Source organism: Dromiciops gliroides, chromosome 1 (assembly GCF_019393635.1).
Source record: "Dromiciops gliroides isolate mDroGli1 chromosome 1, mDroGli1.pri, whole genome shotgun sequence".
Lineage (NCBI taxonomy): Eukaryota > Metazoa > Chordata > Mammalia > Microbiotheria > Microbiotheriidae > Dromiciops > Dromiciops gliroides.
The window spans coordinates 737,374,224-738,527,656 of NC_057861.1; the positions used below are offsets into that span (position 1 = coordinate 737,374,224).

General features: G+C 40.4%; 4 protein-coding genes and 1 long non-coding RNA gene across 6 annotated transcripts in view; 3 read left to right on the top strand and 2 right to left on the bottom strand.

Moving 5' to 3' along the window:
- Positions 1–5,616, top strand: part of FEZF2 (FEZ family zinc finger 2) — a 5,918-nt gene extending 302 nt beyond the window's left edge. Inside the window, exons 1-6 of the mRNA XM_043977500.1 lie at positions 1–221; positions 598–1,025; positions 1,095–1,636; positions 1,968–2,102; positions 2,393–2,525; positions 3,929–5,616. The exon at positions 1–221 is cut by the window's left edge and continues 302 nt beyond it. Of these exons, the coding sequence (XP_043833435.1) occupies positions 719–1,025; positions 1,095–1,636; positions 1,968–2,102; positions 2,393–2,525; positions 3,929–4,188 (1,377 nt within the window). The 5' untranslated portion in view covers positions 1–221; positions 598–718 and the 3' untranslated portion in view covers positions 4,189–5,616. The remainder of the gene's footprint in view (positions 222–597; positions 1,026–1,094; positions 1,637–1,967; positions 2,103–2,392; positions 2,526–3,928) is intronic.
- Positions 5,617–39,733: 34,117 nt separating this feature from the next.
- On the bottom strand, positions 39,734–65,159 carry C1H3orf14 (chromosome 1 C3orf14 homolog). Its single transcript, XM_043979033.1, has 5 exons — positions 65,011–65,159; positions 59,078–59,171; positions 57,521–57,647; positions 44,618–44,692; positions 39,734–42,690 (listed from the first exon to the last, which is right to left on the bottom strand). Exons 1-5 carry the CDS (start codon positions 65,084–65,086, stop codon positions 42,556–42,558), a joined length of 507 nt encoding a protein of 168 aa, XP_043834968.1. The 5' UTR covers positions 65,087–65,159; the 3' UTR covers positions 39,734–42,555.
- A 43,650-nt stretch (positions 65,160–108,809) lies between these two features.
- PTPRG (protein tyrosine phosphatase receptor type G) lies at positions 108,810–957,421 on the bottom strand. 2 transcript variants are annotated; one of them, XM_044004263.1, is made up of 30 exons: positions 957,194–957,421; positions 759,442–759,546; positions 497,284–497,463; positions 482,705–482,853; positions 391,450–391,545; positions 335,308–335,374; positions 296,033–296,190; positions 281,879–282,068; positions 256,311–256,495; positions 252,553–252,661; positions 246,286–246,335; positions 241,480–242,257; positions 224,930–225,059; positions 201,640–201,726; positions 186,228–186,319; positions 166,643–166,734; positions 150,018–150,114; positions 143,991–144,073; positions 143,642–143,776; positions 141,973–142,107; positions 141,384–141,556; positions 140,260–140,395; positions 139,342–139,488; positions 136,125–136,218; positions 134,223–134,299; positions 133,593–133,721; positions 125,524–125,670; positions 124,057–124,199; positions 116,027–116,162; positions 108,810–113,601 (listed from the first exon to the last, which is right to left on the bottom strand). In XM_044004263.1, the coding sequence occupies exons 1-30, from the start codon at positions 957,276–957,278 to the stop codon at positions 113,455–113,457; spliced, it is 4,332 nt and encodes a 1,443-aa protein (XP_043860198.1). In that variant the 5' UTR covers positions 957,279–957,421; the 3' UTR covers positions 108,810–113,454. The 2 variants fall into 2 exon arrangements, with proteins under 2 accessions (XP_043860198.1, XP_043860206.1); XM_044004271.1 differs by lacking the exon at positions 201,640–201,726.
- On the top strand, positions 565,834–571,589 carry LOC122755631. The gene is made up of 3 exons (XR_006356398.1): positions 565,834–565,937; positions 567,219–567,429; positions 571,437–571,589. It is a non-coding gene; the product is annotated as an uncharacterized LOC122755631 (long non-coding RNA).
- LOC122755626 (cytochrome b-c1 complex subunit 8-like) lies at positions 688,774–689,022 on the top strand. The gene has a single exon (XM_044004285.1). It carries the CDS (start codon positions 688,774–688,776, stop codon positions 689,020–689,022), a length of 249 nt encoding a protein of 82 aa, XP_043860220.1.
- Positions 957,422–1,153,433: the final 196,012 nt, after the last annotated feature.

The following is a 1,153,433-nucleotide window of genomic DNA, read 5'->3' on the forward strand; positions in this document are numbered from 1 at the left end:
CGCCGCCGCCGCCGCCGCCACCGCTGCCGGGCTACTGCTGCTGCTGTGAGCGCAGCCCCGTGCGCTCATGTCATTCTGCTGTAAGTGACTTCATGTGATGTCAGCTAAATGTAAAAGACAGTGATCTCACGCGGAGGGAAGATGTTGGCTATCAAAATGTGACAGTGTAGCCCTGCTGCATGCCTCGTACGCATCTCTCTCCTCGGCGCCGGGGGAGAAAGGTAAACGTATTGATTTTCCATCTTCTTTTATTTTTAAATTTTCCGCCCTTCTCCTTCCAGTTTTTGGTTTGACTGTTAGAGAGTCCGGGCTGCCCAGGAATGCTGGGGGTCTTTGGGGGGTCGTTTTCTCCCTTCTTTCATTTTCCACCTTTTTATCCTCCCTTTTCCTCTTTCTCCCCGCTCCCTTTCCCTCTTTTAAACTGACGAGGTCTAGATGGGTCGGTTACTTTTGTGCGACCTGGTTAACGAGCAAGTGATCTGGTACCTTTGGGTGCTCATTGTTTAGGGCTCGGTTGATTTGAATGCAAATAGGTGGCCCGGCTCGGACAAGGCGTTTATTAAATCGATGTGTCTCCCTGCCTTTTCTGGAATGCAGAGTTAGACCAGAGCAACGTCGCCCGGGAGGGAGGCCGGCTTCGCCCCCCACCCCCACCCTCTGCGCCCCAGCACCCCTGCTCCCTTCCTACCACTGGGACCCGCGGTAACTTTTCCTCGAGATGGCGAGCTCGACTTCCCTCGAGACCATGGTCCCGTCGTCCTGTTCCCGGACCGGCGCCTCCACTGCCACGTCCAAAACCTTGGCCTTCTCCATCGAGAGGATCATGGCCAAGACTTCGGAGCCCAAGCCCCCCTTCGAACCCCGTGGGCCAGGGGGCCTGGAGGCGGACGGGGGCGCCAAGAAGATGCTCAGCCTCTGCTCGTCCTTGCCTTGTATGATTCCCATCCAGCCCCTGGGCTACGAGATGCCCTCCAAGACTCTGCTCAACTACACGGAGCTTTGGAAGAGTAGCCTCCGGGGCGGCGGCGGAAGCAGCGGCGGCGGCGGCGGAGGAGGAGGAGGAGGAGGAGGAGGAGGAGGTAGCGGCGGCGGAGGAGGTGGTGGCGGAGGTGGTGGTGGCGGTGGGGGCAGCGGGGGACCCCAGCTCTGCGGTGCCAGCGGCTTGTGCAAAGCTAACTGCGGCATGTGCTGCAAAGCGGAGCTGAGCCTGGCCCCGTCCGTGCTGCCCACCGGCAGGGTCATCAAGCCTCAGGTCATCAACCAGGCCGTGGGGCTGCCGGCCAATGGCTCGCTCTACTACTTCAACTACCTGGAGTCCTCGGCGTATCCCCCGTCGGAGCTACTCAATGGGCACCTCTTCCCCTCCAGCATCCTCAACTCCCAGTCCCCGGCGTCCCTGGCCACCCACCAGAAACTCTTCTTGTTGGAGAACGCTAAGCTGGCCACGTTGGCCGCGGACAAGTTCCCCCATGCCCCTTACCCCCACAAAGAGCGCCTTCCCGGGCAGCTGGACCAGGTCATGAAGGAGAACACGGCATTGACGGCAGAGCGGAACGGGGCCAAGAGTCACGGCAAACTAGCGGCGAGCTCCGCCGACGGCAAGCCCAAGAACTTCACCTGTGAAGTGTGCGGCAAGGTGAGCCGGGTAGGGGTGGCCCCGGAGAGAGCACGGGGTGAGAAGAGGTAGGCTCCCGAGCCCTCGACCGCCCGCACTTCCCTCTCGGTAGCCGGCAGTTCTCGCTTCCAGCTGCCGGTTGAGGATGCCAAGAAGGGGTCCAGGACTTGGGAGGATAGACTGGGGTGGCCACGGGACTGGAACTCGTTAGGCCGCCTGATTCTAGTGGCAGGAGCAGAGGCCGGTGAGCGGGGATGAAAACAGAGAAGGCCCGCGGAGGTGGGGTGTGTGAGCTAGCCTCTCCCTCTGGGCTTGCCCTACAAAGCCCTCTCGTGTCCCGCCCCTCCACTAGGTGTTTAACGCTCACTATAACCTCACTCGTCACATGCCGGTCCACACGGGAGCCAGACCGTTTGTCTGCAAAGTTTGCGGGAAGGGCTTTCGGCAAGCCAGTACCTTGTGCAGACACAAAATCATCCACACCCAGGTACGTGGCCCTCGCCAAGGCAGTCTAGCCTGCTGTCCTCCCCCCCCTTAGCTGCTCCCCCCGGGGAACCCCCAGAAGAGAGAGGGATGGGCAGGACACAGGGACCCCAGGGACCTGCTCGAGCCTCTCTGAATGGCTCCAGCCTCTCTCTCTCTCTCTCTCTCTCTTTCTCATAGCTAGGGGCCAGAAGAGGCCAGAGTTTAGGCTTTCCCTAACCGGGTCATCTCCTCCACTTTGGGGGTCCCTCGCCTCAAACTCTCTCTGTCTCCCGCCCTCTTCCTCCACCCCAGGAAAAACCTCACAAATGCAACCAGTGCGGCAAAGCCTTCAACCGGAGCTCCACGCTTAACACGCATATCCGAATCCACGCAGGCTACAAGCCTTTCGTCTGTGAATTCTGCGGGAAAGGGTTCCACCAAAAAGGTACTTGGACCTCCAGAGCTACTGCCTGAAGGGAGGGGGACGACAAGTGAGGGGAAAAGTGAAGGAGAGAGTGGAAGCGAGCGCGAGAAAACCCAATCCCCCTTTAGTTTAGAATCTCCTTTTCCCTGGTTTGTGTTCGTAAACATCTTTCGGTCAATACATTTGTCCTAATTATACTGAGGGGACCTAGGTGGCCTGGCCTATGGCACTCAGTCTTTGAGCCTGGTAGGGAGAAGATGAGGGCAGGCTTTCTCTCTCAAAACAAAGATTCATTTCCTAGCACTCAGAAGGGGAAAATGGAGGAAAAGCAAAAGTCTCCAAAATCATAGATTCTTTGGGAGAAGTTTAGAAAGAGCTTCCTTTCCTGTACTTCTCTTAGGACAGCAGTAAGAGGGGGTGGGAAAGAGGAGGTCCCAGAAACAGAGGGAGGAGTGGGGAACATTGGAGACAGGACAGAAAGGGCCGGAGTGGAAGTTCCAAAGGCAGAGGAAAAGAAAGCAAGGCCCTGAGGTTTGCTTCTTATCAGGCAGGCAAAACTGAATTTGCTAACTTCCTCCTAAGTCAGTCAAATGCCGATCTGCTTGAGTCTTCAGCTTTCCTAGACAAATACACACGGATATATTATACACACGTATATACACATATGTATATGGACATTTGAGGTTACACATATATGCATTTCGTTTGTGTCTAAATATCCACACATGTGTATTTAGTTTGTGCATGCATATTGCATGTATGTGTAAGGGTGGTAGGTTACATATGTATTTCGTTTGTGTGTGTATATTAAGTGTGTGTGTGTGTAATCTCAAATATATATATACATATACATATATATATACATATATATATATATATATATATATTTAATGTCTTCAATGGGGATGGGGAAGAGAGAACCTTTAGAACACACCCGACAGCTGAGAGGTCTTTGAATTTCTTTGACTTCCCAGAGCAAAGAAAGAGACTCCCTAATTCCCCTAATGGAAAGTCTGGAAGAGAGAAAGATACCTTCACACACACACACACACACACACACACACACACACACACAGAGGGGCTGTGAGGAGAAGACAAGCAGGCAAACTCCTGTTGGTGGCACAGGTCAGAACTCTGACCCTCCCTCGATCTTGTAATTTGGAGTCATTGCATCCTGGCTACACTACTGCTGCACCTCTTCTCCATCTCTGGATTGATGGAGAGCAAGTTTGACAACTTCTTGACTCTCACTTGTGGGACCCAGCCTAATGAAGCATTGCCTCCTTGGGGCGACAACTGAAGCATGAATCCCCACCCCCAGCCCCAGCCCAAGCCAGGCCTGGGCCCCTGGAATCTCACCTCTTCTTCCACCATCACTGCCACCATTTAAACCCATTCTTTTATTTATTTTTATTTTTTGGTAGGAAACTACAAAAATCACAAACTGACCCACAGTGGGGAGAAACAATACAAGTGTACCATCTGCAACAAGGCCTTCCATCAGATTTATAACTTGACTTTTCATATGCACACCCACAACGACAAGAAGCCTTTCACTTGTGCCACTTGTGGGAAAGGATTTTGCAGAAACTTTGATCTAAAGAAGCACGTGAGGAAACTCCACGACAGTGTGACCCCCGGAGTTCCCTCCACAAAGGACTTGCCCCGGACGGTGCAGAGCTGAAAGCTTCCGGCTCTGAGAAGGACCTGGTTCTTCACCCTCCACACCGCCTGCCCCTCGGAGACTGGAGAGAGAGACACTGATTTCTAAGATTTAAATAGATATATATATATATAAATATATATATATATATACATACAGCAGAGAGGTTAGATCTATTTATCGAGACCAACATCTATTTTGGAAAGCTAAAACGTCTCCCTATGACTTAGGGAGCAGAATTGTACAAACACACACACACCCCCACGTGTGTAGATAGAGGGGGAAACTTATTTAAAGAGAAGTCCTGGACCTCAGAGCTCCCCGGAGACATTTTATTGGGGGGTGACAGAGGGTGGGGGGAGGGTAGACTATCTGAACCTAACTTTTCCACACTGGCTGAATATAAGGGAGCTGTATGATGAGCCTATCCACTTTCTACATTTCTGTAAATTTCCATGTACGATCGATTAAGGAATATATCTATATATGATTATAATAAACCGATTCCATTCGCAAGAGTCTTGTTTGCCCTCTCCCCAACATTGGGAGAGGACCATGGAGGGAAATGTTTCTCCTTTCCTGTTTCCTTCCTTGTATCCTATCCATTCTTCCTTCTTTCGTCCCCCTCCACTTTTCTTCCTTCCCTCCATCCTTTTTCTTTCTCCTTTTTTCTTTCCCTTCATTCCTTCCCTCCTTCCTTCCTTCCTTCCTTTTTCCCTCCCTTCCTCCATCCCTCCCTCCCTGCAGCTGATGTTCTGACCATATTTCCAAAAGTTATCTTTTGTATTTTTCAAGCCAGCCGGGAGCTTGACTGAAGGAGATGCGCTGGAAGCGGAGTAGGAAGAGAAACCTCCAAACGACTGTGGGGTGCTCTTGGGTAACTGAGCTGGCACACTGGTGGGCTGGAGGGGGTGTGGGGCACCTATTGAACTCTGTGGTTGGGGAAAGGCATACGAAAATATCGAAATACTTTGCTTTATTCTGTTGTCTTGTGTTTAACTAACGTGTGACCTACAGTGAGACGAGCCTTCCAGAGGAAAGAATAGCCGTTACGCCAGGGTGTTGAATTTCCTACGCAGGACCAGGGGCGAAATGTGTTCGTGTTGTAGGAAAAATACAGTGTAGCCGGGCCAGGAAGCACCTGTTTGCTGGACTGCTCTGCGGGGAGAAGTTTCTTCTGTTTCTCTAGCTGGGGAAATTGGTGGGGAAAGTGGGAAGAGTGTGGGAGAAGGGAGGGCGGGGAGCGGCGATGACGGCGCGGTGCACGTAGGTGCGCCCCTGCTCTTCCAACTGCATTGGCCCGTGCGCATTTCCGGTCTACTCCTCCTCCTCCTTTCATTTACTTACCTGGGCGTTCGTTCACAGAGCTTGGTCTGCTACTACCGCAACCCCAGAAAGGCCGAGGGCAGTCTCCGAGACTGGCCGCTTACTCCCCAACGGCATATGTCCCCTGCCTCCTGGACGCATAAAGAATCCGCCCCCACCCCCCAACTCCGAGGGGGTGGGGGGGCGGGGAGAGACTTTCATCTCCCTCTCTTTTTCTCTTCTTTTTAAAAGCCACTGGCTACAGGGACTAGTGGCCTGCCGCTGATCCCCAAGGGAGAAAAAGACCTGGGACACAGAGGGAGCAATCGGGCCTTTTCCAAATTGGGACGCCAGAGTCCGGGATGCGTCAGGCCAAGGGAGCCGCCAACCAAGTTCCCGTCCTCCCCCGTCCCTTCCTCACGTCCCAACTTTGCACCAGCTAAAATAGCAAAGACGCTCTATCCCTAGGGTTCACTGGACAGAGGAAATTTAATGGGGTTCACCTCACAGCCTCCCCCATCACTAACAGTCCGCTTCAGCAACGCCATCTCCATCTTACCCTATTCAGTAGGCATTAAATAGTAGTAATATTTACAACAACAACAATCTCATTCCTCTCATCCTTTTCGATGGAGTTTAAATTGGAAACGAGCCTGGCTTATTGCTATCTTGCTAGTATTATCTAACATTTAATGTTCCGAAGACTATTATTATTATTAATCGGGTACTTAAGGCCGTGGTCTCTTTCCCCACTCCACCCCCGAATTAAAGTCGTATGAAATGCGGGATAATGACGGTTTTCATAATCTAACATGTCACCTTTCGGTCCCTTAATTAAGACGCATTTAAACAATTTCCTGAATAGCTATCTTTTTTTTTCTCGAATACTGATGAAATGATCTCACGCTCGCTTTCTGAGTAATGACCCAAATTAAGAGAGAAAACAGAGACCCTTCAAACCGCATTACATTAATCATCTAATCATTCCCAGGAGGGGGGCCGGCTGCCTGAACCCTTTTTGATCAGAATATGGATAATCAAGTACTTGGATTACATCAACGGGCGCGCTGGGCAGGCCCCCCTGCGCAGCCCCAGTCCCCCGCACCCCCCCCCCGCCCAACTCCCGACTTTGCAGCCGCCGCTGCTGCCCTCCCCTATTTTTAATATCCAAGCGCCTATTCAACCCACGTCTTTTGGAACAATATTATTCTAGGGGAGAAAAGGGACGCGGGTTGCGGTCCGTGTGCGTGCTGCTCAGCCCAAGCTCGCCAATGAAAATGGAAATAAACGCGCCTGGCTTTGTCTGGGAACTGATTAGAGAGGTTTAAGTGTGTGTGAAGGAGGGAGAGGGGGTGACAGCGCACCCCATTAGATTGAGCGGCTGAAATGCTGGGGGCGGGAAGGACGGGGAGCTCGGTTACCCTCAATCCCACTCCCTCCTTCCGAAACGGGCTTTAATTAGGGACTGGGGGGAGGGTAGGGGAAGGGCTAGGAGATGAGGCAACGTGGCCTCTCAAACTGAAAAGTTGAATCAGAGGAGAGAGGGCGTTATTCTCTGTTTTATATCTGACAGGGTAAGGGGGTTCTGTTGAGAAGATACTTGCTGTTGCTTGACCCCAATTTATTCATCTGTAAAAGAAGAGAGTTAGGCGAAGGGAATCTCTAAAATCCCCTAGAAGAGTCTTTGCTCTCTGTTCTAAATCTGCTTATGATCTGGGTCCCAGTTTGTTCATCTGTAAAAGAAGGTTGAGTTATATGAGCTTGGCCTCTGAAGACCCTTCCAACTCTAAATCTATGACCTCTGATCTCTAAGGTCCCTGGCAAACCGAATAATCTGTGATCTAGTATCGAAATCTGCCCCAATTTGTTCAACTTCAAAAAGAGTGGACTAGACTAACCAATCTCTAAGGTCCCTTACAAATCTAATATTCTGTGAAGATTGACCCCTGTAAAAAATGGGGGCTTGACACTCGGGTCACTAAGATCTCTTGTAAATGGAATATTCCACTATATGATCTATGATCTAAAGCTATCTCATTCTCTCCACCATCACCCCCCCCACCTTTCATTTGTTAACAAACTCAAAGTTAGTTGTTTGTTTGTACAATTCAAAATCCAAAAGCAAACAATTGTTTTTTCGGGGGGAGGGCGAAGGGGGGCACCGCGGTGGAGGATTTTGAATTCCCCCCTGTAGGGATGCCTGATGCCAAGGGAGTCAGGGAGTCAGTGGATTTACAAAAAAAAAAAAAAAAAGACCTTAGGCTCCTCGGTACAAGGGGGTCCTCATTTTAGGACTCCACATAAAAGGACCTTACTGAGGCCCAGACTGGACGACCCCTTCAACCTCTTTGCATATCTCTGGCTTCCACCCATGGTTCCCACAACTCGCATGCCCATTGAAAGCAAAAAGGGAATTTGTCAACTTTATTTGTAAAGAGGCCGACAACAGCTTCATCAGGCTGTCGCTGAGTATTTTTAGTGTCTCCGATTCAGAAATAGGAACGTGTACATTATAATTCCATTTCCTGAAAGGATATGGTCCTGATTCTTCCCCACCACCTCCCCCCAACAGCTCCAACAAGTCTGGGGAGATGGGAGGAGTGGGGAAAGGAGGGAGGGAAGAAGGGAGGGAGAATTTAAATGTTAGATTTCTCTGTGACTGGAATTCTCTGCAAAAGGAGGTTTGGTAGATTCTACTATGGAATCTCTGTGGACTCTGTCTTCCCCAATCTTGTGTAAAAGAACCCTTCCTTTGTGAAGATAGGGCAATGGCAGACAGTTTCCTAAGCATCTCTGAGATGATGGACAGGAGCTAATTTTAATGATCCCAGTTTCTGTGGGTAACCTCTGAAACCTGGTGACAGGGACATGTTGCCCTTCCTAGGGGTGGCACATTTTGTTTTCATTAATCACACAAATTAATTCCCATGTAGTACCCCCTCCCCCAACAAAAGGGGTCTGAAGTTTGGGCGAGTTTTTTTCCTTATTTTGCTGTTGTTGCTGTTGTTGCTGCTTCTGTGACTGTTATTTTTTGTGAATCTTTGGACCAGAGATTCATCTGGAGGAAAAAAACTAGAAACAGGCAGCATCTTTTAAATCAGAAATTCTACCTCTGATTCTAGTTGTTCCACCTTAGGAACGCTGCCTAACTTCTTTTCAGTCCCAGTTGCTCACCCATAAAAATGGAAATAACACTAAAGTTGTCTCAGTTTCCTCACCTGTAAAATGGGGAGATTGAACTAGATGGCTTCTGAGGTTTGTGTTTCCCTCTAGAGTTACAATTCCATGATCCTGCAAAGCCAGATTTTTTTTTTGACCCATCACTGAGCCAGTCGTCAAAACCTGTTCATTGAAATCTAGTTTTTAAGATTAATTTAAGAGCAAAAATTTGGGGAAACTATAGAAGACAACAGTTTCCTTTCTTCCTCCAAGACCCCAATAAATACTAGATTGGAGATGTAGTTATTATTTCTCAAACAACAGTTTCTTCTCCCTCTCCATTTTTCTTTCCTCTCCAAAATAACCAACCTGAAGGGAAAAGCATTCTTTGAGAAGTCCTGTTGCAAAACTCTTCCTTGAAATCTCCAAATCAGAAATAACACTGTTTTAAAATATTAGCCAGTTTCCAGCCCACTCCCCCACACACGCTTTTTGCTCAGTGACCACGAACTGAAGAGATTTTGCTTGCCTGCAAAAGCAATGCCAACAACAACGAAAACCTTTAGATCCAGGTAAGAATTAGTATGCTTCGAATGTCTTCTTCAGGTACCCTCCTGCCCTACCCCAAACTTATACACCTTGCCCGTGGATTAACACGTGAGCAAAAGAGCTGGAAAGCCTAACAGCAGCGCCCCGCCCCCCAACCCGAGGAAAAGCCCTCAGCTAGTTTGCTAGCTGCCCTCTTGTATTTAAGGACTGTCTCTTCTCCAGGAAGGATTTCACCTCAAGGATAAAGGGGCTGGAGTAGAGACGCTATGCTTAACTTTCTAGACTCCTTTTTCAGCCAGGCTGGGTCCTGAAACCAGCCCCCAGCCTGTCGGAAGAGGCCTTACTTACTCTTCATGTATCGGAATGGTCGGGTGAACAGCTCCAGCGTTTTTTTTTTTTTCCCACTTCATCTCAAACTGTTTGCAAGACTTGTCGTTTGCCACATGAATAAATGCCTTAAACAAGGTAGTCATCCGCCGCATATTAATACTCTAACCTTGATTAAATTGTATAGACCACACTTTAAAAAAATATTAAGAACGCGATTGCGGGGGAGGGGAATTCTGTCACCGACACCAAAAAGACTCCAATTATCTTTTCCCCTACAAGATGTTTCTTCTGTCCATGACTGCTCACACTTCAGCAGTCTTGCCAGCAAGACTCAAAAAAAAAAAAAATCTCTTCCAAAGCCGCCGCCTCGAAGAGAACAGATTGATCAGTCCCATTGCCTTAGGCGGGTTAGAGGTTCCTCCATGGAAAGAATGACACAGAGAAGTTGCCAGCATCCAGACGCAGTGTTGGGGGGTCTGGGGGCGGGGAGACGGGCTTGCGGCGGTGGTGTAAGCTCAGTTTGCCTTGCTTGCATATGTGTGCATACGGGCCCTTCTCCCTTTCCAGCCCACCAAATGATAATGGGTTTGGGGAGCCTGTCGGTGAAGGAGGAGGAGGAGGAAGGGAGGATGGACGGGAAGAAGAGGGAAAGGGAGGAAGTGGCGGATGACGAGGAAGAGAGGAGGGAAGTGGAGGATGGAGGGAGGAAGAAGGAGGAAGGAATGGGGAGGGGGAGGATAAAGGAGAAGAGGAGGAGGGAGGAGAGAAAGGAGACTGAGGAGGAAGAGGACTAAGAGGAGGAGGAGGAGGCGGAGGCGGAGGAATTGGGCCCATTCCCGGAACAGCAGCAGGCCCAGGTGTGCTCGAAGTGCGCACTCGGGATGGGGAGGACGTCGATTGGGCTGGGGGGGGGGGGGGAGGGGAGGGGGACCGGGGCGGCCTGGCCGGGGCCAGGAGCCTTGAGAAAATGCCGGGGCGTAAACAACCTCAAGGCAGCTGCGTTGCCCTTTTCCCTGCACTCGGCTCTCGAACGTCTGAGCAACCAGTTTGCTCCGAGAAACATGTTAATTGCCCACGGAGCTCATTAAGGCATGCACATGCAAAACACAGCGAGAAAGATTAGCTGGACAAAAGCGCAATAATGAACTGTCAACAATCGGGCCCATCTACACGGCCGGGATCGCTCGAGAATGAGGCATTTAGAGGCAACAAAGGTTTGTCTGGGACAGGAAGAAAGAACGCCCTAGACTTTTGTTTAGTCAACACAATTGATTACAAATGAGAGATTAACAGGATAGCTGCGGATCTTTTTTCCCCCCTTAAAGGAGACAGAAAAGAAAAGTCCAATTAAGTCCACCGAATGTTAACTACATTGCTTTCCATGCTTGAGCCCGAAAAGAAATTCTCATTAAACCGTCCCTGGCGATCCCTTTTGGAAAGTAATTTGTCTCCCTGATGGAGCCGAGAAAGGGAGCCGAGTAAAAAGAAAGCGTCGGTTCCTGGCACAATGCGCTTAGGAGACACAGGGGAAGCAGCCAAAGGGGGAGTTAATGAGCATCTGACAAACGGCTTGGATCTAGGCCTGGAGAACAGTGATGAAAAGATGGAATTGGCCAACATCTATTCTTTATATCAAACAGAAAAAGGCCAATCTGAAACAGGGCTGCTCAGAGCTGGGTGCAAGGAGAACGCATGAGAAAAGGGAGGAGAGAGAAAACCCCGGGCCGAGCCTCGCTGGGGTGGACTGGACGCAGTGTGAAGGGCTGGCTCTGGCGCCAAACCCGAGGGCGGGCATGGAGGGGCACCGGTGCCATCCGTTCTACCCGGTCGGACCCTGGTCCCTCCTGCCTCCTCAATCCAGTTATGGGATGACAATCAAGGAGCACAGATTAAGTGCCTATTGTGTGCCAAGCACTGGGGCTACCCAGCCATAATCAAAGGAGCCTAGATGGAGATGGAGGAGGAGGAGGAGGAGGAGGAGGAGGAGGAGGAGGAGGAGGAGGAGGAGGAGGAAAATAAGAGATAGAGGGTAGAGGATGAAAAGGAAGAATGAGGGAAGAAGAAAGATGAAAAAGGGGATAGGCATGGGGAAGGAAGAAGAGGAAAAGGGGTAGGAGAGAAGAGTAGAAGAAGGGGAAGGAGAATGAAGAAGAGGTTAAAAATGGGAGAGGAGGAAGAAAGAATGAACTGGGGAGAAGGAAGAGGAACTGGAAGAAACTTCAACTTTCTCATTGTACAGATAAGGAAACTGAGGCCTAAAGAAGTTAAAAGACTTGCCCAAGGTCATACAGAAAGAGTCAGAATTTGAACTCCGGTCCTGAATTCCAAGTTCCAAGACCCACATTAATGTGAAGCAACTAGCTGCCCTTTCCAGCCCCTTCTTGTAACTCCCTCTAAGGAAGAGTCTGTGTTTGGAAGAAAAGTAATCCAGGACCCAATTTCCAATATTTCTCTAAAAGGACTGTCCTGGTAATTAGCAGCCTGCCTTCACCCAGCATATTCCCTTCTATTCCCTTAGAGTTGTTGTATAGGTCCCCAGAGTCACCATATGTTACCATATTCACACTCTGATTACTCTTAGCAACCTAGACCTCAGTCCCTGAGCATAGACAGACTCCAGGTGATGGATCACCTTGAATAAAAAGAGGAAAGGGAAGGAAGGAAGGAAGGAAAGAAGGAAGGAAGGAAGGAAGGAAGGAAGGAAGGAAGGAAGGAAGGAAGGAAGGAAGGAAGGAAGGAAGGAAGGAAGGAAGGAAGGAAGGAAGGAAGGAAGGAAGGAAGGAGAGAACTCTGATCAAATGGTCACACTTCTTATGAGAAGCACTTTGGTATCACTGCAAAAGGGTTGACCCTGGAGTTAGGAAGACCTTGGGTCCCTACCTTATCGCTGACATTTTCAGTTATTTCATCATGGGCAAGTTACTCAGTGTCTCTGAACCCTGATTTCCATATCTGTACAAATAAGAGTTATGATCCCTGTCCAAATCTCTGTAAGGATCAAATTCTTTCTATATCATCTCTGTATCTATGGAAATTACTTTGCAAACCTCAAAAATAATAAAACAGGTATTCCAAAAGTTTTAGCACAGTTTAAAGCACTAAAACACAATCTGTATAAATATTAGTTATTATTAGGATTATACTTATCTCTCAGGTCTTTTGTGAGGAACAAATGAAGAAACATAGGTAAAGCACTTTGTGAACTTTAAATAGATACAGAAAAATTAGGGTTAGGGTTAGTAATAATTTTTATGCATTATTAAGATAAATTTCAAAATTACTCATTCTAGCTTTAAGAAATGTAACAGCAATTTACATAGTAAATGTGTAAGATTCTTTAAAAGGATTATCTCGTTTGATCTTTGCAATGACCTCGGAGGTAGGTGCTATTATGATCTCCATTTTACAGATGAGGAAACTGAGGCAAACAGGGGTTAAGTGACTTGCTCAAGATCACACAGGTAGTATTTGAGGTTAGATTTGAATCCAAGTCTTCCTGACTCCTGGGCTAGTACTCTTTTTACTGTTTACTGTTTACAATTTACTCTATTTACTATTTACTCTACTACCTAGCTAAATAAGCTTGAAATATATTTGACTAACACTAGTCTAAAGGTCTTTCTATTTACATTTCTGAAAGAAATCAGTGGTGCGTCTCCATTTATGCAACCCACTCACTTGAAATCAAGGCACACTCTTGCACACATGCCAATGAAAAGAAGTTTGCTGATGGCTGTTCTCCCCTGATCCCCACCCCCATTCTTTCACCTTAATCAACAGATGAATAACATTGGTTGGAGGGACAGTTCCATTTTCAGAAATCAGCTAAGGGACTTAGAGAAAGCTAGTTGATGTTCCAAGTCTCGATTCTTCTCATCTTTGAAATGGGGCCAATATCACCTAAGGGACTCCAGTGTAGTATGTGATGGGTGATTTTTCTTTTCCTTTTGGGGGTGGGGTGGGGGAGGGAAAACTATGTGAGAGATGGGAACCAAAATTTCTTTGTTACACGGGACTCCCTGTTGGGAAATTCCCTCCACTGACACAAACTGACCATCCCTCTGTCATTAGTTGCCTAGGGCACTGAGAAGTGAAGGGACTCAACTAGGATCACAGGACTAACATGCAAGTAGGCATTAGAAGTAGCACCTGGACCCCATATTTTCTGACTCCAAGGTTAGACTTCTGTTCACTGCACCTGCTGCCTCTCGTCTTCAGTTGAGGGTGGGGTGTCACTTAACCCCAATTGCCTCAGACTGCAGGGCCATTTCCAGTAGTGCTGATGTATATCTTTCCACTGGACCCAGATGGCTCTGGAGGAGAGAGTGAGCTTGGTGACCTTGCACAGCTCTCCCTCACTTAAATCCAATTCACTGCAAGTCACGGCATCACCCCGATGTCATGGTCCTCTTTGAGAACGAAGGACAAACAACAACAAGATGTAATTAAAGGGGCCAAATAAACATGCCAAATCAAAACAGAAGCTGTACTGTAGCTCTCTTCCTCACCTTTGACATCTTCAAATGACTGCACATCATGGCAAAAGAGTCTTTCTGATTAAAAAGGAAGGAACTGTATTTTTCCATTCCCAGATCTTTATTTTACTAGTGCCATCCTGATAGTATTTTACCCAGAGTTTTTCCTTCCCTCAATCCTCTTCCTTTCCCTTTCCTCCTTCTATTCCTTCTCCTCCCACTCCATTTCCCCTCCCCCATTTCTCTTGCAGAAGACCCTACTAAGCCCCATCAGTCCCCAAGTGGGCATGCCTATCTTCCCTTCCACTTTTTTTTCATGTTCTCAAGGATCAGGCTCTTGTTCAAAAGAAATCAGTGTCTCCATTCCACCAATGGGTAAAGAAAAATGCCTCTGTGAAAATATGAGACTTTTGTTTAAAAACTGAGACTTGTTGGGGCAGCTAGGTGGCAAAGTAGATAAAGCACCGGACCTGGATTCAGGAGGACCTGAGTTCAAATCCGACCTCAGACACTTGACATTTACTAGCTGTGTGACCCTGGGCAAGTCACTTAACCCCCATTGCCCCACAAAGAAAAAAACAAACCAAACAAACAAACAAAAAACTGAGACTTGTAAGAAAATGAGACATTAACAAATAAATCTTTGAAGAAACTCAGAAAATTGAGACCAACCTCATTCATTGAACTGATCCAGCTCTCTTACTGCAATACTCAAAATCCTCAAAAGACAATTAGGCTTCACTAGTCCAAGAATCTATAAACTTAGAATCTGTTTGGCCCCTTCTTCCACTGATGCGAATGGCCTCTCCTCTGAGCCTTAGGAAATGGCATCCTGAGTTTCAGTGGTCAAAATAACTGGTTCCGTAGCGGCCAGCTTTCTGGTGATAAGCATTTCTCCACTTAGCTAAGATGGACATGGACAATTGGCCTGAAGCCTTGGATCACCCACATCCCTCTGGGAGGCATTGGAACAGGACTTCAGGAGTGGATATTTGAGCTCTTCTTGATAAAGGAGGCTTTAAGTTCCAAGGTTACTTCTTTAAGAATCTGCCATTTTGTTGGTATGATGAATTATTCCCTTCATCGATACAGATGGCCATTTTTCTATAATCTAGCACATTCTAAGATCATGGATTAAGAACTTGAAGGTAACTCAGAGGCCATTGAGTCGACCCCCCTCATTTTATACAATCAATCATTTACAGGGGGCTGAGTGACTTGTCCAAGGTAACAAAAGGTATTAAACGTCAGAGGTGGGGTTTGAATATAGGTCTTCTGACTCCAAGGCCAATTCTAGGTGGATAGATTGGGGAGTGAATAGAGCCATGGGCCTGGAGTCCGGAAGACTCAAGTTCAAGTCTGACCTCAGACACTTACTATCTCTGAGACCTTGGGCAAGTCATTTAACCTCAGACTCAGTTAACTCAACTGTAAAATGAGGGTAATAAGGAGCATGGGAATCAAATAAAATACTATTTGTAAAGTGCTTTGCACAACCCCTGATACATAGAAAGACTTAACAAATGCTTGTTTCCTTTCTTCTTTTTTGGGGGGGTGGGGTGGGGCAATGAGGATTAAGTGACTTGCCCAGGGTCACACAGCTGGTAAGTGTCAAGTGTCTGAGGCCCGATTTGAACTCAGGTCCTCCTGAATCCAGGGCCGGTGCTTTATCCACTGTGCCACCTACCTGTCCACTTCTTTTTGTGTTATACCAGGCTACCATCTTCAAGAGCTACTGTGTCTAAAACAAACAAACAAAAAAATACTCTTCAGTCAACTTGGTGATGATCCTCTCTGAATTTAGGCTTGTCCTAGCAAAATAGACCTGGAATTCATGCTAGTCATAAAATTGCAGCTACCTCAGTTTGGGGGGATTTGCCATAATTTATAATTCCCTGGCAGATTTTGCTTCCCAAACCAATACTTGTTTTCACACTATTATGAGATATCAGACTAAGGTCATATATTCAGAGGTATAAGAGATGTTAGCAGTCATCTAGTCTAAATCCCTTGGTTTATACATGAGGAAACTGAGGTTCAGAGAGATTAAATGATTTGCTCAAAGTCATACAGCTATCAGGAAAAAAATTATACCTGGAAGGGACCTGGAGTTCAATCCTGGGGGGGGCACTTTATTGGGTTTGGGGGCTTTTTTGCAGATAAGAAAATGGGGGATCATAGAAAGTAAGTGAAATGTACAAGGTGGTTATAGTTAGTAAGTGTCAGAGGCAGGCAAGTCACCCTATCTCTAAATTCACTAGATCATCCTCCTAAGAATGTAGCAGAGAGAATTCAAATGCAGGTCCACTGAGTCTAAATGGTAGAATTTTGTTTTGACTTTTTAAAACTAAGTTTTCATAGATCAGTGTGAATTTATTCTTTATTTATTGCCTGCATTTTAAATTATTTCTATTATTATATTTTGTATTATTGTATTGATGCCAACGACATGGAATCATACATTTTTAACTGGAAAGGACCTTAGAGCCCATCTAGTATAACCCCTTCCTTTTATAGAAAAGGAAATGGATTCCCATTGAGGCCAAGTAACTTGTCTACATTCCCACAGACAGTAGGGAGCAAAACTGGAATTTGAATCCAAGTCCCTCGCCTCAAAATCTGGAATTGTTTCCAATATAACATATTGCTCAATATTTTGTTGTCTTTTTCCAATCTTGCCTAGAAGCATGGTCGGGTTTTATCTTTAAAAGCTGTAACACCTTTAAAAGGAGCAGCAACTCAGCAAGCAAAATTTTGCAAAGGTCAGGCATCATGGCAGGCCCCTATTGATGAGAAAGCCATCCCTCCCTGTGGCCCCCAAGGGGTTAAATATATATTAGTTGCCATCCAAATGAAATGCTTAGGGAAGCCCATTTCGGAGAATTGATGGAGCATGACCAAACAAGGGAAATTAAGTTAGTCCCTAGGCATCCCCATGGGTCAGAAGGTTAATCCATCCAATACCCCTGGCAGCTGAGCTGCACTGCCCCCATGTGGTCGAATCAGCAGTGGCATGTCTAACATTCCTTTTATTACCCTGGAAATGAGGTGGCAGTTTGATTGTAAGGAAGTTCCTGGAATGAATCAACCTGAATCTGATGAAATAAATTTATAATCCTTTAGGGGGATCGATTCCTTTTTCTGTCTGTTATAGACCAAGTTCTCAGGAGAGGGTTTCCCAGGTGGGAAACACAAACAAGATTGACACCTGAGGAAGCCTACCTGCCATGGCCATCTACACTGATGGGAATGTCATCCCCCTATGCTGGGTTGCATCGTCATTGATCAAAGTCACAAATTTTATAGAAAGAGATGTTGCTGCCATGTTTTAAAGCGTTAGGTTTTCTAGCCAAGTCTCCAGATGGGATCATAAAAGCAACACATCCTATGACTTAAATGTGGCTGCTTAACAGTTATATTGGGTAGGCCATATTTCCTACAAGGAGGTGGTTGCTTGCCTTAGGAACTTGAGACTCTTAACAGACTTCTGGGTGAGAGCGTTCCTGGATCTCACCCACTTCTTCTCTTTCAGCCTAACCACGAGGAAACCCTCCTCTCTGTATGGTCTGATCAGGATTCTATTCTACATCCCTGGCAGCATGGTGGACAGGGCATTGGACTTTCGATCATCCAGGAGCCAATGGTTCAAATCCCACCTCTGTCAGACGCTACCTAGCTGTTGGATCCTGAGCAGCTTCGTCATTGGACTCAATGGCAACTCTAAATGTGGGATCCTTTCATCTAATTCATAAGACATCATCATCATCATACCTAACATTTATGCGTGCCTACTATGTGTCAGGCACTGGACCAAGTACTCGACAATGACTTATTTCATTTGATCCTCACAACAACAATAGGAAGTAGGCACAATGATTATCCCCATTTTACACAGAGCAAATTGGGCCAAACAGGGCTTAAATGACTTTCCAGGATCACAAAGGCAATAAGTGTCTATGTCTGGATCTCAGTCCAGGTGTTCCGGACTCCAGGCCCTGTGTTTACTTTACCACCTAGCTGTCCTCATCAGGCCACTAAGGAATGTCTCATTCATTCATTCATCAAGAATTTATTAAACACCAATAACATGCCAGGAATTGTGAAGGGTGCTGGGGATAGAAAGACAAAAGGCAGCCCCTGCCCTCAAGGAACTCACATTCCATCAGGGGAAACATGTCATTGAAAACAAAACCTATACCCAGTTATTTCTGGGCACACAAGCAAACAGGGTAGGAATGGAGAAGAGAATCAAGGAAAGATTCCTGTAGAATGTAGCACTTTACTTTGAAGGAAACTGGGGATTCTGGGAGGGGGTGGTGGGGAGCGAGTATATTCCAGGCCTGGGGGACAGCCAGTGCAAAGGTTCCAAGATGGAATGTGGGGAACACCAGGTCCTCCAGTCTAGCCGGAACACAGAATGCACGAAGGGGAGCAATATGCAGTAAGCCTGGAAAGGTAAGTTGGAGCCAGATTGTGAAGGGTTTTCAATGCCAAATAGAGGAATTTGTATTTTATCTTAAAGGCAATGGGAGTCACTGGAGTTCTCTGACACCCCGGAACCATTCGCAAACATAAGTTACATATATTTTTAAACCTTCTCAAAATAGTTCCGAGCATTAGGATTCTGAAGTTCCATAGAGTTTGGATTGCTGTTCTTTCAAATGTCAGTGGAACTAAGTGTTCTTATTTCCACCTGAGTAATTTCTCCTGGTGTAAAATCATCTTTCAAGCAGACCTTGATCACTGACTGCTAGAGCCAGAAGGACTCTTAGAGATATCTTGCTTCATCTTTCACTCCAGGAGCTGAGGTCAAGACAAAAAAGTGAAATGCTCAATCAATCAATAAGCACTGACCCTGCTTAGTAAGGAAATGCCTTATGGGTTTCCATGGATTTAGATGTTCTTGAAATTCTGAAAACATAGCACCCTTCTCTAGATAGAGACATGGGAAACTATGGATGTGCCATGTCACATATACTGTTAGAGACAATCAATTCATCGGTTGGATTTTGCTCAGTTTTCCTTCTTAACAAAGAATGACTCAATAGGGGATACGCTGGGAAATGATTCTTTTGGGGGAAATGGAAAAATTGAAGTTATTAATTGAGAAAAATTAAAATACCAAATCCCATGGTCTATCTCAAAACTTAACAAATATTTAAAGTATTGATTTGTACTGTAAATTGGGCTAAAAATGCCACTGCATGGGTACTGACTTATTTCTATTTTTATAAATACCTTTTGTAGTTCTATCAAATCAGTTTCCAAACTATATATGTATATACATATATCTATATGCATATATGTCTACACACATATATACATGTATGGACACATGTCTAAATACATATATGTATCTACTCCTTCCTACTGAAATCTCCTGAAACATTGAGGGGGAAAACAGTTAAATAAAACAAAAAGACTCTATGAATGGTTCTGAAAGTGTATTCGGCTTTTCGAACCTGTAGTCCCCCATGTCTCAACCCAGAACAGGGTGATATGTTTCTTCGTGTCTTATTTGGGGCCAGGATCAATCCTTGCAATTAATCAAAATTCAGCTGCCTTTCACAGTTGTTTTCACTTGCAAGTGAACCGATTTAGACAAACCCTATCTTCCACTTGTCTAGGGCTCAGGGGATTTTAATAACCTAGTGCAACAATAGCAATACAGAGGGTCACTGGATTTTTTTCCCCTTAGAAAGATATGTCATTTCATTATTCCTTCATAGTACTCCTGTGATGTGGGAGCAAATCACCAACTATATTTTACTGAAAAGGACCCCAGGAATATAATTGCTCAAAGCCATGCCATGAAACAGCAGGAAGACTACTTTTAATTCTGAGGCAGCCAGAGCTTCATCCTCCAGATTTGAGCTTGTGGATTGTTGAGGGGTTTTTCCCCCTCCTGTCTCCAAATCTCCACCCCTGGTGTAGTATTCAGGCAAGGCCTAGGGGTGATGGAGATGAAGCCAATTAAACATCTGCCAGGACAACATTTTTCTTTCCAGAAACCTGTTGTGATGCCCCCTGGTGCCCTAGAATACTCAGGGATACAGATTTCAAACCTGGGTCAGACTTGGATGGCACAGGCCCAAGTGAAGCTGTATAAACACTACGACTGGAGACAGAACGGCCCAGTCCATTTTGACAAAGGCGCAAAATTCACAAGAAAAAAAAAAATAAGAGATGACCAGCAATATCTAAAGTGGTTGTTGCTCTCTGAAAATTCTTTTTTCTTATGAGTGACCCTTTAAAAAATGTCCCAGTGCCCAGAAATTTTTCTTTATTTGTTTTAAGCCCAGATTTATGATTTTATAAATGCAGGGATAGCCCCTCCACTAATACAAATCTGAGGATCGGGTCAGCTAGGTGGCGCAGTGGATAGAGCACCGGCCCTGGAGTCAGGAGTACCTGGGTTCAAATCCGGCCTCAGACACTTAACACTGACTGGCTGTGTGACCCTGGGCAAGTCACTTAACCCCAATTGCCTCACTAAAAAAACCAAAAAAAACAAAAAAAACAAATCTGAGGATCACGGATTTAGAACGGGAAGGAACCTCGGATGTGGAGTCCACATTTTTCATTTTATAGGTGAGGAAATGGAGGCATAAACAAGTTAAGTGATTTGCTGAGGGCCATACAAGCTAAGAAGTGTCTGAGGTGGGATCTGAACTCAGGTTTTATGACTCCAAGTCCAGTACCCTGTCTACTAGAATATGCTACTTCTCAGGATCACAGAATTAGAGATGGAATGAGACCTTAGGAGTCCCCTAATCTCACTTGACAGATAAGGACCTGAGACCCAGGTCAAGTCACTTGTCCAAGGACACAAATATAATAGGACTGAAAAAGAGGATTTGAACACAGGTTCTCTGACTCCATATTTATCACTCTTTTCATCTCTATCATGTTGCTAGGGCAACTTTTATATTCTTAGAGAGATGCCTGGTTTTGTTATTGTAGTTGTTCAGGTGTTTCAATCATGTCCAACTCTTCATGACCCGACTTGGGGTTTTCTTGGCAGAGATACTGCAGTCATTTGCCATTTCCTTCTTCAGCTCATTTTACAGATGAGGAAACCGAGGCAAACAGGGTGAAGCGACTTGCCCGGGGTCACAGAGCTGGTAAGTATCTGAAGCTAAATTTGACCTCAGGTCTTCTTGATTCCACCTGGCTGCCTGGTTTATTGAGAGGCTAAATACAGTAACTGGTCATATAACCAGTATGTGTCAGAGGTGGGTCTTAAATATGGGCCTCCTGGACCCCAAGGCTAGTCTTCCAGCCATGGCATCAGCAATGACACTGATGTAATATAAAGTGAAGGATAAGATTTATAGCCAAATGGTCAGCCCTTTTTTTCCCCTCAGGAGGTGGGGCAGGGAAGACAGGAAGAACAGAACGCATCCATTGGTACAAGATATGAAGCATCTGGGGCTGAAACTTCTGGTCTGAAATAGGATGCGTTTTTTGATGTTGGGTTTCATTTTTTAAATGAGAACCTCTTGCTCATGTTGGGTGCTCAGTGAATATCTGATGAACTAAAACCTATAAAGGTGGTGTCACAGCATTTAGTAAGTTGCTGCAAAGAAATATTGGGCTGCTAATAAAAATGGAATAATGTGTAGAAAACAATTCTAGCCTCCTCCTTAGTGGGTTCTTTAAGCACACACTTATAGGATGAAAGGTCTGGAGCTAAAGCACTAGTCCAACCTCCTTATATTACAAAGGAAGTTAACTGAGACCCTGAAAAATGAAATGACTTGGTCAAAGTCTTCCAGGTAGAGATTAAATGGTAGAACTAGAATTAGAAACCAGGTCCTCCGAGTACTAGAAACATCCCAATTTCTGTTTAGATCATAGGAAATCAAAATCTTTGGATGTCACAAGCCTATGGTTTATCCTTGGGGGTAAAAGAGGAAGGCATTTGTAGAAATACAAAATGCCACTACTCATATCTATTATAATTGAAATGGAATGTAAGCTCATTGAGGGCTTCATTGTTTTCATACTGCTAGCATTTAGCAATCTGCCTAGCCCATAGAAGGCATGGAATAAATGCTTATTGATTGATTAATTGATGAAGAAAATGGGAGCCTCATTAAGCCCTTTACCAAGTCCCTATATCCCAAATCCTCTCTATCAGTGGTTCTCAAACTTTTTGGACTCAGGACCCCTTTTCCACTCTTAAAAATTACTGATGATCCCAAAGAGCTTTTGTTCCTGTAGGTTATTTCTATGAGTAGTTACTATAAGAGGAAGTAAAGTCTTTGGTATTATTATGAAAATAGTTTTAACCTTGTCACCCTCTGAAAGGGACCCCTAGACCCTTCCAGACCACACTTTGAGAACTGCTGCTCTTCAGCATACAGAAAATCTCCTGGTCTAAATGACATAGAAAGATTCTCCTATAAGGACCCTCTTGCTGCTATCATGGAATGAACACATTATCTCTCAAACTGAGGAGCTGAAACTTAGATAGCAAGGATGTATTTCCTTTAGCTTCTCTGATCCAAATGTAATCACAAACTCTCTGATCCTACCATGAGGTTCCTTATGGGAGCAACTTCCTTTCTCAGAGGAGGCAGACACATTATTCATTTGACCTAGAAAAGATCTATCGACAATGAAGCACTTCGTCTAAGGTAAGGAAGCCAGAAGCCTAAATAACTTCTGGTTGTTTCCAGACTTAAATTTGTCCATAGAAGTGAAGCATTGTGACTCTGGGGTATCAAGCTTTCTCCTCTTTTGAGAGTGGCATAGTCTTTATGTCTTCCAATGGAAGGATCTCTCTGTCTTCTCTCTTTTCTGAGTAACTGTAAATCATTCCAAGAGTGGCCCTGTTTCATGGAGCTTTGATCCTACACATTTCTAGTCCAGAAGGAAAAAAGAAAAAAAGGAAAAGCAACAAAAAGGTGGAAAATCAGGAAGGGGCTAGAAATCTTGCTATATGTTTTCTTAATTGGTGTGTCTATTTGCAATCCAACATGACCCAAAATTCATTGAGCATCTAGTGTTCTAGGCACTGGGGACATAGGACAAAGTGAAAAACAAAAACAAAACTAATGCCCTCCTTCAAGATGCTTTCTTGATAACTGTGATAACTACTGTGATAACTATCAAGAGTGATGTGCCAGTGGAAACTCATTTACCCAGAATACAAAGAATCAGCCAGCATAGTCCTTAGCCTAAAAGAGTTCATAATGGCACAAGTCAAGTGCTTTTTCTGAATTGCTCCTTTTCCTTATCTTCTTCCTCTTTTTTTTTTATTTAAAGCATATCCTTTAGGTCTGGAGATATTTTTTCTTTTGGGATCTGTTTGAAAATGTGATCCTATTATTGCATTATATCTGAAAATATCTCTATAACTTTGACTGTGCAATCGCTCTCTCTTTTAGGTGTGTGAACAGACAAATACCCAGAGAACTCAAGCCCCCAAAACATTTCATCTCAACTATCCAGAAAATGGGTGCAAAAGTGAAGGAGAACAGGAGAGCAGAGATTTTCTAGAACTCTAGATGATGACCTAAATTCCCTACCAATATTTTGCAAGCCTTTCTTGTGACCCATGAAAAACATTTAAATTTTACATCTGTACTTCTACGTACAAGCAGATTAACTCTCTATTAACATTCAGTTCAAATTCTGAAAAAAAAGTCAACCTTCATTTCTCAATAAATTCTACCTTGGGTCAAATTCATTTTAAATCCACTCTAGAATGTTCTTCAATTCAGTAACATTTAAACTTGTTTTTTCAGAAAAGAATAGGAAAGAAAAGAACCTCTCTGCTTCTCCATGACGTTTATAATTGATTATCTAATTTAAAACATGTAGATTCCACAGCAATAGTCACTATGGAAATAGTAACATATAGGACTCAATTCTAATTCAAGACACAGTGTATATAGTTGAGTGGTGAAGATTTCCCAGCATGTTTTGGAAAATCTGCTACAGTTTACAAAGGCAGAGGCAATTTGGTGAGTTTTAAAGAAATGAGACCTCTGTGGATCGGCCTGAAATTAAATTCACTATTGAGATTTTTGAAAGATGCAGTATACAGTAGTCTTTCCTTTTCATTTTCTAGTATTTTGTATTCCAAGTGATCAGGGTTCATTTAGTTGTGTTTTTAGGATAGAAACATCATTAATTTAACAAAAGAATCCAAGATAAGCAACATTATCAGGTATTTATTTCTTTTTTTAAAATAATATTGTTTCTTTCCAATAGAATGTAAAAACAATTTTTAACATTTTTAAAATTTTGAGTTCCAAATTCTCTCCATCCCTCTCTCCCTTCCCCCTTCCGTGGAACAGTAAGTGATTTGATATAGGTTATACATGTGCAATCAGAGGCATTTCTTTCTAATGCTTCTTTGTCTGTTGGTTTGACTTCTCAAATTCAAGGGTCTTATTAAAAATACCTGACAAGTATAGAATGGATAACAATGAGTTTAAATAGAATTGCCACTCACATCTTAATTTACACCTAATTATCAAGCTTATTTTAGTTTTAGGAACTGTTTAAAAATATATTTGCTCGTTGAAAAAATTGTCAGCTTAAAAAAAGATAATAATAGAAATAATTTATTCTAAAGTTAAATATTGACACAAAAAAAAGACTTTATATTTGTTAAGCAGCTTTAGGAGTTAAAAAAACCAAATAACTAAGTTCTTTATTCAGAGAAGTAAAATAAAAGCTCTTTGACCTCCCTACAATCTGCAAGCATTAAGGATCATTTCCCAGATCACATTAAAACATAGAAATTCACAGGAATAACTTGGCTTTAAAGACCATAAACAGTGTTATGGAGTGATCTATGTTGGTATTGTTTTTTCATTGGGTAGCTCCTTTTCTTCATGACATTAATGTACCTAAAAAGATCAATTAAAGACAGACTCTCCTAATACCTCTCTCTGTGCAAAGACAATTAGACCAAGACCCACCTTTTCCCAATACCAGCCAAGAAACTACCAGTAGAAAGGAATGGACATCTATCCACTGACAGTGAGTGAGGTGGTGATATACAACCTTTGTCAGTCCCTTACTAATTTATTTCTGGTGACCAGTTCAAGGGAGAATGCTCCAGCATCCATTTTACTCCTAGTAATATCTGCTGTACAAATTAAGCAAATTTTTGATGCCCTTTCTCCTTTCCTTTTCTCCATGTTTTTAGTTGCTACAGGCATCTTTTCCTCTTCCCCACTGACTTTCAGCCTCATTCATTATTAATATTATTATTATTTTTTTTTTTTGGTGAGGCAATTGGGGTTAAGTGACTTTCCCAGGGTCACATAGCTATTAAGTGTCAAGTGTCTGAGGCCGGATTTGAACTCAGGTCCTCCTGAATCCAGGGCAGGTGCTTTGTCCACTGCGCCACCTAGCTGCCCCAACCTCATCCATTATTAATGGAGGAAAGGGGAAGCCTCCGAAGTCCCTTCTAGCTTTATGATCCTGTTGTTGTTGCTGAATTGTTTCAGTCTGTCTCTTCATGATCCCATTTGGGGTTTTCTTGACAAAGATACCAGAATGGTTTGCCATTTCCTTTTCTGGTTCATTTTTCAGATGAGAAAACTGAGGCAAATGGAGTATAGTGACTTGCCCAGGGACACACAGTGTCTGAGGCCAGATTTGAACTCAGGAAGAAGACAAGTACTCTATTGACTGCACCACCCAGATGCCCTCTATGATCTTATAGATCTGCCCTTTTCAATGAAGAGCACAAGGGGAAGTGAATTTCCAGCCAAAGGTCTTGGGTTCAAATCCCTGGTCTGCCATTTTACTACCTGTGTGACCATGAGTAAGCTGCTCCATCTCTCTCTGGCCCTCACTGTCCTTATCTGTAAAAGAGGAGGATTGGACCGCTAAGGTCCCTTCCTCCTCTACATCCATGATATTTTCATGTGAATAAATGAATCTAGCAAGCATTTTCAAAGTCCTGTTCAATGCTGAGGTCTCCCCATAATTATCTAGGATGCTAGGGTCTGTCTCAGCAGCAGCTGACATTTTGTAGAGACTTATTCATACTGCCAAATGTATTAGGACGAGAGATGTGTGAAACTCAGAGATGTGTGAAAAGCCTTATTTTTTTTTTTTGTCTTGGTTCAAATAGGTTTGTACCGGGCTTTAATATTCCTTTGCATTTCTGTTTCTGTCAGTCTTTCTAACTTCACTCATTCACACTACACAAATGCCAAATCAACCAATTTGACTCTAAGAAATGAAACAAAAAGCAGCTATTGGTTTAGGGAATCCTGTCCAAATCTTAGTTCAGTTTCATGGGTCTCTGTGAAAGATATGAAGTGATATTTGATATTTCTGTTTGAAGGGTTAATTAACGATTTCTTATCTACATCTAAGCACAGGGCAAAAAAGAAATCCCCCATTGTATTGCTTTAATGCTGGACAGCTCCACTTGTCAACAAAGGGATTTAGAGTTTTTGCTTAGTTATCACAGTATGTGACAGCCGATAATATAGCGTTTGTTTTAAGTCTTGTCAACATACTCAGAAAGCAAGGTGGCCTAATGGATGGGGCACCCACTCCTGTTTCTCTTACTTGCTTCATAAGATTGGGCAGGTCACTTTACCTTAGTCAGTTTCCTCATTTGTGAAGCAGAAATAATAATAGCATCTACCTACCAGGGTGGAGGATCAAATGAGATATATAAAGCTCTTTGCAAATCTTAAAGCTCTATATAAATGCAAGTTACTATATTTTTGTTGTTATCTCAAGAAGCTATATAATTCAGGCCAACAAAATATTTCATCTCAGTCATCTGAATAACAGGCACAAAATTCAAGACATTAAAACAAGATTTTGACAAAAAAAAGTGTTTTTCATGGTACTTGACATATACTACATTATGTGTCGCTTTAGAAATTTATAAGATTGGGGCAGCTAGGTGGCACAGTAGATAAAGCACCAGCCCTGGCTTCAGGAAGACCTGAGTTCAAATCAGGTCTCAGACATTTGACACTTACTAGTTGTGTGACCCTGGGCAAGTCACTTAACCCTCATTGCCTTGAAAAAGACAAAAACAAGAAATTTATAAGATCAACACTGAACTATCACCAGACCACTGTGTGTATTCGGTAGGAGGGGACTGATAAGGCTTATTTGTCTTTATAAATAATCGAGAAGTTTGGGAGAATTCAAACTATGATTTGATCTGCGTGGGAAAACCCTTGGGATGGAACTCTCCAACATGTATGGTGTTCAGCAGCTTGTCTGTAATTTATAGTCTCACAATTGCCTGAGAAATTAAGTGACTTGCCCCTGTAGACACATGGGCTAGAAGAAGATCTTCTGGACACCATGGCTCACCACTCTGCCTGGCTTCTTCTTAATGATAATATTGGAAATAAAGCCAATGGGAATACAGGATCTTGCCCAGGGCACAAAATCCCTTCTAAAGCAAGAGTTCTGAAGATTTTTCTCTGTTGACTGGTTTGCTTGTTCTGTGAACCTCTATAGCAATCCTGTGAAACCCATAGACCCCTTCTCAGAATAATGTTCTTAACTGCATTGGATTACCAAGGAAACCAATTATATTAAAAAGCAATTATCAAACTATTAACAAAACAAGTTCACAGACCTCAGTTAAGAACCCTTGTCCTAAGGAGGGACATGATTGAGAATGCTAGGATACTTGGCAATCTCTTCAAAGAAGATATATTTATGAGTTTCTGATATTTATTTCTCTCTTGATTTGATTTGCCATTTACATTAAAACAAGAATTTGAAAAAAAAAGTGTTTTTGATGGTACTTGGCATATATCTTATTACATTATGTGTTGCTTTAGAAATTTACAAGATCAACATTGAGATGTCACCAGACAAACATCCATGCTTGTGCTGTGATAGACAGTCACAAGCACCTCCCAAGGCAGCAGCAGATATTTACACTGAACCCAAATAGAAAACTATGGCAATGTCAGCAGAAGCACATTTCATGTCGCTATAGAGGCGGCTTAGACTCAACCTCCTTCTTAATTTGCTTGCCAGTGACCAAAACTCTTGTGCTGGGATCATTCTGTGTGGGCATAACAAAGGCAGAGGGAACGTGGCTTTCCACGGCACTGGCATCAACAGATTTGGGTGAGGGTCAGAAGTGACTTCTCCCCAGTGTACAGAGAGAGGTGCCGGCTCGACAGGATGCGACTGTGTGATGTAAGAGTAGCAGCCCATTAAAAAGTGAAAGACTCAGGACTCAGCTGACTTGGGACTCGGCTCTTTGTTTTCTCTAGAATGATGCTGCCAGGACTTATTTGTCTCTCCTCCCTGCTCCCCTTCCATGGGACTAATTGAATTAAGAAGTCACTTTGGTGGCTTATGTACACAGGTTGTGTGTACAGAGGGCTACTGGCTTGATTGCATTTCCTGAAGTGATTCAGTTAAACACTGGCGTGAATGATTTCTCAAATGGAATCAACTGTGTGTTTCTGGCGACCATAAGACCACAGAATCCTAGTTCTAGAGCTTGAAAGCTTGAAAGCTTTCTGGTGGTATCACCTCATTTTACACATGGTTGAACTGAGGCTCAAGATGGTTGAGTGACTCATCCAGAGTCACACTGTGATTTAGAGCTGGAAAGGACTGTAGAGGTCATCCAGCCAAGCTCCTTTATTTTACAGATGAGGAAACTGAGGCCCGGGGACAATGTGTAACTTGTTACTGCTCAATTAAGTGGCAAGCAAGAGATCTGAACTCAAGTCCTCTGGCTCCTTGGAGGGATGAAAAGCTCATTGAACATGGAGTCATAAGACTTGAATTCTAATCTTTTGTCTCTGTGGTGACCTTGGGCAAGTCACCACCTCTCTGGGCCTCCTCTGTAGGATGAGGTCTCTTTCAGTTCTAGATGTATCATCCTATAACTGAACCCAGCCCTCTTCCTCTGTACCAACACTGATGAAGAAATTGAGACCCAGAGGAGGGGACTGACCTCCTCGGTCATATGGCTAGTAAGCAGAACAACTGGGATTGGAAAGCATGTCTTTTGGCTTCTAATCATATGCTCTTTACCAGAGTGGGTTGAGTGACAAAAGCTTTGCTCCAGGAAGCTGACATTTAGAGGCGATGACGGCACTTACACTCCTGCAGGAATACACAACTAAGCAAAAGGAGACTCATTACATGCTAAGGCAGTCCATCACCTTTCTGGACTGTTCTCATTTGTAAGCAGTTGTTTCTTATGTTGAGCCATAATCTGTGCCTACTTGTGAATTGTCCCCATTGCTTCCTTCTTCCACGTGACCTATTTGAGGAGAGAAGTCTTGTTGACATATGATAATAAATGTAGCACTAATGGGGATCTCAGCAGTCATCTAATCTAACCCCCTCAATTTACAGTTGAGGAAAATAAGGCCAGACAGGTTGAAGTAACTTGCCCAAGAAACAGACCAAGAGATCTGAACCCAGAGCCTCTGACTCTTGTTACTGTGCCCCTGCAGATTCCCCCACATCTATATTCCCCTCATATGATGGAAGACAAAGTGACGAATACCATTAAGGAAAAGACAAATGGAAAGTCTGAATGGGAGAACTGAGATAACTGCCTAAGATGTCCCAGATGGGCCAGACTGAGCTTATGCCTATGTACAATTGGCCAAATATTATCCTGTCTTAGTGACGATTACCCTTCACCCCCATCTAGCATCTGGAATGATAGAATGAGGCACCTTAGAAACTTGGTCCAACTCCTTCATTGTCTACAGGTGAGGTTTGAGAAAGGAAGGCACTTGCCCAGGTTATAGATGGATCCAGGAGTATAACCCAGGGATCATTTCCAGTCCAGTGCTCTCTGCACTATGCCATAGATTGATGGCTCTTTGATCTATCCACCAGCTAGGCAGAGATAGTCCACAGGTTCTAGGTTACCCTCTGGAAAGCCCTAGCCAAAATGATGCCCTACTAGATCTTCTCATTTTCAAGCTAAACATATACAAATTCCCTTCTCCAATCTTTTGTTAAATGATGATGAGATATGAAATACTTATGGCTGTAAGACATGGAATACATAAATAATTAAAATGTTTTTCATAGAAGGCAATAGAGTAGTACCTAGTAGGTATGAACAGGATGCAATAGATAACCACTGAGGAACTCTGAATGGACATAAAATATGGCATCAAGGAATGAGTGAAAAAATATGTATTAAGCTCTTACTATGTGCAAAACAATGAGGAGACAAACAGGAAACCCTGACAGTCCCTGCTCCCGAGGGGCTACAACCTCTATAAGAGCTGCAGCTCATTTCCTCCACAGCCACAACTACTAGAGGCCCAGAAAAGAGTGCTCACCTCCACAATCATTGGAATTTTCAAATTGTTCAGCAGTAGAAGTAGATACAATTTTATAGACGAAAATAACATGAAAGGGCACCCATGAGGTCACCTTTATACATGTTGTAGCTTTCTGCCATGTTCCTTGGTAGTCTTGGAACTCTGCTTTTCCTTAATGTATTTACTTTTTCCTTGACTCCCAGGGTATATTCTGCTGGACATCCCAGGGAGGCTGCTAGGATATAGATGAGAAATGCAAATTCTCCAATCTTTCTGAAGTCCATAAGGTTCTCCTCTGGCACAAGGAGCAAGATGCAGAAGCCTCCATCCTCCATCCTCTGGGCAATTTCCTCTACAGGTGTGTCTGGACTGCTCACTCTTCCCTCCCCACTGCCATCTCCTGGGTTCTCAGCTGGCTTGCTATTTTATACAAAGCTCTCAGAACTTGACTGATTTCCTTCAGCCAGTCTTAACAGACTTTCTGTCTGGGGTCCTTTCACTTTACTACCAGTTGGATCAAGGACTTTTTCTGGACTTATCGCAGATGCCTTTGATTGATGGGTTCAATGAAGATATTTAGACCTTGCCCACACCTAGTTCATCCCTCTGGTGGACTGAAGTCTGGGTCTTTCTAATTATTGAAGCAAGGGTATGGGCCACTCCTCTTATACCATGAGCCATTAAATTAAAATAAAATGGAAGCCAAGGGGGAGGAACATTTTCTAGATAAATAACATTAAATGCTGGCTTGGGAGGATGAATGCAGAAAAGAACTATTTGTTTTTGCCCATTAAGAAATCCTTAATGACTTCAGAGAGAATCTTTTGTTGAGTTTTGGGGAGAGAAGGTAGATTGCAAAGGGGCAGAAGAGCAATCAGGTGTTGCAGAAGTAGAAGGGGGTAGTGGGGCTCTTTTATTGTTTAGGATCAGAGAGGTATGACCGTGTTTGAAACCCAAGGGAAATACGCAATAGAGAGGGAGAGATTGAAAATGTATCTAAGTGTGGTTGATGGAAGGTTAAAGAGGAGATAAGGAGTTTCTATTACCTTTCTTTGTTAGATGCTAGAGGGCAGGGCAAGTATCAGATACTTTCTTCAAAGAATTATACTAGGTCCTGGGCAGTGCTTTCAAAATATTGCCCGGAGGTAGTGTGGTTCAGTGGAAAGTGTGGTGGATTTGGAATCAGAAGTAGGGTTAAATCCCTATTCTGGTTTTTACCACCTTTGCGAATTTGGGAAGTCCTTCCAACTCTTTGGGCCTTCATTTTCTCAAGATCAGAATAAATTATTTGAAAAGTCCTTTCCATCTCTGAATCTATGATCCCTTTATCCCTTGGCTGTTGAAAATGACATTAAAGATGAAATAATTAAAGGTTATCATTTATTCCATATCAACTAACTATGTTCCAGGCACTGTTAGGCACCAGGGATACAACAACAAATGATGAAACACATCCTTTTTTCTCAAGGTGTTCGCAGGATTAACACAGTATCTTTAATTGATATAATAATAGTAATAATAATAATAGCTCACATTTATATGTGTCTACTATAGGCAGCTAATTAGCACAATGGATAGAGCACCAGGCCTGGAATCAGGATTTGGCCTCAGACATTTAGTAACTGTGTGTCCCTGGGCAAGTCACTTAACCCTGTTTGTTTCAGTTTCCTCACCTTTAAAATGAACTGGAGAAGGAAATAACAAACCACTGCAATATCTTTGCCAAGAAAACCCCAAATGGAGTCATGAAGAGTTGAACATGACTGAAATGACTGAACAACAGCAACAAATTGTTCCAGGCACATAAGACTAAGTGTTTTGCTATTAGTAGTAGTAATAGTAGCAGTATATAATTATTTTATTTAAATATCAAGTCTCTAATACATAGCTTTAAATCTTCATTTTAAAATTTCTGGGCATATGAAGATAATCCCCATTTAAGCCTACAGATGGATAAAAATTCAGTGCTATATCATAAATGAGATATATATTTATGGGTCCATCATTGTTCAACTTACCTTTTTCTGATTTTTTCCACTGACTTGAATTAAATTCAATAAAAATTGTTGTAAAAGCAAGAAATTATCAAAAGCCTTTCTTAATCCAATAATAACATGTCTGTGGCAACTATCTCTGGGTATTCATTCACCTATAAGCAGGAAAGAATTAACACAAAAGAAACATGACTATTCTCCTACTTTAGTAACCCACGCCTAAAAGAAAATGAGGTTGGGGAGGCATGATTTTCCTTGATGAACCCATGCTGGTTCATAGTGATCACTGTTCTCCTTTCAAAGGGCTCACAAATCACCACTATAATAATCTGTTCCAGTATCCTTATCTATCGGAAGATAGACACACTAACATAGACATGTCTTCCGGACATAACACATATTTACCTCAAGATGGGGAAGATTGTGGAAACTGTGGAAATGAGGATTAGCTTCAGATACTATAGTAGTTTCTGAATTTGACCAGGGAGTCGGGAAAGATCAAGGAAAATCCTCGATTTGATCTGTCAGTTGAGCAAGCAGACTCCTAAGGGCTGAATAGCTGGCATCAATTCTCAAAATGATGCCGATAATGCAAAGAACAGCAGGCTAGGGCATTGTGAAGGCCTGGTCCGTTTGTAACAAGTGGAGGTTCTTTTGTGCTATAGATTATTTACAAAGACCCTAAGATCTGTAAACCAGCAGAGTGACAAAGGCATTAAGTCCCTTTCATGCTCTCAACCTATTAAATTTATGGAGTTAAAAAAAAAACAGCCTTCCTGTACAATCTGGTTTTAACTGGTAATTGCCTTCCCATGGTTATGCAGAGGAAGCAGTACGGTGTGAACCTGAAAGGAGAGGCAAGCCTCTGAAGGCGGAGTCCTCCCTGGTATCCTAGGGGAAGCTTTGGTAAGACTTTGATAAAGTCAGTTAACATCCCGCTGTTTTTACTTCTCCCTCTGTAAGCTGGTGATTCAGAGGCAATGGGGTGCCATGAAGGAGGGCTGGACTTGGGTTCAGTTCCTGCCCCTGGTGAAGACTTGCTAGGTGACCACAGGTGAATCACTTAACCTCAGCGTCTCAGGTCATTTTCTAAAGCAGTCACGCAGAGACCGATTTGAATCAGTGGAAGGAGCTAGAACTTCAGCATTCTATATACCTCTGCCCCATTCCTACCCCCCCCCCATTAATGGTACTGCAGATCGCAAGGCATGAAGTTATTTTGATGTGTTGAGATTATTATATAACTTCCAGATAATGACAGTACTAAGGACTTCATGGGGAAAAAACCACCTCGATTTCAGGGTCAGCTTCCTCCTTTTGGAAGCATTAGGACAATTCACTGGGATGTTCTCCTCCTTGCCTTTTGATCCCACTCTCTTTTATCATTTACATGTGCTATCATGAAGGTGCACTTTTTAAAATTAAGATTTTAGTCAACATATAAAGCCTACTTATACATTATTCCTGTTTGCATGCTGTGAATGCACGCTCTCCTCACCTCTACATAGTAGAGTACATAGAAGGTGCTTCATAAATGCTTGTTGACTGACAGCTCAAATGTCATCTTCTGTGCAAAGCCTTTCCTGATCCCTCCCCAACTGCTAGCGCTCTCCCCTCCACCAAATACCTTCCATTAAACTACGGTTATTTGTTCCTATTTTTTCTTTTATTTTGTAAGGCCTTAATATGCAGTTGTATCTCCCATTGGAACATAAGCTAAGCCTGGAGTGCAGGGATGATTTAACTCTTTATATTTGTGTCTTCAGCTGCTGGAACATAGAAGGCGCTTAATAAATGCTTGTTGTGGGACTTCCAGCCAACACAACTCCCTGAACAGAGGCAGACTGCCCATGTTTGCAACATGTCTACTTCTGCCTGAAAATTTGCACCATAGTGAATAACGGCAGAGAAATCCAATGAGAAATGATAAAAAGTGATCTATTAGAAGCCAGAACCACACAAAAAAGATCAGCCAAGTCCACGGACAATAGGCAAGGGGTGTGGGGACCTGCTCTTAGGTGCATACTCACATATTAAATGAAAAAGGAAGGTTGCACGCACAGAGTTTAGTGTCTAAACTCAACAGGTAAACGGGCAGAGATAGGAGAAGTGGGGGTGGGGTATCAAGGGGAGAGAAATGACTAAAAGAAAAACAAAACTACTAATTCTGAAGAATTAAAAGGAAAAAAAAAGAAAAGGAAACTAAAGGGGGACTCATCAATTGGAGACTGGCTGAACACACTGTGGTACATGAACACAATATTATTGTTTTGTAAGTAATGAGGAAAGAAAGAATTTTGGAGAATGCTGGGAAATGCGAACTGATGAAGAGTGAAAGGAGCAGAACCAAGATAATAATCATTCAATGACAACATGGTAAAGAAAAACATCCTTGAAAGACTTAAGAAATCTTGACCAACTCAATAACCAACCAGGTTAGCCAGGTGGCACAATAGATAGAGAACTGGGCCAGGAGTCAGAAAGACCTGAGTTCAAATCCCATTTCAGTCACTTATCAGTGGTAAGGCTCTGGACAAGTTATTTAACCTTTTCTGCCTCAGTTTCCTCAACTAGAAAATGGGAGACTATAAGCACCTATCTCCCAGGGTTCTTGTGAGTCTCAAATGAGACAACAGTTGTAAAGCCCTTACTTAGCACAGTACTTGGCACATAGCAGGTATTTAATATATGCCTGTTCTCTTCTGCCTGTCAGATCTCCAGAGGATGTATCATGAAGCATGTTATCTGCCTCTCACAGAAAGGTGATGGATTCAATACAGAGACAGACATTTTTGGATATGGCCAATGTCATACGGTCAATGTCATTCGCCAAGAATCTATGAAATGCTTACTCCATGCCAGGCACTGTGCCAAACTCCAAGAATACAAACACAAGCACCAAATTAACAATTCTTGCTCCCAAAACATTTATAGTCTAAAAAGAGGAAGACAATAAAAGAGGGTAGGGAGGGGCATGAAGTCAGAGGTTTAGCCTGGTGAGAAATGAAGAGAAGGTTGGAAATGGAGCTACTGGAAAGAGCCACCCAAATAGAGGGAGGGGCCCAGGAGGTGGGCTACTTGTGAGGTATGACTTCCAGGGCTAAGGTGATAATGGAGCATCTAGACTGGAGTGTAGCCTGGTGAGAAATGTGTGCTTTTTTTTTCCTTTTTTTTTTTTTTTTTGTGGGTCAATGAGGATTAAGTGACTTGCCCAGGGTCACACAGCTAGTAAGTGTTAAATGTCTGAGGCCATATTTGAACTCAGGTCCTCCTGAATCCAGGGCCGGTGCTTTATGCACTACGTCATCTAGCTGCCCCCATGTGTGCATTTATTTTGATAGACTATGTTTATTTGTTACAAGGTAGGTTGGTTTGTTTTTTCCTCTGGGATTTTAAATAGGGAGAGAGCTGAGGAAAGACTGGGATTATCAAAAGGGATGCAAAAAGAAAAACGGGGCCAATGAACCATTAAAAAAAAAAACTACACAGAATACAACAGAAGGACTCTCAGAAAGAAACCAAGATAAGTGGGGTAGTACTGAAAGTAAAAAACCAAACCAAGTAATATGAAATAGCAAGTCACAATTTCATGTACAATCCAATTTTGTGTTCTCCTGTGTATTTGGAAATTTGAGGGTTTTTAAAAAATAAAATTCATTGATATTTATATAATTTGTGTATATATTTATATAATTACACTGAAGTTATAATATAAGCAAAAAAACCCTATTAAAAATGCCTGTTAATTTACTGATTTTTGACACCAAAACAGCCTTAGGTAGGGAGAGGGGATTTAGGGGTGATGGTAATGTGGACTATATTCTTCCATTATAAATTTTACTTACCTTTCAAATAATTTCTTAAATTCAAATACTTTGTCCTTCAATTCTCACTGAAAGATGTGAAGGACTGAATGCATATTAACAAGAAAACAGCAGAATTTACATATCCTATTTTGGTATATAGTTCAAAGAAGATGGGGTTTAGAATCAGAAGACATGCTTCCTCCCCTACCTAGGTGACCTTGACCAAATTGCTTCAGCTTTCTGGGCCCAAGTTTCCTTATGAGTAAAATGAAGGGCGTTGGCCTGAGATGGTCTGTAAGGCTCCTCCCACTTCTAAAACAATATCCTATGGCTCCATTTCCATGATTGTACAGTGTGAGCTCCCTGAGGGCAGGGATGACTTTTTGATGTTTGGATCCCCAGCACTTACACAAGATAGATACTTACTAAATGCTTGCTGGAGAGGCTGGATTATAAAATCCATTTGTATTAGACTTCTATAACCAAAAAAAAACAAAACAAAACAGAGAACTGGAAGAATACGTAAGAAATGTTTAGCTTATCTTTTTCTTTTATAGTTAAAGAACCAGCAATCTAGAGTTGTCCATGATCAGTTACTGGCCAAGGCGGAGCTAAACATTTTTAATCAGTCAGGTAGGTTTCTCTTTGGATGCATGTATGTTCCACTTTTTCTTCCCAAAACAGGTGAAAATATTCAGCCTTTTCAAATGATAACCTAATGACAGGGAATAAAAGAAAACCATATCAAACACTACCTTATGCTATTGATGCAGTTCCAACCCTTACAAGTCCTGGGAATCCTTCTTCCAACTTCCACTTGCATGGACAAGTTGGGTCTCTAGAGGAAGGGCTTCTATGGGTAGGTACCCCTGAGAGACGGGGACATTTTCTCAAATGCTATTGGTTCAAGCCCCCATTCTGGTGTGTTCTCCTCAGTATTGACTGCTACTCCTAGCATGTTCCTTACATGATCAATAGCCTCTAGTGGTGACACCCCAGTGTCATTTCACCAATGAACATCAATCCTTGTGGGCACACTCTCCCCTCTATCACCCCCATCCCTAGGGAGAGCAGGTTCCATCAGAGAATCTTATCATTGTCAAGTCATTTCCATCATGTCCCACTCTCCGTGACCCCATTTGGGGTTTTCTTGGCAAAGATGCAGGAGTGATTTGCCATTTTCTTTTCCAACTCATATTACATATGAGGAAACTGAGGCAAGCAGGGTTAAATGACTTGCCCAGGGTCACGCAACTAGTGTCTGAGGTTGGATTTGAACTCAGGAAGATTAGTCTTCCTGATTCCAAGTGCAGTGCTCTACCCACTACATCACCTAAATCAGAGAATTAGGCTACAAAGTATTTCTCTCCAAGTTCACTTCCAAATATGGTATAGACGATGAAGTCCCTGTCACTACTTCCCGGCAACCTCCTATTGACCATTTTGCTAGGTCAAGAAAGCGACACAGGACTTCACTCCTCAGCAGCCTCGTCGATCTGCAAAACTTGGCTGGGATTCTGATCCCCAGACCTCTGGTGGCTCACTCTCCTGACCTTCCCAAGGCTGAAAGGCAGCAGCCTAGTCTGATACACCTCTCTTAACACAACAAACATGAAAGACTGCTCATGGGCCACATGGTCGTGGGAGGGAGATCAACGCCCCAGGATTGTTTTCCTACCTGGAAGCTTCCAGTATTCCTTCCCTGGATGTTCAAAGGATGCTCCGGCAAGGAGAAGTTTTACAGTTATCTTTAAGTACAGGAAATGGATGGTCTCAGAGTGGTCCTGCTCTCAAATGGGATGGAATATTGTGGGGTTGAAAGAACAGAAGAAATATACAAGAGTATGTATCTGGCAATAAATAGGATTGAATTGCCCTAAGGTGATTGCGACATCAGAAAAATTTTAACCTTGCCTTTTTTTTCTGTGTGTTATTATGAAAGCTACTTTTTATGTCATTTATTTCCAATGGCTATCCCTTCACAAAGATAGTAACCATGTTAACAGCACATATCCTCATTCAGCAACTGTAGTCCACCACCTTTCTACTAAGAAGAGAGAGACTCATTTCTTCATTGGTACTCTATAACCTAACCTCAAAGAAGTCAGTTTGGTTGGAGAACTAAAAAATTCTTTTCTCCTCAGAGCATTAAATCAAGATGAGAATAAATCCATATTATTAAGGTGAGTACTCTCCAAAGATCACTCTTTGAAGTAGGAGACAATTTCATTGCCTTTTCAATGAAAACTCCTCATTCCCTTTTCCCAGTCTTTCAGTACAAAGACTTAAGCAGCATTTTTTTTTTAAGTATTACAGTTTAAAACACAGGTGTATATATTTTATCTCAAGCACAAGTCTTTTCATTGCAAAGCAAGGAAATTTAACTCTGAGCAGTAAAATGATGTCCGGAAACATTTTTATCCTTCTTTCTTTCGAATAGACTTTTTTTCTTTTGTTTAATTTTAGCAAGTATATAATCTCGGTCTCATTCAAAGAGAGATCACAATACCAGGGGTGTCAAGTCAACAAATGATTTCCTGTCTTGGTTACTGAAATGTGATGTCTCCATATTTATCCCAGAAAGCTTTTTTATTAACAATGGGGGATTAAATTTCATAGTTAAGAAAATTAGGTCCTGAGTCATGGGAGAAACAAAAATCTTTTTTTTTTCCAACTTAAAGCCCTTTTAAAGAAATCTCCTACCTCTTTCCCTTCTCCCTTTTTTATTCATTCACTATCGTCCTGTTCCAAATCTCAAACTGGCTTCTTTTTTCTGAGGGCTGAAAACCATTAACACTTCGTATAACACCATCTTAAGACCTCAGTTCTAGTAGTGGAGGAGGTCGCGGCAGGACATTCTGACCAGACTGAAGTTTAGAATGTCAGAGCTGGAAGAGATCTGGGATCATCAATGAAGGCTGGTTAATTCTAGGTTAAAAACAAAAACAAAACCTTCTTTCTGGATTTTGAAACCATTTAAGCCTCTGCATCAGTGTCACTTTCGTGAGAGTGAGTGAGGTTTGTTTTGTTTTTACATCCTCAAGCTTAGCAGGGCTTGGCATATGGTCGGTGCTTAATAAATGCTTATATTTTGATCCAAATTTCTTTTCCCAAAATAAATAACTGAGTTATCTTATATAAAGATGCCAATTAATTAACTAGGAAAGGGAAAATAAGGCATCAATAAATCTTCTAGGAGAAAAACTCAATCATCAAATTTATGGTTTTGTGCAACAAAGTTACACACCCAAGTCCACTTTACAGCTACAGTGCAACTGGGAGCAGGAAATGGGGTAGAGTGGAAAGAGGAATGGGTCAGGAATAAGCAGAGAGGCCTGTATTCAAATTCAGAACCTGGCATTTACTAGCTATGTGAACCTGGGCAAATCAAATCATTTAACTTTTCTCAGTATCAAGAACTTCATCCATAAAAGAAGGTCTAATACTTGAGGTATTGACCTCCTAGGGTTGTTTTGAGGATCAAAAGACATAATGTGCATGTAGCTATTTGCAAATGTCACAGCATTATAAAAAGATCGGCTATTATTATACCAAATCCTAAGATTTTTCCAATTATCTTACGGAGACACAGAAAATTCTCAAATTTTTCATTTTAAAATCAAGACAAAAACCAGTATGCCATAAAACATTTTATTTCAAAAGTGGGGAAAGGAAGGATCTATGCCACAACTCCAGAAAGGGTTGAGAACTACCACCCTAAACATTAACCTTAGTTCCAAACAGAAAACCAAGCCAGCATTTCTCGTAGTTAAAGATATCATAAGCCAGGATTCTTTCAGGAAAAGAAATAGCTTTGAATATTTATGCATTTGCAATATACTAAGAAAAACTACAGTCCCAAATTCTTATAAAAGACTTTCCTTTGAAAACTTCTATCATCCTTTAAAATATGATCCCCTCAGAGAACAGAGAGACACACTGAACCAACAAGGAAGCAAAAGAAAGGAGGAAAGGAAAGGCAAAATGGGTGGGAAGTCAAGAGCTAGACTTGAAGGTATTTCTAAATGACTCTTTGCTGGTATTCTAGTACCAAAGTGCAGAAACAAATATATTGCTTAATTCTTTCCTTACTTAAAAAACAATTCGCAAATTCCCATCCAAACGGGTATAATTTGCAAAGAATATAAAATCCTTTAATGGGGTGTGTAGGTCCCTCTGAGGGTTTGTTTTTTTTAAATACACACCATGTGGTGCAATCTGTTACAGTCCAAAAGGCAAAAAAAAAAAAAAAAGAAAAAAAAAGAAAGAAAAATTTTAAATCCTCTTTAAAAAAGTCTCTGTTGGAACCAGAAATTAAAGTCACTTCTAAATTTCTTAAAGGTTTTTAAGGTATGTTATATCTAAGATTTGGGAAAATATCCATCTTACTGCCCATCACTGTTAAACTCTGGCTGTTTTGTTTGTTAAGTTATTCAATTTAGCAAAAATCCTTCTAAAAGATCATTTTAAATCCCAAATGAATGCAATTTAACTAAGCTGTTGAGTGATTTAATTTACAAAACTCAAAGGAAATTTATGTTCAAATATTTGTTTGTTAACTTATCAACCAGTTTAATTCTGAAATGTGCCTATTTGCTTGACATAATATTTTACCATCTTAACAAATGTTTAGAGGTTGTTGTTTTTTTTCCATTTGACTAAAGAGAAATAAGTTTCATATTGCTTTAATTCACCTTCTTATGTGCATATGCTAGGGAAGATTTGATGTAAAAAAAAAAAACCCTTATCATGTTCCTTTCTACTACATCTAAATCTGTTTACAAATTCAAAGCTGCTAAAAAAAAAAAAAAACACCCTGCATTCTCCTGCTAAATCGACTGGATGGCTAGAAACCAAACTGTAATGTAACAGAAGAAAAATTACCAATTTATCTTCCTGACAGAACATTCTTGAGAAGGTATAAAACTGTGGTGGTCTCTATGCCAGTTTTTTTGTTTTTTTTTTAAGGCTTTCAGCTTTTAAGACTAAACCTAATTTGATATTTTTGTAGTTCTATAACAGTTCTAATATTTTGTGACATTTTGTATTGTGACACTATAGATGAAATTGTCATCGGACTGACACCCTGTACTGTTTATTCCTTAATTACAACTGTTAACACTGCAGAGAAGCGTGCTAATCTGCCATCACATAGTATGAAAACAACGTTATTGTTACAAACACCAACACCCACTCAACAGGATATTTCCAAGATGGCAGTTTATAGAAACTTATCAGCATAATGGACATTTCATTATAAAGTTTTAAAAAAAAAACAACTCACACTATTGTATTATTTTAATATGAGCCAAGTTAAAATGAAAATGATCGAAAAATAATTTAAAGTAAACAGAAATTCTCATTAAGAGGAATTCCTTCTATGGCTATTGGTCCTTGTGCTTCTAGGATCTAAAAACCAGGGAGCCGAACTCACTCTTCCCACATACAGCCTAAGCAGTGTTGGAATGAGTTTTAAAGCTATATTGTTTGGGAATTGTAAATGGATGCCTCACTGAGAACTGGAAGAGAGGGAAGAGACAGTTAAAAGATGAAAAGAAGGGGAAGAGTCCATTGCTCTCCTCAAGAAGGGAGGCAATGCTTAGAAAACCAAGTAAAAATCCTATCAGAATCCCTATTCTGACAGGTTCACTTGAAATACGTACAACTCCCTCCAATAAAATGGTCACCCTTTGGCCTTTCTGGCCAGTTCTCTGCACTGACAGATACTTTAGAGTTTAAATTGTGAGAACAAAAGTGAGATTTTAGGGAACATCTTTACTTTTCTAAAACACGTGAGACAAAGTGGTATGGAGAATGTAAAGAGTATTAGATTAGGAATGAGAAGACCAGCCTTTCCACTGACCTGTTGGCCTGTGACTCTGGGCAAGTCACTTCAACTCTGGAGGGGTGATTTTTTCGGTTATGATAAATGGCATTCCTCCAGGCTGGGAGGTTCATGTCAGATAATCTATTCAGAATCTGAATTATATCCAAGTATTATGCAAATAGAAGGTGCTAAGCAAACCACTCTGTTGTTTCTCTTTTTCATGGCCGGTGGAAAATAGTTAGGAATTGTCATAATCACAGCTTTTTGTTGAAAGCAGTTACGGGAACCAGACAGGTATGAAAAGGACTGAAAACTGTTTTAAAATGAAATAAGTCACATAAGACGCATTTAACCATTTATTTAGTTCACTTTCCCTTTCAAAATTTTCTTTTACACTCCAAAAAGTTTGATGAAATGACAAACTGAAAGTAAAAACAATTCTCATCATTCATTAAAAAGGTTGTAAGGTATTTCAATCCTGGTTTGACAAAATTTCCAGTAAATTAAAATTTTTCCCTCTTGTCAGCTAGGTAACAGAATCCACATTAGGATGTTCCCTTAGATGAACAAATTCCTTTGAGTTTATACAATGTCCAGATACGTTTTGCTTTACTGAGCAGGTGTTCTGAAGTGGAGCCCCAAGGAGAAATTACATCTTTATTGTGGTTATCTCTCTGTAGCATCTTTGATGTCATTTCCTGCTGGATTTGGATATCTGACACCGATGGGATACTGTGTTCTTCCTAAAAGAAACTGCTCCCACTTGGGGGCCTGTTCTTCTACTGATGCCCAGTAGAGAGTCTGAAAAAACAAAACCCAAAAAGGAAAAAAGCAAAACAAGCAATAGAACTTGGCTTTTCAAAACAGTCTAAATGTTTATTCCCTTAAATACAGACACACACTCATACATGCATATATATGTGGAATGCAATCTCCCTACAGAACATTTTATGTTAATTTTAGAAAAAAGCTGGCTACTTACTCCTCAATTTTCAAATTTCTCAGCAAAACCACAGAGGCTGGCAGAATTTCAGGTTTTTGATTAAGTTTTGTGGTGTTTTGAGGCGCCCTCTTGTGGCTAACAACATGATGTGTTATGTGGGGCTGTGGTACATTTCTTTGCTTAGGCTTTTCAAACCAGTCAATAAGCATTTGTAAAGCGCCTATGTGCCAGGCACTGTGCTAAGCACTGGGGGTTCTAAAAGAGGCAAAAAATGGCCCCCATCCTCAAGGAACCCACAATAAAAAATCAAGCACAAAATGCTTTTCTGAATTACAAAATAGAAACAATTGCTCTGAAATTCATTTTTTAGGCTATGATATAATATAGGCAACAAGCCGCATTTGTTATGCTGTAGATTAGAATTCAGGTGAGTTTTGTGGGGAAAGCATATTATCCATTTATTATCTTCTAGAAAAAATACTCTTCATTTTATGAGTAGCAATTCTTGTTCCTGTGACTTGAATAATATAACAATTTTGATGTCAAAGCAAGACTTTCCACACAAACGATACCAACCCCAATAAGCCACGTGCCCTTTGCACAGGACATGGGACAATAAGACTTTATTGGCAATAGCTCAGCATCCTCTGCCTCACTGTCTACAGTAGTTCATAGAGCACTGGCAGCTCCTGCAAGCTTTGTTGGGATTTTCAAGTTACTGCTCTAAGTGGCTAAAGAGAGCATTTCTGGGGCATTTTGTTAAGAGTGACATTAATGTCATACTAGCTTTGGAAAATAACTCGAGCAGAAATGACTTTGGGGACACACATTTATGCCCTGAGGAAAATTTTAAATATAAGGTTTCATCCAAGTAAAATAACGTAGGTCTACACCAAGGCCATGGAAGGATGTATATGGTCTGAGTAACAGTCTGATATGTTCATCCTGCTGTTCAAGGCCAACTAAGAAAAAATGACAACTGTGTTCCATGCTTGGGGGCTTCTCAGCTACTCATAGCTAGATTAACCCTTATTGTGTATGTGAACCCTGTACAAGTAAGGGTTAGGTACATAGTGAGACAAAGAAACAGACATGGCCTCAGCCCATCTATATCATTTAACTCAAAGAGCTGTACGCCTGATGGGGCCAAGTTTTCTTCTCTCTCCAGGTGCTAGCTTTCCTCGATGTCTTAGATGGCAGACAGCTGAAGGACAATTTAAGAGCCCCCAAATATTAGAGCCTGTTTTAACAGACAGCAAAAGAGTATTAAGACAAAGACCATCTTTCCAAGGGAAAAATAACCTCAATCTCTCCCAAACCCTGCAATCAATTCCTTTTCATCATGAACATTTTCGTATATCAAATAATGTATGTTTCTGCCAAACTTTCCCCCAATCTGTTCCTGAGCTTCACAGAATATAACACTTAGAAGCCATACTCCATAACAAACATATATTCAGGCCACTTATTAAACTTTCTGTGAAGAGACTGTGAAGAGCTATTTTTAAATCCAGCACAGAGGACACAGATTTCAAGTGCAATGCTCATTACGCGTTCTACACCATCACCTGAAGATCCCATCTCCTATTTTTGTTGAATAAAAGTCCTTCTCTAAATCAGATTTCATAAAAAGTCAACAGAAATTTGATAACTCGATCCTTCACTGGATTAAAATGTGAAATGTCCTTTAAAGGGATAAATCTTGAGAGTATCTACATCAATATTTGGCTACACAATGAACGACAGCCTCAATGCAGGTGTCTAAAGACGTCCTAAGATTCTTACCTGAAGACCAACCATCTCGGAATGTGACCGTAAATGCACCTTCTTGTCAAGTTTCTCTTCTAGTGTTCTTATATCCTGTAACAGAAATCACTATTTTTAAGGAGACTATGGGCACACAGACATGCAAACGTTTCCTGGATGTACATTATTACTTACCAAGGCAAATTCTACTTGCACTTTGTCAACAATATGAGGGAGAAATCAGTACAAAATCTGAATCCTCAACTCAATCAGGCAAATAGGCACAACCCTGGCTACAAAACCACACATTTCTGTCTAGAGGCTACTTCCAACTGACCCATTTAGATTCTAACAGCCAATACTTGCTAGGAGTTTTCCTATCAAGTGGCACTGATTTCTGACTCCTTTAAAGCAGAGGGAAGTTCAGAAAATATGCAGAGCTTCAGACCAATTCTCAATCACCTGAGGGCTGCCTGAGTGGTTGCCCACTACTGTCCTGATACCTTCTGTGACCCAGATGATGCTATCGGAATATCATTGGTGAAATGTACAGAATTCCATGTTCTTATTCCTGCCCACACTGCAGAGGCCAATGGGTCTGTCAGCCCAAGCCTCCAAAACACCATGGACAGAGGGGAGGCGGTCTGCAGCAGCAGAAAGAATGCAAATATCAACAAAAGTCTTCATATCTGAAGGGTTAAAGTATAAGGCACTTGAGGAAATTATTTATGGATCAAAACTGAAAATGCAAAGAGACTGTTGTCCTTTAGAAATACAATCCTTCATGCCAGACTCTTCTCAAAATGATTTTCAGATTCAGGGAGCTGCTAGATTTTATAATATCCATGGGCCTTGGTAGCCTAAAAATTTCAGGAAGCAGTGTGTGTGCTTCATTTTAAAGAAGATTAAGTAACTTTCACTCAACTTTAACTTCTGTAGGTATAGGTTTGTGTTTTGTTTTTTGTTTTTAAATTTAATAGAGTCTAAAACAACTGTGATAGCTGAACTTTATTTACAGTTTGGCAAGGTGATAATACTCAGAACTAACACCAAATCTGGAGCCGAAACAAAAGCTGTTTACTAAACACCTGAACTCTGCTGAATTTTACCTTTTGCTGCCTACTTCAAAGACCGGCAACTTGGGCTCCATTGACCTACTACTACAAGAGGCACATTTGTGGATGCTAAAATAAACAAAACAAAAACTAAATCTGTGTCGACTCTCTGTGATTTTGGAGTTGCTAGAAAAAGGGAAAGTTCTCTGCTCTATGAACAAACAGTGGAGAAATCGAAGTACAGGGCTGTTGGACAGACGGCGAGGGATGGGAAGGGGCGTGGGAGTGGGGTGTGAAGAAGCCAATGCTGAACGGGAGAAAAGGGAGAGCAGATGGCAGCGGCGGCGGGAGCAGGGAATGGGTGTGAAGAGGAAAAGGGAAAAACAGGAAATTCCCTATAGGGGCTTCCCAAAGTTGTACAACCACTGCTGCACCTGCTGTCTAGAGGAAGGAGATTTAAAGAAGAAATAGGCAATTGAGGAATAGAAAGCCTATTAAACAGCTTGCCTGTCCTGTATCTGAAACTGAAAGCTGAAAACGATGGCTGAAAGCTACTGATACTGCGAAGTCAAAATAACAACAGAAACAGAAACCTGACTGGGGCACGCTGAGTTTTCATAAGACCTTAGTAAAAAATAGTTTGTGGTTCCAATAAAGCAAAGACTTAATTAGATTCAGAAATAAAAATATATAACTCCAAGAAATCATAAAGTGAGTGACAATTATTCCAGAAATAGTTGTTTTAAACTACTTAGTAATGCCCAAAGGGCTACAGAACTGTGCATACCCTTTGATCCAGCAATGCCACTGCTAGGTTTATATCCCAAAGACATCCCCAAAAAGAGAAAAAGACCTATTTGTACAAAAATATTTATAGCAGCTCTTTTTGTGGTGACTAAGAACAGGAAATCAAAGGATTGCCCATCAATGGGGGAATGGCTAAACAAGCTGTGGTATTTGATGGTGATGGAATATTATTGTGCTATAAGAAATAACACACAGGATGATTTCAGAAAGGCCTGGAAAGACTTGTATGAACTGATGTCTAGTGAAAAGAGCAGAACCAAAAGAACACTGTCCACAGAGACAGCAATATTGTTTGATGAAGAACTGTGAATGACTTAACTATTCTCAGAAATACAATGATTCAAGACCAAAGGACTATCGATGAAACATACTATCCACCTCCAAAGAAAGAATTGATATTGATTGAACACAGACTGAAGCAGGAGATTTTTCACTTTCTTTCATTTTTTTCTTTTATTCAAGTTTTCTTATACAAAATGACTAATATGGTAATGCTTTACATAATTGTACATGTATAACCCATATCTGATTACTTACTGCCTCAGGGAGGGGTGAGGGGAGAGAGGGAAGGAGAGATTGGAACTCAAAGCTATAAATAAACACATTTATTACTTTAAAAAAACTACTTATTAAAATGGCAGGTTTAATTTAACTCAACCCAACTCAGTGAACATTGATTACATGTCTCCTCTAGCCAATCTCTAATCTGGGTGGAAGGTAAGCCATGTCCACAAAGGACTCTGGTACAAGTGAGAACAAGACAGAGTCGCCTGAGAGCTGAGGGGAGGAGGATGACTTCCGGTCGGGTATATGCTGGCAGGCCTCACGGAGACCCTCTCGTTTCGGTTTGTGGGCTGGCCCAGTGTAGGAGCTAAGTGCGTCCCTGGTGACTGATCAGAGGATGTGACCCATGAGCCGAGTCCTGAAGGAGGAAGGGTATCAAACAGTAGCTTTCAGAGGGAGAGGATGGTCCGTCTGTACAAAGGCCCAAGGCAGACAGCTAAGAAGAACAGGATGAGACAAGGTATCACGCATGAGAGTTCAGCAAGGGCACAAGGGCAGCATCGAGTAAGACGGGACAGCCAAGTTTGGAAAAGCTTCGGGCTGGAAGCCTAAGAAGTTTACACAGCACAAGAGAACAGAGGATTAGCTCTGGATGACCTTAGCAGCAATGGGAAGGACAGATTGGAGAGGGGAGAAAAAGGAGGCAGGAAGACTAGTGGGAAAGCTAATAAAGCTATCCCAGTGGTCTGCATGTGAAGGAGAGGCATTAACGCCATGGAGATCACACTGACTAAAAGAAACATTTAGAGCAGCACTTTTCATGAAAGCAAAGAAGCAGAAAGGAGGAAAATGCTCATTGTTGGGGGAATGGCTAATACACTGTGGTAGAGAAATGTAATGGGACATTACTACACTATGACAAACAGCAAACATGATGAATGTAATATAACAGAAACATGGAAAGACTTCCATGAACTGATGCACCATGAAGCAGAACTGAGAGAAATGCTGGTTGGCATAAAAATAAAAGATGTCAATAAAGATAGAGACATGTAACACATCAAACAGTCTGGCTGAGAGGTACTAAAGGCCCAAACTAGGTCTGCAATGGGAGCAGAAAGGAAGCAAAGACAGGAAACCCTGGAGGAGGCAGTACATCGAAACGAGTGGGAGGTAAAGAACGAGAAAGTCAAAATCTCCAGGATGCCGGACCCAGCTACAAGAGCCATGGCTATCCCTGGGTGTGGCGGGCCCTCCTTGCCCCTGCCCACCTGCTGGCCCTTCACCACTGTGGAGATGCTGGCCGAGGCTCCTCACTGAAGACTTGGGAAAGAACATTTTCAACATTAGAAAGAGATAAGGTTTTGTCGGTCAAAAGGACACGAAAACTGTACTTTTCCATCAGCCTGCTAACCCCTACACCCAGAGGGGACCCCCACCATCCTCACCAGCACCGTGCCATCAGCCTTGCCCTAATGCCCAAATCACCACTGGGTCTCGTCATCTGGTCTGCTGTTAAACCCTTAAGCTCACCTTCCACCGGGACCTCATCCACCATCATCCTTTCACCTACTCTCCTGAGCCCATCCCACTTTTCCCTCAGTATTCTCCAGATTCAACACCGTGCTTTGCACATACTAAGGGTTTCAACAAATGCCTTTTTGTCCAAGTATCTGCTGACAATTTCTTTGTTGTGCACATCCCAAAGAGGACCTTCTCTCCCCCTGGAGAAGAGACCAAGCAAAATAAAAGTCGTACCTTTGTGTCCCTGTCCTTTCTCTCACCTCATTTTCTCCAAGCAGATGTTCTTAATAACAACAGCCAGCATTTATATCATGTTTAACGGTTTGTAAAATGCTTTGAAGTATTATCTCATCTCATCTTCACAACAACTCTGGGAGGGTAAGTGCTGTTTGAGGCCATTTTACAGATGAGAAGACTGAGGCAGCTGGTTGAGTGACTTGCCCCATAGCCAGAAAATATCTGAGAGTGAATCTGAACTCAGGTCCTCCTGGCTTCAGATCCAGTATTCTTTAATCACTGTTATCCTGACATAGCTTTAAAAGAAAAAAGAAAGGGGAGGGGGGTTGTCGTACTGAGCATTCACTGTGTGTCAAGATAATGGAATGTAACAGATGAGATTTAGCAGATACTCAGGGGCCCACCTGGAGATTGGTTTAAACTGACTGAATTGGATAAGATGACTGACTGCTGACTGGATTACTGGTTTACTTTCAGTTAACTAGATTGTAAGCACATCTGGCTGATACTTAAGGATACTTAAGAAAGTAATTGTTCTCAGAAGCTAAAAACTTTGAACTTTACATGGAGACCACCTTCGGGTCCAGTGAACCAATGAATGAGTGACACTAGCCAATCAGCTTGAAGAACCTCCCATTTCGGGGAGGGGAACATGAAGCAGGAAGCGGACGCTGGGGAGAGACTTCTTCCTCTTGGGCTGGGAGACATCGGTGTGGTGGCAGAGAACTTCAGAAGGGGGAGATTAGGAAGGCTAGATTTGCCAGGTTATAGGAAATCTGTTCTCAATCTTTCTTTCTTTTACTATTTTTTCAATAAACCCTTAAAAAACCTAAACTCGTTTATCAGTGATTTTAGTCAGTTTCCCCCAAAACTGGGGGGACAGATTAGAACCCACATTTAGAATTTTAAATTACACAACTGCAAGCATCAATTGGTTCGGGACCTTAACTTTCCTGGTACTTTCAGAGGTATACAGCAACCCCACGGTTATTCTCAGTTAGATGCCCTTGCTTTAGTCTTCTACGTGCCCTTCTTTTCCCTTCTTAAATTTAAACTCCATTTCTTGTGTTCATATTAGACTGCTAACATTCCTGTCCTCAGGGAGCTTACATTCCAGTGGAAGAGACAACACATACAGAGATAAGTTCGTACACAAACTCTGCAGAATGAATAAAAGGCAGTTTAGGGAGAAAGGACGCCAGCACCTGGGAGAGCCAGGTAAGGCTTCATGTGGCAGGCACAACCGGGCTTGAATCTGGAAGGAAGCAATAGATTCCGAGTCAAAGAAAGAATGCAAGGCAGGCCTGGAAGACAGCTAGTGCAAAGGCTTGGAGATGAGAGATTGAGTGTGGTGAGCATCAGGCCACTGTGGGAGAGTGGCACTCTTTGTGAAGGGGAGTCCTATGTAAGAAGGCTGGAAGGGCAGGAAGAGGCTGGCGGTGAAAAGACTTAAATGCCAAACAACGTTGAGTTTCAGGAGGGTGGGAGCCAGAGGGCAGACGGTTGTTGTTCAGTCACTTCAGCTTTGTCTGACTCTCCATGACCTCACTTTGGAGTTTTCTTGGCAGAGAGAGTGGAGTGGTTTGCTATTTCCTTCTCCAGCTCATTTTACCAATGGGGAAACTGAGGCAGGCAGGATGAAGTGAGTCGCCCAGGGTCACAAAGATAGTAAGAAGTGTCTGAGACCAGATTTGAACTCAGGTCTTCCTGACTCCAGACTCTATCCCCTGTACTACCTACCAGCCCAGAGATGCTTTAGAAGAGAAAAGGAAGGGAGAAAGTTATTGAAAGGCATTGAGTCTGGACAACTTTTTCAAGGAGTTTGGCAGAAAAAAAAGGTGATAAGATAATAGCTATCAAGGATGGTAGAATCTAGTGAGAGGCTTTGTTTGGACAGATGGACGGATGTAGGGATAATAGTGGACTGGCTGAAGAAGATGAGAGAGGATGGAATGGGTGAACATTGAGCCTCTTTTTGAAAATACTATACACAAAGCTGAGCCTGAATTCAGTCTCTAATTTTTAACACATTAAATTGGGAAAGGAGACCATGGAGATACGTATTATGAAGATAACTCTTTATATATCCCTCGGTAGCTGAAAAGAAGTTCAGAATACCTAGTCTGGATTGATAGTGATCAATGATCACTTCAGTTCATAGAATAAATTTTTATTGGATCACTATTCATCGTAATAGGGCAGCTGGGTGGCCCAGTAGATAGAGCACTAGACCTAGAGTCAGGAAGACTCATCTCCCTCAGTTCGAATCCGACCTCAGACACTAGCTGGATGACCTTGGGCAAACCGCTCAACGCTGCTTGCCTCAGTTTCCTCATCTGTCACATGAGCTGGAGAAGGAAATGGTGAACCACTCCAGCATCTTTGCTAAGAAAACCCCAAGTGGGGTCACAGAGAGTCAGGCACAACTGAGAAATGACTTAAAAGCAGCACTCGTGGTCACAGGGTTGTCATCTAACGATCCTCAAAGATGAACGTTCCCAGTTTCCCCTTCCTCTATTACTTTGTTGCCTCCGCTAGCACACACCACTGCCAAGGAGCACTCGGTACTCACCCAGTGGCTCAGGTCTCTTTTGTTCTGTCTCATAAACTGGCCCTCCGACAGCTACCACAGTCCAACCAGTCATGCTAAGTCCGGAAGAGGAGCACTTGTTTTAGCTATCACAGCTGGCTTCTTTTAAAGAGAGTTCAGTGAACAGTCATGCTCCTCCTGTCTTTCCTCTGAACCTGGGTTCAGTCAGTGGAAAAAAATCTAGGCTTCCCTACAGTACAAGGCCATAGCTTCCATCAGTGATGCCCAAAACACTGAGACACGATGCATTTGTTTGTTCATTAGCACCTTATTTGTTCAAGACTTCTTATGTCTGTCCAGTGCACAGAGCGGGGCAGAAATGACCAAGATGTGGTTCCTGCCCTCCCAGGGTTATAATCCAGAAGGGGAGATGAGGTGAGAACACAAAGGGTAAGTACCAGATGAGGAACACAGGCATTCAGGGGAAGGAGGGGACACTTCAGATTGGGGTCGGCAATTCAACTGGATTTTCAAGATCACAGAGAGGAAAAGTGACTGGAGATCAGTAGAGAAGGGGAAGGGAAGTGGAAAGTGCTCATGCTTGGGTTTAGAGTCTGAGGAGCTGGTTTTGAAGCCTGACTCTGCTGTTTTACTACCGGGTGACAGTGAGCAAGTGACTTACTCTCTTTCAGTTTCCTCACCAGTAAAAGGAGAGAGTTGACCCAGATGACCTCTAAGCTCCAGTCCAACGGATAATGCATAATAAGGGGAGATGAATGAAAAGTAATTACCATTTAGGTAGCACTTTAAAATGTGCAAAATGCTTCACTGCAGCACCACAGAAACCCTGGGAGGTAGGTGATATAGGTACTATCCCCATTTTATAGATGAAGAAATTGAGACTCACCCATGATCACACAGCCGCTAATTGTCAGGTGACCCCGTTCTTCCTGCTCCCAAATCCAGCCCCACTAGGCCGTAGGCCATGCCTTATGCCATGACTGAGAAGAGGGCTGAGGACGGCACAAAGAAAATGAAGGGAGATCCAACACACTGACAGTTCAGTTTTTAGCTATTACTATGTTTACCCTTTGTCCCCATTAAATAGTAAGCTTCTTAAAGTAAGACAATTAATTTTATCCAACTGGTCGATCAGCTGCATGAAGTTGGGGCCCAAATTCTGGAGGCTTAGCTAAAGAATTATGATTTTGTTCTAAAAACTTTCAATGGCAAGTCATTAAAAACATCAGGCACAAGTAACATCCAAACCTTGCTTTAGGGAGATGATTCTGACCCACTTAAACAGCACAGATTGCAGTAAGGAGACCTGGGACATAAGGAAATCATAGATGCTGTTCTAGGCTGCACCTGGTGCAGGCTGGTCTCCCGATGGGTTAGGTTTGACACTGGGACAAATCGAGACACTCGGAGATCATTCAACAGTTATCAGAAAGAGTTTACTTAGCTATAACAGCACAAGGCCAATCAACAAGGATGGCCATCGAGGACACTTCAAGTCAATTCAGTGAATGAAACTCCCCTGCGTGTGTTGTCCACCGTGATCCATCAACCAAGCCTCAGAGAGGGAGCCCAGAACTCCTTGAGGCCATCTTGTCTTGTTTGAGCCTGCTGCCAACCTAGCCTCCAAGATGGCCTCAATATCTTTTAAGAAAAAAGAAACCTAATTTGCATTAGGGACATGGTGAAATATTGCTCCCACCAATTCCAAAAGACTCAGGATGGAAAACGCCATCCGCATCCAGAGAAAGAGCTGATGGAAGTCTGAATGCAGATCCAGGCACACTATTTTCACTTTATTTTTTTCATGTTTTTTTCCTTTTGCAAACTGTAATTTTTTTTGCAAACTGTTTCTTCCTTCACAACATGACTAATATGGAAATGTTTTACATGATCACACACATATAACCTATATCAAATTGCTTACCATCATAGGGGGGAGGGAAGAAAGGGAGGGAGAAAATTTGCACCTCAAAATTTTATTTAAAAAATGAATGTTAAAAGTTGTCTATCCATTTAATTAGAAAAAATAAAACACTATTAAAATATATCGCTCCTACCTCAGAATGGAAGGGGCATTTGAAAAAGAGATTATAAAGAATAAGACATAAGCGAAAGAAGATTCACAAAAAGTCATGGGTAAGAAGAACATCAAATGAGATGACCAGAATAGCTCCTGATCCGCACTGGATGAGATCCAGGGCCCACCACCCTACAGTCTTAGTCAATGCTTTAGCACCTAGGACCAAGCAGATTTGGGAGAGCCTACAACCAACACCTCTGCTCAAGTCCTACACCAAGATCTCACTCACCGTGGCATGAAGCAGCCCTGGTTCCTTGAAAGTCACACCAGAAAAACAAGAACTGCAGCAGGGCCTCGACCAAGCAGGAAAGGCTTCCAGGAGGAGCCTGCTGACCACTGTGTAGACACTGCCTGAGCACCAGCCCAGCTCAGTTCAGAGAAGCTGTCATAAGCATGGCTTCTATCCACCAGGTATTGGGACCCGTGTCACATGAGGGCTTGCCTACAATAGTGAAACCAGGGGTCCAAAAACTTAAGTAAGGACATGATGCTTAGCGTTTATTTTTGATTACTGCATACATGCATACATAAATATATACATATATGTGTGTGCACACATTTGTCTCCTCTTATAGCACGTCCACCCCTCCTTTTTTGCCTTTATGTCTCTAGTGCCTAACACACTGTTTGGTACAGAGTAGGCACCTTGTAGGTGACTCAGTGGCCACTGATAAGGACTGATAGGTCGACAATCTAAAGACAAAGTAGGTAACGTATGTCTTTGGTGTCCTTGTCTTTCTCTCTCTAGAGCCTAGCCCTCTGAAACAGGGATCCCCCCAACATACACTGGATGAAGAGGTATCTCAACTGAAGGGTCCAACCCAAACCTCCCCTCTAGTGCCTTCTGTTCCCAAATGTCTTTTTTTCTCTCATCGTTAGAACTGAAAGGCAGCCAAATGTAATGGCTGGTGAGTTAGACTTGGAGTCAGAAGACCTGAGGACAATTTCTGCCTCTGACACAGACAAGTGGAATGACCGTGGGCTTCCTGGAGCCTCATCAAGGTGATTCTACATGGGCTACCATCCTCCCTCAGCTGAAAGGAGTTGCCACACCAACTCAGTGAGACTTACACCAAAGGTATTATTACTTCCATTTTACAGATGAGAAAACTGAGGCATAATAAAAATAAAAACGCACCCTAGCTAAATAACTCATCTATCTGAGCCTGAGTTGTTCATCTGCAAAAACAAACTACCTCTAAGATCCCCTTCAGCTTTAAGCTTCTATGAATCTCAGAAAAGATTTAATTTTACTTGTATGACAGGAAAAGATCCATTTAAAATAAACCCAGTGGACATTTCTTTTGTTTGTTTGTTTCCTTCATCCTAATTATCTTATCGTGAAGTCTATTTTCAGTCACTACATTGCTTTACCAATTGGAACACCTTCCTGAGAGGTGACTGATGACATGCATAAGATCTGCACTAGGGATACAATCACATGATCACAGAATCACATGCAATCATTATGTCTCGTCAATATCTCTCTTGAAATGGACCACTGCAGAGGCACACAGACCACTCTTTTGAATCACTACAATCACCTCCCCAGTCCTAGCCTCTCCCTCCATCATAGCTCCCAAATTCTAAGAGTTCAGTTGTGTCTCAGCAAACTTATTGGACTCCATTCAGATGCCACCAGAAAGTTCATCAAACACTTTCTCACCACACTATTGCCCTTTGATTCCAAATTCCTCCTGCCATCCAGCCACCCACCAGTTCATCAGCAAGTTCATTTGGACATCTTCCCCAGGGCACTTGGTCAAATGAGATAATATTTTGAAGGCACTTAGCACAATGTCTGACATACTGTGGGTGCTTAATAAACGCTCATTCCATCTGTGCTAAAGACCACATATACACACATTCCCCCTTTCCCTAACCTTGCCACTGGCTTTTCACCTCTGGCTCTGGGAATAGTAATCAAATTAATAGTGCCCTACCACCAGGGCAAAATTTCTGGGAGTTGCAGCTTTCTGAAACAAGTTCATCAGCCTTTCCAAAGTCTCATGATCATGCCTGAGAGGAAATGATACTAGAGATATTAGAGATGGATGAGGTAAAATTACAGTTCTGGATTGTCCTACTGAGAAGGGATGGTGGCCCCTCACCTTCCTATGAGGGAGTGGCACATCCCCTCTTAGAATGGAAACTCTTCAAGGGCAGGCGCTCTCTCTCTCACCTCTCTGTTTGTATCCCAGAGCAGGCACCTAATAAGTGCTTGCTGAGCGTGGCTTGCTTCAAACTGTTAACAGTTTATTAGTCCTCCAGTATCACATCTCAAATAGCTCGGCCTGCTTTGGAGGTTGCCCAGACCAGAACCTGGTCTCATTCCATGCATACAATCCCAGCCTCCACTACTGCCTATCGTGAGAAGCCAGCGTGGCCTCCTGGGCCCAACACTGAGCTGGCAGTAAAAAGGTCCTCACTCTGCATCTTATCAGAGGTGAGGCTCTGTTCAAGTCACACCCACTGTGGAGTGCACAATGCCCTCATCTGTCAAAGAGGGTGCTGAAACAAAAGGTCTCTGCAGCCTGCCCCTTCTCGCCCTTTAAAATGCAGTACCAACAGACATGACCCTGGAGCTCCCAATTTGGGAGCACTTTGTGGATACCATCTCCCTGGAGTCTCACGATATAATTCCCCGGGGTGCCCATGAGAAAACTGGTTCAGAAAGACGTAGCCACTTGCCCATGGCCACACAGCAACTCAGTGTCTGAGGTGGATTTTGAGCCGAGGGCTTCCTGACTCCAGAGCTGCACGCCATCCCCTGGTCGGTCTTTATTCGTGCTCTACCCCTGGGTCATCATTCTCCTCTGCCAATCAAACCCAACTAAGCAGCTTCACCACAGCTTCTTCCATGAAGCTCTCTCTGACTATGGGAGCTCTGTAATCCCTCAGGAAAGACCCCCTGTGCACTAATCACCTGCACACACCATCCACTCTCTCCTTGCACTCTGTCTTAAACTGTCCACTGATTGTTTTGTGTCTGATTACAAGCTGTTTCGTCTTAGACAAAGTTTGTTTCCCTCCTGCACTGAGCACACAGGACACATTCGATAAATACTTGCTGACTAATAAGAGACGCTGGAATAAACTGAGTCCACTTGAAGATTAAATACCACTTTGGCAGGCTGCTGCTAGTGGCTAGAACACAAGCCTGCCAATTTGGGTAAGTTGTTTTCTTTTTTTTCCTTTTTGACATTTCGTGACAGAAATTCAGATTATCGTATATTTTCCGTTTAAAATAAACAGTGCAAACATCATTGGCAAGGAAGACATATGGTATACTGAGATGCTTTAGTAGTGCTGTGACTGTGGCTCTTCAATGGTAGTGGCCCAAACCAACAGAAGCTGAAGACCTGACTGACTTATAAGGGAACCTCAATCATCCTGAAAATGCTGAAAAATACAAAACTGAAAGCTTCACTGTGACTAAGAAATGAATGTTGCTTGACAGAGGTGACCGACATGGAATCTTCTGACAAGATGGATTTGGAAATAGGAAGCTGGGATGCAGGGCAAAGTTCAGGGTTAATTACAGAGCGAGGGATGATTTGTGGAAAACAAAGTTGAAGATCCCACAGATGTGGTTTTCCTCCACTCGGATGGACTGAAGATGAAGCACAACCACTAAGTGCCAACTCAAGTCACTGAAAATCTGTCCCCTCCAATATGAACTCTTACTGCTTGGAGATATTTCTAAGTGGGGCAGAATACATAGTATTTACTTTTGTGAATCAGACGTCATCACTACTCTGTCACTAGATGTACATGGAGGATGTGCTCTGAAACCTTACCTCATGCACAAAACTGATCTTGATTTCATTCCCACACACAGAGTATGCTTCTAAATAATGGCCTTAAACATACTTCAGTTTTCCTATCTCAGTGAATGGAAAAATACTTCTGCTTACCTGTCTCAAAACTGATGAAATGACATTTGTAAAAAGCTACCAGTTTCATGTGCAATCATCTTTTTTATTGTACTGTTATGGAAATGCTTGTTTTATTCCGTCAATTAAAAATAAAAATTTTGAAAAAGTGATCAGTTTCTCAGCACAAAATAATCTTAAAAGTTCAAATTATTTAATTCACTTGAAAACGTAACATATCCAACCACACAAAGAGAAGTTTCAGAGAATTTCCAAACCAACTACACCCATGCCATTCAAGTAACTTACATTCAAAAGGCTCCGATTTCTTTTATAGGCTAGCTTAGCTGCTTTTACGTGAGATGCCTTCTTTTCGGTCTTCTGAGTACTGTGATCATTCTCCATTTCTTGAAGTAACAGTAATCTTTGAGCTAGTCTAAAAAAAATTTAAAAGATCAATGGAGGTACACAAGCACATTAAATAAATGCAGTAATTTTTTTTACTTTATTGTCTTTACAATTCATGAAGAAATTTTTAAATTTCACTTAAGACTCCCATGATATTGCAGGCCAATGACTGAATTAATCTGAGAATAAACAAAGGAAGTATAAGATATGAAGTACTATTTACACAGGTGCCAAGGTTCCAATATAACTTTTTAGGTAAATCTGGGGGAAATTGCTTTTATTTCCATGATCACATTCCGTATGTGTAATCTATGTACAAGATTGTGTTTTCCCACTCCCTCTTTCCTCTTGTGCAATTATTTTGGAGTTTTAAGGACATGTTTTAATTTTGGGTGAAAATATATACTGTAATACATATCTTTATGTACACATACATACTTATATATACCTCCACACACATACATAACATTGATTTTTAACTTGCTATATGAAACCTTCTGTTTAACACTTCAGTACCCCCTGAATCTGATGTTACACATTTAGAATTGTGCTAAACTTCCATATGTTGGAAGAAGCAATAAAAACATTTTTCTCCTTTTTCTAGGAGAAATATGATGGTACAGGATATATATGTGTGCATGTATATGTGAGTATATGTATATGTACACACGACTAAGATGTGTATGCAGAAGAAAAACTTTACAAGTAGGATTACAAAAATGAGGCAGAGACAAAATACTGTTTCTATACTGTATGTAAATATTGAACATATATATATATATATGCATACATATATATATATATATATATGAACATTTCTCATTGGTGACATTATTTCAGAAGTGATTAATAATTCAATTTCTAATGCTATTAATAGTAAGCACATCAAGATACCAGTACTTAGAAGATGATAGAAACTTTTGACTGATGTTATGTAACAGAATAAAGAATTTCCCAAACATCTGACCACAACCTTTGATTAGAAAGCTCTTGGAATTAGATTCAGAATCCAGAACTTTACAGAAGCCGGCTCACTAATAGCAGAGGACCTGAAAACCGGGCTGTATGTTTTAGAAACGCTTTCCAAACAACATCTCATTTAAGCCTCACAACACTTTGATAGAGCAGTGGAGGGATTCTTAACTCAAATTTTCCAGATGCAGAAGCTGAAAGTCAGAGGCCCTGGGACTTGCCCATGGTTACACAACTACTAAGTGTAAGAGGCAGGATGGGTGTTCAGGGAGGCTGAGTTCAGGCCCAGCCATCTATTTACTAGGGCTCTGGCAGGAAAAAAAATAGAGATCATGATCTAAAGTAAATGACACAAATGTAATTTGTCCTTTTAATCTCTTACTTTCAAGAGCCATGACACTTTCTGTCACATACAATCTCTTTCTGCACAAGAATTAATTAAAACAAATACAATTTATATATTCAAAGTGCCCTTAAAATTCTTACATTTCTTCATGTTTTTTAGTAAGTTGAACTTCTTTGGCAAAATAGGCCATCCCCTTTCCTTCTGCCAGCCCTCCTTGGTGTTGGTGAAGGCTTTCTGTTACAGTTAAAAAACAAAAACAAAAACAAAAACCACAGCAGAATCAAATTACTTCTCTGAATCTACAGCCGGTAGTGAGCTCAGCAGTAGTGGACACCTGGCATACTGCCAATGCACGTGTTCTTTCGAAATAGATCACGCCGTAACAATGCAAAAAGTCCCCAGGCCCAGCTACAGACGTACAACAGACAGAATGAAATGCGTCAACGCCTAGAATGTGCTCATACTAATGGAAGAAAGCTCGGCTGTGTGGCTCCCACTCTCTTCCCTGTTTAACATTTATTTAAGAAAAACTCACGAGCTGGAATTTACAAGGGTTTATAATGTTTAAATCAAATCTCTGACATCCCTAGAAAAATATACATTTTTAAACAGGAGACCACAATGAGAATAAGCTTAAACTTGTGTCTAAACCCCTAGTTTGTTTGTTTTTAAAGAGGAGACAAATGGGGGCTGCTAGGTAGTCCAGTGGATAAAAGCACCAGCCCTGGATTCAGGGGGACCCGAGTTCAAATCCGACCACAGACATTTGACACTTAATAGCTATGTGACTCTGGGCAAGTCACTTAACCCTCACTGCCCTGCAAAAAAATAAAATAAAATAAAGAGGAGACAAATGCCAAGATACCATTATCTTTTTCAAATAGAAAAATGCTATTCAGATGAACAGTATACTATATCTGAAACAGAGTAAATGCTAAACTTTTGTTAGGATGGACAGGTTCCTTGCACCAGCACCCTCGATGCTTACATTTGTCTTTGGGAAGGAATTCTACAAAGAAACCGATTCCATGGATAGGAGGCCTACTCAGGGATCACACTAGCCAAGAGGCAAACTAGCCAAACACGCCTGTGGGCAGAACAATAGCACAGAGAGCCCTGGGAGTCAGAAAGGTGCTGACCTTGGGGAGTCACATAAGCCGTCCGGGTCCACTGCTCTCCGGTACAGGACCATCATCTGCACAAAGCTGGACTAAAACCAGCATGGTAGAGTGGACAGTGTGCTGAATGTGCAGGGAGAAGGAGCTGGTTTTCAATCATACTTTGTGACAGTCACTGACCTGGTGGGTCTTTTTGGCGTCTGTTTCCTCTTGTGTGAAATGGGGCTGATGCCTGTGTACCCCACTCAAGGTGTGACTGCAAGGTTCAAATGAAATAATGGATGTAAAGAATGTGTGTGGGAGGGGGGGAGACCACACCTCCACTTGCCCCTTCACATATGTAAAGTACTTGGCAAACCTTAAATCAATATATAAATGTAAGTTATGACGAGAATTAATTACTGTTCTCTTTGGGCAGCTGCTATTTCCTACCTGTGTGACTAATGAAATCACGGCTCCCCACTAGCCTTCAGTTCCCTTGTCTATACAATGAAGGAAGGGATTTGGGGATAATGTCCAGGGTCTTTTCCAGATCTTAATTCTGGGAAGCCAAATGCTTCAAGTGCCATCATCCAAAAACCTCTGTGACCTGCTAAGGCTAGAGAATGAAGGTGCTAATGCAAGGAAATGGCTGTTGTGGAATTCCTTCACAGAAAAATACACTGGCTTTGCTAACTTAAAAGAAAAATAGATTGAACCAGAAAACTTCTCTATACCTCTTCCCTTGGGCTGCCATAGGTTTCAGCATGGTGCAAAGGAAGGGTACAATTCCATTTACTACAGAACAGGAATCACTACAGTTTAATTTAGTCTGGGAAGGCCAATGATCAGCCCTCAAGATTACTGTTCCAAGTGGCACAAGGCCAGAAAGAAAACTAAGCCTCTTTTCCCTCCACTCCCTCCTGAGATACAACATCATGAATTTAGAGCTGGGATAAAATTAATAATAGCAGCTAAGATTTAAATAGTGCTTTCTATAAGCCAGGCACTGCATTAAGTGCTTTGCAATTATTATCTCATTTGATCCTCACAACAGGTGCTATTATTATCTTTATTTTACAGACGAAGAAACTGAGACAAACAGAGGTTAAGTGACTTGCCCAAGATCACACAGCTGGTTAAATGACTGGGAGGGGATTTGCACTCAGGTCCTCCTGACTCCAGACCCAGCACTGTATCCACTGCACCACCTAACCATGAAAACACCTCATTTAATAGAGGAGAAATCTGAAGCACAGAGAGGGGAAGGAGTTGGCCCCCAAATCAGGCGGGTTAAAGTGTCAGAGCCAGGAACTGAACTCCAGCCCTTACTCCTGTTTCAGGGCTCTCTCTACTTCTCCATGATTCCCCACCAGATGATTCTCCAGAGTTCCTCTGGCCAAGGATGCATCAAGCTGTAGCCACTACCTGCTCAGTGATGCTGGGCTGGTCCTCCTGGGCCAACAGTTGGTGCTGACAGCTTGGAATGGAAGGCCTGTGGGGTCCAGCAGGCCCTGCCTCCACTGTACAGTGACCGGCCTGAAATCATGCAGCACCATCACCATGAACGCCTCCTGAGAGGCAGCAGGCTGGTGTAGCAGATCTAAGGCTGGCCCTGGAGTCTGAGTTGTGCCTAGGACCAGATAAGGCACCTGACCTTGCAGTTATTTCTCCAGAGCCACAACCTGTTAACCTACATCAATGGGGACCCAGAGAACCTTTTGCTCCAGAGCTGGAGGGGCCCTCAGAGGCCTCATGGTTCAACCCCTCCCCTTTAGAGAGGAGGAGACCAAAGCCCAGGACCTACAATGACTTGCTCAATGTCACAGACACATGCTTTTAGTGGTGAGATTAGAACCTACGTCCTCTGCCCAGAGTCAGGGCCCTTCCCATTACAATGGGATCTTCCTACACTGAAAAAGTTATGGGATCCTTGCTTGGTGGGCCTAAGAACCCATCGAGTACAACCCCCTCATTTTACACATGAGGAAACTTCAGCCCAGAAAGGTGTGACTTGCTCAAAGCCACAAAGCTGGTAAATGTCAAATCTATGTCTTTCTGATCCAAATCCAGCCCTCTGCATGACTAAAGGAAGCCTCTCCTAACACAGGTCTAGGGGTTCAGTCTTGTAGTCAAGAAGAAGGTCCTTTGATTCTAACCCAAGTCTTTCTACACCAAAAGATGCAGACATTAGATGAAAAGGAATGAGGACAGGGACTGGACGTGGGATTTCATTGATACAGGGAACTCCCAGGTGAGGAAGTCCCTTGATAAGTGTAGACTGGCACCTTTAAATAAAATTTTAGTCAGGGAGGGTTATTTCTTTGACCCCTTTTTGCACCATGGATGACTTTTGGCAGTCTGGTGAACCCTAAACTCAGAATACTGTTTTTAAATGCATAAAATAAGATGAGTAAGATTACAAAGAAAACAAGTTATATTGAAAATGGTTGTCAAAATGCCCAAAACAAAAGACGAGTTCACAGACCCCAGGTTAAAAAACACCCCCTGGGAGAGTGGCTTGGGGCAGTTGGAGGTTAATCTTCCCAGGGTCACACAGCCAGTATATTGTATTGGAGGCAGGATTTGAACCCAGGTCTTCAAATCCAACTCTCTATGCACTGTTCTACCTTGTTTAGTTTAAAAACAAACAAAAAAATCACCAGAAGTAACTATAAGATTTGGGTTCAAATGTCTTAAACACCAGCTAAGTTATCATGGGAAGGTCATTTTTGCCCACATCTCAGAGTCAATTTTTCTACGTGGGAAATGAAGCAGATGTATTCACATGAGTAGGGCTGTTTGGGGGCCAAAAATGAGAAAATAATCCAAACAACACACATGTTTACCGTCAGATACGACATTAAGTCCTGGGGACACAGACCAAAATGAAACAGTTCCTGTCCTAGAACAGCTTACTCTTTGAAAGGGGTTGAGATGGCTAGAGTGCGCTGAACTTGGCAGCAGGAAGATATGGCTTCCAATCCGGCCTCAGACACTTACTAGCTATGTGGTCCTGGGCAAATCACTTGATCTCTCTGTACCTCAGTTTCCTCATGTGCAAAATGAGGTTGGACTTGATGGTCTCTGAGACCACTTCCAACTCTAAATCTACGGTCTTAGTACGCGGTGGATGTGTAAACCACAGGCAGGGGTCATCTCACCTCTCGGCATCCTTATTCATTCACAATTCCACTCACCACAGCAGCTTAAACCTTAAGCCCCTCCTCAAACTTCCCAGTCCCCTTCCTCTCCCCACCCCCACCTCACCTTATATCTCACTGAAGAAAGCAAGAGCGCCTACTTCTCCCATCCTTCCCTCACATCACATTCCCCCCTTCTCCCCTTTCCAAGGCAAACTCCTCCACAAACCCAAGTAACTCTACTCTATCTCATTTCCTCCAGCAGATTGCCTCTTCTGCCTTCCTCACTCTCCTTAAGAAGGCTATCCACAAATGGGGCCTTTACTTCCTATCATCTCTCCCTCAACTCTCTACACTGGCTGCCAACCTCATCATTCAATTGAAATGCTCTCTCTCTAGAGTTACCAACATTCAAGCTCAATCACTCCCATTTTTTAGAAGCAATCAGGGTTAAGCGACTTGCCTGGGTTCACATAGCTAGTAAGTGTTTGAGGCTGGATTTGAACTCAGGTCCTCCTGACTCTAGGGCCAATGTTCTATCCAGTGTGCCTAGCTGCCTCACCAATGATCTCTTTTTTTTTTTTTCAGTGAGGCAATTGGGGTTAAGTGAGTTGCCCAGGGTCATACAGCTAGTGTTAAGTGTCTGAGGCCGGACTTGAACTCACATACTCCTGACTCCAGGGCCGGTGCTCTATCCACTGCCCCACCAATGATCTCTTAATTGACAAACCTAACGGCCTCTTGTCAATCCTCACCCTTCTTGACCTTTTCAGCCTCTAACATAGTCCATCACCTTCTTCTTGATACTCTCCTCTCTCTAGGTTTTTGTGGTTCCCCTACAGCTCCTTCTCAGTCTCTTTGGCAAAATGTTTATCTAGATTACATTCACTAACCATGAGTGTCCCCCAAAGCTTTTTCCTGAACCATCTCCTTCTATATTATTTCCCTTGGTGATGTTATCCGCTCCCAGATAATCAATTACCATCTCTATGCTGATGATTTTCAGATTTATCCAGGTATAACATCTCTCCTCATCTTGAGTATTGAGTCTCTAAATGCCTACTGGATGTCTCATAGACATCTGGAACACAATTATGTCCACCACCAAGCCGTCCCATATTCCTACCTTTCCTATTACTGTAAAGGGCAAGCCTGTCCTGCCAGTAACTCAGGCTCCCAACCTAAGAGTCACCCTGGACTCCTGAGGGTCTCTCCTCCACCCCCATTCCCCTATATCCAATATGGTGACGAAGCCTGTCAATTTCAGCTCTGCAGCATCTCTCCTCTGGCCCTGCCCCCACCACCTCGCACCTGGACTGGGGGTCTCCCTGCCTCTCCCCTCCCTCCTCAATCAACTGATTTTCTAAAAGTGCAGGTGTGACCACGCCCCGCCCCCCAATCCCTCATACTCAATAAAATCCATTAGGTCCCGAGACCTAATGTCTGTGTTCGGCTTTAAGGTCCGTTCTATGCTGACCTCTCCCAGCTTCCCAGCCTCTCACACCCCTCCACTCTCTCCTTATCCCTCCCCCCGGGACTGGGAGCCCCCTGATGGCAGGGGCTGTGGTTCGGTCTTTCTTGTGTCCCCAGCGCTTGGCACCGTGCCTGGCACAGAGTGGGCGCGCAGGAAACGAGGGCTTGGCGCCTGTGCCTCAGTTTCCTTATCCGTAGAAGAGGGGCCCCTCCCCGCCCTCGACAGCGGACAGTGAGCACGGACCGAAGTAAAGACCGGACAGACCCGAGGCGCGGGGATCCCGGGAGGGCGCTGAGCCCCGCTCTGCCCCGGGAGCTCGGGCCGGGGCCCCGCCCAGGCGCCCCGCAGCGCCGCCCTACCTCGGCGGGCCCTCCTTCGGGCCTCTGCCGGAGGCTGCGGCGCCGGGACCGAAGTCCCCTCTGACGGACCCAGCATCGCCCAGAGCCGGCGCCGGAGCACTGCGCTTCCTCTCGGGGATGAGCGACGCCCCAGTTTGCGCCTGCGTGCGCACGCGCGCGCACCGGCGTCGTGACGTTCGGCACGCTGCCCTGTCGCCGCACGTCGGTACAAAAGGAGGGCGCGCATCGCCAGAGCGAGGCTGGCTACGGAGGCGGCCGCAGGGGGCGCTGTGCTGCGCTACGCTCCCGGAGTTAGGGCCCGAGCGGGCGCAGTGTGTCGGGTTCGGCTGCGTCAAAGCCTCGTAGGGAGATGCTCAATAGTGAGCCGCGGCCACAGAGCCAGCACGTAGGGGTGTCCGTGTCTCACACACACACGCTCACTCCTCCCTCTCTCTCTAACCTCCTGTGGCTTCCTGCTGCGTCTACTAGAAAATACCCCCTGTACTCTATAAGTCCCTTCATAATCTTCGCGCTGCCCACCCACTCCCGGGCTTTTTGTGGCCAACCCTTCTCGACCCCTTCTGGGACTTGGCAGAGGTACTGGGATGGTTGGCCATTTCTTCCCCTGGATCACACAGGTAGTGCGTGTCTGAAGATAGATTTGAACTCAGGTCCTCCCGACTCCAAGTCGGGAGACCTAGTTGATGTTTTGCTGAACAGCTTTTCTCTTAACATCTTTTTTTATAAATAAGGCATGGCTCTAATAAATAAAATATACACATAAATGATACATAGAGATATAAAATCTTTACCACAAGGTTCTTTATATATCCCTTTAAGTTGTGTACGAATTATATAATTAGATATAAATCAGGTTATATAAATATAATATATGTAAATATAATTCTATAAATAGATATACAAATGAGGCTGATATAAAAACAAAATCAATATAAAACATTAAATTTATGCTCAAAAATAATAAAGTTGTGGGGATAGATGGATGATGCTACATCCCTCACAGACAAGGATATTAGTTCAAATATATACTTGCATTATCCTAACATCCACTATTGCCGCTGTGTATATAATTTTACACTTGGCTAACAGGTACCTTTTTTATTGTGTCAAGCAGTTCACAAGAAAAATCATTCTCCACCCTTGTCCCAACCTCAGCGAGAAACTCCCCACCCCCAAACTACAAATCACTGCACGTGTCTAATGTGGTTAGTTATTAAAGAGCACTTTCTTGACTTTCTGTAAAACTTATCTAAACCCTAAGCAAGTCCCTCCTTCCACCCCCACCCCCACTCCCCAATAATCCTGGAGGAACCTTTTCCGAACTGAAAAATGTCTATGGGGTGTATCTTTCCAGCAGCCATTTGAGACCAAAGATCCCACTAACTGACTTTAGAAATGTAGGTTTTGTGTGGCGGTGATTTTTCATTCCTCAACTGCACTTGCTAACCCAAGCCCTACCAGGCATCTATTTGGATTGGGGGTGGATTTGGATGTGGGAGGCCCTACATCATCATAAGGGACTCCCTTTCATCTTTTTTTTTTTTCTGCAATTTTTTTTTGTAGTTGTTGCTTTTTTCAGGGAAGTGGGAGTTAAGTGACTTGCCCAGGGTCACACAGCTAGTGTCAAGTGTCCGAGGTCACATTTGAACTCAGGTCCTCCTGAATCCAGGGCCAGTGTTTTATCCACTGTGCCATCTAGGTGCCCCCTAGAGTCCCATTCCATCTTAACCCAGCTCTGCTTGTCAGGGAGTTCTCCCTCAAACAAGCCAAAACAGCAAAGGTATAAGTGCTATCCAAGTGCTAATTACTATTATTATTGTTGTTATCAGTATCATTGATGTTCCTTCTAATATTCACCCTTTGAGCCTGGTTCTGCCTTCGGAGTTAAGAACAAACATAATCCTTCCCTGTAATCTCCCTTGGCATTTTCATGCTCATGTCCTCCATCTCCCTCTTCCCTAACCTACCTGTGCCTTCTCTCCTCCAAAAAAAACTGCACTTCTAATACTCAACACTCTTGTGACCCTCCAAACCACTCTGGGTGGCCTCCTCTAGATGCACTCCTAGCGACTCCTATACCTCTCCAGCTGCCCGGTTACACTATATGCAAACTATTAGGCAAGGCTGAGCAAATACATGGCCCCATGGGAGATTGGGTTTCTGCTCTCCAGATGGCTAGGGAAAGAAAACCTTGTAAAAAATAATCCAGCACTTGAAAATGGTGGGAGCCTAATAAATGCTGCTTAACTTCACTTAAATATAGATTCTATGAGTATTGTAGAATTATGAAAAGGAAGCGATCATTTTTTTTTAATCTGGTACTGTCAGAGAAGGCTTAAAGAAAGGACTTTAACTAGAACTGAGGTAGCATGAACATGTATTTAAATTGGGAAAACAGCATGCAAAAGTTCATGGAAGTGACAGCAGAGAACATTCCAGCAGTGGCTAATTAAGAGTGTTGACTTTCCTCCTGATGGTAGAAGGGTGGGCCTCTATGAGACCACAGTGTTGGATGCACTGTTAGACCAAATTGATTCGTTGGTGTTGCTTAATTTGTTTCAAGGGGGAGGCATATTGGGAAACGATTGGTGTGAAAAATCAAAGCCATCAGAGAAGCTTTCAAATGTTTAATTGATGCCTTTTGTCTTTATATCATGGCCATCATACACAGGCCAAAACATTCCTCCACATTGAACTGTCCCTTGTGACAAAGAAAAGCAATTAAGCAAAAACATCGAATAGAGTGACATCTGACAACGTGAAAATCTGACAACATTTTATTCAAATAATTCTCCACCTCACAGGCATAAGGGGAAAGCAATATTCCAGCGGGGCTGTTTTTCCTCTTTCTTTGGATCCCTATTACTTAGCACAGTGCCTGGCACATAATAGGTGCTTAATAATTGTTTATTGATTGATCGATAGGGAGTCACTGGAGTTTATTGAGGAGGGGAGTAATGAGCCCATCTGTACTTTAGGATCAGTTAAAGATTCTTTGTCCAAGTTCATTTCAATTTGAGCACTTCATTGCAAGTCTCTGAGAATGTGAAAATGAAAACTTGACAATAATGCAGAAGGAACAGAATTAACAGAGTTTAGAGAGATGTTCAGGAGAAGACCAAAGAAGGCAAGAAGAGAAATGAGAGGTTAGGTGATCCTTCACCAAATGAAAGTTACTTTGAAAGTTCTAAATTTATAAAATAATTTATTTAATAAAATTTCTAAATTTATATATAAATGCAATAAATAAATATTTATAAAAATAAATTTTAAAGTATAATATATAATACTGCATACAATATACCTATTAGTCATCCTTTTGATTCTTTGCATGCATTCATAATGAACAAATACTAAGAAAAATGTGTGTCTGTTGAGTGTACTAGAAGATAGATATTGTTTCCTTTTATTGCAAATTCAGAAAGTTACACATAAAACTACATTTTATCTATTTTATAATGATAAAGTTTGCATACATTTTCCCATTCAATTCTTACAACCTTAGAAAGTAAAACACACAAATCTGTGTTGAAAAAGGCAGTTGTTACTGGGAGAGGGAGTGGGGAAAAGAATTTCTCCTCTTTATCATGACTCAGTTTAAAATAATTAAAATCAACAGTATTTTGCCTTGTTCCATTTTTTTCATAATAAGAATAAATGATCACGCATCTCTCATATCTTCAGATAATATTTTTCAGATTGATCCCTGAAAAATTTTGATCCCATGTGGATTATATTCCATTACCTATTTGGGAGCCTTTTTCAGATGAACCAACTAGAACCACTTAAATATCCACAATTTAAAAAAATCATTACAACTATTAGTCCTAGTTGCAACTATAGTAATGATGTTTCCTGAATATACAAAGGTTTTCCTCACAACAGCCTTGTATATAGTAGTGTAATTATTACTATCCCCATTTTGCATATTTAAAAATTTGCAAATCAGTTCAGGAAATTAAATGACTTACCCAAAGTAACATAGCTACTAAGTGGTGGTGTTGGAGAACCTATCCTAGGTCATGTGTGAGATTAAAATTGGATATTAGATCATAAATCTCCCCTACTTAACCTTTCCCTTAATTTATCTCCCAGACTAGTAAATGGAAGAAGCTTCTGGTTTTCTAGTTAGAGCTTTTATTGTATGGTAGTCACAAGGTGATATTGATTAGAAGGATAGGAAAGTAGAAATACAATACAAATCGTCTTAAGTCTAGGCTTAGTCTATGTTCCGTATAAAACTCACCAAAAGCCGAAGTCCACTTTTGGGGAGAGAGACCGAGTCAAGCTCGTGCTGTTAACCGAGAGCCGGGCCGAGTCAAACTCCAGTCAGCGTCTGTCCCTGCAGCACAGCCAGGAGACTAGCAGAGCAGGAAAAAGGCCCCACTTCCGTTCTCTCCTTGCCTTTTAAGCTCGCACCCCGGAAGTCGAGTGCTCAGCAGGCAATCTGGCGTGCGTCGCAGGCAGACTGGTGTGCGTAGCTCATGCTGTTGGTCTCCTCCCCAAAAGGGTGGTCCTGAAAAAAACCTGGCGTCTCTCCATTATCTAACCGACTGTTAAAACTTTTTACCACACATGTCAATTTGCTCAATACATCAATGGCTTCATGCTTAAGAAGGAAACTTTCACATTTTTCATTAGCTTATACCTTTTTCTTTTATGCTTATAGTTAACTCTGCTCTTAGGTCAGCAAACAAAACACTACAAGATGCTAAACGTCTTCAGAAAGCAAACTAAGTTTATTTCTACTTTTAAGTTGAAAGCATAAAACCCAAAGTTCTTCAGAAATCATTAATATGCTTTGGACATAGTAACTGTATTCATTTTGTTTTATTTTACTAAAAAAAAAACTAAAAGTAACTCAGAGTCCTCCATAATTTAAAGCTCACTCAGTCCTATTGTTTCTTGGCAGTGAGAGTCACACACTCGCAGCTGTGAGCAATTTCCAAAGGCATCTTTGCAATCCAGTCTCCTTGATTTTCCAGTGTCTTTTCATACATTCAGTGGTCTCTCTGTGACTCCTCATCATAGGCCTTTCTTGAAGAAGTTTTCTTTTTCATAGACTTCCTGTCTTTTTCTTTCTTTTCTGCACAGTTCTTTCCCCAATGTTATATTTTTGCAGCAACCTTATCATTAATCTGTGTACCAAGTAATTAAGTAAGACCCTTCTGAAATGCACTCTTTTTTAAAAAAAATAAGAAACCAACTTGTTCAGCAAAATGTCCCTTGTCACGTGTCTTAGAGCACTCTGAAACCAAGTTTGTCGAAGACATTCAAGGTTCTTTGTACAAACAAATCTTTCATCATTGTCACTTGTAATACGAAGCCCTTAGAAAGTCTTTATTTAACTTCCTTTGAAGGGAATAAGAAGCACAGCATGATTCAGTTTTATAGAAACACTACCCACTCTGGTCTCGGGGTAAAAGCTTCTTTGCTGCTGCATCTCACAAGATGGGCAGAGGTTGCCAGAAAATTCTGCCGTGGGCTAATGGGACAGTTTTTAAGTTGGAATAAATTCTCACATGGAATAATACAACGGAAACTATTTACTGAGTCTTTGCTTCCAATAGCAAACAAGCAAACAAAAAAGGACTTATTTAGTTTTAAGATAACCTCCAGTTTCAATGTTGAGATTAGGTTGTATTTTTCTTTTTAAATATTTTCTGCTTTGATAACACTTTTCAATACTATTTCTCTTTCATGGAAAGTGCCTGAATTATGTCCTGGTTGTTCATTCTCCTTAGCATAGATTCCCTTTACAACACATGACCTGATGAAATGATCCTAACTTGGGGGCAGCTAGGTGGCGCAGTGGATAAAGCACTGGCCCTGGATTCAGGAGTACCTGAGTTCAAATCTGGCCTCAGACACTTGACACTTGCTAGCTGTGTGACCCTGGGCAAGTCACTTAACCCCCATTGCCCCACAAAAAAAAAAAAAAGAAAGAAAGAAAATGATCCTAACTTGTCCTGATGAGATCAGGTGCCCAGAGAGTGGGTTTTATGGCTCCCTAGGGTTCTAGGCATAGCCCTGAGGGGTTGTGGGTATCTTCCAAATACTACAGCTCAGGAGCCCCAGCCACAGTGCTTTTTCTCAGTCCAGTGTTAGTTTAGTCAGCCAGCCTTACCTGGTTTTCAGGGAAAAAATATATAAATATTGCCTACTCTGTGCCAAGCATTATGCTGTTCTTTACAACAACGCTAAGAGGCAGATGCTGTTATCATCCTCATTTTACAGATGAGGAAACTGAGCCTGAGAGGGCTTAAGCAGCTTGCCCAGGGACACACAGACAGTGAGTGCCTTAGGCCAGGTTTGAACTTAGGTCTTACTCCAGGCCTCTGTCCACTGCACCACCTAGCTACTGAAGTGGTATGTGCTAAGACCAGCTTTTATAAAACACCCCCAATAGATGTCTGTGACATTCTCCCACTAGGACATGTAGAGTCCAAGAGAAAGTTAGTTCAGGCTTAGAAAGTACATGGAGCAAGGGGTAACTTGCAGCTCGTCATAAGGTGCTCAGGAAGGTCTCCTGAGCCATGGCATGGCTTCCTGGATAGACTCTTTGTAAAGCTGTGAAGCTGAGTTCAGTCTGTCGGTGGATTCTGAGGCAGACACTACTGCCAGCCATTGCTGTTCCGGGAATGAATGAATGAATGAATGAATGAATGAATGAATGAATGAATGAATGAATTTATGGATGAATGGATGGATGGAAGGATGGAAGGATGAATGAATGAATGAATGAATTTATGGATGAATGGATGGATGGAAGGATGGAAGGATGAATGAATGAATGAATGAATGAATGAATGAATGAATGAATGAATGAATGAATGAATGAATGAATGAATGAATGAAAAAGTGCTTGCTATGAGCAAAACACTGTACTAAATACTGGGAATACAAAAAGAAAAACAAGGCACTCCCTCTTCTTAAGAAGCTTGCATTCTAATAATGGAGGCAACACTAGGGGAAGGCTTCAGCTGCAAGTCAGATGAAAAGGTTCTGTGGTCCTTAGGGTACAGCAAGAAAGCAGATGGTGATGCTTCTTCTTTAATGCCATTCCCATTGATTAAACCATCAGTTTCTGGGGCCCAGGACTTTGATGTTAAGAATGTCCTTTTCTGAGTCCTCGGGAGCTCTGTTGCACTTGCAGGAGGAGTTAATAGTCTTCATTTTCCCATTATTATGGGGAAATAGATGGGGTTTGGGGTAGGGGTTCTTAGGAATTTCTCTTTAAAGAATGACACCCTCTTGCACGCAAATCCAATTAGAATAAAATAAGTTTATTTAGGTGCTATGGAAAGGAAACCAAGAGAGAAATCCTTGGACTTCTCGTGGGGAGCAGGAGACAGGCAGATACTTTTATAGAGGACAGATGGTGGTAGTCCAGTGGGGTCATCATCTGACTGTGAAAAGTTCCCTTACTGGAGAAGAACCATCCCCCACTGGTGGTAGCTGGGGGAAGATGAATGAGGGGCAGCTCTGGATCTCTCAAGCCATCTCTCTCCATCTCATGCCACAAAGGCAGCAGCCACACCTAATCTTACCTTCCCAAGGGGTGGGGGAGACCGAAATGAAGGGTGGTGGTCCTGGAGTTAACTCAGTCCCCATCTAGTGCTGCTTATCTCTTTAGATGTTTCTGTCCTTTGGTTTAGTTTCTCAAGGAGAAGGTTCTTTTGATTTACACCAGAAAATGTCTGGGGTACGCTAGGCCCTTAACACCAGGATGGCAGCTGTGGGCACTGTGCTCTTTCCCAAGTCTCTTGGGTTCAAGGTCCTGGGCTGTCTTCATTGAGATATGAAGGGAGATGGTGGTCAAGATGGGATATGAAGGGAGATGGTGGCTTGACTTGCCTCCTGTATCTCCCTCAGGGACCCTACTGCCTCATCTAAGCCAGTATGCCTGCCTGTGGGTGGCAGTTGGTTGGCATTTGGTAGGGGTGGCTGGCTCCATCTCCAAGTACTCACTTTCCCTGATAATGGAAGCAAGACCAAGGTCTGTGAAGTAAAATGATGGTTTGTCCCATCAATGATGGCTACAGGGGCTGGGCACAAAGAAGATATGGTTGGGGGGGCAGGGGGCACACAGATATTCCCAAAGTTCTTGGGCTTACGGTCTTCAGCTGTCTCAATCTTGGTCTAAGGGGAGATGGTAGTCAAGATGGTACTGATGATGGTTTGATTGTCCTGACCCATGCTGCCTCCTGACTCTCCCTCACGGTGTCCTGTCAGCCAGACAATGCTAGAATGCCTATAGGAGATCCCAAATCTTTGGGACCCTTTGAAGCCATGAAAGGCCATCTTTTGGCCAAGGTGCAGTGCAGAGGAGACCAAGACCCATATGAAAATGTCCACCTCATCCTCAAGGGATTTGGCTACAACGTTTTCTTCCCATTCTCCATGCAGTGGAAACCAAATCACTTCACACACTGAACTGTGTTTAGAACAATTAGTTGTTTGTTTTAAATAGAGAGCCTACAGGGCGGAACTAAGTTTCTTTAGCCAATCTGAACACTCTTCCTGTCAATGTCACTCCAATTCATTCAAGAACATATCATATTTAATCTAGAGTATTTGATTTATTGGTTGGTTGAGATTTATTATCACCTCATTAAGGTATTAAAGCATGTTATCACTTTAAGTGGGACAAGGTGACTTGATTGAATCAGCCTTAGCCTTATATCTTATTTTTTTATAGGCCACTTAACCCAAATATCATTTAATTTTAAGAGAGTCAGTCAGTGTGTGCCCACAGTGGATAAAGAGTGATCGTCATAGAGCTAGATTTAAATACTGACTAACACATCCTGGCTATGGGACCCAGACAAGTCACTTAACCCTTCGTTCAGTGCTTTAGGCAACTCTAAGACTATAAATCACATAGTAGATGCTGAACTGCTCTGATTAGGGAAATTCCTCATTGGAACTCCCTAAACCAATTGAAAGTCCAGTCATTATCCTATCATTCAACCATCCACCGTGTGTAAAACAGATACTTAAATCAGATAGATACATTTACAATTTTTGTTGTTCAGTTGTGTCAGACTCTTCTTGACCCCATTTGGGGTTTTCTTGGCAAAGATACTAGAGTGGTTGCCATTTCCATTTCATTTACAGTACAGGGTTATTATTACATCATGTAATACTGAGAATCAAACGTTGTTATTACATGTGTTATACTCATTTAGCAGGACAGCCAGGTTTCCACTTTAACACACACACACAAATGAGCTATATTACTTTTAAAGAAAAATGAGTAAAATAAACAGGCTCAATTCCCTTCTTAGTATAGGCGGTGGACTACAGGTGCACAATGTGACATATGCTATCTAGTCAATATATCAGTTATTTTGCTTAACTTCTATTTGTTAGAAAGTTCCTTAAGAGTAGGGCTTTGTTTCATTCTTTGTATTTATAGTCTATGCAGCTAGCTTATGGATTTTGTCTTCCTTCCATGAAAGGACCAGCTAACAAAAGTAAAGTTGACCTTTTTCCACAGAGGAAGCCCACTCCATTAATGCAGATAATAATTACTCTGCAATGTAAGGTTGCCTGGAGAAGTAAGAGATTATGTGACCCCCCTCTGGTCACACAGGACCATGTCAAATCCAGGATTAATCTATTGAATCTGCTCTTTCTCCTCATCTCCAGCTCTAAGTTTCTCTGGTCTTTTTTGAAGTATCTTAGATCCCACCATCTGTAGGAGGCCTTTCCTCTATCCCAAACTCTCCTTTTACTAGAGCCTTCCTTTTTTGCAATCACCCCCAAAATAGGTATGTACATGTTGTCTCCCCAGCTAGAAGGTGAATTTCTTGAGAACAGGAGCCATGTTTTTTCTGTTCTTTATAGTTCCAGTGTTTAGCACAGTGTCTGGCACAGTCAATGCTTGATAAATGCTTGAAGACCCTTGTAGACCTACTGCCTGCCTGGATTACAGATAACAGGATTTTAATAAATACTTGTTGACTAATGATTGGATTAATTTTTTTTCTTTGGTATAAGGAAAAATAAGATAGCTACTGGGAAGTGATTATAATACATTAAAACTTTAAAAATAAAATAACTATTCCTTTATTTCTTGATATTTGGGGCTCTCCTTCTTCAGCTCTTAAAAATAACAAATGCCATGTAAAACATGAAAATTAAATTTAAGCTTTTGTTATTTACATTCCTGCCAGTTAAATTGTATTTCAATTTGTTCGCCAGTTTGTTTCTATATAATTTAAATGGGTTTTAATCAAATTAAATGTCAGTCACAATATTAAGCTGTGTAGTTGCAGTTGTAGAGCACTTTATAAACCTTAAAGGGCCATACAAGTGTAAGCTATTATTAATTACACAGGTGACAATTTTAAATTAATGGCATCTCTACAATTCAGCTGTTCAAGTCATCTCTTTAATTGGTTTGGGGGTTGTTTGGATATTTGTTTATCATCAAATGTTGATTTTTAAATTTTAATCCAAACCAGTTTTCATGACAAAAATATTTTTATGAAGACCTTAAAAGAGAAATGGATTCGTTTTAACTCTAGATGGCAGTTAAACACAGCTAACAACCTTATCTGTTTAAAATAAAGAAACACAAAAATAGTAAAACACATTCTGTTCTGCCATCTAGTTAATTATACTCTCAAAATGATGTCTCAGATTGATATTACTAAACAAACATGTATAAAATGTAATTACACACAAGTGAAATAAATAGTGAAGCCCTGTAATTGCAAGATTTTTTTTTCCAGCTAGTAATATGGAGTACACCTGTGCATGGTTTATGTCTCCCGTATTTTATTTTGTCATTTTTACTAACATTTAGTTCAGTGTAGTTTCATTTTATGTACAATTATTTACCAATATCGATTCAAACCATATGTCACTTTTTAAACTATTTCATGCTTCATGTTTTAAATTTTAAACAGAAAGACAAAATCTATTTAATAAGAGTGTGTATGCCATAAAAACTCACTCCAAAAAGCTGTTATTTATCTCTATATCTATGTATTTGTATATACATCTATATATCATATAGATATAATATATGTATGTATTTATGTACTTTAGATTTGGGAGTGGATTCTTTTCATGTTACCTTGCAATTTTAAAGACTTGAATATCTCTTTTAATTTTTTTCATTTGTAATATCAGTTTTTGATTTGTGGGGTTGCCATAGATTCTTCAAATGAAATATTTCTTGTTAACACATAACTTGTTTCTACTCTCTTTTTTCAACTACTTCAATAGAATGCCACTTATACAGACTTCTAATTGTGGACACTTCATAGTTAGACTCACCTAAACTCATATTACAAATAGGCATCAAGATAGGCTAGATTTTAGATGTCCTCAGTTTAGAGAAGAGAATGACTTTGGTCTTTTGTTTTAAATTATTTAAACTTAGTTTATAGGTAAAGTATTTGTGTTCCCACTTTCATATTTTATAGGGTGGTCATTTGAATATATATTGACTCCTATGTGTTAGTATTTTAAACAACCTGCACACTCTGAATACATTTAGTACTGGTAGAATTATGCATAGGAAAATGTAGTTTATAATGATTTTGATTTTTTTTAATTTGTAGCTTTTTTTATTGGTGACTCAGGTAAATTTTACTATTAATCAGAACCCTAATTTTCCTTGAGTTTTTTGTTTGAATTTCTTGAGTAACATTGAGATAATTGCTCGGTCTTTTGGAAAAAGAATCATTTATACCTTTTATTTTAGAAAAAGCTTTTGGATCTCAGTGCAGTGACCCATATCTGTAATCTGTGTTGGTGGGGAAGCTGAGGCTTGTGGATCATTTGTGCTTGGAAGTTCTGAGCTAAATAAAGGCCTACTATCAGTATTCACTGAATCCAGACCTGGTATGATGAGGCACAGTAGAACTGGAGGTCAGCAGGCTGGCTAAGGAGGGGCACACTGACCCACCCTGCGAAGAGGGTAGGCAAAAGCTTCTATGTGGATCAGCAGTGAGATCAAGCTTGGGAGTAGCTGTTGGCATTTGCAGCCTGGGAGACCCATGCTCCAAAGAGAAAAGAACAAGCTATTGCTTTTTTCGAAAAGTTGGAACCATCTGTAAATTGCATTTCAGCTTCAGGTGAGGAGCAGTGAAGAAGAATAGTACCACCCAAAATTAACAGAAAAAAATTAAAAACCTTCCACTTTACGTCAGCCTAATAGCATTAAAACCTTGCCATGTAGCATTGCTTGCCACAAGCGTAAAATAAAAACTATATAAGCACAAAATAAAATGCCATATGCATAAAATTAAAAAAAAAACCTGCATCGTTAAGTCTAGCTTGTGCCAAAGGAAGCCATGGGAGGTTGGTGCTTTCTACCTGAGCAATTATAATGTCATGATTTTATATAGAGCAGCTCTTAGGAGAAAATGCTCAGATTTTTCGTGTAACTCCTAGGTGGGAGTAAGAGAAGAGAATTATGGTTATACAAAAAAAGATAAAATTTAAAGTTGGTGTTTTCATGGAGAACTTTTGCTATTCTTTTATGGAGCAGATCACTGGGAAGGATACACACCTGTGCAGGAGGAAACAATCCAAGCGTCCTAGAGTTTTTGATCAGGAAGACAGAAAAGGACACACTTGAAATAAAAGTCAGAGCAATCAAACATATAAAAATAACCCCAAATTTAGCATCTCTTTTTGGGGAGAATTCTAGTACTTGGATGAATTTAACAGATGTACCAGTAATCAGATGTTTAACAGGTAATTATAGAATGTATTTAGAGTAATTAGTTTTGATTTAATCACTTCTCAGCATGTTAGTTGTGAATTACAAATTCATTTCAGACAGCTCCTGTGGCCTGCTTCCCCTAAGCTGAAGACTCTAAACAAATGGTTGGAAATTCTCCATTGTCTTTGCATATTCTGAAACCTATGGGGGTGGCTGTGGTTTCCATCTGTCTAGTAAATGTGAGTGTTTTGTTTTCCACGTCATCTATAAGTGCCCATATAAATTCAGGAGGCCTTCATCTTCTTTTTGGTTTTAGGGGTATCATATCGACACATTCCTCAAATGGTCAACATGATAGATGAAACTTCTGGTGGTTTTTAAACCTGATATACATGTGTGTGTGTGCACACGCATATACACATACATGTGCATGCATACATGTGTGTCTGTGTTGCGTGCATGTGCATGTGTGAATGCATTGTGGATGTGTATGTTATATATTATACCTATACTTATATAATATTATATATCATACATATATATATATACACAAATATATACACATGTGTATATACATATATATGGAGAAATTTCTTTTCCTGTTCCCTGGAAAAGAAAATCACAGAAACATTGTGTTGTGTTACTTCCAGTTATGATTTTGAGTTAGAATGAACTGTGTCAAAAGTTTATTAAGTCAAAGTCAAGATGAATTCTAGAGGTTGTCAGCTTTTTAAAATACCGATTTTTGCTTAGATTTATACAGATGGTCTCCTTAAAACAGTCCTTACTTTGTTCTCAGGTCAATTAAATTTAATGAACATTTATTCAATGAACATTTATTCAGTGTTCACTATATGGCAAGGCACTAATTTAGTACAACATTACAGTAGTAGCTATATACATATATACGCATTATTATATCTTTATTTTAGATATATATGTATTGTTGCTTAGTCATTTCAGTTGTGTCTGAGTGTTTGTGACCTCTTGGAGGGTTTTCTTTGCAAAGGTAATAGAGTGGTTTGCCATTTTACAGATTTACAGGTAATAGAGTGGTCCAGCTCATTTTACAGATTAGGAAACTGAGGCAAGCAGGGTTAAGTGACTTGCCATGGGTCACATTGCTGGTAAGGCTGGATTTGAAATCAAAAAGAGGATTCTTCCTGACTCCAAGCCCAGTACTCTATCCACTATAGCACCTAGCTGCCCCTATATATAACATATATATGAAGGATACATATGTAATATATATGTATAAATAATTCAGAGGTTTTAACTGTCCTAAAACAGATATTTCTTATTTAGTTTAATAAACATAAATCAAACAAATATTATTATTAAAATGTAGACATATGTTAAGAACATGTTAAGTTCTTAAGCCCCTACATTAAGTTTCAATAATGCTCTCCTGGTCAGTTTTGTGAATTTCAGAATCTTCTGCAGGATGGGTTTTTCTTATTTTCACATCAAGAATTCACAACCTGGGGCCTGTAAATGTTTGTTTTGTTTTGTTTTTTCATAATTATGGTCATTTATTTCCTTTGAAAATTTATTTTATTTTTATTCATTTAAAAGCACTATTCTGAGATGGGATCCATGATTCACCAAGCTCCCAAAGAGGTCTGTGACACACAAAAAGTTAAGGAGCCCTGTGGTAGATAAATTTGATGTGATATCAACTCTGCCCGGGGGTCCAGGCTCTGAGGTGATCTTTCTCTCAGTCTTCCCTGAAATCAAGGCTCAGTGACATGGTTAAGCTACTTAGTGCTCAGCACTCCCCAATAGCTCCCTTTTCTATCTTATCTGCACCCATTAGAAGCTAAGCTCCTTGAGGACAGGAACTTGTATTTATATTCCCAGCATTTAACACAATGTCTGATGCATAGATAGCACTTGATAAATGCCCTATGTATCTGTCATGAACTTTAAAAATTGATAAAGGCACCACAATAATTCACTCTCCACACGAGTTGAATGCAATATCAAAGCCCATATCTAAATAAAATCGCAAACCAAAGGAAATGGTGAATTAAACTCAAGGAACTGTGACTTTGGAGTCAGGAAATCCCTGGGCACAGGTATTTTCTCCACCTGTTTGTTCCTTATGCCTGGAACACTCCCCTTTCTCCACTCTGATTACTGACCTCCCTGGCTTCCTTTAAATCCCAACTAAAATCCCACCTACAGGAAGCCTTCCCCAACCCCTCTTAGTTCCAGTGCCTTTTCTCCCTTAATTATTTCTTATTTGTCCTCCATATAGCTTTCTTGGGATGTATTTATCTGTATGTTGACTTCCCATTCAATTGGAAGCTCATGTCTTTTGCCTCTTTTTGTATCCCTAGTGCTTAGCACAATTCCTGAAACATAGTAGGCACTTAATAAATGTGGATTGATTGATTGATTAATTGATTTGGTAGCAGGGCAATCAACTTAGAGGAAATATTTTGAATTAGAAAAATGCAACAGAAGAGAAGTGACCTGCAAGGTGAAAACAGAGATAGGACTTTCTCTAGACTGATGACTGTCTTGGGCATCTGGCTATTAGGAGCCTCCTTCTCACCAGCCCTTTTAAATACATTCTATTGTGGTACTTTCATACAAGTATTTCTTGTATTTGTGTAGAATGAACTATTTTTTAAAAACAGGACTAATTTTTACCAATAATGGCAGCCAACTTGGGAACAGCTATGTGTAGGTATAAGGCCTGTCTTTCCTACAGTAGTTGTTGAAATATAGCAATTGTAAGAATCATCTAATCATAGATTTAGAGCTGGAAGGGACTTTGAAGCTCATACAATACGATCTTCTCCTTCTCTAGATGATGATTCTGCGGCCCAGAAACACTGGGTGACTTGTCTAAGGTCGCATAGGTAGCAACTAGCCCAGCCAAGATTTGAACCCAGCTCTTACAACTTCAGTCAATACTCTTTTCACTGTTTATGGCCAGTGTGATCAGATAAAAGTAGAATCATAGGACTTTTTCTTAAGTGAATTATCCTATACCAAAATTTTTTAATAAAAAAAAGGAAGGAGGAAGAAATAAACATTTATTGTTCATTCATTCCAGTTGTTTCTGACTCTTTGTGACCCCATTTGGGGTTTTCTTGGCAGAGATATTGGAGTGTTTTGCCATTTCCTTCTCCAGCTCATTTTATAGATGAGGAAACTGAGGAAAACAGGGTTAAGTGACTTGCCTAGGGTCACACAGCTAGGCTGGCTTTGAACCCAGGTCTTCTTGGCTCCATGCCCAGTGCTCCTTCTATGCCACCAGCTGAGTAATAAGCTTATTTTCCTAGCCCAGACAAAAAGGAATTATACAGTTTATTCTATAAACAAACAAACAAACAAAAAACAGTTGTACATCCTTCAATAGACGCTTGCCTTAGCACCATGTGCATCCTATAGCCTGGAGTTTGATAAAAGGTAAATTTATTTTGGACTGACAGTTTGGTTACAGAGAATCAAAAGAATCTTGTTACCAGGTGGTTTCACCTAGAGGATGATTCTAAAGCGGAACAGCTTGATAAAAAGTTTGCTACATAAGTTACTATCCAGTGAATTGGAAAAGGATGTGAGCCAGTCATGTATAAGAGCAAAGAGGGATAATGAAGGAATGAATAAATTGGGGGTGGGGGGTGGGGTGGGGAAGCTTATTATGTGCCAGGTACAGTGCTAAGGACTGGAGTTAGCATATGAGAACCACGTCCCCAGGCTACCTCATCCTCTGCCTGGCATTTCTGACCTGCCTCTTCAAAGCCACAGGAGCCAACACCCTTTTCACAGGACAGAGACTTAACCTTCATTCTGGGTTCTTCCTGAATCCATGTCCCAAATTCCTGGGTAAGTTAACCCAAATCTTTGGAGCTACAGCTCCAGGGCCCAATCCAGTTGAATAGAGACTGAGTATGTACAAATTAGTCCATTAGTTCTACTGACTGACCCTAGACCCAAACCATGCATCATTGTGTAAGGGGCTAAAATTCTAGCTAGTTTGTCTAAAATATCTAATGAGTGGTCGCCAATAAATTATAAGCTTTAGCAAGAGTTAGACTTTTAAGCATTTATTAAGGAGAATAAGAATTTGGTGAAGAGAAAAAGAAAGGCCTAGATTCATCTATCTATTAAAGGGAGAGCGCATTTGTCGCTCCCTTCTCCACCAGAGTCCTGAGGAAAGACAGCAAGAGTCCGCCTCTCCCCCTCTTTCTCCCACAAGCAAACATCACTTCCTGATGCCAAAGAGCTGCGTGTCTTGCCTTCAGACGCCTACTCCTCATGGCGGAGTTTTGCTACAGTAAGTCTCCAGCAGGTAGCGTCATTCCAATCATTGCAATTGTCACACCCTCATCAAGCCATTCACACAAACCTTCTCCTTATCTGTCTGCTGGGACCTGTTACCTAGTCCTTTCCACTCCAGGGGAGGAGGGGAGCCCTACTCACTTCTCTAAATGTTACAACTTCTCATCTTTAGAATTTAAGCTATCTGAAGGGGGTACTGTATCTTTAAAAAACAACAACATTGTATCCCTATTGCTTAGCACAGTGCTTGGTACATAGTAGGTACTTAATACTTTTCATTCATTCATTCATGAGAGACAGGCCCTGCCCTCAAGGACTTTTCATTCTAAAAAGACATACTTAGGGAAGTGATGGCCAGAGAAGGGAGTTTTGGTCTGAGTCACATAGGTGGCAGATTGATGATGAGGTAGGGTAATCATCTGATGGCCCTTTCTAGAAGTAAGGGTTTGATTTGGCTACTTTGCCCAGAGTAAGAGGCAGGAAGTAGGGGTTGGAGGAGGGGTGTGTGTGTGTGTGTGTGTGTGTGTGTGTGTTCTATGGCTGAAAGGAAGCTTAGAGCCCATCTATTCCAAATCCATTATTTTGGGGATAAGGCCCAAGGAAGTGAAATGAACTGTTTAAGGTTTTCTATAGAACCACCCACACATGGACAACAATTGCCCAATATGAAGTGTAGACTAGTTGTAATTTCTAATTAGAGGAAGTACCCACATGAATGAGATCACAGGTACAATGAAGTATTTCTTCGAAGAGAATATTACATACAAATAAAGATAAATCTCCAAATAAAGGGCCCCCTAGTTAATGTATTTTATTAGCCTGTAAATCATTTTCTCATGTTTTTAGATTTAAATAGTCATTTGAATTCTGAGGTCATTCGAATTCAGTAATTCAAAACCTTCAAGTAATCATTCTTCATGCTAAACTTATAAAAAAGTTACTCTCAGATGTCACCAAGTGAGTGCTGAGCTTGATTTTAAAATATGTCTAAACCCAAACCCCATAGAGTTAACAAATGCCTCGGACTTGAAGGGTATTTCAATGAAGCTTAAAATTATAATGCTATTTAATCCCCAGATGTATGAAAAAAAGATTCACAGTTATCTCTGACTTACAGCTCAAAAGGGAGCTGTGCCACTTTCATTTAAATCTTACAATTTAGATTTCAGGACGCTTAATCTGAGTTTGACTTCCAGAGATGAACAAGAAAATTCAGATCTGTCTTAGAGAAGTAGACATAATTCCAAGGAATGAATACATAAGACAGTGCTGGCTCAGACCATTGGTCTATTTAGTGTAATAGTCATCTCTGACAGTGACACCAAAGGATTCTTTGTGACTCGCAGGCTTTTGAATGGATTCTAATTGCCTACAAGATAAAATTTAAACTCTAAGACCATTTATAATTTGTCCCCTATCCTATCTTCCAATCTTTTCTCCCATGACTACTCCATATAAAATCTCTGCAGCAGGCAGGCTCATCTATTCACTACCCTTGCTCATTTCTGGTTCTTCCTCTCTTTGTTACCTGAATTTCTTTCCCACTATCCCCTGAGGATTGTTACTGCATGTTGGCTTCTCACTTACCAACAAAGATTTTAATATCTCTCCAACATTTCAAAAACAAGGTCTTTTCTTGACCTTGACCCAACCGCCTTCCCATTTGTCTCTTACCTTGAATAGTCAAGCATCTTAGGAAAGTGGTTGTTACTTAACTCTCTATTTCCTCATTGCCAACAGTGTCTCCAGCTTCTTGAAGGCCATTCATTAATTTATTTTGCGCAACAGTGTTTCCTAAGTACCTACTAAATGCCAGGCACCTAGTAAGTACTAGGTACTGGGGGTTTCAACTCAAAAATAAAAATAATCTTTACCCTAGAGGCCCTTATATTCTACAGGGGGTGGAGGGAGGGAATGACATAAATAAATAGATAATGAAAAATCATTTCAGAAGGGGTGGGGTGGGGTTCCTAACACTTGCAGGGCTCAGAAAAAACTTTATATAGGAAGAGGAACTTGAGTCAAGCCTTGAAGGAAGGTGAAGTGAGAAGGGAATGGATTCTAGAAAATGGGACCAGTCTGTGCACAGACAGAGAAATGGGATTTAGCATCTCCCGTAGGGGAATGAGCAAGCAGGCTGATTTGCCTGGGCCACAGAATCTGTAAAGGGGAAAAATTGTGCCATAAACCGGAAAAAGTAGGTGAGACCTATGGTGGGATAGGATTCACACCTTAGCTGGAGTACTGTGTATTTTATCCTCCAGCCAATTGGGAGCCCCTGGAGTTTTGGAGCAGCAAGTGTTGTCAGACCTAGGCTGAAGGAAGATCTACTATGATATACTTACAACTTCCAAACAAATGACACCACTGCTTCATGCTATTGTTTCATATTATTTGGAAAACAATTTCTGTTACTTATTGAGCTGTGCTTGGAGAACAAGCCCAAAGGACAAAACTGAAGTGACTCGTGGATACTGCAGAAATGGTTTTAAATGCAAGTTGCACTGTGTGCATGCCTTAGCTGCCACCGAGAGTGAAAAATGCCCAGAAGCCTGCAAGAAAAGACACTGAAGCCAAAGATGATTTGGGTACAAAAATCAGACAAAGGGGAAGCAGAAACAACTTGATGAAAACCCTTTGTTCTGGTAGTTTCCAAGTATTTCAACAAAAACCCTCCCATCTCCATCATATAACAGGAGTCTGGTTGGAATCTTTTCTGCACCCAGAAACTTGTGAAGTGAAACCTCAGGATGATTTCATTGTCTGAAATTTAAGATGTGTAAGTGAAAAAAGGATGAGGATGGTACTTGAAGTCAGAAGAACTAGGTTTTTGTTCTCTCTTCCCCACTAACCATCTGTGTGAGGAAAAATCATGCTTCTTCATCTCTAATTTTTCATTTGTAAAGAGATGGATGGATGAAGGTCCCTTTCAACGTTAACAATTTATATTATTGTAATATCATATGAAAGTTACCACATGTAGCACTTGAACAGAGAGGTTGGGACCCTCTAAACCTTTCCCAGATCCCTTCCTGCTCCAGCCTTAATCATTCAGATAAAGATTAGCTACCATATGAAAGAGGCAATAAAATGGTAGCAATCAAAGGGAAACAAGCAATGGTGTTAGGGAAGATTTTGTTTAGCTGGGAAGCAGCAGCGTGCAGTACTGGATGCTGAGTACAAATCAGTTTCTCCTTCTGTACTTGGCCCCCTTCCAAAGAAGAATGTCCACCATCTTCACAGAACTAGGAGTTTGGAGCCAATTCTCACTATTATGTAAGGGAGGGGGGAAATGCACAGTTCCCAAATAGATGATATTCCTAAAGTATAGATGTGACCAGGATACTGTTTTAACTCCGTGGTAGCCCCTTGGTTCTCAGCTTGGAGGAAAGGCTAATTCTTAGCTTCCAGTTGCCATTGTCTTTAACTTGAGCTCACTGGATTGCCAAAGAAGGAGAAGGAGAGCTGCTCATGTTACCCAAGGGATGGGGAATGAAAATGTCTGCTCACTCAGGCTTCTAGCTTCACTCGCAGAAATTTCCAGAAGCACAATTGAAGAAATCCAAATGAAAAGATGTCACCAGATGTGAAATCTGCTTGAGTTTCTTGTCCTTTGCCAAGCAGATGCTACATCCATGTGATTAGAAAGTCTGGTTTCTATCTTCACTTCCCATCACTCACTAGTTGTTTGATACCGGACAATTCACTTAGCTTTCCTTTATCTCAATTTTGTTATCTGTACAATGGGGTTAATAATACCTTCATTACCTTTTCCATAGATGGTTATGGAAATGAAAAAATAATATATAATCTTTGGTTCTTAGACAATTGTAAGTGAAGGTATGGAAGAAAGGGCTGTCCCTTCTTTTATTAATAAAATGGGGAGGCAAGGAAGAAAATTCAGGCAAAAAAGGATGAGACCTAGAAGACCTTATTTTGGAGATGTGACCTCCAAACCATGGAGCACCATGGTGAGTGTTTGAGGGAAATGTAAAAACATAACTCACATATTCTTTGTGTTGCAGAATAATGAGCAAAGGGAAGAATTGAATTCAAAAAGAATTTATCAAGTACCTATTTTGGATACACCACTTTGAACATAGTAATAATATAATAATAGTAGCTAACATTTATGTAGTACTTAGTATGTGCAAGGCACCATGCTAAGTGCTTTATGATTTATCTCATTTGATCTTCACAACAATCCTTGGAGGTAGGTGTGATTATCCCCATTTTACAGATGAGGAAACTGAGGCAGACATCTATTAAGTTACTTGGCCAGGGTTGCTCAGCTAAAAGGCATTTGAAGCTGGCTTTGAATTCAGATCATCCTGACTCTAGGTCCAGTGTACTACCTAGCTGCCTCATTTAATAAATGTGTATCGATGTGAATTGAATAAGCACTAAGAATGCAAAAAGTAAAAACAAAAAACAGTTCCTGCCCTATAAGAGCTTGCATTCCCCCGGAGGACAAACTTTCTAGATCAATGGTTCCTAACCTGGAATCCACAGATCCCCAATGGGTCCATGGATAGATTTCAAGAAGTCCATGAACTGAGATGGGAAAAAAAAATTACCTTGTTATTTCAGTATAATTGATTTCCTTTGTAATTCTAAATATTTTATTTTATGCACTTAAAAACATGTTTCTGAGAAGGGGTCCCTGGGCTTCATCAGACTGCCCAAAGGGTCATGACACATACTAAAGTTAAGAACCCTTTCTCTAGACCATTTTGTTTCAACTCTCCCCCAACATATGTCCATGGGGCACCAAGTCAAAGGGCCCCAGATTTTTATTTTAGACCTAAAGATGGTCAATCTCAATGCCCCAGACCTTTGGCAGAAGAAAAAAGGATGTGGCTGACATACTAATGGCTCCTAGGTGACTCTCCCTTAGTCCCAGCTTAATAGCATTTCATTAAAACAAACAAACAACCAAACCAAAACAACTCTCATTTAATATACAAAGGGCCTTTGGGAGTTGTAGGGACTAGGGAAGGGGAAAAAATAGGCTGATATTTTAGTAATAAAAGTATATTATATTCTGCACAGGTTTGGAAAAGAATAGAGATTTAAATTGGGAAGTTGAGGGCTATTTATCTAGTCTCATATCATTAAAGAAGGAAGCATAGAAATAATCAGCCCTTTGCTTTGGAAAGAATAGGGGTAGGTGAAGAATTCAAAAGAATATAGTTGTAGAGGTTACCATGTTGGATTTATCAACCACTGGAAAAAATACAAGCTAATTTTTCACATCAAGAAATAGAATTGTGTGGAACTCATTGTCTTCTTACACATTCTATTTTTCACCTCACAAAGGGAATTCAATTCAGTAAATGTATGATTATAAGTTAGTAATATCTAGCATTTTTTGGTACTATTCAGCTTTGATAGTCATAGCAGTAGGATATTGTCATTTTTTTTCATACTTCTCCAAGGCAGCCATGTCTTCTCTCCAAAAACTTTCCTTCCTCTATACTAGAGGTTCTTAACCTGCAGCCATGCATAAATTTCAGGGGGTCCATGAACTTTGAATAGGAAAAATATAATTAGTTTCACTAAACTCTAATTAAAATGGCATTTCCTTTAATTATTTAAAATCATTATTCCGAGAAGTGATCCATAGGCTTCACCAGACTGTCAAAGGAACCTATGATATGAATAAGGGCAGTCAACCTCTCTTATGTCCTTTGAATGAAGCACAAATACACAAATGTCCATTTGACATTTAATAGGTCAAATGTAATCCAGCCAATCTAAGACAGCTCACTAGTCTTCTGCCAAGTTCACTGCTGCAGAAGACAAGGTAAATTCAAGATAATAATTTATTACTAATTGATTGATCCAAGTTTGTGTAGGACAGTGGTTCTCAGAATGTGGTCCAGTGACCACTAAGAGTCCAGGAAATCCTTTCAAAGGGTCTTTGAAGTCAAAACTATTTTCATAATAATACAAGGACATTTTCATTTCTAACATGGTAAATACTAATGAAGATAACCCTCATAAACAAAAACTCTTTGGGGGATCCACAATAATATGTAAGAGATTAAAGGGCTCCTGAGACTAAAGAGTTTGAGAACTGCTGCTACAGAAGGATGGCATATGTGTCACAGATAGCTTTATTGTTACCCATGAAGGTGCAATTTTAGTCCTTCAAAGTAGAATTGTAGGATACTATACCCAATGGGAGAGACACTGGGAAATGAGTAGATCAAGAATTCCAATTTTTTTTAGAATTTCTGGCATTTTGTTGGCAACCACTATGTTAATAGGGATATCAGCTTTGGTCAAATTTGTGATCGGTGCCTCCCGCAAAGTTTTAGAGGACCAGGAATACTTCATGCTTATGGCCCTATGCCATTTTGTGGATCCTTTCCAGCACATATCAGTGATTCCCTTTACAATAGAATCATGGCCTCAGACATAGTTACTCGCTATCCCCTCCTTCCTATTAGTGAGATTTTCAGGGTTGAAGAGTGAATGCGTTTTTGTTCAGTCATTTTTTTAGTCCTGTCTGACTCTTTGTGACCCCATTTGGGCTTTTCTTGGCAAAGATACTGGACTGGTTCTTCATTTCCTTCTCCTGCTCACTTTACAGATAGGGAAACTGAGGCAAACAGGATTATATGACTTGCCCAGGGTCACACAGCTCATTGTCTGAGGTCAGATTTGAATTCATTAAGATTTATCTTCCTGACTCCAGGCCCAGCCTTCTACCCACAGTGCTAACTCACTGCCCAGAAGAGTGAATGGTCCTTCCCTTTGGTGCTTTCAACAATAACACAAGGTAGCAGGTCACTGAATATAGGATCATAGAATCAAAGTTGCAGGTTAGGGGTCCTAGGGGCCAATAAATTTTTGGAATCCTTTGTCAGTAGATTTTTCCTCACGCTCAGCCTAAATTGGTCTTTCTGCAGCTTCAATTAACTTCTTTTGATTCTGACCAAAAGCACGACAAGCCTAATCCTACTTCCTTGGCATAGACTTTTAAATATGCGTAGTAGTAGGCTTCCACCAGTTGAGGACGACCAGGGATCAGCGCCTTGAAGAGCCACAGGCCACAGCGTGGCTGTGCAGTCCTATATGGGAGCCACAGCTCCTGCCGCAACGAGGACATCGGAAAACTGCGCTCTCTGTTGCCTGTTGGTTCCTGCATCTCTTTTGTTTTTCTTCCTCCGGAGCTTGAAGGCCCATCTCAGCTGTGTGCAAGCTGCTCGTGAGTACTGAATTCCATCGGGCTCGGTCCTTGGCCATCTCCTCCCAGCTGCTGATGTCTATTCCCAGAGCCCTCAAGTCTTGCTTGCATACATCTCTGTAGTGAAGCTGGGGGTGTCCAGCAGGTCTGTGGCCTAGGTTAACTCACCATAGAGTAGGTCTTTAGGAATGCACCTGTCTTGTATGTGGGGCACATGACCGAGCCAGTGCAGCTGTCTTTGTTTCAGTAGCGTGTAGATGCTCAGAAGTTGCATGCATTGGGGCACTTCTGTGTTGGTGATCCTATCTAACCAAGATATGCCAAGGATGCACTGAAGGCAGCGCATGTGGAAGCTGTTAAACTTTTTCTCTTGTCTAGTATACTTAGTCCATGTTTTGCTGCCATACAGTAAGGTACTCAGGATGCATGCTCTATAGACAGCAAATTTGGTTCTTCTTGTCAGTTTACTGTTTGCCCAGACATGCTTGGCAAGCTTAGCCATGGTCGAATTAGCTTTCCCAATCCTCTGCTTGATCTCAGAATCAAGTGACAAATTGTCACTGACAATAGAGCCAAGATATGAGAATTGGCTTATGACATCCAACTGGTAGCTACCAATGTGTATCAATGGAAGTGACATAGCACTGCCTGTCACTCAGAGCATGAATTGCAGACCTTGATGGATCCCTTCTCCCAAGCTTGCATGGACTTTGGCCTAACCATTAATCTTAAATATGTGTAGACAATGGTTATGTCCCCTCCTTAGCCTTCTCCAGGCTCTAGTTCCTTCAAATGATCCTCATTACCCTCCTTTGGTCTTATCATAAAGACAGACAATCAATGTTTTCACTAAAATATGACACCCAGGATGAAATACTGTATTCCAGATGTGATCTCATGAAGGCAGAGGATATTGGTACTGTCACCTCTTGGGTTTTGAGCATTGAGATTCTTTTAGCCCAGCCGAATGTAGCTTTAGCTTATGGCTGAATATACTGTTCATTCATATTGAGCTTGCAGCCCACTAAGACCCCCAGGCCTTTTTAATATGAAAAGTCTCCTGTTATAAGAGAAAAAATCAGGGCAGTAATGCAAAACCTCAAAATAGAAAAAAAAAAAACCAACAACAGCACCCATTACAAAAGAAATAGTATGGTTCAATCAGCATCTATACTCCACAGTTCTTTTTTTTTTTTTCTTTTGGATTTGGAGATCCTCTTCTATCCTGAGTTCCCTGGAACTCTTCTGTACCATTGCATTGGTGAGAAGAATATAGTCCATCACAGTAGGTGGTACACTCAATGTTGATGATACTGTGTACAATGTTCTTCTGGTTCTGCTCATCTCACTCATCATCAGCTCATGTAAGACCCTCCAGGTTTCTCTGAACTCCTCCTGCTCATCATTTCTTATACCACAATAGTATTCCATTGTATTCATATACCACAACTTGTCCAGCCATTCCCCAATTGATGGGCACCCCCTCAACTTCCAATTCCTTGCTACCACATAAAGAGCAGCTATAAATATTTTTGTACATGTGGTCCCTTTCCCCTTTCCATGATTTCTTTGGGAAATAGACCTAAAAGTGGAATTGCTGGGTCAAAGGGTATGCACAGCTTTATCACCCTTTGGGCATAATTCCAAATGCAGAAATAGGATTAATGTTATTATGGATATATATGTGTGTGTGTATATATATATGTATATGTATATAGATATATAGATATAACCTATATCAGATTACCTGCTGTCTAGGGGAGGGGAGAGGGAGGGGAGGGAGAGAGAAAATTCTGAAATTGTAAAGCTTGTATAAACAAAAGTTGAGAACTATCTTTACATGTAACGGAAAAAATAAAATACCTTATATGTAAAAAAAAAATGAAAAGTCTTGCTATATCCCCCCCCCAATACTTCTGAGGTTCACTTCTGGAAGGTAAGTGTAATACCTTACATTTATCACTATTGTATTTAGTTTCATTTTTATTAGATTAATGCCATTATTCTATCCCAACCAGAACTTTTAAAATCCCAATTCTGTCATCCAGCATGCTATTTTCCCCTTCTTGCTTTGTCTCATCTTCAAATTTGGTAAACATCTTCTCATGTCTTAATCCAAGTTGTTAATAAAAATGTTCAACTGAATAGGGCTTTCCTGTCACCACTTCATTTAACACAGTGCCTTAGACATCAGACTGAATGCGGAACAGAGCTGCATCCATTCCACTTCTGGGACCATTTAAAGAACTCACAAATTATCTAAACCCAAAAGGCAGAGACAAATTTTGAAGCTTTTGTGGGTATGATATGTGTTTTTCTTAGAATCCTAACTTTAGACAGTCAACAAGTACTTACTATGTATTTTTTATATACCAGGTACTGTGCTAAATGTTGAGGATTAGACAAGACCAAAACAAAACAAAATAGTCCTTGCTCTCAAGTAGTTTACATTCTAATGAGAACGATAACAAGCAAACAACTATATACATTCAAGATGCAGGCTGCATAAATGGGAGTAATCTTAGAGGTAAGAGACTCACAATGGTGGGAAGAAGAAAGAGAGGGACACACATGATAGCTTCCAAGTACTGTAATATCTCCATCAACACTTTGTTGTAGTTTATGGAGGAGTCTTTTGAAAAGTGAGTGCTTCCTGCTTGGCCACTTTAGTGAGTTCTTTAATCATTGGTCCATTTGAATATAATCCCAACAAAGCAATGAAATGTCCAAGTTGAATTCTGCCCATTTCACAGATTCACAGTCAGAAGGAACCTCAGAGGCCAAATAATTCAACTAATACATGAACAAGCATCTCCTCCCAACAAGTGTTCATCTATAGAACCTCAGGCAAGAGAAATCCATCACCTCTTAAGGTATCCTTTTTTACATACCTTTAATTATTACTTCAGCTTGAATTGTCCTCTTTAAACATCTCTTGGGCAACAGAAGTTTATTCCTTCTTCCATTTTGTTGATATCTTTAACAATCTAAAGTCAGACACAGATTTGGGAAATTTCCTAAGTATCAGTTAATTATTTGATTCATAAATGAGCTCAACTGCATGGTAGTGGGTGACAAGAGCTCATATAGTAATCTGTGATTTACAATTCTTCATGATAACATTGTGAGATTATTTAATGCAAGTAATATTATTCCCATTTAACAGATGAGGAAACTGAGGCCCAAATTGAACTCTGCCACTTAATATTTATGTGAATGCAGGGAAATCACTTTACTTCCTGGGATTGGATGATGAGAACTCATAAAGCCCTTTCTGGCTCCAAATCTATGGTCATACAGCCAAAAGGCTTTAAGGGAGATTACTCCCATTTAGATTTCATTTAATGATCCTTATGGTTTTTTTTCCTTTTTTTTTGGCGGGGCAATAAGGGTTAAGTGACATGCCCAGGGTCACACAGCTAGTGTCAAGTGTCTAAGGCCAGATTTGAACTTAGGTCCTCTTGAATCCAGGGCTGGTGTTTTATCCACTGCACCACCTAGCTGCCCCCAATGCTTATGTTTTTGAATCATTATTCATTTGTCCCCATCTTTGCTACTCAAATGGGGGAATAACTTCTAAATAGATATTTTCACAATCTTCATATATAATTGAATCATTGACTTTAATAATCGGCTTTGTCCTTTGGCTGGAAATTATCCACTTAGTTTTAAGCCAGAGTTGTTGTTGTTGTTGTTTGTATTTCGTACTCAGAGGACCATGACATTGAGGTGATGTCATGGCTTGCACTGAATTGGATTTAAGTGAGAGAGGGCTGTGCAAGGTCAGAGGGAGGACACAGCAGAAGAACTTGTATCTGATATTCAGGTCTATTACACATTCCCTCTAGCACTCCATACTTTCTGAATGGCTGGGCTTCTGTATAGAATCCTTCCTTTCATTTCCATCTGGATGCAGGAAGTAGTGTAACAAGTAGACTGGGGTGGCCAATGTAGCCTTCCTTTCTTTTCTCTCCTGAGATTTATAAAGCAAGTGTCTTAACTATTAGGATACACAGCTATTGTTGCAGGCAAAAGCTTTAGATGCCTCTTTTCTAAAACCTTATTCTTAAGGTAAATTAATTCATTTCTTTCCAATTCTGGGGAAGGGGATCTGGAATTATACAAAGGGAAGCAACATTTCTTGGGCTGGGCTAAAGCTTGAGAAGCTAGACTTGGTATCCTTGTGGTTCCCTTTTTAGATCAGTATATCACTGATTATGTGATGGAAGGCAAGCCATTAACCTTCATATGTCTTTGTTGTTCTCTGTAGGCACAGAAGTATTAATCACACCAGAAGAATGAGGCTTTCTTCATATTTGCAAGAGCTTTGAGAAGCCACAGGAATTTTTTCCAAGGTGAAAATTGCATGATGGAATATATTCATTTCTATCCTCCCTCCCCTTCTTTCCTTCTTCTGGAATTTAAAAAAGATACAGAGTCAAAGATGATTTAAAAAAAGAAAATAGATTTCATAAAGCAAAAATGAGGGCTAATTCTTGGACTGTCCATAAACTTTACTGGTGTCCTCTCCACATTAAGAGGAAAGAAGAAAGGTCTCTAACACATTACATAGATTGCCGGTGGCAAAGTTATGGAAAGATATGAACAAGAATCTCACAGAATGGGTAGGCATGGATGGGTTGTGATTTGCATTATTGGAGGGGATATTCACATCAATGAGATCATAGATCAATTTGTATATTTGCAAAAGTCAAATCCTCCAACAAAGTACTACTCTGAAATCTCATCATAGTGAGGACATGGTCATATATCCTCAAACACCATGACAAAGGAGTACAAAGCCTGAAAAGTCCTAACGAGGTAGAAAGTATTTGAGCAAAGGCTGATCATAGGAGCATGTATCTTTGACCTAAGGACCAGCTAGAAAGGTTAGAGAAGTTCATTATCCCAGTGCTAGAAAATCAGATTTTTTTTTTTTTTTGCTTTTTGCTCTAGTAATTCATGAGAGGATGCTAGCTGATGAAGTAGATAGAATGCTGGGCCTGCAGTCTAGAAGATACATCTTCCTGAGTTCAAATCTGGCCTCACTTACTAGCTTTTGTGACCCTGAGCAAGTCACTTAACCCTGTTTCTCTCAGTTTTCCCATCTGTAACATGAGCTGGAGAAAGAAATGGCAAACCACTCGAGTATCTTTGCCAAGAAAATGGGGTCATGGAGAATTGGACACAACTGAAACAACTGAACAACAAAAACTCATGAGAACTGATTACTAAGGCTTGGAGAAGTTGGGATTCAACCCTTTTAAGAGAGAACTCACTCCAGTGAAATGGAAGATCTTTAAAAAATATTAAAATCTAGCATCAAATTGTAGTTACTATAGCCAGGGACTTAACCCCAGCCTTAGCCTTGGCTAGTTTAATAGCCTCCCTGAATATCCCCTTGACCCTCCTCCACACCTTCTCTGGCCCCAATCCTTTTCCAGTTTAATCATTTACATCTCACCCATCTCTACCACTTTTAGGGTCTCACCTATTGCTTCCTTCTACTCCCTAGCACCAGAAATATGGTTTCTAAGGTGAAGGTGAAAAATAGCCATTCCAGTTGTGAGATTTAAAATTGGATACAAGAGCATTAAACTCCCCTTTAACCTTTCCCTTATATATCTCCCAGACCAGTAAGTGAAAGAAGCCTCTGAGCTTTAGTTAGAGCTTTTATTATTTGGGAATTACTTAGCCAACAAAACAAGGTGATGTTGATTAGAGAGATAGGAAAGTAGAAATACAAATAAATAGTCTTAGATCTAAGCTTAGTCTATATTCCACATAGAACTCACCAAAAACCCAAGGCCACCTCTTGAGGCTGAGAACCGCATCAAGCACGTGCTGTTACGGAGGACCAGGCCGATCACCAAGGACCTGAGTCAGCATCTGTGTCCCGAGCCAGCCAGCCAGCCAGGAGCGAGTGAGTTAAAAAAAAAAGAGAGAGCACTCACTTCCGTTCTCTCCTTGCCTTTAAGCTCGCACCCTGGAAGTGGAGTGCTTAGCAGATGCACGGGCGGTTCGTCATGGTCTCCTCCCCGAACGGGTGGTCCTTCAAAAACTGGCGGGCGTCTTTCAGTTATCCTGACCAACTTGTTAAAAGCTTTCACTTTTTACCACATTTCCCCCCTTTGCTTCCTCAAGAAACAGAACGTTTCCTTGATGGAACAGACAAAAATAACAGAATATAATAATCTATGCTAACTCATAATATGTTAATAACAATATAGAAAAGGAAGAGAGGAAAGTTTTGTCCAGAGGGGCAGTTTTTTTTTTTTGTCTTCATGAACCGACACTTTGACATTGGTCTTGCAAAGGGAGGGCCTCTGCAGAGAGTACATGTTACAGATGGCATATAATAACAGAAAGGAGATAGTAAAAACTAACAAAACAAAACTGTTCATATAAAGTCTCTGATTTCTCTTGTCTTCTTGAAGTGGTAAGATGTCATCAGGAGGAAACTGGATTCTGGACTCTGGTCTGGATTCTGGTCTGGAAAAACTGGATTCCAGACTGGTCTGGAAAGCTGGATTCTCTTCTTTAACTGTTTGAATTGCTGCATTTTTACTAAACCTTAGCATAGCATTGTCAACAATCAAATTAATAAATTCCATTACATTACCTCCTTTATATCCTTAGACTTCTAATAGAGGGTTGAGGTAGTTATGCAATCTATAACACTTTTTACCACCATGTGTCTGGATCAAAGCCAAATTTAGTATGTGTTCATGACACCTGAAAATGTTATGGAAAGATTATCATACCATATCTCATGATTCCGAGACAGCCAGTGATTGTGCTAGGCCACAGGTGAGTTCAACTAAGTGAGACAAAAAGAAAAATAAGTTCAGTTGTTAGGTTAAATTAAGAGGGAGAGAGGATGAAACTGAACTGTGCCTAGTAATTGTGCTCTACATAGTCACCATCATAAGCAAACCATGGACTTACGTATACCTGTCTTTCCTTTCGTTGCACATATATTCTCTCCAGGGCCTGCATCAAAGTTCACAGCAAGTTAGTCTCTGAATTCTGAAATCTCATATCAATTTCACCAAAGACAGTATGATGGTAAAAATGCATGCTATGCTGCATAACTGAGAATATATTAGTGATATATACAATAATTCCAAACCATACTCAGAGTATAATGACATATAAATAATAAACAAATGTAAATAGCTAATTATATTAGACATTATTACATAATCTTCTTTTAGCAAGTAAACCACATCATCTTATACATGAATTCTCTATTATAACAGTAGCAGATACTTAAAGTGGCGATCAATTTATCAAAAAGAAATAAGACTTCAGTTAGCAAGATTCAATATTCAATGTTTTCAGTGAGGTATCAAGCAATAGGGTTCAATAACCCTCTTTTTTTTTTAAACAGAATACCATAAAAGAGAAAAGAGAAGAAAAAAAACTCATTAGAACTCATGGTTCTCTCAAAAAGAAAGATTAAAAAAAGAATTCTGGTAGCTTCTGAGGCCTGATGGCCTCACCCACAGCATATACTTAAAATGTCTTTGAAAAGTCACTTAGTTTACAAAATTGAGTTTTAAAGAAAAGCAAAATAAACAAAAGTAAAAAAAGAAAGCAAAAACAAAAAACAAAAATAAAAAGCAAAAGATTCCCTAAGCACTCTTTTGTGCTTTTAAAGAACTTAAAGGTGTGGTGAATTCCAGGTCTTTTCAGTGCCTTTCAAAAGCCAAAACAAACAAACAAAAAAACCAAAAAGGATTTAAAAAAATAGGTATAGGGTAGGGAAAGGGTGGGGGAAATGATACAATTGTAGCATTTGCTAGACAGCATCAGCTGAATGTGGTAGTTCATCAGTTAAATCAGCCCTTATTGAAAATCAGTGGCACAGACAAAACTGATGCTAGAGAACTCCACATTTTCTACCATAAAGAACATTATGACAGCATTAGAAAGATCAATGACAATTCAGAAACCCCTGCCACTTTGGCATGCAGAGAATTGGGGAACCAGTTAAAACAATGTGGCATACCCCAAACTCTAGCAGCTTAAATATCTTAAAATTTAACAAGCATTTCCTTCTATAGGCAAAGCACTGAAGCACATGGCCTGGTTTTCTGGCCCACCTCAATTCCCCCCCCCCACCTTTTTTTTCTTCCACACCAATCTTTTATTTGCAGAGTTCCTTATAAACAATTTATGTAAAAACATAACAAGGATACACAAAGGGACCTGAGTCAGCGTCTGTGTCCCGAGCGAGCCAGCCAGGAGCAAGTGAGTGAAAAAAAAAAAAAGAGAGAGCGCTCACTTCTGTTCTCTCCTTGCCTTTAAGTTTGCACCCTGGAAGTGGAGTGCTTAGCAGACGCACAGGCGGTTCATCATGGTCTCCTCCCTGAACAGGTGGTCCTTCAAAAACTGGCGGGCGTCTTTCAGTTATCCTAACCAACTTGTTAAAAGCTTTCACTTTTTACCACATAGTTAAGTGTCTATATTAAATTTAAAAGCAGGAGGAGAGGGCAGGAATAAGACAAAAATTGTGGTGTGAAAGAGTTTTCTTACTGTGACAAAGATTGCAGTATAGGTTCTTTCTGACTATCTCAATCTTGAATGCTAGTATAGAATTAAAGAATACCATAAGGAACATAGCACCAGGAACTCTGCTCTTATGTGGATTGATTGAAAGTTCTCCCAGGTATGAGGTATGTTGTGGCTTAGTGTCCGCTCAAAACCACAGCTTACAAACCCCACTGATAGATTTATTGTATAAAACAACCAGAGGACACATTGTTGTTGTTTAGTTGTTTCAGTAACCTTCTACTCTTTTTTTTTTTTGTGGGGCAATGGGGGTTAAGTGACTTGCCCAGGGTCACACAGCTAGTAAGTGTCAAGTGTCTGAGGCCGGATTTGAACTCAGGTACTCCTGAATCCAGGGCTGGTGCTTTATGCACTGTGCCACCTAGCTGCCCCATCAGTAACCTTCTACTCTTAATGACCCCATTTGGGGTTTTCTTGGTGGAGATACTGGAATGGTTTGCCATTTCCTGCTCCAGCTCAGTTAACATATGAGGGATTGAGGTAAACAGGTGAAGTGACTTGCCCAGGGTCACACAGCTAGTAAGTGCCTGAGGCCAGATTTGAACTCAGGAAGAGGAGTCTTCCTGAATCCAGGCCCAGCACTCTCCACTGCACTACCTAGTTACCCCTAGAGCACACATTAGTTCAAAACAAAAGACATTTAATTAAACAGTGTAGCAAAATAAGTGTCAAGATTCCAGCCTCTTCCTCCCTTGTCTACAAAAGAATATACCATCCCACAGGTACATTGTATATAATTGTTTGCATGTTACCTCCCCATTAGACTGTAAGCTCCTTGAAGGAAGTGACAATGTTTTTGCCTCTCTTTGTAACTTCAGTGCTCAGCACAGTTCCTGGTACACAGATCCTTACTGACTGATTATTTAAAAGCCTTTGAGGGTTTAGCTGGATTTTATCAGATTATGTTTACCCCCATTTTTTTGGGGGGGGGTGTCTCTGACAGAGTTATAAATCATGTAGTAGGTGGAGTGCTGAAGTTGAAGTCTGGAAGACCTCGATTTAAATACCACTGTAGATGCTTTATACTATAGCTGTGTGACTCCAGGCAAGTGACTTAACATAAGGGAGTCTCACTTCCTTGTTAGAAAAATGGTGGGGTGACTCAATAACCTGTAAGGTCTCTTCCAGTTCCAAATCCATGAGCCTGTGGTAAATGAGGGAAATGCCATGAATATGGTGTTATGGGGGAAATGGGGTATGGGGTTGGGGTTCTTAGGAATTCCTCTTTAAAGAATTACACCCTCTTGCACACAAAGCAGTTAGAATAAGATGGTAGTTTATTTAGGGGCAAGGGAAGGGAAGGGTGGAGGAAGGGAAGGGAAACCAAGAGAAATCCTTGGACTTCTCTTGGGGAGAAAGGCACAAAGCACAAGCCTCTGAGGTACCAATCTCCTTGAGCAGGAGACTGGCAGGTACTTTTATAGGGGGCTGATGGGGGTGTGACCATCTGCCTGTGAAAAGTTCCTTTAGTGAGGGAGGACCATCCCCCACTGGTGGTGGCTAGAGGAATTGGGTGAGGGGTGGGTAAGGATATCTCTTCTGGACACAAAGGCCACAGCCACACCCAAACTTATCTCCCCAGGGGTAAGGGAGATCAGAGTGAAGGGTGGAGGTCTCGAAGCTAGCTCAGTCTGATCTGGTTCCGCTTATCTCTCTAGGTGTATCTGTTCTCTGGTTTAGTTTCTCAAGGAGAAGATTCCTCGATGTGCCCCAGAGAACTTCTGGCGTGCTCTGCGCCCTCAACAATGGGATACCTGGATTTCACCGAGGAAAATGACAAATGTCTCGTGGTGTCCTTATGGACAAGATAGAGAGATGGGGACTGGTACAGTTAAGTGGCTTTGGAACTAGTTGTTTTGGATCAGACCCAAGGAGTAATGAATGGTTGATGAGTGAGTTGGTACCAGTCTTAAAGGTGATAGACTAAGGGGGCGAAGGGTCTGAAGATAGAAGACAATGTAAAATTGAATTGCTATACTGTCCCATTAAGATTTCAAAAGAAGGAATGTGAGGCGAAAGTTTGGGTGATGGCTTAGTGAATTAATGGCATTTTCTAGTTGCATAGAAATTGTACTAACATGAATCAAAGACCCTGATCAAGTTTTCCTATTCATTGTGCATCCTAAGTTTATTTTTTAAATTAAATTTTATTTTTAATTAAAAAAAGTTTTCTTTTTCTCATACATACCACTCACAACTGAAAAAAAAAGAAAAAGAAAACTTTTTTATTTAAAATTTTTTTTATCATAACAGTATTTTATTACTTTCCAGTTACATGTAAAGATAATTTTCAACATTTGTTTTCATAAGATTTTTAGTTCCAAATTTTTCTCCTTCTCTCTCTTCCCTCACCCCTCCCCGAGACGGAAAGCAATCTGATAGAGGCCATTCATGTACAATCACATTACACATATTTCTGCATAAGTCATGTGAAACAAAACTTTTGTAACAAATATGCATAATCAAAAATATGTCTCAGTCTGTACACTGAAGCCATCATCCCTATCTGAGAAGGTCTGTAACATGTTACATCATTGGTCTTCATGATTTATTATTTCATTGATTACAGTTCTTAAGTCTTTCAAAGTTGTTTTCTGTGTTTTTTATATTGTATATTCTTCCCAAAATTGAGCAGAATATTTTTTTAAAAATGAATAATTCTGTGATAAATCAACATCTACATTGGGAAAGTAACAAGAGTCCATATGCAAATTGATGTATCCAAATAAAATTTATTGAAGGATATTCTTACAGCCAATCAGAATCTCAGGAGAGATTGAAATGGGAGATGCTACAAATCTTGGGGCAGTAGGCAGAAGGAAATATGGCTTCCCAACTTTCTCTTTTTGTATAGATATAACCCTGGTGCCTCTGGAACATGAGAAAGGCATGGTGAGAAATGATGTTCCCCTGGTCAGAACAGAACTTCTTGGATTCCTTTTACAAGAACGAATGCCATTACACAGTGGGGGAAGGTGCTGAGTTGAGGGAGCTGGACATATGATTTGTGAGGGAGACTGCAGAACATGAAGAAAGGCTGAATGCAAACAGCAGGGGGATGGTTTGAGCAGCTAAGGGGACTTGGCTTTCACTGTTATTACTGCTCCACTTCAGTCTTTGGCAGTTTATCCAGCAATCAAAACAACAGGGGGATTATAGGACATAGATTTTTGAGAAACTATAAAAGTGGAGGGAGTGCTAGGGAATGGGGTTACTGGCATTGCCTCCACTACAAGTCACAGCTGCTTCTAGGACCCAGGGGAGTCAACTACAAGGCTGAGAGAATCGGACTGTGATGCATTAAGTAGCCATTATAGATCATAGTTAGATTTTTATATAAACACATGCCATTTTCTCTCTTTTCTAGAGATAGCAGTTTCTTGTGCCAAAGTATATTTGTGTTATTTAAAATCTATTCCAATTTCCATTTAAGTTATTAATAAAGTCAACCTGGGGCAGCTAGGTGGCACAGTGGATAGAGCACTGGCCTTGGAGTTAGGAGGACCTGAGTTCAAATCCAGCCTCAGACACATAACACTTACCGGCTGTGTGACCCTGGGCAAGTCACTTGACCCCAATTGCCTCACACACATCCCCCCAAATAAATAAAGTCAACCCAATTTAGATAAAATCCAGCTGATCTCATTGCTATTGATCTGTGTGTTGCCTTATTTGTAAATGGGAGGAGGTTCATTGAAAAGGAGTATACCAATGAATGGTACAAATAGAATGACAAAGCTCTTATCTCTGCCTAAAATTGCCAGTTGTTCTTTAAAAAAACAAACAAACAACAACAACAACAAAACTTTTCTGGGACCTCAACAAAATGAGAGAATCTTATAGTTTTGATTCATTCATACCTTTTTAAGCTTTGCAATTACTGATTAAACCTCATGACTAGAGAAGCTCTTTTCAGGGGCAAGTTGTGATAGTTTTATCTTATTCTGCATTATCCTATTCTTGGCATTTCAAATGATTTAGTAAACTCCTCAATGAGGGATGGAGTGGTGTAGCCTAAGGGAAGGCTAGGCCCACAAGGTCACCTAATAGAGGAGTAAGTCCTCATTCCAAGGGTGGGGGCCATTCAAGGGAAGTAGTTCTTCACCCAAATAGTGAACTCCTTCAGGATAACATCACCATCTGGTTACAGCAGATGGGTCCCATCTCTCATGTATGTCACTTTTTTCTTGTATCATAAGACTATCATTGGTGAAGAAGGAAAGTATTACTATTACTTCCATTTCCAGATCTATGTTTTGAGATCTTTGAGAATTTCATTTGGTTGAAAGGGGCACAGTGGATAAAGTATCAGCCTTGAATTCTGGAGGACCTGAGTTCAATTCTAGCCTCAGACACTTGACACTTACTAGCTGTGTGACCCTGGGCAGGTCACTTAACCCTCATTGCCCCTAAAAGAGAGAGAGAGAGAATTTCATTTGGTTGAAAGAACAGAAAAGGAAAGGACAAGAAAGTAATTTATACAGTGGCTGATTTTTAAAAATTTAATGGGCTTGGGGCAGCTAGGTGGCACAGTGGATAAAGCACTGGCCTTGGATTCAGGAATACCTGAGTTCAAATCCGGCCTCAGACACTTGACACTTACTAGCTGTGTGACCCTGGGCAAGTCACTTAACCTCCATAGCCCCGCAAAAATAAGAAATTTAAAAAATTAATGGGCTTGTGTTCAGAGCAATGAGAGCCTGATCTCATAGCCTCAAGTGCACTGTGAAATACTTATCTATAAATGACATGGTGCTCATTCCTCTATACAGGTGGCCATTTCATAAGGGCTCATGGTAAAACAAAGAAGCAAGGTGGCATTAAGTTTCTTCATGGGTCGAATTGCTGATTTAAGTCTTAATTCTCCTGAGTCAAAGTTTATTTCTGTTATTTGAAAATTTGTTCTCATTTCCATCTTCTTTTCTTTCTTTCTTTTTTTTTTTTGGCAAGGCAGTGGGGGTTAAGTGACTTGCCCAGGGTCACAGAGCTAGTAAGTTTCAAGTGTCTGAAGCCGGATTTGAACTCAGGTCCTCCTGAATCCAGAGCTGGTGCTTTATCCACTTCACCACCTAGCTGCCCCCCTCATTTCCATCTTAATTACTAGTAAGAGCAAATCAATTTAGATTCAATCTGATCAACATATGGTCCAGATTCTAAAGCATTCAGAAGATGCACTAAACAGGGTAACATTCACGTGGGGCTTTTTTCATTTCCTATATTGGGGTATCATGACTCTATAAGATATCATTGGGATGTCATGACCTCTATAAGGCTAACAGGGAATTATTGGGGCTTAAGCCATAATATAACTTGTCCAGTGGTGAGCTTGAAGACTGGGTTTAGGAGGATTAAGTACCAGGGAAAGGGAGAAGGATAGGAAGATAGAGGAGGTTCAGAGTTCTAAATCATGGAGATAAATTATTATGGAGAAAAATGAGGTCAGAGGTAGGATCAATTAGAATAAAGGAGCTAGTTTATGAAGGTGAAGAATAAGGATGCCAGGATTTTGAGAGGATATCCATATATATTTATGTTTATGTTTATGTTCTCAGGCTTAAGGGCAGGGAGTGGAGTGAAGAAGAAAGACTGTGAACCAAGTACTGAACTTGAGAAATAAGAGAATTAAATCAAAATCTCAACTCTAGGAGGTATAGCAGGAGGCAAGAGGAAGTTGAGACATTGAAGTATAAATGGTAGGAGTTGTCAAGGGATTGAAAGAGAAGAAGGCTCGAAGTTAACACACTGGGGAGACCAATAAGATGGTGCCATTGTACTTCTGAGACATCAAGGGGGAGATTTCCAACAGGCAGTTAGAATTCCTTCAGAGCACCCTGAAGTTTTGTTGAAAGGTCTGGAGTTGAGATGAAAGAGTTCTGGGAGTTATCACTTCCATGGGGATGATTCAAGTTATGGGAATAGATAAAGTCACAAAGGGAGAAAAGGCAAAAAAAAGGGGGGTGGGGGGAGAGAAATCCAGATCAGATCATTGGTTGTGTGAGAATGACAAAAAGTGTTGTGGTAGTAATATTTTTAAAAGTATGTTTAAAAAAAAAAGATGTGAGGGGCAGCTAGGTGGCGCAGTGGATAGAGCAGTGGCCCTGGATTCAGGAGGACCTGAGTTCAAATCTGACCTCAGACACTTAACACTTACTAGCTGTGTGACCCTGGGCAAGTCACTTAACCCCAGTTGCCTTACACACACACACACACACACACACACACACACACATACACATACACACACACACACACACACAAAAGATGTGAGAAGGGAAGCGGTGTGATATAGTGGATAGAGCCATGATTGAACCCAGGAAGAAATGGGGTTATTCACCACCTCTGAAACAAATGAATTGTGGAAACCTGAGCAAGTCACTTAAGCTCTCAATGCTTCAGGCAACTCTCTAAGACTGTACATTGCAGGAAGGCGCTTAGGTGTTTTGGTAAAGGGAGTTTTCTTACCCATGCATTCCCTATGCCAAGCAAATCACAAGTGGAACCACTACCCCTATCTAGAAGAAGAAAGTAGGAGAGGGAATATTTCACTAGACTGAAATTATGTGTTTTGGTGATAGGTCAAGAAGAGATAAATCCTAGGAATACCTTGTGGAAGTTTTCTTAGTCCCCAGCCCCAGCCCCCTGCCCTGGAAAAAAAAAAAAGATCCAGTTAGAAGATTTATGAGAGACTTAAAAATTCTTCTCTCATTCATAGTAAGAAATACTGTGATAAGTTAATAAATAATGAGTTCAATTTGGAGTTAACACTATTTTTGTATGTAATCTGCTGCATATTCCCATGCATCTTTCCTTGAAAAATGGTATTTTGTATCTCTCACAACAACCCATCTATATTAGTTATTCTTAGAATGGTCAATTTTGAAACATTGTCAAGTTAGGTAGAATTCATGAGTCATGTGAATGTTAAATATTGGATTTTATGTTTTAGCGGGGTGTCAAAATGTTACCAGTAATAAGATAAATAACCACAACTTATTTATTCAAATTGTTTCTATCTTCAGTGATCAATAAAATGTTGGCATAGTAGACAGGTGGTCTTATTTATGCAGTGAGTTACTCCAAAATAATGTTCTCTCTGGGTTTCAAGAATGTATCAAAAGAACAGGAGCTATGTCTTAGGTCATTTATGGGAAGTTTCTAAGTAGATGATGGTGACTACCCATGGGGCTAAGCAAATCAAAGGTGAATCATAATGATGGGGACGGTGATGATATTAGAGTTAGTGAAAGAAAGAGAAGACAGAAGCCAAAAGAGAATATTAGTTTAAAATGGGTTTCAAGTATTTCAGGGCTAATGATGTGAATGGAAAATTCATCGCTTTCATAGCATTATGCAATAATCCTCATTTGCTTCTAGCAGGAGGAGAATGGTGTATTGACAAAACTTTAATCAAAGAAGGATAATTGGGTTCTTTGAAGGATAGTATGTGTGGCAGGTCCATGTGTTGCTACACAGAGCCCACCCAATAAGCTAGGGGCCTTCCTTCCTTCCTTCCTTCCTTGTTCACTGTTGTTGGAGGGGGTGGAGAATGCAATATTGAGCATGCCAAGTAGAGTACATGGGCTGTTTACTGCTTAGCCCATGTTCTCACCATGTGATCCACCCATCTTCTTTTTGGATCATTAATTTCTTTTCTCCACTTCTGCTTATTTTATTTTATTGTTTTTGCAGGGCAATGAGAGTTAAGTGACTTGCCCAGGGTCACACAACTAGTAAGTGTCAAGTGTCTGAGGCTGGATTTGAACTCAAGTCCTCCTGAATCCAGGGCCAGTGCTCTATCCACTGTGCCACCTAGCTGCCCCACTTCTGCTTATTTTTAATGCCATCTTTATCTCCTCTGTAAACACAGTTGAGACTTCAGTGTCTAAGCATAGTGTATTCACAGTCTTTGTTGATTAAAAAAAAATTTTGTTAAAACAATTTTTGCTGATTTTTCCCATTTTTCTTTTGTAGGTTATCTTCCTTTCCATTTTCACCTTGAAATACCCTTGAGATGACTTTGCTTATTTAGGTGGATCTCTCACCAACATTTTGAAAAACTAGCTTCACCCTCCCCCACTTCTCTCTGTTTTATGAAGTAATATTACTCCCATTTTGTATTCATTCTTCTCCATAAAACTTTACAAATGAGTTTATATTGTAAATTGGTGTGGTCTTTGACTGCCATATTGCTCTGCTTGGCAAGGAAGTCAAGTTGTATTTGAAATTATCTGACTGTTTAGGCTCTTTTGATCTCTTTGCTATGGTGACTTCTTTACGTCCATAAATTTCAATTTAAAATACTTGTATTTACTTATGTACTGACTTCTGTTCATGTGCTATTCTTCATCATCACTCTTCATGTGAATAGGCCAGGACTTAATTATTTCAACTGAATGTCCTGTCCTTTTCTCCTCTTTATTCTTCTACCTTTGTACTAGTTTTAATCTTTGTTCTAATAAGTCAGTGTTTGGAGAATCATAGAATATGAGAGTTTCAAGGGACTTCAACTACCATCCAGTCAAAGTCATACATGATTCCTAAGTAAAGCATGTGGCTTATTTAGCAATGAATGACTTCCACATCAGTAACAAGTAATTTCCTATGGTTTGAAATACAATCAGTTTCATTTTTATGATAGTCTTCGGTGCTTGCCAAATCCAGTGCCTTTGGATTCTTTTCTTGAAGAAAATGTGAAGGATATAGGAGGCTTCTGTTTATCCTTTTGCCTCTCTCATTTCTTAGTCCTGTTTCATGTAAAAGTAATTTTTAAAAATGTGTTCCACAGTAGGAATTTGCCTTTGTGAACAAAGGGGCAAATTTGGCAATTCTTTCTTTGCCGACAATGAAAAGCCAGAAAGGAAAGTATTTTTACCTTAATACAAACTAGATAAAACATTTTCCTATTTCTAATTTTATTCTTCTATGAGTAAGTCCCTAAGTAGTTGGACCCAGCAGTGACCTATCATCACTCAGTAGGGTATGTTTCTAAAATGAAATGGACTGATCATGAAGCCAGAACAAAGAATAATAGATAGAGACCAGGGGTTAGGAAGTATAAAGAGATCTGGAGCACAAGGTGAACATAGACAACAATTTAACAGGATGAGAGAAGGAAATTGGTTGCAATTTGCACTAATGGGGGAGGGGGGGCTACCCAAACCAATGAAGTCATGGATCCATACTCATATTGTAGTATAAAGAAAGACCCTGTTGTGATGGGACACAGATGCTAGTCATCATCTCTGGGACTCAGTTTTCATTTTGTCTTCTATTTTAATGGCTTCATAGGCCTAGAGCTGAAAGAGCCTTTGAAACTATCTGGTCTAATCTCTCTCATTTTATAGATGAAGAATCTGAGACTCAGAAAAGTTAAGTGAATTGCTCAAAGCCACACAGCTAGTTAGGGACATAGTGGTGGAATCCGAATTTGAATTCAGTTCCTATTACTCTTATCTTCCCATTGTACCGATGCAGACCCAGTAATTCCAAGAAATACACAAGGAGAAGGTTAGATGAGATGGGCTCCAAAGTCACTTCCAACTCTAAAGCTGGGATCTTATGAAGATATGGAAGGGGGGAAAATCAAATTAAATTTAGAGTTTACCACAGTCTATTGTCAATCTCTTAATAAGCACTGTTCCAGGTGCTGGGAATACAGAGACAAAAAAGAAATAGTCCCTGCCCTATAGAACATGCTAACATTCTGCAGGAATACTGCAGTATATACACACATATGCAAATACAGAGTAAATACAAGGGGGCAGCTAGGTGGTGCAGTGGATAGAGCACTGGCCCTGGAGTCAGGAGGACCTGAGTTCAAATATGACCTCAGACACTTGACATTTGCTAGCTGTGTGACCCCGGGCAAGTCACATAACCCCAATTGCCTCACCCAAAACAAACAAAAAACCAAAAAACCCCAAACAAACAAACAAAAAACCCAAACCAAACAATTCAGGTTGCAGCCAGGTGGCACAGTGGATAAAGCACTGGGCCTTGGACTCAGGAGGACCTGAGTTCAAAAGCAACCTCAGACACTTGACACTTAAAACTGTGTGACCCTGGGCAACTCACTTAATCCTCGTTGTCCTGAAAAAAAAAAAAAGAAAAAAATATCTCCATCAGTTCCTTTCATTTTCCAGTGTTGCACTGAAGTCAGAAGACCTCCATGCAAGACCTTGTTCTGTTACTTATTACCTGGGTGACTTTAGGGAAATAATTTCACCTCTTTTTGCCTTAGTTTCCTCATCAACAAAATGAGAGGGCTGGATGCTAATACTGCATAGGTCCCTTCCAGAGTGAAATCTCTGATTCTAAGTATAAGGAAGAAAGAAATGTACTTTTTTTTTTTTGGTGGGGGTGGGGAGAGAAAATTGCAGTCAGAGGACTGCATGGGTGGGAAGGTGCTAAAGTTGTACATAATTTCCCTATTCTTTTTCCATGATCCCCATCCCTGGGGTACAGTGCTTTCAGGCTGCTCATAGCCTAGCTCCACTTTCTACTTTTGTTCCCTTAGACAAGTTACTTCTCTCTGGGTCTCAGCTTCTTCATTTGTTAAATGAGGGAGTTAGACTAGTTGAGTTCTTAATTTTTGTTTTTAAGTATTTTGATCATCATATTTCAATGTAATTGGTCATGCTATGTATCCTATTTTATGCACTTAAAAACGCCACTCTGAGAAGGGTTCTATGGGCTTTGCCAGATTGCCTAATGGGGTCCAGAACACAATAAAAGTTAAGACCTCTGGGCCTGGATGATGTCCAGACTCCAGCTGTAAATCTAGGCGCCCTCATCTGTAAAATTAGGGCGCTGAACTCAATACTCTCTGAGGTCCCCTACCACTCTCTGTGATCCAAATTTAAAAGCATGACGCTCTTTTTCATTCTAATGTCAACAACTGTAGAGTCAGGCTTGAAGGTAAGAAAGAGAAGGGGTAGTGTAAGCTTTTGGTGCTTACACAGTGTAGACAAGTTACCTGCTTTCATTGGGTAGTAGCAGACTGCTGAATGAATGACACACAGAATGCTTAACACCACCAATACATCAAAAAACCATACTTTATTTTATGTATAGCAATACAATTTACATATTAAATAACACTATCATAGAATGATTTGATATAGTTTTAAACAGAACAAAAAAGGTAATTCTTCAAGTTACAAAAAACCCCCAAAAACAAAATGGAAAAAAGATACCCAAAACAAAACACCACTTTTTCCAAAATGGGTCCAATGCGACAGACGTGTTCAATGACTGATTAGGCCTAATTCCTATTGCCCACTCTGACAATGGAATGAAAAAGAAAATCTAACTTTCATAATCACTGCCCCAAAGAAAGAACATGGCGTTGGATTCTTTTGGAATGTGATGATGGTCCGTGCTACTTTCAGTACACAGAAAGGCTGTATTCACATATCCACCACAAAAAAAAAAAAGTATGAAGGAGTTGAAACTAGAAAAAAATCAGCTTTATATGAAAATATAAAATTCTATGATTATATACCATAGATACAAAGTTCCCAGAAGATGCTTATCCAAGCAACAAAATATTTACAGTTTTAATGATTTCTGCTATTTCAAAATGAAGTCAAAGAAACGTGAGTCAACATGAAGGCCGAGTTCTTTAGAAACAATGGCTGCTTGCTAGTTTCAAATGTCTTAACAAAAAGAGTCACTTCCCCAAATGTTGGGAGAGTTGTGACAGCTTATAAAATTGATGGTCTCCTCTTCTGGAGACGTGTTTATTCTTAAAACTCAAGATATTTTTCTTGAAATTAATTAATCCTCTGTAGAAAATGTTTCCCTTTGCAAATATTTAACAAAAATACTAAAAACAGTTTTTTTTAACAGCTAAGACAAAGTCGAGGGCCAAATATCTTTATTAAAATTCCATCTCCCAATTTTTGCATGTCTTCTCCCTAGAGATCAGCAAAGCCAATGTCTCACGTTGAATGACAACTTAGGGCAAATTCAAAAGTTTAGCAAGAAATCTAGTTACAGCTGTTAAAGAAAAAAAAAGCAGGCATTTTCCCTTCATATACAAATTCACTGGCACCAAGGGAATAGAAACTTCAGAACACAGGAGTTGGAAATGCATCTTAAAGCACGACTGCTAAATCTTTAAGACAAACTACGTTTCAATTTTCCTTCCTTAAATTATGGTGGGTTTTTGTTGTTTTATTTTATTTTATTTTTTTGCTGAGAATTAGTAATATGTATCTTTGGTAAAACTGGTATCTATTTTAATTTTTAAATATAATCTATCAGTTTTATTTAAAAAAAAAAAAGCAAAGAAATTCTGAGCTGGGCAGTTGTGCTGTGTCATTTAAAAATAGTTCAGGTTATTTTTCAGGTTCCAAAACATTAGCTTGGGCTAACATCTCATGTGATCAGGACCATTAAGAAAATAACCTTCTCTGATCCAGCTGCTTAGAATGGACTCCAAAGGACTTAAAAATCAGGAAAAGCAACTTAACTCACATCATTCTTTCCAAAACCCTACTGGTAGGCTAGCCTTTTTTAATGTTAAAAAAGAAATGTGACTTTCAAATGAAAAAATATTCTTTTATTCTGAGAATGCCACTTCTCAGGTGTCCAGAACCCATAGTCACTTGGTCTGATCATTCCAATTCAGTTTTGGGTAATGGGTGTATACTGTTTCCTTCCGACTTAAATTCTTCAAAGAGCTTCTCACGTTGATAAGCATGAATGAATTTGCAATAGCTACTTCCTTTCCCCCTGAGTGAAAGTGATAATAACCTTGTTCTGTAGTTAAGCCATGTGCTTATGTTTCAAAGAATGAACATGAATGCATTCGCTGAGACTCTGCTACTGGGAAGATAGTACTAACTTATGTATTTCACAGTTGAAGTGGGAAACAGTTGGATGGACACCCCTATCTTCCTTTGAAAAAGTATATGAACTACTTTGGCAAGACAAAGAGTAGTGAGTAATTCAGAGTCCATTGGGATCTCGCAGACTTTGGTTCAATTCTGCTACAGGCACTACCTGATTTAATTCCCAAGAACTTCTGAACTTTCCTTAGGATGTAGTTTCTAGCCTATGCATTAGCCAGCTCTTTCTTTTGACACAAGGTAAACAATGACCAAGGTCAACAAAACTTAGATGAAAGTTATTTTTCCATTAATTGAGCCCTCAGTAAATAACACAGAAATGAATACTTTCTATATAGTTTTTTTTCCTATTGACACCCAATATTCACTTTTACCAAAACAATCACTGAAAATAAAAATGAGTCCTAGCTCTAACATTATTTCATAAAGGGATGGGGGAGGGGAAGGTTAAGAGGGAGGCCCAAAATGAGGCAATCAATCCCCCATCACCATTCATTTCCCACTATGACCTCTGCTAAACCAATACTAAAATGAGCAGGAGCCCATGGAAAGCAAACATGCACTAAAACTCAAATAATGGAATACCCCAACGGACTCAAATCTTTGGATCTTACCATGATTTGAGACCCTCTTTTATTCATAGGCCTCTGAAGGACCTCTTATTTCTAGCAAAGAGTACAAAACGTCCAGTGGTCTAATTCCTCACACTACTAGTTGGGATTTCCCAATGCCAACTTCAGTGGCAATAGTGGGAGTGGTAAAATGTCTCTGAATCCACCTGTCATATGTAGAACAAGTAAATGCTACTATGAAAGGAAGCCTATGCAGGCCAGTCCTCCACATTGGTATAATGATCATTGTTGTTGAGGTTTGTATGAAGGTCAGATCAGGAGGCATACCTCATCAGTGCTTGTAAGTGAATGACTGAAAAGCTGCTTCACTTAGGAAAGGGCCATCCAGATGCTGATACTGTGGGGGTTCAGTCCACCACCATGTTATTCCTTAAGCAACTCTCCATATGATGGTTGGCTGGCTGGCTTTTTGATGAAGACAAATTGAATATGGCCATGAGTTAGATTATCACTTAAGATTCTGAAGTGCCTGGCCACATGTACTTAGATAGTCTTGTCTGTGGGTTCAGTGTTTTATTAAACATACAACTTATTCTTACCAGACCCAGTGCTTCTGAGGCCAACTCCTCATTCCCAGAGCAGCTATCTCTATTATAAGCATGCATGCAAATTAAATCAATTGGATCTTCCTAAGTATGATTGGGTTTTCCCACCTAACAGCTTACAGAACAATCTTAACTCTCTTCTTTTTCCCATTAAGGCAAAAATCCTATTGTGTTTCAAAGAATGAGCATAGTCCAAAATTCATCAAAGAAAATGAGCTTCTCTTGGCCATGGTTGAGAATATCAGTCTTGGTTACTGAGATGCAAGTATACATTCATACACATGTGTGTATATGTATAATGTCTGCTTTTGCTCCTAGAAAAGACAGACTGTAATTACAGATTCATTGCTAACCTCAAATTTAGGAGTTCCAACAACCAACTCCACGTTCCCAACTTTTGCCAACCCAGTGTTTTCATCTTAAAATGAGACTAAGAACCTTTAAATGATAGGAAAAAAAAAAGATCAGATCTCATTTGGAAGGGGTATGTTAATGAAGAGATTTATCAAGAAAAGTTTGGCAAAAAAAGAAGGAGAATGCTAACTTGGTAGGTAGTTTTTATTAGATTGCTTCACCAAGAATATGGATCAGTAATTTACTTTTGAGCACTCGTTTCAAAATTACACACCTGCAAAAATGGCAACAAGTGAGATTAAGGAAATGTTCATTTCATTCAACAACATCCCACTGGAGGTGATGTCATGGTCAAGAAGCATTAATGTAAAGGAATTAAAGGTATTCGATAGCTTGGTTATGTAAAATATTGCTACCTCTATTTTTTTTTTTTAAGACAGCCCTGATTTTACTGTGTTGCTGATTCAGATCATTACGATAGATATAACAAACATTATGATCCACATGGCTGCCATAAAAACCAGAAAGCAATGTTAGCCTTTATTTGGACATAACTGTGAATTCTGAAGTGGAGTCCATAACCGGCTGCCTATGTCCCATGTGGTTTTGTGCACTTTGCCAATGCTAAGTGAAGGACATATGAAGCAGCTACCATGCCTCCAAGCTGTGTCAGTGGAAATCTGAGCCACCACTAACCGAAGCATTTCAAGCCCAGGAGGCAATTACACCTTGTTCATATACATGGCTACCAATCCCCTGCTAAAGTCTGAAAAAAACAAAACAAAACAACACAACATCAACAGTGTTCATCCACTCTACTGAACTACGAAAGGCATACGATATTGACCAAAGTGATTGGAAGAGTAAGGGACGGGGGCTGGGGACAAGTACAGCGCTGTTCATTAAAAAGAATGGGGCTGGTTCAGCATTCACAAATCAACGATTCAAGGCTCACTGTCATTAACAAAAAACCATCACTGCATGGAACTAAAAGTAGCAATATGTCGCCATGGAATGTCAGACCAGGGGTCGCTTTTGTAGTAGGATATTATAGGCAGTAACACTGATCAGATAGTGCAAACGAGATAAAATTGTGTTTCACTGTGTGAAATAAACAGAGGTGCAAATGCTCAGTAGGATACCATTAAGACATAAAATGGCAAAAAATAAATATCAAAACTTTTTATCAGTGTAAAAAAGTAACTGGGTTATTGTATAACCTAGAGTCTGGCAAAAAAGGCCTCAAAAAAGTTCTCTCAGTTTTCCTTCGTTCTACAAATCAAGCGCCTCTTCAGGATTCCAATTACACCAGAGACTCCATGCTCTCGGCAGGGTCCGATTCATCGGCAATCAGCACAGCGCCATTTTTGTCCACGGTCATGGGGCCATTTCCATTTTCTTTAGTGCTGACCAGGCTGAGCATTGCTTTGTAGACAAACTGGTACTGCTCCTAGAAAATGAATGAAGAGAATATAGTTTTGGTTAATGCCAAGGCAAAAAAAAGTGAAGAAAGTCATTCAATCTCACACAATGCACAAGTATCAGTCAGTCAATAAATACTATTATGTGCTAGTCTTCAACAACCTCAACAATATATATTTCTTAAGTAAGATTTTTTTTCTAAGAAGCGTGAGGAGGGGGGACTAGAACTGCTGTGGCAATTCCCTGTTTATTCAGATTGGTAACTTGGCAGAATTGTGCAGTATTAGGCATATGGGGCACTGTGGGAAAAGGGATGTGTCACCCATCGTTATAGTTAGTAGAAGGCAGGATTTAGGAATGCCTGACCTTAATCGATTAACCACTTGATCAAGAAGCATTTATCAAACACCCAGCAGGTGCTGGTAATAAAAAGGGCAAAGATGAAACATACCTGACCCCTCAAGAAGTTTCCAATTGGATTGGAGTGATATAGTGTTCACTGCATTCTATTATAGCTCTTGTTCTGGATGCTAAAGATTATTAATCTCTAGAGTTTATCTAGTGCTTTGAGGTTTACAAAGTGCTTCACAAATATCTCATTTTATCCTCACAACTACCATGGGAGGTAGGTGATATTACTATCCTCATTTTTTGGATGAGGAAATTGAGAATGAGAGAAAAGTGATTTGCCCAGGGTCACACAACAAGTAAGTATCTGAGGCTAGATTTGAACTCTGGTCTTCATGACTCCAAGTTTGAAGTCAGGAAGAATCCAAATCTGGCCTTACATACTTACTAGCTGTGTGACCCTGGAGTCACTTAACCCTATTTGCTTCAGTTTCCTCATCTCTAAAAATGAAGTGGAGAAGGAAATAGCAAACCATAGATGAGGAACTGAGGCAAGTAGGGATTGAGACTCACCCAGCATCACCCAGCTAGTAAGAGTCTGAGGTCAAATTCAAACTCAAATCTTCCCAACTCCAGGACCGGTACTCTATCCATGCAGTGCTAAGCAGGCATGTAGTAGATGCTCATTGAATTAATTTAATAGACAGGCTCTACCCTCTATCAGTTTAACAGTCTCTGAATTATGTGGATTCAGGTTTCTAGCACCAGAATTTAACTTCATGCAGCCCATACAAATATGAGTTACTCTTATTAATAAAAGTAGATATTCACTGGAAATGTCCAACATACTGAAAAAGCGATACAAATTAAGCTTTCAACCAACAAACGTGTGAACCAAGATTGCTATTGGACCTAACATCCAATCCATACTTTCCTGTGTGACTTTGAAGGCCATCACTTGGTAGTTAGAAAACCATGGTATATGAATGAGTTTTCTGGCTGTAGTAAATAATTGTTATTCAATCAATCAACATGCACATATCGAGCACCTACTATGTGCAGGCTCTGGGCACACAAAAGACAAAAATGAAATTACCCTTGCCTTCATGGAGCTAACATTCTTTTGGTGTAGGCAGAATTTTAAAAAAATAAGTACATATGGACAGACTGTATCCAAAATAAACACAAGGTGGTTTGGGGAGGGAAGGAATTAGCAGCTGGGAGGATAATGTTGAAGTGACGCTGAAGCTGAGTCTCAAAGACAATACTGTTGTTCAATTGTTTTTTTTTCAGTCATGTCCAACTCTTTGTGATCTTGTTTGGGGTTTTCCTGGCAGATATTGTAGTGTAACTCAAATGACAGATGAGGAAACTGAGGCAAAGAGGGTTAAGTGACTTGCACAGAGTCACACAGCTAGTAAGTGTCTGAGGCTGGATTTGAACTCATGAAGATGAGTCTTCTTGACTCCAAGCCCAGTGCTCTATCCACTGCTGCCCATTGAAAACAATAAGGGATTCTAAGCCACGGAATTCAGGGAGGAGTGCTTTCCACACATGGTGGAAAGCCTTGGCAAAGGCACCTAGAGAGAGGAGATGGAGCACTGTGTGTGAGGAACCATAAGGAGGGGACGCTCTTTGTGTGTAATTGGCTTTGGCCAGCCAATGAAGAGCTTTACAATCCAAATGGAGGAATACATATTTAACCCTAGAAGAAATAGGGATCCACTGGAATTTCCCAAGGAGGAGAGTGATATGTTCCGACTTGTGTTTAAGGAAAAATCGCAGACAGCTGCCCTTGGAATGATGTTTTGAGAGTTGTTGAAAAACTAGGTGTTCAGTATGGTGGCTATATCTGCAGAGAACATTTTGATTTGGGGGGAAATCAAGATTGTTTTTGAAGGCAACAAGGTGAGTGCTGTCCAATGACCCTGCACCCAGCTGTAAGCAGATGTGATCTTGCGGGTGCCAGCTGTCTGATCAAAGCACAAAGAACTATCGTGCCCAGAAGTAACCCAGTCTAAGTCCAATGAAAGGAATGAGGGGCTCAAGTTTTCACATCCATATTAGTGGTTAGAAAGTGAGTCACAAATGAGGGTTTTACTTACAATGTCTGTGAAGACTCCAGGCCTCATAAGATTGATCATCTTTGCTACCTGGAAAACATCCACGGCATTTTCATTCTCCAACTGCTGGGACAGTGTGGTTAGAGCACATAGCATTCCTGCTGAAACTGCTCCATACCTGGGAAAGGAGATGACACAGCTGTGTTAGGCATGCCTCGCAACCGGAGAGACCACAAAGGATTGATTATTAGGGCTTATATCGTGAGCTGGGGAGGCCACACTGAGCCACTGCACAGGGGAGCCGGGTCACTGAAAACTGTGAGGGAGCCAGGTCATTGAGATCTGTGAGATGGGCAAGGCTTCAGCGATTGTATAAACCCACCCAAGAAGATGGAAACACCACAGCAACATGAGCTTTACCAACTAATATTGGACCTGGAGTCAGGAAGACCTTGGAAGTTACTTAGGACAACTTCCTTATTTACAGGTGAAGAAACTGTGGCTTCAAGAGGGGAACAGGCGTCTCCAATAAGAAGTAGTTAGTGGCAGAACTGGGTTTGGAACCCAGGCCCTCTGACTCCAGTGCTCTTTAGAAAAATATATTTTTTCATTGAGATCTTTGGTTTTTATATCACCTACATTGATTTTCCAATGCTCCTTCTACTGTACCATTAAACTGTTTTTTGTTTTGTTTTGTTTTTAAATTCCAGCATCAGGTACTGACATTGCTGGGGCAGCAATTAAAGAAGTCAGATGTCATTATGAAGAAATGGCTGTCCAGATGTTGTCATGCACAGTTGGGGATAGAATCTAGGATGGGTTAAAATGCTATTTCAAGGAGTGTATCATGATAGAAAGTAGAGTTTGCCTGAATCCTTGTAGGCAGGATGTAAACAGAAAAAAGCTTAGAGCAGGATCTTTCAGGCTCTGTTCTATGTGATAGGAGTAGGGAATCCACAAGAAAACTTCAATCATAGTTAGTTTTCCTTAAAAATATTAAATTATATAACAATAATTATGAGTGGTGATTTTGGGGGATGATAGGTTTAATTGTCTCTGTTTGCTCTCCAATTTCCCTCACTTCCTTTATCCCAAAGGTCAGGATTTTATAGCTTCTATTAGTAGATTTTGAGCCCTCAGATGTTCTGTATTTAGATTAGTTTAGGAAATGATAGGTTAGAGTACCTAGTAGAATGTGTGTGTGTGTGTGTGTGTGTGTGTGTGTTCTAAGCTATGAGCAAAACAGCTGATGTGATTCAGTAACTAGGATTATCTGCTAAATCATAGATTTACATCTTTTAAATAAGAGGTTTAGCCTAGATAACTTCCAAGGTCTCTTCTAGCTCTCGAAATCATACTTTTCCTAGTGGAGGTAACCTTTAGCTGATGGGGAGCCCCAGTGGCTGCATTTACTCTGGACACAACAATCTCCATGGCATTATCAATGGACTTAGCTACTAAGTTTTCAATCTCCTGTTGGTGGAGAGAGTTCCTATATCAGAAAGGAACTGAGTAAATCACAGATATTTTTGCATATTCAGAGGGAGACAAGGAGGAATCTTGGGAAAAAATAACTGCCGATGGGGATAAGAGGCTTAGAGCTGACAATAAAAAAGATTAAATTTTAAGATTGTGGAAGGAAATGATGGAAGTTCTCTCTATAGCAAAGATGGGGAATGACATCTCTGGTATAGTAGAAAGAACAGTGTTCTCAGAGGTAAAAGACCTCATTCTTTTTTTTTTTTTTTTTTTAGTGAGGCAATTGGGGCTAAGTGACTTGCCCAGGGTCACACAGCTAGTAAGTGTTAAGTGTCTGAGACTGAATTTGAACTCAGGTACTCCTGACTCCAGGGCCAGTGCTCTATCCACTGTACCACCTAGCTGCCCCAAGACCTCATTCTAAATCCTGGTTTTGCCATGGTGACCTTTGGACCAATCCACTTAACTTTTCTGGGTCTATTTCCTTATCTGCAAAATTAAGGGATTGGTTTAGAAAATCTCTCAGGTGCTTTCCAGCTCTCAATCTGGTGATCCTGTGAATAAAGAATTAGAGGAGAGAGGAAGACTCTTAATGTGAACTCTAAGGAAAAAACATATTTGGCATATCTTTCCAGCTGGACAAAGGTCTAAAGCAAGGATGGAACATCGGCAGTAGGTACAAATGAAATGTATTTATTGCCCTGAGCTATGTACTATACATTCATGGATCCCTCATGATATACCTAACAGAGCTCTTGATATACAAAAGGTGCTTAGTATATCTTTGTTGAACGAATTAAATGAACCTAGTTTTGTTTTCCATAGAGGAGATGGATGATGGTTGGCATTTCTCCAGGGTCAATGAGTAAATATTATTTTTATAAGGAGTTATGCTTAGTGACTTAGCTCAATGTATGATAGAGAAAAATGTTTTTCAGGGAAAAAACAACAACAACAACAAAATGACTGATTACTATCCTAAATGAATGTTAGTCATGTAATGGGAGACTCTCAGAATATCATGAGGAACATGAGTTGCATTTTTTTTTAAATTGCCTATAATGATGTGTATCCAGCTACTGAGCAAAGGAGTCTGTGATGTCCTGAAAATGATGTTTATTTCAGAGTAAGGCACCTGAAAAAAAAAAAAGACTAACTGTGAGCTATAAGATTAAATCTTGGCATTAAGTATGAATGAGTGTGAGCTTTAGTATCTCATGCATGGAAGGTGAAGCTCGTTAAATGCAGTATAACAGAAACTCTGGTTCTAAAAATGGCCCCGGAATGTTAATAATTTAATAAAAACCTACTATTTTATGAACAATCTTAAAGAGCTTTGACTGGTGTTCCAAAGTAATCATTTCATGGAGGTACAACAGAAATTCACTGTCTTAATAACTCCAACATTGCACAATAATTGGGGAAGAGGAGAAATGGACTGAAGACAATGGAAGCCTTTGGCTTTTACCTAAAGCCATTTCAGAACTGGTATTGATATAGGAGGCAAAAAAGGGGTTAACAGAAAAACCTAAGACCAAAGCTCGAATTCAGATATGAGCTCTAAAAGGGTTTCAGACCCTAGTTAATGGAGTCTTAAGATTTGGAAAACAAGTCAAGGCCTAGGTTTTCCTGTACCCACATTAATCAGTACCCATAACAAGAACATAAAGAGGCAGGTCATATAACAATGATACACTGACAGGCTATAGAAATTCAAACTAGAAATAAACAATAAATGAAGATGTTTTGAAACTAGCCATGGGAATCAGAAAGTGACATGCACAGAAAAGGCCAAATTTGTCCCCAAATTCACCTTAGGATGGTAAACCCCCAAAACATGCCTCCCTGGAAAAAGGTACCTGCCTCGAGGTTTGGCTTAAGACTCCAGGAACTCCAAATTAGGATAAACCCTCCCCTGCACCTCCCTAAGGGAGAGATTATTATAATGAGACTGATAATCAATTTATCCTTCCATTCCAGAGATACCTTTCCACTTTTCTGGTTCTCTCCCTGCGGTTCATTCACGGTATTGCAATAAAACTTGGTAAACTGAGTTACCGAGTCTTATAATTCTTTTGGGATGACTCATGATCAATTTGACCCTAAATTCCATCCCACATAAGTATTTGTCTAAAATAATAAAGCTTCTTCCGGAGGGCAGGGAATGTTTCACTTTCTTCTTTGTTTCTCAGTTGCTCACTGGCAGTGTTGAGTTCATTTTGTTGTTGTTGTTCATTTGTTTTCAGTTGTGTTTGACTCTTTACGACCCTGTTTGGGGTGCTCTTGGCAAAGGTACTAGAGTGGCTTGCTATTTCCTTCTCCAGTTCATTTTATAGCTGAGGAAACTGAGGCAAACAGGGTAAGTGACTTGCCCAGGGTCACATAGCTAAGAAATGTCTGAGGCCTAATTTGAATTCAGGAAGAGGAGTCTTCCTGACTCCAAGCCTGGCACTCTCTCCATTTGCACCATCTAAATTTATCAATCATTTGTTTTTATTTTTTCTTCATTTCTGAATGCATCCCTCCTATTTCCCCAACCTTTATAAGGAAGCCAGATCTTTTGAACAAAGATAAGGGGGTGGGGGAAGAAAAACAAAAAAGCAGTTTAGCAAAATCAATTAATAGGACACCAGAGTATAAAAGTGCATGCATTATTCTACACCCAGAGTCCCCTCCCTCTGTCTGAAAAGAAGGGAGGGAAGTAAAATGTTTATGAAAAGCTTGGTAAAGAGGGAGGGCCTCTATTCAGAGGAAGGCATCACTTGTTTGGACTTTGGTGATGATCTTGGGATGTCAGGAATGAGGAGTTTCAGTGTTAGAGGCAAAAAGCCATTCTGTCTGATGTCTCACTTACTGATGCCATTGTCCAAGCAAAAAAAGCAATCAATGTACATGATGATGACAAGCCCAAGTCATCAAGAATTGACTTAGTTGTCTTTTTTTTTTTTTTGGAGGGGCAATGAGGGTTAAGTGACTTGCCCAGGGTCACACAGCTAGTGAGTGTCTGAAGCTGGATTTGAACTCAGGTCCTCCTGAATCTGGGGCCACTGCTCTATCCACTGTGCCACCTAGCTACCCCCCACTTAATTCTCTTTTAATGAATGAATGACTTAAATGCCTTTTAACGACTGAAGTTGGGAAGGGTCAGTCAGTAGAACCTAGAAATATTTCCATTAAAACCCATTCAAATAAAAGCTGTGTCTCAGAGACAAATTATCTGAACAATTCACCTATTTGGACTTGGCACTCCTCAGTGTTATAAAGGCAAGGGAGCATTGTATTTGGGGCGGTGCCTCATAGGTGAAACTCTCCCCACCCCCTTTCTTAGAGATCTGTGCTTAAATATCTGAGGCAGAAGCTAAGTATTGTCAACCTAGTACTGGCATTTAAAAATTCACTGGGTTAGGGCATGTTTGATGTTTCACTCCTTCAGGGATGAAGAGCTGGGGCTTTTACACAGGGGTTGTTTTCCATTTTAACTCCATCTGCTTGACATCCAGGGGTGTCACCTTTAAACATCTGGCACAGAATCCACTGCCATCCAAAAACATGCCTGAAAGCCATATGAATGTGAGTGGCTCTAGTCAAGCCCTTTCAGAGGCCTGCTCCATCAGACAAGAGAAGAGTTGCATGCCTTTGGCTTCAAACACCCCCAGGATCCCCCACTATAGCCTAACTGTGATCATGGGGCTTCAAGGGCAGGAATGGTAGAACTTTCCTAGAATCAATATAGCTCATAAAAACCCAGGGTGTGTGTGTGTGGGGGGGGAGAATCAGGTCAGAATTAAAACTTAAGGACAAGATCCAATGGGGGAAATCAGTTGGAAGCCACAAAGTTTTGTAGAAATTGAGCAGCTCCCTCTGTTTTTCTGATCAAAGTATAATCAAATGCTTCAGGTCTCATGATGGGATTTTTGCCCTGACTTACATAAAGAAGCTGCCTACATGGATAAAAATAACTGTAGTTTTTCATATTGCCACCACTCTTTGAGCTGTGTAGACAGAGCCACAAAGAAATTGCTAAGAGTAGGGGATTGTTTATTCTTTGTATTTGTATCCTATTGCTTAGCAGAATGCCTACCACGTGGCAGGCATTTAATAAGTGCTTGTTGTTTGGTTGACTGAATCGGTTGACCAAGCTTGGCTCCAGAGAAGATGTATAAAAATATGCCTCCTTCCCCAATTTGCAGAAGTGGCACAAGAGAGAGGTATAATATGGAATATGGTTGGGTTTACTGAACTGCTTTTTTTCCTTCTTTATTTAGTTTTTTTTTCTTTAACCTCTCATGGGTAGGGAAAGGAAAGAGTATATTCAGAAATGAGGGTGATATAAAAACAATAGAAAACAATAAAAATAAGGTGAAAATTAAAAAAGATAATACTGAGTTCTGGTCTCCTGGAATAGAAGCATTATGAATGCTGAGAGCTATTCCAGCATGGATCATGGAAGCTAGAAGGTACAGTAGACTTAATAACTGACAATTTAGTAACCAAGCAAAATCTATATGATATTAATCAGTAAGGAATTGTTTCTGTCTTATGTAACTCATGTAGCTTATTATATTAAGGGACTACACATGTAAATCCAAGAGCTAGTCAACAATTGGGTTTAATTCTTTTAAAGTAAGCTGAAATCTGTAATATGGGTAGTCTGAATGTGTCACATGTTATCAGGTGAAAATTATCAGGTCACAATTTGCCAGGGTATAGACAAGGGACAGCTCCACTCTTACCCACCCCAAACAGACAAACATCTAAGACCATAAGAAAAAGGACATAATTACATAAGAAACACCCCAGAAGGACACAACCTTGACCTAGCCGGAAATTAGAACCAGGTGAACATCTAAGACTATTGATCAAGACCTCCAGTCAAAAGGAATAGCATCAAGCCAGAAGACAGGAGGTTCATTTTGCTCAAAAGGGATCTTTGAGCAAAACCTCTGAGAATGTGCATACCAAAGGAACCAGAGAAATAGCAACTTTAAAGGATTCCATGTCACATACCAAAAAACACTCAGCAATTCCTCAATTTCTCCATGATGCAACAGTATCCCATCTGCTTCAGTCTGGTTAAGAACTCATCCCTTCATAACCTACCAGGCTCTGAGATTCCAATGACTCCCACCTTAGTGAGCAATTCATGAGCAAAATGTGGAGGAGCTCATATTCGTGGTTATAGAATAATTTATTTCTATTATCTGACTTGATTTTCCTATGACCCTATGAGACAGGTAGTACAAATATTTTACTGATGGGGAAACTGAGGCTCAGGGTGGTCAAGTGACTTTTCCACAGTCATATAGTTACTTAAGCCGAGACCCAAACTGGGGTGAGCACTGGTGTTTTCCACTCCATGCTGCCTCTATTAATACTTTATGAAAGTAACAAGTCTGGTTGGCCACAGATACTGAATTAACAAACATAGTGAGTAATTGAAGTTAGTCGCAGTGCCGAGATTGAATTGTTCTTTCCAAATACCCATAAAGTCACTGGAATAAAAGTGGAATAAACAATTCGTAATTATGCCTTATTATCTAAATATCAGTGAGACACACGGACCACTGGACCCAGGGTCAAAAAGTGGCTCTGTGGGCCCACACCAGCCATTAAGGACATCTAATGATATTCATGCACCATAAGGTTTATGTGACTCTACCGCTCTTTTTCTCATTATGCTCTGAATCTGAGATTGGTAACTTGGCTTGTTCTTGGAAACCAAGGCACCAGGCAACTGTTGGAAAGGTCACGGGCAATCTGTCACAAGGTTTTCATGTTTCTTTCTCAGTTATTGATATAGCAGGAAGAATATTAGCTCTGGAGTAGGGGAACTGGGTTCAAATCCCACTTCAAATTTTTACTACTTGTGTCAGGCAGGGTACTGATAAACCGGGGAAGGTCAAGAGGAGGCAGTGCGTTCTTGCCATGAAGAACTGAAGAAACTCATTCTGGAAAAGTCTTGCCAGGGGTAGAGGAGGGCATAATGGTTGCCCTGAAGTACGCTTTCTGTCTTTTCTTTTTTTTTGGTGGGGCAATGAGGGTTAAGTGACTTGTCCAGGGTCACACAGCTGGTAAGTGTCAAGTGTCTGAGGCTGGATTTGAACTCAGGTCCTCCTGAATCCAGGGTCGGTACTTTATCCACTGGGCCACCTAGCTGCCCCCTCTTAGTTGTTTTTTTTTTTTTTTGCATATATGTTTATGAATAAAATTAAATCCAAGTAGAGAAACAGATTTTCCCATTCCTACTCTAACGATTGGAATGACGCCACCTACTGGAGACTGATTATAGGAAAGTTCTGCATTGAAGCGAAGGTCTTTGAGGGCAAGACCAGGAGTCTTTTCTTTGCTCCGCTAGAACCGCGCTCTCCCTTTAATAGATAGAGGAATCTAGGCCTTTCTCTCTTTACCAAATTCTTGTTCTCCTTAATAACTGCCTAAAAGCCTAACTCTCGCTAAAGCTTGTAATTTATTGGCGACCACTCATTGGATATTTTAGACAGTTTAGCTAGAGTTTTACCTCTTAACACTTCCACCATAGCAGTGACCAATTCATAAAAAGCGTTGACGTTTCAAATGAAGAAACAGATACTCACTCATCATGAACAATGGTGGGCCCATCCCTTGTTAAGGCCTCTTCTTTGATGACATTGATAAGTTCAAAAGTACTGCTTATTGGGGCATCTGGATTGGGCCACTTGGGACACTGGAAGTGTCGGACTTCTAGGACGTAGTCATCCTAAAACGAGCAGGACAAACAAGTCAGTGCTCAGACACTTAATTCAGTCAAGCTTATCCATTTAATTCAATGCTCTACTCTCCGGAGAGCTTGCTTCTGAGAGATAAAGAGAATTCTGCCAAAGGCAAAATGAGGCAAACAGTGTGTAGGTGGGCACTAGTGACTGTCTAGAGTTCTAGACCACCCCCATTGCCCCAACTCTATCAAGAAACCAATAGGATGTAAGAAGAAGAAGCTTCTAGTTGAGGTAAAGTCTTCCAGATTTTACAAGAAAATGTAAGGGCCCTTCCCTCACCTTTGTTTACCATCCTATCAATAACACAATAAGAGGGGTAGAGCATATCCTGACATAGAGGTGGTGGACTTAGGGTGCACAGAGAGATATTTACAGAGGTGGGCAATGCAGTAATTTGTTTTACTTAAATATCCTTATTTATTACAAGGGGTTTTCTTCTTTTTTAAAAGGAGTTGGGAGAGGTAGGAGGGAAAGAAAATAGATTTGTTAATTTAAAAAGTTTAAAGTAAATGAAAAAGGGGGGCACCCCTTGACAAGTTAAAAGAGTTCTGCACGTTCACTTAGCCCCATAACTGTTTTTGTGTTTGGCCTCGACTTGTGATCTCTTTGGCATTAAAAACTTCCTGTAGCTGCGTGACCCTGGGCAAGTCACTTAACCCCCATTGCCCAGCAAAAAAAAAAAGAAAAAAAAAAGAAAAAAAAAACTTCCTGTAATGGAACTCCATCCCCTAATGCAGATGGGCACCTGCTCTGCAACCTAGAGTCTCTGAGAGTTAGCTGGGGCACTGGAAGGACAAGTAAACGGTCACATGGCCAGTCTGTGTCAGAGGCATTGTGATTCCAGGCCTTCCTGACTCCAAGGCCTGTTCTCTCACCACTACTTTACTGCTGCCTCCAATTTGTTTCTCACGTGGGTCTAAATTACATGGACACAAGGAAAACCTTCACTTTTGCTTTCCTGAAGCAAAGCCCTCATAAGGCTGATATTTCAAACATCAGAGAAAGTATGAAGAAGCCCCAGTAAATTACTTTTGTCATTAAGTCAACAATGCTTGTTTATGTTCACTGAATCATGACAAGGCTGTGCTGTTGTCCACTGTCTACTCATCTTGGGAAAAATATATATCAAAAAGATATCCTTAAAGGGAGGGAAATTCAAAATAAGTTTGGCTGAATTCTTTTGAAAAGTATGTGTGGAGGGAGGGGGTGGGAAGCCTCCTGATTCTGATAGGTAAAATCACTGTGACTTGGAAGGCCAATCTGGAATCTCATCAGGGGACTGTTACCCACTGATCTGGGGATCTTTACCTGTGTCGCTTCTAGGATAAAGTCATGAATGATAATTTGCTCTTCATTAGAGAGGCACAATCTGTCTTTGCTAATGAGGGTCACGGTAAAGGCCTCACAGTTCATAGATTCTTCTCGACTGGGCCAATACACAAACTCGTCTTCTGCCTAGGGGAAAGAAAACACATTCTACCATTGAGCCATGAAACATTTGCTTTTCCTTGATCAAACACAAATACAATGTCTTCTCTTTCTTTTTTTTCAGTTCAAAATTTGAATTCAACAAACATATAGTATGGCACCAGACACCGTAATAGGCACTGGAGAGCAAAGACTAAAACAAAACAGTGCCTGGTCTCAAGGAGCTTATTCATTTATTTTGCGGGGGGCGGGGAGGGGGAAGGGGAGAGAGGGGGAGGATGGAGTAAGACATGTACATACATAAGTTTAAAAAGTATATGCAAAATATCTATGAAGTAATCCCAAGAGGGGGAGGGTGCTAATAATTGAGGGGATTAGGAAAGGTTTCAAGTAGGAGATGGTGCCTGTGTTGTGTTTTGAAGGAAGCTAAGGATTCTAAGGGGGATCTAGGTGTCCAAGTGGATCAGGCACAGTGCCTAGAGTCAGGAAGACCCGAGTTCAAATTTGGCTTCTGACGCTTACTAGTTCTGTGACTCTGGGTAAGTCTCTTAACTCTGTTTGCCTCAGTTTCTTCATCTGTAAAAGAAGCTGGAGATGAAATGGCAGACTACTCCAGGATCATTGCCATAGAAACCCCAATGGGGTCACGAAGCACTGGAACAAGTATTCTAAGAGTTAGATGTGAGGAGGGAGGGAGTGGCAGACATTGGGGTACTACTTGTGCAAAATCCCATTATTCTTCCTACCGGATGAAAGATTTAAACATTAAAGGTCATTGAATAACAGGATCATGGATCTGGAGCTGGAAGGGATGTCAGAGACCACCTAGTTCAAAGCTTCTTAGACTGTGGGCAACTGAATGTAGGGGTCGAGAAAAATTTGGCAACAGTAAAAGGTTATGTATACTTCTTTCATATAACTATATACCTGGAGTTTCATAAAAATATCTCAGGTGAAAAGTGGTCTTGAGTGGAAAAAGTTTAAGAAGCCCTGATCTAGTCTAACCTCTTTATTTTAGAGAGGAGGAAACTATGTCCCAGAGAGGTGAAGTGAGCTACCCAAGGTCACACACTAGGGCATGTCAGAGGGCAATCTGAACCAAGGGCTTTTGACTCCAAAGCCAGTGGCTGAATTTCTATTGTGTATTACTGCCTTCAATCACAAAGGCTATATGGTCCAAGCCCCTCATTTCACACAGGAGGAAACCGAGGCCCCAAAGTGGTTTAAAGGACTTGCCTAAGGCAATATAGATAATAAGTGACAGAGTCTAGATTTGAACTCAGATCCTCTGACTATTTTATAGTAAATCATTCTATGTATATAGAATTTATATATGGAACACTTATCTCATGCATGCACACACACACACACACACACACACACACCATGAGAGGTAACATGGAACATTGGGAAGGGTGCCAGGTTCAGAGTCAGATGACCTGTGTTCAAATTCTGGCTCTGCCACTAACACTTAACCTTGGAGTCAGATCAGATGACCACCAAGTTAATTTCCTTATCTAAATCAGTATGCCTTTGGGCTTACATAGCAAACTGTGAAAGGCTAAAGTTAAGAGAGCTACTGCTGGTCCTGTTATTTGTGACCTTTGATAGGGGCTGGCTGCCAACTGGGGAATCAGTGGAAAATAGAATAATGACAGTGGTGGGTGTTTGTTTTTTTAAATCCCCAATATAGGTAGGGACCAGGCTAGTGATGTCCTTGATATAGGGAACTCACAGATAAGGTAACTAGGGCTACCAGTGTGGGCTGGCACCTTCTCTTTAAATTGGTCTAAAAGAGTCTCCTGGAGCAAGGAGATGTTAAGGGACTTCCCTAGGGTCATACAGCCTAGGTGAGTCAGAGGCATATATGGAACCCGGGTCAATCCTGGCTTTAAGGGCAGCTCTGTGTTCACAGTACTATGCTGCCTCTGACCCCCGATGTACTAAATGAAAATGGCAAATGTATAACACACACTGAATCGCTCCAAATATTGTAGATTTGTTTGGAAATTTTCCTGAAACTGCTTGGCTTCTTCCAAAACCCCTTGTGGCTGACACTCATCATGTCCATAAGAATTCAGGAAGGAAAAAAAAAAAGCAACAGTGTACCCAATCAAGAGAAGTTTGCTTCATCCTGCACTTGGGAATTAAAAATGAGCCAGTGGCCCAATAACACTCATCACCCTTTCATGTTTCAATAGCTTATTGCCAAATCCACTTTATTTTTAAAACTCGGCATACGGGCTGAGACAGATCAGAGATTGAGCTGGGTCTGTACAAAGGCAGGAACTGTCACAGAATCAATAGGGATTGGCCCAGCAAAGGCAATGGGGGAATCTTTGGAAGGACGGTGAATTATTAGAGTGGTCTCTGCCAAGACATCCCAAGTGAACCAGAATACAAGTAATGGCAGTATCTCCTGCCTTGTCCAGGAAGAAGAAGTGAGTTAATTGGGACAAAGGCAGCTGCAGGGATTTGCTCTCTTGGGGGTGATACAGAGACATAGTACTCCATTCTCCTGACCGCAGGCTGCCTTCCATGCCTAAAAGACCTCCTTACTTCTACACCTCATAGAAAGTGCAGCTTCTTTTAACGTCCAACTCCCATGCCACCTCCTAGAGGAAGCACTTCAGATCTGCTCCCTGCCCCACCGAAATTATTCTGTATTTGCATGCGTGTTCTATCAATCAATCAATGAGCATTGGTTAATCACTGACTATAGGCCAGCTACCATGCTAGACAAAAGTGAAACCCCTTCTGTCCTCCAGATGCTTATAGTTCAACCACAGACCCCAAATGTGCACAGAGGGATATACAAAACCCCATAGCAGATAAAGAGTAGCCTGGGAGGGGAAGGTCCTGGTGGCCGGGAAGGCCTCACACGCACAAGGTCACACAAACTGAATCTTTTTTTTCTTTTTGGGTGGGCAATGAGGGTTAAGTGACTTGTTCAGGGTCACACAGCTAGTAAGTGTCAAGTGTCTGAGGCTGGATTTGAATTCAGGTCCTGCTGAATCTAGGGCCAGTGCTTTATCCACCGTGCCACCTAGTTGCCCCCACACAGACTGAATCTTGAAGGGATTTAGGGATCCCAAGAGGTGGAACTGAGGCAGGAGAGCATGCCAGGGACATGGGGTCTGGAAATAAAGTACTGCATGAGCAGAACAGAGCTTGTGGTGGGGAGTAATGTGTAAGATTGCTAGAAAGGCAGGGGCAGCTCGGTCTGGGAAGAGCTCTGAATGGCAAACACAGGAGTTCATATTTGAGGGCAGCAAGGTGGTGCACTGGTTAGAGTCTCATGCCTGGAGTTAGGAAGAGCTGATCTCCAATCCAATCTCAGAAACTTACTAGCTGTGTGACCCTGGGCAAGTCATTTCACCTGTTTGCCTCAGTTTCCTCATCTGTAAAATGGGGATAATAATAGCACCCCCTCCCAGGGTTGTCATGAGGATCAAATGAGAGGATATCTGTAAAGTGTCCATCACCATAGTAAGAGCTATCGAAATGTTAGTTATTATTAATATTCTTCTGCTATAATTATTGTTAACCTCAGAGTTAATAAGAAGCCACTGAGTTTACCAAGGAGGGGAACAACATATGAGCTGTGACTGTGGGAAATATCTTTGGAGTCTCATGGGAGATGAATTGGAGATGGGAGAGCCCATTTCAGAGGTGAATGCAGTGGCCAAGGTGATGGAGGCCTGAACTAGGGTGGTCTCTGTGTAAGTAGAGAAAAGGGGATATGTGTTAGTCTTTTCTTCTTCTTCTTTTTTTTTTTTAGTGAGGCAATTGGGGTTAAGTGACTTGCCTAGGGTCACACAGCTAGTAAGTGTTAAGTGTCTGAGGCTGGATTTGAACTCAGGTCTTCTTGACTCCAGGACTGGTGCTCTATCCACTGCGCCACCTAGCTGCCCCCCTGGGTATGTGTGTTAGTGAGGAAGATAGGAACGTGAGATATCGCAACCGATCAGGTACGTAGAGGGTGAGAGAGAATGCAGAAGGGAGGCTGACACAAAGCGAGTGAAGCCTGCTTTGACAGCAAGAGGGAAAGTCGAAAGAGGAATGAGGTTTGGAGAAAGCTGACAAGTTCTCTTTTGGGCCTGAATCTACAGGCCATTGAGTTTGAAATAGCCACGAGGCTTTGGTGGGGTGTGGGTTTGGAGCTCAGGACAGCAGCTTTGACTGGATAGAGAGATCTGGGAGTCTTTTGTGTGGAGACAGTAATTGACCCCATGGGAGATGATGAAATTCCCTTCAAGAGAATGCCAGTTCCTTGAGGGCAAGAACAATTTTGTTTCTGTACAACCCGCATCTAGCATAGTACTTGGAGCTTCATAAATACTTATTCTATAAATGAAGGCTGGAGCCATAACTGAGGCATAAGCAGAATCTGAAATCACAATAAAAGGAGGCGTTCTTCATAATAACCTGGAGGTTAAGCTGGTCTCCCAGGACATACTTTCTTTTCCTATGCACTTTTTTTTTTTTTTGGTGAGGCAATTGGGGTTAAGTGACTTGCCCAGGGTCACACAGCTAGTAAGTGTCAAGTGTCTGAGGCTGGATTTGAATTCAGGTCCCTCTGAATCCAGGGCTGGTGCTCTCTCCACTGCGCCACCTAGCTTCCCTGACATATTTACTTTTCAATTAATAATCTGGGCAACCATGCTAGATATTCTCTAGGATAAACCAATACCGTCCTGTGGGAGAAGGTTCTGATTGCTTAGGAGAGAACAAAAAACTCCCTCTTGTTGTTCAGTTGTTCCAACTTGTGTCCGACTCTGACTCTGACTCTGACTCCCTTTGGGGAGAGTCAGTTGTGTCCTAATCTTTCCTGCCTAATTTGGGGTTTTCCAGGTAGTAGCCTTCTCCAGCTCATTTTATGGATGAGGAAACAGGCAAACAGGGTGAAGTGATTCATCCAGGTTCACACATCTACTAAATGTCTGAGGCCAGATTTGAACTCAGGAAGATGAGTCTTCCTGACTCCAGGCCTGGCAACATTGAACTGCCCAAACCCCCTCTACCAATGCACGTTGTCCCTTTCTCTGTAAGTTGCCTTACATTGGCATTCTTTGCCCCAAATGAAGCAAAGACAAGTCATGGACACACTGCTTTGACTTGCTGCTCACTCCCTGTGATTTCCATGGTCAGTCAGCATTTTTGAAGTGCTTGCTCCCTTCCCTAGAGCCTCTCATTATGATTCAAACGGTCCCATTTGATGTGGCCATAGATGGGTTACTGGCACCAAAGATAATGGAGTATGCATAGTAATTCAGTCAGGTCAGTGGCTTCCAGCTAAAACTGGGGGGTGGGGGGGGAGAGCAGATCCTGGTTTTGGCAGGTAGCACAGGGGGCACCCTGAGGCAAGACCCCAATTCTTGTGGCTCCAACAGAGAAACATCAATGAGCTGGTCCAGGGGACGACTCCATCCTGATTCCCTTTGATCACCAACCCCCAGAGGGCAGGGCCTTTGTACCGGGCCACACGCCGAGACCGTCTTTTTTGCAGAGGGGCAGCAACAGAATCCTGCCTCACTTAGCTAACCAACGGATGCTCTGCCAGTGCCGAGCCAAGAGGCACAGGCCCCTGCTGCCAGCTCATTTGGAAGCTGACACTTCCCAGCACTGTCTGTATCCCATCCATGCCCGGGCAGGCATCGGAGCTCCGGCAGAACGCAATGGAGGGAAGAAACCCCTTCCTACTCATCGGGAAGAGAGTCAAACACATGTCATTGGGACCTACGTGATGAGCCACACGCTCCCCGCCTGGGATTCAAGACTGACTGATCTCATAAGGTCCTCGCGGTCACTTGAATGACCTGTGGCAATGTCTCAAGGCAAGGGCAATTCTAGAAGTTAGGATACACCTGCCAGGGGAGGACTGACTCAAAACCCAGCTCCGCCCCTCCTCACCTGGGTCACACTGGGCAAGTCGCCTGACCTCGCTGGGCCTCGGTTTCCTTATCTGTAAAGTGAGGAGGTGGGACTGAATGACCTCCAAGGCCCCTTTTTGCTCTCAGTCTATGACTAGGGATAACCTCTGCTTTTCGGACGAGGAAACCGGAGTTCAGAGAGGTCCCCTGATTTGTGGAGGGTCACACAGGAAGGAGGATTCAAACCCAGCTCTCTCCTGACTCAACATGCAGGGGCCCTTTCCCTCCTTCAAACTGTCTCTTGCTTTGGCCCATGGGGAAGAGGATGGAATCCTGGCTCAGGTGATGTCCCCACATGGAAGCACAGGTCATGTTCACAGGGCCCTCCCTTACCTCCTACTACAAATCCACCCCCTTTCCCCAACCCGGTCACTTCCCACTGGAAAGTTGAAGCTGTGAGACAAGACCCCCGCGTCATCATGCATACATACAATGGTTTATGCTCGGAACCATTCCTGCCATGTAGAAACGAGTGTGTGACAGCTCTGGAAAGTGAGGCATGGAGCAATTAAATGGGGCCCTCAAAATCACCCAGTGGCAGGGGCAGCTAGGTGGCGCCATGGATAGAGCACCGGCCCTGGAGTCAGGAGGACCTGAGTTCAAAGCCGGCCTCAGACACTTGACACTTACTAGCTGTGTGACCCTGGGCAAGTCACTTAACGCCAATTGCCTCACTAAAAAAACAAACAAACAAACAAAAAACCCAAAACAAAATCACCCAGTGGCAGGGTTAGCGAAAGAACAGGGATTTTATTCCACTATTCAAAGATCTCTGCTGCCTTCCACAGCCGAGTACTGACAAATGGGACATTTGCGGGGTGAACCATGAAAGGGATCATGGGAGCGCAGACTTAGGGCCGGAAGGGACCCCAGGGGCCATCATCTCCAATCTTCTTGTCTTACAGGTGAGGAAACTGAGACCCAGTGTCATGCAGGGAGTTTCAGAGGCAGGTTATTTGTTTAGACTTTAACATCAAATACAATTCAATAGGCATTTATTGAGGGTTTACTGTGCGCCAGATAACCTGCCAGGCAGAAATGAAAACAGTTCCCACCCTTGAAGAGCTTATATTCTGTTAGGGCAAAGGTTCTTAACCTGGGGTTTGTGGAGAGATATCAGGGGTTGTGTGAACTTGGATGGGGAATGAAATAAGTTTTGTCTTCATTTTCACTCACCACTAACTGCAATCTGGCATTTCCTTCAATTACTTAAAAATATTATTCTGGGGGCAGCTAGATGGCGCAGTGGATACAGCACTGGCCTTGGATTCAGGAGTACTTGAGTTCAAATCCGGGCTCAGACACTTAACACTTACTAGCTGTGTGACCTTGGGCAAGTCACTTAACCCCAATTGCCTCACCAAAAAAAAAAAAAAAATTATTCTGAGAAGGGGTCCATGGGCTTCACTGGATTGCCAGAAGGGCCCATGACAAAACAAAAAAAAACCAGTTAGGAACCCTTGTGTTATGGAAGAAAACATATATACGGGTGAATAAATATAAAAGTTTCTGTATGTATGCATGTATATGTACGTGTTTGTATGTGTGTGGGCATGTATGTGTGTATGCATGTGTGTGTGTGTGTGTGTGTGTGTGTGTGTGTATGAGCATGTGTATGTCGGAGAGTACCTGGGGAGATTGGGAAAAGGCCTTCAATCTTGGAGGTCATCAAATCAAACATCCTCATTTATAAATGAGGAAACAGAGACTTTGAGAGGGTTAACACCTTGCCCAAGATCCCACAGCTGAGCCTCAAAGAGATCTAGGGATTCCAAGAGGCAGAAGGGACAGTAAACTGGGTATGGAGGACTGCCTATGCAAAGGTATGGAGGTGGGAGATGAAGCCTTGCAGATGGGAAATGGCAAGGCACCCGGCAGTTAGGCAGGCGTCTGGAGCACATGAGAGGAGTCATATGAAATCATTCAAGAAAGCAGGGTTGGAGCCAGCTTGCGAAGATAGCCAAGGAATTCCATGGCCCTGTCGCTCGTGGGCAGCAGCCACCATGATTTCCTTACCAAGCTCTGGTTGTCTGGCAGCATGACAATGATCTGCGCGTTATGATCCCATATCATCCGCCAAAAGTCTTTCGTGGTGTGTGGCAGAGGGTGCTGGGTTATGATGTACTCGTTGCTCCTATGGTAGCCCTTTAATGGGGAAGGAAAAAAAAAAACACTCCATGGTGACACCTGCACTCTTCCTGACACAGACAGTTCTGTTGAGAGAGCGCTAATGGGTTTGCAAAAGGCAGCCGGCGCATCTGACTCCTTCCGAAATGTACTTTTGCTAACACTTTGCAGGCACTTTCCCCTCCAACTCAGTTTCCATTGGCAATTCCCCCGGCTGCTTTTGCTTAACACTAATTTCAACATTTATTCAAACATGTGGAAGGGTGAAATTAACAATTGAAATAAGTTATCTTAAAATAAAACAAACCAAAACAAAACCCAAAGGAGCCCATCCTGACTTCTGTAGTAGTTCTGGGGCCCTCCTCTTTGGTGGCCCTCTCTCAAAGACTCCTTGCTCCAGAAATGCTCATGCTTTATTCTAGTATTATGGGAACAAGGAAATCAGCCAGATATCGGGACCTTCTCCTTAACCCTTTTTGGATTAATCGACTTATTTATGATGAAGAGTTGACATCTCACCATGATGTAGGATGCATTGATGTAATCTGTTCCTTTCATTCCGGGCAAGGGCGCAAGCCCCACTCGAGCACGCTCAGCTGTGGTGGTAGAAACAAAAAACGTCACATTCTCATTATTCTGTAGAAGGAACTGACAGAGTTTCCCAAGATCTCTTTAAGGAGTTAAGTCCTTCTCCCCTTCTGCTCCCATGCCAAGGCTGTCTGTATTTTCAGCAGGCTTCAGTGTTATTGGCAAAATGAAATGCTTCGGCACATTTCTAGAAGAACAGTCATTTCAGAAATCACATTTGACTGCTGGAAAGGTATTCCCAGCGGGTCACATTGCCAAGAGTAGGGCATGTAATAACAACAGGAGGCTGCAAGGTATTCTTGACATTAGGATGATAGATTTAGAGTTTTAAGGAGATAGTATAAATCATCAAATCTAAACCCATTGTTGACAGATGAGAAAACTGAGGCCTAGAGAAGCTAGTGATCTGTCTGAGATTAAAAAAACATTTCTGTTTTCAGAGGTGGGATTTAAACTAGTGTCTTCTAAGGCCACAGTCAGGGCTCTTTCCACTGGACCCTGGTTGTATGTAAAAATAGTACTTTGGGATAGAGCACTGGCCCAGGAGTCAGGAGGATCCGAGTTCAAATCCAGCCTCAGATACTTTCTAGCCATGTGAGGCTAGCCAAGTCACTTAACCTTGATTGCTTCTCCCCCTCCTAGTACTTTGCTTCTTTCCCACCTTCTCACACAAATCTAGTGTCTGAATCCTTTCCTCTATAGCCCATCCCTAGGTGAGAAAGTAGTACCCCTTATGGATGATGAAATCCCTTTTGACTGGTTGACCACCACTGTAGAAAGCCCTTCCACATCCACCTCCATGCCCTGATTTACAAGGTTGGGGTGGGACTTGATACTGTGATGTTTAAAATTTAGGAAAGTCAGCTGGCCAACCCAACCAAATAGTTTAGTTAGGTGCATTACAGATACGACTTATGTTTACAGGGAAGGATGCTGAGTTTTTGGCCACAGTGATTCTTGAAGGCTATCTATCTTCAGGATGTGGATTTCCAGAGGATTCTAACACTGAAAAAACCACACGTCCTTCCCCTATGAGCAGAAAGAGAATGATGGACTAGGAGTCAGAAAGACTTAGGCTCAACTCCGACCGGAGATGCTTATCTACTCTGTGACCTTGGGAAGTCACTGAACCTCAGTTTTCTCATCTGAAGACCAAGGTGTTACACTCAGTGACCTCTAAGATCTTTTCCTGCTCAGAATCTATGATCCTTCCTAGGAAAGTAAGTTAAGACTTGAGTGATACCCACTTGGCTACAAAAATATCTACAGAATTTTACTACTTAGAAACTTGAACAAAAATGTACATCCATTTAGATCACAGAGGAACTTCAAAAGTCATCTGGTCCAACCCTCTCATTTTACAGGTAAGTGAAACAACTTGTCCAAAGTCACAAAGTAGGAATAGTTTGAACCCAGGTCCTCCGACCCAGCATGCTTTCTGCTTCGCCACACCTTCTCCTCAACAGTATTATAGATTATTGATTTAGAGGTGGAAGGGACATGGGAGGCTGCCAAGTTCAACCCCCTCATTTTACATGAGAGTTAAGTGACTTGCCTGGGGCCACACAGTATGTGTCTAAGGCTGGATTTGAACTTGGGTTTTCCTGACCTGAGTGCAGCATTCTAACCACTGCACCACTTGACTGCATTACTGGATGCTGCCACCCCACCCTATCCCCATCCAGTTGTGTCGGAATGGTCTGGAGACAGCTCTGGCTGGAAAAACCTTAATATTCTCCCCATGCTAGCAGCTGCCTCTCCATGCAGAACCCCAGGACAATCCATGACAAAAAACTGACTCCTATTAATCATGTAGATAACTGACAGTCTCACCTGGCACAACGGATGAGTTTCTGTTCTTCTCCTTGTTACATTCTTTCTGTGCGCTAAAACACTCAACGTATTTTGCGTTACATTGTGTGACCAACTGAAAGAAAACAAGACATGCTTCCATAACCACATCATTCATTCAACTACTTGGCAAAACAGGCTGGTGGCCAGAAGATCCAAGACTGGTCATGATCAATTCCATATTCCTAGAATGGGGACGTTGCTCTTCTGGGGAGTGTAGACATTTCTGTAATTCCTTGTGGAGAGCTGAGACTGTTCTGACTTTGTATTCTCAGAGCACAGGGAAGGTACTTAACAAATGATTCTTGACTTAAGAGCTAATTCCTTGACTTGCAGAATGATTTACAATAAAGAAGAATATATTTAGAACTATGATATGATCGCAGAAAAATAAGACATGGCCTGAGTCCCACAGGACCTGAAGCTCTTTTAGCCAAAAGGGTCACTCAATATGGCTTCCCAACCCTTATGTCAGAGTTACTGGGTTTAACTCCAGTGTTGATTTCATTAGCTTCCTGCTATCCCCGACCTATTTAGCCCTTAGCTTTTCCAAAAGGAATAGTAATCCTGTAAATGGGGGGAGGAGATAAGGTTTAGACCTGTGATTCCACTGGAAAAGAGAACTCCCACGTGACCAACCTCCCTCTACCAGCACAGGTCAGCACCCTTTCTGCAACTTAGAATCTTAGAGAGTAGCTTAGAGCAATGAAATGTTAGGTGACTTGCCCGGGGTCATACAGCCAGCATACATCAGGAGCAGGACTTGAACCTAGATCTTCTTGGCTTTAAGGACAGCAAATAGTTTATTTGATCTAGGCAAGATTCTTGGATTTTCATTCTGCCTGGGCTTTTCCTCACCCTTATCAGCAGTTCCTTTCTATTTGAGTTTTTGAGGTGACTAGGGCTCCCAAAAGAACCAATTACAAACCTAAATGAGCCGGCCTCTTTATTGGATGAATTTTTCAAGAGGCAAGTGTGAATGGTATGGGTAGTGTAGAAAAAGGGAAGAAAAAGTTACCAAAGAAAGCACCTCAAGATTTTTTTTTTTAAATAAAGGTTGTTTCAAAATCTCCTGGGTCTCCACTGTTAATTGTTCTCCTTCAGTGGACGGCCAAGTGTCTGCTTTACTTGTAGAAGAGATGGAAATATCATATGACCCTAGTGAGGGGCAGGGATAGGAGGCAGTGCTGGCCCATTTATCATTTCTATCATTTCGCACCTGCTCTAATTGGCCTGGCAGTCTCACTTCTGAAGCAGAGATTCAAATGGAGGGAGCTGGTTTCTGGAGAGGACAGAAGCACAAGAGAGGCTGCCCAGACTGATCACATGCCGCCTCCGTCTGAACAATAATTCAGCCTTTTGTCTATGATGCCCATGCTGCCTCTAATATACTCTTTACATACACACACACACACACACACACACACACACACACATATATGCACACACTGCATATATTTATTTGTGTGCTCATTGTCTCCCCTGCTAGAATACAAGATCATTTTGAGTAGATTGGTCCATTCTTTGTATTTATACTCCCATAATAGCAAAGTACTGGGCACACAGTAGGCACTTAATTAATACTCGCTGATTGATATATATATATATATATTTTTTTTTTTTTTTAAGGTGAGGCAATTGGGGGTAAGTGACTTGCCCAGGGTCACATAGCTAGTAAGTGTTAAGTGTCTGAGGCCAGATTTGAACTCGGGTACTCCTGACTCTAGGGCCAGTGCTCTATCCACTGCGCTACCTAGCTTCCCCACTGATTGATATTTTAATTGTAATGATACTTAAGTGAGCACCTATTTATTGCCTCCCATTTTCTCATAAACTGGTGGCCCTTTCAAGGTAGAGATTCTGTCTTAATTATTTTTGTATCACCCCCCCCCCCCAGTGCCTAGCAGGGTATATTGCACATAGAATGTGCTAACCAATCAATCAATAATCAACAAATATTCAGTAAATGCTCACTATGTGCCAGGCACTTTGGTAGGCCCTGGGGGGAAGAAATTTAAAAAAACTAAATAATTGTGACTGTTATGGTGGTTCCCTTCTACTCAAGGAAACATCATGCACATGAGCACACATGAAGTGCTCTCTCTCTCTCTCTCTCACACACACACACACACACACACACACACACACACGCACACACACACATTTGCATGCACATATGCATGCTCACAGTGTTCTCCAAAACTCTTAGCATACTTTTAACCTATTAAAGCCTGCCCTTCCCCCTAGTCATGTGATATTTCCATCTCTTCTATAGGTAAAGCAGACTCTTGGCACTACATTTAAGGTAGACAATTAACAGTAGAGACACTGTGGGTTTTGAACCCCATCTAAATGCTTAAAATCAAACCTTCATGAAAAATACTCAGGTGTTATTTTGTGGATAACTTTGTATTAAATTCTACCTCTTCCTAAAAGCTTTCAAAAGATTTAAACTCTGCTTAAGACTTGGAAATCCTACCTATCTCTAATTATCTATAGCTAGATTTATATCTAAATGTAAATATAATTATTTGTTATTGATTTAATAGACCTACAAAGTATCTGCTGTTTATTGAAGATAGGGTGAGCCATCTACTACAAAAGCTTTCCAAAAGGCTGTTTTTGTAGGGCAGGATCTAGATATTTCTATATTAACCAAAAATCAATGAGGCTAGTCAAGGAAGAAGATGGCCAGTAGATCTGGTAGCTATTTGGCAAACTGACCAAGAATGTGGCTAAGGATGATTCTGGTGTTTTGGGTCATTCTTTAAATTGTTAGGAAAATCTTCTGTTCTCTGTATGGGGCAAGCTCAGATCTAAATGACATGTTAGCAACTTTTCCCATATGGTATGCACTAGGCGGCCACTGACGTCTCATAACTCCCATTCTCTGAGTCTGTGAAGCCATTCTTTTTCCTTGGCTTCTATGTTAAATACACATCAAATATAATCAAAGAATTTTGCCTGTGAGCACAGCTCAGTCTATCTAAAATACTTCAGAGAAGATCATTGACTTAAGGCTGGGAGGCCAGAGATCTCCTAGACCACTTTATCATCTTACAACTGAGGCCCAGAGGTGAAGTGATTTGTCAGTCAACTGACAGGACCAACAGCCTGATCATGTGACTTCAAACCAGTTCTCTATCCACTGCTCCAATCTATAACTCTTTCCAAGGTACTCTGCTATTAAAGGCATTACCTTGAATTGTTTTTCTAGACGGGTCTTCCCTCCCACTCCAGGGATGAGTATACTGTTGACATAGCTATGCAGCTGATTTGAGGCGACTTCTGTCTCCTTTCCCAGAATGGCTTCCAACAAGGCATCGTGAATGAAAATGTACTGCTCCTACAAGGCAAGAGTCAGTTTTGGGAAATAGGTAATCACTGAAGACAGACGTATGCTAACTCCCCATCACGTTCCATCTCCCCCAACACATAAGGACTCCAGGTGTTTAAATTACCAGGGCAGAAATGTATGAATTTAAACAATGAGACTTGAGTGGTTGTTATCCATAAACACCTTTTTATCCATAAAATACTCTATTCAGATCTAGAAAGTCATTTTTTTTATCCATAAAACACTTTTTTATCTGTAAAATACTCTATTCAGATCTAGAAAGGACCTAGTAAGTCACTGACCTCAATATACCCATTTCTGGACCTATGATTTCATTAGTATGGGGTCATTTCTGCTGAGAATATTCTCTTTACTAAAGCAGACAGACAAGTGCTGTGAATCTTGCATTTCCAGAGTTACTGGGGGCACTGAGAGTTTAAGTGGATGGTCTATGGACACCCAGTCAGTATATGACAGAGGCAGGATTTGAACCCAGAGTCAGAAATCAGCGGTTTATCCCACATACTAAGATATTTCATTTCACAGATGAAGAAATTGAGGCTGTGAGAGTAGGAATCAGTTGCCCAAGTTCACACAGCTAAGCTGAGATTCTAACCTTAATCCTCTACTTCCAGACTGAACCCCACCTCCAGTGCCCCAACCAGGCTGTGAGGGGAAGTTGAATCTACTTCCTGAAATTCCCAGGACAGAACAATGGCCCTGGTGAGCTGAATCTGCAAGGAATGTAGCTAGTAGCACACGGCTCAAGCCATGGCTCACCTCCGTCTGGACGAGGTAGTTACGCTGCGTCCTGATGTGTTTCAAGAATCCCAGGACGTTAACTGTGCTTTTGTCTTTTATCTGTTGCAGCATGCTGTCTATGACGATGTAGGTGCCTGTCCTGCCCACTCCGGCACTGTAAGACATCAAGAACATTCAGGTGAGGCGGTACCTGGTAGCCCTCATTCATTGACCGCTTGGGGCTTCACTGAAGAAACTGACATTCAGTGGTCTCTTAGTAAAATGGTTCTGCTGAAAGGGAGTCAAATGTACACTGAGCTGAGCTGTCTATTAAAGCAGTTCTTTAGATGGTTCCCCAAAATGCAGTCCCTATAAGGAATTTCTAATTACAAGATATATCCCAACCACCATAACATTTATTTTTAGGAGGACATTGTTGGGGCAGAGTAAGAGATCGGGAGAGGAAGGGTCTAGAATATAATTGTATTGGTTAGGGAACACCTATTGTAGACTCCTTCCCAGAGGGAGATCAGCAAGTAGTCTACAATTTATCATCTTAAGAGAGTTGGCTGGGGGTATCAAGAGGCCAGGGGACTTGGAATCAGTCAATCCAAACAAGCATTTTTTTAAGCACCTACTTTGTTCCAAGGAGCTGAGGATGCAACTATAAAAAATGAAATGTTTCCTTTTCAACCAGCTCCTAGTCACTGATTCATAGATTTTAGAGCTGGAAGGGATCTTAAAAGTCACCTAGACCAACCTTTTCACTATATAGGTGAGAAGCTGAGGTCAGATGACTTGCCAAGAACCACTAAGCTGACAGTATCAAAAATTATACTGGAACCCTGGTTTTCAGGATGATTTCTGGGCTCTTTCCACTCTCCCTCTCAGCCAACAATAGCCAGGTTAATTTCTGTTAGTGGCAAAAGAGACCCATTCACCATGAAGCCGAGATGGGACCATGCTTTTCACACAACTGCATCATGAAAATAGAATGCCTCAACCAGTCGGGCAATGACCACATTCCTCTTATATTTGTGTGGGAGAAAAGTGAATCAGTGAAAGAGGGAGGCCCAGAAGCCAGGGCCCTGGGGCCTCTGTCCTAGGTTCTCCTTGTGGTCACCTGCTCTCTTCCACACCAAAGCTCAGGAAGCTGGTCTCACCTGCAATGGACGAGCACGGGCCCCATGTCTGGTGTCCTGGCCGCTGACGACCTCCTCACAAATGTCAGCACAGGGAGGGCATATTCTGGCACTCCCATGTCAGGCCACTGGGTGTAGTGATACTGGATCACAATTCTTTCATTCTGCCGACCTTTAGGGTTTCCCTTCTGACCCTACACAGAGAGATGGAAAGAATTTCTTTGAAAGAGGTCATCATTTCCCCTTAGTTCTGTGTACAAGAAGTAAATGTTATATAGCAATATGCACAGTGACTTTAGTAAATAATAATAATAATGATAATAAGTAAAAAATAAGTAGCTAACAGCTCTATGGCTCTTTAAGGTTTAAAATCCTCACAACAATCATGAGAAGAAGCTGTTATTATTATCCCCATTTTCCAAATGGGGAAATGGAGGCTTAGAGAGGATTTTTTACACCACAGATATGACAGGGCTTCAAAATATTGATTCAATACTCTAAAGAAGACACGGTTTAAAAAAAAACTGTTATTTATAAAACAAGTCAAAAACCCTTCTCATCACTTGCAAAACAGTGTGATGGAAGAGGTCCAGGTGGCCCACTCACATACCTTTTTCACTTTAGTATTTCTGACTGAAAAACGACGGACAGTGTAGCAGGCATGAACTTTTGTGCTCTTCAGTGTGACGATAATGTTTCCATATTCTTCACTATTCTCTGTTGGCCAGTACTGGTCACATTTTCTCTGAGGGAGGGAGGGAGGGAGGGAGAGAGAGAGAGATAGGGAGAGAGAGGAGAAGAGAGGGAGAGAGAGGGAGAGAGAGGGAGAGAGAGGGAGAGAGAGAGAGAGAGAGAAAGAGAGAGAGAGAGAACAGAGGGAGGAAGGATGAAAGGAAGAAAAGGAAAAAGAAAGAGAAAGAAAGGAAGAAGGAAGGAAAGAAGGAGAGAGAGAGGGGACAGAGGGAGGGAGGAAGGATGAAAGGAAGAAAAGGAGAAAGAGAAAGAAAGGAAGAAGGAAAGAAAGAAAAAAGTAGTTATCAGAATAGAATAAAGGTTCATGGCATGTCTTCTAACACATACAGGATCTCTGGTGTGGTGATTCTCTTCAATCCAACTTACAACTCATCTATGACTTAGTGAATCCATCCTAGGAAGTTGCCTGAGGCTCAGAGGTTAAGGAACTTGCCCAACATCACGGCAAGTACACATCAGTGGCAGGATTTGAACCTAAGATTTCCTGACTCCAAACCCTAAGCCCATGCTGTTGTGTTTTGTAAAGAAACCATTTGAAATTGAGTTAAGTAGGCAAGAAAGAAGCGGTGTGATATGGAGAGATGAGAGAGAAATGGGCCACGTCAAGGCTCTATGAGCTCCCTACAGCTCTAAGTTGTTGGGAGGGTGCTAGTGTGGGTTGGGGATGGTGGCGGGTGTGATTGTGGCTGATTTTTCACTTTAAATTCCAGCCAGGGAAATCACAGTCCCATTCCTCTCCCTATCTCCCTATCTCTATTGTGCAACCTAGATATTGGCTTCCAGTGAGAAAGCAAGCCTGGTACATTTGACTTTCCAAGCTGCTGGGGCAAGTATTACTTCTGTGTTTACTTGTGGACATCACCAAATGAAGGAAGACAAGAGTAGTTCCTTTTAGTAGACAAACTTAAGACATTGAAAAGATGCAACAAAAATAGATGACATTCATTTTTTAGTGTTTGCAAAATACTTTCTGCTCATGATTTGAGTTTTGTAAAAACATCAAGAGGCAAGTACTACAGATGCTGTTATATCCATTTTTACAGATGATGAACTGAGGCTCAGAGAGATTGGGTGACTGGCCCAGAGTCACACAGCTATCAAGGGCTAGGGGCAGTCTTTGATTTTTGAATTCAAGTCTAGCCCTTTGTAAGTCGATTCCCACGTAACCTGGCAAAACTGAGGTAAGGAATAGTCAGTCACTTGGGAGAGGTCAAAAAGAGGGACTAAATCAGGCTGGGTATAGGAGCTGAGTCTGATGTCCATAACTGGCACAAACTACAAATGGCACCCTTATGTTCACAGAGAGAGACAATCTGGTCCCATCCCTTCATTTTACAGATTAAGGGAGCCAGAGGGATGTTAGTTGACTACAGTCATAAAGACAGTAAAACTGAGATAGTAGAGCTGAGAAGTGAACCCAGGTCTTTAGCCCTAAACTCAATGGATTCTATTGCATTTTTAAGTAAGTCAATTCTGGACAGGAAATGTGGACACCGGATTGAGGGTTCAAGTCAAGGGGTCCTTACTCTTCCTTTTTCCACAAGGTTTGTGATCATGATGATGATTCCAGTGTTCTGCTCCCAAATCATTCTCCAGAAATCTTCAAATGTTGACTTGAGAGGTCCCTGTGTGGCCACATAGGCTTTTGCTTTGTTGTAGCCCTTCAAAAACAATAGCGGAACCAAGTCAGATAAAAGCAACTCCACCTCCCCCCAACAGCAGGTCAATGAAAAACAGAAATGCCTTCCCCAGATCAGGTATTTTTGCAGGTTTGGGACAGGTCCACCCAATGCTACAGAGAGCCACAGGAATTTCTCAGCTGAGTTATTTATTCTCCATTTTCATGACAGGATTACAAAAATGGTTCTCACTTACATCGACGTAGTTTGCATTAATGTAGTCACTGTGCTTAGAATCTTTTCCTGGTAAAGGCCTTAACTTCACTCGACTGTGGTCATCTGTTGGGGTAAAATTTTTAAAAGTACATAATTACATAATTTAAACGTACATAATAGGAGCATGGGGAGAGGGGAGAATTTTATCTATCTTTTGTTTTTATATATTCTTCACTTCCAAATATATCCCTCCCACCTTCTTAAATAAGTGAGTCATCCCTTGTAAAAAGAGAAGAGAGATGGGGCAGCTAGGAAGTGCAGTGGATAGAGCACCGGCCCTGGAGTCAGGAGTACCTGAGTTCAAATCTGGCCTCAGACACTTAACACTTACTAGCTGTATGACCCTGGGCAAGTCACTTAACCCCAATTGCCTCACTAAAAAAAAAAAAAAGAGAGAGAGAGAGAGAGAAGAGAGAAAAAAGGTAACTCAGTAAAAACTGACAACATATTAACCAAGCCTGAGAATGTGTGTACATATCCATAGTCCACCATGTTGTGTTGTTTTTTTTTTCTTTTTAAATGCTTAGACAAACAGGAATCTTCCAGTATAAGTCCTGTCCAGAGGAATTTTTTTTTTTTTTTTTTGCAGAGCTAGAACTATGGACTGACACTTCTGGTGTAGAGACTGCCTCCCCTTCTACATACCAACATTCCCTAACTTGCAGGCCTACAAAGTTACTTGCGGGCATGAAGAGGCTAAATAATTGAACTATGGTAGGTCACATGGCTAGTAGTCTCAGAAGTCTTCCTGCTCCCAAGGAATCCTCTATTGATTATGCTAACCTACATCTCAACCAGAGAGGAAGTCATATAGTTCAACTCATTAAATTTTACAGCAGAAGAAAGTGAAGCCCATACAGGTAGTGAGTGACAGAGCCAAGATTTGAACCCACGCCCTCTAACACCAAAGTCTAGCATTCTTTTCATTCTATGACATTATCACTCCAACACAATGTCAGTAATCAACAATGTCTTGTTCCATTTAAAAAACCTGGGACCATTTCTGTTTCTATCTCAGCTTCTTTCCCATGCTCCAGGCTCAGGAAAACCAAACTGATTATTTCATCAGCCCATGTGAGTTGGAGTCCAGAAAGTAAAGTGAAAAGGAAGAATATGAAGTCTAACACTGCCAATCAGCATCAGTGTAAAGTCCCCACTTGGCATTTGAAGCCCTTCAAAACCAGACCCCGCTTTCTACCCATCCAGGTCTGCCCTTACTCCTGCTGTCCCCTTCATTGACGCCATCATCTGGCTAGCCTGGCCTTCCTGCTCTTCCTTGCACAGAACATTCCATCTTGTCTCTTGATGCCTTGGCACCGGCCAACCGTCCCCCATGGCTGGAATGCTCTCTCACCTCACCTCTATGTCTTAGAATCCTTCAGCTCAAACCCCACCTTGTGGAGAAGGTCATTCCCATTCTCCTTCCAGCTGTGCCTCCTCTTCTGAAGTTCCCTTTTATTTCCTTTGTTGTTATCTTGTATGTACTGGTGCATGTACGTGTTGTATCTCTCATGAGATTTTGGGCTCCCTGAGAGTGCAGATTATTTCTGCCTTTCTCTGTGTTGCCAAGGCTTGGCAGAGCACTTGGTGCTTAATAAATCATAGTTGACAGAAGACCTAGAGTTCTTTAGGCCACAAACCCTCTCTATCAGGGTGAATAATGTAAGGTGAGGAGGTGATTGTGCCATACAGCCTATGGTTGGTTGGTTGTTGTCCTTTGTTCTCAAAAAGGACCAAAATGACATCACTACATTGAGGCCGAGGTATGGTGTATCATATAAAAGAACACTGGCTTCTGTTTGGATTTGACACATCAAGAGGTGTCTCACCCACTCAATCCCACCCTCCCACATGATCCCACCAGGCAGATCACCGTAGTCATCCAGAATTTCTAGATCAAACCTTAAAAATTGGAGCTGCTCTAGAAAGTTCATTTTAAATAGATGGTAGAGTCTGATCCCGGGAACTTGTTGCCAGGACCTGATCTGAGGCTCTCCTGAACCTTGGTTTTTTGTTTTGTTTTGTTTTGTTTTGGTGGGGCAATGAGGGTTAAGTGACTTGCCCAGGGTCACACAGCTAGTAAGTGTCTAGTGTCTGAGGTCAGATTTGAACTCAGGTCCTCTTGAATCCAGGGCTGGTGCTTTATCCACTGCACCACCTAGCTGCCCCCTGAACCTTGTTTTGTGAACAAAAGATGCTTCTATCTGACCCCCAGACAGAAGGAGATCCTCTATCAGGCCAGGAAATGAATAGAGAAGAGGCTAGAGGCTGTAATTGCTGCTTTCCTGACTGAAAGCAGAAGTAGCCAAAGCAAAATTACACTTCTGCTTAGAGAGAGACACCCATTGCCCAGATCAGTCCGATCCCCAGCATGAGCTTTGGTGATATTGACATCAATTGGTCCTCATGGATACCGGGGCTGGAGCTTCAGTCAAGCTTGAGCATTCCCCAGTGGCTAAGCTTTGAGATGTGGTTACGAGGATTAATGAGACTGCGTCAGAAGAACATTACAAAGAATTGCCTTTCTCTGAATCCCCTGTGCTTAGCACCATGCCCAGCACATAGTAGGTGCTTAACCAACATTTGTTGACTTTGCTACTCGCCTCAAAAGCAGGCCGGGCCACCTGGATGACTTGTTGTTCACTGGACATGACCACCGCAGGGCCTTTGCTGCTGTCGTTTTCCATGCCTGAAGGCACCTTTATTGTGATAGTTCTACCAGCTAAGCCTTCAAGGGCAAGCTCAAATGCCATCTCCTGAAGGTCATTTATCCTGAGTCTCTTAAACACAGGTGACCAATGACCTCCTGCACAAAGCTAGGTGGCCTAACAGGCCCCCTAGTCATGAAGACACAAGTGAAAGTCTGGCCTTAGATACTAGCTGTGTAACCCTGGGCACGTCATTTATGCTCTGTTTGCCTCAGTTTCCTTATCTGTAAAATACCTAACCTTCTATGGTTATGATGAGGATCTAATAATTGTAAAGTTCTTCACATAGTGCTTGGCCCATAATAAGCACTATATTAATGTTAGCTATTCCTATTTTTACTTAATTATAACAGCTAGTTATTTATATAATGTTTTAAAGTGAAAAGTACTTTACATAAGTTAGCTCATTTGATCTTCACAACAACCCTGGGAGGTAGATGATACTATTAACCCCATCTTACAGAAGGGAAAACTGAAGTATGGAGAATTTAAGTGACTCATCTGGGGTCATGGAGCTAGAAGTGTCTGAGGAAGGTTCTGAACTTAGGTGTTTCTGTCTCTAAGTTCCACATTCTAGCCACCATGTCCACCTGGATTTTGGTTCTCCTGTTTTGTGTGAGATGCCCCAAACCCCTTTTTTCCTCCTTCTCCCAATAGAATACAAGCTCTCCAAGGGTAGGGATGGCTTCATTTTTGTCTTTGTATCTCCAGAGCCAGTAGAGTGCCCAGAACACAGTAGGCTCTTAATAAATGCTGGCTGAATGAATGAATGGATGGATTTTCTCCTAAGAGTTCACAATCCTGTGTGTCCCTTTCACATGACTGTGTGTATCACTGTGGGGGCTGTACTTGGACTGGAGCTACCTGAGAGGCAGTGTTGGCTGGTGAGTAGAGACAGAAGGCAGCCATGAGGCTGCTCCCCATCTCCAATGTCAGGATGACGGTCTAAAAACCACACGGTTGTTGGCCTCTCCACCTGGCAGAGTAGGGAGGGAGTGTTGCAGTCAAAGATCATGGTTCAAATCTTGCCTCTGATTCATACTAGCTATGTGACCTTGGGAAAGTCACTTATCTTCCTCTCGGCCTTAGTTTGCTCATGGTGGTGGTCAGGGGTTGGATTAGAAGGCCTCTGGGGCAGCTAGGTGGTGCAGTGGATAAAGCGCTAGGCCTGGAGACAGGAAAACCTGAGTTCAAATCTGGCCTCTGACACTTATTAGGGGGGTGGCCCTGGGCAAGTCACTTGACCCTGTTTGCCTCAGTTTTTCCATCTATAAAATGAGCTGGAAAAGGAAATGGCAAAACCACTCCAGTATCTCTGACAAGAAAACCCCGAATGAGGTCACGAAGAGTTGGACATGCCTGAAAAAAATGACTGAACAAAGAGGTCCCTTAAGGCTTTGGATCTATGTTCCTATAAGCTTGTGTTGTTTGTTGTTGTTGTTGTTGTTGTTTGTTTGTTTTTTTGGTGAGGTAATTGGGGTTAAGTGACTTGCCCAGAGTCACACAGCTAGTAAGTGTCAAGTGTCTGAGGCCGGATTTGAACTCAGGTCCTCCTCAATCTGGGGCTCTATCCACTGCGCCACCTAGCTGCCCCTTGTCCTTTGTTTTTGAAGAGGATCAGTGACCTCACAGGGTGATGTCTTGACTTGTACATGAATGGCATATAAGTGAGGCAGAGCTGCACAAAGTCATCAGCCTCACTCTTTCTTCTAGAATCATCAAAGTTCAGTGGCAAGACAAAGGTCAGGCTGACTGGTGATGGCCTGGGATGCAGTGGGTGTCCTTGGTGTCTTCCATGTCGGACCAAGCTCTAAGTGCTCTATAGCACCTGCTTTGATCGCCTTCATGGCTGTTGGAACAATTTGTTCTCTTCTTCCCATTCTTCACATGCTTAGGGTAGACACCCCCCTAACTCACTAATGGTCTGAGGCTTGTCTGTTACCTTCAGCGTGGTTTAGCTCATCTGCTGAGATGGTTTTACTGGGGTGGGGCTGTTGTGTGTGCTACAGACTCTTAGAACCTCTGATAAGAATTAGGTGAATCAGGTGGACACCAAGGGTGGAAGAACAGCCCTGAAAAGGGCTCAGCAGCTCTCACACTAGAGGTGCTAGTCCTCCCTGACCACCCCTTACATCCTATGAAGGGGAGTTTGCCTGAATGGAAAGAGCTTCTCAACCAGAAGCTAGCCACTGATCCTTGCATTATATTATGCGACATTTTCCCACTTATCAACAAAACACATCCCTCTTTCACTTGTCTGAACAGTTCCATTCCATCTTCAGAGGCACTATGCACATTGTCACAGGACAATGTACCATGTCTGTGTTGTTTCCACACGCAACCAGACAAACACTCAATGTTAACAACAACCTGACCTTGTTCCCAAAATTCTCATGCCATTCCTGTGAATTGGCTGGAGCATGTACGAATGCCAAAAATATGATAAAAAGTGTGATAAAAACCTTATTTTTAAAAAATTAAGTAATGTCACCTGCCCCCTCTTCTTCCCTTGTATCTGAAGAACATGATTCTCAAAGCACAGAAGTTACCTGTGCCTTATGCTATTTTCTCAAGGTCTATATGAACAAATACATCTTTGTTGAAGCCACCGTTCTCAGAGATACTCTCAACATTTGAAAAACTTTGGGACCTAAGACTAAGGACATGTGAGGAGACCACCTCCCTCTTTCTGACAGAAGGAAATCTATCTATCTATTTTTGGAACCAAACGGATTTCATTACTTATTCCATTTCCAAAGGTGTAGAAAGGCATTTCTCAAACTCAGCATGTGATATTATTCAAGGCCCACCATTCTGACTGAGTACAAAAGACACTGACCCCCTCCTTAGTTCAGTACAGAGAACAACTCCTCATTGGATGAGCCAAGTGACCTTCTCAACCTCAAAACAAGCTTATTTGGATTCAGAAACACAAGCAGCCCACAATCACCCTTGGGAAATGAATTTTAGTGCCGGTGCTGGTTGTGGAGTTATGCTGTAGTCTGGGCTCTGAGCAACTAGAACATTGTCTTCTTGTCTCCTGATTAAGCTACCTGAACTCTGGTGGCCTGATGAAGGGCTAATGGAGGAGAAAATGTTCCCATTCAGTCACGTCCATTGGTTGTTTTGGCAGGGCTAATGAGAGATTAGCTTGCGGGAAGTTTCTTTTCTTTCTTTTTTTTTTTTTTGGCACCCTGTTTTTTTGTTTTTTTTTTTACTGCTTGGCTTTCAGTCAGCACCCAGAGCGAACACTTCATCATTTACTCCCGGTTGATTAGATTTTAGAGCTTATTACTCACATGCTAAAATGTTGATGTATCTGTTTTTGTGCTTGTTATCTGGGTGATTGGAATGTTCAGCCGTGATGTTCATATCAGCGGTACAACGTTGTACTTCCTAGACAAGAAAACAAATGGGGAACAGGCGATTAGAGATCATGGTTTACACTGCTGGGAACACATTAAAACCTCTGCATGTGTGGGTAGTCCTTTTCCTTCTACAATGTTATTTGGATTTTATCTCTGGTCTAGACCTAGGATCTCATCAGTGTGGGAGAACCCCCTCTGCTTGTGCAGATCAGCAACTCAAATGTAACTAGAGCCTCTGAGAATTGCTGGATGCAACGAGAGGTTTAAGTGACTTGACTACAGTCACATACCCAGTGTCACTGGCAGGACTTGATAAGCTCATTCTTCTATCTGCAATGACTTCTCAAAGGCCCTATTGCTAAAGTGTCAGTCTGTGGCTCCCAGTCATTAATTTTTCAAAAATTAAGATCTGCCTTCTCTTCTTCCTACCTCTCCCCCCATCCTGCTCCACTGAGAAAGCAAGAAAAATAAATCCCATTAGAAACACGATGAGCAAAACAAATCCCTTCATTAGCCATTCAAAAAAAAATACATCTCAATCTGAACTTTGAGGTCATAACTTCTCTATTAGAAAGTGGGGAGCAAGTTTTATCATAAAATTTTAAGATTTTCAAAGACAAGTCTTTTTTTTTTTTTTTTTTGGCAGGGCCATGGGGGTTAAGTGACTTGCCCAGGGTCACACAGCTAGTAAGTGTCAAGTGTCTGAGGCTGGATTTGAACTCAGGTACTCCTGAATCCAAGCCCAGTGCTTTATCCACTGTGCCACCTAGCTGCCCCCCAAAGACAATTCTTTTTAAAAAACAGCTATTATGGGCATAAATTGTATTCCTGATTCTGCTCACTTCACTTTGCCTCAGTTCAAACAAATCTCAGGTCTTTCTGAAATCATCTCCTTTGTCATTTCTCATAGCACAACAGTATTCCATCATAGGCATATAACACAACTTGTTCAGCCATTCCCCAATTTATGGGCAGCCCCTCAGCTTCCAGTTCTTGGCCACCATGAAAACAAAATGCTATATTTTTGTACATGAGTCTTTTTCCTCTTCCTTCTTTCCTTCCTTCATTCCTTCCTTCCTTTCTGGTGGGGAAATGAGAGTTAAGTAACTTGCCCAGGGTCACATAGCTAGTAAATGTCAAGTGTCTGAAACCAGATTTGAACTTAGGTCCTCCTGAATCCGGGGCCAGCTAGCTGCCCCCCCTTTCCTCTTTCTTTGCTTGCTTTGGAGTATAGGCATAGTAGTGGTATTATTGGGTCAAAGGGTATGTACAATTTAACAGCATTCTGAACATAGTTCCAAATTGCTGTGTAGAATGGCTAGACCAGTTTACAATTCTACTAACCAGACATTAATGTATCTTTCTTACTATAGCTGTTGCAGCATTTGTCATTTTTCTTTTTTTGTCTCAATCTCAAAAATGTGAGGTGGAAGCTGAGATGTTTTAATTTTCATTTCTCTATTAGTGATTCTAAGTATCATTTTCATACAGCTACTGATAGCTTGGATTTCTTCCTTTGAAAACTACCTATTCATACCCTCTGATATCAACTAGGGAATGGTTCTCATTCTTATTAATTGGAATCTGATCAATATCTATCTTAGAAAAGTTATATTTATCAGAGAAACTAGCTATGAGGCTATTTCCCATTTACCTGCTTTTCCAGTTTTAGTTGCACTTGTTTTGTTTGTACAACATAAACTTTAATTTATATAATCAAGTGTCAGGTACTATGTAAAGTGCTGAGAAAATAAAAACAAAGACAAAATATTCCAGAGCTCAAGGAGCTTACATTCTATTGGAAGGTGGTTGCATTATGAGAATATACATAACTATATAGTGACTGGAATGCAGGACAGGGATTCTTAATCTATTCTTTTTTTGTTTTTTGTTTTTCTTTTTAGCATGGATGTTCCGTTGGGCATCTGATGAAGGTTACAGACCCTTTCTCAAAAATAAGGTTTTTAAATGCATAAAGTAAAATACAGAGAATTACAAAGGAAGCCAATTCTGTGGAAAAACAGTTATCAAAATATTTTAAAAAACAAGTTTGTGGACCCCATGTTAATAACCCCTGCTCTAAGGACATAAGAAGAATGGAGACCACTATGAGGGTTGAGGGAAGAACAGATCATTGCAACTCTAAGCCAAGGGGATGCTGATGGAAGCTAATGAAGTCATCCTTACATGGGCATGAGGACCCTAACAAAGAAGTTCGGCTTTTCTTCCCCCTCCTGCACTGTCATTTTCCATGGGAGGCACCCTCCCATTGACCCTTCATGGAGATGGATACTCCTGACCATACTGAATTCTTTCTCCCTGGATTATTGACAAGCCAAATTATTCTGCACTGTGTGTCTCGAAACCTTAGAGTATGGGACCTGTCTAATAAGGGAAGTCATTAGCAGTGCACAGCTGCTCCAAAGAGCAGGAGCAAAGACACACAAAATTATCAGGAGGAACACTTTACCCATGGCAGATGTAACGGATTTCGGGCACATGCCAACTTGGCATGGGGGCATGATAGGGCAACCGTGGCGGTTTTCCACACAAAGTGCAAAGCCCAGGGAGAATGAGGGGGGAGACATTTATCATGTTCACAGAGCATTTCCTGGGATGATTCCCCCTTCTCTGCTCCTGGGAGGGGCCTCATTCTCATCAAAGGAAGACTGAGCAAAGAACAAAGGAAAATCCTCTGTTTGGAAGCCTAGCGGCCCCTTCCCTTGTTTCCATTTCTTAGAAGGTATAGGAGGGTCATTTCATAATCCTTAGCTTTCCTGGTAATCACCTGGAAAGGCTTCTATGAATGTGCGTATATATACACACACATATCCCCTCTTTGATATATGAGTGTATTTATATTTGCATATATACATATATACACACATGCACAATATATACATATATATACGTGTGTATATATATTCATATATATTCCTATTGGCAGTTCCTGTGTGTCCATTTTATTACTTTCAGAAACATTTATTATGCACTTACTATGTAGAAAACACAATGCTACGCACTGGGGAGATACAAATAAATCAATTCTTTATTAAACACTCTGTGGCAGGTATTGTGCTAAGCCACTAACACCAAAGATACAAAGGAAGGCAAAAAGTCAACATGGAAATAAATAGGTGCGTACAAAATATATTCAGAGTAGATGGCTGAGAACTTGAGAAGGGGTGTGTGTGTGTGTGTGTGTGTGTGTGTGTGTGTTGGGGGAGGGGTTAGCTAGACATTGCAGTGGATAGAATGCCAGGCCTGGAGTCAGAAGGACTTTCATCTCACTGACTTCAAATGCAGCCTCAGATACTTAATAGCTATGTGACCTTGGGCAAGTCACTTAACTCTATTAGTCTCAGCTTTCTCATTTGTAAAATGGTGAACCACTTCAGTATCTTTGCCAAGAAAATTCCAAACTGGGTCATGAAGAGTCAGACATGACTAAATAACTGAACATGTCTGTTCATGCACACATATATCATATACACATACATAAACACATATATGGTTGTTCGGTTGTGTCCTACTATTCATGACCCATTTGGAGTTTTCTTGGCAAAGATATTATTGCTATTTCCTTCTCCAGATTATTTGATAGATGAGGAAACAGAGGCAAACTGGGTTAAGTGACTTGCTTAGGTGTCACATAGCTAGTAAGTGTCTGAGGCTAGATTTTAACTCAGGGAGATGAGTCTTTCTGGCTCTCTATACGCTGTGTCACGTAGCTGCCCCATACACACACACACACACACACACACACACACACACACACACACACACACACACACCCCTCACTTTGTGGGAATTATTTTTTTTCTTTTGTTTTGTTTTTTGCAGGGCAATGGGGGTTAAGTGACTTGCCCAGGGTCACACAGCTAGTAAGTGTCTGAGGCTGGGTTTGAACTCAGGTCCTCCTGAATCCAAGGCTGGTGCCTTATCCACTGCACCACCTAGCTGCCCCCGGGAATTATTTTTTATGCTTTGTTTTGGGTAACAGAAAACATCCAGCTTAATGACAATTCTAAAATGGATGAAGTGGGGCAGGAAGAGTCAAGGAGGAATTCTTGAAACATCTAAAAAGAAGACCTGTTTCCTTCTTTCTGTGACCCCCCCATGTACAGTGTTAACATATGACAGGTCATCAGTGTAGCCTAAGGGGAAGAGAGCTCGACTTAGGCCTGGGATAGACCCAAGTTCAGATCTCGCCCCTTTCACGGCCTAGCTTGATCTATGGGCAAATCATGTCACAGCGATCAACTTCCCATTTCTTCATCTGTGAAATGAAGATAATAATACTTCCCAGGGTTGCTGTAAGGATCATGTCAATCCAAAAAGCATTTATCGAGCCCTAGTTATTTGCGAGGCACTATCCTAGGTGATAAGAATGCAAAGACAACACCAACTACTGCTTTCCAGCATCTTCCATCCTACTGGGGATCAAAAGATATGTTAAGTCAAAGACTCTACAAACCACAAAGATAGAATTATCAGCGATCAGAATTATCATGCCGATAACAGCACTGACGTGTCACTAGCGTGCCGAACAGCAGCTAGGAAGCCCAGTAGGATGGTGTGGGGAATTGGCTTTTGAGAAGTCTACCCCAAGCTCTGCCTGCCAAGGATAAGCTAGACCAGGTGTATCTCCATGAGACACACCTGAGATTGTCAATAAAGCTATTTCACATTAGCCTCAGGGCACCAGCTCATTCATTACAAAGAGTCTCCCAGCCCTTTGCAGTTCATGAGGCTATATTGAAATACTGTCCCCATATTCCCCGGAGGCTGGATTCCTGGGAGATTGGTTTTTATTTACTAGCTGACCATTTTTCTCAACCAATCAATCAACAAGTACTTATTAGCTGTCTGCTAGGTGCCAGGCACTGTGAGAGGCACTGGAGACGTAGGACAAAAAGGAACAATCTTTCTCCAAAGGAGCTTCCCTAATAGCATCTCACAGTATAGACTGTACTTTATTTCCTGCAGTCTAAATTTGGAGGGGAAAGCAGAGGGAATTATATGATTTCTAAGGTTCCTGTTAACACTCCCCCCCTCCACCTTTTTGGGGGCTGGACCTCTGATTTCATCAGTGAGGGGGACTTTCAGTGTGTAAACTCCTTTCCCTTGGAAAGGAGAGAACAAAAATGGCTAAAAGAAGATAGCAAAGGAACACCTAGAAATCGTTGATGAGGCCACATCAGTTGCTCTGGATGGACTATATCCAAGAGTGAGGAAGAAAAGGAGAGAGGGAAGGAGGGAGGAAGAAGGAAGAAGGAGGAATAGAGAGGAAGGAAGGGAGGGATGAAGGAAGGAAGGAAGGAAGGAAGGAAGGAAGGAAGGAAGGAAGGAAGGAAGGAAGGAAGGAAGGAAGGAAGGAAGGAAGGAAGGAAGGAAAGGAGAGGGAAAGAAAGGAAAAAGGGGGGAAGAAAGGAAGGGAAAGAAGAGAAGGAAGGGAAGGAAAAAAGGAGGGAAAGAGAGAGGAAAGGGAGAAAGGAGAAAGGAGAGGCAAAAAAGGAAGGATGTAGGCAGCTAGGTGGCGCAGTGGATAGAGCACCGGCCCTGGAGTCAGGAGTACCTGGGTTCAAATCCGGCCTCAGACACTTAACACTTACTAGCTGTGTGACCCTGGGCAAGTCACTTAACCCCAATTGCCTCACTAAAAAAAAAAAAAAAAAAAAAAAAAAAAAAAAGGAAGGATGAGAAGGAAAGAAGGAAAGGAAGGAAAAAAAGGAGGAAGCAGTGTTGGAGAAAGAATTCTTGCTCAAGCATTGTTTTGACCAGATACCCTTTGTGGTCTTTTCTGACACCGAGAAGCTCTGATTATGATAATGTTATATGCGTGCATCATGAAATTCCTACCCTGAATTTTACTTTTTTTCAGATTGGTAGAGATGATGGACTCTAATGAGATTTGTCTTCCTTTTATCTTAAGTAGACTAACAGATGACTGTGGAAAGGTCACCAATGTAAATTTTCACCTACCACTACTCCCATGTAGGTGAGGAAACATTACTCTGTGCATTTCATGGAATCCTTGGGTTATTTTAATCACTGATAGCCACTCAGCCCAGGACCTCTTTGACCATTCTTTTGGTACCCCTCATGACCAATCTTGTACACACCAGGATAATTTAGTTTTTAATTGCCCTGAAGCACATTTGGACTTTATGTTTATATTTATTGAGCTGTTTTCACCACTTTTATGGTGGTAATGAACGATTTTATTATTTTTCAAGAGCTCCACATGTGCAAAATGATATATGACTAATGGACTTGAGATTTTCTATGATACTTAACCTCATTTATAGACAGTTGCCAATCTCCCACCAGGAAAGAAGGCCTCTTCCATCCATAATTTTGGTCACTAGAATCATATCTCCCTACTGAATAGGGTAGCGAAAATAGGAAAAATACAGTGTGGTTTGAGTAATTGGAATTGTTTGAAGCCTAGGTGTTAAAAGTCTGGATGAGAATCATTGCATTGGCTAATCATAGTATACTTACATCATTATTTCATGGGCCTGGGATTTCATCCATGTAGATACTCCTTCTATCAATGCAGAATAAAACCTCTCTCAATCATAATATCACAGCATTAAGAGTGGAAAGGGACTTGAGAGATCATTAGGTCTAATTTCCTTATTTTATAGGAGAATGAGGACCCAGAAAAGTTAAGTGACTTGCCCATGGCCACAGAGGTAGTATGTATTAGATTCAGAATTTGAATCCAGAACCTGACTTCAAATACAGCAGTTTTGATTGTACCTAACCCTGTGATGAATCTGAAAAATTAACCACCTTGTTGCTGACATAATGATGGAGGATTATAGTTTTAGAGGTGGAAGGGACCTGAGAAGTCAAGTCCAATCTTGTAATTTGACAGATGAGGAAACTGAGGCCCCAGAGAGTTTAGGTGACCTAACCATGATCATACAGTAAAATGGCAGAGCTAGGATTGAAACCCAGGTTCTTTGACTCCAAATTCAACATGCTCTTTACTATATTAGTGGCACAGAGTCTATAGTGCTAGGTCTGGAGTGTGGAAAACCTGAATTCAAATTTGACCTCAGATCCTGACTGTGTAAACTAGACAATCCATTTAACTTCTATTTGCCTCAGTTTCCTCAACTGTAAAATGGGGGTAATAACAGTATCTGCCTCCAAGGGTTGATGTGAGAATCAAATGAAGTTGTATTTGTAAAGTCCTTAGCACAGTGCCTGGCACATAGTAGGTGATTAATAAATGCTTATTCCTTTTGCTTCCCTTTCCTGCTCGTAAGTTGCCCTGTTTTGCTCCAATAAAAGCCTAATGCACTGTGAGGGAGCATGGTGATATCCCATATGGTAGCGCAGTCATCGAAGAACTAGCCTTGCTGACTTCTTGATTTAGGCCAGGGGGGTGACCTCTAAGGATATCGATGAGTGAGGGACGGATCTCTGAGAACATGTAGGGACTCTTCCATAGTTGACTTTACCCCCTCAAGGCTGAGGCAACTAGTAGCTCCAACTTATTTTCATGATTTCATTCCTACGGAGCGGCCCATGATACCTTTTCTGTTGTCTAGATCAGTCTGGGGCTGGTTCTGTCTGCAAGCAGATGAAGCAACCGATAAGAGAGAGACTTAGGGCAGCTAAGGGCCCTCATTGGAAAAATAGTCACTGAAAATGGTTAATCCAATTCTTTGTCATTGGAGACCCTCAGTTAGAGCTGTCAGCTCTGTTTTAGTTTTCCAATGAGGAGAATGACAGAAAACAAAGAGCATTCATTAATAATGCTAAATATCATTTCGTGAACGCCTGGGCGTTCCTTTTGCCCAAGGTGCCTCATTTTGCCTCTAGGATAATACCATTGGTAATTCCTTACAGGAATGTGAAACTCATTTTGGATGCTCAGGAGATCATTGTGTATACCACTGGCTTTTTTCCACCCAAACTGGCATTTCAAATTTAATGTGATTTTAATAGGTGTTAAAAAAAACCATTAAGGTGACACTGACAGATGGGGTGTTATAAATTCACCTGTGCAGCACCTTGGAAATAGCTTCTGAGATGGTCTTGTGAAAACTTTAATGTCCTACTGGAACGGTTATGTTTAATTTTATAACTCGAAGGCAACTACAAATGGGGTACCAAATGAATATGGGAATTTTGGAATTAAAAAAAAACCTCTCTAAGTTGTTTATGCTTGGAACTGAATGATGGTCTTGAAGGTTGGCAATTGGCTAGATCACAATTTGTGTGAGAAAACTGGAGTCAAAAAACTGGGAAGTAGAGGGACAAACCAAGTCGGGAATATTATGTTATGGGAGATAAGCAGTATAATACAGTGGCTGTGGGGTCAGGAAGACTTGGGTTCAAGTCTGTCTCTGATCTGTGCAGACTGTGTCAGGCACCTCTCCAAGGCTGGATGTTACTGAGAAATTTCCACCTTGCATTGGCCGAGGTAGCTTCCTCACCAGAGAATTCTCTCTACAGGGGAAAGCAAAGGTCTCGTTTTCATACTTTGTTATGGTAGCTAAAGGGTTAAGCTGGTTGCCTAAGGTGGATGGGTGAGCTGGTAGGTATGGAGAAGGCTCCTTAGAGAAGCTATTGCCATCCCTCCAACCCCCATCTTCGTTCTTGGCATACCATTACCTTGGCTGTTAACTTCTATAGCCTCAGTTTCCTCATTTGTAAAATGAGGGGTTGAACCTTTTAGCTCTAAATCCATGCTCCTATCACTAGGATTCTAACAAGAAATAGCTAGCATTCGTATAGTACCTAAAGGACTCTGAAGTGTTTTTATAGTGTTCAGTTCTCACAACCACCCTGTGAGGTAGGGGCTATGATTATCCCAATTTTACAGATGAAGAAACTGAGGTTAAGGAGCTCCTTCCGGGTCACAGAGCTAGGAAGTGTCTGAGGCAGGATTCAAATTCAGGTTTTCCTGACTCCCAAGTCCTGAACTCTATCCACTGGGTGATCTCACTGGTTCGGGGAAGGATTTGAGTCACATTAAATTGTGACGGAAGAGCAGGGAAAGATCAAAAGGGGAGCTTCCGTAGATTGGGCAAGCATCCATCCCATCGAGGGATTTTGTGTGTGCATGCATGTGTGCTCATCTCCCTCAGATTATTACTTCACACTGCCCTTAGCTGCTCATGTGCTTTATCTTCCCAGAGGAATGGAAGATCCTTGAAGACAGGGACTGTTCAGTTTCTGCCTTTCTATCCTCAGTGCCCAGAACAGTGACTTGCACATAGAAGTATCTTAGTAAATGTTGTTCGAGTTGAATGATAGCTGAGTGATCCCAAGGAAAGAAAGCCTCCACTAAATGTGTATACACACACACACACACACACACACACACACACACACACACACACACACACACACACACACACACACACACACACACACCCCTTCATTTCATTCCTTGAAATGTTTCTGATGTGCAAGAGAAACCAATCTCTTTATATACAAAAGCCATCTTCTCTCCCTCTCACACCCCTCTTCCTGCCACTGCAGAATGCCAGGCACACAGCTGATGTTTAATAAATGCTTGTCGATGGACCGATTGATTGGGCACACCTGGAAAGAGCTCCCTTCTCACTTCTATCTCTTGGAATCTCTGGCTTCCTTCAACACTCACTACAAGCACTGCCTTCTGCAAAGAGGCCTTTTCTTGCTCCCTCAGCGGCGGATGCCAGCCCTGGCAAAGTTACCTTGTATCTCCTTTTGCACACAATCTCTATTAATGCCACACATTTGGATACATGTTTTGTCTCCCAGTAGAATGTAAGCCCCTGGAGGCCAGGGACTGTTTTGCCTTTGTCTTTGCATGCTTGGTGCCTGGCATATAGTAAAGAAAGTAAATCCTTGGTGACTGATGGGATGGAAGAAAAATGCAGGATACTCCAAAGAGCAGGCTAATGACTCCTTAAGGACTTTCTTATTAGCCTGAGAGCAGAGACCAAGCCTTCTATCATCAAGCCTGGTTTCTGGCTTGTGAAGCTCTTTGCAGCCTGAGGCAGACAATCTGGATAGTAATCACAGCTGACATTGACAGAGAGCTTTAAGGCTCATTGGAGCCTCACAACTGACCTGTGGTAGGTACCACCCATTTTGGAAATGAAGAAACGGAAGCACACAGAAGTAAAGTGACTTTCTCAGGATTCCACAGTTAATAAGGGTTGCTAGGCAGCCCAGTGGATAGAGTACTGGGCCTGGAGTCAGGAAGACCTGAGTTCAAATGTGATCTCAGATGCTTTACTAGCTGTGTTACCCTAGGCAAGTCACTTAAGCCTGTTTGCCTCTGTTTCCTCATTTGTAAAATGAGAAATGTTAAACCCCTCCAGTATCTTTGCCAAGAAAATCTGAAATGGGGTCATGAAGAGTTGGACATGACTGAAAACTATTGAACAACAACAACACAGTAAGAGGAGGAAGATTCAGGTCTCTGACCCCATCCACTCCCTCCTGGGCCTAATTCCATGGCCAGCTCTTGGAGGCTTATCTACCTATACCTCCATTTAATATTTGGGCCTTCTGAGATCTAAAGATGTTTATCTGGGGCCCTGAAAACGATGTTGGAAATATTGTCAGTGTTCCCCCAGCACGACTTGTAAGTGATCTACACGAGGCATTAATTACATCACCAGCCAAGGGACTATGGAAGGAAATGTCAAGGACGCCTCCGCATCTTTGAATTCTGCCCACAGTAATTGAGACCCTTAGCAAATCACCAGTGGTCAGGGCTCAGCTGGATGAGCCTCCCGTCTCCTGATTGGGGAGGCCTTGCTAGTCAGGTTTTAGCTCAATCAGGGTTAATTGTAATGGGGGGGCTCCCCCAAAGATCTTGTCAGAGGAAAGCTGGACCTACAGCCTCATCTCCTAGCTTATTTCTTAAACCTTTGATCCTCCTAATGTTATCAATATGCCACCCATCCAGGTTGCCTCTAAGCCCCTTACTTTGGAGAGCAAGAGCGAGAGCGAGAGCGAGAGCGCTAATAATGCACCTCTGGAAGACCTGGGAGGAAGGAATGATATTTTCTAATGCTACAATGAATTCTTCTAAATGACTAGTGATTCAGGAAGGAAAAATTCAGATGATTCCCTTACCTTCAAACAACTCTGCAAAAGAGAACAAAGTGAAAAAATAATTTTTTTTTAAAGAGGGTGAAGGAAAAAAAATAGCTTAATTATTTTCTCACAGTTTAAGAGCAAGCACTGTGTATTAGAGGAGGGACTGGTACTATTTCCATTGATTCAGAATCTGCTAAAGGTTATGATGTCAATAGTTTAAATTTCCATCTCCACATATTTATGAAACGATAATAATCCACATTTATGGATTTGCCTTTAAGTTTATGTAGGATATATTTTACATAAAGTACTTAAGGGTTATTTCCTTTTAAAATTCAGTATATATTTAAAAGCATTTTAAAAAGTACTTTCCTTATTTAAAAAAATCCCTTGAGGTAGGTAGTATAATCACTACTCTTCCCATTTTACAAATGAAGAAACTGAGGCTCTGAGAACATAACCTGATTTGCCCATGGTCACACACATAATATGTATCAGAACAGGTGTTTGAACCCAGGTTTCTTCTGATGCTAATTTTTTTTTTTAGGCATTATTCTACCCTACCTAACAAGGAACATAAGCTTGCTCTCAGCAAGCCCCAGAGATGAACACTTAAATTTACCAGTGAATCATTCTGTTCTCTCTCTTTCAAGAGGCAAAAATCCAACAATATTACATTTACCTAACAAGGCTTTCATTTCTAAAAAGCAGCTAAAAATTAGATGAGACAAGTCAAGTTTGCTGAATGATCCAGTGCGAATTCACTGGGTTTGGTTTGTGTGTGTGTGTGTGTTTTATAATTGTTTTTCTTTGTTATCTTCTCTCTCCAAAAACTAAAGAAAGTTATTGTAGATCTTGTTTCTCTTTGGACTTAAAGTAAACTCCCTTGAGGGGAAAAAAAAAAGAATGTTGCCAAAAGCTTCTTTACTTGGCTGTCAAGGTATCTTTAAATCAGATTGCAGTGCCCAGTCTAGCAAATAGTAGGTGATTAAGAAATACTCGTTGACCGATTGTCTGGAAAGGATTAACCCACAGTGAAAGCAGAGGGATGAAGATTAGGATCTTTCAGGGAACCATCTTGTTCTAGCTTTAAAAATCTGGTTGCCAGGGAAACTGGTTGTCCCAGCAGCCCCTAAACCAGTTTAACCCAATAGCAATTGATCCTGGTAATATCTATTACCACATTTCCTTCCATAGTACAGAGATTCCTAGTCTAAGGATTCATGGGTAGATTTCTAGGGGCGGGGGGGGGGGGCATGAACTTGGAAGGGGAAAACTACATTTTTATCTCTATATAATTTGCAATCCTATTTTATATTTTATGCATTTAAAAACATACTGAGGAGTCCATAAGGCATCACCAGACTGCCCACAAAGGTCCAGGATCCTAAAAAGGTTACAGATTCCTGCTACTGAAATACCTCAGTTTCAACCCCATTAATCTATGGTCTATGATAATCTGGGGCTGCTGGTTTGATGAGTACCTCTGGGAAACTGTAAAAACAAATTCACTGGGAAAAACTGTATAAACCAAGGGCCATCTTCATCTGGAATGGAGTGGGGATGGGGGGCGCGGGGGAATGGGGTTTCCCATTTCTGATGCTCAGATAAAGCCTCTATGGATCCCTGCTTAAAATGATACATTTTAAAAACTATATGTTTTTTAATTTTAATTTTTAAAAAATATATATACATATATCATTTTAAAAATACAGGTTTTTAAAATGATATATGTATATATATTTAAAAAAATTAAAATTTAACTTTTCTTTCAGTTATAGTTAGAGCATATTGAAAATAAAGAAGTAATTTTTTTTCCATCCAAATGTACAGACTCCCTTAAATCAATCCATAGACCCTCAATTCAAGAGGTTTTGCCCTAGAAGAAAAGCTAAGCCCCATTTTAGGCACTGGTTTATCATGGCTTTACACTCACGCAATAAATGTGATCATTGCAAAGCATTCTCAAAATTAAGATTCAAGACCCACTCTCAATGCCCATGATTAATTTCAATTACACTCTGCAACATTATGAAGATGGATAACTCAGAAGTTGCACCAAGTTAGACTGCCCCGGGGTGGGGGGTGGATTTAGATGTGTTTTATTGTAGAGTTCACTGGCTTTCGTTGTTCTGGCCTCACTATCCTTTTGAGGATATGAGATCTTTTTTTTACCTGCTCTGAATAAGCTGAGCCTTTTCAATCAAGAGAAGATGGGGGATAAAAGCCTCCTTAATAACCCTCTTCCCCACCCTCAGTCCCACTAGCACCATCATTGTCATAGAGAGTTCGAGATGGGAGGGAAATGTTGGGTAATGGATCTTTGATGCTTAAAAAAAAAGAAGAGAGAAAGAAAATAAAAAAGAAAGTAAAAAAAGAAAAAAAGGAAGGAAGACTAGAAAGAAGAGGCCCCAGGTTTGTTAGCAGCAGTAATTCTGATGCAGAAAAGCCCATTTTAAGTCAGATCAAGTATACAGAGGTGTAGCTGATTATTTTGAATAATTAAATGGTGTCAAAACCAGCTGTGATGAATAGCACTGGGGTCTCAATTCATAAATAATTGAGAAGCCGGAGTTGCATTTGATCGTCCTGATCAAATCCTGCTCTCTGGAGGATAAATGTTTGTTCTGAATACCATCAACATTGTTAAATGCCTCAATATTCCTGCTCAGTCATCCAGCCCACAGTCAATTGAACTAAATCACTTTTAACACCACACACATTCACCATCCGCATGAATACAAAATGTTTGACTTACACCGTTTTCTTTGTGCCTTGAATAGGTGCCGCCTTTGGTTAGCGTCTGGCGGCTGGCAATAAATAATTTAAACCCTTCCACTTCTCCCAGAAAGTAAGTGAACCTCGATTGGCTGAAAGAGAATAGTCCAATTTTCTACCCCACCTTTTTATTTCATTCTGCTGAAGCAGGGAGAGAAGAACTAGGTTCAAATGCCACTTCTGACAATTCCTATCCGTGTGACCTGAGCCCAGTGGCTTAACCCCTCTACCTCTCCAGTCTCATATTCTCATCTGTGAAATGAGGGGGTGGATGGTCTCTCGCATCTGTTACAGCCCCAAATCTGTGATCCTAGCATCTATTTATCCTGCCTAACTGCAAGATTTTTGGGAGGAATCTCTAGTTCTAAATCTATGATGTCATGGTTATAGTTTTTTTTTTTTTAAATGGTTGTGATTCACTTAATATCACCTAGAAACAATGCTGCCTTTGTGACTACTATTGAGTATACCAGATTTTCCTTTAAGGATGCTCATGTATAAAGATCCTTGTTTTTCATCTTACTCTCTAGAAAAGCCACCTGCAGAGTGTTTATAGTTTTCTAAAGCTCAGTTGTATCCACTGACTCATTAAGCCTATCCTGAGAGAGAGGCAGGGCAGCTGTGAGTGTTCCCATTTTCCGGATAAGGAAACCGAGAAGCAGCTTTGTCTCCTCAAGTGACTTGGCCAAGATCACGTAGCTAGTTAGCGCCAAGGCAGGGAGGATGGGGGACCTTGCATTCCAGTCTCTCAAAGTCAAGCTTCTTCTTTTCAGAAGAGGGCAATCTGTTTAACAGCTCATTTACACCCTGTCACTGGTGCACTGGCATTGACTCAAAAGCTGACAGGGGACTTGATGCTACCCTCCACCTTGTTTTCAACCTCTCAGTATCTATCATGGCCAGAAGCCTGTGTCTTCACTTGGAAGAGACGCGCTCCTTCCTCTTGGTGCTCATGGAAGAAGGGATACACGCAGGAACATGCTTCACTCAAAATGCAAGAGCCGATCTGGGGATGTCTACTCAAGGTTGAGATTTGGATGGAGGCAGAAAAATGAGTTTCCATCCTGTTCCTTTTTTTTTTTTCCTATTCAACTGGGGCCCTTAATTCTTCAGTCCATGGAGGCTGGGCTAAAGAGCCAGGAACCTGGGTGCCAGTGCTGGACCTGGCCCTTCCTTGGCATATGGCTCTAGGTGAATCACTTAGCCTGTGAAGAGCCTCCATGTACTCATCTATACAACAGGGATGAGACGTGTTCAAACCCAGATTCTGTCTGACACCGTTGTTGTGTGACTCTGGGCAAATCAAATAACATCTCTGAGCCTCAGTTTCCTCACCAATAAACAAAGGGTTGGGATAAATGACTTACAAGGTCCATTCTACCTCTAAATCTGTGATTGTATGACCCCCCCCCCCAACCTCATAATGCCCAACACTCAAGGGAATATACTTTAAGAACACCAAAGCATTATGTTAACAGCAGTTATTATTATTAATCAGATCATCAGAGAAAGAACTTAAGAGAAAATGTAACCCTCTTTTCCTTTGCAGAAGTGAGGTATTATGGGAGTGGAATCTGGCATGTAATGTCAGGCACAGCTGGTTTGGCAAAAAGGGTCCTTCTTGGCCTGGCAGAGTAGAGAGAGAGAGCCAGCTTCAAAGCCAGGAAGGTCTGGGTTCAAGTTCTCCCTTAGACACGTGGTGACTGTGACCCTGGCCAAGTAACCTAACTCTAGACAGCCCTCTAAGATTACAAGTTGCTGGGAAGATGCTGACCTACGTTGGTGGATGAATTTTCCTCACCTGGAATTCCCTATAGCAACAAAATCCTAGGTCCAGGTCCCTATCCCATATAATTATTCTTGGTAATAAGGGATGCCTTCATGGGCAGGAGAGGGCAGGGGATCTGTTTGGCAATTAAGGTAATGTAAAAATGAAAGAGAGTAATAAGACAGTTTTTTAAAATGAAGAAACCATGTTGTGAAAAGGATATTATTTTAAATTCTTATGATTATACTAATGGGAAGAAGGGGAGGAGTATTTGGAAATTAGGGTGATGTAAAAACAAAAAATATTAATAAAATAATATAAAAGTTTTAAAAACTAAAGAAATAATTTAATTTGTGAAAAAGGATGTTATTTTGAATTCTTAAAATAATAAAACTAGTTCACATTTATATAGTGCTTTCAGATTTGCCAAGTCTTTCATATATGCTCTCATTTGATTCTTACAAATAGCCCTAGGAGGTGGAAGCAGATATTATTCCTCTCTTGCGATTGAAAATAGCTGAAGTTCACAGTGGTTCAGTAATTTAACCATATGTTTCCAGGAAGTCCTGAATTAAAATCGGGACTCAGGCACCAGTTGTGTGATCCTGAGTAAGTCACTTACCTTCCTCTGCCTCAGTTTCTATACCAGCAAAATGGGCACCTACTTCTCAGAGTTTTGAGGATTAAGAGATATTTGTAAAGTACATTTCAAACCTTAAAGTATTATGTACATTCTACTTATAATTTTATAGAGAGCAAATATGTATCCTAAAGATAGATAAATATCATATTCAAAAATAAATTTATTTTAAATGACTGATAAAGTTGGAGTTTTCTCAAAATCAACCTGAAGTAAACAAAACAATACAAAATGAACCCCATCCCTCAACCTCCAAACAAAGGTCAATTTCCTGGGAAGCTCAGGTCTGGTTCTGAAACCTACCTCAAAGTCTTCGGAGAATCCATGCTGGTTATTAGAATAGAGCTCACTGATATGTTTAACAAATTGCTTGACAGGAATGGCTTCCATGTCATCTGTAGAAAGGAGAAGACATTCAAAGTCACACACTACTACTTCAACAGCACACAATCCCATGCATCAGGGCCACATTTTTAAAGAAAGCGATTTCACTCAATTCAATTCCACCAACATTTATTGTATGCTTACACTGTTATACTTTATAATTTCCCTGCCAAATTTAAATAGGGTCTGGTTGTGTTAGCCAGAGCAGATGCCCCTATTCTAAGTCTTATCTAATGGATCTGGGAGGCCTCTTGGAGCTCCTCACTTCCTACAAGGTTCTTTGGCACAATAATAAACCTACTGCTCCGGAGTCAGAAGCCCTGGCTTCATACCTCACTACTTCTGCTTACTTCCTGTATAACCTTGAGCAAACTACTTCCCTTCTCTCTTAGAAATTACTTGGTATCATTTTGTGTAAATTTTGTTGTTTAATTTGATGTGCATGTTTCGGTTTCTCCCCAATAGAATGTAAGCTTCTTCAGTTTTCTCATCTGTAAAATGAGGGAGTAGTACTAGGGTCTCCTTTGGGAAGCCTTTCTCCTAATTCTAAGTGCCATTTCCCTTTTCAAACTGCCCCATATTGACTTAGTTGTGCATAACTTCTATCCTGAAGCTCTCTGAAGATTGGACTGTTTCCTTCTGCTTTTCTATCCCGAGGATGTAATAGGTATGTAATATATGCCTGTTGTATTTAATCAGATCTGAAAAGAAAGGGAGAACCAAACGAATTCCTTCTTTTTTCAGTCATTCAAGGCATTTTCCTCTGTTAAACCACCATACCACACTCTGAAATGAAAAAGGACCTTACTAGGGACATTTCTTTGCTGACATTTCCTCTAGCCCAGACATGACATTTGATTAGGTCCTCTAATGTAAACTTCCCTTCTGCAGGGGTCACCTTTGAGTATGGAGCAATTACATCCCGCTTCCAATCTTTGAAGCTGAAGCTGTTTTGTACCCACTCGCAGACACATGGCATTGTACCAGTTGGCTTCTGAGGCCAAAAAAAATTGCTCAAAATTTCTGATTGAGGCAGCTGTGCCCGTAGGATGCCAAACAACCAGTCTGACTGAAGTAGCTGGATCTTTTGGAGTCGTCAGGACCTGGGAGTGGGTTCTAGAAGATCATACAACCCAATCCACAATCCCTTGCCTCGTTCTGAAGGGCCAGTCGTGGGCTGAACAGTTTTCATTCGGCTATTGTACCTGTTTTATGTAAAACGTGGATTTATCTAATCTCATCTGGCACTGTAGGCACCACCGAAAAGCCCACTGCTCACCACCGGAACCCCGCAATTTCCTCCCTCCTCCCCCAATATTTCTTTTTTAAAAATATTCTATCGGATTTTGAAGATAAACAGCAGACATGACATTTACTTTATTCAGAGTGAAAGATCTTTGGCAAACGAACAAACATCTAAACTGTCACAGATGCTTTTCTTAGCAAAGGGTATGAAGAGATGTATGTGTAAATGAGGTCCTACTTTGGCAAGAATTTTCTAGATCCAGGCCTGACAATCTGATTTCTCTGCATTCGGTGACAGTTACCATTGACTATGTCATTACTACTCCACTTTCATTCGAGAGAGCAAAGCTCTGGGGCGGCTTTTTGCATCTATTGACATTTTCAAACTGGAATCATTCTTAAGGGGAAAAGCACTTGTCTCTTTCTACTTCGTTCAAGGAAGGCAACAGTATGGGTTTGATCCAAGTGGTTATCGGAAATGGGATTTGATCAAATGGGGAGTGCAAAACACTTGGATGAGAAAGTAAAAAACTTAATCATTTAGGAAATCTGCCGAAAGATGAACTTCCTAAAATCACTTACGAGCCTTTTCCGAATTTGAGGCAGGCACTTAGATACACTAAAAATCAGAGATGCCCACGAAATCCCAGAATTCCATTTTAGAATGGACAGGATACGACATGCAGTAACAGAATAAGCTGAACTAAAATGTTCCCCTCAAAAGATTTAGCATGGTGTAGGATGGAAGGAAATTTCTAAAACAGCCCCATCAGTTCCTATAAGAGATATTCAAAGTAGACAAGAGGTATGAAGAGATAGTAAGTGGTCAAGATAAGGGCTCAAGCAGAGGACAAGAAAGGGTCAACTGGGAGAAAATCTGTGGAATATTTCAGGATGATCAAAGAGTTATTGGAATTCCTTCCCTCTTCAATTTCCCCTCCTAAGGTTCCTACCTTTCTCCAAAGCTTAGCTCAATTGGCACCTCCTACAGCAAGTCTATCTTGCTCCCCCCAGTTGATGGTCTCTTCTCTCTCACAATTCCTTGGTATAATTTTGTGTATATTTTGTATTTAACTTTATGTTTATGTTTTGGTTTCCCTGCAATAGAATGTAAGCTTCTTGAAGTCAGGAACTGACTTCATTGTTTTGCTATCCCCACTACCTAGTACAGTACCTGATACATAATAAATAGGTGCTTAAACGTGCCTGTTTTTATTTTATTTTTTAAAAAATCATCAAGCATTTATTTTTTTCTACCTCCCATCTCCCCCACTGGGAAAAAAGAGAAAAAACCCCCAAACATAACAAATATAAATAGCTAAGCAACTCAAATTCCCTTATTGGCCATGTCCAGAAGTGTATATCTCATTATTCATATTTACTTCTTCAGCAGAGTAAAGAATCTTGAAGAAAAAAAGAAAAGCAACCAAGCAAATAAACAAACAAAACCAACCTGGAAGGAAATCCAACATGTCAAAAAGTATTAACTTGGTAAACATTTAACTGCAATCTGCAGGCTTTTGTTATCTACTAGGTGTTTTCTTCCCTATCTGCTTAAGAAGTGGAGGAGACATTATTGCTGCCAGGAGGGGAACTGAGCAATTCAATAATTTAATAGGTTTTCTGGGGAAGTTCATTACTAACACTACATGTTCCTATTATGATAGCCCAGAATCCAGGTTTTTCAGTGAATTCTGAGACAAAATGCAGGTTTAGGGTCTAGAGTTTAGAGAAGAAAGAAATCATCCATTTTATGAATTATTTATTAAGAAAGAACATAATATAAGTTTTAGGAGCTACTTATTTTATCAAGAATCTTTTCTGGGTCACAGCGCATTCTATAGAATCAGACCCTCCGTTACAAAGGACCTCAGAGGCAATCTAACCTGCATGGGCACCTCCCTCTACAGTTTCCAAGTCATCCAAGCTGCTACTTGGAAATATCTATTGATAGAAAACTCATTCTAGATTCCACCTTTGGACAATTATGTTAAGAAGGTTTATCTTACATGGAGCTGAAATTTGCCTCTGTAACTTTCACCTATTAATTTTCATTTTGACTCCTGGGATAAAAAACCAAAACAAGACCCAAGTCTATCCCCTTCTCCTGTACCCCTGGGCTTTGGGCTACTAAAGAAAGCTGCTGTGTCTCCCTCAATACTTCTCACCAGGTGAAACTTCCTCACTTCCTTCTCCGGATCCGTGTATGGTTTCTGGTTCCCTCCTAATCCCTGGTTACTTTCATTTGGATGCTCTAGAGCTTGTCAATATCCTTCTGAAAATGTGGTGCCCAGACCTGAAGCCAACACCCATATGGGGCACAAGCTATAACTTCTCTCATCTGGCATGTCGCAAAGGAATGCAGCCTAAAATGGTAGCAGCTTTTTATGGATGCCTTTTCACACTTCTGACTTATGTCTGATAAGGTCTCAACGTCCACTAAAGTCTTTCTCACATGTTGGGTGGCTCCATACAACCCCTTATTTACTGATGCAAGTGTTTTTTGGACCCAAGTTAAAAAAAATTTTTTTTTGAAGAAACACTAGTGGAAAATATAGACAAAAGCTGATAAAGTTGATACACTTACAATCTGTGATTCAAGAAAAATTATCAGTGATGGTCAACTCACCAACCCAAAGGCAAATATCCCCAGACATCCATCTGTCGGCTACCTTTATCTATGGTTACACAAGCTTTCCAGCTTACACACAGCTTCCCCAACAATCTTCCTAAAACCCAGGTCTGACCACGTCACTCCCTTAGAAGATTCACTGACTCTCTGTTGCCCCTAGGACAAGATACAATTTCCTTAGCTTGGCATTTAGGGACCACCAAAGACTGGCTCCAGGTCACCTTTCTCAACTTTCTTGAGATTTCTTTCAATTTAAAGATGTTATGTTCTAGCCAACAGGCTCATGGTTAGTTCCTTGCATTCAGTATTTGATCTCCTGCTTGGTATTTTTGTACAAGGTCCTTTCACCTCTGCTTCTTAGAATCTTGACCTTCCTCAATGGCTTAGTTGATTCCTAGGAGAAGCATTTCCTCCTCCTTCTAGTCAATAGTCTCTCCTCCTTCTCAAATTACTTGGTTATTTCTTTCTTTGTATTCTCTGTTGTATTCTCTCTGTATAATGTGAGCACCTTGATGCCAGGGAGTATTTAGCTTTTCTGTTGGGTCCAGAACAGTGCTTTCTACATCATTTTCATTGCTATTGTTGTTCAGCTGAGTCCCACTCTTCATGACCCCATTTGGAGTTTTCTTGACAAAGATACTGGAGCGCTTTACCATTTCCTTCTCTAGTTCATGTTACAGATGAGGAAACTGAGGCAGAGAGGGTTAAGTGACTTGCCCAGGGTTACACAGTTAGTAAGTGTCTGAGGCCAGGTTGGAACTCAGGAAGATGAGTCTTCCTCATTCCAGGCCTGGCACTATATCTAACAGCACTGCCTAGCTGTCCTTTCTATGTAATAGGAACTTAATATCAATGCCAATGGAACTGAATTAGATTCTCATCTCCCTGCTTACCTTTGTCTGGATGCTCTACAGCTTGTTAATATCCTTCTTAAAATGTGTTGCTCGGTTGGCCATTCTGATCAACTTAGTGCTAGGAAACATGAACAGAAATGCCTGTCCTCCTGCTACTGAGATTTGTTAAATAGAATGACCTAGTTTTATAAAATTACATTTTTATCAAAGAAAGACTAAAGTGTACGCCTTCCAGGAATCCCAGAAGCCAACAATGAGATAGCATATCGCAGTTATAATAAACTGTCTAAAAAAAGTCTATTGACTAATATCACTCATCAGACTATTCTGTATTCCTGCTTTCAATCAAAGCCAGTGAAATTCAGAAGCTGTTCCTTTGTTTTTAGCCTCTGGAAAGATGACTGAAGTCTGATGACTAATTAGTTCAATAGTTATTCTTGTATTTTTTAAAAAAGAAGACAGAAATAAAGTGGTAAAATTCTTGTAACTTATCAGTATTACAAGTAAGAAAAAAGGTCAGGTGGCTAACGTTAAATTATATGTTAGCTTTTCATTTGGTAAATTATGGGGCTATAAGTAATCTTCCCTTGGAATCTTTTTTTTTTCTTTTGAGCAGTTCAAACACATTCTTTAAGGCCTCTAATTTAAGGATATAGTTTTGGGCCTGTATCCTAAGATAGGTTTTTATACCATACATGAGATCACAAGCTCAAGGTCTAACCTCCTATCCAGGTGTCCTGTACAGAAGGCAATGGGAAATGAGTTGGGCTCATCCCCATTCCCCATTTCCTCCCCACCCCAGAACCTTAGACTCTACCAGCTAGACAGAGGACTTTGAGTTTGCCCAGACAAAGGACCAGTAGAGGACTCTCCCTCTTGCCCATCTCATTGCTAGCTCCCTCTATGTATTGCCTGCCACACTTGGAATGTGGCAGGAACTTCCTTGCTTGCTTATATCTGTATCTTCAGAGTCTGGCTCATAACAAATGCTCTGTTTATCTATTCCTGATATGGCTGGGGGAAGAACTTGTTTTATATTATCTGGCAGTGACTGTTGGATATGTCTAATGGATCTAATCCTCTCTGGAGAATCCGTGGCCCGATGAATATTCATTTAATTGCCGACTGGACACTCAGCCCTGGTCTAGGTGATCTAGGAAAAGGCATATCCTTTAATCCCTGCCTTTAAGGAATTTACAATTTGAATAGGAGAGATGAGATTAACCCACTTCAAGCAGCAATAAGACAAAACCAAATGAAGTGCTAAATTGTGTGTTACAGACATTAAACTCTGGCCAATGAAGGCTGGAGTGCTCCCAGAAGCCTTCGTGGATCTGGGTCTTGAAGGATGGGTAGGTCTCAGATGGAGTTGGGGACAAGGCAAGAGTTTTCTGGCGAGGAGAGTGACATGAGCCATTACATGGATGATGATTCTGGCCTATTCACAAGGTAGTAACAAGACTGTCCAGATTCTGAGGCAGGTCACCCATTAGGAAGTGAATCATCCAATCCAGAAATGTCATAGAAGACTGTACTCCTGACTCTGTGGGCTTTCTCTAGAATGCTTCTGAAACTCTGGAAACTCATTCTACCTCTGGACTGCACACATTGGAAATACCTCTGGGCACTGTGGCCTCACTGATTAATTGGTTCTCCCGAGAACCTCCATTTCAACGGATGGATGCCCAGGCCTGCCATTTTTCATTACTCTGTAGACTATACTCCTGATTGCAGATTTTCTCTACTGTTCCCTGGAAAGGGGTACCTTCATCTTTTCTCCACCCCCTCCCCCTTTTTGATTCCTTATGTGTTGTCTGTCCCGATTAGAATGTGAGCTCCTTGAGGGCAGAGATTCTCTTTCTGCTTTTACTTGTATTTCCAGTGGCTGGCACAGAGGTAGGACATAATGGTAGGTCATAAGATTGAAAAGGATGGAAGAAGTGAGAAGTGCCAAGGACTCTAGTAGTTGTGTATTGAATACTGGGAGGGGGAGGGCAATCAGGGCACTTATGATATAGTTAGAAGGAGGGAGTCACTGAAGCTTTGGGCAGAAAAATCCATGAGATAGCAAGTATTCTTAAGGCACTCAGTAATATAGAGGGTGTCCTGGAGTGGAGAAAAGACTGGAGGAAGGATAGTGTGAAGAGAGAGCTGACAGAGAGGTGAAAGAGAGAATAGAGATGAAGCAAAAGGATTTGGTGAATGACCAGATGATGGAGGATGGGGAGAGGAATAACTGAGATTGCAAGCACACAAACAGGTGAACAGAGAAAGGTGGTATCGTTGACAGGTAAAGGGAATCTGGGAAGAGCTGATTTAGCAGGAACAATATTGAGTTTGGTTCCTATGACCATGGTGAGATGAGATACCAGCAAAATAACCATATGGGAAAGTCCACTATGCAGTTGGAAACTAGACACTCAAGAGTAAATGAGCTCGAGATTGGAGAGAGAGATTTAGAAGTCATCAGGACAGTTGATCACATGGGGTCACAGTTCTAGAATTGAAAAGGATTTCAAGTGCTATTTAATCTAAACCTCTCATTTATAGATCTAGAAACTGAGCCTTAGGGAGATAGTCAGTTAGCCAGCAACCATTTATTATGTACTATGTAAAAGACATTGGGTGACATGCTAAAAATATAAAGAAAGGCAAAGACAATCTCTACCTACATTTTAAAGAGGGAGATAAGCAAATAACCAGGGACATTCAAGATGTATTTAGAGTAAATGGATGGTAATCTCAGAGGGAAAGTCATTAGCAGCTGCTGGGGATGGAGGAAGCCATTGATTGCCTGTGTCCCACAGGTAGTAAAGTAAAAGAGGCCATGAGAGGAAGAGGATGAAGAGAAAGAAAGGCAGAAGGCTAGGAGCTGTGCTTTAAGGAAGCCCCTTAGTTGCAGGAGGCAAGAGAAGGAAAAGAAATTAGTAAAGAAGGCAGAGGAGTGGTTTTAGAGAGAGGAGAAGCCAGTGGGTACAGTGTCCTGGAAGCCAAGAGCAGAGAGAGTTTTAAGGATGTGGCCAACTGTTTTCCAGTGGACGAGAAGGGGTGTTTGGGTTCTATAACAAGAATGGTATCCATGATTTTAGCTTTTATTGAGTTAGAGGGAATAAAACAGACTGTAGATATCCAGGGACTGTTTTTATTTCATTTTGGTATCCCATGTGCTTTGTATCCCTAGTATGGTGCTTAGTATATAGTCAGTGCTTAATAAGTGCTTATTGAAGTGAATATTTCACCAAAACTCCAATGTAGCCCAAATACTTTTAATAAGCCCAAGCTTCTTCCTAAGATAAAGATCTCCCTTTTAAACACTGATATCCAATGTGCTATCCGATGCTTACATTGTTATAGTTCAGAATCTTGGTTTTCCAGTGAATTCAGAGACATGACTGAGGTTTAAGATTTGGAAGAAGAAAAATTATGTCGTTTTAGTGTCATGGAATATTAAGAGTCTTCAAAGGATGCCTAGAAGGACAATAGAAAACCCCATGATGTAAGAGCATGCTGCAAGACATTACAAATAAGGATCAGAGACTCAAAGAGGCAACAGAGTCCAACTCCCTCATTTCACAGGTGGCCAGACTGAGGCATGGAGAGGCTAAATGACTCACTCAGCGAATAAGTGTCTGAGGCAGGATTTGAACTGGAGTCTCCCTTAATACAAGCCCCACAGCCTGGCCACTGTTCCACCTAGATGCCTTCAGTTACACAGAGGAGGTATAAAAGATGTCATTGGGAAGATGAGCAGCTGAAAAAAAAATGGGGTTTGTCATATAGTGAAGGAAGAAGGAGATGTGGAGAGAGGAGAGAGAAGAGAGAGGAAGAGGAAGAAGAGATGGAGAGAGAGAGAGAGAGAGAGAGAGAGAGAGAGAGAGAGAGAGAGAGAGAGAGAGAGAAAGGAAGGATAGATGGATAACCCATGTGCTAACCAAGAGAAAAGGAACAAGATTCCCAATACATTGAGTGGACTCCTCACTGGCAGATTGATAGGATAGCTCAGACGACGTTCATCAGGCACGGATGGATTGTGATGTGGATAAAGCATGCTCATCAGTGAATGAGATCACAGGAGGGACAAATTACATGGAAGGTTTCTAGGTTGCCAAAAGAATGATACTAATGGGCTAGGACTGCATTTTAAGTTTAAGGTATCACCACCAGTAGTCATTTAATAAATATTTGTTAAATGGATGAAGGAAAGAAGGATGAATAAGTCTTAATTAATCAATGAGAGCTTATTCAGCACCTCCTATGTCACAGGCATGAGGCAGTGAGGTTGCTCAGTGGTTAGAGTGTCAGGGAAGACCTGAGTTCAAATGAGGCCTCAGACACTTATTGGTTGTGTGACCCTTGGCAAGTCACTTAACCTCTATTTGCTTTAATCCTCTGGAGAAGGAAATGGCAATGCGCTCTGCTTTGCCAAAAAAACCCCATAATGGGGTCATGAAGAGTCAGACACTACTGGTCTACCGAACAACAACAGCACATCACAACTGCTGTGCTGGGGATGTTAGGCTGTTAACGAAGCAATCCCTTCCTTCTAGTAGCTCACTGTCTAGTGAGAGTCACATCGACATGGTGTCCACTTCCTAGTTATTGGATGAAATATGATTTCATAAACATGTGCTGACATTTGTCTTTATTAACATTTCTTGAGAGCCAGTTTCCTTAGGCAGAAGGCCAAGTACCATGATCATAAAATGACCAGTTTAAAAAAAAAAAAAAGCTTTATTTATGTCAAGAAAGAGCACGGGGGTGGGGGGGGTGGGGGAGGCGGACAGAGATGAATGCCACCACCCCCATCATCCCAGGTCACAAGTTTCAGACACTCTGTAGGATGCATTTCTAAATCTGAGCCTTCTTTCCCTTTTCTGTTTGGCCAACGGTTTTTCCCAGAGGTCCTACTCCTGCCTACGGAGGCCTGAATTAATTTCTGCTTTGCAGTGTCAGAGCACAAAATCATAAGGCTGGGAAAAAGGACTGGTATAAGAAACTCTTGGGGGATGAAACCGTCCACTGGTGCAGGTCAGTCCCTTCTCTGCAACCAAAAGCCTTTGACAGTCGTTTGAAGCCCCAAGAGGTTAAGGGACTGGCTCGGGGTCACACAGCCAGGACCTGGCAGACGCAGGATTGAACACAGGTTCCCCTGCCTTCAAGCTCCGCTCCCTCTCCACAATGCTGTAGAATCATACAGAAGGGGGAATCATCATAGAAACATCTGGAGGGAATTAAGCCTCAAAGCTGAGAGATCGAGAGGGGGCAAAAATCCAAATCCTTCTGTGAAACATAACAGGTTCAGGAGGAAGAAACAATGCCTGGTATTCACACACACACACACACACACACACACACACACACACACACACACACACACACACGGACAAGAGACACATACCAAGTTTCTCTCTTGTCTCTGTGATTTCTCCACCTATGGATTTATCAGAGAAAACTCACCAATTACCTGGTGGGTTTCTAATCTCATCATTATTCTGAAGGCACTTGGCCTTTGCCTCATTGAACAACCCAGAGACTGCGTTCTGTCCAATTTACACCTTGTTGTTCAACACCATACGCAGAAAGGGCGCATCAGCCACAATGAATGCACATTTTTCTACTTCCTGCCCTGAAGATGGCTACTGATGGGTCCTTTCCTCCTTGACCCATCTATCTGCTGGCTGCCAGACCCTTGTCTTGCTTTAGATCCCAGTGAATTTTTGTTTTTCTTCAATTGTTTTTCAGTTGTGTCTGATTCTTCATGGGCCCAATTGGGGTTTTCTTGGTAGAGATACTGGTGCGGTTTGCCATGTCCTTCTCCAGTTCATTTTACATATGAGGCAATTGAGGCAAACAGGGTTAAGTGACTCACCTAGGGTCACACATCTGTATCTGAACTCATAATGATGAGTCTTCTTGACTCCAGGCCCAGTGCTCTATCCACTGGGCTACCTAGTTGTCCTTCCCCAGTGAATAGCGGGGTTTAAGCTTAGGATGGCAGAATCTGAATCCTCTGAACCAGGATCCAACTCATTCTAAAAACACAAAAAAGACCCCAGTGTGTGGAGGCAAGCTAGGTGGTGTAGTGGATAAAACACTGGGAAAACTGAGTTCAAATTTGGCCAAAGATGCTTACTAATTGTGTGACCCTGGGGAAACCCTGTTTGCCTCAGTTTCCTCATCTGTTAAAGGGCGATAATAATAGCATCTACATTGAAAAATTGTTGCGAGGATCAAATGAGATAATAATTGTAAAGTACTCAGTGCAGTGCTTGGTATATAATAAGTGCTATATAAATGTTATTTATTATGATGATGATAATTATTACTAAATATAGGGTTAAACAACCCCTTTACATCTCAAAAAAGTCTCATGGGCTTCATGGTGTCATTAAAAGTACAATCCAGTAAGGGATGTCACCAATGAGAGGCTCCAGGGTGTAGTAGATGGGGAGCTGGGTTTGGTGTCAGGAAGAGGCAAGTTCAAGTCCTGCCCCTGACACATACTGACTGTATGACCCTAGGCATGCTACTCACGCTCAGAGTGCCCCAGGTAGTTCTAACATTGAAAGCTGCAGAGCAGGTGCAAAACTGCATTAATCGTGGGTGTTTTCTCTCTGAAGGCTGATAAAACCATAGGTCTGCTACCCTCCCAAAATGAGTCAACAGAAAAGGTTAAATTATGTCTAGCAATTGTCATAACTGTCATTTCTTTCTTTCTTTTCTTTTTTTTTTTTTAGTGAGGCAATTGGGGTTAAGTGACTTGCCCAGGGTCACACAGCTAGTAAGTGTTAAGTGTCTCAGGCCAGATTTGAACTCAGGTCTTCCTGAATCTAGGGCCAGTGCGCCACCTAGCTGCCCCCATAACTGTCATTTCTATGGTGTTTTAAACATGTCTGTGGTGCTTTAAATGTTTGCAAGGCATTTTTAATATATTACCAATAAATCAAAAAGCATTAAAGTACCCACTCTGTGCCAAGCAGTGGGATGGACAGGTGTGAAGAATACAACCTCATAGCATGACTGGATTCTATCAATAGAGTTGGAAGTCACTTTGAGGGTCATTGAGTCCAATTCTCTCATTTTACAGATGAAGAAACTGAATCTTTGAAAGATGAAATGACTTTCCCATGGTCACTTGGAGGCAGGATTCAAACCCGGTAGGAATTGTACCACCAATGACATTTTTGGTATCAGAGCCATGGAAGGAAGACCAAAAGTTCAGAGGAAAGGGGGCAGAAGTGGATAAAGTACCGGCCCTAGATTCAGGAGGACTTGAGTTCAAATCCAGCCTCAGACACTTGACACTTACTAGCTGTGTGACCCTGGGCAAGTCACTTAACCCTCATTGCCCCACCAAAAAAAAAAAAGTTCAGAGGAAGGCTTATCTCTACTTAGCATGCTCTAGACATGTAGGGAAGACCTGGGTTCGAATCTCACTTCTGATACTTAGTAGCTTTCTGATCATGCTAAGTTGATTAGCCTCTTGGGGTTCCAATTTCTTCATCTTGGGGGGGGGTGGACTCCATAATTTCTAGTGTCTCTTCTAGTTCTAAAAGTGGAAGCCTATAAATCTGGATGAGTCACTTTTCCTTCTTGATTCTGTCTTTTCATAAGGATGGAAACAGGTTCACTATGCATCTTACAGGGTGGTGGCAAGGTTCAAATGAGATACCAAATGTCAAAAGCATGTGCTCTGCAAGAGTGAGTATTATCATGACAGTTTAGAACTCTAAGGGAGGAGTGGGGCATGAGAGCCAGAAACATTTCATTTACACCTGTCCTTTCACAGCAAACTATCCCATCAAACTAAGGGAACTCCAGTGGCCCAGGTGGCCTTCCTTCTATAAATGGTCTTCTCCCTTACCCCAGTTCTGGGTGACCTCCCCCCAAAAAAGACTTTGGCAAAGTTTGCACCCAAGCCAGTCTAGGGGAGCCAAATAGATCTAACTGCTGATAGTGCCATTGGAATCTGGAGTCAGGAAGACCCGAGTTTGAATGCCGCTTTAGATACTTAATAGCTATGCAATACAGGATAGGTCATATAATGCCTCCCAGCCTCAGTTTCCTCAGATGTAAAATGGCAATGGTAATAGTACCTATCAGGGGCAGCTAGGTGGAGCAGTAGATAAAACACCGGCCCTGTATTCAGGAGGATCTTAGTTCAAATCTGGTCTCAGACACTTGACACTCACTAGTTGTGTGACCCTGGGCAAGTCACTTAACCCTCATTTTCACACACACACACACACACACACAAAAGTACCTATCTCACAAGGTTGTTGTGAGGATCAAATGAGGTAGTATTTATAAAGCGCTTTGAAAATTGCAAAGCACTTTATAAACACTAGTTGTTATGATTGTTATATTAGGCCAAAAATTATGCTTCAGGAAAAATTCACAGATAGGGAACAGGAAGAGGAGGCAGAGCTAGTGAAGCATGTAGAAAAACAGTTGCAGAGGGAGAGGGGAGGGAAAAGAACACATCAATAACTCCTCAATAATAAATGGCCTAAAATGTTTGGCAAACTACACATTGGGAAGACTTGTTTTCTGGATGCCCCTTCCCATCTAGTAGTAGTTGAGAAAGAAATTTCAAAGCTCTGCCAAGATTGAACACTATTTTTGTGTCTAAGAAAGAAACCTAATCAAAGTTTCTTATCAATCTGAAATGAGTATGTACCATCAAGGAAGCCATTAGCACGCCCGTTAGGTGACAGAAGGTAGATTCTCTTCAACCCAACTCACACAATACAGGGAAGAACACAAAGACTCAGATATTTTATTTCTCACCATAAAAAATCTCTTTTCATTTATGACACAATAAAGTCAGTAAAGAATGGGCCTGGCGATTGTCAAAAGACCAATGAGTCTCCCCTAGGGATCATCTCTGTATGAATAAAATATGCCAGCCAGGTTGGTTAAATCCCAAGGGTTCAAAACTGCACATTTTCGATCCCTCCCCAGCTTGGCACCCTACTAAAGGCAGTGACCTTCAAACTGTCAAGATGCATTTTAACTGCTGAATGCCCAAGAAGCAGGAGAGAAAGTTCCAGTTGATTTGTGGCCCATCGGTGAACAGCTAAAATTTTCTTAGAACCATTTTTATTGGGAAATTAACTTTTCATCTTTTTTAGAAGGAAGTCATTTCTAGGAACACTTGATATTGTGACAAGGGAGCTGGGGCCTTTTTTTTTTTTTTAAACATGGTCTACACTTTTAGGGCCAGAACAATTTTATGACAGATTTCTGAATGGGACTCGTTTCTGATTTAAAAAGAGAGAGAGAATGTTATATGACAGATGTCTTCATAAAAAATTTATACACTGAAAATATCAAAGAATGTTCCTAACATGAACATTATTTGTGGATCTCTACATAATAATATATAATGTGTTTATATACATGAATATATGTACATAAATATGTAACACCCAAATATGTGCATGGATATATGGATATATATATATATATATGTATTATATATGTCTATAGGAGCAGTGAGAGAGAAAAAGAGAGACAGTGAGAGAAAGACAGAGGAATAGTATGGTCCTGGTCTTAGAGTGAGGAAGACCTGTCCCTGACATATACTGGCTTGCTGACCTTATATGTATTGACTTTCACAATGCCCCAGGAAATTCTGTAAGCCAACATCCCAGACAGTGATTTATCTCCATTCGTGGAAGTACTTTCTATACCAGTAGTTCCCCACCCACACAAAATCATAGGTCCAGAATCAGAACAAAGGATGGAGGTGACACTTGAATAAAGACACAATGAATTTTTTTCAAGTGACCTTAAAAATCTACCCTGGGTTACCTAACTCTGACATTAGATAAATGTGTAATTCTAAAGGACTAGAAATCTAAAGATGTATGCATCTTAATTCAAATGGAGGGGAAGCACACCTGGGAAGGATATCTGAAGTTACCGTCTTGTATTATTTCTTGTCTTATCCCCAGAAAATAACAGAGTGGATGTCACGAAGTAAGCCTTAATTAATTAATTAATTAATTTGTTTGTTCATTTATTTATTTAGCTTATTGACTGTTAAGAGACACTAGCTATCTGGAAGGATAAACTCTACTATGAAAAGGCTATCCCCAAATTTTAGGCCTCCTTCATAAGAATCTACAAAACTCAACTCGATGGCCGATTAAATTAAATCTACGACAGTCTATAAAATTCAGCATAATTGATCGGTTCACATTTATTATTTGATCCTTCCAGAGTACAACTCATTGTTTATAGATTCCAACTACAATAGGGCCTGATGTACCACAGCTGATACTGTATTAGTTTGTTTTAAAGGCATTTAAAAAAAAAAAACATCTTGGGGCAGCGAGGTGGTACAGTGGATAAAGCACCGGCCCTGGATTCAGGAAGACCTGAGTTCAAATCCGACCTCAGACACTTGACACTTACTAGCCGTGTGACCCTGGGCAAGTCACTTAACCCCCATGGCTTCACCAAAAAAAACAAAAAAGCCATCTTGCCTACATGGGCCACATTATCTTTTACTTCATGAGAATGGGTAGATTGAAGTGTCCTCTCTCAAAAAGAAGGAAGATAATAAAGATGAGTAGAATTGTGGGTAGCAACATTGTTTTTGATACAAGAGAAATGAGCAGTGGAAAAATGCTGAGGAGCCAAGGATTGATCTTACCAGGGAATGACAATCAGTCAATAAGCATTTATGATGTGCCAGGCACTATGCTGGGCACTAAGGACAGAAATCCCCCAAACAAAAACTCCCCTTTTTCTCAGATGGCATCATCTTGGGATGACTTTGCCAGTTTTTTTGCCCTTATTTAGATTTTCTTCATTTTAGTAAGGGGCTGTTAAGAATATGGCATCCAGAACTAAATACAAAACCCTTAATGGGATCTGAACAGGGCAGAGGACAGCAGGATAACTGTGATAAATGCTATTATCAGAAGAATAAAAGACCATAAACAAGATCCCATCATCTGACTTTTTAAGGAAATTTAGATGTTCTGAATTTCTAGTGCTGGTGTCTTCTGATGCCAGAAAGATCATTTAATGTGAATCTTTTCTCAAAAATTTCCTAGTCAAGGGTCAATGGGGAGTTTATTTACATAACTGCGCCTGTGTTGAGTTGACTCAGTAGCCATAAATTTGAATTTAGATAAATTAGGGAATCACAAGTCATTACAAAGGGATTCACCACAGGGTTCTTTTTAAATAGCAAACCCCCAATGCGACATTTAAAATTCCATTCACAAAAATGATTGAGAATCCTTGTCAGGGACACAGCTGCTACTATGCAAAATGAGGTGTATCTATGGATCGATTTTAGATTTATGGCCCAATCCTCTGGTTTTATACATGAGCAATCTGAGGCCCTGAGTTGGAAGTGACTTGTCTAAAGTCACAGAGCTTATTGATGGAAGACTTGGAACTAGAACCAACGTCCAGTGTTTCTTCTGTGTAAAACATTCCTTGTGAATGATTGGGAGGGATTTAGGCTTAATGGGGGGGTGGGGGGTGGAAAGTATATTTAAGGGCATCTATCAACACTAAGCCTTATTCCACAAATGTAGGTTAAGTATGATAAAAAATAAATGATACACATTTTAAAATAGTTTTCCATGGACTAGGAAGGATTTGTTGATGAGGTTTCAAAAACTATTGATGATAATTATTGATAATGAAAATTAGTAATAATGAAAATGATTGTTGATGAAAAGGGTGTCAAAACTTATTTTTTGAGTATACACTTAACACCTTACAAAGAAGAGGCAGCTAAATGACTATGTGCAAGTCACCTAACCTCTAAGTTTTGATTTTCACATTTGTAAATGGGAATAATACTACTTTTAAATCTTTGAAAATCTTAATATGCCTGATAAATGTCTGGGCCAGACTAGGAAGATCAAACTCAATCTAGTCAAGCTGCAGGCAATGTCTGTGATGTTTATTACTTATGTGACCTCAGAGAAGTCACTTGCACCTCAGTTTTCCTATCTGTAAAGTGAGGGAATAGGACTGGATATATCTAGGGCCACTTCCAGCTCCTACTGGGTTATTTTTCTGATCTTATTTAATTCCTACAACAACCTGAAAAGTATATAAGATAGTCCTTATCTCCATTTTGCAGATGATTGCCCAAGGTCATATGCCTAGTAAGTCACAGCTGGAGGACCCACATCTTCTGATTCCTTCTCTAATGGTGGAAATAAAATAAAAAGAATCAGATACTGCTTCTATATTTAACTTTAAAAAAATATTTCAACTCAATAGAAGCATGACCGGCAGTTATGGCAGAAGAATCATAAATATTAAGGAATATATTCCAGGGAAGGGGATCTTCATTACAGAAAGATATCCCAGTGGAATAAATATTTACCTCCATATCTCTCTGGATAAGATTTTCACTGTGTGTTTTCTCTCAGTTGTCATAAAAGGGAGGGGTTTCTCCCAGTCAGTTTGAAGGGCCAGGTTAATTACAGGGATAACATGGGAAGGAAAATCCAGGAACAAAAGCCAAACCCTGTCTACATGGATGTTGTTTAACAGCTAACAAAATGACCAAAGGGTATTGTGGTTAGTGACAAATGTTTGTTGCCCATCCTAGTTTGGGTTTTAGTGACAAAGTGGATGGGGTGGCAGATTTATGACTTCTAGTCAGGATGGTATTTGAACACAAATGGATATATTTGGATGTACCGGGGGTCAAAACACAGTGCCTTTAGACATAGCTGGATAAAACAAAAGCCTATTATAATAGTCTACATTAAAGGTGTAAAACACATGGCTCTTTGCCGAGTGGGACCTGAACCAGATTAAAATGCAATTGGGAAATACTGAACAAAATAAATAAAAGCATAGTAAAACATTGATAACAATACATTTTAAAACTAAGTCATTGTGTATGGGTCAGTGGCCCCTGTTTGTATTTGAGTTTGACATCACTGGTTTGTAGTATGGGTATCCTCCCAAACCACTGTTGTAAAGGATTTCCAATGGAATTGGTGCCTAATGGGACCTTAGACAACTTTGGGGATACTTAACGGTATTGCACTTTAAAAATATTTGGGAAGACTGATATTCAGGTGAAAAAGAACTGTGTAGGTTTAAAGGAGATAATAAAAGCACCTCGCATTTCAATTCTATCAAAAGAAAATTTATTACAATTTCTGAGGCCACTGTAGATTGGGCCAATATAGCAAGAAGCAGCAGAACTTGGCCTCCACAGTAGAATGCTGGGAAAAATATCCAAATATTTAGTCCTACCTCTTGGATCATCTTCTGCTAACAAAACAATATAAAAAGATTAACTTCCCTCCAAAACCCCCAATTTAATGTATCATTTTTCTTTCCTTGAGTAGCAATGGCAAGGGTAGATTGGGAACTGAGTTCAATGTACCAACTTTAGTACAACTTTTGGTACTGACTATGGTCAACAGCTATGAGCCTTAGTTTCTTTCTTTCTAACAAGTATAATCATTCCCTACCTACCTTCACAAGGTCACTGTGATGGCCACAGGATTAAGGAAAAGAGCTGGAAGAGAACTCAGAAGCCATCTAGTCTAATCTCTTTGTTTTATTGGTGAGGAAACTGAGGTTGAAGCAAGTTAAATGACTTGCCCAAGGAAATGGTTTTTCTAACTATAAGCATTCCAAAGACAAGCTGTTAATGTTATCATTATTATATTAATTGTTGTTATTCAGTCATTTCTATTAAGTCTGACTCTTCATGAGCCCATTTGGAATTTTTTTGGCAAAGATAATGGAGTGGTTTACCATTTCCTTCTCCAGCTTATTGTATCAATAAGGAAACTGAGGCAAACAGGATTAAGTGACTTGCCCAGGGTCAGACAGCTAGGAAGTATCTGAGGCTGGATTTGAACTCGGGTCTTCCTGATTCCAGGCCCTGTGCCACTGAGCTTCCTTTGTTATTTTAATATTGTGTTATATTAATTATGATATATAATTAATATAATTGCATATTATATTAATAATTGGCATTTACATGGTGCTTCAAGGTTTGCTGAGATCTTTGCATATATTACTTCATTTGATTTCAACCAAGTTAGCAAAAACATGCATTTTATACAATATAGGAACTAGTAACACAGATATTCCAACAATCAACATTTCCCCCTTGAGATCAATTAATTACTTTTAGATGAATAGATCATAGGATCATAGCTTTAGACATTGAAGGGACTTTCAGGGTCATCTAGTCCAATGTGCTCATTTTACATCTGAGGAAACTGAGGCCCAGAGAAATTAAGCAACTTGTAGAGCTATGATTTGAATCCAGGTCCTCTGACTCAAATTCAGTACTCTTTCCATTCTACTCCCTAGGAGGAGACAACAGTAGGAGAGAATACTATGCTACAAAGAATCATAAATAAATGCAGTCACATTGTAGCCACATGGGTTAAAGTCTGACTATATTGGGTATTATTGTCCTTCTACCCTTTCCCTTTTCATTCCTGAATCCAGAGCTGATGTCTGGATCTAACTTTTTGTTTAATTTAAGGGGGACATGGGGTGTGTGTGTTGGGGCAATTGCATAGTAGATATGCAGCTGGGCTTATTGGTTGAGAAGGGTGGGCTGAGCTCATCGCCATTCATTATGATCTGATTTCATTAAATTGTCCCAAGTGAAGAGTAGTACAGGCAAGACAAGCTCATAAAGGTTACATAAAAAAAAAATTTGTCAAGGCAGGAACACAGAGCAGAAGATCAGCATTGGCATTGGGGGAAAAAAACACTAGAAAGAAGAGAGAGAAGCCTGACTTACCTGGAATAGGGATGATAGGAATGCTCTCATTGGGGACCACCCTGGGGGAGCTGCTATCTTCCACATAGAAATGAGCCGTTTGGAAACACTTTCTGTTAAGGGAAGAGAAAAACATGCAAACTATGAAATCCTATGGGAGGAAAAAGAAAGTTAAGACTCCATTTTCATTATCTTCCAGGAAAGATTGCCTTTTCTCCAGTTTTACATGCCATATATCATTTGATAACCAATCTAATTGGGGAAGGGGAGGGGGACAAACCAATGCCTTTTAATAATGCCTACCCTTTGGCCTTTAAGGAAAAAAAAATATGTATCCAGAGAGAACCTGCATTTTTAGCTGTTACACTGTCCAACTTGCTTGTTAAGGGGAAGAATTTAGGTAGCCAGTTTTAGAGAAGGTAATTCTCATCCTCTCTCTCTCTCTCTCTCTCTCTCTCTCTCTCTCTCTCTCTCTCTCTCTCTCTCACACACACACACACACACACACACACACACACACACACTGGATAAAAGTCTTACTGAAGAAATGGAGAGAAGATACTCCTGGGGGTTTAACTTTGAGCTACTGTGTTAGAAGTCCTTTTTCCCAAGTTCCCCAAACCACCCTCAAACAGAATGACAGCTCCTACTCATCCCTCTCTCTCAATAGGTATGGGCCCCCAAAGCTATAGGAAGATTCTAATAGGTGCAAAAAACCCACAAAGGGAGAACCAACTAGATCCCACCACCATCACCAGAAAGGCTAGACAGACAGAACTATCTATATGGAGAGCTTAAATCAGCCTGGGTACTAGCTGCCTTTCTACTGCTTTAGTTTTTCTTGGTTTTTACCTGTATGTAAGGCATAGCAGGGAGCAAGCACTGGTCATCCTAGCAGAGGCACTGAAGCGAAAAGCTTGGAGAGCTCCAAGAAGCCTGTGCTCACTGATGCTGCCTAGGACTGGGTTTTCCAGCATCCGCGTCACTGCCCATTGCTGCCTTAATGAGCTGCTGGGAGCACCAAGTGAATATTTAATGAGCCTCCCTCCCTGTGAGTGGCTACTGTGGATGGGGAAGGGTCCCTGAGCAGTTGTCAGGGGCCTCAGAACAAAAGCCAGAGCCTTCCAGAGAGAACGCCCTTCTGAGGTCCCCCCAATGATGCATGTGGCAGCAGCGCCCAGATAGCCCTATGAGTCATGAGCATCCGGCTCATTCAGGATGGATTTAGTTGCAAAAACTTTGCTTTTCTTAGGGCCACGGACCCAAGAGCCATAATGAGCAAACTTTCCTGCTTCTTCTTTTTTCCTTTTCTCTTTTTGGGGGATTCTTGAGAGGATCAGAATCAAAAGTAACCTGAATTTCCCTGTTTGGCACTTCACACATATTCTGATGCTCTGAAGTCAGAAGCTGGAAAGTGAAAAAAATCAAACAGCCCTTCTAGCTTCAAGCAGGTCTCTGTGGGGACCAAGAGCCCTGGAAGTCGTGCAGGTTATGTGATCTCAGCTTTCTATAGGACTAGCAGAACAGCATGCAATCAGAAAAGATCGTCTTTCACAGTGGGAACTTGGTGTGTTTTTTTTCTTTCCATTCTTTCTTTAAAAGTAAAGACTATTTCAGAGAGTGTCCTTAACCAATCTCACAGTTAAGCACTATGGGGAAAGAGCCTAGTCTGCCAGGGAGCCTATTAGGGTGATTTGGCATGCCAAATATGCCCGACACCCTCCTGACAAAGAAGCACAAAACTATTCTTCCAGAATTGGGAAGAGAAGAAAAATCAATTTCTCCAGGAACCATCTGTCATTTTTTTTTCTTAAAAAGAAAAAAATTCTTGTCTTTTTAAAAGACAATCTAAGCTTCTTGAGGGCAGGGATCGTCTCATCGTGGGCTCTGGATCCTCGCATGACTCAGTGGAGAGGCTTGGAGTCAGGAAGACCTGGCTTCACACATGCTGGCTGTGTGAATGGGGATTTTACTGGACCTCTGTGCCCACATGCAACTTTTTCCGACTCTAAGTTAGAGGGTAGGTGCTGAACTGCACCGAGAGTGCAGAATCTTTACTGGCAGCTTCCTATAGTAATGAAATCATAAGGCCAACAAATCCAATTAGAGCCTAGCACAGTCCCTAACATGTGCATGTGCACAGTAGGCACTTCAGAGTGCTGGTTGATCGATTATTTTGGATCCTGCACGCTTTGGACAGAACACTGATTCAGCCTTGAAGCAAAAATACATTTGAATATGAAACACGCCAAATGGGCTCTTATGTTTAAACACCCTCCTACTGAGTAAATTCATCTGAAATCCCATGTAAATGGGACTGGGGCTTCCTTTGTTACTTGATGTCTATGTTGTTTCCCTGCCAGCAGACCATGATCATTTCACTTCTGTCTGGCTCGACAGCCCCCAGGACAGTGCCTGGCCAGAATGGCACCTAGGAAATTCAAACCATCTTGTGTTTAACTACTTCACAATTATTTGTACTTATTCTTTTTCTATTTATTCTTTGTTTACTTATATATGTCCTTGTTGTTTTCCCTATTCCAATGTAACTACTTAACAGATTGCTGTAACAACAACAATCTATAACTACTTACAATAGACATGAAACAGGCCCACATTTGCATACAACCTCCATGCACAGTAAATTCTTTTGAAATCCCATGGAAATATGAACTTGGCTTTGAAAAAAAACAACAACTTATATGTCGCTTCCCTGCCAGTAGACTGTGTATACTCCTTGCAAGTAGGGATTGATTCACTCTAGTACTTGGCACACAGTAGGCATTTAAGAAATGCTTGCTGATTAATGACTGATTGGTATTAGATTATCCAAGTCATCCTCAGAATACAGCCTCTTTCTGCTTTTAATTGAGTTTTCTTCAACATGGAAAATAATTTCTCCTGCCTCCCGCCCCCCCCCCGCCCCCGCAAAGCTTTTGAGAGGCTTAAAATGAGATTCAAGACAGAATTTATCCGTCAAAGAAGCTCTGAAATTCACACAACTCATCGACTATCATTTTGGGCATCAGTGCTAAGGAAACTATGCTTCAGGGAACTTGTGGGATGTTCTGGCTCCCAGCTAACCAGTTGTCCTCGCTGGGTCCTCCAAATGAATTCCTGCTGCTAAAGGAAGTTGGGTTTTTTTTTTTCCCCAAAACGGAGTCATAACTTCCTGATTCCACTTCCAAGACTTCTAAAATACAAACCCCCTACTAAGGATGAATGTCTTGTAGCCACTTTCCACTTAGAGGCTGGTTCAGTTACATCCACATCTGGGAAAGGTCAAACTACATATTCGAAATATCTGTGTCAGGAAGACTGATAGATCACAACTCTGTGAACCGATGGCTCTTGTCATCTTGGAAGGAAAACCATTTGCAGGGGAGAAAATCATACCCATCTACCTCATGTGTTGGGCTTTTGTTAATGGCTTTTCCCAGGGGCAAAATAACCATGTGATTGCCAGACAGCAGACATATAACTGACACACATGGACAGAAGCCCAGAGGATGGTGAGCTATGCAGATTAGTGCTGTACACAACGATTTGAGACAGTGACTGGCTACAAAACTGGGGAGAAGGGGTGAATTTTTATATGATTTTCATTCCAGAAAGTGTAACGAATAACTGAAATATCCTTTACGTGTCCCAAATCCTCAAAGTTTCTTCCTTGAGCATTGAGAAAGACACACAACTTCTATAAAATTTTCACTATGATTTTCTCATACCCTAAAGAGAAGTACACACCAGGAGGCAGAAGGATGCAGGGAAAGGAGTGTGGGCTCTAGAGTCAGTGGACTTGAGTTCAAATCCTACTTTTGATGCTAAGTATCTGTATTGTTGTTGTTGTTGAGTTGTTTTTCAGTCATGTTCTACTCTTCATGACCCCATTTGGGGTTTTCTTGGAAAAGATACTGGAGTAGTTTGCCATTTCCTTCTCCAGCTCATTTTACAAATGAGGAAACTGAGGGCAACAGGGTGATATGTCACATAGCTAGGAAGTATCTAAGGCCTGATTTGAACTCAGAAAGATGAGTCTTTCTGAGTCCAGGCCCAGATCTATCTGCTTTCATTTACTCTGCATGTCTTACTATATGTACCTAGATATTGACATGATTACCTCCCCCATTAGAACATAAACTACATGAAAGCAGGTACTAACTTTTCATTCTGCTTTTATATGTGTCTCTAGTACTTAGCAGAGTGCTTGGTCTATTGTAAGTACTTAATAAATGCATGTTTACTGATTTTACCAATACTGCATTGCACTTGGGGACCTGGGATGCTACAGAGAGAAGGTACTTGGGCCATAGTCACACAGCTAGCAGCTGAAGCAGGATCTCATTTCAGGTCTCCAGACATGCAGAGTAGATGGAATATAGTTTCAGAGGGAAAGGCACTGGGAGGGAGCTGCAGCTGTTTCTTCATCTGAGAAATGGGGGGTCGCAATCTTTGCACTATTGACATCTCAGAGTCGTGAAGAAAGTGCTTTGTAAACACCACAATGCAGTACAAATGAGAATTGTTCTTTCACCCCAGCTACAGATTGGGGCATAAATCTCATCCTTGTCAAACTACTTAACTATGGTAGTCAGGAATACAAAGACTCCGGTCCCACCAAACTGCTCTCCTTGCTGCTACTCATCATCCATGACTCTTCATCTCCCACCTCTGCACCTTTGTACCAGACGTCCCCTATGCCTGCAATGCACTCCTTCTTTTCCTCCATTTTTTGGAATTCCTGGTTTCTTTGAAGGTACAGCTCAAGTACAGTCTGCATGAGGACTTTCCTAATCTCCCCCTCCATCCTACCATCGCCCTAGCTGCAACTGTCTCTTCCCAAATAACTCTGTGTCTATTTTGTATATGTCAGTAAACGGACATGTTGTCCTGGAGCTCCTTCAGGAAAGGCACTGTTGACACTTCTGTCATTGAGTCCCCTTTGTCTGATGCTTAAGAAACATTTTCTGATTAGTCGAATCATAACTTTTGATCTAGGAGATGAGAGTTCCAGAGAAAGCTTGGAACTACCCTCATTTGTGACAAGTAAGTAGGAATAGAATTCTACTGCTCTCACCAGACTCTACTTGAAATCCCTTTCTTGGATGGATGGGATCCTACAGCTGTGTAGTACAGTAGATATGACTCCAAATTTGGAGTGAGGGATATCTTGGTCCAAATCCCACCTCAGATATGAGCTGTGAGAACCAAGACTGACAAATGAACCTCTCTGGGCCTGAGTGACCTCATCTCAAAATGATGGGTTTACGGGGCAGCTAGGTGGCGCAGTGGATAGAGCACTGGCCCTGAATTCAGGAGTACCTGAGTTCAAATCCAGCCTCAGACACTTGACACTTACTAGCTGTGTGACCCTGGGCAAGTCACTTAACCCCCATTGCCCCACAAAAAAACCCCACAAAAAAACAAGCAAACAAAATGATGGGTTTAGACTTGATGGGACATAGGGTCCTTTCAAGATCAAAATTCATGATTCTATGAATAACAAATGGGGTCCAACTAGGAAATATGGACGCTTTCTAAAATGGTATTTGCTTGTACTCAAATGAAATCCTAATTGAGATGCCTCACCATAGAGGCATGTAACCTGGGCTCTCAAAGGCCCTACTGATGGAATCCAGGATCTGGCCAGGCCCGTTGAACTAGAACACTTTCAAGATGGTCCTTGTGATGGGTTACTATAACTGAAAGAGGAGCAGCTTAGGCAAATTCAGAAAAGCTCCCACCAGAAGCCTGGCCACTGGGCAGTCAGCTCTTTTGGCCAGAACTCATGAATACCCTAGATCTAGTGGAACCGTGACCTTTGGCAACAGAAATGGAACCTACACACACACCCTCAGTCTTAGAAGGGTTTTCTTTTGAATGACAGTTTGCTTGTACAAGGCAAAAAAGATAATGACAAGTTCCTAACACTGAAAGGTCATTTTTAACTGGACAAATCAGAGTTCAGTCACTAACACACACTCCATATTGAATGCAATCATAGATCCAGAGCTGAGAAAGACCTCAGAGGCCACATCAGACTTTCTTCTCATTCCCTCTTTACCTTTTTCCTCAGGAGAAAGAGTTAAAGCAATTTTTCGAAGCTATTTTGAGCATGCTTCACCTTCTTTCCTCTGCACTCTCTTCTTAAAAAAAAAAAAAAAAGAATAGAGCCCCCACAGAGGTGGAGGACTGTGGGTAGGAGACACAGTATATGATGTTGAACTGTTTTATTTGTTGGCTAGTTTTGACACCCCCATCCCATATAATTCTTGATCCTAAGGCAGGAGTTCTTAACTTTTTTTTGTGCCCTGTGGACCCCTTCTCAGAATAAGGTTGTTAAATGAATAAAATAAAATACAGAGGATTACAAATAATTATCATATATATATATATATGATATATGTATTTAAAATTCATGGACCCTAGGTTAAGAATTCCTGTTCTGAGGGATGGCTTTCTGAGAGTGGGGTAGGGCAGAGATTCAGTGGGAAATGTAGGTGATGCAAAAATCAAACAATGGCAACAAAATCTTATTTAAAAATATTATCTAGATCCTTATATACACATGTATAAAAATAAATGTGTATGTGTGTGCATATATGTGTGTATATATGTGTGCATATATGTGTGTGTATCTATCTATCTATCTATCTATCTATCTATCTATCTATCTATCTATCTATCTATCTATCTATCTATCTATTGTAACGATTGGAATGACGCCACCTGCTGGATACTTACTGTAGAAGAGTTCTGCCCATGAAGGGAAGGTCTTTGAGGGCAAGACCAGGAGTCAGGAAGTGACGCGGGCTAGTGGGAGGAGGAAGGAAGAGACTGGCGCTCAGGCTCGCTCTCTTTCCTCTGGACTCTGGCGGAGAAGGGAGCTAGAAATGTGCTCTCCCTTTAATAGATAGGAATCTAGGCCTTTTTCTCTCTCTTTACCAAATTCTTATTCTCCTTAATAAATGCTTAAAAGTCTAACTCTTGCTAAAGCTTATAATTTATTGGCGACCACTCATTAGATATTTTAGACAGACTAGCTAGAATTTTAACCCTTAACACTATCTATCTATCTATCTATCTATCTATCTATCTATCTATCTATCTATCTATCTATCTATCTATCTCTATCTCTATCTCCATCCTGATTCTACATGCCAACTACTTTTTCCTTGACCCAAGACTAGGCCAGTAGCAATCTACCTTATTTGCTTTTCTTTCATCTTCACCTCAGAATAACAACATATTCTGAGCCCTCTCTCTGATATACAATCGTTTCAGAGCCCTGAACAAAACAAAGCAGTACTCTCCAGTGGCCCCTTAGGAGAAGCAAAAGGAAATTTTGCCTTCCTACACTCAATTAACCCTAAGAAGTCACTGGAGAAAGATGCATTTTGCAAGCCCACAGGCAGTAACCTATGGGAGACAAACCCAAAGAAGACCCTTTCCCCTCAGCCCAGCAAAGGAGAAAATACCAGAGGGCAGAAAGTCTAGCTGGCCAAGGAAAATGTGTCAGAGAATCTGCAGAAAAAAAACCACCTTCGGAGACTGGGAGCCAACAACTAAGCCAGAGGAACTCAAGTGATGAGGCTGTCTAGCATTTAGGAGGCAGCCCCTTCTACACTTTCAGGATAGTTGGAACGTCCTAAAGCCCAGCTCAGGTTCTCAATTTCCATAAGCTGAATACTGATGTTCAGAGCCCAGGTCTTTCAGAAGTGAAAGAGGCTGTTTCCTTTTTCATATTTTAGTATCCCCATTTAGTGGCAGATAATAGTGGCTTAATGAATACTTACTGATTGATTTTAATTTTTTTTTGGTGGGGGGGGCAATGAGGGTTAAGTGACTTGCCCAGAGTCACACAGCTAGTAAGTGTCTGAGGCCACATTTGAACTCAGGTCCTCCTGAATTTAGGGCTGGTGCTTTATCCACTGCACCACCTAGCTGCCCCTTAAATTTAAGTGGTTTTTTTTTTTTTTTTGGTGGTCAGGGCAATGAGGGTTAAGTGATTTGCCCAGGGTCACACAGCTAGTAAGTGTCAAGTGTCTGAAGCTGGATTTGAACTTAGATCCTCCTGAATCCTGGGCCAGTGCTTTATCCACTATGCCCCTTAGCTGCCCCCTAGTGATTGATTTTATATCCCCAATACCAGGCCTGGTGCCATTTAGCTTCAGTGACTGGCACATTGTAGGCACTTAATAGATGCTTATTGCCCGATTTGTAGCTCTAGCACATAGCACAGTGCACGGCAAAAAATTCTTGTTTTTTGATGGAAAACAGAGAAAGCTTTCGCCTAGTAAGAGACAGCATGATGAAATAGAGGTAGTGTTTTAATTCTCAGTTCTGAGGCTATGCAGCTGTGTGATCTTGGCCAAATCATTTGCCTTCCTGACTTCAGTTTCCTCCTTTGTGAAATGAGGGGATATAGGTCTAGGTGAACTCTGGATTGCAAAAGTTCCCAACATTCACATGCTGATTCTAGTCTTTTTTTTTTTTTTTAAGCTGAGAAAATGTAACTTATGAAAGCTAAGTACATGCACTGGGAACAGCTTTTGTTCATGATGTAGTCAATGTCAACTTATATCAATAAACTGTCACTTCCACTCCCTTTCCTCACCACAAAAACACGTACCACCACCAACACATATGACAATCTCCTGTGTTTAATTGACTCTCTTGTCTGTTGCAAAACACACACACGGTCTGTGCTCAGTTACCGTGACAATGTAAGGCACGCTCTCCAGATGAGGCAGCCCCTCTCTATTCTTGGCCTAACTCAGGAACTCCATGTTGATGTATGGAAATGAGAAGCCACGAGCCTTCGACTTCAAATTAAGCCCCCATTGTTCTGCAATCACATTGGGCCAATAACTAGTTTGCTAACAAAGTGTGTCTCAAAATTCTAATTGCAGGCCAGGAATGGGCAGTTGGAGAAGGGTGCCAATGAATATTAATTAAACCATCTTAACTGATTTATACACTGCTCTCATTTAAGTTTACGATAGTGCTCTCTCTAACAAACTCATTTCTACATGTGCCCTCGCACACAGTGATTTCATTAATATTTATTCTCCTAAGTGGATTTGCTGTAGTAAGCTGTGTATATTAATATTAGCCACTTACAAAGGGAAAGATGAAAATGTCAGTGTGATTTAGAGACACAGACAGGGGCTGAGTTACAAAGTGAGGGAGTGAGTTGATGGGCTGAACTGAAGAAAAAAAACAATGGAAACTGTTGGTATGTGCATTTTTTTTTTTTTGCTTTTCTTTACAATTTCAGTGCTGATAGAGTGTAGCACACAGTAAGTGTTTAATAAATGTTTGCTTAGTGATCAACAGGGATAACAGCGCAAATGCCACTTCTATGAAACCTACCTTGATTCAAGAACGTTACTCCCAACTCCACCACCCAGTTAGAAATGACCTTTCCTTCCTTGAAATCCTCATTGCCCACTATTTGTCATTTCCAGACTGGACTGGTAACACTCAAGGCACCCTCCTCACTCCCCTCATACCTGATCATGGACTCTGATCGTTGAACCTTATATTTTACCTGGAACTAAGCCTCAATGCCTTTTCCCAGCTATTGTCAAACCATGACTCATTTCCTCTTTCTAGCTCCTTCCCCTCAGAATTTAAATTTCTTAAGGGGAATATTGCCCTGCTTGCTTATACTGGTATTCCTAGAGCTTAGTAGTATCTGACATAAGAAACACTGAATAAATACTTGGCTTATTCACTCATTCTATGTGTTCATTCTCCTGTACGTGTCATGTTTATTCTTTTTTGTTTTTGTTTTTTGTTTTTTGAGGGGCAATGGGGGTTAAGTGACTTGCCCGGGGTCATGTTTATTTTGTAATATCAATATTGGTGTATACAGGTAATGGGGTCCTCCACACACTGTGGTTGGCAGAACCTAGGCTCATGGAAATGTGCTTACCACCCCAAACAAAGCCTAATTAAAGAGACGAATGAAGGGCTCAAGGATCCACACTGGAAAAACCAAGTAGCTGATGAATGCTTGTTGTGTTCCAACAGCCCAGTGAGGTAAGTCTGCCAGTTCCTAGAACTCAGATGCTGTCGATGGACAACAGGCTTTGTCCAGAATTGAATGGTGGCTCAGAGGAGAAGACAGTGGAGTTGGAGTCAGGAAGACTTGGGACCCTACTACTCCTGATCCTTTCTAGCTGTGAGACTCTGGGCTTAACCTCTCTGGGCCTCAGTTTCTTTATCTGTCAAATGAAAGAGTTGGACTCAATGGCTTCAAAAGACTCTTTGAGCTCAAAATACATTATCCTATGTCTAAGAGGAAGGGAGCAGGCTGGACTGCATTTGGGAAAAGGCACAACATTCCTTTCAAACGTCTCCATCTGATCTCGGAAAGAAAAACCTGTTTGTTTGATTTTTAAAAAAATACTGATATTTTTCTGGTGATACCACATGGCTATGAATCTGGGAACATTATCTCCAAAGAATCAAACTTGTGGGAAAACTGAAGGGCATCGGGAAGACACATAGTGAGTACAAATGGACTGAAGCATGTCACCAAGTGTACAAAGAGTGTTTTGTTCAATAACAACAAATCAAGCATTAATTAAGTGCTTACTATGCGCCAGGCATTGTGTGAAGTGCTGGGGAGACAAAGAAAATCAAAGAATTGTCCTTGTTCTCTCACGGTCTACTGCGGATGACACCATGCAAACAACTATGTGCAAACAAGGTGTGTGTGTGTGTGTGTGTGTGTGTGTGTGTGTGTGTGTGTGTGTGTGTGTTGTGTAAACAGGAGATAATCACAGAGAGAAGGCACTAGCCTTACAGGCATTGGGAAAGTCCTTTTGGAGAAGGTAGGATTTTTAGCTGAGACTTGAAGGAGACAAGGTTATTCAGGAGGTAGAGATGGAGGAGGGAATTCTAAGCATGAGGGATAGCCAGTGAAAAGACCTGGATTTGGGAGGAGGGTTGTGCAAGGAACAGCAAAGAGGGCAGTGTCACCAGATCATGGACTATCACAGAAGGGAATATAAGGGATAACTATGGAGATGTATGGTTCAAAAAGAAAGTAGACTGGCTACATAGTGAGGGTGAGGTACCACAGCCACATTCATACCCACATAATGTTGAAGACCTACAGGCAGTCTCTCACCATGCTGGCTGGGAGATTTGTAGAAGGACAACAAGAATTACACGTGATGAGAAGAAATGGTTGTGGACTTCACAGAGGGAGGGAGGACCCCACCCCCAGCAAGATCACACAGCTGAAGAAATGCGAATGATCTATGCCCACGTGTGTGCATCTATATTCACACACAGTAAACACTCCCTGACCAGATGAAAGTTCTTTGAAGGCAACGCTCATGTCTTATTTTTCTCTCTACCTGTAACTGCTCAGTAGACTGCATACAGTGGGCAATTAGCTGGGAAGGTGTTGTATATAGTGGAATGAGCAATACCAGAAAAGTGAGAGGAGCAGAGCTGAGATATCGTCTCTGTCACTTAGTACTTGTTGCCTTCAGTCAAGCTAGTTAACTCTTAGGACCTCTGTTTCCTCATTTGTAAAGTGAGGGTGCGTGACTACGTTGCCTCTGAAGTCCCTTCTCAAGCTAAATCTATGATCCCCATGAACAAATGCTTTTTTCAATATGAACGAAGAAATCGGCCATAAGAGGTATGTGTCTGATATTCCTTCAGTCATGTGTTTCAGCTTAAAAAAAAAAAAGTATGAGGTTGAGACTTATTCTTTAAACACCTTAAACTCTAAATGGAGGTTTTCATAGAAGACAGATCAAAAGGACCATGATTCATGAAGTAAGATGATTCACTGAAGAGTTCCCTTCATTAGAGAGGGTGTTGAAAATAAGTTGTTTTTACAAAACTACCACGTGCATACCCCTTTTTCTACTTATGTAAAAATAACACACAGATCCATACTTGAGTTAAGAGCTGGGCTCCTTCTCCTATGACCCTTCTCTAGCTTGTAAAGAAGTGGCTCAGGTTTAAGACAAATGAGGTGAGGGAAAGAAGAGAGCTGTGCACTTGAACCTGGGAGAAAACTAGATTCAGATCTTTCCATTTTTTGGTTGGGTGGGATATTCCGTCCATTGCCAAAGGGAGAAGGAGGTCAGAGTCCAATGGCAAGAGCTATCCTGGGAGACACAAATTACCTGCCCTTATTGTTCTACCGCCCAAATACCAACAAATGCTGAACCTCTCTTCTGCCCTAAGAGCTCCCAAGAGCATATAACCTCCTCCTGCTCCACATTAGGAAATTCCAGCAGACAACTTGGAAAGATCAAAGCCACAGCTACACTTTCCACAAGATAACAGTCCAAAGGCCACTTCATAAAGTACCTTCTTGACAAGCCTACGGTTGTTCAACTGCTGTGAGTTTTATATTATACTTGGCAACAAGGGTTGGGTGTTCTCTGTACTTCCCAAAGCTTCCAGCTGTTAGAGGGTGGAGGAGGTGATAGCAGCTGAGGCAATGAGATGGAGGAGCTGTTCCTTTATTTGTGTTTAGCTGCAAATATGGTGAGCATCTGGACTGAACACATCGAGAGGATAAAAGATTTTGCTTTGGGGAATCTCCACTGGGTTTTGCCAGCTGTTTTAGAATTAGCTATGGAAAACTCCATTGAATGATAACAGCAAAGTACGGGATGTTTCAACTTATTTACTACAAATTGGGCGGAAGGACAAGGAAGATAAACATAATTTATTCAGAGTCTTTCATTCATAAGTTACTTATCATCTGTCAAACCCATAAGTGTTGCCCAAGATGGTTGAACACAAACCATGCTTTAATTCTATTTAAGGACCATCTGAGAAACAGAATGGTGTAATGGAGAGAAAGGCAGCCTCACAGTCAAGAAGACCTAGCTTTAAGTCCTGACTGACACCTACTGATTGTGTGACCATAAGCAAATCACTTATCTTTTCAGTGTCCCAGGCAAATCTCTAAGACTATAATTTGCAGGGCAGGTGCCCATCTGCATTGGTGGAGGGAGTGTCCTTACCAGGAATGCCTTCAAGTCAACCGGATCCCATCTAAACCAAAAAATGTCCTATCTAAAAAAAAGAGAAAAGGACTCTTAAACAGTATTATATGCTAACTAGGTACTGGAGACCTCTCACTAAGGAAATCGCTAAGATTGAAAGTTACAAACTAGATGCTTAGCTGCTTCAGTGGATCCAGTTCTATCTAGGGGCTATAGTGCTGGATCTGGAGTCAAGAAGACTTAGGTATAAATCCCTGTTGTGCCCTACACCCAGCATTTCACCATCCACATTTGTATAGGCTGGGTCCTATGCATGAAATGCCCTCTTTTATGGAAAGTTGACCTCGATCTTCCTCAATGCTAGTGCTCAGTCATTCCTGAAATGACTTAGAATTCACTTAGCCCTGTACATGTTGTATTCTCCATTGGCAGTTTTCTGCTAGGGCAGGGTTTGCTTTTGACCTTGTCTTTGTAGCTCTAACACCCAACACAGTCACTTAACAGGTACCTGCATGAAATTGAGCCAGTGTGATAAAAAGAAGAGGCAGATGTGAAGACATATTGGAAAGAAGATTGGGTCTGAAGGCAGGAGATCTGGCCTTGAATTCTAACTGTTCTGCTTAGTAACTTAATGAGCTCTCTGGGTTTCACTTTACTCATCTGCAAGATGACAGAGTTGGATGAGATGGCTTGTTAGGTCCCCTTTGGTTACAAATCCTAACACAAGACATAGAGCTTAGAGCTGAAAGGGACCTTCCAGGTGATCCACTGACTGGATCCTAATCTACCAATAACGAAACTCAAGACCAGATCTCTGAAGGACATTTAGCCTTCTCACCTGTGTAGATTCTGTTTGGCTTTCTAAGAAGTCTGAGTCTGAAATGCACTCTATTTTTTAGGAGAGTCTGATGAAGAACTAGGCTTTTTAGCCATGCAGAAAGACTGTTTCCACATTAAACACATGCATATATTGGCTACTTCTTGGAAGAGGAATTGTTCTCTTTGGTCCTCAAGGGCCAAATGTGGAGCGATGGGTGGAAGTTTAAGGAGACAAAGGCTCTAGTCCTTAGAGCAACATCCCAAAGTGGAATGGGACTGTTTGGGAGGTGGTGGGCTTCCCCCTTCCTAGAGGTATTCAAGCAAAATCTGGAGGAAAATATTCATGAGGGATGCTTAGAGGGTCTTTGGGGAACAGTTGGAATACATGGCCAGAGAGGCCCTCTCCAGCTCTGAATTGTGTTATTCAAGGAATTACATTTGGGATTTACCTTTGGAATTCTGAAATGGGATTAGTGAATGAATCCTTAAAAAAATAAAAGACAGTTTTTAGGAGAGATAATTCCATTTTGCACTGTAATGATTTTTGCTGTGCATTGTCTTATGAGAAAACCATTGCCTAACATTTAAAAGAAATTAGATCCTTTATTTACTCATTAATCTTAATTTCCACAGAATACCTTCTGACTGCTTGGGAAAATCAGAGAGGCATATCTGTTTTTACTAAATAAGTAAAGAAATAATTGTATTTTTGCTCTGATTTATAGATTAATTCTGCTGTGACCTATGTAAAATGAGAACAGAAATTCTTCAAGTCTGACCTTCACCCTATCACAATATAACCTAATGGACTAAATAGCTTGTTAATAAGAAGTGGAGTTTGTCTAAGGTCATTTGTGAAAAATCTTTCTTTTCAATGTCTTAATTATGTCATTGGGGTCATCATGGTGGAGATTATTGTAGCATTCCAGGACAAGGATTTTTCAAATGAATCTTGAGGTTGCTAGGAAGATAGAATGTAAGTTCCTTGAGGGTATAGGCTGGGGTTTTTTTCCCCATCATACCTCCAGTGCGTAGCACAATGCCTGATTCCTAATGGATGCTTGTTGATTGATTATAACTACTTTAGCCAGCACATCTGCTTATCCTCAACTTTCATTCCCTTCTTTGGAAAATAGATGATGTATCATAATTTGGCCAAACTCTCCCCTCCTGACCCTATTTCATGCCCCTCTCCCCTCCAATTAGTAGCTAACTTCATTCAGAGAGATTTATTTGAGATTTTTTCCTAGGGTAAAACTTTATGCATGCATCATTTTGATAAAAGAAAACTTCTAAGACATGCAAATACCTGAAACTTGGGAAGAAATAGGATGCAAACACCTCCTCCCCCCAATTCATGCCTTCCCCCCACCCCAAAAAAGGGTCAGCAAAAATGCATTCATTGAAGTAAGCAGTATAGGGGAGAATATCAGATAGACCTCAGTTGTTCCAAAGCTGGAGGGGTTACAGTTTTTGCTCAGAGCAGAAAACCAACATCACATGTAGCATGGAGCTGTTCAGGAGGTTCAGCCACATTACATTGCAACAAACAAACAAAAGGAATTCAATAAGCCCATCCCAGCAATCGAAACTCCCCACCTGAGCTTCACTGCCCTCACCTGCTCCCCTTCTCTCCTCTCTCCCCAGAAGAAGGCACTTCACGGAAACGTCTGGGAGAGCCCTTGGACTTTATTTTGTTACACCCTCTAAACAAACAAAAACAAAAGAGAAAAGGTATAGAAAACAGGATTTTCAATTGGCTGCCAAGAGTTCTACTTCAAGTGATCCCCTCCCTTTATGCCATAGACATCCCCCATGCCCCATCATTCTGCCTCCTTTTATAAAAGTGTATTAAATAGAAGCTTTGAGTTTTATTTTATGCTAAGCTAGGGAACACAAAAGGGGAATATATGCTTCGAAGGCACTTATCTTTAGCTATGTATGTAGAAAGACTTTTCTTCTAATGAACATGCCCATCCTTGCATTTAATAATTGTAAATTGAATTGATTGGTACCTATTTTTTCAACATTTAACATGCTAGGAGCTAAACTGGATTGTCAGTAATAATAATAACAATAACAGAACATATATGTACTATGTATATAGTATATATACGTACCATTATATATGTATATATTATCTATCATCTATCTAATCTTCAAGCTTTGCTGAGTGCTTTACATAATTATCTCATTTGATCTTCACAATGACCCTATGATATAGGTGCTATTGTTTTTAAAAAACAAAAGACAAAAAGGAGACTAAGGCAGACAGAGGTTAAGTGACTTGCCCAGGGTCACACAGCTAGTAAATGTCAAACTTCTATAAAATGAATAAATGATGATGACAACAATGATGGCGGCTCACTTTTATGCAAAGCGCTTGACAGTGACATAGGTCAGCATCATGACAATGTATTTTTTGGAGGGGTGGGGCAATGGGGGTTAAGTGACTTGTCCAGGGTCACACAGCTAGTAAGTGTGACAAATGTCTGAGGTCAAATTTGAACTCAGGTCTTCCTGAATCCAGGGCCGGTGCTCTATCCACTATGCCACCTAGCTACTCCCTGCAGCATGACAATGTTGAGAGAGAACTATATTCAGAGGAGAAGGATATAGATTATAATCTCTGCTTCATCCTTTACTATCTATGTGACTTTGGGCAAATCTTTGCGTGCTTCACTCTCTTCATCTATAAAATCAATGGATGTGACAATGACCTCTAAGGCCCCTGGCAACCCTAAATGTAGTATGTTAAGATGACCACTAATAGATTGTGAGCACTTGGGAACAGTGATGGTCTTTTGGCTCTTTTTATATTCCCAGGGTTTAGCACAGTCTGTTGTTTTTGAGTTGTTTCAGGCACTCCGACTCTCTGTGACCCCATTTGGGGTTTTCTTGGGAAAGATACTGAAGTGGTTTGCCATTTCCTTCTCTAGCTCATTTTACCAATGAGAAAACGGAGGCAAACATGGTTAGGTGACTTGCCCAAGGTCACATAGTAAGATTCTGAATCCAGATTTGAATTCAGGTCCTCCTGACTGCAAGGCTTGCACTCTATCCACTGTGCCACCTAGCTGCCTGCCTGGCACACATTAGGTGCTTAACAAATGGGTTCAGACTGACCAATTCTCACTACCAATTAATGAAGGAAGAGGACAAATATTAGCACCTTAATTTGACAGATGGAGCAAAAGAGGTTCAGGGAGATGTAAATAATGTGGCCAAGGTCAAGAGATAGTGGGATCATAGCCAGGACTAGCTGCAAAGCGTCCGACTTTAAACTCAATGCTCTTTTTATCCCCCAATTATTTAATCCAAATCTGTGCTTTCACTGGTGGCTTATTCTCATGTTATAACTGGCTAGTTTCAGCATCTTGCCTTAGGGTACTGAGATATTCCACAACTTGCTCAGAGTCATATAGCAAATGGGTATAAGAGGTAAGACTCAAACCCAGGCCTTCTAAACAAGGTGGCTTTAGCTCTTTCATTTAATTTTCTAATGGGAGTATTGTTGAATACCCAGCTAGGTGGTGCAGTGGATACAATGCATTCCTTGGAATGGGAAAGACATGACTTCTAATCTGACCTCAGACACTGCCTGTGTGACCCTGCGTAAGTGCCTTAACTCCTAACTGCCTCTGTTTCCTCGCCTGTAAAATTGGGATAACAATAGCACCTACCTCCCAGGGTTGTTGTGAGGATAAAGTGAGATAATAATTTTAAAGTACTTAGCACAGTGTTTGGCAGTCAATACTGCATAAATGTTAGGTATTATTATTATTGTTGTTGTTGTTGTTATTATTCCTGCCCCTTAGAGTCTACTGCTTTAAACAGTGCAGAAGTCGCTGTCCAGCTTCTGGCCTCTGATACTGATAGGGTTCAGTGGCATATGACTGAGAGCATAAAGCAGTATAATGAGAGCAAAACCAATAGTGTCACTATTTCTAAACCTTTGTTCCTCAGTTTCAAAAAACCAAGTCACTGGGGAATAAGCTTATGTTCCAGCTTTACTCCCCACCAACAATGAAGCAAGTTCTCCCCCCAAATAAGAACTTAACAACTTCTCAGACACCACCACTCAAAGCTTTTCCAGTTTATGGATAGCCAACTTTTTCTTTGCACAGTTCCGTGGTTTTACTTTTTATCATTTTGGTCTCAAACCATGATTTCATTCACCTGTGTAGGGAATTCCTGGGGGTGGGGGGTGGGGGGAATCAGAGTATCATAGAGTTGGAAGGGACCTTCGAGGTTCAACCCCATTATTTTACACATGAGCAAACTGATCCCCAGATAGCATCAGTGCCTTGCCCATTGTCACAAAGCTTCCAGGAGTCAGAGGTATGATGGGAACCCAGGTCTTCCAGATTCTATCCACTATGCAAAACTCCCAACTGTTTGGAATCATATGGCTGTGTCTGGGGCCTGGAAGGACACAGTCACACAGGGAATATTCATCAGAGGAATCCTGAAGCCCAAACCTTCTTGACTACCAGTCCAGCTATGTAGACTCTCTACCAGGTGCCTCTCTCACTTTTCAGCAGCTTTCTTAAAACCTTAGAACTCCAGATGTGTAGCATTAATAAGTCTTTTTACCAGAATAGTTTTTCAACCATTTATTACTAAACACATGTTTTAGGAAGGACCACAATAAACTGAATTACATCCAGAGGAGAGAGGCCAGGGTGGCGAAGGGCCATTTGAGAACTGGTTGAGAGGTAGGGATATTGAGCCCAAAGAAGAGTTGGCTGGTGAGTGAGCAGTTTGCATGTGATACCTGCAAGTACTTCAAAGGCTGTCATGTAAAAAGGGATTGGGCTTAGTCTTCTTGGCCCCAGAGGATGGAGCAAGGAACAATGGATGGAAACTGCAGAAATGCTTAGGCCCAGTGTCAGGAAAATCTTCCAGTAACAAGAGCTGTCTCAACGTACTTTGGGAGATAGTGGGTTCCCAAAGTGGGTTGGTCAAAGTTGTCAATGAATGGAAAGGTTTCCATGTAAGCAAAGCTTCCTTGAGAAATACCCAAGAAAATATGAAAAGGTGTACCAGATGAAACAAAGATTCAATAAAATTGGAGAAAGAGACAAAGGCAGGGAGGAAGAGAGAGGGGGAGAGGAAGAAGGGAAAGAAGGAAGGAGGGGGAGGGAGGGAGGGAGAGAGAGAGAGAGAGAGAGAGAGAGAGAGAGAGAGAGAGAGAGAGAGAGAGAGAGAGAGGAGAGAATGAATAATGGGCCCCTTTAGCCCACCAGGGCCATGTCAGCTGGACAGCTACAAGCATTCTTGTTGTTTTTTTGTTTGTCTTGTTTTGTTTTGTTACAAGCATTCTTGTTGCAGGTACATGTCAACACAATCTTTGACTGGGGGGATGGTTGAGGCCATAGCAGAGTATAAAGACAAAATCATGGATCTGTAGTAGTTTACTGGTCAAGGAGCTTGAGAAGGGCCAAGACCAGTGGAGTCATGCCTTCAGGAGACAGCTGCAGAAATCAGAGATTGAGGCAGAGGATGGGCTCCCATCCCAGTCTGGATCCAGGTCCCTCTCCCAGGGCAAGTATTTTTTTTTGGCGAGGAAATTGGGGTTAAGTGACTTGCCCAGGGTCACACAGCTAGTAAGTGTCAAGTGTTTGAGGCCGGATTTGAACTCAGGTCCTCCTGACACCAGGGCCGGTGCTCTATCCACTGTGCCACCTAGCTGTCCCCCCAAGGATTTTTAAGAAAGCAGGGAGGGAGACTGGAACCTAGCCACCCCATCTAGACTTGTGGCAGGGCAGCGACATCCAAAAAAATTCTGAGAAAAGCTCAGAATTTACCTATCCTGGCCAAGAGTACAGAAGGGGACAAGGCATGGCCCTGGCAATATGCCAATGCAGAAAAGTCTAGAGATATGAGTAAATGGAATAAAGTTCTTAGTACAATGAAGAAATACTAATACTAAATTAAAAGAATCCCAAGGAAAACCCTCACAGAAGAATTCCATAAGCACAAGTAGAGCCCTGTAAAAAACAAAACATAACAACAACAAAATATAATGGACTAGTTATAAAAACTCCAAGAGTAGATGGAGGTCTTTAAGCAAAGGCTGGATAGACAGCCAGCCAGAGAGACAGAAGGATGGAGAGATGGAGAGATAGCTAGTAAGAGAGATGATAGATATGCACTGATAGATGGTCATGGATAAACTGATAGATGGATAGTTGATAAATAATTGCTAGAGAGAGCAATGGTTTGATAGATGCTTTCAAATATGAATGATCAAAATTAGATATAGGTAGATAGGTAGATAAATTGGTAATAGCTGCTAGGACATTGATTAAATGTTTAGTTGGCTATTTTGCTTTGGGGATTCAAGTATGGGTTTGACTAAAACGTTGATAAGCTTCCTTCCAACTCTAAAATTCTGCAATTCTGCAATTCACTCACTGCCTTTTTACTCCCTGGACCAATCTCTTTCCCTGACATTTTTGGGTCCCCTCCCTTCACTTTCCCATGACCCTCAAACAATTTCAATCCAATTATTCCCAGAATTTTTAGATTCTGCATTAGGAAAAGGTGCTTGGCAGGAATGCAAGAAACTAAGGAAAACAAACTCCTGAACCACGGAAAAACACGGAGGGGGTAGTCAGCAATTCCTCTGCCTCCCTCTGCAGAACATCTCTGGGAACTGCATGGGAAAGCTTCCTTCACTGGAATTCTATGAATGTGCTCAGTTCACTGGGAGGAAGGAAACTTGCATGTGTTGGTGTATATTGACAAATCGACACAAAAGCCTGAGACACGCTGCTCTCTAAAATATTTAGGTTTCCTTCCAACCCCTCCCCCCACTGTTAACACTGCCAACTTCACTGTTCTAGGAATTTTGGAGAGGAGCCGGTGAGCCACTGTTTTTCTTTATGTCCAAACACAGACGCTTCAAACTCCAACCTAAAACTGACAACACTTTCCCCAGAAGCAAATGTCACAAAGTCAACTTATCTCTTGGGTAAGGTCGTCTTGGACATTTGTTTTTTGTTTTTGTTTTTGTTTTTTAATGAGCATTTGCATTCCAGTCTGTCAAAGCTTAAAGAGAGGCAGCTTGGGATGGTAGCCTCAGAGTCAGGAAAACCTGCATTTAAAGTCATGTCTCAATACATATATTGTGTGACCCTGGGGCAAGTCACTTAAGGTCTCACTGTCTTCTCCTCTCCCCAGTGGAAAGAGCAATGCATTTGTAGTTAAAGGATGTGGGTTCATACTGCAGTTACTGCCACCAGCTGTGTGACCTTGGGCAAGTCAATATTTCTCCAGGCCTCAGTTTCCTTATGTGTAAAATGAGGGTGTCTGTATGCTCATGACCTACATGATCCCTTCGGTCATAAATCTGGGATCTCATGATACTGGGCTGAGGGTGGGGTGGGGAGGGGGGGAAGTCAATAAATTGTAGGGCCCATTCAGATCTTTCTTGGTAAAGCATGTAACTTCTTTGGGGGTTCCTTATAACATGAAATAACAAGTCCAGTCAAAAAAGAAGACAAAGGAAAAAAAAATCCTCTGGGAGAATAGAGACATCATGGTAGAACAAACTGGGTCCAAATTCTGCCTCTGACATACAGTAGTTGTGTGATGATAGGCAGGTCACTCAACCTCTCAGACTCCCAGACAGCTTCCTAAGAGTAGAAAGTTGTGGGAAGATGCTGACCTGCATTGGGAAAGGGAGTTTCCTCACTGGGAGATGTTATACTGATGAAATCAGGTCTGGGCCAGAAAATTAGAAAAAAGTTGGGGGCGGGGGATGAGATGGGTTAGAAAGAAAGATTATCTTTAGACTAAAGAAGCATCTCTCAGGAAGCAGGAAGTTCCTGGAGTCCTTCGTCCCACCCAGCTTCCTTAAACACATCCACCCATCCCACATAATCCAGTCTTTAAAGTATCATTCAGCATGTTTAAGCATCGGCCTGTAGGCAGGGAACCTCGCTTCTCTTTCTGCCTAATGAGCAGGACTTTGCCTGTTCAGAAGCTCCTACTGACATCTCAGGGCCACTCTGACAGCAGGGGGGTGTTGCCATAACAACACGCCTGTGAATTCTGAAAGGGCCCAAAGTAGCCATTGGGGAAATCGTTATTGAGGGGAAAGTAGCAAAGGAATGGCGGCTTTAACCACCAGATGACCTGGGCCTCCCTACCCACAGCTGCAGTCCCCTGCGCTGGGCCTTCAAGAGCAGAGAAAAACATGTCAGCCACCCTGGAGAACAGCTGGGGCCCCTCTGCATACCGCCCCCTGCCCCCCAGCCAGTGACTCCGAATGAGACAATCGAACATCGCCGTGTCAAAATGAACTTCAGACCTTGGGGGCCAGCCATGTTTGGGCCCCATGAAGAAAGACTCTGTTTTTCTGATCTTTTCACTGTGACAAGCCCCCAGAACATTCTCTCCTCTGATAGCAGGGAAGAGACCCTTGAGAGTAGGCACTATTCCATACTCTTCCTGTCTTTGTACTCTCGGCACCTACTAGGTGTTGCATACTGTACATATGTGTATGTGTATTCAACACCTAGTAGGTGCTTGATGAATGCTGACAGATTGGGCGTGCTACATCTACGGAAGGAGGGGTGAAAATTGATCCCTCCTGCTGCTTTGCTGTGTCTTGCCTCCTTCCTCCTTGCCATTATCCAGTGAAAAACCAAAGAATGGGGAACCTTTCTTCCTATAAGACACAGCCCAAGCACCATTTTTTGCATGAAGACTTTCCTAATTTCCCCTGCCCTCAAAAGTGTGTATGATCCTTATCAAACGACATTGCCTAGGGGCAGCTAGGTGGCGCAGTGGATAGAGCACCGGCCCTGGAGTCAGGAGTACCTGGGTTCAAATCTGGCCTCAGACACTTAATACTTACTAGCTGTGTGACCCTGGGCAAGTCACTTAACCCCAATTGCCTCACTAAAAAACAAACAAACGACATTGCCTTGAACCACTTGACACCTCTTTGGATTTGTTCACTTTAAATTTATGCTGCATGTGGTTTCTATGTATTTGCAGTCTCTTCCGGCAGAATGCAAGCTCTTTGTGAGTAGGGATCATCTTTATTCTTTGTACTGGTGCCTGGAATAGTATCTGACACATAGGAGGCATTTAAAGCAGCCAGGTGGCATAGTGGGTAGAATGTTAGACTTGGCATCAGTAAGAACTGAGTTCTTCCTTAGGCATTAACTAGTTGTGGGACCTTGGGCAAGACATTGAACCTCTCTCAGCCTTGATTTACTCATCTGTAAAATGGGAATAAGAGCACCTACCTCCCAGGATTGTTGAGAGGATCAAATGAGATTCTCTCTCTCTCTCTCTCTCTCTCTCTCTCTCTCTCTCTCTCTCCATATATATATATATATATATATATACACACATACACATATATATATACATATATATGTGTGTGTGTATACATACATTATATATATATATATATATATGTTGTAAGGATCAAATGAGGTAACATATATAGCGCTTTGTAAACCTCAAAGAGCCATCTAAAGCTACCTATGATCATTATTAATAAACACTGGTTGACTGATGATTTGACTGGACATCAAATCCATTCCTCTCACTTTATAGATGAAGAAAGTAAAACTCAGAGAGATTAAATGTTTTGCTTAAAGGTCCCCCAAATATTGAGGAGCAGAGCTGGGATTCGAACCCCTGGTAAGCTTGCTTCGGACACAGGAGGCTAGGGAAATGCAAAGGCTATGGCAAGGTTGGCCAAGCTTCCCATCTTCAAACCCCCACTGGCGACCTCCCTTTGATCCCTCCATGGCTACTCAAAAGCCTGCATTTGATGAAACCTTTCTTGCAGTATATTTCTCCCACACGGTTTTTTTCCCCCTTCTTCCCCTGGGATGGGTGTTTAAAACAAACGTAGCCATGAGCTACTTGGAAACAGTTCCTGCCAGAGCAGATGGAAGGAGGGAGATGCAACCATGAGATCGGCAGCGTTCTCTCATTGTCACCATTGTGGGAATGGATACAGGAAGGGAGTGGGTGTAGCTTCCTAGAGAGGCAAACATGTGGTCAGTCCTTCCATGAACAAGAAGAAAAAAAAAGAAAGAAAAAGAAAAGAAAAATAAAGAAAAAAGTGCGTGTGTGGGGGAGTATGTGTGTTCGTGCAGGCTTGTGCTTGGTTTTCACATGCATATGTTTGTCTGCGCTGCCCTCCCGCCGATGACAGCCCCCCCCACATTCGGCTTTGTACCCCCATGTATTTATCCCACACTGTGTTCTACTGAACATCTAGGGAGGGGGATAATTGTGATGCCAACAGAAATCACTTGTTTTCATGAACAGGGCTCTTAATGAGGAAGCCCTAACACATGGTAAAATTTCTAAAAATGTACATTCTTGTGGTTAGCGTTTGGAGCTCATGGGAGGGAGACCTTCCAAAAGATGATGGTCCATGTAAATTCCATGCATCTTTCTCATGTCCCAAATGCCACCTCATGAGGGTAGAACATTGGGAAATGAATCATACGGAGAGAACAGGAATTTACAGATAGGGAAACTGAGGCACCAAGCCATTAAGTGGTTTGTTCAAGGTCATGTGGCTAGTAAACGTCTGAGGAAGGATTAGAACCCAGATCTAATCCCTTCATTTTACAGATCACAGGAACATCCACCAAGAGTTTGGAAGGGGCAACTCCCTCACTTTATATATGAGGAAATGGAAGCACAGAGAGGTTAACTAATTTGCCCAGCAACACACAGCTGGTAATTGTCTGAAGTGGGATTTGAACTTGGGTCTTCTTGAGTATAAGTCCAATAGCCTATTCACTATTCTATGTTGCCTTTGTCACATGCTTCCCATAATGAGCTTTAGCATCCAGGGTCCAAAAAACAAGCCCCCTCAGCAGGGTCAGGGGAGGCAGATCAGGCTCCCTGTCCCAGAATCAGAAGAGGACCTATCATTTTGGTTATTGTTCAGTTGTCTTAGCTGTGTCTGACTCTCAACGACCCCCACTTTTGAAGTTTTTCTTGGCAGAGATACTGGAGTGGTTTGCCATGTCCTTCTCCAGCTCATTTTACAGATGAGGAAACTGAGGCAAACGGGATTAAGTGACCTGTCCACAGTCACACAGCTAGTAAGTGTCTGAGGCCACATTTGAATTCAGGAAGATGAGTTCAAATGAGGACCCACCTCACTGCAGTTCTGGGAAAGCAAAGGGTAAAAAAAAAATGTTTCCTGGAAAGAATCCTTAGGCAAGCTGGTACTGCAGCCACTGAGGATGCAAAGAGGTAACTCAGTTGCTATCCTGGAGAGGGAAGAATGTTTCTTGTTTGCTTTGGGGCTCCCCGGCTGAAGCTCTCACCCTGCGATGGAGAATGAACTAAGTCAACACAATTTTATTCCCTGCCCGATGTGCACAATAACTTAGCTGGCTTCGACTGACAGCATCCTGAGGTCTTTGCCAGAATAATCTGGCAGGGCTGGGGAACCAGTGGCTCTTATCTGAGCCCCAAGTCAGCTCATGATCCACTCTGAACCTGTGTGAAAGTGACAGAGGAAACAGCTGAGTTATCTTTCCCAAGTCTTACTTTGGCCTGCGCTACACACATGTTCTGAGCCAAAGGAAATGCTGCTTGCCATCCATCCACATGACACCACGCCGAGGTGGGAAGGAGAAAGAGAGGCATGGTCCCAGTCTCTGAGGCTGTGAAAAGGACAGTGAGGCTACCAGCTCAGACGTGGGTGAGTTAGTAAGCCTCCCAGTGAACTCACTCCCGATTGGAAACAGGACTACTTACAAGAAAAATCAATACATCTTTTTTTTCTAGTTCTGCATTATTTGAAATGTCAAGTGCTCACTTATCTCTTAGGCCCAGTATTTGGGGTGATCCTGGGTAAATCACTTCACACCCCCCCCAATCGAATGACATAATATTTTTAAGGCAGTTCGGTGGTGCAGTGGTTAGAGCACTGGGTTTGGAGTCAGGGACACCTGAGTTAAAATTTGGGCTCAGAAACTTACTAGCTGTGTGACCCTGGGCAAGTCACTTGATCCTGTTTGCCTCAGTTTCTTTATCCATAAAATGAGCTGGAGAGGGAAATGGTAAACCACTCTAGCATCTTTACCAAGAAAACCCCAAGCAGGGTCACAAAGAGTCAGATGTGACTGAAAATGATCAAAATAACTGAACAACATTTATAAAGCACTTAGCACAGTGCTTGGCACATAGTAGGAGCTATAGAAATGCGTATTCTCTTCCCCTCATCCTATGTTTCTTCTTGTGTAAACGGAAAGAATTCAGAGAAAGTCTGGTCCCACTTTCCACCAACAGTGGAAAGGCTGCTGAGGCTGGAGTTCAAAGATCTGAGTTCTCATCTAGACTCTGCTGGGTACAACCTAGCTGACCTTGGAAAAACTCTGTTTAGCCCTCAGTTTACTTGCCTCTAAAATGAATGGGGTTGGACTTGACAGTCTCAAGTCTAGGTCTGTGATTCTATGATAAGATGATCCCCTGAAGGCCCTCCCAGCGTTAACATTCCTGGAGTCGATGATGAGAATTTTTTGATCTGGACCTGGGATTACACTAAAGTAGGGAGCTCCTAAAGGAGAAATACCCTTTGCCGATGCCAATAGGCAACTCCAAGTCCCAGAGGACTGTCTGGGGCAAGGAGAGGGTCAATGATTTACCCAGGCTCTCTCAGTCAGTAGATGTCAGAGGTGACACTTGAAGCTATCTTCCTGACTCTGAAGCCATGGGTATATCAACAAGGCATGCAGAAGGCATTCTGGCCGCACTAGACTAGACTTCTTTGAAATCTCTCTTCCACTATTTACCTCAAAGTATACAAACACCAAAAAGCTTTTGCCGATCTCCAGCTGTCTGAAGGGAATGAGCTGAATTGCTTTAGGTTTTTTGAAATGTCATCGTCTCAGTGTTCTAGAAATTTAATGAAAACTGACATCGAACATCTCTGATTAGCCTTTGGGGGTGAATTCTACCTAACCGTGGTATCTAAAAGGTGGATTCAGTTAAAATTTCTCTGTCATCCAGATAATATGATTTTTTTTTAAGTGAGGAAACTCTCAATGAAGATGCTTCCTCCATGGATGAAGGCTGCCAACTCATATGGAACTTAGCTGTCTGGGACTCATAGCTTAAGTGACTTTCCCAGGGTTACGTGGCTAATATGTCTCAGAGGCAGAATATGAATCTAGATCTTCCTTACTCTGAGGCCACCTCTCTATCCATTAGGCCACACTGCCTCTTATGTCAACCTACTTGGACAAAATTAGTGGTGAGCTATTGATTACATTTTAAAATTTTTGTCTGTGTATGTTACTTCATTGGTTTATGAAACTACTAGCGAGAAAACTCTCTTTCCCAATGTGGATGGACACATGCTATGCAACTTAAGAATCTTAAAGAAGAAAATGTTCTGGGGGGTGCTAACTGAGGGATTAAGTGACTTATCCAGATCACAAAGCCAACATGTCTCAGCACCAGGACTTGAACCCAGGTCTTCCTGGTTCCAGACCTCACTTCTCATGTTCTGGGGTTTGTAATATAGTCATCAAGTGATGGACTTATCCACATTTCCTTAATCTATTTTTTTTTTTTAGTGAGGCAATTGGGGTTAAGTGACTTGCCCAAGGTCACACAGCTAGTTAAGTGTTAAGTGTCTAAGGCCGGATTTAAACTCAGGTACTCCTGACTCCAGGGCCGGTGCTTTATCCACTGCACCACCTAGCTGAGCCCCCTTAATCTATTCTTTCCCCACATTAGAACACCAATTGTGTCTGTGCCTTCTGGGCTATGACTCTGCCTCTTGCCAGTTACTGTTCTAATAAAATTGAGTCCACTCAATATGAGCTCCCTCTTATCTCTTTCTTTTTCTCTCAAACACTTTTACATCATTCCCTACCCTTTCCTTTTTTCCCTCAGTCTCTGATAAAGAGGTAGTCATTCTCCTCAAGGCCAAGCCTTCTACATGTGCAACTGATTTTATACTCATTTTTTCTAGTATAATGAAATCTCAGGCTTCCCTATCTCTAATTTTCAACCTCTCTTTGTCTATTGATTTTCCCTTTTTACTACCTACAAAAATGCCTGTCTCCCTCACCCTTAAAAACAAGAACAAAAAAACCCCAACAAATCACCACCAAAACCAAAACTTCACTAGATTCCGACATTCCCTCAAGCTATCATCTTGTACCTGTCTTTTTTTTTTTTTAAGTGAGGCAATTGGGGTTAAGTGACTTGCCCAGGGTCACACAGCTAGTAAATGTTAAGTGTCTGAGGCCGGATTTGAACTCAGGTACTCCTGACTCCAGGGTCAGTGCTCTATCCACTGCACCACCTAGCTGCCCCATCTTGTACCTGTCTTTCACTCTTCAGCAAAATTCTTTGCAATTGTTGTCTGTCCAGAGTCAAAAGGCATGTTAGTGTTTGCTGATGCAGAGGAGCAGGAGCCCTTCCTGGGTAAACACCAGAGCACAGACCAGGATTTATGACCACAGTTCTCCCCAGATCACACCGCTTTGGAAGCACTGGAAACTTGTAGACTCTCAGAACTAGCTCTGAAAACAGTGGTAGAAAAAAGCCCAAAGTTTGAGACAAAGCCTCCCCATACACAGGTGAGCAGGGTCCAACTTTAACTTAGAATTCAAAGTCAAGAAATAAGCAGGAAAAATGAGCAAACAACAATAACAACAACAAAACCCTTGACCACAAAAAGCAACTGAAATGGCAGGGAAGACCAAGACAAACTCAGAAGAAGACAACAATGTGAAAATAACTACAAACAAAGTCCCAAAGAAAAATGCTATTAGAACCCAAGGTCAACAGGAATTCCTGGAAGAATTAAAGGAAGAGATAAAAGTGGTAGAGGGAAAATTAGGAGAAAAAATGATGCAATAAAATTGTGAAAAGAGAATTACCAGTTTGATAAAAGAGGCACAAGAATATTTAAGAAAACACCTTAAAAACAGAATTGGCTTGATGGGGAAAGAACACAAAAAATTCACTGAAGAAAAGAATACCTTAAAAAGCAAAATAGACCAAAAGGAAATGTAGGTACAAAAATTAACTGAAGAAAAGAACTTTTTAAAAATCCAAAAAGACCAAATGGAAAATGAGGTACAAAAACTCACCGAAGAAAATAATTGCTTAAAAATTAGAATTGGGAAAGTGGAAGATAATGACTCCATGAGATATCAAGACAATACAACAAAGTCAAAAGAATCAAAAGGTAGAAGAAAATATGAAATATCTCATTGGAAAAACAACTGACCTGGAAAACAAATTGAGGAGACATAATTTAAGAATTATTGGGATACCTGAAAGCCATGATTAAACAAAGAGCCTTGATGTCGTATATCAAGAAATCATCAAGGAAAACTGCCCCAATAAGAACTTAAAATAAAAAAGGAAAGAATCCATTGATCACTTCCTGAAAGAGATTCCAAAAAGAAAACTCAGGAATATTATAGCTAGATTTCAGAGCTGCCAGGTCAAATAGAAAATACTTCAAGCAGCCATAAAGAATCAAATAAAATATCATGGAGCCACAGTCAGGATCACACAAGATTTAGCAGCTTCCACATTAAAGAAGCAGAGGACTTAGAATATAATACCTCAAAAGGCAAAGGAGCTAGGATTACAACCAAGAATAACCTACCCAGTAAAACTCAGTATATTCCTTTATGGGGAAAAAAATGGACACTTAAGGAAAGAGAGGACTTTCAAGCATTCCTGATGAAAAAATCAGAAGCTGGATAGAAAATTTGATATTCAAACAGAACTTAAGAGAAGCATTAAAAACAAAAGTTGAGAACTATCTTTACATGTAATGGAAAAAATAAAATACCTTATACATAAAAAAAAGAGAAGCATTAAAAGGTAAACACAAAAGAATAATCATAAGGGAATCAATTAAGTTAAACTATTTACATTTCTATACGGGATGATGATACATGCAACTCTGAAGAACTTTAACATTAGCAGGTCAGTTAGAAGAAGTCTACAAAGACAAAGGGCATGGGTGTGAGTTGATTATTTTGAGATGATCTCTTAAAAATAGAGGGGTGAGAGGAGCAGCTAGGTGGCATAGAGGATAGAGCACCGGCCCTGGATTCAGGAGGACCTGAGTTCAAATCTGACCTCAGACACTTAACAATTTTTAGCTGTGTGACCCTAGGCAAGTCACTTAACCCCAATTACCTGACCAAAAAAAAATAGAGGGATGAGAAAGAGATGTACTGAGAGAAGAGGGAAGAGAGAGATGAAATGAGAAAATGTTTCTCACATAAAAGAGATGTGCAAGGAAGAATTTTAATGGGGGAAATTGGGGTTGGGGTGGTGGGAAAAGCTTGAACTTCATTGTCATAGGAATTGGTTCAAAGAAGGAAGAATACACACACATACAGACACACACACAGGTTGAGTATTGAAATATCTCTTACCCAATAGGGAAATAAGAAGAAAAGAAGATAAGAGATATTTTGGGGGAGGGTGTGGAATGATAAAAGAAAAGAGCAGGTATGGGGAGGCAGTGCTCAGAAGCAAAACAGACTTTTGAGGAGGGACAGGATAAAGGTGGAGAAAATGAGAGAGAAAGAGTGAGAGAGAGAGAGAGAGAGAGAGAGAGAGCGAGAGAGAGAGAGCGAGAGAGAGAAGAAAACAGGATAGAGAGAGTAGGCCTCCACCAGTCGCGGATGACCATGGATCAGCGCCTTGAAGAGCCACAGGCCACAGTGTGGCTGTGCAGTCCGATACGGGAGCTGCAGCTCCTGAGTGACTTATAACCAGTAACGGCCGCATCCCATGTTGTATCTACCCCATGAGGAGTAGCTGGAGTGTCCTCTCCAGGGCGCTGGCCTGGGTGGATCAATATGGAAAACAAGCTGTTGCCCATGCAGTAGGTTTTCTTTCTCCGTGACATTGGTGGATCCAAAGGAGAGGCAGAGCTAATACAGTTTGGCACCAGTGCCACCACAGGAGTTGCCAGAAGGATGTGATGTCCAATATCCAACTGCCTAAGGGACTACTCCGACTCCTGATTTTTCCTTGGGGTTAACTCCCGAAGCCTTTCCCATATATGGGTATGGCTGCAAGGCAGTAGAGGTTTAAAATCAGGGTTTCCTTCCCCTAGGTGGGTTGCCTGCCAAGGCTAATGAGCCCCACCTGGCCGAAGGATAGAGAGAAATAGTTAATAATCATAACTGTTAATATGAATGTGATGGGCTTACCCATAAAATGGAAGTGGACATCAGAATGGATTAGAAATTAGAATCTAACAATATGTTGTTTACAAAAGACACACTTAAATAGAAAGACACACACAGAATTAAAATAAAGGGCTAGAGCAGAACCTATTAAGCTTCAGCTGAAGTAAAAAAGACAGAAGTAGTAATCATGATTTCAGACAAAGCAAAAGAAAAAATAGATCTGCTTAAAAGAGATAATCAAGGATACTACACCTTGCTAAAAGGTACTATAGACAATGAAATAATATTTTAAAAATTAAGGGCAAATTTCTCTGATAAAGGTCTAATTTCACAAATATATAGGGAAATGAGTCAAATTTATAAATAATAATTAGAGCCAGTCCCCAACTGATAGATGGTTAGTGGATATGAACAGGCAGTTTTCAGCAGAAGAAATCAAAACCATACATATGAAAAAATGCCCTAAATTACTATTGATTATAAAATTAAAATTAAAACAACTCTGAAGTACTTTTTCGCACATCTCAGAAATGACAAATGCTGGAGGGGATGAGGGAAAATAGACACACTAATAAACTGTTGGAATTGTAAATTGGTTTGATCATTCTGGAGAACAATTTGAACTATGGCCAAAGGGGTATAAAACTGCATACCCTTTCACCTAGCAATACCACTACTAGGTTCTATATCTCCAAACAGATAAAAGGAAAGAGACCTGTATGTACAAAATATTTACAGTAGCTCTTTTTCTACAGGCAAAGAATTAGCAATTGAGGGGACACATCAATTGGGGAATGGCTGAAGAAGTTTTGGCATATGATTGTGATGGAGTACTATGTGCTATAAGGGGGTGGTTTTAGAAAAACATAGCAAAACCTATATGCACTGATGAAAAGGGAAGTGAGAAGAACATGGACATCATTGTACATAATAACAGCAATGTTGTAATGATTATGAACTGTGAAAAACTTGGCTACTCTGATCAATACAATGATTCAAGACAATTGCAAAGGACCCATGATTAAAAATGTTCCCCACCTCCAGAGAGAGAACTGATGAACTCTGAGTGAAATTGAAGTATAATTTTCTTGTTTTGTTTTTCCTGCTTTTTTGTGATATGGCTAATATGGAAATATGTTTTACATTATTTTACATGCATATTTCACTTTCCTTCTCAGTAGGCAGTAGAGAGGGAGAGAATTTAGAATTCAAAATTTAAAAAGAAAAGAATGCTAATAAATAAATATATAATTTTTATTTTATTTTATTTTTTAATGAGGCAATTGGGGTTAAGTGACTTGCCTAGGATCAAACAGCTAGTAAGTGTTAAGTGTCTGAGGCTGGATTTGAACTCAGATCCTCCTGACTCCAGGGCCAGTGCTCTATCCACTGCGCCACTTAGCAGCCATAATATATAAATTTTAAGAAAGAAGAAAATGTTGCTTGTACTCACTGTTTCTACTCCCTTCCCATCTCATTTTGAGATCCAGGTTTTTACCTTATCACTTAAGTGAAATTGCCCTCTCCTATCTTTTCAGCCTCAATGGCCATTACTACGTGTTCCCCTCCCTGGCATCTGAACAATCCTGACTGACTGGCTTTCTCTCTGTCCCTCATGTGCAGTGTTCCATTTCCCATCTTCATGGACTGGCTGGCCCCCATTCCACAATGTACTCTTGCCATACCTCCACCTCCCAGAGTCCCTCTTTGCTTTCGAAATGCAGATCAGTGATTGTCTTCTATCTAAGACCTTTCCTGATTCCCCCATCTCTTAGTACTCTCCCAACCTACCTTATACTGAAGAATTTTTTTTAAACTTTTTTTTTTTAAGTGAGGCAATTGGGGTTAAGTGACTTGCCCAGGGTCACACAGCCAGTAAGTGTTAAGTGTCTGAGGCTGGATTTGAACTCATGTACTCCTAACTCCAGGGCCAGTGCTCTATCCACTGTGCCACCTAGCTGCCCCAGTACTGAAGAATTTTGCATCTGTTTTCTTTATCTGTCATTTATCTCACTTGATCCTCACGAAAGTACTGTGAGGCAGCCCCCATTATTCTCCCCATTTTACAAATGAGGTAAGTGAGGCACAAAGAGGTCTTCTGAGGATAACATGGCTCATTTCTTTAAACAAACCTACCCTATTTTTTTAAACTGAAGCTAAAAACATGTTCCTTTCTGCAAGTCATTTGCAAGCAAACTCAAGTTCAAAGTAATTGGGGCTTTAATCTACCAGCAATATAAAACTATTATTCCAGGGAGGGCCACATTGTCAGGCCAATTATGTTTATGCTATAGGGCCTTCTTACAGTAAGGCAGTGAAGGTTCTAGAAGGGACACCCTTTCCTCTTCATTGCCCTCAGTCCATAAGACAAAACCTTTAAGAAACCTAAGAGCCCTTCATAAAAGTAACTTCAGCCCCAAAGGTCTATTTTTCTTTCTGTTTTGTGAGAGCCTTCCCAATGTGACATTAATCATAGTGAGCTGAAGGAAGGGAACACTGATCAAAAAACTGGCACAGGAGGTTGGCTCAGTCTCCAATTTGAATACCAAGAGAGCTCCTTGACTCAACACAAGTGCTTTTGCCACTAGGTTACTATGCTATAATAGTATCTTTATTTTGATCTTAAAAACCTCCTGAAGGTAAGTCAGAATGGAAAAAAAAATTTTTTTTTTAAATCTATGGGTACTTTTTAGGATATTTACCTTTTTTTTTTTTTTTTGCGGGGCAATGAGAGTTAAGTGACTTGCCCAGGGTCACACAGCTAGTAAGGGTCAAGTTTCTGAGGCCATATTTGAACCCAAGTCCTCTTGAATCCAGGGCCAGTACTTTATCTACTGTGCCACCTAGCTGCCCCCAACATTTACTTTTGCATTGGAAGTAAAGACTTTCTATCTTTCCTTATTCTGAATCCATACCATTCTCCATCCCCCAGCCTCCAACAAGTCCCTTTATGAAACTCAGAAGCTTCCTTTGGCTTCCTGGCTCCAATAGTTAAAGCCTCAGGAATTGAGCCTCCTGACCCCAGAAGGGAGACTGTGATATTGTCATCATGTTAGCCAGAGTGGTTAATGCCCAGAAGCTCAGACTCTCTTATTCTTCCTCAGGACCTCTTAAACTTCATTAGCCTTTCTGTGCACAAGGACAGAGCTTATATCCATCCTGACATTCTGGTTCATTCTAGCAGGTGACAGAAGATAGGGATAGCTCAAATGGAAACAATACCTTTTTTTTCCCTCTTGGCTTCCCCAGGAGTGTGCGTGACCAATGCCACTGTCAAGTTTTTCTCTGGTAGGTAGAGCAACTGCTGTATCTGGGCTTGTAACATGGGCTGCTCTCCCTTTTACAAGAGGAGGGAAAGGAGATTGAGGATGAAGACAAAGACAAAGAAGACGAAGACGAAGACGAAGACGAAGAAGACGAAGACGAAGAAGACGAAGAAGAAGAAGACGAAGAAGAAGAAGAAGAAGAAGAAGAAGAAGAAGAAGAAGAAGACGAAGAAGAAGACGAAGACGAAGACGAAGACGAAGAAGAAGAAGAAGAAGAAGAAGAAGAAGAAGAAGAAGACGAAGACGAAGACGAAGACGAAGACGAAGACGAAGAAGAAGAAGAAGAAGAAGAAGAAGAAGAAGAAGAAGAAGAAGAAGAAGAAGAAGAAAGGAGGAGGAGGATGATAGATCTAAAGAGGCAGGAGGTCAGGCTCTGATATGTGAGGAGGCAAAAGCATTAAAGGAAGAATGGACTCAATGGAGAAAGAACCCAAGAATCTGGAATGAAGTAATGGATATGAAGCTGTTCTTATAGAGGGGCAAGCTAGACACTGTGGATCAGGGGTACTTAACTCTTTTGTGTGTCTTGGTAGTCTGGTTTTGTCTAGAGACTACTTCTGAGAATACTGAGAATAATGCATAAAATAAAGTGCATTGTAATATGTGCATTATCTATCTATCTATCTTTCTGTCTGTATTTCCTTCCATCCATCCATCCATATCCTATCTAGATAGATGCCCCCCCGCCTTGTCCTCCACTGCTGCTCTAGGGGAAGAGGAGTTACCTTCACTTGAAAGAAAGATAATGTGGGTCCACAGATTTTGTCCAGAGAGATATCATCTGGAAAAGGTCAGAGAAAGAAGCACTGAGCAGTGGCAAGTGGTAACTCCCCGCTGAAGGAGATGGTTCAATGACTAGCCTTCCAAAGTAGTCATTAGTGGTTAGACGTCAGCTTGAAAAGGTCCCCAGCAGGCAGAGTGCTCCAAGGATCTGTGCTGTCTAACGTTTTTGTCAATAACTTGAACAAAGGCATGGATCATAAGCACACTAAATTTGAGGATGACGTAAAGCTGAGCAGGGTGGCTAACATGTTGGCTGACAAAGTCAGGATCTAAAATGATCTTGACAGGAACTTGGGCTGAAGACGAAAGTTAATTGGAATAAATACAAAAATCTTACACCTGAGTTAAGAAAACTGACTTCATGGGAAAGTCCTGCATTGTACTGGTTCTGGAGTCAAAATATCTGGGTACGAATCCTTCCTCTATCTACTAGACCTTGGGAATATCACATAATCTTCCTCATCCTCAATTCCCTCATCTATTAATGAAGGGGGTGGAACTAAATGGCCTTTGATGTTCCTTCTTTGTCTAGATCTCTGATCCTAGAATTTTTCAAGCTCTAGACCAAAGCTTCTTAAACTGTGGGTTGTGATCGCATATAGGGCCATGTAACTGAATGTGGGGGTTGAGAAAAATTTGGCAATAGTAAAAGGTTGTGTATCACATAAAAATTTCTTGGGCAAAAAGGGGTTACAAGTGGAAAAAGTTTAAGAAGCCCCATTCTAGATCTCTGAACCTATGCCCTTCATTCAGCAACAGTTTATCTGAAGATGATCTGGAGGTTGCAGTGGGCTGCAAGTTCAATATAAATTCAATATATTATGGCAGACCCAAAGCTTGATGAAGAGAAGCATGGTGTCCAGGACTAGGGACTGGTTAGTCTTGCCATACTCTTCTGTTAATGACACCATATCTAAAGTACTGTAGTACATTTTGGGCACGATGTTTTAGGAAGAATACTAATAAGGTGGACAATGTCTAGAGGAAGGCAACTAAGAAAAGGAACAGCCTCAATATACTGCTAGATGATGATGAGTTGAAGGAACCATGCATGTTTATCCCAAGAGAAGACTTAAGGGGGCATGGGAGATAATAGCCATCTTCAAGTATTCTGAGGGCTGTATTATAGAAAAGGACTCAGACAATCTCTGCTTAGTCTCAGATGGCAGAACTAAGAGAATGAACAGAAGATGGAAGGAGGCAGATTTAGGACTGGCCACCAATCACTTTTCTCCCCTAGATTACAAATAACTGAGTTACATAAAGTCAGATTCAATTATTATTGTAACCTAGGTGGTGCAGGGGATAAAACATTGGGCCTGGAGTCAGGAAGACTCATCTTCTTGAATTCAAATCCAGCCTCAGACACTTATTAGCTGTGTGACCCTGGGAAAGCCATTTCACCATGTTTGCCTCAGTTTCCTCATCTGTAAAATGAGCTGGAGAAGGAAATAGGAAACCACTCCAGTGTCTTTGTCAAGAAAACCCCACATATGGATCACAAAGAGTCAGACACTACTAAAAATGACTGAACAACAACAATAACAAAGACTCAAAGATTAAGTCCTTGTTGAGGGTGCCAGACACAAATGATACAAAAGTCTAGTTTTCAAAACAATTCCATAGTGATGTTGATTATGAAACCACCGTATCTATGAGATGTGAACCAAAAGTTGTAAAACCATGATTTCTTCATCTTCATTTCAAGAAAAGAAAACCCTTTGACACTCCAAAGTCACTTTGGTGTCTGCGTTTCAATTTCAGGTAAGAATGTGCCAGGTGTGTCTTCTATTTGGGGCAGGTTTGTTCACAATTCATACACTCTCTCCAAGCATCCAAAAGATAGGAAGGCCAGCTCTGCCAGTGTATTGTCAAAACTGCCTTGTCAAAGGGCAAGAGGTATTGCTTCTTCACTTACCAATCCCCTGGGTTCCCAGTGTTCACATTCACCCCTGAACATTAATTTTAAAAATATGTGTTGGTCAGAAAAGAACTCCTGTCCCTACTGATCTTATTCTCAATCCAACCTTTTCTGACTCTGCTAATTCAAATCTACTTGTCTTACTCTGCTTGTTTTTTTTCTTCCATCCTCATTGTTCTGTTATTACTGTTACTAGTTTTATAAATAAGCTTGTGCCTAAAAAAATGAAGTTTAAAGAACTGGTTGCCTTAAATCCATCCTTTCAAAATGTGTTTTTATAATTGTGGCTCTTGGAACCTTTTCTCACTCTTGGACAGCTTTTAAATTCTTTCACTAAAGATCTATTTGTACCTGAGAAAAGGCAAAGTTATTTTAGCCACTCTCCTCACCCTCCCTTCAAAGAAAGTCTCAGGAGCAAAGTGTAAGCCCTTGGCAGAGTTGCTTTCGACCTCTGTGCCCTCACCTGCCTGACTCCTTTTAAGGGGCCAAGGATGAGGAAGCTACTCAAGGAGGCCTGGCCCTGCCTCCCCAACCCCTATGCTATCCATAGAAATGCTCTGCTGGCTGCTGTTTCTTTTTCTTTTTCTTTTTCTTTTTTTTTGTGGAACAGATCTAGGATTTCACTGGTCTGGATTCCTCCTGGTGAAGAAATTCCTCTATCACTGCAGATGGCCTGAAACTTAATCTTAATGAAGAACTTAGAGATCCAGTGACTTGCCCAAAGTCTCACAGACAATGTATCAGAGGTGAGTCCTGAACCCTGTTCTTTCTGACCCAGGAGCCAGCTCTTTACCCACTATGCCACAACAGCCTCTCATTCTTTCTCCTATTGCTAAGCATTTATATCACAAATTCTCTGGAATCATCAAGGCACAATCACACTTTTTATTAGCACGAAAGGCTCAGGTGAAACCTTCATATACTTATGAAGATTTGTATAATAGCTCAGCATGTAGGTCAGGGATTCTTAACTTTTTATGGGTGTCATGGATCCCCCTTGGCGGTCAGCCCGGGGACATCTATGGATCCTTTCTTACAATCATGTTTTTAAATAATTGAATGAAATGCTAAATTTCACTTAGAGGTTAAAGAAAATAACGATGCATTTTTCTCCCATCCAAGTTCACAGACTCCCTGAGACCTATCTAAGGGCTCCAGGTTAAGAACCCCTGTTCTAGGTGAAAGGCCTTTCCATAAGTACTTTTAAGAGCATCAGTGTGATGAGTTTGGAGATAACATGCAGTTATCCCAAACTACTTGTATTTAATACTGTGGGTTTTTTTTTTTATTTATACTTCTCATCTTTATATTTATCCTACATCTATTTGTGTGGGACCTTGTCTGCCCTGTGAGAATGTAACCTCTGTTTTATTCCTTGAACTTGTATCTCCACTGCCTGTTGAGTGACTGAGGCAGAAGTTGGGCCCCAGTTTAGTTTTCATCCCCCCTCCTTGGAGGACTAGATCCCCACCCCCCACCTCCGGCCCCAGACAGTTAATGCCAGAAACCCTCCGGCTATTCAGATAGGAACTTTCTGAAGGAAAAGAAAAAGAAAATCAGAGAAGTCTTCCCCACCCAGTGAAAGCCCTTGGCCTCCCACCCAGTCCTGCGCTGGCCAGCCAGTGCTTAGAAGCAAACTTTCCCCAACACTCCTGAGTGATTCTGAACATACGAGAAATGAACTCACCTCCAATAAACTAGCACAGCAATAAGAAGAATGAGGCACACGAAGGTCAGAGCGGACACCACGATCAAGGGGATAATCCAGTCCATCCTCCCAGGAGAAGCTCGGGTCACCATGCTAGAGGTGTTTTTGTCTGCAGCAAACAGAAATCGGTCGAGTTACAAACCAGGGGGGTGAGGTGAAGGAGAGAGAATGGGGGAGGGGGGCAGAGAGAGAGAAGCAAAGGGGGGAGAGGACAGAGAGAGAGAGAGAGAGAGAGGAGAAGAGAGAGGAGAGAGAAAAAGAGAGAGACAGAAAGAATAAGGAGAAAGAAATGATGATGAGGAGAAAGAGATATAGGCAGAGGAGAAAGGGGAGAGAGGGGAGAGAGGAAGAGAGAAAAAGAGAGGGAGAATGAGAGAGGAGGGAGAAAAGGGAGAGAGAGAAAAAGGGAGGTAGAAGAGAGAAGAATAGAAAGAGAGGGAAAAGAGAAAAAGGAGAATGAAGGGGAGAGAGAAAGAGGAGAAAGAGGGAAGAATGAAGAGAAGAAAATGATAGAAAGGAAGGGGAAAGAGAAAAAAGGGAGGGAAGAGAAAGAGAGAACGGGAAAAATGAAGGGAAGAAGGAAAGAAAAGAAAGGGAAGAAAGAAAGAAAAGAAAGGGTAGGTAGGGAGAAAGATTAGAGGAAAGGGGAAAAAAGAAAGGGAGAGAGGGAGAGAGAGAGAAAACAAAAGCAGAGGGAGCAAGAAAGAGGGAGAAATGGAGAGAACAGAGAAGGGGTTAGCACAACACCAGTCACTGAGTTCTGCTCCACTTTTGTGAGGGGAGGGATCAAAGTGTCCCAATCCACACGCCCAGTGTGCTCCGTGCTGCCTGTCCTGGCCAGCCCAGGGATCGCACAAAGTGCAGTTGTCACCATTTCCTCCTTAGTCACAACCAAAACACTGCCTCTTACATAAGCTCTGCAAGCATCAACACCACAGGTTTAAGGCCAGGCAGACCAAATGCCATTTTTGTAAAAGAGGTTTGCAGACACCACACCTGACACCAAGCTTTGGTACCACAATGCTCATTAGACATATTTTATTTAACTGTACATATGTGTGTATAAGTAGAATTCCTTTGGGCACCTGCCTCTAGCTTGTTTGTACATAGTGTTTGCATGTTTTTCCCTAATTAGATTATGAGCCCCATGGAGGGGAAGGGCTGTCTTTTGCCTTTCTTCTGTATTCCATGCTTAGCACAGTGCCTTACACATAGTAGGTGCTTAATGAATATTTATTGATTGACTGCCTGAGAAAATGATGTGAGGTCTTGGATACCCAAAATGTAGGCTGTGCTCTGTATCTGAGGCAGAAGAACAAGGCTTAATATCCCTCCTGCAAAGAGTTGCTAGGGAAGGCTTAGTTCTCTCATGTTTGTTTTTCATAGACACAAACCAAGGACTCATTCTGAGCTGATGCGGCTCCCCGTCCTACATATCTTGACCACATGATCCAGTTAGCCCATGTCTACAAAACAGAGGCAGCTGCGAGTCTCCAGTTCTCAGTCCCAGCTACCTCATGTAGGTCTGTGTGCTCTCAGTGGGGCAGAATGTAATGGGGTGTGTGGAGGGGGGCCGAGGGGAGCCCAGAATCAAAGGGTAACTGTGCCTGGAGGTAGGAAGCTGTTCTGTTTTTGTTTTTGTTGAGAGCAGGGCTGCAGGCTGATGCACACTCAGTGAGGATTCTGTCAGCTTTCCCAAAACTAGGCCAACATTCAGCTTAGGGAGGCAGGGCCCATTAGGAGGCCGGCTGGAACAGGGACTAATCAGCTGGAGACGGCCAAACAAGTGAATGTGAGCTGAGCTGGGAATGGATGATCGTCAGTCAGTCCAGAGCTGACAGCTGACCCCATCTCAGATGGGGATCGACTCCCACATTACAAGGCAGGCTACGTGACTTGTCCCAGCTCACATTGGGTCCATAGGTTCAAGGACTGATGACTTCAGATACTACCTGGTTAGACCTACTCATTTAAGAGATGAGGAACCAGAGCCGGGGAGTTTAAGTTATTTGCCTAAATTGCTAAGCTTTGGAGGGGCAGGAGAATTTAATTCGGTTCCTCTGACTCCAATGCCTTTTTTTGTGTGTGTGTGGGGCAATGGGGGTTAAGTGACTTGCCCAGGGTCACACAGCTAGTAAGTGTCAAGTGTTTGAGGCCAGATTTGAACTCAGGTACTCCTGAATCCAGGGCTGGCACTTTATCTACTGCACCACCTAGCTGCCCCTCCAATGCCTTTTTAAATCTTTCCACTGTATGATAACATTGTGATAATTTTAAGTATGGTATCTTCCACATTAGAATGAAGGTTCCTTGTGAGGAGGGATGGTTTCATTCATGTTATTGTTGTTCATTCGTTTTTAGTCATGTCCAAATCTTTGTGACCCCATTTGGGGTTTTCTCAGCAACAGTACTAGAGTGGTTTGCTATTTCCTTCTCCAGCTCATCTTACCAATGAGGAATCTAAGGCAAATGGGTTGAAGTGACTTACCCAGGGTCACATAGCTAGTGTCTGAGGCCAGATTTGAACTTAGGTCTTCTAGACTGCAGGTCTGGAGCTCTATTATCTATCCACCCCATAGTTTCATTCATCATAGATAATAAATAACACTTATATGACTTTCTTTCTTGAAATAAAGCTCAAGTTATAAAGTGCTTTCATAAAGTCTCATGTCTTCCCTCCTGTAGCCCATGTGAGAAAAGTGGGTTTGAAATTCCTCCATTTTCTGGATGAGAAAGCCCTTCTTGGAGCCCAACAAGTGATGACTGGGTCTGGGGTGTGTTGGGGAAAAGGGGTAATCTAGGAAGACATTTATAGCTTCTCTTGTAAAAGAGAATAGAGGCTCAATTAAATACCCAGTTATGACTCATGTCCCTATTCATATGAACTCAGTGTCTTGGTCAGGGGGGCCTCTTTGGCAGTGGCAGATTTGAGTCACATTCTTTATGGTCTGTGATTAGTAACAAGGTGTAGAAGCCTAGGCTTCAGCCCCACTCTAAACTCTGAAAGAAGCCTGGGGGTATTCTAGTATCTCCTGACAACCTCCTTAAGCAGATCCCATCACCTCCTACATTACTTCGGACCAGGGGATGCCTTCTACTGTAGGGCCACAAGGAGCCAGGGATCTCAACTGGACTTGAGATCATTGTCCAGTAGGTGTTCCAGGGCAAGATTCCACAGATAGCCCACTGAGCAAAGGAAGTAAAGGCATGCAGCTGGAGGAATCATTACTGTTTCAGGGGACTATCTCTGTTTTCAAAGTGACACACTAGTAATATTATCTACCATATGTAGCGAGTAGCTATTCCTAACAGTCTATTCACCAAGAGAAAGTGCAGTCATAACAATAGCATATGTCACCTAACCAGAACGAAGATGAGATTTAGATGAAGTGACAGGACAGCTAAGAATTAGGAAATAAGTGAGAGAGAGAGAGAGAGAGAGGGAGGGAGGGAGGGGGGAAAGAGAGAGAGAGAGGAGTGGAGGGACGGAGGGAGGGATTGGGGGGAGAGAGAGAGCAAGAGAAAGAAAGAGATAGAGAGAGAGAGGGAGGGAGGGACGGAGGGAGGGATTGAGAGGGAGAGAGAGAGAGCAAGAGAAAGAAAGAGAGAGAGAGAGAGGGAGAAAGAGAGAGAGTGCAAGAGAAAGAGAGAGGGATGGAGGGAGGGACTGAGGGGGAGAGAGAGAGAGCAAGAGAAAGAGAGAGGGAGGGATGGAGGGGGGAGAGAGAGAGAGCAAGAAAAAGAGAGAGAAGGAGGGAGGGAGAGAGAGAGAGAGAGAGAGAGAGAGAGAGAGAGAGAGAGAGAGAGAGAGAGAGAGAGAGAGAGATGGAGGAAGGGAGGGAGGGATTGAGGGAGAGAGAGAGAGAGAGAGAGAGAGAGAGAGAGAGAGAGAGAGAGAGAGAGAGAGAGAGAGAGAGACTCTCCTGAGCAGGCAAAATAATTTTTGCCAAGTCCATACATTAGAGCTTCACTTTTACCCTCACTTACAGCCTGTTTACTCACATTTTATATACAACTTTAACAGACTTAATGACCTGATTTTCCCCACCCCCAAGCAGATAAGCAACAGAAAATAACAAACAGAGAAAGGGGGCAGGCACAGGGACAAGAGTGAGAAATGATAGCAAGAGAGATAGAAAAACAATACAGATACAGACTGAAATAGCAAAGCCCAGGGCCTGGGGACAGGGCAGACAACCCTCTATACTTCCTGCCTTTGGGGCCATCATAAATACTTACATCATAGGATCCTCACTAGTGTGAATATAGCCTAACCACAGTCTAACCATGTCCTTTGTTTTAATAAGGAAGGAAAACAGGTGTGTTGTAGATGTTTGTTTATCCAAACGGGTCATAAAAAGGCAGATAAAATAATCAATCATCAGCTGCTTTGATGACTGGAAAGCCAGAGTTTCTAGGATTCAGAACCGAAAGGGATCTACTTTGGAGACCATTGAGTGCAATCTCCTCATTTTAAATTATTCAAATGAATGAGTGCTATTGGTCTCTGCTGTACAGCAGCACCTGGGAGTAGGGTGAGGGGAGGGAAGCTGGACTTAGAATTTCCTTGACGTAGGCAACTCCCAGTGTGGAAATCTGTCTACAGTCACAGATCAGCAACTTGTCAGTAACTTAAAGAGTCTTAATGAGTTGTCTGGGGATTCTGAGAGGTCAAGGTCAAGTAGCTAGTACAAGTCAAGTGTCTGACCCAGCACTTGAACCCTGAACTTCCTAACTTGAAGGTTGTTCCTACTCTGTGACATACTACCTCTTTTTTTGTTTTTGTTTTTGTTTTTGTTTTTGCGGGGCAATGGGGGTTAAGTGACTTGCCCAGGGTCACACAGCTAGTAAGTGCTAAGTGTCAAGTGTCTGAGGCCGGATTTGAACTCAGGTACTCCTGAATCCAGGGCCGGTGCTTTATCCACTGTGCCATCTAGCTGCCCTGACATACTACCTCTTAAGAGGGGGCACAGTCAACATCATGTCTTTTTCTTCTAAATGGCCTTCTTTAGAATTCTTGATATTGATACCAAGCTTTTAGGTTTGGCACATTTTACTTGATCCACATGGCAGCTCAGCCACTCAGATGCCATAGGCATTACGATTCCCATTTTACAACTGGCATGCTCAAGATCACAAAGCTCATAATTGTCAATCAGGATTTAAACTCAGGTAGGTCAGGGGTAGCTAGGTGGCACAGTGGATAAAGCTCTAGATTCAGGAGGAATGAGTTCAAATCCAGCATCAGACACTTGACACTTATTAGCTGTGTGACCCTGGGAAAGTCACTTAACTCTCATTGCCCCACAAAAAAAAAAAAAGGAAGAAAGGAAGAAAGGAAGGAAGGAAGGAGGGAAGGAAGGAAGGAAGGAAGGAAGGAAGAAAGAAAGAAAGAAAGAAAGAAAGTAAGAGGGGCGGCTAGGTGGCGCAGTGGATAGAGCACCAGCCCTGGATTCAGGAGTACCTGAGTTCAAGTCCGGCCTCAGACACTTAACACTTACTAGCTGTGTGACCCTGGGCAAGTCACTTGACCCCAATTGCCTCACTTAAAAAAAAAAATGAAAGAAAGAAAGAAAGAAAGAAAGAAAGAAAGAAAGAAAGAAAGAAAGAAAGAAAGAAAGAAAGAAAGAAAGAAAGAAAGAAAGAAAGAAAGAATATGATATTTGTGGGGTAGCTAGGAGGTGCAATGGATAAAGAACTGGCCCTGGATTCAGGAGGACCTGAGTTCAAATCTGACCTCAGACACTTGACACTTACTGGCTGTGTGACCCTGGGAAAGTCACTTAACCCTCACTGCCCTGCAAAAAACACCAAAACAAAACAAAAAAACCAGCTAAAGAAAAACAAACAAAAATAAAAATAATAAACTCAGGTAGGTCCCTCCTGTAATTAAGTCCAAGCAGGTTTTCCATTTCAGAATCTCAGATCTAGAAGTAAACTCAGCAACCACCCAGACCAGGGGTTCTCAGCCAGAGGCAGGTGAACTTGTCATTTAGATGCTTTGATAACGGTATTTCACTATGACTGTTTTCCTTTGTGATTCCACATATTTTGCTTTATGCATTTAAAAACATCCTTTGTGAGAAGGGTCCATGGGTTTCCCCAGATTGCCCAAGAGGTCCAGTAGAGTCCTGCTCTAGACCAGCCTTCTTCACCTGCACAAGACCATTTGGCCTCTCTGGAGACCTTGACAATGTCCACCACATGATCTCTAAGGCTCCTTCTAGCTCTGAGTCCTATGAGCCAGTGACCACAATTCTCTTGATGAGACACTTTGTGTCAGCATGGACAAAGGAACAATGGCTGAACTGCAGAGTAAACAAATGTACAGAATTGTAGACATTAAAAACAAAAGGCAGGGGCAGCTAGGTGGTGCAGTGGATAAAACACCAGCCCTGGATTCAGGAGGACCTGAATTCAAATCTGGCCTCAGACACTTGAACTTACTAGCTGTGTGACTCTGGGCAAGTCACTTAACCCTTCTTGCCCTGCAGGGGAAAAAAACCCCAAACCCCCCCAAAACCCAAAAGGCCAAATTTTGAATAATCAGTAAAACAACAAATTACTACACATCAGACTAGGTTTTTTTTGTGAACCCTCCCTCCCAATATCCTTCTTCAACTTTGCACAAACAGTTGTATATATGTATATATCCACACACATATATTATGTATATGTATATATGCATATGTACAGGTATATATATATACACACACATACACACTGTTAATATGAATATATGGATCACTTGAATTTGATGGAGGTACCTTATTATCCAAATGGATTTTATGAGACCCTGGAAAATGCCCTTTGGCTAAAACTTCAGGCTGAACCCAGATAGCTAGCAGATAAGTCCCTATTTACTAACTTCTCTCCCCAAGAGGGTAAACAAATCAAAATGCCCCTTTTGAATAAACTTCAACTAATGAGTCCCCATTCACTATCCTCTTTCCCCCAAAGAGTAAATAGAGCAAATATCTAGACATTCTTATCCTTGGTAAACCCTTCCTGTGTCTATAAGCTGCCTGTTACAGTATTTGCTTTAGGTTAATTTGTGTCATGCTAATAAAACTGATATCACCCTGTAACCAGTGAGCAAGAAACCTTAAAAACCTTTAGAAAGAAGGGGAGCTTTGAGCTTCTCTCTTAGGATGGAAGACTCCACACATGATCATGTGTTATGCCTTTCTTCTTGGGACAAAATATTAAATTGATATTATGTTTTTTCTGTCTGTCTCTGATCTGGTTTTTTCTTGTAGGAGATATTAAATTCTATGATCTGGTTCTTAACCATGTTCTCTGATCTGTTATTATATTTTGTAGGAGGACAGGTATGGGAACAAATTGTATGAGATATTATAAGAGATTATAATTTCTCTGATCTGTTTATTGATACTCTTTGTAGGAGACAGGCAGATAAAAAAGCTATATTTTAATATTCAACAATACATCTACGTATGTGTGTATATGGTTATATGTTGTTGTTTTTTATCCTTCATTCTCGAAGAGGACCATGACAACTCAGCTCAAATCCCACCTTCGGTAGGAAATATAACATGACAGTCCCTACTGCTAGGCCATTCCAGAGACGAACTTCTGTACTCTGTCTCCATTATTCATGTATCTTGCTGTTTGCATGTGGTCTCCCCCCATGGATTAGGAGCTTCTTGAGGGCAGGGACCATATTTTTGTCTTTCTTTACCTCCCCAGAGCTTAGCACAGTACCTAGCATAATGCCTGGCAGGGTACGAGTACCTAATAAATACATGTTGACTGATTGCCTCTGCAACCCTGGGTAACTGACTCTTTTTTTAAAAAAATTTATTTTTGCTAGGCAGTGAAGGTTAAGTGACTCGGCCAAGGTCACACAGCTAGTAAGTGTCAAGTGTCTGAGGCCAGATTTGAACTCAGGTCCTTCCGAATCCAGGGCCGGTGCTTTATCCACTGCGACACCTAGCTGCCCCAATATATTTTTTATGGGGGGGGGTGAGGCAATTGGGGTTAAATGACTTGCCCAGGGTCACACAGCTAGCAATTGTTAAATGTCTGAGGCCAGATTTGAACTCAGGTCCTCCTGAATCCAGGGCCAGTGCTCTATCCACTAAGCCACCTAGCTGCCCGGGTAACTGACTCTTATGTTTGGTTGTTTGCAAATTGCCTCTTTTATTAGATTGTGAGCTCCCTGAGGGCAAGGTCTGTGGTTTTTTTTTTTTGGTGAGGCAATTGGGGTTAAGTGACTTGCCCAGGGTCACACAGCTAGTAAGTGTTAAGTGTCTGAGGCTGGATTTGAACTCAGGTACTCCTGAATCCAGGGCCAGTGCTCTATCCACTGCGCCACCTAGCTGCCCCTAGGTCTGTGTTTTTGTCTTTCTCTGTATCCTCAGTGCTTAACACAGTGGCAGGCATAGTAAGTGCTTAATAAGTGTCTGTTGATTGGCTAATTTCCTCATCTGTAAAACAGGGATAATAATAATAATAATAATAATAAAAACCTACCTCCTAGAGATGCTATAATTATCAAATGAAATAACAAACAGAAAATAATTTGCAAACCTTAAAGTATTATATTACTGTTGTTATTTTTAGAATGGAACAGAATCTTCTTGGTCCCTTAGTACAGCTCCTTCATTTTACAGATAAAGAAATTGAGATACAGAAAAGTTAGCAGCTTGTCCCAAGTCAGGCAGGTAGGTAAGCAGCAGCACAGGGATTCAAAGCCAGGCCTTCTGGGGGCCTTAGGTAGAGTTGTTCTCATGGCACTGGGCTTAAATTCACCAAAATGGCCTATTTCCTGTTTATTTTTTCCTCCTAGCTTTCTCGTTGAACAAAGTCATTCCATTCTGTTTTAAAGAGAACTTTCAGTTCAGTTTGATAAGTAAGCATTTGTGTTCCAGGAAGCATCCTAAGTCTCGTGGTGGGGGGAGGGGCACAAAGACAAAAATGAAGCTGGGTACCAAGAATGAACTGGCCCACGTCTCATGGTGGAGGTTTGAGGAGAAAGGGGGTGGCTGAGAGAGAGAGAGAGAGGAGAAAAGAAAAACAGTTTTCAGTGGCATATGTCATCACTGAATTAATTCTGTTTGCCTTTTACTGGCTTGGATCTCATCCCAGTAGGGAGCAAATAAAAAATGATTACAATGTGGTGTGGATGCTTCAGGCAGGCATCCTCCATCAGATGGACCCCAACCCTCTCTACAGAACTGCTCACTCCAGGGTAAGGCAGCCTCCTCCTTTTGACTACAAGATAACTGTATTTTCAATGACAAAAGTAAGCCTGCATCTGAAAGGTCAGAAGCTGGGGAATGGATGAGAGCAGGAGTTGGGTCTCTCGGAGGGTGGGAAAAGGAAAAGTGGAAGGGAGGCATTTCCTATGTCTATAAATCTGCTGCCTTGGCAAGCCGTCCACCAGCTCAATCGCGGGCAACATAAATGTGTTTATTCTCCCTAAGTAATGCCACTCATCACCATAAACTGTAGACGTCCATATAATAAAGGCAGCAGCTTTTATCAGGGCATAAAACTTTCCTTTATTTTTCCCCCCCAGCCCTGACATTTCATAAACCACCGGTTAGGAGAAGCAACGGTTTGTCATATATAAACGCAGATAGATGCTCCCGATTCAGGAAGGTGGTTCTGTCCCCCCATTATGGATCTGGGGCTGGCTCCCAGCATCCCATTTGTTTCCATTTCCATCTGCGCCTTTTGAATAAGAACACACTTACCATTCAAACCCATCTCACTTCCTATTACTCAAAGAGGAGTCCACGATCTCGATTTCGGTTATGAGGGTGGGAAATGGGACAGCTTTTTACAGAGCCACATCTTAATTCCAAGCCCCAGAAACAGTCCCCTTCGCGACTCGTAAATCACCACTCGGTGTACTTGATTACAGTAGCATCTGGAGATTTCAGGTGGCGAAACCTGAGAGCTGGTCCTCCCTACCTTCTGTTCTGCTGCCTCCTACCAGGTGTACTTTCCACTCTCAGCATGGATTTAGAGCATTCCACCTTCCTCTCTCACCTTGTCTTCCTTCCCCAGCCCCCTGCAAGAAACTCTATCGGCCCCTTGTGGAGTCTAGTTTTTCATCGAGCTTACAGCTTACCCAAAAGGATGGCTCTGATCACCTAATTGTGGTCCACAGCCGCCCGGGGAGTGGGTTGGGCTACTTCCTGGGACAGAGTAAAGCACCTTTGGCAGCTGTATTAACCTTTCCAGAACACAGGGCTTCCTAATTAGCACTTGAGCCCCTGATGGGCAGCAAAGCTCAAGAGAAATGAATCCAGGGAGGATTCCAAAGAAAGGCAGAACTGATAAGGTTACCCACACAATGCAACTCACCAAACTCACCTTAATCCCATTTTATATGTAGCAGATTCACAGGGTCACCGGATACACACTGAGCCTGGAAGAAGAATTCGCAGGCCACTCCCCTGCTGGAGCAGGTGTGAGCAGGCCAGTTCTCCCAGGCTGTAGCCAGTCTAAGGGAAGACCTTACTCGAATTTATACACCTCAAAACTCCAGATTGAGAGGTGGACCAGTAGGGCTCCCCCAGGAGAAAGCACAGGGATGGTTTCATCTTTGTCTCTTCCCACCTCCCCAGGACATATGATGGTGCCTTGAACATAAATGTCTCCCTAGCCAACTGAACTGAACTGAATCAATAAAGATGGGGTTTTAAGCCTCACCTGAAAATCTTATTATAAAAGCTCAGAGGGAGTGAAAATGAGTTTTTTCTATTGACTCTATCTTTAAAATTACAGGGAAGAGTTTATACCTTTAGACTGAATGCCCTTTTTTCCCCTTCTCAGAGTAGAATAATGCTTAAGCAACTGAATATTAAGTGGGAAGCTCTAACTAGGTATTTGCTCTTAGTACAAATAAGTAAATAAGACATAAACATGAAAGAGATTAGAGAGATTAAGAATCATGACGCCATATTGGTTTAAAGTGATTCACCTCCAGCATCTATTAAGGGTTATTTGAAAATAATCACAGGAAAAAGGCTGAGAGGCAAGGCAAACCCAGAGCACAAGGATTGTTGGCATCTTAATAACTCCCTTGCTTTCTCACCATTCTTTTCTCCTTTTCCCATACATGTTCACAATCATCCTCATTTTGGCCATTTCCACAACTCTTTTTTATTGGCTGTAACTTTAGGGGCCTTTTTAAAGGGAGGTCATTTTCTACTTTTTGAAAGTGACTAAATGAAAAAAACAACAACAACCAACCTTCAGGTTAAGATGTTTAAAAGAGTCAAGTTAAGAAGCAATTATTAAACACCTACTATGTGCCAAGAACTATAGGGATACAAAGAAAGGCAAAATATAGGCATGTTTTATGGAGCTCACAGTCGAATGGGTGGGAAACTGTGCAAGTGACTTGTTATTAAAAAAAAAAAGAAATACGCAGGATAATTTAGTGATAATCGCTGAGGAGAGGCACTAGCTTTAAAGCAGACTGAGAAGGGCTTCCTATAGAAGGGAATGGTGGGGGTTTTAACAGGAACTAGAAGGAAGCCAGGAGACATGGCATTTACATAGTGTTGGCCTTTCCAATGCAGTAAAAATTGAAAGACTCTGACTTGGGGAAGACCGGGAACCAGTATGGTACAGAGGAAAGAACATCTGGGAGCATAGGATCTGAATTCAAATCCTGCCTCTGATGCTTATTGCCTGCATGACCTTAAGCAAGTCACCTCCCTCCCACTTCAATTTTCTTCTCTAGAGAAGGAGAAGTTGGGGGAAATAGGAGGAGGTTGGACTAGGTGGCCCCAAGTTCCCTTCTAATAATAGATCTGTGATTCTGTGATTCCACACCAGGAAGAAGTATGGAGTACAGTTCAGAAGCAGACCTTGTGTGCTTCCTGTGTATATATAGGGACATCGAATACCAATAGAATCAACACTTTGGCCATAGCCTCCCCTAAAACAAAGAAAAATGGAAAATAGCCTCTATCCCTTTGACTTAGGGCAGCTAGGTGGCACGATAGACAGAGTGCCAGGCCTAGAGTCAGGAAGACCTGAATTCAAATCTGGCCTCATAAACTTACAAGCTGTGTAACCCTTGGCAAGTCACTTCACCTTGTTTGTCTCAGTTTCTTCATCTCTAAAATGGGCTGGAGAAGGAAATGGTAAACCACTCCAGTATTTTTTTCCAAGAAAACCACAGATGGGGCCAGGAGGAGCTGGACACAATTTAAACACCTGAACTTGTTTAACAACCCTTTGGCTTCTGTAGTGGGGGTGGCAGAAAAAGAGGCAGAGAGAGGATACTAAGACATGGGTGAGAGTTGCACAGGAAAGGCAGGCAAGGAAGGGTTTGTGGGCTCCAACCCAGGCTGGAACCCCTAGTAGGAATGCCCACAGGGATAAGTAAGACCCATTGGCTTATTGGAGTATACTGTTACTTGATGAACTAAGATAATGTTAAAACCCATGTATCCATTTCAGCACGAATATGTCCTCACAGCTGGACCTTCAAGGGAAGTGGGAGAGGCCCCTGTTGGAGCCTGTAAGTTGAACCTGCAAATTCCATGAGCAACTCTACTGGTGTGGGTCAAAGAAAGGAACTAGAAGAAGGGGAAGGGGACAGAAGCTCTCAGACAAGTTCCTCTGCTGTCTCTCTTCAGCTGTTTTTCAGAATGGCTGTTCAGCTGAGAGTGGCTATCCAAGCTGTGTGAAATCAACAAATATTAATGAAGAGCCTACTGTATGGCAGCCGTAGTGGATACAAACACAAAATCAAGACAATCCCTCCCTTTGAAGGGGCTATATTCTTTTGTACTGAAACAGACAGTTAGGTCCCACTTCCTTGGATCCTCAGAGAGACTGCCCAGTTGGGCACTGCTTCACAAGAGGGGGGTACAATCTCCTTGAAGGAAAGAAAGGCCGTGCAGGCAGCACATTTCCTGAACTAGATATCTGTTCTATTGATGTAAGCCATTATCCCAAGTGCCCTGGTCATTCCCCAGGTCTCCTGAGCTAAGGGCCATCTGCCATGTCTACCAGGAAAGAGCAGACCATACAAGGTGCCTCAAGGGACAGGATAATGGGCTTATCTTTAGTATCAGAAGGGCTGTCATGAGAAGGGAGAAGTAGACGTGTTCCACTTGGTCCCAAACACTAGAACAAGGATCAATGGGTAAGAAGGCACCGAATTGTAGAGAAATTAATTTGGGCTTCATGTCAGGGGAAAATAAATTTCCTGACAATAAGAGTCCCCCCAGACTGGAATGGGTTGACTCAGGAAAGTGTCGGTTATCTTTAAGCAACCCCCGGGGTGACCACTTGTTAGGCACACTGGAGAGGGAATTCATTTCTAAGGATAGGGCAGATGGGGGCAGCTAGGTGGCGCAGTGGATAAAGCATCAGCCTTGGATTCAGGAGTTCCTGAGTTCAAATCCGGCCTCAGACACTTGACACTTACTAGCTGTGTGACCCTGGGCAAGTCACTTAACCCCCGTTGCCCCGCAAAAAAAAAAAAAAAGGATAGGGCAGATGGTTACTAGGGTCCCTTCCAGCTCTGAGATGTCATGATAATTTATTTCTTTTCTTTTTTCTTTCTTTCTTTTTTTTGTGGAGCAATGAGGGTTAAGTGACTTGCCCAGGGTCACACAGCTAGCAAGTGTCAAGTGTCTGAATCTGGATTTGAACCCAGGTCCTCCTGAATCCAGGGCCGGTGCTTTATCCACTGCGCCACCTAGCTGCCGAATACTTCATTTCTATAAAGGCATCTTGAAGTAATGGATCGAACATTGGATTTGTCATCAGAAAGACCTGAATGTTTAAGAGACACTGCCTTTGTACTCAGGGATGGCAGCAACTAACCAATTTATTTAGAGACATGTTCAATGACTCATTATTTTTCCAATTCTGTCTTCTAATGGTCAACTGGTCTTTATAAGGAGATAAATACCCCTTCCTTTAGTCAATCCTGGACAGAATGCTTTTGCCTATTTCCTTACTACTGGTGCAAAAACTGAAGGGCACTCAAAGGCCTTTAAAAAATTAGACCATTACTAGCTTTAAGGAGCAAAGTAATTCAAAGCATGAAAATTTATTCTAAGTTATAACTTCGCATACGAGGTCTCAGCTTTTGATGAATTTTAATGTTTACAAGTGTAAAAGCAAATAAATATTTACCAGTTGCTTCTCTCTCTCTTTTTTTTGCACTCTTATAACTCCATGACAGCTTTGATGCAAAAAATTGTTACCAAACATCTTGGAGTCTGGCAAAATCAAAGATTTTTTATTAAAAGACAACAAACCACAACAATAACAACCCTCGTGTTCACAGGGGGAAAAAAAAGAGATGGATCCATTAAATGAGATAGATAAATGGCAGAGATGGGGAGGAAAAAAATAATTATCTGGTTAATTGGGCAGAGGAGACCCAGCCCTGATGCTGCCTACTCCTGGCTTCTGCCAACTGGCCCCCAACTATAGGGGCATGGACTGTGCAGGACATTAGAGGAGCTGGGATTTCATCTAGGGCAAATAATGTGGTTTGTCAGCAACAAACACTTCTCATGATTGTATGTTCACATAGCATAATTTTGAGGTCCTAAATAGCTTGATACCAAGCAGATTTTATAAAGAGACCACCATGGAGTAAGTTATTGCCAAAGGACCAAAAATATATATTTGAACTAGGTTGATACAAAGGTTGAAAAGAATAATATTCAAAAGCCCACATTTTTTGACTGCGTGAAGTGGGATACAAATAAATCACAATAACAGCTCACGTTAATATGATGCTTTTAGGTTTGCAAAACATTCGACAGAGCTTATCTCATTCCATTCCAAAGATCCCACTGACTGAGGGCCCATCATCTGGGGAATGGGTAAATGAATTGTGGCCTATGAAATGACAGAATAAGGCGTTTGTTCAGTTGTTTTTTTAGTCATATCAGATTCTTTGTGACTTCATTTAGGGTTTTCAAAGCAAAGATAATGGTTTGCCATTTCCTTCCCCAGCTCATTTTACAAGTGGAGAAACTGACACAGACAAGGTTAAGTGACTTGTCTAGGATCACATAGCTAGTAAATGTCTGAGGTCAGATTTGAACTCAGGAAGATGGGTCTTCCTGACCCCAAGCTGGACACTTTGTGCACTATGGTGCCACCTAGCTATCTAGTAATAAGACATAAGAAATGGAATATAGGAATTTAGAGAAATATGAGAAGAATTCAAATAAGGAAAACAGAAGCAGCAGAACCATGCACTCAATCAATGACTATCATAAAACAGAGGAAGGTGCCACCAAAAAGTTGCTGATAGAATGTAGCTAAAGGCAGCTACATAATGATCCATCCTGGATTTGGAGGACAGAGGAGAAAAGATTTTTCTCTCTTCCCCCACAAAAGGGCAGGGGCAGGGGAGCAGGGGTAGCTACAGAATGTTGATGATGTAGACACTGTCAGATACAGTTATTTCATCAGTTTTGCTTCATAGTTTTTCCTTGTTATTATGACAGGTTCTCTGTGATTTGACCTAAGTGGGGATACCCCCAATGCAGAACTGCCTTCTCTACTGTCTTCAGGGTGCCTTTCCCAGTCCTGTCCACTGCTGGGCCTTTCTGGTATATTTACCTTCCATTTATGCTGTACGTGTCTTGTATATACATAGCTATTATAATGTGAGCTCTCTGAGGGCAGGAACTATTTTTGTCTTTCTTTCTATTCTCAGTGCTTATCCTACTTAGTAGGTTGTAATAAAAGCTTGTTGGCTGACTGACCTATTTCTCATTGCCTTAGAGAGTGTTCAATTACTGGCCCATGGCCACCCAATGAATATGTATCAAGGGCAGGATGGGAAAGTCTTTCTGACCCCAAGGTCAGTCTCTATGCACTAGATAATAGATTACTTCTCTAGTACTGAAATGTTAAGGATCTTTTAGGATAGAGAATAACAATACAATTTGAGTCATAATAAAACCCTTAGTATGACAGTTTTTTTTTAAACCTGGAAGGTATCTTTGAGGACATCCATTCCATCCCCTTCATTTTATAGACAATGAACTCAAGGCATGATATGTGAGGCAGCTAAGTAGTTTAGTGGATAGAGTCCTGGACCTGGAGTTAGAAAGACTTGAGTTTAAATCTAGCCTCAGACTCTTAGTAGTTGTGTGACTGTGGGCAAGTTACTTAATCTCTGTTTGCCTCAGTTTCCTCACCAGTAAAAAAGGGGGGGGGTATGATAATGATAGGACCTACCTTAAAAAGGATGTTGTGAAGGTCACTGAGATAATTGTAAAGCACCTGACACTGTACCTGGCACACAGTAGGTGCTCTCTCTCTCTCTCTCTCTCTCTCTCTATATATATATATATATATATATATATATGTTAGCTATTATGATATGACTTGCACAAGGTGCAAACAGTGAGCCCTGAGCCAGGTTCAAATCCAGGTTCTGTGAATCTAAGTCCAGAGCCTTTTCTGCTGAACTACATGGCCTCCCTCCTAGACTCCCCCTCATTCATTGGGCACCAGTGTGAAGATTATGGTGTCCCTGCCTTGCCCCTTACCTGGATTTACAGTGATGAACTTATCATCTGGAAATCGGTCCCCTCTGGAACTCGGCTTTTTGGACGGCGTCTCTGGTCTCTTGGGACCCTTTCCCGAGTACTGTTCGCCTGTGACCATGGAGGGCACTTGGGTGGGGGTGACAGGGCCCGTGCTGGGTTCAGTGACTGTTTCCCATCTCTCATCAATCCGATCTGTGGGGAGGACTTTTGGGTTTGGCTCTGGGCCAGCTATAGTTTCATTTCTGTCCTCCTCCACAGTTCGATTAGGAGAAGTTGGCACGAGGGTGGGCTTGGTTCTGTTCTGGACCTCCGTGCTGTGGGTCACTCCACTCTTTTCCTTCTTTTCGGAATCCTTTTCCCCCTCCTCCTCGTGTTCCCTTTCACCATCCTCGCTCTCACTCTTCTCATTCTTCTCCCCTTCCTCGGTGCCTTCGCTGTCCTTGGTCAGGGCAGAATCACCTTCTGGGGCCGGGGAGGACAAAGCCTCCGTTGTGGCTACAACGGGTCTGGCAGACTGTTTGCTGGCAGAAGCAGCTGTTGGGAGGCGGGTGGGCCACACGGTGCTGGGGAAGGAGGAAATCCCACCACCGCTAAAGCCGAGGCCAGCGAGCAGAGTGCTGGTCACCACTGAGGCCACGGTCGCTTGGCTGCCACTCGAGGAGGGACCCATGCCAGTAGCCATTGAAACAAAAGAGAAGGGGATGCCCGATGAAGTCCAAGTGGAAGACCCAGAACTGATGGGAGCCATGTCCGCAGAAGAAGCAGGAGAAGCTGTAGGCTTGAGGTTTGGGAAGGGGAGAGAGAAGAAAACAAAGGCAGGGAGTGTCAGTGAGTAGTACTGGGAAGGCCACACTGGGCGCTTTTCATTTCTACCAATCCCCAACTCAGAAAATCTTCTTATGAACTATAATAATGATAATAATCATAGTAACCTGCCCTGCAATTTCCAGTGTGAGGAAACTCCTTCTACCAATGCATAGCACCACCATCTTCTCTGCAACTTATAGCCTTAGAGAATCACCTAGAGGTTAAGTGACTTGACTAGGGTCCCACAACCACACTGTGTCAGCCAGGCTAGTTCTATAGCCCCTATAGCATATTACCTCTAGTAGCAGTGGTGCAGTGGATAGAGTCCTGGTTCTGAAGTCAGTTCAAATCCAGTCTTGGACACTTACTAGCTGTGCAACCCAGTTAGTTAATTTCTGTTTGCCTCAGTTTCTTCAACTCTAAAATGGGGATAATAACACCTATCTTGCAGGACTGTTGTGAGGATCAAATGAGATGCTATTTGTAAAGTGCTTAGCCCAAGGCCTGGAAGGCAGAAGGCACTTGATAAAGGCTTATTTTTCTTTCTTCCTCTGTTTATACATTATTCTTTTTTTTTTTTTGGCAGGGCAATGAGGGTTAATTGACTTGCCCAGGGTCACACAGCTAGTTAAATGTCAAGTGTCTGAGGCTGGATTTGAACTCAGGTACTGCTGAATCCAAGGCCAGTGCTTTATCCACTGTGCCACCTAGCTGCCCCCTCTTCCTCTGTTTAAAAACAGTGACATTTCTATAGCATGTCAGGTTCAGAGATTGCAACTGGGAAAGGCCCTTCAAGATCATCTTATCTAACCCCTCAAAGTGTTTGTGTAATTTGCCCAAGACTATACAGGTAGCAAGTGATGGTGCCTGGATTCAAACACAGGCTCACTAGCTCAGTCCATGGCCTCTCAGCACTACATTGCTTCCCCAGTTTCACAAAGCACTTTACTCAGGAGGCAGCATGGTACCTCTGGTACAATGGGAAGATCACTTGATGTGGAGTTAGACGTCTTAGGTTAGAGTCCTAGCTCTGAGTTACCTTGGGAAAGTCTCTCTAGACCTCACTTTTCTCATCTGAGGAATGCGGGGGAAGGTAAGACAAGGTCTAATCAATGGCCCTATAATTCTCATTAAAAAAAAAAAAAAAAAACGTGAGGCAGGTGCTATTATTGTCCTCATTTTATAGATGAAGATTCTGAGGACGAGAGAGGATGACGACATAGCCAGGTTAACAAAGGCAATAAGTATCTGAAGTGGGATTCAAACTTAAGTTTTCTTGACTATAAGTCCAGTGCTTGTAATAAATGGTTAGGAGTCTCTACATGCCAAGTGGGCAATTCACCTCCTTACCATTTTTTCCTTCCAAGAATCTGATTTCTCTTTTCTACAAGTCAAAATATGGACCCAGAACACTCTCTGTTACTTTAAAACCCAACCGTCATATCACAGAACGCAAAATTCAGAGGTTGTCTTAGAGATCATTGCCACCCCCCCCCCCAGCAGTTCTCGGGACTCCTTTATGCTCTTAAAAATCGAGGACTCCAATGAGCTTTTGGTTATATGAGTCATCTCTATCAATGTTCACTATATTGGAAATGAAGACATCTTAGTATCTTATAAAAATTGTTTCAACCTCATAGACCTCCTAAAAGGGTCTTAGAGTCCCTGGAGTTTGCAGATCATAATTTGAGAACTGCCTCTCTAACGTAACCTCTTCATTTTGTAAATGAGAAGAGGCTTGGGTCCAGAGAGGTGACAGAATTTGGGAGGTGCTTTGGCATAGAATAATTTTCACACTAGACTAGTAGTCTGAAGCCCTGTGTGACTGTGGGACATTCACAGCTTTGCTGAAACGTAATTTCTTCATTAACAATAAAATGACAATAGCGATCATTAAACTACCCCTGGCACAGGCGTGTATGGCAAAGAGGGTTTTGTCAACCTTTAACTACTGGATTGATAGGCGCTTTTAGTCTTACCATTCAAGGTCACCAAGTGAAACCATACTAAAGTGAGGTTTAGAATCTGGACTTTCTGACTTCTGGCCCAGTGGTCAGTATCTACACTAGAAAGGGCCCTGAACTCAGAGTTTCATGACCTGAGTGTGTATCTAATTATGACAATCTTTATTTTTTTTGGTGGGGGGGGGGGCAGTGAGGCAATGAGGGTTAAGTGATTTACTCAGGGTCACACAGCTAGTAAATGTCAAGTGTCTGAGGCTGGATTTGAACTCAGGTCCTCCTGACAGCTTTATTCACTGTGCCACCTAGCTGCCCCCTAATTATGCCAATCTTAATGGGTTTCAGTTTCTTCTGTAAAATGGGGGAGTTGGATCAGATGATTTTTCATATCCTGGGATTCTTTGCAGCATGCAATCAAAGATTTAGTCTATTTTTGTTGATCAGAGGCCCCTCACCTTGGTGCTGGAAGGGCCTCTGAAGACATCTAATCGAATCTCCTCACTTTACAGATGAAGAAATTGAAACCCAGAAGTGGACTAAATGAGTGATTTGCCCACAATCACCCAAATAGCAACTGGCAGAGGCAGGATTTGAACCCAGGAGTTTATTACTGAGATAATATTATAATGCAGAATAGTATCTTCAGCTGTCTTGTTCTAACTAGCCCCTAGCTGGCACAGTGGCTAGAATGTCTAGAGTGTTTAATTTGGAATCAGGAAAATAGGAATTCAAATCCTGGCTCAAATACTTTGCTGTGTGGCCTTGGACAAATCACTTATATTTTCTCAGTCTTAGTTCCTTCCTTTCTAAAGTGGCCACAATTATAACTCCTACCTCATGGGCCTCTTGTGAAGATCAAGGAAGGATTTTCTATAGCATAAAGATCTGCATACATGTTGGTTGTTATTAGTCTAATAGTATAATGAGTATAGGGGCCACTCCTGGCGCATTGGATATAGAATGTTGGGCCTGAAGTAAGAAAGACTCATCTCCCTGAGTTCAAATCTGGCCTCACTTACTGGCTGTGTGACCCTGGGCAAGTCACTTCACCCTGTTTGCCTCCGGTTCCTCATCTGTAAAATGAGCTAGAAAAGGAAATGGCAAACCACTCCAGTATCCTTGCCAAGAAACCCCTAAATGGGCTCATGAAGAGTTGAAATGACTGAACAACATCATCAGTAGAGGAGTTGTTCGTATAAATTTGACCCACAATGCAAGAGGACCTAGATGTTAAGTCAGAGGAACTTGATTCAAATACTGGCGCTGCTGCTCAGTACCTGTGTGGTTTCAGGAAAGGCTGTTCCCCTCTCCATTTCCTCCCTGCACAATGAGAAGGTCAGACTCTATGAGCCCCAGCAGCTCTTGCCAATTCCAAAGCTGTAATCCTCTGGCCGGTAAGGGAAGCGCTGGCTTCTCATAGGCAACTCTGCTCTTCTGCCAGCATGAGCTGCAGCATTTGGCACCACCCTCTCATTTTATAGAGGAGAACTAAGGTCCCTTCTGGCTCTAAAATTCTATGATTTCATGAACAATCTAAATGCTTAATGGAGCCATAGAATTTAAAAGCTAATAAAGGTGCATGATACAGGGCGATTGCTTCAACTCCAGTGTGTATTCATAGGAGTTGAAATTTGGAGCTGGAAGGGGCCTCAGAGGTCATCCAGCCAAACCCACTCATTTTCCAGAAGAGGAAGCTGAGGTTTGGAGAGATGAAATGGCCACCATGGGTCACGCAGGTAGTGAGATACCCAGCCCAGCCAAGATCACAAATGTACCAAGGTCCCAGGGCTCCAAATTGAGCACTCTTTCCATTACCTCAGGCTACCTCTGTTTATTTGATGGCTCATAAGAATGGAAGAACTCTAAAGGATAAAATGTAGGGTTGTTTTTTTCCTAGTTAAATAAGCTGGTTGCAATTTTCTTTGACATGAGGCTGGGAGCTAAATCACCTTAATAGAACAGTTTAGCAACTAACTGCTGCCACCTGGTGGCGATGGCTAAAACTGCATGCAAATTTTATTTATATATAATTACTTACCACTCCTGTTTTAACAATTCGGGTCCCTTGGAATATTCGAGTGGTATTGGCTAAAGAAGGAAAAAGAAATTGCATTACAACACAGAGTTTTCTTTAAGCAGTTCCATAGCCACCAGTTTAATTAGAGATTTTTGCTGCTCATTTATAAGAAACACTTTGTTGTTGAAATTAAGAGCCTGAGCAATTTGGGACAGTTAATGGAAAACAATTACCATCATACACATATGTGTCATTGAACATGAGTAGAAATGCTAATGATCAAAATATGTCAAATTTAGCATGTAGCAGAGGGTCAGGAAGGTAGCTTGATAACTTGGGAGTGGTGGCTTATTTTTGTTTTTCTACACATGTAGACTTCCATTCATTCTGAATAGTCCAGATATGGAAATGACTGATGGAAAAACCACTCCATTCAACAGTGATACAACACAGAATAAACCAATGATCCTTCCTTCTTCCTTGCAGATAAGAAAGTAGGAAACAGAATTTCTCCAACCACTAGCTCTTCTTCTAATCTCTGGTCAGCTATGTGTAACTTCCTTCATTTTTATTGAATTTAAGAAAGGTTCCCCAAGGGCCTGGTTTCTCAGAATGGCAGAATCTTGAGGTAGGAAGGTAGCTCAGACACTCCCCAAGGCAACCAGCTCCTGAACACCTGAACCTTACATGGGGCAACCCTACCAGGTGCTGCCCAAGGCCCTTCAATGACCCAGAACTTAGTATCTCCTAGAGGCTGCTAATTCCACCTTTGCACAGCTTTAACCAGTGGTGAGCTGGTACATGTTGGACATGTTTTACACTGGGCTTGCTGTGAAAAAATGGGCTTAGGGCACATGTTTAAGTTTAATATGCATTATTCACATTTTCCCCACCGCTATCTTGAATCTACAAAATCAATAAAATGATAAATCAAGCCCTGATTTGTAACATTTGCTGTTCCAAGGTGTAAATGCTCACCTTAACACTTGCTCTCATGAACAAGTTTGAGCTGGCAAGAGCATATCCCTGGCCTTAAATCTTGGGAAGTTTTCCTCAACTTTAACTGGTAGGAAATTTCCTTATCTGAATTAGAAGCTCCTTGAGACCAAAGGCTATTTTCATTTGGGGTTTTGTGTGCCCAGTGCCTAGGACAACACCTGGTGCTTTGTAGGTGATTAATAAGTACATTCTGAATTGAACCATATGATGACGTTTGGCTCTCTTTTAACTACCACTTGATACTCCTGGTTCTGACCTCTGGGGAGTCAAAGAGAATGAGTCCCTTTTAAAAAGTTAGTTGGATTCAAGGGTCACAACAAATTGACTAGCATTTATGAAACACCTACTATGTGCTAGGCAATGAGACATGGATACCCCCAAAAAAAAGAAAGAAAAGAAGGAAGGGAGGGAGGGAGGGAGGGGGAGAGAGAGAGAGAGAGAGAGAGAGAGAGAGAGAGAGAGAGAGAGAGAAAGAAAATAAAAAAGGATGAAGCAATCCTCACTCTTACAGAGCTTATATTCTCTTGATCCTTTGCAATCTGGCTTCCTTATTTGATGATATTTTTCCTTACACACCCCATGGTCCATCCAAATCAGACTACAAGCTGGATCCAGACTTTGATGCTCCATCTCCTTCCCCCTTGTATATGCATCCATCTCTCACCTGTGCGTCTCATGGTACCTGACTTCCTTTGGGGAACAATGCATGTGCTATCCCCTCTTTCGAACCTTTTCTGATCTCCAGTTCTTAGTGCACTCATCCTTTTCAATTTTTCTGGCTCTATACTTAAGTAGATATCTGATCTTCCCAGTGGAAAGTAAGCACCCTGAGGGCAGGGCTATTTTGTTTTTATCTTTGTATCACCAGTGGCTGGGCGTGACACATACATAGCAAGTGTTTGATAAATGCTTGTTAAATTGCATTGAACTGGAAGCCTAGAAATATTCCCCCTTCAATCTTCATTTTGGGCTAAACATGGGACTTGAACTAGGCCCTCATCTTGGCAGTAAGATCTGGCCCACTTTCGGTTAATGAGCTCCTTCTCTTTAAAACAAATAAATACAGCCTTAGTTCTACAGTTCCTAAGGTTTGTCATGCTGGGGTGGGAGTGGGGATAAGCTCCCACTCTCTATAAAATGCTCTAATAGCATGCGTCTCAAATAGCCTCTGATAACCGAAGCCCAACTCCTGGCCTTCTCTTGGCGGAACTGTTTCCACTAATAGGAGAAGGGGCGAAGGCGAGTCCACTGGCGCCTTAAAACCAGTCACTTCAGGCAGGTGGGGCTCATTAGCCTTGGCAGGCAACCCACCTAGGGGAAGGAACCCTGATTTTAAACCTCCATTGCCTTGTGGCTATACCCATCTATGGGAAAGGCTTCGGGAGTTAACCCCAAGGAAAAATCAGGAGTCAGAGTCCCTGATGCATGGGCAACAGCTTGTTTTCCATATTGATCCACCCAGGCCAGTGCCCTGGAGAGGACACTCCAGCTACTCCTCATGGGGAAGATACAACACGGGATGCGGCAGTTACCGATTATATGTCACTCAGGAGCTGTGGCTCCCTTATCAGACTGCACAGCCACACTGTGGCCTGTGGCTCTTCAAGGCGCTGATCCATGGTCGTCCGCGACTAGTGGCTGGCCACTAAGAGTGACAAGAGGCTCATAGCTGTGACCCAGTGGATCTCCTTTTGCTTGACCTGGGGTGATGTACACTTTAGAAGAATATATAGCCTACAGCCAGTAAGTCAATAAGCATTAATAAGTGCCTACTATGTGCAAGTCACTGTGTTAAGTGCTGAAGATATAAAGAAAGGGAAACAACTCCTTTAAGTGAATGAGAAGGACCTTCTGGAGAGGGTCCAGTGAAAACCAACCAAATTTGCTAAAGTACAAAACAGAATTCCAAGAAGAGACCTCAAATCCTGGGTCAAAGGGGGGTGGAATAGGAGGGGGAGGAGGAGGGGGAGAGGGGGAGGAAAAAGAGGAGGAAGAAGGAGGAGGAGAAGAGATGGAAGGAGGAGGGGAGGAGGAAGAAAGAGGAGGGGGAGGAGATGGGGGGAGGAGGAGGAGAAAGAGGAGGAGAGAATTTCATTAGAATTTTCATAAGGAGGATGCTAACTGGATGCTCCTGCTATCCAGAGAAAACCATGTAGGAAAAATTAGATTTAAATTTAAAAAGAAGAAAATTGGGTTTCCTATCAGAACCCATTTAAAACTATAGGGATGAGTTTGAGGGAGATATGGACAGGTTTAAAGAGTCAGTTGGTCACTCAGTAAATATTTATCAAGCACCTACCTACATATCTGGCATTGTGCTAAGTACTGGGGACACAAAGAAAGGCAAAAGGCAGTCCCTGTCCTCAGGAAGCTTACAATCTAATAGTGGATAAAACATACAAACAACAACCTACAGACAAGCTAAAGACGGGATAAATTAGAGATCATCAGCAGAGGAAAGGCAGAAATATGAAGAGGCATTAGGAAGGCCTGAGGTTAATGCTTCTAACTTACTCAAACCTCAAATGTACATGAAGTTCTACCATTTTGAAATCCTTGCCATTATGACCCAAAATAGAATGATATTCTCTTTTTTTTTAAAATTTTTTAGTGAGGCAATTGAAGTTAAGTGACTTGCCCAAGGTCACACAGCTAGTAAGTGTTAAGTGTCTGAGGCTGGATTTGAACTCAGGTCCTCCTGACTCCAGGGCCGGTGCTCTATCCACTGCGCCACCTAGCTGCCCCAAATGATATTCTCTTAAAAAATAAAAACAAAACACCAAGAACTGAAACTCGAAGACTTCTTCTGACCACAAAATCTGATCTCTTTCCTTCTTTTCCTTTATGCATTGACATTAATCTCTAATAACGTGTATCACACCTGGTAAAAATAGCCTTTCAAATGATACAGACACCTTACCTGGCTTTAAGTGCCAGCCAATAGCTGTTCAGTTGTCCCATGCTTGCCCTGTCCTGCCTGACCCTTATCATCTTTGTAGTTACTCTGCTTCAATACCTTTAGAGGCTGTGACTTTATTAGGGTAGGTCCTTCTACTACAACACAGATTGTACCCCTTCTATGACTCAGGGGACAGCCGTGGGGAGTTGCTTTGCCCAAAAGGTCATCCCCCTGTGACCAAGCTGGTGATGAGGTTCTCCCAACTTAGCTAGGCTGGTTTTTGGAAGATAAGCCCGCTGTCTATCACCAACCATACCTAGAGCCTTCTCACCAAAACTTATACTCTGCTGGAATTGCTTTGAAAACCTAGGGCCAACTTTATGTTATAATACAGCATTAAAAATAGAACATGGTGGAGTAGGGGGCATGCTACCAATCTAGAAATTTAAATTCAAAATCATTTAGAAGGTATGATTATGATTCAAAAGGGTTCAAATAATTTCAAATCTTAAAAGTGGGACAATGGAAAAATGTAGAGTAAAATATTTTCAATCTTAGTGCCAGGGTAGAAAGAGATTACAGACCTTTACATGGGTCAAGAATTGAAGAGCAGTGACTTCCTTTGTTACATCACCTTGGGAAGAGATAGCAGGATGGAAGAGAAAGCCACTTTCATTGCAAGTAAAGTTTCCTTAAGTGTTTGTTTATCCATATGCAATATATGGTATTAGGAATGAACAGAAAATGACCAAAGAAAAATAATCCATGGTTAGAGATGAGTCCATTCAGAGCATCAAACAGACAAAGAAAGTTAATGCTTGAAAGAAAAAAAAAAAGAGAGAGGTGATTTTCCACAAATCATTGGGTTCTGTGACTTAAAATATTCCTGACTTCAAATTTATTGCTGACAAGGCCTTTTGGATTACGTTATATTGCAAACATTTAATTTTTCAAACCTTACACAGAAGCCAAAGATCACGGTGGCCTATTAATCTGAAAAGGCAGTTCTGCAGATTCCAAATTCTTGGTCTGAGCACCTGGGAGACCTAATAATGATTTATGTCTCTAAAGTTCCTGAGCCCTGGTCCCAGACGCCTCTGACTTTGGCCTCCTTCTCTCCTGTTCGCTGGGCACAGATGAGGGCCCAGCCTGCAATTCAATTGCTCTGGGTGGAAGAGAGCCAACTCATTTATGGCACTGGTAGATTCCAGCCAGGCTGATTTATTTATGAAACAAGGCGGCCCAGCTCATTCCAATTAGTTTGAATGGAAGGGTAAGATAAATGTTAACATTAACATAGAATATTTAAATATTAAATGCTTCTTTATAGATCACTGGTCCTTGGGGAGTTATTGGAAAAGTTGACTGGGCCTGATACAACTTGGTCCAAAAATTACTGGTATCTTAACCGACAGTTATATAGGACCATGCCCAAAAAAAAAAAATGGTATCCTACATTTTTGAAGCTCTAAACTACTTGTTATCATTCTCCCCTGGAGTTTCACAAAAGGTAAACATTCATTCAGTACTTGTTCCTTCATGTGGAATCCTTTCGCTTTTGTCAAGATTTTGGCTCCATGTGGCTACGATGTTTTCCGATTCTTTTATAGGATCTGGGGACCACACTGAGAACTGTGATAAAGCCAGTATTCACTAAAAACCATTGTAGAAAAAGAAAAAAATGTAGGCTTGGGACATGATGGAATTTTTTTTTATGGGGGGGGGGGGAGAGGGACACTTGGAACATGGAGTAACTGTAGGATCTAATGAATGGTCCTGGGTCAATGGGAACCTGAGAATCAAGGGCCTAAGTAGAAATGAATACTGAATCTTAGCTTGAAAGCTGAAGATGTCAGAAATTTGAACTTTGAATGAAAAATCATTTACTAAGAGTATACTATGTGCCAAGCACTGGAGACACAAACAGAAAATACAAAAATTCAAATAGAGATACAAAAACCAAACATATTCTCTGTTCAGATGTTCCAGAGATAGCTGCAAACCAAATCGCCCAAGAATTCTGAAGGAGAACTCCAAAATGGTGATTGGAATGACGTGCTTAAAGTTGAACTGGTGACTGGCCACAACTTTATGCATTAAATGCCCGAATCCTTAGCTCTCCAGAGCTGGAAAAACCTCATTCTCCTCCTCTGATGTTTTGGCTCACACAGCATTGTCATTAAAAGACAGCCAGATCAAACTAGAGTTCTGTTTTGTTCAAGATTGAATATATCTGTCCACCCCTCAACCAGACCAGGAAAACAACTCGTGAAACAACTAATGATATTCTTTTGCCTACAGATTTCAACAGGCTGAGAGGATGATAAATAAAGGAGAAAGAAAAGAGGAGAGAAACTAGTATTGCCCACAGAAAGAAGTGAATACTTTACCTTGAAACAACATTGTTTGGCTAAAATCGCTGCGCATATCATTTCTGCATATAGCCTGCACTCTGAAGAGATAAAGGCTATCGGGTGAAACATGGCTAATGATGGCTTTCTGTTTGTTTAAGAAAAAGACAGAAGTTAGTTTGTTTCAGAGGAAAATCCATGTTTTTTTATTCCCCTCCTTCCCTGACAAAAAATCCCATGCTACCCTACTAGGTCAGCACTATGCCTTGAATATTGTCCAGGAGGAATTCGATTGGCTCTGTTGGTTCTTGGACAAGATGGGTGCTCCAGATCTGGGAGTGCATCGGTGGACCTCCACCAATTCAGCTCGGCAACTCCTCTGTAAGTGAGTTTTAGCGAGTGGTCTGGGGACTAACAAACATGTCAAGTGACTTGCCCTGGGTCACATAGCCCGTGTCTATCAAAAATGGTATTTGAACCTAGGTTTCCCAGGCTTTGAGTATGGATCTTGATTGACTCTCACAGTCTGCTTTTAAAAAGATCACAATTTCCAAGGAGCATTGGCCATCACTTGACCTGCTCCCAGAATATGGAATCAATTAGAATTTAAAAAAAAAGAAAGAAAGAAATAACTCTAATTCTTTTGTGGGGAGATGTGGTAGTTTAAAGCAACAACAACAAATGGCATTACAAATCTCCTGATAATAGACTTAATTTCCTCTCCTCCTGACTTACAGGCAAAGATAAATGACTTGGGCTAAGAATCACCTCAACCCCTGAGTTTTTCAAGGGAACACATGGTAAAATGCATCGAATGCTCATTGGCTCTTGAGTCAGGGGGACTTGAGTTCAAATCATGCCTCTGATACAATACCAGTTGTGTGACTTTCTGCAAGACATTTTTGTTTCCCTAGGCCTTGGTTTTCTCAGGTATAAAACAATGGGCTTGGAGCCCATGGCTTCTGACGTCCCTTCCAGCTTTAGATCAATGCATTCTCTCTGTGGCTTTGGAGAAAACTTAGAGACACTGAACTGTTCTCTACCTCAGACCCCACTCACGGCAGTAATGAGTCATCTCTCTCTAGGAGAAGCCATTTTAAGACAAGTTTTTGTGGCAATCTAAAGACACAACTATCACTAAGATCACAATTTAACTTTTTGAGGAGTAGAAAAATTAATTCTATCCATCCCCAAAGAAAATAATCATGAAAATTTGGGTAGAAAAAAAAAGTGCTCTCAAAGCCTGTTCTTTGTTCCATTCCTTCTCTTTGGGGATAAATCCACGTGGGCCTGATCCTCTCTACCTCTGATCTACCTTCCCTTTTAGAGAAAAGCCCCCATGACCCCATGCGGGGATTTATCAGGGTGCATTTCCAGCATGTATCTATTCATCACTGCCTGCTTAATTATTTTTCTGCCCAGAATGAGAAGTTACCCAAGTGCCTTGATAGTTTCTGCTGATTAATATGAGCCATCTTCACTTCAGACAGAGGAAAATCCCTTAAGGACTCACAGTTATGACAAGGGAAAGGTTAAAATACATCATAACCTTGGGTGCCTTTCAAGAGATTCCTCTCTGATTTTATGAAGCTCATCATTCCCTAATGTGACCCAGATAACAACGTCTAGTGGGGGAAATTGAAGATATAAATGGAAATGAAGTAAGAGAATCTTCATCTAAAGGAATAAGAAAAGTATTATTCTATAACTGATTGAATGAGCCCAGAGGACTATGTATTTGAAAAAGGGGGGAAAATGATAACAGTCATTAAGAATTTCACTCTGAGCTATTGCATTTTTCATGGGCATACACAATTACTGATTTCATTATTCCAAAGGCTGCCTTTGATTAACAATAAGTGAAGCCTTTGAAACCAGAATGTGTCACATTGATTCTTCGGCCAAAGACTTTGGAAGATGAAGACAAGTGGAGGGCTTGGCCGGGAAGGAGGAGGGGGCTCCTTTTAAAAATGTCTTTCTGCAGGCCTACTTTTTTCCAGGACCTAAGGGGCATGGCTTTTGGGAAGATGGCGGCTCTTCTGTTATACTCAGGGCTTTAGAAAGGAGCTGGGCATATGTAGGACAAAGTCGGCTGGAGGGGGTCTCTAGGCTGCTGCTTTCTGAATATTCATTATTATCTCAGGGCATGAGGTCAGACCATCTTTTCCTTGTTCATCTATCTCTTGGAGGATTGTAGAATCTTAGATATGGGGGTAGAAGGGGCCATAGGGGTCATCAGCCAAAACTTTCCATTTTGCAGGTGAGGAAAGTGAGGCAAAGGGAGTGACTAAGGAGCACAGACCTTGAGCTGAAAGGGCCCTTAGAGGCTATGTAATCCAATCCCCTCCCCTCATTGTACAGCCGGAGAAAGAAACCCAGAAGGGGGGAATGTCTTAGAATCTTGAGATGAAGGGGACCTGTGAGGCCATGTAGGCCAAACTCTTCAATTTATAGCTGAGGAAATTGAGTCACAGATAGATTAAGTGAATTATTCAAGGTGGCATGGGTAGTTAAATGGCCGAGTTAGAATTTTAACTCAGAGCATATTATTTTAAACTCAGCAGAAAAATTCAATATCCTTCTACTGTCTACCAAGGAGCTGCAAGGAATGGTAGAGCTTATCACCTCCAAAGATGCTGCTCTTTTTGCTGCATCATCATCATCATGCATAACAGGAAAAGAAGAGAAGGATTTGTGCATCACATGTTTATACCAACTGGCTTCATAATTGATGTTTTGTATTCCAACATCTAGGACATGTGCCTACCTAGGACAGTACTTCTAGAATTTTTTTTTTTTTTGGTGAGGCAATTGGGGTTAAGTGACTTGCCCAGGGTCACACAGCTAGTAAGTGTCGAATGTCTGAGGCCAGATTTGAACTCAGGTACTCCTGACTCCAGGGCCGGTGCTCTATCCACTGCACCATCTAGATGCCCCTGCACCATCTAGCTGCCCCGGAACAGTGCTTCTAGGACCTCTCCTGGCCCCTCATTTTATGGCTGATAACCTTAAAAGGTCCATAATGATGTAGTAACATGGTTAAATCAATTGTCACACATTAACATGATGGAATACTAGCATATAATTAGTACTAACACGTCATAGAATGATAGATTCCAAGCCTTATGGGACCTCAGTGGCCCACTCCCATCATTGAAAAAATGAGAAAATTAAAGCCTAAAGAGGTGAAGACTTGCATAGTCATTTTGGTAATAAGTAGCAAAGTCAGGATTTGAACTCAGGGTCTTTGACTCTAAAGGGTCCATTCTTTCCCCAACTGTACTACATAGCACAAAGTATACAAAGAAATCAGGAAAGAGCTATATGAATATTAGCTATAATCCTAAAAGAGGAAATGTGGGTGAGAATGAAGGCACTGACAAAATAAGTATTTAAAGGGAATGGTTGAAAAAAGGTTGATTGATAATGATTTAATTTAAATATAAGTAGTTACTAAGCAAGTTTAGTTGGGTGCTGGATATTCAGTGTTAATCCTGGAATAAAATGTTTTTAAAAATAAAAGACCTGATCTGAGCCCCTGGTAACAAACAAAACAAAACAAAACAAAACAAAAACCAGTGGCTTTGGTGGCCTCATGAATTGGTTATATGTGGCAGCCTATACTATGAGGCATAGACTCTTTATTTGTGATTAGGGCAGTTAGAAGGGAGGTGAATGGAGTCTAGGGCTCCATGGGCAATGTCCCTTGGCTCAATGTCTTCCTCATCCGATGAGGACAGAGCATCCCATGAGTGGATGGGGAAATAAGGATGGCAGATGCCATGCCCTGGCTTTACCAAGTCTTTGTCGCTATCCTTGGTAAATGTCTTTTCCTTTTCATCCTCGTTTTTTGTCCAGCTGTAGGAGATCATGTAATTCATGAGTGGAGGGTGGTAGATGGTCTCTGGTTGGCTCCAGGTGACCAGCAAGGCTGTCCGGTTTACTGGATGAACTTTCATGTTGACTGGTGGAGTACTACAAACTGGAAAGAAATAAGAAGGATCTCAGAAGGGATTACTAAGGCATTAAAAAAGAGAATACAAATACAAATGCCCTCCTCCATACCACTTTCATCCCACCCCCAACATCTTGCCCAAAGCCAGTACTTTTTTCTGACTTTCTCATTTTTGTTAAGGCCAATGCAATGGTTTTACTTCAATAGAAAGAGCATATCGTGTAAAGAATGCTGAACTTGGAATCAGGAATTAAATCTAGCTCAAAAGCTGTGATCAGGTCACTTAACTTTTCTGAGTCTCATCTGGAAAATGGAGCCAAGAGGACCAACCTCAAAAAGGTGTCATGGAGATCATAAATAAGGTAAGGTAAAGAACCTTGTGAAACTTAGAGTATAATATAAACCCAGGATCAAAACCATGGAGTTATCTTGGGCTCTTCCCTCACTATGACCCACCTCATATTCACTAACTCCATCCTACCTCCATAATTGTTCTCCCTTCCATTCCCTCCTATCTGTGCCCTCACTGCTCCTCATCCTAGTTAAGGCTTCATAACTTTTTATCTGGACTACTACACTAGCATCCAATTGGTTTCCCCACCTCTAGTCTCTTTCCCCCTCTAATCCATCTGTACTTGGCTGCCAGGTTGTTCTTCCTAAAGCAATCAAGCCACTCTCCTATTCAAACTGTCAGAGGCTTCCCGTGTCCTGCAGAATAAATCCCAAACTTCTTAGCATGGTGTTCAAGGACCTATATTAATCTCCAATTTTATTTTCTACTGCTCCCCTACATGCCCCAAAGGGGTACCCAGCATTCTCCAAATACACTTGAGGCTGTCACTCTGCTGTCTTTAACATAATGATGGAAGGATGTGCCCCTGTCCCTCCAATTCTCCCTGGAGAAACTCTATTTCTCCTTCTAGTCTAATCTTAAACATTTTCATCTTCTATAAGCCTTCCCTGATACCCCCATACTCCCAAACAGATGCTCTCTCTCTCCTGGAATTCTTTCACAGCACATAAATAATGTTTTGCATTATAATCATCAACTAATCAATTACCAAGCATTTTCTTAAGTGCCTACTATGTGCCTGGCATTCTGCTGGGTGATGTAGAAATAAAGCAGAAAATGCAACAGTTTCTGCCCTCAAGAAGCTTATGTGAAGACAAAGACACATGCGCACACACACAAGAAATAGAGATATGTATACAATCAAGATGATTTTTTTGGTTGTTGCACAAAACCATTTTGGGAAGGAGAAGTCCTGTCAGCTGAGGTGGGGGGCGGTGTATGGGGGTGTGGGGAATCAGGCAAGGTTTCTTTTTGGAGATGACACGCGATGCACTTTGAAGGAAGCTAGGAATTCTAAGTTGTTCAGGGGAGAAGAGAGTATCTTCCTGGTATTGGGCATGGCCAGTGCAAAGGCAAAAAATGAAATGGCATCTGGAAAAAGCAGGAAGAAGGTATTTGACTGGACCTTCAAGTCCATGAAGGGAAGGGAAGCATAATGAGCCTGTAGAGGTAAATTCCCACCAAGGTTACAGAGGGCTGGAGGTGCCAGACAGAGGAGTCTGCTTTACCACCTCTGTGTGGGTACAGGAAGATTCTTCATCTAAGTATTCCTATATCAATGAAATCACAGGACTATTAAATAGAAAAAAAAAATTCTGCATGTACCAATTACTAGGAGACCTGACTTAATTCATGGTATACCCAAGTCTTAAATAATTAACAGACCATGTTAAACAAGACTAGGCTTCTCAACCCACTTCTAACTACAATCTTCTATGATTCACTCATGTTCTCTTCTTAATGCCATCCATGTGAAACTTACAAATGTAAGGGAGTTTCTTTTGTGCCCCCTCTCCAGCTAGGATCCCTCCGAACTCAAAGAGCAAGCTGTGGGTTCTACTGGCCTGGACCCGATCTCTGGCTCTAAACCCTTGGCTGCTCTGTGGTAGCCGAAGTCAGTTTCTTCAGCATATCCACAGACAAATCAGGGGTTGGCCAGAGAGAGACCGGCTCATGTGACAGAGGGGAGAAGGGATCAAATAAATTAATGAGGCATTCCCGGAGTTCCACACATCACTGGAGAGGAGCAAGTTGTCTAGCGGGCAAAGAGCGTCCCAGAGAATAACATTAGACAGAACAGGCAGGAAGGGGAGGCAGAAGTTACAAGCAGGGCACACTAGATGGCAATAATGGTCTAATAAACAATCCCATCTCCCGAAAGGTAATTTGCCATTCTCTGAGTTCTGAAGTCATGATGGGAAAAGTGAGCAAAGGTCTCTGCAGCCTCTTTCTGAATATCATCCCTGAACCAAGGAGACCTGTCCATGGTACACCTTCTACGTGCAAAGGAATGACAAACATGGCTCATCAGACCTGGGACACACCATTCCTTGTCATCCTGTCACCCCCAATTCCTTCTGATTAATCCCCAGTCACCTTTTACTGAAATGACCATATCTGGCTTCATTCAACTGGAGAAACTGGGGAGTGTGTGTGCGTGTGCTTCTCAGATTGGTATGCTGTCCTAAACTAAACTTCATAAAACAGCATCCAAGAGCTTTGGATACTGGAAGAAAGAGAGGGTTGCATTTGGAGGCAAGGAGATGTGGACTCAAATCCTGCCACTGCTACTTACTAGCCGTGCAACCTTGGCCAAATGGCTTATCCTCTCTGAGACTCAGTTTCCTCATACGGAAAAAGGAAATACAAATACCTATAGCAACTATTTCATAGGGGCAGTTAGATGGCACAATGGCTAGAGCACTGGACTTGGAATCAGGAAGACCCGAGTTCAAATTCTGCCTCAGGGGCAGCTAGTTGGCACAGTGGATACAGTACTAGCCCTGGAGTCAGAAGGACCTGAGTTCAAATCTGGCCTCAGACACTTACTAGCTGTGTGATCCTGGGCAAGTCACTTACCCCCAATTACCTCACAAAAAAAAATCCAGCCACAGACACTTCCTGGCTCTGTGACACTGAGTAAGTCACTTAACCCTGTTTGCCTCAGTTTCCTCATCTGTAAAATAAGCTGGAGAAGGAAAAGGCAAAGCACTCCAGTATCTTTGCCAAGAAAACCTCAAGTAGCATCATATGAATCAGGTATGACTGAAAAATGACTAAATAACAACAACAACAAATTTCACAGACTTATGGTGAGACGATAATATGTATGCATTTGTGTATATGCTCATATATAATAGACAATAAATATATTGACACATGTGATATACATATATATACAAATTCATATGTATGTGTGCTATACACATACACAAGCATTTATACATGCACATGTATATACATACACATGTAGACACAGATACACATTGCCTACATCTGTAGTATACATGTAAAGACAACATGTTTATATAGGCATTATGTGTGTAGATATGTATACAAATGCACGCCACACATGCACACATATATGTATATAGGATGTGCTTAAAACCTTAGTTCAGATTGAAGCTTTAGAGCACTTTGACTCCTTGAAAACACTAAATATATGTCATTCATTTTGATTAGTAGTAGGCATTTGAAAGGTTCCATTGAATACAGTTAAATATCGGTAGCTCAGATTTCGTTCATACACAAACACAGATGAGGACAATTTAACTTTATAGGGAACTCCAGATGAGGACATTCCTTCTGCCAATATGGGGTGGCCCCTTCTTCACAACTTAGCAGTTTTTGAGAGCTACCTGGAGAAGAGGTTCTCAAAACTTGAACAAGGGAGCCATGGAAGTTCCAGACATCTTTACAAGGAGTCTGTGAGGTCAGTACTATTTTCATTATAATAAGATGTCTTATTTTCTGATATGGTAAGTATTGACAAATATAACCTCCACAAATAAAAGGTCTTAGAGGGGTCTCCTTAATAATTTTTAAGAGAGTCAAAGGGTACTGAGACCAAAAGGTTTGAGACTGCTGGATATCAAGTGCTAGACCACTGAGAGTTTAAGTCAGTGACTTGCCCAGGATCATGTGGCTAGCATATATCACACTTGAACCCAGACCTTTCTGGCTTCAAGAACAACTCTCTTCTTTGGTAATTTCTCAACATTCGTCTGGACAACTTTTTGGAGGCTGTTTTTTGTCCATCTATGTTGTCATGGCCATCCCATATATTGCTTTCCTGGCTCTATTGTATTTCACTTTGCATCAGTTTACATTGTCTTTGCATGATTCTCTTCATTAATCATAATACAACCTTAGGGAGAACCCTAATCTTGAGATACTAATAGCTAAGATGAGATGAGAGACATTGAGTTCTATTCCACTCTTCCAAAGTGCCCACAGGGCAAAAGGGACCCAAACTCATGGCACTTAACAAATACTGCTTTGCATCATGGTCATCAACTAATTAATTATCAAGTTTTTTATTAAGCACCTACTATGTGTGTAGCATTGTCCTAGGAGTTGTAGAAACAAAGTATAAAATGAAACAGTTCCTGGGGTGGCTAGGTGGAGCAGTGGATAGAGCACTGGCCCTGGAGTCAGGAGTACCTGAGTTCAAATTTGGCCTCAGACGCTTAACACTTACTAGCTGTGTGACCCTGGGCAAGTCACTTAACCCCAATTGCCTCACTTTAAAAAAAAAAAAAAAGAAACAGTCCCTGCCCTGGAGAAACTTGTGTACACACCTGCACCCACCCACACCTTCAATCCTTAAAGACCTAGTTCCCACTTTTTCCCATTTACCAACTTCCCTCCTACCCAACCAATTAACCAAGAGGCATTTGATTAAGTGCCTAGATGCTAAGCTTTGCAGATACCAAGACAAAACAAACAAACAGTGCCTGCTCTCCTGGTGTTTACATTTTATCAGGGGAGATAACACACGCATTGATTCATATTCACAGATAAAATAAATACGAGGTCATTTTTAGGGGCACTAGAACTTGGGGGGACTCAAGAAAGTCCTCCTCCAGAAGGAGGTCCTTGAGCTGAACTGAGAGGAAACTAGGACTTCAAAGAGGTGGAGGCATCACAGATGTGAGGAGCAGAGGGAGGTGCTTTACCAGGTTTTTATTTTGGGGGGGAGGGATGATCTAGGATTTAAATTTACATTTGGTGTCAGCTATAGGATTATCAGCTAGGCTACTACCAAGGAGATCAGTAACCTTGGTTTTGGTCCAAATTTGCTAGGCACACTTTTCTTTTTCATCACTTCTTGGCCAAGACTCAGCTCAAATGCCTCCCCCTATGGGAGGCCTTCTGGGTTTTGCCAGGCACAAGCTTTCTCCCTTAATGCTATCTTCCAGCTACTCTCTCTCTGTTTTATATAAACATATTTATGTACACATCAATGAGAAGGTAAGCTTCTTGAGGGCAGGAACTTTTTCTTTTGTGCCTTTCTCTGCATCCCCAAAGCTTAGCACAGGACTTGATGAAGAGAAGAGTAAGCACTGAATAAATGCTCACTGATTGATTGATTGATTGATTTTTTACAGTTTATTAAAATGCCCCTGACATTCCTCTCTCATCAAGTGAGCATAAAATTCATTTCCTCTGGGGATTGTATGGGCACGAATAGCCAGGATTCCTTTTATTAAACACAAACAGTAAGTTCATCTCTATGAATAAGCCTGAGGAATCCCCAGTCCATGTATAGTCTACAATCCACCATGTAGCATGTGGATGTTACCTTTGTGTGATGCTGATACTGGAAGGAAAAAAAGATCCAGCAGGATCCATGACATAAAAACAAAGCCTTTGGCTCGGGGATGTCAGCTAGGAACTCTTCCAAGGAAACCAGCAAATAAACAGGCCGGTTGTAGAACTGGAAGAGATGTCACAGTAATTACTTATTTGGGGAAGTGTGGCATAGAGCACTGGGGGAAGGGAGCCTACTGTGTGCTAATGCTTTACAAATATCATCCTGTTGGATGGCATTCCACTGGGACTCAGCCAGACCTGGGTTCAAATCTTGCCTCTAACTCTTACTAGCTGTGTGAACACGGCCAAGTCATTTGACCTCAGTTTCTTCATCTGGAAAATGAGGTTATAGTATAGAGTATATCCTCATAGTGTATCAACTCCATAGGATGATTCTGAAGTTCAAATGGGGTGAAGTCTAGAAAGTTCAAAAGAAAAGTAGTCATTACAATTCCTGATTGAGACCAACTGCAGCTGTACCGTCAGACCATTGGCAGACCACAATAAATGTTCAAGGGTACTAAGTTGCTGCCTCTCACACATCTAGCTCATTAGCCATCCTGCAAGGCCTATAGCCATGATTCTTACACAAAAGTCCCTGGTGCGGTGCTCTTGACATCATCGGTCCCTTTCACAGGTGCCTGATTACTTTCCCATAGGTGTCTGATTACTTTTCACAGGCTTCTGATACGATGCGGCTTGCCCACTTGGGGAATTTGCCTTTAGTGAACTGACTTTAATTATGATCCGAGACTTTGTTAAATAACACACAAGCTACAGCAAAGCAGCTTGGGTCCCCTGCTCCTAAATCAGTTCCTAAGATATTTTCTCAGGTGCTCTCCATGTAAATGTTTCCCCTATTTAGAGCCGGAGGTTAAGCTAACATGATATATATACACTGTTTGAAAGTCACTGTAAACTCGGGAGCCTTTTCAAGGCTCTGAAGTGGGGTTTTCCCCCCTTTTCCTTTTCCCAGCATGTTTCACACTTCAGGCATTGTTCCAAATATTGATCCAGAGTCACGGGGACAGCACTCCCCAAGCGAAGCAATTTAGTCGAGATTCCCTATTTCACCATTCCTGACATCATAAGTGAAATCAATGTCTCTTGCTAGACTTATGAGCTTCCTGCTATTACATCCACTCTGGGATCCTGTCAAACGACCCATCTTGGCCTCAGCTGGTGCCATTGTCTGGGGAATTCCATGGATAGATGAGTTAGGGGGAAGTCAGAGAGGTGAATGGCTTCCCAAGTAAAAGACTGTTTTTCTTTCCCCCCTTTCTTTCTAAAAATAAGTTGTACTGATGCCTTTTATTGTAACATAACCATCATTTCTGGAAATACTCCAACCCCACCCCCTCAGCCCATTGAACCCTACATTGGAACAAAATAAAATAGCTAAGCAACAAACACTTAACACCGCCACTGCATCTGGGAATGTTTTCCCCATCAGTCCTAGTAGTTTCTCACCTTCCTGCCAGAAGAAAGAAACGTATTTTTCATTGTCTGTTCTCTGGGACCATTCTTGGTTTTTCTTAATTGCTTGGAGATCAGGTTCTTTTAAGTAGTCTTTTCATTTACTCTGTGCCCTCAAATTAGGCATGCCTTGAATGTGGGCTGGGCATGCCAAGCCATCTCATTGGATTACTGTTATTAATGAGAATTTCCGTGATCTAGACCTAGTTTCAAGTCACCATAGCAAGCACACATTGGCACCTGCTCAGCTACTTAGTCTTAGAGGACTGGAGACTGTGTGTGTGTGTGTGTGTGTGTGTGTGTGTGTGTGTGTGTGTGGAACACTGAGAATTTAAGGGAGCTGACCAGAGTTGACCCCAGGTCCTTCTGACTTTGTGGTCAGTCCCTTCCTCACTTAGACAAACCTGGCCCTCACACTCTAAGCACACTGAGGGTAATCATTGTTTTGGTTCTGTTTATTTCTCTACCTCAATCTAAACAAATTTTTTCATATTCCTCTGGCTCCCTAATATTCAGATTTTTTTTGTTGCACTACATTCATATGCAAGTATTTTTCAAGACTCGGGGCTGGGGAGAGTCCAGGAGAATGTGAGTACCCCGAGGGCAGAAGTTGATAATTGCCTTTCATTGTTTTCCTAGTAGTTAGACCACACCTGACACTGAGCTAGTACTTAATAAATGTTTGGTTAGACTGACTCACTGCTTGATCTCCGGGTCAAAAGTGACAGTTTAGTCACCTGTCTTGGTTCCAAACTGATATTCGCTGACATTGAACCAAACCACAGATCACTAACAAGGCATTGGTTCACGTGCCTTCCCACTAGAAAGCCGTTAATAAAGAAATAGCCGGTATTTCAGCAGCCTGTGTAGACTGGTAGGGTGATGCTGGTCTGCTTGATTTTTCCAAAGCTCCTCAAGTCAGGAGGGGGAGTGCTCTTGGCAGAATCCAAAGAAATGGCCTGGCTAAGGCTTTCTTATTTGGAAGGGCAATATCAAAATGGTACTAGGAATCACAAAATATCCCAAAGCAAGCCATGTGGAAATACAGCTTTCAAGTTCAAGAGGTCTATTGGCATCCTCCTCTTCCCTATCAAGACTGGAAAAATATAAACCCCCAATCTCATGGTTAGAAGCCGGGTTTTTTTGCTGGGAAGAATTAAAATGACAGCCGGCTGTTGACAGCTGTTACGTGATTTTCTCCCAGCGATGTCCTTATTTGGGGAAGAGACAATTTCGCAATAATCATTTTCAGTTCACACATCCCCCACTTCATTTTTCCTTGTCTGTGAAATGGGGATAACAATGCCAACCTCATAGAGATGTCACCCGGATTATTATTTAATGTTTGCAAAGAGCTTGGGAGGTGAAAAGAGCTCTTGCTAAGTGCTAAGCATTATTATTACTGCCTGGCGTTCACAGATGTAGCTCCTGTCACTACCTCTTATGGATTTCCTTCATTGTGTTCATTATCCTTTGTGTAATAAAGTTTCCCATCAAACTCCCTCTTTTCTCGGGGCTTCCTTTGCTTTAGCTTGCTCTCTCTGACAAAGGAGATTCACATAGCCTCTCAAAGTTCTTCTGGGACCTCCGAGATTTTCTGTCTTGGAAGAAGAGAGTTCATGGAACAATGGAAAGAATATTAGAAGATCTGGGTTCAAGGGCTGACTCTTTCACTTCCCTTCTCTCGGCTTTGGGCAAGTCATTGCATTCTGGAATTCCCTCTGCTTAGCCGTAGAATGGGAGGGTTGGGCCAGATGGTTTTGAAGGTCCCTTTTTGCTTTAAGTCTATGACCTCACGAACAAGTTTAATCATCCCCCATGGCTAACCAAAAAAGCTCACAAACCGGTGTTTACTGGGTACTCCTAAATGTGTGCTCGAAGGGGTTGTTGTCTTTCATGGGTTCCTGGGCACACCTGCTACTCCTCCATTCTCCTTCCAATAATACAGACACTGGGATGAGTTATTCCCCTGAGATCAACAATTTGTCGTGGTGTGTGGTCATGCCTTTTTGTGTAAACACATTGGGCCATTGTCAATCCCCTTTCCTAACTTAGACCAGACAATAGTTTCTACCTTCAAGGGCCAAACTACAGTCAGAAGGAGGTTTCCCTCTTGCTGAATGCAACTTTTGCCCAAGAATTTTTGGCAGGACGTCTGATTTCAGTGGGACAGGTAACTCTTGTTGAGGGAACTTCTTTGCCGATGCAGATCAACCCATACTGAGCAAATTATAAGCTTAAAGACTTTGGGGAGGGGTACTAAGAGTTTAAGTGACTTACCCAGCGTCAAACACTCAGTATATGTCAAGGGTAGAACCTGAATCCAGGTTTTCCTTACTCAAAGATATGATTTCTATCCACCACATCACACTGCCTCTCTTGCCCAAGGTTATACAAGGGCAAAATACCTAAGTGGAAGGAGCAGTGATAGAGTTACTGTAGAAAAATGTGCCAGTGGACGTGATAGTTTACCTCCATGGGCCTCAGTGTCCTCATCTGTAAATGGAGAGGCTGGGGCTAGATGAAAGCTATGGTCTTTTCCAGTTATAAGTCTCTATGATTCTATATTATAACTCCTCCTGGGAGCTCTGGAATCATTGAATTTTGCCTTTTTTCTTTTGGTTTACATACTTAGACTCAGTCTATGAGTAGAAAAGGACCTCAGAGACAGTCCATTCCAATCCATTCCATATTTGATCAGCACACCCTTCTACAACATATTTGATAATTAGCCCTTCAGTCTCCTTGAAGATCTTTACTGAAGGGGAACCATCCCACTCTGGAGTTAGCCCATTTCCCTTTTTCATAGCTATGAAGGGAAGGAAATTCTTCCTCGTATTAAGCTGAAATCTCCCTGTTGGTACCTTCCACCCACTGATGTCCATTCTGCCCTCTGAGGCCAAAGAGAACAAATCTCTGTCACAGGCAATTGTCCTAATACTCGACAACAGCTATCATGTCCCATGTCTCTGCTTCTCACTCAACATCCCAGTCCTTTTAACTGAATGTCACATAGTATGGATTCTAGGTTTCCAGTGTGTTCAATGGAGGGCAGAAAGGGTATTGAAATAACTCTCTCTTATCTTGTGGTTTTCCTTTGAAGTGGCTCCCTTTTGCTTTCTGTGTAATGGAGAGACCCAGCTCACTTAAAAAACAAGACAGAAAAAACAATAGAACTAGAGAAGTCCGAGCCAGAAAATCTCTCTAAGAAGATTCCATTTCCCCTCTGACTCCCACCCTCTTTGCCAGGACAAAGGCTCACTGCTTCTCATATTAGGTTATTTCAATCCCTTCCTACCTACTTCAATGTTTCCTTTGGTTTTTCCTCTGGAAGCCCAATGAAGGCATGGGTGGGGTCTGTGTCCTGTGCAGGAAACCTACTATTGTTCTCCTCTACCCAGAGAGAGGTGGGAAAGCTCACAGCTACTTATCTTTCCATACCCATCTAAAGGGCCTGCTCTTCTGCATAGGGTAGGAGGTGGGACTAGCTGATGCCTAAGACCCCTTTCATCTGTAAGAGTCAATGCTCCGCTGTACTTATCTCTTTAAGTTCTTCCTGGACTTCTCTTGAAGGCCACTTGGCAAAGTGGAAAGGGCACTGGGCTAGAAGCCAGATGTCCCTGCTTAAAGTCCCAGATTTGCCCCTTGTTAAATGTGGTGGGATATCTAGCTTGCAAGAAAACATACCAACAGATTCTCAGGATCTTTCATCTTTTGCATAATGACATCCGACCCCACAGACTGGGATGAGCATTTGCTTCCTGTCTGTTTCATAAAAGCATTTTTTCTTTCCAGAGTAGGGGGAGTGAGTGGCTCATTCCTGAGCTGGAGGGATGGGGCAGAAACACGAGAACTATGACCTGATGGAGGTGAGCTGAGAACATCTCAGCTGGGAGCAGTGAACGATGCATATCCTGGGCGCGCTGGGTCTCTTGGCTGCCTTTCTGTGCCCATATGCTCTGAAAAGCGCAGTTCCCAAGCTGGCGAAGCACTGGCCCCAAGTTGTGGCTGCCAGGCATCGATGGGTTTTAAACGGGGAATGTGCTTTCCCACTGAAAACGTTTCTCTCCAGTGGGGTGTCTTTCCTGGTGCCAGACCAAGAACACTAACACCACATGTCTGCCTGCACTTGAGCCCACCTGTTAGCAGTTCTGGGATGAGGATTCTGTACTGACAGAGACAGAGATCAAAAGTATGATGGCAAGGGAGATCCCTCCATCTACTGAGTCAATACCACTGAACTGAACTCAATCCAGCAAATGTCTGTTAAGCCTCTACTCTGTGCTAAGCACTGGGAGCTAGAGATACAAAAACAAGTAACCATCCCTGTCCTCAGAAGGATTGCAGTCTACTAGAAGACAGACAGGAAAAAACTTTACAGAATATGAAATCCAATCCTCTTATTTTATAGATGAGGAAACTGAGGTTGAGAGTGGTTAAATGATTTGCTGAGGGTCACAGAGCTGGTGTCTGTGGTAGAATTTGAACTCAGATCTTCCTGACTCTACACACAGCCCTCTATCCATTGGGATAGACTGGGTGCCTTGGATACAGATAAGTAAATACAAAGTAATTGGGGGGTGGGGGGATGTCATGGGAGAATGACGACACCTGGGAGGAACAGAAAAGGTTTTGGGGAAAGAGCTAGCCCCAGAAGTGAGCCCTGAATGGCCCTTGGGATTTTAAGAAGCAGAGGTCATATATTCTGTGAACATGAGTGCCTAGGAGTAAATCAGACTTCAATGATGACTACTGGCAAATACAGCTTAGCCTAGAAGGAAAGAAAAAAAAAATAAAGCAAATCATGAAATATGTAGGTTCTAACTTATAGTTCCTCGGGCTGCCCTACAAGCACCTTTCTGAGTCCTTTCTTAGGATATGTAAAGCCATTTCTTAAAAGGACCAATGGTTCTGTTCATGTTCCTTATGATGGAGGTGAAGAAGAAATGTACCATGTTTGCGCTTGCTTGCAGAAAAATCAGGGCTAAAAGCAGGGAAGATAAAATCTGTCTCCTTGGCAATTTTACTCTTAGGGACCAAAGTAGATGAACACAAACAGTTAGGGTCCTCCCATTCCATGTCCTATCGAAGGGGAACACCAGCAAGGCAGCCCTAGTGAGAGGAAAAAAAAGGGGGGGCACTATTCTTTTATGGGGGCTCACAGTTTACTTTTTTAATTAATTTTCCTGTTGTTGTTCATGAGCACCATGGTGCCTATATAAATCAGCCTGAGTTCAAGGAAAGGCTTCATTAAAAAAATATAAATAATCAGCAGAAGCAGCATTGTGTGGACTGCTCTGGAAATCAGCTACATGGTACTCATCGATCAAGGCAGTCGAGAGGATGTAGAAATCAGGTCATATTTACAAAAGGTAAGGATGAATGTTCTCCTGGGATTGTGCTCAATCTCCTCATCTCCCCAGCACCCAAACCACAAATATCTCCACCATGTGTTGATGCTTACTGTCGCCTTCTTCAACGGAGCACATTCTTCGTTAGTAATAAAAGGGTTGTATCAACTTGGGGCACAAAGAGTGAAAACTCTTTCTTTCTCGCTGGCATCACAATTCTTTCTTCTCTGTGGAACTCCCAGATTGAAATATGCAGGTGTAATCTCTCTTCTTCGTTCTAGTTCCATATCACCAATAGTTAGACATCTTTCTCTGGATGTCTCCTAGGGATCTCATATACTCCTTCCTAACTTCCCTGTTTTCTGATGAAGGCAACATGATCCTTCCAATCATCAACTAGGAGTCATTCTCTCTTTCATCTTCTTCATCCCCATATCCAACCACTCTTTTTAAAATTTTTTTATTGTTTTTGCAGGGCAATGAGGGTTAAGTGACTTTCCCAGGGTCACACAGCTAGTAAGTCTCAAGTGTCTGAGGTGGGATTTGAACTCAGGTCCTTCTGAAACCAGTCAGTGTTTTATCCACTGCACCACCTAGCTGCCCCCTCAACCACTCTTTTTTTTTTTTAATTTTATTTATTTATTTATTTTTGGTGGGGCAATGGGGGTTAAGTGACTTGCCCAGGGTCACACAGCTAGTAAGTCTCAAGTGTCTGAGGTGGGATTTGAACTCAGGTCCTTCTGAATCCAGAGTCAGTGTTTTATCCACTGCACCACCTAGCTGCCCCCTCAACCACTCTTAATGACTCTACCTCCATTTCTCTTGTTTTCTTTTCTTTTTTTTTTTTGTGGGGCAATGAGGGTTAAGTGACTTGCCCAGGGTCACACAGCTAGTAAGTGTCAAGGGTATGAGGCTGGTTTTGAACTCAGGTCCTCCTGAATCCGGGGCCGGTGCTTTATCCACTGTGCCAACTAGCTGCCCCTCCATATCTCTTGATTAGAGGCAGCCAGGTGGCACAGTGGATGGAGTGCTGGGCCTGGAGTCAGGAGGACCTGAATTCTAATTCAGCTACTTCTTAGCTGTGTTATCCTGGGCAAGTCATTTCACCTCTTTCTGTGTCAGTTATTTCAACTGTAAAATGGGAATGGTGGCATCTACCTCCCACAGTTATGAGTATCAAATGAGATATATATTTGTATAGTACTTAGCACAGTGAACTGGCATTTAATAAATGCTTATTCCCTCCTCCCTTTTGTTTTTCATCCAGTCACTTCTCTCTACGATACGGCCATCACTAGTTCTAGCCCTCATCATCTCTTGTCTAAATTACTGCAAGAGCCTCCTAGCTGGAGTCATGGCTTTCAGTCTCCCTTCTTCACGAATACTACACTTTCTTCCCTTTCATACTACTCTACATTCCTGTCACAGTGGCTGACACTATGAACTGTTCCATGAACCCAATTTTCCATGTCCCAATGTTGTGCCCTTCCAAGGCTATCCCCAATGCCTGGGAACCATTTCCTTTCTCATTTCTGTTTCATAGACTCCCTACCCTCCTTCATGGGTCTGCTCAGATGCTACCACCTATTGAAAGATTTTCCTCCTCCTGAATGTAATGGGTTATGGGAAAGCCTTCAGGCGCATCTCACCACTTAAGGTGTCTAAAAGAATTCATATTAGAGATCAGCTCTTTGTGCACAATGAATGAGGGGAAGCCTTTATAGACAATGGAAAGTTGGCTTCACATAAGTGATTTCATACAGTGGAGAAGCTACTAGACCATAATCAGTGTGGGAAAGCCTTCAGTCAGATTTCAGACCTTAGGAGGGAGCAGAGACTTCACACTTCGGAGAAATAGTTTGATTGCAATGAGTATGGAACCCTTTCAGAAAGAAGAGAAAAACTTATGCTACATAAAATAACCGATCCTGGAAAGAAAACTTGGAATGAAATTACTGTGGACAACTCTCCAGCAATCATAAGCTAATTCAGACTTGAGTGCAGTCCTGGGAAGATAAGCAATATGGAAAAGCCTCCTACTACTTTAGAAATGATAGAAAATCTTTTGGATAAAAAACAACAACAAACACAGTATCAATGAGATCAATATAAGAAAATGTTTAGCAACTACTGAAAGGCAATGCAGTACAGTAGAAAGAACACTGGATTTTAAGCCAAAGGCCCCAAGTTCAAATTCTACCTACCTTGTTCACTCTTTTCACTTTTACTTGGGTAAAGCCCGAGGCATTTATACCTCAGCTTCCTTATGTGTAAAATAAAGGGATAGGGTTAGATGTCACCTAATATTCCATCTAGCAATAAATCTATGATCCTATTATTTCCCCTGTCTGTTAATACTCTCTCAGTTCCCAAATGATCAGACATTTTCTGTTCAGAAATAAAGTAAATGCTTACTGTATGCTAAGTGCAGTTGGAGTTTAATAAATGCTTGTTGGAATGCACTGGATCCAGAGTGATGCCATCTGAGAAACCAGTACTGCTCTGGGCTCCTAAGAGCTGGCACAGGAAGGAAGCAATCATTCATGTCCTGGTGGGAGGGGGCGCTGCTTACACCCCAGTGCCTGTTTCTGAGCCTGGGGCAGCTAGGTGGAACAGTGGATAGCACACTGGCCCTGAAGTTGGGAGGCCCTGAGTTAAAATATCACTTAATGGGCAAGTCGCTTAAGCCTAATTTAAACATCTGGGGGCATCTCCAGTCATCCTGATATCTATTTTGCCACTGGATCCAGATAGCTCTGGTGGAGACAGTGAGGTTGGTGACTTTGCACAGCCCTCCCTCACTTAAATACAATTCACTGCAAGTCTTGACACCACCCCAAAGTCATGGTCCTCTTTGAGAATGAAGGACAAACAACAACAAGTATGGTTTCTGAACCCAGTGTGAGGCATGAACTAAATTACAAACAGAAGAGATGTTCTCAACTGTGCATGATGAGGGACACTGTTTCCTAAGGCCCAGTGGACCATTCTAAAGACAAGCCTCCAATTTACCAGGAAGAAAATCAACCAGGAAATGTTTTAGGATTTGGTCTCCAATGCCTAAATGAACACTAATGACCTGTCATTTGCACATGAAAGAAAAAGGGAGGGTGCTTGATAATGTTCCTCGACTTGACAAAGCCCACACATGGGCTGCCAATGGATTTTTCCAGGAGTACTGACTGGTTGGTCCAGGCCCATTCACTGATATTAGTTAGTTTCACTTTGATCAGTAGCACCATGACCATGACCTGGAAGGGGAAAAATCTGTGGTTGTGGAACTGAAATTAATTTGCTCATCCACAGAATGAACCTGTGATCACAGCCTCATTAATATCATACTTCAAGCAACTGAGCAAGCTAGCAACTGACTTGGCTACTCAATGCCATTCAATCAATAAAGCCAACACTAAGTGCCACGTATTGTGTTGGGCCCTGGGGTTACAAAGACAAAAATGAAGCTTTCCCTAACATGATAACAATAATAACATATTTATTTACCAATTTAATATTATTTATTTTTTTAAAAAAATTTTTGGTGAGGCAATTGGGGTTAAGTGACTTGCCCAGGGTCACACAGCTAGTAAGTGTTAAGTGTCTGAGGCCGGATTTGAACTCAGGTCCTCCTGACTCCAGGGCCGGTACTCTATCCACTGCGCCACCTAGCTGCCCCGCTGATTTAATATTTTCAAAGTCCTTTGCCTATATTATCTCATAAGGAACATATCTTAGTGGAAGGATGGAGAATGCGATATGCATACACTTAAGCCAATACAGAGCATATGCAAAGAGAAACAACTGAACTTCAAGAGGAAGAAGTAACAAAGGATTCATAAGTAGGGGAGAGGCCTTGGGTAGGAGGTGGCCCTTGGGCTCTGGTTAAAGGAAGCTAATATTGCTTACCCAGCTATGGCTAGGAGACGGAATGTTAAATACTGAGCAGGATAGAGATATTAATAAGCCAGTTCGATTGAAATATAGAGTAAAGAAGAATGACATGAAATAAAGCTGGAAATCTAAAGTCTGGAAGGTCTTTCCTGTTTCTCTGTCATTAAAGGTAATTCCAAACCCAAAGACTATGGGACTGGAATCTATGACATTAGTGATATCAATAGGAGGTTAAAAAAGAAAAAAATTCTTCAGTGAAGCTCCTCTGCTCAAACTTTCTACCAGTAAGAAGAAATAGTGGTGGGTTTTTTCCTCCGTTTTATGAATGTCTAGGAGGGTGGTTGTCTAAAAGGGAATTAAGTGCTCACATCAGAGTTTCTTTTAACAAGATAATGCGATTCAAGCTCATTAATTTGGTGAGTGCAAGTGATTAAATTGGAAAAAAAAGAGTACTCTTAATTCTCCCCCCCCCCCCCAATAACTGAAAATGATGATTCCAATGTCAAGTAGCATTTTCAGGCTAAATTAGCAAACAAAGAAGAGAACTCGTGTTTTCTTAAAACACACACACACACACACACACACACACACACACACACACACACACACACACTTCCCTGCTCCAGCTCTCTTGATTTATAATAAGTGAGGTTATGGATGTTCTAATGTATGTGCTTCAGCTGTGTTGTTCCAAAGAGATGAACCGAGGACCTCATTCTAGTGAGATATACAAGAACTCTTCCCCTCATCAAAGGGTTAATGGCTCAGGATCCTGGAGATGATTTAGACAATTCTGAGCTCTCTTCACTTTTCTTTCTGCAGTTTTTCTGGGCTACTTTAATTAGATCTTCTAATTGAGTTATCAGATCAAATGGATTGGGTTCTATTGTGGCTTGCACAGGTTTGGTTAAATTAATAAGTCACATCTCCCCATGTCCTCAGAAGAAATGTTATTTTATTATTATTATTATTGTTATTATTATTATTATTTTGCCATTCATCACTCCGAGAGTGTTCACAATGGATGGTGTTTAGCACTTAATCACGGGTTATTCTTCCTCCTGTGACCCGGATGGGCTGCAGAATAATGGGAACCTCGTTCCATTAAATCATAAACTCTGTCAAAGTTATTTACTGAGAAAGAGCTGCCTTGTGAATTAACTCTGCTGTTCAGCAGTCCCCTCACCCAAATACTGTTTCATTTACTGTAACTGAAAAACAAGGTTATGGACAATATTCGTTATGAGTCTTTCTTTTGAAGGAACACCGTTGTAAGATAATAGGTATTTTTTCTGATGTCTCCCATTGTTCTATCATTGGTACCTTTAAGAAAACAGCAAAAATGTTTTTTTTTGTTTACTCGGGTTCAAAATCCTTGTGCTATGGTACTTAATGGTTGTGTGACCTTGGGAAAGTCACTTAACCTCTATGGCCCTTGGTTTCCTCATTTGTAGAATGAAGTGATTGACTCAGTAACCTCGGAGGCCTTTCTAGTCTACAATCCATGCTCTTGTGTTCTGTTAAAAAGCAGTAAGAATACTTGGGAGAGTAAGCCCTCTGGAAATCTTAAGGCATCAGCATGATGTTCTTTCGATCATCCTCCCTACACTTCTCCGTGAGCTAAAATTTTACCCAACCTCCAATGACCAGAGCAACAGCCATGATCTCCTTCCTGTGGGGTCCTTAACCCTTCCAGACTGAAGTAGAATCTCCTTCCTATAAAGCCTCAGAGTGCTTCCACACTCTACTCGGCAGTATTCTTATTTGTGAATGTTTCACATTCTCTTCTGTTGTTACTGTTGTTGTTCAATATTGTCCAACTCTTTGTGACCCTATTTGGGGTTTACTTGGCGAAAACACTGGAGTGGTTTGTCATTTCCTTCTCTAGCTCATTTCACAGATGAGGAAAATGAGGCTAACAGATAAGTGTCCTTGACTCCAGGCCCAACTCTCTATTGACTGCATCTGAGACCAGATTTGAACTCATGAAGATGAGTCTTCCTGATTCTAAGCCCAGTGTGCTCTATCCACTGTGCCACCCTGCTGCCCTGTAAATTTGTTGAGGGCAAGGTAAGGTCTTAGTCATCATGGTAACTCCTACAGAGGGCCTAAATATGGTTGGCCATCAACCACTGCCAATCCCTTCAGTTGAAGGGATTACTTAAAACCATGTCCAGATTAGTGGGAATAATGAAGCCCCTGGAGTAGCTGTATTATTAGAACTCATACTGCATATTTCCATTGGGCTAGAACCAATGACCACATTTTACAATACTATAACTTGAATAGTGCAAATTTGAATATATTCAGTCATTTAAGAAGATTCACTATGTGCTCTACTGGGTCCCTAGCTCTGAGAATCATAGGATCAGAGATTTAGAGTTTAGGGGGACTTAGATGCCATCGACTCCTCTTCTTAGCACAGAGAGAGTAAATGATTTGCTCAGATTCACATAACTATTATATTTCTGAGGCAGGATTTGAATTTGGGTCTTCTTGATTCCAAGTCCAGGACTCCATCTGGTACACCATAGTGCTCTGCTAGCCCAGAAGAAACCAAAAGACAATTTCCCCCACTCAGGATCATAGCTGTCAGGCAATAATGGTCCTCAGAAGCTATCAATCCCAACTCCATCATTATAAAGCTAAGGAAATTGGGGCCTGGGGAAGTTAAGGAATTTGCCCAAGGCCACATATACAGTACTAGAGTTTGGATTTGAACTCAGGGCCTTTGACTTTTTTTTTTCTTGGTGAGGCAATTGAGGTTAAGTGACTTGCCCAGGGTCACACAGCTAGTAAGTGTTAAGTGTCCGAGGCCAGATTTGAACTCAGGTCCTGCTGACTCCAGGGCTGGTGCTCTATCCATTGTGCCACATAGCTGCCCCTAGCCTTTGACTCTTGAACCAGTGTTCTACATTGCCTCCCAATTTAGAGAGAATGAAGTTTTGGAAGAGGAGAATAGAAATGCTCTAGAATAAATCTAATGTACACAGTTTCCTCATCTATAAAATGGGAATAACAATACCACCTACCTCCCAGGATAGTTATGAGGATCAATTGAGACAATACTGTAAAGTGCTTAGCACAGCACCTGGCACATAAATGTTGGTTATTCTAATTGTTCTAATTATACAGGAAAGAATGTCCAGAAAATTCAGGGAAGCTAAGGTTCTGCTAACACACCCACTACTGAAAATAGCAGTCTGTTAAATTAAGACTTTTCTATTGATTAGAAATGTCAGCACATGAAAAGGTTGACCAGGCCTATGTCACTGATCTAAAATAAATATGGCAGGAGGGTTCAAATCCATTTGCATTTCCTCAAGGACACTAAGGAATGAGGATTCTTTCACTCTTTGTACCTATATGCCCACAGCCTGGCACAGTGCCCAGCACAGAGTAGGCACTTAATATGTATTTGCTGATTGATTGATAGATAGAGAGAATACGCTACTTAAAACAAACAGATGATTGTTCCTATCAACAGAAGTATAAGCAGGGCTCTAACTCATTCGTATGAGTTGTGTTTTTCCCTCTGAGGCTCACAGTCTTAGCTCTAAAGTCTTCCATCACTGAAACACCAGGTAGCTGAAATGAGCAGGTAGATGTTGCCCATCAGGGGTCATTATATTTAAAATGTTTGGTGAACTATTATCACTATTGTTATTAATAACAGAAATTGCTCTTATATTTTGAAATTTGGAAAACACTTTCTATACATTATCTTATCAGTCTGTCATGTTTATTTTCCTCCTTTTCTTAGAAAAGGAATGTTCTGGGGCAGGTAGATGGCGCAGTGGATAGAGCACCGGCCCTGGAGTCAGGAGGACCTGAGTTCAAATCCGGCCTCAGACACTTAACACTTACTAGCTGTGTGACCCTGGGCAGGTCACTTAACCCCAATTGCCTCACTAAAAAAAAAAAAAAAGAAAAGGGATGTTCTCTGTCATAGATTTGGCTACTAAGGTGCTGACTTCTTTAGATGCTGCATTTTGCAATGAACTTTCACCAGGGACAATTAGAAAATGATATAATATGTCAGGATATCAAAATCACTCAGCTCCTCAAATAGGGTGAAGGTCTATGCAGAAGGAAAGTAACATATTAACACCATCTTCACAATGGGTTGCACTAGTTGGTTTCGGAGGTGCTTTTCAACTCTGTAGTTCTTTAATTCAGTTCTGATCTTTGGATGGGAATGTGCTGAAAAGACTGTTGAATTTGGAGCTGGATGCCCTGGGTTCAAATCTCACCTCTGTCACCGACTGTGTACATGACTTTTGGGCCAATCCCTTAATCTCTCTGGGCCTCAGTTGCCTCCTCTGTAAAAAGAGGGGGTTGGGCTCCATGAATGGCCAGGGTCCCTTCTAGCTCTAAGTCTAATTCTGTAGGGAGACCTAGTGAAACCATCTTGTTATGGCCCTTTTTGGAGTTGGATGAAGTTTTAAAATGCATAAAATACAATATATAGGATTAAAAGGAAACCAACCATACTGAAACAAAGTCATCAAAATATTTTAAAAGTTCACAGGTTCCCTCCCAAAGTCTATTTTTAAAAAGATTTTCTGCATTTAAAAACATTAGTCTGAGAAGGTATCTTATAAGCTTCACTAGATTTGACGGCCCATAGGCTTGTCTGTGGCACAGAAAAAAATCAAGAATGTTTGATTTAGACAGGTTTAAGACATTTACACTCACTGGATCATAAACTTACAGCCACCATGGACTTTATTAATCCTAATGAACGGATACTATTCTCTGTACATTGAATCAATCGAGCAACCAATATTTATTAAGCACTTACTTATAGGGGCAGCTAGGTAGTGAAGTGGAGAGAGTACCAGCCTTCAAATCAGGAAGGCTCATCTTCCTGAGTTCAAATCTGGCCTCAGATACTTACTAGTATAGACCATGGGCAAGTCACTTAACCTTGCCTGCCTCTGTTTCCTCATCTGTAAAATAAGCTGGAGAAGAAAATGGCAAAGTACTCCAGTATCTTTGCCAAGAAAACCCCAAATGGTGACATGAAGAGTTAGACATGACTGAAAACCAACCAAACATCAAAACTATAGGATTGGAATGGTATGAGGGGTTAGAAGCAGGTAGGTGGTACAGTAGATTGAGCACTGAGTCAGGAGTGAGGAAGACCTGAGTTCAAATCCAGCCCCAGACAAATGGGCAAGTCATTAACCTCTATTTGCTCTGATTTCCTTAATTGTAAAAGGGGGATAATGATAGCATCTGCCTCCCAGGGTTGTAGTGAGTTTCAAATGACATAATATTTGTAAAGTAGCTGATACACAGTAGGTGCTGCATAAATGTTATTAGGATTAGTGCTGAGATAAAAATAGATCAGTCCCTGCCCTCCAGGTGCTAAAATTGGAAACAAAGAGGACCTTCCTCACTCTGACTCTCATTTTGTTTACTAGAAGGATTGATTAGGAGCCACTATCATTTACAAACACCTTGAAGAATCAGCACAGGAACCTCCAATGTAGTCCCAACATACTCTAAAGAATGAAGACTGACTTCTCCTGTTAGGGAAGGACCCCCGGATCTGCTCAAATACACAGGAAGCTACACTCAAGGTAAACCTTTTTCCACTTCGACAATTTAATGCAATGTAAAGCATTATCTTGCCTAACTTTCTTAGGTAATAAGGTACCTGCAATCTATATATGTATACTGCTGATATATTGTATGCTCATCCAGGTTTTCAGGGAAAAGCTTTCTAATTCATAACCCCAGCAATTTTGAGCTATGAGAGCTTGAGCTCACTTGTGATATAAATTCCTCATCCCCCAGATGTCCTTTCTATACACTTCTCACAAAATAATCAATCCCTGAGAGCCCCACTCTTTCCAAGTAAAGTCTCCTGGGAGACAGCCCCTGAGTTCACTTGTTTTCTGTATTTGTAGCCAGGCAAACTAACTAAATAAATAAATAACCCAGGGAAGGTTTTCCAGGCCTGCCGGAATCCAGGTATTGTATGTGCCCCTGGGTTTTTTAATCCTCAGGCTGTGCCTGGACAATAAATCACGCCCTTGACAATGCTTTGACCCCCAATTATCGAAAGCCAGGCTTTTCTCTAGGGAATCTGGTTAGTCTGTCTCCTGCTTCTCCCAAGGTCCTCAAACAAAACCAGACAAACTGAAACGGAAAAAAAAAAAATCCATGTTCTGAATCCCTCTTTCCATTTTCCTGTGAGTTCCTGTTCAGACAAAGACCATCGGCATTTTGGAGCACCTCCTTCAGCCCAGACAAAGAGACACTTGAAGGCCAGCGTCACTCTGGGTCCTTTATGGACAGACCCAGGGAACACAAGCATATTTGCCCCTGTGCCTATAAAGTCAACAAGTCGGTTAATTTGTCCTGGTTTTGAATCACTTTAAAGGATGAAACCAGCCAGAAGAATGCTAGGGGACTCCCCCTGCCACTGGTTCAGAAGCCAAGAGAATCAGAGGAGTTTAGAGGGGCCTCAGTGGGCAGCTGATCAACCCATGGCCCTGAACCCAAACTGCAGCCCTGACAAGGGCTCATGCAGCCTCTGCTTGAAGACCTTCCAAGGATGGGAAGTCCACATTTTTCCTTCTGAGGCCAAACATAACCCTAATCTCTCTTCCAGGAGAGCCTTTCAAATATTTGAAAATGGAATCATGGATAAAGGACTGGACTTGGGGCTCAGAAGACCTGGATTCAAACCCCACCTTTGGCACGAGCAATGGCAAGTCACGTGACCTTTCTGTGGCTCTATTTGCTCATCTATAAAATGAGGGGTTGGACTTGAGGGCTCTAAGATCACTTTGATCTGTAAATATATACTATTGAGATTGCTATAGTGTCAGGCAGCTAGGTGGTGCAGTGGATAAAGCACCAGCCCTGGATTCAGGAGGACCTGAGTTCAAATCTAGCAATCTAGCGTCAGACACTTGACATTTACGGTGTGCTCCTGGACAAGTCACTTAACCCTCATGATCCCCCAGAGAGAGAGAGAGAGAGAGAGAGAGAGAGAGAGAGAGAGAGAGAATCTTCCCAGAGTCTTCTCTTCCTAGGGCCTTTAACCACTCCTCATTTGGTAAGAATTCGAGGCCCTTCCATTATCCACATTGCTTTCCCATGGACAAACTCCAGCTTATCAACATTTTTCCTAAAGTCCCCAAATGGAGCAAACTCACCATTTTTCCAGAGCTTATGAGAATAACAACAATGATAGACATTTGTATATCACACTGAGGATGATAAATCAATCACTTTACCTTCCTTTTGTTATTTGATGCTCCATACACTCACCCTTTTACAAGCCAAAGAACAGATTTAAAGACAATACAAAAAAGAAGTTAAGTGGTGTGCCTAGGGTCACATAGTCAGCTAGTGCCAAGGGCAGGCTGGATTCACACCCAGAGACCTCCCATCTCTAAGCCTAACACTCTCTGAATCAAGGTGCCTTGAAAGCTGGCTTGGGAAGCTGACTCTCAGACTGAGAGACCAAAGAAAGTCACTTCTTTCTTTTCTGCTTCCTCACGACAAGATCTAGGGCTCCTGGGGGCTCAGTCCTATTCAGTTCAGTCTTTTCCCAGGAAGGGGCTCACAGCATCTTATCATCCTTAATTTTTATATATCATGAAATTGACCAGAGCCATTTTCTGCCTTCCCATGAGAAATGGTCCTATTTCTTTCACAAGGGGAAATGATAAAAGGTAAGTTTTTGTGATTCCTGGGGACTTCTTATAAAGACAGGTAACTAATGATGGGGTTCTGGTCCCAAGAACTGGAAGGAGAGACTGTTAAAATGTGGCTGATAAAGTGATGCCAATGATCTAGGGCAAGTCACTCAACTGCTCTGGCCTCCATTTTCATATGTGAATAATGAATGAGGCAACCTCCATGCTGTCTTCAAGATCTAAAACTATCAGCCTTTGTAGGAAGTGGGAGTAGAACATAAGTCTTCCAGGCTTCGAGGTCATCTCTCTAGCCACCATACCAAGATGCCTCTTCTATACTATGATGTGACCTTGGATAAGTCACTCAACCATTCATTGCCCTATGCAATAAGGAAAGTTGTAGAGAAAATGCTGACTCATATTAGTAGAAGGCCTGTCCTTACAATGCTAGGTTGCAGATGAGAAAAACAGTGTTACTAGTCTAGAAATGGGAATGTTAGCTTCTGATAAGTGATACTGAACTGAAAGGGGTCCTCAAGATTACCTAGTTCAATTTTGTCTTCTAGATAAGGGGACTGAGGCCCAGGGAAATTCAGTCATTCCCTGAAGGTCCAGCAGGAAAGAAATGGCCAAGCCTGGACATGAACCCATGTCTCATGCCTCGAAATCCAGGGCCCCAGAGGTCTCAGTGGTGTATGTATGCATCTGTCTTTCCCACATCATTGGCCTAGCTAGAATTTATCCAAGGCCCTCTGGACTCCAAATTCATTGCTTTCTCCTGCACCAAAAAGTCCAAGGGATTACAATACTTGTAACTAGTGAATTGTCTACTTAGAAGTAGTAGTTAAAAGCTAAAGGCCTTTCTAAGGCTTTTATCTTCTCAATTAGTTCCCAATTCTGCATATAAGGACTGGCCCTCTGACTTGCATTTTGCATATGTATACTTTAAAAAACAAACAACAGTGGATAGAGCACAGGCCTTGGATTCAGGAGGACCTGAGTTCAAATCTGACCTCAGACACTTGACACTTACTAGCTGTGTGACTCTGGGCAAGTCACTTAACCCCAATTGCCTCAACCAAAAAAACAAAACAAAACAAACAAACAAAAAAACCCAAACAAATACAACTAGCTGTAGTTGTTCTGGGCACCTTTCAATTCAAAGTCATTTTTTTGCCTGCTTGTTCCTCAACATAAAAAGAAAGTTCTTGTTTATACCAACAACAAAAGGAAGGAAGGAAGAAAAGAAAAGAAAAGAAGAAAGAAAAAGAAACTAAGAAAGAAAGAAAGAGAAAAAGAAAAAGAAAGAGAAAAAGAAAAGGAAAAGGACTGTCTTCCAGACGCAGGGCACTTGGTCCCCATCTACCTTTGGAGGCTTCAGTTCCCAGTGGATTTTCCAGGTCTGTCATGTCATGACTCCAGGCATCTTTGACAGCTGACTTGGACACCACCCTGTCATTCAGGTTCTGCTGTGGTCGAAAGTTATTCCTCAGATATTCCACAGATTTGACGTGATCTTGCTGTTCTGTGGTAAAGATGGAATAGAAGGCCTCCATCTGGACACAGGGATTGGGGGTGGGGGGAAGGAGGGAAGAAAAGTCATTAGAAAAGCTGGTGTGGTCAAATGGGGGGAAGGGCTGATAAGAATGAAAAATGGCAGGAAGTGTTGATGCCAAGATGGATAAACCCAACAGGAAACCAGGCTGCCCACTGAAATCACTGCCAAGAGCCTTATCTATGTCTGTCCTGCCAAGGAACAAGGAAACACTTAGCCTGGGCTACTCGAGGAACTCTCATGAACTTGAAGCTTCAATTGTACAGACTGCTATGCCAATGCCATTGACAGTGAAGGTCTGACTCACCTAACCTATAGCCTCACATCCCCCATGCCTATTAGACGTCCTGGACTGGATGTTCCATTGACATCTTAAACTTGACTGTCTAAAACTGAGCTCATTATCGTTCTCCCCAAACCCTCCCCCCTTTTAAACTTCTCTATTACTGTCCAGGGCAGCACTACCCCTCCAAGCTCCCAACCTAGGTATCACTGCTGACTCTCCATTCTCTCTCAACTCCCTATATCCAATCTGTTCATCATTTCCAGCTTATCCTTGTTTATACAAAGAAGTATTCATGTTGTGTCCTCATTAAGACTGTAAGCTCCTTGAGAGCAGGGGCTATCTTTTGCCTTTCTTTGTCTTGCCAGTGCTTAGCACAGAGTAGGTGATTAATATATGCTTACAGACTGACATCATTACCCTGTTATGTCTCTTCCAGATAGAATATGATATTTTCCAGTTGATCAGCTCCCTTTCTAAAACGTGGTGTCTAGATTTGAATACAGTACTCCAAATGGAATATTTCGGTTTTCCTTGGAGAACAACTACTTGGAATGAACTGAAAAGACCATCTAGAGAAAGTCCAGTGAAAATTCACCAAATCTGCTAAATAATAGAACATATAACTCTATGGGGAGATGTCAAAGTCTGGGGTGAGGGGAAGGATAATTTAGCTTAAAAAAAAAAAAGGCTGAGGAAGGGGCAGCTAGGTAGTGTTGTGGATAAAGCACTGCCCCTGGATTCAGGAGTACCTGAGTTCAAATCCGGCTTCAGACACTTGACACTTACTAGCTGTGTGAGCTTGGGCAAGTCACTTAACCCCATTCCCTCCCCCCCAAACCAAACCAAACAAAAGGCTGAGGAAGGGGATAGAATTTGGTAAGAGTTTTCATAAGGAGGATGCTAATTGGACGCTTCTGATATCTGGAGAAAATCAAAAGGGAGGAAATGGATTTAATTTTCTTTTTTTTTTTAGTGAGGCAATTGGGGTTAAGTGACTTGCCCAGGGTCACATAGCTAGTAAGTGTCAAGTGTCTGAGGATAGATTTGAACTCAAGTACTCCTGACTCCAGGGCCAGTGCTCTATCCACTGTGCCACCTAGCTGCCCCGGATTTAAATTTTAAAAGGAAAAAGTTGGGCTGCCTGTTAGAACAAATTCAAAACAAAGGGCATGAGGATGGGGGAAAATTGGGCATGTTTAAACAGTCGGTCAATCAGTAAATAGTTATCAAGCATCTACCTATTTATGAGGCACTTTGCCAAGGGTTTGGGATTTTTCTTTTTTTCAGGGGTGGGGCAATGAGGGTTAAGTGACTTGCCCAGGATCACACAGCTAGTTAAGTGTCAAGTGTCTGAAGCTGGATTTGAACTCAGGTCCTCCTGGATCCAGGGCTGGTCCTTTATCCACTGAGTCACCTAGCTGCCCCCAAGTGGTAGGGATTTTAAAAAGGGCAAAAGATTTTTTCTATCCTCCAAAAGCACACAGTCCCTTGTGGGAGACAACAGGTGGGTAGCTGTGTACAAACAAGATATGTACAAGACAAACTGGAGATAATCAAAAGAAGGAAGGTGCTAGAATTAAGACAGATCCAGAAAGGTTTCCTATAGAAAATGATATTTTAGGGGGCAGCTAGGTGGAACAGTAGATAAAGTACCAGCCCTGGATACAGGAGGACCTGAGTTCAAATCTGGCCTCAAACACTTGACACTTACTAGCTTTGTGACCCTAGACAAGTCACTTAACCCTCATTGCCCCACAAAAAAAATAATAATAAAAATTACAATTACAATTAACTGGGACTTGAGGGAAGCCGGGGGGGGGGGGGGGGGGGTGCGAGATAGGGAGGATGGGAATTCCAAGCATGGAGGACAGCCAGTGAAAATGCCTAGACCTGGGAGTGTCCTGTGTAAAGAGCAGCAAGGAAGCCAGTGTTACTGCATTGCATTACAAAGTTGGGGGAAGGTATAAAGTTTAAGATGGAAAGATGTGGGGGAGAGTAGGTTAGAAGGGCCTTGAATGCCAAACAGATTTTTCTATTCAATAGTGGATGAAGCCCGTGGAGTTTCTTGGATAGAGTGAGTGACATGGTCATGCCTACACTTTAGGAAGCTCACTTTAACAGCTGAGTGGAGGGTAGACTTAGGTGTGAAAAGACAAGGCAAAGAGACCAAACAGTAGGCTATTGGAATATTTACAGGTATGAAGTAATGAGGGCCTGTACTAGGGTGGTGGCAGAGTCAGAGGAGAGAAGGGGGTAAATATGAGAAATATCACAAAAGCAAAATCAATAGGCTTTGGCAACAGATTGGATGTGGGAGGCAGGTGAGAGTGGCACCTAGGTTATCAGACTGGATAACTAGGAGGATGGTAGTACCCTCTATGTAAAATAGGGAAGGCAGGAAGGAGAGGGTTTTGGGGGAAAATAATACATTTAGGTTATGTTGAATTTAATATTTTTATGGGACATCCAGTTCAAAATGTCCAATAGACAGCTGGAGGTGTGAGACTGGAGGTCAGCGCTATATAAGTAGACTGGAAAATTAGCAGCACAGAGATGATGATTGAAGCCATAAAGCTCATGAGATCACCAAGTGAAATAGTACACAGGGAGAGTAGAAGAGGACCCCAGACAGAGCCCTGTGGGACACCCAAAGCCCTTGGGCATGACCTGGATGAAGATCCAGCAAGGGAGACTGAGACAGACTGATCAGATAGGTAGGAGGAGAGAATAACATCATGAAGACCTACCGAGGGGAGAATATAAAGAAAAAGAAAATGATCGACAGTGTCACAAGCTGCAGAGAGGTCAAGAAGGATGAGGATTGAGAAAAAGCCATTACAGTTGGCAATTAACAGGTCATTAACAACCTTGGGGGAGGAGAGTTTTGCTTGAGTGGGGAGGTCAGAAGTCAGATTATAGAGAGTTAAGAGGCCAGTGAGAAGAACAGAAGAGGAGAGACCTATTGTCCACAGACTCATCAAGCAGTTCAGCCACAAAAGGAAGCAGAGGAATGGGGGTGATAGCTACTGGGGATAGATGGACCAAAGGACAGTTTTTTGGGCATGGGGGGAGACATGGAGATGATCGCATATGTAAGATAAAGTGACAGAATAGAGATTACAGATGGGTTGATCTGCTACAAAAGAGAGGAATGGGATAATTTGTTCGAGTTAGAGGGGGGTTGTCCTGACAAGGAAAAGGGCCACCTCATTATGTGAGACTGGGGTGAAAAAAAAAGGATCAGATTAAGGAGAAGGGGAGGGGAGGAAGCTCTTGGAGGATAACTTGAAATTTTTTCAGTAAAATATGGGGGTGTGGGGAGGGGAGCTCTGAGAGTTTGGAAGAGGAATGAAAAGCTTTGGAAAGCCTGCTGTGGTGAGTGGGAAAAAGAGTCAATTAGGGAGATATAAAAGGATCGCCTTCTTGCAGCAAGGGCTCGGCCGACATTAGGTAACTAACACACATTTGTAGCGGATCCACTCAGCATGGTGGTGTGATTTTCTCTAGCTTCTTTTAGTAGCATCTGAGTAGGAACAAAGGCAGTGGATGGGGGGGATAATCCAGGGCTGAGATCAGCAGGATGGGGTCGGGGTGGGGCGGGGGAAGGGATTCAAGAGAAGGGGACAGTCTGGAACTGAACTGCTTCTCTAAGGGGTCATGATGGGGAAGAAAGGAACGTGTAGCCCAGAAACAAACATACACACACAAACCACTGGAAAGGGCCATTGAGCCAGGCTGTTCATTATCGACTGTTGGAGAAAACAATCATCTGTCCTACATGGCATAGTCATCTGACTACTAGAAGACAGGGAGGCCTGGGAGGACAGGGAAGAGCTTTGGAGATTCTCCCGGACTCCCAGGGGTTCTTTGGACCCATGGTTTGTTTATTCTGCAGCCCGTTGGCTTCTTTGATAAGCAATGTGAAGTCCTCTTCAGAATTTATTTCTGATGCTGAGGACAAGAATTAGTCATATCAATCTTGAGGGAGTCAGGCTTAGAACGCAACACAAAGACTTTTTTAGGTCCAATTGCCTTTATAGTTTAATGGCATGCTAGGCATTTGAAAGCTACAGATGTTTCCTTGTCATTAACTATACTTGTCCAAAGATCTCGCAGGAAGGATATGATGGTTCTGAGACACGATCGAATGACCTAAAAGATATTATATTGTCAACCAGATCATAGTTTCAGTTGACAGCCCGCACAAAGGAGGCTAAGGAACACAAGCTTAAAAGACTCCTCAAGTGCCCTTCCCTGGGCTGAGAATGCTCACCAAAATCCTTTAATTTCCTGAAGATGAATGAAACGGAAATGACCTGCTTCTGGCCTACTGGGCTTTGCCAGTCGTTGTACGGAAACTGAGTGCTAATGTGTAAGAAATCCCCACAGGTCTCAGGGGCAGGAGAGGGTGGGGTGAAAGGAGAGGACACAGCTAGAATTCCATTTTGGTAGTAAGTGACATTATTATGAACAAGAGGTCTGTGTGCACAGAGTGAGAACTGGCCTCTTGACCTGGCTCCTTTTCCTAATCTCTTATCCTTGTTTCTTAACCAGGCAAGATCCACGCCTAGCCTGTGCCTTCCTTTTGGTAGGTGATCCTGCCTGCCAGACCCTAATAATTGGAAGATAATAATAAAAATTCGTATTTCTAGAGTGTTTCACAGTGTGCAAAGCACTCTTTCTTTTACATAGGATCAGAGAATCATGAGTTTAGAGTGGGAGGCCAATGAGACCTCCTCACTCAATTTACAAATGAGGAAGTAAAGTCAAGATAGGGTAAATACAACATCAGCTCCCTGAGAGCAGGGATTATTTCATTATTTTCATTTGTCTACCCAGGAAATGGCAAACCACTCCAGTATCTTTGCCAAGAAAACCTTGAATGGGGTCATGGAGAGTGGGACATTACTAAAATGTCTCAACAAGAACCTAGGTAGGCCTAATAAAAGTGTCCGTTGGGGGCAGCTAGGTGGTGCAGTGGATAAAGCACCGGCCCTGGATTCAGCAGGAATGAAATCATATTTCAAATTCAAATTCAAATCATACTTGACACTTACTAGCTGTGTGACCCTGGGCAAGTCACTTAACCCTCCTTGCCCAGCAAAAAAGAAAAAGAAAAAAAGTGCCTGTTGATTTAGTGAAGTGGTCAAGTAAGATTTGAACCTGAGTCCTTTGACTGCAAATAGAATGTCTTTTCTACATCCCATACTCCTTTATGTCACCTACCTGCTGGGCTTGTAGTTTTCATTATCCTTAATTCACATTAAAGGAAATTAAGAGTCAGGGATGATGAACTGCTTTGCTTAATGTCACAGTTGCTTGAAAACTCACTATCTTTTCTCCTTTCTGAGATTTTCCACTATTATATATCGAGGAAGTTGATCTAGATTATCTCTAATATTCATTTTACCATCACAATTTCTACTTCGTTCATAGGATCAAAGATTTCAAACTGAGAGCCATCTAGTCCACCAAACTCTGAAGACCCGAGTTCAAATTCTGCCCATGACATTTACCAGCCGTGGGTCCCCAGGCAACCTCTTTTAGCCTCTGATTCTTCATTAATATGGCCATTGGTTGTAGCCCAGTGGTAATATGTGGTGCAAATCTGAATTATGGGACCCCTTAAGGAGATTAATTATTTGTGCTAATAGGGGCCTGACTATATTTTTATTATTACAGATGAGAAACTAAGACCCAGAGTTTACATGACTTAGCCAAGTAGTAGCTGTGGAATGTGAACCCAGGGCTTCTGATGGAAAATCTAACCCTAACCCTAATTTTCCACTGGAAAGCCACATTTTCTTTCTTGATAAGGAGTTCCTGAAAGCTAAAAGACCTACTGAATGCAACACCTACTATTCTTGCTTGGTTTTGTCTCCTGGTCTCCCTCACCAGTGCTTGTTAATCACATTCTTAACTGTACTTTCATAATTCAAATTTGCTTGACTTTCTATCCATGGGCACTTATCACAATTCCTTTTTCCTGACACTCCTAACCTGTTTCTCCTTAAAAAAACAAAACAAAACAAACCACCAACAAAAAAACTCCTAAAAACAACAAAACAGGGGACATGTTCAAAGAAATGTCTCAATATAAATAGAGACTCTGGATTATTTGGGTCTGAACACCAATGATCAGTGCATACTTGCACCATGTTCATTCTATTAGGAAAAGTCTTTGGACTGTTATCTAATAAAACAGTCCTTATTTAGTTTTCAGTATCTGGCCCAGAGTTTGAGACAGAAAACAAAAGGAAGTCATTTAACCTTTCTGGGTCTCAGTTTACTCACATGTAAAATGAAGGGGATAGACGAGCTGTTCTCTAAGGTCTCTTTGGGCTCTGAATTTCTGATCCTAAGATCTCAATGAAATGCCTGGGGGCCATACCCGGTCCTCAGGTTGGGCTTGTTAGACTAGCACGTGGTACAGCGAGCAAGGCATTCCTGAGATCTGACTCTAAGAAGGATTCCAGGACCCAGAAGAAAAGATGCCCAGAGCTGCAGGTGCTGTGTTTTTACGGGCTTGAACCTTCTTCCCCCCCGCACAGCATAAACAGCTTTGGACTTCTCTCTGCTTTAATATCCCTAATGAAGTCAGGATCATTGAGCAGCCAGAAATGAAAGTTTATATTTCTGTAACATTACTCTGACTTTTAAACTTCTGAAGGGAATGTGTAAAATGGAGGTCTTTTATTTCTGCTTGGGGAGCTGTTACTGCATTCTGACCGGTGCTGTTTCAAGTGTAATTTTAACCTTGAATTGCAAATGTGTTGGCTGGAAGTGTATATAAATCATTTCAACTTTGCTTTTATTATAAAAATATTCTAGAATATAATTAGTTTTTAATCTGTCTGTTGGAATCAAAAGGAAAAGTTGAAGTCTATTCATGCTATTCATGTGGTGCAAAGGGCTCTTGTCCGTAATATTGGGGGAAAAATGTCTGTGCAAAAACCACAGTAGCTGTAGGGGGGGGGAATGATCTAAAACCAAAAGTAATATAATTATGAGCTATTAAAAGCTTGATATGCACAGTTTTAAGGGATGAATATATAAATGGCAATTAAACAAAACCCAGAGTCCATTATAATCACAATAAGATACTCTAGGGGATGCATTAGGATAGAATATGTCAACCCTACGGTCACCGCAACATTTGGCCCCACAATGAATTGGCTGGTCGATGTGGACAGCCCTGTTTTGTTGCTTTATCATTTTTTAAAAGACAATAATGTTGGAGTATTAAGCTTATTAGTAGAGCCCAGAGTATTCAGAGTTCTGCTAATTATAGGCAAAAGACACAGGATGTTGTCTTTGGAACAAATACACAACATACTGGACTTGTAGTCAAAGGATTTAATTATAATCCTGGCTCACTGAATATCTTATCTGTGTCACCTTGGGCAAGTCACTTCCCTGTTGGGAGCCTCTCTTTTTTATCTGTAAAATGACAGGATTGGACTAGATAGTCTCTGTCCCTTCCAGTTCTAAATCTATGCCCTGTGACATTAGGCCTGCCATTTTGTTTTTCAGAAATGATAAAATCCTTCCCACAAGGGTAAATGGCAAAGGGGAAGAGATATCTATTGGAGAGAAATACATTCTCTTCAACAAATAAGAACATGATTTAATACAGATTAACACCATAATGATTTCCATCATCAAAAATAACTCACTGAGCATATGATTGCAGCAGATTCTGTATTGAGTTCTATGCAATGAGATGCTCCTGGATTTTTTTCATTTATTTTTGCCTGGGATAATGAATGAATGAATGGTCAGATAGGTAGATAGTTACTAGATGGATAGTTGGATGGATAGATAGATGGAAAGAGGTAGTACAGTACAGGACCTAGAGCACTGGCCATGGAGTCAGGGAGACCCGGGTTCAAGTTGTGTTTCTGAAACACACTAGCTATGTGACCATGAACAAATCACTTAATCTCACCATATCCTCAGGAAACTTTCTTTTTTTTTTTTTTTTTTAAGGGCAACGGGGGTTAAGTGACTTGCCCAGGGTCACACAGCTAGCAAGTGTTAAGTGTCTGAGGCCGGATTTGAACTCAGGTACTCCTGACTCCAGGGCTGGTGCTCTATCCACTGCGCCACCTAGCTGCCCTCCAGCTCATTTTCAGATGAGGAAACAAAGACAAACAGGATTAAGTGACTTGTCTAAGGTCACACAGATAATAAATATCTGAAGTTGGATTTGAACTCAGGTCTTCCTGACTCCAGGCCTGGCGCTATATCCACTGCATCACCTAGCAGCCCACTATAAGAATAGCAACTTACATTTCTATAATTCTTTACTTTTGTTGAGTAAACAATTTCCTCAAAATAACTCTTTGAAGTAGGTAGCAAAAGTATTCTTGTCCCCATTTTATAGATAAAGAAAGAAACTCAGGAAGATCATAAAGCTTCTTTCTGCTCCTTGGTCCTGAAAATTAGCTCGTCTCTATTTTGAATTGACTTGCATGTGGGTATCTTCTCTGATATGATGCAGGCTCCTGGAAGGGAAGGGGTGCTCTATTTTCATCTTTGAATGCCCATTCCCTGACATGCATAAAAAATGCTTCTCAGTTCATTGATTGAGTGATAAGATGGGCTCCTCCTATTCTCACAGAGTTTATTGTGTAATAAGTACTTCTGGGCATCATCTGGCAATGAGCCTCTGCACTAAGTTAGGCTTGACCTGTCCATCATTGTGCCCACGGGGTAGGATCGGCCTCAGTTTTTGACTTTAGCAATTCAGGGTCACCTGGGTGCTGCAAAGAGGTATAAGACTAGGGAGATGACAATGAACAAAACAATGAAACAGGCCTTTATCCCTATCACTGCAGAATCTCCAGTGCTGCCAATTTAGAGATGGCTCCAAGGTGGGAGGAATGGCACAGTTCATTCATGAAGATTTAACAGGAGATTATCAAGCTGAAGCCCTGTAACCCAGGTGAGGAAAGGTCGGCACAAGCGGGCAGGGCTTCTACTGAGCATTGCTTGCGCTTCGTTGGTGAGAGGGCTGTCTGTGAGCTCATGTTATTAGAAATACATAGCACTGGGGGCAGCTAGGTGGCACAGTGGATAAAGCACCGGCCCTGGATTCAGAAGTACCTGAGTTCAAATCTGGCCTCAGACACTTGACACTTACTAGCTGTGTGACCCTGGGCAAGTCACTTAACCCCCATTGCCCGAAAAAAAAAAAAAAAAAGAATGTGAAATACATAGCACTGAGCCCCAGCTTGCTTGATAGTCTCCACGTCAAGGCTCATTACCTACATGGATGATTTTGAGCTCCTAACTAATACTCACAGAAGAAAACAAGAAGAGAAATCTGGAGTTGGCCTTCCTTTCCTGTTTGTTCTCCCCTATCCTGTGTTGGTAAATTAATTTGAATGGATCTCCAAAAGAACTAGCTTTATGGGAGCCTGAGGAAATGTAACATGAGGTAGGTGACAGAGGGCCAGCCTGTGACTGAGGAAGAACTGAGCCTAAGGCCTGGGTCAGATTATACATAAGTCTGGGAAGCCCCAGCAGGGCCCTTCATCGCTTTTTTTTGCTATTTATGGGGAGCAGGGGGTGCACTCCTTTGGCAATCTGGTGAAGCCTTTGCACACATTCTTAGGATAGTATTTTTAAATGCATAAAATAAAACATATAAGATTAAAAGAAAGCCACTTTTGTTGAAATAATGATCAAAATGTTAAAAAAGTTAAAATGTTAAAAAGTTAAATATAAAAATTTTAAATGTTAAAAAAGTTACATGTTAAAAAATGTAAAAATGTTTAAAATATTAAAATGTTAAATGTTAAAAACGTTAAAGGTTTAAAAATGTTTTGTTAAATAGCAAATGTTTAAAAATGTTAAAAGGGGGCAGTTAGGTGGCACAGTGGATGGAGCACTAGCTCTGGAGTCAGGAGGACCTGAGTTTAAATCCTCCCTCAGACACGTGATACTTACTAGCTGTATGACCCTGGAAAGCCACTTAATCCCAACTGTCTCACCCAAAATCAAAACAAATAAAATGTTAAAAAAAATCAAGTTCATAGACCCCAGGTTAAGAACTCTTCCTCTAAAACCATAAATTACAAATGAATCATCAGACTATAGTGCTAAGGTGCTTTGCCACACTCGAATTCCTCTACATCAATGAAATCACAGGGTTTGATGAAAAATGATCCCAGTTTGTGACTTTAAGACATAATGAGTATATCATATTTGTACTCTCCCTCTGCTTTCTCCTCACATTTCTCTTCCTTTCATCTGCTTCCCTCTCTCCTCTCTCTCTCTCTCTCTCTCTCTCTCTCTCTCTCTCCCCTCCCCCAATCCCTTTCTCTTCTCTCTGTCTCTTTCTCCCTTCCCCCTTCTCTATATAGGTATGGATATGTAAAGTGTGTGGATTCATATTTGTTATGCCTGAAACTGCCTTAGAGTTACAAGTGTAGCTTTGGGGTACTTTTCTCTCCTAATGTTTTTTTTCCCCCTCATCTGGACTTGTGATTTTCTATATTATGTTTTCTTTCCTTTTGTAAGTTTAAAATTCAAAATTTTTTTTTTCCAATTAGCATGCATTTCTTTCCCCCTCTCCTCCTCCACCCCCTTCAATGAGAAGGAAAAAAAGGAAAACAAATGATGGTGCATTTTTTTAGCTGATTGGAAATCAGCTTCGGAATTCTTGGCCACTTGGACCCAGGCTCTCTTCTGGAATGCCCAGGCTGGGCTGATGTCCAGAAGCAGGTTGGCAGAAGGGTCAGAGCGACGGGCAAGGTTTGGGCTGATAAGACATAGGGATCGAATGCTTCCTTTTCTGACTGTCCCCATGTTTGTAAGCTCCAGAGTGTAAGCAAAGCTCTGGCTTAGATTCTCAGAAAATGAGGTTTGTGTTTCATCTTCCCCTCCCCCCAAGCCCTTGCCCCCAGCCCCTCAGTGCCCTGGAGAAGAGGGATACGGGCTCTGGGAAGCTGCAACCGATAAAAGGAAAAACTATGCTGTTAAGATTGATGATACCTTATATTAGAGAAGCTGGAGAGATAATATGATTAACTGATTTTCTTTCATATCTCCTTTGATATAACAATACCTACAGAGAAGTCAGATATTAAAGAGGGCCTCATTCTTCAATATTGGTAGTGTTTCTGTGTGTGTGTGTATGGGGGGCAAAGGGGAAGGGGAGAAGAAAGGAAATAGGATCAAACAAAGGTTTTCAAAGAGGCCTGGGTAAAATAATATACCCACAGGTTACTAACAGGCAAACCTTTGATTATACGTACACAAAATTATAGGGATTTGACCCAGCAGGAATTGGAGTGAGAAAGACGCAGTATCAAATCTTGATTCTGACACTTGATTCAAACACTACCATCATCCTCAGATAATTGAGATCTAGAACTGGAGCAACTCTCAGAGGCCAACTGGCTCAATCCCCTCACTTTACAAACAAGGCACCTGAAGTCCAGGGAAATTAAGGCATCTGGGTGGCTCAGGGGGTAGAGCACTGGTCTTAGCGGTGGGAAGACTTCCATTCAAACCCTGCATAAATGTATGACTCCAGGAAATTCACTGAACCGTCCTTACCCTCAGTTTCCTCATCTGGAAAATGGGGATAATGATAGTGCCTACCTCCCAGGGCTGTTGTGAAGATAAAATGAGATAATATTTATAAAGTGCTTTGTAAACTTTAAGGCTCTAGATAAATGTTCTATGCTGTTCCGTGTTCTAGGCTAATCATGATGTAACTTATCCAACGTCATACAGGTAGGAAGCGAGAGGGAAGATTTGGCCCCATGTCTCTGATTCCAGAGCTCTCTCCATTTTATCAGACTACTGTTGAAAAAAAATGATATGGATATGCTCTAGAGTCAGAGGCATGGGGTCATGTCACTTTCTATCTACATGACATTGGATAAGTCAGGGCCTCCATTTCCCCATTTTTAAAGTAGGAGAGCTGAAGAAGATGGCCTCTGAGGGACCTCCCTCCCCTAGGTCCCTATTCCTATGATCCGTCATTATAATTATCATCCTCATCACCTCCCCCCCTTAAACTCAATGTTTCTTAAGAGCAGGGAACCTTCTTATTCTTTGGTGGGGGTCTTGTGCCCACTAGGCTGCCCAGAACAGAGTAGGTATTCAACAAGTATTTTCTGAAGGGAGAAATAAATAAGCCAACAGTCCTGAGCAAAATGTGCTGCCTAAAACTGAAGTCCTCATCACTGTCTGGAGTAGAAATAAAATCTGGCATGTTCAGTTTCTATCCTTCTCTGCCACAAATCCATCTCTCCTTGTGCCTCCCCTCACTCCCCAAAGAAAGGTTGGCTGTAGCACTTATTTCCTTAATCTAATTAGCTCAAGCTATTTTATCTTGCTTTTCTGATAAAACTTTATCTTACTAGATTTAAAAAAAATTAGTTAAGAATTCCCTCCGCCCTCCCCACAAACACCGAGGACATAAATATTTGGACTGTAATTTAATTTTATCACAATATAACAATGCTGGCTGCACTATTAGGAGGGAAACGGGTTCCATATTTTATTATCTCCTTCAGTCTGACAGCTCCTGCTGTCGGAAACAATGTAATAGCAATCACCACAGTTTCCTTTTGGGTCAACAGACGTTTAAAAAAATTATTGAAATGTTCACGGTTGCCTCTTACGTCAAACTCCTTGGTTTGTGGAGGCCATCAATAATCTGACCCTACTCTCCCTTTCTGACCTTATTTCCTACTGCTTCCCTATATGTCTCCTCTGCTCCAATCAGGGAAGCCTCTTCTGCGAACTCAGGCCATGGCCTCTCCTGTGTCTATGAACTCCCTTCTCCAGTCCTCCAGAGCAATGGTTCTCAAAATATGGTAGGGGATACCAGGGGGTTCCCAAGACCCTTTCAAGGGGGTCTCACAGGCTAAGCCTAATTTCATATTAAGATATTTTAATTTTTAATATGGTATATATGCACATGTATATATGAATATGGTATATATGTGTGCATACTATATATAACTATATACACATATGCATGTGTATATACACACATGCATACACGTATGTATATGTAGATAATGTGTATATATGTACACATCTACTTATCTATCTACCTATCCATCCATCCATCCATACATCCATTTGTCTAGACTAGTGCATTTCATCAGTTTGACACAGACTGGCAAATGTCAGTAAGTTATAGTTTTAGAGAATTTTCTGGAAGGAAGATTTGTACAATCAAGTGTCTCCTCCATGGGCACAAAGCTGCTAAATTTCTGGGGCAGGCCTTCCAAGGCCAGCACTTCATCCACTTTACTACTTTGCCTCTTTGCATTCTGCTTATCTCAGTCCTAATCATTCTTATTGGCCCAGTTTCAATCCCACTGTTTCCAGGAAAGCCTTCTCAAGGCTACTTCAACCCACAGAAATCTTTTTTCACTGACTTTCCATTATACCTAATCAGTATTCTGGGGCTTCGCCTTTTGTTACGTTTTAATTGTTATCTCACTTATGCTAGTTTTCATTCCACACCTGGATGGTGAGTTTCTTAAGCTGGGGAGGAGTCCCTCTACATGATACCTTTTGGCTATCTTCTGCAGGACCTAGCATTTTGTAGGCAGAGAAGTCCAGGTTGACCTTGGCAGTGTTGGATGGGAAAGCAACATAAAGCAAGTCAAAGCAAAGGTTATTAATTCTGTTTTCAAATGTACCTGATGGTAAGAGATGGGAACAGGTCTCCGGAAAACAATCCACTCCACAATTTCACTACATGGTGGGGTGGTCAAGGAACCAGTGTAGCGGTAATAGCTCCCTAGGGACGCTGGTAGGAGGTCCCGAAGGACGAATGGGTCCAGAAAGGTTTCCTTCTCTGTTCAAGAGAAAAACAAAAAGGAAATCATCATTCACAATCATCCTTACTCTATGGAAAGAAAAGCTTTCATGGCTCCTCCCCTCATCTCTCTGCTCAAATCCCACTTTCCGTAAAAGGTCTTTTCCTGGTTCTCCCTACTGCTACTAGGGGCTTCCCTCTGCAATTACCTCCCATTAACATTGTAAATCTCTTGCATATACACACTTATTTGCATGTAGTCAGCCCCAGGAGACAGAGAGTTCCTTAAGGGAAGGGATGATTTTGCTTTTCTTTGCATCCTCAATGCTTAGTATTGTACCTGACACATAGTAAGCATGTGATACATGCTTGTTGATTGCCTGCTGGGGAAGGATTGATATTGCAAGGCACATCCATGTCGTGTTCCTTTTTATTGTCTATAACAGGGGTCAGAATTGTATTTGAAAATGTAAAAACCGTGGCAGCTAGGTGGAGCAGTGGATTGAGTACTGGCCCTGGATTCAGGAGGACCTGAGTTCAAATCCAGCCTCAGACACTTGACACTTACTAGCTGTGTGACCCTGGGCAAGTCACTTAACCCCAATTGCCTCAAAAAGAAAAAAATAAAGAAAATGTAAAAACCAGTCTTAGTTCAGAGCCCTTACAAAACAGGCAGTGGGCTGGGTTTGGCCCCAGGGCTATAATTAGCTAAACCCAGGTCTACAGTTATGATGGGCAGGGCTGTGGTTCTGGAGAGGTAGGGAAGAGAGAGGAAATCACAAAGTTCCTTATGTCTCCATACATTAACTGGCCACCCTGAGATCAGATCCTACCATACAGTAAAGAATGGATTTGGAAATTCATCCATGTGGGCTTTGTATCTATCTAATGACACTGATGACAATCCTTTCACTCCTGCCCCATCTTGTGTGATGTTCCTCCATGGTCTTCACACACTGTCCATACTGGGAACCCTCTTTGCTTCTTTTTAGCACTGTATGGCCATCAGTGGAGTTCATGGGCTGTTCAGCAGCCATCTCTCACTTAACCAAAATGACTAACTCATCCTGCCGTGCACAAAAACAAAGCTACTGAAAAATCATCTTCTTTTATAGGCTGGGGAACCTTGGTATAGTAGAAAGTATGCTCCCGGCTTTGTAGTCAGAGAACCTGGGTTCAAATCCCAGCTTTGCTTCTTACTATCTAGTGACTGTGGACAAATCACTCCGTCTCTCAATGTTTCCATTTTTTCATCTGTAAAATGAGGGTAGAATTAGGTGATGAATTATCTCTAAATCTATGATCTCACTTTAACTTCTGTTGGCTGAAAATATCCTCAGATCTTTCCCAAGGAAAAACTGAAAAAAATTGCTAAAACTGAAAAAAAAAATTCACATAAAGACTTTTAAAATGGACTTGAAATGGGTAAAACACTGGGAAACTAGTATTAATTTAAAAATTACATTAACAGGTATAATTAAGTGCACTTTATTTCCTAGAAGTTATTCTCTCTCTCTCTCTCTCTCTCTCTCTCTCTCTCTCTCTCTCTCCCCCCTCCCTCCCTCCCCCTCTCCTTTGATTTTGACTTCATCATTCTAGAGAACTCCTGAACTCCTTTATGCAAATTCTCTCTACTTATGCAAATTGGGAAACTCATCTATAGGTGCTTGTGGACACTGAGGGGTTAAGTTACCCAGGGTAACTCACCCAGCATTTGTCAGAGGCAGAACTGATGGTTTTTCTGATGCCAAGGCTGGTCCTCTAGTCACGAAACCACACTGCTTCCTCTTTCCCAACCTTGGTACTAGCCACTTGGAATGACATATTTAGCATGAATCTCTATATGATGTATGACATCAATATTACCTTGTTTTAAGGAAAAGACTTGTGAATGAGGCCTGACAGAATCATCTCAGCAGAGAGTTCCCATCTCTCCACAGTGATGACTTACTACAGAAAGTCACTTTAAGTTAATCATCTTGTGTAAGTGGCTGCAAATCAAAGACTCAAGAGCCTTCTAGGAATAATGGTGAGAGCTCTGAACAGAAATCAGGAACCCATCTCAGACAACAGCCAGCTCTGCGACACTTAATCTGAAGGTATCTCAGTTTCCCTATTTGTTCAGCACAACCACAGAGGTGAGGAAGAGCTCACAGATGAATAGAATGCTGGAAAAAAGAGAGCTGGATTTGAAGTGAAGGGATCTGGGTTCAAGACCTGACCTTGGCTACTGCTGCCTATGACCAGAAGCAAATCACTTCACTTTTTCTGTGCTTCAGTTTCCTTATCTTCCTTCCTCTTGGAAAGCAATATCTATAGTGGGAAAGAACTGTCTGCAGTCAGAAGGCTTGGATTCAAATCCTGCCTCATTCTATTCTCTAGAGTTCTCTTTCTCCTTGTCAACCTCATTTTAACTCTGGAGAAAAATTGTAATATTCATTCTCTCTCATTAGTTGATTGTCTCTCTCAGAGTTGATTGTCACCCCCTGGAACACCCACCATTCCTTGACCATATAAGGTCTGAGCCCAGCACCATGAGGGTCTTTGATATTCAAGAGCACCACTGACCTCTATTCTTAAAATGGTAGCATTATTAATAAAACCTCTAATTACCCAGAAAAAAAAGAAATATCTGGTCCCATGCTCTGCTCTTCTGATAGTCTGCCTGGATGGTTATTTCTGGAGTTGTTGTTGAGCCATTTCAATTGTGTCCGACTCTTTATGACCCTATTTGGTATTTTCTTGGCAGAGATACTGGAGTGGTTTGCCATTTCCTTCTCTGGCTCATTTTACAGATGAGGAAAATGAGTCAAACAGTGACTTACCCAGGGCCACACAGCTAGTAAGTGTCTAAGGATAGATTTGAGCTGAGGAAAATGAGTCTTCCTGACTTCAGGCCTAGCATTCCATCCACTGAACCACCTGGCTGCCATTACCTGGCACACAGTGAGTAGTTAATAAATGTTCTTTCTGTTGACCTGGGATGCTGAGCAAGTCACTTAATGTCTCTGTGCCTTGGTTTCCTCTTCTACAAAATGAAGGCAGTTGTTCTCAATTATCTTTACAGCTTCCTTCAGTTCTAAATCTCTGATCCTTTGAGCTTAAACCAGGCATTCAAATGTCAACACCAATTTGAAAAGCCTCCACCAGCAACATATGACATACCCCAGGAGGCCAAGCTCTGTCCATAACCCCCCACCCCACCCCACTTGTCCCCATCCACCTCCCTCCCTCTTGGTAGAGGGATCCTGTTGTTCTTTCAACCACTCACTTGCCACAGCTCATTTGGAGCAGGAACTTGCCCTAGTGCCAGGGGATGCTCTCACCTTTAAATAGGGGTAAAAATAGTGCCAACTGAAATCTCCCCTAGGGGACGGGTGAAGAAAGGCCAAGAGAAACCATTAGAGCAAAAAGGGACTTGGTGTTTAGGCAAATGACAAGAGGGAGGCTAGTAGACAGGGTGGGAAAGAGGGAGGAAAAGGGAGAAAACAGCTCGGAGGAAGCCTCCCTAACATAAGTCACTGTTATCTGCACTGCTTGATGCTCATTTCTGCACTGATTCAGATAGTCTTCCTACAACTTTACTTTCTCCCTGCCCTCATCTTTGTCCTTCTCACTATCCCTTGAATCTAGAAAGTCACTTTAAATTTAAACCCAAACTTGGCAATAACTAACGGCTTTAATTTAAGGGCTTTTAACTGTAAGCTGTAGCTTGAGTTAATATCCTGGCTACCAGACGGAGTGCACATTGGCATGGCCAGGACGGTCAGATTTGTGCTTGGCTGCTTCTGTGTTTTCTGGGCTGGAAAAATAATGAAAACAGAGCTGAAGAGAGAGGACCTGTGTGGACTTTGCTTAGCAGCCTTGGAGTAACAATATTTTTTTCTAAATGATATTGGTGAGTGAAACCTTTCAGCTAGCCAATGACCCACAATACCCTGCCTCAGGATCAAGGGTAAAGGCTTAACAGACAGTGAAGGCTTTCTCATTTTATTTATTTTGCATCTATTTTGTTTTTTAAAACTACATGAAAATTTACGAATAGCAGATCACATATTTATAGGTTTCTAGACCTTAAACCTGGGAGGAAACTTATAGGCCAAGAGTCCAACTCCCTCATTTTAGAGAGAAGGATTCGGGGCTTAGAGGTTTATTGACTTGCTCAAAGTCATACAGGTAGTAAGTATCTGGGGCAGCATTTGAACCCAGATCCTTGGACTCTGGGATCAGCATTATTTCTATTTATTTAACTGGAAACCTGTAGCTGCAGCACAGTAGAGTGGAAACGCCTGCAGGGTAGGGACGATTTTCATTTTGGGAGACAATGTAACACAGGAGATAAAGTACTGTACTTGGGAGTTAAGAGACCTGGATTCGGACTCTGCCTTAGACACTTATGAACTTGTATGACCAAGTCACTTAATTTCTATGACCCTCAATTCCCTCACTTGTAAAACAGGGGTGAAAAAAACACCAGAACAAATTATATCATAAACATAAGGCTCTTTACAAATCATAACCTACTATGTCAACATTGTTAAAATCCGTGTAGGGAAATTTAGATGAGGAAGACCCCTCTACTGTGGCTGATTGTTTCCTATTCTGCACTTCTGGCCTTGGAGAGCAGCCTGGGTACTGAGGGGTTAATGGAGCTGTGCTGGGTCACAGGGTCAGCTTGAGTGGGGCAGAGGACTTCCTGAGTCTGAGGCTCACTCTCTATCCACCACACCACAGCCCTACCTCATCACTGTCATTATAATTAGTGCAGTTTCATTTAGTTTAGACAGAAGTGGTCCAGGGACACGTTTTTATCCTGCTACTTGTTCTTAGCTCTTTATATTCTATGGACTATTCCACACATGGCTAAAAGAACTTTTCTACAACTAAATAAAATCTTGGGATATAAGTTCATCTCGCCATAGGTTCACTGAAAGTATCTTCTGTTGAAATTCCGTTGCAAGCAGGACAATGGGAATAATAATGCACATTCTTGTTACCATAATTAGTATAATATTAGAATCACATACATGTTACTGTTATGGTCACAATTAGTATTGCTAATCTTTTATTATTCTTTGAATACAACAGTGCCTGGTGCAGTACCTGGCATATAGTAGGAACTTAATATATGCTTATTGATTAATGGGCACAAACTAGCAACAAGTAATACTCATTAAACCAAGGGTTTTTTCCCTTTTCTTCCCGAATGTGTTCTTATATCGATGATGTTAAATAAACAATCCATAGAAGGTATAGACTGTGGAAAAACCAATGGATTGAGCAATCAAGAGATTCTTGTGTCTTTCTAATTTTGCAAGAGAGAAACCCATCTGAAGATATCACTCTGACCAGACCTCAGCTTTTAAAGAGGAAATTCAGCAAACCTTCCCCCTTCAATCTTAGAGGATGTGGAGTGAGGTCCATCTTCTCAGGGCCCTCCAGCGATGCTGGTGGCTTCAGCTGGGACTCTGAGAACAGGCCAGAGATGGCTTTTGCCATTTCGGCATCAGCTGAAAAAAGACCATCTGTCCTTGTCCTCTGAGGAGTGGCCACAGCTGCCTGGGCTGGGGGGTTCCAGATTTATTGCTTCAAAGTTACAGCCAAATGTCAGATTAGCAGAGAGGAAAAAAAATCTTTCCTGTCTTGTTTCCATATTTACTATAGCCTCTTAAAATGTTTAGCTTCTTTCAAGGCTCAACCCAAGTGTCACATTCTACAGGAAATTTTTCCCAAGTCCCCTTGGTCGTCACTTCTCTATTCCTTCTCAAATTACCTACCTGTTTAATTACTGTATCTGATCAAGAGCATGGACACTCCTTGAAGATAAAGATATTTTTCACTTTGTCTCAGAATCCCTAACACCTAGTAGGATGTTTTCTACCCAGTAGACACTTAATAAATGCTTGCAGAATCAATTAATATCCACAATCCCCATCATTCTCTAAAGCAGGGACTTCCTCTGTCTGGTCCTTTGGGCTAAAGTCTGGTGAAGCCTAGAGACCCCTTCTCAGAATCACATTCTTGTTTTGTTTTGTTTTTTTTGCAGGCAATGGGGGTTAAGTGACTTGCCCAGGGTCACACAGCTAGTAAGTGTCAAGTGTCTCAGGCCGGATTTGAACTCAGGTACTCCTGAATTCAGGGCCAGTGCTTTAACCACTGCGCCATCTAGCTGCCCCCAGAATCACATTCTTAAATGGATAAAATTAAATACAGAGGACTGACTATAAAGGAGACCAATTATATCAAAATAGTTATCAAAATATTTTAAAAATCTAGTCCACAAACTTCAGGTTAAGAACTGTGCATGGCAGGTTCTATAAAGCATTCAGATGGACTCACAGCATCATAATCTTAGCTTTGGAAGAAACACTAGAGATTCTTTCACCAAACTACTTTATTTTACACATGAGGGAATTTAGACTTGGTGAGAAGAGATAATTTCCCCAAAGACAAGGTAAAGAGATTCAATCTCAGTACTCCAGATACTTCTTTCTTCTTGAACTTGAGTTTCTTCATCTAAAAAATGAAGGAGTTGGGTTAAATGTTCTTTAAGATCTCCTTCCAGCTCTGAAACTGTAACTCCATGATCCCACCACTGTGTTGTCAGGCTCATTCCTGACCTGCTGCTGCTGGGAACTCGCTCCCCTGGATTGTTTCTTCTCTCTGTATTCCTCTAATTTTCAATCATTCCTAATCAGCTGGCTTCTTCACTGCTGCTTACAAACAAGTCCAGATCCTTCAAAAAAAAAACCACAACAAAACCCAAACCACCACAAAAACAACAACAATGCCCCTCACTTGACTCTACCATCCCCTCAAACTGTCATTCAATATTTCTCCTTCTCCTGGGCAAAGGACTTACTTTTCTTGGAAAATGTCTTCTATACTTCTTGCTTCCATGTCTTCATCAGCTCCTTATGACCTGACTTCCGATCCCATCACCAGACTCAAACTTCTCTCTCCAATGTTGCCAATAATCTCTTAGTTGCTAAGTCCAATGGCCTTTCCACATTGGTTATCTTCTTAGTCCTTTCTGCAGCTTTTTCTACCGCTAACCAACTATTTTCCCCAGATTGTTTCCTGGGTTCTGTGCCATCTGAGGTTTCTTTGCTAAATTATCAGTCACTTATTTCTCACCAATTAAGTGTAGGGTGTCTTCCAAAGCCAGATTATGGGTCCTCCTCTCTGTAGGATCTTATAAACTCTTGTGGGTTAAAATACAAACTTTACAGACATGATTCTCACATCTATAGATGGAACTATAATTAATCTCTCTCCTAAATTCTATGGTCAGATCACACAAGCTACCTGCCAGACAACTCCATTCAGATGTCCCATTGGCACCCCAAACTCAATGTGTCAAAATCAGAAATTATTTCCTCCTCAAAGGAGCCAAGTTTCCATATACCTTTAACTTTGGTATCATCTTCAACTCTCATTCTTACTTATTCCACAAATCTAGCCCTCTGTCAAATCTTGTCATCTCCACTTTCACAACATCTATCACATGTGACCCTTTCTACTGATAAAGGCCACTATTCTAGTATGGGCCCCCATTACTTCTCACTTGGAATACTGTTATAGCTTTCTAATTAGCCTTGATGCCTCTAGTTTCTCCCTACTCCAACTCATCTTCTACTCAACTATTAAGGTGATTTTCCTAAAGGACAAATCTGATCATGTCATTACTATTACTATCTAATGTTTCCCTATTACCTCCAGGAGTTAATAAAAAATACCAGTTAGCAAAAAGCTCTTCACAATTTGCCCAGTTCCTGGATTTCCAGTTTTCTTATACTTTATTTCCTTCTACGTGATGATCTATGATCCAGCTAAACTGGCATTTTGCTGTTTCTAACACATGACAATCCAGCTCCTATTTCTGTCTCTTTGCCCTGACTGTCCCCCATTTCTGGAATCCTCTCTTCTCACTGATGCCTCCTCATTTTCTTGGCTTCCTCCGTCTTCTGGCTCAAATCCTGCTTGCCACAGGAGGCATCTCGGTATCCATCCCCTCCTCCCCCACTAGCTGCTAGCAAAGCTTTGGGATTTCCCTCTGGGATTATCTTCCATTGACTCTGTATGTCTCTAAGAGGCACCTAGTTATTTACATGTGCGACAATGTGAACCGCTTCTAGGAATTGCCTTTCTTTGTATCTACAGCTTGTAGCATAATATCCGACACATAGTATTTGCTTAATAAATATCTGTTGACTGATTGATCAAAGACACCACCATCCTTCCAGTAACCCAAGTTTGCAATTTTGGAGCCATCCCTGACTCTCCCTCAGCACCTACACTGAATCAGTTGCCAAGTGTTGTTGCTTCTACCTCAGTAGCATTTCTTTGTCTATCTCCTCCTCTCTACTCACACAGTGATCAGCTTAGTTCAGGCCCTCACTGTCTCTTGCCTTAACTATTGAAATAAATCCTTCACTGATCCCCTTGCTTTTGGTCTCTCCACTCAACAATTCATCCTCCACACTGCTGCCAAATATTCTTAGAGCACAGGACCATATCATTACACCACTCAAAAGCCTTCAGTTGGCTTCCTCTTGATTCTGGGCTAAATACACTTCCTAAGCCTGGAATGTGAAGCCCTCCACAACTGAGCCATCACCTACCCATTGGGCTTTATTTCACATTACTCTCCTTTACATTCTCTCCCCTCCTGAAACTCAACATTCCATCTTCCACTGATTTGTAGAGAATAGAGCCTGTTTCATTCTTTGGCTCTGTATCCTTTATTTATTTATTTTCTTCTTCTTGTTTGTTTGTTTGTTTTTTTGGTGAGGCAATTGGGGTTAAGTGACTTGCCCAGGGTCACACAGCTAGTAAGTGTTAAGTGTCTGAGGCCGGATTTGAACTCAGGTACTCCTGACTCCAGGGCCAGTGCTCTATCCACTGCGCCACCTAGTGGCCCTCTGTATCCTTTATTGTTGTTGCTGTTGGGTCATTTTAGTCATGTGTGACTCTTCACGACCCCATTTGGGGTTTTCTCGGCAAAGATAATGGTTTGGCATTTCCTCTTCCAGCTAATTTTATGGAAGAGGAAACTGAGGCAAGCAGGGTGAAGTGATTTGCCCAGAATCACATAACTAGTAAATACCTGAAGCTGGATTTGAATTCAGGAAGATGAGTCTTCCTGACTCCTGGCCCAGCATTCTATGTACTATTTTCACACACACTCCCACACCCCCCACATCCTCCCCCCCCACACTGTGAGATTTAAAATTGGATATTAGATCATAAATCTCCCCTACTTAACCCTTCCCTTAACTCATCTCCCAGACTAGTAAATGGAAGAAGCTTCTGGTTTTCTAGATAGAGCCTTTATTGTATATAAGGTGTTGTTGATTAGAAGGATAGGAAAACAGAAATACAGTACAAATCGTCTTAAATCTAGGCTTAGTCTATATTCCTTATAAAAACTCACCAAACCGATTTAGGCCACCTTTGGAGTGAGTCAGACCGTCTGTGCCGCGCCGCCCGGCGTCCCGCCAAGCCGGCAAAAAAAAGGCTACTCTCCTTCTCTCCACCCCGGAAGTCCCCAAAAACCCGGCAGGCAGTCTGACATGCGCAGCAGGCGCACTGTACCTGGCAGGCAGTCTGACATGCGCAGCAGGCGGACTACCCGGCAGGCAGTCTGACATGCGCAGCAGGCAGACTGTTCATCTCCTCCCCAAAAGGGTGGTCCTTGAAAAACTGGCGTCTTTCAGTTATCCTAACCGACTGTTAAAAACTTTCATATTTTACCACATTTCCCCCCTTTGCTTCCTCAAGAAACGGAATGTTTCCTTGATGGAACAGTAAAAAGAACATAATAACTTTTGCTGACTAATAATATGCGAACAACAATACAGAAAAGGAAGAGAGGAAAGTTTTTGTCCAGAGGGGCGATTTTTTTTTTTTTTCCTCATGAACCGACGCTTTGACATTAGTCTTGCAAAGGGAGAGCCTCTGCAGAGAGTACATGTTACAGATAGTATATAACAGAAAGGAGATAGTAAAAGCTAATAAAGCAAAACAGTTCATATAAAGTCTCTGAGTTCTCTTGTCTTCTTGAAGTGGTAAGATGTCATCAGGAGGAAACTGGATTCTGGTCTGGAAAACTGGATTCTGGACTCTGGTCTGGAAAGCTGGATTATCTTCTTTAACTGTTTGAATTGCTGTATTTTTAAAACCTTAGCATAGCATTGTCAATGATCAAATTAATAAATTCCATTACATTCCCTCCTTTATATGGTTAGACTTGTAATAGAGGGTTGAGGTAGTTATGCAATGTGTAACACTTTTTACCACCATGTGTCTGGATCAAAGCCAAATTTAGTATGTGTTCATGACACCTGAAAATGTTATGGAAAGGTTATCATACCATATCTCATGGTTCTGAGACAGCCAGTGATTGTGCTAGGCCACAGGTGAATTCAACTGAGATAAAAAGATAAATAAGTTCAGTTAAATTAGGTTAAATTAGGAGGGAGAGAGGATGAATACTGGACTGTGCCTAGTAATTGTGCTCTACATAGTCACCATCATAAGCAAACCATGGACTTACGTATACCTGTCTCTCCTTTTGTTGCACATATATTCTCTCCAGGGCCTGCATCAGAGTTCACAGCAAGTTAGTCTCTGAAATGATAAGTTTCCATATTTCTGAAATCTCATTAATTTCACCAAAGACAATATGATGGTAAAAATGTGTGCTATGCTGCATAACTGAGAATATATTAGTGATATATACAATAATTCCAAACCATACCCAGAGTATAATGACATATAAATAATAAACGAATGTAAATAGCTGATTATATTAGACATTGTTACATAATCTTCTTTTAGACATTATTACATAATCTTCTTTTAGCAATTAGACCACATCATCTTATACATGAATTCTCTAGTATAACAGTAGCAGATACTTAAAGTGGTGATTAATTCATCAAAAAGAAATAAGACTTCAATAAGCAAGATTCAATATTCAATAGCATATACTTAAAATGCCTTTGAAAAGTCACTTAGTTTACAAAATCGGGTTTTTAAAGAAAAGCAAAAGAAACAAAAGTAAAAAAAAAACAAAGCAAAACCAAAAACCAAAAATAAAAGGCAAAAGATTCGCTAAGCACCCTTTTGTGCTCTTAAAGAATTTAAAGGTGTGGTGAATTCCAGGTCTTTTCAGTGCCTTTCAAAAGTCAAAACAAAACAAAAAGCAAAAAGGATAAAATAAAAAAAAATAGGTATAGGGTAGGGAAAAGGGTGGGAGAAATTGAGGTGGGCCAGAAAACTAGGCCATGTGCTTCAGTGCTTTTGCCTGTGGAAGGAAATGCTTGTTAAATTTTAAGGTATTTAAGCTGCTAGAGTTTGGGGTATGCCACATTGTTTTAACTGGTTCCCCAATTCTCTGCATGCCAAAGTGGCAGGGGTTTCTGAATTGTCATTGATCTTTCTAATGCTGTCATAATGTTCTTTATGGTAGAAAATGTGGAGTTCTCTAGCATCAGTTTTGTCTGTGCCACTGATTTTCAATAAAGGCTGATTTAATTGATGAACCACAACATTCAGCTGATGCTGCTTAGCAAATGCTACAATTGAATCATTTCCTCCCCACTTTCCAAATTTCTTTAATTCATCAACATATTCTTCAAAAGGGGAGTCATTTACTATAAAAGACTCAAACTCTTGTCTATGGTTAATCATATAAGAAGCAGCTTCTTGTCTGTGTCTGAGATGATTTCTACAGTGACCTTCTAGCTGGTCTGCTAAAGCCCTAAAAAGGCAATTTCCGTCTCCTGATACTTTACGAAGACTGAGTCCCAAAGCATTTAACTGATCAGTGGGATTATTAAATGGGAACTGCCTTTTTCCTCTGAACTCTCTTTGCTCTTTAACAGTTGCTATCTTTAGGGTTTTTACCTCTTTAGCGTCTACCTCAGGTCTATCTGAAATCTCTTCACCTATGAATGGTGCAGGCTTTATATGAGAGCAATGAATCCATGAGTCTTTTTCACCAATTTTAATGGCAGTAGGAGTTGTCAATAATACCTGAAAAGGTCCTTCCCAGGCAGGTTGAGTTCCACTGGTTTTCTGAAAATTCTTTACATATATTTTATCTCCTGGGTTGAAGTTATGCAATGAAAAGTCTAATGGTCCTGCCTGGACCACAGCTCCTGCCTCATGGAGTTCACGTAGCCTGGTCTGTAATTCCTGTATATAGGAAGCAACAGAAGTATCACCTCCCACCAGTGATGTATAAACTGGGGAAAAAGTTTTAGCTTGGATAGGAGGGTGACCAAAAAGCATTTCATAAGGAGATATATGAAGTTCTCCTCTTGGTCTACTTCGTAGATAGAATAATGCCAATGGTAGAACATCAGGCCATTTCAAATGGGTTTCAGTACATAATTTGCCAATCATACTCTTAAGCTCTTTATTCATACGTTCGACTTGGCCTGAACTTTGTGGATGGTAGGGCGTGTGGAATTTTGGAGTCACTCCCAAGAAAGAATAGATTTGGGATAAAATCGAATCAGTGAAATGTGTGCCTTTGTCAGAATCGATGCGGGCTGGTGGGCCAAAACGAGGTACTATCTCTTTAAGAAGAATTTTGGCAACAAAGGCAGCTGTGGCTCGGGGGCTGGGAAAGGCCTCCACCCACCGAGTGAGCTGATCAACTATAACAAGGCAAAATTTATAATGTCCTGCTTTTGGCATAGTAATATAATCAATTTGTAAATGCTCAAAAGGTGTATATGCTAGAGGACGCCCTCCATAAGCTTTGGCCTTAAAAGCATACTGATTATAAGACTGACATGTGGAGCAGCCCGAGCAGATTCGAGATGCTGTATTAGTCACACCTGGTGCTATCCAGGTTCTCTTAATAGAGTCTACAATGCCTTGTGTACCAAAATGGCCTTTTCTGTGAACAGAGAGGCATACCTGGTGGTAGAATTTCCGGGGAAGAAATGGCTTACCTTCCGGAGACACCCAGATGCCATTGATCTGTTTCGCCTTAAATTTCTTTTTCCACTTTTCTACTTCAGAATCGTCATAGGTTAGGTTGGAAGGAATATCCTCAGAAGGTGAAAGGTTAAATACATGTTCAGGAGCTTCTAATGCAGCTAGCTTGGCTGCAGAATCGGCTCGTGCATTTCCCTTTGAAACAGGATCACTATTCCCTGTGTGGGCAGGGCAATGTACAACGGCTAGGGAAGAAGGCAGTTTTAGGGCATCTAAGAGGTCCTTGATAAGGTCCCCATTGGCAATAGCCTTGCCCGAGGATGTTAGAAAGCCTCGTTGACGCCAAATCATACCAATAAAGTGGCATATGCCAAAGCCATATTTCGAGTCAGTAAAAATGGTGGCACTCTTATCTTTAGCTATATTACAGGCCTGTGTAAGAGCCACAAGTTCAGCAGCCTGTGCACTAAAATGGGAAGGCAGAGAAGCTGCCCAGAGGGTGTCATAATCAGAAACTACAGCAGCTCCAGTAAAACGGGTTCCCTCTCTCATAAATGAGGAACCATCTGTATAGAGGACAAGATCAGGATTTTCTAAAGGTGTATCAAAAAGATCATCACGGGGTTTTTCAGCCATATCAACTAAAGAAGCACAGTCATGCAACGGTTCCCCCGAGAATGGTAAATTAGGGAGTAGTGTTGCTGGATTAAGAACTGTGCAGCGTTTTAAAGTGATATTCTCATTACCTAACAGGGTTATTTCATACTTAGCCAGCCTTTGATCTGAAAAGGCTTGTGTCCTGTGACGTAGTAAGAGAGCCTCCACTTCGTGAGGGCATTGCACAGTTAGAGGGTTACCTAGGACCAAATCAGAGGCTTTTTCTACCAAAAGCGCTGTGGCCGCCACTGCTCTAAGGCAAGGTGGCGCTCCAGCCGCTACAGGGTCCAGCTGAATTGAATAGTAGGCTATAGGACGTTGGTTAGGCCCCAGTGACTGAGTCAGGACTCCAGAAGCCACCCCCCTTTGTTCATGCACAAAGAGAGTGAAAGGCTTACTATAATCTGGCAGTCCTAGGGCAGGTGCTGATAACAAGGCCCGTTTTAATTCTTTTATGGCTGAGAGATGCTGGGGATCCAACTGTAAACTGTCTGGAACAGAACTTTTTGTAAGAGCTATGAGGGGTTTAGTAATTTCACCAAAAGAGGGTATCCATTGTCTACAGTACCCAGCTGCTCCCAGAATGGCTCTCAACTGCCTCTTAGTAGTGGGGGCAGAGAGTTGTTGAATGGCCTGGACTCTTTTAGAAGAGACAGAGCGAGTTCCAGCAGCCAAAATAAATCCTAAATATTCTACCTGGGGCAAACACCATTGTACCTTTGTCTTGGAAACCTTGTGTCCTCTCTTGTGCAGCTCCAGCAGTAAGTGACGGCTATCTTCCTGACAAATTTCAGCATTAGGAGAGGCCAAAAGTAAGTCATCAACATACTGTACTAGTATGGAGCCCTTAAAGGTAATAGAGGCCAGATCCTGCTGTAAAATTTGGGAAAATAATGTGGGACTGTCTACAAATCCCTGTGGGAGTCTAGTCCAGGTCCACTGTCTATTTTTCCAGGTAAAAGCAAATAAATATTGGAAGTCCTCATGTACTGGTATGGAGAAAAAGGCAGAGCAAAGGTCTACCACTGTGAAACATGTAGATTCATAGGGAATCGATGAAATTATCGTAGCCGGGTTTGGAACTATGGAATGTCTAGGAATAACATAATTATTAATCGCTCTAAGATCTTGCACAAAACGATAAACAGGTTTACCATCTGGCCCAGGCTTGGGTTTTTTAACTGGCAAAATGGGAGTATTGCATGGAGAGTGATGACATGGAATAATAATACCCTGGCTTTTCAAAGCCTCAATTATAGGGGTGATCCCTTCTATTGCTTCCCTAGACAATGGATACTGTGGAATGGAGGGGGGTGGTCCCCCCTTAACTTTAAAGGTAACAGGCATGGCAGACTTAAGGAGCCCCACCTCATTAGGGGATGAGGCCCATAAAGACTCAGGAATGTCAGAGGGGATTTTGGATACCTCCCCTGCTGTTCCTTGAGCTTCTGTAAGTAAAATTGGTAATAAATGAACAGTATCCTCTGGCAATTGTAAGGAGACAGCCCCATCTGGAGCACAAGATATGGTTGCTCTAAGCTTGCAAAGGAGATCACGACCTAATAAATTTACAGGGGCATCAGGCATGAGTAAAAATGAATGTTCCACTGTTAAGGGCCCCATAGATACCATGCGAGGATTCAATTTTGCCACTCTCTGGCTCTTTCCTGAGACTCCCACTACATTCAAAAATCCTACAGGTCTACACCCAGCATCTGGTTTGCTTACTAATACTGATTTAGAGGCTCCTGTGTCTAGCAGACAATCATAATAAGTCTCCCCCACTTTTAAGGTGACATGTGGTTCATTACTCTGGGGAGGTGAATGGACTGGCACAAGTGCATTCAAAAAATCCGGATCTGGGAATATATGGCTTTCATTATCTATGTTCCATTCCTCCCCAAGACACCATCATTCCTGTGTCCTCTTCTGAGGGGGGTCTTGGTTACCATTATTCTGGTACTGCCTTTCTGTATTCCTCCAAAAAGATCTATTTCTATTTTGATTTCGCCTGTAATTAGAATTAGAATTTCTTCTCCAAGTCCTACACTCTCTCAATTCATGCCCCTCCTTACGACAGTAACAACACACCTTAGTGTCCTTGTTCCAGTGTCCACATGGCTGACTAGGAATCGCTGGTGCCAGAATGCTCTGTTTAGGGTGATCTGGATCTTCCTCACGTGAGTCAAAGACATAATTTGCAAGTTCCTTAATTCTATCTACTGAGAGATTTCTCCAGTCTGGACATTGTTTCAGAAAGTATCTGCGTATTTCTGGCAGTGAATTATAAACAAATGTGTTGAGAATGATACAGGAATCTCTTAAATCTACTGGATCCAATCTGGTGTACTGTCTAGCGGCCTCACAAAGTCTATCATAAAATCTGTTTGGTCTTTCATTAGCCTCCTGAGGTAGGCTTAAAAATTTCTGCCAGTTTTCCGGTTTTCTAGAGCAAGATTCCATTCCCTTCAGAAGTGTTTCTCTAGCATCTTTTAATCTTTGGAAATCCCTATCATCATTATAATTCCACTCTGGATCCTTTAGAGGCCATTCCACATCGGCCTTACCTTTCGCAACAAGGGCATTTCCTGCTGAGATAATATCTGTAATCTCAGTTGGGGACAGTAAAGTTTCCAAAAGGCAAGTAACATCAGCCCAACTGGGTTGATATGCATTAAATATAGTCCTTAACTGTGAAATTACAGTGTTTGGATTTTTCTCAAAACTAGGGATGATTGATTTCCATGCGCTCAAGTCACTTGGTCTAAAGGGGCTATATTTTCTGACTTGAATTGGCACTCCCTTCTTACTATGTTCTATAGCTTCCTGCAGAGGGAGTAGTTTCTGCTGATCTGATTCTGAACTTGGATCATCTCTAGTAGAAACAGCCATTTTGAGGTCTCTCTCCATATGTGAGAGTTTCCCCCACATCATAACAATGATAATAACAAAAACAATGATAATAACAAAAACAAAAAAAAAACAACAAAAAAAAATAAAATCCTTAGTCGTATGAACTATGGATGTGGTATTAAAAGGTATTTCAATTGCAGGCATAAAATTTCTACTTATATTAAACGTATTTTCCCAAAGATTCTCACGTATACTATTATACAAAAAACCTTTTGCTGCCTGAATGAGGAAAAAACCAATAATGTTATGAAGGACCATTGAGTAAACTATTCCTCTAAGTCGGGATGTTATGCTGTCCCAATACATTCCGATGAGAAAAATCAAAGGGATGGTAGAATATTCTAGCATCTTGCCCTTTAAACTGGGCTGGCTTTTCTGTTTAAAGCAAGACTTTTAGAGGCTTAAAGTCTTTAAGGGAGATTAGACAAAGGGAAAGTCCGCGGGGGGGGGGGGGGGGGGGGGGTATTTGGAAAATCCACCGAATTAGCCGGCTTATGGCCAAACTAGGGAGGGTGGGAGGGTCCTTAAGGTCCCTTCGGGGTCGCCAAACTGTGAGATTTAAAATTGGATATTAGATCATAAATCTCCCCTACTTAACCCTTCCCTTAACTCATCTCCCAGACTAGTAAATGGAAGAAGCTTCTGGTTTTCTAGATAGAGCCTTTATTGTATATAAGGTGTTGTTGATTAGAAGGATAGGAAAACAGAAATACAGTACAAATCGTCTTAAATCTAGGCTTAGTCTATATTCCTTATAAAAACTCACCAAACCGATTTAGGCCACCTTTGGAGTGAGTCAGACCGTCTGTGCCGCGCCGCCCGGCGTCCCGCCAAGCCGGCAAAAAAAAGGCTACTCTCCTTCTCTCCACCCCGGAAGTCCCCAAAAACCCGGCAGGCAGTCTGACATGCGCAGCAGGCGCACTGTACCTGGCAGGCAGTCTGACATGCGCAGCAGGCGGACTACCCGGCAGGCAGTCTGACATGCGCAGCAGGCAGACTGTTCATCTCCTCCCCAAAAGGGTGGTCCTTGAAAAACTGGCGTCTTTCAGTTATCCTAACCGACTGTTAAAAACTTTCATATTTTACCACAACACCCAAAGTCTCCCATGAAAATCATTGCTTAAACCAACTTCACAAGAGAGCTCAGTTATCAGGCCAGAGCTTTTCTGGGTGACCTCCACCTAGGCTATTTTGGGAAAACTTTGCATCTAACTCAGTTATTTGGAACTAAAAGTCCACTCATCTGTAGAATGAATTATTGATAATAGTTAAGGATTCCCAGGCCAGTAACCAAAGTCTCATAACCAAGCTGAATGAGGAATGATAGACCAACTGTAGATAGGGGAGCGTTACTCATAACATATCTGTTCCTTACTTGGGTAATGCCCACTCATGGAAAATGGAAAGAAGAATGATTACATTTCAAGCCTAAAATCTTAACAGCCTCCATTAAAGAAGTCTTCCATTTAAAAAGTCTTAATAAATGACCATTTTATACCATCCTTAAAAAAGGGTGATGGAGATCCACGATCATCTGGATGGCTCGGAACATTTCTCCTCCAACTCTTGTTCCAATTAGCCATTCGAATTCAATATATTCCCAACCTTCCCACTTAACGAGTTTGGAAAAATATTTGAAACAGTCCACTTGCACCACCATTCATTCCATTAGGCAATAATAAGCAGGTTCTGCATATTACTATATCAAAGGACTGCAAGAGAATGAAGCTCACTGGCGACTTTCAAGGATTCTTGGTCCTGTATGCAGACAATATTATATTTTAATAATTAATTGTTCATCAAAGGGAAAGATGAGGAACAGGGATGCTAAATTCAAAGTTATTCAAATTGCAGAAATGAATAATGTATGACTTTTATATTAAATACACACTGTATTAAGCAGTCTACATTTCATCCAGCTCTGTCTTTCATTTTTAAACATTCTGAACTACAATATGAATAATCAGTCAGGGGAGGTTTATTTAGAAAAAGAAGTGGTTTATTGGAATGCAAACCAAGTGTTATCTGGGCATGATTAAATTTTTTGTCATCAATTAGAAATTTTTTGAAAATGTCTGCAAAGTCACGGTCAACTAGTAAGCCCCAAAACGACCAAACCCCTCTTGCTGTTTTCTCTCACCAGTCAAATTGCAAATGGTTTAATTCTGTCCAACTTTTTATTTCTCCGAGCAATGCTGGGAGGTAATTTTTAATTAAAGGAAATTTGAAAGATGGAAACTAAACACGCCTAATTGGATTAAAAATGTGATAATTAAAACATTAGATGATAATCATCTATTTTATTGCATTTTTCAGGGGGTTAATAACCTAATATTTTGAATGCTCCAGTTACAATGCGAGAAATGGGTTTTATGAAATATGGTGCTTGGGAAAAGCGTGTAGTCGCAAGTGACATTTCTGGGCCGCAGCCCTGAAAACTAAATTATTGCTAGATGGTATTCCTCCAGCCGTAGAGAAAGCGGCCCTAGACTGGTGGGAGACAAAAGACTCCCACTTAACAAAGCAATTCTGTACAGGACATCAAGAAATGGAAAAGAAAGGCCCTTAATTACCTGACAAGAGATGAGCATGGAGTCTGGGACTGGGGGACCCCATTTCAAGGTCTGACTCTTCCACTCCCCAACTATGTTACCCAAGATCAAGTTATTTAACTTGTCTGAGCCTTAACTTCTTCATCTGTAAAACAGGCTTAGATATATTTAGCCTACCTGCCTGTCAAGGTTGAGGAGAGGGAAAGACTCTGGTAAATCATTTCTCTAATATATGTAGATAATGACACCTTATATTTATATGGAACTTTGCAGTTTGTAGAATTCTGAGGGACTTGAGACATCACTGGATGCCAGAGGAACCAGGTTTCTGGGCTCTTGACTCAGGGGTCCCCAATCTTTTGTATAGTGACTTTCGCACAAAAATCCAAATCATTTAACTGAATTGAGACAGGGTTATTTTTCTTTAAAAACTTGGGATTGTTTTACTAGAGTTAAAGAAAACTGGGGGGCATGGCAGAACTAATAACAAAGTTCTGATCAGAGTTGGATATGGGGGGAAGATATTGCCTGTGGTCTTGGTGGCTGGGGAGGGGGGTAGAGGGGGAGAGCATAGCTCACTGTGTGGGGAGTTGAGAAGACAGTAGACCAGAATGTTCTCTACTGGGCTCTGAGACTTAATAATAATTCCCAGTAGAATGTAAGTTTCTTAATGCAGGGACTGTCTTGATTTTATCAATATCTCTAGCACATGGCATAATGCATGGGGCATAGTAGGTGATGAATTGAAAAAAGTTGAAATAACAGCTCATATTTTTATAGTGCTTTAAGGTATACCAAGGGCCCTCCTCCCAACAACCAATTTTGCTGATTGGGAGAGTAAGACATTGAGAGTTTGAATGGCTTATCCATGTTCACTCATGTATTTATACTAGGTGACACAGTGTATAGAGAGACAAGCCTAGAGTAAGGGAGACTTCTTTCCTGAGTTCAAATCCAGCCTCAGATACTTACTAGTTGTGTGAACCTGGGCAAGTCGTTTAATCCTGTTTGCCTCAGTTTCTTCATCTGTAAAATGAGCTGGAGAAGGAATTGGCAAACCTCTCCAGTATCTTTGCCAAGAAAACCCCAAATGGGGTCAGGCAGAGTGGGACACAACTGAATCCATTTTGACTCAGGGAAATTGGATGGGCCTCAGGCAAAACACTTAAGTAGAGCTACTTAAGTACTTTTGCAGGGTTAGCACTTTCTTTTCAATCAGGGTCCTCTACCAGGGAACCCATTCAATATTCATGTGAATCTTGCTAAGGCTGCAGAAGTACACATTTAAAACTGAAAGGGACCTTAGTCCCTTAGTTATCTAGTCCAGGGGTTCTTTTTATTTTGTGGGGCAATGGGGGTTAAGTGACTTGCCCAGGGTCACACAGCTAGTAAGTGTTAAGTGTCTGAGGCCGGATTTGAACTCAGGTACTCCTGAATCCAGGGCTGGTGCTTTAACCACTGCGCCATCTAGCTGCCCCTAGTCCAGGGGTTCTTAACCTTTGTATGGGTCATGTCCACCTTGGGCAGTCTGGTGAAAGTTACAGAAGCCTTCTTAGAAAAGCATTTTTTAAAAACATAAACCAAAATGCATAGAATTACAAAAAAAATCACAGATTAGTGAAAATGAAGATCACAAAGAAAAGCAAAGATTAGTGAAAATAAAGAGTTCCCCCTCCCCACCCCCTATCCAAGTTCACCAGCCCTCTGAAATCTACTTATATACTCCCTCAGGATGCAGAGACCTCACGTTAAGCATCCCTCATCTAGTTCAGTTCTTTCAACCTGACATAAGAGCAAACTGAAGCCTTGGGAGATTGTGAATTGTTCAAGACTTCACCTAATAATTAAAGTGTTGAACTGATACTTCTCAAAGAGGGCCACACTCTATGCTAAGCACTGGAGGCACAAAGAAAGGTTAAAGCTAGTCCCTGCTCCAAAGGAGCTCACAGTCTAGGAGGAAAAACCTAAGTGGCAGGTGAATTGGACATTGAAAACCAGAGAGACATTGGGAATCTTGAAGTTGGGAAGGCTCTCAAAGGCCTTCTAAGCCAACTCAGACCTGAATGGGTGTCCTGTTCAACCTGCCTGGCCAGTGGTCATCCGACCTTTGTTTGAAGATACACAGTAAGAGGAAACCCACAATTTCCTGAGGGGGACCATTTGCTTCCTGCAAAGCGCTAAGAGCTACTGAGCATTTCCTGACAGCTGACCCAAATCTGCTTTTTTGTGGGTTCCACCCATGGAGTCTTTGTTGTTTGGAAAGAACTGGCTTAATCTCTTTCCATGTGATGATCCTTCGAATAAACCAAAGATAGTGATTATTCACACACACACACACACACACACACACACACACACACACACACACACACCCTTCTTCTCCACCTTAAAACAACCTCAGTCTCTCCAATCCTCTTTCTGATATGGGAGGATCTCAGAGCCCTTCCCCACTCATGATACCATCCTCAGGAAGCTCTCTAGCCTTACTGCCATCTTTCCTAAAAGGAGACGGCCAGAACTGATGAGGTCTGGTTGAGGCAGAACAAAGCACAATGTGATTGCCAGATCACATTAGTTTGGTTGGTGGCCAGGGCATAGAATATGAGCATCAGGGGGATGGAGGGAACCTCAGTAGCCATCTGGTCTAGGCCTTTCTTTTCACAAATAAGGAAACCGAGGCCCAGAGTGGTTACATGATTTGCCTACAGGGACAAAGATGATGTAAGGTGGGATTCAAAATCAGGTTATTCTGAAAGCAAGTCCATTTCTCTGTACAACACTTCATGGCCTCTCATCATCCCACTTATGTTGAACTTGTGGTCTGCTAAATTCCATGAATCTTTGTCAAGTAAAGTGTCAGATAGGTATACTACCTCCATCGTGGATCTATGAAGTCCATTTTTTTTTTTTTGGTTCAAATGCAAGGCAACATTTCTTCTAGATGGAGAAGATCTTTTTGTATTCTGCCTTTCATCCGGTGTTAGCTATCTTTCCCAGCTCTTTGTCATCAACAAAGCTGTTGAGTTAGTGTAGGTTGGGGAGTGTCATCCCAGGCAGAGGGAAGAGTCTGGGCCAAGGCAGAGAAGAGCAAAATCACAGACTGTCTCTGGGGAAGTGTGACTATAATTGAGGTTGGTTAGTGCAGAGGATAGGCAGAGGGAAATCCTCAGAAACGAGACCAGAAAGGTAGGTTAGCACCAGATTGTGGAAAGCTGTTCTAGGTCCTCAGAGGCAAGGAGGGATTGTTTAAGTTTCTGAATCACCTCCCCCACACCCCTTCCCCTGCCCCAGACTGTTGCCCACTTTCCATATGCACAAAGTTGGGTTTGAATGGAATTTACCTCCAAGAGGAGGAGGTCAGACATGTCTCCATTCTAATGGGAGGAACAAGAAGTTCAAAAGGAAGGGAATAGGGACTAGACTTGTGGCTTGATTGGTAAGGAAACTCCCTCCACTAATGCAGGTTAATACCTTCTCTGAAATCTTGGATTTTCCTGGGCCACCAAGAAGATAAATGACTGGCTCAGCGACATACAGCAAGTGTGTGCCAGGCTTTCTGGGCTTGAAGGCCTGCTCTCTATCCACTAGATCAGTGGTGTCAAACTCAAACAGAAATGGCAGATGCCACACTGGACAAGAGCATGCCTGTGGGCTGCATGTTGACTTATTTAAAAACATACCATTATCGGGGGCAGCTAGGTGGTGCAGTGGATAGAGCACCGGCCCTGGAGTCAGGAGTACCTGAGTTCAAATCCGGCCTCAGACACTTAACACACACTTACTAGCTGTGTGACCCTGGGCAAGTCACTTAACCCCAATTGCCTCTCACACACACACACACACACACACACACACACACATACAAAAACCCAAAACATACCATTATCCATGTTTTATTGTATTTTTATTTATTTTGGCAAATAGTTCCCAATTGCATTTTAATTTGGTTTGGAGGCCCCTGGAGAGCATGATGGGCCATGTCTTAGATATTTCTGCACTAAAGCAGGAACTTCAAAAGGGTAGTAATAAGGAGAACTACTCAGGGAAGCTTGACTAAGAGGCATGGGGGCGGTATATCTTTGGCTCAACAGTTTTTATTTTTCCAAGAGCTTTGCTCTTTCTGAAACCCTTCACCATTAAACACAGAGTTCAATGAATAAGATGGATTTTCCATTCTTACAATTCATACAAAATGTAGCTGGGTGACTCAGTAGATAGAGAACTAGCCCTGGAGTCAGGAGAAACTGAGTTCAAATCCAGCCTCAGACATTGACTAGCTGTATGACCCTGAGCAAGTCACTTAACCCTGTTTTCCTCAGATTCCCCATCTATAAAATGAGCTGGAGGAGGAAATGGCATACCACTGCCAAGAAAACCCCAAATGGGGTCACAGAGTCAGACACAACTGAAATGATTCAATAACAGCAAAACAAAAGTCCATACAAACTCATTAGCTACTTTCCTCAGTAGTCAAGACTCTCCATGATTGAAAAATATAATAGATGACTCACACTCTCTAAATAGACACAGAACATTTCTGCCCTTGAGCCTTTGCTCCTTGAATTGCCTATGCCTCAATGATGCCTCCTCTTCCAATAATTAATAAAAATAACAGAAGCAGCAAGAAGGCAATATGATGTAATGAGGTTCTTTTGTTCAATGTGTGCTAATTCTCCCATCTGGAAATCTGCTCAGCCTGCTATTTATGCAGGTAGAAAAGTCTTTTCAGAATTTAGAGCTCCAGAGGACCTTAGAGTCCAACCCACCCATTTTACAGATGATGAAGATGAGGCCCATGTTGCCCACAGTCACAGGATTCAAACTGAAGTCTAATGACTCCCCCAGGTTTCCAAGTTCAGAGTACTACTTCTCCTGAAGATAAAAGATGCCAGCTCTAGAGTCAAAGGACATAGGGGTTCGAATCCCACTCCTCTCATTGAATACCTATGAAACTTGAGTATTTTCACCTCTCTGGGCCTCAGTTCCCTCAATTGTAAAATGAAGGATTTGGACCAGATGACATCTCAAATTCCTTCTGGCTCCCAATCCACGATCCCATTAAAATGTTTAAAGTTTGTGTTTTGTGGGTTGCTGCATACTGCTCCGTCACGGGGAGTTTCAAGGATAACTCGTCTACTTCAGAGAGAGACAAAATGAAAGCCTTCCCTGACCTCCTCCATTGGGGGTAATCTCTCCCTCTGTGGTCCTGGCATGTCCACTTTTTACCACTTCTCATTACGCATGCACATGCTCCCCTTCTCTTATGGTTGTCCAGGTGCTCGTCTCAGTTCCCTTATCACAGCCTTGAGGACAGGGGGTCTGTCTTCCGTGTGCCCCCCAAAGCCTGCCCTGGGTCAGAGAAGACGTGCCTCCCATCCCACATTCCTCTACTGCTTCGTGGCACCTTCGTTAACGTGGCACTTAATTTAAGGACTGATGCCTGAATGGCAAGTATGTTGACGTTAATCTCTCCAAAGGGAGGATGCAGAAGTAACACGGCGTCATTGTCAACAATTAAGGAAATGAACATGACATTTAAATTGCAGATTCCTATGGCGATGGAAGCACAATATTATTACTGAATTTTTCCAGTGCAGTGGCTCTCTCTGTCTACATGCCTCTGGCAGGAATAATAGATACAGTGGGAGAGATCTGCTCTCCATTTCCTTTGGGGAGGAGCTCAATGAATACTTTTCATTATCTGGTATATATTACTCCTATTTTGCAGTAGGGAAACTGAGGCAGGGCAAGGTTAGAATCCTTGTCCAAGGTCACTCAGCCAGTGGGCAAAAGATCTAGGAGAAGGATATATGCCTTTAGACTGCCTGCCTGAAGTATACCAACTGTAGATATTCATCTCACTGAAATAATTAATAGCTGATTATTATATCATCCCTTAAATGTGTGTATGATTTACAAGATGCTTTCAAATACGTGGTCCCATTTGTTCCTTACAACCATGTTGTAGCCATAAACAAGGGCTTGGCACCGTGTCTAGAACACTGTAGGTGTTTAATAAATGTTTACTGACTGACTGTCGAGGCAGGAATTACTTAACAGATGGAGAAACTGAAGCTCGGAGAGGTTGGATTTTCCCTCAGTGCCTATGGTTGGTCTGCTCAGACAAGGTGGAACTGGGGCTCCTTCTCCTGAGTCAGGCTCTTTCCCTAAGCTGTGCTTCTTATGTCCAGAATTCCCCTCTTGTTTGCCTTTCCTTTGGATTTCAGAGAATCCCAAGGTTTCAGAGCTGAAGCTGACCACCTCTTAAGGTGGTCTATTGCACTCTGGGGCCAGCTGTCATGGTTAGGAAGATTTCCTGCCATCACTCTCTAATCTCTTTTCTGCAACCTTCACTCACCATTCCTAATACCTTCCCTGTGGTCTCTTTCATTGGGCCTAGCTAGAAACCATGCATATGTTGCCATCCAGAGTATCTATGGAAACGTCTCGGCCAAAGTCTTTATAAGTGCCAGAGGTCAGTCCCCAGAGTGGTCCCAAACATGCTGGCAATAATGATGATGGCTATGATAGCTAGCATTAATAGAACAGCCTAAGGTTTTCAAAGCATCGAGTACATTCTTTTTGGATAACAAAAGATTTATTTTTTCAGGTTTCACTTCATTTATTTGTTCATTTGTTCATTCATTCATTCATTCATTCATTCATTCATTTTGTTATTTTAGGTTTGCAAACCTCACAATAATCCTGAGAGGTAGGTGTTATTATTACCTTTATTTTATAGATGACAGAATGGAGGCAGATAGAATTTAAGTGACTTGCCTAGGGTCATAAAGCTAGTAAGTGTCTGAGGTGAGATTCAAACTCAGGTCTTCTTCAGTCTAGATTTAACACTCTATCCACATACAATATTAAACCTAAAAGCCATCTTTTAAAACAGTGACACTCACTCTTTCTTTCTCTCTCTCTTTCAAACACACATACATTCACAAGATGAAATGTGTCTTCTTTGTAGCTTTCAATATTCCATTGCAATAATAAACATGTTGACGAAGGAAGGACAGTTTGGAAGATAAAATGAGGACCATCCTCCAAATTGAACCCAAATGGAATGCTTTTGTATTAAGCTAATTAAGCTAATATATACATATATATATACACATATATGTATATATGTATGTATAAATACATATATATGCACATATATACATATACGTACACATACATACATATACATACACACTAACACATATACAAGCTACATAGTTTCACCTTCCTAGAAGCTAGAAACTAGTCCACAGGCCTCCACTGGCATTTCTGACCCATTTGAAATTAGGAAACACTGGAAATCCCCCAAGTGAGCCCCTTTCTCTATGATTTTCTAGATCAAAGAGTTCAGATTAGCATCTGGGCTTTCTGGATCCTTAAGTCAATGAAGCCAATTAGCACTAACAGCATTATTGCATATTTATAGCACTCCTCAGGAAGGTTACATGCAATTGAGTGTTGGAAATAGGAACTTCAAAGGGAAACCATGTCTTACATTGTGACCTGAAAACCACCGCCAGGCCAAAGTTGATGTAAGTTGTGATATTTTTCCTCCCTAAAGCAAAGGCAATTCGTTGTTTTATAATGACTGGTTCTTGTGGGGAAATAAAACCCCAAACCTATCAATTCAGATTTCAGGGATTTGTTATATGTGCTGACATGGAAAGAAGGAAGGAAACAGGTATTCATTAAGCACCTACTATGTGCCAGGCACTACCCTAAGCACTTTGCACACATTATCAACTGTGATCCTTACGACACCCTTGTGAGATACATGCTACTGTCCCCATTTGACAATTAAAGAAGGTGAAGCAGGCAGAGCTTAAGTCATTTGCCCAGGGTCACACACCTAGTTAAGTGTCTGAGGCAGGATTTGATTTCATGTCAAGCACTCTACCTACTATGCCACCTTGCTACCTCTATTTCCATTTTACTTATGAGGAAACTGAAACAGAGAAAGAGATCTACTCAGGATCCTATTGCTAGGAAATGTCTGAGGCTGGCTTTGAACACAGGTCTTCCTGTTCTATCCATCGCACCATTTAGCCAGTGGTTTCTACCCTATAGAGGCAATAGAATTCCTGAAAGGTCTTTGTAATTTTCACAAACTTGAACTCCCAGAGGCGAGTGGTTGGTGTTGAACCTCTTGATATCTGAGCTGAAATGGTAAACGGAATCAGAAAACTCCACCCTGGCTATATGATGGTGGTTCGCTAGAATGACATCTTCCACATCTTTGGCCAAGATCTTCCTCAAGAGTCAGTACCGCTCAGGGGCCAGTCCATAGAGTAGAGCTGTCTGACTGTCATCAAGGAGGGAGTGATCTGGGTGGAGAAAGCCACTACTGCCTCCACAATGGATGAGGACCAAGGGGCATTTCTAGTCCACACTCACGGAAAGCCATCTGGGGCCAGGAGCAGTGAGTTAGCCATGCCAAAGGATCCATGAACACTATAGTGGTGGGTGAGCAGTGGAAGTCCACATGTCCATGACTGATCCACACAAATTACTCCTGACACTTGGCTGAGGGGCCCTGCAGATGTTGTGGCTAGGGCAATGCAGGTCAAGCTGCCTGACCAATGGTCACTAAGGTACAAGGAAAGGGGCAATTGTGTACTAGGGGAAGGGGCTAATATTTAAATTATGAAAAGTTTCAAGCCCTTTAGAAACACTCATCTACATACCAAAAACCCTCTGTTAGCCTATTTCCAATCATGGTACATTTATTTTAAAAGTTAAAGAAGGGGAGGCTAGGTGACACAGTGCATAGAGCACTAGCCCTGGAGTCAGAAGGACCAGAGTTCAAATCTCGCCTCAGACACTTAGTGTGACCCTGGGGAAGTCACTTAACCCTGATTGCCTATAAGAAAAAAAAAGTTAATGCAGAGGCCACTAAAAGTTAATGCATCGAGTTCCAGCTTTAGAGTCAGGGGCACCTGGGTTCAAGTCCTAACTCTGTTACATATTGTCTGTATGACTATATAAGCTTTCATTGTTCCATGGACCTTTCTAATGCTGTGATTTGAAGACAAATGTCTGATGTGTTTAAGGGGAGCTTATACAACAGGAAGATTTTCATAACATTGAGATCCAAAGGACCAAACTGCTTCCTCTTCTGTCCAAAAGACTCACAAAAAAACCCCCTTAAAATAATAACATTCTATAGCTTCTATGATTTTCTACCATTCGGCCTCTTAAAAATGAATCCAGATTGATTTCTCCTATTGGTCTGAATGCATGAGGCTTTACTTTAGAGTTCAGAATTTCTGGATCAAGGACTTTCAGGCATTAGGACTAATGCTTGTTTGGTGTCCTTGATTCTCAAAGAGGAAACCAAAATGTCATTGCTATATTGGAATCAAGGCACAGTGTGTCTGACTGTGGCTGATCAGACCATATGAGCTCGGAAGAATCTACCACATATAGGGCACAAATGGTCCACATTCTGAATAATCTGAAAAATTATGAAAATAGTCCATATGCTGAAAAAAAGAGATGAAATTCTGTGATCATCCCCTTTTCTCTCCCCACTACATCTAGCAATGAGTTCTCCTTGGATGCCCAGAGTCCGGCCTGGCATCTTCCACATAACAAGCACATTGGTCAACAAGTATTTATTAAAGGCCCACTCTGTGTGAGTTCATATGATTTTATTCCATTTTATTCTTCTACTTGTATATGAATTTTGATCTCTGTTTTAACAAGTTGGTGGCTTGACTGTACACAGTATGCTGCTTCAGGGAGGACTCACACATCAGTAACATGTCCCTTCCTGCCTTTCAAAATAGAATCAATTTCATTTTTTGGTTATGTTATTGGAAGCTCACCATGTCTAGTGCCTGCTGACTGTATGCCTAGGGAAAAGGATTCATGTTGGATAGGGGTGACGTTTATGTGTAGGCCACAAGCCTTTGGACTCTCTCATTTCTTATTCCTAAACCTTATTTTCTGATACGCTTTTTATTTGCTGTCCTCCTCTCTGCTCACCTTTGTATCAAAGTCACTGAGTTTCAAAGTAGAAACTGATTTGATTTTTCTGCACAGTAGACTGTAAAATTCAAAATATACAGTAAAATGTGACAATTGGCATAGCAGTGAAGGCTGGGTTATTTTGATTTTGTATGTGTGCCCCCAGTGCCTAAGCAACCCCAAATGGGAGAATATGAATGATGCTGCATTAAGTACTGGTGGTAAAAGAAAAAAACCAACAACATACAATCCCTGTCCTCAGAGAGCTTATGTTCTACTCTACAGAAATTTCTACTTACATTCTGACTATAACATTCTACTATATGCAATTGTTGAATTCAATTCAACAAGGGATTATTTGGACCCTACTATGTTCCAGGCACTGCAGACACAAAGAAAAAAAGGAAACAGTTCCTGCCTTCAAAGAGCTTATATTCTACTGGAGAGATATAACCTGGGTACAGATAACAACATACAAATCAAGTACAAAATGATATCGAGAAGGGGAGAACGCTAATGATTGGGGGGAATCAGGAAAAGTTTCTTGCAGGAGGTGGAACCTGGTGCTTTTCCTCTAAAACACAACTCCCACAATCTGGCTACAAGTCTCCATTTGGCTTTTAACCCAGTGTTTATGAACTTTAAAAAATATAATGGTATTGGGGCAGCTAGGTGGCGCAGTGGATAAAGCATCGGCCCTGGAGTCAGGAGGACCTGAGTTCAAATCCGACATCAGTCACTTGACACTGACTAGCTGTGTGACCCTGGGCAAGTCACTTAACCCCAACTGCCTCACTTAAAAAAACAAAACAAAACAACAACAACTATATATATAAAATGGTATTTCATTATAATTGGTTTCATCATGGAATCCTATGCAACTAAAAACCTGATTCTGAGAAGGGGGTTCATGGCTTTGCCAATCTGCCAAAGGGGTCCATGATACAAAAACAGTTAAGAACTTTTGTTTTAAGATAAAAAGATATAACAATGTGACGAGAAAGTCTAGAAGGAGGACTGTAGTCACATTGACCATGTCAAAGGATGGGCAGTTCAGAGAGCTCGGACCCAGGACCCCCTCCCCTGCTTCTGTCTAGTCGGGACAGGCAGCTTCCCCACAGAGCTCTCCATCTTCTCTCCTTTAGCATATACAAGAAACACCATGGTCTGGCCAGACAGGCGGGAGTGGCCAGTGATGATGCTGAAGAACATCCCAAGGACAGAAAGACAGAGAGATAATGTCCCTAGAGCAGTCAACTCTCCAGTTTGGGGCATATCACCTGACACCCCATCTCTTGCTCTTTTCATTTCCTTTCTCAATTCCAATAGAAAATTTGCCTCACAAGTCTCCTGTTAATGATGGAATCCCCAGACAGCCACCTTTCTTTCTTCAGCTCGCAATTACTCTGCACACAGAGCAAACAGCTTGTCAGGGGTCGTTATGGTAAAAGTTGAAAAAACTGTCACACTGCTAACTGTGTTTTCTTGTTGTGATGCCTGATGGCAACCGATGAATGGATCCACTGGGAAACCAAGCCAAGGATGCCTCTCTCCCTTCTTAGTGTTACTTTATTTTTAACCATATCACCATTGCCTTTGGGGCAACAACACCTTTTATAGGAATGTGTATTCATCCTAAAATAAATTTCTTTTCCCTCCTTGGAAATAACACCACTTTCTCCTTCCCATTGCCAGTCAAGAGATCTCCCCTAAAACTTGGTTGAGCAAGCAACATTAATACTAGAGTATCCTCTTTCCCCCTGGAACCCTCTCTAGGTGATCTCATCTGTTTCTATGGGACCAATTATCAACTTTACATAATGATGTAGAAATCTATAAATTGAATCCTAATCTCTCTCCTGAAATCCAGTTCCTTTGTCAGTGGTCTACTAGTCTTCTTCACCTAGATGTTCCATCAGCATCTCAGACTCAGTATGTCAAGAGAAGAATTTATTTTCTTCCCTCTCATTCCCAAACCTACGATATCTGCATTGGTATATCTTGTTATGTCTAACACAACATGTCTCAATATTTCCATAGCCACCATACCCTAGAGTTTGGACTCATCACCTCTTTCCTGGACTTTTGCAATAGCCTCCTGATTGCTTTCAGTTTCTCTCTTGTCCAATCCTTCCTACAAAGGGCTACCAAAAACTTTCTTATGGCATAAGTCAGAATGTGTCACTTTTGCCCACAAGCAGTTAGTTAATGGCTTTTTCATGCATTCCTGGGATGCACTTCCTCATTCCTCAATTCTACATCTTAGAAATCTTAGCTTCATAAAAGAAGGGGAAGAGAAGGGAAAAACTATTTGTTAAGCAGGTACTATGTTTTGAGCACAATATTGAGTATTTCACTAATATGACATCATTTGATCCTCATAAGAACACTGTGAGGTGGGATTATTATTTTCCTCATTTTATAGTTGATGAAATTCAAGCATACAGTTGTGAAGTGATTTATCTAAGGTCATATCCTAATAAGTGTCCTAGTCGAGATTTCAGCTATTTGTTTCTATTTTACAGCAAGTTTATTTGATAAAGGCCACATTTCTCAAATATATTGGGAACTGAGCCAAATTTATAAAAATAAGAGCCACTTGCCAATGGATAAATGGCCAAAGGCCATTTCAAATGGGCATGTTTCAGAAAAAGAAAAGAAGCTATCAATAGTCACATAAAAATGTTCTAAATCACTATCAATTAGAGAAATGCAAATTAAAACAACTCTGAGATACTACTTCATACCAATCAGAGTGGCTACCATGATAGAAAAAGAAAAAGACATACTGGAAGTGATGTGGAAAAACTGGGACACTGATGCACTGTTAGTGGAACTGTGAACCGATCCATCCATTCTAGAGAACAATTTGGAACTATGCCCAAAATGCTATAAAACTGTATATACCCTTTGACTCAGCAATTCCACCATTAGCCCAAATAAAGACCAAGTACTTGTCTGTATTGTAAAGAAATAAAAGAAAAATATCAAAAGAACAAAGGAAAAGGACCTAAATTAATAAAAGTAGTTGTGGTGGCAAAAAACTGAAAATTGAGGAGATGCTCATCAACTGGGAAATGACTGAACAAATGGTATATACTTGTGAAGGGATACTATTGTGCTATAAAAATGATAAGCAGGATGATTTCAGAAAAACCTGGGATGACTTATATGAATTCATACAAAGTGAAGTGAGCAGAACCAGGAGAACATTGCATACAGTAATGACAATATTGTAATGATGATCTGTTGTGAAAGACTTGGCTACTCTGCTCAAGACAATGATCCAGTGAGAGAAAATGGGGTAGGGAGTGGGCTCCTCTCAGTTGCTTAAAAGTTCTACCTCTTCTCCCACTGCAGCAAACAAAATCATATGATTCAGGGAAACCCTAGGCCGGTCACAATCAGATCTGCTCCAGAGTTGTGTCTATATGGGGGAGGAGTTAAAGAGGTGTCCCTGTGTTGCCTCCCCCATTGACTAAGGAACACTGTGTTCCAATTGGCTAGTTTTTGGTGCCAGTTTTTGGCAAAAAGATTGTAATACTTGAATAATTAGGGAAGAAGGGGAGGGGCCAGTTGCATTAAGAGATAAAAAGGCTTTTGAGCCTCCATTTTGTTGTCCATTCCACTAGGGGATGGCGTGTTCTCACAAGAATGACAATAAATAAGCCTTTGACACATCACCAATGCTGAATTCCAGAAGTTACTGGAGTTCAATATTTCTCATATCCAGATAATTCCAAAAGACCCATAATGAAAAATACCACATACTTCCATAAAAGAACTGATGAACTCTGAGTGTGGACTGAAGCAGATGCTTTTCACTTTATTTTTCTTGCTTTTTTGTGGGGGGGGCAATATGGCTAATGTGGAAATGATTTCACATGTATTCATTAATATTATATGCATTCCTAGGGGAGGGAGAAATTTTGAACTCAAAACTAAAAAAAATGAATGGCAAAAAATACACTTATTTTAAAAAAACAAAACAAAACGAAAAATTAGCTCTTTCTGATTCCAGATCCAACACTATATATTGTGCTTATATACTCTGGCTTACATGCGAAAACTTTCCTGACCTCTACCCAATTGGAGGCAACAAGCAAAATCCTCAGATGAGCGTTCTCCAAGAGTTGGGATTTTTTTCACACTCAGGTATCCAAAGCTGGGTTTTGAGAAGGAAACCTGCAATGGCCTCATTTTGTAATATAGTTAGTTGAGTTTTTTCAGGTGCCAATCAATGTATACAATCACTGATCACTTTCTTTGGAAGACTTTGGGGAAGGAGAATCCCCATCTCACACTCACTGCTAGAAGCTGTTAGGGGAATCTGTGATATTTTTGGATTCTCCCCCTCTTCCCATCTCTTCTTCTCCCCAAGAAAGAGAAACTTTGTTGCTTACTAAGGGGCCTACAGGGCAGAAAAGGAAAGCATTTTTGGGTAGAGTCATGTGGAGAAGAGATGCAAGGAGATTATATATGTATGATTAATCTTTTGATACTGGCAAGATTTCTTTGAAAAAGATAGAAGTTGGATTTTCAAGTGATAGACATGAGGGAGGTATATAGTGCTTTAATACCTTTGCGTTTGTTGGAACATGGAGACAAACATTCTTTCGGGGAGGGGGATTTAAAAAATAATAGAAAGCAGTTAACACCAGACCATGGCTTTTAAAAAACCAAACATGCTTTTAAAACTTTTTTGCGCCTTTGGTCTATACCTACCTCCATCTGATCATAGATAATCAAAGATATTGGGACTGAATACATTTCTTTTTTTTTCCTTTCTCTCTCTCTCTCTTTTTTTTTTCCTTTGGTGATCAGTGATTGAAAATAGCTAATTCATGTTCCAGATCCTCTTTTCCTGAATCATTCAATCCTTCAAGACTGTTCAAGTGTCCTCTGGGACCCAAGGACCTTCCAGATCTCTTAGTTATCCCTTCTCCCGGCCCCAATTGTGTTTTGTTTGTCAAACACTCAAAACATACACTTGGCATGCATTTTCCATTCATCTTGTATTTATCTTGTTAACATTTATCATATGTACATAGAAAGGAGGCGCCTGGAAGGCAGGGATGTTTTTGTTTTTGTTTTTGTTTTTTCTCTCTATCACACAAGCACAGAGGCAGGTGAGGAATAAGGAAAAGAATCCTTCCTGCACAAAGAGTGTAGGCAGCACAATAGACAAGAGCTGATCAATTTGGAATCATCCGATAAAGTGACTGCAGCATTGATGATGCTTTTGAACTAGAGATTCCACAGCTAGACATATATATCAAGAAGGGCAATGGCCTTTCCTTCTCTCTCATTCTCTCTCTCTCCCTCTTATCCCTCACCTCTCTCCCTCTTCTTTCTCCCATTCCCCCCCCCCCCTTTAGTCTCCCTCTCTCTTTCTCTCCCTTTTCCTTTCTCTCTCCAAGACCTTGGCTTAAAAAGGCCAAGGTCTCTGGCTGCATAGGGGCCATCTCCAGTCATCCTGATCTGTATCTCGTTACTGGACCCAGATGGCTCTGGAGAGAGTGAGGCCAGTGGCTTTGCACAGCCCTGCCTCACTTAAATCAAACTCACTTGCAAGTCAAGACATTACTTTCATGTCATTGATCCTCTTTGAGAATGAAGGACACTAAGTTCAAATCTGGCTTCAGACACTTGACACTTACTAGCTGTGTGACCCTGGGCAAGTCACTTAACCCTCATTGCCCCCCCCAAAAAAAAGATAAAAGAGCCTGGGATTAGCAGGAACTCCTGTCAAGTTTACTTTTGGGGCAGCTAGGTGATACAGTGGACAGAGCACAGGCCCTGGAGTTAGGAGGACCTGAGTTCAAATCTGGCCTCAGACACTTGACACTTACTAGTTGTGTGACCCTGGGCAAGTCACTTAACCTCCATTGCCCTGAAAAAACAACAACCCCCCCCCCCAAAAAAAAAGGGCGAAGTGACCTGTCTCCCAGGCATTTAGTTCACAGAATCAGAAGACCTGGGTTCAAATCCAAGGTTCTTTCTCTTCTACCCTATTGCTGGGGTTCCTTTCATTACATCTAAACACTCTGATTTCTAGGGTCCACAGAATTACTCACCTGGAATAAGTGGTGATTTATAAGGCCTTTTAGTTACCATGGAAATTGGATGGAACTAGACTTAGCTGCCAATCATCTCTCTCTTTATTCTTATGGACAATAATCTGCCTCATAAAAAGGAGCTACTGAGCTTCCCTCAGGATCACTGAGAGCTGAACCTGCCATGGTAGAAGCCCAGTTTATCATGTCTCCTCTAACACATTGTTGGAATGCATCAAAATTTAGGGATTTTATGCAGTTCTTCCTTTTAAAAAACAATTTTTAAAAAATCCCTTTAATGTGATATTCAGACCCAAAGATACCAGTATCAGAATCAGAGGAAGGAAAGAAGCCCAGTCTTGAGCAGCAGCAGCAGAATGTGTATTGATTTTCCTGTGCAAGTTTTTCTATCATCATTACCAAGCCAGGAACACCATGAAGGGCATAATTGCTTATGTTCCATCAAATTAGCAGGTAACCCAGATTCCTTACCCAACTTCCAACGAGAATCTGCACTGTTCCTGAAGACAGTATTTTGACATTATAAACAGTTATTTCTTTGGGGAAGGTCAAAATAACTTAGAAAGACTATCAAAAACTATGGAGGGTGATGACACCAAATGAATGACTGGGGACCTACTAATATAAATCTGTAAATCTGGGTTTTACTTCTATATCCTTCCCATTTATTTGGAGCAGAATATTCATAGATTATCCACACAATTTTCTTTTCTTCCTTCTCTCCTGCCTTCCTTTCCTCTGCCAAATATTGGTTTGCCAAAGTGATCTTATGAATCTTCTCCCTCTCTGGGCCTCAGTTTCTTCATGTGTAATATAAGAAGGTTGGATTGAATAACTTCCGAATTCCCATCTAGTGATAAAATTCTGTGCTACTCTGATCTAGTCTCTTTAAAATAGTTAGAATGCAAGCTCCTTGAGGGTAGAGAGTGTTATTTGTATGCCCAACACCTAACTTGGCTCTCCAACTATCCTTTCCTTCAGCCCTATTCACTGGCTGCTGAATAGAGAAGGAGGAAATAAGGAGATGGCTGAATAGGTCCAGTCAGGAGTGAACTAGTAAATATATAACAATCAACTCTCCATGGAAAAAAAAAAAAGAATACACATTAAGCCTGATTTGTTGTATTTGTTGATTTTCAAGGTGTAAAATGCTCCCACTTAAAAACTGAACAATTGAGACTGTATGAGATGTTTCTGGCACACCACTGGATCCACTACACATTTGTGCTACACAACCTCAGCTGGGCCCTAAGGGCTGGGTGCTGATTATATAGGGACAAGAACCAAGTCATAGAACAGATTTAGAGTCAGCAGAGACCTGAGAGTGTTTTTGATCCACCTCCTCATTTTAGACACAGCTGCCAAGGTTCATTTCCTGAAGCACAGATGTGACGATGTCACTTCCCTGCCTGAGAAGCTTTTATAACCTAGAGTATATACTACAAACTCTTCTGTCTGGTATTTTAAACCCTTCATAACCTGACTCCAACCTATCCTTCTCGTCTTAATAACATTTCCTTATGTGTTTTTCCATACACACTTCGGTGCAGCCAAATTGGGCTTCTTCGTGCTCCTCAAATAACACTATATCTCTTACCTCTGAATCTCCAGTCCCTAGATCAGTGCCTACTATACAGTAGGTTCTTAATAAATGTTTACTGATTATTTATTGAGTGATGGTAGATGAGAAATTGAGGCCCAGAGAAGCAACTTCTAAGGGTCTAGGTCCTACGAACCCCAAACCCAGAATTCCTTGTGCTGTATTATACTGACTCCCTTACATCCCTGCCCCTTAGATTCTAGTCAAACAATTTATTGTTTTTGAAGGAGAATCTCAGCTTTTTAAGGGCATTTACTATGTGCCAGGTACCATACCTAGCACGGTGTAGGTGCATAGTAAATTTTGCTGAATGACTAATTACTTTGTACCTACACACTCATATGGAGTATTGGTTAGCAGACAGGTATTCATATTTTCCCAGGCTGCTGAGTTCTTCCCTGAAGAACTCACAACAGGTTTTTAAAATAGAAAATATGTCAAAATCATAGGACACAAGAAGTCTTGAGAAAATTCCATCATTTATTGTCAGAATCCGATATGGAATGGGATGGGAGTCCAATATGGTGGTCAATGAATCAGTGTAGATTCCATTGAGTGTCTTAGGGAATAGGGCAGACTCAAAATATGAAAGATAATAGGTAAAGTCAAAGAGACTTGATCTGAGCAACAAAATCCGAATGGTCAGGAGTATCCCAAAGAAATTTTTTCATGTCTGCTGTGTTCTCCAGTGAAACCTACATAGTGATTCGACTATGTGGTACTTTCTTGCTTAGGCTTTGCTGTCCAGGTGAATTTTCTTAATTATAGAATCAAGGAGATTCTGAAGTGATTTCTTCAGATGTAGGCTTTGTGAGGGTGTTATCATTTAACCCCAATTTTTCATTTCTGTCATTAGATGACTCTGAAAAGAAGGCAATTAATTCCTAATGCTATTTGTTTCCATCTAACACTGTCTACTGGTTTTAGACTACCAGTCAGAAGAAGGAAGAAAAAAATGTTGGTTAAGCTCGAAGGCGTTAGCTAATGTCTAAAGACAACCCTCTGAAAAAGGTGTGATGTTTTATCACAGCAGTATAGATGGAAAGAGAGATTTATTGTGGTACCTAACTGCCATTTCTGTTGATGCCATTGGAATTCTAATTAGATTATTAAAACTTTGCAAATCATTACATTAAGCCCAGACTCCCACTGCTGGCTGCCACAAGGGTACTTTTGAAATTAGAGGATCTTGGTGTCATCGCTAATGATGCATTACTGATAATAAAGTTGCAAGAAAATTCCTCCAATAAAATTCAGCCCTAAGAGAGAAGATACATTCATCTTTCCTTCTCTACCTGTAATGATTTTGAGGATAATAAGTTGGATGCAAGAACACCAGCCAGCAGCCCAAGGTGTGCCTCTGTGTGTGTGTGTGTGATGTATACATAGCTTATATGTGTATATGTCGTTTCATATGTATATGAGGACATTACATGGCACAGTGGATAGAGAAGCAGCCTCGGAATCAGGAAGACGCAGATATAAGTCCTACTCAAGACACATACTGGCTGTGTGGCCTTGGACAAATCATTAACCTCTCAGTGTTCTGGCAACTGTCTAAAATTCTAAATGTCAGAGAATTCCAGGGAGTTCCCTATACTAAGGAAATGACAAGTCTAGTCCCTATCAACCCCATCATATACTACTAGAACTAGGCTAGCACTTATATAGTGCTTACTATATGCCACTCACTATGCTAAGCACTTTACAATTACTATCTCACTGAATCCTCACAACAGCCCTAGGAAGTAGGTGCTATTATTATCTTCATTTTACATATGAGGAAACTGAGGCAAGCAGAGATTAAGTAGCTTGCTCAGGGTCATACAACTAGTGTCGGAGGCTGGATTTGAACTCAGTTCTTCCTGACTCTAGGTCTGGTGCTCTATCCACTGAGCCACCTATCTGCTCCTGCATGCAGAGATAAATAATATATGTATAAATACACACATTTTTCAGTTCCTTAATGATGTTCATCTGCTGAAAAAAATATAATTAATTTGGATAGTCAATTTGATGTTTCAGCATCAGCTCCCAAAATGTCAAAGACAAATAAAGTAACTTATAAATGAGCAGAAACTTGAAAGGAGAGTATTTTTAGAACAAGTGTAAGAAAAATATCAGGTGTGAAGTAACGGGTACTAATAGGAATGATCTATGGGCCTGGTCTGTAATTGATAAAGAATACATTCCTGAGCAGTGACTAAAAAGAAACAAATGGCTCACTGTTGGCCTGAGCCCGTGGGGGAGAAACAAATGGGTCTCCCCATTCTACCAATCAAATTGTGGTGTTAATGCCCTTAGACATCACTGAATGAAGAATCTGTGACTCCATGTGTCCTCTGAGGGGTGACCCCGTCCCTTCAGGACGAGATTCCAGCCCTTCTCCTTTTTCAGCCAAAGGAAGTTGAAGTATCTTACTTACCATGATGGACGACACCCTTCAATCCATGGATAATAGGATCCAGTGCTGGATTGTCCCTCTGACTGACCTACATGGAAAGAATACATGATTGGTGAAATCTCTTCTGGCATCAGACACAACAGTCTCCGTTTAATCTTCCAAAGAGAGGGTGGGGGTGTGGGGAGATGTTATCAAGTAAGCTGCTTAGTTCTCACATCTATATGATGGCTCCCACCAAATGTCTGAGATTTATGATGCAATAAAATAAAGAGAGGAAGACAAAATCCAAAGAAAAAAAGTTCTCAGAATATAGTATAACAAGAGAAATCGCTATTATTGTGTATACAAACAAGAGGCAAAAGACAGTCCTAGCCCTCATGGACATAATAAAAACAATAACCATAATAATAACAACATGAGAAAAATCCTAGTCTAAACAAAGCCCCTGACCTTCTCCTCTAGTGTTTTTTTTGTGTGCTTTCATAGTTAAAGCCTTGTCAGATGAAAGCCATTTAAAAGATATCAGAATAATCCATTATTTGCTGACATTTTACTAGCTCCTCAATCTTTTTACTCTATCCATTTCATGCCCACTAACTGCATTTGTCCCCCAAGGCTCTGTCCTGAGCCGCCTTCTCTTTTCTTTCTACAGTTCCTCACTTGGAGCCATCATCAGTTCCCCAGGGTACATTTATGACCTCTATTCAAATGATTCTCAGTTTTCCATCTCCAGCCCTCATCTCTTCCCTGGGCTCCAGGTCTCTATCACCAGCTACCAATTAAACAGTTTAAACTGGATATTTTGTAGTCATCTGAAACTGAACATCCTTCAATCAGAATTCTTTAATTATCTCCCTGCCCCCTTCCCACTGCAACCTGTTCCTCTTCTAACCTCTTCTAACCTTCCGCATTTGAGGGCACTACCATCCTCCCAGTCACCCAAGTTCACAACCTTGGGGCCATCCTTGACTCTGACTCCCATTCATCTCACATGTCTTATCTGCAAAATCCTGTTGTCTCTATTTTCCCAATATCTGTTCTGTCTGTCTTCTTCAGGCTATTCACAGAGCAACCACCCTAATTCAGGTCTTTCCTGCCCTTTGCCTGGGCTACTGTGAAAATCTCCTGATTGAACTCCCTGTTTGAAGTCCCTCCTATTCCAATCTAATCCCATTGCAGCCACCAAAGTGATTTTCCAGGTCTGACCAAATCAACTTCACTAACTCCACTGGCTCCTTATTACGTCTATGATAGAAGAAAAACTCCCCTTTCTGGCATTTAAAGCTCTTCCCCAAATAGTTGCTTCCTATCTTTCCCATCTTCTTACATATTACTTCCCTCTATATATCCTAGGTTTCAGCCATATATCTCCTATACACGAATGACATCTTTCATCTCCATGCCTTTGCACTGGCTGCCCTCCATGCCTGGAAAACTCTCCTTCTTTATCTTTGCCTCTTCATATTCCTGGCTTCCTTTAAGACTCAACTTACACGTCACCTACTTCAGAAGAGTATTCTCATTTGTCAGAGCAGCCACAACCTTCTTCCCCGAAATTAACTGGTAGCCACTTTTTATGTACCTTTTATGTACACACATGTATGTACATACATTGTCTTCACCATTAAAATCTAAGCTCCTTGAGGGCAAGACTGTTTTCGCTCTTGTCTTTGTATCCCCAGCACTTACCACAGTATCTCACACATAGCAGGTGCTTAGGAAATACTGATTAATTGATATATTTATAGGTTGCATCTCCCTTCTTTTTCTGAAAATCAGTCTTTCTGCTCTCTAGCTTCTCCCTGACAAACTCAGGTCATTTCATTCATTCATTCATTCATTCATTCATTCATTCATTCATTCATTCATTCATTCATTCATTTAGTTAGATATTGGTGAGGCAATTGGGCTTAAGTGACTTGCCTAGGGTCACACAGCTAGTATTTGTTAAGTGTCTGAGGCTGGATTTAAACTCAGGTACTCCTGACTCCAGGGCCGGTGCTCTATCCACTGTGCCACCTAGCTTCCCCCAGGCCATTTTATAGATGTGGAAATGGGGCCTCTGTTCCCTCTTCTCCATGCCTTTAATGCCCTGCCCCCATGCCTCAGTCAGGTGAACACATCATTCTTCTCTAGTTTTCCTCATCTAGAAGAGTTCTGCCATTCTTCTAACCTCCCATATACATCATGTCCTTTCACACTTTGCACAAAATTTAATTTTCCCCCCACAAAAGTATAGTTTCATGAGGGCAGGGATCCCAATTCTTCATTTATTTCTGACTCAGCACCTATCACAGGGCCATGTACACAGTCGGTGCTCTAAAAGTGTTTGTTTGAATTGTTAAGCATGGGATTTCACTGGATCATAGACTCTGAGCTTTGGACAGGACCTCTGGGGCCATTATCTGGGTCAATACACACTTGACCAAGAATCCCTTCAATGATCAGATTGACTCCTGCTCATCTGGTTATATTCTAACTACATGGGCTTTTAAGGTTAAATATATCTATTTCACAGTGAGTGCTTCTGCACTAAAAACCAAACAAACAAAAACCTCAAAAAGGGCAGCTAGGTGGCGCAGTGGATAAAGCACTGGCCCTGGAGTTAAGAGTACCTGAGTTCAAATCCGACCTCAGACACTTAACACTTACTAGCTGTGTGGCCCTGGGCAAGTCACTTAACCCCAACTGCCTCACTAAAAAAAAACAACAAAAAAACAAAAACAGTGAGTGCTTCTGATCTATCCTCTCTAGCTGGGCAGCAAGACATCCTAGAACCCTGAGGGAATGACAATGGTGATGAACAACAACAACAGACAATTCAGAGCTTGGACTTAGTGATGAACTTAGTTAAGGGAATGGTAGACACTTTTTACAACTGTAGGTTGTGAAAATGTATCACCTAAAGGGTCCTCTGAAAGACACAATCAAGAATCACAAAATGGAAGCTCATGACTGGTCATCAAGTAGCAGACAACAAATCCCCTTATGGCATAGACACATTTCACATCATCCTTGAGAATTTTATACATAAATTGGCCCAGAGCTGGAGTATCACCCCAAATGAAACTATTTCCCACAATCTCTGGGACGAGACACTTCTCCACCAAAATTAATTTAGAGGATGGTTTCCATACTGAATGCTCATAATCTCCCAGTGATCTGAAATGAAGAGCTTTAAAAATATAGAGACAATGGAAAAAGTCAAAACCATGGGGGAAAGAAGACGGAGCAGATGTCATCCATTATCTTGTCTGCTACTCCTTTCAGGGGACCTAAGGAATATGGGCTTATATCACCAATACTTTTATGCAGTTAAAAAAGTAATTATTTTATTTGATTGAATAAAAGAAATATGCATGTATTAACCACCTATTGTATATATACCAGGCATTGTGTTTGGTGCTGTTAATACAAAGACAAAAATGAAACAATGCCTGACCTAAAGGGGACAGAGATACCAAACATTAAACATGAATAGATTACTAGTAAGTCAGTGACCTGTCTGAGGAGCATTTCTAACTAAACGCCGTCAAATTTAAGATCAGAACATGAATAATAACAAATAGTGGGCACTTAAGTCTTAAGGTTTGGGGAACATGTTATTATCCCATTTTACTGATGAGGAGGTTAAATGACTTGCCCAAGGTCACTCACAGCTAGCCAGGATCCAAGGATCCAAGATCACGTCTTTCTGACTCCAAGACAAAGATTTATTCCATGGTGCCACCTAGATGCTTAATACCATTTGTAAGAGTTCATCTAAGTTTGCACTTTACATTCATTTTCTCATTTAATTTTCACAATAACCCTGTGCCAAGGATCTCTTCCTCTTTATTTTTTAATCCTTATTTCATAGAGAAGGAAATGAAGGCTCACACAGGTTAAATGATTCTGCCCAGAATCACATAGGCAGTAAGAATTTGAACCCAGTCTCCTTGACTCCAAATCAAGTCCTCTGTCAACTATGCCAGGGAAGAGAAAAAGAAGTCGACCCTATTCCTGGCTACTTTTATGTTTCAGAGTTCAACTCAGTCCATGATTCTTTCTATAGAGAGTTCCTGAGGAAAAGTTGGATCGCCAATTGGGCACCATTGACTTTGACTGAAAACAAAGAGGGCACATTTTCATTTGGTACAATAGAAAGACAAACATTGTCATGCATTCTAATCTTGCTTCCATTTTGGATTGCAGCAGGCGTGAAGAGTTCTGTGCCTGATTATTCAGACACAGCCGCCTCCAAGCACAGCTGCCTGGACCCCAATTCTGAACAGGTGTAGAAAATTTCCTCCCCTTCCCCCACCCCACCAATTCGACCCATCTGCTGAGTTTTGATACTTAGTTGAACTAGGCTTCATTTGCCAATTCACTTCACTGAGTGGAGTTCAAAATAGGTAAGTAGAAGAGGGGAACAGCACCAGAAAGTTGAGGCCTTTTTTCATGTGGGAGAACTTTTCTTGCCTTTATCCTGTTGTTATTCCTGAGTTCCATGACCCTATGACATTGAAGTAGGTGTGGTCCTATAGGTATGCTGGTCAGTGCTTTGCAATATGGCAGGGTGTGATCCTATCCCTTCATTCACCATTTTAATCAGAAATACACTGGTCACTTGAAAAAAGGGACTCTGACTCATGTATATGGGTTGGAGGATTTGGATGGCTTTCAGCATCCAGGGAAAGAAAAAGGCTGTTATGGAAATCCGTCTCCTCTGTGGCATGATCTGGCTCAATGAGCTGGGCCAAATCCTTTGCTTTGGTCATTCTGGCCTTAGAGAAATCAGGAGACAGAATGACAAAATGCTTTGTTTCATTTTTCTTTTTGTTTTAAATTATTTTTACTGGGTATTTGACCATCAACTAAAATATAAATATACTTCAAAGAAGTATTAACAATGACAATTACCTATAACTTTTTAAAAGAAAAAGATTAATTTTAATAAAATTATTCTTCGCATCTTCTCTAGTTCTTCCCCCCACCCCCGCCCGCTTTCTGTGCATTTATAAACATGACTTGATGATCTCCAAATGTTCCCTAGTTGTTTTCAGTCAAGGTAGGACATGACCACTTGGTATTCTCCATCTTTACTTGCTATTCTGAGTTATAGAAGAAATACACCAATTTAAGTTTGGATGACGGCATGGAGGGAGCAAGAGACAAAAAGTCCCTCTCACAGTGGGTTGAGGGGCTTGGTCTCTTGACTGCTTAATATACTTTAAAATAGTGGGAGTAAGTATCAGTCTGATCTCATAGGGCTTGAGTCCTCATTCTCTTTTCTGGAAACTCAAGGTAGCTTATGTACTGCCCACACACATCTGCCCCATTTCTCTTCCCACCCTACCCCACCCCACCAGCCACACAGAATTTTTTGAACTGCTGAATGATGATTCATTTACTCTGAGAACTAAGGAGTGAGAGAATGAGAAGGAGGAGCTGTCTTAATGAGTGGATGGGGGAATACAGATCTTTTATCAATCCATCTGTCCTTTCCTTTGTAAAACTCACATCTCAGCCCTCTGACTAGACAATTCTGCATAGTGAAATTTGCAGATTCTTTCTCCTCTCCTTCCTTCCTTCCTTCCTTCCTTCCTTCCTTCCTTCCTTCCTTCCTTCCTTCCTTCCTTCCTTCCTTCCTTCCTTCCTTCCTTCCTTCCTTCCTTCCTTCCTTCCTTCCTTCCTTCCTTCCTTCCTTCCTTCCTTCCTTCCTTCCTTCCTTCCTTCCTTCCTTCCTCCCTCAAACATTTATTGCCAGACACATTAAAAGGTGTTGGGTAGGGGCGGCTAGGTGGCGTAGTTGATAAAGCACTGGCCCTGGATTCAGGAGGACCTGAGTTCAAATCCGACCTCAGACACTTAACACTTACTAGCTGTGTGACCCTGGGCAAGTCACTTAACCCCAATTGCCTCACCAAAAAACCAAAACAAAACAAAATGGTGTTGGGTATATAATAACAAATCCCAAATAATTCCTTTTGTCTCAGAGAATTGTCTGTTGTTCATGGTAGGTCAGACCAATGGGAAAATAAACTTTGGAGAAAAAACACAAGGGAAATCTAAATTGGAACTGTCCTGTGTTCACCCTAAGAAAGAAAAAAAAGGATAACTTTGGCTGATACCCCGAATAAATAAATGAATGAATGAAAAGCATTTAATAAGCACTTAAGCGATATATATTATAAAATAAAGACCATACTTAGAGGGAGGAATCCTGGGCTCCAGACCCACCTGAGGTGTCATTTCTTCATTTCTTTGAAGTTGTAAGATGGGTTATTAATGTGTGTAGAGGGGGTTGTGAAAAAATGAGGGAACATATATAAAGTATATATACTTTTTTGGAGATGGGACAGACATGTGATTGCCTTTGTTTAGGGAACTCCCAGTATGGAATCTTCCTCCATAGTAGCAGATCAAAGCAGAGTGATTTGCTCAAGGCTACACAGTCTTGCATCTGTTGGTCTCAGAACCTGAACTTGGTTCTTTCTTGACTCTAAGGCTGACATTGTATAGACTACTCTACATTGCTGTTCTGTTTCCTCACTAGTAAAATCAGACACCTCAGGGTTTTATGAGAAGTGAATAAGATAATTTATATAAAGTATTTACATGCTGTCATAAATGAGAGGGAGCACTAATATTCAGTATCAGCATAGAATAGGGGAAAAACCACAATGTTTGTGTTAGAGGGGCTGGATTCATATTCTACTTCTGTTATTTGCTCCCAGTGTGACCTTGGGTGAGTATCTCAATATTTTTAGGCCTCAACTCTAAAATGAGGATATTATACTAAATGACACCCAAGGTTCTTTTCTCCTATAAAATTGTAACTATTTAATAATAATAATAATAATAATTTAAAAATAATAATAATTATAATAAGTGACCATAGTCCAGAGAAATTCAGTGACTTAAGAGTCACACAGGTAGTGTCCAAAGTGGAATTGCAACACAGGTCTTCCTGATTCCAAGTCCTGGTCAGACCCATCCATACAGGTGACATGACCACAGGTTAGTCTCTTAATTTCTCAAAGTCTCAGTCAACTCTCTGAGAATAAAAGTTACTCATGAGATTGTCAATCTCCATTGGTGGAAGGAGCTTCTACACTTAGTTCACCATGAAAACAAAATCCCAAATGAAGATGGCCCCAAATGCTAAATAAAATTGTATTGTTTTTGTTATTATCTTTATTCTGAGAGGAAAAATCATCAATGATACCTTGTGAAGTGATATGGAACCTTCAATTCTTATAGATTTTCTTCTTCGAATCATGCCTTGGGTCTGGGCACTGCCCCCGTCTCACCCTGGCAGCCTCCTCCAAGGAGGCTCATCCATGACCCTCATACATACAGAAGCCAGCTCCTGCGGAGGGAATGCAGCAATGGCGGAGCCAAAGGGATGGGAACAGTTGAGTGGTGGCCATGGAGCCATCCTCCTACTGCATGTGCCGTCACTCAGGGCCATGTTCTAATTTACTTCTCTTGTCCACCGTCCCATTTGGCCCTTGCCTTGGATCCTAATACTCTTCAATCTATCAAGTCCTGGCCATCTGCTAAGTAGAAAGGCCAAGACAACCTGCATGCCTTGAATCTGTTATCACCAGCTGCTCCCTGAGAACACCACACACCACATCTAGCCAATGTCCTCTTGTGGTGAAAGGGATTTATGCCTGCTGAGGGGGGGAATGACTACACTGTTAACCATGGCAGTGGAGGAGAGGAACAAACTGCGGGACCAGAGGTAACCTGAGTTGAGCCTTGAAAGAAGCTAGGGATTCTCCAAGATGGAGGGGAGAAGAGAAGGGACCTCAGCTCATTTGCTAAGACTCCTCCATTGTTCAAACAAGGCATGACCTGAGCAAAGGTCTCAAGACGGGAGATTAAGTGGGAATATGGGAAACAGCATGCAGGCCCGTTTGGCAGAGTATATGACGGGAGATGCTACATGTGTGTGCATGGAAAGGGGAAGGTGACATTTTGGAGATGCCCCCATAATCCTTTCCTTTTGACTCACCACAGGCCAGATTTTGGACATATTTTCACATTACACTTCAGCTACTCCTGATAGTATGCTAGTAAAAAAAAAAAAAAAAAGAAAAAAAAAAAGAAAAGGATTCTAGGAAAAAAGTATGCCTGCCACACTTTTAAAGGTAAATTACATGATTAGCCTTTTCTCCATCATTTTCTTAAGTCTAGACAATCAACAAGACCATAAATCAAGCCCCAGTTTGTAGTGTTAACAGAATGCTGAATTATAAATGCCGACACTGAAAATTTAACAACCAGCTCTTGATAGCTGGCTCCAGCATAGATAGTCTTGGCTTAACTAGAAATGGAGTATCCACCCTCCACACTCATAAAATATGAATTTCTTGTGGAGACACTTCAGAGTATGAACATCCATGTTACAGAGCACAGTTCAGGTACTGAAGGAATGAATTCACAGACTCTCCAAGTTAGATCATAGATCCATAATACAATTGACAGGCAGATGGTGCAGTGGGAGGGAGACATGAATTGCTGAGTGTGAGTCTTCCCTCAAGATACTGGCTAGGGGTGTGACCCCAGGAAAGGCACAAATTCCTTGTGCCTCAGTTTCCTGATCTCTAAAATGGGGATAATTAGCGCTGTGTTGTTTTGAAAATCAAATGAGGTATCATGGATAAAGTACTTTGAAAATCTTAAAACACTATGTACATGATGGTGATTGTTCTTAGACTGTAATCTTCTTGAGGGCAAGGACTAAAACAGTGCTCGACTCTTTCGGTATCCCCAATGCCTAGCACATAGTAGGTGCTTAATAAATATTCCACTTTGACTACAACCTCCTCCACGTATAGATGAGGAAACTGAGACCCAAAGTGATAAAATGACTTGCCCAAGGTCACATGTCAAATAAAGGTCCTATGAGGCCAAGTTCAAGGTTCTTTCTATTGCCCCATATGGCATTCTCTCAGAGGTTCTCGGGTCCAACCTATCATTCAATTGTTGCCATAGTGCTAAGCTATTTCACTGCTTATGATAAAGGCTTTAATCCCATTTTCTGGAGGGGAGAATTTTGATGTGCCCAAAACATCTTGTCTTCTTTTCTCATTTTCAGTCCTTTAAGTCTGTTACAAAACAACAACAAATAGTATCAAACATGGCTGGGCTCCTGAGCACCTGAAATTGTCTCATGGAGAAGCCATCCGATGGACGTACTGTAAATCTACTTGGGCTAAAGAGGGGCAAGAAGACCCATTAAACAGTACAATGAAGCCATTCTAAGTGGAGGGCCTCTTTATTTTTCATCTTTACCTCCTTAGCATCTAGCCTAGTATCTGCCAGATTTGAAGGTTAATAAATACTTGGTTGAATGAATGAATAAAGTCAGTTTAATCAAATTGGAGAAATAAGAATTTGGGGATGGGGAGGCTCCTCTACAATTCTATTACTGCGGCCCAGAAACTTGAGGATTGCTTGGATCCAAACCCCAAGAGTTAAACTAATAGATATGCAAAACTTCATGTGAAGGAGCCTCACAGGAGAGATGAGACTTCCTCCTATCAGAGGGGAAGGGTACGCCATTGGATAATCATCCATTTTCCATCACTTGACAGGAAAGGACTCCTGGGAACAGTTTCCATCAGTAGATGAGAAAACGCCTAATTCCTCAGCAGTGGGAGGGGATTAACATAAAAAGGAAACAAAATTATAAATGCAAATAAGATTCCTAACCCCCTTCAAATGGAGCAGGGCAATGGAGAGGGCTACTCACTGTTAATTCATAACATTAGTGGAAACTAGTTAATTCACGAGTTATTCATCTCTGGAGATTTAGATTAATAGCCAGAGAAGGCCACAGATGAAATAAATCTGCTGCTCTTGGTCTACTTAATACTGAACATTTTCCCACATCACCTTGCGACCCCTTCTCTTTCCCCGGAGTATTTACAGCCTAATTGTCAGGCTTGGCTTAGGAGGAGTCCATTACTGGAAAAACCAGTACCCCGCAGGTCAGCACAGAGGCACATTGGCAAATCTGTGCCCGGCCACTGTGCTGCCTGCCAGCTCTAGGCTTGGCTATTGTCAAGGCAAGCAATTCCTCATTTTCAGGATCATCTAACTGTCCTCAGCCTGGAATGAGCATGGACCTGTGTGCCCTGGGTTCCCCCTAGGACATTGGCTTGGATTGCAGCAGCTAAGGAGCAGCAGGGGGAGGGCAGGCTGCAGCACCCTTGGAATGGCATTTCCACAGTAGCCTCCCGGGGTTTTCCTGTCTTTGTCTCCTTAGTGCACTGTGCTCAGAGGTAAAGTTCAGGGAAGGTCAGGGGGACATCTACAGAGCATCACATGGCACCTCCAGAGTACCAGTGCTTCCTGGCCCCAGGTGTCTGCTCAAAAGGAACAGGATTAATACACTGGAATGAAGCAAGAAAGCATCTCCCTAGCAAAACCTGAGCCAGAGTCCTTTGTTAGAATGTGTTCCATTTCACACAGCTATTGTCTGACCTTTGGTTAAAAAAAATAAATAAAACCATAACATATTAGAGACCAGGGAAGCCTGGGGCAAGAGAAACTGATTTCAGGTTCAGTGACTTGAAGGCCAGTTCTCCGAATCCTCTTGATGGCCCTGGACAATTTTGACTTCCAGTTGTTAAGACGCTGCCATGAACAACCCCCCCCCCCAATGATATCAAAGGCTTAGAGGAGAAAGCAGAGCCCACTGTTTTCTCCTCAAGTAGGAACTTCTGCTGGAACATGAAATGTGAACTTGAATGCATCCTCTTTCATTCTCAGGATGGAGGGAGATATTTAGGGCAGCACATCTACAAAAGATTCTGAGGCTCTAGGGTGCTGAAGAGTTCTGTTCTAGACATGCTGTAGACAGAGGAAGAAAAAAAGAGAGGGGGAGGGCATGGGAGGAGAGAGGAGAGAGATGGAGAAAGAGGGAGATGGAGAGGGAGAGATAGAGGGGGAGAGGAAGAATGGAGAGAAGAGGGGAGGGAGAGAGTCAGAAAGAGAGAGAGAGAGAAAGAGAGAGAGGAAGGGAGGGAAGGAGAAGGAGAGGGAGGAAGGGAGGGAGGGAGAGAGAGAGAGAGAGAGAGAGAGAGAGAAAGAGAGAGAGAGAGAGAGAGAGAGAGAGAGAGAGAGCACGCTATAATGATGACTCCAAAGATTAGGTTGACTGATGCTTGAAAAATTTTAATCAATAAGCATTTATTTAAGCATTTATTTATTTAAGAGGCTAGTCTGTGTTAGGCACCATGGTAGGTGCCAGGGATCCAACAACCAAAGAGTTCTTTGCTCTTTGACACTGGGGAAAGGCCAGGCCACATATAAGAAAATACAAAGTTGGGTATACACCAAATAATTTCCCAGGGGAGGACACAGGTCTAACAGGAGGATATTTTGTTAACAAGAGAATAGAGGTTGCAGAGGACACAATGAAAGGTCGAGGAAGAATGGAATAGAAACCCTGGAGGGATGGAGCTGACATGCATGAACATGAAAAAAACAAAACAAAACAGGAAGAGTGATTGGGAAAGGGTGTTTCAGTGTAGGCAGCATAAGACTCATAATCCCAGGGGCTCTGAATCCTAGTAGTCAAAGATAATATTAATTTGATAATTAGTCTCTGAGAAAAAAGGGAAAGCAGTAGGTGGATGAGTACATGAGCCAGCAGGGCAGATGTCCTTGGTCCTGTGTGATGACCAACCACAAGGGTTGGTAGCTAAGTAGGAGAAAGCTAGGGCATCACTGAGAATCTTACTGGTGTATAGTAACTTCAGTGTTCTCCCACCGATCAGGGAAAGATGTCTTCCATGTAATGGGATTTTTCCATCAAAACTGTTGCTTATTTTAAAGTCTCAGGAGAATTCTTTCAAAATCATATGATATGTTCCCTTGCTTTCTCTCTTTTCTTTTCCTTTCTTTTCTTTTCTTTCTTTCTTTCTTCCTTTTTTTTTTTGTGGGGCAATGAGGGTTAAGTGACTTGCCCAGGTTCACATAGCTAGTAAGTGTCAAGTGTCTGAGGCTGAATTTGAACTCAGGTCCTCCTGAATTCAAGGCCCGTGCTTTATCCACTGCACCACCTAGCTGCCCCTCCCTTGCTTTCTTAAAGGGAGAATGGCAGAATCCAAGGACTTCACTGTTGGAAGAGACATCAGGGGCCACCTAGTCCAACCTTTGGCTGAAGAAGATTTCCCTAGCCCCCCAAACTGACAAGTGGTTCCTCATATCTGGAAGACAATCACTCTTCTTGCTATCATCTCTGAGAATTCCTGCCCTGATCAAGGATCACCTTCCACAGAAGACTCTTCCTGAGCCTTAGCCTTCCAAGGTGTTAGTGCCTCCCTAACTCTGATTCCTTTGCAAGGATTTGTATCATGGGAAAAACTATTTATTCTATTATTATTCATTTTTAAATTAATTATTATATTGTTTAAATCCATCCTTATGTATTAAAGGTTGTCCACACTCAGAATGTCTCTGGACCCCAGTAACTCTCTAGTAATGCCAGAGATGGCTACAAAGTATTTCTGATCCCCCACCAAAGCATTCTTACTTTGAGTTACCATACCCAGAAACTCCTGAGGGGCAAATGCAAGCTTTCTGTTTTAGGTTCCAGTTACTCATATCTATCTCCATCTACCTTGCTTTTAGGCTGCCCTCTCAGCAAAATTGCTTAGCTGCTACGTGGAGTTTTTGAGTGGGAAATCTTTGTCAAAATGCTATATAAAATAAATCTTCCAGAATCTGGGGAGAGCCACTCCCTTTACAACTCACTCTCCTTTAACAAATGGTCTAATAGATTTCTCTCTAAAGTTATTTCAGATTTTGGAGTCTGTTCTTGTGAACAATAGTGTATACTATATCTTATATGGATTTTGCGTAGACTTTATACTTACTTATCTGTGTACCTGTTATCCACATCCCCCACTCTTACCCCCCAAAAAGAAACTTCTTAGAGCTTTATGTCATTTTATCTCAGGCATGTTGCATGGTACCCTGCATATAGGAAGAATAAATGCTGCTAAGTAGAATGTATGAATGAATGAATGAATGAATGAATGGATTAATGAATGAATGGATGGATGGGTAGATGGATGGATGGATGGATGGTCACCCAGACTCTGCCTCAAAAGCTCCAATGAGAAGAAACCCAGCCCCACTCCTGCCCAGAAGAAAACAAGATGGTGTCTGTTTTCAAGGAGCTCACAGTCTAATGGGGGAAGACAACATGCAAATAAGATCATAATTAAAAAAGATACATACATACATATATATACACATATAATCAATTTCTTTCCCCCATTAGATTATTAGCTCCTTGAGGGTAGGGACTATTTTTACTGTCTTTTTGTATCCTCAGTGCTTAGCACAGTGCCTGGCACATAGCAGGAGTTTAATAAATATTGATTAATTGATTGATTCATTGGCGATACTTTCAGAAGGAAGAAATTAGCATTAAGGATGATCATGGAAGGTTTCTGGTAGAAGCTGGAATTTTACCTGAAGGAAACCAGAGAAGCGAGGAGATAGAGAACTCTAGGAAAGGAGAAGAGCCAATGCAAATGTATGCAGCACACAGAGTAAATACTTGGTCAGTCTATCTATTTAGCTATGAATCTAATTTATCATCTTTCTTTGTGTATCCTCTAATTTATTATCCGTCATCTCTATCTAATCCATCATTCTATTGATCACATATCTCTATCATCTCTCTTTATTTGTTTATTTCTCTCTATATATCCAATCTTTAAAATATTTTGATAACTATGTTTTAGTATTATTGATTTTCTTTGCAATCCTATATATTTTATTTTGGGCACCTATATGGCACAGTGAATAGAATACCAGACTTGGAATTAGATAGACTCGTCTTTATGAGTTCAAATCTGACCTCAGATACTTATTAGCTGTGTGACACTGGGCAAGTCACTTAATTTTCTGTTTGCTTTGGTTTCCTCATCTATAAAATGAGCTAGAGAAGGAAATAACAAACCCCTCTAGTATCTTTGTCAAGAAAACCCTGGGGGCAGCTAGGTGGCAGAGTGGAGAAAGCTCAGGCCCTGGGTTCAGAAGGACCTGAATTAAAATCAGGCTTCAGACACTTGATACTTACTAGCTGTGTGACCTTGGGCAAGTCACTTAACCCTCATTGATCCGCCAAAAAAAAAAAAAAAAAGAAGAGAGAGAAAAAAGAAAAAGAAAAAAAAAAAAGAAAACCCCAAATGGGGCCACAAAAAGTCATACACAAATGAATCAATCGAAGAACAACTACTATTTTATGCATTGAAAAACATGATTCTGAGAAAAGTTCATGGGCTTCACCAGACTGTTAGAGGGATACATTATGCAACAAACACAAGAAACCCTGTTTTCTATGAATCACAGACCCGTCCATTCATCCAATATACGTTTATTAAACACCTGCTATGGTGGCAGACACTGGAAAGAGAGACAGAAATAAAAAGAAGCACCTGTATTCAAGTAGTTGACATTCAACTGAGGCAATACAATATTTATACAGAAGAGGAAATCCAAAAAATAATTTGGGAAGGAAGTAGGCACAAAGAAGGTAATCAGGAGAGGATTCTTCATTAGGAAATGACTTATAAGTCAAAGGGGACTTAGACCAAAAAACATCTGAATACTGAATTTTTGACCTGAAACGGTCTTTAGAGAACATCTATTCCAGCCAATTCTTTTTTCTTTCTTTTTGTGGGGCAGTGAGGATTAAATGACTTCAAGTCCTCCAGATCCAGGGCCGGTGCTTTATCAGGCCAATTCTTTTTACAGAAAACAAAACAAAACAAAGCAAAAACAGGCCCCACGAGTGGCAGTGACTTGTTCAAGGTCACACAGGTAAGATCAGATTTGGAACCAGAAAGGAACTTACAAATCACCTAGTTTAACTTCTTCATTTTATGGGTGAGAAAGCTGAAGCCCAGAGAGGGGAAATAGCTGTCCAGACGTTACACAGACATGACTAGGAATGAACTTAAGTGTAATAATGACCAGTGTATTATTTGTATCCGAGCACACATTAAGACTATCACCATAACCATTAAGGTTATGATGCATTTACCAACGAAGTGCTATTGAGTAAATGCTGCCAACTCAGTGTCCTGAAATGTCTACAGCCATGATATGTGCCTAAGTTCAGGAAAATACTGAATATGGAATACAAGCTCTGAGTTAAAAAAAAAAGGTGGAAAATATAATGAGTGAATTCCATGTGGCATAGACCTATACCAATAATCAATTCTGGGACAAAGAGTTTGCAGTAGCTTTCATGTTTAAACAAAGATAGAAAACCAATAAATTGGAACGTGGAACAGAAGACTTTGATAATGAAAGAAAGATTTCCCTAGGCAGGGCAGAAGTGTATGCATTGGCACTAATGGTGAGTGCTCTGCATTCAGAGCAGAGAAGTTAAATGCAATCTAATTAGACATCAGAACATTTTCTGTATTTCTACTCTGTGTTTCTTTTCTGGCCCATGAAACTCTTGCTCATGTACTGTAGTCTCTGCCAACTGATTAAATATCAATTCCCTATACTGAGTAATACCTCACACAGTACTCTATTCCACACTGTTCACTACTAGAAGAGAGTTACACCCCTCATCAGTGCCTTTCAAAATAAACCTTTGAAACTCTGGACTTAGCCCCATAACAAAACGACACAAAGAAAATTGCTTTTAGGGAAACATTATTCAGGCTGTCTCTAAATCAAGGGCAGGAGGTAGAACTGTGTTCACCAAACAAAAGATCATTGAAGACAAAACAATTCTAAATTTATAAATTAGGGCACCACCTTTCTAATAAGGCAGGATAAGCAGAGGAGGATTGCTTCTCTAAGGAGAACATGTTGATTAATAAGAATTGAGAAGTTCAAGAGTGTTGAAAACAAAACAAAACACCTGAGCACCAGAGGACAAAATTAAATTGCAAGAAGGAGGAAAGAAAAAAAGAGTTTCCTAGAACAACCCTGATTGATGGAATGTGCTATTTGTAGCAGAACAAAATGGAAAATCGGGAAAGTTTATTCCAAGCAATTTTTGCTTCGCTGTGCCCACTTTCTGTCCTTTGAGAAAATAATATGATTTTTCTTCATCGGGCATGCAGTCTACTTACTTAAGCAACAGTGTGCTAGATCTTTCCATCCTTCCAGCAGTTCAGCTGGAAAAACAGCCCACTGGGGGGTAACATTTTATCAGGATGAAACCTATCTTATGAAAACCGCCATCGGCAATAAGCTGTAAATAATCAACTCCTTACGCAACGACCCAGATGGATCTATTTTAGTTTGGTGCTGGGAGTTAGACTTAGAACACGACTAGGGTGTGCACAGTCACTGTGCCCAAAACAGAACAACGTGGAGCAGGAATGAAGGGGGAGGTGGGAAGGAAGAAAAAAAGGAAGAGAATAAGCAAACCAGCTATTTCTTCAGCAAAAGAAGAAAAAGAAAAATAGGCCAAAGAGACTTCATTCCATCTAATGAGTCAGCCTTTCACAGTGGTCTCTGGGTCCTGCTTCCAGACAACCAGCCTCTAAAAGAAAAATTCTTTGGATAATGAAAAAAGATGAGAAAGGGCAAACACAGTGAGCCTTATATCAACACTGTACATTATTATTCAGTTTCAAGTATGGTAAGAGGTCAAATGAGGCCCTTGAATCACATCACCTATTTGCAATGAAGGCCTATAAAAGAATTATAGAATCGTAGGAACTTAGAATTAAGAGGGACCTGAGAAATCATCTTTCTAACCTGCTATGATATGCTTAGCTTACAGCAAAGATCTCTGTCTTTAGACCCCAACATTATCAGTACAGTCGAAAAAGCATTGGTTTTAAAGTTGGACAGTATGGGTTGAAATCTCACCTCTGAGGCTTACTGATAGTATGATTTCAAACAAGTCATTTCATTTCCTCCAATGTTTCCACTAAATGTTGAATGGTGTATATATATATATGTGTGTGTGTGTGTGTGTGTGTGAATATATACATATATGTTTATGTTTATACAACACAATACATGTTATATAAACACATATATGTTTATATAAGTATATTATATATGTAGATACACACAGGTATAAATAGAGATATATGGACTATATATGATATATATGTATATATATATTACATCTGACATAGATGTTTACATGAAATGGCACCAAGTCAACAAGAAATCATCAAGTACCTACTATGTGCTAGATGCAAAGAAAGGTTAAAAAATGGTTTCTGTCCTCAAGAAGTTCACAGTCTAAATGGGAAGAGAAAATGCCAACAACTATCTTTAAACAATATAAACATCATGTCCCAAAATTTTTAGGGCAATTATAAACTTTAAGAACTTAACTGTATAGAGGATAATTTGGAGATAATCAGAGAGAGAAGACACTAGCATTAAGAAGACTGGGAAAGGCTTCCTGTAGAAGGTGGAATTTTAGCTGAGACTCGATGGAAACCAGATTGTTGTTTCTACGTCTCCTTTTTCCCTGACCACATCAGTGGCCATTTGTGGGGGGAGGGGTGCTGTTAGTGTACATAACTCCAGACCCCTTCCCTAACTCTCATAATTCAGTGCTTCTAACGGAACAAATATTCTGGCTGAGATCCACAGATTTCTTTATTATGTGTGAGGCCCTTAGAAATCACCTAGCTCAACATCTTCCTTTTATAGATGAGGAAACAGGTCTAAAAAGGTGAAATGATTTGCTGTGGGTCACATGAGTTCAGTGAGAAGCAATGTTGCTCAATGGATAGAACAAAAGACTCAGGTTCAGAAAGATCAAAATCCCACTTCAGACACCTGCTAACTGTATGACCTGGGGTAAATAAGCCTCAATTTCCTCATCTGTAAAATATTAAGAGCACCTACCTCACAGCGTTGTTGTGAAGGATCAAATGAGAGCATGTGCATCAAACTTTAAAATGTGATGTCAGTATCAGCTATCATCATTTTAATGTTATTTATAAAATAAGAGTCAACAGGCCCTGAGTGAGATCTCTTCTGAGCAAAGCTTTGGAAAAAGAACTTCATGGTATTCGATTTGTAAATCTGAAGGCATTGCACCCACACTTGGAATATATTCTTTTGAAAAAAATATTTTTAAAGTAATTGATGCCTTTGTTTTTCTAGAAGCTTTATTTGGGAATATTTCCTTCCCCTTCTGCCCTCCCCAGTGAGTCATTACTTGTAACGAAGATTTTTAAAAGTCATACAGCCAAAGCAAGAAGTATTTTATCTCAGTCTGTGGTATATGCAATACATTTGGGCCATATTCTTGAGTACAGTTGGTGGTCCCTGTGCTTTCCTGGAAATCAGTGCAATTTAAGCCTCTGTTTCTGGGTCTGATCCCCATGATGGAAAAGGAGGACCCTTGACCTGGGCATAAAGAATACCCTTCTTCAAGTTACAGTTCTGTCCCTAGCTGTGCAACCCCAGGCAAGTTGGACTGGATGATTTCAAAGATCCTTTACAGCTCTAAAACTCTATGATACTAGAATAATAACAACAGGGGGCAGATCTACAAATGACATATTATTTTCTTCTCTGGGCTTAGCTGTTAGTGGAAAGTTAATATGAGAAAGACATTCAAACTCATTTTCTTTTCCTCCATTCATCACTTTCAGCAAAGCGGTGAACTGCCCATGTATTCTACTTTGGTCCCCTGGAGAGGCTCAGTAGTCAAACTCCAGTGCTGAAACTCAGCAGGGAGCCCATGGTAACATTAAGGCTTCTCCCCTAGGAAGTAAAATACAGAATTTCCCAGTTGTTTTTCCCTCTGTTGTTTTCATCTCAATTCTCTACAGTCCCCTCTAGGGGAGGCAATGCAGGTAGCCCATAGAATCACCTTTTTGTTGTCTGCCCTGATGGTTGAATACATAATAATTGAAATAAAAACAATCATTAAGGGATCCTCAAATGATAGAAATGTGAACCCCTCCTTTAGAGTTGGGGATATCACAGAAAAGGCAACTGATTTGTGGGAAAGGCACATAAAAAGAGGTCAGTGGCTGCCAAGAACATTTCTAGAAGGACAGAGAATAAAACTATGACATAAGAGATGTCCTAAGGGATCTGCCAGTCCAACGCCCTTCCCAAAACATGTATTATCTTTATGGCATTCTTGATAAGAAGAAACCCTGAGCCCACTGCCCAAAGGAATGCAGTGTCAGGGAACTGGGAACCTTGCAAGGTCACCTGTTTTATTTTTGGTACTCTGAATTGTGGTTTCTTTAAGGGGTTAAAAATCTGCCCCATTGTGACTGCCACTCACTGACTATTGCTCCGCTACCAGGTGATAAGCAGAATAAGTGTCACTGCTCTTTCATATAACGGCCCTTCAAATGATTAAAGAGAGATCCCATTCTCTGTCACTCTGTCATAATCATTTTATTTTGTCTTAGCTCAACATGTTTGGTTTCTCCAACCAGTCTTCAAATGTCATGGTTATTGAACCCCTTTCAATGACTTTCACCTGGTTCAGGTTAGCCAATGTGGAAGGATCACCTCCTTGGATCTACACACTCCACGTGTATTACTCTGTCCAAAGTTCACGTTCGCATTCTGTGGCTGCTATGTGTTACTGCTGATTCATATTGGATTCATTAATACCTTGAGGAGTCCTTTTCCATCTGAGCTACTTTCTAGGCACATAGACCCTATTTTGGTTGGCCATTGGTTTTGAATCCAAATGCAGGATTTTACATTAATTCCTTCTAAATTCTATCCTGTTCATCCTGATAGACCACTCCTTCAACCTCACATGATCCTTCTGAGCCGCATTTCCGAAATCCATACTATTACCTATCCTTCCCAACTCTGTGCCATCCATTGACAAGCACGATACCCATATATTTATTCATCTAAGTCATTGATAAAAAAATATTGAATGTGGATGGGCCAAGGATAGAACAAGGCCCTGTGGCATTCTGCTTCACGCCTTAAAGAATTTGACATTGATTAGCCAATCCCCCCTCACTTGTTTAGAGCCGATCAATTTTTTCTTTGTATCTGTGTAACTATTCTATCACCCAGTTCATATTTTCCAATCATGAGATACTTTGTCAAATGTCATGGAGAAATTGAGATATGCTGTATCTGTGACGTTTCCCTGACCTTTAGGTCTAATAATCCATCTTTAAAAGAAGATGAGATTAATTTGGTATGACTGATTCTTAATCGAGTCATAGTGATTACCACTTAACTTTCCAAGTGCTCACAATAGACCCTTCTAGCTTTTAAAAAAAGTTGTATTGATGCCTTTTATTTATCACATCAAAATCATTTTCTGATATATCTCTCTTGTAACAAAGAAAATACACTTAAACAAAATTGACCTGTAAAATAACTGCCTATGACAAGCTAAAAAAGTAAGATAGGTCATCTGGAACCCTCTACTTTCCATTTTCATTTCACTGACCTTCAAATACCTAAAACACATAAAACAATTTCCTCCCAAGTCCTCTCTTTTCCAGGGTAAACATTCTTACTCCCCTGAAAGGGGGGAATGTGGGTTTCATTATCTGGTCATGGCGATTGATCTGAGTAGCATTCTTTTTTTTTTTTGGTACTGTTTTAAGTTTCCTTCTTTTATTCATTTAAGATTATATCATACTTTGTACTTGCGTCCCTGGCACCCACAAAGTAGTTGGCTCAACGTAGGAACTAAAAAATACTGACTGACTGACTGATTCTTCACATTGTTCTCCTGCTTCTGCTTGCTTTGTTCAGCATCAGTTCATACAAGTCCTTCCTTGTTTCTCTGAATTCGTCATACTCATCATTTTTATGGTGCAATAGTATTCCACTACATTATATACTACAATTTGTTCAACCATTCCTCAATAGGTAGTCTTTCACTTAATTTATTGATTTTTGATACTACCAAAGGAAAGTGCTACAAGCTATATTTTTGTACACAAGGGACCAATGTCTTTCATCTCCTTAAAATATATGCCCAGAAGTGGGATTGCTGGGTCAAAGAGAAGGAACTCTTTGCTGATGTTTGTCATATATCTTTAATTTTTTCAGGATGACAACTCACCCTTCTTTTTGAGGATGAAAGAAGTTATATAAAAATGGTGCTTAAGGGGAGCAGGGAAGGAGGAAATTTCAGATAGTGTTGAAAATAGTCTGGGGATCAGTAGAAGTATGTTAATCACAGCATTTCAGAGTTTCAGAAAGTGACCTCAGGGGTTATGTCATACAACCAGTGGATGAGCAAGAATCCCCTTCTTGCCTACTATATATGCGACAAATAGTCATTTGGTCTTTGCCCAAAGACCTCCAACGAGGAGGAAGCCACCAAGAACCAAGGCAGTAAGCCTATTTCACTTTTGCTTGTGAGTGAGTTCTTCTTTATATCCAGCCAAAATTGACTTCTCTGCAATTTTTACCCACGAATCCTGGTTCTTTTCTCAGGGAGAAGGAGAACAAGTCCAATCTCTTTTCCACATAACAATCCTTCCCAAACAAAGAACAACTTCTCTTCTCCATGGAAAACACCTCTATTTGCTTCAAATAGTGTTCATATTTGCAATTCTAGCACTCATCACAGTGCCTGGAACATTGTAGGCACTTCATAAATGCTTGTGAGTTGATTGATATTACAGGGGTTGGAAGTCCATCAACAACTCTATTGACTTCCTTGGATAACCTTTAGCTTATCAGTGTCTTTCTTAAAATGTAGTGCTGAGAATTGGATCATAATAATAACAACAGTTAGCTAGCATTTTATATATGTTATTCCATTTGATCCTTCCCCACAAGTAGGTGTAATTATTGTTATATCCGTTTTATAGAAGAGGAAACAGAGGTGGAGAGAGGTTAAGAGATGGGCATGGGGTTACTTCTAGTAAGTGGCTACCATACCTGACTCCAAGTTCAGCTTTCCATCCACCTATGGACACAGATGTCCTATCTATATGTGCTCTGCTCACAAACTATCTCATTATATTCTTGGGGGAAATATGGTGAGAGCTATGTGTAAGTCACAGCACAATTACCTGGATTCTGGAATGGTAGAAATTAAATCTGAATCAAGATGATGATAGCTAAATCTAAATTGAAATGTGTGTGGGGCAGCTAGGTGGCGCAGTGGATAAAGCATCGGCCTTGGATTCAGGAGTACCTGAGTTCAAATCCAGCCTCAGACACTTGACACTTACTAGCTGTGTGACCCTGGGCAAGTCACTTAACCCCCATTGCCCCGCAAAAATAAATAAAAAAATAAAAAAATAAATAGATAAATAGATAGATAAATAAATAGAAATGTGTGCATTAAAATGGTGTCTGATGACCATGGCTACTACAGGGACCAGGATACAAGTTAATCATTAGGTCCCAACTGCCACAAAAATTTAATTCATCATCAATTGTCTGTCCTTGTTATTTTGTGAATTTCCTTTTTGAAAACAAGTTACCTTTTAGCTGTCACATAACTTCTGAGGAGTTGTATGGCTTCAATCAAATATTTTATGAGCTATCTGAAGACCAACATGGTATACTGGAACCTCAAAACGATTGAACGTTTAAGCTTGAAGAAAACTTAAGTGATCAACCAGTCCAAGTACGTCAGTTGGGTTTAGCATCATAAATGGAATCACATCCTAGAAGGGAGGGTAATATGATTTCACCCTGGGGACCCACTGGAATCATTTTTTCATGATGAAATCTGACATGAGCTCCATTATTCAGCTCAGGATAAAGGTACGGCTTTGCTCTCTCAGTTTGATTCTAGGCATCTGGCCTGAGTAAAGATTCCCAAACTAGAATGACTTCACATAAAGCCCCATAATCTCCAAACCAATGACGTTCTACCAAACCCTCATGTCTTCATCCTCACAGCTGGTTTCTAGTCATTTGTATAGCAAATGAGAGTTGAGCTAAAGCTCCCAACGTGTGCATATTTAGACACAATTCCAAAGATACAGGGTCATAAACTATATCTCTCTGATGCTTAGGAAAGAAAGCCCTAACAATCTGAAATAGATAAATGTACTCCTTGCCAGAAAGGATTGTGTGTTTACTGGAAAGGGGGAATAACTGATGAGAAAAATGGAGGGAGAATGTCTGTGAAATTAGACTATAATCTACATTAAAAATACAAATAGAATCATGCATTAATAATCGCTTGAAAAAATGGTCTCCCTATTTCCCACCAGCTAGATTGCTTTTGGACTTCTTTGGAGCTCTGCATCATGCCTTCCTTCCCCAGGAAACTCATCACTGGGAAAGCTCATTATGCCACAAGAATGAATCTGCCCGGTACTTAAATCTCATCAGTCCCTTCTACCCCTCTGACGAGATCCTCTGGTTGGAGGGCAGGGCCATGAGCTTTAAGGCCTCTGTTTAATAGAGGAGTCCAGCATAATAACAACAACAACAATAATTATAATAAAATTTATAGAGGGTATACTATGTGTCAGGAACTATCTTAAATGTTATATAATTATCTCATTTAATCCTGCCAACAATTCTGGGAGGTAGATGATATTATCACCCCCATTTTACAGTTGAGGAAACTGAGGCAGAGGATAAGTGACTTGCCCAGGGTCATGCAGTCGCTAAGTATCTGAGGGTAGACTTGAATTCATAGCTTTCTAAGTCCAGGTCCCATATTATGACAGTAGCTGACCCATTTCTTACCACTACATTGCTTTTGGACTTCTCTATCATGCTCTTGTGCTAAGTACCTCCATTCCCCTTCCCACCCTGACCCCCCTGATTTTCCATTTCCTTTTATGTGTTGTTGACTACCACACTAAATTGTAAGCTCCTTGAGGGTAAGGATTCTTTAAAAAAACAAAAAAACAAACACTTGTATTTGTATCATGTTAAGGGCTAAAATTCTAGCTAAACTGTCTAAAATATCTAATGAGTGGTCGCCAATAAATTACAAGCCTTAGCAAGAGTTAGGCTTTTAAGCATTTATTAAGGAGAATAAGAATTTGGTAAAGAGAGAGAGAAAGGCCTAGATTCCTATCTATTAAAGGGAGAGCACCTTTCTAGCTCCCTTCTCCACCAGAGTCCAAAGGCAAGAGAGTGAGACCGAGCGCCAGTCTCTTCCTTCCTCCTCCCACTAGCCTGCGTCACTTCCTGACACCAAAGAAAAGACTCCTGGTCTTGCCCTCAAAGACCTTTGCTTCATGGGCGGAACTCTTCTACAGTAAGTCTCCAGCAGGTGGCGTCATTCCAATCGGTACAGTTATCAACCTTTAGCACAGTGCCTAGCACATAGTAGGTGCTTAATAAATGCTTATTGACTGACTTAATAATAACAAGGAGGTGCAAATTAAAATAGCTATGTTCAAACACATCATGCCTATCAGATATGCAAGAATAATTAAAAGAAACAATACTCAATGCCAGTGGAGCAGTGGAGAAATAAGCACCCCCATTTGTTGTTGATGCAACCGGCAGACTCTTTTGCAAAAGCCATATGAGAGAATGGTCAAAGTTACAATACCCATTAAAGGAATAATTATTGGGAACATAGCCTGAGGTCATTAAAACAAAATTTGAGAAAAGAATGATCTGTTTAAGGACTTTTACAGAGATCTTATTTACAACTGTTAAAAAAAAAGGAAATAAGAGCAGTAAGACAGTCCTTTTATTCCTTTCTGATTCCCTATCTTTCTCACTTCTCATTAAGTCTGTTTTAAACATTCCCTTCTCTTCTCAAGCCTCCAACATCCCCCCATTTAGCTGAGGAACTCATCTCTAATTTTTGTTTTGTTTTTGTTTTTTTGGGTTTTTTAGGCAATGGGGGTTAAGTGACTTGCCCACGGTCACACAGCTAGTAAGTGTCAAGTGTCTGAGGCCGGATTTGAACTCAGGTACTCCTGAGTCCAGGGCCGGTGCTTTAACCACTGCACCATCTAGCTGCCCCCTCATCTCTAATTTTACAAAGAAAACTGAGGTCATTCTCTGTGAGCTTCACCTTCTCCCTTTCTTTTCATCTTCAAACCTCGACATCATTCCTCAACATCTCCTTTCCCCCAGTCTCTGAAAATGAGGTATTTTTTCTTTTCTGTTGCCAAAAACATTTCCCCTTTTTACATGTCCCCTTTTCTCTCTCCTACTATCTTCTCCAGAAGACTGCAATCACAACCATCCCCTGTGTCTAATCTCCAACCTCACTATATCTACTGGGTCCTTCCTCACTGCCTTCAAACCTACCCAGGTCTTCTCCCTCCTTAAAAAAGTTCTCACTGAACCTTTTCATCCCTTCCAATTATTATACTATCACCACCTTACTTTTCTTAGGCAAATTCCTAGGGGAAAAAGCCATCTCCATTTACTGAATCCATTATCTCTTCTCACTTACTTCTCAACTCTGTGTAATCTGTTACACTCAACTGAAACTGTCTCGATGAAGTCAGCACTGATCTCTTATTGGCCAAATCTGATGGTCTTTTCTTAGTCCTCATCCTACGTAGCCTAGCTGGTGCAACTCAAACAACTGACCACGCTCTCCTCTTGGATAACTTCTCCCTGGGTTTTCATGATACTGCTCTCTCCTGACTCTCCTTCTACTTCTCTGACCATCCCCTCTCATTCTCCTTTGAGGGCTCATCATCTGTATCATTACCCTTAACTGTGGGCATTCCCCAAAGTTCTGTGCTGGTATCTTATCTCTCCTTTCTCCACAATTTCCCTTTTGGTGACCTCATCACCTCCCATGTGTTTAACCAGGAGATTCTGCTACTTGGTAAAATATAAACTAATCACTTAGTCCTGCTACTTGGTAAAATATAAACTAATCACTTAGTCTTTTAAAGCTCCTCACAATTGGGGCTCAATTTTTCCAACCTCATTCCTGCTCTTCTTGTCTTTGTGGTCCAGCTGAACTAGCTTTCTTTTTTTGTTCCTTCCATATTGTACTCCATCTCAGATCTCTGCACCTTCAAACTGGCTGTCCTTGCCTCTACTTCACAAAATTCCTCACTTCCTTTAAGCCACACTTCAAGCACCATTTTCCACACGAAGCATTTCCTGATTTCCCCACTACCAGTAGTACCCCACCCTATCTACTTTATAGTTAACAAACTTGTCCGTTTATTTAAGGATGGGCACCTCAATCCCTCTGATTGACTGCAAGTTCCCTGAGAGCAGAAATCATACCAGTCCGTTTTTGTATTCCCAGTGCCAAGTACATGCTTAATAAATGCTTGTTGACTGATCTATAAAATAAGGAGGTGGAGCTCAGTGTTCTATTCAATCTCCAAGCCCATGCCACTATGAAACATCACGGGCTCCCCATGGAGAACCCTGTCTTGCTCTAGAAGGGATATGGAACATAATAAGATGTGCATAATAAGTCAAACCTATTCTAGATCCTGCAGAAGGATAGAGGCAGGTAAATAATTAAACACGGCTTTTTCCATATAAAGCTGCTATGAGTGAGATATTCACACTGCATGTAATGGAATATTTTCTCTATGATATTGACACCTCATGCCACCGAACAGTGTGCAGCTATAAAATGAAGGTGGTCTTACCCTTTCTACATTGAAAGGCACACAATTTGACCTGGCCAATCCATTAGGAAATACATTCAGTTTACTCTGGGATTATGAAATAGAAGCTTACACATATATGCATGGGGGCTCACAGCCCACTCACATTCTTTCCCAGTTAGCCTTGTTCTCCACCTTTAACAAATAATACTTAAGCTTAAGCATTTCAGGACAGAAGCTTAATATAGAACCCTCTTTTCCTATGCAGTACCTATATTAGGAAAACTTAATTCCCATTTTGACAATGCGGCTTCATCTCTGTTGATTTTAGTTGTCTTAATTGGAGATTCATTCGCTGCATGGTAGTTTGTGCCAGTACTGGTTTTTCCTTACTGGAAAAGAAAAACTTGTCGAGTTTAATAAAATTGTGACAGTAATTAACCCAAATCACATGGCAGAATGAGGAGGGAGCTGCTTTGCCACTGTGGCTAATTCAGATACCGTACAAATACAATGGGTTTTCCAAACTGTTAATGAATAAAACAAAACCTTTTTCTTAGTATATCAATAACTGTAAATATTTGGGGACAATTCCCCTTCCAGGTTAACCTCCTTCACTGTACCACCTGGAGTACCCCGTGCAATTATTCTGATCTAATTTTGATAGCAGATCTGTAAACTCAGAACTGGCTGAGCTCATCCAAATGCGTTTTTAAATGAGTTCTGCCTGATATTGGAAACAGACCTGATCAAGAAACAGATAACTATAATATAGGCTGAAAGCAGTTCTTGAAGAACTATTGCTCACTACATTAAATATGCACACAAGTACACACATTAAGTGCTGCTATTATGCAGGGCAAAAGACACATGTTCAGTACAACATGGTAAGAGAAGGGGCAGCCTTCAGAGGTGAGAACTTTCGCTATTGTTCACGTGGGGGATCAAATTCAGACAACAAAACAAGGAGGATGAATGCACTTTCCTCCACTTGCAAATGTTATTCCCATATTACAACTTTGTAACTTAAAAAGAAAAGGAATAGCAAATGTCCATAAAATCCTAACAATGCAGTCTAATCCAGGAGTATATCCTAGTATATCAATTGCTATAGCATAATCTCACTATAAAGAAAAAATTTAGTAGGGAAATCTTTACTGCAAGAAGGAATCACAGCACACCTGCTGCAGAGGTACCTAGGAACAAAAGGCTAAAAAAGATGCTCTATAGAAGGTCAAAGGAAAGAAATGGACCAGATACCCAGGATGAGAAGACATGGATTGGTTGAGAGCAGCACAACCAGACTAAAGGTCAGTGTCAATGAGATCACTGAAATATGATAATGATGAAGAAGAAGATGTTTCAGAAACACATATATATCATCTAAACCGAGGGCCACCTGTTTATCTACTCTGGAAGTGTATAAATTTGCTTCCTGTTTTAACTATGAAATAGGCATCTATCTCATGCCTGGCTGGGAGACAGTTTACCGACTCAGGCACTGTCCCTGGTTCTAAGTGTGGTCTGTGTGCTTGGACTCTCCAGTGACAGGTGTGATAAGCACACAGTGACAGAGCCTAGACCACCTGGCTTGAGCATACTGTATTTATTCACCACCTGTCCGAAGATAACATCAGAATAAAAAGATGAAGAACCATTGGAAATGCCATCTGAAGCATCTCATTCCTTTCCGGGCATTACAGAACATATGGGACGTAGAAGTGGGAGAAATGTTGTTTCTCCCATTTAGGCTGGAGTCTCTAGGTACAAGCAAGGAGAAATTACAAATACTGACAAATTAACAGAAACATAGAAATGAGACATCTTAGCTGACTCACATTGAGTCCTTTGCTGGAGAAGTCTCTGGGATGATAATGCTAATAAGGTTTTCTATCATTTTTTTAAGGTTTATAAAACATTTTTCTTACAAAACTCTGTGGGATTGTATAGCAAGTGCTGGGTTTAGAGTTAGGATTAAATTCTGTCTCTGCCATTTACTATCTATGTGACCTTAAACAAGTCATGTCTCTGGGCCTCAGTTTCCACATATGTCAAGCAAGGACTTGGTGGCCTCTGATGTCCTTTCTAGCTCTAAAATTGGGATTCTGTGATTAACATTTGGGTAAGTATTTTCATCCTTATTTTATATGTGAGAAAATGGAGGCTCAGGAAGGTGTAGTACTTTGCCCAAAGTCCTGGGCAAATAAAGTTAGTGGCAATGTCAGACTCTAATCTAAGTCTCCAGAATTCTAGTCAAGGGCTTCTCATCCTCTGTTCTTCTTCATTGAAAGAAGAAGCCAAGTTGGAAATGCTGTGGAAAGATGGGTCCATTAATGCACTGTTGGTGGAACTGTGAACTAGCCTAATCATTTTGGAAAGCTATATGAAATGGTCAGTCAATGAGTCAACAATACAATGAGCCAGGCACTGAGCTAGCGGCAATACAAAGAATGACCTTATGTTTGTTCTCATGGAGCTTATACTAAGAAAGTGACTGAAATATTCATGCCCTGTGACTAGGAGGTCCAATGGCTAAGTGTATACCCCAGTAAGGTCAAAGAGAGAAAGGTCCACCAAAATATTCACAGAAGGACCTTTTAGGGCAGCAAAAGACTAGAACAACAGAGACACCCATCTATTGTGGAATGACTAAACCAAATGGATACATGAATGAGATGAAATTTTAGTATGTTTTAAGAAATGGAAAAATGAAGAATTCATAAGCCCGGGAAGACAAATGAACTAAAGCAGAAGAAAGAAGTATTTGGAAATAAGGTGATGTAAAAAGAAAAGATACCAGTGAAAATTAAAAAGAGAAACTAGAGCCCACCCATCCAAGTGTTTGCAATTTTATTTGAATGTGTGAACTAAGCAAAGGTCTGGCAAGATTAATGGGGCAACATGGTATAAGACAGATGGGATGATTGAGGGAAGGAAAGAGTGGAGATAGATGGAGTCACTCTGCAGGCTACTGCAATAGCCCATGTGTACGGTAATAAGGGTTTGTAAAATAACAAAGAATAAAAGCCGTCTATGGCTTACATAATGATAGTAAAACAGCGTCTCAATTTAGTCACTGAAATGAAAAACTAAACTGTTCACCCACTACAGTATAATATACACATAATAATTGATTGCCATCATTTTTCCATTTTTAACTTGTTGTGTAGATTCAAGCACTCTGCAACAGAACTGCTCAAGAAACAAAATATGTTGCAGTAATTCTCTGGAAATTATTATTATTTTTGGAAATTATTTTAATACCAATAATCTCATGATACAATACATGGCTACAAATGATGAACTCAGAAGAATCAAAACCACAGGTATACTAAAGGATAAGGAGTTGTGGAAAGATGTATTGGAAGGAAGTTGTGCAAGAGAAGGGAATCAACATTTATGAAGGGCCTACTATGTTTTAGGCACTGTAAATTTACTTTTCACAATATCCAGTCTATTACTAGGGAGCCTTCCGTAAAGAAGTGGCACTAATGATGCTATCAAACCTATGTAGATTTGATAAGGGAGTTGGCTTGGTCATGTAGCAAGGGCTAAGTACAAACACAAAGGAAGCCTGAGGGCTTCCCTGCTAGTCACAGAATAATCCATCCTATTACCACACCCAAGGCTCTCTGTCAGGTACTGGGGATTTTAGGATACAAGGAACAAGATTCCCTGCCATCATGGCGTTCATACTTGAGTAGATCAGTGCATTTGGTAGAGATGCTCTTTGGAAGAACCTGGATAAGAATCTCAGGGGCTTAGAAGGTAAGAGTAGGTTATCTAGCATATCAGTAGATGGCATACTTACTTCATCAATGAGATACAGATTCATCAAAGACCAACAAAGCCCTACCCTCATCAGCAGCTAAGCATCTTTTAAAAGAAGAATATTTGGTAACTTCTATCACAATAGCATGATGCAGTAGCAAGAGTTGGATATAAAAAAATCTGAGGACAAGGATCTGAATGTCAACAATGCCACCTACTAGTCAGTTTATTAAGTGCCTACTAAGTGCTAAGCATTGGTGATACAAATACAGGTATATAAAAAAAGACAGTCCCTGACCTCAAGGAGCTTACAATCTAATGGACTGCTTATCCTACTTCCTACCCATGTGACCCTAGACAAGTCAGGTAATCTCCCAGTTTCCTTATATAAAAAATGAAGAGATTGGGCGAGATTACCTCAAAGGTTACTTCTAGCAACTTGCTTGACACATAGTAGGTACTTAACAAATGCCTGATGACTTGACTATGATTGATTCTAGCTTTAAATCTGTTGCCCTTTGACCCTCCTTCCCATTACTGACTTTTAGAAACTTCAGTTTCAATAAGGCAGTAAATTTATCAGGTAGGGAGGGAAGGCATCTGTGGTCTTCTCTAAAGAATGGACCATTTGTAGGGTAGTGACTTTACAATTTGGATGCTGCTGGGTCTACTCTAAAATGATATGGAGACGGGGCAGCTAGGTGGTACAGTGGATAAAGCACTGGACCTGGATTCAGGAAGACCTGAGTTCAAATCTGGCCTCAGGCACTCGAAACTTACTAGCTGTGTGACCCAGGGAAAGTCACTTTAACACTCATTGCTCCACAAAAAACATACAAACAAATAAATAAATAAAATAAAAATAAAATGAGATAGAGACATCTACATTTAAAGTTTTATTTTTCACTTATATATCCCTGCCTATTCCTGCTCTGGCACCCAGGTTTTCCAACACGGACACAAAGGTACAGCTCCCAACTCTTCATATTCAAGCAAATGGAAAAAAATGTGTCTAGAGAAAAAAATTGGGTATGGGTCCATACCAGCTCCCAGTTTTTCCTCACCCCCAGCTATAGTGCTGTCAAATTAATTGTAGGGTGGCCAGTTGCAATGTTCAAAATCTGACTGAAATATCAAAGAAAACATGGCAGTGAGTATAGGGGGCTGCTCCTAAATAATGAAGCACGTTGGATGGTAGTTAACAGCTCCCAAATGAGAAAGACATTTTATAGCTATGGAGTGTTGAAACCTGCTTTGTAGTTCTTTGGCGTCCATTTCTGTGGTTTGCCTGGACTGGAATCTGGGGCACTGAATTGTAAAATTCTCCTGCAGTTGGAAACAGCCCCAAAGGTCAACCAGTCCAACATGCTGAAAATGATAGCTTAAGTGTAAAACATTTCCAGTCATGGTTAAGTCACTACTTTATTAAACTTGTTTTATTTTGGAACAGACAAAATTCTGGATTATATTGAGTCAGCATTAGCCAGTTTGGGATTTCTACCCAGCTAGCCTTTGTTGGGCCTTCTAAAATCAAACAAAGTAAGTCTGATTCCTTCATCACAAGGACAGACCCTCAAATATTTGAAGATGCAAGCAGTATGTTGTAATGGAAACAATTCTGGGTTTGTAGTCAGAGTACCTGGGTTCAAACTGCTGTTTTCTCACTTGGTACATAAGTATTGTCCATGGGCAAAAAAAAAAAAAAATCTTGGTCCTCAGTTTCTTCATCTGTAAAATGACCTCCTGGATCCCTAAATCTCTGACCTCACGTCACTCCAAAGTTTGCTTCTACAGGATAAACATTGTCTTGATGTTCACCACCAACCTGATCCACTCTGCAAGAGCTTGTTGGTCAATATCCTGAACCTGCAGTCAGGAAGACCTCGGTTCAATGAAATCTCTCCTTGGACACTCAGTAGCTGTGTGATCCTGGGCAAGGGTCACTGAGGCTGTCTGAATATCACTTTCTTCATTTGTTTTTGTTTTTGTTTTTTGTTTTTTGTTTTGCAGGGCAATGGGGGTTAAGTGACTTGCCCAGGGTCACACAGCCAGTAAGTGTCAAGTGTCCGAGGCTGGATTTGAACTCAGGAACTCCTGAATCCAGGGCCGGTGCTTCATTCACTGCGCCACCTAGCCACCCCCTACACTTTCTTCATTTGTAAAATGAGCAAGTTGGACTGTGACCTGTAAGGTCTTTTCCTGTTCTCAGTCTGACCCTCTGAAAGTATGAACCTATGAACTTGCCTTCCTCAGAGTGATGCTGGGAAGTTTTGCTTTAGGGTCTCTCTGGAACAGCCAATTTAAAAAGTGATATCTCAAATACAGGTCTTATTTTTTGGAGCAAACTATGGGAGAAAAAAATTTATGGTTATTCCAAGAACAGAGGAAGGAGCCTGGAGCATTTGTGCCTGGGGAGAACACCAAGGTCAAATTTTGCGCATCAAGATAAGTTTGAATGTTGTAATTTGTGCATCCAGATTATTGACTGTTCTCGTTGGGAATAGGTGACCTCAAGTCCTGAACCTTTGCCTTGGGGGTTTGGAGACAGTTTTTGTTTCATCTCTCTCTTGGGGGGAGCAGCTGGGTGACATAATGGATAGACTGACAGGCTTGAATTCATGAAGACTCATGTTCCTGAGTTCAAATCCAGCTTTGGATACTTACTAGCTATGTGATCCTGGGCAAGTCACTTAACCCTGTTTTCCTCAGTTTCCTCACCTGTAAAAACAGCTGGAGAAGGAAATGGTAAACCACTCCCGTATCTTTGCCAAGAAAATCCCAAACAGGTTCACAAAGAGTCAGACTTGACTGAAAGGACTGAACAACAAAAGTCTCTTTCCAGAAGCAGAAGGTGCTTCTAAGGCTGATATCTTAATGTTCAGTAATGGAATACTATTGTACTACCATCTGCTTGGAATGCGTCCGATGTTAAGAAGGACATTTGCCATCACCCTATCCTATTGTCCTTGGTCTAACTACCAATATTTGAGCAGCCAACAAGAATGTTTTACCAGCTGGCCCTTCCCAAGGGGCCTAGTAGAAGGCATGGAGCTAGAAACTGGGGTGCTGGGGTTGTTCTCTTGGCTCTTCTATTCATGAGTCACTTCGCCTGTTTGTGCCTTTGTAATGACAATAAAAATTATTGCCCATTAGGATCAGTGCTCCTCAGAGATCCCATTCAACTCTGGAAAATTATGATTGTGATTATCATCCGGAGACTTCCATGGTTTATCTTAACAAGTGAAAATAACAACAGCACATTTAAAAAGTCATTTAAAGGAATTTTTTAAAGTGAAATTATCTCATATTTGGCAGCCACTTGGTGAGCTAGCACTTTGCTTCCCTTTGTCATCCCACTTAAATTAAAAAAAATATATAAACAATATTCTTCGTATACTTACAATCTAATAGAAATCTGAAATATGATTTTTAAAAAGGTCATCTTCATTCCTTTGTATTAAATGCAGAAAAAAAAGAAAAGAAAATCTGCTTATAAAGTATGATGATTATAATACAATAAAACCATATCTGGGGGATGCTAGGTGGCACAATGGATAGAATGTTGCCAGGAGTCAGAAAGGCCTGAGCTCAAATCCAGCCTTATGATACTTACTAGCTGTGTGACCCTGGGCAAGTCACTTAACCCTCACTGCCCCACCAAAAAAAATAATAATAATAGTCTTAGTTCCCTCATTTGTAGAATAAAGACAGTAATAGTGCCTAATTCCCAGGGTTGTTGTGAGGATAAAATGATATCAATAATTGTAAAGCACTTTGCACAGTGCCTGGCACATAGTAAGCTTTATAGAAATGTAATCTGCTACTATTATTGTTGTTGTCACCTCAAGTTTGGAAAACTGAATTTTCTGGTTAATTTTTAGTTGATTGAGGATTACTGAGAAAAAAAAACAAACCTTCTTGACTTTAAACCAATGTTTTTTAAAGAAAAAAATTCCAAAATATATTAGTTCACATGATAATTTTAAAATAGTTTGTGCACAGGATGTATCAAGCATTTTATTAATCTTAAAGTGCTTTAAAAATGCTAGTTATTGTTTCATCTGCTTCTAGCCTCCATGTCTTTTCATTGGTTGACCTGTCCTTACAACTTGCTAGTTCTCTATGAGATGGAGCTCAAGTACCCTGTTCTCTAAGAAACATTCTGGATTTCCCTAGTTTGATTGCTCCCTCTACCCAATGATACTTTGTATTTATCTCGTATTAGAACATTGGTTCCCCAAAACTTTATGTACCTTGATGGAAGGCAATGATTGCTCCTGTCATTGTATCCTCTGTGTTTACCATAGTGTTTGGCATTAGTATATACTTATTAATTGAAGGTTAGATTTAACAGAATTTTGAGGATAGAGTATTTTACAAGACCATTGTTTAGATAAAGGAAGAGACTGGGCTAAATCTTTCATAATGATTGATTTTCCATCTGAATGACTAACTGGATTTTCTTCTTTTCACTTGCCTCTTTATCTTGAATGTGATGTTCTCATCTCTCCCCATTACTTCCTGATTCAGAACCCATTAAGTGTGTGATATGATAGGGTGGGTTGCAATTAATTGAGATTTTACCTTAACAGGTAAATTAATGTCAGAATACCTGAAATACTTGCTTTCATTTGCTGATAGATAGCTCCAGCCCTAGCCTAACTCCAGGTATTGTTGTGGGACATGACTTTTGGTCCACAGGGGCTTACATAGATGGTCTCTGAATGACCATTTTACCTTTAATAAGAAATATACCCTTCTATACATTCTGAATGGGAAGCCTGGATATTATATGTATGAGACCCAGTACATACTGGGAAGTTGCTATGTTCCCCAATTCTATTTCCAACGGTTAGTTTTTATTGGCAATCTCTTTCATGGACCTAAGTGAAAACTAGACAAAGGTTCCCGAGCACACTCTTAATTTAACTAAACTTGACCATTAAGTACAAGCCAGAAACAATAGCTTACATGGATTCTGACAGCCAATTCTTAATGAATGTTTCTGATGATGCAGTCTTGAGTCAGTCTGGCCCTATAATTTCACTTTTAAGATAGTTGGCTTTATCTTTTGTGTTTTTAAGATGGGCTGGTAATATCAATGCACCCACACAAACAAATAAATAAACTGTCAGTGTTGCAAAACAGACCCAAGCTGATACTCTCTGGAACTGTGATTTGTAAAAAGTATAAAATGCTCATGTTGTTAAAGGCTGCTGGGGCTGGGGAATGTCTAACTAATATCTTCTCTTATTCTGATAATTATAATCAGCATTCAGTCTAGTCATCAATCTTCCATAAACCATACAGGGCGGGAGATAACATAACTGCTATGAATGATGGCTGTGATATATATATATATATATATATATATATATATATTAGACATTTAAATACAGCTTATAGAGATGCACTAAACAAGTCCTATGAAGTACATTCCATGGGTTTAAAATTTTTACCATATGGCTACAAATGGCATTTGCAGCCACTAAGAAACAATTGGCTGGGTTTAGGATGAGGCTAAGAACTGATGCTATCAATATCTCATACTAACTTAGCAACAATAAAGTTTAACAAGTAAGATACCCTCAGTGTCCCCTTATCAATTCAATCATGCCTTTATGGAATAAATGCAAACAAATAAACAAAAAAAAAGTCAGAAAATGAGCTCAAATAAATTGCTATCATGCAAACTTCATGAAAGTTATTATGCTATCACAGTGTATGTAGGGTTTGGGGAAATACTACTGACAGCCAGAGGTGTGGGGAAAAAAACATGTGTTTCTATACTTAGCTGATATCTAGCTCCACTAAACTTATTTGTTAAAAATGAAGACTTGTATTTGGAGAAGAGGACTTGAGTTCATGGGCAGTGACAAATGCACAATAAACTAAAAATAAAAAGAAATTCAGAAGGGGAAAGAATCAAATAGGGAAATTTTGTTACTTTTTGGGGTCAATAACAACAACAACACTTTGATGTGAAATATTTAATTATAGAGTAAAGTCTGTGAGCTACACAAAGTATCATACTTCAGACTCAGGCAGCTTACTTCCTAACCCAGATTCTACTCATTGAATCCTTCCTTCCTTCCTTCCTTCCTTCCTTCCTCCCTCCCTCCCTCCTTCCCTTCCTTCCTTTCTTTCTGTTTTTCTTTTTTGTTTTGTTTTTGTTTTTTGTGGGGCAATTGGGGTTAAGTGACTTGCCCAGGGTCACACAGCTAGTAAGTGTTAAGTGTCTGAGGCTGGATTTGAACTCAGGTCCTCCTGAATCCAGGGCTGGTGCTCTATCCACTGTGCAACCTAGCTGCCCCTTAATTTCTTTCTTTCTTTTTTTTTTACTCATTGAATCCTAATTGGAGACTAGCTTAGAACAGAAACAGCAGAGGGAAGGAAAATAAGGAAAAATGATCAAGGAAGAAAGAATATGATGAGGTAGAGAATGAAGGGAAATACTCCAAATAGGGAATTACAGCCAAAAAGGACTAAAGGCCAGGGCAGTTTGTGGAGTATGTGTATGTGTGTGTGTATGTGTGTGCACACGTGCAGTAACTGGGGGTGGTGGTGGCATGGCTAATTTCCAAACACCTTTCTCAATTTAATATTTCATTTGCACTTACTTTGTTGTTGTTCAGTTGTTTCAATCATGTCTGACTTTTTGCGCCATTTCCTTGTATGGCAAACTGACTATGTACCAGGTACTATTTGAATCACTTACCTTATATCTTTATAAAGAAAGGCAAAAGACAATGGCTGCCCTCAAGGGGCTCACAGTCTAATGAGGAAGACAACATGCAAATAAGTGGGGACAGACAAGACATATGTAGGGTAAATGGGAGATCCCGTCAGAGAGGAAATCACCAGAACTAAGGGGAATTGAGAAAGGCTTCTTAAAAAAGGTGGGATTTCAGCTGAGACTTGAAGGAAGCCAGGGAAGGCTAGAGGAGGTGATAAGGAGGAAGAGAATTCCAGCTCTGGAAGGACAGCCAGTGAAAATGCCCAATCCAGTGATGAAGTGTGTGTGAAGAATGCAAGGCCAATGTCACTAGATCACAGAATACATAGAGGTGCTAGTGTTGTGGGAATGTGTAGAGGTGTAAGATATAAAATGACTAGAAAGATAGGAGGGGGCTAGATTATTAGGGGGCAACTAGGTAGAGAAATATAGAGAGCATAGGACCTGGAGTCAGGATGACTCATCTTCCTGAGTTCAAATTCTGCCTCAGATACTTGCTTCCTGTGTGACCCTAGGCCAGTCACTTAACCCTGCCTAACTCAGTTTCCTCATTTGTAAAAACAGCTGGAGAAGGAAATGGCAAACTACTCCAGTATCTGTGCCAAGAAAATCACAAAAGTCAGATGTGATTGAAAATGACTGAACAATAAGCTTGCCCCTCGTCCAGCCAAGTATCATTCAGCTTCTTGAGGGCAGGGATTCTCTCACTTTTGTCTTTGTATTCCCAGAATTTAGCTACTGCTTGGCCCATAACCTGGGCTTGATAAGTGCTTTTGAGCTGATTAGAATGGAGAAGAGAAGAAAATTTCAAAAAAAGGTAAAATATCTCTTGGGTTTTTTTTTTGTACAAAGTTCAATCAACACATGCATACCGGGGGAGTCCTGTAGAGTGAAAATAAGGCCTGATTTCTACTCAGTCATCGCAGAGTCCCTGAGAGCTGCTGAGACAGCCTCATCCACAGTCTAGCTCTACTCTGCCCAGAGCCAAACAGATGGCCTAACATTGAGCTCTGGAATTCCCTTTTAGTTAATGTCTGCACAGGAAGGGTCTTTTTCTAAGAGACCTGATGTGACAACTATGTCAATGAACTGACTTCTCATTTGGTCTTGCATTCAAGCATTTTCAAAATCAGACTGTGAAACTGGATTCCTATTCTTATGATTCTAGAACCTAGGAAGCACTATATACAATGATTACAATAATGTAAATGAAAATAAAAAGAAACCAAATGCTAGACCAATCTTGGCCCTGGAGAAGAGATGAGGAAATACACCTCTTTCCTTTCACTGGAGAAGTAGAGGACTGTGGGTATGGGCTGTTGTATATGCTGCCTGATGCAGCTCTGGTGTACTTTGTTCTTGCTTAACTGTCATATGGGAAGATTCATAGGAGAGTGGTGGGGATGTATCTGGAGATGAGGGTGATGAACAAACAACAGCAATCAATAAAAGTTTAAAATAAAATAAAATGAAGCTTTGACAGGAATCTGACATAATAAAAAGCATGATACTTTGCAGAAGGCTTGGGATGATTTAGTTGTGTTTTTTTTTTAACACAACTTTTACGAATCTCCTTCTCCCCTGCACAGTCAGCCTGGGGATAGAAAAATTCTATCACTGTGGGTTGCAGTCATTACAATCTACAGACTGGGAATACCGATAAACGCCTGTTGGCAGCCCACAGACGGACTACAGAAGAAAGACGCATTCCTTTACAAAGATGATCTGTAGAAACAGCAGCCTCAGCTGTCCTGTTGGGTGCTTTCTGGGAGGATACTCCAGCTTACCCCACATTTCTATAAGCCAAAGACCCAAATATCCATCACCATCTCTGTGCCAAAGCTAGTTGTCAGTACAGAGGACAGATTGCCTCCAAGGTGAAGTCAGGTTGGGGAGAGGCTGGCTCCATGCCCTCTGCTCTTTGGCTGGTACAATCCAAGCCCAGCTACTCTTCTCAGTCCATGATAGGAAAGCCAGGAACTAAAGCAATGCATTAGACTCTATGGCAACAGCCAGACAATCAATGCTCCTGAAATTGGGGCTACTTGAGAGAGGAAGCCAATTAAAACATGTCCTTTGGATGAATTCAACTGAATAGCACAAAGCTTTTGCAAATTTACCCCTCATTGAAATTTCAGAGACAGTGAATGACTCACTAGAGTGGGGACTGCCTAGAAAATAACATTCCCTTTGAGAAACTTGCCCTAAAAGCTTCAGTGTGAGCTTATGGAGTGGGGTCACTTTTGGGTGACCTTGCTATACCTTTCAGCCTTCAAATGGCTCAATTATTAGCCCCTACCTGACTATTAGGGGACACTTGAGGAAACACTTAAGGGATCTACTTAAGGGGACACTTAAATAGGCAGTAGACAGAGTGCTGGCCTTGGAGTCAAGAAGACCCGAGTTCAAATCCAACTTAAGACAATTATTGGATGTGTGACCCTAGGCAAGTCATAACCTTTGTCTGCTTCAGTTTCCTCATCTGTAAAATGGGCATAAAAATCAAACCTATTGGGGCAGCTAGGTGGCATGGTGGATAAAGCATTGCCCCTGGATTCAGCAGGACCTGAGTTCAAATTCTACCTCAGACACGTGATACTTATTAGCTGTGTGACCCTGGGCAAGTCACTTAACCCTCATTGCCCCGCCCCCCCACCCCCCCCCAAAAAAGACCTTTCCCATGCCCACCTCCCACTCAGCTGCTAATGTTGCCCCCTTTCAGATTACATTTATTTACTCTTTCTTATTTTGTATGTACCAAAGTATCTCCATGACCTCTCCCCACCAGAATGTGAGCTTCTTGAGGGCAGGCACTCGTTTTTTACTTCTCTTAGCATCCCCAGTGCTTAACACAATGCACACAACGTTGCCACTAAATGCCTGCTGATTGACTTCACTGACCAAGTACAGTCTCTGATATATCCCAGCTGTGGGACCCTCATCAATTCTTCAGCCTTTCAGTGCTCCAGACAATTCTCTAAGACTGCAAGTTAGAGAGAAGACCCTAACGCACCTTTATCCAGTTCCCTTGGCCAATGAAATCCTAGTCCTGGGCCCTCTCTGTGCCCTGAGATGTCCTAGGCAAATAAAAAGGTAGCAGAGCATGGCGAATGGAGAGTCAGATGTGGAGTCAACAAGGACTGGGTTCCCACCTCTTGACACATTCTGCCTGTTTAAACTTGGTCAACCTCCCAGTATCCTGGACAACTCTCTAGATTTTAAGTTACACAAGAGTTAGTTGCCCATCCACACTGGAGAGGGAATTTCCATATTGATGAAACCACACATCTAGACCAAAACCAGACCTCGAGTGATGTTCTAGGTGCCAGGGAAAAAGCCCCTGCCCTCATGGGGATTATCTTCTATGGGAGATGCAACATGTCTACAGATAAGTAGGTGCAAATTAATTGGGTATGAGGGTGTCATGAGATCGAGAAAAGGCTCTTTTCCTCTTGGAATTTCAACTACAGAACAACAATATAACTGGCTGAGGGAATGGGCTGCTCACTTTTTGAGGAAAGATGTGATTTCAGGGTGTTATCAATCAGAAATCAGAAAATTAATTCCCTCATTCTGCCTATATCCTGCTTATGCATATACTAGCTGAGACCTTGCTAGGGAACATAAGGGGGGATGTTGCGGATGATATAAGAGAAGGAAGGGAAAAGCACAAATGAGTAGAGATCCAAGAATTAGGAAAATGAGAATAGATTTAAAATAAGGAAGAGGGGAGGGACAAAGAAGGAAAGCTGGAAGGCAGGGTTCTATTTGGCCCAAAATACGAGGGAAGAATCTGAGCCTGAAGACTAATGAAGGTGTATGTCTCCCTGAACAACTGGCTCCTGCCCCCAGTGCCAGGAATAATGAGATGGCCCCTATGCCCCACCCTTAAATTTAACAATCTGTATTATTTTTCCTGAGGCGCATATCACTATTGACAGAATAGCTAGCCTCCTACCATCTCAAGGATCATTCTAATATGGATAATTTACACACACACACACACACACACACACACACACACACACACACACACACAGTTGACTCACCAAACATTCATTCATTCATTCGTTTGTTTATTTATTTTTTGGGGGGGGGCAGGGCAATGAGGGTTTAGTGACTGGCCTAGGGTCACATAGCTAGTAAGTGTCAAGTGTCTGAGGTCAGATTTGAACTCAGGTCCTCCTGAATCCAGGGCCGATGCTTTATCCACTGTGCCACATAACTGCCCCTGACCAAGCATTTATTAAGCACCTCCTATATTCTAGGAACTATGTTTGGTGCTAAGGATACAAAAACCAAGTAAGCCTCTGTCTTCAGGGAACTTGAATCCCATTAGGGAGAAACACAAGTAAGTCTATCTACTTATCTACCTATCTACCTATCTATCTATCTATCTATCTATCTATCTATCTATCTATCTATCTATCTATCTATCTATCTATCTATCTATCTACCTATCTACCTACCTATCTACCTACCTATCTACCTACCTACCTACCTATCTAGTAATCCACACATCTATCTGTATATCTGTCTATGTAGATATATATTAGATAGATACAGATATTTCAAATACAAAATATACACAAAAATAGAGTACAAAAATATTTTCAAGATGGGGAGCACCAATACCTGGGAGACCAAGAAATATCTATAGCAGAAGTAGCACTTGAACTGAATCTTGAAGGGACCTAGGGGTTTCAAGGGGTGGATGGGATGCAGAAGCATATCTAGACAAGGGGGAAAGTCTGAGAGAAAAAGCACAGAGGCAATATATGGAACTTTGTGCAAGGGAAACATCACCTGGGCCAGGCTGGTGGGGACATATGTTTGGAAAGCACTTTCCTCATTACACTTTGGGGTGAAGGCAATGAAAATTTGTCTGCCCCCATTTCACAGATGAGGAATCTATTGCTCATAGGTGTTCAGCGACTTGACTGTTTTTTTTTTTTTTTGGTGGGACAATGACGGCTAAGTGACTTGCCCAGGGTCACAGAGCTAGTAAGTGTCAAGTGTCTGAAGTCAGATTTGAACTGAGGTCCTCCAGCTGGTGCTGAATTGCCAGTATTCTTAAAGGGGGTAGGTACTGAATATGGCACCAGTCCCTAGGTTTCCTTTTCTTTTCATTACATCAGTCTGTCTTGGACAGCAGAGAACCTGCCTCATCTGAAGACTGTCTGTGGTAGGATTCTTTCCTTGGACCCACTGAGAGGTCTCCCTAATCAGAGCTTATGGAGCTGCATAGGAACCATGCTGCCCGCCCCCACTACCAAATGACTCCAGTGTCTCTTCCTGCTTCCCCGAACAGCATGGGCCTGCCACACTTTGCCCTCCACCAGCTTCTCCAATTAAGCAACTATTTATTTTGCCACTTGAGGCGTGATGACTAATTACTTTGGTTTCCCTTTAAGGCCGGAAGAGAGATGTGCAGATGCTGCTTGAGGAAATTTGAATTGGGTTTCCTCCTCCTGAATTACTGAGTTAGGGCACTATTAACGAGCACTAGGAGACATCCATATTGTATCTTTGCACAGCAGCAATCAGAGCCCTGAAGCACATTCACCCTAATGAACACAAGCTTAGGGGACAAAGATCTCAAATGTGGAAGCAACATGTTTATCCAAATGTGGACCCCTGGGGGCTGGGGGAAGAGTAAATGTACCTTTGGTGGGGCACTTTGGACCTCAATTTCATACACAGGACCCCTCCAGTCAAGGGGCAGGTGGTAGAAGGAATGTCTTGATTTGAAAGCATATGTCATACAGTCAAGCTGGAAAGGGGGTCTCCGTGGTCATCTTTTCCAACTCCATTGTTTCATCATTATCAACACCATCAATAAACATTTGTTAAGTAACTACCATGTGCCAGGAAGTGTGCTAAGAGATGAAGCTACCAAAAAAGTTTAAAAAAAAAAAAGCCCTTGCCCTCAAAGTGCTTCCATTCTAATGGGGTGATAACACATAAATAGCTATGAATATGACATAAAGGCAGTGTCAATGGGGGGCATTCTCAGAGAGAGAGAGAGAGCTCTGGCAGAGGGGGGTCTGGGGAGGTGGACTGAATTCGAGGAAAGGCTTTTGTAGAATGTATGATTTAAGATGAGGGAGCCAGGAGTGGAGGAGGGAGAACACTCCGGGCTTGGGGGATAAACAATGGATAGGCACTGAGTTAGGAAATGGAATCTCGTGTGTGAGGAACAGCAAAAAGGCCAGTATCACTAGATCACAGAGAACACAGAGGGGAAGAAAGTGTAATAAGACCAGAAAGCTGGAGGGAGGCAGGTTGTGGGTGGTTTTAAAAGCCAAAGAGGATTTTGCATTTGATCTTGGGGAAATAGGGAGCCATTGAGGTTTGTTGAGGTGGGGGTTGATAGACCCTGAAGATCACCTTGGCAGCCCACCTATGAGTTGAGGTGACTTGCCTTGGGTCCCATATGATATCAGAGATTTAGAGCTAGAAGTGTCTCCTCAGGCCATCTAATCCAACTCCCTCCTTTTATAGCTGAGGAAACTGAGGCCAACAGAAGTCTGTCTGTCTGTCTCTCTGTCTGTCTGTCTGTCTCTCTCTCCTCTCTCTCACAGACACACACACATACCCAGAGACTGCTATTTCTATTGTATCGCTGCCTCCTCTTTAAGGAGGGTGAAGTCATGCTGTTGGAACCCAGCTGTGGCCTTGAAGGTGGTAAATGGATAAAGGTAACAATTCACCTTCCTTCAAAACTTGGTGGTTTTACAAATTGCTTTATAGATATTAACCCACTGGATCACTTTCTACCTGGGAGATACAGATTGTGCTGAGATTCTGGGATCCTGGGGTGGAATGCCTCAAAAAGAGAGTCTAATGGGCCCCATGAGCATTGGTGTGACCTCATACATCCCTTTCCTTTCACAAAAACGTTTAAGGATCAGCTCTGAGAGAACAGTGTGCAGTCTGAAGCATCTGGCTCGAAAACCCTATAATCAGTTCAGGGGGAAAGAAAATAAAACTGGAGCCTGCCAAGCACCTTTAGAGGGTGGCTAAAATTAGAACTCTTACGGAAACCTCATTATAATGTTGCTCAAGGGGCCAAGCCAGTTTGAATGTTCTATTCTTGAAAACACTGTATGAGAAAAAAAAATACAGTCATTTCTCCGTAATTCAGGCCAAGTTGGGTGGGAAGTCGCTATGTGAATTAGTGGAAGGTCTGAGTTGTATAAAAGGGAGCAAAAGATTTTAGAGCTAGGACTTTAGAAGGACCTTTGAGGGGGCAGCTAGGTGGTGCAGTGGATAGAGCACTGGCCCTGGATTCAGGAGGACCTGAGTTCAAATCCAGCCTCAGACACTTAACATTTACTAGCTGTGTGACTCTGGGCAAGTCACTTAACCCCAATTGCCTCACTAAAAAAAAAAAAAAAAAAGAAGAAGGACCTTTGAGGTCATCTGGTCCAATGCCCTCCTTTTACAAATGAGGAAACTGAGGCACAGACCATCTGCATTGGCTAGGCCCTTAAGTGTTAGGGAATGGAGATCCATAGAAAAAGACAGACTTCCTGTCCTTAAGGAGCCTCTATTCTATCTGTATTAAAAGTCAGCATTTGAGCCCTGGTCATGAAGAAAGGCATTTTTATTACTCATAACTTAAAAAATGTTTCATGTGGAGGCTACAATAGAATGAAGGAATCCAAGGATAAGACTTGTCAACAATGAGCACTGTTGATAGAAAATGTGCTGCAAAACTTGTTGAAAAGATTTTTGCCTTCCCCAAAAGAGGTTAAACAATCTCTTCCCATTTCAGATTATTGTTCACAGTATGAATTTACTTAATTTGGTCTTTGATCATAGTACAAAGAGAAATGACATGGCGGTGCAGTGGAGAGAACCCTAGATGGGGTTCAGTCCCCATCACTTACATGGGATAACATGGAAGCAAGCTTTTCAGGTTTCTCATCTGTAAAATGACGGGGAGACCACATGACCTTTAATTCCTTTCCAGATCTAAAACTACAATCCCCAGAGGAACAACAAGTTTAAGTGAGTAAAATCCAAATTAATAAAACCTAAGAATACCACTTTCAAGGTACCTGCCCTGGGGGTTGGCAATCTACAAGAAGGAATGAAACATATTGGAAAAAAATCATTACTGAGAGTAAACATTAGGCTGGGGAATGTAGAGATCACACAAAAGACATAGTCTGAGAGTAGGGGCCCATTTTCGATACAGCTTCAAGACATAGAAAGAGAGGAATGAAAATGCCAATAGTGGTCTTGATAGGATGAATTAGTAAAGAGATAAAGAGAGTTATAGGTAATGGTGCATTTTACTGTGCCCGTCTTGGACAATTATGACCCATCAGTATGATACAAGAACAATACCCAAACTATCCAGGAGGAGCAGATCTCAATGTGTGTTCTCCACAGGTGGATTATAAGTTTTGTGAAGACAGGGGCTCTTTCTTTAGTTTATTTATCGACTTCCCCAGCACCTAGTATGGTGCTTAGTATATAGTTGATGTAGAATAAATTCTGTTTTATTTATAAGGATGACATTTAACAAAATATCTTTCCACCCACTTCCTTGAGGTAGGAATTATTATTATCTCTGTTGTACAGAGGAGGAAAATGGGAAGTAGAGAGATGAAGTATCTTTTTTTGGGGTCACTCAGCTAGTATGGGGCAGAGAACCCAGATTTCTGGACTATAAGTCCATTGCTCTTCTGTCTAAATAAGCACACATGGAATTACCCAGATGGTCCAATTCAAAGTAAATGCACTTCTGAGCAATCAGAATTTCATCAGGCTCAATGAATATGTTTAGGTACCTTATATAGATATTAACCAATCAAAGGTATCAAGTAATTGCCTAGTACTTGATGTAATTTTGATCATTTATTTACAATAATATGATTTATTCATATCAGTTTTTCTTTGGAAGTTTGAAATCTGGGGCTTGAATCCTGATTCTCTGTGACCATGAGACAATCATGTAATCTCTTTGGGTCTTAGTTTCCTCTTTTGTAAAATGAAGGTGTTAAACTGGATGGCTTCTACGTTCTTTTTCAGCTCTAAATCTTTGATTCTGTGCTTCTGTGAATCAATGTTCAAAGTTCCAGGGTGTCCAAGAATAAACCTAATTTAGAAAATGGTCCCTGAGAGCAGAAGCTGAAAAATCTGGGTGGGTAAAATCTGACTGGAATTACCTGAGTCAGTCTGCACTGCGACTAGGTAAGAATGTAAATGTTAAATCACGACCCATAATTCTGGCATTATGATTACTTGTTATAATGATACCTCAGCCAGAACAATCCTGCCAAAAGGAAAGAGGAGGACTGCAGCATTTTTTTTTTGGGGGGGGGGCAATAGCTGGTATTTACAGAGAACTTTGGGGTTGCAAGCACAGCTTATCTCATTTGAGCTTTACAACAATCTTGTGAGGTCAGTACTCCTGGCAGTGATAGAAACCTCATTTTACACACCATGAAACTGAAGCTTCAAAAATTAAAATGACTGGCTGGTGCCATGGTCAATAAGCATCAAAGATGGGATCTGATCCCCAAATCTCTGCTCACTCTGCGATCAGTATTCTATCAATTGCATCTCAAAAAAAAATGAAGATACACCAAATTAGCTGGTATCCATTAAATTTTTTTTACAATAGTTCATACATATTCACATGTAAATTTTCTTTATATATTTTAATTTTTAACTTATATGTAATATTATAGAAATAAAACATTTTATTTTCATTTATTTGCGTGTGTATATATGGGGGTATGGATATACATGTACATATAAGTGTAAATACACACACGTGCATATGAGTGCAAATACACACACATATTGTCTTCCCTGTCTACACTGTAAGTTTCTTGAGTCACTTTTGGTTTTGTGTCCCAGTGCCTGGGGATGCACACTGCCTGGCATACAGTAAGCACTTCATAAATGCTTGTTGATGGACTGGTTGATCATAGAATTTCAGAGCTAGAAGGGACCTTAGGGGGAATCTGGTCCAATTCATAATTGACAAAAAATCCTTTCTATAAGATACCCATGAAGTGGCCACCAAATCTTTGCTTGAAGACCTCTGTGTAGGAGGAGCCTGACACCATATGTTTATGTAAATTTTTATTCATACGTCAACACATTAAAATCAGGTAGGAACTACATTTTAATCTGGTTTGGGCCACACTTTGGAGTGTTGTGACTCAGCCGCATGTTTTACACCTCTGCTCAAAGCACATACAATGAACTTGATCCAGAAGAGGAAAGGTAAAAGGTAGGTAAATCATTCTCTCTTAAGTCTCAATTTTCTCCAGAAAAATTGGATATTTTTGCCCTAAATCACTCATCTTTTAATCAAATTCCATGGATAATTGTTTAAACCTTAGGTGTCATGAACATTTCAGATTTAGTGCTGAGATACTTATGGAAAAGGAGGGTATATTATATGATCTGGTAAACATGCTCAAAGGCCAGACAACATTTTTTTTTCTTTTTTAGTGAGGTAATTGGGGTTAAGTGACTTGCCCAGGGTCACACAGCTAGTAAATGTTAAGTGTCTGAGGTCAGATTTGAACTGAGGTCCTCCTGACTCCAGGGCTACACCACCTAGCTGCCCCAAGACAACATTCTTAATCTACATTGTTGGTGAATTTTTAAAACCTGTCTGAATTGCATGCCAAAAGACCATGAGGTGATAAAAGTCATCCCCTTATGATGTTTCTCTATTACAAAGATGATACCATTGCACAAGACACATTGGAAAGTTTTTTTTTTTCCTTTTAAATTTCCTTTGGAACCCATGGCCTATCCTTTTAAATATCATTTATTGTTGTTATTGTTGAGCTGTCTTTGTGATTTCATTCATGTAGAGAACTTCCAATGTGAAAACCCCCTCCAGCACCTTCTCAGTAACTTGGGAGGATGAGGGATTGGACAGCTCTCCACACCAAAAGGTATCATAGGCAGCTTGTGAATTCCCATGTCTTCACAGAGAGGAGAGCTCTCAGGTACCAGACTGTATCGCTGCTCTTTCCTTTGGCAGGGGCAAATTTTCATTTCCTGAGGCAGGATTGGATTTTTGGATGATATAGTGTGCTACACCAACCTAACTTTCCAGAAGGCAATAGCAAGAGAGTTAAACCATTTTTAGTAATAGAAACATCACTGGAATAAGTCTCTGTTACTAAAAAAAAGATGTGGTATTTTGAAGACCAGCACTCATGCAGATAAGTTCTAGTATGTCTGTTTAATGTGGTCTTAATGATTTATAATCAGACCAACATTTGTATATATATGTTTCCCTAGATAGAATGGAAGCTCTTTGAAGGTGAGGATTGTTTAAATCTTTGGATCCCTGACCTCAACTTAGGGTATGACACATAGGAAAGAGGAAGGGGATCAAGTATTTATTAAATAAGGACTTACAACATTCCAGGCACTGTGTCTTTGGATCCCTGGCTTCAACAAAGGGCCTGGTGTATCAAGAATGGGAAAGGGAACAAGCATTTATTAAACACTTACTATGTGCAAGAGAGAAACTGGACAGAGCACTGGGCCTAGAGTCAGGAGGATTTGAGTTCAAATCTGGCTTCAGACATTTCCTAGGTATGTGACCCCAGGAAAGTCACTTAGCACTCTTTGCCTCAGTTTCCTTCTCTGTTCAATGAGCTGGGGTAGGAAATGGCAAATCACTCCAGTATCTTTGCCAAGAAAACCCCAAATGAAGTCATAGAGAGTTGGACACAAAAGAAACAACTCAACAATAACAATGACCATGTGTCAAACACTGTGCTAAGTAAGCACTTTAAAAATATTATCTCATTTGATTCTTGCACCATCCCCAGGAGATCGATGCTATAATTATCCCCATTTTATTGCTGAGGAAATTGAAGAAGAGAAAAGCTAAATAATTTACCCAGGGCCATACAGTTAGTAAGTGTCTGAGGCCAGATTTGAACTCAGGTCCTCCTGACCTGACTTGCTCTATCCACTGTACCACCTAGCTGCTTTAGAAAAGGTACTAAGTAAATGCTTGCTGATTGATTGATATTTATTAAATTACACAACTCCCAGACGTTGGTTGAGGAAGGGCCTGATTTTTACCTCTGTGTGAAATATGCTGAGTTATCATTGCCACATTTGATGAAAGGAGAATTCATGTACAACCCCAAGGCTGTGCCTCCCAATGGATAAAATAAAGTGGAGAAGTATGGTGTGATAAAATAATGGGATTTGGCAGATGTCCAGGAGCCCCACCTAAAGTGTAATTTAGAATTTATTGAATTGGGTGAGAATGAGAAACTGAGAACCTACTTAAGAATGATGAAATAGAGACCACACCTGGACGACCCTGAGCACATCAGCAGGAGACGACCCTCAACCAATCAGCTTGAAGGACCTCCCTTTTGGGGAGAGGGAGACAGGAAATAGGAAGGGGAGGCTGGCTTGCTGGTAGCAGATGGAGGAAAGGAGGGTCCCCCTTTTTGTCCAGGACTTTGGCGTGGTGGGGGACTTCACGTGGACTGCTCCAAAAAGCAAGGGTTTCTCTCTGGCTATACCGAATAGATCTAAACTGGGGTTTTCTATTCTCTCTTTTCACTAACTTCTTTTTTTTTTGAGGCAAACAGGGTTAAGTGACTTGCCCAGGGTCACATAGCTAGTAAGTGTTAGGTGTCTGAGGTCAGATTTGAACTCAGGTGCCTCCTGACTCCAGGGCCGTTGCTCTATCCACAGCACCACCTAGCTGCCCCCACTAACTTCTAATACACTTTAATAAATCCTTAAAAGCCTAAAGTCTTGCTGAATTTAGTAGTAAATCTTAGCCAGTCCCCCCCCCCTCAAAAAAAACTGGGGGGGGGCGATTAGGACCTACATTAGATTCTAAACATCACAATGGGAAAGCAACAAATGGATCATCTTGTCCTCATCCCATTCAGGAATAATGCCTTGTTGGGTACAAAGATGAGAAGAAATCCACTTCCCCAAATGAGTCCAATGTTAAAGACACTAGGAAAAGTCCCCAGAAAGACCACGATATTGGTTCTTGTAGAAAATGGTTCTTGTCCTGGATCAGGCTGACCATGTGACCATGGCTCATTCTCTTCACCTCTCTCCAGGCCCCAGTTCCTTTATCTTTCTCTTCCCTTCCAAATCCAAAGTTCGTATCAGAAATGAAGACAAAAGAAAGTTGTAATTTCTATCATTCTGCAAGAGCTCAGATTCCCCATACTTAACAGCTGTCCTTGAAGTGGAATGATTTCATTAGAGGGAATTTTCCTATGGCCACATTCAAAGCACCCAAAGTCCCTTAATCATGTCATACTTCACCTATAATGATATGATTCTTCCTAATGTCCACTAAGAAGAAAGCCGGCATGGAAAGGCCATTTGCAAATAGGAGACTCACTGGAAACACCTGGGAGGCCATAATTTCGTTACGGCACACCCACAAATCCGCTGCAAATGTTGCATTAAAACAGTGAGAATGGATCTGGCCTTCAGTTAATGGAAAAATCCTATCAAATCAGTTAGTTGTTCAAAAAGGTAAGGAGGAACATATGTATTTTAATTTTCATGTGTGTATTAAGAGAAGTGTTCTTAATCAATCCAGAACATGGTGCCCTGTATTCAGAGGTAATGTGGTGAAAGAATTGAACTTTTAACTAGATAAAACCAAGGATGTGGAAAATGTGAGCTGTCTGGTAGCCAAACTTGAGCTGCTGGGGCAGGGGAGGGGGGGCATGAAATTAGTGGCAGCTTTGGGCTATCTGCTTGCTTAAGAAGTGATTTTTTCGTACACACTCATACACATGCATGCACACACACACACACACACACACACACACATGTGCACACATCCCTTTCCCGCACAAAAGAAGTAATTTTTCATTTTAAGGAAAAGCTACATCCCCAAAGTTCCTTTGTAAAACTCTTGAGGCATTTCTCATCAAAATCATGTTACACAGGGAAGTTGGGATGGATCCCAGGCTAGCCCACAAAACCTGTTCAATCCATAATTACACTACAAAACAACCAGCATATATGACACTGCTTCTGTGGGAAACTGCTTTCTGAATGCCAATGTGGGAAGCCAGAAGTGCATCACCTTCCTTCACCTCCCTGGCTGTCATTTACTATCTGTGTCACCTTGGGGCAAGTTATTTATCCCCGCTGGGCCTCAGGGTCCTCATCTGTGAAATGAGAGGGTTGGAGTCAGAGAAACTCAGGTCCAAATGCTGACTGGCACAGTGGACAGAGCCCTGGAGTCAACAGCAAGAAGAACTGGGCTCAAATACAGGCTCAGGTACTTACTAGCTTACTATGGAACAGTAGGCAAGTCACTTAAGCTCTCTCAGCCTCAGTTTCATCATCGATGAAATGGAGATAATAACAGCACTTACCTGCCAGACTTGGTGTGAGGATCAAATGAGCTACCATATGTAAAATACTTGGTAAACCTCAAAGTGCTACATAAAGGCTTTGCTGTTGTTCGATGATTTCAGTCGTGTTTGACAATTAGAGGCTCCATTTTGAGGGTTTTCTTGGCAAACATACTGCAGTGGCTTGGTAGCATTTGAACTCAGGTCTTGCTGACCAGGCACTTTATCCACTGCAGTGCCACCTAGCTGCCCCTATATAAATGCAAGTTGTTGCATTTCTGACTTTGGGCAAGTCATTTAGTTTTTCCAGGCCTCTAGAAGACCTTTGAGGTCCCTTCCAACCCTAAATTTATGATCTTGAGACCCAAACCCCAAGACTGGCCCTGTGCTCTTTCTCCATAGTTCACAGACCATTCATTCAATCACAAGAAGATTCCTTTTCTCTTTGCCACTAATTCCATGGCTATAAGAAAGGACACCTGTAGGACTTCTGCAAGGGTAAAGAAGGTGAGGACCTCTAAAGATCCAGACCCTTCTACTGGGATAAACACCTCAAGTGCTTAGTCTCAGTGGGCTCCCTCTCCTCTCTTTCCTTTCCTTCTGAGAAGAGCCAAAAGTCTTGGTGGGTCTTTTCCTCCCTTTCCATGGCTACCATTCTTTTGTTTCTAATTCAGTTCACTCTCCTTCCTGGATTACTAGCAGTCTCAAAGGTTTTCAACCCTTCTTTTCTATCTCTAAAGAAAGCATACAGAAATTTTGGGGCTTTGAAGGGTTTCTTGTTGCTAGCCAAAATGGGGAAGGCCTCCATGTATTTTCCTTACATGAAAATTCTGATTCTTTTTCTTTCATTTAGACCTTGACAAACAAAAATATACACATATGATCGACATAGCCAGCTTTTGGTTCCCCAAGTAATAACGATAACAAAAATGGTGGTATCTTCAGACAGTGACATCTAACATCAATACATCTTCTGGGCATTTAAAAAAAACAGAAGTTAAAGGTGGGGCCTTTGGAGTAAAGAACAAGATGGCTTGGGCAGGGGGATGGGGGGAGAGGAAGAAACCCTCTTTGTCTTATCAATTTTTAGCACTTCTCATGGGTGTGGCCATGCAGTAAATCACATCCCATACAGACAATCCTCTCTGATGATTATGCATCCCATAACTGTGACATGAAATGAAAGAAAGGATTGGTAGACTGAGAGAATGTCCATATGGCGGTCTGACTTTCAACTAGGCAATGGGAGCAGATGTGGAGAGGATGCCAATGACTTAAATATGGACAAGAGAGCTGAACTAGTTAGCACATTCATATTCTGGCTACAAATAAAAATGTATGGGAGTGAAGAGTCTCCAAAATCTATGTTACAGCTGCACAGCAAACATGTAAATTACGAGGCAGCCAATACAGTTGTCTAAGTAAGGGTGTCAGAAAGAAATACTAAAAAAGACAACCCATAAATAAATCAAGCATACTGTGTATTTATTCGTTCAATGTTTGAAAAATATGCCTACGGCCCAGATCTCTGGGTGTACACCTTATAAAAATTGCATATCTCTGTCTGATGCAATGATTCTGAAGTATCTGCATTTGGAACACAAGTAATACCCAGAAGGAGCAGGGGTAAGGTAGAAGGAACCCTTGGAAGGCATCATGGTTTTAAATGCAGCTACTTTGATAGAATCATATATTTGTACCCCCAAAAGTTCGGCAGCAGACAGGATGTAAAAATACAATTTCAGACATTCAAATGTTAATTGTATCCTGGCTTTGAGAGATATGAACAGGAACTTCCCAAGAAATCATAAATTAAACATTAATTTTATGTTTCATGGAAATGCAAGATACCCAAAGCCATAAAATGGAGATGCCAAATGGTTGACAGGATAAAGGAATGTGAGATCAAACAACTGTCAACTGCCAACTTACAGCTACTAAGTTGTTAGATAGTTAGAAAAAAAAAAGCTCAGTTTGGGCCTTCTTAATACAAAATAAGTGACTAATTCAAATCTTTGCTATACCATATTCAAGTGGTTATAAAGTTAAGCTACTAAAGTAAGCTAGTGAAAAGTGACTAATTCAGGCCAAACGTAAGGGACATCACTCTGAACTATAAGGGTACCTTACTTCAGACAATTAGAGGGTTAAATCAAAACATTTTAAATTTGATTGTGAATCTTTTGAAAAATTAATGTTATTCTTCAATTTTATCTTTTATGTAAAAACATATTTTCCAAGTTTAGTTGAGTTTGAGTAAGGTGCACATGTAGGATAAGGTATAATTTGCAGAATATTACCCAAAAAAACCCCATTTTATTACTTTTATGGGTCTAGAATTGTGATATCATTGTTATAGGGAGTCTATAGTAGATTTGAGTTTTAGAGAATTGTTTGGGCTACTAATAACTTAAGTGTCTTTCCCAAGGTCACACAGACAATATGTTTCACAGATTGGACTTAAACTCAGGTCTTCAGTCTCTGAAGCCAGCTCTCTAGCTAGGACCACTATCTAGGCAGAGTTTACTCCTTAGGATTGCTCCTTAGTTTTATTATTTTAAGTAGACACAACAAACACATCTTTTTCCCTCTGTCCATCTAATCTATCTATTTACACATACACATATACACACACATAAATATATACACATCTACACGTTTATATATAGACTACATGTTATATAAAAACACACACACACACACATATATATATATACATATAAGAATATGTGTGTGTGTTTGTGTGTGTGTGTGTGTGTGTGTGTGTGGTCTGGCAAAAGTTCTTAACAGAAGTTCTTTTTAAAAATCGATAAGAATGTTTTAGAATTAGCATAACAAGATATTTTTAAAGTATCTCAAAAAGGCTAATTTTTCTGGAGAAGTTTAAATCTTACTCACATCTCAATTTCAATTATAATTAAAGAAACCAAACAAACTTTTCTCAGCTAGGGGATAAGAGAATTTCGGACCAACAGCCCTTTTCTTCTCCATCAAAATTCCAAATGAGTGATGTCTGAATTAGAGAGGCTTTACTATATCAAAACTTCTTTGTTAACACATGAAAGGACATTCAAACTCCCAGATTTAACCATTAGAGTCAGCAGGCTCAGATTTCACAGATGACAGAATGAGGGATTTCAAGATTCTATCATAATGAAATAACAATAACCCTTTTTCATTACTCACCATACATCACTGAATGAATGAAAAAGCTTTCATTAGCCACTTAACTAGGTTTCTGATACCTTGCTAAGTACTAGAAATCCAAATAGAAAAGGAAAGATATTCTCTGTCCTCAAAGAATTTATATTATACTAGGGGAAAAGAATATATCCAAGGAATGGTGGTCAAGTTGGGCTATCTTTGAGAAGTCATAGGTCTGGTGAGTGGAGTATTAGGGCAATTGATTGATGTAGTTTCCAGAAATGGCAATTAATGTTGATTAACTGTTGATCCCAGGGCAAGATGGGGGTGACAGTGAAATGTACCAGGCAGGCAAATGGCCAGAGTGCATCATGGTGGGTTTTGGAGGTACCTAGATAGCGTGAGCTCTCTTCAATCAGGGATACTAAGATCCTAGGTTAGAGCTGGTGTGCTCACTCTTGTAAAACAAAGGGATACCTGACTTACCTGTGGAAAGCCATAGAGAACATTCTTAGACAGTCTTGACATCATGGCAGAAGTAGAATGAGCCATTAAAAAAAATAGGATCGGGGCAGCTAGGTGGCACAGTGGATAAAGCACTGGCCCTGGATTCAGGAGTACCTGAGTTCAAATCTAGCCTCAGACACTTGACACTTACTAGCTGTGTGACCCTGGGCAAGTAACTTAACCCCCACTGCCCCCCCCCCCAAAAAAAAAACCCCAGGATCTATTTCTTCCTCAAATTCAAGATGAGCAAACTCTTTTTTTTTTTTTATACATGAGCTTATATACATTGGCTTTCAATGCCCAGGTTAACAGGAGATGCGTGAGAAGGGTCACCTGTGATATGTCCTGAATCAATGATTTCTAGGAGCTTTCTTTGGCCCACCAGAAAGTAAGTTCCCATTACACATACCTTGCAAAAGCAGTGCCTGGCTGTATGTCTTAGCTCATGGATTTAGCCCATTTTGAGATTCATTGGTCTTTGAAAGCCATCCTGATACATTTCTGTCAACCCGCCCTCTACTCCAAAACCACAACCCTTCTTCCCATCTACATGTCAAAACCATACTGCCTGACAATCCTTTAATTGGACTTGGCTACATGGCATGATCAGCAAGCCATTCTGTGGAGTACAGCAGAGCTCTTTGGGTGCTGAACCAACATATCGGTGAAATGAACATTCATCTCAGGAAAATACATTTTTTAAAAGGGAGTACATAAATTCACCGACGTGGAAATCTGGTCTCAATAAAAACTTAAGTTGCCATGGAAATGGAAGGGGGGGGAAGAGGGTCTCTACAAAAGTGACTGATGCTATTTATTAATCTACTCACAAGCAAGGTCTAATTTTAAAGTTACCCGCAAGAAAACCACTTTCTTACATCAGCCTTTTAATATGTTAAGAGAACCTGCTTCACGAGCTTTAGCCAAGAAGTAAGATGTGCTCTCCAATCTGTGTAGCAGTCAAGTAGCCATAAAATCAGAATAATTCATGCAAAAATTTTCATTATGTTTCTAAACATACTTATTTACATTTTAAATCACACATCCGACAATATGAAATATCTTTCATTTGGACAGGTGTGAACAAGAAAACAGATGCATCCATTAAACATGGAACAATTCAATGAATGAAAAAAAAATAGTTTGAGAACTCTCTGGTTAAAAGTACTTCAGCTACCAGTTCACTTACTTGAAAAAATACAGCCATGGCTCCTATTATTCGGTTTTCAGAAATTGCTGTTTGAAAGCTGTCAAAGTCATCAGGATTGTAAAAGTAAATCTGCATCTGTTAAAAAAAAAAGAAAGAAAAATGAAAGCGTTAACCCCCTTGGTCAGGTTGGCTCAAGTCAAGTGTGTTAAGGCTGATACCCAGGATCCAAGCCAACTAAAAATTTTGACCAACTTTTAATAAATGTGATACACTGTGCTTTCTAGGAATGAGGTCTGGGTACAACAATATAAGATTCAGATCTTGACAAAGTTACTATGTAATATGTGAAATGTACATAAATAATAACTATGCTACAATGCAAAATATGGTCAACTCAAAGAAAAAAAATCAAGGCACGGTGATATGAGAAATATGAGGAAAGAAATTCCTTTCATCTGGATTCAGATAAGGGTGTGTTGAGGGGATGAGATAGAGAGAAGGTGACTATATCCCTTAGGCCTTGAGGGAAAGGTCAGACTTTGACTGATGGAGGTGAATGTGCAGGATCTGAGCCCATGTGCTCCTGACACCAAGTCCTGTGCTCTCTTCTCTGTGTCACCCTGCTTCTCCAAAGAGGAATGCACTGCAAATGTAAAAGGTACACACGCAAAAAATCCTTGGGAGGCACAAGGATGGGGGAGAAGGCAAGAAAGACAGAAAAGGGGAACAACTTACTTAGCTTCAGTGATGAGGATATGAAAGGGAGTAGCATGGTGAGGTGAGGGGCTAGAAGGTGGGCAAAGTCAGAGTTCAGACCTGAAGGACAATCTCTTCTAACTCCTCCAGTTTACAAATGAGGAAATCAAAGGTTAATTGACTTGCCCAATGTCACATAGGTGGTAGAGAACACCTTGAGTACTAGAATCAAGAATCCTACCTTCTTTGGCTAGCACTGGAGAGAGGAGCCTCCAACTGAAGAAAGGCATTATTTAATTACTGTAGTGTATAGCATCTGACCTAGCTTCTTAACCCCCCAAGGCCTATTTCTTCTCTAAAATGGGGAGGAAGAGGAAGCTAATGGACAGAGCACTAGACCTAGAGGCAGTTAGACCTGAGTTCAATTCTGGCTTCAGACATTTACCAGTTGTGTGACCCTGAGCAAGTCACTTAACCTCTGTTCACCTTAATTCGCCGGTGAAAGAAATGGCAAACCACTCCAGTATCTTTTCTAAGAAAATCCCCTGGATGGGATGGTCCACGAGGTCACAAGAGTTGGATACAACTAATGACTGAACAACAACAACAACAAAAAATGGTGGAGGGTGAGGTAAATTATTTCTAAAGTCCCTTCTAGGTTCAAAATCTTATGATTCTGCAATAGGAACGAGTGTTGACTGATCTTTTTAAAATTTGGTGACAAAGAAGGAGTTTGAGAAAGCAAAGTCATGCAGGATTCAGGAAAGGATGCCTTGGAAGGATAGAGATAAAAGAGATTCTTTTGGCAAGCAGGGAGGCACCCTCTTCTTCTGAGACTGGGTGGGTCAGAAAGGATGGTGAGGACAATTGGAGGGTTAAAGGAAAACATTTGAAAAGAGCGCATCAATCTTGTCACATGTCAGGTCATCTACCTGGAGTGAAGGCATGGAGTGGAGCTGGGGAATGGAGGAGAAAATACAAGGTCTGGAACAACAGTGAGGGCCCAGTCTGGGGTCAGAGCATAAATATGCAGTGCACTTAGGGTAGCATATCAGTCTTGTCTCCAGCAGCTTTGGAATTGGATAAGAGCGTGGAAGCAGTTACCAAGGGGCAAGGGGTAGTGGAGCACTCACAGTGAAAAGTCAAGGCACTGGGGCATTCAAGGGCAAGAGTGTGAACGTTACTGACATGGATGATCATAGAGACAAGATGGATTAGGGAAGAAAGTAAAACCAGATATAAAGAAGAGGTGAGAAAATACAGCTTACTTCCTTTCTTTGCAGAGGTGAGAGGCAATAGTTATGGAATATTACATATACTTTTTGTTTTTTTGGTGTTTTTTTTTGCAGGACAATATGGGTTAAGTGACTTGCCCAAGGTCACACAGCTAGTCAATCAATGTCAAGTGTCTAAGGCTGGATTTGAACTCAGGTCCTCCTGAATCCAGGGCTGGTGCTTTATCCACTGTGCCACCTAGCTGCCCCCTGCATATACTTTGAACTTGGTTCACATGTTGGTCAGTTTTGCAGAATTGTTTTTCCCCTCTCTCTCATTTTAATTCTTTGTTACAAGAGATGGCTTGCTGGGTAGAGCATGTAAGAGATGTACTCAGAAACGAAGGCAGTGGATAAATAAAAGTTATCATTGAAAATTTAAAATTTAAAAAGAGAAGTCTAGAATAAGGATGATAGAGAGTAGAACAGAATCGGGGGAAGAAAAGGCATCATTATCAAAAAGAGACATAATGGAAAAGAAGGAATAGAGGTGGGAACCCAGAAGCCTGTAGTCAGAGAAGGCACTTTCAAAAGGCAGAGTCTGAGAAGTTGAACAATGTTGAATGTTTGTGATGGCTAAAATGGAGCTAACCTGGTGTTGGCTGATGAAGGCAGATCTAATCTTAGCAGCTGAGGGATTCAAAGAAATGAGGGCAGTGCGTTAGATGGATTATTTGGGTGGATAATGAAGTCTTTGTGGATTATTTAAAAAGAATAGGTATTACATATACATTTGATATATATGTATTTGTACTTATATATATGTACATAGGATTCATACTTTATGAAGGGTTTATGTTTATAGATACTGAGATAATTATGTAATTATAAAAGGCATGCTCATTGGCATACATTTTTATAATTGAATCAGAGTTCTAACAAGGGCAAGGCAAATGGGATTTAATCTCAGGTTAACAAAATTTAGAGGCACTGACATCATGGTCTCAATACATGTTTGTCCTTCATTCTTTTTTTTTTTTTTTTTTTTTTTGCAGGCAACAGGGGTAAAGTCACTTGCCCATGGTCACACAGCTAGTAAGTGTCAAGTGTGTCTGAGGCCTGATTTGAACTCAGGTACTGCTGAATCCAGGGCCGGTGCTTAACCACTGCACCATCTAGCTGCCCCGTCTCAATACATGTTGAGGGTATGTATCATCCCCCCACAGTAGCTGAGCCACTGAACCCCTCCCCCAACCCTAGCTCTCCCATCTTTCCTCCTACCTCATCAAAAGTGTCTAATCTTTCTTCAGTCAAGAAATCTTTCAGTATTGTGGGGTTTAATCAAACCCCTTAGTAACCATACCCCCCCAGTGGGCTCTCTGCCTCCACTCGATATAACAATTTCTAGATAGAGTTCCACTCTTAATCAAGAGTCCAAATAGAATTATCTGGAAATATTATATAGATGTGAATTGGGGTCTGCCATTAAGCATGTGTAGTTTACATTCTCTTTCCTAATGATGCCTTATTTAACATAGGCAATAAAAAAATCAATTGAACTTTATATTCTATTTTTGGCAAACATTACCACCATCACAAGTCATTTGTATTTAGATCAATTTAGGAAACAAACAAACAAAAAATCAGAACACAGAATTCTTTTGTACATCCAATATCAAGAAGAGAGCCCCTTGTCATCTGCTTTACAATTTCTAATAAAGATCTGGAGTCTTGTGGATTTTTCAGAGCTCTTCTGGACCTGAGAGAAAACCAGATAGATCAAAACTGATATTGCCCAATTCTCCTCTTCTCCCTTCTCAGAACGACACTTTTCTGTTTCCTTCATAGAGTTCTCAGTCTCAAGATTGAGTCAGTTACTTGAAATTAAATAAAGGAAGTCCCAGTTCCCTCTTTACACACAGATCTAAGCTATGTTTAGTGGCTGGAGTAGTTCATTAGACCACACTGATTAGAAGGTCACTGGTCAAAAGACAGTGACAGATATTGAATACAAGGAACAGAAGTTAAGATTAGGAGGTTTTCCTGTTTTAAAAGGGATTGGCAGGAGGCACATTTCTTAGAAAGGAAGGATAGGTAGGATGAGGGTTGAAATTTAGGAGATATGATTACAGAATATTTTCGAATATACACAAGTAAACATGTCTATCTTCCCCCCTCCACTCCCTGCTTGTCACTTTCCCCCTTCCTAACCCAGTTCCCCAAGTCCTCAGTTTCCACTGATTCTGTCAGTTTCTTACAAATGTGGTGCCTCCAGGTTTGGACAGCTTTAGCCTTCATGAATTTACACTGAGAAAAATCCATTCATTGAGGTTCAAATTAAAACGGGTCAATACTGAGTGAATTGCTTTGGGTTCAACTAATGCCAGGGAGAAATTCCTTAGTTTTCAGTAAATTCAGAAAATTACATTCTACTTCCTTGTTCAATTGGAGGTTCTCCAATTCGACCTGTTTGTAGAATGCAACCCTTAGAGTGAAAACAGGGAGAGAAACAGTATTATTTAATATATGTCTTGTGAAGTAGAGGACGGAAAGTAGTTCAAGTTTTGTTTTCAAGGGCACTTTCATCTACAACTTCGGTTTTGCGGCTTTTGTTTTTTTTTAAAGGATTTTGAGAATTTTTTTGAATGATGTGGATTAAGAAGGATCTTATCATAACACCCTACCGGGGGCTAAGATGATGATTTTTTTTCTAGACACAGGTGTCCCACACAGTGAACTGTTGAATTACGTTAGCTTAGGGCATAAAGAAAAGAAGACAATGCAAGGGAAGGGGAGGGAAGGGGGGGGTGTGGGGATGGAGAAGAAATCAGAAGGAGGGAGAGAAGAAAGGGAGGGGAGGCGTGAGTAAAGAAAGGCATTTGTTATTTGCAGAAAGGACTAAACAAATTCTTTGGTACAGACCAGTTAGGAGGGAGGGAGGAGGAATTATTAATTCATCACATTCAGGTTAAGAAGCCCGGCACCATTCAACCTTCATATTGCCCACCAGGGCTGTGCTAAATCCAATTGTCCTGCCTCCTTGTTTCCCTCTGCTGTCTTGTCCTGCTCACATGAAATCATAACACATTTATATGAGTTTAAAAAAACCCCACCTATTGTGAAGTGAATAGTCATTAACCAACATAAATATTTCAGTATACAAAGAAGGCAGCTAGATGCCTTCTGTGGCTAGATGCCACAGTGGACAGAGTGCTGGGTCTGGAGTCAGGAAGACCTGAGTTCAATTCTGGCCTCAGACACTTACAATCTCAGTTACCTTGGGCAAGTCGCTTAACCCTGTCTGCCTTAGTTTCCTCATCCATAAAATGGGCTGGAGAAGGAAATGGCAAACCACTGTAGTATCTTTGCCCCTCAAAAACCACCAAATGGGGTCCCGTAGAATCAGACACTAATGAAACAACTGAACAACAACCAAAAAAAAAAAAAGAAGGAAAAAGAAAAGGATTGTATGAGCAGACATCTTTCAAAGGTGAACCCCTTCAGTAACTAATTAAGTCCCAGTTATTCAATTGACCGAGTGACCTGGGGAGAAATGTGCTTCCCTGAGCATCCTGTAAAACAAGCAGGCTGGCATCAATAGCTACTGAATAGCTGCTGAAGCATCCCATGATCCTGTAGGAATCCAAAGAAGAAGCCTATTCACGACAGACAAGTATATTCCAAATCTGTTCACCATAACCAATGTCTACATAGTGCTTTCAAGTTTGAAAAGGACTCTGAGGACATTATCCCATTTCATCTGAACCTCCTAACACCCCCAGGGAGGTGGGTAATCCAGACAGTCGCATTCCAGGCAATTAGGAATGAAGGGGGGAGGGTGATGGTGGCTGGGGAAGCATGTACTAAGTGTTCAGAATTCTGTTTTATGACAGAGCCAGGGGTGTGCTGTTAAATGCTTAGCAATCAGCAATTAGAATAAGCTATTAACATTTTCTCCACAACTTTCTTAAGTCTAGACAATCAACAAAACAATAAAGTCCTGATTTTGTGGCATTTGCTGATTTCCCAAGTGTAAATGTCTACACTGAAAATTTAACAACCAGCTCTCTCCAGCTGGTTTGAGCTGGCTCCAGCGTAATCTGGACAGACACATGTATATTGCACTGGATCTTATTGAGTCTTTGTGAGTGACTCCTTGGCCTGACAGGCTCTTCTCCTCCTCCCCACACCCGACCCCCCACATCCCAGCTCCCTTTCCCAGCTGTCCATGGTAGTTATATTCCACAAAGGTGACATTCAATGTGATTATCACCTGACATTATCGCGGCATTACAGAAGTGGACTGGACAGGGTAGGAAACAAATTGCATCACAAAAGCCCCAATCAATGAACAAGCAGGAACTAAACTATAGATATAGAAAATGTATGGTAAAGGCTTAATGAAGCTGTTACTATGTAACATTTCGCTTCCTATACCAGGGAGGCAATAATGGGTTTCCAAGTATACAGTTCACAGCAGTTAATGCTACAATATTGTAGGGTTCAAGGATAATGCATATATATAGACACACCAAAACACTTGTTTCTCTTCACCTTTCAATTTCTCACAAGTCTCCCTCCTCTTAAGACAAGCCTTAAACAGCAAGTGTCTTAAACTAAACATGTCATAAGACCATAAATTGTTTAATTTATTGCCAATGACACAGGGAGCACAGGTGGTGGAGGGATTCTCCCCAAAGCAGCATGGTACAACAGGAAGAGGACTGGATTTGGAGTCAAAAGACCTGGGTTCAAATCCCTGCTCTGTCACTTGCTACTATTTATGTCAAATCACGAAACCTCTCTGAGCCTCAATTTCTTCAGCTGTAAAATGATGGGTTAAGAATAGATGGACCCGGAGGTCCTTCCAGCTCATGAGCTAGTCTCCTGTGATAGATAAGACTGTTATTCTTTAGTGCCACAACTGAGTGTTAGCATCATCCTCTAATGGAGGGCAAAATTCAATCAATCAATCAATCAACAAGCATCTATTAAGTGCCTAACTAACATACACCGTCTGCAAGAAGACTTTTCTGATGCTTCCCCACTGTCTCCAACCATCTTCATATTTAACTGCCTTTTACTTATTTGTAAATGCCCTTGTCTCCCTCATTCAAATGGAAGTTAGTTGTGAGGAAGGATTATTTCATCCATTGTCTTTGTAATAGATATAATGTTTGCTTCCCTTAATCCTTCTCTCAGCTCTGTATCCAACTGGTTTTCTTTCTAGCACTCTGCATTGCCCATGTCTTCAGTTTAGAATTGTCATTTTGATATAGCCATTCCTGCTTGCATGGGAGGGCGCTGGGACCCAGAGCCACGCAGGGTCTCAGGAAAGAATGCATCAGTTAGGGACAGCCTCCTCCCTAACAATATACCTTTTTCTTTAAAAAAAAAATCCATTAATTCTTTTAATTTATGGAATAAAACAAGCCTTTCCATAACATAGGACAACAAAAAAAGATGATTGCCCATGAAACAGCAAATGCACTGTATACAATTTACTATTTCTTTTAATATTTTTTTTTTGGATGGGGCAATAAGGGTTAAGTGACTTGTCCAGGGTCACACAGCTAGTAAGTGTCAAGTGTCTGAGGTCGGATTTGAACTCAGGTCCTCCTGAATTCAGGGCTGGTGCTTTATATACTGTGCCACCTAGCTGCTCCTCTATTCCTTTTAAATACACAATAAAGTTATCATGTCAATTTCCTTCCCTACTCAAGATGGCTGCCATTAGACACATGATCCCAAACTTCTCTCTCTAAACACCATCACTATCCATACAGCTGAAGTGTCACACGCGCTCTATCACCTACATGTGTCTTTATGCCCCTCTCGTCACGGGAGCACCAACACACCGAGGCTAAATCTCACATGGACATGCCAAAAGGGACCAGCAACAAAACTTTGTGCTTGAATAGCTTGGGGGAAATTAAGAATCATAGGCAGCTAACCCTTTTGCTTCCTATTCACTGCGAGCTTCCTTTCAGGTCAGCCATCTAAAAGACTCATCACAGCTTTCTCTTAAGACCATTCAAATTCCTCCTCTCTCACTTCATTGCAGTGCCAACCCACATCTGGTGCTTTAGGCTCTGGTGAGACAAGGGTAAGAAGCACAAGTCTAGAATACAGGGTGTCCCAAAGTTTTTTTGTTTTGTTTTTGTTTTTTTGTTTTTGCCGGGCAATGAAGGTTAAGTGACTTGCCCAGGGTCACACAGCTAGTTAAGTGTCAAGTGTCTGAGGCTGGATTTGAACTCAGGTCCTCCTGAATCCAAGGCCAGTGCTTTATCCACTGCACCACCTAGCTGCCCCCGTGTTCCCAAGTTTTAGTGTGGTTTTAAAGCTACTAAAATTTCAAAGTGCACTAAGACTCTTGGGACACCCAGTAATATACATGACATTGATGATCCACAATGAGTCAGAAATTAAGTTGACAGTAACTCCCTTTTCCTTCACATCAAGAACAGCCATGGAAAGGAAAATAAAAAGTGCAATTTTCAAAAGGCCTAGCCAGCTTCTTAAAACTTCTGCCAGGTAGGTGATATAAAGTTTTACTTATACTGGTATCTTAAAACCCAAGTAGTGAGAGTATTTTTAGAAAAATACAGTTCCAAACAGTATCAGATACACAGTGTTTTTATAGATTCAGTAGCATTAAAAGAAACATTCTGAAATATCTGCTTTATATAATATCGTTAATTCTTGAACATGCTAATCCTTAATTATCTTCCTTTTTTCCCCACCTATTGCCCTGTAACATGGAATTATCCTCAATTGCCTTACTGTTGGATTCCATCTCTTTTTTATTTTTTAAAAAAGAAACAAAATAAAAAAAATACCCCACCCAGTAGTAAAATGCACTCAAGTTCTCTGATTTAAACATAACCGCCATGCTGGGATGAGAGAGGGGAATGTAGGTAGATTTTTGTCTGTTCTCCGCTCTCCACCCCCAATACCTACCTGGAGCTGGATATTCCATTTTAATTTAATGCCCTCACTGATTTTTAAGGAATTGCATCTTCAGGGATGTAGCTGATAAATCAAATAAATACTTAATTTTACCATCTTTCTCTAGGTGTTGAGCACTCCTACTTATTAACATATATCTATGGTAAGAGTCGTGCTCTGTTCTTCTGGATTTTTACTAGGGCATGCTTCATTATAAATTTCTTTCAGAGTGAAACAACTAAAGGCAAAAAATACGATATTTGGAGCAGCTGAGCTCCCAGAACAGAATTTGAGAGTTGAAAAAGACCCCAGAAAGCATTTATTTTTACCAATGGAGAAACTGAGGCCTAGAGAGTCTAAGAGATGGATTTGAGGGATGGGGTAGCTGGTACCTAATAACTGGCTCCAAGTATCTCAAGGGCTGTCACTTGGAGGGTGCTTAGTGTAGTTCTGCTTGGCCTCAGAGGGCAGAAGCAGTGAAGGGGTGGTGGAAGTGGTAAAGGGGGGCAGGAGCAAGGGAGAGAGTCAAATTCAGAACAATCAGGGTTATCCCAAGGTAGAATGGGCTTCCTCATGAGGTCTTAGGCTCCCTCTCCCTTATGGTCTTTAAACAAAGACTAGATGAGCACTTGTCCAGTATGGAGTAGATAAGATAAGATTCTTTTCTAAGAGCCAGGTGGTCTTTGAAGTCTCTTCTAGCTCTGACATTCAGTGATTCTGTGAATGATTCTTTGCATTACTTAGGGAACGTTTTTGGCCACTCTCTGCTCCTATTTCATGAAAGCAGCCAACTCACCTGACAGTGAGATAGCATAAGTGCTACCCTTTGGCAATCAGGGCAAGTTGAAGCCAGGGTTCACTGGCTAGTAATGGGGGTGGTGGGGGGTGGGGAACTGGAGTATCTGGCATTCTAGCTCTGTGATGAGCCCTGGCCCAGCAGTGCGGGTCAAAATGGAAAGTTACAAAGACTGCTTCTTAGTCCATAGGGAGAGCCTTTCTCCTTCACCATCATAAGAAAAAGAAAAATGGGGAGAAAAAACATCTTTCATATCTATCCCACCTCCTGCTAGGGAGCACTGCAGTTAATGCACTGGGCTTAGAGACCTGAGTTCCATGCTACAATCCTTCAGCCACTTCCAAGCTGGGCAACCATGACCATATTTCCATTTAACTTCTGCTGCTGCTTCAGCTTCCTTCTCTATAAAATGAAGACAATAATCACACCTATACCACAGGGTTACTTTGAGGATCAAATTTTAGACAGATTGATAGATGTGTGTATATGTATCTATGTGTGTATGTATATATATATGTACATGCATTTTGTAAGTGTGTATACACACAGAGTACATACATGCAGAGCATACATGTATACACATATACACACGTACACATGTATTGTAGATAGATAGGTGTTTATGTGTATACACAAAGAGTACATATATGTACACAGAGTATGCATCTATGTGTATATGCACACATATTCATACACATATACATACCTATACAATACATACACATATACCTACCGACCTACATAAACACATATATACATTGAAGGGGAGGGGCACATATACTTTAAGGCATTATATAAATGATGGGGCAGCCAAATGATGATGTGGATAGAGTGTTGGGTGTGGAGTCAACAAGACTCATTTCCCTGAGTTCACATCTGGTCTCAGACACTTCCTAGCTGTGTGACCCTGGGCAACTCACTTAATCCTGTTTACCTCAGTTCCCTTATCTATAAAATGATCTGGAGAAGGGAATGCCAAACCACTCCAGTATCTCTGCCAGAAAATCCCAAATGGGGCTATGGAGAGCTGGACACAATTGAAAATGAATGAACTAAACTGATAAATACTAGTTATTATCATCATTATCATTATCCATTGTGGGGGAAGGGGGTTAGAGCTGTTATTAAGAGACATAAGGATGGGGATAAGTATGTTTTCTCTGTGAGCAAATATTTAGCAGAACATTTCATCTGAATGTTGGCAATCCTTTGGCTTTTACTGACATTCTTTCTGATTAAAAGAAAAGTGCGTATCTGTCACATGTATGGGGGCTGCTAGGAGACACTGTCAATACAGCTCTGGACCTTGAGTCAGGAAGAGCTGAGTTCAAATCTAGCCTTTAATCCAGATTTAATAGCTGGGTGATCCTAATCAAATCCCTTAATCTCTCTCTAGCTCAGTTTCTTGAGCTGTAAAAAAGGGATAATAATGGTACTTTCCTCCCAAGGTTATTGTGAGTATAAAATGAGATATTTATAAAGCACTTTGCAAACCTTGAAGAAGTATATAAGGGCTATTATTATTATTGCTATTGTTTAGGTGACTATGTCATGAGGCCATGCTTAACATCCTGGGAACATTGAGGGGAGGAGAGGGGGTTTTGTGTCTCCAACTATATCTTAAACTCATTTGTATTTCACGAATAGGAAAATAGCCTCTCTGGTGTTTATGCTCTTTATAATATGAAACTTTTTAGAAATTGCTTTGTACCCAGAGTAACTGCCACATGATTCACCATGAAATGAAGTCTGGAAAATTGTTTTGGATAAATGGAACTATAAATTCAATAGAATTTCCATGACAACATAGATTGCAACACTCCACCACAAATAAAAGGTTATAAATCATTCAAAATCCAACTAGGAATCGGCGATATGTCTTCTGTTTTGAAATACAAGAAATCTTTGAAATATGGTTCGTTGGTTCCCTACTCACCAAAAGTTCTTCCAAACTGCTCTTTGCTCTCACTCTGATATTTCATTTAGTATTTCACTGAAGGTATTTTGGGAGAGAAAACAATAGTGTCTTGGATTTATAAATAAAATATATATTTTAAAAATATCACAAGTACAATGAGTTGATTACTCCACATCTCACAGTTTAAGTATCTCTCAGCAGAATGCAGAAAAAAAAGACAGTTATACCTGCATTACCTAGAAAACAAAATTTCCCCCTGAGCAGTCAAATGCCAGAAGGCTCAGATATCCATAAGAAAAAGATTAGTACAAAGCAAATACAATGTGTGAACCTCCTGGCAGGGATCACAATGCTTTAATTTATGTCAATCAGGTAAATCAGTCTTGGGATAGCTATCGGTAATATTTCCTGGGCAGGCTCCACATAGCCACGTGCTTCTCTGAAGAGAGGCACCACCAAATCAACTGATTGGCACATTGGCTCTTTAAATGGTCCCCCCACCTGAATTGACTGTTGTTTTTTCCAGTGGACTGAACCTCATGACAAGCTTTCCTGGGTATACAAAGATGTGTTTGAGACGCACTATAAGAAGGGCATTCCCATCGAGCTGTTTTCATGTAGGAGCCGCATCTGTTCACAAAAACCCGCTTAGAACCTCCAGCCTAAGTGAGAACTAGCTGGGGTGGGGAATGACAATGAATGGTCATGGACCAGAAGAGAGCTGGCTGGAACAATTGGGGCTCCTGCTTCAGATCAAGAGCTCCTCTATATGATCTCAAATGAAATCTAAAAGATAGATAGAACTGACAGACACATATGACCTTGGACAAATGGGAAGGGAAGGGAAGGGAAGGGGAGAGGAAGGAGAGGGGAGGGGGAGGAAAGGCAAGGGAAGTAACATTTATATAGCACCTACTATGTGAAAGACACTGTGCTAAGAGCTTTAAAAATAATATCTCACAACAACTCTGTGAAGTAGAGGCTATTATTATCCCTATTTCACAACTGAGAAAATTGAGATAAACACCCTGCTCAGAATTGAACATATATTATGTATCTGACACCTGATTTGAACATAGGTCTCCAGGCCTAGTCATCTATCTACTATGCTACCTGGAAGCCTGGATCTTTCCTCAAATAAAAACAAGAGGTTTGGACTAAGTAATGTCTTTTGAGCATCTCTGTCTCTCTCTGTCTCCCTACACACACACACACACACACACACACACACACACACACACACACACACACACACACACACACACACACTGTCCTTTCACTGAAATTTCTCTTCCATTCTAGCACTGAGTTGATCACAAAAGGCTTCACCTGCTTTGTCCAAAATATGTGATTAACTCCATAGAACCTCCTAGATAAAAAGGAGATTTATTTAGCCTAGCAGTCTCTTACCTAACCACAAAATGGCAGTGCATGAATGTTCAGTAAATACTGGCTACTACAGAAAAGAAGAAAGCTAAACAAAAGTTCTGAGAGTAAAATAAAACCTTGGTTGAGCTGGATGGAATCCTGGATGAAAAGTGAAAATGGGTTACATGGCAAAGATTTTTTAGGAAGTTGTTTAATGTCTCCATGGTAAGGATAATGGACCTTTGCCAGTGTAATTGTTTTGATCGGAGTCCAGAAAACGGTTGGCGGAAAGATCTGCATCCCTGTGAATTTCCCAGAGTGTGACCTTGGATGTCGTAATTATGAGATTATGAAATCTTGAGTTTTGTAATCTTATAAGCAGAGGGGCAATATAATTAGTGGAAAGCACACTGGACAAGAAGTCCCAGCTCTGCAGCATCCTGGCTATGTGACATTGAACAAATCATTTTTACCCATCTGGGTTTTGGCCTTCTCATGGGTAAAATGAGGTAGCCCATCTAGGTCATAGCATGGTATCAGTGACCAAATTAGATAAGATATGTGAAAGCATTGTTGGAGCTGTGAAGAGCTCTTTGAGATATTATTTTGTAATATTTCTTACATAAAAAAAGAGAGTTCTATGGATAAACCAGGGCTTTGTGCTTTCTAAGTCAAAACCAAGCCCTGGAAAAGATGGGTAGACACACATCTTAGAATAGAAGCTAGAGTCTTGAAATTTGTCTTGGAACTGTTTGAAGTTTCAGGCCAACTTCAGGAAACATAATGAGGGGGTAATAACTTCTATTAATTAAGGTAAAAAGGCAATATAGCTTAGTGCACAGACAGGAAGCTCTGGGGAAGAATTCTGCCTCACATACATAGTAGTCAAATGAAATTTGGCAAGTCACCTTTATGTATTCCACCCCCCCCCATCTCTAAAACTTGAAATTACTGGTGGGTTACAGATTTACATTGGTGGTGGGAGTTTCAACATTAAGAATTGCCCAAATGAATGAAATTAGAGGTCCACCCTCCTCCCTCAAACTCCCAAAACAAAACATCTTAAAGCTCTATTAAGTAAACTTAAGTCATTTACTGGTAGCAACTTGCAATTTTTCAAAGACACTATATGGAGGCCACAGGTATTATTTTCTCATCTGGCTTTAATAAGACTATGTCTACTTTATTATAGAAACTGTAAAGCCATCCTGAAGTTTCACAGCAATATTCCATTGGATGGACTGGATTTCAAGGATGAAAATCCCCTGGCACATCCACATGTACATAATGATAAGCTTATTTCTTTCTTAAATTTGTTATTATTTGAATGAGACGTACAGAAAGAAGATTGAAAGATGGCTCTGGGATGTCCCATTTAGCCATTGTGTAGACAACCAATGGACCAAATATTAACTTCTCTCTTAGGTCTGGCTCTAGCCTATCTTTACAGACTCATTTCAGGGGCCTTTCCTTCAGATGCTGTATATTCCTGTCAACCTGATCTATTTGCTATTCACTGAACTTCACATACTATCTCCTAGCTTTATGTCTTCTCAAAGGTTGGTCCCCCAAGCCTGCAATTCACTGCCTCCTCACCTCTACCTCTTAGAATCTCTAGATTCTTTCGAGGCTTAATGTAGACACCACCTTATAAGGCAGGAATTCTAGACTTTTTTTGGTATCCTTGTTCCCTTTGGCAGTGCCATGAAGCCTATGGACACTATCTCAGAGTGATGTTGTAAAGTGCATAAAACAAAATAGGGTTACAAAGAAAACAAACTATACTGAAATACAGTTAAATGTTATTAAATACTAAAAAGAAAGTTTACAGACTTTAGCATAAGAATACCTGATCCTACGGGAAGACTTTCTTGACCCCAACCCCCCAAGGTATATTTATTTACTTTTTGTATCCACTACTATGTGCCTGACACATAGTAGGCAACTAATAAATTATTTTTTTTTACAGGTCTTTGCCTTTCTTTCTTTTTCTTTCTTTCTTTCTTTTTTTTTTTTTTTTTGCAGGGCAATGAGCATTAAGTGACTTGCCCAGGGTCAAGTGTCTGAGGCTACATTTGAACTCAGGTCCTCCTGAATCCAAGGCCAGTGCTTTATCCACTGCACCACCTAGCTGCCCACACAACTAATAAATTCTTCATGATTTCAATTGCCCAGTGCCTTGAAGGCAAGAATTGTTTTCCATTGTTGTCTCTAAAGACCCATAGCTTTGAACAGAATAGGCATTTAATAAACAATTATCAATTTCCATCCAGTGATCGAAGACCACACACTCAGGCTGAATACACAATTCTTACTAGGCAAGAAAGTTCTTAGAACAGGGAGGACAGATATAACATTAAATATGTATAAGGCACATCTCCAATATGGGCATTACCCAGCCTGAAAGGAGTGACTCCATGGGGCAAAGGAGGGGGCATCACTCAAGTATATCCAAGCACTGTATTCATTCTTCTTCTATTCCTGCCCCAAGGTTTGCAGGAACCCAATGCTCCCACCTGGAGGGTGGAGGAGAGGGTTAGAGAACCATGCTCATTATTTCTTATTACTCCTACGCTTTAAGTATTTTTAACATACTGGCTCAATACCTCCTGCCCACAGATTCCTCTCTATCTATGATTGTGTCTTTGTGTTCCATAGAGATAGCTTATATTGGCTTTGCTTCATTCTCATCAGGGGCAGAGGATGGCCCTGCATTGGGGCAAATATACCCTCCCGTGTTTGGGGAATCTCTGAATGTACTTCAGGAGACATTTAGAGTCACTGTACAGGAGCCCTCTGGAATCTTATCCATGCAACAGATGGACTTTGCTTTCTAAAATGGTCCACTGGGTTTAGGGGCCATCAGCTATTGCTGAACTCAGAGATATGAGTTCTCTTGCCTGGATAATAAACTGGCAGAGTTCTCTTTGTTCACTGGCATTCCATTCAGTAAAGCTTTGAGTTCATTTTTCAGTTTTCTGAGCTGCGACCAGTATACACAACATGTTACTGCTGGTGCCAAGATAATACTGACTTATTCTGAGATCCAGTGTTGCTGTCCAAGGTCCTGAGTGCCTTCCCTTTTTTTCCTCCCACTAAGTAGTTTCTGCCTTTGATAGGAACCAAGCAGCTCAGAAAGTGACATTCTGCAAAGAAATTGGAGGGATGTTTCTCTGTCATCAAAGAGCAGAGAAAGGCCGCTAAAATTTCAGATTAAAAGAAAATGGGCAGAATGGATAGAGACAGGCTCAGAGTCAGGAAAACCTGTGTTCAAGTTTTCTCTCTCAATGTCCCTTACAAAGGAGATCCTGAGGTTGTGATTGTTCAGATTTAATTATCAAGATGGATTTACTAAAACACAATTCTTTTTCACAGAATTCTCTATCAAGACACAGAGTTATTTAGGGTTAGATGTGGCCTCAATGTAAGTTAGACCTTGGTTCAAGTTATACCCCAAACTTATACTGGCTCCAAATCAGTGCTTGAGGCAAGTTGCAGAGTAGGTACAGAGAGGCATTGGCAGAAGAAATGTGCATACTGGGAGTTCCTCATACTAATGAAATCATAGGTCTGATCTAATCTATCTGTGTGTATATACAGATATATGTATGAATATGCATATATGTAAGTAAACCTGCATTTTTTAAGTGACTGCTGTGTGTCAGGCATTGGATTAAATGCTGGGAATGCAAAAAAAAAAAAGGGCAGAAATAGTCACTCCCCTCAAGGAATTCATAATTTCTATTTCGTTGTTAAGCTGTTTTCAGTCATGTCCAACTCTCTGTGACTGTATTTCAGGTTTTATTGGCAGAGATATTGGAGTGGTTTGCCGTTTATTTCTCCAGCTCATTTTACAGATGGGGAAACTGAGGCAAACAGAGTGAAGTGATTTGCCCAGGGTCACACAGCTAGTAAGTGTCTGAGGTCAGATTTGCACTCAGGAAGAGGAGTCTTGTTGAGTGCAGGCCCTGCACGCTATCCGCTGCACCACTTAGCTACCTTTATAATTTCTATATATGCATATACAAATACATAGCTAGAAACTCATATGTACATGTGTGTTTATTAGTGAGAGTTGTTAAATCTTGAAAAGTGTTCCTCAGGGCAGACCCTGGAATCTCCGTGTGGGTTTTTAAAAATCAGGACACAGACTTAACCATTCTCTCTCTCAAAATAAAAGTTACCTGTCAGAGGATATTCTTTCCAATCACAAATACCCAATAAAAAGCTAAATACATTCAATAAATAAAACAGCAAACTCCTTGCCTGGGTTTCCACCTTTTGTATCTCTTGAAAACACAGCTGTGGGCAGCTAGGTGGTGCAGTGGATAGAGCACTGGCCCTGGAGTCAGGAGGACCTGAGTTCATATCCGGCCTCAGACACTTAACACTTACTAGCTGTGTGACCTTGGGCAAGTCACTTAACCCCAATTGCCTCACCAAAAAAAATAAAAATAAATAAAAATTTAAAAAACACAGCTGAAGACAATCTAGCTGTTTTGATGTGAGGGCTCCTTTTATCAGTCTACTGTTTCTGTAAAACCAGTTAATGATTTGATGCATGGAAATCAAGGGAGGAGGAAGCCCATCTGACACTCTCTCTCCCTACCTCCCTACACTAAACCATCTCCCTTCTGTCCAGGTCACTTCCACACCAACCTCTTCCCCCTACCTTACTCCAATTATTTGAAACCTTGAGTTTTAAAGCTGCTAAAGTTTCCCACTGGAGCGTGGAGCCAGTAAGAGCTAGTTATGCCCTAACCATATGGGGTTCTTAGCTTCCACATTTTCTTGTGATGATAATATAATGATGTTAGAGAAAGATGGCATGAAATACTGATAGGACTATTAACCCCTGAACCAAAACACTGCTTTAAACTAAGGATGGCTGTTTACCAGAGGCACTGGTGGGCTAAGATGACAGGGACTGAATAATTATCCAACATCACAACATTCTGCTGATGATTCTCTTTTAATCAGGTCTTTTCAGAGGTGCACACACTTACAATATTGATGGCCACTGCTGCATCCTTTAAACAGTTAATTGAATAATGAATTTCCAGACACTGAGGTGAACTGAATTTTTATTTAGGGAAAGAAAGAACAAGGCTCAGCTCGTTCCTAGCCTGCTACCAGATCTGCAGTAGGGTATGACCCGCTGAGCAGGGAATGGTTTCTATTAGCATCCACGTAAATTACATATTCCATATGGTCACTCACTCCCCACTCTTATGATATATAACCTCAGCTGGGTCTCCACAGCAGTTGAGCAAGGCTTCTATACTGTTTATATTGACTTCTTGTCACAGGTGACCCAGGAAGCTTTTTGGAATGGAGGGAGAAGGAGGAGGATTCAAGAAGACCTGACTCTAACTCTGCTTCTGCCTGGGTTCCAAACCCACCTTTCTGATGTTTGCCAACTATGTGAACTTTGGCAAGTCATGCAATTTCCCCGAACCTCAGTTTTCTCATTTGAAAAATGAAGAAGTTGCATTAAACAACCTCTAAGGTCCCTCTGAGCTCTAGATTTATCATCCTATAGAAATATTTCATTTGGATATGCTCATCCTGTACGTATATATGTGCATATATGTGTGTATATATACATAAGCATGCATTCGTGTGCTTATATGTCTGGGTAGATATTTATATATGTAGCTGTGATGGTGACAGCACACAAATACAGATACACACAAGTTCTTTCTTCTCAGATTTCTCACCCCTTGGTACACTAATTTTAGCAGAACAATTGCCTAATAGAGAAGCAGGGTTGTACAGTGAATCAGAGGGATGTTCTTGGCATTAGAAAGACCTGGGTTTAGCTACGTCTCCGACAAACACCAGCTGTGTGGCCAATCAATCAATTGACAAGCATTCAAAGTGCAACAACTGTGATCCAAGCATTGGGCTAGGTAGGTGCTGGCAAGGTCTGTTACTCCTCTGTGTATTCCATTTTTCAAATTTCCAGATTTATAAAATGGTAACTAACTGGAAACTTACTGTTCTGTATCTTTTCCATATTGGAGGATGAAGCTTTCATACCAGGGACTCCCTACACTGATAAATTCAACAAGTAAGAAAGCAAAAAGAAATTACTTCATACTATTATAACTTCCATTCTCCCCATCTAGCCACCCAAGAACACAGACCAGAGATTTCAAATTGGAAGGGTCTTCAGGGTAGGGAATCTCAATCTTGTTGTGTGTGTGTGTGTGTGCATGTGTGTATTAGAGACCTCTTTGTTTTTAAATACATAACAAAATACACAAGATTACAAAGGAAACCAATTACATCAAAATGCAGTTATCAAAATTAGGAAATTAAAAAAATTATAGACTTGTATTAAGAACCCCAAGTGTTGGGGGCAGCTAGGTGGTGCAGTGGATAAAGCACCGGCCCTGGATTCAGGAGGACCTGTGTTCCAATCCGGCCTCAGACACTTGACACTTACTAGCTGTGTGACCCTGGGCAACTCACTTATCCCCCACTGCTCTACAAAAAACAAAAACAAAAACAAACAAACAAAGAACCCCAAGCGTTAAAGAGAACCTGGATTTGCAGTTAGGAAAACCTGGGTGTTAATTCTTCCTTAAATAATAGCTTGGGGGCACCTAGGTGGCACAGTGGATAAAGCACTGGCCCTGGATTCAGGAGGAGCCGAATTCAAATCTGCCCTCAGAAACTTGACACTTACTAGCTGTGTGACCCTGGGCAAGTCACATAACCCTCATTGCCCCATAAAAAACAATAATAATAATAGCTTGACTCTGGACAAGTCACTTAATGACTTGGCATTTACTATATGCCAAATTGTGCTCTAAACTCTGGAGATATAAACAAAAAAGTGAGACAATCTCTGCTGTAAAACTTAGAATTCACATTGGGAATGGGGGTGACAACACATACAGCAGAATTTCCTTGCAGGTCAGGTTGCTAGCAGTACTTGGTGCTTTGGAGGTGTCAGAGCACAAAGCCATCACACTAATGAAAGGATTGAACTGGGTGACTTGCTGCTTGCCCAAGCAGAATCAATAGCCAAGTCTGCTTAGTGGCCAGGGCTGGGGGATGGGGGGTGGTGGTTGGCTGCAGGTGTTCAGTGACCCATTATTGGAGATTGGGGAGTAGACCTGACCTGAAAGGAAATGAAAGTTATGATAGTATAACATTCTAGAGGGTGGAAAAGATTAGAGAGAACTTAAGAACTAATCATTTAAGCCCTCTAAGCCTCCTGTTTCTTTGTATATATTATTATTTAGTCCAACCTTCTCATTCTACAGGTGAGGAAATTGACACCCTAAAAGGTTAACTTGCCCAAAGCAGCCTAGCTGGAGAGAGCAATGACCAGTCAAACTCTGTCCTCTAGCTCCAGATGCAGTATGTTCTTCACTCCACCGGTTATCGTGCTGTACAGTTTGTACAGAAACATTTAGATCTGAGCTCTGAAAACAACAGTGTTCATAATGAAGATAATGCTGTACTTAAGAACAGCTTTTTAAAAAGTGGGGGGTAATCTAATAGAGGGACAAGAATTTAAGAAATGCTTTTGTTTGATTTATGGTTTGTTTTATATTGTTTTGTTTTATTTTTTTGGTAAAAACTATCTAAACCAGGAGTCTTCATCTTTGTCTTTTTTTTTAAAGGAAAACTATAAATTCTTGCTTAAATTTTTTATTATTTATTTAACATTGCTTTCTTTTAAAATTTTGAGTTCTAGATTCTCCTACTCCTTTCTAACCCCACTGCTGACTGATAGATAAGGCAAATGATATTATATCGATTACACATGTGACATCATGCAAACCATATTTCTATATTAGTCAAGTCATAAATAAGAAAAAGGTGGCAGGAAGGAATGAATTGTTATTTATATTCAGAATTTTTCAGTTTCACCTTTTCTTTTATTTAAATTTTTATATAAAATGACTAATATGGTAATGTTTTACATAATTGAACATATATAACCCACATCTGGTTGCTTACTGCCTCAGGGATGGGGGAGGGGAGGGAGGTAAGGAGGGATAAAATTTGGAACTCAAAGCTATAATAAAAATTATTTCAGTATTATTTTAAAAAATTATACTCAGAGTTCATCAGCTTTCTCTCTGGAAGTGGATGGAATTTTTTTCATGTTGAGTCCTTCGTCTTGAATCATTTTATTGGTCAGAGAAGCCAAGGCTTTCACAGTCGATGACCATTACAACATTACTATTATTGTACACATTGCATCAGTTCATATAAGTCTTGCCATATTTTTATGAAACTACACCTCTAATCATTTCTTATACCACAATAGCACTCCAACATAATCATATATCACAACTTGTTCAGTCATTCTGCAATCGATGAGCATCCCATCAATATCCAATTATTTGCTACCACAAAAAAAGAGATGACATCATTATTTTTATAAATTCAGGTTCCTTTCCTTTTCCTTTGATCTCTTTGCGGGGTACAGACCTATTAGTGGTATTATTGAATCAAAGCATATGCACAGTTTGATAGCTCTTTGAAAAGAGTTCCAAATTATTCTCCAGAAAGGTTGGACCAGTTCACTACTCTAACTCACAGTGCATTAATGCCATGATTTTCCTTCATCCCCTCCAATATTAGTCATTTCTGATAGGTTTGAAGTGGTACTTCAGAGTTGTTTTAATTTGTCTTTCTCTAATTAATAGTGATTTAGGGGCAGCTAGGTGGTGCAGTGGATAGAGCACTGGCCCTGGAGTCAGGAGTACCTGAGTTCAAATCCAGCCTCAGACACTTAACACTTACTAGCTGTGTGACCCTGGGCAAGTCACTTCACCCCAATTGCCTCACTTTAAAAAAAAATAGTGATTTAGAGCAATTTTTTTATATGACTGTAGACAGCCTTGATTTGTTCAGTTCATATCTTTTGACCATTTATCAACTAGGGAATGATTCTTGTTTTTATAAATTTGAATCAGTTCCCTATATATTTGAGAAATAAAGCCTTTATCAGAGAAACTTGCTGTAAATTTTTTTTTATACTGCTTCATTGTCTACCTCTTAGAAAAATGTATTGTTCCTGACTATCTCTTTTAAATAGGTTTATTTTTGCTTTTGCCTTGTCTGAGATCCTGATTGCTACACCTACCTTTTTTACTTCAGCTGAAGCATAAAAGCTTTTACTCTAGCTCTTTATTTTAATTGTGTCTTTGTGTTTCAAATGTGTCTCTTATATACAACCTTGTTGGGTTCTAGTTTCTAATCCATTCTATCTGCTTCTGTTTTATAGGTGAGCTCAAATCATTCACATTCACAATTATGATTACTAACAGTATATTTCCTTTCATCCTGTTTTCTTCTGTTTATCTTCTTCTCTCTGTTTTTTATTCTCTCTCCTCAAAAGTCTGTTTTGCTTCTGACCACTGTCTCCCTTAATCTGCCCTCTCTCTTTTTATTTAATCCTCCCTCTTCTTCCTGTCCTATTTCCCTATTGGGTAAGCTAGATTTCTATACCTAACACTCTCTCTCTCTCTCTCTCTCTCTCTCTCTCTGTATGCGTGTATATTTATTCTTCCCTCTTTGAACCACTTCTGATGAGTGAGGTTCAAACATTACCTTCCACCATTTCCCCCTCCACTATAAAAGCTCTTCCTTGCCCACTTTCATGTGAGAAAAAATTTCCCCATCTACCTCTCCGTTTTTTTCCCAGAGCATCTCTCTCATCCCTACATTAATATTTTTGGGAGACAATCTCAACATAACTGACTCATATCCATGCCTTTAACTGCCCTAATAATGATAAAGTTCTTAGGAGTTACACACATACTCTCCCCATATGGGAATGCAAAGTTTCACTTTATTGAGTACCTTATCTGTACTTTTTCATGTTTACTTTTTTATGCTTCTTGAGTCTTGTTGTTTGAATGTCAAATTTTCTATTCAGCTCTGCTCTTTTCATCAGGAATCCTTGGAAGTCTTCTTTGTCATTAAATAAACATTTTCCCCCTGAAGGATTATACTCAGTTTTACTGGGTAAGTTATTCTTGGTTGTAATCCTAGCTCCTTTCCCTTCCAGACTATCATATTCAGCCCCTCATTCCTTTAATATAGAAGCTGCTAAATCTCTTGTGATCCTTACTTTAACTCCATGATATTTATTTGATTTGTTTCTTTCTGGCTGCTTTGCTATATCTTCTCGACCTAGAAGTTCTGGAATTTGGTTATAATATTCCCGGAAGTTTTTGTTTTGGTAATTGGTAATTGTTCCCCCCACCCCGCCATGTTTATTTTACTCTCTGGATCTAAGATTTTTGGACAGTTTTCCTTTATAACTTTTTGATATATGATATCTGGGCTCCTTTTTTGATTATGTCATTTAGGTGGTTCAATAATTCTTAAATTATTTCTTCTCTACCTATTTCTCAGTTATTTTTCCAATGAGGTATTTTACACCTCTGTTTTCCCCATGATTTTGACTTTATTTTATTGTTTCTTGTAGTTTCATGGAGTGATTAGCTTTTACTTGCCCAATTACAATTTTTAAGGAAATACTTTCTTCAATGAGCTTTTGTGCCTCTTTTTCCATTTGGCCAATTCTGCTTTTTAAGGAGATTTTTTCTTCAGTGATTTTTGTCTCTCTTTTACATTAGGCCAATTCTCTTTTTGAAGGTGTTATTTTCTTCAATTATTTTTTACTTCTTTTACCAAATTGTTAATTTTCATTTCATAACATTCTTACATCACTTTTATTTCTTTTTCTAATTTTTCCTCTATCACTCTTTTTTTTCTTTCTTTAACTCTTCCCAGAATTCTTCCTGTTCTTGGGTCCAATTAACATTTTTCTTTGAGGCTTTGCTTGTGGCTGCTTTCATATTACTGTCTTTTTTGTTTATGACTTGGTCTTCCCTACCACATAGTAGATTCTTATGGTCAAGGTCTTTTATTCTTTTCTGTTTGCTCATTTTTCCAGCCTATTTCTTCACTATGAACTTTATGTTAAAGTTGGGCTCTCCTCCCCTGAGGGTGGGGATTCACTATGCCAAACATCAGGCTTTTTCATGCTGTTGTTTTCAGAGCTAGTTCTGGGGGTCTGCAAGTTTTCAGTGTTTCCAAGGTGGTGTTATCCCAGGAGAGGTGTGGTCACAGCCCCGCTGGTCTGTGCTCCAGTCTTTACCCAGGAATGACTCCTATTCCCCTGCAGTCACAAGTGCTAGTGCTCTTCTCAGCCCTGGAAATGTGAACAGGGCCCCAGCTCCCTTGTGACCAATCCCAAGCTCTTCTCTCTATCCTGGAACTACAACCCAGAACTGCTTATGGGCAAGAGCTGCCAATCAATTCTAGCTGTACCCTGTGTCAGCAATGGGTGCCATGTAATCTTCTTCTGACTAGATGTCCTAATGCCTTATTGCCTCTGTGTCTTACTGCCAAAGCATCTGCTGCTACTTTCACAGCAGCTTCCAAGGGTCAGTGCAGGTGCCTCTGCCCAGGCCTGTGCCCACCCCAGTGTTATAAACCTTTCCTGAAAACCTCCTAAGTATCTTAGGCTGGAAAAATGTCTCCCTCTGACCTTTTCTTGGCTCTTCTGCTCCAAAATTTGATTTGACACATTATTTTAAAGTTTGAAGGAGACTAAGCTAGGAGAGTTCAGCTGGGTCCTGGTCTGTACTCTACCATCTTGGCTACTGGGTCTTAATCTTTGCCCTGGACCCCTTTGGCAGTCAGGTGAAGTCTGTGGACTCCCATCTTTGAAGAATGCTTTAAAATGTATAAAATACAATGATGCACAAAGGAAACCAACTGAATTGAAATACAGTTATTTTTTAAAAATGTATATATATATAATTTAATTTGAAGTATATACACATATACAAAATATACATAGAGGTATATGTGTATCTATGCATGTTTATCTATGTTGATGTGTGTGTGTGCGTGCATGTGTCCATGTAGGTAGGTATAAAACTTCAAGGCCCAAAGTTAAGAACCACTGATTTGATCTTTTTTTCCCCAATTAGTCCTTGTTGATTGGCTGATTGCTTACATGTTGGGTAACTTAAACTATTCCATACCCAAAGATAATCCTGGGGAAAATGTTTAAGCATATCTTCAGTAACTCTAACCTCCTTGCCTTATATAAAGCCATATGAAACAGCTTAGGTAGCAGCAGTGTAGTAGATAGAGTGCTGGAACTGGAGTCAGGAAGAAAAGTTTAAATTTGGCCTGGCCCACTTACTAGCTCCGTGACCATGGGCAAATCACTTAACCTGTCTGCCTCTGTTTTCTCAAATTTTAAAACAAGGATACTCAGTGGATAGAGCGCCAGCCCTGGAGTCAGGAGGACCTGAGTTCAAATCCGGCCTCAGACACTTAACACTTACTAGCTGTGTGACCCTGGGCAAGTCACTTAACCCCAACTGCCCCACAAAAAAACCCAAAAAAACAAAAACCATTTCCCACCATTACAAAACCCAAGGATAATTGCACCTATGTCCCAGGGTTGTTATAAGAATCAAATGAATTAAAGAAAGGGCTTGGCACTGGTTCTGGTATACTGTGGGTAATTAATACATCCATCCTCCATCCCTTCCTCTCTCTCCCTCCCTCCCATCTATCCTAAAAGCTCCTCTTTGAGTAATCCAAAAACTTTAAGCCCCATTCCCCCTCCCCCTTCCCCCATATGCCAGTTCTCTCTCCTCCCCCTCAGTTGCACCGAAGACCCCCAACTATACACACAAATGGAATCACCCTATCTAGGCTTGAAGTCTTTTCCCAAGGTCTCAGACTCAACCTTCCAGAGCCCTTTCAGTCCCCACTTTACCAGTTCTAAGCTTCATTCCCTCAAGGTTCCATTCTCTACTAGGTAACAGCAAAACTAATCTGATAAATGAATCCATGCTAATGAGTTAGAAGGTGCTAATAGCTTATCAGGTTCGCTCCTCCCAGGTAATACATTTGCATTTTAATGGAGGACATCAGGAGAGAGAGACAACCAAACCCAAAGGAATTGCTCCTGTTGGGAATCTTGGCAATGGCCCCTGGGTTTCTTTCTTGAAGTTACTGGACTTTTATCCCCATCTTTACCTTTTCAAGAATTATCCTCCATAATATTCGAAAATCTGTCTTGACTTGTGAATCCTTTTAAGTCAGTCATCAACATCTGGCTCCTTTGACAGAGTTAGAAAATCAATCTGCCCAGCTGCTCCTCTTAGGACTGTGGCCCCTAAAAGTCTCTGGGGTTACTCACACACAGGCAAAAAAATATATACATATACACACATCTCCATGCCACTTATTGTTTTAGACAAGTCAAAAAGCTCAGGATAAAGGGTCTGAATAGACCAAACCCAGTCTGAAAGTGTGGAGGGAGCTGAATAAAACATAGACCAGCTAAACTCTCTTATCCCAAACACCACAGGTGTGAACCAGATGTCATGCTTTGCTTCTCCTGAGATTACAGCAAATAAATTTCATGCTTTTGGAATATTAAGTAGGTCCCAGATCAAGAAGTTTGAAATATATTAAAAGCATGCTACTGAAGTTCAAAATACAGATAATCGCTTACAAATTACTGATTTCCTTTGGAGAGCAATTACATTTATAAATATGAATATAGTCTATATTAAACCATGAAAAATGACACTCAAATACTGTCAAGAGTTTGATGTACCGTTAGAAAAAAATTTCAAAGCCCAGAATGCACTCTCACTCATCCCTTTGTCAAAAGGGTTGAAACTCATAAAGAAAGATAGATCCAGGAGACTCAGGAATCTAAAAAATAACAGGACTGAATGTTTGGTGTTAGCTGAGCTTCCTTCCTTCAGGGGGTTTCCAGGTGGGCATTCCCTCTTCTCCTTTCTGTCAGCAAAATTGAATGCAAATGAAACAGGCAAAGTGGAACAAAGGAAGAAATTTTGAGATTTAAAAAAAAAGTGTAAATATAGATGGAAACATTTCTTTAGGGACTTAAACATTTTACTCAATTATATGTATTTTTCCTCCTCATCCTCCAACCTCCTATTTTTTAAAGTCAAGTCAACAAACATTTATTAAGTGCCTGTTATGTGTCAGACACTGTGGGAAGCTGTGGATACAAAGAAAGACAAAAAAGTATCTGCCCTCAGAGAGCTCAGGCAAGGCATTGTGTACTAATAAGCTATAGACGGGGAAAAAACTCAAAACCCCCCAAATTGCTGGTCATCTCAGAGGGAAAGAAGGAGCTTGGAGGTGAGGGGGTGGGGCAGAAAAGTCTTCTTACAGAAGGTGGGGTTTTAGCTGAGACTTGAAGAAAGCCAGGAGGAAGATGTGAGAAGAGAGAGCATTGCTGGTATCAGAGACAGTCAGTGAACATGCATAAAATCAGGAGATGGAATGTCCTGTGAGAGAAAAAGCAAGGAGGCCAGTGTCACTGGATATAGGGTAGGTGGAGGGGAGTGAGTGAGTGTAAGAAGACTGGAAAAGGAAGAAGAGGCTTTAAAGGCCAGAACATTTTTAATTTCGTTCTGGTAATAATAGGGAGTTGCTGCAGCTTAATGAGCAAGGGGGAGGAAGGAGTGATCTGGCTAGACCAGAGCTTTAGGAAGATCACTTTGGTAGCTGAGTGAAGGCTGGAATAGAATAGGGAGAGACCAGGCAAGGAGACCGACTAGAAGGAAGTCTGTTGTGTGCTGTTCAGGTGTAATGTGATGGAGGACAGCACTAGGGTGGCAGCAGTTCCAGGAGAGAAAAGGGTTAATCCCAGAAATACTGGAAGTTGACATAAGAATGGATTACACTGACAACTATAAAGGAGAAGTATTCTCGTAGGCATAACATGGTACGGAAGAAGAAGGGCTTCCCAAAGGCATCCATTTCTTATTGGGCATAGTAATAAATGCTGACCTAATGCTGCACTTAGTAGTGTTTTATAGCAATCAAATATCTCTCTACACCCCTTACAAAGGCCAACAGAATAGTCTTCTGATACAGTTAAAAATCCTGTAGGCACTGGGAACTACACTGCTCTAGCATAAATGCCTATTGGATTGTCCTGGGTACAAGGTCTTCTCTGAACTCCAATTTCTCTCTAGTAGTGGGAGGATTTGCTGGTTCCAGCCTAATTTATTCTAATTTAATCCCACTGCTTGGTTTTGGCATCTCTCAGACAGGTTTGCTTCTCATCATCATCTTATTATCATTTAATGAGTCCACTGTGCCAACTCAAAAAGGTGAAAGTGAGGGAGTCCCAGCTTGAGTGAATCAACCATGCCAGGTTTTTAAGGGAATCTTGCTTACTTGGTAGGGGGCTGGGAATAAAACCAATGGCAGGACTGCTATTTGCCCTTGAGTTTGTTTCCTACTTGGTTCCTTTGATTTGATTATATGCAACTTTGATGGTCTAAGAGAAAGCATGGGAAAAGGGATGAGAATATCCTCCTCTTTCCCCCAAATAACTGCCCTCCATTATGGGAATGGAAGGTCCTTGAAGGTGACCAGCTTCACCTTTTGGGGCGTAATCATTTGTTTTCCATTTTTCAGTAATGTGCTACATCCCATACTTCTTTGCAGAAGTCAGCCGGCAACAAACATTTATTAAGTAGCTAGACTTTGTACGCAAGGAAAGGCCAAAAGTGGAATAAACTCAGTCCCTGTCCTCAAGAAGCCTACATTCCAGTACCACAGACAACCTGTAAACGAAAAGGTACAATAATAATAATAATGACGATAGCCAACATTTATAGAGTACCTACTATGTGTCAGGCGATGCGTTAAGCACTTGATAAATATTAACTCATTTGGTCCTTGCAACAACCCAGCAAGGTAAATGCTATTATTATCCCCATTGTAAAAATGAAGAAAATGAGGCAAATGGTGGTTAAGTGAATTACCCAGGGTTACACAGCTAACAAGTCTAAGGTTGGATTTGAACTTAGTTCTTTCTCACTCCAGGTCCAGCACTCTATCGTACCACTTACATCCCTCTGTGTGTATTTCTGTAAACACACACATGTGTGTATGCATGTATGCATACACACACATACACACTCATACACAATACAAGCATACAAGGTGAACACAAAGCAAATGGGAGGTAATCTCCTAGGAAAAGCTCTGAGGGTCAGAAAGGATGTGGATACAATCCAGAGATGGAGCCCCATGCAAGGAACAGAAAGTAGATCAGAGTTATGGGATGGTAGAGCAGGCAGGGAGAAGTAAAGAGTAAAAAGAATAGGATAGTAGTGGTTGGACTGACCAGAAAACTACTTCTACAGGGTTGCCTTGACATTTCTCATATTTTGAATAATAAAAAGTCGTGTACACAATGGGCATTTGCATAGTGAATTATATATTTCCTAGGAGTATTTCTTTTATTAGAGGAAGAGTATTTGCTCTTATGAATAAAGGAATGATCATGGATCTAGAGGAGGAGGAGACCTTAAAGGCTACGAGCAACCCCTTCATTTTACTGATAAGGACACTAAAGGCATAGGGAGGTTGACTGAGTTATCCAAGGTCACACAAGGAATAAGCACCCAAGGCAGGATTTGAACCCAAGTGCTCTGCCTTTGGAGCCAGTGTTCTTTCTCCTTTCCCTTACTGGCTGCCTTCTTATTGATTAGATAATAAGAGAGGCTATACTCTGGAGAGAGCTGAGGGGGGAGACTTGTCCCCTCAAACTCTACCTTCTTTAGAAGGTCTCTCTTGGGGCAGTTAGGTGGCACAGTGGATAAAGTACCGGCCATGGATTCAGGGGGACCTGAGTTCAAATCCAGCCTCAGACACTTGACACTTACTAGCTGTGTGACCCTGGGCAAGTCACTTAACCCTCATTGCCCCACCAAAAACAAAAAAACAAACAACGACAACAAAATAGAAGGTCTCTCTTTTTCCCCTTGGCTGCCTGTGCCCTCTCCCTCTAAGATTACCACAGTGCCTTGCACGCTGTAAATACTTAATAAATGCTTATTGATTGATTCACTGATTGATTGGCATCAGGAGGCAGAAGTAGGAACAATGTCTGTTCTATTGTGGCTAATGCAAATTTACATTTGAGATGAGGAAAAGCTTCCTATTCAAGTAGAAATAGCCTGCCTTGGGAGGGAGGGAGCTCCCCATCACCAGAAATGTTCAAAGAGAGGCAGGATGACCACAGGACAAGGCTTTCATAGTGGGGATTCTCTTATCCAGGGAGGGACAAACTGGACTAGAATGGCCTCTGGAGCTGAGAATAGACACTGCCGTTTTGTGACAACAAATCAACTGTTTGAATAGTAGCACAATGCCCAAGAAGCTGATCGCATGATCTCTTCGCCACTGAAGTGAATGATTTTTTTTTTTGCTACTTTATATTTTCTATTCACGTAGACACTGCCTCAAAATGAGGCACATTTTTATAAATCCTGGTAAACGGGAACATTTGTTGCTTATCTTCCTCTTTTTAGTTAGTCCCTTGTTATGAAGATCTAATTTACCTCTCTGCTCCATAAAATACCATTATTATGTTAACAAGTTTTATTAAATATGAAAGATTCTGAACTGCCTTGTGGAGGTAATTGTCTCATTTTCAGCAGGATTCTATGGCGAGCTGGTTTAGCTTCCAGAAATGAAATATAGTAATTAATGGACTGTCAAGCAACTAATGCACATTTTAAAAAATATGAGTGAAATTAGCTATGCATCCCACTGTTTTCACTGCAGACTAGGGCTAAATGACTGTTTGAGTCTTTTTACATTCATGTAAATCCAACCCTGAAATTAAAAAATAATAATAAGGTGATTGCATCCCTGTATTAAAACACCTCTGTAGAAATGACTGATGTACATGGATCTGGGAACTAGCAAAGTACAAAGCACATAGTAGGCATTTCTCTTTGCTGAATTAGATAACACAGAATAGTGGCATGTGTTAGGTATTTATGGAATCTGGTGTTGCGAACTAGTCACCAATCTTGTGGGCAGAAATGCATGCTAGTAAAGTAACAATAATGAGATGAAGAAAACTTTTCTTAGAAGTCTCACTCTCAAAGTAAAAGTTTTATACAAATAATCTAAATATATGTTTAGGGCATGCTTAATAAGCATATGAGATGAAGTAGGACAAACTGGGTAAATAAGACCTGGAAGCACAAATGAATATAGCACATCAGTATTCAAGAAACTCAAGAATACTCAAGAACAAAGTACTAGACAAGACTTTCTATTTTGGACAAAAACTGCTAGGTATATTGGAAAGTAACCTGGCAGAAAGCAGGTTTAGCTCAGCAGCTCACAATATAAAACACATTAAACTCCAAATGAATGATATAAAAAGTCATATGATTTTTTTTTAAAAAGAAAGAATATATGGAAGCACCTTCTGCAAGAATGGTTAGAGGAAAATTATTATTATTATTTTGTGGTGGGGCAATGAGGGTTAAGTGACTTGCCCAAGGTCACACAGCTAGTAAGTGTCAAGGGTCTGGGGCAGGATTTGAACTCAGGTCCTCCTGAATCCAGGGCCGGTGCTTTATCTACTCTGCCACCTAGCTGCCCCTAGAGGGAAAATTATTAACCAAAGAAGGGATACAGATGAATTTAAAAAATAAGTAGGATGCTTTGATTACATAATATTAAATAGCATTTGCAAAAACAAAATCATTGCAGCTAGAATAAGAAGAAAAACGGGGAACAACTATTGGATCTGATACAATAACGATAAGCAAAATGTATAGAAAACTGGCAAACATAAGACAAAAGTATCCTTTCCTAATAGAGAAGTGGTGAAAGGATAGAAGCAATTTTCAAAATAAGAATCTCAAACTGTCAATAACCCACAGAAAGGTTTCTCTCAATTATTAACAACAGAAAAATAAAAATTAAAACAACCCTGAAGTTTCTTCTCACACTCAAAGTGGCAAAAAAATGATAAAATATTGAAATGGTCAACACTGAAGAAGTATGAGAAGATAGGTGCTACCTATCTTCTATAACAGTGTTGCTACCACTATGGATTGGCCTAATGGTCCTGAAAAACAATTTAGAGTTATGTGAACATTCGCTGAACTATTTTTACACTCCAATCTGAGGAGCCTACTGCTAAGCATATACCCTAAGTACAGAGAGAACAACCCTATGTATACTAAGACATCAGTAGCAGTACTTCCAGCAACCACACCCACACCCACACACCCCTCCTACCCCCAAAACAACAAAAACAAAAAACGCAAAAGCCTGGGAAAGAATAAGGATGCCCATCAACTAGGCAAAGGCAGAACAAACTGAGGTACATAAATGCAACATAATATTCTTGTGCCATAAGAAATTAAGAATATGAAGAATCCAAAGAAAAATGGAAAGACATAAACTGATGCTAAGCAAAGGAAAGAGCTAAGAGAACCATAGCTACAATAATGACAATAGTGAAAATGAAAACAATACTAGAAAATCCAACTCTGATGAATTTTACAGACATTTACATGTCCCCTAAGAAATGAAATATAACTCTCCTTCCCATCATAAAAGAGGCAGTGAACTATGGATGCTCAATGTCACATGTATTTTTATATGTGATCGCTCTAACAGTAGTTCTGTTTGATTTTTTTTTTCTCCTCATGTACAAGGGACGATTCAGTGAAGGAGCCAATTAAAAGGAAATGACTCTGGTAACAATAAAACTTTTTTAAAAAGAAAAAAAAAACATGAGAAGGGAACAGGCCTACTTTCTTAAGTGATTTTCTACAGAATGCACATCATTGACATAAAGGTATAGAGAGTACAAGGTCCCATGGCATTTATCATTTGTTGATGCTAAAAACGTTTTTGACTCAGTAAAGCAAAACACAATCTGAAAGGCTTCCCTCCAACAACATGTCTCCCATAAATGAATGAATGAAGGCATTCATGAATGAAAAAGTTTTTATTAAGTGCTTCCTACGAGCACAAAGATATGTTAACTTTATATAAGATTCCTTGATAGAAACAACCACAAAGGAAAAGCTTAAAGCATAATAGGTATGATGTATTATCATCATTATTATTCAGGCAGCCTTCAATGATCAAAATTAAGTGAAGCCAAATAGGGGAAAAAAAAGTGAAACATTCTTGCCAAAGCCAGTCACGGATGATGTCCTGTGAGGCAATTCAACAGAAGAGTTTCTCCATAGATAGTGAGGTCTTCCAGATGGTTGTTTCCAGATTGTATACCACAGCACCTTATTAGGTACCATTAATTCTCACCATTATTTGTGAGGACCAGAGCCAATTAAAGGGGATGAGACTAACAAGTCTATGTGGGAAAATCAAATGATTAAAACCTATGTGCCATGCAAACTCCAATTTGCAGTTAGACTGAAAATTGTTTGTCCATCAGTATGCATCTCAGCAGTAATCAGGATCCAAAAGTAAAAAGGGGTGTGTGTGTATGTGTATAAAATAAATAAAATATGTATATATGTATATGTATATATGTGGGTATATATAAATATATATGTATGTATAAAAGGGAATAAGTATTTATTAAGCACTGACATGTGTCAGACATTGTTCTTGTCTTTCATTCTCAAAGAGGATCATGATATGGGGAGATAATATCATGACTTGCAGTGAATTGGATTTAAGTGAGGGAGGGCAAGGTCACCAACCTCATTCTCTCCTCCAGAGCCATCTGGGTCCAATGGCAAGAAGTATATCAGGACAACTGGAGATGGCCCTGTGTATTTAAGGCAATTGGGATTAAGTGAGTTGCCCAGAGTCACACAACTAATAAGCGTGTGAGGTGAGACTTGAATTCAGGCCCTTCCAACTTCAGGGTCAGTGCTCTAAGCACTGTGCCACCTAGCTTCCCTTATTCTATTGTGCTAAATACTTTATAACTATCATCTCATTTGTTCTTCACAGTAAACCCATTACTTAGTTACCAGGACTAAGTCACTCAGTCATCTATAATATGATAGGGTTTGATTACAGACCCACTTCCAGTGTTAGCTCCAGTTTAGATATCAGTTACTAAGTGTCTGAGGAAAAATTGGAACTCAGGTGTTGCTGTCATGAAGTCTAACATTCTGTACACACTATAGCTGCCCAGTTAATGATCTGAAACTATTCCCTGACACCCAAAGTCATCTTTGCACCACCAATAATCAACCTGTAATGATGAGCAGTTATGAATTATGGAAGACTGCTACCGACGACATGAAGGACAGCCAGGAGACACATGTGTCTAAGTAAGCTTCTGTAGATTTCCACCAATTACTAATGAAGAAGAAACAACACTTGAAATATTATCCAACAAGGTCATGCTAGGAAAGGGAGGTGGGTGCATCATCTCCCAAGATTCCCTCCCTACATTACGTCATGGATTTTATATGGGTCCCTATAAAAGAGCTGCAGACATGCAGACTGGGTAAAGATGAAGAGCTTATGGGAGTATTTGAATGAGAACTGCATGTGATGAAAAGATATGGCAAGGCGGTCTTCTATGTCAATTGAGTGAATATTATATCAATTAGCTCCCCATTTGATCAAGTGTCAGGGAGAAAAAAAAAGTTCTCTCTGCAAATCAGCCTTTAACATCATGGGTCCTTTTTTGTCTTTAATTGATGGTCATTCTTTAACTCTTCTACCACAAAATTCACATCTCTCCTCTTTTTTACCCAACACTGAAACTCAGGGTACCAACTAAAGATTGACAGTGTGATTACAGAAGCACCCTCAGTGACAGAAAGACCCTTAACTTTTTAGTGGGACCATTTAAAATGCACAAAGGTCTCTTTAATCTCAATTTAGTATCACTTTTAAATCATATGTAGTGGTAAAGTGAGTTTACTCATTCAGGAGTTTCCTGTAGGAATAAAATCACATGTCCAGCCCCTTTTGCTATGTATATAGTAATAGACGTTTCTCAAAATGCTTCACAAGCATGCAAAGTACAGTTCTCAAGAATATTAATCACCTAGGCATCTAGAGATAAAGAGGATTGCCCAGTTCTTCAAATGCCACATTTCAATATGGCTCAGGATATATCCACCCTCACTTTTCTACACTGTCAGATAGTGGGAGTGAATTCTATCTGAACTTCATCTGAAGAATGATAATTGACTTTGCATAATATACATATGTTGTTGCTTTGAAAAACGTCACATCTTAATTCAATCATCTTTCATTTATAGTTTTCTTGGGGGAAATTTTTAATGTGACAATTTTTAAAATCCACAAACAAGTTTTTTTTTCTTTTTCATTCCAATAAGTCTCAATTTAGCATCATTTTTATAAATTACATGTGTGAAGCAAAATCTATTTTTCAAAATGCTTCACTAGAGTATTAAGTGCGGCTTTCAAGAAAGCTTTTCAAGTCAGTTATGGAAAATATAAATCCTTATTGTATAAAATGTGGAAGGGCAGATGATCAAATTTCCTTTTTTTGTGTATGGGGAATTGCTACTTCTGGGGCACAAATTTTCAGCAGTGACATGGCTTTTTGATACCCTGCTGTTCTCTTCTGGAGTCTGAGTGACACAATAGGGAAGCCACTGTCTTCAATATGCTGGGTCAGAGTTCCTAAGCTTGCTATTTTCAGCAAGACTCCTAAATCATTTTAACCTGTATCTGTCTGCCCACACTTTCCCCCATCCCACTATTGATCATTTCTGCAGCTCTGGAATAAACATCATGAAATTCTTATGTGGCTTTAAAGGAGTGGGGTAAGGATTGTGGTTCAGTAAGAGAAAGGACAGAGGCAGAAAGCCAGAAGGAGGGGGAGACTTCCTGGGCCCATGGAACTCTGATCTTGGACAAAGCTGTTAAACCCAAAACAGAGAAAAGGAAGGGTCTCATGAACTTTTGGTGTTGGAGAAGGGGTCAAGGACCTTGATAGAAAAATTGATTCAGAAAGACTGCCCACATATCATATTCAGGAAAATCTGACACTTCTTGTCCAGATGAAATTGATCTGCATTTGGGGTTATTTTTCATTTTTGTCTTCGTTGTACTCCATGTGTAAGACTTGGAGTTCTAGCCTGTGTTGAATCTTTTCTTCTTTTCCCCAAAGGTAGGGAAATAAAAGGAATTATCTGAAGTAATCAATGGTCTCCTCATTGAAAATCATAGACTTATATGTGCTCATTTAATTCATGTTAGTTACTATACCTACACTAAAGTCCCACTCTGCCTCAGAAAATCTAGATGAAAATGCCAACTCTTTCTTTCTTTCTTCCTTCCTTCCTTCCTTCCTTCCTTCCTTCCTTCCTTCCTTCCTTCCTTCCTTCCTTCCTTCCTTCCTTCCTTCAAGCATTTATTAAACATCTACTATATGCTACACACAATATTAGGTGCTGGGAATACAAAGCTCCCAAAAGACCTTTCATGCATATTTCCAGTCCCACCTTCACCCCCACCCTCACTCCTATCCACACAGATAGAAGTTCAAAGTTTCCAAAGTCATTTACATGTTATCATTTGATCCTCAAAACAACTCTTTAAGGGAGAGGCTATTATTTTCTGCATTTTGCAAATGAAGAAATGGACTTTGGTTAAATGCCTTGTCCAGGGTCATATCTCTATTAATGGTCAGAATTCAACTTAAGTCCAAGTTAAACACTCTATCCACTGTGCAACCTCACTACCTTTTGACTTTGAAAAAGTAACTTCGGTTTTCTAGGCCTCCTGTTCGTCATCTGATTTTTAAGGTACACACTAGTCTGTTTCATTTTGGAATGGAGGGAACCCGGGGTTCTTGAAGTCAATACTAACACAAACCCAACGTCTGGTAGGTCCTACAAAGCGTCAGAGACTTCAGGAATGGTCCTAAGAACTATGGAACCTGTTATCCAAAGTGTAGTCTAATTAAATACATAAATCAGCTAATAAGTTTATTTTTTCATTAAACAGTCTACCATAAAATGTGCAAGGGCTGCTATCTGCACTAGAGGAGGTAGTAGCCACATTGCTAAAATAGAAGATCATAGGATCTTAGCTGATGTTTTTAATACATGTTTACTGAATCAAATTACATTTTGATGTGTCAATTAATGGAAACTGGAGTTCAGTGACTGTGTTAAAATGTATGAAGGGAGAGTGTTATTACTCATAAGCACACCTGATATGGTATGGGGAGCTCCAGCTTTGTGGCTAGGCAATTTATTTATCTCCTGTGTGCTTTTTGCCTTGTAACAATTAAAAAATCCCCAAATGATACTCTATATCACTTCAAACTCTCTTCACTTCTTTTTTGGCATATTGCAGGAGGCTTCACTATAGGTCTCACTGCTTCCTCATCTCTGCCTTATCTAATTCATCCTTCCCAAGTTAATATATTCCTAAAACACAGATCTTGACCATAACAATGTCAACTATAAGACAGTTATTTGCCCCCTATTCTTTCTAGGACAAGGGCTCTTAATCTGGTAGGTCCAAGGAGTTCATGAATATATTTCATGGGGGGTCTGTGAACTTGGATGGGGAAAAACGGTATTTATTTTGATATAACTGGTTTTCTTTGTATTCCTCTATTATTTTAAGCATTTAAAAACATCCTAAAATGGATTTCCTAGGATTCACCATAAATTAGAGGGCCCAGGACACAAAAAAATGTTAAGAAGCCTTGCTTTAAAATAAAAGACAGATTCCTCAATTTGGCATTTAATACCCTCTCCAATAAAGCTCCCACCTAGTTTTCCAACCACATTTCATATTATTTCCCTTTAAGTAATCATCATTCCAGTTAAATTAGTCTGTTAGCAGTTTTCAGCATATGACCTCCATTCTCCTATCTCCTATCCTTTATGCAGGCAGTCTCACCCATGTCTGGAGAGCACTCCCTCTTCTTTGTTGGTGTGGTTGTTCAGTCATGTCCAACTCTTCATGACTTCACTTGGGGTTTTCTTGGGAAAGATACTAGAGTGGCTTGCTATTTCCTTCTCCAGCTTATTTTACAGATGAAGAAACTGAGGCAAACAGGTTCATATGACTTGTCCAGGGTCACACAGCTATTAAGTATCTGAGACCAGATCTGAACTCAGAAAAATGAGTTTTCCTGACTCCAAGCCTGGCCCTCTATCCACTGTGCTATCTAGCTTTCCAAGCCACTTCTTCCTCATCTACATCTCTTAGAATCCTAAGGTTTCATCAAGGCTTACCTCAGGTACCACCTTCTCCAAAAGGGCTTTTTTTTTTTTTTTTTTTTTTTAGGGAGGGAGGTAATTGGGGTTAAGTGACTTGCCTAGAGTCACACAGCTAGTAAGTGTTAAGTGTCTGAGGCCGGATTTGAACTCAGGTACTCCTAACTCCAGGGCCGGTGCTCTATCCACTGTGCCATCTAGCTGCCCCCAAAAGGGCTTTCTTAACCTGCCCAATGGATAGTACTTACTCCCTTTTGAAATTTAGTCGTGTTCAAGTTATATCTTTCCCTCCAGTAGAATGTGAACTCTTTGAGGGAAGCAGTTTTGTTTTTCATCTTTCTATCTCCAAAATTTAGGATGATTAAACAATTGGTGCTCAATAAATGCTTGCTGAAGTCAAAAATGACAGGACCCATATGATCCTATAAGATTAGCAGGATCACTGAACCTCAGAGTTGGAAGGACCCTTGAGATGCTCAAATCCAACCAGCACCAGACAAGGCTGTGTGATGTGCCTGACAAGTGGTCAGCTTGTATTTGCTTGCAAAGCTCCAGGAAGTGGAGGCCTGCCCCTTCCCACGGTACTGCATTGAACTCTTTTTTTTTTTTTTTTTTTTTTTTTGGTGAGGCAACTGGGGTTAAGTGACTTGCCCAGGGTCACACAGCTAGTAAGTGTTAAGTGTCTGAGGCTGGATTTGAACTTAGGTACTCCTGACTCCAGGGCCAGTGCTCTATCCACTGCGCCACCTAGCTGCCCCTGCATTGAACTCTTAGTGAATGGCCAAGAGGAGAGATGAGTCCAATTAGGAGAGAGGGAGAGTAAGGAGAAGGAAAGGAAGGAGATACAGAGATTGAAACAGAAACAGAAAGAGACAAGAAGTTTCTGTGTGTGTATGTGGGGGGGGGGGGAGCTTAATCCTCCTTTATCTTCATTGGCTGATGGCTATACTGCAGACTGAACATTGGTTTTGGAACATTTAGATAGGAATATTTTAATTTCCTTCAGATAAAAATTTTCCCAAATGATAAAATGCTATTTTTAATGAAACAAAATAGCTCTAATTGGCTGTGATGGGAAATAAACATTGCATAAATAATTTAAGTCATTCCATCTGGGGAACCTTCTTCCTGAATCAGAAAACCAGTTTCCAAACTAAGATTGGGGATGCATTATTTTTTAAAAAAGTTTATTGCTAGCTTTTGGTTTTGTATCACCTTCATTTCTGAAAATATCTCTCGACCCTGCACCTTATGCAGAAAGCCACCCTTTATTGCAAAGAATAAATAAGATAATTATTTTTTAAAAAATAAAGCAGTTCAACCAAACTAACACATCACCTGAATCTGGCATTGTATACAACTTTCCCATAGTCCTCTATCTCAGAAAACAAAGGATGAAGACATCAGGTACTTTTTTTTTTTTTCAAAGTAATGACATACATTTAAGGTTATGTTTGACCTGGAGAAAAGACATCATCACAGAATGGATGGTTTAGGTCAAATGAAATGCCAGGCTTCTTTTCAGCCTTTGTGATGAACAGTACAAATTTAGACATTCTGGAACTCTCTCATTCTCTTCCCCAGTTGCACAATTCCTTTTCAATACTGTTCCTTTTACATTGGTAACAATGGCAACCTGAGTCCCTTCATTACTTATAATCAGTAAAATTCTACAAAATGGTCATTAGGAGATATTGATAATTAATATAACATAATGGTCAAAGGATATAAACAAAGCAGTTTTGAGAAGAAAAAGAAAAAACAAAGCCATCAATAGTCACTGAAAAATGCATGAAATAACTAATAATTAAAGAAATGCAAATAAAAACAACCCTGAAGTACCACCTTACCCATCTGATTGGCTAACATGACAGAAAAGAAAAATGACAAATGCTGGAGGGGATGTAGAAAAGCAAGGGCACTAATGCATTCTTGGTGGAGTTGTGGTCCACCTTCTGAGGAGCAATTTGGAAATATTCCCAAAGGGCTATAAAACTGGGCATATCCTTTGCCCAGTTATACCACTACTAGGTCTGTATCCCAAAGAGCTCAAAGGAAAAGGAAAAGAACCCATATGTGCAAAAATATTTATAGCAGCTTCTTTTGTAGGGGCTTGCCCTAGACACCAAATCATGCTTCATCTTCCCATCCCAGCCAGGCAATTTGGTCACCCTCCAAGGACATTTGGACATCTACTGTGGCTCTTCTTTTAATACCCTCAGAATAAACTCCTTTCCCAGGTCACCTCTTCCCTAAATGAGCTGACTTCCTCTATTAGAACGTATGCTACTAGAGGGGCAGGGTCTACCTCTTTAAAAAATTATCTGTATTGGGGGCAGCTAGGTGGCACAGTGGATAAAGCATTGGCCCTGGATTCAAGAGGACCTGAGTTCAAATCTGGCCTCAGACACTTGACACTTCCTAGCTGTGTGACCCTGAGCAAGTCACTTAACCCTCATTGCCCTGCCCCCCCATAAATCTGTATGGGGGCAATTAGGTGGCACAGTGGATGAAGCACCAGCCCTGGATTCAGAAGGACCTGAGTTCAAATCTGGCCTCCGACACTTGACACTTACTAGCTGTGTGACCCTGGGCAAGTCACTCATTGCCCAGAAAAGAAATAAATTATCTGTATCCCCAACACTTAACAAAAAGCTTGGTACATAGTAAACTTTTAATAAATGCTCATTCATTCATAATGAAGGCAGCAATTTCTTTCTTTTCCCCTCCCAGTTCCCTGGCCAAAGCGATTTCTTACCTGTACCACACAATGAGTAAAACACTTTGCATGAGAATAGCTCATTTCCTGGCTGTCAGGGTGGAATCATTTGCCATTTTTTTTTTTTTACTGTGAATAGGATCACAGAATCACAGATTTGAAGCTGGAATGAACTTTAGGGGTCATGTGGACCAATCTCTTCATTTAGCAGATGAGGAAACAGGTTAAAAGTTTAAATGATCACAGTATATAGATCCCTTAAGGTCAGAGGTTGTTCCATTGGGGTCACTGTATCCCTGGTGCCTAGCACAGTGCCAGGAACTAGGAGGTGCTTAATTAATGCATATTAATTGATTACCCAAAGTCATGGAGAAAATAAGAGGCAGAACCAATATGTGAACACAGGTAAGCTGACTCTAAATCCAGTGTTTTTGTCCCTTTGCCTTTATCTACTTGCTACCAATTTGAGAGTCATTTCAGAATCAGCGAGATCTATGCAGTCAGATTCTTGACTAGAAAAAGCAAAGGTGAAAATTAGCCCAATAAAAGAAGAGAGTTTGATTCCTGTTCACTACTTCTTTCATGTGCTGTATATATGCTTCCTCTCATCCAATAAGATGATCAATTCCTGGTGGGAGGGGCCTAGACCGCTATAATCAGGGGTGTGCTGGTAAACGTTGAACAGCCAGCTCTCCCAAAATATCAAGGTACAGAGGATGCACTTTTATGTTTAGTCAACATTATTAACATTTTCTCCATCACTTTCTTAAGTCTAGACAATCAACACAACAGTAAATCAAGCCCTGGTTTAGAGCATATGTTGATTTCTGAGTTGTAAATGCTCCCACTGAGAAGTTCACAGTCTGCTCCCCGCAATAGTTGGAGCTAGTGCTAGCTTGCTCCTGCATAGCCCTGTGTGTGACCCATAAGGAGCAGCCTCACCCCTAGGCACACTGGGGAGGGAAGTTAATTGAGTACCAAGTTGATGTTCATGGACAAATCTAGTTCTTTAGCTTAAAACAAAATTACCTTAACATTAATTACCCTCCCATTAAGCAAAACTACAATTACCTCTTTCTTAAACTGTTGCCTTCATGTTTTTGTATAAGTGCTTTTTGTACCGTATGTAATGTTGGGAAGGGGTAAGAGACTATATCCTAACTGGATTATCCCTAGGCAGATTTTAAAATTCTTTAACAAAATAGGCACAATAAAATAATTCTTGAAATCGACAGAAAAGCCATTCTGTGATAATTTAATGTTGACTTTAAAAGTCTTGATGTAAATTCTGGAGAAGGAAAATTGAATATGGAAATAAACAATATTGTCTTTTTGAGGAAAATTTTTGGGGATATATCTAGATATTCTATTATGCGAAATAGACACATAATAGAAAAATATATTATGCTTGCTTGCATTCATTGTCCTTATTTTTACAGGACCAAAACAAATAGACAATGAAAAAAAGTTTTTGGAGTTTTGGGATGTCTTTAGGTTTTCAAATGACAAGATATACAACACATACATATAAGAGAGACAGAGAGATGAGAGAGGGCATGACATAAACAATATACCATTGGTACACCCCAGTTGGGTCCCCCCTCACCTAACTTCTCAGTGCTCTAGGCACCTTCTAAGACCATAAAGTGGAGAATAGGTGTCAATCTGCATGGCCTGAGCAATTACCTTGACCTTTAGTTTTCTACTCCTAAGAAATTAAAGGCTGTGAGAAAGCATGCACTCACCCCTATAGCCTCACACTCCATAAAGGTCTTACTGAAATGCTTCATGATGATTATGACATTCTCGGTCATGGATTTGAAAAGGAGTAGTCAAGAGAAAGGCGTTTCTACCACATTGGGAATAAGTCAAATAGGATCCCAGCAGCAGACTCTGTTCCATGAGGGCCAACCCAGTTAAGTTGGGAGATCATTGCCAATATGAAATAGATTCTTTAGCTGTGGTAACCCATGAAACAAACAAAAACGCAAAACAACCTTTTGGCTCCATGAAGTCCCCTTCCATTTCTGCAGGGATGGGGTCAGAGAGAAGAAGAAAAAGATGTCAATGGTGGCAAGAATAACCATTTTTACACTGCCAATAAACATTGACTTAACTGCCAGTTCTTGTTGTTTGCCCTTCATTCTCATCACGGTCATGTCATGACTTTCAATGAACTAAATGTAAGTGAGGGAGGGCTGTGCAAGGACACCAACCTCACTCTTTCCTTCAGAGCCATCTGGGGCCAGTGGCAAGATTTATATCAAGATGACAGTCGATGGTTCTGGATGTTTGAAGCAACTGGGGTTAAGTGACATGCCTATGGTCATACAGCTAGTAAGAGGTAAGATTTGAAGTCAGGTCCTCTTGCATTCAGGGTCAGTGTTCTATCCATTGTGCCACCAAGCTCTGAGTAAGTGATCCTTTTTCAATAATTACCATAGACTAAGGAAACTGATTGATACATACAAACACACATATACCATCACACACACATGAATACATACATGCATATACATACCCATATATATACCCATATGTGTGTATGTACATAAATATAATGTATATATATATATATGTGTGTGTGTGTGTGTGAATGTAGATATACTTACATATGCATACGCACATTATAGTTACAAATGAAACTAAAGATACAAGGAAGATGCAGCTAATGGGGAGGATGGATCTTTCTGTGAAAGGGAAGATTAAGAGGTTGGTAGAGCTAGTTTCCTTTCAAGGTCAAAACTAAGAATCATTTCCTTGGAGAATTGCCAGTTTGCTTGCCAGTATACAGGATGCTCCTAAGCAAAAAAACAAACACACAACACCATGGGGGTAATTGCAACTAAGTCAAGATGTACGGAGGGCAGCTAGATGGCACAGTAGATAAAGCACCGGCCCTGGATTCAGGAGGACCTGAGTTCAAATCCGGCCTCAGACACTTGACACTTACCAGCTGTGTGACCTTGGGTAAGTCACTTAAACCCCATTGCCCTGCAAACAAACAAACAAACAAAATCAAGATATGCACTGATATTCTGTAATGGCAATGCAAAGGTGGGCACAGAAGATGGCGAAAACTTTTGCAAATATGTTTCTGCTAAATCCTTAAAAATGCTTGTTCATCTGTTAATTTGAAGAAACAAAAGGGGCCAGAGACTAGTAAGCTATCCTGAAGTCTCCTTCTCATATGTTATAAATGTGTTCCTGTAAAAAGAGCCAAAAGGCCCTCGGTATTATGAGTGTCAAAGAATATCATAAAAAAAGAAGTGGAATATAGCTTAACAGACAGGAGATGACTAGTTACTGATGTTGGTCATTTCTGAATAAGCTGTTTGTATGCATTTAGATCAGTAGCGAGGTAAAGTTAAGTGTCAAAATCAATATCATAATAGAAGGAAAGCTAAAGATGAGAAAAGGCATAATGAGTATCTGCGATATCTACAAACTGACCTATTCAAGTTAGTTATTGAAACTGAAAAATGGGAAATGGATAAAAGAAAAGGCATTGATGCTGACTAGCACCATTCCCTGCAGGAGTTTAATCAATGGAAAATTATCACCACAACAAAAAGTACTAGATCACAACAGAAAACAAACACTTGTGTGCCTTGTCAAGCAATAAGATTTACATGCCAAGGGCAATCCCTATTTAGAACAGATATTCTTTGGTAAAACATGAAGGAGGAAAATCATGTAGCCTAGAAAAACAAACAAAAAAAATTTGTTACGGACTTATTATATGCTAGATACTAAGCGCTGGTGATATAAAGAAAGGCAAAAATAGGCCTACTCTTAAAAAGCTCACATTCTACTGAGGCAGGGGGAAGAGCACCTACACACAGCATTGCCTCATAAAACAGCAAAGAGGATATTGGAAAAAATAATCTGACATGTTTGGCATGAGATACATTAATGTTATGCCATTCCAAGAGACATTTTATATGACATGGAGGTGGGAGAATTAGACAAAAATGAAATAACTCTGCCAGAATTTTTAGTAAGAACTATTTTGGATCAAAGACTTTAGCATCAGAAGGAACTTTCAAAATCATGATAGCCCAATTCACAGATGAGGAAAGTGAGATACACAGTTTTGAGTGAATTGTACAAGATAGCAGGAATCAGCATCCCTCAACAAAGATCAAATCGGATGAGTTATTCAGTTCAATTCAACAAGCATTCACTAAACTCCTACTCTTTTTCTGGGCACTGTAACAGGCGCTGAGGATACCAAAGAAAAAAAAGAATCCACATTCTAAAGTCGACATGTCTTCCAATCTTGCTGCTGTCATTGATTCTGAGTGAATCTGAACAATAACAGATAATAATAGCTAACATTTACATAGCACTAAGATTTGCAAAGTACTTTGTCCCTACTATCTCACTTCATCTCAATTCATAGAACACATTATTATATGTAGATGTAATATGTGTAATGTACACCTAACTTTCTATTTTCATAGTATTTATTTTTCTATTTCATATTCTATTTTAAATATCTATATATAGATCTCTCTATATATATCTGTAACATACAACTAACTTTCTATACACCTGGCCTTTCTATTCCTCATCTAGAAAATAAAATCAGCTCAGATGGCCTCCGTAAACCCTTCTAAATATAAAACTATGATTCCGATGATGCTATGACACTCCTGGCTCTCTTGGTTTAACAAAAAGTAAAATTTATTTTAGTAAAAATGGCAGAAACCATCTCTGATTTAAGAAACTTTGCCCCTATTTTGGTGCCTAAAATATAAATATATTTAGATAATGAAAACACTTCCTCTGATCATCATTAGAGACCTTTTCAAATCTAGAGGAAAGCCCCAAATTGTGCTTTCCATGCAGATGCACCAAGCAGAAAAGTCGATTGGACTTTAAATATTAAAGCGTTAGAGCTGGTTGGCGGGTGGAAAAGTAACTACCTATAAAAAAAAAAATATTTAACGCTGAGCACCACTGGCAAAAAAACAATTTCTTATTAAATCTATTTAATGTCACCAGCCGCTCAGTGAGTGGAATAACTTTTTAAAATATTTAACACATGTAGTCACTTGGTGGCTGAGAAAACATTTTTTATGAAACACACTCGATGATTAGCACTGTTCTGCTGCTGAAAAGGCAAGAACCACCACGATAAAGAACCCCATGTTTACAGCCATAGCTTTTTAAAGAGGATGTTTAATATGCACCTGAGCCACTCGGCTGCTCCCCACAAACTTAATTTTAATCAAATTTAACACTTGCACACATTTGGCTAACGGATCATTTGTGGAATGAATTTGCAGTTACAGTAATTAAGTTAAAAGACAGAGAAGACATGAACAGTTGTTCTCTTCTCAAACACATAATCAATTATCAATTATCCCTCCAATAAGAGGCAGTATGAGGGAACAACTTGGGAGTCAGGAGGACACGAGTTCGAATTCTGACTTTGACGTTTACCAGCTGTGTGTGAACCCCAACAGTACACAACCTCTATGTCTCTCCTTTTCCTGGTCTGTGAAATGAGAAAAAAAAAAAAAGAGAGAAAAATAAGGCACCTACTTCCTAAGGTTGTTGTGAGGATCAAAGGAGATCATGTATTTTAGAAAGCATATGTGACCTACAACAAGAAAGTGTGCTCCTTCACAGCAGAATCGTTTTCATTTTGATTCAGGTGCCTTCCTTTATAGGAAGTTAGTAAATGTTTGTGGAATGGAATTTAAATAGAGTCATTAGAAATAAAAGCTGGGAAGAAACCAATCTAGATCAATCAGGCCATTCATTTTATAAGTAAGTAGGGGCACAAGCGCTGGCATTCTTAGGATTCTTTGCTCATTGGTGGAAAGAAGGATCACTTGACATTCTGTGCTCCGCCCACAAGGCAGCATTGGTAGGGACTTGGGAGAGGAAAGAGTCTTCTTTTTTGGCTTCCAGCCTTTCAAAAAGGACAAATGTATTTCTAGGCTCTCTTTAGGGAGTAGACCCTGGAGAAGGAAAGAAGCTAACACGTACAGCCTACATACCGGCTATATGCCAGCAAAATCCTGTTTCCTCTGATCCCTCGTTTCCTCATCTACCTATGCCCACACTTTTAACAACTACAAGACAGAGGCTTTAAAAATCATAAATGTAAATCAGATGTAAGGATCAAATCAGATTATGTATGTAAATACTCTGTACAACTCAAAGATCTATATGTATTAGCTAGAATTCTTACTGTTATTAGTAGAAGAACTGAGATTGGAACAAGGGCCTCCTGATAGTCCATGCTCTTCTTGTAATACAAGGGTCAAATCCAAGAGCACAGACATAAGTTAGATTGCAATCAATCAATCCATCTTTATTAAATGCTTACTTTGTCCAGGAATTGTATAAGGTGTTTTGAACTCAAAATCAAAAGCCCAACAGTCTCTGCCCCCAAGGAGTTTTTAATCTGCTGGGAAAAATCAATATGCCCTCACATACGAAGCAGATACAAAGCAATTTGGGAAGGGGAAGGGACCAGAAAAGGCTTTATTTTAGAGGTCGCACCCGAATTAAGCTTTGAAAGAGGCTAAGGCATTCGAGAGGGTGTGCATGAGAAGAAAACTTTTCTAGATATGAGGCATATGTGGAAATATGTTCTGGAAGGAGGAGATGGAATGTTGGGGACTGAGAATATAACATGTAATCTAGTTTGGCCAGGCCAGAGGGTATATAATTATTGAATAATATGTGATGAGATTAGGACTCTATTGTGGGGCAGCTAGGTGGTGCAGTGGATAGAGCACCGGTCCTGGAGTCAGGAGTACCTGAGTTCAAATCCGGCTTCAGACACTTAACACTTACTGTCTGTGTGACCCTGGGCAAGTCACTTAACCCCAATTACCTCACTAAAAAAAAAAATAGAACTCTATCGTGGACTTACATTATAAGGAGCTTTAAGAGCCAATATAAGAATGAGGCCATGGAACACCCAAATAATAGTGTTTGGGAAGAGAATTTGATGCCTCTGTGTTGTTTCAAATCTCTGCAGTTTTACAAAAGAACTCATCTTCCCTTGGAAATTCTAAAATTTTCTTTCAGAAATTTCTACTTAAATTGAGCCCAACGTGTTTCTCTCTGTGTGTCTCTCTGTCTGTCTCTCTCCCCATTTTGATTGTTAACAGCCTGGATTCTAAGAGAATAAAGCATTATCATCCACTGGGTAATTATAATCATTTCCTGCAAGCACAGTGTGTAGGCCATGCCAAATTATTGCCACTTTAATTTTAGCCTGTTTTTCCAACCTTAAATGTGGGCTGGCAAATGTGGCCACCTGCTCTTAGGTGGTGGAGGCTTTTCATGCTCTGGGTGTTTATATGTGTGTAGGAATTATAGGAGAGTTGTATGTATGATTTTTTATCCGAAGGTCAACAGGCACTACAGCTGCCAATTCTCCATTTTCTTTGAAGGCAGGACAAAAAACAAAGCTTTTCTCTCTTCAAAGACAGCAGGATTGGAATAAGCTTTAAAAGACCCAGCAGGGCAATCCTAACTGTCAGGTACACCCATGAAAACAAGCCAAGGATGATGCGAAGTTTGGGGAGAAGACAAGATGATAAGTACCATTTAGACAATGTTCAGTTCAAGGGGATAGATAATGAGACACCCAAGCAAAGTATTATATAGGCATGGAGAGTTCATTTGAGAGGACAGGGAAATATGTAACCCGGGGGACAATACAAAACCATAGGATCATGTTTTAGAGCTGAAAGAGACCCTAATGATTATCTAGGTCCAACCCCCTCCTCCCATTTTACTAGCGAAGGAAACTCAGTTCTGGAGAGGTTAAGAGCTCGTCAAAGATGAAGGGAAAAGGGACAAATTTCACCAGATTATTTGACCTTAAAGGTCCTTTACTACCACATCCTAGAGAGACATGCAATATAAATAAAATTATCCCTGTTTTGAAGATAAAGACACTGAGGGTCTGGGAGGCTCTGTGCCCTGCCCCATATGTAAAGAGCTATTAAACATCAGTGATGGGATTTGAACCTAGGTCTTAAGACTGCAAATCCAGCACACTTTCCTGCCAGCTCTTGGTCATCAAGCTTAGAAAAAATTGCAGTCTCTTTAAATTTCTCTTTGAATATGGTAATGGGGCGAGTTGATGTGATTGGTTTTTACTTGTGTGCACACTCAGACATATGCACAAATACAAGTGTGCCATTCTCACACTTGGGTGACAACCACAAATAATGGTCTCTGGCTTGCTCCGGGGACATGATGATTTGCTCACAGCCATTTAATCAGTGAATTGACTGAACTACAAAGCATTTTTCTTCTTGCTTGTTACATGCCATATTGTTTTAGCTATTGCTTTTCTTGCTGTTTATTTACAATGTTCCTTTCTGGACCAAAATCTCAGTAAAATTGCTCGGGGGAGACTTTTATCTTTTTTTCCTAAGGTAGTTGCATGTATAAGTGAACCATTATAACCGAATCAGGTCAGTGAATCAAACCGAATGACAACCAACAAAAATGAGGTAAAAGCATGCCTGAAGCAACAAACAGATGACTTATTTATCAGACTTCCTTAAATCTTCATCTTTTCTCATTTCGATGATGGATTATGGGACCGCAATCTATCCCATGTAAATTTCCAATTCTGAATTTGCCTCTTTCAATCTAATGACCTTTTTAGCCACTGATGGGCTGGTTTCTGACATTGGCTTTACTCTCCTTCATTCACTTTATGTTCCAGTCAAACTGGCCGACTGCCTCATTTTATTTGGTATTTGTTTAGTTTGGGATGGAAAAATAAAATGGAGGGAGGTGGGAATCAAATGCCTCCTCCTATAGGAAGCTTCCTCTGAGCCATCTTGTCCCATCTGGGACCCCCCTTCCTTTGTATATATTTCATATTTGCTTCTCTCCAGGATAATGTAAGTTCTTTGTGAGAAAAGATCATTTTGTTTTTCATCCTTCCATCTCAAGTCAGAGCTTAGTATATAGCATAAAAATGAGAAAACATTTGTCAAGCATTTTGTAAAATGTTTTAAAGTATTATATAGACCCTAGTGATCACTTTAGGCGCTCAAGAACTGCCTGCCGAATAAATGAATGACCTGACCAAAATAATGTCAACTCCATGATTATACAAAGGGGATAATAGAGATGGCCCTAGACCAAAGGGTGTGGTGGGGAACACCTTCAGTTTCTAACAGCCCATGATCTGCTCTCCTCTAAGCTTCAATCCCCTACCTCCCCTTCCCTTTTGGGGTGAGGGGGTAGATTCTCCAATGTTTGAGATTTCTATTGTTAACGGTTCATCCATACAGAGCCCACTCTTTAAAATCAAGCTATATTTTGTATGGGGTTGAGATGTAATTGAATACCCCAGAGAGCAATGAGTCTTGGGGGAGGAAAGGCATTTCAAATAAGGACTTTTGCATCCGTATCTCCTGCCAACTTTCAGGCCAGAAGCTCCTGTTCCTTCCATTAGGAGAATGATAAATGTCACTGTCATAACCAGGACTTTTCAGTGCTTTTCAATGTGCTCCCTTTTATGCTGAAAGCCAAAGCATTTAATAAAGCAATTGAAGTGAAGGCATCTAAGTCTATGAATGTCAGGAGCAAGGTTTCACATATGTCACTCTGGAGTAATAAAGGACTTCGAAGAGAGTGCTGGGGCCGAATGGAACATGCTTATTTTTATTTTTTATATGGGGTGCTGACGACAGGCAAGAAGGTAAATGGAAGAGAAAAATGAAGGTAAATCCAATGAGTCACACTTCCTCGTGACACTTTAATGCATTATTGTTAACAGTTATTCTACGATGTATTCAGAGGAGCATCACACCTGTGTTTCCCTCTTTCTTTGACTCCATCTTTCATGGAGTGAAAGTTTAACAGCAGGCTCCCCGCTGGCTTTGATCTTGGCAAGAAGGCATCCCTTTTCTGTTGGACCCTTTAGCACTTGGATGTGTTTAACTAACTGTCTTTCCTCTTTAGTCACCACTTGGGGGAGGGGAAAAGAGCATCAGAAAACAGAAACTGGCCTTTACCCAGAGAACATGAAAACCCTACCTTCCAAAAGACTTATTTTAAAACCCCATCATACCATATCAAGCCCTGGCATGATATCTGAACCTGAGATTGACTCCAGGCTTGTGCAGCTCACCAACTTAATGGAACTCACCTGCTCAGGGGCTTAGGCTAATAGGATCCCCATGCCTGACCAGGAGAAACTCTGAGTGGTCTCAGGGTACTTGCCTACCATGAAGCAGGTAACATTCTCATCCATCACATGAATTAATACCAAGCACTGTGGCTTCTTTCAAGGTAGCTGTGGACCAGCAGGGACAGATGGACTTAGTTAATTTAAAGGAATGGAGTGAGATTGTTTGCATTACTTTCCTGCAGCTGACCCCTCTGGTCCTGGCATAGCCATAATGGTTATTTCAATTTCAGCATAGCAGAGAGAAAGCTCATGAAAATGGACATTCTCATCTGGGTGTCAAATCAACAGGCATTTTCTTAAGCGGCTACATGTGTGAATGTGTGCCTTAGTACTCCTATTGAGAAATCCAAATATTCAGGTGGATCCGTGATTCTGTTGCAATGTTCCTTCTAATGATGATGACAGAATGCTGCCATTCCTGCCAATACCATTATTAGTTGATGCTACTAGTAGTACTACTACTACCACCAATGCCACCACCAACACTACCACCACAACCAATGCACCACTCCTATGGTTACTGTTACTACTATTACTACTACTACTGCTATTACTATGGTTACCACTCTGATTACGACTACTATCACCACTCCTCCTCCTGCTGTTGCTATTACTACTATCATTGCTACCACCACCATTATTATTACCACTACTACCACTATTGATGCTGCTGCTACTAAACTACTAAACCTCCTACTCCTATCAATACTACCACCACCACCACTACTCATTATCCTTAGTAATAAAAAGCTGTATGGTACAGTGGATAGAAAGCTAGCCTTGACACCAGGAAAACCTGGATTCAGATCCCATCTCTGACAAAAAATAGCTGGGCATTCACTTAATTTCTCAATGTTTTAAGCAAATCTCTAAAATTATCTTTTACAGTGAAGGTGCCAACCTGCATTGGTAGAAGGAATTTCCTCATCAGGAAGCCCCCTATAGCAATTAAATCATAGGGTGAGTCCTTATACCTATTGGTGTTATTAACATTCTAGCAGAGAGCCTGGCACATATCAGGTGCCCAATCAATGCTTGTTGATTGACTGTTTGGAACCAGAGCATCATTGCAGATAAAACTGTGATTCAAAATTGGCCAAACCTAATACTGATCCATACAAAGTTAAAAAGAAAGCCTTGAAGTGATGTTGCCAGGATGAATATCTAAATTTAGAGGGAAGAAAAGCCTTCAAAATAGAGCACCCTCGCCAAAGAAATCAGAACCATATGGGGATGGGATGAGGTACATATGTCATCCCCATAATCCTGTCTGCTACCTGAGTGTCATGCAGATGCCTGAAAGGAGCCTACAGAGAATGAGTTAACATCCCAACACTTTTATGCAATTGCAAAAAGCCATCATCTTATAAACTTGCATAAAAATCCACAAATAATTGAACATCAAGGAATAGGAGGATACTGATTTGTCCTTAGAACACTTCTATTTGAATTCCACCATAAAAGATGACAACAACGGTAACATTAAGACAAATAAAAATAACATGAAGCATTTCTATAAGATTTGCCAAGTGCTTTACCCACATGAGCCTCGTAAAAATCCTGGAGGATATGTCTTATTTTTATCCCTATTTTATAAATGAGAAAATAAGATTAAGGGAAGCAGAGGGGTTATACATCAGAGGCAGGGACAAGCCCCTTAATGTCCCTGGGACTCAATTTCCCCATTTCTAAAAGGAAAGAACTGGACTGGATGACCTCTGAGTTTCCTTCTAGCTCACCATTAATGATTCTAGAGACCAAGATTCTGATAGCAAGCTCAGCCCTCTTTCAACTGAACTGCCTCTTTACACACAAATCCTCACCCCTTTCAGTTTCCTTCAGCTCTGCCTCATCTGTTTAGTTTGTAATTTTAAAAATATTGTCTTCGAGATGATTAGGAAAATCTTACCTAAATATACTGGGGTCTTGAGACTTTCATACCTTCCACTGGGAAACTGTGTTGGACTTGTCAATAACGAAATTCAGAAGTGAAGGGCAGATTTACTGATTCCTCATCCTCATTTGCATCAAGAACTTCAAATTTACATGTAAGCCTTGTTCCAGAGAACCATAAACCTGACTCAGTCTCTGACAAATAGAAAAGGTATGTGTTTTAAAGTCATTATTTTTAAACTACTGAACATATGGCTCTGAGTGATTACCAAATGAAAATGATCCACATAATCAGAATTTATGAAGGAACTACTACATAGCAATGTGTGCTCATGTGAGTAGGAGGAAGGAGGAGAGGATCACTGGACACACAAAGAAATGGGGCTGCTCAGGAGAAAGAACATCTTCATCAAAAGGTTATGTTGAAAGTATTTTCAAAAGCACAAATGCAAACTATTCATAACCACCTGAGATTCAATCCAGGAAACAAGCACCTGAAAAGAATGTCTAATAATAGCTAGCATTTGGGGAGTGCTTTAAGGGTTGAAAAACTCTGTACATATGTTATTGTGATCCTCACAACAACACTGGGGGGTAGGTGGGATGATTTTCTCCATTTACAGATGAACAAATCAAGAGTTGCCCAAGGTTATGCAGCTATTACGGATCCCAGGCATGATCGAATTCAGGTCTTTCTGATTGTGAATCTAGCACTCTCATCCACTTCATTTTCAAAATTACTTATAAGCAAAGAAATCTATAATGAGGCCCTTGCTGAGTAACCAGCTCTCGCCACCACTGGACTCATAGAAATGCTAAAAATTGGTAAACTTCATTGTCCAAGGCAGGCATGGCTAATTCAATGCAGGTCAAGCTACAAAGCAGTTTAATTGTTTTGGAAATCAATTTTGAATTATACAAGAAAAGTTATAGCCTTGTTCAAACTCCTTAATTACTTAAATATTTTGGACCTTATTTCAAAAGGAGAGTTTTGCTTAACCATTTTGGAATTCCATTTTGTCATTTGTAAAGTGAGGTGATTGTTCTAGATCAGAGATTTTTTTTAAACCTGGGGTCAATGAATAGTTTAAAATATTATTTTGATAACTGTATTTCAGAATAATTTGTTTCTTTTGTAATTCTATTTATTGTATTTGATGCATTTAAAATAGATTCTGGGAATGGTTTTGCCAAAAGGGCCAATGACATTAAGAAAAAAGGTTAAGAACCCCCTACTCTACATGGCTTCAGTACTTTCTTTCCTCTCCCTCTTTCAGATCTATATTCTTATGATACTATCATCTAAGGCAGTTATAGATAGAAAGAAAAGACTCAGGTTTACACAGCAGCATTATTTGTGACAACAAAAAGCTGGAAACAAAATAAGTGCCCAATGAATGGAGAATGGCTGAACAAATTATGGCATATGAATGCAATGGAATATTACTGTACCATAAAGAATGACAGATGTGTAGAACTCAGAGAAATATAGGAAGACTTATAGCAAGTAATGCACAGTGAAGGGAGGGGAGCTAAGGGAAACATATATACAATGACAACAATGTCAATAAAATCAACGTGAAGGGTCAACAAAATGATGGTCAATTACAATAATTGGTGTTAGTACCATGGGACTAAATTTAAAGGGGACATTCTGCCTTTTTGTTAAAAACTGATCATCAAAAATTTTTAGGTAAGAGAAAGGGCAGCAAAAGGGTTGGTTTGGGCAATATCTGTCGTGATAATAAAATATATCAATAGCTTTTTTAAAAAAAAGAAATAACATCAATTACCATAGTCTTAATGAAGAGTTTTAAAGGACCCTCAACCCAGTACATTACCTGGTACATTTCACAACCTATATAAGATTATATTTGAATCAGAGCCATTCAACCAGTTCACTATGATCTTACAGGAATGAGCCACAGGGCTAGCCGATGAAGGTTTCGACATCTGACTCCCCTCAGCTTTAATAGTTCCAGCCGACAAACCCATATGCACTGCCCTCACTGTCTTAATCCTTAAGTTTCCTACACATGAAGAGGCCTCATGATTTTTTCACTGATATGAAATTAAAATTTTCAGCCATAAAAATATATTTAGAACCAAGGCTACATGTCATTTCTGAAATCTTGTCATTTAAATCACGTTAGGCATTGAATGAGATATAGGTGAAATTTAACTTTCACTGCATTTTAGTCTCCATCACACCAAATTTATAGCCAAGGAGTAAATCTTGCTGTCAAGACAAAATGTCTTCACTAAATCAGATTTGTTGCTTCCCTTCATACTTCAACACTTTTGTAAAATTGGAATACTCGTCAATAAAAGTCCAGTGGATTCCCTCCTTCCGGACCACAGAGGTTCTAATGGACTCTTCAGTTCAGCAAACACAAGCCCCTCTGATCTCTTAATGTACTCTGGGTACCATGTAGGTTTGTTTAAGTCAATGGCACATTCATTTGGAAGCTTCCCATTGACAAGTACTTCAAGGAGAATATCACATAAGAAGAAAAAAGGCTTTGAGTCAACAGGACAGAGATCAAGTTCCAGTCCCACCTCTTCCCTGAGGCCAGCCCTATCTGAGGATGCCAACGAGCCCTTACTTAGGATGACAGGAACAGAGATCAAAAGATTGAAGGGATGTCAGAAGTCATCCCCTCTGACCTCTTCATCTTACAGAGGAGGGAAGTGAAACTCAGGGAGTTTAGGTGATATAGGATCATAGAGCCATGGCTTTGGAGCTGAGGGAAGTCATCAGATATAGTCTCCTCACTTTACAGATGAAGAAACTGAGGCCCAGAATACAAAATAACAGACTCCGTAACAAGTGCTCATTCTGCCAAGCTGCCTCTCAGTTCCCTCATATTATAGAGGAGGAAACAGACCAAGAGAACTAAGACAGGTTGGCCAAGACTACACAGTTAACATAGGGGAAGAGTGAAGATTCAAACTGAGGTCTGCTGGAGCACAGGTTCTCACAGGTCCCACCATGATGGAATGGCTTCAAGTATGGCCTCCTGACAGTCTAAGTCCCTTAATCAAGGACCAGCTGACCTAGATTTGGAGAGACTTTGTAACCTGGGTGGCAGTAGGGGGATGAATTTTTAGCCACATCAGTCATATCTAAGACTATCTATTAAACTGTAGAAGTATCACAATCATTGTGGAAGGAAGAACACACTAATGGAATCATAGACCCCTGAAATACTGAAGCCAGTCAGCCTGTTCTCCAAAATTACATAAGGTCCCACTCCTCAGCTGTCCAGAACATACAATCTGATTCAATTCTATTAAGAATATATTCTTTTATGGGGGCAGCTGGGTGGCGCAGTGGATGGAGCACTGGCCCTGGATTCAGGAGGACCTAAGTTCAAATCTGGTCTCAGACACTTAACACTTACTAGCTGTGAGACCCTAGGCAAGTCACTTAACCCCAGTTGCCTCACCAAAAAAAAAAAAAAAAGAACATATCTGTCTCTCTGGCTCTGTCTTTCCCCCCACCTCTTCATGCTTATATCTTACTTCCTCAGATAATTTGAAATCCTTTTGTGGATCCTTATTAAAAAGTGGTAGTCTTAAAAAAAAAGTCTACCCTATTCCACGATACCTAGCTCGATACTAATAACAGCAGTGGCAGCCAATTACAAAGGGCTTTATGATTTGCAAAAGCACTTTCCATATATTGTCTTATCTGACTCTCACAATAACCCTGGAAGGTAGAGCACTAATATTATCTCCATTTCACAGATGAGGCATAGAAGAGGTATATAGTAGGCATCCCTGGTCTGACCATCAGTTTCCTGCATGTGCTCTTATCTGTTATAAAATAAGCTACATGAGGGTAAAGACTGTCTTGCTTTTATATTGATATACCCAGATCAAGTATTTGGCACATAGTAGGTACTTAATTAAAGCTTTTAATTCATTTGTATTAGATTTAACAAATAAACAGGAGACGTAAGAAGCCCCAATTCCTCTGACTCCTATAAGCTCCTTGATAGCAGAAATTGTTTTATTCTTTCTATGTACATTCTGAGCACCTTGTACAGTGCTTGGTACATAGCAGGTCCTAAATAAATATTGATTGCCTCCTTTAAATGTTGTTTATCATATGAGCCTGCAACCCTATATAGTCCATGTTGTGTCTTCGTGATTCTTTTCTCTTTTTTTTTTTTTGGCAGGACAATGAGGATCAAGTGACATGCCCAGGGTCATACAGCTAGTAAGTGTCAAGTACTTGAGCCTGGATTTAAACTCAGGTCTTCTTGAATCCAGGGCCGGTGCTTTGTTCACCGCACCACCTAGCTGCCCCCCATGATTCTTTATAAATGGTGATGTATGTGTTTCTGATTGTCGGTGTCTGTCTTTGGAGTCTCAATGCTTCAAGGATTTCATTGATGGAGGAAGTCCTTTGACAGTTGCAGATTTCAACAATTCTCAACTTAGCAGATGGTCTGGTCAAGGTGCTATGGCTAAAAAATTTATCTAGTGATGAGCCTCTTTAAACTAATCTTGACTGTTCTTGTAAAATGGACATCCCTAGGACCATGTTTGCTGCTATTATAGCTTGGAACGCCCTGTAGGAGCTGGAGCTTGTAAGGCACAGCCTTCCAAAACACAAGGTCACATTCACACAATGATGGAACATTGGAAGAATTGGAAATTGAAGGAATGCCCATCCACTGGGGAATGGCTAAACAAGTTGTGGTGTATGAATGCAATGGAATACTATTGTGCCGTAAGAAACGATGAGCAGGAGGAGTTCAGAGAAACCTGCAAGGACTTACATGAACTGATGCTGAGTGAGAGAAACAGACCCAGGAGAATATTGTACACAGTAACAGCAACATTGTGTGATGATCAACTGTGATAGACTTGGTTCTTCTCAGCAGTGCAATGATCCAAAACAGTTTCAAAGAATTCATGATACAAAATGTTCTCCACATTCAGAAAAAAAAAAAAGAATTGTGGATTCTGAATGAAGATTGAACCATACTGTTTCTGCTTTGGGGCTGGTTTTTTTCCTTCTTTTTTGAGGTTTTCCCCTTGTGCTCTGATTCTTCTTTCACAATATGGCTAATGCAGAAATATGTTTAATGTGATTGTACGCATGTAACCTATATCAATTGTTTTCCATCTTGGGAAGAGGAAGGAAAGGGAGGGCAGGAGAAAAAAAATGAAACTAAAAATCCTATGAAAACAAATGTTGAAAACTATCCTTACTTGTAACTGGAAAATAATAAAATACTTTTATAAAATAAAATAAAATGATGGGACATTATAGAACTTCTGTGGAGGTTAACACTAAACACTTATGCTTTATTTCACTTTGTGACTGAATTGAATATATTGGTCAACTGGTATACAGCTTTTTGTGTATGTTTTTGTGTGTGTGTATGCATATAAAAGACAGCATGGGGCTGCTAGGTATTGCAGTGGATAAAGCACCGGCCCTGTATTCAGGAGGACCTGAATTCAAATAAGGCCTCAAGACACTTGACATTTATTAGCTGTGTGACCCTGGGCAAGTCACTTAACCCTCATTGCCCTGCAAAACAAAAAACAAACAAACAAACAAACAAACAAACAGGACAACATGGAATAGTGGACTGGGCAGAGAGCTTTCACTGAGTTCAAATCCCCTTGCACAAGTCACTTAGCCTCTAGTAACTCAAGCAGCATCAACAGACTTATCCTTGTGACTTATGTCACAGATTACAGCTATGCACAAGTGGACTGTGCTGCTGAAGCAGGTTATACATTCCCTGCCATTCAGTGTCAGCCAAGCCCCTTACCCAGTTTGCATTGTGGGAGAGAACTGAGACACAGACAGATAGAACACAAGTTAGGTGTATCTATCTAGTTAGCAGTATCTATCTCTGAAAAACATGGAGGAATTTTAGTGGACTGCGAGATCGATATGAATCAATATGATTTTAGGATAGATTAAAAAGTGATCTTGGGTGGCAGTGAGAAGAGCAGAGCTTCTGGGAATAAGGAAGTGACCATTCCTCTGCACTCGGCCCTTGTCCAAACCCACGTACTGTGTTCAGTTCTGGGTGACCCATTGAAGAAAGAAGTTGATAAGCCGGCAGGCATCCAAAAGGGCCATCAGGATAGTGAAAGACTAAGAAGACTAAGGGGAGATGGAATGATAGCATCAAGACCCTGTCACATGAGAGCAGGCCCTGTTTGTTTTATGTGGTCATAGAAAAGATGACCAAGAGCAAAGGACAGAAGGCACAAGAGAGAAATTTCAGTTTGCTGTAAGGAAACCACTCCCTCATAACCAGAAGGGGAAGTTTGGGAAGCTGAACTGTCCCATGAAGAGAGGAAAGTGGTGATACTGGTGTTCAGCAGTCTGAAATATAGAGTGTTGAAACATTGGGAATTGAAAGCTTACACAATAGTTATAATTTGCCTTTACTACGTAAAGTTTAAAGGTACATAAGGACTTTAGGAAGACCTGATAAATGTTGACTGATGAACATCTGCATAGATGTGAATTCTCATTTGCTTTCTTCCTCTCCCTACAGTAAAAATGGCGATGGGTTGGCTAAAACAGAAAGGTTCTGAAGGTCACCTATATCGCAGTCCATTTGCCTTGGGTTTTAATTTATGTTCTCTAAAAATGTGGACAGCATCCAGATGGCAAGCATTCCAATGGTCCATGTATAAATTAATAAATAAATAACTCATGCATCCTTTCTGAGAAGCTGCTCTTTTGCTTGGTCCATAAATAATAACTGGTATTCTCGCTGTTCCGACGGGCGTGATGAGAATATGAATGGTAAGTAGTGCTTCCCACACCTCATCCCTTGATAATGAATCTACAGCTAAATAATGAAAGCTCTTGCCTCTTATCCTTTGGGGGCAAAGGGCTAAAGAGGGAAAAGAGAAAGAGCCAATCTGAAACCCATGTAGGAGAGGAGGATTTGCAAGAAGAGGGCAATAAAACAATAACTCAAAATGGAGCATCACCCATGACACTCAGGTACCTGTGGGGCATTCCAGTAGAGAAGAGACCTCTCAATTTGACCTTGTAATGTGGTTTTGCTATTATACAAGGGCTTTTAAAATATGTGTTGGGGGGCGGGAGGCGTGCAGAGTAGAATCGAGTGAGAGAAATAAATACATATGATTATCGGCTCTGCTATCACTATGGGTACCATTGCTGTGGTCACTAAAAATCCCATGGTCTTCCTTGGATGGAGATGTTTAAGACAATATGGACTATTGGAGGGTTTGCTGAGAGGTTTTCCTGCTTGAAGTTTGCATGTCCGCACATGCATAAAAACAAGGCAAGAGCTCCCCTTCAGCATGCCTGTCCCCACACCTCTGGTGGCATGCATGCCAGGGTTACATGAAATGACACATACCCTAATGGCCCCAGTTGTAGGTTTCAGTTTGGTTTGGCACTGGAATCACTTCTTGCCTGAAATATGACAGATTTTACCATTAAATATGTAGAAGCAGTAATTATCTTATCAATGCCATTTCCAGGAAAAGAGAAAATACATGAAACCAGTGTCACCAATGAAAAATCATTTTGGGAGAAAAATTTTTTTTTCTCCCATATCAGAAAGTAGACGGCAAAAGAAGCATTAAAAGTGATTTTCCTTTCCCCAAATGGCTTCTTTACTCCCTTTGAGAACAATCAGCCACATGGCAGCTGATTTCCCGTAAACCAATGTCACATCCTTCCAGTAATTAATGGATGCTTTGATACCAGGGAATCCTGAAGCAGATTTTTCAAACCTTAAAGGCAGCCTAGACTGATGCACACCCGGAATAGCCCAAAGTATACGGGCAGCAGTTAATTATGGAGCTGCAACTGTTTGCCTGAGGCATTCTGTAATCAACTAGAGACCAAGGATATGGTTTGCATTATAGTAGTCATTGAAATAGAGAAAAGGGAACCCTTCTTCCCAATTTTTTTTATACACACACATACATACACAGAGAGGCACACGCGCCCATGTACACGTGCTTCTGATTTCCATTTAATTTTAGTATTAAAAAGAAACCCTAATTGCCTTCAACATGTTTTTCAACTAATTTAGCTACCTCTTGTAAAGAATTAATTGTTATTTGAGGTTTTTATGCCTCTGCGCACTGGCCTGGGGCTCCGCAAACCGCACGGTGCTCCACCCACTGGTTGTAGCCATTGCCATGGTGCTGGCACCTCATGTCATCACCACTCGCTGATGCCTACATGGGCCTGGCAAAATTATAATGATTGGAAGCCTGGTGAGGGCAGTCATGTGACTGTCAGAGTGGCCAGACAATTGGTTGGTGGCTGTGTGGGGTTTCTGGGAATGGGGAGAAGTCGCCATTCTAGCTGTAAGCTGGAAGGTGACAGGAGCTCTGCTGTGTATTCTCAGCTGATTCCTGGGTGGTGGTATTTTCAGGTTGTATAATTTCTCTTTCCCCATTTTATTTCCTTTCCCTTGATCCTACTGATCCTGTCTGTGTTTGTTTGTTTTTTAAGTTCATTCTTGTTAAAGTAAATCCTGTTCTGTTTTGAGGGAGGCTGCCAGTCTCCTTCCTTGCCCCAATATTGCGGCAAGCTGCTTAGCTAACACTTCCCAATTAAAAATTGGTCCCTACACTCTCAATTAGGGAAACGTATTCCTTTCCTAAGGCTGGTACTTATCGGAGGCAGTTTGGTCACACAATGGGTAGTGCTGGCCTTGGAATTAGAAAGAACACAGGTTAAGTCTTTCCCTAGATACCTACACACTGAGTGACCCTAAGCAAGTCACTTCACTACTCAACCCCAGTTTTCTCACTTGTAAAATGAGGATAATCATAGGACTTACCTCTCAGGGTAATTGTGAGTATCAAATGAGATAACCTACATAAAGTACCTTTCAAAACTTAAAACTTGATAAAATGCTTAGCTATTGTTCTTTAGAGTAGGAAGTTACTTCAGAGGACACTGAGGCCAATCCCCCTTATTTTTCAGATGGGGAAACTGAGGCCCAGAAAGAGAAATGCCTTTGTCCCAAGGTCAGGCTGCTAGTGGCAAGGCTAGGATTTTAACAAATCTTCTGTTCCAAATTCAGAACATTTTCCATTTCCCCTAACAATTCTATTATGATGCAGGAGCTGATGGATCATTTGAGGGATGATGTGAGTCCCTAATTCTTTCTTTCCTTTCTCCCTCTGCTAGCATGGTTTTTCTGCTTTCTGTTTAGAACCTTTCCAGGAAGAATGCAGACATACTAAAAGGGAACAGTTTGAGGAAAGGGTTTGATGGGAAAGGAAATAAGTAGGCAAAATTCATTCACCCTCTAGTACTCCCACCAGTAATTCAAGAGCATCTAGGTCTTTATGTAAGCATATTTTTTAAAAAGTACATAATGAATTCAATGAATCAGTGAACATTTAATAACTGCCTACTAAGTCACAGGCACTATACTAAGGTTTGGGTATAAAAAAAGACGAAAAAGACAGTTCTTGCCTTAATGGAGGTCATGGTGTAATGGGAGAGACAACAAACAAATAATATCTACAAACGAACTCTGTCTATGGAAGACATAGAAAGCAATTACACAGGGAAGGCACTAGAATTAAAATGGGTTGGGGAAAGCTTCCTGTAGAAGGTAGGATTTTAGCTGGGTCTCAAAGGAAGTCACATGAATTCAACCCACTAACATAGTACTGACTTTTTTGTCTGAGCCCCTTTCTAAACCTTCTTCTGAGTATTTTTTATGGTTAATGGAAGTTCTTTTCTTTCTTTTTTTTTTCCTTTTCATCTCTATGGCTATTTACCAAATCTCCCACTTCCCGTAGAAGTTCTCCATTGTAATAAATCCAACACAAAGACTACATCTCAAAATATATGGAAACTGGAGTGGTTTGCCATTTCCTTCTCTAGTGGATTAAGGCACATGGAGGTTAAGTAACTTGCCCTGGTCACACAGCTTGTAAGTATCTGAGGCCAGAGTTGAACTCAAATGTTCATGACTCTATGCACTAAGCCACCCTGCTGCCTTTTGGGGCAATCATATTCTCTCCTAAACATGAAATCCAGAAAGCATTTAACTAGCCTTGAAAGAACATTTGGTAAACTGCTCGTGTAAAAGCCCAAGTCAAAACTCACAAATATTTTGGATTAAACAGGATATTTTTTAGGTGTGTTTTTGAAAAGATGGTCAGAATATTGTAAAGAACAATGGATGAAAACTTGCTATTTGCAAAGCACTGTGCTAAATGCTAGGGTTACACATAGAAAAGTAAGGCAGTCCCTTATGGAGCTCACATCCTGATTAAGGGGTCAACACACATGGAAGGTTTTAGCTACAAGTCAGACAGCAAGATCCCTTGCTCTTTAGTGGGTAGTGGCAAAACAGATGGTAACATGTCTTCTTTAAAGTCATTTCCACTGATAAAACTGTATCACCGTCTGCCGTTGAACAGCTGGGCAGGGTCAAGGACTTTGGTGGCAAGAACTTTTTGTTCAGAGTCATTAACAGCTGTGGCCATAGCACTGGCCGGAGAAGTTTCCAGGCTGCATATCCACAGAGATTTCTTCCCAGAATGATGGCTGTGGAACCAGAGGCAAGTCTCATGATTTGCGGGGCACTGTCAATCCCAAACCTCTTATGTTTATGGTTGTGGACTGAGATATCGCCATCCGGATCTGAGGAGAGATGGTGGTCAAGGTGGTTGTGCCAGCTGATCTGGCCTGCCCAGTGAAATGGTAGTGCCCCAGTTTAGGCATTTGAAACAGTGAGCAGGAATAAAGCAAAAGGCCTGCTACATTCCCCCAAGAAACATTCAATAGAATTTCACAAAAACTTCCGCGAAGACCTTTACCCTTCCAATCTCATCTGTACTCACTGGCCAGGAAAACCAAGGACTTCTTCTTCCCAAAGGCTGAGTGCTGAACAACCTATTTTCTCCTTTAATACAAATCAATCAGCAAGCATTCATTAAGCACTTACCATTTGTCAAACACTGTACTGAGCTGCAGGTATAAAAAGATGGGCAAAAACACTGACCTCAGCCCCAGGGAGCTCTCTTTCTAATGGAGGAGACAACATATAAATAATTAGGTACATGTCACATGTATCTAGAAGGGGTGTAAGCCAATTTCAAAGGGAAAGCACTAGAATGGTAGGTGGGAGGTGAGGGCTCGACAACAGGAAAACACCTCTTCCAGAAGGTGAAATTTAATCTCTTTTTTTTAAAAAATAAGAATTTGGGGCAGCTAGGTGGTGCAGTGGATAGAGTACAGACCATAACGTCAGGAGGACCTGAATTTAAATCCTGCCTCAGACACTTAAAACTTACTAGCTGTGTGACCCTAGGCAAGTCACTTAACCCCAATTGCCTCACCAAAAAAAAAAAAAAAAAGAATTTAATTCATTTATGGTGACAAATAATGAAGACAAATTCTGCAAGCTATACATTGAAGAAACAACCATCACCACTCCTAGCTTTTAGAAAAGGTTTTCTGAAAGAGATGAAATTCAGGATTTTTTTCTTTTTTTTTTTAGACATTATTATCTCTAAGGTACCTGTTTAGTTCTAATTTTTTTTTTTTTTGGTGAGGCAATTGGGGTTAAGTGACTTGCCCAGGGTCACACAGCTAGTAAGTGTCAAGGGTCTGAGGCCAGATTTGAACTCAGGTACTCCTGATTTCAGGGCCGGTGCTCTATCCACTGTGCCACCTAGCTGCCCCTCTTTTTTTTTAAAAACAATATTTTATTTTACTTTATTCCAATTACATGTGAAGATAGTTTTCAACATTCATTTTGTAAGATTTTGAGATCCAAATTGATCTAAGTCTTGAAGGAAGTCAGGAAAATCAAGTGGTGGATGTGAGAAGGGATGGCATTTTAGGAATAGGGAATAGCCAGTGCAAACACACGGAGTCAGGAGACCGAGTGTGTAATATGTGAGGGAAAGTAAGAAGAGCGATATTACAAGATAGTGGAATCCATGGAGGGGAGAAAAGAATAAGAAAAATGGAAAGATGAGAAGGGGCCAGGTGACAAAGGAATGTAAATGCCAAGCAAGATTTTATATTTGATCCTGGAGATAAAAACTGATTCTAATAATCTAGGCTTTCTTCCTTGAATCTGATATAGTCATTCCATGTGACCTTGTGCCTAGTGAGAATAAGCCCTCTTTTAGTAAAATCTTGTCAAAGATGCCCTTTTTCAAAAATGGTGGCCTAAGGCACCAAGAAGAACTGGAGAATTTAGAAGTTACTGATTGATAAAATGGACCCTTGCATTGCATTACGCAGGGCATGTAACTGGCATGGTAGGTGGGAAGAGTGCAGCACTGAAGACCATGGGGTTGTCATCTCAGTTCTGCTACTTATTATTTCTGGGGCCTGCTCTCAATCCAAAAGTTCAACTCCATTTAATTCTATAATCATTTGCTACTCTCCTGCACTGTGCAAGGCTCTGCAGATTGAAAGATAACAATAAAACAGTCCTTGACCTCAAAAGGTTTAAATTATATGGGGGATGGGGGGGAGGGGAGAGAGCATACACAGAGGAAATGAAATATGAAACATATTTCAGGGGGGAGATCAGGAGGCATGAAATCACTGCCACTTCCCTAGAACAGAATCTTAAGGTGAGAGGAATTGAAACAGAAAAGACAACAATCCTTCCAAACAGCAGGATGAGTCATAGATTCCCCCTCACAGGCATTCAATAGGAAAAGGCTGCATGTCGAGTTTGGGCTTTTGCTGTAGAGGAGATTCTTTTTCAAGTCAGAGTTGGTCCTGGTGGCCAAAGAGGTTTCTTCTTCCCCTGCTATTTCCACAGTTCGGTGTTTTGCCTTAGGATTGGCTTGGTGTAGAAGGTCTACCTAAAGATAGTGCCTTCTTAGCATACTAATGGAATTAATGAATGGAAAAAACATTTACTAAACCCTGGGAACAGAAATAGAAAAGCTAGAGAGTCTCCACTCATAAGAAACTCACATTCTAAAGGGGAGAGACAATATTTTGGTTTCAGCTGTCCTTCAGATGGAAAGATCCCAGAGTCTTCAGAACTGAGCAACAAAGCCCAGGGTGATCAATCTTCTTTGATGTCATTTCCACTGATAAAACTCATCCATGTGGAACCATCTGATGGTGCTAATGACTATGGTTGGGGAGACTTGATTTTCTGGGTCTTCAATGTTTGTCATCACTGAGCAGGCTTTTTGGTGGCAGTGGGTCAGTGGTCCAAGATGTTGGTTTAGGTGGGGGTTATGGTTTGACTCACTTGGCACATACCACGTTCTGGTTCTCCTTCAGGAGGCTGAAGCTAGGCTGCTTTACCTGTGCTGTGATGTTTTAAAATTATTTCAAGAACTTCTGATAGGAAAACAACAACAGCAGCCTATAGATGAACTCTTGGCTGATTAAGGGTTTTCCAAGGATGTTCATATCAAACAGGAAAATAAACTGTTTACTTCACTTAGAGACTTAAGGGAGGTAGTGTGGTGTAGTTGAGAGAATATTGAACCTTGAGTCAGAAGTCCTGGGTTTGAATCACACCTCAGATACTTGCTCTGTGATCCTGGTAAAGTCACAACCTCTTTGTGACTCAGTTTTCTCATCTATAAAAATGAGGAGGTTTGACTCATTGATCTCCAAATTTCCTTCTACCTCTAAATTTATGATCTACAGTCAGGATAGCCACATGTAACTGTTATCATTGATGAGACCTACTCAGAAATATGGAGATGAATTCTGTTCTCCTCAGCCCACAGAAAACAAATCCAGATGTATATTAACCATACCATCTCATCCCTCATTGGCGTTTAGATAAAAGAGACTCTTCACCAAGAAATAAAAATAAATACTGAATAATTGTGGGGGGTACATGAGAAAAAGAAATTATTCATTCCAATCACACCAGCCTCTCCTACATGGCATTCCATGTTTCTCCTTTGTCTTGATAGTCTTTGCCCAGACTGTCTCCCATGCCCAGAATGTTCTCCTTCTCTATCACAGAATGCTTCTCTTCAAAACAAGGTTCCAGGATACCTCCTAAGCCAAGCTTATCCCAACTCCTGTAGTTATCATTGCTCCCCCCTCAATTCCTAATTACTTTTCATTCATTTTCCATATAGTTCATATTCACTTAATGTACATGCTATTTCTCTCCCCTTAGGATGTAAGCTGTTTGAGGGAAAAGACTGTTTCATTTTCGGATATGTATGCCCACCATCTGGACCATAGAAAGCACTTTGATAAATGCATGTTGAATTAAAATGGATTGAAAGATAAAAGACAACTCATTTTCAGTCTACCAGAACCAAATCAAGTTCCAGAAACCTCTTCGATGCTTTCCAAGCAAGGTCAAGACTAATCAAAGACAGTCATTTCATGTATAAGTACAAAAGACCAATGTTTAATATAGTCATTATCAAGTCCTCTTCTGTGATAAAAGCTGCTTTGGTTTAAGAGATCAATTCCATTATGGATATTTATACAGTGATGCCTAGTAAATCTATTAGAAATAAACTGGGCTTCACTTATACCATTGATTAGCCATCGTCAAAATGGATAGCAATGCATGCCTTAATGTGTGGGTTGCAAAATCATTTTTCTCTTTAATAATGCACATTTTATCGAAAAAGAAATCATTTACGCATCATGATAATAAAGCAATACATTTTCTATTAACTTCTTTTAAAAGAACTTGGGTTTAGAAATATCAATAAAATATGAGAAGAGATTTGAGAAAGTTTTTGATTTCTCAAAGCCAATACCTGAGGAAATAATGGGCCATGTTTGTAAAGCCCAATACTGTTAACATGTGAGAAAGTCATGATTCAGGAAGAGGCAACAACTAACCCTGGGATCACCATGGAGGCTTATTCTTGGCTTATTGAAGGAAAAATGCCTCCTGTTGGCTTAGAAGTTATCAATTTTATTTTGGTCATGAAGTCGCTTGACAGGAATCAACACAGTTTTAGAAAAGGTAGAGAGTTATAATAAAATCCCAGTGGCATAGTTTGGGAGTCATGGGAGTAGAAAGAGACAGCTGGATCAAGGAGATGAAACCCTCAGTTGTTATGAAAACAATCCTTTGACACGTGGAAATTCTTGATTGGTTTGATTTCATAACTCCAAACAAAAACAATAGTTTCCCCAGAAATACCTACTCTGTAATCTTTTTTTTTTTTTTTTTTTTTAGTGAGGCAATTGGGGTTAAGTGACTTGCCCAGTGTTGTCACACAGCTAGTAAGTGTTAAGTGTCTGAGGCCAGATTGGAACTCAGGTACTCCTGACTCTCTATCCACTGCGCCATCTAGGGTGGCATCTAGGGTGGCGCAGTGGATAAAGCACCGGCCCTGGAGTCAGGAGTACCTGAATTCCAATCCAGCCTCAGACACTTAACACTTACTAGCTGTGTGACAACACTGGGCAAGTCACTTAACCCCAATTGCCTCACTTAAAAAAAAAAAAAGATTCAATCTACTTCATTTCTGGTGCAGGGGAATTACAGCTACATGAACACCAACTTTTAAGTTGGGCAGTACCGTAAAGGAAGTTATCACCACCCACCCTCTACAACAATTAGAAAGTGTTTTGTTTGTTTGTTTAAACTTTAGAAAGGCTGTTTCCATGGACCCACCCAAATAAAGTTTGTGGACAAAGAAACATAAACATGCAATAAGACCAGTCCACCCAGTGTAGGGCTGGGGGCTCATTCCTTTGTTTGGCAGCTCTGTAAGCCAGGCACTGTGATAACAGACACAAGGTCAAGGGAATGTGTGACGGTATGTCCCCATAGTGAAAATAGCACATCTGCACTGCATATATATGTATGCATGTATGTGTATATGTGTGGGGGGGGAGGAAAGAGAGAGAATGAGAGAGAGCACATACATATGTCTTCTGACCTATAATTTTTTGCAGTACATTATACTCATAAATGCAAAGGTAAAAGTAGGTAGCACAGAGGTGCATAGGTAGTGACAGTAGCTCTTGTAAAAGTCACTTCACGTGATAACTCTTCATGCCTCATCCCACACCACAAGATAGATTTTTGCCTCCAGCACCATCTCTTTGGAGGCCATTACTTAATAATAATAATTACTTAATTGCTTACTTAATTACCATTACTTAATAATAATTACAATAGGGCATTTGAAGTCTAAAAAGTGCTTTACATGTATTGTCTCATTTGATCCTCACAACAATTCTATACTAAAGGTATAATAATCCCCATCTTACAGATGAAGAAATGAAGTCCCAATCAAGTCAGCAAGCACCCTTCATGTGCTAAGCTCTGAGGGGGTATAAAGATATATACACACACTTCACCAAGACAACTGCTGCACTGATAACAAATGGAAAAGCAGTTAACAGTCTATGGAGTATACCTTAGTGAATGAAATAATAACAATGATAATAATAACTAGCATGTATATAATACAAAGTTCTTTACAAGTACTTCATTTCATCCTTTCCACAATCTTGGGAGGTAGCTATTATTTTGCCCATTTTTACAGAAAAGGAAAATGGGACAAACTCTGGTGAAGTCACTTGCCCACGGTCAGACACCTAATAAATATCTGAGGCTGATTTGAACTCAGGTCTTGTTGAATCCAGACTCAGAGCTCTAGCCATAGCACCACCCAATTGCTGCCCATGAAAATGTGAAACATGAGAAGACTGATTCAGAGAGAAGTAAGCAGAAACGGGAAGGGAAGATACTATACATAATAACTTCAACATAAATTCTGTAACATGAACAATAAAATAAAACTGAACACTGTAATTATAATGACCAACCTTGGTTCTTCCTTCTCAGTGAAGAGGTGGGGTGCTATGGGTGGGGAGTGATGCATATGTAGTCAGACACAATTGTTGTATTTGTTGGTCAATTTGCTAAACTTTTGAAAGAAATATCTTTGTTACAATAGAAGGATTGCTACATCAAGGGGTAGTGGTGGTGTTAGGTCATTTTCAAAACCAAAATGATATAAAAACAAAAGGCATCAATATAATTTTAAAAACAAAAAGAGTATTGTACTTGGAGCCCTTAATTCAAATCTAAAATCTGCAACTGATTGTGACAACCTTAGGCAAGTCCCTTTATCTCTTGGGCCTCAGTTTCCTTCTTTATAAAATGAGAGAGTTGGGCTATATGATTTCTAAGATCCCTTCCATGTCAGGCATTCTGACTTCTCTCAGTTGTTAATATTCTCCTCACTTCCCCAAAAGCCCTTGGTGTTTTTTCCTGTATATATATTTTTTGTATATACATGTATGTATGTACCAGTGCACCTATTATTTCTCTAAACAGAATGTAAGTTTATATCTCCAATGTCTAGCACAGTGTCTGGCTCATAATAGGACCTAAACAAATACTTCTTGAATGGAAATGATTTAAATCCTATGATTCTAAGTGTATTCTAAGTCAGATGAGTCAATGGACAAATAGACCAGGCCACAGAAATCCCAGGAATTTCCCCAACTCTGCCACTGAATCTTTCTTTCACAAAGGAAAAGTCAGATAATTCCTGGATTTCTGTATTTCTCACCAATTATAAGGGACAAATGATGTTTTTTCATTAACACTGTAGATACAAAGTGTTAAATAAAATATTAGCAGTACAGTCTAATAAAAATAAGCTTAATGTTGTTAATGATTTCTTCTATTTTATTCTACTGTCAAATTAGGAAATAATGAAATATGGCATGGAATGAGAAGTTATGTAGTTGACTTTTTTTGTTAATTTTAATTCATTAGTAAAGTATTCTCATGAATGGTAATCAGCTCATTTGAGTATCTTAATTTTGTATTTTCAATTAATATATCACATTTTTTGAATTAGCAAGACAATAGGAATGTTGGAAGATATGGAGATAGGAAGGGAAAGGTGAGCACCAATAGGAACAAGCAGTAAGAGGCATGAAGGAACAAAGCATCAATCACCAAAAAAATTACCCCTCATTATCATTCATAGCAAAATGGCACCCATCCTCTTCCCTACTGAATAGGAAATAAGTACAACTACTGTGCTGCTATCTAACACCACTCATAGCTCAGATTCAGAATAATGTTAAGGGGTAATGACCATAAAAATTGTTAGAACGAGCTGTTGCTAGGTGAATTTCAGACCCCAAAGAAGGTGTATCATTCTGTCTCTTAGCAAATCGATTGACTAATCCAGCAGAGTGCCTATCAAACCGACAGTCGATCTTTCCAGCTATCACCAAAAAACAGGGTCCCTTCCCCATTCATAAGGGCATTAGACTCGTCAACAAAATTGAAGGACCCATTCAAATCAGAGCTTCCTGCCAGCTCTGATCTTCAGATCCATCTTTCATGCCATAATCTACTTAACCCGAACAAAGGCTGCTGAGCAAGAAGTGTGTGTGTGTGGGGGTGGTCCACCCCCTTGGGAGCCTACAGAAGGTGACAAGAATCATACCTGTCCGTTAGCATGTCAAAACAAGATGCCCATCAACAGCCGGGAGCAGGGGGGAAAGATCTGTATAGAAATGCTCTCAAAAATAACCATTGAACACGAAAAGCCCTTCTAGGAATGAGATTTGACTGAAAGATAAACAGGCTTTTGGTAAACTAGCTACTGTAAACCCTGCTGGAGGCTCTGACTGGATTTAGACATTTAGTGCAGGTACAATGCTCTATGTACAGCGGGGCCACTGATAGCTACCTTAAAAAAAAAAAACACACAAACAAAAAACCAGGAGAGTTCCATAAGCAATTTATTTTTCTAAGTAGCTGCTTCTGGGACATCCATTCCAATCCATACAATTCAAAAGCATTTGTTAAGTGCCTATGAAGTGTATGGCAAAAGTGTTCGGTGCTGAGCCCCAAATGAAAGAGTGCTGGCCCTCAATGGGCTTAAATTCTACTCAAGTGAATCTGATAGAAGTAATGACACCACAAATAAAAATCTTAACTTTGCCTTGGTTTGTTCTTTGCCTCCTGTATTCAGCTCACTGATCTAGCTATTAAGAGAGACACAGAGTTTAGATTTTAGAAGCAGAAGAATAATCAGTCTCTGCTCTCATATAGTCCAGTATGGGGATAAGATCTCAGTTAAAGCCTTTTTCTGATATTCCCCTACCCCAGATGCTAGTACTTTTCAAACCAAAACTACCCTGTAATTATTTTGTTGTTTATTCTGTATATGTATTTGTGCATGTACATATTCTTTCCCCTGATATAATGTAATGTTATGAGACAAGATATCTGACGCACTTTGCAAACTTTAAGTTTCTAAGTAAAGTTCAGCTTCTATTATTATAGCAGGGAACCAGAGAGGGGCTGGGGGAGTGGGGCTCTGTTGGAAATCCAGTGGAAAATAAATACAAAGAACAAAGGTTAGAGAAAACCACAGGGAAGTGAGTGGTCAGTTAGACAGTAATCAAAGGGGTACAAATATTGGAGGGAAGAAGTTGGCAAGTACTCAAGAGCCAAGCAAAATGGTCAGGGATCAGGAGACCCCTAAAAGCTTATCCAGAAGAATCACTATTGGCCATCTAGCCCAAAGCCCATCATTTTAAAAAGGAAGAAGTTGACTACCCTTGAAAGCGATTTACCTTACCCAAGGTCATGCAGGTAGTGAGTATAAGAGCTGGGAGAGAAATCCAGTTTTTTTGGTGCCAAATCTAATATTCTTTCTCCAGTCTCCCAGTGTACTCCCCCTCACCCCACCCCTCACCATGCCCCACGGAGCAAATCAAAGCCAACATAACATATGTTAAGTGTCAGAATCATGAAGGCCCTTGATCTCTGAGCTACGTTTCTGTACCTACCAGAACCTTGTTGAGGAAGGATCAAAGAACTAGCCTGGGCACTGTTGATGAAAAGCAAGCTGGGAATGCCTTGCTGAAGGGACAGACTAAAGGACAGCAGCTGCTTCAAGACGCCCAATTTTGATAGGCTCATAACAATTTCACCCTCGAAGAGCTTAATAAACTAATCATTTCTTCTAACACTGCATGTCAGATATAATTTGAGGAAGGGCTCACCTCAATATTTTCATTTAGGCTATGGGAGATGAAGAATGAAAAAAAGCCACCCTTAGGAGACCTCTCTGGAGCAGGCCTCTGGCCCAGCTAATTACGGCAGCTGCTCTCCCTCTGCCCCTTCTGGCTTCTTCCTCCCATCCACCTTCTCCCTCCCCCCCTCCTCTTTGGAGCTAAACTCCCAATCTTGGCCTCTCGGCTTCCTTGTGTGCCTGATGCTCAAGACTCGCATGACAGGTTGAAAACAGAGGAAGTTGACTCTTGATAGAATTGCTTTGCCCTAAAGGTCAGATCTGATGGTGTGAGGAGTTACTAGATGCTGATGGTAAGGTTTGAGAAAGAAGACGGTCACAGCAGGCAATGGTGTTTCCCTTCTGTGTTCAGAGGGAAGAAACAGAGTTAGTTTTCTTTTTTTGGATTCTATGAGAGGTGAATTATTTTGTTAAAAATCCATAAATAAGGTCCCCTATCTATGAAGGCAGGGAGGTAGATGGCACAGTGGATAGAGTAATGGGTTTGGAATCAGGAAGATTAATCTTCATGAGTTCAGATTCAGCCTGTGTGAGCCTGGGCAAGTCACTCAACCTGGTTTGCTGCAGTTTCCTCACTTGTAAAAAGAGCTGGAGAAGGACGAACCACTCTATAGTCTTGCCAAGAAAATCCAGAATGGGGTCACAAAGAGTCAGACACAATTGCTATGACTAAATAACAACACTATATGGAATGTTATAGAGTCATAAGGAATGATGGCGATGAAGAATTCTGAGAAACATAGCGAGACTTCTATTAAGTGAAAAGAGAAACAGAGAAAAGGCAATGGCCAATAACTTACAATAGCAAAAAGGAACTCCAAACTTATGAGGTAACAATACTTGGGGTCCATTATACCAGACAAAGTTGGTTGGTAGTCTACTACTGAAGTATGGAAGAGAGGAAAGAGCTCCATATCTGTAGCCAGGATCTGAGTTCAAAGTCTAACTCGGCAATAAACTGGCAGGGTGACCTTGGCTAAGAGATATTAGCTCTATAGTCCTATGTCCTCATCTGTCAAATGAGATATTTGGACTAGCTGACTTTTAAGGTTCCTTTTAGCTCTTGATCTAAAAATCCATTATGGGGATAGGGGGAGTAGCTGTCTTTCCCTCCAGGGCAGTCAGAGGGTGAACCACCAGAGGTTCTGAGAAACTTTTTTTCCATGCTTTCTAAAGAGCAAGGAAAGAAAAATAACACAATGAGCCAATCACTAGAGCAGGGCTGGAGGTGGGACTATGTACTAGACAGCACCCTAGCTCATTCTCCCTTGTTCCCCCCAAGCTAGAGGGAATGTGTGTGTCCTAGACCTTTGGTGTGACTTTTGCCACTGACTTTGTGACCTTGGGTAAGTCCCTTCATCTCACCTCCCTTCCTAATTTTTCATGTGAGGAGTTGGTACTAGATGATGGTCCCTAAGGCCCCCTTTAAAGCTTTAAAATTTTATGGCCAAAAACAATTACAGACTTGTGCTTTATCTCATGAAAGAAATTTATAAGCTGAATCTAAGAAACCCAAGAGTGAGCCTTTTAACTACAGTACGGTAATTGCTCAGACACATATTAAAAGCTCTCAAAAACTCAGCCTTCATTGACTAATTGGAACAATCTGTCTTGATATGTATATGTAATGGCCGTTAATAGAAGAGCTACATTTTCCTGAAGAGAAAAACACACTGGAGAATGCCCTTTTTCCTACCCTAGGTGGGTCATAGAGTGAGGATTGAAATGGTATTGGAGCTTATCTATCTATCTATCTATCTATCTATCTATCTATCTATCTATCTATCTATCTATCTATCCATCCATCCATCCATTTATCTATCTATTTTGGGGCAGCTAGGTGGTACAGTGGACAGAACACTGGCCATGGATTCAGGAGGACCTAATTTCAAATCTCACCTTAGACACTTACTAGCTATGTGACCCTGGTCGAGTCACTTTACCCCAAGTGCCTTAAGTACCTGGGGCCATCTCCAGTGATCTTGATGTTTATCTTGCCACTGGACACAGATGGTTCTGGAGGAGAAAGTGAGGTTGGTGACCTTGCACAACCCTCCTTCATTTAAGTCCAGTTTATTGCAAGTCATGACATCACCCCGATATCATAGTCCTCATTGAAAATTAAGGACAAATAACATCAATATCCATCTATCTATCTACCTATCTATCATCTATCATCTTTCTACTTATTATCTTCAACATACATTTATTAATTTACTAAATCACTTCTAGGTACAAATGGTTATGCTAGGAAATACAAAGACAAAAGAAATAGTCCCTACCCTCAAGAAACTTAGAAGCTACTAGAGAGATAAACAAACACTAAGAGAAATCTAAAGTATGCACAAAGTAATGCATGAGAATTTCAAGAGGGAGAGAGTGCTTTATAACTAGGAAGATTAGGAAAGGCTTCAAAGAGAAAGATAGAACCTGAGATGTGCTTTATGGAACCTAGGGAGTGTAAGAGGCAGAAGTCAGGAAGGTGCAAATTTCAGACACTTTGGACCGCTATTGCTAAGGCATGATGGTGGGAGATGAATGCAATACACAAGGAAGAGCTAGGCTAGTTTGAGATTGAGCATATATGAGGGGGAGCAGTATGTCTATCTTTAAATTTCCTTATGAAGTTGTTTTTAGGAGAGAATTTTGCTCAACTTTATTTCTGTTATCTTCAACCACTGAGTGTGAAATACTAAAAAAAAAAAAACCAACCAAACAAAAACAAAACCCCACCTGCTATTTCTGAAGCTGTCATGAGGACTGATGTCACCTTTACAACTTTATCTCTTTCTTAATAAACAATATCAAATTTGTAGTGAGAGGATGTAATTGACCAGTAGAGCCATTCAGTGAAGTTTTGAGGCATTTCTTTTAAAGCGAGCACTCAAATAAAGGCATGTTGCAATAATTGTTAACTACCTGACAACGATATTCTCCCTTTTAGAGGCTTATTGTTTGTGCTAATTTCACCATTCGGGTGAATCCATCACCTGGCCATGAATATAGCCTTGAGCTTTCAGAATATGGAATTAAAAATTGGATAATTTCCATTTCTGCTTTCAACATGTGATTTCCCAAAATGTTCACTGACTGGGTTATTGGAAATACAGTGCAGGGTGTTGCATTTAGCCAATAAAAAAACATCCTTTATAGGCCAAATCAATGAGAAAGAAAAAAAAAGACTACCTCATTCAGAAGAGATTGAAATTCTTTAAATTAAAATATACTTTATCAACAGGGTAATAGCTAGTGACATAGTGAAAAAGTGGTGCCCCTGAAGTCAGGAAAACCTGACTCAAAGTCCTTTTCAGACACTTAGTAGCTATGTGACCCTGCAAAGACATTAACCTTTCTTAATCTCAGTTTTCTTATCTGTAAAATGAGATTATACCCCTACCTCACAGGGCTCTTGAGAGGATTCAATGAGTTAATATATTTGTAGCATTTTATGAACCTTAAAGTCCTACATAAACACTAGCTATTATTATTAGTATTGTAATTATTATTAACACTTTAGTAGACTGTCACTAGATGTCAAGAATGACCATCTTTAGCCCTCTAAAGGAAGGTTGTCTGAATTTAGCTGTCTTTTCTGTCTCTGTGCTTTGTCTCATTATTATTCTTATCTATCTTCTTCTTTTGAGGGCATTAGATCTTCTTCATAATCATCAAACCTATTCTCTCATCAATGTAGGGAACTCTCAGTGTGGAAACTCCATGCACTTACAATTCATCTCTAATTTATCATTTCAGAAAATTACCCAGGACATTGGGAGGAAGCTTTGTCTGATCCTCCTGTCAGTGACCTTCAAGCTACCCAGTATTTACCAACTTTATATCTATTAGAATAGAACACTTTAAATTTTTATGTATACCTGTTTCCCCATTTAGAATGTAAGCTCCCTGTGAGTGGGGATTGTTCCATTCTTTGTACTTGTAGGTTTTGTGCCCACAGTATCTCATAGTTCAATAGGAGGTGCTTAATAAATTGTTGTTTAAACATGATCATACAAAGACCAGAGGTAGAGTGAACCCAGGACTTCTAGATCAGTAATCTGCCCACTCAGCCATGCTGCTTCTCATTATATAACGAACCATATTACATTATCCATAATAAAAGATGTAATACAACCTATAATATTTTATGTGGGTGTGTGCAGTGCATACTTTATATAGAGCTCATTACATAAGATTTTTACTCCTTCACAAAGCAGTCAAAATGGCTTATTTTCTTGTCCTAATACATAACTCTTCATCTCCTGTCTCCATAACTTTGTACTGATTGTCCCTCTTTGCATGGAATGACTCCTCACCAGAAGCCTAGAATCACAAGCTTTCTTCAGATCTCATCTATAGGTGGCCATTCTTGACTTCCTGCCTCTGTCTTCCCACCCTAAAGTCACCCTTTGCATATATCTTATATTAATTTATGTGTACACGCTGCTTCTTGGGGGCAAGAGCTGGTTTGGTTTGCTTTTGGTTTCTGTATCTCTTATAGCCACAAGTGCCTGGCACAAAATAGGCACTTTGATAAATGTTTGTTGATTGATTGATAGGTGTTTAATAAAACACTTATCAAATAACTCATTGGGCAAAATCATATGAATGAATGGAAATATCCATTCAAAAGTCAGGGTATAATTTTCTGCCACCAGGCGAAAGTGATTCACCCCCTACCGCCTGCCCCAGCCCCCAGTAAAATGCAACAATACAAGGTTGCAAGAAATGGCCCCTTGCTAAGTGTTTCTTCCTTATCAGAAAGACTTACTGAACACCTTCAGTGTCTAGAACACAACAGCCTTAGATGAAACATATTCTTTGACATCTTCAGCTCACATATGATCTATTAGCTCCTCAAAGTCTACTGACAGCAGGCCAAGAAGAAGCAGGGTTTGTAGGCTTATCACTATTAACCTCAATATTTGCAACAAATTAACTGGATCTTCAAAAGCACAGCCGTGAAGATCTCTGTAAACTCTGGAGGAGGGAAATGTACCTATTTTAATGACACGGGGGTTTGGGGAGTGGGGGCGTATGTGTGAAGTTGAACTACCAGCCTGCATATGGCTCTGGAGTCCTAGCTGTTCTCAGTGCATGATTCGGCATCCCCCCCAGCAGGTAGGCTCTGGCAATTGCTTCATTTTCCATTACAAGAAATACTATGAAATTCTATGGCTTGGGATCGCGGGGAAGGGAAATAGACTTTCTCTCAATCTTGACTTCTTTCGATCCCTTATAAATCTTTCAGAACGTCCCTTCTGAATGACTGTGTCACTAAAAACTTGTTAAAGGCTTGAGATTTAAGATGGCTTGAAACCTTTGTGCTGTAGTTTTGACAGAGCCAGGGAGGGGCAGGAAAAGAGTCTAGCTCTCTACCAGTAAATTCTCTTAACTTGAACATATGATGCATCTGATACTGGGCTTCCTGGAGCCTTGACCTATGGACTAAAAAGGTTCTTACACACAGTCTTATTTGAGTGGTCCAACTCTGTGAATTGGAATTTGAAAAAAATAGCATTCAATGCTGAAGCATCAGATGTTGGACCACAGCTGAGTGGAGGATTTGAATAGGAAAAAAAAAGTCTTAAACCAAGTTTAATTCACAAGAAGGAGAGTTGTTTGTTTTGTTTTGTTTGTAATTGGCTCTTCTAGTAGAAATGGGCCCTACTAAGGGATTTTGTTAAACATCTAGATACTTTATTAAGTACAAGGAAAGAAATCTATTTTTGATTTCTAGAACCTATAATTGCCTGGAATTTTCATCTAATGGAAAAAGAAATGGTCCCTCTAGGGTGAAACCTTCTATTTTGTGCTGGAGGTCATGTTAAGATGTTCTTGAGTTGATTAGCAGAGCAAAGCATTTTTAATATTTTGTGTTTCCTGCACTTGCTTCTCACTGAAATTTTCTAAGGGATCAGACAATTTTGGGGCATTACCTCTTTGCTTTTTATTTGGTTTGGTTGAATTTATTTGAAAGAATCAGCAGCTAAGCAATTGAGTTAAATTCTTCTGTTGCATTATTGAAACTGACTCCAATCTAGAAGAATTGTGAGAAAACAAAGAGGAATCGTTGACTTTGGAGTCTGAGCATCTGAGTTTTAATACCACTTCTGCTTCAAAACCATGTGACCTCAGGCAAGTCACTTCTTCCTAAGCATAAGATTTTTTCCCCCTGTAAAATACTGACTCTGGAGTCAGAGGAACTGAATTCATATCCCATTTCTGATACTCTCTACTGTGTAACCTGGGACAAATACCTGTAAGAACCTAGACAAGTCACTTAAACTCTCTGTGCCTCAGTTTCCTCCACTTTAAAATAAGGCTAATAATAGCACCAACCTTCCATGATTTTTGTAAGGATCAAGTGAGTTAACATATGTAAAAGTACTTTGCAAACATAAAAAAATAAAAACAAGAATCCAAACTTTGTTGTTTTGTCAGTCATTTCAGTTGTGTCCAACTCTCCATGACCTGATTTGGGGTTTTATTGACAAAGACACTAGAATTGTTTGCCATTTCCTTCTCCAGTTATTTTACAGATGAGGAAACTGAGGCAAATAGGTTAAGTGACTTGGCCAACTTCACAGAAGAAGGAAAGAAGGGAAGGAGGGAGGAGGGAAAGAAAGGAGGAAGGAAGAAAGGAATTAATTAATCAATTATGGTCTTCTTGACTCCAGGCCCAGGGCTTCACCCACTGCTGTTGTTGTTGTTGTTGTTGTTGAGTCATGATGCCATTTGGGGTTTTATTGGCAGAGATACTGGAGGGGTTCACCATTTCCTTCTCTGGCTCATTTAATAGATGAGGAAACTGAAGCAAACAGGGTTAAGTGACTGACCCTATGTCTCACCCTACATAAATGCCAGTTGTTGTTATCTCACTGGACCTCAGTTTCCTCATTGATAAAATGAGGAGTTTGGGCCAGATGACCTGAGATCCCTTCTGGCTTTAAATGAATGATACATGAATCTATGACTAACTTTGTATCCTAAGATCCCATGAACATATTTCAAAGCCATCTTTGCCCCTCTCCAGGGTCCTGAGGACCTTGGCTTGTTCAGAGCTACCAGAGGGAAAGCTTCTGCATTCAGGGAATCTGTGATATCAACCTGGTTTCTTTTCTTTTCTTTTCTTTTTATCCTTTCCTGCAGACAGTCCTCTCTTTGACTGTAATTCTCAGTTCAGTTCAATCAGCTTGCAGCATTTGACATGTCAAAGACATACCGTCAAAAGAGCCCTGAGCAAGTTCACATCTAAGGCTGATTATGAGAGATGAGGTCTGTCAGATATTATGAAGATTTACCACTCCTGGGACTGGGGCTACTTTTTCCCTCTCTGAATCTGGTCTCAGGCTTTGTGCAACTATGCATTAACTTCTCCACTGAGTATACTGTAAGTACCAGGGCATCCTCAAATGTTCCTCTTAATTAATACAGGACATACACATAAAAGATCAGCCAGATGGAGATTAAATATTTCACTAGTAAAGGATGAAACATCCTGTACTAAAGTGGAATCTTTATTTTAATAAAGTCATTAATTAAAAATTCACCCTATCCCCCTGCCACTCAATGGACAGCGCTGAAGTTGCTAATATAGGGAGGCAAATCACAGGTATGCCACAAAATTGTAAAAAGCATAATAGGTGAGAAACTGTTTAATACTTCAAAGCATTTCATGGAAAGTCAACACAAGGTAAACAGACACTTCATCAATAAATCAGACTTTCCACAATACAACTCTTCTAAGAATCTATCACAAGCCTAACAATTCTACGGCTGTGTTGCTAATGCTAATGCTAATGCTAATGCTAATGTTAATACTAATAATAAAATAGGGAGACAAGTGTGAAAGAAGGCCATGTTTATGTTAAGGAATAATTCCTCAGATTCCTTTTTTTCCATCCTGAAAGAAGGTAGCAAGGCAGGAAAAGAGCTAAGAGATGATAATATTGTATCAAATGACAAACTTTTCATGATGCTCTTCAAAATAGGTTTAGTCACTTGGGATTCAAATCAACCAACATACACTAAGCAACTACAATATGCCAGATACTCTGCTGGATGTTGTGGCCATAAAGACAAAAATGAAACTCTTCCTACTATCAAGAAGATTAGGTTCCTATTCAGGGGTTCTTAGCCTGGGGTCTGTGAGCTTGGGTTTTTGTGAGAAAGTTTTGGTAACTGGGGGGCAGTTAGGTGGCACAGTAGACAAGCACTGGCTCTGGATTCAGGAAGACCTGAGTTCAAATCTGGCCTCAGATGCTTGACACCTATTAGCTGTGTGACCCTGGGCAAGTCACTTAACCTTTATTGTCCTGCTGAAAAAAAAAAGGGAAAAAAGGAAAGTTTTGGTAACTGAATTTGAATATAATTGGTTTCCTTTGTAATCCTATGTATATCATATTTTGCATTTAAAATATGAGGAGAAGGGGTTCATAGACTTCTCAAGGAGTCCTAATGGATGCAATAAAGGTTAAGAAGCTCTGGACCAGGGGAATACTAAATGTATTCTAGTGAGTAAATGCAAAGTATATGAAAATAATTCATGACTATTTCAGGATGGAGAGAACATTAATAATTAGGGATTGGAGGAGTTCCGGAAAAGTCTCCTGAAAAAGTAACACTGCTGTAACCCACGAGCAGAAGCTAGAAGTTTGGTTCATTCTCTCCCATGGCCACAAGCTATTCCACTGCCTGGTCTGGGTGTGGCAGAAACATATCAGGAAGTGAAAGCCCTGAGTTTTTGGGAAGGCTGAGGGTGCAAGAGAAGGGGGTTGCTATGGAAGCTGGCTGAGTTAGTGGTCCAGAGAGAGATGGGATCTGAGCAAATCAGAATCAGGTAAAGGGGCAAGGGGTCAAACTCCAAAAGGTCAAAGCAAAGCGGGTAGGAGGGGTGTTGGTCAAAGGCTGAGCAGGGAGGTGAGAAATATGACTCCATAGGATATAATGAGGAAGGTACAAGGCATCAGTAATGAGGAGAAAAATGTTTCAGGAATTTAAATGATCACAACTTTTTAAAGTGACAACAATGTAATACAAAGGCCCCCAAAGCATTATTCAGGCTGCAATAATAAAAGTGCACTGTCTAGAATAATGGTGTTTTGGAATATCCAAATATATTTTGGGACTGTATAGACCAACCAATCTTATAATACCAGATTCAGTTCTGGGAACCACTTTTTAATAGAGATATTGACACATAGGAGTATTCCAGTGAAGATGGCCAAAATTTTAAAGACTCAGAACTGTCTTATGATGAATATTAGAAGAAATGGAAATTGTTTAGCATGAAGATTACAGGGGTGTATATATATATATATATACATATATAATATAGGTATATATATATACCTATATTATATATATATATGTATGTGTGTGTGTATATGTATATATATATATATATATATACATATATATATAATGGCATAAGCTCATACCTAGAGACACTAAAGTCCTGCCCGTTCTGTTAAGATAGGGGTAAGAGACGGGAATGAGTATTTATTAAGCACCTACTATGTGCTGGGCACTGTGCTAAGTGCTTTACCAGTGTTATATCATTTGGCATGTCACCTCAAAAGGTAGGTGTTATTATTATCCCTATTTTACAGTTGAGGAAACTGAGGCAGAGGTCAAGTGCCTTGCCTAGTATCACACAGCTAAGATGTATGTGAGGTTCAATTTGAAGTAAGGTCTTCCTAACTCAAGGTGTAGCATTGTGCTACCTAGCTCCCCATTAGGTTATACTCTAGCACTCAGTCAACAAGCATTTATTAAGTGCTTACTACATACCACCCGCTATGCTAAGTGTTGGCTATATAAAGGAATGTAAAAAAATAGTACCTCCTTCAAGGGACTTATAGTCTATTCCCGTTCAGTATCATAATACACTCTTCAATGTAATAATAGCCCTGTATCCTTAAACCTGGCCATCTGTTTCATGAATGTCTGTTGCTGATCACGAGAGAATTCACAAGATCAGGGGGGACGGATCGCTGACAATCCACCTGATCTGGAAAATGAACGGAAAGGCCAAAAATGTTCCTGGAGTTCCTGGTCCTGTTCTGAGACAAAGACTGTTTCTATGACTTCATGGCCTTTATTATGAACTCATTATCAGCACTCTTTGGAGTTGGGATAAAAAAAAAAATCTATAGGGGCAGCTGGGTGGCACAGTGGATAGAGCAACAGCCCTGAATTCAGGAGGACCTGAGTTCAAATCTGCCATCAGACACTTGACACTTACTAGCTGGGTAAGTCACTTAACCCCCGTTGCCCCCCTCCCCCAAATCTATAATCACAAGGTATAGGATATTAACCACCCAGAAAATGTACTTGGATTCAGCTCCTATATTTTGATAGAATTCAAATAACTGTTCATAAATTATATTTGGAAGGGGACATGCAATCGATTTGGATCAGTTAAGGTTATCAAAGACTTAAAGTGCCCATCAGTCAGTATCTACAACTGGTGATCATATCACAGGACATTTAAAATCTCTCCAACAATGAACATGCAAATCATTTTGACCTCATATGCAATGCTCTAGGTTTAATCCTGGGGCAGTTCCTTGCAGCCTCACCATCTTTGGCTATTCATAGTGATTCTATCTTTGTGTACTATGTGAAATATTATTCTTAATGGGGCAAGTAAATGAAGGAGGGAAGGAGTGTGACTGCTACGCAGAGTATTCCAGCCATTGTAGCACTTTGTGCAGGTAAACAGAATCAGCCAGATAGCAGAATCTTTGGACTCAAAAGAGCAGGACTGGCTTCAGGCTGACACTTTATCTATTGACTGTGCATCCATCCAGGGGGTGCTGGCCATCTCCACAAGGACAGACAAGGGCAGAGCGAGATTGGAAAATAGCACTGGGGATGGAGGCCCATGGTGTGTGTAAAACCAGACAGGGGAACAGCAAAGCTGTAGGTGCTAAAAGATCCAGATGCTCTTACATACAATTTCTAAATGTTTCTGGCCATATGGATAAAGTGCCAGGGTGTTGTGAAGTGGGTTTCTTGACCATTTTTTTTACTGAATTTTGGATTTTTGATGCAACTATGTGGCACTGTGGGCACAGGGTTGTACTTGGAATCAGGGGGATCTGGGGGCTCAAATCTTGCATCAAAGCTGTGAGACACTTATTCTCAGTTTCCACATCTGTGAAAATCAAGTCAATGAATATTTCCTAAGTCTCTGTTATGCACTAGGCACTGTGCTAAGCACTGGAGATTCAGAGAAAGGCAAAAGCAGATCCCTGCTTTTTGGAAGCTCACGCTTGAATAAGGGAGACATGAAAAGAACCATGCACAAACAAGATATATACAGGAGAAATTAGAGATAATCAACAGAGGGAAGGATCTGGACTTATGCTAGGGGAATTAGCAAAGGCCTTCGATCAGTAGGATTTTAGAGGGAACCTGATAAAAATAAACACAAACATGGAGATGAGGAGGGAGAGAATTCTAGGCACAGAGAAGAGCTGGCAAAAATAACCAGTTGGGAAATGGAATGACACATGTGAAAAACAGCAAGAAGACTGGTGTCACACGCGAGGGTGAGTACAGTGTAAGAAAACTGGAGAGGCAGGAGGAGGCCAGGCTATGAAGGGCTTTAAAAGGTAAACAGAGGATTTTATATTTGATCCTGGGGGTAATAAGGAATGACTGGCATTTATATTTGATGCTGGGTGTGACATAACTTGATATTATCATCTAACTCCTTGGTTTATTATGAAGCTCAGATCAAATCAGATAATATATTAATAGCATTTTGCAGACTGTAAACCTCTATATAAATGTCAGTGATTATTGTGATTGCTGTTGTTTCCTTATCCAAGAGTCCTGGGAACTCAGATCATGATAGCTCTCAGAAAAGAGGAAAAGGAACTCATTTCTGAATGTCTATGAGGTTAGTCTCCATCAGCTCTAAGACCCATTCCAACACACTACCATTCCATGAGATCCAGGAGAGACACAGTGAATGGAGTTTACTTTTAGCCATGGACAGCTCCTTCTTACATTTTATTTATTCTAAGGTTTTTGTAAATGCTTGCCTAAAGTGGTGGCCTACATAGTGAAGAGCAAGCCAGATAAGGGATTAGTAAAGCTTTAAAAGCTACAGGACTGCATCAACTCAAGAAACACTTCAAGGTCATGATTATTTCCCCCCATGTAGGAATATAAAATAGAGTTGTAAAGAATATTGGATAATGGTAAGAAATTGAACCCATGAGCTAAATATTTGAACAAAAATGTATTTTTAAAAATACTAGAAAGTGGAATCGTTTCTCAACAGAACTGTCCACATTGTTTAGGACATTATACATTTTATTATATGAGATTTGTTCGGGCATTTCAGTGGTATCTGACTGTTTGTGACCCCATGTAAGGTTTTCTTGGTAAAAATACTGTAGTGGTTTGGCATTTCTTTCTCCAGCTCATTTTACAGAAGAGGAAACTGAGGCAAAAAAAGGGTGAAGTGACTTGCCCAGGGTCACACAGCTAGAAAGTATCTGAAACCGGATTTGAACTCAGTCAGGTCTTCCTGACTCCAGGTCTGGAACTCGATCTACTACACCCCCTAGGGGCCTTAGATGGGGTTAAGAAAGGTATATTCTGGGGGCTGCTAGGTGGCACAGTGGATAAAGCACTGGCCCTGGATTCAGGAGGACCTGAGTTCAAATCCGACCTCAGACACTTGACACTTACTAGCTGTGTGACCCTGGGCAAGTCCCTTAACTTTCACTGACCGCCCTCCCCCCGAAAAAAAAAAAAAAAAGAAAAAGAAAGATATATTCTATAAAGCAACTTGTGTTCTCTGCTTCTATGAAGCCCAGTGAATAGCAGCTCCTTTATCAGGTAGTTGTTAATAGTAATAAGGACAAACCCCAAATACCCATAACACTTAATAAATAGCTAAGAAATACTTGGTAATTCCGATTCTAGTTTTTGTTCTTGGGACATAATGCATGGAAGTAAAAGCACCAGGCATGTCTGTGGCATTCAAATCTTACACTAGAGATACTCTCAGTAATAACTCATGAAACAAAGGGGGCCAATTAGAATAGTTCCAAACAAAATATTACAGACACCTTTGAGGGTTAGAAGAGGAATTTTTCTATGTAAATCTTATTTCAAAACGTCTATAATTTCATTATTATGGGCACTTTCTTGAATGACACTGGTCAAAGTTCCACCATAACTTATTAAGGGGGTTTGTGTGTTTGTATGTGTGTGTGTGTGTGTGTGTGTGTGTGTGTGTGTGTGTGTGTGTGTGAGGAGTTGTTATGATCTAAGTAATTCGTCATCTGATGGTAAACTTCCTTATCATGGGATCATATATCTAGAAATGGATGGAACCTCAAAGGTTACCTTATTTAGCTCCTTCATTTAAAAATTAAGAATATTGAGGCCTTAGATTAAGTGACTTATCCAAGGTCACACAGGTAGTAAGTGTGAATTGATGGGATTGAAGCCATATCCTCTGATTGCAAAGCCACTTCTCTTTCCACTGGTGAATAAAAAAATACAACCACCCAAAAACTCTTTGAAAACATCATCAGAGTAGTTTCTGAGGTTGTACTTGAAATTATCCTAGCTTGACAGCAACTGCAGTTTATACTCCATAGGTAAAGAATTCAACATGCTAGGGTCACTGCCAAGCTAATATACATATTAGGTATGTATTAAAGTGGAATAAATTGGACTGATATGAATTACCTTTAAACCCTGAAATTAAAGTTCATCTAAAAAGAGTCACCAAAGTAATTTAACATGTAAATCAAGCATAAATTAAAAAAAAAAAAAAGCAAAACTAGTCCTGTGATCCAGATGGGCTATGATGAAAGAACCCAATTAATGTAGACAGCTTTACCATCTGAAGTTACTTACAATAATAAAAAACAAACAACTTGGTCAAACAATAAGTCTGTGAATTTTATCTGGCATTTCTAATTAGCCTCTGAATTTGATGGATCTTCTTCAGTTAGGAAAAAAATACCAGAAAACCTAATTACAAGGAGTTTGTTTTCCAGAGAAGAATGCACGTCTGGTGAGCACTTCATACCCACAGAATCCAGTCCAAGAAGGAAGCCGATTTATCTTTCTGCCTCTTGGGAGAGGATTAAGAACCAATGGACTTTGCACAGTCCACTTCTGATTTTCCAATTAAGTGCAGAGCACATTTACTTTCCACTACAATGGCAAGACTGGTGTACCAAAAAGAGATTATTAAGGACCATTGGCGAAGTTCCTGGTTAACCAAACTATACTTGAAGTCAATCAATACTTGCAGAAAGGACACTGGCCCCAGCTGATATTTCATCCCCAGAGGACAAGCCTCTATGAGCCTCCAACCACAATCCACATTAACTCTACCTGAATGTGAATCTCTTTTAAAACAAAACAAAATATGGCAGGGTAGTGGCTCTAACAAATGTACAGATTCACAGGAAAGTGGCTTATTGAGTCAATGATGGAATAGCTAAGTTAGGGTGGAGTGGTGAAAAAAATGCTTCACTTACCATCCAAGGACCTCCTGTTTGCCTCCTGGTTCTGCCAATTACTACCTGCACGACCGTGAGGAAATCACTTTAACCTCTATGGCTAATCGCTGATGACTCTGTCATGACCTGTGCTGATTATGGGGTGAAGTCAATTATCAGTCAAGATCATGGGAATGGGCAATATGGTTGGTTATGCTAAAATGTCATCTCTTTACAAGAACAGCTCATATAGTCCACTAGATGAACTATACAACCTGTTAGGATCCAGAGAATTGAATCAACAAAACGATTTGGCAAACAAACTGATGAATAAATGAATGAATGAATGAATGAATGAATAAGTAAATGAGTGAATGATGAATGGATGAATAATTCTTTTTAAGTCTGGGATTATCAGATTTGGTTATACTTGTCAGACTGAACTGTTGGAAAATTGACCAATCTGGATTTCCTTTTGTGTTCACTAGACACAGCCAAATATTTCTGCCATTAAATTTGCAAGAAGGCATGGCTGGTAGCCCAGCAGTATTTCAAAAGACTGCAGACATTTTTCAAATGTACCCTTCAATGTGTAAAAAATAAATATTAAATTATTTGGCAATGAAATAAAGTGGAAAAAAAAACCCCAACAAGTTTCTCTGAAGCCAGAGGGCTTAGGTTCAAACCCTACCCTTAATACTTGGGTGTATTGAGTCATTTAAACTTTTTTTTTTTTTTTGGTGAGGCAATTGAGGTTAAGTGACTTGCCCAGGATCACACAGCTAGTGTGTGTTAAGTGTCTGAGGCCAGATTTGAACTCAGGTACTCCTGATTCCAGAGCCGGTGCTCTATCCACTGCGCCACCTAGCTGCCCCAGTCATTTAAACTTTTTTGGGCCTTAGTTGCAACATCTCTAAAATGGGGAGGTTGGACTCTAGAGGTCTCTTCTAGCTCTAGAATTCTGATCCTAAACACAGATTTTTTTTAATGGTAAAATAAATGTTACACAAACATGCCCTTGAGCAGAGTTGGTAAGACAACACATTTTTAAACTTGCATTTTGAATACCAATATGCTGTTGCCTAAATAATAAAACTGAAAGGGAAATATTCCTCTTAAAGTCCTGATTTTCCCAGTTATCAAGTTAAAATCAATTTAATCCTTTAAATACTCAATGCAGTCATTTTAAAAGAAGGGAATCTTACAGATATTTTGGTGCAGATGGAAATTTTCTTTATGTCATTCATCTCCTTGGGGTATACATAATCAGGAAACCGAGGCAGAGGGAGTTTAAATGATTTTGGACCACAGATTTAAATCTCAAAGGGACCTTAAAGACCAAAGTCCAACTTTCTCATTTTACAAACAAGGAAACCAAGGCTAACAGCAGTTAAATGCCTTATTCGGGGTCACAGAGCTAGTAACTATTAAAGTTAGGATTCAAACTCAGGTTTTCCTAACTCTACATCAAACATTCATGCCCCTCCAAAATTCTGCTAGAGCACCCCCATTCCCAGACTCCCATTGTTCTTTCCAACAAGTCTCAATAGATATAATGCCTTAGTGATAATGCTAAGGAGACAAGGAGGTTCTTTTATTTATCTACAATTCTACTAGTGAGAAATAAATTAATATGTATATTTAACCAATAGCAGATTTCTTTCCATCTTGGGGAGAGGGGAGGGAAGAGAGGGAGGGAGAAAAACTTGGAACTAAAAATCTTATGAAAACAAAAAAAATTAATATGTATATTTATCTATAAGTCAATGATAGTATGATTACACATACACATACATACATACACACAATTATTAAATCTGCTCTTCATATAGTAGCCACGTTGCTAAAACCAAAACACAGATCTGATCATGGCACACTCCAACTCAAAAGAATTTTAATGGCTCCCTATTGTCTCTAGAACCCCACCCCCCACAAAATCCTTATTCTGATATTTAAACCCGTCCACAATCTGACTCCCAATTGTCCTTATATCTTTATCCCATATTATTTCCTTTCAAACTTACTTTCTGTTCCAGTCAAATCAGCCTATTAGTAGATTCACATCTACAACGTTCTACCTCCTGCCTTTGCACAGGTCTTGAATATAATTCTTCCTCACTTTCACCTTATAGAATTAATATAGATTACACACACACACATACTATATACATATATATGTGTATATATACACATACATACACACGCACACACATATAATCTATGAATCTATATAGATTCTGGAGAATCCACATACACATGTGTGTATACATACATACACACACACACACACATACATATATAGCAGTGATTAATGACCACTTCTTTTCTACAGGCACCTTCTGAGGATCCTCCCACATAACTGGGAGGGCTCAATTCCTCAACAAATCACTTATATATGACTTTGTCTCTTCTTTTTTTTTTTTTTTTTTAATTTTTTTTTTTGCTGGGGCAATGGGGGTTAAGTGACTTGCCCAGGGTCACACAGCTGGTAAGTGTAAAGTGTCTGAGGCCAGATTTGATGTCTCTTCTTTTAAGATGAAAATTCAGCCCCGTTTTCTACAGGAAACCTCACCTGATCCCACAATTGCTAGCGCCCTCCCTCCCAAACTCTTCTGTATTTAATACTTTGTGTATGTTTGTATAAACGGGTATTCACCATCTTCCCCATTAAAAGGTAAGTTCTTTATGAGTGGGGATTGTTTCTCTCTTTTTACTTGTATCCCCAGTGTTGAGGCACAGTGCTAGGCTTAATAGGTACTTAATAAGTATTTACTGATTAATTTGTATATTCTTTGTATTTACTCAGCTGGATACGTGCACTCCTCTGCCAGCAGAATGTAAGCTCTTGAAAGGCAGACAATATTTTATTGTTGTCTACCCTGCACTTTGCACATAGGAGGTAAACAAGATCATGGAAACAAAGGGTTTTGTAAATTTCCAAGTGTTTGATAAGCACAAGGTCTATGGCACTTAATAAGTTCTTATTGAATGAGTTATCTACTCCATTTCTCTCATAAAAATGTCTGTCATTCAATGAGTTCAGGTGAATACAGTAATGCCCTGTCAACACTTCCAAAGGGGTATGCTGTATTCACAGGCTGCATCCCTCAATCCATCCAGCCACATCACCCCCTTCCTCCTCCTCCTCCTCCTCCTCCTCCTCCTCCTCCTCCAAGTGCTTTACAATGTTATCAGTACCCACATAATGCTAACTGTAGTGGGCACCAGGGAAAAGGCTCTGTGTAAATTCCTCAACATCACTTCAAGGAAGGAACGTTACAAAAACCACAGGGTTCTCAGAATCTGAGAACTCAGACTCAGAATATCTGCAAAGTTCATATGAATCTAAGTGGAGTCAGCTCCATTCCCCGACCAGTATTGTTCCTGTGCCCAGGAGAAGGCATTTGTGAGAAGGCTGGTCATGGGACAGAGAGCAGTGGGGAGTCACATAATAGAACAAAGCAAACTCTACCACATAGGGAGTTAAGAGGAAAGTGATGACCCTGACCTCATTAGCACCAGATTATGATGTAAAAAAATAAAAGAAAAACTCACAGCCAGTTGATGATGGTCATTAGCATCACCTTTGGAGGAGAACAGAGTTTCTAGCTTTCCCTTAGCCCCCCTGAAGATGTGTGAAGATGAAATTAATCTTAAACTTTCCCAGAAATGTCAGTTCTATGAAGGGCAGTTATGGAAAGGGACAGCCTAGGTGAAACCACCAGAAGCTGAAGGCGACGGGTCATGTTTGGGGCTGACAAGACTGGAACAATAATAATCCTGAGGTTCTTTTGAACTCCCTCCAAGAAAGCAATGGCTTTTCAAAGGTCAACAAAACAAATAGTCACAACAGAAACAAACACTTTGCTAATGAGTTGGGTTGCAATGTGATTTGGGGCTCAGAAGAGGTTTGGTTGGTGAAACAGTCTCAGAGATGACCTCAATAGCACATCCCTCCAAAACAACAACTTCCCAAACCCACTTTCTCATTTCAAATCCCACAGTGTCTCTCACCTCGACAGGGAATCTTCTACCATTTATGCTGTGCTCAGAACCTGCGGAGCCATTGCTGTGGCCCCAGTGGAATTCGACTTTCTCTGCTTTGAATCTGCCCGGCAGTCCTGCACCGCTGATAAAATAGTCATCTTTCAGAAGAATAGCCACTGTGTGCAAGAAAAAAGACAAGAAATCATATGTTTGCAAGAACACACTTGACCTTACTTTACAACAATGTCTTGGGTAGGATGGTGGGTGTGACATCAGGGAGGCCTGAGTTCAAATCCTGATTCAGACATTTACTAGATGTGTGCCAATGGCAAATCACTTCCCTTTCCTATTTATTACTTTCATGATCTAAAACTTAAACTTTTCTTAAACTTTTTCCACTCATGACCCTTTTTTGGCCCAAGAATTTTTTATATGATCCCAGGTATATAGATATATAAAATAAATATACATAACCTTTTGCTGTTGCCAAATTTTTCATGACCTCCATATTCAGTTACACAACCCCATACGTGACCCACAGTTTATGAAGCTTTGATCTACAAAATGAGGGAGTCAGACTCTAGGGGCACTTTTTGCTCTAAATATATCATCTTATGATGAAATTCAGGATTTTTTTTTTCTGTCTTGGATCTATAAGCCACAGAATCATCAAAGTTTGAATCTGTCAACACTTTCAATATCAACCTTTTCTGGAATCTATAACTACCTCCCATCTACAAAAACCCACAGGAGATATATCAGTCTGCTCCCATTACAATGTGAATTCTCTCAGAGCAGGGCCTATCTTACATCGATAATACAGAGTGCTTTGCGCATAGTAAACACTAAATGAATGTTTTCCTATCTCATCACTGACCAGATGAAGAAATGGAGGATATGACAGAATCATATGTCAAGAACTGGGACCTGAGGGAACATGCAGTCCAACCACCTCATTATAAAGGCAAGGGAAATGAGGTTGATTGATATCCAGGGCATGTGGTTAATAAGCACCAACCATGGGATTCAGAGCCATAGAGCCAAAACCTTTTCCATTGTACAACCACCTTGCTTCCAAGCAAAGCTAGTTAACAAAGTTGACATATTTTGTTTTATATTAACAAAGGGAATCTGTGACTGCAAAGAAATTACCAAGTCCTTTTCCTGTACAATCATCATTCGAATCTGATGCTCTGATGCTCCATTGTACCAGTTAGGTATTTACATAGAACCTTAGTAAAGTTTTGTTTTTGTTTTGCAAATAAAAACATCTTACTTGATTGACTATTTACAATTGATTCTGTATATAACTTGTTTGTACAGAGTTGTTTGCACATTCTCTCTCCTATTAGACAGTAGACTTCATTAGCACAGTCTTTTGTTGTATCCCCAGAGCTTAGCAAAGAGCCACACACATAGTAGGCACTTGATAAATGTTTATTGACTGACTGACCAGAACTTTGTCTGATTCCAGCTCTGATTCAATTGTGTCTATTTTTTTGTCTATTATAACAGGCTATGGCTTGGTATCTCCAACTGTGCTCATATTATATCATAACACATAATAAATGACTCCACTTAAAACTAATAAAGGCAAAATTACCATTCTTTCCCAGAAAAGAGAGAATAATATAAGAAAAATCTTTATTTACTTATTTCTTTTTCATCCAAATGGACACCCTTGGTGATAGGAGCTGCAATTCTCCATTGTTTTCATGTCACCAAACCCTTGGGCAGTCTGATGAAGGCTGTGGCTCCTTTCTCAGGATAATGCTCTTAAATGAATAAAACAAAACTACGTAGGACTACAAAGGAAACTGATTATGTTGAAAAACAATTATCAATGATCCAAGACAAATTCCAAAGAACTCATGATGGAAAATGTTCTCCACATCTAGAAAAAAGAACTGTGGATTCTGAATGCTGATTGAAACCCTACTGTTTCTACTTTTGTTTTTATTTCTTCCTTTTGGAGGTTTTTCCCTTTTGTTCTGATTTTTCTTTCACAACATGACTAATGCAGAAATATGTTTAATGTGATTGTACACATATAACCTATATCAGATTGTTTGCTGTATTGGGGAGAGAGGAGGGAAGGGAGGGAGGGAGAAAAATTTGGAACTAAAAATCTTATGAAAACAAATGTTGAAAACAATCTTTACATGTAACTAGAAAATAATACAATATTTTTACAATTTAAAAAATAAAATCTACCTGGAATTCCAAAAGAAAAAAAATAGTAAGGGCCAGAGCAAGGATCTCAGGGAAAAGAAAATAAGCTTGGCTATAATCAGGAGAAAAGAACCTTAATATTTTTTCGCCACTAAAATAGGGTACTGGGAAACAATTAGTGGGCTTTTGGCTTCATTTTCTTTTCTTTTTTTAAGTTTGAATAATGTCTTTTCTTTACAACACAGTCATGTCCCAATATAGCACCCCTACCCACTCGGAGAACTCTCCTTTGTGACAAAAAAAAATTAAGCAAGAATAACCAACTTGTTTTGGTTTCAAAAACCCTCAATTCTTTTACTCTATCTCTGACCTTAGGAGACCCCAAGATGCATATGAAGGTTCTGTTTAGTTGGCAAAAATTCATCCCTTTTGGCTGCTGATATGTGCAAAGCACCATGGGGGGTTGTCAATGACCTGAGGAAATTTCAGCCAGGCTGGGGAACACAGGTAGATGAACTCCCTTAAGCAGAAACAACCTTAAAAGATGAGCACCTGGATAATGTGAGTCTGGAAAAGTTCGATTAATTTCAGTACTTCTCAATAAAAAAAAAAGGAACATTAAAACCACAAGGAAGAAGCCACAGTCATATAAATTGCTTTTTATTATATGCAAAAGATGGTTTTTTGCCACCTTCTGGGGGGGGAAAACCATCCTAAAAGTGAACTTTCTATCTGTGGGCAGCAAAATGAAGGTCAAAATAAAGTGATTTCCTAGCTTAATTAAAAATGTCCTAGCGATAACCTATCATTATTCTGAAATACACACACTTTTGAGGACAAAATAATAAAGACAGAACTAAGGCAATATACCTTTTATTGCGAGAATCAACACAGCCAGGCAGGACTTGGGGAGGGTTTTAAATACTGATGACAGCTCTCAGTCAGTTATAAATTCTATACATAAAATCACACATCATGATGAATATGGGAAAACAGATTTGTGTACATCTGTTACAATGCATGGAGGGAGACAGTTGCATCTTATAAATATTTGATTCTACCTAAATCATTTATGTCTCTGTCAGGGGTCATTTTACTTGTTTTATATGAATAATTAAAAGGATAATTAGGAAGCAGTACAATCCAAAATGTTCATCTAGTTTTTCATTTTACAGGGCTTCTTAGTATGATGTCACAGTGGGCTATGTGTCCTCCTTGTTTGAACTGGATGATCTTTTTGCTGACTATCAAGAGGTTTGGGGTAGCAGTTATCTGGATGTCAGATAATAGGGTGTGAAAGCATAAGAGAATATTGCCTGGGTAGCCAATAGGAATGACTGAGGATGCTCATGGTACTCATTTACTCCATCCTTTTGGAGTGCTTTAAACTGCCATAGAGAGGCACCCACCTTGTAATAGATAAAGAGCTCCCCTCAAGTCACAAGGACCTGAATATAAGTCTCATCCCTGATACATTTCAGATGTATGACCCTGAGCAAGTAACTTAATACTTTGGAGCCTTGGGGGAAAATTTCTAAGACCAAATGTATCTGATGGTGAATTCTTAAAGGAAGTGAGGATAACTCCAGGCTGAATAAGGTGAAACAACAACTATTGGAAATGTGGGGACATTGAGATAAAAAGGCTTTTAAGTGAAAAGGGGCTGATGAACTGTCAAGATGCCGGGATACAGAGTAAGGCAGAATCCATTAGGAAAAGCCTTTAGAGCAAGAATAAGAGATAGAAGAAAAACTAGGCAGTGAAGATGTAAGGGAATGAAACCTAGGAAGCTGGTCAAGAAGAAGAACTAAGCCGCAGAGTACATTACCAAGAGAAAAGCTAATCAAAGATTTCCCTTGGGCAAAGCCCTAGGAAATAGGAACCAGGTCAGTAAGGAAGGTGGTTTCCCATACAATAATTTCTACAAGAAGGTAGAAGGTAGTGGATCTGGGACCCTTAAGGAGAGAATATAGTTCCTCATTGTATCAAGGAAATGAAGGGAGATATGATAATATGTCAAAAAAAAGCAAGAAAATCTGAATTCAAATCCAGAATCTGCCACTAAATCTCTAGGATATAGGTTTGCCTGAAGTATCTTCCCCTCCCTGGTCCTCAGATTTCTTTATTTGTAAATTGAGTAGGTAGGGCTAGATCAGAGGTTCTTAACCTGGGGTCCAAGAACTATAATAAGTATATTTCAATATAACTGCTTTCCTTTGGAAGCCTATGTATTGTATTGTATTGTAATCATTGAGAAATATTATTGGGGGGGAGGGTTCATAGACTTCACCAGATTGCCACAAAGGTTCCATGATACAATAGATTAAGAATCTGTATAGCAACTGACAGAGGGAAAGAGCCCTGGATCTGGATTTTGGTGACCTGACTTCAAATCCCCTATCTGAAATCCATTATCTGTGAATTTGGGCAACTGACTTAGTCTCCTTAGACCTCTGTTTCACTAACTATCAAATTAAGGGGTCAGAATAAATGATCTTTGAGGTGTGTCACCCTGTGATCTCTGATCCTATGGTGTAGAACAGACAAGACTAATGTAGACAAAAAGAAATTCAAATTTAAACACTAACACACATCAGGGGTAAGTGCATTTGTGGGTAGGGAACAAGGGTAAGTTATAACAAAACAAATCCTCAAAAGAGTTACGAAACATAAGAGACAATGCTTTATTAGCATACATCCCAAGGATCTTCCCTTAGGAAAACCTGATCATTTAGCTAGAAGTCAATGCTAGAAATGAGGTTTTTCTGTGATAAGTACTTTATCTTTTCAGTCTTGTGAAATGAAACAAAAGGAAATAACTTTGGATGAAATCAAATGAGAAGTGGCAAGAAAGACAGTTAGTACTCCTCGGGAGAAAACAGATAGACCGTATCTGTCTTGTAAATATATTTCAGGCAACTTTCACGAAGTGTGCTAGGTACAACAATGCAAGCCTATTGATTATGCCAGTTGGAATATATAGAGCTCTCAGGGGGATAAGATAGATATGAACATTAAAACTGTTTTATGGGAAAGTTACTGTCTGTATATAATAGACAGTTTTAAATATTAACTCGCTATATTCATTTTTTAATATCCAAAAGACCAAGTCTATTTTACAGATAAGTGGCTTGTAAATTTCCATTTGAAAAGAAATCCCACACACCTTTCTTTATTTCCTACTTTAAGGCTAAAATAGAGGCTTTTCTGGATAAGAAAAAAAAATGTTGTTGAAAAAAGTAAAGGATCAAAGAATAACCCTCAAGATGAGCCCACGGGATTATAGGTAAAATCAGAAAATCACAGATTGAGAAGTTTACACAGAGCAGTTGTGAGCTACAGAAAGGGCTTTAGGATCATGAGGACGAGTTCAAATCCCACTTCTGACAGTTAATAATTGTGTGACTGTGGACAAGTCACTTCACTTCTCAGTCTCAGTTTCCAGGATCTATAAAATGGGAATGAAGCCACTTTGTTGTTGTAAGGTCAAAATGAGATTGTCTACATAAGGAACTCAAAAAACTTTATTTTTTTTTTTGAAGGGAGAGTGGAGTAAAAGAGGAACTTGACCTATGACTTTATTTGTATCAGGAAATCCCTGGGAAAAAATGCCCGTTAAAAGTGCAGATTAGCACCCAGGAAGCTAGGTAGTACAATAGATAGAGTGCTGAGCCTGAAATCAAGTCATTTACTATCTGTGTGGTGCTGGGCAAGTCACTTAATCTCCTTCAGCCTCAGTTTCCTCAACTATAAAATGGGGATAATAATAGCACCCACATCAAAGTGGTTGTGAAGCTCTTTTTCTTTTCCTCTTTGCAACAAAAATTTATTTTATTTTTTCCAGTTACATGTAAGGGTAGTTTTCAACATTCATTTTCATAAGATTTAGAGTTCCAAATTTTTCTCCCTCCCTCCCCTCAATTTAACCCTAAAAATGTCATCAGGGGACAGCTAGGTGACACAGTGGACAAAGCATCCACCCTGGACCCAGGGGGATCCTAGCGAAAACCTGGCCTCAGACACAAGACAGTCACTCACTGCATGACCCCAGGTATGTTTCCCATCTCTAATTTTTTTTATGGTTCTCCAGGGTCTTGTATTTCAAAGTCAAATTTGCCATTCATTGAAGTCCCATTTTTTCCTCTGAAAGATTATGCTCAGTTTTGCTGGATAGGTGATTCTTGGTTGTAATCCCAATTTCTTTGCCCTCTGGAATACCATAGTCCATGCCCTCTGGTCCTTTAATGTGGAAGCTGCTAGACCTTGTGCTATCCTGAATGGGGCCCCGCAGTACTTGAATTCTTTCTTTTTGGCAGCTTGCAATATTTTCTCCTTGACCTGAGAGCTCTGGAATTTGGCTAATATTCCTAGGAGTTTTCCTTTTGGGATTTGTTTCAGGAGGTGATTAGTGGATTCTTTCAATTTCTATTTTACCTTCTGCTTCTAGAATATCAAGGCAATTTTCCCTCACAATTTCTTGGAGGATGATGTCTAAGCTCTTTCTTTGATCATGGTTTTCAGGTAGACCAATAATTTTCAAATTATCTTTCTTGGACCTATTTTCCAGGTCAGCAGTTTTTCCCAGAAGCTATTTCACATTGCCCTCTATTTTTTTATTCATTTGGATTTGCTTTATTTTGTCTTGGTTTCTCATAAAGTCACTAGTTTGCATTTATTCAATCCTGATTCTTAGGCAATTATTTTCATCAGAGAGCTTTTGTACCTCCTTTTCCATTTGGCCAATTTGGCTTTTCAAGCTGTTGACTTTTTTGTCATGTCTTTCCTGCGTCATCCTCATTTCTCTTTCCATTTTTTCATCTACCTCTCTAACTTTATCTTCAAAGTCCTTTTTGAGCACCTCTATGGCTTGAGACCAATTAATATTTTTCTTGGAAGCTTTAGATACAGGGGCCCTGATGTTAACATCTTCCTCTGAGGGTACACCTCAATCTTCCTTGTCACAAAGGAAACTTTCTATGGTCCTCACTTTTCTCTGTCTGTTTCTCTTGTCTTTCTTTTACTTGACTTTTAGCTCCTTAAAGTGGGGTACTGTTTCCAGGCTGCATTATCCCAAGCTTCAGAAGGTCCCAGGTGGTATGATTTAAGGAGGAGCAGGTTCTTCATTTGCCTGGCCTGATCCCTGGTTCGTAGATGACCCCAGACCAACTTGCTAATAAACCAGCTTTGTGTGTTGTGGTTGTAAGCTCTGACAAGCCTGTGCCTCTCCCCTACCTGGGCCACTGCTATTCAAGCCTACCTCCTGGTTCCCAGCAGGGGTGAAAAAAACAAGTTCTGCCTCAGCACCAGTATAGACCCCTGTAATCTCTGCCCTGCCATGGGCTCAGTTCTCTCACCAGAGTGTGAGCTTAGTTCTAGATGACTCTGGTGCTGCAGCTGATTCAGAGGTTCTGGGAGAGTCTCTTTCTCTGGAGAGGCCTTCCTGGGACTGGAGCTGTGTCAGGGTGATTGTAGGGTTAGGCTCCACACCAGTCTCAGCACAGCAGCTCCCTCCTTCTGACCTTCCAAACTGTCCTTGGTTGGAAGATGATTTCAGCACATTCTTCCTGATCCAGGAATTGTCCTATGGCATTATTTAGATATTTTTTGGAGCAATCGTGTCATGAGTTCAAGAGCTTACTGCCTTTCCTCAGCCATCTTGGTTTTGTTGTGAAGCTCTTTTTACAAAGTGCTCAGTGTGGTAGCTAGGTGGCCCAGTGCATAAAGCACTGGCCCTGAATTCAGGAGGACCTGAGCTCAAATCCAGCCTCAGATACTTGACACTTACTAGCTGTGTGACCCTGGGCAAGTCACTTAACCCTCATTGCCCTGCCAAAACCAACCAAACAAACAAACAAACAAAAAGTGCTCAGTAGAGTGCTTGGCACATAGTAGATGATGTATAAATGCTTATTCCCTTCTCCCCTTCTCTGAAACTTATAGAGAGTCTCCTTGGGTAAGAGAGTGACTTGTCCAGATAGCCATTACCTAGCAAAGGCAGGCTTTGAACCAAATCTTCTCTCTGAAGCTACTCAAAGATCTAAAACACCACACTGACACTCTTGCAAATTTTAAAGTGGCAAATAAGGTTTATTATTTATTGTTATTGTTAAATTCAGTAGAGAATTTATCTGGATAATCTAAGGAGCTTTTTTTTTTTCCTTTTTTTTTTTGTGAGGCAATTGGGGTTAAGTGACTTGCCCAAGGTCACACAGCTAGTAAGTGTCAAGTGTCTGAGGCCGAATTTGAACTCAGGTCCTCCTGACTCTAGGGCCGGTGCTCTATCCACTGTGTCACCTAGCTGCCCCCTCTAAGGAGCTTTTTAAAGCCAGAATTATTCAAATTTCTTCTCCACACTGTCCCAAATATCTGAAAATTCCATTTAGTTCTACATAGCTGAACCAATTTGAAATAGACAAACAGACTAACCATTCTGGCTAAATATATAAATATAAAAACCCCCTAGTGTTGAAAACCCTTACTACTCCAAATAATGGAAACAGCTTTAGAAAAGCAGTTAGATTGTTGGACTTGGAGTCAGAAACAACTGTGTTCAAAGCCCACTCCTGAAACTGATGTAGGCAAGCCACTGCTGCCTACATGAGTCAAGCACCAACTCTGGAGGTTTTCCATATGTGGAGTTCCCTGAAACTGAGGGAATCCCAGGAACTTTCAGGATTCATTTGATATTCCCAAGAGCCTCTTGTTTTCTTTTTGACATGGAGATGGAGTTAAGTTGGCCAACTGACTTGTGATCATAAGTTTGGCTTCCATCAGACTACCATTGAAGCAATCTCTGTAAACACTAAGCACTCTGAAGTCTTCTGTCACTGCTTGGAAATACTTCATCACCTTGTTTGAATTTATTGCTGATACATCCTCCAACGTCTTGAAATTTCAGCTAAGATCCTACCTTCTGTAAGGAGCCTTTCTTGATCCTTTTGGCTGCTATCTCTGTTTCTCTGAGGATTACTTCCAATTTATCTTACACATATCTTGTTTGTACATTGTTTGCATGTTGTCTCCCCCATTAGACTATGAGGTTCTTGAAGAAAAGAATTATTTCTGTTTTTCTTCGTATCCCCAGGCTGCCATCATAACTTGATTTCTCATCATATGATATTTATATTTGTACCTATCATGATGGTATATACTTAATGCTTGGGTCTTGCAACCTGCACATGCCTCAAATACCACTGGAAACTGCTACAGCTCCATACAGCATGCACAGCAACTAAAGTCCTTGAGGTGGTCATTAAAGAGTGACTGCATTCCAAGAGCATGCACACAGGCTCCTACAAACTCAACAGGTTCTGGATGACTTTGAGGAGTCAGCACAGTGACAGAGATGAATCATCGCCTTCTGCAAGACCAAGGTCATGAATCACCTTGCACTGCGGAGACTCGCTACATGTCTCCAGCCTGTCATTGGTGATTTCGGAGCTGAAAGCTGTCACTGAAACCCGTTATCTTGGCAAGGTCCTGTCAAGAGAAATGAGTCAACTAGAAAACCCTATCAAGAAATCCAGTAGGTTTTCATGGTAGGCTAACTAAACACGGCACCAGCATGACCCAGGCTCCAACCAAGATTATGGCGAGTGAGACAAAGGTTCTTTCCTTTGTGCTTTTCAGATCCTTTCAGTACCTGAAATCTCTCCCAAACTCCTAAATTACATTGTATTTTCTTTCTTCTGTATATGTGCTTCAAGGTACAGTCTATATGCTGCTTCTGCCACTGAAGGCAGGGATTTTCATTTTTCTTTTTTTCATTCCTAGCACTTAGCAACCACCTGGAACACCGTAGGCATTCAATAAATGCTTGTTAAATGATTGACATTTTTCTGTGTATCACTAGGGAAGAAGAGTTTAAATCTCTGAGACTATGAGGCAATAATGAGCAAAAGTCATAGAGAAGATGATTTATTAAGCAAATGCCTTTCTATATTTGAAAGGGACTGTGTTAAGTGCTAAGGATAAATACAAAAAGTGAGATAGTCCTTGCCTTCAAGAAGGTTACATTCTAATAAGAGAAGTTAAGAGGCAGTTCCATGGCACAGTGAGTAGAGTGTTTGGACATGGACTCAGGAAGACATGAGTTCAAATCTAGCCTTGGACACCTGCTAGCTGGGTAACTCTGGGCAAATTAATTAAAGACTGTTAACCTTCAGATTCCTCAACTGTACAATTAGGACAGTAATAGTACATCCCTCACAGGGTTGTTGTGAAGCTCAAATGAGGTAATAGATGGAAAGGGTTTTAGTTCTATCGAAATGCCAGGCACTATTGTCATTATTATTGTTGTTATTGGCCAAGGCCAAGTATTCTGGTCTGGGAATTCAAATGGATATTGAGTAGAGCCACAGGGAAAATGATTAACAATGCCCTTTCTAGGAATAGTCATGTTGATTAGATCACTACTAGAATAAAAGTTGAAAAGCAGGGCACTTGGGGAACATGGACTTGGTGTCTTGGCAGGGAGTGGTCTAGAGTGGAAAGACTTGGAGAACCTAGATATGAACTTTCACCAGTGGACTTCCACAGTGGAGGCTACTGTGCTCTGCCTCTTACTTAATGTAATTAAGAGACAGCAGAGTACCATGGCAGAAAAAAAAATGGCTGGAGTACAATATAGCAGGTGTGGGGCCACCTAGATATGGTGCATTCTCACCGATCAGGAACATAGGACCCTGGAGGTGGGAGATCGGGCGTGGGGGCGTGGGGAGGGAGAATCAGGCAAGGAGTAGAGAGGGAAGTGCAACATAATATGTCAGGATGATAGTCTAAGCTAAGTCACAGATATTTGAGAAGGACCAGGTCTCATGGCAGGATCTTCTTTACCCTGAGGTGATAGAAAAATGAGATATAAGTTTCCCTAGGTCCCCTACTAAATAACCACAAGTCATTTTCAGAAACAGTGACCCCAGGGGCAGACACACAGAACAATGAGTAGCAATCGGATACCCCTGGTAGAAAAATCCTAGAGAACAGAAATCCCCAGCATGGTTTGGCCGGCATCTTTCCTGAGGCTCTTATTCAAAGGGAAAGTGGAGTCCTAACAAGGTTGCTGAGCAGCTGGACTATTGGGAATAAATGTCAACCATCTGCAAGTAAGGCAGTTAGCAGGAAAGCAGCACTCTCTCGAAGAATAACTTAAAGGAATGGAACTTTGCTACCCATGGTCAGGGAGCAGGGGGCGAAGTCATGCCAGGCTTTCTGGTAATAATCTGATAAGGATAATGACCTGAAGAAAGGAAACAAGACAATGAGCAGCCACAAGCACTACATCTGTTACATAGACCTTCTTTCATATTCTCTACTTTCAGTCACATTGGTAGGTTTGCCACTCCTTGTAGATCACGTTCTATCACCTAACTACAGGCTTCACACAGGCCCGCACCCATGCCTGGAAGGTGGTCTCTCACCACGCATGCATCAAGTTTCCTTCAAAGCTCAGCTCAGGTCTAACCTTTTATAGGAAGCCCATTCAGATCACCCAGTTGTGAGTGACTTCTACCTGGGGCTTGTTTTAGGCATCTCTTTTTTTTTTTCTTTGTGGGACAATGAGGGTTAAGTGACATGCCCAGGGTCACACAGCTAGTAAGTGTCAAGTGTCTGAGGTCAGATTTGAACTCAGGTCTTCCTGAATCCAGGGCCAGTGCTTTATCCACTGAGCCACCTGGCTGCCCCGGTTTTATGTACATCTTTAAAATAACAGCGAACATTTATCCAGTGCTTAATATTTGCCAGGCACTGTGCTAAGTGCTTTACAATTTTTGGGGAGTGAGGTGGGGCAATGAGGGTTAAGTGTCTTGCCCTGGGTCACACAGCTAGTGTCAAGTGTCTAAGGCCCGGATATGAACTAAGGTCTTCCTGAATCCAGGGCTGGGTTTTATCTGCAGCGCCACTTAGCTGCCCCCAGCACTTTACAATTATTACCTCATCTGATCCTCGCAACAGTCTCTGAAGGTAGGTGCTATTATTATCCTGATATTAATTTTCTATGTACCTGGGTTGTTGTTTTCTATCTAATGCAATGTAAGATCCTTTAGATTAGGCTGTTTAGATTTTGTCTTCATGTTTCGTTGCTTAGACCAGAGTATGTGTTTAATAAATGTTTATTGAATGAATGACTGAAAGAGGAAGCGGCTAAGCCTTGGATCAGAAAGCAAATATGGACATTGATCATGATAGAGTAAAACAAATATTGGACTTAGAAGCAAGGGATTTTGGTCTGAGTCCCCATAATACAATTTATTAGCTTTGGTGATATTTGACAAGTCATAGATAATTCAAAATTGGAAAGCTAAATCTGTAAAATGGGGACAGTAGTAATTTTCTACACCACTTTGTAGGATTGTTGTTGCCATCTCTACAAAGTGGGGACTTACAGGAGGAGATTGTTTTCTTGGTTCTGATTATTTCATTCTACATCAGTTAATAAATTCTTTGTATTAATTGTTGGGGTTCTTAAATGTTATGTTTTCTTAATGTACGCAAATTAGTTTTGATATACTCAAATCCAGGAGTTGGTAAACTTTGCAGGGCAGCAAGCCAGATCTGGAATCTGGGCCAAAGTTGGCTAAGCCCCTCCCACCTCTAATCAATGGGCACTTATCCTGGGGTACAGGCAGACTTTCATAGGCAGTTTTCTATAACAAATCAAATCTTTAGGGATATATGACAGGGTTATATTATATATACATTCAATTACTATAAACTATATATACATTATAATTACTATAAACTATATATATACATTCAATTATTATAAGCTAAGGTCAGAAGAGTAAATCTCTTTAATACCTTTATTCTTCTGGTGATGTCATAATAGAATGTCACAATCTCAGAAGAATGGAAATTAACATTCAACCAAGGGCCAAGAGAAAAATTCATGGAGGTGGTGAGCCATAGCATATTCCCAAAGATAAGATTTCTTACAAGAAGTGGTAAAAAAAAAAAAAAAAAGCAAAGCAAAGAAAAAAAGGCATCAAGGATATGTGTGATGCTTCAAATTCTTCATCTGCTAAACAGGAAAAATGGCAATATATACAATTGTGATAATGAATCAATTAATCATGAAACATTTATTAAGCACCTGCTGTTTGCCACCGAGAACACAAAACCAAAGAAGGAAACAATTCCTACCTGGAAAGAACTTACCTTCTAATGGAAAGTGTTATGATATAATGATGGAGATGATGAGGAAAGGAGGGGGGCTGCTTAGGTAGGAAGACTGTTAATAGATGGACAGCCTTGAGTGGTACACTGGCATTTTGATACTGTGATGGATTCATCATCTCATAGTCATAAATAAATACTCTTACTTATGGTACAGATGGACAATCCCTCCTTGCCTTTTCATTCTTTACTCTTTTTCTCTGCACCATTTTGCAACCCTCTCTGGAGCCTAATAGATCTTCCTCTAGTATTTTTACTACACTAATCTTGTTCTTTTAATAAACACTACTTCACTTTTTCCAGGACTGAATTTCAAGAGCATACTGGCAGTCCTTTAATACTCAAATAATTAAGGGAAAGCTTCCAGTTTTGGAGTGATTCCCCCATGGAACACTTAAGAAAAGTCACATATAATCCTCGCACAGGTGAAAAAGGAGAAGAGTTATGATCTGAATATGTGGCGGGGTGGGAAGGGGGGAGGCAGAAGACCATTGATCATATATTTTGAGTTGGATAAGACCACAGAGGCATCAAGGTCAGCTTTCTCATTTTAAAATGAGGAAATTAGAGCACTGAGAGGTTAAATGTCTTGTCTGAGGTCATACAAGTAGGAAGTGACAGAGCTGGGAGATGAACCCAAGTTTTATGACTTTAAAATCAAGTCATCTTTCAATGTGTTCCCCAAACTATAGTCAATGGCTGTGAAATCACAACTCCATCAAAGTATCAGTTCCTGAAAGAATGGGTCACAATGTAGGATGACGCACAAGAAGTGGTTTGATAGTCTCAATTTCAAAGGGCTTGGAAGGTATTCATGTACGCAGAGATAATATCTTGAAATAACTAAATGCTAATGGTACAAGAGATAGAGTTACCAACAGTTTACTCCTCTAGTCTGAGTTTCCCAAACTTTGGTGTTTGATCCCACGCACCATTGTGCAACTTAGCTGATGACTTAAGAGCAAATTCTCATTTACCTCTCTCTCCAAATGTTCTCAACACGGTCTGTTCTGCGGATGTCAGGAAACACTGTTCCAAAGAGAATGGATTAGTCCAAGTATTCATTAAATACTCTAAAGCGGCTCAAGCAGAGCAGTACCTTACAAATCAATACAAAGGCACCATTTTATACAGCTGCCAGGGAGAATTTTGGAGAAGAAAAAGAGTAACAATAACAAAAATAACAACAACAATACAAACAGCATCCAAGTCACTTTCTTGGCAAGCCAAGGAAGGGACATTTGAAAGAGAACCCATACCTGTTTTCCCTGTGTTTTTCATCCATGTTTTGTTGGAGGATTCATTATCAAAACCATCTAGCTGCAGTTCCTGGTACTCTTCCCCAACTCGTGCTTGTTGATCTAAAATATCTATTGGGGATTGGTGGCGGCCACCACAACTCACACTTGATGTAACCCAGTGTTCAGGACCGTAGGCGCCTGTGAAAGGAAAACAACATTTTAATACTGATAGCCTTGCCATTTAGGGAACAAATGTGACTCAGGAGAGCAGACACTAAATTTCCCTAGGTAATGCTACCACAACTACAATTACAGCAGCTGAAAAGGTTACGGTGTTAAAAATGACGAAAGGGTCAAAAGCCATTTGCCTGATATAGTACTTGGATTATTTTTTTCCTCCCTCTAGCAGTTGGTAAGGGTATGTTACTTTAAATAGTTTGGCATGATCATTTGCAATCAAATGCTCACTAATTTATTTTTAATCGCCTACTAGAATTATTACCTAGTGGAGGGACTGTCAAGGTTGTTCAAGTATGCCCCCTCCCCCATGTTTACTAAGTTTTCTAAAATGATCTTAATTTACTGATCAGGGTAGCATCCTAATCATTTTGGTTTGTGGTGCCGTTCTGGAAATAACAGCGATGTTCTACTTAAGCCTGAGAAGGCTGTGAACAGAAACCAAGAAAGAAATTAAAAGTAGGAAAAAAAATAACTGGAATGGAGAAAGAGGAGGAAGAGAGGGTAGCTAGGAAAAAAAAATAAGAAAAGAGAGCTATGTAGACGTGTGAGTCAAGAAGACTGGAGAAAAGATTAGGAAGGTACTGGGGGCCTTGGAAATAACAATTTTAATAGACTAAGAAGGGGAGAATCCTGACTGCAAGAAGGTGACATAAAATGGGCACTGAAGAAGATGTATTTATTTGTCAGTATAGGAGACTTCCAGTATGGCAACTCCTTCCAACAAAGCAAATAGCAACTCAGAGTTATATGGAGCACTCAGTGGTGATAACTTCAATCAACCAAACAAAAAGCATTTTAAAAACACATACTATGTGGCAGGTACTGTGCTAGGGATACAAAGTAAAAAATTAAGCCATTCCTGAACCCAAAGATTTTATAATCTACCATAATATGTATATACATGGAACATACACAAAGTATATGAAAGGTAGATACAAGTAAAACCTTACCCATGACCACACAACTGAGTGTGGGTTAAGTCCCATCCCTTTTGTTCACTCCCTGTGACTTTGGTGGACCTCAGTTTCCTCACCTACGCAATGACAAAGGTTGCTTTAGATGGCCTCTGAGCTCTTTCTAGTGCTATTATCTGTGACCTTTGATATGTCCTAGGCAGGAGTTAACCCAGATAGTGGGTCGTCTCCCCACCATGCCAGGCTGTTCCTCCCATACCCTCATAACATGTCCAGAAAAGAGCTCACTATTTCCCCCCTAAAATTTGGTCTATAATTTTCCTGTTTAGGTCTGTGTCATTGGCATTCCCTCGGGGGTCTATGTCAGCCAGGCGTGACTTCTACCTTTCTCCAACTCTGTTACACAGCCAGTGATTGGCAACATCCCTCATGTCTATCCTTTTCTCTCAAACATTCAGATGATGCTTCCATTATCAGCACTGTGACCACCGATGGACTGTTGCAGCAGCCTCTTGGCAGGACTTCTGAACTCTCTCCTTCTAATATATCTTTTACCCAACCAACAGATTGATATTGTTTATGTATTCTCATTCCTTTGTTCTTAAGTATTGACCTGAATCCCAGAGAGAAAATTCACTCTGGAGTAAGAGAAACTTGGGCTGGGATCTCACCTCTGACACTTTGTGACCCAGGAAGAAATCAATATACTTCCCCAGGCCTCAGTTCCCTCATCTTAAAAATTGGGGGGCGGGGGGAGAAGCACTGGACTGTATGACCTCTGAGCTCCCCTCCAGCTGTAGCTCTGGGCCTCCATCATCTTCTGGATTCAAATTTAATCTCTTCTACTTATTACCCAAAGGCAGCCATGACCTGACATTGCCCAACCCTTTCCACCATCCACCCCCCCCACACACACACACCCTCAATGCATTTGATCCTTTTTTATCCATGACCTGGCAAACTATTGTCTTGTTTTGTATGGACTGTGAACTATGTACAGTATTTACATACAATAAAACCTTCTTGTGGACTGTACAAAAAACAGGTCGCAGGCAGGATTTGGCCCTCAGGCAGATCAGAGGTGTAATGAAGTGGAGCAGTGTTCCAGTCTCCAAAATGTGCCCTTTCTCCATGCCTATACTCCCACCAACCCTACAATTGCAAGCTCTTCTTCTTCTTCACCTAGCTCAGTGAACTGATAGGATTAAGCCATATTTATCTGGACTACCACTTTGCCCCCTCAAAGGATCTTTCCCATTAGGACATGAGGTCATGGTACACCCTCAAGTCATGACAACCAATGGAATTGAATGACACTGACCAATTAGCCTTGATCAATGTCTAGTGACCTGCCTCTATCAAAAGAGGATAAAAGCTGAGACCATGAGGCTGGCACCATCTTAGGCTCCCCTTTTGACCTGGACCTGCTGTCTCTGCCCTCTCCTCCTAGGACAGAGTAGGCAATGTAGGGCTTCTGAACTCTGCTTGAGGTCATGTGCTTTCTCTCTCTCTCTGAAACAACACAGTACAGGGGCTTTCCTCTGGCTTAACTGCCACAGGGTCAATTCTTTAATAATATTCAATATTAATTAATAATAAATGCTCACCACCTAAATGGGTGCAATAGCCATTCTTACATAAATAGCCATTAATTTATAAGTAGAAAATATTTTAGAAAACCCAGACCTCGAATAATTTTAAAAACAGACACCTATTACCCACACACAACACACATGTGACCTAGAGTCTTTATTTCCTGAAGTGGCAGGACCAATTGATTACTAGGCCGTCTTCCTCCTCCTTCTATTTATAAGACTAAAAAAATAGACAAAGAATACAAGAATTCACAGAGAAACCCTCATACACATGGTGGGGTTTGGGGGTAGTGGAAGATGTGAATTTCTGGCATCCTCTCTCTTCTATCTCTCTAAAGGGAAATCAGCATTCATGGGTGTCAAGAATGCTGTTTGGGCCATATGCCATAGAAACAGGAGACTTGAGTATGACTATAAACTGAAATTATATTTTATACCAGATTATGCCAGGGGGAGGGAAATGAATGCTTGTCCCTAGATTCCCTATTTGACTTCGGATTTTACAGAATAGTGCATCTCCCCCCCCCCCCCCGCCTTTTTCTTAAATGAAACTCTTTTGTTGACAACACAGATTTCCTTAGACCTCCATGAAACTCTAAAAGTAATAAAGCTTTTCTGTCAGCCAGTTGAATGGAAACAGTCTTTGGTCGGAAGACTAAGATGGATCCCCTCCTTTTCTTTCTTTCTTTTTCTTTTTTTACAGATTGGGTGCAAAGTATGTTAAATGCTCAGAGGGGGAAGGGTAACAACTGTAGCTGGGATGGTGCCAACCTTCAGTGCTGAAACTCCCCCTTCAACACACTCATGGAGCTAATTATATAAATAAGGATCATGCTTCCAAGGCAATATGGATCTTTGTTTTTAGCTTTTAATTCCTCTGTACATCCCAGAAATAAGGAACATAGGATCGCTGACTGAAAGTGATTTAGAAGCCATCTTTTCCAGCCTTCTCAGTTTCTACTTGAAGAATTGAGAGGGTTGGAATAGATGACCTCATATCACTTCCAGCTCTAATTCTGCTATCCTGGTAGATGCTAGGGTATCTGTCCAAGGTCACACAGGAAGTAATTAACAGAAGTAAGATCCGCACTCAAGACTTCCGACTTTAAGTCTAGCACAGTGGCCAATGTTCCACCATGCACCCTCAACTTACATGATGGTTAATGCCCCCAATGACTCAGTTGCCCCTTTGTTTAAGGTCCAGCTTAGATGCAACCTCCTATAAGAGGCTTTTCCTGATGCCTCTCCCTTCTCAAAGAAATTATTTTGTACTTACTGAGTGTGTGTATGTAAAAATAAATATGTATTTATTTATCTATTACAATATCTAATCCCTTCCCCCCAAAAAAACCCCACACAACCCATAATACAAACTCATTGGGGGTAATTATTAATTTCATTCTTATGTTTATATCCCCAGCATTTAGCCCAAAATATCAGACACAAAGGAAGAACTTAATAAATGCCTGTTGGATGAATGAATGAATGAACACTGAATTAAGCCCTTACTTTTTGCTTCTTGTGCTTTCATCAGCAGTACATCTGACAGAATTCAACTTATATGTGAAAGAGTTGTCTGAGAGGGATCTCAGAGATAAGTGACCTGCCCCAGTCACACAGCCAGAGTGTGCTATAGAAAAGAATTGAACCCTGATCTTTTTGATGGAAGTCTGGTTCTCTCTCCACTGTCAGGCTGTCTCGCTAATCATATGCCTGTCCTGTTTGAGGTGATGCGGGGAACAGAGATAGAGCAGGAGAGGCAGTTCCTATGATTAAGGAAGAGTTGACAATGCAGGGGTGGGGGAGGGGAAGGGAGAGAGGTATGAGATGAAAGATAGGGGATTTTCAACAAACTGGGAGGCGAGGGTCTTTGGTTGAACAGAGTCAATCTTGTTAACCCTTTGAATATTCCTTATCCTAAGCCATCATTTCACCCCCCCACCCCCCACCCCCCACCTTTTTTTTGTCAGAACAATGGGGGTTAAGTGACTTGCCCAGGGTCACACAGGTAGCAAGTGTCAAGTATCTCATACTGGATTTGAACTCAGGTACTCCTGAATCCAGGGCCAGTGCTTTATCCACTGCGCCACCTAGCTGCCTCCTAAGCCATCATTTCCCATCATTTATTTTTAATGCCCTTAAGTTCAATCAACTTTGTAGTGTATGTTAACAAATGTTAACGTTGCAAGGAAAAAATGGGACGACTAAGGACAGCCTTTTCGGTCATAGTAATGATAGCTCCAGCATTTGAAGAGCCATTTACCCAAAGTTTGGGTTTGTTTTGTTTTATTTTATTTTTTGGCCTGTGTTCTTAAAATGGGGACACAGATTCTCACGTTTTTATAAGCAACTTAGGTTTTCTCTCTCCCTGAATATACCTCACATCTAATCATACAATAGCACAATTACCCCTGTCCTACTAATGTCCTTAATCTCTTCCTTTTCCTTAGAGAAGCTGGGAAGCAAGAGGAGATTCACTGAAAGCTTTGGGGAGGAGGTTAAAGAGTGAGCACACACACACACACACACACACACACACACACACACACAATTCAATTGTAGTAAGGAAGACTCAGCTTCCTGAGTTCAAATCCAGCCTAAGACACTTACTAGCTCTGTGGTGTTGGGCAAGCCAATTAACCTCTCTTTGCCTCATTTTCTCAAATGTAAAATGGAATAAAAACAGCACTTGTCTTGTAGGGTTATTGTGAAGATTAAATGAGATAATAGTTGGAAAGCATCAGGGCAGCTAGGTGGCGCAGTGGATAGAGCACCGGCCCTGGAGTCAGGAGTACCTGAGTTCAAATCCAACCTCAGACACTTAACACTTATTAGCTGTTTAACCCTGGGCAAGTCACTTAACCCCAGTTGCCTCACTAAAAAAAAAAAGAAAAAGGAAAGCATTTAGCACAGTACTTGGTACCTGGTAGGTGCTATAGAAATGTTTATTTTCTTCCCTACCCTTCTTTCTCCCCTTGGACCTCTAAAAGAGAACATGAGTTATTCAGATCACTATATCAATTATCTACCTGGTGACCAAACACTCAACTGCAATGTAAAAAAAAATATTTAAAGAATTAATGGAGGGGCAGCTAAGTGGTGCAGTGGATGAAGCACTGACCCTGGATTCAGGAGGACCTGAGTTCAAATCTAACCTCAGACACTTGACATTTACTAGCTGTGTGACCTTGGGCAAGTCACTTAACCCTTATTGCCCTGCCAAAAAAACCCAAAAAAACAAAACAAACAAACAAACAAACAAACAAAACCAAAAAGAATTAATGGGGCAGCTAGGTGTGGCAGTGCATAAAGCACTGGCCCTGGATTCAGGAGGACTTAAGTTCAAATCTGGCCTCAGACATTTGACACTTACTAGCTGTGTGACCCTGGGCAAGTCACTTAACCCTCATTGCCCTGCAAAGAAAGAAAGAAAGAAAGAAAATAAAAGAAAATAAAATTAATGGATTACTTTGTTTCCAAGAAGTAAGAATAAAATTCAATTAAAAAGATCTGAACAAATCGCCTGATTGTGGCCCTGATTGTAGGAGCTAATTTTAAATGTCTCAGATCCATACATAAGAACATTCTATGGGAATCCAACTTCATCCAGTGAAGTTAATCACATTAGCCTAAAAATGCTCAAAAAGTGGGATAAAATGAAACCTCCCTCAAGCCAATCCAAGAGACAAGGAGGAGCCCCACACTATTATTTTCTGCCCAATTCTAAGTCTCCTAATAATTATTCTGGGAATAAAAATATGTGTTGGAATATATGAAGAACACTTGAAACCCCTGTTATTCCTCCTAACCTTCCTGACCCAAGAATGAAATACAATTTAGCACCTGGTAAATCAGTAGCAGGAAGTCAGGCCGGGGGGGATTCATTCCTTCACAGGAAATAGTCTGAAGATTTAAGCCTGCTAACTGCTTGCTGTTTCCTATCTGCCCAATATACATTCAAGTGCAATTTTAATTGAAACTGATCTTCCACTACAGATTTCAAATTAATTCTTCTTCTGAGTGTTTCATGCTTCAGACGCTCTTGCCTTGCAAAGAGGAAAAAGGGGGGAAAACCCTTTCCATCATTAGTGGAGGAAATAGAACGCTTTTTTCTAAGCTTGCAGGTATTGATTACCTATTCTCTCCATCAGAGCACAATTGCGATTCTGCACTGTATAAATCTCCTCACTGTTAGACAGTTTATAAAGTACTGAGAATTATATCATTAATCATTTGCAGTTGCACCTGCCTGGGCATATTGGATTCTTTGTTTTTCAGAACTTTAAATAAATTCCTTTAAATAAAAACATGACACTAAATAAAGATTGCACTTAACTTAAATCTGGTTTAAAAAGAAAGCTTCTCTCTCAGGAGTGACAGTTCATCTCAAATGAGGGAAGTCAAGTCATCTACATTCCAGTGTCCCATCCATGAGTCTGAATTGGGATGGCCGAGGATTTGTACTTGTCTGGGGAAAACAAACTAATTGTGGCAGCTCTGCCATCTCCATGTGATAAACAAGGTCTGGTTTCAAGAAAAGCAACAACCACCAAAGACAAAAATCTAAAGGATTCCATTAGGACTGCCTAAGGAAATTTCTAGTTCTAACTGTTCTAGAACCTTCCTAACATGCAAACTCTCTTCATTGAACACCTTTTGCCCAGTCTATATGAAGTCCTAATATGGCACCATGTCAAGTTCACTGATTTCAGCGTGAGGGTTCAAATTTTGCCTCTGACACAGAGTCCCAGGAAATGATCTTAACGTCCTTTTCTGGAAAATGAGAGGGTTGGATTAGAGGCCTCAGAAGTCCTAGGTCTATGATTCTATAATCCTGTGGCCATCACTTCTATCCCAAGAAATCTCAGAGTATTGGAAGCATCTGCCATAGGGCACAAGTAGTATTTCGTGCTTAAATATAGACCAAGCACGGTGTGACATGAATGCAGATGATTACCTATCTAAGGACTTAAATGAGTCACAGGGTATTGGCTTGGAGGACAGTAAGGTTGGGTTACTCGGGATCTCACAGTAAGTGTCAGAGACAACATCTGAACCCAGATATTCCTGATTCCAAGTTCAGTACTCCATTTGCCATATCTCCCTGTCTTAGTGTGTCTATATGCATGCAAATACATGAACAAATGAGCTTCATTCATTGTGGCAGAAATTTCCTTTGTAGTCTCTAGCACCAAGGATAATGCCTAGAACAGAGAAGACACTTAATAAACTATTAGTGAATTGACTTGAATTAGGAAATTATCTGAGGCTCAAAGAGGGGATAAGTGACTTAACCAGGGAAAATAGCAATTAAGAGCCAGAGAGTAGATTTGCACACATATATCCATGATCCTAAGACAGGAAGCTTCCTCCAGAGCAGGAATGCTTTGGTTTTTGTCTAAGTGAGCTCAAGAAGTCTAATTCAGAATTCAAAATTGTATACAACCATTTTTTTTATTGTGTGCCTGCTATGTTCTAGGTACTATGTTAAGTCAATTAATATTCCTTGGTCTCAGTTTCCTCATCTGTAAAATGAGGGGGTGGGGCTCAATCGCCTCTGAGATCCTTCCTGGTTCTATGACCCTATGAGTATCCTCCACCAAGTCACTCAACCTCCTTTGCCCTTATTTTCTCCATCTGTAAAATTAAAAAAAAAAAACTGAATGAGAAGGTCTCTGAACATCCTTCCAGCTGCACATTGTCAATCCTGAGCCACTAAAATTCTACTGTTCTTTTCAATGAAAAGCTAGGGGACCAAAAATTTAAAACAAATTAATTTGTAATTTTCTCAACACAAGTAATCCTTCTCCTAGTGCAGACTGCAAGCCTTTTGTAACTTTATAAATGGTCTTTAAGAATTTGGGATGAAAGACTGATCACAATGAGGGAAAACTGGTGATGAACCATTCCAAACTGAAGTAGCTTGTCTGGCCCTCTGACAACAGACAAATGATCCATCACCAGGTCTTTACTTTTAGTTTGTGGTGTTTTTTTTTCCTATGGGAAGTCTCCATCAGAGACCACTACAGAACCCCCAATCAGCTCTGTAGTCAGAGAAAGCACTGGAGTAGGCCTTTAAAGGACAAGTAAGAATCAGCATCCAAATATTTGCAGAGTAGGGTGGGAATCCGTGGTAGAAGTATGGAGGGAGGAAGGCTTACTACCTCACTCCGGGTTTCCTGGTGGTGTGTAATCCTTTTGAAAGCTTTCTTCTTTTCCCCTTGACTGATTACTATTAGCAAGGAGCTAGATAACCTACATCTAATTGTGTCCTTCTCAGCAGGATAGAAAGCTTGCCTCCGGATGGGATTCTATGAGTTAAGTGGTTCAAAGGGAAGTCACCTTAGTGCAGAGGGCTGATGCTGACAGTGCAGAAGAGAGAAGGTCACTCAGTGTGTTTATTTTTGCCTCTCTCTCAATATCAGCATCAACCCATGAAGACAGACATCTGTGATCTCTTAGAGCAGCTCCAGTACATTCAGACGGAAGCCAAGTCTCTAAGCTTTAAACACAAGGTGTCCGTGAAAATGATGAACTATGCCTTGAGATCTTGGATACTTTGTATCTGTGGCATCAATAGATTAAAAAAGAAGTCATTCCCTGCAGAGACAAAACAAGTGTTTGCACATGAATCCTGCCCACCTGGATGGGATTTACATAGACTGGAAAAAACAAGCTAGGCGAAGGCTGACAGTTTACTGAGCAGTGATGGTCTGCTCAGTATCGGCACTTTGGTTCTCAAAAGCAATTTCTGAGCAATGTACAGCCACAGCAGGATTTCTGCAACCTCAAATTCATCTTTGGGGGAAAGAGTTAGTGAAGGATGTTGGGTAAATTGTATTGAAATAAGTACCTAGGGTTTTGCTAAATCACTGAAGCTCCTCCATCTTTTCCGCCTTTTGTCAGAAATCTAGCACTTATACAACACAACACAATACAATTTTCAAAGGGTGTTACCTGCGTCAATCTCTTTTGCACCTCACAACAACCCCATAAAGTCGGTGTTATTATTATCATCCCCATTTTACAGATGAGAAACTAAGGCGAACAAAGACTAAGTGATTTGCCTAGGGTTACATGGCTAGAAAGTGCCTTGAGGTTGAATTTGAACTTAGATCATCTAGATTCCAGGGCCAACTTTCTATGTAAGCACTGTATTTAGGGGTGTGCTGGCAAACGTTTAATCACTAGCTACCTGGAAAACAAATGTATTCACGATATGCTTTTAAGTTTAACCAGTACCGTTAAAAATTTCTCCATTAATATCTTGTCTAGACAATCAAAAGAACAATAACTCCAACTTTGCTTTGCTGCTATCCAAGCTGTAAATGTTCACACTGAGAGTTTAACAATTTGAGCTGGCTTGAGCATGCCCCTGACTATACCACCTAATTGTCTATACTTGAGATTCTCTTTCAAGGGTATTTCCTCATAACAGGATCTTATAATCTACAAAATCATAGATCTGGGCTCCTGCAAATATAAAATAATAATCACCACCACCAGCAGCAGCTAGCTTTAAATAGGACTTTAAGGTTTATAAAGCATTTTGCTAATTTGAACTCATTTGATCCTCACCTTGTGATGATACACATTGTATCATTATCCCTATTTTATCAATGAGGAAATTGATGCTAAAGGAAATTTAGTGGCTTACCCAGGGTTACCCAGTTAGTAAGTGTGTTTGAGGTTAGGATTCAAATTTAAGTCGACATCCTGTCTTCCATTCACTACACCATCCACCTAGACATCTAAAAAATATCCTTTAGCTACCAAAAGAATGCAGTTTAACCAGAAATATCTCAAAAAATACTGAGCGGGGGAAGCTAGGTGGTGCAGTAGAGAGAGCACCGACCCTGGATTCAGGAGGACCTGAGTTCAAATCCACCCTCAGACCCTTGACATTTACTAGCTGTGTGACCCTGGGCAAGTCACTTAACCCCAACTGCCTCAGCAAAAATAAAATAAAATAAAAACTTAAAACAAATACTAAGCAATCTAGAGGAAAATAGCCATTTGCTAATACTAATTCTGATAGGCATCCTGAATATTCATCTCATTTTGCTACAACTGATCTGGAATAGAGAAGGGATGAGATTGTCCTTTTTTATAACTTATGGTTGGACACTCCTTTTCTGAGAATAGTTGATTTAACATAACCTTCTGTGATTTGTACTTTTACAAATGGTTTGTTTAAATACATAAGAGGTTCTTTACATAAAGTAAACACACACCTTGCTTGATCTTAGTGCCATATATCCAGATAATGGCTTCCATTCACTAATGAAAATCCATTAAAAATAATGAATTCTGTCTAAATCTAATTAAAAATAAAAGTAATACACACGTTCGAATCTGCTGTAGTCAAACATCCTTATGGATACCTCCCTCATGAAATTTACATTCAAAGTATTACTTGTTCTAGTCTTGTTATTTTGCCCACTGGTGATTATTCTTAACCAACATGAATACTCCAAATAATCCCATTTGCTCTTAACCTTCCAATAAATATCTTTATTTAGTTTAGATCAGGTCACTGGAAGCTCCCACCCTCCTATGAGTTACTTCATTTCCAAATTCCAAAGGAGGTAGGATATAGCTAGCTCACCATTTTCTGCATTTCAATATGCTGGTATATTAATTATATTTTATGCATGGAGAGGGTACAGGGAAAAGCAATAGGAGAATGTTAGTTTTAAACATCATTCATATTTCTTAACTTCATGGTTCTTAAGTAGCTGGAAGTCTATCACTGAGTTTTTTAAATATTGAAAGGAATTCAAGATTATAACATTCTAAATGTATATGGAAACATTGAGTTTTTAGGTTGAATTCTGTTTTTTAGAGGGAGGGAAGATTCACTCACATTTTTGCTAAAATGCATATATTCCATTAACTCTTCCATAAAAGGTCGAGTGCAGTTGATGGTATATGGATCTTTACCAGATTAAACCAATACAACACCATCGTCTTTCAAATTTTCAATCATTTTCAAATTTTTACAAGTTTGGTGTTTGTAGAACTCCTGGGAAACTGTTTGAATGCTAACTTCAGTTAGCGTGGTACACTGGGAAAATTGCTAGAGGTGAAAGTAAGAGACCTATTCTTTGTAATCGCTCCTCTTTCATTAACTACCTGTGTGACTTTAGAAAGCCTTTATTTATTCTCCACATCTGCAAAAATGGCAGCACTAAGCTAGATGAAGAGAAGACTGGGTTTGGTAGATTGGGAGAGAGAATCTAAGTGCAAAATCTGAGCTTTGCTACCAACAAGAGTGGTATGATCTTGGGCAAATTGCTTAACTTATTTTTAGAAAGGGTTGTACTGGATGATCTCTGAGGTCCTTTCCAACTCTAGAATGCTAACTGTGATGCTATGTTACTAGGACTAACTACAGCTCCAAATTGGGGTAAATCTATGGTTGTGGGAATGGTTTCAACATAGGATGAGCATGAAAAGTAAGGCATACCTGCCCCTTCAAGGCTATTCTCACAGTGACATGCTAAACATCTGGCAAAAAACCTCAGTCACTAATTAAAAGGGATGTTTTGTCTACGTGATGCCAAACAACCAGTTTGACTGAATATTTGATTAACTGGCTGAGGATTTTTGTTTTTATATGACAGAAGGTGAGTTTCTAAGAAGTATCTCAGTCATCATAGGAAACAGAATCCTGCCAGACACTTGAGATGTTGCAGGCTGGAGACTGGTATGCAAAGGCCAGGAAACTGACATCTCCCCACCTGTGGCCGTCAGTAATCAAACCAAGTACAGCTGCAATTGGATTTTAACTACTGCATTTTACAGAAGCCTAGTTTTTCCCTGTAATGCTGACTGATCACAGGAGGTACTACCTAAAAAATAATCATTCAAGGTTAAGTCAATTGACTCTAGTATATTGAAATGCCTACATTGGTTGACATTTGCTAAGTTCATAATTTTTTAAAAATGTGGTTTTTTTTAAAGAATAAGTTAATAATATTAGCCTGACCTTTGTGTAGCACTTTAAGGTTTGCAAAGAAATTTACAAATGTTTTCCTATCTTATTCTCACAACTCTGGAAGGTAGGTGATATTATTGTCCCCATTTTACAGATGAGGAAACTAAGGCACAGGTACGTGGCATGCCTTGCCTAAAGATGCTTAATGCCAAAAGCCAGGAATTAAATCCCAATTCTGCTGCTTTCCCCCAAGGGCAAGCTATGTTACCTCTCTGGGTCCTAGCTTTTTCATTTGTAAAATAAAGTGATTGAACTAAATTTAATTTTTTTTTTTTTTGGTGAGGCAATTGGGCTTAAGTGACTTGCCTAGGGTCACACAGCTAGTAATTGTTAAGTGTCTGAGGCCAGATTTGAACTCAGGTTCTCCTGAATCCAGGGCCAGTGCTCTATCCACTGTGCCACCTAGCTGCCCCAATTTATTTATTTATTTTTTAAGTTTAATCTCCATAGAAAGTAGCACAGTGCAAGGCATATAGGAGCATTTGAGAAATACTTGTGGCTGGATGGCCTTTGAGGTCTTGTCTAACTTGACCTTTATTATCTTATTTCTCTATTATTTGAAAGAAGATATAGTCAGGGTGATACCTAAAAACTACATTTAGAAATAACATGAGCAAGGAAAAACTCTGAAAGTTTGGCTTCTTTGTGAATTTGACCATGAGACTTTAGAAACAAAGGCAAAAATATTTCTGAAAGTCCTAAAGCAAGCAGGTCACTGAGAACATTCTGCTTTGGAGGTATCAAACCTGCTATTTAATTCATGTTAGTTCAGCGTGGCTAAAAGTTTCTTGGCAAGGTACACAGAAAATAGAAATCACAGTTGGAAGAAACATTATGGATGATCAAGTGCTTTTCACTCATTTGATGGAAGAGGAAATGACAAATAGTCTTTTACTCTTGGGTAGAATGAAAATATGTCAATCAGTCCATCAATAAACAGTCATTAAGTGCCTACTATGTGTCAGACTTTGTACTAAATGATGGGGATATAAAGAAGATAAAAGACAATTCCCAGTCTGGTTAACTGCGGACCTGAGAATAGAACCCAGATCTGGGCCCACCAGCATATTCTTAACACTATAATGCACTAAGATCACAGCCAGGGAGACAGAATGCCTGGTTGATGCCCGGTTCCAACCAAAATCCCCAGATTTCCTGTTTGGGGAAGGAAAGCGTTTTGTTCTTTCTCATTAATCCATTTTACAGAGGAAGCTTCAGCTTACAGGCATTCTGAGAGTAACTTGAAAAATGAGTGTTCTAATGCCCCAAATTGAACATCCAAACTGAATATCCAGTACCCAGGAGTCCCAATGGCTGTGTCCAGCTAACAAGCCAAGTACTATGTCCAAATGAAGAAAATGAAGTCCATGGACTCCCCATTAAGGGCCTGATCTGACAAGAGGGACATGGGGTGTGGGATAGGATGTGGAAATGTGAGATGGGGAATAACCTAACAAGATTGAGGCAGCGATTAGCATACTTCCTTTGACAACTGTGACAAAGGAGCGATGTTATACACCAAAAAGCATTTAACTATTCTGTGTTATCCAGGGAGATGTCTAGACATAAAACGCCACATTTATGAGGTAAAGCCACAACAAAATGATGGATTCTGTCTATTTCTCTGTCACGCTGCAAGAAAGCTGACTTTTATTTGTATGTTCTGCACTTGAGGCAAGTCAAGTTTTCAAGTTTTCAAGTTTTCATGATTTAAAACAAACAAAAAAAAAATCCAACTTCTCCTTCTTCAGGCTAAAGTTTATTTCTTTGGCAGGTTATATTCCTGGATATTGAACAGGTGTTAACAGCCATTTACATAGTGCTTGAAAAGTTACAAGGCTCAAATAAGATAATCAAAAGGTATTTTATCTGGAGGTACAAAAGGAATAATTATCCCCCTTTTATAGATCTGGAAACTGAGAACCACAGAGACTTAGTAACTTTCCCATGGTTCTCCACATAGCTAGTAAGTATCAGAGGCAAGAAATGAACCCAAATCTTCCTTATTCCAAATTCAGTACTTGATTTGGTATGCCAAATGAACACTTACATTTGGGTGTACATAGGCATAACATGCATATATACACATTCATATGTATATACATGCATGTATACTTGTATGTTTGTGGCTATGCACATATGAAACACTAAAAGCAATCTAAATTGCCTTTTTGGAAATTTTTAAAGAATCTTAAGATTTCAACCTGGCATGGTACTTGGAGATTATGTGGTCCCATGGCTTAACAGATGAGGAAATTGGTGTCCAACGATGGACAGTGGTTTGCCCGTGGTCACACAGGCAATAAGTGGGAGAACCAAATGTCTGATCATGCATCCATGTTATGTGGTAGAAAGAGGGCTGCATTGGAATCAGAGAACAGGTTTTGAATCCCAGCTCTGTTAACTGTGTGACCTTGGGTAAATCACATAATGTCTGTCCCTGGGTCTCAATTTACTGAAATGTACAATGAGAGGGCTCAACTAGCTAATCACCTCGGAGGTTCCTTCCATCTAAATCCATGATCCAGAAGTGATCTTCCATATTTCTTGGCACTTTTATCATGAGAAGTAAAATGCAAATGGGAAATGCAGAAATGAAATCAGGTTTCCTCCACCCTCCAAAATGGAAAATGGGAGTTTGCTGCTATAATTATACTGTGGAAAGCATTAAAAAAAACCCCACAACACTCAAAAATCACCACATGCTGTAGTCATCACCTTCTTCCCCTCCTCCCTACCCCCCAAATAAGAGATATTTAAAATTAGATACACCAAATGTTATCTGGAAATAGTATAAGGTGAGATAACCTCTTTGTTTAAAAAAAATGTTTTTGAACGTCTAGATTATTTATGTCACTCACTTTTTGTTGTGATCTACCCTTTCTGGCCCACTGTTAAAATTAGATGATCAGATTTGAGGTGGCCCATTTTCTTTCTTTCTTTCTTTTTTTTTTTTTTGTGGGGCAATGGGGGTTAAGTGACTTGCTCAGGGTCACACAGCTAGTAAGTGTGAAGTGTCTGAGGCCAGATTTGAACTCAGGTACTCCTGAATCCAGGGCTGGTGCTTTATCCACTGCGCCACCTAGCTGCCCCCGCCCATTTTCTTTTAAACAAGCAAAATAGAAAAGGGGGGTAAGAAAACAAGTCTATAGAACTGATCAGACATTGGGACAATCCCACTTTCAATATATACATTACAAGTATCATCAGGAAAGTCAAAAAAGATATTACTTCTGATTTCCAAGGAAACATTATTAATTAAAGTTACAATCAATAGCAAAGGCTTGATAAAAATCTAAACCCTTCGAAATGGAGGAGAATGGGGCTGGGCTATTGGCTTATGTGTCCAACAATAAAAGAACTTGATCGATCATTTATGGTTAAAAATGCATGCAAGTGCATGGAATACAAGTGAGAACCATCTCTATTGACAGAACTCAAACTAACTGGCTCACATGCAAATCTCAAAGGCCAAGACAAGAACTTGAGGTTTTATTTATAACTACAATAAAGTTCCATCTAAAGGGTGAATTGCAACATATAACAGAATGGGAAGCTGTGATAACTGTTTGTTAACTATGGGAGGGGGTATAGAATTCCTTCATGGATTCCATTGCCAACACCCATGGGCATATGGAAACGTCTGAGATTATTTCACTTTAATTCAGCCAGCCAATTAAGGCTTGTTTCTCAAGCCTGGACATAGCTCACTCAGAATGATGGTCAGTGGGTTGTAGTGAAGGCCGGCAGAGAAAAAGGAGAAGTCTGTGGCCTTGGCTTCTGATAATCAATAGATGAAATATTTATTACTCAAAGGACTGGCCTTCTCAATAAAGAAATCTGCAACTCAAAAGAAAACAAGATGGATAGCCATGAAGGAGGAAGTCAGAGAGAATCAAGAGAAAACATGCAGGAAGGGTCTAAATAAAGAAGTGTGTTCGGCCTTGTACCTGAGACAGAGCTGATCACAAGGGGCTGAAATTTAAGCTAGCAAAACGACATGAACACTAAGGAAATAATGGAAAAAGCACAGACGGCAAATTGATGAGGAACATTAAAGAACAACAAACAAATACCACGGACCATGGAAAATACTACCTTGGCCCATACATTTAAAGGCCAGAAAAATAAAAAAAGCAAAAGAGATAACTAGCTCAACAAAAATGGAGCCCTGCATAGCCTTTGTAGAATATGCTCAACAAAGCCTTGATGACTGAAAACAAAAGACTGCTTGGGATTAGATCCAAAACACATTTAGCTCATGCTGAGGGATGGTGTAAGAGGGACCCAGCAAACCTAAGAAAGAACATCAAGGAGGGCTATGACCAGCTTGCATTCCCATGGCCTGGCCCCTTGCCTTTATACAGAAGGTATTTAATAAATGGTTGTTGATGTGATAGACTTAGTTCTTCTCAGCAATACAATGATCCAAGACAATTCCAAAGGACACATGGAAAATGCTCTCCACAGCCAGAAAAAAAGGACTGTGGAAGCTGAATGCTGATTGAACCATACTATTTCTACTTTTTCTTTTCTTTTTTGAGGTTTTTCCCTTTTGTTCTGATTCTTTTCTCACAACATGACTAATGCAGAAATATGTTTAATGTGATTGTACATATATATAACATATCAGATTGGTTTCTCTCTTGGGGAAGGGGGATAGAAGGGAGGGAAGGAGAAAATGTTGGAATTCAAAATGTTATAAAAACAAATGTTGAAAACTATCTCCACATGTAACTGAAGAAAAATTTAAAAACCATTAAGATAAAAAAAAAATGGTTGTTGAATTAAATTCAATTGAAATGTTCATTGTGGTCATTGGCATGTTTCTGTCCAGTGCTTGGGCAGTCAAAAAGAACAACACAGGAGTCAAAATCTGTTTTGTTAAAAAGAAAAACAAAAATGAAACCAGAATAAGGATTTAATATTTCAGTGGGCTAAGTTGCTTGGAGATTTGGGGAGCTGGGGGACGGGGGAAGAGAGAACATTGGTATAGGATACTCTTGGTGTGGAACTTTCTCTACCAATGAAAATCTGTAACTACTCTGCAATTTATAGCCTTGGAGAGAAGCATGAGGAACCTGGAAGTTAGAGGATTTGCTTAGGGTCAAACAAACTGTGTATAACAGAATTGAAACTTGAGCCCAAGTCTTTAATGAGCCCCATGTTGTTCCTAACTTGGCCACTAGGGGTTAAAATAAAGAAGAGAATGACAAGTCCAGTCAGTCTTAGAAAAAGAAAGAAATGTAACATTTTATTCACATGCTCTATATATGTTGTCTGGAAGGTGGCTTGGCTAGATCTGAACAAAGTCCTAACAGAAGAGATGGCTAAAGAATAGTCCCAAGATTGAGGTTGTTTATTTAAAAACCCTGTCAACTAGGACCCAAAACACTAAAAGATAGGGTAGAAAAAGAAAATGGGTGGACTATGGACATGGATTTATTTGTGGATTCCCTTGAAAGGAAGGCACAGTGGAGGAAGTATTCAATGATTTCCAAAGCAGTAGGAATCTGTCTGGGAAAAACAAATGCTCTAATTAGGAAATTAACAGTCTCTTCCTTGCAGATAAAACTGCTAATTCAAACAAAGACTCTTTGTAAAATAATTATTTTCAGTGGATGCTGGACAATGAAGAGAAACCGACTGGTAATCAGCTTCCATTCTCTTCTCAGTATTAGCAGCCAACTGCAGGAACATTCTTTCAAAGGGAAGTCACGCCTCTTGAGTGGTGAGGTAGAAAATGCTATTTTCATTGATTAAAATTAAGTCTTCCCCACAAAAGGCCCCAAAACCTGGAAAAAAAAATCCTAACCAATAACCAATTTCAATAGTATTAAACACTGCAGCCCAGTCAGTCAGTTCTGAAACTACTCTCACAGGGTCTAATCAAATGAAGAGTGGACAATGAGGCCCTTATTCCTAGGACGTGTCCAGTCAAGTGCTAGTCTTACTTTATATTGAATATTTAACCAATAAGAAAATGACAGCAACCATACTTCCCACTAAATGAGAGAAGGGGAGGGGGGGGGAGAGAGAGAGAGAGAGAGAGAGAGAGAGAGAGAGAGAGAGAGAGAGAGAGAGAGAGAGAGAAAGAAATCTATTCAGAAGGCCTCTTTTTGGACTCCAGGAAGATGGGTTGTAAAACTGTCCTTCATTTTCAAATCTAATAGGTCCCAGGATGGTTTTCTGGTAATTAGTAAATTTCACTTAAAGCTCCCAAAGTGCTTTGTGAACCTACCTTTCATTAATATTCAAACCACATTGAAAACATAAATAAAATAACAGCATGGATTAGAATAAATAGCGTCAATCATCAACACAGGGTTCACACCTCAAAGCTTTAGACTGATTCCAGGGAATTTAACAGAAGCAACAGGTGTAACTTAGCCAGAAATGAGACAAAGAAGTAGAAATTCCTTTCCTAGAGCTATTTTCCTTACCTACTATCTCCTATTTCCAATATTCAATGACATAGCTGAGATATAATTTTAAGATGAAATATGGATGGATCCTAGAATAGTCTCTGTGCAGCTGACAGAAAAGAGCAATTCTACAATTTCTAACAGAAAATCATAATCAATTAACACTCTACCAAGAATCTAGTTTAATTCTTAATTATGTGAAAGAACGTCACATAATCTCTAAGGCACTATAATGTCCTCTATCTGTAGATAATTTGTTAAAAACTGAGAATTGCCATTCTAGTGTAGAACCCATTAGGCATTAAATCTTTTAAGGTGGGATATTAGATTTGCTGACAAATATTACTTTCTCAAAAATGGCATATACACACTCACCATTTTTTTTTTTAAAGAAGCCATCTTTTCCAGACCTCATTAAAAAGTTTGGCTCTGTTTCCACTGAATCTTTGTTTGTGTCAACAAAAGTCTTTTGATTCCATGAAAGGAGCTGAAAACAAGGTTCAGTTTTTTTTGTTTTGTTTTGTTTTTTTTGGAGCTCTACAGTATAGCAGTTGCTACATTAAGTCCATAGATAGATAGATGACAGGAATATTAAAAGTTCACTTTCTTTCTCCCCCTCCTGTCCCTCTAAGATGGGATTTTGCGAATGTTATCAGAAAAAGCATTCAGGCACGTTAAAGTACAGACACGCTTTGTGGAGAATCAAATTAATATTGTGTGACTTTCTAAATGTAAGCAATTGGAAAATATATCTTTCATAGTCAAGAGAAAATGGAGTTCCATTAACTGAATAAGAACATTTATGATTTAAGTCACATGCAGGGTTATCCTTAAATAATTTTACAGCAAGAAAGAGAGACAGCAACTTGCATCCATTTGATGGCTTGGCCTTTGAACTGGTATCAATACCATCCCATCAACTGGACCTCTGCCAGAAAGAATTCAGGCTCCCGAGTGTTACCAAGGAAGAACAGGTTAGAAGCTAAATAAATATTTGGCCTAACACTCTTACACAAACTCAAATGGGATCCCTGTATCTCATAAGCCCGAAATCATTCAGTCATTACACATGCTGATGTGGTTGCTGAACTACCCTACTTGGTTATTTGCAGCTGGTAGACACAAATTGTGTTTGTCGTTGAAGTAGCAGATGTGTGCTGGAGAGACCCTGCCACACACCTGCAGAACTCTAGTAGTCATCCATCCTCAGCCTGTGGTGTGCAAAGTCACTTTGCTCAGGTATTTATTGTTTGGAAGGAAGTCAGCAGTCCCAGGAATGCTCCCACCCTTCTCTGTGCTTCCTGAAACCTAAGTGGTCCTTCATGAGGGCAAACTTCCTTGGTGACCAAATGAATGGACAGAACAAAAGCCTCTCACTAAGACTCTGACCCACAGTTTCCTCATCGTTTAAAAAAAAAAAAAGGCTTTGCACTAGAGCCCCATCAAGACTAAGTCTATGATTACCAAGGAAAGAGGGTAAGTCCTCCCCTAGCTGAGCTATTATCAGATCATAATCTCAGAATCCCTGATCCTGGGTAGGAAGGGCCTCAGAGGCTGGCTAGTCCAAATCCCTCACTTTAAAGACAAAGGAACTGAGCCTAAGAGAGGTGAGGAGAGTTGTCCAAATATCAGAGATAGGATCTGGATGGAGATCTCCTGATGACAGAATAAGCATCATTTCTTTTTTTTTTCTTTTTAAATTCAATTTTTTAAAAATTGTGAACTTAAACTTCCACAACAAACACTTCAATCTACAAAGAAGAAGCAGAATTGCATATGAACCCTGTGAACTCCTGTTACATTGAGATGTTTAAGTGCCCACTGAACAGTGAAAACAGAGTAAAGAAATGGTGTAATTTGTTGGTGTCCCCGTCCAATTCTTTTTTGGGGGGAGGCCCACATTCTTTCCACCCTGTATCTGAGTACAGATCTTTCTAACCCTTTACAACACCAGGCTGCCTAATTCACCTGAGAAAAGGAGCCAGCATAAGGGGTACAGAAGTATTGCTGAATAACCATAGAGACATGGGTACGGTTCTATAACATAAATGTCAAGTGGGTGACCATGTGGGGCATGGAATGAGCCCAGACAGCAAGAGAAATGATTCCCTGCTTTGCTCATCATCTTGTTCCCTACGGGAAATCTAGTAGAAGGCCAAGAGGAACTGGGTTTTGATTTTCCCCAGCCTTCAATAAAAATTCAGTTCACCCCAGGTCTAGAGAAATACTCTTCAATTAACTGTTTAAAGGATGCGGCAGTGGCTGTCAATTCTTTAAAAGGGTGCCCTTCTTAACGGACCCCATTTAAAGAATGCAATCAACAGAGTGTTATAATGTTGGACAATTATTCAGTCCCTGTCACCTTAGCCCAGCAGTGTCTCTGGTAAACAACCACCCTCAGCTTAAAACAATGTTTTGGTTCAGGGGCTAATCTCCCTATCGGTACACAACCATACCTGGGCTCTTCCATATTACCCAGTCCCTGCTGATCAGAAGGATTCATTAACAGTGCAATCTCTGGTGACTGAAGGGAGACCTCATTCCGTGTACTGCTGGTGCCTGGCTGTTTGCGGTGGCCTCATGCTGTGCACACAGGTAATTAACTTACCATGCTCCACTGGCTTCTGACACGTTACTTGGCATAGAAAAATTCACCAGAAGGTAGTTAAGCATGCAAGATGTTTTCAGAGTGGAACTTCATAACTAGATGACACAAGTGAGTGTCAATCAATGGATCATGGGCTCAGGGATAGGCTCGCTCACTCTTAGGCCACTGGTCTGCTGAGTGGCCACAGTTGGGTGGCAAAATCTCATTAGTTTTGGCGTCCAAATTAATCCCACAAAAACTCATTAATAATAAACAATAGCTAGACTCTAAATCGTGTTTTTAGGTTTGCAAAGCACTTTACACGTAGCATCTCAGCTCATCCTCACAACAACCACTAGAGGCAGGTCATATTATTATCCTTCATTTTAAAGACAAGAAAACTGAGGTAGACAGAAGTTAAATGACTTGTCCATGTCACATAGCTGGTAAGCGTTTGAGGAATTTGGGTTTATACTAACTTGAATTCCAATACTCTATTTTAAGTTCTATGTTATGCAAAGGTTGAGGAATTCTAAAATATCTGGAGATGTTCCTCCAAAGACTGATTGAAACCCAACCACCATGGCCCATCCTGGGTGACTCTTGTCCATTTTCTCCCACAAGTTACAATAGGGAGTCTGTCCAATGGACTGGAGTGGATGGCTTTGTAATTTTTCCTGACATAGCAGTGGAATAAGGATGCTAGCTGATGACATTCCATTGCTCACCCAGACCGCACAACCGGCTCATCTTGTCTTCCCATGGCACGTTTCTGTGCACACTTCATTTTCTCCTGTTCTTCAAAGTTCCTTGTTGGTCAGAGGTTGCCGTCTGCTCCCACCCACCACATGCCTCTTAATCCTTATCCTCTGTGACACTGTTGTGTATCTCCCAGCTGTACAACACTGGGAAAATAACAGTATTCAAATGCTCCTTTATTTATTTATTTCCTTTATTGCGAAAAGCAGCCTTTGCTTAACTAGACCCTCACATTCTGTTGGGAGAATGCAACATGTCAACAGAGGAGTATAGGCAGGAAATTTAAGGAGGAAGAAAGTTATGACTAAATGGATCAGGAAAAGTTCATCCAGGGAGCTCATGCTGGAAAGAAGCCATGAATTCTGAATGGGCCAAAGTGAGGAGGGAGCAAGTTTCTGAGATGGGAGACAGGCTGCACAAAAGCCTGCAGGTGTGAGAGAGAACTCTGCTGTACAGGGTGAGTAAGGAGCTCGATGTGGTGGAAGATACAGTGCATAGAGGGGGAGAGGTGGTCTGCAGTTACACTGTGAAGGACTACTGAGCCACAAGGAAGTCACTTATCTCTTGGTGTCCCCAGCAGTTCTCTAGGACTCCAAGGTACAAAACAGTTGCTGATTTGTTTTGGGAGATTAGGCATAATTACCTGGGGTACTTATACTAGTCACTTGCCAAACGTCCATTTACGTAAGACTATTCTATAGAAAACTGATACTTTCAAGGTCTCTCAGGAAGAACTTATTGTGATGTGACTTTACCTCAGTTTCTTTATAAACTTGGAATCCCAGGGGCAGCTAGGTAGTGCAGTGAATAAAGCACTGGCCCTGGATTCAGGAGGACCTGAGTTCAAATCTGACCTCAGACACTTGACACTTACTAGCTCTGTGACCCTGGGCAAGTCACTTAACCCTCATTTCCCCACAAAAAGAAAGAAAGAAAGAAAGAAAGAAAGAAAGAAAGAAAGAAAGAAAGAAAGAAAGAAAGAAAGAAAGAAAGAAAGAAAGAAAGAAAGAAAGTTAGGAAGAAAGATACAGAAAGAAAGAAAAAACTGACACCCAGATAAATTAAGTGACTGACTCCAAACTACAGTGAATAAAAATGAAGCCACGTTCTCTGACTCCCAAGCCACCATTCTTTCTACCATACCATGACAAGGCTACAAAAGTGGGAATGATTATGTGCTTAACCTTCTTAGGAGAAATTGCTTTTTCAAGCACTTTAAAGGCACCCACTAACTAACATGCAAACAATCGTTTGGTTCATTACCAATCATTCTTACATTCTCATTAAAGTAGTTCCCAAAGGATCTTTACTTGGCAACAGTTTCTTGGCCAAGAATTTTTTTTTTATTATGTGCATTTGAAAGTATTTAATTACATTTTTAAAAAGATATTGTATAATTTACTTTCCATTAATTCCAATTGGCTGACCTTCAAATTGCTAAAGATTTACCATATGAAATCAGAGTAGTATGCGTTGGTGTTTTTTTTTTTTTAAAGTTAATAATTGAACAGCTTCACAAAAGAGAAAAAAGAAAGACTAAAATTCAGACTGAAACCATATGTATAAGTTTTGACATAAGAAGGACAAACACAAGGTCCTTTAACAAAGAAGGGAAAGTTTTTAAGACAATAAAGACAGAAAGGAGATTCATTCAGTTGGAGAATTATTGGCTTAATGTGTGTCTAGAGAAACAGAGAGTAGGGCTTATCGGGTTTTTTTTTCCCCAGCAAAGAGCAACTTAGGAATTTGAGGTATGACACCATGTGATCTGGGGTTTTGATTTGGAAATAATGTTTGGTTAGGGGAAAAGTTAATTTAATTTTCCCTCCACAATGAGAATATGCCTGGGACTTTTGCTCATGAGCCATTGATCTTCACCTGCCTCCAGAATTATACACTAAGATCCAGAAGAGGCCATTGAGGTCACCCATTCCCCACACAGTGGACATGCTCATGGGAGGTCCTCAGGTCAAAGATATGTGACTATATTGGGGAAAGGGTATTCTTTTTTGGCTGGGTATATAGGTCAGCTAGCATGACCCTGGGGGCCCTTTTCCACTCTTAGATTATGGGATTCTATTATTCCTCTAAATGTCCTCATATTGCAAAGAACCCAGGATTTCCCCAAAGATACTGTTTTGCTGATACAACTATTAAATAATTCAGTGATGACTTCACATTAATTTTTCATCATTTCTACCTCTCAAAGTCATAGTTCGAGGTGTAAAGTGCTCCTGATAATTATTTGGGGGCCAACTTTAGCCCACTGTAGCAATTATATATTAGAGCCCCTTGATTATTCCTCAAACTCCCAAAGATGGTCCATTAACTAGACTGGTTCATTTGTTCTGCAGTCAAATAAGTATGACTCCAATAATATTTTCAGTTGAATTTACATTTCCAAATATATTATCTTTCTCCTGAATCCATTAAATTTCCTATGTTGCTAATGAGCCATCCTTCACACCATACTACCCAAGGTTTATCCTCATTTCTCAAACATGTTTCCTTAATATCCATATATTGGGTTGTGAAAAAACCCTAACCCTTAAGGTCAGATAAAGGAAGAAGATGAGGAGTGCCTTGTATCTTTTTAAGGAGACATAGAGACCCTAGTGAAATTCAATGGGTGATAATTGCTCCCACAAGCATTTATAGGCACTAACACCTAGGCAGACTCCATTAGTAGGAAAGTCTATGTTGGTTTTACTGTTTATGATATGATTAATCATGATTGCTGAGAGTTAGATGATAGAAGCAATATTCTAAGTAATTCATTTTCATCTTCATCTTCTTCTTCTTCTTCTTCTTCTTCTTCTTCTTCTTCTTCTTCTTCTTCTTCTTCTTCTTCTTCTTCTTCTTCTTTTTTTTTGTGAGGCAGTTGGGGTTAAGTGACTTGCCCAGAGTCACACAGCTAGTAAATGTCAAGTGTCTGAGGTCAAATTTGAACTCAGGTCCTCCTGAATCCAAGGCCGGTGCTTTATCCACTGCGCCACCTAGCTGCTCCAATTCATTTTCTTTACACTGCATTTTGCTCTGAAGATATCAAAACTAAATGATCCCTGCCTTCAGGGAGCTTATATTATCCTGGGTGAGAGAAGGGATCTAAGAAGAGAAGGAATGAAATACAAATTATATGCAAAGTAATTTCAAGAGGCAGAGAACTTGGAGAGGTGGGGAGATGGCTAAAATAAACAAGAGCCTCCTTGCATAAGAGGGGACCCTCTGGGATGCTGTAGAAGGGAATCTGAGGGAGGTACATTTTATTTGGTTTTTTTTTGTTGTTGTTTTTGGTGAGGCAATTGGGGTTAAGTGACTTGCCCAGGGTCACACAGCTAGTAAGTGTTCAGTGTTTGAGGCCACATTTGAACTCAGGTCTTCCTGAATTCAGGGCCAATACTCTATCCACTGTGCCACCTAGCTGCCCCATGGGAGGTACATTTTAGAAGGGGTATCCTTGTGGAAAATAAATGCCCAACACATTCAAAATATACAAGGCTCTTGTTGAATATCAGAATAATGTTTTGGAAGTAAAATTCTTGAAGAATTACTGGTTGGAAGATATTGTAATTGGGAATACCTAGAGAAAGGATGAAAGAGGGTTTGGGAAGAAATTTCATTCTCAATCCTACCAATGAGATTATAAAATACCTTAAGGACAGGAATGGGGTATTTTAGTTCTTTGTATCTCCTACAATGCCTAGCCCAGTGCCTTCTATGTAGTTGCAGCACAATACCAATTAACAATCATTTATTATTAAATGATTATTATATTATATAACATATATTAAATATATCATATATTAATTGTTAAAATAGCATGTTAAATTAATTATATTTATTATTAAATTATTATTAAACTATATCAATTCTAACAAATATACAAAAATATATCAATTAACAAACAATTAATTAACAAGCATTTATTAAGTACCACCTATATCCCAGGCACTGTTACCCAAAGTGGGATCTGTAGAGAGTGAACCTGTGCTTTCATTGGTATACATCAATGTGGGTTGGAAATTTCTCGGCTATATATTGGACATTGAGTCAGCAAGTACTTACTAAGCATTTAGCATGTGGCAGGCATTGTGCTAGGTGCTAGACGTGAAAAATACCAAAAAACCAAAACAAACCAAAAAGGCAAAACCATTTTCCCTGTCCTAAAGGGGCATGCTTAAAGTCTTAGAGCTGCTTCAGTGATTTGCCTACAGTCCTGTAGTTAAGATATATCAGAGGTGGCGCAGTGGATAAAGCACTGGCCTTGGATTCAGGAGGACCAGAGTTCAAATCTGACCTCAGACACTTGACACTTACTAGCCGTGTGACCCTGGGCAAGTCACTTAACCCTCATTGCCCTGCCCCTCCCCCAAAAAAAGATATATCAGAAGCAGGACTTGAATACAGGTCTTCCTCTATCCAAGACTGGCTTTCTCCATTACAACAGACTGATGCTGCACCTTAAGGACCCTGAGACCTTTCCATCTTAGCTGAAGCTGAAACCTCCCATGTGCTGTAATCCCTATTAGAATGAGAGCTCTTCCAGAACATGGAAGGTCTTTACTTTGTTCTCTAAGCATAGTGCTGGGCACAGAGCAAACACTTGATAAAGTATTTTTCTTTCATTCACTGAATTCATGAGACTCATTGGTGATACAAAAACAGAAATGAAATCTCTGACCTTGAGGAGCTGAACTATGTGGATGTATACAAAACAGATGCAAAACTCCTTATCTTTTCCCATTCTGCTCCTAAATCCCTGGGCTCGGATGGATCAGCTGATACCTTACCTTGTCCAGGCCCAGACCCAGGTCCTCCAATCCACTTTCACCTCTCCTCTACAAGATCTGCCTCAGAGCATAACCCCCTTTCCTCTTCATGCCCACCCCTTCCCTTTAGAACAAATCTTCCCTCATTAGAATGTATGAGCTGAGGGCAAGGGCTTAGCACTGTACCTTGAACAGGGTAAGTAGCCCTTAATAAAGGATTATTCTATCATCCCTCCATTCACCCACCCACCTACCCACCCACCTACCCACCTACCTACCTACCTACCTACCTACCTATGTGTCTCTCTGTCTCTCTCTCTGTCTGTCTCTCTCTCTACACACACACACACACACACACACACACACACACACACACACACACACACACACACACACACAAGTATATCTATAGATATCTGCCCATGAGTGAATAAATAAATAAATGAAAGAATAAATTCTGGTCCCTTCCTTCCCTCCCAGATAGGTAATGGAGTTTTCCACCTTACATGGGATGAGAGCATTTACTGTTGTCTCCCAGCAGAGCCTGGAAATTACAGGAGAATTTTGCCTTGCAAGAGTGCTCAGGGGTTTATTCCCCTAAGATAAGCAGCCAATAAAGTACATAGTTACCTGAGGCAATGTGTTAACTTCTTTGGGGTTGGAGAATCAATTTCAAAAACGACTTCTTCTAAAGCTTTAAACGATCCTACAGTGGCCCATAGAGCTAAAAGCCCTCCCCAAAGTCATTGAGTCTGATCAAAGAATTTCCCAGGCATTTTGCATGTTCCTACAGTACTTTGTCCTGAGGAAACTGAAACTTTGGCAGGCTTGAGTAACTCAAGATCATCCTGCTACCCTGGCAATTTTTAACTCAGAACCCAGAGATACTCAAACAGAGCCTAAAGTCACCCAGACTTAAAACCATATCCCACTTCCATCTCCCTGCCCATATTAGGATATAGAACAGAGCAAAAAGTGGGACTTGCCAGAGACCATCCAGTTCAAACCCTCAATTAACAAATCATTTAGTCAACAAGAGAGTAAGTGTGGTGCAGTGGATAGAGAGCCAGCCTTGAAGGCAAGAAGATCTAGGTTCAAGTTCTGCCCCTGACAGGTCTTGGCTAAGTGACCCTGGGCAAGTCCCCTCACCTCACGCAGGATTTCAAAAAACTTGCTAAGAGTAGAAGTTGTATAGAAATTGCTGGCCTTTATTGTTAGAATTTTCTTACCTGGGAGTTCCCCCACACCAAAGAAATCACAGGCCCAATCCCTATGCTATGTATTAGGCACTTGGGATCCAACAATCCCTGCTTTCAGGAAGCTTACATTCTATGGTACAGACAACACACACACACACAGAGCAACTACAAGATAATTGGTCTGGGAAGAGGGGGACACTCACAACTATGGAGGGATCAAAATGGGGAAACCAAGGCTCAGGTTGGATAAGCAAGTTTGAGTTCACGTAGGCAGTAAACATTAACTTAAAAGTGTCACTCTTAGGGGGCAGCTAGGAGATGCAGGGGATAAAGCACCAGTCCTGGATTCAGGAAGACCTGAGTTCAAATCCAACCTTAGACACTTGACATTTACTAGCTCTGTGACCTTGGGCAAGTCACTTAACCCTCATTGCCCTGCAAAAACAAAACAAACAAACAAAAAAAAAGGGTCATTCTTGGATTAAACCAACAGACCATGTCCTCCTTCTGAACACAAAACTGATGGGGCTAAAGGGGGAAAATTAGGAAGTGGAAGCGATCTTTTGTCTTCACATCTTGGGCTAGTTCTTTGACTGCTAACAGCTCCCAGGTGTTAATTTCCTTGGGACATTGCTGTTTACTTAAACATGCAAACAGAGATGGACAGATGATATATAGATCATAGGTAGATGATATAGACTGATATATACAGAGAGGTGATTGATAGAAAGAGATAAATTGATATGAGAGAGAGAGAGAGAGAGAGAGAGAGAGAACGAACAGGATAGGAGAGGACAGAGGAAGCAGAAACAGAAATAAAGAAAGAATCACTAATCATTATAGTTGTTGCTGGTGTGTGTGTGTGTGTGTGTGTGTGTGTGTGTTGACCAGACATAATTTTATCAATGTAAAGAGGTCCCAGTGAAGAGCTTACTCTGTAAATACATAGCATCACCTTCTCTACAAGTTAGAGTTTAAAGAGGTACCCAGGGCATTGAAAGATGAAATGACTTACCCACAATCCCTCAGTGAGTATGTATCAACAGTGGGACTTGAACCCAGGCCTCTGTGCCTCTGAGGCTCTCTATTCCCCACATGCTCCCTCTTGTGGCAAATCACACCTTAATTTAGCTGTTCTGCAAGTCTGTGTTTTTCTTTTGTGTTTTATTCTTTTACTTTTTATAGCAAAGAAAACGTTAATGGCAGAACATGTCAGAGAAACAAACGGCCTCAGTTGATCACAGCTGGTCAGGGACAAACATAGAACATTTTGGTCACCTGGAGCTCTCACCATCTTTCCTGACTCTGCAGCTGGGCTCACTCTCCCCTTCTCCCATCTGCCTCCTCTTTAGTGTCTCCCTGAACTAGCTCACAAAGGCCTTCACTTGGCATGGCTAGCCTACTCTTTACAATTCAGCCAGTGGCTGTTTTCTCCTGACAACCTCAAGGTAAGTTAAATCCACGGTTGAGCTCCTGGCTGGGAAGCTAAGGAATGAAGACTACCAAGAGCTGACTAGAAAACTGTCTTATTTATTCATCAAGATCACTTCACTGATACCATGAATCCCATCTTGCATGTTCCTATAAAGTCAGTTAACAAGCATTTATTTATTGCCAGGCAATGTGCTAAGCATGTCTGATGGGTTTCTTCCCCCCACACCTTATGATTTCCTCATTTTCAGAGACTGTCCAATGCCCTGGTGTTCTGTCCACAAGTATCTGACTAGTGTTTACCTGAACTTAACTTGGGCTCTTGACTAACATTTAGTACTATAAAATGGACTAGAGCAAGTTCTAGCTGGCCCTAGTGGAAAGAACTAGGGACAAATGGTAGAATTTACAAAGAGGCATATTTAGAGTGGATTTCAGGGTAAAACAACAAAACCTTTCTAACAATTTGTGCTACTCAAAAACGGAATGGAATGCTTACAGAAGCAATAGCTGTCACCTCCATGGAGATCATAAAACAGAGACTGGATAGATAACCATAGCTCCTGAGTTGGAAAGGTCTCCAGGCCATTTTACAAATGAGGAAACTGAGGCACAGACAGGTTTGCCCAAGAAAACACAGGCAGTAAGCCTAAGAAGCAGAATCAAACTCTAAAGTCAGTGTTTCTTCTACTGAACCATGTTGTCACCCCATTATACAAAGGATGCTATCCATCGCCACAGAATAAAACTGATGAAATTGAGTCGAGATTGAAGGATACCCTCCCTCCCTTCCTTCCTTCCTTCTTCTCTTTCCTCTGCAACATGGGCGATATGGATATGTTTTGCAAGACTTCATATGTAAAATGCGTTTCATATTTTTGCCTTTACAATAGGTGGGGGAGGGGAAGAAGGAAGGGAGAGAATTTGGAAGTCAAAATTTGAAAAAAATGTTAAAAATAAATAACTAAAAAAAAAAAGACAAATGTTGCCTTACTCTCCTTATTTGATATAATGGATTAGGGATCATTTCTGGGAGGTAGAGTATGGGAAATGGGTTAGAGGAGCTGGTCAATGAGATCTCTTCTCATAAAAGTCTATGATTCTTCCGCCCATAACCTTCTCTGGATTCAGAGATTTCGTTGGGGCTCCAAATCCTACAAGGGCTTTTCCAGCTCAGGGTGACAGTCACACAGTTCAAGGCCATCAGGTTCGTCTTCCAGAAACTGAGTTCCTAATCTTTCCTACAGCACAACTTGTTCTCCCACTGCTGTCCTTAAACCCTACTTGTCCTTTTATCCCACTCCAAGAAGTCATGCTTACCTTTATCCCATTCAACAGGTAGCTCATACCATAAAATAACACACTAATTAAGAGGTCCTAGTCTATACCTGGATGCATTAAAATCAAACAAACCTTAGGACTTCTAGAAAAAATGTCTTAATAAAAGGAGTGATTTTAGAGGTGGAAAAAATGGAGGGTGCTTAGCACTGGAATACGAAATGCCTTCTACCAAGGACAACAGGTCACAATTTTGCAAATTAAAGTCTTAAATTGTTGCAAGGGAAGGGAGAGGGGAAGTATTTTGGCCAGGGTCACATGGCCATTATAAACCCAGTTATTAAGATAATAACATCATATTAATAACTATTATATCAATATAAAAGTATAATAATAACAATAATTAGATTGAATATCCCAATATTTCCAACATGACATTTTAAATCAGCCCTAAACTTCAAACAAAGTACAGGGCCAACAAGTACAGAATGGCCAGATCAGTTATGGCATATGAAGGCAAAGGAATATTATCCTCTTATGTGGAATGGTAACTATTAACTTAAAGAAATGGAGGAAGACTTGGATGAACCAATGCAGACTGAAGAGAGACAAATGGGAGAAAGATGCACACACACACACACACACACAGAGTCACAACCTCCAACTGAAAACTTTAAGCAGTAACAATTACCTTGTTAAAGATAAAGCTCAGGCTGCCTTCCCTTTAATCAATGATAATTGACACGCACTGCTTAAGAGCCTCTCACATGCACACCTTTTCTGATGTTGCATTGCTTGCCTGTATTCTGGGACTTCAGGTTTTTGTTCATGGGTCTTTTGAAGGAAGTTGCATGAATTATTAGGATAAAAATGAGAGGAGGAAAAGGGAGAGGAGGAGAGAGGGGAAAGGGAGAGGGGCAGAGGGAGAGGAAAAAGGAGAGGCCGGAGGAAGGGGAGAGAGGGAGAAAGGAGAAAGAGAGGAAGAGAGTGAGAGGAAGATGGAGAAGAGGTCAAGCTCAGAACCTACACTATTCTCAAATTCCCTTTCTAATCATTAATGAAAAAAATGAGAAGAAAACCAGGCTTGATTCTCAAGCAAAACTTGTCATATGTGGACTGATCTGTTTGCATTTTGAGAGCTAAAAACATGTATCTAGTAGGTCAGTGAGCAAAGCATATTAAATTTGTTGCTGTTGAGGTAGACAGCATTGATCGGCTTTACTTACATTCAGCCTCAGGAGTTGACTTCATAATTTAAGCTTATGACTTGTTCAAATGGTGCAGAAAAACAACCCCCCAAAAGCTAAATGATTATATTATGCACATGATAGAGTGTTGTGTTCCAAACAGGGTGGCTGACAAAATCAACAGTGGATGTATCATTCTGGTGTAGATAGCCAAATAGCAACATGGGGTCTTACTCGCTCAATTAAGAATACCTTCATCAGAAATCGAATTATTACTGGATAACAGGACCAAGGTCTATCAGGTTGGTCTATTTCATTTTGGGGAGATGAATGGGGAATCCTCTGTTGAGTTTCTTTTTAAAGAAGCCAAAAACACTTTATAAATATGTGTAGTCCATTCATTTTACAAGGTGAGCCTCTCTAAGTAATAGTGAAGAATATGGAATGATGGGCAGGGTCAGGTTCTAACTTTGACAACTACCAGCTAGCTAGGACACCTACTACAAGGTACTTTACTTGTCCTGATTATGGAGTTTTTCAGCTGTAAAATTAAAGGGTTGAACTCTATGGTTCCTTCTAATTCTAACATTCTGAGTCTAAAATTAAGTTTGTTCACAAATTACACTCTCCAGTTACCTACTTTTCCTATGGAAAGTGTCAAGCCTGAAATCAGATTATTCTCTATCTTCTCTTTATCAATCAGTGATAAATTCTCCCTCATCCCCAATAAAATTTCAAGTAAGAATTTTAACCACAGGATACTACCACCACCACCACCATCATTTATATGGCACTTGAAGGTAGACAACGTATTTTACATATATTATCTCATTTGATTTTCAGGAGGTTCTTTGAAAGCCAAGACAGCCTTTTCTTTTTCTTTGCATTCTGGAGCTTAGGGCAGTACCCGACACATGGTGCATCATAAATGATTGTTGGCTGATGGATTGATAGGTCCTCTTAATATACCTATTTCATAGATGAGGAAAAGGAAGTGAGAGAGTTTAAGTAACTTGCACAGGGTCACATAGACAGTAAGTGGCAGAGATGGAATTCAGAAGGAGGTCCTCCACACTCCAAGATTTTAGAGCTGGAAGGGTTTGTCCATCATTAGAGTTATTCAAGCAAAGGCTGGATGACCATTTGATTAGGATATGCATATTAAACAGGGGTTTCTGCTTCTTCTTCCTCTGTGAGTTCTCCATGCCATTCAACAACACAATTATGTAGCTCCCCAAACTCAATACTTCCTCTTCTACTTCCAGGCTTCCCATAAGCAGATTGCATGATGGAAATGTCCTCCCCTCCCTTTCTCTATGCATTTCTGGATTCTGGTCTTCACCGATATCTCAGGAGCCACCACCTCCATGAACCATCTCCTGATCCCCCATGCTCTCTCCCTCCTCAGTTTTTATAATGTCAGACTAAAGTACAAGTGATGTTCCTTCTACGAAACACTGTTTTATCTCATCTTTATCCCAGTGTTTTGTGTATAACAGCTGCTTATTAATGTTCATGGAGGTCCAGTGGTACAGAGAGAGAAGAATGGTGTTGGAGTTAGAAGTACTGCATTCAAATTCTGTTTCTGACATTACTTACCAGTGTGACCTCAAGCAATTGGCTTCATCTCCCTGGGCCTCAGTTTCCTCTTTTGTAAAATAAGAGAGTTGGACCAGTTCGCCTTTGAGGTACCTTCTTACTCTGGAGCTGTATCTTTAGGAACTGAATTAAATTATGTGGCAAGTTGGATGTAATCTGTTTGGTTCCTGACCTCCCTTCCACCTCGGAGCTTTTAAAATTAACCCAACCCCCTCATCTTACAAGTTTACAAACTAGGATCCACGGTAGTGAAGTAGACACTTCTACATTAATCAGCAAGCAGGCAAGCAATTAATGAGCTTTTATTAAGTGTCCATTATATGTCAAGCACCAGACAGCCAAAGACATAATAAAACAGTCCTTGTCTTCAAGGAGTTTATATCCTTTTGGAAGAGATAACAGGTAAACCACAGGTATTTATTGTGTCTGCTATGGGGACCTTGTTTTGTGAAGCATCATGGAAGACAAAGACATATGAAGGAGGAAGGATATCACCCACTGCTTTCAAGAAGATCACAATATATTTGAAGATGATGCACATCAGCAAAAAAAAAAAATGAGTAATACAGAGAGAGAGAGAGAGAGAGAGAGAGAGAGAGAGAGAGAGAGAGAGAGAGAGAGAGAGAGAGTCAAAATCAAAATCAAACAATATGTTCTCCAGGGAAGAGCAAAAGAGAAGAGATAGTTCTCTAGCATTATAGGCCACAGTTGTTTAAGGATACTTTCCCAGAGGAGGAAGAACAGGAGGAATTGGTCCCAGAGGAATTCATGGGGTTTCAAGAGAAGTAAATTCATAGGGCATATTTACTGATTTTAAGGAGATGTCAGTCAAAAATAGGCTATTGTTACTGAACAAGAATGGTGGATGTGGCCAAAAGGGTAGGTTGGGGCTGGACTGATGAGGGATTAAATCCCAGGCTACATAGCTCTGTAACTGAGAGTGGGAAATAGGAAGAGAAGAAAGACTATTTCCATCCATTCTTCTTCCCAACACCATGAGAATTCTCTTTTCTCTCCTTTCCTAGAAGAGTAATGCAGGACATTTGGAACCTTCGACTGAAAGTTTACAACCCATGAAGATATATGTCATTGGCTAAAGAATGGCTTTATTTTCATTAAGTTTCCTCAGCTTCCATCCCTTTCCAATCCTTCACCATAAATCATCTTACTATTACCTTAGTGGGGCAGAATCTCCTCCCTAGGAGTAGGTAACCTAGCTGCAAAATTAAAAAATAAATAAATTGCAATGCTCTGCCCGAGGGAAAAGAAAAATGCATCTAGCAAACCAATAAAACATGCAACCCTCATTAAGGCAAGCCCTCCCAGCCTGATAAAGGAGAAGAACACGATTTACACATTATTAACTGGCTATACCCATCTGCTTTCAGATTAAGAAAGACTTGGCTGAACCACCTAAGTACCATTGTTTCAGATGAGAGACCCTGTCTCGGGCCTTCAGGTGGGGGCAATTCAATAGTCTAATGCTGGTTGCTGAAGGCCAATTAAAATGAGAATTAAATACAAATGGGAATTCTCCACAAACAGATGCACCTGAAAAAATACTAAAATTGCAGCGAAGATGGAAGATTAAATTCTTTTGACCAATTGTTCCAGAAAAAACAAAACAAAACAAAAAAACCCCCAAAAAACAAAAAACAAAAACGTGTAATGGATTTCTTCTATCATCTTAAGGGGAGAAAGGCTACTTAATGAGATAAGCACTATTAAGAAAGAGTAGACTAAGCTATCGTGTTGGAAGCTGTTCATTAGCTGTTGCCTAATTGCTCCTGCAGTTGGGAAGGAACCAGCAATTACTACACCCCAAGACCTATATTTAGCGATGACATGTTGGCATGCGCTATGCAAACATACAGGACTGGTCGTCAATAAAAATGGATATTCACATCCAGGATACCATAGAGCTCGACTGCATTATCCACCAGAATGGAAAGATTGGGAGAGGAGAAGCAGATGGCAAGGGAAAGAAATATTGATTACCATGCCTAAGTTTCATGAAGAGCATTTTAAAAACTGAATTTTGAAATATTTCGAATAATTTATTCACTGTGGTCTCACTGTTTTACATTCCTGTTTATAAATATTTACCATGCACTACCTTCATAAAATCATTATTATTCAGTGTTCACAGCAAAGAGAAGACATTAGAGGACCGGGTGTTTGTGTGTTGTCTTATACTAATCTGTGTGACAATATTTTAATTTAGCATTAATTCTCGACTCTTTCCAGTTAAACATGCAGTGTTTTATTTGCTGTCTCATTCAGGTGATATTTATAGACAAGCCTCGGTGCTACTTCTTTATCTGACATGGTTTAGAGATGCACAGCCTGAGTTTGCCAAGTTAGTATTTATGTGAACTGTACTTTCCCAAGGCTGGGGGATTATTAACTTAATCACCAAAAAGTTTCGAGGGTAAATTCCTATAAATCATAAGCAAATCAATGCAGAAAAAATATCTAAACAATGAAGATGGCTAAAACAGAGATGTGACAATAAGTTACATTATGGTGGTTACAACATCACTGTAACATGGCAGTTGGGTATATGGAAAGGTGAAAGATACCCATATCTAGAAAGTGATAAGTATTTCAAAGTGGGAAGGGATTCAAGGACATAACCAATCATGGATCGTGTTGATTGTCCCCAGTATAGAATAGTGAAATTCATGGGACCCTAGGTTTAGAATTGGAAGAGACCTTAGAGGTCTTCCTATCCCATCCTCTTACTTGACTGATAGGAAACTGAGGCATAAAGAAGTTAAAGTACTCGTCTGGTGTCATGTAATGAGTGTCTGAGGTAGGTTTTGAATACAGGTCTTCTCAAATCCAAATCCAATGGCCCATCCAATATGTTATGTTGAAGCCTTTCCAGAGAGGTTCATCCTGTCATGGGTCTCAGAGTCACAAATTCTTTGGTGATAGCAACTCTCAATTTGGAGCAACTAAGTCATAGGAGGTATTCTGATCTTCTTAGATAGAGGAAGCAGGCATATTAATGATCATTGGATCATTGAAAGATTGTTTTTGTCTACCAAATAATCTCATACCTGAAGACTATGGGTACACCTTGACAAACCAAAATGTCCCAAATATCAATTCAGTGAGATAAAGGTGGTTAACCTGGAAAGGTTTCAATCACTATTTATTAAAATTCCAACTGGTGGAATGAAAGCTTCCTGGAGAGCAAAGTCAGCTTCATTTCTGCCTATCTCTAGTGCTTAGAGCACACATGACCCATGGGATCAGGAAAAGCTTCTTCTAGCATATGATACCTGAGCTACACTTGGAAGGAAACTGGGCAATGTAAGACATGGAAGTCAGGAGGAAAAGCATTCCAGATACAGGGGGAGGGAGTCAGGTACATAATTCCAAACAGCCGTTAAGACCAAAAAGCAATTTTCAGAAAATGATCAATTTGAGAAATAACTCTGGATTTCACCAATATTGATTGTCCAGCACATAACTCTGTACAGCTGGTTGATGGCAAGTCCTAGTATGGTTTGAGTTTTAATAATGAAATAGGGGGGCAGCTAGGTGGTGCAGTGGGTAGAGCACTGGCCCTGGATTCAGGACGACCTGAGTTCAAATCTGACCTCAGACATTTAATACTTACTAGCTGTGTGACCTTGGGCAAGTCACTTAACCTCAATTGCCTCACCAAAAAAAAAAAAAAGAAAAGAAATAGGAATACTTCTCTCTTTCCTCCAATATTCTGTTCCATACTCCCACATTCTTTACTAGAGTCCATTTGCATGCCTGTTGACTATTTCCAAAGACTCTGACTTTCTTTATATTACAGAATTATTATATAAAATGTTCTAAACTGGTAAAGTACACATAAGGATTGAAGCTTTTGTGTTTCTCACAAGGATGGCTGGCAAGAATCATGGCATAGAAGATAGAGTATCGGGGGCAGCTAGGTGGTGCAGTGGATAGAGTCCTGGAGTCAGGAGGACCTGAGGTCAAATCCAGACATTTGACACTTACTAGCTGTGTGACCTTGGGCAAGTCATTTAACCTTCATTGCCCACCCCCCCCCCAAAAAAAAAGATAGAGTATCACACTAATAATCCAAAGACTAACACTCAGGGCCTATCATTTATTCACCAAATATCAATGAGTAAAGCACCAGCCCTAGATTCAGGAGGACCTGAGTTGAAATCTGGCCTCACATACTTGACACTTACTAGCTGTGTGACCCTGGACAAGTCACTTAACCCTCATTGACCCCCTCCCCCCCAAATCAATGAGTATCAGTGTGTGGATCTGAAAAGGGGCTATTGTGAAAGCCAAGGGTATGGAAAGACTGTTGGACTTGGTACCAAGAGAGAGGTGTCTCAGAATTTACTATTGAATGAATAGGGGCAAGCCATATAAGCTCCACTAACCTCATTCAAATCACGTATAAAATGGAGATGGATATTAAGTGATACAGTAGTTATCACACAGGTCTATTGTAAGGATGGATGATGGATTATTGTGAAGATAATATATGTGAAAATGCATTCTATATGGAAATATGTTTTGCATGGTTTCACATTCATAATGGGTATCATATTGCTTGCCTTCTCATTGGGAGGGGGTGGAGAGAACAAGATAATTTGCATCTCAAAATTTTTAAAAATAAATGTTTAAATTTTGAAAAAAAAAATAAAAGAAAGAAAAAACATTGTAAACAGCCAAGGGCTACCTAATTGCAAGATGATAAGTCTTTCTGTGATTGGGTATTTTCTTGTTAATTAACTCTGGTGATATATGCCACATGAATAATTAATGGAGCTGAAATGAGAAATTATTCTTCCCAGTTCACTAACTCCAAGGGAGAAAACATGGATAACAAGTAGAAATAAAGGTGTAAGACCAAAGGATCAATCAATCAATTAACATTTATTAACTGTCTACTATGTTCTAGGTACTGTGCTAAGTGCTGATTAGACAAAAAGATGAAAAAGGAAGCCCCTGCCCTGAAGGAGCTTACAATCTAATGGGGGAGGGGGAGAATTCTAAGCTGGAGTACTCTTTGTAAAAATATATATAAATTTCTGTGGATTTCTGCAAGAGAGTAGAAGTCCTCAGATGTTTCATTTTTGAAGGCAAAGGAATAGAATCAGTTTTGTTACCTAGGAATAAAGGATTTAGCACATCTACTTTGGAATTGTAAATCTACCTTGTAAAATGAGGAAATAAATTGAATGTTTCAGGGGTAAAAAAAATAAATTTGAGTAATGTTTAATATTAAAGTAAAGCAGAAATGTCCTTTCTAAAAAGCAAATCTATTTTTCAAGGAGATGTATGTATCTATATGTGTGAATATACATGTATATATGCAGATATATACATATAAATGTATATATACACGCACATGTGTGTACACACACACACACACACACACACGAGAACCACATAACATGACTTTGAGGAAATAGAGACATTTTTTAAAGTCTTAAATCCTCAGAGTAATACTAAGATAATAAGCAACCAGCATCTGCTGCCAAGGTAAATTTAAGACAAGGATATTTTTAATAATGGGTAACAGTAAAGAGATTTGACATTTACTCGTAATTGAACAGGCTGGTTCGAAGCCAGATGCCTGTGATGTGCACCATCCAAACATGCATATATAAATAGGTTACAGGGAAAGCAGGTTCTTTACGGTGTCTTAGGTTTTCATTCCCAAAGTGGAAGTCACACTTTATTATTTTGATGTTCATAAATTTCCCTAAATCCAAAGTGACACAACAAGCATCGCAGGTTATAAATATGATTCTAGATTTTAAAGACAATTATTATATTGCCAGAGTCATTAGCTAATGGTTTTTATCTTCCTTTGGGACAATGAAAAAAACATTAAAATTCAATTTATGCAACATTTACTTCGCATAAGAAAGGGAAAATGGTCATCAACACTTTCTGGCAAGATTAATGTGTGGAGGGGTCATGACTGATGAAGACAAGGTCTCCCAGATTATGAGCTACAGTGGACTGATGCATGGAAAAGAAAGTAACTTGTATATTATATGGGTTCTATGGATTCAGGGAAAACTAATAATCTTTGTTCATGTGATCATCACAGATGATGTTTTAAATTCGAGAATAGAGGCAGGGGTTAATGGGACACTAATTGCGGGGAGCTGCCAAAATGTGTATTCATTAAATTGAAATAACACCATGATAGCAACGATTTATCGCAAGTTGCTTCACCAGGCGAGTCAGAAAGTTTGGGGCCTTACTTGTGACACGGGGGTATTGTGTAGTCAAACCTCTGATGAATATGATCCTTCTAACTAAATTGATTTCTTTTCAGGGCTCTCCCTCTTGATCTGATTTGTTAAGTACTCAGCTCCACAGCTCATTGAGTGGACCTCCCACCCCCACTCCTTTCATTCTTTCTTTCATGCAGCTATGCTCCTAGAATTTCACTGCCCTGTATTTTTCCATGGACAATTATAACTTTGGTTGGGACAGAAAATGTATTGCTTTTAATCATCACAGTCATTTTGGATTTTATGCTGGGTGAAAAAATAAGTGTTTGGGGTGGGGAAGACGTAAAAAGAGAAGACAACTCTGAAAAAAAAATGGCCTGGATCAGAACAAAATCTTATTTCAGCCTCTTCCCCAACAGTCTTCCTAGCTTTTACTCTTTAATGCAATAAAGTTCAACAAATGTTTATTAGGAGGTGATGAAATGGACAGAGTGAATCACTTGGAGTCAGGAAGATCTGAGATAGAATCCTGCCACAGATACTTCCTAGCTGTGCAACCCTGGGTAAGTTACTTAACCTTTCTATGCCTCAGTTTCTTCACCTGTAAGATGGGGTTTACCTCCGAGGGTTATTACAATGAGGATCAAATGAATCAATACATGTTAAAGTTCTTTGCAAACTTTAAAGTGCTAGCTATTACATTAATATTATATTATATATTACATTGTTACATTTTCTATTAGCTATTATTATTATTTATTGAGGGCCCATTATTTGCTAGTAACAGGCATAGAAAAACACAAAAGAAAAAAGTCCTGCCCTTGAGAAGCTTATATTTTATAGACAGGATTAAAAGTATAATACTTAGGAAACCCAGGAGAGGGAGGATATTAACAATTGTGAGAAATTAGAAAAGGCTTTGTGGATGAAGTGTCTTCAGAATTGAGCCTTAAGACAAGGAGAATTGAGAATGGAAAAAGAAAGAAAGAATGAAAATAAGGAAAGAAGGAAGGAGGGAGGGAGGGAAGGAAAGAAGAAAGGGAGGAAGGGAGGAATTTATTATGTGTCGGGCATAGTGCTAAGAATACAAAAGCTAACAAAACATTTCCTGCCTTCAAAGAGCTTACATTCTAATATTGAGAAGATGAAGATAGTATGAATCCTAAGATTCTTCAAAGGTTTGTCTGAAACGGTAGATAGGATGTTGAGTTTAGGCTGGAATTGGTAGTCTGCTATAACTGGACGATAGAGTTCGTGAGGGGGATTGGAATAAAATAAGGCTGGAAAGAGAGGAGGGAGTCCAATTGTGGAGGGCATTGAATGTCAGGCCAGTGGATTTTTATTTATCATGGTTGCAATTGGAAACCACTAGATGGTTTGAGTAGTGGAGTCATAAGGTTGGAGAAATGCCTTAGGATTGATTATCCATTTGGCAGATACATGGAAGGCAGATTGGGGAGGGGAGAGAGTGTAAGAGGATACATTTTGTTGGGCTAGGCAAGAGGTGATAAGTGACTGAAGTTGGGTAATAGCTAAGTGGAGCAGGTATTCTTAACCTGTTTCTGCAAATTTGCTTTAAAAAAAAATTAACAGGTGTGTAATTTAAATTTCAATGCAATTGGTTTCCTCTGGAATCCTAGATGTTTTGTTTAATGCATTTAAAAATGTTTTTCTGAGAAGAGGTCTACAGGATTTAACAACTTGCCCAAGAGGTCTATAACACACAGTTAAGAATCTTGGAGTAGTATGAGGAGGATGGATAGGAGGCACATAGGGTAGAATTAAACAAGACTAGGCAGCTGATTAGATAAAGGATATGAGGAAAAAGAAAGAGACATGGATGACTGAGGTTATAAATCTGGGTGAATGGGACAAGAGTGATGTCCCTCAAAAAAATTACAACCAGGAAATTTTTATTATTATTATTTTTGTCTGTGGGGGACTATGGGGGTTATGTGACTTGCCCAGGGTCACACAGCTAGTAAGTGTCAAGCATCTGAGGCTGGATTTGAACTCAGGTACTCTTGAATCCAGGGCCGGTGCTTTATCCACTGTGCCACCTAGCTGCCCACAACCAGGAAATTTTAGAAGATGGGCAGGTGTAGGGACAAAGATAATCAGTTCCGTTTTGGATAGATTGAATGGATATTCTCATAAGACTTCCAGAGGGAGATGTCTAAGAAGCCCTCTCTGTGGGGATAGAATTCAGGAGAGAGATTAAGAGCTAGATTAAGATTTTGAAATGAAATCATGAAATGAAATGAAACATGAACTCATGGGTGATAATTATTTCACAAAGGGAAAGAATGTAAGGGGAGAAGAGGACCCCTAGGTCCTGGGAAACACCTCCATTATGAGGTAAGAGAAAGATAACCCAACAAAGTACATGGAGAAGAAATCATCACAAACCAAAGGAATAATGACTGTCCCAGAGGGAACAAGTGGTGGTAAGGGGAGTGGCATTAGCAGTATCAAAAGCTGCAGAGAATTCAAGGATGATAAAAACTGAGAAAAGACCATCAGACTTAGCCATGAAGAAATAATTGGTAAACGTGGAGAGAAGAATTGCAGCCAAATGGTAGAGTTAGAAGCCATAATGCAAAGAATTGAGAAGTGAGTGGGAGGTGAAAATATGAACAAGTCTTTCACAAGATTTTGGCTATGGAAGGGTAGTGAAATTACTTGATGTTGTCAGGGTCAACAGAGTTTTAAAAGGATGCGGTAGAATTTGATAAGTTTGAGGCAGCTGGAAAGGAACGAAAAGAAATGCAAAAATTGAAAAGGGGAGACTGGTGCTACAAGGGGAGATGGGTAAATGCACAGAAAAAGAGGGAATGGGATTGAGGACACAATTAGAAGATTTGGATTTAGCGACCAGAATGGCCACCTGTTATTTAGGTACAGGAATGAAGGAGAATATAGGGGAGGATAAAGAGTGGGCATGAGGAATGGAATGAGGAGAAAGATCTCATAATAGACACTTCCCAATATTCTTAGTAAAGTAGGATGCAAGGCCATCTGCTGGTTAAGAAGGGGTGAAGGAAGGCTAAGGGGTTCAAAGATAGAGAAGTTTAGTAACAACCACTGTGGTCACAGGGATAAGGAGTCAGTTAAATAGTTGGCATAATTTACATTTTAGTTCGCTTCAAACATTCTGCTAAGAACATAGTCATTTGCAAAAGGTGGTTTGTTTTTCTTTCATGAATTTCTGAATGGCCCATCCTTCCTGAAGTACACATGGTCTACAACTTAACCCCACCTCAGTTGCATGGGATGGTTTTGAGTTACGGACCACAATAATGGGCTGTGGACACCTCTGAATGTTTTGAAATGCATGAAATAAAATACATGATATTGCAAAGGAGAGCAATTATCTTAAAATACAGTCATCAAAAATTTTAAAAAATGACTTCGGGGCAGCTAGGTGGCACAGTGGATAGAGCACCGGCCCTGAAGTCAGGAGTACCTGAGTTCAAATCCGGCCTCAGACACTTAACACTTACTAGCTGTGTGACCATGGGCAAGTCACTTAACCCCAATTGCCTCACTAAAAAAAAAAAATTTAAAAAAATGACTTCAAGGAGTCCAATTTGATAACCCTTTGTCTAAAAGGAAAGACAAAGAGGGAAGAGGAAGGAAGAAAAAGAAGAGAGGAGAAGAAAGGAGAAAAGGAGAGGGGGAAAGAAAGAGTGGGGAGATAAAAAGAAGAGGAAGTGAGAGGAAGCAAGGGAGGAGAAAGAAAGGGAAGAAAGATGAAAAGGGAAGAAATATATATATATATATATATATATATATATTTATGAGAGAGAGAGAGAGAGAGAGAGAGAGAGGTGGGAGAAATAACTAGAAACAGAGGGGGCGTTACTAGCAACTTTGGCATCCTACAATTTCACATTTGTTTTTAAAAAAGAACCCTTTGTCTAGACTACCACTGACCTTCCACATCTATTTTCTTAATCATCAGAACTAATCTTAGAATTCAATAATAAGAAGATAAATTAGTTCACACAAGATCTATCATTTTATTATTCAAAGCCCTTGCCTGACATTCAAGTTCTTGCAATCTCTGGTCCCTTCATTGTATTTTCAGGTACAACTTCAGCTCTGTCATGGGCATGTCTCTTAATCTTTCTGGGTCCTTCATTTCTTATCTTTAAATTGAGGAGGCTGGACATGTAGCCTCTAAAGACCTATCTAGTTCTATGAGCTTATTATCTAACACTGACTAAAATGGGTTACTCTGACCCCTGAAAATGCACTCCTCCACCTCTATGCCCTTGCTGGGACCATGCTCCATGCCTAGTCTGTCCTCACTCTTCATCTTTGCCAGTTGAAATTTTACCTATCCTTTAAAAGTTCAACTAAAATGCAAACCAACAAAGAGGCACCAGCCTTCTCCGTTAGACCTTCCATGAAAATTGAATTCACAAGTCTATGATACACTTGTCATATTAATCTTGTTGGTTATAAAAAACAGTTCTCATTTAAGTGAACTGTCCTTCTGCAGACTTCTCCCTCCCCTCAAGGGGCTCAGTATGGCTCCGCTCCCTCCATGGGCTCTATAATCCACAGAATAATGGCTTCAATGCTTGAGGCTACAGAGCCCAGCCAGAGAGGCTTCAGTGCCTAGAAAGGAAGACCCCAGACCTGGAGGCCTCTTCCAGTCTGGCTGTGGCCTGTTAAGGAGCCAGAGCCCAAAAGACTGAACCAGTACAGGGTCCAGCTACTAGCCCACTGAGAAGTCAAATTTGCATAATGTGAATTTATGTAAAGCAAGAACTATCTGTACATGTCTATATTTGTCTCTCATAAAACTGCTAGATAAAGCATTCTTACTGTAGGACTAACATTTCAGGTGGGGTGTGAACTTGGATAGGAAAAAAAACTCCACTATATTTGTATTCCCACTAAATCCAAGCTGAATTTAGTATTTCTATGCCTTTGTTTTGTGCATTTTAAAACTTAATTATGAGAAGTGGTCTGGAAGCTTCATCAGACTGCCTAAGCGGGGCATGACACTAAGAAAAGGGTAAGAACCTATATCTTAATTTTTTTTTTTTTGTGGGGCAATGGGAGTTAAGTGACTTGCTAGTAAGTGTCAAGTGTTTGAGGCCAGATTTGAACTCAGGTCCTCCTGAATCCAGGGCTGGTACTCTATCCACTGTACCACCTAGCTGCTCCCAGAACCTATATCTTAGATGGGAAATATGAGATATTTGAACTTACCAAAGCTCTGTAGCTACCCCAGAGCTGAGCACAGTGCCATATATATGAAAGGATAGGAATAGCTCCTGTGATTTCATTGGGAACTTCCAGATGAGGAAAACCTCTATACCAATGAAAGGCAGCATCTTCCCTGCAACTAATATTCTTAAAGTCACCTGAGATGCTGAAAGGATAGATGCTTAATAAATGATTGCTAAAAGGACCCACATGTACAAAAATATTTATAGCTGCTCTTTTTGTGGTGGCAAGGAATCGGAAATTGAGGGGTTGCCCATCAATTGGGGAATGGCTGAACAAGTTGTGGTATATGAATGTAATGGAATTCTATTGTGCTGTAAGAAACGATGACCAGGAGGAGTTCAGAGAAACCTGGAAGGACTTGCATGAACTGATTATGAGTGAGATGAGCAGAACCAGAAGAATATTGTACACAGTATCATCAACATTATGTGTTGATCACGTGTGTGTGTGTGTGTGTGTGTGTGTGTGTGTGTGTGTGTGTATAACCTATATCAGACTACCTGTTGTCTAGGGGAGGGGGGAGTAGGGGAGGGAGGGAGAAAAATTTGAAATTGGAAATCTTATAAAAACAAATGTTGAAAACTATCTCTACATGTAAATGGAAAATAATAAAATACTTTTATTTTTTAAAAAATGAATAAATGATTGCTGCTAGAACATGGTTTGATAAATAAATAACCATAGAATTGCTGGAAAAGCCGAACTTGACCATGTCGCTCAGCAAGGATTTTTATCAATATCATAATGACCAGGCCAGAAGTCTTTCAAGTGCCCCAAGTACAAAGGCAATGTATACCCTGCTGTGGTTAAATGGTCACAGAACCACAGATGTAACATTGGAAGAGACATCATAAATAGACTCCACTCTATTCCTGTTAAGGAAATTGAGGATGTTAAGTGACTTGCCCAAGGTCGCACAAGTAGTAAAGGACATCTGGGTCTTTCTTTTCTGAATGAGTGCTACTTGAATTGCACCACCCTATTCATGACCTTAAATTTAGAGAAGCCTCAATCGATGAGATTTTATAGCCCAACAATATTAAAGCTCCACATTAAGACAGGACAAGACAGTGGGAAACATCTTGCTTCTGGACCAATTAGAAAGGATATCATTCTTATTAAAGAGAGCTTCATCAAAAATCGGAATTCTGTAGCAGAGTTTGTGAAGGCTATTAAAGAAAAGAGATCAGTTGGGTGATTGCTGTTTCTCATTTAAATGCCTTCTAGGGAGGTGAGATGATTCTCTTTCAGAAGTCAGGCAAAGAATGATAACATCTGATGGAGCTTATGATGCTATCCAGAGATATTTGCCATTGCCATTGTAAGCCTGGACTGATCTTTAGAGAATTGGGATCTGTCCGCAGTGCTGAAGAGATATTCTAAAAATGTATTTCAAGTATTTCTGAGATGGGGAAGGTGGTAAATGTCTCACGGTCTGGTGAAGACTACCTGTTATAAAGATATGAGTGGCACAGGCCACTGCATTATAGCTGTACTTATTGACAGACATATTTTTAAAACACCCTAAAGAAACACCATCAATGTAGATACAACCTAGCTGTGTAGATAATAATGTATTCCTACCTACACTACACACAAATGTGTGTTTTCATAGCTAGACATTTTTTCTCACCATTTCCTACTTATACAGAAGCATTTAAATCACATAAAAAAGTTAATGTCAGTTGACCCACCACATTAGAGATATTGAATATGAAGAAAAAAAAGCATGAAGAAAACCTATATGAACAGATACATACAGGAAGAAGCAAAATAAGGAAAACTATATATAAAATTACAACTATAAGCCCTCTTACAGAGGCTATTGATATACCTTTAATAATACATAATAAATTATTTTACAATAGTGTTTATGTATAAAACAACAAAAATGGAACTAAAACCTGTATAATTAGAATGACCAAAAATGGCCCTGAAGAAATGATAGCTTGAGAGAAGCTAAGGAAATTGTTTTCTGGAAGAAAGATGATAAAGACCATGAAAGGAAATAGAAATATTTTTCTCTTCTGAAGAAGCTGTTCTCAACTTTGTTTTGCAAAATAGATATTCAGAAGAGGTTTTTATCAGTGATCTATACTATTTACTGTGGACAAAAACTGAATGATATCAGAATAATTTTTACAAGTGAAAAGTCAACTGACAGGCAAAGTGACATTGAAGTTGACATTGGGTTGGGGCATTGATCATATCCAAAATATAGTAAACAATTATATGCCCTTATATTTACTAATTATGTTCATAAATTATGTATGTATAAAAAAGAAATGGGAAAATGCACAATTCTCTCTTTTTTGCATAACACTACATGTACAGTCAGACTCAGTTTATGTATCATTTTTATTGAATTTTTTTTTGGGGGGGGCGTGCTGTTCTTTGTTTACAGGGATTGACTTTCTGGATAGGAGTGAATCTGGAAAGAGGTGACAGGAAAACAAAAGATGTCAATACAGTTTTAATATAGCTGACATTTAAAAAGCACTTTAAGATTTGCAAAGTACTTTATAAACATCCTGAGTTTTGAGGATTCAAACCACCTTGTGAGGTAGGAGCCTTTTTTCCCCAGAATATAATAAATATTATGACCATATTTATTATATTACTATAATTATGACTATTGCTATAGTCATTTTTGTAAAGAAACTGAGGTTCTGGTAAATTTAGTGAATTGCACTTGGCTATAACTAAAGCAGGGCAACCTAGCCTTTATCCCAATAGCACCAATATTAAGGGGGCATTCATCCACTCTGCCAGCTCCTTTTCTTTCCCTTTCCTCCCTCACGTCTCCTACATCCCTCCCATCCCTCCAACAACAGAATTTGTACTGAATGCCAGAAGTCCTAGTTATAGCTTTGGTCACACGGTATCAGCAGAGGGATTCAAGCCCAGGACTCTTTCTTACTATACTACTCTGCATTACTTTCTGATTTTCTTTAAAAAGGGCATAAATAAAATGAAGAAATTAAGCAGATTATGTACCAGGCAATTCAAGAGCTTATCAAAGATTTCCCAGAAGAGTGCAGATTTTTTTCTTTATTCAATCAAGCAGGCACAAAAGAAAGCATACTTTTCAAATGTCCTCTGCTCATAAAAAAAGAAAAGACATACATAGAAAAGGAACTCTGAGAGATCTTTATTTATAATGAGAAAGTACTATCCTAATTTATAATCCCTCCACATACAATCCTCCTGGGGGGGCCTCAAAAGGAGCAGTAATGTCAACAAGGGAGAGACAAGAAGCACCTCCCTTCACAAGCCTTGCTCACTTCTCAGGGGGAGGAACAGGCATCCTCCTCCTCCTTTCCCATCTACTTCATTCGCTTCTGTCACTCCTAAATGGGCACCCCTCAGCAATTCTCTCCTTCAGATTTACACCCTTCACATGTTTATAAATGGTTCAAATTGTCCCCCTCTGCTGTTAATTCACTATATATTATTTTAATCTTTCCATCTGTTCATTCAGACCTCCAAGTTGTCTCATACACATACCCGCCTGATGCTCACACTTTGTTTTCTAACCAACTGTAGAAAGGAGGCTACAGGCAACGCCACTCGAGCATCAGAATAGAAACCCACAGCATGAGCAGGGACCTGATGGATTGTTTTCCTTGTATCCCTCCTTTAGTACCTTTCCTCTCCTACTTGAGTGTTGGCAGGTTGAGAGCTGTTACTGAGAGCGAGAAAGAAAGGTCCAGCATCCCTGACAGCCCTGTTCCCACAGTGACAGAAAAAATCACAGATATTAGAGGGAGAAACAAGCTTTGAGACCACCAGTTCTTGGCTTCAGCCAGGCCAGGAAGGTAGTGGAAATAACAGAGTCCCATGAGTATAGCTTCAGTGAATCAGTTGATTAACCAATGGGTATTTATTAAGCACTTACTATGAATGAAGGATTGGGCCAACCACTGGGAATATACAAAGAGAGGCTAAAAATATGATCCCTGCCCTCAAGAAACTCACATTCTAAGAACTTCAGAAAAGAAGCATGAGTCAATCAATCAACACACATATATTAAGCATCTATTACTTAACAGGCACTATGTTAGACGAAGGCAAAACAAAGCACCGCAAAATGAAGCAGTTTATTCCCTCAAGGTACTTACCTCATCTATATAATTAGACTAAGAATACCTTAGCTACATATTTCAAAGGACTGTTCTGAGGACCAAATAAAGTATTTTCAATCCTTCAAACACTGTGCGGTTAATATTATTATCCCAGATATCCAATATACAATGGTTTATGTTAGCCAACTTTCTTCTCTAGTTAACTATTCCACTCCAGACTCCAAGATACCTTCTAAGCCATTTCTTATGTTCTGGGAACAATCATTCCATTCTTCATCTGAAGAACTAAGTCATCTCTCCATCTTCTTTCCATGACTTTTAGGGATCACCATTAATTTCTAGGCCTTTAGAAAGAGCCAAATATCTCTTCGCATTCTCCATCTTTGACCACTCTTTCTACCTCCTTTGGAAGTTCATCCTGACTCCTACTCTATCAAGAGGTTCCCCTTGCCAATTCAAGTCCTTGGTCTTTCACATTTTTTTTACTATCCTCTCCTTCCCCCATTGAAGAACTCTTTGCAGCACTTAATAAATGCTAATTGACTGACATATGCTGAAATGACTTCAATTTCCAACAAAAAACAGATGAATCTTCAGTGAGTGTCTTAAATGCTAAAGCTTTCCATTAAAAATCCAAGGAACTTGGGACTTGTAGCTTGCACAAGAGAATTCTTGTGGGATGAGATGGAGGTTTTTGAGTATCTAATGTGTTCTTATGTGAAAAAAAAAATGATGTTCAGAAGGGAAAGGGCTGTTTTGGTAACTGCAATGTTAAAATTGTCATTACAAAAGATGGGTGCAAAGAGGATTCAGGATTTCCTAGGATCAGATTTAGAGCTTGAAGGGATCACTAAATAATGCACCCCCTCATTTTACAGATGAAAAGAGAGGCATGAACAGAGTAAGTGACTGGTTCAGGGCCACACAACTAGTAATTCTGTTTTTCTTTCTTTTTTGGGGGGGGAGGGGTCAAATCAACCAAATGAGGCCACACTAATTAGTTCTGCCATCAAATTCCAAGACCTGAATGCAAATCCTATGACATTACGAACAGAGAAGATTAATAATAAATTCTGGGGACCCAAAGAATACATCACCTGTCTGGAGGGCTGTTTCTGGATACCTTGCTACAGCTTGGTATGTGAACCTGACTCTACTTCTTATCTGGCAATTGATGGATGACAGATAATTTTTTTCCCCCGAGAGTGACATTAGCAGTACATTCTGCTTTCATTAGAAACTGTCATTCTTCATCATGCCACGTTCTAAATTAGTCCCAATGTTTTCACTAATTTTCAATAATTTCTGTAAAAAATGTTCTGGAATGGGTAGGTTGCCAAAGAGGAGCAACAAAGAAGCAAACGGCATTTGTGGCCCATAAAAGCAAGCTCCCCCTCGCCAGGTCTCGGGGAGTCGAAAGTAAACAGATGTCTTTAAGTTTCTGCAACAGCAGAGAATTGTGCCAAAATAACGCACGGATGCAATAAGAGATTAACATTCATTACCGAGCATGAGTATTTTTGGCCTTCCTTATTTGCAAAATCAAGATGAAGCCCAACAGCCTCCCTGAAAAATCATGTCGACCTGGCTTACCTACTGAGAACTCCTGTTTATAATTAAACAGAAGGAAATTTTTTTGGAGAAGATTAAAATATGCAAATTGCAATTCTATCTGTAGAAAGGACACTCTGGAGGGAAGCAGCAGGTTTACTGTTAAAAGGGTTCAGATAAGGTGGGGGGAGGCAATGAAGGTGATCACATGGGGTCATTCCACTTACTGCAAAGCTAGGCAAGGCCTGCCTTCAGAAATCATTTCAAATGATTAAATCTTTCCTTGTCCTCAGCCCCTGTTTTCTCAGTCCTTGCCAAGAGTTCTGGCTTTTTTTTTCCCCCCTGCTAAGTCTGATTATAATACTCCATTTCATCTCTCAGTCTTCCTCCTTTATGAAGCTACCCCCAGAGCAGAGACTTAATCACAGTCTGATGGACAGAAAATGTGATATTTCTTATTAGAGGGAATAATTATGTCGACACTCTCTAGTCTCTTATTTACTAGCTTGGTGCTCTGAATAATCTAGTTTTGGAGGGAGAGCTGACTTTTGGGAAAGCAGGATAGAGAGGCATTATTACTTCTTCAGTCTCATCTACATACGTCAAAGGCAATAATCTGCCCCTCAAAATTAGGTTTCTTTTTTTTTTTCCTGGGTGTGCACACACAAGTGCCTTTTAGTTGCCTCAATTCTTTGATTAGATCACATACTGGGACCTGGGTCTGGAGGCCAGCATTTCTTTGTGCAGGGTTGCCTAGACTTGAGACCATGCAAATATTTTCTAATGAAATTATCTGAGAAAGCAAGCCTCCATGGCTGGGAAGGAGCTCCCCTGAGAAATCAGGATGTTTACACTTTTGGGGTCTCATGTCATCACATTCATTTTAGTCTTGTTTTTTAAAGATTCCATACATAAATAGGCTCAGGTGTTTTCTCTGCAGAAAATTAAAATGTCCACCTATGTACATGAGATCTCACTTAAGTTAGCTAAACAGTCTGTCCTGTCAGGGGCCTTTAAGGCCCCTTTCAGGTCTAAATCATAATACTAATCTGATAATCCAACAACCCTGTAAAATGCGTGGTAGAGGGATTATTAGTCCTCTATGCACATGAAAGTGAAACAACCAAGGATCAGAAAGAGTTGGCTTTATCATATGACTAATTACAGAGTCAGAATTCAAACCCAGGTTTCCATGATCAAATTACAGATTTTAAACAGAAAAGGCAACGAGGCACAGCAAGAAGCATTTATTAAATGCTTATTTAATAAGTGTCAGGCATTGTGCTAAACTGGGGATACAAATACAAGCCAGTCCCTGCCTTCAAGGAGCTTACATTCTTCTACCTTTTTTTTTTTTTTTTGATGAGGCAATTGGGGTTAAGTGACTTGCCCAGGGTCACATAGCTAGTAAGTGTTAAGTGTCTGAGGCCGGATTTGAACTCAGGTACTCCTGACTCCAGGGCTGGTGCTCTATCCACTGAGCCATCTAGCTGCCCAAGTAGCTTACATTCTAATGGGGGAAGACAACCCATAAAAAAGGAGCTGAGAAGCAGAGGGGATGCCAGCAAGGGACCTTAGAGATTTGAAGGTTTTGGTTTTTGTTTTTTGCATGGGGCAATGAGGATTAAGTGACTTGCCCAGGGTCACACAGCTAGTAAGTGTCAAGTGACTAAGGCCGGGTTTGAACTCAGGTCCTCCTGAATCCAGGGCCAGTGCTTTATCTATTGCACCACCTAGCTGCCCCTGATTAGAAGGTTTTTAATCCTTTCATTTTAATGATGGGAAGCTGAGGTAAAGTGACATGTCCAAGGTCAAAGGGACAAAATTTGAATCGAATCCCCCCCATACCCACCCAATTCCAAATCCTAGATTTAAAATAAACAACTAAGTTTATTTTTTACAAGCAAACCATAGCTGGACCAAAGCAACACTCGCTTTACATTGTAGAACATGACATGAACAATTGGGTTCCCACAGAGCATGAGGGTGGCGGGTGCCACAAAAAAGGGCCCAAGAGAATCCACTGACACTCCTCTTCTGTGGGTCCTTATGGCCCTTCGAATGAACTACAATGATGGTCACCCATTTGGTCTTTCTTTATAAAGCCTCTGACACAGAACCTTTCATACCATTCTGCACTTGTGTCTATTCTTTCTATATGCAGACAAGACATAGGACTTTCCTTATACTCTTGGATTGGTGACAGTGACTTGGAATCTGCCACCAAAAAAGGGGCTAATTTCCTCCAGAAAAATTCACAGACTCACAAGAATGCCATCCCCAGCCATAGTGAAAGATGGGCTTGCTAGCTCTTGTTCACAAATGATGTTTTATATGCCTTACACAGGACACCTTTATTCTACCTCTACCCTCTCCCTATATAAAGTGACTAGGGGGTGACACATTGCAGAGCACCAGGCCTGGAGTCAGGAAGACTGATCTTCATAAATTCAGATCTGGCCTCAGACACTGAATACCTGTGTGACCCTGGGCAAGTCACTTAACCCAGTTCGCCCCAGTTTCCTCATCTGTAAAATAAGCTGGAAAAAGAAATGGCAAACCATTCCAGTATCTTTACTAAGAAAATCCCAAATGGGGTCATGAAAAGTTGGACAAAACCGGAAACAAAACAAAACAAAATAACCCCCTCCAAAATAAGCCCCCCCCCAAAAGCTGTTATTGAGAAATTAAAAATATTTTTCTGCTTGTAACCAGATTTTTAGATGCACAGATGACATCTGGATCTAGTGAATGCTTTGTGTCTACAGCAGATAAAACAGGTAAACAGATAAAACAGTCCAAACAGCTGAAGCACTGAAGGCTATATCTAGTACACATTTAGGATGGGAAAGTAGCTCCCGTGGCTTACAGAAGAAAGGGAAAAGAAAAATCAATTGCAGACATACCAGGCTGAATCGTGAAGTCCTGGCCCCTTGCCAACAGTAGCTGGCAGTGAAAGAGTTGGCATTATTCTGCCCCTGTCAATACCACTATGTCAAACTGCATGGATAGAATACCTTGGCACCAGGTCACACGAGAAACTTTTCTAATTATATACATCATCCCTATCTTTGCAATTTAAATAATACTTTTTAAAGTTTAAAAAAAACATTCATTGTCATGGAGGTCTGGATATTTTTGCGTATTATTCTAATATAGATGGGAGAAGACATTTTCATACTGAAGGAATCATGGGAAATTGAACCAAAACCTCGAGTGAGAAGTTGTTAGTTTCATTATGCCACTTTTTTTTTTCTTTCACATCTCCCTTAGCAAAATGTAATCTCCCTGAAGGAAGGAGCTTTAAAAAAAAAAAAAAAGACAACTTTGCATTCCTAGTAATTAGAACAGTGCCCTCTGCATATATTAGGTGGTTAATAAGTGTTTTTGTAGAGCTGAATTCTGTAATGGAGGGTAAGATGCCATGACTTATGCAGGTTGTCAGGAGGATGCCAAGTCAAATCAGTCAATTTAGCGACTCAGCTTGTCAATTTATAAGTCAAATATCCCAGCCTATGGGACAAAATGGTCCTAGGACCATATTCACATGGTTTTACTACTGGTTTCCCCGGGGATTCACCTGGGCCTATTTATTGTCATGATGCAATTGCATTGAATTTTTTAGGCTTGTAAAGATCTTGAGGAATTCATCTTGGCTTATTCTGTACATGCCTAAAAAATGTGATGCAATTGCACCACACGATAAAATGAATGTCATTTTCTCCAGTTGTCTGAAATTCACAAATTCTTTTCTTCATTCAATGAATGTGTATTGAACACACCTTTTGTGCCCAGAATTCTAAGGCAGGCTGGGCTGGACTGGGGAACCAGCAGGATACAAAGCAGTATAATATATGGTCAGTGTTCTTGAGGAGCTTACAATCTAGCTGGGGGGATAAAGAAAAACTCAGGTCTTCTTGCCTCCAAGTCAAGTCCTCTATCCATTGTGCCTTTTTATGGGAGACAGCAACATCTTTCAAACTTTGGTCACATATCAATACAAGTCAAAAGAGTGCTATACACCCAAAATATTAAAATGGGCCATGACTTCCATGGAGCAAATCAACAAATGCCTTTGGCCACACCTACACAGCCACATAAAGAGTCTAATCAGGAGAGATTTTGTTTTGGAGAGTTCAAAGATACAAATAATCTGTGTTGTTGTTGTTTATTTTCCCCTGAATGGTAGATTTTTTTTTTAAAAGTCTTAATTACGTGGCAAATTGCCACCAAACTCTTATTTCATCCGACTGAATAGATGCAATATTTGTTTTTCAGATAACTTTCAAGGAATTTTTTTAAAAGTTCTTAAACTTTTGTAGGCAGCAAAAGCTGAGTAATTGTTTAACATCTTAGTAGTAAAATACTTGTGTGGGCTCAGAAATTTGGAGCTGGAAGATACCTTAGAGACAAGAGTTCAACTGTTTTATTTTATAGGTGATAAAACTGAAGTCTAGAGACAGAGGTTAAGTGACTTGCCCAGAGTAACACAGTGTCTGAGACAGGATTGGAACACAGAGCTTCCTGACTTCTCACCCCATGTCCACAATGTTCTCTCTCAACACCAACTTTTCAATCCACTACCTTTTTTTTTTAAAGACTCAGCTCAAAACCCACCTTGTGCTAGAAGTCTTTCTTGTTCCCACTAGTAACCAGTAATTCTCTTCTGTATTTACATTTAGTAGTGTAACGATTGGAATGACGCCACCTGCTGGAGACTTACTGTAGAAAAGCTCCGCCATGAGGTAAAAGTCTCTGAGGGCAAGACCATGCGTCTTTTCTTTGCATCAGGAAGTGACATTTGCTTGTGGGAGGAGGAAGGGGGAGCCTGGCACTCTGACTCGCTCTTTTTCCTGTGGATTCTGACAGAGAACGGAGCTAGGAATGTTCTCATCCTTTAATAGATAGGAATCTAGGCCTTTCTCTTTCTCTTCACCAAATTCTTATTCTCCTTAATAAATGCTTAAAAGTCTAACTCTTGCTAAAGCTTGTCATTTATTGGCGACCACTCACTGGATTTTAGATAGTTTAGCTAGAATTCTAGCCTTAACAATAGAATCCACATATACCTCCTAAATAAATATTGACAGGCTGTCTTCCTCCTTAGAATGGAAGCACTTGGAGGGTAGACATTGGTTTACGCTTCTTCAGGGAACAAGGAGTGGTCAGCGATGTCTCAGTCCTGAGAGAATAGGTTTGGTGAGGGTGCTTTGGGAAGTGTCTGATTCTTGGGAAAGGAGGAGCCTTTGGATGACCGAGAATTCCATGACTGATTCTGGTCACATAGCCAGGTGGTAAGGTAACAGAATTTTGATTGGCTGCTGAGCTGGAAAGGCCATGCACAGACTAGGGGAAGTGAGTCTGTCTGTCCATCTGTTTGTCTTTCTATCTGTCTATCTCCCTCCTGCCCTCCTGTTTCCCTCTGTCTCTTTTCTTCCCTTTTCCCCAATCTCTCCCTTTTTCACTGCCTCCCTTTCTGTCTCTTTTCCCTCCTTCCCTCTCACTAGATCTCTCTCTGCATCTCTCTCCCTCCTTCTCGATCTGTCTCTCTATCTTTTTGTATTTCTCTCCCTCCTTGCCTCTTCCTCCTTCTCCATCCATACCTGTCCCTTCCTTCTCTCTATTTCTCTATCTCTGAATCTCCCTCCCCTTCTCCCCTTCCTCCCTCTTTTCTGTCTCTCTTAACATGGGAGTCAAGGACAGCTGTAAGCCTCCAGGAAAGGAGGAAGTGCTAACACCAGTGGCCTGATTCCCCATTTGGGTGGAAATGAAATCACGTTTCCGTGGCCCTCCTTTGCTTTATCCAACTGTTCTGCCTATTCTGTCCTGGGGAACCCATAAAAGAGTGGAAAACGCTATGACACTGTGAAATCTGGAAAGATCAGAACAGCGAGTTGCCAGTGGTCCAGTGACTGGGTTTCACACAATAGCAAGAGGTGATTTATTCATTAGCATTGCCACACTCAGAAGTGCACTTGACGGGGATGAGTGCCTTGTAGCAGATTCTCCCCAGGAATAGGGTGGCATAGAGGAGAACATACTCCTAGGTGTTGAGAGAAAATGTTTAGACTCTCTCCTTATGCTATTCTCAGTAAATAAATATCCTTTTATAAAAGCCAGTTGGTGTTAATTGGGTTCTGATGCTGGAGCACTAATGATTGGGTTAATCAATGATGTGATACATATGACCTATAACTAACAACTGATATTGGGGAGAACACACTAGAATGGGGGTTTGCATGTCAGTATCAGAAAGACCACCACTAGTCTTCTTGGGTACCTGATTCTAGACACATAATTTCTTCCACATGGAGAACTCCAAGTAGAAAAACTCCCTCCAAAATTGCATTATCTGTAACCACTTTGTGATTTATAGTCTAAGAGAGTTTTGAAAGGCTAAGCCTTGTGGTCACATGGCATGTATGTGTTTAAGGCAAGACTTGAACCCACAACTTATGGGCCTTGGAATCTTCCTCTTAAAAAAGAGTAGATGGGGGCAGCTAGGTGGCACAGTAGATAAAGCACTGGCTCTGGATTCAGGAGGAACTGAATTCAAATCCAGCTTCAGACACTTGACACTTACTAGCTGTGTGACCCTGGGAATGTCACGTAATCCTCATTGCCCTGCCCCCCCCCAAAAAAAAAAACAACTTGAAAAAAGAGTAGATGAAAAATGTTAATTTGATAATTGAGTATAATAATTCTTATAACAACAGTAAGAAAACAAAATTCAGAAAGCAGGAAAAGATGGTATCCTAGGTTTAACATCCTATAAAATATCTATGTATACATGTCTTTCCTATCATGTAAAAAAGATTAGATATATTCTGGTTGGCCACATTAGGCCTCAAGAAGCCCAATAGTTGGAAGCAACTAGGAGGCAGATTTTGGCCCTATATAAAGAAGGCATTTCTCAGGATGATTGCTATCCCAAAATGGATGTTTTGGGGGGTATTAGCTTCCCAAAACTGGGGGTCTTTAATCAGAGATTAGATAACCACTTGTCAGGGATTGTATAGAGGTTATTCACATTTCAGGAAAGAGGTTGAACTCAGATGATCTCAACAGGGGGATTCTATCATTTTAAAAGCCTCTGTGAAAAAATACTGTTAAAAGATAATTCACTTTAGGGAAAAAAAATCAAGAGATCAACTGTGGGATTGTTTTTCTTTTTGATCTTAAAAGCTTTTTGGTGGCAGGCATAATTTGTCACAAAGGGTGAAAAATTGTCCTTAATGGATAATTGTAAGACTTTGCAAAAATGTTAATAAATATACAGTATCTAGAAGTCAGAAGAACTTCAGAAATACCAGCAGATTCATGAGCAAAGCCCAATGTTCTCTGCTCGCTGTCACCTGTTATGAATCTAAAAATGTGATCAAGCTGACTGCATGATACTTAGGCTAAAAAAAGAAAGGAACCGTGAAAATGTTGCCAATTGTTGATGGAGGAAATGGAAGTTCTTAAAGTAACTTGCTTGTTGGCGTTGCTTTTGAGTCCACAGTAAAGGGAACATTGGATGTTCTGTTGTTGTTGTTGTTGTTTTTTTAATTTAGTGATTTGAACCCAAGTCACGGAAATGTGCTCACTTGTAATTTTGAAGAGAGGGAAATGGGTGTGTTACATATGGCTCTAAAGAAAGCTGATCTGACAGGTAATTTCAGTGAGACCATTGGCCCAGAACTTTCCCAGAGAACAACAATTTATAACATGCAGGAATTGTATCAATTATGTGACAATTTTCTCACCCAAGCTGAAGGTGTAAATGTATGCAAGGAGCCCAATAGAAATTCCTTCTGGATTAGAAATGGTAGTCCTGAGTGGGAGGGGGGAATGGTGATAGCTCCAAGCAAGAAGGGGAGGTAGGACAATGAACAGTGGAAGAACATCCAAAGTGGAGAGTCAGCAAGAGTGGGGCCCAAAGTGAGTTGGAATTAAAATTCTTTCTACCTTTTTTTTTCCTTTAAAATGTATGTATGTATTTATTTATCTATTTCTTTGTTTATTTCTTTATCTATTTATCCATCCATCAATTAATTAATTAATTGATTAATTAATTAATTAATTATTTGCAGGGCAGTGAGGGTTAAGTGACTTACCCAGCCTCACACAGCTAGTAAGTGTCAAGTGTCTGAGGCTGGACTTGAACTCAGGTCCTCCTGAATCCAGGGTCCATGCCAGGTGCCACCTCGCTCCTCTCTACCTTTTCTTCTTGGGATATTCTAAGTGCGAAAGTGTGAATCATCTTGAGTCAAAAACGAGGCCTGGGTTTAAGTTGGATATGTTATCTTGTCCCTAGAATTCAAATTTTCTAATGAAATATCTTTCATAGATGGAGGCGACATTGCTGATGCCAAGGCAACAATATCTTTTACTGGATTCTAGCCCATGTCTGAATAGACTAGTCAATAATAAACTGTATAAGCCCAGGTGCCTATGTTAGCTAAACGTTCTGTAAAAAGATGGTATTGTTAGTATGGATAATGATGGTGGTCATGATGATGACAATTTCCTCCCTAATTGCCTGATATTTTGTATATATTTGCATTTATTCCAATTATGTTTTTGATAAGCATGTTCATATATGTCCTTGTCTCGCCCATTAAATCTAAGCCCCTTCCAATAGGGAATATTTCATTCATTGTCTCTGTATTCCCAGCATCTAGCACTTAATACATATTTATTGACTGGTTGATAGAAATAGGAGGATAAGATTAGGAAAGCATTTTCTATCCAATATTTCAATTGATTGTCACAACCAACCCTTGGAGGTGAGTGCTAAACATATTCCGATTTTACCTAGGAAGAAAATGAAATTCAAAACTAATAAATATCAGAGGCAAAATCTGAATCCTGGTATTCTTGACTCAAGCACACGATGCCATTTTTTCTTCTTAATCAGAACTTCTTTGGTATAGGAAACTCTAAAGAATGAAACTCTCTCTATCAATGCAGATTAAAAGCCCTATGCAAGGGGCAGCTAGGTGGCACAGTGGATAGAGCACCGGTCCTGGAGTCAGGAGTACCTGAGTTCGAATGCGGCCTCAGACACTTAACATTTACTAGCTGTGTGACCCTGGGCAAGTCACTTAACCCCAATTGCCTCACTAAAAAAAAAAAAAAAAGCCCTATGCAATATGAGCCCAAATACCAAAACTGGACAAAAATTATAAATGTCTAAGCTTGAAATATGGAAAATGAATCAGAGATTATAATTTGTTTACCAAGAGCACACCAAAATAGTTGCTTAATAGATTCCAGAAATTCAGTTCTAGAACACAAATAAAAACAAAACCAAAATATTTAAATGACTTGCTATTGATCACAGAACTAATAAGTTCCAGAGGAGGGATATGAACCCAGGTCATTCTAATGCCCACTCCAATCATCTATCAGGTTTTTTTTTTTTAATATAAGACATGCCTTTTTGTACTAGCATGAGAATATAATATACAAATATAATGTACAAAACAGGAAGAGTTGTTTCCTAGGCACTTGAAGATATTGATCCTTAATCAGGCAAAATTCTGTTAGCAGAGACCCTTCCCCAACTAGTTGATCTACTTGACTTGATGATGGTGGGTTTAAGCTGAAAACAGAAAGAAGTCAGAAATAGAAAAATAACCTAGTCATTTAACCTTGGCATTTGAAATGCCCATGTATTAGAGAAATATTATTATATATTATTAGATAACTACATAAGTGAAATGAGGATTTTTTTTTTTCACCAGCAGAAGGTGCAAGGTCAGAGAATCTTGCTTTGTCTCTCATTATCCATGTAACACTTGGCAAATGTTGGTTTGGTAACACAAATGGCCTCCCTCTTTTATGTGCCTGAGAAACTCCACATTGGAGAAAGAGATAACAAAGTATGGTACCCACACATCTGTGTCTACCCACCACAGAATGGGTCAGGGCTTTCCGATAGAATTTGGTCATTGGCAACAGGTAACCTTGGATAATGCATAACGGACCTAAATAAGTCTTCTTTCCATGTTCTAACCCAAAAGCAAGTGTTTGATGATTGATCATAAGATTGTCATTATTGAACTAGAAGAGACCTCAGAAGACACCCTCTCTTTCTAAAGCAGAGGAAACTGAGGCCCAAGGAAGATGCATTCATCTGGAACCAAGGTCTTTGGACTCCAGAGCCATCCCTATTGCCAGAAATACACCAGAACAGTTAATTTTCTCTTACTCTCCCCATCCTATTGGTTTTACACAGAAACAATGAAAAGGGTTACAGTGGATTCCTAAGTAATGGTGGATAAAATATTTCCTCTTTTATGTGGGGGGCTGAGGGGTAGAGGGAAGAATCACCCCATGTTTTTAAGAAAGAACAATTACCAGAGCCATTTTCCCCCGTGACTGTAGATGAAAAGTGAGATACAATTTGATTTTTGCTGGATAATCCATTGCTATTATTTAAATATAAAAGATGTGCATTAAAAATATATAGTTATAATGAAATTGTTTGTATGTGGCTTTTCATCTATAACAGTGGGGAAAATTGTCATCGGTAACTGTGCTTTCTTAACAATACCCTTGGAGTATTGGAGTATAATCTCCTGCTATCTTTTTTAAAGTACCAAATAGTATCTAAGCTCTTTACTGGTTTGACTGTCCTAAATAAAAGCAATCAGAGTGGACCATAAACTTGAATAACGTACTCCCTGGGCTCCTGGAAATGAGGATGCGCACACGGTCAGCCTGTGGGTGGGTAAAGTACTATAGGAGCAGAGGGAGTACTTTTTGTCATTAAAACTTAAGCCAGCCAGGGACAGAAAAGAAGGGTTGTTCCCGAAAGACCCATCTGATTTACCTTAACTGTAGAGGTACCAAGGACAAGGTGGCAGAAGGAAGCTACCTGAATGAGAGCAAAATGGAGAGGATTGGAGTCCACAGACTACTTTATAAAAGAAAGGGGAAAAAATGGAAAAAAAATGAACAATGTCATAGTCCTGCTTAAGGAATGTGACATTCAACAGAAGGGAACTCTCTAGCTAATAGACACCTTGATCAAGTGTCATACTTTGTTTTCTGTAGTCAGCCTGGATAGACTCCTCTGAGAATTCTTTTTTTTTTTTTTTTTTTTTTGGTGGCGCAATGAGGGCTAAGTGACTTGCCCAGGGTCACACAGTTAGTAAGTGTCAAGTGTCTGAGTCTGGATTTGAACTCAGGTCCTCCTGAATCCAGGGCCAGTGCTTTATCCACTGGGCCACCTAGCTGTCCCCTGAGAATTCTTTAAAAGAGTTCCTGAACAAATCAATCACCAGAAATTTATAAAGTGTTTAGTAAAGAATGTGGCAGACATTGGGCCAACTGCTGGGCATGTGAATACAAAAGTGAGGCAGTCTCTAGCCTCAGGGAGCTTATATTTTATTTTGAGGAAACATGTTCACAGGTAAGTAAAAGGGGATCACATATGAAATAAATATACTGTGGTGGGGAAGAGTCAGGCAAGGCCACTTAAAAGAGGTAAAACCTGAGTTGATTCTTGAGGGTACTAGGGGATCCAAGAAGTAGAACTGAGGCAAGAATGCATTTTAGGCATAGCTTAGGTCTGAATGTGTGTTTTAGAAGGAGGTAGTTGTTCTGATTTGCCTCTCCAGAAAAATGGGCATCACTCTAAACGTGGCTAATTCTTTAGCATCTGTGATGTAGCTTTCTTAGGGTGCCAACAACTTTACCTATATGGAGAGTTCTACCCACAATTCCAACAGGTGAAAAAATGACAGCTGCAAATGATGTATAGCTGAGGGATTGACAAGGTTCATTTTTTTTTTTAAACGGGGCAATGAGGGTTGTGACTTACCCACCGTCACACAGCTAGTATGTGTCAAGTGTCTGAGGCCAGATTTGAACTCAGGTCCTCCTGAATCCAGGACCAGTACTTTATCCGCTGTGCCACCTAGGTTCCCCAACAAGGTACATTTTGAGGAATTCTATATGCATGTTATTTAATGCTATATATGACTCCATGATCAAAATACAAATTGATATAATTAAAGTACATTTTAGCCAGTTTCAAGCCAGAATATATATGGATTATAGTCAAAATGGTGGTTTCTCATACATACATACATACACATCTATATGTCATGTCCCAGGCATCTAAGACTGTATATTACAGTAGAGTTGTTAGTCTGCAATAATAGAGGGATGTAACCCAATGAGACTTCTTTGCACTGATTTAATTATAAATCCAGGTGAAAATTCACATGCACTCACATATACACACATAAAACCACACATACTCTTAAAAACACAGAATGTAGATAGCATCATTTTTATTTTGGATATAAATGTATATGTATGTATATATATACACATATGTGTGTATACACATACATATATAAATCTATATACACACATATACACACAGACTTAAATATCCATTAAATATAGCTACATGTAGATGGATAAGTAGATCGAAATTAGAGGGTGAGAGAAAGTCAGACAGACATTTAAATGCATGAGCGTCTTCTTTGAAATTGTCAACCCCATCAGGGCAATTTTAAAAGTAATTTGCTGAATGTTTCTAGGAAATACAAGTACTCTTCATCATTCCATGATTAAGTCCTGACAACATAAGAAATCACAGAACAAGAAAGGGTATCAACTAATGACTTTAACTTTAATTAAAAGCCCATATTTCATTATGGTTTCACTGAAATTAAAATACCACCTCCCCTCTATTCCCACCTGCTCTCCATGAGTTTCTGTTTCTCTAATGAAATCTACCCACATTCCATGGTTGAATTTACCAAGGAAGACTGAAACCATCACTTCTCTATAACTTGGCACTCTGAGATGAATTAAGTTCAAGTTCAAAGACTGTCATTCAACAAAAACCAGAGCTCTTGCTTGTGATTCCAGTCACTTCAAACACAAGTGCTAAAACAGTCGATTGAGACCTTCGCTTATTCTGCAATGTGATGATGGTTGCAGGCTGTCTCATAAATACCTCTTGTTTCATTTTGTGTAAAAAAAAAAAAGTATTCACATTCATCTCAGGTCACAAGTGAAATGAATTGAAGAGGTCTAATTCATCATCACCTTTTGGGCACTGATCCACACTGAAAAATTCTATCCAAAGGACTATGTGGGCTAATGGAAGGCCTTTTCTGAAAGGAGGTGAACAATTAAAAATCATATGAGACCAGAAGAGGTCATCTATTTTAGATTTATTTCAGACTGGGGGAAAACTGATAATTAAATATGTAAGAATGATAATGAAATAAGTCACCTAGCTCTTGAAAACCATGAAGCATTTTGCATTTCAAGATTTTTTTTCTTTTTAAATCTTTTTAAAAATGTGAGATAGCACACACACAGAAAAGAGTGAATAACCTCCAGGAAACTATTTTATATACAAGAAGCACGTTTGATTTGTGTTGTTTTGAAAAATAGCACCTTTTTTTTTTTACAGGTTATAAGACTCTGACACATTTTACATGTCTGGATATGGTAAGAGAAAATGCCAGGTTAAACAATGAAAAGCTGAAAGAAAAAAAATGTTTTGTAATGTGTACACAGGTGTGTACATTGCTTTTGATTACAGCAGCATCAATCATGTAGTTTTGTAATAATATGGCATTTTATTATACCTGGGAAATGTCATGGTACAGTAGATATCCTGATAGAAACTTACAAGGCTTGAAGAGAGAGCAGCATTTCAGTCCCCCACCATCCAACCCAAGCATGTCTTTAAAAAACAAAAACAAAAGACAATGTGTTTCTGTCATTCCACAGACAGAGTGCCTTGGCGATATTAGAGAATAATTCAGTTTTATGTATACTAGCACTGAACAGTTTCCTGTAATTTAAAAGCTCATAAACTTCCATGACTGGTTCTGGAAAATACTGGTCCTATCCACAAGAGATAAATTAATCCTCTCTTCATATATTCCAACAACTGCTGTGACATTTCTTCCTATAAATTCATTTGATTTCTTCTTTGAGGTAGAAAACGGTAGATACAAATGAAGAGCCCCCTCCATCCAAAGTTTCTTATTTGGAAAATGTAACTGACCTAAGTTTTTATAAGATGGAGATAGACTATGATTGTCATCAAGATTAGGGTATAGGATTCATAAATATAAGTTACAGTGCCTATTGGCTTTGAGACGAACCCCAAGTATGTCATCCTGTTTGGGGGAAGATAGCAGATGATGATGATGACGACGATGACAATGACGACAATGACAACGAAGACTAACATTTATATAGGGCCATGATATTAATGATGGCTTGCACATTTGTAGTACTGTAAGATTTGGAAAGTGTTGTTTTTTTTTAATTGAAATAACAACTCTATGGTTAAAAATAAATAAACTAAGGGAAGAAGGAAGGAAGGAAATAAGCATTTATTAAACACTTACTGTATGCCAGGCACTGGGCTAAGGGCTTTACAAATATTATCTCCTTTGATCATCACAACAGTTCTGTGAGGTAGGTGATACTATTATCCCTGTTTTACAGATGAGAGAATTGAATGGTAGAGGTTAAGCAACTTGGCCAGGGCCACATAGTTTGGAATTATCTGAGGCAGGATTTGACCTCAGGTCTTCCTGACTCCAGGTTCAATATTTAATCTATCTGCTAAGCCACTTAGTTATCTAAAAGATGGCCCTTCTGTTACTAGAAATCAGAGAAACAGAGGGTTTTAGTGACAACAAAACACAACTCTATTGCCTGAGGATAGCCCTGGGAAACAATTTTTATCTAGGTCCCAGCAAGCCTAGGATTGGACAAACTAGATTTGGATTGTGGAGCTAGAGGTCTGAAGACAAATTTTGGACACCATTATCCTTATGGCTCAGACCTTAATCTATCAAAGATGAAGGACACTATCAATTGTCATGAGCAACCCAAGTCAATTTCCAAAGACAATTTCCTAAAATTCAGCATTCTGGTCAATTTCCTTAAGAGGATTTCTATCACAGTTAGATGGGTGATAAGTAAAAAAAATTAATCACTTATTTCAAAAATTATTACTAATATTTGTCCTAATAGTCATCCTAATGAGTTCATTAGAACAAAATTCATAAAATGTAATATGCTTTATTGAAGGGGGAAAAGATTGTCCATATAAAAAGCCAATGAATTGTTTCATGTTCTTGCTACATGATGAGCTCTACTTCTACATTGAATAAATGTTTCAATTTTCAATATACCCAATATATATGCATTGGAAGAAAGATCACGTCTCCTCATAGTATTTTTAGACTCACCTTGCATTTCTTCCACATGGACTATATACTCTGTAATTGCACTGTCTTTTTATGCCATTACACATTTTTCTACTTATGGATCAACCATTTTAAATTGCTTTTAATAATTTTATGGTTTATCATTGATATCATACATTTATTATTTGTCAGTTCTATTGTTTTTACATTATAGTTACTTTTTGATTTACTTTTTCTCTCCCTCCAACCTAGTTAGCCTTCCTTCTCTTGTAAATAAGAAAAACAATTAAGCAAAATCAGTTGATAGAACAACTATACTTTGCAATATACCTATCATTCCACAATCATAGTCTTTTACCTCTCATTATAGAGAGAAAGATACAAGATGGATCATTAAAATCACATGAACTTCAACTTTGTTCAAGTGTATTTTCATTTACATTATTGTAGTCCTTGTGCAAATTGTTTTCCTGGTTCTACTTGTTTCTCCATGCATCAGTTCTTAAAAGTCCATCCATGTCTCTCTGAATTCTATGTATTTGTCATTATTCCTGTTGCAAAAAAAATCCCATTACATTTATGTACAATAATTTGTTCAACTATCCTCCAATTCTGTGTACCCATTTCATTTCCAATTTTTGACTACCAGGAAAAGGACTTCAGCAATCATTTTCGGTCTGTAAAACTATTACATACACAATGTAGTTCTACTGTGATCTTGTGCCATTATCCTTTTAAAAGGTATCCTAGGGCAAACTCAGACAGGGAACAGCAGACCACCCAGAGCTCCCAAATGATAGTCTGTACCTTTCAAGAACCAGTCAAAAAGGCAGCCCAAATGGGATAAACCTCTTTTGACTGACAACTGAGGAAGATGGACTCATTCTGTTTCAATGGTACAGGATATAAGTAATCTAAAAACAGCCAACTGGGATATTTGCCCAGACCAAAGTCACAGCGCATTGCTGGCAGGGCCCCTATTCAGCTGGACTGTTCCTACATTTAGAATACAATGCTAGAATCATTTAATTAAAGATCAAGGAAGAGCTGATAAGCAGAGACCTGAAATGTATTTTGCAGGGGGCGGGGAGAAGGAAGAGTTAAATATTGAAAATTATATGGACCCCTCAGTCTACCATGGAGAAAGATTTTACATACAAATAATCATGACTCCCCCAACAAAGTGAATTTAAGTAATAGTTATCTTGCTTTGAAACCCAGTTAAAAATTACTGAGTTATAAAAGTTACTGAGAAGACAGCTCTGTAGATTGGTAGGGCAGGAAGGGAACAAGCTCAAGTACTAGAAATTGGGTACCTGGATTTCAAACCAACTGGGAGGGAGGAAGGGAGGAATTGAGAGAGAGGGGGGGGGGAGGGAGAGGGAGAGGGAGAGAGAAGTAGAGGAGGAGGAGAAGGAGAGATAAAGAGAAATGATAAACTCAGATGGTACAACTGTCTTTATGTGTTTTGTGAATATAACCCAGAAACTTGATATGAAGTTCTGCTGTGCACTTCTCTCAATATGGCAATTCTGAGCTCTAAATAAATGTAGTCAGGAGGGAAAAACAGATTTTCCACTTGGTCTCCTTACATCCCAGACTATACCCCTCCACAATCAATCCTCCACATTCTCTCTCTCTCTCTCTCTCTCTCTCTCTCTCTCTCTCTCACACACACACACACACTTGGCTGGAGCAGGGAGAGATCACAGGACTTGCTGTGGGTCACGTTATTTCACTACTAGCCATGCTCTACTCAACTATCTGGATTTTCTCTACAATGTGTTGCACCCTCTCCCCTACTCTCTGCCACTCCCCATTCCTTTTCAGCTTCTTTTTATGTTTTGTCTTCCTCCATTAAAATGTGAACTCTTTGAGGTAAAGAACTGTCTGTCTTCCTTTCTCCTTCTATCTATATTATCAGTATTTAGGACAGTGTCTGGAACATAGTAATTGCTTAATAAAGGCTGGTTGATTCAAATTGACAAAGCCAGGAGTTATCAGAAGCAAAACTTGAACTAAGGCCTTTCTGATTACAAGACCCCTACTCTCTATCCACTATAAGAGCATCAATACGATTAAGCAATTATTAAGCACCAATTGCATGCCAAGCACTGTGCTAAATGGTATGTCATTTGATTCTCACAACAACCCTGGGAGGTTTTTGCATCCCCACTTTTACAAACAAAGAAACTGAGGCAGGCAGCAGTTGCCCAGGATCACATATTTGATAATATCTGCAAATGATTTTGACCACAGGTCTTCTTGACTCTAGGCCCAGAGCTCTATGCACCCTAGATGTCCTATATGTTATCTTGGAGAAAGTCTTCAAGAATGCCTGTGCCTGGATTTAAACCTAACCTTGGACCCTTGCTAGCTGTGTGACCATGGGTAAGTATCACTTACCCTACCCGGGGCTCAGTTTCCTCATTTCTAAAATGGGAATAACACAAGGTCTATCAAATACCAAGTTTCTAGTGCTGGCTAAATGCATTCTAATGTCTTCAGTTAAATGACTAAAAGCATCTTTTGTCATTTACTTTTTATTCAATACGCCGCATTTTAGCACAAACCTACAAAAAAAAAGCTCAGTGTCCAAACAAGAATCCTCAAAGGCTCGTTATGTGCTAAAACAAAACAAACACTAGCTGTATTGATGAGAGGCTGTTGGAGACACAAAATCAAGTTTCAGCTAAGTCTGGATAGATATCTCAATTTAAAAATTTTTTTTTCTCCTTTGCTACTGAGGTAGTACTGAAGCCAGTCAGACCTGATATATACTGACTTTGTGTCCCTGGGTAAGTCACTTAACTTTTCAATGCCTTTGCCCACTCTCTGGGATTCTAAATTGGAAAGGGAGTGTCTGCCAGAATTGGTAGAAGGAGTTTCCTCTCCAGAGAGTGTCCTATTATTAAAAAAAAAAATCACAGGTCTAGCCTTGTCCCCTATTATCTACCTAATGAATATCCTTTATCTTAGTTCCTTCCCTGGCTTCAGAAGATCTGAAGGGCACTAAAAACAACCACTCTAAATATAATCTCTCTGAAGTAACAATAACTTCCCTAAATAAACCCCATTTCCTTCCTATGATTCACAGGAATCTGTAACAAAGAAATCAGAGAATGCCCTGATCTGTAAGGGTCTGGTTAGCATCACTACCTCTAGAAAGACCAAACACAGAGACCTGGATATCCAGGTCACAATCTGTATGACACACAGTTACAGAGCAAGCCAAACATGACTCTGCCTGTTTTTATCTGAGTCTTAGTCGACAGCACCGAATGAACCACCACAGACCACAGCGAGGTACAGAGGAACCCTTTATGGGGCACTGTGGGAAATACAATACAATAAAATAAAATGAAATAAAAGACATGCCACCTGGCTTTTACAACTGTACAACCTAACAGGGGAGACCAGAAAATCATACATGGAAACTGACAGAAGACTGTGCGAGGTGATTTCTTACTAACTAGTGCAAACTCATTCAGATCAATGATAAAACAGGAGCTGCAAAGAATGGAAGGAAGGCAGTCAATGGGCATTTATTAAGCCAGGCATTAAAGTTGGGGAGATAAATACAAATGAAGAGAAAGACAGACCTTGTGCTCAAGGAGCTTCCATATTTTAAAAAATGATTACTATTATTATTATTTTAAATTTTACTTTAAGGGACCTTACATTCTAATGGCAGAAGACAACACAGGAAAGGGAGCTAGAAAAGAAGGAGGAGAGAAGATACCCACATAGAAGCATGGAGACTCCCAAACAGATCTGGGAGCAGAAGAAAGCATGGCCACATGAGATCCTTCCACAAAATGCAGCCCTCGAGAGCAAGTCACCACTGGGACAAATGGGCCTCAAGAGTGCAGGATGTTTCAAGGTGAGGAGGGTGTACAAAACATGAATCCAAAAGACCTGGTCGTGATAAATACTTGTATCTTTGATCCCAGGCCATTAAACCCCTTATGAGTCTATAACATAAAGGTGATAATGATTATGTGACCTGATTTGCCAGGCTGTTTTTGAAATCCATGCAGTTGATGGATGCAAAACTCTTTATAAATGGAAAGGGCAAGACTGAAATGACACTGAGGGTCACATCCACAATGTGGATCATAGTGAAAGAAAGGCCAGTGACCACTGCTCTCTTTGAAGCATAGATGGTTATTTTTGATTTTCCAGTATATCTATAGCAACCATCATGTTTCTACTGTCAAATGGAAAACAGCTTGACAACAAAAACCTAGCAATGGGTTAACCTGTAAAATGTTTCCCTCAGTTTTCTGTCTTTTAGACATAGCTGAAGCACAGAAACATCAGCTCCTGACTAGTGTTGATAATTATAATGTGGTTGATGCTGTTCTAAGGTATATCCCAAGCCTTCTATCTGTCACCTAAACCATCTAGGCTCTGGTTCTAACATTTCCAAACTCAGGGACTCACCTAGAAAACTCCTGAAATCAAGAAACAGAATTTAAGAACAAAAGGTAACAAAATCAACTCTGAATTTGATATAGCTTGGCACATTTGTTTAGCAGGTAAACAAGATAATGCAAGAAATAAAAGGGGTTGGGGCAGCTAGGTGGCGCAGTGGATAGAGCACCAGCCCTGGAGTCAGGAGGACCTGAGTTCAAATTTGACCTCAGGCACTTAACACTTACTAGCTGTATGAAGCTGGGCAAGTCACTTAACCCCAATTGCCTCACAAAAAGAAAGAAACAAAGAAAAAGAAATAAAAAGGGTCACAGGGCCATAGATTTAAGAGCAGAAAGCCATTTAGACTCATTTTAAAGATAAGGGATCTGAGGCCCAGAGGATTGCCCATGAGAGGTTGGCCAAGAAATGCTTCTCAGTATCAGTTTGTGAAAGGATGAGCCATGGAAATAAAAACTACTGGGATAAATATTAATAACTTCTGGTAGAAGCAAGGGGAAAGAATCAAACAAACTCTTAGGACTTCTGTCGATGGACCACAGGCTTAGAGACTTGAAGGCACTCTTAGAGGGCATCTGGTACAATCATTTCAATTTACAGAAGAAAATGGCAGTTAAGAGACTTGCCCAATGTCATACAGGTGATCAAGGGCAGAACCAGGTTTGTACCTCAGTTTTCTGACTCAAAATGCTTCCTTCTTTCCACTGCCCCGTACTGTCTCCTGCAAATAGCAGGTGCTTGTTAAGTTCTTGTTGAATGAGTGAACAAATGGATGGGCAGACCCAATTCCTCTAGAAATAAAACAAAGGTCATAATTTTACCTATCCATCAAGTCAAAAGGAGATTTAAAAAATCTGTCCTTTGAGCTAAATTCAGGGATACACTTCCTGTTAATCAATAGGTCCCTGGGTGTACAATTGACCACATTGGGCGCTGGAGCCTGGCGGTAGCTTAATGCAGGGAATCGCTGAGCACACATTAAGATGTCAACATGCAGGCCTCATTATGCTCTAGCCATGGTGGGGCTGCTTTTGTAATCCCTGGCCCCACAGTGCTAAGCTAACCGCCATCAGAGAAAAGAAGCCGGAGTTATCTCCTTACCCTGTTGTACCTACAGCGTAGGAAACTCATGTTCTTCCGCATCTCACTTTCCCCTAATTCTGCTCTCAACTTTTTTATGTCGACTTGGCTTCAGCCTCCTCTGGAAGCCATTATTCACCTTCTCATTCACTAAATCGCGAGCATTTTCTGTGAGACATCCCAGCACTAGTCAGCCAGGGACTGAAAAGACTGATCTCAGCTACTGTCTTAATGGCTAAAATAAGAAATACAAACCGAAGGAAAGAAAACTCACCTCTTATCTCTTGTGACGATGCACATTCTGCCTTGCCTTTTCTCTGGGGGCAAAGCTCATTACTTGTAGAAGGGAAGGGAGGGAGGTGAGACTTCCTACAGGACAGTACTTTTGTTTTGTCCTTAAACAAAGGATTGAATTTGGATCTAGAGGACCTGAAATTGAATCCTGTCTCTGACCCTCTCTGGATGACCTCAACTCCACTATAGACAAAGAGCAGTTCCTCTGGACACAGAGGACCTGTGCCCAAACCTGACTCCGGTGCTCAGCACCTGTGTGCCTCTCAGCAAGTTTCTTCATTCCCCTAAACCTGTTTCCTCAGGGGACCCCTTCCACTCTAGACCTAGAAAGAGAGCAATCCCAATTGCTTTAAACATGCTGTCTCACTTTCCTCATCAGTAAAATTAGGAAGGTCTGACTCTATGATTTCCAAAGACCTTTCTGGTTCTAAATCAATTAAAGGGGATAAGTTGGGATTCTTTACAACCCTTAGCATGCTATATAAATATTCAAGCTATTATTATAAAGAACCCCCTGATCTTTCTAGAATAAGTCAGCACCTACTTAGTCCTGCACTATTTATTGTTGGGGTCTACAGACTGAAGACAAGCCAGGGCTCAGGGCCTTGAAGAAATTTAAGCCTAAAAGGTAAGAAAGTCCAAAAGAAAAACAAAGAGCTAAAATAGGAAATAACTAGGCACAAACAATTCCATCTTAATACATGTATAATGACTAAACCTTTAGAAGACGATGAAGGAGATTTTTTACAAGGGAGAATAGCCAGGTGAGGATATTCAGGAGAGTTGGTTTTGGTTTCTTTGTTTGTTTGGGGTGGGGGGCAATGGCAATGTGTGGAGTGTCTGAGGGTAGATTTTGAACTCAGGTCCTTCTGAATCCAAGGCCCATGCTTTATCCACTGTGCCACCTAGCTGCCCCCTCAGGAGAGTTTTTAAAAGTGAGAGCACTGCACTAGAAGAAGCAACTGGGGTGCTTAGAAAAAGGCTTAGAAAACACAAGCGCGTGCGTGTGCACACGCTCACGTGCACACACACACACACACACACACACACACACACACACACACACACACACACACACACTCCAGGACACAAACGTAGGCTGGTTGAAATTTTTAATACACTGGACCAGAAAGTTAGGAACCAACATGATTTTGACAAGCTGATACGACAGGCCAAATTCAGTTTTCCCCTCCTTGGGCAGCATGGTTACCCCTACTTTCAGGGGCTCACCATATTAGGACTGGACTTGGAGAGGACCTTTAATATACTTTGGTTAACTGAAGCTCAGAATAATCTAAGCCAAGCAATCCACCAGTCTCAAACTTCCATAGTAGAAGGGATTATATTCAGCCGCAAATCTAATAGTTATAAATCACATCTTATTTTAGCTACATTTAATGTATGCTATACAAAATGCTTTTGTATTGAAAAGCTTTCTAAGTTATCAGTTTTGTAAATTACCTGCATTTTCATATGTCAATGTACTTTAATATACCAAAGACCTGGGTTTTCTGATGTGTGAGTGCTCTCGCCAATGATATACATCTCCATCCCTCTATAACTTAGTTCTAGAAAGTAAACTCCTTGAGGGTAGGGTCTTTTTCATTTTTGTATTTTTATCTCCAGTGTATAGTATGATGCCTGGCACATAGTAGGTGCTTCTAGAATACTTACTACTTGTTAATCTAGTGGATAATTCTTAAGGGTTGTGGTGAAAAAATCCACTATCCAATGACCAAATTGATGATGAGTCTTTCTGAATTTGGCTACACTGGTCTTCATAAAACAGACAGAATTTGTTCTTACCAGGGCCATATTTGATGCCTTCCCAGTCTGGTAGGAAATGCTAGGAGTTAAACTCTGCAATGATCTGGACCTCAGAGTCACATCTATTCTATAATGAGAAATCAGAGTGGGATATCAGTGAAGGATTATCAAGACACATCAGTATTTTTTTTCCCATTTGGGGAGGGTGGGTACATCTTAGTAAATCTATATCTGAGATAGGAAGGAAGGAAGAAAAGACAATAAATCCACCACTCCATTCTGCAGTTTTTCAGTGTGATCTTTGTTTTTCAGGTTATCTCAAGGGAACTCTTTTTTCCTATGCTATTACAGCAAGTGTTTTGACTAGAATAAAACACTCCAGTGTCCCAGAGAGCAGCAGCATTAGGCGCCCATCCTTCCTTTCTTCAAACAGTCTCTTATTCCACAGTCTCTGAACCATTTGATAAGAACTGCATTACTGCATCATAGCCCAGATGGGTTGTTGTGCTATCCTGCTGAAAAGGACTCCGGTGCTCCTGACTTTGACCCAGAAAACCGTCTTTAATAAAATTTGACATGAGAGACACTGAACTGACAAAGAGTTTGAGATGTGAATGTCTAGCTCCTTCAGTCTTTCAAATACCAACAGCAGTGGGGAAGAGGGTGGGAAACCAGAGTGCTTGTGTCAGAAAGGTGTGACACTAATGTGGATACAGAGCCAAGATTGGGATCCAGCTCTGCTTTCGCAGAATGCAAGACAATCTTAAGACAGAGCAAAGTTAGAAGGGAAGTGGCTGCCTGCATGGCATGCTCATCGCTTAAACACTCCATTTCATTCCAAGGTACCAAAACGATAATAGACTTTATTCTAATTGGATTGTCTGCAATGAGCCAATTTAAGTGCTAAATGCTGCGAATTATTCAGCATGACATAGCAATGCAACTATCAGAGACACTGGAGGGCATGGGCGGTGGAAAACGCAAGTTCTCAAAGCATAATCTGGAGCCACAAGTCTGACTTGGCAAACCTCCACCCCACAAATACATATTGTTTCAACAGCTGCAGGGTGCTCACAAAGCACTGGCTGATGCCTTGACCCAAAATGTATCTGCCATCAGCCAAAAGGGCAAATAAAAGGATTTTTGTAGTGTTTCAACTTTCAAACTGATGCCTGGGGGTTGTAACTAACTGTTGGAGGGTTTTAGATTCCAGGTGTCACAAAGCATCTTTGCTGACAGTTGGCATAATCGATAGTTAGACACTTAGTCTCTCCTACATTTCCACACTTATCACATACAAATCTGAAAAATTACCAATGACTCACAATTGTATTTTTATCTTTCCCTGGCCACTATTCCTTAAGACATTTAAAGATGTAGAATTAAACATTATCTTTGAGAACTCTACCTTCTTTTTGGCTCACCCACTGTAAACTTGCTTTGTAGTTACAGAAAAGACCTAGAACGAGGGTCTGGAGATCTGTATTTGAGTAGGTGGCTTAATGCCAAACCAGCTGTGGGATATTAAACAAGCCCCTTTATCTAGACGGCCTCAGATTCCTCAAACCACAACTCAGGTCCATCTCCTCCATCAGATTTTATGAATTAATTCAGGTCCCCTACTCTCAAAATTCCTTTTTATCACTCGATATTTACTTAACTGTATATACATTTATTTCAACAGCTAATTTCATAAGCTACCTGAAAGCAGGCACACATGATTCTCCCTTCTCCCTCCACAGGGCACAACCTATCAAAAATGCTTAATATATGATACTGGAATCCCATTTGTTGAATTCATTCAAGAAATACATATTGGGCACCTATTATATGCAGAACACAGGTGAATAGCTCTGTATTCATTGAATGGAATTGAAATGTATTTCTTCATCTGTAAAAAAAAAGAGGGTTGCACTTGACATGACCACTGAAGGACACTTTAAACTCAAAAAATCAGATTCTGTCACTCATAAAATTGGTGGAACATTGAAAATGCAATATCAGAAGTCCACTTCTGAGTTAGTCAATTTCTCTCTAAATGTTAAAGCCACATAAAAAGAATCCAAGATAAAGGGTGACATTTTCAGAAAACCAGCTTTGTTTTTTTTTTTGTTTTGTTTTGTTTTGTTTTTTTGGTTTTTTTGAGGGGCAATTGGGGTTAAGTGACTTGCCCGGGGTCACACAGCTAGTAAGTGTTAAGTGTCTGAGGCAGGATTTGAACTCAGGTACTCCTGAATCTAGGGCCGGTGCTCTATCCACTGTGCCAACTAGCTGCCCCCAGCTTTGTTTTTTAAATAAATTTTATTAATATCCTTTGGTTTTATATGACCATCACCTAATGTATTGCTCCTAACTTCCCTTTCCAGAAGCATTCCTTATAATGAAGAATTTTAAAAAGAGGAAAAAATGTTTAACTTAGTCAACCAGAATATCTAAAAATTTATATGCAATATTCCATACCCATAGTCCCACATATCTGCAAAGAACAGGGGTGGTAGGGGACAGGAAAGTTCCAGCTCTTTAGAATTTAAATAGAAAGCTTTTCTTTGGTTTCAGGGCCAAACAGCACATCACGCTTCCCTCCAAGTTATAAATACCTTATAATTTTAAATTGATTTAGATTCTCTTAATCATCTCTTAGAAATTAATCTCTTAATTTCTTGGAGATTAAAATTCTCTGATATTGTTATCTAATTTAACTTTGTCCCTCATGTTCTCTTTTCAAAAAAAAATTAATTACAGTAGAACTGTTTACTGGGCTTCATTTCACTACACATTTTCTCATCGGCACAGACCCATGAACAGGCATTACCCGTCATATGATCTGCTGTGTCATTAAGAGCTGCAAAGGCAAACAGAGCTGGCTAGAACCCAGGGTCTCTCCAGGTGCCTTCCCAAATCGTTGCTTCCAATGCAACATTCAAGTTCGTGACATTAAATCAAGTGACAATATAATGTTGTCCAATTCCTGATAACTTCCCCCAAAGGCCCACTGTTCTAGCAGAAAAATTAATTTCCTTTTCACTTAAAGTTTCAAAAGTAATCAAAGAAGAGAACATTTGCGACGCAGCTCAAAATTTCGAGACGAGAAAGAAGAAAGGAAAAATACCTATGAGCCATCACTAATCAAAGACTCCTGCAACAGTGTCTGATGCAGAATCCATAAACTTTATGCATTTATCTCAATGGAGAGGAAACAGGAATAATAAGATGATGACAAATAAGATGTTCCACAGCTCTATTTACAGAATGATTCCTTTCCCAAGCTTGGATCCTTTTAATACTAAAAACAGCAATGGATCAGCAATGGAATGCTTCAGCTCTGATCAGAATTTCAGGGTGGCTTCTCTGTTTCTTAGATTTGCAGTCCAATCATAGGGATAATGCAGGTCATTTTGGAGAGAGAAAGCAGGGGAGGCCGTAACGATAGATAGGCCTTTCCATTATCTGAAAAACATCAGTGGCCTTTGAAAGTGGCCTGAATGAGTGCAGGCCTGGCTAATGATACCTTTCTGTAAGAGTGCCCATCCACGGGGGAGTAGCAGGACAAATTATGACATATGAACATAAAGAAATAGTAGTGGTCTGTAAGAAATTACAAAGGAAATGAAATGGTTTCAGTCAGTAAGTCAATAGCATTTATTAAGCACCTACTGTGTTTTCCAAATGCCAGGTACCACGCTAAGTAGTGGGGGTTGCAGAATAATGGGCAAAAAACATTCCCTGAACTGAATGAATTTACATTCCAATGGTGGAGACACGCACAATAAAGGTTGTATAAACAAAATATAGACAGGATCAATTGGAAGTCATCTCAGAGAGAAGGCACTAGCATTAAGGGTGATTGGGAAAGGCTACTTGCAGGAGGTGAGATTTTAAAAGAAACCTGAGCAGACTTGTATGTATGGGCCCAAAGAGAAGTGAGGAAGACCAGAAGAAAAAACACCCTAAAGAGAATATTAGAGGGGGTAGCTAGGTGGTGCAGTGGATAAAGCACTGGCCTTGGATTCAGGAGGACCTGAGTTCAAATCTGGCGCAGACGCTTGACACTTACTAGCTGTGTGACCCTAGGCCAAGTCACTTGACCCTCACTGCCCCACAAAAAAAAAAAAAGAGAGAGAGAGAATATTAGAAAAACAAAACTCTGAAAGACTCAGGAAGATCATCAACACAATGACCAATCGTGATTCAAAAGGATCAGAGAAGAAGCAAGCCACCCGCCCTCTTGATGGATTTATCATGGTCCAGATATTTTAACAAGGCTGATGTGGGGATTTGTTTTGCTTGATTGTGTATGTCACAAAGGTTTTGTTTTTCTTTTCATCAATGTGAGGATGAGGGGTGTGTGTGTGTGTGTGTGAGTGAGTGTGTGTGAGAGAGAGAGAAAATAGATTTTTTCATTGAAAACAAAATTTAATTTAAAAACATTTAAATCCTTATTCTGCTGAGATTATTTATTAAGTCAGTCTTACTTTCCCCATTTCCCATAACTGACTCCTCCAGTAGCAGCTTATGTGGAAAACAAGAGGCAGGCTAAGGAAATTCGACTTTTCAATTTCAAATAAAATCAAAATTTTAAAATACCAACACTTGTCCCTCAATATATCTCCATTTGCTAAGAAAATTACACTGTTGTGAATACTGCAAAACTATTTTAGTTCCTTCAAATCCTGAAGCAAAGAATAAGAGGATGAATGGAAACTTCTCAATATCGAAGGCCAAGAATTAAAATGCTTCTTGGATCTGTCATGAAATTGACAGATCTGTCAATTACCATAGAAAGACAAGGGTCAACACAATTTGTTGATACATTCTTTTACCCTTCCGGAGGTACAATGTTAAAGTGGAGAGAGAACCAGTCTTAAAAAATTAAAAGATCTGCATTTCTCAGTTGTATCAGGGTACACAGTTCAGCTCCAACACTTATTAACACAGAGCGGGTCACCCTCTCTGAGTCATGGTTGTCATATATGTTAAATGAGACTAATGAAACTTACAGAACTTACTTCTCATGGGGGCAATAAGAAAGACACTTTGCATATTGTAAAGTGGTATGCAGATATTGCTAGATAAGGAAGTGGAAACAGAAATTAAAAGTCTTTGTTCCTCTTGGGCAGCCTAAATGTTGTTGTTATTAATCAAAATAGACACCCCCTTCTACCACCATCCCATTCCTGTTGTTGTTTTTATTGTTTGTCTTTCATTCTCAAAGAGGACCATGACATTGGGAGGTGATGTGACTTGCAATGATTTGTATTTAAGTGAGGGAGGGCTATGCAAAGTCACCAACCTCACTCTTTCCTCCAGAGTCATCTGGGTCCAGTGGCAAAATATACATCAGGATGACTGGAGATGGATCCAGACATTTGAGGCACTGGGGGTTAGGTGACTTGCCTAGGGTCACATAGCTAGTAAGTGTCAAATGTCTGAGTCTGTATTTGAACTCAGGTTTTCCTGACTCCATGGCCAATGCTCTATCCACTACACCATGTTGCTGTCCCTCATTCCGGATGTGAAATGATGGGAAGATATACATAATAATCACACAGGATAGGCAGACATGGATGGGCTGCAACCTGCAAGTTGCAGGGAACTCCCAAATGGATGAGATTATAGACCCATTTAAGTACTAAGAGGAAGACATAGGATCACAGATTTCAGGCTAGAAGGAACAGCAGAGGTCATATAAGTCCAATTTCCCCTATTTTAAAGAAGAGTGATTTATCCATGGTTACACAATTAGTTAGTAACAGAACCAATATTTAAACCTAAGTACCCTCTATCTCCATCACAACACAGCTCTCTGGTGCCCTGGATTAGTCTTGACCCTGCCCTCATGGGAAAAAATATAACTATTTATGTAAGACTTATCTGAGGCTCTCAAAACATGGTAGACTTCAACTCAACTGCCAACCAGGGATCCCTGGAAGGAAACAGTACTTCAAGCATTATTAACCCTTCCTGACAAACAGGAAGACAGGATCAAAAAGAGGTTAAGTAGCAGGCATGCCCTGAATCCAGTTGGAGCCAGGCTCAACCTCTTTCCTGAGCTCAACCTACAAAAGTACTGTTTTCTAAATAACATTGAGTACTGAAGACTCAGTGATGGAATTACTTGAGGTTACCACCTTAAGGTAGTAGATAGTCAAATGGCCCCAGAGTCAGAAGATCCCGAGTTCAAATGCAGACTGAGATACTGGCTGTGTGACCCTTGGTAAATCACTTAACTTGCATTTGACTTGGTTTCCTCAATTGTAAAGTGGGGATAGTAACAGTATCTACATGGCAGGTAGGTTGTAGTAAGGATCAAATAAGGTAATATTTGCACAGTGTCTGGCACATAGTTGGTGCTTTATAAATGCTAACTCCCTTTCCTTTCCCCATCTGAAATAAATAGTTATATACTAATTGTGGGCTTGCCTATGGAAAACCAGCCAACTCCCCCTTGGATTTAATCCACACCTGAAAAAAATTTACTATTTAATTCCATTTGTTCCCTAAGAGGAAAAGACAGGAAGACATTTGGTAAGCATGACCATTGCTTTCCTATACCACTCTCTTTTAACTGTATACTCTTTGTAGCCCTTTGTAGGAGAAATGGGGCAGGGTTTATGTAGTTTTGCAAAATGTGCTTCTTTCACTTAAAAAAAAAAAAACAACCTTTGTAAACTGAGGTCCCAGATGAGAAGATAAAAATTATATATGAAAATGTAGTAAAGGGGCTTAAGGATTTTAAATATTCAAAGGAAGCAATTAGGAGTATCAATAGTTGGGTTAATATTTATACAGTCCTGGGATCATGTGATTCTGAAGGCAGTAGAAAGATAGGGTGAGTGTGAGCAGTCTGTACCATATTTTCATAGATGATTGGCCCAAAAGAAGTGTCTGAAAAGATGCGGTCTTATCCTAACATAGAGAGGTCTAGTGAAAAGAACACCTGAGTGTTCCTTTTATCCTTGCATGTCTAGTGTTTTCATACAGTAGGTGTTAATAATTCTCAGGCTGGAAAATCCTTTCATTGATGAGGGTACTGTTCCAGGCACTGAAAGGATGAATGGCTTGTCCTTGGGTACAAAGAATGATAATTTTTAATTTTATTTTATTGCGGGTCAATGAGGGTTAAATGACTTGCCCAGGGTCACACAGCTAGTAAGTGTCAAGTGTCTGAGACTGGATTTGAACTCAGGTCCACCTGAATGCAGGGCTGGTGCTTTATCCGCTGCGCCACCTAGCTGCCCCTAGAATTATAATTTTTAAAGCTAAGATCTATGATTTATTGATGACAAAAACTCCTTCTACCAATGCAGACCAACAACTATGTCTTCCCAAGGCACGTTGATTATCTTTTAAGGTGAGAACACAAAACAAAAAAACCTCAAATCCTTTTTTCCCCTAGACCTTTGATTTTACCTCCTGTTTAAAAGAGTAAGGGGGGGGGAGTAAGGGGGTTACACAACTGATCCACAGTCATCTAGCTAATATATTTTGAAGGTAAGACACAAAGAAAGGTCCTCTGGACTTCAGAACTGGCTCTCTTCCCATTATGCTAAGCCACCTTTCTGTGAGGCAGGTAGCATAGGTATCATTATTCCCATTTTAAAGCAGAAGGAATTAAGGCCCATAAAGGTTGAAGTGATTTTATATAGCCAGTATGTCAGAAGCTAGTTTCATGGTGTAATGGTGAGCTCTCTAGACTCTGAATCCAGTGATCCAAGTTTAAATCTCAGTGGAACCTGGTTATGCAGGTGCTCTTCCTAGAAACCCTAAAATTTGGGCAACTAGGTAATGCCTGGCCTGGAGTCAGGAAGATTCATCTTGAAATCCTGCCTTTAAGACTTAATACCTGTGTGACCCTGGCCAAGTCACTTAATCCTGTTTGCTTCAGTTTCCTCATCTGTAAAATGAGCTGGAGAAGGAAATGGTGAACTACTTCAGTATCTTTGCCAAGAAAACCCAAAATGGGGCTAGGAAGAGTAGGCCACGCCTGAAACTGACTGAATAACAACAATATGTCAGAAGGAGTACTTGAACACCGGCCTTTGAGACTTTCATGCTTGCTCCAATATAAAACTGTGTATTTTAAATCCCAGAAAGGGAATGGAACCCAGGGGAAAACATGAAAGGTGGTTCTGCCATTAACCAGCTGTGTGACTCTGGGACAGTCACTCCCTTGAGCCCATTCTCTCATTTGTAAAGGAAAGGGGTTCCACTGGGTGATCCTTGAAGCTTTTTCCTGCCCTAATGTTCTACATTCTGTTTTGGAGTTTTTTTTGTTTGTTTTTTTTTAAAGGCCATATAGCCAGCTAGCTCAGGCAACCCTTCAGTATTCTCGAGTACTGCTTTGCTCTTAGTTTCTAGAACTTTGTAAAAAGAAGATCATTCATCTTAAGGAAAAAACAGCTCACAACTAAAAGACAAATGAAAGATCTTCTTTTCCTTCTGTCTTTTGTTTTGTTTTGGTTTTTTTTACATCAGCAAGAGAGAGGTCCATAGGAAGGCCAAGGGTTGTCTTTTAGAAGGCATGGGCTTACACTGGAATCTCAGAATGTACAGGGCTGGAAGCAGTCTTGGACGTCAGCTGGACCAACCAGGAGGTCAAACAGTTGGATACCCTCTAGAAATAACCTAGTAAATATTCACTCCATCTCTACTTAAAGACCTCAAGGAAAAGGAAATAGCCCAGACTTCCCACTCCACTTTGAGATAGTTCTGATTGTTAGCAATTTGCCTGGGAGGCAAAAATCTTCTCCTCTATAAACTCCTGCTCACTGGTCCTACTAATGTCCAATGGGGTCAAGCAGAATAAGTCTAATGCCTTTTCTCCATGAAAATCCTTGAAAAGCAGAAAGAAAACTATACCATCTTCTTGGTTCCCTACCCTCAACTACTCTTCTTTTTTTCTCCAAGATAAAAATCCTACAAATACAGTGGAGGATGGTGTCATTTTGAGTCCACTCACAGTTTGATCACCCCCCTGTGGACATATTCATTTATACCCTGGGGAAGTTACAAATAATGCAATGATAGGTACTCAAGAACAAAGGAGCAAAAAAATACACAGAGATCCACAATAAATATTAAATCAATGATTACAACAATGATCACTAAATTGTCTAGAACTTTGGCATACTCAGATAAAACTGTTGCCCATAATTGTTTGGACATGATATTATCACATCAAAGTTTGAGAACCTCCAAAAACATGGAGGAAGTGGATTAAGTGCTGACCTGGAAGTCACAAAATCTAACTTCACTTCCTAGTCCCTCCACTTGACACCTTCATAACCTAAAGCAAATCACTTACATCCCAGGGTCCTTGGTTTCCTTCTCTGTTAAATGAGTTGAATTAGATGACTTCTAAGTTACCTTCCAGTTTTAGGCTCATGACCCTACAGATAGATCCCCCTTAATGCTAGTGAATGCCTTCTAGATTTATGATCCTTCAGATACATCCTGTTTAATGTGTCTTCCTCCTATTGATTATCTCTAATTTATTCTGTTTATAGCTTATTTGTACAGTTGTTTACATGTCTTCTCTTCCATTAGACTGTGAGGTCCTTGACAGTAGGAATTATCTTTTGCCTCTTTTGTACCACCAGCACTTAGCACAGTGCCTAACACATAGTAGTTATATACTAAATGTTTAAAAAAAATACCCAGTAAGAAAAAATTGAACCCTTGTGGGGAGAAGGATGAGGAACATATCATCCCTTTCATTCCATCTGCTAGTGTATTTGTCTCCAAAATGCTTTCCTTGAGTCTACAGAAGATAGGTTTATGTCAATATTATCATTTGATGACCAAACAAACAAAAAACAAAAGGAAAAGAAAAAGAAAAAAGAAAATAAAAAACCAGACATCTCTGCAATAAACATTATGTCTGCTCAACATTAAATACAGAAGAATGATAGTTGAGAGAGTAACCTCTCCCAGGGTTGTCTGGAACAAGATAATGAGAATGATAATGAAAAAGGATAACCATGATGATCATGATGATGATTTAACATACATCATCTCCTAAGAACCCCAAGAGTTGGCAACTCAGGTATTGTTATGTCTGTTTTACTCATGAGAAAAATGATCAAGAGAAGTTAATTTGGGATTTGCCTATGCCTATAGAGCTCAGAAGTGTCAAAAACAGGATTCAAATACATATCTAAACATAAATAGGTCCATTATTCTAACCACTATAGATGACCTTATAGTCAACTAAGCATTTTACACTTTGCAACAATATACATGTTTCTGTCTAGTTTAGCTGGCTCACCAATTAAATCAATAGGAATGGAAGAAAATATAGAATTAGGAGGAGAGGGGGACACAGAACAGAGAAAGGCCAGCGTGGAGAAACCTACAACTTGCGCCATCTTGATTTACCCATGCTCTCAAAATAATTATGGGTAGTGGGATTTCAAATGTTTTATAAGAAACCACTAAATGCAGCATAGTCAAACTCCAACCATATTCCCAACTGAGAAGAATAAGGAGAATTGAATATCAAAACAGTGCATATTATTTAGGCATATCAAACAAAAGACAGAAGATGAAATACAGTAGGGAAAAGTTTTGTGAGGCTCTCCTGGTCTTTTGTGCACTAGAATCAATCATAATGACAAAATCTGGGGGGTTTCTATAGGGTGTTTTGGGTTTTTCTTTTAAAACATCAAAGGGTAATTGTTTTGTGCTTAAGTGAAGCTCAATGCTTCAGTTCAGTAAGCAAAACCTAATTCTAAAAGATGTTAAGAGACCATGGAAAATGCAAATCTGTAATTAAATTTTAATTTAAAGAATGGAATGAGGAAAAAACAAACTATACATAATATGTCAATTGGCCTCGTCAGTTGAATCTTGTTCTGAACACAAGTCAAGAATGCTTTTTCAATGGTTTTTGGAGAAACAATCATAATTAAGTGTGAATTGCTATTTCTATGATAGAAGATTCATAAACGGAATAATTCTACAAAGTCACACCTCTGAAAGCAAAACACCAAATCCTGGGCTTTGAGAATACCCCCTCTTGGTTTAAATGGAACAAAATCAGTGATTTTCCACAGTCTCTTAGCCTTGATGCAATTTTACACTTGGGCAAGGATCATAATGCTTTTACTTTTGTCTGTTTTTGCAACTTACAAGAACAAAATAGAAGATTCAAAGATGTTAGTAAGTATTTTGAGAAAACCAGGTTTCAAAAAAGATCATCATGATACCTTTTATGCAACCACCTTCAAACAATGATCTGGAAACATCCCTCCCATTTTGCAGATGGAGAAATTAAATAACAGGAAAGAAAGTGAAAGGTCTATATTCTGTCCTCTGATTCACCTTTATTTATCTGTGCATGCTGAAGGAGAATTCTCATTTATAGTACTTTACATAGAAAAGCAGTTTGCTAGTGATGTTTTCAAGTAATTAGAGAAATCCTGGGAGGTGGATAGCATGAAGAAAATTCTCTTGGTTTTATCTCTTGATGGTTTTTTTGACTGTTTATCCATCACCCATCACTTAGCTATCTATCATCTTTTTCTCTATCAACCATCAATTATCTATTACCTATCACCTATCAATTTATCATCTATTGTATATCTATCACCTATATATCAATCATCTATTACTTATCACCTATCTACCTATAATCTTTCATCTACGTATCTATGCATCCACCTATCACATGTTACCTATGAAACAATCTGTCCATTTATAATCTATTAATCTCTCATCTATTAGCTATCACCCATCTCCTATCTCTCATCTATTAGCTATCTCTATCTATCTTTTAATTTTCTATTATCTATCTATAAATTTATCTAATATCTACCATCCATTACCTATCAACCATCTCTCTAACTAAGTTGCATTGATGCCTTCTGTTTTTACATTTTCATCATTTCTCTTTATTCTCCATCTGAGTTTCCTAGCTCTCCACTGAAAGAAGGGAGGAAGCTTTCCCGTCTGTTCTCCGGGACCAACATGGGACACAGATGAGAATGATGATGATAACTATATATAAATAATGTCTACTATGTGCCAGCCACTGTACTCAGTGTTTTTTTTTTTTAACAAATATGATCTCATTTGATCTTCACAACAATCCCAATAGGTAGGCACTATTATTATCATTATTTCGCAGATGAAACAAGGTTAAATGACTTGTCCAAGGTCACACAGTTAGTAAGTGTGAGGTAACTAGGTAGTACAGTAGCTAGAGCACTGAGCCTGGAGTCAAGCAGACCTGAATTCAACTACTCTTTTCTCTAGCCACAACTTCTCCCACTTGGAAGCCCAAAAGTTGGAAACCAAGGTCAGCAAAAGGAAGAGGGGAAACCAGTTTTTGATGCTGCAGTGTACAAAAAAAACCATGCCTTTTTTGCAGGGCAATGAGGCTTAAGTGACTTCCCCGGGGCCACACAGCTAGTAAGTGTCAAGTGTCTGAGGCCAGATTTGAACTCAGGTCCTCCTGAATCCAAGGCCAGTGCTTTATCTACTGTGCCACCTAGCTGCCCCAACATAAAATAATTTTTTAAAATATATAATGGGGGGGGAGGGGCGCATCTAGGTGGCACAGTAGATAAAGCACCGGCCCTGGATTCAGGAAGACCTGAGTTCAAATCTGACCTCAGACACTTGACAATTACTATCTGTGTGGCCCTGGGCAAGTCACTTAAGCCTCATTGCCCTGCCAAATATATATATATATATATATATATATATATATATATATATATACACACACACAATGGGATAGCATCTATAATGAAACTAATGGAAGAGAAATATGTCATAACCAGGCCTTCTTTTCCTACTCCAGGACTCTTTCCAAAACATTACAATGCCTCTCCCAAATTAATTTCTTTAAATGTCAACATTATAATGTCTATAATATTAACTGTTAGATTTTTCTGAAGGAGTTACTAAAAATTCTAAAGAAGTTGTGAACCTTGGGAAAAAAAATAAAGGACTAAGATATCTAACTCACATTTTCTCCATGCGCAGACCCTAAGGAATAGAAACATGAGTTGACAATGATTCACATTAGTCTGCTTAGGAAAGGGTAATCTTGGCCGGAGAGGATACTCCTTTTACTCATCAAAAGCAGAGCTTATATAACTGCAGTCATTTGCTCAACCTCCTGTGACCCAGGATCTGGAATTCTGGGTAACTGGTCTTTAAACTTTCTGCTGAAGAGAAGCCACTAAAGAATGTTAGTGTTACAGTGTTCAGAAAATTGCTACAGTAATAATCAAGGCATGATTCCAAGCACAGAACAAATGACTTGCTATTAAAAATGCCTTGTGCTCCAAAGGGACATGAAACCTTATTTTCTTTTTCCTTCTATACTCTTTGAAAGCACAGAAAGCTCTTCTCACTGGGAGGTTATACTATTTTGTAGTTAAGAAAGTCAGTTTAGCAGAATGGGGAGGGGGGAGAATCAGAAGTAAGGTCACTCCCATTTGTCCATAAGTGGAAGTTTTTTTTTCAGACCACCCCCAACCCCAGTCCCAATCTCCTTTACCCAAGAGCACCACAAAAGCAGGGCAAATCAGTATTTAAATGTCATTGTAGACAACACCATAACCCCCTTCACATGGCTGCCTTCCGGAGGCACATTAATACAATTAATACTATTTCTACATCAGCATTATTCAATTTTATGTAGATGAGAGGCAACCTGTACAATGCCAATGGATTCTCATTATGTCTGCTTAAGCTCATAAAATATAATTGATTCCTATTTGCTTTATTTCTATCGGAGCTTAATTCCTGCTGAGGAGAAACATGGAAGTAAGAGATTCCATGCTCTGTGTACTGTGAGGACAGAATAATTGTGACTGGATTTGAATTTGTTGATCTTGTATGAAATATGAAATCATCCGTCCAAGACTCACTGGGACGTGTCTGTCAGGCAAATACAATCTCTGCCCAGTCTGGATTTATGCCATTGAAATGGTAGAGTAGAAAGAAGAACAAGAGGCACCAGACAGAGCTGAGTTTGAATCTCAGCTCAGTTATTTTCTGCCTGTGTGCCCCAAGGCAACTCAGTTACCCTCTATGGGCTTCATCTCCTTCAACAGTATTAAAAAAAACCCTCAAAGTAGCTAATCTCAAAGATAACCTTGCACCTAGAAATCAATGATCATCTATGATCCCTTTTCATAATATGTAATGAAGTTAATTTTGAACAAAATATTTACTGTCTTTGATAGCTGAGCTCAAGTCATAGTGGTCACTACTGGATGCCACCATACTATGGAAACATTGAGAGGGGAAAAGAACTCAGTCTGTTCTTTGATCCAGGCTTTGGATTTCACCATCTGCTCTAATGCTGATTCGAAGATCAAAAGAAGATCCAACAATAAACTCCATAAAAGAAGAGGGAAATAACATCTATACTCATAATGCACAAATGAGAGCAGAAAAAATGCATTAATATGTAAATCTGAGCAGAATAGACAAGAATGTATTATGTCCTATGGGTGCCAATAGGGTTGAGTTATGACTATCACAAAACTTTGCTGTTAGAATTCTGGGTGCTTAAAGTTTAAACTTCAGAATCACAGTGACTACCTTTTTTCAATACAATTACCCTGTGTGTATTAAAGAAGGATGTGTGTGTGTGTGTGTGTGTGTGTGTGTGTGTGTGTGTATGTATATATATATATATATATATATATATATATATATATATATATAGAGAGAGAGAGAGAGAGAGAGAGAGAGAGAGAGAGAGAGAGAGAGAGAGGGAGGCAGACAGGCAAGCAGGCTTATCTCAACCAGAAGGCAATAATATTTTGTTAGCATTTTAGCTGGGGGCATCCATAACCAGGAAGAGGTTTAAAGAAGTAAATAGAAAATATTCCACTGTATATATTCAGCCCCATAACTTTTAAATCCCCAGTCTTAAAAAGTGCATAACCATTTTTCTTCAAATTTGACTTGACTTTTTCCCATGACAAAACTCGAATGTTTACAGAGCCGCAGCCATTTGGGAGATCAGCTGAAAGCCAAGAGACAAATTCTGCGGGCTCTTTAGAGGGAGAAAAATATCTCACTTTCAGGAATCCAACAGAAACCAGCATAGGTTTTCTTCAAAATAAAAGCAGGGTTCTTCTTGGAGACTTCTGTGTATATGGAGTTAGGAGCGTGACAAAATGAAGGATATCATGGGCTGCTTCCCAAAGAAGCCCTCTGAAGCTCCAAGCTTTCCCAAGCTAAATTTGGCAGCAACCAAGGGTGGGAAACCTCTGCCTCTTGCCTTAATTTCATCCAGCTGGTGGCAAGTTATCTAAAATTAAGTGTCTCTCAGCTGCCCATGCCCCCTGCCATCAAGATCAACAAACAGAGAATTATTCAACCATCTAAGACTTGCCATGTCCTACCACAGAAACTCTAAAATATGTCCATTGATGCAGGGAGAGGCATGTTGCCCAAATTCCAAACCCATATTTCTAGTGATCTGGTTGCAATAGTGAAGTGGCATGGTATAGGATAAAAATGTGGCCTCAGACCTAGGAAAACCTGGTGGCCACAAATCCCAATGGTACATAAAGGCTGGATGACCCTGGGCAAGAAATTCAACCCATTTGTAATATAATGAACTCTAAGACTATAGTTCTTTTTCATTTTGTTCTGTTTTGTTTTGTTTTTAGGGCTATGAGGGTTAAGTGACTTGCCAAAGGTCACACAGCTAGTAAGTGTCAAGTGTCTGAGGCTGGACTTGAACTAAGGTCCTCCTGAATACAGGGCCAGTGCTTTAGCCACTGCGCCACCTAGCTGCCCCAAGACGATAGCTCTTAATATGGGGGTTCTGTGGAGTGTCTGTGTGTGTTTATATTTACACATACATATGTATATATACATAGGTGTATATATATGTATATATACATAGGTGTATATATGTATCATGGTACTTCAATATTATAATCAGACCACTAGAAAAATGTTGATAAATCAGAATTATATTTATGTCAGTTTTATAACAGATATTTTAACTTCATATTTATACTGTGTTATGTTGTGTTGCATTGTGTTCTGTCGTGTTGTGATGTTACTTATATTCAGATTTGTATCAGAAAATTCAGATTAGTCATACAAAGATAGACAGATAGATGAGAGAGAGGGAGAGGGAGAGAGAGAGAGAGAGAGAGAGAGAGAGAGAGAGATGATAGATAATAGATAACTATTTTGTTGTGATTGGTTTCCTTTGCAATTCAATACATCAGGAACATTTTTCTGAACAGGGGTCCACAGGATTCTTCGCATTTTCAAAGAGGTCCATGACCCAAAAGAGGTGAAAAACCTTTGTTCTCTACTATGACACTTGGTAGCTTCATCAAATCCCATGGGTTTAATTATAAACTGCATGTTGAGGATTCACAGAATGGTATCCTCAGAGGCAGTATTTCTCTTGAGTTTCCCTCTTGAAACGGATGCCTCATAGGCAGGGTGTACTGGATAATGTTTAACAACCACCTCTTTGAAGAAGAAAAAAATGCATGCATGACATACTTCAAACTTTTTTTTTCCTAGGCAGTGAGGGTTAAGTGACTTGCCCAGGGTCACACAGCTAGTAAGTGTCAAGTGTCTGAGGCCAAATTTGAACTCAGGTCCTCCTGAATCCAGGGCCGGTGCTTTATCCACTGCGCCACCTAGCTGTCCCCGACATACTTTAAACTTTAATCTGAATTATTTAAAGTCATTTTTAAAGTCTAGATAATTAATAAAAACAATAAATCAAGCCCAGATTTGTAGTGTTTGCTCACACTGAAAGTATGACATTTGGCTGTGAGATCTGTTATGAGGTGGCAACAACTGCCCATAGACGTCTCAAACTCAACATGTCCAGAGTAAATCTCATTAACCTTTCCCCAAATCTCACTTCCCTTTTAATCTACTGACCAGGCCATCATCATATTCTTGATTTCCCAGGTCCCTGAATTTAGGGTCATCCTTATCCTTTCCCTTACATTGCCACTGCATGTCCAACCTAGCACATAGCACAAAGCAGGTGCTTAATAAATGTTGCTTGTTTGAATCGCATTATGTGCCCTTCCCTACTTACACAGCCATCACCCTAGTCTTACTATCACAATAACCTTATTGGCTATCCTGCCTCAGATCTCTCTCCACAGCTATCTATATTTCCATCAGCTCTTACTTGGCCCCTTCCTACCTCCTCTGTTTTGTTATGCATTATCTCCCTTCCTACAATGTACAGTATGGACAGCTAGGTGGCATGGTAGAAAGAGCACTGGCCCTGAAGTTGAGAGGACCTGAGTTCAAATCTCACCTCAGACACTTACTAGCTGTATAACTCTGGGCAAGTCAGTTAGCCCCAATTGCCTTAAACATCCAGGTTCATCTCCAGTCATCTCAATGTTTATCTTGCCACTGGACCCAGATGGCTCTGGAAGAGAGACTAAGGCTGGTGACTTTGCATAGCCTTCCCTCACTTAAATCCAATTCACTGCAAGTCATGACATCACCCCAAATCATGGTCCTCTTTGAGAATGAAGGACAAACAACAACAACAACGTATAGTCTATCTACCATGGCCCACTTGCTGTTCCTCACTCAAAACTTGCCATCTCCTGTCAATATGTGTGTGTGTGTGTGTGTGTGTGTGAGTGTGTAGGTATTCACCAAAAAAGGGAAAAACAAGGCAACCTTATTCCTCAAAGTATGGGAAATGATATTTCAGAACTCAAAAAATCTGGTTTTCTGCCCATCTACCTCTTCCCTTTGCATAATTAACATATCTAAATGTGGTAATCTTAAAAAAAAAACCCTCAAAATATTGCACAATTTATATCACCAGGAAGGAAAACCAGCATCAAATTATCTGGAAAGATTTTTTTTACATCTTGGAAAAAAAGACAAACATTCAAAGCAGAATTTTAAAGGTATTCTCCTATATTCCTTTAATTCCTTCCCTCCCCCCTCCATGTATGAATTTATTCATTTTCCTAAACTACCTAAGGGATAGCCATTTTTAATGACTGGCATTAAACTCTGAGTAACATTTAAATGCGGTGAAAAACCCAGATGTACACTTAGGGATTATGAAGGAGGCAGGAACCTGACCACAAAACTGTGTGCATAGAAGGCAGAAGCCTCTTGTATTTGACAGGCATGTTTTTAATCCCTGTCAGGTTAGGAGTCTGCAGACAGCCTTCAAGGAAGAAAACCATGCAGAAGAGCAGCTCTCACAGCCTCCCAGGATGCTGGAGCAGAGCTGCCCACTCTGTCTGGGACCCTGCAGGGAGGCAGCAAGACAAGATGTGAGAAACACAGTCGGATGAGAGGAAGTCACAAACACTGATGGAGGTGAAGAGAACAGAGACTGTTCGCACATCTCTCTCTCCTGGCATCAAGCCTTTCCTAATCTCGAAGTCCTTCCTCCATGCCTCCTTCCCTCGCTCCCTCTCTTTCTTCCTCTTTCTTTTTCTATCTTGCTTCCTTTCTTTTTCTATCCCTTCCTTTCTTCCTCCATTTCTTTATCTTTCTATCTCTTCCTTTCTCCTTCTCTCCCCTCCTTTTCCCTCCTTTCTTCTTCCTTTTCTTTCTTTCTTTATCCCTTCCTTTCTTCCTCCTTCCTCATTCTTCCTTTCTGGGTCCATTCCTGTCTCCGTCATTTCTTTATTTTTATTTCTCTTTCCCTTTACTTTCTCCCTTCCCCTCCAGTCTTTTCTTCTTTCCACTCTTTTTATTTTCTTTCTCTCTTTCATCCTCCCTCATTCTACCCTCTTCCTTCTTTCCTTCCCCTCTAACCTTTCTTGTCTAACTCCTACATTTCTTTCTCTCTCCTTTTTATTCCTCCCTTTCTTTCCTTCTTTCTTTCTCTATCCCTACCATTCTTCTTCTGTTCCTTCTTATTTTTTCTCTATCCCTTTCTTCTTCCCTCATTTATTTCTCTTTCTCTGTTTCTTTCCTCCTTCCTTCCTTCTCTCTCTCTGTCTCTCTGTCTCTCTGTCTCTGTCTCTGTCTCTCTCTCTCTCTCTCTCTCTCTCTCTCTCACACACACACACACACACACACACACACACACCCCTAGCCTCAATTTTGAGATGTGGCTGGTAGCAAGGAGGAGTTTAGTACAGGGGCCTGCAGCTTAGGATGGAAAGACAAGGACAGACAGGGTCAGGTTACACAGCAGAGGGGACAGAAGAGAAGACAACTGCAGAGGCCCTGATTCAGACAAATCTGGAGGCTCATCAGCTTCCCCTCAGTTCCAGCAGGAGAGACTGTACAACCAGATGTGAAAGGGGCTATTTACAGAAGCGACTCTGCCTGCCAATACCTGAGTGACATCCGTCTTTCTAGCTGACAGCTTTAGGTTGTTCTAGCAATGTGAGAAGATCAAACCAACGGATATAAAAAGCAATGCTTGTGGGGGTGGGGGGGCAAGGCAGTGCATAGAGTTTGATTGCACACATCCTGTTAATGATACAACCTTTAAAACTAGAGAAGATGTGTGGTAATCACTGTACTTCAAGATCTGTTCAATGAGATCTAATATTTCAAGGCACTAGGTGGCACTGTGGAGAGAGTGCTGGCATTGATGTCAAGAACCCTTCTTCCTCAGTTCAAATCCAGCCTCAGACACTTCCTAGCTGAGTTACCCTGGACCAGGCACTTAACACTGTTTGCCTCAGGTTCCTTATTTCTAAAATGAGCTAGAGAAGGAAATGGCAAACCACTCTAGTATCTCTTCCAAGAAAACCCCAAATAGGGTCACAGAGAGTTGGACACGAACGAACAACAACAACAAAGATGGTACAATGAGTAACATGTTGGACATGGAGTCAGAATTGTCTCTTTCAGCCTAGGTTTCCCTATCTGTAATATGAGGTAATTGGACTCAATGATCTTTGGGTGCTTTTTCTAGCTCTTAGTCAATTATTCCATGATTTGCTTGAACATTTTGATCATGACCATATTATTAGACCACCAGTTTTACTTCAAAAAGTACTGAAAAGTACATCTTATTCCTGGGTCTCTATCTGATCATGTTTAGTAGGATTGCTAAACAGGAGACAAACAGGTGGGGTTCATCTCCCATTTAGCAGCTGCATGGCCAAATATATAATGAAGTATCTGTGATTTCAGTAGGGTTAAAGAACTAGTAATACCAGCCCCACTTATGGTCATCAGTGATACAGTAATTCATTAAAGGCAGTCTTGTGGAATGAAGAAGGCTAGGAGCACAGTTAGAAAGGCCGTGGCTTCAATTATTACTTCTGATTCTTATTAACCCTTCCCCTTGACTCTGGGAGTCCCTTCTCTTGCAAGGCCTCAGTTTCCTCATCTTGGTGCTACGTGGCCTCTAAGTTCAACTCTAAATCTATACAAAAAACAAAAAACAAAAACAAAAAAAAAGGGCAGCTAGGTGGCGCAGTGGATAGAGCACCGGCCCTGGAGTCAGGAGTACCTGAGTTCAAATCCGGCCTCAGACACTTAACACTTACTAGCTGTGTGACCCTGGGCAAGTCACTTAACCCCAATTGCCTCACTAAAAAACAAACAAAAAAAACCAACTCTAAATCTATGAACTGACATTTCTATGAAGTGATCTAGGAAGTTGGAGGTTAAATGCCAGGCATCCTCCCCTCCACTCAGAAACTGAACAGCTTTGGAAAGGGAAGTCCTGAGGTTAAAAGAGAAGATAATTATAACACTCCAGGGCTGTGGCTGTCTATTAAATGAGGTAACATTTGTAAAATGTTTTATAAGCCCTAAAACACTACATAAATGTTTATTTTTCTTGTTATTATTACTGAAAGCAACTGAGACCATACCAGGCATGGAGTAAAGAACCAAATGGTATTTGGTGACTGTTTTGTATTTTACTTTTTTAGTCTTTAGGATCACAAACAATTAATATTGATTTCTCTTCATTACAGGACAACAATCTTCAATCAGGAAAAAAAAATCATGTAATTGGAAATGTTAAGGGCTAAAATTCTAGCTAGTCTGTCTAAAATATCCAATGAGTGGTCGCCAATAAATTATAAGCTTTAGCAAGAGTTAGATTTTTAAGCATTTATTAAGGAGAATAAGAATTTGGTAAAGAGAGAGAGAAAGGCCTGGATTCCTATCTATTAAAGGGAGAGCGTATTTCTAGCTCCCTTCTCCACCAGAGACCTCAGGAAAGAGAGAGAGACAGAGTGCCCGGCTCCCCCTTCCTCCTCCCACCAGCAAACGTCACTTCCTGGCGCCAAAGAAAAGACACATGGTCTTGCCCTCAAAGACCTTCCTTTCATGGCAGAGCTTTTCTACAATAAGTCTCCAGCAGGTAGCATCATTCCAATCGTTACAGAAAATTTGTTCCATTCTACCCAAGTAGTGAGAATGAGGTACATTTAGTGGAAAGCCCACACACAACACTAGTACCCGTGTACAAGAAACAGGAAAGAAGGTACCTTTACCTGTGGGCTGAGCTATCCATGAGGTATTGACAAGAAGACACCCAAGAGAAATGCACATAATAACAAGGTATGAATGGGTCACCATCAATGCTGATGGAGGGGATTGTCATATAGATGTGACCATGAATATGTTGCCATATCACATAATTCTTCCCCCTTCTTTCTGAGTTTTTGGAAGACTTTATAGATGGAATTTTCCACCAAAATATGGTATCTGTCATTTTTTATTGCAAGGTAAAAATCTTCACAGGAGAAAAGGGGCATCTAAAAAGAAAATCTTAGCTATAAGAAAACATAATCTAAGGAAAATAATATAATTTCCCACTAAATCTATTTGATTTTCAAAATGATATAAACAACCTATTTTTAAGTAATAAGATGACTAGAAAAATAGGTCAGAGAGACATACTTTTAAGGAGTCATTCTATGTTTCTCTGAGTAAAACAGGGAAAGATGTTAAAGAATACCTATTGCAAAGTCTTTCTCCCTTTGGCATCAATGATTAAGGCAGAAAGACCTGACTACTAGAAAAATAAACTCTTTCTGGCCATTGGGATGCAATATATTTACAGGTAAGTTAAATGACAGTGTAAGGGAGGGAGTTAGGATGGGGAAGGAGTGATCCAGAAAGGTGTGTTGGAGGAGAGGATGTTTGGACTGAGACTCCAAGGGAGCTAGTATACTTGAGAACAGCTGTTATTCAAGAGAAAGACTTGATCAATTGGCTTATTTCAGTTTTAGTGTGATAATGGAGCTGGGTTGTATGTCGCTGTAAGTCTGCTCTAGTGTATTTAACATAACATCACACTTGTAGAGCTGCTGGGGACCTCCAAGGTCCTCAACATAACCAAACCAGCCATTGTGAACAACTACAAGAAGGAAAATGGTCCAGGGAAAGAATTAGTCTGACCTAAAATTGTGGTCATTTCCCAAGCATTAATATTAAAGGAGGAGGCACGTGACAGAGAAAATGAGTGAGGGGAAAATATGATGAAGACAGAGGAAGAAAAGAGGAGACATTTCCTACACGTGTAAATTTACAAGAGTTGAAAATACTGAGGTCCCCTTGTTCAATAGTTCATTTCAGTGAGGGCAAAGCACTTTGTATTCATTATCAAATTCCAGTCTCATAACTCAGTCCCCATTTTAGAGGTGAGGAAACTGGGTCTGAAAGAAGTTATCTAACTTACACAGGGACAAAGAGCTAATAAGGGTCTGAGTCAGGATTCGAACTCATGTCTCGATCCAGTGCTCTACCCATTATGCAATACTGTCTCTCAGAAAATAGCTCTGAAGTTCAAAAAGTCAGATGGGCAGTTTGAGATGGAGGAAAAAAAAACTTTTATTCAAAATCTTTCTCAATTAACTACGAAAATGGATCTGTGATGCATTCTCACAACAGCACTGAGAAAACACAAGCCTTCTCTTTGCTAACTGCCCCATTCCCACACAGATCTTAATTGAAATTAGAGTTAATGGCCTGTGAATTTCTGATGTCAGTATCTCAGAAGGAAAAAGGGCAAGTGACAGGGTGCCAACCTGAATTCTTTTCTGTATTATCTTTATATATACACATGTTTAAATTAAATACATACTACATACACAAATGTATATGCAATGTGTAAATTATGTTGTGTGTGTATATATATTTTTTATACAGATACAAATATATTTAATCCTAACAATAAGCTGGTTTGGTTACTTGTTACAGCCTGGGTCAGTCACTTAGTATCTCTTGATCTTTGGGTTCATCTGTAAAATCTGAAAGTTGGACTCCATGACCTCTGAGCTACTTTGAAGCTATGAACAAAACTTTGAAAAAACCATACTCCCAATTTTTTACATCATTCTAACAGGATACAAGTTCCATTTTTTAAGAAAGACAAAATTGGATTTGAACTATGTGGGATTAGAGCAGGATAAAGTGGATAAATCTCAGAGGGAAGGTGCCAACCTACTACATTATTGCTCATCACCAAGTTACAAGTATTGCTATTCAGTGGCTTACAAGATCTTACAAGCGTGATGTATCTGGCCTTTGACCTTAAGCTCACTTGAAACTTTCACTTCTGTGAGATCATAAAGAAAAATACGAGCCAAATACAATAACAGGGACTATATTTGTGTTAAGAAAATGGACTTTAATAGATTGGGATCAGTGAAAATGCAACAAACAAAGGCTCAAATCCATCCCATTTCTTCCAATCAGTTCTGGATGCAATTAACCATTAAGATGCAATGTCTGCCCAAAATGTATGCACTGATCGGCTAAGTGAACCTGTTGCCCATCCGAGTGCACCTGGAAACAGCTGCTAGGGGACATAAAGATAAGAGTACTAGAATTGGTCCAGAGTTAAAAGTTTGATTCAGATACTGCCTGTATGACCTTGGGTAACTCATTTAACTTTTTTCAAACTCAGTATCCTATTCTGTAATATGCTGGTGGTGGTGATGGTAATACTAGTAGTAGTGGTAGTGGTAGTAACAGCAATAATAATAATTCCTCATAGGGTTGCTATGAGGATAAAACTACATTAAGTTATTAAAGCACTTTGCAAACCTTAAAGCATTATATAAAATGATCTATTTATTATTATTATATTATATATGAATATGGGTTGTTTATCATCATGATTGTCATTGTTATGCAGGTAATATTTGCTGGCATAAATATTTCCTGGGTCCCTTAAGTCTTTGTATTGTGGCTACAGTTTGAAATTGGTTAAAAAATAATTAGAGGGGCGGCTAGGTGGTGCAGTAGATAGAGCACCGGCCCTGGAGTCAAGAGTACCTGAGTTCAAATCCGGCCTCAGATACTTAACACTTACTAGCTGTGTGAGCCTGGGCAGGTCACTTAACCCCAATTGCTTCACTAAAATAAACAAACAAACAAATAAATAAATAAATAAATAAATATATATATATATATATATATATATATATATATATATATAAAATTAGAAAACATCATCTGAACCAGTATCCTTATTTGTATCCATGTCTGGAGGGTGGGGGGGGGATAGAGAAAAATGAGGACATATTTCGTATAAGACTATTTCCCACAATTACCTAAATATTGCCTCTTCTTTGCCTTTGAATGCTAGTAATGCTATTGACTTAAAAAGTAAAGAAAACCACATCGCTAGACCTAAGGGATTTATAGAAAATAGTTAAATACTTATATAACATCTACCATGTGCCAGACACTATGTTGATCATCACAACAAGGAGGTAGATGTATTATTATCCCCAATAGAGGAAACTAAGGGAAACATGTTCAGGAGTAAGTATCTAGGGCTAGATTTGAGCAAAGATCTTCCAGATTCCAGACCCAGCCTTTTATCCACTGTGCTACCTAGCTGAGATAAGGAAATTTCAGGTTCTGACCTTAATTACCAACCTAAACCCACATATCTTTTACTAAGTCTCAAGTTGTGATAACCCTAAAGAAAGGATGGCCATGTTCTACATACACCATGTTGGAATTCTGCCTGATCGTTGCAAAGCTTCAGTACTAGCAGATGAGTGACAACAGAGCCCACCTTGCCTTCAACCAAGGGGGAATGAGAATGTCTTCCCAAACTCTGCAGGTGTGCATCAATTCCCCGACTTCTAACAGATACACAGATGGATCTGTGACAGGAAGAGCAAGCCTTTAATTGAGAGGCAGGAAAAAAAAATTGATAGCACAGCAGCAAATGATAGAAGTCATTTATTTTTCTAATTAAGTTTTCAAATTGGTGGGAGTAGCCTATTAGAAATACAAAACAAACCAAATGGGAAAATGGGAATTTCTGAGGTTAGAGTCAGCATTATTTTTTTTAACGAGACTCCGAATAAAATAAGGCATTACAATCCTGTGTTGTTTTCTTAATATCTTCAACTTTTCTCTAAAAAAAAAAAAAAAGAAAAAGAAAAGGCTTGGGCCATCATGACACTGTTTTGTCATTTGATATTTGTAATTTGAGCTGGCGCATTCAACAAGCTTAGCTCTGAGTAGTTAAAACTGCCTTACAAAATGTCTTCCCCTCTGCATTTATCCAGCAATCGTTATTTGCAAAGTACTTGGCAGCTTTTTTTTTTAAACGTAATTCTTAACAACCACCATGTAAAGTAGGTCAGGGTTATTACTCACCACCTCCTCCAGTTGCCCCAGAATCCCATCCCCTGCCTCCCCCCCCCCCCCAGTTTTCTTGAACAGCTGAGTCAAGTAAGACTCAGAGGTTAAGTGATTTTTCTAGGGTTATGTAGGGAGTCTGTGGCAGAGCTGACCCTGGAATGCGGATTTGAGATATCCACATCTGTTTGCTTCCCCCACTGGGCCTTGCTCTCAGATGCAGACTAACAACAAGCAGGGTGGTTCACCATTAGGTCATTGGCCTACAGAGGGAGAAAGTGAAAGTCCTACTTTCTAAGTGCAAATTAAGAAATCACTTAAAAAGACCTCAAAAGCCCAGAGCTTTCCATTGCCCAGTTCCATCTCTCCCCAATGGATGTGGTGCAGGCATTCTGTCTGTTCTCTCTTTTAAGAACCCACCCTACCACTTCAGGATCTTTCTCCCAAATGCCTCTACCTTTCTCTCTTCCCCTCTGCCTAGTTCTTCCTTCTCCCCCTTTTGCCTTCCCTTTTCATTTCCCATGGTTTTTGCCTTCTTCCCTCAGTCCTTGCTGCCAGTTGAATTAATGCTACCAAACCAGGGAAGCTCTTTTTGATATGCATTTGCCCCAGTAGAACTGATCCATGGATTAGAGGATCAAAGGTCCCTTCTAGCCCAAAATCTATGGTCCTATATATTAAGCACACCCCAGGCACTGTACTAGGCACAGCAGATACAAAGACAACCCTCAAGGAGCTTAAATTCTAAGAGAATTAAGATTTAGGACAAAAGAACTTGCTGAAATATCAGCCACATGACCTTCCTTTGGATCTCTCCCCTGTGATGTGATGCTGAGATATACCCACATACCTGTGTGTGCCTTTTGCAGAACTAGAGCTGGACGAGCCAAAAGGTGAAGAAGGAATGTAGTTAGGAAGTTTCTCATATTATTTGTTCAGGGCCACTGATTTTAATGCAACTGAGGCATTTCTTAAAACCTACCTATAAACAAAAATCTATAAATTGTATATATGCTAGAAATAGCATTTCCCCACAGGAATGGAACCTTATAATGGAACCTATAAAATAAGGGATCACTTCTTAATCAGAAGCATCACCATCAATCATCTATTTCTTGTATTTTCTAAAAGTGGTACATCATGGGGAGGCAGCTAGGTGGCACAGTAGATAAAGCATCTGCCCTGGATTCCGGAGGACCTGAGTTCAAATCCAGACTCAGACACTTAACACTTAATCACATAACCCTCATTGCCCTGCCCCAACCCCCCCAAAACAAACAAAAACTTTTTTTAAAAAAATTAAAAATTTTAAACTTTAATTAAAAGAAAGTGGTATATCATTATTTGATTGCCTCTTGGTGATCTGTAGCAACTGGGGATTCTTTCTTTTTTTTCTTGGATTTGCATTCCCAGCACCTAGCCTTTTGTTGGCTCACTGTAGGTGCTAAATAAATGCTTGTCAATTGACAGAAAAATAGAATTAACAGGCAATTCTTTCAACCAGAATTTTAACATCTAACCCTGATCCAATGTTTTCTTTTTCTTTCTTTCTTTCTTTCTTTCTTTCTTTCTTTCTTTCTTTCTTTCTTTCTTTCTTTCTTTCTTTCTTTCTTTCTTTCTTTCTTTGTTGTTGTTGTTGTTGTTGTTTTTTACTGAGGCAATTGGGGTTAAGAGACTTGCCCAGGATCACACAGCTAGTAAGTGTTAAATGTCTGAGGCTGGATTTGAACTCAGGTACTCCTGAATCCAGGGTCGGTGGTTTATCCATTGCGCCACCTAGCTGCCCCTAATGTTTTCTTGAAAACACTACCAAGAAACAAAATGGATGTTGAGACCGAAGATGGCAACTGCTAAAAGGAAATGCTCTCCTGACAACTCACTAAAGTCTTATGGGCTTTGGGTAGTAAGCCCCTCTCTCTTATACATGTGTCTAGTTGTTATTTCGTTTGGAAGGCTTGTTAGTACACATTTGTATGCATGGTAATGCAGCTTCCCAGATTAGAAACCAGAAGCAAATCATCAACTAGATTGTAAACTTAATCACTCCAAAGGTTTGCAAGCAGAGCTAGAAATAATGATTAAAAATACAGGGAGAAAAATGCATGAAGTAACCAGTCAGATTTTTACACTCAAGCCTATAAACCAAAGGCTGGAATTGACTGTATGGGAACAAAAGATGGGTAGATGCTAATAGTTCTTGATTTATTGACTCACCCTGGGAGGATTGGGCAGATCTAACGTATGGCTGTGGCTCTGGGGCCACAGATATGCTCAAATCCATTCTACTTTCTCGATAGTAAGTCCTAAAAATGGCTGCACATATGAAGATTAGACTTCTGGTGATCAGTAGTAACTTCTTTTAATATAACTCATGAGAAAAAAAAATCTTGGTGCTGATCATGGTGCATGTTGGGCAAGTCCAAGTGTGTAGAGGAGAAATAGGTCCCTCAGCACCTAGCACATAATGGGGACTTAAGAAATGCTTCTTGAATGAATGAATGAATCACACTTGAAAAAAGATACTCTGAAAAAAATACCTGTCTAATCTCTTATCCCTGTCTGACCCCTCTTAGGTATTAACCACATTCTAACTTTGTATTACATTTATATATATATATATATATATATATATATATATATATATATGTGTGTGTGTGTGTGTGTGTGTGTGTGTGTGTGTGTGTACCCTATTTCTTGAAGGCAGGGAATAGGATCTTTTTTGTTTTTGTTTTTTTTTAAATCTGTGTATCCCTATAGCTTAGCACAAAAGGTACGTGTAGTATTCAAGAAAGGAATGTAAGTTTTGATTGCTTAAACATCACAAGATGTCTTCGGGTTTACAGGCTAAATTTTTTTTTTTTTAAGAACCACAGCTTAACCACAAATGGCTCCCATTGATTGGCCAATAGGTCCCAGTCCAGGCCTTATTTTGCCTCATTGAAGGTAGATAACAATTGTTTCTGTTTTGGTCAGAAACCCTGAGGGTCTTCCCCTCCAAGACTGATTGACTGATTGATTGATTTTTGACTAGGTAAAAAAAGTCATCCTTTGCCTCATGTTTTTGCCTATCCTTAATCACTGAATTGGCATTGCCTCAGGCAAACTGAGATCTGAGAAAGGCCTTAGCTTAAAAAGGCCAAGGACTCCCATAGCATCCAGGGCCATCTGCAGTTGTCCTGATGTATGTCTTGCCACTGAACCCAGATGGCTCTGGAGGAAAGAATGAGGCTGGTGCCTTTGCTCAGCTCTGCCTAACAAATCCACTTCACTGCAAGTCATGACATCACCTCTTGATGTCATGGTGCTCTTTGGGAACAAAAGACAACAACTTATACATAGTATTAGATTTCAGCAAAGCATCTAACACAATCCCTTTTTCTATTTTTATGGACAAGATGAAAATCGGTACACTATATAATACTACAGTTAATTGGATTCTGATTCCTTAAAAGATCAGCACCTGAATCAAATACAGGTGGATATGGATTCAGGAGAAATGTCTGGTGGGATCTATCCTTGGTCCTGAACTGTTCTACACTCTTAACAACTGAGACGATATCATAGCATCAAGGCATCATCGATTTGGAGCTAGAAGGAACCTTAGAGTACATCGAGTAACCCTTCCCCCCCCTCCCCCCCAAGTTTTACAGTAGAATAAATGTATGAAAAAACATTGATTTCTAACATACTTTGGTCAAAACAGGATGCTAAGCACTGGGTATGCAGACAGAAAAGGAAGACCATCCCTTGCTCTCAAGGAGCTCACATTCTATGAAGTGACAATATGTAGTGGGGCAGCCAGGTGGCACAGTGGATAATACACTGGCCCTGGATTCAGGAGGACCTGAGTTCAAATCCAGCCTCAGACACTTGACACTTACTAGCTGTGTGTCCCTGGGCAAGTCACAACCCTCATTGCCCCACCCAAAACAAAACAAAACAAAACAATATATAGAGAAGGTTTTATCCACAAATCAGATAGAAAGGTTCCATGGTCCCAGGATCCAACATCAAAGAAGATAGACATGAATCTTCCTCCATGCCATTCCCACTAATAATATTATGTCAATTTGTAGTGGTGGTCCACTAGACAGGACCAAGGGCCCTGGTGGCTTGAGCTTTCTTCTCTGACTCATCAGTGGCTATGGCCACAGCATACTAGAAGCAATTGGTAGAGCACATCTCCATGAGATGGTTGTTTCTTGGGATGGTGGCTGCAGGAGTTGCTGGGCTGGGCTGGGCTGGGGTGAAATCACAACAGGCAAGCTAGAGGGATCTTGGGCCTGGTGAGTTTATGTGACTTGTGCAGAGTCCCCCAGCTGGCAAGACCATATGTTTATCATATTTGCAGATGACAAAAAGCAGGGAAGGGATAGTTAATTGAATGAATGACACATGCCAAATCATACAAGATCTTGACAAGCTAGAATGGCAGATCCCATTTTATAAAAAAATGAAATTTAATGGGGTGGAATTAAGTTCGGTACATCAGTTAGGAAGAAACAAAACTGCAAAAGATAGGGGACACAAGGCTGGGGGAGAAGCAGCTCTGATGAAAGGATCTGTTTTTGTTTTGTTTTGTTTTGTTTTTTTTGGTGGGAATATGGGGGTTAAGTGACTTGCCCAGGGTCACACAGCTAGTAAGTGTCAAGTATGTGAGGCCGGATTTGAACTCAGGTACTCCTGAATCCAGGGCCAGTGCTTTATCCACTGTGCCACCTAGCTGTCCCCTTGTTTTTTGTTTTTTGTTTTTCTTAAAGGACAACAAGCCCCAAATGAATCAAGAGTGTGAGAGGGGAACATTAAGAAAACAAACAAAACATGCTATATCGGGCTTCTTAGAGAAGCAAAGCATTGAAGGAAATGACAACCAGTATCACTGAAATCTACCCTCATAAGATACTCTCTGAAGCACAGGGTTCAGTTCTGGGGGTCAGATTTAAGAAAGGACTTTGATAAAAGGTGGAGAATGTGTAGCAGGGAGCTAGGAAGGAAGGGGAAGAGCCTTGAAAACATACCACATCGGGAATGAATGAGGATATTAGGGTAGTTTAGCCTGGAGAAGAAAAGATAGGTGGGACAGGAGGAAGGGGTGGTGGGGAAAGAAGATTTCTATCTTAAAAATTTACAAGGGGCAGCTAGGTGGTGCAGTGGATAAAGCACCGGCCCTGGATTCAGGAGTTCCTGATTTCAAATCCGGCCTCAGACACTTAACACTTACTAGCTGTGTGACCCTGGGCAAGTCACTTAACCCCAACTGCCTCACAAAAAAAAAAAAATTTACAGAGTAATCAGGGGTAAGAGGGATTAGATCTGGTTTTTTGTTTGTTTGGGTTTTGTGTGTGTGTGTGTGTGTGTGTGTGTGTGTGTGTGTGTGTGTGTGTGTGTGTGAGGAAATTGGGCTTAAGTGACTTGCCTAGGGTCACACAGGTAGTAAGTGTCAAGTCTCTGAGGCCGGATTTGAACTCAGGTACTCCTGACTCCAGGGCCAGTGCTCTATCCACTTTACCACCTAGCTGCACCAGATCTATTTTCTTTAGCACCAGAAAGCAGAATTGGAGGCAGAGAGCCAAATTGGGGTCTAATGTAAATAGAAATTTCAAAGAGAACCATTGTAATGTAAAACGTAATAACTTGAGAGGTTCTCCTTCAAACAGAAATTCCATAACAACTGGTAAGGGATGTTGAAGAGATTTGTTACAGGATAATAGATGAACTTCCCAAACAAACCTGAACTTCAGAGATTCTGCAAGTCCATATAGGGAGACAGTTTTTATCAGTTCTCTCATTTAATCTGATTCTCTTCTATCCCCAAGAAAACAGTATCCCTTTATCTTGAAGCATACAAATCTTCTTCTCTTAGGGAATTTTAGGGTTCCTTGAGGGAAGGGAAGTCTGGCACACAGAGAATTATCTTACCCCCCACTACCCCCCACCCCCGACTACCTGCCATTACAAATTCTCAATATTTAAGTTCAAAATCCTTCTTCCATTTAACTGTCTTATACTAGAGTTAGTACTAGACACACCATATGCTTATTCATACCGTCAAGATTCTCATGGTAGAAAAGAAGCCTTCAGGGGGCAGCTAGGTGGCCCAGTGGATAAAACACCTGCCCTGGAGTCAGGAGTACCTGAGTTCAAATCCGGCCTCAGACACTTAACACTTACTAGCTGTGTGACCCTGGGCAAGTCACTTAACCCCCATTGCCTCATTAAAAAAAAAAATGAAAAGAAGCCTTCCCTTACCTAATGTCCTTACTCCCTAACCACCTTGTACTTAAGTTATCTTGTATTATTCTGTATATATTTATTTCATATAAGTTTTTGTATGTATATGCAGCCTGCCCTGATAGTAAGTTCTTTCAAAGTTGTATCTCTAGCACCTAATTGTGCATACTACATACTTAGTACTTAATAAATGCTTGTTGACTCACTGATGGAAGTCTGCAACTTCCATCTGGATGGAAGGAAGGAAGGAAGGAAGGAACGAAGGAAGGAAGGAAGGAAGGAAGGAAGGAAGGAAGGAAGGAAGGAAGGAAGGAAGGAAGGAAGGAAGGAAGGAAGGAAGGAAGAAAGGAAGGAAGGAAAAAAGGGAGGGAGAGAGGGAGGGAGAGGGAATAGGAAGGGAGAGAAGGAGAGAGAAGGGAAGAAAGGATTTATTAAGCACCTACTATGTGCCAGGCACAGTGCTAAGTGTTTTACAAATATCATCACCTTTGATCCTCATAACAATTCTGGGAGGTAAATGCTATTATATCCCCATTTTACAGTTGAGGAAACTGAGGGAGACAGAGGTTAAGTGACTTGTCCATGGTCACTCAGCTATTATGTGTCTGATGTCAGCTTTGAACTCCTGGCTACATTCCTCTGGATGTCTTCATTTCCCCAACTGAGGACCCTCTTCTTCTCCCTACCAACCCCAGTCCCCCTTTTCAGCTTCTTTTTGTGCATTGCCACCCTCCTACCCCCACTTAGATTATGAGCTTCTTGAAAGCAAGGACTGACTTTTGCCTCTCTTTTCATCCCCAGTGCTTAGCACAGTTCCTAGAACATAGCAGGTGCTTAATGAATGTTGCTTGGCTGACTAATAATTCCCTGACTGAACTTAGCACTGGATTTGTTTTAGGCTACTTTGTGTTTTGTGTCATTGATCCCTACACATTTCCATCAGGGAATGTTCTTCAACTTGAGGGAGATGGGGAGATATTCCCATTCTGAAATATGTTAAAACCAATCCCCTTGAGAAGAAGATTTACATTATTTTCCCCCCAGAAAAAGATGTGAGCACACTCCAATTAGGACTTTTCCACCTCTAACACATCGCGCCCCTGGGGCATTAATCTGCACTTCATCAACAGTTGTTGATAATAATGTGCCACCTATCAAGATAACAGCCTGAATGTAATAACATCTGTTACATTCCTGTGTTAGGAAACTGGGAACATAGCTTTTGAACACATCACATTTGACTTTTAATTACCCCGATACACCTTCTGTTCAGCTCTTAGTCAATATTAACCCATGAGGTCATTTAAAAGATTTTTAAATGGGGAAATCTATTCCTATAAATAGGCATGTGAACTCAACGATGACAGCAAGGAAGAGGCATTCTATTATTTGGTGCCTAAAATCGCAGTTGGAATTTGGCAATCATTATTTGTGGAGGATCTCCACCAACGTCTCATTGTGGGATGTTTTTTATGGTTCTGTCATTGGAGCATGGGCTTCCCAAACTAACCCAGATCAGTTTGGATCTTGGATTTTACATGTGTAATGCAAGGGACAACTTTTGTGGTAAGATGCGCATCTGCAGGTAGGCTCTTTTTGGCCACAGCAATGCCCTCAGATAAGGCATGGTAGAATTGTGCTATGCCTGAAGGAGAGAGGAAATACATTTGTTCATATTTTGTATCTACTTATACGTTGTTGTTTGTCCTCTATTTTTGAACCGGACCAACGTATGTGCATGTTTAAGTGTGTACGTGTTCATGTGTATATGTGTGTGGTTGTTGTTCGCGCTTCATTCTCAAAGAGGACCGATAACATGAGGCGCATGTCTTGACTTGAGCATGAATTGTATTTCAGTGAGGCAGAGTTTCATCAGCCTCACTCTTTCTTCCAGAGTCAGTGAAGTCTCGTGGCGAGATGAGAGTTAGCACAACGAACAGTGGCCCAGGAGGCAGTGGATGACGTTGGCATATTCCACATCTAACCAAGCTCTAGCACTTGGCAGAGCCTGCTTCAGCCACCTTCATGGACAATGGAACACACTGTTCCCTTCTACCCATTCTGCCAAGGAAAGTCTTCACATATCTCAGGTAGACGTCTCCCTGACTCACTTACAGATTTGAGATTTCAGTTACCTTCACCATGACTGTGATGCTGTGGTCACTGCAGCCTCTGGAGTCACAGGTGAGAGTTTTATTTCTTTATCTATTTACATGTGTACATGTTGTTTCAACCAATAGAAAATGAGCAATAATTTTTGCCACAGAATCCCAGAATGTAAGAATGAGAAGGGACCTCAGTGCATATCTAGTACAATTCATGCATGAACTAATTCTCCAATATAACACGCTCAAAAAGTGACTGAGGGGGCAGCTAGGTGGCACAGTGGATAGAGCACCGGCCCTGGATTTAGGAGGACCCGAGTTCAAATCCGGCCTCAGACACTTGACACTTACTAGCTGTGTGACCCTGGGTAAGTCACTTAACCCCAATTGCCTCACCAAAAAACCCAAAAAACCAAAAAGTGACTGAGTATTTAGTTCTGTTTGCATTTCCACAGTACCTAACCATGTTGCTTTGTGCAATAGAGACCTTAATAAATGTTTGTTAAAGGCCGTCAATGTTCTGTGAGGGAAAGGGAGCTGCCTCGGTATTCAGAAGACCTGGGTTCAAATTTTGCTACTAATTTTTGCAATCTGGATGATGCTGGGCAAGTTGCTTAACCTGACATGGCCTCAGTTTCCTTATATGGAGGGGTTGGCCTAGACTTTATAACACTATCAGCTGACATGGTTTTCCTCATATCAGAAATCTTTCTGACTTTTAATGATTATCAGAGGATTTTCACTTGCTCATTACATTCAAGAAGCTCAAAGAACTCCAAAACAACAAATTTAAGTACAATGAGTTTTTTATTACTACTGATGATCCAGGTTTCTGAAATTACATTACAGAGTGTAGGTAGTATCAACGCCAGTGACCTGGGTGAACACAAAAACCACCACAGGGAATATGAAAAGCTTGTCCATCAGTAGACAGAGTCAAACTATGATCAAGCACAGCAGCTGTGGGGAAAATGGGTATTTTCTCTTGTGTTCTTGTTTGTTTTTTCCTGTCATATTCCATCAGCATTACCAGAGGATTTCATGTAATTGAGCTAAAAGCAATTAGGTTCCTTCTCACCCAATATGCACCTCAGAATGCTAGAGTATAATGGGACCTTCAGGCTTAATGAAGTCCTCCGTTTTATTTACAAAATAAAAGAAACAAAAGCCCAGGTAAGTTCAATGACTTGCTCAAAGTCCCCAAACTAATAAGTGGCAGAATCAGGGCCCAAAGGCCTTAAATCAATCATTATATAATACTAATACTGATGATGATGATAACTAATGTTTATATATCATTTACTATGTACCAGGAATTGTGCAATTATTATCTCATTTCATCTTCCTTCAAACCCTGGGAGATAGTGCTATTTTATATATGAAAAAACTGAGGCAAACAAAGGTTAAGTAGAACTAAAGTGCAGAGTGAGAAGAAAGGATTAAAATGGAGGAAACTGGAAAGGTCAGGCAATGAGGATCTTTTGAATTTTAGATTTGATCCTAGAGGCAACTGGGAAGCACTAGATCTTACTGAGTAGGGGATGACATGGGCAGACCTATATTTTAGGATAATTACTCTGGCAGGTACATATATCAATGTGGGGGCAGCTAGGTGGTACAGTAGATAGAGTACCAGGCCTTGAGACAGGAAGACTCAATCTTCCTGAGTTCAGATTGGGCCCCAGACACTTTCTAGCTGTGTGACCCTGAGCAAGTCACTTAACCCTGTTTGCCTCAGTTTCCTTATCTCTAAAATGAACTGGAGAAAGAAATGGCAAGCCACTCTAGTATCTTTGCCAAGAATACTCCCAAAGTGGGGTCACAAAGAGTTGAACAAGACCAAAAACAACAAAAAAACAATACCAATGTGGGAATCAATGGTATGGAGATGCTAACTGAATCCATGGGACTAATAAGAAGACCAAGAATAAAAATACACAGGGGAAAGAGAAACCCCAGAACAGAGCCTTGGGGAGCACCTATTATTAGTGGGCATGATCTGAATAAAGAACCAGCAAAGGTTAGACAAGAGGAGTAGGTAGACAGGTAGGAGGAAAACCAGGAAGAAGCAGTGACCCAAAAACTACAAGAGGAGAGATCATCCAGAAGAAGGTGATCAACAGTATCAAATAAGGCAGGGAGGTCAAGAAGGATGCTTGGGACTCCCTGAGGAAAGGCTGTTAGTTTAGCAATTAAGGGATGATTGGTAATTTTCAAAAGGCCAGTTTCATTTCAATGATATGGTCAGGAGCCATATTACAGAAGGCTTAAAAGAACGAACGTGAGAATAGAGGAAGTGGACAAAGCTAATGTAGCTGGCTTTCTCAAAGAGTTCTCCTTTACCAAAGAGAGAAGAAATATGAGACAACTTTCAGGTAAAATCAAGGGAGAGATATTTAAGGATGCTGGGCACATGGGGATGTTTGGAGGCAGCAGAGAAGGAGTCAGTAGATAGGGAGAGATTGATTAGGCTCCTAAGGCAAAGTTAAATGAGAGCTACATTTATGACTCAGATTTTCGGTTGAGATAAGGTAAAAACCTTCATTTAACATTGAAAGTTGTCCCTGGTATTAAAAAGTTTGGGAAGGAGAGATTAATTTCCACCCTCTGCATCTTCAAACCCAAAAGACAGAATGTAGCAATGCTGTAGTATTTCAAGGAACATCTGCCACTTGGGTGTTGCTAAAAGATCCAGATGTTTCTGCTGACACATTATTGAGTTACCATTATTTAGACCCTGGGGAAAGAAGAGATAAGAGAAGCCTGAGTGGGGGGGGGAAGGGAATACTAAGAGATAAATGTGAACATGACCTATGTAACTAATTGAGAGGAAATTTCCCTAGTTGACCCTAATCTCATTTAAAGAATGGAGAATGGACTGTTTAGACATATGCCTTCCCATGTTTAAATCAGACAAGCAAAGGAGTTAGTTGTATATATAACAACAGTTTATTATTTTCCATCCTACAGTAAGGATAACAATTTGACATTCCAGTGCACTACACAATAAGCACAAAAAGAATTCGAATACATGGATTATACAGCCTGAGAACTAGAGATGGGAGGAAAAAAAGTCTCTACTTAGAAGGGAAGAAAATGGATTACTTTGAAAACCAAAGGAGGAGAATAAACCCTGTAATTCAGTGACATCCAGATGAACATCCATTCATCTTTAAAAGTGGTTCTACCCTAGAGTAAATCAATCAAAAAACCTATATTAGATGCCTATGATGACTCAGGCACTGGACTAGGCACATAAAGAGAAGTGAACTGGTTCCTGCCTTCAAAGAGCTTATATCTAAAGCCTGCAGATCACTTCCCAAGAACAGAATGGCCCTAAGAAAAGATCCTTTCAACTATTGAGCTGTGGGGCTGGCAAATAATTAGGATTTGTTGATATCTCAGGTTCCAGCAAGCTAAATGCCTGTTGCTTGCCCCTGGGAACAGATGTCACCTTCTGAGATCTCAGCCTCAAAATAAGTAGTGCTACAAAAGGACAGGGAAAGAATTGAAATGAAATAAGTTCTAAATGTTTCTGACAACCATGAAGCTTCCAACTGGACTTGATTTGAACTTACTAATAACAACTCAAACTTAGTTAGCTCTTTTGGGTTCATAGAATACTTTCCACAAAACAATACCATGAGGGCAGGAGGGGAAATTCCCCCACCTTATCCTTATTTTAAAAGTGAAGTAAGTGAGGCTCAGCAAGTTTAAGGGACTTGCTTGTGGTCACAAAGTTCAGACAGGAAGCCAGGCTTACTGACTTTGAACCCAAGAGACTTTCCCAAGCCCTTGGGATCTTTCCCAACACCTCTCTGTTATTATAGGAACAGTCTCACCATTATTTACTTTTTGCAAATTATTTCTTCTTTACAAATTATTAATCTAAATAAAATGAAACGTAGATAATGAAAAAAGATTTGTTTCAGAATAAAATCAGAGGAGGGAAAGAGCCATGATGTGCAGTGAACCGCCTTGGGAACTATCTTCCTTCTAGGTTTCCATTTACTTTGGGGGCTGTAAGGCACAGGAAGAAGTTTATAACCTTGTGAACTAGACAGGTCACTCACCAACACCTCAAATTTTCTCAACATACTTAGGTACTCAATGATCTATGAACTCAATGATATGGAAGATCCCTTAATTGATGTAGATCACAACCTATCCATGCTTGTTCATGATGTGTCTTGTGTCCATGTCTTCCCCAAGTTCATCAGAGGGGAAGCCCCCATCATCGTGATGGGGGTGGGGATGGGGTGGGGTGAGAAGGTTTCTTTGATTTCTCATGGACTTCCAACGGAGTCAATGGGTTGTCTATGGGTTATTCCCTTAGTTTCATGACATGTCCAATCTATCTTCTCTTTTTTTCTCAATGATGACAACTTTTACACATTCATAAATCCAGAAAGAATTCTAAAGTTAGAAGACTTGGATTCAAATCCCACCACTGACAAAACCCATGTAACCATAAGCAAATTATTATATCTCCCTGGGTCTTAGTTTCCTTAGTTTGCAGAATAAAGGAGTTGGCCTAATTACCTCTGAGGTCTCTTCCAGCTGTGGATCTATGATCTTATGAACCTGTATTCATTTCCATGGGATTGAAAATAATTATTTAGAGAGTAATGGTTCTCCTGTAGATTAAACTCTTGTATCATGAATACTCTGACACTGTCCTATACCATGGAATAAACAATTGCCAAATCATTCTGCCTTTATCTTGAGCAGCATTTAGCATTTTATATCACCTGTTAGGGCTTCATCAGACCATGGTAATGGGAAGAGAAGTAGACAATATCTAAATTTTTTTTTTATCACAGGGCTTTAGCAAATAGTGATTATGTTTATGCCATCCCATCTGTGGAGAGGAACTTTTGCTGACTTTGAGTTGAGAGACTACAAAGGCTGTCCCACCCCCTATGCCCCTAGAGTTCCTTTATATGAACAATTACTCTTTCTTTAATTTTTTTCACCTCTCTACTTCCATTACACAATTATCAAGGTTAGATTGCTAATGCACAAGTTCAGATATTTGCTTGGTCATTCTTTTGCTCCAAACCCTTCACTGGTTTTCCATTGGCTCCAGCATAAAATGAAAACCCTTTAGCCTTTAGCTCTCCAACAATCAGGTCCTGACAACTTTCTAGCTTTACTTCACCCACTTCCCTTAAGCCAATCCTACATTCTCCCCATGCAGGGCTAAAAGTGCTTGTCTGAGCTTACCCTGTCCAGTTCCTCTGTGACTTCAGAGAGGTGATCCCTCAATATCTTTCTCTCTACTTGAGGTATCCCATCTACCATGATACCTCCTCTCATGACTGAAATGGAAAGTCATCCATCCTCTGCCCTAAAAATATTTTACATCATGAGACACAATAGATCAGGAATTGGATTTTGGTTTTCATGGCTATAAGATTCCCAAGGGAGCAAATTCAATCAACACAGGGTGGTGTTTTCTCTGCAACTTAAAGTCTTGAAGAGCTGTGGTACTGAGGTTTTGGTCACAACCATTATGCCTCAGAGCAGGGATTGAATCCACTCTCCTGGGCTCTGTGGCCAGCTCTCTCTCCAGCACTAGCCAATATTGCCACTCCACCATACTTGTTCCTCATATCAGCCAGATCTGCCTGCATGTCTTGTTGCTACTGACCTCTACAACACTCCTTGAGCCAGAGGGATCTTGTACATGATAAGCATGTAATTAACGCATGTTTGCTATGGAATTGAGCTGGGAACAAGAGGCCTTTTCTAGGCTTATGGCAATTAACTGAATATGAGATTGAGTGATACACTGTACCTGAGTGATCCCAATAGTTCTAAGTGGCAGAATTGAGAATGCTTTTGACTTTTATTTGTGACTTACTTAGCTCTTTTCTTTTTGTTGCAGGTGTCATGCAGACAGCTTTGTATGGGCTACAGAACCAGGAAAGGATAGTAATATCACTGACAGCCACCCCTGTGGACCTTGTCAATGTCCTCAGGGAGAGATTAACTCATCATCCCATTACTTGCATTTTTGCAACATGATTTGTGTGATGGTTACATGATTTTTTAAAAACCTATTTCCTAATCTAATTGGAGCCCAGTAGAGATAATCTTTATGAGGACACAAAAGACCTTCTGGGGTTTAAACTTAGACATAATTAGACATACACAACATTGTCACTGGCTCTCTATGATACCTATCATTTGTTTATCTCCAAATCTGATAGAAGGTTTTTATTTTCTGTTTTATAATGTGACAATCTACTCAGAGTTTTCTAGAAATGAAAATTTTATTACTACAATTATTTTTGTTATTAATAATGACTGATTTTAAAACTCGCCAAACCTTTTATATCTATCAAAACGATGATCCTATTGAAAACTAGGCTTTGACAAAGAATTTAAAATAAAGATTATACTTCTATGAATGCTGAATCATTTCATTATTGATTACAAAAACAGTATGTGTCAGAGGAAAGACGATCAAAATTTTTCCTCAGTGTGGGGTTGGCTCTGTATCCAACTGGCCATTCTAGTTATTTGTACTTTGAGTTGTTCGTGGATGATTTCATTCGAGGGTGAGCATAAGCATGTGTCTGTGTGTATTTCACCTTACCTATAAGATTATAAACTCTTTTATGTCTTTCATTTAGTATAACCAATGTTTAACATCAGACAGAGCATATGGTACACACCTAAAACACTTACTGAAATGGACCATTATAATTATCAATGGATCGATATGCTAGTATTTTACAACTTATTCGTCTATCATGAAGAGGTAGGGTCAGGAGAAAGGTCCATTTCACAATGAAACATGTCCAATCCACATTAAGCACCGAATATGCACAAAGTATTATGCTAGCTAGGTTCTGAAGATTTTTAAAAATTAAATAATTCCTGCTCACAAAGGCTGTTGTGACAGGTAAAGCAAGGGCACCCCGTTAATAGGATACCTTTTCTAAAGATGGAAATGCCAAGTCAAGTTCACAGTTGAAAGCAAGGCCTAGAGTAGGATCAATTTTGATATAAAAAGTGGTTTATCCAGCTTCCATTTGGCAGGGGGCTGCTTATAAGTCAGAGCTACAAGAAGCTATGAAGGAAAACAAAAAAAGACAAAAATAGTTTCATGAGGTTCCTGAAAACCTGGGGTGCTCTGAGGTCTTCTGTACTCTTAGGTTCTCTCTCCAAGATACCAAAATAATATTCTAATTCACCTTTAAAAAATGAGAGAAATTGGTCCAATATTGAAATAACAACAGCAACAACAAAATCCAGGACTAGCAATTTAGAACTGAAAGGGACTTCAGAGGCCAACTGCTCTAATCCCCTCTTTCCCCAATGAGGAAAATGAGGCCCAAAGACAGCAGGTGTAATCCACAGGCATGTAGTATCAGAGCTAGGAACCGTGTTCTCTGATTCCAGATGTAGTACTCCCGGGATAAAGGACTTGCAAACCTAGACATGGAAGGCAACACAAAGGCCATCTAATGCAACCCTCTCATTTTATAAATGAGTTAAATGAGGCCCAGAGCAATAAACTTCCCATCAAGCATTCCTACCTCTCTGCCAGGTGACCAGCTGAATGCTTCCACTTTAACCAGTCACCAATGGAGACACCATGCTTCTAGCTTAGGTGCCAATAAAAAGAAAGACTATAAATTTCAGCCAAGATGATTTATAATAAATACAAGTTGTTGCAAAATTCTTACTGCAGTTTTAAGCGATTAAAGCTTAAAAGTGCACTAAGATTTTGTGTAAAAGGAAGGTCTTTTTGCAGGTCTCCAAGGAATTCATGACAGAAAGGTGACCTAGAATTTCTTTGCTTGTCATATGGATTGGGGACTAGCCTTCAGGTTGGCCCCAGAAGACTCAAATGGAAACCACAGGTAGAAGTAGCTGAGAGTCAATCCCTCCACAAACATTTATTAAACACCTGCTAAGTACCAGGCACTGTGCTAAGAGCAAAGGAGACAAGGAGAGGCCAAAGATATTCCCTGCCCTCCAATCAGAGAGACAAGAGGCAAACAACTATGCACAAACAAATTATGGATAAGCCAAATTGGAAATAATCCACAAAAAGAAGGCACTCACACTAAATGAAAGGAGGATCTCAGCTCAAGGTAAGGGAAAATGTCCTAATAATTACAGCTATCCAAAGGAGGCAAGAGCCACCAAAGTAATGGGTCACCTATCCATTGAAGATCTCAGAAAATGCTAGGGTGCTGTAATGAGGATTCTCTTTCACATATAGGTTGGGCTAGATGCCCTCTGAAATCCCTTCTGATTTTGAAGATGGTGACTGGCAATACAAATCAATTAATTGATGCTTGTTGACTGACAAATAGAGATTCTGTATAGTTAATATATAGATAGATAGATAGATATAGATATAGATATCAAGATAACTTTTAATGAAAAATATTTTCTTTCTCTTCTTGACCAAGTGGGCTGCGTGATCATCTGTGAATACTGTGCACAGTTTGACTTTGTCCCAAATCAAAATTTCACTTTCCTGCATCCCTACCCCCAAAGGGCTGATCTTTTTGCTGATCAATTTCCCAATGCAGAAAAATACCACAACACCCAAAGTCTGCCAAGGAAACATGTAATCAATTGTTTACACTCAATTAAGCAGAAAATAAAACCATTCTATTTAGAAAAGGGTTGTCTGTAAAACACAAATTGGAATGAAAAAGGAAATGGAAAAGGTAGTTAATGTAGCTGAAAGCAGTCTCAGGTCAAAGTAAGGGGAAATGGGGGACTAATCACATGCCCAGACCCCTGTTGCCCACTATCCAACTGGATTCCCTTTAACTTGGGGATATTCTCCATAGCTTTGTCTTAGCCCGGGATTTGTTTTAGATCATAAGGTCAGAAGAGCATGACGTGCTCTACATAACAAACCATATGAAATGAATGAATGAAAAAGTATTTATTAAGTGCTTACTATATTCCAGGTTAAGGTCTGGGGGTACAAATAAAAACTAGGAGTCACCCCCTACTTTAAGGCGCTTACATTCCTACATTGTATTGGGTTCTGTAGATGAATTTAGGGGATCAGTAGATGAGGGTTGAACCTGTAGTCAGATCAAATTTGGTCTCAGACACTTCCTAGCTAGGTGACCCTGGGCAGGTCACTTAACCTCTGTCTTAGTGTCTTCATCTGTAAAATGGGAATAATAATAATAGTGTGTGCATGCATGCATGCTTGCGCACGCGCACATGCACGCACACACACACGCAAAACCCACCTATCAAATGAGATAGGTGTATATCCCTCACAGTGTCTAACACATAGTAGGCACTTAATAAATGCTTTTTCCCAGCCTCCCCTCCTTCTGTAACTCCCCTGCTTAGAAGGGATTAAGGATTATTTCATTTATTCAATTTGTATCCCCAATGGTAAGTGGCAGATGCTTAATTTTTTTATTTTAATTTTTAAAAATTCTTTTTTTAGTGAGGCAATTGGGGTTAAGTGACTTGCCCAGGGTCACACAGCTAGTAAGTGCTAAGTGTCTGAGGCCGGATTTGAACTCAGGTACTCCTGACTCCAGGGCCGGTGCTTTATCCACTGCGCCACCTAGCCGCCCCAGCAGATGCTTAATAAATGCTTTTTGATTGATTGATTGAAATGGGGAGAGACAATATATATTGGGGAACTTGGACAATGAAGAACAATTTGTTTTATAAAGTCACTGGGATGGTGAGCGGAGTCATAAGAGAATAGATGTAGATTGACACACTCGGACCAAGAGTAAAGGCAATATTCATTTGATTATGACTAAATATAATTTGTTATGATTAACTATCAACATCCATTAAAATATCAGTTTCATTCGTGATCATCGGTCTTTACACTGGAATCATGCTATTGGAAAGTGAATTAAAATATAAGATGGAAATTCACTGCACAAACTCTTCACGTCTTATTTGACCTGTAAAATGTATAATAATAATAATAATAATAATGATGATGATGACAACAATATCTTCTCAGAAATACAATGGTCAAGATAGTGCCAAAGGACTCATGATAGAAAACGCTCTCCAAATCCAGAAAAAAGAACTGTAGAATCTAGATGCAGATCGAACCATACTATTTCTACTTTTTTTGTTTTCTTTTTTTTGAGGTTTTTACCTTTTGCTCTGATTCTTCTTTCACAGCATGACTAATGCAGAAATATGTTTAATGTGATTGTACATATATAACCTATATCAGATTGCTTGCTGTCTTGGGGAGGGGGGAGGGAGGGAGAAAAATTTGAAACTAGAAATCTTATAAAAACAAATGTTGAAAACAATCTCTACATATAACTAGAAAATAATAAAATACTTTTATGACAGAAAAAATAATTGTTGTTGAGGTTGTTGTTATTCTATTTATTATATCATTATAAATATTATCACAGTATTTACATAGCTAATGTAATGTTTGCAAAGCACTTTATTTTATCTAATTTTACTTTCACAATTAGCCTGGGAAATAGACACTATTATTATCTGCACTTGACCGTTGAGGAAACTGAGGCAGAAAGAAGTTAAGTGACTTGCCCAGGGTCACACACCTTATAAGAGTCTGGGGCTGGATTTGCATTCAAGTCTTCCTGTCTCCAGATCCAGCTCTCTATGCTTCTCTGGTTTGTCCATCTAAGATACCTTTAGATGGCAGAATTTTCTGCAAAAGAGTAAAACTGACGACATTCTGTACCCGATTTCAGGAAAAGCAAACAGTGCAAGTCACGTTTATTTATCAAAGCGACACAGAGAAGGGGATATTCTGAGTAAACGCGAAACATCCCATTTTCCTCAGCATTAACCATTCTTCACTGGGGCGCTTGTTGTTGTTGGACCTTGTGCAAATGTATGAGGAACAAAATTCAAAGATCATTCCCACAGAGTTTAACAGAAGTGGCATGTTACCCTAAGGCAAAATATGGCCGAGTATAAACATCTTACTTCCTCATACAAGAAAAAAAAAGAAACTAGACTCTTCTTGGAGCTATGAGGAAAAGTTTTTCCCTTCTTCAAGAAAAAAGGGAAAAGGATCAAATAAACAGATTCAATCCTGTACTGCACAGAATCCTGCAGAGCTGACAACAAGCTTTATTATTGGTTTTCGGAAGCATCTACAGCAGAAGCTAATCTTCCTTGAAAATAGGATTACAGGAAATAAGCAGCAGGAACAGAAAAACAAAGCAGACAACTCCTCTTTGCAAAGGTGGAGGTCTATGGATGTGGAATGGGACATAACTGTCAGACACAATGGATGTATCCCTTGGTTTTGGAGAACTGCTCTTTTTTTTCTTTTTTGTTTTGTTTGTAAGGGATAGCTTGATAAAGGGAAAGATATTTAGAAGAGAAGATGATGGACAAACAAAAGCTACTAAAATGAATTTTCTTTTTCAGATAAGAAAATAGTTACTGGTAGACATAGCCACCATGACTCATCATGCATGTGGGTTCCCCTTCTCTCATTTCTCAATCTGACTCCTGCCCCTTCATAGTTATCCTGTCTCCTGCTAAGCATAAAGGCCGAAACATTGGGAGAATAGAGATAAAAGGGGATTGAAAACCACAAGGTCCAAGCAGAAGAAACAATATATTGTGAACTAGGCAATGTAAATATTCTGGGATCTTTGATAATTTCTCATTTCAACTGCCATTAAAATCACACTTCCAGGGGCAGCTAGGTGGCGCAGTAGATAAAGCACCTGCCCTGGATTCAGGAGTACCTGAGTTCAAATCTAGCCTCAGACACTTGACACTTACTAGCTGCGTGACCCTGGGCAAGTCACTTAAACCCCATTGCCCTGCCCAAAAAAAAAAAAAAAAAATCACACTTCCACCTGGAAATGCAAGTTTGTTCATCCAAGGTAACCCCTTTTCCAGGAAAGATTATACCTGGTACCAGTTAGGTGACCTGTAGATTGGATTATTTTTCTCCTAGGTATAAGGTCACAGGTTCCCAGTACAACTTTCCAACTATTCCCAGGTACCACTTTTAGCCCTGACCTAAATCAAATGAAAGACTCACCATTTGTCTAGGCATTCATTCTGATAGAAAATGGCTGTGTGACTTTGGGTAAATCACTTTAACAATCTGGACCTCAGTTTCTCCATGTGCAGAATGAGAGGGTAGCACTAGATAATTTCCAAGACTTCTAATAATAGTTCTAAAGTTCTAATATTATTATTCTCTACCTTACATCAAAGTTCTGTAAACTGGACACAGACTTTTTCATTTTTGGTGCACTTCTCTAATATACTTAGCCAAGACACAAAAATACCAAGTCTGTCAAGGCAAGGGAAAGTGGTCATTCCAATTGGCCATTAGGCTTTCCACAGACTAAACTGCCAAATGACCAACTCTTTCTTTCAAAAACAGCTATTTTGCTGAGATGGGGCCCAACCGCATCTCTCTAGTTCCATGGTCTCATTGTCCCTAAATAGGTTTCAGGGCAAGAGCCAGCTAGTAACGGCTGACGTTGTTTCCATTCTGACTTATTCCCTTTTGCATTCTGCAAATTATTCCTTCCTGGCAGAGGTTGCTCAGGAAATGAGGGCTCTGGCATGGATATATGAGAGAGGAGAACACATTCCCAGCATTGGTGCCATGGGTAGGAGCCACATAAAGCAGGGTCAGGGTGTTCACTCACCAAACAAAGCTCTGCATCCATGAATGATATACCCAATCAAGAATAGCACTATTTTTGAACAAAAGGGCTTTCTTGGGTAGATATTTGTTTTTTCAGGTTTGATATAAGAAAAAGCAAGAGGAGAAGGGAAAAGAAAAAAAAATCAATTTCACCTAACACTTCTATTTCCCCCTTTTTTAAAAATAGAGGACGAAAGGTATGAAAGGGAACTGTGATGAATTTCAGAGAAGCATGGGAAGACTTTTATGAACTGATGCAAAGTGAAATCAATAGAGCCAGTAAAACAATAGACACAATGACTACAACAATGAAAAAGTAAAGCACTCCAAAATAATGAAGAATGAATGTCAGAAAATGAAAAAAAATTTTGGTCCCAAAGAACAGATTATAAGAAAATACTTCTTCCCACCCCACACACAATTCCTTTGCAGAAAGGGAGAGGGACATAGTCCAAAGGTGTGGCACAATACGTTTGTCAGATTTCTTTTTAATGTAGTCATAGTTTTTGCTGATTTTTTTTTCTTTCCCAGTAAGAGAAATCCTGTATTATTATTATAAGGGACAGTTCTTTGAGAGGAGAAAGGACACAGAAGGAAAACAAAGTAAAAATGAAAGATGTCAATGGAAATCTGTTTTTTAAAAAGAAAGGATGACACAAATAGAAAGAATGGTGATTTGGGGAAATATAAAAATGCAAATTACATAATAGGTAGGTTTGAACTTGTGCTATATTTGACAACACAACCTAAAGTCCTCCTCCAATGCTTCATTATAGCATAAGGCGGTTGGGATGTGGTAAGATTTCCTAATGCTCAAGCTGTATGATTTTCAAATTCTCCCACAGTTATTTCAGGTATACCAGAATGGCTTACTTGGAGCAATATCATTCTATATATTAATTAATCAATCAACACGGACCTACTATGTGACAGAAGCTGTGCTAGCGGCTAAGGACATTAGTACAAAAAAAGAAAGGATTTCTACTAGCAAGGAGATAAAACTAAATTATGTAGTACTACTAGTAGTAGTAGTAGTAGCAGTAGCAGCAACAGCAGCGGCAATAGTAGTAGTAGTAGTAGTAGTAGTAGTAGTAGTAGTAGTAGTAGTATTGACAAGAGCTAGTAGATTTGAAAAGTTTTTAAAAATGTTTTCCATATATTATATTATTTACTCATCACAAAAAAACATAGTTAGGTATCATTTTCACTCCCATTTACTATTCCTATTTTTACAGATATCGAAATTGAGACTCAGAGAGGATGTGACTTCCCCAGGGACACACAATTAATAAGGGTCTGAGGCAGGACTGGAATTCAGGTCTTCCTGATTCCAGGCCAACTTTTTATCAGTTAGTTACCTCACAGCCGCTACTTAATTGCACAATGAACAAACACAATAAATGTGAATTAGAACATAGTTTAGGTCATTTTCAGGATGATAATGGTTCTCTAAGGACAAGCCAAGGTTTCTGGAAAGGGTCCTCAACAAGTTGGCCTTAGAGTAGTACATTTTTCATGCTTCAGCAAACTCTGAGGCCATATCTTTTTCAAGTGAATTGCTCTTAAGTTACATTCACTCCATTTAGTACTTGGGAAAATGGGGGTGCAGAGGTAGGGGTAGGGGAGGGACAGTTTTCAGGATGAGAGAGATGTGTGTGTGTATGTTTTAAATGTAAATTCAAAATTGTGCATGATGTTTGCCCTGCCTTCTGGAATATTCATCTGTAAAATGAGGATAATAATAGTACCTAACTGGGGGAATTAAATGAGATATATGTAAAGTGCTTTGCAAACCTTCAAATACTATGTAAAGGCTAGCTATTATTACTGGTGGTTTCGGTGTCCATGGTGGTGGGGGTAATGGTGGTAGCAGTAGTAGTAGAAGGAGGAGGAGGAAGAGTAAGAGGAGGAGGAGGAGAATTTGGAATCTTGCTTCTGTCATCCAAGACACTAGTTTCTTTCCAATTTTATAGTAGATCTAATTTTTATGAGTTTGATGTCTCTATTTTCATCCAAGTAATTGACAGATATGGTGAATAGGACAAAGCCAAGAACATACGCAGTTAGCATTTATGAAGCATCTATGTGTTAGGCACTGTGCCAGATGTAGGGGTTACAAAGGCAGGCAAAATATGGTGCCTCCCCTCAAGGAGCTCATAATATGATGGAGGAGAAAAGACACAAACAGTCACATAAAGACAAGGAAGGGAGAAAAGAAGCAGATCTTTAAGTGCTTTCCGTGTGCCAAGCACTGGTGATACAAAGAAAAGGAAAAAAGAATCCTTGATGTCAAGTAGCCAACAGTGTGGGGAGAGAGACAACATGCAAACAGTTATGGATAAACAAGATGTAGGTGAGATAAACTGGGACAGTCTTGGAGGGAAGGCACTAAGAAGCAGCAGAACTCAGGAAGAAGGTGGGATTTCAGGTTTGTAAAGTTCTGTGGCAGGCTACTGTAGTCCTGTCTCCAAGTGGACACCAGTCCATTCATCAGCTCACCCTCAGTTAGAATCACAACCAGATAATCGTCCTCTATGTAGTAGATTGTTAAACCAGACATAGCTTTGGGCACAGACACTTCTGAGCTTTGAAGTCCACTGTCCAGAATGGAAAAGCTTGAAGTTAAATAGAAACCGAGCACTTCTGCTTTGTCTGAGTCTTGGATAAAAATCACACCTTCTTCCCCAAAGTAGGAAGTTTTCCCCTTCTTTGATCTTAAATGTAAAAATAACTTTAAAATCCTTCCTCCCCTCAATGTCTGCATTGTTCTGAACTTTCAGACTGCTGATGAGAACATTCTTCTCAGTTCTCACTTACAGGTTGTTATTATAGGATATTCATGCTGTTGCTGGTCTATCTGAGATATCTCTAACCTCAGGGGCTAAATGTTATGCATTGTGGTAATTCTCATCCCATCTGACCTCTCTGTAGCATCTGAAATTGCTGACCATCCCCTCCTCTTGGACAATCTCTTCTCTCTGTTTTTTGTGACAGTATTCTCTCCCTGTCTTAGATAGGTAGACAGATAGATGATAGACAGACAGATGGACAAACAGATGGACAGATGAACAAATAGATAAATGAAGGAATGAATAAATGTGTATGCATGTGCGCACACACACACACACATATATATACACACACACATATACATACATACACACACACATTTACATGTTTTCTCCCCTTCTAAAATGAAAGTTCACTGAGGACAGTAAATGTTTCATTTTTGCATCCACAGCATCAAAGGCAGCACAGCATAATGGATAGATGGAAAGGTGGTCCTGGAGCTTGTTAGACCTGGATTCCAGTCAAAGCTCAGTGTGACTTTGGGTAAGTCCCTTAACTTCTCAGGACTATAGAGAACTCTCTAAGATCAAGAACTGCAGAGAAAGTGTCTGTCTGCTCTCACATTTCCTCACCTATAGTTCCCTATATTAATGACACCACAGGTGTAATCACAGCCCCTATCACAGTATCTAACACAGTACCTTGCCCATATTAGATGCCCAGCAGTAAGGATAGTAGAGGCAAAATGCACTTGATTGAAATCTTGCCTCTGATACAGTAACCATTGACAAATCACCAAAAAATACTCGTAGAAAACCTCAGTCTTATCGAGAGACTTGAGTGAGATCATGCATGGTGAAGGCCTTTGCAAACTTTCAAGCACTGATTTAAATGTCAGCTATTATTATCGGTTATCATGTCAGGGAGGTTAAAAATAGAGAACCAATCCAGTGGCATATAATTGGATGGATTTAAATACCTGACAGTTAAGTCAAGTCACCCCATCACAATGATATGTAGTAAAAGAACTTCTGTGATTGGTCTTTGGAAGGCTATGACTGAGATACCATGATTACAAAAGACCCTTCTGGAATTCATGTAACAGTGAAAAGCTGATATTACTATTATGCACACATGGAAATTATTGTGTTCTTGTTATTCACCTGACCCTCCCTCCTTCCTCCTATATGAGCATTAAGCAGGTACCAAAACCACAGGTAAAAGTCCTTCATTCTGCTGCCTCACTTATTCCTGAATCCTTTCACAATGCAGGTGCCAAACCGATCCCTCATTCTGACACCTACAAAAAATATATTCGGCACTTAAATCCCTAATACTTTCTTAAAAAAAAAAAAAGGCTGCATCAATTAAACTGAAAATGTTAAGTGTTTTCCATGAGGTTTGGTGATAAATGCCAGAATATTAGAAACAACTCTGATCCTCTGACACTTCTAGTGGAAATTATCTCATACAAAAGTCCCAAATTTAACAACAGAGATCTCAGGAAGTACTTCTCCAACTTAATGAGCCTTGGCAGCAATTCAAATTAAACACTCTATTGTACAAGGAGCTAATTATGTTGAGATTAAACCCAGAGAATGATAGGGACATTTACTGTACTTCTAGCAATTACAACAGCCTTCAGGAGGGGCGAATGCAACTTGTATTTCCTAACTCCTTGAGATGTCATGGCCAACCCAATAAACAGCACACGCACACAGCCAACATGTTTCTGGTTTGAAGTATCGTGGAGCTCATGTGGCATTTTCGTTCACAGGCTGACGTTCATGCTGCACATTTTTATTTCTAACATTTTTTAAAAGATTTTATTTTTTTTTAAGATTTTATTTCTAACATTTTTTTTTAAAGATTCTTAAACTTTTTTTGTATGCTGGGCCTCTGGCAATTTGGTGAAACCTATAGTTTCTTCTCAGAATAAGATTTTTAAATGCCTAAAATAAAATTACAAAGGAAACTTACTATAGTGAAATAGAATTATCAAAAAATGGAATAAGTTCATAGATCCCTATTAGAATGGAAGAGAATGCTGGACCTCTCTAAAACTTAATAGCTGTCTAACCCTGGACAAGTCACTTAACCTCTCTGTTTCTCAATTTCCTCATCTGTAAAATGGTGACATTAGTAGGACCTATTTGAGAAGGCTGAATCAAATTTAAAAAATAGGAAGAATCAAAGGAAAGGTTATGCCTCAAGAGCTTTGCAAACTCTAAAGTGCTATAGAAATGATAGATAATAATAATAATAATAAAAATATTCCTTATGCCCTCTCTAATGCAGGAAGCCATTCCTTGTCAAAAAAACTAAAAGAAGTATACCTATTAAATTATTATTGTTAATATTGTTATTATTGCAGCAAAAGGAGTTCCCACATCTCGAAGTTTTCTATATTATCAAAATCCTAAAAATTCTAAAATTCTAAATAAAATCCTAGCCTCAGTTCCCATCCTTTTCTCTATTTTGAATATTATCAGTACCCAATATCTCTTATTCAATCAGGAGATTCTGTATTCACACATTGACTTCAGTCTAACATGGTACTGATAGGCAATTAAATGGTAAGTTATCTCTATTCCTAGCATAGCCTAAATAATGAAAGTACAGTTTTGTTTCATTTAGCATTTTAATTAAGTGGCCTGACCATTCCATCACGATAAATTCCTGCAGAATGGCTGGTCAGCCTTTTGTATCCTCCCTGCCCCCAACCCTAGTTCAAGGATAAACTAGGAAACAGCCTCATCTGCACACCTGGGATGGCGCTCTGTGCTTTGCCTATTAGCCTCCTGTGGAGAGTCGAAGCTTTGGTAGGGGGGTTGAAGAACACAAGATAGCTTTCTGGAGCCCTGGCCCGCATTCTGATATTGCCTCCAACTCTGCTCTGCCCCAGGCTGTCAACATAATTGGGAAATAAATGGAAAATGCTCTGTGTTGGGCACAATACAATTCTTCACCCTCCTTTCTTCAAGTATTTTTTGGGTGAGCCAAGAAAGGTCTGGCTTTCTTGGTCTGATATAGGTTGGACTGAGTGGACCCTGAGCTTCCTTCCAACACCAAACTCTATATCTGAGTGAGTGATCTCCTCCCCGGATGATCTGAGGACACTCCAATGTACGATGATGTTTTCTTATGCTCAGCAAACATATAGATATAGATAAGTACAGAGAGCTAGAGCTACAGAGAGATATGGTCAGAGAATACCCTCCCACCCCACCCCCATTACTTGGATTTGATGACACAATCTACAAGTCTCCAACCTAGGCACATACCTAATTTGTACCAGACATAGGAAAAAAGTAGTATTCTCCTTCTCTTCCCCATTCTTTGACCTTGGGTAAGCTCACATCACATCGCTGACTCTCAGGTTTCTATTCTGTAAAATGGGGGAGTTAGCCTCTAGTCTATCTTTGGGGCCAAGAGGGAAATATGAGAATTTAAAATTTCCCTGATGAAATGCCTATAAGAGTCTAAAATTGATGAAAGGCCACGTGGTGTAATGGATAGAGTCATCCCCAAAACCAGGAAGACTTAGGTTCAACTTTCACTTCTGATACAGGTTGGCCGGATGTCTCTGGGCAAGCCCCTAACCACTCAAGCATCCCAGGGCAGCTCCCTATGAATAGAAGTAGCAGAGAAGAGATCAAGCTGAACTAGTTAAGGGAGTTTTGTCATTGGGGAGTTGCTTAAACCAGTGAAATCCCTATTTTAAAATGACCACCCCCTTCCGTGGGCAATCCCTCAGAATGACGGGCACAGAGTAGTTACTTAATAAATCTTTATTGACTGAAAAATGATACAACCTCTCTGGAGCAATACATCAGCTTAGCAATGTTAGTAGTCTCTCATAAAATCAGTTCTAAATCATGTATTTGGCATTTAATACTTGTTAACCAACAACTCTTGAAACCAATGCAGCTTTGGAGTTCCTGGACTTGGTTCCAGCCAATGCATTTCTCAATATCAATCGGCTAACGGCCTTTTTCTGCCTCACATCATACAGAGATTATTTGGGGAAGAGGGTTGGGGGAGGAAAGCCCTGGCCCATTTGACTTGATTATAGGTCAAACATAATAATCACTCTTTATATTTATGTGGCATCTTTCATTGTGGTGGGGATGTTGGAAGCCAGCATTTTCAAGTCCCAAATAGTAAAATCAATTCCTAATTCATGCTCTTTGGAACTTAAGCTTTTAGTCAATTGAGAACTGGGCAAAAGAAAAAAACACAGCTGGGAGGGAACTCAAAGTGAGAACGGCCACGGCCAATCAGTCTACTGCTGGCTTTCACTTATCTCACCATGGGCTCTTATCAAACTGGGTCAGGCCTCATCAGGAAGGGAGGACTATACCATATCCCACTTCTGGCAGGAAAAAAAAAACCCCAACAACAGGAGAGCTGCCTCTGCCCACAGACCTGTGATCTACTTTTGTGCCTTGGAGGGACTAGGGGAATGTGAGAAGTCAGAAACCAAAGACCTGGGCAGAGCTGCCCATGGACATCTCTCAGTTGCGTGTGATGCCTCTTGCAGCAGTGGGCCAATGGGGTGCCAGAGGTCTTAGGGTCAGATGGAATGGCTTGGATACTCAAACACTGCCCCAACCCAGATCAAAACAAGTTGGCACAGCAGACAGCTCCACAATATTCATTCGGCAAGCCTTCCCACTTGCTAAATACACTCTTCTGGTTGAAACACCTCCCATTCCTCCTTCAGTGTGAAAATAACAGTTTACTGATTTTCTCTTGGTAGTCTGCATAATTAACATTAGAAAACATTATGAATCACATTGCAGGAATGGATCTCCCAGCATTTGGCCCTGCAGATGGTTTGAAAGTATGCTTGCTTTCAGCTTAAACCATGGAGTCTGAGTGCCCTTGTTTTGTGGGTTCCCTTAATCTTATCCATAAAAAATACTAGAGGCAAAGGGGTGTAGAGGATGGAACACTGGGCACAGACTTGGGAAGACATTAATTAAAATCCTGTCTCAAGCACTGGCTTTGTGACCCTGGACAAGTTACTGAATAGCTCCAAGCCTCGGTTTCCTCAGCTGTAAATTGAGGGGTTGGACCTGGAGGTTCCATAGGCTCCTTGTAGCTCTAAATCTATGTTCTTATGTATGTATGGAAGGGAGGGAGGGAGGGAGGGAGGAAAGGAAAGGAAAGGAAAGGAAAGGAAAGGAAAGGAAAGGAAAGGAAAGGAAAGGAAAGGAAAGGAAAGGAAAGGAAAGGAAAGGAAAGGAAAGGAAAGGAAAGGAAAGGAAAGGAAAGGAAAGGAAAGGAAAGGAAAGGAAAGGAAAGGAAAGGAAAGGAAAGGAAAGGAAAGGAAAGGAAAGGAAAGGAAAGGAAAGGAAAGGAAAGGAAAGGAAGGAAGGAAAAAAAAAGAAAGAATCTAGACATTACTAAAAGTATGACATTCTGGGCATGTCTCTGTGCCTATATATGATTTCTCCTAGCTTCAAAAGAGAGGAGGGGAAAGGTAAAAAAGGTTGGGGACAGGGACAGAGACAGGGAGATCAAACTCTTGAAGAAATTTATTTCCAGAAGTTTTCACCCTGCCTTATTCTCCATTCTTAATATATATAAAAAAATAGACAGAAAAAACACCTGAAAGCAATGGCATTGCCTACCCATGCATCACTTTCCTTAGCATGGACATATTGGGGCCTCCACGGGTCTGCTGCCCTCCTGACCTACTTTCTCCTGATGATTCACATCATAGCCTGCAGGAGATCCTCAATGATAAATTGACCCCATTGATTTGGGATGTAGCAAACTGAGAAATACATCACTGGTGAAGGTTTAAACAAAGAAACCAGATTCCACAAGTATATTTAGAATTAGAGCCCAATATAGATTATGCCTAATTAGTTAAGAGGAGGATTGAAGGGAGACAGGATAAGGGCAGGCTATTTCTCTGACTCAGTTGATCCAAGTGAGAACACAAGATAGCATCTCTAAAACAAAACATCTCGGTGTCAGATCTTATATAATCCAAATAATGCCTAAAAGAAGGTTAGTGAGAAATAGATTTGATGAGATCATTTTTTTAGAAATTAAAGAAAAGATTAAAAAGTAGAGATGAGCTGTCTCTCAAAATGGGGGAAGGAGTGTTAGAATAGATAACCACTTGGGTCCCTTCAAGTTCTAACTCTATGACCTACAGATCTCATTTTACTTAGAATCAAGAGCATCAGCCCATTGTGCACTTGAGGAAACTGAGGACCAAGGAGGCTAAGCAATTTGCCTGATACCTCACAGCTAGGAAGTCTCAGAGACAGGATATGAACCCCAGTCACCTCAATAAAGACCCAATGCTTCTTTTCACTGTACCATATTCCTTTCTGCCTTGGAAATTTGTTTCCTCCTATGCCTGTGGTTTCATCTAAGTCTAAATCCATGATACTATGACAAAATCCCATTGATGGGAAAGACATGACCTTCCCCACTCCTTTTCCAGATGGGCTCATTTACCTCTCTTTAGGAAACAGGGACTCAAGCAAGGTGGCTCATCCAAGGGATTAGCATCTAATTAAGCCAGTCCTTTTTAGGTAGGAAGTTCCTCCCATCAGGGGAGAAAACCAATGGAAAAGGAAATACAGGGCATAAGTAGAAGACGCCACACTCTTTAGCCCAATGGTTCAAGGGACATCTTACTGTCATATTTAAAGGCTTCTAGTCAAAGCAATCGTGACACCATTTGGACAGCAGCACTATATAATCCCACTGCAACTCTTCTCCACAACATGTCTATTTATTCAATTCATAAAAATTGACCCTTTTTTACAAATTGAATTTTTTTAAAGAATTAAAAAAAAAATTCCTCATGGCGTGTTCCAAAAATACCAACAGCAAAGGGAAGCTCTGCTGTCCCAGCGGCCTCAGTGCTAGCATGGGTTAAATCTCACAGCTCTGGTAGAGGGTTTTTAGTTGTCAAGGGTTTTGAGCCAGGCTTCTGAAATGTTGGCTAAGGGCATTCAGCCTTCAAACACTGATCTCTGGATCTTTAGTGCTGGGGGCCTTTCAAGTCAAATGGCTTTGCTTTTCAAGAAAGGCACCGGGTAATTTATCTCCCTCACAAGAGAAGGCAAGCAGTCGATGTTGCTGGGATCTCCAATTCCAAGAAGCCCCTGTGTTTCCAAAGACTAAGATGACTATTAAAGCCATCCCTTTGGTTCCACAGAAAGTGGACCACAGGATGCATTTGAAAACCTCCAACTGACATAACCAAGCCTTCCTCTGTCAGGGAGATGTCCTGTTCTTATTTTCATGTCTCAAGCATTTATACCCAACAGATACAAATCTAGAGAGGAGGAAGCTGAAGGAATTAGGACAGTTCCTGTCATCATACTAAATGGGAAGGGAAGAGTTTCCTAAAACTTTAAATGCTTCCAAGACTGAAATTGAAATTCAACTCATTTTTAAGTACATACTATGCTTGAGGTAAGAGGAAGCCTGAAGGGGTAGATAGAGAGCTGGTATTGAAGCCAGGGACAGGCAGCTGGGTGGTACAGTGGCTAGAGCACCAGGCCTGGAGACAGGGAGACTCTTCTTCATGAGTTCAGGCCCAGTGACAGACCCTCACAGTTGTGACCCTGAGCAAGTCACTTCACCCTGGTTGCTTCAGTTTCCTCATGTGTAAAAATGAGCTGGAGAAGAAAATGGCAAACCACTCCAGTATCATTGCCAAGAAAACCCCAAATGGGGTCACAAAGAGTCAAACACAACTGAAAAATGACTCAACTTGAAGCCAGAAAGACCTAGGTTCAGGTCTCATACCTAACATACTAGCTATATTACTTGGAGAAAGTTATTCAGTCTTGCAATGCTCTAGACAATTCTCCAATCTCAGACTTGAAGTAGCAGAAAAAGTCATGTGTATTAGGAGGAATTCCCTTTATCAATGAAAGCACAAGTGGGATCCTTATGCATATCCCTACACTCCAGGCACTGTGCTGAGAAGCACTGGAGATGACAAAAGAGAAAGTTACTATGGTACTTGGGGGGAAGAAGAACTAACAGGTTCTTCCTTGGGAAGAAGTGAGACTCAGGCTGATCTCTGAAGGGAAATGGGGGAAAAACAAGATGCATTCGTGAGGAAGGAGAACATTCCAAACAGGAGGTACAGCCTGAACAAAGGAAGGGAGGTGGGAAATGGAACGTCAGGTACCATGATCATCAAATAGTCTAGCTTACTTGGTATACAGAGTGTCTGACGGGTGAGTCTGGTCAAACCAGGAGTGTGGAGACAGCCAGGAAGGGCATCTAAATGAAGATTGTTAAACACCAAGCAAAGATAAAATGCAAACCCATGTATCACCTCATTCTCCCTAATCACATACTGTACTGTTTTCTTTTTTTCTTTTTTCTTTTTTTTTTTTTTAGTGAGGCAATTGGGGTTAAGTGACTTGCCCAGGGTCACACAGCTAGTGAGTGTTAAGTGTCTGAGGCCGGATTTGAACTCAGGTACTCCTAAATCCAGGGCCGGTGCTCTATCCACTGCGCCACCTAGCTGCCCCTGTACTATATTCTATTAGAGCTAAAACCTATGTTAGAAACAGTGTTTCTAAAAGTTTATTAGCAGTCAAAGAGATTGTTTTAGCAAGGTATTTTCATTTTATTACCTAGGTGTGTGTAATATGACGGGACTAGAGCTTGGAACAAGCTAATTCCTGCAGGGTCCTTGATGGTTACTAAACTGTCTTTATACATTTCCCATTCATTCAACTACCTTTCTGAAACGGATTTAATTTATCTTCAGATACAGATGCCTGGGAGACAACCTCGTGGAAAGGTAAAAAGAATGTTAGTCAGTAGGCACAAACACATTATTTATTTGTACTCACAAAATGAAATGGGAAAAAAAAGATTCATGCAGTATTCATGCAGCAGAAGGTACTCACATTTCATTCCTGATTAAAAGAAATAAAAATGCCAATATTCTACATTAAACAGTCCACATGCATTCTTCTTGATTGGTTGTGTTTTTAAAAGTCTTGGAATTATATTTGCATCAGCCCATCTAACACAACACAATGTTTGGGTTACTTTCTCACATTAAAGATTCGTGGTTATTTTAGAGAAAGGATTGGCCAGGGATTTTTTATTTGTTTCCACGAAGGCCTTACCCACCTGTATCCAGAAACCAACTGTTGTGTTCCTGAGGGATCTTGAATATTCCTCAAATGCAAACACTCTGGTCCCTTCCAGCAAACTAGCATTAAATTGGATGGTCATTCAGTGGATCTCTCTAGGCCCCTATAGCCTGTGTGGCTTTATTCCTCTTACTCTTAACAAACTAAGAATACTTTATGTTTTTATATGTATGTCCATACACACACACATATTGTGGGGTTTTTTTAATTTCTACAGATGAGAGTTTGGGGTAAGCATATATTAATTTATTGACACTATGTGAATAAAGGATTGAAAGTATGTCTCCCTAACTTCTCATGGTCTCAAACGTCATGGTAGAGAAAGCAGGGAGAGAGCTTCAGCATGCCAGTTAGCCCAAGCAAGAGAAAAGCGCCCCCAGGAAACCCATGTGGTCTTCCAGAGAGACAGCATGTGGTCACAGAGAGTCAAGAGAAGCTAACATGGCTACCTTTCCAGATTTTGGGTGGGGGGGTTTAGCCCTTTTGATAGAGGTAGGTCATTATGTATTAATAAAAGCTAATTGGTTAGCATCTTTCAACTCTAGTGGCTGACATGACTTGAAGGTGGTCTACATTAAGACAAGTTCAGGGAAAAGAATGCAAAAGACCCTCACTCAAGTTGCTTAAGTCCATAAACTAGCTGTGTTTCAATCCCATCATTCCTTCAACATCTAGACATCTAGACAAAAGAATCCATCTCCTTTGCTTTTGTTCCCCTGGGTTTGTCCCAGGTTTGACCCAGATGAGATTTGAGGAAGTTTCTAAAGGAGAAGCTGACTCTGGGGTGGAGGTGGGGGGAAAGGACTGAGAAAGTGATTCCTAGGATCCCCAAGAAATTGATTATCAATCATTTTTCTCACAATATAAAATCATAAAGTATATATATATGCATACATACATATGTACACTCATACATGTATGTGCATATACACACATGTGTGTGTTTACAGACATACAGATGTGTATGTATGTGTCCAGATCAATGGACACATTTCTAGGTCCATTTCTTAGTCCAGATCAACAATCTCAAATGTGTAGAGAATTTCTGGTAAGGATTTTCCCTTCACTGATAACAGATCAATCACTTCAATTCTCAGAAGGTTGCCTGAGGAGCTGAGAAGTTAAAGGATTTCCCCAGAGTTACAGTGCTGGTAAGGGTCAGAGGTCTGATTTGAACTTGGATTCTCCCAATGCTAAGTCCAGCACTCTATCAACTATGGCATGCCACTTCCGTAATTTGCAATAACCATAATTATTATAATTAAATAGGTTTAAATTGAAGTCATCTGAAAAGCCAGCTATTTCCTCTGAAAATTGTTGGAATCTCATTGAGTCACAGCTTTTTGATAAGAAAAATAAAATAGGGGCAGCTAGGTGGCACAGTGGAAAGAGCACCGACCCTGGAGTCAGGAGTACCTGAGTTCAAATCCAGCCTCAGATACTTAATACTTACTAGCTGTGTGACCCTGGGCAAGTCATCTAATAATAATAAAAAAATTAAAATAAAATAATTACAATATTACATATAATTTCCTTGATGTATATGCTTACACCTAAAGAGAGAAGTCCATATTTCTATAAGAACATCAATTTGAAATGACTTGTCCAAGGTCACAGGGCTACTAAGAAGCCAAGTTGGGATTTGAAACCAGGTGCAGACCCAACGTTGTGCTATGATGTGAGTTAGAGGTATAAATGTTCCCCTGAGGCCACGTGGGGCAGCAATCAGAAGAATCAGAAGCTGGGTTCAGGTCCTTCCTTTGACCTTGAGCAAGTCATTTCCTTAGCTCCCTGAGCCTCTGTTTTTCTCATCAGTAAAAGCAGATGTTCTTGAGGCTAAGGTTCTCTGATCCATTTCAGTGATCTCAGTTTCTCTCTGTCCCAAGGAAATGAGCCCTCTCACTTCTGAACTCGGTGTCTTACTGATACCAAGACAGGAGATGATGTAGAAAAAATACAATCATTTGATCTCCTGAGGTGCCATCCATGCTACACATGTGAGACATCATCCGGACCAAGGACAGGTTTTTCCTAAGCTAAGATAAAATGAAGAATGGGAAAAGCTGAAGTAGGCAGCAACCTGATTCCTCTTCTCCGTCACTCACAGCACCGCGGAGGAAGGCTAAGCGTCTATCAGGCATTACAGCAGAGTGGGCCCAAGTCGAGGCCAAAAGAAAGACTGGCTTGGGACCCTCCAACAGGTCCAAAGCAGAGCACGTGCCCCAGCTCCCAAACCGGATGCACCCCTAAAAATGTTTTGGAAATGGTGAAGCTGACCAGGAAAGATGTCAAGAGGCAGATAAACTCAATCTGCGATATGATTTTCCTGGCACACACACGGCTCCAAAATTGTGCACAAACCCAGAGGTTTTAACCCAAACCCTGTCTCTTCAGCATTATTTGAGTTCAGTCAAGGATGAAAGCATCCCTTTGCCAAAGCCTTTCTAATTCTGAGCTCTTAAATCTTGCTTTCGACAAACCTCCGGCTGGCTAAATGGGTGGCCTTCATCCCAAAGCCTCGTCCTAAGCCACAGTCATATGGGTTGGGGGTGGGGATGAAGAGGGGAGTCTAATTCCAAAATACAAATGAGGTAGAAGAGACAGAAACACACACACACACACACACACACACGTCAGTTTTAGGAAGCTCCCTGAAGATGTGGCCTAAGCCAAGGTGGGAGGCCACTTTTTCTTCCCTCTTTAATTCCAATTTGAGGTGATCATTTCACCTTGTGATTGAGAGGGGGACGTAACCGGAATCCTCAGCTAACTAGGGCATCTGGCAGACAAGAGGAGCAGTTTAGAGGCTCTGTAGGATGTCCAGGGCAGCAACTGCAGCTCCAGAGGGCCGCTCCTGGCTGGGGACAGGCACTGGGGGGACAGCCAGAGGAAGGAAGTCGTATAAATTAGGTTGGGGAGCCAGAGCTCGGTTCGTATTATGATTCCACAACAGGATTCATTTCATGCCTAATCCAGGTTTAGGACAGTGGCTAGGGGGTGGGGGAGGATTGGATAAAAATCTTTAAACTCTCAGGCTGGCCAAATCCAGATGATAAAGGTCAGGGCTACAGGGAAACTTAAAATATTGGTCAAGTTTGCCTTCAATTTCCTAGATGTTTTTCTTAGGAGGGGGCTGAGTCGCATTCAGAGGCAGCAAGGACCCCAAGCGTTCAGCCACAAGGTAGGCACTTAGAGAATCTAAGCATAGTAGACTTAGAAGAGAGCAGAGACCATCTAATCCAATACCCACTTTATAGATTAAGGAAACTAAGGTCCAGAGAGTTTAAGGGGCTTGCCTTTCCCTTTCTGCTGTCCAGAAGCCAGGGTGGCCCATGATCCCAGGACTGCCCACTTCCCACTGTGCACTGAATATGCTGTCCTGGACAGATCCTGAAGCTTCAGTCCCCACCCCAGCAAGAGATAAGCCAGGGCCTGGAGATAACACGCCAATCCTTGGGTGCAACACCCTGTTCCCAATGGTTCTGGATCAGACACCTGGCCACTAACATCACTTGGATGAGTGAAGACAACCATAGAGTCACCAACTACAATGATTCCAACAGATGTTTCTGCTTGTCAAAGAATAAACACTTAATAAATGTTTATTGATGGCCACTGCCCTACTGTTATGTCCTGTAGACATTGAGACACTGCATCTATTCTGCCAAAACTTCACCAAGATGAGTTACTGCATTGACCCGGCTGGCCAGGCCTTTCTTCAGGCCTCTGGGCAGGACTGCGCACAGCCATTGAAATCTACCCACCCAACTTTGCAGCAGAGCTCACAGAAGACACTTGGCTAATCACCCAGTTCTTCATCAGCTGCGCTGGGTCTTCTTTAAACATCAGTGAATTGTTTTGCCAATACTTTGTGCAGACAGTGACTGCAAAACCTCTCTGGCATGAAGATGGACACCCTGCAAAATGTCCACAGTAGGAACTGGGGAAAGGAGGACAGCAACCTCCCAGCAAGGCAGCCACCAAGCAGGAAGCCCAGGCCAGGTGTTCCCAAATAGCTGCTGCTGGGGCTGGAGAGAGGAAAGGGAAACCCATCTGTGGCTTTTGTGGCTAACATGGGATGTGGTCCCGGGCCTGGGAGGCCCCTTCGGATGTGAGATGCAGGGAATATGTGCACTCGAACATTTTTCAAGCTACTCTGCACCCTTTAACTCTGTGTCTTCTCTTAACTTCTCCTGCTTAAGAATGCCCAGCCCTTGCCTAGGAAAGAGTCAGTTCCAAAAAATGGATACTGTTATTTATTAAATAAAAGGAAAACCCATCCTTACTCCCACTCCCTCCCATTCAGTCTTGGAATTCATCTGACATGGGTCAGCACCCTTCTATAGCTTTGTGGGCAGAAGACAATTCTAAATAGCAAAAGGGTGCCGAGGGCGCAGCTAGGTGGTGCAGTGGATAGAGCACCAGCCCTGGAGTCAGGAGGACCTGAGTTCACATCTGGCCTCAGACACTTCCTAGGTGTGTGGCCCTGGCCAAGTCACTTAACCATGAGGAAAGAAAGAAAGAAAAAGAGAGAGAACATTGATAAACAGAAATATATATAGAATAATTTTACAATTATATACCTATTGGGGCAGCTAGGTGGTGCAGTGGATAAAGCACTGGCCTTGGAATCAGGAGGACCTGAGTTCAAATGCAGCTTCAGATACTTGACACTTACTAGCTGTGTGACCCTGGGCAAGTCACTTAACCCTCATTGCTCCACACAAAATACCAAAAACAAACAAACAAAAAAACCCAAATATATACCTATTTGTGTCGAGTGGTAGTGATCTCTAAGATGGGGAAGGGAGGGAAGGAAAAAATGTACATGCTAATTTTACTATATAATTAAAAGGAATGGTTATATATAATAGATTTGCAGTTTCATGTGCAAACATCTTTATTTTATCATACTATGTTATAGAAGTGCTTCTTTCATTCTATATAAATAAAAAAGATTTTTTAAATTAGTTTTCGGGCTAGGAGGAATAAGCAAGATTTTATCCTCTAACCATCCCATTTAACAGACTAAGCAATTGAGATCTGGAATAACTTAGCAATTTTCCTGATAAAGAGTATTCTATATTTCAAACCAGTTTTGAATTTTTCCATGATAACACCAGGCTTTATTTCCCATGTTCTTAAAGTCAACTTGTAGCAGAAATCTACAAGCAAACAAGTTAATAATTTTTTTTTTTTAAAGAAGGAAAATCTAGGCTTCGGCTAGAAATACAACAACCTGAAGATAGTGCTAACATTTATCCAATAAAGATCTCAAATGAATTTCTTCATTTGAGTAGAGGGAGGAGAAGGAAAGGGAAAGATAAGGGGGAAGAAAAGGAAAGGGGAGAGAGGGATGGAGGGGTACTAGCAGGGGAGAAAGTGGGAGGGGAGGAAGGGAGAAGAAAGGGGAAAGAGAGAGAGAAAAGAAGGGGAGAGAGGAAGAGGGAGAGAGAGAGAGGGAAAAGAATGGGGAGAAGAAGAAAAGGGAAGAAGGAGAGAGACAAGGAGGGGCAGAGGCAGAGAGAGGTAGAGGGAGAGGATAAAGAGTTAGGGGAGGGGCAACAAGGTGGCACGGTGGATAGAGCACCAGCCCTGGATTCAGGAGGACCTGAGTTCAAATCCAGCCTCAGACACTTAACACATACTAGCTGTGTGACCTTGGGCAAGTCACTTAACCCCAAATGCCTCACCAAAAAAAAAAAAAAAAAAGAGTTAGGGGAAAGGCAGCAACAGAGAGGGAGAAAGAGGAAGGGGGAGGGGAAAAGGTTCAGAAAACAGATTCAATATTCATGGCTGGCACATGGACGAGGGTTCCCAGGATTGGCAGATGGTCACTCTACTGGGCTACCAAGCCAAAGGTCTACACGCTAGGACCACCCACACGACCAGCAGCACCCTAGGACTGAACTTCCTTGGTTCAAGTCTGAGAGCCATCATAGGTCACGAGAGAAGGGAGACATTGGCAGAGTTTTTAAAATCCCATTTTATCACAAAAAGGAAAGGGCGTATCCCTGGCCTGCCCCCTCTCACATCATAGGACATCAGGACGGCTGAGTCATTTTTTTCACCCAGTTTCACTGGAAGCTTCCACTACATCTCAAATACAGGGGTGTTCTTAACCTGAGGCATGTTAGATGGGTTTTTTTTTTGTTTTTTTTTTTCATATTTTGACTGCTAAACTTCACTCCAATTGGTTTCCTTTGTAACATATATTTTGCTGTATTTATTTAAAAATGAGGCATCCATAGGCTACCCTAGATTTGCACAAGGACCTAGGACATAACTAAAAGGTCAAGCCCCCTGGTCTTCTACAAGGAGTGAGGGAAATCGTTCCAATTCCATCACAACCGCATCCCATCAGCACACAGGCCCAAGACTGTAAAGATGGCTGACAAATCCTAGGAGCCGAGCCCACCCTCCAGACAGGCCCATCACGGTGGTCTCATGGAGCTGCCCCATTCTCCCATTAGGAAATACTACACTAATTGAGGATGCAGATGCGTGGCCTCCCTAGCTTTGATTAATTAGCACCACCCCGGGTCGTCACATCCGTCTGAGAGAAATCACTGTGAATGATCCCGACTCACTCGGAGCTGAAAATTACTTTGCCAATAGCATATCATAATACTTTGGGAATCAACAGCAAGAGAGATGGGCCTCTTTGGTGGCCCCATGAAAGGTTCTTTCATGTCTCCCATCCTCCTGAAGCTTGTGAACACAGGAGGACAGGAACGTCTCTTCCCAACAGGTACCAGCTGCAAGATGGTCAAGACAAGGTGGCACCTGGAGGCCCTCCAGGACCCATTTTTCCTGGTTTTGTTTTGGGAGAGCTTTCTTTTTGAGGCTCCCGTGTTTGATGATGTTTGCTTCAGGGTCTCTTGTGCCAATTTTCCCCGGGACTAAAAAACAAAACAAAACAACTGAGCAAAAACTTCAGAAGAATCATTCATGTGAGTCTTAACAACCTGCTTTGACAGACTCTTTTCGACAGATATCCCCTTTCTGGGTGCTCTGTCTTGATATATATGTATGTATGTATGTATGTATGTATGTATGTATGTATGTATGTGTGTGTGTGTGTATATATATATATAATATCAAATCGAATCATGGTTCATGAAAAGATCTTCTGTCCCAGCCTCCCAAGGAGCGATCTCAGGGTAGTCAAGCCATGGGGCAGTTATCTGAGCGTCTCTGGCAGTTAAGTGACAGAGCCCACCTGTCAGGAGGATGAAAAATCATCATTTCGGGCCTTGTTGGAAATTTTCTGGGAGGATTTCTTTATCAGCTAAATCCCCTTTTATCATCTTCCTTTCAATTTCCCAATAGAGCCCAAGGCAAAAAAAAAAACAAAACAAAAAACAAACCCAAAAAACATAAAACAAAACCCCAAAACAAAAAAAAAACCCTCCTCTTTGCTTTGCAACATAATGTGGGAATTCACCCCTGTATTCCTTCATGCCTTGAGTTTCCTAGGATGAACTGCCCACAGTTTCATGGCTCTTTGGACAAACTGGAATCTCCTTGCCTCTTCTCAAATTTCTGATGCTTCTCATCTGCCTACTTGAGGTCATGATAGAAGGTGACTTTTCACAGCATCATGACCTGAAAAGGGTCTTGGAAGCTGTGGATTCAGAGCTTCTCATTTTACAGATGAGGACATGGAGACACAGAGAGATGAGAGACTCTCATTTCTGTTGTTCAGTCGTTTTTCAGCCATATCATCATGATTCTTCATGACCCCATTTGGGGTTTTCCTGGTAGATACTGGAGTGGAAACCACCGAGCTGACCCAGACTTGCTCCTGGTCACCCAATAAGAAAAGAGATGTGATTCGAACTCAGATCTTTCTCACTGCAAGTGGAATGTCCTATCCAATACACAACATGGTAGTTACATTATTCATTACATATCCCTAGACACAGGCATGGTGCCTGGGACCTAGGAGGCCCTTAATAGATTCCTGTTGATTGACTGATTTTAAAGATGGCAAGTGTTGTTCATCATCGTACCATTCGATCCTCACAACAACAGTATAAGATGGATGCTATTATTATACTGAGAAAGCTAGAGGGCTCAATGGCTAAAGCATCCGGTCTGGAGTCAGGAAGAACTGAGTTCAGATCCTGTCTCAGATACTTCCCAGCTTGTAGCCCTGGGCAAGTCACTTGACGCTGTTTGCCTCAATTTTCTCATCTGTAAAATGAGTTGGAGAAGGAAACGGCAAATCACTCTAATATCTTTGCCAAGAACACCCCAAATGGGGTCATGCAGACTCAGACATGACCGAATAAGAAATCCTTTTACAGACAAGGAACCTGGGGTTGAGAAAGACTGGATGACTTCCCCAGGACCACACAGCTAACAGTGCCTGAGACAGGATTCAGATTCAGATCTTCTTGATTTCCAAGGTAGGTGGCAAAGTGAAGAGAGCACTGTGCCTTGAGTCAGGAAGCCTTGAACTCTAATCTGGTTTCAGACACTTTACTAGCTGTGTGACCCTGGGCAAGTCACTTAACTTCTGTTTGCCTGAGGTTCCCTCGGGGTAATAACAGTATCTGCCTTGAAGGGCTGTTGTGAGGATCAGATAATATATTATTTGTAACGTGCTTCACACAGTGCCTGGCACAATAAAAAACCACCATCATCGTCATTATCAATGTAATTCCACACACTACCTCTATTCTATTCTGGAGGAAAACCTGTTTGCAAATGGACACAAACAGGAATCTACTCCTATAATCTCATTTTGCTGTCACATTCACTCCCTAAACTTCTTTTCTTTTTTTTTAAGTGAGGCAATTGGGGTTAAGTGACTTGTCCAGGGTCACACAGCTGGTAAGTGTTAAGTGTCTGAGGCCAGATTCGAACTCAGGTCTTCCTCACTCCAGGGCCGGTGTTCTATCCACTGCGCCACCCAGCTGCCCCCCTAAACTTCTGAGCAATGCATCAAGCCTTGGATGATGAAAGTTGGAACCACCATCTCTTTGCCCCGTTAGTCAATCGACGATTATTAAATGCTGATTATGCAGCAAGCCTTGTACTAAGTGCTTGGCTACAAAAATGGCAAAAATACCCCAGCCCCACCCCTCCCCACCTCCAAGGGGCTCACATTGCAATGAGAGACACAACACAGATATATGGATATATAGATATATAGAGGTCCCCACAAGGTCATCTGAGAGGGGGAATCTATAGAAAGGGGAGGATTCAGGGTGGGGGTTGGGAAAGCCTTTGCGTGGAAGGTAGGAGGTTTTCTGTGCAAAGATGAGAAATTTCCAGCTCCAAAATGACTGCCTGGTTTATGGGGAGCGGACTCTATGACTAATATAAATGTTTTATGTTCTTATTTTAAAAGAGGGAAAAGACACTGCAAGATGTGTGGATAAATAATGTATGTTGATTGAGATGTTTCTATGTTGGCTGAAAATGGATCATAAGTTTCTAATTATGTGAGTTAAGAAAGCTCAGGACTGTGGAACAAGCATTGGACTGTGGGAATCAAGAGACCCGGCTTTTTGCTGGCTGTGTGACCTCAGGAAAGTGTCTTGACCCCTCTGAATGTCAGCTCCCTCATCTGTAAAATAACAGGGTTGGGCTAGGGCACCTCCAAGGAACCCTCTCATTTGAAGACTTTTGAAACATCAGTATCTATTTCCTTTACCTGCTTGTCTTTAAACATTATAGGGGGGCGGATGAGTGACTTTAAAATTTACTCAAAAGTAAGGCAATTTCCACAAAGGTATCTCTGAGCATCTATTATTCATTTCAAAAATGCTGCATTGCTTTTTTTTAGCATTAATTTTTTTGAAAAAAAAAATCAATTCTTTATTCACCACAGAAAAACCCAGTCTTCCCTTCAAAATAAAAAGATCACAGAGACATTTGTGACCCCCAGCTCCTGAGAGGGAAGAATATCAGACCTAAACAGGTGCAGTAAGTAACCTGCAGAATGCTCCCACATCCTCCTCTCTGGCCTATCCAGCTGGCTAAGTCAAAGCCGAAGGCATTGCTTTGTTTATTTACTAAGGGAAAGTTTACATGGGGGGAGGGGGGAGTGGGGGCTTGTATTGATCAGGCTTGACATACAGGATGGAACCAGGGCCATAGAATTTACAATTAACTTTAAATTTGGGAGGGCAAAGAATAACAATACAGACCCAAGTGGCTTAGATCTGAATGCCAGCAGCTACACAGTCACTTAACTGCACAGCCTCAGTTTCCTCTCCTAGAAAATGAGAATATTGAGAGTTTGCTTGTATGTGAAGGTCTAGGTTTTAGAAAGCACTTTACTCACAGACATGGGAATGGTAACACCGTATAGGCAACTCCTATGGTGAAGATTCCTCAGTGATGCAAATCAGCAATAATTCCATCCTCTCTCCCCCCTACCCCATCAGAGAGGCAGCTAGGTGGCCCAGCAGAGTCTCTGGGCCTGGAGTCAGAGAGACTGGAGTTCAAATCCTGCTTCAGATATTTACTAGCTGTGTGATCCTAGGTGAGTCACTTAATTGTTGCCTGCCTCAGTTTCCTCAGCTCTAACAAGGAGCTGATAACAGCACCTACATCCAAGGGTTGTTGTGAAAATCAAATGAGATTATATTAGTAAACTGTGTAACACAGAGTTTAATAAATGCATGTGCCATGTATGTGTATAGATATATTTGTACAATACAATATATTTACATATATAAATATATGCACATGTGTCACATATTCTATATATAAACATATGTGCACATACACATAATATATAGATTTCCAAATATATACAAAATATACACACATATCTTCCAGGTAAATGGTGCTATGAATGGAGTGCCGGGCCTGAAGTCAGGAACACCCATTTTCTTCAATTAGAATCTGACCTCAGACATTTACTAGTTGTGTGATCCTGGGCAAGTCACTTTACCTTGTTTGCCTCAGTTTCCTCATCTGTCAAATGAGCTGGAGAAGGAAATGGCAAACCACCCCAATATCTTTGTCAAGAAAACCCCAAATAGGGTTAGAGAGTTGCACATGGACTCTTGTTACTCCTCAATCACAATCTCTCCTAGCTACTCTTTTCACAGCCCTGATTTCCCGTCATACAATTCAATTAAGTGGCTTCTTTAGATTTACTCCCTCAGCATTTTATTAACACTCTCACCTCCTATCTGCATTTTTACACTGGCTCTGAATCCTTGCTGACCCCTGTTGGTGACACCAATTGCATCGTACATCATACTGCTTTTTAATGTGCATTAGGAAAACATTAGGAATGTAAAAGTTAATATATAAAAGTCACAATGTCCCTGGGTTTTCTTTGCTCTTACCAGGAGTTGAGTGGAACAGGATTTGTTCTATAAATTAAATGGAAAACCAGGGATTGCTTTCCTAAAATGATAAAACATTATAATGAGAAGTCAACTTAAAGCATAATGTACCCTTTGAAGAGCCAGCTGGTTGGTGATATTCACTTAGAAAACACAAACCTTCATAACATTTTTTCTTTTCTTTTCTTTCTCTCTTTCTTTCTCTCCATTTTTCCTTCCTTCCTTCCTTTTCCTTTTTTTTAAACATTTATCTTCAGTAGACTTTTGGTAATAGTCTGCCTCCTCTTGTTATTTTAAAAATCACAAATGTATTTTGGATATTATGTTGGCTTGTGGGCATGGCCAGATGATATCACATCATCTTTTCTCTACGTTTTCCTCTGGGTTTCCTCCCTTTTCTATTCCATCAAGCCCAAATGTCAGTGAACCATAGAAATAGAAATAACTTTTGTAACAGTTTACCAAAAACAACTTAAAATATGTTATGCTTTAACCCAAACTTGGAACATTTCAATTGTGCTCTTTTAGATATAGTTATTCTGCTAAATAGAATGTAAGCTTCTTGGGTGTAAGAATTGTTTCCTTTTTACCTTTCCACCCCCAACAATTATCATGGGCACTTAATAAATGCATACTGAGGGGCAGCTAGATGGTACAGTGGATAAAGCACTGGCCCTGGATTCAGGGGGACCTGAGTTCAAATCCAGACTTACTAGCTGTGTGACCCTGGGCAAGTCACTTAACCCTCACTGTTCTGCCAAAAAAAAAAAAATAAAATAAAATAAATGCATGCTGATTACTGATTGGCTGCCCATTGAGCCAGTGTAGTTCAGTGGGTAGAGTACTAGACTTTAAGTCAGGCAGTCCTGGATTCAAAACCCCCATCTCTGACACTAATTGTGGGACCATGGCCAAGTCACACGGAAACACACAGGGTTGTTAAGAGGTTTCAATCAGAAAATGCATGTTAAGTGTTTTGGATACCTCAAAGTCCTATATCAGTTGTGATTATAAAGTCTATCTTTTTAAAAACTCTTAAAATCACCTTTGAAGTCCTGGCCAGCTCTAAATCTACAATCTGCTAGTGGTGATGGTGGCACATTCCTGTAATCCCTGTTCCTGGGGGAGCCTGAGGCTGGTCCACCCCTTGGGTTCCAGAGTTCAGACTACTGTCCAGCTAAAGCTGATGGAGTGTGGGCCCTTCCCCTCGTAGCATTATTGTCAACCTTGGTAAGCAGAGGGAGAGCTAAGGAGAAGCAAGGATACCCAGTCAGGTTGGGAAAAACAGAGAAAGAGAAAGGGAAAACATCTTTGCTGATCAGCAGGAGAATCTGGCCATGAGTGTACATCACACTTGAAACCCAGGCAAGCTAGGGGGCTCCAGTATCCTAAAAAATGGGGGAAAAACACTCCAAATCCTACATTCCTACAAAAAAAAATATTATCAACTATCCACATGCTATATAAATTTGACAATGGGGACAGAGAATAAAATGTTTACCCTTGATCTTTCCCCTCCCCCATCCCATTAAAACATAAGTTTCTTGAGGGCAGGGAGGACTCGGTTGTCTTGTACCCCCCAAATCTAGCACACTGCCTGAGTGTAGCAGGCTATTAAGAAGTACTTGTTGACTGACTGACTGATTGATTACAGGGTGCCACTAAAGTGACTTGGGTTATAGATACAGGAATAGTTAGTTATTATTCACAGCATACTTGAAAGACTTGGTTCTTACTGTTCTAAGAATTAGAAATGATTCCAAGGGCTCTTCATTCTATAATCTTCAAAATAAAATAATTCTATGTTCACACTCTGGATGTGTAGAGTCAGAGTGAAGATGTTCCAAGTCCCTTCGTTCCATGGCACTATTTGTCAAACAGAAAAATGTATACTCCCAAACTTGCTTTCTTTGCAAAGACCATGAGTGACCATGAATAACTAACTGGTTACCACGCCTCTTGGCATCCTGCTCCTCCCACTCTCTGGGTCACTGGGACCCATTACTCCATAACCTTCTGCCACCAGATGTTGTTGGACCAAAGCAGGGGAGGGCAGAGCAATCTACCAGTAGAGAATAGAGATATTTTATCCATCAGCTGTCTGGGTTAGGAAACAGTCCTCTCTGAAGCACTAATGTTTATCTTCCCAAGTGGTTAAGGTGCCAAATGTTAAATCTATGAGAATCAGGGTAGGAGGAAAGGGGGAGAGAGATGAGTGTTATAGATAGAAGGGGAGGAAATTGAGATGGCAATGATATAAAAATGAGAAATGCCTAGCTCTGATAGTATCTTCCTTTATCTAACCTGTTAGAATAGAGAAATTTGGTAGATAAGCCAGAGGCAAAAACATAATAAAAGTCTATGAGCAGTGGAGGGCTAGAGAAAAGCTACCCACAAGTGATTCTGGGAAAGAATCACATGTTTATCTGGGATGAGGGAACTCTAGAGAAAAGCAGCCAGAAGTGATTGTGAGAAAGAACCACGTGTTCATCTATGAAAAGGCAACTTCAGGATTCTTTGGATTAACAATGCAACATTCCCCACCCCTCCAAATATTAGCAAGTCTGAGACGATAGAGCACTGTGCACCAGGCATCAAAGTTCAAATCCCAGATCTACCCGTTTTTTAGTCATGATTTTTGCCAAGTAATTTAATGTCATGGGGCTTCAATTTCCCCATATGGAAAGAAGGTCTCTGAGGTCCTTTCAAGCTCAAAATGGATAAAACTATAAGCTATCAGCACTGACAATAACAGCACACTCATGACTCAAGTTAAGAGAATCAGATTAACTTTCTAGTATGAAGCTACACTTCTCAAATGGGGGTGGGGGTGGAGGGGAAGGGCATCCTAGTGGGAGAAGGGGATTCTTGTTGTCGTTGCTCAGACCTATTATTTCATAGAGGTGAGGATTTCCCAGTGTGGACATAGCCTCCACAAATGCAGATTTGTATGGGGCACACAGCTAACAAGTGTCTGAGGCAGGATTTGAACTCACAAAGATGAGTCTTCCTAACTCTGGGCTCGAGACTCTCTCTACTTTGCCACTTAGCTGGCCACAGTCTTAGGGAGTACTAAAAAGTTAAGGAACTTACCCAGAGTCGAACAGACAGTATGTGTCAAACATAGGTCTTGAATCCAGGTTTCTGGATTACTTCTTTATCACTGTCTGCCTGAGGTATAGGTAAAATTAGATAATATGGCCAAAGCATTAGAAAAATAGAAAAGGCTGTGGGAATAGTAGGCATCCCAAAGTCTACAAGACAGCTCAGACCAGCCATAGAGTTAAGAAGACTGAAGTTGAAATCTTATCTCCTCACGCAACAATTATGTCATCCCAGGTGAGTGAATTAAGTCCCTTGAGACAAGTTATAAACCAGGAGCCAACATGTATCAGTACAAAAAAGCTTCCATGTTTGCTACATCAGTGAAGTCACAAGTATGGACCAATGACCAACAGGTCATTCTACTTGATGTCTCTAAGGAAATCAGCTACAAAAGATAGAAATGATTTCACCATACTGCAGGTTCAGATCTTTGCTTCTCCCTCCTCTTCTTCTGGGTTTCCTTCTGAAAATAATAAGAACTTTTCTCTAGACACTGACATCTTAGAAGAGAATGATTACAGAGGCATTTTCATTATGAGATCCTCAAGATTCTATATCCTTCTGATGGTACAACCTGGGTAAAAATAAATTCCTCCAGAAAAGAAGGGGAAGGGACAAGCTAATAAAAGAAATGCAATAAATGCATGTGTCTGAGTCATTAATGCTTGACCACAGCACATGAACAAAGAGCTCAGCATTATTGCTTCTTTTCTCTCTTCCTGGGCTATAGCTATGGTACTAAGTCTGACAGCCATCCTGGCCAAGATGGAGAAACAAATGTTTGTTGATAGGAGCAGCTACATGATGCAGTGGGGCAGCTAGGTGGCACAGTGGATAAAGCACTGGCCCTGGAATCAGGAGAACCTGAGGTCAAATCTGGCCTCAGACACTTGACACTTAGTAGTTGTGTGACCTTGGGCAAGTCACAATCCTGATTGTGGGGAAAAAAAGAATGAAGGAAAGGGAGGGAGAGAGAAACAGAGAGAGAGAGAGAGAGAGAGAGAGAGAGAGAGAGAGAGAGAGAGAGAGAGAGAGAGAGAGAGAGAGACAAAGAGATATTTGCTGATAAAGTTAAATTTTATCTTGGTTGCTATTAACAGAGGGAACCCAACTTTCCAGTTTCTCCCAATTAACTCAATTCTATTTTTTCATTCTTTTGATTCTGTTTGACTGATTCCTAGTGTCTCATGGAGTCATTAGCTTCCACCTGTCCAATTTGAATTTTTAAGGCATTGTTTTCTTCAGTCAGATTATGCACCTCCTATTCCATTTGGCCAAATGATTTTTAAGCAATTGCTTTCTTACAGTCAATCTTTGTGCTTCCTTTTCCAGCTACTGATTCTTTTTTCATATTTTCTTGTGTTGCTTTCATTTCTCTCCCCATATTTTCTTCTACCTCTCAATTGATTTCTTTTTTTTTTTTTTTTTTTTTTTTTTTTTTTGGTGAGGTAACTGGGGCCAAGTGACCTTCCCTGGGCCACACAGCTAGTAAGTGTCAAGTGTCTGAGGCTGGATTTGAACTCAGGTCCTTCTGACTCCAGGGTCAGTGCTCCATCCATCTGCGCCACCTAGCTGCCCCTCAATTGATTTTTTTAAATCCTTTTTGAACTCTTCCAAGAAAGCTTTTTGGTCTTGGGACCAATTCATGTTCCCTCTTGAGGCTTCACATGTAGGCAATTTGAGAGTATTGTCCTCATCTGAGTTTGTGTTTGGCTCTTCCCTGTCGACACAGAAGCTCTCAATGGTGAGAGCTCTTTTTTGTTTCTTACTCATATTGTAGCTCATATATATTTTTTAAGTTGAGGTCCACTCCTTAGGCACCAGGGTCACTGTTTCAAGCTTCTTGTGCTAGGAGATAGGGGCTGTGTCACTGGCTTTCTACTCTGAGGTCTCTATGGCTTGTGGATTTCTCACCACCCTGGACTTGCTCCATGTGCTTACTCCTGGTGTACACTAGGATGGCCAGGCCTGGTCTTGCCCATCCTGTGAGTGGCCCCCTAGCTGGCAGCCTGCCCTCTCAGCTGGTGCTGGTGGATCTCACCACTGGCCCACTGTGCCACCAGCCTGCTGAACCAGGATTGAGGGGTTTCAGTTGCACCTCTGTGGCCTTGAGCTTGCTACTGAAATGCCCCAACCCCCTCCATGCTGCACTGAAGCACGCTGTGCTCCCCCCCTTGCCTGAGTGAGACCGACCTTTCCTAAAGTCTTTTAAATTATCTCAAGTTGGAAGATTGTATCTCTTTGTCTTTTTGTAGGTTCTGTAGTTTCAGAATCTGTTTAGAGGCTTGATTTAATGTTCTTTTTGAGGGAACCAAAGGAGAGCTCAGGCAGCTTGCTGGCTTCTCTCCGCCATCTTGGCTCCACCTCTCCCAATTAACTCAAACAAAACTATATCATGAAAATTAATTTTCCATACGGAAGAAGAAAATGATCCCAGAATTTTATATCTCAAAACAATAAAAATCAGGGCAAAGTAGGGGATTGTGGGATTGTATGAACTGGAAGGGACTTTAAAGGACATCTAGTCTAATTCTCTCAATTTACAGAAAAGGAAACTGAGGCTCAGTAAGGTAAAGTGACTTGACCCAGTTGATAAAGGCATTGAGTGACAGAGAAAGGATTTGAAACATTGGTCCTCACTGTGACTCGCAACAAGGCACACTGACAGTTAGGTATAAATTAAAGAAAATGAAAACCTTTCTTTTCCAATATTTTTTTTCCTTTTACCCTCTGCAAGTGGTAATTGAGTTTTAAAATGAAAAAGTTGGGGCAGCTATGTGGTGCAGTGGATAAAGTACTGGCCCTGTATTCAAGAGGACCTGAGTTCAAATATGGCTTCAGACACTTGACACTTACTAGCTGTGTGACCCTGGGCAAGTCACTTGACCCTCATTGCCCCACAAAACAAAACAAAACAAACAAATAAAACAAAAAACAAAAGTCCCTGTTCATGAATGACTGAAAAGCATTCTAGCTGTACTATAAGGTAGTGGACTGAATGCCCGAGCTGGTATTTGACTTCCAAACTACTGAGCTGATCCTAGCACTGTATGTTGGGAGAGACCATAGGGAAGCTGGGCACAGGCTGCATGCAATTCAGCAACCCATGATAAAAACTGCATCCATGAACTGAGGCATACTTGCCAGAAAGCTACAAATAACCCATTATGGAGCCTTCGCCATGTGACCATGGGTGCCATTGCTCTTGGGCGGCACTCCAAAATGGCAACTGCCTTTTCCCCTCCTAAAAAACCAACAAAAAGTAAAAGAAAAGAAAAGAGGGTGAGAAAAATCTGCAGCTGTTTTGTAGCCATTAGTCATCTGGGTTGGAGCAGTGTTATCTTAGGATCCTGTCTCAGCTTCCCAGAATCTTGCACCAAAGAAAGTATTGGAGTATTCCATTGGCGATCATTAAGGACTAAACTGTGTCCAAACATTGAGACATATGGGCCAAGTTCTTACAGAGATTATGATCAGTCAAAAAGGACTAAGTTTGTACGGCCCAACACTGAAGCCCAAGCTCAGCACAAAAGTTTGTCACAAATGGTGGCCTAGGCTACATTTTTCATCAGTTTGATTCAAGAAGCACATAATAGCACATAGCACAGTACCTGGCATTGAGAGAGACATTTAATAATGTTTATTGACTATTATTATTATTATTATTATTAAGCATCACCTAGCTAGGGCCTTGGGGCAGCCAGGTGGATTAGAGCACCATGCCAGAAGTCAGGAAGGTTCATCTTCCTGAGTGTTAATCCAGCCTCAGGACACCTATTAGTTGTATGACTCTAAGCAAGTCACTTACAGGTTTGCTTCAGCTACTTGTTTGCAAAATGTGCTGAGGAAGAAATAGGAAACCAGTCGTGTATCTTTTTTGTTTGTTTGTTTTGTTTTTGTTTTTGTTTTTTTGGTACTCCTGTATCCTTGACAAGAAAACCTTAAATGATTGGGGGGCAGCTAGGTGGTGCAGTGGATAGGGGCACCAGCCTTGTCAGGTTCAACCTGAGTTCAACTCTGGCCCTCAGTACACATACTAGCTATGTGACCCTGGGCAAGTCACTTAACTTCCTTCCAAAAAAGAAAGAAAAGAAGACAAGAGAAAAAAAAGAAAAAGAAACCCTAAATGTGGTCACAAAGAGTGGAAAACAACCTACACAACTCAACAACAACAACAGGTTTTATACACTGGGTTAACAAAAAGCAAAATGACAATAGGCCAATTTAATACCTTCCCTCAAGTAGTTTAAATTCTATTAGCAAGGAAGCAACCTAGATACCATAAAGCAAGTATAAAATACTTGTAAATTTCATCAAGTAGGAATTATTTCATTTTTTGCCTCTTTTTTTCTACTTTTCATAGAAAATCCATGATTTCATCAACAAGGAACACAAAATGCTAGATTTAGACCCAAAAGGTCATTAGAAGCAATCATGCCCTGAGCCCCTTAATTTATAAATGAGGAAATGGAGAGAGGTTAAGTGACCTGCCCAGGGCTAAACAAGTAATAAATGTCTAAAAAGGGTCTTCTTAACCCCCAATTTAGCACTCTATCTGTCTACAGTGGAACCTTCTAGGAAGAAAGTCCCTCCAAGATGAATCACCCCTCTGTAACTTACCTGGGAGGGGATTCAGATCTGCCCATGGTCACACAGCTTACGTGTATCAGGGAAGAATTTGAACTCAGGTCTCCCTAATTCTATATATAACCATCTATCCACTACTTCATGTTGCCCCTCCCTCATACCCCAAGAGGGGCCACAGACCTGTGACATAATGCTGAGATCATGCTACATGGTACTCTCAGGAGTTTAACTGAGAAGCCTACCAAGGACACTGACTCCATCCTCTTTTCCAGAAAAGCTGAACTAATTCAGAGATTCATAAAGATCTATAACGATCTGCTTGCCTTCCTGAGATCACAGATGTAGAGGTGCAGAGGACTCAAAAAGTTGATTTAATCAAATATCTTAACATTGCGGATGTGAAAACTGAGGCCTTGGGAGGTTAAATGACTTCCCAAAAGAACCACTAGGAATAAGTAGGTGAGAGTCAAGATTTGAAATGAGATCATAGAATTAACCTTAGAAGCATCAATTCTAACCTTTACATTTTATATATGAGGAAACTGAGGCAAGAGAAGCCTTGCCAGAGTTCATTTACCTAGTAAGTATGTGAGGCTGCATTTGAACTTGGGTCTTCTTGACTCCAGCACCTATCCCGAACACCACCTGATTATCATTTATGTCCCATTACTAATGTGCCTATTGTACCACTCTGCCTCTAACACTGGCAATTTCTGTATTTTACCATCTTTGCCAGTTTGAAGGCTGTGAGGTGAAACCCTGGAGCTATTTTCATTTTCCTTTTTATTAGTCGAAGCAATCTTTTAAAATATGGCTGTTGGATGGTTTGCTGTTCTGTTTTTGAATACTGGCTATTGACTCTTTTCCTACTGGGGAATACACCATCTGATTTTCATAATCTACCCCATGATTTCCTCTGGAGTCGGCCAATGGGAACCAGGACTTGTTTTGATGACTGATCTTGGCCACAATGTACATCATACCCTGTTCTGGCTACTGGGGAAGGGGTGGGGGTTGGGGGGGTTCGCAGTGGGAATTAACTAACAAGTGGCCAAAACACATTTCTCAATTACCCACTTTAAAGTAAAAATCAAGATGTGTACAGAGAAAACTCTCCTTCACGACTTGTGATCCCAAACAGGTGTCCCTCATAATTCATCTTCTACTTCTGAAGCACTGCTGCTCTATCCTCACTAATTCTGGCCAATGCATTAATCTCATCCCAATCGCCCTTGCTGCAATATTTGGGATAGTCCAAATCCCATTTCCTAAGGAAGATTTCCATTTTCATGAAGATGCCAGACAATTAGCATCACCCACTGTGTTGTTGTGGTTGTTATTTTTCCCTTTGGTGTTCTTTTATTTAACACCTTTGAGCCAATAAAATAAAACCAGCTGAAAGCGTCCACTAGTGTTCCCTGCTGCAAGGCTGTTGATTCCAATGATATATTCAGGTTGAGAGAGAGAGAGAGAGAGAGAGAGAGAGAGAGAGAGAGAGAGAGAGAGAGAGAGAGAGAGAGAGAAGGAAAGACCCAATAGAGACATACCTATTATAATAGCCCAAACACACACTCATTGTGGTCATGGTTTTATAAAGAATGTATCTATTGCTTCCATCCTGTACAAATTTCGGAGAAACTGTGGTTTCCTGTTCTAGGGTGTTGTCCAAAAACGACTCCACAGAAGTCTGCAAAAATAATCTTTTGAGTTTGTTTGAAAAGAAATACTTGGAGTTATTCCCATTAAAAAGGGAAATGGGTTGGTCTGAGCAGAGCCTGCTCGGTCCTCCAAACACTATAAATGAACAAATGGCATGTTAACAACTTTTATTATATTCTGTTTTATTTTGTTTTTTTAAAGGAAATGAACAGGGAAAAAAATAGGACAGGATCACTTTTTCTTAAAAGGTGCGAATCATATTAAGTACACAATTTAATCTGAGTAAAATATTTTCTTATAGGCCTGAATTCAGTGCTAAAAAATATTAGAAGGAGGTGACTTGGGGAAGAAGTCTTCATATTACCGGTAAATATATACCTACCATGATCTCAAGCAGTGAATAGGATCTGCCTGGAATAATTATAGTCATGAGAAGAGAGTATTTCAGCTTGTACATGTTGCATCAAAAATACATACAAAACAGGGGCAGCTAGTGGCACAGTGGATAAAGCACTGGCCTGGATTCAGGAAGACCTGAGTTCAAATCTGCCTCAGACACCTGACACTTACTAGCTGTGTGACCCTGGGCAAGTCACTTAACCCCTGTTGGCCCACCAGAGAGAGAGAGAGAGAGAGAGAGAGAGAGAGAGAGAGAGAGAGAGAATGCATACAAAACTCCAATAGCAAGGGTTCCTAACCATGTTTCCTTGCCTCCACAGGAAGTCTGGAGGAGGGGCGTCTGTGAACCCCTTTCAGGATAGTGGTTGTAAGACATAAAATAAAATACATATGATTATGAAGGAAAATAATTACATGGAAATAAAAATGTAACTTTCTATCCCATCCAAGTTCAAAGTTCCCCTGAAATTACCCACAGGTAGGAGGCAGAGTATTTATGGACCCTAGGTTAGCAGCCTCCATTCTAAAGTGTAACCCCCCATTTCCAAAGAATTTCTTGACATACAAAATATTTATTATGGAAATGTTTGTTCTCTTCATCTTCTTTGGCAGGGGGGGTGGGGTGGGGTATGGAGGGAGGTGGGGAAGAGCTCAACAGAATAAGTATTTCAGGAGCCCAAAATTAAGTATTGGCTCTCAGAATTACTAGGCGATCAGATACAAATTTTTCTTAACTTTCTAAGCACCCAATCTCTGTTGTTTCCCCCGTCCCCTTCCCCTTTCTAACCCTGTTGACAACACCACAACGAGAGGCAGATTTACACCAGAAAGAACAACGAGAAAAGAAAACAGCAATCAGTAGGCAGCCATTGCAGCCACATTGGGTGTAAAATACCCCAAAGTAAAATTGAATCCTCCTCCAGGAAAGGGGCCAGGCCCAGCAGAGAATCTTACCTCCATCCTGGAGCTGGGAGGCTCTTCGCTGCCAACCATATGTCATGAGCATTCCAGTGACTGTCTACAGTATTTGTCCTCCCTCCAAAGCCAGCAAAGGTGAACGGGGTGTATCAGTTTTCTGAAAGGCACTCCTATAGCTACAGCCTGAAAAAGGCGCACGCGCGCGCGCACACACACACACACACACACACACACACACACAGAACGAACGAATGAAAAAAAGAACAGAAAATAAAAAAACTAGGGCTGTTTCACTTTTATGAAATGGATGCCAAAGCACTTGGTAGCGACAAATCCCTAAACTACAGGACCATTTATGGCTGACTCAGTGAGGAAAAAAATTCAGTCTGAAATAGACAAAGTAGAATGGTTAGGTCTGGTTACAAATGTGAGATTATATAAAGATTTAACACGAGGAATGGAAAATAGAAATCCACTCTTGGACACAAGGGAGAAGAGTGCCTTGGACTCTTTTCCAAATGTGATGCCAAGGCTAGGGCCATTCACCATGTATATTTGGCGGCTTTGGCTCATCTGGCCAACTCTGAAGAGTTGGAATGGATTGCTGGGAAACCAGTTCTGTCTTGTGCCTTGAACTTCCCCAGAAGGTACATCCTGCACTTAACTCATTAAACAGTTTTGTGTATTGGTTTTCACTTGGGGCTCCAGTTCCTTCTGGGACTTCTTTTTAATCCAATGATTAGGAGCCATTTGTTTTTCATGGAATAACTGACAAACATAGATCACCTTACTGCTAACATTCTCACTGAAAGAGAGATCAAAGACTGAGCTAAGTAAAGGTATCATAGCACAGCAGACATTTGTTCCCATCCATCATTTTCAGATGTACCTTTTTCCTAATCCAGCCCAGCCACACTGCAAACCTTCCATGGAGACAAAAGACAAGCAATGTTGTGACGAGGTTTCACAAAATATGTCACCATCTGCACCTGGCATGCCCCTCCTTTCTTAGGAAAGGAAGGTGTATTTCCTCATCTCTTCTCCATGGACATGATTCAGTATTACAATAACACAATGTTTCTCTTCAATTTAGTGTTCGTTTGGCCAACATTATCTGAGTCATTGCCCATCAGTTTTGCTGATTTCTTTTAGTATTAGTGCATACAAATAAATCTCTGATCCTCTGGACCATTCACATTTGTGACTTCATTGTTTCTTACTACATCATAATAACTAGCATTTATTGATTATTAATTATTAATGATCCTATATTCTTATATAGTTTAGTGACGTTTTTCTTTCTAAATATCAAATTATTTTCTAGAATAGTAATGTCAATTCATCAACCCCACCCCCCAACCACCAATAGTGCCTTTCTGTGCCCATTTCCCCTCGGACCTCCCAACAAAGGCTATTTCCTCCTTTTGTCATATTTGCCTATTATATAGGTGAGTGAAACTTTAGAATTCTTTTTTTTTTTTTTTGGTGAGGCAACTGGGGTTACGTGACTTGCCCAGAGTCACACAGCTAGTACATGTTAAGTGTCTGAGGCTGGATATGAACCCAGGTCCTCCACACTCCAGGGCTGGTGCGCTCTATCCACTGTGCCACCTAGCCGCCCCTAGAATTCTTTTAATGTAAAATTTTTATTATTAAATATTTGGACCAATTCTCCATATTGTTGTTGACAGTTTTTTAAATGAAAGATATAAGATTGTTCACATCCAATAAGGCCCATCTAATTTCATCTCCTTACCAGATCACTTTTTAGCGAGAATATAAGGCAGTGTGGGGGGGGAGGTGGAGGGGGAGAGGGAAAGAATGCCACTTTGCCTCTGTAGACAAAGCTTTCTGGAAATGTCTCAAGTCCATGTGATGAAAAGGGAGAATGATACTTGTAGACAGTTCTGCCTTGAAAAATATGTAACCTGCAACAGCATTACCCTACATAGGCATACCTTACCTTAAGGCATTCAGTGTATGAGAAATTTACCCAGAGCCAAGGCTTTGAACAATAATGGTTTGAGCAAGAAGTGTGTTTTTTCTCAAAGTACATCACAGATTTTAAGGGGGAAAATTGAAATGTTATTTCAAGTCTCCAGATAATAATATCGATAGACAACTTCCCAGTGGAGAAATTTGCCTCAGACTGTCTAAAGTAACGGAGCAGCAGATGCTTCCCATAAGAGATTCATCACAGTTTAATCATCCTCAGGGTTGGGATATTTTTTTCCTAATCTGAAATCAAAAATTTCCTGTGCTCAATTTTATTCCCTTACACCTCAGTGATCCCAAGCTGATCCAACAAATAAATGATTTCCCTTTTGGTTTTCCACCACTCATGGATGTATTTTAATCATTCGAGCAATCAACAAATAGCTACTGGAGCATCAAAAAAACTACTGGACTTGTTGCACCCCAAATTGCTGACAGGTGGCTGGCTGGGTGACCTTGGACTACCCTTCTCTAATCTTTACTTAAAAATAATAAAATTTAGAAGGTCGAATAGTTAATCTAATCACAGATATTTACTAAAAGCCCACTATGTCTTAGGCAGAGTGCTAAGCACTGGTAGACAGATACCAAGTTTAAAATGTTGATTCTGAATTGTCCTTCTGCATTAAAATTCATGCTAACAATTCAAATTTATAGTAATTTAATGCCCTAAAAGCATTTTTATACATTTTATATATTTTATTTTTCCAATAGTCCTCCATGCTAATATAAATATTATCATATCTACCTTACAAATTAGGAAAGCGAGGCTCAGAGAAATTTTCCCATAGACAAAAAGCTCTAAGCAGAAGGAAGATTTAAAACCTGTGTCTTCCTGGGTACAAGTCTAGTCTTCTAGAGGAAGCTAGCTGTACAATGAGTCAGAAAGAACAGAGTTAAAATCTAACCTCATTTGTGAGTTGTGTGATTTCTGGGCAAATCACTTGACCTCTATCAAAATTTCCCCCATCTGTGAACATGGGCATAGCAATAGCATCTACCTCCCAGGCTTGTCGAGAGGACTAAATAAGATCTCCTGCATGAAATGCTTTGCAAGCTTTGCAAACCTTAGATGTGTTATATAAATGTTAGCGGCAATTATTATTCTAGAGCCACATCATACTGTCTCTCTCTTGATTAGCACCCACAATTACAAAAGAAATACATGATGCAGGCTCAGCCAGAAGATATTTACAATGATAGTTGAGGAAACAAGATTTAACAAGCATGAAACTATTAATGAACAAGACACATGTATATAACAACATTAGATACTGATGTAATCAAGCGTCCATTCTGCTACAAATTCTCCTAATTTACACACCACTGAAAGACAATTCTGGTATCTCTGCTCCCGATGGACCATATTAACTAATGAAAAATAACAAGTGCTCAATGTATTTATTATTAGACAAAGCACTGCAATTATATTTACTCTGAATTACTAGTTTTTGTTAAGTTTATAATCACCGAAAAAGGTGGTGTTTCATTGGTAGCCTGGGGGAACATTTAATTTTTCTTTTGTGTAATGTGATGAGTCTTATTCATGCTCAGTTTTGAAACAAAACAGTCCTAGAATCTCAGAATCTCATAAGTGACGGGAGCCTCTGAGGCATCATGAGGACAACCCACAACCAAAAAAAGAATCCTATCTACCATATACCCGACAGATGGTCATCTAGACTTTGTTGGGACATCCAAAGGAATACAACTCCGAAATGATGATGAAGCACGTTTTCTCCTCTTGCCAGAAGTGGCTGATTGTCAGCCCTTTAAGACTTGGCTAATCCCACTTTCCAGAGGAGGCCATTCCCAGTCTCCCTGTCAGCAAGTACTTCTCCCTTTCAGATTTTGTTGTTGTTGCTATTCAATTGGTTTCATCGTGTCCAACTTTTTCATGACCCCAACTGGGGTTTTCTTGGAAGAAATATTGGAGTGGTTTGCCATTTCCTTTCCAACTCATTTTACAGATTAGGGAACTGAGGCAAATGGGGGTGAAGTGACTTGCCCAGGGTCACACTGCTAGTGTCTGAAGTTGGATTGGCACCCTTCATTTACTTTGCTATCTCCTGTTTTAACTACTCATTTCCATATAGTTCCCCACATTAGAATGTGAGCTTCCTGCTTAACACAATACCTCACACAGTAGAAGTAAGCACTTCATGAATGCTTTTTGGCTTGACTTGACTGATTTGAAAATGAGAAATACAGTTTTGACTGGAAGAAGAAGACCAAGAGCTCTGGAATAAGAGAATCTAGGTTAAAATTCCCATTGCTGCTGATTGCAAGCTACCTGGAAAACTCACCGAATCTCCCCAGGACTCAGTTTCCTTGTCTGTAAAACGAAAAGGTTGGAGTAGAGATCGTCTTTAAGGTCCCTTCTAACTTGCAATCTATGACCCTGTGATCTGTAACCATTTACCGCCCCTTGCTTGATTATACTTTTCTTTTTACAAGGGAGATTGTTATTAGGAGGTAGAAGAACTTAAGATCGAGTATATAAAAATAGTAAAGGAAAAAGATCAGTTAAACACAAATAGAAGAAAATTGAGGAGACTGACAAGCACAGCGGTTTGTTACTATTTTATTAAATTATTATATACTTGACTACTACTACTAGCTAAAATTTATATAATGCTTAATAGGCAGCTAGGTGGTGCAGTTGATAGAGTGTCAGGCCTGGAGTCAAGAAGACCTGAGTTCAAATCCTGCCTCAATGATTTATTACCTTGTGACCCTGGGCAAGGCTCTTAACCTTGTTTGCCTCAGTTTCCTCATCTACAAAATGAGCTGGAGAAGGAAATTGCAAACAACTCCACTATCTTTGACAAGAAAACCTCAAATGGGGTCACCAAGAGTCAAACACAACGGAAACAACAGAACAACAAAACATAGCGCTTACTATATGTCAGGCACTGTGCTAAGCACTTTACAATTATTATCTCATTCGATCCTCACAACAACCCTAACGAGTGTTTAATTTTAAAAGGCAAATTGAAATATAATGAATTCTGAATTACATATGAAAATCTTTGCATCCTGGAATGTTCCTGTTTATTGATACTTGTCAAAGTTAATTTTTAAATCAATCAATAACATTAATTAAGTGCTTACTATGTGCCAGGTACTATGCTAAGCACTACGATACAAAAAGAGGCAAAAAGATAGTCCTTTTCACTCAAGGAGCTTACAATCCAATGAATTTCAGTAAAGAAGAGTCATTGTACTACTTTGGTATTGTTTTGACTTTAAGGAAGTTTTCCTTATTTCAAGGCCAAGTAGCATAAATCTAATCCCCTTTCTATATGATAGTCTTCTCAAATAACTGAAGACAGTGTTGAAGACCAACTCTCTTTACTAAACTAAAACTACATTTTCCTTCCATGAATCTTCCTAAGATATGTGCTTATGAGTCTTTATAGAGACCCTCCTCTATTCAGCTTATCAATATCCTTCCCAAATGTAACCGCTAAACTGCTACACAATTCTCCAGATGTGTTCTTACTAGGGCAAAATGTAGGGGGACTTATCACCCTCCCTGGCCCTGGACACATTAAGATTTCTTTTAGTGTTTTATTGTTTGACACACAATGGTCCTTTTAAGCCAGTCACACAGTTCTTAAAATAGACAATTTTAAGATATTTATAAACCAGCTTTTCTCAAGTTATTTCCTTCACCTACCTTCTAAGTTTGCAATTCATAGGGACAGAGAGTGTGAAATTAAGCCTGCAGGGAAGGTTAACCTTAGATTACCTAGCTTGAAAGAGGTTATGATTTCTTGTTTACTTTGACAATAAAGCTCTGGGAAGCCGTGTTCAGTCAGTCTGACCTGGATGAAAGCTGAACATCGTGCTCTCTTGCTATCCCAGGACTCGCCACGCCATGCTGAATTTGCATACATCAGTGTCAGAGTGGTATCCAACACCAGCATCAAACCTGCATCAATCATCTCACTGTTTTTTAAGTGGGCGTCATACTCCTGAATGATGACTTCTCCCTCAAACAAACAAACAAACAAACAAAAAGCCCCACTTGTAGGGCTTGCCCTTGTAATCAATGGAGAACATTCCTTCAAATAGTCTTTCAACTACTGTAAAACAGTTTTGGAATGGAACACACAGTGGAGGAGACCTCAGGTCTTTTTTTTTTATCCCTTAATTTTCCTGGAACTTACCTCTCAAGGACTCTGGGATAGCCTGAATAGGCAAGAAGGAATCCCAAATAGCTATCCATCGTCAACACAGGGCTAATTCAATCAACAAATCATTAGTACTGTAGTAGGGTAAAAAGAGTGTTTGTTCTGGAGTCAGAAGATGTGGGTTCAAATCTTGCCTCTGATTATTGCTAGCTGTGGGACCCTGGGCTTGCCACCTAATTTCCTCCGGGCTTTCATTTTCCTCATTGAGAAAATGAGGGAGCTCAGACTAGATAGCTTCTGGAGACCGCCCTTCACCTCTAAAAGTTATGATCCCGAAAATCATACAAGCTGGTAGGAAATTAATTTGCTTTCAACCTTCACTTAAAATGCTGAAATAGAGAGAGGAAGGGGATACTGTGGAATGAAATGATGCTGAACCTGGAGTCAGAAGGACCTAGGTTCCAAAATCTGTCCCCAATATTTAATGCCTTGGATAGGTCACTTAGCCTTAGTCTTCAGTTTCCTCTCCTGTAAATCAGGAGGGCTTTACTAGATGGCATCTGAGGTCCTTACCAATAGTAATGAGAGAACTGGGTCAATCAGTTGTCTAGCTCTAGATCTGTGATAACTACCCTCAAGGATATTATAGTCTAATGGGGGAAATGTGATAAACGTGTGACAAGTTAAGTAATAATAAAATCTCTACATTTAAAAAATTCATTTTAATTCAAATTAAACTTTTAATTAAAAAAAATCTTTGAAAAATAGGTGGGGAGGGGCAGCTAGACAACACAGTGGAGAGAGCAACGGCCCTGGAGTCAGGAGGACCTGAGCTCAAATCCGGCCTCAGACACTGGACAATTACTGGCTGTATGACTTAGGGCAAACCAAATCACTTAACCCTCATCATCATAATCACCACCATCATCAATTATAGGTGGCAAAATGGACTAAACTGGAAAGTTTTATCAAAAGTGAGTTAAAAGCATACACTTCTGCACTTTATAGCACTTCCCTAACTCTGAAATTTGTCATCTCTTTTACGCTCCCAGCATCCCCCAAACCATGATCCTATATGGAAGTTTCCTTATCTATTGGATTTAACCTTAAAGCATTTCCCTATGGATATCAAGATCACAGGTCTAGACATGGAAAGGGTCTTAGAGGTTCCCCCCACACAATTTTATAAAAAAAAAAAAAAAATAGAGATTACAGATGGAGCCAGGTTTTGAACTCAGAATATGAGCTAAAAATCAGCCATTTTTCAAAGAATCATAATGTATTATTTTATCAAGCATTTATTAAAACTCAATGGTCCAGATTCACCAGCTTCTAGAAAACAAATAGGTCCCCTACTTTATCAATATGGTGAGGGAAAAAAATTGTGTTTTGGGTGTGTACTGCGTATATTGCTTATGTACAGTGTTTTAAATTTAAATGAAGAATGAGTTAGAAGTAAGGTTAAGAACAACTAATTTTTGTTGTTATAGGTGTTGTCCAGTTGAGTCTGACTCTTTGTGAAATGATTTGGGGTTTTCTTGGCAATGATAATGAAGTGGTTTGCCATTTCCTTTTCCAGCTCATTTTACAGATGAGAGAACTGAGAACAGGGTTAAGTGACTTGCCCAGGGACACACAGCTAGCAAGTTTCTGAGGCCGGATTTGAACTCAGGAACATGAGTCTTAACAGCTTCCAAGCTCAGTGCTCTATCCACTATACCACTTAACTGCCTAGGAGCAACTAATTACTAAAGAGAAAGCCAAGAATATGTGTGATTTTAATGAATATTAACAAATGGAAAGAAATCCTTAAGAAAGGCCCACTAGTCTAGAACTGCCCTTGCTTTTGTAAGAAGTAATGTTAGAATCAAAAAGGCCAAAGCTTCCCCTGAACATTTCCTTCCACTTACTCCTGTTGGCTTTCTCACTGTCTGTGCACAGGACCCAGAAATCACCTTGTTATCCTATCCTATCCAGAAGACAGCATCTCTCTTATCCTTAGTTTGTTTTCAGCTCATAAATATCCCAAGGAAACATATGAGCAGGGAATCGTTTAAAAGCTGATCATTTAGCATGAAAAATTGTCCTGAATTGATCTGCATTTCTAGCAGAACTACCTCTGGTTTTGAAGTTATAGATGAAAGAGTTTGGAAGGAAGGTAACAGAGAGGCCCATGTGAAGCAGGAGGTTATTCTGATGCTCCATTGCTTCATGTAATGTTTCCTATGTGCTAAAAAAAAAAAAAAAGAACACGCCCACCCACCAACCCAACAACTAAAATTAAAGGCAGCTGTAAAGAAAGAACAGCAACTTAATTTGTCAGAACTGGGAGGGGGTTTAAATGGGTGGTACTGGTTTTAACTCATTCCAAGCACCCTCACAGGGCTGTATTTCTGGAGTACATGAGTGCCGAGCACCGTATTATTTTATAATTGTACATAAGTTATGATAAGTGTCCAAAGGACTCTTCTAGCTCTTGCATTTTGATTTCCTTAGCGATCACACAGTACGGGAGAGTAGCCATCTCTTTGATTTTGACAGTACCTGGTCTGCCATGGACAGAAATAAATGACTTCACGGTTAGTGCTAATCTTCCTTATTGGTTATCTCCACTCAAAAATATGCATTTATTAAGACTATTATGTGCAAACCCATGTATTAATAATAAACATTTTATTATTAAACACAATAATTGTAACAGTAGTGATTAAATAAAATTTTATGGTGGTATAATATACAATAATTTAATATCCCAATATAATATAATAACATAGTAATAATAAAAGCACCTACTTGTGCCAGGCACTTTGTGGAGTGCTGGTTAAAAAAAAAAAGGCAAAAATGAAGGAGCTTACTTTTGATGTGTATATTATATTGTTATGTTGCTATATTGATACTGATATATATATATATAATATGTTGATGTATATGTAGATGAATATATACACAAACAAAATCAATATATACAAAATTAACACAAGTTTATTGACTGGGAGGAAAGCATTACCAGTTCCCTACCTCTGTGTCTTTGCATAGGTGGGCACCTATACCTGGAAGGAGCTCATCTGTGATCTACATATGATAGAATTCTTAGCTTCCTTCAAAGCATAGGCCCAGTACCACATCCTATGAGTCCTCCTTTCTGATCCCCTCATCCCCTCCCCACCCCACCCCAGAGAGAAACACTCTGTCCCTCTTAAATCCTTCTGAATTACTCTGTTCATACTTTACAAGCATGCAACCTCCGAGGAGAATGAAAGGCAAGTAATGGATTATCTGGGCAAAGTTCATAGATGGCTATTTTATTAAATCAAATTTCAGCTTAACCAAGTCTAACTGAGAATGCTCTAGACAAAACTAACCATCCCTGTCCTCAAGGAAGATACTCAATGTCTTTCCTTCACTTTCATTCTACTTGGAGGAAGACCCAATAAGTACATAGGCATCTAATTCCATCATATACAGAATGATGTGACATCCTGGTGGGGGTGGGGGGGGGAGGGGAAAGGGGACACAAAACATTAAGGATCCAGGTGGTCAAGAAAAGCCTTATGTCTGAGGTATACCTAGGAATGAGGTGATGAGAGGAAGCCCATTCACAAGAAGGAGATATGGGGCTGAGCTTAGTTTCTCCAGAAGCCAATTTGAACAATGCCACGTGGCTTGTCATCCAATCCCCATCTCTGTTTCAAAAACAACAGGTTTTACCCACAAGGGGTGAATTCCAATCAATCTAACAGTGAATAATTTCCTGAGACATCACCATCTCTGTATCACAACCGAAGGCTAATGTAAGAGATTTAAAAACATTGAACCGTAAGCTTCCATTGCCATTGCAAAATTATACTTTCCAAAATTCTTATCATTTTTTCTTTCTTCAGCAAAGGCTCCTACAGCAAATCCCTAAATCTCCTCAGAATTAAAGTGCATTATCACAAATAAAATATGTACCTTGTTAGCTTCCCATTTGCTTGTAGTTTTCAAATGCTCTTTTATAACAACATTTACATCAAGAAACAGCATCCCTCCATCTTGCTGCTTGCTGATTTCATAAAGCTCTTTGTTTTCCAGACATTTTAATTAATATGTGCTAACTTCATGGCATTGTTCACTTAAAGAATATCCCACTGAGCATGAAAGAGTTAGATTTTATGTAGCTCTTTTTTAATGGCAACTCTCAAAATTCTGGAAACAAAGACACTAATAACATGCTATCAATTGTATTTACTGAAACAGATGACAAAAACTAATTCCAAATGACAGTTTAGCAAAAGACGAAGCCAAGTGAAACATGGGAAGTTTGGTATATTACTGAACAGTGGCTTTTTTGACCAATCCTGTGATGTTGAATGTTATTGATTTTAATGAAAAGACATAAAGTAATATGTTGTTTTTTTAAAAACCTTACTAACTTTGTTTCTTTACATATTAAATTAAATTATTTTATTTTAAGATTCAAGTATGACTAGTATATGCATACACATACATAGAGAGCTCCTTCATTTTTTGCTGCTCTGATATACACCTGAGAATTTCTAGGAGATAGAAAAAGAAAGATTGAAGCTTAATTGCCATTTTTTGCCTTTTCACATTTAATGGGCTATGCATAGCTTTTATACAAAGTCAGACATTCCATATGTGACAAAAGCAGGGAAATATCCTTCAAGATACCAAAAGGACACAAATCCTTTGGAATATTGGATAATTCTATGTTTGGTCAGGACCTCTGATTTTACTGGGAATTCTGGGTGAGCAAACAACCTTAGCCAATAGGTAAGTGCTGGGGGAAGGGGGTGGGGGTGGAGAGAAGAATGGAGGATGGGTGGACATCCGGTCTTCTTAACTCTTAGGCATGGGGCTTTAATTCACTGTGTCAGACTGTCTCTTAGAGAATTCCATTAAAAGAATTCATTTTTAACAAACTCATACTGATAATTAAACATGAACAATCATGGCCTTGGGATTACTTCTGTCAGGGAAATCCATCTGCATGGCTAAAACTCATTCACTTTGTACTCAACATTCCATGGTGAAAATGAAAATGGCATCTCTGTGCTCCTCCATCCACCCACCCAAAGTGCTAGCACCGGGTTCTGATCTTCCAAAGAGGAAAGTTCTGATGGCCCATATAGGAGCAGGAAGAAATAGGAGGAGGTAATACAAAGTATACTCAGACTGGCTCACTTCTTAATAGCTGGACCCTATTGGGAAACGTGTTTTTCCAAAACAAAAAGTTAGTTCACAAAATGGAGGGAACAAAATATTCACCACAAAGGGATGACAGGGGCAATCTTCAATAATTTTAAGATATCAACTTACACCCATCAAATTAACAAACATGATGATTATCAGTGTTGGTAGGGATATGGACAAATAGGCACAAATAGGTCCAACTGGAGCTATAATTCAATCTTTTGAGGAAAGCAATATGGAACCACTGTTTAATCCAATGATAGCACTGTATTCTAAGGGGATTATTGTTTGGGGATGGGGTGGGGAATGCCCACTAACATGAACAGTAATATTCCTACCAGCACTACTGTACTTAGAACAGCAGAGAGGGAAGGAATAAGCATTTATTAAGTACTTAATACATGCCAGGTATTGTGTATAAACATTTCTAGCAAAAAGCTGGGGAACATAATGTTTCCAGCAACTAGCAAATGACTTTCTCATTCCACATCACTCCCATAAGTGACTCTATCTCCTGACTCAGTGCATTTTCACTAGCTTCCCCACCATACCTACAATGCTCTCCCTCTTTATCTCTGCCCCTGGCTTCTCTCCCACCCCAAGCCCACCCACATAATCTTCACTTCTGTCACACTGGTCCCCTTGAGGTGTCTCATGTAAGCTATTCTATGTCTTAGCTCTGGGATTTCTCTCTGGTTAGAATACTCTCCCTCCTCCTTGTTACTGCTTGGCTTCCATCAAGTCCCATCCAAAATCTCACCTGCTATAGAAAGCCTTTCACAGTCCCTCTTAATTATAGTGTCTTCTCTTGCTTGATTATTTCTAACTTATCCTGTCTAGAACTTGTTTGTAGAGTTGTTTGTACATTATTTCCACATTAGCTTGTGAGCTCCGGGAGAGCAGTCTTTCTTTTGTCTATTTGTATCTCCAGTGTTTAGCACAGTGCTTAGCATATAGTAGGTGCTAAATAAATGTTTACTGACTGATTCTGTTCTGTCCTTCCCTAAGATGCAAAGCCAGGAAAGGTAAAGGATTTGGACTAAAGAAAAATCTGAGCATAATCTGCATGAACAGGAAAGAAAGACATGGACTCGTCAAGAAGTCAAAAACACCAAAGTTCAAATCCTGTGTCACTTACTTATTAGCTATGTGGCCCTGGGCAAGGCACTTAAGGTCTCTGTGCCTCAGTTCCTTCATCTGGAAAATGAAGAGTTCAACTAGTTGGCTTCTACAGAAGTTCCCTTCCAGCACTGTCTAAGGTCCTATGAAGCCATGGAAAAGGATGGAGAGAAGGCGCAAAGAGAAATGAGTTAGAGGAGTTTTATCATCTCCAACTTATCCTGTTTAATATCTTGTTTGTACATAGTTGTTGGCATGGTGTCTCCCCCAGTAGATTGTGAGCTCTTTGAGGACAGTGAATGTTTGGCTTTTCTTTGTATTCCCAGCCCTTAACATAGCACCTGGAACATAGAAGGCATTTAACAAATACTTGTTGCCTGACTGGGTATTGAGAGGAAGGGAAAGAGAAGGAAAAAGAAGGGAAAATGGCCAACAACAAAGATATGGGAAATAAATAACATTACATTGTGCCAAGTATATGTGTGTGAAGAGGAGGGTAGTAATGAGCAGGGATCTTAGAGGGTGTCATCCAAAAGACAGGAACACAAGGCAAGGGCAGTGTTGTGGAAGACAAGGAGAATATATTAAGTACCTCAGTATCTCAGTTCCTATAATGGTACTTGTTTTAAAGGTAGCCACAGAGACTGAGGTAGCACAACTGACCTAGCTGCCCCCAAAGGGGTCAGGGTGGGGGGGGAGAATCATCATTTAGTGCCAAAGTCTAATTGGTAGAACCAAATTTGGTCCAGTAAGACCATTTCTTTTTTTTTCTTTTTTTTTTTTTTTGTGAGGCAATTGGGATTAAGTGACTTGCCTAGGATCACACAGCTAGTAAGTGTCAAGCATCTGAGGCCGGATTTGAACTCAGGTACTCCTGATTCCAGGCCCGGTGCTCTATCTACTGTGCCACCTAGCTGCCCTCAAGACCATTTCTAATATTAGAGTTGTAATCAATGCCAGAGCTGTTAAGCAAAGATATTTTATGACACCTAGCCCACACTTTACCCTTACCCCTTCTCTCTCTGTCTCTGTCTGTCTCTGTCTTTCTGTCTCTCCCTCCCCTGAAAACAAAAGTTTAAAAAACGTGGTCTTATTCTTCACCAGAATCAATCACAATTGGTCTCTGATGTTTTTGATTGGTTAGGCAATCTAATGACATTTCCTGCCTAATCTTTAGCCCTGATATCAAACCTAGCTTTCCTTCACTGCTGGGCCATGAGAAAGGGCTAGTTTTCCTCATCAGGAAGGCAGGACATCCCCAGCTTAACCAAGCAACCAACTGCAGAATACACTCCAAGAGTTTCCAACAACAAAGGGGGTGGAAGGAGCATTTCTGGATCCAATGATAGGTTTCATTTCTACAATCAACTTAAGGTCTAGGACCTGGAACTTCCGCATCTGCTATTTTTTTCTGTATACATTAAAATTAAAAATGCCAGAGAAGCCAGGGATACTGACTAAATCAAAACTCCATTAAAAATAAACTCTTGGTTCTTAAATATGCCATTGGTGAGACAAGTTGTGAGGCCGCCCAGTGCTGATAAACAGGTAATATTCTTTGAATAAAATTCACAGCCAGAAAACCTCAATTACAGGGAAACAAGTTTATGTTTTTATGGTTGATTACATAAGACATTATTTCCACACAGAAATGACATACAGCCTTCCCTCAAGTCAGGCAGAAAGGGAAAATGTAATATGTACAATTCAACATCCATTCATTGAGTGACTACTGAAAACAAGATGACTAGGTTAGATGTGTGAAGAATGCAAAGATTAACAGACTCTTCCCTCAAGGAACTTAAAGATGAGAAGAGGCATGATCAAAGGAATTAAAAGGTAATTTTTAAAAAAGAAGAGACATGATCAATGATGAGCATAATGTCAAGCATAACATCTAGTAAACAGCGTGAAGTCTAAGAAAGGAATGAAGGTCCTTACGGAAAACTCTATGAAACTTCCCACTTGGTACACAGGAAATAGCAAACCCTCTACACTCTGACTTCTGACCTCACCACTCCATTAAAACTGATCTCTCCAAAGTCACCAATGCTATCAATGGTCAAATGCTCCATCTTCATCCTATCTGGCCTGTGGCATCTGAAATTGGTCTTGGATAATCTCTTTTCCCTCCTGCTTGTCCTCCTCCTGACTAACCTTTGCTTCAAAGTCTCCTTTGCCAGTTTATCATTCATATTATTCCCCCTAACTGTGAGTATTCCCCAAGGATCTCTCCTAGGTTTTATTTTTTAATCTTTCTGTTCTCTCTCCTCTCTCTTTCTCTCTCTCTCTCTCTCTCTCTCTCTCTCTCTCTCTCTCTCTCTCTCTCTGTCTCTCTCTCTCTCGCTCCCTCTCTCTGCCTCTCTCTCCTCCCTCTCACTCTCCTCTCTCTCCTCTCTCTTTCTCTCCTCCCTCTCTGTCTGTCTGTCTGTCTGTCTGTCTGTCTCTTTCTCTCTCTCTCCTCCCTCCCTCTCTCTCTCTCTCTCTCTCTCTCTCTCTCTCTCTCTCTCTCTCTCTCTCTCTCCTCCCTCTCTCTCTCCCCTCTCTCTCTGTCTCTCTCACTCTCTCTCTCTCTCTCTCTCCTCTCTCTCTCTCCTCTCTCTCTCTCTCTCTCTCTCTCTCTCCTCTCTCTCTCTCTCTCTCTCTCTCTCTCTCTCTCTCTCTCTCTCTCTTAGTGTCATCAGTTCCCATGTGTTTAATTATCCTCTCCAGGAAAATGGGTCTCAGACGTGCACATCCAAACCCCTATCATCCCTCACATCCCCCATCAGCCTCGTGGACATTTTAACCCAGATATACCAGAGATATCTCAAACTCAGCATATACACAAGAAAACAGATCATCTCTTGACCCAAAACCACTCTGAAATGGAACTTCCCTCTTTCGAGGGAATGATCACCATTCTTCCAGGGTCTCTGGGTCATAACTTCAGCATTATCTTCTATTCCTCACTTTCCCTCACCCCATAGACCCAACCAGCTGTCAAATCTTGGCATTTCTACCAATACAATGTTTTGTATAGGACCCTTTTTCCGACTCACAAACCCACTATCTTAGTTCAGGCCCTCATCAATTTCCCCAGGATGTTTGCAGTGGCCTCAAACTTTTCCTCATTATAATACATGCTACACATCATTACCGAAGTCATTCTCCCTAGGTGTGGGTATGTCCATATTAACCCCCATTCAATTACCTCTAGAATAAAATATGAACTCATCAGTTTAACTTTTAAAACCCTTTACAATCTGGCCCTTGCCTGTCTTTCCAGTCTCACTGTACATTGTTCCCCCTCCACACTCGGCCATCCAGTCAAACTGGCCTTCTCTCTATTCCCTCACAAATAACATTCTATCTCCTATATCCAGGCCTTTCTACTGATCTTCCAACTAGAGGCCTTCTTTAGCTACAAGATGCAGCTCTGGCACCACTTTCTACAAAACTTTCCTGATTCCCTCCAATGGCCAGTGTCCTCCTTCCCAAACTGCCTTGGACTGAATTATATTATATGTAATCTCTTTGCACTTATTCTCTAGAGACATATATGTATTTATTCTTTTCCAGTTAGAAAGTAAATTCCTTGGAAGTGGGATTTGTTACATTTTTTGGATATTGTAATCATAGTGTCTAGCTCAGTACCTGGCACATAGTAGATGCTTAATAAATGTTTGTTCTTCTTATAATTTTATAAAGAACTCACTGCCCTTAGGGATAATAATGGGACAAATGTAGTAGCAGCAGTAGTTGTAGCAGCAGCAGCAGGAGAAAACAGCAGTACCAATAGTGCAATAGTAGTAATAGTGGCACTAGTGGTAGTGGCAGAAACAAACAGTAGTACAGGTAGTAGTGGTAGTAGCAGTAGTTGTTGTAGTGAGAGTTAACATTCATATAGTGCTTCAGGTTTACAAAGACCTTGACAGATATTATCTCATTTGATATCCCCAACAACCCTGTGAGGTAGATGCCACTATTATCTCCATTTTACAATTGAGGAAGAAGCTAAGGCAAACTTGGCATGGGTGACAAAACTAGTAAGTATCTGAAATAGTATTTGAACCCTGCTATTCCTGACTCTGCCCATGAACATGTATTTGCCTCAAAGAGCTACAATGTGTCCAATGGGGGGAGGGGGGAGAGAGGTTAAGAATGAAGTGGACTCAAAACTGTTACCTAAGAATTAATGAAAATAAATAAGGATATTTAGCCTGGAGAAGAGAAGATTCATTTCAACACCAACACCAACAACAATGCTTCTTCTTCTTCTTCTTCTCCTCCTCCTCCTCCTCCTCCTCCAACACCAACACCAACACCTTCACCATCACCATCACCCAACACATTTACATAGAACCTATGATGTGCCAATCACGGTAATAGGCACTTTACAAATATTATCTCATTTAATCCTCACAAAAAAACCCACTCAGAGATCCACATACTATTATTATATTATTATATATAATTGAAACTTAGGCAGAGAGAGGTTAAGTGCTTTGCTCAAAGTCTCAAAGGTAGTAACTGCCTGAGGCCAGATTTCAACTCAGGTCTTCTGGAATCCAGGTCCAGAATTCTGTCCATTGCAATACCAGCAATGAGGTAGGGGTGGGGAGAAGCAAGGGGGTAGATTTGAGCTCAGGAGAAGGAAAATGTCCCAAGTATACAAACAATCGCAAAGTGGAATTGGCTCCTTCAAGGTGGTGGGTCTTGGAGGTCTTCAAGAAAATAACAGAGGACTGCTTACTTGTCAGAGATGTTATAAAAAAGATTTCTGGCTAGATAAATATTGGAGAAGAAAACCCTGCAGCCCCCATATCGTGACCCGAAATTCTCTGATTGCTTCAGTAAAGCCCATGACTTTCACAGCTTTGCAAACTAGACTTACTTTCTTTTGCCTCTATAGATCTCAGTCTTCTGGTCTGTGAAATGAGAGGATTGGACCTCTAAAGTCACTTCCAGGTATTTATCAAAAATGCTATGATCCTAATCCTTTAAGCATATCAGAATGATACTATTTCAAAAGCTACTTAAACCCGGTTAGAATTCAAAAACAGAAATTGACAGAAATCAGTCTTAGATATAAAACTGATCTCAAATCCATTGAATATAAATGTTTTACCCATAAATAATCTTTTTTTAAAAGACAGATTATTTAATAACACAGGAAAGTATTTTTTGTCTAAAACCCTTGATGTTTATATGGCCGTAGACTTTGCATTGGTTAAATTTAAATCCCAACTTTGATTGAGTTCAAGGCAATCTCTCTTCTACTAGGGAATCAGCCTTTAAAAATGCAAAAAGACAAATGGTGTTTATTGAAAGATATGCCTGATAAAAAGAAATAGGTATAAATTTTTTTCTTTGGGGAAAAATGGCTTTATGAAAGAAATGTGCTAAGGGAAGATGCATGGTCCAATAGAAGAAGGTTTAGATCAGGATTCAGGGGGCCTGGGTTCAAATCCAGTTCTGTCACTTACTACCTCAGTGATATTGTGCAAGTCTCTAAGTCTCAGTTTCCTTATAGGTAAAATGTGGGGATTGAATGAAATGACCTCTCAAATCTCCTACCACTCTAAATCTATGATCTTACAAGATGAAAAAATATACATGAAGAACTATCAGGACTGTTTACTTGTGAGGATGACATTATTTGAAAACCTATACTTGATATTCAGTGATTAATGAAGATTATATAGGAGAAAAAATACTCAGGATCACTATTAATGGCAGTATCTATCCCTGAGGGTACCATTTCCCATTCTCACTTCTTGAGCACTGACTCCCTATGCTAAGGAAGAAAAGTTGATACAATGGATAGAGTTTGGATTGGGTGCTAAGAAGTTAAGAATACGTGTAGGTGCAGCTAGATGGTGTAGTAGATAGAGCACAGGTCCTGAAGGCAGGAGAACCTGAATTCAAATCCAGCTTTAGACACTTATTAGCTGTGTGACCTTGGGCAAATCACTTAACTAGATTGCCTCTTTAAAAAAAATTAAAAAGGCATGGCTTTAAATCCCACCTCTGATACATGCTAGTGTTTTGACCCTAGATAAATGAATCTTAAGCTTCCTCCCCATAAGGTTCAAAGGAGGTCGTGTATATAATTCACTTGCATATTTTGAAATGCTATATAAAACATTATTATTGTTGTTTTGTTGTTGTTGTTATCACATCAGTTCTAAAAGTTGCAGAAAGCATTTTACCAAGAAGGGGATGTATGGGTGAAAGGCGCCTGAGATCTTGGTGAAAAATCTCTCTTCTCATCATTAAGGCTATAATCTATGAAGACTATCCAAGCTTAGGGGTCCAGATGCCTGAAAGAAATGCAGCTTTAACTTTAAAGAAACAAAGCAATGGGGAAGTAGGCAACCAGTGCTATATTTGTTCAAACCTTCCTTACTCTTCTTTATTAGAGGACTCTTACTATGATCATTTTAAGAGGTGGGGAAAGAACATCATAATATGACTTGGCAACAGTTTGTGTGAGTTGGGTTGGGAGGAGAAAAATGTGAACACATACAGAGGATTGGACCTTGAGTGTGGAGATAGAGAGAGTATGTGTGTGTCATCCAAGACAACCACCAGCCCTTTGTATTCCTTCAAAGCCTAGTTCCCTCCCTCATCCCTCACACCCACCCCTTGGGCATCTAGCTGAATGAAGTTGGCCACCTCAAGTGTTTGGCAGACCTCTGAACATTCCAAGGGTTGCTTTCAAAACTTGGGACTTCAAACCTGAAATTTACAATCACTAAGTCAAGATTGAAATTTACATCTCTAAGTCAAACCTGAAATATCCATCACTGATTCAAACCCAAGTGCACAGTTTGGGGAAAATCCATCCACTCTAGCTCAAAGAAAAGAAAAAGAAAGGAAAGGAAAAAAAGGTAAATGGGAATGTATTTGCATGGGATTGAGGATGCTAAGCACCTACTCCTCCTCATTAGGCTGTTCAACATGATTACACTTATTTTGGCAGATATAATTTCTTGATTGACTTTTTCCGGGATATTTATAAGATACAAATGTACAAATCAAACCCAGGTTCTAGAAACAATTTTATGAAACACATAACTGTTTGAAGAGGGCACACTGCCATGATGGGAGAGAAATTGTGTTGAATGGGAAAGGTGTTTGAAAAGTCAGAATTTCATCCTACTTTGTAAAAGGAGCTGGTTTGGGTACATGAATATATCATTATTAATAACAGCAACCCAGGTGGCTTGATATAGTGGATAGAGAGCTGGACTTGGAGTCAAAAAGATCTGGGTTCTAGTTCCAATTTTGTCAAATGGCCTGACTGTGAGACTTGGGGCAAGATACTGAATCTCTGGGTATTCCAGAGAAATGCCTAAGGCTCAGTTGCAGAACAGATGCCAACCTGAATTGGTAAGTTTCCTCACCAGGAGTTTCTTTAATCAGAATAAAAAGAAAAATAATAATAGTAGAAACTTGTGTAGGACTTTTTACACTTTATATACATTACCCAGCAGCCCTGAGAAATAGGTCTTAGGGCCTATAGTTTTCATAATACAGAAGAGGAAAATGATCTCAGGAAAACTAATTGGCTTAGGGGACAATTAGTTCTAAAAGCAGGACTTTTACCCAAATCTCCTGGTTCCAGTGTCAGTTTTCTTATCTAGGAAAGGGAGAGAAGCTCCACCTCTTTTTGAAACCAGTGTTTACAGCGTGTCCTGAAATCTTTCTAGAAAAAGTTGCTACAAAAATACTGCCCAGTAGGGGAAAAAAAGCCTAAATTCATTGGCAACATTAGCCAATCTGTCCCTTCATCAGGAATGCAACACTAAGTAGGGTCTCTCTAAGACACTATGCTAGTAGCATAGCTTAGTTAATAGTTAGGAAGATCTGGATTGAAGTCCTGAATGTGACATATTACATACAAGCTGGGCAAACCCAGGCAAATCACCTAACTCCTCAATGCCCCCAAACAATTCTCTAGGACAACAGGTCTCAGAGGAAGAAATGATGTACAATGAAAAAGGAAGTCCCTCGACCTGGGGCTTCCCATAATGATGAAATCACAGTAGAAAGCCCACAGAAAATTCCCATTAACATAATTTCTCTGAAAAGTCTAAAAGAGAAGCCAAATTTTTGTTCTAGAAAGAAGCCCTTTTTCTTTTTTTTTTTTTAAGTGAGGCAATTGGGGTTAAGTGACTTGCCCAGGGTCACACAGCTAGTAAGTGTTAAGTGTCTAAGGCCGGATTTGAACTCAGGTACTCCTGATTCCAGGGCCGGTGCTCTATCCACTGCGCCACCTAGCTGCCCCAAGAAATCCTTTTTCAACAAGCTAATCTACCCAACAGCTGCATCAACCCTCTTTTCATCCCTTGTTTCACCTCTTCATAAATCCATGGAGCTGACATTTCTCATACACCAAAAAGATACTTTAATAGCTATGAAAACAATCCCTAGTAAGTAGTTTCTAGGCAAAGAATGCCATCTTGTCTTTCTGCCTAAAGGTTAAGACTGGAGAAGAAAAAAAAAAAACCTACCTCCTAGAAAGACTCAAATAAAGGCATTACAACTTAAATTAATCTTTGGAGCCCACTACCATAGTCCCCAACTCAATCATTACTAACACATTTTAGCAACTGCCAAAAGAAAACTAGGACCAGCACTAAAGGGCCTCCCCCAAAAATCAAGGAGATAAGCCACTGACATATAAACTAAGTTTAAATAGCCTTAATTTTTTTGAGCATCAAGTACAACCATATATTGATCTTCCTCTAGGTGTTAGCCATAAAAATATAGTTGATACTGATGATATAGTCTTTACATACTGGAGAACCAAGGAAGGTTATTTGCATTTTTGATGTAAGAAACACTAGAAAATTTTACCAGGGAGCACATGAAACTTACAAGCTACAAGACTGTTCATTTAACTACTTTAGTTTATAATGTGCTATTCTCTCCCTTCACAGCATCTCAGTGATATGCTCATTGAAAAGACTTGTGAGAGACAGATGTTTACACACATTATTAATACACTGGAGTAATTTTTTAATGAAAAAATTTGCAATACCAACTAGCAATGTTTCTGTGATAAGCATTTTAATTTGATTTCTTCTTAATTGTATCAAACATGCAAATGTACACTTCCTCCCAGAAACTGGTAGGTCATATTCATGAATGTAGCCAATGATGTTAAATTTCCAACAGCCTGTAAGAGGCAGCATGGTATTAAAGAAGCAGTACTGGCTTAAAGTTGGACAATCATGAAGGATTGATAATGAAGGGTGTTACCCACCTCCTAAAGAAGAGGTAGGCATTACAAGGTGCAAATAAGATTTGTATTTTGAAACACAGTCAATGTGTGAGTATCTTCTGATTATGTTTACTAGTTAGAGGGTTGGCTTTTTTTTTTAATATGTGGGAAGGGGACTTAGAAGGGAAGAGAGAGAGTAGCAGTGGCGATGGAAAAAGAAGGAGAAGGAGGAGGAGAAGAAGAAGAGGAAGAAGAAGGTCATTGTCACATCTGTTAGGATGCAAAGAGACAAATAAGAAGAGGTTCAGAAGGAGACACAGAAAAGTAGGACAGCTTTGAAACTAATATACTGAACCTGTTTGGTTTTTTTCAAAATGCAAACCATATATAATAGAGATTCATGGTTTCATGTACAATCCTATCACTTTCTATTCTTTATATGGAAATGCTCATGTTTGTTGATATTTGATAGGTTCAGAATAATAAGAAAATAAAATTAAAATAAAACTCAATTGCCATTCCCCCACCAATTAAAACGCTTGATAGATTTTCCTCTGGCAGTGAAATCTTTAATCAAAACCTATTAATCATAAAAGTCCTCTTCCAGATGAAATGCAATTCAGAAGATAACTATTTCAAACAGAACTCATACCCATGACTCAGAGTTAAGTCAGAACTGTGGCAAAACTTGTTGACAGAAGAGACAAAAGTCTTATTTGATTGTCAAAGATAGTGGAGTGGTTTGCCATTTCCTTCTCCAAATCATTTTACAGATGAGGAAACTGAGGCAAATTAGGTTAAATGACTTGCATAGGGTCACACAGCTAGTAAATATCTGAGACTGGATTTGAATTTAGGAAGATGAGTCTTTCTGATTCCATGCCAAGGTGCTCTGTGCTCTACGGTGCCACCCTTAGACTTCACATATATTATCCCTCATGATCTTCACAAAAACCCTATGAAGTAGGTACTGAAAGTGTTTTTATTCCCATTTCACAGGAAAAAAATATTATCAGGAAAAATATACATATATACATATTTATGCATATACACACATATAAAATACATATCAATAATGTATGTATGTGTATGCAGATATATGCATATAAACTTTATGCATATGGATATATTATATATAAATTTTATACCTTTTATACTTTTAAGCTTAAAAGTATAAAAGGTATAAAATTTATATATAATATATCCATATGTATAAAGTTACCTTAACTTTGAGTTTGGCACAATGGAACTGGCTAAACGGACTAATTTCTTCAGTGATCAACTCCTTGCTGATTTTGTGATTTCCCAGCTTTCTCTCTGGTGTGACATCCAAAACACAGTAAAGAAAAAGACTTCCCCCATCAAATAAAGTTCAAATCTGACAGCTTCCAGAGAGCCGGTATGTAGCCAGATTGTTGGTGACAGCTCACTTAAGTAATCGGACTCAAAAGCTGGTAGAGTCAGTTTTGAATGATAGGAGCTGGGGTCAGACAATATTTGCTTTTCTTAGCAGTTAACCCATGGAAAGTTTTCTTTGTGAATGATCCTCCAAGCCTGAGTATTTCCCTGGTGGGGTCGTTGAAATCCGTGATCAGGATAAGTGAAGCATGATAAATAGCTACAGTAAGGCGCCCCTGTCAACAGAGGCCCATGCAAGCCAAGCTGGGGAAACAGAAAGGTCATTCTTTACTCAACATGAGCAAACAGACCGCACATTGGTGATAAATAACAGTCATCATTGAACTACAATACACTCTGGGAATTCCTCAACACATCCTTGACATTAATGTACTGTACATGGTGGTCTTGGGGTAGCTCTCTAAATATTATTTAGTGTTTTGTGTTTTGTGTTGGATGTGCTAGAGAGATGTTTATCCCTTTGGTTTGAATTCATCAGGAGGGCTGAGTATCTTCTCCAAGATGCTCTCTCTGGGTCTCCTGCTTCTTCTAGTCTGCTCTCCTCCTGTCTTTCACACACTTGTATCTTTTAGTGGGGATAAATATATATGTACCTCAAGCTGATGTCAACATTTCCTACACTATGCTATAAATATAAACTAGTTAACGGCGTAGCACTTACACTGCACTAATGGTGGCCACTCAGATCCTCCCAAACCACTGACATCCCTGTTTCCATGACAACTGTCTTTCATTTTTCAAATGTGGAAAGAAGGGAAGGAACTTTAAAAAAAATGGCTGGACAGACTAAACAGAGCACTTATGGAAATGGAGGCAAAGACACAGCCAACTTCCCCAAAAGATCTGCAGGCAAAATAAAAGTTGGAAAAGATTTCTCCACCGTGTCAAAATTCATTTAACAACCTTGGCTAAAATCAGTCTCTGAAGTCCTTGGGTTCTCAATCTGTACAATGGATATCATTGCTGACCTATAGAGTTGGAAAGGAATTTAAGATGTTTCCTATTCCAAAGTCTTCCTTTTGACAGATGGGAAGAGAGCTTAGGTGACTTCCTTGAGGCCGGAAAGGGACTAAGTGGGTGAGATGGAATTCCAACTCAGGCACTTGGATTCTAAATTCAGCATTCTTTTTAATGTACCACAGAGCTTAATGTCATCAATAGGAATATCAGGAAGGCATTATCTTTCTGAATTCCATCCCTCCTTCCCTCCCTGAGGCAGCAAGCAATCAGATATAGGTTATACATGTGCAATTACATAAAACATCACCACATTAGTCATTTTGCATAAGAAAATTTAAATAAAAGAAAAGTGAAAGTAAAAAAAGGACTTTTTTTTTAAAAGAGAAAGAGGGGCAACTAGGTGGCACAGTGGATAGAGCACCTGCTCTGGAGTCAGGAGTACTTGAGTTCAAATCCGGCCTCAGACACTTAACACTTACTAGCTGTGTGACCCTGGGCAAGTCACTTAACCCTAATTGCCTCACTAAAAAAAAAAAGAGAGAGAAGGGGCAAGTGTTTATTAAGGACCTACTTACTATGTGTTGAACACCATGCTAAGTACTTTACAAATATCTCATTTTATGTTTACAAAATCCCTGAGAGATAGGTGCTGTACTATGCCCATTTTACAATGTAGGAAACTGAGGGAAAGGCTAAGTTACTTGCACTGGGTTACTCATTTAGGAAATGATTGAGGCTTCATTCAAACTCAGAACTTCTTGACTCCAGGGCCAGTACTGCATCACCAGCTGCCTTAAACATCCTTTATATGCTCAGAAAAAAAAAGGGGGGGGTGGAGGTGGGATTGACTTTCAATATGAGCATTTTTAGCTAAAAAAAAAAAAGCTGCTTTTCTTTTAATTAATACAAAACAGTAGCATTAGACAGCCAACAGAGGGAATGTTCTTGTATTTAGCAGATTTATGGGAGATTTTTTTTTTACTTTGGATTGAAATATTATGTAATACATAAAATTTGTTAGAATGTAAAAATCACAGGATCATAACTCTGGAGTTAACAGGACCTGTCCATTTTCCCTTTGAAACATCTTGGTCATCTGTCCCCTTCTCCCCTCTGACACTGCCATTACCCTGGTACAGGCCCTTATCAACCCCGACCTGAACTACTGTAAAACCCTGCTCCTTTTTCTCCCATGCCTTAAGTCTCTCCTGCCCACATCCATCTTCCACTCAGATGTCAAAGTGACCTTCCTAAAGCATAATTCTGACTGTGTCCTCCTTCTCCCCTATCAGTAAATGCCAGAGGACCTGACCTACCTCAAATATAAAATCCTTGTTTGACATTCAAAGTCCTACATAACCTGAGGCCCCCTACCTTTCCAGTCTTCCTGCACCTTACATATTTTGCGGACCATTGACACAGGCCTCCTTCTGCTTCCTCACACAAGATATTCCAACTTCCCAAGTCCAAGCATTTCCACTGTCTGTCCCCTGTGCCTAGAAGGCTCTCCTTCCAGACCTACTTATAACACCCCCCTTCTATAGGAAGCCTTTCCCAAACCTCCTTACTTTAAAGTGTTTTCTCTCTGTTGATTGTTTCCATTTATACTGTATACAATTAGCACATAGTAGCCTGTATGTTGTCTTCTTTATAAGACTGGCAGCTCTTTGAAGGCAGAGACTGTCCTTTGCCTTTCTTTGTATGCCCAGACCTCAGCACAGTGCTTGGCACATAGTAGGTACTTAATAAATGTTTATTTTATTTGAGTGCCCTCAAAAGCCATTAAGCACAAAGCTTTCATTTTGTAGACAGATAATGTGTGGCCTGCGTGGTTAGATGACTTGCCCAAATTCACCCAGATGGTGTCATAAGTTAGATTTGAATGACGTCCTCTGATGGCAGAACTAATGTTCTGTTCACTTTTTTTTTTTTTAAGTGAGGCAATTGGGGTTAAGTGACTTGCCCAGGGTCACACAGCTAGTAAGTGTTAAGTGTCTGAGGCTGGATTTGAACTCAGGCACTCCTGACTCCAGGGCCGGTGCTCTAGCCACTGTGCCACCTAGCTGCCCCTCTGTTCACTTTTCATTCAAGGTGTTCCAATTATAGGATTTCATCAACCTCGGTATACCCATACAAAGTAGATCCGTCAAATAAACACAGGCTGATGGAAAGGATCATGCAGAGGCAATGAAAGTTGGAAAGGCCAGTTAGGTTTTCTGCAAATTTAAGATTATTTAGGTCATATGTCATAGTATCAAGGTGAACAGCATCACAGATGGAGAGCTGCTCTTTTTTGTTTTTGTGAGGCAATTGGGGTTAAGTGACTTGCCCAGGGTCACACAGCTAGTAAATGTTAAGTGTTTGAGGCCAGATTTGAACTCAGGTCCTCCTGAATCCAGGGCTGGTGGTCTATCCACTGTACCACCTAGCTGCCCGCTGCTCTTCTTTTGAAGCCAATATCTAGGTTTCAAGTACCAACTCTAACATCTACTGGCCATATGGCCCTGGGTAAGTCACTTAACTCCATACTCTTTGCAACTCTCTAAAATTATAAATTACAGAGAAAGTGCCAACCTGTGTTAGGAGAACATGGGAATTTCTCATGTCAGTAACATCATCGGTATCAGAGCTGTAATATCTCAATTTGGAGATATCAGCTATAAGTATCCAGTTATTGGATTGTTGTTTTTTTTAGTGTTTCCATTTCCTCATTTGCATGAGACACTCCCCATCCTTATCAAAGTGATTAAACTTGTCTTTTCAGTATCAGATCAAGAATATAACATATTTATAGGAACTCACTTTTGAACTGTAAGGGACCTTCTTAGCTGTCTTTTAAAATGGAGCTATTTACATTAGGTGACTCCTAAAATATTCTCTGAATCTCTCTCTATTGTGGTATTATCTTTGTTTTTTATAGCTATTGACATTGAGGCTGAAAGGGGTTCATGACTGGCCCAAGGTCACACAGGTGATGGAGCTGACACTCAGCACCAGAGAATATAAATACATTACTTTTTCTTTTTCCCACTGTACCATTTGTCCAAAATGACACAATGAGTAAGAGAAAGGAAAAACCAAATTGTTCTTTATCCAACCCCACCCAGATTTTTGTCTTGCTATATGACACCTGTTGAGCAGGACTGCACCAGAACAGCCCTAGAATGGATGCAGATTTGGAGCAGGCAGGCTAACATTGATGTGCAATAAAATGAGTCAAGTCAGCCACCAAAAGAGCTGGGACAATGAAAAATAATGTGTACACTAGAGGTTGGATTTTTCTTTATTTCATGTAGTGAATGTGGCTTAGCATTCTGCCTAACACATAGTAACTGTTTAATAAAGGCTTACTGACTTAATAACTAAAAGGTCTCCAGCACATTAGGGGAAGATTTTGAGGAGATGCTACAAGATGACAAAGACAAAAATAACAAAGGTCCAACTATATGTGCTACAATCAACACCACTGCAGAATCTAGTAAACTATAAGGAAACCAAGAGGAAGAACTACACTCTTATTTATCTCTGTAACTCCAATGGACAAATTCACTTACTGAATGCATGCTGAAAACAATGGTTGTAGGATTTGAATCCTCAGTGCTACTCGGCTTGGGCTCCACACTGCCTTCCCCGTAGACATGAAATGGCCTGTTTCTCAGGTATTTATAACCAGTGAGTGGCAAAGGAAGGGCATTGAGAGGGAAGGGGTGGGGGTGGGTACATTCCTTGGATGCTGTATGTTGCCCAGAGGCCAAGCGTCATGGTGATGTACTCTGGGTGACATCAAGATTACTTTTTAAAAACTATTTTTAAAATTTGAAAAGACAAATACATTTCTGAATGATTCCCCAACCACCCAGACTAATCAGCTATAACCTCCCTTGTCATTAAGGTGACAGAAGCATTTAGTTTCACTCGAGGGCTTGTCTCCTCACAACATGGGCAGCAATGCTCTGGAGAAGTCACAAAAGTGGATGGACCTCCATTGATATTCATTCCCTGCAATTCCCCACAGTGGGATTTTCACTTGACAGAAAAGGTGACAAAACTTGGGGGCAAAACTAAACTTGAAAACAGAATAGAGGAAAAAAACCACTTTCCGGTTTCCATTAACATTCCATTGACTCTAAATAGTCACAAAGTCAAGTAGAGGACTGACTAGGCAAACTCTCAGATCTTTCAGCTTGAAATATCCAGATAATTGAGGCAACCTTGTGGGTAGGTGTATTTTCAAGTAAAATGTTCTGAAACATTCTTTGGTTCTCTTCTTAATATCCACAAGAGCCACCCTGGTGTTAAATAGGGATGGAAATATACAAAAACCCAGCAACTGGAAACTCATGATTGATAACCCCAAATTGAGATGCTTCAATTCTAGCACTGATGATTTGTTCCTGCTCCTTCTTCCCCAAATTGCTTTGCATTTGCTTATCTGGGTACCTATTTGTATCATGCTAGTAGATGGAGAGCTCCCAGAGAAGGAAGCTTATTTGTACTTGTTGCTTTTTTTGTCTTTGTATCTCTGACACTTAGCAGTCAATTATCCAACAAGAATTTATTAAGTTCTGGGGGCAGCTAGGTGGTGCAGTGGATAAAGCACCAGCCCTGGATTCAGGAGGACCCAAGTTCAAATTCAGCCTCAGACACTTACTAGCTGTGTGACCTTGGGCAAGTCACTTAACCCTCATTGCCCCGCAAAAAAAGAATTTATTAAGTTCCTTTCATATGTCAACATTATGCTATGCAGTGAGATGACGATGATGATAAGAGTTAACATTTATATAGAGCTTACTATGTGCCAGGCACTGAGCTGAGTGTTTTACAAGTACTATCTCATTTGATCTCCACAACGACCCTAGGGAGATGCTATGATTATCCCAATTTTATATATGAGGAAATTAAGGCAAACAGGTTAAGTGACTTGCCCAGGATCACACATCTAGTGAGACAAAAGATAAAGACTCAATCAATTAAGAAGCCTATTTTAAGTACCTACTCTGTGTCAAGCACATTGCTTGGGGTGGGAGATACAAATAGAAAGAATGAACTATTACATATTTAAGTTTAAGTGATGGTGCAGCTAGGGTGCAATGGACAGAGCACCAGGTTTGAACTCAGGAAGATGATTCTTCCTGAGTTCAAATCTGGCCTCAGACACTTCCTAGCTTTGTGATCCTGGGCAAGTCACTTTACCTGTTTCCTGTGTCCCCATCTGTACAATGAGGGGGTTGGCCCAGATGAACTCTATGGTCACTTCCATAGAAATCTAATCCTATTTAATTGATTAAATTGCCAAAAATGAAATTTAATACAATGAGGATATTCACTTCCTCCAACCCCTTTTGGGAATCCTATTTATGATATTTCACAATGGACAACCTACAGAAGCCAATAGAAAGTGGTGAGGATAAAGAGTAGGGCCTCATTCTTCACAATGAACATAACTTCTCGTGGCCAGCTCTGACTTTAGTAAAGATTGATTATTTTCTTGCTGTGGCTACACATCTACCCCTTCATGTTTCATGAGATATGGAAAGCCTTACAAGTGTCAAAAGAAAAAGTAGAATACTCATTAGTGTGGCAATTTTCTTCCAAGATGAGACTCCTGAAGGCAGAATCCTGGGGTAACCTTTTGAACTACCAATGTCAGGAGATGGGGGAAGTACCTTGTAGTGTCTGTCATTCCAATTCCACAAGAGCCTTTGCTGTGTGTATGTCTTCTGGCCCGTCTTAAGCTTTGTGGCTTTGATTATACATCCCCCATAAAGCTTTACATCAGATTCAGGAGACAGAGTTAATAGACACACACACACACACACACACACACACACACACACAAAACTCTTTATCACTACATTGGAATACCACCTTTGGCTTGCCAGCCTGACCTCAATCTACCTCTCCATAGAAGTTTTCTGTAGTAAGTCCAGTTAAATAAATTGAATGTCAAGAGATACATAGGTCATCAGGTGAGATACTGGGAACAGATTTCACCAACATCACTGTGACAGTCTCTGCTGGTCATTAAAAGGAGCTGGCTGTCTAGGGTCTAGAGATTCAATGGTCCAATCCAGACAACTCAAGAAGAAAAGGGGGATAGGGAATAACTAAAGAAACTCATCTACTCTTTTATATTCTTTGAGAGAAGGCAATTATATTTGGAGACTGTCCATTGAGACTGAAATCTATTCTTAGTGGAATGAAGCTTCAGCTCAGATTTGATCTTCCCTGATGAGAGAAATCTTCCATTTGATATTTCAGATTAAATTGTGCATATTTGTTCCATTTAAACAATGATGATGGCAGTGACCTTCGCTCAAGTGATTCCACATTTTCTCATTAGAATGTGAAGGTCATAACCCTGGACTCTTGAAGGCAATGCAATGGAGGACCAACTTTGAGGGGTTCTACTGAGCTAAGAAAAGGCTTTGAGGAGACTATGTTCCAGATAGACTATGATTAGGGCTTATCAAAAGAAGGGGAAACACCAGGTGAGGAATTGAGGGGGTGGTTTCACTGCAATTCACAAAGCCTATCTATGAATCCCAAAAGTTATTCCAATGAGCATTAGTGGAAATACTGACATGAAGCAATAAAGGAGAAGAGGACACAGTACTGGAAGCTTCCTGATGTTGGAATCCCTAAGCAGAGTTTCTGTGCATTTTCACATCCAATATAACCAAACCACCTTAATAAAAATTTTAATGAAAAACATTTTTGTTGCAGTTGTTATTATAAACCCATTATTTAAAAAAAGCATAGGTATATCAATAGATATATCATAGGGCCAATCTTTTATTCATCTTTTAAAGCCTACAGTTTCAAACAAACAGCTCTGAAAATTATCAGTAAGGATTTCTTTACAATTAACCCAAGCCTAGGTTCCCACTCTCTATTAGCACCAAGGTCAGCAGCCCATCAAACTTATGAGAGTTCTCTCTAAATGCTGAATGACTTCAATCCTGACCCCTGAAATCTCAGCTATTTTTAATCTCCAACTCTCTCTGCATTTTACTGGCACATCTACTTGGACCTGCTTTTGTCCTTTATCTTTCTGTGTGTTTTACCAGCACATGTACTTGGGTGAACCCACTGGAGTGGGGCAAGGATTATACCAATCTACAGGAGACCAAACAAACATAGTAATTATTATTATTATAACCAGTCACTTTGAAATTCTCAATCAGGTCTCCTTTCTGAGAATTAGGATATCTGTTGATATTTTAACTGCATGCCTATGCTACATGCCTATGCTTTTCAGGTTAAAAAGCATTTCACTGTGAGTTCTTCACATTGATTAAACTCCTCTGGCTAGGGATCAAAAGGTCCCAGAGCTTTAAGAGAAGAGGAGAGGAAGTCATTCTCATCGCCTCCTATCTCCCATCCTAGACCCAAGCCTGCATTGGTTCACTGCTCCTGAATAATGCTCATGTTCATTTACTATTGACAATTCCCCAACATAAGTTCAGGACCAGATGAGGTGCACTGAGGAGAGGAAAGGGATTGATCATATGATTTCAGTGAAACACCTGGATAAGAAAATACCCTCTACAGTTGCAGCTTCTATGTGACCCATAGAGCTTAGGTGCCTAGCCTAGGGCCATATATCCAATATAGGTAAGAGCTGGGATGTGAAACCAAGTCTTCCTCAAGGCCAGCTCTTTGTCTTCTTTACCACAAAGCTTCTTCATGTGCACAAGAGAAACTAAGATAAGACTGAGACCAAACAATCAACAAGAACTGATTGAGCACCTATCATGTATCTGGCACTATTGTAGACCCTAAACATATAAGTACAAAGAAACAATCCCTACTTACAACAAGGTTAGATTCTAATGGGAGAGACAACATGAACGCAGATTTATGGTTGTTGAAAACAAGGTAATTTGGGATGGAGGACGCTAGAGTTGGGGGGTGGGGAGCAGGAAAGGCAGCGAATACATTCTAGGCCAAGGGGAAAAGTAATTCAAAAGCATGTGTGAGGAAGAGAGAGAAAGCCAACTAGGCTTTAGACAATCTATCCACAGCTTTCCAATCCCTCCCACTCTCACCCAAAGGGTTATATGTCTCTGAGAACAGACAAGAAAAGAATATCATGGAGGAGGGCCATATTCTGTCTCTTCTTTCTTCCATTAACAAACCCCATGGAGAGGTAGCCTCCACAGGTATTACCAAGTCAACTTTTTACTGGGAAAATTCCAAGGCTCAGACTGCACATAAATAATGCCACGGGCATGAGGGAAAGGACTGTTCTGTAGAAAAGGAGATAAAAGATTGTGAAGAAGTAAAGACGTCACCTTTGCCCCATTGTGTTTGCACAGAAGGTCCTCCAATGCATTTGACTAGCACAGTACAAGGTTGATAGGCCAAGGACAAGAAAGTATTTTTAACATTAAGAATATTTGATCGCAATTTCAAAAATAGTACCGAAGCTCAGAAAAATCCTCTTGGCTTCCATTGGATGGAAAGTTGTTGGGCCATTAGAGCTTTTATGGACGTACAAATATAATACTTTCAAGGATGCTACTTCTTTCCCTGAAGTGGTTGTTTTCCCCCTTGTCGGCTTATTTTTTTGGAAAATAAGATGACTCCCTTTGAGCATATGAGGCTATTTTTGAGGGACTTTTTTTCTTCAGAAAGTCACTATTTTCTCTACCGTACCAGGCTTGAGTATGTTTGCACTTGTAAATGGTTATAGCTAAAAGTTCAGGGCCAACATGAAAGTATGTGTCCTAGATGGCTTTGAAGTTAAAAGTCTGGTTAAAGAAAGAAGCTTTCTACCTGAACCATCCAACCAACATCCCAAACAGACCGGAACCATTTAAATGTTTTTTCCCAATTTAAGAATGAAACCCAAATAGTATATTTATTTTAGACTTGACAGGGATTGGGGGAGGAAGAGGAGTAATGGAAATGTTAAAAATACATACAAGTCAACAACTGTAACTAATAAAGACTGATGTTGAAGTTAAAAAACCAAGTGTTTATTTAAAAAAAAAAAAACAACATACAAGGGGGCAGCTAGGTGGTACAGTGGATAAAGTACCAGCCCTGGATTCAAGAGGACCTGAGTTGAAATTCAGTCTCAGACACTTGACACTTACTAGCTGTGTGACCCTGGGCAAGTCACTTAACCCTCATTGCCCCGCAAAAAAACAACAAGGGGCAGCTAGGTGGTGCAGTGGATAAGGCACCAGCCTTGGATTCGGGAGGACCTGAGTTCAAACCCAGCCTCAGACACTTACTAGCTGTGTGACTCTGGGCAAGTCACTTAACCCCCATTGCCCTGCAAAAAAATAATAGTAATAAATACATGCTAATTATCATTTTTTTAAAAAAAGAAAAAACAACAACAAAAAGTAAACCACCATACAAAACAAAACAAAAAAAAAAAAACTATAGCTTGTAAGCAAGCATCAGTTCATAAAAAAAAAATCACTGAAGACTTTGCATGATAATTATTCTCAAGAGATAAATTAGGGAATAAAAGCATAGGGGTAATGAACGAAACACAGTCCTCCAAATCAGGAGATTTGGATTCTGATTCCAACTTTGTCAATGGCTAGCTGAATAAGCGCCAGGGCTAGAGTCAGGAAGACTCATCTTTCTAAGTTCAAATCTAGCTTCAGATACTTACTAGCTGTGTGACCTTGGGCAAGTCATTTAACCCTGTTTGCCCCAACTCTTCTTTTGTAAAATGAGTTAGAGAAGGAAACGGCAAAGCACTCCAGTATCTTTCCCAAGAAAACCCCAAATGGGGTCACAAAGAGTTGGACATGACCGAAAAAAACAACCAAAAGCAAGCAGTATGACCTTAGGGAAGTTGCTTGAGTTCTCTGGAATTTAGTTTCCTCATCTGTAAAATGAAAGAACTGGTCTAGTTGAGCTCTAAGGCTGTTTGCAAATCTGAAAATCTATAGTTCTACAAGTTTGCTCACAACATAAGTTAACTCATTTCACCTAGGATCTTACTACATATGAGTCCTTTCTTGTCTATAATAACACTAGCCAACATTCATATAGCTATTGATGGTTTGCAAATTCATTTTTTACATTTGTTACCTTATTTGATCCTAAAAACAACCAGGGGAAGTAGGTATTATCATTAACTCCATTTTACAAATGAGGAAACTGAGGCAAACAGATTAAGTGACCTGTCCAGGGTCACAGCTGGTAACTGTCTGAGACTGGATTTAAACTCAGCTCTTCCTGACTCCAAGTCCAGGACTGTACTCACTCTGACATGCCCAGAAATCTCCACCTGCATGAACTGGTCATAGATGTCTTTTGGAAAAAGAAGCAACAGCAGTTAGGTATCTACCACTTCCTCAAACAGACATTCTTGTTTTCCCTTCTACTTCTCCTTCACTATTGCATTTATTCATTTAATTTAATAAGCACAATTAAGTACCTACTAAGTACTTCCTCTCTACTTTCTTTTCTACTTCTGATCATTTTTCCACAGCCTTTGAGAACAGGTCACAAAGGATATTTAGCTTGCAGAAGAGAAAACTTAAGGGGTGAGTGATCGTTTAACTCCAAGTAGTGGAAGAAATTTCATTTGCAAGAGGAATGCAATTCAATTCAACAAAATTAATGATTAGAAGTGTTCAGCTTGGGGCAGGTAGATGGTGCAGTGGATAGAGCACCGGCCCTGGATTCAGGAGTACCTGAGTTCAAATCCGGCCTCAGACACTTAACACTTACTAGCTGTGTGACCCTGGGCAAGTCACTTAACCCCAATTGCCTCACCCCCCCAAAAAAAAAGAAGTGTTCAGCTTGACCCTAAAGGGCTAACTTTGGAGCTCTGGAGTCAGAGGACCTGAGTTCAAATCCTACCACTGATAAGAGAATTCCATTAAATAGCTTCTGTGGTTCTTCAAAACTTGAGATTTATGATCTAAGTTCCCAAAGAGATGTTGGATCAGTGTACAAGGAAATTTACAAAACGGTGGTTTTCCAAAAGTAGAATGGGATTTCTCAGGATGTAGTGGGATCCCTAAAACAGAGGTAGCCAATGGCCTCCAAGATACCTTCCAAATCCATGATTCTGAGTCTGTTGTTCCTTCCACACTTCCTAAACCTTAAGCCCTACTATGACATCCACCAGTATTTGGGGGCTAAGTCATCTCTGACTTGAAATGACCAAGGAAACCCAAAGCGTTGATTGTCCCAGAAAACAGCTCCTGGCCTCCCACATAATGAGAGCCCAAAAAGACTTTTTCATTTTTAATTCTTCAGAGAGAACTAATCATGATAATGGGTGAAAGGTACATTGAAATATATTCACTGAAGCAAAGAAGAAACAGGACTTGTGAGATGGCAAGTGACCAGCATCTTCACAGTGGTCCTTAGAGCTAAGAAGCTTTTACAAACTTTAACCTTGTTTTGGAGCAAAAAAAAAATCCATACTTCTGGACATGGAACCTTTAGGACTACAGATATTACAGAAACTATCCCCAAGGGAAGAAATGGGCAACATGGGAGAAAAGCTAAACACATCTCTCTCCCCCTACTTTGGTGATCATTGTGATTCTGTGCAAAGGAATTAATTAGTATTTGATCCCTTGTAGCAACAAAGATAACCTAATGAGGAGAGTGACCAATGAGCAATGGAGAACAAGCACACTTTGTCTGGAGATCCCGGATCAGTATTCAGCATCTGAGGTACCCTAATTGGCTTTGCGATTTATGATGTTTCTAAAGTCACAATGAGAAACCAATCTTGAGCAAATTCTTAGAAAAACTAAATGGTGCAGAAAAAGATATCCCAAAGAGACAGAAATGTTTTTTTGTTTTAGGTTTAGGGTTGGGTTTGGGGTTTGGCTTTTTTTTTTTTTTTGGCCTCCCCTAGAAACCTTTTCTCCCCGTCTGAACCTCTAACCTTCTTTGCAGCTAAACGGGAGGCTTGGATTTTCATTAAAAGCATGCCAGTTTCTGGAAGCGATATATCGTTCAGCTAATGAATTCTATTCAGATACCACTGGACTCAAAATAATGGACCAAAAGAAGCATTAAATATGGAAGTAGGAAACCCAGGTTGGCATCCCTTGCTTTGATACTTTCTATAGTGGCCATGAATAGGGTGTTTAATCTCAGATTGTCAGTCTAGCTCCTTTCTAAACACATTTCCTAAAGAGGCTGTGGGGAGGCAAGAGAAAGAAGGCTGGAAGTGAAGGGGAAAGAGCATTGACCACAGAATCACAGAACCAAAATGCTTTGTATACTATAGGCACATAATATATGCTTGTTAAGTGAATGAATAAAAACTTAACAGGGGAAGAATGGTATAGGAAAAAAAAGTGCTAAAACCAGAGTCAGAGGACCCAAGTCCCAACTCTGCCCCTTACTAACAAAGGCCTTCAGTTTCTTCAGTTGTAAAATAAGAACGCTGGATCGGATCATCTCTGAGGTCCTTTCTAGGTCTAGACTTATGTGATGTTATGCGCCCTGTAGGTTGATCAATTACAAAAGCCAGCTTTAACATTTGAAGTTCTTGAGACAACTGATGAGCAGCCTGACCTACGATATCCTCTATCCGCAATCATAGCAGCAGGGGTGAGAGAGGCCCAATCAATCACAGAAGGGATTCTTTATAAACACCAATCGAGCCAATGGCATCACAGAAAGAAAAAAGAAATATAGGAAGCAACATAACAGGTGGGAGTCTGTTGTTCCTATGTAGGCTTGTAACTTTCAGTATTCAGGTGCATTCCATAGACTGGCCTGAACCAAAGCTAACATCCAGGAAATCTTTGATCTTATATGGCGATCGATGCCTGTGGAAATAAATAGTATGATTTTGTAAGTATCAAATATGAACTGTCTGAATAAACTACCTTTGTTTAATTCATTAAGAAAACTCCTTAAACTCTCTGAATACTCTTGCCAAGAGATTAGCTTCCAATCTCATTTTTTTTTTTAAATGGGAAATGATACAAAGTCAAACAGACACAGAATAATGGTACAAAGGAAAGAAAGCTGAATTGGGTGACCAAGGAAAGTCACTAACTGTGTTTCCTTGTCTGTAAAATGAAAGGGCTGGACTAGATGACCTCAAAATTAACTTCTAGTTAAATGTAAGGGTCTGGAGGAAGGAGCTTTTGGAAGACAAAGTATCCTGACACAGGGACTGAAGGCGCCGCGAAGATGGGCTGCGAGTTTGGGAGCCTGATCCGGGTGAGGCACATCATTTCCTACAGCCTGTCCCCATTCAAGCAGAAAGCCTTCCCCAGCTACTTCACCAAGGGCATCCCGAATATGTTACGCAGGATGCAGGACTCCATTCTGCGGGCCGCCCCACCATTTATAGGCTTTTACTTCCTCTATACCTGGGGAACCCAGGAGTTTGAGAAGTCAAAGAAGAAGAAAGCAATCGGCTTTGAAGAAGAAAAATAAGCTATTCAGAGGGAAGTGCAACAATATTGGTTACCTGGTGGTCAGCTCTGTGATATAGAAGAAGAGTGTATAAAGATAGTTTAAAGATGTAATAAATTTCACATTTCACAAAAAAACCCCAAAAAACAAAAAAACTTCTAGTTTGAAATCTATGATGCCATAATCCCACTTGGGCATTCCCCCTGCCCTGACTCCAACCTTATTATAGATGAAAGACTCAGAACAATAAAATGTAACAATGTGACTTTTAAAAATATATTTGAGACCAGAAAAAAACAAAAAACAAACAAACAAAATATTTAGGGCAGCTAGGTGTCACAGTGGATAAAGCACCGGCCCTGGATTCAGGAGTACCTAAGTTCAAATCGGGCCTTAGAAACTTGACACTTACTAGCTGTGTGACCCTGGGCAAGTCACTTAACTCTCATTGCCCTGCTCAAAAACAAAAACAAAAACCAACCAAACTATATATATATATATATATATATATATATATATATATATATATATATATATATATATATATATATATATTTGAGGGGGCAGCTAGGTGGTGCAGTGGATAAAGCACCAGCCCTGGATTCAGGAGGACCTGAGTTCAAATCCAGCCTCAGACACTTGACACTTAACCCTAATTGCTTCATCAAATAACTAAGTGAATGAACAGATAAACAAATAAACAAATAGGTGAATGAATAAATAAGTAAATAAATATATATTTGAGAAAAATAAGGCATGCTTTTAAGTGGTGTACATAATGACACAATGCACAGAGGACATATCAGGAAAAACTGAGTTTTATGTGTTGTCCTTCTCCACTAGAATGTAAAGCTTCTTGAAGGCAAGGAAGATAGGAGCTCTTGGTGTTGTCTGTAAGTAGCCCTAAGTGTTGCTTGTTGGTTATCAATTTTTTCCACTGTGTTTCCAGTTTAAAGGCTTTCCTAAGCATTTTAATCTTCAGCATTTTTTAATGCATTTAAAGACATTCTTCAGAGAAGGCCTTAGCAGGCTTTCTCAGATATGGGGCCAGGGCACAAAAAATGGTGAAGAAGATGAGTACTATATAATGTCTATAGTTCTACCCTACTCAAATTCATGACCCTAGGCTCTTAAGTAGTTACAACAATATATGAAATGGATTTGAAGCTGAGAGTGAGTTCCAAGGATTGCATGGAGAAGGTGGAGGCAGCAGCATAAACAGAAACCCAGATGCAGGTATGGGGTTGGAATCAGGGAACTAGTAGGTTATGAAGGGAAGATCACATAAGGAAACACATAATAAGGAAGAGATTAGATAATGGGAGCTCTTGAATTGTCCTCTAGTTTTTAGGCTTAAAAGTATGAATGATGAAACCCTAAAACTATAACCTTGAAAAACAATTATAAATAGGCCCCTTCCTAATTTATCTCATTTAATTCATTCAAACAGATCATAAATTCCTAGAAAGCCTTCTTGTATGTTGTCCACCGTGTCTAATAAAGCACAAAGGAGATAGACGGTGGTCAATAAGTGATTGTAGAATGAAGTGCTTCATGCAACCAATTCCAAATTATCAAAAAACTGGGGAAACACAAAATGAAAAGGGCTCTCTCCATCTCCAGTGAATTAAATGGAGTGACAGAGAGGACCATCAGCATGATGGGGGGTACGTCTGCCATCAGCTGATGGAAATAAGGGAAACCAAAGTTTTCTTTCACCCAGGGACGCGCATGGTGTTTTTAAGTAGAGAAGGAAGACAAGATGAGAAGCCACACAGTAATTCATGTTACAAGAGTCTATCTATTTTCTCTACCTAGTCTATACCATAGCTATTACACCTCCTTCTAAATCACAAGGGAAAGATATGTGGTTCTCCCCCCTGCCATCCAAAGCACATTTTTATATAAAAGCTTTTTTCAATGACTGACCTACTAATAAATTAAATTATTTCTGTTACACTCCAACTAATGGAAAAGAAAAGCGCAGAGCCTGGAGATGAACAATAATCTAAACCGTTAGGTCTGATTTATAACCTAATGATATTCTGGTACTGGCAGAAGAACAAAACAAAACCCGAGCTGTAATAACAGGCAAGGTGTGCTGTCAGCAAGCTTTAGAAAGGTTTAGATTTTAAGCCTGTGGGAATTTGGAAAATATCCAAAATACTATTTTTCTGTAGCTGAGTGACACTGCTTATTACACCTTTAAATTAAATCTAATAAGGAATATTGCCTTTGTTAATCAAAGTATGAGAGTTAAGGTTAGTTTTGTAAAATAGCGAGTCCTTTAACAGAGCTGAGAACAAGCTGCTTCTTTTTGACATCTCCCTGAGGTCCTATTTTCAGTGAATTTTCTTTACCCCTTTACTTTTCTTCTCTCAAGTTCCCTAATGAAGATTTGAGAAACTCGGATTTTGAAGTACTCAGAACATGATGTTATATTAGGTTCAAATCTAAACTGAGAAACCTTTTCCTTTAACTCTATACAAATTCAAAGTCCAGAGCCACTCTTACTGTTCAGTCAGGCTGGACCCCTATCAAGGAACAATTGAATTTGACATTTACGCCAATGGGCCATCAGCCAATTTGTGACGTGATCCAAGGTATCTTGGTTTAAATTGGAGGCCTGTTGTCTGTTTCCTTATACAAGTGATTGGGCTGATTTCATTCCGTTTGCTGAAACATGCAATCCCATGTAATCTGGGGTTTAAAAAGGTTTTCACTGAAGGGAACATATTCTGTCCTCCTAGCAAGATCAGAAAGTTGGTAGCCTGTTCTGTTTCTCATCACAATGAATAACTTTACAACCTAAAAAAAGCACAACTAAAAAAAAAATCAACCTGGGCATGTTCTTGGGCTTTCTTATAATGAAGCTTTTACAAAGAGAGAAAATGGAATTGAGATGTTCGAGGTAATAGCTCATATTTATATATTACTTTACGTACATTATTTTCCTTTGGGCCTCACAGCCACCCTATAAAGGAGGTACTAAAGTTGTTAATGTGCACACTTTACAGATGAAGGAACTGAGGCTAAAAAAGGATAAGCGACTTGCCCTCTTAGCTAAATGGAGATAAGACTGAAACCAAGATGTTTCCGAGCCTACGTCCAGGATCCCCATCCCGATTCTAAGTACATGCATAGCTCCTGTCGGTTTCATTACATTTGATTATTCTATCAAACAACAAGTATCTGTAAAATGCCCATTCTGTTTCAGGTACTGAGCCAGGAGCTACGGATACAAGGGCAAAGAATGGACCAAACCCTACTCGCTATGAGCTTACATGATTGGCCTGGATTTCAGGAGCTTTCGGGGGAAGAACAATCTCCAGACTTGGCTCAGAAAAAGTGGTAAGAGAAATGTATAGAGGAGAGAAAGTAGCTTAACCTTCAAATACACTGACAAACTAGAATCTCAAGCTGTCCTCTCACAAATGTGCATGTGTGTGTGTGTGAGTGCCTGCACACCTATGTGCGCATGTGCTTGAATATGTACTTCTATTCAATGGGAGGGTAGTTAGGAAATATTTCAAAAGCACCCCAGTGCTCCCAGGCTTAGGTACAGTTTTATAACAGAATAAGATAGAGCTGAGAAGCACCGTGGCTTGTGGCTGTTGTAACACTGTTTTTCAAGTAAGGAAGATCTAGGTTCATAACAACACAAATTGAATCAACAAGGATTTATTAAGCACCTACTATATGCAAGGCAGAGCAGGTAGGGGGCGCCATAGTGCACAGAGTGCCAGGCCAGGAGTCAAGACGACTCACCTTCCTGAGTTCAAATCTGACCTCAGACACTAACTCTGTGATCTCAAGCAAGTCATTTAACCCTGTTTGCCTCAGTTTCTTCACCTGTAAAAATGAGCTGGAGAAAGAAATGGCAAACCACTCCAAATCTTTGCCAAGAAAACCCCAAATGGGGTCCCAAAAACTCAGTGCTAAGCCCTGCTCAGGCCAATGGGCTGACCATCTAAAAGAAAAATGGATCTGGAGTAAGAAGACCTAATGTTAAATCCCAGATTGGCCACTGACTACCTGGATGACCTTCGGCAAATCACAACCTCTCTGACACTCAGTTTCCTCATTTATAAAATGAGAAGGTTGGGCTAGATGACTTATAGGGTCAAATCTAGATCTTAATCAGACCCCCAGGACTTAGCATAGTGCCTGGCACATAGTAGGGATTAATAGATGTTGATTGAATTGAAACCACTGTATGATTTTTACCAATTATGGGAAGAAGACATTGAAGCTCTATTAAGCCTCAGTTTCCTTATCTGTAAAAGGGTAAAGATAATAGCATGTTCCTCCCTGGATGGTAATAAGGACAAAAGGAGAGTACTTTGCAAATGTCAAATTGCTATCTAAACATGCACTATTCTTACTCTTAGGGCTCTGAAATAATATTGCTTAGCCCAATCTTCCATAGAAGGCCTATTCTGAATAGTTCCATAATTGAGATATTCTCTGGAAAAGAGGTTCAGCCAAACCTTGAGAACTATACTGACCACGACCTGTGACTTTCTGTAGGGAAAAAAAAAAAAAGAAAAGAAACAAACTTTGTTCCAGAAAAGGGGAGGAACTCCAGGTTAAAGCCATGTTTGAAGCTCATTTCTCTACACACTCAATACACTGTTTCTGTGTGAGGAACATGCTGGAAGCCAAGCTGAGTAATGATCAGTAACTTTAATTAAGCTCTCCATAGGCTCATGAGCTTGATGAACTTTAAAAAAAAAAATGAGAAGCAGAGAAATAAGAAGTATTTGCTCCCCAAGTCAGGTCTCTCATGGCTATAATCCTTTTTTATTAATCTTTGACAAACTATTAAATTTCCCATTTTCCCCCTGACCAATGGAAGGCTGCCCTCCTTCAGTATGATTTACAAGTCATCTTAGAAATTAGAATGTGATGAACGAGAAATGCTATTCACTGTAATAGGGGTAGGATGGCTTTCCTTTTCTTTTCTCCAGAAACAATGTCCTGCATTTTCCTCTCCATATAGGTCCATATGATAAATAACTCAGGAAGAAAACATGGAGAATTTTAAATGAGGACATAAAAGACATTATAATTTCGTGTGTTCTCTTTGCTCAGGACCTGTTTTCTGAAGCAATAAAAAAAAAAGCCGATCCTGCTGTCTTTCCATCTGCAAAACTCCTATTAAATTTAATAGAACTTAGAGGGATGCATATGTGGCAGGATCAGGGTGATACAAAACCCAATTTCAATCTCTGTTAATACAGTTAATTTGATTTTCAAAAATCACATCAGAAAGAAGGAAAAAGATTGCTGAGGATGGGTGGTACTGGATTTTACAAGGTACCTGGGATTTAATTCCTCTTTATTTTAATATTTAAAAGTAGAGAATAATAATGCTGATGTGTGACCCACCTCCCAAGGGCTCCGGTGAGGGAAGGTTTTTTTTAAATGGTAAAGCATTTTAGAAATATAAGTGGTTGGAAAATTATCAGAAATTAGTGAATGAACGCAGAAATCTGTTTAATGTGATTGTACATATATAAACTTACATCAGATTGCTTTCTGTCTGGGGGACAGAAGGGAGGGAGGGAGAAAAAATTTGGAACTAAAAATCTTATGGAAACAAATGTTGAAAACTATCTTTACATGTAACTGGAAATGATGAAATACTTTTAGGATTAAAAAAAAAAAAGAAATTAGTGAATGACAAAAGATAGAACCTGAGTTTGAACCCCAGCTAGGCCACATACTACCTTTGTGACCTTGGGTAAGTAACTTCACTCACTTAGGCCTCAGCTGCCTCAATGGTAAAATAAGTAAGAGATACTGGACGGGTCTCTAAGGTGCCTTCCAATTCCAAACCACAGGACCTTATTATGTAGCTAGCAGACAGGGATTTAATGGATGTGAAGGTTTCTTCAGGCTCCAAATCGATAACCTTATGACCATTCATCCTTGAATCCATTCCTTGCAGTCCCAAAACAAATACTTTCCCAGTGGTCTCTTAGGCTGCCATTCACTCCTCATCTGTGCTTCCTAGAATTGCTCATTTCCTTCAGAACTCAGCTAAAGTTCCATCTTCTACACGCAGCCTTCCCCGATCCCCTCAGCTCCTAGTGCTCTCCATCCAGAAAATGTCCATGCGTTTATTTATTTGGTAAGTAATTACTGATGCACCAGCCATCTCCTCCTCATATCACCAGGCATCTTGACTTTTGTCTTGCCATTGCACGTCAATGACTCAGGAAGAGAGAGCGAGCCTAACAAAGTTGTGCAGCTCTGCCTCACTTAAGCCTATTTCATGCTCAAATCAAGAAATCACTCCATGATGTCAACTGTCCTCTTCAAAAAATGAAGGACACTGGGGCAGCTAGGTGGTGCAGTGGATAGAGCACCAGCCCTGGAGTCAGGAGGACCTGAATTCAAATCCGACCTCAGACACTTGACAATTACTAGCTGTGTGACCCTGGGCAAGTCACTTAACCCTCATTGCCCAACAAAAAGAAACAAACAAAAAAAAAAAAAAAAAGAAGGACAATCAACTGATATGGAAGTTCCTTGCGAGTAGGGACTGGTTCACTTTTGTCTTTCCTGCCTCAACATTTGGCAAGGTGCCTGCCACAGAGCAGGTACTGACTAAATGCTTGTTGAATGATAGAACTATGCAAAACAGCAAGTTCTAAGACCATCTGAGAAAGAGACTTATTCCTAACATTCACTGAAGGCCCAGTAACAGAAAATATCAGAGAAATGTCCTGCACTCCGAAACAGAAACCTCTTAATTGTGCAATTTCATTTTCCACACTCTGCCTTCAAAATGATTATCAAGGAGGAGGAGCTCAGTACAATTAGGATGATGACAGGGCTCCTAGTGAAAAAGGATGGTGATAAGAGTCAGCTTTTGTCGTTGTTCAGAGAGCTAACCCCCTAAACCACCATTACAGCCCGGTGACCAGGCCATCCATCTCCCATCTGACTCAGAAACTTACACCAAAATGTGGTGAGGTTGACAAGTCTGCCAGGCCAACTGTCATTGGCATCAACAACGAGTTCATTTTTAAGATTATTCAATCAGGGACAACTATTATAATTGGATAGATTATCTGTATCTCTCTCTTCCTGCAGAAAGACTGAAACGACAATGGGAAACTGGCATACAAGTCTCATTAGCTTGTGCTTAAGATGGGATGGCAGCTCTAGCAGAGACTTTTATTTATTTATTTTTTGTTTTGTTTTTTTTTTGTTTGTTTGTTTTGTGGGGCAATGAGGGTTAAGTGACTTGCCCAGGGTCACACAGCTAGTGTCAAGTGTCTGAGGCTGGATTTGAACTCAGGGCCTCCTGAATCCAAGGCCAGTGCTTTATCCGCTGTGCCACCTAGCTGCCCCTCTAGCAGAGTCTTAAAGAGGAGAGAGGGGTGGAGAAGTATTCTTATGATATTTAGTAGCATTTCTATTCAGAAGGAGCAAGCTGCCTGGGCTAGGATCCGGTCCTTACAGTGAAATGATAATGGTTGGATTTCCTGAAAAGTGAACACACCTGGCCCTCAAAAGGCTACGGGATCTCCAGCCAAATTATACATTGAGGATTTCATCAAGCAGGTCACAAGAAAGGTGAAGGTGGACATTTAGGAGTTAAATTAGGAGTTCACAAAGACTTCTAAATTCATTAATCATACACTGACTGAGCAATCTCTCCTCTTTCCTACCGCTTCATGATTGCCTCAAATTCAGAGGATGATGATAATACAGAATAGCTAGTATTGATGTAGTACTTTGAAGTTTGCACAGTGTTTTACAAATATCGTTGCCTTTGATTCTCACAGTAACCATGCCATTATTATTCCCATTTTTCAGATGAGAAAGCTGAGGGAAACAGAGGTTAAGTGACTTTCCCAGGTTCACTTAGAAGAGACCCAAAAGGTCATTTGATCCAACCAACACCTGCCAACAAATCTCCTCTATCACATAATCCTATATAGCCTTTCTTTACCTAAAGACTACCCAAGATGGACGATGCACAATGAATTCCAATAAGGAAAAGAGGTACCACATCTCAAGAAAGGCCATTCCCCTTTGGGCTGGCTTTTCTTGTTAGGAAACTTTCCCATCAAACCTCAATGTCCCTCCTTGGATGTGGGGATAAACAGAAGAAATCAAATTCTTCTTTCACACAGCAGACCCTCCAATGCGTTGACAGGTATCATGTCCCTTGGGCCTCCTGTTCTCTAGGCTAGACAGCTTGTCCTCAGATAGTGCGCGTGCAAGAAGACCCTTCATCACTAGGACTGTTCTTTCCTGGACACCTTCCAGATGATCAGTGCTCCTCTTCAATACTGAACACCATATGGCAGATGGGGTCTGACCGAAGCAGGGAAAGTGAGACTGTCACCTCCTTATTTCTGGGTGCTACAGGAATAAATGGGGTACATACCAAATAGACTGTGAAGCCGTCTCGATCCTCCCACTCCCTCCATAGATTTGAAACAGCATCCAGGCAGGAGTCCTTGTGTTAATCATCTTTGTATATCTCTCAGTGCAACTGAAGTCAACAAGCATTTATGAAGCACCCACTATGTGGAACAGGCCCTTTGGGCGGTTCTGCCAAAAAAGCCACAATCCCTACCCTTCTTACCTTCCACAGCCACCACTCACTATGCAGCTTGGCCAGTCAGGAGAAGGTATTGGGTCCTTCCTTCTTCCCCACACTCAGCCTGTGACTATATCAATGACAGCTGGCCCTAGGTCCGTTAAATTAGTCAGTGGAAATGGAATTTACTGAACATTGATGGAATAAGGCAAATAGGAGGTACCTCTGGGAAGAAGAGGAGAAAATGGAAGAGGTCAGGGTCAGGGAGAGGAAAGGGGAGTGAAGGAGAAAGTGAAAGAAAAAGAGGAGAAGAAAGAGAAAAGAGAAAGACAATGGGAAGGAGAAGGGGAAGAGGAAAAACAAGAGAAGGAGGAATAAGAAAATGGAAGAGGAGGAGAAAGAGAAGGAAGAGGAGAGGAGGAGGAAGGGAGTAGAGAAGGGAAGGATAAAGAGGAGAAGAAAGAGACACATGACATCTTTGGACTTAGAGCTTGATCCTAAGAAAGCATTTGTGGAGGCAAGAGAAAGAACATCTTCAACTATTTGGGACTCATTTTGGAATGACCTCTGGAAAGGAGATGTTTGCTCTACAGTAACTACAAAGAGTGCAGTCTCGTGCCAATGTCACTGGTTAAATTAACAGTGAGGCACAAGGCTTGGGCCATTGATTAGTGGAGCCTTAGTTAAAAAAAAAATGAACCAAACTCTTGTGTTCTTTGATGAAACACCATCACAGAAGTTAAAGGGAAGAGAGAAAATTCAAAGGCTGATGGGAGAGGAGGGCAAAGTCTCAGGTCTGAGAGACAGCTGTTAGATCCCTGATAAATGTTGAAGCACCCATGCTTCAGAAGAAAACAAAAGAACCAGTAGAGATGAACTATATTTATTACATCTTTTCATCTCTGTGACAGATTAATGAAGATATATTTTTTTTCTCGAGAGACAGTCAGTAAACCCTGCAGTAAAAATCAAGAGAAGTGCCAAGAGAGAGTGAAGATGAGGCCTGGCATTTTTATGCTAAATGCAAAGACAAGTGATTTGCAAGATGTTTAACCCATGGGTGGAACAAGAATGATTGCTAGAAACCCCATTGTATTCTAACTTGTACTGGTGTTAAAGAAGAATTCAGTTCCTACTGGACTTGGGCAAGAACAATAAAACTACTTGACATGTATGGAGAAAATGAGTGTAATGGATAGAGAGCTGCCCTCGGACCCAAGAAGTTCTGGGTTCAAGTCTTACCTCTGACATACACTGCCTCTACGATGTGGCAAAGACATTAAACTTCTCAGCAGCTCTCTGAGACAAAAAGTCACGCAAGAAAATGCTGACCTACATTACTCAGGGGGCATTTCCTCAGTGGCGAGGTTCCCTCTACCAATGGAATAACAAGCTGAGTCCCTATTGGAGTTTGTGTGTCTACAAGACCTTAAGGGATCTGCAGCATAATATGGTGGGGCAAATACTTTGCTCTAGAATCAGAGCAAGTGGATTCAAATACTACCTCTGACCTGATGCTAATCACCTCTGTGACCAAAAGTAAGTCACTTCCTTCCCTGGACCATAAACTCCTCAGCTAAAAAAAAAAAACAAGGGGGTTGGCTCAATAGGTACTAGGAGATGTTTTTCTATGCTGCTTCTTTAGAAAACAACAAGAACAGCAATAACAGTAAACAGAAATAGCGAGGAGCCTTGACGTAGCTTTATAAAGTTTGCTTTACAAACGAGATCTCATTGAATCCTCACAACAACCCTAGAAGATAGAGGCTAATACTATCCTCATTTGACAGATGAGGAAATTGAGGCAGATGGAAATTAAGCAACTTGCCCAAGATCATAGAGCTAGTAAGTATCCCAGGCTGGATTTGAACTCAGGTATTTCAGACTCCAGGTCCGGGGCTATACCAATGGTAAATGGCAGGTCCATACCTCTCCAGTTATTCAAGTGAAATAATATAAGTAAAAGATACATCAACGTTCATTATAATTAGTAACAACAGTAATAATCCTAGGTAACATTCACATAGTGCTTTAAGATTTGCAAATTGCAACATATCCATTATTTCATCCAGTGCTCTGTACAACCCAGTAAGGTAGCTGCTGTTATTATTAATCAGCATAATTACTGGGGGAATCAATACAGCTGATGCCTCTTTAAAAGGGGGTGCTAAGGAGGTTCCTACTATCAATATCCAAGGGCCTGTCATGGCTGCTATATTTCCCAATGAATGTTACTCTTCTGACCAGCGAATGCCGTCAGGTGTCACCCTTAGGGAACAAAGGATAATGAGGATTAACCTAAAAATACCTTTAATAACCAGTTTGCACCATATAATTAACACTACCCACAACCTTCTGGGCATGAGGTTGATAGACCAAGGCACAGTTCTGCACTGTGTGATAACGGAAATTAAGTGACCTATTGCCAAACTTCTTGGTATACATACCTTGATAACAGTAATTTGTCTCTGCTTGTATTCTGTGTTCCAGTCTTTCTCTGTGAACGAGTCTGGTCTTGTTTGGGTAAAGTGTTTTTTCCATAAGTGCCCAAATAAATGAAAGTCCATGGGAAACTTCAGGATAATGGGCAGTATGGGGTAGTGGGTAGATTGTTGGACTTCCAGGGAAGAAGGCCTCTGTTTGAACCCCATCTCAGAAAAGTCACGTGAGCAGCTGGGTTGAAGTGATTTAGAAAGCCTCTCTAGGTCTCATCTGTAAGATGATGGGCATGGGACTTAGTGACCCCTTCCAATTTCAAGGCGATTCCCTAATGGCCCGGATCTAGCCATGACTGGCTCTTCAGATCTCTAAGGTGTACCCTGGAAGGAAATCGATTTTAACTCCTGTGATTTGGGGCAAATGTGGAATCCATGAGAACACAAGCGCAGGCAATCTATGAGCATTTATTTAACACCAGAGAGTACTGACTCGTGAGCCAGCAGACTTGACTTCTAAACCCAGCTCTGTTTCTTAAAAGCAGGTGATCTCACTATGTTCCTCTGCTTAATGAAGGGTTTGGATTAGATCATAGGATCAAACTGGAAGGGCATCTAGAGGTCATCTATTTCAACCCCCTCATTTTACAGAGGAGAACTCTGAGGCTGAAAGGATAAGGGACTCTGCCAAGGTCACTTGGTAGCAGAGGTGAACTTAGATTCCAGAGGCTGGAGGCCCAGCTCTCTCTCCACTCTCCCCTGCTGGCTCTAAGTGATGCTACTGAGCACATCTGATCCCATCAGCCCCTTCTAAAAAACCTTTGTTTCCTGCCCATTGTTTATCAATCAAATATAAACCCATCACCCTGAAGTTCAAGACCTTCCATACCTGGTTCCATCTTCCATTCCCGGACTCACATCATACTATTCCCCTTCATGGAATTGGTATCTCTGGATGCTGGATATTCTCTTTCATCTCTGTAGTGTAAGCCAGGGAGGGACTCATCCCACATCCTTATCTGCAGAAAAAACCTCCTGTGTTTTGAAGTCCAGGTGCAGTGAGGTACAGGATACAGAGAACTGGACTGGCAGTCTGAGGATCTGGCTCCAAATGGCAGCTTTAGCATTTACTCCCTGTGTGACCTTGGGCAAGTCTGTCAACCTTCCCGGGCCTCAGTTTCCTCATCTGTAAAATGGGGGGTGGGGTGGACTATGTGGCCTCTGAAGTCCTTTCCATCTATGCTGCATGAAGCCTTTTCTGGACCATCCCTTCCCACTTCTCTCTCTGTCTCTGCTTCTGTTTCTGCGCCTCTCTCTCATCCAGTCTTCCTTGAATCCCTTATGCTAACGTTCTCCCCATTCTGGACACTTGTAGACATTTTCCCTGGTTTATACCTATGTGTATGTGCTTAGCATCTCTCTAACCATCCATCTTCTAAGCGACTCGAGGGTAAGGACCAAGCGTGTAAGTGTGCATAATATGCAAACACATGTACACACACATGCACAGGTGTATGGTGCATTGCACACACCGAGACCCCATGTGTATCATGTGCATGTACATGCATAGATGAGTATTCCATGCTCATATCTATATACACATATATGTGTGCACATCTATACAGATATATTTACATGCCCATGACATAGCATACCTGGAAGATGATCAATGTTTATTTTATTGGGAAATCAATGGGGGAAAAAATGAGGTTTTAAAAAAAAATTCCTTGCTAGCGTGCAAGCTTTTGGTCATGACAAGATAGGTCTCTCATAGTTAAAGGACATATATTATTAGGATCTAAAAATTTTATTGTCCACACTGGCCTCTCTTCTTCTTTTTTTTTTTTTTTTTTTTTTGTTGTTGTTGGGTTTTGGTTTTTTTTGGTGAGGCAATTGGGGTTAAGTAACTTGCCCAGGGTCACACAGCTAGTAAGTGTTAAGTGTCTGAGGTCAGATTTGAACTCAGGTCCTCCTGAATCCAAGGCCAGTGCTCTATCCATTGCACCACGTAGCTGCCCCAGGCCTCTCTTCTTAATAGAGAGCTAGTGGATAAAGTGTTAGACCTAACTTCAGGAAGATTCCACTACAAATTCTGACTCAGACACTAGCTGAGTGACTCTGGTAAGTCTCAGTCTCAGTGTGTTCCCAGATTCTAGGGTAACTGCAAGGACAGAATAATATATATAAAGTGTTTTGCAAACCTTAAAGCTATTATTATAGCTTTAATTGTCTAATTATTTATTTATTCTTTTATTTTCTTTTATATATTTTATATACATATATATATATATATATATTTTTTTTTTTGCGGGGCAATAGGGGTTAAGTGACTTGCCCAGGGTCACACAGCTAGTAAGTGTCAAGTGTCTGAGACCGGATTTGAACTCAGGTACTCCTGAATCCAGGGCTGGTGCTTTATCCACTGCGCCACCTAGCCGCCCCCTATATTTTTTATTTATTTATATTTATAAATGTAATTATTTATTCTTACCTCCACTTCAGTCCCTTTCTTTCTTAAAGGGGCAGCTCAAATTCCACCTTCTTCTACATGGAGGGTTCTTAATCTGGGGTCTACAAACCATATATTAAGGGGTCCATAAATTTGGATGGGAAAATAAGTCATCTTTATTTTCATTAACTTAAGTCTATCATTTCCTTTAATTAATTAAAACTTGGAGGAGCAGGGGTCTGTGGGCTTCACCAAACCTTTCAAGAGGTATGGGACACACGACTGCTAACTCCCAACCACTAACACCCTTTCTCCTAAACTATCTTATTATGTTTAGCTTCCCTTACAAATACTGTTTCATACTCTTTATAATATGATGTACATGTTTATATGTGTGATCTTGGGCAAGTCACTTAACACTGTTTGCCTCAGTTTCATCATCTGCAAAATAGGGTTGGAGAAGGAAATAGCAAATCACTCCAGTATCTCCGCCAAGAAAACCCCAAATGGGGTCACCAACAGCCAGACACAACTAACCAACAAGACTGCAATAATAAAGTTTATATGTCCTTGTTTTTGTCATTCAAATATAAGCCTTTTGCAAGTAAAGTCTGTTTCTTTATATTTGTATCCCCAACACTTAGCACACTGCCTGGAGCATAGTAAGCATTTAATAAGTACTGCTTAGCTGATTGATTGATCAATTACTCTGGTTGCCACAAACACCACTCAAGAGAAGAATAGGCAATTCAACCTCTGCCGTGTGGTGCCTACCATGGCTCAGCTTTGCCAGTCAGACAAGCAAAAAGTCAAATAAACTCTACTTTGGTTTGCTCAAACTCATTCCCTAAGGTAGGGCCAACGCACAAAGTCAGATAATTTAATTAGTCCAGATCCTGGAGGCCTCGAAGCTAACGCTTGCTGTCTATTTTTGATCAAGTTATTGATTAAGAAAAGACATTAGCAAGCTAAAAAACTGATGTCTTCATATAAACCACCCACAGGAGCATCTCCCTCTGGTCCCAAGGTAAAATTGAGAACATTCAGAAGCATTTAAAAAAGCTTTCTTTATTCCCAGTTAAGCTACTTGGGGATGAAATAAAGAACATGCTTTTTTATTTTTTATTTTAAGGAGCTTAAAGTACCTTTTCAGAATTTTTATTTCTTGCTTAGAAATGGTTATCTACACAAGGTATGTCTCAAAGGAAGTACAGTAACTTACAGACAGCTTTTTGCCTAGCTTTCCCATGATAAAGTAATTGAATGGTGGCTATATTTGCACCCTTTCAAGAGGCGTTCTTAACCTACTAAAAAGAATTAACTGGTTGTCATTTATCCACACATGTTCCAGGAGGAGCAGATAAGAAAAAAAAGCAAGCGACTGCCCAACTGGCATTTCGGTAGCATTCAGTGTCCATTATGCCGAACTGAAATGTAATTCTGCAATCGTTTAGAAGTATTTTGTTGTTCCAGCCAATAAACTCTATTCAAATCTTTGCGAATTTTCTGAACATTTTTAGTCTTTGGGAAGAAAGCTTACTATCCCTATATGCAGAAACCAGTGAAGTGAAGGCAAGGTAATTTGGACAAACTTGCCACTGAGGAAAAGGAGGTGTGTATTTAACAAAAATTATACAGATCATCTCACCAAATTGCTCAGTCTCAAGGACAGATGGTTACATTTCGCTTTCCCTTTCTCTTGGAGCTGGAAAAACACACCTGGTCTGCTGAAATGGGCCACTTTCCATCAGTCAGGGTTGTAGAACTAGAAGGGGCTTCAGAAATCAAATGAGGTCATACACATTGCTTTTATAGAAAAGGAAACTGAGGCCAAGAGAGGTGAAAGGCATTTACCCAGAGATTTAACTTAACAAGTGAGTGACTGAGTCAAGTCTGAAATTATTGGTCCCTTGACTATCTCAGTCTAGTGCTCCTTCTAGGATATTCATAGTTAGGAGTTATTCATAGGGGTTTCACCCCATCCCCTGAAATCACTTTGTACTTTATATTTGTGTCTTTTTTGTCCATTTGTTGTTGGCTTCTCCTCCTCCTCCTCTCCCTCCACCTCTTCCTTCTCCATCACTGTCATCATCCTCATTGCTAACAATTATAAAGTGCTTACTGCACGCTGGGCACTTTATACTTCATATCTCATTTTTCTGTCACAGTTATCTCAGAGTTGTTATGAGATTCACCAAGCTATTGTGGGGAAAGTGGACCAGAGCATTGAAAATAAATCTTAAAGAATTATGGGCGGGGGGGAGCAGCTAAGGGGCACAGTGCATAAAGCACCGGCCCTAGATTTAATAGTACCTGAGTTCAAATACAGCATTAGGCACTTGACACTTACTAGCTGTGTAACCCCCGGGCAAGTCACTTAACACCCATTGCCCCGCAAAAAAAAAAAAAAAAAAAAAAATTATAAGAAAGAAAGAAAGAAATTATACAGGAGGCCCAAAAATCTTGGTATGGATTTAAGCCTTAATAGCAACTAAATTCAAACTATAATAAGATCTTTGACACATGGTACACATACACACACACACACTATTATTATTACTCTATTCATCAAGTACTTATTAAGGACCTACTATCTGCAAAATAATCTTCTGGTCACTAAGGAAAGATAGCATGATGAACAAAATGTAACCCAGACCCTCTCATCATGTAGAGTTTAGGCTACTAGGAAGCACAAGACATGTCTGTAGGAAGTATGGTCCCAGGTGTTATAGAAAGCATAATAAGGCAGCCTGTGCTAAATACCACAGGAAAAATGAAAATGTAACACAAAGGAGGGCCAGGCCACGTCTGGCTTTCTGGGCCTCTGAGGAGAAAGGATTAGAAGTCTTAGGAAAGGTTCTCTGGAGGAGATGGCATTGAACTAAGCCTTAAAGGATGGATAGATTTTTATTTTTAATGGAAACAGAAAGGTGAGCAGTATGTCAAGAAGAGACACAGACTGAGCAAAGGTTTAAAAGCAAGAAAAGACAGAGCACATTCACGGAGTGCTGTGTAACTTCAGCAGAATGTGGGATCTGAAAAGAGAAAGAGGATGCAAAGAAAGGCTGAGGCCGGAGGGTAAGGGCCCTGGCTTCCTCATTCACCACTGGGAAATCACAAGGCACATAGTGAGAGGCCCAAAGAACATAGGAAACACAGTTGGTTTTCCTTAAGAGTGAGCCTGACTGGGGCAGTTAGGTGGCGCAGTGGATAAAGCACCAGACCTGGAATCAGAAGGACCTGAATTCAAATATGGCCTCAAACATTTGATACTTACTAGCTGTGTGACTTTGGGCAAGTCACTTAACCCTCATTGCCTGCCCCCCCCCCAAAATTGTGGGCCTAACTGTGAGTTTCTCCTACCCAGTCACCTCCAAGTGCTTCTTATTCCTTTTATCCTTCACAACCTGGCCCCCAAACTACTCTCTGTCATTTCCAAGCCTTTGTATTCCAAGTCCATCCCCCAAGCCTAGAATAGCCTCTCTCTTCACCTGATCATCTACACATTCTAGTGCCCTCTCACCCATAAATTAAATTGTATTTGAGGGTGCTTAGGTGGTTTGGTACTTTAAAAGAACTAGAGCTGAGGTCAGAAAGAGCCGAGTTCAAATCCTGCCTCAGACCTTGGGAAAGTCTGTTTGCATCAGTTTCCTCATCTGTAAAATGGGGATAATAAGAATAGCATCTACCTCCAAGGTTGTGGTGAGAATCAAAAGAGATAAAAAATGTAAAGTAATTTACAAACCAAGTAAAGTGCTATATAAATGCTAGCTATTATTATTATTATTATTATTATATTTAACTACTTTGGATATATATGTGCATCTATGTCTATGTCTATATCTGTGTCTGTGTCTATGTCTATACATATACCTATAATTGTATATACGTACCCATATGTATTAACTTAATACATATGTATATATTAATGTTTTATGACAAATATATTTTATATGTAAATATTTTATAATGTATACTCTTTCTGAGTAGACAGTCTTTCTTTCTCAATTATTTGCTCATTTTTTCATCAATTATTTATTTAACCCATTGCCAATTGGTTATATAGTATAGATTTATTATAAGTTATTTCATTCTTGAGTGCTGGATCCTCCACACTGAATCCTCAGCACAGGGAAGATGCTTAATAAAAATCTGTGATTGACCAATTGATCAGTATTTAAGGAGAAAAACAAATGGTCTCAGAAGATAATGCACCAATCCTTTGGCCCAATGGCATGCAAAGAGTTTTCTGATCTGGAAGAGGATGTGCCAGACCACATCTTTTTAAAGCCCTTTGTATCCAACATTTCTATCCAAAACCAAGTCTCTAAGTCGCCCTCCCAGCCTCCTCCATGATGGTATCAAATCCATTTTGGTCAGAATGAGAATAGGAAGGTGAACCACAAGAAGAAGAAGAATTTCAAGGTCTTTTTTTTTTTCTTCTTTGAAAATTCTACCAGTCTCTGGAAATCTAGAACGTGTTAGAATCTGAAAGGAACTTGGCCGAGTGTGCCGGGCTGATACACAAATAAAGCTAGATGGTTAGTGTGTTCTCTTCTCTAAACTGGATCTTTCTGGGACTTCCCCAAGAATCTGCCCAGTTCCAAAACTCATACAACAAACACCCTTTTACTATTACTGCCCCAGGAATCTCTTCATCCTGCAAGATCACAACAACCCAGGCCCATCTCTGATTGGAGGGCTGAGCAGAGAGCTCCTCCCAGTACCTGAGACAGAACCTAGGCCAGCCCAGCAATCTCTTTATTTCCCACTCAGCTGTTCTCTTTGTACCTCTCCATCTTGCTCCTGCACCATCTTGCTCTTGTACCTTCTCATTCCCTCCTTTTGTCATGTGTCATAGTCCTCTCAGGCAGTCTGATGAAGATTATAGAGCTCTCAAATGCATTAAAAAAATGCATAAGGAGGCCCACTGTATTAAAACAGTGGTCAAAATATTTAAAAAACAAATTCACAAACACCAAGGCTAAGAATCCCCATTCTAGATAGTTTCCCAATGCCTCTGTTAAAATGGCAGCAAAAATTGAAGAAACTGTATTAGTTGGGATCGGGTGGGCACAGAGTTTCCAAGCAATGTGCAACGAGATGAAACCCTTCAGTGGAATAGGACTAAAATGGTATTAAGGCAGACTTTATTTATTTATTTATTTTGGTAGAAGCAGAGTGGTATAATGCATAGAAGGGCTAGCCTTGGAGTAAAGAAGACATGAGGTCAAGTCCCATGGATGATCCGTCCACACTCTATGACCCTAGCCAAGTCACCTGACCACTCAGTACCCCTAGACAACTCTATAAATGATAGATAAGTCACTCATATAACTCAGTGAAAGCAGTTTCCACCCTAGGATAAACCTGCATTGAGAAATGATGGATGGATGGATGGATGGATGGATGGATGGATGGATGGATGGATGGATGGATAGAGGTGGATCTCTATAGAATAGATACAAAAGGCTTCACTGCATTTCCATTTTATTTTAAACCAAATAAGATGCTATGAGTCTATAAGGAAGCTGACTTGTAGCCACTGAGACTCTTCCTATCTAGAGCCGCCAGCTCTCCTGTCTATTGGAGTTAGTGAGTCCCCTCCTATGACTACTAACCAAAGGGTCAATGGAATTATTTATTACATTGCAATTTTGTTTTCAGTCACATAGTGGGGGAAAAGTATCAATAATGTTTTTGTTCCCAGACACGTTGCTCCAATCTTCCTTTCCTATGGCTGCAGCAGAGATGAGACATCCACAGATGCTCAGAGAACCTGACACAAGTTATCTAAGTGTGGACTAGCAGATGAATAAATCCTGTTGGTTGGCCCCTAAGGTTACCAGGCTCTTTAATCTTACTCAGGAGCTAACATTTAGAAAATACTCCCTTGTCTCCTAGAGACATTAATTCAGTTTTAAGCCATGAAAAAGTCCACACTAGTCGACAAACTGAATAGGTTCATCATTAAGGTAATTTCTCTTCTATTGATAATCACCTCGAACACAATGATGTCACCTGGGACTTCCCCCAAACCCAACTTTCCCGATTTTGAATGCAGGAAAGGACAGGGAGTGGTTGGGGAGGGGAAGGAATATACAGGAAGTTAAGGGGAGATTTGGGTCTCATGACATTTTTATTTCATGAATCATAAGACAGGAGCGTTTTCTATCCTTAGGCATCTGAACAATGACGGCTGGGGGCATAGAGGTGCAATCAAGGGTCAATTTCATCATTGATACAGGCACATAAATCTTTATGTCCTTGGTTACTTTGGGGAAATGATCTAAGACACAGCAACTACAACACAGAAAGGGAACTGGGATTAGATTTACAAGACCTGGGTTCAAATTTCAGCCCTGGCTGGGTGCCATTAACTGTAAAAAGAGCACTAGATTTGGAACCAGAAGAGCTGTGCCTAAGTTCTGTCTCTAATACTACTTATATCATCTCGGGCAGGTCACCTGACTTCCCTGGAGTGCCTCAATTTCCTCATCTGTAAATTTAGCTTAAAGACATAGATCACGCAAAGTCTGAGCTATGTGGTGCATTTATACCTTTCCTGTAGGATGTTTCCTGGTCTCCCCAACTCTGAGTGTCTCCTCTTTCACATGAAGTGCTCTGTGTATAATTCTATTTCTTCACTTGATATTTGTGATATATAATATTAATTTTAGAAATATAAATGAATTATATTAAATTTAGTCTTTCTTAAATTTTATATATATATATATATATAAATACATACATACATACATATTTGTTTTCTCCACAATTTGAATGAAAACTTTTGTTGAGTACCTATAGTCTAATTCCTTGTACTTGAATCCCAAATGCCCAGTCCGTAGTAAGCACTTAATAAATGTTTGATGAATGACTGGCTGACTATAAAATGGGGGAGGGACTAGAACCAGATGTCCTTGGAGGTTCCTTGTAGTTTTTGATATTATTAGCACAGTAAAAACAGCACTGATCCTGGAATCAGGAAGACCTGAGTTCAAATCTAGTCCCAGATACTTACTAACTACGTGACCCTGGGAAAATCACTTAACCTCTGTTGGCCTTAGTTTCCTCAACTATAAACATGGGGAAAATAAGTACACCTACTTCGAAGTAACATTGTGAGGATCAAAGGAGATACTATTTGTAAAGCAAGATCCTCAGCCTATAGAAGACTCTATATAAATGTTTATTCCTTCTCCTTCTCTCTTTTATTCTTCCAACACTCAATTCATCAAAGGAAAACTCCCTATGCAGAAAAAGACTTTGCTGAGCAAGATGCCAAGTTGTCTTTGTTCCATATTGCAGTAGAATTTGGATAAGAACCTGATGAGTTTCATTCATTCCTCCAGAATATGGAAGCCTGTAAATTCTGGTTTAGATGCATAAGGGAACGCTACATGTTTTTAGGAATCACATGCTAAAACTTGAGGGCCGCAATCTGCTCTTGTATAAGCAAAGCATGCTATCTCTGACGTCTTACATTTCAGTGTTACTTTATACAACAACAAAGAAATATTTAAACAGCTAACATCTGCTAAGAGACCCAAGAGATGGTGAGATACCATCCAAGGCATGGGCGGCATGTTGACTATGGCAAAGAGTTAAAACCTGTTCAGAGGCCAGAATTTGAAAACTTGGTCCATGGTGTTAAAAAGAAAAAGAAAAAAAAAGAATTAAAAGTTGTAAAAATGTATATATTTGAATTAGAACAGTAAACAATCTTTAAAAATTAAGAACAGATGGCAACCAGAAAGAAGAGACAACAAAAAAAACCTGAAAAAAAGGGAAAATCCCCTCAAATGCATCTTCTAAATCCAATTTCCCCAAAGCAAAGCCATCAAAAATAAAAGCAAGAGAGTCTTGGGTGGAAAAGTGGAACCAGTACACAGGGAGTTCAAATGAAGGGAAAGAACAGTAAAGATTCGAGTAAATTCATCCAAACACTCAATGGAAATTTACCAGCTAATTAAGATCATATGTGTGTGTGTGTATGTGTATTCCCCCCACCACCACCAATGAAGTTTTTTTTTTTTTAAAGTCCATTTCCAACTAAAACTACATTATCTTTCTGAGTGGCTTTGGGAAAGGGACAGCAAAACCAACTGGGAGCAATGAGATGTTTGATTGACTTATTTTTATGACATTCTTTCATGAAGGTCAAAGCTCTCAACTGTAGTTGAATGCAAGGGGGGAAAAGAACCTACATATGTGTATATGTGTGTGTGTGTGTGTGTGTGTACTTGTCTGATTTAGTGTGGTGGGAAGGCTGGATCCAGAGGGTCTCAATACTTTCTTTAGTGACAACTGAAATGACCATGATGTTGGGTCTGGTCCTTTTCCTAAGTAAAGTGATAAAGGGAAAGAAAAAGCTCAGGATAATGGGAAGAGGTGATGGGGCAAGTGTTAATAAGTACAGTTCAGATGTTTCTATCACAGCTTTTAAAGGTCAATGTTCTCTTTAGAAAGGACTCTTCAGGCAATGGACAATAGGATGCACTTATAAATGTATCTAAAGTGACTTCTATAAATTGAGACGACTCTTAATGGAAAAGCTGGAAGGTACTGTAAGTCATATAGTCCAAATCCCTTGTTTTACATGTGAGAAAATTGAGGCCCAAGGGAGTTAAATGACTTCAAAGGTCATTTCTGACTCAAGTGGGGCCAGCTCACTTTAAAATAGAAGGCCACCTCTTCATGCTAGTCACCTGATTTATTGAGGTCCACATTCCTGAGACATAAGGTCTGACTAAAGCCAAGATCTGGGGAGAGGGGGCAAATTATTATACCTCAGTACCAATTACATAGAGTTAAAAAGGTAATAAGGCATCCACCCACTCTCACACTTCCAAAGATGAGTAAGTATACAGGCTGTTTTTCCAACAGGTTGTATACCACAAGATGAACTTGCCAGCAAAGCCAGGACAGTTTGGAGTAAGAGAGAGTAAGAGCACTCATGGAGGTAATGGGCAACTGTTTCACCCTGGAGGAGGGAAATCAAACTCAGTTATTTCAGAAAATAAGGAATACATATCTTTGTAGATCCAAAAGCTTTGAGGCAAACTTAGCAATGTATAGATTCTGAAAGTAACAAGTTCACAAACCATTTCAATCAATTAGCATTTATTAAGAACCTACTATGTACTCTGGTATACACTATGTTAACTGCTGTTTTTATGATTCAATTAAGCATGTTAAGAGAAACAACATGATCAAACATGGATGGTTCATAACTCATCAAACAAGAACCAGCTACATTTGGCTCAGAAAGTAACAACTATGATTTATCCTCTACATCAGATTATCTGTCTTTTTCATCAAATGCTTTCTCATAACCAGGTATGCCCACGATCAACAATTTGCATCCTCAGTGCTTGGAACAGAGAAATCACTTGTTAAACAATTATGTAGGTAAAAGAAACTCCAGAAAAGAGCATATCAGAACCAAATGGCTGATTTTGGGGTGGTTTTTCCAGTTAAATCCCTGGCATTTCCCGTGCCATAGTTTCCCTTTCATGGATACTGAACTAGCAGGGACCTTTAACTAGCAGAACCACCCACCCCCTTTTACATATGAAGAAGCTAAATTTAGAATTTTGCTTAAAGACACATTGACAGTAAATGGCAGAATTGATCATTTGAACCCAGGTCCCACAACTCCAAATATAGAACATTTTCCCCACACCTCTATAGTTCTTTTGTAATCATTTGCCACAAATTCCATTCTCCAACACCAAAGCAAATGACTTGGTTAACAGCATTCCAATTATCGACCCTCCCCAAGAGACAGAACCTAGTTGTAGCAGGACCTAAGAGCTGGCATGCTAGACTTGGGGCCAGGAAGATCTCAGTGCAAATCCCACTTCAAACACTCACTTGCTGAGTGACCCTAAGAACCTCAGTTTCATTCTCTGTAAAATGGGGATAATAAAAGCACCTCGCTTGGAGATAAGGCAGACTTGAGAAGATGAGCAAAGTCCCTTGCAAACTTTAAAGAGAATCAAGCTTGTCTCATTTGAACAGAAAGGAGAATGCACCTCTATCCCTTCTTTGTACAGGTGAGTTGATTATGTGGAACTTGATGGACATGTGGGTTAGTGTCAATGAGCTGCTTTTTGTTCTTATCCTTTTTTATTCTTTGTCTCTTTAGGTAGAGGAAGGTGAACTAATATTTGTTTCCTAATAGGATAAAAAAGAGAATATTTTTTAAAATTAAAAAATAACCCTTTAAATAAAACCACACAGCTGGGACATTCTGGCTTATGGATTTTCTTTAACAATGAAGGCATGTAGCCATGTCTTATTCTCTCTTCCTGTTTGCATTAGGTTATGTTAACAACAAACAGAGAGAGAGAAAGGCAGCCTGAAATAAATTAATCAGTCAACAAATACTTACCATATGTTTTCTATGAACAAAACACTGCTTCCAGCTCTAATAATCTACTGAAAATAACACAAGTCATTTGCTTTTCACATAGGTCAAGCCTCCCCCTTCTAATTACTTCATTTCCTAAGTGTTTGTATATTTTTTTGTATTTAATTTTCCATGGTATGTGCATCCTGTCCCTTCACCCCAACAGAAAGTTCCTTGAGGGCAAGGAGTGTTCATCCCTCTGTATCGCCAGTCCCCAGCACATAGTAGGTGTTTAACAAATGTTTGTGGAATGAATGAATGAGTGAGTGAGTGAATTAATGAATGGATGGATGGATGGATGAACAAATGAATGCATGAATGAATGGAGTCAATGTGTACTGAAGCAAAATGGTTAACTACTCTGCCTCAGTTCCTGCTCTGGGGGAAAAAAACAAAAAACAACCAGGAATATCCTGATCTTTGGAACAGAAAACCTTGCATAGAAAACATGGAAAAAAGAAAAAACAAGATGTGACAAAACAACTGTGTTTTCATATGATAGGGAAAGCCTGAGAATTGACAAAATTCCATCAGCTATTTTTGCTGTTTCACTAATAATTTATTGGTGCTGTGATAACAAGGTTTTGGACTTTTGGAGCTATTTTTGTTCTTAATTGAAGAAAATGCATTTCTGGGGGGAACAGAGAGACTGATTTATAATTCATCCATACTCAAATTCTGTTGCTACCAGGCTAATAAATCATGGTGAGGCTGGGCTGAAAACAAGATTTCACACCCATTCTACCTGGAGCTGTTTGTACACAAAGACTTATCCTCACATCAGTCAATGTTCCCACCTCTAAGAGAGATGAATGGCTCATTCTGACAGATTTTTTGCTCATCAGATAATTAAATCATGAGGCAAATAACAGAAGCTAAAGGAGAAAATGACTTTCTAATACTGGACAGGAAAGGACAAAAATTGGAACACAAGGTGGGTTTCTTTTCTTCCTTTGGGGATGACCTGATGTGCCCAGTGGTATTGTTCATCTCCTAGAGGGAGCAGCACTTACTTGGTAGAGTAAATTGGTAGAGATAGTTGAAAGAGACCATATGTCTATCTCTCCCTCTAGGGTCAATGTGGGATAGTAGATAAAGAATGGGACTAGGAATTAGAAAGAACCAGGTTCCAATCCTGCCACAGACATTGAGTAGAGCTAGGGTCAGTTAATCTCTCTGTACCTCAGTTTCCTCATCTGAAAATTAAGGGGGTTGGTCCTTGTAGTATATTCCAGCTCTGAATCTATTATTCCCATCTTCCCCACCCAATGTCTTCTGCCTGATATGGTTAAAAACAAACAAAATAAAACAAACAAACAAGAACCTGGCAATGAATCTAAGTAAATTTCATCAGTTTGGTAAGGGAACAGAAGTAGCCAAACAAAGACCACTCATAACTAACTGGGAAGAGGCAAACAGTATTAGGCTAAGAAAAGAATGGCTATTAATCCTTTCTATATGTGAAAAATCTGCCTTTGGGTCAAACCTTTTAGAGTTAAGTAAATATATCCCCATCACACCCATAATCAAGAAGAAAGGGTCCCAATAGCTGTGCAATTTCTGGATCAAATTGTTCAATTTAGGAAGTAAATGCCAGAAATAGAATGTGACACAACAGTTCTGTCCAAACCAACCTGATCAGGCAGAGCTTTAGTTTGAATAAAAAATGTAATTCTTATAATGAACATTGAATGTTTTACAACCCATCAGATCAATAAGTGGCCTTTTAAAGAGTCAGCAAGAATAAACTGACCTTAACAATTCTAGAGGAACCACTGTCATCCGATTACGTCCATCATTCCTAAATTAAAGAGCTTCCAACAAGGAGGGAACGTTAAAGTGTAGAAGAAGCTGAAGGAGACAGAGTCCATGGGATCAGTAAGGCCAACATTAACTTCCTCCCCAGAAGGCAAAAATGAGACAGACCACAAGGATGTCATTACCATCTATGGTACCCCGTGCTACATGGGGGTGCCTGACTTCGTGGATCAGTGAAATGTGACCTTATAAGGGTTGGCATTCAACACCTTCATAGTCTAACCAAGCAATGGGACAATCTACGTGCAGAAATGAAATTCAAGTAATTTCATAAAATGAAGAAAAGGCAACCATATATATCATGTGAAATTGTTGTTGTTCAGTTTTTTCAGATTTATAATGACTGCATTTGGGGTTGTCTTTGCAAAGATACTGAGGTGGTTTGCCATTTCCTTCTTCAGCTCATTTTACAGATGAGGAAACTGAGGTAAACAGGGTGAAGTGATTTGCCTGGGGTCACACAGCTGGTAAATGTCTGTGACCAGATTTGAACTCAGAAAGATGAGTCTTCCTGAATCCAGGCACAGTGGTCTATCAATTGGGACACCAAGCTGCCCTGTGCTGTAAAGATGTGTTCAAATTAAGCAATTCACATAGTCATCAACTGAAAAAAAAATTAATGTAAAAATGCCCTTCATAACTGACACCTGCAATTTAATAACAACAACAATAATAATAAATAACAGCTAACATTTATATAGCACTTACCATATGCAGGGCACTGTGCTAAGCACTTTTACAAATATTTCATTTAATCTTCACAACAATCCTGCAAGGTAGGTGCTGTTATTATCCCCATTTTGCAGACAAGGAAACTGAGGCCAACAGAGGTTATGTGGTTTGCCCAAGGTCACAGACCTAGTAAGGGTCTAAGGTCCTATTTGAACTTGGGATTTTCTGATTCTAGGCCCAGTCCTCTAACCACTGCATCGCTTAACTGCCTGGATAAAGCACTAGTCCTGGAGTCAGGAAAACTTGAGTTAAAATCCTACCTCAGATGTTTACTAACTGCCACAGTTTCCTCATTTACAAAATGGGGGAAATAATAGCATCTACTTTCCAGGGTTGTTGTAAGGATGGAATGAGATCAGATTTGTAAAGAGCTTAACAAACCTTGAAGTGCTGTATAAATGTTACATGTCATTGTCATTGTTTTGTTTTTGTTGTTGTTATTAGTGTTACCTTACTAAGGAAAAATCTGATAAATAAGGGTTTGAAGGAGTTCATACATGATAAGCAGAAAAATAATTATGGACCCAAGGTGGGGAAACTTGTCATTAGAATATGCTTCTTCAGGACAGATACTTTCATTTTTGCCTTTATATCCCCAGTGACTATCACAATACCTGGCATATAGAAAGCATTTAATAATTACGTTTTGATTAATCAACTGGGTTCAAATACCAACTCCCAGAGTCCCTAGCTTTATGGCCACAGGCCTTGACATGTACTCTCAGAGCCACAGTTTGCTGACATATAAAATGGAAGGAATAACATTTGTACTACCACCCTCTCACAGAGTTGTTAGGATAAAAGTGGTTGGTTTGCAAGTCTTAAAACTCTGCACAAATAAGGGCTAATACTATTATTAATATTATTCCCATAAATGAAAGCATTAATTCCTTCTATGAATAAATAATAATTTTCTAAGTGGGAAAAAAAACCCAACAATTCTTCCTCATAAACATGTCTTTCAGGACTGGGTGTAGGGGACCTTTTTAAACTGGCATTTGGGGGGGAAAAGGCATTTGCAAAGGTATGTTCAATTATCTATTATTTTTCCTTTTGTTATATTTACCAAGAAACTGTAACTGTACTTTGTCTGAAAAAAAAAAAAGAACAGAATCTACACATGGAGGACCACAAAGGTAATTTGGAACAAATTTGAGGCAGATCTAGTTTCTCCTTTTCATTTAAACACAGTTATAGTGTGCAAAGAATTCTATTCCCCGGGGGGATACTTGAAAGAGAGAAGGCTAATTTCTTTCAGGTTTTGCATATTCTACATCTACACATCTAATAAGACAGGGGATAATAATTCTAAGACATTAGTAGAAGAAATGTACAGGCATGGATCACTTCTGCATCTTTTAACAGAAACATTCCTACAGCCCCAGAACCCAAAAATAAGAATTGAAGGGAACTGGGACCCTCTTCTAGAGCAAACATCATTCCCATCACCTATGGCCCTCTCGGTCTTGCGGGTGGGTTCCTTGTTCTCCCTTCTATGATTCCCTTCTTGTAATCCTGGAAAATTGGCTTATACTTTTTAAATACTCTGGGATCCCTTCAAAGAGGAAATACTAGAGAGAGTGGAACAAATGAATAATGAGATGTTTTACAAGGTGTGGGAATAAAACCAACACACTGTCATGCACCATATTAAGCCCCATTTAGGATAGTGTTAAGAGATGATCACGAAGCTCCTGTGGCATGAGGTCTGCTGGAATGGCCGTTTTTCTCCCTCAGATTAAAAAAAGTATTAACGGGGCAGCTAGGTGGTGAGGTGGATAGAGCACCGGCCCTGGAGTCAGGAGGACCTGAGTTCAAATTCGGCCTCAGACACTTGACACTAGCTGTGTGACCCTGGGCGAGTCACTTAACCCCAATTGCCTCACCAAAAAAAAAAAAAAAAAGAAAGAAAGAAAAAGAAAAAAGTATTAACAACATCATCTCATGGATTCTTCTCTCCTCTCAGCCCCACCCCACACTGGAAAAAGACGAAAAAATAAAATAAACTTTGAAGAAGGAAAAAAAAAAAGGATGCAGTTTGGTGTCCTAACAGACTAATTTATTCCATGAAGCAAATCTCTTCCAGAATTTCTCAGCAATCATTGTGGGCACAGAAAGATGGTAAGTTGGCTTGGCATCCAAAGAAATTTTTTTTAAAGATTGTGCTTTTAGATTCCACAATTAAATGAGAAAAAATAAAAAGCAAGGAAAGCGTGCGTAACTCCATGCATATATTTTGTGCCTGAATTCCCAATGCCAATTTGACCTTAAGAGTTCAAAGAGTTGGTCCTCGATAGGCAACAAAATAGCGCTAGATTAGTCAAGAGACTTGGTGATAGAATATAAACTCCCAGAAGGCAGGGACTATTTCATTTTTGTCTTTATACATCTAGCATTAGTGGACATTTAATAAATGCTTATTATGATAGAGATATATTGGGTAAATAAATATATGCCATTTTCTTTGCACGTACTTATATTTGTACATATAACTCCTCCCAATAGGAGGGAAAATTGCTTTTGTCTTCATAGCCTTCATATCGGCCCTGTGCCTGGCACAATGCAAGCACTTAATAAAATACATGTATGTATGGGTGTGTATGTACACACACATTATATGTATGTCTGAGACAAGAATTTCATATGATTGAGTCCAATTTGTCAACAAGTACAAATGGCTAGTTATCAAACAATCCTGGTTCAATATTAGCCAACAAGCACTCATTTAACATCCTGCTACATACTCGGCATGAGGACACAAAGACAAAAATGAAATACTATCTGCCCTCAAGAAGATAACATTCTAATGAATCAAAAAATTCTATTGACTGCAAATTGAGATGAAGAGAGATGAAGAGTAAAAAGGGCAGGAGAGATTCAGGGCTCTAAAGTTATAGAGAATCGTACTAGCATGGGATGGAAAAGGAGGTACAAGAGGGGGGAATCTTAGACTCTAAAGTAAAGGGAGGCCTGTACTCAAAGTACCAAAGGGTAGTAAAATACTCAAAGGTCAAAGAATCCAACCCATAACTGAACAGGAATCGTCTCTGCAGTATACACAAGGAGTCACATGGTTTCTCCCTAAAGACCTCCAGTATGTGGGAATTGCTGAAATGGCTTAAACTTAGCCCTTTTCAACTTCTACCCAATTGTTCCTAATTCTGCCTTAGGAACAAAACAAACAGGTCTAATCCCTCTACCACAGGAAGGCTCCATCAAATATCTGAAGGCAGCTGTCAGATCCACCATTCTCCAAGCAAAACAATCCCAATTCCTCCATCACTTCTTTATATGGTAGGAACCTCAAATACTGTATCATCCTAGCTATTATCCTGGTCTCTCCCTACTTGACATGTTTTTATTCAGTAATTTCAGTTGTGTCTGACCCTTTGGGACCCCATATGGGATTTTCTTGGCAAAGATACTGGAGCGGCTTGTCATTTCCTTCTCAGCTAATTTTACAGATGGAGAAACTGAGGCAAACAGGACTAAGTGACTTCCTCAGGGTCATACAGCAAGTAAGTGTCTGAAGCCGGATTTGAACTCAATTCTTCCTGATTCCAAGCTTGGAACTTCATCTACTCTGCCACCTGCCTGGACACTTCAGTTTATCAATACCACTTCCTAATGGGGCAGCCAGATCTGAGCATCATAATCCCAAGAGGGACTGAAACCCAGGGCAGTAGCACTATGACCTCTCCATCCTTCCTGGCTCTCATATCTCACCAATGACTCTTCTTGGAATTTGGAGACAGAAGACAAATTGAAAAAATACTAAAATTCTGTCTTGTGTCCAGACCAAAAGAGTTGGGACTTATACATGGTGGTATTTTTGTCACAAAGTAGAAATTTCAATATGAGAACTAAAACAAAAAACAAAAAAACAACCCTCTGCTCACCTGGCCAAAAAAAATTATTTTCTCCATACATAGTAGTTATAGCAATAATAGTAGTAGTTGTAGTCATATTAATGGCAAACATATAACATCTTAAGACTTGAAAAGTGCTTTTTATGTTTTATCTCACTGGACATTGTCAGTGTAGTAGGTGCTATTATTATCCTCAATTGATATAAGAGGAAACTGAGGCTGAAAGAGGTTAAGTTGTTCACTAGGGATCCCACAGCTAATATGCTTATGAGGGATGATTTGAACTCAGGTTTTCCTGATTCCAGTTGCATAGTTCTAGGCACAGTAACATCTAGCTGCCTCAAGACACTAAGGACATACTCTGTCTATTTTTCACCTATCTTCTCTTTATAGAACCAATGAACTACAATTGGAAACTTTATTTTCACAAGTATCTATATAATTCAAGCAAAAAACCCCAAAAAACTTCACAACCTATAGTCTCCTAAAATATTCAGCTGATGAAGGTCAAAGAGATTTTCCCCTTTAATTAGCTTGAACTATCTGGAAAATTCCTTTTATTCTGTTACCAAGTTTATTTGGTATTGCTGATTATACAAATTCCTCTCTTAAGAAGGTTTTCTGGATATTTTGAGCCAAAGGGTTATGTTCTTGTTTTGGGGTAGAATGGAGACTCAGAGTTGGCCTAAATTATGTAGATAATTGCTAAATTCAACACTGCATTTTACATGTGTAAAAACAAATTCCTGGCATAAACCATAGGCCTTAAAAACGTATATAAATCTCCTGAATTGTCCTCTTAATTGCAGCTTTTAAACAACAAAAATATGGCAGAGGTTAATGGGTAGGATCCACTTTACTTTATTCCCACAGATTCCTATAAAAATGACTACCCTTTTTCTAATAGAAGCACAGCCACCGAAATTTCTGCTACATTTTCTGCATGTAATTACCCTCATTTTCCCCTTAGCTATTTATAAATGCATAAATATACCTGTACTCTACGTAACGATGACAGACAATGACAACATATTGATATATCGTACCATTTTGTAGTTAGATATGAATATTTCATCAGCAGAGTTATCACTACAGGGTTATGACCTTCAACAAGCTAATTTCGAATTCATCCATTTTCAGACTATTAAACTGTTCTCTATCACACCACAAAAATTACAGATGTGGAGGTAAATTTTCCTGATAATGTTTAATTCCCTAAAAGGTCAAGGATATGCCTACTAAATTCTTTAAGAGAATTGTACATAAAAATGAGAAGGATTGGGTCATCTTGGTGATCAATTTCATTTTCTCCTATACCCATTTGAGATAGAAGAGGGTCAGCTATTCATTCAATAAGGGAAGAAAATAGCATCATCATTATCATTAAGAAATAATTAAACATTCCATAGGCTCACAGATTCATAGGCTCTGTGAAGGGTCTGAGGCCATGGAGTCTAATCCCCTCATTTTATGGATAAGTGAACAGAGGGACAGGGCAAGTACCCAGGGTCACACAGTGAATAAGTTTCTGAGGCAGGATTTGACCTCAGGCCTTGAGTCAGTGACTATTCACTGTGCCACACCAAGTCCACCAGAAAGAATAAAGGAAAAGAAGCTAATAAGACAATAAAATCACGCATTTAAAACTGGAAGGGATCAGAGAGGCTGCCTAAGGTAATATACTCATTTTACAGGTGGAGAAATTAAGGTCCATAGGTTAAATGACTTGCCCAGGGTCACACAGTAGGTGTCTCAGGCAGGATTCATAGCAGAGTTCTTCAGAAACCAAGTCTAGTTAATATATATAAAAAGCATTTAGGAACTTTAAAGAGCTAAATAAATGTCAGTTCTTATCATGATATAGAACAGTTCGAAATCTATGCCAATGGAGCTCAGATTTTGGCATACTACAGCAAGCTGGAAATGCTTCCAGGATGGGTCCAGGGGAAGACTGTCCTACTAGGACCAACCTAGTTAATTTCCGAAGGCTAATCACCCAAAACGTGGCTGGCAAGAGGAGGTTATTTATTTATTTTTTGTTAAAAACAATTCATCTAACTGTTGACTGAAGAGTATGACAGGCCGTGCTTTTCCACCAGGGAGGTGGGCCGCATTCATGCCAATCAAGAATTTGCATATATACCACTGAAATAAGATGTTCTATTATAGTAATTGTTTAAAAAAGAATCCTTCCCCAAGAGGAGATGATTTCTATATTCTGTATGCCAGCAGCTGGGCTCTGGGTTGCCTCCAGCCCAGCCCCCAAGCCCAGCCTCTGCTCCCACCTGTTCCTGTCCATGGGTGGGGTTCAACCTGGCTGCCTTCTGTTCCCTGACTGCCCAAAGTAGCAGCTGGAAGTCAACAGACATTTTCCAAGCCCCTGCAGACTCCAGCAGGAAATGGGACTGGGACCACGGCCACCCATTAGCAACTGTTCAAACAGCAGGCCAAGGAAAAGCTGTAGAAGCAGCTGCATGTGCAGAAAACATGTGAAACTAGACAGCCAGGGTAGGCCATCAACTGAATTTTTACATGCAATAATCTAGCTCGACCTATAAGTTAGCTTGGCATGGACCCCAGAATATATAAAAGGATGCATTTGAATCTTTAAATCTTTTCTGTTTGGTACATAATTCCTAAACCAAAAATGAACAATTCTGGATGATTAAAATTGGGATTTTATTTTAAGTTGGATTTAACTGAATATAATAGTAATAACAAACACAGCTATTTAAATGACACATAAAACTTTGCAAAGCAATTGACATAATTAAAAAAAAATGTCAGTCTCAGAACAACCTTATAGGGCAAAGATATCATTAAGCCCAGTTTATTCCCAGGAAATAGAGCCAAGTTCTATTTAACAGAATTGTTTTCACTGATTAACTGAAACCCCACAGTAGTCCTTCTAGTAAATATCAAGACAAGATTCGAATCCAGGTCTTCTTGATGGAACAATATTTCCACTACAGGCAGGCAGTCCCAATTGGGTCAGTGTTACAATTAAAGACTTCGTGGCTGACTTCACTGTATTATTAATTTGTAGTAAACTATCAGGTTTGATGGATCAGATTATGTTATCTCCTTTCCGCATGCCAATACAAAGAACATCCCCTCATATTGTCTGAGGATACCATGAGTATTAATTCTCTGCTAACATAGACAAGGATGCTATGATGAAAATGTATGGATGAGGAGCCAAGATGGTGGATCAGAGGGAGTAGCACAGCTGAATTCCCTCAACATTGCCCTCAAAAACATATTGAAATAACTTCTCAGATCAAATTTTGAAGAGGCAGAGGCAAGAAAAGGTCCAAGTAAGATATTTTTCTAGCCTAAGAAAATGTAGGAGGTCCGCAAGAAAGGTTTGTGACATAGGAATGGAAACCTGTCTGGAGTACACACATGTGGCTAACAATAGTGAGCACAACAGCAGCAACAACTTCAGGAGCTCTCAACCTAGAGACAGTAAGGATGATGCACAACTGGGCAGAAAGAGATTAAGGGGGAGCCCTTGCTGACACAAAGTAAAGCTCGTGGTAGTTGGCAACTCTGTTGCTAATACACAATTCTGATTCACAGTTCCAGAATGGAGAGGAACACTTTTAGTCAGTCACAAGGGTACAGGAGGCCTGGTCACAATTACAGGGCAAAGAGAAGTGTTAGTGCTTGTGGCTACAAGGGAGCAAAAGTCATTTCTGGGTTAAGTACAGATCAGGACCACACCTCTCCCCAGATCACAGCACTTTGGAAGTACTGAAAAAACACAGAACTCCAGAACTAGCTCAGAAAATAGCAGCATAAAAAAAGCTAAAAAACAAACAAACAAAAAAAAAACAAAAACAAAAAAAACAAACAAAAAAACAAAGTCTAGTTTTAGCATAAAGTTCAAAGTCAGGAAACAGGCTGGAAAATGAGCAAACAACAACAACAATTGACCATAAAAAGTTACTACAGTGGTAGGGAAGAACAATACATAAACCTAGAAGACAACGATGTGAAAACAGCCTCAAAGAAAAATATAAATTGGACACAAGCCTAACAAGAATTCCTGGAAGAGTTAAAGAAAGATCTAAAAGCTGGAGAGGAAAAAATTGGAAAATGAGGATGATGCAAGAAAATTATGAAAAGAAACTAAACCAAAACAAAACAAAACAAAACAAAAAGAAAAGAGACTAAACAGCTTGGCAAAAGAGACACAAAAGAATATTGAAGGGGGCAGCTAGGTGGTGCAGTAGATAAAGCACTTGCCCTGGATTCAGGAGGACCTGAGTTCAAATCTGGCCTCAAACACTTAACAAAAATTATACTTTAAAATACAGAATTAGCCAAATGATAAAAGAGACACAAAAATTCAGTGAAGAAAAGAACTCCTAATGGAAAAGTGGTACAAAAGCTCACTGAAGAAAATAATTCCTTAAAAAAATGGAAATGGAAGATAATGACCCCAAGACATCAAGGAACAAAAAACAGTCAAAAATTGAAAAAAAAATAGAAGAAAACATTAATATCTCATTGGAAAAACAACTGAACTGGAAAATAAAGGAGAAATAATTTAAGAATTATTGGGTTAACTGAAAGCCTTGAACAAATAAAGAGCCTAGATATCATATTTCAATAAATTATCAAGGAACACTGCCACAATAAATAGAAAGAATGCACCAATCATCTCCTAAAAGAGATCGCAAAATGAAAACTCTCAGGAATATTATAGCCAAATTCTAGAGCTCTCAGTTCAAAGAGAAAATACTTTAAGCAGGAAGTGGCAGTTGGGGGGAGAAGGGAGGAACAATTCAAATACTATAGAGCCACAGTCAAGATCACACAAGATTGGACAGCTTCCATGTTAAAGGAGCAGAGGGTTTGAAATATGATATTTCAGAAGACAAAGGAGCTAAGGTTACAAAAAATAATAATCTACCCAGAAAAATTGAGTGTAATCCTTCAAGGGAAAAAAAAAAAAACCCTGAGACATTTATTTAGTGAAATAAAGGACTTTCAAGGACTCCTGATTAAAAGACCAGAGCTGAACAGAAAATTTGACATTCAAACACAAGACTCAAGAGAAGCATATAAAAGTAAACAGAATAATCATAAAGATCTCAAAAAAGTTAAACTGTTTATATTCCTATATGGGAAGATGTTATATGTAACTCCTAAAAACTTTCATTATTGGGGTAGTTAAAAGAAGTTTACATAGACAAAGAGCATGAATATGAATCAATTATATTGGAAGGATATCCAAAAAAATGAAGGGGTGAGAAAAAAGGGTGCATTGTGAGAAGGGGGAAGATAGAGGTAGAATAGGGAAATTTTTCTCACATAAAAGAGGCATACAAATAAGACTTTTTACAGTGGAAGGGAAAATAGGGGGGTAGCAGACAATGGTTGAACCTCACTCTCTTCATAATTGGTTCAAAGAATAAAGAATATAAGTGTGTGTGTGTGTGTGTGTATGTGTATGTGTGTGTGTGTAAACAAGATAGTCTTTTGAGAAAGAACAGCATAAAATAGTCTTTTGAAGCCTGACAGCATAAAAAGAAAGAGAGAAGAAACAGAAGAAAATGAGATGGAGGAAAATACACAGTTAACAATCATAACAGTGAATGTGAATGGGATGAGCTTACTCATAAAACAGAAGCAGATACTAGAATCCAACAACATGTTGTTTACAAGAGACATACTTGAAACAGAAAGACACACACTGAGTTAAAATAAAGAACTGGAGCAGAATCTACTATGCTTCAGCTAAAGTTAAAAAGGTAGGGGCAGCAATCATGATCTCATACAAAACAAAAGTAAAAACAGACCTAATTAAAAGAAATAATCAGGGAAACAACATTTTGCTAAAAGGTAACATAGACAATGAAGCAATATAAAAAATTTTTACAGCAAGATTCTGATAAAGGCCTCATTTCTCAAATATATAGAAAAATGAATCAAATTTACAAAAATAAGAGTCATTCCTCAATTGATAAATGGTCAAAGGGTATGAACAAGCAGTTTTCAGAAGAGCAAATCAATGCTATCTATAGTCATAAGAAACATGCTCTAAAGCACTTTGAATTATATTTTATTTTTTCCAATTATATTTAAAGAAAAACTTTAGTATTCATTTTTATGAGCTTTTTGAGTTCCAGTTTTTTCTCTCTCCCTCACCCCCTTCCTCTGATTTCCTCTTCCTAAAACGGTAATTTGATATAGGTTATATATATGCAATCATGTAAGACATATTTCCATATTAGTCACAGTTGTAAAAGAGGAAACAGTTCAAAAGGGGAAAAACAAAACAAGAAATAAAGTAAAAATAGTATGCTTCAATCTGCATTTAGAATCCATCCATTCTTTATCTGTATGTTGATAGCATTTTCTATCATAAGTCCTTTGTAATTAATTATCTTGGATCACAGTATTGCTAAGAAGAGCTAAGTCATTCATAGTTGATCATCACACAATGTTACTGTTACTGTGTCTAAATCACTATTAATTAAAGAAATGCAAATTAAAACAACTCTGATACATCACCTCATATGTATCTGAAATGACAAATGCTGGAAAAGATGAGGAAAACATGGTACACTAATGAACCGTTGGTGGAGTTGTAAACTTGTTCAACCATTCTGGAGAACAATCTGGAACTAAACCTAAAAGCCTATGAAACAGTATACCCTGGGGCAGCTAGGTGGCACAGTGGGTAGAGCACCGGCCCTGGAGTCAGGAGTACCTGAGTTCAAATCCAGCTTCAGACACTTAACACTTACTAGCTGTGTGACCCTGGACAAGTCACTTAACCTCAATTGCCTCACCAAAAAAGAAAACCCCAAACAAACAAACAAACAAACAAACAAAAAACAGTATACCCTTTGACCCAGCGATACCACTACTAGGTTTGTATCTCAAAGAGATCAAAGGGAAAGGAAAAGGACCTACAGATACAAACATTTATATTAGCTCTTTTGGTGGTGGCAAAGAATTAGAAATAGGGCACACCTGTTAATTGGGGAATGGCTAAACAAGTTGTGGTGTATGATTATGATGGATTATTTAAGAAATGACAAAGGGGATGATTTTGGGAAAATATGTTTAGATGTATATGAACTGATGCCAGTGAAGTGAGAAGAATCAGGATATTGCTGTGTATAGTAACAACAATGTTGTAATGATGATCAACTGTGAAAATCTTGGCTACCTTGAAAAACACAATAATCTAAGACAATTAAAAAAAAAAAAAAAAAAACCTCCCAATGAAAAAATGTTTTCCACCTCCAGAAAGAGAATTGATGAACTCAGTGTAAATTGAAATCTAATTTCCTAACTTTATTTTTTTTTTTTGCAGTATGGATAATAGGGAAATATGTTTTGCATGATTTCACATGTATAATTGATTTCATATTGCTTGCCTTCTCAGTTGGTGAGAGAGGAGGTGAGAAGGAGGAAGAAAATTTGGAACTCGAAATTTCAAAAGAAAGAAATGTTAAAAACCAATAAATAACAAATTTAAAAGAAAATACATCGATGAGAGGGAAGGCCCTGTAGGTGTCTCTCTAGCTTTTTCCTCACTGGAAACCAGCAGAGGCCATTTTATCACATTAGCTAATTGTTACCTTGAAAAGCACAACACTTGACCTAGAGAAGATTAGATACAAAAGAATGCTGTATGTCACTGGAGTTACCCCCTCTTTCAATAAGATGTACAATAGAATATCCAGGGAAATATGGAAAAACCAAGGAAGGGAATTCTAAACCAGACCAAAATAAAATTGATCACCTTTGAACCCATGAAGATCCAATTCAAACTGTCAATTCTGCATCTGTGGACTCATAAGCATACTATGTTAGTAAGATGTCATCCTGCCTGGGGCAAAACCTGGTTCAAGAGCTGAATCAAGAATAGAAAAACACAACACTTTCTCCAGAGCTCTATTCCCTCGAGGGTGCTTTCTCTGTTCATTTAAAAATGTTATAGAATACACTTCTCAGAATAGGTTTGGAATCATAGTAGTTCAGATGAAAGCCATCAGACTTAAATATAGTTCTTTCTTTCATCTGGGTAATTCCTAGAATCCTATACTATCAGGCTTAGCACCCTGAAGGCCTCTCAGACAATTTCATATTCAAGACCCCAAATGGTCTCCAATTCCTATCTGGAGGATTGCTTTAAAAAAACCATTTCGCTGACACAATCTCTTCAATTTCTTAGAGGAGGTGAACCTTTTTGGGTTTGTTTGTTGGGTTGTGTGTGTGTGTGTGAGTGTGTGTGTGTGTGTGGTTTTTTTGTATGTGTGGGGGGGGAGTGGTTAACTTCAATAATGTGGATAGAATCAGAGAAAACAATGGTTGAGATTACAAAATCTAGCAAGAGAATAGATTTGGGGCTTCTACTATGCAAGTCATTAAGGATTCTCCCCCCAACAGGGCTGGTTTCCTGACAAGTGTTTGACACATGTGGTCAGTCTCTGCTACTGGGAATTAGATGCTGTAAAAGCAAAAGATCTTACCAGACACTGTTAAAAAAAGACGCAGGTAAGCTGCTCAATGAAACAGATGATGCCAAGGGTGCTTTGTTGTATAGAGAAGATGTCTTCTCCCAGAAAAGTTGTGCTCTAATGAGTTTTTTTCATTAAATAAATCTGATTTGTCAACTGAATTACATTATTGCATTATAAATAAGATTGGGATTCTGGGTTTGGGTTTAAATTTGTTGTCAGGGGGTGGGGAGGTGGGAGTGGCTTGTGGGGATTAGGGGTGTTGTTGGTATAGGGAGGTCCTGATTGCCTAAGTAGTACAGACTACTTATACAAGGACTTATGGTACTACTGAGCTTTGTACTGTGACTTTCCCAGGGTCATAACACTAAAACGTACTGGAGTCAAGACCTGAACTCAGGTCTTCCTGACTTTGAGGCCAGCTCTCTATCCACTGTACCACACTGCCTCAGTCTAAAATCTAAAACATACATACACACACACACACACACACACACACACACACATTATGCTTTCACTCATGATTAAAAATCCACTTGTCAAAGGCTCCTTTAAATTCTTCCGCTTCCCACCCTTTTCTTCAAGTAGGGAATGAAATAAAAACAAATATTATAATGCACTCACAGAACTTTAGCTTTAAGTGTATTCATGTTTTGCAAAGCAAATAATTACCCCAGGACTTCCCTAACCTTTGCCTGAGGGGTCTGTTCAGCTACTCCTCTCTACAGCTTCTACAAGTCTCAGAACATCTCAAGGTCTCAGTTTCTTCATCAGGAAAATGAGGGGATGGGAAGAGATAATTCCTGAGGTCCCTTTCATCTGGAAAGAGATGATCCTATGACTAAAATCTCTTACAACAGAATAGGCCAAGTTTTAAAATGAAATCTTCCTGAGTCTGATAAAGACACATTGGCTTCTTTTATTTGGCTCAAAATGCTCATGCTCCTATAAGATGGAATACAACAAGTACAAAACTACCTGTATGAATGGTGCCAATTTATTCTCAAAAGGAGGAAAAATACACTGGGAAGATGCTGGAAAAAACTGAAGCCAGCAAAATGCCTCTTCCTGGACCCTTTTACCCATTCACTGGCAGCAAGTCTCTCCTCTTCAGCCCCCAGGGCCTTTGAGATCCTACACTCCTCCCCATCATTCATTCTTAGTCATTTATACCAATTAACTAATTAGACATCAGTAAAACCTAATTACCAAATAGTGATATTATCACTGTATTTAATGATATTTCCATTTGTTTCTAAGAGAGGCTGGGACTTTTGCCAGGCCCTCCTCTCCAATAGTTCTATTGTATCTGTGAAACTTATGGAAGTTTTCAGGTGTGATCTGCACTTGATACTAGGGTGTATGAATTGAATTAAAAGGGCTGGAATTGCTTATCCTCAGCTTAAGATAGATTCAGTAGTTAGTGTTCACAGTATATATGTAGAGCACACTGTCTAAACTGTAAGGCATATGAGAGAGAAGGGAATTATCCACTTAATTCAACTAAGAAATAAGATCTTTCACAAGAATGAGTTGGAAAAGACCCAAAGCTCTCATAGGCAACTTTTTGAAGATGTGGGACTATATAACAATTATGGTGAATAGATCCATGCATGTGGTCCAGGCAGACTCACATTAAAAGAGGGATAATACCTCCCAGAATTAGGAGCTCTGGTAGAGAACAGATAAGGATGTATTGGAGAGGTAGACTATAGAAGATAGAATTTCAGGAACTAAAAGCTATGGCAGGGAGATAATAGAGAGCAGTGAGTTTCCCAGATTGGATGGGAAAAGATGTAGACAAAAGTATAGACTATCTCTACTATAAGGCAACAGATGCAGTAAAAATAAATTACCTAAGGGGCAGCTAGGTGGCGCAGTGGATAGAGCACCAGCCCTGAAGTCAGGAGTACTTGAGTTCAAATCCAGCCTCAGAAATTTAACACTTGCTAGCTGTGTGACCCTGGGCAAGTCACTTAACCCTAACTGCCTCACTAAAAAAACAAAAAAAAAACAAAACCAAAAAAACAAACAAACAAACAAACAAAAACTAACTAGACACTGTTAAAAAGATATAGGCGAGTTGATCAAAGAAACAGATGATTCTCAGAACTGAGAAGGACTAGAATCTCTAGTTAACCAAGTAGATTGCAGGGATGTGGAAAATTCAGTTAGGAAAAACAAAACAGGAGCGGAGATCTTTAAAGGATCTGCAACTTTCACCATAATTACATGAGTTTGTGGGAGATGATACCCATTTGTTTCTGGGACAGGGGACCAGATGAGAATTATTCTATTGATTTTCTTCAGTATTTACCTTGTCATGCCACCCTAATTAAATACTTTGCTATTTGATTACTCCTTCCTGCCAAATCAACTGATAAGAATACAGAGGATGGGAACAAAGGCTGAATGTTAGCCCCAACAGTGGACCCAGGGAGCAGTGGAATTCCAGAGTTTAATGAGATCCTCATTGCATTTTTTCATCTTTGAAAACTCATCCTTATGCTTCAAGTATTAGTTCTACTTTTCACAATAAAAATGTTTTACCAGAGAGCATCCTCTTTTGTGTTAGAAGAGTTACTATATCAGATTTTCTCAAAGTGGAGCATGTCTCTTCATTTACTGATGTAATAAAAGGGAGATGTAGCCAGGCAACTTTGTTAATATTAAGAAGACAAGATGTTAAAGAGTACACTTAAAGGGCTTCCTTAGGATTTGAGTAGAACCTATGCTAAAAAAAAAAATCCATTTCTATAGCTCACATTTTCAAGCGATCCTAATTATATGCTTAAAAGATGAACCAGAGGGCATAGAAAACAGGCACTGTTCATCGTTGGTTGTTATTGCAGTCTCTTCTCTCCAGGGAGACAAGTCACCTGTGATGTATGGTGCCAGGCCATTACACTGCAGCACCAAATCCTGGCATGTGCAATTAGAAAGTCAATTAGTAACAATCAAACACTTTCGGACAATTGCTCCCTCTTGCAGAGAAGCTTACTCTCAAAATGAATCCCAGGGACAAAGCCTCCTTTGGTAATATTTTAAGATACTTTTATCCTCTAAGGATGAGTCAGATCTTCTTCTGATTTAGTCATTTTAAGCTTCCAAAACTGGAAAGCATATTTCACCTCCATTTTTATATTGGATTGTAATCCTTGACTAAAAAGGGGTTGACCTAAAAACAGTAGCCCTGACCCACCTACACAGTTTACTAGCCATTGGAAGCTGTGTCTTTCTTTTGTTCCCCCATGCATCGGACTAAAATCTCATAAAATGAAGCCTAAAAAACTCTTGAGAAGTGATTCACACATGCTTTCAATAACCCAAAAGCTGCCATCTACTTTCATGGATCCTTCTAGTCTCCCACAACTCAAAATCAATTACTTTAGAGGAAGAAACCAATACAAGGCTAGGAATTAGAAAATCTAAAGCCAACTTCTGCCACTAATAGCAAAACCACCTAATTTTCCAGATTGCAACTTTCTATCTATGTTGTCATAATATCTATTTAGCCTGCCCCACACACATTTGTAGGCCATCATCTCCTTCCTGTTCTCTACTCATAAGGCCATCACCCTTGTTTAGGTTCCCCAAACCACCACATTTTCCATGGTGTGACTTCTATCTGTGATGTTATAATATCTATCCAACTGGCCCCACATGCATCCCTCAGGTATTGTTCCATTCCTACTCTTCACTCACAAAGCCACCACTTTGGTTTAAGTTCTGATGACCTTTCACCAGCAAGACTACCAAACTAGCTTTTCAACTGGCCTACCCACTTCCCATATATCCTCATTCCAATTCATCTTCAATGAAGGAAATGGTCTATGAAATCCCCTCACTGAAAAAAACAAAATGTTCAGTGGCTCTCTGATACTTGTAGAAAAAAAATGAAAGCTTTTTAGTCTAGCTTTAGAAATGTGCCACAATTTGTCTCTCAACTACCTTTCCAGTATAATTTCATATATTCCCCCTTTAGAAATTCTACGTTCCAGCAAAATAGGTCTACTAGCCATTCCATTTCTTGATATTTCATCTACCACCTCCATGCATTTACAAGTACTGTTTTCCCTGCCTGAAAGGAAGAACTAGTCTATTTATCTCTAAACATTCAGGGCCCAAAACAGTACTTCTCATCTAGCACTTCTCATTTAACAAAGATTACTTGAGTTCAACTGAATATTCATAATCTCAACATTTCTTAGACTACTATTACATAATGATTCTTTCATTAAACTCAATGATTATATATAGGTAACCTTTGTACTTTTCAAGACTTTTCAAAATCAGAAGAAGAGAGGGAGAGAAAAAGAATATTAATGGATGGATTCAGGGATCCATGTTTGTTTTTTGTTTATGAATATACACAAAAGCCCAAATTTCACCGAATCATGAGAGATGGATGAATTACATGCAAAATGAAATTAACGAAAATGAAAAGAGCTAAAATGGCAGCAAGATCACAGAATTTGCCCTTAGCTCTGAAGCTAATTAAAGGTCGGGAGAATGTCTCATTTTTAAAGAGCTATAGAACCATGATTCCTTCACTGAAGCAGCTCAGGGGAAGGCATCAGAATTGAAGAAAGATGCAGCTCATCTGTCAAAGGAATGACCATCCCTTGCCCTAAATCCCTTGATGATCCAAAAAGGCAAAGAGGCTGGGATGTCCCAAACCAAAGCTAACAAGGAGATAAAGACACCAGAACCTTGAAATCTCTGCCAAGACCTTCAGTGTTTATTTTACACTGAAGAAAGCTATTTACACAAGACTATTTTTAGCCTCTGCAGAATGTCTGGGGAGAAGCAAGGCATTTTTTCATACCTCACCTAAATGATCTAATTAAAGAGCTCTGTTCTGATTTCCACATTTCTCTTCCATTGTCTTTTTCCATATAAATACATCCCTTGATTTAGAATGCATGTTCTACCTATTCAGTGTTATTACATCATATTCCCGATAAAGCTGGCAGTGAGATTTTCCAAGTACCCTCTCTGAAGTCCAAGATTCTCAAACACATTTCCAAAATTATGAAGTCACAGGGGTGGCACTGTTCAAGGCATCCAGGAGGACAGGGACAACACCACAGAGCCACTGCTAAGGTATGTAGGTTTCCATACTTGATTCTCACAATGGCATTGTGAGATAGAACTCTCAAGAGCATCTTTCTCTCCCCCTTCTTCACAATTGAGGGGGGAAGGAGGGAAAAGAAACAATGAATGTAGACCAGTGCTTCTACTTTTAGCCTTGTGTGATAGAGCAATCAGTTCTGCTGAACTGCCTTCTGCCTCCTATTTCTTCTTCTTCTTGTTGCTTTTTTGGGGGGTGGGGCAATGGGGGTTAAGTGACTTGCCCAGGGTCACACAGCTAGCAAGTGTCAAGGGTCTAAGGCCAGATTTGAATTCAGGTCCTCCTGATTCCAAGGCCAGTGCTTTATCCGCTGTGCCACCTATCTGCCCCTCCTCTCCCCTATTTCTTTTTATCTTTTTAATAAAATTTTATTGACATCCATCTCAAATGATTCCTTGTTGCATTTATTTTTTTAAAAAATACCAATTCTTCAGCTTGTTTCTTAAAGTCCTGCAAAGTGTGGCTCCAAAACATCTTTCTAAATTTATTTCACATTACTTCCCTTGATGTATTTTACATTATAGTCAAACCAGGCAACTAGTTGTTTCCCATATTCAGTTTTCAATCATTGATTTCTTTGCCATTGCACATACTTCCTAATTAAAGCCATTACCTACTATCTATTTAGTCATATGTGCTCTCCCCCTTCTCCAATTATCTTGTGTATGTGTACAGCTCGAATGCTTGTTTCTTAGGGTGGCAACTGTCTTGCTTCTCTGTTTCTCCAGCACCTAGGCCAGTGCCTTCCTTGCACAGAGAAGAAACTTAATAAACATTTGTTGAATTATTAAATAGAACCATTTGCCAATGCACTCTCCATTATACCTAATACCGTTCTTTGCACGTTGGGGCCATTCAGTAATGTCTGGTGAATGGATTTGAAATTTAGATGCTGCCTACCACACTCTATTCTCTATTTGGGAGGGGCCTGGAGGCAGGGTTTATTTTGTAATATGTATTCTTCTTGGGAATCATCTTTTTTCTCTAGAGACAGCATCAATATTTGCTTAAGTATTCATTTTTATTTAAATAACCCAATTCAGTCTACTGCCTCATTGTCTTCTTAACCAGAAAAGGGGAGTAAAAATAACCCAGAGAGCAAATACCCTTTCCTATTCACTAACCACATACATGCATTGATTTAACATTATTCTCCCATCAATTATATCAATGCTAATTACCAAACAATGACTTTAACTTTGAAATGTCCCAAGAGAGTATGGAAGACATGCCCAACCCTTATAAATAGCTCATGATCCGGAACTGACTTGTGATTTGTCTGAAGCTGCCAGTCAAGTGTCTCCTTGCCCTGTTTGTCCTCTAATGCCACTTTGCTTAGGATTTAATTGATCTGATTATATTAGTGCAACATTTGGAATATTATATGACACTTCCTATGTTGGGCTTACAATATCGAAGTCAGAACCAAATTTTGCTAATTTGGCACACACGTCTCCCTTGACCAGCCTTGGGTATTCAGAGGGGTGCTTTTTTCAGTGAGAAAGATACATTTGAATGTGTAAACATTGCTGGACAGCTCCAGAAAGGTGGTTCCTATCTTCCTGGACAGCTTTGCTTTGACCCCTGATGGGCTTTCTTCAATCAACAATCCTATTTTCAGTTTACTAAAAGTGGCCTGAAGTCTTTGGATTTCTATTGTGTCTCCCTTCATTAATTTTGTGTCATGGAGACCTATAAAAGTCTGATAAAGCCTACAGACAGATACCTTCTCTCAGAATAATGTTTTTAAATGCAAAACATAGATATAATTATCAAAATATTAAAATTTTAAATTAAAAAAACAACAACCAAGATCACACACCCCAGGTTGATAACCACTGCTTTACCTTTAGAGAGAATTCCAAATTCTCTTCATTACTCTTATGATATGCATTACCTGGCAAGCTAGATGTTAAAACACAACCTCAGCTCTTGGGTACAAAGACATAACTAGCATGTTTTTAACATCAGGAGTGAATCTTAGAAAAGAACTTTCATCTTCTCTTATTTATCTGCTCTTGCCTGATTCGTTACCAGCTGAATTACTGCCATTCCCTACTTTTTAGCAATGATGAAAACCCGTGTTTAATATAAGAACAAATGTATTTTAAGAATAAATGGATTGCTTGTAGATTTTATTTATTTATATTTATTCCTTTATCTCCTTTCATCTTTAAGCTCTTACCCACCTACATCTTTTCACTGGGCATTTTGTTTTTTTTTTTTTTTGCTTGTTTATTTTCTTGAGTTTTGGTCTTTTCTCCAAAGAATGAGTCTCTGTCTCTCTCAGAGCAATGAGGGTTAAGTGACTTGCCCAGGGTCACCCAGCTAGTAAGTGTCAAGTGTCTAAGGCCAGATTTGAACTCAGGTTCTCCTGAATCCAGGGCCGGTGCTTTATCCACTTAATCACGTAGATGACCCCTGAGTCTCCCTCTCTTGTCCAAGATAGAAGTGCATCAGGCACTCTTGAAGCTTATCCCACAGCTGACTGACATGGAGGCTTTGAAACTTATCCATTCCTTACCTGGGCTGCTTCACCCCTCCTTAGGCAGCCTGGTGCCTCCCTATACCCAAGGTCTCTCCACACTGATACCGGACAGTATAGATATTCAATCAGAGTCAGCCCTATTCCAGGTCACAAGTCCCAAATTCAGGTGGTCTACCAGTATCAACCTCCCCAGTATTCTAAAAAACCACCATAATAACCAGGCACTCTTGAGCATTTGGAATGGGTTCTGATCCATGTTCCTAGAAAATTTCCATTCTGAATGCAATTGAAATATGTCCCTCCAGCTGAAGCTGGGGTCATGCAACCAGACAGCCACTGATCATATGATCTCTAGAGCACCAGAGAATTCAAATCATAGGATCAGAGAATTCCAGACTAAAATCCAGAAGGGACCTTGGGGGGCATCCAATCCAAACCCTTCATTGTACAGATAAGGAACCCGAAGGGCAAAGAAATAAGGTCAGTTGCCCAACAGCATATAAATAATAAGTAGCAGAGGTAAGATTTGAATCCAGGTCCTCTTATCCCAAATCAAGTGTTCTTTCTAGCTAAATCTTTGTCTCCTTTAGCTTTAAATCTATAAGCCTATATAGCTACCTCTCCCTTTGGGGCATTGGCTTTGTCAACTAGGTATATGGAGAATTTTGTCAATACCTATATTTACTATTTCTTATTCCTGACAGTTCATTCTGGCCCATGGTCTACTGGTCCTCAGAGAATCATCCTGTCTGTTCCCCACTCTTTCAAGTAACAAGATTATTAAATCAAGGCCAAGATACACTTACATATAAAATCATATCTGAAAATTATATTAGAAATCATATTGTAGAATTATATTAAATTATGTTATATTGTATTATGGTATTTCCTATTATGTTATAATACATTCTATTCTATTATACTGTATTATATCATATTATCACAGACTCTTTAAGAGTTACAAGACAACTCAGAGACAATTTTATATAACTTGCCAAGAATGAGTCTCTTATAGAAGATCCTGAACAAAAATGATCAACCAGCCTCTGCTTAAAGACCTACAAGGATAGAGGGAAGGGGGCAGCTAGGTTGCACAGTGGTTAAAGCACTAAGCCAGAGTCAGGAGAGCCTGAGTTCAAATTTCAGCATGACACTAGCTATGTGACCCTGGGCAAGTCACTTAACTGATTGCCTCTCTCTCTCTCTCTCTCTCTCTCTCTCACACACACACACACACACACACACACACACAAGAGAAGAGGGAGGATTTGGGGAAAAAGCTGTTTCCTCCTTAGACTGTCCAAACTACTTTAGGTTAGTATTGTTAAAAAGTTCCCCTGAGGCAGCTAGGTGGCACAGTGGATAGAGCACCGGCCCTGGAGTCAGGAGTACCTGAGTTCAAATCCGGCCTCAGACACTTAATACTTACTAGCTGTGTGACCCTGGGCAAGTCACTTAACCCCAATTGCCTCACTAAAAAAAAAAAAAAAAAAAAAGTTCCCCTGACAGTAAGCCTAAATTTGCCCAGTTGCAACTCCTACCCACTGCTCCAAGTTTTGCTCCTGGGCCACACATTACATTACATGGCATTGTTATATAGGAATGTTACTTAAGGTTCTGATCTATTTAAACCTGTCAACACAATTGTTGTTTTCTCTCCAAACTCCAAACAAATTTTCATTTTATAAATTCTTTAGCTAGGCATACAGTAAACACTTAATAAATAGTCGTTGAGTGACAAAACAGTACCAATTTCTGTCCTGGCTGGCTGGTTATATCAACTCAGTCTAGACTGCAGATAGATCCAAGGGCAACTGGGCTCATCCTAAGCTTTAATGACATACACTTGTTCCGCCCCTCTCAGCAAAAAATTGGAGGAAGGGGTGCAGATTGCAACTAAGGGAAGAAGAAAAAAATTCTCAGAGACAAGTGAGTTCTCGAAATCGTAGATTTAGAGTTGGAAAGCCACCCGTCTAATCTAACCCCTCATATTACAACAGGGAGAGACTGATGCCCAAGGTCACAGAGATCATAAAAACAGGGTATGCCCTCAGATTCCAAATCCACAATCCAATCTATTGTGCTTCCTAGTCACTCAAGAGTCCGTGAACCCTGTTTTCACTAAAGGAACTAAAAACTTATCTTATTTTTAAATCTCTCCCCCATAATGCAAATTCCATTGGAAACGCTACCCACTAACTCAAGACAGGAAGGCTGAGGGAAACTATGGAAACAAATTCATTTTGAGAAGGAATTTTACACCTCTACCCTATATCCCGAAAGGTGTAATTTGCCAGCTAGTGCATCTTAATGAGTCTTAAAGATGACTTAACATATGGACCTAAGTCATTTGTGAAAGGTCAGACTGGTCCATCTAATTGAAGCTCAAGATGAGAAGCACCAAAAGGCAAAAATCAGTTACTCCCATTTTAATCACATCTTTGCAGTTCTTTATAATAATGAAAATCGAGTGCCTTTTATATAATATACGTTTATTGACTGACAAAAGCATTGTAAGGATGCATCCTTTTTTCCCCCTTAGCATTAGAATCCGGCTGTGTAAAGGTTTCCTCCAGTCTATGATGGTTTCACAGATTCAGAGAGGGAAAGAATGTAGATGCCATGTAGACTGATGTCCTCAAAGTACAGATGGGGAAACTGAGTTTGGGAAAGGTTTTGTCACTGGTTCAGGGCCACATGGGTAGGCAGGAGGAAGCAGAGTGAAACAAAAACTTTAAGCACAGAATGTCTGCTTCAAATCTTACCTCTAACACTTGCCATTACCAGGCAACTCTGAATAAGCATCACTTAACTTCTTGGCCCTCAATTCACTCATCTGTGATATACAGACTATTTTCTCTGGCAGCTAGGTGGCACAGGGGATAGATCACTGAGCTTGGAGTCACAAAGATTCATCTTTGTGGATTCAAAAATATCTTCAAATACTTCCTATCTGTCTGACCCTGGGCAAGTCACTTAACCCTGTTTGCCTCGGTTTCCTCATCTGTAAAATGAGATAGAGAAGGAAATGGCAAATTCCTCCAACATCTTTGCCAAGAAAACTCCAAATGGGGTCATGAGTCAGACACAACTGAAATGACCGAACAAAAATAAGAATATTCTCCAAGGTCCCTTCCATGTGTAAATCCCCCAAGATTTAAAGCCAGGTCTTCTAACTTAAGATCCAGAAAGTTTTCTACTGTGTATCATTATGGATAATGTTTCATTTCTCCACTTACATTCATAACTTCCCTTGGATCTGGGTACCAGATTTCACAAAACCTTTCCTGATCTGAGAGCTGATGTGACTCCCCCCTCCACTCATTGGGAGCCTGGGCTACATAACTATTTTCCTAGAATGACTGCAGTCCTACATTCTTTTTCCTCCAGGTAGCCAAGAAACCTTGAGCAAGATTTTGGAACTGCTGAATTGGCAGACTTTCCAGCATGCATTCAGTACAATAACTTAAGAACTTCATTATGGTCACGTATCAAATCTTCACTATAATGCACCTCACTTTTCTTTGTTTTTGCTCCCCAAAGGTAGCGACCTGCATTGCCTAAAGGGGAGGGAGAATGTTTCTTCCAAATGAATTAAGCTCTTTCTTTCTCCTCCTTTACTCACCATTATCCCATAATTCAAATGGGGAAATGAAACAAAACACGGAAAACAAGCTAAGAAAGGACAAAATCTAGCCGTTTGGCCTAGAAGAGAGACTTGCCCACTTTAAGGGCATGGGGAAAGAGGCAGAGAGAAGGAGGGGCCCGGCCAGCTGGAACCCAAAAGCAAAAGCAGAGCTAATAGGGGCACAGGGAACATCTTGCTCCTCATTTGGGCACAAGGACAGAAGGTGGAAAGGGCGGGGTGAAGGCCCTGCTTTTCTGTGCCAAGGAAGAACTATATTCCCATATTATGTACATGGGAGAATGAAGAAGAATAAAAGGCTTTCTTCCAGAGTATTTTTAAAGAAGCCCATTATGAGGAGCATTAAATAGGAGTGAATATGAAATTTTATGTTAAATTAATATTGCAGGGGAATGGTTATAATGGAATGACTGAACGAATAAGGCATTTATTAAGTGCTCACAATGTGCAAAGCCCTCTGAGCAAGCCCAGGGATACCAACAGAAAAGCAGGAGGTCCCTGATCTCAGTTTTAATGGGGGAAACAACAGGGAGGAAAGGTTTCAGCCACAAGTCAGATGGAAAGGTCCCATGGTCCTTAGGGTGCGGCGGTAAAGCAGATGGTGATGCGTCTCCTTTAATGTCACTACCAATAGTGAAATCTGTTTCCAATGCTGAACGATCTAACAGGGCCAAGGACTTTGGTGACAAGAACTGTCTTCTCCGGGTATTTGGGAACTATGATGGCAGCCCCTGTGGGAGCACGTTCAGGCTGCATCTCCCCAGGGGCAGCTTCCCAGGATGGCAGCCCAGGGGCCACTGGGCTAGAGGCTTGGCTTCCCCCAAGGCTCCATCAGGGTCTGAGGGGAGATGGGGATCAAGGTGATGGTGGTGGTTTGCCTGGCCTGGCCTGTGCTGCGTCCTCTCTCTCCTTCAGGATGCCCTGCTGCCTCAAGCGAAGCTGGTGTGCCTGCCCCGTGGGTGGCACTTGGTTGTTCATTGGTGGGGATGGCTGGGCTCTTCTCCATAAGAAGTGCTTCCTCTGATAACAGCTTTACAGGAATTGTAAATTGTATAAAATATCAAACAGTTCAGCTATCCCCCTGCCCTCCCCAAAAGTGCCGACTTTAAGCCTGAATTACCCACACTTCTAATCTTCCCTGAGCAAATCAGAAAAGCAATTCTAAATAAAACACAAGCTACAATAAATGTGGGTTTTCCTTAAGGGAAATGTCAACTCTGAGACTGTTGCCTTCCTGTCCCAAAGCACTAAGCTCAACTGACATGATAGATCAAGGATAAGAATAGAGACTATACTTGCCAAGGCACTGGTTAGGAACTCCCTGAGGAAGAAACTCCCGCTACTCATGCAGATTGGCACCTTTTCTGCATGTTAGGGTTTTAAGGGAGCACAGAGAACTTAAGCAACTTACCTAAAGTCATACAGCCAGTATGGAGAAGGGGCAGGATTTGAACCCAGGTCTTCTTGCCTTTGAGGCAAATGAGAGTAAACAAGGGTCAAACAGAACACACTGAGGAAAAAATCTAGGCCCCCAAATCCTGAGATAATTCAGTCAATAGTATTTATTTTCTGCTTTGCAATCAACCATTCAATAAACATTTTATTAAGTTTTTACTTACTCTGAGTAAGGCACAGAGAAAGATATCAGTCAATATCCCAATGTCTCCGTCATCTCACCTCCCTGGCTGGTTCCTCCCATATTGTAAACAGCCACATTCTCCATGTCCACCCATCCAAAATATCTCTTGTCTCTTTGGTTCATCACCAAGAGGATAGAGATAAATTCTTTATCCTCTGGTATCCAGAATGCTCAGAGGCATTAAAAAAGACACATAACATGATACAGTGGCTGTCTTAAAGCATTTTACGATCTAAATGGAAAGACAGGACCATAAGATTATAATTTCACTGGATTAGAGCTAGGAGAGACCTTAAATACCATCTAACCCAACTCCTTCACTTTACAGATGGGGAAACTGAGTCCCAGAGAAGTGAAGGAACAGGTAACAAGTGAAAGGGCTCAGACTTTAATTCAGTGGCTCACTGGATAGAGTTCAAATTCTGCCTCAGGTACTTATTAGCTGTGTGACACCGGGCAATTCACTTAAACTCTTTTTACCTCAGTTTCCTCATCTGTAAAAATGGGAATTATAAATGAGAGAATGTCTGTAAAGTGCTCTGCAAACCTTAAATGCTATATAAATGCTAACTATTGAAATGGGGATAATAATAGCACTTACCTCCCTGAATTACTATGGGGATCAAATGAGGTCTTTTTCCAAAAGCCTTTGTAAACTTTAACGGAAAATCGGAGTATCTATTACTATCAGCTAGATGGTCCAGTAGATAGAGTTCTGGACCTGGAGTCAGGAAGACCCAGGTTCAAATCCAGCCTTGGGTGCTTACTATAACTATATGATACTGAGCCTATCTGCCTGAGTACCCTCATCTGTAAAATGGGGATAATAATAGCCCCAAGGTCAGGGCAGCTAGATGGCACAGTGGATAGAGCACCAGCCCTGGATTCAGGAGGACCTGAGTTCAAATCCGGCCTCAGACACTTAACATTTACTAGCTGTGTGACCCTGGGCAAGTCACTTAACCCCAACTGCCCAGCAAAAAAAAAAAAACAAAAAACAAAAAACCCAAACAATAATAGCCCCAAGGTTGTTGTGAGGATCAAATGAGATGATATTTGGAAAGTACTTGGCACATAGTATGCACTGCATAAAGTCTAGCTATTAGTCTCAGTAGTTGCATTAAGAATCACAGTCATAAGAGGATACTGATGATGATGATTGATTGATGAGAGTCAGGCTTAAGAGTCATGAAGATGGGGGCAGCTAGATGGTGCAGTGGTTGGGGCACCGGCCCTGGAGTCAGGAGTACCTGAGTTCAGGTCCGGCCTCAGACACTTAACACTTGCTAGCTGTGTGACCCTGGGCAAGTCACTTAACCCTCATTGCCCCGCAAAAAAACAAAACAAAAAAAAAGAGTCAGGAAGATGTGGGCTCCCACATACTGGTTATGTGACTAGACAAATCACATAGGGTCCACAGAGAGCCCCTCATTGGTCCTCTAGAAGACTTTAAGTTACAGAGAAAGTGTTTCTTAAAAGAGGGGGTTTCTCTACCGTGAGTCCCCTAAAGCAGTGAGATTATAAATCCAGTCCAAAAACCAAAACAAAGAAATGTATCATAGAATGGGGCCCCTAGAAAGGACTTTCAAGATCAATTCTCATTCTGCACTTGAGCCTTCTCCAGGGTTCTAGGTGTGGTCAACACAGACTTCCAGTTGGAGGCACACGCCTTGTCACTCTTCCTATCAGGGCCTCGGTTAACCTCCAGCAGGAAAGGAGGCTGGTGGTCAGATCACTTCAAGCCCGTGGATGGACCCTATGCACAAGTGAAGAATGCTTTCGCTTCTTACCCGACACTTTGGCACAAGAGGTTTTGCCTCCATCCTTTCGATCCTTTTGTATCAGGGACAGATCATTAGTTTCCAAGCTAACTCTTCATGACATAAAGCCATCCTATTCTGTACAGAAACACCCTCTGGAGGAAGACAGCCTGTAGCGCACACACCCATAAATCGAGATGCTGCGGCTGCTATTAACTATTTTCATTTATGGTGACTTGAATATTTATTTCCATCACATTAAGCTGAATGCCGCTCAGTCTTCAGGGAATGCTCACATACATAATCAGTCCCATTCAGACAGGTAAGGAAACAGGAATACATTTCAGGTATATTAGTGTTAGGGATTTTCCTTATAACCAAGCATCCGTCTGCATAATGCCCCATGGCCGGCTCAATGTAAAGGCAAGACATCTTTTCTGACTGTCAAGTTTGATGTGGAGAATCATGAATAATCCAAACTGGAGCAGAGGAGCATGCAAAGTCATTTTGCGTGACCATCATACCCCTAGGAGGCCAATATGCCCACAAGAAAATCCATTGTTAGGGGCAGCTAGGTGGCGAAGTGGATAGAGTGCCGGCCCTGAAGTCAAAAGGTCCTGAGTTCAAATACAGCCTCAGACACTTGACATTTACTAGTTGTGTGACCCTGGGCAAGTCACTTAACTCCAACTTCCTCATCAAAAAAAAAAAAAAAAAAGAAAAGAAAAGAAAAAGGAAAAAGAAAAAAGGAAAATCCATTGTTATTGCTGAGGCATTTTTCAGGCGCTTCTGACTCTTTGTGACCCCATTTAGGGCTTTCTTGGCAGAGATACTGGAGTGGTTTGACATTTCCTTCTCCAGGTCATTTTACAAATGAGGAAACTGAAGCAAACAGGGTGAAGTAACTTGTCCAGGGTCACATAAGTAGTAAGTGTCTGAGGCTGGATTTGAACTCAAGAAGAGGAGTCTTCCCTACTGCAGGTCCTGCACCACATCCACCCCATCTCATAGTTGCCTCCAAGAAAAATAGCTCTGCCCTTTTCTATATATAAAGAATCCAGTGGAAGGGGGTGGAGGTGGGGAACTGCCCACCTAAAGACTGATTAATTAATTCACTTATTTACTTATTTTTTTGTGTGGGGCAATGAGGCTTAAGTGACTTGCCCAGGGTCACACAGCTAATAAGTGTCAAGTGTCTGAGCCCAGATTTGAACTCAGGTCCTCCTGAATCCAGGGCCGGTGCTCTATCCAAGACTGATTAATTTAGAGGCAGGTAGGTGGTGTGGTGGACATAGTGCCTAACCTGGAGTGAGGAAGACCTGAAGGTCATTCTTGTCTCTCACAATTACATGCGGTGTTACTCAAGTCACTTATGAGCCTCTCTCAGTTTCAGTTTCCTCATCAGTAAAATAGGGCAGAAGGTTTGGAACTTGATGATCCCTCCCAGGGCTAAAGCCATTATCTGACTTCAACAGAATCAGGGACACCATAGAGAACCAGCTATTGCAATGAGCTGAATCATGTGTCACTCTGGCTTTCCTAAAATAACACAACATCATAGTCATTTAACCCTTGAGGACCTCAGTTTCTTCACCTGCAAAATGGGTAGGTTGAACTAGCTGGCCTCACAGATCCATTCCAGTTCTGGCACTAAGATGCTACCATCCCTGAGTCTAGAATTCATTCCTGCAATGAAAAAAGCCATCCCTCACCTCCAGGATTCGGAGAGGTATATATAAACCCTCGGCTCATTGTGATAAGTGGTAGGAATAGCATTTTTTGATGAAGAACTTTCTCGCTTGATCAAATTTCTAGACCATAAATATGGGATCTAATAAAAATATTTATGACTTCTATTTTGCCGACAAAACCTAAAATCAATTAATATCTCTCTAATTACGCCACTCCGTGTCCTCCTCCTGCATAAATCTCTCATCTCATTTTTTTTTACTTTATGAGAGCCCCGAAACAAACTCATATGATAATAAAGATTTCATTTAAACTTACATTTTAATCACTGTCTAATCTACTGAGCAAGCTCGAAAGGAGGAAAAGGGTACAGTTCTCCAAGCTTTTATATTATAGTTGAATTTAATTTATTGAAACAAGCTCAAATGTCCAAATGCCAAGAAATTTATATGAGATTGTTAAATACGCTGTCTATCACTTAATAGCCTGTAGAGCATTATGGTATTTTGAAAAGGGCAGAGTTTGGCCTTCAGAGAAATTATATAAAGGAGAATCAATGAGATTTGCTTTTCTTTTCAGGAGGCAAGTATAAGCTGTGAGATTTGCCACAAATAGATGCTTTCTCGCTACAGATTTTTACAACTCAGGAAGAATTGCTGAAAGAATATGGTGGTCGAGCTCGGCCTCAAAGAAGAGATGAGAAAACGAACCCCACCCCCCCTCCCCCATCTGCTTTTGCAGGGGTGGGAACGGACTCTGGCTGTGAGACACTGTCGGTTCCATCAGATTTGGGTGATGCATTGGTTACTTTTACCGAACTAGGTTTTTTGGGTTTTTTTCCATCTTTGTTCATTTAAATTTGTCCAAATATTGAATACCTCTCCAAGTAGAGGAAAGAGGATAGATATCATTGGAAATTAAGGTGAAACTGAAACCAGAAATATCAATACAATTTTTTGAAATAAGAAAGAGCATGATGGAGTTGTGTTACTGTGGAATTTACTGGTTTCTAGCTTTTAACAAGAATGCTGTCAGTGTAGCTTTGAACAAAGGAGGTTAATACTTTTTAATCAAGTGGAAATGGTGTCAATTTAGAGATTCTTAAGGGAGTCTGTGGACAGATTTCAGGTTTGTCATTTTGGATGAAAAAAATCATTTTTATTTTAGTATCATTGGTTTCCCTTGTAATCCTATGTATTATATTTTTATGCATTTAAAACATTATTCTAAGAATAATGCAGTCAGCTGTCTGCCAAAAGGGTCTGGAATACAGAAAAATTAAGAACCTCTGATTTAAAGGTATTGATAAGTTGATCAGGGAAGGGGAGAAAGGAAAAGAGAAAGAAAAGAAGAGGTGGAGGGAGAGAGAAGTGAAAAGAGTTTGATTCACAATCGTGACTGAACTTGAAAATTAAGTTGGATCTAAGGCAATTCTGACTCCAGCTGATGATTCATTTCTCAATTACAAATAAATGATAATAATATGGAATGTTAAATATTTTCACATGTGTGTAAAACATGTAAATATGTATATTCAGAGGTGTTACACATAAAGGCACAGAAAGTGAAACATAGAACATGCTTTTTTTTTCCTTTAAGCATTTTAGAGGCATCCATGTATACCATTCAACAAGTATTTATAAAGTACAATTATCTACAAGGTGTAGAAAATGGAAAACTGGCCTTTGAATCAGGGACAGCTTGTTTCAAGTGCCTCCTGTGACACACACTGACTGTGTGACCTTGGGAAAGTCACTGAGCCTCTCTTGGAGACGATGAGTGGCACAAAAGTTGCCAGTCAACACTGGGAAAGGAAGTTCCTCACACTCATGAAATTACTGGCCTTTCCAAAAAAAGTACTACATGCTAAGCTAAGCACCCAGGGACACGTATGGGAAGAAAATAATAAAATTTACGTATACAAATTGGATATGCTGATTGCTAATCATTCCCATACATTCATTCATGCATTTCGTCTTCTAAAAGTCACAACTGACGTAATATTTAATGGATCTAGTTAACAAGAATGACTTTTATCACTTGAAAAGTAAAGCAAATGTTCTCTTTTCATTCATTCCAATTACTCTCCCTAATCTCTCCATCCTAGTGATGCTCTCAAGTCCTTGCTTCCTTGCCCAAATTCACTGAATATTATAAAGCTATTCATGGATGGTGCGGCTAGGTGGCGCAGTGGATAAAGCACCGGCCCTGGATTCAGGAGTTCCTGAGTTCAAATCCAGCCTCAGACACTTGACACTTACTAGTTGTGTGACCCTGGGCAAGTCACTTAGCCCCATTGCCCCGTAAAAAAACCAAACAAACAAGCAAATAAAGCTATTCATGGCCATAAATCATCAATCCCTGATAGACAGTTTCATTTAAAAAAAGAAGGGTTTCAACATTATATCCAGAAGCTTAGAACGCAACCATTTCACACTTTAAATTTAGATGATTTGACAACCTTGGGTTACCATGGGAAGATTTATACACTAGGTATTGTTATCCTTGTTATACATAAGAAGGCCACACCTTAATTAACATCAGTGGGTTTATTCAAATAAAAGAAAATTTCGATCATATCTGGTTTTGCCCTTTTCTGTATACCAGTGAACTGGTGAGATTTTTAAAAATTAATATTGGTTTAATAGTATATGGTGAAGGGATTAGAAACAAAGGCATAAGACACAAAGTTAAAGAACTTTGAGATGTTTCACCGTAGGAGAAGAGTTGAGAAGGACACAACCACTATTTTCAAATAATTAAAATGGTGGAAGAGTGAGTAGGCTTGTTCTGCCTTACCTTAGAAAGGGTCACTGAGTACCAATGCTTACAAGAAGGGAGGCAGATTTCAGCACAGTATAATTCCTTCCTAACATCAGGAGCTATCCAAAAGAACTTTTTAAGTAATATTTTTTTTCATTTTCTCAATTTTCAACTTCCTTGGCCTTCTTCCAGATTTCAACACTGCTGACTATTCCTTCCTCCTAAAAACTCTCTCCTCTGATTTTGCTTTGTTGCTCTCTCCTGTTTCTCCTGCTTGCTCCTTCTCTGTCTCCTGGGCTAGTTATCACCCAACTTCCCCTTTCCTAAGAGTATATTTCCCATAAGGCTCTGTCCTTGGCCCTCCCATGGTGATCTTATTGGCATCATGGGTTCAGATACACCTCCAAACACTGAACTCTAAGGTCTATCTATATAGTCCTGGTTCTCAGCACCACATTTCTTACACCCTTTAGGACAGCAAATTATACCTGGAAATTACAGGGCCATCTCAACTGGTAAAAATCAAAACTCACTGTCCTTTTTACTAAACTGTTAACTCCATTTCTGTTTATGTCACCAGCATCCTGTCATTCTCATTCCAAACATCAGGGCCAAATTTAATTTCTCTTCCTCCTACAATCCTCAAAACCAATTGGTAGCCAAGTCCTGCAGAATCTGCCTCTACAAAATCTCTTGCATTTGGTCCCTCATAGTGACCAGGTACAATGAAAAGAGTGGTGAACTTTGATTCAGTGAATCCTGGGACTGAATGAATCCTCACTCTGACACGTAGTAGCTTTGCAACCATGGGCAATTTACCTCCCTGGGCTTCAATTCTGTAATGAGGAGTCTGGACTAGTTGGCTTCTGAGGTCCCTTCTAATGCTTAGATTCTATGATTTTATGACTTAATTCATGTAGTCAGCATTTGCTAGAATATTGCTATTTCTAGGCCTTTTTGGTGGTTGACAGAGACACGGATATTAGAAATAGGAAGTGCCTGACAGAATCCAGTATGAATGGCTGCCATCAATATGGCATGCACCCAAATCTACTCCTCTTACATATGTTGATGGAGAAGCAACATTATTCTCTGTGACACAGGAGCTTCTTAGGATGAGATTTTCTTTGGCATTTCTGACTTGCAATGTGTTCTCCTTTTCAGTTCTCCATCGAAAATGAAAACTAATTTTAGAAAAGGAGAAAGGTCTCTACTGCGGTCACCATGAAGTGTGTGTGTGTGTGTGTGTGTGTGTGTGTGTTTGTATCGCACTATTTAAAAAAAAAAAATCCAGGAGATAAAGATGTAGCAACTGCTTTGAAAGGAACTCCATCAGACATTAAATAGTTGGTAGTTGACAAAAAGATGGCTCATAACACCCTGTCAGAGGCCATTCATGATTCCATTTTGTTTCCTGCTCTCTTTGTTAAAAAGTGTTCACTTAAGAAACTGGGCTATTCCCTACCCTGCCATGAATTGACTTTGCAAGCTTCACAAGTGTGTAACTGCACATTTTCTCATGTTGCTTTAGTGACTTGGTCAGTCTATTCTTCAGGGCTGCTCATGGGGTGGAAATACTAAGAAGGATATTATTTCATAACAGCCTCCTATATCAAAGGGTTGACACATGGAGTAGTCACCAGGGACTTCAAAAGTAAAACAATAATAATAAAAGCAATTCTGCTTGCTCCTTACTGCTGAGCTGCCATCAGTCACTGCATTTATAGGACAAGAGAAGTCTACGTATATTCCACCACAAAAAGTTTGATTCTCTCCTTTGTACTTGGACTCCTGGAATTGTCTCTCCAGCTGGCTGTCTCTCTGAGTGTATATGTCTCTGTGTGTCTCTCTGTGCCTATCTGATTCTCTCCCCCTCTGTGTGTTTCTCTAGCTAGGTCTCATTCTGTCTCTTTCCATCTCTATCTGTCTCCCCTCTCTTTTCACCTTTTTTTGTTGTTTTTTTTCTCTCACTCTATGTCTCTCTCTCTCTTTTCTTCCTTTCTCTGTTTTCCCTTTCTCTTTCTCTGTCTCTGTCTTGTTTTCCTTTCTCTGTCTTTTCTCTCTCTGTACCTATCTTTGTCTATCTCCACCCTCTCTCAATCTCCCCTTCTGCTTTCCTCTCTTTCTGTCTCTTCTGCTTCCTCTCTACTATTGTCTCTGTCTCCCTCCTTCTCTGTCTTTCTCTCCTTCTGTCAAACTCGCTGAATTTCCTAATATTATTTACCCCACAAATCCTATTCCCTGCTAACCTGGTTCAGGGCTCCACTCTCTGAACTGAAATCTCAGACAAGTGCCTGGTGAATGACTTTGGCAATTCTTAAGCTCTTGTATGCACATTACCTTCAAGAGAAAAATTGTGACCATTCCTCGGCCCCATGTTTTCCAAGGTTTCTGTACATTATTTCCATTGTAAGTGGCAAGGTTTTTAGCCAAGGCATGATGGTTCTGAAGGACTATTTTCATTTAAAAAATAAATTGGAATGTTTCCTTTCTAGAATTATTTTCTTCTTATTAAGCCCCATGTGGCTCATCCTGTTTCAAAACCCTGGAAATCAAAACAGCCAATTCCTTGGAGCTAAATAGGGTCTAGGGGAAATTATTTCTGAGGATATCAGGGGAATATAAAAGCCTTCAAGAATGCCCAAGTGCTAGCCTGTTTGCAGGACAACGGGAAGCCAACCTTCAGTGCTGCTCTCCTGCTCAGCATGTCCATGGGCAGATTGGCACAAGTGTTGAGGCTTCCTTTTCACACCCTACTCCATGGTGAGAGAAAGGGCAATCTGGATGTGAAAGGTATGTCAGAAGCGAGCTCATTAGGAGCTGGTGTGAGGATAGATGAGCAACAGGACCTTTGGAAAGTGTCAAAATTACCCCAGGCGCACAAAGTATGGACGGTGGACCTAGTAACCATCAGGAGAAAATGCCACCATTAGCACAGTGGGCACTGGAGACACTCATACATTACCTCCAGGTCCTTCTCATCTTGCTGATGCTCGTCAAACAACACAGCGGCCACTCATCCCTTATTTTCCTGTTAGAAAGTTCAGAGTGCCACATCAATACAGAACATGCTAATGGCTTTCATTTCCTGCTTTGAGTAAACAGACTCTCCTGGGCATCCAGAAAAGGGAAGGTGGGCATGGAGGACAAGCTAATGCTGGAAAATGAAGCCGAAGAAATCTGGGAAATTCAGCATTTCCCTTGTGTACAAAGAGATTCCATGAAATTTCCAGAAAACCCAGTCTCATAAGTGGTAAAGTTTTTGTTTTCCAATTTTTTCCATGAGGCAAAGATAACTTACAAAATTTATTGAACATGGCTTCTCCAACTGACATTTCCACTCACTTCCACTTTTTCTAATCAAGAGAACATCCAGCCACCAGATCTCACAGTCTCCAACAACATAGAGAGTGTGCTTTCTCTGTGACAAAGGTATATTATAGAAAAGAGAAAAGAAATCAAAGAAAACCCTGGATAGCCCAAGAAACACAGGCACTTCAGGGATCCTGGGAAAATGTGAATAAAGTTCTCTCTGGCCTATAATAGCTATCCTGCCTGCCTGTCTGTCTCAATTGTGTCCATCTTATTGGGTGGACACCCCTAGACAAGAGACTGGGACACCCAAAAGCAATCTAGTGCATCCCCCATCTAGCAGGAAGAAAACAAGGTTTAGGGAAGTGAAGAAATTTGGCCAAGGTTACAAAGCAAGTGAACAGCAAAGTGGTGGGGATCCCCACAAACCCCATGACTAGAACATACTCCTCTATCCTCCTGTCCCTTTGAGAATCCCTGCTCTCTTCCTGAGCTCAGCTCAAGTATCACCTCCTATAGTTAACGAGCATTTATTAAAACCTACTATGTGCCAGGTACTGCACTGAGCCCAGGGATAGAAAGAATGATATGAAACCTTTTTCTGGTTACCACAGCTGCTATTGCTTCTCTCTCTCTCTCTCTCTCTCTCTCTCTCTCTCTCTCTCTCTCTCTCTCTCACACACACACACACACACACACACACACACGTATGTGTATGCATGTACATATGTATTTATATACACACACTGAAATGTATACACATCATGTCCTAAACACCACCATGGTTTCCACCATTGTCAGCTCCTATGTAAGTCTACCACATGGTAAGCATTGATTAAAATGCTTCATTGACCACCTTTTTACCCCATGGACTAGTACAGTGCCAAGCACATAGTAGGCACTTAACATATCCTTATAAATTGTCTTTGTATCTCCATCACCTGACACACAGTAAACAGTCAAGAAATATTTTCTGATTGTCTGTCATTGTATCCCCAAAGTCTAAGTCAGAACCTAGCACACAGTAGGCTCTTCATAAACGCTTGTTAAATGAATGATTGACTGGCTTGATCACGGGTCATCTGACTCTAATCTTATAGTCTCTCTATTAAAGCCCATTGCTCTCCCGGGAGATCTTGAATCAATAAAGAGAAGAAAAAGTAAAGAAAGTGTTCAACCTTTGGATTCTACTTATAAAAATGAGATATTCCAATGAGAGCAAAGGTTAAAAGAAACTTCCATTCAGGGATTCCTATTAAGTAAGCCTGTCATTAAATTTCACTGTGACCCCAGTCTGCTTACTTATCCTTTGCCTTCTTTTCTACTTGGAGGAAAGCCATTATCTTGCTCTCCCCTAAGGGGCTGCTGGCTCTCAGACCTCTTCACACCTGCTGGCCCTGTCTATACCCAGCCCATTCCAGCTGCTTAGCAGTGGGAACATGTTAATTACCTCCTTAACAGCACTGCCCTTCCCCCTTCCATACAGCCCTCCATGGACTAAATATTTCCCTTGATAAATGGAATTTATAGTTGGTTTCTCTTGGCAGAGTCATACACACTATCCTGCTAAAGGATCCCTGCCCCCTACCTGAAAGCCACCCCCTAGACTCCCAAAAGACATATCTAAAATGAAGACACATTATAACAAGCATCCACTGAGCCAACTTCACCCCAGAAATGAAGAAGAGTTCATTCCCCATTTTCAAACCAGAGGCATTTCGTAAAGAATCAGTGCTGCCTCACTTTGGATGTCAAAACCTTTATACCTCAATGTTTCGATGGACTGATGACCTCCCAGAAACAGGTATTCCCTCCCTTCCAATAAAGGTGATCAAAGCCAACCTACACCATCTCATCTTGCACAACACCTTTCCTCCGCCTTCTGCCTTCACTCCTCTACAGGATCATCCAAAGACCCTCTAGACCTTCTTCTGAGTACTTTTCAAAACGATTAAGGTAAAGAAAACATAGTTTTAAAACAAATTATAGGGGGCACAATGCGCCGGTTCTGGATTCCGGAGGACCTGAGTTCAAATCTGGCTTCAGACATTTGACACTTACTAGCTGTGTGACCCTGGGCAAGTGACTTAAACCTCATTACCTTGAAAAAAACCAAACACAAAATTATAGCTTTTTCTCCAATTACATTATAGTCTTTTAAAGTAGTTTATCAGTAAAGAGAAGGGCCTTGAGGCAATGGAACAAAAAAAACAAACACTTAAGGTGTGATTGTGCAAAAGAAAGTGGGCAGTCTGAGAAAAGAACCAACCTTGTTGGGACACATCTATGATCTACTGACATTTCACCACAGATACTTACCAATCAGGCAGTGTCAGTAAACATTTATTAAGCAACTTTGATGTACCAAACACTATGCTAAGCACTGGACATACAAAAAAAGACACTGCTTCACAGTTGTGTCTCAGGCTGTCTTCCTTGACCAGGATCAGAAAATTCTCCAAAATAATCAATGGGTTATCCTAAAGATGATTACTAAAGGCACTTTAAGCTCTAAATTGAAAATTGTATGACTATATATGTGTGTATGTATATGTACATATAAGTATGTATATACATACTTATACAACTATATGTGTACACACACACACACATATATATATATATATATATATCACATAGACATAGACCTGTATATATACATATTTATACACACAGATAGTTTTCCAAAAGGCTTAGTTCCTCTGTGTGTGGAGACAGAGACAGAGATGTGCAGAGTATATGTGTATATAACACACACACACACACATAAAATTAGTAAATATGTAGATATGCATATCTGCATGCATGTCTATATAACAATCATAAAAAGATCATATATATGCAGACTGCAGAAACATGATATAAACACACAGCATATATGTATAAATACATGCAAACATACTTACAGATCCCAAAATATCAAAATGTATCACATGTCTGAATCAATAAAGAACTTAACTCTTACTGAGTCAATTTTTACTACGTGACTCAGTAAATACTTATGTTCTTTCTACCCCAACCAACATCAGGTCATTAATTTCAGTGTGGTTCAGTATTTCATAAAATTGCAAACCTCAATGCAATGAAAAAACATTCTCTTCAAAAACCTATGAAGTAAGGGATGGAACCGTAACCAGAGGGGGATATACAATGAAGCTTTTCATTTTTCCTTTGATCTTTCTTGCCTTGGAGCCTTGATAAATATCACATAGATCTCCAAACAGCTGTTTTTTAAGGAAAGCTCAATAGTGAGACCCCATGGCTAACATTCTCCATGTTTAAAATGCCCCATCTATAGCTCCAATTCTAATTGTGTTTGTTGGTGTATCACTTGCTATGCATGTAGCAAAGAGAACTATTTCATCTTCCTAATAGGCTTTTCCAAGGGTCACTGGGACCCTAAGGGGCATATTCAGCACCTCCTGATAAGCACATTAGAGTCCATTAACATTTGTAACACTTGTGCATACATCCTCTGGAGAATGGATGCCAAAAAACTCCAGAACCTACTGCAGAGAGTACAATGAAATTTAATGAAATGAAAATATTCTCAAAGGTATAGAAAATGAATTCCAGCAGGAAGAAAAAAATTCTAACAGTTCTCAGAATCACTGAAGAGACCTTGAGCATAGGGTAGCCAATGTTCTTTTAAAAAAAAATGTTAAGGCCTGATTACTGTGTGACCATGTTGTTTTTTTCCTTACCCTATACATTTATTTAATAAACAAACACGTAAGAGCCTACTATGTGTCAGGCATTGTACTAGGTGCTGGAGAGACAGATACATCACAGATTTTGAGCTTCAAACAAAATAATACCTACAAAGGAATAAGAAAATATATTAACATGATATTAAACAAAAAGTAAGACCAAATTTTGCTCTATATGAAAAAGCAAAAGGCCATACAGTAGATAGGTCATGGCACAAGGCAAGCAAAGGTATAAGATCACTTATTAGACTATTGATCATGCTTTCACTGAACAAGAGCCCCATTTTTTGCTATCAAGACCCCCAAACTTTAGGGCAAAGGCCTATAAAGGAATTCAGTTGGCAAATTATCAAGCAAGAATTCCTGGCCAGGAAAAAAAATACACTTTCCAAGTATGATGATGAAATTCATACTTATATGTTGCCATATATTTTAGTTCAAACGGCAAGAGCTAGATTTTTGGTGTGTGATCCCAATGGTCCTGAAAAGCTTTAGGCAAAAGAAATCCATATAAACTTAATTATGTTTTAAATATACTCAAGGTACTCTTTATTTAAGGGAGTTTACTAATTTATCTGCTAAATAAATCTGGACTTTCAAGACAGAATCTTACCAATTACTCCTTCAAGTTTATACTAACAACAGCATGCATAAAACGAAATTAGTATGACTGGACACCTAGGTGCACTAGTCCAGGCTTGAGCTTGTGCTCTCAGCACTCACAAATGATCTGGGGAAACAAAATATACACTCACACAAAGTGTAACTCAATTCAACAAACATTTACTAATTTATTATTTTATATATTTATTATAATTTGTTCTAATATTATAAATATATTTATTATTAATTTATTGGTTTGTTATTGATTTATTCATTATATTGTGTGCTGGGCATTGGGAATACAGGGACAAAAGCAAAACAATCCCTGCCCTCAAAGAGTTTAACTTCTAAATAACAACAGGTCAAAAATGTGAAAGATAACATAAGGCTGCTAATATATAATTAAGTGCCAGATGACTATGATAGGAAATGCTACTCACCCATCTTATGTAGGAATGTTTTCTAAGAGCACCTAAAATGAATAATAAGAGAGTCCACTCCTTTAGATATTATGCATGTCTGGTTAGACTGGACTCTCCACTTCGGAAGAAAGCAAGGAGAAATGTAGGTTAAAAATGTTCATAATGATTGATGAGTCCCAGAAGGGCACACACGAATACAAAAAGAATCCTTTGCCTACCTAAGGGTAGTTGTATATTTGGGAATGGAACTAAATAAAATCAATCAATCAACAAATCCCAATCACACCAATTACATCCCTCTCCTCCTTAGCTACATCTCTCTAACCAGACTCAAGATTTAGAACTGCATGGCTGTATTCAGATGGGACTTTTCCAAGCCTCCAATCATGTCTTGTAATATGAATCCCTAAAATGGCATAAGAGAGTGGTGGCTGAATATTATTATTCATTTGCTAGTTCAGTTTGTATACTATCAGAAAGGAGTGAGTCTCTAGGCTCTGTGTCTTTTTTTTCTTCTTCTTTTTTTTTGGGGGGGGGGCGGGACAATGAGGGTTAAATGACTTGCCCAGGGTCACACAGCTAGTAAGTGTCAAGTGTCTGAGGCTGGATTTGAACTCAGGTCCTCCTGAATCCAGGGCTGGTGCTTTATCCACTGCACCACCTAGCTGCCCCTGGCTCTATGCCTTGAAATCCAGAAACTAATGGGTGGAATGAGATCAGCGATTCCAAACTTCATAACCTCCCTTCATCCATGTACAGACAGAAATGATACCATTTCAGCTTAGCTTCCTAGATCAAGAAGGGAAGGGAGCTTTTTCTATAGCTATATCTATATGAAAATTCAAATCAAAGAATGAAAAAGGTTGGAAGGAAAGGAGGAGAAAATTTTGGAAGGACAAAGATTTTTATGGAGAATCATGACTTGAAAACAATGGAGATGGTTGAGATATAGTTGTGAAAGTCAGTTGCTAGGTCTATATACTCAGGGCATGAACTGGACCAAGCCCAGAAAGAAACTGTCAACCTCATTTATCTTCATCCAAAGCTCTGTAGCTTCAACCCCAAACCATCAGCCTCACAGTCTCAAAAAGTAGCTGGAGCTCCAAAGTGCTAAGCTCTGAGCTGGAATTCAAAGGGATCCCACTCACCCTTTGTGAAATGCAGGCTGATACATCAGCTTCCTCCTTGGATGCTTCCCCAAGGAGGCAAATTCTCTTTTGGAGTTTTGCATCAGAGCTCCATCAGCACTCTGCGATCATGTACCAGAAGCCACAGGCACCTGCTTTCATGCAAATTTTATTCTTTGGCAGTAAGCCCCAGGCTGGAGGGGCTTGCCTGTAACTCTGGGGGCTTTCTAAGCCAGAATCAAGGAATCACATCTAGGAGGAGAGGCTTCATCTTTTTTTATATAAGAAGTGGAAAAGGGAGATCTGAATCTGCCGGAGAGCTAGGAAAACCTTCCTTCTTTTCCTCTAATAGCACCCCTTCCCTTGTCCTTTCCCTGTAGGTTTTCACTCTCTCACACTCTGAGGATCCAACTTGTTCTGTGTATGATTCCCCTGGAGATTCCCTCTCCGGATGATGGGAGCACCTCAAGGGGGCCCATTATCCCTTCTAAGAACAAAGACAGGGCCCAAACCTGGATTCACTGAACTTCAGACAATACAACATGGAGGTTTTTTGCTCAGCTACAGGTAAACACACACACACACACACACACACGCACAATCTCTGACACCCGATTCACAGCAGTTATCATCTGCAATAAACACTTTTGATGTTGGTGGAATTAAACTACAAATTCTAGGTCCAAGATGCCATGATTCTACTACAATGATGGATGACGATGGCATCTAGCATTAATATGGCACAGGTTTTCAAAGCGTTTTATTTAATATCTCATTTGATGCTTCCAACAACCCCATGAGAGAGGGTCTATTTTTTACTGTCATTTTACAGATGAGGAAAGTGAAGCCATCAAAGTGACTTGCCCACAGTCATACAGTCCAGCAAAGAGAAGAGGAGAGATTTTCATTCAGGTCTTTATGACTCTTAAATTGAATACCCTATCCATTATACCATCTCACTATGCTTTATCCCTACCTATGTATCACAAATAGTTGTTGTGCCACATGAATGCAAACAATCAAACACGTGTCTGTGTGTTTCTTGGCAATATGAGGTGTTTGTATCCACTTACACATGTATGTTTATATATACATGCATATGCACACACATATAGAGACACATGTGTGTATCTATACATACATATAAAATCATAGGTACATCTATAAGAACAGACATGTACACGTGGCTAGTTTTGTATAAATATCCCCTGGACCTCAGTTTCCTCTGTAAAATGCGGGGATTAGAGCGGATAGACTCTAAGGTCCCTTTAAGTTCTGGATAAAAGTCAGTGCTTCCGTGATAAACATTTGCATCTGTCTGTCTTTCTTTTATGTGTGACCAGACTTGTGACCTCACTGAAACAAGGAGAATTCTTTTCACTGATGCAGATTGCAACTGCATCTTAGAGTCTTAATAGAGGTATCAGAGAGAAGAAAAAGTGAAATGGTTAATGAGGGTCAGGCAGAGAATGCCGAGATCAAATCCTGTCTCTGACATACATACATACATACATATTATGTTAGAACAATCCCCAAGTTCTTAAATGCTTCCTCTGTACTCGGCCCTGAGCTAAGAATGAAGCAATCCCTACTCATACGCACACCACTAACTAACTACAAACCTAGACAATGGTGCTAAAATACAAGGTAGTTTGGAAGGGAAGAAGTCACTAGCTGGTGTGAAAGGCTCCATGAAAGAAGACAATTATTGACCTGAATCTTAAAGGAAGAGAAGGGATCTATGATGTGGAGATAAGGAGGGGGTATATTTCAGGAATGTGGGACAGCCAATGCTTATATATGAATGTAGATCACATTTCCAAAAGAGCCAGAAAGTTTAGCGGCCAGAACCGGTCCAGAAGTCCTTCCTCTAGCAAACTCAGCAGGTGTGATGGATAAGCAAATCTTTTACTTATCTATAAATTACAGCTGAGTTGCCAGTATGTATTGGTGGACTGAGTTTCCACACTTTGGAGTCCCTTCAATCATGAAGTTACAAATCTGGAATAACTTTTTAAAAATTCTATTTCATTCCCCACATACACACCCCATTCGTTTCTCAATTTACTTCATTTATTAGAAATGGTGACAAAAAGACTTCTAATTAGATGCTACTAATCAGGAAAAACTGAAGAGCTGCTATCTATTCTTTGCAAACAAAACAGATTGGCTATTCTCCCTGTAAGAGCAGGAGATTTATCAATAGACAAAAGGATGCAAGAAGCCAATAGATAAGCTGTAATTAAAGATCAGACTCATACATTTTACACTGACATAAATCTCACAGAATTAGCAAGGGATAAATCCCCTTTCTTTCTTCCTTCCTTCCATTCTCCACCTAAGAGAAACACTGGGTTCTGGCTGGATCATTAAATATGGTCCTGCATGCACGTAACAGCATGTCATAATTTGCAGGTTTGCCTATAAGACTAATGGCCAGCAACTGAGCCATTTCATACAAGGCCTTTGAAATATGGAGTGACGAGGTAATTCCCAAAGTGCTTTGTCTTCCTTCTGCAATTTTCTCCCTTTAATTAACTATAATAAAATTCCCAGGTACATTTCTGGACAACAAAATGCCTTTAAGAATCACAATCTACCCATCACTTCTGATGTGCAAAACCACCATGGCCCAGAAATGTATTTCCTAACATCTTGTTTCCACCTTAAAAAATGCGTCTCCTTATTTTTTCCTAACATCATGTTATTTCCTGACATCTTGCTTTCACTTTAAAAATGCCTCTCTCTTAAAAATAATAAAAATACAAACATTTTAAACAAAGGGAAAGAAAAATTAAAGACCATCTATCTTTTATTCATGCATTCAGCATCTCGAAGCAAAAGTAAGAAAGAACATGTATAGTGCCAAGATGTACAGGGAAGAATTTATGCAATCAATATGATCTGATTTGAAAATAAAATTGGATCTCTTCTATTAGGGCATTAGAGAACATTCCACTGCCTGGTACTTCTGTATATTAAGTAGGCATTAAAAACTGAAGGTTGGGCATGCTTTCCACCACCCCCTTGCTCTAATTTTAAATTATGGCAAAGGAAAAGACTAAAATGAACACTCTTTTTATCCTCTGGAGAATTACAAGTTTAGGACAATCAATCATTATCCACCACAGTTTAAAGATAAATGCCAACTGGAAGAAGGAGGAAAAAGGCCTGCCTACAAAGAGTTGCAGAAGAAATCAATTACATAAAAAATGGTCCTTTTAAATCCTGTTTTATGAGAAGTATAAAGGGTTAATGAATATTCCTGGAATTGCATTCCAAGGAAATTTCTCTCCACCTTCAAAAGCATGCCCTATGAGATTTGTTTTGATTTAAACACATCATCACAGAACCAATCAGAGCACCTCGACTCACCCGAATACGCCCAGTAAGGGTCTCCGGATGCTTTCCGCCGGCGGATTTGCACTGAGCTGCCATGCCTGTTTTCGTGGAGAGTGCCAACATAGCCTTCTGTCAAAGCTGAAAAGAGAACAGAACAAAACCACACAGGGTTAATCATAACATAAAATAAAACAATAAATAATTAAATCTCTGCTTAGAATTTCTGAAAATTTCATGGTTTAGAGCTGATCATCTAGTCCCTACCTTCTTAAACTGTAGGTGGTGACCCCATATGGGGTTGGGTAATTGAATGTGAGAGTCACAGAAAATTTGGCAACAGTCAAAGGTTATGTATACCTATTTTATATACCTACATGCCCAAGGTCGCATAAACATTTCTTGGGGAAAAAGGGTCACAAGTGGAAAAAGCTTAAGATGCTCTGATCTAGTCCAATCGCACCCCTCATTTTACATTTGAGAAAACTAAGACTCAAAGAGGTGAAGTCACATGCCCAAGGTCACATTGGTAGTTTGTAGCAGAAATAGGATTTGAACCCAGGTTGGCTATTGGAATATCTGGACATAAGGACTCCTAGGGAAAAGAAGGGAAGGAGGGCAGGAGCCAAGGAAGAACTCGGGGTACCATGGGGGAAGATGTTTCCAATACAATATGGCAAGGTCAAGTCAGTGTTGGGGATGGGTCCTCTTCGGCCAAGAAGATGAGGGGCTCTTAGCTATCTATGGAAAAACTTGTAAGGCTAAAGACAAAGCACTGAGAGTTTGTTCTTGATAACATCTGCCCATCCTGTAAAGTGTATGTGATGCAAATGGTAGCTAGGTGGTGTTAGTGTAGAAAGTGAAAGATGTAGAATCAGAAGGATGGATCTCACTTTTAATCTCATCTGTGTAACTCTTAGCAAGACATTTACCCTCTCTCAACCTGAATTCCTTCAGCTATAAAATGGGGGCTTCATGGGGCTGTTCTATGAATCAAATGAGATGATCCATGCAAAGTGCTTTACAAACCTGAAAATACTGGACAAATGTTAGCTAATCCTGCAGGTTTATATTTGTTTCCTTTTGTTAGCAATGACCACAACATGTGTTTATCTGCATTTATTTTGTATATGTTTCTTTTGTATATACTGTTTCCCCCTCTAGTGAGCAAGCACCCTGAAGGCAGAGACTGGCTTTCATTTATTGTGTCCCCAGCACACAGCCCAAGCCCTGACTAACTGACTAATACTTTTGAATGCTTTTTTTTTTTTAAAGTGAGGCAATTGGGGTTAAGTGACTTGCTCAGGGTCACACAGCTAGTAAGTTTTAAGTGTCTGAGGCTGGATTTGAACTCAGGTACTCCTGACTCCAGGGCCAGTGCTCTATCCACTGCACCATCTAGCTGCCCCCTGACTAATACTTTTGAATAGCTCAATTCTTCAAAAATCTGGATGGGATTTTGTCTATGTGGGTATGCCAACTGGCAAACAAGACTATAGGCCCTCTATAATTTGGAAGATGTTGTCTTTGGGGTGCCGCCATTAATGCCTCTAAGAACTGATTCTTTTTTAAGCTATTCTGATCTGTTCTGCCTGGAATTTTCTTGCTCCATGAAAGTGGGGGTGGGAGCCAAAATTCCTAAAATCATAGAACCACAACTTTCTCTTTCAGGTGGATCCTTTTCCTACAAGCAGAGCAGACCATTTTACCTCCGGGTAAAGAATAAGAAAACTCAAGATTCCTGACTCGAGGAGGGAAATGCTGCTAAAAAACTTGGGGGGAAAAAAAACCTACTCAAAATGGATCAAATCAACCAAATGAAAGATAATTTTGCCCAATTTCCAAGGCTACCATCTGCATATTAAAACACTCAGAGTCCCCCATTCCCAACTTTACACATGCAAATTTCTTTTGTTGTTAGCTCACACCTGACTGCACTAGAGACAAGAAATACAAAAATCACAGGTGCCCCAACTCCAACTAGAAATGGTTTTTTCACTACCTCGAAAAATACACCACAGATGAATATGCTAATAATTTTAAAATGCACCCAAACAAAAACAAAATGTGCTTTCATGATCAAAGAAAATCCAGGCAAGGAACAGGATATTCAATATGAGAATGACAGAAAGAAAACACACACACACACACAATACACATCTTAGCATCTCATGACCAGAATTACTCATTAATATTATCAGCACACACTCCTAGACCTAGAGCTAGAAAAGACCTTAGCCAGCTTCTCACCAAACACCCTCAATTGACAGATGAGAAAACTGAGATCTGGATAACAAGGCAAATAAGTCACCCAAGGCTACAGAGATGGTGTCAGTGGCAAATCCTCTGACAAAATAGTAACTTTTTCCACATGACACACTGGTCGACCATGCCAAAAATTGCATCTCCTTAATGACAAAAGACCAGACCCTGAAACACTCAAAGAAAGCAAATGCATGGATTGTAATTCTGCTCACAATAAAATTCCAACAAAATTTGTTTTTGGTTTTAGGTCATGGGATCAAAGATAGAGAGCTAAGGGGGTGGGGGGATATCTCAGAGAATTGCATCAGAAGAAGAATTTCAACACAGGTCCTCTGACTCATTCTACTATAGTGCTATAAAGTTCTTCTCTAAACAAAAATGTTTTATGTTGGCAAAGTTCTGGACCTGGGTGTTAGGAAAGACATCACTGGGGCGGCTACATGGTGCAGTGGATAGAGCACCGGCCCTAAAGTCAGGAATACCTGAGTTCAAATCTGGCTTCAGACACATAACAGTTACTAGCTGTGTGATCCTGGGCAAGTCACTTAACCCCAATTGACTCACTAAAAAAAAACAAAACAAAAGGAAAGACATCAATTCTGTGACCATAGTGAAGTCACATAACCACTCTGAGGTTCCACTTACACATTTTAAAATAGGAATAATACCTAGAATATATACTACACAAAATTGATGGGAAAATCCAATATGACATGATGCATTAAAAAGTGCTTTGCAAATTTAAAAATGTTATAAAAATTCCAAGGATTATTAGGTTCTTTGGACACAGAAGGCAGTTAATGCTTATCAGTAGCAGCATCAAAATCTACCAGCTGATCTTTACTCCACAGTGTGGAATTCAATAATTGGGAAAATTAAACATATGTCTAATAGCAAACATGTTTATTTATTCTCCAGTAGTCATAGTACAACTCCAATTGGCTCTTTTTTAGAAGCTTAATGGAGAAACAGGGGAAACCCTAGGTTCTTGAAGGCAATATCAATAAAGCAGAAGCTCTAGCAAGTCCCACCAAGCTGATATGACTTAAAGGGCTATTAGTCTGGCCTCTCATGACTAGATGAGACAATGTGGTACAGGAGAAAGAGTGTTTGACCTTCAACCAGAAGACCTGGGCTCAAATCTCATCTCTAATACTCCCTTGATTTCAGGAAAGTCACTTCCCTTCCCAAATCTATATAATTATGGGGTTGGGCTCTATAGACGCTGAGGTCCCCCCCAATCCTAGAGCCCTCATCTTATAATCACTAGGGTAGCTACAGGTTAATTACAGTTTTTAGTTACAACAACTCTTAGAGATTAAGTTGTAGAAAAAGTCCTGATCTTTTACTGTTGACAGAACACACAACTCCTAATAACAAAATCATAGATTCTTGATATATCATGCAAGGGTAATGTGGACATATCTACCAAACTTATTAGCAAGTTTCTCATCCTGGAGATGCCTCCTTCCTGTGGTCTTCTGTCCTGATTGGTGAGTCCTTGGCCAAGATTACCATTTCACCAGGCTCTCAACTATGTTCACTTCACTCTCAGCTCCCATTTTCATTCTCTGACCTTTTCTATTTCCTTGACAGAAGACCCCCTTCCACTTCCCTTCAATCATGTTGAGTCCTTAGAAGGTAGGGAAAGTTTTCTTTGTATTTGAACCCTTCTTACCACAATGCTTGCTTGACCCATAGTAAGTTCTTAATAAATGCTTCATATATTTGGTCAAGTTTCAACCAATTATCGCAGAATTCTAGATCTAAATGAATCCTTATAAAATAGCTAAGTTTAATCTCCCCTCCTCAAAGCTAGTGTCTTCCTTTAAAAAAAAAATTATAGTTATTTCATATATAGCTACATAAGCTTATGTTCTCTCCCCTGACAGAATATAAACTCCTTGTAGGCAAAGACTGTTTCACTTTTGATTTTGTATCCTTAGTATTTAGCATAGTGCCAGGCACATCAGAGGTACCCAATCGATGCTTGTTGATTGACTGATGGAAGTTAGATTCAGTCCAAACTTCATACCTATACAAATTTGGGGGGAATCTGTATTTGTTCAATTCAATATTTTGGTTGTCTCTTCCACCACATGTCTTGTGAAAATGTAATAAACATGGAGTCAGTGTCTAGCACTAATAAAAATGTTCCAGAGAATGGATATAAGCACAGACATATGGATCAATTTTACTGGAAATTTCCCTCTAGCTTGGCATTTTATCCTTCTGACAAATGTGAACAGGGAAGGAAGGCACTAACCTTATTTTGCAAATAATCTGAGGATGGCTAAGTTATCCTCCAGCTCTAAAAGCTATAATCCTCTCTAGCCTCAGCAGCTGTATATGACAAATGAATCCATGTGAAAATAATCAGGAATGCTGAATCTTTGAAGGTATAAATAAGTCACCAGGAAGTCTATAGATTTTACATAGAATGTGGTAAGGTATATCAACTTTGCCTTGGCAATGGTGGCAGAGTTTTTATACTCAGGTCTATTTTTTACCAACAGGTACTAGAGTCTCTTCTTCCTTCTCAACCCTCTGCTTCATTCAGTCACCAGGAACACAGAATTTCTAAATTATGTAACAACAGAAAATAACCCCAATTTTTTGTGCCTTACAGATGGTTCTGGATAGAGATGATATAACTGGAATGACTAACCAGGACACTTCAAACTGGGCTGAGAATTTACATTGTATAATCCATCACTGGAACCACAAATAGGTTTCAATTTCAGGATTACAGCTAGTGTCCATACTACATTGAAGAAACAAAAAAAGTTAAATGGAAATAAAAACATTTTACAATGAAAGAACAAACCGTCCCTTAATATCTTATTGGCAGAGAGCAAAGATTCAAATAAAAATAATCTGTGGGCTCTAAGCAAAGCAACAGACTCAGCACCCTAAATTTAATCAATTTTAAAACTCTCAAACAGTTGGAGAATAGCAGCACAGCAATTCCATGGGATGGCCATGAATCATGCTATTGATTTTCAATATCTTCTGTGCAGAAAATTAAATTATGCAAATGCTTGCCTTTACGGATCCTTACCGTAATGCAAGACTACAGACCTGCTTATGTCAGCAACTTAATTATAACATTTAAAATGGTGCATGCTAACAAATATATGTAGCCTGACTCCCCCCAATAGGCAGTCCATATAAATCTGACTATGGTTATTATATGAATAATAAGAGAATGGCAAGCGTATTATACATGGATATAATTCCACAGAGGAGGAGGTCTGGTAAAATGCCTGCCATGGTTTATGAAGCTGAAGGGGTTTGTCAGCAGAAAGCTCAGGCTGGGATTCTCATGCATTACTGCACTACATGGATTTGGAGTACAAAGATATTACAGTGTCACATAGAAAGAATACCAGCATCTGACAGTGCCTCTTATCTTCACTAGAAGGAGTTGCCTTTTTTTTATTTTATTCTGACCATAAGAGACAGTAACACTATAGTAGAAAGATCTTATTTCATTTTTCCATTCTTCTGATTTTTTTTTTTGGTGAGGCAATTGGGGTTAAGTGACTTGCCCAGGGTCACACAGCTAGTAAGTGTTAAGTGTCTGAGACCATATTTGAACTCAGGTCCTCCTGACTCCAGAGCCAGTGCTCTATCCACTGTGCCACCTAGCCGCCCCTCCATTCTTCTTAAAACTTAACCAACACCAATATTCTAATAGGCAAAAAAGTGGATTGTGTATGAAATTATGAACTGCAGTAATAGAAATACATACAAATATTTTGCAAGGCCTGAATAGCACAGTTATAAATTTTCTTCCAGTGAAAAGAAAGCTCCTTGAGGCCAAGAACTGTTCACTCTCTAATAAACTGCCTTAGACATGTTAAATGCTTGGTAAATGTTCTTAGACTGATTTAAGTGGAATGAATTTTTTTTTAAATGGGTGCTCAGACCTGAAAAAGAGTATGTGAGCACCTTAGCATCTTTCAATGTCTTCAGACAAATTTAAGGTCAGCCTAAGATCAAAAAATGAAAGGAAGAAATAGCCAATCGTCCTGGTACATCCCATTGAGCTGAGAATATGAGGCTGAGCTAGATGAGAAGCTGATAATCCCAGAGGAAAATTAATATTCATGAAGTCTAAAACCTTTCCAAAGCTATATTTCACATCTTCTACTTCCAGCCTAGAGCAAAAAAGATGTAGATATTTTCAACCAAAAACTGTCCAGCATTCTCTGCCAAACCCTTCCGTTTGTGTACTGGGGGGGAGACAGGGGATGCTAAGAGGGAGGTACTCTGCAGGAGATCACTCCAATATGGATATGGAATTTCTCAGAACTTCTGTGTACCTGTGTATGTGGGAATGTGTTTGTGTGTACTGCTTTAGGTCTTTATATGTGGGTGCCTGTGTCTGACTCTACCCCCAGAGGGCATTCAGTCTATCTCTTTTTTACTAGTGTACTTTCAGTCTGTAATTCAGTGTAGGGATCAAAGCCATCTGAAAGACAATGCCAATCTTCATGCCATGCTTTGTTTAAGAGATGCTCAAAATCCTCATGAAAAGACAGTTAAGGCAGATGTGCTCCACAGCTGCTTCTAAATCCCTGTCTTAACATATGTGAATACATCCGTAGCATATAATGTGTGTGTCTGTCCCTAGTATAACATATGTGTGTCTACACATGTTATAGAGGGAATTTAGAAGCAGCTGTGAGGTACCTCTCCCTACACTGTATTTCCACACTGGTGCGGAGAAATCCTTACAAAGGGCATCACACTCACATTTGAACACACTTAAAGAATAGATTGTCAACACTCTCTTTCAAGATGCTTTACCATTTTTATGTTAATTCACAGAATGAAAGTAAACCAAAGAAAAAGAAAGAAATCTCAAAAGGCTTCTAACACACTGATGGACTAGAAGTACCAGGGGTGGGGTTAATAGCTGTTATTTTACTGAGCTGGCTATTATAGATGTGTTTCATCTGTTTCTGACTAGCAGTTTTCTTTCCAAAATGTGCACACTTCAACCTGCACTTTAAGAGACCCAATCACGTGCTCTGCCAGTTTTTGCAAATGGACCTATATACTTAAGGGAGGCAAAGCAGAAGGCCAAGACACAGAATGGTATCTAACAGAAGAATACTCGATTTTATCTGGACAGTGACAAATTGGAATGTAGCCAGAGGTGGGCGAACAGGATGGGAATGGGACGAGGTATCCACAACTCTTCTCTCATATAGGCTGTATCTCCATTCACAAAGCCAACACCCTGGCTCTAAAACTCTTCACTTCTCTTTGTAATAGACTCCTAGATGAACTCTTTGTCTATAGAAGGATAGATCACAAAGCATAATTAGACACTCCCCAATGGGGCAGCTATGTGACCCAGTGCACTGGCCTGGGAACCAGGAATATTCATCTTTTTGAGTTCAAATCCTGCCTCAGACACTTACTAGCTGTATGACCCTGGGCAAGTCACTTAACTGTTTGCCTCAGTTTTCTCACCTGTAAAATGAGCTGGAGGAGGAAATGGCAAACCACTCCAGTATCTTTGCCAAGAAAATCCCAAATAAGGTCAAGAAGAGTCAGAAAGGATGGAACAATAGTCACTCCCCTAAAGGTAGAGAAACCTATAGGCTGCCCTAGAAATCTGTAGGCTAGCTAGATGAATTGTTAATTTAGGCAATGAAATAGCTGCAGGGTATCTGAAGATAAAATGAGAGAGAAGGCTTAACAGTAGACACAGCACACCACCTCTACAAGGCACAAAACCTATTGCTCCCTGGCCTAGCACAACCAGCTGCTGTCCAGACCCAGATAGATATAGATGTTGCCATATAAGCCTGGATTAAAAGAGGTGAGGAAGCTAGAAAAGAGTAGACAGGGAGACACATAATAATTCTTATCAAGAGTATTTAAGAGCTTGTAATAAGGAATAAGAATCAAACTTACTGGGGCAGCTAGGTGGCATAGTGGATGAAGCACCAGCCCTGGATTCAGGAGGACCTGAGTTCATATCCAGCCTCAGACACTTGACACTTACTAGCTGTGTGACCCTGGGCAAGTCACTTAACCCTCATCGTCCCACAAAAAAAAAAATCAAATTTACTTGGTTTGTTCTCAGAGGGTAAACCTCAAAGTAATGGAAAAAGGGACACAGATGGGGAGAGGAGGACTTGGTGGCAGAAAAAGTTGCCTAGCAATTAGAGTTAAGTCACAAGAGAATCTGCTACCTTTGGAGTGACTGGGGTCCCCATCACTAGAGGAGCTGCAAGACCCCCAGTTAAGAATGAAGAAAAGCAGATTGCCATTCAGATGCCAAATAAACCAAATGTCACCTCAGATCCCCTCCAGGAGAGAAAGTCAGTGATTCTGAGAAACCCAGGAAAAACATTAGGAAAATCTGAAGGAGTACATTCGGAAAGACTTCAGTTATCAAAGCATTTTTTTTTTAATGAAACAAGTTTATAGACCTTGGGTTAAAACTGTCTGCTCTAAGACATTATATTTAATAGAAGTCCACTGAAACCTTGCTAGGTACATGATTTCCTGCTCTAAAACCATCATTCAACAAGCATGCATTAGGCACTTCTTATGTTCTACGGATGGCGTTATGCTCTTGCAATATAAACAAAAAGAATGAAGCACAGGGGCGTAGCTAGGTGGCGCAGTGGATAAAGCACTGGCCTTGGATTCAGGAGGACCTGAGTTCAAATCCAGCCTCAGACACTTGACACTTAACTAGCTGTGTGACCCTGGGCAAGTCACTTAACCCTCATTGCCCTTCAAAAAGAAAAAAGAAAAAGAATGAAATAGTTCCTACTCTCAAGGAGAATGTGATCTAATGTGGAAGCTCAAGTTCATATGCAGAATAACTCTAAGACTTAGCACAGTGTCTGTTGGAACACAGTTGGCATTTAATAAATGCTAACTGGCTTACTGACACAGAAACACACATGTATGTACATGCATATATACACATATATATATATAAATACACATATATGTGTACATCTATACATGTGTGTATATCTATGCGTATACATATAATACTTGTTCAGTTGTTTCAGTCATGTCCAGTTCTCTATAACCCCATTTAGGGTTCTCTTGGCAGAGAAACTGCAGTGGTTTGCTATTTCCTTCTCTAGCTCATTTTACAGATGAAGAAACTGAGGCCAGCAGGGCCAAGTGACTTGCCCAGGGTCACACAGCTAGTGTCTGAGGCTGGATTTGAACTGAGACAGATAAGTCTTCCTGACTCCAGGCTCAGCACTCTATCCACGGAGCCACCTAGCTGTCCATTGATTCTGCTTAGAGAAACTAATTTTTGTGCCAGTGTGTAACTTCTTAAAGATGGTTTTAAATACAATACATTAAAATAATTAATGACTTCCCATTCCTTAAACATAAAGAATCCAGATTTCCAGAATGGCCAGTGGGTAGTTCAAAAAGCTCTTGCTATATCTTACAACTACCTGTACAACAAATAATTAAAAGATGCTGCATGGTCACTGAAATCTCCAGGCAGCATAATTTTCTCTCAATTCTAAAGACCACTCACTGAACAAGATTAAATCCCACACAAGAGTCCAAAAAGAATAAATCTTTATCATTTCTACAATAGGGAAAACTATCACATTACACTTAGAATCAATTAGCATTCCGACTGGCTTTCCATTCCCTTTATATCCCTTCCATTAATTAGAGTAAAATATACTGGTGAGTCTTCCAAAAAAGTAGAATCTAATATGTCTTCGTTAATAACCATTTTACTACACACAAAAAAATCCCTTCATTGTCTGTGATATTAAGCCAACCTCAAATACAATAAATGACAATAGCACTGACTGCATTTTTAAGTCATGTTTAAATATTCTTTAGAATCAGAAAAAGTGAACCCAATGATAAAAAAAATCAGGTGACGAATGAAGCCCAATGAATTAAAACTTTCCACTGTTGTTGTTCCTTAAGGAACTTTTTAACGCTTATAGATTATTCAGCCCCAAAAGACATAGTTCATAAGAACCTGACACTCACAAGAGGAAATGAAACCTAAGGAGATTTTGCTAGAGCAAGTTAATTCAGTTATAGCCCAGGTACTTAACTATCTCCTAAATGAATCGAGAATCATCGTAAATGAGAATAATCCCACAAAGATCAGCCAGACCAACTCCATTTGTTTTTAATTGGGAAGCACTAAAGGCGATGGGGGAAAGACAAGTATTTCTCTATCGTTAACTTTGTCTTATATTAAACTAGAGTGGAAAGTTAAGGCATTCCAGTGGAGAAAATAAGCACTTCAAAAGAAGTCAGAGAAAAATAGACAGAGAAAACAGATTTATAATGGGACCCATCATACTTTTGTGATGAAGATGGAGGAAAAATAAAAGTGTTCGATCGATCCATTCCTCTGTTCTCTTAGAGAACTTTTTTTTTTTTAAAGAACTAAGCTATTTGTTTCAAATACTTTATCGACACCTGACAAAACTCATCTGACAAATATTTCAGGCAAACCAATCCCATTTTAAAAGTGTAAAACTCTGAAAAACAGGCTACAAGACCATAAGACCCTATGTTATACCCAAATAATTTGAAGTCTTGCCAAAGAGAGGGATTCAATTCAAGAAGCAATTTAAAAGGACTTACTTTGTGTTGAACACTGTGCTAGGCACTGGGTATGCAAAGATAATAGAAAAAGAAGTTTAGCCTAGAATTCTTAGATAGGAGCAATAATTTCTCTAAAATACACACCTTTAACTTTTTTTTTACTATGAAATTTAATCAGATTCTAGGAAGGCATCATGATACAGTGGAAAATCCAATGGGTTCAACAAGACCTGGGTTCAAATCTAGCTACTGATACTGTGTGTGACCCTGCAAATCACTTGTGATTTTCCCAAGGCCATACAGGTAGTAGCATCAGAGATGAGAACTGAACCCAAGCTCTCTTACTCCACAATGACTCTTGCCACTGTGTCAATCAATGTCCCTCCTCAAAAGCAGGCCATTAATTGATGCTTACTGAATAGAACTGAATTGAAAGCAACACCTGCCTGTGGCTAGGAAGGACCAGATTTGAAAGATGTCACTTACCATCATAGGCATCTGCTGTGATCTCACCTGAGGTTCAAAGTGTTTGCTCCTTACATACTAACGGGATTGGTTACCCAGATAATTATCTCCTTCTGCAAATCAGGTATCACAAAACAGCGGCTACATTAAGTAATTTCAGTTTTAGGCATAACTCTAAAACATAGCAAGAAGGAAAAGGCTTTTTTTTTCTTTTTAAACACTTATGGAAGTAATGATTCCTAAAAGATAGCAGTGTCTAGCTCTTAATAATCATTTGTGAATTAAGTTTTTGAACAAACAAAACCAATGGAACTAACACCCATCAAACTGGCAAAATTGATAAAAAAGAAAAATGAAAATGTTGGAAGGACTATATAAAAAACAAACTGATTAATGATCTGTTGGTGGAGATGTAAATTCATCCAGAAATTCTGGAAAGGAATTAGGAACTATGCTCTCCAAAGGCACTGATATGCATACCCTTTTTGCCTAGAGATACCCCTATGCCTATTCCCCAAAGTGATTAAATAAAGAAAAGGTTTCTGGGACAGCTAGGTGGCACAGTGGATAAAGCACCAGCCTTGGATTTGGGAGGACCTGAGTTCAAATCCAGCCTCAGACATTTGACACTTACTGTGTGACCCTGGGGGCAAGTCACTTAACCCTTATTGCCCCGCCCACACACATCCCCCCAAAAAAAGAAAAAAAAGAAAAAGGATTCTTATGTACGAAAATGTTTGTTTTACTTTTTACTGTCAAAGAACTAGAAATTGAGGGCACCCATCCGTTGAGGAGTGACTGAAAAATTTGTAGTATTTGAATTAATGAAATATGTGTTACACCAAAGGAAATGATGAAAGAGATGCTCTCAGAGACACCTGGAAAGATTGTATGAATTAATCTAAAGTGAAGTAAGCAGAATCAGAAAAAGGATTTATGTAATAACAAAAATATTGTAAAACATTAAGAACTCTGCTCAATCCAATGACTCCAAAGGCCTGATGAATGAATCAGGTTAACCAACTCTTGACTGAGAAGTATTGGACTCAAGGTATAGAGAAAACATAGACATGGCCAGTGGTGGGAATGAGTTTTGTTTCCCTATGCACATTAGTTACAAAGTTTTTGGTTTTTGTCTGTTTTTCCTAACCAGACAGAGGAAGGTGGGAATTTTTTTAAAAAGTAAGTTTTTGTTTCTTGAGAAAAATAATTAAAAACAGGAATTGATGTCAGACTGATTTCAGTTCCTTTTTGCAGAGTTACTAGACTGGGAGACCAAGAAGATACCAAACTCATAGCATATGTCAGCAAGCCAGGTAACAAAGTCTCTCTGGATTTCCTTGTGGAGAAGATGGAGAAATATGGACTAGAAGACAGTAGAGTGGGTCAGACTTTTAAGTATTTGAACAATTGAAGCACAAGAATAGTGATGAAAAAATCATAGTCAACCTTAAGATGAGTCTCTAGTGTCCCAGACATCCATCTTTGACCATATTCTGTTTGACATTTTTATGGAAGGATGGAGGGGGTCATACATATAAAACTGACAGATGACATAAAGCTGGTAAAGGATAATTAACACCCTGGGTGACAGAGCTAGAGTTCAAAAAGATATGGACAAGCTCAAACAGCAGCCAATCTAATAAGAGGAATGAAGTGGGGAAAATGGAAAGTACTAAACATGGGTTCAAAGTTCACTTGTAGAACTATGGAATGAGAAAGGCTTGCCTAAACAATAACTCTTGTGAGAAAGACCTGGTATACCATCAGTGTGATGGGAATCAGAATAATGGGTTAGCATAGAAGATTTATTTGGTGTTGGGTTCCATTTACAGAAATAAATTGACCAGAATGAGGACAGTCGAATAAGTCAACCTATATAAAACACTTTGTCAAATTTAAAGCACTATGTAGGTTGTCCTAAAAGCCTTAGTGAAGTTTTAAGGTATTAAAGCTTATTATTATTAAGTTGATTAGTGTCTTGTATTCTACCTTAACCAAACCACACATAGTATTTTAGTTTGAATGCTGGTGTCTCATTTTAAGAAAGTATTGATAAGCTGGAGATTGTCCAGAAGACTGACCAAAAAGGTGACATGATAATAGGCTAAGAAAATTGGACATATATGGTCTGGAGAAGAGAAACTAATGGGTCATGAGAGAGAATCTCAAGTCACCAAAGGGCTGTAAATCAGAAGCATTAGACTTGTTCTGTCAGATCCTAGAGAGGAAAATTCAGAGCAATGGGTAGAGGTTGGGAAAGGCAGACTGTCTTAATGCAACAAAAACGGCTGTCTGAAATTGGAATGCCCTCACTCTGCAAACTAACCATCACTGGTGAACCTAAAGTACACATCAAAAAGTCAACAAGCATTTATTTAGCTCTTTTTAGATGCCAGGAACTATGCTCAGCTCTGGGAATACAAAAACAAGAGGAGGGTCATCACTGCCCTAAAGTAGCTTAAATTCTAATAGAAGAAGAGTACACATTAAAGGAAGCTGAAAGGGGAAGAGGGAAAGAAAAGGTATCTATTCAGGGGCAAGTCCAGAGAGTTTGGAATAAAAATCAGAGAGGAATGAAGACATGGCTATTCTGAGTAACTTAAAATGGAGGTTCTGGGAGAAACGAGCCAATTAGAGGAAGGGCCCACAATGGCGGAATTTACTTCCAATGGGAAGAGTCCTGGGATGATGTGAACATTCAGGGTGAAAAGGCTTCTATGGCATGACAGAAAAAATCCAGACAATCAGGAATGGCGACCAGAGAGCAGAAGATGAATACTAAATCAATGATGATCAAATGTGAGTTAGTCAAGATGACTTTGAAGGCTCGGGATGCTAATTCCATTATGGAGTCCTGAATGTACTGCCAAAACCTCATTCTCAATTTATCCAAAAGCCTGAAGCTCCTCTTAAATTTTCAGTTTGCAGATGATAGGTACCACCATTCTGCTAATCACCCAGGATCAAAACGTTAGTTACCCTTGAATCTTCCCTCTCCCAATTGTGAGAAAATAATTACTAATAAAAAATACCTTGGGGAGACCAAGATCAGTTTTAGCCTTTTCTCTCTCCCCCACCCCCCACTTCAAAGAGGTCAATTCTAAGAAGGAAGTTTTAATTCTGGGCAGGGTATACAATAGAAATGAAGATAGACTCTTTGTGTCTAGTTCAGTGAACTGATGGGATTATACCACGATTAGATAATGAACTTTGTGGTGAGCATCTTGGGGAGAGCCTTTTTGGAAGCACCCCCCAGATGCCATGTGTAGAACTCATATTAATATGGACCACCCTCAAGTCACACCCACCAATGGAACTGAATACTAGCCAATTAGCTTTGATCAGTGTATAGTGATGAGCCTCTATCAAAAGAAGATATGGAGGGGGAAAGGGAAGTTGGAACACAAAGTTTAAAAAAAAAATGATGTTAAAATTTTGTTTTTTACATATATTTTGGAAAATAAAATTCTATTTAAAAATCATAAACTAAAAAAACTAAAAAAAGAAGATAAAAGCCAAGAACACATGAGGTTCCAGGCTGTGGGGAAGGCTGACGGTTGGTGAGTGCTCTCCTCTTACGATAAGATAGACTGGTAGGACATGTGTTCTCTCTCACTTAGAGAAAATATGGCAATGGGGTTTTTTTTCTGCTTTTGTTAAATGCCATGTGATCAATACTCTTCTAATATTTAATATTAATTAATAAAAAATGATTACTGCCAAAATGGGTACAAGAGACTATTGTATAAATAGCCATTAATATATAAATTGCAAATAATTTTTAAAACCTAGTCTTGCTACCCCCAATAATTTAGCAAACACAATTTAGGTCCAACAAAATACACAATCTTTCCCCCATAGCCAATCAGTTGCCGAATTCTTTAGATTCTACACTGTAAAATGATTCCTCTATGAGCCATGTGTTCAACTCACACCACTACCACACTTGTGTGGTCCCATATCACTTCTTATCTGGACTGTTACAAAACCCTGTTTAAAAGTATTGCTGCCTCCAGTCTCTCTGTCTCCTATTCATACATCACATCACTGCCAAATTAATCTTCCAAATTCATCACTCACAAATCAAAAACCTTTCATTGGGATGTGGAGAAAAAGGCGCACTGATTCGTTGCTGATGGGATTACAAACTGGCAAAATCTTTTGAGATCCCAGTCTTGAAGTACTCATTACTGGGTGAGAGGAAAAAAAAATCATAGCCTTTGACCCCATAATTCCCTTATTGGGATGATGACTTAGGAGGATTATCAGAAAGACAAAAAGAAAGAGTAAGGTTTTTATTCAAACATTTTTATAGCAACAGTCTTTGTCATTGAAAATGTTGGAAGCCAGAACCCACATGTCCAACAATATGGGAGTGGTTGAATAAATTGTGATTCATTAGAGTAATGGAATGCTATAATGCAATTAAGATTGACATGTAGGAGGAATATAAAGAAATCTAGAAGGATTTTTATGAAGTAATACAAGAGCGGGAAGGGGGGTGGAGGAGCAGAACCAGAAGAACAGAGCAAATCCTGACTAGGGCCACATTAAAGGAAAAGTAAATGAAAAAACAAAGAAATCTGATGGAAGCTTACAGAGAGTGATTGAAAAGTTATGACATTTTAGGCACTTACATTCACTTATTTAAGTGTAAACAGTGGCAAAGCAAGTTAAATTGGTTGCATTGGTGTTTAAAATTAAGTTGATAAGAAATCATTTAAAATTTCAAAGACCCTTCAGTGGGTTCCCCTGGAAAACAGAATAAATTACAGATTCCTAATTCTGGCATTCAAGGCCCTCCCAAACTGGGCTCCTTCTGCCCTTTTTTGACTTAATGCATCTGCACAACTCATCCCACCTCCATGTCTAAAATGGACTTCCACTGACTATTTAGGTCCTACTCTCATGCATGAAGCATTCCTGGATCCTGTCTCCCAATTACTTCCCAAGTAAAAGTAGGTAAAAGTAATCCCTTCTTTTCTCCCATGGATTTTTTTTTCCTCTGTGTCTCTGTCTCTGTCTGTCTCTCTCTCCCCGGTTTAATACTAGTACATAGCATGGTACCATGCCTGGTGACTTGACTTGTTCATATATCCTAATCCTATATTAACCTTCAAATTTCTTTGAGGTGAGAAAATATATGTGTGTGTGTGTGTGTATATATATATATATATATATATATATATATATATATATATATATATATATATATATATATATATATATGTGTGTGTGTGTGTGTGTACATATGTGTATACACAAATATACATATATAGGCACACATACATGCACCTTGAACATAGCAAGTATTCAATACATTAAATAAAACTAAACTGAACTTGGAAAATTTCCTCAGAATAGACTGAGCTACCTTGGGAGGTAGTAGAGGTCTTCAAGCAAAAGCTAGATGACCACTTATTGGCTATGATATAGAAGGGATTCTGCGTCAGGCATGAATTGCACGAAATGGCCTCAGAGATCCTTTCTAGATCGACATCCATCAGGAATCTAGGTGACACAATGGATAGAGTGCTGGTCTTGGGAGTCAGGAAGACAAGAGTTCAAATCCTGCCTTAGTCACTGATTGGTCAGGTGACCTTGGACAAGTCTCTGAACCTCTCTTAGCCTCAGTTTCTGCATCTGTAAAATGGGGCTAGCAAAAACCTTGTAGGATTTTTGTGAGGACCAAATGCAATAACTTAGGTAAGATTTAGCTTAAACCCCTTTAAGCCTTAAAATCCTACATAAATACTAGCTTTTAATATCATTGTCACCATCATTATCCTAATGATCCTAAGTTAATTAACTTCCCTAGTCCTCATTTTCTTGGTCTGTATAAAATGAGGGAGTTGTATATGGCATCTGGAGTCCTTTCGAATTCAAGATCTATGATCCTAGACTTGTTGCCGAATTGTTCTTGGGCTTATCTTAAACATTTTGCTGATGAGGATAACTGAGGCTTAGGATAATGCATCATTATCCACAAATTTGGCCGTGTGACATTGGTACACACTTCTCAAAACAGCTATGATGCCCAATTTTTAAAATGTCATGTGAAGCACACCGTAGACCTTAAAGTGATTCATAAATACATAAAACACTATTACTACTATCTTTTAAGAAAAACATCAGACAACAAGCAGAAGACCTTCTCTTCTCAACTGCTTTCAAGTTGAATTTTCTAATTTTTCCAGTTTACCTAAATTTCCGGCCAAGTGTCCAGGCCCATTTGGTAGTCAATTTCCTGATTACCGAACTGAACAGCGTCCGCCACTACCCTTCATGGCCAAAGGAAGCCTCTGGCCTCCGTTTAGAAAAACATCCCTGGGATGTCTCTGCTTTAAGGCTTCCTTCAGAACTGCTGTGATGCAGGACAGGTCAGCTGTGTTTCCTGTATATCTCACAGCCTTTGATGTTGGAGCAAGTCTAATCTAGTTTGCTAGGTACACACATCCAGGGGCTGCAAAGGCAGCTGGGAGGCACCGAGAGGCCTTGATTTCCTGGATTTAACAGCCTCTCACAGCGTATTCCCTTTTTTGGCTATCCTGACATCTTCCCACTTCCCGATCCTCTTTTCAGTTTCTGCGTGATTTATAACTCCCTCGGTTTTCTCCTGACAACTATCACAGCCCAACTTCTCAGCGGGTGGTAAATCTTACATGTGGGCACTGTGAAGACCTGGGCGGCGGCAATGGCGGCATTTACTGTGATCTCAGTGGTATGAGAGTACTGAATTCCCGGCAATTGGAACTCTGCTTTTAGCTGACACAAGGAGAGGAAGATGTATACTGGACACGAAGTATGTTTCCTGAAGTCAAAGATCATCTACTACTAATAATAAAAGCACTGTCGTACTGTTATAGCATCAACCTCTTAGGAATTATTGAGTACTGCTATGTTATGTTAATATAACATTTATAGGATGCTTTAAGATTTACAACATGCTGTACACATTCTCACACTTTATTAAAGACAAGCAAGACAAGGCTAACCCCTCTTCTATGGGATGACTCATTGAATACTTGAAGAAATTTACTCTATCTTTCCTGACGCATCTCTTTTTCAAGCTAAACATCCCTAGATCTTTCCACCAATCTTCATGCCACAAGTCAGCTTACTCTGGAACTTACTACCTACAAGGACCCTGGGAAAATCACTCCATTGGCGTCAGTTTCCTCATCTGTAAAATGAGGAGGCTAGACCAGATGGGTCCTGAAATCATTTAGAACTCTCGATCTATGGTTCTATGATCTTTCTAGACTGATTACATATTGCTCTCCCATATAGGCTAGTTTTAGCCATTGCAGTCAATTTTCCATCACCACCAATGATATCCCATTTCCCACCTTTTCTTAGGTTATCTTCCATGCCCAGACTACTCTCCCTCATCAACTGTCTCTCGAAACCCCTAAGCTTCCTTCAGGCATTAGTCCACATGACATCCTATGAGAAGAAGCTTTTTCTGAATTCTCCAATTGTTGGTAAGCCTCACTCAAAACAACTTTTTATTTATTTGATGTTTATAGTTTGTATTTATTTACTTATCTACTTGCAGAGCTATATTCACACAAGAGAATATAAGCTCATGGAGGGCAGGGACTGTTTTGTTTTTGTCTCTGTATCTTCTCAGCACAGATCTTGGTGCATTATAGGCTTTTAATACATGCTTATTGAATTGAACTGAAAATACAATACCAATGGTAAAAATCAATCAGACACATTGTACCCTCGATACATACTACAGCCAAGTTCAAGAATTTGGTCTTCTTTGCGCTTTCAAATGATTGGAAGTATGCCTCCCCCCCCACCCTCACCCCGCTTTCTGTACACTACATTAAAAAGCAAATCCTTTTCCCAGAATGAGAACAGGGAAAAGAAATTGATCGCCAGATACCCATTGCCTAAGCAGACCACCATTCCCTCCCGAGCCACAGTAAAACAAACAAATGTGCCATTAGTTTTGTTCCAATCCACACAGACCTAGCCCTGGCATTTAAAATATAAATAACCAACACACCTCTGTAGGCCAGTATTACCCAGGCAACCACTCTCCTGCAGCTGGCTAGACTACCCTGAGGCTACATTACCTTCATTTCTGTATCCAGAAATCTTTGTTCAATGGATCCGAATCCTCTATACAACTCTCCTCTTCCTCTTCTCCTCCTTTCCTGATGGAGGGAAGGTGGTGGGAGAGAAGAGAGCTTGGTGTTGTGGCCTTCCATGGCAGAAAGAAATCATCAGGGGAAGCAACTTGCATTCTGGTTTGGCCAAAGAGTGATTATTCACTTAAAATTGCCTGGCCTTGTTGTTCAAGCTCATTGCAGCTCATTTTAAAAGTCGATTACAGCCTTCAATAAAATGGTTTTATTTAAAAACAAAACAAGACAAAAAACCTCCAAAAAAACTGCTACCATCTTGCCTCATGGGAGTTACTATGGCACTGTCCATAGTCAGCTTTCAGAAGAGGCTTACAGAAATCCATTCTCAAAAATTGATGTGTGTACACACACACACACACACACACACATATGTATGACTATACATGTATATACAATCTTTATTAATGTATGCATAGACGTCTGTGTATATGTATACTCCATTTCTATGTATAAAATTCATTATTTTATATGCATAAAATACAGAATATATATTATATAGATAGATAATGTGGGTTTATACTTATCTATACACACACACACATATATATATGTATGCATGTGTGTGTGTGTGTATATATGAAACTGCAGCTATTAGATAAAAGTGCTTGCTCGCCATTAACAGTACTCCTTGTAAACTCCTCTGACAGTCCACCAATTAAATTTCAGGTTCCATCAGAGGAATGAAATGAAGAGAAGCCTATATGACTTGAGAAGGTCCCTCTCCAGAACTGTAGAGAAGTTGTTTCTCTGTCTCTTTGCCTCTCTCTGTCCATCTCTCTGTCTCTTGTCTCTGTCTGTCTGTCTCTCCTCTCTAGGATTTAGAGATAATTTTAAGGTTTACAAAGCAAAGATTTGCAAATATTATCACATTTCATTCTCCAAATAATCCTGGGATATAGGTGCCATTATTATCCCCATTCTACAGATGAGGAAACTAAGGCTGAATGAGGATAAATTATTTGTTCAGGGTCTCATACAGCTTAAGTGTCATGGGATAGATTTGTTTTGAGGTTGGGGGGGGTGGTTTCTTTGTTTGGTTGGTGGGACAATGAAGGTTAAGTGACTTGCCCAGGGTCACACAGCTAGTGTCAAGTGTATGAAGTCAAATTTGAACTCAGGTCCTCCTGAATCCAGGGCTGGTGCTTTGTCCACTGCGCCACCTAGCTGTTACCCCCATGGAATAGATTTGATCTCAGATCTTCCTGGCTCCTGATTCACTGCTCTAATTACTGCAGAGCCTAGCTGTCTCTTGGGGTGTGTGTGCGTGTGCGTGTGTGTGTGTGTGTGTGTGTGTGTGTGTGTGTGTGTGTGTGTGTTTTCCCTCCATACCTGGCAGGTTTTTCAGCTTGCCATTTAAGTCTTTTTCTGACCTCTCAGTGAAGAGAATCCAACTTCTAGGGGACGGGGGAAACAGAGAGTGTGCTTGTGCTTGGGTGGTGGTAGTAGTTTGGGGTTTTCTTCCAAAGTGCACCCAGGGCAAAAAGAATCAAAGCTTTCCCTAAGTCCAACCCTCTCGTTTTTCAAATATGGAAAGAAAAGGAGGGACTTCCAAGGTTACACAGCTCATAGAATCTTAGAGCTGGAACGAACCTTAGAGGTCATCTACTGCATCTGTGATTACCAAAAATGCCTAGCACACAGATGGTGCTTAATTAATGCTTATTGACTGACTGAGCAACCCATTTTACAGATCTATAGATTGAGACCCAGAGAATGTAAATGAATTGCCTATGGTCACATAGGTGGTAGGCAATGGACCTAGGATGTGAACTCTGGTCCAATGGTTCCAACTTCACTTTCCATGAGAGTCCAAGATCAACCTTTAGCCTTTAGATGTTGACCTTTGGCTTAGACATGATGAAAAAACACACCTGTCCATACTTTTCTTGTTTTTATTTGGCTGAAAGGAATTTGGAGATCACTGATCTAGAATCAAAAGGAGTCTTAGTGGTCACTGAATCCAACCTTTTGTGTCTTTCAATTCACACCTCTGATGCTTAGTACTTGTATGACCTAAGGTAAGTCTTTGTCTTCTCTTTGGGTCTCAATTTCTTTATTTGTAAAATGAGAGAGCTGGGTTACATTACCTGTGAGTCCCCTTCCCTCTACAGATCCATGACCCTATGAAGTGTTCTTTTTTCAGGTGATCATAATCACCCCAATCAATAAATCCAGTAGTATTTTTTAAACACCTACTATGTGCCAGGCACTATATGCAGCAGTCTAACATAAGACTAGTTTTGAACAAAGCATGCCTCAATGTTAGACAACTGTTTACACTGAAACTTGCTCAGTGCTGGTCTGGAGGGTGGGGGATGGATAAGAGCCATGAATACATAGCTCCCACCCCAGTTAGATTTTTAAAACACTGACTTCATTTTTAGAAATGACCTTTGCCAGATCAATGATAATTATCTGCAAGGCTGCGAATGGAAGAGAAAGAGTTTAATGCATAAAAGAAGCAATTTCAAAAGCCCTGAGCTCCCTTCGTCAACTGTTGTGCATGGATGCTTGCCTGGGCCAGATCATTTTTAGGTTAATCTATTCTCTGGTTTTAAAAAGGTGTTTCCACACTGGAAACCAAATGGTAAGAAAACAAAATATGTGCTGTCCCTGGCACACATGGCTTATTCCAGAAAGTAACACTTAGCAAACACATGCGCGCCCGCACACATGCGTGCGTGCACATGCACACACACACACACACACACTACCATGTATAAACTGTCTGGAACATTTGTCTTCCCATTGGAAGAACTGTGCTGAGGCTCACAGAGGGTTCTCACTTCAGAATAAGTCTTATTAAGGCAGAAAGTTCTTTCCAGTAACGGGAGGCAAACTACAGAGGAAGCAGACCGGTGGGGCTTAGGATGCTGACAAAGAAGAGAGAATCGTTTTAGGGGAATACTAAAAGGGACAAGTCAAAGATTCTTTAAATGCCTATCATCAATTTCAATGAAAATAAAATTTGCTCATTCGTGATGCTCTTTCTGGTGGGTTGTTTTTTTTTTTTTCTCCTAAATCTATACTTTGAGGGTGTTGGATTTCACTCGTGTGGATCCTGACGCCTCTGATGCAGCAGATGGTCCTTGAGGGTGGCTCCGACCAATGTGGATGCTGATGGCCCCCAAATAGGAAAGAGCTCTGGCCTGGGAAATCTGAAGACCTAAACCGAAATCCTAGCTCTTCCACCCACTCCTTGTGGGCCATGGAGTCGGTCCCAACCTCCCTAGGTCACTGTTCTTCATCTCTAAAATGAAGGGGTGGGACTACTTGGCTTCTAAGGTCCCTTCCAGCTCTGGATCTAATCCAAGAGAATGGAAGCAGGACAAGTCATTTCACTTTTGTCTTTGTATGCCCTGAGCCTGAATTGAGCTTGGCACATACAGGAGCTTAATAAAGGTTTGTTAAATAACCTGTCACTTCATTGGTACAGAGAAAGAATTCTTAACCTTTTACATGTCACATACCTCACCCCCTCAGGCAGTCTGCTGAAGCCCTAAGATCCCTTCTCAGAATAATGCTTTTAGATACATAAAATACATAGGATTACAAAGAAAACCAATTATGCTGGAATTCAGTTATCAAAATAAATACATGCAACTAGGTGGTGCAGTAGATAAAGCATGGGTCCTGGATTCAGAAGGAATTGAGTTCAAATCTGGCCTCAGACACTTGACACTAGCTGTGTGACCCTGGGCAAGTTACTTAATCCTCATTGCCCCGCAAAATAAATAAAGGAATGAATGAATGAATGAATGAATGAATGATGTATATATGTATATATGTTTTGATTTGGTCTTTTTGCAGGGCAATGAGGGTTAAGTGACTTGCCCAGGGTCACACAGCTAGTAAGTGTCAAGTATCTGAGGCCGGATTTGAACTCAGGTCCTCCTGAATCCAGGGCCAGTGCTTTATCAAGTGCACCACCTAGTTGCTCCTGTATATATATGTTATTGACCCTACTCCAGGAATCTTTGATATAGAGGATAGGCTCAGTGGAATATTTTCAGAATCATGCTGAAATTTCTAGAGCTCTTAAAGGTTAGCGAAACATTTAATACAGATTATTTTATTTGATCCTCACAACAACCCAGGGAAGTAGGTGTTATTATTATTCCCATTTCACAGTTTAGGAAACTGAGGTTCATAGAGTTTAAGTGGCTTGCCTGGGAGCACATAGTAAAGATGAGGCAGAATTCAAACCCACGCATGTCTTCCTGAATCTAAGAATAGCATTCTATCCACTACCCACTAACATTACAGAGCAGGGGAGGGAGGAGGAGAGGGCGCAAAGGTTTGAATAGATTACATTCTAAAAAGGCCTCTGAAGTTCCAGAATCTTCTGTCCATATGAAACCAATGAAGTTGGGTAGAGGATGGAATGTTAGACCTGGAATCATGAAGATCTACAGTCAAATCTAGGCTCAGATACCTGGGAAAGTCATTTAACCTCTTTTCTGCCTCAGATTCTTCCTCTAGAAAATGAGGATCAAAATGCCACCTACCTCACAGGACTGTTATGAGAAAACCAATGTACAGAGCTTTGCAAAACTTAGAACTCTTTATAAAAAAATTCTAGTTATTGTGATATTATTAAGACATTGGTCCAGTCGAAAAGAACTGGAGTACTTTGTTCCTAAAGCATTATCAGCAAAGAAGAAACTTTGGACAGTCTTGTGTTTAAATGAGTTTCACATTGAGAGCCACCAAGCTGTAAAAATTCGTTAAGTGTACCAACTTGCTAGAATTTTTTATAGTAAAAAAAAAAAATTGCACAATGCTTAGAAAGACAGTTTTAACACTGGGAAGGCATGATAACACCAGCTAGCTGTTGAGGAAAAGGGTGAATTCACTAACACTAAAATAGAAAGGAGAATAAGCTACAATGGACCGATTTTCATATTTTAACTGAGGCCTACAGATATATTAGGCAAAGTCTTCGGGTGAGACTGAAAAGCCTGCTGGGAAAAATATGTGCAGAAAAACGCTCATTCATCTACAATCTGTGAGACAACTCAACAATTTTAACTTCAAGACAAGCACTGCACTATCAGGCTGAGATTCATTATGCCTTGAATGGAATTCTTTCTGCTAATGCTCGTTCCTGAAGTATAAAACGTGACCTAGGAGGCTTCTCTCTCTTAATCCTCCTCTCCTGTTCCCCACCTCAACCATTGCTGACAACGACTTGAATTCAACGTTCTCCTCTAAGCTCAGTCTACAGCCAGCCCCATTAAAAGAAATCATCAGACAAAGGAGTTGGGGACCATTGGCCTAGTTCACTCATTGGCTTCAGAAAGGGAAAAGTCAAAGTTGTCAAAGCTTTACGAAACCCAACGATTTGGCCTTGAAGAATGTCAAACCATGTCAGCTTTTCACTCAGTTGTGTGGAATGGCTCAGTTTTTTGTTTTATATTTTTTATCACGAACAGGTGAGTCTAGGGAAAAGGGTATTTAGATAAGAGAAAATAACGACTAATAAAGCACACTGCTGGAAATACATGTAGCAAATCTTCCTCTCCTCTACACCCCATTTCACCATAAAATTACTTCAAATTTCTTTATATATGTTTTATATTTACTTCTCTGTGTCTGAGATTTTTTGCCAATCAGTTATTTTTTATTTCCTTGCTTCTGTATGAAATTGTTTTCTGATCAGTAGAAAGTAAGCTCCCTGAGGTCTGGGACTGTTTTGTTTTTGTCTTCATTGTCTTTTTTGGGGGGGGGAGTGGGCAATGGGGGTTAAGTGACTTGCCCAGGGTCACACAGCTAGTAAGTGCCAAGTGTCTGAGTCCAGATTTGAACTCAGGTACTCCTGAATCCAGGGCCGGTGCTTTATCCACTGAACCACCTAGCTGCCCCCTGTCTTCCTTGTTGTCATTTTTTGTCTTGACCTCCCATTCAGCAGGGTACCTAGAATGCAAGCAGGTATTACGTGCTTGTTAAATTGAACTGAATGTCTTTGTATTGTAAAGTGATACTCAGGATTGCACACTGATACTTTGCATCAAGTACTGATGCTTTGGATCACATAGTATAGTGCCTAGCAAATAACATGTGTTTAATAAGTGCTTCTTTAATGGAGTTAAACTGAAAGAAAAGTCAAAGAAGGAGAAAAACAGTCCCATTCTCTCCCAACAAGTGTCATTTCCCAGAGAATAAGGAGTTGTCACCTTTTGCTGAATTTCAAGACTTCAAGGAACAAAACATTAAAAACAAAACAAAACAAATCAAGGAGTGGCCAATGACAATACATACAGCCTGGGGGTTTGTGGAGAAAATGATAAATAAGCCACCAGAAACACTGTTCAGTTGTCTGTGTTGTTGGCTTTAATGTATGGATACTCACAATCCAAGGGACTAGAGGAATTCAGGTTTCCCACTGTGATGCTGGGCCCCAGTTTGGCAGGCAGGCCCAATGCATCTGCTATGGGCCACGAATCAATCTAGCACTGACTGTGTGCCTACTGTGTGCTCAACCTGCTTTTTTTTTTTCCTTAACTTTCTCTAGAGAAATCCTGGCACGGGTCTGAAAAATTAGAATCCAGTTCCCCTCCTTCATCACACCATCGCTAAGTGCAGCACCTTGCAGATCCTTATGAGCCTATTCTGTGCTACTGACCTGTCTGCTTTCAACTCCAGAGAAGAAGCAGCCCCTCCCAAGGTAAGCTCATCACTTCTAAACCCACCACTATGCTGCTAACTCAAGTCTTAATGGACACCTCCCTTAGGTTCCTCTCCCCACTGGTGGGAGACAGAATCACAAACTCCTCCAATGTCTTCCATTGTAGAGGGCAGAAACTGGACTCTTAGCTCACTTTGATGGTTTCAAGTCGATGGAACAAGAAGCCCCTCTGTGAAGCACCCCCTAGTGTCTCAACCCCCCTCCCCAGCTTTCCTGCCTTTTTCAGTGTGTTGTTTCCCCTTCTTTAGATTATAAGCTCCTTAAGGGCAGGGACTGTCTTTTTATTAATTGTATCTCCAGTGCTTAGGAATTTGTAGGTTCTTAATAAATGTGAATCAGATTTTGATTGAATTGCAGATGTGAGCAACTTACCTCTTGATAATGTTCACAATTCACTCTTTTTCCCCAGGGCAATGAGGGTTAAGTGACTTGCCCAGGGTCACACAGCTAGTAAGTGTCAAGTGTCGGAGGCCAAATTTGAACTCAGTTCCTCCTGAATCCAGGACAGGTGCTTTATCCACTGCACCACCTAGCTGCCCCCCCCTTTTTTTTTCTTTTCACAATTCACTTTCAATAATGTTATTTCTGCTCTGTCCTACTGGAAATGTCTCTATTCTGACAAGATCCCACTGATCGTAACAGGTGTTTTTTTATACTCTGAGACTAAGTATAGGTACAACACAAGTGGTTAGGTAATCTCAGAGTCATGAAGACCTGGGTTCAAGTCTGGCTTCTAAAATGTAATGGCTGTGAACCTAGGCAAATGCTCTAATTTCTCAGTGCCCCCCATGAAACTCTCTAACGGGAAGATGTAGAGTGTTTGCCAGTCTACATAGATGACGGGTGTTTCCTCACTGGAAGATGCTTATACCAGTGAAATCACAAGTCTGGAACAACAACCAAAAAAAGACAAAAGCTAACAGCTCTCATGAAGAACGGGGATGAACTCTGTCACCTTCAGCAATTGAAAGAACAGCACTGAATTAAACTACCCAAGAACTAACAGAATGAGAGCCGTGGCCACTTAACAAATAGATTGTGAATATGTAAGATCATAAGTGTGGAGCTACGAAGAAATTCGGGAAGTTGTTCTAGGATCATAGATTTAGAAGAGGGACCAGCAAAGTCATCTAGGCCAATCTCATTTGACAGATAAGAAATGGAAGACCCAAAGAGAACCTGGCCCCAAATCACAGAAATAACAAGGGACAAAGCCAGGATTGGAATAGAGGTCCTTTGACTTCAGAGTCAGTGGGCTTTCAACTGTACAGCACTGTCCCTCAGGAGCAGTCAATCAATAAGCATTTATTAGGCACTGGAGATAATAAGGACAAAGAATGAAATGGGTCAGAATCTAACAGAAGCATATTTATTATGGCACATATAAAATGAACATGAAAACATATGTAAAAAGAAGGTTAGTATGGGGCAGCTAGGTGGCACAGTGGATAGAACACCAGCCCTGGAGTCAGGAGTACCTGAGTTCAAATCTGGCCTCAGACACTTGATACTTACTAGCTGTGTGACCCTGGGCAAGTCACTTAACCTTTATTTCCCCGCCAAAAAAAAAAAAAAAAGTTATAGGTAGATCTTGGAGAGATTTCTTAGGACAATAGATGTGGGAACATGATCCAAGTCCAGCATGCCCCCCATTATATACAATAATAAATTGTGGTTTTTTTTTTAAAAAGCCCAAGGAAAATCTGAAGTCAGCCACCCCCCAAATAACACACTTGAGAATATAGAGGAATGAAAAAGATACTAGCCATTTCTTTTCCCTGAGTCAAGGTCATAAGCTTCACAACAGATGTGGCTTGCTTTGACCCATCAAGGGCTGACTTGCTATTCAAAGAGAATAAAAAATCTCAACAGCTGAGCAAGATGTCAGCAACAGTTGGCCATATCAAAAACAGCAGGCAATCCTCATGATGCTGCCAAAAACAGGACAAGTATTCAAGATCAGTCTTGGGTCAGTGAGTACAGTAGTATAAATATGGAATCCGGTCCCTTTTCAAAGAAGCACTTATATGTAAATAGCTAGAAAATGCACCTTCATTCCCCAGGAAGTTGTCCAACCCCTTCTTTTCATGAAGGATAAAATAAAACCCACAGGGGCAGCTAGGTGGCGCAGTGGATAGAGCACCAGCCCTGGAATCAGGAGTACCTGAGTTCAAATCCAGTCTCAGACACTTAACACTTACTAGCTGTGTGACCCTGGGCAAGTCACTTAACCCCAATTGCCTCACTAAAAAAAAAATAAAATAAAATAAAACCCAGAAAGGCTAAGAATCTTGCCTAATGTTACAGAAATAATCAGTAGCAAAGTCAAGATTCAAACTCCAGTCCTCAGCTTTTCTATCATGCAAATGAGGACTGCATCTTTTCAGCCTCCTGCTCAGAGATAAGTGAACAAAAGACATGATCACAAGTCAAATGAAGTCATATTTCCACTGCCAATTCTAAAAATGTTAATCTTTTTTTTAAAAACTCATCTAAGATTCCTCCTACCTGTTGAAATATCCCAACTGGTAGAAAGTCCCTCCCACCTTCCCCATGGTAATTAACCAACTTATGGAAGTCTATCATTAACTACCCCAGTGGATCTCAATCAGGGCATTAACCCTACCTGTGATTCAGTTTCTTCATCTAAAAATTGAGTGGATTGAACCTAATGATCTCTAAGTCTACATTTAGCTCTAACATTCTGTGATTCTAACTTGTTCTTTGTGTTGATTAACTGGAATCACTCTAGAGAGAGTATCTAACATTACAAGGAAAAGGATCTGTGAAGCTAATAATGTCTGTGCCCCTCTGGATTAGAAAGCCAATAAGTGAAAGAAAATTGCTTAAGATATCAAGATTACTCAGGGCTTTCTAACAATCCATCTGTCTCTGCTCAGCTCTAGACCCAACTGGTGACTAGGAAATGTATTTGTAGATAGTGAAGAAAAACTTTAAATGAAGCAAAGTTAAAATGAATATGATTTTTAAAAAAATCACATGGTGTGAAAACGAATGTTTTCTCAGTATCCTTTTAGGCACCACGATTGGCACATTGGTCAAGTTTATCTGTAGAAGCCACTTCAATCTAGGGGTAGGTAAGGGAAGAGATATTCTGGGTGAGAAATCACAAAACATTTCACATAAGCAACTCCAACATCACTCCCATATATCCTCTTTTCTCTACTGATTGTTTGAACTACCTCTTTCACTTGTGCCCTAGGTTTTAATGTACAGTGGGTTTCAAAATGGCAGCACTTCCTGAGCCAGCCTATTAGATTATCCCATTAGACCAAGGCAGTAAATATTTAGTTTGTTATACACAGTTGGGGGGGTGGGGGCGATGTGATACAGTGAAGAGGGGACCAACTTCTGGCACGTGCTAGGTGTGCAATCATGGTCAGATCATCAAATCTTCTCAGTGCCCTAATCTTTAAACACTACAATTTACAGACCAGCTCCCAAGCTGAATCACTGGAGGGTTTTTCTACAATAAAAATGTTCCACATTAATAAAAAAACTGGATCCAGATTTTTAAACTATATATCAGGGGGGAATAAGAGTTTGAAAAGTTCCCTTTTGGGGGATTTTTTTAAATCAAGGAATGGCACTCAGATTTAATACATATTATAAATTTCAATTTATCATAAGCATTTATAAAGCACTTACTATGTATCCTGCAGTTACTGGGCTAAGAACTCGAAATACAAGGACAAAAATGAAAAAAGCCCTTCACTTCAATGCGTTTACATTCTCTAAGGAGAACAGAATATGTAAATGATAACACAAAATCTATACAAAAATGTATCAGGTAATTTTTGACAGAAATACTAACAATTGGGGGATTAGGAAGGACCACATGTCAAAGATAGTACCTAAGCTCTTTACCATGAGACCACATAGACTAAATATCTATGCATACTTTCTCTGCCATAGAAATGGTTCTTTGTGACATAACATTTTCATTTTTAAAAATCTGAGAAATAAAAAGAAATCAGAGTAACAAGGAAACCAATAAATAAAGTCTGTTGTTATAACTGTTCTTTGTCCTTCATTCTTGAAGAGGACCATGACATCGGGAGGTGATGTCATAACTTGCACTGAATCCAATTTAAGTGAGGGAGGACTGTGCAAGGTCACCGACCTTACTCTCTCCTCCAGAGCCATCTGGGTCCAATGGCAAGATATAGATCAGGATGACTGGAGATGGCTCTGGATGTGTTAAGGCAATTGGGGTTAAGTGACTTGCCCAGGCTCACACACCTAGTAAGTATCTAAGGTGAGATTTGAACTCAGACCTGATGCCAGGGTCAGTATTCTATCCAGTGTCATCTAGCTGCCCTTATAATAAAAAATAAAGTCCATCATACAACATACCACAGCAATGAAACTTGACTGAAGGTCTACAGATAAGAACCCTGTCTCTAAGTCTGACTTAGATTAGATGACCCTAATTGGAGATACATAAAGTTCAGAGTTCAGGTTAAACCATAAATGAATGGATAGACCTCCTAACCTCCTAACCTCCTAACCTCCCCAGATTCATTCACCACCTGGCTCTTCTCCAATTCTGGCCTAAGAGTCACTCTAATTTACTCTCTGATGGAACTGGAATCCTACATGCACTGTAAGGGATCTTGAAACAAGTCCAACCAGACAGATGGCCAAGTTAAGGAAGTAGCCATCAGACATGGAATTCCTCTTGGCGATATCTGCAAGGAAACTATGGGGGTGCTGGGGTCTTGGGTCTAATATCATATAATGATTATCCCTTTCTGGAAGTCTCGTGTAAGCTATGGACCCATTTTCACTATAAATGAATAAAATTAAAAATACAAAGATATACAGGGAACCAGCTGTATTGAAACAGCCATCAAAACCTTTTAAAAAGAAGTTCACAGAGGGGCAGTTAGGTGGCACAGTGGATAAAGCACTGGCCTTGGATTCAGGAGGACTTGAGTTCAAATCCAGCCTCAGACACTTGACACTAGCTGTGTGACCCTGGACAAGTCACTTAACCCTCATTGCCCTGCAAAAAAAGAAAAAAAAAGTTCACTGAATCAAGGTTAAGAATCCCTGATCCAAAGTATGAGAGATGCTAAATGGAAAGAATTCAATATTTTAATCCATGTGGAATATGTTTAATAAACACAAAAAGGAAGGAATGACTAGATCATGGGATCAGAGATTCAGGTTATCCTGTCCAATGCCCTCATTTTACAAATGAGGACCTGAGGTTAAATAACCTGCCAATGATCACACAGCCAGTGTATGAAAGGGAACCCAGGTTTTTCCAACTCCAGACCAACTCTCTATGTACTGATAGTAGAGTTGCTTCTCACTCCCTAAACTTTTGACAATCCCATATGACACCAGACAATCCCACATGAGGTCTGATGAGCATGCCTGCCTTGCTCCTTGGAAAATAAGAAAAAGCAGACTTGGGGACAAAGGGGATGCCAGTCCTGCCAGACTAGCAGGAAAACTCAGAATCCCATGGATGGATAGGAAGTGGGCTCACAAAAGCAGATGTTGGGGATAACATGTGCAGTGTAAACTCTGTTGCTCCTTCAGTGTCCCCACCCACCCACCCACACACACACTCAACACACTTCTAGCCACTTTCAGCTTGTACTATGGATTTTGGACAGTGGTAGAAGGGAGCCCTAGGGAAATTAGGACATGGACAGGACTGGCCCATTGTTGTGAGTTGGAAAAAATCAGTTTCCCAGCTTTTGATCTTACCAGGTCTAGTTCCCATGGGCTCTTAACGGTGGCTTGAGTCACATGGGCCAAATGAACAGAAAACATGACTTTGCCTTAACTAGGGGTCACAGAAAGTCATCTCCTTGGGCTAAGCCTTGTGAGAGCATGAGGAGAGAGAGAAGTAAGATTACTCCCAGTCTCAATTCTTCTAAAAAGGAAAGAAGGAAAGCCATGCCTTGGGTGAGGGATGAGAGAGGGTTATCCTGTCTACAAAACACGGAGAAAAGTACAAGAGAGATTTGCCCAGCCATGTTTTTTTAACAGTTCTTCACATACACACTCCAGTATCTATATGCCTTTGCCTTGGCTGTTTCCCATGACCCCCAAATGCATTCCCTCCTCATTTCCACCTTTTAGCAAATCTTTATTTCCTTCAAAACTCAGGGCAATGAAGCCCTTCCTGTTCCCCCATACTCCCCTAAACCACCTCCATTTTCCTTTGTGTTTATTTCAATCTTCATATGCATATTTTGTGTATTTTCTACCCTGTTAGAATGAATGTTCCATGAAAAAAAATTTATTTTTTCCAAGTTTGTCTTTATCACTCCATTGCCTAGCACAGTGCCTGGTATACAGTAAGCAATTAATAAAGGTGTGATGGCTGATTGCAGAATACATATTATTTGGAAAGATAATGGGAGATTTATCTGTATAGTTTGGTATCTGGGCTACTGGAGCTGAAATACGAAGATATATTCTGAGCTCCACAGTTTAAAAGAAGGAAAAACTGGAGTGTATCTAAAGGTAGGTAAGCTTGGAAGATGATGAGAGGGCTTCAGTCCATGACATACAAGGATCAACTGAAGGAACTTGGGAGTATTTAGACTGGAGAAAAGAAGACTCAAGGGAGGCATGAGAGCCAGATTTTCAAGTACTTGAAGGGCTCTTATGGGATGGGGGAGGGAGGGGGAAAGGGAGCACATTCAGCTTAGTCTATTTTGTCCCAAATGGCAGAAGCAAGAGAGTAAGGAGAATAAGTTACCCAAGAGGCAAATTTAGACTTGATCTCATGACAAATTTCATAAGAATTAGAGTTATCCCAAACTGAAACTGACTGTCTAAGAAGTGCTGAGTTTTCCCTTCTTGAAGTGATTCAGGTAGAGCATGGACAACTACCTGGCGGGTATGTCATAAGTGGAAGTTCATTTGGTATATGGGTTGGACAAGATGACCACCAAGGTTCCGTCCAGCTCTCAGATTTGGTGATTCTCGTGTCCTTGCAAGTACATTCAGGCCCTCTTCTAATTGCACCTCATTCGGAAACTGGGAGTTGGATTCTAGGGGTTATGTTAACTGGCCCCCCATGGAATCCAGTCCTTGGGTCAGCATATTTACCTGTTTTTCTGATGAAAAAAACAAAACCCAAACTGCCCAGAGTCAGAAAGTATTATATCCTAAGAACATTGAGAGATAATCCCATCACTCAACATAAGACATCATTACTGTGCCAAGGGGAGTGGGACCCTGGCATTCGGAGGTAGAAAAATCTTGACGGTAATTTTCTATTTATTATTCAGCATGATTTCCTCTAGAATGAAAGAACAGAGGGTATGCACGTAACTTTAGGCGCTTTTTCAACACTACATCCATCAAGAGATCAATGATATAACTTTTACTGTAAGGTTATTTTCCGAGAAGAAAAGGGAGTGAGGATAGGCTTGGCCCAAAGTATTTGGCCTGGCAGGAATACTAAGTAGGTTGCAACTCAGGGACATTTTTTCTTATAAAACCAATTTAGAAGCTTTTACAATCCACTCCCCCAAAATAAACACTTTCTAATGCTACTATAAATCCCCCAAGTTTTTCCAATTAAAACCATAGTCCACAGGGTGGATCGTCCGCCACCTTGGTGTACTTTATAAGAACAGCATTATGTGAAATGGCTCATGGGAATGGGCAGTTGTTCTCAGGTTGGATTTTTTCCCATTTGTTGTCTTCTTTGTGGAGGCCAAAATCTGAATGATGATATGTGTTTTTCCCCCCACCATTATTACAGTACAACCAGCTAACGTCCTCATTCTAAATTGTCCACAATGAAATAATACCTGAGCCTGTGCCCGCCAGATCCTATTACATATCTTTCTTTATTTAGAATTTATATCCTGCCCATTTCCAAAAAAGTGGGGGGGGGGCAGATCAAATAATTAAACCCACTGTAACATAGTGCAATTAAAAATCAAAACAGTAAAAAATCAATGCAAATGATCAACGGAATAGGTATTACCAGACATCTGAGATAAGTTATTCCCTGCACTAAGACCCTGGGTTTATAGATAAGTTTCCCAACACATAAACACAGAGAAAATAATTCAGGCAAGAGAAAAACTTTTTCCCAAGCACCCAATTAAAAGAAGCACTTACTATGTGGGCCTTCACAAAGGGAACAATGGAAAATATGATACAGTATGAGGAGGACTGGAAGACCCAGAAACAAATCCCAGGTCAGAACAGATGACTTTGGCCAGGCTGAATCCACCTATTCTATCCCCTAATTTGGCATCTTGGTCTTTTTCCAAAAGAAGAGCTTCAGATACTCTTTCAAATGCTTTTTTTTTTTGGGGGGGGGGCAGGGCAGTGAGGGTTAAGTGACTTGCCCAGGGTCACACAGCTAGTAAGTGTCAAATGTCTGAGGCCAAATTTGAAATCAGGACCTCCTGAATCCAGGGCTGGTGCTTTATCCACTGTGCCACCTACCTGCCCCCTCTATCAAATGCTTTTGAGAAAATATAGGTTAATGTTATCCACAGCATTTTCTTGATCCTCCAGAAAGAAGAGGACAAGCAAATGATTTTAGAGGAAAAGAGGTCACTAGTGACCCGAGAGAACTGTTACAAGTACAGTACAGCGGCTGGGGTAGAGCCAGGCCAGTAAGCAAGTAAAAGGAAAGGGAGACTATGCCTTAGCAGAGAACAGTCTGAAAGTTAAGGTAGTAGCAAGGTCAAAGGATGGCTGGGGGGAAAGGGAGGTAGGTATGAGAGAACTAGGTGTTTGAGGGCAGAGAAAGGAAGCTTTAGAGAAGAAGACATTGAGGATTTATGAGAAAAAAGGGGATAATGGATGGAGCCAAGTCTCAGGGGAGATAGGAAAGGCCTAGTTCCAAATTACAGTAGAATGGGGTTACTTTGGGCAAGAAAGAGAACTGTGGGGTACTGTGGGAGGGAAATAACTGCTCTGGGGTCAGAAGACCTGGGTTCAAATCTTTCACTCTGATTTACTACCTGTCTGGCCCTGAATAAGTGGCTGAACCTCGAGGTAGTTCAATATCCTATTGTGTAAAAATAGGGGGTTGGACCAAATGGCTTCTGGCATCCCTTTGAGCTCTGTATCTATGATCCTAAGACCTCTTCTTCAGAAAGTGAAGTGAAGGAGGAATAGAAGGTTTGGAAATCTGTTAGAGGGGAGAGCAAAGACCTCAGGGAGAAGGTAAAACCATTTGTTGTACTAGACTGGGTGGAAAAAGGGCCCTCAATATCAATATAAATAACCTGAGCTATCAGAAATGATGAGCTCAATGATGTTAGAAAAACATGGAAAGACTTGTCCAAAATAATAAGGGTGAAATGAGCAGAACCAAGAGAACATCGGAGGCAGTAACTGAAATATTGTTTTGAGAACGACTTGGAGTCAATAAATTATTGTGACTATTGTAAATATCCAAGTTAACGAAAAAGGACACATGAACAAAGATTCTATCTGCATCCCAAGAAAGAACTGATACATAAAAGTATGTATAGAATAATTGTACATATATACCCATTTGTGTCTAATGGTGGCAGGGGGGCACAAAGAAATTTACATGATAACTTTGTTGCATATTTAAAAGGAATAGCAAGTTATATATAATAGTTTCACAGATGCATGTGGAATGTTTTTTAAAATTATACTATATTATGGAAATACTTGTTTTATTCCACAAATTAAAAATAAAATATTCTTTTAATATCAAACAACACTGCAGCTTTTGTCCATTTATTAAGACTATATCATTTCCAAGTATTTCTTTATAAGGAGAAAGAAAATATTAGATATTAATTAATAAGGCAAATAGATATGTGCTATAAGTTTAAAGTGAATACCAAATATGAGTTTTAAATTACTGTCTCCTAAATTTGGGGGCGGGGGTAGCACATGCTCAGGCAGAACAGGGAGTACCCAGACCTATAAATTCATTGGCTCAAAGAATTCTGGGTAAGGAAAACCCCTCTCCTATGCTTACTGGCACCTTCTATGAAACTTAGAGTCTTAGCTTACCTCTCTCCCCCAAAATTACAGACACACGCATGCGCACACATACACACACACACCTATAAATTATATATAATTATATATCACATATATAATTACACATAATGATTCCCAGAATGCATATGTATATAATAATATGTTACTATATGTGTGTATACATTTTACTTATAGACGTCATTTATGTTAGGTATATATATATATATGCATGCATGCATACATACTTACATGAAGAGCATTGTGATTGATAAAAGGGTCAGAAAGGTACTAATGGGGCTTGGATTAATATTGTAACTTGGTTCAGAATCAGAAATCCCAATAGCCGGCACACTTAGTGACGGAATAAATCCAGTTAACCCTTCAAAAGGGGAATTGGCTGGGGAGGAAGAAGACAGCCACTGTCGGCAGACCATGCATGGCCCACCCTCTCCACCGCCATTTCCCCCAAAGGATGACCCTGTGAACTTCCAAAGGCAGGAAGATCTGGATTTCCCATTGGCATCCTATTGGTGCCTGTAGAGGGGCTGACAGAAGGGTACACACTGGAAGCTGGGGACAAACTAAACAGCTGAAAAAAGGCAGTTTGAGGCCTATACAAGAAGCCCAGCAAAAAGCTATACCATACCTAAGGGAAGCTTCATGGGAATCCCACAAATGAGAAAAAAAGGACATATGGCAATCAGGAACTGCTGGTCAAAGCTGAGCCCACTTACCTCATCCCTCTGCTTGTACTTTGGGGAAAGAATGCCCATGGTTTGGAGGTGGGTGTTGTACTTTTTTTTAAACCAACTATTTTTGTTATATCATGTTAATAAATACTCATTACTAAAAGCTAATTAATTCTAGCAGGTTAATTGATAGCCATTAATAACAGGTAGCCAGCCATTCAAGAGCACATGAAGGGCAGCTAAGTGGTGCAGTGGATAAAGCACCAGTCCTGGATTCAGAAGGACCTCGGTTCAAATCCAGCCTCAGACACTTAACACTTACTAGCTGTGTGACCCTGGGCAAGTCACTTAACCCTCATTGCCGAAGAAGAAGGAGAAGGAGGAGAAGGAGAAGGAGAAGGAGAAGGAGAAGGAGAAGGAGAAGGAGAAGGAGAAGGAGAAGGAGAAGGAGAAGGAGAAGGAGAAGGAGAAGGAGAAGGAGAAGGAGAAGGAGAAGGAGAAGGAGAAGGAGGAGGAGGAGGAGGAGGAGGAGGAGGAGGAGGAGGAGGAGGAGGAGGAGGAGAAGGAGAAGGAGGAGAAGGAGAAGGAGAAGGAGAAGGAGAAGGAGAAGGAGAAGGAGAAGGAGAAGGAGAAGAAGAAGAAGAAGAAGAAGAAGAAGAAGAAGAAGAAGAAGAAGAAGAAGAAGCTCAGAAAACCATCCTTAACCCCTCAATGTTACCCCTAGAACCTCTAGGGAGTAGTAACCAGCTGTCCTCTGGGGAATCAGCCAACAAATGTAATAGAGAAGGAGGAAATTTGGGAAAGTAACCTCAGAGGTCTTGTTCCACATACTAAAGGGAAGAAGGTGATTTGGGCGCCCATGCACCTACAATATGCATCCATATGTAAAATGAGCAACTCTAAAGTTACTGAACTGTTTAAAAAAAGATAAACATAAACTTCAATATATAGGAGGCCACAGATATTCAGAACCTACTCATGAGGCATATTAGAAAACTAGGGTCATTATTTTATACTTACAATTAGGGTCTTTTTGTTTCTTTTATGAAAAATATTTCCCAGTTTGATCACTCAAATTATTCCTCACACGAGGCACTAAATGATTTCTGGGGATTTCCAATGATCCAATCTATCTTAAAAGGATCCAGCTTGGTTAGCACCAAAGGCATTTAAGACAAAAGGCTCCAAGTGCCATTGCAAAGAGGCCATAAATATCACTGGGGACCTATCCTGTGGTCCACTTTAACAGGGCAACAATTAATCAATTAATAAACGTTTATTGTGTGCCTACTATGTGCCAAGCACTGTGTAAAAAAGGCAAAAGACAGTCCTTCTCCGCAAGGAGCTTACAATCTAATGGCAAAGTTCTCTTACGCCTGTAAATATTATTCTCAATGCTTAAAACTTCATTTTTTCACCTCCCTCTTGTGAAGGGCCAACTATATGCAAGGCTCTATGCTAGAAGCTGAGGGAGACACAAAGATAACAGAGATGGATTCTCCAACACGAGAGAACTGGGGTTTTATCCTATCTACTTACATCAAAATCCCTGCCTAGTGTATGGGCTCCCCTCATTGGACAGATGAAGAAGCCATGACACCCAGAGCCACAATCTGTCAGAGGTCAAAAAGCTAGCCAAACGGCATGCTGGAAATTTAATCTGAATCTTTGGCCCCCAAATATGGGACTATTTTCATTCCACAAGATCGGAATTGTTTTTATTTTTAAACGAATAGCGGATTGCAGATCATTCTATAATTCACACTTCCCAATTCGGAAGAGCCTTTCTCCTTATTACAAAAAATTTGTGAGAGATTTCATAATACCTCCAGCAGAGAAGATCTGGTAGCGAGGAGAAGGAATTAAACTCATAAGTCACATTTGCTCTCTGCAAGCTGCTCCTAGTGGGGAAGGCCCCCTGTGAAATTTTTGCCGAGAATTGGGGGGATTAGCTGTTGATTTTAATTATCCAGGTTGCCCCCCCTGTGCATTATCATTGACAATAGACTGCTGGTAATTTAAAAAGCCAACTAAGCTGTAACAAGTAAACATTCAATGTTTATGTCCTTTCAAATAAAAAAAAAAGGGCCAGGGAGAGGGCAGAATTCACCGAGTAAATCAGAATTCAATGATTGCTCTGGGTCAATACGTATTGAACTCCAAGCTTCTGCTCCAAGTGAAAAAAGACAAAAGAAGGTCACAGCAAATAGCTAAATGTTAGAAAAACTCTCACGGAATTCAGTGTCTTTATTTGGGAGTTTGCCCCATCCCCTCCCTGAACAATCTGGAGTCATTCGTGGGGAGGGGGCCGGGTAGGAGGGAGGAGGGCCTCTCAGTCCCAATAAAGACCCAGGCCTGTTTTGGTTTCCCGGGTTTCTACTTTCCTGCATGCCGAAGCTAATCTCCCGGGGTCAGTGCAGGCCTCAGCCTCACTTAGAAGTGGCTGATCAATACACACTGAATTACACATATTTTGCTAAAAGCAACAGAGATACAGAGAATACTTAAAGCTTTACCGATTCTACCCTTACCCCTCTGGCAAATCACAGAAAATCTTATAATTTTATAATTAATCTTGAAATATTATAATTAAAGAGGAGTATATGGTGGTCACATGTTAACCAAATATGTCTAAACGCCACACACCTCACAACTGGAACACGATGGCTCCCAAACTACTTGTTAAAAATCACAGGAGGGCGGCTAGGTGGCACAGTGGATAAAGCACCGGCCCTGGATTCAGGAATTCAAATCTGGCCTCAGACACTTGACACTTGCTAGCTGTGTGACCCTGGGCAAGTCACTTAACCCCAATTGCCTCACCAAAAAAAAAAAAAAAATCACAGGAATTCACGATCACACATGCACATGGCTATTTTACCTGTCATCTCACGGTGGACACAGCTAATACATTTGCCACCACACAGACACACACTGTGGCAAGGTCACCAGAAAAAGCACAAAGGTGGTGTGCACAGCAGGATGGCCAGTAACATTTACCTGAGACCCAAGTGAGAACTCAGGCTTCCCTCTGACATTAAGCAGAAAGAGAAAGGCAGGAGGCAGTAGGTCAAGTCGCCAAGGGGGGCTTTGGAATCAATGTCTCCAGAGATTTTTGTAAAAAGGGTAGACAGCTATTTTTATAAGTTGGTCTAAGTGTAGTCTTTGCTTTTCCAACCCCAGGAATCCATGATTATTGAAAATGTCAGGTCCAACTGCAGTAAATACGTGGGGCTTATATTACTATCAAAGTGAAATATAGTCAAGAAAACAGTGTTTGCCACATGGGCAGCGGGGATTGCTTACAGAGATGGCCATTTATTCTCTGATGTAGAAAGTACTATATTTACAGTGGAAAGGAAATTTGGCATTGTGAGTGGATAAAGAACTGATCAGGAAGACCTATCTCTGATGCATGTGACCGTGGGCAGCCTCTCCAGGCCGCAGGCAACCCTCTAAAGCAATACAAGGCTGAGCAGCTACCCATCTGCTTTGGTAGAGAAGGGTTATCACCCAAAGTACAAATCTATTCCAAAACAAAAGCAACCAAAAAAAGTATTTATGATGACCATAAATCCTGAACTTTAAAGAGGAGGAAAAGAAGGGAGTCTGTCCCAGGCACATACAGAAGAGATGACTGGATGAGAATGGAGAAAAAAATGAACGGTTCATTTAGTTCCCAGCAAGCCAGTACAAAGGCAACTAGACCTGCAATCACCTTAGACACTTATTACCTATGTGACTGGGTCATTTAACCACCATCTGCCTCAATTGTCTCATTTGCAAAATAAGAATGAGATCACCTACCTCCCAGGGTTATTATAAGCATCAACTGTGATATCTGTAAAGTGTTTTATAAATCCTAACGCTCTATATAAATGCTATTATCATAATTGATAATATTATTATTATATTGTTATTATTATTAAGGGAAGTATCATTAAGATTGGAAAAAGAAGGTTGGCGTGAACCATGGAAGTATGGAATGTTCAATGCCAAACCAACAACTTTATGTTATATTTGACAGACAGTAGAAGCCACTGAAAATTTGTGAGTGGGAGAAGAGTTAATCAGACAAAGTTTAGGAAGCTTACTACCCTAGGGTGTGAAGGATGGTGTGGGGAATAGAGAAACAGCTGGCTTTTAAAATACTCTAAGAACAAGATAATAAAGGACTTTTCTATTTATAATCTTAGGATTTCCCTAAACCTCAGTTTCCTTCTCAGTAAAATGAAGGGATCAGACTAAGATGGCTTCTATGGTCCCTCAGTTGTCGTTGGGTGGTATCTCTGAGAGAGGAAAGGAGGGAAGAGATGAGAGAGGTCTTTTCCATATTAGAATCAACCATTCTGATTTCAAAGTTAATGGCCTATGAGAATGAGATAATGAGTAAAAAGATATTTTCTAGGATTTTAGGCCCATGGAAAAATATAGTCAGCATAACTATAGTACCCAGAGTTTTATAAAAAACAGATTTTCCTCTCCTGGCAGAGATACAATAGTATACACAGAAACCCACTATCTTAAAAGAAATTATATGATGACACAGCAGACTATAAGGTTTATGAGCCTCTATAAGGAAAGATCTTTTCGCCTCCTTAATTTGAAATATCATAGACCAAAGGGCAGAAACTCACCTAGAATTAGTAGACTATTATATATGTTCAAATTCACATTAGAAACAGAAAATTTAAAGAAATAATTCCAGATTCTGGGAAAACAACAAAACACCATTCTTAAAAGAGGGTTTGGGGATTTTGCTTTTTTTTTTTTTTTTGCTTATAGCTTGTTTTAATTTTAAATCCCCAAAGCAATTACAACAGCAAAGAATAAATCCAGCCGACTAAACTGTACCTAGCACACATGAATTCAAATCCCACTACTGAAACGTGTCGTTAAGTCAATTTTCAGTCATGTCTGATTCTCCATGATCCCATTTGGGGTTTTCTTGGCAGAGATACTGGAGTGGTTTGCCCTTTCCTTCTCCAGTTCATTTTATAGATGAAGAAACTGAGGCAAACAGGATGAAGTGACTCGCCCAGGGTTGCACAGATAGTAAGTGTCTGAGACTGGATTTCAACTTAGGTCTTCAGGCCCAGCTTACTAACTTTGTAACCCTAGGGAAGTCACTTGCTTTGAATGAGCCCAAGAGAAGTCTGAAGCATCCTTCTGAAGGGCACTAACCAAGCTGGAAAGACTTTGCAAACAGACTCAGTAAAAGATCCTAGGTCAGGCTTCCTGAGGAGCAGCCAGGGTGAGGGTGGAGGGCTCATCTCCACAGGGTGTAGGTGGGGGGAAAGTGATGAATTTGGGAAAGCCTCCCAAGCACATTCCCTACTATGGATTCCTGCTCTGTGTGGGGGGAAAGGAACAGCCACCCCCCCCCAGCAAAAAAAATAATAATTATGGTTCCCTAACGTTTGGGGGGTTCTTAACCCAAGGTATGAAAATTTTATTCTTTTAGAAAAAAATTGTATAACTATTTCTCAATATAATTGGTTTTCTTTTTAATCCTAGGGATTTTATTTTATCTGTTTTAAAACATGATTCTGAGAAGTTGACAGGCTTCCCCAGATTGAACTGGCCCATGTTGAAAGAAAGAAAGAAAGAAAGAAAGAAAGAAAGAAAGAAAGAAAGAAAGAAAGAAAGGAAGGAAGGAAGGAAGGAAGGAAGGAAGGAAGGAAGGAAGGAAGGAAGGAAGGAAGGAAGGAAGGAAGGAAGGAAGGAAGGAAGGAAGGAAGGAAGGAAGGAAGGAAGGAAGGAAGGAAGGAAGGAAGGAAGGAAGAAAAGAAAAAGGTTAAGGACCTCTGTATTTCATGCAACTGTAGGTGAAGCCAGACACTCCCCAACAGTGCAAATTCTGTATGGAAAAAAAAAACATCCTGAAAAGTTCAGGAAGTAAAATTCTATCCCTCTTGGTCACACTGCATTTCCTAAGCATACTGTATTACCTCACCTAGACTAGAAGCTGCCAAAGGGCAAGGATGATGTCCTGTTTCTCAAAACACCCAGCAGAGTTCCCTGTAGTCAGAAGGTTCCCAATGAATATTTGTTGGCTGATATATAAGGAGGTAACTAATAAGCATTTCATTACCATAAATTAAGCATAAGAAAAGGGGGAGAAAATGTCATGTGAAAAATACATTCATATTTATGATTTCAGTTACCACCTGGAAAAATAACAAGAATACATCTAAGTCTAGCACATATTTATAATGTTGTTGAGTCATTTTCTTTCGTGTTCAACACTTCATGATTCCATTTGGGGTTTTCCTGGCAAAAAATAGTGGTTTGCCATTTCCTTTTCCAGCTCATTTTACGGGTGTGGAAATTGAGGCAAACAATTAAGTGACTTGCCTGGGGTCACATGGCTAGTAAGTATCTGAGGGTAGATTTGAACTCAGGAAGATGAATTGCTAACTCCAGGCCCAAGGACTTGATCTACTGTGCTATCTAGCTGCCCCACATATTTATAATAATAGCTAGTATTTAGGCAATACTTTTAAGATTTACAAAGTACTCCATAAATGTCATTTCATTTTGATCATCATGACAGCCCTGGGAAGGAGATGGTATTATTATTCCCATTTGACAGATAAGGAAACTGAGCTTGAAAGAGGTTATAGGTCACACAGTTAAATAAATATCTGAGGCAGGATATGCACTCGGGTCTTACTGACCCCAGTTCTACCTACTCCCTTGCTGTTCCTTTCTACTCTTCTATAACATAGACTACACCATTACTGTTGTAGCCATGGACTGGTGCTTAGACACCCCATCCAAATAGTCAAAGACTAAGCCAGAGGTTGAAAAGGAAGTCCTTTAAAGATCTGCCATATTGGAACATCTTCCAGGATGATGCCAGAGGCAGATTAAGTCTGCAGATAAGATTTCAGAGGCCAAGCACAAGGAGGATGCCCACAAAGTGCTGAATTCTTTGGCTACAGCAAGCCAGAAAACAAAAGAAGGCTGAGAATGGTCCTGAGCCCTGGACGGCCTCCCTGGACTTCCAAAGTTACAGTTATAGAGACCAAAGATTGCTGAGACTCACGCTCACTTTGGACACCTGTCCATAGAGATACAAGAAAATGAGTTTTGTGAAGAAAAAAAAAATTTCCTCTTAGTATTTATAAGAATGACTTATAGTTGCAAAATGACAGACTTTATTTACATACCAGTATTTCATAACATCATCTACTTTGCATAGAAATGTCATGCTATAGTTTTAAATCTTACAATTAACACTGATTTGTTACCTGCCACTCTTTTATTCATTACTACAACAAACACTTTAATGCCTTTTCCACATTTAAATCATCTAAGCAAAGCATGGGAGCTGAAGGGGAGGGGAGGAGCCTTATTCCTGGGAACTAAGAATAAATGAGGGACAGCTAGGTGGGGCGGTGGACAAAGCACCCTGAATTCAGGAGGACCTGAATTCAAATTTGGCCTCACACGCTTGATACTTACTAACTGTGTGACCCTGGGCAAGTCATTTAACCCCCATGGCCCTGCAAAAATAAATGAATGAATGAATGAAATCAAAGAGTGGGAAATATTTTTTTTATATATCAAAAAGAAACTAGTGGGGCAGCTAGGTGGCGCAGTGGATAGAGCACCAGCCCTGGAGTCAGGAGGACCTGAGTTCAAATCCGGCCTCAGACACATAACACTTACTAGCTGTGTGACCCTGAGCAAGTCACTTAACCCCAATTGCCTCACTAAAAAAAAAAGAAACTAGTTCATGGCTTCTACAGGTTTCTGATGCTCAAGATGACAAGGTACTTCCTTATCACCTGGCTGATATTCCTAAATTGAAGTGAGGTAATTACACTGTGTGTTACAAACTTATTCCACAAAACCCAAAGAACTACCCTTATTGTAGCTTATGGGCTACACCCACAAGCTCACAGTTGGACTGTGATGCTCTAGCAAGACTCTCTTGAGTGTCATAAATTTTCAAAGTTGTAAGTCCATATAATCAAAGAAAGACTAGACATGAGAGAGGCTGAGAAAGAGGGAAGGTGAGCTCCCCAAGTAGGGAAAGGTATGCACAAGCACTCCAAATATAGTGAACATGATATGGAAAGATCTAGGAAGTATTCTAACCTGCAGCCACCCCCACAGTTGCCCCTTCTTGATGTACAATCAACTCAAAATTCCTTTTGTGGTAGACCTTCTCCATGGGAACAAATTTCTTTATGATGGAAGCCAATGGAGGAAATAAAATTCCCTTTACACAACCTCATTTTACAACCCTCTTGCTGGAACAAATCTATCTTATACAGCGCTGATCTAGGCATTTCTAAGGACTGCTGAAAGTTTTTCAGGCTAACAGTTTTTCAGGCTAACAAAAAGGCTGATTATAAGACAAATGTGTATTATGTCTCTGGCACACATTAGGCACTTGCTAAGGGTTTGTTGATCGACTGATTTAAAATAATGAAAAGATTGAGATCTACAAATGAACCAGCCAAGCCCATACTTCTTCCTCGAAACAAAACAACTCTATGCATTATCTTCATTTTTTATAAGTGATATCTTCATTCTGTTACAAATCTCTGCTTCTAGAAGACTGAAGGGGACAGATACCACATCAATAAATATGAACTGATATCAATTACTTCTGCCGGCCAAACAGTAAGAGCTTAATAAATGTTTCTTGACTCACAGATGCCATCCCCTCTCCTATTTCTGCCCACAGACTTGTAATTCTGTTTCTCCTCACTGCCACTTCTTAGAATTCCTACTTTCCTTCAAAGTTTGGCTCATGCACCATGTCTCTTGAGGCAGCAAGGTGGCCCAGTAGAAAGACAGATTTACCTGAGAGAAAATCCTGCCTCCAGACATCACTAGCTATGTGGCCCTGGATAAATCACTTAATCTTCCTCTGCCTCAGTTTTCTCTACTGTAAAATGAAGATAATCATAGCACCTACTCTGCAGTGTTGTTGTGAGACTCAACCGAGATGAAATATATTTGCTCTATAAAGACTTCTTAGTATATTATCTCCTGTAAAGAATTGTTATTTGATTTTTTTTATGCCTCAGTGCACACTGGCCTGGGGCTTCACAAATCGCAAGGTGCTCCACCCACTGGTTGTAGCCGTTGCCATGGCACTGGCACCTCATGTCATCACCACTCGCCAACGCCTACATGGGCCTGGCAAAATTATAATGATTGGAAGCTTAATGAAGACAGTCATGTGACTGTCAGAGTGGCCAGCCAATTGGCTGGAGGCTGTGTGGAGTGTGCTGGGCAGAAACAAGTTTGTTGTCCCCAGCCCCACCCCCCCAACCCCCCATCCCCCGCATTTCTGGCTGGAAGCTGGAAGGCCATAAAAACCTCAAATAACGATTAATTCTTTACATTTCCCATCTGCTAGTAACTCTCAAAAAGAAAAAGTCTCTAGCTTTTTGTATACATAAATATCAGCTCCATTTTTGTTCTCTGTACCCTCCCCAACAAATGCCTAGCACACAGTAGGACCTTAGTAAAGGCAAGATTCTGGAAATAATAAGTAACCAAGTTCAATGCTCAAAGATGAGTATTGTGAAATATGGAGAGAGAGAAGGTGCTTAACTCCTAAGCAGAAGAGGTGTATTTTCCCCAGAACCAGAGTGGGAAGTGACATGGTCAGACCATGGAAAACTTGGGAAAGGGGTTGTTTTTTTTTTTTTTTTTGGGGGGGGGTCAGTTCTGCAAGGAGGGACACCAATTAGAAGCCCCAACTAAAATCCTGATTCTAGATCCCAGGCCCCCAAACAGGCTTCTCAGACAGCCTAGAACATCTCTTTCATTCAGAGAACCCCAATTTGACATGAGACATTTAAGATTAAATGGTTGGGCAGCTAGGTGGTACAGTGAGTAAAGCACTGGCCATGGATTCAGGAGGATCTGAGTTCAAATCCTGCCTCAGACACTTGACACTTACTAGCTGTGTGACCCTGGGCAAGTCACTTAACCCTCAATGCCCCCACCAAAAAAAAAAATTTTAATTAAATGGCCTCTGAGGTTTCGATTCTATGACTTTCAATAACCTGGAATACAAATGCTCTAAAATTGATAAGCAAACACCAATGAAGCTACTGGCTCCAGGAGTCAAGGTGACCTGAGTTCAAATCTCACCTCTAAAGCATAAGACTTTGGTGATCTTGGGCCAGTGATTTACCCTCCCTGGGCCTCAGTTCCCTCGATTATAATATGAAAAGACTAGATTTCAAGGCCCCTGAGGATCCATGATACTTTGACAGATAACAGAAATAATTTAGCAAAACAACAAAAATAAAACCAGAAAAACACACCAATTTAGCTGACATATTTCCAAGCAAAAGGATCATTGTCAGTAATATGTCCCCAGCCTAAGACAAGCCTGTCCACTTGAAGCAATAAACCCTTTTCTGGAGTTTATATTCGAAGACCAACATCCCATTTGACAACGGCAGTACCTATGATGAAAGCTTGAGAACAACAATCATAATAATATAATAGCTATCATATACTGATTTAATGTTTGCAAAGCATTTTACATATATTATCTCACTGGAACAAGGGAATGGCGAGATTAAGCCCTGCTTTCCAGAGCATAACCTTGGGGTCCAGCTAGAGCCTAAATTGGAAATCCCCCCTACTAAACGGTACAAAGTCTACTGACGGGGAAAGCTAGGTGGCACAGTGGATAGAGCATTGGCCCTGGATTCAGGAGGACCTGAGTTCAAATTCAGCCTCAGACACTTGACACTTACTAACTGTGTGACCTTGGGCAAGTCACTTAACCCTCACTGTCCAGCCAAAAAACAAACAAAAACAAAGTCTACCTACTCTCCACTCAGGAGCAAAGGGCCGGGCCTTGCTGGAGGTTAAACAAGCAGGGCTGGGCCTGGCCTGGGCTTGGCCCACCATGATAGTGGTAGCAAAATGGCTGTACCTGTGGCTCTGCATCCCTTCCCCCGTGCTCCAATGATAAAGACTCCCAAGGGAGCACCAGGGCATCATGGGGCCCTGGTCAGCAACAGGCAAAATAGTGATTCCTTTAAGAGCCTGCCTTTCATAAAGAGAGCCAGGTGTTGGTCATGGAGTCCATGCAATATCCTGAGTGTCAGTCTTTTAATGTATGTTTCAGCTATGACACAAGAAAACATTGGTTTGAAGAAGCTTCATGCTTCCCACAATATGGATGTGGAGAAAGAGAAGGGGGGAAATACTGGCTCTAGGCTTGTTTGCATTAGCTTGGAGAAAATTCCCAGCTTGGGATCAGCATCGTCCCTGGGGCTCTCAAGGGGGAAGGGCTACTGAGATTGTGTGAACCTTAGGGGAGGGAGAAAAAGTGCCAGAATTGTATGCACCCCTGAAAGGGGCACAGACACTAAGGGGAACAAAGGGAAAGTAAGAGCAGAGGGGTCTGGGGAAAACCTACCTGGGGAACAAAGCAGGCTTGTTTATAGCTTCAACCTTATCAGATAATGAAACAAAGGCCAGATGAATGTGAATAAGGAAAGGGGAAGGCAGAAGACTCACAGAACATCCTTATTTTGTAACTGAGGGAACAGACAAAGGCACAAAAACAGGAAAAATTATTTGTCTATGGTTATGCATCAATAGCAGAACCATATGGGGCAGAAATGGAACAAAAACACAGCTCCAATTTCCTTAAACAAAAAAAAAGGGGGGCAGCTAGGTGGTGCAGTGGATAAAGTACAGCGCTTGGATTCAGGAGGACCTGAGTTCAAATCAGCCTCAGACACTTGACACTTACTAGCTGTGTGACCCTGGGCAAGTCACTTCACCCTCACTGCCCTGCAAAAAAAACCCCAAAACACAACAAAGAACAAAAAACAAACAAAAAATCCACCTACCTATCTATTTGTCCATCCATCCATCCATCCATCCATCCGTCCATCCATCCATCCATCCACCCACACACACCACTGAGTGCATGCCAGGCACTCGTGTTAAGCAGACAAATAGGCTCTGGCCTCATGGATCTTAGATTCTACTGAGTCATACCAGAGCAGATGCTGCACAAAGTGCTTCTCCCCAAAACAGTCCTGCCAATTCCCTCTTCCCTTCTCCCACTCCTCCAGGTGAATGCTGACCACCCTCTCCCCATCCTCAGTCCTAAAGAAGAGAACCCTGAGTCCAGTCCCTCTACATTCTGATCCATGGAGGTCATGCCTCTCCCTTCCCCCTTATTAAGAATAGTGGACCCAATTTCTGGGCCCATCCCTCTGGGACCACTCCTGTTATTTTAGGAGAGGGCTGTAATCTACTATAATCCATCCTATAGGTTGGAGGACCACAAGATCCCCTCTAAACTCTAAAGTTCACTAAGCCTTACCATCTGTCCAGATGCAATGCCCTCCAGATTCAGGATTATATATATTGACTATCTCTGTAACCTTGGGTCCACCCCACTATATGTGGTCCTTCCTAGGGAGACAATTAGAAGACTTACAGTCGTCCAGGTGAGAGGTGATGAGGACCCCAACTGGGGCGATGTATCTATTAGTAGTGAGAAAGGGAGATAACCAAGGGATGTTTTGAAGGCAGAAGTATAAAATTGGACAACAGATCAGATAGATGGGGTGAGAGTGAAGAGTTGAGGACCACGACAAAGGGTGAAGTGTGGGTACCTGGGAGGAGGGTGGTATTCTCCACAGTAATAGCAAAATGTAGAAGAGTAGAAGAATTATAATGAGTTCAGTTTTGGACACACTGAGTTTGAGTTGCCTATGAGACACAAAAAGATGTGCGATATGCAGCTGGAGATTCAGGACTGAGCTCAGAGGACAGAACAGGATTAGATATACTGATCTTGGAATCATCTGCACAGATAGCAGAATTGAATCTATGGGAGATAAAGAGCTCATCAAGCAAGGTGCAATGGCTCTCAAGTTTTTGCTTTTAGGACCCCTTTACATGCCTAAAAAGGAAACCAAAGAGCTTTAGCTTATGAAGGTTATATCTATTATTATTTACTACACTTGACATTAAAACAGTTGTATTGTTATCGAGGACCCCCTGGAAAGGGTCCCTGGGACTTCCAGGGGTTCTCTGGACCACACTTTGAGAGAAAAAGCCCTTGAGAGACACCTGTGGTTAGTGGATAAGCCTTGGAAGAAGACCAAGCAAAGGAGACTAAGAAGGGAAGAAAATGGGTAGAAAGGGGGAAAAAAAGAACACAAATTCTCATACAAAAACCCTAAGGACTGCTTTAACCTTGGAAAAATGCAGACACTCTGAATCTTGGCTGGCTACATATCTCCTTGCCCACAAATCCAGTTACATGGGAAGAATCCAGCCACATTCCTCTGTTATTCCTTTAGCTCAGTTAACTAAAACATGGAGCCCACAATTATTATGCATGCAACCAGAGATGCCACAGGAACGGGGACAGGAGAGGAAATGTGACCCCAGCACCTTACAAAGCATCCCTCCTGCAGATTTGAAAATGAAACAGAGGCTTCCAAATTAGACTCTCTTTCCTTTCCTCCAACGGGGTCTCATGCAGTCATTTGAGTACCTTGTTAGTGGTGGGTGCAAACAGTGAGAAGTCTCATGCTGGAATCCTGCATGTTCCAACAAGACCACAAGCAAGTGGAGTCCCCAAAGAATCTAAGAAGCCAGCATGTAGCCTGATTAATCACCAGAGGAAGGAGACCATATGGTGTGATGGTACAGTGCTCTGTGAACACACACTGGGAAATGTGTAGCTCCCGGTAAACAGAACAAAGGTGGAGGGGGGGAAACAGCAATGACTAAATTGTACAACACATATGTCCACAGACAACTCAGGAGCAGCTCAGTCCACCACTGTTTAGCTGCATTTCTAATTACGCTGCTCCTTTAAAACATAGGGCTTTTTTCATCCTGATAGAGACAAAACTTTTAGTGATAATGCTGGGGAGGAACACTTGATTCTAACAGAGTTAACCTGGCCTGTTTTACATAGACTTTGCATGTGTAATTTAAGGCTTCCTGAGAAATCCAAATAAAAGGTTTGGTAATGGAGACAGAAGACAACAGAAGGGGAGCATCACCTCTGAGCATGGAGACTAGCAATCAGTGATATATATCCTCCCCAACACAGAAGGGAGGCAAATCTGACTTTCTGGGAACAAGAAGTTCAAATGGAGTGCAACAGAAGAGGCTAATTTTCAACACTCCCAATGGTTGAGCATCAAGGTCATCCGAGCCCCCAGTGGTATCTCCCAGACTTTTCTTCAGTTTTATCCTCATGACAATATCATTGATACAAAGTGGATTAGACAAAAATGTTATAATAACAATAAAAGCAAATGTCTTGGGAATCCATCCAGTGTGATTCAGCTATAAATTCTCTTTACCATTATGCTAACTGTAAACAAACAAACAAACAAACAAACAAAACAAACAAGTTAGGTAACATGCTTTTACAAGAGAAGTCCATTGTGTTAGGATCAGTATCGATGGAAAGAAATCTTTCCTTTGAACATTTTTTCAGGGTCTTATTGGTAGTCCTTCCCATTTGTATTTAATAGGAAACATCCTGGATTCAGCCCCTTCAGTCTTAAAGGTTATCGTAGGCCCCAGGCACAGTTTCTGCTTTTGTATTGGACTCATTTGGCAATATCTAAATCAATTCATTTCCTGATTTAAAGCAAAGCAGCATCTGTCAGTCTTAATCACCTCTATCAAGGAAAGAACCTATGCAGAAGGAAGCTCATGGAGATTGGGAATCTCTTCTGACTTGAACGTTTCTGGGAATTCTTTGAATGAACTATTCACTTCATAGAAAGCAGTTCCCACAGAGGGCCCCATTCTCTCTAGAAGGAAAAAAAAAAAGCTCACACATCCAGATAGCATTTTCAGTTCTCAAGGATCTTTATAACCCATTATCTACTTGAGTCGCAAACAAAACTGTAAGAAATAAGAGTCGCTGGTATTTCTATAGCACTTTAAGGTTTACAATCTATGTTATATGCTATTCATGTCATTTGATCCTTACAATCCAAACCCTGTGAGGTAGGTGCTATTTTACAGATAAAGAAAGTGAGGCTGAGAGGGGTTAACTGGCTTGGCCAGGGCCACAGAAAAAATGCTATAGGACTGTCCCTATTAGTAGAGAGGAAGAATCTGAAACTGAGAAAGTGACTTGTCCAGAGTTACACAGCTCACAAATATCTAAGGCAGGATTTGAACCCAGATCTTACTAACTAGAAGGATTTGTTACCAGGTCCTTCTGACTTCAAGTCCATCATTCTAGCCATTGTGTTATACTACTTGTCCAGTGAATATAATCTTGGTTTATGTATGTGTGTATGTATGTATGCAAGTATGTATATACATTATACACACTGTTATACACACATATACATACATAGACATATATTTGATTCACTATGTCAACAAGAATATTTTACGCACCTATACCATGCAGACACTGAGCGATAACATAAGCATTTAATAAGCACCCACTATATAAACCAAATATAAGCACCTAATAAAGCAAACAGGGTTAAGTTACTTGCCCAGGGTCACACAGCTAGTAAGTGTCTGAATCCAGATTTGAACTCAGGTCTTCCTGACTACAGGTCCAGTGCTCTGTGCCACCTAGCCACCATCAGAGACATAAAGGGTACCTCAGAAGTCAGTGTATTTTGAAGCTTCAAAAGGATATATGTATGTGTGTATATATGTATATATATATATATATATATATTTGTGTGTGTGTATATCACACTTAGCTATATATGTTTTTTCTTTTGTGTTTAACATTTTTTAAAGGACAGTCAAGTTCTTCACTTTTGTTTAAATCACTCTCCCTGGTGTTCCTTTGTGATCAGTAGGGCTTTTTTTGACAGTTGGGATGCTTTTCCCCCCTTTGCTCTTCCTTTGTTTTTATTCCAATGAGTTCAACCAATCTCTACCTTTTGTGTCTCTCTAGTAGTAAAACTCTCCAGGAGTGCAGGGGCAGGCAGACAATTGAAACTACTCAGACAATTGCTTCAGAAAATAAAGAGAATCTGCTTTCATAAACTCCTACTACCATGCTAAATATTCATGGGGAAGCTGGGAGTGAACCCAGCCAACTCCAGCATCCCCAGCTCAGAATGAATACCTGGAGAAGCTGATGGAACAAAGTAGCCCTGATTTGACACTTACTAGCTACTGACTGACTCTGGGCAAGTCACTTTCTCTGCTTAGGTTTCCTGGTCAGTTAAAAGACAATAGAGGGCAGGGAGTTGGCACCCTGGAGATAGTGCTGCATATGGAGTCAGTAAGAACCTGCCTTACATTTAACTAACTGTGTAGCCCTGTACAAGTCACTTAGACCTCTGTGCCTCAGGTTCCTGATCTGTAAAATTGGGATAATAATAGCACCTACCTCCCAGAATTGTTGTGAGGATTATATAACATGGGCAAAGTGCTTTCCAAACCTTAAAGTATTAGGCAAATGCTGGTTATCATCAGCATCATTACTAAGTCACTTGGTCTCATTCAGCCTCAGTTTCCTTATCTGTAATATGGGCATAATAGCACTTTCCTCGAAGAATTATGAAGATCACATGATATTAACGTAGTAAAGTACTTCATAATCATGAAAGCTCTACATAAATGCTAGATATTGCTATTATTATTATTATTATTGATAATGTATATAAAATACATTTATTCACACTAGGAATGTCCAAAAGATGGAATGATCCCTTTCAAATATCAAGATTCTTGGGTTCCATTTAGATAAGAACCATTTCAAAAAGAAAAATTCCTGTAATTAAGCATCTTTTTCTCACACAATCTTCTGAATCCATTAAGCCCAGAACCAGTATGAATAGAAGCCCCCAGTGGGTAAGGACTGCTTCACTTTTGTCTTTGCATCTGCAGGATTTAGCCTAGCGCCTGGAGCAAGTCCCTTCACAATAAATGCTTGCTGGTTCAAAGACCAATTGAGTAGATACTCAACAGATGTTTGCTCAGTGGATGAGCACAAAAAGCCTTATAAATTATTGAGTATCGTAAACTCAAGGATGACTTCCCGAATTTTGAAAATAATTACATATCAGGGCCAAGGCAAAGATGGGCACAGACTTTTAAGAAGCCCTGTCTTTCTCTAAGGAGACCATCCATGCTCCATTACTTCAAGGGAGGAAATTTACATAACCAAAGCACTATGAAGAATTTTGTGACAATACAGTAAAAGGAGAGAACTGTATAATGAAGGGTTTGTTCTCATGACAACCCATTCTCCAGTCAAATTCACAGGTCTTAAGTTATTCCAATCAGCTCTGATGGCCATTATGAAGCTGTGAACTAGAAGATTCTGAGCATTACATGACATTTTGCTAAATCAAAAAGGAAAGGAAGAAAGAAGAAGGGAGGGAGACAGGAAAGGAAAGGAAAGGAAAGGAAAGGAAAGGAAAGGAAAGGAAAGGAAAGGAAAGGAAAGGAAAGGAAAGGAAAGGAAAGGAAAGGAAAGGAAAGGAAAGGAAAGGAAAGGAAAGGAAAGGAAAGGAAAGGAAAGGAAAGGAAAGGAAAGGAAAGGAAAGGAAAGGAAAGGAAAGGAAAGGAAAGGAAAGGAAAGGAAAGGAAAGGAAAGGAAAGGAAAGGAAAGGAAAGGAAAAGGAAGGGAGGGAGGGAGGGAGGGAGGGAGGAAGGAAGGAAGGAAGGAAGGAAGGGAGGGAGGGAGGAAGGGAGGGAAGGAAGGAGGGAGGAAAGGAGGGAAAGAAGGAAGGAAGGAAGGAAGGGAGGGAGGGAGGGAGGAAAGGAGGGAAGGAAGGAAGGAAGGAAGGAAGGAAGGAAGGAAGGAAGGAAGGAAGGAAGGAAGGAAGGAAGGAAGGAAGGAAGGAAGGAAGGAAGGAAGGAAGGAAGGAAGGGAGGGAGGGAGGGAGGGAGGGAGGGAGGGAGGGAGGGATAATAAAACAGGAGCTAGGAATGTTTAGCCTGGAGAAGGGAAAACTCAGGATAGGCACAATGTTTGTGGTCAAATACAGGAAAGGCTGTCAGGTGGAAATGTTAGTCCTGTTCTGTTGAGCCCTATAATAGGGAATGAAGAAGAATTTAAGGTCCTTGAGGGCAGAGAAATGTTTGATGACTGCTTAAAGATGCAGAAAGCTAAGTGTAGGCTTGAAGGCTGCCTTAACAGGGAAGGTCTCCCCTTTCCCAGGGATCTTCAAGCAAGACTAGATAGCTTTTATTCTGCTCTAGAGGGGATTCTTTTTCCAGAATTTTGAGTAAAACTTGATGGCCTCTAAGATTCCCATAACTCTTAAATTCTGTGAATCTAGAGAAGCTGAGTGTACTAGCATGTACCACCATGATTTCAGAGCTGGAGCAGAAACTTAGAAGTCATGAACTCATATTATTTTAGAGATGAGGAAGACAAGACCCAGCAAATCTAAGTGAGCTGTCCAAGTTTATACAGCTATTGAGTGCCCAAGCTGCAACCCGAACCCAGTAATTCACAGAATCATAGAATTTCAGGTTTGGGAGAGATCTTCTACAAGATTTCTAACATGTCATCCAGACTCCACTAAAGACCTCCATAGAGGTAGAGCCCACCACCCCCTGAGGTAGCTTCCCCTTTCAGAGTACCTTCTTCTCTCTATCCTGAATATCTCTTGTAAGCACCTAGTTATTGGTGTGTTATCTCCTCCATTAGAATTCATGCCCTGGGAGGGCATGAACTGTCTTTTGCCCTCTTGTATCCCTAGCAATTGGCACAGTGCTTGACACACAAATGATTGTTGCTTGACTGACTTCTGATCTTTCTTCAGGACTAATCTGCCCACATTTTACACAGGGTTTTATGAAACTTATTCAAAAGGGGTCAGTGAGCTTGGGTGCCATAAAGCTCCTATGTCTTGATCATTTCCTGTGTGTATGTTGGAAAGTTATGGGCAGGTGCTTAAGCGAAGGTGCCTGGACACCTGGGCATTTTACTGTGAAAGTCTCACAGACTTCCATGAATGAGCAGATAACTGACAAGCTCTGGAAGGTCTAATGAGTCCTAAGAATGAGTAGTTGGATTTCCTCCAGCATGAAACCATGTCATTTCCCTTCACAAAATTTGATAGACATACAATTTAGTCTGACAAATTCTGGGAGAGGCTGTTAAATTCAGTGTTTCCTCCAACATAAAAAAGTGTATACCTCATTTTAATAATGCTAGTCTACACTGATATAGGCTTCTTCCCAAAATGGAAACATAGAACGAATTTGTAAATTGAGGTTTTAATGTCCTTCCACTTTCAACTTGATGCCTTTGTCATTTTAAAAAACATTTGTCCAAAGGAATGAAAAACAAATCATAAAAGCTCCCAGAGTCTCAATATGGTATAGTTGAAAGAACACCGTATCGAGGGTCAGAAGCTGGGTTCAAATTCAACCTCTGATACTTCCTATATAAATGACCTTGAGCAAGTCACAGCCACCCTAGGTCTCAGTTTCCTCTTTGGTATAATGATTGATGCAACTTATGCGGTTTCTGAGGTCCCCTCCAGCTTGAAATCTATTTTAGGAAGTAGAAAGCCCAGTTGGTACGAGGCAGTGTTAGTCAGTAGAAACTTATGGGATGGGGGCAGCTAGGTGGTGCAATGGATAGAGCACTGGGCCTGGATTCAGAAGGACCTGAATTCAAATCTAGCCTCAGACACTTAACTCTTACTAGCTGTGTGACCCTGGGCAAGTCACTTAACCCTCACTGCCCTACAAATAAATAAATGAATAAATAAATAGATAGATGAATGAATGAATGAAAAGACAAAAAAAAAAAGAAAGAAACCTATAGGACATGGGAGTCAGAGCACCTGGGTATTTGACCCTTCCTGGGACATCTCATACAAATCACTTCACTCCTCTCCCCTTTAATTTCCTAAACAAAGGGACAAGAGTAGATGCTCAGCAAGGCTCCTAGCGGCTCTAAATCTCTGATCCTCTGCAGCCGGCTCCTGCTGCCAGTGTATAGCAGGCATATGAGCAGGGACAAGTGCAGTCCAAATAACTGCAGTCACAAGCTTTTCTAATGCTTTCCTCAATTCCAGGCATCTCTACATTAGTGAACTAAAGGAGATTATTTTGCCATCTGCCAGGGAAGATTATTTCCAAACTTGCTCTGGCATTAAAATTTTTTAAAGTAAAAAATTTCTTAAAGGTTGCAGCTGATTTGCAAGGGAAAGATCTCCTTAAGGCTTCAAGTAGCAAATCAGAAAAGCAGAAATCCTTAGGAGCAAAGCAAAGCTAAATTCACGGTAACCCAGATTAAGCATATTAGCCAGTGCCCGGCCTTCCCCCTCCAGGATGAACAAAATGAATGAATGCATCCATCCCCCTTGTAAAGGCTGAATAAAATAGGATAACAGAGAAGAGAGTCTAACATAACAAGTTATTCTCTCTGCTCTCTACCCTAAATGGTTTCTTAAAAGATAACAGGATTACAAGATCTACATATATAGAGGCTTGAAAGAAGGTAGGAGGAGAAAGAGGAAGATGGTGGTTGTTCTGGTGGTCATCATGATGATGACAGAACTAGCATATAGCATTTTGAAGTTTGCAATATGTTTTTAAAAATATTACCTCACGTTATCTTTACAACAATCCCAGGGGGTTGATGTTATTTTTATACCTATGTTATACCGGAGAAAATTTAGGCATATATAACAGGTTAAGTGGCCTTCACAGGGTCACACAGCCAGTCAGTATCTGAGGCTAGAACTGAATTCAGGTCTAGTCGAACCCTCTCATGTTACAAATGGGAAAACCGAGACCCAAGGAGGTTTAATGACTTTCCCAAGGTCACATGGGGTAAGTGGCAAACCACGGATTTGAATTTGGATCCAGTGATTGCAAGTTCACTTCTCTTTAGCCCACATAGCATGCTGGATCAAGTACACTGACCTTTGGCCTGCATGTGATGGAAATACTTCTCTGTCCACTCCTTTCCTGATGTAACATTTCCATCTGGCTAATTGACAGTGTTGCTGTCTTGAATCCTAAACTTCCAACAAGTCAAACATCAAACTGCCTTTGGACAACAGTGAGGAAAATACTTTATACTAGGCCCCTAACCAATTTTTATTATTATAATAATGAAATGACATTACAATACAAATTACTGCAGCTGTTCTTGTGGGGAAAAGGCAACAATTCAATTAACTAAACATTTATTAAGTACCTGCTGTGTCGTAGGGGCTATGCCAAGTGACAGGGATACAAATCAGAAAGAAAGACAGTCCCTGCCCTCAATGAGCTTATACTCTAACAGGGTACAAAAACACACCAAAGAAAACTTAATTTGCTGTTGAACCTTTCAATCCCTCCATCACTCAGTAGATGGTCTTTGATTGAAAAATTCATCACCTGGCAGGTAACCTGGCATTAAGCCTCTCCAAATTTATCCAGGCTGGTTCTCAAACAAAAGACCATTACCAGGTACATGTTTGAAGCCTCTCCAGCTTGGCAGGCCTTGCCAAAGCCTGCATTCCAATGGCAGAAGCTTCAAGAATTCAGGGTCACCTCCACACTGCAATGAGGAATCAGAGAAAGGGATGGGTAGAGAGAGGTGCCAACAATCTTCAATAGAATGGTCCACTTTGCCAGATGGAAACCCTCAAAGGGAATCTCTCTGAGATTCAGTAAGTCCTATGAAGCCTTTTACCTTGAAGCCAGGCAAAGTGGAGATTTTAATAATGCCAGATATTAAGAAAACTGTCTTCTGGCTTTCTGGAAAGAATGACTTTCTATCAAAAGATTGGCATCCAGTAAAAGGCCAAGAGGCTGCTGCCGTAATTCCCAGAGCTTGGTTTCCAGATAAATACCTGGCAGGCCACTGGAAAGAAACTGTGTGCTAACTGAAAATAATCGTCTGGATGAACGACTTTTTTCCTTTACACCTTTATTAAAGTGAAAGGTATACGAAGAACAAACTTGAACAGGAAAAGAGATAGGGTGTATGTGAGTGTGCACACTTGTATGTGTTTGTGGTTAAAACCCAAAATGAAGATGCTATGCATGAGCCATTAAAACCAAGTTGTCAATACAGAAATAGTAAAAATAGTCGCTTGTTGGTAGAATATAATTACATACCAAAGTAAAACATATACTTTCCTTTGGTTAATTTGGTTAAAGACATAGACCACCTAAAAAAAAAAAACAATCTAAGCCTGATTCAAGAAATTGGGGTGGGGGAGCTTCAACTATCTAACCTATTATCAAAAATAATATCTCTTCTGAAGAAAATTGTGTGCAAAGGACTGAAACGATACCTGGGGGAAGACATCTGTCTTCATGCCAGCTTGAACAATGATTCTTCCTTCTCTTTGTTCATCACCTACACCTGACATACATCAGATGTCGTAGAGATGGAAAACATGGGAGGCAGTGCCCGGAACCAGCTGCAGTTTATAACAGATGTCTCATCAGACATGGAGACAATTAAGCTTTTTCCTTTTGCCCTGAAGAACACCGGAAAGAATGCCCTCTGTAATGTAGCACACGAAAGAGCCTGTGAACACATGTCCCACATCTTTCAAGCTGAATCTCTCTCTATTTGGGGGTTTTGGCATCTTTCAGAAACCAACAGAACTGTGTGGACTTTCAAGAAGAGACAGAAGCCCAAACTGATCGCTTGAAGCACCTCCTGATCCATCTGCCAAGGACCTTATTCCCACAAGTAAATGAGATCAGTTTGTTGGTTTGTTTTGATGACTTGAAGGCAGCCAGGTGACAGAGTGCATAGAATACTGTATTTAGAGTCAAGAAGACCTGCATTCAAATCCTTGGTGACAAAGGTCAGAAAGAGACTGACCCACTGCAGCCTACCTAAATGAAACATGAGAGGGCTAGGGAAACCTCTGGAGAAGAAGAGTCAACATGATCCCATAACAGGGGTGAGAATGATGACACTAATCTGAAGTGGAAAAGCATGTGAGTAAGACAGGCCAGTTGTCATCCTAACACATGGCCTGGGTGTTCCTGGCACTGAAGTGTAACTCGAGTGGTACACTGATTATGTCCGGCTACCCTACCCTCCGCCAAAGATTAATATGGGATTCTACATAGATTTAGAGCCCCAAACAAGAAATTACTTTCAACAGGAAGATGATGTAAAATATAAATTCTTTTGAAAAATTCTTGCCTAGAATAAAGGAAATCCCCTTCAAACGACTGACCAATCAATAAGCATCTAATAAATGCCTACTATGTACCAAACACCATGTAAAGTAATTTAGATTTGGGTTCACCAAATACCAACTGTTGTAGTATAGTTTCAAGGGGAAGCTGCTCACAGAGAATTCTCTAGGAGAGTGAAATCACAAGTAGGGGACCTTGGATAGATAGATGTGAAGGCCCATGATATTCAGGTGAATGAATACTCTATAGCTGATCCATTAGGGTAAACATCTTGGGCATATAATACAAATGAACAATGTATAAGGCTTAGAGGAGGAGGAAAAGAACAGGCTGGATTACAATTGAGGAACTTTCATGGGCTTTAAATTACCTAAGGTTCTCCCTGAAACAAAAGACTAATATTTTAATATGAGGGTGTTTTTTTAGCATTTAACATGACTTCAATAATGTTCTCCTCTCTCTTTTTTAAGAGTTAATGTTCTTCCATTGATGTAGTGTTTCTTCTAGCACGGAGCATGATGCCTGGTATATAATAAATAGGTGTTTAATAAATGCTTGCCAATGGAGTGACATGTATTTTGCTTCAAAACTTTCCCCCAAAGACTTAAAGGTATAAATAACTCAAAGATCAATGGAGAACAAGTGTGAGGTGACCCAAGTAGGCTGAAGGATGCTATGCAGGAAGAACTGGTCCCCAGTAACAACATCAAAGATTTATCAAAGGGGCAGCTAGGTGGCACAGCGGATAGAGCAGTGGCCCTGGAGTCAGGAGGACCTGAGTTCAAATTCGGCCTCAGACACTTGACACTTACTAGCTATGTGACCTTGGGCAAGTCACTTAACCCTCATTGCCCAACCAAAATAACAAAAACAAAAACAAAAAACAAAAAAACAGAAAAAGATTTATCAAAGAAGTTTATGATAAGAAAAGGGAAATGGGGTGGTCTTGCAATGCAGCAAGAGATAATCAATAAACGATCCACATTCCCAGATACTCACACAATGTCAAAAGAAGCAGACCAAGGCCCTTACCACTGTAGGTAAGTCTAGAAAGGATTTATGGAAAGAGGTGGGTAAGAGTCACCCATGAAGAGAAGGCATGGATGGGTGGTGAAGGACACTCCAAGAGAACTCATGGAGGGGAAGTCTAAAAGTAGCTAACATTTCTAAAGGGCATTAAGGTTTGCAAAGCATTTAACGTTTTCTCTCATTTGATCCTCACCACAAATCTGAGGCAAGGAGCTGCTATTAACATCCTCATTCTACAGCTGAAGAAAGGGAGATCTAAGAGACCAAATGACTGGACCAGGATCACACAGTTAGGAAGTATCTGAAGAAGGATTGGAGCTCAAGGCTCTCCTGATCACCCTGGGCCTGAGGCTGGTCTATAGGAAAAGGAAAAAGGAAGATACGTGGGCTTTTCCCTCCTCCTCTTCCTTCCATTTTCCCAATCGTCTAGCCGTAGAGAAAAATATGGGCTCAGGCACCCCCCCCCCCCCAGAGATGGCTGCATTATTTTTTTTTTAAATAAGGACACGGCTGTTCAAATGAGATATTCAGGCTAAAAAAAAAACAAATGCCTACCTTGGACAAACAACCAACATTGACCAAATGGTGGAGGGAGGGAGAAGAAACACACATACACACACACACACACACACACACACACACACTCATGGAGGTATCATTCTTTTTCTTCGAGCATCCTCAAAAAATGGACAGAGCTGAACAGTTTTGGGACATGTGTAAACAGTCAACTGAGACAGCAACACATTTGGGGGGAGGGTGGGAAGGAACGAAATAGGAGAGGGAGAGATGGAAAAGGGGAAACAACTTGAAACAATCCATTCCTCTGGGGAGAAAAATAAGAAAAGGAACTGATCCCTAGTCAGGTTTGACTTCTTCATCATTCTCTTCAGCAGTTTCCTAGGCATTATCCAAGTCTAATTTTCAAAGCGTGTTGATGCCAGGTATGTGAACTGTGCCGCTGAGGTAATTCATATAATACAAGGCTGAAGTTACACACTTCTAAATCTCACAACTGTAAAAACATCCCGTAATCACATCAGTAGGATGATAATCATGTAATTCATAGTTTCCGTTAGGAAAGGAAACTTCCTATTTTAGGATTAATCACAGTTTTAATTCAACTATTTGGTGTCTGCTTGGCACAAAGGTGCCACCCTGTATTGCACTGACTGTTAGATGGTTTCAGTCCAATCCATCTAATACCAAAACATCACGTCAATTGTTTGTTCAGTTGCATTTTGATGGGGGAGGGGGTAGAGAATGAAAGGACTTTTCCAAATTCCTACTTGGTTTAAATTAATATATGGAGGTGGGGGAATGTTCATTCCCTCCTATAAGGAAACAATTTGGAATTACAGTAATTCATTCAATAGACAATTATTAAGGGTAGGGCACCTAGGTCATATGTACTGTGGATAGACCATGGGTAAGTCACATTATGGGCCAAGTGCTGGTCGTGGAATGAGGAGGATCTGAGTAAGTCACATCACCCTGTCTGCCTCAGTTTTCTCATTTGTAAAATGGACCAGAGAAGGAAATGGCAAATCATTCCACTATCTTTGCCAAGAAAACCCCAAATAGGATCACAAAGAGAAAGACACAACTAACCGCCTAAAAAATAACAAAAAAATGTGAAGGGCACTCGCTATGTTGTCCTGCAGATACAAAAACCAAAACCAAAACCAAAATGGTGCCTGCCTTCCAAGGGCATACACTCTAGATGGAGGGGCATCAAATATCCAGTTTTATTTGGTGAACTAGCACTTGCATAGAGAGCCAGGGTTGGTGATTATAATTTTCTTTCGGGGGTAGAAAGAGAGTTGACCTATTGCCTTTATCACTGCGAAGAACTTGCTGGTGAGAGCTTCTTCCAGTGATGTCCATGGGCAAAGACTTCATAACTTGTAGTCAGAAGGGTACAGTAGAAGGGGGATTGGATTTGCAGTAGGAATTTCTGGGTTCAAATTCAGCCCCTGCTATTCACAATATTTGACCTTAGCTAAGATATTTAATTAATCTCTCTGGTTCTCCATATTCTCATCTGTGAAAGGAGAGGATGGAACTAGATGAAGTCTGAGCTTCCTAGAATTACAAGTATGACCTTAAGCAAGCTGCTTAATGTCTCCAAATTTCCATAAGAAAGTTGGACTAGATTTTCTCTAAGCTTCAAGCTTTTAAATCTATGATCCTAGAGGGTTGCCTAGGCCCCAGGGCACAGGAACCTTGGGGGACATGGATGTAGTCACATGGCCTGGATATGTCAGAGGCCAGGCCATAGGATCATGGTACCTCAAGAGGACATCAAGTCCAGCTTCCTCATTGGATGGATGAGGAATGGGACCAGGAAATGACTTGCTAGGGGGAACAAAGCCCCTAAGTGTATGAAGCAAGACTCTAACTCAAGCATTCCTGACTTCAAATTCTGTCTGTGATGCCACCTTGACTTCAACCATGGCCTTGTCACTAATCGCCACAGGCAATGATAATAGCCAACAAATGCATGTGATATTCTTCATTGGTCTGAAAAATATTTTACATCACATCATTTGAGCCTTGAAAAATTCTTTAAGGTAAATATCACAAGCATGATCCTCATTTCTGAAGAAACCGAGACTTTTCAGTTGTGTCCAGTTTTAGAGTGTTCTTGGCAGAGACATGGGAGTGGTTTGCCCTTTCCTTTTCCAGATCATGTTACAGAGGAGGAAACTAAAGCAAATAAGATTAAGTGACTTACCCAGGGTCACACAGCTAGTTAGTATCTGAAGCTTAATTTGAACTCACGAAGATGAGTCTTGCTGATTCCAAGCCCAGTGCACCACTTCACTGCCCATAATGTGACTTACCGATGGTCAGATGACTAGTAACTATCCCCTGAAATTTAGAGCCAGATCTTTCTAAACTCTACATTCAGTGCCGATCACTTCTCAACTAAAAGCTCGTGTCACAGCAAACCAATCACCAAAAGGAACAATTATGTTTGAAATGTTATTGTTACGTGTTTTTTTTTTTTTTTTGGTGAGGCAATTGGGGTTAAGTGACTTGCCCAGAGTCACACAGCTAGTAAGTGTTAAGTGTCTGAGGCTGGATTTGAACTCAGGTCCTCCTGAATCCAGGGCTAGTCCTCTACTGAACCACCTAGCTGCTTCTCTTTCAGAGAAGAGATTTGAATACCAGGTGATCAATAAGAGAGACTAGACTGGGTAAAGGGAGGTGTGGTGGAATGTACTCTTAACTTGGAGCTGAAAACTATAGTTTCCTTGAAAATTCACTCCTCATTCCAGCCCAAGCCATTGCAACAGCTGTTTCAACAACTTCATTTACATGTAACCTATTCAAAAGCCTATTTGGTATGACTGTTACCATTTTGACTACCCTGGACCGGCAGATTCCAGGTTGATGTGATTGTAAATTATCTACCCAGCTGTTTGGGGCCATTGTACTGAGCTTTATGACTTGACTTTCGCGATGCTCTGGCTGCAAAGTGATTCAACCCAACTGCAAAGTCAGAGAAAATCAAAGTACCTCCAATGGCTAGTTAATGACCCAATCTTGGTCCCAGATGTCATGGCCCTATAACAAGTCAGTATGAAGTCTGGAGCTTTACGAATATGTCAAAGAACAAATTCCTTTCTCTACTGCTGAAGAGCTACTCATACCACATGGAAAATGAAGAAGGAAAAAACCAACTTTCCATTTAGAGACAATTTGCCTAATAGATCACATATGTTCAAGCTTCACCTCCCTTTTCTTTCCTTCTCCCTTTCATTATTTTTTTTAATTTTATGACTTTGGGGCATTTGCACAAAATAGGATCTTTAGTTGCTTAGGAATTAATCTGCCCCTGCTGTTTATTCCCCCTTTTGAGTCATAATCCTCTGTTTGTGACATCACAATTAGCCACTGTGGTGATGATTATAATGTCATGAACAGAGGATTATGACTTCAAGTAAGGAACAAAACAGCAGGGGCAGATGAGCTCCTAAACAATGGAGTTCTGCCATTCAAACAACTATCCCTTCTCAGAAAGAGCTGAGGGAAAAAAGGAAAGAAAGCAAGTGGATATTTAGCCCAAACCCCATCCTAACACAATGAGGCAGATTTGACCAAGAAGCCATACAGAGATCCTGCTAGGAACCAGTGGGGTTTCTATTGGTTTCAGGGGAGCCAGCAGGCTTGGAGGACTTCACCGAGAACAGGTCTTGGGGTTTGGGAATAAAGTCTAGGATAGAGATATGAACCAACAGGCGACTAATCCTCTTACCTGGCAAATGAGGACAAAATGGTTCCCACACCCAAGCAGTCTACTTTATAACAAGCAATGAAGGATAGACTGGTTTAAACATGGTATGGTATAACAGGCACTGAAATTGAAGTCATGGTCCCTATGTTCAAATCCTGGCTCTGGCATTTATTATCCATATGACACTGGCCAAGCCACTTCACAACTCCGGACCTCAGGTTCCTCAGCTGAAAAATGAGGGGGTTGAATTTCATAGTTTCTGAATCCATGGTTCCACAATTCAATGAAATAGGCATCTCTGGTTATTGTTCCTCTTAGAAGAATCACAATTCCAATGGGAAAGATAATTGTTGGAAACAATTCCAAGTTAATCACATGGTCTTTTTCCTATGAAAGAATTCTTTGTGAAAAGATAGGATCGTTGCTAGGTATTTGGAGGGACATATTACAAGTACCTACAAAAGTCTGTTGAACTATATTTAATATTGACCAGCTTCAAGAGACTATTTCCATAAACTTTATTAAGCATCTATGAGGTCCAATGAATTAGATGTCAAAGAACATGGCAATTAATGATACTTGCTATCAATGTTGAGCATGCAAATTTTGAGTAACTAAGTTATTTTGACTATCATAAATGCCCAAATCAACTATAAAGCAATCAACAAACATTTATTAAACACCTATTATTATATGCCAGGAGCTAGGAGATAAAGGCAAAGAATGAAAGAATCCCTAATTCTCATGGAGCTTTCATTCCAATAGAAAAATGGAAAATATTATTTTGGGGCCTCAGTTTCCTCATCTGTAATGTGAGTGGGTTAGAATAGCTAACCTCTAAGGTCTCTTCCAGTTCTAAATCTACATTAGACACAATAAAATACACTAAGAATACAAATAAGAAAACAAAAGATTCTCCCCCTCAAGAGTCTGACACTCAACTGATATAAAATCACAGAACTAAGAAGGGAGAGAGCAGTAAAAACTGTGAGGTATCAAGGAGGGCTTCTCAAAGGAGATGGCACCTGAACTGGGCATTTAAGGAAGATACAATTGTGAGCATCAGAGAGGAAAACAGAGAACATTCAATACAAAAGAGATTACTCTATACAAAGGCAGTGTGAGACATACATAGAATGGCAAGTTTGCAGGGAAAGCACCAGCCTAGTTTGGTGGGAATATAATGGGTAAAAATGGGAATAATATAAAATTGGACAGTTATATGGATGATTTTGAATGCCACGTTAATGAGTCTAGATGGAACATGAAGGCAATAGGGAGTCAGTGATATTTTTGGAGGAGGAGAGTGCCATGTCTGAAAGAGGACTTATTTTAACGGCCATGAGAAGGAGTGATTATATATTGAAGAGATGAAATGCTGGAATATGAATGTGGAAGCCTTTACAATAGTCTGAATGAATGGTGATGAGCATGATGGCCTGATGAATAAAGAGAAAGGGAAGGACATGAAAGATGCTATAGTGGGAGAAATCTACAAACTCTGACAACTTTTTGGGAAAAAAGGGTTATGGGAGACTGAAGATTCCAGTATGATTCTGATTTTAAAATTGGGGGAATGGGAGGATCTTAATAAAATGGGGAAGGTCAGAGGAGTGACAGACAGTGCTTTGGGCATGTAGATTTTGAAATAGCAATACATTTGGAGAAGTCCCAAGTGGACAGCAGGCAAATCAAAAGAAGACTTCAAGAAAGAGCTTGGGGCTAGATGAATAGATGGGAGAACCAAGTGCAGAGAATGAGAACCAATGAACTCAAGAAAGGGGATGAGATTGCCAAGTAAAAGAGTGTAGAGAGAGAAGGTCCATGATATAATATAGGGGAGAGAAAGAGAAAGAGCACTGATGAGTTAGCCAGGAGCAAAAAAAAGGTACAGTTAGACAGAGTATAAGATACTCAACTAAGACAGAGCAACATGTTTACAAGCAAAGGAAGAGAATTTACATATATCTAGGAAAGAGGGGAGCTAGTGCTGCAGAAGTCAATGAGGAGGAAGCTTGAGAAAAGGTCATACTCTTTGAGAAGGTTGGCATATTCTTTGCCATATGAGATGATTCTCTGGAAAGGAGAAAGGGGAGGGAAAAATAAAATGTATCAATAAAAAATTCTTAAAAACAAAAAAAAATTGGTAACCTTAGAGAAGACAAATTTCAATAGTGTGTTGGGGTCTGAAGCAGATGGCAGAGAGCTGAGAAAACAGAGGGAATAAATATAAAAGAGTCTTTCTAGGAGTTTGGCAGGGAAAGAGAAAATAAGAGAAATATAAGTAAAAGTTGAGGGAAGTCATGGTCAAGTGAAGGGTTTTTTAAGGAGGATGAAGACCTGAGCATAACTTTATAGGGCAGAGAAAGAGTTAATAGATGGGGAGAGACTGAAGATGAGAGAGAAAGAATGATCGATTGGGGCAAGCTAAGGGCAAACTAAGACAAACTAAGGTCAAATCGATATCCAGTTATAAATGAAGGCTTCAATTAAGAATGCAGATTAGGGGATTTGCTGCTGACTGTAATGTTTCAGGCATTTGATTATTACTGAATATCTCAATGCATTTATGGTTCTGTGGGTTGTTTGATGATTGGGGATTCACTAAGCAGTTTCTATGGTATTATTAACTGCCCATTTAATAGATTCAAGTCTTCCATCTATTCCAAGTATGGAGTGAAGTTTTAGAAGAGATAAAAGGAACTTTGCCTAAGTTTAAAGCTCTCAGTAAAGGAGGAATCTTTTCATTCTTTTGTATGCATCATTTATACAAGAATAGTTGAAAAGATAATTGAGTAGTCAGTTAATCATCTCTTTTTATAGGGAAAGGGGAAGGGAAGAGGAGAAATATAATTGATAATACTGTTAAATCCAACTGGTCAGCTAGGTAGTACAGTGGACAGAATGCTGGGGCTGGAGTCAGAAAGATTCATCTTTGTGAGTTCATATCCAGCCTTGGACATTTACTAGCTGTGTGACCCTAGACAAGTCACTTACCCTGTCTGCTTCAGTTCCTCTTCTGTAAAAAGTACCGGAGAGGTAAATGGCAAACCATTCTAATACCTTTGCCAAGAAAACCCTAAATGGGGTCACTAAAAGTCAAACCAGGACTGAAAAGACTGAACAAAAACAACAAAAGTTGAAAATATAATTGAGTGGTCAGGTAATTTCCCCCCTTTTTAGGGGGAGGAGGGAGAGAGAGAAGAAATCTAATAAAACAAACTGTTAAATCCAACGCTGATCACCAAAAAATTGATTTGGTTAAAGTGGCCTGTTTTGATTTTCCATAGTCCAATGAATCAATGATTCAGGAATGCCCTTCACTGACATAGACTGCAGCCCATCCGTGACTATTCATGCCATGTGATCCTTGACCATGTTCTTCCATAAGTTCAGTAGGACTGGTTATTGATACTTTGGAAAATTGATTAGCCACCCCAGAGCCCAATTCAGTGATCACATACAGAATCATAAAGTTTAGAGTTAGAAGAAACTCGAGGCTATCTATTTCACAGGGTTATAGAACTACTACTGGAAGAGACCTCAAAGATCATGTCAGGGTTCCATGGATCTAGAAATGAAAATGACCTCAGAAAACATCTAGACCAACTCACAATTACAGAAGAGGAAACAGAATGAAGCCTAGACTGGTTTAAGTAACATACCTAAGGTCTCACAACTATCAAAGGTGGGATCTGAATCCACATCCTGTGACTACCCTTTCCAATGCACCAATATCATCTACTCCCATCATTTCGCATATTCAGTTCAGAAAGTATTTATTATATTCCTCTTATGTGCCAAGCAACACTAGATACTAAAGATACCAAGGCAAAAATCACAACAGTCCCTTCCCTCAAGGACAATGCAATCTACTAGGAAGGAAGAAACCAAAGCAGACACAGATAAAGACAGGTAATGAACTACCTGTTACTCAGGTAGTTCCAGAGCAGGGCTAGTATGTCCTCTGACTCCAAAACCAGTGTTCTTTCCACTCCACCACACTAAAGACAAGCAAATCAAAAGAATATTGTCCTAGTTATTCTACGTGTATTAAAAATGATAGGTGCAGTACCTGAATCTCTGCTCTCAGGGAGATGTCAATGAAAATATCCCAAGGACAAACAGAATCTTGCTTCAAACAAACTGAGGTGCAGTGAGTGCTATTCTTTCCAATTTTTTTCATGCCTTGAAATCCCACCTCCCCAAACAAGGCCATAAACTATTTAAGGTAGGAATTATGTTTAAAAAAAAAACATCCAAAATTCTGAGCACTGAAAATAAGGCTGGGAATATAGTGGCCGTGATAAATATTCAGATTCCAGAGCAGGTACCATTTTTTCCTTTTTTTTGCAAAAGCCAGCCCCTCCAAGTATGGAAAATTACTTCTGAAAATGCAGGTTTTCACCAACAAAAGTCAACAGGGATAGGTGAGAAAAGAAAAATCCATTAAAATGGATTTGGGGGCAGGCTGTCTGTAACCCTCATTTTACATTAAGCAGCAATTTTCCATGAGGGGGAGGGTGGAGAGAGGGTCCTATAACAAACCACATTGGGCATGCTGCTTGCCCTTTGCAGTTGGAAGCCGGCTTAGTGGGTGCAGCTTAGCAGCCTCTAATTTACCACTTTGCTAAAACACTGTCTGTCTAATGATGATAAAGTAGCCTCATCTACTCAACATCTTGGGATGCTCAGCCGAGGCTCTGCTGCTGCAGCATGTTGTGTTCCAAAGTGAAGGGTGTTGACCGCTGGGTATTGAACTTCCAAATAGCTTTCATAAATTTCAATCCACATAAAACAAAACAAAACAAAATTTACTGCAATGGCCGCCTTCCTTGACTAAAATGGTACTTTTCATTTCTTCCCATTCCCTAACCCAAGGGAAAGCAGGATCATGGGTGGACACAAAGCATTTTTCCAGCACAAGTGTGCTCTTGTGTCTAATTACTAAAATAACTATATTTGTTAATATAATAACAATAACAACAACAACAACAATAGTCAAGTATGAGTCTGAGGCCATAGATGCTATAGTTTAGCTGACTCCAAGCAAATGAAAAGTGGATGAAAAGAGGGGCAGGAAAGGGAAATCTTATAAAAAGTTTCCTGAGGTAAGAACAATGAAGAGCTTTTAGGACTAAGGGTCAATACACAAAGAGATTTCAAATGATGGGATCATAGATGGAGAATTAGAGGGGATGTGAGAAACCTTTGTTTTATAGATGAGGAAACTAAAGAAGAGAAATGTGAAATGACTTGCCTAGGGTCACACAGCTAAAGTGCCTAAGACAACATTTTAACACGCATCTTCCAGACCTGTTCTCTCCATTATGCAGCTTCTCTAATAAAATACATTTGATAATAAATGATAACAGCAGCCAGCATTTATATCACATTTTAAGGTTTGCAAAATGTTTTACATGTATTACCTCATCTGATCCTCACAACAATACCAGTGAAGCATATGCTCCTATGGTCTCCATTTTACAAATGAGAATACTGAGATCGAAAAAGGTTAAACTTTCCCAGGGTCATATAACTAACAAATTCGTGAGGCAGCATTTAAACTCAGGTCTTCCTACCTGGGAAGGTCCAACGCTCTTCCTCAGGGTACCACTGAGCTGCCTTAGTATCTTAGGGACGTTAGAGGGCATTTAGTCTAACCCCCTCATTCATAACATGAGGAAATTGATGGGCTCAACAACTTCCCCCAGTTTACAGACATAGTAAACATCAGAGACAGGATTTGAACACAGGGCTTCTGAATCCCAAGCCCCTGTACCACTCTGATTCTCCTATAGGTTTTCTTTTACAGGCAACTTCTTCTAACTATGTAAAGAAATATGAAGCAAGTAGCAATGCAAAGAGCTCCCTGTATGGAAATTCTCTCCACCAGCATGGTAGCTCCTAAGTGATTTGCCCATAACTTCAACACTAATAAGCGCTGGACTCAGACCTCATGCCCCACTCCATTCTGCCATTCGCCAAGGCGGGCCTTCCAGCCTGCAGCCATTTAAGGTGCAGCATCCCCTAGTGTGCCAGGGTCAATCAGTACAAAAATGTCTCTGGGCAGAAAGAGGTCAATGGGTTTCCCAAGAACTAGCCTTGGAGCTTCAGGCTAATGTCCTTGACAAAGGCTAGAGCGGAGGTTAGCCAGGAACAAACTCAGTAATGGGAGGAAAATCAAAATGAGCCATAATGAAAAGCCAGAGAAGATATAGCAAGTTTTCCTTCAATTCTCAAACCTTTCATTTTCTTTCCTGGCAAAAACATCCCAGCAGAAGCCAAGAAGCACGAGGTTCAAGTCTCCAGTTGGTTGGAAACATCCCGGCAGTGTGACCCCCAGCCAGGTACTCAACATCTCAATACACTAGGCAGTTCTCTAAGACTAGAAGGTGCTGGACTGCAATGGTAGAGGAAATTCCCTCATCTGGGAGTTCTCGCTATCAACAAAATCAAAGGCCCAATCTAAAGGTAGGAAAGCAAAGTGATCAGGTGGCATGGTGCTTGGCACACAGTAAGGGTTTACTAAATGTTCTGTCATTCTCCATTCAATAGTCCATCCACCTGTAAGTTAGAGTTGGAGATTACTGCTCCTACTAAAGTCAGAAACACTTATCAAGATCCTTAAGCAGTTAAGGCACCTAAAGAGTTAATTCTAGTCTCTAGGGCAACAGGGCTGACGCCTGACGGATCGGCATCTGTCTGCTAAGTCTCTGATTGCTCAGCTCTTTCTGGCTTTGTTGATGCAACAATCAGCCCTGAATGTCTTCTGTTCTAATTTATTTTAACTTTAGTTTAATGAAATGCATAAAAGAACTAATGTATTGAGTTTGGGGATTTAAAATGACTTTTTACCCAGCTGTTTTTAAATCCACTAAGAAATTTTCTTGAATACTATTGTTAGTTTGGAAGTTAAAAAAAAAAAAAGGAGAAGAAAGCAGATTTATAAACAAGGGGGAGGGGTTTTGCAAGGAGGAACAGATATAATATTTAACAGCCCCCCTAAGACAGAAATCCTCATACATTCCCATGAGGTTATAATTACTTGAAAAAAAATCTCTCAAGATAATTCTAATTTCCATTCATTTTGCCTTAAAGATTACATATGTGGGAGCAGCTGGGTGGCACAGTGGATAAAGCACCAGCCCTGGATTCCAGAGGACCTGAAGTTCAAATCCAACCTCTCAGACACCTGACACTTACTAGCTGTGCAACCCTGGGCAAGCCACTTAACCCTCATACCCTCATTGCCCAGCAAAAAATAAATGAATGAATGAAAAGATTACAGATGTACAGAAAAGACAGATAACTATTCAAAGCACTGTAGAAAGAGACCTAAGGTCATGCCAATGTTCAACATTTTTCATTTTACAGGTAAGGAAACTGAGACCCAGAGAGGTGAAGAATGGAAACTCCTTAAGAGCTTTTGTGCTTGTATCCCTAGCATCACAAAAGTGCTAAAGAAACACCTTTTGGTGGATTCAAGTAACTTACCCGAGTACCCACAGGTATGAAACATCAGACTGGATCCAAGGTCTACTGCCTCCAAGGCCAGTACTCTGCCCAATGCACCACACAGACATGGAGGGCAAGAAGAGCAAAGTTCAACAAGTTAGCCCTCTCTGAGCCACCATTTCCTCCTGCATAAAATGGCGGCATTGGACTGGATGGCATCTGAGGTACCTTCCAGATCTGGATCTGTGACTTTGAACTTGAAAAGGAAATCATTATTTGGAACTAATACCCAAGCTGCATTGGCAGCCGTCTTTAAGGAAATCTGTCATGTCTTGAACCAAAGCATATTTTTATGTTTTCCTCAATGGACAAAGCACATATAAGTATATATAAAAGAAATACAATGACAAATTGTTGCTTTTTTTGAGGGGGTGTGTAGGCATGACTAGCAGTTGGGGAATTCAGGAAAGGTGTCATACAGATGGAAACTGGGAGCGAAAGAGGCTTAAAACACCTGAGTGTGGCCAGCACAGTTGGACATACTACAGCCTTCTTGTACTGATGCATGTTCCACTCAGCTTCAATCTCTTCCAAGATTTTGGATCCTTTAATGCTCCCTGAGAGGCATCAAGCCTGAAAAGGAGTCAGGAAGACCCAGGTTTGAGTCCTCTCTCCAACACATACTGACTGGGTGGCACAGCAGGTAAGTAAGTCATTTAACCTCTCATTGTTCTAAGGCAACTCCCTCCAAGTTGGAGTTTTGTTTTGTTTTGGTTTTTTGTGGGGCAAGGGGGGGTTAAGTGACTTGCCCAGGGTCACACAGCTAGTAAGTGTCAAGTGTCTGAGGTCAGATTTGAACTCAGGTACTCCTGAATCCAGGGCTGGTGCTTTATCCATTGCGCCACCTAGCTGCCCCCCCCTCCAAGTTGAAGTTTAAAAGATGTGGACCTGCAATGATAGAGCTTCCTCATTGGGACTTAATGATAATAAGGAAATCATAGGTCCTGTTAAAAAAAAAAATCCCTAAGTCAAGCGTGAAACAAATGGGATCCTCATGAGTGGTGCCCACCACACTCATGTCCCACTCACTCTGCCTAGGGTGGGCCCCACCTAGACAACTCTCTCCTTTGGTTCCCCTCCCTTTGCCCCTGTTAAAATAAATTTTAGCTACTCCATCTGTCTTAATTCCCTTTGGTTTGTTTTTCAGGAAGGGGCTAGATGTGACAGGTGGACTCTTTCTTGTTAGTGGGTTAATTAGTGAGAAGCCAGGCAGACACCTGTATCCCCTTAATCTGATGCTAGGGATAGCAACAGAAGGACAAAGAGAAAAAGGAAGGAAAAGGATTCACACTAGCAAATGCAGGGAGAGACAATACACAGTTGGATAAGCCAGCTCATTTTTGAAAACAACTTCCCAGGCTGATCTACATTATAATTTAATTAAGAACTGTTCCAGAGAAATAGACTTGTGCCCCCTCCCCTTTTTATTTGGAAGCTGGCAAGTCATTTCAAGGTTACTAGGGGGTCCATTTATTTTCTTAAAATCATATTTATTGAATGGTAATATGGTGGGCTGAAAACAGTGAGAAACTTTCAAAAACAAACCTCCTAGGTAAGCTGACTCAACATCAGATGGAGCTAACCTTTGACAACATAAATGCCAAAAGTCCCTATTTTGTTGACGCACCAAAGGCACGCTAGAAAAAGGACTGGTTTTCAAGACTGAGGACTTGGGTTCAAATCAAGTCTCAGCTATTTACTACCTCTGTGTGACCTTGGACAGATCCCTAATCTTTCTGGACCTCAGTTTCTTCATTTGTATTAAGATTAAGCTGAATGACTCCAGGGGTCTCCCCTCTAGATTCAGAACCTGACTTCTAACTCAATCCTCACTCCCCAATTGTTCATCTCCATTACTCTTCCGACCCCCCTACCCTATTCAGTTCTTTTTGGTGTAATGTTCCTCCATTAAAATCAAATCTGCCTGAGGGCAAGGACTGTCTTCACTTTGCTTTGATTTATATCTCTTTGCTGGACAAACTATAAGTGCTTAATAAATGTTTCTTCCTTTCCTTACTCTTTTCCTTTCTCTTTTTCCTTTCCTTCCTGCTTTTCATCCTTCTTTTCATCATTGGATTGATGATCCTACTTTTTTTTTTTCTAAAAAGCTCACAACATTTTTTTTTTGGTCAATAAGCTTTGATCAAGCACTCACTATGTGACAAGCACTAAGCTAAGGGCTGGGTATACAAAGAAACAGAAAAAAAATAATAATTCCTGCCCTCAAGGAGCTTACTGGGAAAGAGGAACCAGCATATCCACAAAGGCGTATATACAAAATACATAACCCGATATGTGGAAGGCATCCTCTGCAAGGAAAGGCCAAACTCTGGGTATCTCTGCTTGACCAGGTGAGATAATGGAAAGCACTTTGCATACCTTGAAATGCTTTTTAAAAATCAACTATTAAAATAATAATAGTTATTCTTATCTATATCATTTATTCATTACCATCTGGAGGTGGTCAATAGTAAAAATACAATAACAACCCATTAGTCTTCCCATGGGACAGCAGTCTAATCACAAAACTTTTCTACAGCATAATAAACATGCCTGAAAACGAGGCCAACACTAATTTACATGCACCAAATAAGTATTCTATCAATTGCAGTTGTGTACCAATGCATGCATGTGCACATGCAGGTGTGAGTTTAAGTTGAAGGCTTTGCATTATGGCTCACAGTTATTTCAGATAAAAAGCTCGTGTGGCCGACTGAATTCTGCTAATAAATGACAGGCCCAGTGTGACATATTCCAGGCATATGCCAGCACCCATCCTGAAACTATTTGAGGGGCATATTTGTTGTGATTTAACTCTGAGATCTCATTAAGCCTCTGAAATTGCTGCCAGTGTTCAGCAGAGGGTAATGTTCACCAAGTAACCTTTTAAAGAAAGTGATAAAACCATAAAACCAATTAAAGACTTACACATCTTCTCTAATACTTTCTTTAAATTTGCATAATTTCTGATTGGAACAAAAAAAGAGAATCTCATTTAGATTTCTTTATTGAAAAACCAAAAAGGTTAAAAACTATTCTCTCAAGAAGAAAAGAAGTAAAAAAACAAACAAACAAAAATCTCACACTCAGAATTATTCAGTAGAATGTAAGTTCCCTGAGGACAAGCCTGTTGCATTTCTGTCTTGGAATGTCTCGAGCCTGACAGTCAATCAGTCAACATTATTTAAGCACTTAATATGTACCAGGTGCTGTGCTAAATAAGCTCTGAGCATGTTAGGCACTTAATAAATACTTGCTGAATTTAATTCAACAATGACCAAGGAGGTTAGCCATCAATCATTACTGCATAAAAGCATAGGTCTAGAACTTGAAGGGAATTTGGAAGAGTAATCTAGTTAGTCCAAGTTCTTCTTTTTACAGATGGGCTAATTGAGGCCAAGGGACACTAAATTAATTATCCAAAATGAGACAGGTACAAAGTATCAGAAGTCAGATTTGAACCCAGATTTCTGACTCTAAATCCAGCATTCTAGGAACTCTATGAAATTGTTGCTTCCAAATCAGGGAGAAGAATTACTTAAATGTTATGGGGAGAGGGGAGGAGGGTGGAGAAGAAAGGAATAAAAATGGTACTTTAAAAAATTTCCAGGGGCAACTAGATGGCACAGTGGATAAAGCACTGGCCCTGGATTCAGGAGGATCTGAGTTCAAATGAGGCCTTTGTTTAAGACACTTTGTTTAAGACACTCCTTGACACTTACTAGCTGTGTGACTCTGGGCAAGTCACTTAACCCTCATTCCCCCCCCCCCAAAACAGAGTCAAGTCCCATCAGTAATAGCATTGGGTAATTTTGGGGCAGCACTCCAACTGGACATGCCTGCATCAAGTAAAGAAGGTAACATCTCACCATCTTTCTGGATGGACCCCAATTAAAACTGACTTCCTAGAACCAAAGGACATTAGAGCTTAAAAAAAAAATCTAAACAATCTTTAAAAAAAAACAACACAGAACAATGAGATCTAACAATCTCATTTGACAGACAAGATGCTCAGAGAAGGAAAAGTCAGACCATGTATTTTGACACTTCAAAGAACAGCAGAACTTGAGCCTTGGGAGGCAGCTCAACAGCCATGTAGCTCAGTTCATCCCCAGGAGTACGACTTAGCACACAAGTGTCCATCTGGTCCCTGCTAAAGGAAGGGGACCCCACCATCCCGGGAGGTTGCCCACACCGCTTCTGAATCATTCTCATTTTTAGGAAGATTCTTCCTGACATACAGCATAAATTCACCTCTTTGCAACTTCCACCACGGCTCCTGGTTCTGCTCTCTGGAGCCAAACAGAGCAAGTCTAATCTGCCTTCCACATGACAGGCCTTTATATACTTAAAGACAGCTGTGAGGTCCCCAATGAGTCTTCCTTTCTCAAGGCTATTCCTTCAACAGTCTTAGACTACTCTGTATGGGTTCTAATCTTTTCATGTGGTCCAAGCAAGACTCTAAGTTAACAGACAATAGCATAAAATAAATACATTTCTTTTTATAAGCCCCACATCATAGAACAAGATGCCAGAGACAAATGATGCAAGAAATACTTGAATTAAAACTTAACAAAATTCTTCTTGAAGATCAGTGAGATCGGGATTTTTTCTTAGCGATGTTTCACACTCTCCTCCCTTTCCACACCGCACCTATAGTGAGGCCTACTCTTGTGATTTAAGTCACCTTTCCCCAGCTCCTTGTTGAGGAGTTAATCAGCTTCCTTGTGGCGTTGCAGTGGGAAACATTGTGAGTTGAAAGATGTAGATTCAAATCACAATCGTGTCATTTACTATTTGTGTGACCTCACCTCTCTGGGCTCCCTTCTCAATCATACATACCCTGGCAAATTTCTCACCCTGGAATATCCCCCTGCTGCTGAGGATCCTTCTCTTATTGGCCAGTTCTTTCCAGAAGAGTGAAAGCCAGCCAAGATCACGACTTCATTCTTCACCAGGCTGCCTCCTGAAACTTCTAGCTTCCTCAATATGTTTATTTAGCTCAGTACCTGGCACACGGTAAGCACCTCAAAAAGTATTTGTTAACTTGGTGACTTGGCAAGCCATTTTCTCATATCTCAGTCCCAGTTTCCTCCCTTGTAAAATGAGGAGATTGGAATAGATGACCTCTTAGGAACTTTCTAGCTCCCAATCTATGATCCTATGAATTTGGGGAGAAAGAAAGAGTATGCTTTTTTCCCTTTGATATACCTCCTGACAAGCTAAAAGTTGACGAGGTGGAAGGGGATTTTGTAATAATAATATTAATAATAATAATAATTGTAACTATAACAATAACAACAATAATGTTATTTATATAGCACTTACTATGTGCCAAATAGCAAGGTCCAGGCATTTTTGAAAGAGTTTAAAAGGAGTGATTTGAAGAAACAAAGTAAATTGAAAGAAATATGTAAAGATGTAATAAGTCCTAGGGTTACTCAATAACATCTTCTGGTTGTCTTCAGGTTGGGGTTCTTAAGAAGAACATAATTTAGAGTTCTAAGTGTATTACATGTTTTCAAAGCATGTTTCTGATAATAATGAAAATTAAGGAAATAGAGTGAAATGGATGGCAGGAGTCTAAGATATTAAAATGTACTTTAAAAATAAGTTAAATTAAAAATTAAGGTGATGTAAAACCAAAAGATATCTTTTTAAAAAAAAAAATAGGGGCAGCTAGGTGGCACAGTGGATAGAGCACGGGCCCTGGAGTCAGTAGTACCTGAGTTCAAATCTGGCCTCAGACACATAACACTTACTAGCTGTGTGAACCTGGGCAAGTCACTTAACTCCAATTGCCTCACCAAAAAACAAAACAAAACAAAACAAAATAAATAAATAAATAAATGAATGAATGAATAAATCAGTTAAATTAAAACAATGCCATGCTGGGGGGTGGGGGGGAGGTGAGAGGGAGAAGTCCTGCCTTGCTATAATTGCCAAGTAAGAATAAAAAGTGGGGCAGCTAGGTGGCACAGTGGATACAGCACCAGCCCTGGATTCAAGAGGACCTGAGTTCAAATCCAGCCTCAGACACTTGAAACTTACTAGCTGTGTGACCCTGGGCAAGTCACTTAACCCTCAATGCCCCACCAAAAAAACAAACAAACAATGAATGGAAAATAAAACTCTAGTCCCATCTTGGCCAATAAACATTTGATACTGTTTTAGTAAGGATGAACATTGGAACTAATCCATGCAGTTATAAGCAAAGAGTAAGCCTACAGCAGCCATCACTCAAAATTAATGCTGGAAGAAATCATCAAAGTATTCATTCAACCTCCCATTCCATCCATTAGTAAACTGAGGCCTGGTCCTGCTGAGTGACTCACCTGAGATCCAGCATCTAGCTGTCATTGCCTTTCCTTCCAACTCACCTTCCATCTGTCCGATCAATCAGTCAGTCAACATGCATTTTGGTATGTGTTAGGGTAAGCACACTGTTGCTACCTAGCACATAATAAGTGTTATATAAAGAATATTATTGTTATTGTTACAATTCTTATTCTTATTATTCTTCTTCTTATTATTACAGAGAATGGCCACGAACACGGTGCCTGCCCTCAAGGAGCTCATATTTCATTGGGAGACACAGCATATAAAAGAATCAGCTACATACAAACTTCAGACAGAGTAGACGAAAGGTAACCTCAGAGGGGGAGGGACCAAGCAGCAGCTAAAGGACTGGGACAGGCCTCCTGCCAAAGGTGGCCTCGGCACGTTTCTATTTGTAGACAGGTTGTGTAGATCCAGGAAGTGCTTGATAAATATTTGCTTGGATTAGACCATCTTTATTTTCCTCTTTCCAGATATTTCTGTGGCTTAGCACCGTCCTTGACCACTTCCCTTGCGTTCCTAACAATAACAATGGCTACAACCAAGGTGACCCTTGATGCAGGGTGTCTGTCCTAAGCTACCAAAGCTTCAAGCTGCCCACCCTGTAGAGATGAGGCACTGGACATATATTTCATCTTATTCTAACAAGCCAGAGAGGTAGATGCTGGCATTATCCCAATTTGACAGATAATCATCATAGCTACCATTTATATAACACTTTTGGGGAAAGTGCTTTTTACACCTATCCTCATTTGATTCCTGGGAGGAGGAATAGATGAGGAAATTGGGCCTGAAATAAGTTAAATGACTTGTCCAGAGTTGAACAGCTAGGTAAGCATGCAAGGCAGGATTTGAATTCAGCAAGTCCAACACTATATTCACCTAGCAACCTCTAAAACTCATGCTCTGTATCTAGGTAGAAGAGAGAATTTGGTATATATGGGAGGGAAAGAAGAGGGAAAGATCTTTGTAGGCTGGGGTTAGTCAACGAAAGCTCCATGGAGGAGGAACTCAGGCTAGCTTGTGACATGGGAAATACCCAGGGTCTGGAGTAACTGGACCTGGCCTGAACCATCAGCTGGCCTCCTGGCCACCTTCACTGTTTCTACCACTGTGCCCACCACAACAGGGGAGTGAATGTTGGAGCAGAGAAAAGGCTAGTGAGTTTAAGTTAAAACAAACAGCATACCCAGAGCCTGAAAGATGCTATCAACATTATCTTTCTTAGGTTCCCCGGCAATTGGGATGGATAGCACTGGGGAGACTAAATCTAATCCCACTCTCAAGGGTAGGTCAGCATCACTGCCGCACAAAGGGCTCTTCATCTTTGCTGGCCTAGTACGCTTGGCCCTGGGATTTTATTAAGCACCTTGGAGTTTATTACACACTGTGGCTCACCTCCTTTATAGGATTTTCTTCCCAAACTCAATAGCCAGTAAGCCAAGAAGGTTAATGGCATTCTTGATTTACTGTATAAGATATAGAGTCATCCATCTGAGGTTTCCAAACAGTACAGCTATCTGTCGAATTTGGGGAAATGTAAGCCTCCAAATCAGCTGCTTTCTTTTCTGTGGCATTCCACTTGGTTTCTAAGGCTAGATATTGCCCCCAAAATTCCCTTAGGATTCACTTGGCTACTGGTATGTTTGCTATCTATTGAAAAATTGGGGGAATGTCCATATCTTGGGGTCATAGAAATTTGGAATTTCTATTTTGTTGAATCATAGTGTCTTAGAGCTGGGAAGCAGTTTGGAAACTTTTGAGTCCAATCACTTCGTTCAAAAGATGAGAAAACTGAGAGAAAGGGGGGAAGGGAGAGGGAGTGAGAAAGAAAAAGAGACAGAAAGACACAGAGAGAGAGAGACAGAGACAGAGAGAGACAGAGACAGAAACAAAGACAGAGACACAGAGACAGAGAGAGAGAGATTAAATAACCTGCCTAGAATCACAGAGCTACAAGTATCCAAAGTGGAATTTCAACCAGGTATTATTCCAAGTTCAGTTCTCCAGCCCCACTACCTTTTGACTTATATTTTAAAGCCATGATTCGTTCAAAATTCATGAGTCAACTCTTTCCTGTATATAAAACTCACCATCGGAAACCACACTGATGACACTCACTCTGTTAGTGTTGGCCCAGAGACCTGAGGTTTTCAATGTATATTCCATCACATGTCAAAGAAATGGCCAGAGGCTGTGCTGAGCCCCATAAACTTCTGGGAAGGGCTTAGGAAAACATACTTTGGGTTCTTTTCTAAGAGGCCCTATGTGAGAAATGGATTTTTAAAAAAATAATAGCAATGCCTCTACTTATTGTTGGTTTAACATAGGATCATTCATTTAGAACTGGATGGAACCTTGGATCATAGACATTGTCCAGCTCAATCCTCTCATTTTACAAATGAGGAAACCAAAGAGCAGGGAAGAGAGCGGCCTTGCCCAACATCAGACAGGTGGAAACCAGCCAGTTCCTCTGACACTTGAGAGTCCAAGCTAAATGCTCATGCCACTGCACTACACTGCCTTTCTCAACACTGACTGAGACGGGGAACTGCTGTTTGAAGTTGGATCACTTCCCACAATGCTTTTCACAGACCTTAGGAAGTATAGTTCACAGATATGATTAGCACCGCTAAAAGGAAACTTTTCCAGAACAACTAGTATCATGTGAGGTCAATCCATGGTAGCGCACACAAGTGAAAGGGGCAAATCATTAACATGATCTCAGACCAAAGGTTATGAGAAAGAGATAAGAATGTCTGGGTGAATATTTATTAGAATCACAAGAAATCCGTCCTCCTCTTACACCACTGCTACCAAAAATATCAAGGCCTAGGGATTTGCCTTCATCCTGGCTTGTAGGTGACTTCCTTGATAAGGCTGGAAATGGTATGAGATTTTCTACACAGAAAAAAGGAAGTAACTTTGGCAATTAGTCAATACAGCCCACATAGAAAGCAAGTTGGGCAATTTGCTCCATGCCTTGACTTCCTTTGGACTCCCTAGATAATGCAGACCAACCCTCTATATTATCCAAAGGGTGAACAATATAGCCAAATCTCCATTTATCTTTGTGCTAAGTAAACAACATCATTAATTTAGTAATTAATCCTTCCATTTCATTCATGGAACATTTATTAAGTGCCTACTATGTGCTGGAGACTCTGCTAGGCCCTGGGCATGCAAAGATAAAATAAGAATAGTTCCAGCCTTTAAGAAGCTTCACATTCTTTTTGGAGAAACAACATCTATACAAGTACAAGACACAATGAGAGAGATCTGGGGTTGGAAAAGGTGGCCTCTGAGGTCCCTTTCAGCTTCGATCTGTGATTCTGACGGACTTGGACTGGAGGGAGGATCCTTAATCTAGACCTAGAAAGGGCCACAGGGGCTATCTTAATTTTAAGATCGCTGCCCGCCTTCCTCCCTGCCTTAATGTTATAGCTGAGGAAAGTGAGGGCCAATGAGATAAGATTATTTATCCACAGGAGTAATGTTGGAAGAGAGGAAAAAAATGAAGGATTTCGATGAACTCTAAGAATAGTATTGTTTTAAGCATGGATTGATGAGCCCCACAGGTAGAAGCTAAAGGAGGATATGGGCAAGAGTCCTTCAGGTTTATGATTGCCCATTTCCTCCAATTCACAGCCATCTACTCATTCCCTGGAAGAAATCTCCCAGCCATGGGAAGAACTGGGTTTCCTGAATGAGGAGTCAATGAAAGTTCAAGAATTTCTAAGTGAGCCTGCATTTTCTGTTCTGCCTTTGTCTCAGGGTTTGTGGTGGCTAAATGGTTTGAAGCCTTGTTCACCCTCCCACCCTCCCGCCCCCCCCCCCCCACCAAAATAAAAAAGCCTTCTAATCAAATCTAGTGATGGGAATTCATGAGCTGGCATCCCATTATCCTAAGTTACTGAGGGAGAAGCAAGGTCACTTATCTGATGTGCAGTTGCTAAGCCTGTTGTCCATTCAAATTTAAATCACCCATGTCTAAAGAGAGACCTTAAGGAGTTTTTTCCCCCATTTTTTGACTGGTTAATTAGTTATCCCAGATCATTTCTAAATAAGAATCATTATAAATTTCTCTGAAAGAACATGTCACAATCGCCCCAAGGGTGCTGGGTATTTCCACCCTTCTGCAGCTGTGGCCTCTCCCCCACCAAAAAGCCAAATTCCTGCTCCACATGACTGGGGATCCCTGGATCCCTCACTTGCCCTCACACCAGCCCACTCCAGAGAAAACAAAACAGCCACAACTCACTCTTCTTACAAAACTCTGTAGACATGCTTTGGAGCTACTACCTCACCATTTTTAAAACCCTCGAATAGTTATGGATCTTAAATGTTTAGCCCAAAGATGTTCTATTCAGTCACTTGCATTTTGTCCGACTCTTCATGACTCCATTTGGGGTTTTCTTGGCAAAGATACTGGAATGGTTGGCCATTTCCTTCTCCAGCTCATTTTACAGATGAGGAACTGAGGCAAATTGGGTTAAGTGAGTTGCTCATATTTCCTAGAAAAGAGTGTTTCCTAAATATGCTAAATGTTCTCAAGGAAGCTCCCTAAGTAAAGTGCCCACAGTTAAAATGACATTCTGACTCTGGCCTCAGTAAAAACACCCGCCTCTGAGTCAGAGATCCAGAGCTAGATGGGGCATGTAAGGTCATCTAGTCCAACCATATCAATTTACAAATGAGGAAACTGAGACCCAGGGTAAAAGATTTAGTGACTTGCCTGTGGTTACATGAAGTCTGTTTTTCACCAATGAATATTAATATGAAATCCTGTGCATTCTGAGATGCTCCTTGGGGGGGGGGTACTCCCATGATTCCAGAGGTGGTAGGTTTATTTCAATGAACCCCACACATTCGACCCCTCCTCCTGCCCCTGTAGAATCTGTAGCTTCCATCAAAGCATAGCTCAGTAATGATCTCCCACAGCAGACTGTTCATAAATCAGATTTTATGTACAATCCTCTTTTTCTGTTCTGCTTCATAAATGGAAACACTCATCTTATTGAGTGTTGATTAAGTTGAGAATAAACAAAACACACACACACACAAACACACGCACACAATGGAAAACTTTTTTCAAAAGTTCAGAGTCTTCTTGATTCAGGAAATTTATAAGCAATGATACCAAGGGAAACCCAACTTCTTTCACATGTGTAGAGACCCTCAAAGGAAGTTAGGTGGGTGGCTGAGGGAATCCCCAGGGCAAAATGAAGGATGTGGCTTAAAAATCTGGTCTTGTATTTTTTTATTCTATTCTTCTACCTAAAGGATTTCCAGGTCCCACAACTGTTACCAATATTTGGCAATAAATCTCCCATCAAGAGCACTATGAAGGAGAGATTTTCCAGATGCTAAAGCAGGCTTCTGATCATTCACCCAGAGTCATGGCCAATTCTCAACTGAAGAAAGAAAGAAAACATTCATAGGGTACAAGATAAAAGCCATTCACTTAGAACCTACAGAACCAAGCTTGTTAGTGTAATCCCAATAAATGCCTCTATGACTTCCTACTCTGATTCATGTCATGGAGATCCTAGGTTCTGAAGGACTCTCTAGGAGAATCACAAGCTCAGCCTGGTCCTACCAAACTGAAAAGTTAAGGAAGATGGATGATGGACTCTATATACCTATCACCTTGGGCATTGGGCTAACCAATCACCAATCTAGGTGGAGAGTGATGATTTTTTTTACGTTGAGTGTTTTTCCACTAAAAGCTGCTAGATTCCTTGAGTTCTTAAAGGATAAGGAAAGTGTAACTTTATCCACTTGAAACCTAAAAAACCAAATGAAGATTTGTATGACAGTTGACTAAGCCCCTTAGGTCAGATGGAGCAAGGTGGCTCAGGAGGCCAGGAAATATTTAATTTCCATATGGGCCAGTTAGCTTCTCACTGAGAATAATCCCATCCTATGATCACACATTGTATGCATAACTTCAAAAGTCCAATTCACCAAAGCCTACCAATATTATTCATGCAAAAGAAGATGATGGCATGGAACAATTTATCACCACTGCTGGAAGTTCAATTCAAAGCACAGGTCAGTCTTGTTAATAGTGGGTGGATATATAATGGATAGCATTTTTTTTTTTTTAGTGTAAGAATCAAAATGGGGATTACCTATGCCCAGATTAGAAATCTGTGCACGAGAATTCAGTGAGCCAAACCCCACTGAGATACCAGATGGGCTGCTGAGTATTTTTGGATTTTTATCTTACAGCCAATGCACCCATCTGGTAGCGTATAGAAATTATGCTTTTGGGTTTTTTTCCCCTCAAGTCCAGATCCCCTCACGTAATTGAGGTTGATGAATAGAGTCCTAAAATGGTACACAGTAGGGAAAGAAGTATAAATGCATACGCACAGATAGAAGTGTAATTTATCTCCACCATTAGAGTTGTTCGTGTTTATATAAAGTTTTTACTGCGGTAAACCTATATTTTTGGCGAGGGGTAAATTGCTGAATCACTCATTGTGCAAAGGAAAATTAGGTTCCTAAAACTTTTAGTGGTAGTTAAAATTAGTTTACAACATAAAATAAACAAAATATGCAAAGTAACAAAGCTAAACATTGAAGCATACCCCCTTCCAGATTTACATTTTTGACAAAAAGAACTGACTGCCAACTCAAGATCAACACTGAAGATAAAATATAGCTAAAACTACAACAGAATTCAACTTAATCTAACAAGCAAACAGAATAACAAGACTGGGGTCAATTTACATGTTACTTTTCAAGAACATGTCAAGTGTCTGGAGACAAATACGTTCATCTAAAATGTATTCTCTGGTTCATAGAACGACTTAGAGACTCCCAGTTGGCATTCCAAGCACTTATGGACTTCCTCATGCAAGCCCCAGATGTATCCAACAGTTGGATAACTATTGAATCCTAATAAAGCAACATGCCAAATTCCCCCTCCTCTGGCCCAGACTCAATCATTTATGCCCTTGTTTTGGCCGGTTCTCAGCAGCGTTATGCAAAGCTCCCAACCATGCCCTTAGAACATGAGTCTCACCCCACAAAAATCTTGTCTTACACACTCTCACTTATGTTCCAGGGGCCATGGCCAGGCCTGGTTCTGCAATACTCAGATGGTGTTCACCATTTTTAGGACTGTAGCAAATCCCATCCATGGTTTACTGAAAACTCTTCATGGAACTCCAGTAGGTTGAGGATAATTTCTCAAGAAGTTAAATCTGTCTTTCCTACTTACACTATGCCCCACTGAGGGCAGCTGAGTGGCCCAATGGATAGAGAACCAGCCCTGAAATTCAGAGGACCTGAGTTCGAATCTCACCCCAGACACTCACTAGCTGTGTAACCTTGGGCAAGTCACTCAACCCCAATTACCTTAAACATCCATAAAATATTGTAAAATATTTCTAGCTACTGGACTCAGGTAGATGGCTCTGGAGCAGAGACTGAGGTTGGTAACCTTGCACAGCCCTCCCTAGTTAAATCCAACTCAGTGCAAGTCATGACATCACCCCAATGGCATTCTCTTTGAGAATGAAGGACAAACAAAAACAACAACGATGCTTCATGACATTTTCCCAGAAGAAAACTACCAGACATCTTTTTTTCTTTTTTGGTGAGGCAATTGGGGTTAAGTGACTTGCCCAGGGTCACACAGCTAGTAAGTGTTAAGTGTCAGAGGTCGGATTTGAACTCAGGTCCTCCTGACTCCAGGGCCGGTGCTCTATCTGCTGCGCCACCTAGCTGCCCCTAACTACCAGACATCTTAATCCTGATGACTGTGTTTAGGTTTGTTTTTCCATTTTGGGGTGGAAAAGAGTAAAGTCAGAAGCAGGTTGAGGGGAGAAGAGACTGATTAAAAACTGCCACTATTTACATAGCTTCCTAAGGTTTATGAAGTGCTTTCCAGCAAATTATTTCATTGGATTCTCTTAACAACCTTGTTAGGTAAGTGATATGATGATCCTCAGTTTAAAGATGAGAAAACAGACTTAGAAAGGTATGGTAGTTTACCCAGGATTACACAGGTGTCAAAGATAGGATCTGAACTCAGGGCATTCTGATCACCTAGCCACCTACACCAAAAAAAAGTCCGTGCCCTCAACTCTGACTCATCTCAGAGTCAACAAGTCCATCTGGTAGTAGACAAAAAATGTGCTTTTCCCACATTGTTGTTTCTTTTTTTTAACTGAATCAATAACATAATTGAAGTCGATAAACACTGCTACCCAAGGAACAAAATATTTTACACATAAGATATGAGTTGAAACCCTGTGTCATCCATGATTTGGTAATATAAGCAAAGCTATTTCTCAAAGGTATTCTCTTTTTTTGTCTCTTTTAGAGATGTTCTGTAATTTTCTTTTTAATTTTGAGGAAGGCTTTAATTTAGATCATCCTCCATACTGTGCCTGCCACAACGTCTTTCTTGCTATTCTGTCAAATATTCCTGCTACCTAAAATGACTTACTCATCCCTGCCTTCTAGTCTCTTCTCCCTCTGCCGTCAATTTAAGCATCACCTTCAATTTTAGGCCTTTCCCAATCACCCTCAGCTATTAATGGGCTCCCCTCTCCCCAAATTTTTGTTGCTGTTGTTCAGTTCTTTTCAGTCATGTCTGACTCTTCATGACCTCATTTGGATTTTCTTGGCAGAGATACCTAAGTGGTTTATCATTTCTTTCTCCAATTCATTTTTACAGGTGAGGAAAATGAGGCAAACAGAGTTAAGTGACTTGGCTAGGGTCACACGACTACTATTTGAGACTGGATTTGAACTCCGGTCCTCCTGACTCCAGGCCAGTGTTCTATCCACTTGGGCCATCTACCTGCCTGAGGGACAGATTTTTAAAGTCAGAAAACTTGGGTGCAAATACAAGCAATTTACCTCTCTGGGCTTCAATTTTCTCACTTGTAAACTCAATCAATCAATAAACATTTATTAAGCATCTACTATTTGCCAAGCACTGTGCTAAACTCTGGGGATATAAAAGGAGGCAGAAGACAGCCCCTGCTCTCAAGGAGCTTACAATGAAATGGGAGAGGCAACAATCAAACAAATATTTACAGAGCAAGCTACATACAGGATAAATAAGAATGAATTTCAAGAGGGAAAGCACTGGAATTAAGAGGGGGTTGGGGCGGGCTTCTGGTAAGGGGAGGGGGGGATTTTAGTTGAGGCTTAATGAGGGGACAAGGTGACCTTCTAAGTTCGCTCCCAGCTCTCTCAGATCTTATATTTGCTGAACCATTTAGGCTGACGTATAAATAAAATGCATTCTTCATCTAGATGTTGTCCTTACGGAATTCCCTAACTCCTCGAGAGTTCATCTCTAAGTGGAACAAAGAACAAAAAACAACCTTTTTTATTCTTTTTGATGCTTTTCCCCATTTTCAAAAAGATCACTGCTAGTGATCACTTCTTTCTTTATTTTATTGAACCCATAAGGCGTCTCTTACTGGCTCCCTGTGGAGATTTAAGGAAAAGACACAAATTTTAAAAGCCAGTAAATAACTATGAACAAACATCAGATTTTTTTTTTTTAAACTGGAGATTAAGGGCAGAGACTCTGACTTCCCCATCCTTCAAATAAAGGGAATCATAAGTAAACTAGTGAAGAATGTTTCCCTCTATCTAATTCTTAGAAGAAGCATCTTCCAGATGGGCTGCCAAATGAATATTTTAGGAGTGTGTGTTCAGCATCGAAAATCCTAGTGTGAGAGGAAAGCCATTCTCCCGCTGTATTTCCCCCGGGGTGCAGACCCGCAATCAAACAGACCACATTTATCTGTTTGTACAGAATGAAAAGCTGGTATCTTCAGGACAGGGTTATTTAGGTAGATTGCAGGTGGCCTTGAAACTCCCTAAGCAGAAAAGGGGCTTGTCTCCTTTCAAGAGTTAAGGGAGCCTTTGTTCATTTGCTCACCTATTTTTTCATCATCTCAATCAATGAGGTGGGAGGGGTGTGGGAAGTGTGAGTATATTGGGGTGTGCAGAGGATGATGTGTCCTCTGGAAGAAAGGAAAGGGCTCTTAAGTGCATCTGAGAATCAATTATTGCAAGTTAACGAGAGACAAGAACAGCAGGGCTAACAGAAAACCATGGACACATTAGTCTTCTTTCTCCCGGAGGAAATCGTTGACTAGAGATTCATCTCAGAATCATGCCTTCTTTCAAGGTTCACCTCCTCCATGAATGCCTTCTCACATACCCTCCCCCAATTTCTAGGGCTCTTCTTCTCCTCGATTTCCTCCTCCCCACTCCCCTATAATATGACTCCTAGAGCTCTCTATCCCAGCACCCTCCGAGATCTTTGAGGGCTGCAGTCTTTTGTAATTATCTAGCACAAAGTGGTCATTTACAAAATGTTTACTGATTTGAATTGAATTCATGAGATCCTAGATTCCAGCACATGCTAACTGGCCAAGCACATGAATACATAGCCAAGAAAAGGAGGAAAGAAACAAGGAAAACTCAGGATTTCAGAGCCGATCGTTGGATCACACATCAAGAACTAGAAGGGTCTTAGTAAAGTTTCATTTAACAGATAGATGGAGAAACTGAGACTGGAGAGGAAGAAGAGAAGGGAAGAGGCATATCCCAAGTCATGCAGCTACAGTGGAAGATTCTAGGGACAGAGATGGGATGACAAAGGTCCTTGGATTGTGTATCTAGTGCTCATCTAATGTGTGGACAATGGGACTAGAAAGAGCAATCAGAATAGTCCAATAGTGAGGTGATGGGGGCCTAACCTGGGGCAAAAGCTGCATTCACTTAAGAAATGCCTGGAGAACTCAATTAACCCCTTAATTACAGCAGAGATTAATCTAAAGCAAATAGAACGAACTAGTCTCATGTTCTAGGCAAAACTTTTGTTTTCTGAGGTTTGGTTGTTTGGTTGTTTGGGAGGGGGGGGGGTTGGCTGGTTGGTTTAGTTTTTTGCTTTGCTTTGCTTTTTTCTAAGGAAAGGATTTCTTTCAGCCATGAATTAAGAGAAGGCTCTAAGATCTGGAGCTTATGGAGGAGAATGAGGACAGGAATAAGGAAGTCCTGTGGGCTGAGGAAGAAGGAGTCTCTGTCAATACAGAATTAGACACTCTGTCACAAGTAACTAACCGGGAATGAGGTAACTTTTAAAGGAAGTGAATCTCCTTTAGGCTCACTCTTTCCACTGTTCCCTAAGCAGGCGCAGAAGGCAGATGGGGGCACTTGAGGGGCATCTCAAACAGCTACTCAGGGCAGTGCAGCTGGAGGGGGGGGTGGGCACAGTACGACAACTGGACTCATTTTGACATTTTGCAAGTTAACCCAAGCCCCAAGTTGTTTGCCAACTCGGCCCAGGAGAGGTGTTAATAGCAGTAAATATTTGCCATGCCTGGCCTTTTCATGTGTTTGTTTTCTTCATTAGACTTCCCTTGTAGCCAAAGAGTCTTTTGAGCCCGAGTTTAGGTGGCACTTAACGGATTTGTTTTTTATGTTCCTAATTACAGTAAGGGGCGGGGGGAACTTATTTTCCCAAAAGTCAGAAACTTTATTTTACAATTAAATGTGCTTTCTGATCTTACGTTTAAGAGAACCAGCTAGCAAGTTGCCCATAAGATTTTGTGCAAAACATGGCCTGTGGACTTTAAAGCACACTCCAGGAAGTCTGCTGGGGATGGGGGAGAAGGGGTTCTGCTAATGTGGGGAGAGGCACCTTTCCTGCCGTACAGAAAGCAGAAGGTGAGAAAATTCTTCCTTGAGCTAATTTCTATCAGGAAACAATGGATTGACTCCAGCAGAAAGGGGGAGGGAACAGGTTATTGTTACTGATTACCTCATTCAAAATGTCTCTTTTAAAACTTACAGTTCCATAAATCTTCCAGTTAATGGATCACACAGATAATGAGAGCACACTGGCTTTTGGCCAAGATTTCTCACACGAAGGTTTTGATGGAATAACGGTAGCTTCCACATCCCTACCCCCACCGCCGCCCCCAGGTGTGAAGATGAAGACCTGGAATCTTTCTCTAGAATATTTCAGGTAAGAAACCTAGGATCCCATTCCCACTGATGCTGTTCACGTCTGAATGTCACTTTGGTCATCTACAAAATGAGACTGAAGTCTGGCTTCTACCAGCCCTTCAAACTCGAAATCTATAATCCAGAATCATCCTATAAAGGAAAGTGAATTGGGATTCACTTTCTGCCGCTCAGGAGCTTAGATCTAGTCTAACTCATATTCAATCGACAACATAGCTGACAAGTAATCACCTAAGCCTCTGATTCAGGATCCCCAAGGAAAGGGAAACCTCAGTGGCCATTAGTCCCACCCATACCACTACAATATAGCTGGTGCCTTCTTCAGGAAGCCTTTCTCAGACCTCCTTAATCTTAGTGCCTTCCCTCTGAGACTAGCCCCAATATATCCCAATACATCTTCTTTGCATGTTTTCAGTCCCATTAGATTGGGAGCTCTTCGAGGGCTGGAACTAGTTTTCTTTTTTTGGTTGGCTTGATTTGATTCAGTGTGTTGCCTTTCTAAGTATCCCTAGTGCTTAGTCTAGTACCTGGTGCATGTAGGCACTTAGTAAATGCTAGTGAATAGAGTGCCAGCCCTGGAATCAGGAAGATCTGAGTTCAAATCCAGCCAAATCTTGTTAGCTTTCCTCACTTTGCCTCAGTTTCCTCATCTGTAAAATGAGCTGGAGAAGAAAATGGCAAACCACTGAAGTAAGTCTTCCAAGAAAACCCCAAATGGGGTCACCAAGACAGAAATGACTGAACAACAACAAATGCTATGAGATAACAGTAACTTCGGTGCTCTACCGGCAAGACATACAATCAGAATGTTTCTCTAGACTATCCGGTCTCTGCATGAAGACCTCTTTCAATGAGTCCTCCCCCAGCCTATTCCATTTTGGGATAACTATGTGAAGCCTAGATTTGCCTCTTAGCAATCTCTACCCCCTGCTCCTTGTTCTGCCCACTAGAGCCAAGGAGAATGAAATCAATCTCCCTTGCCCATGCAAAACATGGTTTTGCTCTTCAAAACACTTGATGCCTCAGTTTCTCCTGACAAAAATCTTTTTTTTGCCATAGCTGACACCTACTTACTCTCCTCAGAGAATGGGAAAAGATGATCATCCATCAACTAACTTTAGAAATATAGGGTAATCCCCATTTAGGGGAACCAGTACAGGCATAAACATACATACACACACATACATATACACACATACATATACATATATATATGTGTGTGTATGTATACACACACACACACACACACACACATATATATCAGCATGGTCTCACTCACACACACACACACACACACACACACACACACACATACATTTTTTTTAAAAGACATCAAAACCATAACTTATTTTGATAACCTTAACAAAATGGTTCTTACCTCTGAACACCATTTTCTTTACTTGATAAGATGCCAACTTGCCATGCTGGGTGTCACCTCTTTATCAGTTCCCATAACTCCAGGGTACATAATTAACAGCCAATTAACTATTAATAACTTAATATTCACACATTTGCTGAGACCCTTCAGGTATATGACATCATTTAAATGAGATCATGATTACCTTTCAGATACCTAGTTTCATATGCATCATGGACCCTTATTCTGCAGAGAGCCAAAATGAAATAAAATGAAATAAAACTTTTCAGGGATATAAATTTTCTCTCTGGTGTAGAAATTATCTCTTCCAGGAGGATAAGGGGACATTGGTCACTCTGAAAGTGAGAAAGTGCCTTAAACAATAAGAAATAATATTAATAATAACTAATATTTAAATAGTGCTTTAAGGAACACAAAGTACTTTACATCAATTATTTCATTTCTAGAAGTGCATGCAAAGTAAAACTAAACTAAGGATAGGACAGAGACTATTCTGGTGATTTTTTGGCATAGGGACCTCTTGACTGGACTAATAAAATAGCTTCCTCCTTTGTCCTTTCCCCAGTCCACCCTTGACACAGCAGCCAAAGTCATATTCCTACAGCACAGATCTAATCATGTCACCTTCAGGACTCAACGATCTTCGCTAGGGACCTACAGCTTCCAAGATCTGATACAAGCTGCTTCTCTGTTGGGCATTTAAAGCCCTCCTCAACCAGGCTCCCATCTTCTTTTCCATTATTATACACTACTTCCTATGGGCTCATGCCCATATGTGACATTCTACCTCTCACATGGCTGGACTACCTTTTCTTTTTTCTTTCTTTTTTTTAATGGACTACCTTTTCACAGGCTGTCCCCTCTTCACATCTAGCCAAGGGTGTGCTGGCAATATTTAACAAACAACTCTCCAAAAATTAAAGGTACTCAGGACACACTTTTAAAGTTTAATCTGAATTATTAACATTTTCGCCATCACTTTTTAAAATCTAGACAATGAATAAAATAACAAATCAAGCCCTGATTTATAGCATTTACTGATTTCTGAGGTGTAAATGCTCACACCGAAAGTTTAACAACCAGCTGACAAGCAGGTTTGAGCTAACTCCAGGCCACCCCAGGCTCCACCTCCAACTTCCTCCAAAGTGCAGCTCAGATGCTATTCAGAGAGGAAGTCTTTTCTCTCTTCTCTCTCTCAAAATTACTTTGTATTTACTTACTTGGGTCCAAATGAATGTTCATTCCTTGAGGGCAGGGATTGTTTCATTTATTTATTTATTTTGTAGCAGTAGCAGAGAGAAGGTGGTTAAATATTGGTAGAACTGAATGAAACTAATCATCTAACAAAGGAAAAGAAACACACAGTAACAAAATTAAAAGAATCACTCAAAAGTTAAAGAAGGGGGTGGCTAGGTGGCGCAGTGGATAAAGCACCGGCCCTGGATTCAGGAGTACCTGAGTTCAAATCCTACCTCAGACACTTGACATTTACTAGCTGTGTGACCCTGGGCAAGTCACTTAACCCCCATTGCCCGGTTAAAAAAAAAGTTAAAGAAGGAGCAGATTGAGAGCTTCCTGAGGACAGAGATTATTTTTGCCTTTCTTCATAACCCCCAGCACTTAACACAGTGCCTGATACAGAGTATCAAAAAATGTCTGCTGACTTCACTAAATGGGAAAAAGAAGAAAAATCAGAGTGGTTTAGGAAATATAGTAATAAGCTCTATCCTGAAGCTAATCATAGGATGGAGGATTTTAGAGCTGGGTGAGACCTTAGAGTTCATTAAGTCCAGTCCCTTCATTTTACAGACGAGAAAACTGAGGCTGAGGGATGTTAAGCGACTTGCCTACCATTAGCAAGCTACAGGATTTGAACCCAGGTCTTCCTTTACTACATCTGCAAACGAAGGATTCTCAGTACCTTGGCAATACAATACATGCTGACAGGACTTTGTGAAAGAGAGAGCTGGACTGAGTTGGGCAGGATAGAGATGTTCCTAAGTGCATACACCCAGAAACACAATCAATGGATGCCAAGAAGTTGTTAGATGGTGTTCCTGCTGGCTGCAAGAGGCTGACCCAATTCAAAGCATTCAAAGGGCTAATGGACTAGGTAAGAATGTGACTGTTCCCCAGTTGGGCAGCCTATGGGGCTGCAAATTGGGCAGATAAAAGCCTTATCTTGGAGCTCTTTCCTTTACAATGTACCACATTGGCAAAGGAAATTATTTTCAGGACAGCAGATAGGTGGGGTGGGAGGGTGGAGAAAGAGGAGAAAAGGGACCAAAAAACCAACCCACCACACATATAAAAGTTAAATATTCATTTTCCTTTAAAAGAGTTATAATATCAATACCCAAATATATACATATATATATATATATATACACATATATATATATACCTTTGGATTTTATTACTGAGCACCCACAGGGAAATCATTCTTCTCTCCAAGATCATAAAAATAAGCAGAAGAAAATCATATATATTTGTGTGACAGTTCTGCACAACCCTGGACAGGTTTGTGAGCTACCAAGGAATTTGCTATTCACTGATGGAGGAGTGGGGCATTCTCTCTGTGCCTCAGTTTCCTGCTCTGTAAAATGAGGGTGGATATGATGGCCTCCAAGATACTTTCCTATTCTGAATCTGTCATCTTCACTGACTCCCCATAAAAAAGCAGATGCAGCAATCACCAGGAAGCAGGAGATAAAACCTGTAAGCTTGACTTGGAACAGCTGCACCATATCTGTGTTAACAGATAAATCTTGTGCAAAAGACTCCTCGCAAAAACTCCAGGGCTTGGGGTAGTGCTAGACAAACCTCTCCGAAAAAAAACAATACCGTACTGATAGAGGTTTGGCTCCCCACCATCACCATGTTTCATACTTCTTTGATTAAGTTAAGCCCACTATGCTCTTTAGAAGAGACCTCTCTGTGTCTTAGCTCCCCACTACCACGACCTCAAAGAGCTGTTGTACAGATCATAGAAAATTGTGGTTCATAGGATCATAAATTTAGAACTGCAAGGGAAGTTCCCCTCTCTCCAGGAGTCATCTAGTCCATTTTACAGATGAGAAAGCTGAGGACTTTCCAAACTATAAAGTCATATATAAATTAAAGAATCAAAATATCAACAAGAACAAGAAAGCGTGGGTTGGCAATGGATGGCAGTAATGGTTCAGCATCTACAGAACATCCTATCCAGGCATTCTTTCATCTCAAAAATCACTGGCGCCGGATAATAGCCAGCACTCATATAGCCTTGGAGGTTGACAGAGGGCTTTCCCCATGTCATCACTTTTGATCCTCACAACAGTGCTTCAAGGGGAAGACTCACACTATCCCCATTCTAACAGAAAAGGAAGTTGATGCTAAGAGGTGAGAAGACTTGTCCAGAGTCAAACAGCTAGTGAATGTCTAAAGCCACTTACTGGACATCCTTTAATAGCTGGCTTTAGATAGACAGCTTTTGTTTGCCAAGTTCTTTATATACATGATCTCAATTGAGCCTTGCAACAACTTTGCCTTGTGGGATAATTAGATTTAGAGATAGAAGGAACCTTAAAGGCCACAGAGTCCAGCCCCATCATTTTTGTGTTTGTTGCTCAGTCGTTTCAGCCGTGTCTGACCCTCCCTGACTCCACTTAGGGTTTTCTCAGGCTAAGATGCTGGATCGGTCCGCCAGTTCCTTCTCCAGCTCATTTTACAGATGAGGAAATTGAGGAACAGAGAAGTCACAGACTCATCGATCTACAGCTAGTATACACCTCAAAGAGTCAACTATTCAAACTCTAACGTTTTGAAGATGAGGAAATTGAGGACACTGAGACACAGAGGAAATGACTTGCCCAGAGTCATGGAGGTAAGCGAGTTGTCAAGCTAGGATTTGGCTTTGAGCATCTAAGCTCCAAGTCTGGCATTCTTTCCACTGTACTCCCCTTCGTCTCATGTGGACCACATCAAAAAATTTCAAAGGCAGGGAGAACTAAGAATAGCTCTTAAAAGTCAAAGAAGCTCACATCATAGGTTTACAAGAACAATAGGAATCCATAGAATCAGCCCTGTTCATCACTTTATAGTTGTATCTCCTTGGTAACATGGACAAATGAGACTTTCTGATCTAAAGGATATATAAACAAAGGACGGAGTAGAGGGTGGATGGTGACAATTCTCATTAATCAATAAACATTTATTAAGTACCTATTATGTACCTGGTAGGGCAGCTAGGTGGCACCATAGTGCACAGAGTCCCAGGCCTGAAGTCAGGAAGACTCGTCTTCCTGAGTTCAAATCTCATCTCAGATACTTACTAGTTGTATGACCCTGGGCAAGTCACTCCACCCTGTTTGCCTCAATTTCCTCATCTGTAAACTGAGCTGGAAAAGGAAATGGCAAATCCCTCCAGTATATTAGCCAAGAAAACCCCAAATGGGGTCACAAAGAGTCAGACACGCCTGAGATGAACAAAAAACATGTACCATGCATGGCCCTGGGAACCAGGAGTACAAAGAATCATAGGATCAAGTATTCAGAGCTTGGAAGAAACCTCACAGGCCACTGCATCCAACTTGAGGCCAAGGGAGGTAAGTAACTTGCCCAAGGTCACACAACTAGTAAGTGGCACAAACAGGATTGGAAGCTAGGTCCTTCAATTCTTTCTTCTGTACTATGCTGAAGTGAGATAAAATCATTTTTGTCCTTAGCCAACAAAAGCCTTCGCTGGCACAAGGGCACCTTTTGGAGGGGGGAACCCCTGGAGAAACAGGTTGCTCCTTCTCGTGCCTGTCACTCATGAATAAAGGGCTGAACTCCTGGGATGGAGAGCTTGGGGACTGAAGGGGAGGACCTATCGAGTAGCCTCCTCGTCAGCTCATGGACAGAGAGCAGAATCTCTTTAGCTACTTGCCTTGAACTGAGTCAGGAGATGCCCAACCCAGTAGCATCTGTGAGAAGATACAGAATCTCCCTGGAGTTGAACAGAAAAAGGGCAGCTTAGCTGAGAGAACTGAGAAAACCACACGGGGCCCCCCAAAATGGAATAAACAGCATGAACTCCATTTAACAATGGCTTTACAAATTGGACAGCTGAAGGGCCGGGAGGCAGGAAGAAAGCGCACACTATAGGCAGTGGGTCAGAGGACACAGCTAGCAGGCAACTCAGAAAATGGCTGGAGGAACAAGCTTAATAACTCCAGGTCTGCACTTGGCTTCTGCTTTATATCCTTTGATTTTCTAGCAACTAAAAACCCAAAGGATTGGGGGAGTTGAAAACAACTCCACAGGTAAGCATCTGAAATTCTGCCTAAACAATGGACTAGGATAAGTTATCACTCCATTCCCTAGAAATACCAGTTGCTCTGTCTGATGGAGGCCAGAACTGGTTATTGTTGACGATTTCTCATGAGAAAGGACTCATTAGCTACATGTTTAACAACCAACAGGAAAGGAACCTTCCACATTAAATATAAATGGAAAACAAAATTAGAACCATTCATTCTACATCTCAGATACTTCTGGCTGGCCAAGTTTACTTCCTCATGTATTTTTTTCCCTTTTAAATGGAAAGAAGAAGCTGCAGAAAACTCACACAGCTGCCTGGAGAGGCCCTGCTCCATCACCCTAGTCTCCAATCTCTTCCCCTTCCAAGCCAAAGGATTCCACGCCTAGTCAGATTTAATCAGGACATCCGTTAAAACCCCTAAGCCTGGATTATGGTCCAACAAAAGTCATGAGGCCCCATTTCTTTTCTACTGAACTTTAAACCCAGAAAAGAAAAAAAAGGGGGGCTGATAAACCTTAATTGAATTAGGGACACTTACATAAACGAGCCCCAGAAATGACAAGTTTTTGTGTGTATACACTTCTTCACAGAATTCTTCTCTCCCAGGGAGGAAAAAAAAAAGCACCCAATATCAACAAACAGTCTCCAAAGTGAATGTAACCCATATGATCCCACCTGGATTCACTTGCCTGCATCCCTGGAGATACCGACATGAATGGAAAGTTTCATTTGGGTAAGAGATAGTTTAGAAACACAGGAATCTCCATTCGAAGGGGTCTGGAAATGAAAACTCCAACCTCCCCATTTTTATCCCCAGCTTTTTCCCCCAGCATAGATTGCTTCCCTGGGCTCCTCCCAGGCACTGCCAGTTGGGCTTTTTCCCAGTTTCCTCCATCAGCTCAAAAGCCATTCTCCAAAGGCCAGAATGATAGGGTGAGATCAAAATACAATAAACTTTCTTTTTTAGACTCTAAGCAGGGAGTCCTACATTCTAGAACTTGGTCTTCAGTCACTTTGTCTCCGAGGGAGAGGTAAGAAATACTAGTAATAAAGAGGTGGAGATTATAAGGGAAAGGGCAAAAAGTGGGTAGCTTTGAGTAAGTTAAAGCCAAAATGCATAAATTTGAATTGCATAAGACGAATTTAAGCCTTTCTTCAAAACAGGTCTTTTCCTTAAGAAATTTGATCAGCCAATATTACAACCAAAACTCCTGAGTCCAGCCAATATTCTCTAAAGTCCAACCAACATCCCAGAGTCCCCCAAGTACTCTGCAGGGCCAGTGATGATGCTACCCACCTCCTGACAGAGATGCGATGGACACGGGATGCAGAATGAGATAGGGAATTTTGGACATGGGTCAGCAGGAATTTGTTTTGCTTGACTATGTGTATTTTACAAAGCTTTTATTTTTGCTTTTTTCCTCATTTGTGCGAAGGGAGGTGGGAGGTATAGAGCTAAATGCTTGTTAATTGAAAAAGTTTAAAAAAAAATCTCCAAAGAATAATTAGCATCTTGTTGTAGTGGAAAGTACACTAGGAGTTACAAGAGCCAGCTTCCAAATAACATTCCTGCCACTTAGTATCCTAGCTCCTTAAGCAAGCCTGAGCCTCAGGTTTCTCACTCGAAGAACTCTGCTATCCTTGCCTCTCAGTCTCGTTCCCTAAGGACTTCAGTTCCAACTCTTATTTGCTAAGGAAAGGCCAGGCAAACTAAATGTATTTTTTACTATTCTAAGGAAGGGGGCGGGGTGATGAGCAGCCTCTAACACCTCCCTGCCTCTTATCCTCTAACCTCAACAACAGAATCCTCACTTGTAACAATTATAGCAAAGTAAATCAATAAAGCAAAACTAACCGACAGGGTGACTTCATCTGAACCTGTAACATTGTACACCCATAGTTCCCCAGTGCTATAAAATTTGAGATAACTGTGTTTCATTGGCTAGCAAATTAAAGATTATCCTGAACTCAAAAGCCTCTGATTTGTCAAGCACAAGAGCAGATTTACAGTATGTGGCATCAGCAGTGTGACATGGGAATCAAAAAAAGCTCTTGTGATCTTGGTCTACATTGAGAGACCAGGTAGTGGGGCCTAGGATGGTGATAAGTCCTCCTGTATTCTGTCCCGGTGAGACCATATCTGTAGTATTGTGCCCAGTTCTAAGCACCACATCCAAAGGACAGTGACCATGTTGGGGAAGGGCCTTAAAATCGGGTGTCGAGAAAATGGGGGGGTGGGGGAGTGTTTACCTACAGAAGAGAATATGTAAGAAGAAAATCTTAGCATCTTCAATGATTCAGAGAGCTTTCAAGTGGAATAGGGATTCACTTTGTTCTGTTAGGTTCTGGATGGGTGGGGGCGTCAGGAGCAATGGGAGAGGGGGAGTGACAGAGAGGCAAATTTAGGTTTGATATCAAGAAGACCTTCCCAATGTTTAGAGCTATTCAAAAGGGAAAGGGGGGCCTAGCTCAGGTTGGGGGAAATCCTTATTTAGATATGCTATAGTGGAGATACTTTTAGAGATATAAGCATAAACTAGATGGTCCATGGTCTTTAGTATCAGAACATCTGGGAATCTGGGATTTATAGTTAAGCCCCCCCACCACCACCCTGCCCCAAATTCGCCATGGGATCTGATGTGGGATCCCACTCATTTGAGAACCAAACAAATGCATCATCTGCTTGACTTTGTGAACTCAGACACGCAGCCCAGGACACGGACATGTTCTGTCTTTCCTAAGTAGCATTTCCAAGGTGGCCATAATGGTCAGTCAGCTGAGGTGGCATATGTTGAGAGGGGAGGGGTTAGCGGAGGTTAGAATGGGCCTAGGTCCAGGCCCAGGTCTGGTATTACAGGTGGCTGCAACTCACTGGGGCAAGGTTTGCAGCAGGCAAAAGTAAGATATTCAGAAAAGGCTGGGCAACAAGGGATTTGCGTGGAATTATACTCTAGCGGCCTGGATAACTAAACCTAATAGTGAAGCTATTCCAAAACAGAGGGATTTTAGACACTCAGAGCCACATGCTTGCTCATCTAGCAGAATGTACTAGCTGGGCCCCAGGTTATTCAAGGAAATTCAACCCCAATGCCTGGACTGACCCCGATGAAGACAGGGAATCAGTCACCTCTGTGCTTCCTAGAGTTAACATCTTCTGGTCTCAAGGTGGGAAAGGATCACAGGAATATATATATATATATATATATACATATATATATATATATATATATGGTGAGGCAGTTGGGGTTAAGTGACTTGCCCAGGGTCACACAGCTAGTAAGTGTCAAGTGTCTGGGGCCGGATTTGAACTCAGGTCCTCCTGAATCCAGGGCCGGTGCTCTATGCACTGTGCCACCTAGCTGCTCCCCCTTTCAGATTTAAAAATAAATATTCCTGGGGCAGCTAGGTGGCACAGTGGATAGAGCACCGGCCCTGGATTCAGGAGGACCTGAGTTCAAATCCGGCCCCAGACACTTGACATTTACTAGCTGTGTGACCCTGGGCAAGTCACTTAACCCCAACTGCCTCACAGAAAAAAAAAAAGAGCTGGAAGGGGCCTCTGAGGTCATCATGTCCAATCTCATTTTACAGATAAGGAAACTGAAACTCAGGGCTGAAGTAATTTGCCCAAGGTCATACAGCTAATTAAGTGGCAGATCCAAGTCCAACACTCTACTTCAACATCAGACTATACTACCTCTCCTGCCCCATGTTTTTTCTTTATTATTGTTTAATTCATTTTTTAAAAAAATCTTTTCTAGGCAAGGGATAGAGCATAGACACCTAGAGTTTGCTTAGTAATCCAGAAAGAAATAACCCATGTGCAGCCATTAGAACAGATGCTCAGGCAAAAGAGATTAGTTGGTAAGGGAAAAATAATACCAAAACAATCTCTTCTGTAATAAACCTTCAGTAAATTAAAAAGAAATATTTTAATTTCAAGTAACTTTCTCAAAACCTTTTTCCACCCCTACTCCATCACAAACTGTTTATTTTTTTAAACCACACAAATTATAGGGCCATTTTTATATTCTACAGACAAGAATTTTCCCAGAACCACTTTGAAGACATTAACTGAGGAATGCAGAATTCAAAGAATGAGAAGCTCTTTTTAAATAAAATCATCTGGAGGTAGGGAAAAGGAGGGGGCAATGGGAAGTACTTCAAAATAACTACTTCCCTAAATCTTTCAAGGCCAAGACTACAAAAAAGAAAGTGGTAGAGACAGATCAAGTAATTAAATGCAGGTAAAACAAATACCATTGACAGTAATAATAGTAAACATTGATATAGCACCTAAGAGTCCTGCTCTTTTGATCCTCATTTTACAGATGAAGAAACTGAGGCAAATAGAGGGTAAGCAACCTCCCTTGGGTCACAAAGCTAGTTAAGATCTAAGGCACACCGAAAAAAAAATCAAAGGCAGGATGTGAGCCAAAGTCTTCCTGACTTCCAGCCCAGCATTCTATCCACTATAACTACCTTCTAGGTGCCCCAATAATATACACACAGAGAGAATATAAAAATGGCCCCTACAATTGTGTGTGTGTGCGTGTTTGCATGTGTGTGTGTGATGCTTTATGGTTTGTAAATAGATTTATATACATTCTATACATTATTTAAACCTCACTCAAGGTACTGTGAGAGAGATACTATTGTCCTTATCACTTCCATTTCACTTTCTATGTAGAGACTGAGATTAAGTGACACACAGCCAGAAGAGGTAACTAATAGAATTTTAACTTGGGTCTCTCCTACCTTGAGGTCCCCACTGCCCAACTCCACATTTCATACGAAGCTGTAACAATTTAGAGCTGAAAGAGACCTTAGAGAACATTTTATCCAACCTGCTCATCTTATAGAGGAGGAAATTGAGGTACAGAGAGAGGAAGTAACCTGCCCCACTGGTAATTAAACTCAAGTGAGAACAACCCCTCCACACACACTTTTTTTTTTTGAGATGTTCACCTTGATATTGACCTCACATCCTGGGAAGGGCAGAGATCCACATCCCTTCTTGGTGAAAGAGCTGTCCTTATACATTTTTTGCCCATGCATAATGAAATCTGAGGATAAAAATCAAATCTTACTTCACTTGGCATTCTGCGAATTTTAAGAGATAAAAAAGATTTTAAACTATTTCCAAAAGATGAACCAAAACTAACAAGAAGAAACTGGAATAGGGATAAATGAGAAATGCTGCATTTTGGTTTTAAAAATCAACTGTAGGGGCAGCTAGGTGGCTCAGTGGATAAAGCACCGGCCCTGGATTCAGGAGGACCTGAATTCAAATCCTGCCTTAGACACTTGACACTTGCTAGCTGTGTGACCTTGGGCAAGTCACTTAACACTCATTGCCCTGAAAAAAAAAATCAACTGTAGAAGCACTGGCTAAATGAGACCTAACCTGAGGACAAGAAGTACACGGGGTAAAGAGCTAAGGATTTTAGTTGATCCTAAAATCAATGTTCATGATCTTCTCTCTCTCCCTCCCTCCCTCCTTCTCTCTCTCTCTGCCCCGCCCCACCCCCCACCTCTCCTTCTCACTACCCACACTGAAATACATTGCTTTCCTGCTCCAGGACTAAGTTTCCTTACCTTAAAAATGAAAGGGTTAGACAGTATGACCTCTAAACTCCTTTCCTCTTCTAAATCCATCATTTAGTTAATTAGTTTTTAACAGAAAAAAAAAACAACCAAACAACACATAAAGAGAAAAGAAATATACTACATAAGGAAGGGCTGGCTTTCCAATGATTGGAACTGTCCTCAAATTTAAAAAGCTGCCTCAATGGATAAAGCACCAGCCCTGGATTCAGGAGTACCTGAGTTCAAATCTGGCCTCAGACACTTGACCCTTACTAGCTGTGTGATCCTGGACAAGTCACTTAACCCCCATTGCCCTGCCAAAAAAAAAAAGTTGATGTGTCTCCTCCACTAAGAATACCATTCCCTATGTCCTGCTCATTTCCTGCTGTTGAAATTTGGCCTATAAACCTTGAAGGTCCAGAACAACAGATAAATTTGAACTGGAATACACACAAAAATCACATCATTTCATGCACTGGGTCCCCTTGCTCCCTGCTCCCTTTCAATTCCTCCAGCTTCATTCTCAGTAGGAAAAGGAGCAACGAATGGGTAGGCAGTTCAGTCTATCAGTCAATAAGCATTTCTTAAACACCTACTGTGTACCAAGCACTTTGCTTAATCACAGAGGGGCCAATCCTTGCTGGACATGAAGGAAAAACTTCCTAGCAATCAGAGCTCAACTTGGAAGATGGGCTGCTGTGGGGGGGAGGGGGGGGATTTTCTCCCACCCTGGAAGTTGCCAAATGGAAAACCATAGGATGATCACTACCTGAAGATATGATTGGGGGGGGGGGTCTTATTTATCTATGGGTAGCACTAGGTGACCTATGGGTCACTTCCAGCTTAGAGATTCTTGGATTCCATAGAATGAGCATCACTGCCCATACCATAGGACTAGAGCTCACATAATTGTGATTTTATCATCTAATAACAAAGAGAAATATTTTGTTTTATTTGAAATTGCAATAATATTTAATTAGATTTACTTACTTTAGACAAACAGACAGACAGACAGACATAGAGACAGGAAAGTCATGGTTAATTATTTCTTGAAAACTTCAGGAAAAACTGATGATGACAGTTGATATTACATGACTCTTGAAGGTTCAAGAAACACTTTCTATCCATTACCCCTTTTGATGAAGGGGTGCTAGAAGCCAGCTTTTAATACTAGCGTAAAACAATTCTCCTAAAGAAACCATTGCTTTCACTTCCTTTTCCAGAATCTTTAGGAAATCCATTGCTCAGACTCCATTTTTTTGTGCTGCTAAGTACTGGAGCCAAGGAGCATCCAGATCTTACCTGGAATTCCCCAGTCTGACAGTTTGCAATGAGCAGACGTTAAGACTTTATTACACATTCCGAGAGTCCATATGTGTATTTTACAAGGTCTCTGCACTCCCCCGAACCTTGTCTGTTATAAATATAGGCTTTAGATATATTCTCACTTTGAGATAACTTGCACAGTTGACTATTTGCTGGGCAAACGAATGCAATCAAACAGTAAAGCTTCAAGGAGATTACAGAACTGCCAAGGTCGGAACTATATCAACAGCTTGAAATCAACTCATTCAACAAGGCTTTGACAGTATTACACCAGCAAAACAAACACACCCATGGTAGTCCCATAAGATGAGGCATCCCATTCCAGGAGCCAGTTTTTGAGACTTGCAGGGAAACCTTCCCTATCTCATAGAGGCATTTCAAGAAGTCAAGTTGTGCCTCAAAATAGACACAGCACACTGTTTCTGATGGATCGGTATGCTAACCTCACAAACAGATGCTATTCTAACGGCTGACCAAGGCACACAAGCAGAATGGAAGGAATGACTCCCCAAACAGCTACAATAGATTATGAAAGAAAGAAACCGATGCCCCTTATTTAATCTGGGTTTTGATGCCTTTTGTACACAGGTACATAGGTTCTTCCTAATAATGTATTCCTGCCCAACTATGACAACTCCTGTTCTCCCCCCCCCACAAAAAAAAGTCAGTCTCTCTCTCTCTCTCTCTCTCTCTCTCTCTCTCTCTCTCTCTCTCTCTCTCTGGGACAATGCGGGTTTAAGTTATTTGCCCAGGGTCACACAGCTACTAAGTGTCAAGTGTCTGAGGCTGGATTTGAACTCAGGTCCTCCTGAATCCTGGGCTACACCTAGCTACCCCGCAAAAGTCTCCTTTTTAATCAAGAAAACAATTAAATAAGCCAATGAATCAGTTGTTTTTGGATACACACAGGCATGCCATCTAATGTAAACTCCAGATTTTCTAGGTAAGAAAATAGAGGCACTGAAGTGAAGACATTTGCCCAAAGTCACATGGGGGGTCCTCTTCCTGCTCTGAATCTCTATGATCCTGTGATCACATCTGACTGCATACCATCTCCTGTATTCATGGCCTACCATCTTTCTATTAGAAGAGATAGGTTTCATCACCAATCCTCTGGCACCCAGATCCTTCACTACATTTCATCAGGATGCTGATGCCTTTAAAGGTTGTTTTCATTTACGTTATTGTAGTCTTTGTGTATAATGTTCTCCTGGTTCTCCTTTATTCATTCTACATTGCATCATATGAGTCTTTGGGGCTTTTTATTTTAAAAAAAAGAAGAAAAAGAAGCCTAGCTGAATAGTTACATATTACATGTGTCTCTAAATTCCTGACTGAAGAAATTCCAGACATTTAGGAGGAAAAAGGCTTTCCTGAAACATAATGAGGCCGGTTTTCATTTGTGGTTTGTGGAAATTGATCTATTTATTCTTGCATAATTAAGGGATTAATTCAATTCAACAAACATTCCCTAAGCATTTGTTATGGGCAAGGCATTATGCTCAATGCTAAGGATAGGAGGATTAAAATAAGCCAAAAGTTCTGCCCTCAAAAAGTTTACAATTCAATGAGAGGAAAGACATGTTTAAAAAGATTATGATATCCAATGATGGTGTTGAATTAGATGCCTCCGAATACCTCACCCCCTAGCTCCATGTTTAAGACCCTATGCACTAGGGGCAGCTAGGTGGCGCAGTGGATAAAGCACCGGCCCTGGATTCAGGAGGACCTGAGTTCATATCCGACCTCAGACACTTAACACTTACTAGCTGTGTGACCCTGGGCAAGTCACTTAACCCCCATTGCCCCACAAAAAAAAAAAAGACCCTATGCACCAGGAGAGATCTAGGGACAGTGCTCTAAGAAATGTGAGAAGGAAGAGCTTTTCCCCCAAGATGATGGGAGGATGGGAGAAGAGACAAAAGCAACCAAAATGAGAGGAAGCCCACACCAGGTACAGAAGAAAACAAGAGCAAAAGCATGGCGATGGGGGACAGGTAGGTGGTGCTATAGTGGATAAAGCACCAGCCCTGGAGTCAGGAGGACTTGAGTTCAAATCCAGCCTCAGACACTTGATACTTACTAGCTGTGTGACCCTGGGCAAGTCACTTAACCCTCATTGGCCTGACGGGAAAAAAAAAACATGGAGATAGGAGAGGGCATGGCAGCAATGGGACCAAACCTTAATGTTTTATTTCCCCTATTAATGAAGAAAATTGTATAGGTTTTATATCCAATCCCAATAGAATACAGGAAGGTTTTCTCCAGACTTGCAAACAAATAAGATGGGCAATGGCATGCCTCATCCTCTATATCCTGTTGCACATGCCCACTTAGACAAAATATGGATGAAAAATAATAGAGCATGCACATAGCAAAGTGACACAGTGGATATTAAAAAAAAAAAGACTTGGAGTTAGGAAGACCTAGTTAAAATCTGATCTCAGATATTTACCAATGGTATGAAGCTGGGCATATCACTTAACCTGTTTTGCCTCAGTTCCCTCGACTGTAAAATAGAGACAATAATAGCACCTTTCACACATGGTTATTGGGAGAATTAAATGAGATAATATTTGTTTTTGAAAAAGTGTTTAGTGCAATGCCTGGCACAAAGGAGGCAGTCTATAAATGTTTCCCTTCCTCCTTCTCTCACACCAACTGAAACCTGGTAACTTGACAAAAACGACACTCATGGACCACAAAATTGTGAAGACTGAAGTGATAGAGGGGATAGAGAATAAAATGACTTAGAGGTCATTTATTCTAATCCGTTGAGTCTCTTGGTACTATGAAGAGTGTGCTTTACTCTCTACAAATGCAGGTAGAGAAAAGAGGGTAATCTTTATACTACTTAAGGAGACATATAGTTTCCAAAGCACTTTCAACCCCACTGCTAGACATACAACTAATTTGCTACTTAAGGATGAACAGAGCCCTCAAATTTCCTCCATTTGGTTGCACTTTTTTAGCCTTTGGTCTAATAACTGTAGATATACAAACTCAGATGGGTTACCCACCCTTCCCCTACTATCTACATCCATCCTCAGTATGAATCTGTAAGAAGTCGTTTGGGAGCTTGTATCTTTAATGAAACCAACGAACCAACCAACACACACATCTTTCTATCCCTACATTCTCCTGGTGATGCTAAGTACACCCTGAACCATCCCCACCATTCTCCAAGGAACCCCTGTTTACTTGTTCTCTGAAGAGAGACCTACAGTGGATCCAAAGAGGCTGTGGCATGTTAGCCACAGGACTTGCACATAATTAGAGGCATAGAAGATATCACTGAATCGTAAGATGGGAGGAGGTAGGCTGGTAATTAAATAAGAAGGTATAAGAGTTGGAAAGTTAACTCTATGAACTACCGAGGCTCTGGCACAATGTGACAAGATAAGAGGCACTGTGGTACAGTGCGCATTTTGGAGTCAGAGAATCCTAGTTTGAACCCTGGCCCTGCGGCTAACTTTGCATATGACCCTGAGCAAGTCTCTTGACTCTCTGGGCCTCTGTTCCCTCATCTGTAAAGCCAAAAGGTTGGATTCAATGGCACCACTATGTTGACTCAACAGCAGCTTATTGGTCGACTTAGAAGAACGGATTCTTTGGACAAGAGTCACAGAGGATGTAAAGAGATTGAAGCTGTGACCTTGAAGGGTGAGCCCCCATCAAAGAGAAGAGAGATCTACGGTAGTAATGAATCATCTATAATGAGCCTACCTTTAACAAAGACACATAAAAACTTTGAAGAAGTTAGTATTTCTTTCTAGAGCTAGTTTTTAGATAAGGAAACTGAAGCCTCAGATAAAAGGAGTGATTTCTACCCTTCCAAACCATAGAATGCTGGGATGTAAAAGAACAAGACAAGAACAGAAAGCATTCAAAGACGACTGGTGGAGTCTGCACTCTTCAATTCAAATCCCGAAGACCTGGGAGGGTCTTGGGTCAGTCACCTTCCCTGGGTTTCATTTAAACTAGAAGACCTTTAAGACCCCTTCCCACTCAAAAGGCAATGATTGGGTGACTAAAGAGAAGAGGGAGGGGCTGTGTTTACACAGGACATGCTTTGTAGACAAGGAAAAAAATGAACCTGAAGTTCAGTATAATCATTTTGGATAAGCTAACTGTTGTTCAGCCATTTTCAGTTGGTTCTGACTTTTCATGACCTCATTTGGGATAAACGAATGCTTCCTTCCAAAATTTCCTCCTGCCATAAACTCCCCCTAACGGCCCTAGAAGGAACTATAAATAGCAAATCTTTGTCTTTTCCCCAGCCTTTAAAAAATTTCCTACCAATAGTGGTATCAGTTCACAGAACACATCCAAATAACCATATCCTTCTGTTCAGTGGCCAAGAAACAATCATTAGCCACTCTTTAGCGTGCTGCAGAATGAAGGACTTCTCTACTGTTGTGATTTAGTATCCATTTACTCTAAAGCGCTGCCCTCCATGGGCCATCAAAATGGGCAACAGAACACTTTCCACAACCAGATTTTGATTTTTTGGCAGAAGTAGTCCATACCTGACTCCCTTGGTCTGACCTATGGGATACAGAATGCCAAAAGCTGAAATCATTGACTCTCCTAACACTAGTTAACAACAGAAGTCTCCAGGAGATCAGTCTTAATCTGCCATTTATTACGACTTCAGAAACTCGACATGCCTTCAAGAGAAGCTACAGTAAACCCTTGCCCTTTTTATCTCCTTCATACCTCGGATCACAAAAGTAATATCAGTCGCTCGCTTTAAGGAGATATTGCTTTCCTGTCACCTCACGCTGCTCTCAGTCAGCACACAAAGATATCACTACATTATATCATAAGAGACCTTTTCAACTTTTCAGTTAAAGGCAGTGATCATGCATACAAAATGGCTATAAAAACATTCTGGTGACTTTCTTCCCTTCTTGGGCCCCTTAATTATCTCTTAAATTCATGAGTTGTAAAACTTTTATGAATTTAATTTTTGATGCAGGTGCCACATATTTTTTAAAAAGATTTAAATTTGTGGTTGTAAAAGGTCTTTTCTCCCCCTTTTACTCTTCCCATGAAGAATCCATCAGCCAACAAATACTGAATAAGCATCTTCTAGTTAGTGTGGAATAGTATGGGGCAGAGTTGAGATTCAAATCCATGTTGTCTTACTCCAAATTCAGTCCTCTGGCCGAATGAGTGGATAAGGGGCCAATCTGGGAGGCAGAAGAGCTGGCTTCATGCCCTGCCTGTGACATAATATTGGCTCTGGGACCATGGGGAAAGGTAATGTACCTCTCGAAGCCCCAGGTACCTCTCATATGAACAACTGAGAGATTTACATTGGTGGAGGGAGCTTCCTCACTGGGAGCTATAACAATGAAATCACAGTCAATTTTTTAAAAAGCCAATCGATCTGATGGCTTTATTATGTTCTTATAGTAACTATAATTACAAATACAATAAGTGAAACAATCCCTACTCAAAAAAAGAGCTTATATGCTAATATGGAGACAGCAAGGACATAATAAAGTGTATAAAGAGAATATCCTAAAACTATGGTAGGCTCTGGGGATAGGGATAGGGTCAGGTCCAGTGATTTTCCAGGTAGAGAGAACTCTTTCTTGCTCAAAACTATTGATGTAGGTGTGCACATTCTCTGTAGACTAGTCTTAAGAGGTTTTGGGGGAAGGGGGAAGAATTGAAAGGTCAAGTATATTGCACAGGGTCATGTAGCCTATATGTATCAGAGACGGGACTTGAACAGGGATCTTCTTGGCTCCAAGGCTGGCTCTCTCCCCCTACATCATGGGAAAACAGAAGTGGGACAGTTATATGTGAAAGGATATAATGAAGCTAGTATCTGTGGAAGAAAACTAATAGCAAATGTATCAGATTAGAAGTTCCTATTACATGCTGACTCTATCTCAAATCCAAGTGGAAATCACTATAGAAATAACAGCAATGGTCTTCCCTTTGAGAGTTTGACAAGGGCAAATGAGAATGAACTAAGAAAGAGTTGAAAATATTTCCATCAAAGAATAAAACACAAGTCTAAATATTCGTGGTGCACAGGCCTGTTAAAGCTAAAATTCTAGCTATACTGTCTAAAATATCTAATGAGTGGTCACCAATAAATTATAAGCTTTAGCAAGAGTTAGACTTTTAAGCATTTATTAAGGAGAATGAGAATTTGGTAAAGAGAGAGAGAAAAGGCCTAGATTCAATTATCTATTAAAGGGAGAGAGTATTCCTAGCTCTGCTCCCCACCAGAGTCCACAGGAAAAAGCCCGAGTCAGAGCGCCAGCCTCCCCCTTCTTCCTCCCACAAGCAAACGTTACTTCCTGACACCAAAGAAAAGACACATGGTCTTGCCCTCAGAGACTGTCACCTCATGGCGGAGCTTTTCTACAGTAAGTCTCCAGCAGGTGGTGTCATTCTAATCATTACAGGCCCAACCTATTTGCATGATACTCTGATTATGACTGTCCCTGAAATAGGACCCTTTGAACCAACTAGTCAATTGTAAAAACTGTGGCCAGTAGTTACCAAGATATCTCAATAGACGATATGCTCCCTGAGGGCAGGGACTGTGTTGCATTGTTTTTATTTTTCTGTTGTTTTGTTTTGTTTTTTAATTTCTGTACCCCCTAGAGCCTAGGGCAGGACCTGACACATAGTAGGTATTTAAAAGTTTATAATTTGGCATTTAATTGTACCAACTAACTTTTCTTAAAGTTAGCAAACAAATCCAGCCCAGGTAGGAGGGAAATCTCAAAGTAGCTACACAATCTCCAAAACCTTCCATCTTCCACAATGCATTGTCAAGGACCAATGAAATCATAGAGCTGCCCTCTCTCTTTCATGGACAGTTACTAACTCCAAGCCCACACAGAGCTGATCTCGACCCTTCCCAATGACCCTTCACAAGGGCAAAATGACTCCAGACCAAATCAGTCAATCAACAAGCATTTATTAAGCCATTATGTGCTGGGCACTAAGGATGCAAAGAAAAAAGATCATTTCTTGCCATCAAGGAGCTCACAATCTAATGAGGAGATACTATGTCCACGTGTAAAAAGAAATCCAAGACAATTGAGTAAGAAATATATTAGCAGCAAGGAAGATCAGAAAAGGCCTCCTAGGCATTGTGCTTGAGTTGAGCCTTTAAGGAAGCAAAGGTTCTGAGAGGCAGGGCAAAGGAAAGCATTCTGAGCATGGGGCACCACCCAGGCAAAGGCATAAAAAAAGGGAAATAAAGTATTGTGTGTGAGAAACAATAGAAAGGTCATGATGCGACCAGTACATGGTCCAGGAGGACTATGCCTCTCTTTATTCCGGACACTCATGTATCCAGCACATGTGGAAAGTCTCATCTACATGGTGGTCATTGCTCAGTCACATCTGACTCTTTGTGACCCCATTTGGGGTTTTATTGGCTAATATACTGGAGGGATTTGCCATTTCCTTCTCCAGCTCATTTTACAGATGAGGAAACTGAGGCCAACAGGGTGAAGTGACTTGGCCAGGGTCACACAACTAGTAAGTGTCTGAGGCCAGATTTGAACTTCTGACTTCAGGCCCAGCCATCTATCCACTGAGCCACTTAGCTGTCCCATCTTGGTAGTTCTCACCATTAGAAGAAATGCATTACCTCAAGGTTGCAGGCAGAGCTGAGATCACTTGCATTTTACCCTCCTTCCATCTTTCATTTGAACATTAGCAGTTCCTCCCTATGAATGGATTCATAACTATCATGTTTTAAATGAAAATGGCTGCCTTCAGGTGACCTCTCCCTCCCATTTTATGCCAATATGGAAAACTCACTTCTTTATACCTTATGTTAAATAAAAAAAAAAATGTAATCCACTCAACAAAATCCCTTTTTAATGGCATGGCAGCAGGCGAATATAGATTTTTGAGCAATAAGCAATTTCTGCTATCGCTGCTAAGGGGGTGGGGGGGTGGAAATTTGGCCTTCCTTTTTTGCTGCTGTCAGGATGGACGATTAAAATACAGAAAAATGCATTTTTAGTTTTTGAAAAAGCCTTATCGGGAAATGGGCCGTCATGAAGTAATTCATCTATAAAGCAATCAGGGAGATCGTCAATTTTACTCTACACTGGAATCACACTCTTGATTCCCATTCTGAGCTATTTCCATTACGCATTTCATTCAAAAGCAAGTACCTACAAACACATAAATGGAGACTCAAGTGAGCACCCAAAAACACTACTTCTTTTCCACTACCAACAAGTTGTCGGGGAAGGAAAGTTATTTAATATATAAAGTCCTATGTTTCCCATAGGAGTCACAATGTCAATGCCGAAGTTCTTTTCAGGGATTGAAAAAAAAAAGAAAAAGAAAAAACCTGAGAACACTAAGTTAATTTAAAAAAATTTAAAAGACAGGTAAAAGTTGTAGAGACTTGAAAAAGCTGAGATTCCTTTTGGAAACTGGAAACCTAGTGGGTGCTCTTTGCTCAGGCAGTGGTTACAGACAAACTGTTATGGGTTCTAACTATTGTGTAAGAAACAACCAACAGAGGAAATCAGTAGAAATATGGAAAGACTTATAGGAGCTGATACATAACAAAGAAAGCAGAACCAGGAGAAAAATATAAATGCAGGCAATCCATAAATGTATGGGGCAGTGGAGAAAGAAGTCCATAGAGTATGAGAGTAAGAAAGGATTTCAGAAGCCATTTAGTCAAACCTAGACCTGAAAGTACACCCTCTATAGCAGATTCAACCAAGTGGTTGTCTACATTCTGCTTAAAGTCCTCTAAGGAAGAGAAGTTAGTATTAGGTCTATTAGGTGGTAGTGGTGATGGTGGTGGTGGTGGTGGTGGTGAAGTCATTTAAGTCGTGTCTGACTCTACATGACCCCATTTGTGGTTTTCTCAGCAAAGATACTGTAGTAGTTTTCCATTTCATTCTCCAGCTCAATTTTTACAGGTGAGGAAACTGAGGCAAACAGGATTAAGTGACTGGCCCTGTGTCACTCAGGCAGTAAATATCTGAGGCCAGATTTGGACTCAGAAAGATGAGTGTTCCTGACTCCAAGACCAGTTCTCTATGCACTATGATGCCACCTGGGTATCCTAAAGTCAGAGGACCTGAGTTCAAATCCCTGCTCTGCCATTTAATATCTGTGTGACCACAGATAAGTCACTAAGGTTTTCTAGGCCTCAGTTTCCTTATCTGTAAAATGAAGGGATTGGACTACAAGATGTCAACGGTTCTTCCCAACTTGATTTCTATGGCCCTATGATCATGTATACATAAGAACAGAGTGATATAAATGAAGACAATAGAACACAGATAAAACAGGTAGATCAACATTGGTATCAGAAGGTATAAGTTAGAAAATACTTCTTTCCCTTCAGCAGATCTGGATTGCTGCACACTGTCCATGGTACCAGCTGTATTGGTCAGGTTTGTTAAACTCGGTGAGGGTTTTTTCCCCTCTATTAGAAAGGTGGGTAGTATGGGGAGGAATTATTAGAAAGTGAATGTGGCAGTTCAAATGGTATCAGTAAAACTTTTTTTTTTAATTGTGATGCTGGAGAAAAGATATACTTTATGTGTTTTTGAACTTAGACACCGAGATGAATTTTAACAAGTTACACCTAGCAAGAGTCCTTCAAGAAACTGTCATTCATTGGAAACAAGTTAAGTCCTTAAGGATAAACAAGTCATTTTCTGAGTCCTCCAGTAAATACTTTAAACTCGGAAAGGGAAAAGGTCTTACATAAATTCAAGATATTTATTTTTGCTAAATCTGTTAAATAGGGTACAAACTCATTAGCAATGGACCCTGTGGCTTACCCCATAAAAATAATTTAGTGTTAATAAAGAAAATGCCTAGGCATGTGACCTTACATTTATATAGCTCTTTCAGTCCTAAAGTGCTTCACATAAATTATCTCATCTGATCCTCATGCACACATATGTATACACACACATGCACACAAAAACTCTGCTAGTTCAGGTTTTATTTTCCCATTTTTTTTTAATGATGAGGAAATAGAGGCTCAGGGAGATAATAACCCAAGGTCATGGAGTTAGTAAGTAACAGAACTTGACTCCAAGTCATACATTCTGTCTACTATATTATACTGAGATAGACAAACAGAGATAGAAAGAATGATAGGTAAGTAGGTAGGTAGATAGATAGATAGATAGATAGACAGACAGACAGACAGACAGATAGGAGACATAGATGTATAAATAAATAGTATAAAAGAGTAGATAGAAAAGATAGATGGATAGATAGATAAGATAGAAATGGGTTGGTATATAGATTAGATAGATTACAGATAGATGGATGGATAATAGGTAAATAGGAAGGTAGACTGATAGAACATTTATTAAGTGTTTACTATGTAACAGGCACCACACTAAATACTAATGATACAAATAAAATGAAACAGTTCCTACTCCCAAGGCACTCACTTGCTAATGGGTGAAGATAGAACATAAAAGTGAGTTGGCAAGTCAAGGGTACAGGTTATGGGGTTAAAGTCATCCCTAGGTGGGCAAGGTAGCTGGTGAAAGGAGGTAGTAGTCTAGAAAATGAGCTGAGATGAGAATGAGTATTTTAAAATGTAAATATATTTTTAAATTCCTTCTGCAATCCCAATAAAAATTATATCTGATAGAACTCTTCATATAATGGCAACTTTAGTTGATGTGCTGGTTAGTCTGCTCAGCTGGGTTTTTTTTTTCTCTTTCTTTTACATTCTTTGTTATCAGAGACAGTTCTCTGGAAGATATATGAAGATACAGAGATAATAAAAACAAAAGATATCAATAAAAATGCTCATGATATTCAGTCCCAGAAGAGGTCCAATATCAGTAAAATGTCCCTAGTACCCAGAAGACAGGACTTCTACATTCCTTTTCTATATCACTTTTACCAGAATCAAGGACTAAGTGTAAGTAACTTGCCTGTGAACTCACCAAAGTCAGCAGCCTAGAGATGTCATCAAATTGAAGACATGACTCCTTCTTTCCACTAAAATCATGAAGATTTGCCCATACCAATCAGGAACCTGATAGTAAATAGTAAAAGTGCTACTATGTCACAGAAAAGTGGTTCTCAACTTTGTCTAGACTAAGAATCTCTTTATAACATGAACAAATTCTGCAAATCACTGGATGAAAGCGCTACCACCCAGGGGTGTGCAGTCCCCAAGCTTCCTAAAGTGTCATAACTACAGCATTTTTGTCTGCATTAAGGTTTGTTTTTTTCTCCTAAAGAAGACAGCTTGCTGGGTTGTTTTTTTAGTTTTGTCAAACTGCAGTTTTAGGTCCTGCAGACAAATATGTTGGTCTGGTGAGATGTTTTTATCCCCAAAAAAGAAATGGAATGATATGACCTAGCACATCTATGAGATTATACTGGGTTCATGTTTTTATCAACCCTTACTAGATGGTATAATCTTAATGATATTAACATCACACACATACACACCCAGAGAGAGAGAGAGAGAGTTGGTATCCACTCTCATAGGTGCCATATATCTTCCAATCAGATATCACCATATTGATTTAATCACATGCTACATTTTTTCCTTGTTTGATAATACATACAACTTTTATTAAGTGTCATTAAGCCAATATTGTTATGGAATAAATGCAACACGGTATAAAATCATCAACAAATGAAAAACTTCAATTTCCTTATCTGTGGGATTTGCACACATGGTGTTTTACATAATGGGTGGAAAACAACCACTTTCAACACATATAAAATGGTAGTTGTCAGGTGGTGAAAATCACTGGTATGATTAAAAGACTCCTTTTATTTAATGAAAGTTGAACTTTATCTGTGGAATCCAAAATTCAACATAATAATCCCCCCAATCAAATTGGTAAATGTTTCTAAAATACATGCTGAAGTCAGTTGCTTAAAAAAAAAGAAAAAAAGTGGAACAAGCACCAGCCCTGAATTCAGGAGGACCTGAGTTCACTTGACACTTACTAGCTGTGTGGGACAAGTCACTTTAACCCTCATTGCCCTGAAAACAAAAAGACCCCAAATCCAGAAAGCCTGAAATTACAGAAATACATGACAAATGTATGAATACCACTAATTAAAAGTGGTTTACTCCTTTCCTGACATCCTGTGAGTTTCTCCTGTGACTTTCATAGGGAGAAGGCAGTGATGCTTAGAGGGAATGCTCCCCCATAGGTGGAGTGAGAGGTACTAGCACAATCCCCATGGCCTACAGCTAGTGAGGGCATTTAGGAGAGTCAGACAGCAGGGACAGAGCTGGTGGATCACTGATCAGAGCAGCCAACTCTGGGCCATTGGCAGAAAGATAGTAGGCAGAGAATGGAGGTGGGCTGGGAAGAGTGGTTAGCCTTGAGGTGAGGAAACTATCGGGTTTTTCTTCCTTTCTGTCCTCACTGTGATGTCTTCACTGCATGGTGTCCATAGCAGACTGAAAGGATGAAGACTAGAGCCTTACAAAGAACATTCCCCTGCCCAGCAGACAGTCATCCATGATAAGACAGTATTCCACATCCATGATGGCTATGTGTCAGTGTCTGAATGGCTGGCACTTAAAAGGGTCTTTCACTAGTTCTATTTTGGTCCAAGGGAGAGAATTAGGGGCAGTGGGCAGAAAGTGCAGAGACCTGAATTTAGACTTGATGTAATGAAGAACTTCTGAATGATTAGAAAGATCTCAAAAATAGACCAGGAGACCTTAACAGGTCTGGGTAACCATTTACACTTAACAGAGTGCCTGGCACACTGCAGGTGCTGAATAGATATTTATTGATTGATTGGTTTATCAGATATGATAGAAAGAGAAAATACTGATTCCTACCTGAATTACATTAGATGTCCCCAGAGGTCCCTGACAGTGACACCAAACTCCTTGTTGTTTCTCAAAGAGAACATTCTATCTCCTGACTCTGGCTATTTCATTGACTGTTCCCCATGCCTGGAATTCTCTCCCTCCTCATCTCCACCTCCTGGCTTCTCTCAAGTCTCAGCTAGAAGTCCCAACTTCTTCAAGAAGTCTTTTCTGGGGAGCAGCTAGGTGGCACAGTGGATAAAGCACCAGCCCTGGATTCAAATTCGGCCTCAGACACTTTACACTTACTAGCTGTGTGACCCTGGGCAAGTCACTTAACCCTCATCGTGCTGCAGGAAAAAAAAAATGCCCTTTCTGGTCATCCATAATATCAGTGTCTTTCCTTTAATTTCTCTTGTATGTGTGTATGTGTATATCTTGTTTGCACATAGCTGTTTGCATGCTGTCTCCCCCACAGACTGTGAGCTCCTTGAAAGCAGGGGCTGAGTTGGTTTTTATTGGAGGGGTTGCCTTTTTTTGTCTCCCCAGTGCTTAGCACAGTGCCTGGCACATAACAGATACCTAATAAATGACTGTTGACTTGACTTGACTTGACTTGACTTCCAATGCCAAGATTCTATGGTTCTAAGAACAGGCAGGAAGGATTTGGAACAACGTCATCTGCTTTCCACTGGCAAAACTGAGCAGAGAAAGAATGAAATCATCCGGAGAATTCAGGCCTTAAGCTCCACTTTGACTGATCTCTCCAGATAATGAAAACACAGTGAAAGCCTTGGCTCGATTTACCTGTTTAACCATCTGAATCCTCTGTCTCATTTTGGCAAGAGAGAATACATTGTCAGTGATTAGTGCTAAATAAAATAATCTCAACTACATCCAATACGAATAGAAGAGAGATAGAGGCCCAAGATGAAGTCAATTTTTATAACATATTTGAGGGGGGTGCGGTGGGGGAATGTATTGCTGCTAGATATAGAAACCATTTGAAGTTATGTGAAAGGCTGCCTTATGGAAGAGGAAAGTCTTGTTCTTGTTCTTGTTTGGTTGTTTCAGTTGTGTCTGACTCTTTGTGACCCCATTTGGGGTTTTCTGGGAGAAGATACTAGAGTGGCTTGCCATTTCATTCTCCAGCTCATTTTACAGACGAGGAAACTGAGGCAAACTAGGTTGAGTGACTTGCCTAAGGTCACACAGTTAGTATGCATTGAAGACCAGATTTGAACTCAGGAAGATGTCTTCCTTACTCTGGGCCTGGCACTCTGTGCACTATGGTGTCTCCTAGCTGCCCTTGTTCTGATGGGCTCCAAAAGGAAGAATAACAAACAATGGGTAAAAGTTGGGAGGAAGTAAACTGAGCCTTGATTGAAGAGAAAACACTAGAGACAGAAATCTCCATGTCAAGGAAGTGGGTTGGCTGTGGCTTCCTGGAGGATCTTGAAGCCAATAGTGGATAACTGCTCTGGGGGATGTTTTGTCTATGCTTGGCTTGGGCTGGAAGGCTTCTGAGGTCCCTCCCAGCTCTGAGAGTATGCGGAAAAGATCAACTGAAAAGGCTCAGGTATTGTCCCTCAACTCACTGGTGTGCGTTTACACTGCCCAAAACCATCATTTCGTTCTATGAAAAGATAGATTGAGTTCTTTATTTGGTTTGGGTAAATAATACTTGATCTACATTCTTTAAAAGGTTCTTATAAGAGGGCTTTATAAAAAATGAGAAATTAAACAAGTGCACATCAACTGGTAAATGGTTCAACAAACTACGGCACATGAATGAACTGTGAGATTGGTTTTTTTTGTTTGTTTGGTTGGTTTTTTGCAGAGCAACTGGGGTTAAGTGACTTGCCCAGGGTTAAACAGCTAATAAGTGTCAAATGTCTGAGGTCAGATTTGAACTCAGGTATTCCTGAATCCAGGGCTGGTGCTTTATCCACTGCGCCACCTAGCTGCCCCTGAACTGTGAGATTGTTGCCTCCTAAGAGATGAGTATGAAGAATTTGAGGCAACAAAGGAAACTTATGTATAAATATAGAGAAGAACAGAACCAGAGATCACAACACCCAACTACAAGGTTAATGGGAAATATAATGACCAATCTCAGTCCCAGAGAAGAGAGAAATCAGCCTAGTGCAGTCTAAGAACACAAGACTTCAAGTCAGAGGACCCGGGTTCAAATCCTAACTATGGCACTTACTACCAATGGGGCATTGGTCAAGTCATACCCCATTCTTGGGTTTAGTTTTCCTCACTTATAAAGTGTGGGGGTAAGACTAGATGACCCCAATGGATGTGGAAGGTTGCATATGCTTTCAGATAGAGATGTTGTGTGGATTGGTTTTGCTTACTAGCTTTGTTGTCAATGGGGAAAGGATTAGGATGGAGGTAGGGAAATTGTGTACCTAGAAACAAAGAATCCATGCAATTTATTTTTTTTTGTTTGTTTGTTTTTGCAGGGCAATGGGGGTTAAGTGACTTGCCCATGGTCACACAGCTAGTAAGTGTCAAGTGTCTGAGGCTGGATTTGAACTCAGGAACTCCTGAATCCAGGGCCGGTGCTTTATCCACTGCGCCACCTAGCCGCCCCCAATCCATGCAATTTAAAAGGACTTGTGGATTGGTGCGGCTGGCCACCCCCTTTACCATGGCATCTGAGCATTTCTCCAAATCTGAGTCTAAATCAAGAAAGAAAGGGTCATCTGATGCTCTAATCTGCCTAGATAGCATAGGATTTACAGATTTAGATCAAAAGGCAGAGGAGATATTCAATAAATAGAATGAGAGGAGCCAAATAGTCAAAAATAAAGAGGAGGGATTGTGAGAAATGGGTAGTTGTCTCCTCTCAATGTGGATATAACAGTCAGTCATACTCCCCTGACCTGTTTGTAGGACAAAGGTCTCAGATCCCCTCCTCCCCCTCAGGTTAGCAAGGTCACATGGTTCAAGGAGCCCTGGTCTCAATTAGGTCCTCTTCAGAGTTCTGTCCATATAAGGAAGTATAAGGTCCACTCCTGAGTTATGCCCATACAAGGAAGAGGGGTGGGAATACTGCGTTCTGATTAGCTACTTTTTGCCGTAGATTGTAACCCCGACCAGTGATGAAAAAGGGGAAGGTCCATTTGTGTTAGGGACTAGGGTATAAAACAGGGCCTGCGAGCCCCCTTTCTGGGCACCCACTAGCTGCACACTAGGGTGCCTCCTTCTCATGAGAAGAAAATAAAGCCTTTGTCACCTCAAAAAAAAAAAAGTCAATTGAATAAAAAGGGCTTTATAAACTCTAAATTCTATAGAACCGTGAGGTGATTTTTCCCCTGGCTGTAGACATAGCAAACTCCCAAAGAGGAAACTTTAAATGCTGATCACCCAATCTGCAACTCAGAGAATTGCCTGGTTGACCAGTCACCTAGCCAGTATGCGTCAGAGGCAGGATTTGAACCCAGGTCTTGACTCCAAAGCAGACTTTGCAATGCTGTCCTGCCGTGGTGACTATGAAGATAATAATTAAATATAACTAGTTGCCTTAAGTAGATGAGCAATGGAGCATAAGTTCCCTGTGGGCAGAGACCCTACTTTAGTTTGGTCTTTGTATGCCAGTGACTATGCTCACCTACTGAATTCAACTTCCTTATCTTTGATCCAGCTGTTTTGACCATGAGCTGGATTCCAGGTTTCTTTTCACTCTCACCTCAAAAAAAAAAAAAAATCAAGCTGATGTTCATATTTCTGGAGAAAACAATGGGTGACCATTACAAACAGAGTATGGCTAACTCATTATCAGTTCACACAACAAAGCAAATCCCATTTTCCCTCTGCAAATTCAATTCACATCAATAGCCCCATAGATCACTGGCTGCTCACATTGCCAGCTTGATTCTGTAATATAAACATTTTTAGGGGAAAGATTACTGCCAAAGCATAATAGGAAAAGTAGAGTCTCAATTCCCTACACGTGTGCCGGGGGAAAGATGCATATGGGAAAAGGGGGGAGGGAGGCAACAAGGTTAGAAGCAACTTAAATGAAGCTTTTGTTATCTGCGCCTTATAACCTCCATAAAACCCCTGAGAAATCTGATTTCTCAGGGCAATCTTGATTGTAGAAATAGCCAATATGCTGCCCTACAAGTAAGTAAGCACTCCTATTATTCTATTCAATGTTAGCTCACTGGGCTCTTAATTTCTGAGCCATGTACTGAGGGGTAAAAAAAAGCAACAAAAAATTAAGCTCTGTCCACACAAGGAAACTGATTAACAAAGGGCCGTGGATTTTCTTAGGGCAGCTCCCGTTGGAACCTTTGAAAAATGACAAAGAATTATGAACATCTGTATCAACTATCATGTCAGCCTGGCATAGTGGAAAGAGGAATCCTTGAGTCCAGAAGACATGGATTCAAATCCTGCTTCTGACACATGTTGGTTATAGGACGTTGGGTGAGTCACTTAAATACCCACTGCCTCAGGCAACTCTAAGATTTGCTGAGGTGGGATTTTAACTGAGACTTAGAGGAAGCCAGGGAAGGTAGGAGATGGAGATGAAGAGGGAGAGAATTCCAGGCATGACGGGGAAAGGGCACTCCAGGGTCAAGAGATGGAGAGCTGTGTTCAAGGAACAGGAAGAATACCAGAGTTCCTCGATTGGAGGGGACATAGGGAGGAATAAAATTGGAAAGGTGGGAAGGGGACCAGGTTCTGGAAGCTGTGTGTCTTACCTAGCAACTGTAAAATAAGCAGAATAGACCAGATAACCTCCCAGACTAGATGCCTCCCAGCTCTGAATCTATGGTCCTTTGATCCTAAGCCATTCAACTTCTGTTAATGACCGGTTCTTTATCTGTGAAAAGAAGAAGCCAAAGGTTCCTTCCTACTTTCACTCTTTGATTCTTTGAACACAAAATCCGAACAGGTTTCAATGACTTGCCCAAGGTCACAAGGGTAATCAGTGGCAGAGCTAGGATTCCTGACTCCAAGGTTGACACTTCTACTCCACAATGGGACTGCTACCAATCATCCAACATGCACCCCAATTTTACTTTCCTGTGCTGTTCAGCAGCCTACGTCAGATGGTCTCTAGCAAAAAATACTAGTTGTGTTCAATTTACATTAAGTTTAATTTGCAGTAGGACTGTGTAAGTACAATGAACCAGGAGTAATTCATGACTCCCTTTGCAAAGGAAAAGCAGTAAGATGGCAATATCAGCTGATTATTTAGGGGACTCATCAATATTCAGAAATTTTATGTAGATAGTACCCATTAGCCAGGAGCTGTGCCCATAAATCTCCCCAACACCCAAACCACCCACACACACACACAATCCTGAGCCCACGGAGAACTCTCTAAGATACTGGCCAAATTAATCTTCCAAATAGAAGCCCTCAACACAAGGGAAGGATTTTGATCGATAAGTTTATTACTGGCCAAATGGCTTGACTGTCAGAAATGGATCTAAACATCCCTTTTTTAAAGGGAAAGAAAGGAAGGAAAAAGTATTTCACTCCATTATTATGGAGTGAATCATTATACAACTACCCAGAGCAAAATCCCTACAGAAAATCCACACGATAGGATTTAGCAGCCTTTGGCATGTTGGTCAATGAAAAACCTCAAGAAAGTCAACCACAAGGTACAAAAGATTTCTTTTACCTTGATAAACAGGAGGAGGAAAAGGGAATAAAAAAGGTTCTTTGCAAAGCAAATTCCAAAATAAGAGTACTCTGCCCTTGGGCCACATTTGGAACACAGGGTTCAGACTTTGGCTCTGGAAAGGTCTTAGGAGGATGACAGATGCCCCCTTACCATGGGAGCTAAAGGCCATGAGGATGTTAACCTGGAGAAAGGAAGTCTAAGTGGGAACATGATAACTATCTATCACTTGGCAAAGACTAGATCTGTTTGGCCCTGGAGGGCAGAACTCAGAGCCTTGGGAAGAAGTTACAGAGACAGATCTAGGCTGAATAGGGTTTGTGTCTATACCTGTGATTATGCTGGTAAGGGGAACTCCCAGACGAATGGAGTCCTTTAACCAATGCAGGTGGATATTTTCTCTACATTTATAATACTAGGCCACTAAGTGACTAAGTGATTTGCCCAAGGTCACACAGCCAGCTAAGTGACACACACCAGATTGGAACCCACATCTCCCAAAGCCAGTTTTCTATCAATTATACAGCAGGCTGTCTCTTTCAGCTGAGAATAAGAAAAAAAAAATTATTGCCTAACAACTACTTGTTGTTCAGTCATGTCCAACTCTTCATGACATCATTTGAGTTTTGCTTGGCAAAGAGACTGGAGTGCCACTTCCTTTTCCAGCTCATTTTACAGATGAGGAAACTGAGGCAAACTGGGTTAAATGATTTACCTAGGGTCACACAGTTAGTAAGTGTCTGAGGCTGGATTTGAACTCAGGTCTTCCTGACTCCAGGACAGGTGTTCTATCAATGTGCCACCTAGCTGCTCAACAATTAGAGATAGCCTTAAGTAGCCTGAGAGAGACAAGCAGGTCTCCTTTCAAAGGCAATCTTTGGCACAAGTTGGATATATTCCTGTTTGTGTATGGATTAGATGTCAATTAAGTTACCTTCCAGCTCTGAAATCTAAAGATTCTGTAATACAGTATGTACGGCAACATTCAGTAGAATGAAAGTTTCTGGCAATATCTAATAGAATGGGATATAATACAGGGAATGAATGACCACTATGTATACTTGGGGCTCTCAAATACTCAACAGATCTGTGATTTCATTAATTCAGGAGATCCTCCAATAATGTGGGTCACACCTCCATCCACACCTGCCCATCCCATGAAACTATATTTTTTAAAAGCTTTAAAATTTAACAATTAATAAAACCAGCTTCCGATGCCTGATTGTCATCTGCAATTATAATCATTTCTAATTTCAAATATCCACTCTGTTTTGTTCTTAATTAAAAATGACATATCCTTGCAAGGGAGTGGGGAATGTGAATTAACAATTCAAATGTTATCTATGCAAATGTGTTATCACTTTTGATTTATTTTTTTTTTAAGAGAAGAAAAAAAAAAGTTTTGGACCAAGCTTTGGGGCTTGGACTTTAAAAACCTATTCAAAATACTAAAAGAGCAGTAGCAATCAAGGAGAAATTGAAAGGGTTTATAAAAGACTGCATGCAACATTCCAGTCACTGACCTGCCTAGAGCTGATTGGGTATTCTAGCCACTCTCAATGGTTTCCCAGTTTCCCAGCTTCAGTAGATTTCCACTGATGTGAAATAGTTACTCCACCACTCTAAGTGATAAGATTTACTCAGTAGCACTTGGCCTCTGCATAAGCTTAATAATTAGTTATAATAATGTGTTCTTGCAAGTTTCTGATACTCAGTCGTTTTTATATTTTAAAATCCTTAAATTTTGTCAGTGGTAGAATCAGTCTTTTTCTCTGCATGACACCAATGCAGACATTATCCAAAAGCAGAAGGAAACTTCTGGCTGCATTTCCACAATCGTGTGGACAGAATGCAGATGCAGGTGTGATACAGAGGCCCCTAGCATAACACGTCACACACAAATACCCTTTTTAAACTGGCAGTATTTGAAGGAGTTGGTTTAGATTTCAAAAACACTGGAAAAGTCCCTCAAAAAAATCCAACTTCTGGGGTCACCTAGGTGGTGCAAGTGGATAAAGCACCGGCCTTGGATTCAGGAGGACCTGAGTTCAAATCCGGCCTCAGACTCTTGACACTTACTAGCTGTGTGACCCTGGGCAAGTCACTTAACCCTCATTGCCCAGCAAGAAAAAGAAAAAGCCAACTTCCCAAAATTCAGTAGGACCAGATTCAAGTTTCCCTGCTGGAGCAGAGCCTCTGGCAAAGAAGGGCTGGGGAGAGAGCTGCCGACAATAAGCTTTTCTCCAATATAAGCCAGTGAAATTAAGCCTTTCTCAGTTGGACAATTAACTGTGTGTACCTTAGTCAGGAAGAAAGAAAAGACCATCTGTTTCATGAAGATCCATATACTGATTACCATTATGGTGTTGAAGGTGAACTTCCCAAGTTTATGGGAGAGTATGGGAAAGTATTCAGGCTAAAATATATTCTAAAAGAATGAAGTTTTCTCAATATCAGCTTAGAAAAGTAACATGTTAATTTGCCTCACGATCCCCATCAAACAGTGAAAAACTATACATGACTCAGATATTCTAGGTCAGGGGTGATAAAACAGGGTTACAAAATTACCAGGTGCTGTCTAAACCAGACTAAAATTTAATTGGGAAGAATTTATGAAAATAAATGAAAATGCAATAAAACAAATGTTAATTTGTAATTTTCTAAGTCATTATGTGGCCCACAGGGACCTGTTTCTGACTTTGAAGCCACTGCTCTAGGTTATATCTTAGGACTGGGTTCCCCAATTCTTATAAGGCTTGTCATGGGTAATCTCCCCCACCCAAACCCCCAAGCTTTCAGATCACTAGCACAGTGGGAGAGATCAAAATGATGCTAAGAGTTAAGACTGCACAGAAGAAAAGAGGGAATGTCACTGCCCACCGTATTCCCCACTCCACAAGGAATCCTGGCAAACAGCAGAGGAAGGATGAGGTAGAGATGGGACTTATAGCCAATGACAAGAGTCTCAAAGATTATGATTTTTTTTAGCCTTTACCAGTCGCCATCCTATCAAGCTTATGAGATGGTCTTTCCCTAGAAAATCACTTTCCTCACTCATCACTTTGGCTCTAGGAGTCCAGATGCACTATGCATGTGTAATTTTCATTGATGTCTCCACAAACAATACCAAAAGATAACAAGTCTCCAAGTTCTAATACATTTTAAATTGGAAATATGGTGCTACTTAAACAAGAGATGAGATAATGTTCACTGATATATGAAAGAATTAAATAAGTGAGCCCAAATGATCCCAAATCATTCTGTCTCTATAGCATAAAGACAACATGGTGACTTCCCTGTTCTTCGGGGAAGTGTAGACAACTTCACTTTGGACCCAAATGACTGGGGTTACTTGTCAAGCTTACCTATTTATTTAGAAATATTCCAAATCACCTACATTGTATAATTATGACCTTAATATTTGGATTTTTCAATTCAGTTCAATCAATCAACACTTATAAAATGCTTACTATCTGCAAGGTACTTGGCTTACAAAGACAAATATTAAACAGTACCTTCTCTGAATTACCATGTTTGTTTTGGTTTGGTTCAGTTTGTAATATTGGGGGTGGGGGAAGAATATAATGTCTACACACAATAACATACAAAGTAACACAAGGATCTTCAAAAGGGTGAGGGTATTAACTTGTGCACAAGGGGAGGCCTCAAGTGGGAGATGAAACCCAAGCTGCACTTTGAAGGGAACTAAAGACCCCAAGAGTAGACAATATGCATTCCAGACCAAAGCAACCTTGTTATCTCTGCAAAGGCCTGGAGATAAGAGATGTTCAACACCTTCCAAATGCCTGGCACATAGTAAAGCACTTAATACATGCTTTATCTCTCTATTTCTCTTACTATAGCACAGTTCTATGAAAATATTTTAAGGATCCCTTTGGATGGAGATATGGGTCTGAACTCTATAGCAAGGAGTTAGAGAATACTACAAATCTCAGGTCATTATTCCAGCTCTTTATTGTTGTTGTTTTTCAGTCTTATCTGACTCTGTGACCCTATCTAGGGTTTTCTTGGCAGAGATACTGGAGTGGTTTGCCATTCCTTTCTCCAGTTCATTTTACAGATGAGGAAATGGAGGCAAACAGGGTGAAGTGACTTGCCCAGGGTCACACAGCTAGTAAGCTTGTGAGGCCAGATTTGAACCCAGGAAGATGAATCTTCCTGACTCCTGGTTTTATCCACTGAACCACCTAGTTTCCCCATTCCAACTCTAACCGACTCAATTACACTAAGGAAAATCAGCAACATCAAAAAAGAGTACAGCAGAGCTGATAGATGTTAGCATTTGATTTTCAGTTGTTAGTATAATAAAGGAGGTTTCTTTTTATGTTTTCTTTAACCCTATTGGGAGCACATAAGAATGTGGAATATTTTAAGGGCTTTATTTTGTACCATGCAAATCCACTCAATTAATTTACCCTCTCAGTCTTTGGTGATAAGGAAGCGGTCCACCTCTCTTTCCAACCATACAGTCTTTTATGCCACTTACTGAACAAAGTCAGGGTTGGTAAAAATGCTGCCGCCTACTTACACCCACACTAGTCCTCTCTCCATTGCCCTGTGGGTACCAGCAATTCTGATCCTTCAGAGACCTTGACATTTCATATTTTGCAGCCAAAAAGCATTACTAGAGGAATATTGATGCTGAAAGCACAAGCTTTTGTGGCAGAGAATAGGATGGGGACCATGGAAAGAACGCTTTACAAATGCAGTGCTGTGGAGGGTTTGGCAAAGAGTAAGGGTTTAATATAAATGCTCCCTGAATTAAATATCGACAGTTTTCCTAATAGTGAACCAGTGCATACCTGGTATAACTATTGCTTAGTCATAATGAAAAAACTGCTCAATGTACTGTGTGCTATAAAGCCATTTTTTAACTGTTTTTGCATCTATATAAATAAAGAACTGGCCTTGAAGTTGGGGAGCAACTGATCAATAAGCATTTTTTTAAGTGTCTATTATGAAGCAGGCACTGCACTAAACTGGGGACACAGAAAGAAGCAAAAGACAATCCCTGCCCACAAGGAGCTCACAATCTAGTTTGGTTCAGGCCCCGACTCTGGCATACACTGGCTGTGTGATTCTCTGTGCCACCAGACAATTCTTTAAAGTGTAGGGAAGGTGATGATCTACATTGGTAGAGGAAAACATCCACACTGAGAGTACTCTTTCCCAACAAAATTGTAAGTGCAGTAAAAAATGAGGGCTTTTTTTTTTAATTAGAAAAGAAAATGGTTTATAATTCTCTTTGCAAATTACCAAAAATGAATAGCATATTTTCTTCTGCAAAAAAAAAAATTATTGGGTAGCCTTCCATTTTTCTATTTATATGTGAGTAATTATGCAAATGAATTATTTGTTCTTTCAAAGTTTGGGAAAATCCATCATCAAGGCCAAGCTTTTGTTTTTAACAGTCATTCACAGAGAAGGATTAATGAAAGAGCAGATGACCATAAATCTATTGCTGGAAAGAACCCTCATTTTATAGATGAGGAAACTGAGGCCCGAAGAGATTAAGTGACATGCCCAAAGTCACAGGTTTTAGCATCAGAAACCGGGCTTGAATCTAGGTTCTCTAATTCTAGAAATAGTGGAGTCACTCTTTCCATTATATTATACATGTGCAGATATACACTACAATGGGCAACCTGGGAAGGAATACCTCTATGAATGACATCATAGATTCGAAGAAAGACAAGGAATTCACCAGCAACTTCTTTAATTTCTTCTTCTAATACTATCTACTAACTTATTTCCTGATGTGTTCATTGTGATAATATAGACCTTAGCAAATACTACTCCATTACATTTAAATTCTATTGTTAGTCAGCCTAGACTAGACATGGTTTTTTTTTCTAATTTGTCATAATCTTTTCCACTTCAAATATTTAATTTTATTTACAGTCTCATTTTTGTCATTGTCTGCTATTTCCCCCAATTTTATTGAGCCTTAAAAAATCAGTTATTGGTTCTACCTACTAGCTTTGGGTTGTTTTGTGTGTGTGGTCCTCCCCCCTCCCCATTTTCTATTCTGGTTTTTTTTTTTTAAAGTTTGATTTTTCCCTTTTTATAAATCCATCCATTGGAATATAATTGTTTATTTTCCAGTGTGTTTAGGCACAAATGGATTTCATTAAGCCTGTTCTCTCTTATTAACGGAAGCACTCAGGATTATCAATTTGCCCAGAGAAGTACTTTGGCAGCACCCCACAGGTTCTGATATGAGATAGAACTGTTATCTTTGAAATGGTCTTTTATCTGTTTTCTAATTTCTCCTTTAACCTAGCTAAAACAGAATGGTTTTTTGGCCTCCATAAAGTCTTATGTCTTTTGCTATGCTCTTGTTTATCTCTAATTTTATAGCAGGGTGAACTGATGATGAGCATGGACAATGTCCACTTTTATACTTTTACCCCATAGAGGACAAGATTCAATATTTCTGAATGGCAGAGAGGTGGCACCATAGTGGATACAACACTGAGTCTAGAGTCAGAAAGAAATTAATTCAAATCTAGCCTCAGACACTTTTGTGTCTGACCTTAATCAATTTCTGTCTGCCTCAGTTTACTCAACTGTAAAATGTAGTTAATAATAGCACCTTCCTCCCAGGGCTGTTGTGAGGATCAAATGAGATAATACTTTTAAAGCACTTGGCACATAGTAGGCACTATATAAATGCTAGCAATTATTATTACTCAAAAAGAATGTGTACTGCTGATTACATGTGTTTCTCCCCTACATCTATTATTTCTAACATATTTATTAAGCAAATCAGTCTCGTAATCTGTTAACCTAAATTTGAATTGTTCTGATAACCAAAGACGGAAGTTCCCTACTATATTATGAATTAATCTACTTCTTTTTGTATTGTTTTTAAGTTTTCCCATTATAAATTAAATTATGGAACTATAAGATACAAATTTAAAATGATTAAAGAAATGTAGAAGAGGGGTTTTGTAGTCAAAAGACCTGGGTTCAAATTCTGCCAGAGACATTTAATCTCTATGTGACTTTGTGGAAGTCTCCTGACCTCAGTCCTCATCTATAAAATAAGATTGGTCAAGATGACATCTAAGGTTCCTTTCTGCTCTAAATGTGTTACCCTGTGAAAAGTCTTTGGTGGTTCCCCTTTGCTTTTTCTTTCCTTTAAGATGTTTTCTGCCTTTAATCTAACTTCAACTAAAAATCATTACTGCTTCTTCCCCTTTTAAAGAATTTGTATGTGATATAGGTCAAGATATAGGTTTGAGAAACAGGTCAACATCAATAACTTTTTTTTAAAAACAAGTTTACTGATGCCTTTTGTGTTTACATCAGTCATTTCCATGTACAGATACGCCCTACAACCAACAGGATTGAACCCTCCATAGCAACAAAGAAAAAAGTCAAAAAAACCTTAATGACATCTGACAGTATATGCAACATTCTGCCCCCAGAACCCTCCACTTCTCTACAGAGTAGAAGGAGGTCGGCTTCATTACATGTTCTCCAAAACCAAAACTGATTATGACAATCGCTCAGCATCTGGCTATCCCTTGGAGTTCTTTTCACTTATATTATTGTAATATTTCTGGATTTTTTCAATAGGTTCTGTTTACTTCCCTCTGAACTACTTTCCATATTTCTCTTACTTCCTTGTACTCATCATTTCTTATTGCACAATGTGATGCCATTACTTTCAAATGCCACAGTTTTACAGTCATTTCTCAAGCAACGAGCATCCATTCTGTATACAATCTCTTGCTATGGAAATGTTGCTATGAATAAGGGGAGAAATGTTCTGTCTGTTTCTGAATTCCTTAGAACAGATGTCCAGTAATGAATCAAAAAGTGAACTGTTTAGTCACTATGCTTATTTAATTCTAATTTTTATCCAAGGTGGCTGAACTAAGTCACAGTCCATTAACACGGCATTGGTTTCTCCATGTCCTTACAATGCCTCCAATATTGAATATTTCTGGGGTTTTTGTGATCTCTGCCAAAGCTTTGAGTAAGGGGAAACTTCAGGCTTGTTTTAATTAGCATTTTTTCATATTAATTAAATATTAATTATTAAGTTAATTATTTGGAAGGACCTATATGTCAAAAAATATTTGTATAGCAGCTCTTTTTGTCATGGCAAAGAATTGGAAACTGACAGGGCAAAAATCAATTGGGGAATGACTGAACAAATTGTTGTATATGATTGTTATGGAATACTATTGTGCTATAAGAAATAACAAGCAGAATGCTCTCAGAAAAACCTGGAAAAATTTATGTGAACTGATGCAAAGTGAAATGAGCTGAATCAGGAGAACATTGCATACAGTATCAGCAATATTGTATGATGACAACTGTGAATAATTCAGCTCTTTTCGGCAATACGATGATCCAAGACACTTCTGAAGGACTTATGATGTCTCCAAAAAAAGGAGTGATAGACTCTGAATACAGATGCAAACCTACTTTTTCTTAACTTTATTTATTTTTCATGGCTTTGTTTGTCTGTGTTTCACAAAATGACTTACATGAAAGAAACACTTTGCATGACCACACATGTATAACCTATATCAAATTGTTTGCCTTCTCAATGGGGGGTGGAGGGTGAAGGAGGAGGGAAAGAATTTAGGATTCAAAATTGGGGGAGGAGGGGAGAATGTTTAAATTGTTTTTATATGTAATTGGGTAAAATATTAAATTAAAAATAAAATTTTTAAAAATCTGTTTTTTTTATTGCCACCTATGATTTGCATTTCTCTCAATATTAATAATCTATAATATTTTAATGGTCACTTAAAATTTTAATTTTTTCTTAGAAAACTTGTGTTCCTATGTTTTTAGAGGCTGCCAATGGTTCAGTGGGTAGAGCACTGAGCTTGGAGTCAGGAAGACGCTAGTTCAAAACTAGCCTCAGACACTTCCTAGCTGTTATGTCCCTTGACAAGTCACTCAACTTCTGACTGCCTGACAAAATGGATCCACTGGAGAAGGAAATGGCAAACCACTGCAGTATCTTTGCCAAGAAAATCCCAAATGGGATCATGAAGGGTTGGATACAACTGAAACTGACTGAACAACATATGCATATGCTTTGACCATTTACTACTACTAGCGAATGACTTTTGGTCTTCATATGTTTGTGTCAACTCCTATATATCTTAGATATTAAGCCTTTGTCAGAAATATGTGACCCCAAAATAATTCTCCCCTCAAAGGTTTCTCTTTTTTTTTTCCTAGGTTCATTGGTTTTGTTCCAATAGAAGTTTTTCAATTTTATGTAATTTAAATTGTCAGTTAAGAAATGACTGGTTACAAATTTTCCTTCTTATCCATAGTTGGGAAAGGTACTTTTTCCCCTTCTCCTATGTTTTTATACTACAACTTTAACAGGTCAAGCATCCATTTGGGGCTTATTCAAATATATGGTATAAGTTACTGGTCTAAACATAATTTCTGCCAAATTGCTTTCTAGGCTTCCCAGTAATTCTTGTCAATCAGGAAGTCTTTCAGCCCAACACAACGTTTCTGGGTTTGTTGTCCTTGTTTTTTAATCAACAATGGGCCATGATATTATTTGATTAATTTTGACTTTCATATTTTCTGTTTTATGTTCCAGAATAATCTATATAATTTTTCATTAAATATTAATAATTTGGCTAATGTTATGTTAAAAATTTACTTGTTAAAGGCACTATTTCCAGTAAGCAACATATAGATGAATTTTATTTTAAGAATTATTCTGTTGTTCTTTTTTTTTTTTTTTTTGGTTAGTGAGGCAATTGGGGTTAAGTGACTTGCCCAGGGTCACATAGCTAGTAAGTGTTAAGTGTCTGAGGCTGGATTTGAACTCAGTTCCTCCTGACTCCAGGGCTGGTGCTCTATCCACTGTACCACCTAGCTGCCCCCTGTTGTTCTTTTAATAGGGATACTCATAGCATTTAATATTTTAGATGTCACAAGACATTTAATGTTCTAAATGATTATTTTGATTGTGGTTTATACCTTTCACACTGCCTCACACCAACCACTTTCCATTCCTCCTGAATTTTTATATTACTTATTTTAAATGTCATTTAACTGCAAATATGGATATTTTACTTTTTTCTATTTTTCCTTTTTTGTTCATCCTAACACTTTTAATTTAAAGCATAATGTCTCATTTGACCTTCACAATAGATACTACAGATATTATTTTCCCCACTTTACAGATAAAGAAACTAAGACTCGGGGCAGCTAGATGGCACAGTGGATAGAGCACTGGCCCTGGAGTCAGGAGTACCTGAGTTCAAATCTGGCCTCAGACACTTAACACTTACTAGCTGTGTGACCCTGGGCAAGTCACTTAACCCCAATTGCCTCACTAAAAAAAAAAAAAAAGAAGAAACTAAGACTCAGAGACCCTAAATGATTTGCCCAGTATCGTGTACCTTTCAAACCCAGGTCTCTCCTCACAGTAAGACTCTAAGACTCTTACTATTGTATCCTACTCCTTTCCTAACCATATCTTTAATGACTTTCTGTAACTCCTTCTATGATTAAAACAATAAGTAGTAACAGGAAGAAATCATTTCACTATTTCTAAGAATGAAAATTATTTAGCAGATCTTGAACTCATCTACTACTTATAGGGATTTTGTAAATTGTAGTAGCTTTTGATAAATTATTTGAGACTGTTGGTTGGTTTCTGAAATATATTCTAATATATTCAAGCAATACATTCAAGTTTGCAAGATACATTATTTTGAGATCTATGCCTATTCTTTTAAGATGTGTATATATTATTTATCCATATGTTAAAAGATAATATACATAAAGCCCTTAAAATATAATATAAACGTTAGCTATTGTTATTATCTAGATTTTTTTTTCCTATATTGTTGAAAAGTCAGCTAGTAGTGTTTGTGGGAAGAGCCCCCCTCCCCATTTCTCAAGGCTTGGAATTAACTTATCTAGACACAGAAGTAACCTTTATCAAAACAACCATAAAACTGTACTGAGAGAAATAAAGGAGGATCTAAATAATTGGAAGAACATTCACTGTTCATGGAAGGGTGGAAATAAACATGACAACATTTCCCAAATTAATTTAGAGCTTTAATGTAATACCAAACAAAATACCAAGGGGTTTCTTTTTACAACTAGGCAAAATTCTAAGGAAATTTCTCTAGAAAAACAAATGGATAAACAGATCAAGGAGTACTGAGCTGGGCAAAATTGGCATTACCAGTATGAAGAGGATCTTCACCAATCAATCAAGAAGGTTTTATTAAATTTCTTCTTTGTACCAGACACTGTACTAGGCACTGGGGAAACACTAAAAAGATAAATACTGTACAACTAATAAAAAAACAACAACAACAACAATGGAACAGTACAAAGAAATGGGACATCTAAACAAATATAGGGCAGCTAGATATCACAAAGGATGGAACACTGGGATTGGAGTCAGAAGTTTCATCTTCCGGAGTTCAAATGTGGCCTCAGACACTTACTAGCTAGGTTACCCTGGGCAAGTCACTTAATCCTGTTTGCCTCAGTTTCTTCAACTGTAAAATGAACTGGAGAAGGAAATAGCAAACTACTGCAGTATCTTTGCCAAGAAAAGCCTAAATGGGGTCACAGACACAACTGAAAACAACAAAACAAATACACATAAAGTAGAATAAACCTATAGAAAAATTGGATAATCCTATGGAAAACAGAAATTGAAGAAAGGATTCATCATTTAACAAACACAGTTAAGCTAATTAGTTGATAATATGTCAAAAAATAGATGGAACCATGTGTCATACCAAATCACATTCACTTTCAGCTGGATTTTTTCTAAACTACAAACAGATTTTTAAAAAACAGTATTATCTGTTCATGTAAATTAGCAAAACAAATGGAAGAAAAATATTGGAAGGCAGCACAGCTTAGTGAATCAAGGGCTAACCTTAGAATCAGGATGACCTCCATTCAAGCCATGCCTATGACAAATATTGGCTTTGTGACCCAAGGCAAGTCACTTCCCATCTCAGTGCCCCCCCCCCCCCGTCAGCCCTAAGACTATAAATCTGATTTGGTTGAAGAAATTTCCATTCAACAATAACATGATAGGTGACTAAGGACTGTTGACATCATCTATCCAAATGTAAATAGTTATAAAGCATGTTTAAGGCAATTTGTTGATGCTTAATGATAAATTCCTAATAAATTGTTAGCAAATGACCAGCAGGTGGGGGGAATGTCGGAGAGACTCTCAATGAACTTAAGCAACCTTTTTTCTATGGCTTATGAATGATGCCCAGTTAATTTTTATTTCATAGGTCCCCTTCAGAGAAAGAGGATTTCTCTTCCTGGGATTAAGTCATTTGTTCCTCCCGAGTCTCATCAAATACTGTACCTGGCACTGTAATCGGGAAGATTTTAAATAGATAATTTAACCTTGGGAAGATGTTCATTTTACAGAGTACATCCTTCCAATCTAAGAAACACACAAATTCCCTTTCACCTCGGCATGTCTCTCCTTAATTGCGACAGCAGAGCGGGGAGATTCATCACAAGAAGCTCATCAAACCACATGGGAATATTAATATCTAAATACTTAATGGCTGGTGATGCTAATGCAAATGGAAGCTCAGCTTATGAAAGATGGTTTTGTCAGAAATAAAAGAAGCAAATCCTCTTATTTATACCTTTCTTTAAAAAAAACAAACATATGTTCTGAGTTGGTTTTCTCTTCTATGCATTAGAGAATAAATTAGAAAGCTGGAGTTATTACTGGTGATGAAAGATAATTCTTTGCTTTCTGTGGCTTATAATTATGACTCCAAGAGCACCTGCTTCAGAGTCAGGAAGATGGAAGTTCAAGTCTGGCTTCTGACATAGGCTGGCTACATGACCCTGGGTAAGATAGTTAAACTCTAAATTGGAAAGTAGTCAAGGAACTGAATTGGTAGTTTGCCAATGTGGTATTTCCTACACTAGTTAATTCATGGGTCAGGACCTCCCCATCCCTTAAAAAAAACAAACCCACATTTTTTAAAAGTTATTTTTTTCTAATTACATGTAAAGATATCTTTTTGAGTTCCAAATTTTTCTCCCACCCTCCCTTCCCTCCCCCTCCCAAAGCCAGCAAGCAATCTGATATAGGTTATACATTACAATCATATTAGACATATTTCCACATTAGTCATGTTGTAAGAGAAGAATGAGAACAAAAAGAAAAAATGCAAGAAAGAATAAACAACTATAACAAAAAAGCAACAACAAAAGTGAAAACTGTATGTTCAATCTGTATTCAGACTCCATAGTTCTTTGTTTGAATGTGGAGAGCATTTTCTACTGTGTAATTTAAGATTCTAAATGTGGATTCTAATCTGTTCCCCCAGTTTTGGGGGGAAACTGACTAAAATCACTGATAAAACGAGTTTAGGTTTTTAAGGGTTTATTGGAAAATAGAAAGAAAAAGATTGAGAAACAGAATTCCAACAGCCTGGCATTCCTATCTTTCCTCAAATTTCCTGTGAAGTCCTCAGCCGCCGCCACCACCACCAAGTCAGGAACCCAAAAAGCGCAAGAGCTCTCCGTGCAGGCTCCCTTTCCTCCTTCCTGTCTCCTCCCAGAAAATAGGAGGCTCCTCAAGTAGATTGGCTGGTAGCCTTGATAGACAGCACCCATGAGCAAACATCATTTCCTGACGCCAAGGAAAAGCCACAATGTCTCTGAGGCATTTTCCTCATGGTGGAGCTTTCTCACAGCAAGTCTCCAGTAGGTGGCATCATTCCAATCATTACACTACCATAAGTCTTTTGGCATTGTCTTGAATCATTGTATTGCTGAGAAGAGTTAAGTCTATCACAGTTCTTCATCACATAATGTTGATGCTGTGTACAATGTTCTTGGTTCTGCTCATTTCACTCAGCATCAATTCATGTAGTAATTCTTTCCAGACAAACCCACATTCTTTTTTTTTTAATTATTTTAACTGGATTTGTGTGCGAGAGGGTGTAATTCTTTTGTTTGTTTGTTTGTTTTTAATTTTTAGTGAGGCAATTGGGGTTAAGTGACTTGCCCAGGGTCACATAGATAGTAATTGTTAAATGTCTGAGGCAGGATTTGAACTCAGATACTCCTGACTCCAGGGCCAGTGCTCTATCCACTGTGCCACCTAGCTGCCCCCAAACCCACATTCTTAAAAGCCATCAAGACATAATGAAAAATGCGTTGCCTTAAAAGCCAGAAGAACCAAGTTCTAGGTTACAGTTCCTTAGCTTATACCCATAGACAAGTCCTTGGTGAGAATCAAATGAGATAATGTAATAAGCAAAGCACTTCACAACTATTAAAGTGCTGTATCAATGTTAGTTGTTATCATCATCACCATCATTAAAACCATCATCCACTCTCTTCCTTTTTAAAATGAGGGACTTGGAACTCTGATTATAATGACCAGTTTCAAGCCCAGAGAGTCAATGTCTTCCTATCAGTAGGGAGGACTAGGGGTACCAAATGTTGCCCAAGCTGCTTGTTACAGCAGCTGTGTTGGTTGCTTTTATTTAAATGATGTTTTTGTTTGTTTCAAGGAAGGATTCCATAGCGGGCTCAGGAAGGACATATATTTTGCTAAATGACTGTGGTACAAAAAGAAAAAGATATTAATAAATTTTTTTTAAAGAAACATTCAATTGGGGCTAAAAATTCTAAGGAACCTCACAGTTTCAACATTCTATGATTTTATAAAGTGTTTATATATGTTGTGATGGGGGAATTGTTTTATGTTTATAGATAGGGGAGTAATTTTCAACTTCTTATAACATTCATTTTGTAAATTTCACTCTTCTGAGTTTGTAGGAAACTTTGCTCAAAGCCTCAAGTCTGCCTGAAATCCCATGTTGGTGAATATAGAAGCTGGATAATGGAAGCAGAAAGGAGAGCTGAGCTGTTCCCCATCATCCCACAGCTCCTGGAAGAACTGTTCTACCAAACGATTGCAAGAGCAAAAAGTTAATTTGAAGAATGAGAGAATTCTGTATGTGGCCCAGATTGCCATTCTTCTGAGCCTGATATCAAAGTTTCTCAAGTGATTTACAAGCTAGCAATCAATCTCTCTCATCTAATCGATATGTTAGAAAAACTTGGAATCTGCTTCAAGAACTCTCAAGGACCATATACAGATGAAGACACACACCTTGAACACCAGGAAACCAAGAGATCATAATGTAAAGGCAAGAACAAAGGGTCATGGGATTCCACACTACTAATAATGTCAGCAACTGTCTGGTATTCATTCATATTAGAAAAAAGATGGCAAAACAAAGAACTCCAAGTTCTCTGAAAACATGCAGAGAGAGTCTCCTATAGGAGACAGAATCTCAGATTGGAATTAGAAAGACCTGAATTCAGTTCAAGATGCACCTGATACACTCACCAGCAGCGTGCTTTAGTTTCCTCATTTATAAAATGGAAAGGGTTGCATTAAATAGCCTCCAAATGTGCCTTCCTCCTCTAAATCTATGATCCAATGACTTGGAAAATCACTTAGGCTCTCTGTGCCTCATTTTCTCTAACTGAAAAATGGAGATGATAATATGTACAGTACTTACAGGGTAGTTGTAATGCTCAAATGAGAATGCATATAATTTGCTTTTCAAACTTTAAAGATATAAACGTCAAGTATCATTATTACTGTGGGTGGGTCTTGCCCTAAGTACAAAGAAATTCTCAAAACAGGAATTAATAGAGCAGTGTGTTATAATAGAGGGCAGAACTCAAAGGTTGGGTCACTGTGGGCAAATCATTTCACTTCTATTTAATGGCCAGCCACCTTGCCTCCAGGCCAAAGATGGAGCCCAGTGGACAAACTCAAATAGAAATGAGGTCCACTAACCCATATATAAGGATCCCATATATGTGGGTGGCATATCGACAGCCTTACAATGAAATGTGTTCTATGTTTTATTGTATTTTTACTTATTTTGTTAACTATTTCCCAATTACACTTTCATCTGATCTGGGCACAATCAGAAGTGTTGTAAAGTGTTTGCCACCTCTGTACTAGAGGACTTAAGCCTCTCCCCTGATTGGTGAATTAGCCTAGACAAGCCATGCTTGGCTTTAATCTTCACACTAGCCTTCTTGCCAGCCACCCTCAGCTCCCTCTATCCCTCTTTCCAGTTTTAGAACCACAATCAAATCAATACTTTATAATTGCTACTAGAAAGGGCACGTCAATCGACTGCCCATTATCCCTATAATTCTCAGAACCAAAATACCCCTTCTGGGCCACCACTCCCTGTATGTGATGATGTGATGTTGCATCCATAAAATAAAAATTCCTGGAATACAGGGATTGTCCTCATTTTTTTTATTTGTATGCCATGTTTAGCACACGTAAATAGTGAATGAATGCTTTTTCATTCATATATTCATTCTCCAAATCTCAGTTTTACTTTCTGGAAAATTTCTGGAAGATTTCTAAGAAGCCTTTTACCTTATGACCCTAACAACATTACCACATGATGACTCAGTTTACATAGGATGTCTTTTATTATTCAGCATCCCAAATGCATTTAAAAGTGGGATTCAACCTTACCATTAAACATCTACGCAATAAAGTGAAGACAAAAAGTGTGTTTCCATGTGAGAAGGGAGATGTCTTTCCTTTCAAAGTAGGCACCCTCAGAGAGATACCAAAGAATCTTAGAGCAGGTGGGGACCTCAATGCCCACCTATTCCAACCCATCCAGTACAAGGATCCCATCTACATTATAGCTAAGTACTCAACAGGACATCACCAAATGTTCGTCTGAAAAAGATAACTTAACATTAAGTCCAACGTTAAACCCCTCCAGGCTTCTAAATTGCATAACTTGGAGGGCAAATAGGGTTGGAATTTAAGCAGACTCTACTTAAAAAAGGAACAGGCAGGGAACAAAGTGGGGATGCTTTCCGCCTCTCTTCAAGAAATATATCGTTCGTGTTTTATCTTTTTTTTTTCATCACAGTGGCATCCCTAAGCAGCAAGTCTTTAAATCATCTTTTATTCCCCGATGGCAACAGCAGTTTAATCCCATACAAATGAGCCGTGGGACTATTTATACTGCCTCAGTTCCAACTAGAAAAGTGACACATCAGACATGGGGCAGGTATACTGAACAAATAAAAAAAAAAAAACATTTCCCAAGACCTTGGCATTCAGCTATGAGCAAAATGTAATGTAAGAAGCTAAGGTTATGTATATGCCTGATGGATGGTTCTTTGAATCTTGAATATAACATCCAGTCAATAAACCAGAAACACTGTCAAGAGGAGATGGTTCTTTATTTTAGAACATGGCAGTGGCTTATGATGGACCAACACTTAACAAGGCCATAAATACAAAAACAGCAGATGAGAGAAATATGGTAAGTCCTTGTTAATATGAACTAATTGGGGAGTGAAAAGCTGCCTGAATATTATGAAAACTATTAATTAAAGGGTAGTTTCTTAAAATGCAATTTTATTTCTCTCCAGTAACAGCTCAATTGGAATGCTGGGGAATGGGGATGTTCTGGTTAATTTGATTTTCTGGTTAACAAGAAGTTGAGCAGAAAACCTTTTTTTTTTGTTTGGTTTTGTTTTGTTTTGTTTCAATCCTTGCTGAAAGTCGTTCTCAAATCCATTAGTTGACTTTTCTGCCTTAGTAAGCAGAGTGTGTTGAACATAATTGAATCTTTCTTGGAGGGCTAAGAAGCTCAGTGTTCAAGATTATCATCCTGAACATCAATTCACATTGTCCAAATATATAGATTTAAAAAGTAAGAGACTGACCAGAATCTTTACCCACCCTAAGAAATAACCCAGAATTAAAAAAAAAATCCCTAGTATTGACGTTTTTTATGAATTGCCTGTATTTCTTCTGAAAGTGGTTTTTAAAATAATCAGCAGCATCATCTCACTAATTTAATTCAACAAGCATTTATTAAATGCCTACTATGTGCCAGACAATGGACAGAGAAACAAGACTTAAGTCATATTTGTTCTTATAGTTATCTACCAGAGATGCAAGCAAATCATATGTTAAGATTCAGAATGAAAAGGCATGACTAAGCAGAAGAACACTGTACACAGTAACAGCAATATTACACAATGATCAAGTGTGAAGGACTTTGCTATTATCAGCAATTAAGTGAGCTCAGAAAATTCTGAAGAAATCATGATGAAAAATGTTATCCATCTCCAAGGAACTGATGGAATCTGAATGCAGATTGAAGGAGACTTTTGGGGGGCAATTTTAAAATTCATTTTAAGCTCAAATAAAAATGAAAAAAGAAAAGCATACTTTTATAAAATTTTAGTTTTCTTGGGGTTTTTTTTGGGGGGTATCTGTGTCTTCCTTTACAACATGACTAATAGAGAAATTTCTTACATTACTGTCTGTACATGTATAACTCATATCAATTTTTTTGCCTTCTCAGTGAAGGAGGAGGGGATAGAGGAAGGGAGAGAATTTGGAACTCAAAAATTTAAAAAAACCAAATGTTAAAAATTGTTTTTACAAGTGATTTGGAAAAAAAATTTAAATAAAGAAAAATTTAACCTCTTGGACAGGATTGGGGTCAGACATTTGAGCAAGAAAAGATTGAGGGGCAGCTAGGTGGTGCAGTGGATAAAACACTGGCCCTGGATTCAGAAGGACCTGAGTTCAAATCTGGTCTCAGACACTTGACACTTACTAGTTGTGTGACCCTGGGCAAGTCACTTAACCTTCATTGCCCCAGAGAGAGAGAGAGAGAGAAAGAGGGAAGGGGGGAGAAAGAGAGAGAGAGAGAGAGAGAGAGAGAGAGAGAGAGAGAGAGAGAGAGAGAGAGAGAGAGAGAGAAAGAGAGAAGATTGAAGGACTGTATGCAGTCACAGGGCACCAGGGCTAGCTGTGCTAAGGAGACAAGGTCCCTGACTGGGTCTGTGGACAAGTAGGAGTGAATACATGCCTGGCTGTAAAGATGAAAATCACAGGCATCTTAATCTTGCTTTGGAAACTCTCACTATTAGCAACAGGCCTGGGCTGCACTTTTAAAATAGATGGCAGGGGGCAGCTAGGTGGTGCAGTGGATAGAGCACTGGCCCCGGAGTCAGGAGTACCTGAGTTCAAATCTGGCCCCAGACACTTAACACTTACTAGCTGTGTGACCCTGGGCAAGTCACTTAACCCCAATTGCCTCACTAAAAAAATAAATAAACAAACATTTAAAAGAAATTTTTTAATTAAATGAAAATAGATGGCAGTCATAATTTCACTGCAAAGAACCTTACTTCATTTCCACAAAACATAAATAAAAATGTTTACCATACCAGATCTGAGATCAGATCATTTCTGTCATTGTCTAAACTCTGTAAGTCTTCAAAGTGCTAGGACTATGTCTTATATAACTTTGCATCTTTTATTCTATTTAACACCTAGAAGACAGTCAAAAAATTGCTGAACAAGTAAATTAATTAGAAGTGGAATAGCAGGAATTGGAATATGTTTACAAGAGATAAGAAATGATTCCTTTTTGATGGAATTTTGTAAAATAAAATATTTCTGTAAGAAAATTTTAAAATAAAATTAAATCAAGAAAGCAGATCAGAATTAAAAAAAGAAAGAAAGAAAAGAAATAGTATGGGCTTTAAAGCCCAAGGACCTGCAGTTCAAATCTCAGCTCACTAGCTTATATGACTTATAAGACAGAAACTTCTCTACAGCCCTCAGTTTCCTTATCTGTAAAAAGATGGGGTTGAAACTTTGATGTCCTTTCCACCCTTAAATCTACAATGTAATTTATGGGCTTGACAGCATCAGTAGGGGTAACACATACTCTCCCTTTGTGGAGAGCCAAAGGAGAAGGAATTGGATTGAGGACCAGCAGAGCAGAGATCAAGTCCAGAGCCATCAGCAAAGGCACGGCAGGCCAAGTTGGTGAGCAAAGGCTCTGAAAGTCAGGAAGTTCAGGGACTGGGACAGAAGTCAGTTTAGGTACAAGGTGTGTATGGAACAGTCCTGAGGCACTAGAAGAAACAATAGCCTTGATATTGAGCCCAGAGCTCTGGAAGGTCAAGCTACTTATAGGTTTCCGGCAGAGGCCAGAGGTGGCCTCAGATTTTCTGCTCTGCAAAATTACAGAGCTGGATTAGATGACCTTCAAAGCCCCTTCCAATGCTAACGCTATGGCTTATGATTTTATGTAGCCAAGGCCGAACCCACAGTGGGAAATGAACAATCACCCCTGGATGGGGTTGAGGGAGAGGCCTGGCATCCATGAAGAAGGGAATGAAGCAATTCCTAGCACACAGAGGAGGCCTGGGTCATGACCATTTAAGGACTTCATTTGCTATTATCTCATGGGATTTACACATGGGATAGAGCTAGCTCTCCACAGACACTCTCAGACTTCTACTTGAGGTCCGAGGCTGCCTCATTTTTATCTTTGTGCTGCCGCATAGTGGGAATTTAAATGTCTGCTCATTGATTGGAGGCAAGGCACTTGGTTGCATACTACTGTTCTGTACCCAAGTAACTTGGCTTGTAGAGGCTCAAGGATTTGGGGTCCCATCTCCTAGAAAGCTGAAATAGTTTCATTTTTGGCTTTGCATCCCACCCCCAGCACCTAGCATATTGCCTTGCACATAGTAGGTGCTTCATAAATGATTTTTGGCTGAATGGACTCACACTGGGAGAAAGAATGGACATAAGTCACCCAAGAGTAGAAAAGCTACAAAAGGGAAAAGAGTATAATGGGGGTCTTCTGCCCTCCATATTCTGTGCCCAGCTCCTCCTCTCAGCCCAGAGCTAGTAAATTGGGGCCCCCCCAAATGCATCAGGAATATACCTTGAAACCTCAATCAATGAATATGAACTGAATTTCTGACCATTCCAGGGTTGATTAACACCTGCATGAAGTAAACTTACAAAGAATGGCTTCCAGAGGAGCAGTGAGACAATAAAACTACTTAAGTTCTAAGGCTGATTATAAAACACAGAGAAATCAATCCACAGCAAGCATTTATCGTGCACCTACTGTGTGGCAGGCTCCATGTTAACCACTGGGGATACTGAGACACATTCTCTGCCTCGCTGTGAACAACACATGGCCACATAAGCATAAATATAAGTTCATTTGTGCGGTGAGACTACAGGATAGGGAGAAACAGCAAAGGGTTCCTGTGGAAGATGATACCTGAACTGAGCTTTGAAGGGAGGTGGGAAAGGAACAAGCACCTACTACATGCCAAGCACTGTGCAAAGAACTTTACAAAGATCTCATTTGAGCTTCATATCAACCCTGGGAGGTAGGTGATGTTATTCCCATTTTACAAATAAGGAAACTGAGGCATCAGTGACCTGCCCACTACTTCAGACACAGCTAGAGTCTGAGGCAGCATTTTAATTGGAGCCTTCCTGACTCTGGGCCCGGCACTCTCTCCACTGTGCCCCTAGAAGCATCCTTTAAGGAAATAAGGAGATTCTCAGAGGCGCAGGTGAGAAGGGAGTTCATTCCCTGTGTGGGGTACAGCCAAAACAGACAAGGAGATTGGAGATGGCATGCCAGGAACAGCAAATAAAAGGGATGGCACACTGCCTAGGCTAGAGTGAACATTATGCTGAGAGAGCTTTTGCCAAAGGAAGGCCCACACTTGGGTGGAGGAGGGGTGCTGAAAGGGGCCAAAAGAAACAGCCCCAAAAAGGGGGGGGTCTTTGCCTACCTCACGATGTTGCCTAAGGCTAGCCCTGCAGACATGTATTTAGAAACCAGTATCTCAGCAGCAGAGAGGACTGAGTTGACAGTGAAATGATAATTGGCAAAGTTCCCTTAACTAAGCAATTTTCAGGACCCTTAGAAAACCTTCTGTTTTGCTTCCTGACTCCAGTCAACTCATGGGATTATAGATACACGGTAGAAAGAGGCCAACTCTTCCATTCTTATTTGACAGAGGAAGAAACCTGGGCCTGGTGAGATGAGGCGACCTGTCCAAAGTCAGAAAGGTGAAGAGGCATTGAAATGCACTGTACTAGGCGCCCACCCAGCACAGAAAGAAGGAAAACAAAATCATCTGTTGACACAAGGGGCAGCCATTCCAATCCCTTAAAGCATTCAGAGTGGTTGTTCCAAACCCAAACTGCTAAAATTTCAAATTAGTGCCACTGCTCCCCAAAGAACAGTGAAGACCGAGGAAGCACAGTACAATGGAGAGAGAGCTGGACTTAGAGCCAGGTAAACCTGGATTCAAAATGCACCTTGTGGGGGGCAGTTAGGTGGTGCAGTGGATAAAGCACTGGCCCTGGATTCAGGAGGAGCTGAGTTCAAATCTGGCCTCAGACGCTTGACACTTACTAGCTGGGTGACCCTGAGCAAGTCACTTAACCCTCATTGCCCTGCGGGAAAAAAAATTTTTTTTAAAATGCGTCTTGTGGTTGTTAAGTCACATCTGACTCTTAGTGACCCCGTTTGAGGTTTTCTTGGCTAAGATATTGGAGTGAGTTGCCACTTCCTATTCTAGCTGAGGAAAGTGAGGCAAACAGGGTTAAATGACTTGCCCACAGGGTCTCAGGCAAAGACCTGTCTGAGACAGGATTTGAACTCATGAAGAGGGTGAGTGTTCCTCACTGCAGGCCCAGCATTCTGTGCACTATGGCCACCTAGCTGCCTCAATCCCACCTTAAATACTTACTAAAAGCATGACCTTGAGCAACTTAGCCTCAGTTTCCTTATCAGAGATTGAGCTCAATGACCTCTAAGCTCAATTCTGGTTCTAAATCCATGAATCTTTTTTATTTGACCCACAAACAAAATGAGAAGAGAGAGAAGTTACATGGGGTTCATTGGAAAGAGAAGCTACACAAAAAGTTAGGCACAAATGAAACTACCCAACAACAACATCAATCAACAAGCATTTACTGAGAATTACTCTGTGGCAGAGGCTATGCTAAATACTGAAGAAATCAATGTGAAAGTGAAGTAAGCTCTGTCCTCAAGGAGCCTATAATCTATCACAAGAAACATGTCCATGCCATACAATACCAGGCAGGTCATGCTGGGGAGGAGCTTCCTGTAGATGGTGCTTGAGCTGAATTTAAAATGAAGAAGGATCCCAGGGGGCAGAGGGAAGGAGGGAGTGTATTCTTCCCATGGGAGACACCATAGATATGGCCGAGATGCCCATTTTGGCAGGACCTGAGAGTACAGGAAGGAAAATGATGTACAATGAGGTTGGAAGGATAGATTGGTGCTAATAATCATGAGAAAGCTTAGTACCATTTATCCTTTCCATAAGCTGGTAAGTTTTCAGTGAAAAATATTTGAGGGGGCAGCTAAGTGGTATTACAGTGGATAAAGCACTGGCCCTGGATTCAGGAGGACCTGAGTTCAAATCCAGCCTCAGACACTTGACACTTACTAGCTGTGTGACCCTAGGCAAGTCACTTAACCCTCATTGCCATGCCAAAAAAAAAAGCGTGTATATATATATACACACACACACACATATATGCATGTATGTATATATATACAGAAAGAGGATTATTTCAAGATGTGTTTAATAATGTAAATGTTTGTGGGTGAAACTGGCTTTAATAGCACACATGAACACATTCACATGATTTAGTTTATAAGATTAGCAAGCCCTGAGAAAGGGGATATTGAAGAGCTAAGTTTTGAATGGGAGGAACGAAGAAGGTGTTGTGGAGGGAAGATGCTTCCTGGAGAGAAACAAGGACAGCAAAATAATGAGAGAATGGGGGGGAGATTATAATGGGGGAAAAGGTGAGATAAAGAATGGAAAGGGCCTTGAACACACACAAAAAAAGTAAGATAAGATCAGATGAAATCCAGCTGAAAGGCCTAGTTACTGAAGGGAAGAGGTGAAAGTATCAATATTTTAGACTAAAACCACTCCTGCCCAGGTGTGAATACCATGAGGACTCTATGCTCTCTGCATTGAGAGATGTGGAAGGGAATGAACTGGGAAGGTTGAGAGTGATACACACCTTTAAGAACTGATGACATTTCATCAGGTCTACAGATGATCTGAAATTCCCCTCAAGACTACAACACTAAAATCTTGGCCTGTCTTAATTTCTCCCAAGTGGTGATATTTTTACTAGTTGCCTCGCTTGGGAAAATATGCAAACTGTACTGTGAGGCATTCACTCCTCACTTGTACCTCTAGAACCTTGTCCTCCACTAACTGCTCCCTGAAACAAGGAAGGAAAACAAATGGAGAGGAAAGGGTAGTAGAGGCACCAAGATGGTGAGGTGGTGAAGCCTGGAGAAGACTTAGAGGAGAAAGGGAAGCCTTCAGGGCAGAAAGGAATCAGACTTCTGTTTGTCTCAGAGCTAGGAACAATGGTTAGGTACTTTGAGGTCTGAAGCAAGGAGCAACTTACCAGCCATGAGAGCTTTCTGAACGGGAGAAAGGATACCTCCCTTGGGTGATGGGTTCTCCTTCCCTGGAGGGTTTGAGTCAGGGGCTAGATGACCCCTTTGTTCCTTAGGTTTTAGGGATCATTCTTGTTCAAGTCTGGGTTGTGTTCAGGACTGCTGCAGCCCAGCTTAGATTTGGGAGATTTCATGATGGAAGCTTAATTAGCAAGTCCTTGTTAGTAACTACTCATGAGGAAAGAGAGGAAGGAGAAGGCAACAGAACTCAGATCCTCATATATTTTGAGCTGAAAGGGACTCTAACAAGTCATCTTGACTCAATTATTACTATTGGGGGAGGGGGGGTTGGTGAGGCAATGGGGGTTAAGTGACTTGCCCAGGGTCACACAGCTAGTATGCGTCAATTGGCCACATTTGAACTCAGGTCTTCCTAATTCCAGGGCCAGTGTTCTATCCACTGAGCCACCTAGCTGCCCCACTAAACTATTTTATTGTTTTTGTTTTTGTTTTTTTGTTGTTGTTGAGCAATGAGGGTTAAGTGACTTGCCCAGGGTCACACAGCTCGTAAGTGTCAAGCATCTGAGGTCAGATTTGAACTCAGGTCTTCCTGAATCCAGGGCCAGTGCTTTATCCACTGCGCCACCTAGCTGCCCCCTCCACTAAACTATTTTAAAGGTAAGGAAACTGAGGCCCAGAAAGCCACAGGATCATAGATTTTGAGCTAGAAAGGCCATTTGAGACCATCTAGTCCAACTTTAGGAGGAAAATAAAGGCCAGAGAGGCGCCCTGATTGGCCTATAGCTGAGGCAGAACTTGAACCCAGGACCCCTGGTTCCAAATCCAGCACCTTTTCCATTGCACTTCACCAATTTGCCCAAGGTTAAACAGAAAATGAGTAACCGAGCCAGAATTTGAACCCAGATCCTGTGCTTCTAAGCCCATAGTGCTCTTTTACTTAAAAGTCCATGATACTCCCTCTTTGGTTTTTGTTTCATTTTTGAGTTAAAAAAAAAGCAGTAACTCCATTTCTCTATTTTGTTTGCTTACTTCTTCTCACTATGGTGACTGAACACACCCAAGGGGAAAGGCGGGTCGTTTCATCAACATTCCTCCCAGACAGTGAGCTGTTTAACAGCTCTATCGATCCCTTGTTTCGCTTGTTACATTGGAGCAGGCCATCTATACAGTAGAAGGAATCATGCTGCTGTTGGCTGAGGACAGCACTTCAATCTGCAGCTCGTTACCGCCCCACCCAGCCAACTCCAAGGCAAGGTATCCTAACAGCGAGTGTGAAATTTCCATTCTTTCCATGCCGAAGATTTTCTTCTTATTTCCAAACCTCTTGGTTTCCAGTGCACCGCTCAGGGGTTATGGAATAACAAAGTTGCAGAAGTGAGCCATAATTCAACACTATCTAAATGGGGCCTATTAAATAGATCTGTCAGTTCATCAATGAAGGAAAGACAAGGGATGGCTCTGTTTTCTGACCTAAAAATACCATCCAGTGGTTATAGCCAGTGATTTCCATGCAAAACCCAAAGGTAAAACACAGGGTCTTTGTAAAGTACTTTTAAATCTCTATCTTCTATATAACGCCTAAAACAAGTTACTTCTCTGTAAATATCATTGAAAAATAAACTTAATCAAGAGTCACAGAGGATGGAACAAGCATGAAGGAGCTGTGATCCTCATCAGTGGACCCCAGGTCAATGAGATCACATATCCATTAGAATGTGGGCTAGTGTCTGTAGCCATGTCTGAAAAAACAAAGTTACTTCTCATCGATAAGGTGGTCTTACATTAGAAGATCCTTCTTTTGAGAAGAGTAATAATATTCCTCTCAAGAACCCAAAGGCTCCCAGCACACTGGGCAGACCAACCATACACCCTCCCCACAGAAGATTCATAAAAGACCTGGAAACAGCTCCAAGGAGGCAGATGAACTATGATGTGTACCATTGCCAGGCACGCCCACATAAACGAGATAACAGAGCCATCAGAGGATAAGGGGCAAACTACACTTCATGACCAATGGAATGGTAGTCTACAATCACCTTTGAGAGGAAAATTAAATTCGCCTTGAAATGTGATTCACAGGTTCTCATATATACCTTTCTCTGATCTACGTTGTTTCAATTAAATAGCTGTCAGTCAACTAGCATTTGCTAAATGGCTACTATGTGCCAAGAACATAAAGTTTTAAATTACACAAAGATTTTATGAAAACAATTTATACATGAGTTTATACACTATCTTTCCTCCTTTTCCCCTCCTTGAATACAAAAAGTCCACCCTAAGGATATATTGTACTTAAATTCAAGTGACTGGTACCCAGATTGTGAATCTAAATACAAAGTAAAGTATGGCAAGGAGGCACTTATCCAGCTAAATTAAAGGGATGCGTGTGTATGTGTGTGTGTGTGTGTATGTGTGTGTGTGTGTGTGTGTGTGTGTGTGTGTGTGTGTGTGTGAGAGAGAGAGAGAGAGAGAGAGAGAGAGAGAGAGAGAGAGAGAGAGAGAGAGAGCTTCAATTATCTCATCATTTCAGGGAACAGTCATTTCAGGAGACAATCTCTAGCTTGTATTTTCTAAAATCATCTGAGCCTAGGCTAACAACCTAAGATCAGCCGATAAGCACAGCAGGGAACCACAGGTAACAGAACATTAATTATGTTTCTGTTTAAGCTTATATTTCCAGAGCTAATTGTTCTTGGGGTTTTTTTCTGTTTCTTTCTATCTTTTAAATAACACATGCCAATGTCTTGCCAGGGGCAAGTTGGCAAGACAATACTTTCATAGGCAGAAACCTCTAATCAAGGTCTTACTCAAGGAAAGGGGTAATTGGCCTGAACCACAAAAATAAACAGAGAACCATAAGTCACAAATTTTCCTAATTCCTTTTCCTTGCCATAATATATTAATATATATGGGTCCCCTAAAACTGTAATGGAGAAAGGCTCGATGAAGTGAATGCTCAGACTAAACAGTTCTCCTCACGAGCCATCCTGTCACCTTTGAGAAATCTCGGCTTATTAGGAATCCCCCGACACAAACACACACACACACACACACACACACACAAAATTTCTTTCTTTCTTCTTTTTTTTTTGCAGGGCAATGGGGGTTAAGTGACTTGCCCAGGGTCACACAGCTAGTAAGTGTCAAGTGTCTGAGGCCGGATTTGAACTCAGGTCCTCCTGAATCCAGGGCCAGTGCTTTATCCACACACGATTTCTCTAAGGAATTCAGTCATGCTTCCAGTATTTCCTGAATCTGACTCAAGGTGCTTTACTTTGCCTCCTCCTCCCCCTTCTCCTCCCTTTTCCCACCACACAAACTTCTCACCTACTTATTAGCTCTCTTTTATGTTAACTTCTCACCCAGCCCATCCTGGAGACAAGGACTATGTGCTTGTGTATTTGTGTCCCCATCCCTTAGCAGGGTGCCTGTTACTTAGTAAGCACTTAATGAATGCTTTGTCTATTTATCTATCATCTATCTAACTAATTATCTATTTACTTGTAAGCCTTGGATACATGTCAATAAAGAGTCCCACTTCAGTACACCAGCTATAAGCAGAAATGTTGATACTTGGGAATAAAATGGGGCATGTTCTAAATAAAATCTGTGGGGTCTGCCACTTCAAGAGTTTCATTTCATGATGGGTGGTGTCTGAAAGGGCCAGTATACAACTGTAATTCTGTAAGAAATAACTCTACACGACCTTCCCTGGAGCAGCCACAGAAAATCCCTTTTGCTAAGCAGGTCCTATTCCTGGAATTACAACTTTGAGGGATCTCCATCACAACCAGAAAGATGAACTTGAACAAGATACTCCTCCAGTGGTAAGAGAAGAAAGCTGTTTGGGGGTTGAGGGAGGGGGAGAAGATGGTTGAGGGAGGAAAGCATGCCTGAATATTTCTGCTTTAATTAAACTCTTTTGGTGCTTACATAAGAATCATCAGTCTTCCCTATCTTTCCATATGTCAAGACACGCAAACATTACTTGCTGGGGTTTTCTGGTGTGGCTTTTTTAAAGTTACCTAGGATTTAGGAAGTAACAGTTCATCTTTCCACCTGGCTAGGGAATCATGCCACATTCATCATTAAACCCAGAAGAAGGAGCAGGCTAGAGAGTTATACAAAGGGCATGAACATGGCAAACCTGTCCACCTCCATCCAGAGGGAAAAATCAAGACTATGAAGAAAAAAAAAATCCTTCAGGAACTCCCATACTGAAGGGAACAGAGCAGTGCATTCTGACATCTGGCTGTTTTATCTCACATGGCACCAAACATCTAGAAACAGACAGATGATTGACACTTTCTCAAAAGAAAACTCTCTCTGCCCCTGGAAGGGGAGGAAGAGAATCTGCTGCTACTTATTAACTTTGTATTTACTTACTTGATTTGCTGTTCATTTTGTCTCTCTATCCCCAGGAACTAGCAAAGTGCCTTGAACTTAATGGGTAAATGCTCATTGTTGATTTAGAATGAAAAATTTCCATATACCTTAGTCATGCTTAGATCTGGCCAGTTCTTTTTTTGTACTTTTTTTTTGGGGGGGGGAGCTCGCGCTGAGCAATGAGAGTTAAGTGACATTCCCAGGGTCACATAGCTAGTAAGTGTCAAGTGTCTGAGACCGGATTTGAACTCAGGTCCTCCTGAATCCAGGGCCGGTGCTTTGTCCACTGTGCCACATAGCTGCCCTTCCCCCCACCTACCCACTCCTGCCAGTTCTTTTTGAGTGTCACATTTCTTTTCATGAGCTAAATACATTTTCCAGAATTCTCTGTGAGGCTTTGATATGAGGCAAACTTGAAAAGGGAGCTGACAGAGGTGGAGGGCTACAGGTGTGAAATGCTGCACATACTCACAGACCTGGTGGAGCCTTTGATTAATTTTGGTTACATCAGTTTGTCCTTCCTCTTTCTTTTTTTTTATTCATTGTTAGAAAGGAGGTCTGGGGGCAACTAGGTGGTGCACCAGCCCTGGAGTCAAGAGGACCTGATTTCAAATCTGGCCACAGACACTTGACACTTACTAGCTGTGTGACCCTGGGCAAGTCACTTAACCCCAATTGCCTCACCCCACCCCAAAAAAAAGGATGTCTAGGGAAGATGGCATGAGGGTATTCAGCGATCTTTTAAAAGAAAGAGGAAGCCACAGAGATAACAGGATCATAGATTGAGAGCTAAAAGAAACAGTAGGGGCCATATAGTCCAACCCTCTCATTTTTACAAATGAAGAAACTGAGGCCCAGAAAAGATAAATGACTGGTCACAGAGGAAGTATGTTTCAGAGGAAGAATTCGAACCCAAGTCCTCAGACTCTAAGGGCAATGGCTTCCAGCAATCCTCTAAGTATTAGCATCTGTACTTTTTTAAACAGCCTGTCAACCAAACTAAGTGTCCATAGGAATTGCTCTATTTTACCCACATGGACCAACACATAATAGTAACAACAACCACAACAACAACAGTTACTATGTATATGCCACTTAAAGAACCGAAAATTTTTACTTGTGTTATATTGGAAATAAAAATGCTGTATAAAACAAGGATTTGTTAAGTACCTCTGAAGGGCTGGGGCAGCTAGGTAGTGCCATAGTGCATAGAGCACTGGACCTGGAATGAGGAAGATCTGAGTTCAAAACCATCCTCAGACACTAGCTGTATGACCCTAGGCAAGTTATTTCATCCCTGTTTGCCTCAGTTTCCTTGTCTATAAAATGAGCTAGAGAAGAAAGTGGGAAACCATCTTCACCAAGAAAACCCCCAAAAGGGGTCACAAGGAGTCAGACACAACTGAAAAACAACTAAAACTATTTGCTAAGCACCAGATACAAAAACAAAAATAAAATTGTCCCCTCCCCTCAAGAAACGTAGATCCTAACAGGAGGGACGGCATCTAAACTTCCCTCTACTTCCTTTCACTTCAGGCCTGAGTATGCTTCACACGACAGAAAAGTGATTGTTTAAAAATAACATCTACAAATTCAACAAGGTCCTTGAAATTGCTATTATACTTTAAAACATTTCTCGAATTACTACCTTTTCTCCACCTCGGCTTCTGTGAGTATGATTACTACAATTAAGCCATGACCTACTTTAGAATATCAGCAGATCACCCACCCCTGTCAGCTCAAACTTAGTCTGCTAAGAATTGGGGGGGGAGGGGAGGAGAACCACCATCTAATAACAAACAGCTTCACTCCTCACAAACAGAAACACAGAGGACTGACTGCATTGGGATCCCTCTTCTTCCCAACTCATTCTTCTCCTCTCTCCCCATTTCAGCCCTTTTTGGTCCATCAAATTCCAAATGGATGGTGGTGTTAAGTATCCATTGGTCATACAACAAAGGCTTGCTAAGTTATTAAGAATATGTAGACAAGGTTTCATATCCAACTCTATTTCTTTTTGTTTGTTTGTTTTTTGTTTTGGGGGGGTTGTTTGAGAGGCAATGGGGGTTTAGTGACTTTCCCAGGGTCATACAGCTAGTAAGTGTTAAGTGTCTGAGGCCGGCTTTGAACTCAGGTTCTACTGAATCCAGGGCCAGTGCTATCCCCACTGCGCCACCTAGCTGCCCCCTCATATCCAACTCTATTTCAACATTGTTCTGTTAGAGTATGGAAAAAGCAGGGTAGCTAAGTGGTGCAGTGAATAGAACACTGGGCTTGGAATCAGGAAGATTTACCTTCATGAGTTCAAATATGGCCTTAGACATTTACTTAGGCTGTGTGACCCTGGACAAGTCACTTAACCCTGTTTGCTTCAGTTTATTCATCTGTAAAATGAGCTGGACAAGGAAATGGCAAACTACTCCAGTATTCTTTTTGCCAAGAAAACTGCAAATGGGGTCATGAAGAGTAGGATACAAATGAAAAAAAAAAAAAACGACTGAACAGCGATGGAAAAAGCACTGGACTTGGAATCAGAGACGCTAGCTCCAAATTCCAGCTTGGTGACCCATGTAATGCTGGAGCAACCCCCTTAACCTGCAGAGCCATCCCTCTCTGCATCTTTAAAATGAGGAAATTGAAGATTACCTTGAAGGTTCCCTCCAGTCTTAAATCCTCTGAATCCTTCTCATATTATCCTATGCCACATTAAAAAACAAACTGCACCTTGGAGTATAAATGTATATGAATAAAGTCAACTCCCTCAACCCAATCGAGGGATTCATACCTTAGGGTCAATGAACTGGTCATTTTGAGGTATTTTTTGATAAATGTATTTGATAAATGTTTGATAAATGTATTTGAATATAATTAGTTTCCTTTGTAATCCAATGTATCTTATGCTAAGCATTTAAAAACATTATTCTGAGAAGGCATCTGTAGGCTTTACCATGTGGCAACAACACAGAAAATCGTTAAGAACTCTGATCGAATCCAACAATGTTTTCTTGAAATCAAACTCATATTTGTTTTTCTATCATCTTCACTTTTGAATGTCCCATACCCCATAAGGTATTACTTGTAAGCAAGAATGAATAAAAGGCACTAGGGGAGGAAGCAGTTGAGCAAAACTATACAACACATCAAGTGAGTCTGCTGGGATATGCAATATTCCACACCCATAGTCCTGGACCTAAGGGAGGGAGGTACATTTCCTCATCTATTCTGTAAAGAATTAATTGTTATTTGAGGTTTTTATGATCCCATCTTTTGACTAGAATTTGAAAGAAAAACCTCTGCATGCACTGGCCTGGGGCTCCACAAACTAGCAAACCACACAGTGTTCCACCCACTGGTTGTAGCCGTTGCCATGGCATTGGCACCTCCAGTCACCTACATGTGCCTGGCAAAATTATGATTGGAAGCCTACTGAGGTCAGTCATGTGACTGTCAGAGTGGCCAGCCAATTGGCTGGGGACTGTGTGGGGGTGCTGGGAGAAGGGATTTTTTTTTCCCCAGCATTCTAGCTGGAAGCTGGAAGGCATAGGAAGAGGCTGCCGTGTATTCTCAGCTGATTCCTGGGAGATGGTGTTTTTTCAGGTTGGATAATTTCCCTTTTCCCATTTTATTTCCTTTCCCTTGATCCTACTGATCCTGTTTGTGGTTTGTTTGTTTTTTTTTAAGATCGTTCTTGTTAAAATAAATCTTGTTCTGTTTTGAGGGAGGCTGCCGGTCTCCTTCCTTGCCCCAATATTGCGGGGAGCCGCTTAGCTAACACTCCCCAATTAAAAATTGGTCTCCACAGTTCTTTAGCTTGGATATTATAAGCAATTTATTAAGCACCTATCATGTGCAAACCACCACGAGAAGCACCTGGAAACACAAAGATAAAACCCCAAACTGTCCCTGCAATCAAAAAGCTTCTATTCTACTTAGATGTGTTCCCTAAAGAAATTCCAATACAGACTAAGAGCTGAAGTAAAAGGAAATCCTAGCTCCTTCCAGTTGCCTTCAAGCTGAAAACAGAAATCAGGTCTTGGTTAGTACCAGCTAACTATTAATTAGATTTTGTAGAAACAAAATATTATTTTTGAAGCAATTTAAAGAGCCAGAGACAGACTCTGAGCTCAGCAAAAGAGTTTGTGCCACTCTGACCCCCTTTCCAAGTCTCTTCCTCATTAAAAACTCCTCCATCTGAAAGGTAATGAAGAAGAAATGAGCAGCAACTGGGAGGTAAATGCAGATGATTATTACATAAAGCTGGTTCTTCTATGTTTTTTTTTTTAAATGCATCTGTTAGCAAAAAAAAAAAAAAGCAGAAGCTCATCCATAGCCTACTTTTTTAAAAGTCTGATGCTAAAAAAAAAATAATAAATCCCCAGAATACAAAAGGCAATCCTGACAAATGTAACGGGCCATCTCGACTGTGGAGGAATCTGACCCATCTTTCTAAAAATCCTATCACAGTAACTTAACCCAGACATGAAAGTGAGGCCTAAGGTATTCCATTCAGAACCATAAAGAAAATCCCGAAGCAATCTTACAAAAATTCGATATGTGCCATCCTGTTCATTTATTCCCTTTGGGTTGATCTCACAGGGAGCTGGGTTCATGGGAGAGATCAAAGGTTAAGAAGGGGGAAAAAAGTATTCCAAAGGTACCATGGGAACTTTTTTTTACCAGCATGTCCAAACTACCCCATCTCCCTATTTCAGCTAATCACACCAAAATAATTGATGCTGTGAGAACCAAGGTATAGAAGAGGCTGAAGTCGTACTTTCTCTTCCCATAAAATCCTGATGTTAACCTGTCCCTTTTATTCCTTCTTCTCTGACATACTTTTAATTTCTTCTTTCCTCTATTAACTCAACACCCCCTGACAACTCACCATCACACTTTCTTCTGTTCCTACTATTATACTATATTGTATTATATTTATGCCATACAATATCATATCATATCATATCATATCATATCATATCATATCATATCATATCATATCATACTACTGTTGAAACTACTCACATGTATCTATGACTTTCTTTCTTCCCTTTTTTTTTTTTTTGGGCAGGGCAATGAGGGTTAAGTGACTTGCCCAGCGTCACACAACTAGTAAGTGTCAAGTGTCTGAGGTCACATTTGAACTCAGGTCCTCCTGAATCCAGGGCTGGTGCTTTATCCACTGCGCCACCTAGCTGCCCCATGTCAATGACTTTCTAACTAACAAATTCAAGGTCTTTTCCTATAGCAGCAAAATGCTGTAGAAAGAATGCTAGATTTTGGAATCAGAGAACCTGGACCTGGGTTCGAATCCTAACTAACTGCAATGCTGAACATAGCACTTATGCTGCTGAGCCTGTTTCCTAATTTGTAAAAATGGGGTCGGTGGTTGATCTAGATGGCCTCTGAGGTCCCCTTCCAGCTCTAGATGTATGATCCTATTGTAGTCTTAGAGTGCTTAGCCCTATGTCTGGTACATAGTAGTTGCTTCATAAAAGTTATACTGACTAGTCCCTTATCAGCAAGGGAGCTAATAGGAAGTGTATTTTTTTTCTCCTAAGCTGGATGCAGGGACTGCAATATCTTGGAATGTTGAAACTGTGTAGAATAGGGGAAGCTTTGGAACACTGGGGTGTAGATGTGCCTCCCAACAGTGGCCTGTACAAAGGAGAGACACTGCCATTCCAAAGTGCATATAATCTTGAGCAGCTGAATGAATCATTGTCTGGCTCACTGACGCACTTGCCAAGTGACTGACTGGACTGGACTGGACTGAATTTGCCGCCTGGTGAATTTATCCCCTCTCCATTTGTTCCTTTACCATATGCCTCACTACTGCCTGGAGAACTACTATCAGTCCCCTCGGATGTTTCCTCTTTAGATATCATTTATTTCATCTCTGTTTATAGTGAGTTTTGCCTCCAGATAAAAGAGAAGTTGATTTTTAATATCTTCTGAGAGTCTGCTATAAGTCAGTGGACCACAATATGGAAAAGGGCAAAGAGAGACCTCTGCTCAAACAATCCTAGACTTAACCATGTCTTTACATAGCTCTCCTGAAACACAGAGGAGCTTCACTATCACTAGATCACTTCCAATTTCAGCTATGATCCTGTGATACAAGTTATTTGCAACATCTGACATCAATGGATCCCCTCTTGAGACTCAGTCCTCCTTTAATAATCATCACACTAGGGGGCAGCTAGGGAGCACAGTGGATAAAGCACTGGCCCTAGATTCAGGAGGACCTGAGTTCAGATCTAGCCTCAGACACTTGACACTTACTAGCTGTGTGACCTTGGGCAAGTCACTTAACCCTCACTGCCCTACAAAACAAACAAACAAGCAAATTATCATCACATTAGATGTTCTTGGCCATCCTCCTACCACATAATCTCTGCCTCCTGCATAGGAGTCAATTCAGATTAACTGAACAAACACTTAAGTTCCATCTATATACTAGGTGCCAGGGATAAAAAAAATGAAATAAAAGTTGGAAGGGAGTCTCAGTTTAGAATCAGTCCTTAGAGAGAAATCAGAGTAGGATGGCATATAGCCTCTAAACCCTAATTTTACAAATGAGGAAACTGAGGCACAAAGCTGCCAAATGGGGTAGGTCTAGAACAGGGCTGGCTGCCTCTCAGTTCAGTGTTCTTTCTGTTATATCACACACTCCATCTTCTTCCTTCCACACTTTAAATAGAAATGTTCCCTAAGGTTCAATCCTTAGCCTTCTTTTCTACTCTATCTTTTGGCAATCTCATTTATTCTCTTGGCTGCAAAAACCACCTCTGTGCAAATAAATCCCAGAGCTGTATCTCTAGTCCAATCTTCTCTCCAGGGCTCAAGCCCCACATTTCCAAAAGCCTGACAGACACTGGAGATGTCCAGCCCATTTCTCAAACTCAGCAAGACCAACCCAACTCATTCCAAATCTAATAAATATGTATTAAGTATCTATTATGTGCTAAATTCTAGGGATATTCCAAAAATAATTTTTTTTAAAAAAGACACTCCTTGCCCTCAAGGATCTTACAATCTAAAGTGGGAGACAAGATACAAAAGGGGCTAAAAAGTCAGGGTGGGGAGCATCTTGTTCCACAGAGTTGAAACCAGCAAGGGCAGCAGATGCAAAGTTGGGTGAGCTTGGTCTAGTTTCTAGACTCTATAAAGGAAGGTACTGGGAGGAGTTGGGTACTTTGTCCTCTGACCCTCCAATTAGAGGGGAAAGGAAGTTGAGGGAGGTCCTGCCAAGCAAGTCTAGAGTTAGAAGAAAGGTGCTTAGAGGAGATTAGAAGTGAGGATCTTATCCTGGAAGGCAAATTTTGTTCCTGGGAATGGAAATCAGGACAGGGCAGTACTTGCAAAGGAACTCCACGTATTCTTCCCCTTTCTAAGTCAGCTCCTCCTCCAGACTTCCACATTTCCTTCAAAATAACCCAATCATTCAGGCAGGACAACTCATCATAATCACAGTAAAGGCTAACAGATAAAGCTCTTTAAGGTTAGTGAAGAGTTTATACATATATCCTCATTACCACAAGATGGAATAGGTACTCTTAATAATACCTTTTAAAGTATATTTATTTTATACATATTTTATATACTTCATGCACATTTATATAAATATCTTTTGATAATATTACTATATTTTACAGATGAGGTTCAGTGACTTGTCCAGAATCTCACAGCTAATAAGTATCTGAAGTAGATAAATCTTCTGCTCACCTCCAGGTACACTGCTCACCCCCAGGAATCATCTTCAACTGCTCCCATTCAACAAGCCTCACTTTCCTCATCTGTAAAGCAAGGAGGCTGGACTTGGATCAAGTAGGAAAGGACCTTAAAGGTCACTAAATCCTTCCTTTCCTCTCCCATTTTGTAGATAATGAGGATGAGGCTAAGAAAGGATCAAAGTCACATAGCCTTTTAGTCTAATCAGGATTCAAACTCACGTCTTCCTGGGGTGGCTAGGTGGTGCAGTGGATAGAGCACAGGCCCTGGAGTCAGGAGGACCTGAGTTCAAATCTGGCCTCAGACACTTAGCACTTACTAGCTGTGTGACCTTGGGCAAGTCACTTAACCCCAACTGCCTCACTAAAAAAACAAAAACAAAAACAAACTCACATCTTCCTGACCATATGCATAGTTAACAACGATGGACATTATAATAAATTATAATCACCAGCATTTCTATAGGGCACTAGAGTTTGCAAAGTGCTTTGCAATTATTATCTCATTCGATCCTCACGATAACCCTGCAAGGTAGGTGCTATTATCATTCCCATTTGACAGATGGGGAAACTGAGGATTAAGTGACTTGTCCAACTCAGGGTGGGTTTGTGAAGGCAAGTTTTCCGGACTTAAAGCTTTATGTTCTATGATCCTTATCAATCCAAGATCAAACTGCTTGATTCTATCCTTCTCCTTCTATTCACTATCATCTGTAAAATAGGGGTAATAATAATAACACCTCAATAAAATTAGATAATACATTTTAGATAGTAAAGCTTAAAGTGCTATATAAAGTTAGCTCATTATTAAATGCTGGCTATTATCATTAATATTATTACTACTGTCACCACTTTAGTTCAAGTCCAAATGTTTTGGGGTTCCGGGGGAAGGCAGGACAGAGGGTGAAGAGCCATAGTTTCTATTTCCAGTAAAGAATACCTTTGCTACTGGCAGGCCCAGTTCTGACAATAAGTTTTGATCTTAAATCAAACTGAGAGAAAAAGAATTCATGAAAATGGTCAATCCTAAAGAGAGATCCATGGGGGCAGCTAGGTGGCACAGTGGATAAAGCACTGGCCCTGAATTCGGGAGTTGAAATCTGGCCTCAGACACTTGACACTTACTAGCTGTGTGACTCTGGGCAAGTCGCTTAACCCTTATTGTCCCACAAAAAAAAAAAAAAAAAAAGAGAGATCCAAATGGGAGAGATGGGCAAAAAAGGTGGTAAAAACCACCGGAAAACTCATCACCAACAGAGAGCAGTCTTGCCCTGGCTTGACCAGGCTGAACCACCCCCTGGTTTCCCACACATCGCTTGCCATCCCCCCTCCCTTCCCCAAAGCTCCCTGATGTCCCTCCAACGGGTGCCACTAGGCCATTCCCACTAAAGGGCTAGTTCCAGCTGCCCCATCCTTAAGAGAAAGATATTCTGAGAATGGGTGGCTCCTTGTCACAGAGACCGAAGAAAAAGCAAATCAGAACAAATATTCCAATATGCTGGGATTCATTCATCTGGTAGGCACATAGCCTCAGAGAGTCTTAATGGCATCTAGGTTACTTGGGCTCTCTCAGTCTTTTTTTTTTGTGAGCCAATTGGGATTAAGTGACTTGCCCAGGGTCACACAGCTATTAAGTGTTAAGTGTCTGAGTCCAGATTTGAACTCAGGTCCTCCTGACTTCAGGTTGGTGCTCTATCCACTGCACCTCCTAGCTGCCCTGCTCTCTCAGTCTTGAAAGAGAAAAAGCAATAATTGGAGGAGGAAAGGCTAAGGGAGGAGGGGTAAGGCAGCTACATTAAATATTCCCAAAGTCTGAAAGTATAACTGTGGGGATGGTGAGGCTAGAAGGGATGGCCAGTCCACTAGACTAATGGGTGAATGGAGGTGACATGAGAGTCAAGAATTCTCATGCTTTCTTAGGTTCCTTAGAGAGACCCCAGCTGCATTCAGGGAACTGAGAGTTCTACTGGCCCTCCCTGGTCAGACCACAGCTGAAGAATCAGGTGTTCTGGGCACAATGAAATGGTGAAATTAGGGCAAAGAGGCCCTAGATATTATTCTATGAGGACTGGTCAAAGGAATTGAGCCTATTTACCCTAGATAAGAGAACATTCAGGGAGGAACTGATAACTGCCTTCAAGTATTCTGAGATAGAAGGATCAGACACGCTCCATCTGGCCCTGGAGGACAGAGCTGGGAGCAATGAGTAGGGACATGGGTTCACTTCTCTCTAAGAATTTCCCAAGAGTTAGATCTGCATAAAAAGGGAAAGGATGGCTTCTGGAAGTAGTCGGTTTCCCATAACTGGAGGTATCCAAGCAAAAGCTAGATGATAGATTGATTAGCATGGAGGGATTATTGTTTCTTATTCAACTATGGTTTGGACTAGATGGAGAGAGGGTCTCAAATATTCCTTTTAAATTGGGGCTGGGGAGAACAGTTGCTTTAAGCATAGGCTCAAAGGGATGGGTAAAAACCCCAAGACCCCTCCTTGGAAGATAGTGTCCCCTTCATCTCTCTGTATCTCCCCTAGGATAATCAAAAACCTGAAATGTGGAAGCACACACTGAACTAAGCCCCACAGAGAAATCATCCATATTCAAGTGATGACATCAGTTTCCTCATCTCTAAAATGGGCATTGCTATCTTCTAAGACTTCTAAAGCCCTATGTCCCTACGTCACTCAAATCTCTGGCCCAGCCTCCCCAGTGTTAAGATATGCCTGTAATCTTCCGGCTCAGACAAACACCTGTGGGTCCAGGCTTCTCACACCCAGAAGGCAGGATAACACAGGACAGAGAACAAAACACCCTCCCTCCTGCCACTGACTGCCATGGTAGGATGAGGGTCCAACCATTATTCTTCCTTATCATTGTGACCTCTTGACCTCTAGATCCTACCTTCCCAGAATGGTGGCTCCCACACCTGCCCCTGGACTTAATCCCTCTGTACCTGGATCTATGGTATCTATGAGACAGCCCTCTCAACCTCCCCTTATTCCTGGCCCCGGGCTAGCAAGATGCTGTAGTCAGCCACACCCATGCATGACATCCCTTCCTGGCTCTGAGTCATCAGGGAAGAGGCTCTTTGTACCCCACCCTCTCCACTGAGACTGTCCTAGACACAAAAGTCCTCGGGAAAGCTACTCACAGGGTCAATGCCTATTTTATGGGCCACTAGGTTTAGTAGCCTACTGAAAACAGGCTAGGAATTGCAGGCTCAAAGGACTGCAAGGGGCATGACTCTCTCCCATTTTTGTCACTAACCTGTTGCAATCTAAGCCAGTGAAAACTGAGGAAATACCCCATGTTCACTCACAATAATCTGGTTCTCGCAAACCCTTCCCATCCACAGGCTCCAATCCCACAATTCCATGCCTGTGACCCACTAATTGGGTTCCCAGTGCCTCAATCGTAAATAGATACCACAAATGCCAGTCTAATTAGTAAGCTTCTACTGGCAGGGACAGTCCTGTGCTCCTTTCTAAAGTTTCCTGCCTGATGACACTGTCCTTCCTGACCTCAAATTTCAAACCGTAGGCATTAGTAACGGAGGGGAGAGAATGTCGCATCACAGAATCCATGGAAATATAGTTAAATCGACAAGCATGAATCTATCACCTACTCCGTGATAGGCACTGGGCTTGGCACTGGTGGCATGAGGGCAAAAAGGGGTCAGTCCTCTGTAACATGGGCCAAGTCACTCCCTGGACCTGATTTACTAGTCTGTGAAAGGAAGGGACCAGACTCTATGGTCTCAAGTCTCTTCTGTTTGTCAATCCCATCCACATAAAGTGATAATCTAACGTGATAATAAAATGATAATAGCTAGCATTTATATGGTGCTTTAAGGTTTACAGGAGGCATTAACAGGCATTATCTCATTTAAGTAGGTGCTATTATCACCTCCATTTTACAGATGAGGAGACTGAGGCTGAAAACCATTAAGTGACTTGCCCAGGGTCACATAGCTATCAAGCATCAAGGCTGGGGTTTCAACTCTTATCTTCCAATCTGCACGTCCAACACCCTAACCACTGCACCACCTAGATATCAAACAGACCCACTCTGAACTGGAAACAGGAAGCAGACAGTGGAGACAATTATGCACGAATTCCAGCAAGAAAATTCAAAAACCAATCATGACTATCTGGATACTTCAGGCTGAAGGCACTTGAGGCCAGCCCTGTTCAGCTAATTGCCTTCTTTGGGATAGAAGTCTAAGGCAGGTGTGAACGGATCTTGCTTGTTAGGACAGGCATGGACTTGGCCTGAAGCATTCCAGGGGCTATTCTAAGGGGAAATTTGCACCTCTAAACGGAAAGAGGTCCTGGTCATTAGCTTAGCTTCTTCTAAGAGATCTAAATTTGCTGCTGAATGAAAGAATGGTGCTTTAAAAGAATATTTCGATTAAAATCACCCAATTTTTAATGGTATTTCATTTTAATCACCCATCACCACTTTTTTTTTTTTAAACAAATGTCGATGGCAGAGGGAGGGCAAAGATTCCGAACATGGGAGGTCACATTAGGAAGGGGAATGAGGGGAAAATTAATGAGATTTGGGCCCAGGCCAAAATTTCACAAGCGACTTTTAGCTCCAAGAATGGTATTTCCCTGGAAGCAGCCTGTCTTAGTAGTTAAAAACAAATGAAACTGCTGCATATTGATTTTAATTTAGGTTGAAATAGGCTGTCTAACAATGCCAGAAATGGAAACAACTATAAATGAGGCTATGCTCGGGTAAGACAGATGAACTCTGAAGGCTATCAGAAGCTCAGATGACCTCCAGTTTAATCAGTAGTTAAAATGTGATCAAATATGATTGATTAGGTATAAACCGTGTCTATGCTCTAATATGCAGGCTTACATTCATCTTGTCTTCAAAGCCTCGGGAAGTCTCTCCTCATTATAGGTAACTTTATATTATTATTTTCCCACTTAATTCAGCTTCTGAATGTTGTCCAATTTAGTTTTACTGGTTTTCTTACAGATTCTTGGGATTCTAATTTACAAATAAAATCGAGAACAGCAGTTACTGTTAAGTGTTATCAGCATGCTTCTTCCCACGAAACACCCTCATCAAAATAAAAGCACTTGGATTCAACAAAATAAAGAATTAAAATTAAGAGAGCTAGGGACAGCTAGGTGGTGCAGTAGATAGAGCACCAGCCCTGGATTCAGGAGGACCTGAGTTCAAGTCCGACCTCAGACACTTGACACTTACTAGTTATGTGACCCTGGGCAAGTCACTTAACCCCAACTGGCTCACACACACACACACACACACACACACACACACACACACACATTAATAGAGCTGTAACTTAAATTCATGGAACTGCAACTTAAATCCAGGGACTTGAGAATTATTTGTAGGGGGAAAGTTTCTCTCCATATTCCCATTGCTACTACCCTATGTCATTCTTTAACTGGTTCGGGCTTGTGATTGATTTACCCTCCTCTGGTGGCTTCCCCCAGCAATCCAGATGTCTCTGACTGACTAAAATACAGATTCGAGGCCTGTCAGTTTAGCCCATCTTCAGATATGGTTTTACTGGGGTGTAGCTGCTGTGCCTGCTACAGCTTCTTAGAGCACACATAGGAGGTGACATAGAAGGGGGGGTTGTTGGTTTTTTTGTTTGTTTTGGGTTTTTTTTTGGTAAGGCAATTGGGGTGAAGTGACTTGTCCAGGGTCACACAGCTAGTAAGTGTCAAGTGCCTGAGTTCAGATTTGAACTCAGGACCTCCTGATTCCAGGACTAGTGCTCTATACACTGAGCTATGAAGTTGCCCCTGGTATTTAATTTTGTTTTTGTTTTTGTGCAGGGCAATGAAGGTTAAATGACTTACCCAGGGTCACACAGCTAGTGTCAAGTGTCTGAGGCAGAATTTGAACTCAGGTCCTCCTGACTCCAGGGCCAGTGCTTTATCCACTGTGCCACCTAGCTGCTCGGCCCTGGTATTTAATAAGTATTTATTAATTGATTGTTACTTCCACATTCAAAAAGTCTCCAATGAATGAATGAAAAATGAAAGCATTTATTAAACGTTCACTATGTTCCTTATTCAGGATTCTTACCCTAGGATTCAAGATACACCTACATTTTCTACCTCTGGGACCCAATATGGGGAGCGCAGCCTCAGGGAGGGCATGCTGGATCAGGAGTTAGGAAGATGTGAGTTCAAATCCCCTTCTCCAATAGTGACTAAGCCACGTGACCATGAGCAATCACTTTACTATTCCAGGCCTCAATTCTCTTATCTGTAAAAGGGGAGATGGTGATCTAACCCTGGTGGTGAGGCTGAAAGGTGATAACAGGCAGAAGTTAGTTGTTTGCGAAATTTAGAATCCTCTAAAAATGAGACTTAGGTTCCCACCAGTCCTAGAATAAAGGAGATGGCTAACATCTCTGCCCCCCCTCCCACCCCCCCCAAGAATCCCTTTCCTCCTCCACCATCCAAACCCCCTCAGCTGATTAGAGTTCAAGGCCTCAGCTTCTTCAGGAAGGCTTTTCTCTGGTCCCTCCAGCCCCCACTGATTTGTCTCCTGCCTCCTTATGGCCCTCTATATAACTGGTCATCTGTCTTGCACTGTTCTTTAGCTATACCTTGTGCTTTGACCCCTCTCCTTAATAAGTATCTTCTAACAAACTGCTTTTAAGTCTCTTTTGTGTCCCTTTTTGCGTGTGTCCCCAGACCCCAACAAAGTGCTAGGCACAGAAGAGGTGCTTATACATTTACGGAATTCAATTCTGTTGTTTTCCTCTAAACATATGGTGGAAGTGGAATAACTGCTTTCCAAAGAAAAAGAGGGAAAATTAGGAGAAAAAAAATGGATTTTTTTTTTGCACTGCATGCGAAAATCTCAAGAGAGGCGCCCAATTAAATTACACATTTTGGAGGAATAAGTCACAGTTTGAAATTATTTAGAATTTTACGTTGGAAGAATAAGGGTGAAAACCAATGTGAGAGAAGAGTTCGGATGCTTTCAACATTTAGTCTCCTTCAAACAGGCTTGTTTTCTTAACCACTGTCACAACTTTGGTTTTGGCCAGATGTTCCCCAGATTAATAAATTCAAATGCCAAAGAGTAAAAGGTATGCATGGGATATGTGTACAGATATCCTTACACGTTTACATAGTCACCCAATAAATGCTCTAGGTGGTAAATTTATGGTTCAGATGACCAATATATTTTCATTTTTAAAAAAGAAGCAACCATACAGGGGCACATCTTTCTGAGCTTTCTCCAATTTCCAAAACTTTTATGCTTGCTAACTTATGATAACAGGGTGCTGTGGAAAGATTGCTATATTTAGAACAGGCAACCAGGGTTTAAATTCCAGCTGTTGCCCCGAAGGGCCTCAGTTTCCTCATCTCCAAAATTAGAGGGTTGGACTAGAGAGCCTCTGAACTTCCTCCAAGCTTTAAATATGTGACCTCATGATCCTGAAGGATTTTAATAACAGATGTGGTCAAATATGCAGGCCCAATCACCACCCCCAACCCCCAACTGTCTCTAATACAGGCCGCCTCCCACTCCAGGCTCCGGAACCAACTCAAGGATCAAGAAAGAGAGGTCACCCTTCAATCCAGTGTTTTCCACATACCCACGGAAACCTTCACTTGTTCCTGAAGGGATCGCTTTTGTGGAAGGAAGGCACTGTGGTGGAACTGAAAGATCTTGAGTTCAAAACCTGCTGTCACTTACTACTGGTGTGACCACAGGCCAGCCCTTCATCATCATCTTTTCATCACCTGCATCACCATGATTATCATTTATCATAGCTAACACTTTTATATAATATTTTGTATATTATGTGCAAAGTACTTCATAATTATTATCTCATTGGATGCACACAACTTGGGAGGCAGGGGACATTATTATCGCTCCAATTTTACAAATGAGGAAATTGAGGCAGACAAAAATCAAGTGATTTGCCCAAGTTCCCATATCTAGGAAGTGCCTGAGGCTAAACAATAATATTAGCTTACATTTCTATAATACCTACTAAGTGATAGGTACTAGGCAAAGCACTCTTCAATTATTGTTGCATTGGATCCCCACAACAACCTTGGAGGTAGCTATTTTTACCTCAGTTGTACAGTTTGAGAAAACTAAGGAAAATAGAAGTTAAATGACTTGTCCAGGGTCTAAGGAAAAATCTGAACTTAAGACTTCCTGACTCGATGCCTGGTGCTCTATCAACTGTGACTTCCAGTTACTGCTCTCCAGGCTTCAATTTCCTCTCCTGTAAAAAAAAAAAAAAAAAGGAAGGGGGGGGGCAGGGAGGCAGCTAGGTGACACAGTGGATAAAGCACCAGACCTGGATTCAGGAGAACCTGAGTTCAAATCCAGCTTCAGACACTTAACACTTACTAGTTGTGTGACCCTGGGCAAGTCACTTAACCCTCATTGCCCTGTGACCATCTCCACCAAAAGGTCTTAGGGGTTTATTCAGAAAAAAAGCAAAAATATCCAAATTATAATTGCTTTACATCCAAAAGCAGTTCATCAGCAAGCATTTATTTTTTAGCATGCACTACTATGAGTCAGGCACTGTGCTAAGGCAATGGGGATAAAAATCTGGGGGAACAAAAATCAGGGGATATAAACGGGAACAAAAAAAGAAGCATTTATTAAGTGCTTACTGTTTATCAGGCACTGTGCTAAGCAGTCCTCTCCCTTAAGGAGTTAACATTCTAATTTATGTCAAAATATAAAAAAAATGAAGACAAGGTAGTTTGGAAGCAGAGTGTTTTAGCAGCTGGGGGAGACCAGGAAAGACTTCATGAAGAAGGCAGCTCTTGCTTGAGATGAAGGAAACCAAGTATTCTAAGAAGTGGAAGTCAGAAGGGTGTACAATTCAAGCAGAGGAGAGAGCCTGGATAAAGGCATGGAGATGGGAAATGGAGGTCATGGCTATGCATGAGTATGGCCAGAGTTTGTGAAGAAGAATGAAGAGTAAGACTGAAAGATAGAAAGGGAATCAGCTGGGAAAAGTTTTAAATGGAGAACAGAGTTTACATTTGTTCCCAGAGGCAATAGGGAGCCAGTGGAATTTCAGTAGAAGCAAGCATGAACAGATCTGGAAAATCACTTTGGCAGCTATTACCATGCCTGGAACATCGTTTCCTATCTCCTCAATTACAGAGCTTTTGGAATCATTATCTTTCTTCAAGTTGCAGTTCAGCTGGGATGCATCCATTAAGTTTTCCAGATCTGCTAACATCGCCACCACCTCCAGGTGCTATTGCCTTCTTCCTTTTCAACTTACACTGTGTACTTACAAGGGTATTTGCTATTTGCTATAGTTTCTCTCTCTCTCTCTCTCTCTCCTCTCTCTCTCTCTCTCTCTCTCTCACACACACACACACACACACACACACACACACACACACACACACACACACACACATTTCCCAATACCTCCAAGCAATTCTTTATCTGTAGCATACCAGGTGAAGACCTGCACTGGGAATGGAAGTTCGTTCACTAAGGAAATAAAATCAGAAGCCTAGACCAAAAACAAAAAAAGAAATAAAAATAATTAAGGAGGGGCAGCTAGGTGGATAGAGCACCAGCCCTGGAGTCAGGAGTACCTGAGTTCAAATCTGGCCTCAGACACTTACTAGCTGTGTGACCCTGGGCAAGTCACTTAACCCCAATTGCCTCACTTAAAAAAAAACAACGAAAAACAAACAAAAATAATAATAAAGGAAATTTCAGAGATCTTGGCATTCAGGGTACATGAGAGGTTGTTTGGGTAGGGTTTGGGGGAGAGGGGCTTAGAGAATAGGATCCTCCTAGCACCCCTCAAATCACACTTCCAGCCCAAAAGTCTGATAAAGTAGGCAGCCCTCCACCCATCTTCCCTGGAGCACAGGTTGCCTAGAGGAAGTGGTTAAAATCAGGTCATCCAGTGTCCATTAGAAGCCAGTGCTATACTCAGCTTATCTCGCTGACTTTCAAGAGGAAATCCACAAACTGCTGGCAGCTTCTGGGAGATTATTCACCTTTCAGGCTACTAGTAAATCTTATTTCAGTCAAGAGCAGGAGAAAGGCATCTCGATCTCTGATTTACCCTTGGGATCATCGCTAGGTCTCAAAAGGACTACAGAGATCATAGAATTTATTGTCAGAAGGGAAAATCAAGCTGACTCTTTGCTCTTCCTAAAAGCCAGCAGCTACAACACCCCAAATCCCCTTAGCTGAGGCCTTGAGATGCTTGTTTACTCATGTTCCAAGCATGGGATTCTTATCATGTCCACATGACAAAAGGGAGCAGCCCACTCTGCCAATGAGGCAGTCACTGGCAAGGAAGCATTTCCATAAAGAGTTCTCAGAGAACAACCATTCCACAATTTCCATGAGGGGTTTCCTAGCTGTCCGGCAGCTTCCTGCTCTAGACAATAGACATCCTCACCCTAGTTCTTGAACTGAAGAAAGGAGAATTCCTGGGAATAATCAACAATAATAGCATCTCCAACCTCTGCTCAACTGACTCTATCATGTACCAGCTATCTTCTGATGAGATCAGGGAGGTTGTTTTCCAATCTTTCCTCTCCCTCCCATCAAAAGGAAGAACAGAGGTTCAGTGAGGCCACTAGAATTTCCCAGAAAGCCAAATTATCCAGATTTAAGACTATAGCCTTAGAATCTGAGCAAGGGAGATTATAGAGTACAGAATACTGAACTTGAGAGTCAGGAAGACCTGAGGTTGAATCCTGCCTCAGACAAGTGAGCTGTGTGAGCTCTCTCAGACTTAGTTTCTGTATCTATAAAATGGGAATAATAACCAGCACCAACCTCCTGGGGTTGTTGTGATAACCAAAGAATGTTGTAAAGCTTAAGGTGCTATATAAATACCAGCTGTTATTACTAACCAAAAGAGCAATCCCAAGAGGCACTGGGTACACAAAGGAAACCCTTCCTTCATATTACAAGAGGAAGTGCAGATCAAAGATTAATGGATTTGTAGCCCAAGGGTCTGAATTCAAATCCTGGCTCTTCCACTTTCTATCTATGTTACTATGGGATGTCACTTCACCTCCACATGGACCTCCGTTTGTTTCCTCAGCTATACAATAAGGAGCTGGATGAGATTGCTTTTTTGAGGATTCATGATGCTATAATAGCAAAGTCTTCCCACCACAATCCACTGTTTCTAAAGCCATATTCTCTCTACAAACCAAGCTATGACAAGATAATGCTCAACATCAAGACAAAAAAATGAAGGACCTCCAATATGAATATATTTGATAATAATAATGTTTATATTGAGCTTTATGGACAGTGAAGCATTTTACACACAGTCTCACATGATCCTCACCACAACCACAAAAGGTAAGTACTACTTGAATCCTTATACCCCTTTTTACAGATAAGGAAACTAAAGCTCAGATAAAGTGACATGCCCTTAGTCACACCTACTTAGCACCAGGACTCTCCTGATTTGAGGACATTCTAGCATGCCTTCCAATAATTCACACTGCCAAGAAATAAAATAACTTCACAATAATCACAAAAGTCAGAATGATACTACTTGCCTAAATGACCATAAAGCATGCCGAAAACAATGTGAATTTGAAGGTTGGGAGATGGTAAGCAGTACACAGCCCATCTACATAGAGATAATGATATTAAAATCTCATAACAGGGGTAGCTAGGTGGGACAGTGGATAAAGCACCAGACTTGGATTCAGGAGGACCTGAGTTCAAATCCGGCATCAGACACTTGACACTTACTAGCTGTGTGACCCTGGGCAAGTCACTTAACCCTCATTGCCTTGAAAAAAAAAATTGTTCAAAAAAAAAATCTCATAATAGGAGATATATGCAACTAGGTGGCACAGTGAATAGAGCTCCTAGAATCAGGAAGACCTGAATACAAATCTGGCCAAATCAGACACTTACTAGCTTTGTGACCCTGGGCAAGTCACTTAACCCTGTTTACCTCAGTGTCCTCATCTGTACAAACAGCTGAAGAAGGAAATGGCAAGCCACTCCTGTATCTTTGCCAAGAAAACCCCCAACGGGGCCACAAACAGTGGGACACAGCTGAACAATAGGAGACAGGAAAGCAAATTATCCAGTTAACAACACAACCTGTGACACAACACTTTGAGAACTGTCCATTTACACAACAATGACAGCACCCAATTCAGCTGATCCCCAGACCAACATTTTTGGCACATTTCATCACTTTTTCAGAACTCGCCTTCAGAGCTTATACTTGAGGACATAACATGTGTAAAGTGCTTTGGGAACTTTAAGTCACTTATTTAAAAAATGTTCATTCTTGCTATTGTCACCCCTATATTTCTTTGGTCCAGCCATTCTGGAAAGCAATTTGGAACAATACACAAAAAAAGTCACTTCACTGAGAATACCCTTTGACACAGTAATACCACTACTGGGCATATACCCTCAAGAGGTCAAATGTTTAGGGAAAGGATCCATATTTCTTATGACAGAGAATTGGAAAGTAAGGGATGCTCATCAGCCAAGAATGGCTAAAAAACAGTTATGAAAATAATAAGATGAAAGGGAAACCTGGGAAGAATTCTGTGAACTCAGACAAAGTGAAGTGAAGACAGACAGAAGAGGAGTTTGTGCAATGCCAACAATACAAGTTGAACAATCAAAACTAAGAAGGATGATACAGCACATGTCCCATCTCTCAGAAGAGAGGTGAAGAATGAGACAAACCCACAGACATGGCCAATGTATCCATTTATTTTGCTTGACTGTATTTATTTGATGAATGAGAAGGCTCCTGTTTTAGGGGGAATGGGAACAGGGTAGTAACAGTAATGTCATCAAAAAAAATAAGAGCAACAGAAGGGACAGAGCATTAGTGAAACATTTGAAAGACACAGAGAAGGCAAGAGATGAAATTTCAGAAGGGGAGCTAACAAGAATGGCAACTTTGTTATTATCATCTTTGATTAAAAAAAAAAGACAAAGTGGATAAAGAAAATTTTGTTTCAGATACAATCCTCTTTTTCTGTTCTCCTTATTATTAAAATTAAATGTGCCAGTCTCAGGAAGTCCTCACCAGAGAAGGAGACCCCCAGAGCCTCTGAATCAGCTGAAGCACCAGTGTCATCTGGAACTAAGCTCACAGTCTGGTGAGTGGACTGAGCCCTGGGCAGGGGAGAGACTACAGGGGTCTATGCTGGTGCTAAGGCAGAACTTGGGTTTTACATCCCTACTGAGAACCAGGTGGTAGGCTCGAGTAGAAGTGGCCCAGGTGGGGGAGGGGCACAGGCTCCTCAGAGCTAACAACCACAACTCACAAAGCTGGTTGATTGGCAAGTTGGTCTGGGGTCATCTAGGACCAGGAAACAGGCCGGGCGAGGGAAGAACCTGATTCTCCTTAAATCATACCACCTGGGACTTCTTACCACCTTGGGATACTACAGCCTGGAAACAGTGCCCCACTTTAAGGAGCTAAAAGTCTAGTAAAAGAAAGGCAAGATGAGCCAACAGAGAAAGGTGAGGACCATAGAAAGCTTCTTCAGTAACAAGGAAGACCAAGGGGCACCCTCAGAGGGAGATGTCAACATCAGGGCCCCTATATCTAAAGCTTCCAAGAAAAATATGAATTGGTCTCAGGCCATAGAGGTGCTCAAAAAGGACTTTGAAGATAAAATTAGAGAGGTAGAAAAAAAAATGGAAAGAGAAATGAGGGTGATGCAGGAAAGACATGAGAAAAAAGTCAACAGCTTGAAAAGTCAAATGGAAAAGGAGGTACAAAAGCTCTCTGATGAAAATAATTGCCTAAGAATGAGGATTGAACAAATGGAAGCCAGTGACTTTATGAGAAACCAAGACACAATAAAGCAAATCCAAATGAATAAAAAAATAGAGGGCAATGTGAAATATCTTCTGGGAAAAACTGTCAACCTGGAAAATAGGTCCAGGAGAGATCATTTGAAAATTATTGGTCTACCTGAAAACCATGATCAAGGAAAGTGCTTAGACACCATCTTCCAAGATATTCTCAGGGAAAATTGCCCTGAAATTCTAGAAGAAAAAGCTAAAATAGTAATTGAAAGAATCCACCGATCACCTCCAGAAAGAGATCCAAAAAAGAAAACTCCTAGGAATATTATAGCCAAATTCCAGAGCTCTCAGGTCAAGGAGAAAATAATGCAAGCTGCCAAAAAGAAAGAATTCAAGTACTGTGGAGCCCCAGTCAGGATAGCACAAGATCTAGCAGATTCTAGATTAAAGGACCAGGGCATGGAATATGATATTCCAAAGGGCAAAGGAAATGGGATTACAACCAAGAATCACCTACCCAGCAAAACTCAGCATTATCTTTCAGCAGAAAAAATGGGACTTTAATGAAAAAGAAGACTTTCAGATATTTGTGATGAAAAGACCTGAACTGAATGGCAAATTTGACTTTCAAATACAAGACCCTAGAGAACCATAAAAAAAAATTGGAGCTGGGAGACATACCTGGGGTCATACAGGGGGCAAGTGTCTTGTGTCTGAGGCCAGGTTTTGGCTGGGAACCCCCTCGGTCCAGGGGTGATGATTTGTCCACCGTGTCACTTAGCTAGATGATAACATCTTTAGGGTTAAATTGAGGGGTGAAGGGAATTCATTGGGGGAGAGGGAAAGACAGAAGTGAAATCCTACATGAAAGTAATAGGAAAAGGCTTATGGAGTGGGGGAAGAGATGGGAGAGGAGCAGGGCAGTAAATGAATTTTACACTCATCAGAAAAGGCTCAAAGATCTTAAACTCATCAGAGCTGCCTCAAGGAGGGACTAATAGACACACCCAACTGGGTGGAGTAATCTATTTAATTTGGGCAGTAAATAAACCTAACACTCATCAAAAGTGGCTCAAAGACCTCAATCTCATTAGAATTGGCACAAGGAGGGAATAATGTACACACTCAATTGGATGGAGTAATCTCTCTAACCCTGCAGTTAAATAGGAGGGGAAAGAGATAAAGAGAGAGGGGCAAAAGAAGGAAGGGCAGAGTGGGGGAGGGGACAGACAGAAGCAAATCCCTTTTGAAGAGTGATAGGATGAAAGAAGATGGATAATAGAATAAATATCATGGGGAAGGGAATAGGATAGAAGGGAAACAGTTAACAATAGTAATCATGAAAAAGAGAAAAGGGGGGAAAATTGTACAAAAAATATTTATAACAACTCTTGGTGGAGGCTAAGAATTGAGAATCAAGGGAATGTCCATCAGTTGAGGAATGATGGAAAAAGCTGTGTTATATGATTGTAGTGGAATGGACTTGTGCTACAGGAAATGACAAACAGGACATTCCCCGAAAAACCTTGAAAGACTAATGAACATCTATGTATAGTGAAGTGAGCAGAACTGGGAGGACATTGTGCTTACTGACAGCAGTATTGTTTAATGAGTAATTGTGAATGACTTAACTACTCTCAGCAGTGCAATGATCCAAGACAATCCCAAGGAACTAATGAGGAAGCTTACTATGCACCCCTAAAGAAAGAACTGATAAAAAGAACACTTGTGGATTGTACATATATAACCTGATTGTGATCTTGTGGAGGGGGGAGGAAAGGGAGGGAGAAAAATTTAGAACTCTAAATCTTATGAAAATGAATGTTGAAAACTATCCTTACATGTAAATGGAAAATAAAATAAATGTTTGTTGAAAGAAAAAAAAAACTTAAAAAGAAAAAAAAATAAATGTGCATGGCTGTTCAGTTTGTAATAAAAAATAAAATTAAATAATGAAAAGAAACTCAAGCAGAGAAGTGGTCTTCTTTTCCAACAGAGAGCAGAGCTTTTTCTAAATCATTCTTCTCTAGCATTCAAGAGAAAATAAGCAGAGAATGGAAATCAAGTGGGACTTTTCTCAGGAGACCAGGAGGAAGGAGGAGGAGAGATCATCCCTAGGAGACAAAGGGCTTTGTGATATGGATTTCTAAGACAACAAAAAGGGAAGCATTGTGGTCAGATAGAGACAGAGGACCTGGGTTCAAATTTTATTTCTGATGTTCATTAACTTTATGACCCTGGGAAAAGTCACTTTCTCTGGGCCTCAGTTTCCTCTATAGTAATATAGATGCTGGACAAGATGAACTTTTAAAGTTCTCCTCAATCTTGCCTTCCCTCTGAGACACCCTCCCGCCTCAATTTATCCTATAAACATCTTTTTTGTACATAGTTGCCTACATGTTGTCTCCCCATTAGATTATGAGCTCCTTAAGGTCACCATGTTCTACACGCATGACTCTGTGATAAACAAGAAAAGTTGTTGGGAACTTAAATTTTTTCCCTTCGACAGAGTTGTTTTAGGTTTTGTAATCAAACCCTCTCATCATTTTACAGAGGATAAAACTAGGTCCTGGAGAAGTCAAGTCAGTGTGCATTTATTAAGTGCCTACTAGGTGCCAGGCAGTATGCTAAAGACTAGGTATACAAAATTATGACGACAGTGGTGGTGGTGGTGGTGGTGGTGACCTCAAGATCACAACCTAACAATAGGAGAGGACATTTGCCCAAAGTCAGTAAAGTGGCAGAAGTCCAATTTGAAGCTTATGCCCTCTAATTGAGAGCCTAGGGCCCTTTCCACAGGCCCCATGTTGCTTCTCAAGGAGAGCACTACTTTTTTGGAAATCTCCAGGTACCCAAAGGTTATCAATGCATTTATTCATAGTCAATACCCACCTACTTTACCAGGAATAAACAATAGGCAAGAGAAGGGTTTTCAAAGTCACAACTTTTGAAACTGCTGTCATTGAACCCATGCATTTAACACTTACTTAAAGAGCTGAAAATGGAGGAAGGTGTTGCTTTGGAATACAAACAGTTGTACCTCACCATCATCTGATGCAAAACCCTTGGGTTTGGAAGGAAGGAAAAATAAACAACTAATTTTAGATTCTGAAGACTCCACCAGTGGATGGTACCAATTAAGACATGATGCAACTGCCTTCGACAGAGCCCAGTTTCATTTGCTCTGGGGAACAAAATTAGTAAAAATGAAACCCACACCCAAATAATCTTATTGGAAGGGGGCAACATTTGAACACGGCAACTTGCTTGCTATTGGCTCTCTGTTCTTCAAACTTGATTTACAAAGGCAGGGCCTAGTTTAAGGACTGACTCTAAAGGAACCCTGTAAAATGCTGATTCATCTTACATTTTTACAGATCAAAGCCTGTTTAAAAAGTGCTTTGAGATTTCGTCTGCCTTTCCCTTTGTCTGAAATAGAATTGCTTATTCCCCATCTCTCCCTTTCAGAAACCTTTGTCTTCCTTTCAAGGGTTATCTTACTTGGCACCTGCTCAGGGGTTCCAATGATTCACCCCCTTCTCCTTGATCCTTGCTGTTCTCAACCTCCCCAATTTTCATAATCCTACACTTAACTGTGTGTATGATGTAAGGTGATGTTAAGGCCCAGTAGTAGGCAAAACTGGTTGAGACTCTTTTGTTGTTGTCTCTGCTCCCCCAGAACGCTGCCTGGCATATTATCAGGTATTTAATAAATGATTCATTGAATTGGATCAAATCTTGGGACTAAAACACTACTGTCTAATTTTGCAATTACTCAAGAAGAGGCTATATTTCCAAGGTCCAGAGTTGAGGGCATCTTTTGTAGGTTGGCAATTTAATCCCACCCCAAAGCAGCAGAAACACTGAATTTGAGGAGGAAAAGGCAAAAATATTCACACTGCAGCCCCTTAAGCTTTTCTCTCCGTCATGGTTTCTGAAGTAGGAGTTATGTCCCACAAGAAAATCCAGTGTGTATTATAAGCAAAACACCTTTTCAAGAGATCCTTCATAAAGCAAGGCTGTTTCATATTTTTTGGTAGTGTCCACCACATTTTTGCAGGGACCACACCTGTGATTTCATTGACTTAGGAAGCTCCCAGTGAAGAAACTTCTACCATTGTAGATGTGTTCTGCAACTAATAGTCTTGGAAGTTGCCTGGAGGACCAAGAATGTTATGTGACGTATGAGAGTTATAGACAGTGATTTGCCCAAAGTCAGACAAAGGACTAGAGCACAGGTCTTCTTTCCACCTCAAGTGATTAAACCATGGCTGTCATTGCCTATCACACAAGTGCTAAATAAATGTTTCTTGATTAATTGTGAATAACAAGAGCTCACTAAAAGTAGCATAGGATTCCTTGAGTGGTGGTGATCTCCTCCTCACTTGAGGTCTGGTACAAAAGGTTGGATGTCTTACTGTTGAGTATAGAATAAAGGGAAATCATATTCTGCTATGGGCTGGACCAAATCAACACTGAGGACCTTTACAGGTTGGAAATTCTCAACGTGTGTGGAGATTTGGCTACTGTCTGATAGTAAAGATATTTCTGCACAAACTTCCAGGGTTGTGGTTAATTTTTATTTGTATTCCAAAACTGTATCTTTAAGCTGAAGAGAGAAAGACATATGCAGACTAGATGCCGGGCTTTGGCAAAAGCAACAGAAAATGTTCACCTAAAGCAGGAGGACCACCCAGTCACTCCATTCTGCATGAGCAGAGGCAGGCAGATAATGGCCAAAAGCTGGGCTCCACAGGATTGTAGGTGACACGGGGAAATGCTTTGAAAATCAAGGTGCATTATCTCATTTGATTATCTAGACCGGGCATCCACACAGTCACAAGACTCAAGGGACAATTCACTCTGCTCTACTTTGCCTGTGAAGAGGCTATATTCATCGTGAAAGGCTATGTTCCTGAAACCAGAGAGGTCTTTCATGCTGCAAATAACAGAATGAGCAATTTTTTTTTGTTTTTGAGGACTCTAAAAACCTCCTAGATTAGAAGGAAAGATTTAGATAGACTCAATTGCATGGAATAAACTCATCAGGTTCTGCTTATTTGTAAAGCATTTTTGCAAATATTAAAGCACTATATAAATGTTAGCTATTATTATTCTTATTGTCACCATTGTTATTATTAAAGATCTAGAGATGGGAAGGACCCTAAAGGCCATGTGGTCCAACCACTTCAATTTATAGATGAGGAAACTGAAACTCAGATAGGTTAAATGATTTGTCCAATTAGGTGGCATCAAATATAGAGTACTAGCCTTGGAGTAAGGGAAGACCTCATTTAAAATCATTCAAGTGACACTTAGTAGCCGTCTGATCCTTGCAGAGTCACTTAACATCATCTCTCAGCCTCAGTTTCTTGATCTGCAAAATGGGAATGATAATGGCACCCACCTCACAAGGTTGTAGCAAAGACCAGATATAATGAAGTAACATACACACACAGGGTTTTGTAATCCCTGAGACACCATATAAAGGAGAGCTATTATTAGTTATGGTTAAACATCCAGAGCAAGATTTGATTTAAATAAGTCTGGGTCTAAGTCTGGGATACTTTCCTACTCTTGACTTCCCGACCTCTCTACATGCCTAAAATAATAGGGAATATCTAGTTTAAAATAACTCATACTCATTTTGCAGTCTATAGCTCATAGAGACCTTAGAAAAGTCCTCCTTAACCTTGCCATCCCTCTGAGACGACTCTGTTTATCCTGCATCCATCTTGTTTGTCCATAGTTGTTTGCAATTTCTTCCCCCCCCCCATTAGACCACGAGCTCCATGAGCACAGGAACAGTTTGGATTTTTGTCCTTCTTTATGTGTTCACCTCTTAGCACAGTGCCTGCTACACAGGGGACATCCCCCTTCTTTTCCTTTGGTCTGGACCAAAGACTTTATCAGTATCATGAACTCACAGGGTGAAGAACAGCAAGAGTCTGTAATTTAGTCTTCAAAATCACCTGGGGGGGGGGGGAGAGCAGCTAGGTGATGCAGCAGATAAAGCACCAGCCCTGGATTCAGGAGGACCTGAGTTCAAATCTGACCGTGGACACAACACTTACTAGATATGTGACCCTGGGCAAATCACTTAACCCTCATTGCCCCGCAAAAAAACAAAATCAAAAACAAAAAATCACGTGGGGGCACTACAGTACCCTCAACTCTTAAATCCTGCTCTCCCTGACTCTGGAGTCAAAGACTCCCATCCACTAAACCACAGGATTGCCCATCCCCTTTCATAAATGAGGAAACTAAGACTCAGGCTCAGAGAGATTAAGTGACTTGCCCACAGTCACAGCCAGGGGTCCAATTCTGATGCCTTCAGTCTCTGCTTGGCTTGGGAAACTAGTTTGTGGAAGACTAAAGTTTTATAAATGCTGGCTATTCCTGAAAAGTCAATCCATTGCATAATGTTAAAACACAAGACACGGCTGTGCTTCCTGAATCAATTATCAACCAGTGTTTATTAAACTCTTATGATGCTGGGTACTTTGGATACAATAACAAAAAGAAATAACCCTCTGCCCACAAGAAGCTCCCATTATGCTACTAGGAGGTTACAAAATATTAATAGTTGAATGAACACAAGGTATGCAGAAAGTGATCAAGCGTCATTTCAAGTGGAAGATGGCAGTGATACCAGTGGGGATCATGAAAGGCTTCCCATAAGAAGTAGGAGTTTAGCATTATCTGAGGCTAAGGTTTGTGAGGAACACATGGAGTATCAATTGTGCAAAGGCATGGAGGCAGGAGATGGGGTGCTGTGCTCAGGGTATGGCCCTGTTAATGAGAACGGAAAATGAGAGAGGATGTAAAAAAGAGTACTATGAACTAGGACCAGAAAAGCCAATTAGTAAAGGAATTTAAATGGCAGACTTGGGGTGGTGTATTTGATCCATGAGATCATCTTTTTTTTTTTTATGGGTTGGGGAAGAGGGGGGAGTATGTACCCTGAGGATGGCTAACTAGCACTGAAGACAATGCTAACCTTACTAGATCATGTTCTGCCTATTACACAATCAATCGTCTGCACATATTCTCTATCCTTGCTCCCAGTTACCAATGCATTCTGGTCATGCCAATATGTCTGATGATTTGTCCTCTCCTGGCCCCTATCATTGTTTCCAGGCTAAGAAATGAAACAGAAAAACTGTGTTTGGGATATCTAACTGTTTCTGCCAAGAGGCCAAGTGCTTTATCCTCACCATCTCCAGGCTGATACACTGCCTTTTGCCCCATTTTAGTAAATTGAAAAAGCCTAGGGTCATAAACGCAATACAGTCACAAACACTTCTGTCATGGAAACGTGGTATTGAGTTTTTTGTTTTCTTAATTAAAAATTCATTTTTTTCTCCTTCCCCTGCCACTCCCTCCCCAGAAAAACAAGAGGAAAAAAACCCTTGTAGCACAGGGGCATAGCAAGCAAAATAAAACCATATTGGCCACATACAACAATATATGACTCATTCTCCATATTAGCCTATTACCTCTGCCAGGAGGTAGGTAGCATTCTTTTTCCTTAGTCCCCTGGAATAATGTCATATAAATATGAGGTGTCCCATAAGATCAATGGATCTCTGTTGTGTGTGTGTGTGTGTGTCTCTCTCTCTCTCTCTCTCTCACACACACACACACACACACACACACACACTTTACCTATTTTAAACCAAGGCCTTTTTTTTTAGTGAAGGAATGGACAATCTGTGTATTATATACCCGCCAGTCATTGTCAGTCAAGAAGCTTGTATGTAGTGCTTCCTATGAACCACGTGCTGTGCTATGAACTGTATACTGAAAAACAAAACCAAGAGTCCTTGGTTTAAAGAAGCTCCTATTCTAACGCGGGAGGCAATATACAAATAACTCTTTGCACCCAAGACATACAATAAAGATAGAAGATGTTCATTTTTTAAAACATCCAGGCAAATCTTACCATGGTACAAGAAGATTAGAAGACTAGTAATCTATAGTTCTTAGAATTATACAATGTACTAAGTTTAGTATTTTTGAAGACTGGTCTAGTTATTGGGGCATCTCAGAATCCCAGTCAGGTTCTGTCAGTGTGCTTAGGCACTTAATAGTAACATTGGCAGTGTAAGTAAATATCAATAGAGCTATTTGTGAAATCAATGTGATTCCTGGATTTCTACAGCTTACAGCCCATACTATATATTATGTAAAACACTTAAAAGAATGAATGATCCAATTACCTTTATGGCACTTAGCCCCAGTTTCTCCTTTTCTCCACTCTCCAAAAGAATTATGAGGTATATGGACTACATTGAAAATGGCAGAACAAATTTTGGATGCAAATGAAATATTTTTAACCTATTCACTAGGTGATACAGTGGCTAAAGTGCCAGGCCTAAATTCAAATCTGGCCTCAGACACTAGCTGTGTTGACCCTGGGCAAATCATTTAACCTTTGTTTGCCTCAGTTTTCTTATCTGTAAAATGGGGATGATACATATAACCTATGGAGAATTAGGAACTCAAAACATTCAAAGAAAAATGTCAAAAATTGTTTTTACATGTAATCGGGGGAAAATTAAAATATTTAAAAGAAACATGAATATGATGAAAAATGCTTTCCACATCCAGAAAAAGAACTATTAAGTCTGAATGCAAATCCAAGCATACTATTTTCACTTTTTTTGATTGTTTTTTCTTTCTTGTGGTTTTTCCCTTTTGTCCTGATTCTTCTTTCACAACATGACTAATGTGGAAATATGTTTAATATCAGATTGCGTGCTGTCTTGGGGAGGGGGAGAGAGGGAGAAAATTTGGAATTGACAAATCTTACAAAAATGAATGGTGAAGAGGCAGCTAGGTGGCGCAATGGTAAAACACTGGCCCTGGATTCAGGAAGACCGGAGTTCAAATCCAGCCTCAGACACTTGACACTTGCTAGCTGTGTGACCCTGGGCAAGTCAGTTAACCCTCATTGCCCCACAAAATAAATGAATGAATGAATGAATGAATGAATGAATGAATGAATGAATGAATGAATAAGTAAATAGATAGATAAATAAATAATTAAAAAATGAATGGCGAAAAATATCTTTATATAAAATTGGGGGAAAAACACTATTAAATCCTTAAACTATAAATAAATAAATGAATGTTACCCTGGATGAAGGTAACAGCCACCAAAAAACCAAAATGGAATAAATGTGAATAAATAATATAAATAAAATTAAAATATTCAATAATGAGGACAGGGGGAAGAAATGGGTATGATAATAGTACCTACCTTCCAGGGTTTTTTTTAGCAGATCAAATAAGACAATAATTGTGGTTAGCTAGCATAGTTCCCAGAACATGATAGGTGCTATATAAACATTAGCTAGAGCAAACTTTTTATTATCATACTTGTACTGGTAAGACTATAAATCCATTCAAGACAGTGTCAACAAGCATTAATTATGCACCTAATGTATGCCTGGCACCATGCTAAGCCCTTAGGCTACAAAGAAGAGCAAAAAAATGAGTCCCTGCCCTCAGGGAGCTTACAGTCTAATAGATGATGGAAAGAGTGCTAGACTTGGAATCAGAAAAACCTAGGTTCATAGGTCACCTCTGACACCGAGCAGCTGTATGATTCTGGGAATGCGGTTTAACTTCAGACAATTCTCTAAGACTAAGAGTTCTAGGAGGCAGCAAGGTGGCACACTGACCCTGGATTCAGGAGGACCTGAGTTCAAATCTGGCCTCAGACACTTGACACTTACTGGCTGTGTGACCCTGGGCAACTCACTTAACCCCCATAGCCCCGGAAAAAAAAAAAAGACTAAGAGTTCTAGCCAGATCATGATCTAAATTGGTGGACAGAATTCCCAAGCTAACCAAAAAGAATCCCAAGTCCTTCACATGGCCTACCTCTGTACATAAGCACCAACACAGAGCAGAAAGAAACATGTACTATAAACATTACCAGGAATAAAGGCAAAATCAAGATCCCGACCAACCCATCCACAGAAAAATACTAGGCCAGTATCAAGAATTTTCAGTCACTCAGAGAATGAGTTTCCCATTTTCCTGTCTCAAAATAAAGACTTGAAATGTGAGTCTTTGTAAAGGACACGAATGCTTAAAATAATTGAAGTTTTGGAATGAGTCATCAAACAAGCACTTCTCACTTAGTTAAGCCTAAGTACACAGTCCAAAGTTTTCACAGCATTGTTCCACATGCGATTATTTAACCCTGACAACAGCCACATGAGATTGAAGGAGCAGTGGACAACCTAAAATACCGTGGAAATGTAATGGATCTGGGTTCAAATCTTGGCTTTAACATTCCCTACCCATATGGCTTTGGGCAAGCTATATGACCACACTCTAAGCATCAGTATCTCCATTTATAAAATATCTCTCGATCAATAATCCTTTGATTAAGAAAGTAAGGCCCAGAATTTTGGAAAAAAAAAAACAAACTCATAGCTATACATAACCCCCAAAAGGATCTAGCACTTTATGCTAAAATATTTTTTTTTTTAAGTCAGATTAGTAGCTCTTGGACTCTCCAAAATCTAAGGGAAGCTTTATTTTTTTTAGGGGGGGGAAGGGGGGTCAGAGCAATGAGGGTTAAGTGATTTGCCCAGGGTCGCACAGCTAGTAAATGTAAAGTATTTGAGGCTGGATTTGAACTCAGGTTCTCCTGAATCCAAGGCTGGTGCTTTATCCACTGCACCACCTAACTACCCCCTAAGGGAAGCTTTTTAAGGCCCTTTGCTAGGACCAGTTATTGGCCAGGTCATTTAAGTTGCACCTACTTCTTTCTTTCTTTTTTTGTTTCTTTCTTCCTTTTTTTTTTTTGCAGGGCAATGGGGATTAAGTGACTTGCCCAGGGTCACACAACTAGTAAATGTCAAGTGTCTGAGGTTGGAATTTAACTCAGGCCCTTCTGAATCCAGGGCTGGTGCTTTATCCACTGAACTACCTAGCTGCCCCTGGTTGCACCTACTTACACCAAGCAGCATAAACATTTAACCAGGGAACCCGTAATGTTGGGATCAAAGGTTTCCCACATTTTTGTGCTATGGAGCCCAATGGCAGACTGTTAAAGCCTACAGACCCCTTCTCAGAATATTTTTAAAAGCATAGAATAAAATGCATAAGATTACAAAGGACATTCTATTGAAATACAGTTATCCTTCAGAGGACTCATGATGAAAAATGCCATCCACCCCCAGAGAAAGAACTGACAGAGTCGGACTACAGATCAAAGCATACTATTTTTTACTTTCCGTATTTTTTTTTCCTTTGGGTCTGTATCTTCCTTCAAGACATGACTAATATGGTAATATGTTTTGCATGATTGAACATGTATAACCTATATCAAATTGCTTACTGTCTCAGGAAGGAGGGAGATGAGAGAAAATTTGGAACTCAAATTTCTTTTTAAAAAATGAATGTCCGGCCTCAAACACTTGACATTTACTAGCTGTATGACCCTGGACAAGTCACTTAACCCTCATTGCCCTGAAAAAAGAAAGAATGTCAAAAATTACATGTAACTAGGAAAAAATAAATTGTTTTTTAAAAAGTAATAATAATAATAATTTTTTTTGAAGTTCTCACATGCCAGATTAACAATCCCTGGACAGACAGTCCAAATGATCTACTGGAGAAAAGTAGTATCATGGGTAGTATGTTGGGTTGGATGTCAGGAAGACCTGAGTTTGGAACCTGCCTCTGACACTTCCTGGGTGACCCTGGGCAAGTGATTTAACCTCCCTAAGTCTCAGTTTCCTTATCTATAAAATGGAGATAATAGAACCACTTTCCAGGTTGTTCCAAAGACCAAAAGAGACAATTGATGTAAAACCCTCCAGAAATGTTAAAGCTATGTAAATGTTAGCTATTACTACTTTGTCAACTCTCAGCTTCCCTGACCTCAGGCAGACCCAAGCCTAGGTGCCAACAAATTATTCCTCTGTCTCTCTGTCTCTCTCTCTAGTTCTGCCATTGGCCCCCTCCCTTCCCTTCCCTGATCAGCCTCTTTCCCAAATACCCAGTAATCCATCACATGAAAGATATTTTAAAGAGCACAAATCCATTGATATTAAGCCTATCTTTCTTTACAATCTAAACCAGGGAAAAATAAACTATTTTTAGAAAAAAATTTACAGATATATCATCATCCCAGATAATTTACCATCTTGTTTCCTGTTCCTGAGAAATGATCTTGGTGAGTAAAATAACACAATGCCTCAGGAAACCTTCTCTTGGTAAGGTGGAATTCCTAAGAATTGGGTTCAACAACAGAAAGATGCACTATTCATTCGGCAAACATTTATTAATTTCCTAAGTACAAATCCTTGTATCCAGCACGAGAGAAGACGTGAACATCCTTAAGAATGATCCTGAAAGAATATCAGTATTCCTCTTCAAACCACCATCCACAAGAGATGACACTGAGGAGAAAGAGCTGTGGCCAGATCTCTTCTCATTGGCTACCTTGGTCCTCATAACAATTTTTGCATCTACAGTCTTGGGGTCTTGGTTTTATCAAATTAAGCATACCACAGACAGTAGGGCAGAACAGAATTATTGGATTGGGCCACAGAGCACTAAAGTTCAAATTATAGCTCTGCACTTAACACCTGTGACCTTGGACAAGTAATTTTCTCACTCTAGGCCTCCGTCTGCACAAATATAAAATAAAGAAACCTTGTGTATAATGTTAAAACTCTTTCCACGTATTCAAACATGTGTTTGTTTCCATGTGTTCCAGTTTTGCTGAGCTGGATTTTTTTTTTTTGAATCTTAAGGTACGGCTCTTTGAGATGGGGAGAGAGGAGGCATGTGGTGGGAAATAGAGGTGATTCAAAAATAGAGCAATAAAAATTATCCCCTCAAAAATGAGGGGCGTTGGAATAGATGACCTCTAAGTTGCCTTCCAGATTGAAATCTATAATTCTATTTATTCCTGCACTCAGGGCTTGCCAGGAGTTCCCGGGAGTCAGGGCTAGATACTTGTAATGTCGGCATCCAGCCTAACTGGATGGCATTGGGATGGATATGTGTATATGCATATACATGAACTATAATTTGACTTTATTTATAGTAAAATAAATTTTAATCTATTAACCAAGGTCCAAGTCAACAATATGAAGATTAGGATTAAAATTGCCAGATATCCTCAGACTCTATTTCCAGTTATTAAGTTATTTTGCAGGTAACCTAATTTGCAAAAAAGGTTATCTCTTCAATGTAACAAAATAAAATCCTTTGCTAATTGCATTACTTCCCTGATCCAACCACAGCATTATTTCCATAGGTGGGTAAGCTCTGTACCTATTTTTTTTTTAAATTGTGTATTTGATAAGAATATCGGGCTCTGAGTTAATGTCAATGAGATACAGAAAGGTATTCAAGGAGAAAACGTATATCTGTAGGGTTAATAGACTTCAACACAAATGATCTCATTTAAATACTGGAACTGGGTCCTTTCAGAGAAGGGGACAAGAACTATTTATCCCCTTTCATGAGTCAAGAAAGTGAGGACCAAGATTTTTGACCAATTAATTCCCCAAGGCCTCCAGCAAAGTAAAAAATAAAGTCAGAATCAGAAGCTAGTTGTCAGTATCACCAACATTGGATGGGGTCTCTGAAGCTACCATATTTTACTTTTGATTAGTTCTAAATGTTTTTCTTGTGTGTGTGTGTGTGTGTGTGTGTGTGTGTGTGTGCACGTGCGCGTGTGTGCGCACAAAATACATGAAGGCTGAAATCATACCCCAAGTTGTCTTTTACAAATTAAACATCTCCAGCTCCTTCCATCAATACTCTTATGACATGGTCTTGGATACCTTCACCATCTCAGTCACCTTCTAGTGTGCCAATGTCTTTAAAATGTAGTTCCCAGAACTGGAAAGACTAATGAATAGTGGCCAGGGCAGTGTCCAGTAGGACTACTGCCTGACTCCTGGACATAGTGACCCTCTTAAGAAAGCCTACAATTGTATTCATTTTCTTGACTGCCCTGTCACAGAGCTGATTCCTATTAAGCCTAAGCAAGTCCATTAAGCCCTGACACATCTTTTCCAGACAATATGCTGTCAAGCCATACCTCTCCCATCCTGTATTTACAGACTTGACTATTTGAACCTAAGCAGAAAACTTCACATTTATTCCAACTAAATTTCATCTTATCCATGATCTAAGACTTGGAGTTGATTTCCACCTCAGACAATACTGCGTGTCCATAGGTCGAACAGTTCAATTATCTATAAGATATGCATAACTAATATGACTACAGTGTATATAACTTACTGGTTGTGTAAAGCTAAGGAAATCGATTAACCTCTGTGCCTCAGTTTCTTCATCTGTCTTGTGAGGATAAGAAGAGATAATGCATATTAAACACACTGGGAAAACCCTAAAGCACTGGTTATATACATCATTAATAATCCCCTTTTGGACATGAAAACTACCCATAGTCAATGATACATCTTAGTATGGAATATTTTTAATGGATATATTTATGTGGTTTTGTAACTTTCATCATAACCATGTTAACTAAAAATTAGTTAACTGTAATGTCCAAAAAGACATCTGAATTTTGTTTAGAATATTTCTATACAAATGTTTGAAATAGGTCTTGGAGAATGTCTATTCAGATAATTTATAATGTTCTTTCTATCATTACAAAGATCTTTTTTTTCCCACTGACAGTACAGAGGTGAACTTTATGTCCAAATTTCATAACAGATAGCATTTGTATTGCAGTGTAAGGTTTGCAAAGCATTTTACAAATATCATCTCATTCAATTCTCAAAACACTTCAAGGTAGATGCTATTATTGTCCCCACTTTACAAAACAGTAAACTGAGAGAGACAGAGTTTAAGGGAGTTGGCCAAGGTCCCCCAGCTAGAAAGCATCTGAGGTAGAACTTGGGTCCTCTTGAGTCTTAAATCTCCTACACCACCCAGTTGCCTATATATGGTGTCTTACTCTACACAGGGCTCTTAATTAGGAGACAAGACAATTATTTCTGATTTCTATACTCTGGCTGGTGCTTTATAGTCCTCAAAACAATGCTAATAACTGACATGTGCTGAGCACAAGTGTTTTTATATATCTCATTTAAACACTCTCTGTGAGGTAGGTATTATTAGCATTCCCATTTAATAAATAAGGAAAGTTGAGTCTTGGGCATTTAAGCAAATTGCCCAGCATTGTGGGATTATAGATTTAGGGCTAAAAGGGACCTTTAAGGGTTAAGTCCAACCCCATCATTTTAATGAGGAACTTGAAACACAAAAAGGTTAGTTAAGTGAGTCACAGAACAGTGTCTGAGGGAGAATTTGAACTCCGGTCCTCCTGACTCCAGGACCAGTGCTCTGTGCCACCTAGCTGCCTCTTGGCCCAGATAATTTTGATTGATCCCCAAGGCCTCCAGAAGAGGCAATAATAATAATGTCAGAATTAGAAGCTAGGTCTCACTGCACCACCCATCAGCCTTTTCGACAGCGTGTTTGTTTAAGAGTATATATGGTATGTCAAAAAAAAAAAAAAAAGAAAAAGAAAAAGAATCTATGGGGATTCTATGGTATGATTTCAACCTAGATCTCCCCAGACAAAGTCCAGTGCTCTCTTCCCTTTACTAAGAAGATATTATATTAGGGGGCAGCTAGGTGGCACAGTGGATACAGCACCGGCCCTGGATTCAGGAGTACCTGAGTTCAAATCCGGCCTCAGACATTTGACACTTACTTGCTGTGTGACCCTGGGCAAGTCACTTAACCCCTAATGCCCCGCAAAAAAAAAAAAAAAAAGATATCATATTTAGATCTGGAAGTGACTTCAGAAACCATCTAATCTAACCTCTTTATTTTATAGAGGCCCGAAGAGGTTAAGAGCCTTGGCCATGGTCACACAACTAAAAACTGTCAAGGACAGAATTTGAATGAAGCAGTCCCCAGAGTCTAGCTTCAATGCTCTCTCCAAGGTACTGGCTTGCTTCTCTAAGGGTTCATAATATTCATCCATAAATCCAAACACCATTCCTAGTTTAAGAGGAAAAAAGGGGAATTAAAAAGCCACCAGCAAGACTTGTTCTCTATCTGTTGGGCACTGGAGTGCTAGCCATTCCCATGAACCACAAGTTCCAAGTGTGTCAGCCTGTTTCAGCTCCAAATAGTGAAGTCCACAGAGTCCTTTACATTCCCATTTCACTTGGCCAGAGATGAATCCTGCAGACTTCAGTTTTCCAAAATGCTGAAAAGACAAGAGTTATGCCTCTTATGTGTCCACAGGTTTGAAACCTAAAAAACTCCCTGGAGACCATTAAATCCAAATCTTCATTTTACAGGCAAGGAAACTGAAGACAAGGAAAGGTACAGTGACTTGCCCATGGTCACAACAGAAAGATCTGAAGCCAAGTCCTCAGACTCCAAGGCCAACATACTATGCTGCATCCTGATGTCACTTTTCTCCATGTGCATTGATGACAGATTTAAATGTTTTGTCCCATTGCTAAAGTAAATACAAAAATTATTTGCACATAACTGAATTTGAATAGGCTAAAAACCCCCCGAAATTCAATGACATAAGCATTCAGGTACCCACTCCATCATGGCAGCCACTGTGCTAGATGCAAGGATATGAAGAGAAAAATGACTCAGTCCCTGCCTTCAAGGAGCTTACATTCCAACAAGGGGATGCAAGACAATATGCACGATGATGAGGAAATACAAAATAGATACAAAATATGAAGTGATGGGGAAGAGGCAAACTCCCATGATCACGGGAAAGGGCTCTTGTAGGGCAAGGCACTTCAAATGGGATTGAAGGAAGAAGCTAAAAGATGGGTAAAAACAGATGAATGAAAAGGAATTCTGTTTATTATGTGCTTTGGGGGGAGGAGAGTAGAGCTAAGGATGAGGGGGAATGAATAAGAGCAGTTGACCTTAACATTGCATTCTACAGTTTACAAATCAATGTATATGCATGCGTGATCTCATTTGATTCTCAACAACCGGTGAGGCAGGTACTTCATGTATAATTCTCTCCATTTTATAGAAGAGAAAACAAAGGTTTGTACATGCCAAGGTCAGAAATGAACATCGGAAGCAGCTAACATTGTACCAGGCATACACTTTGGGAAACTCAGGGCAGGCCATCCTTTATTCTTCTGAAAAAAATGAAGTCCTAAGGGCTAGATCCCATGAACAAGTAAGTATGAGTGACCTCTGAGCTGTGTTAGACAAATCATAAACTGAGGGATGACAATTCTCTGTTACAGAGGAGATGTCCTAAGGGTGAATGCAGCAAGTTACTGCGTAAAACATAGAAGAACACCAATAAAACACTTTTTAAAACACAAAAATAAATTTCATCAAGGGACACAAAGGGGGCAATTTTGTTACTCCCTTATTAAACTGAATATATGCTATAAATAAACACTAGGCAGCCGGTAGCTCAGTGCACCGCACCTGGAGTCAAGAAAACTTGAGTTTAAATCTGGCCTCAGACACACACTAGCTGTGTGACCTTAAGCAAGTCATTTAACCTTATTTCCCTCAGTTTCCTTATCTGTAAAATGAACTGGAGAAGGAAATAGCAAATCACTCCAGTATCTTTGCCAAGGAAAATCCCAAATGGGATCACAAAGAGTCAGACACAACAAAAGCATAAGTTCAAAACTTTTTTCCAATCTTTTTTTAAACAAACTTTTTTTTATGATTCTTTCTTCATTTTATATGTTGAAATATTTGTTTGCTGATGATAAAGTTCCTAAACAAAAAAAACAAACCCAATTATAAACTGAAGCAACATTATTCCAATTCTAGTTGATTAGAAGTCAAACACTAACCTTTCTAAATGAAAGCTACCTATTCTAACTTCAAAATTCTAATCAATGAAATTTGAATTGTAAGATCTGCAGGACCACATATCCGGAGCCAGCAGGAATGTTAGAAATAATGTGGTCCTACCCCATCCCCCTTCATTTTATAAATCAAGTCAATAAACATTTCTTAAGCACCCGCCACGTACCACGGGTGGTACTAAGGAAACCAAGCTCTCGGTCAGTTAATAAAAAGAAAAGCCAAGAAATCCAACCCCAGTCCTCTAACTCCAGATCTAGTGGCCCTTCAAGGATACTGTGCTAGCAAGTCCATAAGTTTAATCTTATACAATACTTAATAAGTTGAGAAAGACAAATACACTGAATTATTCTCTCACCCTGACTTAAAACGACAGACATGAAGACTTTTGGGACACCCTGAACAATTGAATTCCATATCCTCTGGTTCAGTTGAAAGACAAGTGGTAGGCGGGACTCCTTAAACAGCTACTTATTACCTGTCTAACCTAAGGTAAGGTACTTCCCCCTCTCTGGGCATCAGCTTCCTCTTCAGTAAAATAAGGGGTTTGGAATAGATAATAATCATAGCTCATAATTCTATAGTGCCCTAGGGTTTGCAGAGTGCTATTCAAACAGTATCTCATTTGATCTTAATAACAATCCTGTAAGACAAGTGCTTTTATTTCCTCCATTTTACAGACAAGAAGACTGAGGTTCAGAGAGACGAAAAGATTTTGTCTGGGCCACGTAGCTAGTCAGTTGTCTAGAGAATTCAAATCCAGTCCCTGTGGGCTTCAAGTTGAGTTGCCTTTTCCGGTTGAATAAGATGGTCTCTAAAGGACCTTTTGGTTCCTTTGCTGGATACAGCACCAAGGGGCAGATCCATCTATGAATGTTAGAAATGCTTTTTTAAAAATCCCCTAAAATTTTTGCAGGGAATGGGGCAATGAGGGCTAAGTGACTTGTCCAAGGTCACATAGCTATTAAGTGTCTGGAGTCACATTTGAACTCAGGTACTCCTGAATCCCGGGCCAGTGCTTTATCCACTGCGCCACCTAGCTGCCCCTGAATTTTTTTTTTAATTTCCTGAACTGAAAAGAAGCCACATTCTTCTTGGCCCTGGAAGCTCCCTTTCCACAATGCTCCCCGACCCAGCACCAGCTTCCAATAGCTCCTGGTCTCCTAAAAAACTGCACCAAAGACTTTATGGGTCGCTGAAAGACTTTTCAAAGCTTCATACTAAGACCATTACTGTGAATCAACCCCCATAAAGCTGTTAAAATACATCAAAGCTCTCATTCTGTTTGGCTGCCTCCCTTCAGGTCCATGACTACATCCGCAACATATCAGCAAGTTTCAAGACACTGGGTTTGGGAAGAGAAGGTAGAAGCCCCCTTTGACTTTTTCTACCTGCAAGAACTAGTTTATTTCCCACCCACCCAAGACCCTCATCCAATCCCTCCCATCTTCCCTACCCTTCCCACCCCCACCTCCAGCCAAAGATGTGCTTTCAAAATAAAGGAATAATTAAAGAGAAAGAATTTCCAGCATCATAAAACCCACAGCCTCTAACTAGGCTTGGAGAGCCCTCTCCTGTACATACCATAGCTCTCTGTCAAACATGAAACGTGTACAAATAGACACACTTTGCTGAAGGAGAAAAGGAGATGGACAGTGGACTCATTACCAGTACAGGCCCAGTTTTAGAGGAGACAAAAGAGAGAAGGAGCTAACCATTTTAAAAGATCTCCAGCAGGAAACTAAAAATCATTGTGTGACCTACGTAAATAATGCCACAAAATTCAGATTTTCATAGGTGATATTTCTTAAAGTGGAACACACCTGCTTTGAGGCTCCTCCAAAGAAAAGGTGGGTTTTTTCTTTTTACATTTTACCAATAATTCTTAAGGATTTGGACTTTTAAATGGGGAAGGGGGGGCATTAAAACATCTTTTTTCATACAGGTTATCACATTTTGAAATAATTTAAAGTAAATGAGTCCCTTAAAAAAACACATTTTCAAAGAATAAAAACTTTCAGTTGATTTTTTTAAAAATATAGAATGGAGAGACAACTATTATGGAAATCAGGAAGGCCTGGTTCAAATCCAGCCTCTGACCCAATGGCTGTTCCATCCAAATCACTAAATTCCTTCACTGCCCACATACAGCTCTCTGCGATTCTTACAGGTACATAAAAGTGCTCATTAATCAGGATTAGGGGTAGGAGTTTCCACACAAGAAGTGACCTACTTAGAGCCACAGAGCTAGCTAGAAGTGACCTTAGAGATTTTCTATTTCAACTCCTTCATTGTAAAAATGAGGAAATCAAGGCTAAGAATAAAGAAGTAATTTGTCCAAGGTCACATGAGCAGTAAGAAGTTCTTTCTTTGGGGATACTGACATCAACTTATACAAACCTCTTTTTCCCCAAACTCAACCTGAATTTTTTTTGGATGTCAGATTCATCATTATACCCTAAGTTGTTTCATCTGAAGATGAAAATAGAAAGAAACAAAGGAGATGGGAAAGTCTAGCGTGGTAGCTTTGTGTCCACTGGGTCTTTTAGAAAGCAGCTGGTCGTTCAAGACTTGATGAAGTTGACTTATATGGGGGAGGGAGGTTGAGAAGAAGCAAGAAACTTTCTCACCCCACTTCCATGACTTTACATTCGCTGACTTTACAAACACTATTTTTATAAAATGGCATTTGAAATTAAAACACACACACGCCCTGCACAGACCTCTAGTGGCATGTGCAAAGAACATTGATTAGATTTGTATTATATGTAGATTCCTCTGGCTTTTAATCGACCACCTTTAAGATTTTGACATATCAAAGAAAGTCCAGCAAAGCTTGTCTGTAGGAAATGTTCCCACTACCTGCCTTGTAGATGTAATTATTGCACTTGCTCTCTCTCTCTCTCTCTCTCTCTCTCTCTCTCTCTCTCTCTCTATATATATATATATATATATATATATATATATATATATAAATGTATATATCTCTATATATAAATGTATGTATCTCAGAACCAGAGAGAAGAACTTCACTCAGATGGCTGAAATAGAGAAGAAATCAATACAAAGGAGATAAATGTTACTTTCTGAAGAGCTGTAGAATTTTAAATAGATGGGATTTTAACCCACTTGGTAGCTGATTTTATATCCCTTTGAAGTCACTTAAATTGTCTGAGGAATATGTCTGATTCAGGGTCTGGTTATGTCACTGCATCTTTGAAAATGTTACTTTGAGAGCTGATTTTTACAAAAGCCAGGCCCAATTGCTGCTTTAAAAAAAATGCAATCCAGGCTTTCACTTTAGAAGGTTCAATAAAGCAATGCCAAATAAAGATGTCTACAAGCCTCTCAAAATATGAGTTCTCCCCATACTGCTTGCACATATAGGGAGGGGCAATTAAATTTCTCAGAAGAGTTAAGGGAGGTTCCTATGGGGAAAAGGGGGTGGGAAAGAAATAAGCTATCTTTTAAACCCTTACCTAGGGATGGCCTTACTCTGAAAAACTAGAGACATGTCACTGTAATGGCAAAGGGATACAGGCCAGCAAGAGGCTATTTCTAAGCATGGTTCAAAACTATAGGCCCAAGTCCTTCTTCTCTGGCTTCCATCATTTCTGGGAGCTAAAGAACAAAAGTCAAAAACAAAAACCTCAGGAAGTATATTCTATGCTCAGTTTGCTCAGCAGTCCAGAATCGACAACGGGGCTAAGGGTACCCAGGGCCCATTCACTGTCAGAAGGCAAAATGCCAGGTATGATTTTGGGGTCTTCTCTCTCCTTTTCTTTTTCTTTCTTTTTTTTTTTTAAGAGACTCCAGTCCTGAAGGATAGAAAAAAGCTCAGCAGAGCCCCCACTGGCCCACCTGCATTATTACACCTTTAGAAAATGGACTACCAGAATTCTCTAAGATTCTGACATTTTTAACTTTCCCAGGCTTCCAGTTCACATAGCTTCCCTCCAGGGCTTTCCTTTTCAAATCAGATTCTTCCCTGCACTCCCCCAACACTTCGCGGCGCCCCGGCACCCTAATTCCATCCAGGGGAGGAAGAGGGGCCAGGGGTCGCTGGTGGTCACTTGGCCAGCCACTGTAACCAGCACGGGAGAAGAGAAATCTGGGCAAAGGGAGGGAAAAGACTGCCCCACCAAGCTGGTATCAACAGTGTTCCCATTCTGGATTCTGACTTCTCTGACACAGGGAAAATTGAAGACAGAGCATGCTTGTTTCCTGTCTAATGTATCCCAGAGGTACAGGGAGAGACAGATGTTTTGTTTCCATTTTCCTACATTTGGCAATATTCCCCAACCTTTCTCTTAGCCCTCCCAGTGCTTTCCAATGCCCCACAGCCCCTAGGAACGCTCCCCCCCCCCCAATCGAGAAGTGGAAAAACTATGGGTATGATTCACCCTATAAGAGAATGGAATGGTCAGTAAGAAGGAGGAAACCTGGTTAGAGGTACCTGGAAATAAGAGGAGAAGGGGGAGCTTTCAGGAGGACATTCACCAGCAGCTCAAAGTGTGCGTATGTGTCGGGGGTGACTAAGGGCCTATAGTTAGGAGAGCGAGCCCATCATCTATCTGCCTAGACCTAGGACTGAGCTCCCGAATCGGCTACAGGGACTCAGCTGGAGGTGGGCAGGGCACTAACGAGAGGGTACAAAGCAAATCCCCCGCCACTGAGAAAATAGGAGTCCAGGAGGGACTTTCTGTCCCAGGCATTAACCCCCCTTCCATTCCTTGCCCCTTACACAATGCCTCCCTTCCCAGCAGTGACCACCGTTGGGGGCAATAATGGGGGGGGGAGGAGACAGGTCAGCTCAAGGGGGGTGGGGAGTGGGCTTGGGAGCAGACGGGCGACCAGCCCGGGCGCCTGGGGCAGACGCTGGACCCGGGCTCGCTCTCTTTCTCCCTCTCCCTGGGTTCGCTCGGGATTCTGCTTCGAGGAGCACTGCGCCAAAAGCCGGCGCCTCGGCCGGGGGAGGGGGAGGGGGTCCGGGCACCGACGGGGAGAGCCGGGGGAGGGGCGGAGGCACCAGGGCTCCAATAACCCCTCACTATGACACGGTCCCCTCTTTCCTCTCGCTCTTCACATATCACTCACACACACACACACACACACACACACACACACACACACACACACACACACACACACACACACACACACACACACACCCTCCACCCCAAGCCAGCACAGGAGCCAATGGGTGGCTTGCAAATCTTGGAGGATTGGGGTGGGGGGCGGTGCAGACAGACTTAAGCCCCTGCACCCTGAAGAGCAAGCGGCCAGAGGCAAACTGCCCTCCCAGCCACGGGGGAGAATGTACACAGCAAAGACTATAGTTCCCGACCACCTCCAGCCCTCCGAGGGGCGCGGCTGGGGCCCGCTTGGTGGGGAGGGGGTAAACCCGAGAAGTGCCCCCCCCCCGGGCGGGGGATGGTACAGATGGCTCCAGGGGAGGAGGGAGGAGGAAGGGAAAGCGAGAAGAGACGAGTCTGAAAAGCCCCAGTTGGGGGGCAGGAGAGGCGGCAGGCCAATGTTTCTGGGTTTTGGAGAGCCGCCACCGAGATCGTTTCAAGTTCACGGCTGGGCTGCCCGGAGGCGGCGGTTAAAAGGGCAGGGACTCCCGAGGCTCTGTTAGGTGGCAATAGCGGCGACCCCAGCCACACGCTCACACTCTCGGGTGTGCACCGCCTGGACCTGCCCCCTTCCCTCCCCACCCCCAACCCCGAATTAAGATGAACCTCCGCCCCACCCCAGCAGTCTCCCGGTCAGCTGCCCAAGGGAGGCGCGCGGTTAAAAGGGAAAAGGAGAACTTGGTGAGACAAGTGGCCGCAGGCTAGTGCCGGGGGGAGGGGGAAGCAGCGCTTCGTGCCCCCCCCCCCTCCACGGCGACCTTCGCAGCCTTCTTAAGCCCAGCTAGTCCGGTGGCACCCTGTACCCTTTTCCCCCGATCCAGACCACCTCCTTCTTTCTCCCGGCTCTCCTCTAAGTCTCCGGGGTCCAGCCGCTTCCCGTGTCCCCAGGCTGCCAGCGGCTCTCTCGACTAGGTCCGCGCCTCTCACCTCGGCCCCCAACAAAGGTGCCCGAGCCAGCCAGCCTGCTCCCCAAGCTCCAGAGCTCTGACAGTGGCCGGGTCCTTAGAAAGACAGAGCCAAGACTGAGGGCTCGCTCCCTTGCGCAAGCCAGCCCGGCACTGCCGGGGGCCGAGGGGGCCGAAGCAGCCAACGGGCCCGAACCCCCTGCCCAGCCCTCCGAACCCCAGCTTTCCCAAAGATCCCGCCTGCTCAAGTGGCGGCGGCGGCGGCAGCAACCCGGCGGCTGGGGAAGGGAGGTAATGGTCAGCGAGCCCGGCCCCCTTCTCTGCCAGTCCGGCCAAGCACCGGCACCCCGATGCCCTCCTCAGCCTGCGCCACCAGACCAGGCATGGGCCAGCAGCCCTCGCCGTCCACAGCCCCAGCCCGAGGTCCCCCTGAACCCTCGCCCTCCCCCCGCCCCAAACCCCGGGTAGCTGCTACTTACCCGGGAAACAAACGACATAATGGAGCACGGAGCTGGTGATTTTCAAGAAAAAGATCCACCAACACGGTTCCAAAAGCCTCCGCATGTCCAAAAACGCACATCGAAAGGGAGGAGGCAGCTGCGATGAACTTGTTAAATAAGTTTCTTTTCTTCCCTTTGCCTTTTTTCCTTTCTTTCCACTTTTCTTCTTCGTCTTTCCTCCACTCCACCTCTCACCCCCACCCAAAGTCCTTTCCCCCCACCCACCCCCCAGGAAACAACCAATCACCCCAAATGAAAAGTAACAAGGTAGCAGAGTCCGGGCAGAGAAAGGCGCTGGGGGCCGGGATGGGAGGGTGGGGGGCGAGCCGGGGTCGGGAGAGGGGGAATGCCCCGGGGGAGTCCGGGAGGTTTCAAGGTCCGAGGGCTAGCCCTAGTGAGCCGGCTCAAGCAGCCCGCCGGCTAGCCGGCCAACCAGCCAGCAGTGTGAGCAGGAGCTCCAGTTAGCTCCCGCTCCGCTCGCTGCCCCGGGCCTAGAGCAGCAGAGCCCGGGCTGGAGAGACACCCGAGAGCTCGAGCGAGCAAGGGAGCGATGGAGGGAGCGAGCACAGATTTGCCTCCTCCGAACTTGGGGCACCGGCGACGGCCAGATGCAGCGGGCGAGGCTGGCGAGGCTAGCGAGGCTGGCGAGTCTGGGGCTGGGGCTGCGATTCCGCCTCTCCTTCAGGCAGGCAGCTCCTTCCAGGGCCACGGGAAGGAAGGCATGTTGGCTAAAGGGGAAGGGGAGGGTGGAGAAACGGGGAGGAGGAGCGGGAGTCCAAGTCCGAGCCGGCGGCGGCGGCGAAGGAGAAGAAAAAAGGCCGAGCAAACGGCGAAGAGCAGAAGGCAGGGAGCTCAGAGCGGAGAGCGGGCGAGGAGGGCTCGTTCAGTCCATGCTCCAGAAAGTTGTGGCTTCGCTGAAGGCTGGAGAGGAATGAGGAGAGCTGGGCTGGAAGCTTTCCATTCTTCCATACAGGAAGTAACATGTGAGCTGGGATCCTGGCAGAGACTTTAAAGCGGGAGAGCGAGGGAGAGCGAGAGAGAGAGAGAGCGAGAGAGAGAGCGAGAGAGAGAGCGAGAGAGAGAGCGAGAGAGAGAGAGAGCGAGAGAGAGAGAGAGGGGAGGGAAGGGAAGGGGAGGCGAGGCGGGGGCGCGCAGGCAGAGGGGGCGGCGGGCTGGGCGCGCGCACCCTGCGGTCTTAAAGCAGCCGCGCACTCGGGAGGCCCGGGGAGAGCTAGCTTCCCCCCCGCCCCCCAGCCCCCACACTCCCGCCGGGGAGCTCTCGTGCGCGCTGCGCGCACACGCACACTCACACTCACAGACCCCGTGCTCGATCTGTGTCCGCGCGCCCGCCTGGGAGACACACACCCATGCACACATGTGCAGAGGAGAGCACCGGGCGCTATCTTCGGGACCCGGTCCTGGAGGCGGGGGACGCGTGCGGACCGGACTGGGAGAGGCCAGTGCCGGATCCCAAGAGGGTGGGCGAACCTGCCCTGCTCGGCTACATTCGCCCCAGAAATCTCACAAGCGAACACACACACACACACACACACACACACACACACACACACACTCTCTCTCTCTCTCTCTCTCTCTCTCTCTCTCTCTCTCTCTACAGGCGCTCTTCTGCCCGCCTCACACACTCACTACCTGCTCGCACACAAGCATCTACATTTGGCAAAGAAAAGGAAACAAAAACCCAGCGGCCCCTCGGGTCCGACTGCCTGGGTTTTCTTTCTCAGTGCAGCGATGGAAAGGTGGGAGGCTGGACTGGGGAGGGGGAGGAGGGCAGCGATGCCGAGAGATCGCCTTATACCTCAAGACCCCCCCCCCATTCAGGGGCGCGCGCACACACACACACACACACACACACACACACACACACACACACACACTCACTGAGGAAATGCGCCCCCGGTCACCCTGCCCAGCGGGTACACAGCTCGCAGTTTTTCTGCCCAAGGCCGGGGCTGAGATACCCCCCTCCCCTCCCAGTCCCCAATCCATCGGCAGCCCAGCTCCCTGGATCCCTGTCCCCCTCCTCCGCCCGTTCCCAGCCCGGGCCCCCTTCAGAGGCCGCGGGGAGATGACTGTGCGCCTCCAGCCGGACTGCCAAGAAAGCAGCGCCCGAGGCACGGCTGATTTCCCGTTTGATACCCGCGGAGCGGAGCCACCGCTGCTTCTTTAGCCCCGGCGTTTAAATAAAAAGCAATCTGGGAGACGCGTTACGGGGGAAATGGGAATGCGCTCTTATCTGTAATGAGTTTCGTCCCTGACTTTCTCCTGCCGGGGAGATAGTATCAAGGTCTACCTTCCTTCGCCTCCTAACCAGTGCTGGGATGGGGGTGAGGGGGTGAGGCGATGGAGGGGGGAGGCCGGGATAACCACTGTAAGTGAGCCGAGTGTAATTTGCCATTTTGTTAGCGTGAATAGGGCGGACTTTTCGAGGTAGCATCTTCCCGAAGGCCCTGGTGCCTTAGTTTGTGCCCCTCCTCCTCGGAAGCAGGACCCTTTCCCCGACTCTGAAAAAGCAACAGGATGCTGTTTTTAAAATAATATACAGATGTTCCGAGGCCCTCCACGATATGTGATTAGGAAGCAATTTTCCACCCACGCATGCAGAAGGAAAACCTTTGAAAAGTTACATTTGGGATTATAAACTAATAAAAAGTCAGGAAGTTCCCTGGCTTCATCCTTGACATAATGGGGTGAACACCTCCACAGCCAAGAAGGAGCAAGCTTGATTGTTTGCTGCGGGAGGGGGGGGTCCTTCCGGGTTTTTTTGGAGATAGGTCACACCCACAAATGCATTCATATATCATTTGGGTAGGGGATGGAATATTTAAGGGACTTGGACTAAGACTGGGTTCAGATTGAAACAAGGGGAGTGCCTCTGGGAAATTGCAAAATTCTCTCTATGACTACCCACTGTCCCCACCTCCAGCTTCTCCCTAAAACAAAGGCCGGGCTTATTAACTCCAATACTCTTCCTGTAATTTTGCTGCCTTCAAGCCTCCAAAGAATTTAAGTCAAGGATCACTTAATGGGGGCAATGAAGAGGTCTTTGGTGGGTATGAGCAGACTGCAACACATTACCTGGCATGAGAGAGATGTATAACTGGGGGGAAAGGTGGGAAGGTCACAGAGCAAAGGGTTAACATCCCCCTTTTGCTCCATATTTATTAATGAAATGACAGGAGGACAGGAGGAAAGCTCACTTTGGGTGGACCACTAGTGGGAAGATTGAGAGAAAGAGGCCTACAAAATGGGCAGGGACTCGGATGGGCTGTAGTGAAATGTGGGGAGTGGACATGGATAGCCAATGAGATCCCTTGCAGCTATAAATCTATGAAGTTAGGACTAGTGGAAGACAAGACTAATCGCTGAATCACTAGAAGCAATACTTACATAAGTGAGAGCACCAATTTCAGGAGTATTGAAGTACTAAGGGTTGTTCACATTGCTTAAGCAGACTTCTTTCCAAACAGTAAAACAGAAGTCCTTTGAGGGAAGGCAGTGATTGAGTGGGTATTCCATCCTTATCTTTTTTCTACAAGTCAATTAGAAGCTTTGTGGTGACAAGGACTGTGTCTAATATTACATTGGTTTTTTCCCAGCTAGCACTGTGTCCTTCACATAGCAGTCCCTTAATAAGTAGTCTTTGAATGAACTTGAATTGGTGCCAGTGTGCCAGGTTATAGTCAAGAGAACGATTATTAAGACCACAAGGTTCCCAGCTATTTTATTTTGGCTTATAAACTCTAACTTGGCTAGCAGGTAGCTTTTATCATCACCATGCAAATGCATGATGGTTGGGAAACTCAGGGCCTAAAAGAAACCAAACTATAAGCAAAGATTTTTTCTTTTTTGCTTTTTTCCCCTCATTTCTAAATATGAAACCTTCATTCAGGACTCCTTTAATGAAGTGATTAGAGGTAATTTTTTTTAAGTGGATAAAATGAAAAGAAAAATATTTGGTAAACATTTTTTTAGTTAGTTCTACCTGAGAAATTGAAATGTGCCTTTAGAGTTTCTTCAGCAATTAGGCAGTCCCAAACATTGGGGAGCAATGGATGGGAAAAAACTCTGTTGATACAAAGCAGTTATTTTGGACTAAGTTTTCCCAATTAATTATTTACAGCAAGGAAATTCAGAAGCAATTACTAACTCAGTTTTCTTATGTCCTGCATCTGTCCTCCTGGACATGAGTTTATATCATTTTTTTTTCACCTGGATTTTTTGCAGCATCAGAGAGCTGCAATGATCTTAGCAGTAAGCCACCAGTGACCAAGAAAGACAACTCCCCTCACCTGAACTTGGTGATGCAATCTTTGACCAAGGAAAGGACTTTAGCTTTGTAAGCTATTGGTTGTGGGGCTCTCTGAGAGTGATACTGTTCACGCCATGTTGCTAAATGCATTAGACTTATTATAGATGTTACACCATTCTTGCAAATGCTACAGATTTGTGACAAGTGGCACCCTAGAAGATCAGAACCAAAAGAACAGATTAAATGGAATGTCTCCCAGAGTAAAATCAAATGGTTCAGCCTTCACATCATAGTTGTCACCCAAATTTCAAAAGACAGGTGATTGTATTCTCAGGAGCCCAAGTAAATGCCTGAAAAAGAAAAGAGCAATATTTGTATCCATGCCCTGAGAGGCAGCACGGCATAGCACATAGAGGACCAGCCTTTCATTCCCAAAGCCTATCACTACCAACTGTGACTTTGGCAAATTACTTTTCTGGAACCAGTTTCCTGGGGGATTTGGGCTAGATGTTTTCTAAGGTCCCTTCTGCCTCTGGCTCTATGATCCCATATAATCAAGCACTACCTTTAACACACACTAAGATAGATAGATAGATAGATAGATAGATAGATAGATAGATAGATAGATAGATAGATAGATAGATAGATAGATAGATAGATAGATAGATAGATAGATAGAGATAGACAGACAGATAGATCTCTATCTCTGTATCTATGGGCCTGGATAAGTTACTTACTTGATGTTCTCAATCAACTCTCTAAGACTCTGAGTTACAGTGCAGCCTCCAATCTGCCTGAGTGAAGGGAGTGTCCTTGCTGGGAGTTCCCTACATTATCTGAAATCTGAAATCCTGCTACCACTGAAACCACCACCACCACCACACACACACACACACACACACACACACACACATGTATGTGTATGTAAACACATATTTATCCTATTTGGCAATGTTTAGTTTACAGCTTTGTCTCTTTCTAAAAGCACAAAGGGAATTGAGACTTATCAAAACAATTTCATGTTGTTTTTTTCAAAAAATGTAACAAAAAAATTTGCTTCATAGTGTTAATATTTATCACTTTGTATTAGGCCTTATATCCAGGGATTCAGAGGTGACTTGAGAATCTCAGGCCCTTAATTACATGCATATGAATGAAACAGTTCTTCCTGAACCCAAGAACCTAGCTCACCTCTCTTACTCATTGCCTATACTTCTAAGCAATGGCCTTTAAACTATCAGCCTTTGAGGTGTTTGAGTACCCACTGTGAGCTCTATATTGCCTTGAGGAACACAGATGGATAAGATTTTGTCTCTGGACTGGAAGAAAAGAGTTGGAGGAAGATTATCACTCCTAAAAGAGAGGAGGAAAAAAACCCAAACAAACCTATGATATATGCAAAAGTGTGTTGGACAGACTGTAAATGACCTGAGGGTTCAGAGCACCATAGTTATCAAGGGGAGGCTTGATAGAGTTGGGTGCATATTGAGTTGGGTTTTGAAGGATGTTTAAGTTTTAGCCTGAGAGAGTATCACAGAATCTGAGAGTTGAATGAGATCTAAGAAACCAAATTGTCTTCTCTCCATTTTCAGCAAGGCTTTATCCAGACTTTGCTGACGGAGTTCCACTGGGGGGTGGGGAAAGAGATCCACTAGACCTAGAAGCATCCTATTCCCATTTTTACAGAGGTCAAATTAATTTTTTTTTATTTTTTTTTTTTAGTGAGGCAATTGGGGTTAAGTGACTTGCCCAAGGTCACACAGCTAGTTAACTGTTAAGTGTCTGAGGCCGGATTTGAACTCAGGTACTCCTGACTCCAGGGCCAGTGCTCTATCCACTGCGCCATCTAGCTGCCCCAGAGGTCAAATTATAAAAAAGACATTCCTTACATCTCATCTCTCTATACATTTATGGCTCAAGTGGCTCTGGACAATGTTCTGGAACTGGGTGTGTCCATGTAAATAATGTATTTTTTTTTTTTGCGGGTCAATGGGGGTTAAGTGACTTGCCCAGGGTCACACAGCTGGTAAGTGTCAAGTGTCTGAGGCTGGATTTGAACTCAGGTACTCCTGAATCCAGGGCCAGTGCTTTATCCACTGCATCACCTAGCCGCCCCCTAAATAATGTATTTTTAAGTGCTTGTAGACAGAGTGAGTGGCTATTGCCCATGTAGCCATAACTATAAACTCACAGTAACTATCTTTTTTTTTGTAATAACATTTTTATTTATAGTTTGGGGTTTCCAATTTTTATCCCTCTTTCCCTCCTTCCCCTGCCCCCTCCCTGAGGCAGCAAGCAATCAGATATAGGTTATACATGTATGATAATGTAAAACATGACCATATTTGTCATTTTGTACAAGAAAACTTGATTAAAATTTTAAAAATGAAAGAAAGTGAAAAATAATCATGCTTCAGTCTGTTGCATCAATATCAGTTCTTTCTTTGGAGGTAGATAGTATGTTTCATCAATAGACCTTTGAGATTGTCTTGGATCATTGTAGTATTGAGAATAGTCAAGTCATTCACAGTTCTTCACCAAATAATATCCCTGTCTGTACAAAATGTTCCTTGTTCTGCTCACTTCACTATACATAATTTCATATATGTCTTTCTAGGCCTTTCTGAAGTCATCCTGCTTGTCATTTCTTATAGGACAATAATATTCCATCACCATCATATACCACAGTTTATTTAGCCATTCCCCAATTGATGGGAATTTCCTTGATTTCCAATTCTTAACCACCACAAAAAGAGTTGCTATAAATATTTTTGTACAATTAGGTCTTTTTCTCTTTGGGGGAATGTCTTTGAGATATAAACCTATCATAGCAACTATATTTGCTACTAATTTGCAATTAGTTCAACTACAGTACAGAAAGGCTAGGTTGTTCACCATTACCCACACAGTAAGTACTAGCTATAGAACTCAGTCCATTAGAGAATCATGGAATTGTCTTTGGAAAGGTGTTTAGAGGTCACCTAGACCAGCCCCCACACTCACCCAACCAGTGAAAGAATTCCTTTGTCAGATGTCCATCCAGCTGGTTTGAACATTTCTAGTGATAGGGAATTCACTATGTCACTGCTAGAAAGGTTTCTTTTATAATTAATCAAAAGCTGCCTCCTTGTAACTTCCACCTTTCAGCCCTAAGTCTTCCCTCTACAATCAAAGATCAGACTGCCTTTTTTTTTTAACTCCAAGGTTATAACTCTTTGAAAAAGTAGATTTTCTTGTCTCCTATTATCAAACCACCTACTTCTAATTTGCTGAAATGTACTGCTTTTTAAGAGTGAAGGTGTGAGAACCTATGAGAAGTTTCACAAACCTACTCATATCTTCCTTGTTGGCAGAAACATGCAGAAACTTCAAAAAAGATGTTAGATTTATTTTTAAAGCTATTACAATCACATTATCTCTGTTTCTATCATGTAAGGGCCTAAAATTCTAGCTGCGATGTCTAAAATCTAATGAGTGGTCATCTTAAATTAGAAAACGTATAGCACCAATCTTTGGGCATTAAGTATTTATTAAAGTATATTAGGGGTTAGTAAAGAGAAACATGTGGATAAAGTATCCCTATTCTACCTGTCCCTGCTGCCTCTGCCACCAAGCCCAAGTCCAGAACCGAAAAGGCCTTCTCCCAGAAGCCTCCTGTCAAAGAGGAAGCTGGCTGTCCTCACACACAGCTCCAAGCTAATTGACTGGTAACTTTGATTGACACAACTAACAGAGGGTAACTTCCAGACACTAAGTCACATGTGGATGCCAAGTCACATGCTTTCTCCTCATGGTGGAGCTTCCCTGTAATATCTTTCTCAGCATGTTGGGAGCACTCTAATTCTCACAATCAGCTATTTTTTTATATATCTTGGGACCTGGGGGGATGATAAAGTTCTTTCACTAAAAATGGTCAGTGTTTTTATAATTAGATGGTGTAATAACTATATGATTTCCATATGGATGCTTCTTCCAGTGATGGACATTACAAATTTCATATGTAAAGAAAAGCCTCTAGTTCATTGGAAGATTTATGAGAGAATGTGGACAGTCATCAGAAATGAATGGGTTGGTGGAACTTTCCTTAAAATAATAAGCAGTATCTACTTAAAACCATCAGCAAGCATTATATGTAATGGAGATAAGTTAGAAGCCTTCCCAATAAGATCAGGGGTGAAACAGGGATGTCCATTATCACCTCTATTATTTAATATTGTACTAGAAATGTTAGCTTTAGCAATCAGAGAAGAAGGAATTAAAAGGAATTAGAATAGGCCAGGAAGAAACAAAACTATCACTCTTTGCAGATGATATGATGGTATACTTAGAGAATCCTAGAGAATCAACTAAAAAGTTACTTGAAACAATTAACAACTTTAGCAAAGTAGCAGGATATAAAATAAATCCACATAAATAATCAGCATTCCTATACATGACCAACAAAGTCCAGCAGCAAGAGATAGAAAGAGAAATTTCATTTAAGGTAATGGTAGACAATATAAAATACTGGGTAGTCTACTTACCAAGACAAACCCAGGAACTCTATGAACATAATTACAAAACATTTTTCACACAAATCAGATCAGATCTAAATAATTGGAAAAATATCAATTGCTCATGGATAGGCCAAACTAATATAATAAAAATAACAATTCTGGGGGCAGCTAGATGACACAGTGGAAAAGGTACTGGCCCTGGATTCAGGAGGACCTGAGTTCAAATCTGAACTCAGGCACTTGACACTTACTAGCTGTGTGACCCTGGGCAAGTCATTTAACCCTCATTGCCCTGCAAAAATAAATAAATAAATAAATATTTTTTAAAAGAGACAATTCTACCTAAATTAATTTACCTATTCAGTGCCATACCAATCAGACTACCTAAAAATTATTTTATAGAGCTAGAAAAATAATAAAAAATTTATCTGGAGAAATAAAAGGTCAAGAATATCAAGGGAACTAATGAAAAAAAAATGCACAGGAAGGTGGGTTAGCTGTACCAAATCTAAAGCTCTACTATAAAGCATCAGTCATCAAAACTATTTGGTACTGGCTAAGAAATAGAGTGGAGGATCAATGGAATAAGCTAGGCACAGGATACACAGTAGTAAATTACATTAGTAATGTACTGTTTGATAAGCCCAAAGACTCCAGCTTCTGGGATAGGAATTTAGTATTTGACAAAAACTGCTGGGAAAACTGGAAGACAGTATGGTAGAAATTAGACATAGACCAACATCTTACACCTCATACTAAAATAAGGTCAAAATAGGTACATGATTTAGACATAAGAGGTGATACTATAGGTAAATTAAGAGAGGAAGGAATAGTTTACCTTTCAGATCTTTGGAAAGGAGAACAGTTTATGATCAAACAAGAGATAGAGAATATTATGAAATATACAATGGATGATTTTGATTACATTAAATTAAAAAGGTTTTGTACAAACAGAAGCAATGCATCCAAAATTAGAAGGGAGACAGAAAGCTAGAAACAATTTTTATAGCAAGTACTTCTGATAAAGGCCTCATTTCTAAAATATATCAGGAACTAAATCAAATTTATAAGAATCCAAGTCATTCCCCAATTGAGAAATGGTCAAAGGATATGAACAGGCAGTTTTCTGATGAAGAAATCAAAGCTATCTATTGCCATATGAAAAAAAGGCTCTAAATCACTATTAGCTTGATTTTTTTTTTTGCAGGGCAATGAAGGTTAAGTGACTTGCCCAGGGTCACACAGCTAGTAAGTGTCAAGTGTCTAAGGCCGGATTTGAACCCAGGTCCTCCTGAATCCAGGGTTGGTGTTTTATCTACTGTGCCACCTAGCTGCCCCTCTAAATCACTATTGATTAGAGAGATGCAAATTAAAACAACTCTGAGGTACCACCTGACACCTATCAGATTGGGTAATATGACAAAAAAGGAAAAAAATAAATGTTGGAGAAGCTGTGGAAAAATTGGAACACTAATGCATTGTTGGTGGAGCTATGAATGGATCCAACCATTCTGGAGAGCAATTTGGAATTATGCTCAAAGGGCTATAAAGCTGTGCATACCCTTTGACCCAGAAATACCACTATTGGGTCTTTTCCCCCAAAGAGATCATAAAAAAGGGAAAAGGACCCACATATACAAAAATATTTATAGCTGCTCTTTTTGTGGTGGCAAGGAATTGGAAATTGAGGGGCTGCCCATCAATTGGGGAATGGCTGAACAAGTCGTGGTATATAAATGTGATGGAATTCTATTGTGTTGTAAGAAATGATGAGCAGGCAGATTTCAGAGAAACCTGGAAGGCCTTGCATGAACTGATGATGAGTGAGATGAGCAGAACCAGGAGAACATCATACACAGTATCATCAACATTATGCGTTGATAAACTGTGATAGACTAGATTCTTCTCAGCAATACAATGGTCCAAGATAGTTCCAAAGGACTCATGATGGAAAATGCTTTTCAAATCCAGAAAGAAAAAAAAAAAGAATTGTGGAATATGGATGCAGAATGAACCATACTATTTCTTTTGTTTTGGTGGTGTTGTTTTTCTTTTTTGAGGTTTTTCTTTTTTGCTCTGATTCTTCTCTTATAACATGACTAATGCAGAAATATGTTTAATGTTATTGTACATATATAACCTATATCAGATTACTTACTGTCTTGGGGGGGGAGAAAAAATTTGAAACTAGAAATCTTATAAAAATAAATGTTGAAAACTATCTCTACATGTAACTGGAAAATAATAAAATATTTTTATAATTAAAAAAAAAGAAATGAATGGGTTGCTATCTATCTACCTATGTCTCACATGAGTTAAACCAAAAAGACCTGGGCAAAAATTAACATGTCAGTAATTCAACCAATATTTATTAAGCACCATGGAACAGGAAATAGAGAGCTGGCTTCTGAATCACAAAGACCTGGTTCAAGTCCCATCTCTGACCTATGCTGGTTATGTGGTCCTGGGCAGCAAAGTCAAGTAAGCCCTTCAGTGCCCTGGGGAACCAAGGGAGAAGGTGCTGAGAATGCTGAATTGAATGGGGGTGGTGGAGCCTTGAAAGCCCCCTATCAAAACTCTGTTTCTTTAAATGCACAAATCATTCAAAAGACTAACTGCCCTTTATACTATCCTTAATCTAAATTTAAACAATTAACTGGACACCTAGGTGTCAAAGTGGATAGAGTGCTAGGGCTGAAGTCAGAAAGACTCCTCTTTCCTGAGTTCAAATCTGGCCTCAGACACTTATTACTTGTGTGACTCTGGGCACATAACCCTGTTTACATAACCCTGTTTACCTCAGTTTCCTCATCTGTAAGATGAGCTGGAGAAGATGTATTTTGATCATGTCCCCTTTTTCAAATTTTAAAAACCAGTTCTATTGATACCTTTTGGTTTTATGTCATAGTCACTTTAAGTATACCTTAATCCCATTCTTGTAATAAAGAAAAATGAGGTAAGAAAACCCAAGGACACAGTGACCTTCTCTGACAGTGTGTTCAACATTCCATACCCATAGTCTTCCCACTTCTCAGCACTAAGAAGACATTCTCTCCTAGTAGACACGCTGATGAAGAAGCACCTATAAAGATAACTTACTACCATGATAAGTCTGCTATGCCTATATGTTAATCAATGTACTTAGCTGGACTTGGCGGACTCTGACCTCCTTGAAATTAATGTTTCAATTTCATTCTTACATACTGACCTACAGCATAAATTTTCACAAATAAACAGTGATCACTTGGATTTACATCCAGGTGAATTTGCTAAAAGTATTTTACAGAAGCAAGAGCTATTTTTATCTCTTTTTTTTGTTTACTTTTTTTTAAGATGGTGATTGTAATCAGTGTCTTTGTAAACATAAAATTTTGTCTGAGGCTTACAGATGTAAATTATTAGGTGCAGTTTTTTTTCCCCCAGCAACCATGGTAATGGCCAAAATCCCTGTTAAATAAAAAATGTTTTAAACACTGTAAAAAGAGGTTCAGCTCTCTGGATTCTCTGCACCAAGGTTTTCAAACGTGCAATCCAGTTTTCTGGCAACTTTGAATCAATCATTACATCATCATCCATCATGTTCCAGACCTCTGTAATGAAGGTGTCTTTCTTTCCACATTAGCAATTTGGGTGGGTGAAAGAACTATAAAGATGTATGACAGAGGTCCCAAGAATTGGATTAGACAAGAGAACCTATTTCCTGCTGGATCTTTTTGCCCTTGGCGTTTTGTCTACCCACTGAACATAGGGTCAAATCAATCTGAAGGTTACTCTCCTATGATCTCAAACAGTAAATATGGTTATCCAAATTACTGTGTGCCACCATTTTGAAAGTCAGAAGTTTTAGGAACTGGTATAATGAGGGATGCCGGCTTAGTCTGTTGAAATATAGGGGAGATAACGCTGATTTGTGTGAAAGCATAGGGCAATAGAGTATAAGGATTCCTTCGACCCATCCAATTTCTCACATCTTAAGGACAGGTTTCTCACCTGTTCTTTGCTTACTTTGATTAAATTTACCAACCAAAATATGCCCAATTCATTCATCCCATTTCAGCCATCCACCTGCATGGTCACCCCATGGAGTTACATTGAAGTTGTGAGCACAGGAAGGACAATGTTGTACAGTCTATAAAGTGTACTGTCAGAAGATGTAAATTGAAATTCTGGCTTCAAGCTCGAGCAAATTATTAAAAATCCTAGGGCCACTTGAAGGGGTTAGACTAGATTACCTAAAAGGATAGAGAGTCACAGGATTTGAGACTTGGAAGAGATCGCAGCAGTCACCTAGTATAACCCATACATGAAGGGAACTTCCCCTCTAACATACACGACTAGTAGTTCATTCATCCTCTGCTTGAAGATTTCCAAGGAGGAGGAGCACCCCAACTCTGAGATAAGCCATTCATTCAATAAGCATTTATTAAGCAACTACTATATGGGAGGCAGTGTGTATAAAAAGAGTCAAAAGACTCCCTGCATTCAGGGAGTTTATAATCCACTTGTGGATAGTGCTAATTAATTAGTCTTTTTAACTTCCACCCAGTAGGGCAGCTAAATGGTTCTATAGATAGAACACTGGAGTAAGGATGTTGTTGTTGTTGTGCAGTGGTGTCCCACTCTTCTTGTGACCCGCATTTGGGGTTTTCTTGGCAGAGATATTGTGAGAAATGGGTAATTGTCTCCTCTCAATGTGGATATAACAGTCAGTCATACTCACCCGACCTGTTTGTAGGACAAAGGTCTCAGATCCCCTCCTCCCCCTCAGGTTAGCAAGGTCACATGGTTCAAGGAGCCCTGGTCTCAATTAGGTCCTCTCCAGAGTTCTGTCCATATAAGGAAGTATAAGGTCCACTCCTGAGTTATGCTCATACTAGGAAGAGGGGTGGGAATACTGCGTTCTGATTAGCTAGTTTTTGCCGTAGATTGTAACCCCGACCAGTGATGAAAAAGGGGAAGGTCCATTTGTGTTAGGGACTAGGGTATAAAACAGGGCCTGCGAGCCCCATTTCTGGGCACCCACTAGCTGCACACTAGGGTGCCTCCTTCTCATGAGAAGAAAATAAAGCCTTTGTCACCTCGCTGCTGTGTTCCTGAGAATTATTGAGTAGAGGATGGATTTTTCCCTCACAGATATGGTAGTACTTTGCCATTTCCTTCTCCAGCTCATTTTACAGATGAGGACACTGAGGCAAACAGGGCTAAGTAACTTGCCCAGGGTTATACAACTGGTGTCTGAGATTGGATTTGAACTCAGGAAGAGTTTAAACTCAAGCCCATTGCTCTACCTACTGTGCCACCTAGCTTCTTGAGAGTTGGAAGACCTGAGTTCAAATCCAATCTCAGACACCAACCAGCTGTGTGTCCCTGGGCAAGTCACTTAGCCTAGTTTGCCTCAGTTTCCTCATCGATAAAATGAGCTAGAGATGGAAAAGGCAAACCACTCTAGTATTTTTGCCAAGAAACCCCCAAATGGGGTCAGGAAGAGTCAGATACTGTACGAATGACAATAACAACTTCCACCCACTGCTCTGGGATCTACCTACTGGGGCTAAACAAAGCAAATCTAATCTCACTTCCATAAAGCAGTCTTTCAAATGCAGCAGTCCCTTCCCTGTGTCCCATCCCCAGTCATCTCCAGGCAAAACACTCCCAGTTCGTACACTAGATCCTCATTCACAGATTCTTCTCCAATTTTAAATCTAAGGTCTGATAAAATGTTTTAATTTAAATCTTGGTTATTAGGAAGGTTAAGAATTTTTCAAGTAATTATTAGCAATTTGTTTTTTCTTTTGAAAATTGTGTTTATATCCTCTGACTATTTCTCCATATAACCAATAAGTAAGTCTGAAGGACAGAAATGAAAGACATCACCAAGCAGTTGTCCAACAGTAAGAGCAGGGAGGCTGGTCAGAATTCAAGAATAACAGACAGACAAACCTTAAGGTTCCACTGATACCCTAAAAAATCAGGAGCAATTCAGGAAGGCATTTAGTACATTGGGTGCTGTTCTCTGAATGGAACTTTTGGAAAACAAAGATAAGAAACTCCCAGGATAGGCAGGAATGGATGAATAATGCTCTGCATTGTTGGGATGATCCCAAATGAATGATCCTAAATTAACCTGAGTTGCCTAATCCCAGCTGAACACTCAAGGCTCATTTGAAACTTCTTATTCTCTTCCATCTTGTTCTCAGCCAAGGTTGTACCAGATCTTATTCATTTTCCTTAAGTCCCGAATCCTACCCCGTGGCTCTCTCATTCTTAGGGCACTACCTATACCCCTACTTTGCTTTCAGAAGATGGAGTTCATTCAGTTTTTAGATCTCTGGATTTTTGTCTTATCCATTTCCAAATGCATTTATATATTCACTCATTATCTGTACTTTCCTGTCTGTAGCAGAAGACTATACCTGAGTTTTGTAGCCCATCTTCTCCTAGACTATGCTCTACCTCTATCACTATTATTCCTATCCCACTCTTGCCTATTACACATGATTAGATCTCCCCCTGTGCTTAAAACAAACACCAAACTCCCCATGTCTACTTTCTGCTCAATGTACTGCCCTACCTGGACTTCTTCCATTAATATACTTTTCAGAACAGGAGATTATGTGCATGATTTTCTCATCTCTCCCTCACTGATGCACCCTTTGTAATCTGGAATGGCCATCACCACCACCATCATCACTACTCTATTTGAAACTGTTTTCTCTAAGGTCAAGGACCTTCAAATTGCCAGATTCCATTGCTGGACATTCAGAATTGGAACTGGAAGAGAGCATAGGGAACATTTGGTCCAACTTCCTCATTTGACTATTGTAAAACCTGGCCCAAAGAGGTTAAGTGCCCAAGATCACATGGCTGATAATTGACAGAGCAGGCATTTGAATCTAGGTCCTCTGACTCCAAATTTATTCAGCTTTCCACTATATCATGTTCACTTTCCATCCTCCCTATAGCTTTTTTTTTTTTTAGTGAGGCAATTGGGGTTAAGTGACTTGCCCAGGGTCACACAGCTAGTAAGTGTTAAGTGTCTGAGGCCAGATTTGAACTCAGGTACTCCTGACTCCAGGGCTGGTGCTCTATCCACTGTGCCACCTAGCTGCCCCCTCCCTATAGCTTTTGATGCTACTGATCATCATCTTTATCTTGATTTTTTTGTCTTCTCATATTCTAGGCCACTTACATGCTTCTCCAATGTCTCTTGCAGCTCATCTACTCCACTAATTTTTTTTTTCTCTTTCTTTCCCCAAGATTCTGTCCTCAACCTTCTTCCTACCGTTACATGCTACTTTATCCATCTTGGCAAATTCATCTACCCAATTGCTTTAACTATTATCTATATTCAGATGCTTAGTGATCATCCTCTATGAAGGGAGAAATTAATAAAATTTAGTTGACTTTAAAAATAAGGAAACTGAGGCTAAGAGAGGTTGAATAATATATCCATGGTCACACAGATAATACATGTATGAGGTGTTCAGGGAGGACTAGCACCTCTGGTGTGAGGATTTGCCAAGCCCTTTTCAGGGCTGCTCATCTACCTTTGGTGTCCAATGGTCCCCCACCTCTTTCCTGTGGCTCCAAGAAGCTGTAGCCTATCGGCCACGCTCCAGTAAAAAACCATCTGGGCAGATGGGCTAAAGCAGGTGGATGGGAACTGAGGGGTCTCAAAGCAATCAGTGAGCTGGGGAGGTGCATGATTTCCTCCTGCAGAGGCTAGATCAGTGGCCATGAAGGTAGCTGAAGCTGGTGCTTTGGAGCACTTAGAGCTTGGTCAGACATCAAAGACACCAAATTTATCCACTGCATCTGGGGCCATTGCCAGTCATCTTGACTTTTGTCTTGCCACTGGAATGGACTCTGGAAGAGAAAATGAGGCTGGTGACTTTGTGCAACTCTGCCTTATTTAAATTCAGCTCATGTGTCAGTCAAGACATTACCCATAGTGATGTCATTGGTGATTTTCAAAATGGAAGATGAACAACATGTCATAGGAAGGATTTGAATATGTCTTCCTGACTTCATCTCAAGCACTATCCATATGGCAACACTCTCTCTCTAAATTTCCCATTTATCCTACACGTGCCACAAGATGTTAGTCGGCTCTTGTTACTTCCTTGCTTAGAATGGGCAGTGGCTTCCCATTTCCCACTGGGTAATGTTCAAATTCCATCCTATGGCACTTAAGGCCCTCAATATAGCACTGACTTCCATTATTAGCCTTTGGGAGTTAACAACTATGCAGAATCTACACTTCAGCTGAATTGAACCACTCATCATTCTCTGAACACATTCTACATTTTCCTTCCTTTGTATATTTGCTCATTCTTTTTTACTCTCCTGGAAAATACCTCCATCTGTACTCCAATCTATAGTGATGGAAATCTTATTTGTTTTTTCTTCAAGACCTAGATCAAAAGCCATCCCTCTCCAGAAAGTCTTCCCTGATTGCCTCAGTTGGAAGTGATCCCCACCCCCAAATATCCACAGGGCTTTGATTATACCCTCTCAGAGAAGTGATCACATTCTACCTCTCCTTGTAGCAATTAGCAAGAGTGCCTTTTCTTTGTTGCAATATGACAGTCTCCTTGGCAGCAAGAACATAAAATCATTAATTCATCAATTTAGAGATGAAAGAAACCAGAGACAGACAAGGAAACTGAGTCCCACAGGGCCATAGTCATACAGGCATTAAGTAACAGAGTTAAGATGTGAACCAAGGCCCTCTGACTAGGAATCCAACATGATTTACATTGAGTTGCACTGCCTTGATTATCTTGCTGTTCCTTAGGACAAGAACATGAACACAGCAGGATCAACTGACTTTGTGGAATGAATGAATGAATGAATGAATGAATGAGTAAATGAATGAATAAGTGAGTGAATGAGTGAACAGTCTGCACTAAAAATATTGACAAGGACAGCACATAGCTTCTATTTTTTCTGATTGGAAGAAAAAATACATTAATAAGGACATGAAAAGCAGCATGGCATTATGGAGTCAGGAAAAACTGGGTTCAAATCCTACCTTTGACAAAGAACTGTGTGACCATTGACAAGGCATCTGACCCCTCAGTGACTCAGGCAAATGTCTAAGTTTCCAGGTTACAGCCAAGTTCTCGATCTTCATCAGTTGAGAGATATTCCACACAATAGTTTCCTTCACACACCTCCACCAATGAAATCATGGCCCCAGATCAATAAAAGGTGGAGGTGGGAACATTATTGGTATGAGGGAGCATGGTGTAGGAGAAGACAGAAAATGGAGTCAGAAAATCATGAGTTCGGATCCTACTTCTGATGTTTGCTAGGAACATTACCTTAGATAAGTCACTTACAGTCTGTGTGTCTCAGGCAACTCTCTAGGGAGTTATAGACTGTTAATAGAAAGTTTTTCTATTTCATATATTTCGTATCTGCTTATATGCTCTCCAAGCAGAATGTGTGCTCTTTGAGGTCAGGAACTGCTTTTGTCTTTCTGTCTTCAGTCCCTTAAATAGTAGCTGCCACATAGGAGATAGTTTGTTGATTGTTTGCGGGATTGATTGCATTCATGGAACTGCATCCCTGTTCAGAGAAGGATAAAAGCCAGCTCATATATTTGCCCCCCATAAATGAAATGATACAACCTCAAAAGTCAGTTGGAGTCAGGTGTTTGAATCATAGCAGGAAACAGACAAATATTAGAAATTGTTCAGAGAGCAGAGGCCTGTTGAATTACAAGACTATTAATAGTGTTAATCAGCTTCATTGTGACCTGTTAACATGCATAACAATGCCAGGAGAATTGGAGAGAAAGATTTTTAAAAGCAATAAACTACAGCAAATGGTTTTGTGTTGGTATTGGCCCCCCGCTTAAAAAAAAAAAAAAACCCAGAATAAATTCTGATAAAAAAGGGAGCGGGTCACAATTTCATTTGCAGAATTATGGTATTGACAAATTTCCAAAGTATTCTGAATAGGTAAGAATCTCAGCTGCTGAACTTGGATTTCCATAAATTACATAAAAAGTGGCATTATTTTTCCTATAGCTTGAGGGTATTCACTCCTTTTAAAATACATTCTGAGGCACTGAAAGTCCTGGCATGGAGAAGCTACTGAGACTCAGAAGTGGAGGACAAACATGGTTTTAGCAGGGGGGAAAGAGACTTGGCTTCAGTAGAATGGTAGAACGCTTCTTGATTTACAGAGGCAGGAGAAAGATTAATCCAGAGAGATGGGCGAAGCAAAGTGGGAGGGAAGCTCGTCATAGGTAATGATGACTGTAAGTAAAGAGATATAGTGGGTCATAGATTACTGCAAGCGCTGCTTTGCTAAGCAGTATGTCTGACACCTCACTGAGCAATATGAATGCTGCCTTTTGAATGCTGACATTTGTGTCCTGATCTGACAGTTTCTCCTGAGCATTTCACCAAGGTTCGTGAACTTTTCTCATCATGGCCTTGGCACCATGGGGAAATGTCCTACATCCAATACTGCTCCAAGGACAAGGTGTTGAGTTAGTGGTTGAAGCACTGCACCTGGAGTAAAGAAAGATTGGAGTCCTCAATCCAACTCTCCCCCCCCCCCGCCCACATATCCAATCAGTTGACATGGCTTGTCATTTCTATCTTCATCATATCTCTCAAAAATATTCCCTTCTCTCTACTCACACCTCACACTTAGATGATTGAAATGACCCTCTTACTGCTCTCCTTGCCTCCGGACTTTCCCAAGACCAATCCATCCACCTCTCAGCTGCCAAAAAGATCTTCCTTGGGGAGCAGGTCCCCCATTTCTGGACTGGCTTCCTTCAAGACTTGGCTGAAACACTACGTTCGTCAAGAGGCAGATTCTTTGTTCTTCCCTGCCAATATCCCTGCTTCAAACATGCCCTTACCAATGTCTTCCCTCCAAGATGACCTTCTATTCACATCAGATGTATGTTGCATATACATAATTGTTCTGCTGTTGTTTCCTCCATTAAACTGTCAGCTCCTTGAAGGCACCCACCATATTTTTGTCTTTCTTTGTATTCCCAGCACTTAGCATAGTACCTGTGCTGATGCTGATTACATTGGAACTCTTCAAAAGTCTGTGGAAGGATGAACAAATATTCACAACCACTACTGATGAGCACACTCAAGGCTGGCCCTGCTAACATCATATTGCTATATGAAAGATATCAGTGATGAAGTAGAAAGAGCACTGACTTTGGATTCATAGGCCCTGGGTTTAGCTTTCACTTCTTATACTGCCTGAAGGACCTTGGATACATCATTTGATCTCCTTCTGCCTCAGTTTCTTCATCTGTAAAATGAGCAGTTGAACTAGATGACTCCTGAGTTCCCTTCTCCTTCAAATGTCATGATTTTCTAAACAAGTATTTTTAAAATGCTGTCAAGCTTGCTATCACCTTTTAAAAGAATATTCTGAAGTCATTTTCTTCTATCCTAGGATGTGCCAGAATATTACTATACTTCATACACCAGTTCCAGGAGGTAGCCATAGGACTTTCTGATAGAGCTGAATTAGGGTAGGGAGCCTGGGTCTTTACCACAGGGCACCAGAATTTAGTAGGCATTTTATTTGTTTTTGTTTTTTGTTCTGCAGGGCAATGAGGGTTAAGGGACTTGCCCAAGGTCACACAACTAGCAAGTGTCAAGTGTCTGAGGCTGGATTCGAACTCAGGTCCTCCCGAATCCAGGGCCAGTGCTTTATCCACTGCACTACCTAGCTGCCCCCAGGCACAAATATTTTAAGTGATGATTCCAAACAATTTTAAAAATTGTTAAATTTAGTTTTTACAGCACTTTCACTCCTGAGGCACCAAAGAAACTAGTTAGCAAGAATAATTAGTTAAAAGAAGGAAGGTACCAGATGGTGCACTTCATTCATCGCAGGCAGCTGCACAGCAGGTAAACTTGTCCTCTCTCTGTCTGGCCCAGTTCTGCTCTGCTCCTCTCTAGTCAACTCTTTGCCTACCCCCCTCCCTCACCCAGTAGTGATTTCATAGTTTCCTGGAGTTTTTTCCTCCTAGGGGTGGTATTCTGGGGCTTCCCTTGTAGGCCAAAGTCAAGGTAGCCTCCCCTCCCCCAGAGGGAGCTGGAATCCCAAGGCCACCTTTTCTGAGTATGGTCCAAAGGTCCCTTCCAAAGGCCCAGTATTGGGATCCCTCCATCCCAGTTGTTAGTTTGAAGGTCTATTGGGTACTTCTTGCCCCAGGCTTAATTTCCTGCTGGTAGTCAAAATAGCTAGTTAGGGCTCTACTTTTAGCCCATTGGTGATGCACAGGGCTGATTGAGTCCTTGCCTTTTTTTCTTTTTTTTTTTTTTTGCAGGCAATGGGGGTTAAGCGACTTGCCCAGGATCATACAGCTAGTAAGTGTCAAGTGTCTGAGGCTGGATTTGAACTCAGGTACTCCTGAATCCAGGGCCGGTGTTTTAACCACTGCGCCATCTAGCTGCCCCTGAGTCCTTGCCTTCTAAAAGGCAAATGCTTCATGGCACAAATGCCAACGTGGTTAAGCCTAAGTGGTTGGAGATGGTAAAATGTATCTTATGGCACCTCTTTTCATATTTTAAAACTATTGCCCATTTTTAGTGTGTGGGTGAGGGTGAAGATGGGGGTTGGAGCAGGGTGCTTCCCTGGGTTAGTGGCTCAATCTTTTCCTCATTGTGCCCATTTTCTAGCATTAAAAAATAGTAATGCACTGGCCTCCTCCAAGCCCTACTCATATATACTCTGTTCACCTTAAACTCATGAGATATCAGTCAACAATTGATTCCTTACATAAAAACATGAAACATCACCCTCATTGGTCTTAAGGTAGAGTATATAAGAGAAGTGGAAAGGAAATCATGGGATCATAGATTTAGATGTGGAAGGGGCCTTAGAGGTCATTAAGTCTAAACCCTTCATTTTATAGGTGAGAAAATTAAGAGGCTGTGACTTGTCCACAGTCACACAGCTACTTAAATATCTAAAGCAGGATTCAGTTTAAGGTCTTCCTGACTCCAAAACCAACATTCTATCCACTACATATCACTACTATCTCCATTGGTATGAATGAAACCACACTGTGTTGAGGAATTGATGAAGGTACCTAGCCCCCTTCTAAGTGGACCCTCCACCTTCCAATGGTTTTACAGGGGGAGGGCATAAAGAAGAGTCACAAAATGTGAGGAAGCAGAACTGGGTTGTGGTCTGCAGTACTGGAGGGAGTATCCACAGTGATGAGATCACAGATCCCCTGAAATATTAGAGTTTTTACTAAATCCCTCACATTATATAGCACTTTGAGTACAAGACGTGACAGTTCTGTGAAGTAGGTAGGATAAGTGGTATTTTCTCTATTTTACAGATAAGAAACCTGAGGCTCAAGAAGACTGAGCATCTTGTTTATAGTCAAGAGAACTAGAAAGGACCACATCCATTCATTCCCAACCTCTTCCTCATATACCAGGTAGTCTCTCCATGATGACAAAAGCTTCTGTTTCTTGGAAGGTAAGACAAGAGGAGAAGCAGTAAACAAAGGTTAGGATCCTAAGAGACCAAACAGGAAAGAGTATAATGAAAGTAATCTTTTCATGGAATGAAAGTAAGAGATTCCAAGGAGCAAGTGTGGATCTGTGATAGGGAGCGTTAAGCTTGGCTGTTTCATTGTCTTCCATCAACAACTCAGGAATCTGTCATTCAACACCTGTGCTTCTGTTACTTCCTCTGCTGAATGACACTGATCAGGTTGCACTGGACCTTGTAGGATTTCAAAGGCAACTAGAAATGAATTAGTGGTCCTCTTTTAAAATATAGCGATATGTATGTATATATTTGCATAGGATCTCCAGAAGAACTTTAGTATTGAAGAACCACCTGCATCTTTATAGAACATTTGTTCCTTAAAAAGGATTCTTTAAGGCTACTTCAAGATTGTTTTTTATGAGGTGGTGGGAAGAGAGGGAGCCATGATTCTGATCTGTGATTTCATCTCTGTGTGGGAATTCCAAATGTGGAAACTCCCTTCATCAATGCAGATTGGCAATTAATAAAAAACCTCTATTTTCTTATTTTCATTTTTTCTTTTATTTTCTCAATTACATATACATTTTTTTTTAGTGAGACAATTGGGGTTAAGTGACTTGCCCAGGGTCACACAGCTAGTAAGTGTTAAGTGTCTGAGGCTGGATCTGAACTCAGGTACTCCTGACTCCAGGGCCAATGCTCCATCCACTGCACCATCTAGCTACCCGACATATACATTTTTAATATTATTTTTTGGGGGTTTTTTTGTGAGGCAATTGGGGTTAAGTGACTTGCCCGGGGTCACACAGCTATAAGTGTCAAATGTCTGAGACCAGATTTGAACTCAGGTACTCCTGACTCCAGGGCTGATGTTCTATCCTCTGTGCCACCTAGCTGCCCCTAATATTCATTTTTTTTTTTAAATTGAGTTCCGAATTCTTACTTTCCCTCCCCTACCTTGAGAAGGGAAGCAATTTGATACAGGTTATACATATGAAGTCACACAAGACATATTTCCTTATTAGTTGTGATGCAAAAGATAACATAGATTAAAAAAAATAAGAAAAATAAAGAAAGTTTAAAAAGTATTTGTCAGTCTGCATTCAAACTCCATCAGTTCTTTCTTTGGAGGTGGGTAACATTTTTCATCATAAATCCTTTGGAATTATTTTAGATCATTATATTGCTCAGAATAGCTAAGTCATTCACAGTTGATCATCATACAATATTGTTGTTATTGTATATACAATGTTCTCCTGGTTCTGTTCACTTCACTTTGCATCAGCTCATAGAAGTCTTTCCAGCTTTTCCTGAAACCATCCTGTTGTTCATAATTTCTGATACTATAATAGTATTTATCAGTAACTTTTAGCCTTAGGGTAGGATTACTAAGCCTTTTTTTATGTGATAGGCCCTTTTGGCACTCTGGTGAAGCCAATGGACTCAGAATAATGTTTTTTAATGATTTTTATTTTTTTGGTGATGCAATTGGGGTTAAGTGACTTGCCCAGGGTCACATAGCTAGTAAGTTTCAAGTGTCTGAGGCCAGATTTGAACTCAGGTCCTCCTGAATCCAAGGCCAGTGCTTTATCCACTGCGCCACCTCACTGCCCCAGAATAATGTTTTTTAAATTCATAAAACATATAGGGTTATAGGGGCAGCGAGGTGGCGCAGTGGATAGAGCACTAGTATGACCCTGGGCAAGTCACTTAACCCCAATTGTCTCACAAAAACCCCCCCAAAAAACAAAAACAAAACCCATATAGAATTATAAAAGAAAGCATTTATATTCAAGTCAAGTTAGGCACTGTGCCAATCAAAATATTTAAAAACTAATACCCCAGGTGAAGAATCTCCATCTTAGACATCTTCAGCAATACAAGATTGGTGAGGTGGGGCTTGGGGGGGGCAGCTAGGTGGCACAGTGGATAAAACACCAGTCCTGGAGGACCTGAGTTCAAATCCAGCCTCAGACACTTGACACTTACTAGCTGTGTGACTCTGGGCAAGTCACTCAACCCTCACTACCCCACAAAAACAAAAACAAAAACAAAAACAAAACAAACAAACAAAAACAGATTAGGGGACTTGCCCATGGTCAAACAGTATGTTTCAGAGGCAGAACTTGAACTCAGGTCTTCTTGATTAAAAATCCAGTCCTTTGTCCCTGTGCTTGTCTACATCTTACAGTGGAGAAAGCTCCAACCCAGTCACTGATGTAACAAATGTCTACTACACTCCTAACATATTCAAGGGAAAGAAAAAAGCAGGCTCTGTGAGAAGCAAAGAAATAAAAGATAGTTCCTGTTCTCAAGGAGATTCCAATCTATTTGTTGTTGTTGTTCAATCATGTCTGACTCTTTGTGTTCCCATTTGGGGTTTTCTTGGCAGAGATACTGGACTGGTTTGCCATTTGCTTCTCCAGCTCATTTTACAGATGAGGAAATTGAGGCAAACAGGGTTAAGTGACTTGTCCAGGGTCACACAGTCTATTAGGGAAGATGTATTGAACCAATGGGGAATCTAGGTAGCTCAGAAAATAGAGCACTGGGCCTGGAATCAGAAGGAACAGAGTTCAAAATTGATCTCAGACTTACTTTCTGTGTGACCCTGGGCAAGTCATTTTACCTCTGCCTGCATATAACTGGAGAAGGAAATAGCCAACCACTTCAATATCTTTGTCAAGAAAACCCCATGGACAGTATTAAAATGCTAAAAAGACATGACATTGGCAGATGAGCCCCTCAGATTGGAAGGGTCTGATGTGCCACGGTCCATGGGATCACAAAGATTGAACAACAACATTGAACCAATGACTCAGAAATCCTGACAGTCTAACACTTAAAATGGACCATTTGGTACACACAAGAGACTCCCTTGTGACACCGAGGGAATGGCAAAGCTATTGTACCCTCATCCATAATGAAAATCTTTGGAAACTAGGAACCAATTCATTTACCCTAAGAGAATTACATTGAAAAGCATTCCAAGAGCATTCCTTCTGGCTCCCCCTCTTAGCAAATGTTGCTGTTCTTCCAACTCTCTCCTCTGCTCTATTGAAGCTGTTCAACATTGAGTACTGGGCTACAAAAATGAAGTAATTGCACTGTCATGGAATATTTTCCTGCAAAAAAAGTGTTTAAAATTTTAATCCCCTCCATTGTGTGATAAAGTTCTAATTGTACTTAACATTTATCCTGTAGCCTTTAAAAAATTAACTATATGTTGGCATTTCCAAGCACTTTCTATTTTTATTAATTAATATCACAGAGGGGGAAAGGTAGCTTTCTATTCTTTTTTTCCAGGCTAACAGAGTGAGAATTTAAGTGATTTGCTGTTATGAAAGAATAAGTCAAGGATTGAATTCCAGCATTTGGTGCTATCCAAAGTCCATAATTACATCTATATAATGCTTCAGGGTTTGCAAAATGCTTTACAAACATTATTTCATTTGATCCTCACATCAACCCAGGGAAATAAGTACTGTCATTTCCATTTTACAGATAAGGAAATGGAAGCTGAGGGAGGTCACAAAGTTAGTGTCTGAGGTAGGATTTGAACCCAAGTCTTTCTGACTCCAAGACCAGTGCTCTTGCCATCATATTTGAAGGAAAATACTAAATACCTACCTAGAAATGTTCACTCCTCTTCTAGTCAATTGTTGGCTAAAATTGAGGTTTATAGGAAACCCAAGGATGTTTTGAGAGAGGGAAGGGTCATGTGAGGTGGGAGTTAGGTTGGGAAGGGATTGGGCTGAGGCACTTGGAATAGGTACTTGGGTTCTGAATGGCAGTGGATGGCCCCATTAGACTGAACAAACATTAATTAAGTACCTACTATGGGCATCTATGTCACTGTGGGAGGAACTAGCAAACAGTCCCTGGCCCCAGAAAACTTTCATTCTACTGGAGAGAAATGCAACATGCACAAAGGTAAGTACATTCAAAATATTGGCAATGCAGGAGAGAAAGAGAGAGAGAGAGAGAGAGAGAGAGAGAGAGAGAGAGAGAGAGAGAGAGAGAGAGAGAGAGAGAGAGAGAGCTTGCATCATCTTGGAAGGAGGAAGCAAGTTGAAGAAAGATCTTCTATAGAAGAGGAAATGTGAAATATGCTTTTAAGGAGATGTCTTAAACCATATTTCTGCTCTGAATTTGTTTTCCTGGTTCTCCTAGGAAATGATCTTCAATGAAGATTGCTTTAGACATTTCAGCTGAGATGCATGGTATATTAAATCTTGGTGACTTCAAACATTACAGCCCTCAGAAAAAGGCAAGAACTGTTACATCATCGTGTCTGTCTCTCCACTGGGGCCCAACTAGGAGTGTAAGAGGTGGTCCTCGTGCTCAATCATAGCCCAAAGACCAGGAATGAGAATAAGCACATAGAAAAAAAATGCCAGGGGCGTTAATCAACTTAAAGTCATCTTTAACCCTGTTCTTCTGTTTGTTTTTCAAAGTTGCCCAAAGCAATAAACTAAATTTAAGGCTTTGTTATTAAAGATTGTAATTGTCACATTGTTTTTTGTAAATGGAAAGGAGAGAGAAGTACCAGAAGGAGATCTTTGCTTTTATTTTTAATGGGTTTTTTAATTAAACACAAGAGGGAGGATGTGGAAGTGGGAGGAAGTGAGAGAATCCCCTTTGGACCAGAAACCAGTTTAAACAAAAATCAGACCAGAGCAGAGACATTATTGCAAAATTGGAAGAGAATGATTTAGCTTAGAAATGCTCATTTGAAACATGTTATTCCAAAGCAATTTCGTGCATCCCATTTTGAAGATAGCCAATGGAAACCTATCTGTGTAGGAGAAGTTGAAAAATTGGTTGCTAAGGTGGTTAGGGCGTGGAAGAATCTGAGACAGGCCAGTTTAAATCATACCATTTCACTCCATTGGCAAAACTAAGTCTTCCAAACAGATACATGGAGGAGAGAGAGGAAAAGAGCCCACGTGTGGCTTGGGAAATGGGGCTGTGACCTGGGGCAGAGTTGTCCTGGTTGCCAGGTTCGAAATCAGGAATTAGTACTCCTAAAATACTGAGTGACAGATTACGGAGCATCCTGGTTTGTGCAAGGATCCCGGACCTTCCCACAGAAGACGAGCCACAAGAGGGAGCCGGGCGGCTGAAATGAGTGACTTCTTTATTTCATAAATCACTCGGCTTGCGATTCCCCTATTTTTCCTGAAGCTCTTTCGACCGTGGCCTCTTGTGATTTGGTATTGTCCATGTTGTCCACGTTACTAATGAAGGGGAAGGATGGAGCAAGAATAGCATTCACCACCAAATAGAAAGTCATAAGTCAAGGCGTTCTTTTTAACACCCCCCCCCCTCCCGTCCAGGGATGGAAGAGTCTTGTCTAGGAAGAAGGCAGTGTCGGTGGGGAAAATAAAGAGCTCTGCCCTTAAGTTTTGAGGTGCTAAATCTCCAGTCCTGCCACTGATTCTTTCTAGCTGTGCAATCCTCTGTGAGCCTCAGTTTCTCTATCTGTAAAATGGAGACGTCAGGACTCACCTCACAGGGATGGTGGGTGAGAAGAACAAAGGGTAGGTATTTATATAGCACCTTATAAAGTGCTCTATATGGAATATCTCATTCGATTCTCACAGCCTAGGGAGGGAGATGCTATCATTACCCCCATTTTACAGATGAAGAAACTGAGGCTGAGAGAAGTTAAATAACTTGCCCAGGGTCACACAATGAGTAGGTATACGAGGTAGAATATAAATCCAGGTCTTCCTGACTCCCAAGCTTAGCATTATTTCACCTGTTTCACTTTGTTGCCTCAGTTGTGGGTTTTTGTTTTTTTAGAGGGGAAAGGACATGCAGACTGTGATCCAGAAGAAAAACACCCAGAAACAGCCATCTGCTGGACTGTGTGTGGTAAAGAGACGGTTTTAGTAGAGCTGTTGGTGCCTATTAGGGAGTGGAGGCATTAATTAATCATTTATTAGGTAGCAGGTACTCTAGGCTATAAAGACCTACCCCCCCCCAAAGAAAGAAGCTGTTCCTTCTTTTTTTTTTTTAATTTTATATTGTTCTTTATTGAGAGTAGGAGAACCTTCACAGTAAAAATATACAGTGCAAAAATTGGATTCAAACAATTCTTAAAATCATTTATTTCTGGAATTTTATTATAGTAGGCTCACTGCATGAAAAAAGATACCCACTAGCCAGTCTTTATTTTTATCAAAAAATATTTTATTATTTTCTAGTTACATGGGGAGATAGTTTTCAACATTTGTTTTTATAAGATTCCTAGTTCCAAATTTTTCTCCCTCCCTCCCTTCCCTCCCCCCTCCCCAACACAGTAAGCAATCTGACATAGGTTATATATGTACAATCACATTAAACATATTTCCACATTAGTCATGTTGTGAAAGAAGAATCAGAACAGAAAGGAAAAACCTCAAAAAAGAAAAAAACAAAAACAAAAATAGAAACAGTATGGTTCAATCTGCATTCCACAGTTCTTTTTTCTGGATTTGGAGAGCATTTTCCATTGTGAGTCCTTTGGAATTATCTTGGACCATTGTATTGCTTAGAAGAGTTAAGTCTATCACAGCTGATCATCACACAATGTTGTTCATACTGTGTAAAATGTTCTTCTGGTTCTGCTCATCTCATTTAGCATTAGTTCATGTAAGTTTTTCCAGGTTTCTCTGAACTCCTCCTGCTCATCATTTCTTACAGCACAATAGTATTCCATTATAGTCATATACCACAACTTGTTTAGCCATTACCTGATTGATGGACATTCCCTTGATTTCCAATTTTTGGCCACCACAAAGAGAGCTGCTATAAATATGTTTGTACATGTGGGTCCTTTCCCCTTTTTTATGATCTCTTTGGGGAAAAGATCTAATAGTGGTATTGCTGGGTCAAAGGGTATGCACACCTTTATAGTCCTTTGGGCATAGTTACAAATTGCTCTCCAGAATGGTTGGATCAGTTCACAGCCCCACTAACAATGTATTAGTGTTCCAATATTTCCACAAAGCTGTTCCTTCTTCAAAGGAATTTATATTTGATTGGGAGAGACATCATGTGTATATGTATCTACATGTAGATATATGTACACATATGTCAACATGCATAGAAGTCAACAAGTGTTTAAGTACCTATTAATGTTGCAGGAGCTGGGGGCAGCTAAATGGCACAGTGGATAAAGCACCGGCCCTGGATTCAGGAGTACCTCAATTCAAGTCTGGCCTTAGACACTTGACACTTAATAGCTGTGTGACCCTAGGCAAGTCACTTAACTCCCATTGCCCTGCAACCCCCCCCCAAAAAAAACCCAACCAAACCAAAAAAAAAATGTTGCAAGTGCTGGCCTAAGTTCTGGGGATACGAAATGCAAAGAAATGAAACAGTGCCTACCTTCAGGGAGCTTACATTCTATTAAGGGAGACATGTACATATATATTTGTCGTTGTTCAGTTATTTTTCAGTCATGTCTGACTCTATGACTCCATTGGGGGTTTTCTTGGCAGAGATACTGGAGTGGCTTGCTATTTCCTTTTCTAGCTCATCTTACAGATGAGGAAACTGAGGCAAACAGGGTGAAGTGACTTGCCCGGGGTCATACAACTAGTAAATGTTTGAGGCCAGATTTGAAGATGAGTCTTTCTGACTCCAAGCCTGACACTCTATCCACTGGGCCACCTAGCTTCCCATGGAAGTATATATCCATCAGTAAGCAGTTTATTAAGTATCTACTATATTCCAGACCCTGTGCTGAGAATCCAAGAGGCAAAATTAATTAATTAATAAATGAACAAATGAATGAATGAATAGATAGGTAGATGAATGAATGAACACATAAATACATGAATAAACAGATGAATGAATGAATGAATGAAGCAGTGTCTGCCCTTGGGGAGCTTACATTCTATTTTGGGAGATATATATGTATATATTAAACAATCAAGAAGCTTTTATTAAAACATCTAATTGTGCCAAATATTGTGCTGGGTGATAAGGATCCAAAAAGCAAAAATATGAAGTGATGTCTCCCCTTAGAAAGCTTATCTTCTATAGTAGGAAGACCAATGTACATATAAATTGACAAACATCAAGTGTCTACTGTGTGCTAGGCACTGTGCTGGATGTACTCTACTTTTCTGCCCCTCAGTTTCCTCATCTGTAAAATGAAAGGGTTGGATTATCTCTAAGGTCTCTCACAGCCTTAAATCTATAATCTCATAAGCTTAATTATTAAAAAGAACTAAAGGAGCACCAAACTCTTTTAAAGCTTGCAAATTGTCTTCAAACCTTTAGCAGTATGTAGACACTAACTTAGTAATAATGATAGCTAGCATTTATATAGTACTTTAGAGTTAGCAAAGGGCTATACAAATATTATCTCTTTTGATCCTCTGAAGTAGGGAAGGGGGTATTATTATTATCCCCATTTCACAATTTAGGAAACTGAGGTTAAGAGAAGTTAATTGACTTGCCCCAGGGTCACACTGCTAGTGTCTAGGGAAGGATTTGAACTCAAGTCTTCCAGACTCTTAGTTTAGGGCTGTATCTACCCCAATATCTAAGGAAATAAGATTCATTAAGGTTTTAGTGCAGAGGGAAGACATGATCAAAGAAATGGCTTTGGCAGGGGGTTGTTTTAACCTCTGAAGTCATCTGTATAAAGACTTCCCTGTGTGGAAACTCCCTCCACTACCAATACAGATTAAGGCTTGCTCTGCAAGTTTGGAGGTACTTTGAAGTGGAGGATCTTCCTTGCCCAGGGATACACAGGCAGGATGTGTTGGGAGTGGTACTTGAAGCCCTTTATTCCATAGGCCACATTAACTCTCAATGTTTAGAGAAAGATGAAAGGGGGGGCAGCTAGGTGGCACAGTGGATAAAGCACCAGCCCTAGATTCAGGAGGACCTGAGTTCAAATCTGGCCTCAGGCACTTGACACTTACTAGCTGTATGACCCTGGGCAAGTCACTTAACCCTCATTGCCCCATTAAAAAAAAAAGACAATGGAGAATACATTTGGATTGCTTTGCAAATAAATTGGTGTCCTCACCTTAGAGCATGGGTTCTTACCTTGGGGTCCACAGACTCCCAAGGGATCCATGAAGAGTTTTCAGGGAGTCTGTGAATTTGGTTGGGAAAAATTGTATCTTCATTTTCTCTAACCTCAAATTGCAATTTAGCATTTCCTTCACTTAGTTTAAAACATTGCTCAGAAAACTGACTGCTAAGGGGGTCTATGCCACAAAAAAGTTAAGAATCCTAATCTAGAGCAGGGCTTAACCTTTTTCCATTCACAACCCCCTTTCACCGGAGAAATTTTTCCATGACCCTGGGTGTATAGGTGTATAAAATAGGCATACATAACTTTTCACTGTTGCCAAATTTTTCGTGATCCCCACATTCAGTTACATGACCTGATATGAGGCTGTGACCCACAGTTTAAGAAACTGTCCTAGGGAGCATGACTGGTATCACAGCATGATCATCTCTTAGAAGACATGAAATGAAGAGAGAAGAATCCCTTTTCTTATGGAATGAGTCCATTCTGCCCCTTCCTCCTCTGAAAGCCCAGCAGCAAATCTGACCCATTCTTTGAGACCAGCTCCTAACCCACCACCTCCCTGAAGCTGTCCTTGATTCCCACTGTGCCAAATAAACTCCTTGAATTTACCAGATACATCATTTCTATTTTATTAATAACTTGTGTGACTCTTTTTCTAGATGAAATTCCTTGAAAGCAAAGACCTCAACATAGGCTCCAATGAAAGAAAATCTCCTTCCAGTTTGAGCTATTCAGAAGTGGAATGGCTTGTCTTGGGAAGTGGGAGGTTCCCTCTCCCTAAGGAGAAGTCATCCTAACAGGGCTGGATGGGAATTGCTTGGGTGTGAGTTAGAGGGGTTCCTTTTTAAGGCTGGGGTGGGCTAGATGGCCACTGGGGACCCCCCCCCCCAATGCTCAAATTTCATGATTCAGTGATTCAGAGAAAGGACACTGTAGCTTTAAGAAAGCGATGAGTTTGAAAGCAACTGAGGCAAAGCAAGGAAAACCGTCATTTGGGAAGTTTGGCAAGGGCAGGAAGGAGAGAATCTGATGAGAGCTAAAGAAGGCAACCAGGTATTTATCATTTCAAAGTGACTTACTCCAGCTTCCCCATTACTTACACTTATCCATTACTTCTGCTAGCTGAGACACGAACATCCAAACTTAGAAAGGGATAAATCAGGAGATGATTATTCACTTTACAAAATGCTTCTCTGCCTTCCAAAAGGATTCATGTTAGGACGGCTTTCAATAGCCAGGTCCCCTGGTGTATTTAAAATAAAACTTGATTTATAAAATTTTGATTTACACAGCGTTTTCCTGGAACACATTGAGTGCATTAAGCAAGGTGCACCAAAGCAGTTAAATGATCCATCAACAATGAATTTCTAGGAGTCTGCTGCGGGGACTAACAAATTATAAGAAATTTCAGGAGCCTTCCAACCTAAATGATTAGAAACCTTTCAATAGATGTTATCCCTCCTCTCTTTTTACCTGCCCTCTCCACTGAAGGAAGATCCAGATCATTTTAACTTGTTTCCTATGAAATTCATAAAATTGTAGAATCTCAGAGTTGGAAGGGACCTCAGAGACTGTGTAATCCGACGAGTCCTAACCTAGGGTCACTGAACTTAAAATATATGGGCAGCTAGGTGGCACACTAGGTAGAGCACCAGCCCTGGATTCAGGAGGACCTGAGTTCAAATCCAGCCTCAGACCCTTGACACTGGGCAAGTCACTTAACCCCAATTGCCTCACCCCTCCAATATATGTATATATATATATATAGAGAGAGAGAGAGATTCATAGATATAGACAGATAATTAATAGATGATAGAAGATATATGATGGAAAGATAGATAGATAAGGAGATAGATAGATGGATGATAGATTTTAATTTTTTTCCTTTTTAAAAATCCTGTGTATTTTATGCATTAAAAACATTATTCAGGCTTCACTAGACTGTTCAAGGAGTCCACAATACAAAAAAGTTTCAGAAAACTTTGGTTTAGTCCGACCCACCTGAAAACAAGCTCTGAACCATCCCTGAGAAGTGGTCCTTTAGCCTTTGCTTAAAAACTTCAAATGGTGTCCATTTGCGTTTATCAGCCAAAGAAAATCAGATTAACTCTCTATGAGGGAAAAAGCCCTAAAGAGCTCTAATTATATAATTATATATTTATTTATTTTGTATATTTATTTTTTGCAGGGCAATAAGGGATAATTGACTTGCCCAGGGTCACACAGCTAGTAAGTGTCAAGTGTCTTAGGCCACATTTGAACTCAGGTCCTCCTGAATCCAGGGCAGGTGCTTTATCCACTGCGCCACCTAGCTGCCCCTAATTATACAATTATTAAAATGAATAATTGTGATGGAAGTATCAATATGTGGAAAGGTATATGTGACATAGGGCACCTAGTTGGCATAGTGGATAGAACACCAGACCTGAAGACCAGTAAACATCTCCTTCAGTTCAAATCTGGCCTCAGACACTTTTTAGTTGGGTCACCCTGGGCAGGTCACTTTACCCCATATGCCTCAGTTTCATCATCTATCAAAATAGCTGGAGAAGGAAATGGCAAACTACTCCAGTATCTTTCCCAAGAAAACCCCAGATGGGAGTCACAAAAAAATTGGATTTTTGGTTCCCACAGGTAAGTCTTCCCATTTATCCCATTTGCTTTTTTTTTTCCTTTTTAGATTCAGTCCAATGTTCAAGTTTATCAAGATCTTTTCCCATTCTGACTCCACCATCTTGTACATTAGCTATTGCTCTTTCTTAAGCAGATGCACTGCTAAAAGATTCCTTCTGAATTTTCACAGCTGTGACATCTATTTGAGTTACAATTGTAAGAGCCCAGATTGACGAGAGCTGTTTTAATGTAGCACTTACTTACAATTTGTGGACATAATGAGCTTGTTGAGAAGATCTAGGTGGAAGAAGGGGTACCTTTTTGAAAGAATTTCCACTAATCGGTTGTGGGGTTTTTTTTTTATAAGCTCACTTATAGTTCAGTTAATATAGGTAGCAATCATCCTCAGAAGAAACCCAATTTGGTCTTTAACATGCTTTGCTGGATTTCTGTTTTTAAGGCTGTGCCAACTAAAATATCTTTTCAGTAGCTGGACTAACCTGGGCTTGGAATCTAGAGCATTGCTTTTCTTTCTTTTTAAGGTGTGTGTATGTGTTCATACACACACATGTATGTATGTAGCTATATATGTATTGTACACATGCGTGTATATGTGCATATATGGTCACACAGATATGCACATATATGACTTTTTAAAAGTATACAATTATATAAAATTTAGATATATTTAAAAGATGTCTTTAAAAAATAAAAAGCAATTTTCTAGACCATATATGTTCATATATGCAAATATATGTGCATCTACATACACACATATTATACAAAAAAATCTTAGTACAATTTTAAACCATTAAAATGTGTGTATGTGTATGTGTCAACAGACTTATATCATAACATGGTGTTGTGCAAGGCTTCTTAAACTTTTTACACTCGTGAGCCCTTTTCCCCTGAGAAATTTTTACATGACCCCAGGTATATAAATACATAAAATAGGTATACATAATCTTTTACAGTTGCCAAATTTTTGGCATCTCCCCCATTCAGTTATGAGACCCCATGTGGGGTTGTGATGCAGTTTCAGGAGCTTTGGGAGAGTGGAAAGAGCGCCAGATTTCAGCTCTGCTCTTTCCTATTTCTATCAATCAGGGTAAGTCACCCACCTTTCTGGGCCTCAGTTCTCTCATCTGTAAAATGAGAAGGTTGGATTAGGTGACCAGTAAGGTCCCTCGCAGCCCTAAATCTATAATCCTATGAATTTGCTCATTAAAAAGAACCAAGTGAGCACCCAAGTCTTTTTACGTTATTTCAAATTGACCTCAGGCCTTTGTCAGCATAAAGACCTGATTAAATAATCAATCCATAACTGCCTATTATGTTTGGTTTCATATACAAAAACCTCCATCTTTTTCTTTTTTGGGGGAATGGCCAGTTTGAACCTGTCAAATCAATGATAGGCAACTCTCAATATAGAAACTCCTTCCAACAATGCGGGGTAAATTAAAGTCTTAGAAAATTGTTCAAGGTTGGAGGGGTGAGGTGGGCATTTGCAACCTTCCATCAGGAATTAAGTGACTTGTCTAGGGTCTTACATAGACACTTTCTATGGCTTAAATCCAGACCTTTCTGATTCCAAGGCTGGTTCCCTGTCTACTAGTCCATATTTTCGCATACTCCTTTCCCTTCCTCTTTCTATTTTGATCTGATAGGTGATTTCACTAAGTCCAAGTGAAGAAGCTGTACCAACAGATACTGGCACCTTAAGGTCTTAGAGAATTTGCCTGGAGCATTTAGCCTTTAAGTGACTTGTGGGGGGGGCAGCTAGGTGGCACAGTGGATAAAGCACCAGCCTTGGATTCAGGAGGACCTGAGTTCAAATCTGGCCTCAGAACTTGACACTTACTAGCTGTGTGACCCTGGGCAAGTCGTTTAACCCTCATTGCCCTGCAAAACAAATAAACAAACAAACAAATAAAATAAAATAAAGTGACTTGTCTGGTCCCACAACTAGTAAGTGGCAGATTTGGGATTTGAACCAAGGTCTTCACTCCAAGGCCAGTCCTGCCTCTTCTGTGTGCCACCCACTTTTAACTTTTTTCTCACTCATGATCAGTGCATGAAAAGATTTTGTGCTTTGCTATTTCCTGCATCCTTTCATAAATGCCTTCCCACATATTAGCACAGTTCCTGTAATCATCAATTTTACTAGTGGCATAGTTAGATAACAACTTTTCATGTCCTTTGGGGGTCCCCCCCATCCCAAGCCTTGCAGACTTATTAAATCTGAGTTTCTTTGGCTCACATTCAAAATACAAATTCAGATGATGCTTTCACACTGACAGCATCTTTGCTGGCTTTGGGGATCTAACCCAATTGCTGGAGGTTGGAGTAAGATTCTCTGATCCCCCAATTCTTCTCCTCTATACTGAAGGCCACTCTGATACCAGGAAGACCATTCATTAATGTAGACAAAGCTACGTGCATTTTTGCAGATGACATAATACCTTGGGCTGGTCTCAGATTCAAATCTTTTGAAACAATTGCTCTTATCTTTCTCCTCTGTAAAAGGCCAAAGCAATGAATCTTTTTGTCACGAGGCTGCTCGGATATAACACTCATAGTTTCTATTCTCATCTTGAATCTGTTCTAAGTACAGTAGTTTAAAAAAAAAACCCTCTCATTTGGGATCTGCAGAGACGTTCTCATTGCTTCAGAAACTTTGCTCACATACTCTATGACATTTAAAGAAATACCTTGAATTGAATTTTAAATTCCATAATGAAATAAGTGACAGGAAGAACAAATTCCTCTAACATTTGGTGCTGCTAAATACCTTATTGCAGATGGGAAATTCGTTACCATTAACAGCGTGCACAAAGTCAATTGTAGTTTAAAATTTGCAACAGGAAACAAAAAAGGTAGCAGTTGGTTATTTTTCTACAAGAGCCCAATATGTAATAATAATAGCTGACATTTACATAGTCCTTTAAGGTTTACAAAACACTCACTCTCTCATTTGTGATCATTTAAATCTCCCTGTGAAATGGTATAATATACAGAGGAGGGAAATGAGACCCCCCAGAGAATGAGTGACTCCCCCCAGGGTCAAATGGTTATTTCAAGTCCAAAGTCAGATTTGAAATCAGGCCTTCTGACCTCTAAGTCCAGTATTCTACCTGCTGTGCCATGATGCTCTTCATGTATATTTTGTTAAGAACAATGTTATAAGTTTGTTGCAGAAATGCTTCATTAACAAACAAGTTAAAGAATGTAAATAATAGTGGGGAGAACCCCAAAAGAGTGAACAACTTGAAAAAAAATTGATCACAATAAATCTAAGTTGGAAGTTTGTCTAGAAAATTTTCTGACCTAAAACAGAAAGGCATTTTGTGTACATTTGTTCAAAACTTCATTAAGCAGTAATCTACGTACATAACAGTGGCATTCTGCAAATAAATGTAGTTAAACAAAATAAATGTTTCCCAAAATTAATGACTTGAGCCATAGTCGGTTAATTATTTAAAATATAGAATTGTAAAAGGCAACTCAACTAAATCAATCATTTCTCCCATTGTAGCTTTTCCAAATATAAAATTCAAATTCTTTTTTTATTAATAAAGTATTTTATTTTTTTCCCGTTACATGTAAAGATAGTTCTCAACTTTTGTTTATCAAATTCTTATTTTTAGAGAAAGGCAGTGTGGTACAATGGAGAGAGTACTTGCATTCAGAGTCAAAGGACTTGAACTCATGTCCCAGTTAAGCAACCTGTATAGCTGGGCAAGTCACTTGGAGCCTCAGTTTCCTCATCTGTAAAAATGAGACGGCTAGCCAAAGAGCTATAAAACTGTAAATACCCTTTGATCTAGCAATACCGCTACTAGGTTGGTATTCCAAAGAGAACTGTTAACAATGGGAAAAAGGATTTTTTTTTGTACAAAACTACTTATAGCAGCTCTTTTTTGGTGACAAAGAATTGGAAATTGAGGAGATACTCATCGATTGGGGAATGGCTGAAGAAGTTGTGGTATATGATTTTAATGGAATATTATTGTGCTATAAGAAATGGTGAGCAGGATGCTTTCAGAAAAACCTGGAAAGATGTATACAAACAGATGCAAAGTGAAGTGAGAAGAATCAGAAGAACCATTGATACAAAAATAGCAATATCATATGATGATCAACTGTGAATGACTTATCTGTTCTCAGCAATACAATGATTCAAGATAATTCAAAAGGATTCATGATGACAAATGTTGTCCACCTACAGAGAAAGAACTGATAGGGTCTGAATGCAGATTGAAGCATATTATTTTTCATCTTTATTTTTTTGTGAGCTTTTTTATTTTGGAGGGGGGGTCTGTGCTTCTCACTCTCCTCCCCCCCTACAACATGACTAATGTGGAAATACATTTTGCTTTATTTCATATGTATAAGCTATATCATTTTTTTTTCACCAGGGCAATGAAGGTTAAGTGACTTGCCCAGCATCATAAGTGTCAAGTGTCTGAAGTCACATTTGAACTCAGGTCCTCCTGAATCCCGGGCCAGTGATTTATCCACTGTGCCACCTAGCTGCCCCGAGCTATATCAAATTGCTTACTGTCTCAGGGAGGGAGTGAGAGAGAATTTGGAACTCAAAATTAAAAAAAAAAAAAGAATGTTAAAATTGTTTTTACATGTAATTGTGAAAAAATAAGATATTTAAAAAATGAGAGACCTGGACTAGATCTCTGATGCAATTAAAAAAGGGAATATTTTCAAGCTAACTCTCCCATTTTCTAAAGCAGAGGTCAGCCAACGATGGCCCATGGGCTAAATCCAGGCTGCCATCTGTTTTTGTATGACCTATGGGCTATAGTTTGTCAGTGGTCTATAAACATTTTTATTGGGTAGTCCTTATCAGTAAAAAAAATTTTTAAGCATACACTCCCCAATATACGAACACTTATTCATTTATAAATTATGTTGTCCTTGTTTAGTTGTTTCAATCATGTCTGGTTCTTTGTGACCCCATTTGGGGTTTTCTTAGCAAAGATACTGGAGTGGCTTGCCATTTCCTTCTCCAGCTTATTTTACAGATGAGGTTTATTAAATATATACCTATACTAATAGTTCTATGATTATACCAGTTACAAAAATAGACCTTTTAAGTGGGTGAGCTAAACATTTGATCCAGAAGTCAGTAGGGAGATGCTGGAGATTATCGCATAGAAGAGCGACATGGTAAAACCTACAATTCATGAAAATCCCTTTGGCATGTGCGTGGAGGATAGATTAACCAGATGTCTATTGCAATAGTTCAGGCAAGAGGTGGTGAGGATCTGGGAGAGTGGCTATGTGAAAGGAGAGAAGGGCACAGATATAAAGTATGTTGTGGAGGTATAAATAATAAGATATGGCAATGGACTGAATAGGTGGCATGAGTGAGATAGGGAAGCCAAGGATGAAATGAAGTTTTCCAGTCAGTGACTTGAATGGTGGCACCCTTGATAAAAACAGGGAAGTCTGGAAGAGTGAGTTTCTGGAAAAGATGATGTAATGAGATCTGTGCTGAGCTTGTAAACCATCCTTGCCTGCTCATTCTATGCGACTCTCTCTGTCCTGCTGAAAAGGAAAAAAGGGAGGCACGACTCTTAACACACCAGTGAAATAGTTACTACCTTCCCTCCTTTATGGCCATGAGGTAATCTGTGGGGCAGAATAATTGTATCCTAAGTGAGATGCAGTTGCTTGCAGCAGCTGCTACTTTGGATTTGCAGGTCATGGTTAAATTAAACCATCCTGAGAGACTGAGGCTCAATGGAGAACTGAAGAGGTTGGGACATTACAAAGCCACATGAGGCGAACTGCAGGAGATGGTAGAGTGCAGGAGTGTTGGCAAGAATTGTTGGTGTGGTTGAGATAGAAGTAATGGGGAGGATGGGATTCAAATCATCTTCTTGGCTGATTGCATGCTTCTTAAACTCATGCTATGGTCCCACTTTGGAGGCCATGGTTCTAGAGGGTAGCATCATGGTGGAAACTTTTGTTTAGCAATATTTAAGACCTTAAGGCCACTTTCTCAAAGACTTAGACTGGGTCCCAAGGCAAAGCTTTTAACCAGACACCTGTAATGAAAGTTGGGGGAAAAAGAACCGAAGAACTTGTCCTGGAGTGTTATATCCATATTTGGTGTCAAAGCATTTTGTGTAAACACAAAGAGACATTAATGAGCAGCCCCATCACTCCCATTTGGTGGGAAGGTTCTGCTCCTTTGCAGACACAAGAACAAAATATTATCAAGAATCTCAAAGGTTCTATAAAGCAATACTCACATCTGTCATCTCATGAAGCCACATGCAGATGGGAAATTCATTACGACATGTCAAAAATAAATGTTATTTAAAAATCTGGATTAGGATTCCCCTCCCCCCTAAAAAAACCAATGTGGCTATTTTTTTGGACTAGCTTAAAGTAAAATAACACGTGATGCTTATAGAAAATAAAAGATCTGCAAAGTCCCTTAAGCGTATTATCTAACTTGAGTTGATTGTCACTTAATGAGACTAGTTGCTCATTTTGTTGCTGGTTAAGTTAGTCTGGCATGATGGGTAGTAGCTAAACTTTGAATCAAGAAGAACTGAGTTTAAATCCTGGCTCTGATATTTCTTAGTGATACCACCTTGGATAGGTGAGTTAACATTTCAGTGTCACATACAGCTCTCTAGGACTTACCTGTCCTATCACATTACAGATAGCTCACAATTCTCCCTGTCCTTACTTTTCCCCTCTGATTTGCATGGGGAACTCAGAAAAGAATGGGGAACCAGCTAGTGTTAGAAAAGGAAATTGTGTCTGCCTACTAGTAATTGTAATCTTCCATACCTGCAAATATAGGTCAGGTAACACCTGGGTTACATTAAATTAAATTACATACACACGTACAGTTAATTGCAAACTGATAGTTTCCAAGTATAAGGAAGAGTTCTTAAACTCAACTTATTTAGGAATGTTACTAAATTATATTAATTTTGAGTAATGTATATTTTAGTACCTACCTCAATACCATTTGAAGAAGTTCTTAGCTTGGGGGTCCATGGGCCTCTTCTATGAAGTAATTTCAAGTTATCTATGTCCATGAATGGAGAAAAAAGTTATATCTTTATTTCAAGATAATTAGTTTCCTTTGTAATCCTATGCATCTTCTTCTTCTTCTTCTTCTTCCTCTTCTTCTTCTTCTTCTTCTTCCTCTTCTTCTTCTTCTTCTTCTTCTTCCTCTTCTTCTTCTTCTTCTTCCTCTTCTTCTTCTTCTTCTTCTTCTTCTTCTTCTTCTTCTTCTTCTTCTTCTTCTTCTTTTTCTTCTTCTTTGGGGGTGGGGCAATGAGTGTTAAGTGTCTTGCCCAGGGTCATACAGCTAGTAAATGTCAAGTGTTTGAGTCCAGATTTGAACTCAAGTTCTCCTGAATTCAGGGCTGATACTTTATCCACTGTGCCACCAAGCTGCCCCGCTATGTATTTTATTCTATGCATTTAAAAATGTGACTCGGGGCAGCTAGATGGCACAGTGGATAGAACACCGGCCCTGGAGTCAGGAGTACCTGAGTTCAAATCTGGCCTCAGACACTTAACACTTACTAGCTGTGTGACCTTGGGCAAGTCACTTAACCCCAATTGCCTCACTAAAAAACAAACAAACAAACAAAAATATTCTGAAAAGAGTTCCTTAGACTTTACTAGATGGCCTCATGTACTTACTAGCTTTGCGACTTTGAGCAAGTAACTTAACCTCTGTCAGCCTGTTTTCTCAGTTATAAAATGAGAAAGCTGGACTCAGTGTTCTTGACATCCTTTTCAGCTCTAAATCTCTGATCCTATGATCCATTCCTGGCTCCTAGATTCATTGTCTACACTAGGAAAAACTCATCAGGAAGAAGCCACATTAGACCAACTCTACTTGGGTACCATTCCATGGTATGAACATGCCATTTCCCAGTAGAACATACTTGTGCTAAGCAATGAAACTTGGAATCATCAATAAACAGGCAGATTTTCCAGGGTAAGAAGGAAAGTTCTAAGGAGAGGCACCAGAGAGAAGCCCCCATTTAAACTCCTAAATCTCTGTGGGTTAAAATGAGTGTTAAACCCACTAAATCCATGTTTACCTGCTGGTATTTCTTATTCCACTGGAGCCTTTTTTTCTCCCTAGTGTAAAGCAAATTAATTGGGGTGTTCCCCCAATCAGGTCCGTGAACATGCCTTTCTCTTCCCCTGTAGATAATGGCTATATTCAGTGGCATTTTTTAACTCAGTCAGACAATTCTTGATAGTTTTCAGGCACTGGGGATACTTCCAAGATGATTAGTGACTGGGTCTAAGGAGGATAGATAGACTCTAATTGGAGACAGCTGGTGGGATAATGCACAGAGCCTTGTGCCTGGAGTCAGGAAATCCTGAATTCAAATCCAACTTCAGATGTGTGATCCTGGACAAGTCACTTAACTTGTTTCCTCAGTTTGCTCAGTTGTAAAATGGGGATAATAATAGCACCTACCTATCTGGATTATTAATAGGCTCACATGAGATATTTGTAAAATGTGCTTAGTTTAGTGCCTGGCACATAGTAGGTGCTATATAAGTGCTTATTTCCTCCCCTCCCCTCTGCCAGAACTGACAGACCACTTTTGCCTTTTTTCTCCTTTTTTTTTTTACATTTTTTTTGCATTTCTTCAGAAGCACAGGAAAGGCAGGAATATTCCTTCTGCTCCAACCACCCCAACACCTTTTGCAAGCTAGACAAGTCTCCAATACAACTACACCAACTTGTTTACCCATTATCACCAACATTCCTTGGTGGCTGCTTACAGTAACACATGTCAAGCTGCAGTGCTTGCTCAGGAGGCCAAGTGGGGAGTTCCTGAACCTCAAGTTCCCAGCCACTTTCTGCCCTTTGGTTTCCATTTCTAAGTAAGCTCAGAGCCTAGGGATTGAACCCAAGAGATAGTAGCAGCAGCTGGGCAAATGATAGAATTCTGGCAGGAGCAGGCATGTGCTTACCCATTTGACCCTGGAGAGGAGTTAATAGATAATGGTCCTGATCCTTAATCTCCTGTGCAGAAGAGAAGGACGTTTTGATTTCCCAATCAGTGCGATCTAAGTGTATTACAATCTGATGGAAAGGGAACACTTCCTGAGCATCGGCTATAAAGAATGCCTCAAGAGAAATCTTAATTTTGAGAGTTCAGGGAAAGAAAATTCTAGAGCACTGGTTCTTAGTCAGCTATCCACAAGCCTCCAAGGAGTCCAGAGATTTCAAGAAGTCTCTAAACTTGGAAGAGAAAAAAATTAATCTTACTAACATAACTGAAATGGAGTATTTCCTCCAATAAATAAAGTATTTTGAGAAGGGGTCCATAGGCTTGACCAGATTGTCAGAGGGATCTAAGACACAAAGAAGACCAAGGCCCACATCCTCTTGAGCATGATGTCTCTTAGAGAAAGAAAATGATCATCCCCAGGGTTACTACAACTGGAGAAGCAACAAGTGTTATAGCTATAATATGGAAAAGCAACAGGTCTGGTTACCATAGTATACTGTTATTGTATGTTATTGCAACATTGTAGGTTCAGTGAGAAATGGGTTGCCCATCTCATTGCTCCAAGGAATTTTTGCCTTCAGAGGAAAGTAACAAACCACAGATGTCACTACAAAACCGTAAAGGACTGTTTTGGACTCTGGAGCAAGGGTTTTAATAGAATATCAGCATGTTGCCCTCATGGTAATCCTGAATTCAGTTTCTTCCAACAGAAGCAAGTATTTGTATTATATGGGGTTTTTGTTTCTTTGTTTTTTCCCCTGTATCTGCTTATGTCCTCATGGGAGTTCTTTGCATTTTCTGCAGTATTTTTTCTGGGGTGAAATACTGTTCTCCTTCCCTCCCTTCCTTTCCCTCTCTTTCTTCCTTCTAACCCTTCCTCCATCTCTCTCTCTCTCTCTCTTTCTTCCCTCTTTCCCTACATAGACACACAGACACACAAACAAACACATATCTTTTTGTTATCTTTAGCATGTATATTGAAGCTGGGGATTACTTTTACAAATATTTAGCAAATATCTGTGGAAACTTAGAAATGAGCTATATTTAGTGATGTCTTGGAGTGATTTCCATTTGTAGGCATAACTAACCAAAGAGAGAATGACCCTTTTTTTTAATCAGCTTTTGAACCCAGAGTCTTGGGGGTGAGAATGGCTCTTAGCCCTAGGTTATATTAATAATATCCATTCTTTTTTTTTTTTTTTGGTGGGGCAATGAGGGTTAAGTGACTTGCCCAGGGTCACACAGCTAATAAGTGTCGAGTGTCTGAGGCTGGATTTGAACTCAGATCCTCCTGAATCCAGGGCCAGTGCTTTATCTACTTCACCATCTAGATGCCCCTTCATTCATTTTAACAGGGGACTGCTTGAAATAATGCCCTCACCTGTTTTATCTAAATTATAGAAATTACTCTAATGAAATTTCAGATCTTCAAAAATCTTTGGGGCAGCTAGGTGGTACAGTGGATAGAGCACCATCCCTGGATTCAGGAGGACCTGAGTTCAAATCCGGCCTCAGACCCTTGACACTTACTAGCTGTGTGACCCTGGGCAAGTCACTTAACCCCAATTGCCTCACCAAAAAAAAAAGAAAAATCTTTTCTCTTCCCTTAAAATGCTATTTCTGCTGAAGCTGATATGATTCCTTTCTATCATCTCCTTTTCTCCTCCTTTAAGACTAAAATAATTCCAGGGGGCAGCTAGAACCCAGGGACTTAAGTCAGAAGGACCCGAGTTTAAATCTGGCTTTAGACATTTGACACTATTAGCTGTGTGACCCTGGGCAATTTACTTAACCTAATTTCCTTAAGCATCCAGGGCCATCCTGATGTATATATTACCACTGGCCCCAGATGGCTCTGGAGTAGAGTGAGGCTAATGACTTTGCTTAGCCCTCCCCAAATTAAATCCAATTCGCTGCATGTCATAATATCACCTCCCAATGTCATGGTCCTCTTCCAGAATGGACAAACAACTTAAAAAATATTTCTAGGAGCTTGGAGCTATAGAAGAAGTAGTGACAAAAGGCAGGTAATGCAGGAAGTATATTGTTTCCTTGTAGATCCCAAGTTCTTTCCACTCTATGAAAAGTTTTGAATTCACGTTCAATTTGTGGGGACTTTGAATGGCGATTCACTTATGCTGGCTTGCTCACCCTACCCCAGTTTGAAAAAACATGAAACTAATTCAGGCCCAGGTATTTAATTGCTCATCAAGTTAATAGTCCCAGGCTAGGAGAAATCAATGGAGCACTCAAACATTTCACTGGACAGGAAATGAATAGTAAGACAATGAAACAACATCAAAGCTTATTTCAAAATGAATAGAAAGCCCTTCCACTTCCCAGGCTGTCTTGGTTTTTTCTTTTTGTTTTTTTGAGGGGCAATGAGGGTTAAGTGACTTGCCCAGGGTCACACAGCTGGTAAGTGTCAAGTATCTGAGGTCAGATTTGAACTCACATCCTCCTGACTCCAGGGCCAGTGCTCTATCCACTGCTCTACCTAGCTGCCCCCACACTGTCTTTATGAAGGTCCTGGCTTAGCCTGTGTCCAGCCCAACTCATCTATTTGCCAAACCACACCTAGTCTCTAAGGAAGATCCTGCCTTAGCTCTCTCTGTTCCATGTGATTACAAATCTATTTGAGACATCCTTTCCATCTTCTTGGTGGAGAAAGCTTTCCCCAGTGGTTTCCCTGAGCAAGGATGGGGAGGAAGCAGTTGTCTGCAACAAGGGCAAACTATTTTTCATTGTCCCCCATGGAATGAGAACTTCCCTTCCTTCTGGACAAAAAGGGGAGCATGGAGGGGAGCATCTTCCGCCCTCCCTCTACCAGGAGTGAATACGTGTATCTTAGATAATCCGAAATGGCTTATCTTCATTGTTATATTTTAAACTGCTGTGTCTGAAGAGGCCATCCCCCTTTTCATGACATTATCATTACACCCTGTGGGACCAAACTAGATTTTCTCTTAGACACTATTGCTCACCAGTCATTCAATCAATCAATAACCATTTAAACACCTACTATGTACCAGACACTGAGCTATTCACAAAGACAAAAATGAACTGGTCTCTGTTTTCAATGAACATCTTTGTGGAGGAGGGAATAATGACAAAATGTATATAGAAAAGCCACAAGGTGATGGAGGAGAGGGGAAGGCACTAGCAGATGAAAGAGATCAACTTTGTGTAGATGATCCTTGAACTGAGCTCTGAAGGAAGTGAGGGGGCCTAAGAGGCAGAGGTGAGGAGGGATGTTTGGCTGAGCCATAGACCCTGTCAAAGGCAGTATTGTATAACGAGGCCAGAAAGATCAATGGTCTCCATGAAGTGAAAGAAAACTGGGCACATCTGGAGTGAATTCAAGTTGGGATCATCACACTAACACAGCCAGACCAGAAGATACATTGAAATGGTGGCTCTTTTTTTTTTTTTTTTTTTTTTTGGTGAGGCAGTTGGGGTTAAGTGACTTGCCCAGGGTCACACAGCTAGTAAGTGTAAAGGGTCTGAGTCCAGATTTGAACTCAGATCCTCCTGAATCCAGGACCAGTGCTCTATCCACTGCGCCACCTAGCTGCCCCCCAAATGGTGGCATATTTAAACAAAATAGAAGTAAATAGCATGGAAATGAAATAATCGTTATCTTTTTTTAAACATTTTTTTTTGGGCAGGGCAATGAGGGTTGTTAAGTGACTTGCCCAGGGTCACACAGCTAGTTAAGTGTCAAGTGTCTGAGGCCACATTTGAACTCAGGTCCTCCTGAATCCAGGGCCAGTGCTTTATCCACTGTGCCACCAGCTGCCCCAAACAATCATAATCTTGATGGGAAGTTGGGAATCTTGGGAGTTGTGTATATTCCTTTAGGCTTCTGGAGGATTTGTTATCATGTAAGGGCCAATTTCATTTAATTAAGCTGATAAATCTAATTCATCAGTCTAATAAACCTATTCCCCTGTCAAGTTCTTCTCTGATACTAAGACACAGGGGTGATTCTAAGTTCTGAAAGGCAAGCTCTGACCAGTCCTATCAGCCTAGAGAGGATATAAGTGCTAACTGCTAAGAGAACTGTTATTGTCTTATTGAGGACCAGCCTCGATACATTTATTGAGGGCCTCGGAGCTTCAACTAGGAATTCTGGGACAAGTTCATTCAATGGGCAAGGTAGATAAGTCTTGGGATATAAAGCCTCATGGTGGGGATAGACTCCGGGACATTGCCTGTGGCAGGGAGATACCCCTAAGGCTTCCTCTTGGGTCTCCCGTGAGAAGTGTTGCATAGTTCTCTAGGACTGATGGTGCATAGGAAAGGCTGATGAGCTCTGGTGCAATCTTTCTGGAAGAAGGAGTAGAGAGTCTGACCCATGCCCTTGTAGCATGGCCTACAGTGCCCAACCCCTATCTCTCAATCCCTAGGAGAAGGTGGCAGGGAGATGGATATGACTTACAAGTAGGTAGAGCAGTCAGGGAAGGTGCTATTGGGAAGGGGACACAATGGTAAATGGGATACTGTGGGTAAAAATCTAAGGCATGGAATAGAAGTTGGGGCTGTCATGTTTTCTGGAACTGGTAGACGACTGCAAGGCACAGAGCTGGTAGGCCAGATTCACCATGGAAAGGAATCACAACCCTCTCCCGGCCATTCTTTTTTTTTTTTTTTTTAAGTGAGGCAATTGGGGTTAAGTGACTTGCCCAGGGTCACACAGCTAGTTAAGTATTAAGTGTCTGAGGCCGGATTTGAACTCAGGTACACCTGACTCCAGGGCCGGTGATCTATCCACTGTGTCATCTAGCTGCCCCTCTCCCGGCCATTCTTACCCCTCTCCCTTCCTCACCTTGGCACCATGTCTGCACTATGGGACAAAGAGTTGGGTACCCTACCCTCCGGGGAAGGAAATGGCAAACCACTCCAGTAATTTTGTCAAGAAAACCCTAAAAGGGGTCATGAAGAGTTGGACATGAATGAAAAACAACTAAACAACAACCCTGCCCTAGTTATTACTCTGGTGAAACTCACCACAACCACCAGGTTGGTCTCATAGGGAAGGCATTTTTGACCACAGCAACTGTTATAGACCTTCTACTAAATCACAGAGGGGTTTTCATCATCATGAGAAAAGGCAGAATCCATGCCAACAGCAACACAAAAAGGAAAGAAAAGAAAAACCCTACCATTTAACAGGGGAGCTGACCTGCATTGGTGGAGGTATTTCCCATGTGGATGAGATCTCAGATCCAACTAAATATATAAGAAAGTAATAACGGACCAGAACAAGACTAGAACAAGACTTTTGGGGCAAAATGCCCATGAGGTAGCCCTTTGTTTACTACTTATTTAAAAGTTTCATTAAAAATCCAATAAAACAAACAGGCTTCTGCGTATAATGAACAATCATCTCAAAGCAGATTACTTTTATGCACTTCTACAGGGCTGACTTGCCCACTCTGACTTGCTCTGCTTCCTTTTGGAATTTGTGATGTAATAGAACTTGTGCTTCTTCCCAGAAAAGGCAGATCATGTATGTTAAAAACAAAAGAATATAAGACACAGGCCAACACAATGAAACTGAAATTCTTTTTGTTTTCTTTAGCATCCCATTTTATTCTTATACTAGGTAATTGAATATTTATTTCTCTTAAATAGTTTGATGGGCTACTTCTGTAATTATGGAAAGTGATGGCTACTCACTTTTTTTTTTTAATTTAGTGAGGCAATTGGGGTTAAGTGACTTGCCCAGGGTCATACAGCTAGTAAGTGTTAAGTGTCTGAGGCCGGATTTGAACTCAGGTACTCCTGACTCCAGGGCCAGTGCTCTATCCACTGTACCACCTAGCTGCCCGACTCCTCACTCTTAAACTCTGAAGTCCTGGGAGGAGGCAGAGGGGGAGGCAGAAGGAAAATGGATACAGCTTTCACCTAAGAGAGAGGAGGGACCCTTGTTGGTGGAGGACAGAAGAAGTGTGCTCCCCCTCCCCAGTGTTGGGACCCAAGGTGCAGCCCAGGCCACCCTGACCTAGATATGACTCTGCCACTTTCAGTATGGTGATTGTGCTGAAATTTCATTCTATCACTTGAAGGGTAGGTTTGAGAGTCCCAGATGGCTCTCAAGTTGATACTCAGTTTCTATAGCCATACATTTCTAGGAGACAAGATGGGAAATCTGACATCTGGCCTTCAGAATCAAGTGGCTAGGAAGTTCTGAGAGTTCTTAGAGATCATCCAGTCCACAAGTGTCCAACTCACTGCCTGTAGGCTGTATGCAACCAGCAAAACTCCCCAGTATACCATAACCAGATTGAAATGTAATTGGTGGGGTAGGGGCAATTAGATGGCACACTGGATAAAACACTGCCCCAGATTCAGGAGGACCTGAAGTTCAAATCCAGCCTCAGACACCTTACCCTGGGCAAGTCACTTAACCCTCATTGCCCCGCAAAAATAAAAATTAAAAAAAAAGAAATATAATTGGGAAATGTTTAACAAAATAAAAATATGATGAAATACAGAATTTTTCTTTTTTAAAATTTATTTTCTTTTTAATTTATGAAATAAAACAAACATTTCCATAACATAGCGTAATAAAAAAGATGATTGCACATTAAACTGCAAATCTATTATGTATAACTTGCTATTCTTTTCAAATATATAATAATCATTTAAATTTCTTTTTTTTTCTTTTCTCTCATCCCCCTGTCCTTGAGATGGCTACCATTAGACACAAAGAGGTATATATGTATAAAATTATTCTATACTTCTACTTATCAGTTCTTGATTCTGATAGAGCATCTTTTTTTCATAGGTCCTTCATAGTTAATAAGGATATTTACAATAATCAAAATGGCTTATTCACTCAAACAGATGATGTTAACTTGAGGTTTCTTCCATTTCTATTTGAGTTCGTTGCCATTCATCCAGTCCCACTGGGGTAGGGGTAGTGGAGAGAGCATTGGCTCTATAGTTCGAGGATCTTGTTTTGAATCCCTCCTCTGATCCTTAACTTACCATCTATGTGATATTGGGCAAGTCATTGTCTCCTTGGACCTCAGTTTCCTTGTCTTTAAAATGATGTACTTTATGGCCCCAAGCTGCTAAGATCCTATGATCATACTCAAGGAAGGCATGGAGCCCCTCCAAAATATTCTTGACAAGTGGACAGTCAGCTCTTGCCTGAATATCTACATTAATGGTCAACTCAAGAGTCAGAACACTCCATTCTTAAACTTTTCTACCATTGTTGTTGTTTCATGTCCAATTCTTCATGACTCCACTTGGGGTTTTCTTAGTAAAGATACTGGGGTGGTTTGCCATTTTACAGATGAGGAAACTGAGGCCAACAGGGTTAAATGACTTGCCCAGGGTCACACAGCTAGTAGGTATCTGAGGTCAAATTTGAACTTAACGTAGATGAGTCTTCCTGACTCCAGGCTTGATGCTCTATCCACTGTACCACCTGGCCCTCTGCCGCCCAAATCTACTTTACCTACACCTTTTAACCACTGGTTCTAATGATGCCTTCTAGAAGTCAATTCATCTTCTAGAAGAGATAGTTAGGGAAATTAGTTTGGTGACAGTGAGTTATTTGGAATCAGGTTTTCAGCCAGTTTTGTAGTTAATTAATCACAGCAAAGATGACTTGGCCATTTTCTCCTCTGCCTGTGTTGTTTGACAATCTCTCTCTTTGGCCATACATGCCCACTCTCACTTTAATTTGTAATTGCAGGATTTATTGCAAACACACAGCTGTTTTTCAAAAGCTAACATAATCAGTACTTCAGCATTGGTCCCTGCCACAGAATGGTCTTTTTTACACTCACTCTGCCAATCCTCCAATAGTTTGTTGCTACTTCATAGCCCTGTGCCCTTTTGCAAATTGCCTTCACTGAGCCCAATAGGCTGTCTACTTTGTCTTAACAGAAGTTTCAAATTGCTGTTCTTCTATGTTGCCTGTTCATTCCAAGCCTACTTGTGCTGAGATTTGGTCCAATTTCATGTCCGGCCAAGCTGGTCATGAAGGCTTTTGAAATCATCTTGTTTTATTTTTTCAGCTGACTGTCCCCACCAAACTTGGTATTGAACTAGTAAGACCCAAACAGCCCAAGAATGATATTGCCTCATGAGGTTATTCAAAATAGTACCAATCATCCCTCCTACATGACCTTTCCATTCCATTAAAATTGAAACACAGTTGCTTTAAATTATTTCTGTATTCCCTTATCCTGATATTTGGGGTTGAGATGGGGTTACACTCTATCTCAGTGATGCCCAAATCACTAGTGGTTTGGGTTAATTCACTCCAACTGCCCAACTCGATGAAAATGATCAAAGTAAGTTGTTGGACTGAATTGACCCATCAAATTTAATCAAACAGAATTGATTGAATGGTAGTGCTCCAGAACAGACAGGGGCAGACTATATTCAATAAACATATATTGAGTGTATTAGAGGTGTACGAGACATTGTGGGGGATGCAAAGAGAGGTAAGTCATAGTCTTTGATCTCCAGGATCTCCAGTGGAAAAGGTAGATAGTTGGACATTGGAAAGACCACTAGCATCTTCTGTGTGACTCTAGGTAAGTCTCCTGATCTCTCTGAGCCTTAGTTTTCTACCTCTTCTGGTTGTTGTGAGGACCAAACACAATAACTGGCTTTTTTTTTTCAGGTCAATGAGGGTTAAGTGACTTGCCCAGGGTCATACAGCTAGTAAGTGTCAAGTGTCTGAGGCCACATTTGAACTCAGGTCCTCCTGAATCCAGGGCCAGTGCTTTATCCACTGCGCCACCTAACTGCCCCAGATAACTGACTTTTATTTAACTCTTCCTTTATGTTATCTCATTTGATCCTCACAAAAACCCTGGGAGGTAGGTGCTATTTTTTATCTCCATTTTACAAACCAATTCTAGGAGAGGTTAAGTGACTCACCTAGGGTCTCACAGCTAGTAAATATCTGAACCAGGATTTGAATTCTGGTTTTCCTAGATTCAAATCCAATGCTCTCTAGATGATGAATGTAAAGTACTTTGTAAACCTTAAAACTACATGGTAAATGTTAGCTTTCTTTCTTTCTTTTTTTTTTTTTAGTGAGGCAATTGGGGTTAAGTGACTTGCCCAGGGTCACACAGCTAGTAAGTGTTAAGTGTCTGAGGCCGGATTTGAACTCAGGTCCTCCTGACTCCAGGACCTGTGCTCTATCCACTGCGCCACCTGGCTGCCCCCAAATGTTAACTTTCTTGATTATTTTTATTACTATTCATATTTTTGCTATTATTTGGATCAGACCATTCAATCAATCAGGTGTTCGACAAACATTCCCTAAATCTTCCTTATGTGCCATCCCTGGCACCAAGCTCTGTATAGACACAGAAAGACAAGAACAGGGTTTGTGCCCTTGAAGAAATCACATTATAATATTAGTGAGAAAATACAGATAGCTACATATATATGTATATATGTGTATATGTGTGTGCATATACAGAGATAGAAAAATGTATGTATATGTGTCCATATGTGTGTGTGTGTGTGTGTGTATATATATATATATATATATATATATATATATATATATATATATATATATATATCACACACACACACACACACAATGTTATGGGGTTGGGAAACTGGTCCACTAGCTAAAGGACAAACACATCTTGAGAAGTAAGAGAGATAAGCCTATTAGGCATTGCTGCTGCCTGATTGGCATCAGGGGCCAGAGATAACTCCAGAAGTCCTCTCATTCAAGCCTTCACTCAAGCTTTCCCAACCTCCAAAGGAACTTTCCATTGTCAGGTGGTGACCCCATCCGGTCACCCCACCTACCATCTATAAAAGCTATGGCCTTTCTCCTGTTTGGGGAGATGGGTATCTCAGAGAATCATGTCTCTGTGCCATCTCCCCTTGGGATAAGTCCTCTCTTTGCTCCTTTCTCTAGCATCTAAATAAAAGATTATTTGATTCTAATTGGATTTGTGTGCAAGAGGGTGTAATTCTTTAAAAAGGAATACCTAAAGACACCCCCCCCAAAAAAAGCTATGTGATCTTTGAGGGAACAAATTAGGTGAGTGTGTGTGTTGGGGAGGCATTTGGGGGGAGGGGGGGGGGACTTGAACAGACTTCTGGCACAAGGCAGGATTTAAACTGGCTTAAAGAAAGCCAGGGAAGCTAGTAGGTGGAGGTGATGGAGAAGAACGTTCCAGGGATGGAAGATTTCATTGCAAAGAAGAATGGAAGGAAACAAGCATTTATTAAGCTCCTTCTATTTGATCAGCACTGTGTGATGTGCTATTTCAATATTATCTCATTGGAGCCTCACAACAACCAAGTGCTATTATTACCACCATTACAACTGAGTTAGAAAAAGGCTGTGATTTGCCCAGGGTCACCCATCTAATAAGTGTCTAGGGCTAGATATGAACTTAAGTCTTCCATACTCCAGGCTCGGTGCTCTGTCTACTATGCTACCTAGTTGCCTCCAAACAAAATTCCCTCTACCCTTAAAGATCCATACATCTTGAATTTATAGTGAGACATCTGGAACACTGAGACATTTGTCCAGGGTGACAGTCATTATGTATGAGAGATAGGGCTCGAATCTTGGTCATTCTGACTGAAATCAGCTTTCTGTTCACTATGCCCCATAATAATAATAATAATAATAATAATAATAATAATAATAATAACATTTTTCATTCAAATAAAAGGAGAAAGATAAGTGCACAAATACATTTACATATCCTAAGACTTAACTGAATACAGTCCTGTTAGAAGTCAAAGGAGATGTGTAGTTACTTCTGGGATCCAGAAAAGCTTTCTTCTAGAAAGCTTTAGTCACTGGGGCTGGGTCTAGAAAGACGGTGAGATTTTAACTGGGGAAGATGGGATGGAGAAAATATATTTTTTACTTTGGGAATTATGAGTAAACCATGAAGGTGGAGTGATATAGGCTATGTTTGGGGAATAGAAAGTAGGACCCTTTGCAGAAATGCAGGTGCATTAAGAGATGAGGCTGGGAAGGCCTCTGTATCTGAGGCCAGATACTGAAGCTTCAAAGGTATTTAGACTAGAGGCAATGAGCAATTCTATAGGATTTTTTTTTACTGTAATATGTATTAAGGAATTTATATATACACAGGATAAAGTCAGCCAAAAAATTTGGGTCACACAGGTAAAATCTTTAAAGAAAAAATTCTGATTTTCCAGAGAAATGAACAATGATTGACAGGAAAGCTACCCAGGGTCTCTGCTTCTGGCAGTGTTTGAAAAATGTATCTGGAAACTATGGTCTGGAGCAGCCCAGTGGAAAGGGAGGGAAGCTTTTTAAAAAATTGTTGTTGTTTTGTTAAGGAGGGTGATAATTCAATTCAATTCAAAAACATGTATTAAATGTCTCCTCAATAAAAGGGATTCCTAGGTGCTGGGAATACAAATACAAAGACTGAAATGGAACATCTCTTTTCCTTTATAGAGCTTCTGTCCAGGTTTGACCTGCTCCATTTTTTCTTTTTTCTTTTCTTTTCTTTTCTCTTTTCTTCTCTTTTCTTTTCTTTTCTTCTCTTCTCTTCTCTTCTCTTCTCTTCTCTTCTCTTCTCTTCTCTTCTCTTCTCTTCTCTTCTCTTCTCTTCTCTTCTCTTCTCTTCTCTTCTCTTCTCTTCTCTTCTCTTCTCTTTTCTTCTCTTCTCTTCTCTCCCTCTCTTCCCTTCCAACCCCTCTCTCTCTCTCTCTCTCTCTCTCTCTCTCTCTCTCTCTCCCACACACACACACTTCCTCTCCTTCCCCTCTCCTTTCTGTCTCTGATTCTCTCTGTGTCTGTGTCTGTGTCTGTCTCTCTCTCCTCTTCAAGGACTTGATAAGGACCTGATCTACCTTTCAGGCTGCTTGAGTGGAAACAGGATCGGAACTCTACTTAAGGAAAATTCATTTAGTTAGTGGGCAAATTTGACTGAAAGTTAGACAGCTGGAGGGATTTGGGAGTTCCCTCCATGGTTATAGAATTTAAGTCCAACTATGCCTTCCCAGCCTACATGACTTGTGCACATCTTCTCAAAAGTATACCACAATGTGCTAGAGTTCTCTGATTTCTCCTGGTATCTTGAAGATACCAGTAAAGTATGCTGACCATCCACTTGGCATGCCTCACTCTTGCCATATGACAAGCCCAGCTTCTCTTTCTGTCACACTATTCCTTGGAGATGCCCTTTACTCCTGATCTTCTTTAGTTTTGCTTATATGATACAGCTTCCTCAAACCCGCCATGTCTCTATTGCCCTTTGTGTGGTATTCGGTTTTGGTTCTTTGGAGGTAGTAGATGTTTAACAAGCAGCTTTTTAAAAATTACACTTTAAATTTTCATCTGCATTATTAACACTTTCTCCATCACTTTCTTAAGGTTGCAAAATCAGTAAAACACTAAGTTAAGCCCTGATTTGTAGTGTTTGTCAATGCCTGATGTGTAAACACTCACAGAAAATTTAACATCTTGGAAGAGGGGCAATGATAGCTGACTTCAAGCATTTGAAGGCTTTCATGTGGTTTTGCTCCAGAGATCAGAACCAGAAGCACTGGGTAGAAGTTGGAGAGAGGCAAATTTTGACTCATGTGCAGAAAGTCTTCCTAACATCATATGAGAGCTGTCCAATATGGAATGGACTTCCTTGAGATATAGTGGGTTTTCCCCAACTAAAGCAAAGGCTGGTTTATCCCTTATATGATATGTATAAGAGGGGCTATTTGTTCCATGGGGTTAGCATTCCATGGCCTCTGACGTCCCTTTGAATTCTGAGATTGTCTTTCTACTGTTTTTTTCACTATCACCACATCACAGTACTTTGCTTCACCAACCTAATCACTCTGCAGTATGTCAACAGGCCTCTGAAAGTAATTTTTCAACTCCATGTCAAACATGCAAAAATCCAAAGTCAATAAGGATGATCCTTCCCTACAGTGAAGACTTGGGAGTTTTAAAACAAATATACACAGGACTTCAAGCTGCCTGTTCAACCAAACCCATTAGTCCTTTACAGTTGTCATATTCCTATTAAGATTTCTTGATATAAAAAAGGAATCATTTCTATCCATATCTACTTGGAATAATATTTCTAAACATCATATATTGCTTTTCATTGAAAAATATTTAAATTTATTGGAGCAGTTTCCTTAACTATCTGACATATGAACATTGAGATCCAATAGTCTTCCTTTCCACTGTTTTTCTAATTCTCCTATTTTACAAAAATACAATGCCCCCAAGGAAGGCTGTGCCACTGCTCACAGACAGAGGTTTTTAATTTGGATGTTCAATTTTGGGGGGATGCCACATGGGGAGAGCCTGGTTTAATTGTTTTGGAGATTACACTGTTAGGAACTCTGCATCCCTTTGCAAGGTTCCTACTGTCACCTCACCATTTTTGGTGCCAGAATAGAGATGAAGTTAGTTCTCACAGGACGTACAAAAGGAACACTAGAGGAGATTGAGGGTCATGGATCACTACAGTTTCTGAAGAATTGAAAATGAGAATCACTCAAAGGGCAATGGAGATGTGCATGGTGGGTGTGAGCGGGATACATCACATAACAAATAAGAAATTGGGAAGGAGAAGCAAAGGAAAAGGTGTCATTAAAGCATAGCTCATGTAAGCTCTAAGGATCTTTATTCCCATCTCCCATCCCCCTACTACAAGTCCAAGCTTGAGAGCCTGGCTTCATATATCTCTCAGGGTTCTACAGATAGCCCTAAAGGGTTGGGGGAAATTTTCTAATATCATGTGCTCAAGCCCCCACTGGTATGCTTCCCCCAAAATGATCAGTTGAGAAGCACTTAATCATTCAGCCTTTTTAAAAAATGTTTATTATTATAATTTGGGGGGGGGCCACTAGGTGGCACAGTGGATAGAGCACCAGCCCTGGAGTTAGGAGGATCTGAGTTCAAATCCAGCCTCAGACACTTGACACTTACTAGCTGTGTGACCCTGGGCAAGTCACTTAACCCCAATTGCCTCACCAAAAAAAAAAATTGCAGGTCAATGAGGGTTAAGTGACTTGCCCAATGTCACACAGCTAGTAAGTGTCAAGTCTCTGAGTCCAGATTTGAACTCAGGTCCTCCTGAATCCAGGGCTGGTGCTTTATCCACTGTGCCACCTAGCTGCCCCTCATTCAGCTTTAAGTAGCTTTTAGAAAGATGCTTACCAAGTTGATACAATATGAGTAGTTGATTCAAAACATTTTTCCAAAACTTTATGATGCATTCTCCTATGAGGACACAGAAAGTCCAGGGGGAAATGGGCTCAGGCTTAAAGATCTCAGTTGACAAAGGAATAATTCCTGGGTTTTGGCTGCTGAAATTCTTTTTGTCCCATTCATGAGACACTCAAGAAGTTTTCCTTAAACAGTCCAATTTGTCCTATGCTTCTGATGCACACACTACTGCCACCTAATCTGGGGATGTCACATAGGACATTGATGAGAAGATAGGAAGTTCTACATCCTCTAGAACAAAGCTTCTTAAACTGTGGGTCATAATCCCATATGGGGTCATGTAACTGAATATAGGTGTTGTGAAAAATTTGGCATGTTTGATTTGTCTACCTATTTTATATACCTATTTACCCAGGGTGGTGTAAAAATTTATCTGGCAAAAAGGGGTCATGAATGGAAAAAGTTTAAGAAGCCCTGCTCTAGACCTTTTAAAGCTTCACGGTCCTCCCTCCCTTGGTCAAAAGGTAGGGGCATAGAAAGAGACTTGACCAAAGCCAAAGCTGAAGCCTTTCCTTTGCCCACTCCCCAGCCCCAGCCCAGATGACTCCTTTTCAATTACGTATTAGAAAGTCATATGCTCCAATTTCTGTAAAACCTCTCCCATTCCAACTAACTTGATGCATTTACATAGAACTCAGGAGTTGTAAAAAAAAAAATCCCACAACTAGTTATAATAAACCTCTTATCTGGCATCATTTCACTCCATCAATTAGCTTTCAAAAAAAGCTTTTCAAACTTGGTCTAAGTCCTGCTTGCCTAGTTTCTTGATTGGTCAAGATGTGTTCTCATCTATCTGGCATCAGAATAAAATGGGGTGGGTGTGTTTTGACTCTGCCCTTACAAAAGAAATGTATGAATGAAAAAGATGGGTGGATCAGCCTGGTGAATACAAGAGATAACTGCTGACGGTTATCCACTGGTATTTTGATGGCAACAGAAAGGAGGAAGACCATACCTAGCATGTTGAGTAGCTTCCCTCTGGCAAACTCATGGGACAATATGGACAAGAGTCATACCAGAGAAGCAGGCATGTATGGCTTGCCATTTGCATCATGGGAGGGAATATGAACATCAGTGACATTCACAGCATTGGAATATTTGATTCTTGGAGAGGAAATACAAAGCATCCCTTTAATATGAATCTTTTTTGGTGGGGGTGGGGTGGTTGGAGCCTGGATTTCACTATCCTGTCCAGTTTGGAAGTATGACATCCATTCTCACAAATACAATCCTATTACTGATTGGCATGACAGATTTGACCTCCTTCTTTTCTAACCTGGCTCTTTTGACCCTCCTTAAGTAGCCTAGTAACCAACTGTTCCTGGGAGCTTACCATATTGGTTTTATAGATAATGTAGACACCTGATAGGCTTAGCCTCCTGCAGCTCAGAACTCCTGAACTTAGGCAAACCATCAGTCTCCGCCTCCCTTGTAGGGGAGATTACAGGTGCACACCAACATGCTCAGCTGAAATGGCTCATTTTCCAAAGACATCATACCTATGAGGTGGGCAAACAGTGGGTTGCTTGATGATTCTAAAAGGCCTGCCCACGAGGGCATAATAAAGGACCACCTAAGCAATTCTGCTCTCTCTGTATGTGCTGATGGTTCTTTTTCTAGTCTGATTTTCTTTTTTGCATGAGAAATCCTTTGGATTAACTAGTATTTAATTTTCATGTTAGCAAAGTGATGAAGATTGATAAAGTTATAATAACAATGATGGAGAAACAGACACATTCATATATGAAAAAGCCAGGTATCACTTTAGCTCTTTTGCCCCTGCCTAGTAATTTAGTTGTTCTGCAGTAGCTCAAGCATATATGTGTATGCATATGTGTATGTGTATATATGTATTGTATACACATACACACATATACATACATGTACATGTACATGTACATATTTATAACTCATCCCACTTACTGAAGTTCTTAACCACCTTCAAGGGGCAGAAGATACAAATTCAATCCAATTCAATGCCAAAGGGTTTGGGGTTGTCTAAATTCTTATGTCACACATATTTTGGGGAGATTTTCATAATTTGAAATTAGTGGGCAGGAGACTTGGTAGTAAGAAGATTTAGCTAGTAGATCTCACTGTTCTGGGAAGTTCTTAGAACATAGGCTGCTGGTATTTGATCCCAGACATTTGCCATTAACAATGGGGGTGGGAGGGAGGAATGGGTATCTCTTCTACTAGTTCATCTTATACTTTCACATGGTCATGAATAAAGATTGTTGTATGCAAGGTTCTCCAGGGTGGACAGTGTTACTTTTATCTCTATATTACTTGCAACTAGCAAAGCAACTGACACAGTCCTAGCAGATATTTAGTATTTGCTTATCTAGAGGCAGTGTGGTATAGTAGACAGGAAATGGACTTGGGTTCTATTCTTGTCTCAGATATTTGCTCTCTGTATGAACTTGGGAAAGTCACTTCACCTATTTGGGCTTCAGTTTCCTCATCTATAAAATGAGAAGGATTCAGTAAAGCCTAAGGTCCCTTCCAATTCAAAGTAGATTGTTCTATGACTGATTGAGCATGTGAAAATTAGCTTCCAATTCTCTCTGCAGATATCCATACAACTGGTAAGGTTGTAAGCATCATCAATAGGGTATTCAGTTCTCTCTCTAGGCCAAATAGAACTCTGCTTGAGAGCCTGGAGAAGTCTGCGTAGACACTAGATTAAATATACGAATAGCCAACATATAAATTGTAAGCCAATGACCCTAGATTCCACATTTTACTACAGGTTTAAAGCACAAGAAATCCCTCAATCGGTGCAGCTAGATGGCACAGTGGATAGAGTGCCGGCCCTGGAGTCAGGAGTACCTGAGTTCAAATCTGGCCTCAGACACTTAACGCGTACTAGCTGTGTGACCCTGGGCAAGTCACTTAACCCCAATTGCCTCACTAAAAAAAAAAAAAAAGAAAAAGAAAAAAAAAAGAAATCCCTCAATCAATTCAATTTGGTTGAATACTTGCTATGCTCAAGGTACATGCTAGGCATGATGACAGATACAAGGACTTATAAATCAGCTGGGATAGACAGCTAACATCCTGTATGACAGTATCAGTGTGCAAAAACATCTCAGTAGTCTATAGGGTTGGGCCAAATAGAATAAAATGAAATTTCATAGAGATAAATGTAAATGTAAATTCTTACACTTGAATTAAAAACAAACAAACAAACAAACAAACAAAAACAACTTCTCAACTACAAGATGAATAGTGGGCATGGCTGGCTCATTTAACAAAAGAATATGGAGGTTTTACTAGCCTGAAAGTTCAATGTGAATCAATAGTATAATAAAGCAACCAAAAAAAAAAAGGGATAATTTGAGTGTAGGCTTCATTAGGAAAGACATAGCTTAATCAGAAAAAAGGAAATAATCCTGCTGTCCTCTGCCTTGGTCAGGCCAAATCTGGAGTGTTATACTCAATTTGGGGGTTCCTCTTTTAGGAAGGATAAGATTCAGGTTATCCATTTATTAAGTGCTTGCTATGTACCAGGATGACCAGAATGGTAAAAGGTCTCCAATTTGTGACATATAGGGAACAGCTGAAGGAACTGGGGCTTTAAATTTGGATAAAAGAAGACAGAGAGGAAAATGATAGCTTCCTTTTGTATTTAAAAGGTTGTCATGTTGAATGAAGATGGGGAGGCTAGGTGGTAAAGTGGATAGGGTGCTAGGCTTGAGCTGGGAAGACTCATCTTCCTGACTTCAAATCTGGCTTCAGACACTTCCTAGCTGTGTGACCCTGGGCAAGTCATTTAACTCTCATTCCCTCCCCCCACTCCCCAAAGCTTCTTTCTAAAGTCCCCTTTGGCTTCAATCGCTATGATTCACATGTAAAGTACATACTTTTTGGTTTTGGTTCAGATCCAATGCTTTCTACAATGTATCAGGAATGTCTCTTTGCTTTTGTTTTTTTTTTGCTGCTTTACAAAATATTTCCTCACAGTTCTTTAAAGGGCCAGCTCTCTTAGGTTGATTGACAAGTGTTGCACAAGTTCCTTTTACGTACAACTTTTCCAGGAACACATGCATCTGTGCATCAGTAATTCTGCTGTTAACACATGAGGGGTATGGACTAGGGAGTCAGAAGTCTGACATACCTACATCATGATGTGCTTGTGACCTTGGGGAAGTCACTTAATTTCTTGGGCCTCAGTTTCTTGATCTGTAAAATGAAGAGGTTGTACCAGATGGCCTCTGAGGGGATTTTCAGCCCTAGAGCTGTGATCCTCTGATCTCCAAAGCTATAACTAGTATGAGCTCAATAGGACTTTGTCCCAGGATGTTGACAATAGTACCTGACATGCTGTTGTTGCAGTCATTTTTCCAATTGTACCTGACTCTTCATGACCCCATTTGGGGTATTCTTGGCAAGGATATAGAAATGGTTTGTTATTTCCTTCTCAAACTCATTTTACAGATGAAGAAACTGAGGCAAACAGGGTAAAGTGACTTAGTCCAGGGTCACACAGCTAGTGTCTGAGGTTGTATTTGAAATTAGGTCTTCCTGACTCCAGGGCTGGCACTCTATCCACTGAACCACCTAGCTGTACCCTGCCATACAGTAGGTGCTTAATAAATGCGTATTCCCATTTCCCTTCTTTTCTTCCATGGAAACTATCACCACTCTCCCTTTGACCTTTTGGTTCCCCACTTCTCAGTGCCTCCTTGGGGTTCTCTTGCTAACCCCAAGATGTGGTATCCCTCACCTCCCTCTTTGCCCCCCACTCCTCCAGCTCCTCTAGGTATAAGAGATAGACTTCGTCCTCTCCTCTACAATCTACAAAACGAATCCTCTGTGCTGTTGTTTCCTCCCTACCCCATCCCCCCAAACCACCACCATCAACACCAACAAATCAACAACATCTGTTTTTACCCCAGGTGAGAAAAGAATGAAGCTACAGCTCTCTCTGGAGTGTCCAAACAGCTCAATGAGGCAGGTGAAATTCATGGTGGAAATGGCTTACTGTAAATTATAAGCCCTAGGTAGCCTGAGGGAGTCTCTGATGTGCTAATTCCCAGAGAGAGCAGAAGTTAAGGAAGCTTTCTTAGGGCTGTGGGGAGTAGAAAAGGGGGTAAGTGTTAAAAACAATTACTTGCTTGCTATCTCCATAGAGAATCCCTGGGACTCACATTCATCTCTCTTATCCTGAAAAGTCAAGTTGTTCGGTCCTAGCAATTCAGGATAGAGCCTATGGAAATTGTTATGGAGATTGTTGAGAAAATTATACAGTTGTAGTGTTGTTGTTTTTTTAAAATTCTGTTTAAGCCTATGAATAAGAATAGAGTATGGTATTAGCCTTTTCTTTTTCTGTCCAAAACTATTTTTTAAAACAAAATCTGCTTCTCTCAGCAATGCACTGGCAAAGATTTTTCATAGGACAACTTTTTCATGTATTGAAATGGTAGCAGACTGATATGGTCTGCCTCAGAAATGCACAGTGCTCAGGTTTAAGGAGGCACTGTATTGTGATCCGGTGAGATGACTTCCAGAAAATGATATTTAATTCTGGGCACGGCATTTTAGGGAGGTCCTTGATAGGTAGGAGAATATTTGGAGGAGGTCAATAAAGGTGCTCTGTGTGTGTGTGTGTGTGTGTGTGTGTGTGTCTGTGCGGTTTTTGAAATGCAGAAATATTTATTTTGGTTTCCTTTGTTGGTTTTTTAAAAAAAATTCTGTTTTGGTTTATAAAACACAGAAATAGCCAACGCTGAAAGCAAATATCCAAAACTCCAGTGTGATAAATTACCCACTTGGATATATGTGCAATTAAGAGCACATATTATGAAGTTGGGCTACCAAATAGTATTATTACAATGACATCTCTTTAGTGCAAACCTTGTTGTGTTTGAATATTACATATAACCCCATGTATCCACAAAGAGAATCATTTAAAATGACAACTTAATTTAGTCAAATATGGCCAAGATCTGTAATAATTGAAATGTTGCCAATTACCCCAATTAGATTAAAAGCTCTTTAGGAGTTACTCCTTGGAAAATTTGATTCTTGCCCCTCCCCTCCCCCCCCCCCCCCCGCCAGATTTACACATCCCCATCATGACACATGAGGATGCATAGAAGGAACTGGAAAATTTTAGACTGGAGAAGGGAAAAGGAGGTGGGGGGTTGGGGGAGGTATAGCTGCCTTCAAGTATGTTAAAGGTTATCTTCTGGAAGGGCGATTATTCTTGGTCTCCATGGCTACAGTGGGCAGACTAGGAGCAAGGAGTGGATGTTGCAGAGACGACTTAGACTAGACAGAAGGAAAAAATTCCTAATGATGAGAGTCCTCCAAAAAGGGAATGTGGCACTTCGAGAGGAAGAGGGCTCTCTTCAATGGAGATTTTCAGCTGAAGGGCTGGTGACCCCTTGTCAGAAATGTTATAGAGAGGAGGGGATCCTTCCTCAGATATGGATTGGTTGAGATAGGCTTACAAGGGTCTTTCCAACTCTAATGATGCTGAGTAACCTGGATGGCATTGTGCCAGATGCTATGTGTATATGCATGTATGCATATGTGTGTGGGGGTGTACATTATTATATTTGCCAGGGAAGTCACACAGCCTTCACTGGTAAGATATTGATATCTTGAGCATCTTGATAATATTCATTTAGGGACCATCTCCTCCCTAAGCAGGTTCTGCTTTTTATTAATGACTTATATTCCAGATGAATTTGGTTCTTAGGCCATGCTTGCCCTTAGGTTTAAGCATGAAAGGCTCTCATTTTCTATTCCACTATAGCTATTTGGTCAAATTTGGCTGGTATGACTGATTTTAGTACCAGGCAAACATCTACAAAGATCAGGGATCCTTAACCTAGCATCTGTGAAATGAAAAACACACACACATTTTGCTAACTGCATTTCAATGTAAGGGGCATCTAAGTGGATAGAATATTGGACCTGAAGTCAGAAAGACTCATCTTCTTGAGTTCAAATTTGGCCTCAGACACTTACTAGCTGTGTGACCTTGGGAAAGTCACTTTTCCCTGTTTACCTCAGTTTCTTCATCTGTAAAATGAGTTGGAGAGGGAAATGGTGAACTACTCCAATATTGTTGTCAAGAAACCCAAATGGGTTCAGAAAGAGACATGACAGAAAACCACAGAACAGCAACAAAAATGTCAACATCGCTGGTTTCCTTTGTAATTCTATTTCATGCTTTAAAAAAAAGAGGTCCATGGCCTTCACCAGATTTCTAGATGTACAAAAAAAAATTAAGGTAAAGGAGCTAGAAAGCCAGACTTGGAATTGTAGGATCCAGTTAACTCTGCTCATCTCCCGTTCTTTTTGAACAGTGATAGGATGTGGCAGAGGGCAGTGACAGAGAGATTTAGCTTTGCAAGAAAGCAGCCACACTTGGGTTTAGAGTGAAAAGAGACTTTGGGACATCATAGAGGTACAGGCTGATAGATTAGTTGTTGACAGCAAAGATAAGCTATCCCTGGCAGTGTCCAGAGTCAGGCCTGAGTTCTATTCATGCCTTGGGCTAGGCTAGGATTTGGAGGGCAGCCCAATATTGAGCTGAGTCTCACTGTGCTTGAGTCCCAGGTCCAGAGTTCCTTCTGAGTTTTGGTGTCAACAGCTGATGACTAGTCTTAGTGAAAGCATGAGCCAAACAGCCTCCGGAAACTTGTGTTGTTATACTTTGACAACTGAAGGGAGGACTCAAATTGCACTTTTATTTTTTTCTTGAGAATTCTTTGAGTCTGGAACAACACTAAGTTTGGAGATCTCCTGGGAATTGGGAAGGCAACAAGCTTATGGCTAAGATATCTAATTACGCATTATGAGCTAGCTATGAAGCCCTGCTTTTTTCAGTTACTGCTTCTAGGCTAGGAGAATGAAGCATGCAGCATCTGAGCATGTTTATCTACTTCTGGGAGGAGTCAAATCCATTATGCCATGGTCATGTGACCAGCGCTTACTGAAATACAAGAAAATTCAAAAAGGAGGTGGGCGTAGATCATAGGATCAGAGATTTAGAACTAAAAGGGATGTTAGAAGTCATAGGACCAAAAATTAACAGATGGAAAGAATCTTAGAGGTCATCAAATTCAATCTCCTCATTTTCTAGGTGAGGAAACTGAGGCTCAAGGAAGTCAGGTCATAGAACTTAAAAGAGTCAGATATTGGATGTAAACATAGGCCTTGTTCCAAATCAATTAGATGAATCTACAAATTTAGACACCCTCTAATAATGAGTTGGTGCTATCCCTATAAAAGAGGCAGAGATGAGGGATGGAAGGTTGGTCGTCCTCTGGCTGTCCCAGAAGAGGACATACAAGGTCCCAGGTCAAGAGTATTAAAGGAATTAAAGAAAAAAAATGTAAAGGAAGGAAATATAGCAGTGCCAAATCTTAAAATTTATTATAAGGTGGTAATTGTCAAAACTATCTGGTATTAGATAAGAAATAGAATGGTAGATCAGTGGAATAGAGTACATATACAATGTATAATAGCAAATAATTATAGTAACCTTATGTTTGACAAATATAATGATTTAAGCTTTTGGGATAATAATTCACTGTTTGGTAAAACTTGTTGGGAAAACCAGAAAGCAGTCTGGCAGAAACTAGGTATAGACCAATATTTTACACCATTTACTAAGATAAAGTCAAAATGGATATATAACCTAGATATAAAGGGAGGTATCACAAGTAAATTAGAAGAACATGGAATATATTACCTACCAGATTTATGGGTAGGAGAAGGATTTATGAATAAAAAAAGAGCATTGTGAGGTGTAAAATGGGTAATTTTATTATATTAAATAAAAAAAAAGGGTTGTACAATTAAAAACAGTATAACCAAGATTAGAAGGAAAGCAGAAGGGGGCAGCTAGGTGGCTCAGTGGATAAAGCACTGGCCTTGGATTCAGGAGGACCTGAGTTCAAATCCAGCCTCAGACACTTGACACTAGCTGTGTGACCTTGGGCAAGTCACTTAACCCTCATTGCTCCACAAAAATTAAAAAAAAAAAGAAGGAAAGCAGAAAATTGGGCAAATTTTTGTAGACAGTTTCTTGGATAAAGGCCTCATATACCAAATATATAGAGAGAACCTTGTCAAATTTATAAGAATATGAGCCATATTTGAAATGATGAATGATCAAAAGATATAAACAGGCAGGTTTTGGAGGAAGAAATCAAAGCTATATAAAGTCATATGAAAAAATGCTCTAAATCATTGATTAGAGAAATGCAAACTAAAACAACTTTGAGATATCATCTTACACCTCTGTTAGGAGGGGGAAATGACAAATGTTGGCAGAATTAGGACACTAATACACTGTATTAGAACTGCGAACTAATCCAACTATTTTGGGGTGCAATCTGGAATTATGCCTAAATCTTTGTAAAAGTGTGTATACCCTTTAGCCCAGCAATACCACTATTAGTTGGATGTTGGACATCACATCCCTCCGGCAACTCCTGCAGCGACACTGTTGCCAAATTGTATTGGCTCTGCCTCTCCTTTGGATCCACCAATGTCGTGGAGAGGGAAAACCTGCTGCACGGGCAACAGCTTGTTTTCCATATTGATCCACCCAGGCCAGCACCCTGGAGAGGACACTCCAGCTACTCCTCATGGGGTAGATACAACACAGGATGTGGCAGTTACTGGTTATAAGTCACTCTGGAGCTGCGGCTACCATATTGGACTGCACAGCCACAATGTGGCCTGTGGCTCTTCAAGGCTCTAGTCCATGGTCATCCGAGACTGGTGGAAGCCTACTACTACTACTACTACTACTACCACTATTAGGTCTATTTCCCAAGGTGGTCAGGGAACCTGTATATCTAAAATTTTTATAACAATATCCTTTGTGGTGGCAAAGAACTGCAAATTGAGGAGATGCTCACCAACTGGGGAATGGCTAAATAATTTGTGGTATATAATTTTGATGGAGTACTACTGTCCTCTAAGAAATGATGAACAAGTTGACTTTAGGAAAACATGGAAAGACTTGCATGAAATAATAAAGAGTGAATTCAGCAGAACCAAGAGAACATTGTACATAATAACAGCAATACTGTTCAAAGAGTGAATGTGAATGACTAAGCTATTATGAGTTTTGACTATTCAAAAAATTGAGAAAGGACCTATAAAACAAGATGCTACCCACCTTCAGAGAAAGATCTGTGGAATATATGGAATTATGTGTTGTATAGTTTCATATATTTATATCTGTGTCAAATGTTGGCCTTCTCTAGTTCAGGGTTGGAAGGGAGGGAGAGAAATAGCTTGGAACTCAAGTATAAAAAATATTTTCAAAACCCCCAAACCCTGAAATCCTGCTTTTGATACTTGTGTTTAGACTGTGGCAATCTGCTTAACTTCTGACTCAGTTTCCTCATAAGTAAAATCAGGGTAATGATAGCATGCACCTCAAAAATTGTGTGGCTTGGATGACATAATCTGTGAAAAGTACATTGCAACCCTCAAAATATTATATAAATCCAAGTTATTATTATTATCATTATTAATATATAGGTCTTTGAAAATGCCTCAAAAAGAAAAAAAAGTAGGCTATAACCATTCCTCTAACAATATCTGTGGGAAAATAAAAATATTTTAAACTTAACAAGAATATCTTTGTGTTGAGATAAAGTATTACTTAGGCCTATCCTATAGTATGATCTATAAGGCAATCTTGAACTATCTGGAATCTGGTTTTTAAAGTGTTATAGTCTGACTAACAGGTTTGTTTCCTGTAATACAAATGCTAATAATTAGATATTTGTGAACATTACTCTTATATTATAGTCTGTCAGTAGCTAAATACATGACCATGTCCAAATAGCTCAGAATGATGTAAACCTTAAGTGTCTACTGTGAGGAGTATCAAGGGGGGTGGGATGGGTAATTAGTTGACAGGAGGGGAAAAAAATCAATTTGGGGGTAATTTGAAATGAAACAATTCAAAAGAAGTGTTTTGTGGTCTTCACTGGTTTCCTCTGAACAAATAAAACAAGTTTGAACATCTGGAATAGTGAAGTTGATTGCTAGAGAAAAACATCTATATGTCAAGACAATTGTTCCCAGCTTAATCGTTTTCCCTAGTGACCTAAATAGTTAGCTGGAACCAGCTTCTATTTTCTCTCTGCCCCGCCCCCCCCCAATTTATTTCTTAAAATATCTGAAAATTCTTTAAAGTTCCGGAAATCAGTTTTAGTTCTTGATTAATCTCTTATAACGTCCATGTAACCCCTCTTTCCCCCCAAGCCCAGGGCAGTTTTTCTGAAGGACAGCCCTGTGAGCTAAATGCTGTGACTCCTGATTGGTTGCTTGGTGGTCTGTCTGCCTGCTTAAGTGAGTAGAGACCAGACACTTGAGATTGTTGGAAGATTTTCAGGGAGAAAAGAGTGGACTTTTGAATGGTGGACTGGTGATCTCCTCATGACCACAGATATGTAGAGAAGCCAGCCATCTACCATTTTGCTGATTTTCAATGCTTGGAACCCTAGAGACTTCTATGAATGGACTTTCTTCTCAGTGAGATGGATCCTTTCTTCCCAGTGAAATGAGATCTTATTCTAACTTGCAGTCAAAGATCTTTTAACCTGGTAGATTCTATTGTCTATCCTTATCTGCAGAATGTCTCTGATTTCTGTTTACTGCTTAGTTTGATAAAGCATTTACTCACTATTTGTGATGGTCTTTTGAGTAACCTGGTATGGTGGGAAGGAGTTAAGCTAGTGATAACAGAGTATTACCTTCCCTTTCTATTTAGTCAGAGAAATCAGCATTTATCCTGAGCCCCAAAGTATCATATCCTGAGACCAATATTTGAGGTGTTCCAGATATAATTCCAGCCCAGTACTCCTCCTGGAGTTGAGCAAGAGAAGGAGCAAGCACCCATCTTTGGAGATGGAGTGAGCAGGATGCCATGTCTGATCTCTATTCTTGTCATACTTCAGCTAACTGTCTCTATATTTACATGACCCAACCACTTATCTTACATAAATATCATATTTTATTTCTGGTCATCTTAGATGTTGACATGACTGAAAACAAATCCTACTAATTTATCTTATTGAGATGTTTAAAATGTCTTTTTGATTTTTAAAAATATTTTTTATCACTTTATGATACAATATCCTCTCTATACCCTTTACTCCTCTGCCCCACAATACTTTCTTGTAACAAAGAGAAACAAGTAAGCAAAACAAAGCAAAGAATTACCCATGAAAAGCAGCAGAGGCAACAACCTGTATCCCTAGTCTACCACCTCTCTGGTAAAGTGAGGGAAATATATCTCAGCATCATTTATTCCCTGGAATAAAAAAGGGTCATTACATTGATTTTGAGTCCTGAAGTCTGTTCATGTTTTCCTTTATATCCTTGTCTATATCCTGCTCCTCAGCATTTGTTTTTTGTTCTCCGTCAGTTCATAGTCTTCTTATAGTTCTCTGAATTCTTCATAATATGGTTTCTTACATTATTATATTATTCCTGTAGGGAACTCCTGGTGAGGAAATGCCATTCCCTAATACAGATCTTCAACTTAGCCTTAGAAAGTTGCTTAGAGCACTGATAGTTTAAGTGACTGGTCAAGGGTTACATAGCCACGGTGTGCCCGAGCAGGGATTTGAACCTAGGACCTCATTACTTTAAGCTTAACTTTGCATTCCAATACAACATGAAACCTTATATTTATATGCTACCCTTTGTTCAGTCATTCCTCCAGCTTTGTTTTACAACAAAGAGCCATCTCAGGTTGTTTTTATGTGGGGGGAGGAGACTTTCCAAGAAACCTCCCAACAATTCCCCCACCTCCAAAGTCCATTCCTGAATATAGTTAAGCAGAACCCCCTTCTACAGTGTTTGTGACTGATAGTACATGTCCTTTCCCACTTTCATCTAGTTCTTTTTTAAAATGTTAAGGAGTAGGGGCAGTTAGGTGGTGCAGTGGATAAAGCACCAGTCCTGGAGTCAAGAGGACCTGAGTTCAAATCTGGCCTCAGATACTTAACACTTACTAGCTGTGTGACCCTGGGCAAGTCACTTAACCCCAATTGCGTCACCAAAAAAAAATGCTAAGCAATGAAGTGTACTTTAAGCATTTGTTATCATCTCTAACTCTATTGCTTCCAGGCTCAAATACAAAATTCTCTGTTTGGCATTGAAAGTCCTTCATAACCTAAGCCCCTCCTACCTTTCCCATCTTTTCACACCTTCCTCCCTTGCTAATACTCTTGCATCCAGTGACACTGGCCTCCTGGCTGTTTCATGAACAAGACACTCCCCTGTTGGCTCCCCAGGATTCTCACTGACTGTCCCGCAGGCCTGGAATATTTTTCCTTCCCTGCTGCAACTGCATCTCTCTCTGACCTTTTTAAAGTCTCAACTAAAGTCCCACCACTTACAGGAAGCCTTCCCTGATTCCTCTTAATTTCAATGCCTTCCCTCTGTTAATTATTTTCTTCTTTCCTGCACATAACTCACTTTGTATATATTTGGTTGCATGCTGTCTTCCCCAATAGATTGCAAGCTCCTTGAGGGCAGGGATATACCCAGTGCCTGGCATATAGTAGGCACTTAGTAAATGTTTATTGATTGATCATCATTGTCAATTTTCTTTCATCTGAGTCTGAGTTTTGCTGCCTTGTAGACTTGTTACCACTTACATTGCTGTAATCACTGGCTTTATTGTTATTTTGACTTTTTTTTTTGCTCTGTATCATTTGTTAAAGATCCTTTGAATTCTTCATATTCATCCTTCCTCATTGTATAAAAATCCATTATTCTTACATACCACAATGTATTCAGCCATTTCCCACTTATTGGGCATGCAATTTTTTGAGTTATTTGTTTTAACAAATTGTTGTTTGTCCTTTGTCTTCAGAGGACCAATGACATCATGAGGTGTCGTCTTGACTTGCACATGAGTGGATTTAGGTGAGGCAGAGTTGCATAAAGCCATCAGCCTCACTCTCTCTTCCAGAGTAATTGGTGTCCAGTGGCAAGACAACAATTGAGATGACTGGTGATGTCCTGAGATGTAGTGGATGACCTTGGTGTCTTTAATGTCTTATTAAGCTATAAGTGCTCAGCATCACCTGTGTTAGCTGTCTTCATGGCCTTTGGAACAAAGTGTTCTCACCTGCCCATTGTGCTGAAGAAAGTCTTCACATGCTTGGGGAAAACACCTCCCTAATGATGGGTTTGGATTGGAATACTGGCTCCATTTGCCTTGCTCTCTGCTACCTCTTCCCACCTATTGCTTACTATGTACAGTGTCTGTCTAAGATATGCATTCTGATGGTTGCTCATTCAAGTACAATTGTCAGTAGGTCTTTTTCATCCACTTGGTTTTTCCCGTGTGGACAGTTAAGGAAAACTCTTGAGTGGTTATAGATCTTTCCCAAGGGATGTCTTCTATTTTCCAGGACTTCATGCAATCAGTGCAATATTATCTGCAAACAGGAACAACCAGAAGACCTTCACCACCTAGTTGGCACAGATATCCTGGAGTCTTTCCTCTTTCCAACAGATTATCAATCCTGCTTCTAGCCCAACCTTCACAGATATCTTCTAGAGAAGCAACTCCTATGGAGTAGGGGCCAGCCATCCCCATCAGCTGTAAACCAGCTGCCATATAGAGGGTAGGCATGCCAGTACAACTGAAGCAGCAGGGTACCCTGAGGGTACAAGAGGCAACATTTTCTAAGCAAATCAAATCACAACCGCCTTGATCACTATTTCCCTTTAGGACGTGATGGAGACAGCCCAGGACCCTGAACCCAAAAGCCTTGAGAGGAGCCATGCTTCCAGCTTCCAGCTCAGCACCCTCAGCCATTATCCTGGAAGTCACCCTCGTGGAGATCATGCCTGGTACCTGCTCCATCAGAGACTCTGGCCACAACTACCGAAGACCCAGAAAAAAAAGTTCTTGCCACCTTAAGTCTTTGGAAATGTCAAATGTTCAACATCAGAAATTGATGTAATTTTATCAGTGGAAATGACATTAAAGAAGGTGCTTTTCTGTGTTGTCACTGCAACCCAAGGATGATGGGACTCTCCCATCAGACTAGTGGCTGAAATCTTCATTATGCATTGTTGCCTTCATTCCAATGGGAGCCCCCTAAGAGCAGAAGCTGTTTTATTTTTCTATTTGTATCTCTAGTTCTTTGTATACAGTAAGTGCTTAATAAATGCCCAAATCATTTATTCATCTTTAGGGAACTCCTTTTCAATTTGAACTCTGCCTTAGACCTACTCTTTGACAATGACAAAATCTTTGGTGAACAAACACTTCTGTCATCAGAGACCAGAATAAGTTCCCAAAATGCAAAGTGGTGAATAAGCACAAGGCTGGATTTTAAAACTTCCCAAAGTGAGGGGCTGCTGTCTCAGACCATGGTAACCCAGGAGAGGAGAACATAGGGTCCTTGAGGACAGGGACTTAAAAAAAAAGTCTTTGTAAGTACAATACCTGCTACATAATAGGTGTTTAATAAATGGCATTACAATGAAGATTTAGCCAAACGGCCAATTAGTTGAATATTTTATTATCGTTTAAAATTTAAATAGTCTTGAATATTAATATTTTATGATTTATTAAATTCCTTAATATCACACAAAGAGAGCTTCTTTAGAGGTCTTTGGAAGCAAAGAGACTGTGCCTATTCCAGGAGAGGATGCATGGTCAAATACCATAGGAATGCCTCCACTGCAGAGTTAAAAAACTAGGAAAGAAAAGGAAATGAGGAAGAAAATGGCCACAGGAAGATTCATCCTGTCATGGTTCAGAGCTACTGAGGCTTCCCCTCTCTCCCATGATGCCAGACTCTGGACTTGATGTGTTCACGAGTAGCCTACCCTGGGCAGACTTCTACCCTCTGGGAGCAATGCTGCTAGAGCAGATGCTGATTCTTCATGCTACAGAAATTCCAGTGGCAGGCAGATTCCTGGATCTCAGCATTTCTGTGGCTTGCTGCAATGGTCACCCAGATATCATCAAGATTCAATGCCTTTTGTGGGTGTGAGGGTCAAGTTATTAACCTAGCATCTCCTGTGCTTCTAGAGTGAGCACTGGGCTGATAGTAGCAGCTTGGGGCTGGGAGTAACCATGGAATCTAGTACTAAGCTGGACTCAGCCTTTCTGTTCCAAGGGGGTTGAGAGGTTTGGTTTGGTATGTGGGGATTGAGTATTTGCTGTTAATGTATTCTTCTGATTTTACTCTGGGTGTACATTTTAAGTCAATTTCTTCCTCCTTCCCTCCCTCCCTTCCTTCCTGCCTTCTTTTAACCTGGAACTTAAGGAAACAATCAATATAGGAGAAATAAGGTCTTTAATCTAATTGGGGCAGAGGAACTATAGCTCAGAAGCTAGGAATACCCAAAGACAGGAACAGAGGACAGGGATTTTATGGGGTAACAGAACAAAAAGGGAACCAAAAGATTGCTCCAGAGTGACATACAACTTCTTAATGTAAATGAACCTTTAACAAAAGAAACACTAGATGTACTCCTAAGTTAAATATAGGAGCTACTGACTGAATAGAAACTACTTAATGTAGATGGAGTCTTTTACATAATAACATAAAGTCCAGGGATTAAGGTGGGGAACATTGGGAGGGGATACATTATTTGGGGAAAGGTCCATAAATCTGTCTAGAGTCTGAAAATGACAAAGACAGTCAGCCCCAGGCAATTCATTTGTCTGGGAAAGAGGGGACTGGGTGAGGAATTAGTTCTCAGTAAATTTTGTAGTCCTTCCTTCCTTCCTATAAAAACCCTCCACTACAATATGATGTAATACAATTAATACAATGGCTAATGATGAGGGAGAAAATTATAAGGAATGGGAGCTCAGAGCATCAAGTGAATATATGAATCTAAAGCCAGGTTCTAGGCACCTGGTTATAAGAATAAACTGCTATGATATTTCCATGTGTATAGTCAAATGACATGGATTTGGTTTGAGAAGACCAGGGTCTGGATTCTGGCTCTAACATTTACTATTTATGTGATAATGGGCAACCAACCTCACTAAATCAATTTCTCCACATTAAAAAATGGGTATAATAATACTTTAATTTCTTACCTCACAGGGTTACTAGGAGGAATGTGCTTTATAAATTTTGAAGCATTATATAAATGAGCTTTTATTATTTGCAATGCAGGATAGTATAGAGACCAGAGTAATATATTGGGGGAAAGTGCTGATCTCTGAGTCAGAAAGAATTATATTTAAATCTTGCCTTTGATGTTTTTTTTCCGTTTTTTTTTAAGTGAGGCAATTGGGGTTAAGTGACTTACCCAGGGTCACACGGCTAGTAAGTGTTAAGTGTCTGAGGCTAGATTTGAACTCAGGTACTCCTGACTCCAGGGCTGGTGCTCTATCCACTGTACCACCTAGCTGCCCCTCCTTTGATGTTTAAGGACCTCCAAAAGCCTCAGTTTCCCCCACTTTTTAATGGGCATGTTATCACCTTAGTATCTAGGGCTGTTGAGACTTATATAACATAATATATGTAAAGACCTGCATGAGTTAATGTAGCTAAATGGCTTTGCAAACCCTAAGGGCTACAATAAATGTCAGCTCTTGTTAACAAGTCTGTAAATGCCTCAAGAGCAGGAAATACACCTTTCATTCTTCCTCACTTTCCTCAGTATCTTGCTCCTACTTTGTATACAAGAAATCATCAATGAATAATTTCTGCTAGGCAGATCAATGAGTGCAAGTCAGAACTCCAATCGATTTAGCAAACATTCATTTAGAGCCTATTACATGCAAAAACCATCCCTGCCCTCAAGGAACTTCTACTTTAGGGATTTGTTTAGAACCTGTGGCTTCTTGTATCTCCCTCAGGGTACCCTCCTGCTTCAGTTGTACTGGCATGCCTACCCAGTGTATGGCAGCTGATTGACAGCTGATGGGGATGGCTGCCCCCTACACCATAGGAGATGCCTCTCTAGAAGATAACTGTGAAGGTTGGGCTAGAAGTAGGACTGGTGTTCTGGTGGGAAGAGGAGAGCAAAGTATTCTGTAATCTACTTTATGTGAGGATTAGGTCCTCATCTGCCTCTCTTCCTCTTGAGGAGGGCATTGATTAATAGCATTAAATAGGAATTACTTTAAATGGAGGGGTATTTAGGTTTGGACTTCTAAAATGCTTGACAATTAAAATTAAAACTGTGAAGGAAGGAATTGGATAAAAATTTTGGAAAATGAATATATACAATATATAATATAATTACTATATATGTAATTTGGAAAGGTTTAGGAGTTCTGCTTTCTGTGCTATTTTGAAATATTTAAGTTATATGACTTACATGTATAAATATCAGGGAACGTTGGGTAGGAGCTAGATGGGAATTCACATAATGTCCCCTGCTTGGACACTGATGCCCCTGTAAATAAGTCTCCTTTAAATAAATTCTAGCTCTTTAACCCTGGAGCTGCCAATGGCTTTCTTCTGTATAAAGTTGTTATCTAGGGAGTGGGGGTGGGGGGAGGTATACAGACATCTGAGCCCCTGCTTGTACTCAACAATTGGTGTAGTGGGCAAGATACCTAACAAGTGGCGTAGTGGGCAGAATACTGTACCCAGCAGGGGGGATTTGAATTCACATTCTCCTGGCTCCAGTGCCAGTGCTCTATATCTACTATGCCTATCTATGCTCTATATATCTAGGCTCTATCTATGCCCTGCACTGGCCCTGGAGTCAGGAGGACTTGAGTTCAAATCTACCTCAGACACTTTACACCTACTAGCTGTATCACCCAGAGCAAATCACTTAACCCCTCGCTTCACACACAAAAAAATCAGGATTGTATAGCTACAGAGGGAGAGTTTGCATTTTATTCAATAAGAAGATAAGCCCACAGATGCTAGATTGTAGGAGGCTTCCCCAATTTTGGAGAGCCTGATATTCTAATGAGATCACTCCTCCTGGAGCTCCATTAAGATGATCTGATAAGATTAACTCCTGGGAAATATCCCCACCAAAACAGACCTAATCTTAGGCAACTCCAGAGACAATGAGGTTAACAGGGTACAACCCCCAAAGTTAAGACTTTCTCCCCCAAATCAACTTGGCATGCTTTCGCTATTGCTCAGCTTCCAGATAATGAAAGCAACTGAGCAGCCTCAACCGATAAGGTTCCCTTTCCCACCTATTGCCTTAGGGGCAGCTAGGTACTACAGTATTGGGCCTCAAATCAGGAAGACTCTTCTTCCTGAGTTCAAATCAGGCCTCAGACACTAGCTGGGTGACCCTGATCAAGACACTTAACCCTGTTTACCTCAGTTTTCTCATCTGTAAAATGAGCTGGAGAAGGAAATGGCAAATCACTCCAGTATCTCTGCCAAAAAAAAAATTGGGGGTCATGAAGAGCTGGACATAACTGAAAACAACAAAAATAGTTCAGGGGAGATGTGATGAATACCCTTTCAGTGAAGTGGCACATTTTCTAATCTTATCAATCAATTGATAACCAAGGATTTATTAAGGATCTACTGTGTGCTGGGTGATGGGATTACAGGGACTAAAATTAAACCATTCTTGTAGTCCAATAATTTTCAAATTATCTCTCCTGGACCTATTTTCCAGGTTGGCAGTTTTTCCCAGAAGATATTTCACATTGCCTTCTATTTTTTTATTCATTTGGATTTGCTTTATTGTGTCTTGGTTTCTCATAAAGTCATTGGCTTCCATTTGTTCAATCCTAATTCTTAGGCAATTATTTTCATCAGAGAGCTTTTGTACCTCCTTTTCCATTTGACTTTTCAAGCTGTTGACTTTTTTCTCATGTCTTTCCTGCATCACTCTCATTTCTCTTTCCATTTTTCCCTCTAACTCTCTAATTTTATCTTCAAAGTTTTTGAGCACCTCTATGGCTTGAGACCAATTCATATTTTTCTTGGAAGCTTTAGATATAGGGGCCCTGATGTTGACATCTTCCTCTGAGGGTGCCCCTTGGTCTTCCTTGTTACTGAAGAAACTTTCTATGGTCCTCACCTTTCTCTGTCGGCTCATCTTGCCTTTCTTTTACTAGACTTTTAGCTACTTAAAGAGGGGCACTGTTTCCAGGCTGCAGTTTCCCAAACTTAAGAAGCCTCAGGTGGTATGATTTAAGGAGAATCAGGTTCTTCCCTCGCCTGGCTTGTTTCCTGGTCCTAGATGACCCCAGACCAACTTGCCAATCAACCAGCTTTATGTGTTGTGGTTGTTAGCTCTGATGAGCCTGTGCCCCTCCCCCTACCACCTGGTTCTCGGTAGGGGTGTAGAATCCAAGTTCTGCCTTAGCACCAGCATAGACCCCTGTAGTCTCTCCCCTGCCCAGGACTCAGCCCACTCACCAGACTGTGAGCTTAGTTCCAGATGACACTGGTGCTTCAGCTGATTCAGAGGCTCTGGGGGTCTCCTTCTCTGGTGAGGACTTCCTGAGACTGGATCTGTGTCAGGGTGGGGTTGGGCTTGACTCCTGTATCAGCACAGCAGCTCCTTCCTTCTGACCTTCCAAGCTGTTCTTGGTTAGGAGATGATTTCAGCACATTCTTCTGTGAGTTTTGCTCAAAATTAAACCATTCTTAACCTCAAGGAGGTTACATTCTATGGGAGAAACTACATATATAAAGATGTCTAAATAAATACTATGCAGTTTAATGAGAGAGGGTCCTAATAGTTGGGGGAGGGGATACACAGGTCAGAAAGTAGTATTTTATCTGTGTCTTGAAGGAAGTAAAAGATTCTTTGAGGGAGAGGTGAGGAGAAAATGTATTCCAGATATAAACCTGGAAATGGGGCACTATGGCTGTAGAACAATAAGGCCAGTTGGACTGACCCCATGGTGGGCAGAAAGGGAACTTTGAAGCTAGAAAGGTAGTTTGAGATAATTTCATAAAGGACTTTAGAAGTCAAGAAGAGGGGTTCATATTTTATCTAAAAGACAACAGGGAGCCACTGGAGTTTATTAAGTATGGGAGTGACAGGGTCCTAACTTCGCTTAAGGAACATCACATTAGCAGCTATGGTGAAGGGAGAGTTTTGAGTTGGGAGACACTTGGAACTAGGAAGCCAGTTAGAAAGCCCCTGGAATACCCTAGGTTAAGAAGTGAGAACCTAAACTAGGGTAGATTTCTGTGAGTAATGAGATGGGGATGATTGTAAGAGGTGTGGAGATAGAAATGACAAAGCTTGGCAACTGCTTACATGGGACGTCCAAGACCGTGAACCTGGGACACTTGAGAGATAATGTTGTCCTTGACAGAATTAAGAAAGTTTGAATGAAGGGAGGAAAGATAATAAGCTTTATCTTGGCTATGTTGAGTTTGAGATGCTTCTGGGAAAGCCAGTTTGAAACATCTAATAGATAGAAAGTAATGTGGAGCCAGACCTCTTAAGAAAGACATGGGGATGGATGACCTGTGAGTCATTTGCCTAGATATGATAATTAAACTCATGAGAACTGATGAGATCACCACGTATGTAGAGAGACAAGAAAAGGGGCCAAGACAGTACCTATAGTTGAGGGTGGGATAATATAGATGATAAACCTTCAAAGGCAACTGAGAAGGAGCTGTCTGATAGGTGAGAGAAGACCCAGGAGATAGTTTCGGCCAAGAACAAAGAACACCCAGATGCTGAGGGCAGTCTGTGCCATCAAATGCTGCAGAATAGTTATAAAGTATAAAGACCAAGAAAAGATTTGGCAGTTAAGATATCGTTGGTAACTTTGGAGGTAGCAGCTTCTGTTGAATGATGAGGTCAAACATTAGACTGCAGTGTGAGTGAAAAGAGAGGTAGTGGAGACAAGGAGTTGAAACAGCTTTTTCTTGGCATTTGATTGAGAGGAGAGATATAGGACAATAGCTTAAAGGAATGGAAGGGTTCTTAGGAATGGGGAACCCATGGGCATATTGCAAGGCAGCAGGGAAGGAAGAAGAATATAGGGAGATGTTTTACAGATGGAGGGGGGGGGTGAATAAAGGGCAATTAGCTGTAAGAGATAGGAAGAGATGGAATCCAGGATACATATGGAAGTGTTGACTTGGAGAAGGGGCACTCATTATTGGAGGCTGGAAAAAATCCTAGCAATGGAAGGTGATAGACCACACAGTGTTTAATGTTTAAAATTAATCAAAGTGAGGGTAAAATTTCCAAACCACGGCAGTCTAGTGCATAGGAATGACCATTGGCCTAGCAGAGAGAAAACTTGGGTTTGAATTCTGTCTATAGTCATAACAAATGCTTTTGGAACAAACCATAGCCTCCTTCGACCCTTAATTTCCTCATCTTTAAAAGAATGAGGTTGGTCCATATAACCATTAAGACTCTTGTAAAATTCTGTGAGTAGACCTATGGATTGTCCCCTATAAAACATCAATGACTATAGCTTTACCTATTAATATTTCTTCTTGGTTTTCAGTCATTTTTAGTTGTGTCCAATTCTTGTGATCCTTTTAATTCAGGGGGTCTACTAGCAGCAGTCCTTGGCCCATTTGATGAGCTCAGGGTAGTGATCTTTTGTTTTGGGCTTTTGATTATCTCTTCCCATTTACATGGTCTTTATTGCCCCCTTGGAGAAAGAGACTCAGTCTAAGGGTTGACCAATGGAGTTCCCTGATCAAAAGCCAACCTACATCAGTGATTATAGATGAATTGGATGGCTCAGGTCTTTGTAGGATGGAAGATTGTGAGAGGAACCTTCTATTGTTATCCTTTAAAAGGCAGTCTTCAGTTGCAGACTGGGGTCTTTATCCCTTTGCCTTGGCCCCTCTTGCTGAGGTCAAGTCAAAGACCTGAGAGTGGATTTTGGTCCAGGGGTGAGGTAGTGGTGGTAGCCTGTGTATCTGTGTAATGTCATAGCTCTCCAATTATCAACCCTTCCTTAGCCCAAGGGATGGTAATCTCTTCATCAAAGAGAAAGTAGCCATGGCTGGAGTCGGGTAAAGTATTAAGAGCTCACAAACAATACTTAGTTCCTGAACTCTAAATGTCTGGACCTATCACAGGAAAGTCAGTGAAAAGAAACCACATAATCTTAGACAGAGGAAGGGGCAGTTTCTGCATAGCATAGTCCCAAAAGTTAGCTTCCAAGCAAGAGAAAGGGAATTTGCTAGATAATACAAGCCTTAGGAGTTGGCTGTCTGGCAATCCCATGTTTGAAAATTCTGGAATCAGCCTTCTAGAAATAGAAGAGAGATATGGATAGTTTCAGTCTCCTTAATATATTTGTACTTGTTAATTTTTATTCATAGCTTTTGCTTTTATTTCACTTTCATTTTTTATTCTATTTCTTCCTCCTCCCTAACCTATTGAGTCATCCCTTGTACCAAATGATCAAAAAGAAAGGAGAAAAACATATTTCAGCAAAACTAAGCAACACATCAATGGAATCTGACAGAATATACAATGTTCCATTCCCATAGTTCTTTACCTTTTTCAAAGAAGGGAAGGGGAATAATTTTTTCATCTCTTTTATAGGGTTAAGCTTGGTCATTACAATTACACATTTTTCCATTGTGGTTTTTTTTTCTTTTCACTTATCATATTTTTTTATGTAAAATACACATATATGACAATATTATATGTAACATTCTATTATAGTCTACATATATGGTTTTCCTGGTTCTGCTTACTTTACTCTGTAGCAGTTCATATGTTTCCCATCCTGCATAATTCTTTATATTTTCAAAATTCTTATAGATCAGTTATATTATATTATACCTAGGTACAAATATATTCAGTCATTCATTATTTGATGGGTACCTATTTTATTTATGATTCTTTGTTACCACAAAAAGTGCTGCTATAAATATTTTGGTGCATATAGGACCTCTTTTTCCATCTTTGAACCACTGGATATATGCCTACTAATACAATTTCTGGGTCAAAGTATGGACATTTTGGTCACTTTTTTTAAAGTCTGGGCAATGAGGATTAAGTGACTTGCCCAAGGTCACATAACTAGTAAGTGTCGAGTGTCACAGGTCAGATTTGAACTCAGGTCCTCCTGAATCCAGGGCCAGTGCTTTATCCATTGCACCACCTAGCTGCCCCCTTGGTCACATTAAAAAGTAAACAAACATAATTTCAAATCATTGTCCAGAATTAGGGCAGAATAGTCCCTATAGAAAGGATGTTGCATCTCTAGCAACCTAGATATAAGGCAGAATTGAGGTATATTTTAACATTTTTCTAGAGGCTCATTTTGGTGAAGGCAATAGGTGCCAAACAGTTGTTTGGAGGTATAGGCAGTAGGCAGCTCCTAAACCTATTCCATGTAAACTCAGAGCCTGGGATACTGGGTAACATGTGACATCTAAAAAAAAGTGAATTGAATATCTATTGATTTAATCTTCTTATGGAAAAGTTTCTGTAGGAGTACATTGGGGCATACCATCATCCTGTCAACACTGTGTTTCTGTGGAGCTAAAGCTAGGGAAGGAAATCTTTTTTTCTAAATTTACTTAAGATATATTCAAGTCAAGTGAAATGCTAAGGAGAACACTCTCTTTTTTTGGTCCCAACTTCACGCTGATCGATATACAGTCATGCTCAAAATCAAACCAGGCAAGAAGGGCAGCTATGACTTGAGAGCATCTGCTCTACTTTCTCTTCTTCCTAGTACTAAATTAACCAAAAAAAAAAATGAAGCCCATAAACATATTGCTGTTTTTCTTGGAAAAAGATCGGTGGCTCTAGCCAGAAAGGAAGTGTGCCGACTCATCAAGGAGCTCTGTCCTGGAAATGGAGATGAGGAGAGGAATAAAGCCCATCAGGGTAAAGTTGGCAAAAGAAAGACAAAGGTGGGGAGTGGGAGAGTGGATAAATTCATTAATTCCAACAACAAAAAATAATAAAGAGAAGAAGGGCTTTAGAGAGCATATTGAGATTTTGAGGGAAAAAAAAACCAACCACTTGATAATAAGTGAGGAGAGACCAGGCATTAATGAAACCTGAAAAGTAGATGAAGTACAGATAGGATTTTTTTCTTTCCTGTTTCCTCTAAAGAACTTAAAGAAGTAATAAGTTAAGAAGTTATAAAGGTTAAGAAGTAATAAAGGTGGGGGCAGCTAGGTGGAGCAGTGCATAGAGTACCAGCCCTGGAGTCAGGAAGACCTGAGTTCAACTTTGGCCTCAGACAGTTAACACTTACTAGCTGTGTGACCCTGGGCAAGTCACTTAACCCCAATTGCCTCACCAAAAAGAAAAAAAAAAGAAAGAAAAAAAGAAAAAGAAAAAAAAAGAAGTAATAAAGGCAGAATAGAAATCACTATTGACAAATAGGAGAAAAATTTCAGATCAGCAAGTCCACCTGAATTGGATTTCAGGAAAATGTACCAAGAAAGTCTAGGAAAATGCCTGATGGATGCATTAAAATAAAAACCAGGGATCTCTAGGTAGCTGTCAGCAGACTAGACATTTCCTCCCTAAGCAGGTGGACTATGGAAAAAGCCTATTTAGTATGTGTCAGATGAGTACTGAAGAAACCAATGAAAGCTAGATTGAGAACTCCCTGGTGTAAACACATTGGATGGTGAATCCCTGGCAACAAGCAATGAGGGTGTAATAAAGAAGAAATCATATTGGACAATTTGACAGTCTTTAAAGGGAGAATTACTGGGTTGGTGAATGAAGAGATTACAGTGAGGCCATGCTTTTCCATCCCTCTAGAGCTCATAATAGATGGCTTTGCTGAGTCTTCTTTCAGATGGACTTGAATGTGGTTTTGGGAGCTTGGAAAAGGTACTTAAAGATCACTGAATGACAGAATCTGTCAAGGTGAAAGGGACTGAACCATCTAACCTTGACCTGAATAAGTATCCTCTTTACAATTTCATTGGCAAAGGTCATGTGGCCTTTGCTTGGAGACCTCCGGTGATGGGGGAATCTACCCTTAGCTCCTGGAGGCTCACAGAATGTAGGCTGACACTGGGGTTGGTATCTCATCAGCTGTCAGTCCCTACTTTCTCCTTTTTTTGGGGGGGAGGAAACAGATGAGTGATTTCACTACTATAGGGAACTTCCAGTGAGAAAATTGCCTCTACTAATAAAGCTCGTAATTTTCTGGGGCCACTATTGTGACTTGTCCCCAGTCACATAATCAGTATATATCAAAGTCAGAACCCAGATTTCTAGACTGCAGTACCAACTCTCTATTATCCACTACATCATGCTGTCTCTTCTCAATTACCCCAATTACCCAAGATGGATTTGGTATATTTTGCTGCTACTCATCTCCCTATAGAGAATACAAGCTGCTTTGGGGCAGTGTCTGCTTCATTTTCCTCTTTTGTTCCCCCCTTCCAACTTATGGAGTAAATGCTTTGTAACTACTTGTTGACTGAACAACAGATGGATGAAATTGGCAAGTGAGGGTTTAGGGGTACTATGGAGGATGAGAGAACTAGAAGTGAAACTGTTAGAAGAGATAAATGTGACCTCAACTCGATGAAATGGGACCTGGCCCATATAGGGGAAAAGTGATCCCATATGCCGTGTATTTTTTTTTTCAAGCAGCCGGAAAGGACTCGGAAATATAAACTGAAGAAGGGCAGGCAATGAGAAGTGAATTTGTAAACTGATATGGCAGCAAAAAATTAAAAAAAAACAACAAAACACTTCACCTTGGGACTATTTGGGGGTGACCAGGAGTAACAGAGCAAAGAAGGCTTGCTTTTCTATCACTGGCTGCCTTGCCAGTTTCTATCACGCTATCTCTATTCCCATCTTGTATCTGACAGAATGAATGATCACCCAGGGCCAGGCCCACACAGCCACCCACCTCAGTTTCCTTTCCCCATGGCTAGGGTGCCTTTTAAAAACACAATTTTCCTTCTGTCTTAGCAATTGAAAAGCTGAGCTCTCCACCCAGAAGCCAAATCCCTTTCTGCAATGAGCCCTCTGGGGCTGCACAGATGTTTCCCCCAGGCGGTTGAAGCTGGCCTGAGACATAAAGCATTTTTATTAATCCTTCTAGGGATGCTAATATAAAAAGAGAAGAAAGACAACTCAAACCACACGATGGGTTTCTAAGGATCATTTTCCTACGCATTTCTTAAGCAATGATGGGATCCTTATGCTATAAGCAAAGACCAGAATTCTTTCTCTCTCTCTTTTCTAATTGCTTCTTACTAGATGGCCTTGGCTGTAGTTAGATTTACCAAATACTTGGGAAGAACCAATCTTCTATAGGCTAGGCCCTAGGGACAATAATAAAATAGTCCTCACCCTCAAAAATCTTAAAATAGCTAACATTTATAGAAGGTTTGCCTAGAGCTTTAAGAGTATTATTTCATTTCATCTGCACAACAAATCTGGGAGGCATGTGCCATTATGATCATGTTTTGTAGATGAAGATATTGAGGTTTAAACAGGCTAAAAGAATTGCCCAGGGACACAAATCTTAGAAGTTTCTAAGGTCAGATTTGAATTCAGGTCTTCTGACTTCAGGACCAGAGCTCTGTCCATGGTGCCTCCTCTCTGTCCCTCTCCCTCTCCCTCTCCCTCTCCCTCTCCCTCTCCCTCTCCCTCTCCCTCTTCTTCTCTCTCTCCCTCTCTCTCTCCCTCCCTCCTCTTTCTCTCTCTCCCCCTCCTTCTCTCTCCCTCTCTCTCTCCCCATACACATGTGTTTATATGTATACTTAATATGTGTATGTACACACACATACACACACACATATATATTATGCCAATATAGCTAGACCACAGACTACATGGAGGGGAGTACTGTGCATGGAAGGAAAATGACATGTTGAGAACAGAGCTCTCCAGAGGTGAAGAAAAGAGGTGGTAGTGGTGAAATATGTGCCTGTGTCTGTCTGTGTACATGTGTGTGTGTGTGTGTGTGTGTGTGTATCTAACATGTCTATCTATTTATCTATCATGTCTATCTATCATCTATCTTCCATCCACCATCTATCTATCCATCCAAATAATATATAATATATATAGAAACACAATATATAAACATAAATTATATACTTTATATTATATAAGTATATAATGCATAAATTATACAACCAATGACAACAAATTATATTATATAACTAAATAAGTATGTTTAAATACATAACATAGAATTACTGTTCTACTTGTTATTCCTCACACAAACATTCCATCTTACATCTCCCTTCCCTTGCACTGGCTCTTCCCTTTGCCCAAATGTTCTCCCTTCTTATTTCTTATTTCCACTTTGTTAAACTCCCTTTCTTCCTTTAAGACTTTGGATCAATTAGGACCAAATGAGATATAGAGAGAATTACAAAATATAAAATGGATAATTTTGATTATATAAAATTAAAATGTTTTTGTGCAAACAAAATCAATACAACTGAAATTAGAAGGAAAGCAGAAAACTAGGGAAAAATTATAGCAAGTATCTCTGGTAAAGAGATATATAGAGAACTCAGTTAAATTTATAAGAATACAAGCCATTTCCTAGTTGATAAATGGTCAAAAGACATGAAGAGGGAGTTTTCAGACAAATAAATCAAAGCTATCTATAATCATATGAAAAAAATGCTCTAAATAACTATGGATTAGAGAAATGCAGATTAGAACAACTCTGAGATACCACCTCACACCTACAGGATTGGCTACTATAACAGAAAAGGAAAACAACAAATATTAGAGGCGATATTAGAAAATTGGGACACTAAAAAGTGGAATTATGAACTGATCCAACCATTCTGGAGAGCAATTTGGAACTATAATCAAAGGGTTGTATAAAACAGCATAACTTTTGATCTAGCAATACCACTGCTAAGTTTATATCCCAAAGAGATTAAAAATGTTTTTAAAATGGGAAAAGAACATATTTGTAAAAAAAATATTTATGGCAACAATTTTTGTGGTGGCTAAGGAATTGGAAATTGAGGGGATGCCAATCAGTTGGAGAATGACTTAACAGGTGTTATAAGAAATGACAAGTAGGATGATTTCAGAAAAACCTGGAAAGTCTTACATGAACTGATGCTAGGTAAAGCAAGCAGAACCGGGAAAATATTGTATACAGTAATAACAAAATTATATGATGAACTACTGTCACTGATTTAGCTGTTCTCAGTAATACAGTGATGCACAATAATCTTCAAAAGGTTCATGATCAAAAATGTGGTCCACCTACAGAAAAAGAACTGGTGGAATCAGAATGCAGATCGAAACATTCTATTTTTTGCTTTCTTTTTTTTTTTTTGCTTATTCAAGTTTTCTTGCAAAAAATGACTAATATGGAAATGTTGTAAATGATTGCATATGTATAACCTATATTAGATTGCTTACTATCTCAGGAAGTAAGGAGAGAGAGAATTTGGAACTCAAAACTTAAAAAAGGCAACAAATGTTAGAAATGGTTTTTACATATAATCAGGGAAAAAAGAAATATTATTTAAAAAAAAAAGACTTGGATCAACAACCATTTTCTTCAGAAGCTCTTTCCAGTCTCCCCAGAAACTAGTGCATTTCCTTCTGATGTTCCCTTGCATTGACTCTGTATTTTTCTTAAATTTACCTATTACTTATTTTATTATCTACATAATAAAGGTAGAAGTCTGTCTAATTATGGCCCAGTCACTATAACCTGAGGACCATTCTCTTATTATTGCAATGCACCAGGTGGAGGCTTGGTTAGCCTACTGAAGGTATGCATAATGGAGAGCCCCTTTCCTCCAACTTCAGAACATATACTGGAACTCTTTATTTCTTACAGGCTTACTGCATTGCGACAAAAGCAAAATCTTTTGATTGATGAGTATTTCATACAAAAAGTTCGCATGGACAAATTCTTTGTTGGTGGCAAGCAAGGTAAAGACTTTTATGGGTCTCTAGGTTGAGTAGGGACATTGAGTTCTCTCTCCTATTCAGCCACCACAGGTCCATTGACACATTGTTCCTCTGTCATGTTTATTCATCCCTGATCTTAGTTGAATGAGTATTGGAAGTGGAATAGACCATAAATTTGAAAAGGTAGGAAGAGTCATCAACATTCTCTTCAGTAACTGGAACTGGTAATAGCAATAGCCAAGTCTGCTGAGAAGCCATTCTTCAGGAATAACCTACTTGACCCAGCCCAATAATGAATTAAACTGGCAGCTGAGAACTTTGAACTTTGTTCTATATGCAAGAGAGCAGCTAATTTATCATCTATACCATATTCAGAAGTAAACTTTATGGGGACCCCTTGAAATTAGAAAAGAAGTTTCTGGGGCAAAAAGTGCTCCTCCTCCAAATTGATGAGAAAATGTTTCATAACAACCCCTTAAGTCTTTTTTTTTTTTTTTTGGTGAAGCACTTTGGGGTTAAGTGACTTGCCCAGGGGCACACAGCTAGTGTTAAATGTCTGAAGTCGGATTTGAACTCAGGTCTTCCTGAATCCAGGGCTGGTGCTCTATCCATTGTGCCACCTAGCTGCCCCACTTTAAGTCTTAATCTACTGTCCCCAGGGACTGAGTATGTAGAGGGGATTATATGTCATAAATTTAGGGAGGGAAGGGTGACATTGTACTTTTGTCCTTGACATACATTCTCAGTAAATATTCCTTTGTAGAAGACAACTGATATTAATTGGTTAATTGATAAGTGGAAAAAAATGTTAAGTGACTAAATGATATTTGGGGGAACACACCAGATTAGGTTTCATGAGCCCCATAGAGTATGGAGTTAGAAATTCCAACTCTTCAGGGTTATACATTGAAACTTGGGAAAAGCAGCAGTTCCCTCCAGGGACTGAACCTGCCTATTTGAGTAGGGGAATTGTGACTGAGCACAGAGCATGTACTGTTATCTTCCCTATTAGAATGCAAGCTCCTTGAGGGCATGGACTGCCTCAGCTCTATTTTTGTAGCTTCACACAAAGCTTGGAACATAACAAATGTTTAAGAAATTCTTTTTGGTCGGCTTCTCTTACTTTTCCTTTCTTTCCCTGTCCAAGTTTATGTCATCTCTTTCTCACATCTACACACTTTCTATACTCTTTAAATCTTATTTATCCTTCCCTTCTTTTCATCAAAATGTGCTCAGTAATATCAGGATGAGGGGGCAACTAAGTGGTACAGTAGATAAAGCACCAGCCCTGGATTCAGGAGGACCCGAATTCAAATCCAGTCTCAGACACTTGACACTTACTAGCTGTGTGACCCTGGGAAAGTCACTTAACCTTCATTGACACACACACACACACACACACACACACACACACACAAGAAGAAGAAGAAGAAAAAGAAAAAAGGTCTCAGTAATATCAGGATGAGAAAGAGCTTTTTTTTTTTTTTAAATTCCCTCTCACTTTCCACTCCATCACTGAGCAAATAAGAATCTTATTCTTGGCTGAAAAGTCCAAAAATAGCTCTATTGATACACCTGTGGTAAGGAAGAAGAGTGAAGTTTTGATGTGAAATGAGGAATGCCAGTGCCATTGACCTCTCCAGACATTGAAAGTGCCAGAAGTCCTGTTCTCAGTGTCCACCAAAGTTGGCATATGCCTCTTCATGCCTCTCTAATGAAATTGCCTTTTTCTGAAGCACCAGTGACAAGTCTCCAGTGTGGCCATCAGGCAGTTTGCCACAGTAGTTTACCAAGACAGTTGGCCATAAGAGCTACTGAAAAATATGACAGAAGGTTGAGGACTGAGGGTCTTGCTTCCAGCAAATATGAAGGACAAAGATAATTTTTCAGTGATCTGCACAGAATGCCAATGTTTGTTTTTCTTCTATAACAAAATAACTGCTATTTATGCTCAAAGTACATTCTCCCTTGAGAAGGTAAAGAGGCCTGAGAAATGCTTACCAACTCTCCAAGTCATCAGTATTCCTTAAAAAAAGGGGAGGGGGGGATTTCAAAGCAAAAAAACAAAACAAAACACCAAAACAGAACAAAAACCATCACCACCAACAAAGAAAAACCCAGTAAAGAGGCAGGAAGAAATATTGACCTGGCACAGGAATGGAAGAAGAAAGACTAGTGACCATGGAGAGCTAAGTAATAGGTGTCATAGCCTCCCTAAAAAGGAAGGAACTTCAAAACAAAAGAAATTTAAAAAAAAAGGAATTAGATTTCTGGGGAGGAAGGAGCTTCCTGCATTCAAAAGGAAGAGTAATGGGATTCCATAGGCACCCTGTGAAGAGAGATCATCCACAGAAGGTCAAGGGAAGAAGAGACAGGTATTAGTGGTTGGTGACTGCCTGCTGAGAGAGAATCAAGACCATCCTGACATTAACAATAGAGAGGATCATAGATTTAGAACTGAAAGAGACTTTAGAGACTATGAAGTCTAACTTCTTCATTATGCAGTTGAAGAAACTGAGGCCCATAAAGGTTAAATGAAGTCACACAATTAGCAAGTCTCTGAGGTGGGAGTTAAACCCAGGTCTTTCTGACTCCAAGTTCAGAACTCTACCCACCAAACCATACTACCTCTCATGGAGGTTTGCTGTCATTTTGTCATGGAGACTTGTCAAAAATGATGACCAGTGCCCATATGTGGTAATTCACATGGAGTCAAATGACATTGCCAGAAGGAACCTATAAAACATTCCTAATATTTGAGAAAGAAATTTTGTGTCGTGGATGATCTTTTAATTATTGCCACCAAATGAAGGTAAGGGCTTTGGGAAACAAAGTGAGATTTGGGATGTAAGTTGGTTAAGAAAATGATATCTGAGAGTGGGATTTGGACTACTTGACTACAGTTTAAATGACAAAATTATGGGATCTTGTCTAGGAATGGAATACTCTTAACATCTATTGATAAAAATATATTTGCTTAAAATCTTGAAATAAGATGACTTGGAACTGAAAAAGAAGACAGAAGGAGAAAACTTGCTGATGGATATCTACCAAACTAGATATCCTCACATTGTAGGAAGATGAAGAGTGGTGGAGATGTCTAGAAATTCACAAGAAACAAAAATCCAAGAAAGAAAGCATAATGAAATTTGTGGTTTACGATGTCTAAATATAAATACAAAAAGTATGGGTCACAAGCAAGATGAACTTAGAAATTGTAAAACAAGGGGGTGAAGTTGTATTTTTATGTGTCACTGAGTTTTTTGTGATAGGACTTATGATTGGAATATAGCTCTGGCTGGGTATCTAGTATTCACACAGGATAGGAATACAGAATATAACATATCATTTCTAATTTTTTTTTTGTGTGTGAGGCAATTGGGGTTAAGTGACTTGCCCAGGGTCAAACAGCTAGTAAGTGTCAAGTGTCTGAGGTCAGATTTGAATTCAGGTCCTCCTGAATCCAGGGCTGGTGCTCTATCCACTGTACCACCTACCTGCCCCCATATAATTTCTTATTAAGAAGATATGCTTCTGTGAAGAAATCTAGAAACCAGAGGAAACATATTGGGAGCTTTTGATGAAGATAAATGGAAGGAGAAACACAAGTGGTATTATTGTGAATGTTTACTACAGACCACCTGGACAGAAGGAAGAAAAGGAACTCAGGAAACAGATGAAACACCTGGCATAAGACAATAGTTATGGGGGACTCTGATCTACTGCATCTTTTTTTTCTGCTGAAAAAATTTAGTAAGTTCTTGGCTTGCCTTTATAATGATTTCATCTTTTGAAAAGCAAATGAAGGGATGATACCAAGTGCTAGTCTGGAAGTGATTTTGACCAATGGCGGTGAATTGGTTGCTGAACATTTTCATTGGTGACTTGGCTGAAGACATAGATGGCATACTCATAAAATTTGCAGATGCCACAAGCTGGGAAATAGAGCTAAAACTTTGGATTACAGGATCTAAAGATGACACATTAGGTGAGACCCATTCGCCAAACCTATTAAGATGAATTCTAAGAGCAATTCTAATAGCATCTAAATAGAATTCCAATAGTTATAACCTCCTTGCTTGCATTTTAAAAAATCATCTTTGCACATAGAAAGAGAAAACATAGCTAGACAGTCATTTGGGGATTTTAAGGGGTTGTAAGCTCAATATAATTTAACAGAGCAGCATGGTAGCCAAAGAAATCTAATGTGATCTTTGTTTTTTTCTTTTTAATGAGTTTAACAACCACCAACACAAATATTTCAATATGTAATGAACAGAAAAAAACCTGAATAAGAAACGGAACTTATATGTGATTTTAAAAGACTATATGAAATGTATAATAACACAGCTTCCCTTGGCTTGTATTTCTCCTTGTGACTTTCTTTTTTTGCTTTCTTCTCTGTATTTTAAAAAATGTCCCATTGATGCCCTTTTCTTTTTCTAACCTGACCTTACACTGATTTCAGATGTGTGTAGTGGTCAGCTCATGGAATGTCATAGTTCCATTGTACCATGGACTGATCAGACCACATTTGGAGAATTGAGTTCAGTTTTTGGAACTGCATTTTAGGAAGGACATGCAAGAGCTGGAGATTTTCTAGAAAAAGGTGATCAGGATGGTGGAGACTAGAGATAATTCCTTATCAGAATCCATCAAAGCACCTGGGGCTATTTAGCTTGGTGAAGCCCAGACTATTTTCAATCGTTTGTAGAGCTGTCATCTGGAAGAAGAATTAAACTTTTCTGCTTATTCAGGGAGGACAGAACTAGGCACTATGAGCGGAAGGTGAAGATGAGCAGATTTACACTTGATGTGAAGAAAAATAATCACTAGAATTCTCCACAAGGAAATGGATTGGCTTGGAAGACAGTGGATTTCTGCTTCTTTGAAATTGTCAAGCAAAGGCTGAATGACCCCTTATTGCTGATATCATAGAAGGGTTTCTTTTCCAGGTATGCCTTGGATTCAGTGCCCTCAGGGCTCCTTTCAAACTCTCAGGTTCTGCAAAACTCTGAGAGAAAGTAAAAATAATTTTTCCATTAAAAATTAATTACTTGAATTGCTATAATACTCCGAGTTACTCTTTTCCCTTGCAAATGTACATTATTTCAGATATATTTAGGCTTAAATAGTCTTTGGCCAGCTGGAATGGGTTAGCTAGTTAACTGTTATTCACAACATTGTTTTTATGGGGAAATAATAATAGTTCACATTTATAGAATGCATTAAACTTTGTAAAGTACTATGTTATTTTCTCATTTGATTCTCACAATTTTGTGAGGTAGGTGCTACTAATGTCTACTTTACAGATCAGGAAATGGAGGCCTAGAGAATTTGAATGACTTACCCAGGGTCATACATAGAAAGATTTAAAACCAGGTCTTTCTAACTCCCAGACTAATGTTCTTCCTGCCATGTCTCCAAAAAAAAAAAATCTATTCTTAGTTCTGAACACCAACTTGAGAAAGAGTTTTGGGAACAAAACCTATTTTTTAAATCCTAAATGGAAATTGAGGATGCCCTGTAAGTTTAATAACTATTCAGAGGAGAGAGAGATTAAGGTGGTTTTGTTGTTGTTTGTTTTTTTGGAGTGTGGTTGATGTGAAAGCATCGATGGAGGAAGCAGGACTGAGCTAGGTCTTGGAAGGATGGGTGGGACTTGGATAGTTAGAGAAATGGAGGGATGGAATTCTAGACAGAGGGAATAAATAATATGACTGAATAGAGAGATTCATTTGTTCTCCATAAATCTTTTTTATTGAGTTCATTGCTTTATGTTTCACATATGAGTGTGAGGTTTAGTGGATAAAAAACTGAGCTTAAAGTTAGGAAAGCCTGGGTTCACTTCCACCTCTGACACTTGGTGGCTTTGTAACAAGTCACTTAACCCTTATGCCACTCAGGTAACACCCTATTACTTATCTAATAGAAGGATTGAATATTTAGATTGATTTAGATTGATGGAGCCAGTTTCCATTCTGGAAATTTCCCAAGATTCTTTGCATAATCAAAAAGATCAAATGATTCTCCCCAATATTATAATGTTCCTAATGGCCCAGAGAAGCCATGGGGTGTGGCATAAAAGATAGAGAGCAGTATTTTGCCTCAGGACGACTTCAATCCACTCTAGGATGCTAGGTCAATACTTTAACCTTTCAGTGCTCCCAGGAAATTCTCTAAGACTATAAATTGCAGAGTTGGTGCCTCTGAGTGACAGATGTAAAAGGGGTTCCCTCACACCAAGCCCTTACACCCATAAAATCAAAAGTTTGGGTCCAAAGGGCATGGATCATAGACTTTGGCAACACATTTCACATGGGATATCTTGGATCACAGAGACAGAAGAGATAGATAAGATAGAGATAGATGGCTGCAGGGGCCATCTAGTCTAACACTTTGATTTAAAAAATTAGGAAACAGAGATCCAGGGAGGAGTTGACTAGGACTCACAAACATAGAAGTAACAAATGGAGGTGTCAAGATTTGAACCGGATGTTCTGTGTAGCCAGTGATGATACTGAATTGACAACTGGCCTTATACAATCATGCCAGTAGGAAAAAAAGTCAAAATAATGCCTGGCATCAGGAATACTATTAAGTTATCAGTTGAGTGGGGAATGAGGAAGTAGGAGAAGAATTCCCCTTACTTGAAGATATAATTCATCGAGGAGTAGAACTCCCCTGGCAAATTCTGGGAGTTTTGAACTGGGAAAGAGGGAAAGAGCAGATGACCCTGCCACATCTTTCCTGTTCTTGCTTTCATTCTGATGAGAAATTTTCAGGTGAGATTGGAAGCTAACATTGGAGTTAATAACCCTGCCCTGGCAGTGATGGATTATTGCTCCTAAGAAATCACGCCTAAAACAAAGGTGACAAGATAAAGTGGAGGACTTTCAGCCTACCACAAAGGGAGATTAGTTTCCAAGGAAATGAAGCAGTGGAAGTCATTTACTTGGAGTATTTCAGCATATGTTCTGAATTTGAAAACATTTTGTAGAAGGAAGGAAGGAAAATAGGACTTAGCTGCTTACTTTGGGAACTGTGTAGGGACATGTGTGTAAAGGAAGGATTAAATTAGAAGAGTTTCCAGTCCTTTCTGTGTGTCTGTATCACCTTCTTCCAAAGGCAAGTAAGGGAAGCTGTTCAAAGAGTACCAGATGGAGAAACATTTACAGGGAAAGAAGCATCTTCATCCATTGCTTCTCAATGGATATCCATTCCTTCACTGGGAGACCAGAATCAGAATCTCTGAGGAAGGGACCTTTAGTTCAATCCATATTCCAAAAAATCCTTTCCACTACATTCCTGACAAGTGCACAATCCATCTTGAAGATCTTCATTGATGGGAAACCCTCTCTTCCTCTCCTTTTGAATAGTTCTTATTACTAGGAAGTTTTTTTTGGACATCAAACCTACATTTGGTTTTCTTTATCTTTGCAAATTCCTTATTCTTCCCTCTGGGAAATCTGGTCCTTTTAATATTTAATAACTTTTCAGTTACTTAAGAGACAGTTTTCATGGCCCTCCTGAGTGTTTTCTTCTCTAGGCTAAATAATCTCCAGTTCCAAAGACCAGATCTCCTATGTTTGGAACTCAAGTATGTTAGCTAGACTAGGGCTTCTCCATCTTGATTTGGAAGATTGTCTTTTCTAGGAAGAAGAAGGTCACAGCTCCAGTTTAGGTTTCTTACAGTTTATTCTGTAGTCACTTAATCTCTAGCTAGAAAGCTGAGACCAAGTACTTTTCATCATGGAAACTTCTTGGAGGAGGGTAGTTTCCATTCTTTACAGAGGAATATCATAATCTTATTAGGATTTTCTTATTCCCACATTCCTTTGTTTTCCCAGGTTTTTTTGTTTTTTTTGTTTTGTTTTTGTTTTTTGTTTTTTTGGCGGACAACGGGGGTTAAGTGACTTGCCCAGGGTCTGTGGAAATTTATTTTGATTTGGGGACCCTACCTTTAGGCTGAGATTAGAAAGCCTTAGGCCCTCAGGGTCTCTCCCCCTCCTCCTCAGATTCAGCTGAGGAGAAAAAGCCCCATGGGCTATACAAGACGCCAGGTCAGACAGCTGGGGGAAAAACAAGCCCCCAGCTCCCTCAGACCTGAGCGGAGCTATCTGAAGGATCCCGGATGGCCTGTGCTGAGGCATAAGGCTCGAGAGCACCCCCCCCCCCAGCTGCAGCTCTGGCTGGAGGATTAGCTTGGTCTGTGGGGGCGAAGGAAGCCCCGAGATTTGAGTGGAGAGAAGAAAAGGTATATATAGACCTGGGAGTTAGCTAGGAGAAAGGGAGGAGACTAGAGGGAGACGGACTAGAAAAAGAAGGACAGACTAGAGGACGGACTAGATAGACAAGACTCAGGGGTTCGGATGGACAAGAAGAGGTCAAGAGGCGGCCGAGGAGACGGCAAAGATTGGAGACTAGAGACGGGGCTACAAGGACGTAGGAGAAGATGAGAAGGACTAGGAGCAGGCAAAAGAGAGGCCGAAGGGCAAACTGACAGAGCAGACAGACAGAAGGTTACAGGCCTTAATACAAACCAGGGAAAGTGTAACATGCCCTGAGGCCGGAGGTGGCTAAGGCCCTTATCATATTCAAGAAGTTCCAAGCGCAGCAGGTGCAAAAGAGACCGCAGGAAAGCAGTCAGGTTGTACATTTTATTTCCCTGTATTCCTAATTTGAAATAGTATCTCATAAATAAACTCTGCTTTGATTATTTAGTTAGAGGCTTCTTAATCTTTAGTCTATCAGTTTGGGAGCAGTGTGGTGGAACTTTATCAACGGCCCATATTAAATTAATGAAGTCAGATAGCCAAATAGTAAAAAGTCCCCAGTTTAGTCCTCCAGTCAGATTAGCCCCCCAAATTAGGCTAGTCAATTCAAAAATATTTCACAGGTCACACAGCTAGTAAGTGTCAAGTGTCTGAGGCCGGATTTGAACTTGGGTACTCCTGAATCCAGGGCCGGTGCTTTATCCACTGCGCCACCCCAGGTTTTTTTTTTAAACATGGAAATCTATTTCCTGGAGTAATAGTCCATCTTAACCCATTACCCAGGTAGTTCATTAGCCCTTGGCTGGATTCCCCTTCACTCTTCTTTCAGAATAGCAGATGATTCTGAAGTATATAAATAAAACGATACAGTCAAGGCATGTTCTGAGTTAAACTATTAAACCCAAGCATTAAAAAAACCCCTTTTATTTATTGTTTATTATTTCACTTATTTATGTTTATTTTAATTTTAAAAATTAATGATTTTTTTCTTATCCTCTCCATACCCCTCCAACTTTGGGGGAGGAAAGAAAAACAAAATCATTTTAAGAAATGAAACAAATTCAAGCAAAACAAAATCCCATATTGGCTATGTCTAAAAATGTCTATCATTTTGCATACTAGTTAATCACCTGTCTATTAGGACATGGGTAGCATGCTTCGTGGTGGACCTTCTGGAACTGTGATTGGTCACTATATTTTTAAAAGCTTGAAAGTCTTTCAAAATTATTTTTCTTTACATTGTTGTTGTATAAATTTTTTTCTAGTTCTGCTTACTTCACTCCACATCAGTTCATAAAGTTTCCTAGATTTCCCTGAAATCATCCCCTTTATCATTTTTTATAGTGCAGTAATATTCCATTCCATTTATATATATATATATATATATATATATAAATATATATATATATAAATATATATATATATAAATATATATATATATAAAACTATATAATATATATATATATATATATAAAACTATATATATATATATATATATAAAAACTATATATATATATATATAGTTTTTTTCAGCCATTTCCCAAGTGATGGGCACTCCTTTCACATCTGTTTTTTTTTTTTTTTGCATGACAGGTGGTTTTTGCATATTACCAGTAAAATCTAGTAGGAGGAGATAGAGAATTTCTACATGTGATAACAGAACTAATAAAATACTTGGGAGCCTACCTATCACAAAATGCAGAGGCACTATACAAATAAAACTACAAAATGATCTTTATACAAATAAAACTACAAAAATGATCTTTATGCTAATAGAACTAAATATTTGGAGAAATAGTAATTGCTTAAGGGTAGGGTAATAATAATGGCTAGCATTTATATAGCACCTACCTTATACCAGAAACTGGGCTATGTACTTTACAAATATATCTCATTTGATTTTCACAACAACTCTTGGAGTTAGGTGCTATTATTATTGTTATTTTATAGTTTAGGAAAAGGTTAAATGACTTGCCCAAGGTCACATAGCTACTAAGTGTCCAAGGATGGATTTGAGCTTGGGTCTTTCTCACTACAATCTCAGCAATCGCTGGCTTAGGCAATATAAATGCCCAAATGACAAACTACCCAAATGAATTTGCATATTGGGTCCTATAGTAATCAAACTGAGGCAGCTCGGTGGTGCAGTGGATAGAGCACTGGGCCTGGAGTCAGGAGTACCCAGGTCAAAATCTGGCCTCAGACATTTGGGCAAATCACTTAACCTGATTGCCTCAAACATTTGGACCCATCTCCAGTCATCCTGATATATATCTTGCCACTGGACCCAGATGGCTCTGGAGGAGAGAGTGAGGTTGGTGACTTTGCACAGACCCTCTTTCACTTCAATCTGAGTCAGTGCAAGTCCTGATACCACCTCCTAATGTCATGGTCCTCTTCCAGATTGAATGACAAACAATAACAATGATCAAACTACCAACACTTTATATATGCACATACACACATGCACATACACACATGCACATACACACATGCACATATATATATACACATATATTAAAAATAATAATGAAAACTACCTATTCATATCCTTTGACCATCGGTGACTTTTATGTTTTATGCAGGAGTCATTTTCCAATATACTGTCCCTCCCCACAATGTAACAACTCCCACCCCCCACCTCCACATACACATTTAAGGGAAACCAACCAATTCATTGATTGCATATGCTGGTATTTACAACATTCCTAGAACCTCACAATCATTGAGTTGGAAGGGACCTTGGAAGCAATTGAGTTGAATCCATACTTCATATTGAATATACTGTTGTATTCTGGACAGATGACTGGTCATACAGTCTTTCCATGAAGAAAGAGAGAACCTACTGCCTCCAAGGCAGCTCCTTCCATTTTTGGACAGCTCTACTTGTTAGGATGATCTTGGAGACATCTACTAATCACTCCAAGTTCTGCCTTCTGGGCCTAAGCTAGCAAACCTCTTCCACATGACAATCAAATACTTGATGGCATTTGTTATGTCCTTCCTAAGTTTTCTCTTCTCTAAGCTAAATAATGCTAGTTCCTTCCATTTATTCTTGAATCAGTCAATCAACAATGATCTTTCCTTCTCTCTCTTTCTTTTTTGCGGGGCAATGAGGGTTAAGTAACTTGTACAGGGTCACACAACTAGTGTCAAGTGCCTGAGGCTGAATTTGAACTCAGGTCCTTCTGAATCCAGGGCCAGTGCTTTACCAGATTTTTTTCTTTTTAAAAAGTTTTTTTTGGGGGGAGAGAGTTAATATTTATTTTAAAACTTGTTTTCTTCCTTAATTACCAAGTCTTTCTTAAGCATTTTCTATGTCCTAGGTTCAAGGCTGGGCACTGGAGAGACAAAGATAAAATGATGTCGAGGATGCTTCACCACCCTATTTTCCATCCGATATTTTTTCTAGTTTCATCTTCCAGAATATCTGCCCCTCTCCCCATCCTTCACTCCCCCAAGAAGGAGCTGCAAAATGAGCTTTTCACGCACAAAAAGGAAAAACTACAGAATGGAAACTCAGAGCTGGAAAACATAATAATGGCCTGGGATCTATGTATGCTATAGAGACACAGAGTGTAAAATGAGGGAAGGGAAGTTCCCCATTCTGCTTAAAAAGGTTTCTGACAAGTGAACACTAGTAGGAAAGATAGGCGTAGCTAGTAGAGATGATGGCACCTTAGCAAAAGGTTCTAGCTGAGACTAAAAGCTTGATAGAGAAGCACAGAACATTCATTATTCATACTCTATGGGGCACTAGGGAACACATAGAGTTGGAAAGTAGTCAAAATTGCCTGCAGTATATTCCAGAGCCTATGTGTCACCAGCCTGATCTAGTTGTCAAAAAAAAGAAAGGAAAGGAAAAGAAGACAATTGAATTCAGCAATAAAAATTTTAATTCTAGAAGGGGTTCCCCCACCCCCATTCTTTAGAACTGGAGGTTACACTGAACAGCCTTCCCTTCCCTTTGTGAAGTCCCAGGGACTGAGGTAGCTACCTGAGCTGTGGTTATGCACATGAGTTTAATTTGATTCAAGAAAATTTTGGTTAAGTTCACATTCTCTTTGGCCTATTAGGGGCCAGAGCCTACACTCTGGGGGATACAAAGATTAAAAAAAATCCTGCCCTCAAGAGACTTATGTTCTATTGGAGGGATACAAAATATACTCAGATAAATAAGTAGAAAGAATATATTGAGTAATACCAAATAATTTGATGAGGCAAAGAGCAGTAAAGTGTGAGATAAAGAAAGGCCTTAAGAAAGCATAGGTCACACAGGAATTACAGAAGAATTTCATTTGAGGTCTACCTATAAACAGATAAGTGGTAAAATAGGTGTGTTGTGAAAAGGCCTTGGAAGTAGCTTGTAGTGACTATGAAATTCTTTCAATTTATTTTGGTTATTCACACCCCCAAGGACTGGGATAGAGGTAGAGTAGTTCCCAGAGGTGTTAGATTGGACTAACATTTAGTATGCTTACAGGGGTCCCAGATTCTTTCAAGTAGTCCTTGGCTTGGAACCCAATCTGCCAATCCTTGATTCAGGGCAGACTTAATCACCATTTTTGTGACCTGGACTCTTGGCCACCTGGTGAAACCAATGGACTCTTTCTCAGAATAATGTTTTTAAACATATAAAATAAAATATGTAGGATTATAAAGGAAACCAATTATATTGAAACACAGTTGAAAAAATGTGTATTTTTAAAAGCTCGTAGTCTCTGAGCCAGAGTATTTTCTTGCTTCTAAGAGCTAAACTCCTAGGAAAGAATATTTCCTAAACAACACTAATAGCTTCTTCCTCTCTCATAATTCAGTAAGCTCTTCCTCGAATCTGATATGAATCTTCCCATGGTAATGTTAAACTGATCTCTCCCTGGTCTATTTTTATTAGAAGCAGAGAATACGTTGTCACCATCTCTATGACAAGGGCAAAGTTCTGTCCTTCATAGACACAGATGCATCAGAGAATTCTGGGTTGGGCATTACTTTTCCAATGATGATGGTAAGAGTTGTGCTCTTCCTCTATATATGACAACCTGGAGTAGTGCTGTTATTATTCTCACTTTGCAGTTGTGGAAACTATGGCACACCTACAGTTTATTTTTATATAATCATTTATTTATTTATTTTTGTTTTGTTTTGTTTTGTTTTTTTTGCAGGGCAATGGGGGTTAAATGACTTGCCCAGGGTCACACAGCTAGTAAGTGTCAAGTGACTGAGGCTGGATTTGAACTCAGGAACTTCTGAATCCAGGGCTGGTGCTTTATCCACTGCGCCACCTAGCTGCCCCCTAATCATTTATTTTTAATTACTTTTATTTATTTTGTTAAATATTTCCCAATTATATGTAAATTTTTTATCTTTAATTTTTTTTTGAGTTCCAAATTCTATTTCTCCTTCTTGTATGTTTTTTTTTTGGGGGGGTGGGGCAATGAGGGTTAAGTGATTTGCCCAGGGTCACACAGCTAGTAAGTACCAAGTATCTGAGGTCGGATTTGAACTCAGATCTTCCTGAATGCAGGGCCAGTGCTTTATCCACTGTGCAACCTAGCTGCCCCACACCTACAGTTTAAATGACTTGACTAAGGTCACACAATTAGTAAGTGTCTGAGACCAGATTTGAACTCAGGTCTTTTTGACCCCAGGCCCACTGTACTACCTAGGGGAAATATATTTGGAGCAAGTTGACTGGGATTAGAGACTTTTTTCTGCCATTTACTAACTATATGGCTTTGGGCATATAGCAAGGCAACATCTTAGAGTCCCCATTTTCTCTTATGTAAAATGGGGATAATTTTCCTTCTCTCAAAGGGTCATTGTGAATGAAGATAAAATTCAATAAAAAAGATTTCTTAAGCATCTAGTGTATATTAGGCACTAGTGATAAAAGGAAGAAAACAGAACAATTCCCCATCATAAGGAATTTGCATCCTACAGAGGGATTGCTACATGTACAAAAGCAAGTAAATTTAAAGTATATACAAAGTAATGAAAATTAATTTTAGAAGGGAGAAAGTGGTAATAATTGGGAAGATCAGGAAAGGCCTCTTATAGGTGATTGTATTGGAACTGTGCTTTGAAAAAAGCAAAGGTTTCTATGAGGTAGAGGGAAGGAGGGGAAAGCATACCAGGTATGAAGGACGGCCCGTGCAAAGACAGAGGCAAGTGGGAGATGGAATGCCAAGTCTGGAGAAGAACAAATAGGTTGGTTTGGCTGCAAGGAAGAGTTCATGAGGGGAGTATGGTATGTGGAAACCTCTACTCATAGAGATAGCCAGAAGGGATCTTAGTGCTCATCTAGTCTAGTGGTATCAAACTCCAGCATAAATGAATTCCTGTGGGCTGTAATTGTAATTGACTTAGAAAAACCTCACATTAACATTATTTATGTTGTATTATATTTTTGTTTCTTTTATTAAACTATTCCCAGTTAAATTTTAATCTGGTCCCATACTCATGACAGCTGCCCCTTGGGTTTGTCACCTCTGATCTAGTCCAATCCCCTCATTTTACATGGTCCCACAAGGAATATCTGAGAGATAGCTGGGATTTTAAAACTCAGGTCTTTTGACTCTAAATGCAGCCCCCTTTCCACTGTATCACAATGTGAAACATTCTGGCAAAGGTAGATAGATGGGAGCCAGATTTTGAAGGCCCTTCAAAACTGAGCAAAGCAGTTTGTATTTTACTCTAGACATGAGATAAAACTATATTCTTGAGTAGAAGAGTAGCTTGGTCAGTTGAGATGTTGGTTAAGTTCTTTTAACTTTAAAGCATTATGTAAATATAATTTTCTATTAATACTCATAGTCAGCTTTCAATACAAGAACTAGGCTACCATTATTTCTTGAAGATGAGAATAAAAGAGAGGCAACAAGCTCATTACCCTTCCCCAATATTATCATCATCATTATAGTTGGCTGATAATGACTGCATGTTGCAAGGACAAGGACTTCCAATGCCACTTTCTTCCTAGGATAAGCAGCCCCCGGCAAGTCAAATCTCGCTAAGTGTGGGAAGAAATGTCACTGACTGCCAGGGATATTAGCAACACGTGGTTTCAGCATATGTTCTGGGTGAGCCAGAAACTTGTTATTAGATATGTGAGAAATCAGTAACAAACATAATAATTCATTTGGGTTCCCCACTGTGTTTTGAGTGCCTGGCTTGCAGGTGTGGAAGAAAGCTTTGGATCTATGATCTCTCCAGTGTGGGCATGACTTCCAGGGGCACAGTTAATCAGTAGACATTTTAAAATGCCACTCTGTACCAGGAATTGTGCTAGGTGGGAGTAGGAATTGGGTTGGGTTGGGTTGGGCAGCAAAGCCAAAGATGCAATAATATCTGCCCTCCAAAAGCTTATGGTGGTTTCGTTGTAGTTGTTGTTTGGAGAGGCAATTGGGGTTAAGTGACTTGAACAGGGTCACACATCTAGTAAGTTTCAAGAATCTGAGGCCGGATTTGAACTCAGGTCCTCCTGACTCCAGGGCTGGTGCTCTATCCATTGCACCACCTAGAAGCTTATGTTTTATTGAGAGAAACAACATGTACTTAGAGTAATCATGGTAGTGTGTGTGTGTGTGTGTGTGTGTGTGTGCGCAGGATGCTCATAACCTGGAGAGGTAAATCAAGGAAGCCTCCCTGGAAAAGATAGCATTTAGTCTGTGCTTAGAAGAAACTAGGGATTTCAAGAGTTGGGGGTGCACAATGATGGGAGGAGGCATCTCCTCCCCTGTATGAGGGAAAAACACACTGGCTAGATTGTAGAGTGTCCCTGTGGAAACCCATTCACTCCTCCTTACTTTGTGCTACTCTTGTCTGTGTCTTCCATAAAGATCCTCCAAGGAAGATCTACCAAACACAGGGAAGACCTTTGAACCTCCTTTCAGATAATACCATGCTGCCCATCCATCACTCCTTGCCTATATTATACAATCAAAGCAATTCCCCTTCCAATCATATACTTCTATGATGGGAAGTAACCCTTCTGCTCCTTCTTGCCCACAAAAAAACAAAACAAAAACAAAACAAGGTTCACCTGCAATTTTTATATTCCCAAGACTTGTGCACTTAAGGACATGAAGCAAAAAAAAATTGATTATATTATGTGTGATTTATCTAAATATATGCTACATAAACATACATACATATTTTGACAAGATTACAGTAGACACATTTATTTTCACATAGATCCAATTCAACAAACATTAAGTGTCCAGTGCACTGTGCTAAGCCTTCAGAATGCAAAAACCAAACAGAAAAATATTTCCTGCCCTTAAGTTCATCCTACTGAGTGGTTGGTTGGTTAGTTGTTGTCTTCGTTCTCAAAGAGGACCAAAATGACATCATTATCTTGTAGCTAGAGTACAGTGTGTCTGACTGACTGATCAGACAATATAGTCCTGGAAGGATGTACTACAGTTTGGGCACAAATAGTTCATATGAACATTTGGAGTGGACATGGGTCTAAATAGGCACATCTTATGTTTCATTTGAGCTATTGCAATTCTGCTTTGCGCATAGAGTACAGCACCTTCTTTGATGTGGGCATGCCTTGTTGGGCAGTCCTTTGCCAGTGTCTCCCATGTTTCATAATTGATTCCAAAGTTCTTCAGACAGACCTTTAAAGTGTCTTTATATTGATTTTTCTGACCTCCATGTAAGTGCTTGCCCTGTGTAAGTTCTTCATAAAATAGTCTTTTAGGTAAGCATACATTTGGCATTCACACAATGTGGTCAGCCTATTAGAATTGTGTTCTCTTTGGTAGAGTTCGAATGCTTGGCAGTTCAGCTCTAGAAAGGACCTCAGTCTTCAGTATCTTATCTTTCCAGGTGAACTTCAGAATCTTCCAAAGGCAATTCTAATGGAAGTAGTTCAATTTTCTGGCATGGTGCTGGTATACTGTCCAGGTTTCACAGGCATAGAACAACGAGGTCACCACAATAGCTCTGTAGACCTTCAGTTTGGTATTGTAAGGAATTAATTGCGATTTGGAGTTTTTATAACCCCATCTTTGTTTCATCATGGTCAGATTGAAAAGATGTAAACTTTAAAAGCCTAAGAGAAGATGGGTGTGTACTTTAAGAGATTATAGAACAAACAACACAAAGAACATTTATTGAGTTCCCCCATGCCCACATGGGCCTGGCCAAATTATAATGGGGACAGCCCAGGGGGTATGTTGAACCAATTGGAGACTCAGCATTGCTATAGAACCACCCTTCCTGTGAGAGAGGCAGGAAGGGGGAGAGAGGACTCTCAGAGAGGGATGGGGAGGAGAGAGAGAGAGAGAGAGAGAGAGAGCGAGCGAGCGAGCGCGGAGCTGGTGGGTGTTTTGATCTTTGGACTTAACCAGGGGACACTACAAAGCTGATTCTTATTAGAACCACAGATTCCAGGTGGTGGTGAGTTTCTCTATCCCCTTTCTCATTGTCCCTGGCTTTAACTCCACTTGGGTTATAAATTTGTTTCCATTAATAAAACTTGATTTGTTTGTGGAAAAGAGGCTGTTAATTTCCTTTCTTATCAGTCTGGGAGACATAACTGAAAAAGAGGCAGTTTGGAGAAGGGGAAACTCTATACATAGAGGGCCCCCATTATTTTTTGAACCCCAATATTATAGCAAGCCACCCAATTAACTCTCCCCATACTGAATTTGGCCCTAACAGTATGCAGCCCAATACTTTTTCTCTCCCACACTTTCCTTGGGAGCCTCTTAAACACTGAGCTAGGTCTGGCAATGCATGAGTCAACCTTATCATATATGTGGGCACCCCTAGAAAGTATGCTGCCAGGGTAAGTGAACTTATCTACAGAATTTAAAATTTCTCCATTTGCTTCTCATGGTTCCACATATAGATGATGTGGTAGAGAACCTGTATTTTCTTTCTTTTTCTTTTCTTTTTTTTTTTTTTGTGGGGCAATGAAGGTTAAGTGACTTACCCAGGGTCACACAGCTAGTGTCAAGTGTCTAAGGCTGGATTTGAACTCGGGTCCTCCTGAATCCAGGGCCGGTGCTTTATGCACTGTGCCACCTAGCTGCCCCCTCCACTGTATTTTTAAATTAATGACTATTTATATAAGTTTTGGGTAAGCATATAGTTTATTAGCTTTATAACAGTAAAGTAATTTTTCATGTTCTCAGGCCACATGGTAGGGAAAGCAGGGAGAGAGCTTCATCATGCCAGTTAGCATGAGCAGGAGAAAAGCTCCCAGAGAGACAGTATATGGTCTCAAGGAAGCCCAAGAGAGAATTTTTTAAAAATTGAGTTTCAAATTCTCTCTCTCTCCCTCCTCTGCCCTCCCTATCAAGCAGGCAAGAAATGTGACAGCCATTATACATGTGAAGGCATAGAAAACATATTTCTATGTTAGTCATGTTATAGAAAACAAGCAAGGAAAACAAAGAAAGGGAAATATGCTTCCATTGGTAATCAGAGTTTATCAGTTCTCATGAGTCTTTCGGTATTGTCAAGGATCATTGTATTGAGGAGAGCAGCTAAATTATCATTACAATATTGCTGTTATATACAATGTACTCCTGATTTTGCTCCTTTCACTTTGCATTAACTCATAAGTTTTCCTGTGTTTTTTTTTTCTGAAACCATCCCCCTTGTCATTTCTTATAGCACAACAGTATTCTATCTGGGGCAGCTAGGTAGTTCAGTGGATAAAGCCCTGATCCTGAAGTTGGGAGAATCTGAGTTGAAATGTGACTTCAGACACTTACTAGTTGTGTGACCCTGGGCACAGGGCACAGGGAACAGGGCCTTGTTTAGTCTTCCTGATGTATATTTTGCTACTGGACCCAGATGGCTCTGTAGGAGAGAGTGAGGTTGGTGAACTTGCAAAGCCCTGCCTCACTTAAATCCAATTCACTGCAAGTCGTGACATCACCCTGATATCATGGGCCTCTTTGAGAATGAAAGACAAACAGCAATGACAGTATATATATATATATATATATATATATATATATATATATATATATATGTCTGACAGAATATATATATTTGTCCAGACATTCCCCAGTTGATGGGCAACCCTTTAATTTCTAATTCTTTGCCACCATGAAAAGAGTCACCGTAAATATTTTTGTACATATGGGTCCTTTCCCCCTTTTCTTTGATTGCTTTGGGATGCAGACATACTCATGGAGTTGCTGAGTCAAAGGGTATGCACAATTTTATAGCCCTTTGGTCATAGTTCCAAACTGTTCTCCATAATGGTTAGAGCAGTTCACAACTGCACCAGCAATGTATTAGTATCCTTATTTTCCCACATCCCCTCCAGCATTTGCCATTTTCCTTTTCTGTCACATAAGTCAAGATCATAGGTGTGAGGTGGTACCTAAGAGTTATTTTATTTACATTTTTCAATACCACATTTTAGAAAGACTATTGATGTGCAAGAAAATAATGTTGCCTTAGAAGGAGATTTTCAAGGAAATGCCTCAGGGAATCTGGTCTTGACCCTGTGTTATTTATCCCATTTTTTATCAATGGCTTAGAGAAAGGCACTGAGAGGCAGCATGGAATAAATCTTGCCTTGGAGTCGAGAAGACCTGAATTCAAATTTCTCACTGGACATGTATTGGCTGTATGACCTTCAGCAGGTCATTTAACCTCAGTAACCCAGGGCTTTACAAATGTTATCTCATTTGATCCTCTCAAGAACTCTGGGAGAGGTAGGTTGCAGTTAAGGAAACAGAGGTTAAAGGACTTGCCCAAGATCACAAGCTAATAAGTGTTTGAGGCCGGATTTGAACTTAACTCTTTCTGACTCCAGGTTCAGCACCCTATCCACTGAGCCACCTAGTGGCTAACTGGAGGTCAAATTGCTAAGAAGCAATAGGTCAGTTAATCACTCAATCATCTATCATGGAAAAAATTCTTGTACTTCAGGATCTTACATTCTACTAAGAGCGATAATATGTATCGTTATAAGCATACAGAAAAAAGATAAAAATATACATGAGGTCATATGTCATACACACCTGAGGTTACTCTCAGAGAGATGAATAGCATCATTGGGCAGTCTACAGGAATCCTGAATTTGGAAAATACCTTTGGAGGTCTTCTAGTCCAAGAACAAGAAGATAATGGAGGCATCAAGTTTAATCACTCTCCTTGGGTGAATCTTGATTGGAAAATCCCTTTATAATTTCTGAAGTGGTTTAAAAAATAGCTCTAATGGAATGGATGTTTCTTTTGGTTAACCTGTGTACAATCCATTTGTTTTTTTGCTCGTTGTTAGGTTAATGGTCTTATTTTATGCACGATTTTAATGACAAAAAAGAAAAAACCTGCAGCTCTTTCCCTCCTCCTTTCCCGTCCCTTTACTCTCTCTTTCTAATGCCAATCCCCCTTTCCTGTCCCTATCAAAACATGTTCTAGATATATGATCTAGTGAAATCCCACCCCAGGGAAGCCCTTTGCCTCTTTTGCAAAGAAAGAAAAGAATCAAAACTGACCTTTAAAAATATCATCCAGATATAAATCAGAGGAATGGAGGGGTTGCAAAGGTAACTAATGTTTAAATATGGAAACCAGAGACTTTAACTGATTGATTTTTGCCAGGATGTCCTATGTGAGCTTTCACCAAAGGCTTACTCTAATGATTCTGGGTGGTGTGCAGGTGACCTGTCAGTGGCCCTCATACTCCTGTAGGTCCCACCAGCCAATGGGACCAAATGTGCAGGCCTGGTGAGGTAGAGAGTGATAGAAATAATAATAATAGCTAGCATTCATGGAGTACTTTAAGGTTTGCAAAGCTCTCTTTAAATATAATCTCATTTGAGAGTATTTCACAACCCTGGGAGCTAGGTGATATTATCCTTTTGGTCTGTCTTCCAAGGACCACCAACCTAGTTTCAGGAGTTTAGCACCAAGGGTTAGGGATTAATCTTTTTCTTTCTTTCAGCTTTAATTTAATTTAAACAAATAAATATTTGTGTCAGGTGCTGTCCTTGGTACTGACAAAATTGAAGTATTCCTTTTCCTCAAAGAACTTATATTCCATTGCGGAGAGATACATGTACCCAGATAAATAAATACAAAATATAATATTTATAGCTAGCATCTATACACTGCTTTAAGATGTTCAAATAGTTTTATATAGTTTATCTCATTTGATCCAAACAACAAGCCTGTTGAGGTAGATGTTATTATCAACCCTTTTCTATAGACAAGTAAATCGAGGCTGTGGTTGTGACCTCCATCATACAGTTAGTATCTGAGGCAGGATTTGAACTCTAGTCTTCGTGACTCCAAACCCAACTTTCTAGGCACCACCTAACTATTTCTCTATGTGCAATATAAATAGAGATTCATGTTGAAAGTAGTGTAGGGAGTACTTAATAAAGGACTCTGGGAGAAGGGTTTTGGCCAGTTTTGTTTTTCCAATTGGTGTGGCTTTTATCATCATGAAGTAAAATGCTAATCAAAGTTTTTACATCTCCAAGGAGAAGTTCTATGGGAGCTATTTAAAACAATAGCAATCACAAACAATGGCATGCAATTAACAACAGACTGGTGACTTCATCAGAGTAGAAGATTCCCATTGCAGAAACTCTCTCCACTGATGCAGACTAGAAACATCTATAATGGTGTGTTTTTGGCAGTTGCCTGAAACACTGAGAGGCTAAGTGATCATCAGATCACACAGGTAATATATGTCATTAGAAGGTTTTGAGTCCAAGTCATCACAAGTCCAAGGTCAACCTTTTGTCCACTACCAACTACCTCTCTTCCATGTGTCTTAGTCATTAAACTAAAAAAAAATCACTTAAGTTCACCACTTATTATAGCATCTCCCTTGGATGAGTCAGTTAGGTAGATAAGTAGATAGAACACTAAGCATGTAGAAAGGAAAACCTGGGTTCCAATCCAGCCTCAGACACTAATAATGTGACCCTGGGCAAGTCACTTAACCCTGTTTGCCCCAGTTTCTCATCTGTAAAATGAGCTGAAGAAGGGAATGTCAAACCACTCCAGTATCTTTGTCAAGAAAACCCCCAAAATAGGGTCACAAAGACTCAGACACAACTGAAATGGTCAAACAACAATAGTCTGAAGTAAAATGGCTGGCAGAGATGTGATGGTGATGTCCCCAACCTCTTCTTCCCTCTCAAATGGGGTCTAGAGATGCCAAGTAAAGAACTGAGGGATTATGCAAATTATATCATCAAGGATAGTGAGGCATGCCTAGAATTCTGGTCAAAGGATCTTTTTACTTAATAGCAAATGCTGGGGTACAGAATTATCTGTGTAATTATTTCATCTCTTTACATCACATTGTGTAGATACGGAGGATGAAGGAATCTCTCCTTACAAATATCTATTTATATATAACATGGTATTATTAGGTTCTCTTGTTTCACAGCAGAGAATTGCCAATATCTATAAAAATCCCTTTAATAAATGCTGGCTGATTCCTTTTTTTCTAGGTAGAGTATCTTAATAGCAATTGTATTATAGTATACTATTAATTTATTACTTAAAATATCCCACCTGGTTTATTTTTCCTTTATATGAGAAAAAATGTACACATATAATATCGTAGGAATCTAGATTTAGAACTGGAGAGGACTTTAAAGGTTATTGTGTCCAATTCCATCATTTTACTCATGAGGAAACTGAGACCAGGGAGGTTAAATGAGATGTGGTGTGGTGCACAAAGTGCTGGGCCTGGAGTCAGGAAAAACTGAGTTCAAATCCAGTCTTGGGCATTTCCTAGCCATGTGACCCTGGGGCAAGTCACTTTAATCTCTGTTTGTCTGAGTTTGCTCATCTGTTAAATGGGGATAATATTAGCACCACCACCACCATGTTCTCCCCTTCCCCGCATTGATGTGAGAATCAAATTTGTTGTTTTTTTGTTTGTTTTTTTAGTGGGGCAATGAGGGTTAAGTGACTTGCCCAGAGTCACACAGCTAGTAAGTGTCAAGTGTCTGAGGCCAGATTTGAACTCAGGTACTCCTGAATCCAGGGTTGGTGCTTTATCCACTGCGCCATCTAGCTGCCTGAGAATCAAATTTGTAAAGTGCTTATCATAATGCCTCGCACTATGGAATTATCTGTGTAATTCTTCTGTGTCTTTATTTTAATTATTTTATTTCTGTGTAATGATCTGTGTCTTTTTCTTTTCCTTCTCTTCCCCCTCCTACCTCCTTCTCCTCTTTTTCTTTTTCTTTCTTCTCCCTGTCCTCCTTCTCTTCCTCCTTTCCCCCCTCCTTCTCCTTCCTTAGAATCACACAGGTAGTGAGTATGAGAGGGGGAATTTAAGCCCAAGTCCTCTGACCCCAGATAGAGGGTTCTGTATTAACACATGGTATAAGCTATTCATTTTAGCTGTTGTACAGAGTATGAGGAGGAGATGATTATATATCTGAACAAGGAGAGCCACACATAGCATACAGTTGAATGAATATAATATAGAGCTCATCTATCAGTGCATATCTTGGACAGGTTAGCTCTGGCAGATCCTACCAAGCTGTTAAGTCATGGAGAATGGCTCTGGCTTTGTCCAAAGGCCAGCCTGCCTAAATTCAGAGAGGATGAACACCAGCTTGGTCATAGGGTGCTGATTTTTCCAATCATCTTTACTCCCAAAGACTGTTGGCTAAGGCCCAGAGAGCTTGACATCTCTATCAATGGAAGGAATACACATGCTAAATAAATCACTGGTTCTCAAAGTATTAAAATGAGTTTGGGGCTCAAAGGAATATTTCCTGCAGACCTGAAGGATGGGATGGGGGAGGGTTGTAACTAGAGCAGGGACAGGGATAGCATTTATAATAAAAAAAAAAAGCATGTGGAGCTAAGATCTTTAGTGGGTAGGAAGTGGGGCTACTCGTCCTCGTTGGGATTTTAAGGTAGGTTGGGTGGAAAAACCCAGCAAAGAACCTTAACAGAGCAAGGTAAGTTCTCTTTGCAGAAGATTGCATTAAATCCCCTGAATATAAGAGCCATTTGTTTCTAAACCCTGAGGCCAAGCAGATCCCAATAGTAAACAATTTAATCCAGCTTATTATATTGTAACACTTCATTTCTAGAAGGTAGTTTTCTGCCACTACCACAGCAGACAGACATCACTGATAATGCACCCAAGCCGGCTGTTGGTCACAAAAGTCATTTTGAAAACTGCCAGGAAGAAGAGAGGGATTAGGGGAGCTCTCTAGTCATTCTCTTTTCTTTTCTTTCTTTCTTTCTTTCTTTTTTTTTTTTTTTTGGACTGGACCTCTGATTGCTTTGGCAGGGGCAAGTTTCACCCTGGTTACTGATGGGTGACCTTTGGCCTTCTTTGCCTGGAGTCAGGCCACTACTTGAATTTACAACCATTTCCAGACCATGTGGCCTGTGTACTCAGCCCCATCCCTCCTAATTTCTGGTTCCCCTATATAATTGTTCTCCCCCTTTAGGAGGTAAGCTCCTTGAGTCCAGGTTTTTTCTTCTTTCCTCCTACCCTCCTACCCTCCTTCCTTCCTTCCTTCCCTCTCCCTTCCCTCTCCCTTCCCTCTCCCTTCCCTCTCCCTTCCCTCTCCCTTCCCTCTCCCTTCCCTCTCCCTTCCCTCTCCCTTCCCTCTCCCTTCCCTCTCCCTTCCCTCTCCCTTCCCTCTCCCTTCCCTCTCCCTTCCCTCTCCCTTCCCTTCCCTTCCCTTCCCTTCCCTTCCCTAATAAATCTGGTAAGATGTAATTGGGTTTATATGCTATCTTATGTACTATATGCTTAGATGTTTTAACTCATTGCACACACCATTGCCTTCTGGGATGGATTTACTTTCAAACCAGAATTGTAGAGGTAAGATGGAGTAAGTGGATGGCATCACAGAAAACCTCAATTCCATGCCTCCATCGATACATATTAGCTTTGTTATCAGAGACAAGTCACCACCTCTTATGCCCCAGGAAATACTCTAAGAGGAAGGTTCTTAACTTGGGTCACAGATGTGTGGGCATTCATAGATAGTTTTCAGGGATCCATGAACTTAGATGTGAAAAAAATACACCATCATTTTCACTGACCTCTACCTGCAATTTAGAATTTCTTTCAATTATGAATGTAGACAAGTAAATATTATTCTGAGCAGGGGTCTACAGGCTTCACCAGATTGCCAAGGGAGTCCATGATATTAACAAAAAAAAAAAGGTCTAAGATCCTGAGATGCTATGTTAAGATGATAAGTTCATATTACAGAAAAGGTGATCTGTATCAGCCAGGGAATTTCTACATCTAAAGCTCTCTGCACGCGCACGCTCGCGCGCGCACACACACACACGCACAGACACATATACTCACAGACACAGAGACACACAGAGAGATACACACACACCCTACCACCCTGAAAGAATCCTAGGATTTAGAGCTGGGATTAAAGATTTCTTCACCCAACTCCCTCATTTAAAAAATTTAAGGAAACTGAGACCACTTGGTATGATACAGTGGAAAGAACATAGTGTTTGGGGCCACATCACAACCCACATTTGCTACCTACTTGACCTTGGAGAACAACAACAATGACAACAACAACAACAACAATAATAATAGCATAATCATAATAACTAGCATTTCTATAGTGCTTTAAGATTTGCAAAGGACTTCATGAACATTAACAGATTTGATTTTAACCACAACCTTCTGAGTTAGGTGTTATTATTATCCCCATTTTACAGTTGAGGAAAGTGAGATACAGTGGTCAAATGATTTGCCTAGGGTCATACAGTTAGTAAGCATCTGGGGCAGGCTTCAAATTCAAGTATTCCTGACCCTACACTCTACATCACCTAGCTTCTTTCAAGAAACCTAGGCACTCTGGGAATCTGTAAAATGGAGGGGTTGGACTTAATGGTGCCTTTGCTCCTTTTCAACTCTAGATTTAAGATACTGCTTTGCCTGAGGTCCTCTGGGTAGTAAACAGAAGAGGCAGGATTTGAACCCAGGTCCTCTCTGTCTAAAGTCTTCACACTTACCACAACACCATACTGTCTTTGTGTCCAATGTGTTGCAGTCTCAATGGATGTCATCATTAAATAAAGTCTTTTTACGTTTGCATGCTTTCTTTTCTCCTAAAACTTATAAGTCAATTGACTTGTAGTATCTCTCATCAATGGGGGACCTGCCCCAATCACTTAGAGAGATATGACAAGCTATCTCATTCACTTTTGTGGGCATTGTTTTCACCACGTGGCATCTTTTAATGTCCTTTTGTGTTGGGAAATTAAAGAGGACGCTTCCAGATCTGAAGCATCTCCCTCTCTAACCTGCCGTTTTCATTCTTTTGAAAAAGAGAAAAGAGCTTTTGTGAGGTGTTTGTTCTTAAATTAACTAAAGAAATGTTTCCACCTAAATTGCAAGGCTAAATGTCTTCCTCAAAGTCAGTTCCGGAAAATATTCTACTTGGCAAAGAAAAAATGCTACCGAGCAAAAACACACACAAAAAACAACACACCAGCATTTTCTCCAACTCTGATATTTACAGAATGAACCCACTCTTCCTGTTACTCTGCCCATAACAGACCGCTTAGGGTCAGCAGGTCCCCTCTGACTTACTACTTTTGATTTTAATTTTTAAAAAAGTCCAAACTAGCTGCTGGCATCTGGCTATTTCAACAATATGGCTTTTTTTTTTTTTTTTTGGAATCGGCGTTGAGAAAACTTCCAGTGGACAGAGACCACATTTCCACCTTGTGGGGAAGATGTTGCTCCACTCTACTGCATTGTCTGATAGACACCCACCTTGGGGGTGGCTTTTTGGGGATGTAAGGACCAGGGGCATGGAGAGTAGGAAAGAGAGGAATGTGAGGTAAACAGATTTGTCTTGAATCCCTTGAAAGAGCAGATAAGGAGAAACAAAGCAGCAGGTCAGCAATTCTGACCACTACCAAGCTGTTCATATGGAGCAGGGGGTCAGGGGACTAGAATAAACCAGCTCTGAATATTCCCCAAGCTTTCTTTAGGGTGGTGCCTCACTGGCTCATAGACACATTGAAAGAAAACAGGGCTGGGCAGAGGCAGATGGTCTTCAAGTCCCTGAGGACAATGGAAGAAACCTTCGTTGGGCTCTGATATATGGTCATCATGATCAGAGTTATTGGAAGGTAGCTTTGGAGCCAGGAAGAACACAAGCATCTCATTCAATCTCACTGTAGAGATTAGGAACCTAAAGCCCAGAATGACTGGGATTTGTCCAATGTCACCAAGTTTATAAGTATTTGAAGCTGGATCCAACCCAGGTATTTTTGAATCTCATGGAATTCTAGCCAGGTGGAAGATGAGGGGCCTCCTTTCAGGATGTCTTAACACCTCAGACCTACTTGCTAGGTCTTAGCATATCTCATTTAATCTATTTCAACAGCAATAGACCAATCATTCATTAAGTTGTTTCTGCTTGAAAGGCCCTGGGCTGGATGCTAGGAGAATGGAGCTAAAACAGCAACCACAACCACAACCACAAGTCACCCTCCCTGCCCTCAAGGAATTTACCATCTAATGGTATGTCAGACTAAGGAGTCCTTACTTTATTCCAGGTAAAGAGGAATCATTGGAGGCTTTTGAATATGGGAGTGTGTCAGGGAATGATGTGGTAATCACAAAGCTTATTTTGGTATGAGAGATTGATTGTAGGGAAAAAAGATGGGAGCCAGAGAAGTCCAACCAGAAAAAGATGGGATGGATATAAGAAGAAGGTAGAGTTATAAGACTTTACAACTGATGGGAGAGAGGCGTGAACCAGATGAAAGAGTTAAAGATGACTTTATGTATGGGTGACTTGGAGAATGGTGTGACTGATAGAAATAGGGAAGTAGGGGGAAGGAGCAGATTTGGGGTGGGGAGATAAGTTGAGTTTTGGATATGTTGGGTGCTGATATGGAGTAGTAGAGATGTCTAACAGTTGGTTGGAAATGGGCCCCCTTGGGGACATACATAGGATAGCTATGGATTGAGGAGTAATCTCCACTTGACATTCCATCTCCTGACTCCATGCATTTGCACTGACCATCTCTCATGCTTGGAATTCTTTCTTTCCATATCTCCATGTCTGGCCTCCTTTAAGTCTCAGCTAGAACCTACCTTCTGTCACAAGCCTTTCCAAGGCTTCTCTACTGCTACTATCTTCCTTTTGAGACTATCTCCAATTTGTCTTATATATAACATGTTTTTAGTTGTTTGCATATTGTTTCTACCATTACACCATAAACTCCTTGGGAAAAGAGACTGTCATTTTGCTTTTCTTTGTGCCCCCCCCCCATTCTTAGCACAGTGACCATAACATGGTAGATGCTTAATACATGATTATTGATCGACTGCATAAATGTGTTTATTGAGGTCATGGGAATGGAAAAAATGAAAGGAAAGACTAGAAAAAAGCCATGGGGGTCCATCCATGCTTAGGGTTGGGGAAATGGAAGGTGGACTTGCAAAGGAGACACCAAAAGATCAGTCAAGCAGGAAGAGAACCAGGAGAAAGCAATGCCACAGAAACCTAGAGAGGGAATTTTAAGGAAGGGTATGACAAACAATATTAAATGCTACCAAAAGGTCAATGAGAATAAGGAATGAGAAATAAAAATGAGGAATGACAATGAAACAATGAAGAAATAATCCTAGACCTGGTATGTGGCAGTTTCACTGGGATGATGGAGATGGAAGGCATCTTGCATGAATTGGATGGATAACAAAGAAGAGAATATATACCTGTTTCTAGAAACTTAGCAATGAGGAGGAGTTAGGAAAGAAGTATGAGGGGTAGCAGGGTCAAAGTAAACTTTCCTTCATTCTTTCATTCTTTTGTTCCTCCTTCCTTCCTTCCTTCCTTCCTTCCTTCCTTCCTTCCTTCCTTCCTTCCTTCCTTCCTTCCTTCCTTCCTTCCTTCCTTCCTTCCTTCCTTCCTTCCTTCCTTCCGCTAGGGAGACCAAGCCTTTAGGAGGTTAGATGACTTACCATCTTTCTCCTCCTCCTCCTCTTCTTCCTCCTCCTCCTCCTCTTTCTCCTCCTTCTCCTCTTCCTCCTTCTCCTCCCTCCTTCCCCCTCTGTCTCTCCCACCCCAGCTAGATATAATCTAGTCCAATAAACAATCTCTGAAGAGAGTAGAGTGGTTAGCATTGTGACCTCTTCTGGTCTTCTTCAGGAAGCTCTGGAGATGAATGGGTAACATTTCTGATATATTTATCAAAGCCTCCTCCCATAACCCCTTACATCCAGGGGTATTTAGATAAACTCATTTGGATTGACACATAACCTTTATGGGCAGCAACACATGTACTATATGTGTGTATATACATATATGTATATATAATATATATACATATATACATATATGTGTATGTATGTATCACATTTGATTGTGAAGAAAATTCATGAGATCTGTGACTTTTGCCTTCTATGTCTAGGACACCTTGGACATTTCACAAATTCTCAGAAATGAAGATAATTAACTGATTTTTCTCCTGGTTTTTAACCACTGATATTCTATAGGATGGCATCTCTGTGAAAACACCCACTTTAACTGGAGTACTGAATCTTAATATTTTCAGTTTGCCTTAGCCTTACTCCTCCATCATGTACCTAATGGACTCAGACTTGCAAAGGATGAATGAACTAGACAGGTGAGGCTTGTCAGCTGTCCTTGGCAGAACTCCATGACATGAGTATCATTTAGCAGCCATTTTCATAGAAGGGATTTGGGCTTTGCTTCTACACATTCACCCCAATCCATCCTGTGTGCACTGAAGGATACTGGCATTTTGGAGTCTACATCTGCTTTCCATTGGGACACACTTGGTGATGTGATGAAGGTGGACGAATGCATGGAGCATTATTTAATGAGAACAGACATATTTCCATTTCAAGAGCAGTCCTTGTCGGTCTTTACCATTCACCAGAGCATATAGAGGGGGCAGGGTTCCTCCTGAACTCAGTTGGAGGTCTGTTCTCAGATAAGCTTTACAGAACACTGAGCAAGAATAGAAGCTGGACCCTTTCTGTTGCATCAACAATTTTTCCCCTTTTCAAAAACTGCCATGCATTTGTACCTATGGAATGAGCTTGTCTTAAATAGAGTGTCAAAGCATGTTGAATTGGACCCCACCAGTTGGAATTGGGTATAAAATTGAGGGGTTGGGGCAGCTAGATGGCGCAGTGGATAGAACACCGGCCCTGGAGTCAGGAGTACCTGAGTTCAAATCTGGCCTCAGACACTTAACACTTACTAGCTGTGTGACCCTGGGCAAGTCACTTAACCCCAATTGCCTCACTAAAAAAAAAACAAAAACAAAAACAAAAATTGAGGGGTTATAGGCTAAAGTTTCCCTCTTCCCCTTCCATGGAGAGTTTGTCAAGCAATTGAATAGTGTAAATAGATTGCAAAGGGAAATGTTTAACTTAATTACTAGAATAAATGGGTTAAAAAAATCGAACAGAATCTATTTCCTATTGTTGTCCAACACTAATCTAAGCAGTCTGGTTTTCTTACTATCCCAGCAAATCACCTACTCACTCATTCCAGGCTCTGGGCCTTTGCCTATGCTATTTCCTTGTAATTCTCTACTAACTCCTTTTGCCTCTCCAAATCCTATTCATCCTTCCAGGCTCACCTGACTTCCCACTCCCACCATGAAATCAAATCCTCTAGTTCACATGATAGGTCCCTTCTCTGAAGTCTCATAACATTTATATTCTTAAGCAGAAAGTTTGTACAGTTCTCTAATTTTTTAACATGTGTATGTCTTGTCTCCTTAACTAGACTTCATTCTATTTGTGGAAAAGAGCTATGCCAAATACAATAATATGCCTTTCATCCAGTGGTCAGAATTGTTAACAACATTCACTTCAGACCTGTGAAGAGAGGGGGAGAAAGAGGGAGGGAGAGAGAGAGCAAGAGAGAGCGAGAGAGAGCAAGAGAGAGAGAGCGAGAGAGAGCGAGAGAGAGCGAGAGAGAGCGAGAGAGGGAGAGAGAGAGAGAGAGAGAGGGAGAGAGGGAGAGAGGGAGAGAGAGAGAGAGAGAGAGAGAGAGAGAGAGAGAGAGGGAGAGAGGGAGAGAGGGAGAGAGGGAGAGAGGGAGAGAGGGAGAGAGGGAGAGAGAGAGAGAGAGCAAGAGAGAGCGAGAGAGAGCAAGAGAGAGCGAGAGAGAGCAAGAGAGAGAGCGAGAGAGAGCGAGAGAGAGCGAGGGAGAGCGAGGGAGAGAGAGAGAGGGAGAGAGAGAGAGAGGGAGAGAGGGAGAGAGGGAGAGGGCTAAATTTGAAGTTAGAAATTGTACCTCGTCTGTATGGGTGAAATAGCCCTAAATGCCTTCCTAGTCCTCACCACATGATTGTATCACCGCAGTACAGGAAGGGATGGGAGGTGAAACAGTGGGTAAAGTTCTTGGGTGGATTCAGGGTGGGAGGATTCCTATCTCTGACACAATAGCTGTGTGACCCTGGGTAAATGTCTTAACCTTTCAGTATCTTGAGTAATTCCTTAGGACTTATTGGATAAGCCATAGATGGGCCCCATTTTGCACAGTGGGAGTTCCCACACTAGGAATTCTGAAATCACAAATTCTTCACGTATTGGAATGAATATTCATAATTGTGGCCATTGGCCATTAAATAAATGAGTCCTTAATTAGTTTGAAAGAATCTAAGAAGTTTGGAGTCATTTGATGACATTGCATATAAAATCCCTTGTGGTTGCTTAAAAGAGAAGCAATCCCACCCTATAGGATTGTAATTCTAATTGTAATGATTGGACTTTTTTATCCTATTCAAGAGAGCCTACTACTTACAAACAGCCACTTGCCCCCTCCCTCTAGGTTAATGGTGAATTATGCCAGTCGAAAAATGCTGAAAAACTGGTTTTTAATCTGTAAATTTCCTTGGAAAGGAAAAAGATGGACAAAGAAATTATGGACCAACAAATGTGCATTTGGAAAACTTCTATAGAACGGTGTTTCCTAAAATATATCATAAAGACCTCTCAGATTTCTACAGTTTCCACAGGCCACAAAGTATTGTATATGAAGCCCCTACTGTGTACCCCCAAGGACCAGAAGGTGCTATCAGAGATGAGAGAAAAAGATAGGAGCTAAATTTGGAAACATTATTCTAAAGGAAAAAGAGTATGGACTAAAGTTATTTGGTGGAAAGTGTAGAAATAGGATGACATAAAAAAATACACACACACACACACACACACACACACACACACACACACACACACACACACACACACACACACCCACCACTGGCTGTTGGGCATTTGAGAATCAAGAAGTGAGAAAGAATTCCTGAAAATGAATGATCTACAGTTTCTAAAATGGAAATTTGGATTAAAATATTTTCTGAATAATCAGAATGTCTTATCAATGATGATTGCAGGTTAAGAAAATATTCATCAATCTGTATGCTGTAAATCAAACACAATGCATTCTTCAGGGCATAATGATTAGAAAAACAATGATTTGAACTTGTTAAAAGTTCACTTCAAAAACAAAATCATTTTTATGGCAACCAGTCTATACTTCTTGTTTATTACCAGGTGGTCCTAAATGAAACATCGCCTGCAGGCTGGGTTTGATGGCTTGCAACCTAGGCCCTGCTACTAGGGAGGCTGAGGCAGTTGAGTTTAGGAGCTTAGAGCTGCAGTGGGCTAAGCCAAACTAAATCTGGCACCAATATCTGGATTCCCTTAGAGGAGGGGGCTATAAGGTGGTTGAAGGACAGGTAAACCAAACCCAACCCAAACCCAAATCCTATGGTTTCCATGCCACTAAATAGTGGTATCAAGCCTGGGAGTGGCTGCTGTTCTTCCAGCCTGGGCAAGATAAAGGAGACCCAGTCCTATAGAAATAAACAAACAAATAAATGAATGAATAAGTACATAAATATAGCCTAAGCCATCTGATCCTGCCTTTCGAATTCAAGATTCTCTTCCATTAATGATAGCATTTCATAATTTAACATCTTAGAAACATTTAAAAATTATTAATAATAGTAAGATATAATAATAATAATAATAATAATAATAATAATAATAATAATAATAATAATTTGATGGGTCCTATTAAAGCCTTCAACAAGGTAAGATCTAAAATTGAAGTGATGATCTATAAGGCGTAAAGAGGTAAAATACTTTTGTTTATAGTGGTGCATTTTAGCACATGCTTTAAATTGTTAAAGAAATAATTGAGGCAATGTGTTTCAGGAAATCTCTGATTTTGAATCTTGTCTCTTTCATTAACTGGTTCTGTGACTTTGGACAAGTCATTTACCTTCTCTTGGCCTTAGCTTCCTCGTCTATAAAATGATGGGGTTGAAACTGGATGATTTCTAAAGTCCCATTCCAATGGTCTATGATTCTTATTAAAAAAAAAAATCCTTTTCTGGGTAGTTTGGAGAGGATAAACTAGGTGGTATGGTGCATAGAGCACTAGACCAGAAGTCAGAAAGACCCATCTTCCTGAGTTTAAAACTGGCCTCAGACACTTACTAGTTGTGTGACCCTGGGCAAGTCACCTAAGCCTGCTTGCCTCAGTTTCCTCATCTAAAAATGAGCTGGAGAATGAAATGGCAAACCACTCTAGTATCTTTGCCAAGAAAATCCCAAATAGGGTCATGGAGAATTGGACATGCTTGAAACAACTGAAAAACAACAATATTTGTATTATTAAATTTCACTTATTTGAACTAATTGGGCACTGGAGAGAAAGATCAATCTTAATTAATGATTACAGGACCATAAATTTAAAGTTGGAAAGGATTTTAGAGGCCATTTACTCCAACCGTCTTGTTTTACAGATATGGAAACTGAGGCTCAGAGACAGTAGCTGGCTCAAGATGAGCATCAGAGGGATGTGAACTCACAGTTCAGTATACTTTCCGTTCTGGTAGTCTGAATTATTTTTTTTAATTAAACTTTGTCATTTCCTTCCTTCCTTCCTTCCTTCCTTCCTTCCTTCCTTCCTTCCTTCCTTCCTTCCTTCCTTCCTTCCTTCCTTCCTTCCTTCCTTCCTTCCTTCCTTCCTTCCTTCCTTCCTTCCTTCCTTTCTTTCGTGGGGCAATGAGGGTTAACTGACTTGCCCAGGGTCACACAGCTAGTAAGTGTCAAGTGTCTGAGGCTGGATTTGAACTCAGGTACTCCTGACTCCAGGGCCGGTGCTCTATCCATTGTGCCACCTAGCTGCCCCAAATTTTGTCATTTTCAAGTGTAAATGGTGATATGAACCAAAGACATCTTCCTAAGTGTAGGCTATGTGAGGTCCAGTGTGTTGAGTAGATAGGAATCATTTTAATCAGTGCATTTGTTATTTATTTGCATATTAAATATTCATTCGTTGGCCTATAAGTATTTGGGCCTTCTCTGATTACCTGAGGAGGACCCCCTTCCATCTTCTTGCATCTTATTTCATATTGCTCCATTTTATTTCTACATGCCAGCCAAACTTGGCTGTTTCTTGTTCCCCCCCATCTCTCTTGTGCCTCTGCTATGCTCAACAAATTCTCCCCCCATTTCTGGAATGCTCTCCCTCCTCATCTCCCCCTCTTTGTTTCTCTGGTTTCCTTCAAAGGCCATCTCCCACAAGAGGTGATTATCACCAGTTGTTATCTTTCTTTATCCCCCCTCTTAGAATTACCTTGTTACTTTGTATATGATGTAAAGTTATTCATCTGAGGATGTGTCCTCTCCCATCAGGAGAACATAAGCTCCTTGAGGAGAGGGACTGTCTCACTTTTTCCTTTGGATCCTCAGTCCTTAGCACACAGTAGGTCCTCACACGCACACAGTAGGTGCTTTAAAAGAGTCAAATATCATCATGTAAGCACACAATTGGGAGGCTCGACTAGAAAAGAGATGAGGGATTTTTAGCGAATTGAAAGGTCAATACAAGTGTGAGAAGGCAGCCAGAAAAGTAAGTGGGACCTTTTTGTCTGTTTATTTTGACTGAATCTATGATTTCATCAGTATAGAAAGCTCCTAGGCAGTTAGTCAAAAAATATTTATTAAGCACCTACTATGTGCTGGTCACTGTGATAAGTACTCGGTCTGTGGAGAAAGACAAAAGATAATTCCAGCTCTTGAGGTCATATTCAAATGGAGACAATATGCAAAAAGCAACCTATAAACAAGCTACTATATACCAGATAAATTGGAAATAATCAACAGAGAGAAGGCACTAGAATTAAGGGTTATTAGGAAAGTCTGATTGTAGAAGATGGAATTTTGATGGGACTTGAAGGAAGGCAGATCAAAACTGAGCCTGCAATTTAGGGCAATAGGGAGTTGCTTTGGGGTATTGGGAAATAACAAGGGAAGTGACTAGGGAAGTCCACCTAGGGTCACATGACCAGTATGCATACAGGTGGGGCTTGAACCCAAGTCTTTTGGATGCTGAAGTCAACTTTCTAGCTACTATGCCACATTGCCTCTTTGTGATCTGTGGTGACTAAAAAGATTCAAGAGACATAATTTCTGGGTAATTTATAATTTTATTAATACATGCCAACATATTTATTAATAAAAGGATGGCCATTTGCCCATCTCTCTTAGAATAGAGACAATCATGACAGTGGGCTCAGAGTTTATATAACCTTCAAAGAGTAGGCATTTCCTAGGATGGGAATCAATACTGATTGGTTAACAATAAGTGAGAGAATGAATATTACAATGAGGAGCTGAGTGACATTTTGCCACCCTTGGACAGAGAGACTATCTCTATACCCAGATTACCCCCAGCCTTGGGCAACTTAGACAAAAGGGTCCTCTCCACCCAAACTTGATTGAATGGAATTCACCTTAGACTAGAGATTACTTGTAAATCTGAGTGGGGTCAGATAGAGAAGAAGGTTAACTTAACCTTCAGAGACTGAGATCTTGAAAAGAGAAAGAGGGGGAATTCTGAATCTCCCTAAATCATTAGTGATAAACAATTTCTCTCAGAACTTAGGCTCTATAAATAGAAGAGTCAATTTGGGGATGGCCCCATGGTACCCTGTCCTCAAGCAGACCACATCTAGAGCACAGGGTTCTGGTTGGCTTGCCACATGTTAAGACTCTTGTCAGCTGGAAGCTAATCAGAGGAAGATGACCAGAACTGGGGGGACTTTGAATCTATGTCATGTATAGCTCCACTGAGGGAACTAAGAATGTGTAACTGGAGAAGAAAAGACATGGGGGAGGGGTGGTGGAGAGATTCATTATCCCTTGTTATCTGTTCCTGCTAGCACAATTTCCCTCTTATGCCATTGGGAGCAATTCTACACTCACTAACCCCTTATTAAATAGCGATCATATCTAATCTTATGTTTCCTTCTACATGTGACCGTGGAGGAAGAAATGAGTTAAAAGCACTAACAAGTCCCATATGGTCTCCTCTTGAATGATATAAAGAGGAGCAGATGAACAAAATATATGTAGAAATGGGGCTTTTGAGGTGGGGGAAGGGAAATTATAGCCACAAATCTCTTCTTCTTCCATAATACTACAAAGAAATCTTCAACCTTAGACTTACCAAGTTGGGGGGAGTTATGAAATTTTGAAGATAACCTTTTCTCCACATGGCATAGAGGGAAGAGATAATGGGTCTGAAATCAGTGGAACTGGGTTTGAATTTTGACTTTGCTAGTTACACCTTGTAGGAAGGACCTCAGGCAACTCACTTTAACCTTAATTTCCTCCCCTATAAAATAAAGGATATTGACCTAGGGATGTTGGCCCCTTCCTGCTTTAGATCTTTGGACTGGGTTAACTGGCTTGGCCACTTACTACCTTTGTGATTTTGACTAGTCACTTATAGACCTTGAGATTTGGTTTTCTCTTCTGTAAAAATGAAGGTTTTGGAATAAGTAGCCTCAGAGGTCCTTTCCAACATTAGGATTTTATTAGTGCTAAAATCTTCATTTTTAAAGGCAAATGTTGGCTAGTAATCTGCATTTTGAGGCATTTGAGCCCAGTTACAGGGTTGGAGTAGGCAGTTAGGTGGCAGAATGGATAGAGCACTGGTCCTAAAGTTGGAAGAACCTGAGGTCAAATCTTATCTCAGACACTTCTTAGTTATGTGACACTGGGTAAGTCAATCCCAATTGCCTTAAACACCTGGTCCATCTCCAGCCATCCTGATGTATATCTTTCCACTGGACCCAGATGGCTCTGGAGGTAAGAGTGAGGTTGGTGACCTTGCACAGCCTTCCCTCACTTAAATCCAATTCACTAGAAGTCATGACATCACCATGATGTCTCGGTCCTCTTTGAGAATGAAGGACCAACAACAAGAGGGCTAGGATAGAGGTAGGGGTTGAGTCAGGAGCTTGCAGCTACAATGGACCTGATAAATATCCATTTCTCTTGGCTAGAAACAAGGAAGAATGAATGATTAAGTATGTGAGGGTACCTAATGGGGGGGGGGACCAGTTATCTCAATCCATTCCTACTTCATCTCTAGTGTTTAAAATTTTAGGATTTTCTGAACATCTAAATGAATTCTTTGGGTGTTAAGTCCATGTAATAGGCACTACAAGAAATGCATGGATGAGTAGGCAGAGAGAAATAGATATAGTTGACCCCAAAGTGGCAATTTAAAAAATCATTCTCTGACATATTCTTACCTTTGTACTTAATACCATATGGCAAAATTGTTTTCTATTTTGCTATAGTTTCCCTGGCCAAAAACAGATAACTGATATAAGTAAACTTAAGGAATACTACTGGAATTTTTTTCTTCTTAATTCTGCAATATTTGATCCAAGTAATTATGAGGTATAATAACAAAATGTGACCCTGGTGATCTAGGGAAATAAGGTCATTGCTAGGACAAAAGACAGTTTTCCCCCTTAGCTTCATTTTTCAGAGCAGGTATTGACACATGGACCCTAATTCATTCCTTCCTTCCCTCCCTCCTTCCTTCTTTCCTTCCTTCCTTCCTTCCTTCCTTCCTTCCTTCCTTCCTTCCTTCCTTCCTTCCTTCCTTCCTTCCTTCCTTCCTTCCTTCCTTCCTTCCTTCCTTCCTTCCTTCCTTCCTTCCTTCCTTCCTTTCTTCCTCTAAGTGACTGTTGTGGGCAAATGCTCTATCAAATAGTTAACAAACATTTACTAAACACCTACCATGTGCCAGAGTGTACCAGGTCCTGGAGATACAAAGACAAAAAAGAAACAACCCTTGACCCCTTGACCACAAGGAGTTTATTTACATTCTATAGGAGTGTGCTAGGCTGGGAGTGTAGGTGAACTCATTCTGGTGTCATGAAAAGAATGCTTGGCTTGACTTGGGAAATCTGGGTGCAGATGCTATCTCTAATATTTCCTAGTGGTGTGACCAGAGATAAATCTCTTAACCTCTCAAAGCACCAGTTTTACCTGTAAAATGAGGATTGTTGTTGTGCCATTCCCAATTCTTCATGTTTCCATTTGGGTTTTTCTTGGGAAAGATACTGGAGTGTTTTGCCATTTCCTTCTGTAGCTTATTTACAGATAAGGAATCTGGCAAACAGGGTTAAGTGACTTGACCAGGGTCACACTGCTATTAAGTGTCTGAGTCCAGGTTTGAACTCATGAAGATGAGCTTGATTCCAAATCCAGTGCTCTATCCACTGCATCACCTGGCTGGGATAGTAATGCTATTAACACCGACTTCACAAGGTTGCTATGTGGAAAGTACTTCATAAACTTAAAAAGGTCAAGGTTTTTTTATACAATACTAAACAAGATACAATTATCTTCCTTGGGGACCTTATAATCTAGCAGAAGAGATTCAAATCCATACACTCACATAACTACAAATGGAAATATCACATGAGCAATGTTAAATATTATAGGAGAGGAGGGAGAGGTCTTTCTGGTTGGGCTAGTCAGGGAAGACTTCACAAAGGCAGTGGGCCTTTAAGGCTGGGAAGGATTTTTTTTTTTGCAGGGCAATGAGGGTTAAGTGACTTGCCCAGGGTCACACAGCTAGTGGACAGGATTTTGATAGATGGAGACAGACCGAGTATGAGGGAGCACATTATTGGAGGGAGAAGGCCAAATGTATGTTCTAGAAATGATGAGGAGAGCAGCTTGGTTGTTGTAGAGAAAGTAATTTATTTTATAGAGGAAGTAATCTTGGAAAGTAGGTGGGGACCAGGTTGTTGAGGGCTTTGAATGCCAAGCTAAGGAGTTTGCCCTCTTAAGATGATAGATGAAAGAGTTGGAAAGCTTTTTATCCAACTCTCTGAATTTATAGATGAAGAATCTGAAGGCTAGAGAAGTTAAGTGATTTACCCAAGGTCACAAAGTCACATAGGAGGGTGATGTGATTTGAACCCAGGTATTCTGACTCCAAATTCATGGCTCTTCCCCACTGTTCCTTATGTGATATATCAACCTCCATGTCTATTAGGTCAATTTTACAGATTGGAAAACTGAGGCAGACAGAGGTTAAGTGACTTGCCCAGGCTCTCACAGCCAAATTTGAATTCAGGTCTTATTAACTTTAGCCTTAATCCTCTATCTATTGTGCTACCTAGCTGCCTAATAACTCATATTTTAATATAATAGTCTTAGGAATGACCAATTTTATAGTGATTTTTAGAACATGGTATCATGGTATCATAGGAACACTGGGGTGAGGGGTGAGGACATTAACAGGTCAGATAGTTCAACTACCTCATTTTACGAATTAGGAAACTGAGACTAAGAGAGTTTAAGTACCTTGTCCAAGGTTCATATTCACTGAAAAAACAATATATAAATGGGTATTGGGCTTGCTCAGGAATGATAGGCAGATGCATGAAGTCTTGCCAACTTTTTGATGCTATGAAGTTGCTCTCTTTCTATGAGCCTCAGTTTCTCCATCTGACAAAAGGGGGTCAGGCTAGATGATCTCTAAGATTTCTTTCCCCTCCGGGTTCTATAATGTTTTAAGAATTGACCTGATACATTTAAATTCAGTGCCAGCCTAGTTAATGTCTTCTTTCTCTAGGTTCCTTTATGGATAAATATTTGGTATGCATGTCACCTACTTGTTGCCGCTTGGGTGATTATGATCAGGGCTTTGGGTTGAAGGCAGTGAGAAGTTTAATGTATCTTTTAGAGAGCTTTCATTTCAGATCTCTTCTGAGTTCCTCCCACCATCCTTCCCACTTTACTCTCTTGGGATTCTCTGTCTCCTATTCTTCTTTATTCCCTCATCTTCCTTCCCCCCACCCTGCTTTTGGGGTGTGGTAGATGTGCTAGTAGATAGCAGTGTGCTGTGAAAGCCAAGGAGATCTCAAACTGCATTTTGGGGAGAATTTGTTGCAACCAAAAACCTATGGGTCACAGTCCAGAAACAAATATGGTCAGGGATAAATACCGGTGCTTCTAACTGCCTCCTTATCCTGGAATATCCTTCAACTTTTACGGCTACCTTCTCCCATTGGAGAATTCCTCTTGAGGTCTCGATTTTGGGGAGGGCCCCAGACTAGCTAAGCTTCATTCCCCTCTCTGAGACAGTCAGAAAATAACCCCTCCTTCACCCACCGCTCCCTTTTGAGCTCCCTTTTTTGTGTCTTCCCTCATTAGAATGTAAGCTCCTTGAAGGTAGGACTTGTCTTTCTTTTTGCTTGTACTCCCCCCTCCCCCAGCCTTTAGCACAGTGCCTAGCATATGATAAGTATTTAATAAACCATTGTTACCTTCCCAAATGGTCCATTCAGAACTTCAACTAGGATTATAGCATGGGGAGGTTGTGATAAGCTCGTTAAGAGCAAAGTTGTTGACAGATTAAAAAAATAAATTTAAATGCTGAGATACATAATTAGACATATGGTCTCCTGGAATTCAAGGCTTTACTAGTGTAGGTGGTATTTGTAACACACTGACCTCTGGGACCATATTGTTGCAATGAAAGTTACCAGTGGAAATAGAACAAGAAATAAATAAAAGGCCAAAGTTGGAAGGGACCCCGAGGCAGCAGCCTAGTCTAACTTGTATTTGAATAAGAATTCTCACTTAGAACTTATGTGACAAGTGGTCACTCTGGTCTTTGCTTGGAATCTGCCAGTGAAGGGGAACAATTTGTTTTGTCCCCCCCCAACTCTGAGGTGTCACCTCACACCTATTAGAGTGGCAAATATAACAAAAATGGAACATATTGGTTGTTGGAGGGGTTGTGGGAAGGCTGGGATGCTGATCACTGTTGGTAGAGTTGTGAAAAGATCCAACCATTCTGGAAAGCAATTTGGAACTAGCCAAAGGGCTATAGAACCATGCATACCCTTTGTTCCAGCAATACCACTGCTGGGTTTATATCCCAAAGACATCCACAAAAAGAGAAAAAGACCTATTTGTACAAAAAATATTTATAGCACCTCTTTTTGTGGTGGCCAAGAATTAGAAATCAAAGGAATGTCCATCAATTGGGGTATGGCTAAACAAGCTGTGGTATATGATGGCTATGAACTATTATTGTGCTTTAGAAAGGCCTGGAAAGACTTGTATGAACTGATGTATAGTGAAGTGAACAGAACCAAGAGAACATTGTGCACAGAGACAGCAATATTGTTTGATGAAGAACTGTGAATGAATGACTTAACTATTCTCAACAATACACTGATCCAAGACAATCCCACAGGACTATTGATGAAACATACTATACACCTCCAAAGAAAGAACTGATAATGATGGAACACAGACTGAGGCATGCTATTTTTCACTTTCTTTAATTTTTTTCTTTTATTCAAGTTTTGTTGTACAAAATGACTAATATGGTAATGTTTTACATAACCATACATGTATAACCCATATCTTATTGCTTAACACCTCAGGGAGTGGGGAAGGGAGGGAGGGAAGGAGGGATAAAAATTGGAACTCAAAACTATAAATAAAAAACAAATACAAATTTTAATGATCGATCAAAAAAAATTAAAAAGACAAAGTGTTATGCACATACCTTCTTGATTTGATCCTGGCAATATTTGGAGGGATATTTCAGAATGACAATCTCCATTATTGGATTGGGATTCTCATCTATCAATATGGACAGGGCATAAGATGGTGGCCTCTTTCTAGAAATGTGAGGTATCTCCCATCCTGATATAGCAGATAGCATGCTAGAGTGAGTTAGGAAGACCTCTAGCACACTCTTGCTGTGCTGCCATAACAAGTTACTTTATCTCTCTGGGACTCAGTTTCCTCTTCTGTAAAACTGGGATAAGAATACTGGCTGTGTCCACTTTATAGGATTGTTAGGCTTGAGTGATCTAATCAATCAATAAACATTTCTCGAACACCTATCACATGTCAGGTCTTGTGCTAGGGAGTAAAATACAAAAATAAAAACAAACCAAACCTGGACCTCCAGTAGCTTGTATTCTACTGGATAATGAACACAAAGTACTCTGTAAGCCTTAATGCTCTACCAAAATATCAGTTGGGGGCAGCTAGGTGGTGCAGTGTATAAAGCACTGGCCCTGGATTCAGGAAGACTTGGGTTCAAATCCGACCTCAGACACTTGACACTTACTAGCTGTGTAACCCTGGGCAAGTCACTTAACCCTCATTGCCCTGCAAAAAACCCAAACCAAACCAAACCAAACCAAACCAAAACAAAACAAAATGTCAGTATTTTTGTGTCATCCCTCCTGTGTGGACTGAAATTATTTTTCCCATTAATACTTGAAGAGGGGATTGATTGGTTAGGAGGGCATCTGATCTGCTTGAAGAACAAAACAACCCCCAAGCAATATAGATGGGCAATCAATGTTCTATCTTCTTGTGAGCCCCCAGGTCCAGTAGGCACCATCCTGAGCATGGCTCTTATGTGATCCCTTGACACCCTTCCCTTGTGGTGATCTTAGTTATGATGACATTATTAATCCCTGGCACCTCAAAGCAATAGCATTCCAAGGCAAAGCTATTTAAATATGAACTCAGATGTGTCAGCAGAAATGGGTCTCTGTTGTATCTGGTGAGCACCCAGGCCAGGAATAGAATTATTTCCAGGGATCAATTTTTTGCTCAGTGATTTGCAAATTGTTAAATGATAAGTGGTACAGAGAGGGATTGAAATGGCAGTTCTTATAATGATCATCACTCTCACTCATTGCTTCTGCTATATTTCTCTTGTGGTGCTGATCTTGGCCTGGGCAGCATCACAGACTCTCAGGTTTGGAAGGGACTTCTGAGGCATCCTTGGCTAACCTGTCCTTCATCAAGATTTCCCTTTTCTACCTTGCTGACAGTTGGTCATCCAGCCTTTACTTGAAGACCTCCAGTATCAGGGAATTCACTATCTCTTGAAGAGCCCATTTTACTTCTGACTTGTTCTAACAGTAACAAACTGTGTCCCTTTGCAACTTCTACCTGTTGCTCCTTGTTCTGTCCTCTGGGTCCAAGCAGACTGACTTATTCAGTTCAATTCTTCTTCTAGATACTATTGTTTAATAATACTCTTCCCTCATTCCCCCATTATTTTCTCTTCTCCAGGCTAAATATCACCAGACCTCTTGCCTATGTGGATATAATTTGAAGGGCATTGGAAGATTGTCCAAAATTGACCAATTATCTGAATCTCCTATCTTGGTTAAAGATAGCATGATGGAGTGGAAAGTATGCTATACCTAGAGGCAAGAAAGACCTGGGCTTGAATCCCAGTTCTTATATTTATTAGCTATGAGCCTTTGGGCAAGTCACTTAACCTCAATTTCCACATCTGCAAGAAAGGGTACACCTTGAGAGACCTCTAATTCCCTGGTTTTGTGCTTTCACCCTGGTGATCTAGAAATGTCAGTTTCTGTCACTTCCCATAAAAGTAGTCACCATCTTTCCACACAGGTTCACAAGACTCAAAGCATGAATAATTTTATTTACAAGGTAACAACTAATTGGATTTACTTCTGAGCTCATAAAAAATTAACTATATCCCTCCAGCAATCAATCCTCCACTAGAGGCCTCTGTAGTTTCCGTGACTTAGAGAATTGCCCTTAGTTAGACTCCTGTGAGGGACAGTTAGAATTGTGACATATTGGTGGCTTCCTGCAGCTTTTCTTGACTCCTAACAGGTGTTGCTAGCTGCTGTTCTACTTAAATGCTCCTTTTGGAGGCAGATTCTAGACATTATTGCATAGATTTGCAATCTTTCCACCTAGCAGGTGTTGGGCATTCTGAAAAAAACAAACATGTTTGTCATTGCTCTTAGTTCCTGGAAACTTAGCTTTTTCATGTCATGGCCATCTGGCATGATGGTTTCTCATCACCAAGGCTCTGGATATCAATTTTGAGTTTTCCAAGCTGGATCCTAGATTTTTTTTTGGTCTCAGTAAGGTTGTCCCATAGATGGGCTTCTACAGTGACAATCTATGATGAATCAAAATCACAAAGGGTAATAGCATGTTGTCAGGGATGACTTTTGTGTAGAGAATAGTAGAAAGAACTCACCAAGGAAATATACTTAGAGAAAGAGGTGGGCCAGGTTCACAGCTAGAACTTATACATTTTTCTTCAGTTCAGTAAAGGTTTCTTAGTGCTTATTCTGTTGGACACTGTCCCTGGTTCTGAAGACACAAAGATAAGGACAAAACATTTTAGTTCTGTTGTCCAGAAGTTTTTATAGCTTATATATTTAGATCATGTTAAGGTTTGAAAAGTGCTTTTAATAATTTAATTAGATGCTTACTACCATACCAAGCCATCAAGGTGAATTATACTAATTTTCCATATGAGGAACTTGGGGTTCATGGACATTAAGTGACTTATCCATCACCACACAGCTAGTAAGAATCAGAGGCAGGATTTGAACTCAGTAGCACTAATCATAATGATAATAACGACAATAACAATAACCAACACTTACATAGTGCTTACTATGTACTACACTGTGCTAAGTGTTTTACAATGATTATCTCACTTGAACCTCACACCCCTGGGATAGAGGTGTTATTATTATCATCCCCATTTTACATATGAGGACATTGAGGCAAACAGAAATTAAGTGACTTCTGAAGAGTCACACAGCTAGTAAGACTCAGAGATAGGATTTGAACTCTTCATAGTGTTATACAAAAGTAGATACAAAATAATTTAAGAAGTGAGCAAACTTATATCTATATGGAGGTATGCATGTGTGTACATTTGTGTTTCTGCCAGACATATTTTAATAGGTATTTAATAGCTTATATTTTTGAAAACTAGTTTTCCTATATTTCTTTTCTTCTTCTTGTTGTTGTTTTTTTGTTTGTTTGTTTTTGCAGGGCAATTGGGGTTAAGTGACTTGCCCAGGGTCACACAGCTAGTAAGTGTTAAGTGTCTGAGGTCGGATTTGAACTCAGGTCCTCCTGAATCTAGGGCCGGTGTCCTATATTTCTTATTGTTGTTCAGTTGTTCCACTCTTCATGACCCCATTTGGGGTTTTCTTGGCAAAGATACTCAAATGGTTTGCTATTTCCTTCTCTAGCTTATTTTATAGATGAGGGTTCAGTAATTTGCCCAGGGTCACACAGCTAGTAAGTGTCTGAAGCTGGATTTGAACTCAGGAAGATGAGTCTTCCTGACTCCAGGCCTGGCACTGTTTCCACTGTACTACCTAGCTGCCATTAATTTTCCTATGTGCCAGGATTAATGATACTTGATGGTTCTTTCCTTGTGGTAAGTCCACGTTGACTTGGTAGCTGAAATTTAAAAGATTTTAAGCTCCTTAGAGGTAAGTTTTCCATAATTAGAAGGAATTAATGTTTTCCATAATGAAATTGGAAAGTTTGTTCTTGGAGCAGAGACCCCATATTGATCACACAAAGTATTGGGCTTCTTTAAATGAATAAGGACTTTTCTTTCCTTCCAACTTTCTGTTGTTAAATAAAAATATCACATTTGTAGAGTCCTTTAGAGTTTACAGTATGTCTTTACAGGTGTTGTTATTATTCTTCGTCCTTTGTTCTTGAAGAGGATCATGACATCAGGGTGATGTCATGACTTGCAGGGAATTGGATTTAAGTGAGCTAGGGCTGTGCAAGCTCTCTCCTCCAGAGCCATCTGGGTCTAATGACAAGATATATATCAAGATGACTGGAGATGGCCCTGGATGTTTAAGGCAACTGGGGTTAATTGACTTCCCCAGGGTCACACAGCTAGTAAGTGTCTAAGATGAGATTTGAATTCAGGTCCTTCTAACTTCAGGGCCAGTGATCTATCCACTATACCACCCAATGGTCTTTGGTCTTTACAGTAAACCTATGGAGGTAGGTGGTACAAATATTATGATCTCCATTTGAGAGATAAACTAAGGTGTAGAGGGGGCAACTTATCCATGGCCTTAAGATCAGGTAGTATCAGAGATAGGAGTAGAATTCAGATTGTCTGGTTTCAAACCCAATGCTCTTTCCATTACACCATGCTTCCTAGGTATAGTAATGGGCAATGTAGCAGACAGAATGGTTAGAAAGCTGCCTTCAGTGCTGGGAAGAACTGAATTCAAATATTGCCTCTGAAACATATTAATTGTGTGACCCTGGGCAAGTGACTTAACTTTTCAGTGTTCTAGGTAGCTAAGTCTCTAAGTTGCAGAGATAGTGCTGACCTACATTGGTAGAAGGAGTTTCTTTACCTCCGCCAGACTCCCCGTACCAATAAAATCACAGGTACAGTTCCTGTCCATGGTGCTTAGGAAAAAACCCCATGGCATTTGTGGTATAATAATGAACATTTTTATTTTGGTTTATGTATTTCTTTATCAAGATGGGGTGAGAGTTTGTGAATTTCTGTGAGAAATAGCCCATGAGCTGTGACTCTGCTTCTTATCCACAGAGAAAAATCTTTCATGACAGATGAGTTGTAACTTCCTAGACACAGATGGTGTTATATGCCCAATGGGTACCTAGTGCTTTGGAACACAAAGTTAGAAGTGAGCTCAGCTGGAACAAATAAGATCAAAAGCTCTAGGCTGGGTGTGACCACAGTTTTCATAACTGTTCACTCCTCAGATTCTTGAACATGCTTTATGTGAGGTCTGTGAAGATTGTAATGAAGACACAAAGGATGAAGGAATCAGTTCTCAACACTTTAGAGGCTATAATTGTCCTGCTCCTCTCAGGTTCAATTAGTCTTTCTTCTGAATTCATCCCATTTACATTCACCATGTACGAACTAGCCTGATCCAAGATATGTCAGTTGCTTTCCCAGTATCTGACTTCCCTAAGTATTCTAATGAAAAGGTCCTGGTGAGAAGCCATCATCCAGTTCATCCATTTCAGATTGTCCCAAGAGATTATCCTTCCCACCCCTTTAGGGGGGACATCTGTACCCTTTTGTAACTCTATGCTTTCAATAACCATTCTGCCTGGGGCAACTAGGTGGCACAGTAGATAGAACACTGGCCCTAGAGTCAGGAGGACCTGAGTTCAAATCCAGCCCCAGACACTTACTACCTGCATGACTCTGGGCAAGTCACTTAACCCCATTTGCCTCAGTTCCTCATCCACAAAATGAGCTGGAGAGGAAAATGGCAAACCACTTCAGTATCTTTGCCAAGAAAACTTCCAATGGGACCATAGGGAGTTTGAAATAACTCAATAATAATGATCCATTTTTCCTATGATACTGACAAATTTAAACTTTACTTTTGAAGGTAGAGAAAGGAAGGGAATAAGCATGACTAGGTGCCAGGCATTATACTAAGCATTTAAATATATATATATATATATACATATATATATATATATATATACATATATATATATATATATATATATATATATATATATATATATATATATATATATATATAAAATATACACACACACATACACACACACAAATTATGTATACATAAAATTATATATACACACAAATTATATATATATATGTGTGTGTGTGTGTGTGTGTGTGTGTGTGTGTCTATGTATATATGTATGTATACACACAATTGATCCTTACACCAACACTACAAGTTAGGTGTTATTCCCATTTTACAGTTCAGGAAACTGAGAAAACAGATTAAGTGACTTCACACAACAAGTAAATGTCTGAGGTCATATTTGAACTCGGGTCTTCCTGACTCAAGGCCCTGTGTTCTATCCACTGCTCCACCAGCTGCTTCCTTCTTTATTATCTTATCTCTAGAGATGACACATGCTAGGCCATTGCCATTAATGAAAGGACAAGAATTGTTTCTATCCAGCTCAGCTAGTGTATAGCAGAGCACTGTTTTTACCTGAAAGAGTTCTTCATCTAGTCATTACTGGTGGAAATGAAAGGAGTTCCAATGTCCTCAGTCTTTATTCTTCTGAACATCTTTATAACAGTTGGCTCTCTTTATTAGAGTTCCCAGAAGGCCAGGATTACCTTTTGCCTCTTTCTGTATTCTTAGCCCTTAGTACAGTGCTTGGCACATAGTAGGCACTTAATAAATATTTATTGATTAGTTGATTGACCATATCCTCTGCTTTGAGACTCTCTCCTCCATGGTTTCTGTGATACTGACCTCTTGGTTCTTCTCCTCCTTTTCTAACCATTTCTTCTCTGTCTTCTCCTTTATATTCCTTAAATATGGTTATTTCTGAAGTATCTATCTTTCCCCTCTTTATCTTGTCTCTCAAATCCTTCAGTGATTACAAAATCATTGGCGACCTTTTAGGGAGTATCCTTTTTCTCCCTCCCTCCCTTCCCCCATACTCCCACCTCTCTTTCACACCCAGATTGGAAATACATTAGCCACAGTCCTGATCTATTTATTGATTAGCATGAAAGTTTTGATCTCATTTTTGACTTTATTTTCTGCACCACCACCACCACTCTCAAGGACATCACCATACTGCTGTCATACTTAGTGCTGATACCCAATTGACTGAGGCCACTTCAGCTCAGAATTCTTAAGTTCAAGCAATCTTTAGCCTCTCACAGTAGTAGGAATTATAGGTGTGTGCCACAATACCCTGCCTCCTGCTACTTGTTTCAGTGGGTAGAAAAGAGTTCATATAGTAAGAGAAATAATAACCTTTTTTTAGTGCTTTACATGGAATCATAGATTTAGGACCAGAAAGAACCTCAGAGGTCATCTAATTCATAGATTTTAATTTAGAGTCCATCATGTATAGATTTCAGGCATTTATGAGTTTTTTTAAAAAAAGTTGGTAACTATATTCACTTTAATTGGTTTCCTTTATAATCTTATGTATTTATACATATATTCAACATATAAGATTTCATGAAATCTTATGGGTATGCATTTTAAAATATTATTTTGAAACATTAATAAGGGGGTCTATGAGTCAAAAGAGGTTAATTCCTGGTTTACTTGAATCTCATCATTTTATACATGAGGAACCTGGGGTCCAGAGACATGAATTGTGGTATTTAGGTACCCAGTGAGTTATGTACTACATGTATCATAATCTGTATGTTCCAAATGGATGATGTAGCCAGTCATTAACATTTATTTTTAAAAAATGATTTTCACAACTATGTATAAAAACATTTTTAACATTCACTTTTTTTGGTGAAGCAATTGGGTCACACAGCTAGTAAGTGTCAAATGTCTGAGGCCAGATTTGAACTCAGGTCCTCCTGAATCCAGGACTGGTGCTCTATACACTGTGCCACATAGCTGCCCCTTAATATTCACTTTGTAAAATTTTGAGTTCCAAATTTTCCCCCTCCCTTATTCTCTTCCCCCCTCATTGAGAAGGCAAACAATTTGATATGGGTAATACATGTGCAGTCATGCAAAACACATCTCCATATTAGCATGTTGTAAAAGAAAGCAGACTCCACCACCCCAAGGGAAAAAAAAAAGTTAAGAATTTACATTTCAATCTGCATTCAGACTCTACCAGTTCTTTTTATGGAGATAGATAGCAATTTTTCATCATATGATTTGGAATTGTCTTGGATTATTCTATTTCTAAGCATAGTTTAGTCATTCACAGTTGATCATCTCACAATATTGCTGTTACTGTGTATACTGTTCTTCTGGTTTTTCTCACTTCATTCTGCATCAGTTCATGTAAGTCTTTTCAGGTTTTTCTGAAAGCATCCTGCCCATCATTTCTTATAGCACAATAATGTTCCATCAAAATCATATGCCACAATTTGTTCAGCCATTCCCCAATTGATAGGTATGCTCTAAAATTTCAATTCTTTGCCACCACAAAAAAGAACTGCTATAAATATTTTTGTAGATATAAGTCCTTTTCCTTTTTTCTTTCTTTCTTTTCTTTTCTTTTTTATTTCTTTCTCTTTTTTTTGCAGGGCAATGAGGGTTACTTAACTTGCCCAGGGTCACACAGCTAGTAAGTGTCAAGCATCTGAGGCCAGATTTGAACAAAGGTCCTCCTGAATCCAGGGCTGGTGCTTTATCCATTCTGCCACCTAGCTGCCCCTCTTTTCCTTTTTTTTTTTTTAAATATCTTTTTGAGATACAGACCTAGTAATGGTATTGCTGGATCAAAGTATATGCACAGTTTTATAGCCCTTTCAGCATAGTTTCAAATGGCTCTTCAGAATGGTTGAATCAGTTTAAAACTCCACTTTTTAAGTGCCCAATTTTCCTACATCCCTTCTAATATTTGTCATTTTCCTTTTTTGTCATACTAGTCTATCTGATAGGTGTGAGGAAGTATCTCAGAATTTTTTGTATTTCTTTAATCAATAGTGAGTTAGGGCATTTTTTTTCATGTGATTATAAATAGCTTAAATTTTTTTTTCTTAGAAATGGCTTTTATTTCTACTTCTGAAAACTGCCTGTTCATATCCTTTGACCACTTATCAATTGAGAAATGGCTCTTATTCTTATAAATTTGACTCAGTTCCCTATATATTTGAAAAATGAGGTCTGTATCAGAGAAACTTGCTTCAAAATTTTTTTCACTGTTATGATAACTGTGTGTTTCCTTCTATCCTCTTTCCCCCCTGTTTATCCTCCCCCCCTCTCCTTTCACCTTGTCACTCCTCAAAATTATTTTGTTTCTGATCACTAACTCCCCAAATCTGCCCTCCCTTATATCACTACCCCCACCCCCATTCTCTTTCCCTCTTACTTCACTGTAGACTTCTAAGTATGTATGTTATTCCCTTTTCGAGCCAATTCCAATGAGAGTAAGATTCAAGTTGTCAGCCACCCCATTTTTTTCCACAGTAAAGGCTCATTCTCTATCTTGAAGTTACTGAGTAAGTACTTACCTGCACTGGTAGAAGGCATTTCCTCATCTGGGAATTCCTTATAGCAATGACATCACAAGGCCAGTCCCTATCCCTGTCTAACTCTATCCTAAGCAGTGTGAGTAATGACTAGTTACATGAAAAATACCTTGAGTTGGTTGGAGGGTTTTTTTTTTTTTTGGTATTATATCCCTTCCCCCAAATTACTCAGAGGTTTACTATCTCCCCTCACCCTCTTCTTGTAAACATTTTCTAAATGTTGGTGTAATTTGCCCAAGTATCTATTTGTTGTGACAGATGGGATTGTGGTAAAAATTCTTGAAGGATCTTAGTATCCTTTCTAGAGCTGTGGGGAGTGTGTGTGTGTGTGTGTGTGTGTGTGTGTGTGTGTGAAAGAGAGAGACAGAGACAGCGAGAAAGAGAGGGAAAGACAGAGAAAGAGAGATTCTACATATTGTGTACATTATATTGCACATTTTCAAAGAGTAGAGTGATTGATACTGTTCAAATTTTAAAGGAGTAAATCATGTCATAATCAGCAAGAAATGTAATAATAGGGTAGTTGAGATTTTGTATTTTAAAACACATTCCTGCACAATTACTCTCCCATTAAATTGCATACAAAAAAACTTAGGTTAGAAATCATGATTGGGATCACATAAATGCTAAGTGCCTGTCTGAGTCGAAAATGAAAATCGTGATGAAAGTTGAAATTCACTATTCGACTAAATTGACAAAACAGTAAAATTCCAATTGATCTACTTCCCGGTGACTTGTGCTTTTTCAATTTTTCTTAAGTAAAACTATGCTTTAGAAATTATAGTTCCATATACACATTGTGGATCTGCCATCTATATTTAAGTGCTTCTATTCCAATATATGTTTAAAAAATTCCATTATTTTTTAAAGAATGTGAATATTTGATAATGTGACTTTAAAATTAAAGACTAAAAAATGTAGTATTTCAGTTTGATTTTAAATTACAAATTACAGGGATAATTCACTCCCTAAATGTTGTAATGAGGAAAGGGAATAAGTGGTAATAAAATAGTAGCATACTAATGTTTTTAATGGGCAACCAGGTGGCGCAGTGGATACTGTGCCAGAGACAGGAAGATTCGTCTTCCTTAGTTCATTTGTGGTGGTGGTGGTGGTGGGTCTTTGCTCTGTTTGCCTCAGTTTCCAAACCTATAAAATGAGCTTGAGAAGGAAATGGCAAAGCACTCCAGTATCTTTGCCAAGAAAACCAAAAATGGGGTTACTGAAGAGTCAGACATGACTGAAAAATCAACATTTTTTTTTAGTATGGCTCCTATCTATGTTTATTTTAAACTCAACTTTGTATTTTTGTCTTAAGAATAATTCATTCATCCCCCAAAAGGAAAAAAAGTTGTAGTAGTACAAAAATATTTGTAGCAGCTCTTGTGGATAAGAATTGGAAATCAAAAGAATGCCCATCAATTGGGGAATGGCTAAACAAGCTGTGGTATATGAAGGTGATGGAATATTATTGTGCTATAAGAAGTGACCAGCAGGATGATTTCAGAAAGGCCTGAAAAGACTTGTATGTACTGATGTATAGTGAAGTGAGTGAAGTGAGCAGAACCTAGAGAACATCGTGCACAGAGACAGCAATATTGTTTAACTGTGAATGACTTAACTATTCTCAAAAATACAATAATCCAAGATAATCCCAAAGGACTATTGATGAAACATACTATCCACCTCCAAAGAAAGAACTGATTTTGATTGAACACAGACAGAAGCATGTGATTTTTCACTTTCATTTTTTCTTTTATGCAAGTTTTGTTGCATAATATAACTAATATGGTGATGTTTTACATAATCTCACATGTTTAACTCATAACTGATTGCTTACCACCTAAGGGAGTGGGGAATGGATATAGGGGAGGAGGGATAAAATTTGAAACTCAAGGGGCAGCTAGGTGGTACAGAAGATAAAGCACCCACCCTGAATTCAGGAGGAACTGAGTTCAAATCTGGCCTTAGACACTTGACACTAACTAGCTGTGTGACCCTGGGCAAGTCACTTAACCCTCATTGCCCTGCAAAAAGAAGAAATGGAAACTCAAAGCTATAAATAAAAATGTTTATTATTTTTAAAAAAGAATAATTCATAACATCACAGAATCTCAGACCTAGAAGGTATTTCAGTGATCATCTAACCCAAACTATACCTGAAAAAGCATTTTCTCTTCTACACCCAACACTTGATTCATCAACCTTTGTTTGAAGACTTCTTGTGAGGGGGAACTTACAACTTTCTAAGGCAGCCCATTCCATTTGGAATAATTGGAATTGTTAATAAGTTTTTCCTTATATTATCCCTAAATTTTCTCCTAGTTCTCTCTTCTGAATTCACTGCTCCAAGTTCTTTCAGGGTGAAACACAACAAGTCTAGTCCTGAGGGCAGCTAGGTGGAACAGGGGATAGAGTACAGGGCCTATACTAGGTGCCCCATAAATGTTAGCTATTATTATTGTTATTATTCTACATCATAGACCATCAGATACTTGAAAGTAGCTATTGAGTCCCAGTTGAGCCTACTCTTCTCTGGATTGGTCACCCCCAGTTGCTTCAGCTGATCCTCATACAGCATGGGCTCAGGTTCTTTGACCTTTGGGTTGCCCTCCTTTATATACACTTTTCTAGGAATTGAAGTCAAGATTCTTTCTCCTTTTTTTTTACAAAAATGGGACAGCTTTCATCTCTAGTCTTGCAACTCGTTTTCTCTTTATAATCTTTTAAGGATCTTATGTTTCTCTTCAAAAAGTTTTGCTTTCAATTGGCAGCAGCTAATAAGAAAAAATAAAACCACCTGTGCTCCTGAGGTCCTCAGTTTCTGGCTTAAAACTTCATAATCTTACAAGCAACATTTTCTAGTTTGTTTCATTATCATTCGTGTGCCTATGAATCGTCAGAAGCAGGTGTTCACTCGTTTCAGTGATGTCCAACTCTTTGTGAACCCGCTTGGGGTTTATCTTGGCAAAGATACCAGAGTAGTTTGCTGTCTCCTTCTCCACTTTATTTTACACATGAGGAAACGAAGGGAAACCAGGTTAAGTGACATTCCCAGAGTTAAACACAGCTAGTAAATGTCTAAGGTTGGATTTGAATTCAGGTCTTCCTGACTTCTGGTTAAGTGCTCTATCCACTGCATCAGCTTGCTGCACCAGCAGGGGTTAGTCATAAGCCTTGGAAATTCTTGGTATGGTCTCCATTTCAGGAAATCCCTAGGGATGTGTGCCCCAGGAAGAGAGTCAATTATCTATTGTCAGGCTGCTAAATGACTTCCTTTATAATCTTCAGTAGGAAAAAACCCCATGATGTTAGGCATGCATGGGGCAGGCACTGTATGTAAGTGTTTTTGCTCTTGAGGTACCAATTGATGCTACTCTCCTCTTCTTCTGATCTTTCCTTGGTGATCTTTGGTCTGACTTATGAATGAACAAGCAAGATTCATAGTCCTTTGTTATTCTCAATAGAAACTCTTGTGGTCAATTTCCCTGGAGAATTAATTCAAAGTGAACTTTATTTTGAAAATGATTATGGTAAATTCTCATTTACAACAACAGTGTACATATGTATAGTGGTGATGGTGGGAGATTGAACTCTTTCCTGTCAGAGTCTGACTGATCATCATATGAAATTTTAAGGGCTACTGCCCATTTGTTGGATCAAGATTGGCCCCATGCCTGGTAACCTTTAAAAATCTAAGCCTAGGGGCAGCTGGGTGGTGCAGTGGATAGAGCACCGGCCCTGGAGTCAGGAGGACCTGAGTTCAAATGCGGCCTCAGACACTTGACAACTTACTGGCTGTGTGACCCTAGGCAAGTCACTTAACCCCAATTGCCTCACCAAAAACCAAAACAAAAACCAAAAAGCTAAGCCTAACAATACTGGAGTCAGAGTTAAGGCCAGGAGCAGTTTTGTGGAGTTTGACCCCCTGTGTTTCTAGCAGAAGGTAGCAGATATAAGGGGGGAGATCTCCCCCAACCAACCATCCTCCCAATGCATTGGCCATGGAGCTTCTTTTTTTTAATGACTTATTTATTTTAGTTTTCAACATTCATTTTTGTAAGATTTTTGGGTTCCAAATTTTTCTCCCTCCTTACCCAAGACAGCAAGCAATATGATATAGGTTATACATGTACAATCATGTTAAACATATTTCCACATTAGTCATGTCATGAAAGAAGAATCAAAACAAAAGGGAAATACCACAAGAAAGAAAAACCCAAAGAACAACAAAAAGGTGAAAACAGTATACTTTGATCTGCATTCAGACTTCATAGTTCTTTCTCTGGATGTGGAGAGCATTTTCCATCATGAGTCTTTTGGAATTGTCTTGGATCATTGTATTTCTGAGCATAGTTTAGTCATTCACAGTTGTGTATCTCACTACTAGCATACTCTGTCCCCACTATTCCTATGTGGGCTCTGTGTATTTTGTGGGACAATACACACCTAGGGAACACATATGGCCAAGGCAACTCATGCCTCTGCTACTGCATGACCCCAGTGACCATTCTTCTCATGATATTCTCACTCTGCTTCCATTGAGGTGGATATTTTATAGTCACTATTTTTGTGTGTGTGTGTGGGACGATGAGGGTTAAGTGACTTGCTCAGGGTCACACAGCTACTAAGTGTCAAGTGTCTGAGGCAGGATTTGAACCCACGTCCTCCTGAATCCAGGGTCAATGCTTTATCTACTGTACCACCTAGCTGCCTCTTGCTCACTCTTTTTTATCAGTAATCTTAGTAAATGTGTTTTCTTTGAGCTAATTTTGACTCCTGGTTGACTACAATGGGTAACTTCACTGATGGATACCCATGAGCTCTAGCTTTAGGCATATGCCCCCACAGAAGACCCTTTGAACCTGGGAATAGTCACTCTACTAGGGACCCAACCTGCAAAGCTGTGAGTGCTGAGTATACCTTTGTATAATGCTTTACAAAACACTCGAAGAACTACTTGTTCTTCCTAACAACTAGGTGTTCATTCATTCATTCATTCATTCTTTCATTTTGATAAGGAGTACCTACTATGTGCAAGTTCCTGCACTATGCACCAGAAACATAGACACAAAAGCACAAAGACCTTAAGGAGTTTACATTCTACTGAAGGTTATAACCTGTATACAGATAAATGAATCAAAAGTAATTACACGGGAAGACAGCACTAACAACTATGCCTCTTCAGCTGGTTCTTGAACTGAATCTTAAAGGAAACTTGAGATTCCAAGAAGTAGGGATGCTGGGGGAGTTCATTCCAAGAACAGAGGCAGGGGATGGAATGTCACGTACTGTGTGTGTGGAACAGCAAATAGGCCAGTTTGGACAGAACATTGATTACCTGAAGGGGAGGAGGAATGTAAAATCGTTTTAGAAAGTTCATTTGTAGGCAAGCTGGAAAGAGAGTTAAATGCTAAGCAGGGGAGATGGTGTTTTATCCTGGAGGCAGTAGGGAGCCACTGACACTACTTAGACAGGGGAATGATGATATGGTCAGGCCTGTGCTTTAGGAATGTCCCGATGGCAACTTGTCTATGACTGATTAGAGAGGGGGAGAGGTTAGATGCAGGGAGACCAATTAGGATGCTATTGTAGTAGTGGTGGTGAGAAGTAACAAGGGCTTGACCTAACTATGGATGTATAGCAAGGGATAGGCTTCTGAAATGTTGTGAAAGCAGAAGCAACAAGGCTTGGCAATGGATATGGGAGGTGAGGGAGAGTGAAGACAGGCTGGAGGAATTCTGGTCCCCTTAACAGAAATTGGGAAGAAGTAGGGAGGTTATTATGATTCCCTCCTCACTTAAACCATTTTAAGGTAATGGACCCAAAAGTTGAAATAATGTAGCCAGGGCCCCATAGCTAGTAAACGTCTCTAGAATGAAAGATGGTGGACTAGATGGTTTCCGAGGTCCCTTCCAGCTTTAAATCTCTGATCCTATAGAGACACTAGGGTTCAAGCCCCCAGTTTTCTGACTCTGAGTTACATGTCTTTCCATAATATTACACTGCCTCTCAATGGCGAATGTCACTTAATGGTATTTTTAGCCTCATTAGGACAGTGACAAAGGATGTGTAGAGAGATTAGCTTGAAGCATTGTGAGATCCAGTTGTCAAAGGAATCCCAAACTGTGGTTTAGTGTTCAAAAGGGGCACACACACATATATATGTATATTATATTCTAGTACTTGGCATGCCAATAATACTCCATTAACTGGAATGTTTGGTTAACTGGAAGGTTCCATTCAGTGAGGGGGCTAGAGAAGAAAATCAAGATTACTGGGCCTTTTTTGATGGTGGCGATGTCAAAGAGTAGCCTAAGAGTATGTATATTGCATGACTGTGGAATCATCATGGGTGTCATTATAAAAAGGCTGCAAAACCCTTAGGCTAAAAGAAGATTTTTTTTCCCTCTCTTGCTAGCCCAATGAAAGCAATTTTTCAAATCTGATTCCAGGAAGTGTTTCTAAGTGAGAATCAGAACCAATTAAAAGTAATAGTAATAAAATACAGTTTTATAGAACAATAAATGACACAATCTCATCTTTTTTGACTAATTATGTTAGAAAAGTCTTTAATTGTTTATATGTAATCTAATTAGATGCCTCTAAAACACAATCAGCTAGGGCAGACTTGTTCTTCTCACAAAGAATGATTTACTCATTGGCAGAATTCAATGAACAAATTAATGGTTGTGGGAATTTCTCCCCTTCCAGTGTTTTAAGTAATTCAAATTCTGTGTCAGATATTGACCTATATAAGACTTTAAGTCATTAGGAAATTGAACCCAGATGGATAGCCTTTGCTTGGATCATTGTAATCTGTTGGGATTCTTGAATATAAAGTAAACATATACATGGAAATACTACTAATGGGGCAGCTGGGGGTCCGGTGGATAGAATGCTGGCCCTAGAATCAGGAAGATGAATCTTCCTGAGTTCAAATTTGGCCTCAGAATTTAGCTGTGTGACCCTGGGCAAGTCACTTAACTCTGCCTCAGTTTTCACACCTGTCAAATGAGCTGGAAAAGGAAATGGAAAACCACTCCAGTATCTCTGCCAAGAAAAAAAATACCAAAATTTGGTCACAAAGAGTCAGAGATGACTGAAAAATGACTGAAAAGCAGTAGGTTAGGAAGGCTTGGATTTAAATCCTGCCTCTGAAGCTTATTAGCTATGTGACTTTTGACAAGTTATTTCATCATTCTGACTCTCAGTTTCCTTATCTCTTAAATGGGAGCAAGAGTACTCCCTTATGCTAGTGGTTATAAGACTCAAGTAAGATAATGAACATAAAGAACTTTGGAAACTTTAAAAATATTTATAGAGATGTCACTTATTATGCAGGATGTTCCCAAAGTCTTAGTGTAGTTTAAAGCCTTAATGTCTTAAATAACAACCTTTAATAGGTATTAAAGCTCAAAACTGAACTAAGACTTTGGGATACCTGTATGGCCTGGTCTGGAGGCCCTCTGTCAGAAGGCATTATGCAAATTATAAAGTACTGTAGGAATATGTCATTATTATCTTCATCACCATAATAGGTAGGGAGGAAGCTAGAGACTTTAATTTATAGTTATTTTATTTATATTTATAGTTCTTTCACTAATAATAGGTAATAATGGGAGAAATTAAAAGTGCTTCATCTGGTACCCTTCCTTGCTTCAGTATAGCAGAACAGATGAGTCACTGAACTGTAGAATATCAAGGAAGCAATATGATGTCATAGAAAAAGTAGTAGTTCCAGAGTTTTTGGACCTGGGTTTAAATGCCACCTCTGATGCTTACTACCTGTGTGACCTTGGGTAAGTCACCTAACTGCCTCAGTTTTCTTGTCTGTAAAATAATAGTATTGGACTAAATGACATCTCCGATCTCTAAACATAGGACTCTAGAACCTAAAGAAACTTCAGAGAACACTAAAGCCCCTCTTTTAAACAAATTTTTTTTTTGGTGGTAGAAATGGGAAATAAAGGAATTTGTTCAGGGTCTCATGACTAAAAATGGTAGACTAGAATTAGGATCCAGGTCTTCACATTCTTAGTGCAGTTCTTGTTTTACTATGAACTATGTCTTTGGCTTAATTATAAGCTAAACTTGTTAACTATAAGGTGACAGACATAACATGGGATTTATTGATTTTAAAAGTTCAGAGTGGCACTCATATAAGGTGTCTCAAAAGTTACCTAGCCTTAATCACTGAATGAGTATTGCCTTAGGCAAACTGAGACCTTGGAAAGATCTTAGCTGAAAAAGGTCAAGTTCTCCTACTGCATCACTGCACCAGGGGCCATCTCCAGTCTTCCTGATCTATCTCTTGCCACTGGACCCAGATGCCTCTGGAGGAGAGGGAGGCTGTTAACCTTGCACAACCCTCCCTCACTTAAATCCAATTCACGGAAAGTCATGCCATCACTCTGATGTCACGGTCCTCTTTGAGAATTAAGGACAGACAACAACCACGAGAACTGTAGTGTTAAACTCTTCATCCCCGTCCAGGCTGGAAGACCGACTCATCTCCATCGCCCATAGAAACCTCATCATCCTAGAGGCTCACTTCACCCACCCCCAGAATACTTCTAACATTGGAAATACTCTCTACTACTGAGGCCCCACCTTCTAATTGGCTCCTCCCAGAACCTCTAAGATAAGAAGGCTTAGGCCAAAGATGACTTTCTCTATCATTCTCCTAAACTGGGTACCTTCTTTCTCTTTCCTCTAAGCCATTAAAATGTAGACTCCTTGAAGCTAGGGACTCTTTCTCTTTGCCTTTATTTATATTCCCAATGACTGGTACATAGTAAGCATTGAATCAATTCTTGTTGACTAGCTGCTTACTGGCTTAAAATTGCACTAAAACTTTTGGAACACTATATAAATAAATCAACTTATTTATATAGTGGGAATTTCTACTCTCCAAATTTTTTAAGCAATTCAAATTCTGTGTCAGGTATCAGATTATAGATGACAGAGCAAGTATTTTGAGATGTGTGGAAATGGAGACAGATGGTTATCCACTGCCTATTTCAATTCAGACTGGGATTCTGGAGGAATAAATCAATATATACATGATAGGAGTAAACACATGTATGAGAAAGTCACTATAAGAGTTTACAATTATAAAATTCCATCACAAGAAGAAGCTTTTATAATTGTATTCTTGTAATTAGAAATGATGTGCTATGTAATTCCTTCCCCCCAAATATTTGTATATGCACAGACTTGCTTCCACTTGGTTCTGATTTTTTCTTAACCAATGAATCTATCATAAAATTCAATGTTAGATTGAACATGAAGATATTAATAGCTCTTGGCTTTTTAAAAAAATGGTAAATTCTGGATATGGAAATGGAAACCTAGGGGAACAAAGGGATTTGTCCAAAGTCATGTGGCTAAGGAACATGGTAGACATGGTGGATGGGATGTGTTAGCAAATTTCTCAAGGGTGTATTGCACAAGGTATATTTTGAACAAGATGGTGAAGTGATCTGGAATGTGTGTCTAAACAAATTTAAGTGCCTATTTCCTTTTCCTTGACTTCATTACAAACTGTCTCGCATGTCCTTCCCCATGAACAATTCCTTTCACTAGCAAGGAGATATGGATCATTTTGAGTTCAGTGATACAACAAGGCATTGCACATTATATGCTTGAAGTCTAGTTTGATATCACGATTTACTCAGTTGTAGATTTAATAATTTTTCTCATGTATTACAGCTCCTGAGATATTTTAAAATATTTTTCCTAAACATTTAATAACTTTTTTGCTGAAATTCTTCCTTTCCTCCCATTTAAAATGTGTTTTTAGGTGTGGAAAAGTACTCCGAACCTTTGCAATATTCCTTTTTGAAGCTATTGTCATAAATGTTCTCTCTTTGTTTCTCTGAGAATTGTAACCAAGAACCTACTATATTCTAGGAATTGTACTAGAGTAGAAAGAAAGGCAAATGACAGTCCCTGCTCTCAGGGAGCTCATAGTCTAGTGAGGGAGACAGCACACTAACAGCTATGTGCAAACAATCTATACACAGGATAAACTGGAGATAACAACAGAGGGAAGGCACTAGCATTAAGATTGATCAGAAAAGTCTTCTTCTCCTTCTTCTCCTCCTCCTCCTCCTCCTCCTCCTCCTTCTTCTTCTCCTCCTCCTCCTTCTCCTCCTCCTTCCCTCCTCCTCCTCCTCCTCCTCCTCCTTCCCTCCTCCTCCTCCTCCTCCTCCTCCTCCTCCTCCTCCTTCTTCTTCTTCTTCCTCTTCTTCTTCTTTGTGGGGCAATGGGGGTTAAGTGACTTGCCCAGGGTCACACAGCTAGTAAGTATCAAGTGTCTGAGGCTGGATTTGAACTCAGGTACTCTTGAATCCAGGGCTGGTGCTTTATCCACTGAGCCACCTAGCTGCCCCCTGGATCAGAAAAGTCTTCTTATGGAAGGTGTAATTTTAGGTGGGACTTGGAGGAAGTCAGGAGGCAGAGGAGAAAGAGAATTCTAGTATAGGGAACAGCAAGTGAAAATGCTCAGAGTCAGGAGATGAAGGATATTATTCAAGGAATAGCAAGGAGGCTGGTGTTGTATCCTAGGGTATGTGGGGTGAATTATGTGTGTTGTTTAAAATCTAAATGTGGGTTCTAATCTCCCCCCCCAGTTTTGGTGGAGGGGGAAGCTGGCTAAAATCACTGATAAATTCAGTATGAGTTTAGGCTTTTGAAGATTTATTAAAGCTTGAGAGGCAGCTAGGTGGCACAGTGGTTAAAGCACCGGCCTTGGATTCAGGAGGACCTGAGTTCAAATCCAGCCTCAGACCCTTGAAACTTACTAGCTGTGTGACCCTGGGCAAGTCACTTAACCCCAATTCCCTCACCAAAAAAAAAATTATTAAAGCTTGGATCTATTTGGTGTAGCCAGATAGACAGAAACTTTTCCTTTCCTAGCAGCCCACATGAAATTCTCCTGCCATGCTGTTGTCTCAAACCCAAAGAGCAAAATCCAGTCAGCCAGCCTCAGCTTCCTACTTCCTGTCTTCCTCCCAAAAATGGGAGGTTCTTCAAGTTGATTCATTGAGAGTGGTCTCTGTTGATGTCGTTGATGTTGTCCACAGCCTCTGAGAACACACCCTACTCAGGGCTGGCCAGATGTGGTCTCAATTTAATCATCCTTCAGTAGATTCCCAGTCTCTCAGTGTCACCCAATTCAATCCATTCCAAATCAATCTTCAGGTGGGGCTCCTGGGCATCTGTCAAGTCCCATTATTTTATCACACAAGTATAAGAAGACTAGAAAGATAGTCATTAGGAAGGTTATGAAGGGCTTTGAATGCCAAACACAGGTTTTTATGTCTGCTACTAGAGGTGATAGGAAGCCATTAGAGATTATTAAATAAAGGGGTTGATGTGGTTCCACTTATACTTCAGGAAGATCACTTTGACAGCTGAGTGCAGAATGGGATGTAGTGGGACACTTGGTTTTTGAGGCAGTATCAATATGTATCTTGAAGTTCCCTAGCATGAAGGGAGGTGCTGGGAAGGAGGGAAAGACCCTATGATTGAATAAGATCCATCTCAGGTCTCACTGATTGTAAGTTTCCGTGAGTTAGTGAATGAGTGAAAGAAAAAGACAATGAGTCAGGTACTGATCTCATTAAGGTGAAAGGGAGAGTTGCCTGGAGGTAGGCAGACAAGTTATCAGAATTTTGATTTTGTAGTAGACAGGGATTATATCAACCTAAAAGTAAGAGAGATTACTGAGTGATGAAAGTGGCAAAAATGGGCAGGGAGTAATCCAACTCCCCTCTTCCTACCTCTCACTACCAGTGAGTCCAAGGGAATATATTGAAATTACAACCAGTGCTAGAGAGGGTGGCCAGAGAGGCTGTGTTACTAGGAGGGAGCCAAGTCTTAGAGCCAAAAGGTGGAAGGAGGAGGAGAGGGATAGATTTAAGACAAAAAGACATTTAAGATCGAAGACATTTGTTAGCAATGGCACAGAGAGCACAGTGGAAGGGCTGGGTAAATTTGGAAAGGGATATTCAGGGCAGAGTGTGGTTGAAGTTGATATTAATAAAGGAGGAAGCAGTGGGGCAGAGGGAGAATAGGGTTCCAATGACTGTTGGAGATTCAGAATCAATGGGATGGAGAGGATAGGATCAGATAGGAGTTTGATAATCAAGAAGGAATGAATTTAGGTTGGTAATCAAATCACTCCTACCAGTAACACTCTTTAAAATGAGGCATTGATAGACTGCTCTGGTTCTATCCAACACCTTCATGATTTCTTAGATCAAAGCACCCCTCCCTGACCACCACTGCCCAATATGAGTTGTCTTATACCATAAGAATATAAAGAGGATGGACAACCTAACTTTTGTATCTGTATTCCCAGAGCTTAGCACAGTGCTTGGTACATGATAAACGCTTAGTAATTTCTTTTTCTTTTCCTCATCCACTAACTCACTGAAATTTAAAAGTAGTGGAACCTGAGATGGGTCTTATTCAATCATAGTAATACTTGTCATGTGATGGAGAAATTCAAGAGGAAGCTAGGGTGCCTGAAAACTAAGGATGTAGATATAAATGCCTCATAACGAACACCAGGACCAAAAGAGAAACCACAAACCAATATATAGAATTCCTAAACCAATGCAACAGCCAGGACACCAAAGCCTACACATGGGGCAAGTCAGGCAGTGAGTGGCTTGAGACAAGTTGAGATGGAGAATCAGGGAAAACTGAAATGAGGAACCCACTGAAAACAGCTATGAACAAAATTTAAGAAGACACAAGGACTTGAGACAGGTTGCTATGCAACAGCAAATCCTTAAGAATAGTTTCTTTTTCTCAGTGAGCTGGTCACACCTTTCATGGCTTTTAGAGTGGCTGGCTTTCCTGGATTTGGGAACTAGACAGTTGTGAAAATCAACTGGAAAAATAGATGTGAAAACAAATTTAAGGTTGGGTGCTGTTTTCTATCATTTCCACTGTTTTGTTTTTTTTCAGGGATTTTGCATGTATGTGTGTGTGTGTGTGTGTGTGTGTGTGTAAGAAAAAAATAGGTATAGAGTTTCATTTCTCCTTTTATAATTCATTGGATTAGTGACATCATTCTTGTCAGTGCTCCTTTCAATGATGGAGTCAGCAATTCATCCATGCTTGCCCATCTTATACAACTTTTGTCTATATCTTCCCATCAGTCTTGCATAATGAAACCCACCCAATGTGCAGGGGGGTCTTTTTTCTGTTCTGACAACATGTGGATATGAATGGCGCTCACAGGATTTCTATTGGCCATTCTTTGCTCTTGTCACATGACCAACCATTCTTCTTTCCCAGTTTTGTGCATCTCTATTGACATCTTTTATAGTTTTGGCATAATTCTTGGTTGGTCATTTGTTATGATGTACTCACAATTACCAGGAATCTCTTCAACACCCTTTGGATAACCTTCAGTGTTCACTCTTTGGAGATGCTGTGTTCACTCCATGAATCACAGGTATTTAGCATCCCTGAAAGAATATTGTTCAAAAGCTGATATGGGGGGCAGCTAGGTGGTGCAGTGGATAAAACACTGGCACTGGATTCAGGAGGACCTGAGTTCAAATCCAGCCTCAGACACTTGACACTGGCTGTGTGACCATGGGCAAGTCACTTAACCCTCATTGCCCCGCCCCCCCCCCCAAAAAAAAAGCTGATATGGCCTGGGACCTTTAAAAGCATCACTGTCCGTTCCCAGTGCCTATCCAAGATTTGTGTTTCCCATTGCATCATGGGTAATAAAGTGTTTATTTTCCAGCAGGGATATGAAGTCTTTCCTGATCCCCCATTTTGAGTGCAATCTCCCCAAATGGCTTTGTATTTGACTTTGAATGTAGTTTTGTATGGGATGTTTCTCCACGTTAGAATATAAGCTCCTTGAGGACAGAACCTATCTCACTTCTGCCCTTATATCCTTAGCACCTTGTACAGCGCCTGGCCCATAGCAAACATTTTACAAATATTTGTAAAGTGAATGAAGGGATACTTAGGTAAGACTATGTGACATTTATCTAGCACTCACCATGTGTCAGACACTGTGCTGAACACTTTACAAATATCTCCTTCAATCAACACAACAATCCTGGGAGGTAGTTGCTATTATTATCCCCATTTTACAGATGAACCAACTGAGGTAAAGAGAGCCATGAAGTGACTTGCCCAGGTAGCACATAGCTGGTAAGTGTCTGAGGCTGAATTGCTCTACCCACTGTGCATCTAGATAGCCCTAGAGTTATATCAAACTCTTCTGAGTGATTACGTATACAGCATGACAGCGTCACAGGTCTCAAATAGGAAGGGACCTTAGTAGTCATCTGGTTCAAGCCCTTCATCTATCCATGAGGAAAAGGAGGCCCAGGGACCTTTCCCAGGATTATACAGGTAGCAATTGTCAGAGGTGGAGTTTGAACCTCCATCTTCTCCGTCTTCAGAGGCAGTGTTCTTTCCAGCCTCACTCTGGAGGCTCTCCAGTGTTCCAGTTTTGATGTAAGCAGTGCAACTTCATGCACAAACAAAAGCACAGAAAGCAGGGGTTCTTAACCTCTTTTGCATCATGGGCCACTTTGGCAGTCTGACTTCCTCTCAGAATAATGTTTTTATATAATTGAAGGAAATGTGAAACTTTAATTAGAAGTTAGTGAAAACAGGGGGGCAGTTAGGTGGTGCAGAGGATAAAGTACCAGCCCTGTATTCAGGAGGATCTGAGTTCAAATTTGAACTCCAACACTTGACACTTACTAGCAGTGTGACCCTGGGCAAGTCACTTAACCCTCATTGCCTTGCAAAAAAAAATGTTGACAATTACAATAAAGAAAAAAAGGTTAGTGAAAACAAAGATGTATCTCCCCCCCCCACACACACACACACCAGCCCAATTTAAGTTCAAGCACTTCTTGCAATCTACAGAAATCCATCTTCCTAACTCTGGACATCTTCTGTAACAGTGTTGAACCCTGCCCTGGCAAGCCTGTGTCCTATGACTCATAATAACCAGAGGGTCACCTAGCAAAGTCATTTCTCTGCAGTGCCTTGACTGAAAGAGCACAACTTAGATTTTCATAACACCTAGATAATTTTCTCAATACCTCATCCCCAGCATCGATGCCTCTCAGGGTGAATTGGGTACACGTATATATCTCATTCTTTAATGCCATGTAATCTTTGAACAAATCTAAACAACACAAATGAACATCTTGCTTTGGGAACATCATCTTTGGTGTGATGTGGACCATTCTGGATCAATATGTAGATAAATCAATACTGCGCTGTATCATCATATTCTATCACCAGTGGGAATAAGAACACACTGCCATTTAATTTATGGAGGAATCACTTCCTAGCTGGCAGCCATAATGGAATCCCTGGCTCCCTGTTCGAATTTATCCTGTTGGTCTTTCTTTTACCATACCATCAATTTCTGCTTAGCGTGGCTGGTAATTTCTCTGGCTCCTGTAGCACTAGGCGAGATTGGAGGTGCATTGTAATAATTCATATTCTAATGGTCTTTATTCGTAACAATGTGTGACTTTGCAGTATTTCCTTGTAAATAAACCCTTAGACGTGAAAATAAAGGACGAATGGAAATCTGGGATATGTATATTTGTCTCAGAGTGTTTGCAGGCTGAGAAATGAGCCCCCTGATGGAAGCAGTGGGAGCCATTTCAAATCCAACAGGCTCATATTATCGTAAAATTCTGTTGACATATTTGTAAAAACCAGCAAGTGTTCGGTAAGAAACTTTTGATCTTTTTTATTTTTGACTTTTAGATTTTATTGGTGTTCTTTGTTTTTTTACATCATACAGATTTCTGAATATACCTCCCCTGCCACACAAATATATATTGAATTCTCCCTAGTGACAGAAACAAGTTAACCAAAAGCAATCAGTACAGCAACTGCCTGTCTGCTATCATACGGCACTTGCCACATCTGCAGTCCCCCATTCCTTTAATGAGAGGAGGAAAAGCATGTTTTGCCATCTACTCGCTGAGGCCATGGTTGGTCATAGGAACATAGACTTAGAGCTAGATGGCATTTTAAAGGCTATCTATCAATCCCCCTCATTTTTTTTTTTTGGTGGGGCAATGAGGGTTAAGTGACTTGCCCAGGGTCACACAGCTAGTAAGTGTCAAGTATCTGAGGCTGGATTTGAACTCAGGTTCTCCTGAATCTAGGGCTGGTGCTTTATCCACTGCACCACCTAGCTGCCCACCCCCCCTGCCCTGCTATTGTACATATGAAGAAACTGGGGCTTTGAGAGTTGAAGCTCAAGGTCACACAGCTATTGGGTGTCAGAGACAGAATTTGACTCTAAGTCTTAAGTCTTCTGCCTCTTTTCTATCCCCTGTACATGCTGGTCATTGCAATTAGTCAGGTCAGGTGCTTTATCAATATTCTTTTTATTTATGTTCTGGTAATCAATGTAGTGTAGTGGTTAGGGAGCTGGCCAAGTAGTCAGCAAGCCCTGAGTTCAAATGCTGCCTCTGACCTCTACTTGCTCTGTGACTGGGTCACCTCACAGTGCCCCAGGCAACTCTTTAAGCCTGTAACTTTCAGAGCAGCTACTCATCTAGATGGATGGATGGATGGATGGATGGAATTTTCTTACTGGGAATTCCCTATAGCAATGAAATCACATATCTGGACCAAAACGTATTCATCTATCTTCATATTGTTTCCCCTTAATATAATGTAAGCTTCTCAGGGGCAGGGACTATTTTATCTATTCTTCATGGCTCATTTTGTATTTCTTTATCTATTTTCATCGTGTTTTCCCTGAATAGAAACTCCTTGAGGGCAGGGACTGTTTCATTTTTGGGGCTTGGTGTACACATAATTTGGACATATTGAGCACCTAATAAATGTTTTTTCATTGAATCCCTCATACTGTGCCCAACACAAAATGGGAGGATAAAAATGCATATTGATTGATTCACGTGTATATATGTGTAATCGTATGTATGGACTCTTCAATTCTCCTCTTGGCTAATCATCCACCATTAGCCTTGATTGTCTGACTTCAGTACATTCTCTGCCTCTTGTGGTATTGCCTTACTTTTCCTCCACTGCTTTTTATACTTTTGACTTATGCTTAAAGAAAACAAAGGCTGGGAATTTCAAGTGAGAAAAGCCATTGAATCTTTCCTTTTTGTTCTATTATAGTTAATTTAAAAAGCAGACTGTTCCCTAATCTTTTTAATATTTGGTGGAGGCATTCTTATATAATATTATTTATTTTAATACTTGCCTAAAGAGCATCATAAATAAATATCTTTATTTCCACCAATGGATATTTGGGCACAAGAAATACCATGGGTTATATTGTTGTGATACAAGGCTACTCCAACACACACACACACACACACACACACACACACACTCTCTCTCTCTCTCTCTCTCTCTCTCTCTCTCTCTCTCTCTCTCTCTCTCTCTCTCTCTCCTTTTCCTCATCTGGCTTGGGTGCTCATTGTTCCCATGCAGAGACAACTAGGGGCTCCTAAGTAAGCCACTCAGATATATGAGGTTATCATACCATCACTGTGCCCCAATGGTAAACTCACTCTTTGGGTTTTGACACTATGGCCCAGTAGGCTGGGAATTTATCTCTACTGGAATAGGGCAGGGACAGGATCTGTAATTTCATTGGTATGGGGAATTTTCAGATAAAGAAACTCCATTACCAGTGCAAGTTGGCACCTTTCCTGTAATTATCATCTTGCCTAGAGCATTGAGAGTTAAGTGACTTACCCAGAGTCACACAGCCAATATATGTTAGAGACAAGACTTGAATCTAGGCCATATTTCTCTACTATATAACAGGATTCCTTACTTTTTACCTCCACAAATTGTCTTAATCCTCAGTTCTCCCCATATTCCCATGAAGCAAAATTGATCCAACTCTTCAAGGTCTCAGGACTGGAAGCACATCTTTAAAGTGTTGGGATCTGTTGGTGTTGTAAACAAATTGCACCATCAGTCTACTCTAACTCTTACTAATTCAGTCTTTTACTCTTCCTCTAATTCTCATACTAGTATCCAACTCCTCTTCTTTGCTTTATACTTAATTCAATTCAGTAAGAACTTATTAAGTTTGTTTAATTGAATTTATTAAACTCTGCACACACTTGATAATTGCTCCATGTTCTGACAAACACCCAGGGACTCCTGATGGACAGCCTCAGGAGAATGTCCTGATAATCCTTTATAGCACAGGAGATTATTCACCATTATGATGAGCTGTGAGTCCTATTAAACAACTGGCATCCTATTAAGCAATGGGCAGAACAGTATATTAGGGGCCTTCCAGTGGAGGTTAGTTCTGGCGGTTCTGTTCCCATCTAAAGGAGGAAAAAGGGGATCAGTATTGATGAATTGTGCCCAGATGCGAATGCCATGGCAGCTCCAGACTTCATTCTTCTTGACTCTATGTAGTTTTAGGTGGTGACTGCTGTAGAGCATATTCTCTATTTCTTAAGCTTGTGCGATAGTATTTTTTCCTGGTTTTCCTCCTACATATCTAACTACTCCTTCTTAGACACCCCTGCTGGGTCATCATCCACTTCTCATCCCCTAATCTGTGGGGTCCCTCGAGCTTTTGTCTTAGGTTTTCTCTATATATATCCTCTCTGCATGACATGGCTTCAGTTATCATTTCCAATTTCCATACAGTTCTCCCTTCCTCCCTCTCTCTCTCCTTATCTCTCTCTCTCCTCTCTCCTCATCTCTCTCTCTCTCTCTCTCTCTCTCTCTCTCTCTCTCTCTCTCTCAACACACACATATATACATACATATATGTATATAATATATCCAGCCCTAATTTCTTTTATGAATTCTAATTTTGCAATACCAATTACCTCTGAGAAAGTTCCATTTGAACTCAACATGTCCAAGACTGAATTGTTCCCCCCAAAAAAACTTATTCTTCTAAATTTCCTTGTTTCTGTTGAGTATAAGATTCTTTCTATCTATTCATGTTCATGACCTTGAGGTTATTCTCCCTTATTATTCTTCACTCTCAATCTTTGTATCTAATCAGTTTCCAAGTCTTAATTAGTGTCATGATGTTTCTCACATATTTCTCACACAGTCTACTATGCCAGTTATTTAGGCCAAATTCAGTATGGGGAGAATTAATGGGGTGTCTTGCTGTAATATTGGGGTTCAGAAAATAATGAGAGACCTTTAGGTCCAGAGTTTCCCCTTCCAAACTGCCTTTTTAAAGTTATTTCACTAAGAGTGATAAGAAAAGAAATTAACAGCCTCTTTTCTACAAACAAATCAGGCTTCATTAATGGGAACAAATCTACAACACAGGTGAAGTTGATAGAACCAAGGACAATGAGAAAGGGGATAGAGAAGGGAAAAACATGACCCACTTCCCAGATGGTTAGAATCTAAATCTCTAGTGTAAAAAGGCCCCCAGGCACCTCAAACAAGCTCTGCCTCCTCAGCTACCCAGAACAGCCAGCCTTGCTTCAATAACACAAACTCACCACCCCCTGGAATCTGTAGCTCCCAGGAGAATCAGCTGTGCAGTGTCTCCTGATTTGGTCCTAAGGTTAACCACTCCCAGCCCCTCTCTGCTCCTCTCTCTCACTTCCTTTCTTCCTGCTTCGCCCACTGGAAGGGAGGTTCTTAGCCATGCTGAGTCTCTAATTAGTTCAACATACCCCCTGGGCTGTCCCCACTATAATTTGGCCAGGCCCATCTGGGTGTGGGAGAATGCCTAGGTTGGACTTTTTCAAAGTTACATCTTTTCAGTCTGTCCATGATGAAGCAAAGATGGGGTCATGGAAACCCCAAATCACAATTAATTCTTTACACAGTCTAACCCTCCATCACCTCTTGCCTGGACTCTTGACTTCCAGTCTCTCTTGCCTCTGACTCATCTTCCACATAACTTCCTCCAGAATAATATTCCTAAAGCATAGATGTAACTCCTATGGTCAAGAATCTTCAGTACCTCACCATTGCCTCTAGGATAAAATATAAACTCTGATTGATGAAACCACTCACAATTTGGCTGTAGCCTAGGTTTTCTGATTTATTTCAGACCATTTGCTATCATTCACTCTCTGTTCCAATCAAACTGGCTCACTTCCTTTCCCCTGATCTTGGTATTCCATTTACTGTCTCCATTCCTTTGCCCAAATTGTCCTGCTTAAATGGAATGAGTTACAGTCTAATCCTTGTCTCTTAGAATTCTTCCAAGCTCAGTTTGGGAATAACCACCTACAGCCAGCCTTTCCTGATCACCAAGTTGTTAGTGCTTTCTTCTGTTTCAAATTACATTGTATCCATCTGTTTAAATATTGTATCCATTGAACAGAATGAAAGCTTCTTGAGAGCAGAAAGTGTTTTTCATTTATACTTTGTAGAGCTGATACTTAGTGCAGTACCTTCTTCATAGGTACTTAAGAAATAATTTCTTCTTGAAGTGATTTGTTGGTGACTATCAGGCCATGTGTAGCAAAAGTTGTTCATGAATAACCTGGAAAGCTTCTGGGAAGGGCCCCAAAGGTTCAGAAAAAAGGTGTTTTAATATTCTTTATCTATCAGGGAATGGTACATAAACTTTTACTATTTTTATATATCAATTCTCCATAGATTTTGGTTGTCAAACTTTTATCAGTGATATTTTAGGTACAGATTTTCCCCCAACCAATAACTTTCCCCCCTAATTATAACTACATTGACTTTGTCCATACAAAGATTTAGATTTTATGAACTTGAAATTGTCTACTATGGGCCAAATTTATGGGAAGATATAAGCAAAAGTCAAATAGGATGGGTGAGCATGGTTAGACTGTAATCTGCATCATGGGAGAGAATTACTACATCATTGTTATCAGAGATCCATTGAAGTGTTGGAATATTATTTCCTCTGTTTCTTATTATGAATTCCCTAATGCCTACCTCCAACTGTGACAGATGTGCCCTCTGATTCTCTTCTGTTTAAAATGATGTGATCTCTAAAATTTGGATCATTTATTCATTTGAATTTGAGTATGGTTTATGGTATAGGATGCTGACCTAAATTTATTTCTTGCTAGATCATTTTCCATTTTTCCTACTAATTCCTGTTGGATAGAACATTTCTCTGTTTTCTCTGTCTTTCTTTAGTTGAGAGAAAATGGGAGGAAACCATGTAGCAGGTTTGAGTTACCCAGGTGTCGTGTGTTTGGGTCCAGAGTCATATCCTTTGCTTTTCTGAAGCAGACACAGAGTTCTTAAAAAAAAAAAAGAATCCAACTGAAAATAATGTGTTATGGATTAAGCTCAGAGCTATACATCTGATCCTTGAAAGCTGAGCTCAACTTTCCCGACCCTAGAGGAGAGGTGGCTTATAGCAAGCCCTTGGTCATGACACAAAGCCTGCTGTGAAATTCAAGGGAGGTGGGGAGAAGGAACCTTACACAGCTCTGACACTTATTCACTTTGCCAACCTGGAAAAGTCATCTAAAGTTCAATATTACAGTAAAATGGGAATAATCATACTTCCATTACCCCATGCTTTGTAAAGTGCTTTGTAAATACGGAAGTTCTTTGCAGGAGTATATTGGGGCCATCTAAACTGGCTCAGGAAAGCTGATTGTTTAAATCTCAGCATGAGCATTCACACCTTACAAATCAACAAATGCTACAAATCAAGGCTTGATTTATTGTTATGTTGATTGTCGAGGCTTAAGAAGGATAAAGAGAAAATGTTATTAATAGATATTAAAATTAAAACTGTTTCTATGTTAATGTGAGCTAGTTTTATAATTTTATTATTTGAAGAACATTACTTAGAGAAAGCAATGAACTAGGAAGAAAACAGTTTTAAAAAGGCAGCTTGGTCATCTGACACTTGGGAAAGACATCCGAGTCTGTTTTACCCACATCAAAAGAGACAACAGGGGCAGCTAGGTGGCACAGTGGATAAAGCACTGGCCGTGGATTCAGGAGGACCTGAGTTCAAATATAACCTCAGACACTTGACACTTACTAGCTGTGTGACCCTGGGCAAATCAGTTACCCTTCATTGGAGGGAGAGAGAAAGAGAGAGAGAGAGAGAGAGAGAGAGAGAGAGAGAGAGAGAGAGAGAGAGAGAGAGAGAGAGAGAGAGAGAGAGAGAGAGAGAGAGAGAGAGAGAGAGAGGAAGAAGAAGAAGAAGAAGAAGAAGAAGAAGAAGAAGAAGAAGAGTAGATTGCTCCATTTATTCATTCGTATACTTTTGGAATATGTTGTTAAAACACAACAGCTGAGTCTTTTTAGCAACCATATCTAAACAGAGGTATTTTAATGAGGGTCATAAAGTATTTCTTCCCTAATTTTAAAAAAGTTCTTAATTAAGATTCTAAAAGTTGCATAATTTGGGGCAGGGATTTTAAAATGTTGGGTTTTATTTAATGCTTTTTGTTGTTTCACATCAAAGTCACTTCCTACTATAATGCCAGCTTTCCCCAGTGAACCTTTCCTTGTAACGAGAGAGAGAGAGAGAGAGAGAGAGAGAGAGAGAGAGAGAGAGAGAGAGAGAGAGAGAGAGAGAGAGAGAGAGAGAGAGAGATCAATAAAACCATCTGGAAAAAAACCAACACTCATCTGACAGCAATCTGATATGCACCTTTCTGTGCTCATGGTCTCCCACCTTTTCAGTGCTTATAGTGCCCCACCTCTTCACTGAGGAAAGGGAAATATTTTTCATTATCAGTTTCCCAGGACCAAGACTGGTCATGGCAATGAATCTAAGTTAGTTGCCCTTCAGGTTGTTTTTGCTTACATCATTGTAATCATTGCTTGCTTATATTCTCCTGATTCTACCTACTTCCCTCTGTGTCTGAGACATAGTGAAGTATCATGAATGGTCCCAGAATCAGGAATACCTGGATTTGAATACTGACCTAGGTATTTATTAAGGCCATCACCCTGAGAAAGTCCCTCTGAGACTCAATTTCCTCATCTTTAAGAGCTGGATATTAAAAGTAGCCTTTTCACAGAGTTATCGAGAGCATCAAAGGAGATCATACAAGGAAATCACTTTGTAAATTTTAAAACCCCATACACATGGAGCTATTCTAATGATTAGGTTTATAGAACTTTCTCCATATTTCTTCAAATTCCCTATATTTGTTGTTCCTTCTAATATTCTGCTCTGTTTCATTCACTTACATACTACAATTGTTTAAGTATTCTCCAATCAACGAGCATCCACTTTGTTTCCAGTTTTTTGCTATCCCTCAAAGCTTTTTTCTCCCCAGTTTTTTTTTTTTGCTACCCTCCAAATAGCATCTCTTTTGCTAGAGATGGGACCTTTCTTTCAGTCCCTGATCTCTATAGGGAACTTTCTTCACAACATATCATCATTTTCAACAAAGAACAATAGGAGGATAATGACTTATTCAAGGACAATTTCTGTTTGATTTTCACCAAAGAATGTCATCAATATTAACAACAATAAAGATAATAATAATAATAACAACAACAACAATAATAATGGCTGACATTTATATGGTACTTTATTAATGTGCATTATCTCACCTGAAAACAAAATAGTTGAATAGTATTAAAGTAGTATTTCTAAGGGTATTTTTCCTTTTATTTTAAGAAAAGAGCTAAGTCTATAAATAGTCCAATTGTAAATCCAATCTTCCCTCCCAGATCAAGTGACAGATCAAGTTAGCTACTCCCTGCAGCTGGCAAGCTCCTTCATTCACCTCTTGTATTTCAGGGTGAAGATTCTCACCCTCATTGGCTGTAGCAGCCCTGAGATTCCTCTTTCACTCAGGACTCCTATGCCTTGTGAAATTCACTGTCTCAAGATGGAATAGAGTCAAATTTTCTGGGAAGGATGTTTCAAAAGTTCTCTGGGATTTCACATCTATTAATAACAGTTCCAATTATATAAGCTAAGATAAGGGCAATCAGAGCTCTTGCTTCAGGAGATGAACTAATCGCTGGCAGGAATCAGTCTGGACAAAGAATATGTGTTTTGACTGAAGTCCAGAGAGCAAAGAGTCACCATGGTCTATACCTGAATCCAATATAGATGCATGTTTGACCTTAAATGAGGTGTTTAACCATTCATGTATCTGTGCTCTATAGAAAACAGTAGATAATCCCCCCCCCCCTCAACATCAGAAAGCATTTTGTGAATATCTCATTTTCTTCTCACAACAACCCTGGGAGGTAGGTGCCATTCATTATTATCCCTATTTTACAGATGAGGAGACTAGGTTTGAAAGAGTTTAAGTGACTTGCCCAGGGTTATACAGCTAGTAAGAGTCTGAGACAGAATTTTTTTTTAAATTAAAAAAAAATTTTTTTGTTTGCAGGGCAATGGGGGTTAAGTGACTTGCCCAGCGTCACACAGCTAGTAAGTGTCAAGTGTCTGAGGCTGAATTTGAACTCAGGCACTCCTGAATCCAGGGCCAGTGCTTTTATCCATTGCGCCACCTAGCCGCCCCTAAGACAGAATTTGAACTTACATCTTCCTGACTCCAGGTCCAATATTCTTTCCATTCCCATGCCCCCCCCCATGCCTATATATGATATATTGCCTATATTACATTTGCATACATAATAGAGATAACTACATTTCAAGTGTGTATATTCATCTTTATCTCTCTTTATCTTTCTGTCATCTATATCTATATTCATCTATCCTTCCATCTTTCCTTCTATCTATCTATCTATCTATCTATCTATCTATCTATCTATCTATCTATCTATCTATCTATCTATCTATCATCTATCTATCTTTCTATCTTTCTATCTATCTTTCTATCTATCCATCCATCCATCCATCCATCCATCCACTTATTTATTTCAGGGATTCTTTGGCAGCCAAAAGAACTACGGTGAATTAGCTCCACATGTGGAGAGAGTGTCTAGCACATGATAGTTTCCCTGTTCTCTGCTCTGGTAAGACCACATAAGGAATTTTGTCCAATTACGCTGACCACAATTTAAGAAGGACACTGACAAGATGGAGGGTGCTTAGAAGTGGGTCACAAGGATAGTGAAAGGCCTCCCCATATTGCTTCATATGAAATTGTTGCAGAATCTGGGGATATTTATGCTGCAGAAAAAATACATAAGGGAGACAATGACAACAATCTTCAAGTAATTGATGACCTATTGTATGGAAGAGGCCTTAATTCACAGAATAACAGGTTGAGAGCTGGAAAGATGTTAGAAGTAGTCAAGTTCAATTCCCCCCCCCCCCCCATAGTGATAATCACTCTGATATTCTTGGTAAATGGCAGAACCAGGATTTAACTCCAAGTGCTCTGACTCCAAATTCAATGTGCTTTCCATTGCCCCATATTGCCTCAAAAATATTTATATTACCTTGTATTGGAGGAGAGAACTAGCAATACTAGGTAGAAGCTGTAAAGAGGCAGATTTCTGCTTTAAGTCAGGAAAAAATTCCTAATGATTGTTGTTGGTGGTGAGTCATTTCAGCCGTGCCCTACTCTTCACAACACCAACTTGGGGTTTTCTTGGCAAAGATACTGGAGTGGTTTGCCATTTCCTTCTCTAGCTTATTTTACAGATGAGGAAACTGAGGCAAACAGGGTAAAGTGACTTTGTATCACAGAGCTAGGAAGTATCTGAGGCTGGATTTGAACTTACTGCCCTAATAATTAAAGTTATCAAGTAGTGGAATAGGATAACCATGGCACTTGTGGGGTGCTACTCATTGGGGGACTTGAAGCAGAGGCTTATGGCAACCTGTTGGCTATATTGTAGGAGGGAATTCTTGGTGACATATAGGTTAGAGTAGATGACCTCTGAGGTCTAGTTTTACTCTGAAATTCTGAAAAATTAAGGATGGTTAGCAATGTCAATTATCAAAAAGAAGGCAGGGGAGAATGAGAACTAATTCTCCTTTTGCTCTAAGATTCTATGCTTTGCCAATTAGTCATTGTTTCTCACATAGCCCATCATTTCAGTCTTATGGGTTCCTCCTTATCTATTTGAATGTGCTAGTTACTGTGATTCTGAGAAATATTTAGCAATAGTTATTACTAGGGGAAGAAGGGACAGGATTCTGTATTTGTGTTTAGTATGGCAATGTTCTCAAGAGTCAGAGAGAAAGAGAAAAAGACTCCACTGGCTCCATCTGACCTTGTAGGTCATTAGCTTATGCTTTCTCATGCATGAGATTTGATTACTTTTATCATGATCTTAGCTTGTGTTACTACATGTCATAAAATTATCCCATCCTTTTAATATCATCAGCAAACATTTATCTTATTGACCTTCAAAGGAGTTGTTGTCTGCCTGATTTTGAGTATTTTTAATGAGAAATTATCAATATTTAAGCTATATCTTTACAACCCCCATTTTTATATGCTTCTCTTTGATTCACATTGGTAGCTAAATGGCACAGTGGTTAGGGTTCCTGGCCTGGAGTCAGGAAGACCTGAGTTCAAATCTGATCTCAGACACTTGCTAGCTGTGTGACCTGGGGCAAATTACTTACCCCTGTTTGCCTCAGGGCATAATGAGCTGGAGAAGGAAATGGCACATCACTTCAATATCTTTGCCAGGAAACCCCCAAATGGGGTCACAAAGTGTCTGGCATGACAGAAAGGAGTGAGCAGCAACAACTTTTATTCATCCTCACCACTAGATGGCACCACAGCAGTGAATTCTAATTTTGGTAATCATTTTTTACTGTCTGAGAAGAATTGTAGAAAGATGTAGCATAAAGATCAACAGTCAAGTAATCAAACTGAAGATTAAACCTCATTGAAATCAGGGAAGTTTGGAAATGGAGGGGTTTATTGTCTGAGGTTGAATCACTCAAGATAAATTTCACCTGCCTATGGTATATGACGCCATGCATTGATTCATCCAAGTGGACCACTCCAGTATCTTTGCCAAGAAAACCTCCAACTGGAGTCATGGAGAGTCAGACACAACTGAAATGTCTGAACAACAATAACTTTCTGATTCCAAGCCCAGCACTCTACTATGTCATGATACATATTTAAACATATAGATATGTGTTTATACACGTATCTCTCTAGGTCCATATGTCTATGTTATAAACATGTGTATTGGACTATATAGACATATGGAGATATAGGAAGAAGAGTTGTGGGGTGTTGGCTAGTGGATGGCCCAGGAGTCAGGAAGGCTCCGAGTCTGAAACCTACATCTGCCACACACTTGCTATGGGACTCTGGCGAAGTCACTTAATCTCTCAGTGTCCTTCAGATAACTCTCTAAGACTCTAAGTCATAGAGCAGGTGTCAACCTGCATTAGTACAGGGTGCTTCCTCATTGTGATAGCCCTATCCCAACAAAATCACATATTTGCTTCCAGAACAAAAACCAAAGCAGATAGTTAAATTTGCATGTATACAGTGCTGTTTACTTATACAATACTGAAGGTTTTCAAAGTGGAATCCCTACATTTAAAGGGCATTAAAACAGGAGAGATCTGGAATAGTTTGTTAGACCTATCAAAAATGCACCATCCCACAATATTTCTTTAACATTCTCTTTGGCTCTGTCTCCTGAAGATACTCAGGTAATACAAAATGAAATCAGCTCTTTCAATGACATTCTTGGCACATATCATTACTCACCCTGGCAGAGTAAATAGATAGCTCAGTGCTCCTTGATTTACAGTTATTCTTGCCTGGAGGTGGCCCCTCCAGGTGTCTTTGATTTGAATGTTCCACAGGGCAATGGAGAGTTGCATTGTGGGTGTGAGCAGGCTGCAGAATACAACCAATGAGGGACTTGGAAGAAGAATAGGAGTAAATGATGCCATTAGGGAATTGTATGATAGGGTGAAAACATGGACTGGTCATGAGGTGAGGGTGAGGGATAACAGGTGGGCAGCCAGAGTGCTCCACTGGTACCCTGCCAGGGCCAAGAGGACTAGAGAATGTTGGGTGGATGCCTTGGAAAATTTATGGGAAGATATTAACAGGAAGGGAACAGAACAGCTTGGTGTACATGAATTGATTGGAATAATTTTAAAAATAATTTTTATTAATTTTATTCTGAATTTAAAAAATAAAACAAGCATTTCCATAACACAGTAGAATAGAAAAAAAGATGATTGCATATGAAACTGCAAATCTATTGTGTCCAACTTGCTATTCCTTTTAAATATATAATAAAATTATTTTTAAACTTTCCCCTCTATTTTCTTCCCTCCCTACCCCACTTCACTCCCTAGAGATGGCTACCATTAGACATAAATATGTATACATATGTAAAATCATTCTACACATATTTTTCTTGATCAGTTCTTTCTGTGGATACAGATAACATCTTCCTTTATGGGTCCTTTGCAGTTAATTTAGGTATTTCTAATAGTCAAAATGACTCAGTCATTCAAAGTTGTTTTTAAAACAATATTATCACTGGATACAATGTTCGCTTGGTTTTGCTTATTTTGCTCTTTGTTATTTCAGGCAAATATATCCATGGTTTTTTTTCTTCCTCCTTCCCTCCCTCTCTCCCTCCTTCTCTCCCTCCTTCCCTCCCCCCTTCCCTCCCTCCCTCCTTCCTTTCTTACTTCCTTCCTTCTCAATTGGGTTTGGGGTTAAGTGACTTGCTAGTGTCTGAAGTCACATTTGAACTCATGTCCTCCTGACTTCAGATCTACTGTTCCACCTATCTGCCCTTCTCCATGTTTATCTAAGATTATTCAGCTCATCATTTCTTATAGCACAATACTATGCCATCAGAATCATTTGCCACAACCGGTTCAGCCACTTCCCAATTGGCAGGCATCCCTGCAATTTTCAATTCTTTGCTGCTATAAATATTTTAGAACATATAGGTTCTTTTCCTTTTTTTGCCTAATCATCTTTGGAAACAGATCTAGTGGTGATATTGCTTGGTCAAAGAGTTGTAAGGGGGTACAATTCTAGCTATACTGTCTAAAATATCTAATGAGTGGTCACCAATAAATTATAAGCTTTAGCAAGAGTTTAGACTTTTAAGCATTTATTAAGGAAAATAAGAATTTGGTGAAGAGAGAGAGAAAGGCCTAGATTCATCTATCTATCTTGGGGAGCTATAGTTCTCCTGCTCCACTCCCCATGAGAGTCCTGGCGAAAGAGAGCAAGAGAACCAGCCTCACCCCCTTTTCTTCCCACAAGCAAATGTCACTTCCTGATGCCAAAGAAAAGCCACATGGCTTGCCCTCAGATGCCTTCTCCTCATGGTGGAACTTTACTACAGTAAGTCTCCAGCAGGTGGAATCATTCCAATTGTTACAGTCTCCCCTTTGTTTCTTCAAGAAACACGGGGTGTTTCCTTGATGAAATGGTCAAAAATAACAGAATATAATACCCTATGCTAACAAACAATATGTTAATAACAATATAGAAAAGGGAGAAAGGGGAAATTTTGTCCAGAGGGGTGGTCCCTCATGAACCCGCACTTTGACACTGGCCTGCAGAGGGAGACCCTATGCAGAGAATACATATTACAAATGGTGTACATAACAACAGAAGGGAATAAAAATCAACAGAACAAAACTGTTCATTTAAAGTCTTTGAAAGTCTTTTCTCAGATGATTCTTGGGATGTCCTTTGGGTGTAGTCATGGAATGGAAGTCTTTTCAGGGGTTGATGTGTAGATGCTGGTAATAAGCCAGGAAACTTTCCTACAAAATTGAGCTTAACGCAACTTTAAAATAGCTTTGTCACTAATCAAATCAAACAATGAAAGTTCTTAAAAAAATGTCTAAGGGAATTCAGAATCTTAGTTGTTATATATGAAACATAATAAAATAAAAATTGAAACATTCTCTAAAACCTAATATTACTACAGTAATTTTTATCTTTGTTTCATCACCTTTTGCATCATCTGCCTAATTATCCTTGTGCCATTATGAGAAATTAAAAAATTTAATATAATTGGTAACAGATATCAAAGCCAAATCCAGCACTGTATTTATCATGACACCTGAGATAATTATGGGGGTTACCATTAAAAGAACAGAGAAATGATGGGATATGAGCATTCCCACACTTGAGCAATATATACTGCCCATGAAATATGTCAGGTTTAAAATAGGTGGATGGAATATACACCCATGCCACTGAACATATTGGAGGAAACTGAGTCAGACTTATTCAGATGCATGGGATTGAGATGCATGGCATCAGGCATATAGGAGGGGGCATAGAAGCCAGGTGTAGAATGAGATGAGTGGGATCAAAACTTCCAGCCATCTGTACAATATTGTGGGGAAAAAATTAAACCAAGAGAAACCAACCTCAATATTTGCCAAAAGCCATTCCCTCAGCTGTACCTTGACTTCATGCATATCTCTCTTCATGTAACATTGCATTGTCTACTCTTGCATGTATTCCTCTTGTGATTAGATGGCATCTTGGCCAACTGGCATCATAACTCAGAATGAAGGCAATTAATGTCTTAAATGATATGTTCCCATAATCCAAGTCTCATATGGATTTAAAAATTGAGGATGATAATGATAGCAAAAAATATGAATGCATCTTGACCCAGGATATAATATATAATTATGCAATAATTTCAAATAATACCCCCCTTTTTTTACTAAGTATACAATTACTTTTGTGAAAAATCAGAACATATTTAAATACAAGCTAAAACACAACACAATCTTAGAGAAAACTTTCTTTTGAAAAAAGAAAACTTTTACAAATGTTCCCCTCTTTTTTTGAATATGCTTGTCAAAAATAATACTTCTAGAATCAATTTACACTTGCCATGGCAACCAATTTGCCAGGGGAAATGCTTTATAGAGTTTGATCAAAAAATCAGTTGGAAAACAAACAAACAATTTAGAAAATGGGAGCACGATACTCCTAGAGTTAACATTGTATTATGAAATCAAAACCATCTTGCATAGTTTCAAAAATAGAGATAAATGAATACAACAAAATACACATGGAAGAATGAAAGACAATGAAATTCAAACGTGAGCGTTCAATCTCCCTCTCCCAAAAGTGGAGGTCCTTCAAAAACTGCCTATGGGGGCAGCTAGGTGGTGCAGTGGATAAAGCACCACCCCTGGACTCAGGGGGACCTGAGTTCAAATCTGGCCTCAGACACTTGATACTTACTTAGCTGTGTGACCCTGGGCAAGTCACTTAACCCTCATGGCCCTGCCCCCCCCCCCAAAAAAAAAGACAAAAAAACCCTGCCTATGGAGAGTTCTCCTTCTAACCTCAGTAGCATACTTAATTTCAGGGTTGGCCAGGTGTGGTGAGTGAACACAAAAACTCCGCATTCCTTTGAATTAGCTTAATTGGAAATGATCTGGGGATTGTATAGACTTACGTTAGAGAATTTATCTGTATTTCTTTTTCCCTATTTCCTTATCTTTGATATTTTATTAATTTCACCTTGGTTGTTTAATTAATTCCCAAGTAATAAAATCTGATCCTTTTGTGGAAAAGAAGCTGTAAGGTTACTTTCTTATTGGCCTGGGAGAAATATCTAAAAGTACAGTGCAGAGGGGAGGGAACTTTGAATCTAGAGGTCCCTCATTATTTCTGGGACCCCAATATTTTAGTGAGTCACCCAATTAATGCTCCCTATATTAAATTTGGGTACCACAGAGTATAGGTAGTTTAATGAATCTTTGGGCATAATTCCAGATTGCTCTCCAAAATGTTTGGATCAGTTCACAGTTCCACCAAGAGTGTGTACCAGTTTTTCCATAACTCCTCCAACATTTGTCACTTTCCCTTTCAAACATTTTAGCCAATTTGATAGGTATAAAATGATATCTTGTGGTTGTTTTAATTTGCATTTCTCTAGTTTATAATTATTTTAAAGCATTTTAAAATATGAATATAAATTGTTTTGATTTCATCAGAAAATTTCCTGTTCATATCCTTTGATCATTTATCAACTGTGGAATGACTTGTATTCTTATATAATATATAAGACAAAGTTCTGTATATATTTGAGATATGAGACTTTTATCTGAGAAACTATCATCCCCCGCCCCCGCCCAGTTTTCTGCTTTCCTTATGATCTTGGCTACATTTGTTTTATTTGTACAAAACTTTTTTAATTTAATGTAATCAAAACTATCCATTTTATACCCCACACTGCTCTCTATTTCTTGTTTATTTATAAATTGTTCACCTATCCATAAGTCTTATAGGTAATATGTCCCATATTCTTCAAATTTTCTTGTAATCTCTCTTTCTTTATATTTAGGTTCTGTATGCATTTTGACCTTTTCCTGGTAAATGGTCTATGCCAAATTTGTGCCAGACTGCTTTCCAGCTTTCCCAACACTTTTTTTTTTTACCAAATAATGAATTCTTGTCCTTAAAACTTAAGTCTTTACACTTGTCAAATATGAGGTTATTTTAGTCATTTTCTGTTTTAAATTGTGTATCTACTCTGTTCCACTGATCTACCTATTTCTTAGTTAGTATGAGATAATTTTTGATAATTACTGCCTTATAATATAGTTTAAAATCTGGTACTGCTATGCCTCCTTCCTTTACATTTTTTGTTAGTTCCTTTGATATTCTTGACCTTTTGTTCTTCCAAATGAATATTTTAATAATTTTTTTAACTCAAGGAATTATTTTTTGGTAATTTAATTTAATTTGATATGAATTCACTTAGACAAAATTGTCATTTTTATTATATCGGCCCTGTCTACCCACGAACAATCAATAGTTCTCCAATTATTTAAATCTGATTTTATTTGTTTAAAGGGCTTTAAAAATAATTTTGTTCATATAATTCCTGGGCTGTTTTGGAATCATTGTAAGGAATTTCAAAATTGATGAGGTCATGGAGCCATCTGACTATCTGAGAGTGGATCTGAAAGTAATGACACATGACATTCCTATAGAACTCTATGGTTTTCAATACATACTATGATGGGGCCTTATGGATAGAGAGGTGATCTTAGAGTTCAGAACTGCCTCTGCCACATCCTAGATGTGTGACATTGGGCAAGTCATTTAACCCCTTGTGCCACAGGCATATTGCTAAGACTTAACCTTACAGAGCAGGTGTCAGTCACCATTGCTAGAGGAAGTTTCTCAATGAAGAAGTCACAGATCTGGTCCAGAAACCCAAACCAAAACAAAAGGTAAGAGGAGAGTGGTGTGATAGAGTGTATTGGACTTGGAATCAGGAGACATGTGAGTTAGCATCTCTACTCTTATGCTCAGTAAATGTATGAGTATGGTTAAGCATTTTGTTTATCTGAGCCTCACTTTCCTTATCATAAAAATGCATATAAATTATCTAAAGTAATTACCTTGCAAAGCTGTTCATAGAATTTTAGGTTTATACCTGGAAGAGACCTCTGGGGCCATGAAGTTCAATGTAGTTTTAGAAATGAGAAAGCTGAGTCCTAAAGAAGTGGTTTAATTTGTCTAAGGACAGATATGTAATAAGTGAGAGAATCAAAATTAGAGCCCAGGATTGTTGACCACAAACCCTTTGATTTTCCCACTGTACCACATCATTTATCAAGGTTGGAGTCAGACATTTGAAGGATTTTGAGTGACAAGCTGAAGAGTTAGAATTTTCCAATAAGGACAATAGGGAGCCAGAGACAATTTCTCAGCATGAGATGGAGATCGTGGATAGGTACTTTAGAAAGCATGTTCAGCAAGCTTCTAAGTGCTATATAAATGTTACTTATTATTGTGCATGTTGTCATTTAAGTCTCATCACTCTGAAGTAGATACTTCCCTTATTTAGGAAACTGAAGTTCAGAGCAGTTAAGGGAGTCAGGAGTTGAACTCAGGTCATCCTCATTTCAGGTCCAGTGTTCTAACCACTATTCCACACTCTTGAATGGTAGAGTAAGTTTAAAATGAAATCCCCTGGAAAGACAAGTTTGAATTTTTAAAATAACATGTTTCCCTCTGCTTCATAAAGCTTAACTACAACAAAATGTCTTTGCAAAAGGTCTATACTCTTGAGAAACCACAAATGTGCTTATTTCAACATCTAAGGGACAGAGAAACCTTGGTGTATTTTCCTCAACAAAACAAACCCATAAAAATCCCTTAATAGAAAACATTTGCCCAAAACTTTGATTAGTTATTAACTGATCTATGCTCTGGGATTTGTTTTATTCAGTACATAAAAAGGATCCTAGGAGGTCATTCACAATTATTGTGCCTTCCAAGGCTAATTTCTATAGTAGAATCTCCTGGTGCTCTGTGCCTTTTGACATGTTGTCTGCATAAATGTCTGATGAAGACCCTGAACATTTGGGAGATCACAGTCAAGGAGAATCCAGTGGAGCGCAGATGTTGATTTAATTGTGAGGGAATATGGATGGATGTCAGCCTTCCTGACCAGACCTAGCTCAGTCAAGGCATATCCAATCAGGGCGAATGAAAGCCTTGGGGATTCATTCTGGTCTCTGCATCTAGCCTCTCCTTTCTCCAATCCATCTTCCATACACCTGCCAAACTGGTGTTTATTCCCAATGCTCAGGACTAGCCATGTCACTCAAAAATTTCTCCCAGCCCTTATAATTTCCAAGATAAAATACTTACTCTTTGTCAGTTAAAGGCCTTTGCATTCTTGGTCCAGTCTATCTTTAAACCTCATTACGTGGTCATTGGTCCAGCCAAATTGGACTTGCTGTTTTCCAAGTGTGCCTCTGCATTGGCTGATGCTCATGCCTTGAATTTTCTTCCTCTTCTTCTTCCTCTTGGAAACCCTAGTTGTCTCTTGAGGGCTCACTTTAAATGCCACCTAATTTCACAAATCATTCCTGGCACACACAGTTATTGGTAACCCTTTTTCTAAAGTCATTTTGCTATATTTTTTGATTTATTTACATACAACTATTTTGCTTCTCCGAGTAGAATGTAATGCAGCTAGGTGGCACAGTGGATGGAATGCCAGGTCTGGAGTCAGGAAAACTCATCTTTCTGAGTTCAAATCTGTTCGCAGACATTTACTAGCTGTGATACCCCAGGCAAGTCACTTAACCCTGTTTCCCTCAGTTTCTTCATCTGTAAAATGATCTGCAGAAGGAAATGGCAAACAACTGTTGTATCTTTGCCAATAAAACTTCAAATAGGGTCATGAAGACTCAAACACAATTGAAACCAGTAAACAACAACAACAATGTAGCCAATGGCTAACACAGTGCCCAGCACATAAGAAGTTCTTAATAAATGCTTGTTGATTGATTGATCTTACAAAAGTACTGCTTTTATATAGTACTGGGTTTATATAGGCAACAGACAAGAAACATGCTCTCTGGATGTGGATGTCCTCTAGCTCAGTACAATATATTTCCCATTCATGATTGTGTTAACCTCTGTGGTCTAAGGGTCCAGATCTTTTAAAACCAGTTCTGTGCTGTGTCTATGTTGAACATGCACAGAAGAGAAAGACGAACTAGGGAGGGTGGGAGGGTCCTTAAAATCCCTTCATGGTCGCCAAACTGTGAGATTTAAAATTGGATATTAGATCATAAATCTCCCCTACTTAACCTTTCCCTTAATTTATCTCCCAGACTAGTAAATGGAAGAAGCTTTTGGTTTTCTAGATAGAGCCTTTATTGTATGGTAGTCACAAGGTGATGTTGATTAGAAGGATAGGAAAGTAGAAATACAATACAAATCGTCTTCAGTCTAGGCTTAGTCTATATTCTGTATAAAACTCACCAAAACCCAAGGCCACTTTTGGGGAGAGAGACCGAGTCAAGCGCGTGCTGTTAACCGAGAGCCAGGCCGAGTCAAACTCCAGTCCGTGTCTGTCTGTGCAGCGCAGCCAGGAGACCAGCGGAGCAGGAAAAAGCCCCACTTCCGTTCTCTCCTTGTCTTTTCAGCTAGCACCCCAGAAGTCAGAAGTTGAGTGCTCAGCAGGCAATGCTGTTGGTCTCCTCCCCAAAAGGGTGGTCCTAAAAAAACCCCAAAACTGGCATCTCTCCATTATCTAACTGACTGTTAAAACTTTTTACCACAAGAGGCAACATACCATGGTGGGTAGAATCAGCCTGAGTCAAGAAGACCTGGGTTTAAGTGCTGCCTCGAATATTTAGCAACAGTGGTTGATGCTTTGTAATATGATTGACTCACTGATTGGCCCCAGGCCTATGAGGGAGCTTACTTCCCAGTGCTACCAGGCAACTTTCTAAAACTGTTACTGAGATATAAGTACATAAGTACATGGTTGTAAGGAATCTCCACAATGGGAGTTCCCCATGAATCTAATATGATATAAATAATAAGAGCTAACTTTTATATAGTGCTCACTATGTGCCAGGAACTGTGCTAAGTGTTTTGCAATTATTATTTCATGTGATCCTCACAAAAACTATGGGAGGGAGATTATATTTATTATCCCTAATTGACACATGAGGAAACTGAGACAAGCAGAGATTAAGTGACTTGTTCAGGGTCACACAACTAGTGTATGAGGCTGGATTTAAACTCAGGTTGTTTTGACTTCAGACCAGGCATTCTGTCCACTGTACCACCTTGCTGCCCAATACAAATGAAATCATGGGTTTAGCCTATCCCCAAGACATAACTACATTTCAAAAAAGGACTTTACCTGTGAAATAATTGGTATAAGGAGCTTCTAATGAGGTACCTCCTCCTACCTATGTAGACTGCCAACTCCTCTACGATGTATAGTCTTAGAGAACTGCCCAGGTCACTCACTGCAAGATTAAGTGACATGTCCTGGATCACACAGATAGTACATATCAGGGGTAGAACTAGAACCCCAGAATTTCTGATTCCAAGAATGATTCTTGGCTTCATCATCCTAGCTCTTTCTGATGAGTCTATTAGAGAGGCATAAACCAAAGAAATATGGGAATTTTATCAAGTTGCAATGCATTTTGTATATGTATGTAGAAGTATGGAATATTAGAGCTGGAGGAGGACTCAGAGGTGGCCTAGTCCAATTCTCTCCCTTTAGAGGCGAAGAAACTGAGGCCCAGAGAGATCGCATGACTTGCCCTAGGTTACATCACTGATCAGTGGCGGAGTCTGAATGATAAATAAAATTACACATCAGGTCTTTGGATTCCCAGCCCAGTAGTCTTCATGGTGCCATCTTGGTGAGATAGGGGAGGAACCAGAACTGTGATTTCATTGGTATAGGGAATTCTCAGATGAAGAATCTCCTTTTGCTGGTTCACGGCTGCAGTATATAAACTTAGAGTCTTCTCGAAAGTTTGTAATTGCAGAGAGCTGCCTAGGATGCTGAGAAGTTCCCTGACTTCCCCTGGGTCATACAACCAGCGTGTGTCAGAAGTAGTGCTTCAATCCAACTCTTTCTGGCTTCAAGGACTGCTCTCTCTGTTGTCTCTCCTTAATATTCTTTTTATTTTTATAGAATGACTACGGTCCACTAATTTGGCCTTTACTGTCATGAAACAGGGGGGAATGTCTACACGTTTAGGGTAGCTCAGCCTGGGAGAGGGTCAGGGAGGAATAAAGAGGACAAAGCATTTAGCCAGGCTCTAGAGGAGAGAGCTGGAGAATCTGGAGTGAAGTAATCTCACTGCCGAAATTCCAGGCTTCCCTCTACTGCTGGCTTCAGTAAATGGCACCCTCTTGTTTCAGCCACTACAGTACGTGTTACATCAAGTTCCTTATTTATTAATTAATATTTGGACCTTGAGCAACTGCCTCCCCTGGTCACTGCATCTCTCTTTTGTCCTACTCCATTAGGATTAGCCCAAATATTAGCAGCTTAAATAAAGCCACAACTTATCAGGTAACTCCACCACTCACACAGGACCTAGCATTGCTATGTTGTTCAAAACACTGTTCAAATAGAAGACTATTGTAGGTATCTCTTGTGGACATTTTGTATTTTAAAGTGTTGCTCAGAAATATTTTTTTCTTTTTTTTTCTTTTGCAAGGCAATGAGGGGTTAAGTGACTTGCCCAGGGTCACACAGCTAGTAAGTGTCAAGTGTCCGAGATTGGATTTGAACTCAGGTACTTCTGAATTCAGGGCCGGTGCTTTATCCACTGCACCACCTAGCTGCCCCCCCAGAAATCTTTTTGATCATCTTTTTTATTGTACTATGTTATAGAAATGCTTGTTTTATTTCACAAATTAAAAATAAGATTTAATAATAAAAAGAAAGAAATGCTCCCATTTAAAATGCCCTTTAAGGAAATTGATTTAATTCCTAATTATATATTTTTTATATTTTGGAGGCCGATTTTTTTTCTAAAGAATAGCTCTTATAAAATTATAGCAAGAGTCGATGATTCAATTAAATTTAACCAATATTAAGTACGCACTATATGTCAGGCCTTGTGCTATGGGATGGATACAAAGGTAAGATGAAAAACAGCTCCTGCCTTCAAGGATCTGACATCATGGTGAGGGGGAGTGAAAATGAGCATATGCCAATTAAGTAGAGTACAAGGAAAATTGATGAGGAAGAAGGCACTAATCACTGGGAAATCAGAAGAGGTCTCATGAATGACTTAGCAGCAGAGTTGAGCCTTGAAAGAAGAGAGGAGGGGCAGCTAGGTGGCACAGTGGATAGAGCACCAGCCCTGGATTCAGGAGGACCTGAGTTCAAATCTGGCCTCAGACCCTTGACACGTACTAGCTGTGTGACCCTGGGCAAGTCACTTAACCCTAATTACCTCACACACAAAAAAGAAAAAAGAAAGAAAGAAAAAGAAAAAGAAAGAAGAGAGGCATTCTGGGAGGAAGGTATGAAGAATGGCATGGAGAATGGTTTGTGCAAATGACAATGGCAAGAGATAGAAATTCCAGTTTGGGGAAGAGCTAGAAGTAGTACTTTGGCTGGAATGTAGAGTTCATTAAGGGAAGTGTAATGAGATAAGGCTGGAAAGTTAGCTGGAATCAGATTGTTGAAGGACATTATGTTCCAGGCTGCAGAAATTGTATTCTGTGCTAGAGGCAGTGGGGAATCCCTGTAGGTTTTTGAGCATGAGGAGTGACTTGGGGAGATGTGTGTCTTCAGAAAATTATTATGGCAGCTGCATGGAGGACGAATCAGAGAAGGGAGAGGCTAGAAGCTGGGAGACCAATTAGGAAGAGATTACAGCAGTCTAGGCAAGATGTAATGCAGGCCTGGGCTATGGTGGTGGTAGAAGGAGTGGAGAGAAGAAAGTAGATGTGAGAAATGTTGCAGAGGTTCATGTGATGAAACTCAGGCACTGCTTGGATGTGGGGGGTGAGGGAGAGCAAAGAGTTGAGGATGACTGAGAATATGAACTTGGCTGACTACAAAGATGCTGGTATCCTGAACAGACTAGGAAGTTTGGAGGGTGGAAAGGTTTGAGAAGGAGGTGGAACTACAATGATTTCTACTTTAGGCATGTTGAATTGGAGACATCTACAGGAATCTAGGCAAAGATCTCCACCAGGTTGTTGGGGATATAGTACTTGATTGGATAGACAGTAGGGCTGGGATAGTGGAGTGATTCACATAGAAATGATAATCGAAACCGGGACAACTGATGAGATCTTCAAGAAAATGGATATAGGTTTGAGAGGACAGTCTTTTGGGGAAAAACTCACATTAGGGGGCAGCACATGGATGACGACCTATCAAAAGAGGAATGAGAAGAGCAGCTGGTCAATACTATAACAAGTTATATAGCCAGGCAATAAATATTAAGCATCTACTATGTGCCATGCACTGTGGTAAGCCCTAGGAAAAGAAAACAAGACAAAAAAGGCAAAAGACTGTCCCCATTCTCAAGGAACTCACAATCTAACAACTGACCTCGACCTGTCTAGAGGTCATGAAGAATGAGGAGGGCAGAAGAAGAATTTAGGACCAAAGAAGATATAAAGAATAAAACAAAATGTAAATAGATAATTTTGATTATATAAAATTAAAAAGCTTGTGTACAAACAAAACCAATGTAACCAAGAATACAAGGGAAGCAGAAAACTGGGAAAGAATTTTTGAAACAGGCATCTCTTACAAAGGCTTCATTCTCAAATATATAGAGAACTGAGTCAAATTTATAAAAATTCAAGTCACTCCCCAGTTGATAAATGGTCAAAGGATATAAACAGGCAGTTTTCAGACAAAGATATTAAAGCCATCTATAATCATATAAAAACACTCTAGATCACTATTGATCAGAGAAATGCAAATTAAAGCAGCTCTGAGGTATCATCTCACACATATCAGAGTGGAAAATATAACAAAAATGGAAAATATTGGATGTTGGAGGGGATGTGGGAAAGCTGGGATGCTAATCCATTGTTGGTGGAGCTGTGAAAAGATCCAACCATTTTGGAGAGCAATTTGGAACTATGGCCAAAGGGCTATAGAACTATGCATACCCTTTGTTCCAGCAATACCACTGCTAGGTTTATATCCCAAAGACATCCACAAAAAGAGAAAAGACCTATTTGTACAAAAATATTATAGCACACCTCTTTTTGTGCTTTTTGTGGTGGCCAAGAATTGGAAAATCCAAAGAATGTCCATCAATTGGGGGATGGCTAAACAAGCTGTGGTATATGATGGTGATGGAATATTATTGTCCTATAAGAAATGACAAGCACAATGATTTCAGAAAGGCCTGGAAAGACTTGTATGAACTGATGTATAGTGAAGTGAGCAGAACCAAGAGAACATTGTGCACAGAGACAGCAATATTGTTTGATGAAGAACTGTGAATGAATGACTTAACTATTCTCAACAATATAATGATCCAAGACAATCCCAAAGGACTATTGAAACATACTATCCACCTCCAAAGAAAGAACTGATATTAATGGAACAGACTGAAGCATACTATTTTTCACTTTCTTTCATTTTTCACTTTGATTCAAGTTTTATTGTAAAAAATGACTAATATGGTGATATTTCACATAATCATACATGTATAACCCATATCTAATTGCTTAACACCTCAGGGAGGGGGGAAGGGAAGGAGAGAAGGAGGGAAGGAGGGATAAAAATTGGAATCCAAAACTATAAATAAAAATGTTTATTACTTTAAAATAAAATTTAAAAAAGAATGAGGACATCTCATTTGCATTTGTACACCAGCATGTTCTAGAGAACAGATCCCAGCTGAACCCCATATCCTCCCTATCCCAGATGTGAACACCGCTGCCCTTAATAACCTTGTGAGGTCCCACCAGTGTCTTCAGCCCATGCACCTTCCTAATGTTCTGACCTGTTTGAGCTGTCAGTTCCGAGTTGAAGAGGACTCACAATTGACCATGTTATGAATGACTCTCCTACTGCCCCCAAGCCTCCCCCCACCCCACCCCCACCCCCACCCCAAGTTTCCAGTCAGCAAGATTGATGCACATTGGGTTATAGAACCATCCTCCACAGAGTGGGTTTCAGTCTTGGAGGACATAGATGACAAGCCCTGATGGATATAAAATATCTGAAAGGTACAATTTTGAACCCCCAGTAGTCTCTGCATTAAACAGTGAACACCTAAATGGGTGAAATTGGACCAAGAGCTAGTGACAGAGAGTGCGTATAAGTGGTATTATGTCAGAGCTCAGAAGACCTGCACACAATCTCTTGGCATATCTCCTGTCCAAACCTCCTTTGGAGGAAATAAATAGATATTTATTTGTGATACTCTTCAGCCAAGTTTGAAAAAAGATAGCATGGTGTGAGAATGCCTATACCGAATATTAAAGAGACTAGGGTATAGTCTGCTTTTCATATTAACTATAATAGAGCTGAAGGAACGAGTCAGTGTTTTTCTTATTTGAAATCCCTAGACATTTCTCCTCAAAGTGAGGACAAAGCTGTGGATAGCCATGGAGGGAGCATAAAGACATCAGAAGTCAGAAACACAAAAAGCCAGAAAATACTTGGAAATCTGGGTCCAGGCTAGCAAGGGGGTCAGTGGTGAAGTGGGTGGCTAGAGGTCTAAGCACTCATGCACAATCATACACAAACACATTCACACATGTCCAAAGACCAGGGGTAAAAGAAGAATTTAATTAATTTAAAACAGGGAATGCAAGGGTCTGGTAATACATGTTTATTGAAAGACCAGAATAAACCTTGGGCCCATAGCTACATCCAAGGGAAGGCAGAAGTCAGATCATGGGGACATTATAAGACTTGGAAACTAATTGGATGTAGGGAGAGGGGTGTTTGATAGGGAGTGAAGAGCCAAGGGTTATTCTAGCTTATGAACCTGCTTGCCTCAAAGATAAATGGTGGTGATGTTAGTAGAGAAAAAGAAGTTTGGAGAAGGGAAGATTAGAGACGGTGCAGTGTAGTGAGCAGAGTGCTGAACCTGGAGTCAGGAAAACTTAGGTTCAAATCCCACCTCAGATAATTCTTTTTCTTTTTTTGGAAACTTTATAACTGTACCCTTTTCATCTAACCACCTCTGAGCCTCAGTTTCTTCATCTGTAAAAAAAAAAAAAAGAATGAGGGGGGTGGTGGGTATGAACTTGACACCGACTTCCCTTCCAGATCTAAGTCTATGATTCCCTGACTATTTTTTTGAAGGGCAATGAGGGTTTAAGTGACTTGCCCAGGGTCACCAGCTAGTAAGTGTCAAGTGTCTGAGGCTGAATTTGAACTCAGGTCCTCCTGAATCCAAGGCCAGTGCTTAAATAACCACTGCGCCACCTAGCTTCCCATTCTGTGACTATTTTTTTTGTCCATTCTGGGACTATTAAGAGGAAAAGACCACTTAACCCCAATTGCCTCACTAAAAAAAAAAAAAAAAAGAGTAAAAGACAGTGTGTTCATTTAATCAAACCTAGTGAGTCTTCACTCTGTGCAAAATAGGGTTCTTTTCTTTGGTTGTATATTAAGTTTTTGTTTTTGTTTTTTTGTTTTTTAAAGGTGAGGCAATTGGGGTTAAGTTACTTGCCCAGGGTCATACAGCTAGTAAGTGTCAAGGTCTGAGGGCTGGATTTGACACAGGTCCTCCTGAATCCAAGGCCAGTGCTTTATCCACTGCGCCACCTAGCTCCCCATCTGTGACTATTTTTTTGTTGTTGTTTGTTTTTTTGTCATTCTGTGACTATTAAGAGGAAAAGACCACTTAAACCACAATTGCCTCACTAAAAAAAAAAAAAGTAAAAGACTGTGTGTTCATTTAATCAACTTAGTGAGTCTTCATTTCTGTGCAAAATAGGGTTCTTTTCTTTGGTTGTATATTAAGTTTTAGAAGCCTACCAGACATTCAGGAAGATGCTCCAGCAGGCCACTGATGATGCCTGATTGAACTCCAAGAAAAAGATTGGGCTCAATGTATATATTTCAGCTTTATTTCTGTAGATATGATACTTGTACTCTTGGGAGCTGATGAAGTCTCTGAGGGATAGAGACAAAGGTGGAATAGAAGGTGGCTCAGGGCAGAGCCCTGTGTAACACCCATCTTAAGAGTATGGTGGGTGGATCATGACCCAGGAAATAGGATTTTGTATTCAGAAATTCACTTCACTGGAGACTTGGAACCTTGTGACAATCCTTAAACTCTTGGGCAATGAAATTTCCTTATTTGCAAAATGAAGGGTCAGATGAAATGCTAATGGTGTCATTTTGGCTAATTTCTTTAAGTGGAGCATGCCAGTGAGAGAGCAGGATCTACCATGGTGAGCAGTAGATGTATAGCTCACCCTATACAAGAGTTACTTACAGCCCCCCCAATAATGGCTGAACATTTGGAAAATCTCTCAACATGCAGAAAGAGTGAAGAAGTCAGTCCAGCCCAGGCCCAGAAGGAAAGAAAGAAGGAAGGAAGGAAGGAAGGAAGGAAGGAAGGAAGGAAGGAAGGAAGGAAGGAAGGAAGGAAGGAAGGAAGGAAGGAAGGAAGGAAAGAAGGATGGAAGGAAGGATGGAATAGAAGGAAAGAAAGGAAGGTAAAGAAGGAAGGAAGAAAAAGAAAGAAAGAAGGGTTTGTGGGTAGGACCATGCCCCTGAGCTGTACTTCAAAATGAATCATATTTTGTTTGTATGTTTTCAGTGCAGATTTGAGATATCATCACTACAGGGAACTCTCAGTGAAGAAACTCCCTCCATCCTTATAGATAGAACCTTAGAAATTTGCCCCACTCCCCCCCCCCCAAAAAAAAAGAAATTTGCCCCAGTGGCACTGAAATTGACCAAGGGTTCCATAGACAGTCCCAGTTAGAGGAAGGTCTTAACACTTCACTCCAGGACTGTCCCTTTCTCCTCTTTGCCACACTTCTGTATTTGCTTTAAAAAAGTCTTCTCCAATCATTTTCCTTTGCACACAACTAAATTCTCATGCCATTCGTGCATCGGTTGGTTGGAGCAAATAGCCTTCCCTTCATGTAAAGTACCTCCCATGTAAAGTCAAGCTGGAGCTAGGCAACAACTGTGGAGCCCAGTCTGAGAAAAGTAATTTCCTCCCTAAGGTTTAAGATTAAAAAATAATTGAGGCCCAGGAATGAGGTCTGTCCTGTGCTAGAAATCACTTCTTTTGCTATGCTCTTCTCTTACCAAAGATGAGTTAGTGCTAGGAGATGGGCTCCTTGTGGAAGAAAAACCACCCAAATACATTTAAATCAAATCATTGAGGGATAATACTTACCTTTGTATTTCTCTAGCAGCAGGAGGAGTACGTGTTCTGGACAGTGTTTGCCAGCAAACAGAGCCCAGCCATCTATTTCTGCAGCCTTTAAATACACCGATTAAGTTTTGACTTTCACATTGCTCACTGCAGAAGGGAATGGAATAATTCAAGAAGTTGTATGTGTTTGCTCTGTTTCCTGTGCCACTTCCAAGACCTGTTCCTGCAGCCACCAGGGCCATGGGGTATTGTGGTTAGTTTTGTTGGTGTGGGAGGCAGGGGACTGGCCCGAAAGTTCTTTTAAAAGGTATTGATTTTTAAGTAAACCATGTGCTGCCTTTGCGGATCTGTGCTCAGTCTATTTGATGAGAACGAAAGCATATTGTAATCAATTTAGGTTTTATCAAAGCTCACAATTACAGCATTTACAAATAATAAGCTTCATACTCCCCTTGAATGCATGCACTAGTGGTCTGCTGTAACATGGAGAGACAAAGGAAATAGCTTACTACCTTCATTTCCCACCATTAGGCTTAGTCTGAAAAGGGGAAGTGACCCTGGGCATGCTTGGGGCTTGAAAAGTACTGCAGTTTGGAGCAACTAGATGGCACAGTGGATAGAATACTGGCCTTGGAGTCAGGAGGACCTGAGTTCAAATGTGAACTCAGGCATTTACTAGCTGTGTGACCCTGGGTAAATCACTTAACCTCAATTGCCTCAAAGGAAAGAAAGAAAAGTACTGCAGTGGAAAAAACACACACTGCACCTGAGGTCAGAGGATCTTGGGTTGACACCTGGCTATGCTATTTACTAGTAGTGTGACTTAACATCTATGAGTCTCAACTTTCTCACTTACATAAGGATAAAATCCTTTCCAGTCCATGTCCAATTTTTATGAATATAACCCGTGCCCTTAGCTCTTGTAACTATTGCTTATGTGTTGATGATGATGACGATGAGGTGAGAGAGAGAGAGAGAGAGAGAGAGAGAGGAGAGAGAGAGGAGAGAGAGAGAGATTCCAATGATCCCGTGGATCTCAGGAACATTGCAACAGGATAGGAAGTCCCACATAAGGATACAAAGGGATGCTCTTGGGTAGCTAGGTGGCACAGTGATAGAGCACTGGCCCTGGATTCAGGAGGACCTGAGTTCAAATCAGCATCAGACAGACTTGACACTTACTAGCTGTGTAACCCTGGTCAAGTCACTTAACCTCATTGCCCTGCAAAAAGGCATGCTCTTTGTATACATCCAGCACCCCAGAACTGGTTTCCCCTCTTCCTTTTGCTGCCTTGGTTTCCAACTTTTGGGTTCCAAGTGGGAGAGAATTGTGGCTAGAGAAAACAGTGAATGATGAGTGAGAGACAAGTGCTGAAGAAAGATACTGATCTGAAAGAGAAACCAGAGGAGGGATCCATGAGGAAAGAAAATCCCAAGTTCTGAGACTGCAATAACATTTTGAATCACACTGGGGCTAATAAGTTGTGACAGGGACACTGATTTTTATCAATGTCTACCCCACTTAAAAAATTATAGTCCATGATCCTGAGATGGGGTATGGATACTTCTTCCATTATTCTTTCACATGTTTTGTAGCTGTATATGGTAGTTGCACACTTAGGGGGCAGCTGGGAGGCACAGTAGATCCATGTTCAAAATTCATCCTGAAATGTTTACTAGCTGTGTGACCCTGACAAGTCACTTAATTTCTGTTGCCTGAGTTTTCTCAACTGTAAAATGGGGATAAAAAAAGCACCTACCTCCTAACTTTGTTGGGAGGATCCAATGTAGCAATAGTTATAAGGCACTTGCCACACTGTAGGAGCTATGTAAATGCTTGCCATCATCATTACCACCCCCAGCACTACCAACACCATCTTCATTATCTTCGTCATGAGGATCATGGACATTAACTTACTTTTCTAAGTTCACTCAGGCTAGAAAGTAGCCAACTCCAGATTGAATCTGCTATCTTCCAATTTCTAGTCCGCTGCTCTTTCTTTTATGCCAGGCCATACAATGCACACATATCATAGTACATGAGGATCAGCTAAGAATTACTGGATTGCCGATTTTGAGCTGGAAGAGACCCTAGAAGCCAATGAGTCAGCCCTTTCCTCCTCCTAGTACCCATGTTGCAGATAAGGGACTGCCTGGGGCCACACCTAGTAAGTGTCTGAAGTGGGATTTGAACGTGGGTCTTACTGCTCCACCAAGTCCAGGGTTCTATCCACTATACTACCTCTCAAAAATGATCCTTCTTTGATCAGGAACTGATCTTGGCCACCACAGTGTGAGCTCATCCCTATCCATCATCCCACACGGAACTAAGGTTGTTTAGCATGGAAAAGTTCATGGGGCATATCATAAATGAAGTGAAGTATTGAGGGGTATTCAGGTGGAAAAGGTAGTAGATATAATTGGCTGAGCTCCAGGGACAGAACCAGAACCAATAGAGGGATTAGGGGTGGAGGAAGTAGAAAAAACTTCCTGACAATTAGAACTGAGTCACAGGGCTTGGGTTCAAATTTTGTCTCAATACTTACTGCCCATGTGACTTGATGACATCTATGATCCTTTTCAGCTCTTGATTTAAAATTTGTATTAAGACTATGTTAAAGGGGCAGCTAGGTGGTGCAGTGGATAGAGCACTGGCCCTGGAGTCAGGAGTACCTGAGTTCAAATCTATGCTCAGACACTTAACACTTACTAGCTGTGTGACCCTGGGCAAGTCACTTAACCTCAATTGCCTCACTTAAAAAAAAAAGACTATGTTAAAAATGGAGTGAGTTGCTTTGGAGATGATTGCTGCTCACTTCCCTCAATGAGGATTTTCTTCAGCACAGAACATGATGACCTCAGAAATAATCCATCAGACATTAGCTCATTTGCACAATCTGCAGCCAAGTTTTCACTAGTTCCTGACTTTTAATCATCCATCTAAGCTCTAACCGGTCCCTGCCTCCCTCCCTCTAGCCAATGGATAAACAGATTAACAGACAGCCATTCACCAAAGAACCTGCCCTCCATGGGAAGTCTTTCTTGGAATTGGCTTAAAATTCAGGAGTAATAATAATAATAGTAATAATAATAATAATGGACCTTTTGTTCAGTCGTGTCTGACTCTTTGGGATCCATTTGAGGTTTTCTTGGAAAATATACTGTAGTGTTTTGCCACTTCTTTCTCCAGATCATTTTGCTAATGAAGAAGCTGAAACAAGCAGGGTGGAATGACTTGCCCAGGGTCACACAGCTAGGAAGTGTCTGAGGCCAGATTTGAATTCAGGAAATACATCTTCCTTGGTTTCAGGCCTGGTGATCTATCCACCATGTCACCTATAACAGAGGAAACAGAAGTGCATTTTAAAAGCACTGCATTCACAAAGTGCCATTGTCATCATAATCCTCCATTGCAAATCATGAAAGTGTATTTGTCCTTACCCTATAGATTGAAACCCAGGCACAGAGAGATTAACCATAGTGTTAAGTGCCAGAGTACTATAGAGACCCAGCTCATACAAGCAGTTAAAAGCAGAAAGAAATCCCCTCATCAAGGTTGCCCAGCATCCCTTGGACACTTGTCATTTCCAAAAGAGAAAATCGAAATGGAAATCTCAGTTGTCCAGACATTCAGATAATTGGACATAACCTAATTGTCCTTTAGGCTGCTCAGAACTGCTTCCTCTGTGTGGAGAGGCTGGATGGGAGGCAATGTGTTCTTTTACATACCAACAATGTCTCTTATTTGTAATCACCCCTACTACTCACACAGGGAAGAGTGTGCGATGAGTGGGGGCAAATTAGCCAGAGAAAAGGATTTAGTACCTGGTACTTAATAGGGAGAAGCTGTTTCCAATCAGTTCTGCCCATTTCCCGTTTTTGTTATATAATCACCTATGTGGTTACATAGTATACTATAGGGTAAGCCCCATCATTTTAGCCAGGGTTCATGGTCCTGATTCATGTGGATCTCATTGTGACTCTGTTTCTCCTATTTTAAAAGTTTAAAATGCTATTAATAAAAATCAACACCTGGGCATCCTCTCACACATGGAGCCTCTGACTAGGGAAGAACCTTAACATTTTGGACAGAGATTTAAATAGCTCACTTGGTAAATCCTATGCATTCCCAGCTAGTCCAGGAGGGCTATCTCTTCTCTTGGGCACTCTGCCTCTCAGTAGGATCCACGTTGAACACAGCCTCTAGCCTTCTTGACTGTTTAATTATATTGTTGAATCCTAATTGTACTGATAATTCACAACAACTCAGGTCTTCTCATTACAAAGTCAGAGTCTTTTCCAGGGTAGGCAGTGTGGTTTAATGAAATGAGTCAGAACCCTTTGTGAGTACTTCAGATTGACTCTGTAGTCAAAGGACATGGCTCTGATACTACCGTGTGACCTTGGCCAAGTCACTTAATAACCCCTGGACCTCAGTTTTCTCATCTATAAAATGAAGAAAGTTGAATTTGTCAGGGGTTCTTAACTGGGGGTTCATTGACTAGATTTCAGGGGATCCCATAAATTGGGGTAGGAAAAATTTCACTTTAATTTCAATATAATTGTAATCCTGTGCATTTTTATTTTATTTTATGCATTTAAAACATTATTCTAAGAAGAGCTCCATTAACTTCATGAATTTGAGAAAGGGGTCTATATCACATAAAAATGTTAAGAACCCCTGGATTAAGACACCCCTCCCTTGTGTCTCTAGTTTAAGCATATTCCTTGTCATTGCAGCTCCAAGATTTCATGCTTCCTAGTTGTACTTAGAGTTAATCCAGGAGGTAGAAGAAAACAGATGCTAGGGGGTATTCACTGAGAAGCCCAACTGCATTAACAGATCAGAGGGGCAGTTCTTACCTCTCTCTCTTCCCAGCGAAGAAATGAAAGGAGAGCTTTGAATTTTGAAACCTGAACTCAGGAGAAGGTTGAATTTTCCCCAAATGTAAATTTTTCTCTTACCCATTTTCTTTCTTTCTTTTTTATTACTTTATGATGTATTAAGCTGAACCACTGACTTACATTGTGCTAGTTAAGACAATTTTCTTAGCGTTTACTGAATGATTTGGCAGGCTCAGTGTTAGGAGAGTTAAATTGTAAAATCCCATTAAAACCTAGTCCTAGAAGAATAAAGGATGGCGCCCATTGCCCTCAGTGACATGACACAGCAGATCCTCATCACATTACAATAACAAATGAAAAAATTAAGTGGCTGCTGTGTCATAGCATTTGATGAAGAGAGAGGAGAATGTGGGCAACAGAACCAATTGCACTGGATTCAAGCCCAAGTCCAAAAGAGTCAGCTGACGGGTCCTGAGAGAGAGGGACATTTTTCTTCCATGCTGTCAGTTGTTTTGGCACAAGACACCATAGTCTTTCTGGCTGTGGGATGTAGGGGAAAGAGCAATGGGTAAGGAGTGAGGAGAACTGGATTCTAATGCTGGCTCCATCGTGAACTTGATCTATGACATTGGGCCAATGTCTTCATTTCTCTGAGCCTCAGTTTCCTTATTAGTAAAATGAGAGGTTTAAATGAGATATGTCTAAAAGCATTGGATCCCTTAATGCATTCTGTGTTCAAGTCAATGGGGATTATTAATGTAATTCAATTCAGTAAGAATATATTAAGCATATTCTATGGGCTCAGCTCTGGAGATACAGAGGAAAAAATAAAATTGTCCCTGACCCCCAAAGACTTACAGTGTATTCAGGGGATTAGCATGTACAAATACACATATTTGTTTGTTTTTGTTTTTGTTTTGTGGGGCAATGAGGGTTAAGTGACTTGCCCAGGGTCACACAGCTAGTTAAGTGTCAAGTGTCTGAGGCCAGATTTGAGCTCAGGTCCTCCTGAATCCAAGGCCAGTGCTTTATCCACTGCACCATCTAGCTGCCCCCTACAAATACACGTATTAGTAATACACAATTTAGATACAGTATTTTCTTTTCCAGGGCACAAGTTTAATATGAAAGGCTATTTGTTAGCCATAGAACAGGGATTACAGAGGGAAACACGGAAAGGTTCAGAAGAATGAGATAGGAGGGAACAAATACAATAGGCTGATCTGATTGGTTATGATGGATCAGGGAAGGATATCAGTGAAGGAAGCTTTGACCTGGGAAGTCTACAAGTCAAAATGACCATAGAGCAGAGGGTTGTCAAAGCTTGCCTTCACAGAGGCAAAGGTTAAGTTGATTTGATTATCAATACCACGAAGAAAACTGGAAAGTAGATTGAAGGGGAGTAGTGTCTAAAGTCTATGGTAGATTTCTAGTCCTGGGTCCTGCCTGATGGTCACTGAGAGCTCAGTGGAGCCCCAAGGCCAGGTTACTTATAGAGACATGATCCACTTTTGAGGGCCTTGCTCTCAGTCAGGTCAGCTCTACCCTAGGAGTCATTCCACCATTGAGTAGATTATCTATTTATTCAAATCCTGCCTCAGACACTTGTGACTTTGGGCAAGTCACTCAGTTTCCTCATCTGTAAAAATGAAGGGATTGGACTCAAAGGCTTGTAAGGTCCCTTTCAAATCTGAATCTAGGATCCTGTCATCCTCACCGGGTCATGGGTTCTTCTATTTCCATACAGACACGTCGGCTGTCCTCCATGCCTTGAACTAGATTCCGCTTCATTTTTGCCCATTGAAATCTCTTTCTTCAAGCCCATTTCTTCAGATGCCACCTCCTTCACAAATCAGTTCCCGATTCCTTTAGTGGAGAGCAACATCTTCTGCCTCAGATTGCCTTAGGCTTTCCTTGTGTAGATATCTCTTTCATCCTGATCCCCTTCTACCTAGGAAAATGTTCATTCGTATACATGTTTTAGGCCATTAGTGGATTATGAGCTTCTTGAGGTTGGGAGTAGGATTTATTATTTTCTTTGCACACCCACCACTTGGTTGTGTGCTTTTGTTTAAACACTGAACAAATATTTGTTTAATTTTTGAATTCTATACTTGAGTAACCAAAGATCTGCATTTTTCATTAGAATTCTTTTTGCTGATTCAGATCATGGACCATCTATGACTTATGGTCTTAGAGAGATGCCTGTCTGTCAGGAACCATTTATTAAGTGCCTTCAATGTCCCAGGTACTATGCTAAGCCCTAAGGACATAAAGAAAGGCAAAGATGACCCCTGCCCTCAATGAGCTTACAGTCTAATGTGTCAAACACTTAAAGTGACTTGCCTATGCTCATATGTTTAGTCAGGATCAGAGGGAGGATTTGATTTAGTTTTCTTCTTTCCAAGGTTAACATTCTATCCACTATGCCAGGCTGACGGATTGAATGGACTTTCATATCTTAAAGCAATAGGAAATCATTTTAGTTAATACAATTCAGACAATGTAGTAAAAGCTATTTGTTGGCACTTCTGGATGTCTGAGTACAGTGGAAATTGGTGGTCATGACTTGTTCCTGAGATTCTCTGAGGTTCTGAAATGCCTTTTAAGTGACCAAAGAAAGATGCAATGGGCTCTTTACAGTGTTAGTACCCATTATGAGGGGTGTCCCAAAAGTCTTGTAAAACTACACTAAGATTCTGGGATATGCTGTATTTTATTTTTTATTTGAAAGATCAGTAGTCTTCCCATTCTGTTGTTCAAGATTCATTTTCAAAGAGGACTAATTACATCATGGGGTGATGTTTTGACTTAGGTGCGAATTGGATTCAGGTGAGGAAGAGTTGCTCAGCCGTCAGCCTTGCTCTCTCTTCCAGAATCATTGATGTCCAGTGGCAAGACAAAAGTCATGATGACTGGTGATAGCTCAGGATGCAGTGGGTGACCTTGGTGTCTTCAGTACCTGACCAAGCTCTAAGTACTCCACAGCACCTCTTCAGTCGCCTTTATGCCAATTATAACAAATTGTTCTCATCTGCCCATTCCATTGGGTGAAGTCTTCACCTGCTTGGGTAGACATTTCCCTAACTCACTGATGAATTTGAGGCCTGTCAGCTACCCTCACCTTGCTTTAGCACATCTGCTGAGACAGTTTTACCAGGATGTGGCTGCCATGCATGCTTCAGCTTCTTAGAGCCACAGGTGACAGGTGGACACCAAGGTTAGATGAGCAGCGCTGAAAAGGGCTTGGCAAGCCCTCATACCAGAGGTGCTAGTCCTCCCTGAACACTCTGTACATCCCATAGTTGTTAGCCTTTGGTAAGTACTCTATCCCACTATCATATCAGCCTGCAGAGTGACTCCTGTGCCACCACGGTGATGTGATGGTTTGAAGAATTGGTGCTTACCTCTACTTGTGGATTTGTTTTATTGTTGGGTGACTGTCACATTGCTAATTGTATGTTCAATTCCAGATGTGATGTTTTGTAATAGGTGATCCCAGAGAGAAGACATTCCAGTTCCAATAGTAGCTACCTGTTTTAAATTTGTTTCTTTAATGTATCTATTCTTTTTATGCCTCCAAAGCTTTCCCTTAAAATGTAATCTTCAACTGTAACTAATAATTCAAAATTTAGTTATATTTGGTATTTTGCTATCACTGCCTCTAATTAATATTCCTTATCTCTGAGGTTGTGTCAAGATTTTAATTCCCTCTTCCCAGTCCCAGCCAATATCATTGGGCAATGTAGGCCAGCCTAGTACATTATTAGTAAACTGATTATTTCTGATTTCCCCCCAGTTGCCCAGTGCTCTCCTTCATTTTATTTTCTTTTGCTTAACTCTCAAAGGATAATTTATTTCTTTGAGTATTCATAACCATTGTATTTTGCTGTGTAAATTAAGAAAAACTTGTCATCATTGGAATCAAGTTAGTTTGTAGGTGCAGACATAGGCAATTTAGAGCAGAGAAGCCGTGGGAGAAAGCCAGTCTCATTGGAATGAGTAGAATATCCGAACCAGAATATTTTTAAAAAACAGAAATTCAATCATGATACTTTTAAATGCATAGAGTAGCTAGACATAGACAAAGTGTTGCTTAGTGGAATTATAGAGAGTTTGCTTTAATTAATAGATAAAAACTGTAGTGTGTACAAATATTATATGAGAACATATTTTTTCTTTTAAAAATATTTTTCCCATTACATGTAAAAATGATTTTAACATTCATTTAAAACTTTGAATCCCAAAAATCTCTCCTTCCTTCCCTTCCCCTTTCCCTTTTTGAAAAGGCAAGCAATTTTATATAGGTTATGCATGTGCACTCATGCAAAACATATTTCCATATTAGTCATGTTTTGAAAGAGAACGCAGACAAAAAACCCCAGAAAAAATGAATAAAGTAAAAAAAAATGCTTTGATCTGCATTCAAACTCTATCAGTTCTTTCTCTGGAGGTAGATAGCATTTTTCATCATGTCTGTTGGAATTATCTTAGATCTTTGTATTGCTGAGAATAGCTAAGTCATTCACAGTTGATCATTGCACAATGTTGCTGTTACTATGTACAGTGTTCTCCTGGTTCTGCTCACTTCACTTCACATTTTGAGTTCATTTGAGTCTTTCTAGGCTTTTCTGAAATCATCCTGCTCATTATCTCTTATTGCACAATAGTATTTCATCACAATCATATATAACTTGTTCAGCCATTCCCCAACTGATGAACATCCCTTTGCCACCACAAAGGAACTTCTATAAATATTTTTGTAGATATGTTATTTTCCTTTTTAAAAATAGCTTTGGAATATAGACCTAGTAGTGGTATTGCTGGGCCAAAAGGTATGCATTTTTATAGTCTTTTGGACATAGATTCAAATTGTTCTGGTTGGATGCATTCATAGTTTCAACAGTGGATTAGTGTCCCAATTTTCCCATATTCCCTCCAACATTTGTCATTTTTCTTTTCGGTCATATTACTTAATCTCATAGTGTGAGGTGGTATCTTGGAGTTGTTTTAATTTGCATTTTTCTAATCAATAGTAATTTAGAACATTTAAAAAGTTAGCTATAGATAGCTTTGATTTCTTCTTCTGAAAACTACCTGTTCATATCATTTTACCATTTTTCAATTGGGGAATGACTTGTATTCTTATAAATTTGACTCAGTTTTCTATATATTTGAAAGATGAAGCCTTTACCAGAGAAACTTGCTGTAAAATGTACCCCCCCCTCATTTTTCTGCTTTCCTACTAATCTTGGCTACATTAGTTTTGTTTCTGCAAAACCCTTTTAATTTAATGTAAGAAAAATTATCCATTTTACATCTCATGTTGTTCTCTTTCTTGTTTGATTATAAATTCTTCCCTTACTCATAGATATGACAGGCAAACTATTTCATACTTGCCTAATTTGTTTATGGTATCAAGTACCCATTTTGACCTTATCCTGATATATGGTGTGAGATGTCAGTCTATGCTTAGTTTCTATTAAACTGTTTTCTGGTGTTTCCAACAGTTGTTGTTAAATGATGAGTTCTTGTCCCCAAAGCTTGGATTTTTGGATTTATCAAAATCCCCAAATGGTCATTTACTATTGTGTCTTGTGTACCTAATCTATTCCACTGATTCACCACTGTATTTCTTAGCCAGTACCAGATTGTTTTGATGATTACCACTTTGCAATACAGTTTGAGGTTTGGAACTGTTAGGTTAACTTCCTTCATAATTTTTTTTTCATTAATTCCCTTGATGTTCTTGACCTTTTATTCTTCCAGATAAATTTTATTTTTTGTCCAGCTCTATATAATATTTTTGGTAGTTTGATTGTTATGGTACTGAATAAGTAAATTAATTTATGTAGAATTGTCATTTTTATTATAATGGCTTGGCCCACCCATTAGCAAGTAATATTTTCCAGTTGTTCAGATCTGATTTATTTTGTGAAAAGTGTTTTGTAATTGTATTCATATAGTTCCTGGGTTTGTCTTGGCAGGCAGACTCCCAAATATTTTATATTGTCTACAGTTATTTTAAATGGAATTTCTCTTTCTATCTTTTGCTCTTGGACTTTCTTGGTAATACATAAAAATGCTAATGCTTTATGTGGGTTTATTTTATATCCTGCAACTTTGCTAAAGTTATCAACTATTTCAACTAGTTCTTTAGTTGATTCTCTAGGATTATCCAAGAATACCCTCCTATGATCCAAAAAGAGTGATAGTTTTGTTTCCTCATTGTCTATTCTAATTCCTTCAATTTTTTCTTCTCTTATTGCTATAACTAGCATTTCTAGCACAAAATAAAACAATAATTGTGATAATGGGCAGCCTTGCTTCACCCCTGATCTTATTGGGAAGGTTCCTCATAACAGATAATGCTTTCTGATGGTTTTAAATAAAAACTATCATTTTAAGGAAAGTTCCATTTATTCCTATGATTTCTTGAGTTTTTAATAGGAATGAATCTTGTATTTTGTCCAAAGCCTTTTCTGTTCTATTGAAATAATGGTTTTTGTTGGTTTTGTTATTGAAATAGTCAATTATGCTAATAGTTTTCCTAATACTGAGCCAGCCCTACATTCCTGGCATAAATTCCACCTGGTCATAGTATATGACCTTTGTGATATATTAATGTAATTTCCTTGCAAGGAGTTTATTTAAACATTTTGCCTCAGTATTTATTAAGGAAATTGGTCTTCAGTTTTCTTTCTCCATTTTCCTGGTTTAGGTATCAACACCATTTGTGTTGTAAAAGGAATCTGATGGGACTCCTTCTTTACATATTTTTAGAAGTAGCTTATATAGTATTAGAATTGATTGTTCTGGGGCAGCTAGGTGGCGCAGTGGATAGAGCACCGGCCCTGGATTCAGGAGTACCTGAGTTCAAATCTGGCCTCAGACACTTGACACTTACTAGCTGTGTGACCCTGGACAGGTCACTTAACCCCAATTGCCTTACTAAAAAAAAAAAAGAAAAAAGAATTGATTGTTCTTTAAATGTTTACTAGAATTCACTTGTGAATCCATCTGATCCTTGGGACTTTTTCTTAGGAAGCTCAGTGATGGCTTGTTCAATTTCTCTTTTTTTGAAGATGGGATTATTTAAGTATTCTATTTCCTCTTCTGTTAGTCTGGGCAGTTTACATTTTTGTATATATTCATCCATTTACTTAGAATGTCAGATTTATTGGCATATAATTGGGCAAAACAGCTCCTAATAATTATTTTAATTTCATCTCCATTGCTGGTGAGTTTATCCTTTTCATTTTTGATACTGTGAATTGTTTTTTTTCTTTTAAAAATCAAATTAACTAATGGTTCATCAATTTTATTGTCCCCCCCCCCATAAAACCAGCTCCTAGTTTTATTTATTAGTTCAATTGCTTGTTTTGCTTTCACTTTTATTAATCTCTCCTTTGCTTTTCAGGATTTCCAATTTGGTGCTTAATTAGGGATTTTTTTTTGGTATAGATATGTATATATACACTTTAAATTAGAATGTTTATTATTTTTAAAAAGAATGAACAATAAGATTAGAGCTTACTGCTGAAAGAATCTTACTGTTAATTCTTTTAAAAAATAATAAACCTTTTTTATTTAAAGTTTTGAGTTCCAAATTTTATCGCTCCTTCCCTCCCTTCCCTCCCCCTCCCTGAGGCAGTAAGCAATTAGATATAGGTTATACATGTGCAATTATGTAAAACATTACCATATTGGTCATTTTGTGTAAAAAACTTAAATAAAAGAAAAAAATGAAAGTGAAAAAATAGTATGCCTCAGTCTGTGTTCAAGCAATATCAGTTCTTTCTGTGGAGGCGGATTGTATGCTTCATTGTTAGTTTAACTGGGGATTTTTAATTTGTTCTTTTTCTAGTTTTTTAACTTACATTCTCAATTCATTGATCTACTCCTTTTCTATTTTATTAATGTAAGCATTTAGAGATATAAATTTTCCCCTAAGTACTGCTTTGGCTGCATCCCATAAATTTTGGTATGTTTTCTCAAGACTGTCATTCTCTTTAATAAAATTATTTATTGTTTTTATGATTTGTTCTTTGACCCATCATTCTTTAGGATTATTTAGTTTCCAACTAATTTTCAATCTATGTTTCCATGACCCTTTATTGAATGTAATTTCTGTTGCCTTATAATAATTTTTAAAATAGTACAGAAATCACCACCACTCTGGCCTTTATCCATTTTATTATAAATCTTCCATTGGTACAATAGTTGAGTGTCAGAGTTGCATAATGTTCTGGCTTAGGAATCAAGAAATCCTTTTTCTGACACCAACTGCTTGTATGACTAGAGGCAAATCATTTAAATTCTCAGTGCAGCCCAGGCAACTCTTGAAGTTATAGAATGGAGGGAGTTTCTGTATTGGAAGTTCTTTATGCAAACAAAATCACTGGTTATGACTAAAACCCACTGTAACTAAGGTGGTGGGAATCCCCATAGCTAATTACTTTTTAAAACTTTCTTTATCACTGCTATGCAGTTATGAAATTCCCAGTGT

Coding starts and splice junctions, on each gene's coding strand:
- C1H3orf14 (XM_043979033.1), bottom strand. CDS start 65,086: ATGCTGGGTCCGTCAGAGGGGACTTCGGTCCCGGCGCCGCAGCCTCCG. Junction 59,172..65,010: donor CCGAAGGAGGGCCCGCCGAG/GTAGGGCGGCGC, acceptor TAACTGTAACAG/AAAGCCTTCACCAACACCAA. Junction 44,693..57,520: donor GAAATCGGAGCCTTTTGAAT/GTAAGTTACTTG, acceptor TTTCTGTTACAG/GATATAAGAACACTAGAAGA.
- LOC122755626 (XM_044004285.1), top strand. CDS start 688,774: ATGGGCTGCGAGTTTGGGAGCCTGATCCGGGTGAGGCACATCATTTCC.
- PTPRG (XM_044004263.1), bottom strand. CDS start 957,278: ATGCGGAGGCTTTTGGAACCGTGTTGGTGGATCTTTTTCTTGAAAATC. Junction 482,854..497,283: donor GAAAAACACAGGGAAAACAG/GTATGGGTTCTC, acceptor TCTTGCACACAG/TGGCTATTCTTCTGAAAGAT. Junction 140,396..141,383: donor CCCGTGCTCGTCCATTGCAG/GTGAGACCAGCT, acceptor GATGTCTTACAG/TGCCGGAGTGGGCAGGACAG.